This window comes from Pyrenophora tritici-repentis, chromosome 1 (assembly GCF_003171515.1).
Source record: "Pyrenophora tritici-repentis strain M4 chromosome 1, whole genome shotgun sequence".
NCBI classification, from domain to species: domain Eukaryota; kingdom Fungi; phylum Ascomycota; class Dothideomycetes; order Pleosporales; family Pleosporaceae; genus Pyrenophora; species Pyrenophora tritici-repentis.
Window position 1 is genome coordinate 2225336 of NC_089390.1, and position 1043907 is coordinate 3269242.

Consider the following 1043907-nt stretch of genomic DNA (forward strand, 5'->3'; position numbering starts at 1 on the left):
TGGGTACAGGTTGAATGGAGCCATGCTGACTGTCGACTGTCGTAATGATGTTGCGTTAATATGACTCATGATAGGTTGTGATGAATGATGTCATGCATCATGAGTCTTGGCAGATGTCTGACTACATAAGTCAGACTTGAGGTACAGAGGCAGGTACTGAGAACTTACTTGAGAGGATTTTTCCATCATGCTCAAGCTTGAAGAAGGGAGTTGAATTGAGAAGTTGGGTGAGTGGGTGGGTTGTGGAGCATGCGGCTCGGGAAGCGAGAGTGCTAAATATTGACAACGACGTAACCCTGGACGTGTCACTGTCTGCACAAGCCGTTCACAGATGGAACATTAGTTTTATTCACGAGGTAGCAAAGTGAGTCTGAACAGGTGGCGGTGTCTGTACCGACTAGGATTACTATCATGCGACTATGTTTCCAGACCAAATTTGGCCGCAGGCCGTAAGTGATCAGGCTTGTATCGCACATGCATCTAAGTGCTCGTTGATATCCGACTCTGCCATTCTAAGATTGCAGATTGGGCAATTGACCAACAGCCTCTTCTGCGTGACTGGGTCGCCGTCTGTGTCTGATCGTTGCCGTTTTTGTGTTGCTTGCGAAGATGTAGAAGCAGAAGCTGGGGAAACTACGTCTCCGATGCTCGATGTCGCCGTCTTCCCACGACTCGATACAGCCGTCGAGGTTTTATCCTCTGTGCTAGCGTCGATGGACCGACCGGAAGTGTCACCTTCAGTTGCGGTCCCTTTCTTAGCTCCGACTGTAATCCAGCTGTCAAGCTTGTTCTTCTGTTTGCCTGCTCGCTCCTTGGCGCTCATAGCATCCAGCTGCTTCTTTGTGGGCGCAGGTTCCTGGATTTTGGTATAGGCGCCTCCGCATTCGGCCTGGTGTCTCTCCCACCACGTGTCGCTCCTGCCCGGGGCTCTGTTCATGCTACGTTTGACTAGGCCAAAGTACGGCGGCTGGGTCTGGCAAGGCCCATTGCACTGCCAGACATGGGTCCGGTAGCTCTCGACTTCATCGTGAAAGGTGTGGTAGATTGTGACAGCGTAGTTGCCGTGGTTGTTAAGGGCGTCTGCAAGCAGCTGGAAGCCTGGTCCATGGCCTGTTCCGTCTCCGCGTGAGTGGCTCCAGGAGGTGGCGATGAAAAAGTAGGCGTGTATAGCTTCATGTAGCAAAGTGTTGATAGTGTCGTCGCGTGGACGGTACTGTAGCAGCGGCGTGCTCAGCTTGAGGCGGATGCGGGTGAAGCTGCCGCTTTCGGGGTCCTTGGACAATTCACAGATTCCGGCGCACTGCGATTGGCATTGTTAGCCGGTGTTTGACATGGCAGTCTAGAAGTGGGTGGGGCGACGGCCGCGGTCCGTGACGGTAACACGCGGGCGGCTTCAGGTGTCCTGGCTGAGACAGTGGCAGAAACGGACTGGCGCAGCGTGGTTGTTGTAAACTCTGACCAAAATAAAGTCGACGTACGAGCGTTAGACGAGGCGACCAAATGACTTGGACACGGGATAGGAGAAGATTTCGAAAGTAGAGGACGTCGTAGAGGGCAAACAAGTCGTGCACGTCGACGAATGGCTCTCCATTGCGCCGAATGACATGGATACTGCTCAAGGCCCGCTGTTGCTTATCCGAGAGCGTTTCCAGTGTCGCAATAGCGGCCAGTGCAGCGTCGAGGTCGGTGGCGGGCATGACAGATGCGAAACATAGTTGGAGTGGCTAGTGTCCAGGGTCTTTGGGCAGGCTGATCTCGGGTGAAAAGCACTGCAGGGCTGACATGGGAGGGACGTGGGGACATGGGGACAGGGGACATGGGACATGGGACATGGGGGACGTGGATGCTATTGCTATGTATTGCTATTGCTATGTATTGCTATTGCTACGCATGAGCCGGCCTAGTGGCTTCGGAATGATTGCCTTGGCCAGTGTGTGCACGCATCGCTAACGACTATGCAACCCAACGCCCAAGAGCGCCGTGCCTTGTGGCTATTCTGCGCCCCTTGCGTCGTAGCAATTTCAGCAGTTTGGCAGTGGCAGCAGCATTTGACTGTTTACCCCTGAACACGTAGTAGATTTACCGTGTGCGCGTAGATCGATCCCCTATATCCACGCCGTGTGGGCGGGAGATATTAAGCCTCGCTATGACGCATTGCTCTCCACATGCCTAGGACTGTCGACTGTCGATGCTGCCAAACTGCTCTCCCACCACGCACGTGCATGCTCCCCGAATACACCGTGCAAGTGCAAGAAGCCAAGATCCCACGACTGGTCCACGCATGTGCGCGACTGCAGACACGCTTGACAGACATGGCTGCCATCGACTCCACACCGCGGGCCGTTGATCTCGTCCGGTCCGCCTCTCAGAGCTCGACCATATCCAACCCACCCAGGAACCGCAGTTTGCAGCGTGTGCGCCCGTCGAAGCGCAGCTCAAACACTTCTCTAAGCCGCAGTCGTAGCCGAGCTGCCTCTCCGGACGTCGACACAAAGAGCCTCACATCGTTCCCCTCACTATCGCCCAGCCCAGACACGTCCCCGGCACAGTCGCGCCCAAACGGCTGGTTTCGTTCCACGCCAGCGCCCGAGGAAGTCGTGAAGAATGCCGAAAACAGGCCCACAGCCTCGCCGGATACGGTCAAGGCAATGCCGCCACCGGATCTCCCCAAGAGCCCTACTCCAGCCTCGACAGTGCGAAAGGTCACCAAGTCGACCCAGCAGATTGTGGGCAGTCTGGTAGCAGCCACGACCACTGCAGACCGGTCCGCCCTTTTCGACGACACCCCAGCCGAATCCGCAAACGTGCCTGGCAACCTGCATTTCGCCAGCGACGAGAACGTTCAGGATGCATTGCGACAGACGGGTGCTGTGGCACTGGTGAAGCAGCTCGCGGGCGATCTGGCGCAGCGCGATGCTCAGATTACAGCCCTGCGGAGACGGGCCGAGGAGCGGGAGCGGATGCTGAGGAAGATGCTCCAAGAGTGCGAAGTCTCCAACATGGACATTGAGAACAGGCTGCGCGAACTGGAGAAGAGCAAAGAGCAGGACAATGGCCTGACAAAGACACGAACCCGGGGCGATAGTGGGCCCACTGGACTGCACCCGGACGACCCCATGGAAGACCGGCTCGCGAGGGCCATGGAAGACGAGCTCGCTGAGCATCCGGATGCGCTGGGCATTGACACGGGCGGTGCGACACCATTGGCAGATGTCATGTCCATTGACTCTGTCGCGTCCGACGCTCGCGATACCACAAAGTCAAACTGGAAGAGCTATATTTGGACAGGGACGAGCAGGAAGAGCAGCAGAGCACCGTCTGTAGCAAGTCTGGTTGACAGGGAGGCAGAGACTCTAGCAGGGCATGGCCGGTCGCGTGCATCTAGCGGAGCGAAACCAGCCCGAAAAGCCCTCGCAAACGATACCTTTATACCCCCCGCTGGCGCCATACCCGCATTGCGCAGACTCAATAGTCAAGACGCTTCAGAGACATCGCCGCGTAGATCGTCGTCGGTATCGCTGGCAAGCTGGGCGTTGAAAATGGTGGCGGGCAACAACCTGAGTCCCAGCAAATCCAGCAGCATGCGAGGCCGTCCATCTCTCGCATCCGATGCTGTCGATCGTGCCCCTTCTGTGGACTCGACCAAGACTGCAAAGTCCGCAAAGTCATCTTTAGCCAGCACGCAAAGGCGAGGACGAGCCCTGGGTCCGAACGGGACTATCAAGAGCATCTCGATAGAACAGTCCAAAAGCCCGTCTGGCAGTGTTGGTCCAGCTCCACCAACTCGTGGAATGAGCAACCTTGGCCCTGTTGAGATGGATCGTATCTTGCCTGAAGACTCGCGCCCCCCAACGCTAGTACAGCAGCACAATCGCTTCGTCGGGAGCAGTGAGTACTTGACCGATAGATTCGGCTTCATTTACGACCAGCGCCGAAAGAAGAGGCAGAGTGAGGCTGCGGCGGAGTTGATGAAGCAGAAGCGAAGCAGCAATGTGGAATCACTAGTCGATGGCAGGACTGTACTTAACAGCCTCGCAAACGACGAGGACCCCAACGAGGCCAGTCCGGCCGCTGCTGACCAGAATGACGGTACCACACGTCCGTCCAGCTCAGACTCGGACAATCAAGCCACCCAGCCAACAAGTAAGACATGGGCTGATTATTTGAAACTCGCCACCCATCCGACTGAACTGCTTTCACATACTCCATCTGCTGCCCCCATTACAACGGTCGAAACTGCTGAAGGCGAGACGTCTACTTTCAAAATTGGCCAGAACCAGATCACCTTGATGAAGCGAGGATCTGTGCCAACTACCAGCATCACCTCTGAACCATCACCATCTCGCACCGTTTCGGGTAATTCGGACATTTCTCCCGCCATGGTCTCGCCAGGGCCTGCCACACCTATCAGCCAATATCCACCTTCTATTGATCCAGTGCAGTCTCTGCTTGAACAAATGAGTGAGCTGCATGATAACCTCCAAAAAGAGAGGACCATCAAATGGAATGACTTTCTACGTAAAGTACGTGCTCAGAACAAGCGCGAAGGGGAAGTTGCCAGTATCGCTGAGAATGGCAAGGGTAATGCCATGCCAGAAACCTTCCTTGCGGATGGTGAATTGGTAGGCATTGCAGGCTTGGGCAATAAGGGTAAGATTGGGCGTGCAAAATGGCAGGAATTTCGACGCCTTGTGCTTGGTGGCATTCCAGTGAATATGCGAGCCGCGATTTGGGCTGAAGGAAGTGGAGCGTTGCATTTGCGCACTCCGGGCTATTATGAGGATTTGGTCAAGAATGGTGAAGACGACCCCACAATCGCAACCCAGATCCAGATGGACATTACTCGCACACTCACTGACAACATCTTCTTCCGCACCGGCCCCGGCGTACAAAAGCTTCAGGAGGTACTGCTCGCCTACTCTCGCCGTAACCCAGAGGTTGGATACTGCCAGGGCATGAACCTGATCGCCGCCTGCTTGCTACTTATCATGCCCACACCCGAAGACGCATTCTGGGTACTCACCGCCATGGTCGAAGAGATCCTACCCCAGCACTACTACGATCAGCACCTCCTCACCTCGCGCGCCGACCAAACCGTCCTCCGCTCTTACGTCAGCGAGATCCTCCCCCGCCTCTCAGCCCACCTCGACGAGCTAGAAATCGAGCTCGAAGCTCTAACCTTTCAATGGTTCCTCTCCGTCTTCACCGACTGCCTCTCAGCCGAAGCCCTCTTCCGTGTCTGGGACGTTGTCCTCTGCATGCACGACGGCTCCACTTTCTTGTTTCAAATCGCTCTCGCCCTACTCAAGTTGAACGAAAAAGCGCTGCTTCAATGTGACACACCAGCTGGCGTATACCACTACATCAACCACCAAATGACCAACCATGCCATCAGCATCGACGGCCTCATCCAAGCCTCCGACGCCCTCGGCCGCGTCATCAAACGCAAAGACGTAGAAGACCGTCGCGCAAAAGCCGTCGCCCACGAGGAAGAACTCATGCGCCAACGCGAGGAAGCCCGTCAAGAACGCGCCCAGAAACGGGCAAGCAAAATCTCAACCGACGACGACGTGCCTGTAACTGCTATTCCCATCCCTGCGACTGAGCCAGAAGCCGAAAGCATAAAGTCCCTCTCTGCTAGCCTCGACGCAGAGTTGTCAATGCAGACTGGTCCCATGCGTACGCCGCTTAGTAGCGCGAGTAAGCGCGAGGAAGAAGAGGAAGAAGCTGAGAGTTTGAATCGCAGTCTCGAGGTTATGAATAGGACACCTATGCCTATGGATGAGGAGTTTACGTGGCGTGCTTGATTATGCGTCGGGGTTCATCCCATTTTTTGGTTTGGTCTGGTTTGGTGTTTGTGTTTTGCGAAAAGATAGATATACCCCTGCCCCCCCCCCCCCCGCCGCTCATTTTCCTCTTCTACTTTCACATTCGTTCCTTGGGACTGTTTGTGTATTACTTTTCTTTCTTGTTTCTTTGGAATGGCTCAGATTGGATATTTTGGGCATTGATACCCCTCCTCCCTCTCCTTTTTCTTCCCTCTTCATGGGCCTGTTTTATGTTTTTACGTTTATGGTATTGTCATTGGCTAGATAAGTTGCCAGCACAAGCAAGTAAGCAAGCAAGTAAGCAAGCAAGCATGCGTGGTGCATGAGATAGTTGGCATCGGGAAAAGCGCAAAGTAGGAAGAATGAAAACAAACAACTACGTACATTAGCGATATTCATGTGCAAACATGATGACATGCATGCACTGTCAAGTAAGGCGTAACGTCATCACGACCACAGCACATGTGTATCATGTGATTTCAATGTTGGGAGAAATTGCATGTCACATTGTTAAGTGTTTTCTAGCTACCTTAGTCAAGCAGCTTGAAGCAAGTATCTTCCTTGCTCAAACTCCGCATCTCATGTCAATCAATACACGTGCTGCATTTTCGCTCCTTCCAACCCCAACAGCGGCCACCTAGCTTGACCCGGGCTGACAGTTACTTCCTGTCTTGTCTACCAAAGCGGAAAGTAACTGGTCGGCGCAGGAGGTAGACCGCTGCCAAATACCACTCGTCCTGATCGTCTTCATCTTCAGAGCTCTCGTCATCCTCCAAGAGACTCACGGCGCGTGCCCTCAATCCACGCTTCTTATTGCCCTTCTTCGTCACCCCGGTCTTCACGTGCCCGTGTGGGCGGCGCTGGGAGAGAGGCATGTTCTGATTGTCGAAAACCTCTTCAACTATCATCTTCCAGGAAGAAGTAGTTACCACTCAACTTCTGTTCCTGGTCAAGTTGCGACTTGTCCTTGTTGATACGAGGACGGAACGAATTGGGGTCACGACGGAAGGTGACATCCAAGTTCTTCAAGAAACTGTTGCAACCAGTAAGGAGGGACTCGGGCTTATTGGCGCGGGCATTGACAGCAGGTTGGCCGTCAAAGACAATGACACGGTCAGCGAGGTAGGTGGCCATGATGAAATCGTGCTCGACGACGAAAGCAGTCTTCTTGGAGTGCATGATGAAGCGCTTGATGACACGAGATGCAACAATACGCTGCTCGGAGTCGAGGTAGGCACTTGGCTCGTCGATAAGATAGATTTCGGCTGGCATACCAAGGGCCAAGACAATGGCGACACGCTGCAACTCGCCACCAGACAGGTTTTGCACTTCCTGGTCAATGAAGTCGTCCATCTTGAGGGGCTTGTAGACGTCGGTTTGGAACTGGGGGCTGAGGAAAGCTGCCTTGATCTTCTTGAAGAAAAGTTGACGGACCGTTCCCTGAAACTTGGGTGTGATAGTCTGCGGCTTCATGCTGATGCTCATCTTGGGGACCTTGGTGTCGCCATCAGGCTGCAGAGCGCCGGCAAGCATCTTACAGAAAGTAGTCTTTCCAGTGCCGTTCTCACCCATCATGACAATAATCTCAGAGTCGGTGAAGGCGCCAGATTCGATGCTCAGGTGGAAGCCTCCTAGAGTCTTTTCCATGGCAGGGTACTGGTAGCCGCGGTTGTGGTCAACCATGTATTCGTCACCGGCCTCGGCAATGCGGAACTGAAGCGATTCTTCACGGAAGCGCAAGTTCTCAGTGGGAATGTTTCCATCCAAAAAGATGTTGATACCTTCACGGACTGATGCCGGGAGGGTGACTACACCGTAAACAGCTGGCTTACCGTAAAGGACGCAGATGAAGTCGGAGAGATAATCAAGGACGGACAAGTCGTGCTCGACAACGATAACGTAGTCGTTGGGGCGGAGAAGACTACGAATCTTTCGGGCAGCGGCAAGACGCTGCTTGACATCCAAGAAAGACGACGGCTCGTCGAACATGTATACATCGGCTTGCTGAACGCAGACGAGGGCGATGGCGAAACGCTGCAGCTCTCCACCAGAAAGTTGTCCGACATCACGGTCAAAGATGTGTCGCAACTCAAGGTCATCAATCATTTCGTCAAGGTTCTCCATCTGCGAGCGGGCTTGGATGAGCTTGCCGACGGTGCGTTCGGCGGACTTGATGGCCTTGGGGATCTGGTCGACATACTGGGGTTTGACTACAGCCTTGAGGTTGTCTTCCAAGACCTTGGTGAAGTAGTTCTGGAGTTCCGAACCACGGAAGTATTTGAGAATCTCCTCCCAGTCAGGGGGGTTATCATACCGACCCAAGTTGGGTTTGAGCTTGCCACTCAAGATCTTCAGCGCTGTGCTCTTTCCGATACCGTTTGTACCGACTAGTCCCAAAACCTGGCCCGGACGGGGCATAGGCAGTCTGTGCAGCTTGAAGCTGTTTGCCGAGTATCGATGCGTGACCTGGGTCTCGAGGTTGGTGGGCAAGTTGATGATGTTGATGGCGTCAAAGGGGCACTTCTTGGGGCAGATACCACACCCAATACATAGCCGCTCAGAGATGAAGGCGATCTTGGAGGAGCCGTCTACTTCGATGCACAGCTTGCCCGTACGGACGACGGGACATGACTTTTTGCATTCTTGTCGGCATTTCTGGGAAGTGTTAGGAGAGGTAAGGGGCGAGAGAGAGGTAGGTTGGTGGATGAGTGGCACTTGCCTTTGGCTTGCACTGTCACGTCGAACATCCTCACGTTAGCCATGACCAAATTTTGTGTGTGGAGGGGTAGTGGGGTACCTTGTCCGAGTTGACAATGGCAATACTAGGACGTTGTCAGTCGCAAACACATGCAATGGTTCACAATGGGCCACATACCGGGTGAGCTTGTCAGACATGTTTGTGGCGACCAGGATTGTCGTGGGTTTGCCCTATCGTAGATGACAGCAAACGTCGTTGTTGGTGGGGAATTTGGAGGCTCAGTGCGCGCGAAGACTCGACAATAGCAGACTACCCAGGCAGGCTGACAGGCGAAAGCTGGGGGAGAGGCGCAGGCTATTGTGCTCCAACGTCTGCACCGAGTGAAGGAGGCGTGAGAAAGGTGGAGAGGACTGCACAATAGGCAAACTGACGTTGTTCGCATTCAAGCCGTGGTAAGCGTTTTGGCCCTTGTTCTGATTGGGTGGGCGGCGGGTGCGATAGTGGTTAGCGCGAAAGCGAGGCGCTGGCCTGCTGCTTGCAAGCCCCGACCATACCTAAGGAAACTCCACAACCCTCACCACGACCGACACTTCACCCTACCCAGACCACACCCCACACCCCATATCGAGGGTATCTTGGACATGGACTGTACGTATATCTACTTTTAAGTCTTCCGTCGCGTAGTTTCCCTGCACAAACCCGTCGGCGCTGCCTGGTGCTGGCCTTGCCCAAGTCGATCAATCCATCACCATTTCACGCCCATGCATCCCGCAAGTCACTATTCACTCCTAGCACGGCCGCCCACTACGTAAAGAAGGCGCCCGCTTGCCCTCCACCCCCTCTATAGCACGCTCCGTCTTCCCACTGCTTCACGGCTCTCCACCGCCCTTTGTCTACTCAGCCCTCAACCACCACCTCCGCAATCCATCAGACTTCCATTGCTCGCGCCCTCGGCCTTGTTCTTGGGCGCTTTCTGGTTATTCTGAGTCGCGTAGTTTCGCTCTATCCAACGCGCCCGCTCCGAGCCACTCAGGCCCACGGAACGTGTGAATATCTTGCTGACCCTCTTCCACAGCCGCGTCCATCATGATGCCCTCTTCACCAGGCAATGTCGCCTCGTTACCATACACAAACGGTCATTTGTCGCCTCTCGTAGCCCATATGACGACCGCCGACAGCTCTTCTCCCCAAGCCGACAGCGATTTGTCCGACGCGAGAGAGGCTGCCGCAGCCGACCAAGCCTCCGATGTAGATGCGCCAGGCGAGGAGTACGACGAAGACGAGGAGATGGCTGCTGCTTCAGACTCGTCCGAGGACGTTGATGCCGAGGGCGAGCCGGACGGCGACTATGACTCTGACTCACCGCCGTCCGAACGGGCAGAGAGCAACCGCGCTCGCAGCTCATCAGAGGAGTCAACGAGGCCGACGAAGCGCAAGGCAAGCGAAGAGAAGGAGTATCCCATGGAGCAGAACCCTGAGCTATATGGTCTACGTCGCAGCGTATGTGGCCTACACGATCTTCCTCTCTTCACACAAGCTAACTGTAGCCTAGGGTCGTGCCCGCCACCAAGGTCGTCGCATCGTAAGTGACCTTCAGTTGACGAAAGAAGTCAGTATTAACAAAATTTAGGTCGATAGCAGTGATGAAGACGATGACTACAGTTCGGATCAGCCCCGTAAGCGACAAAGGACCGCTTCGCGCAAGAGTTTGTCTCCCCACCTTTCGCGTATGACCTTGTACTGACCCATGCTCCAGCCTCCAACCAACCAACACCCGTCTATCGCTCGACTGGCTCCGACTCTGAATCAGATGGCTATGTTGGCGCCCGTCGCAACATCCCGACCAAGAAGCAACGCCAACGTCAGCACGCCGTTGCTGCAGGCCGTGAACCACCATCACAAGCCGAAGTCCGATTTTCTGCTCGGCGCACAGCCCAAGTCGCGAATTACAACGAAGAAGAGGATGAGGACGAGTTCATAGAAGAGGATGATGAGATGACCCCCAACTACTGGGCGACCGCGACAGAAGACACTGGTCCCGTCATCGATAAGATTCTCGACCATCGACCGAAGGATGGATCAGGTAAGAGAGAACAGTCGTCTGCTATGCTAGCACCTGCTAACAGAGTCAGAAATTGATCCTTCCTTTGAGAAGAAGGACTTTGAGTACCTGGTAAGAGCAAATCATCACTCCTGCCATACGCAGTACTAATTCGATGCTTTCAGATCAAATGGCAAGACAAGGCACACTACCATTCGTCATGGGAAGACTACAAGACGGCAGCCTCGTACAAGGGCTACCGAAAGCTAGACAACTACTTCAAGGGCCCCGTCTCCAGCGACATGTACTTCCATAGCCGGAAGGACGAGGACCCTGAGGAGTTTGAGCAGCACATGGTTGCACGTGAAGCAGAGCGCGAGAGCCAACTCGACTTCCACGTCGTTGAGCGTGTCATCGACTCACGAGATGGTGAAGACGAGACTGACTACTTTGTCAAGTGTAAGTTCACTCACTCTCAGCCCCTGACCGGATTACCTAACATTGAGTAGGGAAAGGATTGACGTACGAGTTCTGCACCTGGGAACCAGCATCGCTCGTGAGTCGCTTGTCGCAGAGCGAGATCGATCGTTTCCTTGACCGCTCGTCGAACCGACCCTCCTCCGACCTCCGCGAGACGAACCCGAATACCCGCCGGAAGTTCGTCAAATTGGACGCGCAGCCCGACTACATCAAGTATGGTCAGCTAAGGTCGTTCCAACTTCAAGGTGTCAACTTCCTTGCGCATAACTGGTGTCGAGGCACCAACGTCATCCTGGCCGATGAGATGGGCCTGGGAAAGACGGTGCAGACTGTTTCCTTCATCAACTGGCTGAGGCATGATCGACACCAGGATGGTCCAATGATCTGCGTTGTACCGCTATCAACAATGCCTGCATGGGCCGACACTTTCAACAACTGGACCCCGGATGTCAATTATGTCATCTACACCGGTAGAGAGGAAGCCCGAGCGATCATTAGGGACAAAGAGCTTTTGGTCGATGGGAACACCAAGAAGATCAAATTCAACGTACTATTGACTACGTATGAATACGTCCTTGCCGACTGGCAGTTCCTGCAAAGCATCAAGTGGCAGTTCCTCGCCGTGGACGAGGCGCATCGACTGAAGAACCGCGATTCCCAGCTCTACGACAGGCTGCGGCAATTCAACGCACCGTGTCGACTACTCATCACGGGTACCCCCATTCAGAACACTCTGGGGGAGTTAGCTGCTCTCATGGATTTCCTCATGCCGGGGAAGATTAGCGTTGACGAGCACGTGGATCTCGCTTCAGAAGACGCCAGCCGAAAGCTTGCCGAACTCAGCGACGCGATTCAGCCGTACATGATTCGCCGTACCAAGGAGAAGGTCGAGAACGACCTGCCTCCCAAGTCTGAGAAGATTCTCCGTGTCGAACTGTCGGATATTCAGCTTGAATACTACAAGAATATCCTGACACGCAACTATGAGGCACTCAATGAAGGAGGTGTCGGCCACAAGCAGTCTCTACTGAACATTGTTATGGAGCTGAAGAAGGCTAGTAATCATGCCTTGCTTTTCCCCAACGCCGAAAACAAGCTTGTGAAGCCCGGCTCCTCGAAAGAGGAGACCCTGAAGGCTCTGATCACCTCTAGTGGCAAGATGATGTTGCTGGATCGCCTGCTTGGCAAGCTGAAGGCCGACGGCCATCGTGTCCTCATCTTCAGTCAAATGGTTCATATGCTGGACATTTTGACGGACTACCTCAAGCTGCGTAACTACTCATTCCAGCGTCTAGATGGCACAGTCCCAGCGGCTGATAGGAAGATTGCCATTGACCACTTCAACGCACCCGGTAGTGAGGACTATTGCTTCCTCTTATCTACTAGGGCTGGTGGTCTCGGTATCAACTTGATGACTGCAGACACTGTCGTCATCTTCGATTCCGACTGGAACCCTCAAGCTGACTTGCAAGCCATGGCTCGCGCCCATCGTATTGGTCAGCAGAAGCCTGTGAGTGTCTATCGTCTTGTCTCGAAAGACACCATCGAAGAAGAGATCCTGGAGCGCGCTCGTAACAAGCGTATGCTTGAGTTTATCACCATCCAGCGCGGTGTGACCGATCGTCAGCAGAAGGAGCTCAACGACAAGATGAGTCGCGCGGCTGCCGAGCCAAATTCTGCCGACGACATCAACAACATCCTCAAGCGCCGCGGACAGAAGATGTTCGAACAGTCGGGCAACCAGAAGAAGCTCGAAGAGCTTGACATTGACTCAGTCCTGGAGAACGCCGAGGAGCACAAGACGGAACAGGCCGCCGGTCTCACGTCGGATGGTGGTGAAGAGTTTCTCAAGAACTTCGAGTACACTGATGTCAAGATTGATCTCGAATGGGATGACATCATTCCCAAAGAAGAGCTTGAGGCGGTCAAGGCCGACATCCAACAGCGGAAAGACGAGGAAGAGACCCAGAAACTGCTTGAGGAGAGCGCTCCCAGGAAGCGCAAAGCTGCCTCATCAAGTGCACGAGAACAGCGAGCAGCGAAGAAGCGCGCGCTTGAGGCCACCCACATCGACGTTGATGACGACGAGCAATCAGAGCAAGATGACACCGTTGGGAAGGATCCCAAGCGCCCTCTTAATACAAAAGAAGTGCGGAATCTCATCGGAGCTTACTACCGATATGGTTCACTTGACGAACGTGCCGATGAGATGCTTCAGTCAGCGAAACTCGTGGGCCGAGATCTCACTGTAGTCAAAGCCACGCTAGATCAGATCGTCGCCGAGAGCACACGACTGGTCAAGGAAGAACAGACGAGGCTCAAGAACTTGGAGATTGAGGCTAAGCGCGCCATCACCAAAAAGGACAAGAAGGCCGTCTTGTTCGACTTCGGCAACGTAAAGAAGGTCAACGCTGAGACTATCCTTGAGCGTCCGGTTGAAATGCGCATCCTCAAGGAGGCCGTCGAGGCGACTCCTGATTGGCGTAACTTCCGAGTGCCAGATGCCATCAAGCCCGCGAGTTACTCTTGTCCTTGGGGCGCACGTGAAGATGGCATGTTGTGCATCGGCATCCAGCGTCACGGTTACGGTGCCTGGGTCAACATCCGCGATGATCCAGAGTTGGGACTGACTGACAAGTTCTATCTTGAAGAGCACCGTGTCGACAAGAAGGAGGAGCGCACCAAGGCTGAAGAGAAGAACGCCAAGTCTCCAGGCGCTGTGCATCTTGTTCGTCGTGCGAACTATCTTCTGACTGTTCTGAAGGACAAGAGCATTTCGGATCCAAGCGTTAAGAGGCTAATGGAGAACCATCACCGCAACAACAAGAAGAACCATCTCAACGCGGCACGTCGCACAGACAAGGCGAACAGTGTTTCTGCCAGCCCTGCACCTTCTGGTCCAATGCGAAAGATGGCTTCACGAGATTCGGAGCGTCCTTCGCAGCGTACGTACAGCAATGGCGAGAACCGACGGCCTGACAGCCGGACTGAGAGCCGCCAATACGATAGGAGTCGGGAGGACCGCCCTAGGAACAGCGACCAATACAGGCCTTCGGATGCTCACCGCAAGGAGTACCGGAATGACCGTGGTAGCGTTGATCGTCGTGCGCATATCACGGACCGGAACGGGACGCCAGAGAATCGTCGAAAGATCAATGGAGACCTGGATAGGCAGCGTATTCGAGACGACCGGCCCCGTCTTTCAGAGGACCGTCCACGTTCGCACAGCCAGAGTCAAGTACCCGATCGCTCTGTGGAGACGCCCAAGCCAAAGGAGAAGAAGGCTGACGACTTCCTTGAGCGGAAGCTTCGACCTGTGCGCGACAATCTCAGCCGCCTTAAAAAGGCAACGCCGAAGAACTACCCACAGAAGGATGCGATGGTTAAGGTGTTGAAGATTGAGTTAATTGCCATCGGCAACTTCATCCGTGCTGAAACGCGTGACAACCCAGAGCTCGAAGAGCGGCTATGGTAAGTTCCCTCGCCAAATGTTTCTATATACACATGCTAACAAGTCTTAGGGGTTACACGATCACCAACCACTGGCCTCGCCCTGGCGTCACTGTTCCCGCCATCAAGGGCATGTACAATAAGATGCTGAGCTCGGAGAAGCCGGCCTCTGGCGCGACAGGCACCAATGGGCAGAAGAACGGGGTTTAAATATCGTTGACGCATAACGTATTTGATATCCATCGCTCGTTCGAGCCCTTTAGAATCAGCATATGGGCGTTTTCGATTTGTACGGTGTGATACCGTCATGTATATTTGCAGCATAGCGTAGGTGTTCGGCTCGGTTGGACTACTCAAGAAATGTTTAGCTACGGGCACTTTTTTGGTTATGTGTTTCTTTCGTTGTATGCATGGACAGACCCAGTCAGGGTGAGCCAAGCGGTGTTCATGTTTTTGCGCGGTGGCGCAGTAAAAAGGCCGAGCTTCGGCTGTTGATAGAGCATTTGCGGTACTTGGGAAAGAGCGTGAGCATATTACAAGAGCGAAAGCATGTCTCTACAAAGAGGGGATGCCATTGTTAGCAGTTTGTAGATTCAGCGTCCTCTGCATCGATGCAAGACAGCAATGAACTACATGCATCACTACCCTGGTCACGTACGTGATGTGTGAATGTGTGGTGGCTGCGTATGTATTGTGCGCTCTCAATACCTATGGTTCCGACTCTTGTTCCATAGTACAGTAGACGTGACGAAAGATTATAGCAACGTTGCGAAGTTCGCGATCGTGAGCCCACTCGATCCCTTTGATTGCGGCACTTTGGAAGGATGAGACATGGTCACGCGAATCTCGTCGTATGCTAACCCATGGGTAAGGGATCTCCGTATCCCCACGCTGGATGTGAAGGCGGGGTGGTGCCCACTGGCCCACTCATGGGTGGGATGGTAAGCAGTTGAGGCATATTCGAGCATCACGATGGTGGCATTGCATGTCGGAAGCTAGGCGATCAAGTGCAGTGGAAAAAAAGGCGCATTGCGGTGAGTGCTATGGCGCAGTCTGAACATCAGTCACACGACAAGCAGTCGTATCTTGATGCGGCAAGGAGAAGCAAGTGGATTATGTGCGCTGGTGATGTGTGCAGGTCAGTTTGGCATCGCGTGGTGGTTGGGCGTGAGCGATGACGCACCAATTACAAGGGGGATTTTAGGGTGTGCGCGCAGCAGTGGGCGCCTTGCGTCGGCCACCATCAAGGTATCTTCGGCGCTATTCAAGCATGATTTAACGTAGACGTCTCGCAACACTCATAAATTCTCATAAATTCACTTGCAAATGTATCTTCCATTCTGACCATAGAATACTGACAATCATGGTGCGATCAAGGGACATGTTGATCTGCAGCCTGCTTCTCGGCGTACAGGCCGTCTGGGCCGCCCCACCAAAGGCGGCAGGAAGTGCAGGAAACAGCCGCAGTCCGGGTTCTGGGGCTACTGCTATGGGCGTAAGCAGCGCTACGAATGGCCAGCGGACGCTCAAGGGCAGATTCCTGCATATTACTGGTAAGTCAGCGACGTCTATTTGTCATGTACTGTACATGTAGTACTGGTACCCGTAGCTAACGTATCACTGTAGACTTCCATCCCGATCCTTTCTACAAGACATACGCGAGTACCACCTCGGATGCAGCCTGCCATCGCGAGCGTGGCCCGGCCGGCATTTATGGCGCAGAGACGACGGGCTGCGACTCGCCCTTTGCCCTCATCAACCAGACGTTTAGATGGATAAACGACAACTTGAAAAACGAAATCGACTTCATCGTGTGGACTGGTGACTCGGCGCGACACGATAATGACGACGCGATTCCGCGGACGCAAAAGCAGGTCATAGAGCAGAACGAGTACATGGTGTCAAAGTTCACAGAGGTTTTTGGACAGAACGGGCACGGTGGTGGTACGAATGCCTTTGCTATACCAATCGTGCCGACTTTTGGCAACAACGACATATTGCCTCACAACATCTTCACGAGCGGTCCAAATCGATGGACGACCAAATACCTGGATATCTGGCGTGGCTTCATACCGGAGGCACAGAGACATCAGTTTCAGCAGGGAGGATGGTTCTCTGTTGAGGTGATTCCGGGGAAGCTGGCCACCATAAGCCTGAACACCATGTAAGCAACCACTAAGAGTAACATTGGGGTTTGTTGCTAACACGCGCAGATACTTCTTCACTTCCAACTCTGCCGTCGACGGCTGCGCGAAGAAACACGAACCCGGCTACGAACACATGGAATGGCTGCGCATCCAGCTTCAACTCCTACGAGAACGCGGGATGAAAGCTATACTTATGGGTCATGTTCCACCCGCCCGAGTGGATGGCAAAGAGAGCTGGGACGAGACATGCTGGCAGAAATATGCCCTTTTTGAACGACAGTTTCGCGATGTCATTGTTGGCAATCTCTTTGGGCACATGAACATCGATCATTTCATGCTGCAGGATTTTGAGAGCATCGAAAAGGACACAGAAAATGGCCATATGGGGGTCTCTGTGCGCTCAGCTACATCGGGCAACGAGGTAGAACTCTTCGAGGATGGCGAGGTGACTGTCGCGTCGGCCACAGACTACCTACTCAACCTACGGCAGGCTTGGGCTCAACTTCCTGCGCCGCCGGTGAAGTCGAACAAGAAGTTACGTACAAAGTACAGTGACGAAGAGGAAGAGGAAGAGGAAGAGCAGGAAGATACAGTGTGGGATTGGCTCGCGTCCATGGTCTCAAGATCGTCAAAAGATCGGAAAGAGGAGAGGAAGAAATACCTCGAGAAAATCGGAGGCCAGTACGCTGAACGCTATGCAGTAACTCATGTTGCGCCGAGTATAGTACCAAACTACTTTCCTACACTCCGCATCATCGAGTACAACATTACTGGTCTAGAAAATTTCGACGTATCAACTGGCTCCAGCAGCCTACCAATCGTGGACGCGTCAGCCGGGCAGATGCCGATCGCTGCCACCGACTATGAGGATGACGAAGACTATGTAAGGCATCTTGAGACCGTACAGCGAATGAAGCACAGGGGCAAAAAGGACAAGAAGAAGCGGAAGTACAAGTTCGAAGTTCCGGACGGCCCTTCCAAAACTGCACCGCCTGGCCCTGCCTACTCACCGCAGACTCTTACTTGGACACGCTATGTTCAGTACTTTGCAAATCTCACTCGCATCAACAACGATTTTGTTGATTCACCACTGAACGCCGTCGTTGTTCAGGACACGTCTGCAAACGAGTTCGCTGTGAGCACCATCTTTGGATTCGAGATTGGCCCAGACGGCAAGATCAAACAGAAGAGGTGGAACGAAGGGAAACATAAGAAACATCAAGGCAAGCAGCCGCGACCTGAGCCACATCCTAATGAGTTTGTGTTTGAAGTAGAGTACGACACGAAGAAAGACAAAGGCTTTTCCGATCTCACCGTAAGACGATGGGTCGAGTATGCAAGGAAGATTGGCTCAGGCGAATCGAAATCGAAATTTGTCGATGTTGAAGAGGAGGAGGTTGTGAACGAGCATCTTGGAGAAGATGAATATGACGCCAAAAAAGGCAAGAAACACAACAAGGGAAAGAAGGGTAAACACCACAAGAAGCACGAGATGTCAAAAGAGTGGTTCACGTTTGCCAAGCGCGCATTTGTAGGGACCTTGGATCCACATGAGATTCAGGAGTTATTTGGCAGTGCATCAGCAACAGAGTCATTGGAAGGGGCGCAAGAGGTCATGGAGTTGTAAGCAAGAGAGAAGCGCGCGGTTCATGTTATGTTTGAGTGGGATGTTGAGGCACGGTATACCCTTTGATGTTTGGTGGCGTTTATATTTCCTTTTTCCAGCATCCCGTTGCTTGTATCTTGCATCAACCCTAGCTGGTCTTGTCTCGCTATTTAGGGCGTATGGCGATTGAACGCAGAGCTACGTGATAGATGATGAAGAAATGATTTGCATTGGTGCATGTTGTAAGGAAACATGTACTGGTATCTGACAACACTGGACTTTGCAACCTCTGCCACGTGTATTTTCCATCCGCGCAACAGATGATCGTGTTCGACATGCCTAATCGGGCAAGTATTGCTCAAAGAGTGGATTGAGGTGGATAATGCAGTGTCACCCTCCAATGCTTTTCACACGCGGGCAGGGACCAGATTATGCCCAATCAGGTAAGTTTCTAGAGGCGTGGATTGTAGCGGGTTGTTACTCTTTTCCTGGGTTGTTACTGGAGTGTCCCTGGAGTGCTCCGGGAAGGGTGTGTTACTCTAAACCCGTTTTTCCCTCCCAATATTCGTTTGTAAGTCGTGTGACCTTTAGTTTACGTTCGAGAAATAGAAGCAGATGAAGCCGGCGGCCATCTGACCAAGTGCATCGTCTACCGTGACTGAGCACCAAGACTGCTTGGCCGCTGCAATCAACAGCACTGACGATAAGTTGCCTACTTGGGATACCAACTACGGCAGTGAGAGGTTCACACGGCAATCCATATATTACACAAAATTGCTTCTTTGGACCATGGACTTCGGCGCGTTGGCTTGCGCAAGTTTGATTGTAATCAACGGCTTTTTGAGAAGTTGCCCTGTCAGGCAGGAGGCTTGCTTTGCTCTGTTGACAGCAAGCCCGTGGTCGATAGTTCACATAGACCCGCCTGTTCAGAACTGTTCTGGTGAACGCTTAAGGCTTCTGACAACGCAACGGCTTCTCAAACCAGGGTTGCTGGAATCCATGGCTGTGTGTGGACTGCCTATCTTGGACAAAGGGTCCAAGGGAGTGTGAAAGGTAGACTGTGGCTAATGTCGTCGATTATGCTTTGAAGAGTTGCCCATTCGGGCAGCTGTGGATCTTAAGGCCCTGGCACATACCACCTAGGTGACATGAAATACTTGACAGCGACAGCGTGGATAAAATCTCTCGATTATGTTTCTAATAGGCATATCTGGCGCTTACAAAGATTTCTGTATACTAGGCTGTCAAGTATTGTGTGTCACCTAGGTGGTGTACGAGGCGTAGTTTGCGAGGCGCCATTTCATTACTCCGAGTTACGTCATTGAAGGACATCTGTGCATCTCGATTGTCGCTTTATGTAATAGGGCTCCTCCATAGTCCATGTGATGTCTGTTGCTGGAGAGCAGCCAGTCGGGTGCGACGGAGCTTGGGAGTCAGCTACTTAGTGGCTTGGTTGACACCACGCGACACCAGGTCATCATCCCCTCTACATTTTTACTTAGATGCTTTGCAAGCTTCGTATTTTTCTTGCGCTGGAGAGAAACTATGTTTTCAGCCCGGGTTTAATGGGTGACGGTACGTGTAAGCGGTGCTAATCAGGCCGTAGTGTAGCCTTGTCTCCTGCATTTGACGCATGCCTCTGGAGTTCTTCATGGTCCCGATGGATTGATTTGGGTCGCTTCTCAAGCCCCGGTCTGGGATCATGGCAATTTCGCTATGTTCTTGCTACTTTTCAGACTCGCGCTTAATTCCTTCCCTCCCCTGGTACTTTTAGGTAGCAAAGTCGTGGAGTTGTACAGGCAGCCGCGAGTGCAGATGCCGCCATGAGCCTCAAAAGCGCGCCGCATGACCTGCATACGCACCACACACAACGACCACAAGCCACAGCACGAGCTCACATCACCAGCCTTCACACCCACAATTTCATCATTATTCAAATGATCATTTACCTCTGTCCTTACCAATAACATACAACTTGAGAACTTACACAAACACCCCTGGCTACAGCCTACAGACCATGGCATCCCCTTTTCGACCCGCGGACCCAGCAGAGAAACTACCAGCCTACTATGAGGACATAGAAGACGACAACATTCAGCACTGCTTCCGTGACTTTGACGTAGAACGCAACTTTGATCTCTTCGACAGGCAGACACGAGACCCCAATAGTAATAACTTTTGCCTGGACTTTGGCGAAGATTTCGCTTACTGTGCTTTCGACCTCGATTCGCAATCATACGACAAGTTGCTCAATGTGCCGCGGCCAACCGAACTGCACACCCGATGGATCAATATATGGATGCCTTACAACCAGAAGGCTTTGATCCGTACCTTGGCTGCACACTTCGACTTCACCCCACGGCTGATGGGTATGATGAAGAGCGATCCGGTGCCCAGCAACGATTCATCACTGCAAACCAATAAGAGCTCCTCAACCTTGAGGTCGATCTTATCGCACAAATCACGCACGCCTGGCAAGGCCAACGCAATGAAAGAGAGGGTGAAAGAGGCGAATGAAGCAGAGCACGATTCGGAGTCGAGCATCGGCATGACAGAGCTGATGGAGTCCACACAGTTGGAAATGGTACGAGATATGGGCCACTACCAACTGGTAGACGACGTTTGGCACTGGAGTACTGTGGATCAGGGCCGAAGATGTGAGTATAGTCGTTCCTGTGGTCTTGTAACCTGATTCATGAGAGAATAATTTTGCTGATCATGGCAGACATGTGTATCGGCTACAACTCATTACACAACGTACGAACTAAGAGAACCGGTGAACACCCGGAGACGACCGATAGAAGCCGTGATATACCTCATGGCAAACGTGTGTGGAACTGGCTTCTTCTCTGTGAGGACAAAACTGTCATTTCCATCTCCGAAGATCCATTCCCGTTTGCTAATGGCCCACTGAACGCGAGTGACCTAAGGACGTTGTTTACTACCCGGCGGAACCTGGTAAATGTTTTCAGGCAGTTGACAAAGGCACCGACGCCGCTTAGGGATGCGGCGCTGGTTCAATTGCCTCTTCGTAAACGCGTTGGCAGCAGCGACGAGGAGACTGCCCACCGTCCTACAGATGCTCCAGGATTACTGTTCTACTACCTGTTCGAAGATTGGGGTGCCACATTCGACCTTATCTCTCGTCGCGAACAGGGGTACGGTGCCGAGCTTGAAAGACTGCGCCGAGAGATGTTGCAAAAGGCTAATCTCACACACATCGATCAACTTCACCATATCGGTTGCCAGCTTGCTGTACTCAAACGTGTTTATCATAGCTACCAACTCATCATCGAGCGCGTTCTCAAGAAGCAAGAAGCTACACTGGCGTCGCTGAAGAACTCGCGCGTCATGTCTGGCAACGAATCACTCATATCATCACATCCGGTGTTTGATTCGGCAGGTCCGATGATGCCAGAAGCCGACAGTCTCCTCGGTGTGGCACTCAGCTCAGCTGCGCGTGTCCGGTTCGAACGCCTTAAAGACCGCATTCTCCTTTACGCACTCAGCGAGATCCAGGAATGCCTCGACCAAAAGGAATCACTCGTCATGATGAACTTCAATCTTATCGCCATCAAAGAGTCGTACAGCGTAGAACGCCTTACGTGGGTGACGCTCCTCTTGGCCAAGATTACGATTCTCTTCACGCCTGTCACGCTTCTTACGGGGTACTTCAGCATCCAATTCAAGAACACGGAGTTTGAAATGGTCAGTTATTGGAGGTCGTTTGGTTACATTTTCGGAGCCAGTCTGGCGTTGCTGGTCGTGTTCAGTTTAATGAGCGGGACGTTTGAGGGGAAGATTATCACGAGGAGTTGGACACGGGCTTGCTATGATATCAGTCGGAGGTGGCTGGCGCATCGGAAGAAGAGGAGTGAAATGCTCTGAGGATCATGCCCAGATGACGTTAGGGTGGATGAATGTCGGCAACGTCCACGGATACATGGGCTCTTCAAGGGGCGACAGGATCCATAGGTCGCATAATAACTTCGTAGAAGATTGCAGGTCCGACCGACCGATCCTCCTGCATGACCAACTGCACGAATATATGAGTTTTACTGCGGAAACAGATGACGGGAATCCCCCGGTGAAATGGTCGTCTTACTGCAGGACAGCACGAGAAGAGATGTCGGGTCAAGAATCCTGAGGCTTGGATGGCCATGCGGGCAACTGGCCGTTCATGTAGGAGCTGGAAACATCCAAACTCAGGTACGCATGCAGATGTATCCGGGGCCGAGCAGGGGACCCGTGCGGCTCCCGTGACGACTTCCGCGCCCCGCGCACTATTTCCGCATCGGTGGCCCATTAGACTATCGTTTCCCCATCTGACGGTGCACAGATACTGTCAGTCGCAATACCGTTAGCCCGCGTACCTTGCTGATCAAGGGTTAGAATGCTATGTACGAAACGCCGAGCCCGAACGAGGTGCTTCCCAGTACGCCGGCGACGTAGCGTTGAGACTCGGCATCCTACGGATGCATTTGAAACGACACCAACGTGGGCAGCGGCATTTACCACTTGGATCGCCAGTGAAACCCAGTTGAAAGAAAATGATACAGGCATTATTCCCGCTTCTCTTTCCGCCCGCAAACACTGTTCAACCGGTGAGGAATCACATCACAGCACATATACGCAGGGTTTTCTTCTTTGTATAGGGGCTTTGCTCAACACCGTCGTCAACCTTCTATGTCTATCCAGATATGGCAATGAATCGACGTACTGTTTCATATCGTAGCCGAACTTTTACAAGCGATTACGCCCGGCTTACCTCCCGTATTGAATACGGGCTAAACTTGGGCAGATGAGGTGAATTACTCGATGTCGAGACGATGCAAATTTGGTGCACACTTCCTTGCAAAGGCAACAAAAGATAACGAATCGCTAGCCGTTCTGGATTATCGATAGTAAAGTCCTTGGGCGATAACTGTTCACTTATATGCGCAAAAGATAAAGTCACGATTCGCGAGTCTCAGATCAGACGTATTCGATCCGCTTCGATCGATTTTGACTCCGTAATACATATACGAGCGGTATTGCGAAGGCCTCGTGAGGCACGCGAGAACATGTAACACATTTTTTCAAGGATGTACCGGGTCACTGACACTTCATATCCGACTATCTTATGGATGTCCGGAACGCCGACCACAACATACGAGTCGGGCCGTTAACGTGACATTCGCGAACGGCACCTAGGCCAACGGCTCTATTCCTAATTTTTCCTATACGCTATGGGACCCCACAGGCCACGAAACTAGCCAAGTTCGCGTGTTCCCTCCTGATGAACGAGTTCAGCCAAGAAGGTCAACGGTGCACTGAAACGCTACCGTAGGGGTGCCATGACCGAAGGGAAGGTTGCGAAAGAAGCGGCGACGCGCGAGCCACAGCCTCGCATGCAAATACATTGATAGACGGTCCCCAGAATTACTGTCCGGGTCTCTGGTCTCTCTCTTAGGGCTGGCTCCTTCTTGTTCAATCTTGATCATTTCCGTTGGAGAGACGTCATTCTTTCATTCTTTCATGTTAATTCTTCCTAATACTAGTTACCTATTCGGCGGTCGCATTTTATGTAAAGTCGTGCCATCGCAGCCCCATTTGTACAGGAAGAAGGACGAACCAACGACCAAAGCTTGGTGTTCAAATGTAAGTCTTTCAGATTCTGTTGTAGAACAAAGAAAAAGAGAAGAGTACAAGCGAAGTAGACATGATGGATTTCTGCTCTCGACTTATATGTGCAAGAAGAGCAGCTATGCACATCAATAGCTACCCATATCACGTTGTTCTAGACATAAAGAACAAACAGTTAACGAGACTCCTAGCCTCCCACACGCTCCCAATATGCGTAGCATGGTATCGCCGACACCGGAGGAGCAGAGTCAATGGCCGACACCGAATTACTCAGACCCCGTCAATCTTCATGCTATGGTGCTTGGCTTCACAGTCCCATCCCTCATACTATCCATCGCCTGTAAGTAGACCCTTCCTTGGACGCGAATTGCGAAACGCGACCAAGATTGATCCTCGGGTTGTTTCCAAGAACGACCCCCACTTTTTACAGCATCATGACTCGCTCTACATGAATACGGGCTGACAGACATGGGTGCTAGTCCTAGGGATACGCTTCTACGGAAAAGGGCTCCTGAGACAAATACTGGGGTTGGATGATTACATCATGCTTGCAGCAATGGTATTTGCCTTGCCGGTAACAATATTTCCCATGGTGGGGCTCAACTTTGGGCTGGGCTTGCACATCTGGGACTTGAAGTCAGAATGGCATACACCGTACTGGAAGGTAAGACACGCAATGCGCACGCGAGTGGACGCACTCCTGAGACTAATGAAATTTATAGATGGTTTATACAGCCGACCTACTCTTCCCCATGGCGTGTTCACTCACCAAAATCTCCTTGTGTTTAACATATCTGAATCTCTTTCCCGGACCTTCGACCAAGATTTTCTGTTATACTATGAGTACCTTTGTGTCTTGCTATACTGTTGCATGTATCTTCATGTCACTCTTTCAGTAAGGTCTTCCTTCCCCCAACCGCTGCGCCGATGCACTAACAGATGAACAGATGTTCGCCCATTGCATCCTTCTGGGATTCGAGCGTCGAGCCAAAATGCATCGACATGCGCATCGCTTTGGAAGTCATTGCTGCACTGAACAGCTTCAGTGACTGTGTAGTGTATCTGTAAGTAACCTTACAATCCACTTCCACCATAGCAACACTAACAACGCCATCTAGGTGGCCCGCAAAACCCCTGTGGAGCCTCCAACTACCCCTCCGCCAACGTATCGGTCTAATATGTCTCTTCGGTATCGGCCTTCTTGTCTGCGTCACCGGCATCTTACGAATGTACTATCTCAAGGTCTTCTTCGAGTCCTACGACATGCTCTGTACGCAGCTTCTTCTCCCCTTCCATACGATGCAAGCACTAACAAACCCCTCTAGGGCATGGAACAGCAGTCTGGATAGTAATGGTCCTCGAGCTCGACATCGGCATCATCTGCGGCTGCCTCTCTGGCGTCAAACCCGTCATGAGCGTCCTCTTCCCCGCCCTATTCGGCTCCTCACAACACTCACAAGTTGGCGAGGGAACACGCATCACCGCCTACGGCCGCCCCAACACACACCAATCCTTCATGTTCAAAGCCCTCTCTGAAGTATCGTCCAAACAAGGTGACCACGTTTCCATCGACGAAGTGGAAGCGCAGAGTCAAAATGGCCGCGATACCCCCGAGCAACAGAAACCAATCTTTATGTTTGCGACAGTGGAGACGCAGAGTCAGAACCCGGGGAATGTGCAGTCGGACCAGAAGTCTGAACAGCAAAGTCCCACTTTAGGGCGAGAGGAACATAGGCTCGAGGCACAGACTGGGCATGCAGACAAACATTTATCTAGTGAAAGTGGGCAATGGATGCTTGATCGTGATCGGCGAAAGAGTGCGATAGAGAAGAATGGGATGAGTGATACCGCGAGCGAAGAGTGGGTTTTACCCGCCAACAGGAGGAGGAGCTTTGCATAAGAAAAAAATCGAACGGGGGTAGGTAAAGAGGATGGTGTTTAGGATGGCTTGGCGTGGATTCATAGGTATACCCTTTTTTGGTTGTGGTATACAACGGAAATGGATGATGGCGTATGTAGGGTACGGGATCAGGGTGTAGGGACTGTCGTTCGATTGTTAATTTCTTTGGCAATGATGTGTTTGTTCCGTTTGTGCAGGGTTGGGTCTACGATTTTATACCTTCGTTGCTCGTTAGAAATGCGAGTAGAGAATTATGTCACGTTTAAAAGGTAGACAGCAGGAGCAGAATGAGATACTCAATGGGTTTTGCATTCAGCATGGTGGCTCTAGCTTGTGTATATCGCAAACTCAAAACATGTGACACACTTGTTGATGTCTGGGCTATCGTTACTTCATTGGTGTATTTACGTGACTATGATTGTCTGGTATCTCGTCATGACATTGCGCAACTCCATCTATGCTCTTCCAGCCCTCCCCACCTGGATCATCTCACCAGTAGGTTTATCATCACTCCTCAAGACTGGCCAGCTTGTACCATCAGCCTTGGCTAGTGTCATCTCAAGCTTTGTGCCTAGAATCCTGAACTTGCTCTCTTCGGGCTTGATGCTTGCGAATAAGGGGAATTCTGTCTGGTAACGCTTGCTATCCGTCGTAGGCAAATCCAGCTTCACATGATTAAGCTGGAAGTCGACGACTGCCGTGGACTTGTCGATCTTTTTGAGATATAGCGATGCAACAACAGACGTTGCGGTTTGGTAAAAGTCATGTCTGGTAATTTGGTCAGCAGTTGATTGTCGGATTGTATGCAACCAAGGAACTCACCGGACAGTATCCAGCTTTTCTTCGCCCTCCTTCTTCTTACCACTGCCCACAAACAGATGCCTGTCTTTTGTCTTGCATCCCTCGATATTCATAAACTGATCAAACTCCAATACCCTCCTCTTACAGCAACTCCAGCCTTTGCTGCCTTCGTGGAAAATGGGAGCGCCAGGGTGATGCACGCAACTCTCGCCTTCCCTATTACCTCCTTTATGAACTGCTCCACAGCCTTTCCTCCTACATGTCATACCCTCCTTCAGCACTACACTTGGGTCGTCATCTTCGGACTCCGGCGGGGGAGCGAGCGAGGCTGTCGGCTTGGGCGCAGCTTGAGCGGTAGGCAACCGGGGAGCAGGCGCAGGCAGAGATTCTTCTAGCGACCCAAGATTGACTTGTGTACCATTGGGGACGTCGGGAGCTGTGACTGGTTCCGGCGCGGGTGTGTCGTCTACATCCGAGTGCTTGCCCGTTGTGCAAGGCTCGATTGCGAGGAATTCGTCAAAGGTAAGAACGCGAGGTTTGCAACATTTCCAGCCTAGAATATCAAATTAGCAAACCTGGTACAAATGACCAAGATTGACTTGAGCTGCGTTACCTTTCTGCCCCTCGTGGAAGACAGGTGGACCCGGGTGGTAGATGCACTCTTCATTCTCGTCCTCATACGTCTTGCCGCAGCCTTTGTGAACGCATTTCTTCCCCATTTCTACTGTATCTTGAAAAGCGCTAAACGAGTGATAGAAAAATAGGGTGTGCGTTGAGTATTGACTTGTATTCCCCAGATTTTGTCGCCAATTCGAACATTCTGGAAGTCGGGACATCATGTCATAATTAGGGGTCCAAGCGCAAACCTTAATCCGGAACCATGAAGCCTTCCTTTTTCGTATCGATGCCGAGGCGCGCTCAGTCATCACCACTCTGCACCTTCTTTCCACTCTCTCCTCGTGGTCGCGTCTTACTCGCTTAGCTGAAGCTGGCGCACCATGTTTCGTGCCACGTCTCGTCTGCTCGCCTGTCGGGTTACCTTCTTCACACGAACTCCATGTGGACTCTGCGACACCGCGAAAGCCGTTGTTCAAAATGTCAAGTCGAAGAGACCTCTAGAATACCATGAGATCAACGTCATGGAACCAGGTCAGGAAAAATGGAAATGTCTGTACGAATTCGACACGCCTGTGGTAAGGCGACCTGGGCTTCCCCGTCCGTATATGTATGCAATGAACAGAGTACCTGAATGTTCAAATAGATCCACATCGACAAGGCTGGGTCTGGAGAAACCACCGAGTCCTCACTCAAGCTAATGCATCGTCTTAAAGAAGAAGATGTCATGAAGTTGATGGATCAAGCTGAGGGGTCTTGAACTCTACGATATACACATGATATGCTTTCTGCGCAAAATCACTAGATCATGCAGTACCGGGATATCTGCCTGGCAGCATATTTTCGGTACGGAATCAAGTACAAAGTATATGTCACTGCAAATAGCGAATGTCAACAGGGCTCTTGCGATCGACGGTGTCGCTCTTGTTGGACATCGTTGTTGAATTGGGTTTCTTCTAAATCCTATAAAGTATACGTATCAAACCATGCTCGACAACGATTACAGGCCGACGGTATGGTTGCGACTTTAATGCCGATCGTATAGCATGGCTGATGTTCACACAACTTACTGGAATAACCACGCTCATCTCTGAACGAAGTTGAACGCTCCTACCTCGCAATCTAATTACTATGACATCGCCGTTTTCCAGAGCCAAATGTGTAGCCATCGTCATCTCCATGGGAAGCCACATAAGCTACAGTGCACGGTCACCAGATGATCACCAACGCCAGTTGAGCACCCCCACCACCACCACAACACAACTTCAACGCGTCATAACTCAACCAATATGGATCCGATTCAAGAAGCGATTGCAGAAATCGAATCACGCGAACCAGGAGATGAATTCTCGTACCAAGCAATTGCTAAAAAGTATGGTGTAGGACGTATGACGCTGATGAGACGGCACAAGGGCGAAACCGAGGCCTATGGCGTGCGCCAGCTCTCCCTCCATCCACAACACGAAACCGAGCTTGTAAAGTACATACAGACACTTACTGAACGACGTTTGCCACCTACGAGGTTAATGATACAACGCTTTGCTTCATCTTTGGCTGGAAAAGCGGTTTCAGAAACCTGGGTTTCCCGGTTCCTCCGCCGGCATCCCAACCATCTCATCTCTGCCTACAGCAAGGGGATGAGCAAACAACGGTGCAAAGCCGATTCAGGAGCCAGGTACAGCTTGTATTTCAAGCTTCTCCTTGATAAGATTGAGGAGTACAACATCTCGCCCACCCATATATTCAATATGGATGAGAAGGGGTTTCAACTTGGAAGGATTGGCAGAACAAAGCGTATCTTCTCCAAGGCACTCTACGATCAAAAGGGGGTACGCCAAGCACTTGAGGATGGCTCAACTGAGTGGATAACAGTGCTGGCTTGTATCTGTTCAGATGGCTCAGTTCTGAGTCCTTCACTCATCTTCAAGGGAGCCAATGGAGCTGTTCAATCAAGCTGGGTTGATGCTATACAAGTAGGGGAGCACTCGGTCTTTACTACGTCGTCTCCCTCTGGCTGGAGCAACAACGATATTGGGTTAGCTTGGCTCAAAGAGGTGTTTGAGAGAGAAACCAGACGGCATGCTTCAACTGGGTATCGATTACTACTCCTTGACGGCCATGGATCCCATGTTACTATGGACTTTATCAATTACTGCAACGACCACAAGATCCTATTAGCTGTATACCCACCTCACGCTACCCATACGCTTCAACCGCTTGACGTTGTGATGTTTAAACCTCTCGCGAACGCTTACTCAACTGAGTTGGCTGAATACCTTCAAGACAGCCAAGGGTTACTTAATATATCTAAAGGAGACTTCTTCCCGCTCTTCTGGAGGGCTTGGAGTAAGACTTTCAAACCTCTACTCATCAAGAGGTCCTTTGAAGCAACTGGTATACACCCACCCAACCCAGAGGTTGTACTCAAAAAGTTTGCCAAGGAGGCATCAGATTCAGAAGAGAGCTCAACCTCTGTACTCTCCGGGGAGGATTGGCTCAAGCTCAAGTCAATTGTACGCCGTGAGGTGAGGGATCAGAGCAACAAGGACGTCAAGAAGCTTCAACGAAGTTTGCACCACATTGCAGCTCAAAATACACTCCTCCGCGGCGAGGTCAGAGGTCTCAGAAACTCCCTAGCCATCAAGAAGAGACGGGATAACAAGTCCTACACCCTACAGCTTGATAACCATCCTGAGTATCATGGGGGAGCTATTTTGTGGTCACCCAAGCGTGTACAACAAGCTCGGGATGATCAGGTATCACGACAACAACAAGCCGAACAACTACAGCTTCAAAAAGCCGAGATAGCTGAGATGAAGGAGAAAGCTCGCCTCTGCAAGCTTCAACTACAGAAGGAGAAGCGTGTTGAGCGTGAGAGACTCCGGGAGGAGCGGAGGAAGGTAGCTGCTGCAAAACTGGCTGAGAAACAACACCAGAAGCCCCTCAACAACGCCAGAAAAGTTATACAATTGCCCCAAAAGGGTAAGCGCAAAGCTTCACAACCTCATAAACCAGCTACAAAGCGTCAAAAGCGTGTTGGGGTTGCTCCAGCTGTGGTAGGAGTCGCAAGCGTTGCACCAGCTACCCCAGCGCGTACCATGTCCGTGCGCGTTTTGGCCATGTTCGAGTTTTGGCCACCCCAACAACATGAAGATACCAGAAAAATGAGGCTGTATCACCAGCAACAATAGCTATTAATGCGAGATCTTGTGGAGTTGTAGTAATTATATCATTGCGATTAACTTGTGCTACTTGTATTTACTTGGTAGCTTAGTTTTGCGGCCAAGGCGGGTGGTACGCGCTGGGGCGGCTGATGCAGCCTCCTCAGCTTGAACATGAGATGGAACAACAACGGCACGTTTCTGACGCTTTCTAGGTAGCTTAGAGGCTTGTGAGGCCTTGCGTTTACCCTTTTGGGACAGTTGTATAGCTTTTTCAGCGTCGCGAGTTGCTTTCTGGCGCTCCTTTTCAGCCTCCTTAGCGGCTCTCTCCTTCTCCCTCACTTCCTTGAGCCTCTCTCTCTCAACACGCTTCTCCTGAGCTTGATGAAGCTTGTACAACCGAGCTTGCTCCTTCATCTGAGATCTCTCAGCTTTCTGAAGTTGTTCCTGTTGTTTTTGTTGTTGTCGAACTGCTTTATCGTCCTGAGCCCGATGGACCTTATGAGGAGACCAAAGAAGAGCACCACCATAATACTTATGGTTGTTGTTGACGTTTAGAGTATAGCTCTTCTTCCTGTGTCTCTTTTTCACCAAAAGAGCCTCCTTGAGGTCCCTGTTTTCACTGCTTAGGATACTAAGTTGAGCTGAGATATGGTGGAGACTTCGGTAAATCTTCTTTGTATCCTTTGCGTCCTTATCTCGCACTTGATGAGATATAAGAGTCTTGATTTTAAGCCAGTCTTCTGCACTAAGCACAGAAGTTGAGCTTTCATCTGAGCTTGATGCCTCTTTGCGGAATCTTCGGAGTATAACCTCAGCGTTAGGTGGGTGTATCCCAGTTGCTTCAAACGACTTCATGATAGTTTGAGGCTTAAAAGCAGCAGCCCAGGCACTCCAAAAGAGGGGAAAGAAGTCTCCTTTCGTTACTGGGATAAGCCCCTGGCTTCTATAAAGGTGGGATGAAAGCTCAGTTGAGTAGGTAGTTGAGAGAGGCTTGAACATCCCAACATCAAGCGGCTGAAGCGTATGGGTTGCATGAGGAGGAAACACGAGTAACAGGATCTTGTGGTCATTGCAGTAGTTGATAAAATCCATAGTTACGTGGGATCCATGGCCGTCAAGGAGTAGTAATCGGTATCCTGAGCGAGCTTTCCATCTAGTCTCTCTCTCAAAAACCTCCTTAAGCCAGGCGAGTCCTATATCGTTGTTTGTCCAGCCAGAAGGGGATGAGCTGATGAAGACTTGGTGCTTTTCTTTGTTGATTGCGTCCGTCCAGCTCGATTGTAGGGCTCCAGCAGCTGACTGGAAGATGAGCGCTGGCGATAGAGCTGTACCATCCGAACAGATACAGGCTAGCACCGTCACCTACTCTCTAGAACCATCCTGAACAGCAGCTGTAACCCCTTTTCGATCGTATATCCTCTTGTCGAAGACCCTTTTCGATCTCCCAGTTACCCCAATCATGAAGCCCTTTTCATCTATATTAAAGATGTAAGAGGGCTCTACATTGTACTCCTTCATCTTACTGTGTAACAGCTCGAAGTATAAGCTTTACTTAGCTCCTGAATCAGCCTTGTGGCGATTGCGGTCTATCCCGGTCTGCCAGCGTGAGATGAGATGGGTTGGGTTTCTGTTGATGAAGCGAGTAACCCAGCTTTCTGAAACCTCCCTACCAGCCAAAGACGACGCAAGGGAGCGTATTATTGCTCGTTTAGGGGGCGTACGTCGCTCAGTAAGCGTCGTAATATGCTTTAACAGCTCGGTTTCTTGGTGTGGGTGAAGGATTCTATGGGCGAGCGTATGCGGCTGGTTTTGGCCCTGGTGTCTTCGAGCTAGCGTACGGCGACCTACACCATGTCTTTTTGCGACTTCTGAGTACGAGAATGGTGCGCCTAATGCGCGCGATTCGATTTCTTCAATCGCTTTTTGAATCGGATCCATGGTGGTGGAGTTATGACGTGTTCTGTATAGGTGGTTGTTGTGTTGGGGTGGCCAAAACGCGAACGTGGCCAAAACGCGCACGGACATGGTAGTCGCCGTTCACGACCAATCCAGCCCACAAAAAAATTATTTGACTAGCGCAAGACTTTCCCAGGCCTGTATATAGTATTAATTATTATTTACGCAATTTTATCACGACTAGTGGGGGCTCTACAAGTCCATCTTTTTGAGTATATTGAGTTGTTGGGGTGCTCAACTGGCGTTGGTGATCATCTGGTGACCGTGCACTGTAGTGCTCGTCTCCGCATGGATGTGGGGTAAGCACCACTCTTGAACGAAGGAGGGGTACAACAACAACACATCAATCCATTGCATAAAACCCAGCACATGTCACTCTTCGCACGAAAAAGCTCCATCCCCCCAAAACTTGTATCAGTTCCCAGGTCTTACCAAGTCCTGAATTCCTGCAACAATAGAATTCCACGTTTTTACTCTAAGAAAATCACCATGAACACGCTTCAAGACAAAAGCCGGATATACAGGGCTTTCCAAAAGGGAGGTCCAACGTTTGGTGGATGGCAGGTAAGACCGTTCTAATAACGTCAATACAATTATCTCCAGGTCGAATACTGAGAGAATCTAAAGATGCTCCCTGGAACTAACCACTCCCGAGCAATCGCCCGCTCAGGCGTCGACTGGATATGCGTAGATACCGAACATGGCAACATCAATGGTACTTCTATTCTACCCATCCCCAATCTTACCCCTGGCTAAACCCAGAACCCCAGATTCGCAGATGCACGAAGCTGTCACGGCAATAGCCCACGCCGGCGTCTCCCCCCTCGTCCGCATCGCCGCAAATGAAGCGTGGATGGTAAAGCGCGCCCTTGATGCCGGCGCACACGGCGTCGTCGTGCCTCTAATCTACACAGTCGACGATGCCAAACGCCTCGTTTCGTCGACTAAATTCCCGCCACAGGGGACGCGAGGATTCGGTTCGCCGCTCTCGGTTCAATGCTTCAATAACGAATCTATGACATACTACCTACAGCACGCCAACGAGTTACGTGTTCCCATCCCTCCCTCAAGTCCCAAACATGGAGGAGGTGAGCTTTCGCTGACGTATCGACTTGTAGTACACTTGTGACGATTGTGCAGATAGAGACGGCGTCTGCTTTGCAACATGTTCGTGAAATTGCCGCCATCCCGGGTGTGGACTGTTTGTTGATCGGGCCGTTTGATCTGGGAAATAACATTGGTCATCCGATTTTGACTTCCAGACTCGACCCGGAGTTGGAGGAGGCGATTGAGAAGATCAAGGATGCGGCGCATGCGGAGGGGAAGAAGGTCGCCATGTACTGTAATAGCGGAGAGGATGCGAGGAGATATGCAGATCGGGGCTTTGATATGATTAGCATACTGACGGATCAGATGGGTATTATAGGAGCATTCAAACAGAGTTTGAGCGTCGCTACTGGGGCGGTGGAGGGGAGCGGCGATACGAGTGTCAAGGGATACGATGGGAAGTAAGGCGAGGCTTCATTGATGCTTTGGAATCTATCACTGTGTTTCTGATTTCTCTGGGATTCTTTCGTGCAATCTACACTTTGTCTTCCCCATCCGAACAGTAGAAGGTTGTGTAATCTCCTGAGAATAAGCATCGCTTATTTTTGCAATATAGAAAATATCCACCAGGCATCTGCATGAGTATAGAAAGCAATGTAATTATTTTTATCGGTGAGAATTATGACTCGCTCTATGGGAGGAATATTAAGAGACAGTCGCCATGCATGGAGAGGTATATGACCACTAAGGAATGCCGGCTACAGGCGTACATCTATGAGAAGGGAAGTAATGGATAGTCAAACAAGCCATACTTGGATGAGCCATGAGCTCCTCTTCTGAAAGTGGTGACAGGATGGCGAGTGAAGTGACATCGAAACCATCTCACTCCTTCATAGGACGTGAGAATTATCGGCGAGACCCTGACTTCGTCTTCTTGTGGCGTCTGATGGGCAGCATGCGGCCTCCTTGTGCAATCTGGCCATTGCCGTTGCTACGAGACATTGAGCATAGGGGCCTGTCATCATCTGAAGACATGGATGCCATGGCGAATGAGTCGGTATTGTGTCCGTAGTAAAGCAGCAGAGCAGTACGCATCTTCTTGACGCCTAAGATACCGATAGCGCCGGCAGATTTGCTATGCTTGACACTAGGATGGCCTCCAGTAATGTTAACAAGTTATTTCTTATCACTTGGAAGTCAGCTTACCCATGAATTCGTTTTCGATCATCGCTTTTAGGGCTTCGTCCTCGGAAACCTCCACGTAGTCCCCACCCGGGCTCTTCTTCACACTCTGGTAGAGTCTTTCGGCACATACAGTAGCGGCCATTGTCGTTGCCATATGCTCACCGGTTCCACTTGTAACGGTTGCTACACTGGTGTGGTCCGGGTCATCAGGGTCGACGGGGACAACAGCAGCACCTACGCCGACGAGAGCTGCTGGGCCGACGCGTCCACGAAACTTCATACCGATACCTCCCGAAGAAGCGCCACACGCAATGTTGCCCCATTGATCTACGGCGATAGCTCCGACAGTGTCAGTGATGTGATCTTCCCCTGGTTTGTTCTGAATCGAGACAGGTGGCGTTGGTGAATGCAGTGCTGTCTCTTCAATGCAGTTTAAGGGTGTTGAAATCTGAGCAAATCGAGACTCTGATTCGCGGTTTTCTGAAGCCGGGGACAAAGGGGTGTTGGCGACGATAGATTGAAGCTCTTCCAATGACTTATCCTGTGTTGTCTCCAAATTGGCAGTACGCCTAGAGTCTTCGCTGAAACCATCGGACCAATCCTTGCGCGAAGATTCTGCGTGCATTGGTCCATGAGACGCGTCTCCCATTTGAACATCTTCCATAATGCTTTCGTAAGCTACATCGCCAACTCGGTCTCGATACTGACCCAGATTAGGAAACTGCTGCGTGCTGTTGACAAAGGCATTGCGAGAAGCATCCGCAACCGCGGGAGGGCAACTGTCGTCGGTCAATGATGTTCGGTCACATGTTCCAGGGGTAGTGAATTGCTCATCGCTGATCCATGAGCTCGAAGAACGCTCAGAGGTAGGCAAAGAGGGATCAGAAGGAAATCTATGGTCTTCATCGTACATCATGTCGTCAGACGGTGACAGCAGGGGTGCATAAACTCCCAGCAGGTTCTCGGTATGCTGTTCACGCATACGCGCCTGGGCTCGTTCCTCTTCAGGTGCCGCGTTATCCCTGATCTTCCAGCAAGACGGATGCGCACTACTCTTCCTGGATTTGTGTTCGGCAGATTTGAGATCCGCACGCCATCGCAGCCAGCGCTCCTTGGCGGCTGGTGAAACCAGTGCATCATGCGGTAGGATTGGCATGCCCATCTCTACAGCAAAGTCGGTGGCACCTTGGGAGCATAAGAGGTTTGGAGGAACCCGGCGGAGCGTCAGTGAATCCATAGTGTGGTCGTGGACCATTCGTGCTAGGCAGATAGGATTCTTGATCTCTGTCAGAATTTGTTAGTACACGGACAACTATCAGCACCTAAAGACTTACGAGCTACAGCTCCAACAGCCCCACTGCGTCCGTAGTGATCAACAACAGAGGCGTCGCATTCTACAACACCATCCATGGCCAGATTGCTTCCGTAGCCAGCGTTCGTGATTTCTCTGTCTTCGAGCATCTTGACGGCAGCCTCGACGGCATCTAGGGATGTGCCCCCGTTTTTCAATATCATCATAGCCAGCTGTGCCGCACTGTATATGATCAGCATCATAATTATTCATGGTGAACTATGATAGACGAGGCCCAGTACTCACTCGTTGCATGCTTGAAGGTGGATCTTTTCATTCTGGTGGCTGTGGTACCCTGCACCGGCGTGAACATATATGCAACACAGCTCATTGGGAGGTGGGCTACACGAAGCTTTGCGTGTGTGCGTGTCAATGTATGCGCCATCTATGGGTGCGTAGTGACGACTGTGGGCCGACATGCTTTTCTGTGTGGAAAAGCGCCGACGAAAGTCTCGGAAACGGGGACCGAGCGTCTCCAGGATCACCAAGCTTGTACGGGGCTTGGATGAGTCTTGAGCGTGGGGCTGTTTGGCTGTTGGAGCTGGAGCTGGAAGCTTGGACAAGTTCACAGGCAGCGCCTGTTGTCCGCACGAGGTGCCTCTGGCGAAGATGGGACTGACTCAGCGATTGAGTGGAGATGTGGTAAAGCGGTATGGAACCAAATGTCGATACGGGCTTTAAGTGATCATTTGAGAATGAGAAAACGTCAGGTCGATAATATACGTAGCCTGAGAACTGCAGAGGTAGACTGAGAGGAAGAGGAAGAAGAATACGGAATTAATGAAGAGGGCGAGCCGATGGAGGAGCGAAAATTTGGGTCGGGCGGATGTACAGTGAGAGTGGGAGAGATGCTCGGTGAGCACTGTAGGGGCACAGTCAGTGAGAGAGAAGTTAGCAGTAATGTCGGTGTTGAGCTGTTGATGGCTCCTTCCTTTGCAACTGTCTAAGCTTTACGGTTGACTAATGCACTTTGGTGTGCATGACACATATAGCAGGCACGTCAGGTTGAGCAAGAAAGAGCATCCAGGGATGCACGAAGGAGAGGTACACTATGTAGGTGCCAACCAAAGGTAGTCATTGTTTCCCCGCTATTGCAGCTCATTTCCGCTGCCAAGGGCGGAGCGGGGCGGCGCCTGATTCGAGGACAACCCACATGCACCGACCTCCGCCATCACACCTCTGACAAAGTCACCTCTGCACCCTTTGCTCGCTCTCCCCTGCACCCACAGGAATACTTGAGCTGCTCTGCATATTGTTTTTTGCGCCAAGCAGCAGCAAGAATGGCGTCCCAAACCCCCGCCGTTGTCATGGACAAGTAAGTAGCGCTGCCAGCTGCCCACGGGCACCCACACTGCGATTGAGTACTGACGCTGGCACGTAGCGGTACGGGATACTCGAAGCTTGGTATGCGATGGATTAATCTCGACTAGCATTACTCGTAGTAACAACCGACCCTAGGTTTTGCCGGCAACGACTCCCCATCCTTCGTCTTTCCCACTGCGATAGCTACCAGAGGCCCAACGGGCGGTAGCGGTACGTCAGGCTCCGGACGCCCAGCGGTCGCGAACAAGCCCTCTTATCTGACCGGTGGAGCTGGACCTGGCGGACATCTCTCTGGCAAACGCGGCACCGAGGATCTCGACTTCTTCATTGGTGACGAAGCTCTTGCCGCAGCCGGAGGTGCGGGCTATGGCATCAACTACCCAATCAGACATGGCCAGATCGACAATTGGGTACGGAGAGACATACGGGTTTCAAAGAAGGAATGCTGATGGCTTGCAGGATCTAATGGAGCGCTTCTGGTCCAACTCGATATTCAAGTACCTGAGAGTGGAGCCTGAGGACCACCACTTCCTACTCACCGAGCCAGTACGCCATGCTGTCCCAAACGCTAGTGGTGCATGACTAATGTACTTCCAGCCATTGAACCCTCCGGAGAACCGCGAAGCGACCGCTGAGATTATGTTCGAGTCCTTCAACGTCGCCGGTCTCTACATCGCCGTACAAGCTGTGCTCGCTTTGGCGGCCTCGTGGACAAGCTCCAAGGTGCAGGATCGATCCCTTACGGGTACCGTCATCGACTCCGGAGCTGGTGTCACGCACGTTATCCCCGTTGCTGAAGGCTACGTCATTGGTTCCTCAATCAAGAGTGTCCCTATCGCTGGTCGCGACATTACAAACTTCGTACAGTCGCTTCTCAGAGAACGTGGTGAGCCCGACTCGTCTCTCCAGACTGCAGAACGCATCAAGGAGGAATACTGCTACGTGTGCCCGGATATTGTCAAGGAATTCGCACGCTTCGACCGTGAATCAGACGACCGCTTCAAGAAACACGTCGTCAACTACCCCAATGGCAAGACCACAACCGTCGACGTCGGTTACGAACGCTTCCTTGCGCCTGAGATCTTCTTCAACCCTGAGATCTACTCGTCCGATTTCCTGACCCCACTACCCACCATCGTCGACACCGTTATTCAATCCTCGCCTATCGATGTGCGCAGAGGACTGTACAAGAACATTGTGCTCTCAGGTGGTTCAACACTATACAAGGACTTTGGCCGACGTCTGCAGCGTGATATCCGGCACATGGTGGATGCTAGGATCAAGGCATCAGAAGCGCGGAGTGGAGGTGCAAAGAGCGGTGGTCTGGATGTGCAAGTCATCACACACAAGAGACAACGACACGGCCCATGGTTCGGAGGCAGCTTGCTTGGTCAGACGCCCGAGTTCAAGAGCTACTGCCACACCAAGGCAGAGTATGATGAGATTGGTCCCAGCATTGTCCGAAGATTCGCGCTGCTGGGCGGACCTGGTAGCACGTAAGAAGACTGCAACCTTCCGAGACCCATGTAGATGATGGAATGGCTTATTGAGCGAACATGAGAATTAGCAAAACCTAGCGAGAATGACAAGATTATCAGCCAAAGAGTTGAAAAGCCCGTGATACACACTGATGGTTTGTAACAATGTTTAACTGTATCGACAGACAGCGCATCCTCACAGTACGTACTGACGTTCCATCGCACTGCCTAAAGCCATCACGCCTGAGCTTCCTATTCCTTCTTCTGCCCACCAGCCTTCCTGGACAGTACAGCAACACCCTCCACATGCCCCGTCTGTGGGAAGAAATCGAAGCCCCTCAAACTCTCAATCTCATAGCACCCCTCTCCCTTTCCGAACCCGCCATCAACTCCCTTCATGCCACCGACCAAGACACCAATGTCCCTAGCCTGCGTATGAACATTACAGCTCACATACACCACCCTCGCTGGACCATACTGCACCAACTGGCGCAAGAAAGACTCATCACAGCCCTTGCGCGGCGGATCAAGCATAACCACCGTTTCCTCAGCCGGCGACTCGATCGATGCAAACAACCTCGCCGCATCTGCAGCAATAAAGCGCGTCGAGCTCTCCGGCAAATTGTTCAGCTTTGCATTTGTAGATGCAGATTCTATGCTACTGGACGAGATATCGATTCCGAGTGAGCTTTTGAACAAGCTCGATAGCGTGATGGTGAAGAGCCCAGAGCCAGAGTATGCATCGATGAGATGCGTGATCTTGTGTCCCGGGGTCGAGGGTAAAATGTGTTCGCGGATGTACTGTGTAAAGACAGGGAGGATGCTATTGTTGTTTTGGAAAAAGGAACCAGCGGGGTTGACGAATTGGAAGTCGTCTACGTATTCTGTGGTTTTTGCGTTGGAGTCCGTTGTACATGTTTTGATGTGGATATGATCGCCTCTGTCTTCGACGATAGCGTCGCTGTCCTCTTCTTTGCTCACGTCGTAGTCTGCTTTTGGGACTCGGGTTGTGCTTTCTCGGAGGAGTAGTGTGGCGCCTTTGTGGTACGTGGAAAGGGTGTCTGCCACGCGATTGCGCTCACGCTTGTTGCCGGCACGTACGGCATCTGTCCCGATGGGACAGTCTTCTATGTCGATTGTTATGCGGGTTCCTTTCTTCATGAAGCCGATGGGTGGGAGTTCTTTGAAGGTACGTTTGATTCCGTTGCGGCCATCACTGCGGCGGGCGTCTGGTGGGCCGTCAAAGTGGGGAGTGAGTTTTGTGCGGTATCCGTACTGGAGTGGTGAGCCAATAGTGTCGCCAATGGTGGGAATGGGCTCAGGAGGTAGATTTGAAAAGTTCTTGTAGGCCTTTTCAACAATGGACCTCTTGTGCTGCAGCTGGAAGTCGTAGGGTAGCATTTGGAATTGGCAACCTGAACAACTGGCAAAGTAGGGACATTTGACTAGCAAATCATCACGGTGAGGCGAGGGCGTTATGACGTTTACAAAATCAGCCATGGAGTACTTTTCCTTCTCAAAGTGTTTGTGTGGCCGCGCGGTTACAACATCTCCTGGTACGCTAAAGGGCACGACGTAGACTTGGTCCGACTCTGCGCCTTGCTGAAAACCGATACCATCTCCTGTCGATGATATTTCCTTGATCTCAACTTGGATCTCGGTGAACCTTTCTGGCAGGTTGGTCGAGTTTTCCTTTCCTTCTCTTTGCACATTGAGATTTTTAATGAGCGCTGTCACGTCTTCGAGTAAGACTTCCTCGTTGGTCCCATTCGTTTTGAGGATTGTACTCTGCTCAGCATGGCCATTTTTCATCCGCTTATTCTTGAATCTGTAGTTGCCTCGTGATCCCTCCTCACTTCGTAGAGGTGTTTCGAAATATCTCTTTGCGCCGTTGCTCTCAATAGGCGCCACATTGTCTGCTGATGAAGCCATTCTGTATCTGGCAATTTGAGAATACTGCTTACTGGCCAGCAGTGTCCGAAGCGGTCGAGTAAGAATTCGTGAGCACATACAGCAAATGTTCAAAGTTGAGAAAAGTTAGTCACTCAGATGGGCAGAGCGGCGATTGGCTGGAAGCAATTACTGCCCTCCCGCTTAGTCAACATTGAACTTTCCGAACTTCACTTTGATCGTCACCAAGGTGCGCAGGCCACCCGCTATTACCGCCTTGCTGCACTCAATTGGCCCTCAAGAGGAGGTTCCAGGGCAACAATGAGTGTCTGCCGCCCCGCAAGATGTCTCTTTACCAAAGCAGCATCTACGACGCTTTCTAGACCACCTCCGCACCGCACCTTCCACGCTTCTGCACCTCGACAAGCCCGCAAAAAGAGACCGCACTACCCCTCAATAAAGGCCGAAGAGCTCAAGCTCCTCAACGAAGCCGCAGAGACGGAATACCCAAAATTCGATACCTCGGAGACAGCGCTCCTAGAAAAAAAGTATACGCCGTCGCAAATTGCCGCCATCAAAGCCGCAGAATCCACAATCGACGCCCGCGATGTCCTCATACAAGGCCAGCGGAGAACAGACGCATGGCGTCTCAATTACGAAGATGACCTCGCTGAAGTCGACCCGGTGACGGATCGCCCGGAGCGACTGACAGGCGACGACATTATTGGCAAGAAAACCTTCAGAATCGCCAACGAGGTGGAGCGCGACGCAAACATTTCCCGCCTTGCGACGGAGAACCTGGCGAAAATGTACCCGGACGGTATTCCAGAAGACGAATCGCAGCTGCGCAATGCCATGGACGCAGCAATCACACAAGCCACGCTGGATCCAAGCGCGACGTACTATTCCAAGAACCCACATGCATTGCGGGCACTAGGTGACGAAAGACACTCGGTCATCGCACCTGATCTACCGCGAGTGGAGAACCGCATGGCCCGCCAGACGCGCCGTCTGTCGTCCGAAGAGGAGGAGGACCCACGACAAAAGCGACTATTGCAATACCTGGGCTGGGACAAGCAGAAGTTGCGTGGTATCAAGGTGAAGACGCTCGTCGTCCACGGCGTCACCAACCAGACGCGTATGGGCAAGATCAGGAGTCTATACTACTTGACCATTGCCGGGAACAATGACGGTTTGTTGGGCATTGGAGAGGGAAAATCCGTGGAACCCGACGAGGGGCGGAAACAGAGCGTGATGAGCGCGATTAGAAATCTAAGGCCCGTACCTCGGTATGAAAACAGGACAACGTTTGGAGATTTGGAGAAGAAGGTGGGCGCGACAAAAGTCCAGCTCTTCGCGAGACCACCAGGTAAAGACTTATTCTTCCCACTCTGCTCATAGCCTTGTAGTCTAACGTTGTAAAACCAGGTTTCGGTCTCCGTGTCCAGCATCTCATCTTCGAACTCGCCCGTGCCGCCGGCCTCCAAGACCTGTCGGCTAAAACACCCCGCTCAAGAAACAAGATGAACGTCATCAAGGCTACGTGGGAAGCTCTGACTAACCAGCGGCTACCCGATGAGATTGCCAGGGCGAGAGGCAAGAAGCTGGTTGACGTGCGCAAGGTTTACTATGGTGGATCCATTCACTAGAAGTTTACTTTTGTGTCTATGAACATGTGAATCCTGTATCATATGGCTGGAATAGAGTTGTACCGTACACATGCCATTATAGCACTGGTATTGGTATGAATATAGTAGCATTGTAGATATCCTTTGTATGCATAGCATCTACCATCATATCATCTTGCCTTCTTATACACAGCGCCCGGGGTATCATATCCACACTTTTGTCCTCTCTCCCCCCATCCATCTACTCATCCCCAAAATCCATAATCCCTTCCCCTCTTCCCCCATCCCTCTGCAACCCCTCACTCTCCCTCACCACGCCCTCACCCAAATCCGTATCAATCTGCTGGTTCAACACAATCGAGTAAACACTCGCTTTCAACAGTGTGAAGACAAGTGATGTCTTGCGTTCGAGGCCCCGCAGGCCGTCGAGAATGGCGGCGCTGGGGGGCGTTGGAGAGGGTGAGGAGGAGGGTGGACATCTGCGTGGAGGGTTAGTGTTTGTCAGATTTATTGATTGGGAGGGAGGAAGAACAGGAGAGGGGAGAAAATTACCGTATTCAAGTTTCCGAGTAACCTGGCATATTCATCTAGCACTTCTTGCTCGAGGGGCGTGAGGCTTTCGTCGCTGGAGCCTGAGGACATTTGTGAGGCGGAGAGGTGAGCGTCGGGCGGGGAGTCGGAGGCCATTTTGTCTTTTGTAACTTGTCTTCGCTTCTCGTTGTTCGTGTCTTGTCAATTGCGGGCAAGCACTGCTTGTGCTGCTTGCGCGCCTTGGTAAAGTGTAAGGCGTGGGTTGTTCGGCACTGTAAATGTGTATGTGTATAAGATAAAGCGTCTCAGACTCGCGTCACTCTGCGAGTTGCTGCAGTAACTACACCCAAGGGTGTGCTATCAGTGGCTTCTTGGTGGGGCGTTGATCCGACAGTTGTTCGGTTTGGTCGCGTTGTTTGCTGGGCATCTGCGAATCACTCGTCGCGTCTTCCCCGCAAACTCCGCGTGGTCCATGCACATTTCAGAAGCGTCACAACCCAACATCAGTTTAGCAGCATCACGACATCAGTCTTTCAAAAATGACTTCCTCATTGCCCCTTTCCTTTCCTACAACAACCTATTTCACCCACACTCCTGCCTACTGTCTAAGCTGCTTCCGCCCTTAGACCACATGCTCCTCAACAAACCCATGCTCTGAAAATGAAATACAGACAACGCCAGAAATATTTTGCTGCAATTGCGATGATGACTAGAAGGCCCGAGACAATATCCACGAAGAAGACGAAGTATAACACCGTTGAAACGCCGTTGTTGGAAAAGACCTGTTTGTCTACTATCCGTGGAACGCGAATGAGTGGAGTCGAGAGAATATCACACATGGAGATCCTCTCCTTATGCATACAATGCTTTATTTTGTGAATCACCCACGGTCCTACCGATGAGAACTGGTTTGGGTCAGGCTGTATTGACTGGAATCGTGGCTGTCGTGGTGATGGTCGTCTCCATCGTGATGAAGGGTGACGCTGTTGAACTCTTCAAATGGATCTGCCACTTCGCCCATTGGCGTGGCTAGACCAGAGTCCAAAGGCACGCCCTTGACTCTCGAGGCTCCAATATCAACACTCTGGGACTCCTTAACATTCCGGAAGTTGGGAGTCTCGATACCCTGGCCCTGGTGTGGGATGATCGGTGGCTTCATGTGTCTTAGCAGCGCCCATTGTGTTGTCTTGAAGAATGGTGCAGTCTTGATATCCGAGGCGCCGGCACGGGATCCAAGTCGTCGGGTTTCATCTTTGATTAGGAGCTTGCGGATGATGCCTTTGCAGAGGCTATAAGTTGTTAGTACAAGACGACTAGAATATGTATGCGCAAACGTACTTTGACACTTGTGGCGCACCAGAACCCTCTGGGAATGGCACCTCGTCTCGGAGAATGTTGGCGAAGGTTGCGTTACGGTTCTTGCCTTTGAAGGGCGTAGTTCCGTACAGCATCTCATAAATCAATATACCAAGGGTCCACCAATCGACCGCACTCGTATGTCCGCAGCCTTTGATGACTTCTGGCGCAATGTACTCTTCAGTGCCGACAAAGGAGTTTGTTCGGAAATTGTTTATGCATGATTTGGTGTCAATGGTGGGAAGGTTATTGGAGGAAGTACCGCTTCGGCCACTTAGAATCATGGTTGGGCGACCGCCAGTATCAGATTGTTTTGACAAATCGAAATCTGACAACATGATATGACCGGACTGATGGAGGAGGATGTCTAAGAAAATTAGCTGTGGTCGCCGCAGAGGTGGGCCGTGACGTACTTTCTGGCTTCAAGTCACGGTAGATGAAGCCCATCAAATGGAGGTACTCCAATGCAGCCGTGACCTCGGCAGCGTAAAACCGCGCGGCATCTTCGTCGACGCACTTGTTGGGTCGGGTCTGTAGGGCGCGGAAGAACTCACCACCGCTGCAATATTCCATGCAGAGATAGAGGTGGTCTTCGGACTGGAAAGAGTGGTATAGAGTAACAATAAAGGGGTGGTTGCTGGTAGCCAGAATTTCCTGCTCGGCCAAGGCACGCTTGATCTTGTTCCGCTTAATCATCTCCTTCTTGCTCAAGACTAACTGTTGTTAGCACAGGCTAGTGTTTCTACACGCCTCACGTACCCTTCATGGCGTATAGCCTGCTAGACTTCTTTTCCCGCACCAAGTATACCTTGCCAACGTCACCCTTACCGATCAACTTGATTTTATCGAAACTGCCCGGGCCAACCTCGACGTTGCGGACCTTGATGGAGTTTGAGCTGTAAGTCCTCCTGAAGGCTGCCGCCTGTCGGATCTGGCCCGGCGAAGGTATCGGCTTGCTGGCGTCCGTGGGCAGCAGATGGGTCGAGTCGACGGAATTTGTTTCGACCATGCTCAGGGTGGACGAGTTGGGGTGGTGTAGGACGGGCTGCTTGCCAAGTTCTGCAGTCTGCGGTCTTTCAGTAGACTTCCCTGACGAGAACAAGCCCTGGGCGTTGGGAGCAGAAGCTACCCTTCGCAGTTTCCTTGCCAATTCCTCCTTCCCAGCCGTCGTAGCATGGTCGTCCGAAGCAGTGACACCATTCACTTGCGTCTTGGGTATCGCGGGTGTGTCTGGGGGAGATGGGGGCACGCTGCCTTCATTGTGATGGCGTAGGGCCGGTGGTCCCTGGTGGGCAAAGTAGGGGTTGGCGTGGGCGGTCGGCGACACGGAGTCGTCTAGGGGGTTGCCTTCGCTAGCAACCGTCTGCGAGCGATTGCGGGTAATGTGAGGAATGAATCTCGACTGGCGGAAGCCCGACTTTTCATTCTTGCCAGGCGCGTTGCCTTCATCGGAAAGCTTCCGGGTGTCGCTGCTGCTGTTGATGCGGAAGAAGTTCTTGATGCGCTGTGAGACTTGGCCGTCCTTGCCATTGATGGATTTGTTGGTGGACAGAGCCTTGCCCGAGAAGGTCCGTTTCTCGGTCATGGTGGTATGGTTTGGTGAGGACGAGGTGAACAGCTGCGTCATAGCAGTCGCACAACGTCGACGGCAGGGAGCAGTAGGCTACGGGAGGAGTGATGTATCTATGTGGCAAGGCGAGGCGACGACGGAACAACAGAGACTCGGGGGGGTGGTTGACGATGGCGCGTTCCAGGGTCAGTGGGACATGGCACGTTGGGATGAGGTCAAAGTGCAGGGCGGCCGGGCGAGTGTGGCTGGAGCGTCCGGGACGGCGGTACGCGAAAGAATGTGCCCGTTATAGAGGCGCTGGCACAGGCGGGAGACGGGAGACGGGAGGCAATGGGCAATGGGCGAGAACGTGTGCATGCAGCGAAGAGCGAAGACGTTCACTGCTGAGCCGGGGAGAGGAGCGGAGAGGTGCAGGGAGCGGTGCAGGTGTGGTGTGGTGTGGTGTTAGGATGGGAAAGCAGAGCCGTCGTGGGTACGAGCTAGGGCAGCGGCGAATGGCGAATGATGGCGGAGGGCAGGTGGGGCCTGTGAGATGCGGATGCTTGTCTGGAAGACGCGGGCGAGGCGATGGACTATCGACAGCCCTTCACTACTGCTACCCTTTCAGCCCACCTGCAGCCGGCCAGCCTGAGGGCCGGTCCGACTCAACACCATATCAATATCACGTCGGCCTCATTTGTAAGTACATGGTGTATTTCAAAGCATCGGCCCCCATGGTAAATTCCCTCGTCCCTGCCGAAGTGCGCAATTGCTGCGCCGCCCGCTATGTACGTATGTGTGTACTTACCGTCGCAGCACGTGCCTTCCCCACGACCGGCGCACTCTGCAGTCTGCATCCACACCCGCTAGCATCGCCCACGCCCATTCGCATTTATCAGCAACGCAGAACCTTGGAAGCAGTGGCACGTCATCGCACCAAACACGGCGGCCCATATTCGACAACTGCTGCCACAACATTTGACATCAACTGGGCCACATCATTGCCCGAAGCGCCACAACTCCGCGTTGCTGAATGCTGACCCGAGTCCATGACCCCGTACCTAGTATGTACTTACCTCTCGGCCGTTTCCATCATCCCCTGACCATGACCCTCTCTCAACGCCAATCGCCAATCTGTTCTAGAACTGTACTAACACCAGCTAATGCGCGCGTTTCGCATCCTATCCGCCGCTCCCACACATCGCCCGTGCACATTCGCCTCGCCTCGCCTCACTCACAGATGCGATACCATGACCAAGACCAGACTTTGTATTACTTTGTATTATGCAAATACCCAATCGCTGGCCATGTTGACTATCTAACATGTCCTGGCTGAATCATATACCTGATATCCGTGACTAAGACCGCTAACACTTTTCCTTCACCGTCATGGGCCGCTGTTCTGGCCCAGTCCGTCCGTAACAAAACAAATTCTTAACCAGTAATCCACCCGACCAAACCCATCATGTACCACTGCTGCTGTTGAAACTCTGCAAACGGCCTTGTCGTCATGGCCCTCGAAACATATTGTCGATAAGACGAAATATCCACCCCTTCTGACACATACCGAGGCTGATTGCTTCGCAAGTGCGGACGGGCATCCGTACGTACAGGGGCCAGTGCCGGCTCACCACGTCGACTTTCAAGTGCGTGAATTCGCACCATGTACTTCTGTCTCTTCCAACTCCGTCCTCTTGAGCTGCTGGAAGCGCTGTCGCCACTTGTCTGAACGTGTCTTACGCTCGTCGGGAGACATGTTTCGGGGGTCGTCTTTCTTACTCCGTCGGAACTTGTTAGTCACCTGTTCGAGCTTTGCTTTGGCAGGCGACTGTTCTCCGCCCTTCTTTGGCGAGCTAGGTGCAGGCGACGACGTCGTTGTCATGTCTCGCTCAATGTCCATTGTCTTTGCCGGGGATGCAGCCTTCTGCTTGCCTTTGCTACTCTTGAAGCATGATGCCTCGCTCTCTTCATATTCCACACCAGGCGTCTCATTGGAGCGTTTGTCTGCTGCAGCAGAACGACGACCCTCGTCAATGCGCGTTTCGTTGATCATCTCTGACAGATCGTCCATGGCGCCATCCAATCCTGACAGGCGATGGTTAGCAAACGACCGAGCACCAGGCCCGCTGTATCCGCCCAATTCGCTTGAGCTCAGTTCCTTGGGTGTGGGGTAAAAGCGTTGAATGCTCCACGGTGTGTTCTGGGAACGATTTTGAATTTGGGTACCAAACGGTTGCTGGGATGATCCACCGTTCGAATGTCTCTCTTCACGAAATGCAATGCCTTGGTCTTTCATTCGCGGCGGGAACATGACGGGAGCATTGAGGTACTGTATCTCTGACGCTACACGGCGATTATTCTCTTGACTTTCATTCATGCTGTTGTTGTTGATGCTCATATTGACGGCCGAATCGTGAGGTAAAGACCCAGCAACGAGGCCTCGTAGCGAAGGAGTCCTGGATTCAGCACCGCGTTGGTACTCTGCTTGGCGCTTCTTCGTTTCATCCGTGAGGAAGTGCAAAAGACCTTGAATGTAGCCTTGCAATACCTCAGGGCTATCAGGAATACCAACGTGGTCATAGCCTGCCTGGTAGCCCTCCTGGTATGTACATGGGACATGCGTCACAGGTTTTCCAGGGAACGGCCAGTTCTCATCTGTGCCGCCGCGCTGATCCGAGTTCGTTCGTGGAGCTGCGCTGCTGCTTGGAGCAGAGGTTACTGTGGTACCAGCACGCTCCAGCATAGCCGAAAACTGTTGGCCCGCAGCACTATTGCCCAGGGATGAAAGTGAAGGCTGCTTCCCGAATACTTCCGGCCATGAAGTGAGCTTGGGTGCTGCCTCTTGCTTCCTTGAACGTCCCGAGTGTCCTTCGTTCCATGGGCTAGCAGGCCAGAGTTTCTCTGGGGTAGATGGAACGGCCGTGTTCTCGTTGGACGAGTGCTTGTTCTCGTTGCTCTGTGGCGCTACTCGAGTGGATGAGTGCTCATGAGTGTTTGTAGGGAAAAAGTCCATGGTATCGATGCTAGATAGACTATGTTTCTGTGACGAAGTTCGGTGTTGACGATTTCCCGTTTCTAACACTTGTTGGCCTTGCCAGTTTGAGCGCTGCTGAGATGAGGCAGTAGGCTGCATAGTTCCTTGTGTCGTATTGGATTTTGTGGCTGGCTCGTAGGTAGGGCTCTTCGGGTTCAACGCAGAAGCCTTCTTAGCTTCTTCGGGCGGTGGAGGCTTGATCTCAATGGCACGAGAGCGACGGCTGGCAGATCCTGGAGGGGACTGTGGTGTGTTTGTCGGTGGTGGAACAAACGGTGCTGGCTCCGCTGTGGGGAAGCTTGGAAAGGCACCGAAAGACTGCGGTTGGGGCTGATACATTGGCATAGCTGCATATGGATTGGCGGGACCAAATGGGTAGTTGGAAGCAGCAAAGGGCTGCTGGAATGGAGCTCCAAACGGAGGCATCGTTGCTGAACCGGTACCAATCGGGCCAGGAAATGAGTTGACATGGACAGCGGTGTTTTCAGCTTCAAGGGCCGTTATCTGCTTCCTCAGCGCATCAAGCTCCACGATGAGACATCGCTTCTTTTCAATCATGCCCACACGCCACGCCTCGCTTTGATGACTTGCTTGCAATACCTCAGTCTGTTCTACCGTACGCAGCTCTTGTTTCTTCAAAGCTTGTTGCGTCTTGAGTGTGGCGATGTCCATGCCGGCAAATGGTGTGTGAGTGTTGGAGCGTGACGGGCCAAAGCTAGGTCCTGGCATGGCGCTATGAGGAGCCAAAGCTGAAGGATCAGGCATCTGCTTGACTGTCGGGTCCATAGCGGTAGGTCCAACGGAAGGAATTTCTGCTGGTACTGCATACATGCGATCCCCGACAAATATGACCGGTTGACCGCCAATCACCTCGATGCGGGCTGTGTTGTTGCCGTTTGACTGAGCCTGTGCTGGCATTATGTTGCCTGGGGCGGCACGCAGTGCTTGTTGTGGCCTGTAAGTGCTGTCGCCGTATCTGGACGTCCCAAGCGGTGGAAGGTCGCTGGGAACTATTCGGCCACCCGCGGTTACTCGTAGACCGGGTGGACTGCCGTGCTCTTTGAGAAGCTTCTCGGCTTTCCCGCGCTTGATCGACGGTGTTGGCGAAGGTTTCTTCTGAGACCCAAAGCCAGCGAGAGATACCGTTACAGGAACACGCAAGCTTCTGTTCGACGACCTGCTTGCTAGGTTTGCTGATGCGGACGCTGATGGGCGTAGAACGTGCTCTGGAGGACAGGAGGTCAGCGTTTGTTCACATTATGGAGTTGGAGTAAGCCAATAGAACACGCGTGGATGAAGTGGGGCATGAAGCGAGAAGACCATCTGGTGTCTGCGGACGCAAATGAGATCCACACTTGATCTGAAAGAACGGTGAAAGTGAACAGTGAGTGGCGACGAAGAGTAAAAGCCAATCACTGACCTCTGATTACATCCTCATCGGGAAACTTCTCAATCGATACAGCTGATTCAGATACCGAGTCGCGAAGCGCAAGCAGTTCGTCTACCCTGTATGCAAGAGACATCGTTGATGGTCCGTTACCCTAGGCCAGTACCGCAGGCTACAAGTCGCCAACCTAATTGGGCCGTTGGTGTTAGGGCCAATGAGATGTCGAGCCGAACAGGCGAGAAGGGTTGAGATGGTGTGATGCGAATATCCTGCAAAGGTTTAGCATCGTTTTTGGATGGCGCATGTTCACTTGATCAATGAGCATATAAACGCCAGAGAGTGTAGACGCACCTCAAAGCTGATCGATGAGAGGGCAATGTGAACAACGAGCGAACGACAGCTATCCAAAAAGCCGAAGTGCAGCAATGTGAAAGAAGACGGGACGGAACAAGAAGATGGAACCAAAATGAGTGTGTTGGGAAGAAGCTCAAGTGAAGCTGCCGGGTACGTTGTTATAGCCTGCATCATGTCGTCACTCCCCAAGCACGGTCAATGAGGGTCGGTTGTTAGGGAAAGAGATGATTGAAGGACGATGGGGGAAGGTTTGATGAAGAACATCGTGAAATGTGACGCAGCTGAGATGCTGGTAAGCGTAGCTACTACCTGTGGTTGAGGAAGGAGCGGTGGACCCGGAAGCCTCGTCCGTGTCAACAGTGAGCATTGCCAAAAACAGAGACATGATGACAGGTATCATACGTAAGGATACCTGGATATTTCAAGACGGTAAATCACATGAATGTGGATATAACACCTACGGTATGCCTTGCATTGCAGGTTCTATGCTGCATTACGTATTATCCCAAATTACACCTGAACGCCATCGCTATGCTCCACGTTTGATATCATATGCTGTTTTTGCATTCCAATGTGTTCCTGAAGTCTTTCTCAATCGCAACCCTCATGCTAGTCTGAGAGGCGACCGAGACTATCTCCTACGGGTGGCACGAGTACTCGGTGGCGGCGCTGACTCAAAGGCATCATCGGATTCGATCTCGTCGTCGCTCTGCTCATACATTAGTCGCTTTTCACATGAAGAGTATGCTGTTACTTACGGGCTCTTGTACTACTTTTTTACTACGCGACGTTGTGGGCCGAGTTGGCTGGCTACGCTGAGTCGGCGTTTGAGAGAAGCTCAACTTTGATTGTGTTGTAGCAGCCTTTGTTCGCGCGGTAGTTGTCTTCTTGGCCGGCGACTTGGCCCTTGCAGGTGCTTTTGTTGTTTTCGCGGCGGCTTTCTTTGCTGGGGCCTTCTTCTGTGATGCTACAAAAAGGTCTTCGCCGCTGTCTTCTTCATCGTCATCGTCATCAACCATGATTACGTCGTTGTCTTCCTCCTCTTCATCTTCTTCTTCCTCTTCTACAACCTTCTTTTTACCCCGGCCGCCTCTAGCAGCTGGTGCAGCCTTCTTCGTAGCTGCAACTGCTTGTGAAGTTGTGCTAGCTGCTTTGCCACGGCCGCGTGGAGCAGCCTTCTTTGTTGGTATCGTAGCTAAACTCTCGTCGTCGTCCTTCTCTACTTCGTTGTCAGATCGTATGAGAGCGCCAGGTTGGTCAGCCCAGTGACCCTCAAAATCGCTGTCCCAATTATCCGGCTTAGGTTTAGTCTTAGACTTCCGGACCTTCTTGAGCTGTCCTGAGGCAAACAAGTCCTCGAGTTGTTCGCGGTACTCTGCCATCTCTTTGACAATCTCTTCCTCTTCAACTTCATTAGCCTCCATCAAATGTTTCAACTGGTTTTTGAGACTCTCTTTCACGAACGTCTCCATAGCATGTTTGTCGTCTTTGTCTACAAACTGGGAAACGGCGTCTCCGAACGAATTTTGCGGCAGGATTGTCAAGGTCTGGGCCGTGAGAAACTCTTTCACGAGCCTATCGACCTTCACTGAATCAATCGTTAGTTCAGCGAGCATCTGCTCGTCTGGTTCCTCCGTGGTAATCTTCAGCGATCGGTTCGCCGACTTCTTCTTCCGATGGAACTGTACGACGTCATTCACATTGGCTACCCTACCCATGAAGCGGTTTGAGATACGTTGAGGATTCTCGCAGTGGAACTCGCCCGGCGGAGGAGCCGTGTACTCGACTCGCAGCCGAACGAGTGGTAGCGGTACTTCAATGTCATCGCCCTCTTCTCTGTCGACTTGAAGCTCTAGCCAGTCCCGCCTTGCTTCATCGATCAGACCCTCGATGACCTTGTTTAGATGCTGAGTGATCTTAGCGCGATTGTCAGAGACACGCCAGAGCTCCTTTTGCTTAATTTCTCTTTCTTCCGCGAGAACTATTTCTTTCATGATGAATGGCCTAACGGTTTTCAAGCGAATGTTCTCGGTAGTAAACTCCTTGCCCGTGACACTTAGAATGCAGACATGCTTGGGGACAGCCTCTCCAGGCATGAGCGATGTCGCCACCGACGAGCCGGGTTGCATGACGTGGAAGCCCATTTCAGGATTGTATCGGGGATCTATCAGACACTCATGCTCGTGGCCCCAAACTACAAGATCCATGAATTCTGGTAGAAAGTTCTCGGGAAGGTAGCTGGTTGGTGTATGGGCATGATGATTCTGGTGGACGCTCATGAGATTGAACCACTCGTCCTTTTGTGTACCTGGCTGGAAGAACTTGACGTTACCGTCCCTCCAAGTGTGGAACAGGCGCTCGTCGCGAACGTTGCTCAGACCATAGAGAGCCAGCTTAGTACCGCCCTTTTGGAGAAGTACTGGCTTGACTGCGATTTTATCGACTTCCGGGGTGCGCCCAAAGTAGTTGACAAATCCAGACGCCTGCAGCAAATCAAGCGGAGAGAATGAGCCCTCGCCTGACGGGTCGTCATGATTTCCGTGGATGGCAAAGACTGGTATTGCAATATTGATGTCTTCATCCTCGTAATTGACATGATCAAACATGCCGCCAAAGTTCTCGCTCGCATCGCTCAGCATCTCCAACTCGCATGGCTTCTCTCCAAGACAGTTCATACGCAAGGAACGCATGACCTGGTACATGGATTTTCTCGAAGGCTTGTTCTCATGGAAAAGATCCCCGGCGTGCAGCACCATGTCGACATCATGCTCCTTGGCTAGACACATGACCTCATGAAAGGTTTTCCAGCTGTCGTCTTTCCGCTCTGCATCGCGTTCATTGTATCCGACATGACTGTCTGTGGCGACGAGGATACGAATTGTGTCGGCATCTACATGGCGAGTTAGCGCATGCATTCCGTCTTGTCTTGACTCTTTGGTATACCTCTCTGCTGACCGCGTGCTCGTGGTGGCATGCTGTGCGGTGAAGTGTCGTCGCTACTAGTGGGGGTAGACTGTCGACTCAATTGACTTCTGCAGACTTCAATCACTCGACTTGAAGGAAGGCTTACACGACAGAGCTCACAATTCGCGACGCGTTTCCGCCTGGGCCAAGCCATCAACCGTAGCCATTAGCCGTTAGCGCTGCCCCGCGCTCTCACGTGATTCTCGTGAAAGCCATCGGAACCTGTCGAAAAGGTTCGCCGACCGCATCTTTCACGCCTCACGCAGCAATGTTTCCTACGCGAGCCCTCTGCGCTCGGTCAGTCTGGAAAGGTAACCCATGGTTCATTGATATGAGGTGAAAGTAAAGGACAGGCTGACTTGTACTTAGGCCCCAACATCGTCGCGTAAGCCGCAGCTTTGAAGCCCTAGCAGAATCGCTCTAATATCTCCAAGCCTACCGATAGTACAGAAGAAGGCAGGCGAACGTGTACCACCAATCAAGACACAAGCCCGCTCAGCGACGATATTACCCAACTTTGTCGGCCTGAAGTTCCAGATACACAATGGCAAGAGCTACTCGGACCTTACCATAACAGAGGATATGGTCGGGCACAAGCTCGGAGAATTTGCGCCGTATGTAGTTGAAGATAAAAGGCCATTGGGCGCAACTGCACGCAAGGCTTGGCTAACAAATATTCCATAGAACACGGAAGCAGTTCACATACAAGCAAACGAAAAACAAATGAGGAGGGTCTGCACGCGCATGGAACGGGAGTTTGGGTATCGATTTGGGTTATCTAGAAGCCACTCTGTACTGCTATTGTACAAATATGATGAGCCCTGTAGTGGGTAAATATCCTGATATCCTGATAGAGAGAGAGAAAGCCCTTGCGCCTAAGATGCCGACCAAACGCCTGAAATGCATGTCGTGTTTCGAAACTACCGCGTGCAGTCATTGTCCAACTCTCACATGTTCGTGAGAGACATGCAAGAAGTGCTAACGGTAGAACTCGCCACGCTTGATGTTGACGCCGTACTCGCCCACGGCCATACCCAAATCTTCCATGGTGAGCACAGTACGGCCTTGGCTGCCGCCCTGCCCTCCTCCACCATACCCTGGCCGCTGAATGCCGAGATTGTAGTCCTTGGTCTTGGACCCGCTGTCTTTGCCCCCTTGTGCTCCACCAGGCGCAGCTGTCCCGGGCGGTCCTCCAGCACCACCCATAGGGTTGTTGCTCGTAGTGTTGGACGAGCGAATGCGGGAGAACTGGTAAGCGTCGGCCGCAATGTCGGCGATGAACTTCTGCGTAGCGAGGGCAAGGAGGCGCGCAAGATGCTGAGATGTCTGGGGCGGTGGCGGTAGGCCGGCGCGTGTTAAGTAGTAGTTTGTCACCGCATCGGGTATCTAGTGGCGTGGTTAATACACAGCTCTCTAGGTCAGGGGGGCGGGTAGTCGCATACGATGGGTGCATATTCGTCCATCTTACCCAGGAACTCGCGCAATGTGGCGTCCTTCTTGGCCGGTATCCGAGCTTCAAATGCGGTGGCCGAGTCTGGCACTCCGTTGACTGTTGCCGGCTCTGTCTCGTTTGCGCCGTCAAGGTTCATGGCGTCGGTTTCCATTTGACTCGCGTCGTGCTTGATCTCGTCATCAACCGTCGGGTCCAGTTCGTCGTTCATCTCCATGTGAGTGTCGGGTGGCTGCGAGTTATTTTCCGACATATTGACGATGCGTTGATGTCGGTTGCGATAGGGCGTACTGTATGACGTGGGCGAGAGAGAGAGTTGGGTTGCGCCGATGCGGAGACAATGCGGGAGTGAGTGAACGGCAAGCCAAGCAACCACATGCGGCAAGCGCGATTGAACCGGTGGAGCAATGCAGCGCGCATCTACCACTATTTCTCCCCCACACTTCCAAGCTTGCTCTCTAATTGTTTCTGCATTGTATGCATTCAACTTTAGTTGATTGACTAACCTTACTTACAAGGCTCTGGCACAAATGCGGGCAGCACCTGACCCAGGCATATGGCCATGTAAGAGGACACTTGTGGGCCTTCAGCCTAATGCATATTGCGATACATCTTCCAGCTGCCCCTCGAGGAAGTCATCTTGCACAGCTGCACCTGCCAATACGAGAATGACCTAGTTGCTACTTCCTGATTGCTCCAGTCCTGAAGCGACAACTAAACTACTACGAAGCACACTTCAATTCGCCCCTCAGCACCAAACCACCTCACACGTAGCGTATCAATATTTTGTCTACACTCATTTCTGAACTATCGTTATAGACTGGCAAGCATATACATAGCCTCCTGCGCTCGTCATCACTTGACAAAATATGTCGTGGCCGTACTTACGGACCTTCCTGTTGAGCTCCTGGTGTGTATTTTCCACCATCTTGAGAGCATCGATGATGTGCACTACCTTGGACGAGTTTGCAAGAAGACGCACGGTATTATCAGCCACGGGAGATTTTATTACGAAATAATACGAACAGTCATTCACTATGCTCCTAAGCATCGGTACGACTACCAGCTGTGCAACGTCTTGCGTCTCCACCGCAACGTTGTCAATGACCTGGAGCGGCGTTCTGGAAGAAGCCTTGGTGTGGTCCCTTCATACGACTTTACCTCATCTTGGCAGCAATCTCTAAAGTCGGTCACCGATTCGTGCCCAAATCCTGCCGCCTGGTCACATGATGCAATCTGTGATGTCTTGGCTCGATATCAGGGCATACGCATCCTTGAAGATGTTTGGTTAGAGAGAGAGCTCAGCGAGGCCGACTTTGTTCGCGCAAAGGTCAGCCGTAGACGACCTTAGCCACTGGTGACATTGCCACGTTCTAGCGTGATATGGAGACAGCCAGCATCATCTCTCTTCCCGTTAGGCATCAGCTTGTGCGACGAGACTCATCAACTGTCTTTGCAGATTATCTCGCAGCACCATCTCAATGTTATATATCGCTCTTCGATCCTTGCAGAGAGGCAGAGAGCGGTGCTGCGGCCAATCGGTCTACCTGCGTTGGGCAGAGGACTATTCAGGGTCGTCGCAGACTATAAGAGAATGCATTTCTCTGACCGAGCGATGGTGGCTTTCGAAATGCACGAGCCTCGGCGAGAAGATTTAATGCTCATCAGAGAAGCTCTGGCCATGGGGTGGAAGCATGTACAGTGGAGTATTTGGTGGTGGGCGAATAGCGAAGACAAAGCGAGGATAAGGATGGAGAGGTGGACGTTGGCCGCGCGCTACAAGTGAAGACCTAGTCGACTGCTATAAATATGTTTGGTTGTTGATAATCAGCTGCTCCCGGTTCGCGTATTTGAGCATGCTCGATCAATCTGTGATATTGCTGGCCCTGGCCTCTTGGGCGTCATGACGCTGTAATCATACATACAGTATAATACTCTAACAAGACAAGGGCCATTCTCCAGGCATTCCGCAGGCATGGACGGGGACAAAGCCGGAGAGCGACGGCGGGCGCCAAAAGGAAGGCTGTGTGAATGCAGGCCAGCTTCGTTCGGAACAAGAAAAGTGGTTGTGGCGGTGGATGTGTCCGTGTTTGTGCCATCATATGAGGCACCGAGTTTGGTGCAGCTGCAAATAGCTTAGAAGTCAAATCGACGGGATGGCCGTCGGCAACTTATCTGTGCCGGCGCACTGACTTGCAAGTCGTGGGAGATGACTGTGCTATAAGTATATTGCAAACCAACAGCACCTTGGGCGCGCCCTCGGCGGGATTCGGAAGGCCAATGGTCGTGTCCCGTTTTCCCGTGGGCACAAGGACGGACCCGTACCTGGCTCGCAGCTCGCTCGTGCGGGCCATGGCAAAAGGACGTGGACTGCACATGCCGGCACGGCCGTGACGGAAGAGGCCCGAATGGCAACTCACACGCTCACACTTTCACACGCTCCGTGCAGGCAGCCATAGAAAGGCTTCTACTACATGTTTTATTTCTAGTAGGGCAGCATGGCAGTGGCAGCAGTAGGGCAGTAGCAGTAGGGCAGAATGAGGGGTCGAGAACGGTGCGCGAGACGTCATTGGCGTGTTTTCTCCAAGCGCGTCTCAGTCAAACTGCGATGCTGCAAATGCAAAAGCACACATGCACATGCACACAATCAGCGCAGCGGGCAGGCTTCACTGCTTCACAGACACTGCGCTGGCTTGCAGTACAAACTGCGCGTCGCCCGCTAGCACCTCCACGTCCCCTCTCCACGGGCCGTGGGCAAAAGTGTGGTGAATGCGCCGAGTAGCGTGGGCTGTCGGGGTCTTTTAGTAGAGCACCACCTTAACGAAAGAAAAATTCGCGCTTGATAGTGACCCTCTTTCTTCCACTTCCACCTGCGCTTGCTCCTCCCGCACACACGACAAGTCAATTTTGCCCACCGGCGCCTGGTCTGCCTCGTCAACTTCGCATACGACCATCAGACGCCGCCTCAGCCCGCTGCCTCGTCGTTACCTGCCCGCCAAACCCGCTTTGTAACGACGACCTTGGTGTGCCTGGCGCCCGTATTCTGCCTACCCGACCGACACCCTCACTTAAACCCAAGCCACCCCACGACGTTCTGCCACCGTCGCAAGTGTCTGCTTGACCAAAGTCACTCAAAGGACGACCCTACCGTCTACTCAGACTCTCTCAAGAGGTTAGTTTTGCACACCTGACCGCTCACGCCCACGCCCGCTTGCTCAAGACTCTTTGCCTACTTCCCCGCCCGTCTGCGTTTGGCCGTCTGCGCAACACACCTGCCTGCTGTCTGCTTATGAGCTGGTGCCAGTAGGACCCTGTGTGTCCTTTGCGTGCCTTCCCGCTTAGCCCTCCGCAACCCACGCACTCATTTCGGCCAGTGGTGCCCTTTAAAATCCCACTACGCCCACCCACGTCACTATTTCAGACCACAACGCCTCGATTCTTACTCACCCACCTTTTGCCTCCTGCATTCTTTGCTACTCAGCACATGCTGTCGACACCCTCGCTAACACCATCTACTGCAGCACCTGCGAAGCTTTCTGCCATCATCTTAGGAAACACTCTCTGTACCCCCGGCGTGTGAAATCGCCCACTACCGGTCCACTATCCGCGCCACTACTTAAATTTCTGCCCCCGCAGAAATCTTACCGAGCAGCTTCCTTCTGTCACCAACCCGCGACTTGGTAGCAGCAACGGCATTTACGTGCGGGGAGGTCAATACACACCTCTCCGGACACACCAGCGCCAACAACACCAGTTGGTCTACTCTTCAGCGCTCCCACCGGGGACCCCTGCGCTCACCCTCGTCTTATCAATCCAACTGTAGCCGAGACGCACACGCCAGCTTCACCATGGCAGCCACTTTCTCATACGCGCAAGCCGCAAAAGGCATTTCAACGCCGCCTAGCTTGAACAAGCCGGTACCCAACCCTGTAACACAGTCTAAAGAAGCAAGCAGCCTATCTGCATCAGATTCACATCCTTCACCGAGCAACTGGGCTGAAGATGTTGAGGCCGAGTCGCGTCCTGAGCAGCCTGCCGTCCCTCACGAGGCGCAGCCAGAACGCTCTGCTTCTAGGGCAGCCAAGGACTCACATCCCGTAGATGCCTCGGTCGTCTCCTCTCCCGATCTGGGAGCCTCATCTTCGTCAACAGTGACCAAAGATGATGACGTCGCATCGATACAGAACGCCTCCTCCGAGTCAACGACCTGGGATAACAAATCGCAGGCCTCAACCTCGGTGGACAAGTCGGTTGAGCCGGTAGAGAAGACCTCCGAAAAGGTTAAGAAGGGCAAGAACACTGTAGTCAAGCCGCTGCACGATGCGCCTGTACCAACCGTGAACCCATGGAAGTTGCGGGCCGACGAGATGAAGGCCAAGATCCAGAAAGTTGTACCCGCGCCCGTTTCCAACGGGGCTTCACAGGCATCCACCGGCGCACCCACAAAGAAGACCGAGTCAATGTCTCAAGAGAAAGGCACAGCTTCTGAGAACAAGCAAAAGGGCCGAGGAGAAGGTGCTCCAGGCCGCAAAGACGTAAAGGGCGATGTCGAGACCAGAAACGGTGCCAAGGGCAGGTTCTCCGACAAGGACGTCAAAGCAGCGCCGCCGAGCGTACTACCGCCGCCGCCAAACCGTGACCAAGAGTCATGGCCGACTCCAGACACCGCTATCGACGAGGACCGCAAAAAGGCCCAGGAAAAGGGCGAAAAGGTGGAGAATGCTCGCAAAGACAGCGCATCTACCAGTAAGCAGGAGTGGGTGAAAATCCCATACACACCATCTGTCGTGTTCAACACGCCTCTGCCCAATGCTGCAAATGCGCGGAGAGGTGGCCGACCTGGTGGACGTGGTGGAGCGCCGACTAGTGGCAGACCTACTGGTTTCGCCAGCAACGGTACTGAACAGACGGAGAAGGATGGCTCTGCACCCAATGGTGAACACATCAAGCGGGAGCGCATTGAGGCAGTTGCGCAAGATGCCTCTGCCAACGCGACTACATCGAAGAGCCAGGCTCCCGCAGTTAACGGAGATGGTGCCGTAAAGGCTACTGGCTTTGTAGCGCCTGAGTCCGAGGTGCAGCCCAGGGGATCAACCGTGACATCGCAGATGCCGGCCCAGAACGGTGCCTACCCGCGTCAGTACCCCAACAAGCCTCACAAGAACCGCCGCGGTGAGCACCATGGTGTAGGAGAGCGCAGGAGAGAGGACGCATCGTCACCCACCAAGGATAACACCTGGGACGAGCGTCGGGCTCCTGCTGGAATGCAGTCTGATGCTGCTGGAGAGGGTGAGCGTCGAGGTCCTACCTACCAGGATGGCCCCCACGGTCATTCAAAGCGCTTCGGTTCCTTCTCTAGCGGCCGCGAGCGTGGCCGTGGAGGCGGTCGAGGGGCGCGTGGAGGTTACAACAGTAACAGCCATCATTTCGCCAACGGGCACCCCTCGTCAGGCTTCCCTGTAGGGCCACGGTCCCCTACAACATTTGTACCTGAGAGCAACAGCTTCTTTCCTGCGCCTCAAGGCAAATACGGACGGAATAGTCATCGATCTCAGTCACTGACTAATGACCCATACCGGTATCAGGCGTACCAAAACGGTTACCAACTTCCTTCTCTGCAGACATCTCATGACATGTATTCCTATGGCATGGTTCAACCAATGAGTGCTGTACCACCGTTCAGCCCGTACGGCAGCGGCCTTGATCAGTACCAAGTCTTTAACACACTCGTCTCTCAGGTGTATGATTCCGTAAACCACCCTCTTGATATCTTTGCTAATAGTGCACTAGATCCTACTACTTCTCCCTCGAGAACCTACTCAAGGACGTCTATCTACGCCGGCATATGGACTCGCAGGGGTTCGTGCCACTTGAGTTTGTCGCTGGTTTCAACCGCATCAAGAACCTTACTCTTGATCTTGATACGATTAGACTCGCCTGCCAGCAGTCTGCCGAGGTTGAGTATTGCACCTCTGAGACCGGTCAAGAGCTGCTACGTCGTAAAGATGGCTGGCAACTGTGGGTGCTTGACATTACCGAGCGCGAAGCAAGTGCAAGGAACGAGGGCCCAAAGGAGCTTCATGTCCCTCAGTTTTCTCGCCCTGCCGGCTTTGACCCCTCCAACCCTCCCCAGTGGTCAACAATGTCACCTGGTTTCCCGATGAGCCCGTATGGAGGTGAAGGCGCGTATTCACAGATGAATAGCTTTCATCCTACTCCCCAAGAGGGTGGAATGGTACCACCAGAGAACGCAGTGAATGGCGCTGGTATTGAGGAAACAAAAGGCACTGCTGTCTCGAACGGGCACCCCATCGAGAACGCGACCAAGGCTGTGAGTGGAGAACCTGATTTATTTTCTGACATGCAACTCGACAGCTTGACAGTCATTGTTCGCAAGCAAGACCAGTCACAAACAGCGTTGCCTCATTCCGTTTCACGAACGTTTTCTAATGGCTCCATCGATAGTAAACATGGCGTGCCAGATGATTTGGAGAAGTCAATCACATGTCAACCGAGGGTAAACGGTGGCTCCTCTCATGGGTAAGTGGGCAGCGCTTCACGCATTCCATCATGATATATACTCGAGGGCCTCTGCAGTACTCGCTTCAGGCCAGCCCGTTCCGGAAGTGCAATGAACTTTCATGGCTGGCTGTCATCTACCCACTGTCCGCTATGTCCCTGGTATCCGTGCTGATGACCCAAGTAGTAACCCTGAAGACTGCCGCCAACGATCAACTTCTCCTCCTGTCCGCCTCTATTGGGTCAAAGATCAACACAATCCGGTCCACTCCATTCCTTCCGATTCTTCGCATGAGTCATATTATGACCTTCGGTCAAAAGCGCTCCAACAGCGTTCAACTGCCCCCTTTGGCACAACGCCTTACGACATGAATGTTCTTTACCAGTTTTGGTCGCATTTTTTGATACGAAATTTCAACAACTCAATGTACGACGAATTCCGCTATTTGGCATTCGAAGACGCCGTCCAATATGAGACGGATGCTGGCATTTTAAATTTGATCAAGTTTTACGGGGAGTCTTTGCTATCACCACAGGGCGTAATCCGACAGCGAGTGGCCGCCGACTACGCCGAGCTGATTAGAACCGAGCACGTGTATGGACCGGCTTTCTGTCAATTGCGATCGGCTTACAATGGTGGCATCGGTGCCCGAAGTCGGAAGCGCATGGATGACTTGCTCGATGCCGATACTCTGACCCTGTTGACTAGACCATGAGCGAACAATGGTGCAAAATACGATGCACGGTGGTCACGTGGGTTATGATTTTTCTGGTCATCCTTTTTCGTCTTGTTGCGTCCACTGTGCCGTCCCCCTTGTGTGTTTTGGGGAGTTCATACATCAACAAAAAGTTCATTTTCTGGCGTTCTCATGGTCGACGATGGACCCTTCGTTTACGATAGACTCTTTTGCGCACATTCCCGGTATTTCCTTAATGTTCCCACGAAATAACATGCACAATACGAAATACCCTCCAAAGGATCTGGCTTTTCCTATTCTCCTGGATCTAGTGGCTCTGCGTAGGGTTCTATAGCATTGGAGCCGGCGTCTTGTGTGGTGGTTTTTGCATTTTCAGTCAGCTCAACATGTGCGTGTCGACGGCGAATCTCTTCTCCGGGCATCGTGGTATGTATGTTATTTTTCCTTCACAAGTAGATATGGTATTCTGGTACCCATATCTACAAGAAAGCAACGGTTTCAACGTGGAAGGCTTGTACACTCAGACCTTGATTTTGTAAAAGTACAAAAAAAAAAGAACAGCTTGCGTTTCTCATCAAATCCTTTTCGTGTCTACATGTAGTGATGCACAGATAGTCTGACAGCAAGACGGCATTAGTGGTGCCGATGGAAGATTGTTGAAAAAGGGCTGCTGGTACCATGGCACACGTTGACCCGATGAACCACCCAAAAGCACTGCTAAGTAATAACACGTGATTACAGCGTTGTTCTCCCGACTCCCTCCTTGAAACACAGGGCGGTCGGTGGGTGAGTTGGTATGTGACTTCTGCAACCTCATGTACTGCCCGGTGACCCCACCTCTTAGTAGCTTCATTGTTGGTAGGCCTTGTACGATCGTACGGGTGAATAACAACAACAAGGTTCTTCTGGTGACTGGTATTGGTATTCGTATTGATTGTCTACGAACATAGCTGCTACGAAGGTACACCTAAGCTCTGCGCAAGGTGGGCCGAAGTCGGGCCGAAGTGTCAAGCAGCCGACGTCTCTACCGATACTCACGATCCGACATTCATGGCTATATGCTTATTAACGTGTTCATACACTACGAATTCATCTAGTGAAGTCAAAGATCTTCTTCATTCTATAAACCTTGATCAACTTTTTGTATTACTCTAAGGAGTTAGGCTTGTTGACGGTCATGGATGCCGAAGTCTAAGAGGACTCGTCAACTGATGGGCGTGCTACAGACAGCCTGGACTCTCTTATGGCAGCGTCGTCTACCGTCAAATTTCCCACCCATGAGCCTTGCGAAGTTCGACAGGTCTTCTTTTCTTCGTATCTTGAGAGAAACATATTCCAGGTTGCTCAGACTCCAGATATTGCAGAGCTTCGTCTAGGGGCTGCAGCTGCCTACCAAGGTTGCGACTTACTACTCGATGCGGTCACAACCCATATTCATCAATGTCTTCATGAGGAACAAATTGCTTCCGTCAGCTATTGGAGGCAGAACTGGGAACCAAGGGGTTACCAAATACTATTGAGACTTCGGGACCTTGTGGACAAAGCCGAGAAATCGAACCAGCTCGGACCTAATAGCATACTGTAACATTGGAGCTGGAAGTTTTTCACTTAATACTAGTCGGGCGGGGCACTTTATTGCTTATATGGCTCCAACAAGGCATGTATGCAAAGACAAAAGAGATGTTTTAGTCCAAAACCGTTGGCTAGTATGACTATGGAGAGTGGAGCATCATCGCATCGCTGTTAACTGTTATCAAGTTCTGATCAATACAGGAAAAGAAAACGACACGACAGTTGCGCCTTCCTATGATCTGAAATTAGCATGTTTGGTTAAGAATGTTTCTCTACCATCAGAGGACACATCGTCGAATCAAGCGCTTCACACCCTGCAGGGGTGAATCAAGAATTGCGTAGAGAACCATGGAGTCTGTGGTGCATCTTCACCAAGCCAGTTGGCAAAAAGGATCCCTGACATTGGCGATACATACGTATATCTCTGAGAGAACGTGGGATCCCCGGCCAAGTATGCGTGTCTCAGTCATTGTTGGGATAAGACAGGCCCTTCACTTCCCCTAGACAAGGCGTCTTATCGTCTGCTCCAAATTTGGATACCCATCAGTCAGCTACACAAGACTTTTTGTGATGCCGTCACTCTGTGCGCCAGGCTCAGTCTGATATACATCTGGATTGATGCGTTGTGTAAGCTACAACTTGGGATATAATTGCGAGGTAGCCACATGCTAATTTATTCAGGCAACAGACAAGACGACAAAGACGATTGGAAAGAAGCTACTACAACAATGACACGAATATATGAGCAAATATCGCAGCTTTATGATATGATGTCAGCAACGGTGGATTTATTGCACCCAACCGTAGTTGATACAAGTAGACTCCGCAACAATCAATTCAATCCGGTCACTCTCCTAGACCCACTTACCTATCTAGGTAGGGCTTAAACTCCTATAGGTAACTACTAGGCTTAAAGCGGTAATCAATCAATCCAATCTGAACCTTCTAGGACCCACTTAATTGATTGTTGCGGACTGTGGATACAAGGCTTGCCGTCTATGTCTCCACGGCCTTTACATTCGCGAATAGCCGCCCAGATTTCACAGCCTCTACCCTGAATCTGGGCACTTCCCAATCTTAATTAGAACCTGGGTGTTCCAGGAGCGACTTCTCTTGCAGCGAATAGTTCATTTCGGAAAATACCAAGTAAGTTGTCTGTTCGGTTGATCATCGAACCTATCACCTCATCCTCTAATACTCAACCAGTCCCACTCTATTCCATATTCATGTTCATGAGATAGTTTTATAGTTTTAAATAACCTCTATATACTCAAGGAAAATTTGCTAAATGCTTATGCTTATTGGACTATTATTATTATTATTATTATTCCATTAGAGTCCTTTTTCAGTCAGAGACTATGTAGGACTTTGGCCGAAGGCCGTTCTATCTTGGTTTTTCTAATTTACATGGTTTTCTGGTATGGTTCGCTAATATGGTTTTTGGCTTTTCTACAAAAGATAGCTTGTATCTGTTTGTTGCCAGGTGCTAAAGAGCAGTTTGATAAGTAGAAAGAGATGTAGCAGCGGGCTCTTGTGGCAAAGGAGAGGGTTGTGGTTTTAGTTTTATACAGTGTCTCTCTATAGGTCTTCTGGTGGCTGTCCTAGGTACCATTTTCTTGTTCCTATTCTGGTGCTAGTGATAAAAGCTAGGGTTGCTTCTATACCTATACTAGTGTGGAGTAGTAGTGGTAGTGTAACTGGGCGATGTTTGATTGTTTGTAGGAGCGTTTTTCGATGGTCTTTGTATAGATGACAGTACAGTAGTAGGTGTTCTAGCGTTTAGATGTTTTGGCAGGTGCAGCGATTAGAGTCTCGTTTCTTAAATCTCTTTAGGTAGGAGTTGAAGTATCCGTGTCCTAGCTTAAGAGAGTAGAAAGCGCTAGAGGTTACTCTTTTCGTGTTCTGTGGCATTTGGATGGTTTTGCTGATTTTAAGAGGGTATTTAGCTGAGTAGGTAGCTTTGTTTAGAGCGGTTGCTCTTGCTTTGTATTTCTTATACTCCTGGCGTTGTTCTGTTTGTTGTATCCTTTTAATTGTCGTGCCTAGGTAGGCAATGCTCTTTGTTGTTGATCTGGGGTCCTCTTTAGTTGCTTCTTTTGCTAGGTAGTCTGCTCTTTCGTTTCCAACTATATCTGTGTGTCTAGGTGCCCAGAGTAGGTGGATGTTTGCTTGTTTTCGTCGGATCGTATTTGCCGCTTTTAGACATCGGAGTTGCCAATGCTGTCCTGGGTTATCTGATAGGTTTTTAAGCCTGTAGATTGCTGCTTAGTTATCTGCGTAGACCTTAAATTCCTGGTCGGTTGTAGCGTTCTTTGCTGCGTATTCGAATGCTCGTGTGATCCCTTCTAGTTCGCCGTTGTAGACTAGCTGGTATTGTCCGATATTCAGACTCCGCAACAATCAATCGGATCGGCATGATTGATTCCTATCTAGGTTAAAGGCTGCCTAATGAAGTAATTCTTTAACCTATATAGGAATCAATCATGTCAATCGATTGATTGTTGCGGAGTCTGCCGATATTAACTGTTTCTGAGTAGATCTCTTGCTGAGTTGAGTTGTAGACTGCTATCCCAACTCCTATTTCTTTTCCTTCTTGTGTTTGCGAGGCGTCTGAGTATATTGTCGTGTAATTGTCTAGCCTTGTTTTAATGTAGGCTTGGTGCGCATTTGCCTCCTCTTCTTTGGATTTTTGAGAGACTATTACGGTATAGTTTAGAGTATCCCATGGCCTAAACCGGTATAGGATAGTCTGCTCTGTGTCTCTTTTGTTGTTTTTAGGAATTGCGTTAGTAATAGTTTGTAGCTGTCTGTGCTAGTTTAGTTTCTTTGAGCGTTAGAGATTAGTTAATTGGATCCGAGTTATTGCCTTTGCAATTAGATGGGTGTTGGCTAGCAGGTTTGCTCTGCTTGCGTAGTTCCGGATAGTTAAGTTAAGCCTAATTGCTAGTGGTAGTAGGCTCGCTTCGAGGCTTGTAGGGACTGTTGGTGCTGTTCTAAACACTCCTAGAGTTTTTCGACAAGCTAGGTTGTGTAGTGACTGTAGTTTCTTTGTAGCGTAGGGTTAGTTTTGCTAGTATATTTGTGCTCCGTAGTCTGACACGCTAGTTACACATGCTAAGTATAGTTGTCTAATAGCGTGTGTTGATAGGCCGAGTTCAATGTTCGCTAGTCTTCCTAGCCTGTAGAAAGCTTGTCTGGCTTAGCTTACACGTATAGACACATGTGATTTGAATGATAGTCGGTTGTCTAGATAGATACCTAGCCACTTGACAGTGTCTTTGTGTTCTATCCGGTCGTTGTTTGGGAGTATGAGGGCTCTTTCTATCCTCTCCTTCTTAGCGGTGAAGTGGATTAGCTCTGTTTTGGATGTGTCGAAGATAATGTCTAGCTGCTCTCCCTTGGCAAAGAGTGTAGCTATCTCTTTTTGCAGTGTTCTGCTTATTGGACTAGTTATATTAGCATTGTCGGTATCTTTCCGATTCTGGTAGTGGTGCGGCATCACGATACATCCTTGCTAACAAGGATTTATATGAAGCTGATGTCTTTGCTGTCAATGAGAATTCTGTCAGACACTGCCAAAATCAAGTAACTATATACTCTAAACTAAAGCTGACACATGAGAGTGACTAATTACTGGGAAACTCGAATTTTCTTGTACAGATGTGCTGGTACGTATGCATTCACGAAAGATAACAAGATGTTGATTGGTTGCTAAATACTAAGAATGAGCCTAAGTTCTTTATGCATTGATATTAGGTAAGACTGTTGTATCGCATACATTCGTTGGGCAGTGAACGATATGCTGCACAGCTTTAAGGTGCTTTGATAGGGATTGGGAAATAATCTATCTTGGTTGTTATTTGCTGTCAAATCCGGGGCATATTTTTAGGCTTACTATACCCCGCTTTTAGTATTAGCGAGGGTGGCGAGCTATTGGTAACGTTCTGTCATGTTCCTTCGTCTTCGTTATCCACCATCACGTGACGACAACAGTTTGCTACTCAGTCCCTACACCGCTCAACCCATCGCCTAACCCAACACCAGCGCGACTTTTACCAGCGCAAATTCTGACCGAAGGCAAATAATAAGACCTCACATCAAGGTGCTTCAACTCCACATCGAACGTGGGATCTCAAGACCAGCCAAATGGTGTTGCATGTAGAGTGAGTGCATACCCATAAAGCTCAACGCTTCGCCAACTAACCATACTAGGCATACAGATCTGGGACTTGATCAGTTGCTGATTAAGCTGCACCGCAACGAAGAAGTCTCGCCATCTTTAGTGAAGAGTATTGCTGCACACGCTTCCACTCTTGCTGAGAACATATGTACAAACTACACGACCCTCCATACAATTCTCACATGTCACGAATCAACAATTAGAAGAAGATGGTCAAAGAAGTCAATTTTGCTTACAGCATGGCCGAACGTGCCTGAGTTCCACCGGCCGGATTATCGTGCATTCGCAAGCACCTTTGCGACATCTGACAACGCAGACGAGTTGGAAGATACTCCAGTCGCAGAACGTATCCTTCCTCCGGACGAGAACACATGGCCATTCATCAACCTGGAAGACCTCTCAAAGCCTAAGTGTTTGCTGACATTCCTCAACTCCCGTGACCGAAACCCTCCCTACTTGTTCGCATTGACGGAAGAGTATTTCAGTCCTCTGGCAACACTTCCACCATGTGGTCCTAAGCCAGAACTGAAGAAGCATGTGTTACTGTTTTCCAAAAAACCCCGATCCTGCACTATATGGAAAGTTAAATGCTGCCATCAGAGTTATTGAGGAGTATTCCGTCACCGAAGACGGGTATGAGTACTGTCCCCGTCCTGGACTTCAGTTTCTGTATATACAATAAAAGATTTACAGCTTCTTGGTGGCATGCAGCCAGCATATCCTGCATGGCATGTCAGAGGAAGTGCTCCTTTGTGGACATGTTCAAGAGCAGCCACCGGCTTCCGATCTCGAAATGCACAGGGATTTTGGACAAACGGACTTTTCAGACTTACTCATGGCTGCGCCTTACAGAAACCGAAGATCGTTAGATTTTTCGAGGCTTCGCGATTACTTCAGCGCCTTGTACACCAGCGCAAAAGACCATATCCTGGCTCTACGAGAGGATCCATCTTACTTTGCAGAGGTGTTTGAGGAACTCGCCTACCATAGCCCTAAGTTGGTTCTGAATGCCTAAAGTCTGGTTGATTCAGCTCTGGACACGGTAGAATTTCTAATGGTGAAAGCCAGAGAGATAGTCATCGAAGCCTACACCATGTTCGCCGCATGGAAGGAACTCTATGAAATCCTCGACCGACTTGTAGAGGCTTTTCAAGGAAACTCGCACGATCGTTTCTCATGTCTGATGGGGGAGTTTGACTGCCGGACGAGGAATGTTTCCGTGCTATTGTCAAAAATGATTCACGGATATCATGCAACTGCGCCCAACATAAGAAAATTCTACGTTCGCGAGGATGACTCCACTGCTAGCCCCAAGCTCAAGTTCATGCGTGGTAGTATTGGCACCTCTGAAGAGATTCAGCTCATAGTGGCGTTCCAGCAACTCTACCACACTCTAGAAAACCCTCTTCCTGACCAAGTTTTGCATCATATCCTCGATAACATGGCAACAATCTTGAGAAACAGCAAGCCTGCCAGAGACCTGATGTCTCCCAGGGTTTCAGAGCTATTCACGCAGCTGACAATCGTCGGAGAATGTCTCATGCATTGCTCTCTATGGCGAGAAACACCAAAAGGATATGCTGTTGACCACGATATGCCACATTCGCACGATGAGAAATTTCTCAAATGGCTCTATCATCCCGACTGTTGTCAACTTCCGGTGCAGTCTATCAATCCCTTCCGCGGGAAGCTAGCATATCCCGTCCACAAAGTCCGCAACAGTCATAACGTCAAGACTATGCGTACTGTAGAGGCGAACCTAGACAAATTCTGGGAGTGCGTTGATAGATTCTATCAGAGGACAACGGGAATATCACAGCATAGAGTCATCAAACAATGCATCTCAGAAAGTGGTCGCATGCAGCGCACGCCGTCTTGGGAAGAGCCCTGGACCACAAAGCCGAAACCACAAGAGATACAAAAATATGTCTACCGACCGTTCTCAAGGATCTACCACGATGCAAGTTCTTAGGTCACAGGCACATTCAACAAATTGGCTATCCAAGAGAAGGTCAAGAACAAGACCAAAGGCAATGCTGCTGCTCCTAAAGTGGTAGAGCCCGCTGCTGACAGCAATGCCCCAGCGCATGAGACGAGCGCACCCCCGCAGACATTCAAGCTCGACAGGCGCACCTACAAGACAATGAGGGCATTGTTCCACGTTTCCTGTTCCGACACCGAGGACTTCCCCAAGGCAATAAAATGGGATGAGTTCAAGCGAGCAATGGTTAGGCTAGGTTTCGCTACGGAGAAACTGCAAGGATCCGCTTAGCAGTTCACACCTGGCGATGGTGTCAATATTGAACGTGGTATACATTTTCACGAGCCGCACCCTGACAGCGATATCCCGTACGTTATGGTGAGGCGATTTGGAAGGAAGCTGGAGCGTGTGTATGGGTGGAATGCCGATACGTTTAGGTTAGTTTGAGGATTGCGGTGTCAGTATTGGGAGAGTGAAGAGATGATTGTGGAGACTATGACGGTCTGGATTGCACTTTGTAAGATACAAATTCTGGAGAGGTGTCTAGAACACAGAAGGAATCAGTACATGCCGAGATCATATACATGGGGACCATTGGACAAGAGAGCAATCTAATTCTGACTTGCACAATACATTGTTAAACATTCCCAGTGAGGCATGTACATTATTACACCACTTGTATGCATGCGTTTATAGAAAGGACCGACCTTCTGCCATCTCCTTCGCTGCCAATGTCATACCCTCAAGCCACAGCGCCTCAACGTCCTGCTTCAACAACTGCCGACTCGTATTATCATCAAGCAGTCTCAAGCCACGCGCATCCCGACAAGGCCGATATAGGACTTTGCTCAACTCTAAAACATGAATCGCAGCTAAGAGAAAAAGCCTGGTCGAATACTCCTGTGCCAGCGTCCCAAAAGGATCTTCACAGCCCAGGATGCAGATTAGCTCTAGTAGTTCTCTAGCCCCGTAAACGGGCAGATGCTGCTCAGATCGATGGATACCCAGAATGATGAGGAAGAGATGTAGTTTGAGCCAGTGTTTTCCAGTTGATTGACCTTCCCTGTGCAGTCCATGTAGCATCCAAGCAGCGTTTCGTATGTTGAGCCAATGCAGATTATCGTTTCCGGCGTCAAGTTGATAGCGCATTATGGCTTGCCACGTTGCCAAGGAAAGCGTAAACCCCTTCTGACAACAGCGCGCAACGCACGAGAGCGTGTTGAAGAGGCTTGTAATAGGGCAGGTTGTCCAGGTCGCTTGAGGACCGATGGAAGAGATGCGACTGATATACCTCATTAAAGCGTTGTATTCCGGGCCAGGAAACTCCTCAAATGCCAACATGATGATGCGGACAGCGGTGGCTACCTGGTCGCCAGGAGGCGGATTCATGATGCCTGACCAGAGTCTACTGAGAAATCCCCCCTGCGTCGAGTCGCGTACGTTAAAAGTTTGGCTGTAATACTGGATAAATCGGGTAGGAGAAACCGGGGCGTCGGGAGCAAAGATCGGGGGCGAGGTACCGGTACTCGGACTCACTTGTCGCGCTCGACCTCGTCGGTCGGGAATGTTGGACGCATTGAACAGCACGCCACGACACAGTGGACATGTGCCTGTCAAATTCCTCTGTCGCAGCCATTCTTCGAGACAGTTCTTACCGAACTGATGCCCACACGCTATGATCTGGATGGCGACGTGCTCGGCGGTAAACGTGTCGTGACATATTGCGCAACTGACTATCTCGATGCCTGTCTCAATGAACTTTTTGGCTGACGATGGGATGGCTTTCTGCGAATCCATGGTGGCCAAAAGTTGTATTAGCTTCTAAAATCCAAGCATGGTTCGTGGGTGTTTGCGGCAGCCGCTGCTGGTAGCAACGAATTCGTAGTTGGGTGGCTGCCTAACAGGGTTGACTACTATGGCGCTATACCAGTAGCGTTTAGGCTCAAAATTGGGCTTAAGACATCTAAGACAGCACCATAAACTACGCTGAACAGATGTGTTGAAATATCTTAAGACTGGTATAGTGCGCTACTACATGGTAGTCTGTCAATATAGCCCATAGCCCCATAGTGTATCTTTCTTAATCGCCTGGACAGCAGAATCTTTGATATGCAGTGTCTGTGAGGCTGTCGAAGGCTACGAGAATCTCTGGAGAGATCACAAACATCACGCGCCAAGTTTTCCCTTAGCTGTACTGGCGAGCCTGAGCAGATGAACCTACACTCTGTGCATTCAGTTCTGCTATCGCGTGTATTTATCGCCCATTAGCATGTTGGCAAGCCTATGAATTCTTAGGCTACGCCTGATTCAGCATGTGGATTGAGATGGAGTTCCTCATCTTTGATGAAGCCTAGCTGGATGGCCTGTTACGTTCCGTCCTTGCCCTTTCTTCTCTTTTTCTCCATCCGCATCTTACTCCCCCTCATCATCTTCCTCTTGTTTCTTGTTTTCTTTTTTGCCCTTCTTCTTGTTGTCACCTCCTTCGTCCTTCTCTTTCTCCTCCTCTTCCCCCTGTTCTTGTTCCTCTTCCCCGTCCTCAACTTGCTCTAACATAAAATTGCTCCATTTACTTGTACTTTCGAGATTCTCCGAAGCCTTTGTCGCCGAGCTACCAGACTGTCGTCTGGTTTGGCTTACGCGGACCATTTGGGTGAGAACCGCAAATTCGATCTTGAGCTTAAAGCTATGCACCAGTGATTTGAAGGTGTTCAAGATCATGTAGAGTTCCAGAAACTCCATTACGAGCAGTGCAGTGTCCATTACCAACAGAAAAATGTTCATTGCAATGAGTTGCCACATCCACTTCCGATCCTGTGCGTTGAAGTTCACACGCATCGCGTTGCGGGTCTCCCAGATATAAACACAGGATATGAAGACTTCTTCGAAGCTGGAGAGAGTCATTTGTGTCTTTGCCATGGCTGCGTAGGTCCGAGTGTATGTGCCCGGTTGGTCCGTATACTCGCGTAGGTTGAGCATACTGGTAGGGACACAGAGAACAACAGCCAACACGATAATCATCCACAAAATCGAGCGTACGAGTTTCCGATTCGATGAGATAAGGTGCAAACGAGAATACAGGACCAAGGACTGTCCGGGGACCATCAAGACTAGCCCAACAGTCATGAGTATGTTGTCGACGTGGGTGTCGTGTGCAACATTGTTTTGCTTCATATATGCCCCTAGGGAGCCAGTTAGTGACATGATATCAGATACATGGACGTGTACCTGCCTGTGGCGTATGTAACAGTACTAAGTACATCGACAATCAAACTCCAAAAGTAAAGACCAGAGTATCTCTTGAATGTGAAAAATACGAGAAAGAGTAATTCGATCGAGTTGTACCAGGTCATAGCCGTGAAAGCAGCCGTTGCCCGTGGAAGACCACCACCAACAGCTTCCAAATCGCTACTGGCGCTGGTGATGTTTGCCATCTTGTTTGAGCCGATGGAGTCCAAAGGTTGAGTGCGGGTATAGGTGCTGGAACCACAGCATTATACCAGGGAAACACCATCTGACTGAATTCGTAATAAAATGAACGGCATGCTATGCGGCAAGCCATTGACACGGTAGGGGCACATGTGGGTCGGGAGCTCAAAGTCGAGCCCGGGCTGGTACCAAGGAATTCTCATGGCTTTCTAATTCCCTGACATAGGCGTTGAGCTAGTACATATTTGACAAGAAGGTGAGTAGCCACACGGCATCGGTCTCAGCATATTGAATTCTGAGAGTGTCGCAGAGTGGAGGCTGACACATCCACGTGGCGGCTGCGACAAAATCAAGTGAGCTTGTGTCGCACTTTAATTTTTTACAAGAACCCATGTAATTGGCACATCGGGGAGTATTCTGTTAGTGGCATCACCGATGAATTATTTTGCGGATTCAACTTTTGACTCGGTGGTGGTGTGTCTGAAACGATGAGGGGGTGTGGAGACGATACATGCAGCCTTATCGAGGGTACAAAGCTCGCGAAATCTTAGTAGACAACTAAATTTACAGCCATTCGTCGTACGGCGTTGTGGGCTGATGCGTGGTGAAGTGATCAAAGCGACGACAGAGCGTTGTGCCGGCCTGGGCAGGAGGATAGCTGCTGACTCAGATATTACGTAAGGTAGGAGTCAACGACCAACATCTCATTCTTTAATTTGCACATTTCGATTGTCCAAAACTCATGTCAAAATCAACCCAATGACAGGCAGTAGCTGAGACGGGTATTCACAGATTGGTACAGTTGAGTTTGGGGTGACGGAATATGTCGTTTGATATCTTCTCGATGCTTGGAACTGGCTTTGTTCATTCTAACTTCTTCTTCTGCAGCTCCCCAGTACTCTGGGCTTATATCTTGCAATCCTATGCAATCTCAAAATCTATGTGAAGTTAGTATGATCACATAAGTCGGGAGGAGAAGAGAGTAGGGATATTTTCTTGTAAAGCGCATCACTTAAAGCCGCTTTAAGGCAAGAGTCAAAAAATCTCGGAAGAGCCCTTGTCAAAATGATGTAATCAATTTTTCTTCAGTTCAATACGCCAAGGATAGGTACCGTGGTACCGTCAAGGAGATTAAAACTCCGGGCGCACACCAAGAAATCCATCAAGCCGCTTTGACTGCCAGCCATATTACCATTGCGGAACAAACACAATAAAATGGATATTCACGGGAAGCCTTTGGTCAATGTAGAACGTTATACTGTTTTCTACACTTAGAAAAATGTTGATTTCTATGCTCGTCGCAAATACAAGCAGCTTGCTTCCACCCGTTTTTATGCAACTACTACTGGGTCTATTTTAGCCCGAAATAATCTAAAAATGAGCATGCAGGCTATTCTTTTTCCCTAAAGAAACTATGTTAAGGTAGAACTTTGGTTGAAGTCTAGGACTTGATACCAGGCTGCCGTGTGTTGAGTACTGTGGAGCTCTGGACACATTGAGATGCGTAGATAGACGAAAGAGCTGTAAATGCAGCAGTGGTTAGTACACTCATAGGACCCCATCCTTCGACTAGCATCAACTTTCGGATCAAGTCCATTGAGAAGATGCGTGTTCAGAGCGCAGATGTTGCGCTTCAACAAGAGCGCCTTGTTGAGCCATCTGCTCTGCTTCCGCACCATCGCACTCTTCCGATTGGAACGATCCCAAATCGGAGGCTGTCGAGGAGGCTGTCGAAAAAGTGGCTGAGGAGACTTTCGGGGTGTTCAAAAATCTCCTGAGAAGGCAACTGAAGGAACAGCCCAGGAGCCTTCAGAACACGTCCCAGACCAGTTACATAGTAGTGAGGATGTTCAGACAACCACGATCGCAGAGACCTCCATCGACTCTGCCCCAGAAGATGCCATGGCTATGGCCGATGTAGCAGCCACCGAGGAAGACGTTCTCGTCTCGGAAGCCCCTGTCACTGCTGACCATCAAACACAGGCGACAGGCAGTACTGCTATCGCCATTTTTCTTCTCGAGGCCAGATGGAGGATGTGCCGTAAGGATGACGAGGTCAGCATCTTCAGCGAGAGCGATTCCCTGAATGGTGAAGCAATAGACGAGGTTGCGCCTAGCAGTGGAGCTTATTCCCGCCTCCCAATTACGGGAAATCTGTCGGCTTTAAATTTCAATGCCATTGTTGTCGACCATGGCATGTCGGACATTGTTCAAATCGACATAGCCAACTCCAAAACTGCAGGCTCCTAGACTTCGAGCGCACAGCAGCAGCGATCATCAGATTCTGCCTCAAACACAACCCTTGATGATGAAGACGTGGAGATGTTGGATAGATCCCAGGCTTCCAGAGCACAGAAGTCATCATCATGTCCTGTCCCAAAGACGACCCTTGATGATGCACACGTGACGATGGTGAATAGAGAGGATGATGGCACAGCGAATGTCGACCTTTCATCTTCAATATCCGCTCATCGGCCTGACCAGGCTTCGCTAGGTGCCAAATCGCCTACACTGGCGACAAAGAATCCCACGCATGCGACTGGAGACAAAGATACGATTGAATCAGACGTCATGCTTGATCTCCTCCTCCAGGCTAGGCGCCAGGTAACCAGACGTCCAACCTAGTTCCTGCCTTTTTCGTCGGCATGATGGAATTTACCTTTGAGAACTCATCAGGCTGTAACGGGCTGAGCCCGAGGTCACATGACTAGGCTGCCAGCCTAGTCGCTTCCTTCCTTCTATCACTCCTTCCCCCAGCAGACCGTGGGCCGTGCACCAACCCAAACAAAGCGGGATGGCCGCCCACTTTTCTCTTCTTCTCTTCATCTCGACTGTAAATAGCATCTGGATTAGGTAGCTGGAATACAGTACCTACAGACCGTTCACACAGGCGTTGAAGTAATTAAGAGACACTTCACAAGTCGAGTAGATTTTGGGCGCTCCGATCCTCATTCTAACGCTGCAAAGGCTATAGCCAAGATGAAGGAGCTCATCAACGATGGCAAGCTATACTCCCCGATACTACTGATGTGGATATGTAAGGAGGCACTAGTAGCCCAAGACCAGGACATGCAGCCCTTTCATGACCCAGTCACGCTCTACGTCGATTTCTCCAGGAGCAGGGGCCCTCTTATCCGTCTCTTTGATAGGTTTTGCGAGGCCAATTTTGAGCTCGCGAAGGAGGCCAACCCGGATGGTTGCTTGGCCTGGGATCAGATTAAGACCCTCTCCCAAAAGGAAGAGCTCTCTTGCTTTGGTTTTAAGAAGATGAGCAGCAACTCAAAGGATTTCAGGCGAGCCATCCTTGGGAAGAATATCAACAACGACTCAGAAGATTATGTACGAGCGATCACTGGGAAGATGAGGTTCTGGTACGAAGTGAAATTGCGAGCGAAGTTACTGAGCAAGTAACTGCTGGTGAAATCGTCCACCAGATTCCCGTCCCACAAGCATCCATTGCGCCCAGTCCTCGTGCGCCCAAGCATAGCTTCCTTGAGCACGACTGGGACCGCGCCGGAATATCGTCCGCCAAGCGTAGACGCTATAACGAGAACAAGCCTAATAAAGGCATACACTTGATCAGCTTTGACGGTCCCGATTCCTTACTTCAGTAGAAGTCCAACTATCCGGGTACCTTCCTCGGCAAAGAACGCACACTCGCCGAGTCACCCAAGACATGTGCAAGTCCGGATAAGATATTTGGGGCTGAGTAACTACATCCGATACAAAATTTTAAAACACGCAATCACGTATAAATCTCTTCTCAGAGCCAACGGAGGGCGGTATCGTAGAGTGTGTGAGAAACTGGGTGTATTTACAGAATGGCTACGATGGTATTTGCTTTCGGGAAAAACTTCAAAAAGAGAAAGAAAACACCACACGCACACAGAAAGCTCTTCTCAGGTGCACAGAGAGTGAAGCGCGGAGCGTGTGAGATACCAGAAGTATTTACTCAGGGGACTGGAAAGGATGGTGCAACTGAGATACTAAGATTCAAGGAGCTGAGAATGTGAGGGGTCAAACTGGCGACTGCAAGAGGACTGTAGGACTTAAAATAACCGGTGCGTCTGTTGAGGGATTTGTACGAGGATACTATGTGGTAGTTAGAATTTTTGGAACTATATGTGACATACAGCGTTGAGATGGGTTACTTTTGTTGTTAGTTTGTTATTGGGGAGATAAGACAGTATACAATGAAAGTTTCTTTTTAAAGCAAGACTGTCCGTAGCGCTGTGACACATGTTGTGAATCTGGCAGGTCTACATGATGTAGTTTATAGCACGCCGTGACTGTTGACACGGCAAAGGTGTCGAATACTAGCAGTCGTTGCAACGAACAAAGTGTATAGTATTTGATTAGTAGTGAGCAAGAGCTGGATGGAGAGATCTCCATATGTACGGTTGCGAGCTAAGCGGGAAGCTTGGTCTAACTAACGTGTCCGTGCGCGTGATGCGCGGGGAACACCATATCCACTACTTCAAAAATGAAGCTATTAAGCCACGTATATAAGCTGTTATTATACGAATTTATAGAGGGGGAGTAATTAGATGCTTGCGATCAACTTGTACTATCTATATTTTGATGGGAGGTTGACGTTGCGGCCACGTGATGTGAGCTTTGATGGAGGAGCTGGAGGCTCTTCTTGAACTTGAGCACCAGCGCGAGCAGCCTCAACGCGTTTTTGACGCTTGTTGTTCGATGAGGTAGCTGCTGAAGCTCTCCTCTTTCCCTTTTGGGGTAGTTGTATAGCTTTAGCAGCGTCTCTCTCCTCCTTCTGGCGCGCGCGTTCAGCTGCTTTCTCAGCTCGCTCAAGCTCCCTCATCTCCTTGAGTCTCTGCCTCTCCACACGCCTCTCCTCGAGCTCATCTTGACGCTGCAGTCGAGCCTCCTCGCGCTGCTTCTTGGACCGTGCTTTTTGGAGTTTCTCCTCCGTCTCATCTCGCTCCCGTACTGCTTCTCTAGCTCGAGCCTCACGCAGCTTGCGAGGAGACCAGAAGACAGAGCCACCGTGATACTCCTGGCGCTGTTGAAGGTCAAGAGCTTTGCCCTTCTTCCTGTGCTTCTTTTTATGTTGAAGAGCCTCCTTTAAGCCCTCGTTCTCATGCTTTAAAAGCTCATACTGCACAGAGAGATGGTGAACGCTTGAGCGCAGCTTTCTTGCCTCATACTGATGGCTATCATTAACAGCAGCTCGTACTAGCCGATCGAGCTTTCTCCAGTCATGATCAGAGAGCCCTGACGATGAGCTTCTCTCAGCTTCTGGCGTGCTAGCAAATCTACGAAGGATAACGTTGGCATCCATCGGCCAGATCCCAGTGGCTTCGAAGGCCTTCAATATGAGGCTCTCTGTGAAGGAGGATATCCAGGCGCTCCAGAAGAGCGGGAAGAAGTCCCCTTTCTTGATTGGAATAAGGCCTTGAGCCTTATGGAGATGGTTAGTGAGCTCGTTAGAGTAGGCTTGAGAGAGTGGCTTGAACAGCACTACATCTAGCGGCTGGAGCGTATGGGTCGAATGGGGAGGAAGGATCATGAGGAGGATCCTATGGCGATCGCAGTACTTAATAAACTCCATCGTGAGGTGAGATCTATGGCCATCAAGGATGAGCAATCTCCATCTACCTGATCGTTGCTTTGTAGAGCGATCAAACACCTGCTCCAGCCAAGCTAGGCCTACGTTATCATTTGACCAGCCTGTTGGAGATGATGAGACAAAGACCTCATGTTCTCCTGCCTTGATATCTTCTACCCAACTCGATCGTATAGCTCCATTTTTAGCTGCGTAGATAAGGGCTGGAGGCAGCGAGCTCCCATCAGCGCAGCAGCAGGCCAGGACTGTCAGAAACTCGCGTGATCCATCCTGGAGAGATGCTCGAACCTCCTTCTTCTCCCATTGACGCCTGCTGAATATCCTCTTACTTCTGCCTATCAAGCCAATTAAGAAGCCCTTCTCATCCATATTGTATATATCTCGAGCCTCTAGGTGATATTCGGTGATCTTTCGATGCAGCAGCTCGAAGTAGAGTCTATACTTTGACTCAGAATCAGCCAGGTGGCGCGTACGATCCATGGCGCTGGTCCACTTTGAGATGAGATGGATCTCGTGTCGGTTGATGAAGCGAGTAACCCAGCTCTCGCTGAGCTGCTGATGGGCTACTTCTGATGAGAAATTCCTGATCATCTCTCGTGTAGGAGGAATGCCTCGCTTTGTGAGCTTTTCGATATATCTCACAAGCTCTAGCTCTTGTTGTGGGTTGAGTTTCTGCTGGTTGAAGTTCTTGTCTCTTTCTGAGCTTGTCTGGCCCTGGTGCCTTCGGGTCAACGTAGATCTCACAACACCATGCTTAGCAGCAATTTTAGTATACGAGAACTGTTCTCCTGGCTCTAGATTTTCAATATCTTCAATCGCAGCTTGAATTGGGTCCATATTGGTGGAGTTAACGTGTGTTGAAGGTGAAGGGGTTTGACGTGTTTTGGTGTTCCCCGCGCATCACGCGAATCCGCGCATCACGCGCACGGACACGTTAGTGGTCCAAGCTTCCGGCCCGGAAAAACTCGCCGGGCTGGCTGTACGCGCATGTCCCGACAGTGACCTCATCCTAGAATCGATACCGTATGCAAAACATCATTGTGCCATCATCCTTCTCGGCTTCTATCTTCTATAAGTCAGTCACTTCAAACATATTATGCCATGAACTAAGAATGTCTTTGAATATTTTCTGCGCCTGACGCTTCCTACTAACATGATATACTACCCGAACACCACGTATGCTATGCAACCAATTCTAACACTCAGTTTTCAATGCGAATGAGAACTTCTTCGTTGCTCTCTTCAGCCTTCCGCATGCCCCGTCGGACCCTGAGACGTGTAATCCATCGTTACAAACGCACGGTCTACCTCCTTGAGGCCTTCTAGACAGTATTGTAGTGTTTCGGCAATATCATGGCACCTTCTCAACGGCGTTCCTTCATTCATCAAGACGTCTATTTCGACACAAACGCCATCGCCAGCATGGTAGCACTTTAGACTTTTGAAGCCTTCAACGAGTGGGGCAAATCTATAGGCCATGAACATCATCTTGCGCTCGACACGCGCGTCTGCTGCTTCGCCAGTAAGACGAGCTACGTTTTCAAAGCAGGTGCAGGCCCAGTCATAAATGATGAAAAGGGAGAGGCCTGCTGCACCGAGGGGATCCAGCCACCATACGTCCAAGTGGGCGCCTATGAGAGGAAAGAGAAGGGATAGAGTGTTGAAGTACACGTCTGATATTGTTAGACTACATTTCAGATCACGTAAAGATGTACTTACCAGTTTTGCAGTCTTGGGCTAAGGCTTGCACTTGGGTTGTCTTTACGCGAGCGCATCCAATCCAAATTGTTCCCTTTACGACGATGGTGGCTACCATGGCGAAGATAGCTGCAGGTGGAAGCATGGCCACATCGTGTTCGCCGCTTGGGAGGAGCTTCTTAATAGACTCTTGCAAGATCTGGAGGAAGGAAATGACCATGACAATGGAGAAGACTAGAATACCAATAGGTTCCAGACGTCGGCGACCGATGGGAAATTTCTTCTTGAGGCTCTCGATACGCCAGCCAACCAGTCTGTTGGTGATCCAGATGATGATGGTACAAAGCAAATCTAGGGCTGAGTCGACAAGAGATGCAATCAAAGAGAGAGAGTTGGACCAGATTGCTGCTACACCCTTGGCTCCTAGCAGAAGAATGTTCACAATCACGTTGATCTACATTTGGTCAGCTTTTGTTCACAATTCATCTCGATCGATACTGACATTGATCGCCCACTTTACGCTCCTGGCGGATTTTCTCCGCTTCTCCCGCTCCTCTTCCGGAAGAAATGGTTCTAAATCCTCTCCGCTGCTGCCCAGCGGCCCTCTGTCTTCAGCTACACCGTCGTGGTCGGGGTCACGCGGGTTCATGCTGTCAACAATATCATCTGCAAGCGACGAAACCACCATGTCGACTTCGGCCCAGTCGTCCAGACGCTGGTTCTGCTCTTCGTAGAAGGCACGGACCTTTTTATTCTTTATACTCTTCAACTTTATGAGGCGTTAGTCATGCTACTTTCAAATTGTGATTCCTGGACGTACGCTCTCTTCGCTTTTCCGGTATACCTCAAGCGCATCGTGGTCCACATTGTCGATCAACTTTTGTTTCATCTCATTTGCGCGGTTGTCCCTGACCGTTGCTTCGATCGCATCGCGAAACCGCTGCTTTGGTTTGAGGGGGTTGATCGCCCCATAACCGTGTTCCAAATCGACACGCTGGTACTTGTCGAACTGCTCATTGTTCTTGTTGCCGTTGTGGTGACCACTAAGGATGTTGCGCCGGCCAACCATACTGCTTATATCAGAAGCTCTCCGAGCTCTCCAGGGGACGATGAAAGAAGATGGGAATAGAGAAAGTAGATATGTGAAGACTTCAAAGTCAAAGGGATTAGGTACACAGAATAGAAGACGCGACGCGACACAAACCAAGGCAGACAAGTCTAGAGGTGTAAATGCTTAAATGCGTAATAGCGTCAAAGAGCGCATCATAAACTGGACTCACTAAACTCTATACGGCTGTGTCCCTGCATAAGATGCCAATTCTTGATGAGGCTTGCACCAGCTTGCGTGGTGTGTCTTGAAGGGAGGTATGACATCATAGCATCCGGCTTGTCTAGCGTCGCGTGGAAAGAGGGCGCGATCCGACGGCTGGCACAAGCATCAGCCACTTGGCAGGCACCCGTCACACCGATACATGTTGCTCCACGAAGACGTGCAGTCTTTTTCAACTTCATAACCGCATCGATGAGTATACGGAGGCGCGAAGGGCTGTGTTGCCTTGGGGTGCTGACGTCACATCTAAAACCGGATGGTCTCTTCAACACCAACGCCGTTGAAACACCGCCTAGGACATTCCGACCATCGGCACGTGAGCGCCGTGCCGCTTAACCGAAGGTAATGGAACCCGGCATCCGGTACACTTGCCAATCTAGTGTCAAGCCACCGTTGATATTCGATCGATGCTTCCACTGGTATAGCACCTAGGGAGCGAGAAATGAGTGACACTCCACTTTTTTGCTCTCTCTTCCTCCCTCTCTACGACCACAACAACGTAGTAGAATTATTATAAAAGCTTATAAGAGAGGTAAAATAAAGACTAAAGAAAGAGACTGTAAGATGAAAAAATTATTATTAATGTTGCAGTGATAGAACAGAGCTGCAAAGTTTCGGAGATAACGGAGGTGTCAACTTTTTCTCGCTCCCCAGGTGATAGTGAATCAAGATCCTGTTCTTTGCGGGTTTGCTTCTCCATATCTTGGCGATAGCTCCGATTCCTCAACGTTGCACGACGCATCAGACGTCGTTATGAGCCAGACTCCTCCTCCATGGTTTCTTAATGACTATACCGTGGCGTGCTCTTTCAGTTCTTCTCGCTCAAAGATGGATTCCACTCGGCTTGGGACATCGGATGGTCCGCCGGGCCTTCAGCCGCCTTAATAAGCACGCCCCGCATCAGGCCCGACAACTTCTCCTAGTCATCGGGCGAGGCCCGCCAAATGAACACGAAAGCTTCACGTCTCGCGATACATATGCTGTCAACATACCGTCGTGATTCTGTATCCCGAACGCCTACCACCATCGACCATGGCACCATCTACAGCAAGCGTTGGCCGCCCCAATAACAATGCGGTTCTGGCCGTAATGGCGGTCTTATCCGTTATTGGACTGTACTGTATGCGCATTGGTTGCGTTGTGCACGACTACCCGATCGACATTCTAGATGTTGCAAAGACGGCCATTCTGCCAAATGGCGTGAAAATGAGGAAAGACTACTTCGGAATCAAACCTGTCGACGAAAGCCTGAGCTTTCTGGTGACTGCATTTCTTTACGGTCCTACGAAATGGAACGAGGCCTTCTATTGGCAGCAAGTACACTTCCTCGGTCAGATAACAGTTATAATCGCAGTCATGAATGTCGAGGCGTGTCGGGAACGAAACCAGAGTAGTTGGCTGAAATAGTAAGCTAAGGACTGTGCAGACTAGATAGTCGGGAGCTGACAGAACTATAGTACTGCCATATGGACGTTTGTGTATCAAAATCTCGGCGGGGCTATCTTAGTTCCCATTTGGTGGCTGCTTCTCCATCGCATGTCAGGACCCAAATCGTATTTTAGGAGCGGACGCGCTGTTCCACTGCAATACGCACGTATTATCCTTCCAGGCACCATCATATTCTACGTGCTACCCACCATTGTCATGTTTCTCCCATACGACAATTTATCCGTCCACGAAACAACCATCGCCTTTTGGCAATTTTCGCCCATTCTTGTCAACGTACCTCTCTGGCTTACACCGCTTTTCAGCTCATCTTCCACCCAAAAGAACAAAAACGCAGACATTCTTCACCTCAGGATTCTCTACGTCTTTCTCTTCACTCTCTCCGTGGCAGTGCACTGGTACACCATTGTCGGCATCTCGACATCTGAAAATCCAGACGTAACCGGCGCCCGTGTCTTTGTTCCCAGCACCTATACCTGGAGGAAGTCAATGGACTGGGGCTTACTCTTCATTTTTCAGTGTGACTGGGTTATTGTGGGAACATCTTGCTTGATTGCGTCTTGGGTGGCCCTGTCGGATATGCAGAGATTGAAGAAGGGAGCAGCATCAGTTGAGAATGTACTGGAGGGCTTCATCGCAGTTATGACGATTGCAATTGGTGGAGGGCCAGGAGCGGCACTAGCTGCAGTTTGGTTCTGGAGGGAGGGCAAGATGGCGGAGGTTGAGGGGGGCACGGCTGTCAAGAAGGGGCAGTAAAGCGGAAAATGATGAAGAAGATGTTTGGAAAGCCGATCTTGACGTTAATTGTAAACGCCATTAATACCAATGATTGCGATGATACCCCCCCATCTCCTCTCTAGATTTATATCTAGCCACATGCCCGAGACTACTGCATTTGTCAACTACCACGATCTTCAGGCTACTAGAGACTCAGTGGTAGAGACCAAGAACTTCCTGATAGCATCCACATCTCTGTTTGAAACAGAGAAATAGGGATACGGCTGCGGCAGAGGAAGAAACGACTTCTTCCCATCTTTGCCACCGGTCAAACGAGCCAAGGGCCAGAATTCTTTGTTATCAGGGTCTCCGCCAGTAAGAGATTTATCGTGACTCATCCACCTTGACCCGGGGTGCCAGGTCTAACAACGACAGCATCTTCAGGTCTCAAGTAATCCCACCCGCCAGAGTCAAGATCGCAGTACCACGAGCTACTAGGAAAGAAGCGACGGGCAAAATCCGTAAACTCCAGCGAATATCCTGACTCTGGTCCTGCAGTGCCAAGAGCTTGTGCCCATGCCCCCCCACGCCCTCTTCACGTGTGGTTGTTCTGCATTGTTCTATGGCGTGCTCGGACCATATACTGTCTTTGTCGTCGCCGGACTTGTAGATCTCTTCAGTAGATGGATTGGAAGATGAGGGGTTTGTTGGTTGTATTTGCCTGTGTCATAACCTGCGCAGTCACCAAAAAACCCATTCGCCTTTTTCACACCAGGAGGTAAGCCAAGGGGACTTGAATTTGAAAGATCCTGGTGCAAAAGTAAGACACCAACGCCGGTTGCTATGATGACTCGTGATGAACGTAGCTTCCTCTAGAGATCGTCATCTATCGCAGTAGACAAGACGTCAACAACTGCATATGAGAACTGCGTTGATTGTCCTACGGAGTAGATACACAAGGTTATATACATAAGATATACGTAAGCACATAACGGCAAAGGAGTGAAAGTGAAGGTTGTAGAACATTCGGCCAAGAAGCATCGGGCCGATTCCAAGAAGGGTAGTCCTGAATGGCAACATCATCTACTGCGCCCATTACACTCCACTGCCCTGCTGCTGTGAACGGAACCCCTCTACCATACATACACAGACATTCATCACACAGAATAGCAGGCACCAAGACAGAAGTGAAGCGAAGCAGGGTATCTATTCGTGTTCACTAAAAAAACCCAGAGCCAATCCAGTATTACAAGCCAGTATGTACCCATTTAAGTGCAATGCTAGTGTGTGTGTTATGTGGCCGATTCCCCCCATCAACCCACTCTTAGTCCAATGAAAACAAGCCCTCGTAACGTCGTGAGTGAAAAAAAAAACATATTCGCTGTTATCAAACTTCAAACTCAGCATGTACGCCCTGTCATGCTAAAACTTTGTACATCCACCCCATCCCTCCCACGTGGAGTCATCTTCTACGCTTCTACTCCCCTCCCCTCCACTACACTATACACACACACTCATTTCCGTCTCCTCTTAGGACTCCGCCTCCTAGTCTCGTCCTCGACCTCTTCCACTGTCGCAGCCGGAGAGGTAGAATTCGAGCTCGCACTCTCCACCTTGGCAACATCTTCAGTCCCAATAGGCAACTTGGCGTCTGCAGTGGCATCAGGAACATCACCACTACCAGCACTCAAATCTACTTTGCCCACCGCATCCACCATTTCCTCGCCGGGAAACGTAAACGCCTCTGCACCGCCACTACCATCAGCCTCTCCGAACCCGGCAGTATCAAAGTTAAAATCGGGGAGCCCAGGGTTCTCGAAGCCGACATCCCCGCCCCCGGTGCGGTTTCCATTGTCGGTGAAAAAGTCGTCATCATGGACAAAGTTGTCAATGTTCAAATCATAATTCCCTGGTTCTCCTAGCGGGTTAGCGTCAAAATAGCCGTCTTGACCGTTTCCACCAGCACCAATACCCTCAATCTGACCCGTCGGGCTAAGCGGCAATATCCTTTCATGGATATTTTGGATCTTGTGGTTCTGTTGATCCGACAGCTTTTGCAGCATTTCGAGCTGTTGCTGTGTGGCTTGGTAGTGTGCTAGGTCATCAAGGAGACGAGCCATTTCGGGTGGGTTGGGGTTAGTAAGGGCATTGTTTGTGTTTTGGGCCGATGTGTTTGAGACGATTTGCGAGAGGACGTCGTTGCGTTGTTGTTGGGTGAGAGGCACGTGGCCATCTTGTGTTTGGTAATTTGAGAGGGCGGCGGCGTAATCAAAGTCTGGGGCTTGATTCGTGGACTGCCCAGCACTGGCGTTGGCGTCTTGTATTGCAGACATGATGGCGTCATTCTCGGGTACGGGTGTCAGATTGGATGGCGTGTCGGCCTTTGCTGGAGCACCGGATAGGCTGCTGTCTCTGCCCGTTGAAGTTGGGTATGGCGATTGGGACTGGGACTGCTGTCGGTTGAGTGGGACTGACTGCCTGAACACTGTCGGTCGGCTTCCAGAACGTCCTGTGGGGCTCGTGAGCGGTCTTGTGGTAGGGCTGATAGTTGTGGCACGGCCCGTCGTTGTCGGCTGCAGGAGCTCTTGGTTAGGACCGGGCGCGGGAAGAATGGCTAGTGGCTTCTTATTTCGCTGCACATGTGGAGACTTATTTGCTTCTTGCATAGGGTAGTCATCCACATCGACAACATTACCGTGGGGTTGTTGCCGTGATCCAGGGAACATGTCAGCAAGATTCATGTTGGCGTTGCCCTCTAGACTCCGATTGTAAAATGTGGCAAGGAATGTCAGGATGGCGTTGATTGAGTTCTCGTGGCGGTCATGCAGCGCTTGGAAGGATGTCGCTCTTGAGTACAGCTCTTCATTTTGGCGTTTGATTTGCGTCAAGACATTTGAAATTAGCTTTTGTTGCTGCTGAAGTTCTCGGACCTCGACCCGTAGACTGTTGTACTCAGATCGCGGGATCATGGCCATTTGTTCGTTCCCACGGACTGCCACTTCTTCAACGTAGCCCCCGCCTCCTGTGTCTTGAATGTACTTGCGATCTTCATCGCTGTCACCCTTGTGCTCTTCGTCCCGCTTTCGCTTGGGCCCGGCAGGCGGGTTCTTTGGTTTTTGGATTAGCCATAGTAACTCTTGTCTGCCACGCTTGAAGTATTTGTTGTAGTACTCGCTCGGTGCTTTCGCTTTTGTCTCGCTAGCTTTCATAGAGTTGTCCGACAATCCAACCTTCTTATGGAATCCATACATGTTCAGCTGCCGTACAAACGAGGCGTAGTTGTTATGCTTGAAGAGCTCGGGTATCAGCGTTCGCGCAAACTCGTCCTCGTCTAGAACGATGAAACTATTGCCGTCGTCGGACCATCGAATGAGGTTTTCGTTCTTGTTGTTATCGAGGAAACTATCGCGACGTTAGTACTGTCATGCAGGGCAAACAGACCCCGCATTTGAGTGGGGAGACGGCAACAAGAATGGGCAGACTTGAAGTAGCAAGGGGCTCGACTTACCTGCTCAGCTTCTGAACGAATGGCGGAATCTGCTTTCGCTTCGCCTGCGCATCCTTCTTCGCAAGTGCCGCCTTCTGCTCCAGCTCTTCGTCATCATCGACCGTCTCCCACTGCTGTGTCGGGCTTGGGAACCCGTCCCACTGGTTTCGCCGCGGGGCAGGTGCGAGTTGCTGGTTTGTGTTCCGCCGTACCAATTGTCCCGACATTTGCGCGTTGTCGTTGTAGCTGTCGAGCGACACGACCCGGTTGTGTCCACCGCCCATGCTGGTACCATAGTTGTCGTATAGGGGCGGATCGTTGAAGTTCATGTCACCGCCGGTTGCGGATTCGTTCCAGTTGATGTACTGATCGGCTGGCGCCGGGATATCGTGCTGGTATGTCTGCGTCGGTGCCTGTGGTGATGCGCCCGGTGCGCGCCGCTTGCGGTTGGACATGTGTGTTCGCGCGCTTCGCGTAGCCGCTTCAAGTAAAATGTTTGGTGGCTTTTGTTCCGTTGTGCGTATCCGCACCTCCTGGACACGTTGTGGAAAGATTCTTCACAAGTCCCCCGAGGCGACACAGCCTTGCAGCACGGTTCAAATCACAAGGACGTATAACGCGTGGATAAAAAGTCCAGGACCAGCGCTAGCCTCTGATGGTAAGGTCTAGACAGTGCGCTTTCGTCGCGGTTATGTAGGCCTTTACCCCGAATTGTTGTCTCTCGTTGTCGCCGTTTTACTGAACCACGATACAATTGTCCTCAAACAGTCGGTTGACTCGCACAAAGAATGTTTTAAAGACCAGCAAAGGGCGCAAATACCATGATCGACCTAGGCGGTTCTGGAAGGCAGCAGAGAGGCACAGGAAGGGCGTTGGAAGGCAGGCGTCGGCGGAGCAGGATGAGTCCGATCGCTAAGTTTTGGGGGAGAAATCCGGGGTACAAGGCCTCCAATGGCGAGGGAAATCGGTGGAAATGGTGTCGAAGAGTGTGCGCGACGTATCTATAGCAACCCCCCAGCCTGGTGAGGGAAGTGTAGGAAAGATAGGGTGGAAGCAGGTGCGGCCGCGTTGCGCATGTATGCTCGAACGATGAGATCAACTTCACCGTCCTGCACCGCCAGCGTCATTCGCTTAGCGCGCACTAGCATGACTCGTGGGCTCTACCTTGAACTTGCCGTGTCACTCGTACCATCTGAACCTCCTTCCACATCACAATATCCACATACACGTACGCATCGCCAACTTCTAAGGCCATCTGATGCCCAGCCACATGTGCCGATCGAGAGAACATCACAGACCCACCGGGACCTTGAGTCGGCCCGCCTGAGGTGGACTGATGGGAAATTGATTAAATGCGATAAGTCACCGCAGACATTCCGATGCTTCCCACCCGTTACACTACGGAAATGCCCACACGATGGCAAACTCTACTATGCAGAATGTTCTAGAAGCTTCTCATGACATGTATGCCCATATAGTCCGACATGAGGCCACGTTTGAGATCTCGATCACATCCTGCCCCAACCATGCCTTACGTGAAGCATTCTGGACTAACAGCCAATTTACAACACACCACACGACGACACTGACATCACCGACACGTCTCACTACCACTGTTAAAAACAAGTTTCAAGCAATTCAACTACCATTATCGTACTGCCGCGCCAGGCACACAGCAACGTCCTAAACTATAGTAATATCCAAGTGGAAAGGAGAGTAAATCAACTAAAAAGAACAGGAAACCTACACGTCCGACCGACCGTCCAACCCAGTGCCGAATGCGACCGCTCCCGCAAAACTGAAATATCTGTACTACAACATCGTCTGTGTGGCCCGTACGACCCAATATAATTTCTGAAACAACATATCCCATATGTTCATAAATGCTTTTTTTACTGTATCCAAAGGTGAAATGCGAGATTCGAGGGGCGCGGGCCCAATTTAGTTCTGGATGTAGTCTCTCTACCATCGTAGCATCATTCTCTTCGTATGCATCGTAAAGTCAATCCAGTGTAAGTAGCGAGGCCAAGTTGGTGGTATAGGCCGTTAAACGTTCGTCATCGGTGTCGTTCATGGGCGCCATCGCACGTCTCTTTTGAAGGAGGGATGATACGTGTGACGACTTCATTTCGTGCGTAGAGCTGAGATTTCGCTACTGTCCTACAAGAATTTCGACATTGGATTGTGATGATAGCTCGTCGCTTCCACGGTTTTGATGCCCGTTCTGTCGCGGGCGGCTAAAGCCCTGTCCTCGCTCGGGGAGAGGTCCACGAGGCTGTCTCGATGGACGGTCGTCGTAGTTGGTACTAAAAGTACGGTGGCCGCCAATAGGGCCGGGTGCATCCCAAGATGTCATCTGACGCAGGGAGCGCGGGCTGCCGTTTTGCGGGTAGCTAGAGTTTAGTTGCATCCGATTCATTTCCCTCTCGAGCAGGCCATCATCACGTTGGGACATGGAGCCTGTCGTTGGGGTGCCATTCGGGTTCGTCGAGCTTCCACTGTAACCGAGACCTTCAAGGGAGATGCCACCAGGACGGCCAATAGGATGGCTGGCCGTCGATGGTGCGGGTGAAGGTGTGTAAGATCTAAGATCGGCGTAAGACTTGGCACCGCGAAGATTTGGGACTGCGTTGAGCCCGCCAGGCGAATCAGGGAATCCGAGAAGGCCCGATGGCTGGCGATTGAAGGCGTTATAAAATCCACCCTCGGCGCGGACGTCACTGAAATCAGTGGTCGCTGCGCGATTAAGGTTTCGGCGTGGTTGCTCCATCTGGTTGCTGGGCATCTGAGGCATTGGTGGACTGAGCCCCTGGTTGTCATATACCTTGAAGATATGCACCTGTCGCTGATCGCCAGTGCCCTTTGAAATATGGGCAAGACCGAGCTGGTGAGCCAGTGTATGGATGGTGCGGCGCATAATAGGGGTCAACGTTGAAGGGAATGTCATGCTATCGCGATCCTTGGTTTCCTTGAAGAGCAGCAACTGGGTGTAAAAACTGAGCACCTGGGGGTCGTTGAGGTCGACGTCTGGATATTTTGGTTAGTTATGAATTCGGATGGGAGCACTCGAGATTCAAAGACATACCAACTGTCTTGGGTGCACTGCTTCCTCGCATGGCGGACACAGGCGAGGGTGAAGTAGCGGGCATGTGCGATGCAAGGGAGGTGAAGGAAGACTGTGACTGGAGACCGCCACCGAGAGGACGGTGTTGCTCCTCGAGCTGTCCGCGACGCTCACGCTTTTCACGTTCAATGCGCTCGCGTTCGGCCAGCGGCAGCATTTTCTTGTACTCGACGCGCAGCTTCCTGCCGTTGAGTTCAAAGTGGTTCATCGACTCGATGACAGCTGCCGTCTCCTCGGCGGTTGTGAAGTTGGCAAAAGCCAAGCCACGAAACACACCATTGTCAAAGTGATAGTTGAAGGCGTAAGGCAGGGGTAGGCGCAGTTCGGTCATGAGGTTTACGAGCTGCTCCTTCTTGACGGCAAAGGGAATATTCTTGATGACGATGGCGGTGGGGATGAGTTCCTCGTCGACATCGTGGCCGTAGCTGGTGTTCTGCATGGCGTTGAGGTTGTTGTTGCTGAGGGCGAAGCTAGGCAGACCCTGGGGCTGCTGCTGGTCCATCCATCCCTATTAGTGACAGATGTCAGTACAAGTACCAGTACCGGATTTCACATTGCCACGCTGGCGTGATGAGGATGCTTACCGTTGGCAGCGCACTGCGGCCTGCTCCGCCGCGCTGCTGCGACTTGATGCGAGCGGCACCGCCTCCGAGCGAGCCCAGGCCGCCGTTCTGGGAGAAGACAGTGTTGTTCCAGCCCTGGGGCGCGCCCATGTCGTAGCCGTAGGCGCCGGCGTGCATGGTTTGGTTCAGGCGCTCATAGGTACGCGGCTGGTCGTAGGAGCGCTGGTGTTCATCCTGCTGGTACATGTTGGACTGGGCCACTTGGCCGTAGGCGTCGAACTGGCGGGAAGGCATGCGATGCAAAGAGCCCGTCTGAGGCTGGTTTCGTTGGGCAATGGGCGACCGCGACGTCGTCTGGTCGTACCCGGAAGAGTACATTATATGCGGTTCAGATTAGGGGGTCTGTGGCGCAGTGGGAACCGTTGCTGAGGTCTGAGGTGCAAGATGAGCAGAAAATTAGGCCGGAGGTAAGAGTCGGGTGGCCCAAGCGCAAGTGTCGTGAAATGAGCGGAAGGCCAGCGTCGCAAACAATCAAAGGCGAATCGGAGGGATGAAAAGGGGGGAGATGACGCTCGAGCGGCCGTGGTCGAGGGCTGGCTGGTGAGGATGGCTAATGATCAGGGATTCCCGGCGGACCCAGCTCCAAAGTCCCCTTTCGAGCCGCACGTCTCAGTGGGACGCGAGCAACAGGCTAGCAGACGTCAGAGGGGTTCACTATCGCCAGGGACGACGCGACTGGTGGGTGGTGGCCTTGGTAGGGAGCAGGGAGGACGACTGAAGGCGACGCTTGGTGCGCAAAACTCGCCCACTACCCAAGACTAACGGCGCGGGGAGACGGCTGCACACGTGCGTTGCTCCGAAGCAACCAAGATATGAGTAATGGCAGCTGGGAAGGGATGGAATGGGCTGCGCGCTGGTGCATGCGAGACGAGAGTGACAGGTTCGCCGACAGACAGACGACAGACGGGATGGGGATGACTCCAAACGCGCTTGAGGCTGACGATATCATGTACCCGTGTAAGTATACGTCTGCCTTTGCCTCTGCCTCTGCCAGCAAGAGGCGGCGGCGGTGGCGGGCGGCCATGTGAGTAAGGCCCGTCTTTGCTGCTCGTACTCGCACGCCCAATCACGCTTGCATCTTGCATCGCCCGCTGCAGCTGCTGCAACCGTCGTGTGTCTGGCATTACCGGTACATACATTAGTTGTCAATCCCCCTCTCCGATGCACAACAGACGCGCATCCCCGGGCGCAGGCCTGGACAGATTGGACGGGTGCCCTGTATGTACACCAATTACTCGCGCTGCGCGCGCGGGACCCTTGGACCTTGGGCTGGATGGCCCAGCTTCACAAAAGGGAGGGCTGATGGCCCGGCGTTCTGGAAGTCGCCAGGTCGCGGCCCGGAGCGTTAGCTTCCCTGCTAATAACGTGGGACAGTCACATATACTTTCTTCTCCAATGCCGCCTTGTTACATGCAACCTGGGCTGTGACTGTAACTGCATCTTCTACATGTCCTGTTCAATCAGGTATGGACGGGGTTGCTGCGTTCGAGCCTGCCGTTGCAACGGGTGGAGAGGGTGAACGAGCCCAGCACGCGACTCGTCAGCTGCACGTTGCTTCCCCCGGGGCCACGGCCAATCTCCCGATACACGCTTCACCAGATGTGCACAGTGCTATGTACGTACAACGATATTTCATCAATGTCCCTATTCACGCATACATCCGCCAGCACAACCTTCATGCACACCCCTCGCCGCCTGCACCCTCCCACCAAAGCAGACGGCCGCGAGCCGAGGCGACGTTGCACCACATACTCACTGCAAACGCAAAAACTATTCGGCCAGGCCAGTGTCGAGTTTCACTGCCATCGTAGCCGCTACGAGACGATCGCGACGGCATTCCACTTTTGTCATGTCTCCGACTGGCTGACCACGACAGAAAAGCCTTGAAGGATCGCTTACACGCATGCATTGAAAATCATGTGATTCCGACCACTTGGGCGGACCCCTTTGGCGCGCCATCAATACATATCCAGTATCCATAGAGGTCCCGTTACTGCGGCTGGTAGCCTGACAGCTTATGCCATGGGCCGGTACCGTGGCCGCCTTCAGTCCTCAAAATCGAGCAGTCGTGACCACTCCGTCTCGCCTACGCGTCGGAATTCCGCGCCTGCTGCAAACTGCCCGCTCGCTTCCCATGCTTGCATGGTCGCCTGGTCATACGGCCCGTTGACATCTTCTTCCGGCGCATTCAGCCAGTGAAACTCCCACTGCACCGTCTCCGGATGCGGGTTCTTCCAGTCTTCTCCAGTCTCTCTCTTGTACTGTCGCATGATGGACTCGCGCGGAAGTTCGTAGATGTCCTCCACTCCGCGGTCCGAGAGCCGGCTTGCGCATTCTGTAATCGAATCGATCGCCTGCTTGGCTTTTGCTGCGGCTGCCTCTTGCGCGGGATCGACGTCGACCTCCATGGCCTGCTGCTTCTTCTTCTTGGCCCAGTTGCTGGTTACCCTCTTCTTCGGTGCAGCCTTACCGTAGCGTACGAGGGCCTCCATGGGTGTCTCGCCGACCTCCAAATGCATAATCAGATTTGACAAGACGTCGCTGGTAACAATCGAGTCCTCTGCCCTCTCGCGGGCCTTGATCTCAGCCTCCCTCTTCTCATGCGCCTCCTTTGCCTTTTTCATGTCTTTCTTAGAGATGCCCTCGAGCCATGAATCTTGGGCAGCCTCGGGATCGAATGCTTTGCGCACAAAGTTGCCAGCTTCGTCGAATCGGCCTTCCTCCTGTTCGGCGCGCATATTAAACGCATCGAGTTTGGGCGCATGCTTCTTCTTGCTGCCCGCACCAAGCTCCTCGTCCATGTCAGAACCAATTCGATCGCGCTCTTCGTCATCGCCCTCCTCGCTACTGCTCTCGACGTCTTCGGTGCGGCTCTTTGGGCCCTTTGTGAAATCTACTGCAACGTGACCCCCAGACTTGCTGTTCTCTTCTTGACCCTCAATCTCCTCGTCGTCCAAGAATCGCAACTGCTTCTTCTTGGTCTGGCCTCGATGTACTTCTTCATCTTGGTTGTCGTCCTTGTCCTCATCTGCGAACATATCGTCGTCGTCATCGTCGTCGTCTTTGGGGGGCTTTGGCTTCTTGCTGAACTGCGCCTCGGCACGAGCGTCGAAGTTCTCGGTGGAGCTGTCCGAATCGTAGCCATCGATGTTGACCGCGTTGCGCTTGATTCCTGAAGTTTTGCCTATAACGTCAGCTTCTAGTGCAGGGTCTTCATCATCATCTGCATCCGGAGCCAGCGTCGAGGGATTGCGGGGGTCGAAACGTGGTTTCTTGGTGGAGGGCTCGTCGGTGTCCAGGTGGTGGGTGCGCGTGAATTGCTCGCCAGCGCGCTTTGGGCGCGCCGGATTATATGTGCCACTAGAGCTAGCCATGATTCACGAGTGGGTGTCGTGTGGTGATCAAGTTGATGTTTGTCAACAATCTATCCCGGCTAGGCAGTGACGTCTTTGGGCATGTTCTAGAAATTTGGAGCTCGGACCAGTTGCGCGGTGTTCCACGGTTCCGACGTGCACAAACGGCGCAAACGGCTAGCCGCAGTGTTACCTATGGTTCGTCATCTCTAGTCGCATACATCTACTATTCTATCTCTCACCACCTCTTTCCTTCCAACTCGCGAATTTCTCCTGCTATCCAGCCACCACTGGCTACTCACCACAAACTTCACCCTACAACCTTTTGCAACCAACATGGTAGGTGCGACCCCACTACTTGCTCTCACTCCACTCACACATGCAGTTCAATCCAAACTTTTACGACCAAGACGATCCGATGGCCATGTACACATCCATGCGCCGTGGCGGCGCTCCCAGACGATTCGACGAATACTTCAGATGCTATCCTATTGTCATGTTGCCTGGCCCAGAGCGCGAAGAGGCAAACCACGGCGGCAAAGTGTTCCTTCCTCCTAGTGCTCTCGACAAACTCACCAGGCTGCACATTACATATCCCATGCTTTTCGAGCTCATAAACGGAAAAGAAGATGGCAAGAAGACACACGCAGGTGTTTTGGAATTCATCGCAGAAGAAGGCAAGATCTACCTTCCTCACTGGCTCATGGAGACACTCAAGCTCGAACCCGGCGATCTCCTCCAGGTCAAATCGACCGATATACCTCTTGGCACCTTCATCAAGCTACAACCTCAAGATTCTTCCTTTCTCGACATTTCAGACCCCAAAGCCGTCCTCGAAAACGCGTTTCGCAACTTCTCCTGCCTTACCACCGGCGACATCTTCACATTCTCGTACAACGACAACGTCTACAGCATAGCTGTCTTAGAGACAAAGCCAGAGCATCCGAGCAAGGCTGTATGCACCATCGAAACTGATCTGTCAGTCGACTTTGCACCACCCGTAGGCTACCAAGAGCCGCAGCGAACAAGCGGAACAAGCACTCCACGCAGCGGGAAGGGCGTCATGGCTGGTAAAGGAGGTACTCTACACTCACACGGCACCATGGCAGAGGCGATCAACTATGCAGCTATTGCACCATCAGCAACAACTGCTGCTAGCGGAGCCAAGGCGACATCATCCCATTTCCTCACCGCCGGCCACAAGCTCTTGAAGAAGGGCAGCAAGGCACCCACTCCACAAGCTTCTACACCTGTCGCAGGAAAGTCGACGAACCCACCTCCTACAGTAAGGCGCACAAACGGGCCGCAACCACTGAGGTTACCCCCGAACAAGCTGTTCTTCGGGTACGAGATCAAGCCACTCAAGGGCAAGGAAGAGGAGGGCGAGCAGAAGGAGTCGAAGCACTTTGATGGTTCGGGCCAGACGCTGCGAAAGAAGAAGGGAGACAAGTGAGGTAGATACCCCAGGCTGCGGAGATAGGAACGATAAAAGAAGCATTTCACGGCGCTGAAACGGGATGTGCAGATCTGCAAATGAACATGGCGTATGGAGTTTGAGCAGAACATATACCTCATAGTTTGATGCAAATAACAGTGGATATAACTGGTTGCACGTTATTCTGGTCTTTTCGTACATACTGTATTCCTTTTATCTCTTGGCAAGGTATGCCGATGAGATAATACGTACTCCTATGTGGTGAGATGACACCAGCACTTCTATGGCGATACCTCCACGGCAAGAGCAAAGGGAACACATTACGCATATATTTGTGTGCGAATTAATCAATCGTTATACTATCCACCGAGATCTTGATCCCGACTACCCCATGCAAAATCCTTGGGCATTGCAATTTGACGTCCTCATCATATCAAAATCGAGCACTGGCACCTTAATATCCACCGAGGCTCACAGAACACAGACAGAATGTGGTGTCAACTCCACATGCCTCTTTTCATCGCCGACAAACACCGAGATCTCCCATGTCCTCCTCGTTACCGACCTCATCCTTGACCTTCTTTTCCTCACTCTCGCTACCTTCCTCAACCTCAACCGCAGCCTTGGCCTTCTTGGGCGTCTTGGGCTTACGCGCGCGCGGCTTCTTGGATGGTGTCTGCTCGGCGTCATCGGCGTCATCGACACCTGCGTCCTCTACATCGCGTTTGGTGGGCGTCTTCTTCTTGCTGGGAGTCTTCTTCGTGGCGCCACCTTCAGGAAGAGTCCAACCCATGGAGTCGTAGAAGTCGCGCTGTTTGACACGGAGGGCGGAGATGCGGTTGCGGATGCTGCCAATGGTGGTGCCTGGGTGGAGGGTCAGTCGGTAGAAAATGTTAGGGAGTGGGGTGGGAGGCACTTACCAGGGAAGGCGGTGGTGAGCTGCTCATACTCTTCCGGCTTGACATAGCGGCCTTGGGTGATGAGGAGGAGCTTTAGGTGGGGATGTTAGCATGGGTGCGCTGGGGTGCGCATGAGGTGCGGTGTGTGTACCTTGTTGTCGTTGGGGCCTTCCCATTTGAAGGGCTGGATGTTGTTAGATACGTTTTGATCATGAGTTTGGTGTCTACTTACACCCTCACTGACATCGCCGCTGGCAGAGACCGCTTTCTTGGGGGCCATAATGCTTGTTGTAATTGGAGTATACAGGTAGTGTTTGGGTGAGCTGGCACGGTACTCGAGTGGTTGAGAAGAGACTTGGAGGGCAGATGCTGGGATTACTTTATGCGTTTCTTGTGCGCAGAGACGCAGAGCGGGGGAGGCGAGTGTAAGTGTGTGGTGAAGAAGATGGTCAAAGTATCATACGGCACGTGGTGCGGTTGGTGAGAACTACTTCAGGACATAGAGCTCTGCACAACATGGCTCACTCTCACCGTGAATTACGTGCGCATAGTATCAACGGCTTGAATACAGTATCGGCACTGCAAGAATTTAAGTATAAAAAAACACTTGTATGGCCAGACGTTTGTAACACTCGACAGCGACCATGACATCCTGATAGATAATTGCGCATGCTCCACACCAAGGTCGATTCGGGCTGCAAAAGACTCAGTAGAGTGTTTTATACTACAACTCTGCTCGCTTTGAGGTTGGAATGTTCTGGATCCGGCTATCCTGAATTCTGCGACGACGCCATCCACAATGGGGCTCTTCTGCTCCAATTCCGCAGCAATCTCTTTTTCGCCCTCAGTCTACCTCCGCGGCCCATTCGGTGTATATCATTATCTTCGCCGGCAGGGTGAAGAGAAATTGGACATGTGAATAGATGGCTAGGTATCATTTGCCTCATGAACATCGTGCGCCGACATCTGGAAGTCCTTCATCAAGTAGAGAGCGGCTAGATGGCACTGTAGGCGAGACTGCCGTCCTTACATCTGACCCGTGCGTACACTGACGTTTGAATTGATACCTAGGTACCCATGACGGCCTTTCGGCTATGGTCGATATAGGATTAGATGATTTACAAAGACGAGAACGGGCGATTACTAACAAGAAGACAACACGATTGCCGGACTAGACTCCGATGCCGATCTTGGGATCACGAAATTGATACCGCTGTCATATTGCATTCTCACCGCCGCGCAAAGTACTAACCTTGGCCCACCCGAGTTATTATAGCGACGCCATATACGAGCGGGCAATCTCTAGTCTACGGCAGAGGTCGTCAAGCACGGAAATGGAAGGCATACCCGGAATATCTCCTGATAAAGTCGTCGTACGCTGAATCCCAAGAATGAGGCTTCGGGAGAAGACAAGCGAATATGAGGCTATGTAGGCCTTGACTAATCACTTTGACCTCGTATTGCCCGACGGAAGCGCTGGTCCGCAGAAGCGTGGAGGTGTACGTACGCGTGGGCGGAGTGGAAACATGTGACTTGGGCATCGGCCCCGGACCTCGGATCCGGGGGAGCTTCATTCCAGCCAAATTAAAAAGGAAGAAAAAAAAATCTTGATATCTTTGTCATCGGGCATCGGTGCCCCTGCCACGGTGCGGGTGTGTAGCTACAAAGTGTCAAGCGTGAACGGGACGATGTTCAGGCGTAGCCTAGGTGTTTCAGCGCTGTGGCGGCGTCGGCGAAGGCGCCCAGACATTTAGGGCTGACGTATGCGGGTGGCGCGTTCTGTGGCCAGTGCACATGTTGTACCGGTACCTCTTGCCAGGTTTCTCGCCTACCATCCCGTCTGATATTCTACGAAAACATCGACATGGCGCATGGAGATCGTCAGCAATCACCAATACAGGCCATGGTGCCGTATAATTCGCAAGCTTATCTCCACAAGTCTCTAGCACCAGTGCGTTGTACATTCGCGCATGACACCGGCTCTTTTCTCGTCAGCCCAACTGTTCCTCCACAGCTCCCGCTTATGGCACCACTTTTGCAAGTAACGTTTACAGGCAGCATACTGCCGCAATTGAATGCCAACAAATGCATCTTACCCAACCATTTGAACTGGGCCAAACCAAAGACAATGGCCGGAGGCTGTCCGCATGACCAAGCCTTCCGCTGAGACATGTCCAAGATCATGCACTCTGCCTAGGCTTGCTATTCGACCGCCAAGGGATCCGCTCGAAGTTGAGGTAGGAAGCCTTTTGTGGTGGCTCTGTATGCAACATGTATTCCCCTGCCCGCACGTGGGCGTCTGCGGGCTGATCTACCCGATTCGGGCCTCGCTTCTGAGATTGTCTTTACGCTTGGCCTTGTCAACGGCTCTATTGTTTCCGCATCTAATCGCTTGATAAAAGATGAGTAAAATGTCGAGATCGGATCGGCCTGCAGTCGGACATTGGTCGGCTCACGTCAGTGTCAACCTTGGAGCAGTTCCCTACATACCAAGCACGCTTTGCCTCGGACTTCCCTATCCAATGTCTTCCAGCAATCGTATACACTCTGACTCGTCCCCAACTCCACTTCGACAGCCGTCTTCTCATCGTTCATCCTTCTTTCCACTTTTTTTTCGTCAGACGCTCCCCTATCACCATTTCTTGGCACCATGTGTATTCGCGTAGTCGAGAAGTTCCCTGTCTGTGGCTGCATCTACCATGTTCACTCGGTGGATCGTTGCGCCTCTTATGGAAGGCATCCAGTCGTGGACAGAATCATATGGGTTGGGGCTTCCTGTCCGGATCATGGTGGACAGTCACGCTGGACAGTGCCTATCGGAAGGACCGGCAACGTAGACAGCTCCCCGCATCTACTCACAATGCCGACTACCAGCATGAGCCTGTTCATGCGAGACATTTGCTTCAAATAGCATCATGGAGGCGTCAGAGCTCGAATCTGGTACATGCTCACATCGGACGACATGCACAGCACACGGTTGGTACCTTTGGTGATGTTGTTTGGTACCAAAACTAACGGATTGGTATCTCAAGTACACCTGCAATTGCGAACAGTATTTCAAGATTGTTAGGAGACTCGAATGTGACACGAGTCCATCTGCCGGCGTGCAGTCAACACCCACCGTCGAAACGTTGGTATCTTCACAGAGCGGAACGCCATTCCCAAGCTACCAGGGACTAGACGCAACACATGGAAGAGGAGGAAATAAGACCAAGCTGTAAATGTACGCATGCAGACATTCCTCGAACCGGCCCAATACGGACCAACAGATCCGCGAGATGACTCATTATGATTACGAAAGAGAGTACAAGGACAATATATCGATAATCAATAAGACGAACTCCCTGTTCACCATGAAAAGCCACTACCCGTCGTCAATCTATGTTCTGTCGGCTAGGGTACCGCTCCCCACACTGCTCCCCGTATCGCAGACCTCTCGGAAATACAACTACACTGCGTCGCTCTTGCTCTCTACGCTCTTCAGTACGAACCGACTCGTGCCTGAGGGACTCTGCAATCGGTGACGACACACTCCTCTGAGTGCGTATACTGACTGAGCCCAGACTGCGTACGATGTTCTCCGCGGCAATGCGGAGCCGATCCTCCTCTATGCTAGCAAGTCTCAGCCGCACAGATGGGGGACACTGTGTGGGTGTCTCACTTCGCACCGTTGATCCAGCGTTGTATACACTAGAAGGTCTCGGAGAGATAGTGCCCGGTCCCGATTGTGACTGTCTCCTAGTGACAGGAAGCGACTGTCTGCCATAGGGACGAAGTGGTTTCCTGTTGGAGGGATGTGGCTGTCTGTTGGATGGATGGGGCGTCTCCATGTCTGGAATATACGACTGGCTGTTCAAAGACCTGAGGCTAGTGACGCTCGAGTTTGGGACATCAGACCCTGCCCAGTCAACAGATTTGGTGCGTTCCACGTGGGTACCCGAGCGCATCATCGTTTCCATGAGAAGGATGTTCGATTCGGAGTCCATGGTTGGCGTTGCAGAGCGCTCGAGATGAGGCGTACGCTGGATCTTACTCTGGCGAATCGAGTAGTTGCTCAGCAACGGATACTCAGTCAGCCTGCTCCTCGCTTCTTTGACATTACGCTGGAGTGCCACAAGGCGCTCAATGTCGCGTTTCAGTTCCCACTGCGCGATGAGATTAAGCTGCACATCCTCTTCAAGATTAGTCGCGCACAGACTGTCTCCCTCTTCATACTGGCTCTCCCTGCCGCCGGGCGTCATCACTCCGGTGCCGAAGCTATACGTGGACGGGCTGACAGAACGCTGTTCACTCTCGCTAAAAGCCTCCTCGAGAACCATTCTGTTCTCGTTGTACTGAAGTGCCCGAGCTTTCAGCGCATAGTCCTGCAGCCCCACGGCCAAGCATGCACTCGCCCTTGCCACTTGGCTCACAGTGTGGTGCTTGGATCGATATGTGCACGGCGTAAACACGCCTGGAGATGGTAATTGCCTCGTCAGCATCTCGGGCCACGGAATTTCCTTCTCCTTCGCCTCCTCATCTTTCATGGAAATGAACATTTCCACCAGCAAAGCATCAGGGTCGTCGATGCAGAGAGCGCGTTCTTGTCGTTCTCGGTTGAGTGTGCAGACGTCTTTGTAGAAGACGTCGGCTACGACGGCGGAAAAGGGATGAGTGATTGTGGTTCGTTCGAGGTTGGAGAGGGAGTATGTGGAGTCTGCGTGGCATGTTAGCGGGTCCTAGACGGGGTTTAGGGAAATCAGTGTGCTAGTGCAAGCAACAAATATGAAATACATACTATTCTGATCATCCCCCAACACGTGATCAACAGCCTCATTCATTTGCGCCATGGCAGAGGACCAATACGACCGTGCTTCGTCCATCTCTTGCTGTGTGATGCATGCTCTCTGTTCTTCTGCCATGCGCTGATTCGCATACTCGTACTGAACAGCCATCTGGCTTTCCCTGTCTTCATGAGTGTTTGAAGGCAGTTCCGCCACACTGACTTCATCACTAGCACCTTCGACGAAACTCCACGGCCGAGATGCTGGTACGCCTACTGGGTGTAGTGGAGAATCTGCGACGGTGCTGGAAGGTGAGCTGGCTGCCGTGTTGTTGGCATTGTTGTCGTTGACGGTGTAGATACCACCACACGCCGTGTACGTCGACGAACCCACCTTCTCTGTTTCTCCTTGTTCCTGATCCTGCCCTTGCTCTTCCACTAACCCCTGTTCTTTCCTCTCAAAATGACCATCGAACCTCCGCGTCCTCATACCATCATCCCTCTCACACTCATCCCTGCCCATAGCACCGACCTCCCCACTCTCATACTTCTGAACTCGATCTGACAGCAAGGGACTGAGGCGGTGACTTTTCAACGGAAGAACAGGTGGGCTGGACGCCATTTCCGGGCTAGAACTTGAAAGCATAGATTTTAGTAGGCGTGTAGGTGTGGATGCTACTCGACATTTGAAAGATGAGAAGAGAGGGGGAGGTGAGGAGGGGGGTGTTGTGGAAATGCGGTTGTGGCTTTTGTTGGGGGTAGGGCTATCCGAACCACCAAAGGAACACAAGGATGAAGAGCGAAATGAAGAGATGGGAGAGGAGGTGTAGGGATTACGTGTTTGTTCCGGGGGGTGTAGGTTCTGTGGGCTTGGGGGAGTGTGGTACATGATTGCGATGTTTCTTCCAAGGATGGAATAAGACGAGAAAAGAGGTGAAGAAGAGAACAAAACTCAGAGGGACGAAGCAGCTGTTTTATGCTACCTGTTGTACACATTTTTCTTGGTTTCCCAATACCTTACCCCTCTCCTCGGCCATACAGATGACTGCAGCTGTGATGTGTAGTCTGGCTCTAAGGGTGGCTCAGGGTCTAGATGATACCATTGCTCTTCTCTTGCATCTGATGAACGGACGGTATGGAAGGATATATGTGTCACCCATTGCATGTTATATATGTGAGAAGGAATTGGCTGGCTAGTCGTTCCGAATCTTTTGCTAGGCTTCATATTGCCGTGTGGAGATCGGGTAGGGCCAAAAGAATGGGAAATTCTCAAGAATCAAGCGAGGTACAATGTCCATCTTCATGTCCTTTGTGATTGACGTTGACAGTATATTGGAAAATCCATTCTCCACGCAAAAATCAGTTCATGATGGCTGAACGAAAAAGGGGGGTGCGTGCCAGTTGTGCATATCCTCCATACCGCGTTCCAAGGTCGGTAGCGGGGAAAGCAGAGGCAGAGTACAGCACGTTCAGTACCGGTACCGTGCTAGTCAGGTCCGACGATACCCGCTGACATTGCTGGTACCGATGCCAGTGCCGATGCAGGTTCACGCAGCTGAACAAGCTATCCATGGATGTACTCGGTTGCCCAAAGGAGGGAGGTGGAAAGACAGGCATCTACGCTTTTTGCTTGCACATCAATATATGCACTAGACTTCATTCGCTGCTCTGCAAGCGTGGCTGCATGAAGTGGTATATAATTTGAGCGCTGATAACAACCACACTAGTTCACAGTTCACCAAAAGTCCCAGATTTCGTATTTCGCAAATCCTATCCTGATAGAATATCCGTTTTCCACATTTTCCTCCCAAACCCTTCATTCGTCCCTGCCCCTATCTCGATTCTTCCACCCACGCCAAACCCAAGCCTGGGTATATATTCAAGAAGAGGAAAAGGAATAAAATCGTAAATCTCGTTACCGCTCATGATGCCAGTTGCCAATAAACACCGCAAACCTTGTGTGAAAGGTAGCTCGAAGCCTGTGGAAAAAGTGAAAAGAAAGTTTGTACACTGCGCATGCTTCTGCCTGCTGCCCCTCCTCTGTCTAGTAGTTTGCACCATGCTCCTCCTTGGGTTTATACATGATAGTCGTCAAGAACTAGGTCTTATTAGCACACATGCCCGTGGTCGCATATCAATCCAACGTACCTTTTGTTTGTACCTTGTCGTCGCACTGGTTGCTAAGATGTTGTCCTTGATACTGCTCGTCGCCAGATGGTTCAGGACGGTGTGGTTCGGATGAATCAGCACGCTGCTGTCGTCCTTCATGGGCGTCGTGCCGTTCAAGATACTTTTGCCGAGGAAGCCGGGCAACGACGGGGGAGTAGGCAGGTTGCTCGTCATGGCGTTTGCACGAGCGTAGCGCGAGGATTCTTCGGGAGCATCAAGGTCGATGAGGTAGCGAGGAATATTCTGATGGTACTTCTTGGTTGGCTCAGGCTTGACAGGCTTGGCGGGTTCGGGGAGGGGAGCTTTAATGGTAGGTTGGACTTGGGGTGCTGGAGGGGGAGCCTGGGGCGGGTACATGGCAGCGTCGCGTTCTTGTACGGGTGTCGGAACGTCAAGCGTGTTGGCCGTGTCCTTGGATGGGCTGGTAGCGAGGGCTGGTGGCTCAGGATACGGGACTTCGATATAGTTGACGAGTATGTTTGTGTAGTCGACTGCCGTGGGCAGCTTGTCGCTCGTCCGCATGTCGTTGTCGACGAGAAAGGTGAGATGGTGGGTGCCTGGGGTGACGGAGACGTAGGCAGAAAGGGCATCTGGGTTCTTGCTGGGACCACTACAAGTTCAGACATGTCAGTATCGGTGTGCAGTGTAACGGTGGGCAGGAGAAAGATGCGCAATGCGTCGAGGATCTAGGTTCAAAGGCTGTGACCCAATATCAAGCACGTCGAGTTGATTAACGAGGTCTCAGCCAGAGTGGAGCGGATGGACAGCCACACGGGTATATGCAGGACAGGCCATGCGCTGAGACAGGGAGCAGACCAATGAACTTACTTTCGATGTAGCTTGTACTTGCGATTCCAGCCTGCAAAAGTACCCGTGACATATACACGCTCGCCAGGACCTTCCCACTCGATTAGGGTGGGCACAGTTGGGCGGCCGGTGCTGGGTGTCTTGAACTCTTCCCCGAGGTCATCGTCGTCGGCGGTGGTGGTGCTGAGCATCGAGGAGCGGCGTGGCAGCATGCCCTCGGCGTCGCTGTCCTGGATGGGGCTCCATATCTCCTGGGCCGAGATGATGGGCGATCCGGGCGTGTGCACCTCCTCCTCAATAGGCAGCGGCAGGCGGGGCGGGCGGCTGAACTGCGACGAGGGAATGTAGTCCTGCGAGGCATCGGCGGGATCTATCGAGGACAGCAGCCGCTCGGGCAGCTCGTCGCGCAGACCTTGGGGCACGTCGACGGGCTGCGTTGGCGCATCAATGGGCGGCGAGGGCGAGGGCACCTGCTGAGCTTCTGGCTGAGGCTGGGGCGCAGGCTGGGGCGCAGGCGCAGGCTCAGGCTCAGACACGGGCTGCTGCACTGCTTGGGCGATGGGGGCACTGAAGGGAGTCGTGTTGCTGGTCGTCGACGGGCGCTGCGGCGGGGTGAGGTCGCGGGGGTTCTTTTCCCGCGGCGGCTCCTTGTTTTTGTTGTGGCTACTCTGCTCGTTGCCCATGGCGGCGTCGCTGGATGGGTTGTGATTGTTGTTGTAATGCTCCTGGGCGGCGCGCAGCTGGCTGGTGACTGCTCGGGTGCTAGTTCCCACCGTTTGCGCTCGTCCACGCGAGAGCGGGCGGGCCGACGTGGGATGGCTCTCAGCGTTCTCGAGGCTCACAGACGGGGCGGCGGGGGCTTTGGCGGTGCTCAACGCCTGGATTGACTCTCGCCTCCGCGCCGAGTGGAACTGGCTGTGCGGGGGGTGGTGGATGCGTTCGCGCTCTCGCTCTCGCTCATGGTGCGCATGCCCATGTGATGTTGTCACATTGTTGGCCGTGGGAGAGGCCGGCTTCGACGACGGTGACGTCGTCGACGAGGTCCGCGAGTGCTGGTTGCCCATGGATTCCACCTTGCGGCTCGGGGGAGGTGCTGCTGGCGGTGCGTGCAAATGAGGCCTGCTTCACTGAGGACATGACATGCATGGAGAAATGTAGCATAGACGTGGAGAGAGAGAGCTTACACCCGCACCCACACTGCCACTGAAGCTATCGCGCCCCGGTCTTGGGATAGCATGCAGCGACACACAGGGATCAACATTTCCATGGCTGCAGCTGCATCAATCGTCGGACCTCCTCCGCACCCGCCAATGCCGCCGCCTATCGTGGGGCTAGTAACCGCTTCGTGGGTGCACGCGTCTGTCTGAACCCCCAACGCGACACGCAACGAGAGCTGAGAGCTGCTTCTTTGCCAGCCTACGTCACCAACCATGAGTCCCGAGTAAGCACACGACCAACGCCAAACCATAGACTAGTCCCCCCTCTACACCATGGACGCCGCAACTCTCCTCTCCTTTGCTGCGCGTCTCTCAGCCCAACTGGTCCGTCTCACCTGGTGGCCCATCAGCAAATTTATCAATGCCTGCATCATCCTCCTGCTGCCCTTTTACAATCTCACCACCTTCATTCTGCTTCCATTCATCCACCTCGCCCACGCCATCATCGCCATTCTATCCACCCCCTTCAGAGTCAAGTGGCTGGAGCAGATAGAGGTGAGCCATTATTTATTTGTCAATCTCAACACAGAGCTGCTAACTAAGTCATTGCAGACATTGTACGTCTTTCTCGGCACAGCTGGCCTCGTCGGGTGCCTCACCGGCGCCACTGTATTCGTCATCTTCAGGTTCCTGTCATCAACTCTCCATCTCGATGCGCCAATTGTGCCCGAAGAGCCCGACATGGGAAGAACTGCCGCTGAATATCGTGCCGCACGCCGTGTGAGAAAGGAGCAGATGATCGACGATTCACCGAGCACCACCCCAATTGTCTTGAAACGAGTCCCTGGGCCCCGCAGACGGGGATTGCTTTCGCAAGCAATCATCGAAGAGGAGGATTCAGACTTCTTTTGAGCCTTTCAATGTGCTTGGCTGCTATTATTAGGTCCAGTTGCATCGGCCACCAAGGTAGAGTGTCCGGAATCGCTCCAATGCAATGCCTCGGTTTGATTGCTAGGCCTCTGAAAGCAAAGTGTCGTTGTGTGCTCCTCAACAAGATTAGACTTGCTAGTATCCCCTTGACCCTTCTCGTCTTCCGTGTCAATCTTGTGTAGCTCCAAGGAAATGTCCGACAGAAAAGAGAGCTTCCTCCGCATCGCTGGCGTCGCTGGCTGTCTGGGCTGTGGGGGTGGCCGATGTTCCTTCTGCCGTAATTGCGGCCTGTTGCACGTCAGCCTCATCAGATCGTCCCGGTAGCGCCGCGTATTGACCGCGGCAACATTCTTGCGCCTTGACCCGGTGACACTCACGTTGTAGAAACGCTTTCCTTCTCATCGCTACCAGCTAGAGTGAGCCAGTGAAAGACGACCGCAGCCCATGTAACTAGCGTTCTCCATCAGCATATGCCAATGGCTTGTAGTAGCGAACATACCGTCCAAAGTACAAATGGTGAGGCAGACCTAGAAAAAAGCAGACATTAGTGTCCTTCCAGTTCCTCAGAAATATCCGACTGACGAAAGCCAATTCTTTTCCAACAAGAATAGTAAGAGCCGCGAGATTTCCAGCTGTTGGGACAATGACGAGCACGCATCCAATGAGCGTCTTCCAGAGTAACTTTTCAAACTTGCGTGCCATGACTTGGTTAGAACGTTGAAGGTCGAAGGTAGCTTTTTGCTTTGCAGTGCGACTCAAGATGCCTATTCCCTGTGCTACTCGAGATGCAAAACCTGCACCGAATGCCTCGCTGTCTTTGACCAAAGGGCTTAGGAGGTAGATAAATACGAGTGTGAGATAGAGGTTGATGACTATGTCGCATGTTAAGAGTGGGATGACGGCGTATCGTTGTAGTCCAATTCGGCAGCGTCCGTCTACGCTAGAAAGCCAATACACAGGTGAGATGAAACCAGTAAGACAGATGGCGCCAAGACTGATAACAATGGCAATTGTACTGAGCAGCCAGAAGACATCATGCTTCCGCGACAGGTGGGACGCTCGCATGGTGTGCACTCTTTCAACGAGGAACAAGTACCTGTAGGTGACATGGTAAATTGGTACTCGCAGATAAAGTATCCGCGGAGCTTACATGGCCACCTTACTACTCGCATAGAAGGCGATGCAAATTCTCATCGAAGCCTGACAGCTTCCGTTGTCGTTGAGACCGAGGCCATTGTGGACAATGGCAGAGGCGAAAACGAATCCAATCGAAAGGATGTAGAGGACCAAGACGTACACCTGTGTCAGGGTTATGCGGTGGAGCGTGTTTCGATCAACCAAACGGACGCGATGTCCTGATAGCATTAGTTGTAGTGCTATCTTTTATTGCACACATATAAGTAATGGGGTACCAAGTAGTCCGGACAATAGACAGATACAGAACTTGGAAGTCACTACGAAAGATGTCCGTGGCCCAACTGGCTCGCCGTATACAACGGGACTTTGTGCGGACAAGGCCGGCTCATCGAAGGGAAGTGGTGTTGAAGATACGGCTGTTGCAAGTAGTTGCCAAACCCCGAGCATTGTGGTGAGAAGGTGACGCAAGACGTGTGGATGCTAGGTAGGGTAGGTAAACATAATTCGTAGGTTTCAGGACATGGTAGTGGCGCTTTGAGCGAAGAGGTTCAGATGTCATCACGTCGGCCGCACATTGCTGTTAAGATGCTGTGTACCGCCATCAAGTGGGAAGGGGCGTACAGGTGGCTTGAACATTGCTTCCTTCACATTTACATGGCTTGTCGTTTTGTCGGATCATGCCTTCCTGTTTAGCGACTGGTTCACCCGTACTACATGTACCTCTCGCTCCCCGTGACCATGGAATACGAGACGTAGATACAGTCAACTCTCTGTCAACCTTTACATGCGGTATATGCGGTGTCAGAGGTGATGGGATTATGTACAACCAAGCTACCGGGCTTGGTAGGAGTAAGTGTTTTTTGCCTTTGCTCTTTCCTCCGAAGCAACCCACCCAATGAATTTGGTGCCGAATAATCCGGATTCATGGTCTGAACATGGTCTAGACATGGTCCAGGGTCGACCCGTGGTTGTATGTAGTTTTAGTCTGGACTAACGGATAGTTAAATCGCCCACGGCCGAGCCAAGGGCATCTGGTAACGAGCACTGTACAGTGGCTCACTGACTGCTCGTACGTCATGCAGGACGGGCGGTAAAGGCTCATGGATGGGGTGCTGCTGGGCATGCCATGGCAAATGTCACGACAGGCGTTGAAAGCGATCAAGATGGTGTGGCGTGCTGCACCAAGTCGTCATAAGCGGGCTGGAAATAGCGCGACGGAGCCCGAAGTTGGACCTTGGTCCGGGTGAGGTGAGATGGGAGGAGCCGCGCATGTCCGGCAGTACTGTACATATACAGTATTCTTGTTCAATTCAGCATCTTGAAGGAGAGGAGGATGAAGATTAACGAGGCCGTGGATGTGTTTGAATCTCGCAATCTCTTCTGCATGCTGCGTGCTGCGGCTTGCATGTGAATCCTCCAAGGCCGTGAAAGCCCTGTACTGGTGTGGAGTTGCCGATCTCGATACGCCGCCGCCTACCACGTCTGCGGTCTGCGCCTGCCTAGTTGAACCCTTGTCCCTGATGTGGGCTAAGCGAGATTGGCGTTGAGCACTGCCTCGCTCTATCAGCGCGTGCCTTTCCTGCACTTTCGCTATCTTTCTTCGTACACCTCGTACCCGCTCCCGCCTACTGTACTTCCAGACGGTCCTTGATGATTCACAGAGGCTTTGACTTGTACCTTGTTTAATATTTCATTACTACTTCGCCCTCGCCTACTTCTGATTTCTTTCAGACCCGCGCCCGTGCACCGCCATCCCCGAGGAAAAGGAGGTCTGCCTCCAAACAACAGTCACGATGCGCAGAGGCGTCACCATATTTTTGCTGGTTACCATTGTTGTTCTCGGCTTCGCGGTACACAGCGTATGGACACTGCTCGGTCTACTAATCGCGACTGGCCGCGAAGATGCCATTCTCCGCGAGGAGCTCCCGGCGCCAAACTCGAGCGCAATCAATGAGAAGCCGCAGTTGATCCCCAAGATCATTCACCAAACGTATATCAACGAGAGCATACCCGCGCACTGGAAGAGCCCTCAACAGAGCTGCTTGGATCTACACCCGGACTACGAGTACAAGGTACGATACATAGAGGGGCGATAATCGGCCCCATGGCTAACAGAACATAGCTATGGACCGATAAGAAATCCCGCGAGTTTATTGCTACCGAGTATGTCCCGCCGTCCGTGAATGCGCACAGCAGACGCTGACGTTTGCAGATACCCATGGTTCCTCGAGACGTTTGACGGCTACCCGTATCCCATCCAGCGCGCCGACGCCATTCGATACTTTGTACTTCACCACTTTGGCGGAATCTACATTGATCTCGATGATGTATGCATCACGATCCCCGATATGACTGGTGCGCGACTAACATTTGTAGGGATGCAACCGTAGTCTCGATCCCCTCCTAGCCTACCCAGCCTGGGTCCGTCGCACACTTCCTACGGGTATCTCCAACGATGCCATGGGCGCAGTTCCCCGCCACCCTTTCTTCCTCAAGGCCATCGATTCACTTACCGACTACAACCGCCGCTGGCCACTGCCTTATATCACCGTTATGGCGTCGACAGGCCCCCTGTTCCTGAGTCTGATCTGGAGGCATTACAACAATGCTGGACCCCTTGATTACGAGCGTGTGCGCATCCTCTTCCCGGAAGAGTACAACAACCATCCGTGGAGTTTCTTTACCCACCACCTAGGAAACAGCTGGCACAAGACCGACGTCAAGGTCATCTTCTGGCTCGGCAGGCACTGGATGCTGGTCACGATTCTCGGTTTCGTCGTCGGCTTCACCATCCTCGGCATGCTGTACAAGTTCTTCGTCTTGAACAAGCGATCCACCGGACCTGGCTCCCCCAAGATGCGTTTTCTCAACCAAAGGATGCCATTCTACCGCCGCATAAGTCAAAAGAGCTTCGAGTTCGACGACCGCCACGAGGTCTAATGCGCCTCGTTTGGCGCACTGCATTTCTTGAGCGTTGTACCCTATCTGGCATTTCTTGGCGTTTGAGTGTTTCGGCCGCTCCGCATTTTCACTTCTATCGATACTATTGAAAGAGGACCATGTGCCTTGCTATGTTTGTTTAACTTATTTGGGGCATGAGCCGTGTCGGCTCTTTTGTTATTAAAAAGGCTGGACCACTGTCGTTGTAGAAAAGGAACTTTCGGGCATTTTCATAAAATGGCCAGACAGGCGCTGGACCACGGCTGCACCGTTGGCAAACCCGAGCATATTGCCATCAGGGCTTTATTGTACGTATCTAAACGAAGCGACACCGCTCGCGATAATATGAATATGAATAACATTGACCCACATTCTCACCTTTTCAGCGGTCAGCAATTTCGGTGCAGTCTAGCACTGATCAAAACATAGACGCTGGGCGATCAGGCACTGAGTTAGCGCCTACCGCGAAGGCGTGGAGATCAGATGCCTAGTGTGATGGGGTTCCTGGTTTAACTTCCGTAACACCTGGGCGACATAACATACGGGACAGCGACAGTGTAGGTAAATCTACGTATTGTATCTGTCGTTGACATGTCTGGCGCCTATAATTATTTGTGTATACTAGGGTGTCAAGTATATCATGTCACCCGGATGATAACTTAAAACCATGAAGCACAAGGCCTGGCTATGCGTCCAAAGACATAGTGTGGGCCGCAGCAACGAGTTGTCCAGTCAACCCTAAGGCGGCAATGACGAAGCCGCCACTTCTTCCGTCATCGCCTGGCCCTACCAGAACAAGCAACCACGCAACTGCAGGGATCCGGATGTAGAGAAACAACGTTTGACTTAGGGCTCTAGTACGCCGGTATCCGTCCAGAACCCACATCGTCATCCTCCAAATCTTGCCTTTTGTTTTCATTCACCTCCCCCGTTTCCATCTAAAGAAGCTCAAGTCGACATTACTTGCGCACTATCACCTTCTACCATGCCTGGAACAACTATACCCATGCGCGAAGGCGCCGAGCTCGTCGGCGAGCATGGCTATCGATACCTACTCGTGAAGGCTCTCGGTCAAGCCAACGTATGGGTTGCCGTCGATGCAGCTACGCAAGAGAAGATATTCATTGTTAAGCAACCCAGTGATGATGACGTCGGCTATGGATGGCCGCTTTTCCAACACGAAATGATCATGCATGAGCTGCTCAAGGGCATTCCCACAATCCGACAACAGGTCGACCGCATCCCACCGACCTCACGGGCTGATCCCCCACGGATTGTACTGGAAATTCTTCAGTCCACGCTGTGGGATGCGAGGAGGGAGCGCCAATTCAGCGACGTGGAACTCAAAGGCATTATGCGCTCTGCGTTGTCTGGATTGCGAGACGTACACGCAAGAGACTTGGTGTATGCTGGTATGTCATTCAGATACCGGCCCCTCCTGATGTTTGACTAACACGTTATTCTCTTAGACCTCAAAATGCAAAACATCCTCCTCGACGGCTTCTCCCACACACCCTCCTCTTCTGCCACAGTGTCAAACCCTCAAATCACCGCCAAACTAGGCGACCTAGGCATCGTCATGGAACCGGCAAAAGGCCTCGTTCAGCCCATCATCTACCGCGCTCCAGAAGTCTATTTCAGAAACGAAATCAGTTCCGCAGCGGACATCTGGTCTTGGGGCCTGATATACTGTCAGCTTTTGGAAGCTCAGGCCTCGTTCCATAAATATGGACTTTATGATGAGTTGCTGCAGGGAAGCAGCCAGATCCAAAAGGAACGCTCTGTTGAACGCGCTATTGCACATGATTTTGGTCTCGGCTCGCTCGACTACTACGACGGCTGCAGGCTTCCGTACCACGACCGATCACACCGTGAAGGTCAGCATTGGGATCGTCTGAAGGAAAAGGGTGTTCCTGACAAGGAAATCCAATTCCTGCGCTGGGTACTGAATCCGGTGCCTACTGATCGACCCACAGCGCAAGAAATCCTCGACGCGGGATGGTTCACGATGAATGAAAAGGAAACTGGACGTATTGCTGAGAACCTCAAAGTTCGGGTTGAAGAATCGAGGCGCAGGAACATTCACAGGAAGAATAGCGAACCGTTGTTGTCTTCAGTGTCAAGCCGGTATCAGTATTCAGGCAAGGGTGCTCAAGCACCTCCGCATATTGTTGATTCTACGGTTTTGCCTAGTACATCCATGACGGAAGAGAAGCATCAGCCTGTGCAGTTTCAGCCTGTTCAGTTCCAACCCGTGGCACCCAGACCAGCGGAACAGAGCCGCCCGATGGCATCCAGAGCAAGTACACATCGCCCCGCAGCAGGCAGTACATTCATGAACTATTCATCGTTTATGAAGTGATGACAGATATGGATAGCGTCGCGCTCTTGTACGTACCGGGAGAATCACTTGTTTGAATAGTGTACATAGCATTGTATCGATCGACGGTATAGCTGAAATCAGACTTTGAGTGAATATGGAAATTCAATATATATTGTCTGATGGTCTGGTTCCCTCAGGAAGTAGTTTGAGTTAAGTTGAGTATGTTCTAGTCAAACGGTGAGAATGGCAAATTGCAGTCTAGAGTTTTCACGAATCAATGTTTCTCTTATGCACTCCACACCATGATGAATGCACTAAGAGTTACTTCAAGATGCGTTGTAATCGATGAGAAGGATACAAAAACAAGACTCGCGGACTACGGACAGAACAATCGCCGCCGCCACCGTCGCCGCCTCAGCAAAAGACTGCACGACACATGCTATGCAGTCTCATTGCGTGCAAAGCATAACTTGACATTGCAATAGAAGTCGCAATGTACCCACAGCAACGTGGACGTGCTACCGTCATTCATACATGCCGTCTCCTCACCAAACCGTGGAAATGGCTTCCATCTGTGTCTCGTTTTAGGTACAACCAGCACTACATACATTGCATCACGTACCAAGAAACAACAAAGAAACAGCCCCGCCACTTAACCACCAACACGCGTAAAAAGCGCCGAATGCACCTGCAAAACTTCAGAATAGCAGAGAAAAACGTCTAGACGAAATAACATGGTGGTGTGAGATTGTGAAAATCCAATAAGAATAAAGATAAGAATTAAATAGACGTGATCATCACGCACCGCCCCATGCTTCGATCTGATTCGTCCAAACCCGTCCATCGGCTTGACACACGCCTTCCTTGCACATCTCTCTCTGCGGCTCCCTCCTTGCTGGAACACAACAACCAGCTTTCCGCCGACACCGCCGACCCGCCGCAACCACGCCATCTAGCCCAACCAACCCACTCCAACCCAGGACCAATTCCATCGCGAAAACTCGTCCACGCCCACCCTTTCCATCAATTTTGACGCGATAGAACGCTGCAGCAGGCGCGTGCGACACTTTTGATACCGGTTTCGACGTTATTGCGACGCGTTTCTGGTGTCGTGCTGCGGTGTTGCGCAACCGAGTTGGTTGGGTGTGCGGTGACTCACACACAACGCAGCCCCCTTCTTTCGCCGCCGCCCGCCGCCCGCTCTGCTTGCTTGCCTGGGGTGCGCGCTGCACTTGCGACAACCCACATCACGTGCACGACCAACCATGACGGCGCGTGCGACAGGACAGCGCTTTCGCCAGCGCAAATTATCTACTAAACAGAATTTGCCAGTTGTGCGCGAGCACGAGGTTGAGCAGCTTGCTGATGACGATGCCTCGCGCCACATTCCCAAAGTCGAGACGGGTGTTGAGAAGGGCGAGGAGATTGTAAGTTGCGCTAGCCTGCTTTTGGACACATACAATCGTCCAGAGTCCTTGTTCAATCCAACGCATGCAGATGCGATGCACGTCGTCGCCATGCCTTGCCTTGATCCGTCCTTTTCTTTTTCTTCTTACCTCTGGTCCCTCTTTTCACAGATACTAATGCCGTCTGTAGGAGCATCATTTACAGGCCGTCATCTCTGCCGCTCAGGCAGCAGCACAGGGCTCAACTGGTGGGAAGATAGCCCAGCTCTATATCCCAACCCCGGATGCTGTCGCAAGTAATCTGCAGTATGAAGATGTTTATCCAAAACGTTTCACTCAGCCTGCAACCTACATCCGGTTCTCGTCGACTGTTGAAGATACGTCCGGCTGTCCCTATTGCATGACCAGTGATGATGTCGCCTTTCTCAAGTCTTACAACCAGAAGCGGAGCAAGAACAATCAGTGCTCTGAAGACGAGTTCGAGGAAGTCGTCTACTTCTTTGAGGAGACGACAGCCACTAAGCAGCCTTATGCTGCTGTCGACAAGTCGCCTGTGCTTGCGTTTGAAGAGCTCGAGGCAGAGTTCGACGAGACTGTAAGCTTGTCGGCGCGTCGCCATGCGAGAGAGATATACCATCACTGGAAAAACCAGCGTTTACTCAAAGGCAATCGTCCACTGTTGCCATCGTTGAAGTTCGAGACGAACCTCGAGACCGATGATGCCGATCCATATGTCTGCTTCCGCCGTCGCGAGGTCCGCCAGGTCCGAAAAACGCGCGGGCGCGACGCTCAAGTGACCGAGAAGTTGAAGAAGCTGAGAAAGGAACTCGAGGAAGCAAGAATGCTAATGCAGCAAGTCAAGCGACGAGAAGCCATGATCAAAGACCAGCTTGCCACTGACAAGACCATCTTTGAACAGCGACATACTGTCAAGGAGCTCAAGCGGAAGCTTGGTATCAAGGGTGATGATGATGAGTTACTCATCACTCAAAAGGTATGTTGCCGTACTACACCTGTAACAGCTGTGGGGATTACTAACGTATCACAGCCCGCACCCAAACCAAAGAGAGCGGTTGATGTGGAGCGGCAACGCCAGACTTTGCCCGGTATGAAGCCAACGAGCACTCGTCCAGACGGGCGTCTTGTGGATGGCGATATTGTCTACCTCGAGGAGCAGCAAGCTAAGCGGACCGAGGCAATCGACAGCTTCATCGAAGATAACCTTGTCAAGCACCAGAAATGGAATGTTGGCTGGGTCGACGCAACATGGCGGCCCATCACCCCGCCCCTGGAACCAGCTGCCGCGAAGTCAGACTTCCGTACAGTGTTCACGGAGAGTCAGCTTCCCACACCTCCTGCATCTGTGTCTGAAGAGGAAGGCGCTGATGCAATGGCAGTGGTGCCGTTGAGCAAACAGCCCGACTCGCGGAGAATTGCGCGCATACGCTTCGCTACACCACCTGACGATGTACCATTTCAAGACCAGTCTCGCTACCGACGGAGAATAGGTCGAGGAGGGCGCATGATGATTGATCGTCGTGGTGTGAAGCGCCAGAAGACCGAACGAGTAGATGACCGTCTAGCAGACCGATGGAGATTTGCCGGTGATAGTAGCGAAGATGAACAGACGTATCCCGTTGACTGGACTGACACCCTGCACATCAGGTATCGCATGATGATTGAGCGCCAGGGTGAAAAGACTGCTGCGCAACAGCCCCCGGCAGCTTCAAATCGTCGGGCGATTGAGGGGCACAATCGGCCGGCGCCCGGTACGTATCACGCCGTAAACCAGCCTGCACCAACAGCTGCGAACGCCGGCAAGTAATCGCTGCGGTCCCAACTCTTCTTTTAGCCCTCTTTATTACAAGTTGTAGTGTGGTGGTGTTGGCCGACAAGTTATACCCTTTTCTTTTTTATTCGCACGGAAGGATCCAGAGATCTACAAAGTTATGTACAATAAGCTCGTATACTAGGGGAGGAGTGGTTAGTTGGGCGGCTAGCCGATGGCGTGTGTGGTCTGTTTAGAGCGCAAATTAGCAAGTCGAAATTTCAGAAACTTGAAATAGACGCTGGGTTGAGTGCTGCGAGGGCTCCGCCTGGCGAAAAAAAAAATCTTAAAACTTACTTGAATGACCTGCTCGTCCTCTGGAAGGAAAGCGCCGACGTGTGGCTATAGGTTGGCTGGTGGACAAGTTCCCCAGGATTCTTCTTCACGTTCGGTGCTTCTTTCCTGTACCACCCATCTCCACATCACCCTCCTCGTCTACTTCTCTTGACCTCTTCATTGTCGCCCCACTATCTCTTGCCATCTTTTCCGCCAGCGCTTCTTCCGCCTGAATCAAAAGCTTCTTCTCTCCAATGCGCACAGCCTTTGCCATGGCACACCGGCGCTGCTCAATCGTCGTCGTACCAACAGGAGGCACCTCCTCGTGCATCTGCAAGTCTTGCTCTAATGTAGTAGTATACTGCGCAATCCTCGCCTGCAATATCTTATGCAACATGCCTGCTCCTTGTCCCGTAATCTTCTCCGGTTTCGGCAACTTTCCCTTGCTCTTCAGACGCTCAAAGTCCTCATTGGAAAGGAGCATGCTCTCAACCAGAACGACAAGCTCAGGCGATAGGCTCTCCTGTAGTGTGAAAGGGGTGCTGGAAGCGATATCGTAGCCAGTATCCAGCACCTCTTGCTCATCTAGATACTCCAATCTGTTCTCTTGCCATACACCCTCATGTACAAGGATCTCGCTGACAAGGTCTGTGGGGATTTCGACCACATCGTACTGCGCATAGTTGTCCGTGACGTAGCCGTACCGCCGCAGCAAGTCGCTCCTCGGGAGAGGACCATAGTCGTTGAATATTTCTTCCCCTGCCTGGATGGGCTTTAGAGCCTTCATCTCAAGACAGTCCTTTTCGTAGAACAGTCGAGCGTTGCAGCGGTCGGCGTCAGCGTTCAGCATATCGGCCAAGGGAACCATGCCTTTGGGAAGGGCAGCGTCTTCTTCTTCCTCAGCGAAGCCCTCTTCGTCCACCTCTTTAGTAGGTGTAGCGGGCTCCACGTCGAACGCGTAGGCCATGATAAGGCTGCCCATTTTATGCATCAACTCGAGGTTCTCGAGACTGCGCATTTCCTTGGCTTTGTCCTTTGCTCTCTCATCTCCGCTAAACACTATGTCTGCAAACTCCTCGATCACTGGCAATAACTGCTCGAGAAAGGCTTCATCGGCGCTTTCTTTGCCGACCTTGCCGACCACAGCACTGGCCTGCAGCTCTGCTAGCTCGTCTTCGGTCCAGAACATGAGCGTGTTGAACTCGGTCGGCAAAACGGCGAAGTAGGGGGCCCAGTTTGACGCAGAACCGTTGTGATACTCATAGAGCATGACGAGGATAAGGGAGAGCCAAGGGCCGAGGAGCGAAAGGGTAGCGGCGGGGATCTCGGTGGAAAGGATACTGTTTTCCACGCTGAGAATAGAGGCGCGGGGTATACGAAAGAGAAGCTCGTGCTCGGCAATATCCTGACTGGCAACTGTGAATTATCAGCCATTTTTCTGAGGCTTGTTTGCAGTACGAGTGGCGGGGGGTGGGGTTTGACGTCTCTGCGAACGGGTGTGGAATCACTCACCAACGCCCCTCCCAGCATCTTTATTCCTCAGATCCTCCAATTTAATCTTTGGGCTGATTTCCGCACCAGATTGTCGCAGCCATGCTAGGAAGGCCTGGCTGGCGCTGTCGAAGTCAGCCATGCGCAGAGTGTTTTGTGTTTTGTGATGTAGGATGGAGGTTTGGTGGTGGATATTTCGGTGAATTATTATTTAGCGGTTGGGAACCGAGGCTGCGCTTGTGGTCCGAGCGGAGTGATAGTTATGTGCCGGGGTGAAGACACCGTACTTTCTACGGGGAGTGTTCGAGAGAGATGGTGGATCCCTTAAATAAACAGCTCGAGAATACGCGATAATGAGTTTTGGTTCAGGGCGGAGCAGGTAGCTCGTCTTGTGCGAAGTGCGACAATGTGGTTAGATGGACGCAGACTCACGTCGATGACGTCTTACTTCGAGACTCTTATGCAGTCGTTTCAAACAATATCCCATCTAACAACAGCATCTGTATGACCGCAAGAATAGCTTCAGTCATGCAGACACGACCCTCTAGTCGACTGATTGCAGTTGCCAAGCGTGATGGCTGCAGCCCTATGATGCATGTCAGATCCTTATCGCGACGATAACATTTTCCAACGTCACCCCGCATCGCTGCACGCGACACCCTCAATTGCATGTCGCAGAAGCAGCCGCCATGATTGCCATAGGACTTGAAGGAAGTGCCAACAAGATAGGCGTTGGCGTGATATCGCATCCGGGGCCGAACAAGCCGCCCATCATCCTCGCGAATTTACGGCACACGTATATTTCCCCCGCTGGAGAGGGTTTCTTGCCAAAGGATACTGCCATACATCACCGAGCATGGGTCGTGAGACTAATCAAACAGGCTGTGAAGCAAGCCGGTGTCAAGATTGAGGAAATTGATTGTATCTGCTACACCAAGGGGCCAGGAATGGGTGCGCCACTCCAGAGCGTTGCGTTGGCGGCAAGAACTATCGCCTTACTATGGGGGAAACCAATGGTTGGCGTGAATCATTGCGTTGGGCGTCAGTATAACTGGTCATTTGATATAGAAGAAAAAGCTGAATGATGATAGACATCGAGATGGGTCGCTCAATAACGCGCGCCGATAACCCCGTTGTCCTCTACGTGTCCGGTGGAAACACACAAGTCATCGCCTACTCCGCTCAGCGCTATCGTATATTCGGCGAGACGTTGGATATTGCCATAGGAAACTGCATAGATCGATTTGCTCGCACACTCATGATACCCAACGACCCCTTTCCGGGATACAACGTTGAGCAACTGGCTAAAAAAGGGAAAAACCTTGTTGATCTACCATATGGAGTGAAGGGCATGGATGCCAGCTTCTCGGGTATATTGGCTGCTGCGGACCTCCTTGCACGCGGATTGGACGAATCACTGCCGGATGCCAAACGACTGAAGACTGAAGACGGCGAGCTAGTGACAAGAGAGGATATGTGTTTTTCTCTGCAAGAGACCATTTTCGCCATGTTGGTGGAAATCACAGAGCGCGCCATGGCGCACGTTGGATCCCAACAAGTGTTGGTTGTGGGTGGTGTAGGTTCAAACATGCGATTACAGCAGATGATGGGAATGATGGCAAGGGACAGGGGTGGCAATGTGTTTGCGACTGACGAGATGTTCTGTATTGACAACGGCATCATGATTGCGCACGCAGGTCTGTTGGAGTATGGAACAGGCATCAAGACTGAGCTGAAAGATACCACATGCACGCAGCGTTTCAGAACGGATGAGGTCTTTGTTGGGTGGAGGACTGACTGAGGTACGCTTTCTTTCAATATGATACCCAGGCTGAGATTCCAATCACCTTTTTTTAATCGTTATCAATTCTTAGCGTATGCAGTGAGAGAACCTGCGCTCGAGCTCTTCCCATGTGCTTGAACATTGCGCACAGACTCATTCTACATATGTATGACCACACACTTTGCGCCCTCTTGTCCTGCTCTATAGTTCATATCGAACCACTAAAGATTTCCAGCTGTAAACGCATCAAGAGTGTTCACAACATTTCGGAAGAGCCCAGTTTATCAAATTCGCCTTGCGCCCAGGAACGCCGTCGACTCGGGAACCATCCACTGAATTGAATACTACGACCATGGTTGGCAACCGAAAGCACAGAATGGAGATGTTCGCCCCTGTTATGTCTTCCAAGTCCGTTGCTGCCACCATATCTATGCGCGCTTCTCCCACTCGTCACGTAAGTCCCTCTAGACATGTTTACCGTCAACCCACGAGAGGTTCGATACTAATCAGGATAAAAGACATGGAGAGTGCCCATAAACATGCGAATTGATGTCTGAAAAAAGCGCAATGTGGGTTGTAAGACTTACCTGTAACGAGCAATACGCAAAAGAGGTTGCGGCGCGAAAGGTTGCTGAAGCGCGCGCCGATGCAGTTGATGTCGAGAACTCGAAGCTACTTACGATGATCGATCGTCAAACCGGTACTATCACAGAGCTGCAGAACGAACTCAGCAAGGCCATCGAATCTCTCGAGACGCTTCGTGAGTAGCACCTCACTATTCGTGGCAGCCCGTACACACAACGATGTAACAGAAAAACAGTTTCACTTGCCCGATTAATATACCTGATATCCGCTGAACGATCACATGAACGCATTATGGACCTAGGGAGTGTATAGGATTTCCGGGCATGCGGCGCTTAAGGAAGGAATACTCATAGTAGCCCAAAACCATTTGTCTGCATCCGCACGATAATCTTTACATCATGACAATTGTCTATCTACTAAGAAAGATAGTTAATGGTGAGCCAGTGGTTATTTACCTCTAGGGCGATGCGAAAGTCATCACTGCTATAAGCAAATAGTGGACGAGCTTTTAGAGGTCTATTATCGGAAAACGAAACTCTTAATGTATGACTAGTGTATTAGGCAGGTCCCTACTATTCTAGCTCTCCCTTCGATTATGAGAGGTGTTTTACTAGGCAACTGTGTTAGGTACATCGAGCTTTTCGATCCATCTAACTACACCCACTTGGATATGCCGGAGACTCCTCTAAATAGAATGCTTGCTATTGACCGGTACAAAGTGCCAAAATATGCTATAGAGCTCTGTTGTGATTTGTCTGGTCTACTAGAAACCGTCAACGACTGTTGCAAAATTCATATACGTTTCACAATATTAGTTGAATCCGCCGAAAGAGATGTCTGCCACTGTATGCTTAACGTATGCCCAGTCTGTTTCGACTAATGCCCAAGCTCCTCCAGCGAGGCAGTGTGATAAACTTTGGTAACGGCCCGTTGATGTCTACCGTGAATCCAACTGCTCTATGTAGGGTTTTTGGTTAACTAATTGGAGATTGTGCTGTAGTAAGTAGAATGAGTGCTATGAGATTGATAAGAGTAGTTATATCCAGCTAACTTATTCTTAGGCGCAAGGTTACTGTGAGGGAAGGTCGAACTATCTAATAGGCATTTCTGATGCGAGGTGGGTGATGTCGACGCTGTCGCCATCAGCAGAGCCGAAAAAGCATAATTGCCGAGGTAGGAAGGCACTACCTAACCCACGACACGTCGTCGATTCTGAGCACATTGCCAGAAGTTCGCAGTCCTTCTATGCTATCTTTACAAATTCGCGTACAATTTAATATTTTCTTACAAATTGGAATCAGCTGAGTAAGAGGCTTGGATGACCTGGCGCACAGTGGAGAACGCCTGGACGGCGTACAGTACATGAGCCTCGACTAGGACGGATTGGTCGCTAGAGGCTGCGGGTCCCAACAGCCGGCATTTTGCTAATGCATCGCTTGCGCCCTGTTGGTAAAGCTTGGTGGAGGCCTACGCTGACGTTGCTGGACGCCTGGACGCCTCGAAACACTTAAAGACGCGATGATAGCCTTGGGAAATGTCAATTAGCTTTGTGTCAATATAATGTTGTGCTTTCACACCCCGTTGCTGCTTGTTGCAGCAGCCAATGCGGTCATTGCGGCTTCGAGTGATGGATGCGGCAAGCCACTACCCGACAAGGTTCATCTTGATGAGTCTGTAAACCTTTCACTGGAGAGCGACAGCGGTATCACGCCTCGGAAATATCGCCTGCACATCCCCGCATCCTATGATACCAGCAGTCCAGTGCCGCTTATCTTGTCCTTCCATGGCCGCGGCAAAGATGCCGAATACCAGGAGGCTCTAAGTCAGTTCTCTAATGCGACTTATGGATTCCAGGGAATTTCCGTATACCCTGAGGGGATACCGGTGAGCAGCCATTAGTTGAAACGAATATGATGCCACACAGTACTAACATCTCAGAACACGAAAGGAACGCAGCAATGGCAAGGCGACCCTGACGCGCCTGCTTCCATCAATGACGTCACCTTTACCCTGGAGCTTCTTGACCACATCCAATCTAGGTACTGTATCGATACCTCGCGCATCTATGCAACTGGAAAGTCGAATGGTGGGGGATTTACCGGCGTCTTGGCTTGCGATGCTACAGCGACGACGCGCATTGCAGCCTTTGCGCCAGTATCCGGCGCCTTCTACCTCGATGCCAACCAACAACCCATGCCTTGCAACCCCAGCCGAAAGCCAATACCACTAATCGACTTCCACGGCTGGCACGATAAAACCATCCCCTACGGTGGCGGGATCAACACTCGGGGCAATGCAAATTCCACAAGTATCGTTGCTTACATGGATGATTGGGCAAAGCGTGATGGTTTCGAGGTTGCGGCGAATACCACGTCGTATCTTTGCAGCGGAAACATGAGGGTCACGAGGTATAGTTGGGATGATGTGGTAATTCATTACAACTACACGAATCTGGAGCATGACTGGCCAAGCTCTTTTCCCAACGGCGACACTAAGAATTTGTTAACCTGTAAGGAGGCTGAGGCGACATCTATTATTCTGGAATGGTTCACAAAATGGACGTTGTGAATGTAAGAAGCATTTGGTAGTAATCGCTATCAATTGCTGTTGCTCGGCCATTGCAATAGCAATTTATTTTTATTTTAGGCTCTTAATTCGTCATATTCTTTCTACAACCTTCTCGCGCTGGTAACGTGAGGTGGAGAACAGTGGCGGTAATCTGTCGCCGTTCCTAGGCAACACCGTTTGCACGTGTGAGGTAAACACTGGACCCTGAATATACATCTCTGTGGACGCATAGATGATCTAAAACATAACCGCCCAATTCTTCATCTGACATCAACGACAGTCTTACAGAGAGAATGACTTCACCGGTGCACCCAGGGTATCGGCAGGCCATGGCGTGGACGCCTACGCTCCAATCATATGAAGAGTACCTGCAAACTTCGGCAGCCTACTACACAACCTACCGAGGCCTTATCCGCAACCAAGATGGGTCGTTTGGCGGGTTCATCCGCAATCCTCAGCCAGTGCACATGATAGGTGGATACTGGATTTTTCGATACAAGAAAGACGAGCAACGCGCCCATGCACGCGGCATTTGGGAACCGGAACAGATCCTGATGAAAACCGAGCTAAGCCAGTCAAACTACGAGGACATTGAAATCAGGTGGATGAGAGGATACAACGACCCAAACGCCATCATGGCACTCGCCGGCACCGCATCATGGCACTTGGGCGCCATTAGTGAGATACGTCATCTTCTCGGTTGGCCCATGTCGTCCCGAGACCATACCCCCATCTATCCTAGTGGTACAGATGCGCGACTGAAGCGCTACTGGGATGAGAAGTATGCCTTGCTTCATCCGCAGCTTCTTGTTGCGCCGACACCCATCACGCCGGCGCTTCCTGCAAATAGCTCGGCCCCGGAGTTCCCTCAAACTGCCATATCCACTGGCTTCCCCAAATCAGTGCCGACGCATGAGCCGGAAGCCGCAAACCATACCGCAACAAGTTCACCACTTGCTTTGGAGGGAGAAGCTAGTAGAACTCTGTCTCCCACTACCTCAACCTCCAGAAGCGGGCCAGATGATCAGAGTTGTTACCACCAGCCAACTACACACCGAGCTGCCTGGCATGATCAAGTGACTCCCAATGGGATCCGAGAATCAGTGCGACAAATCTCACCAGCGGATGTTCCTGAGCAGATTGAGTACGAGGATGATTGGGAAACAGATTCTTCGGGCACGTACATTGAACGCGAGACGGATGCTCATACGGGGCCAGATGTGCTTGCCGGTGTGCATCCTTCTCTGTGTGAGGGTACTCGTACAAATGCGGATGCTTCTGACTCCACGCACCTTCTCACTGAATTCGATGCTCCTACTAACGTGGAAGGTCCGACCAGCGTGAATGCACCTACCCACCAAGACGTTCCTTCCGATACAGATTTACCTTTCAACGCGACTGCTACTACTGATGCGGAAGCTATTGCCAATGACGCGCATACCGAGGTGGAAGCCCACGTCCACGCGAATGTTTCTGACACGGGTATTGTCTCTACCAACACGAGCATTGTCACAACTGCAGCTGCTTCTGAAGATTCCACGCCCCCTCCCGACACAAAAGTACCTATGAATGCACAAGTCTGCATTCACGCAATGGCCCCCACCGACGCAAATATCTCGTCCCATGCGCATGTTCCTACCAGCGCTAAACCTGTTACCGGCGCAAAGATCAATACCGACAATATTTCTGAGGAACTGCGTACCTACATGGAGGACTTGAAGAATCTACCATGCATGGACTGTGGGAAACTAGACAGTCATACAGTAGACTGTCACCTTGGGAGTAAGTACCTACCTATGCACCTATCTGTCTCACGTCGTTAACATCATCACGACCTCAAACCAAAAGACAACCCCACAATACTCGACTACCGCGTCTTGGCGGATGCTGTTGAGCGTTTTGATCCTGGTCCTTGGAAGGCACATTTTGATCCATTCCCCGCGAGGGAACCGGAGGATACGGCGACGCAGATACGAGGAATGGCGGACATCATACGGAATGAGGACAGCTACAGAGACAACGTCGAGCTTCATCATCTGCCAGATCATTTGATGATCATTCTCTGGGCATTTACAGTCTCGGGCCAGGTCATCGAGGAATAAGCTGCTTATGTGGACATGTTCAATTGCCTGGGGACGCTAGGCGATGGCTTATCAACTGAAATATAGTCAGGGGCCAGTGAAAAGCTTCAAGAGGATTCATATGAAGCTTCTACGATTGTAACATAGTCAGAGACTCCCCTGCGTCATCAATAAAATCCTACTTGCAAGCGTTTACAATTATTCCTCTCACTGTGGACATCCCGTGAGTTAGCTTTCACTGAGCGCCGCGCAATGTGACTGCATCTTTCGGCCCTCTTCAAAGTACAGCTAAACGCCGAGTATAAAATGCCTCAGTCGAGCTGAATGTGCAGTGATAATATCTCGGTATCCTTGTTATATTAGATTGGCGTTGCTAACCCCCCACTTCGTCCTATTTGGGTCATCTGCCGAGGTAAAGCATCACAACACGTCACGGTGGACTGAACATTTAGCAAAGATCGACCTGCCTTCAGTCAATGCTCCTTTCTCGGCAGCTTCGTCGGCCGAAGCAGAGTAATGCAAATGTCTTGTTAGGTATAGAGCACCCTTATTGCTTGAAAATTGGGTCGATACAGTCGACCCGGAGCACCTAAAACTACCACACGCAAAGACTCCAGAACAATTCATCGACGCAGAATATTCGAAATTGAAGAGGACCCCTAGCCTGAAAGATGGACCGGTCTGTAATTCAACACAAGCTGGATGTCGCGCGTCTTAGCGTGTTGTCGGATGGTTACGGGACCTAGACTATTTCCAAGTCGTGCTATCTTATATCCCGTCTCGAAGTACTTATACTGTATTATCTAGCTGTGATTTACATTCGAGGTTATACTATCGAAAATGACAGACTTCGAGACCAATATTCAGAACGCGGTTACCGCACATGAAATTCCTGGCTGTGCCCTTGCAGCGACCAATCGAAATGGTGAACATTACATCTTATTGCTACTTTAACAAAAGACTAACGGAAACTATTAGGCTCTTTCAACTACACTAAGACCTTTGGCTCAACCAGCATGAAACCATCCAATGCCAAATCTATACAGCTCAACACTGTCATGTGGATCGCATCCTGCACCAAACTCATGACAGCCATTTGCGCTATGCAACTTGTAGAGCGCGGCCAGCTGCGTCTAGACGACCCCGTATACGACATCATCCCGGAGCTGCGCTCCAGGACCATAATCATAGGTCTCACGGACGCCCAAGTCCCCATCGAAAAGCCACACAAGCAGGCCATCACACTGCGCAACCTGCTCTCTCACTCCAGCGGTCTTACTTACGACCACATCCCCCATCCGAAAATAATGGCCTGGATTAAACACCACAACACCACACCCAGTCTCAGCGGCAAGCTCCTCGAGCGCTTCATACACCCGCTTGTTTTCGAGCCCGGTGAGGGATGGACATACGGACCTGGCATCGATTATGTCGGTCTAATGGTTGAGCGCGTGACCAAGATGCCACTGGAAGCATACATGAGAAAAAACCTTTGGGAGCCGCTGGGAATCCGCGATATGACATTCTTCCTCTCTTCGCGGCCAGATATGAAGGCCCGCTTGGCAGACATGTCCCGTCGCAGCGAGGACGGGAAGGTCGTGCATACAGATGAGATGATGCCGTATCTAGACGAGAAGGGCAATGAGATGGAGAATTGTATGGGTGGACATGGGGTTCTTGCGACGCCGGAGGAGTATATCAAGGTGCTTAGGGCGGTGCTGACATGTGGCGATGGGGGCGAACAAGACGTAATCCTGAAGAAAGAGTCGATTGAGGAATTCCTGAAACCGCAGCTGAGCGAGGCGAGTAAGAAGGAGATTAATTCCCTCTTGAAGAATGATCTGGTATGTGGTTTCCTAGATCTTGTGTTCGTTCAACCGTCCACTGACACGCACATTTCAGGTCAACAACGCAATGGGCGCCACGCCGCAAGCCGCCACCAAGTCATGGAGTCTAGGCGGCCTCCTACTTCTCTCAGACAGCCCTGATGGGAAAAAAGCCGGCACTATGATCTGGGGCGGGTACCCGAATCTCAGATGGTTCGTGGACCGGACAAAGGGACTTACGGGCCTTTATGCATCGCAGTTGGTTCCTCCGGGTGATGCAAAGTCTGCGGCGATGAGTAGTTTGTACCAGGAGGGTATTTATGGGATGTGTTAATGAGAATGTGGATGTACAGAATAGAGAGGTAGCGTGTATGGCTATAGATGTACGGGTGGTTCGTGATCAGGTCTCAATGATGGAGAATAACGCACACAGAGATGCGCTTGTCGATGCACCAGGGTGAGAAGGTCATGGAGATGCGAGAATATGAGGCAAGATCCAGCAGACGCATCATGATCACCAGAAGGTAGAACAGTCACGCAAGATGCAGGCTTTGGGTTTTATGGGGTTTTATTCTATCGACATAGGAAAAAGAAGAAAGTAGACGCAAGTCCGTATCCGATCCGATCCGATGCTCGTACGATGATGTATGTGAGCTACGCCCATACGTATTGATGTGTAAGTTCGCGCAATCTGACACCCAGTCTGGCCATCCAGCAACCATACCATGAACTTCTGGTATTTATCCGTCGCAACCATGAAAGCAAGAAGCAAGAAGCAAGAAGCAAGAAGCAGGTAGTAAGCAAACAGTACGCAATAAGAAGCAAGCATGAAGCAAGTCGTAAGTAATGAGAAGTAAGATGCTCAGCACATTCACACCAGCTCTAGCGACGACGTCCCTGGGCACGCAGCATAGCATTGCGCTGGAGAGCCTCTTTCTGACGGGTAAGGCCATAGGCAGAAGGATCAGTAGGCACCTGAGGCGGGACAGTGATGACACCGTTGGGGCCAATGATACCGTTGCCACAAGGACCGCCGAGATTGCCGTGGAAACCCTTGCCGGACTTGGTTGAGGAACGACCCTGGGTACCAGTGGTAGTCTTGAGGATGAGGGGCTTGTTGATGTATTCACCAGCTATGATAGCGTCCACTGTGGCCTCCATTTCACAGACGTCAGAGCTGGGGTCGAAGTCTCCAGGCACGGTGAAGGTGTCAGAGCTCAAGTAGTTGGTATCGAGGGGTGTGAAGCTGTCAGGACTGGAGCTGTTGGTGCTAGACGCGGCGACGCTATCAGAACTGGAGTTGTTGGCGTCAGGCATGGTGGAGCTGCCAGAGCTCAAGTTTCTGGGATCGATGGTTGTGGGGCCTTCAGTGCCAAACACGTCGGCGCTGAGATTGTACGTGTAGTCGTTGGTGCCAGGCACGGTGAAACTGTTGGAGCTCAATTGGTCGGTGTCGAGCGGGGTGAAGCCTGTAATGCCAAACATGTCGGAGCTCAAGTTGTTTGCGTCGAGCGGGGTGAAGCCTGCAGTGCCAAAGACATCGAAGTTGAAGCTGTTGATGTAGCTGTTGGTGTAGTCGTTGGTGTAGTCGTTGTTGCTGAGGTTATCCACGTTGAAGCTACCAGCGTTGAGGTCGAAATTCACAGTGTTGGGCTCGAAGGCACCGAGGTTGATTCCATTGAAGCTGTTGGTGTTCACGGTGCCGCAGCTGGTGCTGTTGTTCAACGTTTCATGGTTAGAGAAGGCGTTGGAGAAGTTGGGGGTGGTCGATGACTGAGCTGTCAACTCGCCGGTGTTGCGAGAAGTATCAATGTTCTGAAAGCCACCGTTGATGGAGGAGGTATCTGCAGAAGTCAGATCGACAGCGTTGTTGTTGCCGATGATGTTGGCTTGGTAAGGACTGCTAGTGACGATGTTTGCAGCTGGACTTGAAGAAATCGCGGAGATGCGCTCTGGCATCATCTTGCTCTTGTTGGCGGCCAAAATGCGACGGGCGATGCCTTCAATGCGTTTCTTTTCTGCAGAAGGGTCATCCTTGGTGTCGACGCTGCGGCCTGCGGTGAGAAGATTGGCAGTACCTGTGTTGAACAGATCTTTGCCGATCCACTCATAGTCAGGGGGAGGCAGAAATGCGCCAGCCGCACCGATCTTGGCACCGGTCATGGGGTCGATGCCATGAACGAGTGGGTCGACTATTCTCCCCTTCTCAATCTTGGTGAGGTCGGTCCAGCGTTGTGCGAACAACTCTGTGATGGTTCGCTCCATCTTCTTGGTGACCTTTTTGGGCTTCACCACCTTGGTTGATGTCTTTGTGGGCTTCGTCACCCTGGCCGTTATCTTCTTGGGCTCTTTCGCCTTGGTGGCCCGCGGCTTACCGGCCTTCTTGGCGGCTACCACTGGGGCGGTAAAGACTGGTGCGGCAAAAGCTGGGGCAGCTGGCTCAGGTGGTAGTGCCAGGAGCACCTCAGTGCCCTTAGAGACGGCCAGTTCGAGGGCCTGAAACTGGGAGGCGGAGAGGATCTCACCTTCCTCTCCCGCACCAGCTGCGCGGTACTGGGGGCCCTGGGAGGTGGGTGGAGGGGCCCAGTCTCCACCCTGGATACCTCCAGGCTGACCCGTGACCATGTCGGTGGGCGAGTCCGACATGTCGATACCCGTGTCCTTGAAGTACGCGTCGTTGGAGAAGTCGCCCATCTCATAACCAGACAGCTCGCCTTGGTACTGAGAGTTCTCTCCGTTGGACATGTTGGAGGATGGAGATGTTTGGTAGTAGATTGTTAGGGGTAAAATTAGGTTCAAGTATGTAAATCTGTGGTGGATGAGAAGAAAGAGGAAATTGGGAATTTGCGACACCAAATGTCTCCTATGTGCGATAGCGGCTGGGCATTATCTAAGCAACTGAGAAGCTGGTGAGCCGCAAGCCTGTCTTGCATGGTTTAAATCGCTCAATTTCGCCTCCATCTTGGACGGTGCAGGTGGTGATTGCGGGACCTCAACTTCTTAATCGGGCAGTCCACGATGTGACGGTGGGTGCCTATTGGCCCAATCTCTCAAGACGATTAGCCTCTGCCTGGAATCAGGTGTCGATCTGCAGACATGAAGGGTTCGGCAGGCAAGTTTTGCGTTTCAGCTCACCTTCACTTATGGACCTGACTGGCTAGTGAGAGGGAAGAATCAGGCGACAATAGCAAAACGTTAATCCGGGGTTGGGAGATCGGCATTACGACCGGTTTTGGGGTCCTTTCGCGCAATGGCAGCGTGTGAGTGGGGCAAAAGTGAAGGAGGCTCAAGAAGCGTCCCGGCAAACAGTGGGCGCACAGCCGCCGCACAGCAGATCTGGGGACGAAGTTAGATAAGACAATCCTTGCAGGTAGCCGTCAGATAGATGCAGGGGTACCTTTGTCTCGCATTAGATATGTTTGACAGTGTTGGTTCTCATCGACTCGTGAGTGTGGCCGTGAGTGTGGCCGCGAATGCGGTGCAAAAGAAAGAGACAGCCATCACAACCACGACCACACTCCAGTGGAGGCAATCATGAGAAATTAGATGAGAATTGAATTTGCAGGAACTCTATTACATAGGCTTTTGTGTCTGGTCGTGTTGACAGCCTGCAGTCATTCACCGCTCTAGGGACCGTTTGGTCAGAGAGTGCACTGACGTCATCAGCAATTAGCACCACAAGTGCAGCAGCGCTCGGAAGCACAAACTGATACACGTTAGCGGAACTATGTGTTTCAGCTGTTTGAATCTTTCAGTCGTGTCGTGATGGCATATAGGGTATGCAGAGGTTGTTTGAGTTTGGAGGGAGCAAGTCAGTAGAAGAAAGACTATAAAGCATAGCAGGTTTGCACGATAGTCCAAGACCCATGAACAATATACGAGTAGACAATACATGCGCATCAAGGGGTTGCGTTCACAGCAGACTATAATACAATATCAATCGACGTTGGCCTGTCATACGCTAATCTATGCATGTCATCCATCTGCGGATCGCTAACCGCTGCCCCGAAGGATCTAGCTAAGAATTTCACATCGCCTGGCATCCTTCAGACGTTCCTCCATCAACACGTCGAATCTTGCATCCGCATCCTATTCCACATCTCCTGTTATTATCCTTCATTTCCCAATCTATACCGTGCGCCATGCGGCTTCAATAGACGCTGAAATTGCTGCCTGAGGCACGCGACAGCGTCCAGTGACCAGCATCCGGCATCTCCATCATTGCGTTTGTTTATGGTCTCCTGTTTTCTTCACACAATGCGATGATGCCATTGTAAGATCGCAGTTAAACACAGGCGCTGGCGCTGGCGCAACTCGGCGTGCTGCTCGTTGTGCCGCACGGGCCGCATAGGCAGAAGCGGCCTTGTTACTTGCAGGTTGGTGCGCACGTGCTAAGATGGCAGGGCTGCAGATGCGCCCGTTTGATACACCCATGGAAATCGGAATCCTCGAATTTGCAGCCAAGCTCGCAGCAAATAGCTTGGGTCGACTTGAAGATAATGGCAGGTGCATTGCGCGGTGCATATGTCAAACTCACGGACGGTTATCCGAGCCAGTGCTGCTTAGACCCGCGCTGGAACTGCCGTCTTTAATGCGCCTCAGAGCCTATTCTTCTGAGAGTGGCTCAACTGCTTTCCATAGTCAAAGCTTGCCCCTGGTTCAAAATGGCCGCCAACCAAGCGACCGCAAAGTCGCCAGCGCATTCTTGGTCGTCGACACCATGGTCTTGAACTTCGGATGGTAGACTGCTGAGGGAATAAAGGGGACAGAAAAACCCCAAGGCTAGCTTCGTCGCGCACCGGGTATGGCAGAAACTTCCGGTCACATACTTCAGGGTTCATAGGCAGCTCTGGTTCTATGAAATGCTTCTCGCCCTTCTCTGCTTTGAGGTCGGCAAACTCAGTGTGCAGGCGCTCGGTGGTTGGAACAGCCTCATCGCAGTCGGGGTTCACCAGTAACTCGTATTGTCGATGGCTTTTCGCACCTCTGCATCGCACTTGTCTTCGATGGCTATGCTACATTGACGGGTCTCCTCCCACATCCTCATCATCCTCGCGGATGCCTCGATCAGACCTTGGTTCTCTTACATCTTCTCCTTGGCCAGGTCTTGAGCTGCTTAACCACGTCACGGACCTGCATCTTGAGCAGCGACACCTTGTCCTCGAGGTCGGCGATTGTGTCTTGGGCGCTGTTTGCAGCGGGTCACGCTTCCAGTTCGGCTTCCCTGCGCATAGTGCAGTCGTTGACTGTGTTCTGTGGCGAGTCAAACAGATTCTCCCTCTGTTCCTGTAGTCGCCTCTGAATTCATAGTTTGGAAGGGTCCAAGTGTAAACGCGGGAAATACACATACTACCCAACCACGTTCTACAGACCAAAGACAAGCTCTTCAGATAGGTAAATCTTATCTGTTATTATAATGATTTCATAAGTCAAGGACAAATCCCGCCCAGCTTCCCCCCATAAATTGATGAGTCGGCACAGTTTTTTCTTTCTATCAAGTCGGCCAGAAAGTTGAATCCAGCCATACGTCCTCAACACGCAGTTTTTCGGAAAAGAAGACTGAAACAAGTCGTTCGATTGCCCTGGGGCCGTTCAGCTCCATGGGGAGGGCATTGCATGTTCGTGGTGTGAGGCGTTCTACTCAAGGTGCCTAAAGCGGAGTAGATCTGATCGTGCCTCGGTAACTTTGCGACGCGGAGGAGCTTACCCCAACCATTGCCGTCACTATGGACAGTTAGCCGCCCCATGTTTAGTTAAAGTACCCCAGACTTACTCTGCACACTTGCACTCCCTAAACCAATTCCCCCATTGTGCTAGTAAACATGTCTGTACCATACGACCGCGCCTACGACCTCCTCAGCAATAGCCAGGATGGCCATGTTTCGGCCTCACAGCGCATTCCCGCCATCGCACGGCCATTTGTCAGCGAACGAGCGGCAAAAACACTTGATATCGTACGTCTGCCATGATGTGCAAGCGAATTTGTGTGCTAACGTCTTTGATAGGTAGAGAGATTTGTCGAAGAAGAATGCATTCCCGCCGACGACGTATACGCACGCCAGCTGGGCCAGACAGTGCAAGAGCGCTTCACCTCGCACCCATCCATCATGGAGGACCTCAAGAAGCGAGCACAAGAGCTCGGACTATGGAACATGTTCCTGCCCAAGGCTCACTTCAAGGAAGGAGCCGGGTTCAGCAACCTGGAATACGGTCTCATGGCTGAATACCTGGGCAAGAGCCGAACAGCATCCGAGGCTGTCAACTGCTCTGCCCCCGATACTGGCAACATGGAGGTCATTGCCAAGTACGGCTCAGAGGCACAGAAGAGAAAGTGGCTTGATCCGCTGCTGGAGGGCAAGATCAGATCTGCCTTCTTGATGACAGAGCCGCAGGTTGCGTCGAGTGATGCAACTAACATTGAGATGACTATCAAGCGCGACGGCGACCACTATGTGCTGAATGGACAGGTTCGTTTGCCTCAGACCTCCAATCACGTTTCACATGACTAACAATGCTTCTAGAAATGGTGGTCATCAGGCATTGGCGACCCTCGCTGCAAGATCTTCGTCGTCCTGGGCAAGACGGACCCGAACAACGCAGACAAGTATAAGCAACAATCCGTCATTCTCGTTCCCAACGACACTCCAGGCGTCACCGTCCACCGCATGTTGTCCGTCATGGGCTTCGACGATGCGCCCCACGGTCACGGACATGTCACCTTTGAGAACGTCCGCGTGCCTGCCAGTAACATGGTGCTGGGCGAGGGCCGTGGCTTTGAGATCATCCAAGGCCGTCTCGGACCTGGCCGTATTCACCACGCCATGAGGAGTATCGGCTCTGCTGAAAAGGCGTTGGAGTGGTTCTTGGCCCGCATCAACGACGAGCGCAAGAAACCTTTTGGACAGCTGCTCAACAAGCACGGTATCATGCTCGAGCGCGTTGCCCGATCACGTATTGAGATCGATGCCGCACGTCTTGCCGTCCTCAACGCCGCTATCAAGATCGATGAGACCAATGCCAAGGGTGCGCTCAAGGAGATTGCCGAGGTCAAAGTTCTCGTCCCGGAGGTCAACCTCAAGGTTATTGACTGGGCGATGCAAGCCTACGGAGGTGCCGGCGTGAGCCAAGACACCCCATTGGCGCAGATGTGGTCGTCCGGCCGAACGATGCGTATTGTCGACGGACCGGATGAGGTGCATCTTCTCCAGTTGGGTCGAAATGAGAACAAGAGGGGTTTGGCACACAAAAAGCGCATCGAGGCGCAACAAAAGAAGGGCGAGGAGCTGTGCAGAAAGTATGGCATTGAGCCCAGGGATCCGCTGTACCTGAACAGGACGAGCGGAGAGGCGAGCAAGCTATAGATGACAGCTTAGTTAGCAGAAATACCTGCCACGTTGTAAAAAATACATATCAACATGAGCATTATTCTCCAATGATGGCTACTCGAATGATACACGCCGTCCCAGATGCGGAAAGATTCCGCTAGCGCGAACGCGCAATCTGCATGCTCAAGCACGCGAGAAGTGCATCAGACTACCGTAGATGTTAACATGATGCCCCCCCACAGCAGAGGAAGCTTCATGCCGTCTGGTTACTACTCAAAGTCAACCCCCAATCTACCAACCTTGGGGTCGTCTGACGGTCACACTGGGGATGAACATGTCTTGACGTCGCCGCCACCATCTGCCACACGCCCGGGACCGAGTCCTCTGTCGCCAGTTTCAAATGGTGCTCTCTCAGAAGCCGCTGATGCAGAGGACAACCAAGATGATGCGAAAGACTCGGCTGTGCTAGACGATTCTGACAGCGAACATTCTGGATACGAGGATGAGCAAGCGCCCGGATCCCGACCGCTATACGCGTCGCGATCGTACAGTCACATACCACAAAGTACTGCGACTGCGCTCTACCCACCCTTTTACAATAGGCCACCTAATCCCCTGCCGCCATCTCCCTCGTTGACATCGCTCCTCCGCCCTGCCTTCAGCCGCCCGACATCGAGACCTACAACACCAGACTCATCCGATGTAGAAGGCTCGATGAAAGCTGGGTCGCACACTACTGGCACGAGCACGCCTACCACGAACCTTGCGAACTCGGCACGGCATGCGGCGACGGTTCCTCGGGCATCGCCGAAAGTGCCTACATACGAGTACTATGGCTTCGCCCTGTACCTGGGAAGTTCGGCCGCATTCCTAATGTACATACTCTGGGCATATGTGCCGGCGCCCATGCTGCACCAAATGGGCATCCATTACTACCCAAACCGATGGTGGGCACTCGCGGTGCCCTGCTGGTTGGTTGTACTGGTCATCTACATTTACGTGGCGCTAGCAAGCTACAACACCCGCTACCTTACGCTGCCATTGAGCAGCATTGAGAACCTCGTTGACGAATGTGCTCAGGTTGCTGTTGTGGATCGCACAACTGGCCGGATAGTACGTGATCCGGTTATGCTGACAGACAAGCTACACGAACAGGACAAGGAAAAGGGCACGATAGGAAGTGCACCACACAGCCGCAGGAGCTCATTTTCTGCATATCAATTTAGCGCATCGAACCATGTGGACTGGAAGAGTTTCTGGAGCACGGGCACAGACGCCGTTATGGACGTGCCGATAGGCGGGGTCTGTGAAGTCCTGTATGGGACCGACGATTGAATATGCATCGTCATCCTGACTACTAGATACTAAGCAGATAGCTGCCGACTACACTCCATTTGGGATGTGCTCACTCAACTTCCCTGCCACCCTCGGTCTAAGCCATGTCTGCGCGGAAAAGCTTGTAGCGGCCAGTGGGTCGAATTAACCCCCACTTACATGTGCCCCTCCCGACGTTCGGAAAGCACTATGCATGACAGAGCAGCGCCCCGCTACAGCAAAGGTATTGGGTTTTCGGATTGGATGTAATGCCATGTGCTATCTCGAAGCTCCGGAATGTGCCTTCTCTCGTTAGCGGGGCTGGTTGCGATAGAGCTTGTATAAGTCTTCACCCGGCACCCGTGAGCACTCGTTCTCCATCCCATCTCGGCTCGTGAGCTTCGCCGCTTTGCTCTGGGTTCAATCTTTGCACCCGTTCTCATATACAGCTTCCCTTTGAGAATACCCAATTGCCCATCATGAAGTCCGTGGTTGCTCTTTCCGCCTTGTCCATGCTCGCTGGTGCCGAAGCAGCTGAGACTGTCCTTGGAGCTTACATTTTCCATCGTCACGGTGATCGCACAGCAAAGGCGCTTGCTCCCACTAACCTGACTGCTTTGGGTTACGAGCAGGTCTACACGTCCGGCCAGTACTACCGCTCACGCTACTTGGAGGGCGAGTCCAAGATCTATGGTATCAACGAGAATCAGGTGAAGCTATCTCAGCTCCAAGTCCAAGCCCCTGTCGATAATGTGCTTCAAAACTCTGCCATGGGCTTCCTCCAGGGCCTATATCCCCCCTTCCAGACAGTTCAGACACTTGCCAACGGCCAGAGCGTACAGTCACCCATGGATGGATATCAATTAATTCCCGTCAACACAATCCAGACCGGCTCCGGCTCAGAAGACTCTGGCTGGCTTCAAGATGCTTCGACCTGCCAGAATGCAAAGACGAGCTCCAACTCTTTCTTCGACAGCGCGAAGTACAAGGATCTCGCGTCAAGCACCAAGGACCTTTACTCTTCGGTCGTTCCTTCCATCAACGGCATAATGAGCGATGACCAGGTCAGCTTCAAGAACGCCTACGTCGGTACGTCTACCTCAACCTCCGTATGATCTGCAATGCTGATGCTAACATACACGCACAGTCTACGACACCCTCCACGTTGCCGAAATCCACAACTCCAGCATCCCCAACTCGGATGCTATCACAAACTCTACTCTGGAACAACTCCGCCTCCTAGCAGACGCCCACGAATGGGGTCTTGCCTACAACGCTAGCGACAACATGCGTGCCGTCGCTGGCATGCAACTCGCGGGTGAAATTCTCGAATACATGAACTCCATCATCTCCACCAAGGGCGCTAAGAAGTTCGGCATCCAATTCGGCGCCTACGCAACCTTCATGTCGTTTTTCGGTCTCGCGGATTTGCAAAAGGCGACTACTGATTTCACGGGTATTGTCGACTATGCCAGCTCCATGGTCTTCGAACTCTTCACCAATATCGATATGGCGTCTTCGGGTTTCCCCAGTGCGCAGGATCTGCAAGTTCGTTTCTTGTTCCACAATGGCACTGCTAGTAATGCCAGTGAACCTACTGTTTTCCCGCTTTTCGGTGGCAGCGCGGATGCCGTGTCGTGGACTGACTTTCAGGATAAGTTGAAGGAGTTTGCGATTAGTACTACGGAGCAGTGGTGCAACAAGTGCGGTGATACGACTGGTGCTTGTGCGGCGTTTGCGAACAACGATGGTGGAGCTGCTGTGAATGCTAAGCAGAGTGGTAGTGGCAGCGGTATGTCGCCGGCTGTTGGCGGTGTTATTGGCGCTTTTGTTACGCTGGCTGTTGTGCTGGGGTCGCTTGCGCTACTTATGTTGACTGGTGGGTTTAGGCTCGTTAGCAAGAAGGCGCTCGCGAGGGGTGGTGCGGGTTTTGGTGTGGAGCCAAAGGCGTAGATGGTGGCGGTGGTGGTGATGGAGATTGGTGCAGGGGTGAGGGAAGACACAAGTCATGTGTTTTGAACACGGGTAGTGTTCTATATGAGATAAGAGATGCAGATATGTAACGATGTATATGATAAATGAAGCAAGATTACATTCCCATTGCCTAAATCTAGATATTTACTCCAACCTGGGTATATCATAACCCATGTTCATAAAACCCGTCGTAGCCAACGCCGTGAAATGCAGTATATCAACAAGTAGAAGGGGCAGTTGATCAAGCCCTCAGCACACTAAAATGATCCTTGGGCGCAATCTTTGGTGCACCCAACCCCTTCCGCACTTCCTCCAACTGCTCGAGCCCACTCTGCTGCTTCCCCTTCTTAACCCGCCTCTTCCCCTGCGTATGGTGACTGCCCAAGAAATCGTCCATGATGCTATCAAAGTCCGACCTTAGAGGTGGTGCCTCACTACTAGACCACTGACTCACACCACTCATTTTGCTGAGCCCAGATATCTTACTCATCCCGGAAATCATGGACGCATCGTCGGGGAAGTCGAAGCTACCGTCGTCGGCGTATTCTTCTTCAATCTTGTCGAAGCGCTGGTCGAGCAGTGTGAGACCTTCTGTGCGGTGGAGGGCAGAAGAGGACATGGAGTAGTTCGAAGTAGACGTCTTTGCACCTTTGCGCTTCTTGCGGCGGCCACCTGCCGTCAGAGCTGAGGCGCCTGTGATGAAGGATTGCGAGTCTGTTGGTTGGGCTGGAGTGTTGGGTTTGGAGGCTTTGACGTCTTCCTTGAATTTCTTGAATTCTTTCAGGTACGCCATGTCAGATGCGTCTGCGGGTGCCGGCGCTTCGTCATGTGCGGGGAGTGCTGATGGATCTGCGGATTCGTCTGAGGTCTTCTTCCCTTTGAGTTTGGGGGATGAGGCTTTGATGGTGTCGTCGGTTTCCCAGCCAGGGTCTTCTTCGTCGAGGAAACGGTCCATGGGGTCCCGGTCGTCCTCATCGTAGCCGGCACCATTCCACTCGCGTTGGTCGACTTCATAACCGTCTTGGGCTAGCTCGTTGAAGATGTCTTCCTCGTCATCAACATATGCCTCATCCTCGAGCGCCTCCAGAACTTCTCGTAACCTGGGATCCATGTCTGGCTGGAAGCCTGCAAGCGCATCTGGGATGTTTTGCTGATCTTGGTATGTTGTCTTGCGCACAAACTCTGAAGGCGCCATGTCCTCTCCAAACATGTCGCTCACACTGCTAATGTTGCTGCTAACACTCAAGTCGGCCTGGCTCCTGCTGTCGTTCAAAGATACATCTCGCAACATGTCTGCGAGGTCCATCTTCTGCTTTCCCTTCTTCTCGGGCTTGGCTTCCACGAAGTATGCCTCTCCACCGCCAGAGCCCAAGTCTCGCATATGCTGCATGTAATCATACTCTGTATCGTCATAGTAGATGCCATAGTTGGCGGCTTCTCCCTCGTTCCTCCGGAATTTCGACGCATATTCGCTTTCTAGATCGCGCCTTGACTTGATCTTGCTTCGTCCTGTTGCTGCCGAGTACTGGCTTGCACGTGAACTTCCTGCAGCCTCTGATTGTTCGCGCTGATTTGGCGCGACAGTCTCTGCAAAGACCATCTGCGGGGCGTCGTCATCGTGAATTCGCGGGTCATTTTGGGCGCGGTGGACCAGACGGAAGTTGGTCGCCGTCTTCTTGTCGCTGTCGCGGGGTTAGCGGGGTATTAGTAATGTGCCTCTCTTCTGCTTACATGAACTTGCCGCGTGCCATTTTGGAGGCTTTATTAGAAACTCGAATGTACTGTTGCAGCAGTGGCGAGTGTGCTGAAAGGAAGTCTGGGGAAGTCGCTTACAAAGGGTCTTCGGCGTCGGGCAGCGGTCAAAAAAATAATTTAGGCGAGGGTCCAGTGAATGACGTGGGGCGATTTAGGGCCCAACTTTCTCTTCGACTCACCCACACCCCTCTATTGGGAGATCTGAAACACAACACCACAACCACGCGATATCCATAGTTGACCGCAAACATGGTGCTCGCAAAATCCAAGAAGAGCGTCGGGCTGGGCAACAGCCTGATGAATGACAGGTTCGGCAAGGGAAAGGGCGCGGACATGCGGAGGGGCAACTTTAACGCGGGTATTGAGCGCACTGGTCAGAATGGCGAAAAGGTACGCATTATCTTCGTTTGCGACGGTCTGGATACCCTTGGCATGCATGCGCTCTGTTAGAGTATATTGCGCTCGACAAGAAGGTGTCCAGACGTTGGATTTGACCAGGGACTAATACTAACAATTCCTAGTATATCACGAACGAGAAGAAGGAAGCAGCTTGGGTCAAGATGCGCTCTGTCACCGAACAAGGCGCCCTCGACGACTTTCTCTCGACCGCAGAACTGGCCGGTACCGACTTCACAGCGGAGAAGATGAACAACGTCAAGATCATTCACAAGGACCAGAAAAACCCGTACCTACTATCCGACCTTGAGGAGCGCAACATCACAAAGAAGCACAAGGAAAACAAGAACAGGCTCACCGTGCCAAGGCGACCAAAGTGGGATTCGAAGACTACACCGCAAGAGTTGGACGAGAAGGAGAGAGCCTCCCTGTTGCAGTGGCGAAGAGGCTTGGCTGAGTTACAAGAGAATAACGATCTGCTCATAACGCCTTTCGAGCGCAACCTCGAGGTCTGGAGACAACTGTGGCGTGTTATTGAGCGATCGGATTTGGTCGTGCAGATTGTAGATGCTCGTAACCCGCTCATGTTTCGATCTGAGGATTTGGAGGATTACGTCAAGGAGGTCGATTCGAAGAAGAACAACTTATTGCTGGTCAATAAGGCGGATATGATGACTTTAGAGCAGCGAAAGGCTTGGGCCGATTACTTTGTAGAAGCTGGTATCAACTACAAGTTCTTCTCTGCTGAACTTGCCAAGGAGATGAACGAGGCTCGCGCAATGGACGAGGATAGCGAAGACTCTGATGAGTCGGGCGATTCCGAAGACTACGATGAGGAAGACTTCGAACAGGAGACCGACTCAGAAGATGAGCGTCTTGCGAAGCAAGCCAAGAAGATGAACCTGCAAAATAAGAAGGCGGAAAAGACGGAACTAGTAGATGAAGCGACCGTTGTACCTAGCGGGAGCAGCTCTGAGGAAGTTGAAGACGAACGCACGCGGATACTTACCACAGAGGATCTCGAAGCATTGTTCCTTGAGCACGCACCTGATATCGACACAGGACCAAATGGCGAGCCTCGCAAGACATCCATCGGTCTCGTCGGTTACCCTAATGTAGGAAAGTCTTCCACCATCAACGCACTCATTGGAGCGAAGAAGGTGTCTGTTTCAGCAACGCCCGGAAAGACGAAGCACTTCCAGACTATACATCTCAGCGACAAGGTTGTCTTGTGTGATTGTCCTGGTCTCGTCTTCCCCAACTTTGCAACGACTAAAGCCGAGCTTGTCTGCGCCGGTGTTTTACCCATCGACCAGCTGCGAGAGTACACTGGACCTGCGGGTCTAGTCGCTCGCAGAATACCGCAGCCTTTCCTTGAAGCACTCTACGGTATGAAGATTCATCCTCGGCCAACAGAAGAAGGGGGAACTGGTGTTCTTACCTCTGAGGAGGTTTTGCGTGCCTTTGCCATCGCCAGAGGTTTCTCTACACAGGGTCTAGGTCAGCCCGACGAATCGCGAGCAGCACGATACATTCTCAAAGACTACGTCAAGGGCAAGATTCTCTTCTGCCATCCCCCACCCACTGACCCGCCCGTGGACCCCAAGTACTTCAACCGTGAACTCTACGACGTTAACCATCTCCCTGCTAAGCGCCGCCACCACCCTCTAGCCAATCTTCCAGGTAACACATCTCTCAACGGTATGGACGAGGACGCATCGCTCATGGACGAGGATCTTGAAGGTGGTGGTGTGCCCGTCCAGGGCGAGAAGACGCAACGCATGGACAAGCGTTTCTTCGGACCTGGTCAAGGCATGGGACGCGTAAACCAGCCTTTTCACTACAAGTATAGTGAGCAGGGCAAGGAGTTGAGTGGTAGAAAGGCAAAGATGATGGCGGCTTTGGAACAGGATGTTGATCCGACCGAGATGAAGATGAACAGCAAGAAACACTTCAAGGCGAATAAGCGGAGGGCGAAGAAGGTGAGGTCGGAGTATGTAGATTAGGGCATACTAGCTGGCCTTTTTATGACTGCATAGCTGGCGTCTGGGTTAAGGGGGTTTGATTTTGACGGACCGAATGAATTCGTGTACACGTCCAAGTGATAGAATTATAAAAGTAACTTTTCTCATCAGTGTCTTTGCTGAAGATCTTGGGAATGTTGCATTACAAGTGTGACCAAGTAATTCCAAGCGTGGAGTACATGCATAAAAAAGCTACCAAGTCAAGATGTAGTGTCATCTGTCGTCCACATGTGAGGTTGGATATGAGGTCCGCGCGCCGACATCAAAAGATCAGATACTGTTGAGAATACCTGATGTTCGCTATGGTTTCTATACGTCCAGATATTGCATTCACCCTTGGGAAGCTAAGCCAATACATGACCGATCCAGCAGAACACCATGGCCATGCACTGAAAAACCTGCTACGGTGTCTTCGATCGACAGTCTCAATGAAACTACGCTACGGACCAGGGGGAGCACACTTACAATTTGTCATATAATCTGATGCTGACTGGGCAAGCGACATTGTGGACCGAAAGAGCGTTTGAGGAAGCACGGCGATGTTCTATGGAGGGCCAATATCATGGTCTAGCAAGAAGCAACGCTCAGTTGCTACATTAAGCTGCGAGTCTGAGTATATAGCACTATGGGACGAAGCAACTATTTCAAAATATACTACCTTCTACACCTCCCTACACCTGCCTAATCAGGAAACTCCAGATATTTCAATATGGGACGAAGTAATTATTTCAAAATATACTATTTTCGACACGCGCCCATACCTGCCTAATCAGGAAATAGGCCAAAGATCAGACGCAGCAATTATTTGGAGTAATACAGTTACTATAATCTACACTCTACATACTTGCCTAATCGGGAAAGTTGAAATAATTCATGTTAACACGCAATATAACGACCATTACAGTTCGATTTAGACCAACCATAATCGATGGTTTGTAGAAACTGCCTATTTAGGAAGGAGGTGGTATTTTCTTCGACTTTGCGAGGGAGGGCGTAGGTCGCTGGTGTGGTGGGTAGGTAGGGTGGTCGCTGGCTTGGCAAAGGGAGGATATGGTGAATAGAGGGTTGTCGCCGCTGTCGTCGAAATTTCAGGTCTTCTACTTTGCTAGGACTCATGGTTTGGGATGGGAGTTGCCTAGTTGGGAAAGAGAAAAGAAGGGTCCAAGGTTTTAGGGTGAGATGAGATCGTGGGAGAGCAGCAAGTGGTGGCATCTGTGGGCTATGAACATCAACGTAGGTGTATGATTACACGGCACTTATATAACTCAAGAAGGGATATATATTCGTCTCACGTACTTATACTAAGATGTGAACAATAACATACCTTTATTCATCAATGCTACAAGGAATATACACGACACATACAAGTCATCGCTTAAACGCTGAAAACGCCAAATCAATCCCATAAACGCCATTCGCCATGTCATAGTCACTCATGGCGGCGGCGGCTCTTCATCAGTCGCACTCTCGTGGTTACTCTGCGCCCTCCTCAACGGACTTCTCTTCTGCTTCTTGCCACGATCCCTCGCTTTAGGACGAGGTGGAGACTGACTCTGTTCCTCTGCTTTTAGGAGATCCATAGCGCGATCGACTTCTTCCCACGAAGGCCTACTATCGCGGGTACCATTTGGCGTAGCGGGTCCGGACTGTGTTTCGAGAACCTGAATACGCACAGCTTGATCCTCGAAGCTCGGCGTGGGAGGCATGTTCTCTTGTGTGGGATGCGGCGCTGCCTTCACACTATTTATTTCAGGGGAGAAGTCACGGCCGTGTCTGTTGCTTGGAGTGTCTGGGGTGAGAGGATCGTAGGTGGTCTGCCCTGGGCTTCTCAGTCCTTCCGTTTCCGTGTCAGAAGGAGCTTGCTGTCCATCCTGCTCACTCTCGCTTCTCCACATGCTCTTGAATGTTCGTCGTCTTCGTGCCATGCCGGACTCTGGCGGACTACGTGGTGGTGATGACTCAAAGAAGCTCGTGTACTTGCTTCCTAGCTGCTGTACAATGGGAACGTCTGCGTTGGAGCCGAGTGTGCCTGACCTAACAAAGAGGACCAGACCCAGACACAACAATAAGAGTGTAGATTGTACTACAGCCATTCTCTTTTGCCACACAAGTTCATCGGCCATGAGGCTCAGCCTCGTGCCAATCTCGCCCATTTCGGACTTTTGCCGCTCCTTCATGCTCTCTAGTTCAATAACTGTACTCTGCCATAGTTGGTCGTACATGGTACGGAAGCTTTTGAGTTCCAGCATGACTGTGCTGTTCAGATGGTCAAGGAACTTTTCAGTCTTGGCAAGCTGTCTTTTCTCCACCTTGACGAACGCATCTCGAAGAGCACGAGATTGCTCCTCAATATATTGTAGTGAGAGGGTGCTGTTAGCTTCGAGATACTGGAGACGCTTGTGGATCGACTTGAAGAAGGACTCCTGTGTTGAGGGAGTTGGGGCATTTGGCTGTGTAGCTGAGCCTCGTCCTGGTGACTGGGTCTGCTGGCTAACAACCGTATTGTTGGTTGAAGCTTTAGCTGCCGAATTTGACGAGGATGATACAGCGGTGTTCGTCAAGGAGACTGGAGATCCGTCATCTCGAGAGACAGAAGGTGACTGCGTGGATGAAGCCTCAGACATGGGGCTGTGAACCTGTGGTTTATCCACGCCCCCGCTCATTGGCCCATGCCTGTCCGAAGACTGTGTTTCTCTTGCAGCAGTGATGTTTGTATCTCTGCCTACAGAACTGCCCGTGGCAGGAGATGGTAATGATTCCGATGGTGAATCTGAGATGGAACGAGTTTGGGGTGTATCAGTCACTTTCCCAGCCGACGCTTCCATTGCAGCTGTACTGGTGCTCGAAGACGATGGCTCAATAGTAGGAGCCGATTTGACAGCCGTATCCTGAGAAGTGGCTTGATGACCAACAGGTTGAGCTACTGCTGACCCACCTGAGTCAAAGCTACTGCCCTTGATTGCCTCAATGGGGATCTCCTCTGGCGGTAAAGGTCCGCTATCTTCAGCTGGCTTCTTAACATCTACCCCTTCAGCCTCCAGGTCGTCATCGTCGTCGATCCCTCTCGCTCCCTCTTCTTCTCGTCTAAACTGCTCCATCATGGTCGTGCCATGGACGCGTAACAAGCTGAGCGGACAGTAGTATTCGTTGCCATACTGTGTCAGGAATTCAATACGCAGGTAGCGTGCCCAGATTTGAGGTTCGGTGATGAGAAAAGGCTGAATGTCGCGGGAATTTCGGGCTTCAAACGTGCCCAGTGTTCTCCACTTCTCCATCTTTACAGGGTAGCGATCCGATACACTGACTCTAAAATGACGGAACATGGAGGAGAAGAACTCGTAGTTGGCGAGGACGACGGTGTCGACTAGGATGTCATCACACAGCTCTACAATGAGGAACTTGTTGTCCGAAGAGCACGTGTTTAGCATGTAGCTGTCCTTGTTCTCTACCAAAATGGAAGACGAACTCTTGGCCTGCTTGTTGGTCTTGAGGACCGTAGCAGCGCAGTCAAAAGACGCGTAGTTAAAGCGCTCCTTGCACGTCTTACCCGCGTCTTTGCTTAGAGACCATGCACTTGGCGCGACCTTGCCTTCTCCCTCTGGGGCCTTGGTCGCGCCCGCGCTGTGCCTGCCCTGCTGTATGCTGTTGGCCACACTCCCATCTTCTGGACTACCGAAGCCGCTGAAATCAATGGAAATCTCGCCCTCGTCGCCCAGCGAGTCTAATGCGTTAACATTGACCGGCCTTCGTCGAGCAGGTTGGTTTGCTGCTGCTGCACGCCCCTGTCCGACATTTTCAGGCGATTGGCCAACCTCAGCTAGGTTCTTCTTCTTCCATTCCTCAAACGAGAGGAAGTTTGCGTTGTCAAATGGTGAGTCCGTCTCCAGCTCGAGCTCGGGCTCCTCGCTTGGTGTGCCGCTGCTTGTTGCCCCCGGCTCCGAAACAGTGCCAGGGGAGGCAGGCTGTTCTTCTTCCTTTATCGTGCCCTCGGGTCCTTCACGTATAGGTATAGGGGTCTGTAATCTGACTATGCCCCTCTCAACGATCGTACCGTTGGTGCTGGCTGCCTCGTGTGGCGCCGACCAAGTCGCTTTTGCGCATTGCTGCCGCAGGGTATGGGTAATGTAGTTTATCGTGCGGTACGGTGATGTGGTCTCGCTATCGGTATATCTTCGAATGGACGATGTCAAGGGCGTGGGAGTGGACGTATGCTGTGTTGTGGCACCCGAGGCTGCAGTAGCGCTCGACTCGTCTGTCGCGGTCCCATTCGCTACCTCGGCGAGGACAGCGGTCGGTAAGCTGCAAAGCAGCAGAAGGATTGTCCAGTTACGGAGCGGAGCGCCAGTTGTGATCATTGCTTGGTTGCATGTCTTAGTCAAGCATGTTTAGGTTCCAGTAGAATCGAGTGTTTGAAGCCAATCTCGGTTCCGGATAGATGACATGGGGTAGTGCCCAGGAGGAGCTGGAGCGAGATTGGGGTACGGCGCGGAGTGAACAGGTGTTCGTGAAGACACGTTTAGTTGTTTCACCGCTTACCCTTGTGAATGGTTGCGGCGACGCATTTGTCTAAGCGACTGTACCAGTGAGCGATGACGTTGCCAAGAGTGACATATCAGCCGCGCTAGGCTCGTGACCTGTATCACCTGCAGCAGATACATGTCCACAGGTGTCCCTACATATGTACCTAACCAACAAGTTGCATGACTAGGTATTTTTTACATCAATATTCATTACAGTTGTTAATCTACATACTTATGCAGGCCGTATCATGTGACGCGTAATCTATCTATGTGGAGCACTTGCAACAGTAAATACGTATGCAGTGACACGATGTCAAGGTCATAGCGTGGCACGCGGCACGCTCACATACAAAGTTGCGTGCTGTTCGTATAATAATCTCATAAAGGCTGCTGCCACACGCCGACTGATAACCATTACAAACGAGCGAGGTCTACACTCAACCACCCGAAATCCGTCCCAGCAGCCAACCCAGCCAGGGCAACCTATCGCCCTGCCACATGTTACGCCATCGTCTAGTACTCATGTGTATCGTTATGGTGATCCGTTGATGCCGAAAGAAAACGCCATACAAGAGTGCAACAAGTACTGATGCCCAAAAATCCCGCTATGCTGTGGCATCAGGCGTTAAAGGGGTATGTCCAAAAGAAATCCAGGTCGAGTAAGAAATGAAGGCAAACATCCAGACAAATGACGCAAGATCGGATGCTGTAAGAAGCCAGGACAAGGGTTAAGAATATGAAGGGCCAGCCTGGATAAAGTCGTCTAGAAGCCTTCGTTGCCTGCGCGGCAAACCTTGGCTTCCGAAACCCACTCAGAGGCGAGTACTTGGTGTGCTGTCAGACGGCGGGCAGGTATGGGGTCGAGAATTGAGTAGATGACATTACGACATTGTCGCTAGGGTGTGTTAGCGGAGACATGAACTAAAAGGGTCGGGGTGCTTACTCTTCGCAACACTTCAATAGGTCGATACCCCTCTTCCTGTTTCCGGTCCTCGAGGTAGCGATCGAAGAACTCATCCTCACCCTTTTGGGCGACACGCCATAAGTGGCGGCCAGTCCTCATGGCCATGTAGATGATACCGCAGGCCCAGACGTCTACAGCGCGGGGGTCGAACTCTTTGTCCACATATTCCTCGGGCGCGATATAAGGGGCAGAACCACAGAGACCAGCAGTCATGTGCGCCTCCTTCTCCCAGGCCATACGGAAGCACTCGCCGTTGCCGAAATCGGTAATCTTGATGGATCCGTGTGTAGTGAGGAGCAGGTTCTCGGGCTTTAGATCCCGATGTGCGACACCCATCTCGTGCATGTATTCGACACCGCGCATCAGCTGCTTGAAGAAGCAGTCGGCCTCGGCCACTTCAAGCTGGCCGGCAGCGAGCACGAGAGTATACAGGTCGCCGCCCGAACAGTATTCCATGACCTCGCAGTATGTGCCCTTTTCGTCCTGGAGGAGATCGAGCGTGGTGATTACATTAGGATGCTGCATCGAGGACGATATACAGAACTCGGAGGTAAGGCGTTTTTGGTATCGCTTCGCAGACTCGCCAGGTCTTTGCTTGAATTCCTTGACAGCGTATAGCTGCTCTCGTTTTGAGTCCTTGGGGTCTTGCTTGTGTGCGACACGGACGATTCCGAAAGCTCCACGGCCAACGACCTCTTGGCATTTGCCGTACTTCTGGACCAGCGTCTGGGGCAGGGCGTTGACTGCATTCTTCTGCTCTGCGAGCTTCTCCTTCTCGTTGCGCATGACGTCGACCCAGTTGGACATGAGACTGAGGGGCTGGTCCTCTGCATTTTCGCCCTTTTTCTTGCCCAGCATCAAATTCTGGAACATGTCGGACAGCTTCTCCTGGCGCTTGGCCACCTTGAGGTGGTGCTCGTGGGTGCCGTCCTCGTTGACCCAGAAGCGCTTGTAGGGCGGCGTAGGGCCCTCCTTCTTGGTGACGGACGTCTGGCGCACTGGCGCAGTGCGGCCGTTGGTGGCAGTGCCATTTACAGCCGCCTTGACGTCGCCGTTGCGGTCCGGGGCTGGCGAGGGTTTAATACCCATCATACTGCTGAGGCGCGACGTCATGGTGGGCTTCTTGGGCTTGAGCAGCGCTTCGGCGGCCGCCTGCACGCTGCTCGCGCCAGAGTGGTTGACGGCCTGGGGAAGGACGAGGTTTGCATCAGACGCAGAGTGGAGCGAGGGGACCGACGACACGGTCGAGGCCGAGGCCGACGGCGAAGCAGCCGTTTTGGACGCGGCACTGGGCGAGTTGGTGCTCGTGGGAGCCGCCATGGTGGGTGCTGCGCTGCACTGCGGGGCGATGGTGTGGGTGGTGGTGGGTGGGCGGGCGTTGGGCTTCGTAGGGTGTTTGGAGACGCACGTGTCTCGCGGGCAAGTAGCCCAGAGTGATTTATTTGATCGCGGTCAAAACGGCGTATCGTCGTCTGCGGCGGGCGATGGAGATGAAGTTGGGGAGGCGCGCGTGAGGAGGCGACGTGGGCTGCAAAAACACTGTGGTGGCTCTGATGTAAGAATCGCCAGGGCGTGTGGGCAAGTGTGGCAGGTACTTGCGGGCGCGAGCAGCGCTTACAAACGTCGTCGACCAGGAAAGAAAGAAATAAGAGACACGACCGAGACACGCGCTGCCTCTTCAATTTGCTCCCACTCGCACTCGCACTCTGTCGTCAGTGTGCCACACCAACGTGGCTGTGCAGATGATGACTTGCCGGTGTACCGAGGCTTTTCTGCGCGTCACTGGGCGGCGGGCAAATGAGTCGCTGTCGATGTCGCTGGCGCTGGCTGGCAGAGGGCAGGCAGAGACCGACTACAGAAGACACTTGTGCATGGTGCGGGTCTCAAATATTCAAAGCAGAGGGGTAAAATACGTGCAGCGTGGGTAATTTGTGCACTGCCTCGACTCTCGTCCGTGTACGGCTTTCTGCATGAGGTCTGGCTTGCGCGATTTTCACTTCCATTACCTATGACTACGGTATGTTACGCCAGTCCTTTTGCCAGTTGACCGCTGCGCTGCCGCTGCCGCTGCCTCGATGCCTGCGCTGACAGAAAACGGCACCCACCCGGCACATGGCTCACCAATTCTTTGCTCACTCGGCCCTCCTGACCATGTACAGAAATGCTACCCCAAGCCTCCAAGCCTCCAAGTGCCCCCAAACTCCCCAAGCTTGATATATTCCTATTATGGCGCTTGCCTCGCTGGCCGGTCCAGTCGTCTAATTAGCTTGACATACCAAGCACTGTGACGCCACTGCGCTTCGAGCTTATCCCAAACACTGCCAGCAGATTGCGTATTCCATTGACCTCATACATGCGAACGTAGAGTCCGAAAGCCCGCCGAATAGCTGCTAACCTGGCCTCGGCTTCTCCATTGTGCAATCAGCAGCCTTCGTGTTCAATGGCGCCCATGACGTGCCGGCAGTTGCCAGCCATGCTAAGAAACAAGGCCAGACATGCAGTTTCACTCTAGCTACCGTACTTTGATGCCGCCTGGTGGTTTCAGTAACAAATTGATTGGTAAGCAGCTTGGATTCCCCTCATACCGCATACCGTAGTAGTCACGACTATCCTAAGCCGAGACATCGTACCCTTTAAGTGGGTCGACTATCAACCGTTTCGTCTCGACATCTGTTCACATACAATCTGCTACTTCTGCTTGGCCCAGGGTACCAGGTCCTGCGTCGGACTTTCCGCGGCGTACATGAACAACCTTGTGCCCCGCATTGCAGCGACAGCATGGCGCCCCTCTAGAGAAACTCTCCACCAGTCTTGTTCCACCTCACCATGCACACCGCATCGCTCAAGCGTGGAAGCTTCACCCGGCCACTAACAAATACCGCACCCACCTAGGGCCCACCACTGTCGTGAATCAACCCTCATGCAAGTCTTCTGCGACCTGCACTTCATCCTCGGCCATAGCTCCTCTACACTCGCACTGACCTCTTGCCGACTCCATCAGTCTGGTAAGAACCATACACACGGGCCTCCAACACACGATCTGACCTGAGCTACCGCCTCAGCTCACTTCATCGACCCTCTCGTGTGGGAAACGCGCCGACCTAAATACCCTAAAACAGCTAACCACCAAAACTCACTCGGAATACGATATGCTTCGCTAGCCACGGACAATTTCCTAGTCCGTAATTCCGTCCAAGATAGGCGCTGCAGCATGCCAACTCTACTTTCTGTGCCTTTTCTCCCACACTTGCAGCTTGCGTCTGCCGAACAGAAATAGCTCAGATCGACGTCGCAGCAGCAATCGACCCTACGTACATCAACGCCTGCCGCTTCTGCTGCACTGAACGGTCAGCACAAGACAGCCCACTGGGCACGTCTTCCGCAGCCCGGTGCATTCGCACACGTAACATCCGCCTACAACCTATAGCACCGCTCAAAACTATGCCGACCAAGGCCGACGGTCAGAGCGTCGGTTCCTGGCAATGTACAAAATGCACCAGCCTCAGGTAACGCATGCAGCCTACTCGTGGCTTCTAGACCCGCGGCTATTGGTCCAGCAAACCTTCACCACACGCCAGACTACGGCACAAGTTCGCACACGCGCGACGCAAGTACCCGCCTGTTCATGTGAAACGTAGGGCTCTTTGCGACCCTCTCTCGGACTGACCGCTATTACACGAATGGGAGTATCCGGATGTGCGGGTATATCTGGCTTGGCCATGGATCATGGCCTTTGGTAGCTGACTGGCGATCATGCTGGGATGAGAATCTGTCGCCATCGAACTCGCTTTCTTCTAGTCGACAAAGTTTTTCTCTCTTGACGTGGTCTAGCAGAGACCAGAAATGTGTTTTCTAGATATGTGGAAATTGTTGTGCTACTTGTAGGTGAGGATACGTTTTAGTCCATGTGGCTGTGCAGATACGTGCTTGCAACCATCACGTGCACGCGTTGTAAGTGATGCTGGAATCAATTTCTAGATCAACAGTCTTCCTTTGATCAACAATCTTCTTGCCCTTCTTCGCCGCCTGAAAGGTTGTTCATGCAACGTCGTCCAACATTCCAAATCACAAGTTTGCGCACATGTTCTAGACTTTTTTTCCTGTGCGACGTGGCGGGAGCTATCTTTTTCTTCCAATGAGAAACGCTCCAGACCACTAGCCGAGATTTGTGTAACGTCGCGTACTGGATAACATGCATTTTCTTGTGCACGTGCAGGTGATGGCTATTGTTCACGTCACTATACTGGGTGCCTAACATTTAGCATGAATATGCTTGAAGATACTTGTTTCTCAGCGCTTCTTTTTGCAAGATGCTGGTATTGGGCGATCTTTTGTTCTGGATGAGTATAGGCATGTGCATCGTAGGTAAAAGTTTGAATACCAGATGCGTATGAACAAGGTCAACATATGATACCAACTATCCTAACTATACTTGTTTCTCTTACATTATCATAAATCATGTTGCTAAACGACTAGCTATTGGTGTAGCTATTCTTCATAGACCATCTGCACAAACATTTGAGCAAGCTGGATCTCATATCTTTGTCGATCGCGTGATACCTAGGGTAGCGTCTTTTGGAGATTTTGAAATCATACAACATGTCTATCTCGCCAATCTCGCCTCCTCTACACCCCTCCGATATCTCTCCCTCAAATCTTCGTCACTGATAACCTGGATCTCTTCACTACTCTCACTGCGACTGCATCTCATCATGGGCTCCTCCACCGTCGGTGAACACGGCGCAGTACCACCATCACCACCACCACTACCACCACCACCAACAGGCGTCTCCCAGTCCATCTTCCCCCTAGCCTCCCCCTCCTCTGCATTTTCATAAAAGACACCAAAGGCAATATCCGTCTTGTCCAACCCATCTTTCCCATAAAGTTCTCTTTCCAGCCCCTTCGTCTCCGCTCTTATCAGTTGTTTCCCACCAAGCCCCGTCCTGCGCCTTGCCACTTGCACGATGAGAAACGCAGCGCGAAGAGGCGTCATCTGATATCCCTCCTTCACCAGCGTACTGTTAATCTGCGCATCTTGCCAAAGAACATACATGCTAATAGCCCACCCGGCGGTCGCGAAAACGAATAGCCCAGACATTAGTGTTGAGAAGCCCCATTGGTACGTCTGTGCTGCTGTGTCGGGTAGACAACGGGTTTTGTCTTCGAGGGAAGTGTCGTTGTAGCCGACGGAGTTGTAGCAGTATCCACTGCTACCGTTTAGCTCTTGGCCGTCGTAGGTTTTCCCGGCGATAGTGACAGAGACGGTGGCGTTGCAGGGATAGAAGATATATTTGTTGAGTGAGCTGTCCCAAGTTTTCCAGGTTTGGTTGTTGTTTGGGAAATCGTAGGAACCTAGAGTGGTTGTATTTAGTAAAGAAAAGTAATGGATGGCGGAGGAGATTAGGGGATTGTTACTTACATCGGCCGTATCTGTAAAATCTGGAGTAGGAGACAGAAGTCCACCGTTGTGATACGTCTAGTGCGGGTAGGATTGTTCCGTTTGATAGTTGGCAGTCACCTGTAATGGAAAGCCATTGTTAGTAACGAACAGGGTTTGTGCAACAGCGACACACCACTGCAGCCTCAAATTGGTAATTGACTCACAGTAACCTTGGCGGAACGAGTTCATAAACGAGTATTTCTCATATAATTTCTCATCGGCACAAGCAGGTTTCGCCCACGTTTGGTTTAATGTCCCCTCGATGACCCACGTGGGTTCGAGCATCGACACGGGAAAGATGTTGTTATCGGACTCCAAGCTGATCCAAGCAATGGCCGTGCTGTCGTAACCCGTCATGGCGCCAAGGACAATGGGCACAAGAAGGACGTAAGCGGTAGACCAAAATATGTAAAAGAAAAGGGCTTTTGTCCACCGGCACTTTGCAACCCATAGCTCTTTCATCAGTGTCCAGAGAGAGCCCAGACTGGGGCCTTCGAGAGCAATGCGCTGAAATATGCTGAAAGACGCTGGATGCCGCTCGATAGCCCGTAGCAATGCATCGCAGAAGACGGTATATGCAACCCACCAAGCTATAAGCTGAACACCCCGCCCGACAAACACATCCCATGCAATATCCACCGTCTTTGCCTGCGCAAACGACAAACTGCCAAACTTAGTGTCGAGCGCAAAAACCTTCTCAATGCCCGTGATGGTCGAGTTCTGCGGCGTGCCCGACAATTGGTTGCCACAGCCGATGACTTTGTCTGCAAAGACGCCTCCGAAAGGATAGGTGCTCATGGGTGCGACCATGCCGAGTATAACCATGGGCAAGATAGTCGTCAGCACGACCATCCAAAAGGCGTGAATCTGCCTTTGAGTCCGTCGGGTGTGTTTTGCAAACGGCATCGAGATGATGAACCAAGTCGCTACTTTGGTGATGTGCCAGGAACGGAGCCATAATTCGTGCAAATTCCAGTTCCAGTGTGTTTTCCATTTCATCCAACTCCGCCAATTCCGCCACTTGCTCTCAGTCTTGATACTGTCATTTCCCCATGTTTTCCGACGCGGCGGGCTATTCGAAAAAGTGTCGTCGGTAGAGACAACAGAAACACAGGTATGGTTGGGCGCCATGCCCTTTTTATCGTCGTAGCCCACCATGGTGAACGGTAGGGTGGCTCATATAGTGTTAGTTCGGCCGCACAAGAACTCGGTGTCGAAGAAGCGAGGGAATGAGGCTTCCAGTGCACCACACAGACACATCTTGAGAAGGATGATGATGGCCTTAGCAACTAGATAGCATTTCGAATGGCGTGGGGGGCCTTAACGGAGCCAACCCCGGCTAATCATCCTTCACGTTGTGTCCGGTCGAACCACAGAAGTGCGGGAAGTCGAACATCCCCCAGTGCCACAGGAAGTGAAATCTCCTATAGGTCAGATAAGACTCTGCGTAAGAGAGGTGTCATCTGGAGTGAAATTAGAACGATCGTCGTGTGAATAAACAAGGTGGTCGGAAGCTTGCTGAGGCTGTGTACATGTCGCTACACCGAAATAAGCTAGACTCAGGCACGATGCCGGCTGGCTCCAGGATGGACCCTGTTCAGACGACAATCGTTGGCGGACCCGAGTGCACCTCACAGACGTCACAGCGATTGGGTAATGGGGAAGCTGTCAAGATGGCCATACTCTTTCTCATTCAATCTGGCATCCCCTCATCTGTGGTGGTGCTCCGGGCCCAACCACGTAAATCATTGACCCTTATATGTACAAAACGCCGATCAAGGACTCCAGGTAAACACAGCCTTCTGACGGCAGCTTCTCAGCCCCCAACGGGTGTTCCGCTTCGACTAAGAACGCTTCCAGAGCTATTATTACGCGGAACGGGTGTTGCACTCCTGCTTCTTTCCCTCTCGCGGTCACGCTCCTCAGTCTTGACTCGCTCGCGCGCTTCTTCGACGAGTCTCTTAGCTTCTCGCACATTACGCATAGTCCTGCTGAGCTTGCCCTCTTTACCATCTTGAATCTTCTGTAACTCGCCCCGCGCTTCAATGTCTTCCTTGGTCTTAGTAACGAAGCTTTTAAGGCTGACTTTGATGTTTTGGCGAAGATCCTGTCCCTCGTCAAAGATGGCGTCGCTGTCGCGTATAGACTTGACATTCTCAACACGTCTAGTGAGGTAGAGTGTCGGACGGCGGTTGGCCTGGTTCTTGTATTCGTCTCGACGTTGTGCGATGATCCGTTGGACTTCTTCTTCGTAGGCCGCTTCGTAGACGTTGATGTCGACGTTTGACGGTGACTCGGAGACGACGCATCCGTCTTCTGGATCTGGCTGGAAGTTCTCGCCGGTACCGATATTGAGGAAAAGGGTATCTTCTAACGGGTTGTGCGCTTGTCCCTTCCCGATAGGTGTGGTTGGCCCTGATGACAACAGAGATGTCCCAGTAGGGCTTGAAACGGAATGTATGGCGGCAGGTCGGAACGACATGTTTTCATGTACTACCTTGCCATCAGCGAGGGCTGGTGATCTTGGCGTGGTCGGACTGCTGATTGCGGAAGATCTGCCGCTTGGGCGCTTCTTGGCTGCATCAGGCCGAAGACTTGATTTGGAGTATGCCATGTCATCCTCGTGCTGTGGTAGTCTGTTTCCCTTGTCATCGATCTTGATCTGGTGGTGTACACCTTCAGCGGTAAGCACGCTCTCGACTGGTCGTCGGTCGTGAGTGTCTTGTGACTTGGATTTTCGCAACGCTGACGGTCGCATGGATAATGGAGGTTGAACCATTCGCGAAGCGCTACCCAGTATACTTTCTATGCGTTCGGGTCGTCGTCTGAACAGCAACTGCTTGAAACGTTTGACTGCCCGTACCTGCAGATTGTTAGCTTACCATCAGTCTCAACACTGGGCAACCTATGCTACTGAAACATTATCAAGGAAATACTTGCACCTACCACTGTGACTAGGTGACCCATGTTGCCTGTGATGGCAGCATTGACCTCCTCGTCCGTCGGTGGTTCAATGATGATTGCGACATTCTCAGACTTTGGTAGTAGGGGGTCCGTTCCTTGTCGTGTCACCCATGGGTGTTCCTGCCTGTGTTAATCTTGATTGTCCGCCAAGCAATGTCACAACATACCCTGATTTCTTCCATCTGTATCCTTTTTTGCGGGTCCTTCTCCATAAGTCTCTGTAGCAGGTCTTTGACATCTGGACTGCACTCGGATTCAAACTCTACTGGATCCAGCCGTATCGATTGGTAGAGCTCGATCATGCCGTGTTTCTCGAATGGGATTCTCCCGAATAATAGGCAATATAGCGTACAGCCCATGGACCATATGTCTGCAGCTCTACCCGACACATGACCGTGCTTGGCGACACATAATTCAGGAGGCATAAAGGCTGGTGAACCCGCAGACTTTGCGGTCTTCATTTCTCCCGCCTTGTCAAACATTTCCGAGACGCCGAAATCGACAATCTTCAATACGTCTTCTTCTGTGATTAGACAGTTATCAGGCTTGATGTCTCGGTGAATGATGCCCTGAGCATGGACTGGTGGTCGTTAGCGCTGTCTTGTCAAAGAGACTTGACTGGACGTACGATATTCGAGGCCTAGTATCATATCTCTGAACCAACATCTACACTGCTCTTCGCTGTATGGGTCGGCTCGCTCTTCGAGACCTACCTGCATGACGACGCCCTTCTTGCACATCTCCATGACCATGTACAATGAGTCTTCCTCTGGGTCGTCGAGTACTTCGATCAACGAGACGAGGTTTGGGTGGTTCAGCTTCTTCATAATGGCAATCTCCTCCTTGATCAGCTCAAAAGCATTGTTCTCCTCTGTAGTCGAATGTCGGTGCAGGGGCGAATTGAAGCCTATGCCGGCCGGGAGCGCGCGCATTCGTTTTGCCGCGGTCGGTCGACGGAGGAGATTTGACTGTGCGCGTTTTCGTAGTCGCGACTTGGAGAACTCTTTAACAGCCTGCGCGTGTTTGCGTCAGCGAAAGCCAATGTCTGTGCCGCCCAGGTGACCCGCATCGTAGTATTAGGCGTATGCGCCGCCCTTGTTCTTGCGCGAGGGTTGGTAATCCTCACATATTCGTTTCCATACTGGTCGACAGCGAGGTGGACTGCGCCGAACGAGCCGCGACCAATCTCCTGCTTCACCAGATACTGGTTGATACGATGTTGGGCGCTGCCGTCATCTTCGCTATTGCTGTACTCGGACCGCGCATTGAATGTTTCCTGTGAAGGGTCAGACGCAGGACTCTACATAGCACACATGTTTCGGTCGCAGGGGAGCGATATCGTGGGCGATTGACGGCCCAGGGCCGGACCGGGGGTGGCTTCAAGTAGCTTCGCACGTCGTGTTGAGCATCCCTGTCTGGCTCTGGAACCGGGTCCGTGATCGCATGGGATGTCACGAGGGAATCGTACCTTTACACGTCTTGTCGAGGAAGCAGCACGTTTGTGGTGTCGCAAAGGGCTTTGATATGCGGGCGTGGACCTTGTACAGCATCAGCAACTCGGCGGGGTAAACAACGACCTAGATGACCAGACAGCACGCACATAAACTTGACTGGCGATGGTCTACCGCCCTCGACGAGTGCAGGGACGTCCAAGGTGGGTTGCGAAGTGTATATTCTGAGGTTGGGGTCTGACGATTGCTTCGAGGGAGGTCTCGGCGTGGGTGACATCAAGACGGAAATGTGAGCCAGTATAGATGGTTGTAAGATTGAGGACTGGCTAGGGACTAGTAGGAAGGAATAATATGGGGAGATTTGGGACAGTTAGCTCTGATGTCAACGTTCCGATCGTCCAGGATGTCTTTTCCTAGGAAAGAGGGGGGGAGATGCAGCAGAGAGGGTCTTTTCAGCCTCAGCCGGTGTCAACACATGCAATCAATCGCGACCCGCCGCTCTGCTAGCCACCTTGGCGCCATCTGTGCTCTGCTGTCTGGACGCTATAGCGACTTCTGCTGGATTGCTTCAATAGTTCCGCTTACTTGGCATGAACGACACCCTGTGACGTATAATTCGCGCAGCGAAACTCGGCGGTTATTGGCGGTGATCGAACCGAGTTGGGCGTTCCAGGGCTCCATATCACAAACATAAGCCTACTGTCACATCACGCCCATTAGGTCCGCGGACGGCACGTCAACCACGGAAATTCTTTTGCTGCAAAACATCCTCAGCTATCCGACGCAGACGCCGCCGCAATTTCGACTACAATGGTGCTCTACAGCTTCTACATCTTCGATCGGCACAGTAAGTCGTGGCCTCAGCGGCGATCACACACCTCACAACAATGCTGTGCACATCCACTGACCGCACAATTACAGCCGAGTGCATCTATTCGCGCCGCTGGACACCCGCCCGCCCGACATCGTCCTCGTCCAAACCTGCAGCAGCGCGCCCGCCGTCCGGGGCCTCGATTGCGAGCAACAATGGCGACGTGGTGGCTGCCGTGCGCAAGGGCATGTCGCATTCGGACGACGAGAAGCTCGTCTTTGGTCTCGTCTTCTCGCTCCGCAATCTCGTGACTAAGCTCGGGGGCGCCGACGACACGTTTCTTTCCTACCGCACCGGCGAATACAAGCTGCATTACTACGAAACACCGACGCGCATGAAGTTTGTCATGCTCACCGATACAAAAGTTATCAACCTACGCCAATATTTGCATCAGATCTGGGCCAATCTCTACGTCGAATACGTCGTCAAGAATCCGCTTGCGCCCGTCGAGCATCCGGGTGGCATTGGCGTCGCAAACGAGCTTTTTGAAAGGGGTCTAGAGGCCTTTATAACTGCCGTCCTACCAGTATGAGAGATAGCAAGACAGGTATAGGGACTGATTTGGCAAGAGCAGGATGCATGGTAAAAGTAGGGTATGAAGCGTCATAAGCTTCCACCTGATCAAGAGCTTGGGTGGTTGTTTGGCGATGCAGCGTCAGTCGGCATACACCCTTCACATCGACTTATACGGCACAGCCTGACCAAGGCGCCGCGTGTCCGATGACACATGTGCGAACTTGGCCATGTACTAAATAGAGACTACACTCCCTTCCCGACGTGCACCGGGAGTGGCCAGGCATGCATGCACCTCCTTATCGGAATATCTAAGCCCTTTTAGCATCCGAATCCGAAGAGTGACGAAACGATACCGTCTAGAGACTTCAAGTAGCCAAGTACATGGCTATACCAGGGCGAGAGCTATCTGGCTAGGATCATACACTATGATCATGGCGTGCATGCACCCAAGACAGACCAAGGGCACCCCACATCATGTACGTAGCCTTACCAAGCTTCCCGGCGGGAGAAGCCATATTTCCCAAGTAGCAGGGAGTGCAAAGCTTGTCAAATAGTATCCGCTGTTCTGGTACCAACCTTGACAGTACAAGGATCCAGCATAGCAACAATACAACAATTTACATATTGCGCATATGGTCAATGTTTGAATATTTCATTTACTAGTCATTACTATTATAAGCCAAGTATTGGACTAGATCATCTATATCATCAATCTCTAGTGCTTGTTCCAGTACTGACCCTCGCCCTTCTTCAGGCCCTTGACATCAGACTGCTTGACAACAAACACACCGCGGTCAATCGTGTTGACAACCACGTATCCAGAGTTGAAGGTGTAAGCTGACCAGGTACCGCCGTTCCAGAGCGCATCACCACCGCCGGGCTTAACGTCATCAGTGGGGAAAACATCAAAGTAGGCAATCTCTTTGACCTTGCTGCCATCGGGGAACTTGGGAATCGAAGAGACATCGAGAATACGGAGACCGGCCTGGTAGTTGGACTGGTAGCTGAGACCGTCGTAGACGTACTGGTTGTGATCAACGGAGCGGACTGTGGTCTTGTATAAACCGCTGACAACAGGCTTCTCGAGGTTCTGGATATCCCAGATATACGTCACCGCGTACCCATCGGCTGCGGGACTTCCCGGAGCTGTCCTGTTCGGGTCGATCTGGCCTTCGTCGAGCTCGTCATCCATAACAAGATGGGTTTGCCACATGGGGTCAAGAACCCATCCTTGATGAGTGTACGAAGCGCCGACGTAGGGTGTACGGGAAATGATGGCACCAGCATTACCCATGCCCTTCTTGTTGGTGACGTCGTAGATGGTCAAGGTGTCTTCGTTGTAGCCGTAGCAGATGTCGCGTCCGTAGTACTTCTTGTGGGGGCCGCGGTAGACGATGCACTGAGCATCGTGGGTGTAGCCGTCCTGGCCAGCACAGCCCTCAACGTAGGGCTTGGTGGGGTCGTCCATGTTGATGAACATGGGTCCACCAGCACAGGTGTCGTTACGGCCGGGACGTCCACCAGCACCGCAAGCGACGGCGTAGCCCAACTCTGGGTTGGTGACGACGGTGTGAGTACGCCCCTTGATACCCTGGTTGATGTCGACGAGAGCAACGTCCGTCTTGATGTCGAAGGTGACCGGCTTCTTAGGGGAGAGACCGAGCAGCTTCTTCAGGTCGAAAACTTGGACATGGTGACCAACACCTTCAGAGCCGACAATGAGGTGATCCTTGACAACCTTGATTTCACGCCAAATGACAGAGTCGTTGTTGGCAGGTAGACGACCGAGGTACTCGAGTTGGCCATCCTTGGTAACCTCGGAGAAAGAGGCGCCATAGGTCTGGCCGATGGCAATGAAGTCACGGCCCCTGTGCGACCAACCCCATGAACCACTGCCCTCACCCACACCGTCACCGAGCTCCTCGTGCGTCTTGAAGTCGTACAAGTCGATATTCTTACACTTGTAGGTCTGGTCGGCGTCACCCTTGACAGCCTCGACACGACCATGCTTGCACTCGATCTTGTTCTTATTCACGCGCTTCTTGGAGAAGCCATTCCACCTCTTGTTGTCGTAGGTGCCGGCAGCACGCTCCTTGGCCCAGGCAGCCTGAGGTAATTAGTATCAGTATACGCAAGCTTGAACACTGTAGCCTACCTCCTTGCCCTTCATCATGAGATCCATGACATCTCCAGAGGCATACTGCTGATGGGTAAAGCCATGGGCCGCGACCAGAGGCAGCAGAGCCGTTGATAGAGTAGCCCACTTCATTTTGCGAACAAGACTGCGGATTGACGGTTGGCAGTTGATGATCAGGTGAAAAGAGCAGATGTCGAGACGTTAAATACCCTAACTACCGGTATAGCACGCGCAAGCACCGAGCTCATTGTGCTTTTCGTCGGCGGCACGCCTCACACCCAGCATACCTTCCTATCGCAGTTGCTCCGAGATCCTAGTAAAGAGACCCAAGACCCGTGTAGAAGCACGGAAGCAGTGGTTCTATGCAGCACCATGCTAGGTGACTCTTGGTGAAGTCTTGGGAGATAGTTTTCTGGGTCATCTACCATACGCGCCGAGGCCAAACTGATGCTTGGCAAGCGTTCCACGTTGAATCTGACCACTCGCAAGATAAGTGTATCCATTATGCTGCAGGGTTTGCTGGTCGAGATTGTGGCGGGGGTACGAAAGCCGTAGTGTTAACAAAGGTGGGGATCCCTCCAGCGGAGATGGCGGCTGATGATAGCGTAGCCTGAAAAGGAAGCTGCTCTTTTTGCCAAGCACTTTGGATTGATTCTGCGCCACGACCAAAGAAGTGCAGAAGCCTGTCTGGAACTTTGAGGAATCCGAGAGTCGGATAGGCCTTTGCAAACCGATGGTTGACTTTAGCCGGAGCACTGCTGCGATGCTCCTTCCGAGATGGGGATATTGCGCTGCATATCGAACTTTTAGTGCTTATAGCGTGATCCGAGTGTAACTAAAGAAGCTTCGCCGTCTTGATTCAGAAAATGGTGAGATGACCGGCGCGAGTGTTGGGCATCTGGAGCAAAGTTCATCGGTGTCGGTTGTTCGGCGGTTGACCTGCCTCAGAAAATCGTCGTCCACGAAGCAAAGCGAGGACTGGAAAAGTCAATCTTCATGTTCGGCCTTAGCGCAAGAGTCTTTCTAATGAGGAAGGAGCGGAAGAGAGCGAAGTCATAAGGAGCCGTGCGGCGGGAGATGACATGGACTTGAGGAAAGACAAGGGAATGGATAGCTTCTTGTAGCTGGATTGAAGTGAGTCCGCTAGTTTGTTATTGAGCGCAATTGAGATGTGTGAGCACAATTGAGGCCGTTCCTGAAGTCTCCAAGAGAGTCTCTGGGATGATTGGATTAAGGCGTGGTGGGCTGCATTCGCTAGTAGCATCCCGTAGCCTGGGCGGTGATAGCTGGAGATGATAGCTGCGCAAATACCCCGCTGGAAAAGATCAATGGCTATCAGGTATCGGTCACGTTTCTATACTTCAGTGTTAACAACATGCATCTTACTTTGGGGCCAACCTTGGAAAGATGTCAGATTAGAGTTAACCTGTCAGCACCGTAATCCGGCATTTTCACTGCTTGGTACTGCCGGAGGGACACCACAAAGAAAGGCCGAAAGCGTGGAGAGCGGAACCAAAGCGCGCCTAGGCTAGACTCGCACCCCTGTTCCTTGGCATCTCACCATGATGATCCAAGTGCGACGGTCTGTATAGTGATGCCGGCTTGAATATCTACAAAGCCTACCAATCTCCCACGGCGACGATGAAGCTCAGCGAAGACGACCTCTATCGTACCTCTACCCAGTACCGAAATTGGTCCTTCACTGCCACACAACTCGCCGCCCAGCGCCTCAAGATCAACCTCCAGGCCACCGGGCGCGTCAAGGCGAATCTCGCACGCGTACGAGCGCAGCGCGCGCACGATGTCGTAGATGGTGATGGCACAGGATCTGGTGTTGACAAGGAGAATGGGAGTGGAACAAGTGGAACGAATACGCCGAATGCGGGTATGCAGTCTGTGACGGAGGTGAATTGCCTGACCGCAGAGGAAGAATTGAAGATTGTGGATGAGTTCTGCGAGCGCGCCATTGCGCTGGGGAGTCACTACAGTTTCCCATTGAGCGTAGTTGTGCGTCTGTCTCATATCTCAACATCCAAGACATGATATACTAATATCTACTTGTACAGGCAACATGCATACAATTCCTTCGCCGCTTCTACCTGTACAATTCGCCCATGACGTACCACGTCAACACCATCCTGCGGACCGTAATGTTCATGACGACTAAAGTCGAGCTATTCCCCATCCACGTTTCGCAATACGCAGAGGGCGCAGGCCGTAATGTGACCACCGAAGACATTCTCGCACCCGAATACATCATCATGCAAGGTCTACGCTACAACCTTGATGTCCGACACCCCTTCCGCGCCATAAAAGCCGGGCACATGGAACTCCTCGAGATGGCGCATGGAAAATATCAAGGTCCTGCACAGGGCATGTCGCCCAAGGAGATACAATCCAAGATCCTACAACTCCCCGTCAAACCCGGTGCGCCCCCCATTAAAATGCCAGAGCGCAAAGTAGAAGAGAGAATACACGCAGCATACGGCACAGCAACAAACACGCTCCGCACAATTGCCGTCCTAACAGACGCCTACTTCCTCTACACCCCCTCCCAAATCTGGCTCAGCGCTCACCTCCTCGCCGATGAACCCCTAACCCTCTTCTACCTGTCCACAAAAGTACCTCCATCAGCCCCCCATTACGAAAAACTCATGTCCACAATCCGGTCCTGCGCACAACTCATATCATCCCACCGGCTCTACACCAACGCCGCGCTCCCGGCGCCTGAACGAGAAGCCCGCGAAGCAAGGCACAAGGCCCAGGTTAAGGCCCTGGTCCAGAAACTAAAAAATTGCCGCGACCCGGATAAGGTTGATTTGGTTAAGCTGAATCAGGCGCAGAAGAGAGATGCGGTGCAAGGTGATGCGCTTGAGGAGAGTAAGGCTAAGAGGAGGAAGTTGGCGAGGGAGGGGTATGAGAAGGAGAGTGATGCTTTTTGGGGGCCGGAATTGCCAAAGGGTGCTGCGGCGGAGTGAAGAAGGAGTAAGTACTACTGGGATGACAAAGAGTATTGTTATACTGGCGCATGTATTTCTTGAGGGTCAGGCTAGGGCATTGGGTGGCGTTCAAGATACCAGGGATCTGCTTTTTAGGTGGTCAAAAGGTCTTTAGTCTTAAGCTTCTTCAGAGGAATCTACTCCTGCTGCAGGTTATCAGTTTTTCTTTGTGAGCTTGCTATCTGAATTTCTCTATTTGGAATATCTTGAAGTCAGACTGCCTTGGCTCCACGTTCATTTACTGTAGCCGGGCCAAACGCAAAGGAAACTCCCAGAACACCCTTATCCCTCCTACCGTATCTGATAACCCAACATGTCGCGTACGCACTATACTTCCCTTCATAAAACATGTGTCAGTCCGTCGTATGCTCCATATGCTTCTCCAAAGAAATCAAATAAGATCGCTCCACGCACCGTCTCCACCCATCAATATCCCCTCCATCCACTTGGAGACACACCACTAGGAGGCGTACCACCCGGCCTCCCAACCCCACTCATCGCATCCCTCGGGTCCCTCGCCGCATTTGGATACATGGGTGCTACAGGCGCGATACCCCTAGTCCTCTGGACCCCATGTACGGAGGAATTGCCCAGATACTTACCAAACATGCCGTGGTTAGCTGGAGCGAACATACGCCTCAGCTCTGCCACCGTATGACTACCTCCTTGGTCATTGTCGTTGTCTGCCTCAGCCTTCCTATCAGATTCTTCTTGTAATTTTAGCTGTCTGGCGTCTTCGAGTTTCTGGAGGTGGTCCTTGTGTGGATCTGGCGCGTTTTCCACGCTACCGAAGACCTTGATGAGCTTTTCTGTGCGCTCTCGGATCTTTTCCTCAAGAGCCCCGATGCTCAGTTCTCGAATATGGGCCCTCTTTTGATTTCTTGACGTAGGCGTAGGTGTAGACGCGGACGAAGGCGTTGGAGTTGCAGAAAAGGTCCGATTAGGTCTATGTTGGAGTTGGGACCGACTGGATTGATCACATTCCGATTCCACATGTGCTGGTTCTATGAGCGAAGATCTGATTATGCTGGCGTTATGAAGTTCGGGATTTGCGTTGGTCTTGCTGACAGTTGAGATATTTCCCTCGCGGTGACGAACAAGTGCTGAGGTTGTCGCTTGCGGTATGCTCTTAGCCCGGACATTTGGGTCTGTCTCTACAACCTCCTGGCGTGTATTCTGGATACCATCGCGTTGGGCATTCGCGTACTGCCCATCAGATGAAGAGTGAACCGACCGTAGAGGACTACCACCCGTGCCAGTCTCAGGTATGTACTGAGGACGAAACAGACGAGAATCCTCATCACTGGTCTTTATTCCGCTCAACCGAGGATCGAATGCCGGTATCTCGTCGTCTCCTGAGCCGCTGTCGTCATCCTCGATCTGATCTTGATGAAGCTCCGCCAACTGTAGGACGGGGGCAGATTCAGGCGATGCCTCCTGATCCTCCTCTTGATGTACCTCCTGCTCGGCCTCCTGATCAATTTTCTGACCAGCATTTTCTTCTGTTTCCTGCTCTACCCTGTGGTATTCCTCGTGCTCAACGTGCGCAAGATCTTCCACTGGTGCCTCGGGATCATCCTGTAGCTTGATAGTCGCTTGGTCGAAGGATTGCGCGATCTGGTCTTGTGAAGCCGCCGAAGTAGGCATAGGAGGAGGTACCGATCGAACTTCCCGGTCATGCCCGTCACGATCTGTACTGGGACCAGCCCGCGAGGGTCCTCCAAAATCGTATCTATAGCCAGGCGTCGTGCGATCACCACGCCTGCCAAATGCCTCGTCAAAGTCTTGGAGTACATTCTTTAGGACAACGATGGCACTATGCAAGTCAGGAAACTCGCTGCCACAGGCAGAGTAGATAGATACGATATTCCACCCAGCTGTCATCAGGTTGTCAAAGTTCGGAAACGCCGTCTTAGCAATGGAGTTGAACAGGCCAATCTTGACATGGTTCGGAATCGTGTCAAACGTTCTGCTCTTTGCTTCTTCTGGAATGGTATTGAAACCAATCTGATTACGCTTGTTGGAGACGTGCGGAACAACCGGCTCGTTTCGCTCACGCTTTTTCATCCTCTTTGCTGCTCTTTGATTAGCGTTAGAATGTCATAGAAATATGCGTTACTCACGATTGGAAGCTACAGAGCCCTGTTCAGCGTTTGGATGAAGCCTTAGTAGAGACTGAAGAACGTCAGTGATGTATCCCTGAACCCTATGCCCATGTCTTTTCGACAATGTCTTCAGTATGAATGCCCAGACATACCTCTCCTTCGTGGGACAATGTCGGTGGCTGATTGACCATTTTATATGCAGCCCGCCTAGCCTCATTCAATCGATGCTTTCTTGCGTAAATCGACTGGAATTTTTCCTTGAAAAGCGGCACCATACCCCTGGCAATGAAGCCATGAATCGGACATGAATCTAGGACGTCTTCATCCAATGGTAAGGGGTCTTCAGCACGTAGCTGTATCTGCCTATTTTCCACCACCAAGTGCACTCGGTATACATTGTTGTCATTTTCCGGTAGATAGACATTGCCAAGATCAAACCGCTTAGCCTCTTCTTTGAGTGTGACCAATGTAAGAGGAGGTTTAATCAAGCCGTTTACCTTTGTGTATGTAGGTGGTTCGTCGTTGCTAACATTGCTAAGGAATTCATTGAGATGTTGGGGATCGAGGAAGCGCAGCTGATCCCGCAAGATGAATGCGCGCCTCTGGGGCTTGTCGAGTGCGTTGAACGTGGGCGCTTCAATCTCCATGGTACCTGATGTAAGGAAGCTGCGACGCAGTATAGACAGGACTGTTGTCGCAAGTTCCTAGGTAGCTGCTGAATACCTTGCAGTGGGTGCAGAGCAGAGATCGAGAGTATCAAGGCTCCTTGCAGTAATAGTTGGAGTTGAATTATGTTTGATCGTAGAAGATAAGAGTTCAAGCGTGATGCGAGGTGGCACTGTTTATTTATACCTGGCGTGGGGTGGCTAGTGCGTTCTCTCACCTTCGCCAACTGGACTGCGGCCAAAGCAGTGAGCGCGTAGGCGTGCGATCTCGAAAAGGGAAATGAGCTAGCCGTGGTTATTATGTGACTTTCTGCAGAAAAGGGTTTGGATCGCTTTTCGACTGTGCGGTGGTGCCTGGAGCATTCAATCAGTCCAGACATCTACCATATGTCGGGAGTTGAGACATTGTCGGCATCAAAGTCGGATGGGATGTCATACCGATGCATCGAGTGAACCAAAACATTGTCGAGACAGATTCTCATGGTGAAGCATGGTTATTGCTTGGCTTTGAATTCCTCAAGAAATAGTGTGGACACTGGTGCCAATAGTACACGAAGACGCCGATAATTGAAAAGAAGATAAAAAGCGTAAGGGAGTTAAGCAGAAAAATGATTAACAGAGCTTTTCGGTATATTAGATAAGCAGTAATTCTTCAGCTTAACTGGCATGTCAAGGATGAGTGTCGTGGTACTGTAGACGAGATAAAATATCGTCGCTCACACTGGAGTATGGGGATTGGTCCTGAGTTCAATCGAAAGGCCATTGATAGAGTGGGGCACGCTCACTTGTGAGAAAAGCACGACTGGATGGGCGGAACTTAAAGGGAAGCTACCTCACATCCAGATATCCCCATGGACTATGAGCGTGATTGAGACAAACGATTCAGGAGGTCGTATGAATATACCAGTCACATTGCTGTGTGACTATCGACGGTGCGACTTGCACTCATAGGTTCGCGGTCAAGACAAGGGAAAATTAGAAAGATGACAGTGATGAAGATTATGAGTCTACCGTCTGACTTTGCTATTCATACACCTGCATGAAGTTGAGCTTGAAGCTGATGCTGAGCTACCGTACTATCCAGACTTCTACAAGTACAAACCCTCTGGCTCACCCTCAGTCTTCGTCTTCAGAACACGTTCTCTTGCAGTTCGGAAGTCCTCCATGTTGACACGCATACGGCGTTCACGGAGAGCCATGAGACCAGCCTCGGAACAGATGGCTTTTACATCGGCACCGGAGAGGTCGTCCTTCTGGTTAATGAACTCGTCAAGATCGACATCCTCGTTGAGGGACATCTTCGAGGTGTGGAGGGTGAAGATCTTCTTCTTGGTCGTTTCTAGGTGACGATCAGCAAATGCATATTGAAAGGTGACGATGAAACTTACGGTCGGGGTTCTCAAAGAGAATCTTTCGATCAATACGACCAGGACGGATGAGTGCCGGGTCGAGCGTCTCAATCTTGTTGGTAGCCATGATGACCTTGACATCACCCCGATCGTCGAAACCATCGAGCTGGTTGAGAAGCTCCAACATGGTTCGTTGAATTTCGCGCTCACCGCCAGACGTAGACTCGTAACGCTTGGTTCCAATGGCATCGATTTCGTCAATGAAGACAATCGAAGGCGCATTCTCAGCAGCAGTCTGGAAAAGCTGTCGCACTAGCCTTGGGCCGTCTCCGAGATACTTTTGAATCAACTCACTACCCACGATACGGAGGAAAGTTGCACTGGTCTGATTTGCCACAGCCTTAGCCAATAGCGTCTTTCCGGTTCCGGGTGCACCATAGAGAATGACACCCTTGGGTGGCTTGATACCCATCTCCTCGTACAGCTCCGGATGCAGGAGAGGGAGCTCGACTGCCTCTCGTACTTCTTGGATCTGCGTTTCCAGACCACCGATATCAGCATACGACTCCGTGGGTGCCTTGTCTAGCTTCATGACAGACACTAACGGATCCGCATCGTCTGTGAGCACACCAACGACTGATACGGACTTGTGATGCAGAAGGATGCTCGCTCCGGGCTCTAACAGGTCCTTGTCGACGAAAGACATGATGGACACATAGTACTCGGGCCCAGTGGCGCTGGAAACGATGGCATGGTCGTCGTCGATGAGCTCCTCCAGGTTGCCGACGCCCATGGGGCTGCCTCGCATGTCGTCGACCCGCGAGCGCTCGTCGGCATTGCGGTCCTCGGGGCCTTCCCCGGCCGTGGATGTGGCAGGCGCGTTTCCTTCCTTTACGGCCTTTGCCTTGCGCAGACGTTCCTGGTTCTCGACATATTCCTCCTCCAAGAGCAGATGGTCGTGAATGCGCTGCATTCGGAGGTACCGTAGCTTGCATCGTGCGGTCGGGTACACGGTCGGGAGCTTTGCAGCGGCGCTGGGACCTGCAGCCTTCTTTTTCTTCCTGCCGATGCGCGTCGTAGGCTGTGGCGGGGGCTCGTACTTTGGCTTGTCCTTCTGCAGAGGCGACGGTTAGTGTATGCGGTGAGGCGACAGACGGCAACCTCTTCAAAGTCCCATTCCGCGTGATACGGCCATCACGTACCTTGTCCTTTTTGCTCTTGTCATCACCAGGAGGGCCGCCGCCTCCAGCACTCGATTGTTGATTACCCTACATGGCATTAGCAGCCTATCGTTGCGTGTTCCGAACCGATCATCCTTACCATGGCACGCAATCAGCCGGGAAAGGGCAAATCCAGCGCTGAACAGGGTGGGGCGAGGAGAATCAGATACACTGCAGCGAGTGCCGTGGTAGAGATGATGGCGAGGTGCGGCGTTGGGTGTTTGTCAGATGTGTTGATGCTCTGATTCCGAAGCTCGTGGATAGGCGTCGGGGAATCGGGGTTAGCGCTTCTGTGGCGTCACTGTCTCGTCGAACCGCTGGCCTGCCTCACGATTCCACTGCCATACAAGGACAGACACGTCAGGCCCGGTCCGATAGCCATAGACACTTTATAGAACATTTCAACTCACTCCAACTTGTTCCAAAATCACCCTCCCCGGACTCGTAACACTATTCGAGCTCCAACCCCGCCAGTGAAGCACTCCAAAGCTCCCCACGCGGGTCAGCAAGTACCCTGACCACTCCGCTACCAAAACTACGTCCAAGTAAGTCTCACCTGTTGTATTCTTCCACAATTTCAGCTAGGCCTTTCGGGAATGCTTCAACTTTTCAACTTTCCGCAAACTTCACCCGCATACTACAAGCTTCCAGCTTAGTGGAGCCTGGACTAGTTGGCTGACCCTCAGGCTGACCCATAACTAGAAATAACTTGGTTGCACCCACTTGCTGCCTGCCTTGTCACCTCTACTTCTCTCTCTCTCCTTCCCCGCAGCCTCTTTAACCACCCCACCCACTCATCACTCTTCCATTCACCCTCACACGATGGCTTCCAACCGCAACCGGCGAATCGCAAAGGAGATTGCCGATATCCAAAATGACCAGCACTCCAAGATTGTCGTCGAGCCAGCAGGCAACGGGGACGATCTCACACATTTGCGCGGCCAGTTTCTAGGGCCGCCAGACACGCCATACGAAGGCGCAACCTACTTTGTCGACATCAAGATTCCAAGCGAGTACCCGTTCCGCCCACCCATCATGAAGTTTGAGACCAAGATCTGGCACCCAAATGTCAGCTCACAGACGGTAAGTGGGCACCCATCTGATCTATGCAGCAGCACTTGTACCCTACCATACAGTTGCAGGACGTTAACTGGAAATAGGGCGCCATCTGCCTAGACACACTCTCCTCGCAGTGGTCACCTGTCCTGACTATCAAGTCTGCCCTCATCTCACTACAGTCTCTCCTCAGCACACCCGAGCCAAAGGATCCACAAGACGCCGAAGTAGCTGGCATGCTCATTCGCAACCCCGCCGAGTTTGAGCACAAGGCTCGCGAGTGGGCGGTCAAGTTTGCGGGTGCGCCCAAAAAGGAGATTGCAGAGGGAAGCGGCGGTGCCACGGCAGCCTCCATCAAGAAGAAGGCACAGCAGGCAAAGCAAAACGAAGAAAAGTCGAAGCTGGCTGCATACAAGGGATACAATAAGGACCTCGTCAACCGCTTCGTAGCAATGGGGTTTGACGTCGAAGCCGTTGTCGCCGCGTTTGAATACGTTGGCATTGACCGAATGGGTGGCGAGGACTACGAGCTGGAAGAGGCTTACATGGGCGACATCACTGCACGGCTGTTTGGCGAAGCGTAGCCTATCTCTCAGGCATCTCTCATTCATGTTGCTAATTCACTGTCTTGCTATTACTGAATAACCGAAAGTTATTTTCTTGACTTTAGTTAGGGTAAGGAGTATGGGCGTATCACAACCCATCATGTTTGTTCTATCATTTGGCGACGGCGTCGGATATGGTGTATGAGGGGAGGGACTTGGGTGTTTAGGGTAGTAAAGATGGCGAAATCGAAATCGACACTGTAGACAAGGTCGGTTGGCCAACAGAGTCGTTCCATTTGACTGGTCTATGTGTGTAGTGATATGTACAGATTGAAGTTGAAGTCATTTGCTCATTTTTCTCCCCTCATTAGTTCCATCTCCATCCCATAATTAGGCAATGGCAGAGGTGACGTGAACAATTGCATTGCCAGACTTGGTGACAGGATCAAGCTCAAGAGACGCATGTCCGAAAACAGTCATAAGGTTGGGCTTCTCCACATTCTGCGTAAGCTTGAGAACTACAAAATCATGTTAGTATGCTGTTAAAGCACCCGGGGAATTTAGGGGAAGAAGAACTTACGATTACCGTCGTACTCCCAAGAGAAGGTCTGAGGCCTGCAAATCGTGCCGTTGCACTGGCAACGGATGCCCATGGGGTAGCTGTCTGATACAAACATAGCAAATAGTTCTAGTTGTGATCCATTCGTCTCGACGGTTGCGTTCCATGCGCCCATATCGCGGGGGGGTAGGGTTGGCGGCGACGGAGAAGGCGAGGGCGAGGAAGGCGAGGGGGGGTGGTGAATTGCATGATTGCGGTTGGTGTTTGGTTTGGTGGTGTTGGTAGATGGTAGTATTATATTAGAGTGCCAGTTCTTGTTGTTGGGTGATGGTGGATATTCTTGGATACAAAAGCCTTTATATACCTACTTCATTCCTCCGCTTTCTCCTATCTCCATCGTGCAGCGGTCACGCCAGCTCCACTGTTTACCCACCCCGTACCTGCAATGCTACAGCAGCAGGGGGTCACCGTATCCGTACTTCCGTACGCTGTTAGGAGAGAAGCTATGTTGTGAGCCAAGGTTGCTGATTGGGACCAGACTTGTGGCCGTGGCCGTACTGGTGGCCGAGTTTGGTAGGACGCATGATTCCATGTCCGTGCTGCGTAGTGGACTTGGGTGCCCAGGACCGGTACCCCGGACGCCACGAATCGCGTGTTTCTCGTTTCTCTGTCTCTAATGTCCGAAGATATGTCTGCATAATATCTGCATTGTTGAGTCGTGTTTTGTTGGTGTCTTCTCGGGGAGATAGTAGAGCGCGCCATCTAAACCGCGATGAATTTATAATTGTCGCACAACGAAGGCGTCAGACCTCCAAATACTGTATCGGCACTCGTTGACATGTGCAATGCGCTGAAGCAATTGTCTCTACACTTATGAATGCAATGAAGCGGTAAGGCGCAAGTGCAGCATACTCAATATGTTTAACACTTAGCCATTTCCTTCATCGCTGTTCCCGGGAGACATCCTGCTAATCGATTTCGTATTTCGACTATACTGCGTGACGTATGCATGCCACGAAGGTGGTGTTGGGAGATAACTACAGGGTTTCGCATTAACTACGCATGTTTGCGATGTCTATAATTAGAACTATCGGCCGACTAACACACTATTGCTCTTCCGCGTCTCCGTCACATAATTCCTCTTCTGGCCTGTAACAAGAAGCTGGATATGTCCCTTTGCAGTTGGAGTGTATTGAACAGTTGCACATTGCTGGACGCTAAAAGCTGCGCATGCAGGCTTGCTGTTAAGAACAAATTGTGCCGTGAGCTTGACTCCCGGATCCCAGCGTCCAACGGATGCCGTAACATTCTGACCCACTTTGGCCTGCTTAGTTGCAATCTTAGGAGCTCCTTGCCGCTTCACAGCGGCTTTGCGACCGCCGTTTCGGATGACATCATCCCAAATATTCCCACGTGTGGAGGGATCAATTGACGACGGGGAAAGCGGTGCAGGTCCGGAGGGGGAGTGGTCAAGAACCCACTTCTCGACGAGTTCAAGATAATCCCACGTCTCGCGTGCCTGGTAGTTTCCACCGTGTGGTTTTTCGGGTAGGATTGTGACGTTTGCCCACCCCGACCCACCAGCTGCATCTGTTCGTTTTTGGAATTCCATGACACCCTCGTTTAGGTAGTAATTATCCCAGGTACCGACATATACAAAGATACGGCCTGCCAGTGCGGTACCAAGATTGCGAGAGGAGTTGAAGTTGCTGACGACGTAGTTGGAAAGGTCAAAAGGCTTCCAGTGCTCGACTGCTTCCTGATAGATCTCGCCGGTCACCTTATCCCAAGGCTCCAAAGGATAGTTGTTGTAGCCTTGAACTCCAAAAACAGCATTCCAGACGTCCCACTGGTTGAACGAGCGAGAGCTAGTTCCGAAGCTAAGTTCCCAATGGTTCTCTTGCGCAACGGTTGCTTCAACAACCTCAGTGCCGTTGACATGTGTACGGATGCTAGGCACAAAGCTGCCATCTGCACGCTGGTACGCGTTCGAGGCCGTGTAAAGCTCAATATCTTGGTGACGGTGAAAATCCAGGGAGTCGGGATAAGAACTGAAGCAAGCGCCGAAGAGGTCCGGTCGGTATATGACGTTGGCGACCGACTCCCAGCCGCCCGTAGAACCTCCATCTTGGATGCGTGCGTAGGGTGCACGGATCGTTTTGAATCTTTCCTCGATATAAGGGATGAGCTCGTCGTTAATTGCGTCGCCATATGGGCCTAAATTCGCTGTATTGACTGCATACGAGTCATCGTAGTATGGCGATTCGTGTCGGAAGGAGACCATGATGAACTTTGGGGCTGGACGAGCTGCTGTCTTGTTAGTGGCTGGAATTTCTCCAGCATTCCAAGCCGCTGTGAATTTCTTGTTTGTGCCGTAGCCATAAGCGCCATCCGCTCCAGCCCAGTGGTTCTGATGATAGATGACAGGGTAGCGTGTCTGGTTGTTATAACCAGCTGGTAGCACGACATTGGCGCCTATGAACATGTCGCGACCCCAGAACTTGCTCAGTTTTTTGCTGCGGATCTTGACATATTTCAGCCTTTCTGTATCGGCATAGTTTCCTTGATTGCATCCGCCAATCTCTTTACCAGTCAACCCATCCACAGTCGTGACATTGTTGAACGTAAGTTCGAGTTTCTGCGAGCCTCCAGATACTACAACCTTAGTAACAGATGTTACCAAACTCCCAAATCCATTCACGTTGGGTGCGCCATCGACGCAGGGGAATCGAACGTTAACAATGGAGCCATCGCTGCGTGTCACCCTCTCATATCTGGTGAGGAACCCTTGCACGTTGTAAGTGCCTGGTTCGACGTCGCTAAGACTAACGTTGGGCCAGCCAAATACTCCACTCTCCGCGTCGTCGCTGCCTCCGTCTGAGAATACAACTGCAGTCTTGGGGCCAAATTGGTACACGTTCTTGCCTATAAGATATGTTCAACTAGTTGTTTCTTGCTAATGCGAAGGTGCTAAAATACCATAGATCTTGTTCTTGGAGGTAGTCACATCTGTATCCTCGAGCGGGTCGGTTCCGTTGGGCGCAAAAATCAGTACAATGCGACCATCCGTGGGAGAGCTCAGCAGGCCATTAGCCACCGACAGCTTGATATCTAGGTCGGTGTTGCGTTCGGCATGATTTCTAGTAGTTGGTACAGCTGTTGCACTTAGAGCAATCGTAGCGTAGAGGATAGCGGCCTTCAACATCGCTGAATGTATGAACTCTTGTTCAGGGATATCGGATACCAACAACCAAGCTATTAGCAGGAGGTCAAGCTTTTTGATATTGGCTTGATTGCCATACTGGTGGCCTCGCGAGGGCTGTGCTAGTGAGGAACACTAGCCCAAACAAGAAGGTACCGAAGCCATCTACATCCTAGAGGGAAAGATAAGGACGACAAGGAAAATTAGTTTGAATAACGAACCCCTTCAGCCTCTCTTTTTCGTTGCTCGCCGAGAGCTAACGCGTGCAGTCCTTACTAATGCTCCCATAGCCCTGGTTCGTCGAATTGCTTGCGCATGGACAGACGCCTCCTGTCTTTGGGGAAAAAAATAAAAAACCTTTGTTATCGAATTGGGCATGACTTAGATACTTTCCATATCAATTCTGTGGGTTGTAAGCTCGAGTGGTGTTGTTCCTGACTGTTATGGTTCGTAGGCTCCTTCCTACTAAGCCCAGTCTTCCAGCCATGATGTCATTACGACAGGCATGCCCTGCGTGTTCTTTGTTTTCGCAGATCCCCATGGGGAACACAAGGCCAGCCTTGTAATTATACGATGTCGTTTCTGCCTCACGAGTGGATAAATCCGATCTGATGACCATCGTCGCCGATTCGTTGGCGCAACGAAGCAACGATGGGGAGGGCGGTGTAGTTTTATTTTGTTGTAAGCGAGCCATCAAGACATCAAGATGATCATCGCAACACTAAGTTTTACGCTGATTTGGTGTTACGTTATCTAAACGTGAATTCAACCCTATCTTTCCATCTTTTCCCTCTCACTTCAGGCTCCTCACTCTTCACTCAGCGACGATAGTAACAGTGTGGACTCTGAACCCGCACAACTCACCTGCATCAACCCTTTAGGTGCCCATCAACCTTCAACACTGAATTTGTCTAAAACATCCACGCATCCATCACACAAAAGCTTGCGATACGCAGTGAACCTGAAGTAGAGACGATTGTTACTGCAGTTGACCATAGGTCTCGAGGCGCGGTGCAATGCAGACCGCCTTGGGATAACTATGATTACCGCAAATATTGCCACAAGAGTGATTATGACTGGTAATACCACGAACCATTATGGTGGATGTTGGCGACCATTTATAGTCATCGCACGTCTTGACTCGTTACGATTGCCTTTAGCGCTGTTGACAGCTTTGGTAGCATTCCATTTGAAATCTTCGATTAGATATAGTTATGTCAGCTGATGTTGTCGTAACAGCGGGCAGCAAAGCAGTTGTCACTTATACTATCGAATTTATGATTTGTCGATAGTCTCAAGATTCCACGCCCTCCCATCTTCCCTCAGACATGACTTCTTTCTCCAACGCTTTCTAGATCAAGAAAGAGGACATAGTACTCGCCTAGCACTTTTTGGGTTTGGAAATCTCAAAACGCAAGGCATACATGAGGGCACATGCGTTTTAGGCAGCAACAGCGGAAAAAGAACACAGTATGATCTCTGTCAATATTCAGAAAGATATTTTGAGAGTTCTTTTCTCGGGATAAGAAGAGCACACAAAGAAGAGCATGAGGTCTATATACCGGCCATTCTAGTCCCAGTTCACTAGACTACATATCATCATTCTTACCCACGGTTTCAGATATAGGTATACGAAATCTCTACTCTCCACATCAGCAGTTTTTTGACTTATTTTGAAATCAAGAATCAGAATTTCAAGCGGTGATAAGAATCTACTGCCCCCGGAAGTTCATAGCACCGCGTTGCTTGTAAGAACCTCATTCTGCCAACATAGATACCTAGGACTAAAGGAAATTTTAGAAGCAGAATAGGAGAGCACTATGATTGTTGTTATTATATTTTAGAAAGCAGGAAGAAGATGAATAGGTTTTGGTAGCAGGGAGGTAAGAGAGACGGAGGACAGGGATGAGGTTTATATACCTCTCACGTCATTCCAGTGATCTTTCCACACATAAGCAATCAATCGCAAGATTTTAGACATTCAAAGCTTGGACGCCGAATTTTATTCTCTTCTCCCAGATCACCACATCGGTGTCGAAGTCGTTTTCAAAGTTTACGAACATGCTGTGTACTCTGGAATTTTGGTAGTATGAAGTAAAGATTCAACATCTTGTACACACGTAGGCCTGCCGTTGTCTGCATATGTCTGACATACTGAAAATATGAAAGAAGGCTCAGAAAATGGTATAGTACTGACGTTGTTGAGACAAAGACTTTGGAATTGCTTTTCAATATGTAGAGGAAAGAGAGGTAACAAGGGGTTTATATGCGCCAACGCTCTGCGCTCTGGCCCTTTCATACACTAGCACTGATGAAATTTCTATGGTATATGGCAAGGTAGTGCGTCGTTTCTTTTTGTTCTTCCGCATATAGAAAATTTATAGTTGCATTATCAAACAAGGCATACAACCACCCGAAAAAAGATTGTTTCAGGTTCTCAGCGTTTTAGAAATCAATCACTCCGAAAGACAAGGTCCCAGCCTTACAATTTGAATTGTGAAATTTTAAGAAGAATAGACGCAGAAGAGCGTGTCTCTGCTTTTCCCCAGTTTTGTTCTTACAGAAGGAGCAAAGAAGATGCTTTCGTGGCAACGAGAAAGAAGGAGCAGAGAGAAGAGATACATCTATGTACTCGGCGCCCTACACTTTACTCCGTTGCATAACTGCTCCACTCCTAGGTTTTCGAAATATAGTCGGAGATTCGATGATAAGGCACTGCATAGCACAAGACTGCAACGCACATCTACTTCTTCTGTCTCTTTTCGATACGTTAATCCCGGGATTCTGGACCGGGACAATCAATCGTCGTAACATAGGTTTTCTTGCAACGAACAGAAAGCAACATGATATCTTTACGGTATCGTTTTCGAAGAGTAGACGCAATACGGCGGAACTAATACTGCCCAATCTTACTCGCAGTCATGAATACAGCATCTTCTTTTTAAGAGCTTCGAGTGAAGAGAGTAGATAGTAGTCTGAGCCGTAGAATCTGTGCGATATTTATACAAATTTACCCCTGGAACATCAAAGAGATTTCTAGAAGAGAAGCAACACAAGTATAAGTCGTGTTGCCCTAAAATTTAGGAAGGGTGAGAAAAAGACATGAACCTTTGATGTTGTTGGTTGGCTTTGCAATAAGTGCGTAAAGGTAATAACGATAACTAGGATTGCATTCTGCTCGGTGATGGTTCTGATTCATTCTACGAACATAGGTGCTACGAAGGTATACCTAAGCTCAGCGCAAGTTGGGCCGAAGTTGGGCCGAAGTGTTGAGCAGCCGACGTCCCTACCGATACTCACGATCCGACAATATCCGTCTTTTTCATATATCTTAAAACAAGAGCAGACTTTCAAAAGAACATTGCCCTATTTCTTAACAATATATATCTTTATTCAAAGAATCCTAGTAGCGAATATACGTCCTCCGGGCTGTTCCCTTAGAAAGACATGAAATCATGAAATGTTTGCGTCTGCTTCTGCTTCTAAATTGAAACTACGAAATCACTACCGGCGTTTCTACAGGTCAAAATTGGTTTGAAACCTCCCCCCCCCCCCCCCCGCCCCCAAAACGAAATCAAAGGTATTATGTCGGCGCATTCGAAGCTAAGTAGGATTTAGAAAAACTCCTCCCTCCTCTCTTCTTCTTTTTGTTTATCACATAATTTTCTATCGTTCATTGAAAACGAGCAGAGCATAGACATATGTTCTCTAGACTATTCGCCAAAAAGCAGAGTCTATTAAACCATGTCTGTGTCTGCGTCCTCTAATACACTTTAAACGCACCAATTCCCATGTGTTTCCTCTTCTTCTCTACTACTACACTCACGCGATGTGCTCCAAAATGATACATCTGTCGGATCGTGAGTATCGGTAGGGACGTCGGCTGCTCAACACTTCGGCCCAACTTCGGCCCAACTTGCGCTGAGCTTAGGTATACCTTCGTAGCACCTATGTTCGTAGAATAAAAGAACCATCACCGAACAGAATGCAATCCTAGTTATCGTTATTTCCCTTTACGCACTTAGTGCAAAGCCAACCAACAGATATTGTCTTCAACAGAAACTTTTTCCAGAAAGCAAAGCGAGAAGATATGCTGTCTGCCTGTTGACACGGCAAAGGTGTCGAATATCACTGTCGTTGCAACGAACAAAGTATATGATATTTGATTAGTAGTGAGCAAGAGCTGGGTGGAGAGATCTCCCTATGTACGGGTGCGAGCTGAGCGGGAAGCTTGGTCCAACTAGTGGTCCAAGCTTCCAACCCGAAAAAGCTCGCTATCTAAAATACATCCACGCCGGGCTGGCTGTACGCGCATGTCCCAATACTGCCTTTTTCCATTTTAGTAAAGGATAGCGACGGGAGTATGGTAATAGGGAAAAGGAAGAGGAAGAGAAAGAAGAGATTTTATACCCCAGGAGCTAAGGAATGTGTCACGGTAATCACCCTGATTCCCTGACACCTGAACGGCCATAGACACTAGGTGCTCCTGTAAGCACCCGGCATCTGTTGATTAGCTAAGAGCAGCTGAGACCCCGCGCTAAGCGCACAGGCCCCGCTTATATCTGCTCACCGCAACTTGAACCTGTTCTGTTTCCTTACGCAACGTCTTGTATCTACACTAGATAGTAACTACGATCAATAAAGAACTGTAAAGACTATCTTCTGTCTGTGTTCGACTGCGACGTAGTCTCTCGTGACAGAATGCAACCGCATGGACTGTCGGTCAACGGTGATTCTTTAACCACCAGTTCTTTCAGACACATAGGCAGTTTGGAGGAGTTTCCAGACTTGAACGCAGACACGCTACGTCGGACATGTTGGTAACAAGACATACTTTTAGGAAAGCTCGCGGAAGAACATGAATCTGGGACTGAGTCTATTTAGTAGACAAAGAACGAGGAGGTAAGATAATAAAGAAAAAAACACAGGAGAGGAGAGTTTTATACCCCCCGTCCCTAGAGCTCCCACCGTTTCATCTACTCTCGATTTTTTGATCTAGTTCCTCGACTACCATCTCACACATTCAAGTCTTTCAAGATACTTTAGAACCAAGCACACGAACAAAAGCCCAAACATATCCCGTAGTCGTGGAATTCTCAGAAATGCCGACAGGAAGAATATAGAATTTCACTTTATAGATTTTAGATAGGCAAGCTCAGAACACAAGGTATTTTAGAAACCCCGTTGCTTTTCTAGAGGGAAGCATACAGAAAAGCCGTAGCTCTCCCTCGCGCTCTTTTCCAGAAGAGTTACGCTAGAGCACACCAACTTCTTGGTAATATATTTTGCCAAAACAAGAATAAAAACAAAAGAACATTTGTCCCAACGTGTTCTTATTTCGAAAACAACAAGGCCTGCGGAAACTCATCTTGGCCAGTAGCAAAAAAGGAAAGGAGGGGGCGGAAGGGAGTTTTATGTATAGGTGACTTGTAGATTTGTAAAGGAAGCGTAGAACTTCTCATAGATCCTCTAGAAAAGTGTTAGTAAAAAAAAGGAGATGAGAAAATGTAGCAGCTACTAGACCCTAGAATTTATAAGGTGTACCATGTTGCAATTTTCATATTGGTGCATATGTGGGAATTTCGATGTTGGCAACAGGTCACGTAGAGCTGGAATAGTGTTTTTGAGACTAGAAAGAGGAAGAAGCACATGAGGAATACATCCAGATGTTTGAATTACATGACAGAGATTTTTATATGTGAGGGAAAGAGAGACAGAGATAGCGAGGAGGAGGGGTTTTTACATACCCCCAGACTACAAATTCAGATGTTGATAAATCAAGTGTCATGTGATGCTTATGCTCGATCCAAATCATACATTCCAAAAGTCCCCCTCTGAGAGGTCATGTCATGCTAGTACCCACCCTATGCCGCTATTTCCGTCGTCTCAACCTTCCTCTTCTTCTTGCCATGATGTCCCCTAGCTTCTACTCGGCCCTCAATCGGCAGCACCCTCGTAGCTGTGAAGATATACCCCTCGGCCCCACCTTTACTCGTCATCATCGGATGCGTCCGTCCGGGAAGCACCTGCCACTGTCTCGCCCTCGCCGTTTGAAGCGACGGCGCAAGCAGCAACGTCGGATTTAGTGGGAAGTCCTCTTCATCGTTATCACCTTCGCTAGCGCTATCGCCGTCATCGTCTTGGTCATGCTTCTTTCCATTCGCCTGCTGCTGCTTTTGTGATGGACCGAACTCGCGGGCTATATACGCAGCGCGACGTTCTTTGGAGTAATAGTCGCAGAGTTCGACCAATGGCTCGACGTTGTGGTTATAGACGACTACCCTCCCTCCACCCCGTACAAGGGGCACTAGTTCTCGTAAGACAGTCTTTGCGTCCATGGCGGTTGCGACAATTAGGCCGTCGAACCCTCCTCTACGCGTCTCGTCTACCACGTTCTTGACGCGCTCCCAACGTCGTCGCTTCTTGTAGTATGTACCGCGCTTTGTGGATTTAAGCGTCATTAGGACGTCTTCTGGGATGGTTTCGGGTTCGTCGTACGTGGGGTCGTCTTCGGGGTGGAGGAGTGACAACCAGGATAGCGACTTGAGGTGCTTGTAAAGAGGGTGTGAGACGGTGGGCGCGCCATAATCGTAGCCAAAGTATTTGAGATAGGAGAGATTGGGTTGGTTATTCGGATGTAGGACGGTGAGAGTGTTGGTTTTGGCTGACATCTGGGGAATGTGCGGCCGCGGTGGCTTTCGTGGTCTTGGAGGAGGATCTGAGGGGGCGCCATTCGTTGATGAGGGGTCGGTTGCGTTTGGCGCTTCGGAAGTCATGGTAGTGTCTGCGTCTGCGTCTACCATGGTGGTATCGGTATCTCTTGTCTCTGGCGTTATGGACGTGCCGTTTGTTTTTGTAGCTTCTGCAGCGTCTGGTTCTTCGTCCGATTCGTCCTCCTCATCTTCAGGGTACAATATACCCATTTTCTCTGCAAGCGCTGCCGTGACAAGACCTCCAGTATCATCCACCACAAGCCATCGCCCTCCACCTATCTGACTGACTCCATCTTCTCCTAAAAGTACCCGGTTTGTCTCTCCAGAGTGTACGTTGGCCCAGGCGTTGATTAAACCCAATAAGTCTTCTCTCAGTTCCATAATCTTGTACGCCTCTTTCTCCAAGACATATTCTGTGAGCAGGCCAACATCCATGGGCAGCGCCGTGAAGCGCTTCAGGTACTTTTTCGACTTGCGTAGAGTATATTTGGCTAACGAGAAACTCGTCTTCTCGTCAATGGCGTTATGTGAAGCCATAATCTTGGCGATAATCTCCTTGCCCGACCCGGCGCCAGCCTTCTTCAGCTCCTCGATCTCGGCCATGGACAGCGCCTGTCGCGATGCATCATCAATTGTCAGGCGGTTGTTGCGCATTATGACCTGCCCATCTTCGCCTACGATATCGAAGCCCGCATTTCCCTCGGCATTTTCGTCGCTCGCGTCAGCAACCGGCACTTGTTCGCTTCCCAAAGTTTCGGCATGTAGTTCAGAGGCAGGTACGACGCGCAGCTCCGTCTTGGACTTGCCGTCGTCTTTGTCGAGAAGCTCGTACGTCAGATAGTAGGGGCGGCCAATGAGAAGGTTCGAATTGAAGGTGCCAAACTTCCCAAGATAGATATTACTGGATAAATTAGTAAGGACTTCACATATCATCTACTCTGAGGGCTCACTCCAGCTATGCGACGTACGTATTTGGTGTGATCTCAATTATCTTGTAGAGACCAGAGGGCAGCCGCAGCGCCACGTGGGTATTAGGGCGAATGTAGGAATGCATGTCGGAATCTGGGCCTTCCGATGCTTCACGTCACTATCCCATGTGCAAGACTATAGTTTTTGAGACGGGCGCATGGGAAGAGCGAAAGTTGCCGGCCCAGTGAATTTGTTGCAGGGATTCCAAGCTTCCCCACGCTCAAGCCACACGCACAGCCACATGGTCGCCACAACTTGCTCCGCCACACTTCACGTCATCGCCTTCGCGAAGTCCGCGACACCCATCATTCAGGCCGCGTGTGCAACTCGGGGCCGATACACCGCTGCCTAGATTGACGCTTACTCTGCGCGTCTCATTCACAAACTTTATCATTGTTCTCCTTCGACACCTCGACAACAACTGCCAAGGCCGCTTGCGCAACACCGAGAACTTGACCGTGTCTCACCACCAAGCTCTGCCCTTTACATCGCCCAGCATGGTACTTCGGAAACCTGACGACCATGATCCTCTTGTACCCGCGCCGCTGTCTAAAGCAAACCCCCCATATCCCACCTCGCCTACCGAAGAGCATCCGCCCGTGCTTCCCTTGACACCAGGCAACGTAGGAAACGCGCCCAGCCCGAACAAGTCGCCAGCTTTCAATATCAAGACACCAGAAACTACACCGCTTCCCAATGACAACAATGATATCGACTCTGACTTGAGCGACGACGAGTGGAATCAGATCGACGACGATTTCGAAGAGGTCGACCCTCACGATGTACCTGCTGCGCTGAAACCTGCTGGAGGGAAGATGCCACCGGTGCCCAAGAATGGTGGTCTCCCCGACGCCCTGAGAGCAGGCCCCGCCAACGGAGTGCCCATAAAGAAGCCAACTGGCCACATATCGCCCATGCCCACTGGAGCCAGTTCCGCATCTTACGGCGCTGCGAGCACCGTGTCTGAGCAGTCGAATGGTTCCATTCCACTCCAGACGAACAATCCATACCTAAAGATGCAAACAACTGGCCAGAATAGCTGGGACGGGGAGAGCAGTCAGGCCATCTGGGGCGATGCGCCAGGCCAAGCCCACAAGTACGAGTCCAGGTACGAAGCGCCCGTGGAGCTGCCGGCATACCAGACGCCAAGCACACCTTCCCATGAAATGCGGAATCTGGGATTGGGCGACCATTCACACGAGCAAACCCCCGCACCACCATATGAACCGCCTCTTATCGAGGTAAACTCACCCACTCCACGGTCTGAAAACGCAAATGTCTCTCTGGACGCAAATCCGTGGGAGCCTGCAGAACGACGCCCCAACAATGCATGGCAACCAGCGTATACAAATACCCCCAGCCCAGTAGCGGATCAGCCTGTTCCATACAATACCCATGCTCTAGAGACGGCCCCTGTGGTTCCTCAGACGCAAACACAGCAGACTTCAGCGTCTCTCGAGGAACAACCGCCTGCGCTGCCTCCAAGAAGATCGACTGAGGACATGGCATCTAGTATGTCTCCAAGGCCTATTGATACTGGAGCGGGCTCTGCGGTTGCACCTGGTCTAGAGTCTCCCAACACTAGGATGAACAGACAGAGGAAAGAACACTATCAAATCAAGCACATCCGATGGTTGGATCACAATATTGAGGACATGCGCGTCTCACCAATCTTGACGCAAAACCTAAACGGACCATGCCCTTTGCTTGCTCTAGTCAATGCCCTCGTACTCTCAACCCCTGCAAGGCTTGAGACTGCATTGGTTGAGACGCTTCGCACGCGCGAGACTGTTAGCTTAGGCTTGCTACTAGATGCTGTCTTTGAAGAGCTAATGTCTGGTCGACGAGGCGATGCTGCGCAAGAACTACCTGATGTCAGCGAACTCTACAAATTTCTCCTTGCTCTGCACACTGGCCTAAATGTCAACCCAATGTTTGTTCCGGATACCAATCCGGGAAGTGGTCATGCTGCGCTTACGAATCGCGCAGGCGCTTTCGAAAACACACAGGACATGAAGCTGTACCGAACTTTCAACATTCCGTTAATGCACGGATGGCTTCCAGAGGCCGGAACTCCTGCGTTTGCCGCCTTCAACCGCATAGCGCCTTCTTATGAAACATCACAATTCGTTCAATTTCAGGAAGAGGAGCTCAACACAAAGTTGGCTTCGGGCGATTCTCTGAACGAAGAAGAGCAGCAGATGTTCACAGACATTCATGCCATCAAGGAGTTTTTGTTGACCTGGCCAACACAGTTGAGTGACTATGGTTTGAAGGTGATTCGAGATAATCTCCAGCTCGGCCAGGTTGCCATCTTGTTCAGGAACGACCACTTTTCCACATTGTGCAAGAATCCTCGCAATGGACAGCTCGTCACTCTCGTCACCGATCAAGGCTACTCAAGCCACGACGAGATTGTTTGGGAGTCTCTCACAGATGTCAATGGTCAAGGCAGTCAACTCTTCTCGGGAGATTTCCGCTCAGTTGATAACAGCGACATGTCTGCGGTACCACAAGGGCAACCACAGTCCCAACCTGAAATCGATAACGGCCAAGGCTGGACTACTGTGCAAGGCCGTCGTGGACAACAGCAGTCAGATGCTGCACAAGCTGTAGAAATTACCTCTCCCAGCGAACTCAGTAGAGCCGAGCAAGAGGACCATGACCTGGCACTAGCACTACAACTCCAGGAGGAAGAAGAAGACCGCCAAAGACGCGAAACTGAGCAACGAGAACGAGACAATCGACTCACTGCGAACCCAGCATCGCAAAACCCTCCACCCCCAACATCGCCCAACCGCCGCCCTGAGCAGACCCCGGCTATCCCACCTCGTCGCAACAACATCACAACCCACCGCCCAAACAACGAGCCCGCGCCCCCGCCACTCTACGAAGAAGCAATCACAACACCCCAATACAACCCTCCCGCCGGCCACCCCGCAAACCCCCAAGCGCCAATGTCCCATGGAGGCGCATACCAAGCTACTAGTGGTGGCTTGCCTCCACCCCCTGGTTCTGGAGGTCGCCGTCCAAACATGATGCCCGGTCGACCTGGTAGACGGCAGAGTGGTGCTGGACCGGATGGTGCGGTACCGCCGAACGGCAGCGAGGAAAGGGATAAGTGCGTTGTCATGTAGACACGCAATTTATTCGTTTCCGATGGTTCAACAATATGCTAATTTCGATGCTTTGGTGTTAGGGATACCGTTGCGTTGGGCTGCGATTGTTGTTGTATCGTCGCTTAGGCATTTGTTTGAGTTTGGGCGTTTAGGGAGAGTATGTATACCCGGATCTTATCTTTAGTCTACAGTCTGAAAGTTGGGGTTGTAGTGCGAGGTAAGGTGGACATTATATGGAGATTATAAGGGTCAGAGAGAAGAGGACATGGTGCTTATTCATTTGCTTTATATGATGTAGAGTAGGTAGATGTGCAGTTGTCTCATGATTGAACGAACTATTATTTACTAAGAAACAGCAACGTAATGCATATTCCTTGCTTTCGAGAAAAAAATCATTTCGTACATACATTGACCGGAATGTGAATCTTCTGTCAAGATAATCGTGGTCTCCGAGGAAGAAGGACACAAAAGGCTTTCCCGATACATTCATGTTCGTAATCATCACATCCCATCGCAATACCACCCTTTTCCCTCGCAATCCCATTCACCCTCGCAGTCCTACAAACTCCCCTTCCGTCTACCCGAAACTCCCCAACTGCCTCAACCGCTCCATGTCGGCCAACCGCGTCAACTCCTCCTCCCAAGCATCTATTTCACACATGTTAGCCCGTAATCCAACATCACATAGCGCACCACCACATCACTGGAAAACTTACTTATCGTCCTAGGCGTACTAGGATTACTCATCGGTTGGGGCGAGGCAAAGAGGTCACTCTTGGGTGATGTGACGGTGGTCAACTTGGATGCCGACAATGGTGATTTCAATTTTGTTTTTGATTTCGAGGTGAAGGGGAAACGGCGTTCGTGCGAGGTAGCTGCGTGGCGGTTGTAGGGGCGGGGAAAGCGGGGGTGGGTGTGGGTGAGGATTCCCGGGAGGATTCTGGGGGAGGAGAGGGGGAGGGGGAGAATGTGAGGGGGGGGAAAAGGAGGCGATATTCGTTTGGTAGGGTGGGCGTGGTAGGGAGGGTTTTTAGTGCTTCATCTTCATCGTTACCGCCCTTGTTTTGTTCCATTTTCCAGTCTTTGAGGGCGCGGGCATCTCGTTCGATTGCTTTGGCGGTTGTGCAGACCCAGCTGTCGGTACTGCTGCTGTTGTTGGCGTCGTAATCTTCGTTTTCAGCTTCGTCGTCATGGTGATTAAAGTGCCAGAAGCGGAATGCAGGATGCGAAATCCCGCCAACGGCGGCAGATTCGCCAAAACTACCTCCAAACCGCTTATTTTGTCGACGAAATGCATCGTCAGCTGCGTTCCACTTTCCCGCCAACTTCATTTCTGTGCGCTTCCGCTCCATGAGCTTGATTTCGTTGGCCCAGGAAGATAGATCCTCGATGCTGGGAGCCGTGTGGCGAACAAACCGGTCTCGAGGAGAAACTACGTCCTGTTCGATTTGGGTTGCCAGAGTGCTAGTGGTGTTGATGCTGAGGTGGTCTGGACGGGACTTGATCGCGTGACTGCGTGAAAGCGAGCCTGAGGATGACTTTGGATGGCGAAGCATGGGACGTGAATAGTTGGAGAAAGTGGCTTGTCGGGAGCGTAGGCTGAGAGGGAAGGTGCCGGGGGTGGGTTTGATGGGACTGCTGGCTGAGCGTTGAGCGGTCCTAGTTCGTGTGTTGTTGTCTCGGTCTTCTTTAGCAGACGTCGTCTCGTTTTTCAAGCTTCTCATGATGTTACCGTATTCATAGCCCTCGTCTTCGTCACTGTCTTCGTCCTTGAGGTTCTCTTTGTCATTCAGTATTTTGACAGCCCATGCTAGTCGGACAGCCTGCTCATCAAGGGCCACCTCCCTCTCTTTCCGTCGACGTCGATTCATACGTAGTGCATCACGCTGTCCATCTAGAATTGTAGACACGATATCGATATCGTCTTCGAACCACATCCAATAATCTAGATCTCGCAGTTGCTCCATGGTCCCTATGTTGTGCTCGAGCAGTATTTCTGTCTGTTCCTCTGCAAAGCAATGCAGTTTCTCGACGACTGGTGTAGAACTCGAATCAGGCAGCAGGTACTGGAGAGTAGACAAGATGGTCTCTGCGGCAAGACGCAAGTCCCGTGGTTTGACAAGTGACGGGTGCACGCTTTTATTTTTGATGGTGGAGGAGGTGCGGATGGCGGAACGGTTGGCGCAGAGTCGGAAGGCCATGGCGGTTACGTCTTGATTGACAGAGTCGTAGGCGGCTCGCGATTCGGGATCAACGAGAAGAGAGGGGGTACGTCGGATGGGCATGGCAGTTATGGGCGTTACGGGTATAGACTCACTCGTCACCGATGATGTCTTGGGTGTGAGAGAGGCCCAGAAGCCGCCTTCTGCGAAGGCATTCCGGCTAGGACCTGCAGTGGCGGATAGCGGAGTGACGGGACCTGGCACTACCACATCCCAACGTGGTCGCGGTGTAGTTGGTGACCCAGTATCGATGCGTGGGAGATGCGCGGGACGCAGTGGGTGAGCACCCGTTGGCGCGGTGAAAGACGAAAAGCTACGGAGAGAAAGTCGCTGGCTTCCGGGTATGTCGACACGGAAGGGATGATTATCCTTTGGCGCGGTGACAGACGAGAAACTACGGAGAGGTGGTTGACGGCTTCCGGGTATGTCAATACGTAGTGGGTGAGTATCCCTTGGCGCGGTGATAGACGAGAAACTGCGGAGAGATGGTTGACAGCCTCCAGGTATGGGGTCAGAACGTCCAGGCGGTGGAGGCGAAGGTGAAGGCCATCCAAACTCAACGAGGTTATGCTCCTGCGTCAACTGATCTATCCGACGCAACACCTGCTTCCATTTGGGGTCTGAAAACTGCTCCTCATTCCAGTATGTGACCTCTTCCCAAAACTGATCTTCTTGCTCTTCCCTCAGAAATTTTAGTCCAGACTTTTCGTGTTTCTTCAGCGGCTTGCCCGTCGCAGGCGAAATTTTCTCACTGTGCATTGCTGCGTCAGCTTGTTCCGCCATGGCGAAGCAGCTGTCGCAGCGTGGCTAGTAGGCGGGAGTTCGAGGTACGCGGATGCGGAGTGCGGATGCTCAAGCAGTGGGCCTAAAAGTATTCATCAATCATCGGCAGTGTTCTATTGTCGTTGACGGGGTTGCCTATCGTCGGGTGTGGAGTGAAGAGTCGAGGGCGCGCAGCTGGTGTTCTTGTATTTGCGTCACTACAGTCACGCGCAAGTATCCTTACCACAGCAAACGCGCAACTCGGCGTGAAACAGTTTTCATGGGGCAGACAATTGAGAAAGAGAGATGCAAGAGTGAGACAGCAGAATGACAATAGATTTATCATGGAGAATTTTGTCTAAGTGGTATCCAACTCCACCTGATGCAGATGGACTCCTAGTCCAAGAAAGTAAAAAGGTTTGTATGTACAACATTGAGAGCGCGGTCAGCTTCGCGCTCTTCAATTACGCAGGATATGTTAATCTCGCTGGCGCCTGCGATGGATTAGCAAATTGTCACGTCACCAAACATTTTCACGTACCTTGCGATATCATCTCGATATTAATGTTGTTCTTGCCCAAGACGCTGAAGAACTTGCCGGAGATACCAATCATGTTCTTCAGCTGCTTACCCACTAGGCTTACAATGGCCATGTCGGGAACAATGTCAATGGCACCGAGCTGACCGAGGTCATTGACGGCGCCCTGAAGATCCTTGTCCTGAATTCTGTATTCGTCCTCACCACCGCCGCTGAGGAGGGCGGATTCCGAGTGCAAAGCCATGGACACATGCACCTCGGACGACGAGATGAGGTCGACAGAAAGGTGCCATTTATCCAGGATGCTGAAGATGTTCATGAGGAAGCCATGAGCACGGGTGCGCTTGTTGCTGTGCACGTTGAGCACGACAATGTTGTGCTTGATGGTCACAGCAGTAGGGCGCTTGGGGCCTTCCAGCTGAGTAAGCAAGCTTGCTGAACGCGTGCGAAAGAGAGTCGTGTCTTTCAGAGGCGCACGATCGTCAATATTGTGCAGATTGTCTGGGAAGATGATGGTGCCAGCATTGCGTGGGTTCATGACGTTCTTGATACGGATGGGGATGCGGGCGCGAATGACCTGTTCCATAGTGAAGGGATGAATGACTTCGGAGCCGTAGAAAGTCAATTCGGCGGCCTCGGCAGGCGTCACAGTGGGAAGTAACGCAGCAGTGGCGACCTTGCGGGGGTCAGCGGTGAAGATGCCATCCACCTCCTTCCAGACCTGAAGCTCCTTCGCCTTGGTGCCAACAGCAACCAGCGCAGCACATAGGTCCGTGTATCCACGTCCGATGGAGTTGAGCAGGCCTCCTGGCACGTTCCCAAAGTAGCCTGTGATAACTGGGACCTTGTTTCCGCAGGCTGCCACCTCCTTGCCCAGTTCTTCAGCGAGATCCTTGTAGAACTTGTCGTTGAGTCCGCCCTTGACAGGCGCATTGAACTTGACGACGTCGCTAAGGTCGACGAACTGCGCGGGTGTTCCGCGATCATTCAACAGCGCGGCCATATACCGACAGCTCAGCTTCTCACCTTTGCTAATGATCTTGTCCTCGGCACGGCAAGTGACTTCCTCCAAGTGTTGCGCCGACTCAAGAATCTTAATCAGACTCTCGCACTCGGCATTCACCTCTTCGGTGTAGGAAGCCAAGATTTCGGGACTCTTCAGGATATCCTTCCCGGCTTGGATGTGGTCGACGCGAATGGCTTCCACAATCTCGTCATAGCCACGGTTATTTGGTTTCTCGGCAGCGCGGGCGGTGCGAAGAAGGCGGTTGGTGGTTCCTTCCAGCTTTGTGTTGCTGCTGCGCGCGGAGCACACGATAGCGGCGCGGTTCGTCTGAAGACCAGCTCTATGCCCTGTCAGCACTTTCCTTCCTTATGACGTGTCGCACTTTTGCGCCTACTTGACAATGCCCGCTATGTTCTCCGCGAATTTGCCCACACTCGTACCCCCAAACTTGAGAACAACCCAGCCTCCTGGCAAATGCTTCTCTTCCGTGTGAGCTATCTGCTCCGACTCGTGCGTGTGCCCATTTGTGACTGCCGACATGTTTGTACAAGTTTTTTCGGTCTCCAATTCAATTTCTTCAGCAAGATTTCTCCGTGTTTGAAAAGGCTCTTATAGAACTGTAATAGCAGCTGCTAGTCGACGGCGTGTTTCGTGAGAAGTTTGGTGTGGTGAAGTGTGAGGGAATTCTGGGTGAGACTTTAGTGGGGTCTGAGTCAAAATAACAATGTCTCCGCCCGTAATCGGCTGCACATGCTGCTGACGGTGGCGCCATTGAACCCCTCCGACTTCATGTCGCATACAACTTCGCCTAGCCATCAACGCAGCTCCATCCATGGACGCTGTACCTTCGTCCACTGTCCTACAGCCCATCTCTCAAAGACACGTCTGCCGCCGTCTTTCACGCTTGACAGCTCATTGTTGCGCCTTGGCGCTCAACAGAATGGCTATTGAAATGCGCTTTCGGCTTTGATTACCAGTGATGACTTTCTGGCCAATTGCGATGGTCCTGGCTGCTTATCCGTCCCGGTCGTTGCACGTCTAGTCGTCGTGTTCGGCGTACAGCCTTCGGCAAATGTGCGTTCGTCGCAAGGCCATCTGGCAAGAGCTATGGAATATAGTGTGTCTGCATGTGATGAGTGTAGAGGCACGCGGTTGACCAAAAAAAGCCGACTCACCGATGCCCCACAACATCACGATTAGTACTGCAACACCACCAAAACAACATGTAATCTCACATATTTGGGCTCAAATCGAAGCTTGAAGCTATTCAAATGTATAGAAAAGCTATGTATCTAAGTTTTCTTGGGTTTGTAGCTCAAAAGGAGCGTTCAGGAGTTGTTTTCACCCATTTTTCTTTAGTACCCAGTCATTCTACCGTCCATATCGATGCAAGTTTGCAGTCTTTCGGGCATCTGATTAATCCGATCATTAATGAAACCTTGTAAGACGTTTCCCCAGCCTTCACATGCTAATTCTCTCGTCTCAAACTCGTCCCAATAGGGAAACTTTTTGAGGTGTTGCTTCATTACTTGCCAACAGTTTTCTATGGGTGAAAAATCAGGGGTGTTAGATGAGTTCAAGTAGTAATCAAGGTTGTTGTCCCGTTTCCAACGAGCTACAATGTTCCCTTGACTACCTCCGCCATGGCCGCTGTCGTTGTCTTCTTCCAGGATAAAGGGGGGGTCGTTTTGGAGCTATTTCTTTACCACAGGCTCAAGGATTTGGTCCCTGTAAGCACTTAAGGAGAGCTTGCCATTACGGTTACCAAAGACCTTGTAAAAGGTGAGGTTTAACTTAAAGTTATAGCCACAAGCGCCCTAAATGTGGCAGGTTTCCCAATCTTTCTCTTCATCCTAATTGAGTTGTTCCTGAATACAATCACCACAATAACGCTCCCCAGGCTTCCGAATAATGCGAAGCTTGCCTTGGGGACCTACACGGCAGTGTACTTCATCTGAAAAGCGTACGTCATGCCAGTCTTGAGGTTCAGGCTTAAGTGCAAGAAGCGTTTCGGCATGCTTTACCCGTACCTTTGCACATCTTTGAGAGACCCACCCCTTTGTACAAGCAATACATTTGTGATACTCAAGAGAGCCAAGAGCACGTTGTAGTGTCCGTCCGGAGACTCCAAAGTCGAGTTCTTAAGCTAATTGTGGCCAAGAAAGTACCCTTGCATCCCATCCGACATCTTGGAGGAATCTGTCAGCTTCCCGGAGCTGCGTAGGGCTCAAAAGAGCTTTCCTGCCTCTTCTTTCTAGTGAAGTTTGACGATTGTGATGCCTACGGCTGCTCTCATCGTCTTTGTCGTTTAATATTGCCCATCCCTGGTGCTTGTTGACGCCATAGAAGCTGAACAAATCGCTGTGAAAGTATGTGATGCCCTTTGCGTCCATGAACTCCGCAGCACCCTTGATCTTCGCCTTTTTTGGTGTCTCAATACGGTGATTTGTGCTTCTGGGCATGGCGAAAAGATGCGCGCAAAAAGAAAAGGGTTCTGTCGGGTGGTGGCTGAGATATTGAGTTGGGATGGAAGCTTGTTGGCATTTGGCGCTGTTGTTGTGGGGTGGGCGGCTCGGTGAGTCGGCTTTTTTTTTGTCAACCGCGTGAGAGGCAATCACTTGCGCAACCGTCGCGCATGGTGCGACAACGACACTTATCTACGGGTAGCTGCATCGCTCGTCCTGAACCATCACCTAGTTCTCCGGGGTTTAAGCATCTGCGTGGCCATCAGCCTGTTTTTCCGGTACCTGCTTGGAGCTCGCCACTTCTACTTACCACTGAGACAATCACGAGGTTTGCTGAGATTGTTTGACACGGCCGGCATGTTCATCTAGCCGCTATGTTGCTGCGGCCGACAAGGTCACTTCCCTAGTCACACGTCACGCCATACATGGGGCCAAAACATGGCGGCTGTACTGAATCGCACAGCCAGAGACCAACACAGCCACCAGGATAGGAAGCCTCAATGAGCGACACATCGCCGCAATCCATCACTCCTTTGTCTTTACACCAGAAATATGCGTCGTTGCTGCCTCGCAGTACTTTCGCTTCCGTGACTCAGTATAGACATTACACCAAGGAGGGGCTGTTACGATAGAGTCTGGCATGATTTTAGCAATATGCACTCCACAGACTGTTGTCTGCCTCGTGAGCCTGTCAATCTCTCCTAGATTAGGAGAAGCTCAAGATAAAACTGCAGGATGGTGGTTGCGGCACAGTCTACCATCCAATGGCTGGTGAATCCACGGCCACATACTGGATTCTTGTCGATGCAAATTTGCGGCGTAGTCACATGTACAAATCAAACGAAGCCACCATGCATGAAGCACTAACATGCCATGCCATGTATCGGCAGCCTGGATAACGGAAATAGAGACTGCTGCCACTCGCATGGTTTACTTGAAAGTACTGCCATCATTCAACGCATTCCAGTCTTTATCAATTCCTTCTGCTCTATTGAACATGGCGGCAGTAGCACAAGCCGGCCTTACAATCACAACACTGTCGTCAGGAAGTGGCCTTCCAATAGACAGTAACTGGCCGCCACTTACAACACCTTTCACGCCACCAGCTGGCTGCACTGATCATTGGATAGCGATTGGCAGAGAAGGAGACAATTCTGTATCGATGTTACAACCCTCCACCTGCACACCAGACGCTACGAGTATCCACAGCCCAGGCACATGTATGGACGGGTACTACGTTGCAAGAATAGTAGAATACAGAACTGCGGGATATAAACCAGGCGATGATCGATTATGGGGAGCCAATTGCTGCAGAAAGTAAGTTGAGATCCCCTCCCCCCAAGAAAAAAAAAGCATGTACGCATAAATTGTGTCCACTCGATCTGACAAGAATGTCACAGTGATATGACTTCATCTGGTGAATTCGCTATTTGCACCTCATATTACAATACCCCCATCACCGCGTACAAGAGGCGGACTTACGTCTATACCAACGATGTCATTAGCACTTCAGTCTATACCGCCGCATACGACAACACGACAGTATATTCTGTTGGGAATATGTACATGCCTCCATTTGTTGTCCTTTGGCAAGCGTCCGATCTTTCCAAATTCGACGTGGACTACGCATCATCACTCGCAGCACATTTAACTCTTGACTTTACGCCGACGCCAACGGCTGGCGTTACACCTGCAACGGCATCGCCCCCAAGTCGAAGCGCACCTCCATCAGCAACGGGGTCTGTCCTTTTTGATCCTAGCCTGACCAACTCGGGCCTTAGCACTGGAGCCAAAGCAGGAATAGGCGTAGGTGCTGCGATCGGTGCACTATTCTTATCTCTCCTTGTATTCTTATTGTACAAGCAAAGACTGCAACAGAAATCAAAACTAGACAGGAATTCAGCTATTCAAAATGAACAGCCAGAGCTCAGGCAGACAAACGCAGCATAGCTATCATCCTCAGTGCATACAGAGATGGGAGAAGCGATATGCGGAAGGGGTGATATTTGTACTGGAGGGGATACATGGATGAGCAAGAGGAGGGTATAATGGGCTGTGTGCGGAATAAAGCAGGAAAGGAAATGAGGTAGGAGATAAAACAGCATTAGTTACCATAAAGTCTTATCCCAAGAGGACCAACGTCTCGTCAAAGCCGCCAGCATTCACCCACGAGAGAACACAGAGAAGCATGTCAATCCCATTATTTGCGGCTAATCTTCGTATTGTAGATCTTTCTTTGTCTACCGCCATTTCAGCATCAAACAGTCATATTTCTCGGGGGAGGATAGCTGGTGTATATGTATATAGCGGGGGTCAAGCTGTTTAAGCTTGGCCTGGGTGAAGGCCGAAAGTCGAGACTATGGAGATATATCTAGACAATGGCATATAAGCGACGGAAGCGATATCACCCGCATAATCTTAATTACTATAGCCGCCGAGCAGAACCGTCCGTCGGTGTCGCGTGGCTTGCCGTCTGTACAAGACCGTTGCATGCGCTAACCTCTCACAATGCATCGTGCATGTTATCATTGGCTATCCACACGAATTTAAGCTCTGCGTTCCTTGCAGCGAAGAGGATCTGTACTATCGCATGTCTTGTCGTCGCTGTGATTGTGCAAGTGCTTACTATAAACCCCGATGGTGATGTCATTATGCAGGATGCCTAAACTACATTGGGCGCAGTTTGCCCGCATACAGCACACTACGGAACCCCGACTGCAACGGCAGCCCGACCTCGGGAACAACAAAAGCCATTAAACCCACGATAGCTTCAGGTACCAAAGAATTGATAACCTAGAATTTTTTTTTACCCCGGAAATTGTTCTTTCGTATCTTCGAGCTTTCCCCCACTCTGCAAAGCAGCTGAGACAATTGAACTAGCGCAAGATGAACTTCATTTCAAGTACACGCATTATCATCCCATAGGCAGCCATCCGATCACTTTACTAACTACCCCAGGTCTCGTCAACTCTGACGCAGTCGTTAATCCACTACTCGACAATGGATACCTGCCGCACCCTATCATACGTGTGGGTATTCGCCGCCAATTAGCGGAGCGTCTGCAATCCATAGCTACCACATCGCTGGAAGCCGGCTATGAATCCAAGATGAACTACGTAAAGCTGCTCAGGGAACGTCCCATTGCGATTGAGACGGCAGCAGCGAATGAGCAGCACTACGAGGTTGGCACGAGCGTGCTGAAGGGTATGCTGGGTCCGAGGATGAAGTACTCATCCTGCTTGTATGAAAAGGGCGGGGAAACTCTTGCCCAGGCAGAAGTTGCAATGATGAGGTCCTATGTTGAGAAGGCAGAATTGAAGGATGGGATGAGTATCTTGGATCTTGGGTGAGCTCCGTTTCCTATTCTTGACTCCAAATCACTATCACGTGTGCCGAGTCGGAATGAGCGTCTCAAGATAGCTACTAACAACCTGTAGATGCGGCTGGGGCTCAGCATCTCTCTATTTTGCCGAAGTCTTTCCCAACTCCAAAATCACTGGCTTCTCCAACTCCAGGACACAAAAGGAATACATTGACAGCGTCGCTCAAGCCAAGGGATTTAAGAACCTCCAGATCATCACCGGTGATGTCGTTGAATACGAGTTTGAGCCATCTCAGTACGACCGCGTAGTCTCAATTGAACTTTTCGAGCACATGAAGAACTACCAGCTTCTCCTTCGCAAGGTCAGCACCGCCTTGAAGCCCGGAGGCAAGCTCTTTGTTCACATTTTTGCCCACCGCACTACGCCCTATGACTTTGACGGCGGATGGATGACGGAGCATTTCTTCACCGGAGGGACCATGCCTTCTGCAGATCTTTTGTTGTACTTCCAAGATGACTTGAGGGTCAAGAAGCAGTGGTGGGTGTCGGGCCTGAATTACAGCAAGACATGTGAGGACTGGCTTCTTTGCATGTACAAGAACAAGGACAGTATTTGGAAGGGACTGGTGGAGACATACGGAGAGGCAGGTGCACTGATATGGTGGAACAGGTGGCAAGTCTTCCATCTGGCTTGCAGCGAGTTGTTCAAGTGGGATGGAGGTGACACGTGGGGTGTGACCCATTATCTGTTTGAAAAGCCAGAGTAATATGGGGCATGCACTCGGTGAATGCTCGTAGATCCAAATAGACCAATGTTGGAGAATACCCATAATGAGGATTAACCGTTGTGTGACTTGACGAGTGCTCACAAATCAAGATCCATGGCGATGAGTAATGTGTGGAATTCTTTCATTTAGGTCTCTTGGCGCTCTGCGCGCGGGATATCGCAGCTTTCTGCCCTTTCGCTCTCAGCTCCCCCATGGTGTTTGACCTGCGATCTGACTATCTTTGCACACTGTACATATCTACGTTCCGTCCTCTCGAATTGCTCAATGGTCCCATGGGTGCTTCCAGCCCAATAGTGCTGGGCCGTCCTTCTTCGCGCGGTACATCAACTGCCACTATTAGCGTCCTTTCGCACCCATACAGATGCCACGACATACGAAGAACCACATTGAAGCGCCGAGGCCGGTTGCCATAAATCGGTACAGCGGTCGGACAGGGTGGACGTGGATGGGGTGGTTTGGGTGAGGCGCATATTTGGGCGGCCCCATGCGGGCTCGTGTGGGTTGCATGATGTGTGTAGAGCCTAGAAGATGGTGAGAAGCCGTGACGACATACGGCAGCGCGAGTCGGGTCATACCTGCGATATCCGGAGTGCAATGGCTCGTTGACGTCTTTGGTGAGTGAGGTGTGGTTAAGGTCGATCGGAGGTTGCGCTAGTGTTGTGGCGCCAAGGATGTGGCATCATCCGTTAATCGCGTTCCTTGCTCCTTCACTCGCGACAATACAAACGCCTATTTTCATGTTTGCACAATAGCCCTCGCTCCGAGCACTCCGGTGCACACCAGCGCCTACCTTCGCGACCCGATATTTCTCGCCGCATCAATCCACCATACTCGATAGCTTGTTGCGCAACTCCTCCCTGCGGACAAGTCCTCCGCGGACCATTTAGGACCAACAAGCACACCTTTGTTCCTTCCATCACCGAATCCAGCCAGCATCGTCACCGAAATGGCAAACTCGGCGAGTGCGACGCCCTCTCGTACACTGCAGCGCCGCTTCAAGGGATGCAGCAAAATCGGTGGTTACGAGATGATGCAGAAGCTTGGAGAGGGCACTTTTGGTGAAGTCCACAAGGCGCGCCAACTCTCTTCTGGCCACGTCTTCGCCCTTAAGAAGATTTTGATGCACAACGAAAAGGATGGCTTTCCCATCACGGCACTGCGAGAAATCAAGCTGCTCAAGATGCTCTCGCACGAGAACGTGTTGAAGCTAGAAGAGATGGCTGTAGAGCGACCGAAGACTGAAGGCAGGAAACGCGCCATTCTCTACATGGTCACACCGTACATGGACCACGATCTCTCGGGTCTTCTCGACAATCCTGAAGTCAGGTTTCAAGAAGCGCAGATTAAGTGCTACATGCTGCAACTTTTCAAGGGCCTGCGATACCTCCATGACAACCACATCCTACACCGAGACATGAAGGCCGCCAACCTGCTTATCAACAATCGCGGAAGATTGCAAATAGCGGATTTTGGGTTGGCGAGACATTATGACGAGGCGGTACCACAACGAGGCAGGGGCAATGGCGAAGCCAAGCGCGAGTACACAACCCTGGTCGTAACAAGATGGTACCGGCCGCCGGAACTACTCCTACAGCTCCGCAAGTACACACCAGCCATTGACATGTGGGGAGCTGGCTGTGTCTTTGGTGAGATGTTCAAGCGCAAGCCCATCCTCGCCGGCCAGAGCGATATACATCAGGCGCAAATAATATTTGAGCTGGTGGGTTCGCCAAATGACCAGAGCATGCCCGGATGGAATGAGCTTCCAGGAGCTGAGCCTGTCCGCTCTTTCCCACCCCATACCGGCAACATCGCCCAACGGTTCCGCGAACTATCGCCCATTGGACTATCGCTTATAAAAGACCTCATGAGGCTGGACTGGCGGAAACGAATCAACGCCATTGACGCCATCGACCATCCATATTTCCGAGAATCTCCATTACCCATGCGAGAGGAAGACATACCGCACTTTGCAGACTCGCACGAACTGGATCGACGGAACGCCAGGGGTCAGAAACAAGCACTGCCTCCAGCACCCCAAGGTGGCACTGTGGGTGGAGGTCCCAACGGAGAATGGATGGGCCAAGGTCCGCCACCACAAGGATGGCAAAATGGTGATCGTCGATACGGCGGCCCACAAGACCGAGGGCCTCCTGGTGTTGATAGAGGTCACAGAGGCGGCTACGACAGACGCCCGTATGACCAGCGACCTCCCCCACCACCACCAGGCGAGCGAAGACCAAATTGGGGCAACGGTGGAGATCGTGGACATGGCCTGCCTGCACCACCTGCAGATGGCCGACACCCGCTCCCACCTGTACCTCGTTACGGCCCTGATGGTGGCGACCGCCGCAGACATCCACATCCTGCCGCAGCTCCAGCTGGCGACACCTACATACCCAGCTACGGTGCAGAAGGTCCTCGTCGCTCTCGCGAACCAGACGATAGCCGAGCACGTCGCGGGTCCCGTGACTCTGGCAACTCTCGTGAAGGCTTTACCGAAGACCGTCCCGACCGTAGCCGCGCATATCGCGACCGCGCGCCCAACTTTGGAAGAGACAGGCGGGATGGCCGGACACGATCGCGTAGCCCGGACCGTAGGGGGGACCGCGGACGAGATGGTAGGGAGAGGGACACGGATATTTACCGGAGGAGATAGGACACTTCTCAGTCAAGTTTGGGGTCAACGGCAAGGTCACGTTCAATCCTTCATACCAGTCGTACAGACCCAGGAACGAAAACTCACAATACAGTTCACCCACACGCGGACACACTCGTTACAGCCCGTCTAGATACGGACACCCACGTGAGCATCAAGTCCACCCGCCGCCTTAGGCTTGTAGGACATCTCCAACATGTACTTTTACAGTGGCAGCGGTGGTATCAGCAAGGCGTCTTTTGAATCATTTTCCTCGCGATCCGGCGAACGTTTCTTCCATTCTTCCATTTTTTGACACATAAGCGACTGGATTGGAGGGATACACACACAAACGGTTTTCTGCTTTATTCCTGTCTATGTGGTCACGGCATGGCGCTTCGATACGGAGGACTCGTTTGGAAGCACATTATTCAGCCTGGAGACTACTTGGCGGTCGCGCGCGCTGTCTCTTGAGGGCTTTTTTTCTGACACTTGATAGACCGATGATGGATGGGTGGCATGGCATGGCATCCAGTTTGATAGATACCACGTAGTAGTACAACAGGGAGACAAGCAAAATAGTACACTGTAACAAGAATACGAATACGAATATGGAATATTGCAGTTTTTTGGCTGTTGGGATCGATTGGGTGGGTGCTCCTAGGCAACCGGACCCTGAAAACCTGCTCGTGACAGGCATGCTCACTCACCTTCACCTTTCCTCGCTCACACAGTCTATCCTCCTCCCCCGCACCTTGTCTAGGCAGACAAGGCTTCAGCCTCGCAACTTTTCCCTCGACTTCACCGTTCTTCAACCGCTCCTCCGTTCAGCCACCCCACCTTCGTCTTCCATCTGTAAGTGTAGCTCATCTCGTATTATTCCAGAAAACAACATCGTTAACGCCGCTAGTCAAGCAAACCAGCATCGCAGTCGCCATCATGGTTAACAAGTGGACCCCAGAGCTGGATTCGATCGTATGTATACGCCTGGCATACGCGAGAAGAACCAGAACTGTACTAACAACGATTCTGTTGCAGCTCGTGCGGTGTGTCTTCGAGGAGTGCAACGTCTCTTTCAGCAAGGGACTATGCGCAAAGATCGCGGAGCGCGTCACGGCCGCTGGCATGGGTAAGTATTCCCACTCTGCCTCTGTCCATCTTCCTGAGTTCTTTTCCTGGCCCTCATCCCACCTCCCTCTCTTCTTTCTAACCTCTCCGCTAAACGCACACCGGCAGAGTGCACTCCCAAGGCCATTGAGAACCGCCTCTACTCTTGGAAGAGGAAGGCCACCTCCAGCGGCTCTGGTATCAACTCCTCTGCTTCCACGCCCGTCAAGAAGCCAGCCGCCGCCCCCGCTACTTCCAAGGCAGCTGCTTCGCGCACCAAGGGCAAGGGCAAGAAGGTCAATGACGGTGATAGCCCTGAGGGTCTCGTCGACGATGAGGAAGCCATGCGTCAAGCTCGCGACGTCACCTCCTCCGCACCCACTTCTGCCGCCGCTGCCAAGAAGGGCAAGGCTAAAGCTGTCGCAAAGCCCAAGCCCAAGGGCAAGCGCGCCGCCAAGAGGGAACCAGAGTACGAAGACGAGTCTTCTTCTGCTGATGAGGAGGCTACTGTCCACGTGAGCAAGAAGGTCAAGAAGGAGGAAGACGTCTTTGACGAAGATCACTTCCCCCAGTACGAAATAGAGGACGACGATGGAGAGTTTGATTCGGAATGAGTTTTCGACCACTGTTTTTCCAATCACCTTGCTCCCTTCTTTTCTTCCTTCTTTCAGCGTTCCTGAATGGCTTTGGGGATATTTAGGGGTCTGGGTTTTGGAGAATTGGCTAGGTGCGTGCGTGGGGAGTGGGTCGTGCAGGTCCTAATTTTCTCGGGATATGGTAAGAAAAGTCGATGGTGTTTGTGTGGCTTGAGCATGATATCAAGGAGACTTTCGATTGAAAGATGTGCTGCAGCACGAGAGGATGCGTAAGCGAAGCATACATAGCTCAGTACTATAGTTTATCGTAGCCTCCAGCATGCATTTTCCCCTATTAAACGATAGCATATGATGTCCTAATGATAGTTTTGGTGATGTGATTGACCTGATTGGCTCTTGTGATATCTTTATGGCCGTGGCTGCAATTTCTTCTGTATCACACACTCGCTCTTTATATCTACCTTCGCTTGCATAACGACCACTACTTACCGACATTAGTGGAAATCACGGAGCGTCTCGATCAAAAAAGGCTAAGGAAGAGACTCTAGGCATTATAATGGATAACTAGACACGGACTAAGAACACAGCCTAGTGACTCAAACCGTTGCAGTTTAGACGATGCATCAAACAATTGACCCTGATCGTCCTCCAAAGCATCTCAAGTACCAATGTTAAGCGACAGAGCATTCCTAATCCTCGTTGTCCTCGTCTTCCGCGTCGGTAATGTGTGCTCGGTTGTACTCATCGTCGTCATCGTCTGAGGTATATCCTTGGCCGTCCTGCTTGTCGTTCTCGTCAATGCCATGTCTCTGGCTGTCTTCGTCGTCCTTTGGCTCTTCCGCATCTGCGTCCTGCGTACCATCCACGCCAAGGCCTGTATCCCGTGACCCTACTGGCTGTCGCTTCCGCTCATGCCACGCCTTCCAAGAGTTCAGTACGTTCTTTTTATTACAGCTCTTCTGAACATAAATGTCCAATTCCCTAGGAATGGGATGTAGCTTATCCCTGAAATCCTGCTTTGCAAGATCTTCCTCAGACATGGACTTGCGCTGCTCCAGGACTTCAGCTTCGCGCACAAAGTACTTGGCCCAGCAAATCTCATACTTAAAGACGTCTTCGCGCCGCCATGGTTGGCGCTGCTTGGTCCTATACTCGCTGCCGACCGGGGAATCTTCAGCTTCGATTTTGAGATCTTGGAGAATCCACTTGCAAATTTCGACGAGAGGAACATTGTTTGCGTCTTGGACGGCGCGTTGGAGCCAGATTTTGCGAAGGCGACGGACTACATTCTCGTAGGCGACTTGGGGTTGTAGGCCACAAGGTGGAAGCCGGTCGTCCAAGAGGGCGGGCACTACGTGGTTAGCTTACCGTCTTGGTGGGTTCGTGACGCACTAATCATGTACGTGCGGCTAAGGTTGAAGACGTACTGTAAGGCAGTAGTGCACGCTCCTGCTCGAGAGAAACCCGGTTGCCGTCGCGCGGCCTGCCATTTTTGTCAGAGCTGGGAACGAAATCTTCAGACTCGGAGGTGTCGGACCAGTCTGGATCATCTACGCTATGGCATCAGCTTTTGTAGGCTAGAAAAAATCGGATAAACCCAACTTACCCTGTGCTGTAAACGGCGAGCCATCAGATGCGGTCCTGTTACGACCGAGCATCTGTGAAAGCCAGGCCATAGTAAACGATAGTCCGGAATATTTGAATAATACTGTGGCGGGTTTAAGATATTGAAGAGTGGGGGGACTAGAGGGCACCGTGTTGCAAGAGGGGTCGGGGCAGAACAGCAGATGATTAGACCAGTGGGTTGGGTTGGCGCTTGCACCTGCCTGACCAAACGCGCAAACCTTAGGCAGGTGACGTCAGTGCATATCAGGGAAGGGGGCTAGCATAGGAAAATGATTTGTTTCAGACACGGTGGAGACTGCGTGGGAGAAGGCTAGAGAACTGGAATTAAGTTGCGTGACCAGCCACTAGCTCAATCAGTATGCTTAGGACTAGCGGATTGAGTATATGTTATTATCTTGAATCTGTCCGCAGTAAGGATTTGCAATCATTTACAAGGCCTTGCCCATGAACTTCCTCTTGGTGTAGCTTAGCCACCATTTGCTGGGTGTGTTTGTCTCGTCAGCATAGACACGGTTGAGTAACCGTGTGGCCAATTCCTGTCGCATCTGCATAATGTACTGTCGCATCACTTCTGCCGAGTTCCTGTCGGCCGGTGCCTCGAAAGCCTGGTTCAGCGGGAATCCAGCATCGCCTGGGATCGCAAAGTTGGTGTCAAGCGCAATATTCATGACAGCCTATTGTATGCAGTCAGCTTTTGATACTCTCTTGTCCCCACAAACTCCCTCAGGCAGCTACATACCTTCTCGGCTTCTCTCCTTGACATGGCCGGCTTGATCTTGCCCAGCACCTCGCTCACGTATAGGATGCCATAGATGAGCACGCGATCCGCTGGTCCCTTGATTTCGAAGTTGCGGAAAAACGTGTTTGCGCGGAAGAGGGCGAGAATCTCGTCTAAGGGGTCGTATGATTCGTGTGAGGCATCGATGGTGAGCTCGGTGACATCGGCGGGTAGAGCAGGCAGTTGAATGGCAGGGCCGCGGGTTCTTGTGCGTAAGGGAAGGAGGGCAAAGTTGCCTGCTAGGAATCAGTCACACTTTGCATATTCCGAGCTTCATATGTGCAGCCGTACCAATCAATTGCTGGTTGGGCTCATCGAGGAAGACGGAGTGGTAGGCCTAGCGGGGTGTAAGCTACACATGTTCCATAGACCCATGTATTGTATTTGACAGCTCCAGTATGTCCGGCATGTCATGCACTTACAGGCATCTTGACGTCTGCTTGCCTGGTATGCGGTGTCGTGTTCTCGAAGCTCGTCGGAGGTGACGGCGCAGCTCCGCTTGACGAGCGAGGTTCCTCGTACTGTAGGGCTGATCAGGCGGGGGTGACTAAGCCAGCCGCCAATTAACGCGTCTCGCGGCGCGTCTACCACAACTTTCTTGGTAGCAAAACGCATCTGGCACTCTCCCGTCCCTAATTGCTGCTTGTCGGCACTCAAAACTTTCCCAGTAATCTGTACCACTTACAAGCTCATCACCATGTCCGACTTTGAAGATGAAATGGACGTTGATGCGCCTACTGTGGACAACTCAATAAGCTTCGGCGGAGACCAAAAAAAGGGCAAACGGAGTGCTGCAAATCTGCCTGTAGAAGCTGAAGACTCACTACCATGGTAACCCTCACAATATACAACTCTCCTGCCAACTACTGACATGGCCTAGGGTCGAAAAGTACAGACCAAACTCGCTAGACGATGTAGAAGGTCACAAGGACATAATAGCAACCATTAACAAGTTTGTCGACTCAAACGTATGTCCTTGGTCCCTCCTCGAGAATAGTCGCTAATTGTCTTAGCGACTTCCCCATCTCCTGCTCTATGGCCCACCAGGAACTGGAAAAACCTCAACTGTCCTCGCACTTGCACGACGCATATACGGGAACAAGAACATGCGACAGATGGTGCTGGAGCTGAACGCTTCAGATGATAGAGGTATCGACGTCGTAAGAGAGCAGATCAAGACGTTTAGTAGCACCAAGCAAATCTTTGCTGCGGCACCCAGGGCTGGAGATTCGTCGCTCGCAACCTTCAAGCTCATCATCCTTGATGAGGCAGATGCCATGACTGCGACGGCCCAAATGGCACTGCGACGTATTATGGAGAAGTATACAGCAAACACACGCTTCTGTATCATTGCAAACTACACACACAAGCTCTCACCAGCACTACTCTCGCGGTGTACGAGGTTCCGATTCTCTCCTCTTAAAGACCAGGACATTAGGAACTTGGTCGACAAGGTCATTGAAGACGAAAAGGTCAACATCACACAGGACGCTACAGGCTCACTTGTCACGTTGAGTAAAGGAGATATGAGGCGAGCACTTAATGTGTTGCAGGCTTGTCACGCTTCGAGCACGCCGCTTCAGCCACCGGGAAGGCCAGCAGTAGACCCAAACACCATCGTGCGTGATCAGATCACTCAGACGACCATCTACGACTGTATAGCAGCCCCGCATCCCTCCGACATCAAGTACATTCTCGAAACGCTACTCTCAAAGAACGACATGACCGAATGTTTACGGACGGTTAATAACTTGAAGATAATGAAGGGACTGGCACTGGCAGATATTCTCACAGCGGTCAGCGAAGAGCTCGTCACCAACGATGTCCCTCCGCAGGTCATGGTCACATGGATGTCAGGCCTAGCAGACATCGAGTATAGGCTAAGTGGGGGTGGTAGTGAAACCATACAGACGGGCGCAGCAATTGGTGTTGTGAGGACAGGTGTAGAGCTACTAGAAAATGGAAAGAGGTGATCCGTCGCATCACTGCGCCGCGTCCAGCACTCACTCGCGACGGAAATTCATACCAATTTATTTACTCTCAAGCGGCGCGACCGTACCATCGTCATTCCGCGATAATCACAGGTGTGAACGGACCATGATGTGGGGAACTGTGTATCAAAACACCGAGGATCACCGCGGTGATAGGATCAGAGTCGTGTTTTGCGCTAACCGCGCTAGTCAGCATTCACGCGACTCGGACGCGCCTTCCGACTAAGTACCCCGGGTACTTCCACTTGACCGTCAACAATCGATAACAACACTCAACTCACAAGGCCCAAACATTTTGCGATAAGCGGTCGACACGCGCATACTGACGTTCGCATTCGTAAACATTGGGACATTCGCCACCACGTGCCCCGCCATCCGTCCACTATATAATACCCCACACGCTCCAACCCAAACAACTCCCCCACAATGCCAGTAAAAGTAAATCTACCTTTCAAAGATATTCGAAACAAGGCTAAGGTTGAAGAGAGAGCAGACAGTACATCGAACCGACGACTCAGCCTGCGTCGCAGTTTCGACTCATTACCCATGGCTAAAGCACAGGAGTCTCCAAGTCTACCAAGTCGCCAAGACACAGGCCGAATTAAGAAACGACCCTCCAGGTGGCGAGGACCGGTAAGCTCCAAAATCACTGAACAGTCGTGTGGCAAACGTGACTAATGCGTGTAGCAGAAGAACGCTGATACTCCAGCAAGGCCAACGGCAAACATAGCAGCCGTTGCTCAGTCAAACACATCCAGAATGCGCGAAGTAAAGCAGACCGGAGGCAGTCAACAGCCAAAGACGCCCAATGTCGAGCTAAGATTCTCGTTCTCAGCAGATGCAGATGAAAGCCCGGAGCAAGAAGAGCGAAACGCCACCGTTGCCGCAGACCTCTCTCAACTTTCCGTGGCTATCCCGTCAAACAATTCCGTCTCGGATGCAGAAAAGAAGGCATCTCCAGTGCAGGCGGTTGGACCACAGCCCACTATGTCTCAAGTACCTCGATTATCAAAGCCGAAACCAAAACGAGAGGGATACGGGTTCAGCTATTCAGAGTCTTTCATGTATGATTCGGACGAGTATCCAGACACCGAATGCGAATGGGAGCCAGAGAAGGAATCGACGGAGAGCCCTCAACGCCCGGCGCCTTACAACCCTTACCTCAACTGGGATGGTACTCCGTATACTGGCCGTCCCAATTCGAGAGACTCAGCGACTACCATCGAAAACCAATCTTTTGAAGATATGGTCGTGCTCCGCGACGTCGGCTCTTTCTATCTTGCCAGGCCTCAACGGCCACTACCATGTACCCGCGCCACACGCGAGGACACTGTCCGTCTAAAGCGCCAGGCGAAAACGTTGATTGCGAAGTTTGAAGAATCAGCCGAAGTGCAAGCTCAGCTTTTGACACGGATTGAGCGCATGCTTTACACTGGGCAGCAAAGGACAGGGACTCTTACAGCATCCAATCCGATGCTTCACTGTGCGCTGAAGCTGCGCGACTTTTTATTGAAATCCAAAGAGGAGCGCATCGAAACTGGGGAGCATCGTACCAGTGTAGAGCATGAGATTGAGTGGATCAAGTGGTTGGTAGATGCGAGCCGCACAGGAGTGATGCACATCAAGACGGAAGGGTGCACGTGCCGTCCGGATTGGGATTCTTAGAAGGAAGAATCAAGGCCATTGTCACTACTATCGCGACAACTGAATTGGATTTGGGCATTCCAAATACTATACAAAAGAGATGGCTTAACAGACAAACAAGAAATCTAGACCTTTCTAGACCACTTCCCAATGCTTGCTCTCTAGATCGGATCTTTCTGAGACGATTTGGGAGGCGGCTGAAAGCCTATCACTCTGAAGACTACCACCGTTATGGCCTAGCCCCGGTTGCCCCGCTATTTCCAACCTGCCTTTATTCAAGGCAAGCCTCTCCCGCTACACAGCTCTTGGCAAATGACGCATCCACCGTCATGTCGATGCAAAGCCACTATGTGATACAATGTGCCTGATATCGTAAACTCAAGGTCTAGCGGCAATAATTCGCAACAGCATATAAAAAGAGCCACTGTGATGGGTCTTTCCTGTCGTACTTCTGATACAAAAGGCAGTATCATATCTGATTCAACAGTAAGCGCGAATGATTCTTGAAATCAAGCATAGCTGTAAAGAGAACTCTAGATATCTGGAAGTCCAATAAACAATATAACAACATAGCTTCCTCACATGATCTCACCAACGAGCATGGCCTCCGCAATTGCCTCGAAACGAAACAACCAGGAATAGCCAACGTCCAGCTTTTATCAGGAGGCACAGCAAACTACGTCTACCGCGTCACAAAACATGATGGGTCAAAAAGCATCTTCAAACACGCCGCGCCCTACCTCCACATGAACAAATCCTTCGCACTCGACCCGACGCGTATGAACTACGAAGCCCATGTCTTGGAGAAGTTTTCATCCTCAGCGAGTCCCTTCCCGGCGGCTCTAGAAAGCTCAAACGTACATGCAGTATGGCTGTTTAGCTACGACAAGGAACCTAAGCTGCTCGAGATTGAAGATAATGGTAGCCGCAACTTCAAAGACGCCTACACAGACAAGACGTTAGAAATCCCCCTCATTGGGAAGGACCTGGCGGCATGGCTTGCCGCACTACACACGTGTTCTCAAGAAATGTCACTCAAGCTACCAGGTCATATCCCGGATACAAACAACAACCCAATCGCCGTCGACATCTATAGACACTCTTACAGGAACCTGCATACACCACTCTCACTGTTTGGCCACGATCCCCAACTCGCTCACCGAATCGATGACGAGTTCGGGATACTCTTAGCGACAGAGAACGAATGTATCTGCCACGGGAATTTCTGGCCCGGTAACGTTCTCGTACACATCACGGAGAACAAAACAGCTAAGATGACAATCGTGGATTGGGAGATCGTTCGGCGAGGCACTAGTGCAACCGATGTAGGGCAGTTTGCGGCTGAGGCTTTCCTTCTCGACCGCTTCAGAGGTGGCAGGGGCTTGCTTCCCTGCTTTCTTGCGTTCGTATATCACTGCTAGGGAAGATTCCGGTGTACTTAGGAAAACTTGGTTGCGCAGAATGGTGGTGCATTGGGCGGTTCATGTAGCGTTTTGGCCTACCAGAGTTGAGTGGGCGGATCGGGAGGGTACGAAGGAGCTTGTTGATATTGTTGTGGGGGTTCTGTAGGATGTTATAAGCGATGACTGGGAAAAGGTGCTGAGTTCGCTGCTGTTGGAAGAAGTGAAGGATGTGTATGCGACTCTTTTGGTTGAACCTTGAGTATTGCAGTATAGTCCGATACACCAAATCCCCCTCATGTGCACTGGAGAAGCCTTTCGAAGAAATTCCGAGACGAGAAGACTCGCATGTAGAACCACATCCGCTTCTTCCCGAAACGTTGCTACGTCTAGTACCGCCCCTATTCCCATCTCTCTATTGTCTTCTCAACATCATGTAAGCAAACTACATGCCAATATATAGCCCCGTACTCCACTTTCTCATATCATCTCTCACTAGACTAAACACTCGCACACACACAAAGTTAATCGTACCCAACAATAAAGTAGATGGGACAACGCTCAGCGACACGATGTTCACAGAGGAGCAAGAAAGAATGGTCCACCAATTAGCTGCTGAGTACATGCGTAGTCTAAGTATCGTTGTCAACGCAAATAGTACGCGCGACAACAATGTAGCGCCTCCTCCTGCGAATGTTATGGCTCAGGCAGAGGCAGTTCCTTAGATAGTCGGACAACAGCGGAGTTCTCAATTAATAACGCAACAAAGCTCGCTCGTTCCGCGAACGATGCGACAAAGCCGACGCACGCCAATGATGTAGCTCCTTTATCGGACAACAGGCACAGCAGGTGAAACGGGGTGTTGGTGATGGAGGGTGAGATAAGGGGAAAGAGTAGAAATGACGGAAAGGGAGGGGGTGAGGGAGCGTGGAGGGGGTAGTGGGGGTTAAGAAGATGGTTCTTAATGATGACTGCTAGAGGGAGACTTAAGCTTCTCTGTAGCGGCTACATATGTATGTTTCCTTTTTAATCATGCTTATGTGTACATGTGCAGCATACTATTATAACGAAGTACTCCCCAAGAAACTGTCGTAGTAAAATGCATGTTCACACGAGGTTGTTTAAGTTGCATAAGTGTTTGTAATTCAAATGTCTGTATGAGAATGCATGTCATGTGACCTTGTATTGCAAGTCTTCAATGTTGTGGAGACTGGGTGAGGATCGTACTGGGTTAAGGGTACAGGGCTAGAGCTCCTGAGAAAGACTCACCGTTCCCACTTTAGTATCCTATCGAACATGCGTACCGCATCGTCTAAATTCTGTAAGCAAACACACGCTCTCTACATACATACATATATACACCTAAGCTTTCTGCCTCCCTTCTTACTAAGCTCACTGCAAAATGGCCGCTACCACCATTACGACCAGCCTATCTGAATGCCTCACCAGGTCCATCGCTTCCTTCTTCGCTTGCTTCCTATTTCCCCTCTTCCACACAAAGATGCGACGCTTACCCCCAGAGGTTCTTGACGAGGCGCTCGTGGAACGGGATCGACGTGATAACTTTACTCCGGAAGGAGAGGGCGTCAACGGATCCTTTTCTTCCTGCCGTTCTGGATCCCCCGGCTACTTCTGTGGCAATAGTACGAAGGCCGAGGGATATATAGGAAACCGAGAGAGGTCTGATGAGCCGGTTCGCGGGAGGAGTAGTACGGTTAGGAGATGTACAGGGGCTAGAAAAGGACGAGAGTATGGCAATGAAAATGGGGATCCTGCATGCTGAAGCTAGCGAAGAGAGATGCTACTCCGTATTTTCTTCCCAACGCCGGGGTCGAGCGGATGGGTATGGGTAGTAACGTTTCTGGTATCAGTCGATATTCATGGTTCACTATAATAGGAACGTTGGTTCTCAATACGCTATCAAGTTCGTATCTGCAATGATGAGTTCGGTAGGCGTGATTCCGACCATGGCCGGCCCCACATGACTAGGTAGTGGCGATGGCAGATGACAAGCCTGGATCTTCTAGTGTCGCATCTACGATACTGATGCTATATTAGTGTTGCTTTACGGGCAGCGACGTCAATATGGGCTACCGGTCTGGTGACTGGGGTCGTGTCTAACACCGGAACTATGACAAGGAGGGGTCCTCTAGCGATAGATGCGTGAGATCAGCCCAGGAATACACAAACGATACAGAGACACATCGGATCCACGAGAGTTGACACGAGCCCCGCGAAGCTTTCTGAAAAATGACTGTACTGCGCAAGACCTCGTCCGAGAACAAGAAAATGCGAGAAGCAACGACACTCGTGTTGCGACATTTCCCCGGCGCTAGTACCAATTCGGTATAGCCGCCGACATTTGATTGCGAGGTGGACACCACCTACGATCTTCATCCTAGTGCTTCTATTTCCATCTCCACCCAGGGCAAATTGGGTAATCTTGCCATGCTGCCATACGAGGTAATGCATGAATATCGATATCAGACCATGGCTTCAGAGAGAACCGCGTGCCACTACTGCGTTGGTCTCCGTACATATAACATGAAAGACTCCATGGCCGCAATTGCGCTCACGCATCTTCCCCTTTGTCGACATTCCTAAAGATGGGAAAAGTCTCTCGCGCCATTGCGGCCCTTCTCCTGGGTACGCAGGTCGCCATCTCCACACCGCTTCATCCCCGGCTCAACACAAATGAACTTGCACAGCGCAACACATCAGCGACCGCAGGCGACAACGTCATCAGTGTGTTTATTGTTGAATTCGCGAACGAGAATGAGACTCTATCGTCCTTTTACGCGTCTCTCGAGGCCAACGGCGTGCACGCCAAACACCGGATGGACCTGAGCTTCCGTTTGTTCAAAGGCTGTTCGTTCCAAGTCACCGGTTCCAGCGCAAATTCAACCGTTTCTGATAGCAGGAGCTTCTTAAGCAAACTTCAGGCCGTGCCACAGATCGGGAAAGTATGGCCTTCCGAAATCATAAGGCGTTCACCACGTCCAGAGGATGTTACAGCATCTACTCAGAATACACGCGTCAAGCGACAAACACAACAAGAGGATACCTTCTCTCCGCATGTCATGACACAGGTTGACAAGCTTCATAACGAAGGTATAACAGGGAAGGGATTTCGCATCTCCGTTGTTGACAGCGGCGTCGACTGGACACACGAAGCACTTGGTGGCTGCTTTGGCCCAGGCTGTCTCATTGAAGCTGGCTACGACTTCATAGGCGACAACTACGTGCCTGGTTCAACACTGCCGCAGCCTGACAGCGATCCAATGGACAATTGCGTAGGACATGGGACTCACGTCGCAGGTATTATTGTGGCTCAGTCTAAGGGCAACAAGTACGGCTTTACCGGTTCTGCTCCTGGTGCAAAGCTTGGCATGTATCGCATGTGGGGATGCCCAGGGCAGTCCACGAACGAGATTGAGTTTGCGGCATTTGCTCGTGCTGTTGAGGAAGGTGCGGATATCATTTCATACTCTAATGGCGAGGAGTCTGGATGGTCGCAGAATTTCCGCGCCATCCTCGTCAGTCGCATTGTCGACTCTGGTATTCCAGTTGTGGTCTCCGAAGGCAACGCAGGTGGCAAGGGACTCTTTTATGCCAGCACGCCAGCGACTGCTGTCAGCGCTACAGGGGCTGGAGCGGTGACGAATTCCATGTTCCCTACATTTCTCCAGCAGGGCTCCTACAAGGTCGGCGCCAATTCCACGGACAATAGCATGACTGATTTCGGCTTGTTGATGGGCACTCCTCCGTTCGCAGCTGAAACCACTCTCCCACTGTGGTATGCTAGCAACGCCTGCAGCCCGTTGCCAGACGATACACCGGATCTGAAAAATCGTATCGTGCTTGTGGAGTTTTTGGATGCAAAAGCAACAGGATGCTACCCGCAAGATCAGGGTACCAACATTGCGGCAAAGGGCGGACGCTTCATGGTCTACTATGAAAAGACCAACTCGACGATGCGTGACGACCCGTTTGTCTATTCAGACGGTATCGAAGGAGTAGCCAGGGTTGTCCCGTATCACGCTGAACGTTGGATTTCTCTACTTTCGCAAGACACTACCGTCACGGTAACGATGCCCGCCAACGGATCTGCTACTCACCTCGAGCAGCTGGAGAACAATGATAACGGCGGATATGTCTCAGGCTTGTTGAGCACTTGGGGCCCAAGTTGGGAGCTCAACATGACACCTCAGCTCGTGGCACCCGGAGAAAACATTCTGGGCACATGGCCAACAGCTATGGGTAGCTACCGCGTCTTGACTGGCACGAGTATGTCGTCGCCACTGATTGCAGGTGTCTACGCACTGCTTGGTCAAGTGTATGGCAAAATCGATGAGAAGCGTTTCCGCAGGATGCTTACGCATACCGCCAAGCCACTCGCCTGGCAAGACGGCAAGACGGTACACCCTGACATCCTCGCCCCAGTTCCGCAACAAGGCGCTGGAATCGTACAAGCATGGAACGCCGCTCATACTACCATCGAGCTCGATGTCGATAGTCTCATGCTTAACGATACGGAGCACTTTGTCGGCACTCACACCTTCAGCATCTCCAACACCGGCTCCACTGACGAAGTGTTAAAGATGGGCCACAGAAAGGCCGTCACCATGTACACCATGAGACCTAATACTGATAATTTGAACCTCGGTGGCTTCCCCAACGCTATCGTCGATTCGTACGCTAGCATTGCCTTCTCGTCCGACAGCATCACGATTCCCGCAGGCAAGTCCGCCGAAGTTACCGTAACGATCACGCCACCCACCGGCGTCAATGCTACCTTGCTGGCTGTATACAGTGGATTCATTGGTTTGGGTGACAAACTTACACTTCCATACATGGGCGTTGTCGGCAACATGCGTGACGTGCCCGTCATCAGATCCGATAATACCTTCCTCGCACAAGGCTACGGTCCCGTAGCTGCAAACACCACTTACACGATTCCACGACCAGACCCAGCGAACCCGCCTGCTACTGACAGCGGCAGCGAACAGAACGATCCAAACGTATACATCAGTCCGATAGTTGGAATGAGCTTGGTACACATTGACGTTTTGCAAGGGAATGTGGTATTGGGAGAGTTGGCGGGATGGCCACGAATGCATCTGGGCAGAGATGAGGCCCGTGGTTGGTTCAATGGTTTGTTGGCCGATGGAACAGTGTTGGACGCGGGGGTGTATAAGATGAGAGTCAGGGCGTTGAGGATTTTTGGAGATGAGAAGCGCAAGGAAGATTGGGATGTGATCGAGACTGTCGAGTTTGGGATCAAATATTAATTTAGCCGATGATGCTGTGGCTCTTCAAAATTCAATATAATGTATAGTCATCGCTTGCACTCATGCTCAACATTCACGTGATGCGCCTCGCTGGAATCACACCTTTGGGAATTCTCTATGGTATGTAAAAGGTGCTATGAAACCGAATACTGGCGCGTCGGATCAGCTTCCATGACAAAAACTCGCATTGATTATCGCTGCAAAGGCTCGCGCAACATCAAAGGCTGCTGGTGGATAGGTCCACCCCAAGGCGTGAAGTTGACTGTGAGGAATTCCACGTCTTTGAAGCCACGGTTCTGGTAGAAGCGATGGCCGGCAGCACTAGATTCCAGATAAATGGGAAGGCCCAGCTCATCTGATCGCTTGATACCCCAGTCTAGAAGGAGGCTTCCTGCACCGCGGCCTTGATGATCGGGGTCGGTGTGTAGTAGATGAAGGTCTAATATTACGTCAGTATTGAGCATTACGCCGCAAAGAGACGGTCTTACACATGTGCGGCCTGTTTCCTAAGATCTCCCTTTTTTTCTCCGCCAAACCACCAGCGTACATCAGAGTCGCTTCCACGTTTCTGCCAGGCCCGATGTGCGGTGGATCTGTAGGGGTAGCTACGTCATCCGGATTCTGAACGATAACATACTTCGTAAAAGCCACCATCTTCCCCGTAGCCTCATCGCGACACTGCTGGTAGTGAACGGTGGAGTCTTTTTCCCTCAATTCTGTCAGTTCCCGTGCTCTTTGTTGCACGGCATCTGGGGGAAGTGGGCCAGATAGGAGTATGGGTGCAAGAGGGCTGTCCTTGTAGGCAACAAACTCGATCTCGCACGCTCGGAGGATGTCTTTGTCAGACACGTCGCAAACTGTAAGTGTCATTGCGATGAGTGTGTTTGCTGATAAATATGGCAGCCTGGAAATTCGCGAGTACTTATCTCTGGCGTATCGGACTTGGCGCCTGTATGCAGTTTGGTGTCCTTACGCCCTTTTCGTTGGCTTCAGGCAACAGCGTGGTATGCTGATATCTGATTCGCAGATCGAATATATAATCATGTTTTTGTTTTCTAGTATTCTGCGATGATGTTTTTTCAAACGAACTACAAAAAAAAGTCGACAAAGAAATAAGCTTCCGCCAGCTTAAAGGATTCTACAAACGACGTTGACAGTTGGCACACAAAAAGCCGATCGGCTATTGTGGTTTTCGAAATACCTTGAGCCGCCTGGATCTGGTTAGCTTGGTGCCCAAGAACATCAACTCCCATAGTAATTTGTTAGTAAATTAATGCAGCAGCCGTTTCCCACCTCCAGAAGCCCATGAAGCTAGTCCTGTACTCTAAATCGTTCGTGTATAGCGTTTTGTTTGTGTGGAGCTTGTTGCGAGCTCAATCTAGCTGCTGTTGGGATGCCGCCCAAGCGCCAGCGTAAGCCGAAGCAGCCATTCGATCAAGGCGTTAACCCGTCCTCCCAGAAGCGTAGAGCGCCAGCAACTAGACAAAATCCTACCCATTTAACGCCTAAACGTGTCCGCCGTGAGGCGCTGCCGTCGCCTCCAGCGACTGCCCCGCCGCGCCGTCAAAGCCCGTTGTCCGAGCCTGAGCTGCAAGCCACCCAAACAGCTGCCTCCGCGCAAGCTGAAGATATCGTTGGCGAGGATGAGGATACTTTCGAGGATGGAGATGGCGATCCGCTGCCTGAGGATGAGGATGAGATCGCTGCTAAGGGCGCTGCCGGTAGTGTTGAGGATGAGGGAGAGCCAGCGTACCGACGTCAAGAAGGCACTCCATGGCTGCCTCGCTCATCGCAAGCGCTAGAGGATGAGGTTAATCCTGTACTGCGCGTTAGGTGGAGGGCTTGCCTTGGTGGTGATATGGAGAAACACTTTATTCCTGAAGCTGCCGATAGCGAGCACGGCGTACGGCTGTACTCGCTGCATTTCGACGACCTATGGCAGTGGGTAGATGACGTTGTTGCAGAATTACGGCCAAAAAGAGCGAAGATCTCATCTGTTTGCACTGTTGTTTACCCAGCTAAGCAGGCCAAACGCGAGCGCGCGATAAAGCGATTGCGGCGAGGTGTTGATGCAACGTGGAATAGCTTTCAGCGCCTTGTTGTAGAGGTTGATAACTATGTCAGCGAGCCAGTAAACGTCGATTTCGAGCTCATCTTGGCTGAAATTCCAGGGGAGCAGCAGCCGTTGCCAACGGTTGTCGACGGTCCTCGTCGACGCACCGCAACGGTGATTCAAGAGGAGGGGCTTGCTGGTGTAATAGCAGCTGAACAAGCAGGTAGCGGGCATGCTATTGCTATCCGGGATAGATGGCGCTGTACAGATACCCATTGCGAGAACTATCCTTATTGCTGCTGGATGGCGCCAACAGCGAGGCAGCCAGCGCGCTTCGAAGATCACCTCTTTGTCAACGGCAACATTATCTCCATGTGGGCAAGAGCAATTACAGCGAGAAGGGCAACGTACGATGAGCCATCTGATGATGTACGGCTTGCAATTTTGAGAGCAAAGGACCTGCGGGTGCATGAGAAAACGCGCAAGTTGCGGGCGGCTGGAGATGGCGACGATGATATCAAAAGCTTAACAAAACTGCTCATCGTTGGACAGCTTGAGCGGATGAACAGGCAACCTCAACAGGAGTCTAACTTGCAGGCAGCTGCACCAACGATAACAAGAGCTGAGGTATCTAGTGCATCTCAGTGGGCGCCTATCCGATATGATCATGAGCAGGAGATTAACGAGCATACTAGTAATTTCTTTAACTACCTTAAGTTAAAATTTCCTACAGTTGGAGAGGACATTAACGAGCTTTATAAGACTCTTGTTATTGACGGAGCTATGGATATCAACCTCTTGATGCAGCCATCTGGTGATATCTTGAAGTTGTGGACGCAGCATTTCAAGCAGCCTCCTGGCTGGTTTTTCACGCTACAAAACACTGCAAAAGAATGGCAAGCTGGGTACCAGGGTCTCACAGATCGTAACTGGAGACGAGTCGAACGTTGTAAGAAAAGAGAAGAGATTGCGCGCAAGAAATTGGTGGTTGAACCGTCTAGCAGTGTTGTGGAGGATGATGGCGAGAATGCTTGAAGCTTAGTGGCCTGAGCGTTTTTGGTGACAGCGGCCCGTGCCCGCTATAGTGTTGAGGTTTTTCAGGCGTTTCAAATGCGCTGCAACAATAGTCTATTTGGATAGCCCTATGTACAACACTACAACGTTATGCGATTATAACAGGTTAACTTCCTAAGATAGTTCTATATGTATAGAAATAGCTCTTATTTTTTTAGAATTATTAAATCGCTTTTGTGGGTTGCGCATTAAGGTGTAATCGTTCGCATTTGTATGGTATCATCTACCTATAGAAACGTACTGTGGCATCCATTTAAAAGCACAATTAATAGGGATAGCCACACCTATGGAACCAGCTTCTGCAGTTAATATTACAGCACACCAGCTGCGCTGCATACTCAAGAAAGACCCCAAAGTCAATGAAGTTCTCCGCTTGCGCTGAATTCCTTTTCATCCACCCCTTGAGCTGCTTAAAGCTCTTCTCGATGGGGTTGAAATCTGGTGAGTATGGCGGCAGATACTCAAGGAGTACTCCAGCACTTTGGCAAAGCACCCGTACACGCTCTGATCGATGGATGGAGGCGTTATCAAGCACGATTACTGAGGCTGGCCCTGGGTGAGGATTGCAGAACGGCAGCACTTGAAACTCTAAGAAGTCTTCTAGGATCTCAGATGTAATCGCGCCTTGAAAGATCTTATAGCTTATGTAGCCATCTATCGTCATGGCTGGCAGCAGCGACCACCGTTCTGATCGCCTGAAGCTGTGTGATAGCTCCACCGGCTCCCCGATTGGAGACCAGCCATACTTGCGGTCGCCCGTACGCTCATTGCAGGCGCTCTCGTCCAACGCAACGATCTGCTCCGCCTTATAGTGTTGCGCCATCCTGGCAAGATAGAGGCGGCGGAGTGGCTCACTCTGCTCCTTTGCCCGCTTTGTTGCAAGCTTGCGAGACCATCTCATCTTCTCTAGCTCTCGGTAAACGCTCGCAAGGCTTATCCTAACGTCGTACTCGTCGTACAAGAAGTCCCTCATCTCATCCATGTATGCGCCCGGTGAGCCATTGAGGTATGCCTGAAGGCCTTCGCGCTGAGCTTGCCGGAGTATAGATGGCCGCCCAAGTCGAACGCAGCGCGGCGGATAAGGCACGCCCCAAAACTCTAAGCTCAACCTCAGCTTTGCTACTGTGTTACGGCTCGCACCTGTAGCTCTAGAGATGGCTCGATCACTTTCGCAGGCAGCAATTCGGTCGAGGATAGCCTGGAGAACAGCGGGCTGCAAGCGGTGGCCGGTGCCTGGCATCGCGATGAGATGGGCTCGAGAAAATTGCAACACCAAAAACGCGAGTCAGTAGAGGCGATCGCAGCAAACAATGAACTTCAAATACGTTGTGGGTGTTAGAAAGCGTGGCTGCATCGATTTACTAACAAATTACTATAGGAGTTGATGTTCTTGGCCACCAAGCCAACCAGATCCAGGTGGCTCAAGGTATTTCGAGAAACACCCATAGCATCGGCGGCACTCAGCACAGACCCGGGGCATTGCTGAGAGGCAACTCCAACATTCTAGTTGCGTGACGGCACTCTGTAGGCATCTCCAATGAGCTGAATATACAATCATACAAAGTCTTTTTGGTAAATATCTTGCCAAAAGTGGAGGAGTTTTGCCCTCATGGTGTATGTTCCGGCCAGACGAAGGTCTTGAAGCACGTCCTTGGAGTTTTCCACTTTCGATGGACCACGCTAAGCTGTTTCAAGAAGACGGTCTCGAAAAGTAACTTGACACGGATTTCTATGCTCTGGCGCTTAATCAAGCCACCGGCTACATACAGCAACCATAAGATATGCTTGGAGAGGATGCGCAGCGTGGGACATGCACTGCGTCCACAAGGCGATGAGTGCGTAGTCCCGGAATGAAGCAGCTATTCCAAATGTCGACGACAGTTTGTACTTATGTGCAGAGATATGCTGCAAAGATACAAGCTATAGATATGTGATTCTGGGATCCCTCGGAGATTTGTAAATTGTAAAGTTAATCGACTAGTCGAGATGTCAAGTCTGCTTGGGAGCTGTCGAGTGCGGGTGCCTTACCCGAATTCGCAGCACATTTTTCAACTTTTGCGCAAATCAGATCTGGGTCTTGAAGAACAAAAGCGTGTTCTCTGTGGAGGTGCTAGCAGCTCTATCATAGGGGGCACTCAAACACAATGTTGTGTATGTCCGAGCCATCAGACTCCGCAACAATCAATCGATTGACATGATTGATTCCTATATAGGTTAAAGAATTACTTCATTAGGCAGCCTTTAACCTAGATAGGAATCAATCATGCCGATCCGATTGATTGTTGCGGAGTCTGCGAGCCATGCTGTTTACTTGCAACAATACGTCATATAGGAGCCGGCTGGACAACACAACACGCGTCACCTATAAAATACAATAAAATTCTCTCAGTACGTCTTACTCACTTCAAACTCCCATCGCGACCATGAATCTCTACTGTGGGTTACTTCACTTTTACCTTTTACCCGAGCCTATATACACTGAGAGAAGTGCCAGGCTCTCAAATCATTTCAACATTAAAGGCGAGACAACGATGTCCTCGCCCACGGTGCAATTTACACCTGTCTACGACGGATCACCTAAGCGTGGGTACCAAGTAGAGTCCGCAACAATCAAGCGATAGGCAGATTGATTACCGGATTAGGCCTCGAAAGATCACTATCTGGTCCGTGACAGACCTAATCAGGTAATCAATCTGCCTATCGCTTGATTGTTGCGGACTCTGGTATCAAGGTCTGGACCAACTCAGACTAAGAGACTCGGCTTAGAATGAAGACTACAAGAGTGAAATTACCCGACCTCCGCAATTCGAGACCGGGAAAGATCAGTCCAGGGCCCAGGCCAAGTTATCGCGAAGACCAGCAGATAGGAAGTGCATCCATGAGATTTGCGCCGATTGGAGTCTACAAGGCTCCTGCCCTATTAACCAATACAGCCCCAGCAGCCAACTGATTACGAGATATACGACGCGAAACATATAACATGTTTTATAAGCGAGCCGCCAGTACAAGCGAGCCGCCACCTAACCAACTTTCTACACCTCTCCTATCTTAACATACAATGGCTCTACGCAGCGCGCCTCAATTAGCTTCAAATGAAGCAGATATACAGCTTGCTATCTCTTCTATTAATGCGCATCAAATTAATAGTGCTTCTACTGCTGCAGCTATATATAATGTCCCACGTACGACACCACGTAACCGACGCGCTGGTATACCTGCACGACGCGATTGCCAGCCCAACTCAAGGAAGCTTACCCAGAGAGAAGAGGAGGTGATTATCAGCCATATCCTTCACCTAGATCTACGTGGATTTGGGCCTACCTACGTTGATGTACGAGATATGGCTGATAAGCTGATAGCTGCACGCGGCGCTAGCCTAGTTGGCATCCACTGGCCGCGCAACTTTGTCAAGCGTACAGATAGCCTTCGGACGTGTTTCAACCGAGCGTACGATAGGCAGAGAGCTCTCTGTGAGAATCCAGCCCTTATCCAACGCTGGTTTAAGCTAGTAGAAGAGACAAAGACTGAGCTTAGTATCTGCGATGAGGACACATACAACTTTGATGAAGCTGGCTTTATAATGGGCAAGATTACAACGCAGCTGGTCCTAACAGGATTAGAGAGAAGAGGCAGGCCAAAGAGTATTCAGCTAGGCAATCGCGAGTGGGTAACGCTAATCGCTGCCATCAGCGCTGGTGGCTGGTCAGTGCCACTATTCCTTATCTTCGCTGGCTAGTACCACCTATCAGCCTGGTATGAGGAGGATATCCTACGCGACTGGGCGATCGCAGTCAGCGACAATGGCTGGACGAATAATGAGCTTGGAGTTGAGTGGCTAAAGCACTTCAACGCTCACACGCAGGCTCGTACTATAGGCGCGCGTCGCCTGCTTATTATTGATGGCCATAGGAGCCACTAGTCTCTAGAGTTCTAGGAGCTCTGCAAAGAGAACAATATCTATACGCTCTGTATGCCTCCTCACTTATCTCACCTACTCTAGCCACTTGATGTTAGCTGCCTCTCGCCATTGAAGCGCGCGTACAGCCGTGAGGTGGAGAGCCTCATGCGCAACCACATCAACTACATCACTAAGCTAGAGTTTCTGCCAGCGTTTAAGGCTGCGTTTGATCGAGCGTTCACGCCAGCCAACATCTGCTCAGCCTTCCGCGGCGCAGGCCTTGTTCCTCTACAACTAGAGGCTGTTCTATCAAAGGTAGATGTACAGCTGCGTACACTTACTCCTCCAGCAGCTGCTCTACCAGAGGCTCCCTGGGTAGCTCAAACACCAAGCAACGCGCGTGAGCTTGAGGCTCAGTCAAGCCTTATATGTTAGCGCGTGCGCCAGCATAAGAGCTTATCACCAGCTTCGATCATTAAGGCGATTGACCAGCTAAAGAAGGGCGCTGAGGTGATAATGCTCTCTGCTAAGCTGATGCGCGATCGGATCTCTAGTCTTGAGAAGGCCAACAGCGCAGCCTCAGCGCGTAGGCAGCGCTCTAAAAGGCGTATACAGAAGCATGGAGTACTCACAAAGGGAGCTGGAGAGGATATACTGACTCAAAATGAGGCTGACCAGCAGATTGCTCATGAAGAGCGTTAAGGAGGAGCGCGATCAGGCGTCAGCTAGCGGGCTCAAAGGCGCTGCACCAGGTGCAAGGAGACTGGGCACAACTCACGCACATGCAACACTAATACTATCAATATAGAGTAATCTACTGTATCAATATCTAGCAATAGTATTATCGCGTTGTTGAGATGCGTCGCTTTGAAGTTGCAAAAGTTTGGTTAGGTGGCGGCTCGCTTGTACTGGCGGCTCGCTTATAAAACATGTTATCACTAGAGATGATCAAGCCCTGTCTTGACATACTGCCTTGGAGCCAAGAGAAGAGAGTCCGACTCCGAGGTGCCAATAGCAGAACAGTTCTGTAAGAGTGAGTGATACTACTACGTACACTGTATCTGCAAACACCAACTGACTCGCTGCGATACCTTTTAAAGAGTTGTGGAACCCCCTGCCAGGCATCTTTCACCCTATCCGCTCTAATAACAAGCGTGATAGGGATATGAGGAAGTACCGCGAAGAGACGGAGCAGCTGGGATATAAAATCGTACGTCGAGATATCAGCTCCAAGAAACCCGTAGCATGTAGCCGCATCAAAAGTTAATACAATCTGCGCCTTCGCGGGTTGAGTTGTGGTTATGAGCAGGACACAAGAGCGGCTGCGTGTTGGCTCATTGGGAGCGAACTTGAAATGCATTACTAAAGCACGTATAACTACATACTTGACAGGTAATGTGTTATTACTTTCCCTTGATGTCCAAAATTGTGGCATGTTTGTCTACTATCAAGCTTGCGAAGACAGGCATTACCATCTAACACATAGTCATAACAGCCATCACCATACTACCACATCATGCGGAGCATCTCTGTAACCTCCATGTTAGTAGATGACTCTAGGATATTCTATTGCCTTACTTACGTGCACTTGTAACGCCCATTGTACTTCCCGATGTCGATACAACAGGTCTTATCAAGGGGGTGTCCATAATACTTTGCCGGGCAACGACAACGCTCGGTGACGCCGTCATAGCGGTACACACCAGCAGCGCAGCGATTTTCGGTACCGGAATATGTGCATTGGCAACGGAATCCCACTGTGCAGTCTTGGACGGTTGTGCGACTGCAATCTTCATCTCCTAGTACTGGAAGCACAAGCAGTGCAAATTGAAGGAGGGTGGTTGCCTTCATCGTGAGTCTATAGATCAGAGTCAGCATGATAGAAAAAAATCGCAAGGTCTGATACGCACTGTATGGATGGATTGTTCTACGGTGCGAAGCTTTCGTTAAATAACGTAATCGATGGTTCTTCAGACTGGTACACCCAGAATGGGTAACGTGTGGACTCTTGTAGAGAACAAAGAGAGATGCTTTCCAAAAGACGCAGAGAAGAATGACCCTTTTTATTTTGCAATGCTAGTACATATATCTGACTAGAGTTGTGCACAGTCCTGGGCTTAATGCGCTTATCTTTGAAGGGCTACCCTTGGCCCAATCGGTGAGTTCCTCGATGACTTCTCTGTGGAGAGCGGCATGTCACAGATGATGAAGGTGGTATGCATGCTCAATTTGAGATTATTTCAGCTTGGCAGAATACCTAGGTACGTAAAGCTGTTCGGTGGCTCATGGACACGTGCTCTCTTGAGACAGTTCGCAGACTATGTAGCACGGAGACTAGCAGAACCAAAGTGCTTACCGCGTACGTTGAACCTGAGCTATAGCACGGTGGCGACATGGGGCGGCAACCGGTAACTAGATAATCACATTTAGTTGAAAACGTCGCACCGTTTTATTGCCGCACGAAAAGCATAAGCTGACTATTATCAATGCTAAGGCCCGTATTTCTCCCCGTTACTACGTAATTATGGGTACGCTTGCGAGAGATGATCATGTTTTCGGCGCTTCTGTCGGGAGTTTTGGTAATTACAATAAGCTACCGGTAGATATCGTGCCAAAAAGCAGCAATTACCAATCCGCGCGCAAAAGCAAACGCAAACGTTTCTCAAAATTCGCATAGAAACTTGAAGTAAAGAATATTCATTTACATATCTGTCAAAAAAGGCGACCGTGTACTTTGTTTTATCATTCCAAGAGGATAGGGAATCATTACTCTAAGCGCTTCTAATACGCCTTTGGACGCCGAATGCCTCCGGAACAGAAAGTAACGCGTGCGCGTTAGCTCCTCCGTATGTTAAGCTCGTCACACCTACTCTATCATCATGCGCCAACTTTAGTTGACTAAGCAGTGGCCGTAGTCTTCCCTCAAAGTTGCACATCGGGTTTGGCGCCCCCAGCTTTCCCATTGGCGGCACGAAACCGTTCGAAACGGCAATTGCCATCTTAATCAGACTCAGCATCCCGCTCGCTGCCTCAGTATTGCACCCGATGGCACAGTGAAGCCAACCTTGTCGACTGAGCCATCGGACCCTATTGCACAGCCCTCAATAATAGCATACACTGCTTCGTTTTCGCGCCGCGCCGCACTCAATGTCTTGATGACCACGGCAGCTACTGTATCGGCTGGTACTGATCCATCGGCGGCGGCATCAAGCGGACGATAGTAGCCAGAAGGACTGAAGACCTGGCCCGGCGCTGTCACGTAACCGCCCAACTTTGGACAATGGACAGTGACTCCACCAACAAGGGCGGCGGTACAAGTCTTTGCACGCAAAGCAGAGAGTGCTTGCTGTAGAGCAACCAACGAACTCGAGCATGCAGTGTTGAGCGTCGCATTGGGCCCCGTCAGGTTGAGCTTGTACGCCGTGAACGTTGAGATGGGCAGGCCGAGCAGTGTGCGATGGCGCGCCTGGAAGCTATCCGCAGGTGAAGGTGTGCCGGGTGCATCTTTGTGTGTGTTGTATGCCGCGCCGATGAAGACGCCGGTGGGGTTTGGTACGCTCTTGGTGATGGAGATGTTGGCGTCTGCAAGCGCTTGAGATGCAACAGAGAGGAACAGGAGTTTCCGGATTTCCTTAGTAACGAACAATCTTTCGACGGGGCGATAATTTTACCTGCGGATCTGTGAGGTTTGCCTCATCTGGCTTCATGTTTCATGCTTCAGCTTTGATCAGTGGCAGTTCGGGCAGTGAGCCGTAACGAGGTACAAAAATCTCATCTTCTGTCATGTCACCGGGCGGCAACGCCTCTTTGTGAGTCACAACTGCCGACCGGCTCTCCATAACAATCTTCCAGAAGCTATCGATATCGACGGCACCAGGAAAGTAGCCGGCAAGACCGACGATAGCGAACTTGTTGTGGTCGAGGTTCGAAGAATTGCAAAGAGACGTAGCAGCTGTGTGAATGTCTGAGTCGCTATCACTGTCGGAACTACTGTCAGAAAGAACATATATCTGCTTTGGCGTTCCTAGCTTGCTTGACAGAAATTCAGCTTGTTTAGTAATGGTAGGCGCCTCGGAGATGTCCAGTAAGCTCACTTTGCAGTTCGGGAAGTGATTTACGATACGCTTGTGAGGTTCTGTCAGAGTGATGCTGTGTCCCCCAACCTCAAAGAAGGACGTGTCAAAGTTTGGTGGACTGTTCAGCTGTAGAGTCTGCATCCACGAATTCCTGAGGACTGCCGAGACACCCGACTGGTCTTTCTTTGGGGGCATGCTGAATTGCCTATAGCGCACTGTATTGGTCTCAGGGGAGGATGTAAGTAGAACCCGTAGCTGTCTAACAACCGCTGCACGGTCTATCTTGCCGTTGGCGTTCATCGGCAGTGCCTGGACAGCAGAGTCCGCAACAATCAATCAGATCGGCATGATTGACTCCTACCTAGGTTAGTGATTACTTGATTAGGAAAGTGCTATACTTAGATAGGAATCAATCATGCCGATCTAATTGATTGTTGCGGACTCTGCTGGACAGCAAAAAAGCGAGCGGGAAGAGAGTAAGATGGCATGTCCAGAGCCAGTCTGCTACGAATGACTTCTCATGGAGCCGTCTCTGGTACAATGAAATCTACCAGCGAGTCTCCATGTACTAGTTTGCACTTCCGGGCTATGATCCAGAATGCTCTTCTCAATCTCTTGCAAGTCCATACGATAACCCTGTGGCTTGATCTCGCGGTTCTTCATGCGCCCGCCAATGTGCAATCTTTCATGCTCGTCCAAGAAACCCTTGTCGCTGATTCGATACATGGCAGTATCGTGACCATCCAGCTGGATTGTACGAAAACGACTCTCGGTGAGCTCGGGCTGCCCCTTGTAACCGCAAGAAACCTGTGGGCCAACGATACAATTCTCTCCATGCTTCCCAATTGGAAGTGAATCGTCGCTATCTTCGGAACAGACTCGGAGGTCGAGTTTGGGAAAGGTTTGCCGATCGTAGATGGTAACGGAAGCCGAGGATCGCTGCGCTGATCTTCCGCGATAACTTCCACTGTCACAATAACGCTGGAATCATTAGCCAAATTAAAGAGCAATAAGATGGTTTGGGAGCATACGTTGTCTCTGTCGGACCGAAAGCGTGTAGGAACTGAGCTTTCTGTCTCCATCTGCCGAGCAGCCCAGCGGAAGAAGGCTCGCCTCCAACAGATATCATCCTCAATGAATCCAAGCTCCGTTCAACAGGAATCTTGGAAAGTACCGAGAGCGTTGTGTGAAAGAAATTAATCTTGTTCTTTTCGATGATAGTGGCGAGGTATTCCTCTGGGTGATCGACGAAGCAAAGGGTTGCGCCATACGAGAGCGTCACTACCCACTCCAGGACGGATGCATCGAATGCGAAAGTCGCAAATTGAAGAACTCGACTGCCTGGTCCAAGTTTCACAATGCTACGCGCAGTGCTCACATAAAGGCTTAAATTGGAGTGCTGTACCATGACCCCTTTTGGCTGCCCGGTTGAGCCGGATGTGAAGATGACTTTCGATCGTTAGCATCATCATATTGATTTTGATACATTTGAAGTTAATGTGGGCGAGATCGTCGTCTCTTTGAGCTATCTTCAGCAAAGTGACCGATTGTGTCGACAGCTCTCGCTCAACGGTGTCGAGGCTTACTACTGTGATGTCCAGGTTGGATAGAGTCTGCTGAATCTTGAAATCGTCGGTCACCAGAAATCGTGCTTCAGATATAGAGGCAATAGCAGCTTTGCGTCTGTCTGGTAGCTTCTTATCGAGCACAACGTAATATGCGCCCGCTTCGAGGATTCCAAGAAGCCATATAACTGTGTTGAACACCCGAGAGATATGCAGCAATACTCCGTCGCCAGACGCAACCTTGTTTGCTGCGAGATAATTTGCAACCTGACTACTTCTGTTGGCTAGTTCGCGATATGTCATGGCCTCAGTGCGCTCTGCAGAAGACAAGGCAATGGCGTTGGGCTGTGCGGCTGCACGCTGCTTGATCCAAGTATGTACCCGGGAACTGCTGATGGCTTCGACGTCCTGTAGAGATAGGCCATCGAAAATGCTGGCTACTTCGCGTTCCCCCAAAAATGGCAGATCGTGCAGTTTGAACTAACTGTTCTGTTGTGAAGACTTCATGGCGCTGAGAAATTCGCCCTGCAGTTTCGCCATAGTTTCGTCACCGAATACGTCCGGGTTCGCAATGACCTAGATATGTTAATCGGCAAAAACAGCGACAAGGGGCATCGTAAGCTTACACTGAGAGAAACTCCATCTTCATGCTCTGGGAAGCAGAAGAAAGATCCCAAACCCCCTCAACCGGGTAGATCGAGCATGTTTGTTAGCTAGCTTTGGTGAGAACGTCACAGCCAGCTTGGACTTGAGCTGAGACTCATTCATCTGTTTCCGGGCCTCTTCAATCAAGCTGAGGAAAGGGTACATCTCATGTTTTTTGACATTGGAGAGGTTCTTTCCAAATGCCTTTCCAGCCTCGGCAAAGGTGGCATTGTTCTGCAGCAGGTGCGCAAGCGGGATCTTCACTGGCATCCATTGCTATGTCAGCTCCTATAACTTTGAGTATTTTTGTTATACGACCTACTGTATTGGCCATGTGAGAAACACATTTCTGGAATTCCTTGAGGCGTGCGCCAAATGCCACGAAAAGAGCCCGATCATGATGCGGCATAGGTTCCGCGTTACCGTCTGTGACCAAGGCGACTATGGTCGAGGCAACCTGAAACCAGGACGTCTTATAAAGTCCACTCCACTTCTGTAGCCCCTAGTTGGAGAAAAATGCCCAGGTGTGCATACGGCGGTAATCACCGTTATACTTTGCAGGAGGGGTAACGGACCACTAGAAAAGACTCGTGTACGCGATCTGCGATAGCCAATACTCTCTGGAGGCTTGCCCGCTTGTGCTTCTCAAGTAGGCATCCTAAAGGAGCTCTGTCAATGCGGTCATGATAGATTGAATAGTGCTCTGTACCTATTTCTGGACGTATTCACCGTATGAGAGGCCCAGTTCCTCAGTGGCTAGCTGCTCCGTGGGAGGCTCGAGAATACTGAGGATCTCCTTGGACAAAACACTCAAGCTGAAACCATCAGCTGCAATGTGGTGGCCAACGGCGAACAGCCCGAATGTACCTAGGTAGTATCGCAGTAGACAAGACGTCAACAACTGCATATGAGAACTGCGTCGATTGTCCTACGGAGTAGATACACAAGGTTATATACATAAGATATACGTAAGCACATAACGGCAAAGGAGTGAAAGTGAAGGTTGTAGAACATCCGGCCAAGAAGCATCGGGCCGATTCCAAGAAGGGTAGTCCTGAATGGCAACAGGTAGTACGGAGCTTTCCTGCCTCAAATCTGACGTTGTGCAATATGACCTAGCGGACCGGAAATTCCGAGGAGAGGTCGAAGCTGCGACGCAAAGAAGACGAGAGTTTGTCTTGTGAGTGAACTGCCATGAATGGTCTATTCGCAAGATCATTCCCGTCAAGGTGGAACGTCGTTCTTAGCATCGGGTGGGTTTTTCCCATGGTTTGAACGACTGCGGAGGGTGAAGCTGTTAGCTCAATTCTGCATTGACGATATCGTAGAACTTACCTTCCAGAAGGCGCTCTAGCGTCGGACTCAAGGAAGTTAGGTCGACTTCGAGCCTCAGGTAGTAGTGACAGGCATATGGTCTGACCAAGTAATCCAGCCAGAGCGCTTGCTGTACTTTTGGGAGGGAAATCACAGAGACGATATCGCTTGGTGAATCATGGCGACCATGGAGTTCTGAGCTGCTTGGGACACGACCGCTCAGGAAAGGCATAGGCTTGAGTGACATGATGAAGGAGTCGTGCTGCGAAGGATCTGCTTGCTGGTGTTGCTCGGGATGGCGACCCTCCTCTTATACCTTTTAAACACTGTTTTTGAGACAGTATTGTTTCTCGGCGAACATGTTCCTTTAGGATTGGTCCTTCGGGGTTATAGATTAATGGCCTAGAAACATTGACTAGTACATACCCATCCAGCAGCTTTCCATATCCAATGCAAAATAATTGGGATCTGCGGTTGTATTCATCCATTCTTTTCGATATCAACAACTCATTGATCCTAGATGGATGGCTTGATCTCCAAATGAGGTAAAAGCTGTAAAAGGTATCATATATGCCTGTATCTTACACATCTTACGTATCTCCTCAATCCTAAGGGTCCTTCACCGGGCGAACAGGATTAGATTGTTACTGTGCCGCCCGGTATATCTCAGATTGGCAATTTAGCAAGAAAGTCTTGAAGCAAGGACGTTGCATGCTGATGGGACTACTGAAAATTTCTTTTTCCATAGCCTGTGAAAGCCAGGAAGAAGCTCAGCAGACAACACTAAAAGCTGACGTTCACTTTAGTAAATGTCTATCATGTTGATGATTCCTCCAGCAGATCGAGTGGCGCGAGGTGGTTTGAGTGGACGCGTTTTTGTCAATGTCCTCTTCTGGCAGAGTAGATTATGTAGTGATTGATGTCGTGGTCCCGACCCTTGACATTGTCAGAAACAACAGCTGGTGGACTTTTCGGTCCATCGACATCCATTTTCTCGGGAAGTACTAAGTACGGTACCCGCATGATAATGAATCGCAATGGCACACGTTTAGTCCAGGATATTCTCGCGGGTCGATCTTGACCAGAGCTGCATAGGTATGAAGACTAGCACTCGTAATCAAGGAGAACCGCTGTACCACCTCTTACCGGTAATGGTAGGTTTAAGAACGCACCTGCCAGCTCAGTGCAGGGTTCATGTGATCAGGATAACCGTCGGAAATCAAAAAAGTGACAAGACTTCAACCTTGAATGTTCACATGCATGCACGTTGCGCTTTCTCGACGCATCAAGATCTCTTTGTGGAAAAGCAAAGGCACGTGGTCGAAGGAGTCGCCAAAAAGCTCACAGTCAGACGGTGTTTGTGTGCCGTGTGTTGGGGAGGTGTAGCCGGGAATAAAGTCATATGTCGACCCCTGCGCACTAACCCCGTTCACGGGCTATGGGACGGCCCTTCTTCGAACCGCTGCGGATATGTACGTAGCAGCGCCCGCCTAAACTCTTGAATCAGTCAAGCATTTTTCGCTCAGCATGTTTGTTCGAAACGAGTCTGCATGACAGCGGTCCGCCCAATAGTGACCGGCACTGTCTTCCAAGGATTTGCCGCCGTCCGTAGAGTGCAGTTGCACAGCCAGGGGTGCCCTTCACGCACAGCAAAAGGGCGCAGTGTTCCTCGGGGAAGTGCGAGTGCACCCAGCTGCGAAGTTTAGCAGGGCCACTTTTTCATTAAAGGGCGTAGTGCTCGTTAGTGAAAAGCGTCTGCAGTTGCTCGCTCTCAGCCTCCATTCCAAGCTCAGGGTCCTTTGACTGTGTGTACCATCCATACCTTGCCATAGATTGCAGTCTGCGACCATCCAATATGCTTCTCCGGAAGCTACAGGCTCTGCCAGACCGCACGGCTGGGGGCAGCCCCTACTACATTCTAGCCGTTGTGTACGTATCAGTATCAAGTGCTTTGGCGTTTCACTAACACATGTTTTGCAGGTGCTCTGCCATGTTTCTTGATCTTGCAAACTTGAGCGCTATCACAATTGCACTTCCCACAATCCAGAAAGACTTCGGCATCAACGTCAGCGACCTTCAATGAATCATCTCCGCTTATGCTCTCACGTTCGGTGGGTTCCTTCTGCTAGGTGGTCGCGGAGGTGACGTATTTGGGTAAGACTTTATCAGAATTCCCGCTTTTCGCAAACTCAGCTAACGTGCATTCAAGACATCGTCGTGTTTTGCTGTTTGGCACGGTCTTCTTCGCCCTGTTCAACTTGGTTTGCGCTTTGTCCTCGACCTTCATAGGACTCGTTGTCGCCAAAGCGTTCCAGGGTATTGGGGCAGCGTTCACCATACCTTCAGCGCAGGCGCATATTGCCCTACACTTCACCGACCCAGCCAGGAAGGCGAAAGCCCTTGGAATCTGGAGCGCCGCAGGATCACTGGGGTTCATCATTGGACTCATCCTTGGCGGTGTCCTAACCGCATTCCTCGGCTGGCGATTCATATTCTATGTGGGCGTACAACAGAAAGGAGAGAACTGGTTGATTATTCTACTGAGTAGAGATGTGTGCTTATATACATAAGATATGCATGAGTACATGACGTAGATAGTAGAGTGGTGAAGGTTGTAGAAGATGCTAGAAGATCTGATAAGAGTATCGGGCTGACGCACGGACACCCAACTGTGTTGGCTGACATTCTACGTATCTGTGATTATCTCCGGCATCGTTATTCCCGCGGCGTATGTTCTTCTTCCACGAGTACGGTCACCTCGCGCTGCTACTCCGCCTCCTGTGGACGGGAGTAACACTAGCGAAAGCGCAGCGGCACCGAAGAAAGCGCTTCTTCAGTCCGTTCGCGAGCGCCTAGTTCGATTCGACGCCCTAGGCATCTCTCTTGGTATTCCTAGTATTCTCCTTCTTATCTATGCCCTTGCGTCTGATCCAAGAATCTCACTGACGATATCGTGTTTTGTTCAATAGTTCATCGTCGGCTGGGCCCTTTCTATCCCCGGCATTCTCCTCTTCAGCTTCATTACTGAGCACAGTTCTTACTGGCGTTACAACTTCCCGGGCATGATCCTATACATTGCCGGTATTGGCGCTGTTTACATAACCGCCAACTTTGTCGTGGTCTCATCCGCGTTCAGGTCGGATCACGGCGCAGCTGCTGGTGTATTTAACGTCGCGCTTCAGGTCGGTGGTAGTGTGCTGGGCTTAGCCGTACTTATGGCAGTGGCGGAAGGCATCGAGAAGAAGTACGGCGACGCGAACCTTCCCCAGGGCGAGCTTAGTGGTATCGGGTATAAGAGCGTATACTACAGTTGTGTGATCTTGAGTGGTATTGGGCTCTTTCTTAGCGTCTTCGCTATCCAGGTACCAGACAGCATGCGCGGGTCGCTTTGGAAGAAGCCTGAAGCAAGTGCCCCTACCGAAACCTCCTCGTCCTATGAGCTGCATCCGACCCAGTCACGACAGAGCTAGACTTGGTCCATTACACAACTGGTTGACGCTACTCCATCGCAGAGCTTCCTCTGCAGGGGTAACGGAAGCTTCAAGTTGGAGTCAAGAAGAAGCAGAAGAAGTGATAGTATGTGTATAATGTAATATGAGATGGATTTTTCGAATGGGAACCCAATCCCCAGTAGGATCAAACGCACCGTGGTCACGATTGCTGCAGAGACAAACGTAACACAGGTAAGACCTGCTACCATGGCAGTGTGCGAAAGCATCAGGAGGCGAAATGCGTTGAGTACTGTCGAGTGAGCACTAGGGCGGTAAGTCCGGATTACCCAGCGATCACTGTTGTGAATATCTTTGCCACATTGGCACGGGGATATAAGAAACTTGACACAGTGCTGAGATCTACCTGGACTTTCGACATCGTGCTGAAATCTACCCGAAATCTCGCGCTAGTGCCTGCTTCACGGTGCCCAGTTAAGTTTTTAATGATACCCCCGTGCTGGCACTAACTTAGCGCAGACGTGGGTCTTCGATCCTCCAGGGCTGACCATTGAATCCTTCCGTCACTGTGACATCACACAAGCGAAACTTCATGTTGCGAACATCACCATCGCACATTCAAGTATTAGTTTCAATCAACTCAACGGCTTCAGGACGGCACCGAAATGTACAAATACCCGGATTCAGGCTTCACCGCACGACAATGCAGGGGTGCTGGAAGCTTAGGCGCTTACTCAGCCCTGGATGTACCTCCGTGTGGACATCAGACAGCCATGTCACAGTAGACTATGGCGCTAGACACAGTGTCAGAGTGGCACGATGCGACCTATTAGCCAGATCTTTGCCAGAAAAGAACTTGGGAGTGAATCAACCGGTCGGCAGGGATAGACCGGGAGCACAGCAGCACCTACAATACGTCCCGCATCCACAAGATTATGACGGTTTCGTTGAGAACTTCGAGAGATCGCACCAATCTCGATTTTTTTCCATGTTTGCTCGCGAAGAGTGCCCTATGTTCAATTGCCGCTCTAAAAGGGCATCGGTAACTACCTGCTGTATCTTAGCGTGTGCGGACCTTGGCGAGAACGGTGGCGTACCGAGCTTGGCATAAGAGACACCAAGAAGCTATAGCCAAGAGAGTTTAAGCATGAGAGGTTGATCAAGCTCGTAAAAATAACAGTCTAGGGAACAGAGTACAAGGTATCCAAGAAGCGTTGTTACTTAGTAAGTCATTCGGGGTCCGTCTGGAAGGCCAGGATGAGCGAAGCAGCGCCGTCTGCTTGCGGCGGGGTATGCAGAAGTTGCATAAGCAGCAACGATAATCCCATACTGATACAAAATACTGACAAGGTAGATCGAATTTGCTGTGCAGTGCCTTCTCAAGAATGTGCGCTCGAAGGTAAGCTTGAAAAGGTCGAGATTGCTGGCGTGTCTTTCATGGCTGTGGCCCGTGCGTTTGCTTATGGACAGGTCCAATCACTCGTATGGCATACGCGTACGCCTACGTTTGAAGCGGCGGTAAAGAGCCCAACCCCTCATCCTGACTGCCCACCTTCATAACTGCCAGCAAAATCCAGTTTGTGGATTCAAGAGTCCAAATCCAAGCTCTCCTACTTGCATCCATACATTCTTATCCCGAGCACCAACAATGCCATTCGACTTCGAAAAATATGATGAAAAATGCTCTCAGATGTCACCAGAACAACTACAACTCGAATGGGAGCACTACACACGTCTCATCAGTGGCGCGGCCGCTTCAGCCACTCTCGGTGGATCGGCACTGGTTTTCACTGCGGGCGTCAGTATAATTGGAGTTGCCATTGGGTCTGCAGGCTTCCATAACGCTCGAAAGAAGCGTCAAATCATCAAAAGACACCTCGCTCGTTACAGAGAGGCGCCTACAACGCGTAGGCGGGATGTGATGGGGTCGGCGGCTTTTAACGGCGCTGTGGGCATAACGACGCTCGGTTTGGGAACTCTGGGTGCTGAGAAAGTGTTGGAGTTAGGCATAGAACATGGAGTATTTGGCGGCGCGGCTGAGACGGGGGTGGCAGTCGCGACTGGAGTGGTAGTCAATGGAGTTAATACGGCTGCCGATGACACATACCATAAAGGCCTGAAGAAGAGAGCAGAGAAACGTGCGGGTCTAGCTATCGAGGAAAAACATAGTGACGGAAAGAAGACGAACAACGGAAAACGCAGGAAGGCTCGGAAGAAGCCACACGGGAGCTCAGTGAGCAGCTTGTCAATTGAAACGGTCAGTGTTTAAGAGTCGAAGTTTCGCCGGAGATATGGATTGCTTGTACCCGGAAGAGATTGTACCAAGGAAGCTTAGGGACGAGCTACGTTGATTTAGATTCAGCGGCCAAGTCACGTATACAGCAATCCTCTCCGTTTATCCGAGTCATGCTGCCACACTTGAGTGGTGCGGATATCTCTGCCGTACTGATTCGGTGCACATGGAGACCCCGGACTCGTTTGCCTAAAGCTCTACATCTTGGCCGATCTTTACCCACAATGACATCACGTGCAGTGTTTTGGTCGCAGAGGGTAATCCGTTTTATTTTCGAAGACGTCTTTTCTCAACATTACGTCGAAGTGAGCAAGAGCGATAACGACAACGACATGGGCCCTCTCAAACAGATGGAGCAGTTGCTCTCTACTCACAAAACACATTATTCGACCATGTCCGACCCCAGCGATCGCAAATCCTCGCAGCAGGATTCTTCTCAGCAGCTCAACTACATTGATGATAGCTCTCAGAAAGTGCTGAGCTTCCAGAATCCGAATTCGCGGCGTTATGCTGTTCATGACGAAAATGGAGATGCAACTGGTACCGAGTGGGAGTGGTGGAGTCGCGAGAATCGTAAGGGTATGTACCAACCTCATACTTGTTCGCATCACGCGTTGACAAACGTCACCCCAGGCCGACACATTCTTCTCCTCAATCATGACCAAGCACCATCGCATGCCGCACGCACAACACGGCTCCTTCGAGCGCTTACTCGTATGATGACGGTCATAGCCTGGTGGGATGTCTCTTGGTGGATCGGCATTCTCTTTTCCTTCGGCTCTATGTGTTCCGTTACAGCCGGCGTCTTGCAATGGCTTCCAATCGCATACCCATCCATGACATTCGTCATCGACCCATCCATTATTGCAGGTGTGATAGCCTTCATCCGCGGGATAGTCTTTCTGTTGGGCGGCATGCTTCTTGTAGTCGAAGCAGTAAACGCAAACCAAAGCGACTGTTTCGGCTGGGCTTTGAAAGAGGCTTTGAACTCGGATCATGAGAACATCAAATTTCCTTCTCGGGACGAAGAGCAGAGCACTGGTAGCGGTATTCAGGCCCGGGATACTAGGTCAGGTTTTCAGCCCGATCGCCGAAACTGTACACACATACACAACCCCGACCGCGTTAAGTACGAGATCATGCACACCAAACATTTCAAAGTCGAAGCCCGGCCAATGCCTGAATCCGCGCAAGCCTGGAAATGGTGGCCCACATGGCAGGATGTGCGCGTACATTACCGTCGCGAAATCGGCTTCAACGCAAACCTCATCCTCTTTATCGGTACGGCCATTTTCTGGGTCACAAATCTTCTCACTCTGCCGGGGGTATATCAAAGGCTTCCCAGAGGTGTGATGTACGGGCTCTATTATCCTTCTTTCCTCCTAGGAGCCATCAGTTTCTTGCTGTCATCAATACTGTACATACTAGAAGTCCAGCGCCGATGGTGGAAGCCCGCGCCCCATATGGTGGGGTGGTGGGTTGGTATGGCGAACCTGGTCGGTAGTGTGGGATGGATATGGAGTGCTTGTCTGGGGTATTGCGATGGGAACTGGTGTCAGTACCAGAGTGTTCTGGCTTTGGTCTGGGCACCGGCAGTCTACCTCATGGGCAGTTTATTGTTGGTCTACGAGGCTGTGGAGAAATGGCCAGTCCATGTCGATGGGTAGAGAAGAAAGTTTGTCAGTACAACGTGCACACGACATGCATACCGCTTTGATGCCCCTCCCCTCCACATAGTCTCAAGCACATGAGGCTTCCAAGACGTCATAATGCGCATCACATGATTGCGCGTCAGTGTCGTTTTAGGTTGCCTCTCAATGATTCGCTGGTGCCTGGCTGACTAGGCGGCAACAGCCACTAACCCGCATTCGTGTCGCGGTAGCGCGTTGTTGCCTACCTAAGACAACACAAACGTCTCTCGCCTCATCGGGATTCTGAACCACGCCCCTCTCCTGTACTACAGGCTCCTGGTGGTGATTAGCTCTGACCTCTCTCGAGATATAAACCCCAATGCTGTCTTTCTGCACAGTCCGCAACAATCAATTAAGTGGGTCCTAGAAGGTTCAGATTGGATTGATTGATTACCGCTTTAAGCCTAGTAGTTACCTATAGGAGTTTAAGCCCTACCTAGATAGGTAAGTGGGTCTAGGAGAGTGACCGGATTGAATTGATTGTTGCGGAGTCTATCTTTCTGTCTCTTCATCTCATCTCATCCAGCAACGTTGATTGCAAACATTTCACTCTTCTTGCTCCATATATTCAGACCGTGATAATGTCGAACCAAGAACAATCCTCACCTCAAATCCCTCTCCCGCCACTACCAGCCACTCACGTGGATTGGATCTCACATGTCACCAATCATCCAGACACGCCATTACGTGAGTTGATCACTCCTTACAAGGAATACGACTCGAAACTGCGTGAGGTCTTTGCGCAACAGCCAAATCATCCAGCAGCCGCAAAACCCAATATCGTTCCTGTCTTCGCAGGTCACGAGCAGGATCTCAAAATCCGTGCTCGCAACCTCGCCGCTGAGTCGGAAGCAGAACGCCAATGCTATCTCATGCCACTCAAGAAGTGGGATCGGAAGACCAATGGTACCCCAGCTGTTGTCCAATCACTGAAGGAATTCCAGAAGAACTTTCAGCTGTTCTCGGAATCCTCCCTTGTTGATATGGATTGGTCCAATGTGGTTGTTGCAGGCAGCGCAGTCGTGACCTCTTTGTTGCCTGTTCCAGAAGAGCACAACAGGTCCAAGCGCGCTCTTCGCGAGTACTACCATCAACAACTTGCACCTGCTTCGGATGTTGATCTTTTCCTTTATGGTCTCACGGAAGAACAAGCCGTTGAGAAGATCAAGCAGATCGAGCAGCGTATCAGGGACTCAATCTTGACTGAGACCACCACTGTTCGCACCAAGAATGCAATCACTATCGCCTCCCAGTACCCAACACGCCATGTTCAGATTGTGCTGCGTATATACCGGTCCATCTCCGAGATTCTCACTTGCTTCGACGTCGATTGCTCTTGTGCCGCCTACGATGGCTCTCAGGTCTATGCCAGCCCTCGTGCATTGGCTGCATACATGACACAGATCAACACTATCGACCTGACCCGTCGTTCTCCATCATACGAAAATCGTCTGTCAAAGTACTCCCACCGAGGTTTCGAAATTTACTGGCCACTGCTTGATCGCTCACGCATCGACCCTACGATATTTGAGCGATCATTTGGTCGCACACTTGGCCTTGCTAGATTACTCGTGCTAGAAAATCTACCCAGCAACGCAGATAGGGAAGCTTACGTGGATCAGCGACGTGCGGAGCGCGGAAGGCCAGCCATCAATCGATGGGGTGGACGCGGCTTCACAGGTAATATGAAGGAAGAGCACGACGACGAGGTCGCAGAGTGGGTCGAAACAGACGAGGTCAGCGACTACCATACCTTCACTATCCCATATGGTCCCAAGTATCATGCACGGAAAATCGAACGTTTGTTGTACGCCAAGGACTTACTTCTCAATGCCGAGTGGAACCGTCCGAAGGAGCGCGAGACTACACTACATCGACACCCTGCATTCTTTGGGAATGCTACTGATGTGATTGGAGATTGCTGCGGCTACTGTCCTGAACCCATTACACCCGAGGACAAGGATATCGTGGGGGAAGAGAACAAAGTCTACGTATCTGGCAGCCTGTTATTTATCAAAGACAATCCAGGTCGACAAGCTATCGGATCGTTCAACCCTCTTACTAACGATGACTGGACTGAAATGGCCTACGTTGGGAACACGGCACGGTTATGCCAAGCCATCGTCGAAGGTGATCTGGAGCACGTCCAAGACTGGCTCCTTCAAGAAGGCGCTGACCCTAATCAACGAGACTATACTGGACGCACACCACTTCAGTTGGCTGTCATGACTTCAACACCTGGGATAGTACAGGTCCTCATCGATGGAGGCGCTCGCATCGTCGCACGTCTTGTAGACGGCAAGACGGCTCTCCATCTTGCTGCTATGCGTGGCGAAACCGCCATGGTTAAGGCTCTTCTCATCAAGAGCGAAGCTAACGAGGAGCTGGAAGCTGAGAAGGACGCACTTAAAAAGGGCGCCCCCAAGCCAACTGGACACGATAATCAGAACATGGCTGATGTTGAGACGGCGGTTGACAACGGCGCAGAAACGGGCACGAAGTCCCAGGGCAACACGCAAGACCCTGAGAATGCCGAGCATGACAGAGACGATGATAGTGAAGAAGAGAGCGATATCGATCTGCTCGATGAAGATTCCGAGAACAACGACGCGACAACCGAGAATTCCATCGTCAAGGTTAATCGCAGGAATTCGGTCGATACTCACGACGCTATGCTAGACAGCACTGACGACGACGAACCTGATGTCTACGATGTCAACGTTTTGGCCTGGGATGCGCCGGTATCTGCATTGCATCTTGCGATTGCGAACGGCCACACCGATGTCGTCAAGATGCTCGTGCAGGAGTTCGGCGCCGACGTGTTTCTGCCTGTCAAGCTTGTCCATGACTTCAACAAGTCGGCGCGAGCAGCCATTCTCCCTATTGTCCTTTCGTTACAGCTCCCGCAGGAGAAAGCCAAGGAAATGACAGAGCTTCTCATCGACCTTGGTGCATCACCCGCCCAAGCTGACGTCGAGCATGTCACTGCTCTTCAGTACTTCGCTGCTCATGGGGTAGAACTGCTAGCCACCATGATCTCAGCAAATCAACCTGCTGCACAGCGAGCTCTCGGTCACATTTCCATGCCAAACGGTCATTTTAATCGCGATAATATGGACATCCTGAGCACGGCCATCCGAAATGGAGATGAGACTGCTGTGGATGTCCTCTTGGAACTTGGCGCGAAACCCGAAATTGACTTCGGCACTTACATGACCTCATTGAAGAGCAAGTGGGACGCTGGAGGCTCTTCCGAAGAAAACGAAAAGAGTTTTCGGCGAAGCTTCACGCAACCTATATTCTCCGCTATCAGTGCTGAAATGCCATCGGTCATCTTGAAACTTTTGGATGCCGGTGCAAACATGAACAGTCTCACAGCAACTGCTTGGGATGCAATCCACTCGCGCCGTTCATATGGCAATAACGACATTCATACTCTGTTAGATGCTGTACGTCAAAAGGTTGAGGATATGCGTGAATTTTTGAAGACAGGCAAGGTCCCGCACTGGAACGGCGGCTACATGTTCAGCCATAACCTCGGCAACCCCTTTCCGCCTATCGTTTTTAAAGACGACTGCGAATATCTTCAATATTATGACCCAGAGTCGTACACTCATTGGCAACTGACGGTGCAGATTTCAGACGCCAAAAAGCTACATGGACCAGCACTGGAAACCTACAACCAGTCGGTTGCGTTGAGCAAGGCGCCCAAGGGCACAGAAGAAAAGAAAGCCGCAATCCGGTCACTACTCTCCGAGTTTGAAACACTCGAATCCCAGCTTCTCGAACGGGGCGCAAAGACTTTCAAGGATCTCCATCCCGATATTACAATCCAGGCCCGCCCAGACTATCACTATGGTGGTTATGAGCCGGAGCCTCCGAAACCATGGTATCCTATCCTCTCCTTCAATCTACCTGATCTGAATGATGAGCGACGTGCTGCCTACGTAAAGCTCTTCGAAGCGTGCTGGGAAGCTGACCTGCCGACTGTGAAGGAGCTCACGCTGGCAGTATGGGGCAACCATCAAAACCCTCTGAAGATTGCTGTGCAGGACAGGGCAGGATTTTCTCCCTTTTCTATTGCGGTTCTCCGGAAGCATTTTGACGTTGCGCGAGCTGTTCTAGAGATAGCGCATGCTCAATTTGCTCCCGAAGAAAAGGTCGGGACGGTCAAGCACAGTATCCAGTTAACCAACGATGACGATGATGCTTCCGATCGAGATGATGCAGATGTCCAAATCTATTCCGAGATTGTGGATGATCGATTCACCGTGGAAAACATTGGAGAGGTCCAAAGCCAAGTCAAGAGTAATGTCACCCCGCTTACGCTCATGTTATGGCCATGCCCGGCGCATTACATCTTAGGGGGCGAGGACACATCACAAGCCCCATCACAACAAACCCATGCACTTGTTGACTACCAGCAACAACTCCAACAATTGTGGGGGTATTCCAAACAAAACTATGGCCATAACTATCGTAGTAGTGGTCGCTCTCCCAGGCAGGTATTGAAGCATGCGGCAAATGGTCGAAGTTATCCTGTGCGCTCAAAGCCCGCTCAAGAGCACATACCGGAAGTAGACAACCCGGTGAACCTCTTCCAATTTGCCATATATCTGAACGATTCAGAGCTTCTTCACTTTTTGATCAACATGGGAGAGGACGCTTCCCGTCGCAAAATCGGCACTGATGACAACGCAGCACCCAGGCTCTTCCGTTTTGAAGAGGCGAATTTCTTGTACGCAATCCGCCTTGGCCGTACAGAACTATTGAAAGGAATCATCACTCGAACTGGTTGTGGTATACCCCTAGATGACCTAGTCAAGAAGAGCGGGGTTAAGATGGCGGAGAAGCCACAGCAGTACCAAGGTCTTTCTGTACATGGCCGAAAGCGAGAGGATTGGGCAAACGCTGGGAGGGAAGTGCAGAGTCAGCAAGCCGGAGCACAGCACCCGCCCCTGCTTCATGCCGCGCAGTTTGGAAGCCTTGACAGTGTCGAATGGTTTTCCAGTGATGCGGTACTGCGCTGCTACTTGCAGTTCACAGATGACCACCGAGACGACATTCGCATTCAGAATCTCGCGAAGACGAAAGGTGGTGTAGAGTTTGCCATTTCCAAGTGGCTCAACCTGCGCGCTCATTTGCTTTTACACTGTGTCGTGCTAGGTAAGACGAGCGACGAGTCCTTGGACCTGCTTCGATACCTAGGTAAGACACGCCCCGAGGCGCTCGAACATCGGTCTGCGAGTGGTATGACACCTCTGCATATTGCCTTCCGTCTACATCGCGTCGATATGATACCGATTCTCCTGGAAGCTGGTGCTCAACAGACATGCCGTAACAACGTTGGAGCCAACATCGTGCACTCAATACTGGATAATGCTTTCCTCCCACACGACAAGAAGCTCGATCGTATTCGCAAACTGTTTGGTCTAATCGATCCTCGCCTCATCGCTAGTCTCTTAACAGAACGAACGACCGAGGCCCCCGGCGCAGCTACACCCCTCGCCCGCTGGATGCATAGCTTCCGGCCACAGTACAGCGGCTCTGTAGCAGAAGGCCACGACAAGGTCCTCAAAGTAATTCTCGACTTCAGCAAAGGCGAGGACCTCGGCATCATTAGTGGTGAAGGCGATACACAAGTACATGCTGCCGCTCGCTACGGTGCCCACGCTGTTCTACGTGCCATGCTCGACTGCCGCCCTGACCTTCTCTTCCGCGAAAACGCAACTGGACGAACGCCTTATGAGATAGCAGAAGACTCCTACTTGACCAAAGAAGTTTTCAGCAACCCCCCGTCGCTCTCTCCTCCGAATAGAGATTGCTACTCCAACAACCGTCGCAGGCTGGTCCGCCGCCACAGGCCGGTATCCACGGGTGGCGTGCTCCAGAAGAGGGTAGAGGAATTTGCCGAGGAGCTCAAGGATGACACACCAGACGTAGAGAAAGTTTTGGGGGTGTGTAAGGAGTTTGCCACTAAGGCAGAGGGAACGAAGAGGAAGCTCGTTAGTCTGGTGGAAGCAAGTGAGGTTGCGAGGAGGCTGGCGGCTATGCAGGTTGGGGATGACGATGAGGACGACACGGACGAGAAGGATAATGATGGTGATGAAGAGGACGAAGATGAAGAGGAAGAAGAAGAGGAAACAGACTTGAGAGGTGATGAGGTAGAGGTCTGGTTTACTATGGGTGAAAGTGCAGATTTGTAGTTGACGGGGGAAGAGCCACATGTATGAAGTGTTACGGTAAAGCTGTTAGTAAGGCAGATAATTCCATATGTATATCTCTTTCATACCCCATATATCGAGAAATCGACGTTCATTTCGCACTAAGTTATTCTAAGGGCCCTGAAACTCCCATCATTCATAGCAAGAATATCAAAAAAAACCCTCACTTGTCCCCACCCTTCCTCATCATCCAACTCCAGTGCCCTTCCACGTTCCCTACCAACTCCTCCCAAACCCCAAAATTAGGAACCCACTTCCCATCTTTCAACAAAATCGCCTCCTTAGCCAACTCCGCATACTTGACCGCCATATCCCCATCACCCACTGCACTATACGCCAACGCCGCATACCCATATGCCAAATCCATGAAACCCTCCAGTCCCTCGCTGCGATACAGACCTAGCAATTCTTCGACTAGCGCGAGGGATGTCGCAGGCGAGGCGGAGGGCGAGGTGGCGGACCAGTCGTTTAACTGGGATTGTATAGTTTGGATGCGCGAGAGGTTTGTGTCAGAGTTGGGGGAAGTGCAGCGTAAGCAGGTGCAGGTGAAGTGGAAGCCGGTTTGGAGGTGTTTTTGGCGGAGGGGTGTGGGTTCTAAGGGGGTTGTGTCTGTGGTTGTTCGTTAGTGGCCTTTTGATAGGGGATAAGAGAGGGGAGCGGGCTTACAAGCGATTGTTATTTCCTCGCCGGTGGCAATGGGACGTGTGACGCGAACAATTTGGGTGAGGTTTTCGGGATCGATAACGTATTGTGCGCTGTTTTACGTGTCTTGGTTAACACTTGCAAAACTTATGTCTTCACTGCACCTTCCCAACCTGACCAAACGAATACGAGGCTGGGGGAAGGGGAAAACTCACTTTGGAGCACATCCATGATTCGCCCTACTAGTCTCTGGCCATATTGCCAAATGACCAACTCCACCCCCCTACTTCAACCCGAAAAGTATTCGACTTGACAACATCCTGCACTTTAACCCTCTCATCCCCATACACAGTCGCCAAGTCCAAAAACGCGTCTCGGCTTTTCTCCGGTAACTGCTCCACCGCGCGTCGCCACCACTTCTCCCGCTCCAGGGTCGGAAGTTCAACTTCTAGGTACGCCACGAACGTGGGTGTGTGCGCTGTTACTACGTCGCCGAATTCGAGATCCCGGGTTGCTAGCATGCCGAGGCCTTTTCCTGGGATGGCGGTTGCAGTGTAGGCGTTTGTGGGGGGTGTTTATGAGGGGTGGATGGGGAGATGTGAAGGCGGGGAGGGAGGCAAAGGCTTTTGCGAGCGCAGGGGTTGTGAAGATTGAGATTCCGCGGTTGGAGCTGTAGGTTGTGGAGGTGTAGATGCAGAGGGTGGAGTTTATGGTTTGGAGGACGGGGGTGCAAATTGGAGGGTGTGTCCAGGGTGAGTTATCTGTGTCTTCCGTCTCTTGATTGTGGTTCTGATGGAGCATGTCCGAGTGTTGGAGCGGCGTCCATGATGCGTACTCTGACCATCCGTCAAGTGAGGTTTGTAGTTGGAGCGCGTATAGTGGGCTTGTGTATACACTCGTAGAGGCACGTGCAGATCGGACCAAAGCGGAATGTGCTAGGACAAAAGAGATACTTCGCATTTTGAGGTACATTATGACGGTCTGAAAATGGGGAGAAGAAAACTTGCAGATCTACGGAATTATCGTATGAACATATTGAAGGATTCGTGGAGAAGTTGGGGTGTTTGAGAGGAAAAGGTGGTGGTGGCCTGAGGTGAGACGCTAGACGTTTGGACCCTTGTCATAGAGTTGCGAACCATTGCTCATCCCAAGTTTCACGATTGCGGCTTTGATAAGTCTTTGGAATATCGCGCCAAGAGCTATTAAAACAGTAGTCGCGGCTTTGAATATGCAATAAGCTTCTCAATGCAAGATCAGCGTGACTTGCTCTACGATTTGGTAAATTATTAACCAATAAACTGGGTATTTGCACTTTTCAAAATAACCTGAAAACACCAAGAAATGCCGTATAGTACCATACAGATAAACATGCCCTTAGCCTGCCGTCTTCAAAATTCCTCATGAATCGTCAGCGTCCTCCCCACTGCGCTTCTTCTTCTTATTCTTTTCCTTGCCCGCGCCCTCCTCTCTCTTCCTTTTCTTCTTCTTCTTCTCACCACCATCCTCCTCGGGCGCCACATACTCCTGCATCCTTTCTCTCCTCTTCGCATCCATCTTGTCCTTCATCTTCTCCTCCCTCTCCTCTTGCACCTTCCTCTCTTTTGCATGCTTTCCCAAAAAGTACTCGCCGCTCTCGATCTGCAGATCCACCTTGCTCTTTTCTTGCGGCGGCGGGAACGGTGTGTATGTCTTCTTGGTCTTGTCGTTGACCTTGTGGGGTACGCGTCGCTTGCTGAGCGAGCGCTTCTTGAAGTTGGGTAGGAAACGATCCCAGCTCTCGTTGACAAGCTCCGGGTCCTTGGCAAGCTCCTTCTTGATCATGAGCTCTTTGATGGCGTAGATGGGGTGAACGTTGTGCATGGTGTCTTCGACGATGCGCCGCACCTGCTTCAGGCCTTTGTAGGGGCCCATGGCCGCAACCGTATTTCCTTGTACGAGCAGGTAACACTCGGTCAACAGTTCCAGTGCCTTGAGCGTCGATCCGTTGGGGCCTAGGATGCGCTGCCGCCTCTTCACAAAACGCTCTTTATTGCCAACCAAATTCCTTATCTTGATAATGTCCATGGCAACTTCGTCGTCGAGAATCTTAACCGCTTGTGGCGCCGGTACACTTCTTGCAAGCAACTTGATTAAATCGCGCGCATTCAAGATAGCCGCAGGATCCCACGTTTTCTGCGTCGTCCATACTGTCATGGAACCCTCAACGAGGTTGAGCTCGCACCCGATGCCTTGCTTTTGCAGTGCCTGGGTGATGAATTTCCAGGAGCCCTTCAGGTACTGTTCGCGGTACTTTGGAAAGAGGGTGCTAAAGCGGGACTCGTCGGTGAAGGCACCTGCCGTGTTGTCTTCGGGCTTGAAGGGCTCGATCTGTGCTATGATTAGTACTTGGTCGTCGCATGGTCGCATTCAAGTCGCAAACTGACCTTCCACTTATCGATGTCATCAGTATCCCATGGCTTATCCACATTGTGTGTTGACGGCATCTTGGCAGTCGTGTACCCTGCGCTTCGCAATCAAGTCTCGAGATTGTCGCGGTAACTTTTTTCTGAAAGTTGCGCTTGCGAAGAGAGGTCTGCGCTAAGTTTCTGCCACCGCCTTGTGTGGAGCTTGGGCCATGTGACGCTAAGCCCGGCCATCCCGCATCACATGGTCAACTTTGTGCACGAGTTGTATCTGTACTTTATTTGCGTCAGGAGAACTATCTACAGATCTCGTAAGTATGCTTGCTTCATGCAAACATGCCCACTTATCTCTTCCGACTATCAAAAAATGCTATAGGACTTCAAACTCGTAATAGACGTATGCGGTATACTCTTGATCACCCATGTGCCCAGCTTGTTGCATGTCGTTCGACATGGCCGCGTCATCCTTCTTGATACGACCTTTGCTGTCACGACCAAAGGCATTGCCACCAAGGTATGAGTAGGCCGTGTCGAGATTCGTCTTTGCCGTCTTTGCTTGTTTGGGGGTAGTCTGTAGTCATCAGTCATTTGAACACGGCTCCCAGGCACCGTGTTTACTCACCTGAACTATACCGCATACAAAGTCAAGCGGCAGACCGTATCGCAGCACCGTCTCCACAAACACTCTTAGGGCCAGCGCATGAATCCAGATCATGGCACTCTCGCTGTACCCCGTCCGACCCAGCCGCAGCGCCTCGCCCCAGAGCTTCCGCTCATCCTTTGCCAGCTGATCTGCCTCTTTGGCCTCCTCTTCCTTTCCTCCCTCCTTGTATTGGTAGTCTCTCGGCGTCCACCTCTTCTCCCTGCACTTGTGCACAAACTCGGGCGAGTGCTTTTTGAATGTTGTAACGGCGAAGAGGGTGAATTCGTCGTCTTCGGCGAGCTTGTTGGCAGACCGCGGAACGACCATGGGACACAGCTCCTCGTATTGCTGGTAAAAGTCTTTTACGACCGTGTTGGGTACGGCAATGAGGTGGGTATCGAGGTATTCCGAGTCGCGGATCAGCGCCTTTGGGTTTACGACATTGACGAGGGATTTGGTTGAGAGGTTTCCGGTGCGCTTCCGCTCTGCGGCTGCGAGGGCGCCTTTGGTCTGGTTGTACTGGCTAAACTTGGACTTTACGTCGTTGTCGATGCCTTGAATCTCCTGCGCACATGATCAGCCAGAGTAGTGTTGCGCCAGCTGCGCGGTGCCCACCTTCTGTAATGCATCTATGAGGTCTGCGATGGGCTTGTCCGCCCGGTACTTGACCTTGTTCCACTGGAAGTTTCGCAGGTACTGGTCGACAGGCTCTACGTCATGTGAGCTCTAGCTACTAATCGCCCGGTGCATCCCCGACATACTATCGTTTATCGTCTTCTGCTGCTGTATCTTGCCCTCGTCGCCGTCTAGTATCTGCCGTAGGCTCTCTCCGACCTTTCCGACAACACCCTCACACGCATTACTAAGCTTGGCAAGGTCATCCGCCTGTTGCACCAGTGCATCCAGAGTTCCGATCTTGAAGTTGGGTATCGCGAACGGCGAGGTGGTCCCCACGTCATTGGTTACCGTGGACCGAAGAGCTGTGAGAGCATCCTCGGCATGATTCGAGGGCGAGATGGACGTCGGCAGCGACACCAGCAGGTACTTGCTGCCCTTGGACATGGTTGCTGCAGTTGTTTCGGAGCGATCGGGGCGCGATATAAGCGGTTATGGGAACGATGGCCGTTTTGGTGGATGGAATCCCGCGCAGCTCGATGAGAGCTTGGGCCCACGGCTAGACCAAGGTAAGCCCGCAGCTGCCGTCATGCCAGTCTTATATAGAACCGCCGTGAGTACCCGCCGAGCAGCCAACAGCAGAATTTCTTCAAGTTTTCCAATCTCACCCACACACAATGACTTCAAAAAGAGCAATTGCTGCGTTGCGTCCGGCCGTCAATGGTCTTGCGCCGCGAATTCGGAGAGCCGAACGTATACAGACGGCGCGCTATTCCACAAGTTCATACACAACTCCCACCCCACGACCCCGCAAACTTACACAACAATCTCATCAACAGATCCGTTTTGCTTCTTCAGAGACCGGATCTGACCAACTGGGCAAAACTGGTCTCTACGAACTTCACAAAAAACATGGTGCCAAGTTTGTACCCTTTGGCGGCTACTCCATGCCCGTGCAATATAGCGACCTGAGCATTATCGATTCGCATAACTGGACAAGAGAGAAGGCTAGCTTGTTCGATGTTGGTCACATGTAAGACGAAAGCATGCCAAGTTGCGCAACATCAAAATAACTAACATACTATTCAAGGGTCCAGCACCACTTTTCTGGCCCTGGTGCTGAAGCTTTCCTTGAAAGCATCACACCATCGTCACTATCTTCATTACTCAAGCACCAGTCCACGCTTTCAACCTTGTTGCATTCAACCGGTGGCATCGTAGATGACACAGTAGTCACGCGTCTAGCCGACAAGTTCTACGTCGTCACCAATGCCGGGTGCAGGGAAAAGGACACAGCCTACTTCAAAACGCAACTAGACGCCTGGAAGAACTCGCACCCTGATCAACCCGTTGAGTGGAAGATACTCGACGGTCAAGGTCTCATCGCCCTCCAAGGCCCCTTGTCCTCTGAGGTTCTCTCCCGTGTCCTAGACGACAAGTCCAAAAAAGATCTCGAATCCCTCTACTTTGGCCAATGTACCGCTGCAACAATCAAAGGCACTGATGCAGAAGTGCTCGTAAGCCGCGGTGGCTACACCGGTGAAGATGGTTTTGAAATCAGTATTCCCGCGTACGCCACAGAGGCCATCACCCAATTCCTGCTCGACTCCGCCAAAGACGAGCTACGCTTCGCGGGTCTAGGCGCCCGCGACACCCTGCGACTAGAAGCAGGCATGTGTCTCTACGGCCACGATCTCGACGACACCACCACGCCCGTCGAAGCCGGCCTCTCTTGGATTATCGGCAAGGACCGCCGCGCAAACGGAGGCTTCCTCGGCGACTCCGTCATCCTACAGCAGCTGAAGAAGAAGTCGGAAGGTGGTGGTGTATCACGCCGACGCGTTGGCCTCATCGTTGAAGGATCCCCTGCGAGAGAAGGTGCGGAGATAATCAACGAGGCGGGTGAGAAAATTGGTACGATTACTTCTGGTTGTCCGTCGCCGACGCTCAAGAAGAATATCTCCATGGGCTATGTGAAGGACGGTATGCATAAGGCGGGTACGGAGGTTGAAGTTGTGGTGAGGGGGAGGAAGAGGAAGGCGGTTGTTACTAAGATGCCGTTTCTCCCTAGCAAGTATTATAAGCAGCCTGCCAACATTAAGGCGTAAATGGAGCATGATATAGGGCTGGTTTACATCCTTTTGCCGGTGGTTTTATTTGTTTCAGGCAACCTTTCAACATGTAGTTGCCTTGTTTGATGGTATAGATACTCGGAGTCTACTCTAAGGCCCAAGCTCTGATGAGTGTGTTCAGCCAGACTATGTGGCTCAGGTAATTCAATTTTTCATTTGCCTTTCAAATGCATAACAAACAACAAAAGTATAAGAGGCGTTCTTTTATAGAGAATTTGTCTTATTCAACTGTCCTTAGCGTTTTGCCATGTGCGGGGTTAACTGATCTATTTGATACATTGAATCTAGAGTAAGAAGTATACATTACGTATGAGACGCACCCTTGAAGTAAGTATCATCGACGCAAATATTGAGTACATGTATAGTCATATACGCGTGAGCTTGAAATTCTGTTTGATAGGTTTCCATGGGCAAGAATCGAGAAAACTGAGAGGCGCTTACCTCTGTCAACGTAGACGTCGTCATTTGCATATGTATTGTCACCATAAGTAATATTGAAAGTGTAGTCCTCCTTGATCTTGGACTTGTCGGGTTGATGAACATCACGATTGCGGATCTGCTCTTGGGGCTGTAGGGTAGAAATGGTCCAACTTTGACATACGTTAGCATTCAAGGGGCCAACGATAATCATATGCCGACTTCGTAAACTTACAGATCAGAACTTCCCGTGTCAAGGAGAACATGGATGGGATCATCTCCAAACTTCATAGGGTTCACGCAGTACGTCATGGTTGGACTGTCCCAGGTAGTTTCTTGGCTTACCTAGTTCCACTGGGCTGGAAACCACTGCGCAGGCAAAAGCAAGCGCAACCTCCATAATTTGAGCAGCGGAAGGCATTATGGCGAGAGGATGCGTATGCTGTAATCAAGGAGAGTGGAAGAGAGTTTACTGGAGTAGATAAGAAATGACAAGAGCTAGACACTACTCATGGCTTTATATCACGAAGTCACAAACAGTGTCATTGTCGGATCACAGATATCAACGATATCTCAGCCACGCGATCGGCCGCACTGACCTCGGTCACGCGAGCAGGCGCACTGATCGCGGCGTCCGAGCAGCGCTCAGACCAGACCTCCAATATCTAGCTCTTCCATAGTTCTCCTTCGCAAGACAATCAATCAGAACAATCACCAAATAGAATGCATTCCTAGTTACGTTATTTCCTTTTCGCACTCAGTGCAAAGCCCTACCGACAGTCATCAAAATAAGTCTTATCGCGGTGTGCTTTGCCATCGTATGCGAATCGGGCTACACCTTTTTCATGAGAGTACGAACACTTCATGTTGGTGCATGAGCCCCTCTGCGACTTGTCCGAACTTCCAAATCCCGCAAGGTTCCGAGTAAGCTCATATTGTAGTTTCAAATACGCCGGGAAATGATAGAAAAGCTCGTGATAAGCACCACGTTGATCAGTTACGGGGCAAGTGGTCAGAGCCGCGGACAGCCTCTTCGACGTGAACTCCTGGTACACTCGGTATGCTTGTGGCTCAATCATGCGATAAATACATATTTACCTCCTGGAACATAACTTGGTGTTGCCATGCACGTACTGATAAGTGGAAGGAGTTGCAAACAGCATATCCAGCACAACTCACCCTTCTTTCTTCCGTGTCAAAGCTCTAAGGGGATATACTACCAACCCCATGACCAGATGCCTAGCGCCTTGGTTGTTCCGGTCATACGCTGGGACATGGGTGTGCGTCCATGCAATGTCGCAGGCAGCGTCGCTCAGGATCCATGCGCAAGTCGGCGCCATTGAAGGGCGTTGTCATACCGACCAACAACTCGTATCACACGGAAAGATACGAAGCGATCACGACTGGTCGCTTAACGGTAGCAGGAACGAAAAAGATCAGTCCAAAGTCCGAGCGCAGATATTGAGATTTTGGTGTGATCGCAACGGAGAGTGCCACGTCCAAGTCGATTAAAGAATGATGTTAGTGGTGCACCTCAGCTTGCTCATCTTCCACGTCCCCTGCCCCTTCCACCACCTCTTCCCCTACCACCTCCGCGCCCTCTACCACCCTTTCCTCTTGGCGCAGTCCTCTCATATATCTTGACATGATCGAATGGGCTATCGGCGACTCTGAGGTAGCTTGGCATACCGTTATCTACAACTGCTAAAACAACGTTCCTATATCCATGCTTGAGCCTTTGGTACGGTTGATCCGAGTCTTTGGGTCTATCTTCTGGTACCTGTGCCATGAGATCATTCAGCTGTGCGCTCGTAGGAATGGCGCTTGTACGAGCATCAACGACACAGATGCGGAAGTCGGGGGTAAGACTTGCACGGGCAGATTTGCGGAACTTGGCTGTTGTGCGGTATACGTCAAAGTGGATGCGGTACGGGTTATCTAGGGACGGTGGAAGGATAAATGAGGGTGGGCATGCGCGGTCGTGGCTTGGGATAAGCTTGAGGAGACAGTAGATATCGCTGTAGCTCCTGTACAGTCCAGGTTTGATGAGCGGGCCGAAAGCCAGGTTCTCGGGTGAGATTGTATAAGTTGGCTGGCTCAGACGCCGCCATATATCGGCGAAGAAGCGTGCGATGATGCCAGGACCAGAATCAGGTTGCTCCTTAAGCTCTGGCGGGGCAGGCAATACCTCCCCTCTATCGTCATCCCATGTCCCCGTCCTGAAGACGACATAGCCTGACCTCTTCAATCCAGCATAGACGTTGTACATCTCCAGTGTCAACTTCCCGCCGACGCCTCCCTCGAAGCCGAGAAAGGCCGCATACGCTGACTGTAGGCTCATGGGTGCACCATCCTCGGTCCTATAGACTGTCTCGTCGCCTACCTCGCGCTTCACCGGCCACCGACAGTCCAGTGTGCCTCTCTCGAGCAAGAATAGAGCCTCCTCAGGCAGGAGCCACTCCCTCCCGCCTTTGTTGGTGCCTATGGTCTGGAAGTGCTGAGATCGGACTTTGTCGACGCATGCCATGTTGCGCTCGGGGTCATACATGGCTAGGATATGGCCCTTTTGCGTGTGGGTGCGTTGCCACGAGAGGACGCCATGCATGGCCCGGCGCGAGGCCTCGAGCGTGTCGAGCTGTAGGTTCGTCTCATGGCTTTCAAAGTCTTTCTCGCCGCGCTTGGGTAGCGTAGGATGTGCGCTATCCTGTGCGCTGTCGCGGTGAAATCAGCATGGTGGGGGACCAGAGCCGCAATAAGAGTGCAAATTGCCTACGTGAGTTTGTCGAGGAACCGAAAATCCTGCGCCTCTTCGGTGGGGTCAAAGTCAGCAGCGTCGGGCACGCGCAGGTGCGAAATGTCCTCGTCTTCGTCGGCCATGATTCATCAAGAAATGTTGGTGAGAAAGGCAGACTAGGATCGGTGGTGGGGGTTGACTCGGAGATGGCTCGGATCGGCGGTGGGCGGACGGGGCAGCACGTGACTGTCGCCAAGGCGGCAGTGCCATATTCGACACGGCATAGGGACGCCGACATGAATGCATGTCATGCCGCTTAAACTGGGCCACGGCATCGCAGGCAACGCAGCAGGAACATCTGCCAGGCCAATGACAGGTCGTACAAGTGGCTTACCTACATCAGTCAATACACCTTCACGCCGTTACCCTATCACTGCATATGCGTTTGTGTCTCCATTTGTTTTCGGCAAAGTCTAAGTCAGACCATTTTCAGGTAACGCAGGCATGCGGCACAGGGGAAAGGATCGCGGCATGTCTGGTGACAAACATTAGGCGTTGAGAATAGACCCAGGCAGGGCGTAAGTGAGGAGACGGTGCAGAACCGGCTGTCGTAGCGGTTGAACATGTGCGTACGGCACAAGGAAGCCGTCGACGGCATGTACAATGACAGACGACAGACGTCTGGAATGGCTGGCAAAAGGCGACAATGCGGTAACGCCCAGGGAAAATCTTCACGGTGATTGAACGCTCGCTACCGAGACGGGAGAAGACTGTCACGGCCATCGAGAGTGGCACGAAGAAGACGACAGTGACGAGAAACTGCAGAGGATATCATCCCAGACAATGTGTATATATATAGAGCCCTTCACTCACATCCATACCATCTCATCCCATATTCAACCACTTGAGCACTCAACCACTCTCAACTCAAACCATTTCTTCTCCCATCTACATCATGCCTTTCACCAAATACAAAGCCGCTGCAGTACCTACTCCCCCTCCATCTTCCATAGAGCCCCTGTCTAACCAAACAACTAACCAGGTCACCTCTGAGCCCTGCTGGTTCGACCTTAATGCCGGCGTTCAAAAGACTATCGACTTCATCAACGAAGCCGGTGCCGCTGGCTGCAAGCTCGTCGCCTTTCCCGAAGTCTGGATCCCAGGCTACCCCTACTGGATGTGGAAGATCAACTACCAGCAATCTCTGCCTTTGCTGAAGAAGTACCGCGAGAACTCTCTTCCTATTGATTCGGAAGAGTTTCGGAAAATTCGCAGGGCTGCGAGGGATAATCAAATGTGAGTTTTCTGTTGTTCTAGTCTAATGCCTCACTTTGCTAGTTCTCACATTTGCATCTTTTACTTCACTGATACCGTTGCAGTTATGTCTCTCTGGGCTTCTCGGAGATCGATCATGCGACGTGCTATCTGACACAGACGCTGATCGATCCCACGGGCGAAGTCATCAACCACCGACGCAAAATCAAGCCTACACACGTTGAAAAGCTGGTCTATGGTGACGGTGCTGGCGACACATTCAAGTCCGTTACACAGACCGAGCTTGGGCGTCTGGGTCAACTCAACTGCTGGGAGAACATGAACCCATTCCTCAAGGCGCTCAACGTCTCCGAAGGCGAGCAGATCCACATCGCCGCGTGGCCTGTGTATCCCGGCAAGGAGACACTCAACTACCCTGATCCAGCTACTAACGTTGCGGACCCAGCGTCTGACCTAGTAACGCCAGCATATGCTATCGAGACGGGGACTTGGACGCTGGCGCCGTTCCAGAGGCTGAGTAAGGAGGGTTTGAAGATCAATACGCCTGAAGGGGTAGAACCCGAGACTGACCCCTCAACGTACAATGGACATGCGCGTATCTACAGGCCAGACGGGTCGCTGTATGCAAAGCCTGATAAGGACTTTGATGGTCTCATGTTTGTCGATGTATGTCTTTCCACTCCTGTATGTTTTGTATGGCTGCTAACAGATTCACAGATTGACCTCAACGAATGCCAGTTGACCAAGGCTCTGGCAGACTTCTCAGGTCATTACATGCGCCCTGACCTCATCCGCCTGCTCGTGGATACCCGTCGCAAGGAACTTGTTACTGAAGCTGATCCTCATGGTGGCATTACCTCGTACTCTACTCGCCAGCGTCTTGGTCTTGACGTGCTGCTCGATTCGGATGCGCACAAGCATCAGAAGAGCGGTGCTTCTGATTTGGGAGCTACGAACGGTTTGGCAAACTAGGTCTCAAGTCAGACATAGCTGCTTCTGCTGGACATGCCTCTTGAGTGCTTGCTCTGGTCTGAAAGCTTACAAACGGTCTCTACACAAAAGTTTAACTGTTCTTTACATTACTCAATAAATCATTCCACTCTTTTTCAGATACGACTGCATGCAGTGTTACAATGCTCAAAATCGAGAGCCGTGTACGAACAGAGTGCAACTGTAGACTTAGTTGGGCAAGAACGCGCAATGTCCCGTTTTTTCTCTATCGAGGTGCGCCAGTCCCGTACATGACTCGAGGACATTTTCAGGAATGCAGGTGTCGGCTAACCAACTTCAAGACGGCAGGTGAATCACTGATCCTACCCAAACAACTGCAATCCAACACTGCACTTACCAAAACTTTATTAGTCGCAATGACATTCGCATCTTCCTTCTCTCAATTTCATGGTAACAATTGCCATACATTTCCACTCTCGCTTTCACCACCTACCACTCTACTTTGCACTCTCAGACTCAGACTCACTTTCACTTCGCCACCCCGCCCACCATTTCACGCTAAGAACATCGATATCCATGTCTACTCTCAAAGTCATTCCCAAAATCATTCTTTAATCTCAGCACTGCCCTCCCACTTCATCGTTCCCCCACACACCAAAGTCACCATGGACGACCGCCACAAGCCACCCAACCGCTCAGCCTCCATGCCGCTTTTTCGAGAGTACCCGCAATCGCCCAAACGCGTCGAATTGCAAGCCTGGCAGCGCTCAGTAGAAGTAGCTCAGCGCGCAGTGGAAAAGGGAGTGCACGCACACATATTCCAGGGTTTCGGTAACTACAACACCACTGCCATAATACGGACTCCAATCTATGGAGACTTTGCTAACCAGAAACTGAAGATTTCAATGGCACTACTGCTACTGCTACTGCTACTGCTACTGCTACTGCTACTGCTGGTGTGGTTGAAGTAGACTCGCCTGCGAGCGACACCACTGTCAAGCAAGTCCACAGCCAGAAGAACGATAACGACAAAGGTATTGCACCTACATCTGCACATCCCTATGGGTTCAAACACGCGATGCACATGAAGGCAGAGAGACGCGGTCGCTTACCCAATGCCCTGCATACATCTCTGACTAACTCTGCAGTCCCTTTTGCGCGTATGTACCACACGGATGCCAGAGTGCCGCATAGCATGCCGAGTTCTATGCGACCTTCCGGTCCGGTGATCACGGCTGATGCGTTCGGCTCGCCTCAGGGTCTCAAGGGTCTTTACGGCACAGCGATGTTGCATCAGCGGAGAATGGCGAGTATGCCATCATCGCAATACGTGGGTCAGATGGATAATCAGATGTCGCCAGTGTCTAAGAGATGTGTTCCTCGAGGTCAAGAGATGGCAAAGATCCCTGCTATGTTTCAGCAATACCATTCTGATGAAGAGAAGAGGAATAGCGAGAGGGTAGTTGGGTTGAATAAGGAAAACGGTGGCTTTGCTGGATTCGGTATACCGCAGCCGTCTCCCAGATCCTTCAACAACACTCCTGGACACGGTCGCCAACCTACCGATCCTTTCGTGGACTATACACCAGAACCGAGCTCTCGTATACTGCAGCCATCGAATCAGTATCTGGTTCCAGGTCAGTCTTCCGTCGGCGCATCCAGGTTCACTGCAGGTCTGCCATCGCCCGCCTCTGCTTTTGCACAAAATCTCGTTGCCACACAGCCGCTTCCTCAAGTCTTCTACAACACAGAGCCAAACACACCAGCATGGCCGTCTTCTGCTCCCCCAACATTCACGCTAAACGTTCCACCTAACAGGGCATACGCACCGTCACCTTCACCGCACGTATCTGCCCGCCCCTCTCTTCCCATACCTCCACCTCCTCTCCCCAGCCTCGGAGCCCACTACACGCAGGATCCCACCGGCCGCGCGCGTCTCGACTCGCAAAAGAGCGTCCGCGAAACCTGGATTCGCACCGAAGCCACAAAGATAGCTCAACTGTCTCGTCTCCGCCACCAAGCTGAACAGCTCTACACCAAGACCCAAACCCAAGAAGACTTTGAGCTCTGGCAGAAAGCCTCAGCCGCATTCGCCGAGGCTACCAGTTTGGAAAAGAGGCAGGAGGAGCGCCGCGCATTACTTCTGAAGGACAGGGATATGTTGCCGTTGACGACGACGAGGAAGGAGGACATGAGTGCTGCGATGAGGGAATTGTTTGAGACTGCGGGTGTGGATGGAGGAGAACGCAAGTTGTTGGGATTTGTGATGGCGCTTATGGAGAGAGTCTGCGCAGAGGTCAAGGATGGGGAGGGCCATGAAGGCGGTATCTCAGCGGATATGCTTGCGACGCTTAGTTTGGAGGAGAAGAAGGAGCTGCGTAAGCATCTTGTTGGCCGACTCCAGAAGGTGCAAAAGTAGGCGGACAGGTAGATGCCTAGGCCCGTTGCGAGATGAGGCAAGCAGAATCTATGTCCAAGTAGTATGACTTGATGGTGGAAACGGAGGAGGTGGTGTAAGACTAGCAAAGTATGTGGAATTCACGAGAAACCCATGCTCCCATCTGTTTCCCTAAACAGGAAAAGAAAATTAATTACAAAGATTCTATGTACAAAACGTCATCAGGTCAGGTCAAATATAGCTAATCTAAGCCCCACCACCAGGCACAATCTTCTTCCCCTTGACACTCTTCTGCTCCATGCCCAAACTCACAAAAAACGCTATACAACTCGTCGCAATCGCCAGTATAAACGCCGTAACAATCGCATTGTTATAGCCCCTCAGCACGCCCGGCAGAAGAGCTGCAGACACCACTTTCCTCAGATTCGTCGCCCCCGCATTCGCCACAATGCGCCCATCAAGACCGGGCGCATACTTTGGAATCTCCTTGGCCAGCGTATTAACGAATATGTTCTGTGCAATAGAAATGGATAGGGCGCCGCCGAGTGAATTGAAAAACATGACGCAGGCGTTGGCAGTCGGCATGTCTTTCTCGTTGGTCACGACTTGCACGGCGACAAAAGGGATTTGCACGCCGGCTCCCGCGCCGATTCCCGAGAGAATTTGATACCCAATCCATTGGCTGGATGGGGAGCCGACTTTGAGCGTGTAGAGCATACCAGCGCCGATGGCGAAGACAGCGCTGCCGAACCACATAAAGGGCGCGTACCAGCCGACGACTGTAATAAGGCCGCCGATTACAATGGATGAGCAGGTGATGCTGACAAGGTAGGCAATGGTGCGGATGCCGGACTGTTCGGCCGTGGTGCCCTTGATGGCTTGAAAGTAGAAGGGGAGGTAGAAGATGTGTCTTCAATCGTGTTAGTTTGTTTTTGCAAAGAACTATAGTGGGAGCAAGGGTAACTCACGTGTACAAGGCCATTGATAGCAGAGTCGAGTAGAGACAGCTAACAAGGACTGTGCGCTGAGTAAATACTCGTACAGGAATCGTTGCCCGCTCACCCTGGCGGAGCTGGATGATGATGAAGACGATGATAAGGAGTCCGAAACCTAGTAGCGTGCCCCATACCTTGGAGTTACTCCACGCGTATGTGAAGCCGCCCCATTGCAGTGTCAAAAGCAGGCATACGATAGCGCAGATGAGAAACACAGCGCCGGCAATATCAATGTTCTTGAGACGCTCCTTGACAGGAAGATGCGAGTACTGGCGCTTAGGGTTGCTGAAGAAGAAGAAGACAACGAGGAGCGAGACGGCACCGAAGGGCAAGTTGATCCAAAAGCAAAAGCGCCAACTTGCGATACAAAGTCAGTCCGAGCCAGCCTCGTATTTGTTTACATTAGGGGAACTTACCTAAGCCGGTCCGTGAAAGCACCGCCGAGAATGGGTCCGACGACAGACGCAATGCCAAACATGGACGACAATGCAGCAATGTAAATAGCTCGTTTTCGCAAGGGTACCGAGAACCCAATGATGGTCATACCGCCAGAGTATAGTGCTGCTGCGCCAGCTCCGGCAACCGCTCGCCCGATGATGAACATTGGTGAGCTCGTCGCCGCTGCGCAAATGACTGAACCAACCTCGAAGATTACAAGGGCAATCAGGTATGTGTATTTAACATCAAAGTATGTGTATACCCTGCCGAAAGACGGTTGAAGAGACGTTGTTGTCAGGAGGTATGACGAGCCGTACCAGCCTACATCGTCGAGACTGTTAAAGTAGGTGGTGATCTTGGGGATGGCGGTAGCGATGATTGTGTTATCGAGAGCGATGACGAAAGTCGTAAGACAGAGACCTATGGATAGCATAACCAGTTTCCAGCCGGTAAGGTATTTTGATTCGTCTTCGACTTCGTCATCGGCGTGCTCCTTTTCAGCGACATCAGCGCCAGTCTTTTCCCCGTCTGCTTTTCTTGTAGCCGCCTTGTCCTGTGAATTTGTATCGTTGCTGGTTCTCGACTCCATTGCATGCGTTTGTGTGTTTTCTTTGGCCTCTAATGTGGTTTCGGGACTCTTTTCGGTACCCGTTATCCTCCCATCGCCTGCTGTGGATGGATGTGAAGCTTCGGCATCGCGAAATGGTGTGCTTGCGCTGACGGAACCATCGTTCGTTTGCATACCGCCTCTATTGCCGTCGCACCCAGGGTCGAGAAGTTATGTGTGCTGCCGCTTTGAACTACGTAGTACTTCCAAACGGGTGGGTAGAAGGGATAGATACAGACAAGCGGGTCGGAAACAAATGCTCGTTACCCAAGATCCGCAATTTGTTTCAATATGTATTACAAGAAAGAGTGAAGTGGAAAAAAGCAAAGAAAGGAGACCTTCGGGGTCCGTATGTATGCAACCCTACGGACCCTGCTCACGCGCCGCAATCAAATTGCATAGTCCTTGGGACATGGCCGTATAGAATACGGTCATCGGCAACCAGGCGAGGTGTCAAATGAGCACTTCTAACCGAGTTGGCGCGGCATTTTGGTTCCCGTGCTCTAGTCCGCCAATCATATAATATGGAAGAAAACAAATCCCATGTTGCCGATCTCTACCGGCTTCGCTACAGTTGCAGCAAGCGTTTGTGGCGCTCGGCCTTGCCGTATATCTCTTCCACCCATAGGCTCGACTGCGCTTATGATAAATTCAAAAGTCAACCTGACGCGCGATAAGGCCCCTTTTATTGGTCGTGAATTAGTTGTCGCATGATAGCAGAGCGATAGATGTTGGTGGATGTCGCTATGCATGGGTCTAGTTGCGGTCTGTAAACTTGTACGCCTCCCTCGGTTAGACACAAGCCTGGCCATCCCAGCTAGGATCGAACGATCTCGAACCATCGAAACCGAATGCGAACATGTGATACGGGATCCCTAGTCTTCGTCTACTATTGCAGATCTGATGTCCATATCAAGCTTCATCCTTGACGAGCATGTGCAGCGGCCCGTTTCGCTCCCGAAGCCGTACCACGGGTTGAAGAGCAATTTCCAGTCAAAGCTTCAAAGTTACCATTGAGCAGGATACGTATAATACATGTACAAGGCGACACTCGGTCGAACAAAGGCGACGAGAGTTGGTCTTCGCAGGTCTAGAAAGGTCAAAGTAAAGGGTGCATTCATACTCCCTCCCATAACATCTAAATCTCGCTATTATTACAGTGATCTCATCACAGCTCTGCAACATCCCATCGATCTAACTGACTTGTTTCACTGGAGCTGAATTAGAATTCGTAATTTAAACGACTGGATACTTTCGCACCTCGACTGGGCATGAATCACAGGATGTTTCGATTTTGACTGTGGCTAAGATTTTGCCATCATGACCTCTGCCACACTTTCGTTGAATCATCTGGCCTTTGGGACATAGTTGCTGAAACACCATCTCGGTGTGTCCACACTTGTGAGAGTAGGCGTGGTAGAAACACATTGAAGGCGACAGTGGAAAAGTATTGGTATCGACTGAAAATTGGTTGGAAGCCCAATTGTTTGTCAAGGGCCCGTTTTGACGGCGAGATAGAACTAAATATATCTGGTGTCTTTTTGGTATGACTCCAGGATATTTACTATATTGTTAGGCCAGTCTGATGTGAGAAGGGGTATCAGCTTCATTGCCTCATGTCTTACCTAAGACGAAGACCAAAGTGGAAAAAGTCAAAGTTCGTACAAGTGAATAAGTGAATGAGTGAATGAGTGAATGAATGACAATGTAGAAGTGCTTTTGTCAAGGGAAATATAGCTTGGGATTATGAAAAGGCTGTATAGATGAACAGTACAGTGTTGGGTTTCTGCATGCAGTCGGCTACTCTTTATATGGTAACCTATGCATGCCTTTGGACATGATTGCCACTCTTTGCTCAAGTTACGCAGTTTGACAAGTATGAGCAACTAGGCAATCGGAAGTACATCCGCTGTCTGACAAATTCTAGCATTGTACTCGGCGAGGATACACGGATCTCATCCTGCTGTCATGGCGTCGAAGCTGGATGGAGACTCACCACCAGGTATGGAAAAGTAGTCGCACATGTTATTTTACAGTAGTGTATGACTCCTTCCCGCTGCTGTTCAGCCCTGCGAATGCGTCAATGCGTTGTGGTACAAGCGAAGGCGGAAGGCCCCGGGTAGGTGGGTACGAAGCGCCTGTTTGGAATGCCGGGGTTCTACGAACGCGTGCTCCCGTAGTACATGCATAAACGATGGTCAAACATCGTTTAGCGATGGCAAGATTTGCTCTGCCGAACCGGTGCCACGGTGTGTATCGCCAAAGTGGGTTGTTTGATTTGCAGGATGGGGACGTTGGTGTTTTCCTTCCAGAATTGTACATGTTTTCCTCAACGCCGCCTTGCCGCCGGAAGGTAACTTGTAACCAACTAGGTGCTTGATGGCGCGATATCCGGGCTTGAGGCCGTATACACTTGATTCTGATATCTGAGACGGCAGGTCTGGTGGGAAACCCTGGGTTTCCAAGCGCGACGCGTACGTCTCACTGAGCGGCGACATAGTAGAGCTGGTGTACGTTGATCTCTTCTAGTTTCATCGCACAGCCCGCTGCGTCAGCGCAGATGGTGTTCGCAAAGTTTTGATGGTATTTGTCCAGCAATTTTTGGAAGTCCCAGCCAATCAGCGTGTGGTCTCACCGCTAATTCAGGTGGAGTCGTTGGATACAAACTTGCTGCAAGCCTTGCTTTGGCCCGCATATGACGAGATGATAGCTAATGATATCCGGCAGGTACCAGTTCCTTTGGGATCGGTGATGGTAAGCTCAAGGCGGACAGGATTGTTTGAGCATTCGGCTCAATGTTCGCCTTCAAGGTTGAAAGATGCGAATTACTCCGCTCGGCCATACTCACAGGCTCGCGACGTCATGCCAGGAACATGTCATAGTTTGTGAATGTATCGTCAGCATACACCCTGCTCGTTTACGCGGTAGGATGCAGAGTGTACATGGACATGGCAGCATGTGCTGACCGCTCATGGTTGAATTGGAAGCGGCCTCTTTACCGCTTGCGAATGAAGGGGAGATGGCGGCTTGGGACTATCGCTTCGAAGCATCTCTTTCGGGGACGGACGATGATGGCATACTGCATCCCATCCAGCCGTGGAACGATGCGTTGGCAACGGGAGTCGGTCGTCTGAGACGGCAGCTGAGGCACAGCCCTGCAAGTGCACGCTGGCACTGGCGAAGGTCGAGGCGGAGACGTTGACGTCGACTAGGAGAATATTGAAATGGCAGTTCTAGCTTGGATGCCAGGTGGCAACGCCTGTCTCCGTCTGAACCATTAACGGGAAAAAGGACCTGCAGCAGACGTGTGTAGTCTAACTAGCGGAGAGCCTGACGCTTGACACGTAGCCCACCATGGCTCGCCTGTCTGCATATTGACGCAGGAGCTGCATGTGCACCTGCGTCTCCAGAAGGTCGGAATGGTTTGGATGAGTTAATACTAGCAACCGTTGCCTTTGCGTTCGCCCTGCAATTCTTCTCTTCTGCCGTTGTGTTGTCGCTGTTGTTGCTGTTGTTGCCGTCGTCCGCGCGCAATTGCAGTGCGCACTGCCGCTCGTTCCCCTCAACACCAAGCCCGTGACCGTAACGGTCGCATCATCAAGAAGAAGCCCCACCGGCTGCCCAAAGCGCACTGCAACGGCTACCCTCTGTGCGCATCTGCAAAGTTGGAGTTTGCCTGCTCGAGCTGCTGGTGTGTGTGCGCGGCCAGGTTCGCGTCCTCGGCATCCCAAACAGCTGCACTGACCGCTGCCACACCGCCTGCTAACGTCACGGCCCTTTAAGACGGTCGCATAACCTCGCACGCTGGGACTTCCGGAGCTGGAAGACGTCGCGATGCGCTGTCCGAGGCCTCAGATCCACACCTCCCAGCCTCCCTGCACTTCACAATCGAGGCTTGACGTCTGCTAGCCTGGCGCAAAGGGTCCTGCATTGCCTCGTCCACTGTGCCCTTCGATTGGCTCAGCCATTGCCCGCGTCGTCGAATAAGAGCAAAGCCTAGCTCCAACACAGCGACACCCTCTCCATCTATCCGTTTCGAGACATATCTCTCCAATGTGAGCCTTGCTACGCAATCTGCCAGTCTAGCATTCAAGTGCGTCGCTGACAGCTGCCCAGACGTTTTCCAATATAGACTCGTCCCCACACGAGCGGCATACACCACCATTATCTTTTTTTCCCTCTCGTAACTTGTATAGACGCCTACATCATTCTATCATGTGCATACAGTCATCGTCACTCATCGCCTAATTCAATTCAACAAATCTCCGAGCTGCGCTTTCCGGATTGCGCCATCACGAGAATCGACCTTCACTGGAACAACGACCGTGCACGGACACCCGGTCTTCTAGATTGTGGAAACACATCAATTGGCCATCTTTTCGTTGCTTCGGTTTCGAAATCTCCTTCCCTCGGCCGTCTTCTCCCAAGGCGTCATCGGTCAGCCTGGGCCGGGCTGCACTGTGTCTACCCGTTTGGAGATACAGCGCATCGGTCCGGGTTGGCGGTTAAGGTACGTCAGTGCGTCAGTCAGTCTTCACCATCTTCAACGCATTCTCCAGAACATTACCATCTTGACTAGCTCCATTTCCCATCACAGTCCCATCCACTTCCGCCATCTCTTTCCCTCCCCCTGGCCCGAGCTCCGACTTACGCCGTACAACAGACACCAGTAGAATTGGTTGAAAGATGGCTTCTCTGGACTTTGATCAGAAGTTCCTCGGTCGGATAGCCAAACAGACAGAAGAGACAAATCCCTTTTTGTCCAGCGCGCTCTATCAGATCTTGGGCCTGTCGGTTCTGCTGGCCCGGAGACTCATTCGCGCCAGAAAGCTTCGCAAGCTAGACACGAGTCGAGACACGCCATCACTTGCAGCCTACCAGCACATACTCTGGATGTCCCGTGAGGGCTTGTCTATACTGGAGCTATACATACTTCCGTATGCTCAAGACAATCAGCATGGACCCGAGTGTAGAGTGTTGAGTGTCAAGTTGCGCGCAAGCTTCTACCACATCTTCTGTCTCTTCCACAACCAGCCGCCAGTAACGACAACAAACATGACGAGTACTGATCCCCGGCATCTTGGTGCACCCCCTTTGCCGTTGTCCCCACGAAACGGCAATGGGTACAGCCGCAAGACAGATCCTTCGAGACTGTCACCCCCATCGAAGCGTGCAGGCAAACAGCCTACCCTTCGTGAACCCGTCGACTCTATTGTGTCCGAGACATCCTTTGTCACAAACCCCTATCCATCAGGTGGACCAGTAGGAACCCCATCGCCTGGGCCAACGATCAACGCGCCACCGGGCCTCAACCCTATCCCTATTCCACAACCTTCATCTTTCATACTACCACCTCTGAACTTTATACCATTAGCTAGTGGCTACTTTACCACAGCCACGCAATACGCCACCTCATATCTACCCGGATCACATCCACTGAGACTATCTGTTGCGCTCGAACACAGCGCGTTCCTATGGGACTGTCTTCACGATCACGACGGATCACGACGCATTGCTCGGCGTGCCATCAAGGACGTATACCGCGCGCAAGAAGCTATGGACGATACAGAATTTGAAGATGCCGCAGAACTTGTGGGCATTCTCGGTCGAATGATGAAGCGGAAGAGTTGGGAAGGTACGCCACGTGTTGGTGGCATGGCCAGCCCGGAGCCAGTCACACAGGACTCTCCACAAGCAAGTAGTGGCACTCCCACTCAATCAGGTCGACCTACTACTTCTGCTGGTCCACGACCCCAGAAAAACAGCCGGAGAGCAGCAGAGGGTCCCCCAATATCGGACATCACTATACAAATACAACCACCACCCAGTGCAACGCGCAGTCGAGCAAATACAGCAAGCAAATCGTCGCCTCGGCAAAAAGAAAGCAAAAGCCATGCGAACAGTCCGAGATCAGCAACACAGCGGCATGTCGAAGCTGGCAGTCCACACACCACACCGCGCACTAGGCGTACCAGCCACGAAAGTGGCTCCAGCACAACGCCTCGAGCACCACCGCAAGGACATGGTCCCCGCTCACCCACCACACCATCCACGGTCCGTACCGCCCACCAAACATCGGGAAGCGGAGGGTCATCAAAAGGAACTCCCGTCGCCGGCACTTCCACTCCCCTTACGCAAAGTGCGGCCGCAACCCTCATTTCTGACAACATGCGCAACTCGCCCACGCTGCGTCGCACACCCCCCACCCACTTTTCCTCGCCCGAGCACCATGGTTCGCCCTTCTCGCCGTCGCAGGAAAGCTCTTTTGCGCGCCAGAAGAGGTGACTAGCAGAGACGGGGCGGGAGAAGCAAAGAAGAATGGACGTGCAATGGACGAATTCGGCTTCGGAAGCTGATCTTGTGCTGCTGCCTTGGACGCAGCCTTCGTCTGTGTCTTCGACGCCGGTGGATCATGCCGGGTCGTCGTATCAAGCGCATTCAGCCGCTTGATAACATGTCTATTCCTTCCCGTCACGTCGCTGCTATATATACTCGGAGATGTGGTTTGCTCATGTCTTTACGGAACTGCACATACTCCCTCTTACCCTGGGCACTTCGATGCTCCTACCATACATACACTACACTACCACCTTTGTACCATACCCACTGGGCGTTCAACGGGCGTACATACATCTCTTCCTCCCTTTCGACGGATTTCCAATACTCCTTATCAGGTTTTCCTCAGACATACGTTTTCACATCAAACATTATAGCATGTACATGTCATGTGCGTGTGTCTACCAAAAGAGCCGCACTGATTCACACTTTGGCGGTTTGGCGGCGGGTTTGCAATAATGTCTTGTAATGACGACATGGCGTTCTGGGATTCGTTTGCTTTTCTAGTCATTTGGTCACGATAGGGTTGCTGACGATACCATTTTCTTGGATCTGAGTCATGTTTTCTTTGGCTAGTACGATGAGGATGAGCGTACATATATTAATGAAAGGTGGGAATGAGGATGGTGAATGGGAGATTTTACTGTTGTTCATTATCGTGGTCTCGCTCTCCGTGACGTGCAATACGCAGCCGTGGGTCGCCCCCCGCATTCCCTCAACCACAGAAATTTCTTCACACACCCCACACATATTACAGCCTATTTATCATCCCCATCATTTCCTCTTCCACTGCGTAATTTTGAATGCATACATAGATTGGATAATTTAAGAATTTCTCATCCAATTACAACGCAGTAAGCAGTCCGGTCGCTTAGCTCAGTTGGTTAGAGCGTGGTGCTAATACAAGATCTTGTATGATACGCCAAGGTCGCGAGTTCGACCCTCGTAGTGACCATCAATTACATATCTTTTTTGCTGTTTTTGTAGATACAGGCTGCTACGGAGCAGGACATTTCTCTACTTATAGAGTGTTTAAACTAGTTATGCTATATTATACTGATATTTTCTATTACTAACTAACTATAAATTATATCCAAAATCCTACGTAGTACACATCCATTACGCCAACTTGCCCATGACAAACGGTAAACTACCACTTAACCCTCCATCCACAACCATGGCCTGCGCATTAACATAGCTCGCCTCATCACTCGCTAAAAACAGCACCATCCTAGCAATCTCATCGGGCTGACCTCCCCTCCTCAGCGGATTCAACTGTCCAATCTTGCGCTCTGTACCCCGTTGCCTCGCTGCATCATACGTCACCTTTGTCATGCCCGTCTCGATCAAACCAGGACAAATGGCATTGCACCGGATGCCTGTGCCAGCTAGCTGGTACGCGCACGTCTGCATTACGTTGATGACGGCGGCTTTGCTAGCAGAGTAATCCGTCGTTCCAGCGCTCGCACGCAGACCAGCCACGCTGGCTGTAGCGATGATACTACCGCCTGGGTATTTCTTCGTGTCAGAAGTTTTAAGCATTGCACGAGAAGCGTGCTTTGTAGCAAGGAAGACGGATAAGGTGTTTGTACGGAGTACATCCATGAACTCCTTGTCTGAGATTTCCCAGAAGATCTTCGCGGGAGCGATACCCGCGTTTGCGAAGAATACGTCTAGACGTGAGTAGGTGGTTAGGGCTTCTTGGCAGATTTTCTCGACGGAGGCTTCTTCGGCGGCGTCGAATTGCGAGGTGTGAATCTTGACGGTTGGGTAGAGGGTGCGTAGTTCTTGGGCGTGTTTGGAGAGGTTGGTGGAGGAGAAGTCGCAGAGGTAGATTGCGAGGGCGCCGTTGCGGGCGAATTGGTGAGCAGAGGCACGGCCGATGCCGATTTCTGAGTTTGCGCCTGAGGGAGGAGATGGATTAGTTGGGGGATGGGGGTGAAAGGGATGGTTGTTGTACCGGTTATGATGATGACTTTGCCTTTGACTCTTCTACACATTGCCATTAGTCTCATGTCTATCTAGATAACGTGTATCGCTCATTGATTCAAACTCACTCGGCACCCAAATCACCGGCTATAGTCTTGATTCCTTGCATGTCATCGAATGGCTTGGTCTCAGCTGGAGCTTCATTAAGCTCCTTGCTCAGTCCCTGCTTGTTGATTGTCGGTAGTGGTGCCATTACGGGTTCCTCGTCTCATGAACGATCAAAAGTCTAGACGTATGAGAAAGGCTGAAGTACACGTTGGGTCTTAAATAGGTAGTACCCGAGTTAAGGATGTCTTGGCAAGATGCCGAGGTAAGTCCAACTGACGCAGGTCCTCCGCGGGGTCATCGGCCGGCCCGTGAAACATGCCTGCACGACTAGCTTGGTCACGAAAGCTCACATAGCGACATTGTGGGGAAAATACGATTGACATGGTATTACCTTCTTATACTGTTTTTGTATGCAGAACAGCCTTAGCATTGCCCACATATATATGAACCAATAGTCTACTCGCCATTTCCATCTGCACTCTCTCCATTTCCTCCAGCCGCAGCTTGAGCGGCCTGCGCCATCTTCCACTTTTGCGCATTCGCCATGAGTCTTGCCAATTTCGCCGCACTCTCGTCGTCTGCAGGGAACACATAGTCCACATACTCCTCGAAACTGTCGTCGTCCAACTTTCTTCTCTTCTTAACCTTGCGCGGCATCTGTTTCTCAATCTTCTCCTTGTCTTCTGCACTACCATGAACATCCTCAAACGACTTCCAGGCGCTGAGAAGGGCAACGCGGTCTTCTTTGAGCTCGTGTTCCTTGAGACGTGTGTGGGCACGCGTGAAGATTTCGCGAGCACGTGATTTGGCGGCCTCGCTGATCGTCTCGTCGTCTTCGGCAGTGGTCTCATCGGGCACGCTGAGTTCAAACTGTGCCCATGAAGTCCATACCTTGACGTGGTCCGTCTTCTGCAGCAGACGCTCGTATAGTGCACGAGTGCGTTCGTACTCGCCTTCACCTTCTTCGAAGTCTATGTAGGATTTCCAGACCAGTTCAGGCATGTCTAGCTGCGGCTCCTCCACGGCAAGCTCGAAGATGGCGCGTGCGCGTTCAAGGTCATCAAGACCACGCTCTAATTCCGCAAACTTGATCCAGGTCTGAGAATTCGATCCGTTCCACTCAATGTATTTGGTATAGAGTTGCCGGCAACGGTTGAACTCGAAAAGCTTCATTTCCAACTCAATGTAGCCTTTGAACAGTTTGTCCTTTGGGCACATGCCCAGACTCTGACCCAAGAGCTTGCGTGCTGTTGTAAGTTGGCCCTGCCTAACTTCAAAGTGTGCAAACATCAGCCATACTTTGGCAAAAGTGAAGCGCTTGTGCGGAAGCAGGCGTATGCACTCTTGATATATTTGGCGTGTCCGCTCAATGTCGCGTGAAACAGTCTCCTCATAGACGGCATAGAACAGCCAGAGATAGATGTATCGTCTCCAATGGCGCTTCTCCTGTGTCGGTGGTATCTGTGCAATCGCTCGCTCGTAAATGTCTCGCACTCGGTCCTGATTGCTAGATGTCTCTTCTAGCCGTGCAAAGTCGACCCATGCATCGTAGTTTTTGGGATTCTCTTTCACCTGCTCTTCATAGTGAACCCGGCGTTTCGACAATATAACGTCTTCAATACCGTCCCGATCTCCATACTGCTTCTCAAAGGTCGTAAAGGCCTTGTGCAAATTGACAGACTTTGATCGTGGCATACGATCCAGAGCAAACTTGTAAATGGCTCGGGCTCGTTCTAGCTCCTTAAGCCTCGCTTCGAACTTGGCGTATGCCATGAATAGCTTCTCGTCCATGAAGTCATCGCCAAGTGTGGTAACAGCTGTTCCGTAAACGTCGCGTACAAGATCGCTTGTGCCATTCTCTTCCTCAAACTTGGCCCATTTAATCCAATTCTTTGGCTCGGGATGCACAACGGTAAATCGCTCGAATATGGCTCGACATCTCTCGAATTCACCGTGTCTCTTTTCCAGCTTGATGTATGAACTCCATGCTGCCTCTTCGGGCTCCCATTGCATCCAGCGTTCGAAAACAGACCTTGCACCATCGATGTTGCCGAGGGTCTCCTCCATGTAAACCTAGTTATTATTGTCAGTCACCTATACACAAATATTTGAAACTGCCTGGACCACTTACATATTTGTACCATAACTTATCAACTCGCGGAAGAATGGTGACGGCACGATCGAGGAGGTTGCGCGCATGCTGGACGTTCCGATGCTTCATTTCAGACTCAATATACCGCAACCACAGGGCCACGCTTGTCGAGTCGACATCGAGGGCTCGTTCGAAGATGGAGCGTGCACGTCTGAATTCCTTCTGTTCCAATTCCCAGGCAGCATAGCGCATCCAGTTGTTCATGTTGATGCGGTTCCGCCGCACATAATCCTCAAATTCCTTGCGCTTCCTGCCCTGGAACTCGTGCAGCTCCTCCAGATCAGCAAAGCGCTGCGTTGGCGCTTTAAGCTTCTCATCTTGACGGTCGACGGCTTCTCGTAGCAGCTGCTCTGCGCTGATCTGTATGGGCGCCGCCGCAAGGTTTTTGATACGTGGAGCAGATGTCTTCTCCATGGTTGAATCAAGGTGTGGTATAAGATGTGATGTGCGCGGAGGTGGGAAGCAAAGACGCTATGCGCGTCTTCGGTAGACGGGAGGAAAGTTGCACCTGGGTGATGTTGACAGAGAAAGTCGACGGAGCTCGGCTCAGGCTGCAGGATTGTCGGACAACCGACTGTGAACGAGTCAATACAACCGCCTTCTTACCAGAAGCTTCACCGAGTAGATGATGAATATGTAAAGTGTTGCACCCAACTTTGACAACTTGAGAACGCGACTGCCTTAGCGCAACTTCCTTAGCGCAACTTTTACCTGCGCGCCAAGGACCTGTACTCTCACGTCACTGCCGCGCAACTCCCTCCACTCTCCACCACACTCGTCTCTCGCCCTCACCAACTCGACCGGTGGCCAATTCCGGCAAGAGGTACGTATACCACTGCGCGAAACCGAAGGACACTACTCAACCCAACTTTACTAGGAGGGCAACCTCTGGCCGCCGTCGCGACTGTTAAAAGTCTCACCACTCTACTGCCCTCCACCTCCCACAAATATCTGTGAAAAAGTAGCGACATTCCCAAGATCGCATCAATATGGCGACGCTAGAACAGGAACTTCTCGCCGACTTTGCTGAGGATGAAGATCTTCAGGATCTTGAGAATGATTTCGGAGGCGGGTCTGGCGAGGACGATGACATGGTAGACGAGGAGGCCGAGTACAGGCAGAAAGAGAAGGACAATGACAGCAAAGCTGAAGCCGACATAAAATCCGCCCAGCAACTGAAGATCAATCTCGAATCTGTCCTTCAGCGCATTGAAGAAATCAAGGACAAGATGGACATTGTGGAGGGTGAGTCTTTTGAGGACTCGCCGGATTACAAGCTCCTCACAGAGGCCAACGAGTACTCTACACAAATCGACGGCGAAATCGCTACCGTACACAAGTTCATTCGCGACCACTACTCGGCCTTTTTCCCGCATTTGGAAGATCTACTCAAAAACCCCGTCGTCTACGCAAGGGCATGTTTGGTTATCGGTGGTGGACCTCTGGACAACATCAAGAACATTACGCCAAAGTTGCGAGGAATTCCTGAACTCGATCCTGCCCTGATCATGGTAGTGGAAATTGAAGCCACGCGTGTCGAAGGAAGGCTGCTTGATGAAGCTGAGCTCTCTCTCATATCAGATGCTTGCCACCTGTTGCTTGAGTTGAATGACGCGAAGAAAGTGATTCTGCAATTCGTCGAGTCTCGCACAGCCGTTTTTGCGCCCAACCTTACCGCATTGATTGGCAGTCTGACAGCAGCTCATCTGATCTCATATTCAGGAGGTATTACCAACCTTGCGAAGACGCCCGCTTGCAACATCGCTCCTCTAGGTTCGACCAAGGTCTCCGGTGCTACCATCGGTCTTTCCAACATCGGCTTGAGACATGAGGGCTTTCTATACCACAGTGATATTGTACAGAACGTGAGGCAAGATCTTAGGAAACAGGCTTTACGTATCGTCTCCGGCAAAGTTATTCTGGCAGCACGAGTCGACGCTCACTCCGGCTCTCACAACGCCGACATTGGCATGGATCTGAGAAAGGAATGCGAAAAGCGCATCGACAGACTCAGTGAAATACCCGCAAACCAAAAAGGCCAACGAGGTAAGTTTGTTCTGGATCACATAGACAACATCAGCACTAACATTTATTAGCCCTGCCTGTCCCTGACGAAAAGCCCTCCCGCAAGCGTGGTGGCAGACGTGCCAGAAAGGCCAAAGAAGCAACCGCAATGACGGAGATCCGTAAAGCCCAGAACCGCATGACGTTTGGCAAGGAAGAAAAGGAAGTTGGCTACGGCGACTCAGTCAAGGGAATGGGCATGATTGGAGCAACCGACACAGGCCGTCTCCGCGCGCAACAAATCGACCCCAAAACCCGCGCCAAACTTTCAAAGAAGAACCCAGGTTGGGGCGGCGATACCACCCTCGGCGCTGCTTCCTCGCTCAAAGGTTTCGGTGCAGGTGGTACGGCGACGAGTCTGCGCGCTCAGGGCTTGCGGACTGGTGGTGTGGGCCTCGGCGGTGGCGCAGGAACGAATTCGATTGCCTTCACGCCTGTTCAGGGTCTTGAGCTCGTAGATCCCAAGGCAAGGGAAGAGATGAATCGGAAGCGCAAAGCGGATGATGATCGCTGGTTCAAAGGTGGAGCATTCACGCAGCTCAATGGAAGCAGTTCCAAAGTTGACGCTGGCGGGTTCAAGGTCCCTGCGCTGCCGATGAAGAAGCCTAAGACGGATTCTTAGGTACCGGGAGACAGATGGGGATGAGCATTATTGGCGTTTTCATGGCTATTTGGGATTGCATTGTTTGGAGTTTAGGCTTCCTTGGCCGGGACCACCACATGGGGAGGAGACTGATGGGTGGATGGACACTAGCGTCGCTTCATGAGGAGTGAGTGAGTGTTAGTCACGACCGTGCAGTCATCCATTAGCCAGCGTGTATAACCTGATCAAATCTGAAATAAATCTCAAGCACGAAAGCTTTTCACCATGAGTACACATGCAGGTGTATACACGCTACAAACAAGCCCGTTCGCATATCGTGGTCTACCATGGTGATAAGGTAACCTGTATATCAAGCCCATCTTCCAAGATAGGTATAACAACACATGACAGGTTCCCCATCTATGCCGTCTGCAAGCAAACAAAACGGCCACGCAAGCAGTAGCGTGAACACCCCCAGGGTCCTCTCGGTTTCCCGTCTTGGATCCCTATTTGCCAAATGAAGTGACGGCAAACGGACAAATTACCGTGTTGTTTTCCCATGACCTCACACATACCTGTACCGGTATGTGCAAACGCAATTTCGCGTGACCGTATTTGCAAATGGGATTACAATAAGATACATAAGACAGCTCAGACGGCGTCGTACGATGATGATACTACCCCATCTGCTGGTCACGGACCTGTCATCAGTCATTTTAAAACACAAGCCTTAGAACTGTCATTCTCACCGGACGCGACCGACCAGCCAACCAGTCAGCACTCCGCGCAAGGAGAACCAAGAAGAAAAATACAGGACAAGCGCAGCGTCACAATAGGGGCAGTCTCGAGCAGCGAGAACTCTAACAGAAGAAAAGGGAAGGATTTACGATCCGAAATCATATCGTCGGTTGGTCGTTCGTTGGGGGCCTTCCCGCACAACCTTCCTTTGCTTCGTTTGAGCGTTCTCGAAAATGGCGGCGTTTGCGTTACGGGGGGGATCCCTGACATTGTTAGGGGAGGGGTGGGAAAAGGCGAGGTGCGGGCTCGGTTCTTTCTCGTGTAATGGGCAGCGGTTGCAGAGATAAACGAGATCTTATCATGTCATGGGCGCGCGTGTTGGGGCGCATTGGAATGGTTTTGGGTTTGCTTGGGGGTAGGTATGGACGGATGGGATGGATGGATGGGGCAAATGATGCTGGTGGTGTTTGCATATCTACGAGGACGTTCCAAGTACGTATATACAGGGGCCTGTGAGGCTGCAGCGTGGTATGCATGTGGGAATGCTGAGTATGTGCATTCTTACAACGACCTTTCTTACCTGCATTTCGCCTTGTCAGCCCTAGGGTCGGGGGCGGTTTGCCTGTGTCACGTTGAGGTCCCGTCGGAATGTGTTATCTCCCAGCCAGCTGTTTCCGACGCTGATGAGATGCCGAGGAGGGTGGTGAGCGGACCGACCAGTACATGCCTCGACACGTGTTGGATGACCTTGTAGTGCGACCTGTTCGTCAAGGCGACGACATGGGGTCTTCCGGTTGATGCACCGGCTACAGGTTGGTCACACTCACACGCACCCCCCGTCAGGAGCCACAACTTTGTCGGGATATGATGTGCAAAGTGTGGGTTGATTTATCCGCGCATAGCCTCCTCTTGGGTTGGCCACTGGGGGGTTTGTGTTTTTAGGGTGCTGAGTCTAGGTTTGGCACGACTTGCATCATGACTAGCGACATGGGCAGTGCGGGTAAATGGCCGGGGAAAATTGATTCTGCGACGGACGGAGGGGTGCATCTTTTCTGTCAGCAAATCCCGGATGGATAGAGCAGTACTGGGTAGGATGTGACGACTGCGACGGCGCTCGGTGCGCGAAAGGGAAGCCGGGCCGCGAACTGGACACAGCTGCTGCAGTCTAGAAATGGCGTCCCCCCGTTGCGGGACAGGGCGCCAGTTGTCAGCCTGCAAACCCATCCAGGACGTCCAAAGGCTTTCTAAGCGAGGATGCGAGCTTTGGCAGGGGAGTGACCTTTTCGCGTTCGAGAAGGTTGCCGCTCGCGCCGGCTGCGCCGGGACCCAGGTACGGTGCGCGCAATCAGCCTTAATCAAAGTTTTTTCTTTTCTTTGCAGCCCCGGCTGGCACCCGTCGACATGCTGTGTATGCGTGATGGTGCTCTACCTATGTGTACCGGTAGGTCATGGTTCGCCTGTCGTCACGTCACAGACGATTGATCCTGCATGTACCGGTACCCAGCTAGACATGCACGGCAAGGCTGGCGGGAAGGCGTCTAGGCAAACTAGGCAATTAGGCGACTCTTGCGAGAGGAAAAGAACGGGGAGTAGGAGTGGGAGTGGGAGTGATTATTACGGGTCTGATTGCAGAAGACTGGGTCAGCCAAGGGTGCAGCGTCCAGAAGCGGGAGCAGGCCAGCCTTCACGTGACGGCGCCCAAAGCAGCCTAGCGCCTGCCGTCTCAAAAGCTACTTCTTTTTTTCCAGGCGGTGTCCGACGTCTCTTTTAGCCATTTGCCAGCAGGAAAATAGGGCGCGGTCACGCACAGAAAAGCTAAAAAAGCCCCCCCCCGAAAATCGCACAAAGATCCAGGAGACGTCCCCGAGCTCGACGTCAGGACTAGCAGTCGACTACTCCTACTGTAGATACCAGCCTACTACCCTGCTCGCTACCTTCCGCTCAAGCGAGAACTCGCTTGTAAGTCAGAGTCCCGTTCCCTTCATCATGGCACCGACTGCTGGCTGCTGCACTGCCACATGCACGCTCATTACCTGCTAAAGGCGGCTAGCGATGCATTGGCGTCCTGTCGCCCGCCCTTGGGGGTGCCGCTTGGTGCGTCGAGGGCATATCGCGCATGCAAGACGTGTTTTCATTCTTGATTCGGGCGCCCCTCGCCGCCGCCAGCACTTGTTCTCTCCCTTGTCAGGCAGTCATGTAGCCGTGGGCGTAGTAGTTTGGCCAGCGCGTTAATCTATGCCGCAGTCTTGGTCATATAACCTCACACAACACGGACGTGTACTGTACCGCACCGCCTATCGTCTATTGCCCACAGCGACTGCGTGCACTGCGCCGTGCAGCCAGCGCCGCGGCGTCTTACCGAGCGGCCAGGCCCCTGTCCGCGGGCCAAAACGCCCTCGCCAACTCAGCTAATCCCAGTTCCTTGCCGTCCCTCTCTTCCCATCTGCCTCAAGCTTTCTAGCGCCTGCGTGCTCGACAAAGTCAACCCAAACACCTGTCTTGCGCCCCGGCGGCCAGCGTCCATTGCTAGCCCATGTCGCACGACTTTGCACACCAGGTCAACGCGCAGCCATACTCGCCAGCGCCGCAGCACTTTCCACACCCAGGCATGGCCGATCCCAACATGCAGTCGCGACAGCAGACCGTCGCCGCCTATCCTTCACCGCACTCGTATCCCTCGCCCTCGATGCAATCCTCTTACACGTATCCCCCGCCCCAAGGCCAGCAGAGCAATGAAGGCGGCTACCGCAGCTCTCCCCAGGGCGCAAACATGTCGCTACCGCCCCTCAATCTGCCGCCAATTCGTGTGCAGGACGGCCAGCAACCGCAGGCGCAACAGCAGCCCCAGCAGCAACCCATGGGCTCGCCCCTCCCTCCGCCGCAACAGCAGCAGCAGCAACAGCACCAAATGCCCCAGTATTATGCTCACCCAGCGCATGCGCAGCCTGGCCCGCCCATGATGGCCAACATGGGTCCGCAGTTCAATTCCATGCGCTACCAGCTGCCGCCTCAGCCCGACCAGCGCGTTCTGTCTGGCGGTCGTCACAAGAAGGAGATCAAGCGCCGCACAAAGACGGGCTGTTTGACGTGTCGCAAACGTCGAATAAAGGTGAGTGAAAAGTCCATGGTACGCGGTCGACGACGCGACGCGAGAGGAGCTATTGCCTTGTCGCTTGCTTAACCGAGCGAGAAACCTTGGATCCTACCTCTTACCTCGATCGTCTAGCTGACCAAACTCCATAACAGTGTGACGAGGCGCATCCCATGTGCAGAAACTGTCAGAAAAGTAAACGTGAATGCTTGGGCTACGATCCCATTTTTAAGCAGCAATCCGGCCCAGCCCAGATACAACCTGCTCCCAATTCCGCGCCTGCTCCCCACGCCACAAGTGCTCCCCCCGCCCCTGCCCCGGCTTCAACCTACAGCCAGAGCCCCGTGCCCCAAGGCTACGCTCCTGCCTCGTCTGCCGGCTACGCCGCTGCCGCTCCTGCCACAAGTGGGGAACATCACCAGCCCAGCTTCCACGCCATTGATCCTGCACTTGCACAGGCAGACTCGGCTCTTCAGTCACAGCACTATAACGGTGTGCATGCCATGGATCCTGCTATGAGAGCTCCGGGCCCTGCATTCCCTCCACCCGGGCCGCCCATGAAAGGTTGGTGCACACACTCAAGTCACATATTTTTTTTATATTAACCCAATTATCCAGGCAAACGATTGACCATGTCGGAAACCTTTGCCATATGTAACCACAGCCCGCCAGACGTTCCTCAGCGTACTTCACCTGTACCCCGTGAAATCGACGAAGAGTTTACCCGCATCTTCGTCAACGACTATCTAGCAGGCCTCGACATGATTCTAGAAACCAATTGGTTCTCGACAAGCAGCAATGCACTCAATAGAGTCTTCTCAGATCGTAGCCTGCACGAAGAAGCCGCTTTCTTCACCGATACCATCAAGTACAAGACATCTGATGCCGACATGGGCGGCGTCTTTAGTCAAGAAGCTAGGCTGCTGTGGCACCTGCTCGGCACTTGCAAGCACAACACTCCATCCACTAACGGGTCGGTACCCGAAAGTGATGACCTCTTGTTACGAGAAGCTCGAGCCCGTTTCGACATCCTCGAAGCTCTTCTGACCAATCATAATCTCGACTCCAACCCCATCCGCCAGCTCACATACCCTGCTGGGCTCGACGATGAGAAGAGAATGGAGATCGATTTTTGGCAGCATCTGGGCGATTTCGTCCTGTACTCCGACGCTGACAATGCGCCCCCTGGTGCTGCTGATAACGCACTCGCCGTCCTCCGAGGAGTATTACGCATGCACGAGGTTCGTGACGCCATCTACTCGATTGCCGTTGCGCGTCACTATGGCAATCGCATTGGGGGCTTCCCCAACAGTCTACCTGCCCCATCGACACACCATCCTGACAGCGACCTAAGCAAGCTTACCATCGCCATGACGTTCATCAGCCACGAGAGTCGCGCCGCTACCCAACAGGTACTCGCACGTATCTGTGACATGGCCATGGTCTCGTGGAATGTCTCACGAATGCCATCAAATCATCAGCCCGGTGTTTTCCTACAATGACAGCAACATCTTGGATTAAGCTAGAGAGACACTTCAATGTCTCCAACTGTGACGGCCTTTGAGAGATGTTATTCTCGTTTACTACGAATTGCAAAGTCTGTTTTTTTGTTCCTCTTTGCATTTCCCGAGCGGGCGTTTTTTTCTTCTCGCCATGTGCTGACCCCAGCCAACGGCACTCTGCTATCGTTAACGATTTATACTCCCTGAGTCATACACCAACCCCCCTTTTGTTACGCTTTTGTTGTTCTTGCATTGGAGCTGGTGGTATCTACAGCATTTTTGGGGGGGCAGGCAGGCATCACAAGATATATACCCGGTTCAGATCGATCGTGTGCTGGTTTTATTTTGGTTTCCCGTTCCGCTTTTTCTCATGGTTGCCCTGTTATCAATGGGTATTACCCTAATCACTATACTTTTCAAATGGAGAGAGATACTGAAAGACGATATGTGTGTGCGTGTGTGTTTCCGTCTTACAGTAATTCATAAGGAGGTGGATAGGGGAATGTACGTGTGCGAGGTATCTAGCACCAAAGTACTGAATACAAAGACAGGGGAAAATTTCAATCGTTGCGCCTATTCTCGAAAAGTTGGAAAGCAGAGCTTGATGCTCATGTATGGAGTGACAAGTCGGGATCTCTTGATGTTTTTTTCACCATAAATTACACTGCATTGCAAATCTCGGAAATTAGGAAAACCAAACAGCTGAAATAAACGGGCGTGTTCGGCGTTGGGTTTGGCGTCGCTCGGCATGCTCATGTCATGTCACCCTACCTGCTCATTTTCCCTTTCCTCGTCACACGATACCGTTCGGCCTCCCCGCGGACACAAGCGGTAACGTCCCTTGCACCAGTGCTCTTAGGTGAAAACCTGTAATAAACCCATCCTCTTGGCCATGTCTATGACCGTGTGTCTATCTCTTGTTTCCTTCCTTGGCCGCATAGTGCGAACCAGGTCAAGCAGAAAGGTTCCTTAGACACCGGCAACTCACATACCATGTACATGTACCCCCATGCACCGTCTTTCCGTCGGAGAATTCCCAACCCCCCGGGTCCCATCCCTTCACCGTTCACTTCAAGCCCAACCTTACCACCGAACCACCGAACCACCGATGCCGGTGCTAATGCCGTGTCACTGTTACTACCTACCCACTTACACACACCGCACACGCAGCTTATCAAACGACACGGAACAAGCCCAAACACCGCCCGTTGCCTTGTAGTAGTATGACGCCTGCGCGTTTCGTAGTAGTCATGACGCCGATTTGTGTCGTGCGACCCATTTTCACACATACATACGCTACGTCGGAGAGACAGGACGAGAATAGTAGACGAGATGGGCGTGAGGGGTGCGTAGTACACGTGTTACGCACAACGGCGGGGATGCCGAGTGGCTCGGTTGCGAGGGGCGTGGTGGATGTGGGTGGAGGGGTGCGTGGTGGAAGGTGGCGGTTGTGCGAGTGTTTGAGGTTTTTGGTGGTGCAGGGAGAAAAGGGAAGGTTTTGCGAAGGTGGGTTGTGAGGTTTTATGTGGGTTGATTGAGTGCATGTGGGTATATGTGGGTATAGTGAGTTGGGGTTCAGAGAGCTGATAGAGAGTGTGTTACCGGGTTTGCGTACGTAGATCCATCTCCTTTGCGGATTTTGATTATCTCTTTTTGGTTTTGGGGTTTTGGTTTTATTGCTGCTGACGTGGACAATCGCTTAGGAGTTCTTTTGACGGATGGGGAATGACCTAGCTCAGTTCGATTTCATCATCATCTATCCACCCGTAGATTTTGTGTTACAACACAGAGTGAGGCGGTATCAGCCTCACTTTACTCGTACAATGTCCTAGTTCTTTGTCGATTGGAAATCCAAACGGGCACCTGCTCAAGATGTAAAGAATATCAAGCTTTTGTGCTGATGAGAGAATTTTACTGTATGAAATTTTCCAAGTCTAAGGGTTTTGCCCTACGTAAGTTCTGCCTTGCTTCATCATAATGGTTACCCATTCATTCCTTGCCCCCTACACGTCCCATATCCCTTCCATATTCACCACTGTTCACCATCCCCTAGCACCCTATGCAACAACACCCTGGCAAACTTGCTCTCCCCTGGACTCTTCGTACACCACGCAACCCAATTTCCCCTTCTTGAATCCCTCCACCCTCCCGCATCCCCCACAACCTCCTCTTTCAAATCACCCTCGCCCTCCGTGATAGGCCTACCCCGTCGATCAACTACAGTACATCCCCTCGTCCACTGTCCACTCGTCTCCACACGAATATCTTCTTTCTTGAACTTCCATGCTGGGTTAGTAGCGGAGAGCGCATACCATATAGTCAGTGGGTCGTGCAGTGCGAGACCCTGTTTTGTGGGGTCGACCTGCGGGTTCAAAGAAGCGTTTTTGGCAAAGGTGGAACCGAGGAAGAGGGAAGTCCATTCAGCTAGGGGACTGCCTTTGATGGGTTTGAGATTGATGTAGTCTTCATACATTGCTTTGGGGAGGATGTGTTGTTCTGTTGTGTCGAGAGGGAAGAGTTTGAGTTTGAGACGTTTGCTTAGTTTCTCAGGGTAAGGGAGTAGTTTGGCGGACTTTTGAGAGCTGGGGAGGGTTGGGGGCATGGTGAGATGCAGGTTTGCCGATGTGAGGGCAAATATACGGGCGCTGGCTATAGAGTCGGCGTAGGTATTGAACTCGGCGCCGGGGGTCATCTGGTTTCGATGGTTTAGTGAGGTACGTATGGGGGTGTTGGGTTGGGAAATTAGGTTGAAGGGTGTGATGGGGATGGAGAGGGTAGTGGGCGAGTAGATGAGGTGTAGGGGTGGTGGGGGTCGCTACGGAAAGCTTCAGACCGAGATGGATTGACGGAGACGGAGGGGAGGATTTAGCTTACGTTACCAGGCGCGTCAACAGCTCCACCCATCACAACAACCTCCTTGACCTTCAAGAAAGTTTCTGGGTCTTGTGCAGCCGCAATGGCAAGGTTCGTCAGAGGGCCAACTGCTACAATCGTTATCGTATCCGGCTCATTCTCCCTGAGCAAGTCAAGCATGACTTCATGCGCCGGTTTCAGCGAGGGTTCAAATAAGGAATGCTGCTCCTTGACCTTCTGAAGCGCCGCTGCTTCGTCCTCGGAAAGACTCTCCGGTGCGGGTTTGAATAAAGACTTCCAAGTTTCTTCCGGGGAAAGGTGCGGATGCTGACTTGATTAGCCACTGATACGCCTGAAGGATTCACTGGAATACATACACTATGATGTATACCTCCCAAACCATCAACACCATCTACAAGTTCTCAGCTTTAGCAGACAAAAAAGACCCTCTCTCTATACTTACGGAAGAAATCCGCCACCATCTTATGTTCAGCCAACGGCTCTTCAGCCCCAACGGCGACTATAATATCATCAGTAACAACATCTTCGAATCCCATAACCCTAGCTCACCAATTGGTTTCCTGGCACTCAATGTCTCAAATCCCTCTGGGCGATTATTCTCCTTCCGCCACGCCCTCTCCTTTTCAATATGATGGAAGAGAGTAACGACGTTCCTGAGGCAACTAAAGTCATACTTGTTAGCCCTGAAACTTTTGTAGTCAACGGAAAACTTACTTCTGAACCTCGACATTCCCAAACGTAAGCGACAACATCAGCACATCCAACTCCTCACTCTTTGCGGAAAACGCAAGTAACATTGCCAAAACATCATCCACGCCCTACCATCCAACCCCCTTAGTGTCAGTTACCAGTTTACCCCGCATGACGCACAACATCCAAACTCACCGGATCAGTATCGATGATAACTTTGGTGGGTGGCATGGTTCCCTAACTTGAGAATGGAAATAATTGTTTGATGGGTGTATTGTCGAGTGTCACTGGCTGAGTTTGTTGTAGATGTGTTGAGAGTATGCAGGCATGATTAGATAACTAGCGTGCGCCGTTCGTACCCGTGGACACCAAACCATACATGGCAGGTGTGGGCTCTAGAAACGCGGCGGAGCTCACCGACAATGGCTGATGGGGCAATCCAACTCCACTGTGGGTCCGCTTGCCTGCCCGCAAACATCAGGGGCAATGTAGCGATGATCCCACCAACATGATGGACCTATACGCAATCAACAATGTGTGTAAAGAAGATTTCTTGTTACTGGCGATTGAATCCAATCGCCGAATTTAATGACAACGCCCATGATTCCCATTCGTAGTCTACACATTGTCGTGCCACTTTGCTCTGAACCTGGCAAACCGCACTTTTGACCCCTCCGCCTACTCCCAAATGTTCTAAGCTGAGCAGCTATCCAATACAGGGCTACTGCTACTGGCACTGCCACATGTTGTTTCCCAAATAATATGATATGCGTTGTCGAATGTAGTGGGCCGTCCGAATCGAAACACGTGTCATGATGCGTGGACCCGTCCGTGTCTAGTAGACCTTCTTCTTCTCGTCGACGGAAAACTGTCCCGGGCCCATGTTGACCAGCAAGAGAAGACCACCGCTGGGAGTTTGTTAGTGATGTATGTGAATTGGAAGCACAGAGGGTACTTACACAATTGAGAGGATCTGGAAGAAGTCGTACTTCAAAAAGTCCTTGTGTGGGTGTTGTGGGTGCAACGTCCACCAATTGTTGACGTAGAGATTGAAGACGCTGAGGATAAGCACTAGCATGATGGCCGAGAACTTGGCCTTGAATCCAACCACAACCATGACGCAAGCAACGAGACCCAGCAGACTGGCAATGATTCTCCAGAAGCTCCAGTCGCCGCGGAAGACGAAGCCGACAAACAAGAAGATGAGCAGAACGCGTCCGGCGAGCTGGAAGTACATCTTCTTGTCCTTTTCGTCGAGCGTAGGGAGGCCGGCGGGGGCGAACTTCTTGCGGACCCACGAATCGGAAAGCACCATGAGCAGTCCGCCCATGACGGACAGGTTGCGCAGGAAAAAGTTGAGGTCAAAGACCAGACCGTATCCAATGCCCTGGAGCACAACGACAAACATGAGCATGCCGACGCAGTAGTCGGAGTATTTTCGGCCGATAACACCAGCCGAGCCGATGAGCATAAGAATGACATTGGTGATGAGGAACAAATGCGTGGCTCCGTTCCAGACTAAATCACGGCCTTGGTTAGCCATTGCTCTTGGATTGCATGTGAGGGGCATGGAGAAGCATACTGTGTCGGTAGTCGTGTAGATATGAGATTTGGTCGGACCATTGTGTAACTATGCGCAGAGCGTCTTCGAGAAAGGTTACGACGATTAGGAAGCGGCCGATTGCTGGAAGGTATCTTGGGCCTTGTTAGCCATGTCGTCTAGTCGTGCGGGCACGGCGGTAGCAATGGGCCCAGTTCACGTCGTACTCACGGCTTAATGGGGTCCGCGACAGTATCCAGCATGTCCTCAAGCTTGCTCGTCTGCGCCCTCAGTTGGTCCAACGGACTTGGATCATTCCTGCTATCGTCGTTGCGCCCCGAGTTGCCAAAGGGGCTCTGGTTGCCCAAGTGGTAGCCAGCTGTGCCGCGTATCTGCGCCATTGCTGGTGTGTAGTAGAGAAAGAGAGAGGGTGCGAGGCGAAGGTCTTGTAGGTTGACTGGGTTGTTGCTGCGAACAGGTGTCCTTCACGCGCTTGAGCTTCCGGCACGCAGATTATGTCAGCCACTAACCTATTGCGCGTTACTTTCGAGTCTCACTACACTTTTCTGTTGCAAGCTAATAAATTGCAGGGTGGAGTTTCTTTTCTGCTTCCGATGAAGGCTCGGCTCACTATATACTTATTATTACGCCGTGCGCGTGTCCCCAGGTCCATGGGGCCTCAGTAACTCGGTTCGCGCAACGTTTCCAACTACCTTTTCGAGGGCACTTTTCGTCTCTACCCTTGCCCGGCGTGTCTGGAAGTGAAGATCGGTACCATCCATTGCCGTACCATTCTTGAACTAGCCCACACTCGCCTTGGCACCAATACCCGGCGAGCGATCACTCGGTGGATCGCGATGTGAACACATGTAAGTATATTTGGAACCGGACATCCGACGGATACCCCCTTGGCGAAGCTTTTCCAGTCACCAAGCTTTGCATGTTATGTGTCATTTTTCATCATTTTCATCCCAATTGCCATGTGTATGTCAAATGTATTTTTCTACCCTCTAAGCCTCGACAGAGCCTTTCATCCAACGTCGATGGTAGTGTGGCTGGTTGTTTGATATAATAGTGAAGTACATGATCAGAATGCAAAGGAAGTGCCACACCAAGTCCAGACGCAACCCCATACACCAATGCTTTTCCATTACCTAGGAAAGCAAAGCAGACGAAGGAAGCACCTAATGCCTCAGCCATACCCCGCGCTCAACACGTAATTCCCACATAGTCATACCCGGTGTCCTTCCCCCACGAATAAAATACCACTCTGGCCAAAGTTGACGATTTGCTACACCGACGCCTGCGAGACCTCCTATATCAAATGCCCCCGAAATGACCGAAATTGGAAAAGGAACACAGCTGCGGGTCTTGGATGAGCACACATGTACCCAAGGTCATGAGCCCAGCTGCTGGCTTGGTGGAGCTTGAGAGCTTCACATGACGGCCCAATCGTCGACATCGTCGCCAGTGGTTGGCTTGAACTCCTCGGCGAGAATCTGGTAGCGAGAACTGGGATTCTTGTTCTCCCGGAGAGTCTCGGTCGGTCGAACTGGCTTGGCCGCCTGTGGTGCCTTGGTGACATTGATGTCCTCGCGCTCTTCCGCGAGTTCCTCGTTGACAGTCTTGCGCTTGGTCTTTCCACCCTTGGGGACAGTGGTCCAGGCGGAGTCCTCCATGGCAAGTCTGACCTGCTCTTCCTCAGAGGGTAGGCCGTTGTAGGTGGCAGGAGTCGCGGCCGTGCCGTTTGTGGGTGCGACCTTGGTAGGAGCAGGTGCAGGCTCGAAGGTGTCGAGAAGCTGGGGAGCGGCCTTGGGGGCCTGGACAGCGCCGCGAGAGGGGACCTCAGTCCAGGCGTTGGTGGCAGGGGCCTTGCTCTGACCAAGACCATTCTTGGCCGGCTCTCCACGAGCCTCACGAGCAACGCGTCGCTGCTTCTCCTCGAGAGCCTTGCGCGCCTTCTCTTCTTCCTCACGTGCAGCCTTGGCCTCCTCGACCTTCTTCCTGTTCTGGCGCTGCTTCTTCGTCTCCTGCGCAACTTCGGCCTTTTGTGTCTGGTTCTTGACGGAACGAGCTGGCTTCTCGGAAGGCTTGATGCTCATGACAGCGGGGGAGGCAGATCGCTCACCCAGCATGTCAGAGACGTCCTTGCCGCTCGGGGCCTTGTTGATGGCGGCCGCGGGAGGAGCGACCTTGGAGTCAGACTCATCTGCGCTGGAAACCGACTTGGAGGCTGCTTGCGACACGGCAGCCGCGGCCTTGTTACCGACGTCCTGAACGGTTGCCTTGGCCGACTTGCGAGGAGCCTTGGTCTTTGGCTTTTGGCTTTTGGGCTTGGTCTCGGTGTCCCAGTTGACCGCATCCTTGAGCGAGTTGGTCGTGGACTTGCCCGTCGTCGATCGTCCTCGCGCAACAGCGTTGTTGTTTTGGTGTACATAGTACCAGTAGGCTGCGGCCCCAATTGCCAGGAACATGGCCCAGCTCATCCAAGTCTCCATGTTGGCGGTGGGGGTGTGCAATGTTTCGAGCGATGTCACGGTAGTGGATACGTGGCTGCTATGCGCAGAAGTCTGCAACTGCGTGGCCAATGTCAATTCGGTGAAAACACAGAGTAGAGTGGGGATGAAATGGGAAGACTGAGTGAATGGTTGCAGCCAGGAGAAAGCCAACCCAGGGAAGAAGGCGGGTTGCAGACACTCAGGGAGGTCAAGCAAGGAAAGGGAGTCAAAAGGGGCTTACCAGTAATTGTCTTTGCCTTAGCCCGTGGTTTGTAAGGTCAAGGTTTGACGCGTCGCACCAGCTGCTCCGCTCAACGGTCCGGATGGCGTTGAGGAAGAGGCCAGGTAGAGGTGTTGAACCACTTCGGGAGCTACTCGGTCGTCGAGTGTAGCCACTGAATCGCGCACTTGACACCTGCGAGCGCCAATTTAGCCTGGGATGAGCTCACGTATTACACGCTCGTAGTGGCCTTGACACGACGTCGGAGCTAACAATGTGTGCTAAGGGACGAGGAATCAATTGCTCGAGGTTGCAAAGTGGAAGCACTCCATGTGATAGTGAGTTGGGGGAGTGTCCAGCTACTCCCCAAATTAGGACACCGCTAAGCAGGGGTCCACGGAGAGCCGCTGCATCACGTGCTTACTTGTAACTAAGTCTTGAGCGAGGGCACCGTGATAAGCCGGAAATAAGATATTACAGTCTCGCACTCACTATCCTACACCATAGGCTGCGCAGTCCCTCAACGCCTCGCTTCGCCTCCCCTCAATGGCTTGCACTCAAGCAGAAGCAAGAGCGACTCGAAAAGGACACGAAGCGTAAAGCGCCTGCGGAACGCTAACTCCGACACCCCCGACGGGGTCCGCCGTCTCTATGGTCGTATACGGCTTGGCGCGAAGCCTACACTGTCTGACGCCTGCATCATTGGCATGCCTTTGAAATTACCCATATCCTGGCCTCCCTCCCTTGTGCGACACTTTGACTTGGCGGATCGTTACAGATTTTAATGCTAATTGTCTAGGATACTACCATATGATTTCATCACCGTCGTGAACACATTTGCCACCAACGCCAGCAAAACAACACGAACAAAACCACCAAGAAACAATCGTAAACAGTAAGCGTATAGTACGTATCATGCTCTTCAACGAGCCCTCTTTCCAGCACAGCCTTCTTCTATATCCTCGGTTTTCCTCTTCCTCCCGCAAGCATCACTATGCAAACTCGAACTCCGACTCATTGGCGGCGTAGCAATAGTCGGCCCCGAATTCATCTTTTGTGCTTGTCTTGCGGCGGCTGCGGCAGCCGCTTGTGCTTGTGCTGCAGCCTGTTGCTGCTGTTGCGCCGCCTGATTCCTCTGCGCCATCTGCATCTGCCTTGCGATATCTCCCAATCCCGGGCCAACAATATTTCTGTCCCCAATAATCGTCGCGCCACAGTTGACGGTAATGTTGATACTGGGGTACATTTTCACGCCTCTCATCTCTGTCCGTGATGTGGCTAGAACCCGCGCTGTGGGAGATGGAGGTGTTAACGGGCGTCCAGTACCGTCAGAGGGTGCTTTGTTGGGATCGCCAGTGAGTATGGTGCTGATTAGATTTGCCACACGCATGCTATCCATTTGCGCAATGGATACTATGTTTCCATGGCCGCGAATTTGTGTTGCGGCGTTGATGGTGACTTCGGGTGTGTCTTCGTCGTCTTTGTCATCATCCTCTTCCATGTGGTCGTATGGATTTCTGAGATTTGGGATCGGCATGCTGGGGTCTACTACCATGTGGTAGGCTGGTGGTGGTGGCATGTGTTCCGAAGCAGATGTGTTTGATGTCGATGGCCCGTCTTCTGATGTTGATGAAACAGAAAGAGTGGTATCTTTTGCACTTTCTGGACCAGACTTATAGAAGGGTTCCATGGTCTATATGCACGCCCGTGGAAAACCTCGATTCGGAATCTGGTGGTGTTCTTGTGGTGTACACTGATCGTGTGTAGTGTGGCGTGATGTTGGTGTGACCTAGTAGGTGGAGATCATGCGAGTCGAGGATGGCAGCAGGTGGTGGTTAAATGCTCTCCCGAGAAGTTGCGCAACCGCGAAGAAGAACAGGAAGGTGTGTTCCGGTATATGGTCGTTGGTATAGTAATGGACAGACAATGGAGCTGATGGATGCCTTCAGTACATGTTTCTACATAAGTATACATTCAATGTTAGCGTCAAGGTCTACAAGATAACTTGAGCAACATTCACTTACAACACAAATAATCCAACACACTCAATATATGACTTGTGCAAACCTCACCCACCCCGTGCCAGCGGCAAGAAGGGCCGTCATATATACTGGATCCACCCCAGTCCTGCCGCCTATTCACAGCATGCTGAAACACGCAACACAATAGCAAGGCCAACACTCAAGCGCCCCATGCACAACATACCGCCCAAATGCATCATCACTGCACGACCATGGGCAGAACCCATACACTTTGCTATTGTGTACCCTCGCTCAATAAATTCGCGCTAACCCTCTTAGGATCATGCTACGCCACAATCCCCGATGCTATTGTCGCCCGCACCCATCGCCTTACTTCAAACTTGCCTATTAACTCGCACACAAGCGTCCTTTCCTGAATCAGATCCACTCCCCTCCCTGCAGATCCAACTTCACAAATTTCTTGGTAAACTACCAAGCTTGGTACCCGTACAGAGCCAGCCAATAGCGCTGCTACATGATGCATTTGCCATTGTGGCACAAGGTTGGGTAGATACTCCGATGCCAATGCGTGGCCACTCCTGGTGGGTGTACACGTATGCAACTGTAAGAGTCATTGAATACGGACAATAGAAAGGAAATAGGCGCAAGGCGCATTCTTGAGCGGGTATATACCGTTGCGGCGGTCGAGGGTATACGCCGCGTGCATCTGCCGTTGAAGGGGCGCGGTGCATACTCAGACGGGTTATTTGGCTGTTTGCCGTGGATAACTGGTGCATTTGTGGGGCGCGCCGACGGTACAAATGGCGGGTTTGGTTGGGGGATGGTTGAGAATACTTTGGGTGCACAATAGAAACCCGTCGCGCGCACGAACAATAGCATGTGGTGGGTAATGTGGGACACTACAATGTGCACTATATTTTCCGGCCTACCAACGGGGAAAACCTTCCGTAAAGACTGTCTAGACAGCCACCATGGCAATGCTTGTGATTAATGTTCATCCGGTTAGAGCTGCGCTTGCCGCTTCCGAAGCCAACTACATGCACTTCTTACGATAACGCCTAGGAAAGCCTATTTCTTACTCCTGTTAAGCCGGCAAAGTCCTCCGCTTCTCCCCAGAATCCAGGTTCACAAAGCTGGTCTCCTGGCATGACTGGTGGAGAGCTTGCAAGTTGGAGACACTAAGAATACAACTAAGAAGGGAGAACAATAAGAGCTCAGATATCCTGCTGATCATCTCTGCAAGACGCAGATCTGCGGCAGACCAACACGGCAGACGGTGTCTAGGCAGCTGATGTGATAGAAGGAAGCCACGCCGCAGTTTGTTCGCCGAACACTCTGACATGAAACCGCGGGCCTACAAATCAAGATACAGTAATCGTCCTTCATCCGCCTAGATGGGTGTCACAGCCCAAACCGCAGTCCTGATAGAAGGACTATAGTAGGTATTTTATAGGGTTACCAATAGACAACACGATACCAAGCCCAAGACGCCACGCTACTAAAATGCGACAAATATGGAAAAGCCGACAAGTTTTCTGGTTAACGGGTTGTTTACCGATATCATAGTCAGGCTTTTAGCATAGGACACCCCTCCTTACCGCTGTGACCGATATGGCTGCTGAACTTCATGAAGCGGTCGTTCGCTGTAAAACAAGTTTTCAGACCAAGGCGGGAGTTTCTTGTCGCGTTCATAGAGGTATCCACAGTTGTTGCATAGGGTACGCGGTCCCTTTGGTCCATCGCGGACAGCCCACACGGCAGTTCCCCACACCCAACAGTGTGCGCATCTCCACGTTTGCCGTTCTCTGTAACATGATTGTCAATATTAATTCTCTCATATTTGAAATAAGTATTGGTACGTACCCTTCTTGTAGACCACCATCCTGTCCACCATAGCCTGAGCCCCCTCCAGCTCCAGGCGTGCCCCGTCCGACAGGGCTCAAACTCCTAAACCTCCTCTTCTTCTTGCTGCGCTCGCCGCGTCCCATGTTTTCTTGTCCCTCAATGTTGTTGAAGAATTCGTTGGCTGGGGCGCCCGTCATATTTGTGGTCGAGGAGAAGCGCGCTGTTTCTCTCCGTAATCTGCGGATTTGCCTCTCGCGGTCACCTTCGCGCTTCTCAATCTCCTCGGGTGATAAGATCTCAACTTTCGGTTCCCATTCATCGCACAAGTGCTCTTGGTCGTATCTCCAGCCCGCGCCGATTGTGGGCTCAACAGCGTCGTTGTCAATCTCCCCATCACCCACTAACCCGCCATTTTCACAAGCCTCCTTCTTGAGTCGCAATACTGCTTCGTAAATGCTATGTGTCATGGCGTTAACCCATTCCCCTGAAAGTCCGAGATCTGCGCAGGTAGTTTTGGCAAACATTTCCGCAAAACCCGGTGGATGCAGGAGTGACCATTCGAACTTGTCCGTGTATAACCGGTTCATAAGGTTGATGTTGAGAGTGACAATACACCGGTAGGTGTCATCTGGATTGTGGAGCTCCTCGGATGGCAGTGCGGTGGCAGCCGCGCTGATGCCATTCGGTATGCCTACAGGTGTTTGCGCACCCTCTGTGTGCGATGCGCCGTTTGTCACAGGGGTGGAAACTCCATTAGTGGCGGGAACGACGGGTGTAGAAGTGCCGTCTCGACTTCTTTCGGGTAGTGTGACTTTGGCACCTGTTGCTTGGATACTCTGGACACCTTGTACAGCAGGCGATGCTGTAGAATGGAAGAGGGGGTGCAGCGCAACTCCAGCATACTCCTCTAGCTGCTGCCGGATTTGGTTTGCAATCTGTGAAATGATCATTGGTTTGCGTTCAGTCGGAAGATCCAGCTCGTCGACGAATTGTTTCGCAAATTGATCAGGCGTGGTCAAGGCCTCGTGGAGGTTCCAGAGGAAAGAATCCTTCAATCTGTAAGCTGGCGTGACATCCGGCTGCTTGTATGCGGGCAAGTTCTCGTTGATGCCAAAATCCCGAGCATTGGAGGGCGTTGGTAGCGGGGCTTCTGGACGGAAAGACTGTATGTCCATGTCTATTCGAATCGGAATCAATGTGACTGGCAGAACCGACTGCGTCTGGACTTGTTTTTCCGTACTACAAAATGTCAGCCTCTTCTTCTCTTGACCAAATCGTGCCAGTTGCCACTCACAGGTTACGCTTCGGTCTGCCCATCCAGTCCCGCCATATCCCCTGCGTGTCGATAGGCGCAGTGAGCTCTTCGCCTAGAGCTGCTATTTGCGCTTGTTGGTCCACGCTTGACGGGTCGGCCTTTTGTACACTGCGCAGGCCCGTTGCTCGCCGTGGACGGTCACTATCTTCGAAATCATCGTCATCGTAGGCATCTTCTGCATAACTGAGGACAGCAGTGCCTCGCTTCGTCACGCGCGGCGCAGGGAGCGTATTCGAGGGCGGGACGATGGGCGATATGAGTGAATTCCCGTGGCTACGTAGGCGCGGCGCATAACTAGACATGAATGCCTGCGGCGGCGCCGTCTTTCCCGTGGTCGTAAACATGGCTGTTAACACGCGCGATGAGTCGTGTAGGAAATGTAAGGAAGCTCAGCAGAGCTCGCGAACACCGGACGCGTCGCAATCCTTATAAGGGCGAAATGTGGACCGACAGAGGCGCAAAGTTTGGTGAGATGTATGTCAATTCGCAATACTGCCCGGGCTATTAGTGACAGTGAAAGTCCGTTCGAACGGCAAATGCTCGTGCGCGTTCCTGTAAAGTGATGGGATGCTTTCGCGGTTGCGATGCAGCTAAAATTGCCAAGAACCGCTAATCTGGAATAACGCTAGGGTGATATCCCCCCTTCACCCACTTCACGATGCGCTTTACATTTTATTTCCACGACTGCCTGGTCATTAGCGAATAGGTGCATAAAAGCAGCGAGTACAGGAAACACTTATTAGCCTCGCAAAACACGGTGTATGACAAGGCGCAAAATGAACTCAGCCTACGCAAATCAACTTATCGCACGCTCACTGACAAGAGATCGGGTAACTTTACATCATATAGGGTCTCAATTCCTCCTCCCGTTTCATACAGTCTCACTCTTCCATTGTTAGTCATTCTGCCAAGTCATCGACGTCTCATGCTGTTCACTCGGTGTGTTGTTCACTCATGTGCTGTTCACTCACTATCCCGTCACGTCACCAGTCGCACCATAACTGATATTCAAATGTGAATAGAAAGCGAGACTTATCACGCCGGCTCTTCGTAATAACACAAGTGCACTCGGGTCTCTGTCCGGGGCCCGTAGAGATCTTGCTATCGCAGATTCACGCAATCACACAATGGTACCCCGCGCTCATTGGCCACAGGGCTACAATACTATTGTCTAACTGTCACTCACCTTCACTCCGTAACAAATTCTTCACCCTTTGTCTCATTGTACAGGCTGTTGTGACACAACACCTCTCGAGGGCTATTGTATTATAGCTTCACAGCGCCCTTCCTAGGCCTTACGACTACTAAAGCCTCTACTCTATTCTCCCCTACCAAACTCATACCTTCCTTTCTCCATCAGATTTGCAACGTTATTCCACACTTCAACACACATTTCAACATGTTCAACAAGTCCACTCTTTTCGCCGCCATGCTGGCCATGGCACCTTTTTCCGCCAACGCTCACATGATTATGGCGAGCCCCGTTCCTTACGGCCATCCCAACAACTCTCCTCTCGATGCATCGGGCTCCGACTATCCTTGCAAAGCAGGGCCTTACACCATTGTCACTATGAACGACTGGAAAGTAGGATCGACACAGAAGCTGTTCTTTACAGGCACTGCTGTCCATGGCGGCGGTAGCTGCCAAGTCAGCGTCACGAAAGACAAGGAACCCACCAAGGACTCCAAGTTCAAGGTCATCTACTCCATCGAAGGTGGCTGCCCTGCCAATTTCCCTGCTAATTATCCTGAGGGCGGCCCTAACTACGACGGCTATTTCCCTTTTACTGTGCCACCTGAGCTCCCCAACGGACAAATGACGATGGCTTGGACGTGGATGAACAAGGTTGGTAATCGGGAATTCTACATGAACTGCGCGCCCATCACCGTTTCAGGAGGAGCTACCGACACGAAGGCCTTCGATGCACTCCCCGATATGGTTGTCGCCAACATCAACGTGCCAGCTGCCGGTACTTGCAAGACAAAGGAGACTTTCGACTACACATTTGCCAACCCGGGAAAGTACAAGACTTCGACCGGTTTTGGGCCTTGGATGGATCCTTGCAGCACTGGTGATAAGTCGACGGCTCCTACTCCCAGTGGTGGCGGTGGTGCAGTCAATGCAGGAAATCCTGTTCCCGATGCCGCGCCTGCTGCTGGATCTGGATCTGGAGCGGAACCTCCCGTATCTGGGGCTCCTGTTGCTGGTGTACCCGCGGCTCCAGCATCGTCCGCAGTTCCAGTATCTTCTGCAGCCCCAGTGGCTTCTGCGCCTGCACCCAACACCACACTCCGTACTATCGCAACCGTCCCTAAACCTCCTTACCCCGCAAACAACACCTCAGCACCTGCACCCACCGGCCAACTCCCCACTGCTTCTGCTCCTGCTCCAGTCCCCACTGGCGCAGCACCCGGCGGTAACGGTACCCCTTGTCCTACCAATGGCGCAATCATCTGCTCGCTCGATGGTACGCAATTCGGCATCTGCAATTTCGGCAAGGCTCTCATGATGTCTGTGGCTACTGGGACCAAGTGTGTGAATGGAGCCATTGCGCGCCGTGACGCTTTGTATAGCCATCGCAACATGCGAACTGCCATTTGAGTCGGGGTATGAGGCTGCTGAGGCTGGTCTCTGGCATTTATGGTTTCCCGACAGCGAGGATGCGTGATGCAGAGTTTGATTTTGAGTTTTGTCACTGTTTATACGACGCGATCACCAGCGATCACCATGCTTTGAGTATGCGAGCATAGCGTAGCATATTAAATCAAAAGTTGTTTCATGTAACTGAAATTTGTTGGCCTATTGTGTTGTGCTGTGATGTCTGTGGTGTTCATAAACCATGTCTTGAATGACATCCGTTATGGTACGTTGCATTGTAGGATAGATCGTTTGTCTCTTACCACTACAGCACAAGACAGATCGACCGATGTCTGAGACCATCGCTTCTTCCTTCTCACTTGCTTTAGTCACACGTGCACTAGATCATTCTGTACAACACCACATCATCTCCTATGAAATCAAATCCCTCTTTATAGCAACTCTTGTATCTTTACCCTCCAACTATTACAATCTCCTTGGTCCCCCACTACTCCTAAAGAGTCCCCACCCCACCACCACAGCTGCCGCCCCTAACAGCACCCAATGCGGCACAAAAACACCGTCTTTCTCAATATGCATATTATACCCTCTCGCCTTCTCCGCATACGCCTTCTTTCTCGCCTCAACCTTTTCCCTATCCACAACCCCCTTCTTCTCCAACAGTACCTTTTCAGACACCCCACCCCTCTCCCCCCTCTTTCTCTCCAATTCTCTCAACCACTCCTGCACAAGCTCATCCTCCTCGCCGCTCAAGTCTACAAAGGGCTGATCTTTAAAGGATATAAGACCTTGATCTAGCGGAGATGCAATATTAAGACCACCCACCACCCCCTCCCTGCTTTTCCTCCTCTTTTGACTAACAACAGCACCAGTCTCATCAACTTCGTCCTCGCTGAGCGGCAACCACTCCCTCAACTTCTCCACCGGCAAACTGCGAAAAACAAGACACATCAGCATCTCCAGCACATTCATCGTCAGTACCACCTCCTCCATACCCATGGGCACAAAACACAAGACCGCAAAAACATTCCACGCACTCCTCTCTAGCCCAAAATAATGCAAGCCCCCATTGTCTCGCCTGTACCTGAAATTCAAATGCTGGCCAACTCTCTGCCGTAAACACATCGTTTGGCCAACATACACTCGTAAGCGCTTGTCTAGGCCTAAGATTCCGTTGAGATAGATGGCTCGGCCTTCATAGCGTAGGTCGCCTGGGTAGGGCGAGATTTGCTTTAGAGCGTCCAGGGACCAGAGGGGCGTGGAGAGGAATGTCCAGACGGGGGCCCGTATGAGGGATAGGAGCGTGGTTGTTAGGGTGGGGATGGTGTGGTGGGTTATCCATGGGGAATAGTGCTTGTGGTAGGGGCAAGTAGGTGATTGAAGTGTGGTAAGGAGGTGAGTTAGGATGGCGTGGGTTTCGAGGTAGGCTGGGGATTGAGACTGAGACTGAGATTGAGGTTGGGGTTGGGGTTGGGGTTGGGTGGTCATTGTTGGTGGTCGTTGGCCAGAGAGGTCTTGATGGGATAGTGCTGATGTCGAGCTGGCAACTGAAACTGTGGCCATTTTGTATGTCTAGTAGTTCCGGGTTGTAAATGCAGGATACTGCACGTTGTTAGGCAGCGGACCCGTATAGGATTAGCGCCGAGGCAGCAAGACGCCGGCGGGAAGGCGTCGTAATGCTATGTTGATATTACATGTGCGGTCAGATAATGAATAATGAAACCATTAGAAGGTGAAAACATTGTTCAGCAAATGATTCTTACTACGCGGTGTTGATGGGACGAGATTTAGCAGTGAGGCGATTAAGGCTGACCAATTTGCTTGCCTCATCAGGTAATGCAACGAGAAGTGTCGATTACGGCGCGTCATGGGCACCATGAGGTCTATGACTTTGGCGCACTTTTTCGCCTCTAGAAAACCGTTCCAACCAACACCAGCTAGCGTCATCACACAACCCGGGCAGTAGCCTAGATCACGGGAGCACACAACGATAGCACTGCACAGTTGCCAGGCCTCATTCAAGTAGCGGTGAGATTCTTGTAGACCTATCGCATTCAACAAAACGGATGCACGGTCTAATGTAATAGGCTTCTTTGCTTGCGCTGAGCTATGGATATTGTAGACTGTTTTCTGTCTCATCGTGGACTCCTTTTACTCCTTTTGGACACAGCCAGCCGCGTTCATGCCCCCGTCTTACCCCAATAGACGACCACTACCGATTAACCTAGGCCTGTTGCTGTCGCTTCCCAGATCAGTCCTTCAGCGAACGGATTACCAGTTGTGCGTTGTTATGCAGGAACATCTTGCCAGTATTTCCTTTTATATCCAAAACATGGATGTACTACTCCTCAATCGTCTTGACGCACTCCCATCCACCGCTCAGCCTCTCCTTCCATAGGCTGACCCTGTTGTCGCCGGTGCTGACTGCTAGAACGTTGCCGCTCAAGCTCCAACTCACGCGCCAAGCAGCAGCATCGACGTCCAACTTGGTGCGCTTCCACTCTCCGCGTAAATCCGAAGAGGTCCAGATGATGACAGTCTTGTCCTGGGATGCGGAGGCAATGTATGACTTGGAAAGGACGGTAGGTGACCATGCAACGTCGCGCACCCAGTCCAAGTGACCGCCAGGTAGTATCTGCACGTTCTGCCAGTTGCCAGCCTCGGCGCTAAACTCCCAGATCTTGACCTGGCAATCGCTTCCACCTGTAACCAATCGTCGCGCAGCAACTGTCTGATTCCCACTCGCGCCAACAACCTGTCCTGGTGCAACAGCAGGAGCCCACGAGACACTATTCACGCCGCTACCATGAGCATGGAAAATCTGATGTGTCCAGTTGTTGTCCTTGAATTCGAGTACCGAGACATTGCCGTCGGTCGATGCGCAAGCGAGAAGGCAACCGGCTTCGTGGGGTGCCCAGGCGACGAGATTGACGGATGCCGTGTGTAGAGCGACGTCGTAGATCTTCTGCCAGCTGTTGGACTGCTCGCGCCAAATGAGGACTTTGCCGTCGTAGGAAGAGGAAGCGAGAATGTTGCCGTACTTGGGGTGTGCCCATGCTACGCTCCAGACGGCACCTTCGTGTCTGTCAACCCGTCAATGCAAGTCCTAGTGTACTCTAACGCCGCAAGGCCCCAGGTGTCATTCTGAACTGCCTATCCTAGCCATGTACGTACCCTTTGAGAGTCTCCACCAGTGTGTGCTTGTCGGCTTCGACTTCAAAGATCTTGATGGACTTGTCCGAAGAACATGTTGCTAGTCGCCTGCCATAGTAGTCCAGGACAGCATCGTGCTGGAGCTCGTTAGCCTGGATGGAGAACAGGTCGGTGCCAGGTAAAGCTGCCATTGCGCCAGCAGGTGTGGGGTTTGGGGTACGAATGTGGGCTTGGGTAGTGATGGAATGAGACGGGTGTGTGTCGACGTACTATCATGTCATCATGGCCAGAGTTCGCTATAACGTTCGCCTGGAATGCGGAAACCGCAAGTTAGCGGGACAGTTGTGAGGGCGCGAGGGCGGGCATGTGCTTGCCATTTTCCTTGTACAGCAGCTGTGGCGTTTAGATGTTGATCAAGGGGAAATTCAGGAAGGATTGAAGGTTTAATGGCAAGTGTGTAGGCAGCAATATAGGCAGGCGCGTCAAGACGTGTCCAGAGCTTGGAAGTTGGGTTGCTGCTGCTGTGGCCTCAATGCAGGGGTCTAGCGATGAGATTAGATTAGATGGCTCCAACACGCTACTTGACTGAGCATCACATGCTACTCTGCTTTGAAGCGACAACATCACAACTCTCATCATGTCGTATTCATCTCCACGCCATTCACAGAGTTTTTACCAGTACGACTCTTCAACGCCACCACCGCCGCCGCCCAAACCTGGACGTTCAAGCGGGACTGCAACACCATCACAGGGCCCTCCACTGCCTCCGCCCCCACCAGGGCAAGCGTCTTCTGGAAATCAGCAGCATACGTCACAGGCGCAATACCAGCAATATGCGCCCACAGATGCAGAGCAGTTTGTGATTCAGCCCCCGGATAATGGCTGGTTGCCAGATGTTCTCAAGGACAAGTCGTAGGTCAATTCTGGAACATTAACACGAGCATTATTGAGTTGTAGGCAGAACAAAGGATTTGCATCATGTATTGCAGACACCAGAACTGCAGAATGCGATTATTTATAATCCCGAAACAACACATGCCTCTCTGACTGCATCCATTGCACCTTTGCAGGCGCTTCTTGCACAGAACGTGGGACTGGCAGAATCACTCAAGCAGCTTGAAGCGCACGTGCAGCATCAGCGGGATGGGGTGCAGTCACGATTGCTGGCACTCCGTGCCCTAGAGCGGCAGTGGAAAACGAAACAAGCCGAGCAAGATGAAGCGCTCCGAGAGTTTAGTCCCCCGGCCTTGTATCAGCGTTTGAGTGCCTCAGTGGGTGAGCAAGAGGCTCTCTGCCGAGGCCTCGAAGAGAGCTTTCTCGAAGGCGAAGGCGAAGGCTACGGCGGTGGGGATGCCGTGGCCAGCGACCGCGAGGTGACGGACTTTGTGAGGCGGCTGAGGGAAGGGCGCAAGGTTGCCTATCTCCGGGCAGAGCGCAAGGAGCGCTGGGATGAAGGCCGAGTGGGTGGGTGGCGGTGAGGTGTATGTAGCAGTAGAGTATAATAGAGGTCCTGACAGGCTGGACAAGTGTTCGGGGGTACCCGGAGTTTCGAATAGCGCCAACGGTTTTCTAGGGGCAGGTTCGGAATTATTCGCAGCACTGGTCCATGCGCGAGTTGTTACAGGGCTCTCTGATGGCACAATCGTCCGTGTGGCATGAATGTTTATGCGGCGTCAGACGTGAAGGATAATGCCAGCCATTGTCCAAGCGGCTGGCACATGCTAAGCTGGCGAGTTGAATTGCGCTCGGTCCCAATGTCAGATAATAGTAGCACTAAGATGATAACAGATGCTAAGATTACAGCAGCGGGGCGGCTTCATCTTGACAGAGATTGCCATGGCCCTCTCGTATACTACTGTTTCGTCGAGTCGTGTTCCCGCGCGCATGGTCCGCCGTTCGCAGGTGTCGCGCTCGAGCCAAATGCCCAAGACAGGCTAGCGCCTAGTGCCAGCTTCCGCATCGGGCGGAGGTAAGTGGCTAGCAGCTAGGGTAAATTGCTTGCGCGATGCGAGAAAATGAAGTTGACGCAAGCCACCCCGTTGCAGGCGTGACGGACGTCGGAGCAATAGTAGAGCGACCCAGGCTCTCCAGCCCTCCAGCCCTCCAGCCTGCACGCTAAGACCAGTGACACTTGCCATGGGCGTGGGTTATGCGCATCGCGGTACTGCGTGCCGACGAGCTGCTTATGGTGATGCCATGCTGCTATGCCTCACCGCGGCGTTTCACATCCTCAGGCATTGCTGTCAACCCCACAGTGCAGCGACATACTTGCAGTACCTAACATTGCGCCCCGGAGTGCGCGAGACTGCACAAGCAACGCCAGCTCCGCAAGCCAACGTTAATCTTCGCCTTCAACCACAGGTTCCGAATCATCGACAACTCTCCACTGACTGCGAGCCGCCCCCCAAGACGCGCCCCTTGGCCCAGCCACCCCCATTGGCCGGCTAAGCAGCGTACCTGCAGAGCCCGGCTTGCCCCTGGCGCTCCTCTGCTCCACTCCCAAGTACGCGAACCGCCCATCACAGGTAGGTCTGTGTGGGTGAGCGCCTCGATCCGACCAATTCAAGGCCTGCCGTCAGCGTCAAGACCCCTTCGCGCCCCTGTCGCCGGCACATGTGCCAGGTCGCTAGCCAGGTCTCCTTTTTCGAGCAACCGTCTTTGGCGACTCTCCACCTCTCTTTGCGCCCATCATTTGTGCAAGGCCATGTCTATCGCGGGGGAATAGGTCGAGAATATGCAAGCCGTCCAAGCGTCCCCCGAGGACGCGCATCCAAAAGTCTCGCCGCCTCGCCAAAACCCAAAAGGATCCGGCCTGGCCTCGATTGCCATTTCGTCTTTTGCCGCCTTTCGGTCGCAGTCCTCTCAGCCTGTGCCCATCGCCGTCCAGTCGCCGGTGCGCAGAAAGCCCCTGCCTGCAGACTCACCTGTTGTTGCCCGCTTCTCTGCTCAGCAGTCCAAGAACGCCGACGACACTGTAGCCATCTACAACGACCTTACCCCCGACTTTGACGAGGACCTCTTCCTGCCCCGGGATCTCGACGAGTAAGTAAGCGCTTGCCATGCTAGCGCCGTCCCTGTTGCTCACGATGCCTCTAGCAACCCACACGGAAGGACCCCTCTGACGGCGAACACTCCCAAGATACCACGAGCCTTGGTCGTCACTAAGAAGACCCCGCCTACCATTTCGACAGCCCCGAGGCATGATCGAGCCTCCATCAGTGTCCACACCCACCAACCCACCAAGGCCGAGGCGCTGAAGGCCTTTGGCATCACTGGAGCACACGCCCGCTCTCCTACTATGCCGAATATGCCATTGTACTCAAGCGCAATACAACAAGCCCCAGATCTAAAACTCAACTTGGACCGTGTTACCGAAGACTTCATGGACGATTATTCTTACGCCGAAGACGACTCACGGCCAAAGAAAAACGACAAGCCCAAATCGCCAGGCGCAGGCTTCACGTCATTCTTCGGCTGGAATTCACGGCCGCAGAACGGGGCCGAGTCGCCGGCGACCGCCTTCTCGGGACAGTCTTTATCTCCCGACTCCCCGCGCAACAATAAGATGAACGCCAAGACCAAGCCTAACGGTCTGGACATTCCAGCCGCCAACTCCTCCTACTTCAACGTTCCCGGAACTCCTCTCCTATCATCGTCGCCCCAGATGAACGCCCACGTAGAGGAACTCGAACGCGAGCTGCGTGAAGTTAGCTCTGAGCTTGCTGCTTCCATCCAAAGGGAGATGGAATTGGAAGATGAAGTCGAAAGGTGGAAGGCCGAGAGTGCTGCCGGACAGGCAGAAAACCGGAGAACGAGCGATTACTACTCTGATTCCGGCACAAGCTCCATTCGATTTCCAATTACTGATCCCGAAGGCAAATTGGAAGAGTTGGAGATGCAGCGGAGAAAAGCAGAGCAAGAGCGCGCGTCGCTCAAGGTGCGCATGGCCGAACGCTTACAAGAGGAGCTTCGGCGGCGCAGAGATTTGGAAGAGCAAGTGCAGCAGCTTGAGGACAAAGTCCACGACAAATCCAGCGCAGGATCTTTTGTCGAGACGCCCAAGCTCAAAGAACTCTCATTGTCGCTCGAAGATGCAAAGAGGCGTCTCGCCGAAGAAAGACAGGTCAAGGAGAACTTTGAGGATCTGTTGACGGCGCTTCGCGAAGAGCTCGAGAAACATCGCAACGAGGCCGATAATCTGCGAGACGAGGTCGTTCCCCAACTCCGGGCGCGGCTCGAGGTGTTGGAGAGTGACGCAGCCGATACCGAAAAGCTCGTGTACGAGACGACACGCATGCAACAAGAAATTCAACAATTACGATCAGAAAACGAGTCGCTTGTTAACGCCCGACGGTCAATACCGCAGCAGCCTGTGCAGTTTCAGTCCATTGCAGAAGAAGCAGAGAAGGCAAACAATACGCCTTTGGCCAGCATGCGCGTTGGCTTAACCCGTTCAAATTCTTTAGCCCGCAGCTCAGCCGGGCTCGGTTCCAAAAGGGGTTCGCTGTCGCGCTCCAACTCTGTCAAGGATAGATCAGGCGACATCTCCCCAGTGGGTGCACCGACCGTCAGCAATCCGATGAAGGAATTGGAGGAGCAGCGAGATGCCCTTCACAAAGCACTCAAATATCTCCTTCAACGTCAAGAATTACAGCAAAAAGAGTTCAAGCGACGCATCAAAGAGGTAGAGGCAGAGCGAGACGCTGCGTTGAGTCTCACTCCTCGACGCACCGCATTCCATAAGGAGGTCACCGGTCTGAGACGGGAGGTCGACTCTCTCCGACGTCGTGCTGACGAAGCGCTTGAACAGAAGTGGCAATGTGAGAAAGGTCTGAGCGGACTGCGCATGGATCTGGATCGCGCACAACAAGAGACGGGCTCCCTCCGTGATTTGCTTCAGGAACATGACATTTCCATACCCGAAATTCGCTTGGAAAACCAGCCCCTGGCCTTGGACAGGGCGTACAATGAGCTACGAACTACTCATGCGCTCTCGCTTGCTCGTGTCAAGCAGATGGAATCCGGTAGTGATGACTCGCTCGGTGCTGCTAGTGCCGAAGCAACGCGAACGTTGGAACTATTGAAGCAGAGCATTTCAGATGCAGAGGCTGAACGTGACTATGCCATGAACGAAGCAGAGCAATACCGCAAACAGGCCCGTGCTCTCCGAGAGTCTGAGATGGAGCATCTGGGCAAGGAGAAGAGGCTTAGTGGCGACTTGTTCGACGCAGCCACTCGCATGGACGACCTCTCTCAGAAGATCCAACAACAACTCACGGCCAACAGCGCTCTGCGAAGCCGTCTTGCCGAGGCCATCACCCGTGGAGAGCTTGAGCAACAGAAGTCGACTGAACAAATCATTCAACTTGAGCAGAAGCTCAAGGCGGCAGAGGACAAGGTCATGCTCGCCCAACAGTCTTCGGAAGATGCGGTTGCGCGTCACGAAGACGAGGCTCAAGCCATCAAGGAGAGCCACACTAACCACCTGCGCCGCAACAAGTCTGGCCTGCTCAGCCCTGCGGCCTTTTCGCCCAAGATGCCGCCATCTCCAGTGTTTGCACAGAAATCTCCTCGCCTCGGTGTCACTAGCAGTGGACCCGCCATGACGCTTGCCGAAGCCACCAAGACGGAGATGCTCGAGAAGCGGGTAGAGGAGCTGGAAAAGGCTCTTCGAGATGCTGATCACGAGATGGAAGAGGTCGTCAGCCGCATGAACACCGCTCAGATGGAGGTGGCAGAGTTGCAAATGGAGAGGTAAGTCTGGTCAATATGAGGCATACAAGCACATACTAACATGTCTGCAGGGACGAGGCCATGAGGTCAACCCGCAAACTCCAAGCTGAGATCGTCGCCGAGCGCGAAAAGGTCAAGGCTCTGATGTCTTAATGAAATTCGACAAGTACATCTATCACCTCCTCTTCGCCGCACAGATCGATACTCTTGTGTCGTGTTTGGGATACTGTTTTAACATTTTGGGAGTTTACTGGCGGACTATCGCATTTACACGGGCGCCACGATGCTACGCAACGCATATTACTTTTCACCTCGGCACATATTGTACTACTATACACATTTGGATTCGACATTCCCGTGGTAGGCAGCTTTGCCGCCACAGTTTTATACCCGCCGGTACAGGGCTACACGCACTTTGTTTGATAGGCGGCAGCCTGTTGAGATTTTGAGCTTGCAGCTCGTGTTGGATTAGTTAGCAGTGAGCACGCTCGGTTAGCGTAGCATATTATGTATGTAGTTGTATCGTACTCTAATGGTGTAATGGATCATGGTCGAACGTGTTACTTGACAAGGAAGCGTGCTAGTACTGTAGTACTGTACTGTTAGCGAATACCCAGATGCGCCATGCCTGCTCCCCCGCGTGGCGGCGTGGCGGCGTACCGGCGTCCGATGTGTCGCCAGACAGGTGTCTCTGACTCGACAGTTGCATGCGGGATCCAGACGGCGACATTCATAGAGCGAAGGAAACAAGTTGGCTGCGGCCGTGTGCTCGATGAGTTGATAAGTTGACAATGCCTGGAATACTCATGTAGTGGGCTGAGGGCTTGAAACGTTGTCTGTTGCTGGCGCTGTCCACGTTCCCCGCCCGCGGTGGTCCTTGCGCCCTAAAGTTATCCCTGACCGAGCTACGGCGGCACTCCCCAGCACTTCCCTCCCCTTGCCAGCTGTGCCAGTGCGCTGAAGATTCCTCTGTTCGATTGCTGTGGATCTCTACCAAGCCCCGTCAGACTGTGGCTCTGTCACCGCCTCCGACGAGACCTTTCTGCGCCGCTTGGGTTGTGAGTTCCCGGCACTACTTGACACCCAACAGTAGCACACCGACTTCCCCCCTCCAAGACGATTGCGGTCCACCATGAACAACAACAACCAGAACAACCAGCAGGGGAACCGGCTGCAGCTCAACTTTGGCTTCGGTGGCCAGAGCGGCGACCGCAACAACCAATATCAGCAGGAGGCCGGCCGAGCATTCCCGACGACGCCCTCGACCTTCCCCCAACCTGTATACCCAAACCAGGCGGGTCAGCAAGAGGTCTGGGGCGCCCAACAGCAGGGCAATGGCTACGCCGGCGGCGGCGGTTACTTTGTAAACCCCTACCAACAGGCCCAGTACCAGGGCCAGCAGGGCAGTCTACAGGCACCGGGCAGTCAGCGCTTCGATCAGAGTGCCAATGGCCTGGCTCAGCAGCTGTCACACCAACACCTGAGCGGCGGTCGCTCTGGTAGCCCGTATGGCCGCCAAGGCTCTCCGAACCCTCAGCGTCCTCGTACCGCCGACAACAGGTATGGCTACGGAAACTCCAGCGGCAGCTTGGGGCCACGACAGCCGTCCATGTACGATGACGAAGCCCCGCAAAGGAACCCGACAAAGTACTCTGAGAACGTCGAGAAGCAGGCCATGGTCTCCAAGAGCCTCATCAACACCTTCTTCAAGGACAGTGTGCAGCGGGCACGCGACCGGAACCAAAGGTGGGATCGTGTCCTTGCCTCCCTTCGCTACACGGCTAACATGAGTGCAGAGCGCTTGAACTCGAGGCCCTGATGAAGGAGCCGTCCATCTCGGACAACCGCAAAATCAGCAAGGAAAACAGCATGCGCCGCGCCGAAGTCGAATACCTGCGATTCTTGCGAACCAAGGAAAAGCCTGAGAACTTCTCCACACTTAAGATTATCGGAAAGGGTGCCTTTGGAGAGGTCAAGCTCGTGCAGCGGCGCAACGACGGCAAGATCTATGCGCTCAAGTCGCTGGTCAAGCAAGAGATGGTGGGTAACTATTCGCCACACAGTTCGGGCATCATCCTAACAACATGCAGTTCAAAAAGGACCAACTTGCACACGTCCGGTCAGAACGTGACATCTTGGCCGAGTCTGACAGCCCATGGGTCGTCAAGCTGCACACGACTTTCCAGGATAACACTTTCTTGTACATGCTTATGGAGTTCTTACCAGGTGGTGACTTGATGACTATGCTCATCAAGTACGAAATCTTTACCGAGGACATTACGCGCTTCTACATGGCTGAAATCACACTTGCGATAGAGGCCGTCCACAAGCTTGGCTTTATACACCGGTATGTACATGGTAGTAGTCAATGACAGACGGCTAACTCTTGGAAGTGATATCAAGCCCGACAACATCCTTCTCGACCGTGGCGGCCACATCAAGTTGACTGATTTTGGTCTATCGACGGGTTTCCACAAGGAGCACGACGCTGGATACTACAAGAAGCTGCTTGCTGGCGGCGCACACAAGTCCAACCGCGATAACCGACAATCAATGAACTTGGACCAGATCCAACTGACTGTCAGCAACCGTACCCAAATCAACACATGGCGTAAGTCTCGTCGACAACTGGCCTACTCAACAGTCGGTACACCCGATTACATTGCGCCCGAAATCTTTAGTGGTCAGGGCTACGACTACAGCTGTGATTGGTGGTCGGTGGGTACCATCATGTTCGAATGCCTTATCGGCTGGCCGCCATTCTGCGCCGAAGAGCCACACGACACTTACCGTAAGATTGTCGACTGGCCGCGCAACCTCCACTTCCCTCCAGACCAGCAACTCGGTGCCGAAGCCGAGGACTTTGTGCGACGGTAAGCTTCCGATATTATGACGTGAAACCAACATACTTAACTCGTTTTCAGACTCATCTGTGACGCCGAACACCGTCTCGGTCGCATCGGTGGCGCCAGCGAAATCAAACAACACCCCTTCTTCCGCGGGGTGTCGTGGGATGGCCTCCGCCGCATCCGAGCTCCCTTTGAACCCAAACTACAGTCCAACGTTGACACGCAGTACTTTCCCATTGACGAGATCGACCAGAATGATACATCTGCTGCTCACAGGGCGCAGGCTGCTCAGGCCAACGAGGACGAATACGCGGCCAGCTTGCCGTTTATCGGTTATACGTACAAGCGCTTCGACGCTTTCAGGGGCTCGTAAAAGTCAGTTGGTGTGTGTTGCGTTGTGTCTGTTAAGCGGTGGCGGCGGAGATGGGGTTGAGGGTGGATGGACAGATGGACGGGATGTTCGCTTTTTCAACTGGTGCAGCGCATCAAAAGGATGATATATGTCTGTTATCGCAATGGACGGGTGTTGGTTGGCTGGCTGGCTTTGGCTGGGAGGTTGGGAGGTTGGTGGAAGAAATGTGCAACTCTCTTTGACTACATCAAACCCGACGACACGCGTAGGCGGGTTCGGGGATTGTATTTTCGAGAAATCCACTGGAATGGAAAGAAAGTTCATGTTACATGTCAACTGTGTCTTATCCGACTTTTGTTGTTTGTGAGATCTGGTGGACATATGTGGGGATGAGTAAGTTAGGCATGATGAGCATAGGGCAGGTGGTTGAAATCGTCACTTCGTCTATTAAATCTGTGCGCCTTGTCGTTCGTTGCCTGTACTTCAAAGTGGGGTCATAAAATGGGTGGGTGGGTTTTGTTAACATCCATACGGACGTGAAAATGGCAAAATATTCAAGGTATATGTCTGTATTACACAAACTATCCTGTGCTATGTCCTCGCATTCCCTCCTTGGTTCTGTATGTATCTTGCTCACATTGTCGTAAGGGAAAGTGCAAGTGGCGCCTTTTCGAAGATGAAACGCTTAACATGAATAAGGGAAAGTGGTATAATCGATCTCTGTGAATTTACGCCATGTGTATGCAAGCTTAAAGATTCCCGGGTCCGTTGGGTTCAAGCAGGAGACTGGTGTATGTTGTGTTGGAATGTTTTCGCCTCGCCTTGTCTCGTCCGCCCGTCCATGTATAATCGTAATGTCGCTCGTAGCTGGCTATCCATTTTGCTAGTCGCCTATCCGCGCCCTCGTTGACCTGTTCGAGTTGTGGAAACGGTAGCTTGCGACCGCTCACCGGGCTTCGAATTGAACCATACTGTTATCTCCACCATCAGCTCCTTCTCTCTATGATTTCTCCTCTCCCTCTTCTACTCTGTTCTCAACCTTCTCCGTTCTTTCCTCCAACCTTCACTTGCTGGAACTTACCGGTTCGTCCTCTGCTTGTAAAGAACACGATGTCCACAGTTCCTGCAGCGAATCGGCTCTCCGCGCTTCAGTGGGACGTCCATGTCGCAGTCGCCGCATTTGTACAGGACAGCGCGCGCGTTTGAGTCGATCGTGGCAAGGGTAGCGGGATCGGTGTTGGAGGTTGTGGCTTGCGCGGGGTTGTAGCCGGACATCTTGAAATGTGTGGTGGTGTGCGTGAAATTGAGTAAGTTTTCGTAGTTGGAGTTGAGAGTGTGTGGGCGTTGGGAGGCTGGTAAGGTGGGAGAGGAAAGTTTGGGAAGTGGATGACGGGCGTTGGTGATTGACGGAAAAGTAGTGCTAGGGTTGGGTGGTGCGTGCGCGTGGCTTAACTATCGATAGCTGTGTACTAGGCTGCAGGGCTGGCTCAAGATGCTCACGTGCTATGATGTGCTGGTTTACTTCATTCGATTCGATTCGTTTTTTTTATGAAGATGTCTGCGGTGTGCAGCTGATCCATCAGTTATTCTTCTCAATTCTTGTTTTGTAGTCGTCGGTTCAAGCCTTGGGACCTAACTACACGTACGTGTGCCTGCTTCCTTCTTAATCCACACAAACTTCATTATTAAGCAGTGTCTCTCCTCACAAAAACACTAGCCTAATTGATAGATATCACTGCTTATAGCCCTAGCTTATTACTTCATTGCTACCTACCCGCATCGACGGCGAGCCTTATGTTATGCCCCCCCCCCCCCAAAACCACAATTCTGTTAGCGAGGCTTGCAGTATGTGGCTATGGTGCATACTGTACGAGGCTATGCTCATTGCGATGCAATGGCTACGCTCCGTTTTGTCGCTGATACGCAGTATCGCTACCTCCGCATCTCCACAATGCTTAGGAACTTCCCCTTGTAGGAAGTGCGTTTAAGCATAACACTTCTCACGCTTTGCTCGATAAACCCACTCTCCTAGCACTTTTAATCTATGCATACCAAAGCAAAAGCGTACTTGAACTTCTTTCTGGTTCTCCTTTTTAAATAGTGGTTCGGCATCATAAAGGTAGGATACGCCAGACAAGCTCCGCTGGGACTTTACACAACATAGCGTGCCCATGTGCCCGTCGTCTCGATAGTCCATCAAGGTTTTTTGCTACAATCAACGCGATGTCGCTGATCATCCCCACTGTCGCCAGACTGAAGCCTGAGATTCGCCTGGCCGAAGCGGTATCCCATTTCGAAGCCAGTCTATCTAACGCCCTTAAATCCCTTCCAGATACCAGCAATGTCATGCGATTCACGGCAGACTTTGACAGGTCTCAGAGAGCGGGTGGTAGATGTTTTGGGCCTCGGTTTACGAACTTCCTCCACGATGTCCAGTAATTTGCTGTGTTAGGTGACGTTCTTGTTGGGGGATCTCAAAATATTATTGCTTGCGGCGTATGGTCGCTTATTCGACTATCACTACTTGTAAGTACTTTGCAACAATTGAAATTCCGCACGATACACAAAGACGACAACTGGATACTAAAATAGCAGGAATGCAGCTTTGCTGACCTTTACAGGCGTTGGTCGCATCATCATCATATCTCGAAAGCCTCTCGCTGGTCATCATGGATGTCGGCCGTTCGGTTCTGTGATATCAAACGCTGGCACTCCTATATCCTCGATCTAGATTTCTACAGTCCCACATCAGCGAATATTTCATTGTAGTGGTTCGTCTTTGTCACCGCATAATGGCGTTCTCTCAATAGCCCACATTCTCCAAGATGGCTGCTACACTCAACGACGGAGAATGAACGCAATTCATTCAGAGCTGAATCATTGGGCGAGATCAATCAGAGATGAGTTGGACTTGCTGATGGCCAAAGGTATCGAAAAAGAGGTCCAAGAAAGCACAAGATTCAGAGCACTATCTGCCCGGCTCTCAAGAGCCAACGAACGTCATCAGAATCTAGCTGAAAGAATATGAATTCTCGATCTGGTGTCTGGTTATGACGGTGAGATTGCTTGGAAACAGACTCGGAAGAAGGGAAATACGCAAACCTTCACACAAACATAAGATTACCGGGACTGGAAAGACGGCTCAGTATCATCTACGCTGGTTTACACAGGCAAGCTTGGTTCTGGAAAATCAGTCATGCTTGCGAATATGGTCGATAATCTCACCATTCATGTTGAAGATACGAATGCGATAGTTGTCTATTTCTTCTGTAGGTACGACATATCTCGAAGTTTTGAGGAGCGGACTGTTATCGGCGCATTAGGACGGCAGATTCTGAGAACCATACCTGATCTTTCCGGCCTCACTGTTGCGGACAAGACACATCTGAGCTCCGACGATGTAATACCGCTACTCAAGCAAGCAGCCCCATCGAGTTCCAGAATCTACATCGTCCTCGACGGGCTGGACCTTTGCGCACGCCCAGATAGGGATCAGATATCAACCGCACTCAATACCTTCCAACAAGTGTGGAAAGCATCTATATGCATATCTTACAGATCAGAACCTGATGTCACTACCGATATACCTCAGTTGTTGAACACGATTAATGTTCCGCAACCCGACAACAAGCCCGATATTGAGGCGTTCATCGAGGCTGAACTGGACCGATATATAAACAGTGGTGTCCTGGTACTAGGCAACCCAGGGCTGAAACACGAGATTCAAGATGCTCTGATCAAGGGATCTCATGGGAAGTTTCTCTGGGTCACTCTGCAAATTTATTCAGTGTGTTCTACGATGACTGACGAGGAAGTCAGAGAGGCACTTGAAAACCTTCCTCAAGATCTCACGCAGATCTACAACCAAATACTGGAGCGGACACTCCTGCCAGGACAAGCTTATCGAGCCAACATATTCAAATTTGTCTTAGTTGCAAAGCGGCCAACCACGATTCATGAGATGCGGGAGGCTCTTAGTGTGACTCCAGGTGATACGGATTGGAATCCTTCAAAACTACTCAACGATGTATACCAACCGCTGAAAGCCTGTGGATGTCTGATTGTTGTGGACGAGGAAGAGCTTACCATACAGACAGTGCATCCTAGTGTGGATATGTTTATACTTACCGGAGAGTTCGAGGCACACAATCCTTCCAGATACCTCGCCATTAGCATGAACGATGCCCATACATTGATGCTTTCCATCTTCATTACTTAACTCAGCTACGGAATATTCAGAAATGAGCTTTCTACTCGTCGTCCAGTGCTTGATATCAGTACTGCGCCTTCTATGGTCATCAAATCAATACCCAAACTAGCTGGATGGACTGAGGACATGACATGGATGTGGATTGATACGAAGAAGAAAGCCAAATTTGACGCTTCAAGAACGATTGAGGATTTCTCACGATTCCAGGCAATGCTGGTCCAGAAAGAGTTACATTTCTACAAATACGCAAATGCATTTGCTCTACAGCACATACCGTTGGCTCCACAAATACCACGAAAAATCTTTACATCATTATCACGCCTCCTTTTGCGGACCGATACTGTCGAAGGAGTTCTGGATCCTTTTCCGTTCTTGCGACTTGAGTTGCTTAACATTTCAGGAGATGAACATGGTCTCTTTCTCACTAATAAACCATATGATACTCTTTCAAACATGAAGGTTCTGGAGTGGTGCCAATTGTTCGATCTAGCGATGAAGCATAATCGTACTGTTTGTCTAGTGGATTTAATCAGAAAATATTTTGTGCCGGAACCCGAAGTTATGGACGACAAAGACAGAAGATATTTCTGTGCCACGCTAATTGATCTCAAAACAATCTGCTACTGTATCATTCAACACTATAATACCATCTCAAGAGAGTTGATTCAGCTTCGGGGTCATGTTATACCAGGAAAGTTTTCTGATTGGGCGATTAGTAGTAGTAGTAGTAGTAGTAGTATCCATTAACGTCCTTTTTCAGTCAGAGACTATGTAGGACGGTGGCCTAGGGCCGTTTGACTAGTTTTTTCCCTCTATACCCGTAGGATTTCGTTTCTTTGGTCGAGTTTGACTATGGGGGTTTGGGTTTTTTGCTTCTATACAGGAAAGAGAGAGAGACCTTGTAATAGACACCCGTTTATCTCCACCTTTGTGACCAATCCCTTTGCTATAATAACCCCGTGCTCCTAAGACTGAAAAAAACCTCGTAGGGGAAAAAGTCATGGGACCTTGAACGTTTGTTGTATATAGCGGCAGTTGCGGCATATTTTCGTCTCGGCGGTACTTTGTGGCTCGGTTGTACGGCGGCGGCTAGCGTTAAGCGTGCGGGGTATTGGTGAAAAACTTTCCAGGTTTCGAAAGGAGCCGTTCGATGTTTTTTGGTAAAGCTAGAATAATAGAATTATTATAGCGGTGAGGGGAGAAGGATTTGATTGGGCGATTACAACGGCTGTGAAACATAGAAACTATGTTATTCTTCAAATTCTCCTACTCCCTCTGCTACCAGCAAGCGAGGACTTACCTATAGAGGCAGAGAAGCATCTATGGGCAGAGTTGACCGCCAAAAAAGACAGGAAAATCACAAAATCAAACCGGAACGTCGACGGTGGGTTGACTTTGAATTTTTGTTGCGAGAGAGACTCTTGCACGGGTTGTACGCCTGTGCCCAGCGAAGATGATGGGCTGTATATTGTACTCTAATTTATTCTTTTCTTTGAGCAAAGGCCATTTGCTCTATAATAATACATCCATTTCTAAAAGACTCAATGGCTATTGTATGACGGGATGAATGGTTGGTTGAGGCGTTCAATCTCGGATCCGGGTCGAGTTGTAGCTGTAATCGTTTGTATTTTTTTCGTTTAAGAGCGGAAGTTTTAGGTCGCCTGTAGGAGAGTACTATAGTACTCGAAGGCACAATAAGACTAAATGAGGAGTCATCGAAGAGTATATCTTCGACTAAGGGCAGTTGCCGCTACTTTATCCACGACATTCAGACGGGATGAATGGACTTAATGCATTGTGTCAGATGGTCAGATATGAGCAAAATCTATAAAAATCATGGAACCACAATCAAACATTACTGAGATCTAATAATGGTTGCCATCACACTTCCCATTTAGCCTGTATCGGCCTCTGGCCCTCCCACTGTCCTCGGGCCTTTCATACTTGACAGTTATAGTAACATTACGCTCTAGCATAGTGTCGGCATACACACGGTGTGTCGCCTAATAAGGCCCAATGTACCGCCTCGATCCTACTTCGGCCCAACTCGGACCCAACGCTATGTATACCTTCGTAGCCCCCACATTCGTAGAATCATCATACACCAGAATACCAATACACAAGATTACCTTAGCTACTGTTATTCACCGTACGATCGTACAAGGCCTTCCAACACATAGCTTATTTCCTGCAAAATCGGGCCATTTTCACTAAAAGTAACACCGTGAGTAGAATATGAAAACAATCAGCTTACACGTCAATCAGATGCTATTCCATGGGTTACAAAAATTGTGATAAAAAATGAGATAAAACCTTAAATCTCCAAGATCGCACGTGATGGGGCTTTTGCAACAGCATCAGTGCTAATTCCACCATAGTACCATCCGCATCATACTCCCTATCTCATTCTTCTAAAGAACTCTACTCGAACCACCAACTCCAATTTTCCCGAATAACACTTACCCCCTACGCCACCCACACGCTCTGACCACTCACATCAAATCCTCCTCATCAACACTCTCCCCCCTCCTCCCCGCCAGCCACACCCTCCCACTCTCATACGCCCCAAGATACAAGCCAGCCCCAATAAACGTCCAAACACCTCTCAGCGCGCCTCCCCTCCACAGCCCTTTGAATCCTTTTTCCGCCACAATCTCTTGTCCAACCTGCCAACTACTTCTCCTCGGTGTGTTAGAAGAAGCAGAAGAAGAGGATTTGGATTTCCCTACTGCATCGACCAGACCGTTTGATTTGGATTTCTTGTTTTCTTTGCTGGAAGAGGGACTCTCGTCACCAGCACTCAACATAATCCTCGTCTTAACAACATCCACTGGCGTCGTAATCACCGCCGCAACAGTACCTGCCGCACCCGCACTAACCGCCGTAATGCACCCACTTTCCACGATCGTGCCCCTCGTCAACCCTCTATCGTCTCTATAATCCTTAATCCCCTGTTTCAGCCGTTCGAATAGCGGAAACTGCATTGCTGTAAACGGCAGATTACGGCCTGCAAGCGCCGCGTAACCGCGCCATAGTGCGAGGGGGTTTGCTCGAAATTTCGAGAGAGTGGATAGTGTGGCGTTTGTGGGGGAAGGCTGGGATGAGGATGAGGAGCTGGAGGGCGATGGAGAGGGAAGCATTTGAGCGTTTTGTTTAATTACTTCTGCGGGGGTGAGGATGGCGCAAGAAACTAGTTCTGCGAGGGAGGAAGCCGAGGCATGGACGAAGGCTATAGGAAGGATGCCGTTTGGGGATGTGGCGGTGGTGTTCCAGTGGGTGAAGAGGGATTTTGTGTGTTCGTAGGTTGTGAAGAATGCTCCTGCTGTTTCGGGTTGTTAGGAAACATCTCATGCGGCATTGATCTTCTTGAGTAGAAAGTTTCGTGGGGGTTGGGCGGGAGGATTTACGTACAAGATGGTAGTGTAGCAACGATCACACTTCCAATCCCCTGATACACGCCACGGAATAGTTTTGGGTCTACTTTCCCCGTACGCGTATTCGTGTATACGCGTGCATAGTTTGGGGATTGGATTCGTGTTTTTATCGTGTCGAGTGGGTAGACGAGTAGGTCGACTGTGAAGGCTGCAATTGCGCCTGCCTAGTCATCTCGTGTCAGATTATCTGTATGTAGGGCTATTATTCTTTCCTTTTCTGTAGGTCTTGGGGTGACCTTCACGTGGACCTCGCACGCATGTTGGAGATTGAACGTGAGGGATGATGTACATACAATCAAAATGTCTGAACTCGTGTTTCCAGCCATTGTCCCGTGCGATAGGGTTATTCTTTTGTCTCAATACTTGTAAAACTTTGTGCTTTGGTAGGAATTGAGCATGTAGTGTTTTCGAGGCAAGGATTATTTTGCCGATCGTCAACGGGATGCACTACGTCACCGATGCTGTTCCCGCACGACACGATACACGATAACACGTTTTCACGTGCTGAAAAATACCCATCTCAGCCGCACGTTTACATGGGCTTTGCATGTCATCGCCAAAACTACAAGGGACCCAAGACTTCTCAAGGTACCTTTTCATTTATAAATGCAAAGTACCATGTATGACAACGAATCAAAATCATATAATCATATCATTCAATTCATTCGATACTTTTCATAATATCCATCCATCCCTGTCGCAGAAAAACAGCTCGTGTCCTATTTCTTACGACGCCAGACGGAAAGATGAGAAGAAGCGGAGAAGGGGGTATATCGACATTCCACACATTTCCATAAGCCCTATACCGTGGGAAAAACTTTACCTGAGAGGGAAAATGGTATCAAGAGGCACCGAATGTGGCAGCCTTTACCATGTCCCCATGATCAAACAAATGTCATCTCAATCCATACCCTTTCAGGCCATATCATTTCCCCTTTAACAACGCCGCAAAATATCACTTTTTTTCGTCATAAATATATGTTGTATGCATCGAGCCTGCGATTGGAACAAAGAAAAACGTAAGGAAAATGAGGGACGCGACTACAACTTGGTGTCCTGCCTGTTAGAGTCGCTCAGACGCCGGAAGGGTCCTTGCATGGTTGCACTGGGTCCGGGTCGAGCACTAGTGGTCCGTGTAGCGTTGCTGCCGCTCGCACTTGCGGTTGTGTTACCTGGAGTTCTCGAAGTGCCGGCGGCATTGGAGCGCTGCTGGAGAGTCGCACTCACCACCCACTGCAGGTGCATGCGCATGCTGCTAATGGCGGCATTGACGTGTAGCATCTCATCCTTTGATCGCTGGCTCTCGTTGATAATCATCATGTTGGTGCGGCCATCGAGGTCGGTAAGGGCGTTGGCGATGCGAGACACTTCTTCGCGAAGGGAGTCGTGTAGCGTAAGGAGGTGGTGGACCTGTGAGTCAAAAGGTGGCTGGGCGGGGTTGCTGTCATTTCCCGGTGCGACGGGTGGAAATGAAGCTGGTGGCAAACGAAAATCGGGTGTTGGTGCTTGGGGATCGGTGTCATTGGCGTCCAAAGGGTCGGTGACGGGGAAGGAGGTGTCGTTTCCATTCGATGGATACAGGTAGTTGGTGATGTTTGTGAGCCCGTCTTCGAGTATGCCAACCTTCCTAGTAAGCGGTTCCATTCGCGCTTCGTTCCTCTCGATCCGAGCTTGCTGTTCGCGGAAGTGAGGCGCCATCGTTGCCATTGCACAAGCCGGTTCGTGGAGCATGACTTGGGCACGCTCAGCGTGGAACTTGCATCCTACGATGAAACCCTGGCATGATATGATGTGCTTGGGACAATCGTTGTTGATGTGGGGTTTAAGGTCTAGCCGGAGTACTTGGGTCGAACATAGCGTGCAGGACGTCATGCGATTCTCGCAGAGGCTTCGCTGATGCTCCTGTGTTATAGTGTTTAGCGCATGCTCTATGAAGCTGGAAGGCCAACAAACCTCGAGATCCCTCTTCACAATAGATGTGTGACAGTCCTCGCAGCTTACAGTATAGTGCAAGCAGCCCAGATGGAAGTCCTTTTGTGTTGTCTGCAGGCGGCAGTCGGTCGCGGAGCACTCGACGGGCGTGTACTCGCAGTACAGCATAACGTGATCGTGCACATTGACGCGCTGATCAACCCAGTTGCAGCCAGCCTTGGTATTCGGGCACTTGACTACCAGCTCGTTCAGCATATTCTCGATGATCTTAGGCACGGGGCGAATGTCCTTGTCCGTCTCGACCGCATGCCGGCATGTAGGGCATGTCCTCCTGCCATTTGGCTGTGGACGCCAGGCATGGTCGAGACATTCGCGGCAAAAGTAGTGCTCACACGATAGTTGGACGGGCTTATCAAAGGGCGCATGGCAGATCAGGCAGACGAGGTTGTTGTCCGGTTCAGCGACATAGTCGAGGTTCTGGAGTTCGGGGGGTATCTTGACGATTCGGCTGTGTCGACGCTTCGATGAGGGTGAGTTTGACACTCGAAGAGCCAAAGGTGAAGGGCTGCTGGGAGGGCCACCGACCGTAATTCTGCCATCGTACTCATCCGCCCAGCCGGCCCAGTTGGCATTGCTGGACGAGCGCGACGAGCGCCGATCATTTGGGGGTGGGATGGGGCTGGGAGACGACATGGTGATGGAGAGAAGGAAGGGGATTAGAGCGAGTACTGTGTGGCCTTGTCTTATAAAACAGAGGGCTTACATTCCCTCTGACCAGTCTCCCAGGTCGTCGGCGGTAAGATGCGCTGGCCCCGGTGATGCAGTGACAAAGGTAGCGGCGGGTGGGCAGATGAGTCGAGAATGGTCGCCCTGGCGGTCATGCAGAGCGCCAGAAGCAAACACTATATAGGCCGGTCAGGAATGCACATGGTCCCAAACGAGAAGGGAGCATGCGGGCCTTTGGTGTATTCTTGGAGGTTGCGCAAGAGCGAGACATGCGCCGTGCAGCTGCCCGCAGGCCTGTCCTGGTGCGCCCCGCCAATGGTGAATGGCCCGCTGCCTCCGCCCGTCGACCTGTCGTCAGCGGTCCGCTCCTGGAGTGCAGCTGCTGCAGCCTTGCCGTCTCAGTCTCCACTACCGCTTGTAACTGCGACCTTGAATGCGTCCGCAGTCTATAATTCACTCATCCTTCCTATAGTTGTATATTGGCCGTGCCTTCCCTGGCTTACCACCTCGTCGGCGCCTTCCCATTATATCGCGTGCTCCTTCCCGTTTCTCCGTCTCCCCGTTGCGCCTTCCACAGCCCATCCATCCCGTAAACACAGCACTCGACCACCACCTCGGCACAACCATCCACCATGGCGACCAATCCGCCGCAGCTGTTCTTGCTCGCCGATCACATCAAGCTCTCTCTGCTCGAGCGCCAAAGAGCCCTCTCCCTGAATCTGCCCTCCAACAGCCAAGACGGACAGATCTCGCGGTCCTTGGAGCAATTGCGCTCCGGTATCGAGTCGCTGGAATCGCAAGTCTTGGATACATCAGACGAGTAGGTCAAGCCACTTAGCCCTTGTACAACGACATGTTTGTAACCAACAAACCCCCAGATCAATTACATCGCAACTCCCCCGCCTCCGCACTCAACTCAATGATCTAACATCGCAATTCCGCGCCTCCTCCAACGCCGCTACATCACCAACCCTCACCAACCCAAACGACCCCTCACTAATCCCCGACTTTGCTGCCGCCCAACAGAAGAAGAAAGCCGCCCTTTCAAAATCCGTCCGCTTCAGCGATAACCCCGACTCCACATCTGCGGCCGAAGACCCCAATCGCGCCGCTCTCTTCCCTTATCGCGACGACCCTGCTGATAGCGAGGCGCCCGATCAATCTCATCTCGATAACGAGCAGATTCACCAATACCACAGCCAGGTGATCCGCGATCAGGATGACCAGCTTGACCGGCTGGGCGAGAGCATCGGGCGTCAGCGCGAGCTTAGCATGCAAATAGGTGATGAGCTGGACGGACAGGTCCTGTTGCTGGACGATGTGGAGGAGGGTGTGGATAGGCACCAGGCACAGTTTGTGCGGGCCAGAGGCCGGCTCGATCGCTTTTCGAGAAAGGCGAAGGAGAATTGGAGTTTGACTGTGATAGTGGTACTTATCATCATTTTGGTGCTGTTGATTATTATTACAAAGTGAGTCGTTGAGCCTTGTGCAACTTTGGAAGATGGGAGAGCAAGATATATGGATATACATAATATCGAAGACCAGGGTAATACCATGGCATGCACGGCGTTCTGGGGGCATAGCGATCATCATCTAAATTAAGTCACATATTCCATCCTGATCATTGTGGAATAGTCTGAATCTCTTGATTGCTGCTATGATATACGAGCCACCTACATACAGTCCGCCTCCCTCTCGACTGAATTCAACACATTCACTCTTTTGTCAACGCCCGGAACGCCGCGCATGAATGCAAGAATGACAAATATATAAAGGCATATGTTCTAACCAGACCGCTAGTGATGCTGATAGTTTAGGTCTGCAAGGGTATCACTGTTTTTGATGCAAATAAAACCGCTCTTGATCTTAGTCTTGACTCGAATCGACAGAGCATGGCGTCCGTCCGGGTCTGTAGGTTTACGATTCGACTTTCTGGATGAATCAAACGAGTGACGATCCATCATCCTCGGCATCGTAACCGACATACTGATGTGCGTGGTATACCACCTCATGGTAAACCGATTGCCTTTTTGGACTTGTCGTACACGACATATGTTATCGAGACGGCAGGAACAACCTTGAGTAGGTTCGGTGTAAGGCCTTTGAAAAGTCCCCTTACACCTTCTCCGGCTATAGTCTGACGAGTGACATCCATGATACCAGTGTACGTCCTTGGATGTAAGACGGTACCCTGGCTTTGTAGTCGAGTTCGCAAAAGATTCAGCGGGTAGACGGCACTTGCGCCGAAAGCGCCAGAGAATCCACCAATGGCTGCCGTCATAAAACCACCTGGTTCGGCATCTGATTCGTGGCAGCCAAGTCGCTTCGCGTTGCGGCGAGCGACGTAACGTTTGAGGTACTCAAATGTACCCAGGTCAAGGGCTGCATATGGGAAGATGCCAACGATACCCATCGGCAGACCTCGATAGTACGCCACAACTCCACCACTTTGCCACATTTTCTTTGCTGTGGCCCAGATCAAGCGATTACCACGTAAGCCGCCAGAGACTGTCTCGCATTGCATGCGGCTTAGACTGTCAGTTCATGCTAGAAGACCGGTCCTCAAAATCACCTACAATTTCAGAGTGTCGATGGGGTAGACGGCAAATTGTGACACCATGCCTAGGTCTCGTTAGTGCATTCATCAACAGTATAATCTCAAGCAACGTACCGGCAAGGCCTCCAGAGACAAACTTGGACCACGAATGTATGATTGCTGGGTCATTGTGTCCTTCTATCTTAGCGAAGACACGTTTTGCAGCCTAGACGAGTTAGGGAATGTGTCGTGTTTATCTGAACATACTTGCCTCATAAGAGCCAAATTTGATGGCTGATTCAGGCATGACCTTGACGACGTTCAAGCCGTTGCCTAATACATCCGGTAAGTTTCAGCGAGCAGAATTAACACATTTCCAAGCTTACCAGCATATAAACTACGCATACCGCCTGCCTGCCATAGCTCTTTGGTGGCGGTTGCAAGTGGTCTCCAAGCGTTCAGAGCAGCTTTGACGATTTGGCCGTGCTTGGCAGCAATGACAGCTTCTTCGGCCACGCTGGTCTGAGCTATGAGGTAGACTTTCAAACGATCGAGGGGTGCAGTAGAGGTGCGAGAAACAATGCCTGCAACGCCTCCCGCCACGAAGTAGCCTGGATTGGGAACACAAGCAATCAGCATGGTTCCTAAGCTCTCTATAAGTCCTGCCCGTATCTCTTGTAGAGGAGAGGTACTCTCCTCGTCCTCAGATCGTGGCGGGAGGGTAACTTGAGTGGCAAGCGTCGAAGTGGAAGGTGACGCCAATTCGAGTGGGACGGTATCTTGTGGGAGGGGACTGTAGGGCGGTGTACGCGCTACAAGAAAAAGGGAACCGAAGAAAAAACGAAGAAAACGCTGTGCAGTACCTAGGCCTTGGATTACATCGTCGCTTATGGCAACATCTCCTTCTTGGTTCATTTTCATGGTGGCAGAGAAGTACGACATGACGGCGTGAAGAGAGGGCGCATTGGCCGGAATGAATAGAAGAAAGTCCCTTTCAACAGTCAGTATAGTCGCATACAGAGGTTCACAGCACAGCTTCGGTCAAGCTTCTATTCACAATTCCATGTACTGCCGCAGGCTTGTTCAGGTACGTACCGCCATTCTTCGAAGCTAATAACCCCATCGTTGTTGGTGTCGACTTCAGAGAAGAATTTGTCAAGATTGGTGTTGGGTACTGTGAGCCCAGCGGACCTCAAGGCGGAGCGCAGCTCGTCTCGGGATATCTTTCCGTCGCGATTGTAATCGATGGAGCGAAATAATTGGAGGAGCTCTTTTTCTGTCTCGTGCACAAAGGTACGAAATTCTGGTAGAGCGCAGTGTTAGTACCACTCAGACGCTGCGCCAGTTCGTGTGGGAGAGCAACCGACCATTATATGTGATTCTTCCATTTCCATCGATATCCACAGCCTGCATCACCTCGTCCAGAAGCTGGTCGGCATTTTTCAAGGCTACAGTATGGTCTTAGCGACGTAACGTATGCGCGAATTGCCGGTCCTTACGATGATCCAGCTTGCGCAAACCCTTCTTCAGGCCTGCAAGGTCAAGGTGGCCTTGTTTGCGCGTGTCGAGAGTCGCCCATAATTCATCCACCCTGGCGTCAGCAACGCTTGGTCTTGATGTGTCCATTGTCCTGCTATCTTCGGTCTATCATGGCTGGGGGTCGCGACACACGGGTCAGGGCGGTTGGCGGCACGAGCGAGGTGAGTTGCGGATAGAATGGCCGGCGGTTTTGGATGCTGGCTCATAGGATTCCTACGTGGTACGTGGGGTATGAGGTCAGTCCCTCAAAGCTTGGTGAGGCCTTCTGTAAGGGGCTAGCTTGACGTGCCGCAACACCGAGGGTAACCACGACAGTCGACAGTCGGCTAGGTCAGCATTCGCCCGCACATGATTGGACACGGCCTAGTCCATCTGCTGTCTCGTACGTTTGTTGTCAAAAGCATCTTACTACATGACATGACACACATTGAACATGTATTGACTCTCTCGCTGCGCATCTGGCCCCTTTCTAATTACCGTCTTTCTGTGTGACAGAAGCCAGCCATACTAAAGTATTACACGAATACCAACCCATGGAAAGAGCAAGGAATATACGGTGAAGGCAACAAAGTTACCATCGCTTTGAAACACATATCAGCCATCCAACATGTCTTGCAGCTACTGGGAATCGACGCAGCGCAAGTTCTGGACTTTTACAAAGCAGGAACTCGCACTCGAGCGGAAAAGGATAGAAGACTCTGAACGAAACCTGGTCAATCTGTATCCCCTGCCGGACCGAAGACATCTCAGCATATACTTTTCTCACCGTGAGTGATACGGCACAACGTTTCAACTTCCGGCTGACGGACTGCAGAACTCTCCAAAATGGCAAGACCTCTGGGCATCCGTCAGCAAGCTCTGGCGACGGCCCAGGTCTACGTGCGGCGTTTCTATGCAAAGGTTGAAATTCGACGAACGAACCCGGCACTTGTACTAGCTACGGCGCTGTATTTGGCTTGCAAGATGGAGGAATGCCCACAGCACATTCGAATGGTGCTGGCAGAGGCGCGCCACTGCTGGGGTAGGTCATGATAAACACATTATTTTACTTGTCTGACAAGTCTACCAGACACGTCTTTCAACGACATCTCCAAGATTGGCGAGTGCGAGTTTACCCTCATCTCTGAGATGAACTCGCAATTAATACTTCACCACCCCTATCGTAGCCTTGCAGAGCTACAGACGCAGTTCCAACTGACACAGGAAGAAAACGCATTAGCGTGGTCCATCATCAATGACCACTATCTCACAGATCTCCCGCTTTTACATGCTCCACATGTGATGGCCATTACTGCCATGTTCCTGGCCGTTGTCTTGAAACCGATAGGCTCGCAGGTCAACGCAGCTGGGATGAACAGCGCACTCCAAACATTGGGTAACGCGCGTGGTGGACAAGGGATGCAAGCAAGGATACAGAAGCTGGTGGATTGGCTTGCTGAGAGCAATGTGGACATTGAAGCTGTTGTTGAATGCACGCAGGAGCTCATATCACTATACGAGGTTTGGGAGTCATACACGGATAAGACGTGTAAAGACCAGATTGCCAAGTTTGTCAAAGCTAGAGGACTGGACAAGTAAGCATACATTGAGTTTTGTTCAGATGGTGCTCGATCATGGAAAGGCCGGTACGATGCGGGCTAGCGAAACGTGGAAAGAGGTATATGTCGACCAGACCTTTGACGGAACACCAAACGTTCAGTTCATTTCCTGTTTCCAGTAGGTTTGTATTGGCGGTGTTTGGGCGAAACAGCCTCACTGGGTGAGACGCATACGCGCAAGCTCGATGCAAATTGGAGTCGTAGTCGGAGGGTTTCGCAGCAACGGCTACGGCGGGCTGGCAGCAAGATGCGTTTTGATGATTTGCATGGTAGTCAGCACTTGTAGCAGTAAGCAGGCCTACAGTAGGCGATTTCGTCCGCCGTACCGCAGGTCATCATCCAGATTACATCGGCGTCGACTTGCAAGCATTAGATGCATCCCGCGCGGCAGACAGTCGATCAATTGAGCGTGTTTGGAGCTTGGAAGTGGTTTTTCATGCAGTCAGCCTTGGCGCTGTCGCAGACACGTTTTGTCAAAACTGTTCGCCACGGCAATTTATGGTGAGGAAGATGCCGAAGAACAGTGGCTCGGGCGGTTCACCATGTTGATGTCGACCAGCAGGACCGCGACGCTACATGATACAAAGATGGGGTGACGGGATGCGCGAACGCCAGTGCCAGCCTTTCGCTGCCTTGCGGTGTCGATCGGTCGAGGGCGCGGGCGGGATAGATAATCGGTCGCAGAAGGAGCAGTAGGCGCTATTTTGGTCAACTAGTTCGCCGACGCCCATTGGCTGTTGGTGTCAACCCCAGCAGTCGGGACGTCACACAGCACCACCCAGGACGGGGGCCGGACCTGGTCGGAAACCTGGCGGGTTCAAGACGTGTATCGCATGGGGGCGCTGAGCGTCTAGAAGTGGTAGCAAGACGGTCGTGTGTTGCTCACGAGGTGTCGCTCGTGTGTTTGTTGTTGATCTCGTCGCAGCCAGGCCGTCTAGCACCCAACCGCTTCCCATGGGCAGGCGTCCGGACGGCGCGGACATTCCAGAACATGTCTCGCGACTCAACAAGGCAGCGATTTGCAGACGTCGTCGGCAGGGACTCGGTCGCCACGAGCAGATGCTGGGAGCCCCTCACGCACCATGTCAAGCTGTCGACAGGCACGGCCAGCCCTCGGACTGCTGCAAGAGAGCGTCGGGACGTCCAGTCTACTTGGGACCGCCCTTGCCGACACAGCATCGTCGGGATCCCTAGGACTGCTAGTTGCTAGCTGCGCGAGGTATGCATTCCCCTGGCGACGGCAACGCTGCGGAAGAAGCGGTCAGGGCGCAGGCGCTGCCGTGGCTGCCAGTGCATGGTCACTTGCCCGCCAGCTCACAGCCTCGCTGGGTTGGCAAAGAGTTAGCGTCGTGCGTCGCATAAGTCTTGTTTGATAATGCGCCGCCCTCGTTGCATCTGTGCTGTGTGGCCCGCCATTGCGCGCCTATCCCACCCGTTGAGCGCTGCTGGCGGCTCCTGAAGCTCTTGAAGCTCTCGAGGGAGCTGGGAGCCTCGATGGGGGCTCGATGCTCAGCCCGATCCGTAATAACTCACACAGCGGCGCTTCACATTCGCAGCGCTGGCCATGGGTGCGTCCAAGGTGGCTAGCGCACGCTGCAGTGCCAGGCTAGAGCGCATCGAGGACAGGGGGCGCGTGGTGGCAATCCATGCAGCGAATCACACTCGTCTTCTCCACTTAACTCGTGCGCCCGGGCCACCACCCATCTCGTCTGACCCCAGCCTGTTCTTCTCCAGCCCTTTCGCTCTTCCTGCTCTTTGCACTCCTGCACCCGCGCTCTCCCACACACACACACATCTTCTCAGCCTCACATCGCAACACCAATAGTTAATAACTCTTCCACGCGCACCTCTACCGACTCTACCGACTACCTTTTCTCTGCCTCTCCCGCCTACCGCTGCCCAATCCCGAGCTATCCCCCTTTCAATCGCCTTTGTTGTGGTCGAGCTCCCCGGATCCCGCACACAACCCCTCACCCAACCACTGTCTGAACCGCCGTCTGCATAACACGACTCAACCACCATGTCGCAGTTCTTCAACTACGCTGCCCAGCAGCACCACCCCCAGCACCTTAACGCCCACACGCACAACAACAACCATCACGGCGGCCGATCGCGGAGGGCTCCCCGGATCTCCGCCCAGCAGAACCACAAGCAGTTCCGCCAAGTGCGCACCCCCAAGGAGTTCAACGTCGAGCCCCCCACCCTCATCGCGTACAAGCGCGACTTCGAGGCGGCCCGGTCCTTTGACATTGAGGACGACGAAATGTTCTGCCCCTTCCACCTTCTCACCGAGGATGATGTAAGTTGCTTGTCGTCGACTCCCGCCTGAACAGGCGCTGACACTCGATGCACAGTTGCAGTCAATCCACTCGTCTGGCTCGGACCGTTCGTCGCTCTCCAGCGGCTCGCCCCGAACAGTCGCCGCTCCAGCACCAGCTGCAGCCAACTCCCTCTTTCGTGCTCTCCACCGCCCCGAACCCATACACACCAGTCAACTTCCAGCCAAACAACTCGCAGACTAAGCTGCACCAGCCACTAGCCCCAGCGCACCCGCAATGCTATCCCGATTGTTGACCCGTCCACACGAGCTGTTGCTAGCCCACCGAGGTCCATCTCTCCCAACCGACAGATGCAGCAACAGTTCATGTCGCGACGCTGGTAGAGCCTTGCAGGCACGAGGCTATGTGTCCTGTTCGGTTAGTAGCGCGGCGCCCCGCTTGCTAGGCTAGTGGCTACCTAGATCTGTTCTTCTTCTCGATATCCACCGGAGCATCCTACCTCCATTCGACTCCCCTGTATAAATCTACGATATCTTCTTCGACATGTTGGGTATACCACTAAACTGGCCACGGCGTTGCTCTTGTAGCACAAAACATCTTTTCCGAATAGAGCGCATTAGTCTCTTGCTTTCAAGCGCTTACGCATTCACGGCGGGTTGCACATATAGGTGTTCTGGGTCGCATTTCTGGCTATTCTTATTCTTTTACAAGACAAGTAAAAATCTTGGTTACAGGCAGTGTGTCCTGTAGCGTTGCTGTCATACATTACTTGTCGCCCGGTTGCCTGGTTCATGGCGCCATTACAAAGGGTAGATTTCCTATGTGCGGTTGGTCTCTGGGTTTCAAGCGGTCGGTATATACCATTGTTGGGCGCCATCTTGCGAAGCGGCGGTGTCAAGCGTGTTGTGGGTCTGATTCTTTGGAGCATTGTACGACGCTGGGATGATTCTACGCAGTCATTGGCGCAGGTTCGTTTTCGTTCGTCTTTTCTATTTTTCATCGTATGAGGATTTATTGATGCCCGAGGAGCGGGTGTCTGCCATTTCTTCTTGGATGTTACCGTGTTATCTCTCTCTTTCGGGAGCTTTATTCTACTCACGCATTACACGCCTCTTAACGAGGGCAGTGAATCCTAGAAATGGACTCTTAACTTGTTATCTGATTTGCCCCATATGCAATTGTGATGCTTGGAGTCTTGGAAACGAGTGACCGTCTATAGAATGTGGCACGACAGGCTGCATTGCAGCCCGCCCGCTTTCAGGCGCCTACTCCGCCTACTCTCCGGCTAGGCCATGTCTCCCCACGCGGCCTCCCCGTGGAGTTTCATGCAGGAACACACAGAGGCAAACGCATTCAGGTACCAGACGGCGGTCTTGATTGACTACGGTTCACTCGCCTCTTGCGAGCGTGCGAGAGAAGCCATGCCCGCGCGAGCCTGCGTCTGCATCCACCGACGAACCCCCGCAAAACAACCACCACCACCAAACGTAGCTCCACATAACCCTCCCAAACTACCACCATCATGTCCCCCATCCGTGCATTTGCGACCCGTCGCGCTCCCTTTGTCTTTGTCCAGCGTGCAGCTTTCTCCCAGTCAATAGCTCGCCCTGTTGGCAAGGAATCTGCTCTCCGTACGTTTCTCCTCGACACCCCCATGACACAAGCCTCACGAAGCTAGCTCGCTAGCCACGCTTACAATGCCTCTATTGAGTAAAGAAACACACGCTAACATATGTTTGATAGATCACGAGGGTCGCGCTGAGGAGGTCGAGAAGAAGAAGCAGGAGCACCTGAGGAAGCAGAAGGAGGGAAAGGGAGAATGGGAGGAGCAACTCGCCAGTGATAGCGAGAGCGCTGTACGTTTACCTGCACATATCTGCTTGCTCTATCGGGGCATGACATGATACGATACGCGCGACAGAGGGACAGTTGGCTAATGAGCAATATCACAGGTCAAAGCGGATCGATCCGAGACAGGAAAGGACATCAAGGAGCAAATCAAGAAGCTACAGGAGGAGGCAAAGAAGGTTTAAGCCGGTACCCATCAAGTCTCACAACGGACTAGGGGGAACTACCGGAGTTCTTCGCGAACTTAAGCCGCCACAACAATGTCGTCTAAGCTTTGTTTCGAAATACAAAAAGCAAAAGCAGACATGGCAACCCATGATCTGCGATGGGGAACGGGGTATAGGGACTAGGGCATTATAGTATGTAGAAAGTTTAATGTATTCATGGTAGATGTGATCTTGGATGTACTCTTGAATGGTGATGGTGTATCGTTCGATCCGAGACAGGAAAGGACATCAAGGAGCAAATCAAGAAGCTACAGGAGGAGGCAAAGAAGGTTTAAGCCGGTACCCATCAAGTCTCACAACGGACTAGGGGGAACTACCGGAGTTCTTCGCGAACTTAAGCCGCCACAACAATGTCGTCTAAGCTTTGTTTCGAAATACAAAAAGCAAAAGCAGACATGGCAACCCATGATCTGCGATGGGGAACGGGGTATAGGGACTAGGGCATTATAGTATGTAGAAAGTTTAATGTATTCATGGTAGATGTGATCTTGGATGTACTCTTGAATGGTGATGGTGTATCGTCCATGGTTCGCCTTCTGCATTAGTGGCTACTCACACGCTCCATGTCTCCTCTCCTTTCCACACTTCTCGTCCCCATCCGTCTGTCTATTTCCATCCCAGTTCCAACAATGCTTTTTCGCCTGTTCCTCCGTCGCTAGTTTGCTCGTTCTCGGTTTTGCCGACCATCAAGGGTCCCAGCGATATTCTTGTCGCCCAAGCCGAGGAACAGAAAAACAATGGAAATACAAGCCTCGGTTTTGCCGACCCGGTAGTTAGTGAGAGAAACACTAAATATGTCTGGGTGTTTGGCGGCTTGGGAGTATAAGGAGGTGGGCGCTGTGGTACATATGTAGTGCGTGGGGTTTGCTAGGTCTGAGGTGTAAGAAGGCTTTTTACATTCGATGGACACATATCATGTTTTCTTGAGTGATGATGGATGGGAGAGGTGGAAGAATGGAAGAGATGGGAACACTATTGCGGCTTCAAGAGACTGCTCCGACTTCCTAGACTAGATGTGCTTGGTAATTGTATCTTTTCTGTTGTCGAGATGTGGGAGATGTCTTTCAAGGCCAAGTCTGACACTACAAATGAATGTTAGTATGTTCATTCAGAGTCTAGCACATGTGATGCTGCTGATCTTGCCCATTATACTTGGTATCGCAATTTAGAATCGCATAGTCACGATATGCACATTACAAGACTACGCTTATCCTAGTCTGTAGGATAAGTCCATATATGTGAGTATGTCAAGGCTTGTCTTGCGACAAATCAATGTTGCTTCCGTTTGTGTGCAAGGCCTTCCATGCACATGTCCCGATATATCCGACATCGCACCTGGATGACATGAAATACTTTGACAGTGATAATATCGGCAAACCCCGATATCCATTCATAATAGATATATCGGGCGCCTATAGTAGCTTTTGTATACTAGGATGGCAAGTATTTCATGTCACCCAGGTGATACTCAGCTCAGGCCTGTGCAATCCTTCCATTCACATGGGCATCAACGCACAAGGTGGGGCGAGTGTGGCGCAATCAACCGCACGTTGTGCGTTGTGCGTTGTGCAAGGCAAAGCATCGCAAAAAGTGGGTATTACAAACCGAAGACAAGAACACACGCGTATCCTTGTTGGCTTTCTGCCGCAGGTTTTGGGTGTTCTTTGGGCTTTGGTGGGGTCCCTTCCCTGGTGACGTGTGGCGTCATTTCCTGCACCGCCTTATCCGTGACAACAGCTGACTCTCCCTTGCACAGAAGCAGTTCTGTTCTGTCTCTCACTCCACCTCATATCTTCTCACCTCTCTCTCGTACTGTCTGTTCATCATCGCAGTCATGGGTGTCTCAGTAAATTATATGCTGCTCGTCGCTATTGCGATACTGGTGTTACTGCCTGCAGGAGCCGACGCTTTTGGCGCGGGAAACATTGCGTCTATCTCGAAAATTGAAGGCCAAAACTGGCGCCATGGCGATATCGAAGATATGCTTGCGACGGTCGCTTGCTTGAAGGGACACAAGTGGAAGAGTAGTATGATCAAGGGAAGACAGACGTTGTTGTGACTGTGCTGACTGATCAGGCTGTTGATGTCGGTACATTGGCCAAAGTTCAGGTATACTTACGGGGTTCTTGTTTATTTCGCAACAGTTTATTGATATTTCATAGGGAGAGACTATTCGCGTCCTAGTCTGGGTCCTGTCTTTCATGTCATTCGGCTACGCGACTGGAGAATTTGAAGTCACCGCGGAACGATTGGGCTGCTATAGGCCCGAGGAACATATCGGTAAGCGAAGTCGCTTTTGGTATCACGGATTGTCGCTAACAAGATCTCAGACAACCCTGTAAGCGGCATGGACATGTAAAGCGATATTGATTCTAACATCTAGAAAGAAAGACTACGCAGACAATGAAGATGCGCGCAAGTATGATCCTCGACTTCGTGGTCCAGTGTCGGAAGCTGAGCTCGCTGTCGATCCTGAAACTGGCATGAAGAATTACATTGCCAATGAGCGCGGTGGCTGGGCTACTTCAACAGGATATGTCAAGTACTCGTTTGCACGAGCCATCCACTTTGGCCGATTGTACACACATGGCCCATCAGGTCAACGCGGACGAGACGAGGATCTTTCAGAAGCACTGCGCTGCCTCGGTCAAGGATTACACTGTCTTGAAGACTTTGGCGCTCACACCAACTACACCGAGCTTGTACTCCGCGAACTCGGATACACCAACGTATTCCCGCACACTGGCATAAACACTGGCATCAATCTCCATGGAAAGCACACCTACCCGCTTGTGACTGGCACCTTCGGAGGTGTTGACTTCTTTCACTCTGTTCTGGGAGAGGCCAACGACCATATTACCCAAACTGAGATTGACGAGGTCAACACTGCTCTTGTCGATGCGGTGGCTGGTGGTAATAAGCGAGGTGGCCCAGACGGTCAGTCGGATGCCTGCAGTGGTCTCATAGATGCTTTGAGCAAAGTCCCAGGAACCGGCGATTTGATTAGGCAAGCTCAGAGTCTGCAGGCCTCGTCGGATGCACAAGCTGCAGAGAATGCCCGCTCGGGCTACGGTGACTACAGTTCTTCCAGAGCTGGACCCGAGTCATTTGACGCACCACCAGGATCCGTTGGCGGACCACCTGGACCAGACATACCCGGCACAAACACCGATCCCGCAACAATTATCCCCAAGATATATCCCATTCTTGTCTTCAGGGACAACGTCGTGCGCAGTATCTCAGCCATCATCTCCAAGATCCCTGGTCTCGAGAAGCTAATTGAGACCATCACGGAGAAGGTCACTCTATTTGTGCTATCATTGCTCGCACCGTTCATTCTACCAATCATCAAGACTGCGTCAGCCCAGCTCAAGAGCGGTTCGTCAGCCGTCATTGACTCAGCCGCCAAGCACCAATATGAAGTCTGGACCGACCCCAACTCCACTAACCCAACACACAGCATGTTGTCCAAGGACCACTTTGCAAACATCCTGAACCAACCTGCTGGTCAAGTTGCCGTAGCGATCCTACAATACGTTGCGCCCCGCGTAATCTATGCTTGGGACCACCCAGACGTTTCAGTCGATCAAGTCCTGGATGATTGCATGCGCGTCTTCCATCACCCTGCTACCCGAGACCCGAACTGTGAGGTGCATAACAACATGTTCGAGGTTGTGAAGCGGTGGGCACACAACTACCATGGCAAAGACCTCAACGACCTCCTCTCTTCTGAGTCCGTCAAATCAGGCCGCAACCAGAGTGGTGCTCACGATCATTCAACAGGCCACGGCCACGGGGCCGCTGGTGTATCCGCTTTTGGAGGTGGTCACAGTCACGGTGGTAGCAGCGGACATGCACATTCTAACAGTGGAGGTGGATCAAACGACTTCCTGGGTTCTCTGGCTAGCAAGATTCCTGGTCCCCTCGGCGGCGCCTTTAGCAGCTTCGTTGGTGGAGGCAGAACTCGTGAAATGGACGAGGGTCAGCATGCTTCTTCGTCAACTACACCATACCAGTCGCCCGGACACCAGCCCTCCCAGTGGGGTAGCTTCCAGCCTTATCAGTCTTCTCACCAAGGCGAAGCGTATCAGCCGCCCGCAGAGTACAGTTCTGCTGTACCGTCTGGTGGCTATGGATGGGGCCAGGGCCAGTACTCTGGTGGCCAGGGAGCGGAGCCGAGTTATACAATCCCTACAAATTATCAGCAAGGTTATGAAAACTATCCTGCCCCAGGTGGTTATCAGCAACAACCAGCACACCAAAATCAGCACCAGCAGCCTCCTCCAGGAAGTTATGGCGCTTATGATCAAGGTCAGGGTGGTGCGTATAATACTTACGATCAGGGCTCGTCGCATCAGCCAGGTGGCGGAAGGCAGTGGGGCGGAGGTCCCAACTCAGCGTGGTAGGTATGTGTTGGCTACCCAGTATGGGCAGAGTGAATCGAGATCTTCTAGATGTGACATTGTCTGAGGACAATGCACTTTATCACAGAACCATATCCCAAGACCATGACTAATGCAAAGAATGAACTTTCATTCCGTTTCCCATCCATCGAGTGATACTTTGCACATACATCGACACAGATCCAACAGAAAGTTTAGAGTAGAGATGTCTTCATTTCATTCCATCATATCTTTCCGCCATTTCGTTCCTCCTCCGGCCATCTTTTCCTCTTCCGCAAACCACCACCTTTTTCGAATACATATTCATGAAAGTACGTTTTCGCTTTCCATAAAACAAGACATGCCAAGCCAAAGAGTATATGTATGAAAATGTGAACGCCTGCTATTATGCTAGCGTATCGCGTGAGATATTTTTGTGTTGTGTTGTAGGAGGTATGGTATTTGGTGTAAGCAGGTCGTCAGATATCAACGCTCGCGCTTCCACCATTAATCTACTCGTTAATCTTCGCCAGCAACCTATCACCCATATATTAGCTTCCTATGCCGAACCACTCCATTGCTGTTCAAACTTACTCATGGTCCCTGAACAGACTCAACTCCTCGTCTCCAACCTTGATGGGCGACCCGCCATACTGCGGGATCAGCACCTTGTCACCAGGCTGCACGCTGGGCGCAACGCGCTTTCCATCCTTGTCAATGGCGCCGGGGCCGACAGCTAGCACTTTTGCTTCGTTGAGCTCTTTGACGGCCGTCTCGGGAAGGAAGATGCCGGTTGCGGTTTTGGCTTCGGGCTTGATGCGCTGCACGAGGATGCGGTCGAGGAGGGGAGCAATGCTGCGGATGGATTTGATTGCGGACTAGCCGCGTGTTAGCTGATGTATTCGGAGGGTGTGGGGTGAGTTGATGGTGGTAGGTAAATTCTCTAACTTACCATGGCTGCGATTTGAATTGGGATTACGAGACCGAGGTAAAGAAGAAACGGGGTATCACAGGAATAAAGCGCTGGCTTGTAGAGGTCGAGAAAATACAATTGTCGTTTCAGAGGATTTGGCGAAAGATGAATCGATGGTTGTTCTTTGCTTCGAGAAAATTCCGTGATCCGTGCACACTGGGGGGGGGACCTACCTCGGAACATGCCCGCTGTCTCGCTCGGAACTAGCAGCAAAAAGAGCTACGTACTTTTCGCCTTTTGCGTCTCGCGCATTACCCAACTAAGTAACTTGTTTTTTCACTCCCTTTCTCTTCGGATTGTTTGTGTTTTCCGAGACTCTGGGTTTACAGGTGCATGGGCGGTTTTCGTTCAATGCCTACATGTTGAGAAGCAATGTCCTTCGAGTGGGGAAATGCTCTCCCATTGCGGTAGCAAGATATGGAATGAGACACTATGGCGCTGCGGCGAGCCTGCCAATTACTAGCGAGGAGTTCCAAAATGCGTTAAGCAAGTTGCTAAAGCCGGTGGGCAATAGGAAGAAATTGGGTATGCGCCATTGGAAAACAGCAAGAGAATAGTGGTTGACCGCATGTAGGGTTTGCGATTAGCGGCGGCGTAGATTCAATGGCACTTGCTGCTCTATACAATGAGGCGCAGTCGGTAGATGAGCTTCTATCCAAGCCACATGCATTCATCGTGGATCACAAAGTGCGACCTGAGAGCACAGAAGAGGCGGAGTGGGTTGCGCGGGAACTGCGCTCAAAGTGTGAGACAGGCGCGACAGTCATCTGTGACAACAGACGCTGACGCACACAGTTGGTATGGAATCTACCATACTCCCTCTTACATGGCGTGACGAATTTGACTCGAAGCGATTCGAAACGGAAGCGCGTACACTGCGGTACCAGGCGCTAGGTCGAGCATGCAGAGATATGAAGATTACATCTTTGATGGTAGGACATCATGCAGATGACCAAGCTGAGACGGTTATGATGAGGCTTTCAAATTACAGGCTACGGTCTGGACTACAGGCAATGCAGCGTGTGGAGTGGATACCAGAGTGCGAGGGTATCTACGGTGTGTACCATAGCGGGCGCGGTCAGAAGCCGGATCCCGACCTGGACATTCCGTTTCTTGTCGAGCAGGGCGGCATACAGGTTCTCCGACCACTACTGGGGTTTGAAAAGGCACGGCTGATTGCGACATGCGAAGAGAAGAAGGTAGGCTGGGCAGAGGATCAGACGAATCAGATACAAAGTCTCACGTCTCGCAACGCGATACGGCACCTCTACAAGAACTACAGACTCCCACAAGCGCTGAGCGTACCGTCACTCGTCGACCTGTCGATTCATATGCAAGAACGTATCAACTGGCACAAGGATAGTGCGCACGAACTCCTCGATCAGTGCCTGTTCAAGCTTGATATCCGAACTGGTCGCCTTGTTGTCCGCTTCCCGCCGTTTTCCGCCCTCCTGCCCCGTCCCATTAAGACAGAAGCCGACATGAATGCAGCGAGAAACACAGCATATTGGCTGATTGAGCGCGTAGCCGAACTCGTCACACCGAAATTCAAAGCGCCCCTCGCCCAGCTCTCGGCAAGTATAGAGCACATTTACCCCGAGATGGAACAACAGGAAGACGTCGAAGCAAGTGGGCATTGGAACACTGTCCGAAAGACGAACTACAACGTCTACAGTATATGGTGGCGCTTTTGGGACCAGCCCACGCCGTTCCCGAAACACAAGGAAGACGGCATCAATCTGTCGCTGCCGCATCTGCGGGAGTGGATGCTCACACGTCAGCCACTTAGTGAATCAGAGAAGACAGATGGATCAAGTTACTTCGAATATCCTCCTCGTGGCACTTCTTCAGCAGACCATGTACCGTTGCGTAAAGAAAGCTACCGCCTTATCGATGGCCGGTGGTGGATCCGCATACGCAACCTCCTCCCCGACGACACGCTCATCCTGCGCATGTTCCACAAAAGCGATCTTGAGCATTCTCCTAGGTTGAAAAGTAGCAAAAAACAAATTGACGATACAGACACCAGACATCCGTACCGCTACATGGCCGCGGCATTGTCGTTGCTCGACCCGCCCGACTTGCGGTTCACGATCCCCGCCGTCTTCCGCAAACATGCTAAAACGGGCGTGGAGACGATAGTTGGTTTCCCCACTCTCGACGTGCGCGTTGACGGATTCGGTCAGCCCGACGACGTATGCGAGTGGAATGTGCGGTACAAGAAGATCAATCTAGGACCCACGCAGTCCATGGGCGATGTCGTTGTGCCCGGGATATCACGCAAAGACATAATCATGGCAGAAAAGAGACATGAGTCGAATTACGCACAGAGCGCCTGGCATGCCAGAAAAATCGACATGAAAATGAAAGAGGTCGAGAGAAACAGATTGGCGGGCTTCAAGCACGTGCTAAGTGTTGACGTGAGGGATAAGAAGAAGAGAGACAGAAAGCTGGATAAGCTGGAGGCTTTGGCCAGAGCCAAAAAAGGTGAAGGGGACATGTAGTTGATACCCCGGTTTTGCAGGTTTCTGTACATGTATGGTGTACATCGGGCTCCGTGTTCGGTATGGACTGGATGAGAAAGATGTGTATTTTAGATATACGTTACCCATCGATCCAAGGAAAGAAGTGATCTAGTCGAGTCGACACCAGATTTGAATCCAAGCCTACCTACTTCAAAACGAGACTGGACCTTTGCCCCAACCAAACACATGGTCATCCACACAGCCCTATTCCCCTACAAAAAAAAGGAGAGAGAGAATCTCATTCCACACCGCCTCCGCCAAAAGTTTACAATATATTCCTTGTTAATCGTTAAAAACGCCATATACTCCAAGCCACCCTCAAGGACAAACCCACACATCCCAGTCTTGAAGATACTAAACCCCATCAAGTTAAGCAAGTACATGACGCCACAGCTGACTGTATAGTCCAAAAGAAACCAAAAAAGGGCCGGTACAATACGCCAAACCACCAACGGTGTCATGCCTACCAAGTACACACACCCACACACGCGCGCATGACGTCCCATACCCCCAACCCACACACGTACCTACCTACACCCTGCAGCGGGCGCACCGCCGGCCATGATGCAAAAACGTCCGTGGCGGTGAAGCTTAATCCGACTTCCCTACCTACCTACTATCTGCACTTACCACAACATAGCCATAGCCACAGCACACAGCCGTTTTAACTAGATGCAGTAGTCTCGGTCATGGCCGTCAGCACTCGTGTTCGTGTTTCAGATTAGATGAGTGCACTATGGTGTCTGCGATAGAAGACATCCAACACCCACCCCGGCGGACCGTGTGTTCATGGGTGACAGCGGGATGCAAGGTAGTTAGTTTGGTCGTATGTGGTATCATGTCCTGACAGTTGATTGTGGAGAACAGTCTGGGCTGTGTAGCGACCCCATCACTGTCGTAACTGTAGGATGGTGAGACGTGCGTTGGATTGGTGTGTGCGCGCTACGCTGGTGGGGGGAGCAATGCGGGCATGGGAAAGGAAGACATGGGGATGTGAATTTGTCAGATTGTTTCTGTTTTACAGTAGGGGCATGGCGGTGGGTATGGTGTGGCGGGAGTTGTCGTGGTGGGGTTTGAGTGTGGTTACTATGAGTAACTATACCTGACTTGTAGGAATATTGTATGGCGTTGTTGTGGCTGGTTGGTGTGGTGCGGTAACATGGCTACGAGGATAGTGATGGGACTACGGTGTTGACTCGCGTAGCTCATTCATGCCATTGAATCGAGGCTCTTTTCCTCAGCGGGCGGCAGCGCTAGAGAGAGACAGCGTGGGTAGTAGTTCAGGGACGTGACATTTAGGGAGCCTACTACGGGTCATGGCGATGTGGGTAACGTCTATTGGTGAGAAGGGTGGCGTTGCCGGACATTGATTAAAAAACACGGTATAGGTATGATAGCCCGTAGCCGCAACTTCTTGTGGCCATAGTAGAGTCCATGTGTTTCAGCGTGGGTTGAAACAAACCGCGGCACACACCAAAAGGCTTGAATTGATGCACAAGTATTTGGTTCGCATCCGCTGGGCAGCAGCGAGCAGCGGCGGGCAGGGTACAGACACACGGAAAGAAAGAGAGGATGGGGTCAGCCTCCTTGATTTTGGTGGGTTGCTGCTCGAGCCATATTTGCAGCCCAACTTGTGCTGTGGCGGTGAGCGGCAAGGGGATTTGGTACGGGCAGATGAATTATTGGCCTGGGAGATCGTCTGCCGGAGTTTATCGCAAGTGCATAGGTGCTCTGTGCGTGCCGCGATCATTTTTGAGCACAAGATGAAAGGAGGATATGTGCAGATCTAAGAAGAGAACAGATAACATTTGTTCATTTCTTTTTGCACGTCTGAAGATTGACAGATGGGGGGGGTTTGTTATTGTTGGGTTGCGATAGTCAGGACAGGCGTAGATGGGCGACTGTATCTTGACACGTAATAGCGGGTTTCTTCCTGACTTGGGTGTGGCAGGCTAGGCCATGGTTATGGTTTGCTGGTAGTGCTGGGTCAGCCCCTTTGACGTGAGCAAAAGGCAATAAATCAGCCGGCATGGCCCTAGTCAGTTACACTGGCCAGGTGTTTTCGGCTGATCTGATGGTGGTCGAGGGGAACAAATTTAAAAGAGTCAGTCCGAGTGTTGCAATTTTCACAGCACCTGCCAAGCTGGCGGGACCGAATCAGGTCACAGCAATACGATCGTGGCATGCTCGGACGGCAGTTTGCTGCAGGGGGCGTGGTGCAGTTTCTGCAAGCACAGAGGCGTTGATGATGGCGGGGTAGGGGGACAAGACTCGAAGCATCAGCGTCGAAAGAAAAAAGCATGTCAGGCTCTGCTTCAGAGTTGAATCAAGGCGTGTGGAGGACGGGCGGCACGTACAGTAGTCCCATCGGCTGCATTCGCCAGCGCCAGCGCCAGCGCCAGCGCGGGTGGGAAAGCAATAGCAATTTGGGCGCAAGGGTTCGCTGACGCCTTTTGAGGTAAACGGGGATCAGCGCTTGGGTGGTCGCGGCGTGCGGCGATTCGTTGGCTGCATGCCGCTAGAACTGTCTGGCCTGAGCTGCAGACACGCCTTGGCATGAGGTGAGTGTGAGGGTCAAGTTGTGCAGAGTAGGAGATAGTAGGTAGTCGTGTAGCCATGGTGTCGTGTAATGTACGGTAATGACTGTAGTTGCACATGCTAAAGAGGATGGCCTTGTAGCCGTTGAGCCGCCCAAGCTGTTGGGTTGAGGCGTAGAAGGGGGCCGGATAGGGATCACCGTAAATGCATGTGTGTGTGTGTGTGTGTGTGTGGTGTCGATCACGGGTATAATGTGTGATGGGCTCGACATGGTTCTACACAAGTACATAGGTACATACAGTAGGTACATGACTGTTGTACAGAAGCATTATCGAGGTCGTGCTGTCGAAAGAGGCTGCCGTGTGGTAGTCACGTCGACAGCCCAGGCCACTGGCAGTCCTAACATGTCTCGTGGTCCCTCTCATGGACTGAGGTTGGCCGATCGCTCTGGCAGATAGGGAAGAGGGGCAGCGCGATCATGCGACCATATTCCAAGCATTGTGGCCCCCCAGGCTTATCAGACGCGTGGGCAGCCAGCAGCCAGCAGCAAAGCCGCCAGATGCCGGGCTAAAGGCAAGTCTCTGCTGGCCATTCTCGACGCCCGCTGCTCGACGACTCCAACTTGCGTCGACGAAGCATGGTGGGCGTGCACAGCTGTCGTTTCAGGACGTGAGCATTGCATAACGTTGGTGAATGGTGCTATTCGTACGGGCTAGTTGCAGGCGGGTCCGCTTAGTGGACGTGCTGCCGCGCGACCAATTTCGCTGCTGCCATCCCTGCTCCCGGACCCCTACCTAGCAACACGCTCGCAAGCTTAAAGTTCTCCCAGCCCAGGACTGTCCGACATTTTCCTATCCTTCTTCCCCTCGACACCGCCCTTCGCATCCTTAACTCAAGGTCGAGCTTGCTTGTCTGCGTCTGCACCTTGCACGCTATAGACTTTCCCTTTTTGTACTCTTTTGTAATAAACAACACGACGAGCTTGCCTCCCAGCGCCATTATCTTTCTCCCCAGACTCACAAACCCCTCACGTGCAATTCTAGAGACCAAATCTCAATCATGTCTACCCCCGTTGACGCCCCCAAGCCCGTAGAGGTTCCCGACGTCGGCACTGCTGGTACTGTTGAGCCTGCCCCCGCGCCTGTTGTTGCTAGCGACAACACTGCTGCGCCCGCAGAGGCTCCCGTGACCGACGAGGCTCCCAAGGTGGAGGGAGAGGCTGCTGCGCCCACAGAGGAGGTTGCCGAGACCAAGGAAGAGGACAAGGTGGTTACACCCATCGAGAGCGGTGCTCTAGGCTACAAGGCGCCTGGTCTCAAGAAGTGAGTCACATGTAGCAAACAGACACATGTCTGAAATGCATGCTAACCACCATGTTAGCGCCTTCCGCTTCTCCAAGAAGTACTTCTGGCTAGGCGAGGAGCCTGTTCCCGCTGAGAACCTCCGTGAGTACCTCCGTGGCGAGAAGCCCGAGGTTGCCCACTCGGTTGCCGCGTGGTCCAGCCAGACCGGAAAGGGCCTTCTTTTCTTTGTCAAGCACGCAGACCACAAGGAGCACCCCGCTGGTGTGCTGAACTTGGTAGGCACAAACATAAGACTTTTGACAAGCGACAGCCCCTGACATGTGACAGGCCTATGCAACCGACCTCGCCAAAGACGGCGCTGTTGCCTTTGCTTTCAAGGTCTCAGGCCACAAGCACGCTTTCGAGGCACAGACAGCTGCCGAGCGCGACGGGTGGTTCGTCGCCATCGAGAGGGCCATCACCGAGGCCAAGGCGTCCAAGGACGGTATTGAGACCAGCGACGCCTACAAGGAGGCCAAGGAGAAGATCAGTAAGTACCCACTGTGTTCCCAAAACGCGTTGCGACGTGACTGCGCTAGTCGAAGATCTGGCCTTCTCCTGCAGTAGGCTGACATCCTGCAGGCAAGCCCGCCGCACTAGCGGGCGCTACTTCATCCGCCCCCAAGAAGAGCATGGACGCCGCGCCAAAGCTCGCAGAGGCCGAATCGCCCGCCGCAGCTGAGGCCTCCGCCGCCCCTGCCCGTACTGGATCTTCCTCCAGCTCTTCTTCCGACGAGGCCAAGGCCAAGAAGGCGAAGAACAAGTCCCGCTCCGTCTCGCGCGGTAAGCGTGCCAGCCTCTTCGGCGGACTCCTCGGCAAGAAGGACAAGGAGCACAAGGAGGAGAGCGAGGCCGTCAAGGACGACGCTGAGGCCAAGAAGGAGGATGGCACCACCGCTCCTCAACTCGATGAGGGTATGTGCAATTCTTTGTGTTTTGCAGCATCTTCGCTAACAATTTCCAGTCCCCACCAGTGCTCCCGTCAACGCCAACGACGTCGTGAAGCCCGCTGACGAGACCACCGAGCCCACTGCCGTGGTCGCTGCCCCCGAGGATGCCGCCAAGGTTGACGAGACTCCTGCTCCCGTCGTCGCTCAGGAGAAGCCCAAGCCCACCAAGCGTGCTTCCATCTTCGGCAACTTCGTCGAGAAGCTCAAGTCGCCCACCACTGAGAAGAAGGAGAGCGAGGCTGCTCTTGCGCCCGCCACCGTCAAGGAGACTGAGACCACCGAGGCTTCAAAGCCGCTTGAGGAGGCCGAGGTCGCTGCCCCGGTTGCCGCAGAAGGCGCTGCTACTGAGACCACCGAGACCAAGCCTGTTGCTGCTGTCAGCACTCCTGGAAAGGAGAAGGAGCACTTCAGCTTCGGCAAGCTTTTCGGATCCAAGGACCGAGCCAAGTCGCCCGCTCCTGAATCCAAGGTGGATGCTGCTGCCCCCAAGATCGAGGATGCTTCAGCAACCCCCGCTGTAGCTGAGCCAGCGCCCGTCGAGGCTGCCCCCGTTGCTGCCGAGACTAAGCCTGAGGAGGCTACTCCTGCCACCGAGGCCCCCAAGGCTGACAAGCGCAAGTCCTTCTTCGGCAACCTTTCCCGCAGCCTTTCCAAAGCTACTGGCGGAAAGACGCAGCCCAAGGACAAGAAGGATGCTGCCAGCCCCGCCCCCGTCGTTGAGGAGGAGACCACGGCCGCTCCCGTTGAGGAGAAGAAGGAAGAGACCGCTGTCCCCGCTGTAGGAGACGTCCCCGCTGAGAACATCAGTGTGGGCGATGCTTCGAAAAGCGCCAACCCGACTGTCGCTACAACTGCGTAAGGTCTGGTGGGAAGACGTCAGCCTCAACGACAGCCACGACGGAATGACGGAAAAGCAAAGATACCGTAACTCCCTTGTTTGACCGCACGACCAACCGATACCCCCAGAAAGTGCTTTGGATCTTCGATATGATTCAGACACTAGATTTGGATCAAACTTCTCCACATATCCCATTACATTTAGCTTCTCCTTGCATCTGGACCAACCCTCGTCACTCTTTTGGCGTGGATCACTGTCTGTGGCATTGACGTGTTGGCTCATCGCTGTCCTTTGCCCACGTTTGTTTAGACTGATACCACTGCATCTGTTTCTCTCATTTTGATACCACTGTCGGATCTTGGACGCATTTGTTTTTATCGCGAAATACCCCGGATACCCTGCGTACAGCCTTAGTAGAAGGTGTACACAAGCGGCCACTAGGGCACATGGACGTAATAATCTAATAAACTGTCTTTTGTTCTCACTCTGCTCTTGACACTCAAGCCGGTGTTACAATCTCGACTGATGTGCTGTGTAGCTTCTTCGTTGATTTCGTGTCTTTTGATCTTGTAAAATTAGCTATACGATAGCGTTCGGAAGTAGTTCGTAAAGTCGTATGCAGAGTTCGATGCGGGATGCCGTATGTGGATGGTACCGATTGCAATGACGCTCACTCGACCGCAAACTGCGGCTAGACGATGGCGACAGTCAGACTACAAGGCCGGCCCAGCCCGTCTTGTGCGCATGATGTATTGCGCATGAGATCATGTGGCCAGCTTTTGGAGTGATACGTACGCATCGTAACGAGCGGAGGACGGGATGACTCCCGCAGCAGCCCCCAGCACAGCACAGCGCAAGCCCTACTCCGCCTTTCCAGACTTTTATCGATTTGGAATGGATGATGCTTTTTTCATGGTTCACAGCGGCCCTTTGCCACACGCACCCTGGGGTAATCCCACTTTCTCTTCCTCCCTCAACTCCCGAGGTGATGATGCACTTTGACCTGTTTCCTCATTTATTGCCTTGATTCACCCGCTGTGTCTGCATTGTTGTTGTCGTCGTTGTTGCTACTACAGCTCAGCTCCACTCTCGCTCTGCGCATTACATGGATGTTTTGCTCCGCCCGAGGTTGAGGGGTAGCAAAGTATAATCCACCATGGTACGTCAATTCTTTCCCCCGCGCGCGCATGCGTACGCTCCAGGACATATTCGCAGCCTGACATGATATAATCCAGGGCTGTTGTTTCTCAACCCCAAGCGGCGAGGATGACACTGCACCTGTCATCCGCGCGCAACATTCTTCGTCGCGCAACATCACCGCACCGTCGACGCGCCGAAACTCTATTCCCTCACCCCGCACATCGCACGCCTCTCAAGCAGCAGCAGCAGCAGGAGGAGGAGGAGGAGGTGGTGGTAGTATCCTCGATAACCGCCCCAACACACCACTCAAACCCATCCCCTCAACCCAACGCTCCCGTCTCCCCAACACCCTCGCCCCAACTGCCACTACTTCAAAGCGCGTGAAACCCCTGACGCAGCCCACGACGCCCGTATGGACGCGCTCGCGCCTCGACAAGGAACGCGGCGATTGGTGGGACACGCAAGTTACAGGCTCCCAGGAGATATGGGGTGCGATACGTCTGGCAGCACAGTATCTGCAAAAAGGGGAATTGCAACAAGCGCAGACGCTGTTGGATGTTACAGGGTGTACATGTCCGACGGGCGTGCTTTGGAGGGGCGTGTATGATGTCACGGGTGTGCAATATAAGGTTCCGGAGTGGGTTGTTGTGGAGCCTGAGGGGGTGGGTGAGGATATAGGTGGAGATGGAGATAGTGGAGTGGCGGGTGCTGGTGGTGAGGAAGAAGATGAAGAGGGTGCTGGCGGTGAGGAAGTTAGCGTGAGGGTGAGGACGAGTCATGATCAAAAAGATGTTTCTCTAGCGATTAGAAAGAGAGACCTCGTGGGCACTATTGTGGACAGGTTGAAAAAGGAGGCCAAGGTATGTTCGTTTGCTATTACGCTCTAATAACTCTAGAGCTTTCGAAGACAAGACTGACGATTATAGCTCGACTCCTCTTTCAAAGTCAGACTCGTCTACAGCGGTCGCGTGTACCACGACTACGAGACGCTGGACGCGGTTCCCCGCTGGAACTTTGACCAGGACTTTGTCCTTACCGCACTTGTGTCGGCCATTTAACACAAGATTCTTCTTGTGGCATATGCGGATGCTGGGGCTCATGTGCTTTCTTCCCTTCTCATCAAAGTTATATATTCTGTGGCGTGAGTTGGATGGCTGGTTTGCTCCATATTAGATACCCCCCTCTTTTCTCCTTCTCCATTCATACTCAGTAATTCGGTGGTACCAGTTCAGGCATCTCTTCTACTATAGTGCCTGGATCCTCGGCCATGCACGTGAGTGGTTGTAATGTTGATGTAGGCGTAGCTTTTAGTTGTTTGTAGCTTGGTTATGTAACACCTCATATTTGCCCATTCTACAACTTCTCGTGCATTGAAATAACTGGCTCAGATGGATGTGTAAGGAGGATGGACAAGAATAGGTAAATGAAAAGAGAACATCTTTACATTATGATGATGTGAATAAACAAGAATCAACCCCTACAGTCCATTACTATTACATACATACATAGAAGAAGTAACGTCCCAACCTAACTATAACTCCCCGCCGCCCAACTCTTCCGCCCTTCCTTCTGGTCCCTGCCCTCCCAAAAGATAGCAACACGATTCGGCTCCCCATCAGCCCCCTCACGGTAATCATATCGTATCTTCTTCCACTTCAACGCTTTGCTCTCCTTAATCTCATCCCCACTCATCAACATACCGCCCTCTCCAATCCTGCTCACCACAGGCCTCAGCAACATGGCCATGCTGAAATAACTATCATCCCTGACAATCGTGCGATGTGCAAACAACACCAGCAGAATGAGGGCGAGGAACTGGATGCCGCAAATACCGCCCAGTATACTGAAGATGTGGGGCCAGTCGATATCTAGTTGCTGGCCTTGGTTTGGGACTACAGTCTGGGACATGAGATTATAGCGGATGCCATGGTCGTCAAAGGCGGCGACGGCATTGATTGTGAAGTGCATGAGAAGGTCTTCGACTTCATGTGCCTGCATGTTGTGTGCGGGCGACCATTTGTTACCTTGAATGTAGGACCGGTATTGTCGGTCGGGCCAGGTATCTGTCCATAGTCCCGCCCAACCGATTGCGCCGGCTGCTGTACGCGCGAATCCGTCGGTGCCGTAGACGGCGGCGGAGTCACTACGACTACGCATTGTTATATCGTTTTTTCCAGTAGGGTCCGTAACATTGCTCAGCGTGCTGTTGCAGATGAACACGGACGTTTGGTCAACTGGGTCGTCCTTGATGCCTATCTGCGTGATTGTAAAGTTTGTACAGCGATCGCCGCAGTGACGGTCTAGGGATGCTGCATATGTCATTGAGCCTGAGGCTATTTCGGGAAATTCCCACTCAAGGTATTCTTCCGTGCCAGGCTCTCGGGCCACCAGGTAAGCACGTCCGCTGGTTCTGTATTGGATTTCGCTATCTTTTAGTTCGAGCTGAGTGCATGTAGCCTTGGCAGTCACGTTGCGTGAACTGGCCATGTAGTTGAGCCACTGATGTGTTGGTTCGCGGTTGAAGAAACGGTATGTGTATGCACCGTCATCTTTGTAGATGGGTACACCTGTTTGTCCAGATAGATCTTTTTGTATATCCGAGACATTGAATACTGGATATGCCATGCCTGCCATCCCATATGTCCATGCTGCATCCAGAGGCGCCCCGTTTATCATCTTTTCAGGATCCACCGCAAGTTCAGGTGAAGTTTCGTCGACATACCAGGCGTTCAGGTTCGCGACCGTTACATTTCCCTTGCTAAGGAGTGGGAGTTCAGAATTGTTTGTGGGCCAAAACAAGCTCAATAGAGCGACAAGAACCTGGGAGCCAATATTGATCAGAAGCCAGGCTAGACATGCGAGCCACATCCATTTCGTGCCATCGTCCCTCACATCTTTGAACCACCGGAATCTCCGTAGCCATGTCTTGCCGCGAAAACCAGGAGAGGATATGATCATGAGTTTCGTGACCTTGGCTAGGGAGCTGAGATGGAGAATGAGATCAAACACCTCTAAACTGACATATCGTCGAGAGAGGAAGGTCCATCGAAAGACGGAGGCGTAATGCTTCAGCGATGCGAGTAGGTTCAAGCCCAAACATAGTGATAGGCCAATTGTGAGTGAGTTGAAGACACGAAGATCCTTTTTAGAGAGAACGATTGGGTGGCGGAACCCTTCCCAACACTTGAGAGTAATGCACATGGCAGCACTGAAAAACAACGTGATTAAAAGCTTCGAGGCGCCAGTAATCAAAAGTGATTTTCGTGCTTCTCTATGGTCAAAACGCTTGATGTGATGCGACCCTTTTTCATGTTGAGATCCGTCTTCCATGTCGAAAGTTGTACTAGCAGTGCTGAAGTTTCTGTAACCGCCTGAGCTGGGAGTGCTAAAGTTCCTGTACGCGCCTCCTTTGGCGTCCATGATTTCTGGCGAAGCGACCATTGGTGGTGAGAACAGCGGGGTATCGTCGACGTCCTGCATCACTGCATCGCCGTTATTGTATGATGTAGGTTCAGATGAGGTCATCAATGGTATAATGTCATCATGTCCACCTTGGACAGCACGGCTGCGGTCCATCAGGTCGTTTCCTATCGCTAGCGCGAGGTGTCGTTGTGGAGGCTTGTGTTCTCGAACGTGAAGTCGAAAGGGACAGAGTGGGTGTCCTGTGGGATATGCTTGTACCCACTAGATAATATTCTGCATTCGCGTTCGATAACAAGGGTAAAAGACTCGAGATGTACACTAATGCCGTATTGTACAGGCGCCGCAGTGCCGTCGTAAAACTTGGAAGAGGGGAGATTGATACAGTAATTCAGAAACGACTGATGGAGGGAATTGTGATTAGAAAAAGCCAAAATATTCCAGCCGTCTTATCTGTATCTACTGGCGTGGCTACATGGGACCGATGTTGGGGGCTGAAAGATTGGGGTCACACCAAGAACGGCTGGAAGGCTTTTTCCACGTTGGACAAAGTGGGCTGAGCAGCAGCGTGCATAGCATTTGAAATCCATGATAATAGAATGCGGATGCGATAATAGGAAGATGACAATCATCCTTCGAGTACCTCCTTCACCAAGCCTCATCTGTGAGTACCTACTCGGTGCTATGCGTGTCGCGGTCCGCGACCCCACCAGGGGAGGCCTTGGTCTAGGTCCCGCAATGCAGTATGGTAAGCTGAACTTTACATCCGAATGGGCGAGACTGGTGATCAGTAGTCCTATTGTTAGGCTTTGTGGGGTGTTGCAGCGGGGGCTGATTTGTTGACGCGTCCCGAGTCGTGGGTAACTAAGGTGTCCGTGCACGCAATGCCCGGATCGGAGTAATGCACACCCCATCAACACTAAAACTTTAGAAAAATGAGGTTGTAGAGCCACCCACAATAGCTATTATCGCGAGATATCATAGATTTGAAGTAATTAGATGCTTGCGATTAACTTGCGCTACTTGTATCTATCTGGAAGGTTGACGTTGCGGCCGCGGCGGGTGGTTTGAGCTGGGGCAGCTGGTTGATTATGGTTTAACGCCCTATCTGTAACCTCCCATAGGGTATTCGGGCTGGGGCAGCTGGTTGATGTTGATGTTGATTATGGTTTAACGCCCTATCTGTAACCTCCCATAGGGTATTCGGGCGGGTCCCGCCGTGGTCTTATAGTGCTGTCGCACTTGCCTCGTGGAACCTATTCCTAGGTGTTTTGTATCTAAGGGGAGTGATGTCCTGCCTATATACATGTTCGTGAAAAGGACTCCCGCCATTTGAAGCCGTTTTCCTACAATATTCTAGTATTTCGTGGCTTGCGCCTTTGATCGATGCAGTACAGTAACTGCTTTTTAGAGAGAGAAACGAAAAAGTAACAAGAGGCAATTTGAGATATAATAAAAGGTTTGAGAGAAAGCGTGTGGGTTGTGGCATCTATGCGGCGTTCTGCCGCGAATCCTACACTGAATAATGCCAAGGAATTCAGCGGGTCTTTGTGAAATTCAAAAATAGAAATCACTCGTCATAGAAGGAGTTCGTTACCTTCACGAAGGTCTCGAACTCTTGTGGCTGGTCTATTAATTGCGCGAGGTACGCTAGGCCTTCCTGTCTTGTGCGAGGGGGCACGATGGGGCGTAGAGGCCACTTCTTGAAGTGTGTTGTGGCTCTCTTGCAGAACACTAGGTGTTCTGGCGTCTTGGGCCTGCCGCATAGGCATTTCGAGGTATCCTCGTGGTTGAATTTTCGGTGGTACCATTCAAAGTCGCCATGCGTTGAGCGTATCATAAGGACTTTCGCGAGTATCCTTCGGGGTAGCCATAGCGCTGCGGGCGTGCGCCTAGTATCGTATGGCAGCTGCCATTGCGTGTACCATGCTGATAGCCTACTGCTCTTATCCTTCCACCAAGTGTCCCTTGTATGTTCGAGGAGGCGGCGGCCTACTGTTCGTATACCAGATCTTGTGGGGGAGGCGGCCATGCCGTATGGCTGGTGCGGGTCTTTGGCCTCGTTGTCAGCCAGCTGGTCGGCGAGTTCGTTTCCAACAATCTTCATGTGTCCCGGCGCCCACCGCGTTTTCACGTTGTAGGCCTCCATAGCTCCATGGATTTGGAGGAACGCCCATTGGGAGGAGGTAGGGGCGGTTCCGCGTATGCCCCATATTACCGAAGTGCTGTCTATGCAAAGTACGATCTCCCTCTGGCTAGGCAGTGAGAGTTGTAGTGCGTGTTTGAGTCCTCTGCACGCGCCTATAGCCTCCGCATCGAAGACGTGGCTAAGGGCATTTAGTGAGCCTTGTCCAGTCGCCACGGCGGCCTGGCCCTGGTATATAGCGTACCCGTAAGTGACCACCCTTGTACCGTTGATTTGTTGTTCAGACCCGTCTGAGAAGACAGTGATTGTCTCTTGTCCAAGAGACTCCCACCAGATGGTGAAATTCTGGGCAGCAATGTCCTTTCCTTGCCCTTGCGTTGGATCCTGCCTCGACCCGTCTGAAAAGTGAGGGCTGGCTAGGACGTTTCGGGGTGTGGCGGGTAGCAGTTGTGCTACGCGCTGAACCTTCGATCTTGGTATCCGTCGGTTGCCCGCTGCGCGTCCTCGTATGACTAGTGGCAGTGTAGTTCTATTAGTAAGTGGGTGCTTGTCGTCTATTGTGCGTAGGTGAACTGCAAAGCGGAGCTTGGCCTCCTCTAGCGCCACCTGTGCCGACGGCATCGCAGCTTCTCTTAGCAGTACTGCGTTTGGTGTTGTCCTCCACGCAGGGAGGATTGCCTTCGTGGCTGCTATTAGTGCCTGATCTATCGTGGTTAGGTGCCAGCCTACCCTAGTGCTGACCGTGGGTTTACGGGAAACCCTTGCAATTCGTGGGTTCTTCGTCCTGCCCTCGTACCATGTTTCGGCTCCGTATAGTAGTATGGGCAGGATACATGTTATGGCTGCCTTGCGTAGCGATCCTGCTGGAGGGCCGTGGGCTGTGTTGGCGAGGCTCCGGAGATGGTTCGCTACTTTCCTAGCTTGCGCCGCCCTTTCTGCGACGTGCTTCTTGAAAGTTAGTCCCCTATCAAACCACACCCCAAGCCAGCGCAGCGCTGTCTGGCTTCCCCCCTGCGCAGGGGCTATAGGGTGAATTGTTTGATCTTCCAATTGGATTGGCGGCGCATGTAGTCCTTTCTGGCGCGTGAGGTGGATCAGCTCCCGTTTCTCTGGTGCAAACGTGATCTTGTTCGCAGCTCCCCATTCATTGATAGATTTGAGGTCCTCTGCTAGCAGTGCGACGTTCTCGTCTAAAGAGTGGGAGACCCGGTATAGGTTGATGTCGTCGGCATACCCGAACCGGAGTTTTCGGTCCTGGTTGAGTAGTTCAGCTAGGTATAGGGTGTATAGGACCGGTGATAGCGGCGATCCCTGCGGGGTGCCGCAGGCCACTCGATGTACAGGTGTAGTGACATTGCCTAGGCGTACTCGCACCCTCCTTTCCGACAGGAAGTTCTGGATAAATTTCCGGAGTAGGGGTGGCCACCCTTGTTGCCGCATTCGGTGTAGTAGCCTGTTTTTCAGTAGCGCGTCAAACGCCCCTTGGACGTCTAACGTGAGCATAGAGACATGCTCGTATCTTGACCAAGCCATCTCCACGTCGTGTGTGAATGCGGTCGCCAGGTCCATCGCAGAGCGTTTTGGCAGCGCTCCACCGTGCTGTGGGCTTAGGATGTCAAAAGCCATAGCTGTGTGTGCTATGCGCCTTGCTATGATACGCTCGAGTCCCTTCCCTAGACAGGACGATAGGGCAATTGGTCTCATTGATCTGGGTGAGGACTTATCCTTCTTCCCGACTTTGGGTATCATGGCCACTTCTACCGTCTTCCAGGCGGCTGGGTAGTGGCCTTGTTCCATGCACGCCCGGTAGATGCCTAGCACTAGGTGTCTAATGTGTTCCCAGCATGCCTTTAGGAGTCGGACGGTCACCTGATCGGGTCCTGGGGAGGTGCTAGATACTCCAATCACGTAGCGTTCAGTCTCCTCCATCGATATGTATGTGTCCCATGGTAGTGGCGTGGTTTGCGGGTCGTTGTCAAGAGGCGGTGGTTCTAGGAGGTCGTCCTCCGCCGAAAAACGGTCGAGGATTGCCTCTCTAAGTGCCTCAGCTTTCTCGAGTGGTGCTGTGATTGTCCTACCTTCGATTACAAGTGGGGTGTCCCGTTGGTCGAATGATAGTTTATGCCAGCCTACTAGCTTGTATAGATCTTTGTCGTTATTACAGCCGTCTATGCGCTGCTGCCAGTACGTTCTCTTGGCTTTTCGTACCGTAGCTAGGAACGCACGGGTGGCTTCTGAGGGGGATTGGCCATAGTCCGACTTTTCCTGGATATGCCGCTTATACGCCACTCTACAGTCCTCTGTCCACCATGGGGCGGAGTGGCCTTTTTCTCTATTTGGTGTTCCCGCCGCGTGCATTGCATCTCCTATAGCTTGGGTGATTCTAGCTATGCTTGCGTCGATTACGTCCGCTGGGGCGCTATTGCTAATTGGCTGTACGCCTACTGTGTAGAGTTGAACTAGCCCGGCAAACCTATCTATGTTTCTCTCGTGGACCCGGTAGTGATGCTGTTCTAGCACCGCTCTCCCTCGGCTTGGAAGGACAGTCACTAGGGTGAAATGGTCTGACCCTGTATACATATCTTCGCGGACTGTCGTTCTAGCGAAGGGTATATTTGAGAAGGATACGTCTAGCACGTGTCCCGCCCGATGTGTTGGGTTACCTGCCTCGCCGATGTAGGGTATGTCGTTCTGAGTGGCCCAGCGGGCGATCTCTGCCCCCCTATTGGCCGACGTGGAGCCGGGCTCAAAAAGTTCATGGCGGGCGTTTAAGTCACCCCCTATAAGGCAGTTACGGGGTGGCGTTAAAGCTGTGAGGTATTGAAATGTCGAGTCATTCTGTGGCTGCCTATAAACATTCAATATGCGGTAGCCGTTGGCCTCGATCCATAGCACATCCCGGCTGATGCGTGGGTGTATAAGAGTAGCCCTTATATTTGGGCTCTTACGGGTATAGGTGAGCACCCGTGGTCGGTCAGTTCCCCACGTTGTGGGGTTGTTCCAGCTTATCACTGGCGATATCATATGGAATCCTGGGTGTGTAGAGGTCCGGGTTCCAGTGAGAGTAAAGGGTTCTTGGATGCATACTATGTCTATGTCTGCTTCCCATGCACGTTCTAAGGCTGTAATGTGGCAAGGCGAGCTTCTGGCCACATTCACCCAGCATACCTGCATTTGTCTGTGTCGGTGTGGCGTGGTTTCGCCGGGTGAATTCGCGGGTTGTGCCCTCATTACGCACTAGATCCGAGGCTCATTTCAGTGTCAGCGTGCTCAGACGATGACGTGTTAGGGTCTTGGTCAGCGGTGCTAGGCTGCACGCTTCTAGCAGACATTCGCGCTAGGTTGAGGTCTTGCGTAGTTGCAGCTGTTCTCTTAGACCTCCTAGTCCCTAGGGTGGTTGCGGGCTCTCTAACAGTGGCCGAGTTTAGGTTATTTACGTCTTGTCGGCTTCTTTTACTCGCGTCCGTAGGTGTTCCCACAGGCTCAGTAGTATTAGCTATGTCGCCGTCCGTGATTTCAATGGAGGTTTCGACCGTGCTGCCTGTCTGTCTTCCTCTAGCTGGCTGCATTGCCTCAGAAGCACGGTCACCCGCCTCCCTAATGACTTTTAGTTCCCCCTTTGTGGGTTGGATGAGTCGGCCGTTCACCCTCGTTGGGGCTGCTGGGCACTTGTCGTGGGTTGCTGGAAATGGGCCGTGGCAGTTGGCGCACTTTGGTGTGTCTTTGCATTGTTCTCCGTGTGGTCCCTGGTGAGTTGCCGTTGTTTTGCTGCATGTCGTGCAGCGGGCTGGCCTTGTGCAGCGGCTGGTTTTGCAGTACCCTAGGCAGCCTGGGTCGTGCAGCATTGCAGGTGAGTTCTTCTTTATCTCGTGCGCGTAGTCGCCCGTCCCAAATAGGCGAAACGATCGTACGGGTCTGGTGAAAGATATAATCCAGGTTGTCCTTCCCTCCGTGGGTCCATGTCTGGAGGGCCGGCAGCTCGCCGGTTCGATCCCTGTCTGGGACAGAGCTTCGCTGACTATATCGTCTATTGTGGTGGGTATACTTTCCCCTGTGATAGTGCGGTATGAGCTTTCTACGCCCTGGACTGCATAGTTCACCCATCGTTCAGGTAGTCTTGCGCTCTCGCCCTCTACCGCTCGGATCATAAGTTCGCGATTCTCCTGCCCCATAAGCAGGGCCTTAATTTTGTCGTTGCGGGGCGTAATCGCCCAGCCCTGGGGCAGCTGGTGCAGCCCCTGAGGACTCCTTAGCACCTGTAACAGCAACAACGCGTTTCTGACGCTTCTGCTTTTGAGTAGAGCTTTGTGAGGCCTTGCGCTTACTGTTTTGGGCTTGTTGAATAGCCTTTTGTGAGTCGCGAGCTGCTTTTTCACGTGCCCGTTCAGCCATCTTTTCAGCCTTCTCCTTCTCGCGCACCTCCCTGAGTCTCTCCCGCTCCACACGCTTCTCCTGAGCTACTTGAAGTTTGTATAACCTAGCCTGCTCTTTCAATTCTAATCTACGAGCTTTTTGGAGTTGTGTCTCGTCTTTCTCACGTTCTTCTACTACCCTACGTTCCCGGGCTTGGCGAAGTTTCCTTGGCGACCAGAAAACAGCTCCTCCATGATACCCATCCTGATTAGTTTGAAGATCTAAGGGGTAGCTCTTCTTCTTCTGCTTCTTCTTGGTACTCAGAGCCTCCTTTAGTCCCTTCATCTCATGGCGGAGTAGCTCGTTTTGGGTTGAGATGTGATAGAGTGATCTGTGTAGTTTCTTCACCTCCTTACTTGTTCTATCAGCTGCTGTTTGATTAACTAGAGCCTTGATTTTACGCCAGTCTGATCCACTAAGTACAGAAGCTGAGCTCTCATCTGAGCTTGATACCTTAGGGGTGTTGCGGTTGAATCTTTTAAGTATAGGGGTTGGATCGGGCGGCCAGATCCCTGTGGCCATGAAGGACTTTTGGATAGTGTTTTTCTTAAAGGAGGACACCCAGGCTCTCCAGAAAAGGGGGAAGAAGTCTCCTTTCTTAACTGATAGAAGCCCCTGGCTGTTGTGAAGGTAGTTAGATAGCTCCTTTAAGTACGCAGTTGAGAGAGGTTTAAACATTACAACATCTAATGGCTGAAGGGTATAGGTTGAATGGGGGGAAATATAGCCACAAGAATCTTATTTTGATCGCAGGATTCAAGAAACTCCTGAGTTACATGAGATCCATGGCCATCTAGGAGTAGCAATCGGTAGGAGGAGTAGCTCTTGGATTTGGTGAATCGATCAAACACCTGTTTGAGCCAGGCGACCCCTATCTCGTTGTTTGTCCAGCCTGATGGAGATGAAGTAATGAAGGCTGAGTGTTCTCCTTCACTGATATCCTGTACCCAGCTTGATTGAAGCCCCCCCTGAGGTACTCTGGTAGATAAGGCCTGGGGGGCAGTGCTAATCTATCGGCGCAAATACAAGCTAGGAGGGTTACCCATTCACGCGAGCCATCTTGAAGAGCTGTAGTAACCTCCTTTTTCTCCCACATTCGTCTGCTGAATATCCTTTTTGATCTACCAGTAACTCCAGCTAGAAAGCCCTTCTCATCCATATTGTAGATATCCCATGGCTTGATCTTATATTCCTCTATCTTCTGGTGCAAAAGATCGAAGTATAGGCTATATTTAGCACCTGAATCAGCCTGGTGGCGCTGGCGATCCATGCCGGATTGCCAACGTGAGATTAGATGGGGGGAGTTTCTGTTAAGAAACGAGGATACCCAGGTATCACTAACCCCTTTTCCAGCCATAGTACTTGCGAAATTCTTAATCATCTCTCGCGTAGGTGCTATACGACGTGCCTTAAGCCCCTGAATATACTCTACAAGCTCCTTCTCTTGTTGTGGGTGAAGGATTTGATGTGCAATTGAGCGGGACTGGCATTTGCCCTGATGTCTTCTAGCCAGCGTTGATCGCTCAACACTGAACTTTTTTGCGACTTCTGAATACGTAAAATGCTCTCCGGGAGCACGTAGTTCGATTGCATTAATTGCATCCTGGATTGGATCCATATTGGTGGAGTTATGTGGTGTCGAAGGTGGGTTGGGTGTGAAGGTGGGGTGTGCATTACTCCGATCCGGGCATTGCGTGCACGGACACCTTAACTACATGTGTGAGGTGTCTAAGCCACGCGACGAAGTATTTGGGGGCTAAAATACAAACTTGTTTATGTACATCAGCGGCACGGCACTAGACGAAACATTTGTGCAGAATGCTGGGACCATAGAAGTACGGAAGTTGAAGATATGGGAAACACGATGTAGCTGCTGCGGACGTCGCTCGAGGCGAATGATGAAGAGCAGACGTCATACTTCGGCCGCGGTTGGCAGGCACTACCGACTGTCAGCCCGCGGACGACAGAAAGCCATCATATCTTGAATGTAGAAAAGGTACCTGTAGATCCTGCGTACTGTCACCGCATTTGAGGTATGTGTGGTTTGTAAGACGAGGTGAGGTTTGAGGAGCAGTCCGCGGGCGAGAGTCCCAAGGCCGACTAGCTTCAGGGCATCCGTTACTTCACAGCACTAGATGAAAAATAAACGAAGATAACAATAATGCACCCAACGGTGATAATAGCGCAAACAGTGGAGACAGTACATGGAAGGGCGTGATGCGAGTATATTTCAACGCCCTCATCTTCTGGCCCATCTCAATCTTAGTCTTAATCCTAGCCATCTACCAACACAAAGCAACAATGGCGTCTTCACAGGTTGTGCTATACGATCTACCTAGCAAGCAAGGGACCGCTTGGTCGCTGAACCCATGGAAGAGTACATATTCTATCTCCGGAACCAAACCCCTCGAGCCACATCTAACACTACCGTAGCCCGCATGATCCTCAACTACAAAAAGATTCCCTACACCACGGAATGGGTAGAATACCCGGACCTCGCCCCCAAATTCAAAGCCCTATCCATCCCGCCCAACCCCAAAGACGCCCCAGGTTACTTTGCAGACTATAGCAGCCCCGCCATCAGATACGCAGATGGAACCTACCAAATGGACTCCTGGCCCATTGCCCATTCGCTCGAGTAGCAGTACCCAAAGCCCTCTCTTTACCTCGATCAACCCATCGTCATAAAGATTCGTGACCATGTTGTGCAGATTATGGGTCCGATCATGGCCTTGGTGATTCCCAGGGTGGTGTTACTACTGAATGAACGAAGTGCGGAGTACTTTTATGAGACCAGAGAGAAGATGTTTGGTAAACCACTGGAGCAGGTGGAGAAGGATGCTGATGTGGATGACTGTTGGGAGAAGGTAAAGGGGCCAGTGCTGGAGGTGGGGAACTTGCTGAGACAGCATGGAGGCCCGTTCTTTCTGGGCGAGACTGGTAAGTCTCACTTGTGAGGTAAAAATGTGTGGTGTACTAACCTAATGGACAGCTTCCTACGCCGACTTCATCCTGGTTTCAATGCAACACTGTGTTAAGCGTGCGAATGAGGATGTGTACGAGAAGCTCATGGCGCTGGATTATGCGCTGCCCCAAGTTTACCAAGCAAGCAAGCAATGGCTGGAGAAGGAGAACTAGAGAGCGCCACTATTCTCAAGTCCCGCTCGATCTTTTGATGTAATGCATTCAAACTATATATGCTCCCCACGAACAAACAAAGGAACATCAGTCCTTTCCAACACATACACAAAATTGCATACCTTTGGTCTATGCGCCACTTTATCCTCTTTCTTCTCATTACGCACTTGCCACTCTGTATCATCAACCTCACGTCTCTCTACAACACGCCACAACTGATTAGGGTATGGAAACGGTAGACATTGAGGTATCCATTCTGACGTTGCAGAATCAAGGAAATCAAAGCGTTCGCTGGAGTAGGATAATGCTATCCAGTGCGCGCCTGGCCTCGCTACAAGTGCCAAATTTACAGCCATGACTATTACTGGGTGTAGAGGCACTGTTGATGCGGTGGGCTCCAGGTTCAAAGGTTCGTAGGAACGCACGGCTACCGGGTATGGCAGCGGGGCATGCACATCATCTCCGCAAGCAATTGAGTCGGACGTCGATTTGTCCAGTATGACAAAGTAAGCAGCACGCTTACATCTGTGCAGCATGGACTTGTAGTCAAGTAGATCCACGGCATCCCAGCGCATATATGCGATACCATTCTCTCTAGGGTCCCTTTTGTACTGATCTTGGTTCTTATAGATGTCGTGTTCACGCTTCCTTCCCAGTTCAATAGCAACGACCGAGTAGTCCAGGTTATGTATTTGCTCCGGGTCATCTACATGTGAACGTAAATGGTAGGACAACAACGATGTGCCGCAACCTATGTGTAGCAGCTCCGGCTTTTCATCGCTTGCTTTACTCAAAGCAGATATTATGTAGGGATCTAGTATGGTGGGCGACTCGAGCCATTCGAAAGGTTCGTCGTTTGAAGTGAAGCGCTCATTCCAGTAGGCTTGCGATCCGAAGGCAGGCGGTGAGTTTTTGGGCATTGCAATCTGGATGATTGGCGTTAGAACTAGGTTGGGATTAGTTGTAATGTTTTCACTTCACTAACAGGCTGGGGCGGTTTAAGTAGAAGAGGGTTTATGAGTACGCTTAAAGGTTGTCTGTATACGCAAATTGCCCGATGGGTGATGTTTATAGAAGACGAGAGAATCATCGAACCCATCGTGATGCGCCGGCCCGAGCTTTCTCCGCGATCCGAAGATCTTCAACGCTTCACAGTTTGCGGACTCCCGAGAATGGCCATCACACACGACTCACAGCCATGGCCGCCCTCCAATCAATACCACGCTTCCTCCTACCACGAAGGCCTCACCTGATACGACCGCAACCCCGCGCATTGCGCCTGCTGCCCTCCCCCACCAGCCTCCGTCATGCCTCCGTCTCCGCCAAAGGTCTTTCGGAAGAGTTCAAAAGACGCCGAGAAGCACAGCAAAGTAAGGGAACACCCGTAATTCCGCAGCCCGATAAATACCGGCCGCCATCGCACGGCAAAAAGCCCCCGAATCGCAATCTGGAGAACAAGATCTATGGCCCGCCATTATCGGAAGAGGATAAGAAGCGCATGGCGACGAAAAAGTACCCGAATATGATGAGTCCAGAGGGCACATTCTCCCATTGGTTCCTGCATAACAAGGCTATTCACTTGTGGATCACAATGGTATGATGTCTCCTTCCCCCAATATACACGTCCCAAAAGCCCTCAAGACTAACCCCGCTTACCATAGGGTATCCTCGTCTCACTCGCAGTAACCGCTTGGTACCTAGACTTCATCCATAAAACCATTTATGCCCACCTCCTTCCCTCACGCAAAGATTTCCTGCACCACCCCTTCCAGTCTACATCGCGATTCATCGAAATCTACAAGATGCACATGGCGCAGACGTCGCAGGAGTATCAGCAGCAGCGGCTGAAGAAGGCCGAGGAGGTGGAGAAGAGGAAACAGTATAGGCTTATGAGGCAGAGGGAGGCAGAAGAGAGGGGAGAGGAATATGTTGAGGATCCGAGGTATTACGTGGGAGAGGATGGTGTTAGGCGCAGGAGGGTTAAGAGGTGGTTTGGTATTTGGGAGTGAGAAGACTGTTTTGTTTTGCTTTTCATGCGTGGGAAGAAGCACCACAAGAAAGAAATTTGTACGAGTGAGGGAAAAGGACAACGACATGCCAATTTGGCGAACATCTACAAGGTCACCACCGCTCTATAAAGGGATAATTGTGGCCAAAGAGGCCAGCTGGGTGACGAGGCGACAAGACGTAGTGCATGTGAAGTGTGATAAGGTATGTATATTGAACAGTGTAGAATATATATATTGATATCAGCCACTCATTTCTGCTTCCGTTGTCAAACAATCGCTCTTCTCTCTTCTTCCTCTCTATACCCAATCCATATATCATCGCTCGGACGCATTCCACTCTCCAGCCCATCCATCTTACACATATGTCCCACTTCCTCCGGAACCTCCCCAACCCTTTCCATACCCGTTGCAAAAGCCATCATCAGTCCCGCCTCAGAATGCCATCCGATATGACAATGGAACGCCGACACCCCCGGGTTATCCGCTACAAAAGATATCAGTAGCCACCCATAGGCTTCCACAGTCGCCGTATCTCTACGTAATGGATTCTCCAGGCTAAGCCGTGAAGACGACTCAGGTATCTGTTTTTATAAAAGAGACATAGGCGGATACCCATGTCCACTTCCCAGGATGAAAAACTTGTACCCATGCAAATGCATGGGATGCGCTCCATCATCGAAGTTTTGAATCAAGATCGTAATTGTACGCGTTCCCGTCGTCCTATATACAAGAGCTTGTTCAGGCCTAATACGCTCCTCGTCCACGAAGCCTTCCGTGATATTTTCCTGCATCGCACCAGTGGAGTCCAACATTGTTTGTAATATAGGCCTCGTAGCATTCCTCCGAAAAGAACTATCATTGAAATACCCCCGACTCAATCTCCAATCGCGACTCTGAAAGCTCGACCGCAAGTAAATCGCATACCGAGGATCGATTTCCGGCGCTGGAATAGCTGCCACGGGGACCAAAGTTGAAGTGTTGAGATCCTTACACTCCACATCGATGATGTCGGACCAATCTCTGCTTTCCGGTATATCACCTTCACCACCACCGTCAAAACCCTGCCGATACTCCACCACCCCCCTAACCTCCTCCTGTAACTCAGCCTCCTCATACGCAAAAGAATGCGTAAACACCCTCGCCCTCATCCAATACAACACTCTATCCCCCTTTTCAGGCGGCGTCAAAACAACGCTATACCTCTGCGCCGGCGCGATATTTACCCTATGAACGCCCACCGGCACCACATCGGTGCCATCAACCTCCACAACCTGCACCTCATGTTCATCAATCTGCAGTGCAAATTCCGCAAACACGCCCACATTGATAATGCGCAGACGCGTATTGGACTCTGAATCCAGGGTAAACCGCGCGAGGGAAAGGTGGGAGGAAGAGCAGGAGGCGCGATGGCGGTGGGAAAGAGTACTGCAGTTTCGAACATTACGGCCATTTATCAGGGCGGTGGGGGGAACGGGTTCGGCGTTTTCGGTGCCGGGGGAGAGGTAGGTGCGCAGGGGGGAGGATGACGGTGTGTAGTAGTGGTCAGATACTAGGAGGACTCTGTCCTGTTTGTATGGCACCTTCTGCAATCTGTCCTCGCCCTCCTTGCTTCGAGCGTGGATTATCAAAGGTCCGACTAGCCCGTCACTGGCCTGCATCTCTACGTATGAATGGTACCAGTATGTCCCTGTTTGCCCGGATACACTGAATCGATACGTGAATTCTTGACCCGGGGCGGTTGGACAGTTCGTTACGCCTGTTGTACCGTCCATCCAATTTGAACCATTTTGAAATATGCCGTGCCAGTGGATTGATGTCGCATTGGGGGAGGCGTTGATGACACGTACGGCTAGGATGTCGTGGGTGTTTAGTTCGAGGAGTGGGCCGGGGAAGGTGCTGTTGATTAGGAGCATAGGGCGTGGGACGCCATCCGGGGAAAGCTCATGCTGGGCGATGTGGAACTTGTAGGTGCGGGTTGTTGGAGGTGCGGAGGTGGACCAGGTGGGATTGAGGATGTAGTCGGTTTCTGGACGGATTTTTCCCGGTGAGAGGTGATGGTAGGTTCTAATGGGTAGGAAAATGATGAAAATGAGGGTGAAGAGGAGGAGGAGAAGTGTGGTTATGGTTGTTCTCAGGGTCCAAGGTCCTGGGCGTTTGTGATGGTGGTGCATTTCCCGATGTTCTGAAAGGCTGTGGGAGATGCTTTGAGTGTGGCTGTTTGTTTCGTGTAATAAACCGACCTCCTCTTCCATATATTGTTGATGTTGATCGGAGGCGTCTTCCAAATCGAAGCTTTCGTTCCGGTAATTAAGGATCATGCTCGCAAATTCCACGATAGAACCAAATGTAGTATCAATGACGGAATCTGTGCGCCTCAGAGTAGAAAAGCCCAATTTGTTCAATGTCAATATCCGTTGGTGTTTGTCACAGTGTTGGTAAAATAAATTTATGGAGTTGAACTCTGGTAGCGATATCGTTGTTCGGTTGAGAACCCAGATTGAGATTCAATTGAGCCAAACTGCTTCACTCGGGAAGATAATCCAGGATTCACAAGACCGTCCCATGTTCACAGTCCCATATTCACCCGTCCTCTTCATTAATCTCCAAGAATCATATGAAGCGCAAAGATCTGGTGGCCCACGCGTCAACGCCCGTCGTACCCGCTGCCATGGCGGGCATGACCGGTTCCAGGTCGGCTCCCCCAATTCAATCAAGCCCCGCACGTTAGATATGTTGCTACGTCAAAGCTTGTCCGCCTTCCGAAAAGATGATATTGCCGTGTCGATCTGCGCATCCCCTTCTTCCACAACTATGCACGAGTACGGCCAAATTGTGGCAATTGACCGCGTTTGTAGATCTTGGTGAAGTGGCTGGGTTGTTTGTCCTTTACTACATAGACAGTAGCCAGATTCTTTAACATGAACAGGATACGTGAATGTGGAGATGAGTAGGTTGTGAATTGAGTCGCGGTGGATTTCTTTCACATGCGAGGAAATTTCCTATCTCCGCTACCGTACAGTACCAGGTGATCAATTCTGGGCGTACCCAACTAAAGAGGTATTGATTGTATATCTCATAGAAAAATCCATTGGGCTTTTCGATATTACTCATTGAATTACAGGAAGAATCGCCTGCTTCCTTCCTTAGTTTCTCACTTTACTCATACATATTCGTTTAACAAAAGAGCCCACCTCAATAAAGGGCGACTTACGCAACTATAATAGACAGCGAAGGCAACCTTGAGGTCTACATCGTCCGTCATTATGATAACCCCATCTCTCCTCTCCTTAGCACTGATATCGAACCTCGCCCCTGTATTTGCCCAAACCAAAGTAAAAGGCAAGGCATTCGACCGCCTCGCCATAGTATGGCTTGAAAACACAGACTACGAACTCGCGGCCAGCGACCCAAACCTAGCCTGGCTCGCAAAGCAGGGTATCAGCCTCACGAACTACTATGCCTTGACCCATCCATCCCAGCTCAACTACGCAGCCTCCCTATCCGGCGACTACTACGGCATGAACCACGACCACTTCTCGGATATTAGCGACGATATCTTCACGCTAGTTGACCTACTGGAAGACAAAGGCATCAGCTGGGCTGGGTATCAAGAAGACATGCCAATCCCTGGTTACGAGCGCCAAAACTACCTCAATCCTAGAAACGGCGCTCTTACGTATAAGCGCAAGCACAATCCCGCGATATTGTATGCTGCAAACGGGAAAGAGGCGGATCGACGGGCTAAAATCAAACCTATGACTATGTTCAATGGTGATTTAGACAAGAACACTTTGCCGCAGTAGATGTTTTGTTACCCCGAATATGACAAACAACGGTGCGCTTTCTCCTCCTTTCGTTCTCATCCCCATCTCCCTTTCCATCCATCTCTCCATACTAACACACACCCCAGGCCATGACACCAGCGTAACTACCGCCGGCCGTTGGACCCGCAACTTCTTCACTCCCCTCCTCAAGAACACTTCCTTCATGGACCGCACTCTCGTTCTAATAACCTTTGACGAAAACGATTCCTACGCCAAGAAAAACCACGTCGTCGCCATCCTCCTCGGTGACGCTATCCCAGCCCATTTGATCGGAACAACAGATACTGCCTACTACAACCACTATAGCGGCCTCGCTACCGCGGAGGCGAACTGGAATCTACACACCTTGGGCCGCTGGGACGTCGGCGCTAATGTATTTGGGGTCATGGCGGAAAAAACGGGGGATACAGTTAGGAAGTGGCGCGGGAAGGTCAAGTTTGAGGACATGTCTTTCAATTAGAGCTACGCGGGTAAGCTGAGTAAGATACATGCTGATGTGGAGTTGCCGATACCGAATACGGAGGCAGTGTATGCTGGGAGGAGTGTTTTACCGGCCGTGGTGAAGAAGTGGGGGGCATTGGTGAGGCATTCAGCATATACGACTGGGCTGGAGATTCCGGATGGAATACATCCCGACGGTGAGTTCAAACAGAGGTGAAGCCCAGAAGGGATTATAGTGCTCTTAGCCGTTTCTCTTGGCTACGGGTTCAAGGATGCTATACTGGCAGGCTGGGCTGAGAGATACATGGAACACCCATGTCTCATTAGAAACTCATTTGGAGTTTTATCAACTCTTTTTCTCCTTGATACTGCCATATGGCCTACACCGCCCATCTCCTACGAGCTGCAGACTTCACTTCCCCTACACTCTTAGCGTTTCGCCGCAACACAGCCCCAACAACCTGTATCCTACATGCATCAGCATATGCGCCCTTTCCAATTTCTTCTGACCACATATCCGGGTGTAATATTGTGTATTCAGCAACTTCTGCACCCTCTACGCTCTTCAACTTCTCCAAGAAAGCGTCATGGCCGGGGTTAGAGGTCGGTATCGCAACGCCAGTATAGATGACTATGATCCCACTCGAAGACATGAGTTTCATCCCTTCTTCCACAATCTGTATGGAGAGATTTAGACCGAACGTTGCGCCACCATCCGCATACATAGGGAGGTCCTCGTCGTCGGTGCTTGAAGCGATATACGGGGGGTTGCTTACGATGAGATCAACGCCATATGATTTCATGTCTTGGGGTACGGCATTGTAGAGATTTGACTCAGCGAAACTAATTTCAACTCCAGCCAAATGCGCGTTGATATTGCCCAAACTCAGTGCTCGCGGATTAAGATCTAGGCCCAGTGTTCTTGCCAGTGGATACGTCCTTGCCATGTGTATTGCCCCCGCGCCGGATCCGCAGCAGACATCTATGATTGAGCTTGGCACCTGTGGAACATGGCGCGCTACGGATTGGAGGAATGAGACGAAGAGGTATGTATCGGGTCCAAAGAAGACCGAGTCTGATGAAGCGGGAAATGAAGAGTGGACGTAATAGTGAGGTCTGGAATCAGACGCATGGCCAGGGAGATAAAAGTCGGAGATGCGAATGGTGGAGCGATAGCTCCTGTCATTGCACTGAGTGATGATGGAGGCTCGGTACAGGCTTTCGAACACTTCATCAGGTATCATCGACCGTAGTACTTCTCTTTACATGAATTAGCATGTGAATAAATTTGGAACGGACATCACTAGCCTGGTACAAGGCAAATTCCAGCCAAAAAAGTCGTGCGCGTTCTGCGCATCTTCGGTCGAAGCATTGGAGCGTCGCTTGCTGACGATCCTACCCTGCGTTTCTGGTGATGGGCATATGAAATGATAGTTCGCCTCGGAAAGATGGCTGGCAAGTGCCTGGTAGGTAGTGCTTTCAGCCATGGTCAATGTTGTGCCGCAAGTGAGGTTCCGCGGGTGATTTCATGGCGCAACGGGTGAAAAGGCAGTGCAGTGTTGCGGCCTTTGCCGCGGAACGCAAGTGCGGGTCACAGTGACGTTGTGGTTTGTCATATCCTTTGATTTGGAGCATACATCTGGTGTCGTGATCGGGCTTGGACGTACGCAAAAGGCATAACGGCTAATCTCCGCGCGTATTGCTTGAGGAATGTTTAAATTTCAAGGACGATGATGTCGTGAAGACGTTCGTTTCCAGGTCGGCGGCTCTTTACGTGGTCTGGGGTGCGTCTTGACTAGCCACATCTCGCCTAGTCCTCAGATCTCGTCATGGATCACGCTCGGGGCCATGTCGCCATGACATTGACAACTCAGGTACCGACCACATGCCCAGGTACCTACCGTCAGTATGATCGGGAGATATCCGCTTGCAGGTGTCTGATTTGCCACAGCCGCATTGTTTGCAAACAAAATCGACGGTCTCCCAGATGGCTACATTTTGAGACTGTTATACCGTCGCGCATCTCAAGTACAATACCACATATCACAATGTACACCCTACAGACTACAACAGCGATCTTGATCGCCTTTCTGGCTATTGTTGCATACAGTGAAGTCTGGAGTCGTCTCGCAAAAGGCTGGTCGAGAAGGAAAGATCTCGAAACCCCGAACAGCCCAAGGATTCCCATTATTAGTCCTCTCAACCCGCCTATCGAGGAAAAAAGTCTGGAGAGTCTCCCAGTATCTCGTAAAATCGAACGAATGGACCAGGATTTGGAGAAATACAAACAGCTTTACCACAAATTACACAATCTAGAAGATTACCCCGATATACTACCTGAGTCTCGCGAACTTCTCTTATCACTTCTCTCCTCGACAATCACCGACGCACTCAATGCAAATGAACAAGGTATCCTGTCTGTTGAACGCTTCTCGCGCGACGGGTTAAGCGACTTTCTCAAGGCCAAAGATGTCGATGTCACCAACCGATGGCAGGAATATCTCAGTCGCCGCAAAGCCGGGGGATCTCGTGAGATAGTCAGCGACAAAGATGAAGCGAAGTGGTGGCTCAAGCAAGCAGCGTGTGTAAAATACGTGGATGGCGCATGGCTCGGACATATCAATAAGATTAGCACACCCTTCAAGTACCGCCATATCACCAAAAACGCGTGGCAAGTCATGTCGGAAGAGCTTGGAGACGGCGACCTTGCCAAGAACCACGTTCATGTCTACCGTGAACTGATGAAAGATATCGAGGCCGGGTTGCCTGCTGCTAACTTGGAAGACTTCGTCCATCCCCGTCAAGAGCTTACCGAGACGCGGTGTTGGAAAGCCGCATTGGCACAACTTACAATATCCCTGTTTCCGCACGATTTCTTACCCGAGTCGTTGGGTTTCAACATGGCTTACGAAAGCTTGCCTCTCCACTTGCTAAAGACGGTCAAGGAGCTTCGTGAAGTACGACTGAATCCGTATTATTTCGAGCTCCACATTTCTATTGACAATGCGGACTCGGGACACGCAGCAATGGCAATGGCAGCAGTGATCAATTATATCGAGTTGGTTGCGAAGAACGATGGCAAGGAAGCAGCGCACGTGGCCTGGAAACGAGTGCAGGCTGGCTACATCCTTGCAGAGGGCTTACCAACAACACCAGAGAGTCCATCTTTGAGGATGAAACCCAGCGACACGTTTCCTCGTACGGATACCGAAGCGGCATTGATCGAAATCTTTGCAGCGAAAAGTTTCGTCGCCCATAAGATTCATTGCAACAGTCGACTGAAGATTGGCAGACGTTCGCTGGTCGACTGGCTAGAGCCAAACGCCTTTCGCGACAAACAATGGAAGAAAGACTTCCTGCATGATCTGGGTAATTGCAAGCCCTGGGTCATCAAAGGAAGTAGCGAACGTAGTAGACTCGTCAAGGAACTGGTCTGGGAGGGCAAGATGTTCGGCAGCTTCACAGAAAGCGAGGTCGAGATTGTAAAAGCCTGGATAGATGATCTCGAACCTGATGAAACACGAACCATAAAAGGGGACTCAAAAGTTTATTTCGACTTTATCCAACAACAGTTCCCTTATCCCGCTGTGGAGTCGCTAACCAACAACCTGGATATTACGAACTGTTACCCTGTTCTCACGACGCCCGAGCCCGTTACCGTTTTAGTGTCCATGACCGATATCAACGGCCAAGATCCTGACATTGCGCCAACTTTCGACATTCACAGACTAGACCTTACCAATTTCCTGCCGCTGTGGTTCTCCTCGCAATCTCTCCTCGAAGGCCTCCCCACCGTCCCCGTCCGCGCGGCCACCCCGTTCGGCTCCGCCATCATCCGCGTCCTGCGCGCGCAATACGGTTTCAGCAGTGAGGGGCTTGGTGTAGCCGGTATGGACGAGGTGTATCGCACCGATTCCGGTGAAGCCATTGGCATCGTGGAGGTAGGTTTGCAACTGTGCCGACGTGCAGGTCTACGGGAACCAACTAATCTGACAGAGGCACTGGCGTTGGGTAACACCGAGACGGTAGCCGTCTCGTTCTCAATGTGGATGCTGTGGGCCAGTATGCGGTGGAAGGCACACCGGGACTTGCTTATAGGTGTGTCGTGGGCGTTCATGGAAGCTCATGCAGCCATCGCAACCCAGGATAAGCGAGGGGATCTACTTGGTACAGAGAGCCGGTACTTTTTGCGGGAAATTGCGATAAGGGAGCAGAAAGGGCTGCAAGTTTGCCGGCATGACGTTTTTCGGTGTGAGGCACGGAAGACTGATTTTCGCAGGGGCCTTGCCATGGCGCGGCAGGCTATCCGAGCATGCTACAAAGGTTAGCAACTTTGAAGAGGACGGTCAAAACAGAAACTTGAAGAAAGGTGCGAGTTTTGAGTAGGATGAAGGCATCGATAGATACCTCAAAATGCATTCTATGCTAAGGACTAAATATGTTTCAAAAGAAGTGAAGACTCTTTTCCCCCTACCACCCTATATACACTCCCCCGTTTTCAACAGCGCAAAAGACCAAGTATTTACAATGAACATTTTTCCGACTGCCAGAAGTAGAAGCACTCTACTTCTGGAGGGTCAGGACACCAGGCCTGTAGGGAAGGCGGTCGTAGTCGCCACCGGCGTTGGGGTTGCGGCCCTGGTACAACAGCTGCAGGTTGCAGGGGTCGACGGTCATGGTCTGGTCATTGGTAACCTTGACGAGATCACCGTGGGAGATGTCGTTGGTCCAGGAGGCGCCGCTGTTCTTCTTGCCGGCGAAGGGGTTGGATTCAGTGGCAGCGTTGGGAGTCCAGCTACCGCCGAGGCTGCTGGCAGTGAAGGAGCGGAAGAAGCGACCGCCGCTGCCCTGGGCCTCGACAATCATGAGGTACTTCTGGTTGCCGGATCCACCCTTGACGGTGTATACCTGGACGGCCTCGAAGAGGTTCTGGGCAGTGTCGCTCATGACGACGGTTGAGGTGGTACCGAAGTTGCCGGGGAAGTTGCCAAGGGGCATGCTAGCGCGGTAGATCTTGCCGTTGTCACCAGCGAAGAACAGGTACATGTTTTGGCTGTCACCGATGACGGTCTGGTCAATAGCGCCGGTGCTAGAGTCGGTGATCTTTCCGGAGAAGAGAGGCTGGGCAGCACCCCAGCTGTTCACATTGCTGGGGTCAGTGGAGGTCCTGTAGGTGAAGGTTGTGGGCCCCCATTGATAGCAGAGAACCCAGACGTTCTTGGGGGCGAAGAACAAGAGCGTAGGCGCAACGGCGTTGAAGTTCTGGGCGTTCTGGGGAGCTGAGCTGAGCTGACTCAAGCTGCTGACGGTACCGAAGTTCATGGAGCCATATTTGCTACCGGTGTCGTGGTAGGTGGCGTAGACAAGGTGCTTTCCGTTGTACTGTTGGGTGGTGAAGTCCTTGAGCGAAGCCCATCCGGACTTGGGCTGGGCGAGGGCTTGGGAAGACGACCACTTGTAGGTAGAGGGAAGCGGGCAGCTCTGCGCTGAGGCAGTGGAGGCCAGAATAGCAACAGCCGCCGCAGGCAGGCTAAGGTCGGAAGGTGTGAAACGCATGGTCGCTGTGAATCGAAGGAAGCTGGTATAGAAGAAAAGACTGGCTTTACTTTGAGGGCTGTGAAGTGAAGTGTGGTGATGAGACTATAATGCTGGAGAACCATAGGATATATATACCTGCAGGCTCGCTATCGGACCTAACAACCATACAAAGCACAGTCCCATCGTGCTGCATTCTGGGCCCATCAAAATCGCCTCCAGTCCATGCCATTTCCGACCATGGGAAATTGATAGGCTATGCCACTCGCCTTGTTCTGGTTTGGTATATTTTTCCGTTGTTCTGGGTATATTAATGACCTGGCGTTTCAAGGGTTGTAGCTGGCTGCACGGACGGTAATTCTCCGTAATGCGGGGAACATCCGGCAAACAAAGCACTCTACCGTAAGACAAAGATTAGCATACTGGGTTCCTTGGATCGATATAGTAAAATGCTTAAATCGTGGACACAAACGCGCACCTACGCGTGGTTCTGTCGCGGAAACTTGGTGTTCCTGCTCCATTGATCACTCTCCTCGTATTGTTGGTGGGCCATACCAACCAACACTCATAAGACGTTGTTTCAAAGTTATGCGTGGCGACAGGGCACGTAACCGTGATGCATCTCGACCTACGAAGTCTCGGCTCAATTACCTATAATGTAACCCGCAACCCGCGTGTGACTACTAAAACTACCACCGGGTGTTTGCTAAAACCCACGTTATCTTACCGAGCGAGGTCTAGTTCCCGTTCGACTACATGTCACCCGGCCTGAAACACCCGGTGGCCGAAATTCTAACGCATGGATAGCAGGAATGACGGTGGCGCAACCATACCTAGTACCCTGTGGAACAATTGTTTGGTTGATCGCGGGAGGGTCAGACCTAAGCGTTCTTAGGGTTGGCATTGCTTATGCTGCGATACCCCGAGAGGAATCGAGATTGCTGCTACGTCAGTGAATGCTTAAATCTTTGTTTTGTTTTTTGTTGCAGCCCGAAAAAGATTATGCATAAGTTCCACACATCTTTTGGGGCTTCCACAAAGGCGGCGAATGATCCCAAAGCGCATTACCGTACTTGTGCACTGGCCGTACTGTGAAATTGTGTGGATAGAGGCACACGGTCGCCGTGCACACCTTGCGCGGACGTGGCGCGACATTCACTTGAATCAAGGGATATGAGGTCAACCTCAAAATCGACTCGTGGAAATTCTTCCACCCGCCGAGATGAGTGAGAGTAGTACAGTCACATATCGTTCGCTTGCAGTATGCTCGACCAAGACAGACCACAGCGCTACTGGCAAATTCGATGGGTTGCCAGTTGAGCTGGAGGCGGTGGACATCTTCCTGGGGAAGCTCCACCAGTCGGGTATCCGATTCGATGGCTAGATTGACTTTAGACGGTCGCTAGTCCAAGAATGAGTTGATTGGGTCTTGGTGTGGCGCTTATGGGTGTGAAGGTATTCTGGGGTGCATTCGCGTTCTAAACGTGACCACAAAATGGCGATTCCTTCCCGTTCCACCAGTAACAAACAGACCCGCCCGCCAAATACGGCAGTCGTCTGGAAAAATGGACTCTAACACCCATTCCGGCTCTCGTGGAGGCTGGTAAACGCTTGGTAAGTTTTACTCGGCATTGGCGGTTTCCAAGACTAAAGAGAGATCGTTCATGCCGCCTTCGCGCAGGATCTGGGGTGATATGATCCGCTCCATGGGGGTTCCTTGTCACCCATGGTTGGCGGACTTTATTAGGCTTGGGTTACCATTGGACTGCATACTTCAGCATAGATGTTGTAGGCTTCAAGTTCTAGTAACAACCCTCTTGCCGTCCTATATCCCAAGCTATCCGTGGATGTTGGAGATCGCCCGTATCGCGGCCAAGAATGGACGATCCCGAGCGTGCACTCGTCGGTAGCCTCGGACATGTCGTCTGAATCGAGGATCTTGGACCGTGAGTAAAGATACGAGACAACCTCGATCTACTTGTCTTTTGCCAAATCAGCAACTTGGGAAAAACAAATAACTCTTTCTCTTAAGTTAGCCTCCACACTACGTTGCCAGTAAGCACGGCAGATGTTCTGGGGACTCCTGATACAGCTCGGCTGCATTTCGAGTTTGCGTATACAGTAAGGCCTAGTGACCAGTTTTTGTTTTTCTACTTGACCACCAGACACATATGCTTAAAAACAAGGGATATCTGATTGTGGAAGCTGTACCGAGGCACAACAACATTAGCGTGTATGTACGGTACTTACTATTCCGACCCACAAGGCATCGGTCCTTTGTGACATAGATTGTAGGGTGAGAAATTAGTTGAAAATCAAAATACCTTTTGGCCGACAGTTTAGTTCGAGCTGGAGTAGACGCAGTAGTAGTAGCAGTTGTCTGATAGTGAAAACTAGGTTGCGGGCCGGTGATGCGAGGCGAGAGCTGACTAAGTCGCTACCAAATTCTCACCCTCGCTGTATTCATCACATCTACCTAAGTACAGTCGAACGTTACACTGCTGCCAGTATACCCTACCCCTCAACATCATTATACGATTGATACTTGACTCAACCCCGCACTTTGTAGCCTGTTTGTTATTTCATCTGGATAAACACAGCGATCATATGTGAACATATGCTAAATGCTATGATTGACATCCTGGTATATAGCAGAAAACGCCAACATTAAACATGAACTTACCGTATGATGTTTTGACGAGAGTTGTCTACGAACGAAAGTGCCATGGCGATTCCATGTAGTAGTTTGATGTGCGATTATGCGCATCGAGAAAGCTTCAATCACGACTTTAAGTTGTACATTTAGTATCTACTACACGGTCGGGTTCCACCAGAGCAAGCCGAAAAATGATACTCCAAGTTGAGGATAGAAATGACTCCTTGTAGTTGACGCAGCTATGATCAAGGCATATCTATCGTGCTTTCTGCTAACGAGTTGCTTCTGTTTCCGTAGGGTATATGATTGGAATCGAACGCGACATGTCTTCGAATACCGTCAATATGTAAGCTAGAGACCAGTGAAGATGATAGACATACGTACTCTTCCTTGTCGTTTCGCTGCATTTATCTTTTGTATTGTTGCAGATGTGCTTGCCCACGCATTCATCTACCTCTCGCCTCCACGCCTTCGATGTGATTTGTTTCGTCCTTTTGTATCGTGACCGCGACTCGATAGCTTCTCAAAGATACACGCCATCGCCACCATTTTCCTGCGCTGCAGCGCCATTTGTCTGCTCAGTTGCAGCAGTAGTTCCGTTCGTCGCCGCACCACCCTCTGCCTCAACCTTCTTCTCCTCTTCTCTCACCCTCCAAGGCAACCCCCTTACAACGCTAACCTCATTCACGATGGCCTCTCTCCTCTCCTCAAACCTCTTCATGACAACCCTATTCTCCAGCAGCGCCTCATAGCAATCGCGATCATCGTTTTCGCGCGCAAACTCCTCCAGCTGCTTGTTGCTACTTTCGAGATGCGCGAGTTGGTTCGTAAGTTCGGAGTATTTGGCGTATAAGGATTCGACGGAGAGGTCGGAGAGGGCTTGCGAGAAGCGCGTGAATGTTATCGGGGTTACGGAGGCGGACATGGCTGTGTGGTGCGTGTGTGGTGTGTGGTGGGAGTATGTGGTAATGGGAACTAGGCTTGGGGTTGAACGCGTGTCTTCGCGAGCGGTGGAGTAGTTGAAATAGTATTAGAGATTATTTGATAGAAGAGAGAGAAGAGAAAATGGGTCGAAGTTGTGGCGGAGAGTAATAAGGTGAGGCTGATGCCTACCTGCTTGCAGTGTCCAACGGGCTTAGTGGGGTAGCTTTTGCCCCGCATTCGCGTATTGCGTCAGCGGACTGCCATATGCTGTGTATGACTCCGCTTTTACCAGGGCTCTACCGTGGTTCGGGAAGCTCTGCTTATCACTCCCCCTGCTGTATCCCACTGTTTGTCTGGAATTAGATATGTCTATATACTTTTTGGAATAATCATTATTCTAAAAGCTCATCAGGCACTTTGGCGGAGTGGTTAACGCGCTGGCCTGCTAGTCCTGTATGGGGAAGTTAGCCAGTTCCTTCGGGAGCGTGTGTTCGAATCACACAGGTGTCGCACTAACCATGTTTTTTTTGCTAAATATTTTGCTTAGTTATTCCATCTTCACGGCTTGAGAAATAGAATGCCAAGGCCCTTTCTTCTTTCTACATAGGTTCGTTCGCGCATGTTATTTGGGTCATAAACATTGTGAATATGTAGATTTTTTGTGGGATATTGTGTTATACAGTATTGACTACTTGCTGTACATTCTACTACTATCTTCCTGGATTCATACCAGGCATCAGGTCTGGCTTGTCCAAGACCATACCTCTCAGCAGAACCAACTGTCGCAAGCCCTCCCAGTCCTCGCCCTCTTCGTCACCCCGCCTCCAAACTTCCTTGAAACCCCATGCGCATGCTATGCGATCAAGGGCGGCGCGCTCATCTTCCCTAATGTATCGGTCCAGCAGTGGAACACCAGGTCTCCAGACGACTCTGTCGTGATGATCGTTGTATGTTGTGAGAGCGACAAAGCCGAGGGTTCCTGTGCACATGACATAGGTGCTCATGCCTGCGAAAGCGTATAGCTTGAATGTCCAGGGGTCGATGAAACCGCTGTATACGGAAAGTTCTTGGGCAATCATGTACAAGGCAAGTGGAGTGAGACTGGCAAGGACTGCTGGAAAGCCCATCTTGGTTATCATACGGTGCCGCCGCCATGCAGGAGCCCTGTAGGTTTGGTCGACGACGGCGAGCGCCAAGTTGATGTCTTTTGCATCGATTGCGGCCGTTAGTGCTTCGTCGGCGAGATCAGCAGGGATGGCTTGCTTTGCCGACTTTGGGGAGGGTTGGGAGAATTTTGGAGGTGAGGAGCCCGCGATTGGAATCGGCTTGTTCGCGTAGAGGTATAGTGCCTCCGGAATGGTCTTGGGTCGAGCAAGCAAACGTTGCAAATGTATGTATAGGCCGAGGATATTTGGTGAAACGAAGACTTTCTCATGTGTGATTAGGCCCCGTGCAAGGTTCGATAGATACGGCGGTGATGGCAGCGCATCCAATCCTAGAGTTTGGGTCCTTGTCTTCTGTTCGGTCTTGACATGTCCCCCACTACTGAGTCCCGAGAGTATTGTACTGGCTGAACTCTGTCGTATCGTTGCCTTTTGGCGCAAAGGCTGTCGGGAGCGTATGGCGATGGCATATTTTGCCACATAATCTATCCCCTCCAGCGCCTCCAACACGGTCACCTCTGGTTCGACCTTGGGCGAATTGCAAATGTGCTTTATTTGAGCCTCGACCTCGGCCAGCTTCTTCTTCAGCGCTGCGACTCTGTCCGAAGTCTCAGCACCCCCATCGTCTCCATGCTCAACTTCTGCTGCTTTCGGAGCTGTGGTTGTGATGATCCGAACTGAAGTTTGGGGTGCTATGGCTGGCGAGCGCACGGTTTGCCGCCGTATTGAGGGTGCTTTGAGGGATGATGTGGATAAGAAGACGCGGCGAGTTCCAGGCTGCTGCAGTATGTAGTCGCACAGTTGACATAGTGGGCGCGAACGCGCGCGCATTGGTAGACGTTCAGGCTTCATTGCGCTGGCCGGACCCGTGGTGGGCGCAGTCAGGTTTGGGTGACGCAGCCGTCGGGCGCTGGGATTCTCATGCCAGGCGCCAAGTGTGACGGAATGTTCCAACCATGACCATCACTCGAACACGACACTCTTTCACGCCGACACAACACAATCAGGCAGGAAGAGACTGCACACGCGTATACAAACTCGACAGTGCGATAGTAAACACACCAAGGCGACGCGCGAGACACACTCAACCATGCCTCCACCACCACCCCCTCCGCCGCCCATGCCGCCCATGGGACGAGGCGCTGGAGGGCCACCACCCCCACCAATGCTGGGAAAGTCACCGGGGGGAAAAGCAGCGGGAGGAGCAGGCAGAGTAGGTCACTTCCCCAGCAAACAGCTTGTTTTGGAGAAACGGTTTCACCATGTCGAGCAGCAGCTAACCAGCCACAGGGTGCACTACTAGGAGATATCAGCAAAGGAATGAAGCTTAAGAAGGTCACCCAAGTCAACGATAGATCCGCCCCGATAACAGGAAAAGTGAGCGACGGCCCCAGTGCTGCGCCTATGGGAGCACCCGCCATCCCTGGCATGGGAAAGCCGCCTGCAGTACCTGGCCTTGCGCCGCCAGTTCCCGGTGGAGGAAACCGAGGGAGGAGTAATAGCGACACGGGCGATGGAGGAGGTGCCGCACCGCCGCAGTTGGCAGGAATCTTTGCTGGAGGCATGCCAAAGTTGCGGAAGGCAGGCGGCGTAAACACGGGCGCGGACCAAAGCCATGCGCCATACCTCTCAGATCCCGAATCGAATCGCGGCTCTGCACCCAAACCACCGCGAGGAGCAGCGCCGAGACCTCCAGGGCTCCCGCCTTCAGCGCCTCCTGCACCGCCTGGAGGACCACCCGCGCGTCCAGGCATCAATGCTCTTCGAGGCCAGGATTCAAGACCCAATTCGGTAGCTTCAAGTATAAGCGGGAAGCCAAAGCCACCGCCGCCGATTGGAAAAAAGCCGCCTATGCCACCGCCATCTTCCCGAAAGCCATCCGGTCTCGCTCCACCGCCTCCAACAGCTTCACCAGCTCGTGCGCCGCCTATTCCAGGAGGAGCTCCACCTCCACCACCGCCTCCTGCTTCAACCTCTCCTCGGCCCACCGGGGTACCACCACCTCCCCCTCTGCCACCGCCATCTCCGGCTCCGCGAGCTCCAGCACGATCGACTCCACCCCCACCGCCATCGGACGACGAATACGATCCCTATAAATATCCTGCTCCAGCCCCTCCACCTCCTCCACCAAATGGACACACCCCGTCTCTCGCAGAAACAGCAGCACGCAATGCTTTTGGTCGCGCATCGCCTGCTGCGCCTCCTCCACCTCCCCCGGCAGCACCACCAAGTGCACCCGCGCCTCCTCCGCCACCCAGCGCCGCTCCGAGTCGACAGGCCTCCCAAACACCATTGCGATCAATGATGGATCCCAGCTCGTACACCCTGTCAAACGGAGGATCGAGTATCAAGAGTCCGACTCATTCGGGCGGTGGAAGTAGAGAAAAAGGCAGGGTCAGGCCAATTCAGGATTTGAGATGGAGATTCCAAGATGAAGGCCAGTTCCCACGGCCCAGGGAGTTTACCAACGGACCAAAGAAATATCGTGCTGGGAGAGGCAGCAGTGTGCCTTTAGATTTGAGCGCATACGAATGAGTGTTGACTTGTTCATTGAAAGCAATCAAGAAATTGGGCTGGAGCAGCAGGAGGAGGAGACGGAGAGACTTCCTTGTCTTTACTGTGCGGAGAACCTGATCTAAGATTAAGGTTCTTTTCTTTCTTTCTCTAGGGAATAGATTTTTGGGAGCTTTAGCCTTCGTATTTGCATGGCGTTCTTGGTGTTGCTGTCTTTGCAGGCAAAACCGGGGGTAGGAAAGGCTGGTTGGCTGGTTAGAAAGGGGTGGGTAGCATTCCTTCCAAGGAAATATCAAAACGTCCTCGGAAGATAAAGCATGTGTGTACCGACAAGTTTTCCTTAAGAAAATTGCGATACGTGTTTTGGCGATTGAAGTAGTATGGAGACGTTGATGAGAGGCAATAGCTGATTCGTGTGCTCGCGACACCAGCATGTCTGCATGGACATGAACATGCTGCTTTTTGTTCTCCTGGATGGCATGTACCATGTGCTCACCGATAAGCCAAAACTAAGCATAGCAACACCTACTTCCATTATCTGTTTTCTAAAGAAGAAGTTGAGTACAACAAAAGTTAGATAGAGTTATCTGCTACATCCGAATGACTCAGCACGAACCCCTATGCCTCATGGAGTGAACACATGCGCACGCACTCCCATTGGCGCACTGCTAAGCGTGTGATTTGCAGGTGAGAAGTTGGGTGTTCGGGCCGTGTATCTGGTGACGTCGAGGATCAGTGGTACGCTTACTATTAAGCTACATATTTTTCAGCCGGCTTGGCGGTTGGTGTAGGGGTACCCCACGTGTAGTTCCACCGAGCGTTACTTGTTTCTGTTTTGGCGTTGACAACGAATTCACTCTCACAAACGGGACTGATGCAATTTCTAGTCTTGAATCAGCCTTTCACTGAGCGGGTTTGAAACCTTCTATGCTCGGGTACCTTGCTGGTTTGAATGTGAGATGGCTGACTCGAAGTCCTGGTCTTCCGCCTGGGACAGACTTTGAGCAAAAGTGAAACGGTCTGGTCAAAACCACACCAGAAATTACTAATACATGATACTCTGTCAAGAAGCAAGTGTACCTTAGAGGTAGATTAGCTACATGATAGTCTAGATGTGAGTCAGCGACCTCATGCCCCGCAATTTGAGGCATTTAGAAGCAGCGACGAAAAGTGTAGGACATTGGATCCGAGATTTTGCAAGAATGTGTATGCTGCGAAAAGTCCAAAGATCGACACATGTCTTGCTGAAGAGTAATATACTGTCATATCACTGTTACTGAACCGTTACTCTGCGAATGAATTCATGCGTTTCTCGCCCAGCTTGTACTTAAGCTGACCGAAGGTCAGAGCACGGTCATGTGACAACAATGGAAGACAAGACAGATGTTGTTCTACCAGAGACTCCATACGTACCGGGCAGCTGCGAGAGTTAGATATCTACAATAGCGACCGCTGTTTTCGACGTGACATTATGAAATGCTCTTGTTATTGCTTTCGCCTTTTCGGGCCGGTCTAGTTCGCACTTGATAGGGGTTCCGAAGTAAGCCGGACTTGAATGAAAATGTACACCTAGGCCGATGGACACGCAATCAAAGATACCGGTACAGTGGCCATTGTATGAATGCGCTGGTCAAAGACGTCAGCGTTAGTCCAAAGATGCCGAGAGTGTAGAAGACGTACATCGGCCTCTGACTAATTTGGAAAGCATCTGTGCCACATTCAGCCCTTGCTTTTCCCTCTTCGGAAACTCTAGGGCGCAGTTGAACGCCCTTTTTGCTAAGGCCTACGAATCGGTATCGGGAAGGATATTCGAGATCTTCAAAGCAGAGAGAGCTACGTGTCAGCCATCGATGGCTTCGAAGATGAATGCTGCGTCGCTGCCAGGTTAACACACGTCTTCTGTGTCTGTCTAAACCAGATCTCATCAGTCGAATTTCGCATTTAATGGTTGAACAGTCCAAAGAGACTAGAGCCCTCCCGGTTCACGAAACACATGACGGGGCCCAGATGAATCTAAGTTCGAGGTTGGGACGGGCGGATGCCGGTCGGACCTTCGGACTTTGGGAACTCCGGCGTCACATCCTAGGCCTAATCAGGGATTCATCACCCCCATTAGCAATCATTGCTTGGACCTCATCCGAGGTGTAAATCAGCGGGACATTCGGTGAGTCGCCCATCCGAACTACAAACTTCCGCACCTCGCTTTTTTTTCACTCCGGGACGTGCCCACAACGAGCCACACAGCAGCCACAATCCTCCGGCCATGACCATGAAACTTGCCGTATGTGTATCAGCTGCGAGGAGCCGTTGTAGCCGCTTGCTAATACTTCATCGAAGTGTCTTCGTTGCAAGCGTAAAAAGATCAAATGTGACCGAGCAGACCCTATATGCCATCAGTGCATTACCGGAAAAGCGGAGTGTCAATATGTGGAGCGGCGCCAAAGACCAAGACCCGCACAGCAAAAGGCCGTAGTACAGCATCTGAGCCAGAGATTAGAGATGCTCGAAAAACAGATCAGCGCCTCAAGCGATACTTCCTCACCATCGGAGTCTTTCAAGACACCGGGGCGAGAAGTAGTCCAGAAAGCAACGCCGATAACATCTCCCAAGGGCTCGTGGAATGTACCAGCAAATGGCCAGGACTCGTGGGTAAACTACCCCGAGCCAAATATCTATCTTAAAACGGTGGCAGCTGATAGGGATAGATTTACCGACTTGCGACGGACACTCGCCGTAACTTTCAAAACCAGGCTACTCCAGTCGCGACACCAACACAAAGTATCGACAATGCCATGCTATCGCTCAACGAGGCCTTGGACGATCTCGGAAAACTAAGAATCCGGACCGATGCCATCAATGTCGACTTCAAGTTATCCCCTGTTGAAGCACGCGCATGCATAGACGGCTTCGTCAGTGTGATGAACGCAATGGTCATCCCAGATTGGTTCGCCCCTAACATGATTGATCTTGAGCTTCTCCGTGCTATAACGGATGTCATCGACTCTCCGTATGTGAACATCGATCCTGGAGTACGTGTCATGTATTTCAATGCTCTGTATTATGGGTTGGAGCAGAGTGAAGGCCCTGGCTGTGACCTGGCAGCAAAAGCATACATGAAAGTACTTGAGAGTGTGCCAGCATGGCTTGAGTCGACGACCGAGGCGAATGCAGACGGACCGACGGCTGCGATGACGAGCTGGACAACCATCATTATGCACGATTATGAGCTTTCCTGGAAATTCCACTGCAAGTCCTATCAGCACATCAAGTCGCAAGGCATAAACCAGATCGACGCCACACCTGCAAAGAACTTTGCAGAGGAGAGCCAACGGAATTCTTTCAGACTATTTTACTGGCATGTCATGTCAGTCGACGTCCTATTCCGCTTGTTCTATGGCAAACCTACCGTCGTAAGGTGGCTCTCAGATAACATTCGGCCACCAAGCATCTTCACTCCCGACAACATGCACCCAACAGCCTTTCACACAATGATCACCATTACCTGGATAAGATATACGGTACTGACTGTGGAGATAATTGACTACGTCGATAATCGAGTGCAAGACAGGACAGACCCAAGCGTTGCGCAAAAGGTAAACGAATGCTGTTTACAACTCGAAGAGATGATGGAAGAATGGAGACTGGAGGAATTAATGGACGACCAAAGAACAACAGACGATCAGCGCTGCCTGATTGCAGATTTTATCAGTACGTTCATTTCATTCAATGCCCGCATAAGCTGACTCTGCTTTTAGTGAACGTTTACACTACAATTATTGGGATTCAGCGCCTGATCAAGAAATCAAAACCGGATGAGATTAGCTTACGGGCTGCGCGGAAAGTTTCGAATATCATCCTAGATTTCCAGATCGATCCGACATTGAATGCAAAAACGAAGAGCATAACCAATCAGTAAGTAGCAGATTCAATCTTCTCTGAACATTGAGCTATTCCAACGTCGAAAGCAACATGGCAAATCCATACCACTTCGATCAACGGCTCTATGCTCATTAACCCTTTACTGACCTCCACCTAGCTTCATAACCTTCTACCCCTTCTGCGTAGTCTTCACACTCTACGAATACATACTCGCTTGCCCCAACCCCGAAGACTGCGAAAGCGACATCGTCGGCCTCGAAAACATCGGCATCGCTATGACCGAAGCCTGTGTCACCCACAAAGACCTCGCCCCCTTCGCTAAGACAATAAATGCCCTCAACCGCGTCTCCCGTACGCTCCAAGAAGAGCGCCGCAAGAACATAGCCACCCCAAGAGCCACTGCAGCAAGAGAGGGAGAGGAAGAAACACAATATCATAACAATACTGCACATGGACGCGTCGACCAGCAGCCACACCAGCAGCAGCATCCACCACACACTAGTTTCGATACCATACAGAACCTGGTCGCGAACGAGTTACCCGATTTCGACATGTCTGCTTTTGCATCCATGCCAGATTTCTCGATGAATGTAGAGGGAGACTTCCAGTCTCATGGCTTCTTCCGTGCGCTTGAGAATGATCTTGTCATGAAGAATTGGCCAACGGGCGACTGGTGGGATCTGAGCGGCGGTGGTGCTGGTGGCGTAAATGAGACTATGGGGCAGGGCCCTGCGAGGTAATTAGCACATTTTGTTGGTTGCGAAGGATGTCTTTCATGTGGGGCGTGTGCTGACTTTGGTGTAGTGGAGATATACAGCCTTCGCAGTATTCGTACCCTACGCCGAATCCGTGAGCTACGTGGGCTGAACCTAGAGTTTTTATGTTGTTTTGCGCGCCGTTGGTGGAGTTATGGTGTTGCATTTTCGTAGTCGTCCATGGGAGGGTTTTTCTCAGTTACTACCTAGGATACCAGATGTTTGGTTGAGAGAGGCATTCTAGTGCTTTATTTATTTCGTCGAATGTTGGTACGCTGCTTTGGTGTTTATACTTTCTGGATTGTAGTCTGGTGTGCATCATAGTTTCACTTTGATGTGTTCTCTATGTCTGTGTTACCACACAGAAGTCCCTGTCTTGTTGCAAGGGGGGGCTGAGTTGCTTGGATGGCCAAGTTAGCGATAAGAATCAGCATGTGAATCCTTGATGAGAAGCACTGCAGTAATCTCAATAGAGGTGATGATTCGTTGTGGCCAATGTGAGTGCGCTTTGTTCTCAAATGCAGTCTATTCAGAACGTTTCTTCTGTCAGATTCAATGGTTGGTGAAAGCACTAGATGGACAATGTTCTTCGTCAATGGCATAGTATTGTGTCTGCTAAGGATAGACGAATCGCTACCGAGCCCCGGTAGCGCATTCTCATACTAAATACCCGATGATGACTCATCCTAATCCATCATGGGCGACCATGGCCCATTCTGGGCAGGGTCCTGACATCTTCGACGCATCGTATATATCTTACACACCTATCAGTACTTGCTGTATACGAGTCGGATTCTCCATGGCTGGCTAGGTTCACAGGTTATCATCCAGCATCATAGTCCGATCAAAACGTAAAGCCGCTACACTATCATGTAGTAGATATCGGCCTCTCATCATCCGTACGCAGATCATGATTTCTTATAGCTCTTAGGTCTTACACCCTAGCGCAACATCTCCCGCCAACCCATGAATCCCGCTTCCGCCTCATCCCACAAACCCCGTACCCTCTGCGGGTCGTTCCGACTTGATACAGATGACTACACAGAACGCTATCAGATACGAACCGTGCAGATACCGCTTACGTGTACCACCATCCCTATCAACCAAAAAAGCCACCGAAGCTGTACCCGACAATGTGAGGTATTAGAGAGCGTCAGCGTTGCGGCTCGAGCCGGGATGAACCAGTGAGATTGTAATGGGGAACGGGTCGGGTATGGCATGGGTTCGATCGGGTCGTTCGTGTTGTGTACGGTGCTGACATTGACGTCTGCGCTGACGCGAGTGTGCATGCCATCTTGGAACGCACGGAACATGTATGCCTACTGAAAAAGCTAGGCATAGTGTGAGAAATTGGAACGGGACGAGATGGAAAGAAATGTTGGTACATGGGGAAGTAGGCCAGCATCTTCGTCTCCAAACTCACGGCACGCAACGTTAATTGCGTCACACCGACCTAGCTTTCCTCGGCTCGCGTCTTTGCTTATCCTTAGTCAGGCAAACGCCACCTACCAAACTAACAGTGTACCAGTAGAAAAAGCAAGCTAAGCGAAACCGAGAAGAACAAACGAGGAGAAGAATTTGCAGATCCGTGACGAAACGGCTGGCTCGCTCTCTTGTTCCGTTGTTTCCTTCAAACAGTGTATGTGACAGTAGTGGAGCCTGGCGCTTCTTTGGTTCAACGTCTAGTCCGTTGCATTTGGTCTAAAATTTGTTTCTTTTTCCGTTCTTTGTCTGAATCGAGGGAAATGTGAGGCGAACCATGCTTTGTTTGTTTGTTTGATGGCGCATTTTCATCGTTGCTACCGCGTGTTTTTTTCATTTTATTCCAAAGGAGCGGGAGCGAGCGTTGGGACCATGGTGTAGGAGATGTAGAAGACAAGGGGAGAACATGCCAGAGCCTATCGCTCACTCCGCTTCGTTTTGATCCACTATAGGGATGGGGAAGGGGGTGTGAATCAGCCTTCTGTATACCATCACCTCATCCTATCATGGAGCCTTCTAATCTCCCAACTACTGTCCATCCACTTAACACGACACGGCGGTACGCGTCCTAACCACCAGCCACCACTTACGCAACACCCAGCCTTAGCTCCGTAGTTCCAAAAAGCAAAAGCACCAAGTCTCTAACACCAATACGTGGTCTTCTGAAGCGCCCGACCATCGCACTGCTCACCAACTCCCAGCCTTCTGAACCAAACAATCCCCAAGTTCCTCCAGGCCCAAACAAACCGCATCTCTTTTTCCCTGCCTTGTCTGTCCTATGCTGTCTCATCCCAGCTTTCATGATCTAATTACCCCTTGTTGGCTCACAGACTCCCACGCTTTCCGTCTCCCGCCCCATCCATCCATCTGCACATTCACGCAGCCATATGCGCCCCCTGTTCACCATCTTCCGTTGTAACCAAGCACGCGGCCGTCCCTATGATACTTAACTAACCCAATGCATGGGTCCATAACGTCACAGCTAGATATCTTGGCAGATTTGCTTGATTGCTTGATGTTGTCCGCTTTTCTCGCTGTGGCTGTAGCTCTTTGTGACGTTTGTGGCACATTGTTCGCGTTTCCCGACAGTTCTGGTATCTGATTTCCTAATATATCTTTCGAGAAGGAGTTTGATATAATGCTGATGTGTATTTGCATTTCTGGGATGTTTGTGCGTGTGAGGATGATGATGATGATGATGCCAAGACAGACAGAGGAAGACAACCCCAAATCAACAAACGCCACCAACCGAACCATAACGATGTTCGTTAAGATTGTATGTTACCAAATTTATGGTATAGGGAACGATTCATTCATGTAGAATTTTCAGCTTATTCACCGACCAGCGAGTCATACCACCCGCAGCAGCCAACTCTCTTTTCAGCTCATACTCATCTCCCCACATTCCGCACTTTACCCCAAACATGCCACATATGCACATGAGCGTCGCATGAATTCATAAAAATCCAAAAACGCCACATCAAATCAGCCACATCGGCCACAAATCTCACTCTCAAACCCCCAACCCTAGTCCCAGCCCTATATACACATCTCCCATGTCAATATTCATATAAACAGGATGACATGCTCCAACGGCGGCTTACGTGACACTACAATAAACATGCAAGGGTCTTCATATATACTTCTGATGACACGATATAAACGCAAACACCAATTTCAAAACAAAAGCACATGCACACTCCCCAAGTCGTCAACGTAAGCTCACATAGAGCGGAGCGCGCATGTGTGTGCGGATAGATGTTGCGCAGCGCGACTGCGAAAATCAGTAAGCACCAGCACCAAACCATCCAGACACTCCCAGGTCCAGCGATCCAAGGGCAAGGAAACACGAGCCGTGGCGGAGGGTGACAAGGGGCGGTTAGTACTCCCGTAAAAACACGCATGCAGCGTCGGCGTATTGCTCAACCTCTTTTTAACTTTGCCGAGCCCCATGTTACCGCAACCTTACTGCATTTGCGCTCGTATTGTCGGGGCTGGGCAAGGCGGCAAAGGCGCCGAGAATTCCTACGACGCTGAGGCCCTGTGGCCAGCCCAATTCTAGACCATGCGATATGGCGCAATCCCAACGAAGCAAAAATGGCCGAATACGAACGACGTCGGACAACCGTCCAGTAGGGCTAGCAATAGCTACACGACGGAGAAGGAGTAGCGGACGGATTGAAGCGAGAGGGGCAAAGAGAAAATTGCAAATGACTTTGTAACCAAACAGCCTGCATAAACAGTATTGAAAAAAAAAGAAGGGGTCATTATTCTTTATACTACTACTTTATATGCTAATGCATCGAGTCGTCCGTGCCCCTGTTTCGTACGTACTCTGATGCTATGTGGTGGTCGTTAGGTGTGCCCATTTTTATCTAAACGCCGGGAAAATGACTGATTAGCAACGCCGTATCCGCATTTCATGATGATGCCGATGCAGACTGCTGCGGCTATAAAAAGGTGAGGATGAAACAATAATACCATTGCTCATTGGCCCCACCCGGAACCGTACATGCAATGTGTGCCCAGGTCCAGAATGCTGCTTACGAAGAAGCCCGAAGATTGCGAGATTGGTACATGATTAGAACGCTGTAATAAACTTTAATGCAGTGGTTGGTGCCGGCACGGAGTCGTGGTGGTACGGAGCCCGCCGCGAGGGGTGGCCGCGACGTGTAGGCGAGAATCCAGTAACGCGAAACGTGAAGCGGATGACGTGGCGTGGTGCCATTGCAGCAAGGGATTTAGACTTGCTCGGTGAAAGCGGATTTGCGCGAGGCATTGGATTCTCTCCGCTTCTTTTGGAGCTTCTTTGATGTTCTCCGCTCGGCGCGCTCCAACTCCTCGGGTGTGGGGGGCTGGAAAGTGCCTGGGCGCAGGATCTCGAAACCGGAGTTGACCTTCCGGATGACGGGATCGTTGCGGTCCTGATTCTGCTCGGTGGTGACCTCGTATGGTACTTGATCGTAGCTGTACTGATGTTGCGGGCCGCGAGGCTCGTACGTGTCGGGGTAGAATGGAGCGTTTGGCGCATACGACTCAGTCAAGGGAATCGCTTGCCTGGCCTGATTCGATGCGTGACCGTCATGACTCGGACCGGCAGACATAGTTACGGGCGCTTCTTCTGGGTCGGTAGCAGTGCGGCGGAGCGGAGGCGAGGGTGTCTTCTGGGGCATAAAATAGTTAACACCGTTGACGGTAGAAACATGGTTGTCCGCAACGCTGGCCCACTCTCCGCTATTACCTGGCTTCCGCACACGAGGAGTGAGCTGTCCAGTTTCGGCGACGTGAGAGAGACGATGGCTTCGGAGGAGTTCGAGGTCGGTCTTGGGGTCAATGGGCGCTTGGTGTGAGTTGGGGCGGAAGTATGCCGTCTCGTATGCGCGGACGTCTTGCCCAATGGCCATGTAGTCGGATTCATCACTGGTGCGGCGGCTTGACTCTTTCGAGGACTGGCTGGTCTTGTGTTGATGGGTGAGGCGCGCTAGGGATTGTCAGCATACATCAGCCAATTGGCTGGGCTGTGGCTTACTTGGCGAAGGATCAGTCGACGTCCCGGTAGAAGGTGAAATGGTAGTGGGAGATACGCTGTGGTGGCAGTTGCTGCATCGTGGAGCGTCCTGGGCCTGGGCGCGAGCAGCAGGAGAGGATGAGCGAGACTGGTGGTTGGAGAGCGGCTCGGCGGAGACGGCGCGGTCGAAGGAGCTAGGGGCGACAGAACTGTTGCGACTTGAACCTTGGGCTACTGGTTGAGGGAGCTCAAGCTGAGAGTTGTTGAAACCGGCGCGAGGTATCTTTTCGCTGTACAAAGAGGCTCGGCTGCTGGCAACGGGGGTGTTGGATCGGGAAATCCATACGCCGTCTACTTCGATACCGCTTTGAATGGCGCGGATACCAAAGGGAATCTCGTCTTTTGTTTCTGTACTGACTTGGGTAACAGGCTGGGCCTCGAGCATTTCAGGAGATTGTGCGCGCTTGCCCTTGTCGACCTTGGTGTACTTGCGCAGTCTTCTCCTATCGTAGAAGAGCTTGATGAAACCACAGAAGATAGTGACAGCCTACCCTTGTTAGCAGAGCAACAATGGAAGGGTGATTTGGAAATGTCGTACAATAGCACAAGCCAGGACCTATGGCGATGACGTTAGTGCATGTGCGGTAGGTGGCTAGTCAAGTTACTCACAAAAGTCATCTTCTGCCACAGGGCCCAGCTAGTGAAGAAGGTATTGCCATCTGATGCTCCGAAACCCATTTTGGAGGATATGGAAAAGAGAAATGAAGAACAGAGCGAGGGTAAGAATAGGAAGCGGGGAAGAGTCGAGGTTGCAGAGGCTGGGAAGCGGCAGTGTTGATCAGTGCCTTGCTCGGCAGGAACTAGTCAAGTAGCTGGGTAACAAGGGAGGAGCTACCACTACCAGCAAACTCAGGGTGCGGGTACGGGTACAGGTACGGGTACAGGTACGGGTAGTCGATGAAAGGGCGACTAGTATTACAAGTGAAAGAGCGAGAGGAAGCCGATAGTCTCAGGCCAAGTCGGGGCACGGGGCGGGGGATTATGAGGACGAGGCGTGGACAGGACGTGGGTGTGGAAACGAGCGTGGAACGACCAAAGGGACGGGTGTCACTAGTGGTTCAGGGCTGTCATACACCAAAGCCTAAAGCTGAATCACAGGTATCCAGTGTGGCTGAAGGCACTCTGCGACTAGCTGTGTGGTGAGGGGATAGTCGACGGCTTCAGCTTGATCAGAGGGAGGCGGCGTGGGCAGAGCGAGTATTATATTGACGAGTATTGAGCAGGCACATGGGTCATGGCCGCCAATCCGGGCCCGCAGCCAGAGGAAACAACGGGACGCTGTCATTTCATGGGGAGCAGGTTTTGGCGCCCCTGCTCCCACTCCCACCTGGGGCAAGAGCGTGTGCAGTGTGCCGTACGGTATGTGCAGGCCATGGCAAAGGAAGGCCTGCCTAGTCGGCCGCGTGCTTGGGCAACGCTGAACCAGGCGCCACCCTGCATGTGCACAGAGGACGCCCAGGGGGATTCAGCGGCCGACATGCATTGGTGACGCGAGCCGACGGCACGACTGCAAGGCTCGAAATAGCAAACGATGATGCGCGAGTGTTTGGCCACAGTCCATGACTGTCTGGCAGATCGGCCTTGATACTATGTGGACCTTCATACGAGCCCGACATGGTAGACCCAATACTTTCCCCCATGCCAGTTGCTCTGAGCCGCGCGACGCTGTAGCTGTTTGAGAGAGCCGCGCACCTCGTACCAAAGCGGCGTTGGCGAAATGTCTCATCATCGAATAACCTGAAGTCGCGTGTGATGTCTTTTTTTTTTTCCTTCAAGACCTTTTACCTTTGATTCACTTTGCTGGCCCTGGCGACGGTGAAGGTTTCCGGGCGAGCGCTGGTAGACTAGCCGCGAGGTGCTGTTAGGCTAAGCTCAATGCGCAAGGCCCCGACTCTGAAAACGGGAAGGCGCTTCGGGGGGGTGCAGGACGTGGCTTCCTCTTACGTCCATTAGGTCCAAGTCGCTCTTTCTGCTTTCGCCAACGCTCTTCCCCGGCCAGACCTCAGTGGCTGTCGCAGACACTGTCATCCGACAATACCATGCTGAGACGACGGTAGGGCTGCTGCAAAGAGCACACTGCCGCTGCGTCCGTGATCCGAGGGTGCCGACTCGCTTTCGTCTTTGCTCCACACGGCCTGCGGCTCCTCTAACAATACTCGTGTTTCGTGTTTCGTGATCCCACATCTCATGATTATTTGGCACCCTTTCCAAGACGTCCTCATTTCAAAACTCTACTCACGCCAAATCGGCCGAATTCCTTATTCGTACCGTCCTTTACGCAGCCTGCAGCCGCACAATTTCGGAAGAATTGGACCTGCACCTGCACCTGCACCCACATGCATCCGCTGTTTGTACAATCCTGACCTGTTCCCATTGTCCTACCAGCCTCCAGCCCCATTCGTGGCGACTTGTCACCTCAAAGGCCTATGTCTGCGACCGCTCCACCAGAGCGATAGTTTTGCTCGCTGCTCCACCATGATGAATGCCCAGGCACAGGCCCCCTGTGAACCGGGGCATGTCCTTGCTCAACATGTCCGCCGTGCAATTGGCGATATTGACGGACTGAGGCTACACAACACGACATGCGTGTAACCTCAACTTCCAGCACACACCGCTCCTACTGCAAGGCATCTTTCTGTGACCTTCTGACTCGAGTTACACGCGCCTTCTCCATGGTCTCGGAATTCATGTATTCTCGGCCATCCATATTTTTAGCGGCAATATGCTATCGATTGTCCTGCACGTTGAATTCTCTGCCACGTCCTTTGCCGACGGAGCTATGCCCTACCCACATGCACCCCTAAGCTAGGCCTCTCACAGACATAGCCGCCCCTTCTTCTCCCATGCTTTTCTAGAAAAAAATGTTATCCACCTCGCTAATCTCCCAACCAAAGCCCATCACACATGGAGAGAGGGTCGAGATGCTGTCATTTGAGCAAAATTCTGTGCCAGGGGTTACCCGGGATTGCCTTAGCTCCCGCGAGCCACAACGCCCAACGTCGAGATGGAGATGCTCGTCCACCTTCACACGCTGGAAGTTTTCCCTCGCTTGGGTAACCGGATGGCTGCCAAATGTGGCAATATCATAAACATGTTGTTGCCGGGCCTTCAGCCTCGGCGAGGCATGCACAAGACAATTAGTGCTGCAAAGTCAAGCCGCGAATTATTGACTTGTCTCTAGTCTCTCGTATACGCAGATCATCTCGTATTTGACGCCGTCATGTGATACATGCCCGTGAAAGCGTCAGTAGGCGTGGACGACTTGCAGCGTCGGGAGCGTCGGGAATCGTCAACCGACCAGTGGCACCAAGAGACGTGCTCAAATTCATCGCAACGGTGATTAGCAGATGAGGGGAAATGCTGCAGGCGCTGGTTAGCTTCCGTTGTTGTCTGGACATTCCCAGTCATGTCTCTAATGCATCTCCATAGCTTTGCAGCATCGCAGAGCCATTGTCTCTGCATACCTTGCTAGATCGATGCAGCCAAGTTGGAAGCAGATGCTCGTCATGTATGCCCATCTAGATCACCTGCATGCGCCCAAAGCGCGACTGCTTCAATTACCATGACAACACCTACGGTAGCACGAATCTCTGCAGCGTAGTTCATGCACCTCTTTGCTTCTTTGGTGCGGCTACTCGAGACGTCGTCTAAGCAAACCACGACTGCCTTGGCCCAGGCACGACATGCAAATCACGCCGCAATTCCAAAATGATGCGCAAAGTCCCGAGGGCTGGTCGCTGTACCGGGCAGTCTAGTTGTTAGGCTGTGCGCAAGGGTTGCTTGTAGCCTACGGTACACTTTGAAAAACATGGTCATGTAACCTCATTGCGACCCATGGGCTGGAGAGAAACACCGGACTACCCGGTCAGGCAAAGAGGGGCTATTCTTGCAAAAGTGGAGTGGCACATGTGCACGTTCGCATCCGTGTCTGTCTCGAACTGCGAGTTCAGATCGTGTGGGGGGGCGCTCCGGCACCGCCTGAGGCACATCAACGGGCGTGACTGAAGCGCATGTTTCATAGCTACTATATCTTCGGTGCTTATCCGTAGGGGTCCAATATTGATAGTTGTTTCACCTGCACGGCACAGGTTTCGGTACCGACATCAAGTAGGTTCAACTGCAGTTTCCTGGGCCGGCGCCTACTATTGTCGCAGCATCTCGTGACAATCACACTAGGTAGGTGATGAGTCGCGGGGAAGCGTCTTTGACGCCAGGTGCTGAGGCAGCTTTTGTAGCCGCCGGGCGAAACCCCGGCATCGGGCGTCGGGCGTCGGACTATATCGTCGTGGTGAGCTCCATGTGAGGTTCGAACAAGCTGTTTTTTAGGCGTGCTGGTGGTGAGCTGAAGCGGGCACCCTCGGATCCCAGCGTCTGGTACCTGACGACTTCCATTCTCGTCTCATGCAGGGACCACCAGGAGGAGGCCGTCCTTGGTCACCTGTTTGACTCTCCGCACCGAACACCCCTCACGCCTCGAGTTTCGATATGTCGCTGCCACTCTGCCATGAGCTGCGAGCTGCGCAACATGAGCCGGTTTTTTCCCCCGACGCCGGCATGACGTTCTTTGATTTGCGCTGCCCTCTCGCACGAGTTACGGATAATGTTCGTACCGAGCCCAAACCCCAAAGGGTCTTGGTTCCTGCCCGATTGGCCCGGTCAGGGAAGTCATGATGTTAGACGCCGGATCCATGTGTCCCTGCTCAACCTTTACACCCAGCTTGATCTTACATACACGCTACACCAGCCTACTAAACCACTCGACCCTGTTCCTGTTTCGCCCCATTTCTTCGTCGCTGCCTGCCCGCCATGCCTATCCGCAACCCCTTCCGACGCACTGGTGGACCTGAGCCAGTTGAGGAGGCTCAGCGGAGCGCACCGGAGAACGGTTTCAAGACCACTGCCGTCTCGGGAACTGCGCCCCTGCAGATTAAAGACCCTACTGAATACAAACTGAGTGGTATGATTTTGTTTGCCATGCGCTCGGGGCGCAAAGCGTCGTCCGGAGCTGCATCGGGTGTATAGGCGCTTACAGTAATCATAGAGATCAACGACAGCGGTGTGTACTTGCCGGTAAGATCAACCCTTGAGCACGTGGGATTGGCGCATGGATTCCAAACAGCGACAGCCATTGCCATGCCGTAAGACGTTGGTTAACATTGCGACAGCCGTCCCCACAACAAGAGAAGCCCACGTTTTGGCACTCAAAGTCCAATGTCTCCACCACATCCTCCAACCATCGCAGTCTTCTCGCCGAGAATGAACCCTTTAGCATCTCCCGCGAGAGCTTCGACTCATACAGGAGATCATTTGTAACTTCTTGCTCAGCTGCTTAAAGTGGCAAGCATCCGCTGACATTGCATAGGATATCTCCGCACGGTCGCCGGTTGTCGACAATATCCACGAGACGTACCCCCGTCAATCGCTCGATGCGCGCCGCTCCGTAGATACCAGACGATCCCTTGACGTGCGCCGCTCCCGCGCCACTCCGCGCTCGTCAATGCAACAATCCCGCAGCAGCGAGAGCCACGACCAACTGCCTGAAGAAGGCTTTGAGGAAGTGGGCTTGAACGATGAGCCCAAACCCCAGCCTAAGAAGCGCAGCATCTTCTCGCGCTTCGGCGACAACAGCCACGGCAATGACAAGGCTGAAGAGCGACCCTCATCGAGCCACCACTTCTCGCTGACAGGTCGCAAGAGAGCCGAGAGCGGGGCAGGATCTGAGCTGAAGCCCATGCCCAGACCGGCGTCGGACATGCCCGTTGAGTCGCGGTGATACTCACCATATGATTGTTAATGAGGAAAGGACACACAAGGAGTCCAAGAGCTGGGTAGACCTTGGATAACCCCTATCAGATGGCTAGGAGCATCACGGCGTTTGGGAATTGATGATTTTGCGGTAGCACGCCACATTAGATGGGCAGCATTGGGGAGTATTCCTGGATGAGACAACGGAATTTCTAGCTTGACTGTCATGCAACTACAATCGCTAGTATCACACTATCATTGTCGATAAGGCGCAGAACCCGTCTATACGACAATGCGCCTTTTCACCGACACTTTCTTATCCAGATTGGAACAAATATCCTAATTATATCATCGGAGTGGAGGACTCGTATTCTACAATGTAGTATAGCCAACCAATCTACCGTGTAACTAGTGCATCGTATAAGCAGCACATTAGCAAAAACGTTGTCGTCCTGACTCGAACTTGCCTTCCCATGCGCCTCATCACGCAGACACATTAGCTTATTATAATTATATCATCGGAGCCGCACCGTATCGTATCTCCCCATCATCTCTGTCGGCTCGTATTTGTACCGTCAAGAAACCGTTGGTTAGATTAACTTAAATTCTGTTCCTGACTCGAGGGCTCCTTCCTCCTTCGTTTCGTTTTCGTCCCACCTTCCCCCGCCACTCACCGTCCGCTTAACCTAAACACCCCACAAAATGTCGTGAAATCCAGTATCGAGTGATTGCAGGTGCCCAATCTCTTCCTTTTTTCAACTCCTTAATCCACCCCTAGCTGTGCAGAGAAAAACCGTTGAATGCATCCGTCATTTTCCAAGCGCCTACAGCCCTGTCATTGTATTACCTATTTTCCTTGTCGTCTTTTCCCTGTCGGTCTATCCATCTACCCACCCACCCACCTACCGGCGTACCGTCCGGTTCCAGATTTTCTTCTCCCCCCAAGACTTTTCCAAGGTTCACTTTCCAAGCTTAGTTCCCCACTTATCCCATCCACTTACTTAATCGTGGTACGGAACTTTCCTTTGTTGGGAAACGACGTGAGTAGGCGCGTTTAAAAGTTGGTTGGATTTGTTTGGTTTGGTTGAGGGGGAGGCAAGGGCAGGGCTGCAGGCTGCGCGCGCCGTTCGTTTCCGGTGGTTCCGAGGTCACAGGCTTCGGAGGCGGTTCGGCATTGGTGCGTGGGTACGTGATGTCATGGGAGTGTAATGAGCGGGGTGGGTGTCTTTGGGATAGGAGGGCCGCGGAAATGAGGGGGGGGGAGTGGGAGGAGTTTGTGTGTGTATGTATGTAATCCATTAACGTCCTTTATCAGTCAGAGACTATGTAGGACGGTGGCAGATGCCATTCTAGCTATTTTTATCTCTCCTTTGACGTTCGTTGGTTGTGTTTTTGACTATTGTGGTTTAGGCATGTCCTAGCTATTACAGGGGAGGAGAGAAAGTAAAACCCTATTATAGCTGCCTGTTTTTCCTTCTCTTCAACCTATCTCTTTTTGCAACGCTTTCCTCGTGTTCCTAAGTCTGAAAAAAACCTCGAGGGGGAAAAAGCCATGGGATCTTGAACGAGGCGTAGGGTTGTAACAAGCTTAGCGTAGTGTTGTAGTCGTAGCAGTACGTGGCTCGGGTGTACTGCGGCTATAAACTGTCGCTAAGTTTTTTGCAGGGGTAGGTGAAAATTTGCGAGTTGGAGTAAGCCGTTCGATATTTTTTTGGTAAAGCCACAAGTGGCGGTGAGAGGAGAAGGATTCGAACCTTCGACCTCTACTACACTGCAAATTTGGAGTGCGGTAGAGGAATACCAGACGCTTTACCACTGCGCCATCCCCCCTAGTGGGAGGAGTTGTTGATACTGTTTGTTGTGTTTATACTTAGAGTCTCCGATTGAACTTTAGTGGCGGGTCAGCACACTCATGCACGGTAGAGCTTTGAAATGCACGATCAAGATCTATATATCTCGTGGATTCACTCTTTGGCCGTATTGCCAAGGATGCTACAAACCGTAGTCTGCAGTCATACCCAGAATCCATCAAAGTGCTACCTAATCTACCCTCTATCAAGAAGACATCATCCAACCTCACAAAATCAACTCAACTATCTAATCCACATGCCCTGCCTCCCTCCACTCCGTATCCTCCCCAAATGCGTCTTCTCTACGCCCTCCCCTTCTCTCCTGGTCTTCATCAGAAACGCCCTCAGGAAATGCACTGGTGAAGTCTTCAACCCCCACTTGCCGACTGGCGGATCAATGAAGCCGTCCGCATGTGCTACCTGGCCCTCTTGCGCGGTACCTTGCAGTAAACCCAGATGATCGCACAACTCGCTGTACTTGGAGAAGGAGTTGAGATATAAACTACCAGCGAAAAGGTTGAACTGCAATGTCAAGCTGCGGGATACGGAGCCGGGAGTGTATTCGACCGACGATGTAGAAGGTGAGATTGTCGAGGCATGCGAAACTGATACTTGCGCGGGCGGCGAAGACATGCAATGTGACCTTTGCGTCTAGACGAATCTTGGACATCACACTGTTCGCTTCTTTCGGACTAATGACCATGAGGTTATTGATCATATCGCAGTTGCTGGGATCTGGCACTGAAAAGCCTGCGCGACATGTTCCAGAAGGTATCAAGACGGTTTTCATAAAGTCCTTTGTGACGAGAAGGTCTTTTGGGAAGTCGTTGAGGTCGACAAGTCCACCTGCGCGCGTCATTCGTAGTGCTTGGAATGCGGGCTGCCATGCGTCAGAGACAGGCAGGAGATTGCCAATCTCTACCAGTTTCCCGAGATCCTTATGGATAGTGGATGTGGGGGCTTTCATGAGAGGAGGGCGTTCGATTTGACGTTCTTCTTCAATCTCAGGCGCGAGTTCCCTCTCTTGCTCCTTGGCAAACGGCACACAATCATGGCTTGTAGCTCCAAAGTCGCGGCATCGTGTTACAATCTCAGCAATCTTGGGGTTGGAGCGTTGCGAGAAACCATCGCTCTTCTGAGATTGTAGCCGGTATCTCGTCTCCAGGCTCGCAGCTTCGTCTTTGAGCATACACTTCGATCGAAACACTTGGCTTTTCGCTGGTAGTCGCGTAGATCTTTGCTCTAATATCCTCAGGCACGATGAAAGTCACTGCTTGTCCATTGCCAAGCTTCTTCATGCGCATTGCAGCTTGCATGGGACGATCCTTCGTGACTTGACTACCTAACGTAAGGGCGGCGCGATAGTTTCGTGGAAGGCGCAAATCAGTTCCGCGGGTATGCGACTCGTCTAGGTAGACGGTGCAAGATTCTAGCATCCTTGAATATGGCGAAGTCTGGAATGGCTCAATCCGGGAATTGCGATCGAGAACGGAAAGTTCCTCGTCTTCGAAGTATACGACTGCCTGGACATCCTTGTTACGCATCTTCAGCCAGGTTGCCGCGACTTGTCTATTATTCATGTCAAGAATGGAGGCTCAGCAGTCTAGGAGGACCCTGATGTCTCGTTCGAGCATCTGGATGAATGAGAGCAGATGTTCGCCGTCACTGTCACTGTCGATTGCACGCGCAGGTAGAATCTCGAACAACGTCTCATGCATGAGTAGATATGACAGAACCTGAGCGTTCGTATGATGTTGAGTCGGAAGATCAAGCTGCTCGATCCTGAGTGGGAGCCCGTGACGTGTGTCCTTGGTACCAGAGAAGCCCGTCGTTGAGTGCGCTTTTTATACTGCAAGATCCCATCCCGATGCACTGAGCTTCTTGGTAAACTGCTTCAGTTGCTTGAGAAACACCAAATACGAAAGGAAATCATCCACGACCTTTCGTGAATACCAAAGTCCTGGGAACAGCTGCGTGATGTACTGTTGCCGGTCGTGTATACTGATGACGGAAAGATTTCCGAAAGCTTCGGGTAGGCTGAAAGACGCGGTGCTGACAAAGTCGTCGTAATGGATGGTCGCATATTCAGACCTCAGAACATGTGTAAGTATATCGAAAAGTTCCCCATCTCCTAAGCCTGAATAGTACCAGGATAAAAGAGTGAGGATGATGACCACATCCGGATGGGAAAATTCACTCCGTGGGAAGGGCGAGTCTTTGGACTTGTAGGGTATGGCAGGCAAAGTGCGTGGGATACGAGAGCGATCCAAACCGAAGTTGACGCGGTAGCGTTTTTGGCCGAAAATGAAGCATAGGACACCACCAGCAAACAGTCCACGTAACAGGAGTAAAAGCGTCTTTGTCGTCTCATTCCAGAACGGGCTCTTCTCGACTGCGCAGATCTCGTCGGTCTCCAAATCTTATGTAGCGCAAGGTTGCCGTTTTCATGCCTGGTGACTGGGGTCGAGAAGGTATGTCAATGCCAAACTCGACAACATGCGTCGCAAGTAAGCCCAGCACTCGGTCAGCAGCATCAGATTGCAGGACCTGACCCGGGGAAACTTTCCATCGGCGTTGTTCTGGATATCGATAGATTCGGGAGCTTCATTCTTGACCTGCAGAGCATATCCTGGCAAATAACCACTCGGCAGTATATGACGGAGGCCATGGTGTTCAGAGAGGGTGTGCTGAGGGACTGGTCTGTACGGTTCGGCCTCCTGGCAGCCAGGTATACTAGAAATGAAGTACGCTGACACGTCGCGCCAGTCTTTGAAAGCTCTCGGTAAGAACAGTTCAAAACTGTTGCTTTTGCTACAGATTGGTTCGAAGAAAGAAGCCATTTATAAATGTTGATCTACATGGCGTCTGCGTTACGCTTGGCTGCGCATCTCTTGCAACGGCTGGAATGACGTTGTGTGGGATCTTTACCAACAGTCATAGGCTCGTAAGTACGCTCTTGCGTGTTGTATTGGTCGATGAACTTCCCGTACATTTCCTTGAGAGAAATCAACTCTGCACACTTCTCTTCTCTTATGAAGGCTGCATCATCTTCAATATCCCTCAGTTCGGTCTGGGGTGTCTTGCCCTGTTCAAAGTATCTGACGGCAATGGAAGATGGATGTCCAAAGTTCTATAGACAGAAGGATTATCCTTGAATGCTTGATCTTGTCGGAATTGAATGTAACTCTCAATATCATCAAGTCGGACTAAGTGCTTCTTTTGAGGAAGTAAGAGACATCGGAACTCGCTCAAATCGACTTCAAGATCATATTCTATCAGGAGAGGATATATGGCGCATGCTGAATGATCGCATGCAATCCAAAGCTCGGCCAGAGTAAGGTACATGACCGAGGTACCGGTCGGTAATTGTGTGTAGGCAGAACTAGCCAGTTCATAGTAGTCGGCCAACAGTATCGGTATGTCTTCATAAACATACTTATCGTGTAGGTAGCGACGGATCCAATCATTAAGATGTTGTTCGACCCATTGTTCAAATGCAGTTAAAACAAAATATAGGCTTTTATTTGTGTGTTTCAGGTTGAACATCGTGGATGAAGCAGCGGCAACTGCCCTCAGTCGAAAATATACTCTTCGATGACTCCTCATTTATCATTGTGCCCTCGGAGTACCATGGTGATCTCCCATGGTACTCTCTCATAGGTGACCCAAAACTTCCGCTCTTAAACCAAAAAAATACAAAGGATTACAGCTACAACTCGACCCTGATCCGAGATTGAACGCCTCAACCAACCTTGTGTGTTTCAGGTCCACTGGGAGTTTATGACGACGGTACACCGGGAACTCGAAAGTGGGATCTGAAGATGACGGCACTTCCGGGAGGATATTCGAACCAAGAAGTCATCCAAGCCCACAAGTTTCATGTCGAGGTCGAGCTCCGGCTTCAAAGTGGCAATTGCTGTAATTTTGATGTTTCCTTGGTGGGCAACCAGGCTCTCCCAATGCTGCTTGACAATCTCATGGGCTTCTGTTATGCTGATTTGGATGTACTGCCTCCACGATGGTTGGAGACAATCAGTCTGTCCGAGAAGTGCGAATTTGCGCAATCGGCGTGTCAACTTTGCAGAAACTACATGGATAGCTTCGCTGCCAAGTTCTTTCCAGTTTTTCTTTGCCTTTATATTGTCAGTCAATATGACAAAAGAGGACAGCTTCTTCACATACCAGATTAAGTAGCTTAACCAGCATGAAGATCATGAAAGCCTTGTACAGGCCGTCTGCATTTGATGTACTCAGTGCCTTCCTTACTACAAGGAGCTGTAGCGATATACGTATTAGAAGCCACAGCGGGGATCGTTGTTACGGCATGAAGTAGTCTTTCCACAGAACCTCTTCGCGCGTGTGTTTCGTAATTCGTCCTACACTCGGCGGACTACTAAAAGCTGCGAGGACATTCCTCGCAAAAACCTTAACTATGCCTGGGTGTGTAGTTTCGCGTTCCTCTACTATCACTACATTGCTCTTGGTGATTGTATACTTGAATCCCGGGTGCTTTCTGGGTACTTAACTTGGCGAAAGTAGCGGAGGTGGATTGGCGAAGCGATTTGTCTGCAATAATCCAGATGAACCCCTATATTTCTCTAACCATTGAGTCGCGAGAATTTGTACAACTGAGAACAACAGCTCCAGGCTCCGCTCCCCTTCGCTCCCCTTCGCTCCATCCACCACACCCCTTCCTCCCCCGCTCAAACCTTGCCAGCAAACCGAAAGTCCCTCCGTAAACGCGTATGCCGTTGGATTTATCGATAAAACCACTTTGTATCACCATATGACTGCTAACAAACATCTGAATCATGTCTCATCGATAGGTCCAAGTCGTCACTCCTGTCACCCACCATGCGTGATGCATTAGCAAGCCAACAATACCCATCGAGCAGCCTGTAGAACCAACCAGGGGCCATCTTATGTTACAGGACCTACATCTAACAGGCCCATACATAGTCGCCAAGCGTGGAATCTACGCCAGTGTATCGGTTGAAGCTCTCGCACAGCGCAAGATCGAGGTATCTCTCAACTTTGCCAAAGCTAAGCCATTCGCTGTGCTTCTGACAGTAGTACTAACCTTACATTGATGTAGTAAAGACACTACCGAAAATTTATTCCGGGCAGTAGCGCGGCTCACTAAGACCTGGTTTTAATGAGAATGCAATAGTAGCTGTTTGGCCTCTGATAAACAAGATTCATGACATTTTTACAAAGAATGATAATCCTATCCACCCTCTCTACCCTATCATATCATCCTAGCAAGCCTTTAGCCCCTCCTTAAACAGACAAGCTTTTCCAGGGCCCGTCGCCACAGACTTGGGTTCATTCCCTGGCGTCGTCCCCTCAAACTCCTCACAAATCTCCTTCACCCCACTCACACAAGTTGCATCATCAATCGTCGCTGTATCCCCGAAATTTCTATTAACGCCCGCCAGCAACTTGCCATTGGTAGCTTTCACCCCCTTAATGACCACGTGGCGTTCAGCTTTAGTCTTGCAGTTTCCACACGCTCGGTACAGTTTGCCGAAGGTGTCGACGGTGAAGCCGGAGATTGTTACTGTGCCGCCGCCATTATGCTGGATTACTTTGTCAGCGGCGCCAGTCGCGCCGCCACCTGTGACCTGGGCGTTGCCGTTGCCTTTTAGGGTAAGGGCGTCTTCGCAAACGGCGGCCCACCAGACATTTTCAATGGTGCAGGAGCCTTGGCAGTGTACGCCTTCGATTTGGTCTTTGCCTGGAGTAGGCGTTAGTTAAGTGCGCAAGTTAGGTGAGATGGATGAATTATGGTGGTTGCAAGGCTAGACGTACCGATGATGGCGTTTTTGAGCGTGGCTCCATCTTTCAGGATAAACACAGCGTCCGAGTCACCGCCTTCGGCCTGCCCGGTGCAAGATACGCCGCGGCCATATGTCTTCATGCCGCCATCGAAGACGCCAGTGATTTCCTTGGGGGCGGAGAAGGTCTCGCTGCCGTTGCCAGCGGGAATGGGAAAGGAAGCTCGCTTCATCACGCGAGAGAAGTCCATGGGCGAAGGCTTTGCTGGGCCGGCAGATACAGTAATAGCAAAAGCCAGGGCCAGGACAGAAGCAAGTACCGAAGTCTTCATCTTCGGTGGTTGATCGGTAGTGTGTGAAAATTGAGAGAATTGATCGTTTCTTTTTGAGAAAGAGTGGCAATGAAGTTCGTCTAGCGAAAGGCGATGCGTCAAGCAATCAAGAAAGGAACAGAAGAAAGATTGTAAGAAGGTGGAAGGGAGCCCGTAGAGCTGAAAGAGAGAGGAAGGCTTGTTGGCTCAAAAGCTGAATGAAGAAACTCCTTGAGTGTCCCTCTACCTTTTAGATAAACCCCTCGCTCCACCTTCCACCATGCCATGGATCTCAGCTCGTCTGTACATCCATTCGCCATACCGAGTCGCGGCAGCAACACACGCATAAACCGCCCAGTCTCCCGATAGAGTGAACGAGCGGCCCAGCGCCCCACTTTGCCTCATGCAATCCATATAACCAAAAACAAAAGAAAGCAACAGCCTAGACGATTTTGGATCCACAGATTGTTGCTCTCGGATAATCTGTGATTAATCTTCTCGAAACAAGATTTGCGAGGTTAGTGCTGTATGTTTCGCGTATCGAGTTTCCCGTGTGGGTCGTATCCTTGTTTCGGTCTGGTGGGTGCCAAGGCGGAGGTGTTTCAAGCGCCAAAATCGTCATACCGGTATGTATCGATCACGAAGCACCGGCATTGAAGTGGCGTGTTGTTTGATATGTAGCGTCCCTTCATGTCGGTGTCAACGGAACGTTATTGGTGGCGCTAGATGAAGGGCTCTTGTCTGTGCAAGAGAGTGCTGAGTAGAACCACAAGCAGACAGCGCAACTCCGGGACTCGCGAGTGCAAGAACCAACGCTCTCCAAATTGGCAACAGGGTTGGTTGTTGGTGTTGTTCGGAAATCGTCTGCTTAGATGGCTGTCTGTTACCGTTTAGAGCAGCCGTTGGTCCTTGCGATGCGTTTGTTTCCGGGAGCATTGCTCCATATCAAGTCGAGGCGGGAATACTAAACACTAGTCCTATTCATTGGGGTGTGATAGTACGAGGAGGACGGGAAGGGACTATGCGTGTGTCGTAAGCTGTGTCTGTGCGTTTTGCTTGGCTTGGCTCCACTACTATATGGTGATGGATAGGATGGGGCCCACGAGATGGAAAGGCAAGTCATTCAATGCGTCAGCTTCAAACTGAAAGGCTATATTCCTGTGTACTCTCGTCTTTGCAAACTGTAGCTGCAACGCTCAGCTATCTTATCGACGATCAATCTCAGACGCTCCACGAGTGCGTGTATATAGTGGAGGCGTAGAGAACGTCTGAAATCGTAGCAATGGATGATGTTAATGGTACCAAATATTATGCACGTTGAGAAAGAATGCCATTCCTGAAGGAACAATTCATAATAGAAGACGCGACCTGTTGCTGTGGGAATGAGTGTGGCATGTACCCTACCGAATGTGGTTTTGTTGAGGGGTATCCTTATTGCCATTTACTCTTTCAACGTGCTGGATCGGAAAGAAAATCCAGAAAAGTCTGGATTCGTAGAGAGCCTAGGAAACGAGGTCTAGGAGGATATGAACTAATGAGTGACGGATGTTCTGGCTGACCTCTTGGCACGATCAGTTTCGTAGAAGGCGCTTCGGAGCTCGCTTCTTCGCAATTTGACGCAAATTGAACCTGGTAATGGCGCAGATTGAACAGGGCCTGCCAAACTGCTCTTTACGGGCCTCGTGAAAGGCTCTTGTGCGGTAGAGTTGCAATGCGAGTGCTTCAACATCGATGCGTAGGACCCAAAGGGCACTAGCATTGCCTCTGATGTGCTTGGAATTAAGAATGGTATCGGATGAGACATGGTATTGCCTTGATACTTCATCGATTGTCTGTGCTTACTCATTAGATCATGTGATCAAGGACGTCCCGAGGTCAGGTTGAGGGAGATACTCACCAACGCCTGACGATAGAAGCAGCCTTTACAAGCCGTAATGACACGACTGACTTGTGAAAAAGGGTATCTGTCCAGTACTGCGTAGCAATATACACATCGTCGTGGGGCATGCTGTAGCCATAATCGTCGATAGACGATGCCGCTCATATCTGGATGAACACATTTAAAACCGTACTTGTCGAGCTGCGCGAAAGGCAGATTGAACATTGTCCCATTGCATGCTCGCACCAGATGTGAGCAATAATTCTCGACGTGCTCATGGCACCGCTTGGATGTTCTGGCCAGAGCGTTGAAAGGATGGGGGACTACATGTAGGGAGAATATGTCGGTAGCCCAGCGGTCGCGGTCTGGAGGGCGAGTGAGGTCTTCCTGATCCTTGATACTCCGCTTTGTTTTTTCGGGAATGTCGTGGGAGCTCTGAGCTTCAGAAAGGCCAGGGAGACGGCAGCGAGGATGCACGAGGTAGGACAGAATCTGGTCGATTATCTCAACCGGAAGCTTCTCAAACATGGTCAGAGTCGGCGTGGGACGCATGTCGCTTGAATGGAGTAGTATCGGTGTCGTGGAAACCTCATGCTGAAAATACTTGATCGTTTCCAGCACAGTAGTAGTGGAAGCCATGCGGAGAGACGAACAGACAGGAGAAGAGTGGAATGAGCCAAAATCCAGACATTTGAAAAAGGACAGGCTGAACCTTATAGTGCGTGATGGACGAAAAAGTGACAGGTATCTTAATGCGGGACGGCAGTGAGGCCCACCAACGAGGACATCGGGATGCCGAAAGCCGCATGTACTCGGCTGTGATTTGGCAAAGATGCGGGAGGCTGCGCGTCCGATATGCAGCAGCCAGGCGTTTTCGATGCTGCATGCTGCTGTATGATGAGATTGGCGACGAGATGTCTCCGCGCGTGGCCAACAGAGGGGCCTGGAGGAGTCGAAGAACAGCAAACACCTGGGCAGGATGCGGTCATCTCCGTTGGTTGCCCGAAACGGCTAGCGCTGTGTGTCTCCAACTCACCCGTCGGACCACCTTTCACTCCAACACTCGACGAGTAACATTGGCGGCCAGCGAGCGTAGCCGGGAGAAGACACCATGGCTGCCCATGCCTCAGAGGCCCCCGTCGCCGCAAATGAGTCGGCACCGCCGCCTGCTGTGGGTGTCAAGGCCGAATCGGCAGCGGGAGGCGCGACCAAGATCAAAGACGAGCACGCGCCTGCAGCTGGCGACGACGACGACGACGATGGCGGCATGTGGGACTCGGCTTCGCTATACGAGGAGATTCTGGATGAGGTGGAAGCCTTTGAGTACTCCAGTGACGGTGAGTCGGCCCCACAATGTGCATGCACGCTGAGTGACAGCCACTGACAGTCGCATAGGCGTAGACGTGTGCACCGCCGAAGAAGCGCGACGCCTGCGCCAGCGCCTGCACGAGGTGGGCGCAAGCCAATTTGTCATGGAAAACATCACGAGTGAAAAGATGACGGCGCGCAAGCTGTGCACCGCCTTTGGCGTCAAGATCCCCAGGTGGCTCGAGGATGCCAAAGACGAGGGCTTCTACCAGCTGCTCGGCCTGGCTATCAACCGCGAACTGAACAAGCGTCCACGCCTGCCTCAGTACAAGACCATGGACGACGCTGCCGCCCTCCTGCGCGAGCGCAAGAACATCATGGTCATCACCGGTGCCGGCATCTCGACGAGTCTGGGCATCCCCGACTTTCGCTCAAAGAACACGGGTTTCTACTCGCGACTGCGCCAGATGGGCTATGACGAGCCAGAGGAGGTCTTTGACATTCACAACTTCGACGACAACCCCTGCACCTTTTACGCCCTGGCCGGCGACATTGTGCCCGATCTCGAAAAGTGGACGCCAACACACGAGTTCATACGCCTACTGCAAGACAAGGACAAACTGCTTACAAACTACACGCAAAACATCGATAATGTCGAGGCGCATGCTGGCATACGTAAGGAGAAGTTGATCCAGTGCCACGGCTCGTGGGCAACTGCAACATGCCGCAAGTGCAAGTTCAAAGTCCCAGGTGAGGACATCTTCGACTCTGTGCGTGCCCAAAAGCCCGCAGAGTGTGCACGCTGTAAAGAGGAAATCGCCTCTAAGCCCACCAGGAAGCGCAAGCGCGCCTCCAACGGCAACGGCAGCAGGAAGAAGCGATCGAGCGACGAAGACTCCGAGTCCGACGGCGCATTCGACATCCCGCAGCCAGGCATCATGAAACCTGACATCACCTTCTTCGGTGAAGCCCTGCCAAACGACTTCTTCGACCGCCTCAAAGACATGGACAAGGACAAGGTCGACCTTGTCATCGTAATGGGCACTAGCATGAAAGTCGCCCCCGTCTCGGAAATCCCAAACTTCCTCCCCCGCCATGTGCCCCAAATCTACATTTCTAGAGACCCAATCCACCACATCAACTTCGACATTAACCTCCTTGGAGACTGCGATGTCGTTGTCGCTGAACTCGCCAGACGAGCCGGTTGGGTCCTGGAACACAAAATGATTCCAGATGTCCAGGCTGTCGAAGTCGCACTTACAGACGAAATCGATCATATCTCCACCGTCAAGGTTCGCCCCGCGCAGGCCTGAAATGTGCACTTGTTGTGTATTTACGATACGGCGTTGCGTTTGTGCACACATAAAGTACAAACATATGTCTAGGGGCGTTCACGGAGTCGCATTGCAAGGGCGAGGGTTGTGGGTATGTTTATATGGTCATGGTCTTTCGGAATCGGGACACGCGGTGCAAGCCATCCGTGGTTGGGTCAGGGTGGGCCGGGGGGCACATACATGAGATACCAGGGACCTTTGAGTCCAGCCAGACCCTGGTGCAGTGTTTTTTCTGTTTCTCACTGCACAGGTCGCATCTGCCTTTGTTCCTTGTTTTCATCATCATGTTTTGTCATTTTCGTTGTAATAGATATCTCGTTTTGAAGAATTGGTAGATGTTATCAAATATCATGGAAATTATTTGCTTTTCTGAGGGACTGGTTTGTGTGATCAATCAATTAATTGCCAGGGTAAACTGCATGTGATGCTACGTTTGCCCATGATTACATACCGGTATCTAGGTAACCTCTTGATTTCAGGCTAACTCCGTCTCTAAAATTCCAACTTACAATGCTAGATACGTCTACATGTCATGTAAGTACATGTATAACCGTGAGAGACCTGTCATGTGCACCCAAAGCACAGGATTGAGCTTGCACCTCACAGTAAGACAACAAAGTCAAAGACAAGAATACGTGTTCATGTACTAATGAGACAATATATATATACATGTCGAAAAAAGAAAACAGGGGAGTAGCCCAACCCTCTAAGGTTTCCCAAAAGGAAAAAGGAAAAGACCCAACTCCATTGCCCACCCCAATGACAAAGGAGATCCCTGTCCATATCCATACTCATAAGACCCATCATTTCCACTCAGACAAGAACAAAATCTGTCTCTCTAGATACCGGAATCAGTCTGCTCATAAGGCCGTGAGGGATTAGGTCCACTGCCCTCCGCCCAGTACCCATCCCAAGCATCGCACCCATCCTTGAGAATACTGGTATCACCCAACGTTCCCTTGATCTCGCTCATACGCTCCATAAACTGCACACTGAGACCCTGACTAGCATGCCACGCAATATGGCAATGCATAATCCACATGCCGGGGTTATCAGCAGGGAAGGCAATCAGCATGTAGCCGCCAGCCGGTAGGACAGCAGTGTCACGGCGCGTGGGGTTGTTGAAGTTGAGGCCAGCGGTCGAGCCGTCCCAGGTGCCTGAACCACTGCCGACGATGTAGTAGTCGTGGCCGTGGAGATGGATAGGATGAGGGATAGGAATGGGCGACGCGGATTGGATCCACCAGAGGTACCATGAGTTAGCTCCTTCCACTGTGTAGACGTTTTCGCTAGGAGCAAAGTTCTTGGAGCCTCCGAGCACGGTTTCAAGAGAGGGATTGTTCCAGTCGATGACAAAGGGGTTGCCGTCAATGGTCCACCGGAAGAGGTTGTTTTGAGAGGCGTTGGAGAAGGAGTTTAGGGTCATCTTGTGGTTGGGGGCGTCGCCGACGAGGGAGCTGGGGACTTGGTTGGGAACAAAGGGGACTAGATTGGAGGAGGATTCATCGTCGCAGGAGGTGCGCATGGTGACACCTGTGGATGTGGGGTTGCCGGTTGTGGGGGCACCGTCGTAGTGAAGGATAGCGCCAAGAACCTTGCCGGATGTTGTCATGGCATTGCTACCGCAGGCAGTTCCAACGGAAACACGGAACCAGTAGTTGTTAACAGTCTGGTTTGCTGCAATGACTACATCGTATCGTTGACCAATTTGTAGAGTCAGTTGATTTGTGACAAAGCTCTTGATTGGGACAAAGTCGGATGTCAATACAGTGAATGGATGACCGTCCATAGACACGCTGAAGGTAGTATCGACGGATGTGTTAATGATACGAATGCGGTACTTCTTTCCCTTGACGACATTCATCCTGGCATACTGGCCGTTGTCGTTTGCTGCGTTCACGTGCGTTCCATTGACCAGGATGTTATCGGGTGTTGGTGGGCCACGGAGCGAGTGCTGTGCGAGCTCGTTGAGAAGGAAAGCCGGGCGGTAGTACCAGTCAGTAATGGGAAGAGCACCAAGATCAACGTCGTAATTGGCCGTAGCAGGCCCATCAATGATCATAGTACCGACAATACCTTCACCGTACTGAGCCGAAAAGTGGGAATGATACCAGCTTGTGCCAAACTGGGTAGCCCTGAACTTGTACTGTCGGGTCATACCAGGTGCAATGGGGCACTCGGTAACACCAGGAACTCCGTCGTGCTGGCAGGAGTTCAACTGTCTGATTCCATGCCAGTGAATACCGGTTCCGTTGTGTGCAAGACTGTTCTTGACGTTGACAATAATAGTGTCACCCCATTTTGCGCGCACAAGGGGTCCAGGATATTGGTTGTTGATCAACATCATTTGCTTGCTTGTACCACTGCCATCGGGGTTGGGTCGGGTAACATTAGTAATCTCAAAGTTGTACTGTTAAATTGTTAGCATATATCGACTCCATGAATTGGAGCCTACTCACAGTAACAGTGGTGCCATCTGGAGGAGATTTGGCATCAAAGTCGGTAGCAATGCTGTAACCGTTGCTCCAGCAGCTTCGCGTCTGTGGTCCGTTGGTGCAAGCACCGTCCTGCCTCTTGACAATATCTTCAAAAGAAGGGAACTCATCGGACAATGGCTCAGCTTGTAGAGGGCTGCCAAGTGCAATGGACCCAAGGGAGAGCCATAAGGCTAAAGATTTGAACAACATTATGGGTGATATGCAATATCAGATGCAATATAAATGGCGGCGTGGTCCAGATATACGAAGAAATGCTGATCAGACCAATGAGTGACTGAGATGTCTTGGACTTAATCAATGGATAGATGAATAGACCAGAGTGCAGGGCCCATATATAGTATTTCCATGGCTAACTTGGCCCCGAGTACATGCCACTGGGTGGTGGCAATAGCAATCCTGGCTCAGGCGAGGTCAGCCAGCCTTCTTGCCGTGTCACCGTCTATTCTTCGTTTAATCCCTTTGTGTACTTGGACCCACGTTCCAGATGGTCGGATCAGCGTGGAGGCGCCCTAGCTACGGTCTTCCACATCAGCACAATAGACATTATGATCATTGGAAGCAGACATGGTAGCTGATTCGATAAACTTCAGGTACAGTAGCCGAGGAGCTGATGTCGAGCGATTGTTATGGATTGGCCGCGAACGGTCGGCGACCGGGTAACGCCTAGGCAAAATCGATGAGCCAAGACATCCGACGGCGCGCGGGTGTAGCACCGAATTAGGCTTCCGGTATGTAGAGACGACACCAACGCTAGTCCAGCGGCAGTTGTATACTTACTTGGAACGGTCAATGATGGTCGTTTAAGGTCATGTTGGATGGCTTCCCAGCTAATGGATCTCTGGAGCTCGCGTAAGATGGGAAGTCCCCGGTCGGATGCGAGATCTATTGAAAATGTGGATCAAGAAACTCCACAAGTAACGGCCCTTTCTGATGCCAACATATGCTTATCGAAACGGAAGCCTCGCGCGTAGAGGCTATGATAGCGTGCGGCAGGGCTGGTGTAAGGCGTCTCTTAGCCCTGATTCAGAACAAGGGTGTGGCTAACATGACCAAAAAGCACAACGGATGTACACCACTTGTGCAGGCCATGTGGCTGAGCCAGGGTAAGCGGATCCCAAAGTTACGGCCGTCGTATGCGGGACGGCAGGGTGCCATCCGAGGCGTTTCCAATGAGTTATGTTACCAAAATAACATGGTTAGCCGACAGGATTCGAGTTAGTCATGATGTACTCGATTGAGGTATCAGATGGAGCAGAGCCACTAGGGGCAAGGTAAGGCTCACAAGTTTCTGACGGAAGCCTTATCCCATCCCCATGGTCAAGCGTCAATACTGTGGAGCAAGAGATCCCAGGCCGAGGCTCCAAGTCATCAACAAGACGCAGGTCACTGTTAGGTAGGGTCCACGAACAATCTCCTCGGGACAATGATCAGCCGGTCAGCACTCCTGCAAATTCCCATGATTTGCATCAATTATGCCGTGTAGCTTGATCTGCATTCTCCAGGCCGACCGTCAGGTCCGTGGGCTGTCCTAGTGACCTCTAGTAGGCGGAGCAATCATCCCGGCCCTCTTGCAGCTCGTGAGATTCTGCCGAAACTACGGCAGCTAGGAAAGCTTATGAGTGATACTTCAGGAGCCCGTCATGTTCAGTAGCCTGCTTGGCACCGCAAATAGACACGAGAGTGAACGTCGAATTATGGATGGTAACGGCGCGTGCGGCTGACAGCGCAGTGATGGAGAGGACATGGGTGCTGAGACAGTAGGGGACACGCCTGTCACCCGTAAAATTGGTTACTAGCAGCGAAGGATGCTGCAAGAACATGCGGACGTTGGGGGGCCGAGTGGAGTGACGTGATGAACACCAAAGAGATCGGTTCAGGGGTCTTTGGCGCTAGCTAAGCGCGGGCTTAGTTTGGTCCCGAGTGGCTTTAGTAGCGGCCGCATGCATTTCGCCCTCTCAAACTTCGCATCAACTACGTACAATCTTCTGCCCGGGCGCGATGCATTGCAGAGCATGCTTCCTGGTGTGGCGTGGAGCGCCAGTCAATGACCCTGACGATAACGCTGACCGCCGCCCCGCTGCTCCGCCCACATGTTCCACTCTGATTCTCAGCTCGCTTCCGAGCTACCTGGTTGACATTGTTAGGCCAGGCACCTGGCGTACGATGACTATTGCTTTGCATCCTCGATCGACCTCGGCTTACTCGGCGGTACGAGCAGGTTGAAGCCGCAGTCTATAAGCGGTGACTATGAAAACTTGATCAAGCTTGACCAGTCCACGGGTCAGATACAAAAGAGACCATGGCCCACGCATTCTGAACATCACTCACAACGTGTCATACATTCCACTTTTCTTTCGCTTCTCTCTAAATGACAGTCAAGATGTCCTCTCGTTCTCTGCTCCTCGCGGTAGCCGCTGGCTCACTCTCCTCCCTCGTTAGCTCCCAAGTCACCGATCCCAATGCCATTTGCTACTCATATGGTCTTGACTACATGGATGAGGGAAACTACTTCATAAACTCTCTGTCCAATGAAGACTTTGCCGCTGTCTCCTACTTCAAGGGTTGCAACGGGGGTAACGCAGATGTTCTCCTCGTTGCTCCCGAGGAAGCTCAGGGGGACACTGAGTTCCTGTGCTCTCAGATCCCCACTACTCCTGATGAGGTAAACCAACTGTCTACATGTCCGATTGAGAAGAGTCAGATGCAGTCAGGGCACTGGCTCCTCCTGGTCATCGGTAACAATGGCAAGGATGGTCAGCCTTTTGCATGGCAAAGAGGTAGGTTCCATGCACTTTCTGACGTGATCAACATCTGACACACATAGATCTGTACTTGACTGTCGGCCCTCAGGTGACCAGCACATACACGCCAACAATCACCATGACCATTACCTCAACCCCCACTCAAACCAAGACCGACACAACCACCTTCACAGATGTAATGACGACTGGCCCATTCTCAACTGTCACCGTGCCCAGCGGGACTGCCAAGAGAATCAAGACCATTACACCCAAAGCAGTGACAGCCACCTCGACCAAGACCATGACTCGTACCAAGGTTTCCCTCACTAAAGTCGTTTCGATCACCACCAAGACAGTCCAAGCTACCTGCACAACACCAGCTCACACAGGCCGCCCCGACAAGCCATGCACATACTCACCTACCAAGATCCACCCCGCAGCCCTCGTCACGCCCACCACCATTCCCACCAACTTTCGCTGGGCCCGCAAGGCCGACCGCGAGGTCGATATTGAATGGGCACGCGCGCGCATCGAAGCTGCAAAGCGAAAGCGCGACCAAGCCAAGGCACCCCTTGAGCGCCGCGCTCCCGATGCTCCAACCATCACCGTCACAGGCGACACACCCGCTTCCACCACTGCCACGGAACAAGGCCCACCAACTACGACCACTGAAACCGTATTGGTCACCGAGGCTTCTACTTACACCATTCCGGCTCCTACCGTCTTGTCTGGTCTCATCACATTGACCACTACCCTTCCTACGCCTACAAAGACCAAGGTTACGCTTGCCTTCACAACCACGACAAAGACCATCAACTTCGGCGCCACCTACACCAAGACAAGTACCGTAACGCCTTCAGCCTCTGTCACGGCATGCAAGAGCCAGGGCGGCCATTGGTGGTCCTAGATTCCCCAACGGTCAGATTAGTTCGAGGCGTACTGTATTTAGTTACATAATTGCTTGTTTTGTATTTCTCTTTCTAGAAAGGAGAGTGTGTGATGATTGGTTGCTTTCCAACACCGTTGTATATAGATAAGCCCCCCGCAAAACGAATTTTACGAATATATCTACTTGGATCATGTATCGCTGCAGAGCATACTGTGCCTCTTTCATCCATGCAGTGAAACGTTTCTTGGTGAAAAGCCTCATGTACATGTACAAGCCTTGCATTACCATGTCACCTGCGTTCGCTTCTCGGTGTTCAACATCACCTGTCTATAAGCTAACCACTGACACCCCACTCTTTCTACGGCCCATGAAGAATACGGACGCACGTGACTCATCGGGTACATATCCTCACCCACATCCCGCGCCACAAACATCAACATCCTGCTGGCGCCAGCCACCAGCGCCCCAATCGCCAAAACGTACGTTGACTGATGCCGTGCTCCCCATCCCCCACCCCTGCAACACAAGGCTTGTCTTACCCATCCCTCAACCTTGCCGCACACAAGACCCAAGCTTCAGGAATGTTTACCAACAACGTCAGAACGCCACTCCGGAAGTGCAAAAATGAGGACACCATCACACGTGCTTAGCTTCCGATGTCTCCGAGTTTACCATAGCGTAGGGTAGAGTTTGTGGTGTTATGACCACATGCCAACAGCGTGCAGTATCGTGGCGAAATACGAGCCGCGCTTTACCTACGTCCGAGTCCCCTCCCCACCCCACCTCTGACCATGTGGGTACGAAAGAGACATGTGCATGCGATAGTTAGCCTGCTAGTTGGCGCTGGTAGTAACGTTTGTGGTGGTGGATGTTTTGGCGCGCTAGTTTACGATCGCTGCAGGGTTTTCTGGATCTCCTCTCCGACGTCCGAAGAATAGGCGGTTTGGTTTAGTATGCGTGTCATAGGCAATGAGGATTTCTTGTTCGAAACGGCGGATAACGGGTGAAGGATGACGGTGCGGAAAATTCAGAGATACTAGATATGGTGGATTGACCCCGGGTGTGGTGCATGAGGGATGCACGGCGGCAAGCGCGTGCGTTTACGTGCGTACTGTCTGACCTGTACGTATGTATTGCTTCAGTATGACAGCGCATTGTCCCGCATTGCTTGCTATGTTATCTCATCTTGTTGCAGCTTTTCCACTGTTGATTTCAACATGGGTATTGGAAAGCGCGGCAGGCACGGCGACCAGCCAGCGACACGAGCTGGATGGCTGTGGCGTAAGCGTCACCGATGAATCCAGAGTAAATACGATTTCCCGTCGCGAAAGCGAGCGGGCACAATCAAGCATCAGCCAGCAAACGTGTCTTTCGTCTGTTTTCCTCCTTGACTAGCTTGTGCGCTCAGCTCCTGGGGGTGGCCTTGGGATGGGTTAGTGAGCATGCGACACAACGAGTCAGGTGGCAACTGTTCGAGAAAAGTTTATGGGCTGTAGGGCTTAGGTCCTCGCAAGGCGCGGGCTATTCTTCGGGCTTTCGCTACCAGAAAACTCATGGCCCCTGGTCAGCTTTACTCGCGGAAACAACGCAAGGATGGTTTGCTGCATCTTATGCCAACAGCATGTCTCTGTGTCACCTATATTGTACTCTTGCTATCAATTCTGTGCAGCAGCCCGCAGCCCACTCACTACCTGCGCCAGGCTGCAGGCAAGCTGGACTGGCATGTACTGTGGCTTCGACATGACGCTTGATCGATTCAACAGCAGCAGACACGCGCCTGCGCAGCCATGGATGATAAGTCAACCCACAATACAGATACGAAGGCCATTTGCTACAAAGGAAGAGGATCAGAGAACCAGGCTTGCAACAGTCGCATTCGCAGTGGGGAACAAGAGGTGGAGGTGAAGTTTATACGAGCCTGGGCGTCCGTCGCCGAATTTCTAAACTTAGGCCCGACTTCCCACCCCTTGTTAGCGGCGCGGATCGGAACGACAAGTCGACAGACACAACGCCCGGATTTAAGCGGTCGGTGGTCGGGGGACCCAATTATCGCCTATTGATGTGTCGTTTCACATTTATTGGCCGGAATGGTTTGAATACGAGAAAGCCGAGCCCTCGTCCCGCATTTGAATCATGTAACAGTGAGGATGGGGGAGCAAATGTGCATAAGCGGTTGCTTTCTTCTAACCTTTTCTTCTCAGCTGAAACCGTCGGACACCACTTAGGTACATATCACGCTGCCAAGTCGCGCACATGTAGCCTTTTCAGCCCGCTGATGTTTCTTTTGGCTTTCCTTCAGGTGACAATGGGTACGTACACAGTTCAACCATGCTACTCGTTGGCCAATTAGGTGGAGCATGTTACTTAACAGTCCCGCAGAAGCTTGGAAGCCTCACTGGACGCCCTATCTCAATTACTTACTCTTGTAGAGCGGCAGGTACCTAATTGCTGGCTGAAAAGCCTTACCGAAAGACCGGTGAGCGTGGGTCGGTCAAACTCAGTATCCATGTAGTTCCAAGAGCTGCTACTGTAGAGTACATAGAGTGTGGACGATGTTTTCCTTTCTGGCCTGCTAGCTATGAATGGCAATGCAGTGCGGACAGCGTTGCGGGCTGGCGGGATGTGGGGGGTATACGAAGCTAGGAACTTTGTGAAGCTGGGCAGAGCAACTGCCGAAACGACATGATCAACAGTGTGTGTGGGATGTCCAAATAGGTCCGTCTGATCATGCGTCTGGATACAAACCCTCAGAGACATCAAAAAACGCTGGGGTGTCTGGGAAAAAAACATGCCAAAGACCACTTGCTCGGGCTCGCGTCGCACATATTCTTTCTTTCCCCTCACAAAGCAGGGACAAGCATCCACAGAATTAAACCGATACCAACGTGCAAGAAGAGCACCCGTTGCTCGCATTGCATGTTCTTTCTTTCCTTCTTCGACCACAAGGCTTGTCGATTACATATCTTGGCTGTACCGGCCTAGGCGAAAAGCCACTGGACCAGCAAGTCATGTGCCACCCACCAAATCTCCACAGAAAATACATGGCAGATGGTATCTCCACTAGCCCAATCATCACCATCATCTCTCCCTCGCTACCAATACCCCGGCGTGGCGCGTCATCATGCTGACTCTGCTGCCTACAACTTTCACACGTCCGCGTGAAAACGAGCGTGGCTTAGTAGTGGACTACTCCACCACCACCAACTTCATTTCAATGTGGTGGTTTGCCAACACGAGAATATGGGCAGTGTGTGAGGCGCATGCCCCGTAAGCACCGGATGGGTACCTACGTCAAGCCCACCCACTTGTTTCTAGGTATGACCAAGAGGCAGCAGCTTTTGTCAACGGAATCCTTCCCTTCAGGAGCGACTCACGGTCAGCCCACGGGATGTTCGTCTCGACGCCCTCCCGCTGTCTATCGCGTGGTCACTAAAAGCCACCACCGTGTTCAGAGGCTGAGACCTTGCGGATGGCTTATTGCCCATCACCCAGCCAAACTCTTGCTTGACTCAAGCCCAGGCTCGGATCTGAGTTTAAAAGTCGTTTTCTTTCGCATCATGAGATTTGTGAACATGGTGTGCACGGGAAACATGTTCGTCGCCACTCAAAGGTTGGATGTGTAGCGAAATTCGTCGTGTTTCATTACATATCACCAACATCATTCGCTTCTAATTGACTGTCGTAAGTTCTTGGACCCTGGGACCATGTCTCAGAATAGTATCATTGGCAACACACGATATCCATCTTGTAATTGAAACCCCCCTGATCCCGGGGCAGACTAGGGTAGCAAGAATGAGCGTTCTTTCTCTGCGCAATACTTCCCACCATCACACTCGGGGTTGTATCCCTTCACAGAACAGTGTGGACCAACTCATAGCTGATGAGCGAGGCCCCAAGCCATATATTGGAAAGATAAGGCATCATGCATTACATTCGATACTAATTGGCAGCTTGCTTGAGCACAAAAGCCAAGATACACAAATAGACAGCCGGATCCAGGTACCCACCCATCGATGAAAGCGTTTGTAGCTGATCATGCGAGGTGGAGTTCACACTTAGGCCGGCAGTCTAGAGCAAGCTGTAAGGCGTCGAATGATGAATTCAGACGTAGTAACGAGGCTCATATTGGCACAGGCTGACTTCTTGCCTGGGAAGTTGTCCACGAAAATAAGTCGGGGCTGTTGTGGCCCACATGCTGCAGGGACAACACATGAGCCTTTCGCGGAAGGGCGAGATGCATGGCCAAGGAGTCCATGGTGATACATGCAAACTGCTCGGCGAGAACAGACTTTCCGGAGACCGCAGGCCAAGCCTTTGTACTCGTATTGGCACAGCTTTCCTGCGTGCGAAAGAATATGGGATGCTGTCCAGCGCATACTGGCGGCTTTGGATTCGTAGCTGAAAGGTTCTCTCAGCGCATCCGAGGGCTAGACCTCGAGTCGTTCCACTTTGTTGCCTTAATCTTCTGCTTCCCAGACCAGAGTCTCGCGACCCGCAAACTGCATCACAGTCCATGCGTGCTTGCCACCGAAAGCTTGTGCGCCCATAGCAAACCACTCCCCGTCCTTTTCCTCTACTAGACTGCTCCCTTCCATCGATACGTCCTCATCTTTTGTGCTGCTGGCCTTCCTCTTACCTTTGAACCCATCTTTTTTGACCATGAGAAACAAATCGCGGACAAAAGCTGGTGAAATCAGACCTGTCCAACGTACCACGACCATGTTCCTTGAGCTGACGCCTTTGCCAAAATCGAGCACTTCGTAGCGCGACAGGTGTGGATTGATGTCGTCTCCTTTTTCGATCCGAGGCGACTTCAACTGTACCATGTGGAAGTACTCGAGTAGGCCCAGCGCGTCCTCTTCCGCATAGAGACTGGTGAGATCGTTGACAGAGACTTGTGGTACTAGGATGTCCTCCATTATTGTCGCGTTTGGCCTAATTTCATGTATCCAAGGCTGGTGTCTCGATATTGGTTCTTTCCCTTCCGCAAGAGACTCGGTAGATGAAGGATTGAAGTTGTAGAATAACCAAGTAAGCGATTTATCCAGCACATTTTTGCATGCCCACTCGAGCCTAGACAATCCGCCCTTTCCATGCTTCATAGAGTTTGCACGCAAGTTATATTCGACTATCCACCGCTGCTTCTGGTGTTTCCTGCCGCCGTCTTCGATGGGAATGCCCTGGAGGCCGCACCGTTCGTATGTTGGGCGGGTAAGTTCCATGCGGAGTACGCCTTCGTAGAGCTCGAATCGGTCGTTCAAAAGCGGCCGGCCTTCGCTGAGCATCATGACATTTCCCTGTTTGATATAGCTGTTCATGAAGTCGCTTTCAATGATTTCTCCGAGCTTCATATGCACTCGCGCATATTGCGCTCTCGCTGGGCCATCATTCCGTTCGAGCTGGCCTTTAATAAGCTCATATGTCTCTTCCGGCAGTACCAGATTTAGGCTGTGGCTGTACTTCTGCTTGTTGAACGTCGAGAAGGGCTTCCTCTTTGTGGAAACATTTTGCGGGTCGATGTAAGACGGCAAAACGCTGTGGGAAAAGTATATTTTCGTATTGGGTCCGGAATCGGTGCGATGAATATCGAGCATAGCGTATAGCGACAGGGTTGGTGGGTGTAGAAGAGGAGGGATAGTGTGAGTAACTGTTGGGCAACTTTGGAAATACCGTGGGCCGAAATTCCGTCGCGTAGAAAACGCGGTTTCCCAGCCGTGGTGCTTAGCTTCGCGCTAGCATGTGAGCAAGAACCACCATATCCTTCACCTTGCACTCGGTGATTATTGAGATTGAGACTCAATTTCTTGTAGTTTTGAAAGCTCATCAATATGTCCCGAATTATTATACAGTATGTTAGATAACTAAACATTTGTGTAGGCACACAAAAAAGGTTATATCGTTAACTATGCCTTGTGACAATGGTAATCTATCCAGGCGATGCAGCAGAGCTATTCTTTGCATAGTCAAAAGATATGGGATTCGAGTTGATATGTGCCTATTTATAAGGGGCAATAAAATGAGGAATGCTCGAACAAAAGCTTTTTATGAAGAAATTGATCCGTTATGTGTTTACAGGTTGGTACTCTATGATGGCGACCGAGATCAGTACCGCGGTCCTATATGCGGGAGAAAAGATCTTCTCGAACATACAGGATCTCATCTCGTATGTGACTTCCACGAGAAACTTGTTTTGTTATGAAACAACAGCATTACTGTGCGTCTACGAAACTCGGGGACACACGAACCACCTCCAGACCAAATCACTTCCTCAACTCGCCCAAGCTTGGTGAGATCTAGATTCCAACACATCAACATCTTCAATCTTTACAATTGCACCAACGCGAAGTCATCATAGTGTTGTCTCTGTTTATATCCCCACTACAGCACTCTACGATGATGGGGCTGGCTCTATAGTGTAGCGATATATGAATGACCTAGATGATATAGTCTTTTTCTTCATATTCATCTAGCGTATATGGTTAAGCCGATGCTCATTCATCTCCCACACCCCCGAGGAGATTACTAGCCCACTGGTACGACCCAAGGAATATAGCACCGCCAACGCTGATCCAGCCTACCCTTGGCCCCAGCCCAGCAAAGAAAGCCCTTGGACCCGACTCCTTCATGATGGTCGACAACATGGAGAACATGGGTTGCTTCTCCCTCGCAAGCATCATTCGCGTCTTGAGCACATCCAGCGGCGTTGTGATACCCGCTGCCACGGCTCCAGCTACACTACCCAACAAACCTCCCTCCAAGCCTGTAACCTCGCTGCGGCCCGTTCGCGCAGTCCTATATTTCTTGAGGGCTTCCCAGAGTGGAAACTGAATAACAGTAAACGGTACCTCGCGGATAATAGTTATCGACCAGCCGCGGTACAACTCCATCCATACATGCGCCAAACCACGAGCATGCCGCTGATTCAGGATATGCGTCAGAGCCGATAGCGAAGATGGATGCTGCGATGCTTGCGCACGCTGCTTTATAACCTCTGTCGGCACTCTCACAGCACACGCCGCCACCTCACCCAAACTCGCTGCTAACATGTGCACCACAGCCTCGCTCCCGCTATCCCTGACTTCCTCTTTGTACAATTTCCCCTCGGCATTATATTGAATTGCAACCTTGGGTTGGGCAAAGGACCGTTTTATCGAGTCGTACGTTATGAAGAAGAGGGCGGCGCCGGGCGCGGAGCCCACGATTGCGCTGCCTACGCCACGATAGATGCCATTGAAGCCTCCGCTGGCGGCGAATCCGGCGCTGGATTGGAGACGAGTTTTGAGTGTATCGAGCGGGTAGAGAGATAGGTCCACGGTTGTTCCTGCTAGGCCGCCTGCCTTGGGAGGGATTAGTAAGGGTAGTAGGGACGATGAGTTAACGACGATGGTCATAAATATCCAGATACTCCTCTAACGAGGTAAAATGCATTTACTTACTATAAGTGACCGCAAGTATGGCGACTCAATCCATGCCCCTCCTTGTGTAGGATCGAGCGCATGCTGCATTGTGGGAAGAGAGTATTCGGAGCCGATAACGGCGATTCAAGATGATGGGCAGTTGGGGAAACATGGGGGTCTGTGCGCAAGCTAAGGGCTAACTACTTGTCGTCTGGACTCTTCGGCTACTTAGCCCTGCTCACTGAAATCTAACATATGCCTTCTGGGTTTAGTGACATTCGACCTGTATTGAGGGGCTCTTGAAAGAGGCGGGATGGAGCGCTGAATGATGGACGGTCTAGGCATCAAGGTGAGATGTTTGGCTAGCACGAGGCCACCAAGATGCGATCAAAGTGAAAACCGGGTTGGGAAGAAGAACGACGGCCAAGATGGAAGTGGTTTAAATAGAACCAATGGCGAAGCTATGGATCTGACGAGTGATGCGGAGTCAGCAGAGTTCTCAGTGGATTCAGCATTGGAAGCTGATAGCAATGAACCTGGACCACGAAGCCCTTCATCTGCAAGTTCCTCATCAGACTCAGAATCGGATGCCGACAAGAACACCGAATCGAACAGTGCAAACCCTTCCCTGGATCCCATACGTCGTATCAGCTGTATACAAGAAGCACAACTCTCACCAGATGGAAGCTGTATCTTCACCTCAGACTATGGCCGGAACTTTTCCGTTTATCCCATCTCCAACGACATTTCGTCAGGAGACGACCCTCAGGATCTCAAACCATACACGTCGTTCAAGGCTCCCAGTCCAATATGGGCTTTCGCTGTCAACCCACTATTCAACCTACAAGACCCCGCCAGTACAACTGTGCTACTGAGTCGGCGAGACTTATACATCACCTTGCACAACGCACTATGGGACATGTCTAACCCCGCTAGTTCTGATATGCAGTCATCAAGCACCGCCACAGTCAATATCTCCACACCGCTAGCCTCGTACAAACTGGTCAACAACCTGACCGAAGCCGTGACTGCTCCTCTCAGCCTATCTTTTTCAAGCGACAGCAACCACTTTTTCGCCGGTACGCAAGATAAGATCGCCATATTCGATATTCAAGAAAGAGACGCACCAATCCATACCATCGCCACCATACCCGCCAAGCGTACCAAACTTAAAGGAGGCGGCCGCGGCTTCAAAGGCTACATATCTGCTCTATCATTGTCTCCACCCACCATCGCCTCTACCGACGGTCTCATCGCAGCAGGATCGTGGACACGCTACGTAGGCATCTATGACCCTGTCTCCGGCGCCGAAGTAACTCACTTTCCCCTCCCGGGCAACATTGCCTCATGCTCGTCTCTCGGAAAGATGCCACGCAATAAAAACCTCGAGCACGTCATGGGCATGGGCGTTTCATCACTAAAATGGAGCCCATGCGGTAGGTATCTCTACGTTGCTGAGCGGTCCTCTGACGTCCTGCTTATATACGACGTCCGTAACTTTTCGTATTCGCTAGCACATTGCGCTGGGAGAAAGGCGCTGACGAAGCAGAAATTGGGCTTTGATATTTGGAATGCGGGACAGTCACCGTATGATATCGAGGGCACGAGCCATGAGGTCTGGGCTGGTGGTACGGATGGCAGGATTCGTGTTTGGAGAGATCCGTATGTTAAGGAAGGTGCTGTAGAGCCGGACGAAGTTGTTCAGATCCATGGAGAAGAAGAGATTCCTATCGTCAGTACTCTGGTTCATGCTTCGGGTAGCTTGGCGGCTGCTGCGTGTGGGATTGTTGAGATTGACGATGGTATCAAGACGCGGGGTCAACAGAGAGGTGGTGGGTTGAGGCCGAAGATTCGTGAAGGGGGCTCTTTGGATATTCTCGGCTTGGGATGATATTTCTGCAGCGTTCAGAGAAGAATGAGATGTCGCCATCGTGGAACGCCAGAGTAGTAAGCGGGACAGAGCTATATAGATGATTTCCACGATCAGCAACGTTTTTGGTAGCACTACATACTTATGAATTAGAACTAGTTATACAAAGTATATATGGTTATATCGGCCTCCACGTTAAACTTGACTGGATATGTCAACACCTCGATCCGGTATCATTGGTTGAGATATGGCTATCGGTAGGCACTGGTCGATGGCAATGCCGCGAATGGTCGAGCTGTCAGCAAAACGTCCTACTTGGGCAGGTCGGTTGCGGCGATGTTGAGCCTCCGCATCCTCTGACTCATCGGGACATATTGGGGGCCTATTAGAGTACATAGTACAGCCATGCGTTCCGTCTCTTGTGCATCTCTCCATGATACAGACTTCCTAGCTGCCTTGACTTACCTTGCATTCTATCTCCAACCTTCTCTCAAGACAACATGCCTCTCGAACTCCGCCCTATGGCGGCCGCAGACACACTGTCCTGGACAAGAGTTCGCACACTTGCTTACTACGGCCCTACACATGATGTCGTGCACAATGGACCTATCAGTGATTCATCGATACGCGGTGTAGCCGAAGACCGTAAACGTGAGATTGGCCAGCCAAACACGTGGCATTGGAAGGTAGTCGATACGGGTCTGGAGCCTAGCTCTGATGACCCTCCTGGCAATGGCGGGAGAACGATTGCCATCTCAGCGTGGAGTATGCACAACGTTGGCACTGAGAAGAAGGACTTGACAGCCGGCTTTCTACCACCGGAATTGCGACTCGATGCGCTGAGTTCACTGTTGAGTCCATTGCGAGAAGCTCAAGAATCCATCATGGGCACCACTACGCCCTTCTTCATGCTGCACCAGCTCGCTACGCATCCGGATCATCAGGGCCGAGGGGCAGCAAAGGTTATGCTGGATTGGGGGCTTGGAAAGGCGGATGAAAGGGGGTTGGTTCTATATCTCAATGCTACAGAGACGGGGCAGGTGGTGTATGAGAAGAGGGGATTTAGGCTGGTCAGGGCCCTAGAGTGGGATCGGAAGCCGTGGGGTGGGGAAGGCAAGGATTGGCACGGGTGTATGGTACGGCAGCCACATGGATCAAATGTGGAATGAATAGTAGTATCCCGTGCATGTTGGTGTTCATGTGGTGTTTCGGACGGACTGAGCGGTAGTCCGAAAGCAGTGCAGCGACCCCGCAACAATGTTGTTAGAGTCGGGGGCGCGGGATTTGTCGTAGTCGTGAACAGCTTCTCCAGTAGTTCGGGATTAGACAGTTGAGCCTCGGCCTGGGGTGACGTATTAGTCCGTGGTGGAGGGCGCGCACTGTTCACGCTTCTCCCGCCGCAATGGCGCAGCGTGCGCCTGTTGGACTCGGCGTGGGCGTAAACCGGCTGGTTCGATAGACATGATGCGCCTGGGCAGGGACCTGAGCCGCCCACTGGAGTTTGATCCTATTCTTGTTCCCTTGACCAAGCTTGTCGCCCGTTAGAAGCGCCTGCACCCCCAGCTCCACCGCAGACGCAGCGACCTACAGCGCCCGTCATTACCACCCTCTCCACTTTCGTCGACGCAAATCGCCGACCGCATGTCCGCGCAGGGCTAATCGAGGGGCATGGGACGCAACGCGCGGAAGCGGATTTCCTACGGTAAGTACCGCCTCGCTGCATGCGCCCTAGACTATGCGGGTGAGGTGAAGGACAAGCAACTGACACCATGTCTGCGCAGTGCTGCCACTTGCCAACTCGGCCGGAGGACACAGACTCGGAGTCAATGGCTTGGCCGTCGACCCCCAGAATTCCATCCTGTATGTGCCTGTACCTGTCGGCTGAACCGACTGTGGCCGACTAACATGGCATAGCTACTCGGGTGGCCGTGATGGCGTGATATGCGCCTGGGACCTGCATCTTGACCTGAACCATACGAATCCAGACGAGCGCGACCCTTTTGCTGACACCAATGCCACCGATTTCAAACCTCCACCCACCCACTTCCGCCAGCAAGTCCAGGCACATACGCACTGGATCAACGACCTTGTCCTCGCCGAAAACAACAACGCCCTCGTATCCGCCTCGTCCGACATTACCGTAAAAGTATGGCGCCCCGCAGCAGAGGACAAGCTGCCGCCGCAAACGATAGGCCTGCACACCGACTACGTCAAGCGCGTCGCGGCGCCTGGAGGCAGCGAGAACTGGGTAGCCTCGGGTGGATTGGACCGCAAGATCAGCCTATGGGACCTCAGCGGCGCGGGCAAGAAGCTCGAGATTGCAGTGGGCGAGGATGAGAATACGGCAAAGGGCTCGGTATATGCCCTGGCGGCAACACCCAACATCATCGCGAGCGGCGGGCCAGAGAGCATCGTTCGCGTATGGGACCCAAGGTCAGGCAAGCGCATCACCAAATTCGTCGGCCATACGGACAATGTGCGCGACATCCTCCTCGCTCACGACGGCGACATGATCCTGACGGGCTCCTCGGACCAAACGGTCAAGGTGTGGTCAATGACGGCAGGTCGCTGCATGTACACGCTCACCATGCACAACGACAGTGTGTGGTCGCTGCACTCCGACTCGCCCGAACTCGATGTTTTCTACTCCTCTGACCGCTCTGGTATCGTAGCCAAAAGCGATGTGCGCAACTGCGCCGAGATGGATGAGGGCCTTTCAGTGGCAGTATGTCAGGAACACGAGGGCGTAAACAAGATTGTTGCGGCTGGTGACTACATCTGGACGGCAACCTCGAGCTCGAGTATCAACCGGTGGAACGATGTAGAAACTGCGGCCGAAGTTGAGCTTCCGGAATCCTACAAATGGCACAGGAACAGCGTGTCGACTATGCGATCGCGATATCCCTCACCTCCTGCAGGCAGTCCGCGCACTAACGGAGAGACGGTGAAGATACCGCTCAAGTCTCTACTGCGCATGTCTAACACCGCACCATTCCCACAAGCGGTCGCACCAAAGGACGCCGATGTCTCTACTCTGGCAAGCTCACGGAAGCAGTCAGAAGTGTTGGTAGCTCCCGACCACGGCGCTGTTGGTACGATACGGGCGCTGCCAGACTTTACCATCGAAGGCCAGAACGGACTCATCAAGCACCATCTCCTCAATGATCGACGGAGAGTGCTTACTTTAGATACTGCGGGAGAGGTGGTGCTGTGGGATTTGCTACAGGTAAGATGACCCATCGATGTACTGTGCATTAGCTAACATGACTAGTGTGCGCCCATAAAATCATATGGCAAAAAACACATGGAGGACGTTATACCAGAAGTGAACACCCAAGACAGCGTTGCTCACTGGTGCGCCGTCGATACAAGGATAGGAACTTTGACATGCATGCTCGAGGAGAATTACTGCTTCGATGCCGAGACTTATGCAGATGAGCTAGAGTTTGAGGAGCCCATTGATTTCCGGGAAGATCATAGAAGTACGCATCACCCATAACAAGTCCAAGCAACCAGCTAACAACATGCAGTAAATCTCGGCAAATGGATACTGCGATACTTGTTCTCCAATCTCATCGATGAAGAAATCAAACGCGACGAGGTTGTACGAACAGAGCTACTCAAACAAAAAGAGGAGCAGCCGCAAAGCCGTCCCACCAACATTGAATTGCCGAATATGAATGTCAATGGATGGAAGGATGCAATTTCAGGGCCGACATCCGCCTCTACTCTCAAGGCTGAGAACAATACTCGTCTACCGCACACACCAGGCCTGGCCATTGGTCTAGCCACGCCGATGGCAGGCCCTATGAGTGCAGGGCGCAACTCGACTAACAATCCTCTAACGCCGACTCAGGAAGAAGGGTCGCAGTTGGAGAAGACCCAAACACAACGAAGCTCAAATCAAGATGGTGGTGACTACTTTGGATCCGCGTCCGGTATCAACGGCAGCAGCAATGGAAATGGGAAACCCGCTGAAATACCAAAAGAAGGCTCAACTGATTCAAAAGAAGAGCCCGTCACATCACCCACCGAGACCGATACGCCGACGAAAAAAGGCAAGGGCATGTTTGGCAAGAAGTTTTTTAATATGAAGAAGTTCAGTACCGGGACCGCCGTTCCTGAGCCAGCTAAGCCAGCTGTGGACGAGAAGGCTGAGGACAGCGATTCACGCTCTAACAAGACGGACGAAAAAACTATCGAAGATAACTTCTACGGTACGATTCAGCGGATTCGACAAGGCTACGAAGAACGGATAGCTGCTGGAGCGACCAAACTAGACACTGAGATCGCGCCAAGCCTGCCCAACGAAACACCTGTATTGAAACCGCCAGCGATGACCACGATTCTCATCCAGGAGGACCGTCCCGATTCCGGCGGTGTTGCAGATCTCTTCGAAGGCAAAGTCGGAACCTTGGGCTTACAAGCCGATCTCATCGAAAAAGCCGCGCCCATGTGGCTAGCCGAAGTCTTGCTACGCGTAAGTACCTTCAAGAACCATACAACTTCCACAAACTAACCCCGATACCTAGAACCAACTCCCACCAAAAGACATAGTCAAAGTCTCCTTCGTCCTCGAGCCTTTTGGCAATGCACTCCCATCCATTTCATCCGACGGGTACATTCCTTTTTCCCTCCCCTTGGAGACAGCAGCACAAGCTAATTCGACACTCAGCAACAACCGCCTCAATGCGAACCGCATGCTGCGTGCGCGCAAGATACTGGGCTACGTCGCAGAGCGCATCGAGCCTGCGCCCAGCAAGGAGGATCTCGAACAACAGGCTGCTGAAGGCGGTGTACTGAGACCAGAAGATTATCTGGAGTTATACTGTAATGGACAGGTAAGCTATGTTTCCGTTCCCCTCCCATGCATCTCTACCTTTCAAAATAAGAAAACCCGCTAACATGGTACGCGTCCAACAGCTCATCACACCCACCATGACGCTAGCCAGTATCCGTGCACACGTCTGGCGCGGTGGTGGCGACGTCCTTCTTTACTACAAAGCAAACGGTCGCAAGGAAATCAAACACGCTCCTTACCCCGGTCCGCAGTCTGGTGCCCCGCCAGGTCCGATTCATGGATTGAGAGTTGGGGCTGGACTAAATTCTACGCCGGGCAGTAGCAATGTCAGTGAGAGGAAGCAGAGTAGTGAGGCAGATCAGAGGAGTAATAAGGATACCGCGGGTTTTGGGCCATAAGGGTGGTTACGGGTGGCTGGTATGGAGTTGGATATGGCGAGTGGAAGATGGGTTGGATTGGTTATCGTTTCTTGGATAAGAGAATACGGGTACAGGGACATAACAGGGATTGTGTAGTTGTGCATAGCTCAACTTCGCTCAGTCTAGCCTCTATACATCATTGGTCTTTGTCCCCGTTGATCTTCTCTGCGGCAGTCTCACTATCCCTCATCTTCATCTTCATCCAAGCATCATTTGTAATATGCCGAACTTCCCCTTCCAGGTTTTCCTCTGTGACTAGAGATCTTGGCCGATATGTCTGCAGGAGTCGGCAGTCGAACGTCAGTGCAAAGGCAAGAGCAAGAGAAGGGGCACGACTGCATGGTGTCGAAAACGGGGAGTCATAATCGCATTCCAAGAAAGCTGTTGAGACAAAAAGTGAACACTCTTTGCCCCTGCGTTGATTGGTATATATACCTTCTCAACACACCCCCGCAATTAAGGCAGGGAGACAAAGTAATGCGAGTGGTTTGCAACGCAGGCCCTTCACGGTGCTGACTCCGGCTCTGGCCCTACTCGGCGCTGACCTCATGCTCTTACCCTTACTCGGCTCTGGTCACTCACCCAACCAGCAGTTCCTTTGCGAACATGCTGATGCGCTGAAAGCGACCCGGGCTCATAACCTATTGGAACAAGGTCCCTCTAGTAGTATGACTACCATGGATAACCGAGTGGGAGGAGGGACAAGGCGGGGTGGCTGCAACGTATTGTATTGACTGTCGTGTTATGTGTCCTCTCAGGCTGTTGTGGTGGATGCCATTGCCCACCGGGCAGTGCCTGCCACACCAGCACATCATGTGACCCCCAAGCACCTTCTACCTGGACTGAACCCAGATATTCTCAACAAAAGCTGTCTTTTTGCATAATAGACTAGGCGATAAGAAAAGTGAGCGGAATACATTTCCTATGCAGTCTTCATGTGTCGTCGCCGTCTTTACGCATACATACCCACCTAGGCAAGTAACGACCGGTTAGGGCACAAAAATAAAGTGGTGGAACGTGCAATACGTCTTGATGCATTCAACGTCTCTTCACAAAAACGCAAATATGGTATATAACTATGTAAATCGAATAATAGCCCCTTATCCTACACGAAAATGCGCCACGTATCCTATCCTATCTATCCTACCCATTCATGAATACGAATGAGAATACGAACAACGAATCCCCAGCAGATTGCACAATGAAAGCCGGCCAACGTTCAACATCCCGTCATGAACCGTAACCCACTCCTAAATAGCGCCATTGTAAATGTCCCTCAATATCGGTCTTCCATCCAAGATTCCCCTCTTCCCAGCCGTAAATACCTTGCCAGGTATCCTCCTCACCTCGGGACTGCCACTGGAGCTCTTGTTACCCAGCCTCCGTTTCGGACTCCTGGCATTGACTTGCTCAGAAGTGGCAGCCAGATCACCGAGTGCCTTGCGTTTCTTGCATGGCGTGGGTGATAGAACGGGGCTTCTGACCATGATATCTACATGAGTCAATTGATGTGAAGGACGGGTTGGCGTTTTACTGGTTTGTGTGATGCCTTCGTCGAAGCTATGAGAATCGATCATTTCAGACTGGAGATCGATGACCCAGTTTTTCTTTCGGCAGAGGGTGACCAGGTCGCGCAGGAGTTCATTACTAGAGAGTGTCTTCTCACTGCCCAGGATGACGAGCTTGGATCGTGCGCGTGTGAGAGCAACATTGACACGTCTTCTGTCTTTGAGTAGGTCACCCACTACTCCGTTTTCGTTGCTGCGCACACAAGATACTATCACAACTTCTTTGTCGCGACCTTGGAATTTGTCGGCGGTATGCAGTTCGACGCCCGCGCATCCTTGACCACTGATTGCTGGTGCGGCGAGCTCAGATGATTGTGTTTGTGTATATGCTGATGACAAACTTTGGCGCAGCATAGCGAGTTGCGAGCGATAGAAGGCTATGATGCCGATCTCATCGGCCGCAACTCCAAGGCTAAGGAGTGATACTGTAAGCTGTGTGACGAGGCGGGCTTCGAGCGTGTTGGTGATGCGGGACCCTGACTGTGTTTCCAGGGTAGCGGAAATCAGGTCGGTATTGATAAATACCACGGGCTGGTCTGGGGACAAAGACTGTGTCAGCCAACAGCCTGCGGTATCTGAACCAGAACAAGTTTCCGCTGCACTCGATCGGGACAGGTATCGCTTCTGGTGATAGGTCTTTAAGCCATCTGGCTTCGGCAGTGCGAGCTTGCGGGAGGCTACACTAGCGGTACCGCACTTCAATCTTCCAGAGTATATAAAGGTATTGGACAACAGCATGACATCGGCGCACATACGGTATTGATGCTCTAAGCTGACAACTGCCTGTGGGTGGGCTTCACAGAGCAGCTTGAACAGTGAGACATCTAGGCCACCTTCCATGGCTTCCTTGTTCTGTACCAACGGCGGAAGCTGGTAGTGATCACCTACAAGGATGAACTTCTGGGCCATGCGAATAGGTCCAAGGCAGACTGGTAGCGTGATTTGTGATGCCTCGTCGACGATGCAGTAGTCAAAGACTCGACGGTTGAAGAGGGAATGGTTGATAGTCAAGCAAGTAGTGGCCACGACGGGCGGCTCCATCCAAGATCTCTCAAGCTCCTCCACACTATCCTTTGGCTCTACTCCGAGCGTAGCGAACTCTCGAACCTCTGGGTGGATCTTCTTTACCGTGCCAAGGCGCAGTATGCCAATTTTGTCGTCCCGGATTTTGAGAAGAATATTGTCAACTGCAGTATGTGTGTAGGAAGTGAGCAAGACACTTTTGCCTTTTGCAACGAGGGTCCGGATAATGTGCGCAATTGTCGTTGTTTTTCCGGTCCCGGGCATCCCTAGCACCAGTGCATAGTCTTTCGCAGACATGACTTTAGAGACAGCAGCTCGTTGATCGGAATTCATAGACATTTGTGACGATTGGGGTATTGATAGTGCATCCGTGACAGGCTTGAACACGGGCGCTCGCCCATCCACAATGAGCGCACGAAGGTCGTGAGCTTTGTAGACGCTGTTGTCCATAATTTGGATAAGGTTGTTGCGGGCTGCAGCCATGCCGTTGCTGAACTCGTCTTTATCCAAACGATACAACACTGGCTCCTCATCGGCCTCATGTTTGGAGACTGTATCGCCTTCTTTGGTAACCTCCATGATGCCGGCGAAGGTCTGATTGCTTTGCGAATTGAAGCCCGGGAGCTTGATACGAGCATTGTGCAGCCGTCTATCAACAGCAACAGTGATCCGGCGCTTCTTGACGTTGGTCACATACCCATTTGCCAGCGCGAAATGGCCTTGTTCATCTGATACCACGATGGGCTCACCGACGATGAGTTGGGATTCGGTGAAGGAGAAGCCTGGTACCGGCCGCTGTTTGATGAATGTGTAGCTGTACCGGTTGATCTTCTGGCCGTTCTCCTCTTCGTGTGCAGACCCAGGTTCTAGTATAACGTTGGAGAAGCAGCGGCCCAACTTCTCACGGTCGGTGCTCAGCATGGTCCATAATTCTCGGCGAAACTTCATCATATCCGTCTCTTCCTTGGTTAAGAGGATATCCCATTTCTTCATGAAGTCCTGGTGGGAACGCTGCAGTGGTTGTACGAGCTCGTCGTATCGCTCTTTTGTCTTCTTGTTTAGCATCTCACCTTTCCCATCCTCAACGAGATTGTGATACAAAAAGCATGACTCCTGTGCGTAGCACTTTTGACACTTGAAGTCCTCTTTCAAGATAGGCGGTAGTTCAATGCGATCTCGGACGTAACATGCCAGCTCATTACGCTTGATGATCATGTGCATGATGTCGTTACGAACAGCGGGGACGCGACTGATATCGGAAGTTTCGAGGTAATACAGGATGCCGTATGCAATATCAACATCTGTACTGGTTAGCCATATATGGGCTTACTTTTTAACAATGAATCATACCATAACGATTGGATAACAATAGGTTATACAAAGCAGTTTGCGCGACGTGCGCAGCATTCGAAGAGTTCTTGCCAGTCTTCACTTCAAACGGCACTGTCAGAGTCCGTTCACCCTGATCATCCCGCATTGTGACTTGTACGGTAGCATCTATGTTTCCTTTCAAACCGTACATGGGGGACCAAACATGTTCTTCGACGTCGAGCAATTTATTAATGCTCATGATAGACTGCCGCCCATTAAGCTCTCGAACAACAGCGTCATTTTGAGGTTCTGCGCGAACAAACAACTTTGCCCAAGCCTGCAGCTCGGGTAGCTTGCTGCTCATGTGTTCCTTAATGGCTTCGCACGTCGAGTTGATCTCCAGAATAGTCTCCAAATGGCGCGGTAAAAGGACATCAATTATTTCCGAAAGAAATACGGAGTCCCATTTGTTCACTTTCATGGCTTCTTGAAAGAGCTCGTGGAGCAATGTGCCGTAGAGCATAGGCGCATTAGCCTTGCTCGTCGCCTTGACTCTGTCCTGGAGCACCGCTCGTCGTAAGCAACCAAATGAATCGGCAACGACGGTTGATGAGATAAGATGGTCTGGATGCAAGATGAGCATATTGTGGTGATCGTCAATTATGCACTGGCCAGTGTTTGTGAATTCGCCAATGACGTGAACAAAAGACCCTGTTGTACAAGGCGTATCGAACCAAGCTTGTCGTAGGGTGATAGCTTTGAACAGCTTTGTTTTCTCTTCTTCGACCAATAGCACCTAGGTGTGTTAGCTCCGGCACTGAACTATTGGAAAGGAGACTGACCTTCTCAGGCATTTGATAACCACGGTCGGTGGTGTATGAACCTTCGTCCACTTGTTTGATTAAGTAACGCTGTATGGCCCTATTGTCCTGCTGGCTCTTCGAGAGTTAGTACGGCTTCATCATCATGGGTGATTATGGGTGGTACGTACAGTACTTGCTGGTACCTGTGTCGCCGCGACTTCAGCAGCAGCGAACTCTTCGGCATCAATATCGTCACCAAACTCGTCGTCGTCATCGTCATCCAGGAGATTGATTACAGGCGCTGGTGTGGCATCTTCAGTGGCTGCGAATTCTTCGTTTCCTGTTGCAGCGGCTTGACCTGTTGTTGCCGACTCTACAGATCTCGTATCGTAGAGAGATGCAACTTGCTCCAAGTCCGCAGCAAAATCATCCTCATCGTCTATTCCGAACTCGTCGTCACTTCCGGTCTGTGGGAGGGCTGGCAAAGTTACGTGTTGTTCGGGCGGCGGTGGACTGACCGGTTCTGTAGGAACGGTAACATAGCTTGTCAGATATGTTGGTTGATCGACGTGCTGGGGCACTATATCCAGGGCTTCTACGAGGTCCGTATCAAAATCATCATCCCCAAAGTCATCTGATGATCCTGGAGATGCTTGGGGTTGGTCGGCTACCAGTTCAACATTAGAGTCATCCTCTTCTTGAACAAGCTCATCATCACCATCCAGGCCCACACCAAGAGGCTCTGACCCGGGTTGCATGGTTTCAGACGTGTCCATATCTTGCTCCCGGGCACGTCGCTGTAGAGGGGAACCTGACGAGACACCTTGGCGATCTCCAGCCGCGGGTAACGGAGACGAACTCGAGGGAAGTTGCGAGTATATGCGCGGCTGCGGTTTCGATACGCATTCCCTCATTCGCTGCACCATGCTTGCAATATTGGGCTTCGCAGGTTGTCCCGGCATCGTACCATCGGAACTGGAAGCGCCAGCAAACACATCCTCGGTTGTATCTTTCTCCTGGTGGAAAACACCATGCACTCGCCTCCTCTTCACGTTCGAGGCGGGAAACTCAACGCCACAGCTCGCCCAGCGTCGTAGTCCGTTGACGCTTCCAGCAGCGGCAGCAGATCTCGGTGACGACTCATTGATCAGGTGCGCAAATGCTACATTCTTATTGGCGCCTGGTGTCCCTTTGCTGTTTGTGTACCGCGACCATAGTTCCATGGCCGGATCAGCCTGGGGGGTCGTGATGTCTTTCCGGGCCTGATCGAGTCTACTGTCTTCTTGTGACGGTGCAGGCGACGAACTCCTAGCGCGCTTCTTGTTCTTCCGTGGCAAAGGTGTATTCACTGCTTGCGACCCTCTCCATATCAGCTGCTCTTCTGGTGAAGCGACGGGCGGCGGCGCATGTCGCGAGGAGTCATCAATATTCCCAACGAGATCCGCCAGCGGTAGTCTCTTGGTGGCTGGAGTGGATGGCGGCGGGCAGTCGGTGATGGTTGGTAGCTTTGGCGTCTTGTTGTTGTTGCTAACATCTTTTGCGACTCGGTTCGCCTTTGGCGTGGCCATTGATTTAGATATCTTGGCTAGCGCAGCGGGTAGGTTCTCTTTCTCAGCCTCACACGCCTTCAAAGATTCGGCATTTGACGCACTCTCAACGAATTGGAAAGACTTAAGCTTCGTCCGGGTTTGAGTCGACGGCATGATGGGAGGGCCGCTTACTACTTGCCACGTCGGTGGTGCGGCGTGGTTATTAGGGTGGTGGGGGAAGGCACCGTTGCGCGGGCGGTTCCATTGGCCTCGATATTGCTGCAGGGAAGACGATAAGTATGTTTTCGGTGAATGCTGAGTGTCATCAAAATACCTTCGGCTTCTGGTCCTGGTCAAAGAATGACCTCTGGCGAGTCGACATGGAGGCGATGGACGTCGGAAGTGGACTGAACGCGTGAACGCGTCGCGTGCAGCCAATAAGCTGGGGTGAAGCCAAAGCGGAACATAGAAGCGAAGTCACGTGGGTGGGCGCCGGCTAAGGCTCGGAGCAATGTTTGTCTCGGAGCCGAGTTGGAGAGTGCGGGACCTACGCCGCCAACCGCAATCGGTCATGGAATTGACAGGCACTTGACACACATATCGCAAGTGCCTCCGCGTATCACGTACATTCGAAAGAGACGGGAACTAGGGACGAGTCAGATTCGTGCTTTTGCACCAATTGCAGCTTTGTCACATAACAAGCTGGGGCCACTTGCATCGCCTACTAAGCGGAGTTTAGAGATTCCATCCCACGTTGCTGGGGCTCTTTCTTTCCCCAGATTGCGTGAGCTGCCGCGCGCCGCTCACAGCACACCAGACCTTCTTCTTCACACTTTTTCCTCAGACACTCCCCTTGTAGTACTATCGCCAACATGTCTGCTGCCGATGCGAAGCCATTGCCTTTTGTCTACCAGTTCGCGGCTGGTAAGTCTAACCTTTCTTAACGCCGCTCACCTCCGATGCGACTGTCATGTGTACCTGTCTGGTAGCTTGACAGAAGCCGCAGTGTGACTCTAGCTGCCTTCCAAACTACCATCTGCAGTACAATTCAATTGAGCTCTGTGAACAAACGTTAATCATGTATAGGTGCCGTGGCCGGTGTGTCAGAAGTGAGTGCGCCAACTCTGCCGGAGCTCGCGTGAGGCGACCAATGCTGATTTTATCTTGCGCGTATAGATTCTGATCATGTGCGCACCATTCACTATGTAACCGGACGCAGGAGTTTCAATGCTGACTAAACCCAAAGGTACCCGCTGGACGTCGTCAAGACCAGAGTGTAAGCGACTGCACGTCAAATCATATCGTAACCACCTCTAAATCCACGTAGACAACTCCAGACTGGCAAGGTTGTTGGTGATGAAGGCTACAATGGCATGGTAGACTGCTTCAGGAAGATCATCAAGAATGAGGGGTACGCTGTAGCAACCCTGGGCACTCAGACTCCATGGGCTAACACCTCTCAGTTTTTCAAGACTGTACCGTGGTATTAGCGCTCCCATTCTTATGGAAGCTCCCAAAAGGTATTTACACGTCCAGACTGCGAATCTCCATCTCTGTACTGTTCGCTGACGCCATTTAGGGCCACCAAGTTTGCGGCCAACGACTCATGGGGCACCTTCTATCGTAACCTATTCGGTCAAAACAAGATGAACCAGTCCCTCTCCATCCTCACTGGCGCCACTGCTGGTGCAACCGAATCCTTCGTCGTCGTACCCTTCGAGCTCGTCAAGATTCGGTTGCAAGACAGGGCGCAGGCGCACAAGTACAACGGCATGATGGACTGCGTTATGAAGATTGTCAAGCAGGAAGGCCCTCTTACCTTGTACCAGGGTCTAGAGTCGACCATGTGGAGGCACATTCTCTGGAATGCAGGCTACTTTGGTTGCATCTTCCAGGTCCGCGCTCTCCTGCCTGCGGCCTCTGACAAGAAGGGTCAAATCACAAATGACCTCATTTCTGGTGCTGTCGGTGGCACTGTCGGTACTATTCTCAACACCCCCATGGATGTCGTCAAGTCCCGTATCCAGAACTCGCCCAAGGTTGCCGGCTCAGTACCCAAGTACAACTGGGCATATCCTGCCCTCGGCACCGTCATGAAGGAGGAGGGCTTCGCTGCGCTTTACAAGGGTTTCCTGCCCAAGGTGCTGAGACTGGGTCCCGGAGGTGGTATCCTTCTCGTCGTCTTCACCGGTGTCATGGATTTCTTCCGCACTATGCGCGACGGTAAGTAGACGACGCCAAGCTGCAGTGTATGGCCTCTCATCGTAGACTCCTAAACGCGAAACCGGACAATAGACTGTGCATCCCGTATCCGCTTCTGCTACATCAGCAAAGCAGGGTCAAATAGCATTACTCAAACACTTCATGATGATCGTGCTATCTCTTCGACATGTGACACTAGCCCTCTATCCGTTGCGTAGATCACCGCCCACACCGTTATCTCCCCAAACTCAGTATCTTCATACCTTGGAATTGCTTCACGCGACATGATTGCTTATTCGCCTAGACTCAAAGAACACTGGTCTGGATTGCTACTGCCCACCGTTGCCCCCGCGCTCAGTATGACCCCACCACACGCGCAACGCGGGCGGCTAGACGCGGATGACGTCACCCCTCCAGCCAACCAACGCAGCCACCACCCATTGTTGCAGCCTGACCACACCCCTCCTAGGTAACTACCAACTGCCCAAACAACCAAGATTCCTTTTGCAATCATAAGAGCCAGGGTCCAACAACACACATAAGTACGCCGCCCCTCTTCTTCTATCAGTTTTACAAAAGCTGATCACCACACACAGTCTACGAATCTAGTTCATTCAACAAACCTAATACACCACCTCTTCTTCCACAGCAAACAAGCAGCGCTACATCAAGATGCCTCTCGTAGTTCCCGGCCTACAGTCCACAGACGGAAAGGAAGACTGGATGACCAAGCTCATGGGCAAGAAACTTGGTGATCAGCATGATGAGATGGTTAGTTCAATCTTGCCTCCTTTCCCTTATCATATCCCCCCTATCTCCCTTATAGCGAAGTCAAATAGGCAGTTATAGCAAAGCTAATACATACGCCGAAAAGACATTCGCAAAGACCGATCTCCCCAAGGAACACCGCATCGTCAAGCCCGATTCGATGAGCACCATGGATCACAAGCCTGAGAGGCTGAATGTCCATGTTGATGAGGATGGTACGGTTAAGAAGGTCACCCATGGTTAGGCGCGAGTGGTTGCTGTTACATGGCGCAGGGCTACAGACGATATAACAATCTGATGGAGTTAGGGTAGTGGTGCGGTATGAGGTATGAATATTGAAGGTCATCTTAACAGAACTCAACAAGGAAATAAGTCACGGTTTCTTGAACACCTCTGCTTGCTGATGCTGATGCTGATGCTGATGCTGCTTCTGCTCATCGCTGTGATATGAAATATGTCCATGTCGTTCATACACGCGAACGTCTGAAAAAGAGTGGTGTTCTCGCCACTGATCTAGAAAAGGTACCGTATCCCGAAGAACGTTTCGCCAATGCCGAATAACAACGAAAAATCAACTACCCGAACCCAGAGAACAGCAGCGCCTGGTAGAAACAATAAACGTGGTATCATACAGTAGGGGAAAAATAAGCGCCATCGTACAAACATTTCACGGTCCCTGGCTGCCTCAGTCATCATTTTCATCTCAGTAAGCCATGCCCCTCCCTTGCAGCCCTACAGCCCTACCATTGCGCACGGATACTCGGCTTCGCCGAAGAGCAAGTACCTTTTGTATACCGCCACAGTGGAGAACACAAAGCTTATTGCAATGTTCCCAAAAATGAATGTGGTGGACGAAACTACGCCCTCGGGCGTTTCCTCTTCGCGCTCTCACAATCACCCGTGGTATCCGCAACCGCAAACTGCGCATCATCAGTACCACTTTGACCCAGCGCCTTGACGACCTCGCTCATCCTCAGCATGATAGCATGCATACCCTCGGGATGCTCAAAGCACAACATGATACAGGTGCGCATTGTTGTGGCAGAGAAGTAACGGCGCAGGACCTTGTTATCGTGCTTGTTGCTCGCGGCGCCCATGACAAGACCGATCCAGAGGAGAACGCCGGCCATATCCGACCAGCACTCGGAGAGGTTTGATCTTTCAAGAGCTTCTTTGAGGTCGTTGAGGATGTTGGTGGCGGGTCGAGTGCTAGGTTGTGCGATTGTGGTGGTGGGTCGGGGGAAGAGGAAGACGTCGGAGGAGCCTGAATGGAGGGAGGAGACGGAAGGGCGTTGGGAGAACGTTGAAGAGGTGGAGAGGCGGTGCGAGTATGTTGATGAGGCTGAGGGGCGGTAGTGGTGAAATGGGAAGCCGGGTTGTGAAGCTGTCGTGTTTGCAGTGCTGTAGGTGCTGTAGGATGGGCTGACTGAGTAGTCTGTTAATGGTGTTGAGTAGTGGGGATCAAAGGTCGAAAAGAGAGATTCGTTGGACTGAGAGGCTGCTGATGTCCTGTAGAGTGTGGATGGCATTCCTGACGATTGCAAATTGGTGAGTGCGGAGGACAGGGTTATCCGATGGAAAATGGCATTTGCTTGGACAACAGCCGTAATTCGAATGGCCTCGTACTTCCAGTCCTCGGATTTTAAGACTTGGTTCTTGCGAAGTTCTTGTACAGGTGGGCAAAATGCTATTCGATCGTATAGACTCGTAAGCCTCTCCACGTTCCGCCGACTTTGCCTTGACTCGTGGATGAATTCATCAATCATCGTTCTTATTTCATTCAGAAGCTTTTGTGCGTCCGAGTTGCATTCTGTTGACCTCTCTAGTGTCACGTACTTGCCGTGGGGATAATAGAGTGGCGACTCCGGTATGGCAACGTTGAGCGGGTATTTTTTGGACGACCTGCTGGCGCAGTACCTGACATACATGGGATTTGGCCTCATTTCCCGCAGGACAGAGGTCGCCAGATGTGCCCACGAGACTGCGGAGGCTATCATACCGTCCATGCCCAGGTACTCTAGGCCACCGCGCTGTTTGATCATAGTTTCAATGCCGCCTTGGTGGTACGACAAGGAACCTTCGTTGCGGCCAATCACTTCACCCAGTATGAGCTGGCTGACCGCAATGATATTGTGATCAGCCACGCTCTCCGCGCCATTAGTCAAATTCCCACTCACGAGAATAATGACATCGTTCCGCAATGCTGCAGTCTCTATGCTCTCCACTTCACTTCGTTGGATCACGTCGTGGTGTGCGGAAGCCATATACAAAGTGCTGAGGAATGTGTGCGGGTGTTCAAGGCATGCGGGGATCCAGTGTTTGCCTAAACCCTCAGTACCGAAATATCTGCTGCAGTGGTGCTTCAGTACTGTGACTGATACGTTGGGATGGGCGGACTGGAACATGGTTCGGAAGGGATCAATGTTCTCGCCAATCGATACTAAAGGAGGCATTGGAAAGATGTCGAATGGGTATACTTGGTCTGTCCTAACAGGAACGACGATAGGTCCTTGCGGCAGAGTAGACTGGCGAGGTCCTGCCCGCACTACCTGGGTATCAGGACGCGGAGCCTCTTGGGTGCTTTTGATTGGCTTCGGAGATTTGGTGTGCGAGTTTTGCTTATTCCCGCTGCTGCTTTTTCTTTTGGACGTTGCACCGGAACGCGATTTGGAGGCACCTCGACCTTCAAAACTCGACCTGTCCGAAACTTCACTGCCTGCCCTAGAAGCGTCGTCCGATGTCTTCTCTTTCTTTAAGAAACTGAGCATGGCTCCTTGGCGAACCTCATGCATGACCTCTTTCTTTTTGAATCCATCAGGAGTGTTGGCGGTAATCCAACGGAAATCTTCATTGCGTGATGACGGTTCCGTTGGTGAAAGACTCTTGGTTGAGGTTCGTGGATGTGCGACTTTGCTCGGGTGTTAGTATACATATCCGAAAGCATGAAACCGTAAGATGGGTGACGTTGGTGTTCGTAATGTGGTTGCACACCATGTAGGTGCAGCGGGCATGGGCAATGAACCTCGGCGCGACATCTCTGGAAGCGATGTACGCAAATCGGATACATATCGTGTAACGAAAGAGGCCCACTAACCAATGGGTTCATGATGAGGCGACATGGAGCTCCAGGGCAAGCTCGTATCGGAAGCTACAGTTGAGGCTGGCGAAGGATAGGCAAATGGCGTGTGATGGGCGGCGAGAAACAGAGGTCGTTCGGCTGGAGGGGCTGTCATTGTGTCGACTAGCTCGATAGTCAAGCACTGGCAAGTTTGGCAGGTGAACGCAGCATCCAAATGATATCGCGGATATAGAGATCTTTTCTTGTTCAGGTTGCAGAAAGTCAGACAGAAGGGGCGAAGGATGAATTGGTATTAGTAGGGCTGAAGGCCAAGGGGCCAGAAGTTTATATATACGGCCGGCAGCTGGGTGCCTTGCCGTTTGTGCTTTGTGCCAGAATGCGAGATGCCGGCCATGCGTCGCAGCGTGAGGCGACAAGTAGGCAATTGTGCGTCATGCAGGGACGGTTGGGTATGTTGGTGATGCGCAGCAGTAATGTTGCGGGGAGACACACACATACGGTGAAGCAATCGGTGGCTGTGCCATGATGCTGGCTCGAGCGATGGAACGAGGGGCCTGCACGGGCGGGGATAGAGGCATTGCTGGCCCGAAGCCCAGCCCACTTTCCTGGTGGCGTCATGATGGGTTAGAACATTCTTGGATTGCATACCTGGACAGCACGCCATATGCTCAAGTCGGGATTGATATGGGACGAGCGTGGTCATTGCGAGGGCAGAGACGCCAAACGTCTGCGCCCTCTTTGTCACCAATTCTTTTCTTTGAGCCACCGAACACCCCGCTCGTCATCCCCAGAGAGCACCGTATATATCATTGGACACTAGTTTACACGTGCGGGTGCTGACACCAATCCCACCCATGCAGGTGCTGAACGCCTCAAGCGAACTCACCGCCGCCGTACCATCACACAGCACTGCAAACGAGCTATGCACATCCTGACCTCTTATCTGTACGCAATCTTGCCCAGTGCAGGCGTGTGATGTAGAAGCGCCTTGGCTCAGCTGTTCATGTACATACTTTTGCGCGACACGGAATACGAATTGTCATGCGATTCCACGCCAGACACATTACACAGATGCGAGCACAGTCTAAAAACCTTCGCTTACTTGGTTTACCAGCGACGCGGGCCCGCCATGTCTGGGGGTTCTGTCAAAGATGCGGTCGGGACAAGTGGGTCAACTGTCTTCACCCAATCGTTGGGCATTCCCTCCTCGACCTACATCCGCGTCAGCAGCCCTGTGGGGTCGATACGAGCCTGTGCCGCTCGATAATTCCAACGGTAGAGCCCTACCATGACTTTGGATGTGTCGGGCAAGTAGATCGGGAGGCTGGTCAGCTCCAAGTCGCCTCGCCAGGCCAATGTAAGCATAGCAGCTTCGAACGAATTGGTACACTTGCAGTACTTTATAACTGTGTACCAAATATACATATCTATAAAGCTCCAGCTACCACACCTACTGGTGCAAGTTGCTCATTCCAAGGCCAAAATAATCCACAGGTGTCTGCGGGCCTGTGCCGCTCCCAGGACTGATGTCGGTCCCCCCGACGCTAGCATCACCACTATCTCCCGACGTTCTACTATTCCCGCCGGGCCCAATTTCAGTCTTCGGGCCGCCTGGTGTGAGGTGTCCATTGGTGCGTCCTCTTGAGGGTATGCCCAGTCGAGTGGCATGAAATGTGAAGTGGGACTGGCCCGATTCTGCTGACGGGCTCTTCAGCTCTACAAGCTCCAGTGTACTTCGAAGCGTTGCACCAGACTCATCCAGCGCCATGAGAAATCGCGCTAACTCTTTGCACAACTCCCAGTCCTGCTCGTCTTTGGCTCGTTGGAGTAAGCGCACGACTTGATCCCCTGTCGGACGCAGTTCTTCAAATGTGTGGAGAACAAGAAGATAGCCACCCGCTGTCTTCAAGTTGCCTTTCTGCAGCGATTCCTCGAACAACTCTTCTGGTGGTGGCAAATTGGCGAACAAAGTCCTCCATGATCGCACCTCAGTCTTGCGGGTGCACTGTACTACAATTTCAAGATATTGAGGAAACGAGCTCAGAAACGATAGTACGCTTGGTAAAAGAGCTTGTTCTGGGGGTGGCTGAGTGTCGACTTCCTCGTCTAGAACTTCATGCAGTAAGATTTCCAATGCATGGGGAAAATATAAGAGGTGTTGATAATGATGGCTTAGGTGCAAGGCTGCAGGGTGGTTGAACTGCGCCAGATGGGAGCGTAGTAATGCGGGAAGGAATAGGTGCGTCTGTGAAATACGTCAGCAATCGATCAATACGTAGCCAATAGTGCGTTGTACGACGCGCATCAGCTTACCCTGGTTCCAAAACGCAAGAAGGCGAAGCTTGTGTCTCTGCGTTGGATCAATTCGGACTCTACGCCAAACACGATGGCTTTGTTGATCAATGCTGAGAGTGGATAGAAGTCGACAGGAATCTTGACCGGCGTAGATAGCTCCCTGCCCACTTCGGCAGATGCAGACGACAGTACGTCTTGCATATCAATCCAAACACGCATGTCATGGCCGTCAAAGAACCACAGCGAATCGCGCAGATCGTGACCATGCACATCGTTCATCGTCAGCCCTACCGAAGGACTAGGCGGTAAAGAGTCGACTTGCTTGTCTAGCGCAAATGCAGGGTGGTCGCGCATGAGAGCATATGTCTCCACGTTCTGCGCAATAATGCGCATTTCGTACTTGAGTTCACCGCCTTCCGTAGTTGTCGGCTGGAGTAACACCAGTTTTCCGTCAACAAGGAACAGGATTGTCGCAACTGCCACATCTTGGGAAGGGTCCCCATTGTCTGAGCCTTGTTAGCAGGTGCAAAGATACGGTCTGCGGAAGACTCACTAATTTGGTCTTCGGGTAATATCCAGCTTAGTGCTCGCACTCGTGGAGGCGCGCGGATAATGCCATGCAGCGCAATCTGACCGACCTGAACCAACTTTACGGTCGCATCTGTGACACTAATCACGTAGTGGTACAAGATATTTTCGTAAGTATAGACCAAAAGAGAATCCTCTCCGGACGGAGCGATCAGCACTATTGGTGCGGGTAGCTTCTGGGTATGCATGATATGACCGTTGTCGAGAGCTGCTTCGCGTGAATACACTCGGACCTTGAGCTCATGTCAGTATGAACAGAGGAGTGGATGAAGTGCCAATCATACCTCGTGAGATTCGTGGCACTCAACTGCCGCAATCAAAACATGCTGGAACCAACACATACCACCTCGCACAGCAAACTCGTTTTCTATAAAGGGATCGTCAAACATTTTCCAACGTCCACTATTCACGCTGTAATGAGCAAGTCCTCTCTTGCCCGCTATTGCAACGTATCGTCCATCATTCGATATGACCGCACTTCTGATTGGCCATTGGTCCACCAGGTAGGCGGATGGAACTTGAACGTGATGCCAAAGCGAGACTTCAGCGGAAATGGTTGTCAGGTCTGGCAAGTCGTACCCGCGATATATCATGAAGCCGGTACTTGTCTGCATCAGCGAACGTGATATATTGGCAGACGAAAAGCACCCCGTGACCGCGCTTCGAGCCATCTCTATAATGAAGAGACGGTTGTCGTTGTTGCCTAGCATCAAAAGTTCCGCACCGCCCCCAATCCAGAATGCTTCCTTAACACTAAGAAGCCATCCCTCTTTGTTCGTCTCGGAAAGCGTCCTGTCTGAGGTAAAGCTAGTAGCGCCAGGCTTTCCATATACACTCCACATCGCCCAGCCATTCTCGTAACCAGCGAATAAACAATATCCATCAGGTGAGTAAGCCAAAACAGTCAACTTCCCTGGTGATGTGACATTGGGTTGTAGTTTGTGCGAAAGAGGGATGTTGCCGGTGTAATCTTTTGCAGTATATACGTATATCTCACCCCTGGCGCATCCGACAGCAAGTAAAGAGAATCTTGCGTTGATTGCAGCTTTGACTCCGTGGTCATTGTTGGTCTGGGGAGTATGGAAGCCATAACCGCGGAAAATCCCCGGTATAGCGCTGTCTCGATTCGCCGTCTTTTGCACAGCAAACGCTTGTCCATCCCCAGTGATCCAACATGCCAGGTTCATAGGTCTGTCATGGACCAAGTCAAGCAGGGTAGCCTTCCCTATCCATGTCATCTTGGATAGTAATTCAGTGCTTGTTTGACTCCCAGCGTTGTCCGGCGCCCAGCGGATACACTGTACAGCTGCAGGCTTCTCGGTTGCAACAACCAATTCGTCATCGAGGGCCAAGGCTCTTATAATACCAGCATCAACGCGTATGACCATGCGAAAGCGTAGACTGAGCTCTTTCAATCCGCTACCCTCTCCAGGTCCCGCATTGGTGTCATGCTGACGTTGTATCTTGAAGCCCGTAATTGCGCTGCTTCTCCTCGAATGCGCTCCATGTGTGTTCGTAAACTGGGCCTTGTATATGCGCGATGAATGGTCGCGAGCGAGCGAGTATGTGATCAGGAAGCCGAGCGTAGTCTGTACGACGAAGATTTGCGAGTCGGGTCGAAGTAATACATCTGTATTTGGACCGTATGTTTTGACAGACTGCTCTGAACGCAGTACAGAGGCCAGAACGACCGTAGGCTTGGGAAGATATCAGTGACTGAGCGAATAGACGACCGGATAAACAATACCTTTGTCTGCCACACTGTGAGAGTCGTCCTGGTAAGAGTTGCAAACATGTGACCGCTCCTAGTCACTCTAATTGCAATTATAATGCCATGTATGTCGTCCTCAACCGGCTGGTTCGCTGCGGCTACTTGCGGCAATTGCGTGTCTTTCGTCTCTTTCGTCGTACTTTTCTTCTCCGTGAATGTCTCATTATTTGCCTGAGTTGTCGTGGCGGCGCCCGATCCGTCATGTTTCTCGTCTGATTGCTTGTGCTCCACGCCATCGTGAGAGATGTGCGTGCGCCCTGGCTCCGTACGTTTGGTGGCCGCAAAGACGGAGGGCGACGAGATGGGCCAATACGTCATGGCGCTTTACCGCAAGCGATGGCTGCATTTGCGCGCGCCCATCTCACTGCGGGGATGTGTACTTCATGGAGTTCATGCTAGCTGGCTTGGTTCGGGTGGAGTGGCTGTGGAGTTTGGCGGTCAACCTGTTGACCCGCACGAGGCGCAGCACTTTGTGGCTGCAGGTCCGTGCACAGTTGACCGACTCCCGTATTTTGGTAGGTACCGGTAGATATTAGTAATGATCTACTATACACGAGCTGTTATCACGATGCATCTACCTGCTGGAGCTAATGCATACTTCCAACCTGGTTGTGCAAAGTGGCGTGGACTTTGGATAAGCGTGATCATGATTACCCAATCAGGAAGGAAACCGGAAGCCATCGACTGCGGTGGTTCCACCAACATGAGTTTCGGGGGTCGTGCTTATGTCGCCAACTGCTTGGTTTCGTGCCAGCTGGTGATCGCCATATAGATAAAATGATTGACACGGAGGTTTTCGATAACATTGAACTAATACCGCAAACTCAAGAGCTGTCGTTCTTGAAAACTGTCGAATCGGCGGAAGATGGATTACAAACATCTAAGTAGACGATCAGGAAGAGTAATGAAAATTATAGGTCTCTCATACACAAGGATGATCTCTCGTTGTATGGGTTTGCGTATAGCCCCGCATCTAAGCCGTGTATTGATTGCGCTGGTTCCTGACTACAGTACTTGCTGAAGTGCATAATATACCATCTATCAGTTTAACTAGAACTCTTCCTATAACTACATCTTATTATTAATAATACCAAAGTGTGTGTCGCATCTGATATTGCCTTGGGTAGGGTGATTCTGCTAGTGAATCATTGGTTTCGGAAGGCTTACTAGATCGCTACCGCTACCCGACACAGAATTTTCACATGCATGGTACTAACAAGAACATGAGATTACCAACAATCTGACAGCGTCTAGTCGTACACGTGTATGTTTATTGTATGTGGTTATATTTTCACTATTACTCATTTTTTTCATCAATCACATACGGTGAGATGGCCGAGTTGGTTATGGCGCCAGGTTAAGGTTATCTTAACACATATTCCTGGTCACGAAAGTGGCGTGGGTTCGAGTCCCACTCTCATCAGCATTCGTCTGGCTTCAGTCAGATACCCCAGGTTCTTTTTTTGGTTGTTGTGAAGGAGAGATACATCACACCCACCTTTTTTTGGCACCTGCCATGAACACGCTACAAACTCTACCCCTCTACATCTAAGCGACCAACAGCATTATATACATCTGCATACATGATAACTGGATACCCTGCGGGATTTCCTTTTTGTGGTGAAGATCAAGGAACAAACTCTCATGCACCCTTTTTTGCACCTGGCACGAGCACGCTGCGAACTCCATGTCCCCCTACATTTGCACGACAACAATGGCATTATATACATCTTTATATAGGATAATTCAATACTTGGGAATCATGTGGAGTCACTATGTCTTTGGTTCGTTTGAGTAAAGCTTGGGTATGGCATAACACCACGTCGTGACTACATATGCAGACATGGACAAAAACATCCGCATTAGCAAAGCAGATAAGCTTAGATTAGTCACAATTGTATCATGAAGTTTGTTAACATTGTAAGTAACGACAGTGTGTTTAGTTAGAAACAATGCTACGGAACTGATCCTTCACAACTCCAACTACATTAACGATAACTACTGCAAACTTCGTCGCATAATCCGGCTACACTCTACTGCGACTCATCGTCCTCAGTATTGGGCGTAGGGGAAGGTCGTTCTGGAACGGGCAGTGCACTACGTGTAGGTCTCGGTAGTGGGACAGGAGTCGGACGAACAGAGGTGGCAAAGGTGCGGCTCCTTGAGGGGCGGCTAATTGCTAGTCAGCACAACCAAGCAAATCGTCTGTTAAGTATGTACGTACGGCACGGGCGAAAAACTGGGAACGGGTCCACGGCTGACCGATGGGCGGGGGAAACCTCCAGTGGGAGCTGGGAAACTGGGGAAGGGACCGCTGGGGAAGCCGGGAAAGCCTCCAGTAGGGGCTGGTGCTCCTCCACCGGGGAATCCAGGAAAGCCGCCTGTGGGTGCTGGGAAGCTGGGGAAAGGTCCGCTGGGGAAACCAGGGAAGCCTCCAGTAGGGGTTGGTGCTCCTCCACCAGGGAATCCAGGAAAGCCGCCTGTAGGTGCTGGGAAGCTGGGGAAGGGCCCGCTGGGGAAGCCCCCAGGGAAGCTAGGCACGGGAGGAGGAGAGCCGCTTGGGGGTGCTGGAACTTGAGGGGCGGCAGCAACTAGGCTGTTGAAGAGTCAGTAAGGTTCAGTGTTGTTAACAGTAAGTTGCATACCTGGTCAAACCCAGGGTGTAGCAAGCGGAAGAGATCTTCATGGTGATTTTTTCTTGCGTTTTCTAGTCGGAGGATGTTTGCTTGTTGAACAAGTCGAGGTAACGCGAAGATACCAGTGCTTTATATGCTCTTGAAGGCATACTAAAAGGCTAAAGTTTCTCCATAGTCCTGCAAGTCGTAGATTGACAGCGAGTCCAGTGCCATCTGCTTGGGTGTCAACATCATGTTATGCAGATGAGATATTGCGGACGCGCAATCTGTGTGGAGTCTACACCACTTCACTCGCCTTGAACCAGGCAAAGCACCATGTACCTGTATGCTACGGTAAAATTCAATATGATGCAGATGAGTTGTCGACTAAATGATAAAGACTGATGTCTCTATCACGTCACTGCCCATCGATTTTGCACGGGTTACAGAGCGGAAGCGTCCAGAATCCTCAGGACCTGATGATCAATTGCCAAAATCAGCATGCTAGGAATCACACCCCGGCTTGCTTGGTAGCACGCGTGCTAAGCATTGGAGCAGCTTGATTGAGCACCCTAGTCGTTGGGAGTTGACGACAATCTTCCTAGCTATGGGACCATGCGGAGGTTGATCCAGAACTCGGGTATGGTCCGAGCAGTGTGCGGGATACGACAAAAGATAGAGTAAACCTGGATGTTTGAACATCCAATTGCATGCAGTTGTAGTACTCATTCCACAATCGCCGATGCACTCTCGTCTGGAACTGAAGAGAGATGCTTTGCTTGAAACAGATTGATTATTTCTCCTTTCAGTGGCTTTCGAGTAACATATAACTGGGCTAGAATGTGGTACCAGGGACTTCTTTCGGAAAGACTATTTGAGATGCTGTTTATAGATACGTTTCCGTAACAGTCATGATAACAGGACCACCGGCGTTTACTGTCGGCAATGTCGATTGTCCTAGAATCAGTGTACCTGACGAGGTAGATTTAAACATCCTTCCATTACCCGCAGGCCGGTCGGCAGGAATTATCCGGTAGTAATTATCATTGCGGGGAACGATCGCAGCTGCTTTTCTGGGGTAGCTCGTACTTGCATGATGGTATTCCTTAATCAATGCGTTGCAGAAATCCGCGCCTCCTGTTATTGCGTAACCTATAGACGTCCTCGGAGGTCAGGAACCATTCGGAGAGGCTCAAATTGATATGCAATATAACTGGAAGATGATCATTCGCTGCATAGCGCGATGCCGCAATAGGTTCTGGATTGAGACGGGGATTTAAGTGAGGCAATCTGAATGTTCATACCCCAGTCAAGGCTAAAAGGATGTATTTGCTGCGGTTCGACAGAAAAGCCTAACAGGCCTTTGCAGCCCTACAAAAGTCGCATGGTAGGAAATCACGCCAGAGATGCAATGTAGGAGCGGGGACACCAAGCAGCTGGCCGTAGCTGGGTCCTAGGTAAGAGGCAGGGTCGTTGTATAACAGTGAAGGCTTTTGAAATTGCCATGCTTAGATTGGGAACATGATATGGGCCTTGACTGTTCATGAAGCACGGAAGTCCGACAAAGATGGAGTTGGGAGTGATGCCCTGGTGATGGCCCGGTACGTCGCATTTTAGACGCCCAGGGCGCTTGTCTCATTTGGGTTAGTGGTGCAGAACCTCGACCCGCTTCTCAGAAAAAGTTCGGGAAGTCGCGACATGTTGCGACTGAACTGAGAGACGGCAACACCACGAACAAGTCTCAATATGGCCGGCATTAAAAGAAAATCCGCGGGCGCAACTGCGCCCGAAATCAAGACCAAGAGCAAAAAGGTCAAAGTCGATAAGCCTACCTCGAAGCACGAGTCGAAACACGAAGTCAAGCCTGCGAAGAAACCATCCAAATCCAAAAAGGAAGAGAGCCCTGGTGGATCCGAAGAGTCGGACACTAGCGAGCAGGAAAACGGCTTTTATGGTTTCTCCGCTGCCGAGGGCGCAGATGTAGACATGAGCGATGCAGAAAGCAGCGAGGAGATTGAGGAACAGGATGCAAAGTCAAACGGCAAGACACGCAAGCGCAAGGATGACACAGAATCATCGAAGAAGCCCAAAGGCGATGTATCTGAGTCAAAATTGGCGGGTCTAAACTGTAAGGTCTTGAGAGGATTACGTTCGAAGCACCAGGCTAATTGTGTCTCCAGCGAACAACTCACGAGAAGCGCATGCGAAGCAAAAGGCCCTCGCCAAAGAACGAAAAGCTGCCAAGCCAAACGCTGACATAATTGAGCGCTCGAAGAAGCTTTGGGAGAAGCTTAGGTTGAAGTCGCACGTTGACAAGGACGAACGAAAGGAGCTCGTTAAGGAGCTATTCGAAATCATCACAGGCAGAGTCAAGGACTTCGTCTTCAAGCATGACTCTGTACGTGTCATTCAGACGGCGATAAAGTACTCGACTATGGAGCAAAGGCGAATGATCGCAAGGGAGCTGAAGGGCGAGTTCAAGGTCCTGGCCGAGGGCAAGTACTCCAAGTTCTTGATCGCCAAGTTGGTGGAGAAAGGGTAAGCAGACCAGCCACACAATCCACTCCAGAACTAATGGGAACAGAGACCCCGAAATTCGCGATCTTGTCATTACTGAATTCTACGGCCACGTCAAGCGCATGATCAACCATCCCGAAGCCGCATGGATACTGGACGATATATACCGGGCTGTTGCAACTCCGGAGCAGAAGAGCCGCCTACTGCGTGAGTGGTACGGGCCCGAATTCTCCATCAAGGGCCTTGACACGAAGGGCACCGATAGCGCAGAGTTGTCAGTCATCATAAAAGAATCGCCCGAGAAGAGGAAACCCATCATGGACTATCTGGAGAACCAGACCAATGCACTCATTCAGAAGAAACTCACGGGTTTCACGATGCTGCACGATGCTATGTTGCAATATTTCCTCGTTTGCGAGCCCGGGACTGAACAAGCGAACGACTTCCTCGAACACCTCAAGCCCGACCCAACAATCAAGGAAGGCGAAGAGGCCGACAACGTGGATTTGTTGAAGAATCTTGCCTTCACAAAGTCGGGTTCGCGGCTAATGTCACTGTGCTTCGCCTATGGCACAGCCAAGGACCGCAAGCTCTTTTTGCGGCCGTACAAGGACACAATCGAAACCATGGCTTTCGATCAACATGCTCATCACGTCCTCCTTGCCGCAATGGCAGTCACTGATGACACCAAGCTATCAGCCAAATCCATCTTTAGCGAACTTCTACCAAACAATGACAGTCTCGCCGAAAAGGTGTTGAACCTTGTTAACGACACTCGCGCACGTACAGTTCTGTTGTACCCATTTGTTGCAGATGCCAAGTGGCTATTGGATGACAACACACGGGAGCGATTGTCCGAGTTGTACACTATTCGCCAGAAAACATCCAAGAAGGACCCGAATACCCGTCTACAAGAGATTGCAAAGAACATCGAACCGCAGTTACTAACGGCAGTCACTGCCCGAGCTGCCGAATTTGCTTCTTTTGCGTTCGGATTGCAATTCATGGGTGAAGTTCTCGTTGGAGCACCAGAGGTTGAGCCAGCTAAGCGCAAGGATGCCTTGACAGAGATTGCACGTCTGTCGCAGTCAGTCTTGGACTCTGCGCTGCCTGCATCAGCAGGAGACAATAAAGCCGGAAGCCACGGCAAGAACATGCTGAAGACGCTGGTTCAAGGCGGCAAGTTTGACCCTACGACCAAAAAGGTCGTCCCGGTTGAGCCTTCCCTTGGTTTCGCCGATTTGCTCTGGCCTCAGATCAAGGGCAACATTAAGGAGTGGGCTACGGGGCAGGGCTCTTTTGTTGTAGTTGCCTTGACTGAAGCCGAAGGCTTCTCAAAGAAGGACGAGGTCCTGAAAGCTTTGAACAAGGAGAAGAAGGCTCTGGAGGCTGCTGCCAACCCCTCGGGTGCTCAAAATGGCGAGTCAAAGAACAAGAAGCAGAAAAAGGGCGACAAGTCGGACACCACCCCTAGAGGGAATGCAGGTGCAAGGATCCTTCTTGAAAAGTTGTAGACAGTCATTTAGCAGCGTATGTATCATTTGAACAAGTAGTATGATACCCATCTGGGCATTCCACATTTGTCTTCTCCACTCAACTTGCATTGTTGTGATATGATGGTTATGTCAGTATGTATTTGTTACATATCGCATAGTTATGTAACCAACTCGATTTAGTAATGCTTCCGCTGAAATATGCATATGCAGATTCCACGCGAATCGCTGGTCGCTCTTATCACAAAAAATGAGTTGCTCCTTCCCTGATGCTCACCTCCCTACGTCGCTTCCAAAACATAGCAAATAGATGGCCTCAAACACCAGAATCTAGACGTCGCATTCGAGGACCCAGCGAATTCCCACCGCGCTCAGTTTTCTAGCCCACAACACGCGACTTCCCCATCCCAACAGCCTTGAACTCAATCACACTCATACTCCCGCCAAAATGCCCCAACTCCCCACTCTAGACGAATCCTCCCTTCCGTCCATCTTCCAAGCCGAATGGCGTTCAAATCCTGACCCAACGGCTCTCCCCTTCCCGCGCTCTAACCCCCCATTCGCCCTCACCGCAATAGACTGGCATCAACTCTCGCTCTCGGACTCGGATTTCACACCGCATACCTGGCCAAACCTCCAGTATCTAATTTCCACCAACCGCCTCGAAGAGCTCAAACGCTGGCCCAGCTCCCTCAAAGCGTATCTAGCGTGGACTGCGCACGTTAAGCAGAAGTACGGGAGCGTGATGACATATCTACTGCACCAGCGCTTGTACTGGGAACCCTTAGCAGAAGATGAGAGTGGGGGAACGGGTGCATTGCGCTTTGCGGTGAGAAATGACACTCCGTTTGCGGATCCGGACGACTACAAGATTCTAAGGAATGATTGGACGTATGCGCTGGAGGGGATTTCGCATATTGTGGTGTGGCTGAAGCAGCGGCTGCCGGTTGATGAGAAAGGTGCGTTGAATGAGGAGGGAAAGGCATTGGTGGATGCATTTGTGAAGAGAGAGTTTAGGGAGAAGGGCCGGGAGGGGGAGGTGGGGAGTAGGGTTATTTGGTTCAAGAATACTACTGATTTGCAGAGTGTGAGGAGTTTGGAGCATGTGCATGTTTTGGTCAGGGGGGTGGATGAGGGGGTGCTGGAGGGGTGGTTGGTTTAGGGTGGAAGGTAAGGTGGATGGGGGGTTGAGTATTGGGGAGCTTGGAGGATGGGCATCGCGGGTCTGGTGAGCTCTATCATCTCATCGTGTATGTCATTATGATCCACAGATATCGTTTGCGTGTTGGCTTCTTCAACGCTTATCACGTGCATTCGAAAGAAGTTATAATAGATGTGGTATGGTCTATCCAGGACGCCTTCCTATGCTGAACAGCTGTTTGCAGTATTTGACACTCATTTTGTCAACTACATTATATTTACAGAGTGTCACAAAGAGACAATATTTGAAATTAGTCATGCTGCTAGTACCCACCAGCACGCACGAGTCAGATCCGTAATCTTCCTATCCGCACACTCCTCACCTTTCATGAACGTCATCACTTGTCAGCCCTTGAGCCCAGAACATGACACTTTACATGTAGCAAACTTTCTTTTTTTCCTAACACCTCATTCGACAGCGAATTGTCTTTTCACCTTTCACACACGCTACAAGCGGCCCTCACCGGATACTATGGCAATCGCGATAGATCTTCACGGGGCGATCTGACATAGATGGCGCCGATCGTTGCCGACGTGCATCGTCATGGATTTGTCGATAGTTTCTTTGAGCCCTCGACCCGCGCAAACATCGTGTCAGACTAAGCTCTCGGAGCCGCATTTCGCTTGTATGCCGATCGGTCATGGGCATTCTCGGCATTCGCGTTGTTCCTCTTGCGGGTCAACAATCTTTCGGCTGCCCCTGGTGTCTGGTGTCGGTGATGATGTCACACATGGAATTCTACTTAAGGATCTGACGCCGGAGCTTATGAAACTGGTGCTACCACTCCAGTTGTTGCTTTTTTGTCTACGCTTTCTTGTAGTTCGCGACTGAAGTAGGATGCTCGACCTAATTCGCGATTCGGCTTTTGGCCATTGCGTTCGACTGGTAACACGCGGAAAGTACCTCCAGTATCCTGAAGAGAGGGACCACGATATTTGGAAGAAGTACGTCAGTCATGAAAAGTCGGGATATGCAGCCTACCATGGAAAAACTCATCCGCCGGAGGACAATGCTGAAGAGGCATTGAGGGAGCTCACCCAGGCGTATGATGTAAGGAGTCGCGAAAGACACGACTCAAATACTACCGCAGTAGGGGAGGGGGTCAATGAAGCAAGTGGTGTCAGGGTCGATCCTGAGAAGGGAAAGGACCTTCACGTCATCGATTGGTATGGGCCGGATGATCCACAGGTATGTCTGTTTGAGATGGTGGGTTGCGAATTATGCTGATATGCTCTTAGAATCCCCGCAACTGGTCACGAGGGAAGAGATATTTTGTCACGTTTGAGATTTGCTTCCTCACCTTTTCTGTGTATATTGGTTCAGCGATATACACACCTGGTCTTATGGGCGTCATGCAAGAGTTTGGCGTTGCTCAGGTCCCTGCGACCTTGGGGTTGACGCTATATGTCGCCGGGTACGGTCTCGGGCCTCTCCTCTGGTCTCCGATGAGTGAGATTCCGCAAATTGGACGGCTATGGGTGTATATTGGCACTCTCCGTAAGTCAGGCTACCTTTTCACGTCGAGGTATAACGCTAACGTTGTTTTTCGTAGTGGTGTTTGTTCTCTTCCAGTTGCCGACCGTCTACTCGGTCAACTTTGGCATGCTTCTTGCTTTCCGGTTCCTCACTGGCTTCTTCGGCTCTCCTGCTCTTGCTACAGGCGGTGCTTCCATCGCCGACATGTATCGACCCAAGAAACAAGTCTATGGCATGGCTGTCTGGGGTGTAGGAGCAGTTTGTGGGCCTGTGCTCGGTCCCTTAGTAGGAGGATTTGCCGTCATGGCGGAAGGTTGGAAGTGGACCATTTGGGAACTGATGTGGCTATCCGGCATCTGCTGGGTGTTCCTGTTCTTCTTTCTACCGGAGACAAGTTCGCCCAACATCCTGTACCGCAGGACCAAGCGGCTGAGGAAGTTGACTGGCGATGATCGGTTTACTTGCGAGCCGGAAATGACAGCGGCTGAGATGACACCCAAGGATGTGTGTACAAGCCCATCGAAACGTTGAGAACACGAAGCTAATATGGTACCAGGTTATCCTAATGAGTCTGGTGAAACCCATCACCTTGAACTTCACCGAGCCAATGGTGTTTCTGCTCAACCTGTACATTGCACTCATCTACGGTCTTCTGTACATTTGGTTTGAGTCGTTCCCCCTTGTCTTTGAGGGGATATATGGCTTCAACCTTGGCCTCGAGGGGGTGGCCTTCCTTGGCATCCTTGTTGGCACATTTCTTGCCGCCGGGGTACTGTTCGCATGGAACTACTGGTATCTAGAACCGCAGTTCGACGACAATGGCAACATTCAACCAGAGAAGCGTCTTATCCCCGCCATGGTCGGCTGCTTTGCGGTGCCCATCTGTCTGTTCTGGTTCGGATGGGCTTCGCGATCCGATGTTCACTGGATCGTACCAATCATCGGGTCTGGCTTCTTTGGTGTAGCAGCGTTCACGCTATTCCAGGCGGTCCTACCGTACTTGAGCGATGCATACCCAGACTCAGTGGCTAGTGTGCTGGCGGGCAACGACCTGATGAGGTCTTCATTTGGTGCGGGGTTCCCTTTGTTCGCCAATGCCATGTACCAAAGATTGGGTATCAACTGGGCGAGTAGCTTGTTGGCCTTTCTGGGTATCGCCTTCATCCCCATCCCGTTCGCTCTCTACAAGTGGGGCAAGCAGATTAGGCACAAGAGCAAGCTGGCGAGGAAGGATATCTAAGGGGTTTGAGGTGAAAAGCATGCCATGATGAAATTAATTTGTCCATATGACTGTAATGTAATGAATAGTTCGGAAATCCCGACGACAGTGGCTGTTGCACGTGCTGAAGCTGGGTGCTTATCATGGTAGGCTCGATATACGGTCGACGTCATAGCTGGATGGATTTACGGCTAGATTGCGTTTGCATCAGGGTCATACCTGGATGACAGGTCTCGCCGTGGCCGTGAGTGTGGGAAAGGAGGTCCGGATTTCTCTGGACCCTGATCTACCGAGATTTGAAGCCGGAGAGTAGGGCCGCTTTTGGAATGCAGAGGAGGTCGGCCACTGAACATTTAGGCTGGGGAGGCCAGAAGTCACGACAGGCAAGCGCGGGCATGGGTGGTGGGTGGAGAGAGTGTTCCAAGGCCGGTCCCCCGCCTAGCTAGCGCATGTGCATGTCTTGGGCGCATGCAGCGTGGGCAGATTACGCTTGTGGCGACATGAAGGGCAGTAGTCAGTCCAACGCTCGGGGGCGACTTGTCTAGCACGAGGGGAGAGGTTTTGAAGGCGTCGCAGAAGTGGTGCTCAAGCGCTAGGTTCGCGCTTGCTCGTGAAGCTTAATGTTGATAGATAGGCTCGCCGCTGCGCTGTCGAGACGGGCCGCATAATCGCCATACTGAATACCGTACCCCGGGGATTTGCGTTGCTTGTTCAGTCGTGCACCGCCACAGAAATCTCGCGAACAGGTTTGAAGCGCTGATCTTTTCCGCCGCGGGCTACGGTGCCCCGACTGGTCGATTATCATGAGCGGACATGTACGCAGCGTGCGCTTCTCGAGCCCAGCCCACCACAACGCACTGCTGCTAAACAACATGGCCATGGCCGACGCGACCAAGCCCGTCGTCGTCAACGCGCCCGAACCCCCCCAGCGAGTCGAGAGCTCAGGGTCTGGCTCGTCAGGCGATTCCGATGATCATGCTCAGCTTGGCACTGCTGGCATCGAAGACGGCCAGTACAATTTTGCGCCTCCAGTCGAAGCAACGAGTGCCGTCGACCAAGTAGCTCCTCTGCGAGAGCCAACCTACAGCTGGAACAGCAACGCCCCGTCACGCAACCGTGGACCTCAGATCATGACCGACGTGCCACCAGCAGTGCCCCAGATCAACGGCAACGCCAACGCCAACGGCACCACGTCGTCGACCAGAGGGCCCCGTCCGTCCGCCGTGCGCACTCCCAGCAATGCCTACGCACCTGCCCGCCGCCCCCAGCAGTTCTCGCTCAATTCAAACAGCCACCGCCCACGCAACAACTCGGCCACACGGTCGCGGCGTAACAATCCCAATGCCGAGTACCGCGCCCAGGAACAGGCCTATGTGCAGCGCATCCGCCAGGAAGACCAGCAGGACGACTTCTTCGACCCGGCCCTGCGCACTCCCAGCTTGGGCTACAGCACCGACTCCGAGACGGAAGATGAGTCGCCATCGACGGCCGAGTATGTCGAAAACGACCCTTACGACCAGGAAACGCTGCTTTACTATGGCAATGATGACATGCAGCCCTCGATTGAGGAGCTCAAGATCCCCGCCAACCGCGAGCGTCTTGAGTGGCACTCGATGCTGGCCAGCGTGCTCACGGGCGACGTGGTCAAGCAGGAGAAGAAGCGGCTGATTGGCAGCACCGAGCAGCAGGGAGACAGCACCATGAAGGCTGAGATCTGGATGGGCATCCGTGCCAAAGTGTGCGGGCGCTCACTGCAGGCACAACGGCGCATAGTAGACGACACAAGGAGCAAGATCCGCGCCAACCTCGACAGTATCATCTCGTTTGAGGTCGGAGGTGAGGCCGAGGCAGGCCAGACGGCCGCGCAGCAGGTTGAGGACATTGTCAAGAAGATTGAAAAGGTCGAGAGCGCCTACCCCACGCGACAGGCGCTTGAGTTGGCATATCCAAAGGCAGCCTCGCAGCCCTACAAGGACGCCTGCGACGCCGTCATCGCCTGGCACAACACCATTGCCCTCATCAACACGGAAATGTCCATCCTGAAGAAGTGGGTTGGCAACGAGGAACTCGACTTCACAAAGCCCCGGCCACGCTCGTCGCAGGACCATCACCTGACCGACGAGTCTTCGTTTATTGACCGGATACTCAAGGAGGATGGTCTCAAGTCACTCCAGGGAGATACAAACCTACTCGCTCCACTAGAAAAGGTGATCCAAAAGGCCAAGAACACCCTCATCGCCAACGCCGAGGGTTTCGCCGACAGACATCTTCCGCCCTACATCGAAGAATTACTCACCCTCATCAACTTCCCCTCGCGTCTGCTCCAGGAGATCATCCGCGTTAGGTTATCCTACGCTAAGAAGATCAAGGATCCTTCACAACAGGGCGTCATGATGGCGGAACAGATGATCGCCCAGTTCCAGATCCTGCTCGCCATGGCTGGACAGGTCAAGGAGAGCTACATGGCCATCTCGCGGCCAGAACCCGGCTGGGATCTGCCTCCGTGCATCGAGGAGAACTTTGACACCGTCGTCTTGGATGCGCTCAAGTTCTACTTTAAGATGCTGAACTGGAAGTTGGCCGCAAACAAGAACACTTTCAAGGAGGCTGAAATCTTGGAACAAGAATGGGACTTTTGCAACAAGCTCGGCAGGCAACTGCAGGGAGGCGATGTCGAGACCGCAGAGCAGTTTAGTGTCCTCACTTCAAAGTCGCTCACTCGTCTCAGCGCGCACTTCGAACGAGAGTTGCAGCGTCGGCCAGACGAGCTCACCGGATCTGAGATGGAAAAGAGGTACAAGCAAATACTGGATTCCGTCCGTGTTCGACAGCGTAAGCTGTTCCGTTTCTCCAGGATCTTGACACAGCGGTTCGAAAACTGTACAGAGTTCAACATCAACAATATCGACTTGGACGAGGAACAACTGCATGAGCTGTACGAATCCTTGGTCGTGACCGGACACTTCCTCGTCGAGACGACTGGTGGTAACAACAACGGCGTCTACATTGTCGCGTCGCCAACCGCACTTGACCGGCCAAACGACATCCAATCGCTTCTCACCACTTGTTACCACGCCGAAGAGGCCCCAGAGGATCCATCGAACCCATACGTCTTGATCATCAGACCAGAGCAACATCTTTACTGGCCAGGCAAGAAGATGTCCGCCAACATTATTGAACCCCATCTCGATCTCAAGCCTGGCCGCTTGCGCCTCGTTGCCGATGGCTCTCAGCAACGGCTGGCCAACGCAAACATGTCGTTCCTCTCCTCCATAGGTATTGAGCTCAACATCCTAATCGATCAACGCGCCAACCTTCCACGTGTCAATGCAGAACTGCAAAAGATCAAAAAGACGGCATACAAGCTATCGAACACCATCATGGACAGTGTCGAAATCGTTCGTAGACAGACTGTCGGTCTTGACTGCCAGGATCTCATACAGACTTGTTTTGCCTTTGCTACCGAGTTCGGCCAGCGTTCCGTTCTCTACATGGACTACAACCGTCGCGCTATGAACAACATCAAGCTGACCAGATTGGCACTAGACTGGGTCAGTTTCATTTGCGACGACTGCATTGCCTCGGATCGAAAGACGTTCCGATGGGCTGTCGTAGCTTTGGAGTTTGCCATGATGATGACTCGCGGCCAGAATATCCTATCAATTAGTGAAGAGGAATACTCGCAGCTGCGCCTCAAGGTAGCTGGTTGTATGTCGGTCCTTATTTCCCACTTCGATATCATGGGTGCAAGGTCTACTATCGCCGCCCAAGCTGAGCGTCAGCGTCTAAATGCCATTGCTGGAAAGAGTCTGTTGGACCCTAAGAACGCCAAGGACGACGATGAGTCGATTGAGATGACTCAACAGCAATGGATGCAAAGACTTGAAGAGATTGACTCATTCCGCAAGGACAAGGAAGCTGAACGTCAGGCACTTGGCAGGGTACTGGAAGACTCTAATGAAGCTGATCGTGCTCTGACCTACCTTTCTTCCTCGGCGACAAATGTTACCCTCCGATGGCAGCAGGGTCAATTTGTCGGCGGTGGTACATTCGGATCAGTATACGCGGCTATGAACCTCGACTCTAACCACCTCATGGCTGTTAAAGAGATTCGTCTACAAGATCCGCAGCTCATTCCTACCATCGTTGCTCAGATCAGAGATGAGATGGGTGTGCTGCAGGTGCTTGACCATCCGAACATTGTGTCTTACTACGGTATCGAGCCACATCGTGACAAGGTATACATCTTTATGGAATACTGCTCCGGTGGATCACTTGCTGGCCTACTCGAGCATGGACGTATTGAAGACGAGACTGTCATTATGGTTTATGCACTACAAATGTTGGAGGGTCTTGCGTATCTACACGACGCTGGTGTCGTCCACCGTGACATCAAGCCCGAGAGTAAGTTTTGCATAGCCCCTTTGTTATCTTTACCTCGCACTAACACTACTCAGACATTCTCCTCGATCACAACGGAGTGATCAAGTTTGTCGACTTTGGCGCCGCCAAACTCATCGCTCGTCAAGGTAGAACCCTCGCGGCTGAACACAATGCTACACGGCAGGGTCGACAGCGTTCCATGACCGGAACGCCGATGTACATGTCTCCCGAAGTGATTCGTGGAGGCAGCACCGGCCGTCACGGTGCCGTGGACATCTGGTCATTGGGTTGTGTCATCCTTGAGATGGCCACTGGGCGTCGTCCTTGGGCATCTATGGACAACGAGTGGGCCATTATGTACCACATCGCCCAAGGTGACCCGCCGCAACTACCCTCTAAAGAGCAGCTGAGCGACACCGGTATCGACTTTCTGAAGAAGTGCTTTGACCGTGATCCGAACAAACGCGCTAGTGCCGTTGAGCTACTGCAGCACGAATGGATCATGACGCTCCGTGCCCAACTATCGTTGGAGCCAGCAACGCCGACTGATAGTAACTCGAGCAGCGGAACGCCGCAGAGTAGTAGGCACAACTCTACCTACAACTAGACATGTCCCGTGTTTGTTCACAGGGAGAGTTGTAAAGCCGTTGGCTGACTACCATATTCTGTGATAGTGATTCGTCGCTCCTCGCTACAGAAGTACAGTTTTGATACTAGCAGAAACAGTCAACTGAGCCCCGGATCGAGGTCGTCCAGTATTTCTCCATCTAGTCATGGGCCAGTCACTTCAGCGCTCTGCCCCTTCCGCCAATCTCAAATCTCCGAATCTTGATGGGGATCAAACGATCAAACCCGCCGTTTCCACCATAGCTGAGACTGTTGTAATGTCTTCAATCCCGCACTTACTCTGCAACTTCCCGCTAGCGTCTCTTGGGAAGTCTGCACGCTTGTGTTGGTTATCTCCTTTTCTTCGTCTTCACTTTCTTTACGCATTACTGTTATCTCGGGCAGTCGGGCATTTTCTGTATCGGGCGGTGTTTCTGCATTAGCGACGGCGTTTTCTTTGCTGCCTTGGGCCTATCTCTCTCTCGGGTTGGGTTAGTTTCTAATTACTGGACTATCATTAGGGGGGTTATAGAGTACTGGTGGAAGTATTTACCTTCGCTTATGACGAGAGACGCGGCATACATACTAAGCAACGATTGCCCTGCGAGGCCTATACCATGTTCTAAACATTTGCAGTTTTGGTGTTGACTTGTGATTGATGGTTGTCCGTTCGCATCCCGTGTTGTACCGAGGATGAACAATCACTAGGCTGTGGTGTTGATTACTTAGCCGATGATGGAGAGGTGCGGGACAGAGACGCGGGCGCAAACGGAAGGGACCTCGGCGTACCGATCCGCCGCAGCTCGGAGGATTATCATGTCGAAACGTCATGCACTTTTTCTGGAAGCAATCTGAAGTGAAGCGACCAGTCCGGCGTATACCAGCCCCAACGTCTGAGGGCTATTTCCATGATGCGTAGTGCATCTTTCAGATTTACGAAATAGCAATTGAACCTCTGACGGCGCGGCAATGTCAGATGGCGGAAAGTCCTCGTCGTCTTATTGTAAGTGCGGGCAGGAGCTCTGCGCATATTCTCATCTCACAAACATTGCAGTCCACTTCTTCGCAGGCCTGAACTCTGGCATTCTCTCGGCAGTACTCCTCCAACCCGCCGACCTTCTCAAAACGCGCGTTCAACAATCGCGCTCAAGCACCCTCTTTGGCACCATACAATCCATAGCCAGCGGACCAAACCCCGTACGGCAATTCTGGAGGGGAACACTACCAAGCACACTACGTACAGGCTTTGGGTCTGCCATATACTTCTCCAGCCTCAATGCGCTGCGTCACCGAGCGAGTTTAGGAGCCGCGGGGAGGGCAGATGCAGCGGCCAAGGGAGCAGAGCATTCGAGCTCGCTGCCAAAATTAAGCAACACGGCCAATTTGGCGACAGGCGCTTTTGCGCGAACATGGGCAGGCTTCATCATGATGCCGATAACGGTGCTTAAAGTCCGATATGAGAGTAACCTGTACGCCTACAACTCGCTCTTCACGGCATCAAGAGACATATTCCGCACAGAGGGGCTCAAGGGCTTCTTTGCCGGGTTTGGAGCAACCGCAGTTCGCGATGCACCCTATGCGGGGCTATATGTCCTCTTCTACGAGCAGTCGAAGAGAAAGCTTTCTAGCCTTGCAACAAAGATTGAACAGACATCCGGCGCATCCACCAAGCTTTCCACCAGCACGTCTGCAGGTATAAACTTTGTCTCGGGTGTCGCCGCAGCTGGACTAGGAACGACGATTACCAACCCGTTCGATGCCATCAAGACGCGCATCCAGCTCATGCCCGAACGATATGGAAACATGGTACAGGCGACTAAGAAGATGTACATGGAAGAGGGCCTGCGTTGCTTTTTCGACGGCCTAGGTATTCGGATCGCGAGAAAGGCAGTCAGTAGTGCGCTTGCTTGGACACTGTATGAGGAGCTCATTCGCCGAGCGGAAACTCTGAAGGAGGTGGTTGAGGATAAGATCTAAGATGTAATTGTGAAAATGTATAATATTTGCACACACTGACCTTTTATTGGCGTCAACATGGAGGATCTGTGCCGCGGAAACGACCCTCCCCTGAAGACTTTCACTATTTTCTCGAGCCCACGAACACATGCTTTAGTCCGGGTTGTTTTAATAGATGTGCACTACTGAACGGCAATTTACGGCCGACTATCGTGGACAACTCAAGCCGGTATTGCATCATTGGTCCCATGTTGAAGAATTCGGTCCGTATGTACATGCTACGCACGTAAGACTGCATCCGCAAAGGCTGCACAAGAAACGACTCAGTCAAATGAATTCGTTAGTATTACCTCCGTTAATGGCATAAATTGTCCATCACAGCCATATGGCTGCCGGAGTTCATGATTGTTTTCACCTTACAGAGCACTGCAGGACATTTCCGAGCATACATAGTGAAAGGACGAAGCTCGACGCCATCGTTACTGCCGATGACTCGGCGTTAGCCAGAACGCTCGGCTAATGACCGAACGTAGGTTTCCTGGCTCAACTCAAATTACAGTGAACGAAGTGGGAAGAGGCATCTTAGTGATTATCATACGATCGCTCCCCAGTGCTGCGCTTTCTGCCCACGCGATAAGTACCGTGTTGCCTACCAACATATCCATGAGGTTTGCCTTAGATTGCGGATGTTCGGTGTTTTGACATACGCAGTCTCCGACGTCCGCAGTGCGATCATCCGCTTTTCCAGACTATAGGCACGGAGGGACGGAGATTCAACCACTATACACCATGGCACCTGTACAAAGCTGGAGAAGTCTACATCTAGCAAACTTCTGGACCGAGCCTCACCCATAGCCCATCATTTCCAATCCTAATTTCAATCTTTTTGCTATCATGGATGCCCAGGGCCACAGACACACTGACAAGCCGGAACGAGATGCTACTCTCTTGAGGCCGGATCAGGCACACATTGAAGAAGAACAGGACAAGGAGATCCACGGTTGCAGTTCACACACTAAGATTGGCACTATGGATTCATATTCAGATACCTCTGATGTTGAGCGCGATGCCGGCATATCGAGGTTCCCAACACAACAAGACCATTTAGGTAGCGATCTCCAGCCGAACTCTACAGAAATTGAGCGCATACAAACGCAGAAGAGCCAGCACTCCCAGACCGTAGGTTGTAGTACGTTAAAGAGCAGAGCCTCAAGGAAACCATTACCAGCCTTCGGTGCAAACAAACCCTATCCACCCCAACTTATCGACCAGGAGGCGTACGTCGTGGGATTCGATGGCCCTGATGATCCGCTGCACGCCCAAAATTGGCCTTTCGTGGACAAATTGATTATAGCTACCATGCTGGGCTTCACCACCTTTACAGCTTCGTTTGGCAGTGCAATTTTCAGTACGACGATACCCCATCTTCAAGCAAGGTTTCATGTGGGCTCTGTGGTGGCTACTCTGGGTACATCGTTGTACGTGCTTGGGTTTGCCACGGGTCCGATTCTATGGGCACCTTACTCTGAGCTCAAGGGTAGACGGTCTCCGCTTGTGTTTGCATCGTTTGGGTTTGCCATCTTCAACCTTGCGGTTGCCGTGGCCAAGGATGTGCAGACGGTGATGATTTGTCGGTTTTTTGGCGGCTTCTTTGGTGCTTGCCCACTCACTGTGAGTGTTTCTTCTGCCATGGTTCTTTTCTTGGAAGGGCTGCTGATTTCGTGGACCAGTGCGTTGCGGCTGTCTTCTCAGATATGTTCAATAACCGGTCACGCGGAAACGCCATTACTATCTTCGCCATGGCTGTATTTTGCGGTCCACTCTTCGCTCCTTTCATTGGCGGCTTTATTGTAAAGTCGAAGCTTGGCTGGCGATGGACTGAGTACATAACGTACGTGTCACATCATCCCCCTTCACATCTCAATATCCACCTAACATATATCCCCCGCAATAGCGCCATCCTGGGCTTCGTCTGCCTTGGTCTCAACGTCATCTTCCTCCGCGAAACTTACGCGCCCCAAATCCTCGTCGAAAAAGCCGCCACCCTCCGCCGTGCCACCAAAAACTGGGCAATCCATGCAAAACAAGACGAAATCGAAATCGACTTCGGCGAGCTTCTCGAGAAGAATTTCTCACGTCCCCTCCGCATGCTCGTCACCGAACGTATCGTCTTACTTATCACAATTTACATGTCCTTCATCTACGGAATCCTTTACCTCTTCCTCACCGCATACCCCCTAGTCTTCCAGCGCGTCCATGGCATGAATCCCGGCGTGGGTGGACTCCCATACTTTGGCCTAATCTCGGGTCAGCTACTCGCTGGATTGGTCATATTCCTCCGCCAACCTGCGTACGAGCGCAAACTGGCGGCGAACGACAATGTCAATGTTCCCGAGTGGCGACTCCCCGATGTCATTGCTGGCGGCATTTGTTTCGCGGCGGGCATGTTTTGGTTTGGGTGGACAGGGTACAAGGCTGATATTCATTGGATTGTACCTACTCTGAGTGGACTCTTACTGGGTTTTGGGTTGTTGGCGATCTTCTTGCCATTGTTCAATTATTTGATTGATAGTTATTTGATGGTAAGTTACCATTCACTCTCTTCCTTCAAGATCAGAATGGCTAACATTCGATTAGTTTGCCGCATCGGCTATTGCTGCGAACACCTTCTTGCGCAGTCTGGCAGGCGCTGCCTTCCCGCTCTTTGCACGCCAGATGTTCGAGGGCATGGGTATCGAGTGGGCGTCTACACTGTTAGGGTGTTTGGCTGTTGTCATGGTTCCTGTGCCGGTTTGGTTTTACCTCCAGGGCGAGAAGATTAGGAGGAAGAGTGTGTATGCGCAAACGCGGTAGGAAAGGGGCAATGTAAAAGTTCTACGGGCGTTGTGCTGCTGAGTCTTTTGTTTGGTCAAAGCGACAGTTTTTGCTACGAGAAGAACAGTGAATTAGCAAACTTCATAGATTGTTACACGGATGAATCGTAGTCACTCTTTATGACTTAGGCAAGGTCCGAGGTAGAAGAGCTGGAGGAATTAGTGAGGTAATGATGTTAGATGGTAATAGAGATGGTGGGGCAATGTCCCCAACTCCATCGCAATAGAGAAAGACGTCAAGTGGAGTCAGTCTAGAATGAATGATGGCTGTCAACGTGATTTGCAGATTGTCGAATATCCTGAACACGAGTGAATCCAACCAAATACTTCATTGCATTAAAGTGCTTGCGACCATTGCCGAGGGCGTTTGAAAATCCATCATTGTCGTATGAGAGACCTTTGTAACGATGACTTAGGCAATTACTGCGAGTTCGCCCTGCATATGCATAGGGCGTTAGAAGCGCACAATTGGAAGCTATGATTCAGCCAAAGTGGGTTCTTGCGGGGAAGTTGTTGAGGCTCAAGGGGAAGTCGCTACCGGTGCCCGTTATCCCGGAAGCTAACATTGTTTGTTGATCGCACCTTATGCATCCGCCCACCCCTCAAAAAATGACATCCTAAACACCTTAAGATGCAAGTACGTCGATTAACTCTCTAAAGGCAAAGTTCAAGTAGCCGTTGTAACAGAAATCTAATAGTATTTTAGCTATAATTTCCTCGTTGGCTATAATCCACGTGCAAACCTGCATGTCGGGTATACTTACAGCAAGAGGGTATTTCCCAGCGACAGATCTCTCCATATTACTTCGAACTAGGATAGTGGCTCAACCGTGCATACTGAGCATAGCACTGTTACCAATTGTCGCCACGCCAGATGTGTGCTGTTACGCAGCTTCATTAGTCAGAATGTCCTGATGGACCAATACCTGATGCCTTTGCCAAACAAGGCAGGTGGGTAGATGCACGAACGGCCACAGCCGGGTATTGAAGCCGACCGGTGGCGTCTCGCTACAGATTTTGCCAGCTCAGCCATATGGGATAGCCTTGAAATCACCGGATCTAGGTCTTACCTGAAGTCCAATTATGGTAAAAAAAGATAGACACGGTAGGATCATGCTCTTGGCACGCAGGCTCCGGCCCCCAACGCATTATCCGGGTGAATGGGAATTCGACAGCACTCCGGCCTTGTGGCAGACTCTAGTGGCCCATTTTCAACTGGAAGCCGTATAGAGAGATGGATAGACTTGCCCGGTCTAATCTCACTCTCGAATGTGGCGCAAACTCTTCCAGGCACCCTTGGTCTGTACCTTACTCAGCGGCCGGCAAGACCTAGCTAAGGTAGCAATTCAACAGCTGCATTGGTCCAATTTCAAGCCATGATGGAGTGCAGCAGGGCGTACTGCATCTATACCAAAGCCATCTAGGTAGATATGGATTAGGCTGCACACTAGGTATTACTGTGAGTGCGCGAGTCTGTCTGAAGTATTTATATTGGACTGCGGAAGCACGTCGTCGTAAGTTTTTTTCGACTCTATCTTGTGCTCTTCGTCAAAATGGGTCGCTTCTCACTACTCGCTTCTTTGCTTTTGGCAACCAATGGGGTCTTGTGTGCCACATGGCTTGGTGAAGTTAAGAAATTAGACGGCGTTGACTATCAGTGTGAGTGGAATTTGTGTAAATGTCTTTTCATAACATACTGACAGGAATAAAGGCAAGTGCTACTCCGACAACGCGTGTTGGCCTACAAACAAGGATTGGGAAAAGCTCAACCAAACTGTATCTGGTGCCCTGCAGGCTGCAATACCACCTGGTGCCGTTTGCCACAAGAACTTTGAAAATTCTACCAGCGTGTATGATGCAGCAAAGTGTGCAGACTTGCAAGCCAACTGGCAGGTTGAACAAGTCCTGTATGTCTTATCATCTGAACAACAACGTTGAAGACAATGCTAACGTTATCCTAGGGTTGATGACCCAATTGCCGGACTGTGGCCGTTCAAGACCAACAACACCTGCTTACCGACCAACAACCCGTCTGAGCCCTGCTCCAGGGGTTTTTACGGGCGCTATGTAATCGTGGCGACCACGAAGGAACAAATCAGGGCAGGCGTGAACTTTTCACGAGAGCGCAACCTTCGTCTGATTATCCGTAATACCGGCCATGACTTCATGTGAGAATTATATCTGGTTATCCTTCCATGTAGGGAAGAAGACTAATGTAGCATAAGGGGCCGTTCGACCGGTTACGGGTCCCTCATTATCAATACTCACCACTTCAAGGAGGTCAAGTTTCTCAAGAAGTACACTGGACCTGGCGACTGGACAGGTAGTGCGGCTATCGTTGGTGCTGGCGTTCAGGGTCGTGAGCTCTTCCGTCAATGCTTTGCTCAGAGCCCCAAAGTCGTCATTGTTGGTGGGGAGTGCCCGGTATGTTGATAAGCTGGATACCATTATTCCAATCGCTAAACCCTCATAGACTGTCGGTTGGGGCGGTGGCTATATTCAAGGCGGTGGTCACGGTCCGCTTTCTGGCATATACGGTATGGGAGCTGACAATGTGCTTTCCTTTGACGCCATCACTGCCGAAGGAAAATACGTTACTGCCAACGCGAAGGAAAACTCTGATCTCTTCTGGGCTCTCAAGGGCGGCGGTCCCAGTTCTTTTGCGGTTGTCGTCGCCATCACGGTGAAGACGTTCCCCGAGGTTCCCACGGCTGGCACGATCCTCAATATTAACTCGACGCACACCAACGACACGGAACTGTTTGCCAAGGGCGTTCATATCTTCCACAACCTGGCGAATCACTACGCTGACCATGGAATGTTCGTGTATTTTGAACTTGGCCCAGGCCCTCAGGTCCTTCACATTGCTCCATTCGTCGGCCCCAACATGACCGGAAGCCAGCTTGCCGCTGTTCTCGCACCACTATACGAACAACTAGACGCAGCCAAGGTGCCTTATGATGCGCACACAAAGGCCTTCCCCACCTTCTTCGAAATGTACATTGACCTGTTCGAAGACGAGCCAGCAAACCGTCAATCCATTGTAGGGGGTCGTCTCTTCACACAGGCTGATATTACCAGCCATGGGGATGAGATTGCAGATGTCCTCATCTATGCAGCAATGCCAGAGCCCACCCAACTCGGGTTTAACGTCGGCCATATTGTTAATCCCGGGCGTGCATACCCCAAAGTAGACAACGCCATCAATCCTGCCTGGCGCAACGCCAGCAGTTTCGTCATTACGAATATCGTCATGGAGGGCACTGAACCATGGACGGTCAAGAAGGAGCGCGAGAAGTTCAACACCAATGTTGTGGGCAAGAGGCTGAGAGACGCCTCACCCAATGGAGCGAGCTACGTCAATGAAGGTGATCTCAATGAGCCCAACTGGCAAGAGGCGTACTGGGGCAGCAATTACGCGAGGCTGTTGAAGATTCGCCAGAAGTGGGATCCTAATGGTGTCTTCTTTACTGAGACTACGCCAGGGACGGAGAACTGGAGTGTGCTTGACTATGGTACGAAGCTGTGCAAAAAAACCAGTGCGTAGGCGGGGAAGTGGTATTGATTGTGGTGCATGTCATACGGGAGCGAACCTTGTTGAAGCGTATGCATATTGATTGCCTCAGGTATGACGCGACGACTGATACGCGTGTATATGGCGTGATGACTGCGTATCTGCATGTTCTGCGCCCAAGATTGTCAACGTAACCCGAGATGAATGTGATGCGGTTGAAATGGTGAGAGTTCAAGCACTTCTGTGTTCTATACCTAGGTGGAGCAGTGAGACCAAAAGCTGGGCAAGCAGCCCGGGGGAGAGCGGGAGCGATGACGAAAGAGTCGCGTTTTTCGCTAATCGGTAACGGGCTTAGCAGCAAGTTCACCTTCACAAGCCAATGTATCCTAACTACCAACAACCATCCCAATTCCTTGCAACCCCTCAGCTGTGTAGTCCCCCGCTTAAGACGCCAACTATTCCGCTTCGATTACGCAGATCCATTAGCGACACCATCGGATACAAAACCGTCTACGGTCCTACGGTCCGACGATCCGAAGAATCATCGCATTCCGAAGAATCCCATCAGGCTCCTATTCACCATCGCGAAGACCCGATTAGACGTTTGCCACCATTGCGCAGCCCACATCTCGCCCGAGAACACATGCCACGCGCATGCCGAACCTCTCTCCGAGTCCCGTTAATGTCGATTGAATGCCTCCCGTCCTGAATCCCTTCTTACGGGCTTTCTTCCGTAGCGCACTCCCCAGCCAGTGCCAGCCGGCGCAGCATCACGTAGGGTGCCTGGATAAGCCACGGGCAAGAGCGCAGTTGCTGACGTTGTATGCTATAGGTACTTCTTGTCCCGACGACCGAAGTTCTCCTCACATCGCGCGACAAGGAATCGAATACCTCGTACGTTGACCTCAGCGGCTCTGAAGACTTCCTCGCAAGCCATGTGTTACGTGTGCCAGGGGGCGTGGGACCGAACAACCATGTCAAGGATGCAGGCACTTTTAGGGAGACAAGAGGCAAGGCCAAGCAGTTCACAACGGCCAATGGTCGGACGGTGATTGTCAAGGACGCCTTCATCTACAGCAATAAAGGCTTCAAGACACTCAACCAAGCGCAGCTCCTTAGCGACACCATCTTCTACCCTGATTCCTTCGATGCGCAGCCTTGGCTGGTATACTTCATTTCCCGGCCACTCATAGGCACCTTTGACCCAAACCCGATAATACCGGCTACACTACACGTCAAGAAGGATGCCGCGCCAGCACCTCCACCTGCGGGGAGCTCAGCCATGGCTGTCAGCTCGTCAATGCCGCGGAAGAAGGACGTCAAGTCGTTCAGCGACCTCTTGAACCACTTTCCCATGATCGCCCGCCAGATGCAGCCAGGCCTGGAGAGGCTGTTCAAGGAGTTTGGCAAGGAATTAGAGAAGCCGCTACCAGTTACACCTACACAACGATCAAGACGTTCGTCCATGAGCTCGCGAGCCAGCCAGCGGAGACGAGGCTCGGCATCATCAGCGGAGACGGCACCACTGTCCATTCATAGCAGCATGTCGCAGGGCCCGAATGGCTTCATATCGAACCTAGAGATCAGCGACGAAGAAGACCAGATGCGAAGATCGCTCGAGACTGCTGTAACGGCAGCGATTGATCTGTTTCAAATGGTCGATAAGCAGCAGTTGTCACTTTTGGGCGCGACTACAGACTTGACGGGCCCTATCGTCGAGCGCATGATTGAGCGATACATTGCCGAGCAAGTGCACAATACCATCCTGTTCCCGCGAATCCAACAAATACGCATGCTGGAGGATGCCGAACTCGAGCGCCGAACGCGACAAATGATGGACATCGACATATCGCAGGTTGGCATTGATATTGGACACGGTCGCAAGGGCAAACAAGAGCTGGCTATACGGTTGTCGAAAGCCGTGGACAAGTTCAAGAGAATGGGCGTTGCAGGCAGTCCTCAAGAAATGCTGGAAATACTCCTCACAGTGCAGAAGCATATCACGATGCCGGATGAGCAACAGGAAAAGACCATGGCGAACGGAGAGCAACTCTCCGAGAAGCAAGATCACTTGCTCACTATCAATGCAGATACACTCGTCTCACTATTGCTCATAGTAGTCATTCGAGCGCCGGTACGGCATCTGCAGGCACGACTGTCCTACATGCGCCATTTCATCTTCATTGACGATGTCGAAAGCGGCGAAATGGGCTACGCCCTCAGCACATTTGAAGCTGTTTTGTCGTATCTGACAACAGACTCTGGAGGCTTACGAAGAGCAAGTCGACGTAACAGGGCACTGTGGCATGCCACCAAGACGGGTGATCTTGCGACCATGCAAGGCATCCTTGAACCTGACAGGTCTTTCCATGCAGACATGGACAGCTTCTCTTCAGATGAGAGCGACACTCCACCAAGACATCGCCCAGTCAGATTCGCAGCAAGTCTATCAGAGCTACGCTCTCCGGGAGGAACCATCACGAACGGGGATCATGAGCCACGGTCAAGATCAAGTCGTTCACATTCATCTCGCGAGAACGGGGTCATTGAGGACGGACCACTAGCACACATCTTTCCCTTCCAGCGAGCTCAGACACCGCCGCTACCCGACAGACCAAAGATGAAGAAGCGGGTATCAATGGACACGAGAAGTATGTCGAGTGGCTCGGCGCGCTCATTCCGATCTCGTACAACACTCGATTCGCGTGTTAGCGCTATTGAAGGCGATGTCTCGATAGAGAAGCTCACTATGACACAAGGGCCTGATGGCGAGTCACTGCTCATGATGGCTATTGAGAACAAGCAAGATAGGGCACTACAATACCTGCTCAGCCTTACAGAGTTCTATACTCCTTCACTCATCTTTGAAGACTACAACAATGAAGGTACCAACCTTTTGAGCGCAGCAATACAGCTCGGCCATGCCAAGACGACAGACACAATTCTCAATTACATACTGGAGAATAGTCCAAGTCCTGATGTATTGAGAGACTACCTAGCAAGGCCAGATGCAAAGGGTAGGTGTGTGGCGCACTATCTGTTCAATCAGCCACGTCTCATCGATCGTATCGGGCATCTCCTGCCTTGGCGGTTAAAGGATAAGAATGGGCAGACGCCAGTCTTTGCTCTCTGCAGATCTTACGATCACGATCAGTACCACGACATGGTAGACAAGGCGTTACTAGCCGCGACGCATGATCAAGATGACGGGCAGCCGCTGCATCTCGATGAGCACGTCGATAATAAGGGCAACAGCCTACTGCACATCATCACTGATCCGCAGCTAGCAGCAAGATTGCTTTACCGCTGCGATTCAGATGCTAATGCGACCAACGACCGTCAATTTACCCCGCTCATGGTAGCCAGCAAATATGGACGCACAGACATGGTGCGTGTGTTCTTCCAAGACCCGAGAGTAGACTTGTCTTACAGAGACGCGCGTGGCCTTACGGCTGTCGAGCTTGCCAAAGACGACGAGGTTCGCAATCGTATTGATGATCTTGTTCTCTTGTCCAATGAAGCCGGACCTGACGGGCGAACTACGACTGTCGTTCGCTCATTTTTCGTGGAAGATGGAACTGTACGCCTTGTATTGAAGTCTGGAGCACCCAATGACAACAACACAATCACGGTCACGACATGCCGTCGGTCATCGCAGGATTTTGAGAACCTTGGAAAGTGGCTTGCACAGGAGCATCCTGCGTCGTGGCTACCCGTCATACACAACCTAGCGTCACCCTACCTCATACCGTCAAGACCTTCAAGATCAATACTGCGCGATGTGCAGCTTCGGCTCGACGCATTTCTCAAAATCCTACTCAAGCACCCCACCTTTTCGACACACGAGTTGGTATGGGAGTTCTTCCTCGTCCCTGACATTGACTCGTCCATGCTCGCAGAACGCTCAGCACGCAAGGCTGAGTTGCGTGTCGAGCGCCTCCGCGAAGAATACGCTCCGATATACGATGTCCGTGAAGTGGAACTCTTCGTCCAGCACATGCGTGAAAATATCCGTGCTTTACATCATGCCTCAAGGTCTGTCCTCCGGCGCGCAAACAAGGTTCGGTCTGCGGCATCAGATCTCAATGATGCAGCCAAGATTGCCAATACCGCTCTGCATTCTGTCACTTTCCTGCCAGAGAAGCATCTGAGAGCGCTCGAACGCTACACAAAGACGCTGAACCAAAGCGAAGCAAGTCCGATGGCAGGCTTCTACTACTCGATGCATGCCATCTCCAGCACAATTAACGCCATCTTGACCTCACTGGCCCGTCCTTCGACCCTCATAACCGCCATGTCGACGGCACAGAAAGCCATCGATCGTCATAACCTTTCTGTCCGCCGCTCTGATCGATGGCCACTCGGTCTTCTCGATGACGCCCGATCTAGAGTCCAGAGAGATGCCCAAGAGAAGATGGATAAAAGTAAACTTGAGCTTGAAGACCTTGGCAGGGAGCTGAGGTACACGCAGCAGGTTGTTGCGCAAGAACTTGCGAGTTGGCAGGAGAATAGAGTGGAGACGGGGAGGTCAGCACTCAAGGAGTTGGCTAGGAAGATGTGCGTTGTCGAGAAGGCTCGGCTGGAGAGTATGAAGAGAGCAGTTAGAGAACTGGGCATCGGGATCCCAAGGGCGAAATTAGGTAATGGGCATATCAACGGTGTCCAGACAAATGGCGTTCATAAGCCGGTGAATATCAATATGGGCTTGTCAGAGGCAGTGCTTGAACAAAGCAAACTCGACAACATTGCGCCTGGACTAGGCGCCGTCGAGGATCCAGAATGCGAGGGCATGATCTTATCCAACGGAAAAGCTCCCGCGGAGGACGCACCTCCTGCCGATGAGCTCGCGCAAGAAGCCCTGGAGCCACCACCGAGCACCGCAAACGGCTCGGCTTGATTCATCTACCCTTTTTCTTATAATTCTCAATGTATAACTCCTTCACTTGAAACTTCTTATTTCGATTTTTTTCATCGGATAGATGGCGTACACAGATGTAATGTGTGGGAATCAGGAAGGGTATTGGAGGTATATATATCAGCGACGGCGTTCGATCTGAATGTTTGTGGGTGTGGGATAGTAGTCAAGTATTCTTTAATCAATTTCTGTGCGAAAAACAATAAACTTCACCGCTTCTAGTTTGTCTTAACAGCTATGGAAAGACCAAGATAGCTAGGTAGAAAGACTTCCAGTCTAGAGTGAAGCATCGCGCTAACATTGCAGCGCCACCTGTGGTCCCTTCTTTTGGCGCCCGACCCGCACCGCACCGCACACCTGCCGGCCCACCCCCCTGCGCAAGCGCCCTTGTCTCTCCCTCCCCGTGATCCAACGATCAACCATCCATCTTCCCTGAAATATCCATGACCCCGCGGTGTTTCGCCTTGTCGCAACTTGAGCGCTTGCGCCACAGAGGCGAAGACGCAAACAGGGGTTTATTGGCTGGGGGTGGCTGCCATCAATGCTCGCCAAAAGACCTTGAATTAGGCGTGAGTGGTGAGGACCCTGAATTTATGACGACATTGGCGCGAGGCTGTGCCTGACTGGTCTCCCTTTGGTGGTTGTCTATTCTGCGGCATTGTACGACGGTTGTTTCATCCACACACTCTCTCTTTTCCTGTTTCTTATGTGGTCAAAGGGAAAGAGAAGGGAACTGCTGACTTTTCTTTACTTTTCACTCTCTTTATTGCTTTGCGTCGCGCGTTGAAAGAGATTTCTGTGACTTCGTTGCGCGTTGCGCGTGTATACTTGCGACAACGACATCAAACCCCCGACGAACCCTGCTATACAGATATTCCGAGCTACCAGGGAGAAAGAGACGGAAATCATGGCGTTCAACTGCTCAGACACCCCAGAATTCACTACCACAGATGCCGGAGTCGCCGGCGCAGGTGTACGCATCCCCACCAATTGTAAACACCTCCCTCGCTAACAATACTCCCCTTTAGACGCTCCTCTCCTTCATAATCACAAACATCCTCTCCATCCTCCTCTCCGCAACCATAATCCTTCTCGGTCTCCGCAAATCCACCTCAGCACCCATATCACGCAAGCTCTTGCAATCCTTCTCTGATCAACAAATTCTCACCGGCATCGGCATCCAATCCGTCGGACTCGCAAAAATGCAAACAATGATACCTTACCATTTTTTCATAATCTGGCTCTTGAGTCTGCTCTCCACAGCCACAAATCTAGCGACGCTACTTGCGCTTGTCAACGACTTTCGTCGCGACTGGGTGCTGAGATGGTTCAGGCAGATATTCATGCTGGTGAATATGGTGTTGGGAATTATATCGGGTATCTTCATTTTGCAGACTGTCACTAAGAATATGGAGCCTAAACTGCCCATTGCATGTGTTTGGGAAGTCGAGGGTAAAGACACGGCGGCGCCTAACGCGGCACTTAGTGTTACGGGTACGATCGCCGTTATCGCTGGGCAGGTTGTTACGTTTGGGTTTGCAACGTGGTATCTGCACAACCGCGACAACCCCAAATGGCTGAAGACGGTGCAGATAGTGGGACTGTTTGCCTGTGTCGCCATGGGTGTTGGGGCGACGGTGCGAGTGGTGCTGGAGAGTCAGGCATTTGGCCATCCGCCCCAAGCAATCAATTTGCAGGGGTCTCCAGAGGGCAATTGGAGTTTTGGACAACTTTTGCCGTTGTTGCTATTGGCGCTGCCGGTTGTTAGTACGATTGAGATTGCGAGAGGAGAGGAGCTTAAGCCGAAGAGCAGGGTGGATGAGGATACGGTGCCGCTTTATGCTAGTGGGAGTGATGTGGAGTTTCAGCCCAATCCGGTGGTGGGGAGTGCGACGAGTTTATTTAGGAAGTAAGCGGTCTTAAAGTTGGCGTTTTCATGATAGATATGATATTTACTCAGAACGACCGAAGAAGCCGTAGGTCTGTTAACTATTACTCGGGTACCTGCTATCGTATGCTCGTGAGCTATCCGGTACTATAATGAGCAAACACTAGCGACGTCATCAACCCGATCAGGACTTGGATGACGGCCATAGCCCGTGAGTTCAAACTTTGTCCTTCTCCCGGACCGATTCGCGGCTTCAACGACAGCCTAGGTCAGATCGAAAAGTTCATTCGATGACGTTTTACTCGTCGAACTTCTCAATTCCTATCAAAAACTGCTCCGGATTTTTACATGTATTGGGGTAGTTGTGTAAGACCTTACGCTTTTGAGTACAAAGTGCGGCAAGTTAACGTGTTTTAGTAGAATTCACATGGACTTTCGGTGTGGTAGTGAGTATTGTTTGGTTAATTGATAGACAAGGTAGCTTGTGTAGCTACCTGTACTATGAAGATTCCAAGAGTCGTGGCGCGCAGTTGATCCGTACAGATCCACCGGCGGCGGTATCGGTCAGCTTGAAGTGACGGTCGATTCTGACGATCCTCCTCGTATCCGATAATAAGAGCAAAGCGCTGGACATATCAGTTGGGGTCGCCCTGCGCTTTGATGAGTGCCCACTATGGGCGACCATCCTTCATTTCCATCATATCCTCTGATGAGCAGAGTGGACGACTTCAGCTTCGAACGAGTTTACTATCCTCATATTCTCAGGATCGACTTTGTAAGTAGCCTTGCATGTAGCCTTTTGATCATTCGTCTTAATATTTCATCTACTCCGCTGCCGTCTGAGTTGGTGTTCTATAGCTCACTCTCGACACTCAGAGTTGGCTTTGTTACAAAGAGGTTCCATTACTCCTGCACACTCTTGACAGTCCCAAATCATTTATTCAAAGAACACCATAGCTTCTAGTATCTCCGATTTTCGATAACAATTGACACGCGAGTGATACTATGGCTATAAAGGGTGATAGAAAGTGCAGTCATCACGAAAGACCTGTCTCGCCAGTCGGCAAAGAAGATGTTGGAGTCCACCTCAGAGAACAGCGTGGCAAAAGAAATCGGCAGACTAGCAACAATTAGTCAGATGGTAGTGAACGGGGTAATTTTTAACGAGTCAACATATATAAAGGTATTATGAGTATAAATGTCATATTCAATCTGCTCATAGATCTTGACTATGCAACTACAAAAGTAATATATTGCTCACTCTCTAGCTTTTGATCTAACTTGCTAGCTCCGCCTCCATTGCTAAAGTAAAGACGCTTAGAAAATCGCTGAACGTCGTCACAAAAGTACCTTATCTTATCCACACTTTGCCCTTTTCATTCCAGCATAATTGTCACCATCGATGGTACACGGAATACCGTTGTTATAACATGGGAAGTTCTACTCTGTTAGTAATGATATTAGACAAAGAGCAAATGCACATACTGTGCTGCATGGTTGCGAAATGCCAGTATCAACACAGTTTCCGATATCGTAAGATGTATAGGTCGTCCTGGGTTTGTGTTGGCAGGTCTACGATATCGTCAGAAGCAATCTTCAGAGAATGAAATAGGTGCAAAAGCTATTGTTATGGATACTTACAGGATCAGCGTAGGAGACTGCAATAAGCGATAGAATCGTAATAAAGGTGATTGACTTCATATTGTTGAGCAATTTTGTTGACTGTGATGTGATTGAGCCTGGTGGCGTTGAAGAAAGGATGTACGGGAGACTCTGTTCTTATGCAGCTAGACCGTATCAAGGCTATGAGTGGTATTCGCGCACGCATACTCAAGCCTCTGATGATCACACCAATATAACCAGCTTACATGAAGACCATTGGAACGCGTAACTTGACATATCGCTCCTGTCTCGTGTTGGGATTTCGCCCAAGCTTCTTACGGACTAACTTGTATGCCGAAGTCATCGGCTGAAATCGCTGGAAGTGGAGATGGGCGGAAGGTCGATGGGACCTTTCTGGTGGGGCTAGCTAACGGCTTACAGAGAGTTTACCAGGTGTCATATTTAGATGCTACCTCGTGTAATATGAATGTTGATCCAGACTAGGCAGTGACTAGTCGAAAACAACCACTATTTGTAGATCAAAGTCAAATAAAACACTATGATTGCGAACACATTACAGCGAATGGTTGGTATCACTTCGCAGAACCAGACCAGCCCACATACTCATCCCATATAACTATGGGAGCAAACGAGTACTATGGCAGCGAACAGAGGCGGTAAGCCAGGTCCAATGAGATTGATTAGTGTGCTGGGAAGTTGTATCTGCTCATAAACGAGCCGTAGGCAACTTTATTCTATCTACTCCAAATACATGCTGTTCACAGTCGAGATAGAGAAAGATGTGGAACATGTGCGGTAATCCTACTTTTATTGGGTTCGCGCATGGCACACATGTACTGCCGAGGAAGGTTTGATAGAAGGAAGTAAACGATCTCGTCCCCATCATAGTCCCCGGGTACTAAAGATAGGGCCGTACCCACGTAGTCAGAATATTGATACTTGACTATGACCAACCTAGTGTCCTTCGAGCCAAACCACATCCAGCCTTGTATTTCAGTCCAGTCGAATAGTTCAAATCGACGTCGTCTTCTGTTGCGAGGTGGGGCAATGGATCAAACCCAATGGTGTCGCAAGATATTATATCCAGCTCCGGGAAATCTTCTCGAATCCTGCTCCTTGGGACTGAGACTGCTAAAATTTGAGTAGCTCCGTTGTCTGTTTTTACCAGTTGCTTGATAAAGTACTGTTGTGGTATCTTCTCGACACGGGCAGCGCTGTTGGTACGAACTTCCATGTCGTCTGTGCGAAGGCAATCTATTACAGCAGTGTCTGGTGTTTCCTTGGACATGCCCCATACTAGTACTTCGAGGTGGGGGCATGACTCATGAGCCCATTGGGCACAGATGTCAATGAGCAAGCTGAGCGAGCTCAGCCAATTGGCTTGCTCAGCCAATTGAGCGGAGGCCAGCAGCTCGCTCGGCTCGCTCGGATTGGCTGAAACAGGGCTGTCAGCTCGCTCGGCTTGATGGGCTCAGTCCCGATTAGGAAAGTTATATAGAAACCTTGGTGTTGAGTTTCTCAGCTAATATCCCACTTATGTACACCGTATTTCGCGTCCATCTCCTCATCGCTGATAGCCTCCTTTACAGGCACCTCACCACTGCCAAATCTAGCTCTTATCCATCGTCGATCGCACTGTATTGCTGCTAGAAGTTGCGGAGAAATGCTGCGCCGACGGGGCTCGAGGAGGTCACCCAGCTCGCTGAATAAGCGCTCACACTCACAGCTTGAGCCTGGGATTGATAGCATGTCGATAGCAAATTTGCTAAGGCTGGGGTAGCGATCGCGGAGTCCTACCCAGTATTTTATAGGGTCGACGCCCTCGCTAGCGATCGGTTCGCTGCGTTTCTAAGCCTCATATTCATCCTCCTCGTTCTCCGTAAGCCCTGCCGGCTTAATAAAGCTGTTAATAGCGTCTTCTATATCATTGTGCCTAACTTTAGAGCGTAAGCGCGGCTTCGGTAAGCTTTTGTACTCCGCCCACAAATGTTGAAACTTGCGGTTGCTGCTCTCTAGCCAATCAGGCTTATCCGCCCACGCTGCGTCAAGGTAGCTTTTGTAGCGAGGATGAAGGATTATAACAGCATAGTAAGCTGGCGAGAGGTCGAGCTTGTTGTAGTACTCGCGGGCTTTAACTAGGGCAGCGCGGAGGTTGATAGCAAGGTGGTCTTCGGGTGACTCTGTATGCTCATCATAAATGACGTCTTCATAGCTTTGCAAGCGGTCCTCATAGACTCCAAGTAAGTATTCAAATACTAGAATAACCTCAGCGATTGCTCCAAAAGCACCGCTTTTGCCGCGGCCTTCAAGCCGTTTTGTAGCTTGTTTTAGTGGCCTAAGCACATCAATATACTCAGCAATCACCTGCCAGTCATGGGCATTGATCCCATCAGACCTCATCCAATCCGGCGCTGCAGGCAGCTTGTTGTTACGACTTCGGGCGTACGCGTCTTCAGTTTCAATCTTCTAAATATGGTAGTTGGCGTACCTATTAACCGCTAATTACAACTCAACAGCGCGCTTAAAACACGAAACGTAAGAGTTATAGCGAGTAACAACTAGCTTAACGGGCTCCTTGATTTTGTGCTGTTCTGTTGGCGCGTTGACAGGCTGGTCCCTAATAGCGAGCTTCTGATACTTCTCAAAAAGAGCGTACTGTTGTGGTGTTTTGATGTAGTTAATAACCGCGACAAGCACTCCTAATGGTCCATCGCCTCGCCAAGTAGCCATATTCTCAGCTTCGTTCACGCGCTCAGTCTCCTCGTTGTCGTAGGACTCTTTCTCCTCACCCCAGAGTAGCATCTGGCCAATGAGATTAAGCGTATAAGGACCGCAGCGAAGGCGACGCTCAGTAGCGCTAAAGCCTATCTGCAAGGCGAGAGTGTTAATCGTGGTGTTGTTGTTATGTGCGTTGTCGAGGACGAAGTAACCGAGCTTGCCCACAGTGATTTCGAACTGCTTGAATATTGCCATCACGACCTCAGCCATAGCCTCGCCGGTGTAGGCACCTGTCAGTTGTGGGAGCGCAATAGGCAAGTCCCTGAGCTCGCCAGAGCTATCAACGTAGTGGGCGACGATACCTAAGTAACCGCGCTTGCCACCTTTTGTCGTCCATCCGTCAAAGCTTACATAGACTTTGCTCATTGATTCTGAAAGGCTTGCGATAACCTTTAGTAACAGGTAGTTGTACAGGCGTATAACGTATCGTGAGACGCTGTTATAAGATGCCCACAAGGCTCGTTCTGCCTCTACGCTAGCTAATTATATCATATTGCGAAAAGACGATGATTCGAATTGTGAGAGTGGGAGGTTGTTTTCGACGAGCTAGGTAACGGCCGCAAGCCTAAACTCTTGTATATTGAAGTTGGTAAGCTCGTTGGCAACAGCCTAAGAGCAGCCCTTCTGAAGGGCGCGTTCGAGGAGAGTTTCTTTCCGAGGAGCGACGGTAGTGCGCTTACTTGGAGGCTTCAAGCCATGAACTTTCTTGTCTTCTCCGAGATGACGTGCTGGCGCTGATGGAGACTGCGAGACGTTATGTATGCCACGGCCAACAGTAGTGAACTTGTGCTTATAGCAATAGTGGCAGATCCACGTAACTTTTGCGACGTTGCTGCGCAAGGCGATGCGATAGCCATGGCTGTATACCCAGCTTGCTCGGTTCGAAAGTGATGTGGGCGGCTTGCAGTGCTTTGGGTAGCGACTCTAATTAAAGCCGTCGTATTTGTCCTCTACCTATACGAAACCCTTGTCGACAGCCTCGCTAGCTGCTCCTGAAGCTGCAACAGTGGCATGCTCGCTGCCCTTAGGTGGTGGGATGATCGTCTCTTCGGCGCGCGACTCTCGGAGGGTCGCTTCAAAATTTGGTGCTTGTGGCGCGGCAACGAGAGCTTGACGCGGCGACAGCGGTGGAGGAGGTGGAGATGGTGAGAATGGCTGAGTATCGACTAGCACAGGTTGGCTGGCAGTCCCGCGATGACGCGCTGCGACTCTAGGGCGCTTCGAAGTTGTCGCGATTTCTAGAGCATTAACGCATGTTCTTTTTGCTGGCATTATAGCAACGGCGAGGTAGATAATAGCTGCAAATAGAGACGCGTTGGTGGAGTATAGGTGAGTGTGGTGGGTGATAAGTAGTAAGTGAAGTGTCGCAGAAGGAGAATATTGTTGCCAGGCCGTTAGCCGGAAATTTAGTAGCTTATTTGCTAGAAATATAGCAAAAAAGAGTGTATTTTAGGTTATAACTAGGTTTCGAACTTACGCACTACACCTAAAAATCATCGTGAGATTGCCCCTCCACCAAGTCCTTCAGCCCCAAGTTTCCAACCGCTCCATCCAACCAAGCTAAGCAAGCTGACTGAGCGAGCGCCTATCCCTAAGCTCGCTCGGCTTGCAAGCGCGCACTGCGCGCTCAGCTCATTCGGCTTGGTCAAAACGTCCAAGCCGAGCGAGCTGAGCGAGCCGGCTCGCTCGTTGACAAGTATGCCATTGGGAGAACAATGTGGCAAACTCTTGGGTTTCGAGAGCTGGGTCTGTTCTAACCTTTGCTTTGGGAACCGCCCGGAGTTGGGGTTGATACAATTGTAGGATATTCAACTCCTTAAGGTTTTTGATTGGTTCCTATCATCAACTGTGCGCGTCACAATGGTAACAAACTTGCCAGATTGAGTCTTACGAGATATTCAAGAACGAATTCGTGTCTATACCGTCTGTACTTGAATTTAGAGCGCGAGCTACGATGTTGCAGCTCAGGCGCCCGCATTGCAAGTTGATTCAAACCATTGATCTCTTTGCAGACGGACTCTAAGGACGATTTGGATAACAATTCTTCGTCGTTTTTGAACATACCGCAGTCATCAAACAGTGACAGTGTCCTTAGGCTATTGCGTATCGGCCAGAGAAATGATGAGCGATCGTTAGGTAAGCCCTCTGCGTCAAAAACCGGGGGCTCGAATGTTTTTTTGAGAGACCAGGGAAGTGGAGACAGAGATGATGAATGCCCTAGTTACGTCCTAGCATGATCTCTAACGATATCATGTCCAATATATAAAAATCGTCATGAGTAGAGAGCGTAAAGTGCGTCAGATTTTGTAGGTTGGGGAGGCAGCAGAAGTTCACCGCGAATGGGAAGATGCAGTCAAAGAAAGCCAGCTTTGTCAACTTTGACATATCGAATATGGTGGAAGGAAAGCTCGGGGGCAGGAAACCTTGAATCGTAAGTTGACTTGTCATGACCTTCTTATGTTCGAAGAGAATCGAGTTGACGCTATCGTCGCAATAGAGCTCTACAACTTCGAATATTGGGTCCGCGTCTATACTCTCGTACATGTCATACATGAACACATCTTGTTCATGGACAAGAGTAAGCGATTCAAGTTCAGGCGTTGCTATGGCAATCTCGACGAATCCAGATGTTTGCTCATGTTCTGATGTGAACCCAGCAGTTAGCCGTCGCATTTTCGGAGATATGAGTCGCTGCAGACTTCCACATGGTACGTGTAATTCCTCGATAGATTGTTGACTCTGTGCTAGCAGGTTGACAATGGCTGCATTCATAGGAAATAGGGACAGGTATCTGGAAAGTGATTAGTGCCATTAGGGAGGTAAGTGTGGAAAAGCTCGGTAGAGCTCTCGTCAAAACCAGGTAATCGATAAGTGCCATTAGTCGTGTTTTGCTTTTATCAAGATTCGAGTACTGGTCCAAAATATCTCTTATAGAGTGTGTGAACACACCGAAATCTACGCAGCTTGTTTTTGGGAAATGACTGCAGGATTTCCAACAGTAATAATACTTTCTCACGTGGATCCCACTCTTTTGGACTAGAGAGCTCGCAGGTTATACTGCTTTCCGGCCATATATTGAGCAGGCTTAAGCTTCGCGCATATTGCAGGTTTCTTGATGCGCCGATGGCAAGACATTGTTGGAATGCTCGCAGCTGGCCATCGGGGTTTCTGATGTCGAACACGATGTTGCCATACAATCTCTTCGTCGCAAAACAGTTCCAACCTTTGCAGGTCAGGTCGAGTGCTCGAAGATCCGAATACACGCCAATCTAGAGTTGAAAGTTAGCCAGCCGAGGACTGCAGCGTGCCGCCGCGTCTCGGGTGGTAATGTTTACAAGATCCACTATCGTAGCTTTGACATCTGCATTGAGCTCCACTTGCCCACTGGCAAGAGTGGCATCTCCCATGCTACAATGACCCAAGGCAGAAGAAAGTGTAATGCCAGGGATGCAGCGCGAGACTGTGAAGGGCGAGGGCACTATCGGGCTTGTCAGAGGAAGCCGTAGGCGGGTGTTTGAGGTTACGCACTAGTGCGCTATTTCGCCGTCTCCATCGCAACGTACCTTCTTTCTCTACCTACCAGCACTGCACAACACAAAATGCTTTCTTTACCAAACGACATCCAATTACTCATCATAGAAAGCGTTAATACCAAAAGCGCCCTCAAGGCTCTCTGTCTAACATCGCAACATCTCCGCACCCTCAGCTTGCCGCTACTGTACCACACCGTCCACCTGCGTACATGGGACCAGGGCCACAAGCATCTGGTATGCTTCGCCAAAAGCATCGCTGCTGGTGCTGGTCGTCATTTACGTCACACACGAAGCCTGTCATTTGAAGATGATCGGCCTTCCTCAGCACCAGAATCCATCTTGACGGAACCCTCGGACAACACGCGTTTGGGATTTCGCGTGAACCAGGACTTCACAGCAAGAGACGAGCATGTATACCTCGTGCTGGCCATGTTTCCAGACCATTGTTTGCATACTTTCCGGTAAGAAGATTTTACTCAAGTCGGGAGACTTTGATTACATTTGCTGATCATAGACTTTTTCGGCATGCTAGGTTTTTGTCCGAGCGGTCCCTGACATCGAAAATCGCTGAACTACTAGAGCGAAGCCAACGCAAGATAGTACACCTGCATTTCAGCTGGACTAGTTATTCTCCTCGTGACAAAAGCCCATTTCAACAAACTCTTCTGCCTCCGATCGCATTGCAAAATCTCGATATCCGACTATCATGCGAGAGGGGTATCAATCCAGTCCTGAAAGAGATATTCACCAAGGGCTCTACCTTGACACGATTGTCACTTGGCGAGCAGCGTGAGAGATCACCAACGTCTCTGGGGTTTCACCTACTCTCAGGCATAGTACCAGAAGGGATGAAGCTAACAAAGCTACGTCATTTGTGTCTCCATCACCTGGATCTAAGCATGATGTTTCCCATAATAGCTGCCATGGTCGATTTCAGGCAATTGCTCTCTCTTTCCATCTCCGGATGCGATGACTCGGATTCTTTTTTCCATGACCTTGGTATTAGTCTGGCCAACAGTCGTGCTTCTCTAAAGCATATTTATGCAACCATATCTGACACGGACTGCTTGACCGATGTGCTCAAGCATTCTGACCATCTGACCAGTCTACATCTAGTCTGGCCCGAGGGCTGGAAAGAAACATTGTGGAAGACGATTCAGCACATAGGCCCTCATCTTGAAAGTCTCGGTTTGCACCACTCTAGGACGATGGAACCCATCAGCACCAACGCGCGTGATATTACAACTTTGCAAGCTTTGTCGTCGTGTTCAAAGATCAGGCAGTTGGGGATTCAGTTATCACATCGTGACTTGGATGTGCAAACATGGAATACACATTACATGTTCAAAGCTTTCCTGGTAAGTAATACGTTGAGCGACAATATTCCAGTCGACGAGCCTAATAGCTACCAGGACAACTTAAAATACCTCCCCGACCTACGTACCGTACACTTCCGCTACCCCCGGTGGATCGACACCAGCGAAGACACGTTAGGCGTCGTAGCCCCCAAACGCTGGCCGCAAGTAACATTCGAACTCCAACGCTTCGCCAACGTGTTTTTCCAGTTTCTCGAGACGCACAATCTCTGCCCAAGGCTAAATTGCTTAGCTATCGGCGTCTTCTGGGAGCCTAGGACGTCGTTGGGCAACTTTGCTTTTCACATCCCGCGTCATTGCTTTACCAAGGGGTATCAGACGGATGCTCTAGGTAGAACGACAGCGGTTGGTGTTCCGGTTTCGGTTCATACGCTCAGAACGTACGAGCCGGAGTCTGATATATTAGATTTGGATCCGGATTGTGAGTGGGTGGGTAGCTTGCCGGAGCATTTTCAGGTTTCGTGAGTTTGGGATGGATTTGCAAATGACGCGATATTTGGAGGTGGAAAATGATGATTTGATATGACAAAGATACTTCTATTTACTTGGATGTCTAGGCATCATATGATGGTTTACTTTTGTTCAGACACTCATACCACAGGTAGAGTAGCCCCGGGCTTCTTATTGGGCATTTGGTCTAAACGCAGGCATGCCGTTCTTCTTTCCCCACGCCCAGACCTTTGCATTCAGATCCGGCACTATGAACAGCCACACTATTGTCGCAATCCAGGCGCCAATCGTGTCAATGACGATGTTGTTCTTCTGACTACCAGACAAGGTAGCCCAGCGCATCAGATGTACCAGCCAGTTTGTCGGTGTCTGGAAGTTTCCACTCTCCAATCCTTGTACCGCGGTCGTCGCAGCCTCAAGCTCCGTCTGCTTAGGATCCGCCGACTCAAGCTCGAGGCTAACGGGATGCTTGGTCTTGTTCTCCGTTTGAAAGCCAGGAGACAATATGGTGCCCGGGAAGACGATATGAATGCCGACGTCAAAGGGCGCAGGTGCAACACCTGTGGTGCTAGTCTTGGAGCGGCGCGCAGCGTTGTAGAGTTGGACTTCGGAGCGGAGACCGTCAGCGAGGGAGCGGAGGGCGGCTTTGGCGGGGGAATAGGGCGAGTAGCCTGCTATGTTTATGAAGGCGATCGAGGAAGACGTCATGATGAATTTGCGGGGTGCCTCTGATGTAGTGCCCCTGTCCTGTGCACTATACGGAACCTCTGGATAAAACCAAGCTTGCAGCACCTTCTGTGCCATGTACGCAGTCGCAAAGTAGTTCAGCTCCATTTGCCTGCGCAGCGTGTCGGTGCTCGTCTCGATGAATAGACCCGGCGTCGAAGAACCAGCAACACACCACACAATCTCTGGCATGCGGCCATTGTTCCAGGCCGTCGCTTCCTTGAGTATGCGCGCGTTTTCAGACTCGGAAGTCACGTTGGCGGAGATGTAGGTGAAGCGTTGCGTTGAGGGATTCTTCGCGTGAGCTTTGGCATGCGCGACGGCGCCTTCGAGGTTCTTTGCTGTGCGTGCGACGAGGATGAGATTGGCACCACGAGCAGATAGGAGACGCGCGACTTCACGGCCCATTCCTTGCGACGAGCCCGTGAGGAGGACCGTCTTGTCCCCATATTAGCTTGGGGTTGGTCTTGAGCTAATGAGCCTATCTTACCTTGCCCTCAACGGGGAATTGGTTGCTCTTCCAGAATGCGAAGCCCATGACGTCTGCGCTTATGATTCCGACCAGTACCAGGAGGGGGACGGCTGCTACAATCAACAGTTGAGACATGGCAGATTGTCGTGTATGACTGTGCTAATCTAACATGGACATGTACTCTGCGAAGTTATGTGCTGCCGTGCATCTCACCCTTGAGGCCAAGCGGCAGTCGGATAACAGATAGTTTACCGTAATTTGCTTAGTGACAAGCAAGACGGCACCATCCGTCTCTTGCGCAAAGCTCGCTTTCGCAATTGGGCCAGTAACTAAACATGTATCAATCATAGAATTTGGCTTACAAACTACCAACTCAGCCGACTAATCCGTGCTGTTGTGCGCATGTGAACTCACATACGGAGCTAAGCCCTGAGCTTAACTCCAGCTCCACCACTTACTTAAAGCAGCTAGCGGCACATGGTCCTTGCTCACCTCCGACTCCCCGCGGCCAAGCCAAGAGTTGTACAGGAAAAAAAGTTGGGCGCGACTTTCACGTACGACTGAATACGCCACAACACAACAAACGTCGTAATTATGGCAAAAAAGAGGAAGGCAGGTGGCGGCGCATCTGGCGCGCCCAAAGCGCCCAAAGAAGAGGATTCTCGCATGGCCATCAACACGTGGGAAGATGTCGCGGATTCGGAAGACGACTTTCACATGAATCGTGATAAGATACTGTTGGATGAGGGCCCGGCAGCGAAGCGGATGAGGAAGTATCGGGAAGAAGGTTAGTTTCCAGCCTCTTTCCCCTTGCGCGCCGCAGCTGATCGTCGTTCAGACCAATTCCTAGAAGCCTCGGATGAGGAAATCCTCGATATTGGCAGCGACGACGAGAGCGAAGCCGATTTCGACGACGACGAAGATGAGAAGCCGAAGCCAGTTGAGGAAGAGGACGTAGACCTAGGTGGATGGGGTGCCTCGAAAAAGGACTACTACGACGCCGATGCGATAGAAACAGAGCAAGATGCGTTGGATGAAGAGGCAGAGGCAAGGCGCATACAAAAGAAGCAGCTCCAAGGAATGACAGAGGCAGACTTTGGCTTTGACGAGGACGAATGGCTTGGGCAGGACGAAGAAAAAGACGTGCAAGGCGGTGCTGTAGTCACCGAGGTGCTGCCACAACTGCACATCACTGAGAGCATGTCCGAGGAAGAGAAGATGAAGATTATGCGGGCGCGATACCCCGAGTTTGAGCACATCTCAAAGGAATACCTGCGACTGCAGCCGCTGCACGATGAACTGGCGGCTACCGCGAACGCTGCAGAGAAGTTGCTGAAGGCGCAGGCGGCCAAGTCAGGGAGGACGATCCCCACACCCATGGCAGTGACAAAGTACCGGGCTTGCGCGGCATATCTCGCTGCAATGGCCATGTATTTTGCTGTACTCGGCTCGACCGCAAACGAGCATGATTCGTCTGTCATTGCCTTGGATCCCGTTGAGTTGCACGAGCACCCGGTCATGGAGAGTCTACTCCAGTGCCAGAAGATGTGGTCGCGAGTAGAAAGCCTACCAGTCTCTGACCCGATGGTGGAGGCTGAGATTGACGATGATGTTTCCGAGATTGATCAAGTCAACCCCGAGCTCCATCGTGACGCACTCGCTGTCAAGAAGCCGATCAGACAAAGGAAGACCAAGGCGGAGAGAGCAGCGGAGATAGCCCAGGCAGAAGCAGCAGCACGGCGCACTGCGAAGCTTGCCAAGACTGAGCAAGATCTCGCAACGCTCGACGCGCTCACTGACAAGGCCGCACTCAAGAAAGCGGCGCGGAAGAAGAAGGTTGTAGAACCCAAGCTTAACCTGCTCAATGCGGACGACTCGGACTTTGGCGAAGAGACGGAACTCACTGCACACGAGGCTGCTGAGAAAGCGAAGAAGAAGAAGTCTCTCCGATTCTACACATCGCAGATCACCCAGAAATCCAACAAGCGCGATACCGCTGGTAAAGATCAAGGTGGTGATGCGGATATCCCACGCCGTGAGCGTCTGAAGGAGCGACAAGCCCGTCTACAAGCCGAAGCTGAGAAGCGTGGTCAACAAAACGCTGGCCCTGGTGTAGCTCTAGGTGATGATGACGGTGCCAGCTCAGGCGAAGAAGCGCCTATACCTAAGCGCTCCGACTTTGAGGACGAAGAGGGTTACTACGACATGATTGCCGCCCGCTTTGATAAGAAGAAGCAAACCAAGCTCGACCGCGCAGAAGCTTATGCGCTTGCTAAGCAGCAAGGCGTCCAAGTTTTCGAAGAAGAGACTATCGACGATGACGGTCGAAGACAAATCAGTTACCAGATTCAGAAGAACAAGGGGTACGTGATCGCTAATTCTACATTATTCATGGAGCTTTTTAAACTAACAATCTTCCCAGATTAACGCCACATCGCAAGAAGAGCGTACGCAATCCTAGGGTCAAGAAGAAGGAAAAGTACAAGGAGAAGCAGAAGAAGCTCAAGAGTATGAAACAGGTGTTTGATAAAGGTGCGGCGGCGAAGGGTAGCGCGAGCTACGGTGGTGAACTCACGGGTATTAAGAGCGGGTTGGTGAGGAGTAGGAAGTTGTAGAATACCCTTCGTAATTCTACGCGGAATGGCAGGGAGAAACGGGCTAAGTTGAACATATCGATTATGCGGTACCATTTGTACAAAATTCCTGGCTGGCAGAACAAGATACTAAACGGCGAACGCCGCTTTCTAACACAGATGCTTTTATTACCAGGTACAGAAGTAATTTGGATTACCTGCCTCCTACCATCACCGCACCTCCATCTCAGGCGCCTTTGCATTTAGAGCCGGATACTCAGGCACCTTCCACCCCTGTTCCTCCTTGCCCTTTGGCAACCAGCCCGCAAGCCACCCCAACATCTTATCCACTCTGAAACTCGACAGCGACCAGATAAGCGTATGTGCCACCCAAGCACCCCACTCCGACGCTGGGAACATGGCAAGTGCATCCGTCATTCCATTCAGCCTCTGCCCCTCTTCGATCGGCTGCTTCATTGTGTTTTGGTACGCGGCCAGCGCAGCGTCTACATCTCCGGAACGACTTGCCAGTTCGCCCGCGAAAACATACATTCCGACAAGGGAAAGTGTAGTTCCCATGCCCGTCATCAGGGAGGGACAGTATCCCGCATCGCCAAGGAGAGCAACTCTGTTTTTAACAATTTTCTTCTCTGGCATGTGTATCTGAAGGACTTCCGTAGCGTAGAAATCTTTGGCGCTTTTCATTCCCTCCATGAACCTAGGGGCATCCCATCCCGCATCTTCAAAGTGCTCTATCCATGCTGCTTTTTGGTCGGCGAGGGGCTGGCGTTGTACAGAGCGCATTTTTGCGCCGCGCTGAGCGTCCTTGAAGAGGAAGAGGTAGACTTGGGTGATGGGTTTGTTTCCGGTGCGTGTCATAATGCCGCGGTTGCGTGAGGGCAGGTATAGGCGTGCTAGGGAGTCTTCGGTGGGGAGGCGAGGGACATTGTAGTATGCAGCGTGAACGTTGAGTGATTTGAAAGATGATGCCTCCACCTCTTCGCCGAAAGCGAGTCGGCGGGTACGGGAGCCTTGACCGTCTGCTGCGACGACTAGGTCATAGGTTTTTGTTTCGCCGGTGGAGAAGGTGACGGTGGTTGAGGTGGGGGAGGAGCAGTCGAGAGATGTGATTGTTGTGTTGAACTCGTAAGTTAGACTGCCTTGGGTTATGCCTCTGGAGGTGAGAATCTCACGCTCGCGGAGACTGGTATCATACATCATGCGGACAAAGTCCCCGCGCATGAATTCGTACTCGCAGGTGAGGTCGAATGTGCCTCCCTTCTCGCCGGCGCCAATGACACCAAATGAAATGATGGGTTTGCCTTTGCTGTCCACGATACTACTTCCGCCCTCCTCAACAAGAAAACTTTCCATGGTTTCGAGGAGGCCTAGTTGCTTCATGATTGGGAAACCTTGGCCTTTGAGATCGATTTGCTGGCCGCCGGTGCGGAGGCTGGGAAAGCGCTCTATTACTGTGATGTTGTGATGGGGGTTTGACCGTTGAAGGATGAGTGCGAGTGCTGGACCGCATACACCAGCGCCTACAATGAGTATGTTCAAAGGTGGAGGTGTTGAAGTCGTCATGATTGAGATTGGAGAATTGAGTTTCCAAGAAAGAGATAGTTGAACCTCTCGATGAAGGATTTCACTTGTTTAGCAAAGAAATTACCTATGGGACAGGATCGAGCTTTAAATACTTCTGTAGTCACACGGTTAGTCTTGCAACATGCTATGCCAGCGTTAAATCCGCATGTCGCCGTTCGGCGACCGCAATGACCGACCGCTTCTCCGCATGTGTCGTGACAGCTCTAATGCGCATACCGTACGAGCATGTTCAGGAAGCTAAGAACCAATGGCTTCCCAATACGTAAGGTTGCGTGATGGAGCGCATTCTTACGCCCCGTTGTCTTGCATAATGGCCTGTATGCACCACGTTTTTCTTCTTGTGGACGGGGCGTTTCCTGACGACGATAGAAGGGGATCAGAGTATTAGTGAGCATCAAGGGCTGGTAGGATCAAGACGCAGTAGAGAGTCCTCAAGCATACAAGTAAATAAATAAATACGGCAGGCCACAAGTGCTTATTGCCTGGTGTGTTACCGCTGGGAATTCGTTGGGAAGCAAGCCCATGCAGCATTGTAATTGTTTCAACGCTGATTGTGACTCTATTAAGCACATGAAATCAATTAAGCTTGCTTCATATGTATCATCAGCGAATAGTTCTCAACGGAAGTACCCTTGGGATTGTGTGGCCAAGCATACCATAAGACAATTTCAACGCTAGCAGGTAAACGTCAAAGTGATATTATCAAGTGCGTCTGCAATTAATGTGTGACATATAGACGTTAGCTTATATTCACTCTAGCTCTGGTGTAAGCCTAGGTCATAGATGATATGTGAGAGTAGTCAAAATGACTGAGTCTCAGAGTTGGCGGGCGTGTTATAAGCGCCAAGAAATCATGAAGCCAACTCGGCATCACAACCATCAACTAACGTACCATCGCACCTCCCCCACCAACTTTGCAGTACGACACATAGGCACAGGACCTTCAACCTGCTTCAATCCCAGGATAAATCTCGCTAGACAATTAAGAATCTCGCCCCACCCACATACATGCGCAATGGCGATGCTCGGGACGATTCTGAACGGCGTCGGCGCGCTGTTCCTAACACATGCGTACGTTGGCAATTACTCTACCACAAGCCTAAAGTGTCGCAACCATATAAACACGTGCTGATGATGACTTAGTGTCTACTCCACCCACGAACACACAGCAACCTTTGCCTCGACTCCCCTCCCACTTGACATCTCGCTCGAGCTCCTCACCTCCATCCTGCTACTCTCACTCGGCATCGTCATCTCTTTCGCGCCGCTCAAGCCAATACAATGTGCACAATGGGCAGGCCAGATTTCACGCCAGGGAAGACACGGCGAAGGCCAGTATACGAGGGAGGGCGAAGAGGTTTTGAGCGAGGGCGATCCGTATGCATTCTTGGGTTTGGATGGCGGTATTGGCGGCAAGGGCGAGGGCAGGAGGGGATTTTGGGATGTAAAGGGAAAGAGGAGAGAATACGAGGAATGGGTTAGGGGTGCTGGGAAGAAGTAAAAGAGTGTAGAGTCATGTAGACAGGACGAGTTGGGTGCTTGCGAGAGATTGAACTGGCACAGGAACACGTGGAATGACTAAATACCGCAATCCACGGGGTTGAGGAATTCATTCGACAGCTACCCTTCATCATATGATACCGCGCGAAAGCTCGTTCGTATACACCATGCCCCTCGTACAAACGCCAATAAACCCAGACGCCATGCTTGGATGAGCAAAATAAGCACAAATGTTCAGTCTACCAATCTTCCCCCACAATACTCTCCTCTCACCCTTAGCCCGCCATCTTCTCTACTGTGTTGACCCCGCATCCCTTCATTTTACAAGTCCAGCACTCGTTTGCTTGCCTCTCCCTCGCCATTGTTCCAAAGTCAGCACTCTTCCTCCTGGGACCCTCAGCATCACCATGGATATCCATACCGCTGACCCACCAGACCGCCGCAGCAATAGCCTTTTCAATGATATCGATTTCCTCCTCGTTCCTTGGCGCGTACACCAGCACAAACTCGCGGGGCACAAACTGTCTGAACCATCCACCCTTTGCCAATGGATGCCGCTCAGCCCAGCCACGAGCAATCAAGAGATTTGCATCTGCAGGGTGCATCACCATGTGCATAGAACCATCGGATGGGTGCGCATGCATGATCTCCCCACCACATGTTCCTGTAATTGGGACCGTTGCAAAGAGTCCCGAACTATGCTTCTCGAAGCAGCTCGTCGATTCCACCAACCTGTTCTGCGGGTCTTCGGTCAATGCCTTGATTCTATCCGCCAAAAGACTATAGAGGCGTTCACCGCTCTTCTGCATTTGCTGTCTCTGTGGCGCAATGCCTGCGATTTCGGGTCTTGAGCCAATACGACGTGGTATCGTGTCTTCATCGAAGTAGCCTTTTAACGGCCGGAAATGGGGTGGAATGGGAATGGGCTGAGACGTGTCTTTGATGGAGACCATGGACAAGATCTTAATCTTTAGATAGCCCCGTGGTGTTGCTGGAGTCCCTCCAGGCCCAAGTGATAGGAAAGCATGGTAGTCCTTGTGTACGTAGAGGGCCGCTATGACAGGGAGGGCGAGGGCGAGCACCGTGGTGAGGATGTGTAGGTGCGTTTCGGGAATCCAACCCTGTGATGAAAGTACCTTCTGGAACGGTATGTTGAGATCTGCTGTTAAGTTTTGTGCGTCGGCCGTCATCTTGGTGGTATAGTCTCGGTTTTATCGCAAGTTGGGAAGGCTCAGGTAAAGAGTAAAGAATTGACGTAGGAGGGGTGCCTAGGTCCGTGTTGAGCTTTGGACCCGAAAAATGCGGCTGCTTGGTTGTTCAATAGCTTCCTGACGCAAAAGAACTCTGTGTTCCCTAGTGGTGGTCCGCGGAATACAAATGACGTTGGATTGATACAATCCCTTTGGCAAACAAAACCGCTAACTAAAGGGAATCACGATCCTCAAAAACTTGTAAACTCAAAGCAAGAATCCAGACAACTAACGCAGAATTCAAGTCAACGGATGCCATCAAGCCTTTATGCAACCCCTCTTCAATAATTCCTCAAGCCATGACCCTTCCGCCAAACAAGCGACCGACGTCAAACCTCGTACCCCGTGGTCAGCCCAAGCGACCGCTGTTCACACGTCTAGCTCCGCATGCGGTTAGCGGCGCTCGTCTGTGGGGTTAGCGGCCGCGCGCTAGATCTAGTGATTGGTCCACATCATGGTGCCTGTGACGCAGATAGTCTGCTCGGCTCTTCTCCACTCACTTTGCTTCCCGTGGGGGCTTCGTCACCTTGCCTGATACTCGTATTTTTTTCATTGCCGGAAGATTCGGACGTTGGTCGGTGGTATATTGATCGCTCGGGAACAATGTGGGGAGGCATTGGTCCGGATGGGTTCGCGGGGATCAGGGTTGGCGGGCTTCAGTTCTTGTTGTTGCCGATGAGGAAAACAGTCCCCGAGCTGTGAGTACAACAGAAAACCTTGGAACTAATTGACATACGGACACCCCTTCTTTGAAATGCATTCTGGGGTCTTGTGGGACGTTTGCCTCAGCTGCCGATTCACAGGTGACTGATGCTCAGCTCCAGAGAGCAATTGACAAACCAACGCAAAGCACATGATTGGATGACTACGCGTGGCTTGTTTGATGCTTATCCTCTCCAACAGTCAACTTTCAAGCAACCCAATAACAGCCTCTTAGTGCTGTTCGCCCGCACCATGTAGTATGCAGGGTGATCGGGGAAGCGGTGATGCCGCATGTCGTGGCGCGCTCTGAGCACTCTCCGAGACCAACTCTTGGCACCCGCTATCTTAATTTATCACGTCTACAAAGTATTCGGTCGTTACGGAGGTGCCTTTCAAAAGTTATTGCTAGCGCGGTAGATCTATCGGCCCGATATTTCTTGGCACAGTCGGAGTTTTTGAAGCTGAAGATAGCAGTATCTTCGCTTTCTTTGGTGTTTCTCAAAGGTTAGTTATACTAGTAATGGCTCCTCGTTCTCACACAGACTCATTCACACGTGCTATAATTGTTACTTTAAAGTCCCGCTTTGTGGGCAAATCAACGAGCCAGATCAGCGAGATCCTGGGTATTTCCCCACGCACTATCGACGCTATCTTCAGCCGAGCCTGCCTTCGAGGCTTTGAGCCAAATGGACCAACCCTAAAGGTTCTTCCTGAACACCTTGAAGATGCTCCTCGCTCAGGCCGCCCACGTAAACAAGAGGCTATCCATGAACCTACTGTTGACAAAGTACGCCGTGACCGTTATGGACGAGAGAAGAGCTGTGCTGACATAGCTGGTGATCTTAGTCTCTACGGTTACGACGTCTCTCCTACCACGGTGTGGAGAGTCCTCAAGGCAGCAGGATACAAGAAGACGAAGCCGACGAGGAAGCCTGGGTTGACGAAGAAGATGAGACAAGATAGACTTACCTGGTGTCTCGCTCGTCAGCACTGGACTCTTGAGGACTGGAAGAACGTTATCTGGTCAGATGAGACCTCTGTCGTACTGAACCACCGCCGTGGTGGGTATCGGGTGTGGAGAAAGGCAGATGAGGCTCTTACAAGATCTGTGATACGAGAGAGGTGGAAGGGATACTCTGAGTTTATGTTCTGGGGCTGCTTCACGTATAATTACAAAGGTCCCTTTCATGTATGGAGGCCAGAGACAGCCCAAGAGAAGAGAGAAGCAGCTCTTAAGATTGAAGAGATGAATAAGATCCTAGAGCCTATTATGAGAGAGGAGTGGGAGCTTACTATAGGCATGAAGAGGATAGGCTTAAGGAATAAGCCTGGTAGAGCTCCTCAATGGAGATGGACTAAGGAGAATGGCAGAGATGTCAACAAGCAAGTCAAGCTGGCTTGATTCTTATCGATTGCAGATCACAGACAATATAGAGGCTCGTGCACAGTGGCACGTCCCAGAGAATGGTCTGTGATCTGCAATCGATAAGAATCAAGCCAGCTTGACTTGCTTGTTGACATCTCTGGAGAATGGGAAGCTCACTCGTGGTAATGATAAAGGTGGCATTGATTGGTGGCGGTATCAGACTGAGGTTCTTCTCCCGAAGCTTATCCCCTTTGCTAAGGAGTGTATGAGAGAGAGGCCAGGTACTCTTGTTCAAGAAGATAAGGCTCCCTCTCATGCTCACCAGGCCCAGAATATTATCTATCAACGAGAGAGTGTGGAGAAGCTCTTCTGGTGTGGTAACTCACCTGATCTCAACGCTATTGAGCCAGCCTGGCCATGGTTAAAGAGAAGAACTACCAAGAAAGGAGCTCCAAAGAGTAGAGGAGAGGCCACAAAAGCATGGGAGCAGGCCTGGAGTGATCTCCCACAGTCACAGATTCAGGCATGGATAGAGAGAATTCCTATCCATGTTCAAAAGATTATTGAACTTGAAGGTGGGAATGAGTACAAGGAAGGCAGAGGCCTGCCAAGAGTTCGTGGAGACTGATCTGTCTGTATTTCGGTAGTTTCTCGGTCAAATAGGAGACCCCCCTGTCAGCAATAACTTTTGAAAGGCACCTCTGTACAGTCAGGGTCCATATTGTCTACACAGGAAAGATGAACTTCTTCTGGACGGAGTCCGAATCATGTCCTTGTCTCTCGTGTCCATGCACGCATGCTTACGAGCCATGCTGCTCTTCCTCGGACCCAATCTCCTGTTGTCCCAGTCTACTCTAGCGACTTCTCACAAAAGACATGTATGACCATCACCGGACTTCTGAGTCTTACGTACACGTGCCCGGTCGGCAGTTGTGGTACTAAGCCCTAAGGACATATCACTGCCTGATACAAGGACCGAACGCGAACCCCGCCTGGCTCCCACAGATCATGTTCTACATAGAATGCCATCTTCAACCAGTCTACACCGCTTTGCTTACGCGAATCTCAACTGCAAACAGCATCTCACGCCACACGGGATTCCTCCAACCCCAACAAACGCAACCTTTGACCAATATCTACCCTTCCATGGGCAAGTAACCCGAAGCAGTGCGGAGATTTTGCTCCGTATGATATCAGCTAGGATTTTCATACGATCGCTGCATTTGACGTGCATCTCGGAATTTAGCGGCTCTCGAGGTAAACGAATACGTCGCAGAGTAAGCACGGGAAGACTTCGGCACATCACACGCAAGAGCTCGGCACCATGAACGTTGTCACAAACGTTGGATACGAAAAACGGAAGAAACAGAGGTAATTTTGGGAAACAAGTCGGCCCATGCTGACTGCAGGATTTATCCTATTTCATCCCTTTCTTTCCTGGGATTTAACACGTGCGAAAGCTAGTACGTGAAGGTCATCAATCGAGACAACCTTCAACCCGAAAGTGAGACCTTGGAAGCCATGGATCGGAAAAAGGAGGAGAATGATTGGGAGGCCCGCAAAATGCAACATCCAATATACCATGGATACGAAGCAAGGATATGTTTCTGGAGGGGGAAAATCCCTCACCCCACCACAACTGGACAGTCCTTGAACTCAACCATGTGGACTGCTGGATGCATGAAAAGAATGAAATGCCGACCAAGACATCACTTTCGGCCCGTGAGTTAACAACCATTGGTACACAAACAACAAGAATAGGTAATATCGAACACAAATATTGTCAGCATTTATCGTATTCCCACTGTACTGAACTATATTTATGCACATTTTCATGAATTGTATCATAAACAGTGCTAGCACAGATATGACGTAGAGGACTTTAATAGGCATCCGACCTCGGCTCGTACACTTGGCCTTCAACCGTCTTCACAGTCTGCATTCCACTCCAAATCATCGCATCAGCCGTCAATTCCAAGCCTTCCACATTGGCCGCACCTCCATCCAAGTTCCACAATGAGATACCCAAATAATTAGTGCCGGTGTAGTTCAGAATTCCCTCTGTAACAGGGAACTTGAGCTGTGGACCCACGTTGCTGACATATTTTCCGTACTGCCATCCGTTGACGTAGAGCTGGACGCGGTAAGCGGGCACGCTGGACCCGTTCCCTGAAGATGCGGTGCTGTTTGTGAAGGTGAAGCTGAGTGGGATGTCATAACCGGCGGGCATGTTGAGGTCGAATTCCGTGGCGAAGAAGCCGATTCCTGGAGCTGTGATACCAGCGGCCACGGGGCCAGGGGAAGCTTTCCATCCGGCGGTTGAGGCTGACAATGCACCGGGGAGGTGGAGACCCTGTCTTTCGACGAACAAACCGCCTTCATTAAGGGGCCCACGTGAGATATCCTTATAGTCCTCTCCGCCGAGGTTACCGGTGAGCTTCCACGCAATATCCGAGGCGTCGTGACCCGCGAGCTTGTATTCTAGGATGCCGCGGGGGTTCTTCATTGTTTCGGTGCCAATAGTCCAGTTCTCGTCGAGACCTTGGTTGTCGATTACGACGGTGATTGTGTAGGTTTTCCCCTTTGTGAGGTTCGGCATTGTGAAAGTCGAGTTGCCGCTCATGGCGCGGTCGTAGCCCCTCCAAGAGCCGAGGAAATGGGAGCCGATCCAGGCGGAAGAGCCGAATGCGGAGCCGCCTTGGGTGGTGAGGTAGAAGGTGGATTCGTTGCCTGTGGCGGTGAAGGTACCGCGGAAGAGTAGGGTGCCGGTGTGGTAGCCGTAGTCGGAGCTGTAGAGTGATACGGGTGTGTTTAGAGGACGCTTTGAGTTGTATGTCTTCTTCAGATCGGCCACGGTCCACTTGCTGTCGTCGTATCCGGGTTGGATTTCAGGCAGGGAGTCGACATACTTCCATTCCAGAGAGCTGAGCTGAGGGATGCTGAGCTCGGGCTTGGTGAATTCGACGTTCGCGACTAGGGTACCTGCTTCCGACTTGGTGAAGTCGAGAGCCTTGCCGTTGAATGTGATTGTGGAAACACTGGAGGGTGCGCCGCCAATGATTTCGACTGGTGTTGTTGCATTCAAATCACCAGTGAGTGCGATAGTGTCACCAGTGACCTTGGCAGTGCGCATCAGGTAGCCCGCCTTGAGCATGACCGGACTTGAGGAGTCGTGCGGGGCTTGGTCGACAGACCAGTAATTGAAAGCCTCGTTGCGGTCGAGCATGTACACGTAGATGAAGCTATCAACCCCAACCTTGGCCACCTTTCTCGTGCCGTCGGCCACAAAGTTCAGCAGTGTAACTCCGCGGGTAGTGATGCTCTTAACATCGCCTTCGAGGACATCCAGTCCCGTGACGGCGAGTGCAAGCTCGTGGGTCTCCCCGGGTCCACCATATACAACCAAAACGGTCTTATCCTCATACTTGTGCCAGGTGAAGACCTCGGCGGTAGAGTAGATGAGGTTAGCGCCACCGATATCATAGTCGCTGACATGAACCTTGGAATCGCGGCCATTCAGCGTAAGCGAAGTGCCATTCATCTGCGGAACGGTGATGTTGCCGAAAGTTGAAGTCTGGATTTTGAGTTTGTAGCTTGTGGAATCGAGAGAGTTGTACTTGTTGTGCCTGAGAAAGTAGAACTTTGTGTCTTTGTCGGTAGCAGGAGTAACGCTCAAAGCACTGTTGGTGGTCCAGGCAGTTGTTGAAGCATTACCTCGCGAGGCAGTTAGATAAGCAGGGCTAACCTTGAGGAAACTTGCTTGAAGCTTGAGTTCAGAGTACTTCTCGCGGTCAACTTGGCGATCCTCTCGGATTGGTGCTGCGTAGTCATAACTCGTGTAACCTCCAGGATGGCCAAGATTACCCCAGTTGGTACCACCGTAGGTCATATACAGGTTCAGAATTGTGACACCGAAACTGTACAGTTGCTTGTAGAAAACGCGGTTGAACTCGGCGCCTACAAGGATACCACATTTGTCAAAGCCTGGTCCGCCCCAAGGGTCAAAACTACCGGACTGGAACTCAATAATCGAGTATGGCGTGCTTGGGCTCTGCGTCTCGTGGATTTCATGCCAGTTTGTTGGCAGATTTCTGTCAGGCCACGTGTTTGGGTTGGCACAATCGAAACCAAGAGGGTAACCATCGTGGCCGTAGATATCGACAGCAGCAGGTTTTCCTGGAGCGTTGTTTCCTTGAGCCGAAGCGTCGTTGCTGATCAAAGGCACGATAATGCCGGCACTGCGAATCTGGTTCTCGACATATTCCATGTATACAGGATCTGGGAAAGGCTTGATCGCCGAAGTGGCCTGTGTGTACTCATTCTCTGGCTGCACCAAGATGATGGGTCCTCCGTTTGTAATCTGGGCAGATGCAATCTTAGCGCCGACGTTCTTCATATAGCTGCGTTTGCATTAGTTATGTCATTTCTCAGCTAGCGTGAAGACAAACTTACTTATCGGTTGAGTTCAAGTAGTCTTCGGCACGCGTTCTCAACATACCCTCAACCCTTTGAAGCCAGCCGGGGAAGCCTCCGCCAGAAACTTCGGCATTGATGTAAGGACCTGGCCTGGCAAGCAGGTAGATGCCTGCTTCCTTCGCAGCGTCAAAAAAGGGTTGCAAGTCAAAAACGCCCTCTTCACGGTATACTCCAGGCGTGCCTTCAAGCAACGCCCAATCAACGTAAAAGGAAACGCCATTGTAGCCAAGAGCCTTGATCTTCTGGAAGATATCCAGGTAGAGTGTTGGAACAGGCAGACTGCTTTGAATTAGGGACTGCGATTTTCATACAATGCGCAAAGTTTGACATACCGGTAAGGATGAACTTCACCCGAGTACAAGAAGATGCGCTCGCCGTGAACGAAAAGCGAGTCCTCATCCCAGGTTACCTAGGAAACGAAACTATTAAAATCTGCATTGCTTTTGCATCAACGAATCGCTTTCTTCAACTTACAATATCCTGAAGCACTTCCCTCTTGTACGGCTTGATCCAATCCTTGGGCGAAGAATACCCTACAGCCCTAGCCGCACTCCCAATAGCAAGACAACCAAGCGCAAGCGCGCTACAAAGTTTCTTGAAGCTCTTCATGTCGACCCAACAAGAGTAGCCAGAGGTCGAATGCTGTAACTTCGCAGCAACACGAGCGGGACCTGCTGGACCCAATATAATAAACTCGCCCTCTCGATCGGAACAGCGCCAGGGTCAAGCCAACGTGCACATGCGGGCCTTTCCTCGGATCATGCCTCGTTCCTGGCTGACAATGACAGCATAATTTCCCCTCTCGTGCCAATACCTTCCGAGCCAAACTAGGTTACTTCTGCTTCCTCACAATACAAAGCGTTCCCCATATTTATCGTTGTGTGCAGCAGGGCGGCGAGTATGGAGTTGAACCGGTTAATCGGGGGCAAAGGGTGGGGAAATTGTGTACCGAGTACATAAAATTGCGCAAGTGACTTTATTCCACCAATATCGCTGCATGGATGGCTGGCGGACACTTGGATCGAGTAACGCAGGCGGGGAAGTACGTCCGATGCACATCTTAGCCGTTGGTTGCCCATACCACGTCATTGGCGGGATAGATCCAACTTTGTCGTACTATAGCCGTAACTTTACAGGGCCGAATTATAACGATAATCCTATTATGGAGTTTCTGGAGAGATATGGGCGATTGAGAAGATTGGGGGCTACCTTCTGCGCCAAGTAGAAAAGAAGACGTACCAAGAGTGTCGCGGATTTCGCGGATTTCCCACTAAGAACGTGAGGCGGTGCGATGTCTTGACGATCAGTGGGGTTAGCGCTGGGGTTAATGCTTGTAGGTCTTGCCTGAAGCTTGGGGTTTACGACCGACTCCGCCCTCTTTTGGGGAAGACATCCGCAGGTGATGACGGTCGGCATGTGGGTGTGAGATGAGAAATCCATGGTTGAAATGGCTTATGATAGCAATGAATGGAATATTAGTGGCAGGGGGACAGACAATGTTGCCGAGGTAATAGCGACATGAGCTTTATTGACGTAACTACGGCAAGAAGAAACTCTGCATCGAGCAAACCAAACAGATTTCATATTAGCCGGCGATATGCCGTCTGGAAAAGAATAATTCGTTCGAAGAAGTAAAACACCAACATGCTATATCCACAGATGCACCAATGTTGCACGAAGCAATTGAGCTAGCCAAGACCATGACGACCGAAATGTAACCAAAGTAAAAATGCGTCGCCTGCCCTAATTCGCCAATCGAAGAAGGTGAATTCCGTACGTCCTGGTCTCGATTGAAAATCAATTGGCACGGTAATTCGTTCTCTGCGGAACTACAAGATCGTACCCGACGCAGCCCCGCTGAAAACAGTAACAGCTCAGTGCTGCTGGTGATTTGCATAATTAGGAGCAGCACCCGGTGCGTAAAAGGGTGTGTTGTTATTGTCGTCGTAATTCATAGCGTCCCAAGACATGTTGGGATACTGCCCTGGTGTAGCTGACATGAGAGGGTCGAAAGTATTCCAATTATTGATAGACTCTTGGCCCACGTTCTCCATAGCTGTTCTAGCAGCATTCATATCCATGGGTTGTATCCAGCCTTGGCTCTGATATGTGGTATTAACTGGAACCGATGGCGGTGGTGGTTGAAACTGCGGGGTAAAATTGTTTCGCTCGGGAGTCATAGTCACAGGGTAATTGTTTTGATAAGACAGCGGTGGGCGCTGTACAGAGTACTGAGGATTGTTGTTGTCGCTGTAGGCGTTATGAGCGCTGACTTGAGGTCCATAGGCAGCCACGACCGAAGGCTGTGATTGATTAACAGCTGTGAAATTGGCTGGTGCCACAGCATGTTGATTAGATTTGTCGTCAGGTGCCCGTTCTTTCTCATGTTTGATCGCGGCAACAATAGGAGGAAGGGTGCGTTCTGCAGAATCCTCGTCGTGTGGTAACCTAGTATCGGCTAGGTCCGCCTCTTTGGTAGCCCAATGGCTGTCGTCACTGGTGGTATTCCCAAATTGCTTGTGCATCTTTTCGAAGAATGTCGTATAGTCTTTCAGCCCGCCGCTGCCATGTCCATCGCTGGAATTGGTCTTTGGAGAATCGTCAACATTGCCACCAAATTTCTTGTACTTTTTCCTTTCTTCGCGATAGTATCTTTGCCACTCGGCCAGTTGACAGATCCACGAGCGAGCCATCTTGAAGCGGTCTAGAATGTGAAGCAGGAAGCTATTCGCGACATCGTGAGCCCTAGGTTCCAGGCGCGATGAAATGACGCTATCTGGATCCATGTTCGGGAAATAGTGACAATATATGGCTATATTGGTTAGCGAGCTTCACTGAAGCACGGAATGATGGGATCTTACTGCATATTCCCACAGCAAAACAAGCAAACGCTACCATGGGGGTTTGCACTGGGTTGCTGCGAGCTTTAGGGAAACCGATTTTATGAAGCAAGTTCGTGAAATCGCTACAGGCTTTTGCGCAATCTTTGGCTTGGTTGATCCAATAGTCTGGTTCAGGAGGGGGTTCGTCGATGGTTGGTTCGTCCAAGGGACCCACGGGACGAGTCAATGCCCATGGCGACGTGGGCATGTACTCCCTGTATAGCCAAATGAAGCACAAGGTATACATGGCATGTATTGAAACGTATTTGCCGGGGTTGGTAAAAACTCGATCCTCGGTATTGTCTGGCGTGAGCTGAAGATCCTTGGGCAGGTCGTGCTTCAGCCGCTTGAGTTTGTCTTCGAGTTTTTTGAACGTCGTTGTTGGGTTCCATGGTGGGGTTTTGCCTTCCTGCCTATGGTGTGTTAGCTAAATGGGCAAAAATGAAGGGCCAAAGCATGGCTTACCGTCTTCCACTGTTGCAAGACCACCAGACAATCTCACCAAAGACGACAACAACTTTGATGTACCAAGTGAGCTCAGCCTCGTGTTCTCCAATCTCCCATCTGCCACTATCGGATTGATGGGGACCGTTGTGGTCGCTATTGATACTCTTTGCATGGTCGTCCCACGCCTTTCTGCGTCTCGCGTACGCTTCATCGTCTTCACCCAGTAGTCTTGTACGTGCTTTACGTCCATAATTAAATGCCTCATCACTACACACAAGCTGGGTTCTCTGGAAATGCTCTGGCCTCAACATTGGGGGACGATTTTCGCCCCAACTCAGATAGGAGTCCATAAGGCAACAACTCCAGAAGGTGCGGCGTTGAGTTTCTCGCAGGATGACATGGTCTTTCTCGGAAAGATTGCTATCGTCCTTTCGGAGTGGTATCGGCTGTCCTTTGTGATCGACGTCTAGATGCGGGTAGCCAAGGACTATGGCACATCTTATAGCAATCCCGATCTTGATCCAGCCCTCGACGCCTTGTAGGGCGGTCCACTCATAGTAGCCCAGCAAGAGGAGGGTCTGAATCTTTTCTAGACTGGGCAGGCCGAAAATATCAGTGCCCATTTGCGTGCGCGTCGCCTGGGCATAAAACTCGGCAGTCTTGATAGCATCCTGTCCATGCTGTACCAGCTTGTCGTGGAATCGGGCAGTCTGGGTGAGGAAAGCCAACAGTAACGGCGGATATGGCTGTGGCGCTTGGGTCTGGGCCGGAGACTTGGCATCAGAGAAGTTGGCCGACGGCAGTTGTTGCTGCACAGCACTTAAGAAGGTCCTTTTGTGTAGGAAGGGGAAGTCAATAGAGAAGTGTTTTTCGTAAATGACAAACTGCGACGCGTGAGCGAGGGGGATGATGGGGGATCAGAGCGCATTTACCAGCTCTTCCCAAACTTGGGCTGTCAGTAAAGGTGATTGGAGGGCATCTTCGTATGTGCCCAGTCCCTCAACAGGACGCTGGGCTGGCGTTGCTGTAGGAGCTAAAAGTTTGCGACGCTTCTTTGGCGGAGCCTGGGCATGTCAGCACAGGGCGTATATTGTAGACCGGGATAACTTGTCACGTCGCCAAGCAGCACCAGACAGGGCAAGGTGACATGTGGGGGTGAAAGTAGCATCACATGACTAACTTACGTCGAGGTCGGCAGTACTATCACGCCGCAGCGGGCCGGTGATGGTGGCCGCGGCGGCGTGATCCCAAATACAGTCGCGCTTGGTGTTTGCGCAAGCCTCGCACGTCGTACCCTGACCAGCGTTTACGCACTTGGTCTTACTTCGGCGGCATCTGGCACACGCAATTTGCGAGCGCATGCCTCTTTTTGCTGAGGGCTCGGCACTCCCGCCGATGGCATCAAGGAGTCCCGGGGTCTGCTGGGGAGATGCTTTGACGGTTGAGGGTGACAGCTGAGCTAGTGGAGACTGATGATGGTGTGGCTGCTGCTGCTGCTGATGATGATGATGATGTTGCTGTTGCTGCACGGGGGAAGATGGCTGCCGGGGTGATGGATGCGGGTAAGCAGTCGCTGCTCCAGTTAGCCGCGGTGCATTCTCTCCAGTCATGGGAGAATGCGCGACGGCGCCGTGATCTGGCGGTGCGCGAATTTTGGCGATGGACGCAAAATGGGGGTGGGGGCCTGGTCGGTGACGGGGTGACGGGGGTGACGGGGGATAGCGATGTTGTCGTCGTCGTCGTCGTCGTCGTAGTCGTCAAGGCTGGCTGCGCGTGTTCCTCGTTGAGCCCGGGTGATGTTGCGACGTGCGGGCCGGAGGGATGGATATAGATGCCGGCAACGCCAGGTCCAAGGCTGGGGCCGAAGATTGCTCAAAACGCAAAGGTGGGATAAGGGCGTTGCGCAATCGTATCGGGGATCATGGGCCGGCCAACAGACAACACGGCCTGCAGTTGTTTGGATTGGGCGTGGTACCAGAAGCAAGACGTTTCGAGGGCCCTCTCTGCGATGCTGCGATGCTGCTGCGGGCACACGGGTATTAACCTTGGGTCTTCCCTCACCACGGAACGACAGTAACTTGGCGCGTTGGTCCTTGCAGGACGCCTCCAGGGCTGGTCGACGATATTTAAGCGATGTCTTCATCCGACAAAGCTACAGGTCACCGTGATTTTCTCTCTGCCGGGCCTGCCGTCTGAGCTTATGCTCTGTCCTACTTACTCTACTTGACCCTACATCATCGACCCCTCGCCAACTCGCCAATCCAATCCAATCCAATCTTGATTCTCCGCACTAACTACTGTCCTCTCACTCTCGCTTTGCTAGTAGCCAGAACTACTGCTACAGTAAACATCCCTGGACTCTAGCGACGGGCCGGCCAGAACGTCCGAGCCATGTTCCGTCTGGTCTGGTCCGGAACGCTCAAACGTCTCTGTTCATGCCGCTTGCTCCCATACCTATGTGAGCTGTCGCGCGCAGAACAGGCCCGGGTTGTTGACACGTGGGCGGCCATGCATGCAGTAGGAAGGTAACGCGGAGCCTTATGGCGCACGTACAAAGACGCCCCAGTCCAATGCGTTTGGCTGTCAGCCCGGCACATTGCAGTCAACCCGCTCTAGCACACACTCAAGGCCCTGTCCATCTGTCGCCAGCGCATCCCCACCGTGTGCCATGCAACCATTCCAACGGGGGGATGCTCTTCACATGATGCGACCTTGTAGCCTATCTATTCCCCAATCGAGCTGACTACGCATATCGCAACATGTGCGGACTTAGATCTTACACCGTTGGCCATAGCAGATAGCCTTGTGGCCTTGTTTCTTTCCTATTTCCTGTTTCCGCGTCTGACAGCCGTATCACCCCAATTTGCGCCATGGTTAGCACATGCGCTGACCGGGCAAATCACCACCATGCGCTTGAGCGACTCCGCATTGCAACGGCTTTATATTGAGAATGCCAAGTCTTCCATACTGTCCCTAGGAACACCGCAATGCTTCGTCAGTCAATGGGCTGCTCTGTTCCCCTCGCCACGCTCAAGCGAGCTATGTCGCGCATGGGCATGGGTCCAATTTCAGCCTGACATTGATGAGTGAGATGATACGCAGGCCACGCTGCAAGTAGCCGAATCTGGTTCTTACTTTATCGGTGTAAAATCCTGCATCTTATCTGCCTTCGGGCCAAAACAATGTCGCACCCGCTTTCGCTAATGATGAGTGTGAAACATGTGACTAGGTAGTCTTCAAGTCGCAGCCTTTGTATTTGTTGGGAATCGAACCTGCGGTAGATAAGGCAGCTGGTTGCTGCATGCACGAGCTTGGATTACACGGCTGACTAAGCCGTGTGGTCCGAGCTCTAGCTGCTGCCTTACTGCCGACCTCCCTCCACCTCCATAGAACAACAAGAACAATCACAATCATTTCAACTCGTTGCAACGAAGGTGATTCCGATACCTTAGCCGTATCAACAGTATTATTTCCGTCTACTCCATCTGGCAGTTGCGAGCTATTTACTACTTTGGCTTCATCTTAATTGGTTTTTGATAGATGAAAGACTATCTCTCGCTCCACGTGTCGATCCTACTTATGTCTAATCTCTGAAAGCTCTTTCCGGTATTCCACGCCCTGTACATACCTCCTCTTGACATAACCTCCGTCAGAAGCACTCTCGATCGGCGGTGAAAGCATAACCTTGGCAGTAGCCTGCCATAATGCTAGCTATTCGGTCTTGGGTAGCTTTGATGGCTGCCCGGACTTTGGTCATGGACTGTCCTCTCTCGACTAGGATATTATTAACTTGGGTAGACACTCTTGCCCCTGCTTCAATCCATGGCAGCTCGGGAGCTTGTTCAGCCGTTGTTTTGGGAGCTACCTGGGCTGTACTGAAGGGACTGGGGGAGCCGGACTGACTGGGGTCTTCTCGACAGGGCCCGGCAGTTGAAAGCCGAAAGATGGGACGGCGATATTGCTGCTTTGGCCATATCAGTCTCACTCACGACCGGAAAAGCAAAGGGCAATTACGGCTCCTCCGGGGTCTCCCCCATGGTTGCAGATGATGACGTCTTTGGGGTCCAGTGGAAGTCCCCGATGCAAGATATGTTGAAGCACCGCTCGATGTCAACACCATTCGGCGTATACATCAGTTTTAGACACGTAAGCCTGTCCTTTTGCGATAGAAATAACAGTATATTCGAAAATATATTGTACAATAGTAGAGAGTTTAGATCCGTAATGTAGCAAACTGACAACGGCGAAGCAAAAAGCAACACCACCTATACTTTACAAACCTGAGGATGACTCTTTTCCATCGCAAAATTGAGCAATAAAACCCCGTGCATACAGTAAGCACTGATAACAGAAGAGTCTCACGAGAGCAAGCGGTGAAGCGGAATTATGCCTCGCCACCTTGCACCTCCTAACACCATCACTGTTTCTTTCTCAATCTGTCGCTCTCGCCAACCCCACCTCCACCTTCTCCGCCAGGCATAACCACAGCCCCGCCCTCAATCCTCCGAAAACAAACATCCACCTGCTCCACCTCAACACAACTCAACTCATCACATCTCACATCACAATCAACCCCTGCATCCACCCACACCGTAACCGCCTGCAGGTCACTATATCCCCGCACAGACCCTCTCGCACTCTTGAATCCCCTTGCACAGACGCAATGGTCAACAACACAGTCTGCATTTACGCCGCATGAAGACGGAGAACCAGGTGTGTCTGTGTGGCATTTCTTCAGCGGACAGGGTGGTGTAGACGGAGGATCTGGCTCCGTGTTTGTCTTCTCATTCTCATCTGCATTCTCTGCGTTGTCATCTGCGAAATCTTCATATCCCCAACATCTCGGATCGCTGGGACAGTTACCACACTCTAGCCATCCATCTGGACATCTTTCCTCGTGTCCGAAGTTCGGTAGGCTGTCTATCATTATGCTCAGGCCGCCCGGTCGAGGATACGGAGACCCGGGGTGTGAGGGTTTCGGTGACCAGGGAGGGAGAGACTTGGGGTTATGAGGTGGGGGTTGTTGATGCTGCGCCTGGCGCTTTTGGAAGGCCGTTTCGTCCTGGGAAGAAGATATGAGCCGGTTATTCGCATTTTTAAATGCAATCTTATAGGCCCAGGGGTTTTGGTCTGGTTTCTTGGGTTTGAAGGGGCGGGCTGAGGAGAGGAGAGGGAGAACAGAGAGCAGAAGGTAGATCAACTTCATCTTCATTCTATTTTTTAGGGTGGTGGTGATGAGTAGTGTTATGGGATTAGCTTATGTTCTGGGGGCAATCTAAGACTATAAGAGCACGAATGTGAGTCAGTGGATATTCATCATAGGAATGGACAAAATACGGTGGTAGCGACACTAGTACCATAGTATAGTTGACCCGAAGCACCCCCCAAAAAATCTGCTGCATCGAAAAATCCTCAAATGATTACATCGACGCAGCAACGTTGCGGTCGAAGAGAACCCCTAGCCTCATAGGAATGGACAACATTGAGCTGTGATGGTACATTCCGCGCTTTTCGTGTAACGTTGACCACAAACATTTACTTCTTCGCCCATCACGCGATTCTCTTACACATTCTACACGTAATTACAACACATATGCTTTACCATTTACAATCGCATCAGCCCTTTGAGCGCCCTCCGCCCTTTGGTCCGCCCTTTGGCCCACTAAACTCAACCAGATAACCCATCTTTCGACTCACATTTGACTCCATTGTCGCGCTCTGAACCCACCGATTTTTCCATGTCCTCAACCTCGCAAAACTCATTGTCGCCGCACGGCCCCTCACCTTCTCTTTACCATTTCTCAATTGCCGGGCGGAGGTCAATCTCCCATGTGAAATTCGTGTTAGGCTGGGTATGCAACCACCAATAATCATTCGCAATCTGTGCGTCACTTTATTAGCAAACATGCACTTATCCAACCGAAAAAAGATAACCCCAAAGGTCGAGACGACTCACCGCATCAGCGCTCAACTTGGCCTCCTTGGGCATATCCTTCAACCACTCCTTCGTCCTCGGAATATCAATCACCCCATCCACAATCACATGCGCAACATGCACGCCCTGCGGCCCAAACTCCCTCGCCAGACTCTGACTCAGCGCCCTCAAGGCCCATTTTCCTGTTGCAAAACTCGCCATCTGCGCATTACTCTTCACGCTCGCCGTGGCACCCGTGAAAATGAGAGAAGGACTGTACTGCGGCTTTTGCTGCACACCGTTCAATAGCAAGGGCAGGAATGACTGGCTAAACAGTATACCGCCCATGGCACTGACGGCCAAACTATTCTGAAAGACTTCTGCGGGTGTCTCGAGGAATGGCTTGCGCATAAATGCGCCAGAGGCATTGAAAATGGCCGCGGCGGCGCTGACGTCGTCGCCGAATTCCTTTTTGATGACCGACACGGCGTTGCTGAGGCTGGCGGCATCCGACACGTCGGTACTAATGCCGATTGCTTTGCCGCCATTCGAGTTGATGTCAGAGGCTATAGCCTCGTAGTTTTCGGGCTTGCGCGCGAGGAGTACAACAGGGTATTGTAGGGCGAATTTGCGGGCCACCGAAGCACCTGTGCCAGCGCCGACGCCGGCGATGATGGTAATGAGTTTGGAGACCATGGTATGGGTGGTAAGTTGGTAACGAAGATGGTGATTAGATAGTTTGGGTTCAGAGTAGGAAATGATTCCTGTTGTGAATGTACGATATATCACTCCTTATACCTATTGTATCTGGTATTCTTAATGGTACATTTTTACTAACCACTAGTGGTGTCATTTTTGGTGGGATTGCATGAATGCGGAGATGCCTGGCTATACACGTCATGATTAATAAGCGCCCCTCTCACATGAACACGCTTGTGGAGACAATACATTCCTGTCCCGACGTCGTCGATGTATCCTCATGACTCTACGATTTGATATCTCGGTAGAATGAATGGGTACCTATCTGTCCAGGCAGCAGATGTACCAAACGTGATCTACCAAATCGTAACAGTCTACGTAAGCTTTTCCACAACTTCCTCAATCTCCGTCTTATCAACATCCATGCGGCCTATTCCGACTCTAGCATATGCCGGCTCACTCTCACGTCCTTTCATTGACTTTTCTTGAGTCTCGTCAAGGTGCGTAAGTTGCCTAAGCACCAATCCTTCGCAGTGACACTTCTGCGACTCAACAGTTTGAACAAAGGACTGAATAATTCTCAAGACGAAAAATACCAAATTACCATCGAAACGGTTATTTTTAGGCATCTCCAACAAGCTGGCTGCTTCATCGAAGTTGCAGAAGACGAGGCTATCTTTTAGCCATCCATCATTGCTCTGTGGAGCCCAACCAGGCTGGAAGATGAGATGTGGCTCATGCCGCCAGTCGGATCCATCGGAGTTTACACAATAGCGGGCAATACTCCTGAGCGGCAGCATTGGCGCTACCAGAGTCATGTAACCTCCAGACACCATGCCTCTGGGGTCGCTAGTACTGGGATAGACCACACCCTCAATGATATCTGTAACAGACCTTATCCACCAAAATCCTTTCTTATCCCACCCTTCTAAATCAGGCGGGTTTTGCTCTTCAAAGTCAATGATACCACCTTCGATGGATGCCCATGACCACGATAGTGGACTGCATATCGAAGGATTTGGCGGCTTAGCACGACGACCATGGATTGTGAACCAAAGTATGCATGCAGGCAACTGAGCTTCCCAAAGACCGGCGAGATACTGACCGGCATCTTTTTCGAAGTAATTTGTCAAGCTAGACAGGGCAGGAAGTCTGTCTTGCCAGAAAGTGATATTCCGTCCCGAATAGATCCGGACTAGCTCACACCAGCTTTCGGTTTTATATATACTGTCGTTGCCGAAGTGAAGTATTAGCTTGAATCGGTTCTCCCAGAAAGGTATGCATTCGCATATTGTTGCTTCGAGACAAACGAACACGATTTCCTGGCGCGTGAAGTGAACAACTCGCTTAGAAAGTAGCTCTTCTTGCAGACACCAAGCGCGCTTTCGCAATGTCAACTCAGAGCCTCGAGTGGAAAGTTGCCTATTTCGAGCCTCGTGCTCATGCTCAAAGTGAAGTTCGTGATCAAACCGCTCGCGGACACAAACGGTGTAATCTGAGTTACCATATGGCTTAGTGAACTTGGCCATTTTCACCCGATTCCAAAGTCCTTGGTTGCCATTTTCTGCCCCGGAAGCTGCAATCGTAAGATAAGCGCTGGCGAATATGTTTGCCATTTGGGAAGCTTGGTGTGCCCAGTCGGCCATGGAGTCTTGTACAATACCTATATGAAAGACACAGTGAGTCCATGCAAATAGAAGCCCAAAACAAAGATTCTTACACAGTGAATCAATCCAGATATATTTAATATTCAGCTCTCGGGCAAAGGATATAGCGTCTTGGAAAGTTGTGGACAATTTTGACCATAGGATTCCGGTCGCGAGGGACTTAGACAACGTTGCTTGAGTAGTACGAGCGATATCAAGTCCACCCCAACAATGGCTTAGGGCAGCATATTGGATGTCCAGTCTTTTGGGTGGTACGGAGTAGATTTCTGGTTCGTAAAGTCGTATAGGATCTTGTGGTTGTTTGCTGCCAATGTACAGGAGCCGCTTGGGCATAAATTTAGGTTCGTTTTCCGTTGAGGGCCAATTTGGAGTTGGTATCGTCTGGTTCGGTTTGCACATGGAATGATTGTCTTCGCATGTACGCAGCGCAGATTTGATGAATTTGGCACACTTCTTGATATTGGGGCTATGCTCTGGTAAACCTTGTGGGATGACAGACGGCCAGGGACTTTTGTTTCCTATGGAATGTCAAGGCTGAAATTGAGAAGCCTAGATTGCGAATTCGACTAGCTAATTCGCTCTTACCTAGCGTAACATAGAATACAATTTCGTGCTTGTCTGAGAAACCAGTTAAACCAATGTGTTGACCTAACAAGACCTTCTAATCTCTCAGGAACCTACATGTGGACTTGCCCTCCCAATACGCCTCCATGAAAGCCGACCAGCATCCCCGTTGGCTACGCATACACAGCCTTGTGGAATCTTGAATGGGATAATCTTCGTCGACGAATGCGACCTCGCAAACTTGTTGAAGCAGTTCGCATAGCTGGCAGCCTTTGCTTGTTGCATCCTTCAACTTGGTGTAGGTGGTAGTAGTGGCAAACAATTCAGCGAGGGTTTGATCTCGCAGCTCCTCGCAGACCGAGCAGTTGTGGCGGCGTGTTTTAGGCGGCGTTGACCTAGCTGCGTCTATTTTATCCCGAACAGATTTAAAAAATGAGTGTGTGCCACTGGCCATGGTCATACAGAGATGCCAATGATGGTTGACAATAGTAGAAGCTGACCATCTGCACAAGTAGAGCTTAGGTGTCACGACAAGGCGATTGTTGGCCGCCTAAGCCTCGGAGCGTTGAACCCATGGACGCTCGTAGTCGACTATCATTGGCTGTAGATAGCCACCATGGACGCATTGCCTCGATGAGCGGATCATTAAACAACGAAGCAATAGATACATTGGTGACTGGAGCCAGGTATAGTGTTTGATAGAAAAGACAGACGCACATTCCAGCGTACAAGTCAAAAGCACGCGACCCCTGCCAACCCATGCCACTAACTTAGCGCGTCTGATGAGGGGCAACAGCACCCGTGCAATGGCGGGGCACCACTTGTTCCATCAACACCATAACAGCAGGTGACCAGCTTCACCAACAAACACGCACACATTCATACACATTCACACTCGAATCGTCACAATGTTCAAGAAAGAGTAAGCTCCCACATATGCGCCAAATCCAAACCCCCAGCAAACTAACAAGCCATCAGCATAACCTCTGGCGCAAAATCCAAAGTAAAATCCAGCGCCCAACGCGCCATCCGCTCAAAGGTCGTCGAGCAATATCCAAAGCTAGAGCCCTACATCGAAGACATACTACCTAAGAAGGAGCAATTGGATCTTGTTAAGCTGTATGTACCCAAAGAGACATGTGAGAAATGTCAATACTGGGGGAAAGAATGCTAACCGTGTATTACAACACAGACCCGACCGCGTATCCCTCTACACACTAAACTCGACCCCCCTCTTCTTCCAACACATGGACGACGCACTCCTCCCCCACCTCACCCTCGTGCACAAATACCCCTATGCCTTCAACCGCCTGCGCATTGACCGTGGCGCAATACGCTTCGTCCTGTCGGGGGCCACACTCATGGCACCGGGTCTTACATCGCCGGGCGGTCGCTTACCAGGACCGGAGCTGAGCGACGAGGACAAGGAAAAGTACGGCGCAGAGGATCTAAAGGAAGGCGATGTGGTGGTTATTGAGGCCGAGGGAAAGGAGACGGCGTGTATGGTGGGAGTGCTCAAGATGAGTACAGACGAGATGAAGAAGGTCAAGAAGGGGCAAGCGTGTGAGGCGGGTCATTACCTGGGGGATGGGCTTTGGGGTCTGAAGTTGGATTGAGAGAGGGTGTGGAGAGCAGGTGCTGGCATATTGTCATAGACTCAGGAACCAGGCGAACCACGGATTGTTGGAGCAGCATTCGGACTGCTGTATGGGATGATGCAATCACAGTCGTGGTAAAGCAGACAGAGTAGTCAAGTCCAGAGGCTCATTCAGACTCTGACTGTGGGCGCGCCGTGAGATTGCGGCTCGACTATATGTGCGAGACCAGTGGCAGCATCGAAGCGCGCGCCTTAACAATGATAGGACGAATGTGAACATGGTGCAATGTTCCTATGCATCAACCCCGTTCCATACCAATGCCTAAACTGCTGTCGTGTTGGCAGTTTAGCAGTTTATTGTTGTGCACCTCCGGCTCCACGACCAGCACCAGCACCAGCACCAGCACCTCCAGCTCCGCCCATAAAGTTCCGTGCCCTAGGAATGAGGTTAGCTCCGTCCAGATCTCCATGTGAAGGTCCGACTTACATTTCGGCCAAGCTAGGGTCGTTCATGAGGTCCGACATGTTGGGCATGCCACCACCACCGCCACCACCACCACCTCCACCTCCGCCTCGCCCTCCACCAAATTGCTGGGCCATCTCCGCTATTCTAGGGTTGCTCATGAGATTGCTCATCATATCCGGGTTGCTCATGAGGTTCTGTGCCATTTGCCTCATCATCGGGTTCTGCATCAGACCAGCGAGATCTGGCATACCACCACCTCCGCCGCCGCCTCCACCGAGCATACCCGCAAGTGCTGAGAGGTCAGGCATGCCGCCTCCGCCGCCCATACCCCCAGCTCCTCGGGACGCCTCTGGTGCGCCAACATCTCCGCCCTCTTCTTCCACCTTCTTCCTCGCTGTCTCATAGCCCCTGCGCATGACTTCGGAGCCACCGCCTTCTGCGTCCATACCAGACTTGTATGCCTCCATAGCACCCTTTGCGTCTCCGAGCACGAATTTTGCGAGGCCCAGACGCGACCATGCCTTGGAGTAGTTGGGGTCGGCAGCGACTGCCATCTCAGCGTCTTCCTTTGCTAGTTCGTGTTTGCCTTGACCCGAGTATGCGGCGGCGCGGTTGGAGAGGTAGATGGGGTTGAGCGGGATGACATCGAGCGCGGCTGTGTAGTGCTTGACGGCACTTTCGTAGTCCTTCTTCTTCATGGCCTCGTTGCCCAGACCCTTCAGCCTCTCGGCCTCATCCTTGTTTGGTCCTCCCGTCCCCGCGCCAGCAGCAGGTGTCTGAGGCGTCGCTGGACGGGCTTCTTTGGCCGACGAGCTTCCCTCGGTTGTGGCAGTCGTCTTCCCCTTGAGCTTCTCGTATACGTTGTAGATGGCGAGCAAGTTCTGGTCGCCAATTGCGTCTTTCTTTGCCGCCTCGTCTGTGGCATCGACCTTGAACGCTTCGGCGATGCAGTTGGTGGCAACTTCGAGCTGCTCGGCATCGTCTGGCGCTACTGAGCCATCTGTCTGCGACGTCTGGAGGAAGTCGAGGATTGCAAGCGCGAGGCGCTTCTTCGATTGGAAAGCCTATAGCTGTGAGCATCGATTCACTTGCATAACGTGGGGCAATTTACCATGACGGCGTGATGTGTCGATGGATAGAGTTTTCGCAAGCTAGCCGATATCAATCTTTTCGTTTTAGTCGTCGAATGAGCTCAGGGAATGGATTCCGAGGATATAAAGGTTGTTGTAGTTGTACGTCGTGCGTGAACTCGATGCATTCGGGATCGAAGCTTCCAGGCTCCGTCGATTGGCGGGGCACGCGGTCAGTGCCGAGCTGCTAACGTACTACATGTGTATACAGTACCACTGCGCAAAATATCCTTTACAGTCTCCAGGAAACAGCACCATCCAAGGTTAAGCAGCAGCACTTATTAAGTTAAACTCTGGTACAGATATTTTCGTTGAGTAGAGAACCAAGGGTGAGATCCAATTGAGCCAAGGCTTCATTCGACACGTGATGCTACTACCAGCTTTCGCGTTGGACACCTGATTCCTCCAATGGGGGGCCATGGTTTTTGGTCTTGACTTCATATGGTATCATTCATGCTGCTAGATGCTATCATGTTACACGTCTACTCTTACAGTCCACCATGCAAACAATATAAGATAGAAGGAGAGAGGTATTCCAAAGTGCTCAATCATCGCTCAACCCCTCCCAAGCGCCCTTTGGCTTCTCCTTCGGCCACAGTGAAGTGAACCATGATCTTTCGTCTGCGAGCGACACGCTCTTCGCACGTTCCTCGACCTCGGCGTCTAGCGCGAACCTCCTCATTCGCTCCGCAATTCTTGCGTCTAGCACCATATCGTCGAGCCACACTCTCTCTTTCGTCTCGCCTTCTTCGCGCTTTCGCGCTGTTTTGTGCCAGTCCGGCTCCTCATGGGCGAGTAACCGTTTCTGTTCCCATTCTACGTTGCTGGTTCCATCTTCGTCGCTCATACTAGACGATTCGCTTGCAGTCTCAAAAGGTCGGTATGAACCAAGGACTGCAGCAGCTGTTTCCTTGCCAATGACGTCCGCTGCTTGTCGCCTGTTCAAGAAGCGATACATTCGAGTTGGGAAGTTGAAGAAGCCAAGGAGATGTGGGAAAGGTATGACAGCGGCAGGGCCGAGTGCTTGTGGACAATTCTGCGAGAGTACGGCGTTCTGATACTCGGCTGTCGTGATATAGGGCGGTGGCTGCTTCTTCTTCTTGGGCTTGTTTTGTTCCTCTTTAGGCTTTTCGGCTTCTTCCGGCTTAGGGGTGGCGGTGGGAGAAGCGTCGTCGGTCGAGGCAGTCGTGCTTATCTCGCTTGATGCAGGCGCAGGTTCACTTATAGCAGGCGGTACCTCCACATATGGTTCTGGCGTAGGAGGAGCATCCAATGGCCCCAGCCAGCCCTCGTGTAGTCCTCGAACATACTCTTTCCAAGTATGCCTTCCAATGACGATATCTCCTCCTGGACCAGTCCACTCAGTCACACCTGCTCTTTGCCTCAGCCCCTCCATCTCCTTTTCCAGACCAGGTTCCAGCGGCTCAGTAGTTGCTTCTCCTCGTTTCTTCCTCAATTTCCGTATACGCTCCGCTAATCCAGCTCTGATGTCTCCTTCTCTTCGACCCTCCACTGCATCCCAGTCTAGCGCTGCAGCCATGAGGATAGGCTTGACGTATTCGTGAAAGTGATCGCGCGCAGGGACCAATCCGTCCGCTGGTGGTGCAGACACGAAAACGGTGAGTTTTCGGGGTAACTGGTGTACATCGAGTGGTTCATGTGCGATGTGTTCGACGACCTTTGCCCATTTCTTCTGTATGCGCTTCTTCTGTCGGCGATCGTACATTACAGCAGCAGTCCATGATCCGGTAACGGAGAGAAATATCATCCAATTTCGTGACGGGAGTTTAAAGCGAATATTTGGCAAACCTGTCATGGTTAGGTTCAAAGTCGCATGCAGCAGTTTGATTACATACCCATCATCCTCCAGACAGGATTCGGGGGCTTTGGTGGCTTGCTGGGCCCAGCAGACGCCCCGCCTGCTGCTGAGGCCTTTGCATCTGAATCGGCCATGTTGGAGTTGGCTGTGGTGGCTGTCTTGCGGCGATCGTCGCGCTTGCTTAAAATTTCCCAATAGTCGGCGGGCGCGGAATTGAATCGGAACAGGCCAACACCGCTCCCAATGAGATTACCCAAACTTAACCCACGTCAGATTAACTTGGGATTGGAAAACACAGCACACATTGTAGGAGTCACATAAGCAAGTAAAGCCGCGACGAGTTTCAATTTTTATAGTCTTAATTGCGAATAGAGATATCTCATGTACATGTAACTAAGTTGCAAAATGCATATTGTCCTATTTCACAGCCAATCTAATAACCATGAATCGTATCTTATTTAAAGTCTCCGTGAGTTGTAAAAGATAAAGCTACATAGGAATCGCTACAGGTTTGCATCCTCCATGTCGGATGCGGAGTACGGTGAAAGAAGTTTTTTTTGGAGCTTAGGCTTGACTTGAATTCTTGTTACAAGTAACAGGAAGGATTCTCTCCTTGATGGTGGGCGCAAGGTTGAAGGTCAACAAGCCCACGTCAGAAGGTAACGACCGGCGCGGGGCGCGCAGATCACGTGACTGACATCCCGCCAAGGCCAACCATCCGAGGGATGGCAGGGTGTCAGATAATAGCACTGTTGAAGATGAGAGCGTACAGACGCTGGGTTAGACTAGCGCGACCCGGCATCTGAGAGAGCCAATCGGATCACAGGAAGGCTTGGCACCCCCTAGGTGTGCCCACAACCGTAGACAGAACGAACACACAATCAATCATCAATATCATCACCATTATTATCTATTTCATCAGTATTCCAGATGAGAGTGAATATCTGACACAGGGCGCCTAGGGATGGCACTCAACAAAGCAACGAGTATATAGTTATAGAGGATTCCCTTAATACACTCGTTGTAGTCAACTTCAAATAGTTTATCTCTTACCTAGATTAATACTAGTTATTCTATCGTTTATATAGAATTGGATTGTTCTTCCAAATACCTACTATCCCACATTGTCGCCAGACAAACCACGCGGAACCAACGACATAAGACTCACCTGCCTTAGTGCGGACCAGGAAAGAGCAGTATAACCCCTCCGTGTAACATTACGGTTCATTGTGTTCAACTTCGAAATCTAAGGATTAGTACTTGATTCTCAAACCCACCGTATATTACATCGATCTACCAATCGTGCTATACACCCCTCGTGTCCATCGCATCACTCCATCCCCGAGAACCAACCCAAGATCATCTTCGGACGATCTTCACACTTAGCTAGAAATTAGCTCCTACAACACGAGAACAACAACCTTAGAGAGGCCCTAGCTAATAAGAAGAAGCGTAGGCAGCGGGGCAAAGCGCTATTACTCGAGCCGCCCACTTAATATGATGGAGGAGCAATACTCTGGTCGCCCAATAAGGTAGCAGAAGCGCGTCACCGCCAGGAGCAAAAGGACCTTAAAGAGCAGGAGCTACAACACCAAAAAAGTGAGGCAAACAAGCTTCGTAAGCAGCAGAAGCTTGCTAAAGCTTAGCTTCTTAAAGAGCGTCGTCTAAAACGAGTTGCAGCGAAGGAGGAGAGAGAGCGCTTAGCTACTAAGAAAGTCCTTTAGTGCGAGAAAGATAAGATAGCTAAGAAGCTTAACAGATAACTCTAAAGCGATATTAAGTTATCCTAAAAAGGCAAGAGGCAAAGCCTCAAGCCTGCTAAAGCTACGGAGATCGTTGTGGTGGATAAGATTGCTCATGTTATTAATGAGGCTGCTCCACAGCTCACCCGACGCGGCCGGCTAATCAAGCCACCCAAAAAGCTCCTTATGTAATATAAAGCTCCTAATATACTCCTCTATATCACAGAAACTCAACACTATAAAATCCCATGATAATAGCTATTATGGGTGGCTGTATAGCCTCATATTTGCGGTGGTTGTGGGTGCCAAGTTCGTGCATTCGGTGGGGCCGTGCACTCGGTGGTGGAACACGTTAACTAAAATATGTTGAGACAAAAAGTGAACACTCTTTGCCACTGCGTTGATTGGTACACATACCTTTCTAACAAAATAGCTTATTAGACTGACGCACACGTTATAACTGCCCTACAACGAATCAGGCTGTGCGAGGAGCAAAAAGATACGTTTTGCCTTGTCTGGTATGGATACGTCAAGAGTCGAACAAAAGCAAAAAAAGAATGTCGCAATTTTTGGCGGTACTGGGAACTGTAGACATGTTAGAAGATGTCTCAGGACCACCAATTATTTGGGAAGAGCTTACTCGAACCCAGGCTGGCGCGGATCTGGATCAGGAGCAAGTTGCTCCGCCAGCCACAACGCGACGTCATACCACTAGACCATACCACCTTGGGGTATTGTGTTTTGATGGAAAAATTTAGACAATATAGCAATATAATGTTGAGCAAAAATACGCAAAGCGGCAAAAGGCGAGCCTGGTAGGCTCTACCAAGTGAGGGGCTACCAAGTGGGGCTTTTTAAATGTCACTAGGTGAGGGGCGGCTGCGCAGGGCACATCCACACGTAGAAACAGTTCCTCGGCTGAAGCTTCTCCTGATCCTCAGTTGAGCAACTAACTCTGGCAAGATCGAATCACGCATCAATAGTATTAATTTACTAGGTTTACAGCCTTTAACATCCTTGACCTGAGTTTCGCCAACATCGCGTCTGACATGCCCAAGTGGCGGACACCCTAGCAATCCGTCTACTGCAGTCTGACCCCGAGCTAAACACGACCAACTTGCACTTCATCTGTGCCATTGCTACTTGATTGAGACTTTATACTAGGGCGTAATATTAGCTCTTGGATTGAGACGAAATCGTATGAGTCATCTCCAGGCAGGAACGCTTATCATCGCACCAACCGTCCGTCGCTCCTTCCTCCAGTGACTCGCCTATTCGCAAATCATCAAGATATCCATATCGTAAGCAACCATCGCATGGATCCGGACATCCTTCAGCGATGCGAGAATGCACATCAGTGTGCCGAGCGGGAGCTATCGCAGTAAGTTTTACATTATGAATCAATGCGTCAACCCTGATACGATGTATAGGACCATCATCGATCGCAAATTAGCACTCTCGGAAATCGAATCAACATGTTCAAAGGCTGAGAAGCTATCCATTCACCAAGATTGGGCAGATAAACTTCATGCCGCCATTCTGCATTACACTTGGGCGGCGAACACAGCAGTCGTTGCCCGCGTGCTGAAGTTGCCACGTGAACTTCGAGATACTGTTTATTTGCACCTCTGGGACTTTGACGAGGAAAAGGACCCAAACCGCGACTTGTTGTACTGGTGGGACTCGTTCGATGAGTGTTGGTTCAAGAAAGACGACGATGTAAGCAAGTCGCCATGGCTGGAGGGGTTTGGCCGATGCCTCAGACCGCCTCACTTTGTCGACAAGGCGTTTGTGGGAGAGCAGTTTGCGAAAGAAGTGCTCATACAATTCAAGGATGGTGTGGGGAGAGACCTACGACCAACAGGCGAGAGAAACCCCGTGGCTGAATGTGGACTAATGGACACGTCGATGGAGGAATTCGTTAAAAAAGATGTGTTTGGCCTAGGTCTGACTTTGGAAGAACTGGTACGGAACCTGGACTTGAGAATAAGCTTCCTCCCGGACGATGCCCCTTCCTTAGTCATGACGGACGACATGAAAGCGTATCTTTCGGCGGCGCATGATAGTGTGACGGCACTCCTCACTATCCCGTGCACGAATCGCATCATCTCGCACAATGAAAGGCATAGGCTCTTTCAAGAACGGGCCAGAATTATTACTTTGAGCATTTGGCAAGAAGAGAACTTTGAAGATGAGTTTCACATCCATATGCTCAAGCTTGTCGCTCGCGCCTATCACGGTTTGAGAGAAAAGGGTTTTACCGTCAGGGTGCAATACAATAGCGAGAGTATTGAACTAAGGCTACTACTTGAGGATGATGTTTGGGAGTGGACGGAAGATGACTGGAGGACAAACTTGAGTGCCAGGAACGCCCTTACAACACTGGCAAATCCTATCGCATCCCGACAAAGCAGCCGTTTGCAGCCGATTGTCTGGAAGCAGATCAGGGATCATTTATTCCCTGCTCCGGATACAGAAGTCTCGCCCGGCTAATCGGAAATTCACAACTCAGACCTTCCAGCTTGGCGCTTGACGAGGCTTGCGTTCTCTTTGATAGACAATGATAGCAGTTGATGGCCATTTTGAATTTCCAAACTTGACATCTGTTTTGTAAAGTCGATGCGTTTGCACGCCTAGGCTACTCCAGCTAGAGAACGGTCTACCGGTCTCAGTCCCGGCCCCTCAACTACCCTTTGTCGGCGTATCTGCATCCTTCCCCGGCTTCTCATTGTCTCTACTCCCACTTCTACTTCTTTCTCTATCTCCAACTTGACTGCTAGTTGGACTATCCCTACTGCTTCCCATTGCGGAGGCAAAATGCATGAGCATATTGCCATGTTTGACAGACTCAATGATATCTTGGGGCTTCGCGCCAGCTCTGATCCTCCCTAGAACCTCCGAAGCATCCTTATCAGACAGCGACTTGAGCAGCTCGAAAAGCTCCTCCAACTGCAGATGTTTACGTTTCGTTTGCGCAGTTTCAGTTTCGGTATATCGGCAGTCGCTGTCACGAGCCGAGCATTCACTGCAACTTGGTCGTTCGCCGTTGCACTAAGTAGAGCGATTAGATGATTTCTTCGCCAGTTTTACTCGATTGAGGATGCGATACACGGGTACCTTGGTTTTACGAGTCCTGCAAGCTGCACAGGCTAGGGATACGCGAGCCCGCTTTGATTGCGGGTGTGGAGCGTCGTTCCTGGGTGACGACGCAGGAAGTAGTGAGCGAAGAATAGGACGAGTCGGAGCGCCTTCGCCTAGACTAGCTGAATCACATTGTTGCGGCTCCATTACGCACACTCCAACATGGGCTGGACAAGGGTAGTGCCTGCTGGAGCGAGAGCAGACTTGGAGCATTGAACGAATTGCTTGAAAGGGTAAAAGATCGATCCCTACATGAGCATGTAGAGAGTGTAAGGCATGGAAACTTGATGCCCAGAAGCCCGGAACAAAGAAGGGGCGGTCTGAGAGGAAGATAACTCACGGGTTGTTGTGCTCATCAAGACAGAGAAGGAAGGATTTGCTCCCATGGCGATTTACCTACTTGTACAACTGAGAAGGAACTGGAGTGTGGTACCCATTTACGCTTTTGCCTTCTTCCGATGATCGAACATTACCCACCACCAAATCCGCTCAGCCAGCAAAAGTAGGCACTCGGAACTCGATTCGTATCGAGTTCCTTCTTATTGCCACTGCTGTGTCCTGTCAGATTTTCCCACTCATGGATATGTAAGAACTTCGGTTCTAGGCCGCCAATCAATCCTTCATGGGGCCATTTCCTCCTCACCACCGGACTGCTTGCTTTGGTCCCTGTATTGTAGGCACGCACTGCAGGTGGAGTAGGCACCTGGTCAGCGCTCGGCTATGGGCTTTGGGATGCAATTTCTGCATGGGGGTCCGAAGCTTTGCCATGTGTTATGATCCAATCTATGCATGTGTGCCTTGGCGCCCTCCCGAAGCTCCCGTTTGCCGCAATCGTCTCACGAACGAAATTGGGGTGTGGCTCACGTCTTTGGACATCATCGCCGATAGCTTTGCTGTCTCATGCTATAGAAGGATCACATTTTGGCGAGGCTTTCTCGCCATCAGGCGCCGGCTATATGGCGCTTCCGACTTCAAACACTCTCCTGACTGGTTACGTAGTGTTCGACGGGAGCCACAAAACCACTACTCATGGCAGAGGGCCTCGTTTAGCGAAGCTTGGCCCCTTCATCATGGTACGTATTGTCATTGGCGGCTATAATCCCGTCGATACTGACTGATTGCGAGTGGAACTGTGCTCTAGAAGTGTTTGTCTTCCACTCATCTGACACGTTATTTAGCAGAAGGATTCAATCGGCCGTATTTCAAAGTGAACGCAAGACCGCCAACACTGAAAGATGCAGCACCCCACAGCCCACAGGATTAACGGAAACGTTCGTCTCGACGAAATTATCCGAAAGAGAAAGATGGCTCGGTGCATAACCCGACAAGTAAGCTTGTCGGCAGAGTTACCAATTCGCGCATCGTCGATCCCAGGGAATTCGATTTCCCAAATTCCCGCGCGGCCTAACTACGGGTCCGCGGACCACGCCTCTCAGCTCCCCTCCTCTTCCCTAACCCAATCCACCTCTGTGCAACAGCGGCTGTTCTATCCGAACCATACATCACCCCCGTCCCGTAGCTGCCGTATCGGCCAGTCGTAGCGCCCGAATCCTTATCCACACTCATATGATCGTTTAACACTAGAAAGTATGAAATTATTTAGTACATTTCCACAGCTAAGGAAATGGTCACGGCAGTTGAAATCAGATGGTCATAGCCTACGGAGGTGCCTTTCAAAAGTTTTGTCTGCCAAGAATAATTCAGCCGAAGTACAGCCGCCTTAGCCGAGGCTTGTCTCTCCCCTCTATGTACTCATTGCCACCTTGTAGCTCAATTATCTTTTGAATATGTACAAGAATTCGCTCAATCCAAGCTTGGATCTTAAGTTGCGAGAGATATCTCCAGCAGTTCTGCCAGATTCTGACTGCCTCAGCCCTTGACTGCGGAGCTCCTTTCTTTGTAGTCTCTCTCTTTATATAGAACCAGCATGGCTCAATACAGTTACAGTCTGGCGAGTTACCACACCAGAGTAGTCTCTCAACGTCGTGCAGGCGATAGACCACACTCTGATAGTGGTGGGCGTGGCTAGGTGCCTTATCCTCCATTACGATAGTCTGAGGTCTATCTTGGAGGCACTCTTTAGCGAAAGGAATCAGCTTTGGGATTAGAACGCAGGTCTGATATCTCCACCAGTCTATACCACCTCCAGACGTACGCACCAGCTTGCCTGTCTTCTCTGTCCATCTCCATTGAGGTTTCCTGCCACGCTTATTGCGCAGCCCTGTCCTCATAGACTCTGACAGCTCCCATTCCTCTCTCTGTAGAGGCTCAAGCTCAGCGTTCAGCTGCTCAATCCGACAAGCAGCATCCTCTCTCTCTGCCTTCGTCTCTGGCTGGTAGAAATAGCATGGACCTTTCTTATCGTACGAGAAGCAGCCCCAGAACATAAACTCAGAGTATCCCTTCCACCTCTCACGGATACAGCTCTTAACTACTCTCTCGTCTGCTCTCCTCCAGATCCTATAGCCTCCACGTCGGTGGTTGATCACTACAGACGTCTCGTCTGTCCAGATAACATTCTTCCAGTCCTCCAACGTCCAGTCTCTATGGTCGATCGCCCACTTAAGACGAGCACTCCTCATCTCCTGTGTCAACCCAGGCTTCCTCGTTGGCTTGGTCTTCTTGTATCCTGCTTCTCTCAATACCCTCCAGACGGTAGAGGCAGAGATTTCGACTCCTTTGAGACTGAGCCCACCAGCAACGTCAGCGCAGGTCTTCTCTCGTCATGTCTATCGCGTCGTACTTGTTGGAATATCTGCTCCTTCACCTCTTCTGTCTGCTTAGCAGGTCTACCAGAGCGAGAGGCATCCTGAACGTGGTGTGGGAGGATCTTGAGAGGGAGGACATTTGGCTCAAAGCCAGCAGCGATAGCTCTACTATAGATACGATCGACTGTACGTGGATTGACACCAGTCAGCTCTGAGATCTGTGACGTTGACTTGCCAACAGGAGGTGACTTCAATGTTACAATTAAGGTGCGGGTAAAAGAATCAGTATTAGGAGCCATAGTAGATAGATGACTACGACTGATCAACAGCTCAGCTCAAAGGTGGGGAGTTGCGCCAAGAAGAGTTGCGCTGAAGCGCCGAGATTAGCGTCAGACAAAACTTTTGAAAGGCACCTCCGTACCTATCTCAAATAAAAATAGCATGTGACCTTGATTGGCATGTCCGAATTCGGCGGGACCAAGAAGCGCACAAAAACGTTCGCCAGGTCGTTCGGGCAGATCCCTGTAGTCGTTGTTCTCCACACCGTAGGTCAATAGGACCGGGTATATGAGTCGGTATCGCATCCCAGTGGAGGACGGGAGGGAGCGCCGCCCACGTTGACGAAATTACGGGCTAATCATGGTTGCAGGTGATGATGTGCATGTTCATTCTTCACGTATCACTAATCATGCTGGAACAATTGCAAAATAGTGATGTATGTTAAGAATATGTTAGGTTCAGTCCAGGTCGGCGAGGTGAGGTTCGTGGAGTAAGCCCGAGCAGAAGGACCGACGCGGAATGATGATCTGTCATGTACGTCCTAAGATCATCATAACAACAAGTAGATAGAACAATAGCTCTTAGTGAAGTTCAATCCAATACAGGGTTACCTTTCGGACCTCTACTCGGTCGCCTATGGTAGTCATACCACCAGAGGAGACCTTGTTCTAACAATGTATACCATTCCAACCCATACACAAAAGCAACCACCCCAAAACAATCACCAACATGACGCCATCCACCACGAGTCTATTATAACTGCAGCAACTACTAGTTACACCTTCTAAATCTTTTCCCAAAACCGAACGTCCTCGCACCTAGTGCCCCCGCTCGCGAATTATACTCAAGCCGGCAAAGTCGCCTGAAACTTTTTACTCGTCTGCCTCAGGTGTATAAGATGATATGGTCACCTCATGACATATCAGTCGTTCAAATGTGCGGGTCTGTGGATATACCCATCACAGGCGGGTGGGGTGTTGATGGTCAGGCAACGCAGTAGCATACATATGCCGCACCTAGCGAGTTTACCGGATGCAAACAAGGGGAACAAGGAGTCCACTTAAGTTTCCACTTAAACCACCCTACTCACGGACAGAGAAGTCAACAAACAAAACAACCAACATTTGAGGCGTAGATGTTGATTGACTGGCTCATTTCTTAGGGCTACAGTTTGTTTGTTTGAGTTGATGAGACTGAAGAGCCAATTTTTGGTTGGTTGATTGATTGAATATTGATAGACTTAAGGTTCTGAAGGGACGTTTCTATGACAATTCTGCAGGCGGCTCTTCCCACGTTCCTATCGCAAACTCTTCCGTGAGCTCCTCATCAGTATGCTTTGCTGCTGTTGTCGTGCTTGGTGTTGTAAAACCTGCACGAGTCCACCGTTGCAAGCACACCAAAGCAGCCAGTAACTGCGCGCCAATTTTCCGCCTTTGTGGCTCAATTATATCGCCAGTTCCCGCAAAAACGCGCTCACAATCAGAGCTGGAGGCGGGTATAGTCAACACGTCGATCGCCAATCGTGAAAGATGTGGATACTTCGGCTTCAACGATAACCAGTACTGTACAGCTGTTGGACCCTCCTTGTGTTGATCAGACGTCCACATAGGCTCTTTTAACCAGCTATCGTACTCATCCTCCACCTCCAATGTATGCTCGCCGTCCTCATCTAGTATAGCGTCGATAGCGTCGTCAAAGCTGCTCATGGTAGGTTTTGGCGCAGGGGTTGGTGTTGTGGCAGCAGCGGCAGGCTTGTAGGCAGCCCAAACCCGCAGAAACTTCGCGTGCGCGGTGCTCAATTGTGTAGGTTTGTCGCGCCAGAAGCGCTTAGAGTATGTTTTATATCGTGGATGTAGTGCCGTAGCTGCGTAGTAAATGGGACTTTGGAGGATCTTAGTAAAGTAATTGCTCGCTTTTCGCCTCGCGGCTCGCAGGTTGATCGGGATGTGATCTTCGGGCGCCTCAGATGGCTCGTGGTTGACCGATTCGTATGGCCGAAGGCGTGCATCCAGCTCAGTTATCACACTCTCAAATACTGGGATGACCTCGTAGAGTGCGCCAAAACGGCCACACTTGCCGCGGCCTTGGAGGCGATCTGTAGCAAACTTGAGCGGCTGCAGTATCGCCATGTACTCAGTAATCACCGCCCAGTCAGCCGCCGTAAGGCCGTCTGACCTCATCCACCGCGGCACATCAGGCAGCTTGTTTCCTCTAATAGCTGCCTGTTCGTCAGCCTGTTCAGTCTCGCGAATGTGGTACGTGGCGTATGCGTTGATAGCTTGTTGGAGCTGAACTCCGCGCTTAAAGCAGTCGTAATAGCTGTTCCAACGTGTAACACACGGCTTAATTGGCTCGCGAGTGCCGCCGCTGGCGCCTGTGGGCATGCTGTTAACTGCCTCGCGTTGGCAATCTTCAAAAATACTCCACTGCTTCGGCGTGTTGATGTAGTTGATAATATCAAGATACACGCCAAGCGGTCCTTCTTTCCGCCACTCCTTCATGTAAAAATCCTCCATCTTTGTGTTCTCCAGGGCGTTGTTATACGCGTCAGCATCCCTCCCGAACATAATCGTTTGGCCAACAAGGTTAAGTATGTGGCAAGCGCAGCGGAGGCGGCGATCGGAGGCAGAAAAGTGGTACATCGCGGCGAGTTTGTTAACAGCGGTGTCGTTATTGTAAGCGTTATCGAGCACAAAGTAGCCGAGTTTGCTGCGATTAATGCTGAAGGATTGCAGGATTTTGGTTACAGCGTCAGCTATCGCCTCACCAGTGTGGGCACCCACCAGCTGCGGCAGCGCGATGGGTAGGTCAACTATCGCGCCCTTACTGTTGGCGTAGTGAGCAACTACAGAAAAGAAGCCACGTTTGCCGCCTTTTGTCGTCCACCCATCGAAGCTTATATGTACCTTGCTCTCGGCTTCAGCCAACGCGCGCACCACCTGAGGCCGTAGCCAACTGTACAACCTCATCACGAACGCTGACACGCTGTTATGAGACCTCCATAACGCCGCCTCTGCCTCAGGATTAGCAAGCCTGATCATCTTGCGAAAAGCCGGCGTCTCAAACTCGCGGAGTGGTCTGTTGTTGTCGACCAGCCAGAGCGCAGCTGCCTGCCGAAATTCTTGTACGTCGAAGTTTCCTATAGTCTTGTACGCCTCTAGACTAAATTTGACACCGCTTAGAGCTGCCTGACGAAGTGATTGTTGTCCATGTTTGCGGAGAGGTTTGCTTAGGATTGGACCATCTTTGCTGAGCCGATGACCAGGTTTATCAAGCTGGAGGTGCCCGTTGGCGGCAGTGGTTGACTTCGTTACTCGGTGTACACCATTAGGTAGCTTATGAATATGACAGTACTTGCACACAAAGTACAACTCATCTGGGTGGTGAGTACCCTCCTTCCAGACACGCCAGCCGTGTTGAAAAATCCAGCTTGCCTTGCCTCGTGGAGTGCTCAGCGGCGCGACAAACCCCTTTAATCGCGACCAATCGACGCCCTCAAAGTCGCGAAAATCGACGCTCACAGCGCTATCCTCCTCCACCGAAGCCTCAGTGGCAGCGCTAGAGAAAGCTAAAGGCTGTACAATAGAGTCCTCTGGCTTATCAAACATTAACTGCGACTCCCAGGCTGGCTCATCAGTGAGCCGAGAGGCTTGTGAGGCAGCCAAAATAGGCAGTGGTGATGCCCGCCGAGGGCGCTCCTCGGGTTGTTGTACAGGCTTACATGGCGGTTCAATAGCCCGTGTGGGCGGCTCGATAACTTGTGTAGGCGGCTCTGTAGGCGGATCCGGCGTACTTTCTGGCAGCTCTATCGGCTGGGTTGGCTGGCTGCCGTCACCCAACAGCGCTTTGAGCGTAGGTTTGCGCGTACGTTGTGCTCGCTTGAAGGGAGTATCAGCTTCTTCGGCAGCCTCGGGCTTGCGTTTTGCTGGTATAGAGGGCATGGATAAGGCTAAAAGTAAGCCGGAGCCGCGAGAAAGTAAGGTGTTGTTAAATGTTATAAGCCTGATGTCAGTAGCACTAGGAATAGAACATGTGTGAATCGTGTTGTGTATTGTGCTACAGGAATTGAGATCTATGTCTCTGCCAGCTAGCGTTGTGGGCGCTAAGCCTCGTACGTACTAGCCTGGAGTGAGTGAGAGATGGGATGGAACCTAGGTCATATAACTTACACGCGAGTAGGCTTAGTAAGCAAGATCCAACACTAAGAATTCGTCGTTGAGCAGCTATCCCAGAGGCCTCACCTAGGTATCCCCCTCCCTCGCTTACTATCAAACAACACCAATCCTATCAACATTTTGTTCTCAAGATTGGTTGATTGATTGACAGAAATACAGTGGCTAACTGTTGGTTAGTTGGTTGGCTCCGAATCAAACAAATCAAACAACAATATTGATGAGATATTGATTACTGACAACCTTGCTCACGGAGCATACCGCGATTTTCATAGTAGATATTAGCCACCACCCTACCTCTACCATGGTAAGTAGGGAGAACCCACTTATATATGCTTAGTGACGGAATACGGGGATGTGATATGCATGGGCGGGTAGGTTTGGTATGTTACGGTATAGCATGGCAAGTGGTGTGGTCTGGACTTGGAGTGTATGCAGAGAAAGTGGTAATTACGATTATGTGGGTACTGCACATAGGTATTCATGCTGCAGCCTGTTGCAGGCATAGTATCCTTAGCTTATTTTGTATGGTCAAGGGAAGCGAGATGTGGTCATGCTGAAGATAAGGCCGAATTTGGTCTGCATGGGCGTATAGGTCAGGATTCAGAGTCATCCACCGCCCCCTGAGTCAACCCTATGGATGTACGACTCAATCTCATGATCAGCAGCTTCATAGCTCGCTGAGGAAATAAAACACAGCATACAGAGAAGGGAGTTGCAACGGGTTTCCTGGGTTGGCATGAAGATAACTTAGCGTTGGGCTTGAGTAGGATAGGTACATGGTTTTCTTACAGATCAGCCATTCTGAAGGCGTGCGATCTCGGAGGCGAGTCATAGCTACCGTATAGATCGGAAAAATAGAGAGCTTTTGGTGTCAGGTCAACGTTAGTATGCATGGAGTGAACTGTCACATCTGACAAATTTATCTCATTCGTGGCGTCTCATGCTTGATAACATAACGTAGAAAGAGAGTAAACCATATGAATTCCGTTATCAAACACCCTCTGGTTTAATTCTATCAACATACGACTCAAGGTTACGGATCACAAGATTTGACGCCGCGCTCGCAAAACAACATGGCAAGACGGAGTTAACTACCAATGATGCTCAACCAGAACATATACCAGATCACATACAACCACATTTATCTAGATCGCGACTACTCTAGCTGGCGCGCAAATCAACGAAGACTCAATCACACATGTATGCCCTATACTGAATAAATCCCAGGCCCACAAACGCATGACTCATTACATCATGGCTTTGTGAAATTCTCGCCTTCTGGAGTAAATCATGTCACACTCACATTCAGCAAATTTCAGTTAGCAGCGACACATTGTATGCTTGCTTGATCCTATGAGAAAAGAGACACATATAGTCTATGTATACTGTACTCGCAATGAAACTAGTAGATCATTCCTGCGCTACATAATTTCCTCAATGCCTCAACACATCCAGTGCAAACATGGTTGTGCAATCAACCCGTACAAGCAACAATAGTAACAACTACAACAAGAATGCCATCATTTTTGAATTTCACATCTAAGTTCAAGATATGAGCCCTCTAAATATACGCATAACCACCTCTCCTTCTTACGCACGCATAATATCATAATATAAGATTTCCATGTCATTATCCCTACTCCCATCTCCGTCCCCATCAAACCCATTCTCAGTACTCAAAATCGTCGTCAGCGCTCGGTCCTTTATTGTTTCCTACACTCTCTTGCCTCTGATACATCTCGGCAATCATACGACTCGAGCTTGCCTCATCAGGCTTCTTATCATCTCTCTCCTTGATGAATCTTGGAAACCTCAAACTCACACCTTTGCCACCCCCACCCACTTCGTCAGCGGCCGCCTTGTACCTGGGACTGAGCGTAAGATCCGCCGTCTTAACTTCCCAGACATATCTAGGCTCAAACCAGACGTCGGGCTGATCCTTATTGCCCGTTGAATGCGTGTAAAAGGGCTTCGGGCGGTCGATTACGATTTCGGAAAGCGTCTTGTGGAGGGATTCGAGTATGGCTTCGGAGAAGCCTGTACCGATGTTGCAGACTGTTTCGTATTTTTCCGTCTTGGGGTTGTAACAGGCGAGGAGGAAGGCGCCGTACCAGCTTGTGCGCTTGCCTTTGCCGTAGTAGGCTCCTAGCACCACGAGATCGAGGGAGTCTCCGACACCAGCGAGGTAGTCTTTCTTCACTTTGAGCCAGTTTTGCGATCGCTTCGAGGGCTCGTAGAAGGATTCTGGGCCGTCGAGCATCTTGACCATGAGACCTTCGCAGCCCTCTTTGACAGAGTCTTCGAGGAGCGTTTGAATCTCTTCTAGCTCGTTGGTGTTGCCGAATTTGGCGAGAGCAAATTCTCCTTCAACGGGGATGAAGGCTTCGTTGAGGTGCTCGCGACGCTCGCGGAAAGACTTGGTTACAAGTGCCTACTTGGGTTAGCATTAGACCGGTGAAGAGTACAAGTCGAAACTTACCTCACCATTCAGGTAGAGTAGATCAAAGGCAAAGACGCAGACCTTGACTTTAACATCCTCAACCTTGACATCCTTCCTCTTGCGTGTCATGAGCTGCTGGAAAGGCAACACCTTCTTCTCCACCATGTCCCACGCAACAGTCTCACAATCCAGCACAAAGCTCTTCGTGCCTTCTTTGACCCAAGTTGGTAACTTGGCAAGGATATCAGGGTACTTCTTTGACAAGTCCTCGGAGTTTCTGGAGAAGATGTTTGATACGCCACGATCACTCTTACCAGCAGTGGGAGCTGCGGTCGCCAATTCCATGTCTGCATCATGAGCAACGAAATGTATCTGGGCGCGCTCTCCATCGTACTTGTACTCGCATGTGAAGTCTTTGCCTTCGAAACGATCTAGTACCTCCGTAATTGATTTTGTTGGCTTGGCAAGCATAGGCTTGAGCGGAACACCGGGCTGTAGGCGGCAGTTCTCCCGCAGGTTCATTATGCCATGCTCGAGCATTGCTGGAATGATGACTTCGTAGCTGGGAAGCTCGCTGTAGACAGTCTTCAGCATGGCTTCTGCTTTTGCCAAATCTGTTGTCGACGGTGTCTTGCCTTCCAGAGACATCTCATGGAAGATCATGGCCTGTGCAACAGCCACCACCACAGTCTTCTCGGCAAGACCCAATCGAAGCTTGCCTTCTAGTGTTCGTACAATGAACTTGGCCTCACTTGGACCACCCTTGTCCTTCTCGATGTCGATGGCCTTTCCGGAGTTATGCGCATCTGCTGCCGACAACAACTTCTTGATGCCGTCAACTTTGCGCCCTTGAGCACCTTGCCCCTCTACAATGGCAATGCCCATCAGGCCTTTACGCACACCCTCCACTGTCAACGCCTTGGGCTTGAACATGGTTGGCTGCTTGGATCGGCTCTTTGCTGCGACCAGACCCAGATCGCCAATCTCGTTCTGGTCAGTCTTGATCTGTTGTAGATTTCTTCCAGTACTCTCAGACACAGCCTTCATGATCAAAGACTCGCCGATACCGAGTTCGATACCTGCGTAGTCGGCTGCGAGCTTGTTAACCATGAGCATAACAGTTGGCAGCATATCTTTTGGTGTTAATCGCAATACTTGTCGTAGGAATAACGAACAGTGTGCCAAGATTTCTAACCGCTTTGTAGTCATCTCAATCTTTGAGAAGGTTGTGCAGAGTGCGGCGTACGGCACTGGCTCGCCTGGTTTCCAGTCCGGGTATGGGTCCTTGGTGTTGGAAGTAAGTGTAGTTTGTACTTGCTTTCGTGCCTTGACCTTGACCTCTTCTTCCTCTGAGCTAAGCACATCCTCTTCCTCCTTGTTCGAGTCGACTTCATCCTCTGCTGGTGCTGGTGAATTTTCAATCTCTTTTTTTCTGCCCTTTGCAACTTTTGCAGGTGCCGATGCCTCGTCGCTGTCCACCTCAGCGGCCTTGGGTTTGGTAGCGGCTTTCTTCTTGCCCTTCGCTACCTTTGTCGGCGCAGAGACGTCCCCGTCTTCTGGATCTACGGAACTAGACTTCGTAGTCACTTTTTTGGATTTCGCAGTCGACTTTTCGGCCTTTGGCTTCGCAGCTGTCTTCTTTTTTGGTTTCTCCTTATCCTCACTAGGCTTCCTCCGTTGACGCTTCGACGGTGGCTCCTCTTCTGAATCTACTTCCTCCTCCTCCTCTTTGATTTGTCTCTTCTTCCCAGTCTCAGACGTCGTACTGTCAACCTCCATGGCGTCGCCGTCGGCTTCTACCTCTTCCTTGGCTGGTGCCTTGACGTCTGCATCGGAATCGACTTCGTCTTTCTGTTCCGTCTTCACATCTTCTGGTGAAGGTTGTAGCTCCTCCTTCTTCATGGGCTTGGGTTTGGTGGAGAATGACAATTTGGATTGCTGCTTCGCTCCGTCGCCGTTGGCCTTGCCGAAGAACTTTCTATAAGAATACAGTTAGAATTGTATTGCATAGTATCGGACAAAAGACTCAGCATGTCGCCGCACCCTAGAGTAGTCTGAGAAGGCTTTACATACCCAAGAGTAGCCTGCTTAGGCGGCATGACTACGAGAGTGTGATGCTGGTGTGCGCTCCACGGCTGTTGGTGGCAATTGTTACGCAAGAAGACAGAAGAAGACTGTAATGAGCGAAGGGAAGACCAGCAAGTCAGAGGCAATCGTGGTGATAAAGTGCAACAAGATGCATTGAGGTGGAAGGGCATACTCCGGACGGTGAAAGGGCACGGTAGCCTAGGCGGCAGTCAGCACTTTCAGAGCGCGACGCGACCTGGCCCCGACGCGAAAATCGAACGACCCCGACTCCCGATCCCTGCTGACATCATTGAGTTGTCGACATGGACTAGGCCGACATATAGAGCCATCATCATCACTTTTGACTTTGTAAATCCTCGGCCCAGGATAAGCTCGGTACCTGTCTTCGAACTGGCGAACTACTTTTGGAAATACAAGGAGCCGTCTCCTCCTCTCCCTCCGTCGCCGTCTTCTAACATGTCGAAATCGTCTGCGCAGCCACGCCTCACGCCACAATTCTGCTTCAACCAAACTGCACTACGAGGTCGGCACCCTTCTATTCTTGACATCCAGCTCACTAACTAATACGAAAGTTGGCTGAACACAGACTTTCTCCGTATATCACGCGGTACCATTGACGACTCGATAACACAGAACCTAAATGCCCTCCTAACGCCCGCACAACGAGGCTTTGATCCTACATCCACGAGCACAAGACAATTGTCGCCGCCTGGCCATGGGCGATCATTACAACCAGAGCAATGCGAAGGGTTCAAGGAGAAAATACTGTTCCCAAGTTGGGCAATACGATCGGACGTACTGGACTATTGCGCTGGTGTAGCAATATCACCGGATCCTGATGATCCAGAAAGCATACTGCGACAGATTGAGGACTCCAAGGCACGAGAGCGGACGGTAGATGAGCGCTTAGACCCATACTCGGGTCGCTACTTTCCCCAAGAGGCGAGGACAGAGAGCTTGGCTATGCTGATGCGGAACGAGAGAGCAGTGGAGAAGATTATACGGATGAGGACCTGGGGTGTGGTGGGCGAACGGTGTGGCATGACGAGCGAATCCGCCGAGGCTGCGTTTGACAAATGGAGGAGCACACAACCGAGATAGTGTAGGTGTGAGAGCTGAAGGTTCGTTCCATAGCGCGCTGGAGATACAGCATATCATCTCTACTCACATGTCCTTAGGCATAAGCGATGGCGTTAGTCGCGTGCAACGTCTACCTAGAGTATCATGGACGATTAAGTAGAACTGTACATTACACTCTCAATAGCATAATAGACCGTTACAGCAGAAAGCTACACACTTTCCCGTGGTCGATGCGCAAGATGATAGTATCGCACAGAGCAGCGCCGCGATGTGCGGAGAAGCCCCACAAAAACTTTTTCGAGCTGCTTCACGACATCACTAAAAGCTCGTCTTAGAGACTCCAGCTTGCGCGACAAAGCCCTCATAGACGCGCTCGCATCGGCACTTCAAGCTCACTGCTCATCATCGCAGAATGTTCTCAGATACATCAAAATGAGAACATGGGAATGTCCCACACCATCCCACAACTCCAATCCATCTTTTCACGGATAATTGCAATTGGTAGGAAAGACGGGCGGTTTCGATCTACGGGGCCGGGAACGGAGAACTGTCCACAGAGAATAGGGACAACTCTCAGCAAGCCGCTTTCGCGGAGCCACGATATATTAGGTATGTAGATTACCAACTGATGATGAGGAAAGGAAGAGAGGGACGGAGCTGCGCAAGGTTATGTATGCAGCGCCAAGCCGCTAGTGGGCACAGCTTACTAAGACTTTCTGCTGGGAAAAGTTCGGCCCAAAGTGGGGCAGGGCCTGGGTGAGAGGCTGGTATGTATAGCGGCCGTGCGGGAAAAACTTCGTATCCAGTGCGGACTTCACTACGAAAGGCGAATAGCAAAGCATCACATGGCGGGCAAGAGTCAGATCAAGTCAAGTCAAGGCAAGATATGGGTTCATGCATGCATTCAAGCTAGCTAGACCCATCATTCAATTCCATCGAGATATCCGTAAGATCGTGAACAGTAGCATGCCATCTCTCGAAGACGCACCCACGATATAACCCAGCAGACGTAACGACCGGCCTTCTAGTACAGGCGCTTGGGGGGGCTCATGGTGGCCTTGATGGTCAAGGAGCCCACGTTCTGCCATCCCTTCTTCAGCAGCGAGACGAGGTAGTTGATGGCCAACATGATGTTACCGATCAACTCATCTTCAGTCATGCCGACGTTGCCAATAGCGACACCCATGCACAGAACCTTCTTCAACTGGAACTTGATGGTGGACTTGACGTCGTCCATCTTGTTGGCGAGGTCCTCAGCGTGAGAGACGGGTGTAGGGAACTTGCCGGCCTTGGAGAGACCGGGGCCGAGGAGACGGGGAATTTGCTTGATGAGAGCATCGGAGGCAACGAAGGCGTCGTACTTCTTCGCGAGCTTCTTGATGAGCTTCTTGTTCTTGTTGAGCTTCTTCAAGTCCTGTTGTGACTGTTAGGTTTGTTCAAGCGCACGACTAATGGGAATACATACGTCGGTGCTCATGGCATCGACACCATGGTGCTTGGCACGATCAATGTCGTGTTGGTCACCGAGAACGCAAATGCTCATGCCTGCAATGCATTAGTCTACGGTCTCTCTCACTCTTGTACCAGACTCGACTTACGAGGACGGGGGATGGTGGGGAGCTTGATGGTTCCCGAGAAACGCTTGTCACGCTGGGGGTCGTAGTTCTTGAGACCGATCTGGAGTTCGACCGTCTCGAGGAAGTTCCTCTTCTTGGTCTCGTTGGAGTACTCAAGGAGTTGTTGAACGTTCGTACGAACGCCGGCGACAGAGATTTTCGACATATTGGCTAATGTGTCTCCCAGAGGATATCGGTTCCTTTGGTGGTCTCTGTAGTGGTGGTGTTGAAGAGAAGAGGGCGCAGTGCAGGTGGCGGTCGATTTACTGTGGGCAAAAAGCCGCTAGTGAGATAGGCGCTAGGCCACTTTAGTGCGACACACACGATAGATGTTACAAGGAACTTCTGAAAGTCTCACATTGGGAACTGATAACTTCATACAAGTCTCTTTAAAATATACAGACTTGAATCTCATTGCTTGCGTGCATACATCCACAGAACCGGTTTTACTATACACTCGCTTTTCGTCCCGACCCCATGCATTGATGAGTGCACTACGCCATGCAATGCCCAGAACTCCTCGCCATGACCGTGAGACTAAAAAGATAAAAAAGAATGTAAATCAAAGGGTAGCACATTTCAACCGCAATGCTGCTACGGGTATCCCTTGTGAGAAACCCCAACGCCAAATCCGCACCGTTTTGATAAGCCGAACCAAACCGAACCAGAGGGTATGTCGCCCACACGTGCCGCCGCGCCAAACGAAGCAAAAGCCGAAGCCATAATATACAGAAGGCGAAGGAGGACTGCGCAGATTCACTGAACAGGCCCAACAATGTAGTCGAGTGGTGACCAAGAGATGCCTCGCAGCTTGCCCTAGTGCATGAGTTGCTGATTGTTCGCAGGATCTACGACATTGTCCGAGAGGTTGATCAAGAGTTGAGCGAGGCAGCGTTTGGTGGCCGCATCATCACGCAATACCGAAGAAAAGGTGGCATCGCGAAGAGGCTCTGGGAGGCACTGACGAAGAGCTTCACGTGCGCGAGCGTTGTCGCTCAAGCTGCCCCAATTAGTTCAAGTTCAGGTATGAATGCAGAATGATGGCTTACCGAAGGAAACAACGCACAACGTGCTTGAGTAGACGCACCGTCTGCTGCTCGACTAGTTGATTCACCATATTACTAAGAACAGTACCAACAGCATAGAAGCGTTCATATGTCTGGCAGATATAGGCAAGACCAATGTCGTCGAGCAGAATCTTCTGTACGATGAAAATGGCCACAGTCTTGCTCAGCTCTGACCCCGTCTCCATGATACGAAGGCAAAGTGGGATGATCTCGGTTGTGAGGAGAAAGTTGATGACTTCAGAAGAGTCGTTCTTGACCAGGGCGCCAATGACACCGAGCGACGTGAGACGAAGATATTCGAAGGGCCGCGACTTGGACGTAGTGTTGAGAAACGGGTATAGGAAGAGCGGGATGTGCGCTGTGGCCAGATTAGCGATTTCGACTCAGTGTGGGGTACGCGACTTACCACTCAAGAACAAGCCGCGAGTTTCGGTGTGGGACGCAACACATTGGAGAAGTGCAAGTGCGTTACAGACACGATTCGAAGCAGCTGCGGTCAATTGCGACGGATTCAGCAGTGGGTAGACGGAGATGATCTCTTGTAGCAGCGAGGCCATGACACCTGGTATTCGTTAGTTCCACGTCGCGGTTTGTACTGTGCGATAACCATACCAAACGAGTGCCAGAGGATCAGAGCCAGCTCCGGAACCTGCTCGCGCTTCTTGCTCAATTCCAGGAGGGCTGCTTCGCGGGTAGTTGGCTTCATAAGCTGAGCTATCCATTCCAAGACGCGCCTATTCTCCTCCGTCATACCAGCATCGGCTGCCTGAACATCGTTCGCGGGCCCACGAGGAACCGGGTTGTTGCCGGGTAAAGTCGTTCCAGTGTTGGCCGCGAGTTGTTGGTGATACTGGCGCTGCGCGGCCGCCTGGACAGCCTGGGCCTGCTGCTGAGCATGCAACTGGGCAGCTTGCGCTTGATGCTGACCATGCTGGGCTACATGGTGTTGAGGCTGCTGGTGGTGGCCCTGGCCCCACTCACCATATTGCTGCTGATGCGCGAGGAAATGTTGCATTGGCTGCGAGTACCGACAGGTCTGTGTTGATTGCGGAGTGGAGGCGGGATAAGTGGGGTTGCGCGGGTTTATATCGTGGAAGCTAGGCGACTGAAGAATATGCTAGTGGGCTGGCGAACAAACGGTAACAATCGGGCGTTGTGAGTCTGCTCTAGCAGCGAGGCCCAAGGTTGAGGTCTCGCGAAACACCCACGTGACACCCCACTAGCTCGAGCACCCTAGTGCCTGCGGGAGCTCGAGCGTTTTGACGGAGATCGACCGCGCATCCGCGTCAGGTGAAGCTCAGGCAGCCATACATGCAAGTACACTGACTCACTTGTATGGAGCAAGCTGCACAATAGGATCAGGTTATTCAGGCAGCGGCCTACCCAGGAGCGGAATCATCACATCAAGGGTCCAGAGAAAGTTCAACTCCACAGCGCAACTGAAAAGCCGAATCAAAATTTGTAGTAAAGGGATCTAAGATCCTTCCGTCTCGTCTCTCACCGACGGCTCCAGCCACGAACAGATGAATGACAAATGAAATTCGTGGGTGATGCTATACCCGTAAGTAACCTCGCTCGCTCCTAAGTACTTCCATGCCGGTCCGAATTACCATACTCAAATAAAGCTCGTAGAATTGAACACCTTCCGCCAACGTGAAGAAGAGAATAGAATGCTGAAATACGTCCTTTTAAGCAGGGACTCCTATAGCCTCAGCTCTGCCAGGATAGTCTGAGCCATGTTCTTATACTGCCATGTTCCTCCATCCACTTTCTTAAATTGGATTCCGTGCAATGTCAATAGAGGGACTTTGACAATGAGAATCTCGAACACAAGATTCATGTTTGAGCCCATGTCAGTTTGTACATGTGTGGATGTCTCGCCTGCGGGTATTGCACGACGTGGTCGTCGCTCATCCCGGTCTTCGCTCCCATCCGACTCATCCGTGTTCGTGTAGCTACGATCTGCAGGCGAGGGCCGCGATCGCGATGTGGGTGTGTTGGGGGCGCGGTGCTGATTCCGGAATTCGTCTCGGTCTTTGTCCCCACCCATCAAGCCGCCGAAGCTGATCCTTCTCCTATGACCAACACTCGGCGGGGATGCGGGAGAGTCCATCGGCTTGGTCATGTTGATACTGGGCGCATGTCGACATCTGAACCCCCCTTTGATCTCAGTCCACTCGACACCAAGTTGATCTAGAACCCTGATCAAGTCATCCTGGATGACAGGCAGTGGTTTGGTGCTGGTTGTAGAGACGCTGAAGAGGCCTTTGAGAAACACAGGTTTGACGGCGTCCGGGCTGCGACTGGCTTCAGCTTGGGCTTCAGCAAGTTCCGCATCCGTCTCTTCGGGCACATTTGCTTCCTTGACTTGCTCTCTCTTGGCTCTCCGCGCCTGGATACTCTCGCGTCGTGCATGACCTAGAGATTTGGCTCGAGAGGCGCCGCCGCCAAGACGTGGGCTCGCTGAGAGATCGTCAGAGGCAGCGTCATTAGCCACCCGAACTTTCTGCCCGCTAAGTTCAGATCTGTCTGATCCACTTGTGGGCGGAGGATTTCCAGGGTCTTCTGAAGATCTTCCCCGTCGACTGAGGCGTCTTCGAAGATCGGCAGAGTTGACGCTAGTAGAGCGACCCAGTGCTTTCAGCTTGCGAGTAGTACTGCTCCCAGACTCTGGGGGTGAAAGTAACTCAGGTTGGTTGTTGGCACTTGTTGGCAGATGTGAAGCAGAAACTTCGCGGTCGCGTGGGCGTCGGATACTGAAGCTCTTTCTGGACACTGTAGCAGGAGTTGCTGGCTCAGAGGGGCCCGAGATGGCAACGGCTGGGGGAGGTGGCGGTAGCGGCTCAACCCGTTCTTTATCATGACTGCGGTATTTTCGAGTACTAAACCGACGTAGAAGACCAACTGCAGCACCCTCCTTCTTTGGCTGCTCAACTTGGGGCGGCAATACCGGAGGGGGATTGTTAAGATCCATTCTCTTCAGGCTTTCGGTGATGTCATCCTCACCATGAGTCCTTGCTCTGGGCCGTGACCTCCCACCCGTGGGGTTCTCGCCAGCCATTTCATAAGCGGCTGAGTTGGTGTACGCAGCTGGGGGAGCGGGAAGATCTGGCATCTTCAGTGATTTTTCATCTGGAGCCTGAGGCATGGCGGCAGGGCCTGGGTTTGCTTCGAGCTGCTCGCGCTCCATCTTTTCTCTAACCAAGAAGTAGACGGAAAGGAGAGGGCTGTATGCGTTGACTGGATCGAGTCCCCGTTGGATATCTTCTGAGGACGAAGTAGCCAGTTGCTCTCTGCTTCCGATTGAGTTACGCCTCTTGTAGAAGTCGAACATGCCCCTCTTCTTTTCGGTCTCTGGCGTTTGGGCAGTAGCTTTACGAGCTGCTACCCGAACCGCACGTTGATACTCTTCCGATTGGATCACGTTGGTAAGCTGGGTGGTAATGTATTCTGTTGTACCGAAATCGAATCCTTGCATCTTTTCGATGACTTCGGGGTCCAGTGGTAGCTGCACGGGCTCTCGTTGGGGCAGGTAATTTTCCGGGGGGCTGTTGAACCCCTTGGTGAGCCATGGATGGCTCATAATCTCCGAGAGGGTTAGCCGTTGTGTTGGGTCCGTCTGAAGCATCCTGTGAATCAGATTGCGGCACTCTGTACGACGTCAGTAGGAATTACAATTGAATTGTTCGAGATGACATACCTGCGGATAACCATGGTGGGTAGTCAACGTGCCCCTTCTTGATCTTTGCATGGAGCTGCGGCATGCTCTGATCGTCAAAGGGCACCTTACCGCACACCAGAACATAGAGGACAATGCCGAAACTCCAGACATCGACTTCGGGACCAGTATACTGCTTGGCCTGGAGGAGTTCTGGGGCGGCAAAATACAAACTTCCGCAGAATGTCTTGAGCTGGTTTCGAGGGGAGAATAGGTTGCTCAGGCCAAAATCGATAATCTTGATGTCGCCCATTTTACTAATGAGAATATTCTCGATTTTCAGATCTCGGTGGACAATGCTGTTCCTGTGGCAGTAGTCCAATGCACTGGCGATTTGACGAGCGAACTTGCGCGCTTGCTTTTCCTTCAAGCGTCCATGGGAGATGATGTAGTCGAGCATCTGCCCGCCGTTGACAAACTCAAACATCATATACCAGTGGAAGTTTGTCCTCACGACATCTTTCATGCCACAAATGTAGGGGTGGTTTAGCAGACTGACAATGGCAGCCTCTCTAGCTGTGCGAACTTCCTTGGAGTGGTCGGCCCGTTCGCGATCGGCAGCGCTCTGGTGCTGGTCCTGGGACTGTCGAGGGACGATCTTTACTGCGGCCTAGTAGTTTTGGTTAGCAAGGGACCCTTATTGCTCCTCACGCCTGCACAATGCCGGGATAGGCGAACGGGCTATGTGCGCAGGGAGAGGACATATGCCCTCTATGCCCCTCCCCTCGCTCAATAGGCAGGCAGACAGTAGTACACACCTGCTCGCCAGTCTCGGCGTTCTTGGCCAGTTTGACCTTTCCCATGCTACCGGCACCAATTGTCTTTCCTAGCGCCCATGTTCCCGTGCTCGGTGCGGTGATGGTGGTCCTGCGCTTGTTGACGGGTTGAGGCTGCCCCGTTCGGGAGTCAGCAGCTACGCCATTGATGGGCATTGCGGAAGTCGTTGACGCGTCAGACGCATACCGCGAATGAGTCTTCCGGGACGGGTCTTCGCTGCGACGGACGTTGACGTTGGGCTCCTGGGCGACGTTGCTCTGCTCGTAGTCTCGGCGGGCGACGTTGTTGAGCGCCGGCTGCGGATGGCGTTGGGGCGGGTGGCCAGCGGGCCTAGTAGCGGTGCTTTGCGAGCGATGGGGCCTGTCGACAGACCTGCGCGATGTTGATGGAGTGCGCACGACGGCGGGAGATGTTGGGGCAGCGGCCGACATGGCGAAGACGGCCTACCACACGTCCGCGATGCAAGGAGCAGCTGCGGGCCTGCGAGGGACGGGCGCACTGAGCGTGGAGCGAGCACGGATTCGACCACGTCGCGACTCTTTGGCAAGCAGTGTGAAGAGATTACTTTGTCGCTCTCGGTGGGTATTGCGGCGTGTGAGTTACAAGAAGCTAGGGGCCGATGCTATGGCTCTGGTCGCGGGCGCCGAACTTGGCACACCACAGTTGGGTGGGCGTCGTCTTGAATGAGTGTGCACTGTGCTTGGGCGATATGCAGGTCCCAGGGCAGCAGAGAGCAATGGGCAATGAGCACAGCAGCTCTAGCCAGCTTTCGACACGTCGTGGGCTATCAAGGACTCCCTACGTCGTCGAGCACATGCTTATGCTGCGTGGTTAATGTCTTGTTCCGCCTGCACGTCAACCGCGATAGCTCCCTCTCCACTTCAGCTTGGATACCGGTCTAGCCAGCCAGGGCCTCGGGCTGCTGCATGGGCACAACGACAGTGGGGTAGGGCAACGAGACAAACGCATCAAAATATATCCAAGCCTGCACCGCTGCAGCGCCCCTGTCTTTGCGTCCACACGATACACACTCACATTTGCTTCTTGCAAAACAGGGACCCCAAACATCCCCAATGCGCTGCCTACCTATATCAGGGTCCCTGCACTTAGCCGCCCTGCCAGCCATCCTTTTATGCACTTGGGCCGCTCGTCCCAGCGCGGCACTACATCATCGGGCCCACCCCTAGCCTCAAGTGCTTGCGCCTAGTCAACGGCATTTCAAGACAAGCAGCGCAGAAGAGACGGTGAAGACGGCCGTCATATACTATACGACGCGCCTATATGTCCGAGTGATATTGTCGTCGCTGTCAGTACGTATGCAATACGCGTACACCTATGTACTTAGTTATGTACCAGCAGATGAGCGGATTATTTTGGCCAATGAGGTCATCCCTGATTAGTCATCCACCAAATGAGCCGCTTTACTCGTCATTACGCCGCAACTTCCCTCATTGCTCACCAGCTTTGACTGTCTGACCAATAGAGACAGCCTGACGCCCCACTAAGCCCCATCCAGCGAGCTCATGGTCTAGACAATTTCACTCTGTACAGTAGTTAGTTCAAGCCATCGTACTTGCATCGCCAGCATATTGCCCCATTCTACACACCTCACCATCATGGCGTATAAACGGCCTCGCGCGCCCTCTCCGACCAATGCGCAGAAGCGCTCCCGTGGCGGTCCGTCAAAGTATATCTCGCTCGGCACAGAGCTTCCTGATGAAGATGGAGACGACGGCGCTTTTGTGCCGGTATGGAAGCAGACGGTGACCGACGAGCGCGGCAGAAGACGACTCCACGGCGCGTTTACTGGTGGCTTCAGTGCAGGGTAAGTTTTTGAGCCCGTCCTTTCACGAACGCAAGACTTCTTGACTATGCTAAGATACTTCAACACAGTTGGATCTAAAGAAGGATGGACCCCAAAGGCATTTGTATCCTCGCGTACGAACCGCAACAAAGACCAGCCCACCGGTCCGACACAACGAGCCGAAGACTTCATGGACGAGGAGGATCTGGCAGCAGCCGCCGAATCGCGCAACTTGGAGACTGTCCAAAAATTTGCCGGTATAGGCGAGGCAAGACAAGCAAAAGATGATGGACTATTCGGCCTGTTCGCGACTCAAGAAGAGACCATGGGTGTCAAGCTTGCGCAGAAGATGGGGTGGCGCCGAGACCAAGGCATTGGCCGTAAAGTGCGTCGCAACGCCGACCTCGAATTAGATGCCCCAGTCTCCAAGGACGGGGCTGCGCACATGTTTGCGCCGCAAGATGCTCGAATCATAATCATACCACGGGAAAACGTACAACGCAAAGGCTTGGGGTATACATCGGAAGCTCGCTTGGACGCAGTCGAGGACAAGGCTGTAGACCCCACATCCAAGTTTCTCCTACCTTACCACGAGGCATGGAAAAATGCACAAACTGCCAAGAAACCTGGCATAAAGAAGTCTTCCTTGGGCGTGGGTGTACTCAACGACACTGGATCTGACGACGAGGATCCGTATGAACTGGGCCCGAAGATTACATTTAACAAGACTGTTGGCAAAGACAAGAAAGGAAAGAAGCCGAGCAAGTTCGCCAAAGCAGGAACGGGCGAGAAGCACATATTTGTGTCGAAGAAGGGTTCCTCGAAAGCACTTGCTCCGCAAAGTCGGTCATCTGTAGACGGGAAGCCTCCGCTAAAGGGCTTTGTGTTCGCGTCTGGGACTGTAGACTATACGAGTAAACCCAAGTATCCACCACCACAGATACCGCCGGACTGGAAATCTTCCAAGGGAACTACGCCGAACAAAGATTCCAAGGGGTACCAGTCTGTAGCAGACGCAGCAAAAGCGTCAACGCTCGATGCAAAAGGTCGCTCAGTCTTACTCGGCGAGAAGCCTCTGCCTGGCAAGTCGATATTCGACTTCATACCCAAGGATGCCAGGGACCGTTTAGCCGCTTTATCTGGCAAGGCAGATCTCCCTCAAGGTCTGGGGCAGACTGCCCCGGAAGGCCATTTGCCAGCGAACAAAGCACCACCAAAGGATCTTTGGAGCCTCGTTCCTGCACTCGACAAGAGTCTGGCTGCTGGTGCGCTTGCCAAGGGTGCAACAGGCTGGATGCCGTACGCGGAGGATCTCGAGAAACGCGCACGCTACGTGGGATTTCTAGAGCTAAGGGCAGACCTGAAGAACGACCTCCCTGAACGACCCGATGGTGTATCCATCTCTGACTGGGTCAAGGAACTACAAGAATTCTCGCATGCAGCAGAAGTGTTCAAGCCAACCACCGGTATCATGGCATCACGCTTCACCTCTTCCTCTTCTTCCACATTACCCGGAAACAACGGCACTAGTACAACGCCGACAGAGAACCTACTCAGACAGCCCCTCTTGAAACCAGAAGACCCCGCCGAACAAGCCGCAAAACTGGAAATGTATGGTCCCATGACGCGCAGCAGTTTCCCCTTTCACCCTTCCCGCCTCCTGTGCAAGCGCTTCAACGTCAAACCCCCTCCGGACATGCCCGCCGGTCCCGATGAAAGTGAAGGTCACTTTGCCAGCTTCAAATCTCAGACTGCAGAGGCCATCTCCAAAGCGGAGATGCAGAGGCTGCAGCACGAGTTTTTGACTAATGGGCCGCCCATTCAGCGCCCCAGTTGGAAGGGTGCGCCGGTTGATGTTGACTCTGCGGCGACGGTGGGTGTGCAACAGACTGAACACGCAGTTGTTGATGTAGAGAAGAATGATGCATTGTTGAATGAGAGGGCGAGTGAGGATGTGTTCAAGGCGCTTTTTGGTGACGATGACGAGGAGGAGGATTGATGCGGGGTGGAGGGGAAGGGAAAGCTCAGAGCAAGTAGTAGATATGAGTCATATCCATTATCACTGTTCGGACACATCGGTTCAAGCTAGTCGCTTGGATGGAAATGCGTCATTTTCCTTGCTATTTTTTCTTTGAAGAGGGTTTGCTCTGAAGCTCAGTCTTATCATTCCACAAGGCTCAAACATTCCAAACCAAATGTCAGCTACACCATCAGTAAGTGCAATCACGAAGGAGACAAGATTCCAACAGCGCAATAGAGAAACTGGTGTTTCAACCCAATAACCACGAATTCCCACGAATTCCCACAATAATACACAAACCTCCAACTCCCCTACCAGAACCCGTAACCTCAAGGCAGACCCCTCCCACTATTAACCGCATCCGCAAGCATGCTAGTACCTGGCCGATTCTCCGCATACCTCTCATAACTATCCAAATACAACTCATCTGTACTCGTAGTCATAATCACACTCCTGTCACCCTCAATCGCATCAATCCAGCTCTTCCAGCGACTCCCCTCTTCAGCCTCAGGCCAACCGCGATACGGCCCCAACACCCTTCGTAGCCGAATAATCCAAGGCGCAATCTGAACATCGACGAAAGAAATGTGAGGGCCTAGGAAAAAGGGGCCAGTGGGATGAGCGGCATCGACAAGTTTACTGATTTGGGAGCGCGGAGTTCCTTTGCGTGCTCGACCTGGTCTGTTTGGTCTTGGGCTTGGAGGAGCTTGTAGAAGTAAGGGATGATGTTGCGGTTGATGTGGTCAGCCCAGAGGCGCGAGGTAGCGCGTGTTTGGGCATCTGGGGGGCAAGAGGCTGGGGCCGGCGTTGAGGTCCTCGAGGTATTCCATGATAACGGTTGACTCGTGTGTAGACCATGATGGGCCGTGGCGGAGAGCGGGGACGAGGCCGCGTGGATTGACTTCAAGGAGGCAAGGAGGCTTCTTGTAGGGATCTACCTCAATATATTGGTAGGGGAGTTGCTTATGCTCTAGGGAGATCCAGACGCGCTGGACGAAGGGACTAGAAAGGTTTAGTGTCAGCGTCACGAAGCTGTTTTATGATAAAGGATTAACCCACCAGAATGCACTACCGTATAATTTGAGCTCATCTTCTTTCGAATGGACCTTGGCTGTCGTCAAGGCATTGCCAGTGGCTTTCTTGTGATATGTCTTCTTGGAAGGATCTCCGCCCTGGTTGGTGTCGGTCATTCTGTATCAGACAGTTATGGGAACAAGTGAACCCGACAGCTGAGTCGGGAGTGAAGAAAATTTCGGACGGCAACTATGCCTGGCTATTGAGAGACTGCAAGCGGAGGGAGAATGTGCTTGACTAGGGATAGAGAGAAGGAATCGGGAGGTAAGACTCATAAAGGACGTCGATGTGTTGAACAGGGGGTCTAGTGACTTGTGTAAAACAGGTGCGCATAGAAAGGATAATATGCATACAAAGTGATGGTGGTGGTGAAGTTCCTTAGCATGCATCAAGATGACGTATGCACCTGGGTTGCAGGCAAATGGATCGACAATGCGCGCTATTGCAGCCAAAGAAATAACAGAGCAGAAGTAAAAAAGACAATGTACATTAGGGTGACTGAGGATAGACTTACCAGAGCTCGTTTCCTATCGTCCTTGTCAACTTTTGCTTGCCACCTCAGAACACTATTCTTCTTCACACGATCGCTCTCTTCGAGTGTATGTTTGTGTGGTCCAGGGACACCGTCGCCTTTTCCGTTTCCACCGTTGCCATTGACCCTTTGAAATGTGTAGAACTTCTTGGGGGTTGGACCGGTCTGGGGCGCGTAAGACATATTCAAGTTAGGCTGAGCGCCCATATTGGGAGGCATGTCCCAGCCTGCCGCTGGTTGCTGCGACAGCAATGGAGCTTGTCCAAAAAAGTGTGGGTTCTGGTTCGGATTGCCGATATGAGCTACCTCTCCTGGCGCATTAGGTGCTATAGGACTGGTCGAGTCATCCTCCACGCCAGGTGGTGGTAGGCCCAGTTGCTCCTCATACTCGGCACGGTCAAAGAACTCGGTAATCTTGATCTTGACATCGCATAGATCCCGCTCTCTGGCAACCCTCCTGCGCTTCTTCTTGTCCGGGTCTGTAGACTTCTTGGTGCCTGGGGGACGACCCTTGAGCCGACAGTCCCAGTAATGCGAGACGAAACGCTTCCGTTTGTGACGCTGCGTGGAGCGATGCGAGTAGACGTTGTCGATGTGAGGGAAATAGGTCTGAAATTGGTCTTCGGTCAGGGTGATGATGTCGTCGACGTGGAACAGCTTCTCTCGCCATTCGTCCAGGTCTGGTGGGTGTGCTATGAGTCTAAGACCCTGGAATTGGCCGTGGTTAGACAGTGGGGTCTCATCGCTAGTAGATTATTAGTAGGCATTCTATAGGTAGACAGTTGGGGCTAGTTTGGTACGTACACATGGCGGCCCTCGTGCTGCTGCTGTTGCTGTTGCTGGGGCGGCGGCGACTGCTCAATGTGGTGGGGCAGTATGGGTGGCGCTGGCGGCGGCAGAGGCAGTTGTTGGATGGGGCGCGGGACTGTCTGGGGCGGTGAAGCATGGACTTGGTGGTGGTACTGTTGGGCATGGGCATGGGCATGAGCATGGGCGTGGGCGTGGGCGTGAGCGTGGGCGTGAGCGTGAGCGTGGTCCTGAAGCGGCGGGGGATTCATGAATCGCGGACTCTCTGCATGCTGATAGCCCGCCGCCTGAAACGGCGGGTACGAGGCTGACGATGGCAGCGCATTCTGCTCAAAATGCACCGGCAGCGGATGCGGATGCGGATGCGACAACGGCGGCGGCGGTGGTGGTGGCCCGCTCAGCGCATACTGCTGTTGGTAGACGTCGGTGGTGTGGAGCGTTTGCAGGTCGGGCAGAACACCTGCATGGTTGTGAGTATGAGGGTAGAGGGTCCCATCGGCCGACTGGTGGAGCGTCTGGAGAGCTCCCGGGTGCAGCGATCGGAGCTGCTGCTGCAGGACAGGCGAGGAGGCTTGTTGCATGATGGCGCGCCGGTGTTGGACGCTGCTTTAGCCTCCCCAGCCGTAGAGTGGGAGAGTCTGATGCCGGACGAGCCGATGTCTGGGTTTCTTGCTTTCTGGCCGGCTTATGAGCTGAGTTAGGGATGGCAAATGTACACACTTTGCACTCAGGGCACGAGTGATATGTTCACGAAAGCGTGTTGATTACTTCTTTGTCTGATTCAGCACTCTATGTGGCCATAGCCGTTCCGCACGCTTAGAACAGCATTCAGCCGCCCTAGCTGGTCAGCCTTTGAACTTCATCGCCTTTCGCCTCTTGCACCACGTGCAACTTTTGTCCTCTGCACCCTCCTTCTGTCTAAAAGATCAAAACCCAGTCCACAACGCCGTGCCCATGCCGTGACCAAGAGAAGCATAATCATGAAACGCTACAAGTCCATCGCACTCTACTCTCCGGGCAGCAGATTGCTCTTGACAGCGAACATCTTGGACGTAACACCTGCCGTGAATCCATCCACCTGCCTCGAGTACTGCTCAACCTGCCTCGAGTTGAGGAGCGTCTCCAGCCGGCTGGGCTCCTGGGGCAGCTTGAACAGCCTCTGCCACTCGTCCTCTGGAAGTAGTGGTTGCTTCGAGGCCGTGCGTGCAGCATTCTCCGCCTTGCGCTTCTGCTGCCAGGCCGTAATCTTAGTCTGCTCACGAGCGAGCGAACGCTGGTAGTATTGGTAGTTGTTGATCTCCGTGTGGTGGTTCTCGATGCTCTCAAGGAGCAGATCGCACGTCTTCTCGAGGAAGGGGTCGATGGAAAGATCAAGCGAGTCGTAGTTGGGGAAGAGAGGTGGTTGGGGTGTGTTCGGATCCTGCTGCAGAGCAGCTAGGTTGGGTGGGAACTTGAGCTCTTCCTTGGGCGCATCCGAAGGCAGTTGGTGGAGGAGCGAAGTCAGAAGATGCGAGTTGCGGATGGTTACAGGGAGTTCGACCAGGATGTCGTGGTATCGCAGACCACTCTTTTGGAGGCTGTACCTGTCAGCTTCTTCTTGTGCAACACACAATTCGCGCTTACCTCTCTGTCGTGAACTTGCCCTCCTTGTATGCCGTTACAAATGAAGGTGATAGCCTGTATGCGCGCAAGTTCAGGGTACCCTGCGAACTTCTGCTCACGTCGTAGATCAAAGCGACAGTCCTCTCGTTGGGCTGGCTCTGGTAGAAATACTGGTTCTCGATCGTGTTCAGGTTGACAAAGTTGCCCATGCTTGTGCTGGTGTACCACCCAACATTGTTCGCGTCCACGTTGACCTCCCGGAGGAACTTGATCATCTCATTGCCGTATGCGATATTCTGCTTGGCGCGGGGAGCACCTGCAGCCAGACTCGCGGCCGTATCGTTCTGTCCATCCGTCTGGGCGGGAGCCACATCAGGGAATGGAAATGAATTGGTGATCTCCAGTACACCATTTTTTTCCATGCCAACTATGCTGCCCGTCGCGAGCGAAGGGAAGGATTTGCCACTCGCGGTAGCGATCTTGATAGCGACCTGGGCCAACAGTCAGTCTTCCATGGCTCCAAGAGTCGTCCACATAGAACGTGTTTATAGCACAATGGCGGGGCGCACAGTGGGGTACTGCCATAACACTTTGCACGTACCAGGGCATCGATTTGCACTGTCTTGAACAGCGCATCTTTCTGAATGTCCGCCATGTTTGATTCGTCGCGAAGGGTCGTGGAAGGGCTCGGCGAGGGTAGTAGCGTTGGACGTTCGTCGTTGGTAGGAAGCAGAATTCAGACACCAGTGACTACCTGCCAAGATTCACCTGTCTAAGCGAACATATCAACGCTAGTTCCAGAAAAGGTAAAGCCTGCCGGGGAGTACCGTCTTACTTCCAGTCTTGACTTGCAATGTAATTACAACCCTCTCCTCCTTCTAGCAGTGGGTAAGAACAGAGATTACATCTGCAATTCAGCATGGCCTATGACGAATTTGGTGAAGAAATCCGCCGCCTTTACGTCCCCACCGAGGACCCCTGCTCACGCCCCATTCCACTACATCAGCTAGTCGTCTACAACTCCCAGAAGAAGATCTCGCAGCTGCGAATGAAAGTCATGGCCAGGCCAGATTCTTTTCCAGACAAACAGAGTATGGTCGTCTTCATTGATGGTGCTTGTCGCAACAACGGCTCCCCGACAGCGCGAGCCTCATACGGCGTCTACTTGGGCCCCGAATCCCCATACAACCGCTACGGCCTTGTTCCGGATTCGTTGCCTCAGACCAGCACACGCGCCGAGATCGAGGCCTTTAGTCAGGCGCTTGACGTGATCCGTGCCATCACGGACCGCGACTTCATGCTCTCTCAAATCAAGATAGCAACAGACTCCAGCTTTCTGGTCAAGGCGATGAGCCAGTGGATGGAGACATGGATTGAAAACGACGGTATAGGTTCGGAGGGAAAGAGAGTGGCGCATTTCCAGATTCTGAAACAATTGCACGAAAAGCTGGATTATATGGAGTACAGTGATGACGGTGGTCGGGAGGTGCAGTTCTGGCACGTACCTAGAGAGATGAACAAGGAAGCGGATGCATTAGCAAACAAGGCTTTCGACAATACCTAGCTACATTCAACAAGATAGTGGCCCTCAGTATACCTGAAAAATTTATTGCAGTGCAACAACGCCCTATGCAATGGTATCCAGCGCCAGTACAAGATGCGTACCCAACAAGCTCACTGCTGTTACAATGTCCAAATCTTCTTCATTAGATGCAATCAGACCATATCTTGATCAGAACCGCCCTTTCCCGTCTCACCATCTTCTGGCACTTCCAACTTGTGCTCTTCTTTCTCTTCCTCGTCTTTAACCTCAACAACCTCTTCAGAGACACGCGGGGCTCCTGTTTCAACAGTGTTCTTCCTCTTATGGCTGTTATATGGACCCCACCGTGGCACTATAGGCTGTCGTTGAGGTTTGCGATTGTTGGCTTTTGGATTCTTCGCAATTGAGCCGTCGTCCATGCGCATCCATTCCGTATCTTCGTTGTCGATATGATCTGAAATGTCTGCATCATTCTCGTCTTCCCAGATCATCAGGTTGGTACCGTTGATTTCAATCGATCGACCCCCTGTACGTGGAACATGGAAGACGTCTGGTCCAGCCTTGCTAAAGTCCTGTTGCCACGTCTCTTTCTGCTGAAGCTTAAGAATGTAATCCATCGGTAATGCGTACAGAACATTGTCATCCTTGTCGTAAAGCTCTTTGAGCGGGTAGTCGAGGCAGGCTAGCCCAAACTTGCAGTCAATTCGGCTTGACAAAGGATGTATGCGGCCACCAAAGATCTTGAGTTCGAAGGAGATCCCGCTCTCGGTCCACATGTTGTCCCCAAAGAAGACTTCCGGCTCGGAAAGGAGAGGATGATCATGGTGTGGTCCAGAGACCTCGCAGAAATGAGCAACCTCATGCGCTAAACACGTAGCAAGAAACATATTGTATCGCAGTACCATGGCTGGCTCTCGGTATCGTAGCAAACTGAGCTTTTTGGCAGTGGTGTAGAAGTCCGAATGCAAGCAAATACGACTCGTATGGCACTTGTGGTTAATTTTGCGCATCAAGCCGTTCTTGTAGTCCTTTACGAGTCCCATGGATGCATACGCAGTCTCCGGTGGGAGAGGGTCGTGGTGAAAGTAGAAATGAACCGTGTCGATCTGGTTGTCCAAGAAGCTCTTGAAAGTTGCATGGCGTTCCTCCGACCATTCCACGTCTTCTTTGATCCGGAAGCACGGCTGTCCGTAAGCTGCTGCCGTCTTTTCGCAAGGCTCTCGTTTACCAAATACCAGAGTGTGCCAGAAATGAGCAGTTCCTCGGGATGTCAACAGTAAGGTAGCCAGTTGTAAAGCTGGTTTTAGCACTTCGTATATCCCATCGGGACACCCGTGCCAATTTTCCAGACGGAAAAGAGGATGTATCTCCGTGTCAAGCGTACAGACCGGCTCAGGTCCATCTTCCCCGAAGGCTACAGCTTGCTTCTTAATGAGGTCGACAGGGTCAAACCCAAGCCTGAGAGACTTCTTCTTTGCAGAATCTTTACGGTGCCCAAGTAGCCTTCTGTATTTCTCCAGCGCTTTGCGGTCTTCTATCTGGGCGAGGTGGTGGTTGATTGAAATGCTGAGCTGTAAACCAAAATCTTTGGGCACTTCGATTGTAGACGGAGTAAAGGAGAGCGACTTTTGGTAGTTCAACACATCAGGCAAGTCATGGACCAGCTTATCGATACACTCATCCATGATCTTGCCCTCTTTCAGCTTGTGCAGGAGCACTGCATTTTCGCCTCGATCCTCGGCTTGAAGATCACCTTCTCCACGCGCAGGCAAAAGATGACGCATCTTTTTGGATAGCGCCGGCGGCGGCCCGCATTCAGGGGGCGGAGTAGACGATTCTGTAGGTGTCCAGTCCATACTATCGGGATCTTGTTCTTGAAAAGCAACTAGTGGCGCGTCATCCTGAGCAGTAGGTTCCTCGTTGAGTTCGACGTCTTGGTTCAAGCGTTCTTCTATCAGTTGGGTTGTATGTACCATTGCCTCGTACGCCTTGCGATATCTGAAAGGGTCCATTCTGGTTGGCGTCAGTATCCTGGATGGGTCTTGTCGGAAGAACGGGTCGGGGTGTCGATCGGATTCGGCGCTTAACCAGAATTTCGGCAACAGAGGTAGACAAATTGTGTAGCTGCGCCAAAGGTCGATGCACTCATGGGGCTGGTTCACCAGGACGCGACAGCGCGATATGCGACTGGATCAACTGGGGAAGGGTGTTTGGCGCGAGTCGCAAATGGGTAATTCTTGCACTTCGATCTCGACAAAGCCACAGGGATGAGGTAGAGAGTCCAGCATCAGCCATCTCCCCATGTTCTGGTCTCACAGCACGGTATCGTATTGGTCGCTACCTAGGTATAGAAGGGGATGTTTAGGGTAGAGGGCATGTCTTACTCAAGTCGACGAAGCGGTCAACATCCGCTAAGCGATAGGAAAGTGTTTCATCCAAAATGACGGTGCTAAAAATGAAGAAATGGTAATAGTGCGGTGGAGGTCTTGAAGTCAGCCAGGGTCCACGGGTCGGTGTGAGTTGTTTAGCGCAGGCAGTAGCAAGTGCCAAGACCCGCTTTCCTTTCAGGTTTCCGCCTTGGTGACGCGCTTTCCGAGACACGACCGACATGACAGAGACAGCTCTAGCCAAGTCGCGCATTATTGGGAAAATAGCCACAGTTCCAGTTTCGCCCAATGGTATAGGGTGATGATACTATGTAATCGCAATTTCTTCAATAATCGCCAGGATCGTGCGACACCAGGTCTTGCAACGCTGTCTTAGTACAACATATGGTGAGTCCATGTCACTTTCGTTGTTTACATAGTTATACATATCGGAGATCACGTACTATTTACCTTGGACTACCGGATGCTAGGCCCCGCCACAGAATAATGGGATGGATTTCATCGAACTAAACTAATCAAGAGACATGATAAATAGGAAGGTCGAAATCGTTAGTCTTGCCCCAAAAGCAAGGAACATCACCCTTCCTCCTCCCCAAACCACTCCAACAACGCTTCATTAAACCTCCGTACCCCCCGAAAAGCCTCAGGTCCGTCACACCATGGGATTCTCGTTAAGAAATTGAACACTGTCTTCAGATCATCATCAAACGTACCCCGAACATATCTCCAATCTCCGCTCTCCACAAAGTCCTGGAGGTCAACAAAAGCAATCATAGCCTGCGCACAAGGCGCATCGTCCGTACTTCTGAGAAACTGCGTCCATTGCTCGCCAGGCCGTCCAAAGTAGCCGGTTGCGCTGCGGAACTCGCTCAACCGGTGTCGCATGTTCATCCAGCTCTCTAGTGCGATTTGTATACGCGTAGCGTTGTCGCTACCGAGCTTGGTATGTAAGGCTTCCGTGTCGCCGCCGGCCCAGAATTGGTTGAGTAGAAAGTTCATCCGCTCCTCTGCGGTGAAGTCGTAATTTTCCGAGCTGAACTGTTCTATGCCGTTGAGGTAGGATACTAGGAGCTTGAAGAGCTCTCGCCTATACTTGCGTTGTTGCCAGCTTGCTGAGTCTGATGGATGGGTCATCAATGATCTTTCTAATGCGTTGCTCAGCGCACCGCTCATGGCGCTGTTGCTGATGTTGCCCTGCCCATCGGTACGCTCTACATCAGCTTGCGCGGTTCCATTCTGCTGCTGTGTATCGTTCGGGATAACGGAGTCTTGTCTAAGAGGGTTTCGGTAGGTACCTGATGGCCCAGCAGCAGATTGGTTGTGGTACTCATACTGCATGTTGTCTTCATTTGCTCCAGCGATGGCAGACTGTAGTATGGAATCTATATATGAATTAGTTTGAGTGTCCAGGGTCCTCAATACAAACTCTCAGTCTATACTCACCTACTTCCCCAGGAGTCACTTCGTCACCACCAACCACTGTCTCAGTCTCAGCTGTAGTCTCTCGGGGTATCCATGTTGCATCTGTGTCATGCGTACTCTCTCGTTGCCTTTGCGTCTTGAACAGCAAGCGCTCTGGACGTGGGGGAGGCGAAATTGGGATCGAGAATGTATCTTGGCGTTCTCGAGGGTGTACTGGAACCGTTCTTACGCCTTTCAAGGGCTTGGATAGCTTTCCAGCCGGCGTCTGTTCATGTATGCTTGATGCTTTTCTCTTACCCGGTGTTGTAGTGTCGGAATACGTGGGAGCGGTAATAGCAATTTTAGGATTGATACATGCATTGAATCTCCTGCCAGTAGTATCAGTCGCTAGCGGAGCCTCTCTTTGTGGTTCAGGGGTCGCGAACATGCGTGGTGGTTCCGGCGCTCTGAAGGGCACATTGGTAGTCTCCGAGCTGGCAGAGTCGGAGAGGTATGCAATTTCGTTACGGTTGTAGTGGTTCTCGGATGGCCCTGATTCCAGAGCGCGACTTTTCCCTCTTGTCTTGCGCGGACTTGCTCTATACTCTCTGACCACAACGCTGATAACCCAACAGCGAATGAAGAAGAGAATGCTGCGACCATGTCAGTTATGGTTATACCAGCCCAATTCCTTATAGACTCACTTTTTTCGGTCATGTAGGACGTCCCAGTCGTGCTCATCAATACCTCGTCCCTGTGACTCGCCAGAAGAGCGGATCTCGCCGTCTTCTAACCGACCCCATAGTCTTGCTCCATACTGTTGCCCAAGCCTCATCACATCTTCTCCGAATACTGTTTCTTCGGCGAGGTCATACTGTAGTTGCCTCCGGTCTGCATGATAAGATGTAGCAAACGACTTCGCTATTTGCTCAATCTTTTCCTGTAGTTCATTGGCTTCATTCTTGATGAAATAGCCTTTGCGACAGTCTATCGTTTGACTGATCAGGCCAAGCGACTCCCAGGCATCATACACCTGCCTGCGCTCTGTGATGCAGGCATCAAGGAAAGCTGCACGGTCATCTTGGGAATTGAGAAGAGGTGCCATACTAGGAGAAAATAGTTAGAGTGGACTTCCCATACGCGATCGGAGTGGCAAATATATACAAATCTATTCCGACGGGCTGGGAGAAGCTGGAAGATTTTCTAGGGACGGTAGCTACGTTTTGTGGCTACTACATAAAACGGATGCTGTGGCGAAAAAAGCTGAACCTTTTCATGCGAGCCTTTACCACAGCTTCCCATAGACTCGCAAAATTTGCGCTGCCCAGTCGCTTGTTCAGACATGGGATATGCAAAGTGGTATTCAAGTTTTATTGTTGCCTAATCGTTCACGTGCCACTGCATGCAGGACGTGGGCTGTGCAGGTGGCGAAGTCCCGCCCGTATACAAGCCTTCGCGCAAGGCGCACCGTCAACCATGCCAATACCAGTTGATAAGATGGAAAGGACATTATTGATAAGGAACAATATCGCTAATGTGAAACGATTAATATCCCCTGGAAATCCGAATATGACAGACACACTACGTACGTTCAAGAACTAGAGTATCGATAGCAGCAATCGTGATTTACGCGCTGGCATACTGCACTTGTGACGTCGTGGCTGAATGCCATGTTACGACAAACGAGATGATAGGCTAGATTCTCGGACCCTGATATAACATTTCGGGAAGGGTGACCGCCAATACATTCGTTCGTGGCTAGCGCTTCCCTACTTTTCTTGCTCCCGCGGTAGCCCACAGCCGGCAAGACGGCTCGTTCCGATGTCAGGTGTCTGGTGTTACCAACGTACTGGAGCTATAAAAGTAACCAACAGTACCAATCTATACGGTCATGGCTATGAGATGCTTGCTTATCGATGCTGAGCATCTTGCTCGACCAGTGTTTGGAGAAGCTTCACTGTCGTTCCTGTGTTGTAGCCGGTTTGCCTCTCAACTTCATTCAAGATATTCCAGATGCGTGCTTTGCGAGAAATTCCATGGATGTGTTTTGCGGCTACAGCACAATAGCATCAGCTCTCTGACATACTGTCATATTTTGATAGAATACATACCATAAAATAGGCCATGCGTCGAAAAGACCATTAGTGACGGTGGGAAATCAGAGATTGCTATATTAGTGATCTGCATGGCTTGATCTTGGATCAAGGGGATATATGCTTCATCTTGGAGCACTGGCTCTGCATATAGCAGTATGTGAACTATGTGATACCCTTGTGACTTCAGCTTGTGTTATGTAGAGGTAAACGTGGATGTGCGTACAGAAGGCTGCAGCAGCAGCGGCCGCGACGGGGAAGTAAACTTTGCAAAAGCCGTCCTTATCTTTATCTCCGTACGGAATACCAACAAAGGTGTCAGAAAGTCCCTTTCGCCAAATTTCAATCTCAGTCAAGAAACCCTGGCGCTGCTCTTTCCCGGCTTCTGTCAGGCCATCAGGTCCAAAAACGAGGTTGATGACCCTTGCTAATATCCACAGGACATGATTTCCAAGTACATCTTCTCTTATCTCGCCCTCTTTCCAGGATACTTCCCATTCTGCAGGGTCTAATATTAGTGGCTGCTCGCTTGCCATTGCTACCACAATTTGATGTCTGATGTAAATCCAGAAGTTGGCCACATCGGTTCCATTTGACTGTGCAGTGACATGTCGGGATTTAATAAGTACCGTCAAACCCAAGAAGTGTCGTCGATAGTCCTCTGATCGCTGAGCTGTATGTATCTCATAGCTTAACAGCAGCATACTTGCGGTTAGCGCATGTTCGTGTGACGACATACTCAATGCTTCGATTAGTAGACGCAAAGCTTCACCATAATGCTTGACGGCTGTGACTTCCCATGAAGGGTCATGGCTCGAGTTTGATAGAGCTAGGTAATTCGCTGTGAAGGCACAAACGCAATGAAACAGAAGTGGTGACGAGAGGACTAGCTGCGGAACTTTGTGCTGATACGTACTCCCATGATCGAAGATGTCCATCCAGGTAGCGACTGTCCGCACGTATGTTTGTAGGAGAAAAGCGCTTTCTGGGTTCAATCGTATCTTCCTTTTTTGACTGCCTGCTCCTGTGGATTCCGATTCCAATGGTGAGATACTATTCACCGGTATGTAAGTCTGTCCTGACGATGAATCCTCGGGAAGATCCAGATCATTCATGCGTAGTCTAAAGACATCAACAAGGGACGGGGCATCATAGTTGGGTTCTTCGTGTCCTGCATCGACATGTAGAGCGAACCATGTATTGTCCTCAGGCAGCTCGCATTCGAGGTTCAGGCGCTCACAGTTTCCACAAACGGGCCTTTTCTCGTCGCAGCGAGTATGTCGACGTTTGCAGGTAGTGCTAAGGCAACACTGTCAGAACGTAGAACGCAAGAACAACAAATATAGCAGACGCACCAGCCTTGATTTTATTAGCCGTTTTGGCGTGCCGATGAGTATTCGTGGACATACCTGTTCTGCTTCGAGTTCCTCCTCTTCGCTTTTTCTTCGGTCTAGTGTTACCGCTCATGGTTGGATCTATGTGTCTTGCAAGAAGTTATTCCTGAGAGCAGTTGCAGAGAGATGATATTGACATGGCGTCAGCGTTATGTGAGGCGGCAAGAACTCCGGGCAGGGTAGTACATGTTGGGTTAGCCGATTTCCGCGTGTTCACGTGGAATGCAAAACTCGGCAGGTATCTACACGTGCGGAACAACAAGTACCGAGTAAGCATTAGATCATAAGCTAATGTAAAGTCAACGGTGCATCAAATGAGTCTGCTAGGATGCCAAAGCTATTCTCTAGTCCTTTACCGGTACTTCACCTGCATGATTAGACACGCTGCTAGCAGCAGCATTGTCAGGCCAAGAAGATGTTAGTAAAGTAGCGACCAGAAGCATTGAGAGTCATTAAAAATAATAAGAAAAATCCCAATGTAGTAGCAAATAATCCATAGTTGACATATGATCCATCGGAAGCACTCGGCTGCCAACGCTAGCTTGCTGCTCGTTCTGCCTCACAAGATCCCTGAGCATGTTGGGCCGCCGAAGAGGACCATTCATTTCTACAAGAGAAAAATAGCAGGCTAGAAATCATTCCAGACAAGATTCGTCGCATCCATGTGCAAAAGAGATTTGCTGTCAATAATGTTAGTATATTAGAGAGACGTCCATTCCAAATATGGCATACCTTTGTACACCTTGTTGAGTCGACAGCGAACAAACACGATTTAAACATATAAGTCGGATCATATGTATCTGAACATGTTGTTCCTGACACTTCTTTTCATTGATGCTGGCTTTCCATCTTCGTACTCAATGCCAGCTGCGCCTCCTTCGCTGTCATGTCCCTGCAACTTTGCCATGACTTCGGCGTCGAGCTCTGCTTGCGTCTTTTTCCTGGGGTTTGCTTCTTCTGTGGTTTTTTCGTCTGACTTCTGGTTCACCTCTTTCACCGCACCTGAGGACTTTGAGCTTGCATCTGAGTAATGCCTATAAGGAAGGGCGATGCATTGAATGCATGCTCGAGAACGTCGTATGCAGTGGGACAGCGGTGATGATGTCCGAGATATTTGCCGTGAAAGTGAAATTGACATGTTGATATAGGTGATTGCGGAGTATGGCAGCAGTTTGGAGAGTAGTGTCTTCTGTATATCTGACTCGTTACGTCACCGTGACTGTGGTTGCTCACGGGCAAGTGAATGCATACTCATGGACCAAAAGAACCCCGACTAGCCACCCACAGAACAGTTTCTTCTCACAAGAGATTCAAAGAATGTGTTCTCTTCCATTTGCTTCAAGTCGCACTTATAACATTCCCTTTGCATGTTCTGCACGGTACCTGGCTCCGCCAAGGCGCTAGTATCCGCGGCCCTTTGAACTTCTCAGTTTCGCGATCGAGGGACTCATCAACCCAAGTTAATCGACGCGCGCCATCCCGCCACAACCCCACGAGGCCATCCAAAATGGTCGTCACATCTTCCTGGTCCAACGTCGAAGACGAGGTACTCAAGGCTGCCATCAGCAAATACGGTCTGAACCAGTGGTCACGATGCGCCTCTCTACTCTCCAAGAAGAGCGCGAAACAATGCAAGTCCCGCTGGGACAGCTGGTTGGACCCGTCCATCAAGAAGACAGAATGGTCTCGCGAGGATGACGAGAAGCTCTTGACCATGGCCAAACTGCTCCCGACGCAATGGAGAACGATTGCGCCCATCGTCGGACGGACTGCGACGCAATGTCTTGAGCGCTATCAGAAGCTCTTGGATGAACAAGAAGCGAGGGAGTCTGGTGATCTCGGGCTGGCGGGCCCAGAAGGTGGAGAGGCTGCTGCTCCATCAGCAGAAGACGTCCGGCGGTTGCGCCCTGGCGAGGTCGACGCCTACGCCGAGAGTCGACCGGCGCGCCCTGTACGTAGCCACCGTACATGAACTGTGTGCAAGACGTACTGACTTGAACCAGGATGCCATCGATATGCAGGAAGACGACAAGGAGATGTTATCGTATGTATTGTCCATGACTCCCTTTCATAGCTACCAGTACTAACCAAGACAAACAGTGAGGCACGCGCGCGTTTGGCAAACGTCAGTGGTAAGAAGGCCAAGCGGAAGGCCCGTGAGCGACAACTAGAGGAATCGAGGAGACTCGCTTTGCTCCAGAAGCGACGAGAGCTAAAGGCAGCTGGCATAAACATCAAGATCACTCCGAAAAAGGGCAACCATATCGATTACAACGCCGACGTACCGCTCGAGAAGGAAGTTCCAGCTGGCTTCTTCGACACGACCGAAGAGCTCGATCGCAACGAGAAACAGCGAGAGGCCTTCGACCCACGTAAGCAACAGCTTGCAAACAAGAGGAAGATGGAGTCTCAGGAGGACGGCGGAGGGGATAGGAAAAAGAAGAAGGACGAGAAGTCGGGAGGTCTTGCAGCGTCTTATGCTAAGGCGGCACAAGCGCAGAAGATACGAGAAGCAGAACAGAGCAGCAAACGGCGCGCTCTAGTGCTTCCATCTCCGCAGGTCGGGGAGGCTGAGTTGGAAGACATTGTCAAGATGGGTACGACTGGGCAACGCGCAATCATGGCGGGTGGCGGCGACAACATAGCAACCCAGGGCCTGATCGGAAACTATACAAACATTGTTGGCAACACACCCATTCGCACACCCATGGCACCCAAAGAAGAAGACTTTGTCGCAAACGAAGTACGAAACGCTCGGATGCGAACAGAGACGCAGTCTGCCTTACTCGGTGGAGACAACCCAGATTTTGTCGAGGACGAGGCACCTGCTTCGCTGTCTGGTCCCGTCTCACGCCATCAGATTGTAACGCCAAATCCCATGGCAACACCATTTCGACAGGCTAACGGCGGAGTGGGAGCTACACCCATGCGTCAAGGACCGGGAGCGACACCAATGCGGACACCTCGAGACACTCTGCGACTGAACGGAGAGGACAGCAGCATGCAGCTTGTTGGGCAAACACCCCGGGATATCAAGCTACGGGAGCAAGCGAAGCGACAAGACTTGAAGAGCAGACTTGCGGCACTGCCAAAACCAAAGGAAGAGAGCTGGGAGTTTGAGCTGCCAGAAGAGCAAGCAGAAGACATGGAAATCGAAATTAGCGAGGAAGATGCTGCTGAGCGGGACCGGAGAGCTCGAGAAGTGCGGGAGGCACAGGAGGCGGCAGAGTTTGGTCGGCAGACCCAGGTGGTGCAAAAGTTCCTCCCAAGACCATCACTTGTCGATATCGACGCCATGATGAAGCGAGCGCTAGACCTTTCGGACCCCATCGAGCGTGAAATCGAAACCGAAATGGCCAAGCTCATCGCAAACGACGTTAAGAACTTTGGCAACGGCCGCGTAACAGGCACTACACAGCGCGTAGAAGTAATGTCAGACTCAGCCCTCCGAAGCGCCAAAATGGAAGTTGCCCTCGAACTCGGCATGACAAAAGACAAGGACAAGAGGACCTTCTTCTCTGACCTGAACACTGCCTGGTCCACGCTCCACAACACATGCACAACAATGCTTCCCGGCATCGCCGGCTACACCGACGATGACGACGAAATCGATCAGCACCAACTCCTTGTCCAAGCCTTTGACCAAGCGCAGGAATCTATTATTGACGCCGCTCAGCGCGCAAACAAGATTGAAAAGCGCCTCGCTACCCACCACGCCGGCTACATGAAGCGCTCTGCCCTTCTCCGCGACAAAATCGGTGGTGCCTTTGCCGCCCTGGAGAGGAGCAGGAACGACCTTGTTACGGCGCGCACGGCCCTATATAGCGAAGAAGATGCCATTGCCAAACGCCTGGCTAGTCTGAGACAAGAGGTTCAATTTGTGAACAAGAGGGAAAGGGAGGCACAAGATTTGTATCGTAGGCGGAAGGAGGAGTTGGAGTCGTTGAGTATGCCCATGGAGGTTAATGGAATACATTAAGCGACGAGGGCTTCAACCTTGGTGTCGTGTGTATTGGTAGGATATTTCAATTTTCTGGATAAACGATGCATTTTGTAGGCGTTTTAAATTTCTATTTCTCGTCTATTTAGATGTGTAGAGATGGAGGAAGCATACGTGTTTTAGAAGCTCAACGTCACACTTTGTAGGAAACACGTGTCCTTTTCTCTGTAATGATGGAAAACAAGGAGATTAATCACATGTGTCCTGTTGATGAAAACACATGTATCCTGTAGGAAGTACTGTTAGTTGCATTAACATTACAGTGTGTAGCACGAAAGGGAGAAAGTCGTATAAGCAAGCAGTCTATTCATATCCACATCTCAGCGTGATAAAGAAGATGATCAATCCATCAATCCCCCTGTTCCAGAGTTCCAGTCCAATCAGGTGCATATAAAGGCCGTAATATTCCAACGTCCTTTATGATGGTCGTGCAAACTGAAAAAGAAAAATGTGTACAAGGAAACACACACGCAGACACAAACACGCGCCATCGTTAGCTCCCCTCCCTTGTCGGTGGGATGGGGGCGCAGGTTTAAAAACGCCAATCCGCCCGTTGCCGGTAAAAAAAATAGTCTTCCCCCTATATGAAAGTTTTGAAGAAAAGTGTAGAAAGTGTAGAAGTGAATGAGCAAGCAAGCAAGCAGGTAGACCCAAGACACCAATCATTCGCAAAAAGATGAGAGGGCATAGCCGCATGTAACATAAACCCCAAAACCAGCATCAATCGAGAGTGGTAAACCAAAGTAGACATGCATGCATCTAGCACTTGCCATCTAGGACCTCGAAGATGCCCACGACGTGCACTTCACTCGCGCCACGGCTCAGACTGGGTCGCGGCTCGAGGACATTGAGGCCTTGCTCGAACAGGTCCTTTTCCTCTTGCATTTCAAACTCGAGGACGCTGGGCTTGTGATGCATGGCGAGCATTTGGCTGATGGACGACGAGTCGGAGCTGGCGCTGCGGTGGCTGTGAGGCGATGAGTTGCGCGTCAGAGGCTCTGTGGTTGATGTCGTCATAATGGAAGAAGGTGATGCCGAGCGCATCGAGTTGCGGGTAGGGCTGAAGGCCGTCTTGAGGCGGCGGAGAGAGCCGGATGTGCTGCGGAGAGGGGTGAAGGATTGGAAACGGTTGGTGCGGGTTGATGAAGGCATCTTGGTGGTGAAGGCGGGATTCCCGTGGGGTGATTTGGTAGTTGATTAAGTCTGAGTTTGTGGAGTGATTGCTGTTCTCAAGCAATAATGAGGTGGAGGTGACAAGCGTGCGAAGTTTGTCGAGGAGGGTCGGTATAGATAGGTGCAACTGTCGGCGACAATGCAAGGCAGATAGTAAGGGGGGTAGTAATAAAACCACGGTATCGGATAGCGGATCGACTCGCGAATCACAAGGGATGACGTGTAACGGGCGACTGGTGACGAGGCTCAGTGCAACAAGGTTTCGTATAGACCAGCTTCGGATTTATGCAAATGGCCAAGGGAGGTCAACTCTGGTCAAGTTAAGTATATTGTGAGAAGGCGAGCAAGCACTGGGCACGGGACAAGGAACGAAGGTATGTGAGGAAGAAGTATCCAGCTCTTGAGGAAGAGAAAAGAAAAAAAAAAGAGCTGCGGATGGGCGATGTTTAAGCTGCGTATCGCATGTGCTTTGCCAGTGCGTGTTACGTCCCAGAACCAAAACCTTGTCGGGCGCGGGACCGCGCGCATCCCTGTCGGGAAGGCGTGAAGAGGAGGGGGCCTGCCCTGTTTGATCGGCCGTCTGGAAACAAGCGAGCGGGAGAGCAGGGCGGCGATAATGCCGCGGAATGATTGCTTTTCTTCATTTCCTCGAGCATGCAATCGATAGTACTTACAGTAAGTGAGGTGATGATGTCTATCGACGGCATTATCCTCTCTAGACATGGAGCATCGTGGCTAGTGAGCCGTTGGTGGCTTCATAGTGATTGGAAAGGCTGGGTTGCTATTCTTGCTTGAGTCAAGTGCTACTGAATGTCTTTGTTTTTTGTTGTTGTTGTCTTTGGACACGCGACGCGCTCTGCACACATGACGATGGCGGCTGGTGCACAAGACGGTGCTGCCAGCATGGGCATGTGCGCTTGCTCTCGTATACACCCACTGGCGTGCTGCTGCTGCTGCTGCATCATGATCCAGGAGCCTCGAGCAGCCATCAAGTGCTGTTGAAGACACACGTCTTGACCGGCCAGACTGCACCGTCTTGGGCGAGGTCAGACGTGATGACCCTGAGCATGCCGTGGTGGCAGAGCTGGACCAGCCTATAACAAGCCCGTCTGTCAGTAGATGCAACCTGCAGTGTCTCCGCATCGTGATAATGCCGGCTGTCTGTCTCGAGACGGAGTACTGCGCGTGTGACGCAACAGGCTGCGACCGGCGAGCGTGGCTACAAGCAGAATAGGCCGACTTGTCCCGACCTGTCTGACGGCGGTCCAGCGTTTCAGACGCATCCGTCGCTCCACGACTGCAGTCCGGACTGTGCTGCTACCGCCAGAGAGGATGACTTAGGCGGGAGGTGGCGGCTTCATGTCTAGCGTACCAGAGGTGGTGGCTGCCGGGCTGGAAGTCGTCTAGCAGTAGTGTGCTCGCGAAGACGCTGTCTGCTGTTTCCAGAGAGGCGTGCGGGGAATTGGAAACTCGCCCTAGCTACAGCCGCCTCCTGCATCGGTAGACAGATCGAGTCTGCGTTTCAGCTACACACTGCGCAGCTGCGTACTGTTGAGTTGAGTTGAGTTGAGTTGAGTTGAGTTGAGTTGAGTTGAGTTGAGTTCGCTGATAACAACGAGAGAGAATGTGTGTAGTCCACACATTACATTACACCTGACATGGCAGCTGCCCCTCCAATGTAAGCAAAGCCACGGCCACCATGTCGTCGATAGTCTAGCCCAGCAGCTGCGTCATGCACGTGCTGATCCAAGTATTCACTTAGTATGGTACGCGTGTGTCACCCAAGCTGTTAGCGCATCCTCTCTGCCATGCTTACCTGCTGCCCTACTGCAAATGCCCATCATCGCATCTGTCCTGGCCACGGCTTTTGTCAGAGATGTGAGCCTACCCTCTGCCCTTTACCCTTCCAACACATGCTCTTTTTCCGGCAAGTACGCCGCCACGTGCTCGGACATGTCGGGCATTTTCTGTCACTGTCATGCTTCTTCGCTAAGAATAAGACGTACTAAGAAATGATGAAGCATTCATGTGAATAGGTAATGTCTAAGCCGTTTCGCTCAATCGCTCAACGCCGCCGCTATGCAATGCCATGGCCCCAAAGTATACCTACACCACCCACCATTACACCAGTATAAACACGATCCAATCCCCCATCCCATTCCCCCTTCATCGTAGTCTCGCCCCCCCCGACCCGCAATTGAGCTAGTGCCGGTCGGGTTGATGCCGGCTGCACACGTTTCCACTCATTCCAGACGTTTATGCAACAGTCTTCGCCTCGTCGACCCCGAGGCCCCCTGGCCAGGTTTCTACCCACTAGCCAATCACATATTCATATTCCTTCTTCCTGATCGACAGAACCCGCTCCTGCCCATCCAGTTCCCATATAAGCGCATGAAATCCTTCATGGACCGTCCCCAATTTGCATCTTCTCGAACCGACGCTAACTGCGCCTCCGTTGTGTGAAACTCCTCCTTATCGACTCTCCCCATGCAGAGTTGTCGAGCACTTCTAAAACATCTGCCGCACTGACTGCGCTATTTGCACGGCTGCGATTGTCCACCTGCCCGCTGTCAACTTCGAGTGGGCTGGGCGGCCGACTAAGTGCCGACGCAAACTGCCAGTCTTGCTCGCCTGACAATGAAAACGGCGATGGCTGGAGGCTTCCCCGTGTAGGTGACCCTGTCGGTGTTTGTTGAATCGAGTTTGTTCTGCTTGGCCTTTGCGCGATCGAGTTTGTTCGGCTCCTGCCTTGCTCCAGAGAACTACGTGGCGATGGGAGGTACAGGTCCTGTGGTGAGAAAAGCGGGCTTCCCATTGCAGGAGATTGGCCCCGTTTGGCATTCGTAATGTCTTCGTCGTCGATGAAGATCTCAGGGACCGTAAATTGAGGCACTGTTGCCATACGCCCTTGTTTCTTGAGCTCCATGGCTCGACGGAAACGTCGCGCCCAGTACAGTGTATCGAAGAACCCCACAACTACGTTGCGCCGAACGGCTTCTTCGACACGTTGTAGGCGAGCTCTGCGCCTCAAGAACTCTTCCAGTCTGTGACAATGTTAGTAAACTCCATACTTTCATTGACGTGTGCTACATACCTCAAGCTCTTGTTGTCGTTGATGACCTTGTGGTGAGCCAAGATCATCAGCAGTGAAGAGAACTGGATGCCTCTATCTGGGTCGCTTGACACAAGCACCTCCTCATAGAACGTATTCATGCGTGCTCGTCTGCGACGTATTTCGCTAATCGGTAGCTGCGACAGGCGACGGTTGAGTTTATCAATGTCGATCTCCTTGGTCGGTTCGCGGCCTGGCACCGGGAGATTTGACTCCCTTCGGCTTGTTACGGAGCATTCTTCAATCAGCGAACCAATGGTGAAGTCACCATCGTAGATACGCATCTCGAAAATGCCAGACAGTTCCCCGAGGAGCCTCGGGAAAACATCTCTCGAGATGTACCCACTCCCGTTAGGGTCAAACTCTGCCCAAGCTTGTTTGAACCGACGAATCTCTTCTCGGCTAATGACAGATAGCCCACTGCTTCGTTGATATACATAACTGAAACTCTCGTATATCAACGAGACAAACAAGTTGACAAAGATGTACATGCTCAGAATGTTCCATGTAATGAAGAGAGCTCGTGCCCACTCGGGACTGCCGCAGTCGCTGTTGAAGTACTTGCCATCTCCTACCGTGCAATAGGGTTTATCGACGTTGGCGAAGTCCTCCATGAATTGGTTCCACCCCTCACCGCCACTCATGGTAAACAAGAAGATGAGAGCTTTGGGTACCGTTCGGAAATTGATGTTGTCGGTTTCGTTGGCTCCAAATCGGGTGAGACCAAAGGTTTGTGTGAGCGCGATGGCGTACACCAGGAACAGGACAAACCATGTAGCAAGGAGGTTGGCAATGGCTGCTAAACTTGCTGCGGCAGTCTTGAATAGCTGATCAAGCTGGTTGTTCCGGGGAATGAGCAAGAATGCAATCGAGACAAGACAGAGCTTGTGAAGCTGGACAAAGACTCGCCCATTAGCCTTCCCTTTGGACAACACAAGAATTGATGTGACAAAGGTTCCTGTCACGGCGAAGATCGAAAACATGTCCCAGGCGCTCTTTCGGAACCGATGCCAGGAGAGACCGATGATTCGAATGACCACATTCGCAATGAAAGTTATGGTAAGCGCAAGGAATATGTAGTCTAGATATGTTAGTTGGCAGTACAAAGATTGCTGACACGATACATACCTCGCGCAGTCTCCCATGGACCGTAGCCTGGGTACCATTCCAAACAAAGTAGCACGAGATGTAGTATCAAGACACCCGTGATGAATTTGTGCCAATATCCGGTCTTGGTAACAGCTCTCCGATAACACCACTCTTCCCAACTCTCCCTCTGTTTGGTTGATGATGGGCGCTTTGATGGGGAGACTTGACGAAGGAGTTTCCGCAATTCTAGCCAAGAACGCTGGTCGGTCGTAAGGAAGGCAACCCCTGTCTGTTCAGTGTAGTTGCGCATAAAGACAGAAACGAACAGGGTAAGCACAAAGACCGCGCCGAGCAAATTGAAGATGATGAAGTAAACAGCGTTGCCCAGCGATTGCCTGGGCTCTGGCTGCGTGAATACCCCCGTGATGCTCATTGCAGACCACATACAGTCTGTCCAGCCTTCTTGAGATACAATCTGGAACAATATGAAGAGAGAGTCTCCGAAGTTGTCAAAATCGTAGTAGGGATTAGAAACTTGGCGTGGGGCCAGCACATTCCAGTTGAAAGGGCTGCTGTCGTACTCCCCCACGCAGTTGCTAAGGTCAGCACCTGCAGGATAACTGCCGTCGTTGCAAGTCTGCAGCTGACCAACAAAAAGATTTAGTCCGTAGATGGCAAATGGAATCAGCAAACTCAGTGAGACGAACGCGGCCGAGAATAGTTTCCACCATCCGCGGACGATGAGCGAGTGGAAGTGGTCGCGTGCACTATCGCTGATGTTGAGCAAGCGAAGAGCTCTCAATGCTTTGAAGGCACCCACAGTCCGAGTGACTTGACCTTCGTTCATGAAGGACGTGCCAACGTTGATCCAAAGGGTGATCAACACAACGCCATCAATGAATCCCCAGGAACCACGGAAGTAGGCGTTGGGTGTCCAGAAGAAGCCATCGGCAATAACCTTAATTAGTGCCTCGATGGTGAAGAGAACGGCAAAACCCATATCTACCCATACAAACCAGTTCTTCACGCTGAATGCGTGGGTCATGAAGTACTGTCGCTGATAAAGTGGCGTGGTAATGCATGCTAACAGTACCATGGCAATGATCGCCGCGTAGATGAATGCCGAGAATGCATACCAGATGGGAACGGATGGCGCGACTCCTTCGATGCGGTCACCACCCCGGCCGGGGCCTACAACGCGCTGGCATAGTTTGCGTATCGGATTGTGGACTTTGAACATGAACAGAGAGACGTTGTAGTTGGGATGGTTTCGAAGATACTCTCGTTGAGCCTTTTTTCGTCTTTCCGTAGCTGAAACAACCTCTTTCGCCATTCTTCGGGGATCCAGGTCCTCATACGCACGGCCGAAATCCAAGGGAGCGTAAAAGGGGTTTGGTTCCCGGTGGACGATCCGGCGCAAGAATCGTTGCCACCAAGTGGACATGAGGCCAGATCCTACTACGGTCTTCGCCGGATGAATGCCCGGTCGAGGATCATCTTCTGCTGGACCGTGATTGCCATTGCCCTCATCGAGGAAGTCACGGACAACCGCGTCTTTGAGTAGCATTTCGGTGGCGGCATGGCCATAGTCTAGTGGATCTCTACGACGCGCTTGTCCGAGTTTAAAGATAGACGACAGAGATAGGTTGCCAGTGGACGATGTCAGGCCATCTTCCTTTTGCTGAAGAAACGCTTTGACTTGTTGTAGACGCTTCTCATCTTCGGAAACATCAAAGTTCTCCTGGATGACGGCAATAAACATGTTCAAGACAATGACTACAAAGGTATTAGTCTGTGATGACAAATCAGAAGTAGACTATCAATATTGCGACTTACGATTAGCAAAGATGAACCACATGACGCAGAAAGATGCTCCTATCCAGGCTGTGCCGAACTCCTTCTGCGCACTAGTAACACTGTATAGGATAGTAGTCCAGTTCTCGCTGGAAAAGATTTGGTACATTCCCAAGAAGGAGTTGTAGATGTTGAAAAAGGGCACACGTGTGTCCTCCCCATCATTTTGCTCTGGAATTTCTCCTCGGAAGAGCTGTGAAGCAAAGATGGAAGCCAGGAAAGTTAACAAAAACACAAAGAGAATCAGGTTCAGTAGACCGCCTGCATTGCCGAAGACTATCATCTTGATATTTGTTAGTTCAGATGGTCCAAATAGCGGCGAACAGCACTTACAATAAGGTCTCGCGTCATCGGAACAGCCAGCACAACACGGTAAACCCGAATGATCTGGAAGATGGACAACCAAGCGTACGCTTTTCCATTGTGTGCCTCTTTGATAGCCGGGATTTGTATGATGGCAGTGATGATGGCAAGCGCAAGGTCGGTAACGTTGCGCTTGCTCCTGAAGAAGTGTCTCCAATCAACAATGAGCCGTATGATGATCTCCACGAACAGTATGAGAGTAACGATGCTTTCTGCCGAGTTGATGAAAAATTGACGGAAATCGCTCATGTTCGAGCTTCTCATCATCTGAGAAACGAGCCCAAAAGATATCACAGACACCCATAGCCACAACGTCTTGTCATACCAGCGTTTAAGACTGCTCACGCGTTGTTTTTCTCCGCTGTCCTCTGTGTCTTCCTCCTTGATCTCTTCTCCGGTAAATGCACTTGTCTTGCTCTCTTCGCGGATGATTTGAAAAGAGGAAGTGATGACCGCGATTAGTAGAGATATGAGCCACAAACTCAAGACCAGTATCCCTACAATGAAGAAAATGGAGCTGACGAGGTAGTCGGTGTCCGCCACGGTGTAAAGCAAGCTAGACCAGGTGTTGGATGACATGATGACAAAAACCAGCTCAAGGGACTGGAGAATGTTATCAAAGCTTTGCGTATCGTTGTTCGGGTTGGTGCTTTCAACGCACTCCGAACCCTTTGGGCACAGAAAGCCTTTGCCCTCCGGTGGACCTGCAGGCATGCCTGGAGCAGGTATGTAACCTGTTGGATGGATGCCGTCGATGTTGAGTAGGTGGCCACCACAAAACTGATCGGCGTTGTTGAAGTCTTCATTCCCATTGGGATCTCTCCATACGCAGGTTCTCCTAAGACTCGACTTGAAGCTCTGGACACCGACGATGGAAAAAAGAAGCCAGAAGAAGCCAATGAGAAATGCGACATTAACCAGCAAAGGCGCAGCTTTCTTTAGACTCCGAAGAATGACCTAGGAGAGCGTCAGTATGTAGCTATGCGGGGGAGAATCTGGACTCACGGAGGTACCACTGGTGAGATTTAAAAGACGGATGATTCGCAGACAGCTCAGCATCTCGAAAACGAGAATGACGCGGCTATTCTGCGCATCTCGCATACCCAAAAGAAAAGCGACCCAGTATGAGACCACGGCAACGAAATCAGTCCGATTGAAGGAATGCCTGAGATAGGCTCTATGTGCCAAGCGAGCCCGCTGCAGTTGCCGTGGATCGTTTGTGGTGAAATCTGGATTCATCTGTGCGGTGGTCAAGGTTCGCATTACCGATGGCTGTTGTTGAATTGGGTCAGTGTTGCTACCGCTTTTTCTTTGTGAAGGTTGTCGCTGCAGACCGCCAAACAGCTGGTTTGCTTTGCTCTTGAGCGCTTCCCGTAGGCCCACTTGTCGATTGATAGTGCTGTATTCGACTGGATTGATGATGAAGCCAGAGACGATAATACGAACAATGACCTCCAACGTATAGATGGTGAAAAGACCTAGCAGAGCGTAGTCAATGGCACTGAATGTATCGATTGTCTTGCTCCGTCTGGGATCGTACGGGGCTGTTGTACGCGCATCAACCGCTAGGAGTACCGTTTGGATGATGATTAGCATGAGAAGAAAGGGCTCGGTGACTGGATGTACGAGGAGGTCGCAGAGTTTGATTCTCAGCTTGCTATCGGCAGGAAAGATGCCCAGACTTTTGCCTCGCAAGGGATTTGGCGGGCGCTGCCATAGTGCGCTTGGCCTGTTCTGATAAACCACAGGCGAGGGCGGCTTCTCGGTTGGTGTGGATGGAGCAGGCGAAGTAGGGCCATCGGCGGCATATTCCGGAAGTGATGGAAAGGCAGGTGGTGCGGTTAGACGTGCGTGGTGTACAGTCGACTTTCTTCGAATAGTTCTCTCGGCAACTTGGGAATCGTTACTGACGTTGACGACACGCTGTGATATGTTCCGCATAATGGTCCCAGCTCGATGTAGAGGCGATTCGAACTGGCCAGGTGACAAAGATCGGTTCCTTCCTCTAGAGTCTCGCAGGTTGCCAGTCGCAGCCTCAACCTGGCCAATATCGTCGCCAAGGCGTGCTCCTGATGAGGCATGACCCGGACTGAGAAAGCGCACACTCTGGAAGCTCGATCGGTCTTGCTGCTCGACCGGGGTGGAAGGAGCTGTAGCCCCGCTCATGGGCTGGAGGTGTTGCGGATCTGTCAGGCGGGCGGTATCGTCGTAGGTGGGAGAGAAGTAACCGTGGTCTTCCGAGGTTGCTCTGTCAGCATAGGGCTCAAGAGGGTGTTCGTGTCCATGCTCGTATGGGATGTAGGATAAATGTGACGAGGCCTGGGTTGCTATCGGTGGTGATGTCTCGCCCTGGAAATCCATGCTCATGCCAAAGCCTATGGCCGCCTGGAATGCGCCTGCATCCAAAGGCGAACCCGCATCCTCTTCCACGCTCCGTATGCCACTGCCCACCGGGGGAACATTGGTGTTTATCTGCGGGGGGTGCGCATGTCGCGTGGGGCTGGGCGACACCTCTGCAATGGGAGAGTACTGCGAGTCTCGAAAGTGTCCTCCTGTCGCCATGGCGCCCGTCTGTCTAAGCAGGTTGCGGCCGCGGTTACTGAGGGTCCGCCTGTGCTGCGGCGCATCCGGGTCGCTTTCGTCTGGTGGGCGATTGAGATCTTGCAGAGGTATTGACTGGTGGCTCTGGCTCCGGCCATGATTGGCATCTTGGTAGGACATCGGGGCGTCCTGGGTGCGAGTGCGGCGCTCAACTCGGCATCAACCCCAACTATTCGTTATCGCGCGTACATGCAAGATGGAGATCAAAAGAAGCGAGTGTCGGTGTCGGAGCGGGCAAATGCGAGACCAAAGGCGGTAGCGGGATATGTACGCTCAGCGCAGGAATCAAAGGACGCGTGTCGAGTATTTAGGAAAGCGATGGTGAATGAACAAGTGAAGAAGAGCGGGACGGCCTTGGATGCGCACACCCACAGTCCTCAGAAAGCCACATTAAACCGGGGTCAGCCCCGGTCAGCGACGAGAAGAGGGCACACGAAGACGGTTAGGCTAGGGCTGAACTCCGCAGACGTCCAGGAACCGCTTGAATTATATTTAGTTGCATGTCGTGCATGTACTATCGAACTAGCTACTACAAGCCCACGACAAACATCTTTGGGCTGCCATGTACACGACTGGCATTGCACGTCAGTCGCGTCCATGTCGATGATACAGGACCCAAGAAACTAAAACAGTGAGCTATACGAGATCCGAAACGAAGCTGACAGCTTACTACGCAATCTGCGAGAGCCCCTTGCGCCACACGAGCCACTCATGCCACTTCTACTGAGCCACAGTGTGGAGAGGTGTGGCGCGTGCGTCCTTGCGCTTGCGTGGCTTGAGGCTTGAGGCTTGAGGCTTGCAGTTGCGCGGCGGACATGTCCGAAAACGAACATGGTTTGCTCACTGTGTATCTTCACAACCGATTTTATTCACGCATGCCATATACTCGTCCAGGTACTGACTGTGGCATGTGTGTAAATTGGGCTCCATCCACCTGCTCTGGAGTTTTGTTTTTGTTTCATGCTGCGAGTCCATCGCTTGGTAGACGTGCACATGTCCAGCAAACGTCGTCGCTGGAAGCCACCCCATCCTCATGGCGATGCTTTTACGAGCAGAATATATAGCAATACATGCAATAAGCAAGTCCAAGCATTTACAACGTGCCTCTACTAGTAGCTTGTGGACCCCTTTCAAGATTGGACTTGCATTGTGCAGGTGTAGACTTACCCCTTTAGGCCATCCCAGATATCCGCGGGAGAGCCACAATTTGGACGCGACATATGAACCTCACTACTCACATTCAACACATCACCGCCTCGCCCATAATCCAACCCGTGACCACGACCTTCCGTATCACTATCTCAATACACACATAATATCCCCACACGTCGACGCTGGCCCTTGGAGACCGCATCTCCCTCACACGCGTCGCCGCACGCGAGGCATCGCAGCCATGCCGTCTCGGAAGCGCGCCGCGGATGAAATGGAGACGGAGGTAGCCGTCGAGGAGCCAAGCACACTACAGAGGCTGCGCAATATGTGGGAGTTTGCGAACCTTGCCCAGTACATCAGCCTGTTCGGCGATGCTGTGAAGATCGACAAGGACCTTGACATCGAGGTATGTGCAGGTTGCGCCGAGCGTCACAAGACGCGCAATACACACTCTAGATGCAACCTCAACTCACCCATATCTAGGAGTTGGAGTCCGAATGCCTCAAGCCCCAGCCGTCAGAGAAACTGGCGCAGATTGGCCTAGCGCTGCTGAAGCATGTGTCGTCACACAAAGGCTTGACGTGAGTCTTCGCAATTGCGCATGTCGCATACATACTAATGTTATTTTAGGCTCGAGATATTCGATGAATACACCCGCCGCCAGTATGTTGCGAAAGCGCCTGCTCGGAACCCCTTCGGGACCGAAGAGGAGCCCGCCAAATTCTACGACCTCGACGTCTTTACCAAGATACGAGTACTACAACAGCTGTCCGTATGGACGTTGAACAACCCAAACTCCATCAGGGAGAGGATGGCGGCAACAGACAGCGAGCAGACGCTTTGGGTGAGTAGCGTGTAGAATAATCACGGGCAATAGCTGACAGTGTACTGTAGCGCATGGAGCCTACAGGCTGGGATTCACAGGAGAGGTCGCTCTTCGTCTTGGACGACAACCGCATGTATCGACTTACGGACCCACCGCCGCCACCCGAGCCAGTCAGAGCCAAGTCGAAGCCGAAGCCGAAAAAATCAAAAGGATCACGATCGAGTAAGCGGCAAAAGATTTCCACTCCCGAACCAGAGGAGCCCGCTGAGGAGGAACATGCGATGGCGGAGCAGGAGACTCAGCAGGCTGACAGCGGTCTCGGAGGCAAAAAGTGGGAATGCATCTGCGTCACGTTGGAAGACTACCAGGAATACATGAACATTATCCGGAAGAGTCGCGACCCAAACGAGAAGGTCCTACTCAAACGCCTTCAGGAGGATGTAATCCCCGTGTTGCAAAGTCAGGCTGAGGAACAGGCAAGGAAGCAGGCTTGCAAGATGAAGGAGTTGGAGAACATGCAGAAGCTAGCCATGGCCAAGCGCTCATCTCGCATTTCCTCGCGACTCGAGAAGCAAAAGGAGGTTGAGGAGGCTGAGGCAGCCGAACGGAGGAGGCAAGAGGAGCTTGCAATGGCCAAAGCGGAGCAAGAAAAGCAGAAGAAACTAGAGGAAGCGCACGATTCCCGCAGGATGACACGCGAGCAGCGGCTCAAGGAGCGTGAGACGGCCAAAATACTCAAGGAAGAGGAGCTGCGTAGACTACAAGAGGACGAACAAAAGCTAGCGTCGAACAACGCCAGGCTGTCAGAGCGACACTTGAAGGCAATGATGAAGAAACACGAGAGCGATCTCAAGAGACTGAACGAAGAGGAGGACTGGTTCTTTGACTGCGAAAAGTGTGGCACGTACGGCTCCAACCTGGTATGTTACTTGATCAATCATCCATGCTCCCACTGACCTCCCCAGAACGACAATACGCCTCAGATATCATGCGAGAAGTGCAATGTCTGGCAACACATGAAGTGCCACGGCATCACAGAAGAACAGGCCGACGATTCAAAATTCGTATTTGTCTGTACTTCATGCAAACGCAAGGAGGCAGAGGTGGATCAGCAGAAACTTCCGTCTTTGAAGTTGCGGATAACATCACAGTCGCCGTCCTCTAATAGCCAGGTACAGAAAAACGGCGCAGAGCCTTCTGTACCGGCGCGCCGGCCTGAACAGGTACACATACCAGCATATCAACCGTCCACGCACTCGGCTCAGCCATGGGCTGATGGCCCAAGTCTATCCCCACGCGGCCAAGCTCTTGGACCACCTGGTATCCAAAGATCGGAGGCGGCGTACGGATCACCAACAAAGGGTGCGAACGGCAGCATGTCGTCGCCAATACGAACCCGCACGCTGTCTCCGAGCCAAAATCCTAGAAACAGTTACCCTACATCATCACCCCCGCCATACAACCTAGAGCGAATCCCAAGCAGCCCAAACAAGAGCTTCCACATGCCGCAACCGCAGCAAAATGGTAGCTCGTTCGGCGGACCGAATCCATTCAGCTCCAACTTTGTACCATCACAACCTGCGCCATATTCGCGAAGCTTCAGCCGACCAGCATCAGCTGCAGGCCCGGGTGGCTCTCCAGTAAAACACTCGCCGGCTGCTTCACCTCGTCTAGCTCATGGCCTACCGCCGAGCTTCAACTTCAATAGTCCGCATTCATCCTTTCCACCGAGCTCAGCTCATCGACCGTCCTTTTCACCCACCAAACACAGCTCACCGGCTCCCATGCCTGCACACATGTCATCGCCAGCGCCAGCACCAGCACCGATGAGAATAGTCCCCTCCCCATCAGCACAAATGCCAGCTCGTATGTTGCCAGACCCTATTCCAGCACCATCAAAACACGACGGCATGCGACCAGTGTCCAGCCATCAAATGTCCGAGACACCCATCTTTCCTCCTGTTAGGAGCTTGGAGCCCCTGTCCAGTCCTACGATTCTGGATCCCCCAATCAAGAAATCAAGCCCCAGGCCAGATAAATTTCACTCGCTGACGAACGGGACCAACGGCGTGGAGAATAGTAGCAGTGACCAATAGAATTGCAGATCGATAAGATTATGGCAATAGTGTGTTCAGAGCTATAGAGCACCACAACATTACACGACCTGTTTCTCCTTTATTCGGGCTCTTTTTACAAGGTTCAATTCTGGCACTATAAAGTTTGTATTAGTTAGCATGAAGCTTGTTCTATCTTTTACGCGTTTTTGCGATGTTATTGTTGTCTATGGGGCACATGGACAGACTCATGGCTCCCTTTTGCAGTGTTCGTTCGTTTGTTTTGTTGCATAGTTGGAAGAGGAGGAATGGGGCAAGCATAACTGGGTGTTTGATCTTTGTGATACTCTCTGCTGGACAAGATGCACGGCATTCGAAGCATATGGTAAATGACGAGGCGAGGCGCGATGCGGTTGATTTTCTTCTTTTCTTAGACGTTTTTTCTTAACAGAGGTTTGATCCTCGTATCGAATTTAGAATGATATTAATTTGAAAGGAGGCGTACGCTTGTCTCTCCACATGTATGACTAAGCTTGTGTGCCTCTCGACTACGTAAACATTCATCAACTCCTTTGGTACTCGCTGGACGCTAGCACTAAGCATATGCCAGTCTATGGGACCGTCGCGCGGGCACATGAGACTGCCGGATAGTAGGAACCCTGCAGAGAGTACTACCGTACCTATAGTCGTGCAGAGCGGCAGCTAACTTGAATGCGACCAAGGCGGGTTATCACGTGAAGATTGACAGCGTGATTGCGTTATAATGTGGCGATGGGCCGCGGAGGTGGTTTGTCAGAAAGGTTTGGAAATGCAAGCCTATCGATAGGCCGGCGCGCTCCACGGTTGCGTGACGGCAAAGGGTCTTTCGCCGCGACATCGGGACGAGATTTTGGACTTTTGTATTTGACTGCGTTCTTTCTCTTTCTGGTGTCGCACAGGTTTTGCTTCTGCATAGGACGGTGTTCCAATCTCTATCGTTCTCTTTGAACTCTGTTTTCTCAAATCGCATCGCAATACCCCTCCCCCGCTACGCGGCAATATGAGCGCCATTCTTTCGGCCGATGACTTGAATGACTTCATATCTCCTGGTGTCGCGTGTATAAAGCCCATAGAAACAATACCTGTACAGCAAACAGAGAATGCAGTATGACTCTCCCTGGCATTGCGCTATCTGCGGCTAATACTAACAATTGCTAGAATGCTTACGAGGTCACCACCGAAGAGAAGGCCGCTGCCTCGGAACCGCCACCGCCTGCCTCGATATCGCTTACAGATTGTCTCGCATGTTCCGGATGCGTGACTAGTGCGGAAGCAGTCTTGGTGTCACTGCAATCGCATACCGAAGTCCTTAGCACGCTGGATACACATCCGTCATTGCGCGCACCATGGCTGGCACCCAGCGGGAACAACGGGGTCGTGAACGGAAATACGACTAACGGTGCAACTAACGGTGTGAAGGGAAGTCATGCTGAGGGAAAGCTGTTTGTGGCGAGCGTCTCACCGCAGGCGCGCGCGAGTCTCGCAGCCGTCTTCAATGTCTCCGAGGCAGAGGCTGGAAACATGATCTCGCAGCTCCTTAGCGGACCCTCTGGCTTGAGGGATGGGGGACAGCAGGGAAGCGACTTTATTTGGGTCATCGACACCAATGCCATGCGCGAAGCCTGCCTTGTTGCAGCAGCAGACGAAGTCACGAAAGCGCTGGCCCTCGAAGCAGCCAAGGCGTCGCCAAAGCCCGGGTCCGAGGGCGCAATCGATATCACGCCGAAAGCACCCATCCTCACATCGGCGTGCCCAGGCTGGATATGCTACGCCGAAAAGACACATCCATATGTTCTACCACACCTCTCGCGTCTCAAGTCTCCCCAGGCGCTTACTGGCACCTTGATCAAGTCGGTTCTCAGCGAACGCTACAACGTACCCCCGTCGCAGATATGGCATCTCGCAATTATGCCGTGCTTCGACAAGAAGCTTGAAGCGAGTCGCGGCGAGCTTACGTCTGCCGCCTGGCTACCCAGCCACGACTCAACGCAAGAAAAAATACGAGACACAGACTGTGTGATTACGGCTCGAGAACTACTACATCTTGCTGCCGCCCGCGGTATCAACTTTGCTAGTCTTCCCCGAACATCGCTCCCTTCGGCGGACCGAACGCCATTTCCCGACTCAAAGCTCGATGCTTTCCTTTTCCCTCCATCACGTCGGAAGAACCAAAGCGCACTCGCCGGACCCTCTGGCGGATACCTATATCACATACTACAAACGTACCAAGCGCAGAACCCGGGATCGACGATATCTGTGGCGAGAGGGCGGAATGCGGACGTGGTCGAATATTCGGTCGTGCGTGACTCTGAAACCATAATCAAGGCGGCGCGCTTTTACGGATTCCGGAATATCCAGAACTTGGTACGGCGACTGAAGCCTGCAAAGGCTAGTCGGCTACCCGGTGGCAAAACGGGTGTTAGTAGAAGGCCGGGAGGGGCCGGTGCGGCTATAGGCGAAGGCGTAAAGAACTATGCCTATGTGGAAGTCATGGCTTGTCCCGGCGGGTGCACAAACGGCGGTGGACAAGTCAAGGTTCAAGAAGTGGAAGAAGTGCGCGTCTACGAAGGCATCCAACAAGCGAATGAAGATGCACCCGTACCAAAACCCGGGCCCAAAGAGCAGAAAGAGTGGCTGGCAAGGGTCGACGATGCCTACTTTTCGGGCACGGATTCAGAAGAAGACGAAAAGACCAACAGTGTCGAAGATCGGGGCACTAAGCCTGTCACTACAAGTGGCCAAGCCGATCAAGATATCGTAGATGGCATATTGAGATCCCGTATCAAGGATGTCATAGCACATTGGTCGAGTATCACGGGCGTAGATCAACAGAAACTGATCTACACGTCCTACATCAAGGTCGAGAGCAATGTTGGGAAGAAGAAGCAAAGTGATATGGAAAGAGTCGCTGGCCTAGCTGTTACCGTAGGAGGTGGATGGTAGTAGCACTCTCCTTTTTTCTTTCTTATTGTCCTCGTTACTATCACTATCATCGGCATGCATGGGCATTGGGTTGGGCGTTTGATAGATATGTCACGATAGAAATATGACTACGTACAGTACAGTACAAACTGCTAGTCAAATAATTCGGTAAAAATCATATCTTCAAGTCAAAATCTTCACATTCGGTCATTCACTCATCCTACCGCATATCCACACCACTAACAAAAGAGCGAAAGGCATAGCCCACCTGTCGTGTGAACCCCAAAATGTCAACCCAACCCCCTTTGGTATCGAAGCGGGAGCAAGCGGAGCGGCAAGGCACATCACGACGCCATCGGCGCCGCACACGCGCATACCAGCCCATCCATCCATCTAATCGATCGGAAGGGAAAGCGAAAACCCAAGTAACTACGAGGAATCACCTTGTACAACGTCCCCGCCCCCTTTTGTTTCACATTGACCAGATCCTTTAGGTCCCGAGATATCCCCGCGCCGGTACCGTGGGTTAGTACAGGTTGGGCAGGGATAGCATGGAAAGGAAGGAAGGTCGAGAGACGTTTGTGTGCGTGTGTGCGTGGCAGGGGAGTAGGTAGGTACACATGTGGTGGACAGGAGGTGCACCATGAGGACGAGGAAGCTGAGTCAGGTATCTGAATTGCGATATTCCTTGTTTTACTATACGTGGTACCGGGCGAACTTGGACATGGACACGGTGTCGCGTATGCGTTGGCTGACTGCTAGAAGGGGAACGCAGTCAGGGTTCGAGGGCGGCCGTGTGATCGCGTGGCGAGTGCAAGAAGATAACGAGGTCGAGCACAGAACATGACAAGGTCGAGAGAAAAACATGGATTGCGTATACAGGTGGCAAACATGGTAATGTATTGCGCAATGCGATGATGAGTCAAGAAATAGTTGCCTTCTTCAGATGCCGCAAACGCAAACGCATGCACACACACATATATACATACACATACATACACACACATGGAGCTATGCAATGGCTGAATGGATAGGGATATCCAAAGTTTTCATTTCTAAGATACCGCAGGCACAACAATGGCGAGCAAAAAGAACCTTTTTTTTTTCTTCTAATCGCAACAAATGAGACTGACATAGGAAAGGTTGGGAGGAGGGGATTATCTAAGCTAGCTATACACTACAACATAGGAAAAGTATATACATACAAACAGCAACAACAAGATAAACGATTGCATGTACAATGACAGCAAAGGAAAAGGTGGGTGAACAAGCTCCAGGCGCTGTACCCATGTACATGTTGAGCGAAAGCAAAAGAAGAATAAAACAAAACAAAAGTCAGGTGTTGGGTATCATACTCTTCTTTTCCGATGAAGCCAAAGCTTTCCACACCGCGTAGGGGGGGGGGCGTGGGGGGGCGGTAAGAAAGGTACAGTGGGGGTTGTTGACAAGTGAGCCATCCTGGGCTATACGTCGGGTGTATTACCATATTAGAAGAAAACAAAACGCGTGTGTAGGATACTATCTATTTGGCGAGAAGGGTGGAGACATGGGTAGAGGAAAAGATGCTGCGCTGAAAGTCGACATATGGACAAGAACAAGACAGATGGCGGGGAAGGAAAAAAAAGAGTTTTCGCATTGTAAAACCAGATGTAAACGCAAGGAGAGAGAGTAGAGGCCAGTTGATCGCTCAAAACTATGTCTTACAACGACCACACCGGGTCCACCAACCCACCGCCGTTTCCATCTATGCACACCTCCAAGGTATTCCAAGAAGAAAAAACAGGGTTCCTCCCTTTTCCGTTCCCTTTAACCAACAAGGATAATACTACTAGATGGTAGGTATAATGTAGTCGCCAGCTCAAATTGGGGTATCCGCCAACGAAATGAAGCGCTTGAAAGAAAAAAACTCGGTCTAGTATGGTATGACAGGTAGTAGCGCCTACAACCCCTCAACGATGGGGAGGCGCCAAAAGATTCCGAAACTGAAGCACGGCCAGACCCTGAGATGTTTATCGACACGGACAGTCCTTGTGGTCGACCGGAATAACTTGTAAGGTATCAACAATTTCCCGCGAAATAGAACACTCCCGCCTTAAGTCCCGGAGTAAGATGCCGCCCAAAGATGACTCAGTAAAAGGAAAAGTATGTAGTGTTACAGAGCGAATGTGGATCTGATATTGGAAAGGGCAACGCAATGTTGCGAGATGACAAATGATGGTGGATGCGCGAAGGACGGAGATGCTCGTGACGCCAAGAACACCGTCCCATAGACGCGCTTGCTTTTGAGGGCTTTGTAGCGCGTAGCGTCTGTGTCTATCTTTCTGTAATCGTGCACCGTTCCAGACGGGAGAGCTCAATGTCGTACGGTCGTATAGGAAGCGACAACGAGCGGGTGCGGTGACCCAAATTACAATTATACGGGTGAAACAGCATGCAGCGAAGGCAAGGCGAAAAGAAGTATGGGTCCCGGCAGGTTGGATATCATCGATGACGGGTTTGTGCCGCCATGAGGCTGGCGGCGACGCTAGAGGCCCAGTCCGAATCGTACGGAGGTGTGGGCCACTTTGACACAGGGTCGTTGTTCTTGGCCAGGTTCTTTGAGATATCTACAGGCTTGCTTGGTGTCATGTACTCGGACTGGTCAAAGTTCACGCTGTTGCGCTTGGCCGATGGCGAGGGCGTTAGATAGGACCCGGCAGCGGCAGATTGCTTCTGGCTATCGAGATTCTTCGCAGCCTTGTGTGTGGATGCAAGCACCTCACTGAGTAGCTCCTCCTCCTCGTTGGGAGTCTCATATCGGTTAGAAGGGTTAGACTTGTTCTGGAGTGCTCGGCGTGTCCTGCTCGAAATTGGCGCGTTGACTCCGTTCTCACCAGTCCTCGGCTCGGGTCCGTGAGGGACAGAATGATGGCGTTTGAGCATAGGGTTTGACGCAACACGTGAGCTCTTCATCGACGCAGTCTGGTGTGAGTGCGCCTCGACGCTATCTCGTACGTGTTGCAACGCCTTGTCGAGCTCAGAGAAGTCCGAGGTTGAGGAGGATGCAGCACCTTGAGCCGGGTCCATGATCAAAGACTGCCTCGCGCTATTCGTCGCCCAAGGAGCACATCCAGCATTGGCCTCGATGTCATCCGAGTTTGGCGACATAGGGGTCTGGTAGCGTCCAGAAAGGCGGCGAGCGCGCTTCCTGAGGTGTGAGAAGAACCCTTCCTTGTGTCCGGCCGGAGAGGTAACCTCTGACTGACCGTTCAATGCGCGTTCTGCTTCTTGACGATGCACGTCTGCGTAGTGGTTGCCGTGCGAGGCGACAGAAAGCTGTCGGCCAATCTTCTTCGCGGCCAACTCATCGTTGGCAGCACGAACATTGGCTTGTGCAGTAACTTCAGCCGAAAGTGGGGAAATCGGCTTGATGGAAGGTAGAATGGGGATAGGCGCGCCATTGTTAGAAGCCCCGTTCGTCCACGTAGCTCGCTTAGTGGCAGCAGGACGAGGCTTAGTCGCCCCACTCACATCGCCGGAATTCACATGTGCAGGGGATGCCGCAGGTGATATCGTCTGCACGGTGCTGTGCTGTGGGACTGCTGGTGCACTCTCGCGAGCTACCAACGAGCGTCGGAGCCATGAAGAGGTCTTGGATGTGAGCTTGGGGGAGGCCTCTGGAGAATCCTTTCCAGAGATCTCGGATCCTTTGCGGCCCAATAGTCGGGAAGAAGATGACTTGAGTCGCAGGGGGTCGACTGCGTCCTGAAAGTACTCGTGATCAAGAGCCTGGCGGGAAGTAGGTCTTGCACGGGGGTCCCACAAGAGACACCATGTGACAAACTGGGCCAAACTGGCAGGCCATTGTGGTGTTTGGAGAATGGTGTCTAATGAGTGCGGGGCCATCTAGGCAGAGAGTTAGTGATGAAATGGAGTAGAGTTGTTGTCTTGTCTTACCTTGGGGAAAGAGAAGCCCAGCTTCTGTGCCAGCCTGACACCTTCTTTCCACTCACCACCACCAACTCGCTGGCCGTGCTTGTTGACCCAGCCTCCCGGGCTACCCATGATCTCGCAGACCCTCCAGACTTGGTCAACCTCATTTCCACCGGGGAAGAGGGGCTTGAGCGTCGCAATCTCAACAGCCATCGCACCGACTGCCCAGATATCGACAGGTGCAGAGTACTGACCGGCTCGCAGGAGCACTTCGGGCGCACGGTACCATCGAGTGGAAACATATGTAGTGTAGGGCAGCTTAGAGTGAGTCTCTCTTGCAAGACCGAAATCGGCAATCTTGATGGTGTAGACTGGTGGGGTCGAAGGGGGGGTCATCATTGCCGAGTACCTGCGGAAGGGATGCGATGAGTCGTTTTGCTGTGATGTTGAAACAAGGATGTTCTCCGGCTTGATGTCACGATGGAAGAACTCGCGGTCATGGATGTGTTCCAGGCCAGACAATATCTGGAAGAGGATACTCTTCACGCTATGCGCATCCATTGGCTTGTGGTCTCGGGCCTTCATGAGCTGGTAGAGGTTGCCATCCATGAACTCCATGGCGATGTGAAGCCGCCGGCTATAGGGGTCCAGGAAGATGTCCAGTGCTGGCACAAGGTGGGGGTGCGGTGGTAGCGATCGCAGGAAGATGACTTCCCGCAACTCCAGACAGCTTGAAAATGAATCGAAAGTCTTCTTCATTGTCTTGATGGCGACCTACATGACGTTAGCTTGTCTCGATGTCTAGCTCATGTGTAAGCTCGCACTCACCAAAGTGCCGCGACGTGCAATGTGAGAACCAGCAGTTCGAACGCGTGCAAGGGCGACGCTGCCGAAGCTGCCGTCACCAATCTCCTTCATCACCTCATACCTCTCCTCGAGAGAGGCCCAGCCATGTGGCTGTACTTGTGATTCTGGGTGCATATTGATGGTGGATATACACCTGTGAGTAGAGAAGTTCTGTTCTAGCAGATGCTCCCAAATTGAAGGACTGGACGCGTTAGACGAGGCGTGTGAAGGGGAGCGGATGGCTACACGCACCAGTAGGTCAAGTCCTTGGGCGATGATGCTCGATGCTCGGGTACGGTTTAGTTCATCTCAGGAGGGGTTTCGAAATCCGGTAATTGTAGTACAAAGACGTGCAGCGATATGTGTGGATTGGAGATGGGGAGGGGGAGTTCAGTGCGTATCGAAGGGTTTGAGATGCGATAGGAGGATGTTGTAAGGGTCCAGGTTGCTGCAGGTGCGGGAATGTCGAGAAAATGAGAGACGACGGTTGGGAAGGGCGTATGGAGACGGCGCCCAGGACCACGGTAGACGGGTAGTATTCCGCAGGTTAGGATGTTCTAGTGAGGTTGAAAGAGGAATGACTCTGTGACCATAGCTCGAGTGGCTTAATGATCGGGCTGGGAGATTTGAGCGCGCCTGTGCGTTCGGGGGGGTAGGGATGTGGACTTTTGAGTCGCAAGAGAGGGTGGTGAAAGGGCAAGACGAAGAAAAAGGCGGCGTTTCGCACAAGCAGCTGTGATTGATGGACGGCGGCTGTAATGAGAGACACGAAGGGGTGCGGTAATGGGCCTTAGCACAGGTTGCAAGGCTAGACCGAGAGATTAGAGTGGAAGCGGCGCCCGGGGAGCGTTGCGAGTCGTAATAATGAAGATCGCGCACCCGAGACGGGACAAGTGCGGTCAAGGGGGCCAGCTGTCGGCCTGTTGCTATGGTGAGAGCGGTCGCTGCTGCGTGCGTTGGCAGTAAGGCGACGGCAGACAGGCGGAGAGACGCGACGGAGCCGATTTCACGAGCCTTGACGGGCAGAAGACGGAGGGGTGGGCAAAGGGGTGGAGATGGGCAGTGGTAGTGGGAGTGCAAGTGAAGCGGACAGGGAAGGAAGCATGGCGGGCGCGACTGTTTTTGCGCGAGATGAAAGTCAGTGGCGCTGGGGGGACGCGAGCAGTGGGCGAAATGAAAGCACGACGCGACGCTGAGACGCTGACTGTCAACGGGATCGGGGCGAGTGGTGAAGAGGACGGCGCGAAGGTTGTTCCAAGCTTAGCAGGAAGCAGCCGAAGTGGCTAGCGCCTGTCCTGCATCCTTGCACAGTGTTGGTCGCAAAATGTTGTTTATTTTACCCCTTTCATTGGGCGCCCGCGCTTCCTTTTCGCAGCCCGCAGCCCGTAGCAACATGCACCACGTCGGTAGGAAGGAAGAAAAAAAAACTGCCCGGAGCACTAAAGTACAGTACGGCGGATAATTGCTCATTCCTGCATTCTGTACCCGGCACAAGCACTTGTAGAGATCATGTGTGCTGCTACGTATGCGCCGTGTTTTTCTGCCAGGGTTGCAATTGTGTGGTGCTTTATGCCCCGCCACGTGACGTGCCGAGCCAATATGTGCAGCCCAGGCCTAATTTTGTGCTGCGCCGTATTGTGCATTAGCCATGCACTCAGGCCTGTACGGCCACGACTAATTCACCGCGAGCATGCACATGCACACAGCACCGAGAGACATGAGAGACACATGGTGCTCACCGCAAAGCCACGCCCAAAATACGCACCCCCGCCCCCTCAGGCCCAGATATGTACGCAACCATCCGCCGCCGTTTGCTGTGCATCTACCACGACCACTTTTCTTCGACTCTCGCGACGGCTGCGGCTGCAAGGACTGGTCGTCAACGTCACAGGCACGAGCAGGCATCTTGGCTGTCATTTCACTGCGGCCCACGTTCCCTCGTTCCCCCTACCTTGCTCCGACGGCGCCCGGTTCCTGATTTGTGGCAGGTTCCTGGCCGACCCTCATGCAGCCTTATACCCAATTGGCCGTCAGGGGCTGCGCGGGACTGGGTGCACCCATTCACATTGGCGGGCGACGTCGTGCCCACCCGTCAACGTGGTTTTGCTGGCGAGGCGTGCCTCTAGCCTACCCGCGGCAGTCCGGAACTGCGACGGCCACAATGGCCGGCCAACTTGTTCCCTACTGGCCCGAGTCACGTAGCCATGATGCCATGAACATGTGCGACTCCATCAAGTCCAGCCCTCAGGCTTGCACTTGCGCCACGCCGTGGGCTTGCCAGCACCAGCGTCAGGCTGTGAAACAAGAATTCTCGGCGCTGCGACGCATGTCATCATCGATAAACTATGACTGCAAGCGCCCCTCTCCCATACGCAGGGCACTGCGCGGGGTGGTGGAGTGGAGAGGAGTCTAACTTGCCTACCTGTGTGCCATTGCCATTGACGAAACAGGAGCGGCAAACTCTAAACCTATGGCTATGGGCGGAGAACTCTGGCTACAAACTTGCTTCGGGCATCAATAGATCGCCCTCTACCTGACAGCAGAGTTTGCGCAACACTGGTAGCCTTCGTCCGAAACTCCAAGCTGATGCCCTCCCTCCCGAAAGGCGCAAGCCCGTCGTTCCTCCTGTCACTCCCGGCCTTGTCTGTCAACGACGGCGGACCCTGATCACCAACCTACTACAAAGTGTCCGAGCGCTTCCGACCATGGTTTCGCTTTGCCTGGGCGAGTTGTTGGCTTCACACATCATGACCATTTTGCTCCGCGCCCCCATTTCTTCCAGAATCTTTCTCCCGCCATATGCCGACCCACCGTGTGAGCTGCCTGATCGAGTACAGAATCTCCGACTCCTATCCCACTTTCCCACTTCCCGTCTGCGCGTCATCCGACCCATCAAGACTGAGTCTGGTCGGGTACTGACTAGCATGCTTTATTGCCTATCACCTCTTACTGCATCCATCCAACGCCAGTTGTGTCGCAAATTCAATCCCATCCCTCGGACAACGAATTGCACAAAACGACAAAGTATTTTGCATTTGGCCCAATATCAGCTTGCATTCAGCCCATTAGTCGGACCAGTACGGTAGTGCTCTGCAAGTCATCTTCCGCGCCGAATATGGTACACACCACCGCAATCTCATCAATGCAAATAGCAATTCCGCAACGTTGTCTCCTCCGCATCGCTATCTCTTGTTCATCCTCCTTCCCCGACACTATCACATGCAGAAACATCCGGGGCGTCAAAGAACCACGCGACACGGCACCAGTACAGGGCGGACCTACCACAGGGCTGCCTACCACTGTCTGCCTCACTCTTGAGAGTGCTCTTTTTTTTTAAACCAAACCTGTTGACTTCATAAACTTCCTGTTCCCGGGTTTGCCTTGCAATACCCATTACGCCTATCTGACACCGTCGTCGGCATGACATGCGAGAGGGTTGCCATCTCTCGATGGAGCTGTTGCTTGCTTTGTATGCGATTCAAAAGCACAAACAGTATCAAGATAACCAACAAGACGGTAACGCCGAGTGAAAAGCAACATGCTGGGACGGACGGCAGTTGAGCCTCGAGCCAACCGTTCCCCCGTCTCTCTTTAAAGCACTCCACGATCTTATTCACATTGTGGCGTAGGCGCTGCACGCCGACGTAGGTGGTACTCCGGCCAAAGGCCCAGGTCGCGCAGTCTCACTTTGTCCTTTATTGACTGCACCATTGCTGAAACAGCCACACTTGTTTCGCAGCATCTCAGCTCTCCATCTATTATCGTGCTGGTGTGAAACCTTGATCTTGATCGTGCCGCGCCGTCGCCCATCACAACTGGGTAAACATGTGACTCCCAGCATCCGTCTCACCCCCGAAGATGCCCCAAACGTTTGGCTCTAGAATTTACCCACCCTCGCGTTCGGATCTTACCCCCTCAGCGGCATCTCCCCTCCAACGTAAGCCAGACCGAGTCACAATACTCGTCCCGGCCCGAATTGCATTGCCTCGTCGCGAAGCCCAGTCCTCATTGCTTACCGTTTATACGATAAGAATCTCGCTTGAGTTTATCGAAACAGACCGGACACGTTTGCGTGAGCTGATCAATATACACATCTGTCCACTGCATGAATCACCAAGCCTCAGCTTCATCTGCCATAGCTGACCGAAGTTCGATCTGCATGCTGCACTTGCGCAACGTCAAGTAAGATGGCAAAAAGTACAACTGCGCAATCGTGTTGTGTCGTCGACGCTGCCGTGCCACGCTGCCATCAGCTTCATCTGTCAGCCGCGTTCTACAATAGCGACCCCACGCCTCACGCGTTCTGGCCAGAATAGTCTCAAGACGTATGTCCATCGATAGCGTGTCTGCAGCCCCTACGGTGCCAAAACACATCATGTGTCTTTGTCCTCTAGGATATATTTCGCATTTCCAAACAAGGATAGCCAATGGATGACGCCGTCACAATGGACATTTACTTTTCGTCACATTGAAATGCATGCTCTGTTTCCAATGAGGGGCATATGGCAGGGATCTGACGATATGAGAACACGGTAAAGGCGTCTACATCTGCCTATACCGGCCTCTCTTAGCATGTAGAAAGAACAGAAACAACTCATCATCGCCCCGCGATCTGCGAAACGTTGCTGTAGATACACCATGTCGTGATATGTAGTGCATAGATATGGGGTAAAAGAGAGATGCTGGATGTACACGATGTGGGTTTATGTGCCCGTCACGTCACGGCACATCATAACACGTCACCCTAAGCCAATCACCCCTCTCTCCGTGTCTTATTTATCGTTTGAGGAGAAAAAGAAGAGCGAATGAGCACATTATCCATCCAATCACAATCGTCTTCACAGTTTATCTGCGGCTGATAGGATTGATGAACTCCAACCATGTGCGACCTGTACCTCGGCTGATATCGTCGTCGCTGTATCAACAACGCACACTCCTCACCTCCACCTGCTTGCTCCGCAGGCTAAGTTTTTGATGAACCATGTGGAAGGGAAAGATTTTCCTAACTGCTGCGGGAGATGCGCGGTGTTGTAGCCACGGCCTGACCATGCTGTTCTGTACCTGCAGCTATCGGCGTCGTGCATAAACAACAGCGCCCATCCTGACCGCCTTTTTATGCAACCTACCTGCAGGTGCGCTTGTTAGACGAGCGAGACCAAGCCCAAAATGTTTGCATCGAACGCATGAGGCGTAGAATGCTGGTATCTGTCGGTACAGGGAATCCCGTGTCGGGGAGAACGGCCAGTGGGTTCAGAACATGTTGAGCGCCATGCAGGGCGAGTGCGGTGAGAAAAGCGGTCACCGGAAGCCATCACGGTATCAACGCAGCTGATGTAAGAATTCGTTACTTCACCGACACGATAGCAACGAAGCAAACAATCACAATAAACAAGAAAGCAGCAATGAGTGGTGCATTATACAGAATGTGTGTATTGGAACTATGTACGCTATTGACATTGGATTCCCTCTGAAGCAATCGCTGAAAGCATGCCACTGTAGCTGGTTAGCAACCACTCCAGTAAAGTGTGTGACGAAGAAGTAGTAGAGGTTGTCGGGATCAGTTCTCCAAGGTGATTGTATCTTCAATGTAATTAAGAAAGAACACAGCGAAATCATTTTGTTCATCATACGAGGGGTAAGATTGGGGGCAAGTATGTAAGACGATGCACTTACCAAAGATATGTATCAAGAACGTTTCAAGTTGGGAATGATGCCTGTGGTCGACATGTCAGCGCATTGTCCGCAAGAGACAGTGACAATCGTGTCGGATGAAATAGAACAAGTCCATCAAGAATCAGCCTATGTCAGGTTAGCCAACGCTTGCAGATGAAGTGTTTGGTGTCCTAACATACCTCATTAAATCAGATTTTGTGGTAGTGATCAGTACGACGGACGCTCGTTACAACGCCGCCGCTCACACAGTGTGAATATCAAATGTATCATCATTGCAATGATGGACCGTCTGGTGGAAAGAAGAGATATCGTACCTATGGAGCCTGTCAGATCGAAGGTCCACAAGAGCTTGGCGATGATGTATGTGTAGGGTGTGAGGGCAATCAGTGATGCTTTTATCAACAAGTATAGCCTCTTCTGAACACCCACAGGTTTGTACGCCTGCTTTTGATGGATGCCAGCTGAGGTATACGGTCTGTCCGCCCGACGCATCGAGGTCTCATCAGGAAGCCTGGGGTATTCGCGGGGCGCAAGGGTTTCGAGTAGAGGAAATTTACCTGCAGGATCCAAAATTAGCATTTGGTCGCATAAATGTTATTCAAATATGCGATAGTGTGGAAGCAGTGTCAGACAAGGCTGAAACTAAAAGCAAGGGTGTCGACATTGTGTATTCAGGTCGAGGAATGCCTTTCCATGTCGTGTTTATCATCACGCTGCGGAGTGGGGGGAAGGGAAATTGGAGATGCCGTACCTTGAGAAAGTATTGAGAGCAGCCTGGGTAGATGCCTGTCGAAGCTGTTGTAGCACTAGAGCGATGTCAACGAATTGATCCAGAGTGCGCCATGATAATGCTGATAAGCTTGAATGCATCATTGTAATTCTAGAGTTGTGTAGTCCTTCACGATGCTGTAGGAATTGGATTGTTCGTATTGTAATAATCTTCTGCAGGAATCGAGGGAGCTGAAGCAACTTACCGGGTATCCAATGCAAGCGCGATCGCTACATTAGTATTCATCAAAGACCTGAGGCCCGACTGCGCGCAGAATAAACGCGGTGAGATGTTGGTGGTGAAGATAATGTACAGGGCGGTTTTGAGCTCCAGAATTTTTAGCTCTAGGCCGGCGCCGAGCCTCCGTAGCGCGGATTATATAATGGCCCCACTATCCCAGCCTTGCAACGTTCGCAACTCTAACATCCGGAGCGACCTTGAAAATCAAACTGAACTTCAGCTTCTTCAACTGGGGATTTGAGTCTGAGATCCGGAGAAACTGACTCCCAGACAATTTAAAAACATCTCAAGGTAAAAAATATGCAGACATCGATGGAATATTATTAGAAAATCATGATCTTAGATTGGCATCCAAAGCGAGAGTGCATGTCGGGTGCAATCTGCCCTTCAGCTCATCACGTCTAATTGAAAAAATCGTCTGTTAATCTTCGCATGACTTGACTGTCGCTCTCTAACACTACTACCTGGGCGATATAAAATATTTGACATTCTAGTATGCCGGAATCATTGTAGGCGCCAGATATACCTATTAGGAATTGAACAAAGGGATGTATCCACGCTGTCGCTATCAAGTGTTTCATATCACCCATGTGCTACTGTTTTTCCTCTATTTCTATCAATACGCATATCCTATAGTCGTCGCAAGGTGCTACTCCTTCCTTCTTGAGTACATCTTTTCTCATAGCCACTTCTACATAAACCAAGTCATCCATCGATACCGGTTTCCTAAATATCCAGTATATCACCACTATTGACTAGCTCACTTCGAGTATTTAGTGAAAGGCCTTGAATCTCACTAATGTCTCTTCTTCTAGTTCACTGATGAACCAGTCTTGATATCTGATTGTATATACTTGCTTGAATTACCGATATGAGTTGTGATAGCAGCAAGGTTATGCGCGCAACACAATACCACTGGAATCCTTGCCTGGGTAGTATGAAGCACATGTTGCTGTAAACATATACGATTTGGAATATCCTATGATCTACGATACCCAATAGGCCCAGCACTCAAGACTCGTCTGATCCAACCATTGTTTACTGTCTAACTAGTCTACTACATAGATGGGGCGTACCATAAGGTTGTTATGTGATGATTTTGATGTTCTTGGGTATGAAGTTTAATTAGTTTGAGATGAACTATGTCACACAATATTCTATTTCGGTACTGTTGGCCAGAGGGCGGAATCACACCCAAACGGCTTCAAATGGTTACAGCGATGCCCCAACCTCGCAGTCGCAAGACTAACTGCACCTTGAATGACGGAAGGTCTGAGTTGAAATAGAGAAGGGTGTAGCAAGATCCGGAGAGCGTAGTCCACGTTCCGCTTTTATACTCAATCCACGAACATCGTGTTCTTCTTCAGATCATACATATACTATTTCTGACAGATAACCTCTCTCGATCCTTGGCTCTCTCTCTTTAGAAACAGTTGTAATAGCTTTACTGAAAAAGATACACCGCCATATGTGTGAAAGTAGTCTTCGCATTACCGATGTATTTATTTGCACTTCCAGATTGCCTGCTGTTTGATGTATTTGGAGTGAAAAATACTCACGTATTCACGACCGAAACAATTGAACGACGGGGGCGTGAGCTTCAAACACGATAGTGAATCTCCTGTATCTGTCTGATGTCGTACAGAAGCGATGGTTCTAGGTAGATCATCCTATGCTCGTCAACTGTAACATGGTACAAATCTCCATGTGCTCACAATGGAACTTGGCAGATTACTGGGAACGGCGAAAAAGAGACACGTCCTCGTCTAGCAAGGTAATTAAGCCATCAACACTCAACACAGCTCTAAAATTTACTGTATATAGAATGTCGATGTTTGAGAAGATAAAGGAAAGCAACATAGTTTCAGCATTTTTTAGAAGAATAACCAATTGCCGTATCTGCCTTGTGCATGGTTGCTTCGTCTGGCAATACGGAGTGGTTCTATTGCAGATAGATTCAGTAGACGTGTCTTAGTAGTGGCGCATTATGTGTGCTTAGGCATTACCACACATGTCTTCTCTGGTAGGATATGAACACCTGCCAAAAGAAGAGGGTGATGGCATTGATACCTTGATGCATGATAGCGCGTATCAATTACTTACCTCCATACACCCTTTAATTTTACACTGAGCGAGAAGAGACTCATTGTTGCGATACGCGTGTAAAAATGTAGAGGAAGAAGACAATCACATTATGAACATGAAATAGAAAGCGAGTACATCAATATGAGAGAGGAAGACTACGCTATAGTAACGGGTTCACTTGCGAGTCAAGTGACCGCCTAATCGCGTACACATACCACCGCACCTAAAACCTTTCCACGTCTCACATTCCTACGGAAGGATTATGTTTTCAGAAGCAAAAAATAAAACAAAAAAAGATGGGATCCACATACAAACCGTCACTCACAACTTAAAGATCGACAAACACCAACATCCACCTCTCGGCGCAACTATCACCAACCCAGCCGAATCTGGCACCCACAATCCGGCCTACAGCGCCCATCCCAATCTCCCTAATCATACCCCACCATCAGTCCCATGCCCGCCCGTCCGTCCGCCTCACAAGTACCGTAAGTAAAACGAGGAAAAGCGCATCCTACCTCCAAACAGAAAACGTGCCTCTCCCCTCCCAGCTTAGGTAACCAATTCCAAGCGCACATCCCCATCTTATTTCCCGCCAACCCAACCCACTCCAACCCCAACAAAATACTATCGCTGTAACGATCGATGCCTACCACGCAACGATCGGACGATAATCGTATTTCCACTCCAACAAGGCCGTCGTCCACATAGGTACGTACTAACACCTGTCGCTAATGCAGGTAAGCGGCACAATGGGTAGTGGTGGTGTTTCGGGATACGGCATGGGGCGCTCGTATTTGATATACCGAGGAGGCGGCACGGATTTTTTTTCTGCAAGGGTTTTGCGCGACCGGTGCATGGGTACGGTAGGGAAGGACACGGGAAGTTATGATTTTCTTTTGGGTTGCGTTTATGCAGGAACGCGAAACGCGGGTGTCGTATGCTGCGATTACCTGGGTACAGGAGAGAGATGGGACTGTAGATGTCGGGTTGTCATGTGATGGACGTGTTTACGGTCGCAGGTTCGCATGGTGTATTCTAAGCTGGGAGACGCTGACCATCGAGTGCAAGGCTACGGTCAGTGGCAGTCAGCATCACACCCAAGCATTGCAGTACACGACGAGGACCAGGACAGTGATCCAGATAGTACAAGGAAGACATGATATTCTCTTTTTCAAACTACCCCTCAACCAGGCCTCTCATATCCCCCCAGTCCTCGCGACAATCGTGGAATAAAACACCCAATTTGGCAAAGAGAATAAAGACATGAAAAAGATATCTACACGAGATAATCATTGCTCCAAAGTAAAAGACACTCGCTCCCCGCTGTTGCACATCCAAAAAAAAGGGGTTGTGCAAATGCATACTGCTTGCTCATCAAATAGACAAGACGAACGACCCTCGAGCCGTCGACTGCCGCAAGTAAAATACATTATTGAAGGTAAACCAAGTAGAGGGGAAAAGGGGGGTATGGGGCATAGGAACATGAAGAACAAGAAGGCAAAGGGAAAGTATGTAACAAGGGACTTCTCAATGTCCGAAGCGACATGGCTCGTCCAACGGTGTATGTGTGCCAGAGATGCGAGCATTGCAAATCGTTGAAAGCATAAAGACATGTCGAAGAAAATGCTGTCGAAAACGTCCAGGCAAGTATGACGAACAGGTGTATCGGGGTATGTAGCGCGGTATTGTAATGATTCCTTCCCAGTGCGCCGGTGTAAGCAGGTGGAATAAAAGCAGATACATAAAGGTCAAAGGTATGGTGTGGGTGAGCACAGAAACTTAGAAGCAGTTCAGAGTTCCCTTCTTCTTGCTCTTCTTTTGCGCATTGTTGAGGGCGGCCATGCGGGCTTCCAGATGGGCTCGCTCAGCCTCGACGCGGAGACGTGCGTTTCGCTCTTCCTCGACGGCTTGGAGAGAGTGACGGGCTTGACTGCGCTCTTTGCGCATCACGTTCAGTTCCTCTTCCAAACTAGCGCACTTCTTTCTGAACTGATCCAGATCAGTCTTGGTCTTGGTGCTTGATGCTTCCAAATCGGTCAAAGCATCCTCAAGAGTAGCTGTAAGTTGCTTCTCGGCAAAGAGGTGCTTCTCGATGGTGCGGATGCGAGCCTCCTGGTCCTCAACCAACTGAGCATGTGCAATGTCCTTGCTTTGGTGGCGCGAGGTAGGTGGGGAAGGCGCAGCAGCTTGAGGTGGTGGGCTGCCAGGAGGGAGTGGAGGAAGGGGAATCGCGGGCGGTGGCGAAGGCAACGACGTGTGTGCTGTGCTCTTGCGCGCGGTGGAGTTGTTTGAGTTGGATCGTTGAAGATCATCACGAGGGTCCAGGGAGCCACGGGCTGAGTTTCGCTTTGCGTCCACGAGTTGTGACTAGTCATGTTAGCGGTGTTTATACAGATAGATCATGTATGAGCTTACCTCTAGGAGCGCAATCTTGATACGCGATTCTTGCACTTCCTTCTCAAGTTCATCGCCATGGGTCATGGCATCTTGAAGCTCGCGACTACGCTCAGTTTGTAGAGCGGACAGTCGGTTGTTGGCAGCTTCATGCTGGTCCCAGTTCTGGTTGAGCTGGTCTTCCAGCTCTTGGACGAGGCGGGCGCTCTTGTTCTCCTTCTCACTGACCCTCTCGAGCTCCTTCAAGGTTTCGGCGTTGATGACCTCAAACTCCTTCAGATTACCCTTGAGTGTGCTGATGGTTTTGGTAGCCTCCGTAAGCTCCTTCCTCGCTGATTCAAGATCACTGACAGCCTCATCAAGTCGAGTGGCAATGGACTTGCGTTCTGCGACCAGTGATTCAATGTGAGATACAATGGTGCTGACATCGGTCTCTTCGCCCAAGGCCGCTGAAACACCCTCAAGTAGCATTGTCATCTCGCTCTTGGCCTTGACGAGATCAGCTTCTAGCGAAGTTGCGCTCTCTTGATGAGTAGAAAGCTCCAGTCTGAGCTTCTCGAGCTCAGCTGCATGCGATTCCTGAATAGAGTTCATGCCTTGTTCATGATACTCAATGGCTGACTTGTGCTCCTCAATTTGTCTCTCCAAGTTTGCAACGAGAGAACGATGAGTATCTAGTTCCTTCTCGGTGAGAGCACGGGCTTCGGAGTCTTCTTCAATCTGTTGAATGATGCTTGCATGTGACTCCTCAAGCTCAGCAAGGCGTGCAGCGTTATTGATAGCCGTTGACTTATGCTCGTCGACCTCAGCTTGTAGTGCGGCGATGAGCTCAGCGTGCTTGGACCTCTCCTGCTGTAGAGCAATCTCAGCCTCTGCGCCTCGGGTCTGCTCAATCTCCGACAAGCGTAGAGCGTGGTCGACTTCAAGGCGTTGCTTCGCAGACTCCAGCTCACGGACAGTTTCGAGATGGCGCTGCTCGGAAACTCTGGTAACCTCAATAGCCTCGAGATGCTTGGATTGCCAATGTGCAGCCTCTTCGGTGAGGCTAGTGAGCTCGCTATGACGAGTAGTAGCGTCCTCAGATACGCCGACTCCGTTGAGCGATGATGGCGCGTCAGGGATCTGTCGTGGTGATAATACCTCCTCTGATGAGTCGATGGGCCTGACGGAAGCTTTGAGCGATTCAATCTGCTCCTGGAGGTGATGCTCACGCTGAGTATGTGACTCCTTCAACTCTTTGATATGCTCCTCGTTCTGCCTCATCTGCTCCTGCATAGAAGCAACAATTGAGATGTCAAGAGGCGAACTAGCTTTCAAGCTGGAACGTTCCTTGGTCAGACCGCTGATCAAGGTCATCTTGCCTTCCATCTCCTTGCGCACGGTTTGCACCTCCATCTCCAAGTCCTGAACTCGTTCAGACCGGATATGCAACTCAGACATGATTGTGTTCAGATTGAGCTCGAAAGACTGTAGAGCATCAGAGTCCTCCTCGAATGTATCCAGACCAAGGTTGCGGAGCGAGGCAAAAGCGCGGTTAGAGCGGTCATTGGCAAGGACTGCCTGGCTGGACTTGCGGCGGATCATGTGGAGTGATGGCGAAGAAGGCCTGTTCATCTGAGCTTTCGTAACCTCCGACTTAAGCTCCTCAACGTAGTCGAGGGTGTCCTGATGTTCTTCTTGCAGCTCAGCATAGACCTGTTCCAGCTTGCCCACGCGTTCTTCCTTCTCGTTGTATAAAAGCTTCAAAGCCTTGAGCTCTTGGACCAACACAGCCTCCGGAACATGCTGTTCTTGGTGCATAGAGGTGGCTGATGGGCACCGCTCCGGGCTCTGTTCAGCGCCAACTTCTGTGTCGTCATCTACTATACTGGTATTGCCGACCTCAGCCATAGACAACTCTGCAGACAATGTCATCGATGATGACATCTTTCCGTCTTCTGCCGTTGGTCCATTGCCTGCAGCGTTTGCTAGGAAGGACACCGGTCGTGAAGATGGCACAGATGCCGGCCCGCGAAGACGAGCTTCGTCGACGGAGTCTTGGAGAGCAGCCAGAGTCCGGAGAGCTTCTTGGTACTTGCTAGCAAGCTTCTCGTAATCCTGAAGAGTTCCTTCGTGTTCTACACGTAGATCAAGCAGCTCTTGTGTAACAGTGTCGAGCTTGTCGTGAACAAAGCGAGATTGTGCGGGACTGGAAGGTTCGTCGACAGCCTTGACAGCCAAGTTGTCCTCTGGGCCATGAGCAGCAGCTGTGCTGGCGGTGTGTGGACGCTCGCTGTCGGCCTCCTCGGGAATGGCGTCGACTGGTGTGCCGAACTGATGCATGCTTTCGCCCGTGGCTCGCTTCTCCAGTTTAGGACGCTTGTCGAGAAAGGGATCGCTGGGTGCCCGCGCATGACCGTTGAGGTATTCATCGGATTTCCCGTCACCCTTGTCGAGTTCGTAAAGCAAATTGTCTAATTTGGCGATGCTACGTTGCCTTTCAACGACATGCTTGAGTCGCTCAATCTCGCGACTCATGATCTCAGTCTCCTGCTCGTTCTCGGCTAGGCGCTCTTCCAAGGTGGAAATGTACTCCTCGCTGCTCGTCTCGTTCTCACGAGCTTTTTGTAGCTTCTCCCGCAGCTCAGAGATGACGGTGTCATTCTTCTCAATGCCATTAGCCGAATTGTCGATCTGGCGTTCGAGTGACTGGACGTATTCTTCATTGTTTGCGTCCCGCTCCATTGCTTTCTGAATGCGTGCTTGCAGGTGGTGGTTCTGGCTTTCGAGAATTGCGATACGCGTCTCTTTCTCCAGGAGATCGCTCTCATGCGTTGATAGGGTTGAGCGGGTATTAGAGAGGGACGACTCTAGCGTTTGGATCGTCTTCTCGTATTCCAGCACTACAGACTCGACAGCTTCGGCGAACGAATTGGAACGCTTCAATCGCTCAAGCGCAGAATCGCCAATGGCATCCTTGAGCATGGGCGTCTCCGTCTCGTTGTTGTCGCGTGCCTTTGTGATCTCGGAGATAAGCTTAGCGTGACGGGCGCTAAGAGCATTGTAGTTTTCCTGAACATCGAGCAATTGGTTCTGAAGCTCGGCTTCGCGCTCGTCCTGCCGCTCGCCCCGATCTTGAGAACTGCCCTTCTTGCGATCCGTACGCTCGGATAACCGTATCTGGTCCCGGAGAAACTGGACTTCGGCCCGCAACCGGTCGATGGCGGCCTGTTTATCGCTGTCGTCATGGACCTGTTGAATCTGTGGCTTGACCTGGATAGCGCGTGCTCGCTGTGCATATTGCACTGTATTCAAGGTTTCGCTAAGATGAAACTCTGCAGGATTAACGCAAGCAATCATGTAGGTGATGGCGTTGCCGCCAAGCGAGTCTTGCAGAAGACGCGTGAGCCGAGAATCGCGGTATGAGACATAGCCGCCGTGCGAGCGTGCTGACAGCTGCGAAATGACTTTACCCAAACTTGCAAGTCCGGCATTGATTGAAATTCCTTCTCTGGCACGCTCGCCCTGGGCCCCGGTGTTCTTCAACCGCTCACTTCCTGCTAGATCCACGAAATGGAGCTTGCTGTCGACCGTGACCCAGCTTTCGCTTGATCCTGACATCATTTCGATGGGGACCGAGCGGCGCTTCTCACGTGTAGTGGTAAGGGGGGCTGGGGATGACTTCTTTTGAACTAAGTTCAGACTAAAGACGGCGTGAGAGCGGGACGATTTGGCGTTAACAGCGGTTGCATCAGTCTGTCGGATTGCGGAGCCGAAGTTGAGAGCGCCAAGCATGTCGTCGACAGAGTTGATGGGTATCTGAGTCAGTCCAGTGAGGAGAATGCGGCCATCACGATCTTCGCGAATGTTCACTTGTGGTCGCTCGACAGCGGCAATGTGTTCAGGGAGCAGAAGGTCGCGAAGTTGCTCGTTGTAGATCTACCTTGGTTAGCACATGGCGTAGCTATAGAGTGCATATATCTTACCTCGACGTAAGTCGCCTTGAGCTGCCAATTCCTGTTCGCCGGCGATGAGGACTTGGCCGAGGCATTGTGCATTCCCGACAATCGGCTTGGAGCACGAATGCCTGATGATGGGGTGCGGCTGTGGCAGCCCTCGAGTTTCTCAAAAAGTAACGCCGCAGCACGGGGGATGATGCCTGGTCCTGGAGTCAGCACGTACTCTTGACAGGCCTGTTTTCTTCTTCAACTTACCCATGACATCGGCATCCGCTTGGTCCCGGGGACCGGTGGTGCCCATTGTGTATGACTTTCCAGCGCCCGACTGGCCGTAGGCGAGAATAGAGACATTGTAGCCCTGTACAAACGAGTTGACGCTGTCCGAGACATATTCGAAGACGCCTTCCTGCTCAATGTCCTCGCCAAAGACTCGGTCGAAGACGAAGACCTTCTTGCCGCCAGGTGCGTCTACAGTGAGGCTCGAGGGTGAAGTAACGTGACAGAGGGCATTGCGAAAGCGCTGGGGGATGAGCTCGTAGCCAGGTTCGCCGTGTTGGAGTGGAGGCCGTACGCGCACAGCTGAAGTAGTCTTGTTAGAACGGGGTCATGTACAGGGGAGGCACGTAGGAGACGTAGGGCACCTACCAACTTTGACTGCGGTTCTACTGTCGTCGTCTGAGGCTCTGCTTCCACTGGGCTTGCTGCTCATGCTCATGCGACTGGAACTGCGGTTTGGCCGGATCATTGCGCTCATGGGACGTGGGACTCCATTTGCGGGCGAGCCTGGTGGTGAGGTGGCCATGGGGTGCGCCTACGGCAGCGCCGTTATATCGCGTGGGTTGGTGCGCCGCCCGGTGGTGTGGGATAGGAGATTTTATGTGCTTTTGGATGGGGTTGCACAGGTAGCGGGTGCAAAAGTGGTTGCAAAGGCCCCGGTCGGCATTCGCGTGGTGCTGCGGCAGCAAGTGATGTGTTTAGGGTAGAGGCAAGGCAGAGACAGGGCCTTGAAGCACAAGTCGAGAGACTGGGCGATAATAATGGAAATTATTCTGCTTGTGAAGGCAGCGGGAAAGTAACTAGCCGGATTTCCAGCGGATTACCAAGGCGACAAATGCCCCCTTAGCGTGAGATATTCCAGGGGCCGCCTTTCACCTCAGAGCTGCGCGCCCCCAGCCATGCGAGCGCGCGCGGACCCTGGCCTCGGTCTGAATTCCGTGCTGTGCTTGCTGCTTGGCCCACTCCAGCCCGCCCGCGCCTTGGAGAAGTGAGGACGCGATGCAGGTGCCAGCGACCACCCGGACGCGCCTTCCCACCTGCATGGGGCGTCAGCGCGCGCCTTCCCTCTTGCATCTCCATCTGAGCCCGTCATTGCCCTTCTTGCCCTTTTGGCTTTCACCTGCCCCGGCACCCGGCCCCGGTCACGGTCACGGCCACCTCACCTCGCTCACCTCACCGAATTTTACATTCACCCTCACCCACTCATAGCCTGCGCGTCCAACAGCCGCCCGCTATCCCCTTTTCTTGCAATCTTGCAATTCCCGCTTTGCTTACCCCAATACCGCTACCAAAGTTATCTACCTGGCTAACCCTCACCACGGGCACAATGGTCGAGATAACTACCCCCCAAACTTTGTTTTGGCGGCGATTGCCCCTGCTGCGAGTCCTCTAGCCGCGACCGGTTCCTAGTGCTGCCTCACACTAGCGATCGGCCGTCGTTCCTGCCATTCCTTCTCCTTACTCCAACTCTAGCCCGAACAAGCTGACAGACGTCCTGTCATGTCACCGGCGAGCTCGAGCATAGCACGCGCAATACCTTTCATGCATCGGCAGCCCGTTCCCGACCAGCTGTCCACACGCAGCCCTGTTGGCCGCTGATCGCATCAGCCTCCGCTGCCACCTCGGCCGTCAGGATAACTGCTACCAAAGCCCAAGCGTACGCGGGTGCTTTGCCAGTCTTTGACTGTCGAATTTGCGACGCTTGTAGAATACGAAGTAACCAGTGGTGCGTTTCACCAAATGTCAATCAATCTTGGCCCGGCTTGCAGGCGAGCTACCCGCTCCCTCGCCTGTCAGCTTTCCATCCTTCGCCTTGGCTGCGCCCAGGAAGATGCAACAGCAGCCTGTAGACGGTAGAAACATCATCATACACGACTAAAAGAGGGGCATCGACTGCAAGGCTGCCCTCAGTGCCGAACCCCTTGACCCCCACTAAGCCCTGCGCCGCTTCTGCACCAACCCTCTGCGAACGCCTGTGGCTTTGGCCCTGTGGTCCCAACGTCACCCCTTTCGCCTGACAATGACTCTCTACCCTTATAACATTACCATTGTGCCGTATACCGCATCGCCTATTATATGTTGTACTTACGGAAGAGACCAAGTGAAGCATTTACGGCCGTTGTATGGTCCATTTCCGCTATCCGACCCCCGCCGGTGCACTGTGACGCATCCTTCTAGATAGACGCAGATACACTATGACCTCTATAGGCAGTCGCCTCTTACCGCCGCCACTCGTCATCCGCTTCTCTACCACAACCTCTCACCGCGTCACGCGTATGCAGGAACCATGCGAAAAACACTGGTAGCGAATCCTACTCGAGGCTATTTGGGCGTGGCCACGTGTAGTCTGCCCCAAGTTTGACGTCTAGACTGCATGCACCCACTGCGTATTGGTTGTACCTTCCCATCTCACATTACCCAACGTCGTCGCAACTTCCCTGTCGGCCGACAGACCAAACACGCAGTACCGAACCTCTTCCACTATAGCTGAGTTTTTGTTCACGTTTTGTATCCCTTGAACCCAGCGCCGCCTGCTTCCCCGTCTGGGCATTTTCGATATCAATACACTAGTCTACAGTAGTCCGTATGACATGCAGACACAGATAAGTAAAACAAATACGCCGCCTTGTTATAACGGCACATGCCAGAGTATGCGACCCTCTCGGGTTCGGATTTTAGGACTTCAGGATTCCACAATCTCAAACCTGCCTCGCCTTAGGCTTAGTCCCTCATTGGTGAAGGACCACTATAGTAGTTCGTGATTGTGGGTCGGTTCGCATAAGTGCCAACGGCTACCCTCAGTGTAATAACAGTCGGCATTATAGGCCTTGACTTCCGTGCCTGCGGGCCGAAATGCACCGATGCACGACATTTCCTGTTTCTTCCCTCATTGCAAAGTTTCCAAGCCCGCATCGTCGATGCAATATCTCGGAGTATTGAAAGCGACATGTATTTTTCAGCACACGCCTTGCGGTATATACCTTAGTGAGCAGAATGTCCTCGCAAACTCGGCAAGACACAGCATCACGTGTCTATGAATCTTCGTCATCTTCGCCCTAGTCCCGACAAGGCAAGCGGGGTTCCACTCTGGCCGCAAAGTCCACCAATACAGTACACTGAGCATGAGATTTGGCTACATATCAGACCTGGCCCACAATCGTCTCAGAATCGGCAAAGCTAAAGGCTGGAGCATCTCAATTTACCCTTGTGAGCAACGCACGACATGTGCGATCCAGACCAGCAAGCAATCTACGTTCTGCTCGCCCTGCGGATGCCACTGTTACAATGCGGGGTAATGCCGTCGGGCTAGTTGTGCATCGTGTCTCTCACCACCACAATGAAGCAACCGCTTTTTCACATCGAGTTCGTGGATACATCCGCTGCCCAAGTAGCCCCACGTCAAACCTTATTTCGACATGCATCGGCTGTCCGAGTCAAGGTGGCTTCCTTTCTTCCAAGGCTGGCTACCTATGATATGCGATAACCACCAGGTTCTGACAAGCTTCGCAACTGCCGCGTAGTGTACCGTCAACCTCGGAGTTACTTCAATATCATGACAACATGATTGAGATGGAATACTGGGTGGGCCGTCGTCCGACTGCGCTAGCTGTCGATGTGGTTGGTGAAGTTAACACCTAGTCCGAGTCAAGTCCAGTACCAGTAGACCACCGGCTCACGCCTTCCGTATCACGACTACGTGCGACATGCACCATACACTACACATCTAAGTGTCAGATTCCCAAAACTTGGACACTCTTGAGGGAACTGTTGAATTGTACGCGTCTTCTTGTCATGCGGGGCCCGGCTTGACCTGCCCCAGATAACGATAACGCGGGTCTGTTTCCCGACGCTATCCCAAACGTTAACGGTGATACCGTTGGACTCTCAACATTCAACCTCCTATGCAGCTAATCAAACCTCTAACAGTAGTCTCATCGAATGTACCAGCGAAGCTCCTCACCAAAATATTACACGTATGCCTTTGCCAAATAGCCCACGGTGATTTCCGCTTGTGCGTCACTTTACTCGTGGACAAAACATGACCCGCACGGTAAGCTTTGTCCGATCGATACGAGTTATCCATGTATTGTGCTGCTTACGATATTGGATCATCACGAGTACGAGACTTACATGGCGATCCAATGGATAGATTGGTCAGCTACGCTATGCGGCTTATTTCGGTCTACCCACGAGACGAAACTTTAATTTTGATACAAAGTGTCACGTACACTTTAACTCAGGTCAACTACTTACTCATTTACACGCCAATACAAGTCTACCAAACTTCTCACACCACGTATGCACTATTCGCAAGTTTAATGCACGACCACCACAACACCCGTCGTTCAACCTTCCCTCTCCATCTCACAAGAACGTAAGAAATCCTGTTTACCAAAATTATCCTGAGCGATCTACGTGCCACATGTCTACTTTCCCCACCAGCAATCTTCATGTGCACCTTGCAGCCAAACACCCTCTTATGACCACCACATCTCTTCCCCACAAAATCCTTGCAAATCCCTCCCTTGCTCAAAACGGGTGTAGTTTGCAGATACGTTCTGCAAAAAAAGATTCGAGTCATGCAGTTGCATACTCCACGACGTATGTACTTGCATACCTTAGCTTCCCTTTGGCTGCACCTGCAATCACACACCAACAAAACGTTCCTGGACAAGGCACAGTAGTTCGCGGCTGGGCAACGGGTTTTTTCGTCTTTAGTAAAAGATTGTCGGTGGGCTGCAGAATGGGAAAAAGGGTTGGCTTCGTTGGGCGGGATTGCGTCAAGTGGAGGTTAGGCGCGCTGCTGCTGCCGCGGCTGGATGCGCGAAGGAATCGCTTTGCGGAGCCACGTGGGAAGATTGTATCCGTGATGTGTAGATTAGAGGGAGAAGGGAGAAGGAGATGCGAGGGTGGCGTTGGATGTTGTGGTGGCGTGTTTGGGTGGATAGCGGTGTTGGTGGGGAGGATGTGCAGATACGATTGCAATGTTAGTGTCGAATCGTGAGTATCGGTAGAGACGTCGGCTGCTTGACACTTCGGCCCGACTTCGGCCCACCTTGCGCAGAGCTTAGGTGTACCTTCGTAGCAGCTATGTTCGTAGAAGATCAATACCAATACCAGTCACCAGAAGAACCTCGTTGTTGTTATTCACCCGTACGATCGTACAAGGCCTACCAACACTGATCAGTGATTGCATGGCAGTCACAGACAGTTAGGTTAGAAGAGACAGATCCTATAACCCCGCGCGTTCCCTAGATCGCCTATATCAGCGGCGGAGTTATCTGTGCTAAGTTCACTGTTAGCTGTATCAGGCGTCTCATCCGGCTTGAGACCGACCGTTCCAGCCGTATCAGAGCGTTCCCAGACGCAGTCCATACACGCACCGACCCCCACTTGGTCGCGCCATTGACCCGTGTACAACCCACGACTACCGACGAGTCCCTGGCGAACGCAGCCAGCAAGGCACACGTCAACAATCTACGACAACCGACGTATCCCTGGCGAACGCAGCCAGCACGGCACGCGTCAACAACAAATGGCGAGCGAAACAGCAAGCAGTAATGGAGGCTGTACACTCACACGAGAGGAGTTGCTAGGGACCACAAACCTAAAGGCAAGAGAGTGGCGTCACATTGATCCAAAGATCTGGGACGATGAGATCGAAGCCCCAGACGACGAGGTAGACGGAACTGCAGCAACAACGTACATTGCGCGTGCGATCGCAGACTACACAGACCGGCCAACAGCAGACGCAGAGCTCTTTGGTGAGTTCTGTCAGGACTTTGAAGGCTGGACTGAAGCTATGTTTATGCGCGCGCATGCAACGTATACTAAGGAACTAAAGCGGATCCTCCGCTTTAAGGGCGTGTACACTGGCCGTGTTAACATGCCGCCAAGCGAAGCTGTGGCCAAGCTACTGCACAAGGAGGATTGTCCGAAGTGGCCGGACGATCAGTTCCAATCTACTGCCTTCGACGAGCGGTCAGCGGCGTATATGCTGCAACAGCGGAGGCTACTAGGACGACACACTACGGGATCGGTACAACCTACAAACGTAGGGACAGCGAGTCGAGCGCAGAGCCAAACCTCTGCAAGGGCAAGAGACCAAGACGCAGAGGATCAACAAACCGATGTCCAAGACGAGACCCGCACCCGTACCCAGGTCAGCCAACAACTAGCAGATCCGCTTGTAGAGACAATTGAACAGACACCACAGGCAGACGGGCGACACCAGGCGGACCAGCGACAGCAAAGTCATCAACCTCGCTTAACGTACAACAACTTTGACAGATTCCGCGAATACACGCCAGCATACCCACAACGCCCAAAGGGACCGAGCGTCCCTCCAATTATACCTTCAGGGGATACAGACCCATACAAGGCAGTTCCCCCAATCGAGTTTAATAATGGGAAACTAGATCCGAAGACAATCAATGTCTTTACAAAGATGTGGGATCGTGAGAAGAAATACACAGGGAAGCCGTACGACCTCCTAGACGACAAATTGAAGATCTTCTACAGCATCTGCTAGGGGGGATGGCGCAGTGGTAGTGCGCCTGGTTGCTTCTGCTAGCTTGCTCGCAGAGGTTGAAGGTTCGAATCCTTCTCCCCTCACCGCTATAATAATTCTATTATTCTAGCTTTACCAAAAAACATCGAACGGCTCCTTTCGAAACCTGGAAAGTTTTTCACCAATACCCCGCACGCTTAACGCTAGCCGCCGCCGTACAACCGAGCCACAAAGTACCGCCGAGACGAAAATATGCCGCAACTGCCGCTATATACAACAAACGTTCAAGGTCCCATGACTTTTTCCCCTACGAGGTTTTTTTCAGTCTTAGGAGCACGGGGTTATTATAGCAAAGGGATTGGTCACAAAGGTGGAGATAAACGGGTGTCTATTACAAGGTCTCTCTCTCTTTCCTGTATAGAAGCAAAAAACCCAAACCCCCATAGTCAAACTCGACCAAAGAAACGAAATCCTACGGGTATAGAGGGAAAAAACTAGTCAAACGGCCCTAGGCCACCGTCCTACATAGTCTCTGACTGAAAAAGGACGTTAATGGATACTACTACTACTACTACTACTACAGCATCTGCTATCACGCAGACATCCAGCCAGACCAATTCCATGCAGTCTTTCCACGGATCCTGGAAGGCCGTGCGCAAGACTACTACCTCCACTTCGTTGATCAGCGGACAGATACATTCTTGACTGTATACACGAAGCTTAAGAACCACTTCGACACGGACGTCAACCACAGTCACTACTATGCAGACTGGACGACGACATCCTTTGCTAAAGTCCATAGGGAGAATCCTGACAAGACACTCCATGAGGTCCTTGACATTATGCTAGACAAACTCCAGTTATGCCAGAGGGCGCTTGGGCAGCAGTATATGGGAGAATATGCGCTCCGGACCACAGTAATCACAGCATGTCGAGGCGTTAAAGAGTTCGCAATGGCGCTCTACAGGCCGTCTCTAGAATGCGAGGTCCTATTTGGAGATCTACGATCTTCGATTGAAAACTCACTCGCTATGACTACCTCTGTCAACTTCACAGAGGTAGACCAAGGTAACCAGTACTACTTAGACCGCCGGTACAACAGCAATGGAAGAAACCGAGGTGGGTCCCGAGGCGGAACTAGAGGCGCATTTCAAAAAGGCGAACAAAGCTTTGACAGTAGCCGTGGATTCAAGCCACGCTGGAAGAAGAAGTGCTTTGTCTGCCAGAAGGAAGGATGCTGGTCCACAAACCACACAGACGAAGAGCGCAAGACTGCCCGTGCGCAGTTCTTCTCTATGCTGTATTTTACAGGTGCGCCACCACCCAAGGACTTCTCAGTACACCTTGCAGAGTACGAAGGAATTGAGCACACCAGCCAGTATAACCAGAGAGGCTGGAAAGAGGAGGATGACTGCGAGGATGACGACAATGACGACGGCACTGGCGAACAACAATACTTTGAGCAGCAGTTCTTCAAGGAGCAATGCCTTGCAGACCAGGCGTTCTTGCATCACATTTCTGGCGACGACATATACGGTCGAGGCGCGCCGTCAGCACCAGCGTCGCAGTTTCTGCTCGAGGACCGCTATACACGATCTCTGTACCAAGGTATCCTCCCGGATACAGGCGCTGCCAACGTATCTACAGTTGGCAAAGAGCAGTATCTTGCACTCACACGAGAAGATCCAACAGTTAAGATAGACACATCTACAGCTGGGAAAGCATCTATCAAATTCGGAAAAGGCGAGGCTACAGCGTCTATTGGAACAGTGCAGGTCTCTACAGAGATTGGGAAGATCAACTTCGAAGTGCTCGAGGCGCCTACACCGTTCTTGCTGTGCCTTGCAGATATGGACCGCTTAAAAGTCTACTTCAATAACACTACAGATGAGCTTGTTCAGGACAAGATACGCATCCCTGTTCTACGCAAATGGGGACACCCATGGTTCCATCTCAACAAGAGAGAGAGAGCAACGGTGTTTCTCACTGAGACAGAGCTGAGACGGCTCCATCGCCGGTTTGGACACCCAGCTGTCACGCGACTAGTTAAACTCTTAAAGGACGCTGGCCATAACGACTTTGAAGAGAGAACCCTAGAGGAGGTCACTAAATTCTGCCACCACTGCCAGCTCCACAGCTCCGCGCCGCGCCGATTCAAATTCACTCTGAAGGATGATCACCACTTCAACTATGAGATCCTGGTGGATGTGATGTATCTCAGCGGCAAGCCAGTATTACATGTGGTTGATTCTTCAACTGCTTTCCAAGGCGCAAAATTCCTCAGCGCTATCTCAGCTAAGGAGACATGGCAGGCACTGCGGATGCTATGGATCGACACGTATCAAGGACCACCAGACATCATCACACATGATGCAGGCACCAACTTTGCAAGCGCAGAGTTCCGTGCTGAGGCAAAGATCATGGGAGTTACATGCAAGCAGGTGCCTACAGAGGCTCACTGGTCGGTGGGCAAGACTGAGAGATACCACGCACCACTTCGCCGAGCATGGGATATACTCCATGACGAGCTCCAAGACGATATGTCTGATGAAGCGATCCTTCAAATGGCCGTGAAAGCTGTCAATGACACCGCTGGACCCGATGGTCTAGTCCCGACTCTACTAGTCTTTGGAGCATACCCACGAATGACTACAGAGTCGCCGCCGGCACCTTCAATGGTTAGGCGCAGCGAGGCTATTCAAAAGGCGACGAAAGCCCTGCGCAAGCTTACTGCAGAGCGCCAAGTTGCAGACGCCTTGAACACCCGCAATGGACCAGCCACTGCAGACATGCTCGCGCTCCCACTCCAGAGTGAAGTCTTAGTATGGAGAGAGAGTGATGGCTGGAATGGCCCGTACAAGATCGCCAGTATAGACGGCCACAACGTTACTGTCGATATGGTCAATGGTCCAACAACATTCAGATCTACTGTCGTCAAGCCATACTACAGACCGGACCATCTTTGGAGCGACCCCGATGCGCCACACGCGCTGAATGAGCCGCATGAGCCGGTAGCAGTACCACCGGCAGTGCAACCACGCAAGAGAGGCCGCCCTCCAGGATCAAAGAACAAGCGGAAGGGGCACGCGTACATCACCAAGAAGGAGCAGGACGATCTTGAGCTAGCTATCAAGCTACGTAACGATGGAGTTATCACAACACCAGGCGCACCCTTTGAAGCATCTGATGACCAAGAGATCAGCGACCTCGTAGGTCGTGGAGTCTTCAAGTTTGAGCAATACGACGAGAGGCTACACAGCAAGATCCGGATCTTCAAGTCACGCCTGGTACGTGAGGTCAAGGGAAAGACAACCAAGCCCTATGAGAAATCCCGCCTGGTTATCCAAGGCTACCAGGACCACGGCAAAGAGGCTATCTTGACGCAATCTCCAACCATCCAGCGATGCAGCCAGCGCCTGATCATGTCGCTGGCGCCCGAGATGGTACAACGCGGAATGAACATAGAGCTCCGTGATATCACGCAGGCGTATCCCCAGGCGCAGACAACCCTGAAGAGGACGATACTCGCACATCTTCCTACTGAGCTGGTACCACGATATCCGAGGGGCACGCTACTCCATGTGATCAAGCCACTGTATGGAATCGCAGAGGCAGGAGTCCACTGGTGGACAACCTATCATGGGCACCATTGCAAGGAACTGGACATGGCAACATCTACGTACGACCCATGCCTGTTAATCACAAACAGCGACACCAGCATCTTCGGCATCGTTGGCATGCAAACAGATGACACTCTCATGCTTGGGACACCCGCGTTCTCGTTACTTGAAGAGAAAAAGATCCAGAAGGCAGAGTTTAGATCGAAACCAAAGTCTGTCCTTACACCAGAAATTCAATTGGATTTTAATGGATGTACACTCACGATCGACGCTAGCAAACCAATTCTGAACCTTAGGCAGAAAGGACAAGGAGGAAAGATCAAACTTGTGGACGTTAGGGCACCCGACCGCGCGCAACAGTACACAGAGCAGCGCGCCCGCGGAGCGTACATCGCATCAACATGCCAACCAGAGGCGTCATTCGATCTGTCCGTCGCCGCTCAGGCGCAGCAACCATCAGATGAGGACATCAAGGCACTCAACAAGCGCCTGAAGTGGCAGATAGAGAACCTCGATCGTGGCCTCCGTTACATCACTGTCAATCTCACGGAGGCTAAGTTGATGGTCTTCGTAGACGGCTCCTTTGCCAACAACAAGGACCTCAGCTCACAGCTCGGCTTTGTCCTCATGCTCGTCAACGAGTCTATTGACGCTAACACCTTCACAATCCAAGGCAACATAATCCACTACAGCTCTACAAAATGTAAGCGCGTCACAAGGAGCGTACTAGCCTCTGAGATTTATGGCATGGTCAACGGCTTTGATATAGGCATCGCTATTGCCACTACCTTAAGAATAGTCACAGAACGACTTAGAATACCTGAGGTTCCCTTGGTTGTCTGTACAGACTCGTACTCCTTGTACGAGTGCCTCGTTAAGCTTGGAACAACGAAGGAGAAGCGTCTTATGATCGACATCATGGCGCTGCGTCAATCATATGAGCGTCGCGAGATCACTGAGATCCGCTGGATCAATGGTGACGATAATCCTGCTGACGCCTTCACGAAGGCATCGCCAAACCGCGCTCTTGAACGCTTTATTGACGGCAACAAGCTGACAGTCCGAGTAGATGGATGGGTGCAGAGGCCGACAAGCTTTGATGTTTGATGCTACACACACTGTCACTACCGATACAAGCAGAGTTACTAGCTATCCAGAAAGAAAAGACTTCCAATGTCGAATCGTGAGTATCGGTAGAGACGTCGGCTGCTTGACACTTCGGCCCGACTTCGGCCCACCTTGCGCAGAGCTTAGGTGTACCTTCGTAGCAGCTATGTTCGTAGAAGATCAATACCAATACCAGTCACCAGAAGAACCTCGTTGTTGTTATTCACCCGTACGATCGTACAAGGCCTACCAACAGTTAGGCAATTTTCAAATATTAATAAAAAGGACGCCTGTGGAGTTTTGATCTTATCGCGTACTAGTGCTTTTTCTCGAACTGCAGATGTGAATGCTATATATCTGCATCTTTTCCTATACTTTGCTGATTTGAACATGGGTCCGATTGGCAATAATTATCTTATTTCCGTGCGATATTCAATACACCGCTTGCTTGCTTTCGGGGCATATGAATGAGAATAGAAGACGTGGTAGTCATTCCTTCTTTTGCGAAAGTCAAATTATATGCAGGCCTTCATCACTACAACTCTCGCTTTCGCTTTCGCTCTAGTACTTCCACATGACCATATCCTATGACGCGCACCGCCACTTCGTCCACTGATATAGTAGACGAGACGTGTAATACACAAGCCACAAGAACAAATCGCAAGGAGCAAAAAAAAAAAACGAAAGACAGTGGGACATGGCCTCTCTTGCCGACACCGCTTCTTTTCTCTATTTGCTGTCCTCTTTTCCTCTGTTGTCTAGCTATTGGAGCTAACAAGATCATAACCACAGGTTGAACCAGAACGGAGAAAGAAACGTGAATCGAGCCATCGCTCATGGTTCTCGTCCGTTTCAGCCACTGCTACCAAGCACAGCAAACAGTCAAGGTCTAACGTCCCACTCAAAGACACATTGCACCCAGATAAGACAAATAGGGAATGAGCATCTCTGCACATGACGAAAGTGTCGTACTCCAGACACACATGGACAATCATGACATACATTCACACAAGTGAAAGGGGAAAGCGTGTAGAGAAAAAAAAAGTGGTATATTATCCTAACAAGTATAACAAGATTACACACCAGCCCACTAACAGCGAAGAAGTGTCTGATGTGATTGAAGCTAGAACAACTCATCTTCTCCCTCCCTATATCCAGACCAGCACACCATCTATCGTTGTTCCTTTCTTCGGCAAACACGACCAAGGCTGGGCAGGGCGGGAGAAGAGGCTGTTCAAAGAGAAACAAAGAAATCTTTTCCTGTCCCGATTTCCACCACCTAGATATCATCCCCAGTCCTTCCCTTCCCTCCTTTCTTGCATCTTTCCTCCCTCTACTCCAAAACTTTGCTTCTTCCACCAGCAACGATAAACATCAGGATCGAGGGGGTATGGGCAAGTACTAACCGAACACTGAACAATTCATCGAACATAAGGAAAATGGACCCAGAAACCTTGGTTTGTGGTCGTCAAACAAAAAAAGCTGGCTAGCTACATTTCTCCCGCTCTTTCTCTCTTTCTCCAATGTAGATTGCAAAATACGGGAGAGTAATTCTTCTTCTCTCTCAAGGATAGTCACGAAGACAAAAAGAAAAGGGGAGACGAGAACCAGAGAAAGCCTTACTTTAAAAGGGAAAAAGATTGGTCTAAACGCCGAGTTTGGTTCAAGAGACAAGGAAAAGGGCATCAATGCTAATCTCGTCTCGATCGCTAATGATAAACAAGAGGGGACAGGGCGATTGCCAGGCTGGCTTAGCGCAGGTTGTGGCGCACAGCAGTGTTGGGTCGCTGGAGTGGCTGGGCGTACTTGGATACGGGGACCATGTCAGCGTGGAGGTCGTTGTTACCAGCCTCGACATCATCATCGTCTTCGAGAATGCGTGTGGGTACGACGGGGATGTCGTGCGATCGGTGCTGGAGACTCGACCGGTCTGGTGTTGTACTGGCGCTGGCCATGGACATGGAAGTGCTGGACCGGTGGCTTAGGTCGGGAGTAGGAGGGATGCTAGACCCACGCCCGGGGCGAAGCATGTTCTCCTCATCGCCGTACTCGCTGCCGATGGTTGATTGCGCACGACCACCGACCGATGACATTTGACCGACGCTGCTGCGACGGTCACTGTGGTTGTCTTCTTCAATGTCGGCACGCTGGGCGAGCTGAAGCCCTTCGACGGCTGCTGCGCATTGCTCCGAGATGTTGCGGATGATGTACGCAATCGCATCGGTCTTGTCGCGGAGGACACGGTCGGCTACGTCAACCATGGACTGATTTGAGAAGCGCTTCGAGCTGCGTGCGGGGTTGCTGAACAGGCGCTGCTCCATGTCTGCGGTGACGTCCTCGCCTTCGAGGTGCTTGCCTTGTGCAGTGCTTGCCCTGGACGACTGGCGGCTCTCAATGCCTGCTACGCCGCGGATGGTGCCAACCTCGGACTTATCCTTGATTGAGGCACGGTTAGGTGTGTGAGGTTGGTTTTGGGTCTCAGCATCTTCAAACTGATCCTCATCCTCCTCTGGCACGTCCTCGAAGCCAGCATCCATGTAGTTAGACATGTCATCGTGGTTGAGCGACTTGACAATGTGCTCCATGTGGTGTGTTTGGCCCTCGATGAGAGCACGGAGGTGAAGCACAACTCGTTGCGCCTCGTCTCGCTGGCGGAGAATGGCACCGTTGGTGTGCTGAAGGGCGCTGAGCTCCTTCTTGTTCTTCTTCCTCTCGCGCTCGAGCTCCTCAGCAATCTCCTGCTGGAGGACAAGGGCCTCGAGAGCGTCGTCACGCTGCTTTTCAGTACCAGATAGACGGACAGTGAGCCTTGCGGCGTCATCCTTCTGCTGGTCGATGAGGTTGCTGAGGCGACGGTTCTCACGCTTGTGATTCTCAATCTTGACCTTGAGATCTTGTGTCTCCTTGGTAAGTTGCTCAGCGAAAGCCTGGAACTTGAGGAATTGCTGCTTCCAGCTCTCGAGCTCCTCAACCAGGAAGTTGTTGCGCTTGGTGACCTTGCCAAGCTCACTGTCCAAGCGTTGCTTGAGGTTGATGAAGTCTGTCCATGCCTCCTGTGCATCGCGCGAGTACTGGTTGCGCTCGCGGACAATCTCGTTCAGGTGGCGCATGGAGACCTTGGTCATCAGTGGCTTCTTGACGGAACCGCCAAAGATAGCCTTGACTCCACTGTTTCGGCCCTAAGATAGTTTGTTAGCTTCATATTGTGACAAATTGACATGTGATAGATGACATACCAACTTCTCGCATACGTGGTCCATGACTGTCATGACCGCATCTTGAGTCCACCAGTCTGGATCCTGGATGCTCTCAACCTCACCACGCATGACAATTATTTGACCCGCAGGAATGAGTTTACCACCACCGTACGCCGATCGCAGATGCTGTGGGACACCGGTCGGTGACACTTCGCCGTTGAGCGCCTGAGTCAGACGAGTAATCATCTTTGTCCTCTGGCCTGCACTAAGGGCAGTGGGTGGGCTGGAAGTCAAAACGAAGTTCCGGTCCAAGTCAACAACAAGGGCATCTGTCGGCGCAGTGAAGAGCGACCGACATTCCGACGTTACACCTAGAATGTAGGGGCCTGGCTCCTGGACCAAGTCCTTGACGTGGCGTGCGTGGACAACGGGGACATACAGACCACTCCACTCGTAAACCCTCACACAGAAGCGTATAGTTTCAGCAGCAATAGTAAGCATGGCGGGGTAGTGGCTAGTAAAGATGATTCGTCGGGTCGGTGATACAGCGGCCTCGATGACACCCACGATGTTGGGGATAGATAGACACGTGAACAGGGGCCACATGGCGAAATTCTGGAAACCGGTTGGCGAAGAGGGAAACTGGTAGCACAGCGCGTAGTCCTTCATGTCGATTCGAACCAGGTCGTTGAGGCGTGGAGCGGGGAAGCTGAGAATGCGAGACACCTCTTCAGCGTGGAACAGGTTTGTGGCCTTGTTCCAGTGAATCCACATGCCACGCAAGTAGTCGCCGAGCAGGTTGTACAAGGGATATCGGGAGAGGAAGCTCAGGCAGTAGGGAATCCAGTAAGTCTCATCCGGGTTGTCGAAGAAGTCGGGCTCGATGCGCTTGCGCAGGTCCCGAATGGTCTCGGCCCTCTTCTCGTCAGCGCGAGACCAGACGCGCAGCGCGATACCGTAAAGAGTGTGAGAGGAATCCTGTTGCAGGACAAACGAGTGGTGTACACAGTGGGGTTGGCTCCTACCAGTGCAAATCTCGACATCGTGAGGGAAGCATGCCTGTAATGGCGGTCAGCTATGACTAAAATTCCATGGCTCTGGAGGGGAACATACTCGCATAGCGGCGTGCAGAGACCTCGCAATCTCGTTGTCTTGCTCCAGTCTAGGGCTGCTTCCCAAGATCTCTGGAAGCCAAAAGGTGCCGACGGCGCCCTTCATGTGACCGATTTTGCCCTGTGATGGTGCAGGCGCCTTGACCCATTGCGAGGGCTCCCGACCAACACCGCATACCATGTAGGCATGAGTAAGAGTCTTGGGGCTTCTTGCGCCCTGCTTGACGTTCAACGTCGACGGGAGAGGCTGAGTAATCCTCGAATGGAGAGACGAGGTCCGGCTGGGGATGATGAGACTGTGATCGGCGTTGTCGCGCGTGGGAGGTCGCTCGCTGGCGCCAGTGCGAGGTCGCAGACTCAGTGAAGGTGCCATGGTGGCTGGTTTGATGCCGGTCCTGTCGAGCGGGGTGCGGGCTTGTTGTTGGTAGTGTTATTGTAGAGAGCGGTCGAATTGCAATGAATCCAGTAAGTAATTAGGACAGTTATAACTGTGAAAACATGAGGCTGGGCGTGAGATGGGATCCAGAAGGCAACCCGGGAAAGCAAGACAAGATACAGAGCAGGCCGTGAGGACAATTGCGCACTCCGTCAGTTGGAGGCTCCAAAGTCACCTTGCTGCGGGCAGTGAGGAAGAGGCAGCAAGGGGGAAGTATGGCTTTTGGGGAGCTCTGGCGCCGCGCGCGGACTGGATACTAGAACGACCCGATGCCTAGCATGGGTGGCTTTCACAAGTTTCGGTTCGAGGAAATGAGAAGCTTATCCCTGCAATGCAACAGGGTCCGTCGCTGCGCACGGTTCAACCAGCTGTCAGGGGCGCAACATTTCGAATAACGGCTGGCTCCTCCCCTCGAGATACGGCGGCAGCAAGGGCCGCAATCAAAACCAGACGCCCAAAAGTGCTCAGGGCGCGGGTACATACAAAGTCCTTGTATACTATCTGCACAGCTTCTGCTCACCGTCGTGCTTGTTGCAACCATGGCCGGCCGGCCTGGTCGAGTCGGGCCATGACAGCGTGCAGCGGCCACAGTGAAAACATCCCCGCTGGTGGCAATAGCGCCGTGTTAATGCTGGGTGCCGTATTGGGTCGGCTTCGATTCATTCGACTCAGTCGCAAGCCATGCATTGTGCACGATGAGCAAGCATGCAGCGTGCAGGTGCATGGCAGACGCAGACGCGTGCATGAGCAAAGATCCCGCACTTGCAGCCTCCATGGGCCGTGAATGGCAATGCTTAGGGAATTTAGGGACTGGCGAGCCAAACCCCTGGCGGCTGTTCTATCGGCTGGTGCCCATCACAACACGGCGTACGAGTGAGCGCCATGTGTGCAGGAGAATTACCTCCCGTCGTCCAACAGACGCCGTCGACGTGGTGGTGGAATCGCTGACCATGGCTCCATCGGCTCCACCGTCCGGTAAAAGTGGCTACCTAGACTTACCTAGACGCAGTAGCTTCGTGTAGTCGCTGTAGAGGCTCACTCATGCCGGCCAAACTTTGCCATCGGCCAAGACTTGCGGAGAGGAGCTGCTGATGGAAGAAGCTGAAACGCCGGCCCAAGTCGTCGTATCCACGTCGCTGCCAGCATCATCATCATCGTCATCGTAATCATCGCCTAGGCCCGGCCTCTTGTCACGGCGCTGCAGCTGCCTCTCAAGCAACGACGAGATTTGCATTGCAGTCGCCTCCGCCTCCGTCCACAAGACCTACTCATTTCCCTCTCTCTCTCAAAACTCCCAACACAGGGCAAGCGCATAGTCGGCCTTCTGGTGTCCGCATATGATCGGCGCCTGGGTGGACCTGGGAAGATTTCTACGTGGAGAAAGCTCCGATGCGCTTAAGAAGGGCATTCCCAGTCTATTATCTTATCGACAGGCAAGTCGGACGCCCCTACCATCGTTCGTCGTATTCGTCAGACGCACATTTCCATCTACATACACTCGAGAATCTGCATGCCCGATAACGAGGCCGGGTGTGTCAAACCTTGGAAGAAGGTTGTGACCGATCTGCGGTTAGATAGAACGAGGGTCGCGGCCACCGCCCGTTCCCTGACCCGAACATGTTGAATTTCGGCGCTAGCCTGACAATTCCAAACTTTCACCACCGGTACCAGTCTAGATAGTAGTCTTGCGTGCAGCTCCGATCTATCAGAACTCGGCAAATTGCGCACTGCGTAGATCTGTGGGACTACGTCCAGATCTGCTGCATCTCCTGGAGCTTGTAACCCACTCTAGTGAAGCGGGAGGCCTCATCCAGTACTGGCGCCTCGCACATCAGCCACATCGTGAGCTACGCACGCTCCGAAAACTCCCCATCCAAACCACCATCTTCCACAAACTCCTTTTAGCGGCGCGTTCCGCTACACCTGCCACGCCTCTCCTGCACCTATCCGTTCCAAGTGGTCGTCCCGTCACGCCAGGAACACGTGGTGATATTCCCATTATTCAATATCACGTTATACGTTACGTGCCGACTGTCTGGTCGACATGTCATCCAACGCAACCTTATTGAATGAGCTTTGCAGCATCTGGTACGTCTGACTAAGTCACCCCGGCAGCCGGCATCACTCCAACTGCAGCGATCGACATAATTCCGCACAGTACAATATGACTACAGAGAAGGCTGACGCCCACCCAGCAACACCAACAATTTCAAGTACCGATGTCCCGGCTGTTCCGCACGTACATGCTCGTTGCCATGCTACAAACGTCACCAGTCATGGGCACAATGCTCTGGCAAGCGAGATCCGACCAAGTTCGTCAAGAAGTCTGAGCTCGTGACATCCGCTGGTATTGATCACGACTTCAACTTCCTATCCGGTATAGAACGGAACCTTGAGAAGGCTGAGAGGGTCGCTAGCGCCACCACCTCTAGCCATGTCACAGAGGCCAAGTTGAGTCGCCAGCGGGCAGGTGTTCCTTACCCCAAGCTCGAGGCTGCTGCTAGCGTAAAGATTATACGAGCGCCACAAGGCATGAGCAGACAAAAAGAGAACAAGTCACACATGTCTGCCACCAAGTAGGCCCCCCACCTTCAGCCCATGTTGACCCCGCTGATCAGTGTCTAGAAAGGCTTCACGGAATATAGTTTGGACTGTCGAGTGGTTCGACGAGACCAAGAAACGTGTGCTTACTGAGACGTCTTCTACATATCCACTACGGGATGTGCAACCTTTCAAGCAACATAGTACAGGAGCCAAAAGCAAGAAGAGGAAGCTAAACGCCGAAGACGCTGCAACCACAGAGAGACAGCGCGATGCGACGCACCCTTCAGAGGATCAAGACCAACAACATCAACCGAAATCTGGCGTTGAACACCAGATCGACGATGCAAGGCCAGGGCCACAATCCCCGGAACAACCAGCCAAGGTGACGGATACGCATCCTGCCAAAGTCAGTAGCCACGGGCCAAGCATCCAGACCCCAGAACATATGCTTTTTCTCCTAAAGCCACGCACAAGCACAAACCGGCACGTCGTCATTCCCCTCGACCCCTCCCGCACCCTGGCTGAAAACCTGCACGGCCACACCATTCTCGAGTTCCCTACCATCTACGTGTTTCCCCCGGCAACGGAGAAACTACCCGAAGACTTTATGCTGGAGGAAGAGTACGCCAAGCTGGAAGGGGAACAGCAGAAAGAGTTTGATGAGCTGATGAACGAGCTTGATCCTGACATCTTGAAGCGGTTAAAGGAAGGAGAGGACGCGCAGAGGTACGCGGGTGCGGACGAAGAAGTGGATAGCAAAAAGATACTTGATGTGCTGAAGCAAGACATTGGCGGGCTTTGAACACGTAATAGTGCATCACGTGAGCGAGGTACATCCTGCAGCTGGCAAGCTTGCTTTTGATGACGGGCCTGGACAGTAGGGTAGAAAGGATGAAGAGGGGTAGAGCCAGACGATGACGAAATAGAGTTCAAATCGCACAGGCATGTTGTATAAGAGAAGAAAAGAAATTGACGTCTGATTTGTCGCACAAGGTTGCCTCCCAGCTAATCGCAGTATGTAGGACGTATCTCAACCCATCGGAGGCTACTCCACCGTCGCAACTCCGTTGTAACCCCATCGCATCCTTGGAATAATAAGATCTTTAGGTGTCTCTTGATCATCGTTGTCGTTGTCTTAGTCGTCTTCCACCCTACCCTTTCCCTTGCCACCGTGAGCCCCAAACACAAGGTACCCCCGTCAATATTTCTTCTTCCACAGTCCGTCTCCAGTACCTTCGTCGCGCCACCCGCCAGCAGCAAGTGACAGCCACACCCTCGCGCCCAGCCATGTCACCCCCAACGGCCCCAACGTTTCACCCACCCAAATCAAACACATTTATTTTTTCTCTCCCAATCACTGGCCCGCGTATTTCCGGACCTTCATGCGCATGACGAGTAAGGTAACAAACATGACAAGGCACCATCGTCCGTTGTCTGTCGCTCGCTGTCATCGTCCTGTCCGGTGTCTCGCATTTGCCGAGCACACCGTTAAAACGAGTTGAAACTGCTTGCCCCCCACTTACTCGCAGGCTGGACATGGAGCGCCCCTCCAACGGTCATGTCCGTACGGCTCAGCTCGGCCCAGCTCAGCCTTCCCACGACAGGATGCGGCGAGACGGTGACATGGCAAGAGTAGACGGGGCTTCAGCAAGGGTTAACCCCGTTTGGTAGACACGGCTACGACAACATGGACTTCCTTTTCTCTCTTGTTTTTCATCAATCTTATCGGACTGGGTATTGCTCTAAGCCTACCTCGCGAGCTACTTGCTTTTCGCTCCGGTCACCTGGGTTAGCCGTTGCGGTGCGGGTGCGCGTTTTCTTTTGTTTTTCCCACTGTGTAGCCCGCAGTCCAGATCCAGTTTTGATGGTCTTTCTTTTTTGCATGTTTTGCTTTTGGACGGCATAAGCAGCGGTTGCCGCTTTGCAATCGAGACGGATACACTACCGCTAATATACGTCATAGGAAGGAAGGGTACGAAAGGGTCCAAGGGTAGTGGAGACTAGAATCCGTCTTACATGAGAGCTAGGACGAGGATACGGAGATTCGAGATGCTAGTGTGCAGTCGTCGCGGAGAAGGCAGGTAGCCGGATGTGGACGGCAGATTGACGGTTCATCACTCGGGTATGCGATCCGGTGCCAATTGGAGAGAAGTAGAAAGAACAGGCATGTATACTTGCCGCGACCTGCGAGGAAGAGGAAGAGGTAATGAAGGGCTTCGTTCCGGTCGGCCAGCTGCAATGCAGACAGATGCAGCATGTCGCCAGAAAAAAAAATAGGCTGCTGTGTAGTCGTTGGCGCACGAGTTGGTTAGACAGCGGGGGGGGGGTCCGAGAAGGGTACAACTCCCTCATCCCCCGATGTTAGTACATTGCGCAATTGTTTCGGTATGCAGGCATGTGGGGCTATCTCTGGCAAGCGCCTGTCCCGCCTGCATGATCTACTCCAATACTGCCATACTGCCAATCTGCAAAGTTTAATCATCCTCCGCAGTGTTTCGTTAGGCGCTGTTTCGAGTATACTGATCCTGATTCACAATACTTGTCTTTGCGTTCAGGAATAACTACGCGAGCTATCATGACTCGCATCCCATGACTCCTGGCTGGCAATGGGTGCAGAGACACACCCGCCCAGTCGGTCGCCAAGTATTGTCAATACGCTGCTGTTGCTGTTTGGGATGTCGGAGCAAGAGCTTGTGGCTTATTACTTGCGACATATAGATGACCGGCAGTACTTCGTTCGCGGTCGTACTGCTCCCTTTGGTTGTCAGCGTGTTTGGTATAGAAGCAGATTTTATAGTTGTTGCTCAAACTTGGACGGCTATCCGTGTTAGGGAAGAGATGTGCTTTCAAACTGCATCTTTCTTCTCGTATTCAACTGGAGGCAAATTCCCGTAGCATCGCTTCACTACTGAAAGCACGGTGAGATGTTATGCCTCATTTTTTCAGTCAAACTCCCATGACGTTTTCGCAATCTACTTCTGCAGTTCCAGCAATCCCTTGCTCTGCAGATACTCTACAATCTCCTTTACACTATCCTCCACACTCTTCTGATCACTTCTGATGTGAATCTCAGCATTCTCGGGCGCCTCGTATGGCGCACTGATGCCGGTGAATTCCGGAATTTTGCCCTCTCTTGCCTTCTTGTACAAGCCTTTGGGGTCACGCGCTTCGGCAACCTCGAGAGGCAAGTCTACGAAAACTTCAACGAAGGCCAAAGGAGAGTCGGTGCCGGTGGTAACGGCATGCAGGTCGCGGGCTTGTGCGCGGTCTGCCTTGTAGGGGGAGATAAAGGATGTGATGGCGATGGTCGAGGAGTCAGCAAAGAGCTTTGCGACCTGGAGGCGACTTGTTAGCATTGCGATCCTACGACTCAAGAGCGATGTGCATATGACGGGGCCGCGTATACGCAGTCGGCAGATGATGGGATAACATACTTCAGCTATCCGCCTGATGTTCTCATTGCGGTCCTTTTCTGTGAAGCCGAGATCTTTGTTGAGCCCGAAACGAACGTTGTCGCCATCAAGACGGTAGGCGGCGAAGCCCAGGTGAAGCAGGTGCTGCTCAAGCGCTGTTGCGATGGTAGATTTACCCGACGCAGACAGACCGGTAAACCAGATGGTAAAGCCCTTTTGCTTGCGGAACTTGTTGCGCTCATCGCGCGAGAGAGACGGATGCCATGTGATGTTGCTGTAAGACGCCGTGTTAGCGATGTTTGCGCAATCATGGCGGGGTATGGTGGGGCTCACGTTGCCATTGTGGAAGTTGCGACTGAGGCTTGTATTGAGGAACTTGGGGTGTATGAAGCTGGAAACTGTGTTTGCGGAAGATATCCAAGTTATACGAGTGCAAACTTGTGCTCAGGATGCCAATAGACAGGCGAAAGGGCTGCTTTAGTGTCCCAAGGGCGAGTTGGGCCCTGGAGCAAACATCGATTTCTTTTAGCGTGAATGACGTGCTGTTGGGTCCGCTGCAGGGCGGGTAAGGCTGAGAGCGGAAGAGATGCGCGAACGGTTGGTTGTGTTTTCTCTTGGCCATGCACAAGAGCGCAAATTCTGAAGCATGCCGTCTCAGCTATGGAAACACAAAGGCAATAGTCTACAGAGGCACTCCACTTCCTCCAAGACTTGCAGCTCTGGTTGGCCGGGTCCTTGCCTCAGCGTTCCTACCATCGCGCTCATGCCCCTGCGTAGGTAGTACCTCTCCTCTGCTACCACTCTTTCTCAACCCAGTACCATGGATTGGGGTGAGATCAAGGGGTTTTCTGCGTCTGACAAGCTGATATCCCCTATCGAGCTCTACTTCGATGGCACACCTAATCTTTAGTGCTGTGACAGCAGGCCAAACACTCCTCTCGCCCTTTAGTATCCAATAGTCAATCGCCTCTTTCGTCGGGTTGTCGAGTAGCCTCAAGAAGTCACCTGCTGTAAGTTCAGGTACAAGCGTCAGACTAGGACCCGGTATGTTTTCGTCCAAGAGGAACCTGCGGATCGACGGAGGCAGTGCACCTAGTTCGTCGAGTTGTTGCAACCGGTGCTGAACCTCTAATACTACAAGGCGGATGAGTGGCATGTAAAGTCGCCAACCAGCGTTGTGTTTGGGATTGGGGTGGTGAAGATCGGAGCGGAGGAACGGTGCGAGGTAAGGTCTGGCTTGTGAAACAATGAAGTGGTTTACGTTGAAAAGTTCGCCTATGCGGTGTAGGGGTGATTCGCGGTCGCGGTATGATGCGTGTGTGTAAGAACGGAATTCTGTTTTTGAGGCGGGGGACCACGGCACGATGTTGCCTTCTTCGTCTTTACACAGCAATGTGACCTGGTGGTAGAGGGTCGAAGAAGACGTGGCGTTTGAGGCGAGGGCGGCGGACCAGATGAGCTGCATCATCACTCAGCATGTGGTCAATGCAGAGGTCATGAGATACTTACCACATTAGGAGCCGTAAGGTAATTTAGCAGGTTCGGCACACCGCCACTGCCACTGGTAGTGACTGTGATGTTAAGAACCCTCTTCGTCCTGGTATATGCCTCTTCAAAGGTCAAATCCCCGATGTTGGCCCTGAGAACTTGCTCCAACACATCCACGTCCAGAAAATGGCCTTCCTTCCACCATCTGTTGACACGTCGGTTGAGAGTTTCAACCCATGCAGTGAACCCGGCATCTTTCCTGTACGGGCGGTTGGTAAAAGCCGTCAGGTCGATGTTCGTTCCTGTCAAGAACTCCAGTAACTCGTCTTCGGTATGTACGCCTACGAGCGCAGCAATAATTGCACCAGTAGCGGTCCCAGCAATTATACGAGGGAGCAGACCGCGTAAATGAAGCGCTTTCACTACGCCCAGATGGCAAAGTCCAAAAACTTGTCCACCTTGTAGAACCAGTACCGATCTCCCAAACGCTTGTCTCGTGTCGTGAAGAATATCCAGCTTTGCCTGGTTCGTCAGGCCAGTATCCGAGTTCCTTGATGTAGGGTATTGTGTGAGGTTCTCAATCGCATAGGCCACCTGTGTGACATAGTCTTCGATCAAGAGCTTTGTCCCTGCGTATGCGCGGTTGTACAGCTTGGGTGCTGTTATGTTTCCAAGATTGCGGACAAGTCCGCTCCGGAGAATATTTATCAGGCCGAGAATATCGTTGTCCTCTTGGGCTTCGTAGATGGCGGAGAGACGCTGGTGGATGAGACGGTGGTCGTAGTCTTTGCTTATGGCTGTCTGCCGCCTGTTGTCCCCTAGTAAGCCGATGTACGCAGAGCGGAAGCCCCCCCTCCCCCCCCCGAGATAATTGCTTACCACATGTCGTAGTCGAGGACCTCATCGAGTTTGTACGCAGCAGCCTCCCATTCCTCGAACAGGCGTGCATCGCCGATAGCTTCCAGCAGGAGATACCTCTGGCTCTTCTGCGTCCACCACGCGTAGAGTTTCTTGAACATGTCAGCATTCCATTCGAACGCATTCCGGTCGAGTCACGAAGAGATTCCGCTTGTTAGGGAAATAGAAACGCACCCGTTGCCAAAAGAATGCCACGTCAAAGAAGCACAGGAGAAAGCTCCATAGCGCCCTCGACACTACACCGAGCGTTCCGTTCATGGCCTAGAAGATCTCCAGATGATCATCTGCTGACAGGGCCGCAATGTCAGAGGTCGCATGTTCATTCGTCGCGTCTTCGGAGACGCGATGCTATCGAGCAGGTGCTTGTCGGGCTTAAGCCGGCTGTCACATGCAAGCCGAAGCTCAAACGTCACTGCGGCTGATTTGCACCAGCCACGTGGCGTTGGAAACCAACCACGCCTGGGCAGGTGGGGCTACCCATGAGGGGATGAAGCTTGACTTTACTCCATGTCTCCAACACCTTTCAGGGTACTTTGAGGATATTCGAACATGCCGGGGTCGTCACTTTGGCTGTTGCCGCCAGCGGATCATCCTCTGAGCGATGTCATCCCTAGCGTCATCGACAAAACATCCCAGCAGTTCAACTCCCCGCACCGCTTCCTTCCACACGTCACTCTGACAAGTGAAATTTCCCCGTCGAAATACGCTTCCAATCCCCAGGCATGGCTCGACTCGCTCGATCTTCCTGCTGGCCAAGATGTCAAAGTTACATTTGAACGTCTTGGCAGTGAAGATGTTTTCTTTCGCAAATTGTACATCAAGTGTGAGAAGTCCGAGGGAGTCAAGAAGTTGGCAATACCATGTCGGCAGCAAGCAAATGGCTTCGAGGAAGAGGCAAAGGCTTTGAGCTGGGCTGAAGGACAATATATGCCCCATTTGAGTTTAATGTAGTAAGTTGAGACGGGGCTATACGTGTATATACGCTAAACAAACGTAGTCATGACTGTCCACAAGTCGATACGAACATGCTAGCAACGGTGGAACTGCTTGGGATCAACTTTACAGGCAGTGGAGGCATGGGGGGCTGGATCGGCGGAAGGGTAGTACTTGTACCAACTGACAATGCAGTTGATGAATGGCTGCCAATAGCTGAAAGAGCATTATGATGTTCGAAAAACAGGATTACCATAGTATGCAGCATACCATAAGCGCTGTATCACAACAAGGAGGGGGTGTATTTTGATCAACCCATGCAGTGCAAGCACAAAAGCAAATCACATGTAAATGACACGGGAAAATATCGAAAGGAACAATGACCAAAAAATGACATAGAAGTAGAGAGTGTGGGTACAGTTGTACCATGTTGCAAGTGTTGAAGACTGACGGTGGACAAAGGGTACTGTTGTATCAAGATGCAAGACATGGAGGTAGTAAACATTTTTCATTGAAGATGCATCATTACTAGGCTATTATTACAAAGTCATAGGAGACGTGTCCTTGGTATCTCGCATGTACTCATGGCGATCGTGTCATAGGAGTATGCATTTATTTCATGAATCCAGCCTTGCCATCACCGTCGGCGTCGACCTCTGGAGAAAAAGTTAGTCAAGTTACCGCGATACTGGTTTGAGGGTATGACTTACTGGGGTTGAGCTTGTCCATGAGGCTTGGCTTGTGTTGACCTGTTTGATGTTGGCCTTGATGTCCTTGAATTTCATTGAGTTGGGCTTCTTCGGCCTGTGTGTGGGGAACGGCCCTAGAGCGATCTTCTGTGAGAGCCTTGGGCAAACTACCATCCTCATTGGGACGGTGGGCCAAGTCTCCAGTTCCGCTGCCACCAATCACTTCACCATGGGAGTTCTTCGTACCTGTAGCGCCCTCAGTGCGGTTGCGAGCAGAGTCCTTCAAGTCACGGCTGTCGATCTTGCCGTCGTGGTTGCGGTCAACGCCAGCGGTACCAGCGCCAACGCCAGCGGTGGAGCGGTTACCGGTCAAGTCGTGGGCATCCATCTTGCCATCGTTGTTGCGGTCAAGAGGATTCTTGGTTCCGGTAGTGTGGGAGTGGTTGCCAGTGACATCATGCATGTTCATCTTGCCGTCGTTGTTGCGGTCAAGGGGGTTGTGGGTGCCGGCACCGTGGTGGTTGGGAGTGGACTCGAAGTCGCCGTGACGGGCATGCTCAATGCCGTGGGTGTGGTGGGTAGACTTGTGAGTGAGACCCTCAGCAACGCCCATGCCAGAGGCACCGCCGATGTTCTTGGGGACACCCTCGAACTCATCGTAGCGCTCCTCGCGGCCAGTAAGAGCTCCGCCCTTGGCCTTGAACTGATCCATAGTCATGGCAGGCAGAGCGGTAGTCTCGTGGTGGGTAGCCTTGTTATGGTGAACCTCATGGATAGGGACGGTGGTGTGCACTACGCTGGGCTGGATGGTCTCCTTCTGGACAACGGGCTGAATGGTCTCGTGGATGTGCTAAATGGTGTTAATTGTGCCTGAAGCTCAGTGGCATTGTGGTGTGACTTACGTGGTGAATGTGCTCTCCGCCAATAGTGGGGGCAACACTCCGGCTATGAGTGGTCTCGTCAATACGCCTCTCGTCAGCAAAGCGGGCCTGTTCATCAACAAGTGCCCTCTTAGTAGCATCGGTATCGCGGTGGTCGAACTCGCGGTGCTGGACGGCACCAAGCTTAGCAGTGTGCTCCTCAGGGAGGACCTCACGATCCAACACGGGCTGGACGGTGCGGTGGTAGTGATCCTGGTGGACCTCCTTGTCGATGGCTGTGTTGACCTCCTCATGTACGTGAGGCTTGATGACTTCGTGCTGAACAGCGGGGGCTACAGCCTCGTGAACAGTAGTGTCATGGTGACCAGAGCGGCCCATGAAATCGGTGATAGCTGCCTTGGCCTTGTCCATTTTGAATGTTATAGTTGTTTTTGATTGAGGTAGTAGGGTTTGGATGGGTGTGTGAATTGATTATTGGTGAGGTGATGTTGTTGTTGTTGTTGTTGTGATGGTGTGATGATACTGCAAGACGATGATGTGGTGCCTCTTTATACAGCAACAGCAGTAGCGGGCACAGATGCACGACGACGTAATGGACATATCAGGTGCAGGTGGAGCCCTGGGTTCTCCGGCAGTCGCTGCCTGCCTTGTTTGTTTTTGCGGTAGGAAGCCGCCATGATAGTGCCAAAAGAGCAGTTTGAGGCTGGTCAGACCTCGATCGATGCTCGCACTCGCACTCATTGGCTAACGGCGGTAGGCGCTACCAAGAGCAAATGTACGTCAGACGTGGGCTAGCCCACGACTAGAGAGAGGCCGGGAGGGAGCGGCCTGGGTCGAATTGACGCGAAGATGCCGCTATGATACGCTTGGAGTGTCGTTGCACGCCTGCCGCCGCTCTCGGCGGTACTATGTAGTCATACTGTGCATCAAACAGGAATCCTACCTCATGGTGAATACAAGGCGTCGCAACACCGAGGTTTGGTCCTGGAAAGCGCAAGCAACTGGGCTGGGATACGCTGGGGGCGGTGTTCATGCAGTTGACCCGATCCACATCGAGTTGATCTGACCGATCGGCACTAGGGTCGTGTTCCTGCCATTCCAGCACACCGGGTCTGTGCTCCATGATACACGCTGTGCTTGGCCATCATCATAACCTCAGATTCACATCACCATCACTGCTACGCCGGTATTTCCATCACAGCCGACATGCAGCTTGCAACATGCATTTGCTCGTGCTTCGGACGTCCCGACCGTGTGGCGCCCTCTAGGTGCATTGCATGCTACGGCCCAAGACGATGCACGCTAGACAGATCGGTACGCTACGTATTGGTGATCAGTGGAGCCGCCCGCGACCAGAACCTCCAGGGCTCCCTCTTTGTCGTCATGCCGCCTTGATCTCCGCTAGCTATAGACTTATCGGGCAAGAGGCGACCATTTGCTTTTATCCCATGGGCCAGCAGTACACACAATATTGAACCACGTACTCATACTGCAAAACCACACGTACGTCATTCCCACTCGCCACGCATCCCTGTGCCGTGCCAGCAGCGGCAACCAGCAGCTCAAACAATGCACAGCTCAGGGAAGGCGTAAGCCTAGATTACTCCCGACAAGTGCTGCTGAAGCAAGTCTCGCCTCCCCCTTTGATAATCAAGTCTTCCCTCCAGCTGCCTGTCGAAACCGATGAAGGTTTGAGCTTTGGGCAAGTGCTCCCAGTGCGTCATCCAGCCTAATCGGCCGCACGGTGCTTCGTGGAATTAGATAGACTGCCCGTCTCTTGCCTGCGCGGGCGCGCTTCATGTACATCTCACCTAGATCTCACCCCCACAATTTCCTTTTTCTACTCAAACATCCGTCAACATGAGGGAAAAGCTGAAGGCTGTTCTCCATAGGAGGAAGAAGTCAACGCCAACCCATTCCCCTCGAACATCATACGAGAAATCCGAAGGAAGCAGTCCGCGTGCTGAGCGCCACCATGCCTCATTACCTCAACACCATCCAAGTTCTGAAGCTCACAACCGCGTCTTACCAACTCACTCTGCCTATGATGGTGAACGGTCCAGTCATTCGCCAGCCTCGCAGTTTACGTCCTCTCAGGATGACCAGTCTAGAAACACTGACCTCACTGGCTCTATTGCAGACGACTACAGATCTTACCTCCCGGCGATAGCTCCAATTGACAATTCGCCAAGTCAGCAACAGACTTCAATGGCTGGTGACAGGCATGCCCTCAATGGCGCAGGCGATGGAAGATACGCAGAAGAAATAGCAGACAAGAACGTACATCAACGGAAATCATCTCTCCAAGCTCATCATTCGAAGCCCCTCCCAGTGATTCCAAGTACGTCCTGCTGCGAATGCACCAATGCGAATCAGAAAGCTGATTTGAGAACAGACTCTTCCAACGTTGAACACGACCATTCTCACAAGCAACCGATTGCTACTGGGCCTATCAGTAGCACAATACACCCAATACCTTCAAGGACAACAGCAGGAAAACACGCGATAGTTGGGGATAGAATAGCGGAAAATGGTCAGCTAAAGAGTCTAGATGGCAAGGAAACACGCACAGCGTCATCAGGAAAGATTACCCATCACCAAGACATGTTTGTCAAGCCTCGCCACGATCACGAGACTGCCAAAGACTATGACAGTATCCATCGTGGCCAAGACTGGAAAGCGAAGCAGCAATCGATGCTTGAGGGCGTTGTAGATCTGAATAATACCGTGGATACAGATAGGGATACTACATGGGCCCCTGGTAAGCAACTGCCCTTTTGGCTCTTCAAATAAAGTCTTGGCATAGCTTGTATAACTAACGGAATGGCAGCTGTCACACATGAAGTTATCAAGCCCCACGAACACGAGGTCATTCAGCATCGGCTCTATCGAGAGATCCACAACTATACCTACTACCACCGACTACAACCAGTCCTACATACCGAAGTTCTCCCACCGCGTCACTTCATTCCCAACCCTGACGGCGAGGGCTTGATCGAGATCTCTGCCGACGAACTGCCGGCTCGTACGGGCAAGAACAGATGGTGGGATATTGTCCAAAAAGAGCCAGTGCTCCCACAGGGTGCGTTTGAGTGGCGTACAGAGCCGGAAATCATCGAAGGCAAGCCGTACATGACTGCCGAGGGCTTCGAGCGCAGAGAGACAACAATCATATACCCGCCCACGTTAGAAGACATGTCAAATTACCGTGGAATGGTGCAGCCAGTACATTTCGACCATAAGACTGGGAAACGTTGGCTGGGAGAGTTAACGACTGTAGAGAAGCTGAAGCAAGAGTCGGAGCGCACAGAGAGCAAGGACTCCATGGACATGACAGAGGTCACCGCAGGCTTACCTGAAATATTGCCAAGCCCTACGATCAAGCGGAAACCTGTTGGTCTAGGCTCTATGTAGCGAGCACGTGACCAGTATTAGTCGGTGGCAGACTGAGCGCTGGCGAATCGACTGGAGCAATTCCTACTTTAGCATGTAGTTTAACAGGGTCCGATGACCAAATTATGATTCTCAAAACACAACATCTTCAGGAAAAGACATTCCAAACTGCCTTGCTGTCCTACGATGAATATGTATTTCATACCTATACTCTTGTCTTCTATGGTTTTGCCGTGGTGCGATTGTATCTACGCTTACTGGGTACACACCTATTGACTTGCACAACACGATACGCGGTTCGCCGTTATACGCCCAGTAGCATGAAGAGTGCATTGGTAGTAGCTTGGTACAGAGACGTAGGCAATACTAACACGCAGCGACACCATCGGCCTGCGGAAAGCAATAAAGTGAGTGCGCCACGAGATTACTCACTCACGACATGTCCTTCCGAGCCTCACTCCAAGCCCTTCCGCCCTTGATCTCACAACAGTCAACTAGAGACGCATATATAATTTCAACAGTCACGCCACACTTCACCTGATTGCCAACACCTATGTCCATATTATATCGCATCATCACCACATGGCCCTTGCTCTCTTTATTCCCAAGCTTTGCGGATTGCTCGGGTGGGACATCTGAAGACTAGCGAAGCATGGGCTTGGCCTTTTGGCCAACAGTTGGCAAAGGCTCGATCGGGGTTATCTATACTCGCAGCAGTAAGCTGGAGCGTATCTGGCCAAGCATTCCTTCTGACGAAAGCAGCTGACACTAGCACGCCATTTCGTAGCGTTGCAACGGCAAGCCGTGTGGCAGCGGCACACTTTGGCGGCATTGTATGAGCCCCACGGGGTCCGAGTGCGACACACGAGCCCACGTAACTACCGAGGACGGTGACCTCGATTCACGTAAAACAGCTTCTATTACAGTTCTGTGCAGCGAACAACCGTGTAAAATCGGAGAGAGATTCCGCTGTGAGCTAGCACCTGTATCCGAAGTGTAGACAAGCCTCAGCCGGACAGCGGAGACGAAGCAAGCCTGGAGCGGCGACCAGCCAGCCCAGAGATGCCAAGTCAGTTCCAACCATTAGGAGAAAGTCGCGGTCAACATCATTGGAGAAGCTTCGCAAGCCAAGATACATGCAGACTGAGGGCTTTTCATCCATCGAAATGGGAGTGCGATAGCATTCGGAGAGGCCGATTGGGAGGGCAGCCTTGCGTGGTAGCGATCTCCTGGTGAACTGTGTGTGTGTGTGTGTGTGTGTGTGTGTGTGTGTGGAAACGAGGGTTGTGAGATAGAGTAAAAAAAGAGTAGGCGTGCGTAAAGACGCAAAGTTTCGCCCCGGTGTTACTTAGGACCCCGCCTACAACTCCTCTCTGCCTATCGGTATGTGGCTAGCGACATGAGCGCTGCTGCTACCCGAACCCCTGCACCCCAAACGACGTTATCGGGGTTTACCCAACGCACACAAGATATAGATACGCGACGCATCATCGTCTCAATTGATAGGCAGTCATACGGCCTGAGAAGGAGGGTGAGAAGGAACGTCTCCCTGCAGCCCCGCTGCGGCAAACATGAGATAGCCCTTCGGTCATTCGCCATCGACTAAGCCCAACTCCAACTGAGCGGGATATCTGCAAGAAGCCCAGGACAACCTAGCTGAACTAGTGCGATCCACAGCGTTCACCACGACGAGCTCATACAGGGTTCATTTTCACTCGGTCACACTAGGGCCGTTGAGAGGTTAATTAGGACGGCACACGCACTTTTCCACCTTCCCGTCTGTTATCTGACTTTGATCAGCCTTGCTTTCATCTGCACATCTTCTCCAGCCTGAGCTTTGTTACATGGCTTTCGTAGTACAATATTTTGCGCTGCTCCTTAAAACCATACTCTGAAGTCCGGCCTATAGGCTTTTCGACTTTGGGACAAAATGACTTCCACCAGCAAAACATTTGAAGCTGGCGGTCCCTTTGAGGTGGAGAACCAGGGCTATGTCGTCGATCAAGAGAAGCATGTTTACAACGATGGCCCTCGTCGCGCCAGCATGGTCGGATCTGTAAATGCAGTCAGCGACCAGACGCAACGCAAGCTCAAGAGCAGACACATTCAGCTCATTGGTATTGGTGGGACGATTGGAACGGCGTTGTACGTTCAAATCGGTAGAGGCCTGATAAATGGGGGGCCTGCATCCCTTTTTCTCGCCTTCTCACTATGGTAAGTTTGCAGTCGTCAATCCGTTACAGCACGGCATATACTCGGAATTCAGAATACCAGACCCGGGCTGACATATCTTAAGGTGTACTGTAATTCTGGCTATTACGCTCAGTGAGACTCTCTCTCTCTCCCTCTCTCTCCATAATCCAAAGCGACACATTCTCCCCATTGCAACAATGCCCATGCGCTTCTCGAACCTCCCAAAGCAACTCATTCTGCCACACGCGCTATGATCCCAGGCCAGCTAATGCATAAAATCAGGTATCGCCGAAATGGTTACTTTTCTCCCCATATCCTCGCCATTCATCCGATTCGCAGGGCGCTTTGTAGATGATGCTTTCGGCTTTGCCGCTGGCTGGAACTTCTTCGTCTTTGAAGCTGCTCTCGTTCCTTTCGAGATTGTGGCTTGTAACCTCATCATCGGATTTTGGAGCGATGCCGTGCCTCCTGGTGGTATCATTGCCATTGTGCTTTTTCTTTATGCGTACGTCCATCCCTTTGCTTCCCCGTTACTTGATTCACTGCACGAATACGCCATTTTTCTGTACCTGCTACGCGTGAATTACCTGTAAAACTTCATGTCACGTCTCCAAAATATGCCTTAAAGCCCAATACGCCCCAAGCAAGGCGGTCTATATTGAGCCCAAATCTTCTTCCAGAGATACTGAGCTAACAGTATTCTAGTCTCATCAACATGATGGCTGTCAAATGTTAGTATCCGCAATATTTGACACACATCTGGATTTCTAACTGACCTTGTTTTACGTTTAGGGTATGGAGAGACCGAGTTCTGGGCTGCTATCGGCAAAGTCCTACTCATCATCGGCCTGCTCATCTTCACCTTCATTTCCATGTTGGGCGGTAACCCAGAGAAAGATCGGTACGGATTCCGGTATTGGAAAAATCCCGGCTCGTTCGCGGAACTCTACTACAAGGAAGAACTCGGTCGCTTTCTCGGCTTCCTCCAGTGCTTGATTCAAGCCTCCTTTACGATTGCTGGACCGGACTATGTCTCCATGGCTGCCGGAGAGACGGAGAACCCACGCAAAGTAATGCCGCGTGCTTACAACGCTGTGTTCTACCGTCTCACCACATTCTTCGTACTTGGTTCGCTAGCCGTAGGTATCAACGTACCATACAACGACCCAGTATTGATTGGTGCTTTGCGAGATGGAAAACCAGGAGCGGCAGCTTCACCCTATGTCGTCGCCATGAACAGGCTCCGCATCGAAGGCCTTCCCCATGTTGTCAATGCCGGAGTCCTAGCCTCTGCCTTCTCCGCTGGAAACTCGTACGTCTACTGTGCATCGCGCTCGCTCTTCGGTCTAGCCCTAGAGGGCAAAGCGCCCAAGTTTTTAACAAAGTGCACAAAGCAAGGTGTACCGTTTTACTGCGTCCTCTTTGTCCTTCTAATCGCCCTGCTATCGTTTCTACAGCTTAGTGCAAACTCCGCTGTAGTCTTGAATTGGTTCGTTTCTCTAGTTACGGCATCCCAGCTTATCAACTTCAGTGTCATGTGCTTTACCTTTTTGCGCTTTTACAAGGCGTGTCAGGTGCAGGGGTTGGATCGCAATACTCTGCCGTATAGAGGCATATGCCAGCCGTACGCTGCATACTATGGCCTTGTGTGCACATTCGTGATGGCTTTTGTTGGCGGCTACACTGTATTCTTGAAGGGCCAGTGGGATGTGCCCTCCTTCTTGTTTTCTTACCTCATGTAAGTCTACCCCTTTGCGTTTTTGTGAACCCCACTATCTGAGGCACAATGAATCGAACACAGCTAACAGCTTGTTCTAGGATCTTCATATTCCCCACGCTCTTTGTTGGATGGAAGATCCTCAAGAAGACAAAGTGGGTTCCGTCGCATGAGGCGGACCTGGTGTCTGATTTGGCCGAGATTGAGGAATATCACCATAACTACGTGGAGAAGCCAGAGACGAACCCGTTCAACCGCTTGCTTGATAAGATGTTTGGGTAAGGAAGCTGGGACTTTTAGTAGATGGGACCTGATGAAGAGGAGGAAGTGCAGTCAATCCTTACATTTCTCTATTGTTTCGCTGCAAGGGAATAGAGGTATAATTTGATGAACTGAAGTGCGGATAAAAGTAATCGATAAGTATAAAGTCTACCTATTCAATACAAAGCTGTCGATGAGCGTTTATCTGATACAATGTATGCGCCGAGCACGGCTCATAGCAATCACTACTCCTCTCACGCGGGTATAGTATGCTTCAAACGCCTTTGAATGCAGCATCAATCCTTCAACAAATGCACCAGCTTCCCGACTTCACTCTTGACCTGGTCACAGCTCAGACGCTTCTGCTCATCTGCCTGCACCATATCACCGATCAACTGCTGCACCTCTGTGCCCATGTACCCGAGACTCTCCGCAAGGCCATCCGGAAAGATACCCCGTCGAAGTTCGTTCAATGCTGCTATGCGCTCCATGCGCGTGCCGAATTTCTGCAGCATCTCGAATGCAACAACACCTAAAGCAAATACATCTAGCTTCTCATTGATACCACTGCTTGTCTGCGGTCGATAAAACTCTGTCCCAACTGGTTTGGCAAAGGCGTCGGGTACTGTACAGTTATCGCTGAGTGCGGCTACAAGCCCAAAGTCGCCGATGCGTGGTGTCATATGTAGGCAGTCGCGCTTTGGACAAGGTTTACACCCCGACACATCCACTGAGCCATATGGCGGATAGCGAGCTGTTGACAGTGATAAAAACACGTTGGCTGGTTTTAGATCTCGATGCACAACGCCTTGAGCATGTAAATACTGGACCCCTGAGACGATACTGTTCAGTAACTCCAGTGATACGCACGGATGGAAGCAATGCTGGGCGGTTGGTGATGTGACAGATGCAGCTCGGTCGGATGAGATATATGCGGCAAGGTTCGTCTCGCAGAGGCTCATGGCTACGTTGAGCGTTAGTACCGGTCCAAGGCCCCGATTTTGGACCGAATGGCGAGGTGCGTCACTGTTGGACATCATGCTGTCAGATATCTCAGTCGTATGTTCTTGAGAGTACAGCATGTGTGATCTAGGTATGTTCTCAATATCTTCGTCTTCATCTTCTTCCACGTCCTCCACAGCACTCATTCGGGATTTCGTCGAAGAGATCGTCGCGATCGTTGTTTGACTAGCTTGACTGTCCCGCCGTTTGGTGCTTTTGGTCAATTTCAGCGTACCTTTGGTCGATGAATGCACGCTCTCCCTATGAGTTTCGTTCTCTTCCACTCCATGCTCGCTGAACTCAAAAACGATTCCAGCGTCGCTACTGTGATCGTTCCTCGCAAATGGATCATCAAGGGTCAGGCTATCTAGCTCAGAGTGTATTACGTTGTCGAAATTTGCCGAAGAGGACGGAAATGCAGCCCGGTCTTCCAACAAACGATCTTCTCGCAACAGTGGTACTTCTGGTTCAGCTACCGCGTCTGTAGGCATCGTGGTAAACTCCAGCCAGGCGTTGTGATATCGAACGATGTTGTTATGATCAAACCTAGCGAGCGAACGAACCTCTTCGAGCATGCTTTCCAGCTCTTCGGGCCCATGCTCTTGTATCCTTGCGATCTTGGTAGGGCTTACCATGATCCTTTTTACGGCGTAGAATGAGCCGTCAAGTTTGTGTTTAGCTTTGAAGACTTTCCCATAGCCACCCTTTCCTACCACCTCTAGCTCTGTATACTCCCGGATATATCGATCTGTTTGTAGATGAGGATAGCCCCGCAGCTGTATTCCGATAGGAGCTGGTATTCCAGACAAGGTGTCAAATGTCAAAGCCGGCTGTCGGGGCAGGAGCGGTGGTACGCCGTTTCCTGGTCGTGCGACAAGAGCCTGTGATTCAGGAATTATCTCGAGTTTGCTGAGGTTGCTCCGCGTGAGCTTGTTGATTCCTTCATTCGCTCTCAATCGGTGGCCTTGCATATCGTCGCTTGCATAAGCATCGTCAACATTATTGGAGATCTGACGCGCCAGCTCCTTATAAGATGCTCTGCCCAAGCGCTGAGCGTCTGGATCGGATGGGTCTTTCCCGAGCTGCTCCGCAACTTCCCGAATGGTCCGTTCCTCTAACAATGAATGCAATAGCAGGTCTCGAACATTCTGCGCAGAATTCTGTCGCAGCTCTAGAGGAGGTCTTTGAAGAGGTTGCCCCGCCGCAGCAGAATCCAGGGTGTTGATCCTTGACAGGACGCTGTCCTGATGCAAATCGCTTGGGTCGTCATAATCGGTATCTTCATCGGAAGTTTCTGAACTCGATGAATCGCCAGGCTTGCGAAACATGGACATTGTGAGCGAAAGAAGCGGTTGAGTCAATGCAAAGATAGTACAGCCCAGCTGGTATATAACGAGGACTTAAAAGCCAATTGATCGTTGCGATATCATTCAGCGGCTTTCTGAAGATAAATGCGAATGCGGTTGTGTTGGAGTTCCACTTGTGGTTGTGTGTTGTGTCGTGGAGCTGCAGCGTCGAGTGAAGACCCACCAGCTGTCCACAACAAGGCTCCCATGAATACGCGATGTCTAGGCAAACTTCGCTGGTCGTAGAATCCGATAGAAAGCGAAACGTGTCCCTTCCCCTCAAGGGCGGAGAGCACAGTGAAAGTCATTACAAGTTGGTTGAAAGGGCGCACAAGCCAGAGTGGGTCCTGTAGCGCGTCATCGCACGTGCTCTCGAGCGATTCACCTTCGCGCCTACGCACTTGGCCCGTTTGGACACCGCGCAACATCATACTAGGATGCGTCTACAGAGACAAGGCTCACTATGGCGCGCCAATTGCTGACTCTATTTCTGCACATGTACGGCTGAGTCTTACCATCTACAAATATTATGCCGCGTCAACTGCCCTGGACAGTCAAAGGTGCAGGGAGAATACAAGCCAACTTAGCACCAGCCCGACAAGCTGCAAAGCCGCGTGTCTCTTCCGCTATAGAAGGTGACTTCTTTGATGACACAGTACTAGCGAGCGGCAAAGGCGAAGGGAGGGCTATCGAGTCTGACGATGACTTGCCCAAGTTACCGGCAGAGCCGTCTACACCTCTAACCAGGACTGGGACAAAGGATGCACCCCGAAAGAGGCGTGAAGAGTCATCATCTCCACCTCCTGTTGATAAATTCGAGCAGCCATGTATCGAAAGCATGCACAAAGGCGTCTCCAGATTCGATCTACGTGACGATGAATGGATGATGGTAGAGGACGAGTTCCTCGAAACGGCAAAGCTCTTCACAAGACACTTGCATATGGCAGAATACGAGAAGCTCAAGAAAACCATTGAGGAGAAGAAGAAGCAAGCTGAGATTGCGAGGCCAGTAGTAGCTAACGCCAAGTTGTCTACGACTGCTCTTATGAAAGAGAAAGCCAAGGTCCAAGAGCAGAAGCAGAAGCGGGCAATCCGGGATGTGTTTGCGTCCCAGAACAACGATGATGATGAGGGAGAAGCGAAGGTGCGAGACACGGCCCCCATGCGTACGAACGCCAGCAGAACCACTTCCTCTTTTCTGACCTTACGGAATCCTCCGACATCTAGCCCCAAGCAACCTCTAAAATCATACGAAGCACAAGAAAGCGATAGTGAAGATTTGGATGCATCACGCCCTTTGAAAAAACCGGCATCTAAGGCCATAACTACACCAAGAACAACCCAAGCCCATATCAGCAGTACGTCTGCCGAGCAAACCCCAGCATTACCCACTTCAACTAAGACAAAAGCCTCTATTGTCAAGCCTGCACCTCCATCGATAGTAAAACAACCTCGTTTGAGGCTAAGTGGGGCAACGCCATTTGACATGCTTGACGAATACATACCAAAGAAATCGCCGCAGTCATCACCACAAATCTCAGCGGAGGGGCCTACAAAGCCACCAGTTGCGCGTCATACATCCACTAGCAGCACCAAGTCATCATCAGTTGGATGGTCAGCCAGTGCCTCGGTTGATACTAGAGCATCTGAGATTGCATCAGATATTAATGTGAGCAAAGAGACTTCGAATCGGATTGCGAAGCGAAAAGCCGAGCGCGAGAAGCAGGAGAAGGAGAAGGCGCGGAAAGAAGCAGACTTAGATGATATTCCAACCTTTTTATTTTGAAATCATTTCTGGGCATGGCAATTTTGCTCTCTTGTCATCACCTGATACCCTGGTATACAAAAGCTACTGCAAGCGCCAGGTGGGACTATTAGAAATGAAATTTTCGGGTTTACCTACACTGTCGCTGTCAAATAGAGTCTTGAGGGTATACAGCATACTTTAGTTGGCATGTTATTGAGCGAAAACTTAGTGTATGTCTTTGGAGTAGGTTTTGGTGTTTGGTCCACCTTAGTACCTGGAGTCAGGGCCCGCCCCGACCAGTCAGGTAAATGTACCCCGCAAATGTACCTCGCCTACCGCAGTTTGCGCACGCACGTTCGCACCTGAACAGAGCAACAGTATCACAAGTCCAAGCTATCCAACAAACTTTTAGTAATCGTAGTCCCACATTATATACCATCTAATTTGAAATCTCTGTTACCTGTAACGGGTCTCCACCGGAAAGTGTACCGCATCCCCACCTAGCTTCCTGTCTGTGCTTCAGCAGGAGCCCAGTTCGAGTCTCGTGGTGTCCTTTAATCCACTCACTTGGGTAACCAGTGATGCTGGAGGGACCTAAGCAATGAATGCAATTTGACGAGGGAAGAAATTCTGCAATCTGGCATTCACCATGGGACGGCGGCGCTGGAATACTCTTATTGGGGTTGGAAGTTGAGTGGCGGGCTGGTATATTAACCGGTATTTTTGTCGTTTTTTTTTTTTGCAAACCTAGTAAGTAGTAGTAAGTATGTGTGTGATGATAGATGATTGGTAGTTTAGTCGCCTACCACCACCTTTTATTTTACATTTCTTACAACACTTAATGGTTACAAAGAAAAAAAAGATATGTAATTATGCTAGGCAGTTCAGGGCAATAATACAGGTAAATGCAACAATGACCAACTCCATTCGCCATGCGGTTGTAAACAATAGGTTCAAAAGAAAGACTTTCATCATACAGCGATGCCTCTTCTCTTCCAGCCACCGGGGCCTCTCCAAGCCCACATAAATAGGCCCATGGCGACCCAAACGCTGATTGTCATGGCCCAGAAGGTTGATGCGTAGCACTCCTTGCCATGACACAGTACATCTTCTGGGTCTTTCTCGATACCTGCTTCAGCACTATTCGCGGCTTTCTGATACACGGTGGCATAAACAGCGCCCCAAAGTGTGGCACCTGCCGCAGGTGTCATGGCGAGAATACCCCAGTTCGTACCAAAATTCTCGACACCCCATACGACTGAGACGACAATAGGTGTAAGGGAAAAGACGGCCCCGTAGCCAGCTCCGATGAGGGCGGAGACGGCAGCGAAGCGGGATGCATGGTTTTGTACCCAGCCACTGGCGAGTAACAGCTGACCAAGGGAGAGGATGAAGGAAAATGTCAAAAGGAAAGTTATGCGGGATACGCTGAACTTGCGTGGAGGTTCTACTATGTCTAGGAGAGATGAATGTGAGTTGGCGAGAGAATCTGGCCCACGGCGGTGCTGGTGTACCGGGGCAACAGGGGCGAGGACATCCGAGAGGGTGCCGGTGATCAAACGAGCGAGTGTGGAGGTGATGGCGACAATAGAAACGTGCGTCGCAGGGGAGGTGTTTGTGGAAACGTTTGCAGGGGTGAGAGTGTCGATAATGGTTCCTAGGTTGTTGATGAAGGCTTCGCCAGGCCCAGTGACGAGGAAGAAGCCTCCTGCCAGCCACCACATGGTCGGGTCCATGATGTATCGCCGCGTCTCCTCGTTCAGCAACCATGTCTTCTTCCTTGCCTCCTCTTCGGCTTTGGCTTTCAGACGCTCAGCCTCGGACTGAAGGAAGTCGAAGGTGGATTCAGAGAGGTCCTGCGTCTCCATGGTACCGTAGCCGTGGTGGTGGGCGGCTTGGGTAAAGAACTCGTCTCGTTGGAGGAGGCCGGATCTCTCGAGCTCATCGACTGCTTGATCGATCATCTCCTCTTCATCCACGATACGCAGCGCAAAGAATCCGACGGCACCAACGCCGAGCAGGAGTATGCCCAGGAACAAGAAGAAGCGGAACACGTCCACGTCGCCCCTGCTCCCATCTGGATTTATGACGTATAGCAGCCGGCTTCCAACCTGACTTTGCCACATGCCGCTCAGCCCAAAGGCAGCGATGGGTATAGCCAAAGCAACGCCCTTTGCGTTGCCGCGTCCAAAGTTCTTCGCGCACGTCGTCACTGCAGACAGGTACATGCAGCTGGTGCCCATGCCGACAAAGGCAAAGGCCAGCACCATGATGCCAAACGGCCAGCCATGACCGCCAGCAGACGGGGGAGGCCCGCTCCTGTATGCAAAGGCGGCAAGCAGATAGCCAGACCCGAAGAGCAGACCAGCAATACCGGCAGGTACGCCGGGACCCAAGCGATCGCAAAGGTATCCGAATATCGGCACGAGGAGATATAGGCCGAGCTCAGCGCCGATGGAGACGAGGTTGACCTGGACCTGGGTGTAGTGCAGCTTGGACTGGAACAAGTGTCCGTAGAGGGAGAAGGCGGTGATGCTACCAGCGCAGAGACAGATGACGATGGCCCATACGAAGCTCAGCCATCGGAGCACGACGCGCTGCATCATGACGCGATCTCGTTCGTAGATGCCTTCAGCCACCTGTTCGAAGAAGCTGCCGGCGTAGCTGGTGCCCTGGCTGCGTCGTTGAGACTCGGTGTCGATGTCCGGTGACAGGAGGGGGCGACGCGGCGAGTTTGGCGGGTAGTCGAGCTTGTCGATGGTGGTGATGGCATTGCCGCTGTTCCGCTTAGAGGACTTTGGTGACATTGGCGGCGGTATCGGTTCCGGTACGTGTGACAAGCAGACTTTGTGGCGCCAACATCACGGAGCCATTGCTGCAGGCCTAAGGATATATACTAATGCTAGGTGCTAGATTCGCTGCCAACTCTTGACAGCTCTGGGGTATTGGGGATTTCGTTAGACCAGCGGTCAGCACCCGGCACTTGGACTGCAGGTTGGTGTTGTCGCGCGAAGTAGCTTGACGCCATGCGCGCAGGGGAGTGACGCTGCCGCTAAGTTAATTCTGGGTCGAAACAAATGACAGAGGGAGAGAAATCATCGGCTCGCAGCAAACACCTCGTCGCCCACCCGTTAGCCGCACCACGACGCAATCAAACATGGCGCCCCAGCAGGCCCTCGTCAATCTCTCGCCCGCTGAGCTGTCCTTTTTGCGCTCCACGCTTTCACAGACGCCGCCCATCCGCCTCGATGTTACCAAAGGACCCCGCGACTTTCGCTCCATGCGCGCCGAGTATGACGTACTGCCCACGGCAAACGGGAGTGCGCGCATTGCTCTGGAAGACGGCACCGAGGCCCTGGTAGGCGTCAAGGCCGAGGTGGAGCGGTCACGCCAGCGCCCGACGCTGGGCGAGCATGGCGTCGACGTGGACATGGAAGACGGCGACGGCGACGGCGACGGGAGTGAAGATGCCGACGACAGCAAGGGCAAGGGCCAGAATGCGTGGGTAGAGATGAGCGTCGAGGTGCCAGGCTTCCGCGAGGACGATGCGCTGCCAGTCTTCCTCTCCTCCATGCTCACAGAGAGTTTGCTTGCCAGTGGGGAGCTAAAAGACCGGTTGTACATCAACACGCGCTTTCACTGGAAACTATACGTCGATGTACGTCTTATACCCTCCAATGCGCATTGCTAGCTAACACTGCCAGATTCTGCTGCTTTCCCCACCACTCTCCTACCCGCTCGCACTACTCTCTATGACCGCCCACCTCGCCCTCCTCACCACACATGTCCCCGCGCTGAAGTCTGAAAAGGACGAAGACCCGCTCTTCGACGACGACTGGGACGCCGCCGTGCCTCTATACCCCAAGCAGGCCGGCACCACGAAGACGGCTCCACAGCTAGGGAAGCCACCCGTTATTATCTTAGCCATGGCAGTGGGCGACAACATCATCTTCGATCCCGCCAAGGAGGAGCTTGCAGTAGCAGATGCCGTTCTTGCCGTCGCATGCACAAACTCAACGACCTCATCCACGGGCGCGCGCATAGTCTCAATACGCACCATTGACCCTCCCTCGCATCTCACTCCGCCAGGCGTACCCAACTCGATGAACTCTGCAACTGGCGGCACTGCTCCCACCTCCAGCGCCGATGCGCTTACACAGCGAGAACTGCTCGCGACTTCGGGCGTCTGGACACCGCCCCGGGGCGGCATGAAGAGAGGCCTCATCTCACACGTAACCAAGATGGTCGTGGAGAGTGGTGGAGTCGCCGAGGAGGTTATTGGTGCCTTGGCGGCGATTGAGGTCGGTTGAAGGAAAGGGGTTTGCATACGCAACATGCAATAACTCGCACCATGGACTGAGGTTGGAAACGTCCCTGAGACTGGATTCCTCACAAGGGCTCAGCAGTTGGCGTGGCGGCCAAGGAAGAACCTAGAGGCACGGCGTAAAAGGTCCGGGACGACCATTGTCTCAAAGCTGAACGGGCCTGGGCGCCCGATGTGTGGTTGACTACTCTAGCCTCGCGCCGGCAGACCAAAGCCAAAAAGCAATACAGTCGAGATTTATAGTTAGGCATACGTAAATCATTTCAAACATATCAAATTGCCCCATCTCCCTTGCGAGAACATGGAACGATGGTGAGCGTTTGTTACGTCGACAGCACCGGCCGAACGGCGGACCATCAACCTGGCGCCGTAACAGGAGGACAGATCGTCAACTTCACTTTGCGTGTCGTGCATTGCGAGCAATCAAGCAAACATGCCGGTCCTCCCATGCGTCTTGCTTTTGCCGGCATCCCCATGCCCCCGTGAAAGGTCGGCTACTCTGGGCTAGTGCATATGACATGTCACCTGCATCCTTCCACGTTCATTCCAGCACTCACTTTCAATACGCACATATTCACCGCCTCATACCACAAGACAAAACAGCTACCTATACCAACAAACACTCTGTGAAGACATCCCAAAGCCTACTTTTTTCGTGCAACCCGCTACGTCACACGAGTGGCCCCGCACCGGAGTTGCAGGGCTGAAGTCTGACGGAGTATTGTGCTAGGCTTTAGAACAACACTAGAAGAACTTACTCCAGACATCTCAAAAGTTGAACAATCCATTGAACCATTCACCCATCCGGAACCATGATGGACCTTCACCACCAATCGCACTTTTCCTCCTTTAGCCGCTTCTCCGACATGCTCAAGGACACGACAGGCCGACGCAGTAAGAGCGTGTCCCAACAACCCACACGCAACTCGTCGAGCAGCAACCTCGCCCAGGAAGCAGAAGCCTACGCTTTGCGATTAAGAGAGGCAGAAATGGGCAAAGACGGGCACAAGGACAGCCGGCGGAGCAGTATAGGCAATTATGCGGACCGAGTACGGCAAATGTTCACACCCTCGCACTCAACCTCGCCGCAGAAAAAGGGCGTCAACGACCTCCCGACCGAAGTGCTTCAACACGTCTTCAACCACCTCGAGTTTTGGGAGCTAGTCCGGTGCCAACGCGTGTGCAAGACCTGGCACGACCTCGTGCCCGGCGACTCACCGCTCCTTTCAGAAACACTCTACCTAAAGCCGTCGCGCAGCCTGCAAATCTACAACCTCGTCCCCACGACATTTGACTTTGAATTCGATATTTCGCCGCAAAGCATTGAGTCTGGGCCACAGCCCTCGGGCACCCGCTTCTCCTCGGGTGTGCGCAATGAAATCTCAATGATGAGACGCTGTCTCGGCCTCATACGGACGAGTCAGGAGATTGTGTTTCATCCCGTGATTATGGATTTCAATACTTGGATCGCGGATGGCGCATTGGCTGGGAAGAGGCATGGCTCGTGGAGACGTATGCTGGTTTCTATGCCGCCGTTGAGAGAGCTGACGCTGAGGCATGGCAAGAATAGGAGTGTGGTCAAGGTATTGAAAGCGGCTGAGCACGATGAGGGGGTTAGGTTGGGAGACTTGTTTGATTGCATGGATGATTGGATGAAGAGATTGATATAAGCGGGTATATGTTCAATATAGTTGAAGTTTGGGATCTTGGTTCACTGTTTGTCTTGCTTAGGGTGGGGGTCTTCGTTTCATAGGGTTTGGCGCGCTCGGAACGGTATTTTTTACGGTCAAACACGTACTTTAGCGAAAAGGTGGGGTTGGAGTTTAGATATCGGATTTCTAATGTATATCACGATTTACCTTGTTGTTCCTGGTTCTCCATTGAGTTTGGGAATGCTTCATCGTTATCGTCTGATGTTACCTCGCAACGAAAAGCGTAAGCTGAAACGACGCAGTACAACTCTTCAGCACCACACGACAACGCTCTGTGTTTACGAACCTATTCGATCCCTCTGAACCAGACGAGCTACACTCAATGCTTCCAATGCCTCCAAACAATCCACACCCGTTCCTCGCAAACACGCACAAACCACAGACACGGGCTGAGCCAACAACTATGACATCATAGCCGTGTCCCGCTCCCCGCCCCCTTCCAAGCTTCTAAAAACAACAATATCAGCTCCACCCTTGCGTTTGCAGAACGCCCCGGCCCCACAAAATGTATACAACACCAAATTAGTCCTTTCCCCCGTCTAGATAATCGGTGAGAACACCAAATTTCCGACGTCGGCATACTGTCTCATCTAGCATCCGCAAGGAGCCGGTGTAATGATTTTGCAATTACATTACACTACGGAAAGGCTCCACATGCACGCATACACGTACACGGGTCAACTCCATTAAAAAAGAAGTTATTGGAGCAAAGACATGGACGGAGAAAAAGATGCGTAAAGTTTCCCTGCCCTTGGCGTATCTGAGCTCAAACTTTCCTTAGCTTTGCTTGCTTCTTCGTTCTTTCGCTTCAACAGGCTGGGCAAACTAGACAAGCTAGAAAGACAGGTTGCGAACGGACTTTGCTTCTTTCGTCTTGTTCTTTCCTCAGTTGCTTATGGACGCGTGTGTGAAAACGAGTCCGTGTTTGCTGGCCTGGGTAGTTTGGTTAAATTTGATTGGGGACGGTGATTCGCTCCGCAAAGAGAAGGGGAAGGGGGGAACCTTTGAAGGGTTTGGAACATGGGACTGAGTGTCAGGACTAGTGGATGATTACGCAATTGTTTTGCGAGAGGTATGAACATCGCTGCTGCTGTATGCTTACTCGCTCTCTCTACTCTCTACGAGGGAAAAGGTATAAACAGAGCCCTCCGTACCCACCGACATCACTTTCACTAACCAGAAGACACGAGTTTGGAAGTATTAAATGTTTATATTTCTTCGTCGTCAGCCATATGCGTCAGTAAGGCAGACGAGGTAACAGGCTCGCTCCAACCTTCAGTTCATCAAAAGCTCTACAAGTCGAACTCTTTGTCTAGCCCTGAGCCATAATCACTTCCAATCTACACCCGCGACTAATATACAAAGACCTGCGCTTAACCAGAGAACTCCTTGATGTCTGTGGTCTTGCCAGGGACAAGGGCCAAGGGCACGATACCTGAGACGTGCATCTCGGGGCCGTAGACGTGCATGTTGAGGCCAAGCTCCTGACCAACATTCTTGATGTTCTTGAGACCCTCCTGGTAGTTGGGGCCAGCACGACGGATCCAGATCTGCACCTTGTGTTCGATAAGAAGAGGAGCGACTTCTCTCAGAGCGCGAATGACACCCTTGAAGGTTGAGGCGACATTGGTGAAGTTGGCAATACCACCACCGATGAAGAGAACCTTGCCCTCCTCATGTTGAGGTGCCCTGAGCATGAGGTCGAGGACAGTGCGGGCGTAGTGGAAGGTCTGAGTCTCGGTGGGAGCACCAGAGTACTCACCGTAGTTGGCGAGTTCGCTCGCGAAACCAGCAGAGGCAATGGCATCGGCATAGACGACTGAAGCACCACCACCGGCAACGAGGGTCCAGACGCGGCCAACAGAGTTGAGGATGGTCAGCTTGAGAGAAGCACCAGTCTTAGCATCCATCTCGGCGATGTAAGCCTCCTCCTTGCTCATCTCACGGCCGAAAGGCGCAGGGAACTCCATTGGTGGGCCGACATCGATGGTCTGCTTGGCCTCCTTTTGGGGAGCAGCTGGTATGCCGAGAGCAGTCGCGCTGCGAGCAATAGCCCACTTGGCACCGCACTCGAACTCAGCAGTTTGATCAAGCTTGGCAGCGAGATCGAGGAAGTGAACCTCAGCAGAGGTCTTGTCCTCGTTGGGGATGACAACAAGAGGGTTGATCTCAAGATAGCTATGGCACGAGGTCAGCAATGATCAGCTTCGTATGTGCTCGGACGGCTTACGTGAACTGGCAGTCAACGTAGACGGCGTATAACCTCGAGATGAAGTCGACGAGAACATTGTGGACACCCTCGGGAACCTTCTTCAAGAGGGTAGCGGCGATTTCCTCGTTTGAGGGGTACTCCTTGAGGTCAACAGGGATGAGGAGCTTCTCAGCCTTCTCGTCGACATCGCCAACGTCGACACCACCCTCGTGGGTGAAGAGGATCCAGTCACCCTAAAGCGGAAAGGTTAGTAGTGGATGGGGAAAGGATTGGCACAAAGGTTGCAGTAGCGGCAAGGGTAGCTAAGAAGAGTCGCAACACCAGGGAGCGGAGATTCAAAGACGCAGGTACGACGGCACGATGCAGTAGCACACAGCCAGGCTGGCATGTGAAAGTGGACGTGCGTATCGCACGGGAGTAGGTGCTTTGCAGAAGTGGGTCTGTCATCGTTCCCTTCGCCCGACCGGTTTTGAGACAAAACCAGGGAGTGCGCCCGCTGCCCGCGTGTTTGAACCAACGTCCCGCGCCGCCCGCTCGCTCATTGTGCAGCCCAACACTAATGCACCTGCACATGACCTTGGACATGGTTGCGCCTGTCGCAGGCCATGCGACGACGCCAAACAAGGTGAAGACGGGAAAGGTAAAAGAGAAGGAAGTGGAAGTGGACATACCTCTCGTACTGAGTTGATGTTGATGTAGTACTCGGTGTCTTGGGGATGGGGCACAAAGGGCTCGACCAAGAACTGCCTCAGGACACCATCGACAGTCTCGACACGCTGCTCCTTTCCTGCCCTCGCCTCAATCCACTCCCGCGCCTCGGCCCATGTCTTGTTCAGCGCAAGGAGGCCGCTCTTGCCTCGCCTCTTGATGAGCTGATCTGGCTTTGCAACGAACTTGGAGCCAGGCGTCAGCAGCCACGGGTATGTGGCCTCTGCCTGGTCGAGCACGCCCTTGATGTCCTCATCGGCGGCAAAGTGCAGCGATGCGAGCTTCGAGGGTGGGTTGTGTGTGGCGGAGGGAGGAAGCGGGGTGGGCTTGATGACGGGGGCGCGGGTGAGGTGGTAGTTGAGGATGGCCTTGCCGTCTGCCTCGAGGATGGACTTGGCTGACATTGTGGAAGGTGGTCAAACTGCAGGTGGTGTGAGTGCTCCAATGTCAAGATGAAGTGGGAGAAGGCGCGGGGAAACAACGGGCTCAAAGAGATATGGAAGAACAGAAATTGTGGCAGAAAGAGCAGTTAGGCTCGGAGGACGACTTCGGAGTTGTTACGGGACGTTATGCGGTGTCCGGACACGCATATGTTCCGGAGAAGGTGATGAGGGGGCCGGCACAAGAAGATGCAAAAACACAGCCGGAGGTGGTGCAACGTACCTGGGATTGCTAGGGGGGTGACAATGGGAGTGGGAAAAAGAGGAGGAAGGATCGCTGGCAAGACTTGAGCTGGCAGACGGCTTGGGAGGTTACTCGAGAAGCGGTCTGCTGTTTTTTCTTGCGTGTTGAGCTTGGGATCGCGGGCGCAGATGCAGGGCTAAGGCAGTGGTCCCGCTGTCGGCCTATCACGGCGCGCATCACGGGCCAGGGGCAGAGGCACAACGAATGCTCCTCAGGCCCCGCAGCAAGATATCAACAGGGCGAAAACAGACGTTCCGACGGGCATTGGGACAAATCAGCATCATCACGGCCCAGTCAAGCGGGCATTGAGACGCGCTCTGCATTATTACGACTGCTCCGACTCCGAGGCGCGGCACAAGAGCGAGAGGGCGGTACAAGACATTCGGGTCCCCGTTCACCGCTCGGGATATTGGGTTAGCGCCACCTGCATTTAGTCGGTGCAGGGGAATCTCCAGCTCAACGCCGCCAAAACCAAGGGCCCAAACGTCGGAAAGAATCGCATTCCCCTCTTTCGCTGCTCGCAACCTTCTCCCGTATCATCCAAGTCTCCTGCTCTGCCCTCAGCCCTCAGCCCGGCATTGCATCCATAAGGTAAGTCTGCCCTCTCCCCGCGTCCTGGCCAAGTCCATCCCACCTGCTGCTCGCGCGTGCCTGTTCTAGCCAACTGCAGCAGTATTTTCACAACGTACGAGCACTCACGTCAGCCCGCCAGCTGTGCTCAATTGATTGCCCGGCAGCTCCGCCACCTTCCTGCTCAAGTCCCCCAACTGACCTGCCTTCCCAAACACAGGAATTTCAAGCCTCGAATCCACGCCTGACGCACACACGGCCACTACCATGTCCTCCACCGCGCCAGCAAAGGGGAGCGAAGGCCTCTCGGCCAACGACAACATTCGCCGTTTTGCTGCCCCCAGCCGGCCTTTGTCCCCTACAGCCGCTCACACACTCTTCCATCCCAAGACACGATGCTTCGTCTAGTAAGAGGGTTCCCACCGCTACAAGCACAACATGCACACATACGGGCAACGCTCTAACAAGATGCGAATAGTGGACTGCAGCCCCGTGCTGTCCAGGGCATGCTCGACTTCGACTTCATCTGCAAGCGAAAGACGCCCTCGGTCGCCGGTATCATCTACACATTCGGCGGTCAGTTCGTGAGCAAAATGTGCGTGCCAAGAAGCCTCCAAACCATTGTCGGGTATGTTTCTGACAAGACGCAGGTACTGGGGAACTAGCGAGACCCTGCTTCCCGTCTACCAAACTGTAGAGAAGGCCGTGGGCAAGCACAACGATGTTGACACTGTCGTCAACTTCGCCTCGTCGCGCTCCGTCTACCAATCCACCATGGAATTGATGGAGTTCCCTCAGATCAAGTGCATTGCCATTATTGCTGAGGGTGTACCCGAGCGAGTGAGTCCCAACGGTAGTCCAAGACTGTCTAACCGCCATTCTGACTTGTGCTAGCGTGCTCGTGAGATCCTCCACGTTGCCCAGAAGAAGGGCATCACCATCATCGGTCCCGCTACCGTCGGTGGCATCAAGCCCGGCGCGTTCAAGATCGGCAACACCGGTGGTATGATGGACAACATTGTCGCCTCCAAACTCTACCGCCCCGGTTCCATCTCCTACGTCTCAAAGTCCGGTGGTATGTCCAACGAACTGAATAACATCATCGCAAACACTACCGATGGCGTGCTCGAGGGTGTTGCCATTGGTGGTGACAGGTATCCCGGTACCACTTTCATCGACCACGTTCTCCGCTATCAATCCGATCCCGACTGCAAGATCATTGTACTGCTCGGTGAGGTTGGTGGTGTTGAGGAGTACCGTGTCATCGAGGCTGTAAAATCTGGCCAGGTCACCAAGCCCATTGTTGCCTGGGCTATTGGTACCGTTGCTGGTATGTTGAAAACCGAAGTGCAATTTGGGCACGCAGGTTCCTTCGCCAACTCTCAGCTCGAGACTGCGGCAACCAAGAACAAGACCATGAGGGAAGCTGGCATTTACGTTCCAGAGACCTTCGAGGAGATGCCTGAGACTCTTGCTCAGGTCTACCAGAAGCTGGTCAAGGATGGCACCATCAAGCCCAAGCCCGAGCCTGTTGTTCCCAAGATTCCTATTGACTACTCATGGGCACAAGAGCTTGGTCTCATCCGAAAGCCTGCTGCTTTCATCTCCACTATTTCCGACGACCGTGGACAGGAGCTTCTCTACGCTGGTATGCCCATCTCCGATGTCTTCAGAGAGGAGATCGGAATCGGTGGTGTCATGTCATTGCTCTGGTTCCGTCGCCGTCTGCCCAACTATGCTAGCCGCTTCCTTGAGATGGTTCTCATGTTGACTGCCGATCACGGTCCAGCTGTGTCTGGTGCTATGAACACCATCATCACCACCCGTGCCGGCAAGGATCTTATCAGTGCTTTGGTCTCTGGTCTTTTGACCATTGGTTCGCGCTTCGGCGGTGCGCTCGACGGTGCCGCTGAAGAGTTCAGCAAGGCGTTCGACAAGGGTCTTAGCCCTCGTGACTTTGTTGACACCATGAGGAAGGAGAACAAGCTGAGTAAGTGGCCTTGAAAATACTGAAAACTACAATCACTGACGTAATCCAGTCCCTGGCATTGGCCACAGGATCAAGTCCCGCAACAACCCCGATCTCCGTGTTGAGCTTGTCAAGGAATACGTCAAGAAGAACTTCCCCAGCACCAAGCTCCTCGACTATGCGCTCGCTGTCGAGTCTGTGACCACATCCAAGAAGGACAACCTGATTCTTAACGTTGACGGTTGCATTGCCGTCTGCTTCGTTGATCTCGTTCGCAACGGTGGTGCCTTTTCCAACGAGGAGGCTGAAGACTACCTCAAGATGGGTGTCCTCAACGGTCTCTTCGTTCTCGGCCGAAGTATCGGTTTGATTGCCCATTTCCTCGACCAGAAGAGGCTGCGAACTGGTCTTTACAGGCATCCTTGGGATGACATCACCTACCTCCTGCCCTCGCTGGCTGGTGGTGCGCCTGGCTCCGAGGGCCGTGTTGAGGTCAGTTTGTAGAGCTATAGTTGGAGGAATGGCAAGGGTATATATCCTGTCCTAGTCGCTTGACGGTGGACATAAACAGGCGTTTTGTGCGTGGTAGACAAAGGTCTTCCACTGCCGCTTAGGGCCATTGTAGTAACACCCGCCCGCCGTTAGCGGAGATAGATTATTTAATGTCAAACGAACAAACAGCACGATTCCCATATACATAGTGGCTTGGTTGACATCTGGATAGACGGCAACAATGTTTCTTCATGGGAGGCTTGATTGTAGTGTCGTGCTGCATGCCGAGGTAGTTAACTAACCATACATACGTAGCTTTTTTTGACTATGTGCGCGACCAACCAGACCTTAGCAACGGTGGTGAAACATGTGGTAAGACAGTCGTGACTACCTTGAAGATTATCTGCTAACTACATACAGTATCGGCCAGCATGTAGTGATTTCTTGAAGGATCAATCACCATTGCAGATTGCCTTGTTTACATCCCCACTATACATGCTCCCAGCGCCCCAACGGGCGCCAGGTATCCACACCCAGCCAGCGAAGCAAGGGGCCGCCGTCGTCAGCGCTTGTTCGATTGCGACGTCGCCGAAAGGAATGCGATAGCTGCAAGCGACCTGCATTTCACCCCGCTCAACGATGCGGCGCGTAAGTTGGCGTAAGGCCATCCCGCGCAGCCTATACGTTGGGCCGCCTGCCGCTCTCGCTTTGGCGGTCACGGACCTGGGCCCATTGTAAGGCGTTCAAACCCATTAGCTACCGTACGCTTCTGCCTTGGAGAGTCATGGGTGACTAGCTGCATGCAAGCTTTCATCTGGAACAAATAGATACGTCGTTCCGTCCTGCCGGTTGAATTCAGCCTTGTTGTTGGTGTTCCTGTCACCAGCAACCAGCAAGCAGCATCCTCCCTCGTCCTGGTGTTGAGGTATTACGCCCATAACATTGTCAACTATGTTTACTCACATGTCGATTGCAGCCGTGGCTTCGGCCTGGCTTGTTGGTGCTCAAAGTTCGGTGGATAATGATTCGTATCATCCCCATGCAGCGTTTGCCTTTGTACGGACTGGAGAGCGAACACCCATCCTTCGCAACAATACTCAGAGACTCACTGCATTGGGTGCCAATCAAATGTACACACTGGGACAAAACTTCAGAACAAGATACGTTGCTGGCGATAAACCCAGTGCGTTTGGTGTACAACACATCACGGGACTGTCGACCGATATTCTCAATAACGATCAAATCTGGGTTCAGACGCGGGACGTCCCCTACCTCGTATCTTCCGCCCAGGCATTCATGCAAGGATTGTATCCTCCTCATGGCATCGCCAATGGCACAGGAGATGTGACCGGCATTCTCGCGGATGGTACATCAGTTGACTACCCTCTGAACGGCTATCAGTATGCCACTATTCGAGCTGCTAGCCCAGAAGACCCAAATTCCATATACATCAGCGGGGATCAAAATTGCCCAATGGCGCAGCAAGCCGCCTTGACGTATTTCACCACCGACGAGTTTGAGCAGACAAGAATAGCAAACAAGGAATTGTACAAGAGCTTGAAGCTGGACTGGTTTGAGGGTAACATGAAACCATTTAACCTGTACGTAATATCTCGAGATGAAGTGAGTACATGCTGACAGTTCTAATAGAGAATACATCAACGCCCTTGAGATAGCCGATTACATATCCTACCAATATACACACAACTCTAGTATCCACGACATATTCACAAACGACACCGACTACACGGGCGCCTACGACAAACTTCGCTACCTAGCCGATGAAGAGGCATGGCACCTCTACGGCAACACATCTGCTTATCCCACAGACGCCGGCAACCAAGCCATCGGCGGTAAAACGCTCGCAGCCTCAATCCTAGATACCTTTTCACTACGTATCGCCAATCCCGACAACGTCCTCGACAGCGCGCCACCATCATACCCGCTTACCTTTTACTTTGGCGAGCAAGACGCTATGATGAGCCTAACGACTCTTATGAGTCTCGACTCCAAAACCCCCTACTTCAAATCCATACCGCCTTACGCCTCAGCTATGGTCTTTGAGCTCTTCAGCAGAGGTAGCAGCGCCGTGTTTCCCAGCGACACCTCTGACCTCTGGGTGCGGTTCTCGTTCCACAACGGTACGGATGATGATACCCAGCAGTTGATCCAATACCCCATGTTCAACGACGGGCCGTCGACGGCAGACATGCCATGGTCCGAGTTTGAGAATATGATGGGTGTTGTTGCGATGAAGAGTATTGCAGATTGGTGCACTTCATGTAGTAGTCCTAGTATCTTCTGCAGTGGTGTACAGGGAACCGATATTACTGTCATAGTCCCGTCAGCACAAAAGAAGGGGGGAAAGGACAGTGTTTCGCCTGTTGTGGGGGGCGTCATTGGCGCTATCGTCGCACTCGTCGTTGCGGGCTTGCTTTTCGCTCTCGCTATGCTACTTGGTGGTATCCGTTTCCACCGCGTCCATCGCCCTGATCATACGAACAAGAAGGCATCTCTCGGTGGCTTCAAGGGCTCGACAAAATTGGCGTCGGATCCGGATCTCCGTCTTGCTGGGAATGGGGCGCCACCGGCTAAAGGTATAGTGGGGGCGAAGAAGGGACATGAGCGTGTGGGGAGTTGGGAGTTGGCACAGAAGGAGTTTGGCAAGGATGTGGGTGATGCTAGTCCAAGGAGTAGCTTTGATGGTATTGATGCTGTTGCCGCTGGTAGGCTTGTTTAGGCGCATGAGCGCGTTTGATGCGAGGATGAAGTCACGCTGGTGTTTGTGAGATGTAATGACCATGACGATGGAGGAAGTGCAAGGATTTTAAAGTCATTCGATACCCGGCTCTTTGGGCCATTGTTTTGGACACGGCATACGGCTGGGACATGAACCTATATAGTTTAACACTGAAATGAAGAATACATGAGTTCATTGTAAAGTTATAAGAGAGGGCACTTGGCCACTGCTGAGCATTCATCGCTTTCGTTCGTTCGCATGTCATGCCTCCCGACTAACTACTTAGCTGCCGCAAAACGCCAGATAAATGCAGATAATAAAAGCAAGACCAAGTGCCGAAGCAACAAGGTCGACATTTTCCACTTCCTCGTGATCTTAATAATTCGCCCATATTATCCACAATGAAGGAGAAAAGGGAAAGCACTATACATGATATCTTTGCTCATCGCAGGAGTTGTCCTGCTATTCCCACAGCCACTCCCGCCGTCATCCAGTAGCCTGCACACTGTGCTCTCGCTGCGGCATTTCCTCCACCTGCCCCGTCGAATCGTGCACACGCCTCAACGGTCAGCTGGGAGCAGCCCAGACTGCTCAGACTCGAGCAGATGCTCTGTGCCGACTGAATTCCCACGCTCGGAATAGCCGTAATCGTCGCCCCGCCGTTCGGCGCCGATATCGTTACGCCAGCCGCGCCATTTGCTAGAGCAGCCGTACACTTTGCAGCATCATTTTGACAGCTTGTATAAGCGGACGAGCAGGCAGCTGCATTGGTGTAAGTCGTCGGTATGTAGGGAAAAGGGTAGAATTGGTTTTGTACCGTGCTGCCGTGGTTTGCGCCGTTGGTCTGTTGCACGAACGGGCCATTGGTTGTGGTAGATGCGATGACGAAGGGAACTGTCGACGTGGCCGTGGGGTTGGCCGTAGGGACGGCAATGGCTCCTGTACAAGCAGCGCCCTGGGGACAGCAGGCTACCTGACCCCTTTGGTCGGCTGAGCAGACGGCTGTCCGTGGGCAGCAGACGCCTGGTGCGCCCAGATTGGCGCAGGCAAAGTACGAGTTTGCGCAGTTATTGCCCTGCCTCTTGAAGAGTTCGAGACGACCATCTGCGGGCGATCTTTTGTCCATTGCTTCGTATGCGTTGGGCTGAACTTGTGCCGCAGCGGCAGGCTCGAAATCCGCGAGGACATCCGGTGCTGCGAGCGCGGCGAGCGGCGCAAGCAGTAAGGCGGAGACAAAAGTGCGCATTTTCGAGATATGAACGTCTGAGTTGGTTTCGGTGTGGTCTGCACAAGGTATGCGGCTTGCGCCGGGAATGTCTTGATGTCGTACGGGGCCGATCTGTTGGGATGGCGGTGGATGAAGTCAGATGGCGGTGGAACTGAGAAAGCGTGTTGTTATGGGTCCAGTATACGTCAATTAGTCGCATACAGATAATGGACACCGCAAGTCGTTTGCTCCTAAATTCTATGTTCTTGTCAGTGTCGAGATGTAAAGTGGTGTGGATGCCAGTGCGGCTGTGCTGTGTTGCGTGGGCAACCGCACGGACATGGGTGACGTTCTCGAGGCCAAGCCGCGACACCTGCGCGCACTTGCATGTCCAAGGCCCAATCTATTCCTGTTTTCGCCTTCTACAGTGTCGCTCTCCTATCCAGAAGACGTGCCTAGGGATATTTCACCAAACTCCTGGTCATGACGCGCACGTCCTGTGGCTCGGTACGGCCCTAGTCTGTGACACCAATCCCCCGTTGAGCTGACCGGGAGCTGTTAGACGAACATATGTCTCTACCAGTATTCATCGTTGACATGCAAAACGATCAACTAATTTATGGGCATGAGGGCCGATGGAGCATAACCTCAACAATGAAGCATGAGTCGAAATGAGCCATGCGCTAGCTAAATCGCTACTTCACAAACAAATAGTCATCATAAATCATCACAACGATTCCCAAACACCTAAATATCCCACACTTTCTCTTTTTTTCTATTACTACCCACTTTGAACTGCCCTCTGGCCTAATTCGCAAACTCAACTAATATCGTATACTCGTCACATTTGCCCATCCCAACAGTTGCAGTCTCTTCTAGATTTAACTATGCCTGTTATACGTCTGACTGTCGCTTCGAACACGAAGCAGTCGGACAAAGCTCCAATCGTTATTCCGGCTTCTGCGTCGTCTGACCCTGCAGCTTCGTCATCTATTCGGACGCTAGTACTCAAGACCGCGCAATCAAAGCTGCGCCTGAAGAAGCCGACCCGTGTCTTCGTTGGCCGTACAGGTCAAGAACTTCTAACCGAGAAAGACTGGAAGACCTGCATGGGAAATGACGTTGTTCTGCTTGTATCCTCGGGCGAGGAATATGTGGGTGTTAAGAGGGAATCAAACGTGCACGGTGAGTAGTGCCGTAGTTTGAGCAAGTTTGCGCTCAATACTCTTACCCCCTTTAATGCTAAAAATGATTACTCACACCATATAACAGGAGAGGCGAATCCCGACTGTCCAGTCGAAATCCTAGCATCTAAAGCGCCTGTAGAGTCGCTTTCGGTCACACAACTTACTACCACCGCCCATACTCTTCCAGGTATCGTACATGCCGTCGGCCAACCTGACCTTCACCCAGGTACCAAGTTCCCCATTGGTGCCGTCTTTGCATCGAGAAAATGGATTCATCCTCCTTTGATTGGAAGCGATATCGGCTGTGGCATGGCCTGGTACAAGACTACACTCTCTAGAAAGCAACTTGATGGCGACAAGGGAAAGAAGGTTTCTGAGAAGCTTCGTGGACTTGAGGGAGTGTGGCGAACCCAAGCGTACCGACAACTTTGGCTTCTAGACGAACAACTGCGTGACTGCTCCGCAGGTGAACAGTGGGATGTCGCGCTAGGCACCATTGGTGCAGGCAACCATTTCGCCGAGCTTCAGGTCGTCGAAGCTTCATCACTCAATGATCTAGGATACGGACTACACAACGACGATGTCGTTCTTCTCGTCCACTCAGGATCGCGAGGATACGGGGGTAGTGTTCTCAAAAAGTACACAACAGAAACACGCACCAGTTTTGAGGATGACAGCATCGACGCGATCGAGTACCTGAAAGAGCACGACAAAGCTTGCCAGTGGGCAAAGGCGAATCGAGACCTAATCGCTCTTCGATTTCTCTCCTGTCTTGAACCAGGCAACGAGTGCTGGGGCCTGGGTAGCGCCAACGCTGCAGACTTTGGCGAAGAAGGTAGCAAGATGATTGGACTAGTGAAGATGGCATTGCAACAGCGCAAAGTCGTTGATATCTGGCACAACAATATTGAGCGTGTGCCCTGGCCTCCGACTCCACCTTCTCCGACCGAGCTGGATGCTACATCTCGTCTCTCCGAAGCGACGGACAAATTGAAACTCCACGACGGAGTGTCTACACAGGAATATGTGTATATCCACCGAAAAGGCGCAGCACCGACTTATAGTCCGGCGACTCAACTACCTCTCAACATCCTCCCACTTCCTGGATCACGAGGCACACCGACGCTTATCCTTCAGCCCACGTTTTCGGCTTCTACGTCGTGGGGTCTGAAAAATGGATTGTCTATTGCGCATGGCGCAGGCCGAGTCATGTCTCGCACCAAGGCTCTGTCAACTTTGGGTCAGAAGTACAGGGACCAAAACATTCTTGAGCCACGATGGTCGGACCCGGAAGGAACTTGGGTGATCTGCGATGAGAAAGATGTCGTGTTTGAGGAGGCTCCGGACGCGTACAAGGACGTAGAGGCAGTCGGCCAAGATCTAGCAGACGCCGGTGCAGCGAATATTGTTGGCTGGTGTCGGGCTAGAATCAGCTACAAAGTTAGGAATGAGACGCGTTGAGACTTTCGGCCAAGGTGGAATATGCCGGTACCGGTGTAGGGGAGATTCTGGCAGATGGAACGGCATCACGATCAACTACTTGTTCTGGACGAGAGACGCCAAGGATGCGGGAGATAGCGATGACGCCCAATCAGAAATTGGCCGGCATAAATCGCCTTGCTCCGGAGAAAGCCCATCCTGTCAGTACGGTCAGGATATCTGGAAACAAAAGCAGAGGTCTGAAATGCCAATGCGGCGTGTTGAAGACATGACGCAGTATGGCCGATACGCGATATTACTCTGCGTCATGTAAGTGCGCCACACCGTCCTTTGTAAAATCGGCATCATTTCCAATTCATATCCTGTCACCCTTCATATTTCGCTTCATTTACAACCGTCTGTGCCGTGCCGTGTAACCTTCTTAGTTCGGATAGGTCAAACCCGTGCCTCAGCGGGAAAAACTCTCGTGGGTATGTGCAACACACGCCACAGCTTGTCACTCTGTAGACCCACAATTGTCCTTTGGCTCTTTTTCACGCGCCTCAGGAACTCATATCCGCACCTTGCGTCGGCTAGTCGAAACAGCAAGAGCCTTGCACGAGATATTTGTGATTTAGAGCTCGGTTAGCGGGTAAGGTGCAACGTGCAAGCGCCATGCCACTGTATGGGGTAAATTTGGACATGTACCAGAACTAGGGCCGCAGTAGACGAAGCTTGGTATGTATCCTGGCGCGGGATGACGCCCTAGGCATGCTCGAAACCGCGACAACCAAAGTATTGGCACAAAGCAAGTGAGTTTGCGACAAAAAATATGTACAACAGCTGCATGCATTGCTCGGGTCGGAAGCTGACGGCCACCAACCTCGTCATTTTATCCAAACTTTGGAGTCTTACTATCAGCTACGTACGACGACCGGCCTCTCTCCCCTCTCCAGTCAGCCCTAGTCCCAGGAACCAGGCCCGTCCCCGCAATGATTGGCCGCCAAAGCGCCTATCGTTTGCATGTTTCGAAACGGTGAGGGGGACGTGCGTCTGCTAGTGCACCTACCACGGATGAACCAAGCCAGTTTCAAGGTAATGTGCTGTCTTTTGTACCTCCCCGTCCAATGGCAGGGCGCAAGGATCAAAGACAAGAGCGCGCTTCGCAGCGCATATGCCATACATTGTTAACTCCCTAGTGATGGGCGCTGCATATGCCTCTTCTGTTGACCATGGTGGGGAACGGCTGTCTGTCATAGCCTCTAATTGTGTGCCACCCCAACCACCGTGCCTGCTGCGCCTCTACCCAGCAGGTGACTATATAGTGTTTGCTGCTGCCCATCTTTGAAGAAGCATCCCTTCACTGTTCCCCTCGTTGATCGGTCTCTCGTGCAGCCTATTGCAGCCCGTCGTTTGCTTACCACCGTCTGCTTACCACCGTCCTCCGTATTGTGATTTATCGGAAATTCGTAACAACACTCGGTAAGTCAGCTGTCGCTGTTTGCGCCTCCTTTCTTCTTTCCATTCTCTCCTGCTAGTGTGACGTTGATAAGCGGGGGCCTTCCGTTTGCATGACCGTCACGACGAAAGTGCGACCGCCCAGTTTCTTCAACACGCGCACTTGAATTGCCGCATCTCGTATAAACACCTCAGGCACCTCGCACTCCTTTACTTCTAATCCCCCAATCTGCTCTCCACACTCACCTCTTGTCTACTCTGCTAAGCGATTCCCTCAGTCGATTTGCGGAACACCTTTCTTTGCAAGAAGCCAAACACCATAGTCAAGATGCACTTCTCAGCCATCACTCTGCTCGCTGCGGTTGCAGCCGTCAGCGCCCAGTCTTCTTCTGCCCCCGTCGTCGCCAACAACCCCTACGACGCCAGGTACCGCGCCGAGATCACGCCAAAGGCCGGCAAGGATCTATCTGTTGCCATCGAGGGCACCTCAATGCCTGACGGTCACGGTGTCAAGTTCGCCGTTGCCTTCAACGGATTGGTCGAAGCCGAGGGTCCCTTCACGTACCACATCCATGCCAAGCCCGTTCCCACTGACGGCAACTGCACGGGCACTGGCGCTCACTTGGACCCTTACAACCGCGGCGACACACCTCCGTGCGATGCCTCCAAGCCTGAGACATGCGAGCCTGGTGATCTAGCGGGAAAGCATGGCAAGGTCACTAAGGCGCAGTACTCGACCGAATACGTTGATATGTACTTGGCTACCAACCCCGCAGACCGGTCTTTTGTAAGATGCATTCTTCGCATTGCAACGTAATAAATCGTCTAACATGGCACAGTTCGGAAACCTGTCTATTGTTGTCCACCTTCCCAACAAGACGCGCATTGGCTGCGCCAACTTCACCATGGTCAACGCTGGTGTTGCTCTTCCCTCTCCCTCTGCTGGTTACGGCATGCCTCAGTCCAACTCTACTAGCATGGTTCCCTCGGGCACGACTGGTCTTCCCATGTCTCCTACTGCAACCACCACAAAGCCTGCTGAGTTCAGCGGCACTGCCACCAAGGTCGCTGGCGGTGCAGGTGCCCTGCTCGTCGCTGCCTTCGCCCTTGTCTTGTAGACGAGTAACTTGGCTTGCCAAACAGTGATTCCACGGACCACGGTTCCACAGGACTTTTCTTCTTTTTTTTCTTGATACCAGATAGGCACCAAGTGCTTGATCGCTTTTTCTTCATTACCACGGATTTTAATGACGGGGGACTATTTTGACCTGTATATATGGGTATGATCACTTTATGGCTCTGATACGGAGGGTAAAAGGACGAGAACGAGAACGAGAACGGATTATGTATCAGAATGCCAATCTACATGCACAACTTTCTTAACCCGTAATGGCTAATGTGGTGGTGGCTTCGACAGACTGTCTATACACGTTGATCTTGTTGATGTAGAGGGGTTGTAGTGTGACTGTCATCATCCATCTTTGACACTGATGTGTTTCATCATTTGTTAACCTTTTGCCGGCAGCCCAACCCTGGCCCTTGTGTGTTTTGGATTTCTCCATAGTCTGCTGCCTCCAACACGTCATTGACAAATACATCAATCAGCTACAAGGAATCGATACATGACTCTACTCATATCTGACGGTGATAGACTTTAGCCATATCAACCCTATGCATCACTCAAGTCACTCCAACTAGTGCACTACAAGGTGGGTAGACTGCTCAGATACTGTGTACGAGCCAATCATACTCTTTCATATCATATATACTACACGAGGGTATCATTTCGATCTCAAGCCATCATCATGCTTGCCAATCATCTCTCTTCTCATATCCATTCCTGATCGGCATTCCCCCCAAACACAGAAAGCCGATCATACAGGCTCACTCAGACCAACGACCCCCACAGACAAAGGGAGCTGACCCTGTGTGGCCGAAGTCTTGCCAATAGTCTACTCCTCTTCGCTGTCAGGCTCTTCGACCTTGGAAGACTTTTTGAACTTGGGCTTGTCTTCAGCGAGTGAGATTTGCAGCCTACGCCGAGCGTACGACTTGCCCTGGTAGTCTTTCATGAAGTTCTCGGCTGATTCGAACTCGCGGAAGCGGACGGTGATGATGCCCTCGGGCTCCTTGTCGTACAGTGTACAGTTTGTAACCTCGCCGTACTTCTCGCCTGCCTCACGGAAATCTTCCTTGATATCAAGAATGGCTTCGTCGTCTTCTTCAAGTTCTTTCAACGTGAAGACATGCTTGACAATGGCAACCTTGGCCCACTTGTTCTTCTTCGGAGCAAAGGCCGCGGCGACTTCTTCTTCGTTGTCGGACCACTCATTGAGTTTACTGTACGATGATTAGTAATGGTACAGAGCGTTGAACAGGACATGCACTCACCGGTTCAGTTCCTGCCGATTACGTTCTGAAGCCTTCCTATCTTTACGAGTTAGCTTTGACGCGATCTTATCTCCGTCTTTCTCTTTCTTGTGGTCAATATTGGCGGGTTCGACTCGGATGTTGCCGTTGCTATAGTCTCCAGGGCGAAGAACGTAATCGTCCATCATCTTGATAGCGTTGACAATGGCCTCCTTCTTGAAGTATACAATCATTGCGTTGCCGGTGAATTTTCCAGTCTCCTCGTCATTGTACATCTTGATACGTGACTGGCCGTCGGCACCCTTGTCGATGATACCGAACCTGGAAAACTCGTCCTCAAGCTCCTTGAAGGTAGTGTCGGGAGGTAGATTGGTGATCCAGATAGCTTTGTTCTCCATAACTTTTGCCTTCTTTTTTGTCTGTGTCTTGTTAGCTAGTGGCTCGCGTGGGAAGTGAGAGGTGCTTCTCACCTCTGGCTCCATGGTAGCCTTGCGTTTCTTGCTGTTGACTGCTGACTGATTGTCGGGCACATCCGAGGTAGGCGAGCCCGAGCGACGGCCTTGGCCCATCTCTTCCATGAAATCCTCGAGGTCACTCATTCTGGCTGATGATGACACCGGAGTCGACAGTATGTAAGTAGAGCGGGGATGCGGCTGGGCGCAGGCGGAACACAGTCTTTTTCTGACTGAGCAGGCGGTACGGGTGCCTACTGAGAGGACCCTATGCCGAAAAGTCTCGGGCAGCGTTCTGTGATCCTGGTGCACGCTAGAGGTCCACTGTGACGCTGTGTCTTGGAATACAGCGAGCTTGGTGTTGCCGGCAGAAAAGTTAGGCGGTGTAGTGGAGGATCAACGCGCTGTTGACACGCTACGGTGCAACAATGTTCCGGTGCCGATGCTGGTGCCGGTAACTACCGTGGTTTTGCCGAGGCTGAACGCCTGTCACGCCTTTGGGAGTGGTGAGAACAACTTGCGTAGTAGCTGTTGGATCGCCATGTTTTGTTAGTCTCTCTGAAGGGCAAGCCTCCTACTGCCGCCATGCTCGTTTAGAGGGCGCGGATGGACCTACACAGCGCTGGGCGAAATGTATAGGACGCAAGGGTCGATGGGGTGACAGTTTGGACCGTTGCCGTTTCGTGAGGTTTGGTGCGGAGAATGAAGGAGGATCGATAGAGGCAGGGAGTGGTCATGCACAACGCTGAACGCTTCGGGCTTTAGTTAGTGCGGAGCTCAGCTTTCCTTCCTAACTGTCCGATCGCCAGCTCCGCATGTGCAGTCTCAGGGATCAGGCACTACCTCCCGATTAGGCGCTATGTGCGCTAAACCCGACATCCGAAGCATTCAGTGTAGGACACACGAGACCTCCTACGCATCGAGAAACTTTCTTGTTTACTGCGCCCCACACCAATAATATATATAAGCAGAACATGTAGCCATCGGAGCTCGGTAATAGTCGCTTCTTGTTCGCATACGCACACCAAACTGATACTATGTCTTTAGTCAATATCCTCCTCAGACCCAACATGCGGGACCCTCTCCCGGCCCCATCACAGCTCGTACAGGCCAGTAAACCTTTCGCCGACAAGCTAAGCTTGAGCACACTCCCCTACCACGTGCATGAGGTTCTCCTCGGCTTCTTGGGATACCATTTCATCCTCTACGTACTTTCGCCAACCGTTTCACGCCTCGTCATCCCGAAGATCTATGCCGGCTTCAACAGGCGCACACAACTGAATTGGGATATCCACTGGGTTTCTTTGATTCAGTCGGTCTTCATATGCGCCGCCGCATTATGGGTCATTTTTAAGGATGAGCAAAGGCACGAGATGGACTGGAGGGGTAGGCTGTGGGGTTACACCCCAGCGAGTGGCATGGTACAAGGCTTTGCGGCTGGTTACTTCCTGTGGGATCTGCAAATCTCAACCCAGTACATCAGCATCGCTGGAGTTAGCTCGCTGATCCATGCCATCGGTGCTCTGGCCGTGACCTGTATCGGCTTTGTATGTTTCGAGCACTCCTTACGATCGAATATGCTGACTTTCCGCTAGAAACCATTTGGAAACTACTACGGCCTCTCCTTTGTCCTCTACGAACTGTCCACGCCCTTCCTCAACATCCACTGGTTCTGCGACAAGCTTGGAATGACTGGCTCAAAGCTACAACTCTACAACGGCATCGCCCTCCTAGTGACTTTCTTTGGCTGCCGCATCGTATGGGGAACATACCAGTCGATTATGATCTACTCGGACATATACAAGGCGTTGACCATCCCGCAAGCCCAACTCATGAGCTCCATGTTCGACACCGAGAAATGCGGCGGGAACACGAACAGCAGTATGGGACTTGACGAATCTGGAAGCTGCGCAATGGGTGACTTGCCCATGTGGTTGGTCTGCGTATACTTGATTGGGAACACAGCACTGAGTATGCTGAACTTTTTCTGGTTCACGCAGATGATCAAGGCCGTGAGGAAGAGATTCATACCAGCGGAAGAGACCCCAGCAAAGAAGAATCAGTGAGCTCTGCGTCAAGACATGGGGCATGAAATCAAGATGGGGGCATAATAATGGACCTGGTGTTTAGGAATGGCGTTTTCTCCGGCTGTCTGATGGGATATAATGGAACGGCGGCCAGAGAGTGATACCCACCATCATTTTGTTTTCTTTACGCATACGTATGTTCACAATGAATTCAACTTGTTCCCTTCGAGAATCATGCTAGCAAATTCAACATGGCTATGATTAAAATGATGCATTTACAATGTTATGTCCAGAATAGGGTAAAACCCGCGGCCCCACACACTTGACACCTCCCGACTTGATTAATCATAACTTGGAGCCATCTCCAACACTCATCTTGCCCACCTCTTCCCTAAGAACCTTTCTCATTTCCCCGGCCATCTTTGAGCCATCTTCATCATCCAGATCATCGCGCTGACCACGACCAAACATTGTCCAGCTCTTGTTCTTGATTTCTGGCATCGTCTCTGGGCGCGGTATAATGTGAAAGTGTACATGTGGTACTACCTGGGCGGCTCTTGCTCCTACAGGACGTTAGCAGAGTGAAAATTTATGGATTGGTTGGATAGGAAGACAATTGAAAATCAATAACAACAATGTTGTAATGCTATTGAAACAGCCTATGAAGTAAGTGGAAAATGTGTAACACATTTTGACATAAAAGCGAAACAGCAGGCTCCATATGTAAAAATGGAGTCGACACGGTAAGGAGATAAGCTTACCGTTATTTTGTACAATGTTGTAATCTGTCACACCCGTCACTTTGGCCACTGTCCTGGCAAGTAATGGTAACCAGAAGCCTTGATTCTGTTAGCCATGTATTTCTCGATGACAGATAAACCATGTTTTCATAATACATGGGAAAACTTGCCAATCTCTCTACTCTCCACAGCACCCATGTCAGCAACCTTGACTTTGTGTTGGCGCGTAGTGACGAGCAAATGTCCTGTATTCCCCACAGTTAGTCAGCATCTGTATCTCAACCACATACGAATGTAATCATCGTCTTCAACTAGAAGGTATAGTGAGTGTGAAAGACTACAAACTCACCGCCCGTCATGGGAAGAATATCCAAAAAAGCAACAACATCCCGACTCCTGAGTACCACAAAACTGCTCGGACTAGTCTTATCAGGCGCACTCTCTTCGTCATCTGGTATGCATGAAGCCAACTCGGCATTCCTTGTGATGCTGCTACCCGCCCATAGGTGTGGCGTTGAGCGTTGGGTTGGACTTGGAAAAGGAAACGCAGCAGCGATATTGCAAAAAGGACATGTTTCCGGCGGGTAGTGAAGATCTGTTTCCTGCATGATGCTTGATTGCGCTCGAGTAATGTATAGGTATTAGTATGATATGACCAGGGCACGTTATAGCAGCAACAACCGTGTCTAATCCCCCGACGTAATGTTTGATGCGCAGAGTATAAGCGGAGACAATTGGGAACAAGGAATATAGGAGCTGCGAAAAGATGGGGTACCCGCAATAACGTGGACTGTTCGGCAGCTGTAAGTGAACGGCGCGCGATGTGCACTTCCCATGATTGTTTGTCTACACCAATAAGGCTAGTGTCGATTTCGACGACGTGCAAGAGCCGAGGTAGATCGCAGGAGCTTGGACGGCTGGGAAGGCGCGGCTGATCGTGATGCCGTGAGGCGGACGTGGCAGGTAGGCGCCCTTTGCTTTGTTTTACCCGTACCAAGGAACACGGCGCTTGAAACTGCGGGCGTGACGTACCGTGTACATTTCGAGTTTTGAGCGCGCACGCGTTCGTGCTTGGCCTGTACGTGTCGTGGTGGGTCTGTGGCTTGCGAAGACGTGACATGGCTGGGGGCTGCATCGCAGTGTCGCGCACATACATGTACATGACGCTGCACTCAGTCAAGTTTGGAAACGGTTGCAATACACCATTGAACATTTTGCTCCATTTTACGCGAAACAGTGCGTAAATACAATACTCATACACACTGGGAGCTACTTCACATTCGTTGTCCCAAGGACGATATTCCCACTCCACACCACTTCCAGATCCACCAAGGAATAGCCTCTCCCATATCACACCATTCATGGTATATCGACCGCTAATGTTATGAGCGAGTATCCAGAGCCGCTATCAGAGAAATGAAGTTAAAGTGATGTGGAAAGGCAAGCACCTTTATTGCGCCTCCGTGGATGGCTCATAAACGCCGGGACTCCGTTCCAAAGTACGACAGAAACCCAAACAGGAAACGAACAACCAGCTTATGTCCCTTGTATTAAACGCCGACCGGAACATGGTAATAGCCAAGATGCAAACATGAATGGCTGGCTGGATGCAATCGTAAATTTTTGCTCCCGGTCGATACCCACACCTTATCAGCCTCTATTCGTTGCACGTTGCCGAAAAGAAATAGCTTTGCGACTCCTGAGCCAGAGACCGGGAGTGCTTGGTCTTGGAAGGTACAACAGGTTCTTCTTCAAGGGCGTTACCATAAGCGGAAACGTAGTCCTTAGCCCACTTGCGCAATACGATAGATGCTATTTCATGTTAGCGAAGCTATGGGAAGACGGATGTAGAGGATGGCTTACCCTTCAGGAACTTCTTGCTGGCATACTTCTTGAAGAAGGCTTCGTGAACAACAGGACCAGAAAGGTAGTCAATCATCAGCTGCAGAACAGGCTGGATCTCCTCCTCGGTGTAACCAGCATAGTGTGTAAGGGTGGCATCCTAGAGAAGTTAGTTAATTGCGAGCTATGTAAATGACATGGAGAACTTACCCAAGGGCCACGCTCGAGGACAAGACGAGAAAGGTACATAGCAGCAGCAGCAACCTGGCTCGGGGGGTGGGCGAGGAAACGGTGAGTCTACAAGCCAGCCGAGGAAACGGTGGTCTAGGCAGCCGATCTCTAGAAGATACTTGCCCAATGTGCGGGTCTGGATGTCGTAGTTGTCTGCTTTTGATATCCGTCGGAGGAAGTTCATGGGGTTAGGGTAGCTTAGGTCGTAGTTCAGGGCAGCAAGCACGAAGCGCTCCGCACTGAGAATTTCCTCCTCTGTGAAGCCATCGTCTGCAACGTGTCGGAAGTTCTGTACATGGGGCGATAGAACTTCTTCGTACTTGGAGGCGATGAACATAGCGGTGACACCAACCAACTGGAGACGGTCGAGTTGAACGATCTTAGCAGAGAGGAAACGGTCGATGATGTTGACAGCGAGAAACAGTGTCTCAGGGAGAAGACGGAAGCGAGTATGGACTTCAAGTAGCCAGTCGACGAGAATACCACGCATCTTCCACTCCAGCTCAGTTTGGCTGTCCATGTAGTCGGGGTTGGCCATGGTTGCAATCTCCAACTCCTTCAAGTACTCGAAAATTTCGACAACGTACTCGGAGACCATCAATGGGTCATCAACATCCTCCTTGTCTAGATCAGGGCCATCATAGAAAACTTCGGTGACTGGTGCCTCGACCTCCTTCTTGGTACCATTGACCTGCTTGGCTTCTTTGACCTCCTTGACCTCCTTGACATCCGGTTCAGGAACGTTCTCCTTTGGCTCGACATTCTCTTCCTCGTCGTCATCTTCCTCCTCGACCTTCTCTTCCTTGGGCTCCTCTTTAGGCTCTTCCTTGAGCGGCTTCGCGGCCTGTGTCACGCGCTTCTTGGCTGGCGCACCGGAGATACCGTTGCCGCTAGCTTGGCGCTTCTTTAGCTCCGATGTGTTCTTGTCCTTGGGCTCAAGGATAGAACGCGTTGTGTTCGCTCGTGATTGCTTCTGGACCTTTGTGGGTTGTGCAGCTTTTGAGAGTTGGCCCTTGGTCGCCAACGTCTTCTTTCCGTCCTTTGCGCCAGCACCTAGGGCGTCCGTCTTTGTGACGTTGCTGACATCACCAAGTGCGGCACGCTTGCGCGTCGCAGCACCGGCGAGCGTGGCGGTTGACTTTTTCGTTTGTAGAGCCTTCTTGGGGACGTCGGCGGCAGACTCAGTCGCGCCCAAGTTGGCGGCCTTTGCACGCGTCAAGCGTGTCGTAGTGGCATTCTCATCATTTTCATTCGTCACGGCACGTTGCCTGAGGGCTCTAGCCTGTGGAGACGTGTTAGTAAGCGGGTTTGGAGATGAACTAGTCTCGTGTCTCGATGGGGTAAGACGGGACGAGAAGACGGAAAGGGCGACAACGTACTGCTGGAGGCATTGCAAGCAATATTATGTATGCTATTGAAAGCTAGAGAGGTATTGAAGTCGTCGAGTATATCTGTAGTGGGTAATGGCGGATGTAGGACTTGTTTTGATACACTATTTGATGAGTTAGCAAAGGGCCGATGGAGCGTGTAATAGCGCGTGCGAGCGGAGAAGGGCTTAACAACACAAGCGCATCAACGGCCGTGGCATGCAGGCAGGCGGCTGCGAGAGGGAACCACGGTCGATGGTCGCGAATGCTGGCTGGCGACCCTGACACGCTCGATGGGGAGTGACAGCGAAGGTGACGTGACAGGTGAGGTAGAAAACGAACCCTTGGAGCGCGAGTGGAGTGAGGATTGCGCGGACGGAGTAAAGGACCGGCTACAATAAGTACAGGAAAGGTGGAGTCGGGGCGAGGGGAGTGGTGCACCAAGGTGTGTTGTGGGAAGCAGAGGGTATGTTGTGTGTTTTGAGCGAGGGCAGGCTAGCTTGGCCTTCCACGTCCCACGCGCCAAAATCGCACTTCAAGGCTGGCAGAGCGCAACAGTGCACGCCCCACAGGCGCGTATGCAAACTTACCTAAGAGAACCCCGAGCCCCAACGCGTAAATGTGACGGTGATACACGGTGAGTGGCGGGCAGAAATCAGATGTGCGTAAATCAGAGTGTGGAAAGTGCAGCGCAGTGAAGGAACGTAGAAGGAGTCGTGATGGGGGGGAAAGAGGGCAGACACACGTTGTTGCTGGGACATCGCGCCTGCTGCACCTAGCAAGGAAGGCGCAACCTTGGTCCCGCTAGTCCGCTTCCGGCCAATATGACAAGGGCTAGCCACTTGCGGCATCACTGTCTGAGAATTATTCGTGACATGTCCGGCACCGGCAGCTGCACGCCAACCCGCCGAAGCTCATTGCCCGCCATTGAAGCATCCAAGGCCCTTGGGCTCATCACGACACCATGTTGCAGCCACGGATATGTCGATTCCAGCCCTCGCGCCTGGGTAGGGCCCTTCTGAGTGCCCGCACCTACGCCCAAGCCATCGATATCCAACCTCCGCCATCGATTCAGCCTACGGTTGCTGCGGACACGGGCGTGCTGAAACAAGAGGGATCGCGAAAAGAAAAGTTTATCCCATTGCGGACGTACAAGCCTAGGACTCCCGGTCTGCGTCATCTCAAGCGGCCCGTAAACGACCACCTGTGGAAAGGACGACCGTATCTCAGTCTCACGATTGCACGCAAAGGTCAGCACCTCGGAGGCAGGAACAACACAGGGAGAGTCACGGTGAGGCATAGAGGTGGCGGACACAAGCGGAGAATACGCATTGTCGACTACAAGCGGTACCTGCCTGGCAAGCATGTTGTGGACAGGATCGAATATGATCCCAACCGGAGCGCTCATCTAGCTCTCGTCACCCGTGTGGCTACTGGCGAAAAGTCGTACATTGTTGCTGCAGATGGAATGCGGGCAGGCGATGTGGTAGAGAGCTACAGGACCGGTATTCCCAAGGAGTTGATTGCCAGCATGGGCGGTGGTATCGATCCAGGTATGCTGGCCGCAAAAACTGCAGCCCGTGGCAACTGTCTCCCCATTCACATGGTGCCGCTTGGTTCGCAAGTCTTCAATGTTGGTTCCAAGAACCAGGGTGGGGGTGTCTTTTGCCGAAGCGCGGGCACGTATGCCATCATTGTGAACAAGGAGGAGGTTGAAAAGGGCAACAACACAGCCATCAGGCATGTTATCATTCGGCTGCAGAGTGGTGAGATTCGCAAGGTCAGCGCAGATGCATGCTGTACCATTGGTGTAGCCAGCAATCCTCAAGCACACTTTACATCTCTCGGAAAGGCTGGACGTTCACGGTGGCTGGGAAGGCGACCCGAAGTTCGTGGTCTCGCCATGAACGCAGGTCAGTACTCAGGTCAGCCTCGTCATGATTCGCAGTGTGCTAACACTTCGCAGCCGACCATCCTCACGGTGGTGGTCGTGGTAAATCAAAGGGTAATGTCCACCCCGTCAGCCCATGGGGAACTCCAGCAAAGGGAGGCTACAAGACGAGGCACAAGAGGAACAAACATACCTTCCTCGTTCAAGATCGGCCGCGTAACCAAGGAAAGCGCAGGTCCAAGTAGATTCACATTGGATGTATTATATCATGCTGTATCATATTTCAGTTACATGACACCTGCCTATGAATATGCATGAGTAGGCTAGCTAGAAGTCTTCAATCGCTCGACAAGGTCAAACACTGAGGCAGAGTATTCAGGGTCCGCGAGACGCCAACGAGCGTGAATAGTGGTTCGGCCAAATTCTCGGCTGTACTTACTTGACCCTGGGCATGTTCGGCTACGCTCGATCCATGACGCCATGTATCTTCCCGCACTCCCTACGACGGCCAGAACAGTCGTCTGCCTTGCGTAATCATGATCATGTTACTGCGGTCATGCATTGCAAGTTGTTAGGGCTGACGAGGCCAGCTCTCGTTGGTCCGTTTGTTTCGGAAACACTTGAGGCAATGTTGAGGGATGTTACCTTCAGCTGAATTGCGACTACTAACGCCTAATTGAGACAAGATATTGCGCGTAGATCGGTCGCATCTTCATCTGTCTAGGGCTAGAACAAAGTCCCGCATGCAGTTGGTGAATGCGCAGCTGCACAACAGACTCTACTTACAGGCACATGTTGACATGTTGAGAACAGAACACCGCCATGTGCCAGAGACCAGCGCATAGGAAATGCCGGGCTGGGCAAGGAATCCGACAAGTCCGATGGAGACGAACGGAGGTTTCTCTACGGCGATCCCGATCTTCGCGAGATGCGCAGTCATTGGGCCCCGAGGCTTCGTGTTGCAGCCATGCATCACGACGCTCAAGCCTCATGGCACCACGCATGGTGAATGGCCGGCCCTGCAGATAGAGGCCACTCGGCTCGGCACAGCCCAGCTACGTTCTCATTCCATTCTCTTCTGTTAACCATGCAGTGTTAAGGTCCGGTGGTGACCAGTATCGTTCTGCGCCAATTTTACGTGCGTACTGAACAAGGCCTGTTCACATGCGTTCAACATCTCTCTATCTTGCAACGATACCCCAGGCATAAGCCACCGTGATACTGCCGACGTGAGTCTGACTTGGTGCTCCACAATCGTATCATAAGTAGTGTCTGTCTTAAGCCTCCCCACTCCGTTCACCTGTGCTTACGCGGGGGATTCTGTAATCCACGGCGCATTCCCCATACCTCTCGGACAAGCTCGTCGTATAACCCGCAGCTATGCCTTCCCCCGACAGTGAGTCTCCAGACGAGACTTTCTTCAACGACCTATCTCAACAGCCACCGGAATCCAACACCACAAACGCCCAAGAGATACAGCAGGATAGCGCAAGCAGGGCAAAGAGGATTGCTTGTGTGTTGTGTAGAAAGAGAAAACTGCGATGCGACGGCGCCCGACCAACATGTTCGACGTGTAAACGGCTGTCCCACGATTGTGCCTATGACGAAGTCAGGAAGAGAAGTGGTCCTAAGCGTGGCTACGTCAAATTACTCGAACAACGGCTAGGTAGGTTGTCGCATTCGAGTTTTGGCGCGACTTTACTGATGTCTGATCTGTAGAACAAGTTGAGACGCTGCTCAAAAGCCAGGATGCCGCCGATTCCACCAAAGACACAACGCGCGCGAACGCTGCCTCCGCATACGTCGCGAGTACCCTCAACAATGCCACACCAAGTCCTGGAGAAATTCCCATCCCGACCGGAAATTCCCAGACAGGAGCCCGTAGGCCAAGTGGCCTTGGTGCGGACCCGTTCCGTAATGCTGGAGCGAACGGAAGCAACGCAAAGCCAGAAAACTCATGGGAGATGATTGGGCTCGGTTTGGAGGAGCCTCTGCCGCCTCAAGAAGTCATGGATGATTTGTATGGAACATCTGACCTGCGCCGGCAATTTTACTAACACATGGCAGATATCACATTTACTTCACCAAAATCCACCTCACCATGCCCATCATACATAGACCACGTTTCCTCGCCGCTTTAAATCTGGCCCCTCATATGCGACCGCCAGTGTGCTTACGATACATCATGTGGACACTCGCCGCTTCCGTCACGGACAAGTATGACGAGTTACAGGAGCATTTCTACCAGCGCTCGAGGAAGTACGCACAAATGGACGAGATGCGAGGTCATGGAGAAACCACCATGAACCTTGCCCATTGCCAAACATGGATCTTGACAGGCACGTACGAGTTCAAGCAAATGTACTTTCCAAGGGCATGGCTATCTGTTGGTAGGGCTGTACGATTCGCTCAGATGTTCCAGCTTCATCGCCTGGACGGGTTCAGTCTAGATGTGAAGCAATGTCTACCTCCACCGAAAGACTGGACAGAGCGGGAAGAGCGTCGGAGAACATTCTGGATGGCTTTTTGCATAGACCGATATGCTAGTATCGGCACAGGCTGGCCGATGACTATTGATGAACGAGACGTAAGTCACTCTGCGCGCCTTACTGGACATGTCTTAATTGACTTTGACACAGATTAAGACGAATTTACCAGCAAGTGAGGAAGCATTTGAGAAGAGCAAAGAGATGTCAACAGGATCACTGGACCAGGTTTTGGACCACAATGGCGAGGCAGACCTTCAATCCTTGGGCGGTACCGTCTTCACAGCGGCCATGTTTGGTCGCAATCTACTTCATTTACATCGACCCGCGCCTGATGATAACGATGGTGACATCAACGGTGGATACTGGAATCGACATCGCCATATTGAGCAGATACTTCTCCAAACATCACTAGGTCTACCTGATCACCTACGGCTGCCCTACGGCCTCACAGATCCCAACGTTGTCTTCGCAAACATGTGCATTCATACTTCGGCAATATGTCTTCATCAAGCAGCCATCTTCAAGGCCGACAAGCATCATTTACCAGCCAGCGTTGGCAACGAAAGCAAGATCCGGTGTCTGACCGCAGCGGCCGAGATAGCATCGATAATGCGAATGATTAGTCACATGGATCTGGGCGCAGTAAGCAAGCTCGGAGAAGGATGACATGTCAATTCACACTAACGAAACCAGATGAATCCTTTCATTTCCTTCTGCGTGTACGTGGCAGCGCGAGTATTCGCCCAATATCTCAAGACACGACCCAACGATCAACAAATCAAATCTTCGTTACGGTTTCTCTTACAAGCTATGCAGGCCCTTCGCCGAAAGAATCCACTTACCGAGTCGTTCCTAGCGCAGTTGGACGTCGACCTAGAGACAGCCGGCATCCAGGGCCTGCAGCAGAAGCAGTACCTGTCGCCCAAGGACCAACTGAGCCAAGTTCCGGCATCAATTCAAGATATGACTGAGAGTATTGGGTGTCATTTCCAAGGGCCGGGTCAAATGCTCGCCAGGTAAGTGCATCCGGACTGTCTCTCTAGTGTGACCACGTCAGTACTGACCCCCTTAGCTATGAAGCATCCACGGACCAACAGGAAAAACCCAATGCGACGGCTTGCACTAACACGTTTGGAAATAGCAATCCAAGAACACAACCACCGTTGACCAGTACGCAGTATGCGAGTACCGCTCCAGGCCCACCATATCATGTTCACAATATCAACAGCATCAACATGAGTGTGCAGAACACGGCTTACCTGTCTGCTCAGGTTCCCCCGAACACAGTATTCGGCCGTACAGAGTCTCAGGACTTCATGTCTCCACAAGTAGCATTTCGCGACAGGAGTGATATTGATTTTTCTGGAGGCACCGATCACACCAGCTCTGCAACACTAAGCTCAAAGTCGAGAGGCAGTTCGACATCACAATCTCCATATTCACCCGGTCAACCATACGAACACAATGTTCCATACCGAGCGTCACCAAAGCTGGCATACTCTGTTTCAGCGTCTGGTGCCGCTACAGGATTTGCAGGTTTCGCGTCTACCAACGAGGCCTTGATTGTGAATAATTCGAATCCTTTGGGCAACATGGATAACAATGCCTATGATGACAGCTTCATGATGGGCAACGAATGGGACTACACGGGTCTGAACGTTGGAACAGGTCTCACGCCAATGGTGGATACGTCGTGGGATGCGGCGCTGGAGAGTGTAACAATGGGATGGGAATCGGTTGGGCCTTCGCAGGACGAACAGGCGCAGGCATCTGTTGTACGGTGATATGTGTAGAGTTGGTGCGGACAAATGACGACAAGTGTGTGATTGGTGTAGAGCAGGATACCCACTTTCGCTTTGGCTTGGTTGTAATAGGACTGGCGTGTTGGGACGGACATGTATCGGCTTTGTGAGTACCATGGTATGGCGTTTTGGTTGCATGACGGCGTGCTGTTGAAGCATGTCATTACTGCGGGGAGCCCTTGTTGCATATTACCTAGATGGGTCCGGATCGGAAGTGAGTGTTTGATTGCTTTTTTCTATGCGCTGTAGACAAGCAGGGAGAGGCCTTTCGGTAGCATTGATGGACGAGAATAAGGTTGGAAATGTATATGTGGCTCAATATTCACCATGGCGACCTAGGCTTTTTGGTGATCAACACGCTGACGATCCGGGGATAATGCGGCTGATGCAGGGATGCGTCCATGGGAGCGGTCAGGACGTCACACCTCAGTTCCCACAGCAACGAGCCAATAGAAACAGACTACGCGCAGGACCCCCAACCACATCAAGACGGCTTCTTCAAAGCTCAGTGGTACACTTATTCTTCAATTCTCCCAGCATCATTTTCTATCCCTGTTTCCCTAATTACCTCGAATCAAGACGACCCCACTTTCCTTCGTAGTCTGCAAGCCTCGGTGCAAACAGAGCAGTAAACACCGATACCGGCGCGCATTTCATATGTTCACCTCAAAGGAAAGGGAAGGCGCTTCGTCGCCTGGGCCTGGAGCCTACTATTCCCCCTCCCAGATGAGTAAGTAGCACGTGTTTACATCCCAGCGCGCCCTACATGTATGTACTAACCACGGACATGTAGAGAGCTACCTGCAAGACCTCCGCACCAACCGCCCCGCTCGACCTACCGGAGCCCGCCCTGCACCCGCGCATTTCAACACATGGTCAAACAGGGCGAGTAATCGCATGTCGGATTCGCACACGGTAGCCTCGCTGCAGCGCACCTTTACAGACCCTGCCGCCGACGTCGACGCCCGACCAGCCTCCTCGCACGAACCCAAGCGACATAGCCGGACGCCGTCCAAGCTGAGCATAGACGAAGTGGTAAAGGGCCCTGGAAGGCCCGTTGTACAACCTCCGCGCGGGCGCAACACATCGTCGAGGTCCTCGTCACCATCACGCATATCAAGCGTGCAATACCGCGAACGCGAACAGCGCCAGGTGGAGCAGGACGAAGCCCGGGCCATTCGCGTCGCAATGGAGGATTTGGAACTTGCCCAGGAGGAGAAGCTGTTCGAGGCGGCACGGGACGAGGCGGCCGAATTGGTGTGGAAGCATTGCAATCCACATGCTGCCGAAAATAACCCAAATGCACCGTATTCCTATCCGGGTCTGGCAAAAAAGGGCAGCGCGCCCAGAAGTCGGAGCGTCGAACCGAAGGACCAGGATCTTCAGCGAGCCAATTCAAAATTGCGCAAGCGACATTCCATGAGCAGTGCCGCTTCAGGGAGCAGGAGTAGCAGCCTACAGAGCAACGGACAAGGAGGCAGTACAGATACGTCAGCCTCCAACACATCGTCTACCAAGGGCAAAAAGGACGAGTCGCCAGCACTCGCCAAAGCCATCTCCGATCTTCCTGACTTCAAGCAACGACGAAGAAGCAGCGGAGCGCGCCGTACGACGAGCGGAAGCCTTTTCCAGAACCCGAACGATCAGATATACGAAGAGCCCGAGGAGGAAGCACCGCCTGCACCTATACCTAGACCTGCTGCCACCGCCGAACCTCCAAAGTCGGAAAAGCTACCACTGGGCATAAGACGCAATCCTTTTATGCGCTTCCAGTCAATCAAGGGCAATCCCATGATGCGATCCAACACCGACCCCACCATGGCCTCCAAACGACTGGACCGCTATGAGATACAGAAGAATCCTCCCACACAATCACGGAACGCAGCCTACACCCTGAACTCTGGTGAAGCAAAGCCTGCCGAGCCTGCGAAAGCAGATGTTGAGAATGTTCCCGAGGTGAAGATGAAGGACGGCAAAGAGATTAGAAGTGACGAGCTCCGTGCTGCCACTGGGTTCCGTCTCAAGGACCGCAGTCCGAAGCTGCCCACTCCCACTGCAGTCTCCGATGCTCCAGGACGGCCTATTGTCTCTTTTAAGAAGGATTGGAATATCATCGAACTGAAGGAAGAGATATCTGCTGTACCTGACCTAACACCGCGGCCTCTGAATCCTAACAAGTCCGGGCCACCGCCGCTCGAGCACGCTGCCACGGCCCCTGTTGTCCCTATCATCAGTCTAGCCCCGGATATGCCAACACGATCCACAACTCCGAGGCCACCAGCAACCGCAGAGGCCAAGCGGTCTTCTGTTTTAGCACCAGAGGTGCCCAATCGAAGCACCACTCCAAGGCCGACTACACCATCTTCTCGCAATGCTGCTCCAACTTCGTGGATAGGTAGACAAGCAAAACCTGCCATCAACATCTACGAAGATCCTCCAACTCCAGCACCGACGAGACCACTACCACTCGTCAGTTCCCTCAGAAAAGCCAATATACCAACTCGTCCTTCTGCATCGCCAGTACCTACGATCAACGTCTCCGAATCCCCTTCAGCGCGATCTCGAACCACACAGGCGCCACCCATCCCCTCTATCTCAGTCGCCGAGACACCTTCGATCTCAGTCAATGGACCAACTAGCCGAAGATCCAATACTCTTTCAACGGTTGCCACACCACCCATTCCAAGCATATCGGTAAGTGAGTCGTCAGTGAGCCGAGGGACAAGAGGTACTGCTCCCGGCATTCCAAGCATCTCTGTAAACGAAACACCCGCGCCGAGAAGAGGCGCGGCTACGCCGTCCATCAACGTGACGCCTGATGTCCCAACCATATCTGTCAATCAATCACCAGCACCAACGCGCGGGCGGCACAGCAATACCCCTTCGGTATCAGTTACACCAGCGATTAGCGTAAAAGCACCTAGTGGCTTTGGACCAGCCGCATCTACGCGGCCATTGCCAATCCCAAATGCTCACAACAAGTCCCACAGCTTCAACGGCACACCTACCAGTCGCGGTGGCCACTGGACACCAACCACGGTCCGTACAGGTGCTCTATGTACCCAATGTGCTCTGCCTATTGCTGGTCGTATCGTGTCTGCAGGAGGATCACGCTTCCATCCCGAGTGCTTCGCTTGTTATCAATGTGGCGAGCACCTCGAATGCGTAGCCTTCTACCCCGAACCCTCCAACAAGCATGCCGAGCGCGTTCACCGGATACGCGCCCGTCTCTCCGGCCAAGACATACCCTATCTCCCCTCGCATGCTACAGCCGAGGACATGGCGCGTCTCGAGCACGATGACGGCACCGACGAATCCCCACGCTTCTACTGCCATCTCGACTTCCACGAGCTCTTCTCCCCCCGATGCAAGAGCTGCAAGACACCCATCGAAGGCGAGGTCATCGTGGCATGTGGTGCGGAATGGCATGCGGGCCACTTCTTCTGCGCCCAGTGTGGTGACCCATTTGATAGCACGACGCCCTTTGTGGAGAAGGATGGCTATGCCTGGTGTGTGAACTGCCACACCCATCGGTACAGTACCAAATGCAAGGGATGCAGGAAACCAGTAACCGACACTGTTGTCAAAGCACTCGGGGCCGAGTGGCATGTTGGGTGCTTTGTCTGTGTGGTAAGTTCTCCCTCGTCCTCCTTTTTGCATCTTCAAGATAAACTAACGAGACTCTAGGTGTGCTCTGGTCCCTTTCAAGATGGCCGCTACTTTTTGCGAGGAGAGAGTGAGGATCCGGTTTGTGTGCGGTGTGAGGAGAGGAGGTTAAAGGCTTGATGTGTTGTCAGCCGGAAGGTTAACAACAGAATTTTGATATACTACTATATCGCGTCGTTCGCTTGATTGACAAACCTGTTATTGATGACGTTTTGTTGTTGCATCTTTTTTTTTCGGTCCGCATAGTTGAGCAAGCAAATCAGCAAGCATAATCCTTTCAAAGCGATTTGGTGTATTTAGGTTAAAACATGAGCGAGCAAGCAAGGCGCTGGACAGGCGTTATCGGGAGAAACATAAACAAACAAACACATAACTAAACAAACCTAAATTAATCAAGCATTATTGCATCGTGGAGATTGAGAAGAATAGAACAACGTCTTTGGAGTAATACAAGTATTTGGTATTTGTCTGTACTGTCCAGTCCAGCCTGCGTCTTCCTCTCTGTCATCTTCTTCATCTCTTTACCTAACCTCACCCAAGCCAAGCCAAGCTAATCAACAGCCATTAACGTGCTCGAACCAGCCAGCAAGTTTGTTTCCCTCGGAGCTATACACACCTTGATTCCCGCCCATCTCGTCATCTTTTACACAAACGTTGGTCCATCTCCTCTCCCACTCTTTGTCCCTCTCTGTCATGACCAACCATCTCACGCTTCGTATTAGAACCCCAGAAACAAACCTAAACGACCAAAAAAATGAAACCAAAGGTATCATAAGCAAAACCGGCCATCCCATCGTCATCCGTGCTTCCCTACACCCAATTTGCAAATTGGGTGAAAGGGAAAGAAAGAACGCCCAACTGAAAACCAGGGATGAGACCAAAAAAAAATGAGCAAATGCACAAGTGTACTAATACTGGTACTGTGGGTATTATGACCTTGCGCCGTATGTGTGCGTGTGTGTGAAAAAAAAAGCTGATTTAAGATAGGCGTTATATCGCTTCCAAGTGTTTTACTGCGCTTAGGTGGTGCTCACGAGACCGATGAGCTTTTTTTGTGCCGTATGCGCTCTCTTGGTGTATGAGGTGAGTGATGTACGAAGAGTCCAGGGACGTAGCTTGCTCCAAGTCTGTCAGATAGCCCTTGATGCGGGTACTCAACGTGAGTCACACACATGCTGATGCAACACTGTCCTGTGCCTGGACCAGAAATCTCGTGGGTAGCTTGGCAACGTTCCTGATTAACATGCCACTGTGGTCGTGAATGTGTCTGGGCTCGAGCTCTTCCGATTGATACTATCGTCGTGGGTGCAGCGCACTTCACTCGATTAGCGGTTTGCGTTTGCCTTGCACAATCGACATGCCCAGTGCGCGCAGGCCTTCCGGGTCAGTAGATCGAACAATAGTGCTAGCGGGTAGCATGGGGTTGTCTGGTGTTACGTGTGCGGCATCCTTGGCGGCCTGTTCGATAGCCTCCATTTCCTCTTTGCAGCCAGCGTGATCAAACGGACATACAACGATGGGCTGACGGAGCAGAATATCTCTCGCTGATGACATTTGCGCCTGCTTACTGTCAGCACAAGTCCTGAAAGGTCACATGCAGGCTCAGCTTACCTTGACGGTGAGATAATACTCAATCTTGTACAGAGTGCCGGTTGTGGTGAAGCCATTGACAGCGTACATGGGAAACTCTTTCTGCCCTCGCGGTATGATACCTGCATTGTCTCGTAGATCTTTTGCGGGAAAGACCAGGCCAAGGTTTGTGAAGTAGCCGGCTTCGGGCATCTTGACGCCCACGGCCTGCGTCGTCTTGGCTAATGTTTTGACCTTGCGTGTTGGCTCATCTCCCTCGTGGTTGAAGATGATCTCCTCGTCTATGCCCACGGTGATCTTTTGAATGGTGACCTTTCTCGCCTTGTTCAGCCAGTCTGGGTTTGGGCTCAGCTTGATGTAGACGGAAACTGGGTCGAGTGGGCCGTAGCTCCATCGCGGAAGGCTTATGCCAAGGGTAACAAGATGGTCGGTCACACGCTCAGCGCTCTCAGGCCGGTTGTACATGCCAAAGGTGGAGAGGGTGTCGTATCGTTGTATGGGTACGGCGAAGGGGTGCTTCTTCTGCTCCTGCGGGCCCTGCTGCACTGTCACGACGAGCTCGTAGAAAGTTTCGGCTGTTCGACTCGGTAGCTGTAAGCTGGCAGGCGGCACCCTCCTTGCTACTTCCTCACCGCCGCGGCCATAGGGTATGAAGATGACAAAGGGCAGGTCCATGCATAGTATGCTCTCGAATTCCCGCCCAGGCGAACATCGGTACAAGAGCATCTCCTTGCCGACAATGTCGGTGATTTCCTTGCGCGGGGCAGCCAGGTGCTTCTTGGTGACGGAGTCGGCCGAGGGATGGATCGTCTCGCGGCGGTGCAATGCGATGGTGACGAGCGAGACATTGACGGGGGCGGAGATGCCAGCTTTGGGACGGATCTCGACCTTGCCCTCTATTCGAGGCTGTAACATGTCAGCATGGGTAGCAGGTGAAGAGTGAATTGCAAGGCACGTACGAGGGTGGCTGAAATGCCCGGGTAGCCAACTAGGAAGTTGCTATTCGGCGGTCCTGAGACGCGAACGAAGGCAGACATGTTCGTCTCTCACAGCGCAGGCCTGTGATGGCAGCCGGCGCTGCATGGGCGTGGAATGGGGGGTTTCCGTCGGCGGTCGTCTGGGTCCGATGGCGGATTCGAGGGTGCGGCGTGGTGCGCCGGGCAACGATGGGGTGCGGTGCGTCGAGCGTCAAGCTAGGTAGCCGTGGGGTTGGACTTGCGATGGTGTCGCCTACAAAACGCTTGAACCGGCGGGGCTCTGGGCGGCAGTGAAGCCGGTAGCTGCGCGGCGGGCCGTGCTGCGAGGTCGCGGTATATACGAGTGGCTAGGTTAGGTGTAGCAGTGGATGCAGCGCGGGAATGCCGTCTGCAGTAGTGGATTGCCTTCCGAGAGTCGTAGGGCTGGACCTCGACCGGCCGCTACAGTGGAATCCCGGCGCGCAGACGAGTGACGATAGTGATAAGAATGGCGTCGAGGACAGCGAGTGCGCGGTGCGCGGCGATTGCGGACGTGTAGACTAGACGTCGAGACTGGAGCACAAGCTTCGTTTGCTGGGCGCCGCGAGCGCGAGCGCGACCGTAACTTACTTAGCTTGATCTGAGCTCCAGCTCTTCCCAAGCTGCAAGTAAAGTGTGTGGGGTCCGATTCGTGCCTCCTACTCGCGCCATCGTCCTTCCAATCGACTCCTACCACGCTGATCTGCAGCCGCCCGTCATGTCCGTCACAGTACGTCGTCGCCATTCCAGTCAAATTGCCCCTGTTTGCCTGTCTGACTGACGCTCCAAAGCTACACACTACCAAGGGCGATATCAAACTCGAGATCTTCTGCGAACCCGTCCCCAAGACGGCCGAGAACTTCCTCGCCCTCTGCGCCTCTGGCTTTTACAATGCCTCGCGCTTCCACCGCCTGATTCCTTCCTTCATGGTCCAGACTGGCGCCCCCGCTTCGGACCCAAAGTCCAAGACGTCCACATCCATCTACGACACCCCTAACCAGCTGTTTGACGACGAGATCAGGCCTGCGCTAAGACACAATGCGCGCGGAATTGTGAGCATGGCGAACAAGGGGGCAAACTCCAACGGCTCCCAGTTCTTCATCACCTTTGCCCCTGCCCCGCATCTGGATGGGAAAAACACCGTCTTTGGCAAGGTACTGGAGGGATGGGAGGTGCTGGACGACATTGAGCACGTCCCCGTGGACAAGAAGTCGCGTCCCCAAGAGCGCATTGAGATCAAGAACGTGACCATTCATGCAAACCCTCTGGCTGGCTGAAAGAGCCTGTCTTCATGCCAAAAGTCTCTACATTGAGTTGGTATTAGCCCGACAGCTTACGTGCTACACAAGAGAAGAAACCACATTCTAGAACACCTCAGGCCCCCAGGCCTACTGCAAGCTACCCGTATCGCACATCTCCGCAAGGTTACAAGCTTTCAAGACACCAGTGCAGGCAACGACATCTGGATATGGCATCATCTATATGCTCATTTGGCTGGCGAAGCCCTGGTATCTTCGAAACGCCGACTCGAATACAGGAAGAGTCAAGAAAATCTACATGTTCAACCTGCCCAGAACCTACGCAACATTGGTAGTCGTACCGTTTGTCGCCGCATGCTCCTCCTCGTAACCCTCCGTCTTCATATCCTTCAACCCCAGTTCCTCCTCCTCGGCCTCGGTCCGCTCGTAGTCCTCAACCTTGATCTTCGGATCCGGCTCTGGTGCCGTGAAACTCTGAACGTAGCTGCTGGCAAGGGGATCTTCCAGGACAATGGTGAACTTGTCCTCGCCATTAATAGCCGCCGTGAGGTTCTGGAAGAAGGTCTTCCACTTCTGCTTTGACTCCGAATCCATGGAGTCACCACCATCGCCAGTATCAAAGATGGATGACTTTAGGTCATCGCGTACTTGTGTAAGAAGACCTTCGATGGTTGTGAAACGACCACCCAGTGTACCGGGCTCGACGCTCAGGTTTAGCTCAAGACAAGACATGGAGCATGACTCAGCCTTGAGAATATCTCGCGAAAGATCCTCCTTGGTATCCACGGTAACAGTGATCCGTCGACCTTTCTCGGGGACTTCACCTCCCGTCTTGACTTCATTGCTCCGATCTGCAGCAAGTTAGCTCTAGGAAAAGCAACATTCTCCCACATAAACTTACATCCGCAGTGATCGCACACCGTGCTCATCAACACTACTTGCTTGAAGTGAGGGATGTTGACCATCTTCATGTTTGTCGTGCACGACTTGGCACATCCTGGGCAGCTGGCAGGGAACGAGTAAACTTGGTTCTCCACAATATCATCCTCGTCTACATTGTTGACCATGGGAGCGGTGGCCGAAGGCATCTCAGGATACATCTGTGAAGCATGGTACTCTGGACGAATCTCTGTAGCTGGCGCCTCGCCACTGGTATCACCTAGACCAAGCGCTTCGTTCTGCGCCGCAGTTCGTGGGTACTCCTGTCGCGAGTATTTGCCCGCACCTAGTACGCTCGGAGGCTCGATTGAAGAGTTACCCGCAGGGTCATCAATTGTAACCTTGAACGGCAACTTCTGGCCGCTTGCCATCTGCTTGATCGTGTTGATGACTCCCTGTAGTTGCTCGTAGACTTCTGGTACAACCTCCTTCCTCTCATCCTGCTTTTGCTCGAGATCTTGCGCAACCATTGCGAGAATACCTTCCACATTGGTCAACTGCCCCCGTCCTTGTGGTATTTCCAGATCAATGTCCTCGACTCGAAAGACTGCAGTATCACTCTTGATTATCTGCCGACTCAGGTCGTCCGCTGTTTCGACCTTGAGCGAAAACTTGATGCCTCGTTGCTGTATCTCGCCTGCGGGTTGAACTTCCGAGTTCTTGAAGTGGCAATGTGGGCATGAAAAGGACATTAGCACAATTTCGCGGAAAAATGGTATTCTGGTGAGGAGGAGCCGGGTTGTGCCCTTTGAAAGGTTTAGCTGAGTACTTTACTACTTGTGAATGTACATACGTCTTCGTGACAGTTCATGCACATGCTCTCAATCTCGTCCACAACTTTGGTGTCATCGTCGTCATTCTGGGCGCTCGCCTCCGCGACCTTGCGACCCATATCCTCAAAGAGGTCTTTCGCCAGACTTTGTTGCTGTGCCATTTTGGAAACTGAATAGCGGAATCGTAGTAAAAGGACAAAGTGACAAAACGCTCTTGTCGATGTTTTGGACTTTGCAAGTTCCGATGACGAAAGTCGAATTTTTTGAGCCGCCCCGCGCCTTCATAGCGGGGTTTCGCGAACGCGCTAGACTTCTGCGGACCCTGCGCCTTTCAACTCTCAGCCCTATGGAGCTTACATAGCAAAGTCCATGAAATCCAGTCCACTCATGCTAGAGGCTTCCGTCTTTTTCTTCTCAAGCATTGCCTGTAGGCCCCCTCTGCGTGCCTTCTGTCTCTGCTTGCTGGTTGCGTTCAATGTCTTTGGAGCTGGATCGCTGACGTTGTTTGTCGACTTTCTTGTCCTTGTAACCAGTTCCGTATCCAATGAAGTCGCCGACTTCCTGTTCTGACGGCGTGGTCTCTGCTGTATATCTTGGTGCGTCTCTCGATGGCACCGTAAGCATGTGTAGCGGATACTTTTGTTTGGCTTTAGTAGTTGGTTGGTCTTGGCTTTGTCTTTCTTCTCCTGGTATTTGGTGTGAGGGTCTTTCGAGACCTGACATGACCACCCGGGGATCATGATGTTTCCGCATGCGCCACAAACTCCTCGACGGAAGGCGTCTGATTCCTTACTTGCAATTTGGAGTTCAGCATCTTCAACAAGCCTATTACGTGCCTGACCCAGAGAAGCTGCAGTCGTGGGCGAAGAGACAGCAAGGAGATGGGCCGATTCTTGGAGGAATTTGGCTTTCAGTTGGATTGAATCTGCTGCAGCCATGGTTGAAGGACCTGTATGGCCTCGGTGCAGATCTTGGAGAGCTTCCTGCATGTTCACTATCTACACGTGCTCGCTTGCTTATCATAACACCGATATCCGACGCTAGAGCTGCAGGTCCCTCGGTGGAGCTCGGTCGTACTTTCCTTTACAACATTGTCAATTGGCGTGTTTTACTCTAGTCTGCCAGTGACTTGCCCATTGCGCGTATGATTAACGTAGGAATTACTCTCAATTTTTTGGTCGCTAATTAACTTTACTAATCGCCAGGCTTGCAGTCATTCCAAAGTATGGCAGCACCGCAGTTGGTCGAGCAATTAGGCCTGCGCATAGCAGTAGAAGGTTGCGGTCATGGAGTTTTACATGCCATCTATGCTTCGGTCGCGGAAGCTTGCAAGCTGAAGGGATGGCCTGACGTGGATCTTTTGATTATTGGTGGTGATTTCCAGGTATGTATACCTACCGCAACTCTTGCGTATGATCCTAACTTTCACAGGCTGTTCGAAACGCGTCCGACCTCAAGGCAGTATCAATGCCTTCCAAATACTACGCCATGCACGACTTCCACGAGTACTATTCAGGCGCGCGTCTGGCCCCGTATCTTACCTTGTTCATCGGCGGTAATCACGAAGCGAGTAACTACATGTGGGAGCTCTATTACGGTGGATGGGCTGCACCAAAGATATACTATATGGGTGCTGCAAATGTGGTACGGCTAGGTCCTCTTCGAATTGCCGGTCTGTCTGGTATATGGAAAGGCTACAACTACAAGAAGCCGCATTACGAGCGCCTGCCTTACAACAGCGACGATGTGCGAAGTATATACCATGTTCGAGAGCTGGATGTACGCAAGTTGCTCCAAATACGGACACAGGTTGACATTGGGCTGAGCCATGATTGGCCACGCGGTATGGAATGGAAGGGTAATTACCGACAGCTTTTTAGTTGGAAACCAGACTTCGAACAAGAAGCCAAAGATGGTACCTTGGGGAGTGTTGCTGCAAAGGCAGTACTAGAGCGCTTACGACCACCGTATTGGTTCAGTGCCCACATGCATGCCAAATTTCCGGCTGTATGGGAACATGCGGAAATTCAGAACGACACACCATCGAAGACTGATGCTGGAGACGTTGCGCCAACGGTCATCAATGAAGGCGAGATCGATCTAGATGTATCTGATGGTGAGCCTCCAGTGGCGCCTAAAAATGATGCCGAGATCGATCTTGACATGGACGAAGTTGAGGTTCCACCTGTAACTGCTGAGAACAAGGGACCTACCAAGTCTACAACAGTCGATACGCCCTCTGAAGTTCCTCAGGACATTCGAAAGCTCTTACCAGAATCATTTTCTCGCCCGATATTGGAACCGATACCGACTCTACCCTTCCCTAAAGAAATCACGAACAAGACAACCAAGTTCCTTGCACTTGACAAGTGTTTGCCCAAACGAAGCTTCCTGCAGCTGTTGGAGATTGAGTCATATGCACCAGCGGAATTACAACGACCTTTGCAATTGCATTACGATAAAGAATGGCTGGCTATCACACGTGTCTTTGCCGATCATCTACAAGTTGGCGACCCGCATGCGCAAGTACCCACTGACAAGGGCGATGCTTTCTACCAGCCCCTTGTGGAGAAAGAGATGGATTGGGTTGAACAGAACATTGTCCAAACAAACAACATGGCCATACCGGAGAATTTTGCACAGACGGCGCCGGTATACGATCCTGCATTAGGCATCCATGTCCGTGACCCCCCGCAGGAATATAGTAACCCACACACTCAAACTTTCTGCGATTTGCTGCAGATCCCAAACGTATTTGACGCTTCAGACGAAGAGCGGTCACGCATGGCGCAGAATGGCCCGAGGCCGGAACAAGAACGATCGAATCGAGGCGGGGGTAGGGGCGGAGGTGGATCCAGAGGGGGTGGACGTGGTCACGGTCACGGTCACGGTCATGGTCAGAGAGGTCGTGGGCGGGGTGGGAGGGGCGGGCGTAGTCGAGGGCGCTGGTGACCGACTTCATAGCAACTCCCCATCTGCATGGCAGTGGAAACAATGTTGATGCAGAAGATACCAAGTAGGAAACAATGATATTCAGTGTCGCTTGGCATAACAAAGCTTTTTCATCCTCCGCAGGTCCATGGCCGTGCAACATAGCATCCGATGCGAGAGCCAGCATCCACCTCCACGGTCATCACGACAGGCATACATGACGATGGCTATTGGTGCCCAAAGCTAATACGAAGCACACGCGGCTAGCGTAAGTTGTATCCGCTTCGTACGGGTTAATGAACGTAAAACTCGGCGTCGCGCACATATTAGCATGTCGCATAGCGCAGAATGTTGGAGTCTGCCGTTGTCAAAGCCCCACAAAGGTCCGGGCACCGAACGTTTTATAGAGGGAGTCCCTGCGCGATGATGTAGACTAGTTGCCGAATCTGAGTACACCGCACGTCTAACTCACGCAAGACCCTGGGATATATCCGTGTTGTCAAGCGTAGCCGGATTCCCGTACATCGAAGCCATTGCTAAGGAAAGAATAGCCAAAGCAGTGGCTGCGGTATTGGGATACCCTTGTCATACGTCATGCGCAATCTGGACCTGCCCCCTCGTGCCCTTCCACGACAGACGTTGCGGAGCCGAGATGCGAATTGCCGTGTTGACACGGTTTTCAATATTGTCATGTCCCCTTTGGATGCAGTGCTAAGTCACGGTCTTGCCGTTGCCTAGTGATGGCGCGAATTCTACGCATATCACTTTGGAACCTGTTGCCTTGGTCGCCAAATGTTTGTTAGGTCGTGGCAAAAGGATTGCGCGTGCTGTTTAAAATAACCAAGGTTTGCCGCTGTTCGTTGCGAATGACTGGGTGGCAGTATCGGGGCGAATGCGCAACCCCCCCTCCAACAGAGAAGCGAAAGCGAGGAAAGGAGTGTGGTAGACGCTGGCAAGCCTTCAATTTGTGACAGCTCTGCACGGAAAGCTATTTCTGGGCCGTTGGACCACACTTCTGCGTGACACACACGTTTTGTTGCACGCGGTTGCGCCCGCCATGGCCGCACGAAAAGCAGATGGCTGTCAGCGGAACACCGTCCAGAACCTGTCCGCACGTCATTCCCCGTCCTTAGCGCCACCGTTGTATGCATCGAGACCTCTCGATCGACGGGGGCAGACCCTGGTTCACTAGTCCCTTGCCGTGACACACAGACATCGTCCACATGCTCGTCCCACACACGCCCTGGAGAAGTTTAAAATGCATCGGCTGCCCTTGAGTTCCCATGGCTCCTGTCTCGTATTGTGTCCGCTATAGCTTCCTTCTTCCACCCTTCCACGCCTTGGCAACGATCCCCGGTGCTTACTTGTCGATTATATCCGGTCATCGCCGATGAGATCTAGACCATCATAAGGGGACCGTTCGCAGTATTGCCTGAGGAGACTTTTGCCCAACAGAAGATCATATAGGAGATCCAAGGTTATATAACGCCCCTCAAGTTATATACATCTACAACCCTCCCTCTTCTAGTCATACCCTCCGGCCCCACACATACACAACATACCCAACATACACAACAAGCCAAACTTCAGCCTCATAACCAACACGATGGCCTCCCGCTTTGTCGAAAACTTGGAAGAGGTTTCCATCAGTCATCCTCACCTCAACGTCTCATTAGACGACATCCTCGCGGAAGAAGGGCGCAAGAGATCGTCTTCTCAATCTTCCGATAGCTTCGAGACCCGTCGGTCTGCAAGCAGCTCAACTACCCCGGCATCACCCACATCGCCGACAACTGAAAGCAAGATCAAAAGAGCCTTCACTATCGGGAGCAAGAAGGGTCGTCGAACGTCATAGGTGGACCAGGAGTGAGGCGTCCAGTTCACATATGCCTTCATTCCCACTCCCCATTACAAACACTGTTCACGACCCTCACGACAACACATGACAGTCTCGACCAAGAGTTGGAAGAGACTAGTCGTATCATACCCTGAGGGCCCATGAACCATCACTTCGCCCATGCCTGGCCTACAATCCAGGCAGCTTCCGGACGTCATCATTACGGCATACCAAAGCACTGTGACGAGCTCCCCAGTCTACTAGCACGCCATCTCCACCATCAAAGGTTACGAGTAGTACTGGTTGGCGGGAATTAATGAGTGGGTGAACATTTGGATAGTTCGAGGAGGGAACCTTTGGAGAGAAAACCAGGTTTCATACACTCCCGCTAGAAGAACGAACTTCCATTTCTGTTGAATGCATCAGAGTCAACATGTATTACTTGTTAGATGCTTATATCGTTCAAGATTATCTAATTTTATTTTCTACGTTCAACCTTATCGGCATGGGATCTGTGCAGCATTGCGGCGCTAGATGTATGAATTTGAGTGTCATGTGATTAACATAGTTGCTTCCATATGTACATACATGTAGTGTCGTCCATGCACATCAAAGACACGCATGCAGTATAAGAAGAATACCAAATCCTTGAGACCGTTTTCTCGTTCATGATGGTACCTGTCGTGGCAAGCCAGACCGCAGTTGCCCCTTACCGACGGGGCACCTGCCTCACTGCGCAACTCATCCAGTCCAGACTTTACCTCATCCACCAACTCACACTCGAAAATTATTTCCCTAGCACTACCAAACCTCTGGATAACCAAGAAAATGGCCACCACAACCCCCGCCACCCTCATCGCAACCCTCGAATCACATCTCACACCCACCCTGGCATTTACATCTCCCACAACTTCACCAACCCAGCCAGTCCTCCACCTAATTCCACCCTCCACCCTCACCAAACTGCGCAATTTAGGCTCCGGTCGCGTAAAAGACATGCACATGCTCGGCCACTCTCGACAAATCATCAGCCATATTCCTGTCGCTGCTCCGCCACAAATATGTAGCAAGTTCAACGACGCCATACATGCGGCGACCATGACAAATACGGCTAAATTCTCTGTGCTGGCAGTATTGCCTGTGGATGGGCTGGAGGCGGCCAAGGAGCTGGCGAGGTGCGTGAGCAAATATCGGTTTGTGGGAGGTGTGATTGGGTTGAGTAGGGGACTAAGGATCGATGGGGAGGGCTGGGAGGAACTTTGGGGACTAGCCGAGAGGCTCCGCGTTCCAATCATGTTCAGAGAGATGTGGCCGTTGGCGTTTGAGGTACGCCAGGATATCCGCATTTCTTCGGATATGCGGAATGGGAAAGAGAAGACCCAGGCTAACGATAGAGTCGCAGATTGTGGACTACCAACATCACCTCCCTTACAGCGCCCTTGGGCCTATCTTGACGCAACTTCATACGCCCCATACTTCATCACCACTTCCGCTCGTGCGACTCTATCTCAGCTCCATCTTTGATCACTATCCGAACCTCCGGCTCGTCCTGGCACACCCCGGTTCGCTACCTTCGCTCGTTCCACGTATCGAAGGCCTGATTGACTCTATACCCGCCGCAGACAAACCGAAACGCAGTTTTCTGGACGTCTGGCAGCACAACATCTACCTCACAACCGCCGATGCACAAGACATGTCCAGTCTGAGAGCACTGTTGGAGCAGATCCCAGTAGACAGAGTGCTGTATGCGAGCAACTATCCTTTTGAAGAAAGGGGAAACGAGTTGATAATGGAACTAAAGGAGAGTGAGTTTTTGACAAATATCGAGTGGGAGAGGGTTGCTTGGGTAAATGCGGAGACACTGTTCAATTTGAAAGGGGCCGGTACGAAGGAAGGAAGACAGCTGATAACCGCCCTGAGTAGTCGTTCCTAACACTGTTCAAGGGTCCTTAGTACATATGGGCAGGAGGCCGATGCAGGCGGAAGAAGAAGCTCCTAGAAGACAGTCACCTAGCACTTGAGTCATTCATAGATTATTTCTTTGCATTCATCGTTGTGTGTAAATGAACGCCCCTCCCAGATCACGACTCCTGGTTTGTGGTATCTCTCATATCATATCATCCTGCCGCATGGCCGCGGCTCGTCGCTCTCTTGCTCTTCGTGATTTCGGGGGTTGGGCGCTTATTTCTTGCCAGACTTCTTGATGCCCTGAGAGCCGGTGTTGAGCGGTCCCTTGCCCTTGCCGACGGTCTTGGCTAGTTCATCGCGTGCCTTCTTCTCTGTATGTTGTTAGCATACCTCATCTGAACATGTTCATACTGTCGCATCGAAGCCTTGACGTGTATATTGTCTAGCGCGCGGAGTATGGGGCGTTATGTACCGGCGGCGAGCTTGTTCTTGTAAGCGATGTCATCCTCGTCGAGGTCGTTGGCCTTCTTCTTGGGCTTCTTGTTGTGAATGGGGTTGGTACCAGCTGCGGTATTTTATCAGCCTTCTGTTCTTTCAACACCTCTATGAACCCCGCATCGGGTTGCGCAAAGGCTACGGCTCTTACCTCCTTGTCCTGAAGGCATCTTGAAAATATCGACTGTCTTGTCCGAAACGGTTTCTGATTTCGGTTGAAGAGATACTTTTTGCTTGGGGGGCGTAGAAAACGTTCGGTGGTTGCGGGCGGTGAGAGGGTCTCGGGTCTCGACGCCTAGGAAAAGTGGGATATGCACCGCCACATCGGCATGGTGGGCTGATGCAATCACGTGTCAGCCTTCATCCACCTGCATGCGGGTAGTCGCTCAGCTCTACACGAAATACAAAACATCGATACTACGCGTGTATTTCCAGAAAAAAATGTCCAGTATTCACTACACGGGCTGCTAGCCTTAGCACATGCAGCATGGTCGGCCACAGTCATCGACACCGCAAAGGATGCGATATCAAGTCACCGCCCATCTCCCGATATACGACCCACTCAAACTCCACAGCTTGCTATCTAATTAAAACAATGTTCTTTGCATGATTCGTAATTTTCGTACTCGTATACCTCGGTTCGTTCTCATAGTACGAGTTTATAACTGCTTGAAGCAGTCTTCCAATGGCGCCACGCTTGCAGCTCCGTTTCTACAGGCGCGACGAGTCTGGGCAAAGGTAGAAACAAGAAACCGCCAGACGGCAGTCAGAAGCTTCCCTCTGCCACGTCTCTCTTGTTTCCTACTTGGCTCGCCTGCAGCGGTAATCAAGTACCTAGGTACCTCCTTTTCCTGACAAGTCCGGCAAAGCCTAGCCGTTGGCAGATTAGACATCGCACTAACCGCTATATCGGCAGCAACCCGAGTCGCCTCACCCCAGAAACGGCGGCGCGCCTCAACACTCGGTTCGCATATCTCATTCGTGGAAAATCATCACGACGCATTTTCATGCCACATGTGGAGAGAATCTCTCTGTCAACCATGTACATTTCGCACTATTTCCCCAGATTCAAAAAAAGTATGGAGACTGGAGTGCTGAGCTGGGACTCTTCATGGCACTAGGGCAAGCTTTTGAGGTGCTTCAAGCAAGTTGATTCGTGGTGATAAGTCTCGCCGATGGCGCCGCAGCTACACGGTTCCAATTCGGGAACTAGAGCCTTGTATGTGACCCGAGCCCATGGGGTTGATGGACCGGCATAGTCCCTGACTGATAGCTCTCCCCGGTCGCGTCGCGCATATGGCATCTATATATGTCCATCGTAGCATCTGTACTCTGCCCTCGCATTCCAGAGCTCTGCGAACCTCTCGCTGTTTCCGTTGCAGAGTTCGAGCTCGAATCTTTTGTCAAGCACCAGGAAGTGGATTGCTATTGTTACTATTGTGCCCAGGAAAGTCCTAGGGAACGCCGTCAAGATGGTCTCCAAGACGAGAGCATACAACTGGTACATCTCACTCGTTGCAGCATCATGTATGGTGCTATACGGTTACGATGCTTCTGTTTTCAACGCCCTCCAAAACTCAAAGCATTGGGTCGCCTACTACAACCACCCTGGACCCAACATCATCGGAGCTATCAACACATCGTACACAGTCGGGGCTGTTGTAGCCGGTTTCTTCATGGTATGTAACCCCATGTTCTACAGCTCACTGGGAACGTATGCTAACTTTCTGCTGTAGGGCGGTCCGCTCGCTGATTTCGCTGGTCGACGTGTCGGTATGGCCGCTGGATCTATTTGTGTCATCATCGCGACTCTGATGCAGACATTCGCTCCCCGTGGACAAATCGCAATTTTCATTGCTGGTCGCGTCCTGATTGGTATCGGTCAAGGGCTTGCGTTAACAGCAGGCTCCATCTACATAGGAGAGCTGTCTCCTCCCGAGATTCGCGGAAAGATCATGTCCTTCTGGCAAATGTTCTATTCGGTCGGCTCTTTCATCGCCTACTGGATCAGCTTCGGAACGTCCAAGCATCCCCAGAAACTTGGTGAATGGGACTGGAAGATGGTCGTCGTTTTCCAGATGATGGTGCCTATCATCATTCTGTCTCAGGTCTTCTTTATCCCGGAATCTCCCCGTTGGTACGTGCAGAAGAACCGTAACTACGACAAGGCTCGTCAATCGCTCCGCCGTGTCCGTGACACCGAACAAGATGTCGAAGATGAGATCACAACGATCCGCGAGGCCATTGAGTTTGAAGCAGAGGCGATTTCATCTGGGTACTCTGCTCTGTGGAAGGACAAGTCTGTCCGGAAGCGCATGTACATTGCGATGATTGTCAATGGTGGCCAGCAGATCACCGGGCAAGGAACACTCAACTCCTACAGCTCCATCATATACAAAAAAGTTTTTACCAGCGCTGATACAATCTCTCTGATCAACGCTCTCAACGCTACCTTCAGTATTCTCTTCACACTCAACGCTACATGGACTGTTGATAGGTTTGGACGCAAGTTTCTATTCATCGTTGGTGGAATCGGTATGGGCATTTGCATGCTCATCGCAGCCACTGTGGAGACGCAGACGCTATCGCTACCAAACGGTGCCAAGACGCAACCTGTCGGCATTGCAATCGTTTTCATCATGTTCCTATTTGCCCTTTTCTGTAAGTTGACCCTAGTTTGCGCCCATACCACAAACTCTGGTACTAACCTCCCAATCATAGACAAACCCTCTTGGGGCGCCACGGTATGGATTTTTACCGCTGAGATCTTCTCTATGAACATCCGCGCTCAAGCCGTCGGCATGTGCTCGCAAACTCAAAACGTCGTCAACTCCATCGTCCAGCAATTCTTCCCTCTTTTCCTCAAGAACGAGGGTTTCTATGCCTTCTACATGTTCGCGGCTATCAATGTGCTGCTGGCGGCTTTTGTCTGGTTCTTCGTCCCTGAGACAAAGAAGGTTAGCCTTGAAGAGATGGATGCCGTTTTTGGTGGTGCGAACCACGTTGTTGAGGGTGCGGCTATTGACCACAAGGACTCATTGAGGCATACGAGTATCTCGGTCGATCCTGAGAACAAGGGAATTGAGAAGGCTTAGTTCATGTTTTCATAGTGTAATGTGTGATGAATTAATGGTGTATATGTAATGGTTTTGCGATTACCCTTATTATGCACACGTGAAGTGCTAATTTGCCTCAAAAAAGGGTCACGAACAGTGGTGGTACCGCAACCTGTATGGTTGAACACGATGCTACGAAAGTAGTGTACCAAGATCATCCTTGTGATTCTATCATCTGGCTTTCTGTTACCAAAGTTCGAATTCGCTACCATTGTTCGCGATACTCACCTTCACCTTATCTGCACTTTCACTCTCCGCGTCTCCCATGCTCCGATAGCCCGACCCCAGTGCACTTGGACGTCCGACATATAAAGGACGTAAAAAAACACTAAACATGTTGCCGCCGACGAACGCTACAGATGTGGAAGCAGACAGTGCGGTCACTTTCTCTCCTCCGCCAAACCGCACCCACCTCCTCTCACAAGGCCTCGCGCAAGACCGCGACTCACCGCAACGACGACGCCGCCACCATACCATCACAACACCATACACAAGATCCACAACATCAGCAGGTCCTCTCTCACGACGCCCAGCATCGCAAGTCGCAGCGCCAGTAACCACATCACAGCAAATAGCGGTTACACCCACCAACTCTTCGGCAGCGCCCTCAAGCTTACCAATCTTCGTACCGGGGGCACCAGAGCCGATACAACAAAGGAGGTCGTCTCGTAACGGTAAGCATTGGGATTTGCTTCCAGCGAGGGCACATCACAAGGACGATGATGTGACGCACTATAGTGCGCTGGGTTCGAGGTCTACGTGGGAAGATGCACATGCGAAGAGATTGTTGGCTGCGGAAATGGAAGTAGGGAGGATCGATACAAAATGGAATGGGGGTGCTATTATTGATTACTCGGCGAAAGATAGGGAGAGGGAGGAGCGGGCGAGGAGAGTCGAGTAGGGAAAGAGTGAGGCGTTACAAGAGACTGGAGGGGGTGCGGATAGAGGGTTATTGAGGGAGAGAATGGGGAAGAAGAAGGTGAAAGTGAACAATTGCGGTGTAATCTATGGAGAATCAAGCAAATTGCTGCTGAGTTGGGCGATCTGCTTCAATTACTAGCTTCAGCCAAGCCTCGAATGCAAGTACCGATACAAATACTTGAACAAATACCCATGATACCAAAATCATCCAATAGGTGAATTCATACCACCTTCTTGCCTATCTACGTAGGCCCATCTGCATATCCAGACTTTTACTCGGGGTTGGTATCGACCTGGATAGGTTAGTGCATTTCAGACCGACCAATAACAGAGTTTGTATATACAAAGTGTCGTTCTCCGTCTTGTCCCACTATCAGTTTACCCTCAAATCTTCTGTCCGTCCTGTTTGCAGACGTACTATCACTGTACGTCGAGAAACCCTCGTTGACTTTGTGTAAAGTGAAGGTGCTGATCGATGATGCGTTTGAGACGACTTCGTTCACGATATCTTGCCAGCTACCAGTGCAAAGGATGCAGTCGCTCAGATGTAATGCTCGGAGTGTACTATTGTGTCGAGTGACGCTCTTTTTAATGTCTTCCATATTGGCTGATATGCCTTCTAAGCTCAACGAGCGAAGTCTCGGCCATATTGCTCCAAGACCAATATAGTCGAAAAGGACTTGTCTCACCGCAAATACGCTGTAATGCATGTCAAGAACTCCGAGAGAAAGATGTCGTAGCTCTTTGGCCGTTTCGAGAAGTTTGGCAAAGTTTTCGAGCTGCTGTTGTCGAGCAGCAGGCACGTTGTCTGTTACAACGGTCATACCGATATATAGACTGATGTCTACTCTGGTCAGATGTAGAAAGAGGTGCTGTCCAGCGCACAGGTCGTTGGGATCCGGGAACGTGAACATGGCCAGAGAGAACACGTTTGGGTAGAAATGGACATCCTCTTCGTCCTGTTTCGGTGCTTGAACCGTGAGTTGTTGAATTCCAGTATATCCCGTTAAGAAGATGGCACCGATAAGTTGGCGGAACGGGTGATCTGGAGAAGTGAAGCGACTAACAGCATCGGTCATTTTCCGAACTTCACCTCTCGGGAGTAGGTCGGACAAGGCTTTGCGCTCAACTGGAATAGGATGTTGACGCGGAGAATATACAATGGAAGAGATGTTTTGCATGTTTTCCAGACCCCGTGCAAGTGACTGGAGAAGGACACCATCGTCTTTCATCGTCTGTTGTTCCTTGTACAATTCTGCGAAACGCTTCCATCTGTAACACAGTTAGACTTGTTGGCCACTGCCGTGCCCCTAGTTATTTATTGTGCAGAACTCATATATAGGAGAGAAGTATGCATACCTGGTTCGGCGAGCCCAATGCGATCCAACTTCTGTCTGCAACCCGGTATATTTGCTTGCGAGATAGTAGTATTGTTGATCGTGTTTAGCTATACGGTCACTGTAAAGAGTACCATCGAAGACGATCTCTTTTGGGTAACCTGAATATATCGAGTGCAGTGAGATATTTTGGAAAGCACCAAGCGCCAGATACCTTGGACATGCGACGATACTGCGGAATAGGGCCGGCGTAGCATTATCTCGAAGCTTTCTGCTAACAGCTCTTGCAGCCTTGATATCGACGGGTTGGAGATGATCGAAGATCTCGATCTGCAGCTCGGCAGGTAACACAGTGAAATGACCCATGTTGTTCGCACGAAAGCGATGTTGATGTACTGGAGGGGATGGTGAGGGAGAAAGGTCAGGTCAGTTCATGGCTACACATGGGAGGTGTGCATGAGGGGAAGTGGAGCTAGGCTGCAGGGCAAGAGGCATAGAAGGTTCACCAATAAGGAAAGAGCCAATGAGCATGGGTCAGGGCTCTTTCCTGGCGCAAACGGTAATAGGACTGTGCGCAGTCGGACATTCGAGACCTGCGGTCAATATGACATTCACAGAATAGACGTAGATGATGGTAGTCGGCGGCAACGTGGCTACCTCGGTCAACTAGAGCTTCTTTGTGCCAGAAATACTTGACAGCGACAGTGTGGGTAAACCCATCTATTCTATTTCTAATAGATATGTCTGGCGCCTACAATGATTGTCGTGTGGTAGGGTGTCAAACATTCTATGTCACCCACCGTGGGAGTATGCCGATGCATCAAAATAGGCCATCTCGTTTGTGAATGGCGTGTGTGTGCTAAAGACGAGGGTTTCATGATTGGGTGATCGTCACATGTCAGGATGCAGTACTATAATCAACTTGAATGGTTTACTGCTTCCTCAGCTTGTTGAGCGCTGCCATGACGCCCTCGCTCATGTCTTCCTCTGCCTGCTTCCTCTTTGGCGGTTTGGAAGCAGCTGACTGCGCCTGGTTAGTGTCAGTTGCGCGATGCATTTCTGCTTCGCGCATTGCCTCTTCCTCGTCTTCGAAATCTTCAGCCGGACCATGGTCGGGTCGCTTGTCCGCATCTGATTCGGAAGTTGCAAAAGGAGCAGATCTCTCCAGTTCCCTTGCAAGAGGACCAGCATCGTCGACTCTTTGTTGTGCTGTTTCATCAGCAACTGTCGCGGTGATGGCTGGATTGCTATCTTGACCGACACGCCTGGCTGCCTTTTGGACCCTAAACGGCTCTCTGACTGCGTTGCACCATCGCTGAACCTTCTTGTCGCCCCACCCTGCAATCAGGCCAATCTCTTCGGGCCCGGCGTTGATGGCAGTGCGGATGCTGCCAAAGTTGGAGACCAAGCCAACGGCATCCGTCTTGTTGATGCTGCGGGGCACGGTGATGAAATCGACCATCTTTTCTGGGTACGTGCCAGCCTGTTGAGCGCGGATGCTGGTTGGCGCCGCATTCTCAAACGTCTTGAACAGCTCGAGGTAGCGGCCAGCCTCCTGAGCGCTCCAGCACAGCATGACAGTAACGTTGTTGACCAGTGACATCTTGGACAGCTCGCGCAGGGGGTCTTCATGGTTTTCGATGTCGACCATGGTCAGCAGGATGCGCAGATTGTACTGGCCCTTGAGGTCTCGAATGCGGTTGTAGATGTACTCTGGATGCAGACGGTGGTACTTGAGCGACAGGAAGAGGGCACATGTCGTGGCACCGACTACGTAGTCGGCGGGGATGTCTGAGTACTCCCACGCGACGGAGCGTACATTGTTCAGAATGGGATTTCCCTTTTGTCGTGGTGAGACTAGGATGGAGCTGGGACCGGATCGCGAAGGCAAGGCTTGGGGTTTCGGCTGCTGGACCTTGGGTGGTGGTGCAGGTGCACCAACAGCTGCATTTGTAGCAGCAGGCGCAGTCACAGCATCAGCAGCAGCAGCACGAGAGCGGCCGGCACCAGGCCGAATTTCATCCATTCTGGCCAGGGTCGGGCGGTGCGAGCATTTAATTGCAGGCGGCGCTTTGGTGTCTTGTCGTGTTTCGTATCCGTCGATGGACTGTTGACACACCCTAACAATAAAGGCGGTTTTAGCAGGGGTGGGCTCCAGGGCTACAGGCCAGGTCACGTGCGCGATCGAGACAGCGCTGAGCCCAAACCGCCGGTCAACCCCATCATCTCCTTCGCATCTTCACAACCTCACCCGCCCACGGCCCGCTCGCGCCCTCAACCACGACGACAACCCGCACATCGCCCCACACGTCACCCGCACCCGACGCCCGCGACTAATACAACCTCCGCCCTCGAATGCGCACTGTCGAGTAGAGCGCCCACCCTTTCTGCCGCGGTCGACCCGCGCGGACGACGCCAAGCGCTCCATTGCGAGCCCTTCCTGTCACCCCCAGGCTGCACGCCCACAGCCCGCCTACGAGCTCCGCCCTCGCTCGACACCCCCGCATACGGCCTCTATGTCGGATCACAGCGCAAAACGCCAACGCCTGGACTCGATCGGAAGATTCTCACCCGCAAGCCCGCCCTTTGACGTCGCTGCCAAGGCGAGCAGCCAGACGACAAAGACTCTTGTCCAGCCCCGGACACCCACCTCGCCACCCTACTCCTCGATGAATCCCATGACCAATGGAGGATTCGCCACGACTACTAACACCACGGTGTCGTCGGACAGGTCCCCCCAATCCTCGCTGCCCATGTCCTACTCGCACTCGCACTCGGCGACGTCGGCATCCAACCAGCATCCCTTTCCAACCCCCGCCAGCACCGCAGGCTTCATGTCCAGCGCCACTGTCGACAGCGACGGTGATGCGACGATGGAGGAAAGCGCCGACGATGACTCTGCCTCCCTAGCCCATCACAGACTCTCCAACCACAACCGGCGAGACGCTTCCGCCTACACAAAGGACGGTCGATTACGAGCTGCCCAGGGCATCAGCGGCTCCCAATTGTTCAAGATGGACAAGGAAAAGATTGAGACGTCACGGCCGCATCCGACGCAAAATTTCATCAGACTTTACCGGCTCGAACCGCTCGCTAGCTCTGTAGCACGCAATGACCCGGTAACAGGCGAGAAGATTAACAAGCTTCGCAAGTCCTACGAGGGCCATATAAAGCAGATGCAGATTGCCGGCAAGCCAAAGGCAACCAAGATGGACGGCGTCTTCCGCAACTTATTGGCCATACCGGACGAAATCTGGCAACCCAACCACGTGCAGAACAGGGAGCCGGCCAAGACTGCTCTGACGCCGGACGGCACCGCATTGCTTCCGGATTTCAGCGCCCTTGTCGATAGCGCCTTCGCCGGCATGGGTGCTGGCTCTTTACCCAACCACGATGCCGCCAAATACAAGGCATACCTAGGCACTGATGACGCTATCAAACCGAAAACCCAGGATGCGCCACTGCAACGGACGACACCATACACCTCGTCAGCACCCACACCAACAAACCACGTTAATAGGGGAGGTGTGAGACCAGAACGATCAGGGTCAAAACGCGCCTACACAGACGCTGCGTTCCAAGGCTACGGCGAAGGCTTCAACGACGACTACGCAGACTCGACAGGTGGAGAAGACACGCCAGGCAGTATGGCGAACAAGAGGCGGAAGCTCCAATTTGAACGAACATCGCACTCTGTGGAAGTAGGCGGTGCACGACGATAGCGACGTCGATTATTTCTTTGACAGCATTTTGTTTCCGGGTCTTTCCAACACGGGCGTTTAACAGGAAAATTTCCGGTCACGAAAGCAACGGCGGCGGCCTCGGGGCCTGCTCGGGATGCGAAAACCTGACCTTTACCAACACCACCACCACAAATCACCATCAGCACATCATTTATTATTGGCATAATGCGTAGCGGGAACGAGCGGGCGGTATGACGACCATGATATTCCTACCTATTATATACATGGGGAAACAGATTGGGGCGCCAGGGGACTTTGTTTTCTGATTTGCGCGAGATGGAGGGAGTCTTTTGAACAGCAACTATTTCGAAATGTGCATATTTGGGCGGCAGAACCCTCATGATACCCTTAGGATACCACATAGCATACGTGGGCCTACATAAAATGAAATCGAATCGTAAACTCTAAACACGCCGTCTTTTGTGCATGATGCCTCGAGATGAGTAGAACTTGGACACATGTATGCAATTGGAAAGACGGGCTTCTGAGCCAAGCTTCTCTGGGAACATGCCTTGTTCATTTTACATGCCATGTACAATATCTTATACATTTCATCTCCATCAAAGCTGATGATGATCTTGATACATCCCAAGGCCGATCTATTCCGTCTTCTCCTCAGGACCCTTTTCCTTGTCCTCCATATCCATCCTCCGTGCTTCAACAGTAAAGTACAAGCTCTTACTCGCGCCCTCCAAGGCACTGGTAAGACTGCCTCCAACACCCTGCAGCATGTGTACAAGCTGAGCACGGAGACCGTCGATACCGCCATCGATGCCACCAACCCATTTAGTACCATCGACATCAAACACCTTGCCCTCTACCCTCGCACCCAGAAGCATCAACTTCTGCAGACCAACCTGTACAGAAGGCTCGTAGTAATCTGGATTCGCCTTTCGGCTCGGCGCGGGGAAATTGGGCTTCAAAGGCGCGAGGATAGACAGCACAGTCTTGAGATACTGCGGTGCTACATCGGGAAACGCAACAACGGCCAGCGGCCCCGATAACAGCGGCTCCAATTCCAATTTCAGTTTCCTGTTATTCGCAATCTCGTATGCACGTCTTGACAATCCGTGACTGAAGCGCTCGTCGTCTGCCTCGTTGCTCGTCTGCGCTATCTGCGCGCTGGTAGGTGTCCGGGGATCGGTAGGGTGTTGTGCGTGATCCAGCATCGAAGCCTTGGGGTTGAAGAACTCTACAACTCGTAGGGCGCTGGCGAAGATGTTGGTTTGTATGACTTGCATTTTAATTTCTTCGCCCAGCGTCTCCTGTCCGTTCTTCAGGCGCTGCTCATCCAGCTTCCGCAGGGCAATGGCCAGCTCCCTTCGTATACTCATCCATTCTACCGCTTTGACGTTGTTGTGCTGGAATATGAGTATCAAGGGCGAGGAGCGCAGTAGCGACTGGTATTGGCGATGTAGTTGTGTTTTGCGGACCTCTGGCGGCTTGTGAGACGGTGGTTGGGTGGGCGGATATCGTAAGACGGGAGGTGCGGATTTGTATGTTTGTTGGAGAGGTGGTGCAGGCGTGGTTGCTACAGTCGCGTAGGTTGCAACTGCAGGTAGAGAAGTGGCATGCCTTGGGCGTGGGGTGCAGGCGCGGAGGGCCCGTGGTCGTATGTGTATTCGTGGCGGCATCCTGCAATCTTATTACTACTCTGAAACAGCGATTCCTCTTGAAGGCGCAACAGGGACACTTACGTGAGGTGTGGTTGCGTCGCAATTGCGGGATGGGTTCGCATATCCAAATATTTCCATGCGTTTGAGATTCAATCCTGGTCTGTGCTCAGAGTCTACAGACAGCACATCTTCCCGTGTCGCAAACCACTAAAGACGTGCAATACTGATTGCGTCTCTTCGGCCTCTGATTACTTGGTTTAGATTCGTATTTTGACCATCTTTGCCGGGTTCAATCGACTACGGTCGTGGTAGTGCACGAATGGCGGCTCATATATGGCAAGCTGCACGGCAACTGCAAATACGGAGGACATCATCTCGCTACTTCCAGATCGCTAGATACATATCCGTAAGGCGATTTTTTTGGATGGTTCCTTAGTAAACACCCCTCTGACTTTCGATCAAGACAGACCCGAGAAATCGACTTTCCAAGTTTTGGGCACCAACGGGAGGTATATCACCACACGATGGTGACCAAGGCAAGTACATTCCACGTCAGATACAATCGGCCTGTTAACAGTCATCAAGACGAATCCCACTCTCTTCTCGTGAGAGGTGGCTTTTTACGTCAGGTACTTGCCGATAACCCTTTCGCTTTGGGACTACTTGGCTCATCACGTGTAGGCACACTCGGGAGTGTTCCACCTTTTACCACTAGGTCTACGCGTACAAAACAAGCTCGAAGGACTCATAGATAAGCACATGAATTCTATCGGGGCTTCAAAAGTCTCACTCTCCTCCATCACTACGGAAGCATTATGGCGGCAGTCAGGTCGCTACTCTGCCAATTCAGAACTTCTGCGTATCAAAGACAGAAGAGAGACTGGCTTCCTGTTATCACCGACTCATGAAGAGGAAATTACAGCTCTTGTGGCCAGCATGGTACATTCGTACAAGGACCTGCCGTTACGATTGTATCAGATAGGGCGCAAGTACCGCGACGAACGACGGCCAAGAGGTGGACTACTACGGGCGAAGGAGTTTATGATGAAAGATCTCTACACATTCGACTCCTCGCCAAAAGCTGCACTCGAGACGTACGAATCGGTACGAGATGCATACAACAATCTCTTCAATGAGCTCAAACTACCTTATCTTGTGGCAGACGCCGACTCCGGCAACATGGGAGGGAAGTTGAGCCATGAATACCACTTTGCGTCACCCAAGGGTGAAGACTACATCTTCTCTTGTCAATCATGCGAGTATGTTGTGAATGAGGAGCTCGTCGAGAAAAACACCGGCCCTGCAGCACCGAAAACCAGCGACTCGCTCATTTTCACCGGCATAAGCGTTGACAAGAAGACAGCAATCAACATTCACATTCCAAAACCATATGGACTAGGGGTGGACAAGGTATCATGGGACGGTGTCTCTGCCTTTGTCAACTTGCACGCCGTCAAAAAAGCATTGCCCAAAGATATTGAAATTGACACGGGCATTGAAACCTTAACCTTGAGGTCCCTCCTCTCGACAACTACCGAAACTATAGATGTGTACGACCCCGCCATTGCCAACGCCCCATCTACCTGTAGTATAGATATCACGCTCACCAAGCCCGGCGATCCTTGCCCTCGCTGCGCCACCGGCAAACTGAACATCCAAAAAGCCATCGAGGTGGGCCACACTTTCCATCTTGGTACCCGATACAGTGTACCCTTAAACGCAGTCATAGCACTACGGGATCAGAACCTCTCTTCCCCAGTACACATGGGATGTCATGGAATCGGCGTCTCGCGCATCATCGGTGCAGTAGCGTCCCTACTCTCAGATGCTAGAGGCCTTAATTGGCCAAGAGTCATCGCCCCCTATGAAGCCATTGTTCTCAGTGATCCGAAAACAGAAGAAGAAGATACTACAGAGGTGTACGATGCGCTTCGTGGAGAGGAGAGGAATCCTGATATCGACCTAGTGCTTGATGACCGAGCAGGAAAAAGTCTAGGTTGGAAGCTGAAAGATGCTGACTTAATTGGATATCCGGTTGTCGTTGTGCTGGGTAGGAGTTGGAAGGACAAGAAAGTAGAGATTCAATGTCGAAGATTGGGGGTCAAGAAGGATGTCGATTTGAAGGAATTGAGGACCGAGGCTCTAGCATTGTTGGAGCAGTTGTAGGATCCTGTGGAGAGTGCTAGATATGAAAGGTTATAGAATATGTACCACTATCAATGCGGCCAATGCGCCGAATGTAGATAATACTACTTCGACTGAGTGCAACGCAGATTGATTGCAGTTGAAAAGGCAGATAAAACTCCCATCACAAGCAATTGACATCTTGAGTACGTCTTCTACATACTGCAAGATCAACAAGGTCTAAGGTATGCCTTTTTCCTGTTGAAATCTCAGTTGTTCGAGATGAAATATTCCACAAACGCCTCAGCGCTAAGCAGCTGCGATGACGTCTCGAGCTGCACCAACATCAATTGCATGTATCAACAATACACAAATATCAGAACTCACAGCCTTTCCAAACTTACCGCTTCTGCAACCACTCTTCCTCTACGTTTTTGTTTCACTGCCAGCAATTCGCATAAACATAGACACACAATGAGCGACACCACCATCTCCATTCTCCGCGCAATCGCAACAATCGCACCAGCTATATACACCGGTACCACATACCCACCTCCTCCCACACCAACTCAACCAAGAGCCCCAAGCTAACAACGAACACAAACCCTTAGGTTTCACATTCGCCTACACCCACGTCGCCATGCCCCCCTTGACAACGCACGCCCCACCCAAACTCCTCGCGAAACAATGGTTTCAAGCCTACGAATTTGCGCCCGCCTACGTAGGCCCAATGATCCTCCTCGGTGCCTCTAGCAACGCCCTGCTCGCCTGTTTCACGTCTTCGTCTTCGTCGATAATAGCAAAGGGACTATACATTGTTGCAGCGGGTGCAATGGCTAGTGTTGTACCGTATACGATGCTGTATATGGAGTCTGGGGTCAACGGCGCGGGCAAGTGCAAGGTACAGGAACTATTGCGTGAGGAGGGGTTTCTACTAAAGGCAAAAGGTAAAGGTAAAGTGACGGATTGGGATAGTGCGAGTGAGAGGGCAAGGAGGTGGGCAGAGACTGTGGATATGAAGGTTATTGTGCAGACGTGGGCGAGGACGAATGCGTGGAGGTACATTATTAGTGGGGTTGCTACAGTACTTAGTGCGGCTGCTACCGTGTTTGTATGAGTGTTGTTGTAGTCGTTATCAAGTTGAGTCAGTATCATTGATTAAAGATACTTTCATCTTACAATGACGTTCAGATACATGACAAAATATGCTTTTACCGCAATCGAATAAATATAATACAGTTGAGTGAGATATTGTTTAACTTACCTGCCATGTAGACTTCTGCATGGATCGCCCACTCGCACAATGAGGCCATTCAAACACTCTTGTATATGAGCCAAGTCAGTGCTTCCAACTGGCTCCTCAATGGGTCGACAACTATCATACAGATTATACCATATTCATACATCGTCCCAATGTCCTCATAGCACAAGCAAAAGAATAAATGACGCGAGTACTCATGACCTGTCATTTGCTCTTCTCTCATGCGCCACATGCGCCCTCATGGCGGACCCTACGACATCTGTGGTCGGCAATACTTGCACTTCAGCCTGGTGGGAGTTGCCTTCTTCGCTTGACATTGAGCTTCGTTTATCATTCAACTGTTCGATACTCGCAGCGAGCGAACGTCGTTGTCTCAGTGTCATTTTTAGTGGACGTCGGAGGGGAGCGTCATCGCCCTCTCGTGGCTCAGGTTTTGATATATCAGTTCCAGCCTTTTGCCATGCGCGCTGGTGCTCTTGGATAAGCTCGGTTTCCATCTGCCTGATGCTCCTTTCGACATTTGGTTTGCCTTTTTTCTGGACCGGCGAGACGCTCTTTGCAGGCTTCTGTATTTCCAAAGGCTTCACCTGTTCTTGTTTCGATACCGGGGCTGACACTGGTTCCTCTTCATGAGATGTGACAGGAGCTGCCATTGTCTCTTCCTGGGTGGATTCTGGAGTGTCCTCGTGCCACTTTATTCTGCGTTGCTCCCGCAATTTTGCCCGTCGTTCAAGTCTCTTGCTGCCTTGTCTCTGTCTAAGAATTATTTCTGCTAACTGTTCTTGAAAGAGGGCATAAACATGGCACGGCTTTCCCCGCCTTTTCAGTGTTCCTGCTTTTGTGTTCGCAATATTCCATGCGTGTTGTCGGAGACCAGCAGGGAGGGGTGCCTCATCTTCCTGCATCCCTGCCTTTAATTCCTCCTTCCGCCACTTTATTTCCTTCTTTTCTCTTTCACTCAATCCATCTGGCTCTCTGTGGTCTTCTTCCTCTTTCTGAATTTGCTGCTCTCCGTCATTCTGTTTCCGGGCTTCTAGCTCTGTATATTTCTGCTCTTCCGACTCCTTTTCTTCGTGAGCTTCTGGCACATTTTGATCCTGAGTTTCCAGCACCTTCTCTTCTTGAACGTCGGAGTTATTTTGTGCCTGATTTTTTAGCTCATTTTCTTCGTGAACTTCTGGCACCTTTTGTGCCTGAGCTTCTAGCTCGTTCTTTTCTTGACCGTCAGAGTCCCTTTGTGCCTGAGCTTCTAGCTCTTTCTCTTCTTGGACAGCAGAGCCCTTTTGTGCCTGAGCTTCCACCTCCTTCTCTTCTTGGACATTGGATTCCTTCTGTGTCTGGACCACTAGCTCCTTTTCTCCTTGAGTGTCGGGTTCATGCTGTGTCTGGGCCTCTAGCTTCTGCTGTTTCTGAAGTTCTACCTCCTGTTGTTTCTGAGTCCCTAGCTTCTGTTGTTTCTGGGCCTCTATTTCCTGCTGTCTCTGAGCCTCGAGTTCTTTTTTCCTCTGAGCTTCTAGTTTCTGTTGTTTCTGAGCCTCTAGTTCCTTTTTCTTCTGAGCTTCTAGTTTCTGTTGTTTCTGAGCCTCTAGTTCCTTTTTCTTCTGAGCTTCTAGTTTCTGTTGTTTCTGAGCTTCTAGTTCCTGGTTTTTCTGAGCTTCTAGTTCCCTTTTCTTCTGAGCCTTTAGCTCCTTGTTTCTTTGGTCTTCTAGTCTCTTCTTCTCCTGAGCCTCTAACTCCTTTTTCTTGGCCTCTTGCTCCTTTTGCTTCTGTTTCTCTTTCTGTATTTCCTGCTTCTTCATACTCTGCAAGGCTATCTCCTTCTCCCTTACCTTCTGTCGTTCTTTCTTCTCTTGCTCCTGTAATAGCTTCATCTTCTCTCTCTCTTTTCGTGCCTCTTTTCGTCTCTGCTTCATTGAAAAGGGTTCTTGTCCCAGCAGCTTCTGCGTATATTGTCTCAAGTAGTCCCCGATAGTGGTCGACTCCACTTCTGTAGTAGCTCTGTCCGCGAAATCTGCCGAGTTCGATTTCTCAGTTTCTGGAGACGTATTTAGGGCCTTCTGCTTGGTCATATTGACCATGTCCTTGTCTAGCTGTGCTTGTGGTTGCACACCATAGAGAAATTGGGAGAAAAGACTGGTCCACGTTGTTTTTGACTGGTCGATCGCATTCTCTTTCATAGCCTCCGCCTGAGAAGCCTTCTCTTTTCTTCGTAACTCTGCCTTTTTGCGAGACGCGGCCATACTTTTCTGGTCTTGTTCTCGCTCTATGCTTTCGACCAACCGCTGTGCTGCGTTTTCTTTTCGCTCTCTCTCAGCTATGCTATCGTCGTCCCTCCTCAGATACCTGTTCTGGTCCAGTTTAAGCGTATTGATAACACGTTTGACTGCTTCAACGTCATGTCCTGAATCTATGTAAACAGCACCAAGAAGAGCTTCAAACGTCTCTGCTACCTGGTTGGGTGTGGCGCTAGTAGCTCCCGTTGCGAGTATAAGATTTTTGTGAAGGTTGATTTGCAGACCCTGGGTATTGAGGGCAGCTCTGGTCACGGTTTTCAGACTCATAGCTGTATAGTTCGCTGGTATGATGTCAGTTGGAACTTTGAACCTCCGTGAAGGACAAACCTAATGTGTTTCCCGTATAGAACCAAATTTCACTCAAAGCTAAGTCGAGTGCCCGATCGCCCAACAAAGCCAAACGTCTGTTGCAATCGGTATTGATGACAACGCCTTGGAAGTAGAGTGGCGTGGTGCTATTTGTTTGCTTGAGTGCCTCTATGCAGTACAACTTGTATTTGAAGGTGTACCCGATACTTTCTTCTACGCGTCCCACTCTTGCCGCTGCATCCAACAGTTCATGATGAGGGAATGGTGCAGGTGCATACCATTTCAACTTCTGATTCTCGAGCGTAAAGTAGACTCGGTCTCTTCTTTCAAATAATTCAGGTATACGTGCTTTTGGGCCGAAATGCTGGCGCAACGCGCCACGAGTGCCCCAGAAGTAGTCGTTCACGCGGTGTTGATACGGGATAGTCTTGCGTAAGTTCTCCTTGAACAGCCGTGAAATGCGGCCATGGCCAAGCTTGTCAAACATGGCGCTTATTGCACGATAACGACGTCACCTCTACCAAGCCTTCTTAGGATGATGTTTCTTGTATCTCTGATGTGAATTACGCTGTTGGACTTGACGAAAAACTGAGAAAAGTGAGTGAGGCTCTAGCTGCGAGTCCTGATTGGGCGACGAACTCCGGTCGCAGGCCACATACCAACGCACCACCAAAAGCCGTACTGACTGGCTTACAGGCCAATTTTCCTGATTCAGAGTGCCTTGAGACATATCTCACTCACGATATGTGAGCTTGGTGGCTGTGATTGATGAAACCGATAACGGATTTCGTGGTCGAAAGTGCGAAAAAGCTTCGGACGATGAAATCTCTAGCGTGTTCGGCCGCACAGACGGCTGCAGGGCGGTTGCCACCGCATTAGGCACTGCATTCCTCGTCACCTCTCAATTGATATTCTTGAGATTATATAGAGCGGCTGCGACTCATCTGTTATCCTTAGTAATAGTGCCTACGATCAGGTTTCGATGTGCATAACGGCTGGGAGAACAAATCTTCCAATGCCGTAGGCCTCCATCGGCATATTTACAGGATCCTTGAAACACCATACATGTACCTCATCAAATTCTATAGTTGAGCTCTTCAGTAAGTAAAGAATGGCGAAAGATATTATATCTAGAGTCTCATCGGCCTAATATATGGCTTTACTAGGTAAACACCAATCTAGCTAGGATCATATAATACGACGAGGGTGTGCATTATCTTGATATTATAGGTCTAGTAAGGGCAAACTCTGTTTGTTCGGCTTTCTCAGAGAGCAATGTGACGATATAGCTACCAAATCTGAATTGTGCTCTTGCTAGCACATCTTCGGTATAAGTAGCACCTGGCCTTTATGATGCGCGACTCTTCGTTCATACTGTATAATGTCCTACGTGTTGTTGGCTGATTGACTGACCTATGATCTCGTGAGAAAAGACGATTAGGTTCCTAGTATAGACAAAAGGGCTGGGTGTTGGTGTTGGGCATATTCGTGTAAACAGGTGAGCTAATTGGTAATTCTGTATATCGACGTGTCCGCTACTTGCGCACTTGTACAAGCTGATGATAACTCGACTTCACATATTTATCTCCAGTACCGAATGAGTTCTGACGAGTGTTGTATTGCATATCTACGGAGAACACATGCCAGGATAACAACTACTATGTCAATCATAGCCTTAGACGGGCATATCTTCATGGCCATACAGGCCACATCTTGACATGCAAACCAAACCTTATCAGGTCTACTATCTTTAGGCAGCACGGCCATCCTCGATACTGCCTTATTTCGGCCGCACACTCTGTGGGTTGTGGAACACATCTCCCGCGTCGACCCAGCTCTTGATAGTTTGCAGTCTTTCCGAATTTATTCCCCAATAAGCCTTTGCGCTGCTGTTACCCAGTGCAGTATCTACGTAGCCTGGATACGCACCCCAATATCCACCTGGATTTGATTCCATGATAACGCTGTTTACGCGATTGAGGAACTCGTGAGTATCGTCCTTGACCTAAGAAAAGGTTAGTATGCGTCAGGCGGTTCGTGTCAAAGATTGGGTTTTACTGACCCTGCCCAGTAGGTTTATAGCATATGACTGTTGAAAGAAAATCGCGTCACGGTGGCCGTAAGATGTTTCAGTCGTAGGCACATCACTGATGGCACCGCCCTCGAGATCCCAGATGACGAACCACACCGCACCACCTTTATCCGCCTTGTCGATGTAATTGAAGAGTTTGTCGACCGTCGCATCGTCCATTATCTCGTCTTTTTTAAAGCCCAGAGATTTAGAGTAGAAATGAGCCGGGATGCCTCCACCAGCTCGCAAAGCCAAGCTTTCGCCCCAATGACCTACAACCCCGAGCCAATTCTTCACTTCGGTATTGTTGGATATCATATCAGCTGGGAGACGAGAGGTAATGTCTAGGCTGTCGAACTCTGCCTGGGTGCCGAAGAATGTACCGGTGACGACTGTAATAGCTTCGCTCAATACGAACGTGCTCGCAAACTTCCTGGAAACACTGGGATCAGTTGTAAGTTTCTGCCACTGCTTAAACGCATTGGCCCGAGACGCAACAGAGCCGCCCTGTAAGGTGTACGAGTACAACACTGAGCTGCTGGGTTCAGGATAGGTGCGTACTTTGAACTCGGTGACGACTGCGACGCTGGCTGCAGCTCCCCGTATGGCAAAGAAGAGGTCTTCATTTTGTGTCTTTGAAGCTCGTACGATTTGACCATTGGCTAGGACTGCTTCCACTTCTTCAATACTATCCAGGGTCAAGCCATACATGCGCGAAAGAGGTCCTAGGCCACCTATCGTCCCGTGGCCACCGAACCCGATTTGAGGGGATGTGCCATGGGGGATGACACGGTTGCCATTTTCATGTAGACGCTTGGAGACATCGCCAAGCAGGGTTCCAGGACCGATGGTAGCTTGCCAAGTAGAAGTATCCATGGAGAACTGCTTGAACTTCTGCATATCGATAACAATGGCACCGTCCCCATCTCCAAGGGCAAAATTGGCATACGAGTGCCCGCCGGAGCGCGCCTGGACTTTCTTATCGTATGTCGTAGCGCATTTGATGATCTGAGCGACTTCCTTTGTGCTTCCTGGGTATGTGACTGCAATCGGGTTGACTGGATAGTCAAGGTTGTATGGCTTGACATCCGTCAACTGGAAAAGCAGTTTGTCATGGAAAGCATAGCTTCCAAGGGGGCTTGTGGCGACTTTGAGACAATCCTCAAGAGGATTTGACTGAACACCACTTGATCCTTGGCCCATAGCGTAGGTGTATAGGTGGAAGTATCCTTGACACGTAGTTAGCTACTGGCTTCCAAGATCCCGTTATTTTTGAAATCTCACACTGAATAGGAAGATCTACTTGCGAGCGTGAGCAGTTCTAGGTACGAAGGCACTTATTATACAACGTCGCTGATTAGGAATGATCCACCTGGGTACCGAAATGACACCGCCAACATGGATATGCTTACGCTTGGCAATAGTCAAGTTCGCGAGAACACGGGTAAGAAAACGCGTGGCCAATGTCTGAGTGTCATTTTAATGAATACCTGCATAGTCGATGTGCTTTTATTGCGAGTATCCGGCTTCCGAAGTGCGGAGCGGCAGCAGGATGCGGTCCACGCCCGAGAAACTGGCATGCAATGATCAACTTGCAGTAAACTCTTGTGTCGGGACCATCTATGATCCGCGTTTAGTACGAGCTTTGGGCCCATGCCGAGTTATGCCGTTGCCTCATGACTTGTGATAGGATCGCCACTTATCCGCGTGCATGTACGCCTTCTTCCCCAATGGTTCAGCCCGCAATTATCCACAATGCAATTCCATCATCATCTGAGACCGCATCCATGGTAGAGTATTAGATTAGACTGAAGAGACCCTTGAATACCTCTCGTTTTAAGCTCTGGTACACTGAAGCGGCCCGCATCTAGCACGAAGCTTACATGCAAGGCGAATCCCTCCGGTATACCACAGATATTGGTCAGACGTCATCAACCATCGAGCTGTATCTGGGAAAGGGGCACTGAGAAGTGTTCATGGCCATGACTAGCGCAGGTAAATAACAGCAAATGGAATGGCGTGAGGCGTTGCACGTAAGATATTTCCGACGTCCCCCCGTTCCTCCGATATCACGCCTTCAGAAGCAAATTGCATACTGTGCCCTCTTTCTGTTCTCAAGTGAATGCTCTCGCAGCAAACTCAAGTAAAACCAGGTACTGTATTGCGGCACTTGAGAAGGACATGTGATTCGAACGTGACTAATAGTACGTGTTGAGTGTCGAAGGTTAGATGTGGCGTGTGCAGCGATCGTGATGCAGGGATCAGTGAGGGTCATACCCTGAATACCAAACGTTGCCGATACTGATGCCATTGCATACACAATTGCATGTATCGAAATTGAGCAGAGTTCCATGGAAACATTGCAAACCGCAGCTCATACCATGCCGATCAGTACCATATGCTTCGTGTCCGATGATGTGGTATCGCTTCTGCCCCCTCTTTTTCCTTCTCTTTGGCTAGGTCATACAGGAAGAAGTCAATGAGGATCGCATTGACTTTTGCGTCCGGCTTCAGCTTGAGTATTTCTCGGCGAAGGAGCTCTACGGCCCAGATACTACATCCGCGTATTTGCATCTCCCAGGAGTGACCAGATTCTATAGTTTCAAGACGGCGAAGTTTGTTTTCGAGGGGAGGGCAGTACCATATCATGCCCAGTGAGTGCAGCATCTGTGGGATACGGTAATCTAGAGGGAGGTCAGTCTCGATTAGACTAGGTCAGATTAGGTCATCAAGCTTCCGCGTACCTGCAAACATGGTGATCTTGTCGATATCGTTGAATTTGCCGTAGCTTTCGCCGTCGAAGGCAGCCCATAGATCTGCAACGAATATTTGAGCTCGTTTCAAGAAGCGAACCTTTTTGTTCTCGAACTTGCCCTCGTCTCTGAAGCAATTAAACTTTTCGGCGAGAAGGTTGACGAGAGCGGCTGCAGAGTTGTTCGCATCTTCTATCAAAGTGACAATGCTGTTGTCGAATTCCTACAAGGCCAGTTATAAGTTAAATTGATCTACTAGACTCGCATGCGTGGAAGACACACCTCCTCTAGGATCTGGCCAGCTTCCCTCAAACACCGCACTCGTTGCTCGAACATTGGAATTTCCTCGTCGGTACCAGAGCTGAAAACTGTCCGCAGCACTTCCTCGGAGCACTGCTCTTCATCAACCCAAAACTCTGGGCTGGTGATGGGTATCTCCTGGTCCAAAGCTCTTTGTAAAATAGCGACTAAACTCCAGTATCCGGTCCACCTTTTCCCCTTGTACACTACAGCAAAGCGCTCGTCGTCACTCTTCTCGCTCCAGAAGCTAAAGTTCAGGAGGTCCATAGTGAAGATGAAGTTGAGTGTGCTCTCATCTTTTGCTTTTGGATGCAGCTCATGCTCAGACCATGTCTTTGTTGAATACTCTCGCTGCTCCATCTCGGCGAGTACGAGTTGAGCAGCGACCTTGGTAGAGCGCATATCCAAGGCGACGTCCATGCTGTTGTCGTAGATGAATTGTGCATTTTCGAGGACCTTTGTCTCTGGCGGACCATTGTCTTTGGCGCCCCCACCCCAGTGCTTCCGCATGAGGTCTAGCAGCTCCAAATCAACCTCATCGTCCGACATGATGAGGGGACCGAGAGGCACGCTATGTCCAGGCTCGGTAGTCGCAGTGAATATAAGTTGCAGGGTAGCGGCGAGGTATTGGTGTTAGCTAGTTAGCTACAACTGAATGGCTGCCACGCCGCCAAAGCAAGTGTGCAGATGCAATGAGTGAATATTTCGTGTCTGCGTCTTCGATTTGTATAATGCACTCATATGTACAGTAGGGCGCTCGTTTAGTCGCCAAGGTTCCGAGGCTGAAGGAAGCGGACGTGGGCGGCGCTAACTTGACTACCCAGCAGCACTGACGTCTCGTCTCGTCTCTCACTTGCTAGTTGCTACCTACCTATCTCACCTTGAACCGGGCATCGGCACCGGCACCGTGCCTATCGTCGCATGTCGTAGGCTCGCGCAAAACAAACCTCGCCCTACAATAGTATTGTACCGCTCGCTTCTCGCAACCACAGATTCGCAATGGCACGCGACAAGTTTGCTCGACAGAGCCTCAGCGGCACCCTTCACCAGCGCATCAAGGAGGTTAGCTGCTCGGCACGCGCAAACAGGTTTCGTGCACATGGCTGACCATGTACATACAGGCACGCGTCCTGATGGTAGGCGCTGGTGGCATCGGCTGCGAATTACTCAAAAACTTAGTCCTCACCAGTTTTGGCGAAGTTCACGTCGTAGACCTGGACACCATCGACCTCAGCAACCTCAATCGCCAGTTTCTGTTTCGCAATGAGCACATCAAGAAGTCAAAGGCATTGGTATGGCCAAACCCCGGCTCGGGGCGATTGCGCTCACAATCCCACAGGTTGCGAAAGAGTCGGCTGGCAGATTCAACCCCAATGTCCGCATCATAGCCTATCACGACAACATCAAGGATACTCAATTCAATGTCGCGTGGTTCCAGAGCTTCAGCATCGTCTTCAATGCGCTGGACAATCTAGATGCGCGGCGGCACGTCAACAAAATGTGCCTGGCAGCCAATGTCCCGCTGATTGAGAGCGGCACAACTGGGTTCAATGGACAGGTCCAGGTCATCAAGAGAGTGCGCAACACTAACTCGAAGTGCTCGTGAGATTGGTATGCTAACTAGTGGTAATTGCAATCAGGGCGAAACCGAATGCTACGACTGCACCCCGAAAGATGCGCCCAAGACCTTCCCCGTCTGCACGATTCGAAGCACACCGTCACAACCCATCCACTGTATAGTATGGGGAAAGTCTTATCTGTTTGCCGAAATATTTGGCACATCAGAAGACGAAGCGCCAGAACTAGACCACAGCGAAACCGCCGACAACGCAACCGAGGTCGCAAACTTGCGCAAGGAAGCACAGGCGCTGAAGCGCATACGCGACTCTATGGGTTCCAAGGATTTCCCGCGCTTGGTCTTCGACAAAGTCTTCAAGGAAGACATCGAGCGGTTGCGGAGCATGGAGGACATGTGGAAGACGAAGCGAGCACCCGAAGCACTAGACTACGATACGCTCATGCAAGAGTCATTAGGCGTGGGTCCTATTATCGCACAGCAAGACCAAGTCGTATGGAACGTGGCAGAAAACTTTGCCGTTTTTGTCGACAGCATAAAGCGCCTCAGTACTCGGCTGGAAGAGACGCGCGCAAATGCAGACGTTGGAAATTCGGTGCCTATTCTTAGCTTCGACAAGGACGATGTGGACACACTGGACTTTGTTGTCGCAAGCGCAAACCTACGCTCACATATTTTCGGTATCGAATTGCGGTCCAAGTTCGACATCAAGCGTATGCATTCTGAGCAAACCCAATTAACAACAGTGCTAACCAACTGCAGAAATGGCCGGCAACATCATCCCAGCTATCGCAACTACCAACGCCATGACGGCCGGTCTCTGCGTTCTCCAAGCATTCAAGGTTATGCGTGAACAGCTTGATAGGGCGAAAATGGTCTTCCTCACCCGAGGCACTGAGCGCGTCATCTCAAGCGAGTCCCTCCGTCCGCCAAATCCTCACTGTACAACATGCGGCGTATGCTACGCAGAACTCCACGTGGACACGAAACGCGCGAAGCTGAGCGATCTTGTGGATACCATCCTCAAGGGGCAGCTCGGATATGGAGAGGACTTTAGCATCAAGCGTGAGGCCGATATTCTCTACGATGTCGACGAAGACGTTCACCTTGACAAGACATTCGAGGAGCTAGGGCTCAAGGGTGACACTTTTCTCACAATCTCCGACGAGGCTGATGAGAATGCAAAAGTCGACGTTGTGTTTTCTGTTATCCAGCAAGTGTTCACTGAGAATGCCAATCCTCTCAGACTACCAGGCGAGGTGAAGATCGCGACGAAGCCTAACACGCCAAGCCCAGAGACTAATGGCCATGCGACCATAAACGGCACTCTTCCCCATGGGCGTTCCAAGGCCACTACAAATGGGACAGCAAACGGTCCTATAAAGCGCACAGCCAGCGAAGCAGGTCTCGAGGATGACCTTGTGCGCAAAAAGGGCAAGGTCATCGAAGAGGCACAGAAAAAAGGCGACGACCACATTGTCATTCAAGATGACAAAGACGACGGAGCGATTGTCATTGACGATGATTGAGAAAAGCGCCTTCTTGGAAGCCCAGCATCGAACGCGATCTGGTATATTGTCATTCCTCGTTGACGGGAGAGCTTGGTATTCTATTGGCACCAACCCAATACAGTATACAGCGCCTCTTCCGTTTCGTCCTTGGACCGTGGGCGTTGAAGCATGTTCACCGCCTTGGTCACCGACCCAGAACTTACTTCTCCGTCGTGGACTTCTTATTGAACTACGCGCATCCACAAATCTCCTCCTCTGTACAACAGCAATCTGGGATCTAATCAGTCGGGCGTTCTGGGAGAGCTGGAAAGAAACGGTATATACCTCAGGGATCATCTGAAAGCTTGGGGGGACTTAGGGCCGTATTGCAAGGCCGAAATGGCAAGAAACGGGAACACAAATGATTGATCATCAGAGTCTTTTTTGTGTCGATTTAGACGGCAGATAAGCCACCATCCAAATTCACCACGCAATTATGTGCATACTTGTTTTGTGCGAGGAAAAGTGCTGCATGTGCGATTTCTTCCGGTGATCCAAAGCGGCCTAGTGGGATGCGTTTCTCAAGGTTGGCTTTGTCTAGGTCTAGGAATGGAAAGGTTGTTCTTGTTAGCTTTCTAGTTTCTCCTTGTACGACATATACGCACCTTTTGTCATATTCGTCTCAACATAGCCAGGTACAATCGCGTTAACGCGCACCTTGTGACTGGCATATTCGGTCGCCAGCGCGCGGGTGAACCCCAAAACACCTGCTTTCGCCGCTGCATACGCAACAGCGCCGTATCCTCCGTGGAGACCTAGCAGTGAGCTTACATTGATGACGACGGGGTCGTGGGCTTTCTCCGCATCAGCAGAGCGTTTGAGGTATCCGTGTCTAAAGAGTTGCTCATAGCGTTAGTACACCGATCGTAATCTCATTTCTTGCATTCCGGACAAGGGTGAATAAATAAATATAGCACGTACCGTAAAAGGAACCTTGTGCCATGCATCATTGCATTGAGATTGGCTTTGATTATTTCATCGATTTCTTCCTCGCTCTGCGCCGAGAAGAGCTTCGCTTGAGTTCGACCGGCGCAATTGACTACTACGTCTATACGTGAGCTCACTGGTGGAGTTTTGGTAGAGGCTGGCCTGGGTAGGCGGGCTGCGAAGGGTCCAGAGGGCGCGGTTGTCCAGAACAATGTGGCGTGGGTTATGTCTCCTGCCATGTATCCGTGCTGCAGGCTTGCAGATAGATCCGGTGTAATTGGCTTGAGTAATTCATCGCCTGCTACTACTGAATGTTGGACTGTGTCGGGTAACGTGCGTGGTTGCTCATTGGATGTTGACGATGGTGTGCTTGATGGTATAGGTTTTAGAGTTGCTACCGCGGCTTTAAGATCCTCTTCTGAGCGGGATATCAAAGTGCAACGGTATGCGTTCTTTGCAAACAACTGTGCGATAGCTAGGCCTATACCTCGGCTTCCGCCTGTTATAAGGACGTGAGGTGGTCTCGCCATGGTCGTTAGGTAAGAGCGATCTCAAAGTCTACCAGCTGGCCGCCAACCAGATTCTGATTATTCTCCCAAAGCGGTCGCACTTTGTTGAAGGTAATTGAACTGGTTGAGTTTTCCTAAGGTGATCTCGACAAGACGTGGGACAGATGTAATAGAAGTGATCAGAGCTAACGTTACCGGTACTTACGCGAGAAAACGTGACAGCGCGACGGCGGAGCCATTCCCCGCGATCTTTATCCCTGTGCGCCTCAACGCCCCACGACCCTGCCCATCGGCAAACGTCTTTCTTCCGGAACACTACATGCACATATCGCGGCTATGGCAGACAACAAGACCACCGAGTACGTCACTCTCGTGTCCAACGACGGCTACGAATTCAAGCTCCTCCGCTCCGCAGCCTGCATAGCGGGCACCATCAAGAAGGCGCTGGACCCCATGTGTACTGCCCACACCACCTTTTCTCAACTCCAAGCCTTTACTAACAGACCTGAATAGCCGGCTTCCGAGAGAACACACAGAATCGCGTTGATCTGCCCACCATCAAGTACGTCGAATCCTACGGTTATTTCCCACATTGGGTATGACGAACATGCTGACTTAATGGAAACGTAGTGGCGTTGTGCTAGAAAAAGTCTGCGAATACCTTTATTATAACCAGAAGCACGCCGAAAGCAAGGACGTTTCTGATATGGACATACCGCCAGAGCTGTGTTTGGAGCTGTTGATTGCTGCGGATTATCTTGACGGTATGTGATAGCGTACAAGGAAGATGGCCATGTACTGACAAGTCTAGTATGAGCGTATCTTGGGAACTACTGAGCTACTACAGCCAGGCTCAAGGTTGCCTTTGGGAGGGCAACCAGCCGACTGAGACTCGTGGGCGGAGTATACAAGAGACGCCTACAGGGTCCATCCGGTGGTGATGTGTCTAGTAATAATATTCTAGGATGTCGACAACGCTGAAGTAATACTACGAAGCCATCACTCTGAACAAGCGGGGAGGGATTCGAGGCCCTCAGGGCGCGAGGAGGGGCGCAAGGTTTGGAGAGTTTGTTCATTACATGTACATATATACTCTCAATTACTACCTTGGAAAGAAAGCGCCTTTCTGTACGCAGCCCACAAGTGCATCAAGATCGCCCAGGAACCTCGTACCACTCCCTTCAACCACTCTTTCGCATCCTCCAGTCCCAGTCCACTCCTCTTCAACCGCCACATCCCTCCAATAGCAAGTACAAGCGCAAGACCCCTGACCGCCCGCCTCATTCTCGTTTTCGCAATACCTCTACTCGTAAACTCAATGTTCCAGTCGTCCCACTTGGGGAATGTACAACGGCGCCAGAAATCGACTTGTGTATATGGGTAGACAGTCGAGTTCCAACCGTCTGCAGTGTAGTACCAGCTCGAACACCCACTCTGCCAAACGGTGTTCTTGAGAGCGCGTTGCATTTCAGCTGTGTAGGCTACCTCGGCAGAGTGCTTGACATCAACTGTGCGAGCCTCGTCGTTGAGGATAAGTCGGATAAAGTTGAGCGAGTAGTTCACCATGTCTAGGCTGAGAGTTAGCAATGTAGTCAACAAGTGTCCATGAAACTTACTCTCGCTGGCCATGACGACAGATGAGTGTCCAGTCGCAGTATTTGGCCCGAATATCATCATGAAGTTTGGGAAACCGTCGACGGCAGTACCTTGGTACGCCTGGGCGCCTCCTCGTTCTTCCATGACTTGTACTAGGTCCTTGCCTCCTTTGCCAATGACCTTGAGCGGGTGTAGCCAACGCGTAGTGTCGAAGCCGTTTGCCAAGACGATGATATCAGCTGGAATCTCCCTCTCGGGATGCTCATCCTCTTTCACGCTACGCGGGTACGTTACACCAGGTCCAATGACAACACCGTCTTCAGTGATCCGATTCAGCGGTTGGGTGGTCAACTCTATCTTTGGGTTGTTCAGACTCTGTAGCCATCTCTTGTCGTAGATGCGTCGTTTACATCCTACACCGTAATCTGGCGTCATCATCTCCCAGTACTTTTCCGGCACATTTTTTCGCATGTGCTCAAGCGTCTTCTCTTCGTATTCTTTCCTTCCCTCCTCAGCATACGGTGTGTTGGGAAAGAGCTTGAGAAATCCGGCTTCTGCACCAGCAAAAATAGTGAATCGAAGGAGCTCTTTTAACCCGGGTATGTATTTCATGAGTCTTGGCCCGTTCTTCTCCCACCACTCATCGCCACCGGGGGCTGGGAAGGCAGGTACAACCCATGGGGGTGATCTCATCAACTGAGTGACAGATTTGGCATTGTAAGGGGCATTGGGAAGGCGTGGGACGAGCTGCGCGGAACTGCATCCTGTCCCTACCACCACCACATTCTTGTCCGTAAATTCGATCATATCATCCCACCGAGCCGAGTGAAACATTTTGCCCTTGAAGTTCTCGATGCCTTTGATCTCGTCCGGCCAGCCTTTGGGCTCGACCAGGCCGCCTACACAGCTGAGCACAACTTTTGCTTTTACAACTTCCGTCTCGGAGTATACCGCGTATTCGCCCCTTTCTTGTGCAATCTTGATACGCTCCTTGGAGGAGAGGTCGCCCATGCCGGCGATCAAACGGCGGAGTGTAACTTCCCATAGTTGCTCATCTTCGAGCCATTTGCAGCATTCAATGTCGGTATTGAGCTCGATCTTGTCGGTAATCTTGTATTTGTCGCAGACTTGGTGATAGTAGCGTACGATTTCTTTGCCGGGTGGGTGAAACGAGGTCCAGTTGGGGTTTTGCGCGAAGGAGAAAGAGTAGAATACTGCAGGTACATCACTATGTACGTAGAATTTAGCTTTGATTTCTGGAAATAGATAGCTTGTGATAGAAATGGGTCACATTGTTTGAAAATATGGATGCTTGGAGTTTTGTTCGGTATAGGGGATTCTGAGGCCATACCACGCAACACCTGGGTATCTATTGATCCACCAAGTTCCTCCGATTCCAGCTTGACGGTCGAATATACGAAACTGGTCAAAGCCCAGCTGCTGTTTCAGCTGACATGCCATGGCAATCCCAGATGCTCCAGCCCCAACAATGATGACGGGGTAGTACGTGTATGCATCTTTCTCATAGCCGTTGACTCTTCGTATCGTTTCTTTAATCATGTTGGCGTCTCCAATACAAAAAAGAGCGGTGTAGATGAATATTCACGTCAAATAACTAGTGTGTTGGCAAATACAGGAGGAAATGTGCGCAATGAATTTGCTTGTAGCTGAACTTTAGCACGGCTGAACCAACCCCGGGCTTGGTCGCGTGTAACGTGGGGCGGTACAGCGCAACCGATGGCAAGTGGCGACCTGGAAATGTGCCTCGGTACAGATGTCGACTTGTTAGGGACATGGCAACAACGGTCAGGTGTCTGTCGTGAACAAGATTGGTGGCTGCACAACCTGGTTTGCTAGATTAAGTTACCGTCACCTGGGCGAAGGCTCCCGTGCCGTTCTTGCCCGGGGCTCCATCTGCTGGGAAAGTATATGAGTAGTACATCCACGGGTAAGCCATCACAGTGGTAATGAATACGTGTGTTCCCAAGTAAATTGTGGGGGAAGTTTGAAGTTTGGAGATGAGATGTTAGATGTATTTGGCCGACTTGATGTAATTGCGCCGTAAGGCCGAGACGTACATACATAGAATCACGGCTACCCAGCTAACATTACGCCCCGTTCGTAGATATGATAGTTGCTAGAACTAGCGCAATCTTTTCCATCGCTGTGAAGATGACGGTAGCTTGCACTACTTGTTGGAGCGGCCCGTTGTGTAGTAGTAGTAGTAGTAGTAGTAGTAGTAGTAGTAGTAGTAGTAGTAGTAGTAGTAGTAGTAGTAGTAGGACGCAGTGCTCTCACGTGGGCACGCGGAGGGCACGGACCCGACCGCTATTCGTTCGCGAAGCTTGACCTCATCGACGCAAGATTGAACAGAGCCTCAATGATTTCCTCGGTACCAACGATTCACCCCAGGGCTCTGTAGAAAAACTGTGCCGCTCTTTGACCATCATGTTCTTCTCGCGAAGAATTTAAACATCTGCATTGTCCCCCAGCAAGGACGTAATTCGACACCATGAACACTATCGATGGTTCCGACCGTCACGTCAATACAGAAGAGGGTATCTTCTCACAAAGTCCCAGCTAGGATGATTGCGACTAAAACTTCATAGTTCCCCCGCCGTCTTTACTAGCCATCGTCCTCGATACCAATCCACATGCGTGGGCGCATCTTTCATCGACTCTCTCACTCTCGGCCGCCCTTGCGAATATCCTCGTCTTCATCAACGCACACCTGGCTTCGGGCAACGCAAATGAAGTCGCCGTCATAGCCTCGCACTCACACAAGACTGCCTTCCTCTATCCAACACCCTCGAGCCCGCAGCCTCAATCGCGACATGGCACCAATGGAGCTACGAACGACAAGGTACACGACATGGCAGAGAGTGCAAACAAATACCGTCCATTTGCTGTAGTAGAGAGCGCCATTCTGCGCAACTTTGTAAAACTGCTCAACGAGACGAAAGAGAGCCACCTGGAAGCGACACCCACGACACTTATCGGTGGCGCCCTCTCCCTAGCTCTCACCCACATCAACAAACAAACTATCCTACATGCTCCAACCGCTGCTTCTGCCGAGAGCACAGCTCTCTCCGCACTTGCCGATTCCGAAAACGCCCACGTCGATCGTGTTCCCCTCACATCTCGTATCCTTATCGTCTCCGTGTCTGGCGATCTAGCGAACCAATACATACCCGTCATGAACTCCATCTTTGCCGCACAACGGAAAAGGATACCCATAGACATTCTCAAGCTAGCAGGTGACACCGTTCTACTTCAGCAGGCGAGCGATGCGACTGGGGGCGTGTACATGAAGCCGGACCGCCCAGAGGGCCTGCTGCAGTACCTAATGATGGCATTTCTACCAGATGTAACGGCACGGACAAGTCTGGTAGTCCCGAGTGCCGGTGGTGTTGACTTTCGCGCAGCTTGTTTCTGTCACCGCAAGGTCGTTGACATTGGCTTCGTCTGCAGTGTGTGCTTAAGCAGTAAGCCAAGCCATCAACATGTCTCAAATCATTGGATGTATGCTAACTACGCCAGTCTTTTGCAACCCGGACCTATCTGATAACCTCTGCATGACCTGCGGCTCTTATCTGTCGCTACGCAGTGCCGTGACCAATCCGCCAGCGTTGATACCTAGGAAGAAAAAGAAAAAGAAGAAGACTGGAACCGACTCAGCAACCCCGGGGGGGAATACTCCTGCAGGATCTGGCACGCCTCTGCATCCCTGAATCACTCCCCGCGTATCTGAAACCGCCATCTTCAGATCGCCAGATTCACCGATGTACTTCCTTCTAGGACACGCATGCATATCTGCTAACCGTCCTCGGGCCGTGGCAAGCGAGATCCACTTGAATACATCCGCCCATAGCATGGAGAACACGGAGACTCAGATGGCAGGTTTATAGAGCCACTAACACCTCTGTACAATAGCCGCTCACCCGGATACGAAAGGCTAGTAAGAGGATCGATAGCAGCATCCGCTGTTAATAGTCTATTCGCCCAGGTCTGCAGCGCCATAGTACCCCTCCTTACATATATGCATCTCAGCAGAAATGTTTGAACACGGGGACTAAAGATCCCGAGGTCATTTCACCGAGCATGTCTCAGATGTTAATGGAACCAATGGATTCAATCTACTTAAGGGTGGTGGCTGTGGGGGAGAGCTTCAACCCAAATCACTTAGCACAGCTCATAGGGCCAGTCCGACGTGATAGGCTAGTATCCACATTCCAAGACCATCACACCATGATCATATCAGGCATTTTCCAATAATCATGCGTTCGATAATCGGTGATTCGTAACCCTAATGCGCGATTGTGTCATCCGACTGGATTCTTGTTGTGTGAGAAACCAATTGTCAAATGTTATAGATAGGCCAGAGATGGGGTCTACGATTTCAGCCAAAGGATTCAAGTATGCGACTGTGCATCAGGGATAGCGGGGCTGGGCGATGAAAAAGTAAAGTGAGATCAATGCAAGAAAGACCATTGGGGCACAATAGGCGAGCGGAGAACCAGCAGTGTAGTTTGATTGCATTCAGGCACCCTATTTCTGGCCGCTAAGGGAAACATGCAAACCTCACCAGGGAGCTGTTGAATTCCCGTTGGACCTGCGTCTTACGTCTGATATTGCCTTAGACAGCTGCGGAGGTGCCGCAGGATACGGATAGACTGGCCGGGCGAAGGCGTGGGGTTGAGCTTGAACGGCCCGCATAGTTCGCACTGCTGCAAGCGACGGGACATTTAACGGCATCCGGAGTTTCAACTAACTATGACGTGTTGCGAAGCATTTATAAGCTTGCGCAGAACTCGTGTACCAGTACGCAGCCAGACTCGGCGATACGAGTTGAGTTGAGATCTTGTACTCATCTTTACTCTTCGTGGATCTGATATGGGGCAAAGGGTTTGATCGTCACCTGTAAGCTACGACGACCTTTGCCGTATTTGTACTACGCCTAGCCTCGGTCAGGGTTGGCCTGGACATGTTTCCAAACTTCAACCACACGCGCGGCCTATCAGCCGCCTTGACGTTATCACAACCCTTGCTCCTGTTGCTCACCCATGCTCATCCAAAGCTGTGAGCCACATGCTTTCGGATTCATTTCGCTGATAGCGAATGCAGTGGTGATGGGCTGGCTTCTAACTTCCATCTGACACGACCTTCAGGGCTCCCTGGGCGTTGCCTCGTGTTGGTCCGAAGACGATACAGTAATAGGGGTCTTGTTCAGAAAAGTCGTCGAAGATGTTGAGCATGTGAAGGAACATCGCAATCCATCAGGTATGACGGCGGACCAAGAGATAATATACACTGAATACTTAAAAGCAGAGCTTGCGGCAAATCCGTCCCACGGTCATCCCACACCTGTGGTTCGACAGCCGCAGCAGGCTCGGCGCCAAAAGGCCCGCTGTCTCCGCTCCGTACAAGCGTCGTCAATACCCTGTAGTTTGGCCTTCTCCTTAGCGATCGTCTCTGGGCCTATATTGGCTGACAGGGAGGAGGGACCCATCAATCTCGTCCGCCTGGATGAGACACCCCACTGCCGTGGCGTCCGTGGCATCGGGAGGAGGCCATATTCATGCCTGTCTGGGGAATTCGTCAAAGCGCCGCCGTATACTGCAGCAGAACGGGCTGGTGAGCATATGGAGCTTTGGTAATCTTGCAACCAGGCTCATATAGCCACCACGGACCCCCCACCTCCATTGTTGAAGTTTGTACAGCTTGTGTGTACCGAGCGGACCCGATTCCCGAACGGTGTATACTTGTTACTTCGTTCCCTTGCACATCACAATCCCATCTTCGCTTCGGCAACTATTTTTTTGCGGTTTCGGCGCCATCTTTACTTGCTTTTAAAGACTTTTGGGGCTGACGCCAAGTGTGTCGACTCCCACCCCAGCCCTGAACCTGTGTGGTAGCGGTCTACTAGTCTTCACCTGCATCGACTGCACAATCTCTCCATTTCCACCTTAACAACCGTGCTGGATTCTGGAACAATATCTACATACCCCACGATTTCTCTCAACTGTACTTCGCGCTCGCCTCATCCATCGCATTCATAGGAAGCCAAATCGCCAACTTACCCAGAAGAAGACGACATCATGGATCCTGTTACATCGGGAATGGACCCCACTGTCCCTCTGGAGGCCTTTACCAATACGACATACGCTACGGGTGGTGACTCGAGGTTATACAATCTCAATGTATTCTACAACGTGAGTACTGGCCATGTGCATGAGTCGCATAAAACTTTGTGGTACGCGGGGCTAATGTCAAGGTTTCCAGCCCGGCGACATCGCTTGGATGATTACATCAACCGCTCTCGTGCTGCTCATGATCCCGGGCGTAGGGTCAGTCTCCCCAAACACGCTACAGCCCTTGTCATAGTCCTGTCATGTACACAAGTCTAATTGAACTACAGCTTCTTCTATTCGGGATTGGCACGAAGAAAGTCTGCGCTATCGCTACTATGGCTGTCCGTCATGGCGACGGCCGTCGTTTCCTTTCAATGGTTCTTCTGGGGTTACTCTCTAGCCTTTTCGCACAAGGCTGGAAAGTATATCGGCACCCTGGATAACTTCGCCTTAGTGGACGTGCTAGGCGCACCCTCGGTCGGAAGCCCGCGTATTCCTGATCTCTTGTTCTGTGTCTACCAGGGCATGTTCGCTGCTATTACGTACGTCTAGATCAGCCATTTAAGCGATGTATGTCAAAAGCTGACCGCGAATACAGCGTTGCTCTTGCCGTAGGTGCCGTTGCCGAGCGAGGACGCATGCTTCCATGCATCATCTACATGTTTGTCTGGACGACTGTCGTATACGACCCCATCGCATGCTGGACTTGGAACCCATCCGGATGGGTCTTCCAGATGGGTGGTCTCGACTTTGCTGGTGGAACTCCTGTGCATATCGCATCCGGATGTGCTGCCCTCGGCTACTCGTACATGCTGGGGAAGCGAAGCGGTCATGGTACCCAGGAGCTCAACTACCGCCCCCACAACGTTACACATATCGTTATCGGCACCGTCTTCCTCTGGGTAGGATGGTTCGGCTTCAACGCTGGCTCCGCCTTATCTGCTAACCTCCGAGCTGTCATGGCGGCTGTATGCACCAACCTTGCCGCGTGCGTTGGTGGAATTACCTGGTGCCTGGTTGACTACCGCCTGGAACGCAAGTGGTCTACTGTTGGCTTCTGCTCTGGAGTAATTGCTGGTCTTGTGACCATCACTCCGGGATCTGGGTACGTCCCCGCTTGGTCTGCTGTCGTTTTTGGTGTGTGCGGTGGTATTGCTTGCAACTACGCTACCAAACTTAAATACTTCCTCCGATGCGACGATGCGCTCGACATCTTCGCTGTTCACGGTGTTGGCGGCTTCATTGGAAACATTCTTACCGCATTCTTTGCTGCGTAAGTTACCATGCGATCACAGATGGACGTTCCTTTGCTAATCGGTTTTAGTGACTACATAGCGCATCTCGACGGCTACACGGTCATCACGGGCGGCTTCCTCAACCACCACTGGATGCAGATGGCCTACCAACTTGCCGACTCCTTTACTGGCGGCACCTACTCCTTCCTCGGAACCTGTCTCATCCTCGGTATCCTCGACTTTATCGGCAAATTTATTCCTGCCTTCAGGCTCCGCGCCAGCGAGGAGGAAGAGGCTGCTGGTATTGACGACGTTGAGATTGGCGAGTTCGCCGTAAGTTTTCCCACTCTTCCTTACTACTTGAAGTTGAACGAATACTAACACGACCCTCTCACAGTACGACTACGTCGAGCTCACGCGTGAAGTCAAGGTTCCCGACGACGACATGGACGAGGCCATGTCGCTGTCGGCACACTCACTTGAACCTCATGGTGCACGCATGGCCATGACCAGCGCCCACGAAAAAAACCAAGCCTCGATCGGCTCTGATCACCAACTTGCAGAATGGGCCCATCGCGTATAAAACGGTCATGTGCTTCTATCTCCGGCTGCGATTTCTTTTTCTTATTATTCATATATCGCTATATACCATTTTGTTTCTTTGTTGGGTGGTGGTCAGTTCAGTGTAAGAGTAGAAATCCTATATGAAAATGTGTATGTCTAGGAAGGGGGAAAGCGTCAATACGTTCGGGGACTGAGTTGTCAACGGAGATAACGACATCAACTTGTACAATAATCATTACCATTGCCACAAATAAGAATTTAGACTTCATATGATTGATCAGAGATGTAGAAGATGGTTGACACCTAGCATTCGAATTGACCAGGCCTGAACGCAAGAACAATCGTGGGATAGAAAAACCCCACGCACACTCACACACAAACATCCCCTCTAAGTTGCACATCATCTTTACAACAATACTAAATTTGAACCCAATGGAACCCAACATATCCAGCTTGCATGCTTCGTATCCTTTGAGTGTACAACGAGCAAGTTGAACAGAAAAGGAAAGAACCAACGTCTGGCCAACCCAACGCACCCCCTTCACATGAATCATCCGTTTTGGATTTCCACTCTGTTGACCTCTCTGCCCATAGAAGTGCGTAGCGGCAAGCCGCCATATGCCCATTCGGTCCGGTCATCAGCCATAGAAATCCCTGTGATGTTTTGGTACCCACAGGAAACATAACCTCGGGCGACGAGCGTGGTCTCAATTACGAATCTCTAGCCTGCAGCTGCGCCAACACCGTTTGTGTCCATCGGGCTACCTCCTGCGGCATTCGATCCGTTTGTCGGTCGTCGCCGTGTTCGGATAGCCTTTTTCCTTCGATCTACCGGCGTGCCTTTTCCGCCTTCTGCTACATCAACCATATTGAGATCGTCGTCATCTGGCCGATCTGCGTCCTCATCGTGTTCTTCCCAATACCGCCTCATTTCATCAAGCTCGGTGACATCTGTAGGCCGCATTCGTAGCCACTTCATTCGAGGGCCCGATCGTGCGCGTTCGCTGACGCGGAAACCGTAGATGCGTGGCTCGTATATGCTGCCTGTACCAAGACCAGGTGCGAGATTGTGCGGCGCGACTCCGTTGATGGACGTGACATTCGAAGGGGTGGTATTTCTCGCCTTTCCGTCGGCGCTCTGTGATTGTAGTTGCTGTAACGCATCGATGGTGTTTGATGTGTTGTTGCGCAGACCGCCGCCGATATCGAGATCGGTGAATGTCATGAAGAAGAGCGAGGGGAATGTGGTGCCAAAGAAGGCTCCATCGACGGTCTGAAAACGCGAGTTGGGCGGGGTGTAAACATCCAAGCAGGACGGGCAGAAGAGCTTGACAGTCTCGTGGCCGGGGCTATCGTTGAGGCCTACAGGAAGTACTTTGCACGAGTTGCAGTTTACGCGTGGACAGGTACCGAAATGTTGAAGCTCGTACTTCTCGGCCATCTGTTGTATACCTGGTCGTGAGGTGATGTAACGCTGATGTATGAGTCCATAGAGTAGCTCAGCAGAACTCTCTATCACACTAAGGTCAGACGCTATCCGAAGATGTCTTCGGTCGCCTGCCCTCCGGTAGCCTGGGGCCCTCTCATCGCCCAATATCTCGTCTTCCTCGTCCTCTTCTTCTTCCTCCTCTTCCTCGTCTTCGTCATCCTCGGGCTCCACGTCTAGGATCATCTCCAAGGCTTCCTTGTACATGGGCACTTGCGATTGTAGGCCCGTCAGATTGAAGTCATCCTCGATGAAGTCCTCAGAGACCTCAGCAAAGTACTCGTGGCCCAAGAGCCCGCAGAAGGACGCGATCCACGACTCAGTGACCTGCGACGAAGACGACATGCTGTCTACAGTACGTATATGTGCTTCGACCTGTCTAGATACGGCTCAGGCTGATATGCGCGGTCGCAATGCGTGGGTGGGTATCGGGAGGACGAGGGGTTGGAAAATGCGAATGTGGGGGACTGATAACGTTTGCCGTGTTGATGAGGGCAAAGGGTGAAGGGCGACGTTTCCAAGATGATCGCGGCTCGTGTAGGATAGATGTGTTGTGTGAAGCTGCACTAGCAGCTCTGTTATCGCATGTGTGTTTCCGTTGGAGTGTCCGACAGGGAAAGGCTCGGTGGCCGTAGTAGTGCGAGTGAAGCTGGTGGGGGAGGGGTCGCGCGAGCGCGAGTGCAGAGATTGATGCTAGGACCAGGGGGACAGTCTCCAGGCCCGTTCGTATTATGCTTGCTTTCAGTAGGGCTGGTCCCTGGGAAGTCGCAGGTGTATGTGTGAAGTTGTGTTTTGGCAGGTGAGGATCCAAGGTTGCCCTGGCCGGGCTTAGCGATTGAGCACGTGATTTGTCACATGTGCTTTCTTTCTTTATTGTCTCAATTGTAATGGAACACTTGCAATGCACAACAGTGGAAAACCTGATTAAATTCCTTAAACTAGATGGATCGTTTAGAATAAATCCCTTAGGATCTGAGCTAACTCATCATTCTCCTGCCTGAATCCGTTCACAAACTCTCCATTGGCATTTGACAGCTCCGACGACGATGAACCACCAAATCCGTTCAGATTGAAGATGCCCCCAGCAGCTTCAAACAGGGTGGTCAAGTCACTGGCCATTCCATTCGGCGTATCTACGCCGCCGGTATTGCGTCCGCTCGAGTACAGCGCAAGCTCATCCATTGAATGGCCAGCAAGACCTGCCATCGCAACAGCAGCAGAGGAATGTGCATCATTAGTTTCATCGTTACGGATGAAGAGACCAAGGCGTGGTCCGACCTCTTTGATCGTCTTGATGGTTTTCCACAGCCGTTTCGAGACGTACGAATTGGAAGAGAGACCACGAACTAGCTCCAAAGCCATGTAAAATTCATCGCGAGACTGTTGGCTAAACTCAGCTGGTGCGTGGGCGACAGCCAGGAAGAGAACGGCTAGTGCCGATATGAGGAAGTAGTTGAACATTGTCTGTTGACTTCTGTAGATGTCCGAAGTCTGGTTGATGTACGTCAGTATCCGGATCGTGTCTTTGGCGACCTTGACGACAACATGTGCAAATTCCATATGCTCTATGATGGTGTTTGCTGTATGTAACACTGGCCTGTATATGATTATTCGCATCTGGTTCGCCCGAAGGTATAGCACAACTTGAAGACGATGGACTAAGCGTGCTGGAGATTCGACTTGTCGCCCGCTATCAGGGTGAACGAATTTCAGAGGTTCCGGAATACTGCGATGCCAGTTGAGGACCTGGAAATCCAAGAAGGAGATGTCTTCCTTGTTGATTTTATCTTGGTGTCCGACATTACTAACGGATTTCCATACTTTCGACCCGATAACTGAATATGAAATCATGGCGTTGATGTATGCTTGCGTAGATTCTTGCATCGGTACATCCTGCTCGTGTCAGTCTCTCTAGCTTCCATCGTAGATCTGTCTTACAGGCTTTGGAAGGTTGTTGTCAATGTCCGCATCTTGCAAGGCGAAGGGCATCCCAGTGCCAAAACTCCAGCGGCGATCGAGCACGTAGATAGTCCAGAACATGCGAATTGCTGTCGCTCGCTCTTCTGGATCAGGAAAGAGAGTGGTGTAGGTATCGCGACGATGGAGACCTAGCTCCAGACAGTGTCGCGCAGCTAGCCCACTTATTCGCCAGGCCAATGCTTCGTCGTCTCTGGTGAAGTGATACATGGCCTGCACCTGTAAGTATGGTCGAAAAGCTGGGAGAAGTTGGCACTCACAGTCAGCACTAACAACGTGATGCCATGAAGGCTAACCGGCTCAGACAAAGCCCTGTCAACGACTTTATGCACGTTTGCGAACAGCTTCTCGCCCAGAGGATGCTTTCCCCCGCCCTCCAATACCAGTGTTATTGCGAGTACCAGCTTTAGTATGCTGATTTGTTCATCCATCATAGCATCCGATCCAGGAAGCGCGCCTTGCATAAGACCCGAACGAGCTGCAGCCTCTACGAATGTAAAAAGCATCTCTGTATAGCGCAGGAGTTTATCGAACTCCAGAATTGGATACATTACGCCCATTTCGTCGTGCCAAACATGGACCAATCGAAGCGCCTCGTGCTTGGAGACAGACCATATTGGGTCTTTGTCTGTGTGCATAGGACGTTTTGGTGATACAGTATTCTCTATGAGAGGAGATCCTCGTGGTGTTGCGTCATGTGTCAACATGCCTTCGTCTTCACCTTCATCACCCGCGTTTATGCCCATTGTCTTCAAGCTCGACCTAGCAACTCCAACATTGAAAGCGTTCGATGTTGGACCGTGAAAGCGTGGGTGTTTGCTGAATGATCTGGATTGCGAGCGTTCAGGTTGCGGGGGCATCATGGGCGTCTGTCGGTATTCTTGGTTGAATGGCGTACCCATGGAGCCATTGCTTTGGACTTCGACGTGGCTTCGGAGCGTGTTGAGGTTATGAAATAGGTCATCGACTTGCTGCTGCAGAGAGGTTATATGCGCTGACATCTGCTTGAATCTACACCTGCTCAGTCATGCTCGGGTCCCATCTGCGATCAGACTTTGCTCACTCATCGCTTTCTTTGAAATTGTTGCAGCAATTCGGCTGGTAGTCACACTTCAGGCTTAGGTTCCCGCAACGTTGGCATGGCGTGTTCCCATTGCACTTTATTTTACGACGCTTACATTCATTGCTGCCATCTCGTCAGCGGTCGCGCCGTGCTCATAACTGTCGCGAGACGTACCAAGCAATGGAGATGTAGCGATTTCTCTTGCTTCTCTGTTGTCCTGGAGCGCCATCGTCACTCTTCCGTTTTGCAGTATTACTGGAACCGTTCTGCGGGCTCATGTCGTCGTTCGCATTGATCGTATCTGTCGGCGATGTCGAACTCATGATTAATTCCGCGGCGCGCAACCGTTCCGCCACGAAAAGTGGGCGATGACAACGTCTGTCAGCTACTTGGAGTTGGGGTCGCGGCCAGTGCGCTTCGGCATGTCGGCAATTGCAAGGTGCGCGTGCATGTGCCCTTCATCCCAGCGTACCTAGAGCCAACAGCACGAACACGTATTAGCATCCTCACTTTGATTCGTCTCTTTTATAGAGTACCTTTTCTGATCATACAAGCCCCAGTGATATACTCCACGTAAATAAACCTCTTCCTATATAGCGCAGAGTGATTCCTAACTTTAATCATTCTCCAATCCGAACTCATCCCCAACCAAATCCGTCAGCCTCGCCAATTGCTCCAACACCTCAGCGTCGCGTCTGGCTACTCTTGTTGCTTTAACTATCAATGGGTACAGCCTGTGCAAATGTCTCCTGTGTTTTGAACGCACCCCTGGGGCATCGGGTATAGCCTGTGGCTCGCTCTCTAGCTTCTCCAGTTCGCTCAATACAAAGAGCAGCTCGCGTCTCTGTGACTCCGGTGCTGGCATACGTCCCCGCAAAGGATGGTCCGCGATGTAAGTCTTCAACGGGAGAGCACATCGAAGAATGAGGTACGGGGCTGCTGCTTGAGCCAGCTTGACGCGTTCGGCACTACTGTCTTGTACCGCAACCAGACGGAACAGCTCAGAAAGACAGGTAAAGCCCATGGATGGTCGAGACGAACACTCTAGCTCAGCAGTCTGCCCTAAGCGTATATTGTAGAGTTCATCGAGGGGAGAACTGCTAACATCAATTAGTTCCCCTGGCAGAGGACTGTGAGCCAGTGATGTCGAAAACAGATTGCGGGTGTAAGTGCGTCGGAAGATATCTGGAAGTAAACCAGAGCCGAGGGGTAGAGTGATAAGGTCACGGAGTTGCGTAAATGAATCCACGTCGAACTGCTCATCTTTTTCAAGAGAGGCCGGCACATCGCGTGGGAAGTGCGCTCGCGTCATGTACTGAGCAATCTCCACTATAGTGGCCCAGGTTTCCTTGTGCGACCTAATAAGTGGTAAAGTAGGTATCATGATAGCTATAGCGGTCCTTGTGGCTTTTTGCCATAGAGTAGGTGCTCTGCCTTCGCGTTGCCACGAGTACTTCTCCTGTATCGGCCTTGCAAGGCTCATCAATGCGAACGACATGGCATTGCTGCTGTATATATTTTCATCGTTGACATGCTTAACTGTAATCTCTTGTAGAAGCGTCATTGATGCCTTGGAGAGAGCGACGAACGTTGGACTGCGCTTATCTGGGAAGTCCTCAACCGATGTGTATGGTAGTGTTATGAATCGTCCCAACAAGCGTATCAGGTAGGGCGGTATCTCGGTATCTTGAGTTTTGACCATCGATAGGCACTCCATTACCCGACTCTGTAATGTGGTCATGCTGTCCAGATCAGAGGAGTAGGCTACTTCATCTGAGTTGACAATGCAGGCTTCAAGATTTGCGAGCATCGATGGCAAATCCTGAACAAGCGGTCGATCTGCCAGGCGGTAGATGGCTTTGAAAGCCTCTGCGTATGCAACAAATGCATCCTGATTGTCTTCTTTGTCTGTGTCTCTCCATGCATCAGGAGAGGTAAAGTAGCTTTTCCATACCATGGCAGTCTTGAGAAGCGGTTCCGTACTCCATACATGGGAACTTTCTGTATGTGAGAGGACTCCCGTTATAGTGGTAAATACGGAAGCCCCCAGGGTGTGCGAGCGGTAGACGAAGTATCGTTGAAGAAGGTCAAGGAGTTCAGACCATGCGTCTCCAAGCTGAGATACTTCAAGTTTCTCCATATACGTCGTATTGAGAACGCCTACAGTCTGAAGAACGACCTTTGTGGTTTCTCCCCAGTCCTTACGAAGACCTTTGCGTGGTGGTTGGCTCCGGATATCCCGTTGGACGTTCAAATTAGCTTCCACCATACCAAAAAGGATAGTGCGCAGGCATAGCAGCCATGCATTCGATGACAGCTGGTCAGAGCAGTTTTCGAATATCCTCTGAATCGTTTGAATCGCCGAATTCCGCACCTCAACTCGTTCATCGATTGTTATAGAAGACAGATTCAGCAAAACTTGAAGCCATAATGCCGAAGTATCCCCTTGTTGTGACTGCATTGACACGGCGATTCTGATAGCGTTCTGGTCGACAGCTTCATCGAGAACTCGCGGAAGTGACGAAAGATCAGTCCGGGATTGTATGTAGTCCGAGACATTCCAGAAGAACGTGATCGCCTGTGACATGTCAAGATATGTAACACCAGCTTGGCGGAGAACTTACAGTCAGCGACATGTTCAAATCCTCTCGTTGAGAACAGAATCTGCGCAACAATTCCAGGAGTGTCGAGAGGCAGGCATCTGGGACGGCAGTCATGAAATCCGAACAGATAAGGTTTGTTGTTGCAAAAGCGGACCGAGCCAGAGACCGTGATATGACGTCCTGTTTTGTGTTGGAGTGCTTGGTGGCTTCTGAGGGTTCGATATCGCCGGGTTTCTCCTGTACGAAGGGTAATGGAGGCGCGAATACGCTTATAAGACTCCCAATAACTGAGGTCCAACCGGCGACTAATGATTCGCCACATTGCTCAATTACACTCTTTAGAGCCTCGAGGGCTATCTGGTGGACCCTGATGTCAGTTTCACTGACAGTGTCTTCACCATGCCGATTGTTGTGATGCACATCAGCAATTTGTTTCTGCAGTGCAGCCAGTATGCGGGCCTGAATATCTTCGCGATTTTCATCGGACATGGAGATTTCTGCAATGTCCTTGACTGTCCTTGCTAGAATATCGGCTGCCAGCAGCCTTGTAGGCGTACCTTTTTGATCATCCGTGGAAAAGTGTATGACTTCTCTGACCAGAATGTCCCAACCACTTTCCGCAGGGTCGTATTGAGATAGCCTGGCTTCATTCAAGGTTGCAAGCTCTCCGATCTTGTTAAGTGCGAACGCCGAATCGCGAGCATTTGAGTCCGAGTTCGTTGAAATGCCTGAGACGCTACCAAGACGCCGCTGGTGCAATATTTGCGGACGACCGGAAGTAGTCGGCGTCCTTGATCCACTTTCTGAAGACGGTGCGCCATTTAAAAGTGAGCACAGAGCCTGTAATACCTCGCAAAAGGACTCGTTAGGGAAGTCAACGGTACTCTCAAACAGTCTACGAGCAGCGCTTTGAACAGCTGAAGTCTCTGCCTCCAACTTTTCTGCGTTGGCGTCCGCATCCATACGACTTCCAGGCGCTGATGCGCGACCACTGGCCTGGCTTGACAGCGCCATGACCAAGTCGGCAACTTGAAGCGTCTCAAAGATGATGGACCAAGCCGATTGAAGCGTTGGCCCTAGTGCGATCGCTAGATTGAGAAGAGCTCGTATACACAGCAAGTTCCGAGGGCCCAAGGCAGGCACCAACGCATCATACGAAGGGTGGCGGTTCTTTTCCGTTGACATGGAAGTCGCCTGGCTCACAAAACTGTCCACGCTCAGCATTCCTTTCGCATTCGAGAAGACACTAGTCTTTTCGCCTGCGCTGGATGCCATAGACGACACATTCGCTAGCAATAAGTTAGATGGAACTGCTGCTTTGCCCATGGTAGTGAGAAATGCATCCCGTGGTGTCGAGAGTCTAAGAAGTCCGGCAACCTGAGTAAACTTTTGGATGGCTCGAACTAACGCACGATAATAATCGGTATCGAGAGTAGCATTGAGGAATGTCGAGCAGGTTGCAAGAACTGCGGGCCAGCATTCCGTAACCAAGCTTGTTGACGTTAGCACATAGGCGTGCGCTGGATGATCAACCAGATCAAGAGGATTGACAGGTATAGACTTCTTGCGAAAAGACTGGGTTCTCGAAAGTCGACTGGTGGCCTGATCCAACGTTGCAGTAGCTGCTTCGGGTTCGTTCAAATCTTCGGTCCTTTTCCTCTGGTTGCGTTTCTCGTGATGTACTGTCAAGGGGAGCACGAATTTTGCCAGACTCTCGGAGATATTGGTGATGCATGTCAATACCAGACTATAGATATAAGTGTCGGGCAGGGCAGGAGCGTCAGTCTTGTCAAGATGTTCAATGCATGGAGTTTTCAGCGAACTCCACTGCGTACTGATCCCAAATTGACGAGCATTGTTGCCGTTGTCGCTTGCCGCACCGCCTATGACACCAGCTAGAGCTCCCGCCTCGGCAACTGCGTAATCCGACATAGCGGTTCTACCTTCTTCGAAACCAGTGGCAGCTGTTGATTGTTGGCCAAGGCCAATAATAGCAGGTTTCTCGGTTGCAAGACGAACAAAGGCTGCCAAATTATCCCCAAAGATGTTTTTCTTCTCGCTTTTTGCGTCAAAGAGGGCATAGATGGCCAAAAGAAGTCGAGAATCGGCATAGATACTGCGAAATACCTCTAGGCAAAGGGCCCGTTTCCACGCCTGTGAAGCCTCAGGATCAAGCATGTGATTTAGGAGACCAAGTGCAATCTCGCATTCCGAAGGAAGAGTATCGAGGTGGTATCGAATGATCAGATGTAGTATTCTGATGATGCGTACAGTTACGGCAAATGATAGACGATCCGACAGTGATCGGATGATCAATGGCATCAGTTGGTTACGCATGATATAGACCTGCTCGGGATGCTTTGTCATGATCTCGTTGTGGTTCGACAATATCGCTTCGATAAGTTCCAGCGTCGAAGACGGTGGCAGCGGAGAAAATCGCATATGGACCGGCTTTTCTCCTACAACGAGAGAGATGAGGTCGGTGAACATCTAGATGGTGTCAACAGAGCCGAAGTCATGTAATCAGGCCACAGACCTTGTAAGCATCATTCGCTGCTGGTCTAACGGATATTTTATCGTTGTCGCCTTTCACCTCAGTTACACTGGGAATTTCCAGTGCTTTCTCTTTACAATTCAGTTAGTCACAAGTTAGACATAGTACACCGGGTTTACAGTACCATCTTCAGATGTGACTCTATCGAAGACAACGATGACAAGCTGCTGCAATGTCGCTGCCGCCGTGTTACTGACAGCGAAGTTCTTTGCATTCTGAAGACCTGAGCATATCTGCAGAACGGCAGAAAGTGGCTCGCCGCGTATTTCGGCAGGGTAGTTTTGGAGTAGAGAGGGTAGTGCTTGCAGTATCTTCAACTGAATATCATGGTCTAGCAGTATCAGTCAAATGCACGAGGTTGCTGCAGCAGGCGGTGTCTACTTGATGTAATGGAATCATGAAATGCGTCGAGAACCTCTGACAGCCGTTCCCGGGGCAAAGCACGCGCAACACTAAGTCTCTGGAGACATGAGACGCCCGTGGATGCGAATTTGGCATTGTGAGTCCCGCAAGCAATCAAGAAAGGCGAGATGAAATGAGGGCGTCGGGAAAGATCTTGGCTATGGTCAATAGGCGCTAGACGGGCGGACAGCAGGCTCGCTCACCGGCTGAGAGTTGGGCCTCGGAGGTATTAGAGAGCGACTTCAAGTCCTTCAAGGCTATCTCTGCAGCATTCCGAAGCTCGGTGTTCTTGCGCTTTGCGTCCTGGATGAGGTTGCCTAATTCAGCCGCCAAGATTTGTGCCGTCATTATCTGGAAACAGACCGAAGCATCAGGGCGGTCTATGCAAGCAAAGGAGTGACTTTTGAATTCAGTATCTTGTTGATGTTGTTTGGTAGGCCGTGAAAGGCAACGTATAATGTCGCGTTAGCTGATCCGGGGCGGCCAAGCGATTCGCCCATGCAGGTGCAAGGTGCCACCCTGGTCGCTCCATCGCTCCTGCCTCGTCATGACGCTAGTCGACCCGACAGGGCATCTACATACAAACATCACCCACCTTGACACCCAACAGTCTTGTAATTGCGCCTGACTAGAGCTAGCCGGATACAAACTTGCACGTTCACGTCCACGTCCACGTCGACGCCCAGAGCCCCCTCCCCCACGAACCTGGTTCGCATCTACTCGCAGGAAGCACGTCTCAGCATCTGATAGCGGGGTGCATCCCACTTCCTTCCGCGCCACACATCTGTTCAGCCCTCTTACGTCCTCACTTTCACACATCCATATATCGATCATGGGTGCCAAAGTTCCGCGCAACTTCCGTCTGCTGGAGGAATTGGAGAAAGGCGAGAAGGGTCTCGGTGCCGGTATGGTAGACATGTCGCATAGCCGGGAGAGCTCGTCGCTGAGAGTAAACAGAGGCTTGTTCATATGGACTTGATAACGGAGACGACCTTTTGATGTCAGACTGGAATGGCACCATCCTCGGCCCCCCACACGTATGCAATTGTGCTTGCCTGTCCCAGATTACATGCTAACCGATGCTGCAGAGTGTTCACGAGAACCGCATCTACAGCGTTTCCATCCACTGCGGACCAGACTACCCAGACACGCCCCCCGAGATCAAGTTTACATCTAAAATCAACCTGCCCTGCGTCAACCCCCAGAACGGAAAGGTATACACTACATGCTGCAGAGACTGGGCACATTACAGCGCATACTGACGAGGCTAGGTCGACGCGTCAAAGCTGCCGTGTCTGGCACAGTGGAAGAGGGACTTTACCATGGAAACTATACTCATAGAGCTTCGAAGGTCAGTAAAGCTAGACATGTGGTGTGGTATAATGCTGACTAGTTATCAGATACATGGCCCTTCCCCAAAACAAGAAGCTGCCACAGCCGCCCGAGGGCACAACATTCTAGGCTTAGCCTGAGAACATTATCCCCGAGAAGGCCCTCTTGAGAAAGTTTTGGTTGGGCACTCTATAGCCATGACTGTACGGCAGCACACAGAAGGTATACAGTGCAAGATCCACGGTGTGATCATCGGGTGATTCTTGACTGGAGAAGGACCTGAATATCAATTCCATTTTGAAGTTTTATTTTGTACTTGCCAATTGTGATGCATACGGCCTCTATTGGGACCATGCGCGCTTAGAGTTTAGAGAGGATCCAGTATTCCAAAGTTCGACCACATGGTTTGGCACGTGACCATCAGCCATTCGAAATATCTCGCGTTCAAGTTGTAACCTGCAATCTCGGACATTCCACCACCGAGCCGTTCCATGCATGCCCCAATATCTGCCGCCTAACAAGTTGACACAGCATCGCGTAGCAGGTTAGACACGTAAAATATGATCCTTGCTCTAGTCCCTAATCTTATCCAGCAATCGCTCTTTACCGGGCCTTGCTTTCGCGATGCTCTTCCGATGCGCTTCCCAACAACGACAACCGCGTCTCGTTGCGTAACACAATTCGCAACAAGTTTCGGAGGAACAGAAAGATACAAAGCCCTTATCAGCTGGGACTAAGCTTCAAAGCTGGCTATGAAGTACGCACAAAGTGTTTGAAACTTTGAATATCCGTCTCACAAACTATAGACGCTCGACCGACTCGATGCCTCCGCTGCGGGAGATGAGACCAGCACAAAGTTGCTGGCGCAACTGATTTCCCAATTACCGCCTGCTCTAATACGTGCGCCTCCGATAAGGCCTCGTCGACAAGCGTCGTCTACACCTCCCAAAGAACGACTCGCGTGTCTTCCTCCAGAACGAGCCGTCCTGAATGTGCGCCCCTACGCGAAGACGTCTGGGCCCCGCCACGTCCCAGTACTTGCCTCGGCAAATGGTACCCCCTTCCTTCGCCTTACAAAGCCGCAGCCACCAGCCCTAAGTCGCATTCTCCGTCAACGACTACAACGAAAGACGGATTTGTTTGACGCCAAAGTTCTTCTGAACAATTGGTGGCTCCCAACGTGTCGACAGGAGGACAAGTGGGATGACTTCCTGGAAGAGCAGTTGGGAGAAGACAAGGATTCTGTCAAGTGGATTGATGCAGTTCGGCAAGCAGAACTGCAGAATCAGTGGGCGTACGAAAGGGAGTTACGGAAGGATCGGGACATGACGAAGGACATGCAAGCAATTGTAGACAAGGAGATGGAGCTGGCTTTGAAGGAGGGACAAACAATCGTTAGAGGGAGAAAGAGGAGACCTATACTAGTGATAAAGCCGAAGTCATGATGACACGGTTTACTCTGACATAGCTGGGCGGTGCCTGATGGGTATATACACTCGATTTTAGACGCAAACTTCTAGACTCGATGGATCACGATGTCGCCTCAATCTTCAATTTGCCCACATCCACTTCATCCACTTCATCGTCATCGTCATCCTCTGTCTTTCCTACCAAGCCCTGTTGCCAGAGCTCCTTTCCGGTCAACTTCTTCTCTTCCTTGACAATTCTCTTCTTCTTGTCCTCTAGTTCCTTCTCCTCCTCCTTCCGTCTCTTCTCCTCCTCCATCTCCTTCCTGAACTTTTCTCTCCACGCCAGGAATGATTCGCGTGTAACAGCTTCGCCTTGGAACTTTTTGTTCTCTTCTTCCTCAGCCTTGGCAGCGGCTATCTCGACGAGGGCTTGCTTTGCGTTTTGGCGTTCGGTAATGAGCAGTTCGGCACTATCTTTGATGACGGTTACGAGGGTGAAGACCATGGCCATGCCAAGATTTTCTTCTATCGTCTCTTTGAGAGAGTCGAGGAGCCGCTGCTTATCTTCGTGTATGTCCAGATAGGGATGTTTGGGCGCATTGGGCGGTTGCGTTACGTCGAGTCGGGGGGCTTCGTCGGGGTAGTCTGGAGGATAGGCGACATTGAGGATGATGATTGCTGGTCGTGGTCAACGTGGATATACCGCAAACAGGATGAAGTTACACACGCTGCTCATCTTCCCTCTCCTCGTCTTCATGTCGGCCATCGTCGAGCGTTATTGCGATTCGGAACTCTGTCTCGGAAACATCTGGAGAGGTCTTAGTACACGCTCGGCCATATGTCGCGTGGACTTGGACTACCTGTGATCTCGTCGGGAAAGATGGACTCAAGAACCTCGCGTTCCTCCTTCTGATCGTCGACACCCATTGCGCAATGTCCAGTGTATGAATTACTCGGGAGCCGGCGTCTGCAGTGACGCTGAGGCTGCTTTTGGCGGGGCGCGCGTTCCCCACGTTAGCTCCGTCTGCCGATGCCGCGAAATATTTTTGGCAACTTGAACTTTTCGCATGCGCTACGACACGACACAGACTTGCACCATGGCGAAAACAAAACCAGCAGATCGAAGGTCCGACAGGAGCGCGAAGAATGGGACGAAAAAAGCCAGCGCTACGAAAGAGTCGAAGAAACCAAAAGCATCACCAGAAGAACTCTTGATCCAAGCAACCGCTCTCCTCCAAACGTCGCAACCAGAGGAAGCGCTCGTCGCCGCACGGAGAGCACTGAACATCCTTCAACCCGGTACTTCGAAGCCCTCGGTGGCAGTGCTGCCCGCACTGAATCTCCTCGGCGAGATCAACGTAGAACTAGGCGATCCCGACTCAGCGCGAGAGGCCTTTCAAGCAGCAGTTGTAATCGACCCAGAAGGCACCAACGATGGCGCAGAAAAGTTTCTATGGTTGGCACAGTTAAACGAGGAGGGGGGTACTGAGAGCGTACGATGGTTTGAGAAAGGCATTGCAGTGTTGAAGAGGGAGATCAGTGAGCTGGAAGGGAAGCTGGTGAAGAAGGATGACGTCACAGAGCTATTGGAGGAGAAGAGGCAGAAGATAGCAAACTCGCTTTGTGGAATTGCTGAAGTCTACATGACGGATCTCTCGTGGGAAGAAGACGCTGAAGCGCGATGCAACGCCGCAGTCACCGAAGCACTGCTTTTTGCGCCAGAGAACCCCGAACCACTACAAACACTTGCATCAATACGGATCTCGCAACTAAAACCTGAAGAGGCCAAGTCTGCATTACTACGAAGTATGGAGCTTTGGAAAGATCTAGACCCAGATGACGCCAAGGTGCCGGATTACTCTACTCGAATCAGCCTGTCCCGCCTGTTGATGGAAGCTGAGATGGAAGACGAGGCTATTGAGGTCTTGGAGCGACTAGTGGGCGAGAACGACGGCAGTGTCGAGGCGTGGTACTTGGGTGGCTGGTGCTTGCACTTGTTGGCAGGGAAGCAAAAGACCAAAGGCGAGGAAAAGGTTGCCATGTCACTGCTGCGTGCGAGCCGAGACTGGCTGGAGAATTGCCTGAAACTATATGGCATGTTAGAGTACGAGGACGAGCGGTTGAAAGAACATGCTGATGAGCTACTGAAAGAACTTGGCGATGTTCTCGGCCCGTCAACGGGCGAGGACGAGGACGAGGACGAGTGGGACGATGCAGAAGACGACGACGGAGAAGATGACGACGAGGCCATGGAGGGCACGTGAGAGTTTGTTATGCAACGCGCACATGCAGTCTCGCGACGGACGGATCTACCATGTTGTTCTACCGGAGTTCCGAAGCACCAAGCTCTTGGTCGCCGCCCATGTGCCGGGTTTTGGGCAGCAGTGCTAAATAAGGCCCGTATTGTAATTTTCCGATGCCTGAGGCAGCATAAGCTGGGGATGCTGGGGACATTTCTGCATAGCACTAGCTTATGTCTGTCGACGACTCGGGGATTATCTCGCTCGTATTCTCAATACAGTAAGCACTTGTTGGCAAAGTAGCAGAGGGGGTGGGGTAATGGGTGTTGGGCCACGGGGGCGGTAACGTGTACCAGGTAAGCTACCTAGAAGTGAGCAGAGACTTGGTGGGACGGTGACGGTCCCTGCATATAGGATGCCGGAGCCGCACATGGTCGGTTGTCGGCTAGTACCTACGTAGGTAGGTAGAGTTGTCAGGGCGAAGACGACAGGTCCGATGGCAGGTTAGACGGAAAGCCATGAACCCCCACTTGAATGCACCTGTTTACCAAAGTCGGGCTGATTTGCAAAACACTTTCACTTTCACTTTGGCGTGGCCGAGGGTCCCAGTCAGTCGGCATGTACGACACACGGTTCCTCTTCCGTGGCTGCAACCCACATGCGGCAAGCTTGCGCCAGTCGGTTGCAGGGAAGACAGCCCATTGGTGCAAGCCGGCAGACGAGTCCAGATGTAACACCAAGATGCAGTTGATGCGACGAACTGATGCGCTGCTCTTGGCATCGAAGGTGAATATCGCCGGCGCCGTGACCGCCACGAGTAAATCAGCATGCACTTGCGATGCCGCCCATGCTGGTCCCCGCGAAGTAAGAGAGAAGCCGTGCCCACACCTACCGATTCCGATTGCCATTACCTCGACTGCCTCCGCTGTCCATCGCTCCTGCTGTCAACAGATGAACCCCGAGCCGGTGCCAACTAACACATATTCGCTTTCGCCCACGAGGGCCGCACATGTTGGACCGCCCTTGACCCTTTTGTCCAGCCCCAGTTGCAGTTGCAGCCCCGGCATGTCCGTAAATCGGGACCTATGATCTGGTACCTCCTCTATCCGCTGCGTGGGTGCGTAGCCCTTCCCCCAATTCCATGTGCGCGACGACCCGTGAGCCCTCATACTGACGGGTCACCTTCAGCACCACCGAACCACCACGTCTGGCCGCCTCGCACCCCATCCGACGAGCTTTTCAGGCCCATGGCACTGCGGCTGCGCGCCACTGGCTCCTCTCCATCGGCGTGACCATCACAATCTCCGTCCTCCTGTGCTATCAGGCCATCTTCCAGCCCGACAGTTCCGCCGCCGCCGGTCTGCGGAACCTGCCCAAGCATGTTTGGACGTCAACAACCCAAGTAGACGGGGACCGACCGGCGGATGTGGTGGTGCGACAAGTATGGGTGCATGGAGATTATATGAAGGCGATTCAGCTGCCGGTGCTGCACGAGGCCATGCACGTCCAAGAAGTGCTTGTCAATGGTGGATTTGATTCCAATCAAGGCGCCCCAGTCATCCGTCAGCATATACTTGGTCGCGATAATCAGGGATGCGTCGTGGCTGCGCCGGGCGAGAAGTGGGGTTGGCATTCCCCGTTGATGTACTGGAACTGTTCTTTGACCGCCCTGGACCAGGACCAGGACTTGCTCGGAACCATCAACGCGCACAAACAAACGCACTCTGCCCTGAACCTCACCTTGCGCCCAAGCACTGTCTTCGCCGGCAAATCCTTCTCCAACAGCAGGCTCCGTGCCGCCGATGCACTCGTCATCACCTTGTTCGACCAGACCAACTCGACTGTAGGGGACACTTGGAATTCGCGAGCACATACCCTCGCCGAGACGCTCTCATCGGGCTGGACCATTTTCCCGCCTGATGGCCATGTCACACAAAGTCGACTTTACGAGTTCCGTTTCAAGCCAATGACACTGAACGACGACTTGTTCTTAGCTGCCTCTTATCTTGTAACAGCAGTCTACGTAATATGGCGTATGATGCAGTTACGAGCCGTCAAAAGTTGGTTTGGTCTGCTGGTTACAGTAGTTGCTAAGATGACAATTTGCATAATCGCTAGTTTCACCCTCTGCACGTATCTGGGAATTGACTTGGCCCGCATACCCCGCCCATGGTTTCCAGGAGTAGTTTTTTGTTTTGGTTTGGGTAACATGTATGCACAGTCGTAGCTATACATGTCGTTTCCTACTGACCGTGTCTAGATTTCGTTTAATCAACGTCGTCCTACAAACACCTCCTGAGATGTCACCTCACCAGCGTATCGGCAATGCCCTAGGCGAGGTTGGCCATTTATCTCTTGCTATCGCTTTCCAAAATCTCGCCCTCTTATATGTTTGTTCCCGATTCGTTTCGCCCTGGGTTGCCGACTTCTGCATTTTTGCTGCTGTCACGCTGGTTTTCGACCTCGTCTTTCATCTAACCTTCTTCGTCGCCGTTCTAAGCGTCGACGTTCAGAGGTTGGAACTCTCAGATTCCCTGGAGCGCATCGACCGGAGCCAAAGCACCCTGAAGAGCAGGGCAGAGCGCCAGTCTTGGCTGGGTGCATTAAAAGAAGGCACTATGCCGCTTAGTACGCGCTTTGCGGGCACAGCTGCTATATTTTCCATCATCCTCGCCATTAACTGGCACTTCTTCGACGGCGACGGCAAGCAACTGTCCCTGGAAACGTTCCGTGAGAGTTTAACGTCTAGAAGACGGAGACGCGCCGTTGACAGCTGGAGTCCACCGCCAATCAATCAGGCTAGGACCCCCGCTGATTGGCTTAGACTTCAAGATCATAACACTGCCCGAGAACTATTCAGCTTTATTAAGCCTGGTGCACAAACCTTTGTAGCTTGCATCTATGATCCCATCTTGGTCGTTGCCAAGGGAGCGATTGGACGCGATCGACCGCAACCAGCGTCGTCATTCATTGAGAAGCTTCGTCGCTTTGCGCAAGGTCACGCTTTCCCAGCAGCTTTGATTGTCGTTACCCTGATTGCTGGTGTAACTTTGTTGATGAACTACTTGCTCTGGACTGGACTCCCGAAGCTTTCAGAGGAGGCGGATGACGATGACGAGACAAGCTTTTCCGTCAAGACTTTACCAACACCACAGACATTGGATGTCGCCCAGTTGACTTCGTGCCCAAAAGGCCATCTTGTAAGTGTATCCTTTGACAGGAGCACTGCTATATGGCTCCATAGCCGAGGAGGTTACCTGCACACGACTTTACAGACGGCAGCGATGAAGCCCGAGCTTTGGCCAATACATGTTACCGCAATGGACAGAGGTGGGAACATTCTTGCCATATGTGCACAGGGTGGTCAGATTGGCCTGTGGGATATTCCTGCTTCGCGGTTCCTCATGTTCCCCAAGGTCGAGATCTGCAAGGCAGCGCCAGTCCTTTTCGCCTTTGTTACCCTCAGGACACGAATTGATGTCGAAAAACAATACCTCATCATAGTTAGCCCGGATGGGCAACTGACCAAGCTTGAGGCATGCACGGGCATTCACAACACCAGGCGCATTTCGGCGAGTCCCATCGTATGCACCGCCATTTATACTACCTGCAAGAGTGATAGCAGTCTTGTCTTCGTAAACAAGCTTGGCGAAGTGCATATTTTGTCACTCCAAACGGATGGTGACGAAACATCCGAAGTTGTCGCGGGTCTTGATCCTGGTCCACCACCAGGCAGCAATCCAGCGAAGATTCAGTGTATACAGGCTGTTCCAAGCCTTGGGATGATCTTCGCACTCCGTGATGAGGAGGCCGAGGTGTTTGACTTTACCAGTCGCGCGCTCGTCCATGCTTTTCAGATCGGCCACGTACAACCACACTCATTTCGAGTTCTACATTCGGTACGACGGTCATGTAAATGCGGGGCACCAGCAGTAAATTCGCTGTCAGTTGCATATACGGAGCAAGATACGAGCCACATGATCATGCAGACATTCACCCTTGATGACAGTACGTCGTCACAGATCTGCTTTGCAAAGCCACTTGATCGAAAGAAGCACGGTTGTCGTGGACTCGAACATGCAAGTGAGGCTGTACATTACGTCGAACCGGTTGGGACATGGGAATCGACAGACGCGCTGAGTGTGATCGGCATCAGGAGATGTATACAGTCGCCTACGCCCTCGACCATCGCGGGTATGGATGAAGGCCACGGCAGTGCTGACGTGGAGTTTGTTGCGTCAGCACTCAAACAGCGTGCCCTAAAACAAGGCAACTCCAAGATACGCAGACCCTTTGAGCTAGCGTTTACCAGGAGCCATCGCAGAGAGATTCCAGACGAAGACACTGATACGTGGGAGGCTTGGACGCTTTCTACCACGGGCGAGTTCCGTTCCAGGCCACTTGCCCCGGACGACATTGAAGATATAGCGGAAGGCTCGTACGAGGATGAACTGTTTGCAGCGGCTCCTGGTCCAATCACTAGGCTGGGGAAACGCAGCGTCGCTGTAGGGCTCGGTAATAGAGTCAAGATCATTACGTTGGGCAAGGAATGTTTCGATGGTTTGACCAATCTTCAGAGCGGCGCCATGGATATCGGTCTTGGACCACACAAGTGGAGAAGTCGACAGGGCGATGGTCGAAAAGTACAATAACGGGTTGGAAATTTACTGGTGCGGGGGCATTAGGAAAGGAAATGTGGATTCAAGTTCAGTCAGGTCAGGTGTTTTAGGCTATGGATATACCCAGTATGCGCGTTTGAGCGCGGCGTTTTTAGGTGAAGCTACAGCGTCAAAGATATTGTCAGCGAGAGGTGGCGACTCTTACTTTACTTCAACGTCATCAATCAGCAGTGTACACGAAACGTATGCCGACCCTCGATCAAGCAGGTGCTTTGCCGATATCCAATCACCGGTGTAACGCATGTCCACAGGTGGGATAGTGAGCCCGATCAAGCCCCGCAGTCAACGTATATGTGCATGACAGACGACAGCTTACACGTACCGAGCCGGATATCTGCCGCCTTAGCAGTTCATGGTGCTTGGTAGGGTCTCTCGTGATGTGATATGATATGCAAAGCTGTAGATGCCCAGTTAGTTGTGTCATGCCATGTGCGAGAGGCATAGATGATTTGTGTAACCCGGAAGACGTCATTTGTGGCTAGTGCCCCTTGAGCAGGGTCTGGTAGCGTGTGGCGCCGCTATGCGGGGCCCGTACTCTTGACAGGGGCAAGTTGAAAAGGGCCCACGCGACCCCCAGGGCCCAGGGAGCGGCTTAGGTAGTTAGTTGACCGCGGCTCAGTAACTCTTTTGCTCCTCGCCCTCCACACTCGACGCCTTTTTTCCCCAGGCATATATTCTTTGCTTTTGCGCCACAATTGCCGTTTGTAGAAATCTGGTAAGTCATCTATTTGCTCCTTTGCTCGCTGCCGTTTGTTTTACTATGCCCCTTTCACATGCGACAGAAGGTGCCATACTCAACGAATTGTTGCAGTCTTCAGCCTCAAGTGCAGTCAGCGCCACGCCATGTGACTAACAAGGAGCAGTCCCGATACCAATATGAGCAAGGCAAAGTCACCCTACGATTCGCTGCGGAACATACCGCTGTACTACGACCACTCCGACTCGTACAACTCGGCCCTCGACCTCATACTTGCTCTGCGGCCGGAATGGCGCGACACCAAGGACACAATTGAATTCACAAAGTTTACCGATGGCATCACAAACACGGTATGCAACACGCTCGCAGCCATGCGTTGGCGACGACTCCTTTTCCAGACGCACGGCTAAGACGAGGCATAGCTTTTGAAGGCGGTGAACAAGCTACCCGGTCTTTCCAAGACAGAGGTAGACGACGATGCGATACTACTGCGCGCATATGGCAAGGGAACCGACGTCCTCATAGACCGCGAGAGTAAGTCGGTCCAGACGGCAATTCAGAGGATACAGCCTAACATGACTTCACAGAGGAGACACGCTCACACTCGCTTCTCGCGCGCCACAACCTCGCACCCTCTCTTTACGCCCGGTTTGAAAATGGTCTCCTATACAAGTTCATTCAAGGCAGCGTGTGTACGCCCGCTGATCTACGTCGGCCAGAGGTATGGCGAGGTGTAGCTCAGAGGCTAGGGGAATGGCATGCCACATTACCTATATCGAGTATTAGCAGCACATGTCCTGCGCCCGCACAACTCAGATCACAAGACAACAAGCGTGAGTCTCTGGCTGCCATGGCTACACTCACGCCAGGCAAACCTATTCCGAATGTATGGACTACTATGCAGAAATGGATCCTTGCGTTGCCAACCAGCACCACGGCGCAGCTGGACAGGCGAGACGAGCTGATGCATGAGCTCGAGAGCTTGACTGAGCTTCTAGGTGATACACCTGGCATCGGCGGCTCTAACCCCTTTGTCTTCGCCCATTGCGACCTCCTCTCAGGCAATGTGATCATCGAGCCAGAGCCCTCGTCGGCGGCAGTCTCGCGCCGCTCAAGCGCTTCAAGCGGCTCCGACGAGCCCGAGACGGCCGCCGCATGTGTATCTTTTATCGACTACGAATATGCCACGCCTGCGCCCGCCTCATTTGACATTGCAAACCACTTTGCCGAGTGGGGCGGCTTCGAGTGCGACTACTCAGCCATGCCCACACGCACCACCCGCCGCGCTTTTCTAAGCGAGTACCTTCGCAGCTTCTGCGCACACCAGAATACGTCTTACAATGCCGCTGAACTCGAGGAGCTGTTTGACCAAGTCGACAGGTTCCGCGGTGTTCCGGGCTTTTACTGGGGCATATGGGCCTTGATTCAAGCGCAAATCTCCCTCATCGACTTTGACTATGCCAATTATGCAGAGGTTCGCCTGGGTGAGTACTTTGCGTGGAAGAAGACGCTTGGTGGTGGCCGGGAGGAGGACAATGAGCGCATAATACTACGGGAGAAGGTTTGGGCCCAGGATGAGTGATTGTGTACAACGACTTTGTTACTTCTTGTACGTGTTTTGGGAGAGTGGGCGAAGAAGCTACAAGGCTGTTAGCCAGTCAGTCAGTCAGCACATATTCAACATGGTTTCTCAAAGGGCGCTGGGGCGCTGTTTTCTTCTTACTCTTCTTCTTCATGCGCATCTTGGCTAGAGCACTTAACCTTGTTTCTATCCCCCCGGTCTTGTATCAACTTTTAATAGCTTCACACTAGAAATGTCACTAATCCAATGTGCAAATCTGGAAACTGTCGGGCAAGTTTTCGTTTGATAAGTGTTGATTTTGATAAAGTTGAACGACATGGATATCTTCATACATTAAGCAAATTACTGCTCCTAGGAAGTCTAGGGTCTGCGACCATTTTACCTTCCATGTTTCCTTCCCTTCGACCCAATTAAATAACCATGCTTTTCCCTTTGTGAGATCTTGTCCACTCATTCATATCCAAAAGTGAGAGAGTGAGAGATTCGTGAAATCATCATTGTTCCAAAAACAAAACCCCCAAACCCCAAAACTTTTAATAAAACTAAGCCTCAACCGTGAAATCATTCCCAGAATTCAACCAATCCATATCATTCATGCCATTTCCGCCAAAATTAGCCGTATAGTCAAGCGCTGCGTCGTCCATATTAAATGCCTCGCCGACGGCATCGAGGTTGAGTAACTGATCAAAGTCGTCGAATTCATTGTTGAGGGGTAAGCTCGAGAAGAGCATCTCGTCGTCCTGGTGGTGATTAATGTTTGCGTTGAACGAATTCTGCGGCAGATCCAGGGTGCTCCACTTTGTGAAGTTCATGGTCTCTTCTGTTGTGTGCGACTCTGTTGTTGAAGCTGAGGCTGTGACGTTGATGGCGGGCGACTCTTGGGAAATTGTGATGCTGGATACGTGCTCGTGGTCAGAATCGGGCGGTGTGGATGCGAGGAAGGTTTCGAGGCGGCGGGCGACTTCTTCGTCGGTGACGTTACGTTGGTTGTGCTGTTTTTCGAGGGCCGACATGTTTGTTGTACCGCTATCTGGTGGCGGAGTCAGGGTTGTAGGCCGCGTCAGGTTGGGCCGCATGTTTGTTATGCGGTTCGTTGCTGTTTGAACAAGATCCAAGCGTCTGCCGGCGTCTACCAGGTCCTCTACTGTGGTTACAGGCGCTGACTTGGCCATGGGTGAAGTATGCGCTGCTGCCACAGGAGCAACGTGGATGCCTGCTTTGCGGATGGCGGCCTCGAGGAAAGCTACCGAGTAGTCGGCAGCAGCGTACAGATCGCGCAGTTTACCCATGACAGCCATACACTGGCAAAATCCGCGTAGAGAAGTGCGACGTGTTTCCTCCTCAGGCGCCTTGATGTCAAGTAGGTGGATGATGATGGCTGGGAGGAGAACAGTGACACCTGTTGTTGGTAGGTACTGGACAAGTCCGCTTGCATCAAGACGCTGAGCGATAGATGTAATCGCTGAAGCAGCCCGACGAACATTGCGACGCGAAACATCAAGAAGTTCGGATTCGGCGCCAGCTTTGGGTGGAGTACATGCTGACGCACCTTGGGCGTTTGGTAGTACCTGGGGCCGATGTAATGCTGACAAGGTCGTAAAGAATACCATGTGTAGCAAGCATCTAGAAAGATCAATCGCTGCATGGCCACTGGGCTTGTCGGTATACTTGGCTTCTTCGGGGAGCTCCGACACCCACTTCTGGAGCTCTTCGTCGCAGGTTTTAACCTCACTTGTCGCGGGATCCAGCTTCTTCGGTAATAACATCATGGTCGTACGGTCGTTTTGTAGACCATGGTTGTTGTTTAGGACGCAATACTGCTTGGAGAGCACATGAGAAATGCACAGACATAGCCTAGCCTTCTCAATGCACATGATGGCCAGCTGTCGTTGCGCGTCCACGTCTCGGGCTATACGGCAGTCGGCCGGCAGGCACTTGATCGACTCTGGGAGGGGTGCAATCTCAAAGTCATCGAGCGTCAGCATCGGAACATCGAAGTCCTCGGTCTTTATCCTCGTTGGCCGTCGCATGCCGAGCGCGATAAGTCGGTCTCGCATGTAGGTTGACCACCATATCCGCTTCCACAGCTTAACACGCTTGGTGTCAAGATTTGTGTTGTCAGGATTGCGGTGAAGTCCAATAGTGTGTGCAACGGACGTTGCTACGCCCATCCAGTGCCATGTATCTTTTTGGTCATCGGGTGTCTCATAGTAATAGGTCAGCAGCAACAGCGCTTGGACGAGTGAAACACGGTCCGACTCGTAATCAAAATCGTAGAGAATCTGACGTCAAAATTAGCATAAGATTCACATGTTGCCGACTGTGCAGCACCACGTGAGTTTCACATGTTGGCATGTGATCGGAGTTTGGGTTCTCCGGGCCCTCGCACAGTTTTGGGACCGGATATAGTATGCCAAGACTCCCGAGGAAAGGAAGGATGACGACTTACTCTGGTCTTTTGGAAGAAGTCTTTGCGAGCGTCTTTTCGGGTAGCGTAGCCCGCACTGCGCAAATGTTCCATGCCAACGAAGGCTGATCCGGCGAACATGACAGCCTGGAACAAGATCAAGCTGACTTTACCATTGGCCCCATCTCGTTGGTCCACCATTGTCAGAAAATCGTGGAGATCAAGCAATGGCATGTATGGATGGACGAATTCCACGTATGCGCGTAGCATCTCGCTGCGGAGGCTTCCTCTTGGTACGGTCAGAGCGCCCTTCTTCTCCAAATATGAGATCTCGTCGGGCCCGATCCTAGACGGAAGAGGCTTGATGAATTTGGGAAGCTCGCCAGGGGCAGGCTTTTTCGGCAGAGAGCCGAAGAAAGGCGCTCCTCGTTCATTGCTAAAGGGCGAAAACGGTAGCGTAGGTAGGCCATTGATCTGCGATGTGATGGAGAGACGGCGGTGCGTGTCTGAAATGTTGGGAACAGAGTTGATGCGATGGCCGTGGCTTTGATCTGTAGTGCGATTAGAGGCGTGGTAAGATGTGCAATGGCTAGTTCAACGTACAGATGGAGTGCGGGACATGCTCGTCTCGTCTCGGTTCAGACTCATGTGACGCTCGCGACGAGGCTGGCTGGAGCGATTGGACACCATCTAGTGCGTCACGCGATGCGATTTTGCGGGTGGTGGTGGTGGTGGTGGAGGTTGAGCTCGCGTGTTCAGAGGCTTGATCGTCATCTTTGGACCATTTCCTGCTACAGTCAGTGATCCGTTGACCCGTTGACCCATAAGAGGGCGTGGGTGGATATGGAGTGGGCGCATGAGCAGCGATTGGCTAGAAAGCTCAATACGATTGTGACAGGCTGGACGGACCACAAGTGGCTAGTCGACAACTGCCGAGCCTCGGCCAACGCTGCATGACGACGGCATACCCAAATCGTTGATCAAACAACAGTGCGGTTGGGGGACTAACTTTTTGCGTCTGCTCTCTGACACAATGCATTCGACCTCGTCCAGTCTGCAGTTTGTACAGGGCGCGCCATGTTCGGTAACATTGCAACGAACTTTGCGAGCTCGACAACATTGGCACGCTTTCGAAGCCCTCCTTTTCACTGAACGTCCGGTTGCATGTCCGTCGAGGCCGGCCTGGGTGGCCTTTCGTTTCGGTGCTTGGAATTCATTGTGGTGGTCGGATGGGGAGGCCGAATAATCAGACATGGCTGTGAGGTCTTGTCGTCTGGGGGGTTGTTTTGTTATTTGTCTGGTTTGCAGCAAGATGCAATGCAGGTAGCGGCGAGAGTTCCTATCATACACGAGGGGTCTGGGGGCAGGCTCAGAATATAAAGCGCACCCTTGGGAAGAGTGGATTACATGGCAGGGCTAATCGTGTGCTCGGGCATGCAGAGAAACCGGGCTTCGTCTGGTGCGATTTTAACGCTCATGACGCCGCGTCGCCGCCTCAGTCCCCACTAGGGATCGTTGGTGAGTACCCCAGTCCCCCAGATGCGGGTGTTCGGCGCTATGCCTTGGCGACTAAAGACGCCGGTGTTTCTCGGATGTCATCGGGGCAAAGGCCGCTCTTGGGGACAAAAGGCGGTTGGCATTGTCAGCTGCTAGACCAAGGCTGATGCCCACGAGGACGACATCACGTAACCCAGCGCAAACTCTAGCCATGGTGCACGACAATTGCAGACGCATATCCATGGACCCATGATACTGGACGTGACGGAGACTTGAAGGGTCCGCGACACTACCCAACTCACGTAGAGTATGGTCATGGTCATGGTTGTATGTATACCGGTAGGGTGACGGAAATGAAGGTCCCAAGTGCGGCGCCATTGGTGTCGACGGGCGGACGGCCATGACCAAGCCAGACAGCTCTGGATTCCATAGCCGAAGTGCTAGCCGTCTCGGGTGCACGTGAGGGCACATAGGCGTCCAAAGCTGCTTGATGCTTGCGGCTTTTTGCCAATTCTTCGGAGGGGTCCATTCCTCCGATGCATGCCCCCGTTGCCCCCATAAAACATGCACCGCTGTTCTTAGCGGGCACCGTGCTTGCCGCCTCGCTGATGAGCTTGCTGACCGGTCCACCAAATCACCCTGAACCTGTCGCCGTACACAAGTACGTGACAACAAAGCCAGAGAGTGTTGACGGCTGCATGCAAAAGCCACTTGCCGTTGTGTGATGCCGGCCACATGCACGGGGCAGAGACGCAGACGGGCGACTGGGAGGAGAACGAGTGGAGCGGAGGCTTCAGCTACTGCTACCCAGATTTGCGGGGAACGCTTTCCCCTCTCGGTGAAGTCTCGGACGACGCCCTGTCTCTGCATGTCGACACGCATGCGCACAAACCGCCAATCTCACCCTTCTAGGATCCCATACCAAGGGTATTACTCCAGGAAGATGCACTGCCCCTGGTGCAGCTCCCGTTCAACTTTTTTCTTCTTTGCGTACCTAGCCCTTCATATCCCGCACCCGTTCCCCGCCAGTGGGGTACAGGACACGTTCCTTACTAGGACTGCCTCTACGCTCAACGGTAGCCTAAAAATGTTTCAGTCCTACAGCTTTGTCACGTTTGTCTCTTCTCACCTGCTATTTTAGCGCATATGTGCACACACACACACTGATCTGCAGGGTGAATGCCGGTGCGATCCCGCCAGATACTGTAGCTGAGCCTCAGCGTCACCTGTGAGCACCGACTGTCGCATTGTGCCAGAGACGTGCGCAATAACTATCGCTTAATCAATCGCGCCGGTGAGACGGTCTGGACAAGACGCTTCACAAACTGGCCGGGGTATGCCGGCACTTACCTAATATTCGGATCGGACATGTACGAGTACCACGGTCCCAGCTCCCATCACAAGCATACATGTAAGTTACCATCAATTTTGCCCAATTGAACAAGACTTCAGACATTGTAATTCCGACTAGAATAAAGAAACAGGCCGCAATACCTTGTGTACTACGAGACTGCATCCATTCATATTTTGCATACCCATGCTTATGTGTTGGCCTTTTCAACCCGGAATTGTTATCCGCTCATTCAGACCGGAAATGCACATCCTCAACGTAGCCAACTATGAAGCTCGATTGACTATCTGCTATCTTCTCAATACAGCTGAACTCATGACTTATGTTACGTAATGAAATGCCAAGATCAAACCATCGTCTCCAAGCGTCAACAGTACCCTTGCTACAGCTTCCATGTCCCCTTTGGCCTCTCCATAGCCTTGGTCTTGCTCTTGAAATTCTTCACCAATTGACGGACTCCAAGATCTAGCATCACGTCCTCAGAACCACCAGGTATCCGTATACCTGGAACCTCACGAGAGATCCCTGAAATACATGTTAGCCATATTCAACACTAGCCCACAAACCAATGCACTTACTCTCTATTAGCTCTCCCTGCCCACTCTTTGTGTATCCGTTACCACCAAACAGCAGCTGCGCCGTCTGTGCGCACTCGTTCAGCACAATGCCACTTTGCGCCTTCACCATGGCCGTCAGACCACCCAGCTCGATATCTGCTGTCGCCTTGGGCAGATGTACCATCTGGTATACAAATTGCTCCACCCACGCCCACTGTGACTCTAGCAGAGCACCAGCCTTGGCAAGGCGGTGGCGTACCACAGGCTGGTCGACAAGCGGTTTGCCGAAGGCTTCGCGTTTAAGCACGTATTCTACTGCCGCAGATAGGGCGACGCGGGCTTGGCGGGTTGCGCCGATAGCGATAGAAAGCCGTTCGTGGTTGAAGTTCGTCATTCTTGTGGAACTTTGTCAGCCATCAAAATCCTTGGAGACTTGCGTCACCCTTACATGTACTTCATGCCCATTCCTTCTTCCCCAACAAGGTTTTCTACTGGTACTTTGACGTCATCAAGCTCGATGAAGGTCGTGCCTGAGCTTATGTTACCGCCAACCTTAATGCGTCGCATGCTAACGCCCGGATATCCTTTCAGAGGTACGACTACCATGGACAAGCCAGTCGGTCCGGGACCGCTAGTTCTCACAGCCATAGTAGCATAGTCCGACCAGATTCCGTTCGTGATCCACTTCTTGCTGCCGTTTATGATGTAGTGCTTTCCATCAGCCGTCTTTTCAGCCGTCGTCGTAATGTTTGCAACATCCGATCCAGCTTCGGGCTCAGTAATGGCGATACAAATTCGCTTCTTGCAGGTAAGAAGTTCTGGAAGGAAGCGCTCTTGCAGTTGCTTGTTACCGTACTTGATGATTGGCGGTAAGCCGAACGAGACACCGACAGTGAGAGAACCGGGGGGCCCTGCGAGACCACTCCGTTGCATCTAACTCCTCGATAAGCTTCGCACTTTAGTGCCAGTCGGGACATGTGGACTCCATACCTCATCAGTATAGATCATCGTATGAATGTAGTCCCACTCCTCGACCTTCACCACGCCAAGGATATCGTGAATACCCAGCTTCTTCAGCCATTCCACCGGCAAAGGAGCTGGAAGTGTGGGAAGCAACATGTTCGCTTTTGCAAACGTGTCCCACACGTGCTCCGGCACCGTCTCATTTGTATCCCATTCTAATGCTTTCTCTAGTAGATGCTTCTCCACGAACTGGCGACATGCTTTCTGCCATTTCAGATGCGTCTCTTTGTAGTACGGGGATGGAAGACCGACGATGTAGGGTGGTTCGGAGAAGGGAAGGTACGCAGTGGCGGACATGGTGGCAGTTGGTCAAGTCCAGGAATCAAGAGTGGACGAGAGGCTGCTTCTTCGCCTCAACTCCATGATGCCTTTATGCTCGGTGTAGAGGTGGAGACGGGAGGATGCGCGGAGGCGCGGAAGTCGGGTGTGGGGTAGCTTCAGATCCAGGCACAAACCGAGGTTCGCCGGGCTTCACGTGATTGTTGTTTCAGCGCCCCGTAATACTTGACAGCAACAGCATCGGTAAGTCCCGTTATTCCATTCCTGATAGGCCTGTCTGGCGCCTACAATAGATTCTGTATGTTAGGGTGTCAAGTATCTCATGTCATCCAGGTACATACATTATACTGACTGCTACCCTCCCTGTCTTGGTTTGCGCACCCGCTGCTGGTCGCAATATAAATAAATTTGTTTGACACGAAGGTGTGTTCGGTGACTTTGAATTGATGTTGGCTTGTCTGTGATGTTACGGTTCAACTTCACATGCGTACCATGGTTGCTTGATGACTCTGGACGTCTTTGTTACCCTACCCATGTAACAACAGCCACTTAAAGGGCTCTTCCTAATGCGGATGAGGTAAATATGAACTGCTCGTATTGTGGCACGCCCTTCTCGGGCTTGCACAAGAACACACCCTGGCGATTGTGTTGGAGATCGACAAGGGTGTTTCCTAGACCAGCTCAACGGTGCCTGGGTTGCTCCTCATAAATTTGACACTCACGCCACTTTTGTAGTCTGCTCCCAAATTCCCTCGTAATTTCATAACTTATAACTTTCACCAAGTAACCTTCTACAGATACGCACAATATGCGTAACCTCCAAATCAAATCCAGTGTGCGAAAATACAAAGGTGACACATAGTCCTCATCCGGTGGCATTCCGGGTACTGCCGCGTCACCGCTAACGTACAAAAAGAGGACACCGATTATCTAGCATCATGGCTGCTCCAAAAGGCCACGGAATGCGGATTCCAGAGAACGCCCAAGCCAAACCTACAGGCTTCATTTTTTGAGTCTAGCACGTCGTCCAGCACGTCCACGTTGCAAGATGGCCAGCAAGCCGCCAGGTACCTCCTCGAGACATACGAATTTGAACCGATGGCCGAAATAATCTCGAAGAATGCGTCCAAAATAAAGTTTCCAGCAAGTGTGGAGGCTGTCTTTGACCGTGTCATCAGCGGTCGTAGGGAAGTCAACAAGAAACACATGGAGCTTCCGAGACAGAAGCGGAATCTGCATAAAGATAAGACGCACGAGTACTTCATATCTGTCATAGAAAGGGCTTACGAAAAGCTGAAACCTTATGTCACTGTGAAGAGCCTTCGAGGAAAGGGAAAGCCTACTGTCCCTGGAGAGCGCGGATCTGGCAACATGACCATGGAGAATAGCTTCGCCGGACTCAATGTTGAGGAAGCCTCTGAATCGGCCGAGACAGAAACAACGGAATCCAACGAAGATGCCGAGGACGACTTACCTGATATTCCACCTGTTCAGGTGGATATAGAGGAGGCAGAGATCGAGGACGAATTTCATTTCCAAATCCTGATGCTCCTCAACGAGCTACACAATATCCTGCAGATTGTGGTCAAGCTATGGGCAGCTTATAGGGATGGTAAGATTGATGTGGTCGTGCCTTCTCTCGCTACCAACATAGCGATTGACATGGCGCGACAAGCAGAAGCTGATTTCGAAGAATTGGTTATCCGTCCGAAGAAATATCCGGTCTGGACATATCCGGTCTGGACACTACCTGCTGTGGCGTACCATTGTCAATCAGCAGAGTTTGATATGAATCCACAAGAGGAGTTGGTCAAGCCTGATATGGTCCGCCATCATGGCATACTGGAGAGAAAGAGCACCGAAGGGCCAGCGGGCACAGAGGAGATCTTCTTCCATTCAGTCTTCTGTGGCATCAGATTTCATCTTCATGCTCTCATATCTGCACCTGGAGGTATACAAGAGCCGGATATCAAAAGAATCAAGGCGGTTCACCCATGGTGGCCAAAGAATATGTTCCGCACCATTGAGCTAATGCCTCAATACCAAGTTGCGCTAAGAACTTGGGAAGATCTCTCCGTTTGCAGACATGACGAGATCAGCCTGGGTGTCCAGACTATGATCAAAAAGCCTCGCGAAATTCCCCTTTGGACAACTTTTGGCATCCAGCTGTTCCTCGAGATTCAAACCACACTTGGCCCCAAACAGAGCCAGCCATTCGAAGAGATTCAGAAAGAAGTCAAGATGTGGAGAAAACGATTTGATGGCAGTAAAGGGGCAGACGGGCGGTACGTGGCTGAGAAGAAACAATGTCACGAGGTCATTGAGATGATCACCAAACATCTTCCATTAGCAGTAGAGTTCGATACGTTCAAGGCGTCCACTCTCCACGACAGTCCTGGAATCAAGAGTACCAGCGACACGACTACTGCCGGATTTTGGACCCCATTTCAACAAGAAGAATTCTACTTCTTAAAGCGTCATCCTGTGCGCTGCGGACTTATGAAGCACCACCTTTATTCTCGCATCCTCGAATTACGCTTTGAAGGATCACAGGACCAGATAAAGCAGATGACTTGGCTCGCCCATCTCTACATCGCTGGCAGGTTGATTCAGCCCGATCTACCTCGGTGGCCAGATATGGAATTTGCCATTCACAGACAGGGCGTAGCCTACCTATTCGGCGGACAAGGCCTACCCACAACCTTGACTCAGTGCAAATCAAAGCTAAAAAAGGCCAATGGATGCGTTTCCATCAACACCGCCAGAGAAACATGTCGACCAGACCGTGCCCGCCTCTTCAAGAACCCGCGTCTCTTGGGTAATGTCTTGGCTGATCAAATGGAAGAAAAAACTTCAGACAGTGTCTACCACGTCCTCCGTCGCTTTGTATGCGACTCTGCCAATCAGACAAGGCTCTACGATCAGTACAACACCTCGCCTGAGATAGCCAAGACCAGTCCACCATTCCAACTCCAGAACGAACCTCGTTTTTCTGCTCTACTACGAGACCTCGGCAACTACTGGCTCCGTGGTGACTTGATCGATCTCTACTTTGACTGGCCTCGCTTCACACGCACCTGCTGTGAAGAGCTCATCCCCGGCATACGCTATCTGTTGAGCAACAACGAGAAAAGTTGTCCCATCAACGATTTCGACGCCGACTTCTACGAGTTCGCGCTCTGGATCATCGACCAGGCCATTCAATCAGAAACTCCGGAATTCGGCACTTTGAAATCAGGCGAGTGGCTCGAAGTATCCAAAATCCAAAGCTCAAACAGGAGGAGACATCTTCGTAACGTGAACATGCTCATTGAGACGTCTGCGTATGAGGATGTGCTGATGAAGTCGGGTGAGTTCAACACCTGGCAGGGTGAGGGCGGATTGGTCAAACTTCTTGGCAAGATTGGGCCGATGAAGATGGTTTTTGACTACGATGGACAGTGGAATGCAAAGAGGCTGTATGAAAACTGGGGAGAAGAACAGAAGAGGAAGAGCAATTTTTGGAGGGCTATGAACAGGTAGTTTGTTGGTTAATTTGCTGTTGCACCTAGGTGACATCAATCCTTGACAGTATGTGTAAGCACCTAGTATTCGTGTCTAGCGCCTGCAGTGACCTTTGTAAACTAGTATAATCAGTATTTTATGTCACCTAGAGCTCATCCGCTATCGACATCCACAGTGACAACATGCAAATTAACAGTCCATATCATTACAATCGACATAACATGACCAACACATCACAATATCAACGTCATTAGATGCGACGAGGTCGTTCTTTTTCTGGTAGCTTCTGATTTTAGGGCATTATTATACATAAGACCAAGAAAACACTGGGATACCAGCGTAGCTAAAATCTTAATAAATAAATAACGAAAGGGCCGCACTACTCACTTTGGATCCTCTTGGCACACAACTGCGCGGGTGTGATAACCATCGCTCGTTTCCTTCGGGAGCGGTGAACGCGAGAAGACCTCTAATCTTCCTCAATTTCACCTTCCTCGCTCCCACTACGGAGGGCGCGGTCTTCCTCTTCCTTCTTCACAGTCGGCTCGGGAACGGGAGTTTTGGACTTTCCCTCGACGCGAGGGGAGTAGCGAGCACGCTGCAAGGTCAGTATGATACTCCGTTCAAAAGACTTGGGCCGTTATGGGATAGGAATCTTCTTCCGTACCTTGGTGTCGCGATCGCGCCTAGTAGAACTCTCATCGCTCTCCCGACGGCGGCGGGCAGACGAAGTGCGACCACCACTGTCGCCGTAGTCTAGCAGACTGACGGTTGCTTCGCGAGGATCGGCTCTACTGACGTAAGATCGCTCACGCTCCGCTTCGCGCTCACGGCGCTCGCGTCCATAGTGATCACCACCAGGACTGCGGCGAGAGCGCTCGTAGCGATCGTCATCTCGACGCTCGCGGCGGGGAATCGGAGACAAACCTGTGCCGTCACTATTTCTGTAGCGTGCCTCCCTGTCTTGCACTGCTCTGCGGCGCTCCGCGGCGTATGGGTCATGTTCAGGTGAGCGAGTACGCGTACGATGACGTCGGTGGGAGTCTGAATGACCGTTGCGATACTCACGGTCTCGGTCGCGCCTGTCCCTATCACGATCGCGATCATCGCGTCTGCTACGGTCCCGACGATCACTCTCCTTTTCCTTCATGCGGGATATAAACTTGTCGAAGGCCGACTCGCGAAGGGTATCTGACTTCAGTGCGCGGTACTCGTCTGTTTTTTCAACGCGGGGACGTACCACTTCCCAGGTGTCTGAAAGCGACACTGGTGGATCAAGATGCTTGATCACAGAGCGGAGCTTGTCTACAGCGTAGCGCTCGTTGGATTCGACGTCTCGACGTTCATCTTCCTCGCGTTTCTTCACCTTCGAGAGCACGTAGTTGTAGATGCTGTGCATGGACTGTTCGTCAATATCAGCGGTGCGAACGTCTTTTCGCATGACACTTAGGAAATCTTCCACGGGGGTAGACGTTGTAACTTCGAAGCGTTCGTGCTAGCAACACAGTTAGTCAGGGCCGGCAAATGGGTATATGAATAGACTTACCTCGAGCACGTCCAGCGCTCTTCGGCGCAGAGAACGGAACTTGCCCTCTTCTACCTCCAAAGCATCCCTGAACAGATCGAGCGGCGAGGATCCCTCTTGTCCGAGCATGGCCGTGTAGCGAGGATCATCTTGAATCACCGTATGGATGTCCTTCCACTTGGTACCAGCACGCAGTACACCGTCCTTGGTCAACTGCTCCAACAGTTCTAGGAATCCGTCGCGATTCTTGCGTTCTATGCGACGTTTGATACGTCGGTCGGCCTGAACACGATCGTTGTGTTCGCGCTGAAGATGCCTGATGTGCGTCTCGAACTGGTTCAGAACATCGATGCGAGTCAAGGTTTGGAATTTCTCGCTCTTGAACTCGTCGTTGCGCTCCAACTTTTCCTCGGCCGCCTGCCAGCGAGTAAAAGGCTCCAGATTTAGACCCTGGAGCAGACCCATTACTTGTTCGAGAGCGGATCGCCTGCTCTGTGCCTCTTCCTCTTCGTGTGCCTTCTTGCATGAAATGATGTACTCCTCAAATAGAGCCCTTCGTTCGGTGTCGTCTTTGGCAGATCGGAAGATGGTTTCTTGGTCGATGATCGGCAACGCTGTCTTCCAGCGCGTGTAGTACTTGATCTCGGGGTGCGAGCGCAACATGGCGGTAAAGTCAGAGCGCAATTTGGCCTGGCGTTCCAGCTCTTTCTGCTTCTCTTGAGCGCGTAGATCGTCACAGTACTTCCTGAAAGCCTCCTCGCGCTTCTCTGGTTCGGGGATGGCGCGCCAGTTGGGATCATGAATACCGGCGCGCACAGCTTGCTGCCAGGTCCAGTCAGGCTGTACTTTCATCTGTTTAAGCACTTTCATAAAGGCCGCCTCTGCCTCCTGCGGGCTAGAGAATTGAAGCTCAGTACCCACTGTAAAGCTGATGTTGGGTCGATCGCCACCAAAGCCAGCTTCACGATCGCGCTCACGGTCATCCCGGCGGTCGTGTCGGTCGGGGCGGTACTCGTCGCGCTCGGGGCGCCTGTTTTCGTAGGGAGTAACACTCGAAGGCGGCCCTGCTGCCCATCCAGACGGTCCTGCAGGAGGGGGTCGCGGGGGCATCTGGTTCTGCCTAGCCTGGTCGATTTTCTGTTGGACAGCCTCGGGTATAGTCCACGTCGTTTCATTTGTGCCAATGCGTGCAAAGTACCGTTTGCCATCTGCCACATGAGCTGTCCAGCCGGAGCCGGGGAGTGCGCGCTAAATTCTGTTGGTCTTTTGTTGCTAAAGAGAAAGGGGGTATTCAGATTGCTTACCTCTACGTCGTCCTTGAGCTCATCGGGCTTTTCCCACGTAGTAACTTTGGTGATGGTGTTGTAGTAGTATTCTCTACCGTCTGTATTTGTCGCAGCCGTCCATACGGGACCTGGAGGCGGTATCATTGGGAGCGGGTAACCATTCATTGTGCTGGTTGTTCAAGGTTGCGCGATGACTGCAGGTGTTGTCGCGCGAACCTTTGAATGTGAGAACGAATTCGACGCAACCGACGCTAAGCACTAGCGCCAAATCATACACTAGCTCAGGCACCGGATTCACGTGCGCTTCTCACCGTCTACGTCGACTTACCTACCTAGGGACAGTCATGACTACAGACGTTGCCGAAGCACTGCCGCGTGGAAGCTCTGAATTTGTCGAGAGCTCGGTGTTGGAAGCTGTCGTCCCTGCAAGTTCGAATGTCGACATCAAGAACGACATCAAATCTTGGGCTGGAACAACAGATGAAAGTGGCTCCATATTGCCATTGCTTTCGCAAAGAAATGTGCTTTTACTTGGTACGTCTTTAGCAAGTCCCATGAACTCGCATGTCTCTTACTCATGCGTAGGCTTCTAGATGAACTACTAGCTGTGTATATCGTGTTCCGAACGCCACTTCTCGAGGATGCCACATTGAAGTCGTATCTTGCAAGACTTGTCGTCAAAGTGGAGGCTTTTGCATTCAGCACCACCCCGATTCCCGAACAGGACCCCAAAGCTGGACCTCTGAAAGAACTTCTCTATTCTGGTACCATCAAAGATACAGATGAGCCTACAATCGTCAACCATGAAGAAGGAGATGCCGCTCATACCTATGTCATTTGGAAGGTGGATATCTTCATAGGTAAGCTATATGCACTCATTTGACGTATTTTCAGTGTCTGATTTCGAGTAGCTCGTCCTCAGGGCAGATTCCACAAACCTGCAGTATACTTTCAGCCTACAGCATCCTTCAAACCCACAGAAAGGCCCAAGCAAGAGATTATTGAAGACGAGTACCTTCCAAGCCTAGTTCCGACGCCGTTGAATCTACTTCAGGCATTTGAACATGACCCCGCCCTTGTTGGTATTCATCCACGCCTTTCAGCGATGCGGATCAGCAAGGTCACACCAAACGCTCCGATTGCGAGAGAAATGGTTCGCCCTATTCGACACGGGCAAAAGCCTCTGTATCGTGTGCTACCACCGTTGATCTGGAGAATGAGATATTCAAAAATCCAGACATCATTGAGCGACCTCTCTCTGATGGCTTCTCTGGATCTGGAAGTCGCTCAATACGCTACGTATGATGTGAGAATCAAAAGCGTTCGCTTGACTTTACATGGTGGCAAGGTCAAGGAGTTGAGCCATGACCAAGATACGATGATAAGTCACAAGCCCGGTGACCAACTGACATATCTGTATAAGATCAGCCCGGATCTTCGTCCTGACGGGACGCCTGCACTCGGGAGCAAGGGTCACTATTTGACGCTGAATGTCGAGGCCAATGTCACTATGAGCAGCAATTGCCGGCCAGACATTGCCATTGAATGGAAAACGCCTGTTGATTTTGCACACGAACAGTCATCTAGTTTGGTCAAGCCCATTCATCGACCGAGGAGTTCAACAATTCAAAGCGTGACTGCATCCAATCCAGATGCTCTTCCAGCTCCAGAGATACAAGATCAGGCTGGGCAGATCAATTCGAGCAACGACGTGGTCAGTATCACTCTCACAGTATCTGGGCCACCTAGTGTTCGGGTTGGCGAGATATTCACATGGGATGTATTCATAGTCAACCGATCCGACAAGATGCGGAGGCTGGCGATCTTGGTCGTCGTGAAAAGATCGAGAGATGTCGAGAGGCACAAATCACATCCATCAACATCGTCTGCAGGCGGTCCTCGGGTAGACAAGAAAGAGTTGCTTGCGACAGCTGTGGTTGATGAAAACGTCGTGTATGCAAAGCAGAAGAGTGCGAGAATGGAGACAGCGGATCTGATCTGCTTGACGACTGATATTCGCCTGGGGTAAGTGACGACTACCAGTACTTGACCATGTAATTTGGTGCTAACTGTATGCAGGCAGCTTTCACCTGGCTCGTGCTACACGGCTGATCTCAAGCTTCTTCCGCTTACTGCCGGTATCTTGTCTGTGGAGTCTATACGAGTCGTGGACTTGGTCAGTAATGAAGCTGTAGACATTCGTGACTTGCCCAGCATTATTGCCGTAGCACCATAAGCTGTAATACTACTTGGCTTATTGTTTTTTCTAGCAGCATGTTTGCATCAGGATGTCTGTTGGAATCTACTAGAACATGCTCGTGACATGTAAAGTATGCATGTCGCAAACAAAAATCGGACCCTGTGTAGAAGCTGCGGAGATGCCAAATGGCACGAGCCCATAAGCGCTGGCAACTAGGTTGATGTGTGAAACTCGTCATCGGGTCCGGCCTGTGAAACTCTCCGCCACTCGCACCAAGACCTACTCCGCACATCTAACCCCAGGCTGCGACTGCGACATTGTACAAACAGCACTTTTGGCGATACTAGCACACCAACCTTTTCGCTTGCCTTGACGCGCCTAATAGCCGACAGATAACAGATAGGACCACTTATAGCTGCACACGGACCTTGCGCCTACGTTTCGGCAACGTCATCGGGCCCTCCAGCAACGCTACACCCAGAGCTTTTCACAGGACCCATACCTAGCCGACATGAACAGCACCAGACACAGATTGCTTTACCAGCTGAACAGCCGCTGGATCTACGGAAAGATTGTGAGCAGCATCACCAACGGCATCCCCGTCTCCGACTAATACCCATCAGCCGCTGTTACATTCGATAGTATTCCTCTTGCAAATGGCTGCTGTGAGTTTACTCACGCGCAAGTACAACCAGTACTATGCTGCGCGACCGGTTCTGACCACGATGATAACCAACGCTGTACGTCTTTCCCTCTTTCTACTACGAAGCATACATGCGCATTTACCAGCCCGCCGTGTGTCGCGCGCGGCCTCGGCATCAAACCTCGCGATAGGCACTGCGCCTATGTTGAAATCGTTACAAACATTGCATCAAAGGCAATGCTAATGCTAGTCACAGGTGTTGGGTGGTATAGCAGACACAGTAGCCCAGACATTGACAGCTGTGCGGGAGCGCGCAGTTCGCAAGAAGGGAGGGCCAGCCAAGGATGACTTCCTGGCGATTGAGATCCATGACCTCGACAGGCGGAACCCCCTCAATGACAACGACCTCATTCCTGACTCGAAGAAACTCCCTCCACCTTTCGACTTCGAGCGCACCACGAGATTCATGTCGTACGGTTTCCTCATGTCGCCGATTCAGCACAGGTGGTTCCGCTTCCTGTCGTCGACCTTCCCAGTTACAAAGACGGCTACATGGCTGCCAGCATTGAAGCGCGTGGCTTTTGACCAATTTCTGTTTGCTCCAGCTGGTTTGGCGGCTTTTTTTACCTTCATGACAGTTGCTGAGGGAGGTGGTAAGCGTGCTGTGCAGCGCAAGTTCCAGGACGTCTATGTGCCCGCGCTCAAGGCCAATTACATGGTATGGCCGGCGGTCCAAATCATCAACTTTCGGGTCATGCCTATTCAATACCAGATCGTAAGTTTCGGAACCCTTGTTTTCTTGACGATACTAACTCTGCACCAGCCTTTTGTGTCGACCGTGGGAATTGCCTGGACGGCCTACTTGTCCTTGACAAACTCGGCCGATGAAGCCTAAGCCCCTCAATCTACGCGAACATATTCCCTTGCACAAGTGTGCTGGGCACGATAAGTTGAGTCGTGACAATATCACTTGATTCCCCCTTGAGGTTTTTGCGTGTTTGCATACTGGGTTGGGCATTTCCGTGGCGTCAGGGCAATCGGCTATAGATTCGGGGTTGTTGTGCATGTACAACATTCAATTTGGTTAAATCGAACTGGTAATTTATGTCGATATTCTTGTCTGTCTCAGCTTCTGTGATGGAGGTCTGTGCCCAATCCGGAATCCGGTGAAAGAATGCTGCCAGAGAGATACTCGCCGGGATGTTTGGTACGCTCCGTCTCCTAGCTCCCATACTCGGATACCAAAGCTCACTCTCGGCCGCGGGAATTGGGAAGACAGTGGGCTTGGCCGCGCACCTTGAGAGGCATTTAAACAGTAAAAGGATTTTACTTCTGCTAATTAGCTCTTAGTTTGCGCGGTTTTATGTGGTTCGATGGCTACGTAAGGTTTGAGTAGCTTTGCATGTAGAGGAACCTGTGGGCTGACTGCCCCGCTGCACCCCCACCAAGCCTGTCCATGACAGTCTGAAGCTCAACAACAAACACTAAACATCACCCGCGCATCTTCTTCTCGCCACAAATCCTTCGACGTAAGTTCTTGCTGTACACATATAGTTGATAAACTACTTAAGAACAGCTTCGCTGATCACAAACCGCTGCAGCATCTACCATATACCCATCATGTCTCTCTCCAACAAGCTGTCGATTGCCGACGTCGATCTCAAGGGCAAGCGCGTCCTCATCCGCGTAAGTGAAGCTCTCGGAGATAAAACTCATTTGAATTGCGCCTCTGACAGATGATGATCAGGTCGACTTCAACGTCCCTCTAGACTCGGACAAAAAAATTACCAACAACCAGCGCATCGTCGGCGCCCTCCCCACAATCAAGCACGCCATTGAGAATGGAGCCAAGGCAGTCATTCTCATGTCGCATCTTGGCCGCCCAGACGGAAAGCCCAACGCCAAATACAGTCTCAAGCCAGTTATACCTGAATTAGAGAAACTACTTGGCAAGAGCGTAACTTTCACAGATGACTGTGTGGGCAAGTCGGTCGAGGACACCGTCAATGGGGCTAGCAATGGCCAGGTTATTCTACTTGAGAATCTGCGCTTCCACGCTGAAGAGGAGGGTAGCTTCAAGGATGACGAGGGCAAGAAGCAGAAGGTAGACAAGAGCAAGGTTGAGGAGTTCAGGAAGGGCTTGACTGCCCTAGGCGACGTCTACATCAGTGAGTGGTCTTGAAGATTGATCAATAATACACGATGCTGATCAATTACAGACGACGCTTTCGGCACTGCCCACCGCGCACATAGCTCCATGGTCGGAGTCGATCTTCCACAGAAGGCCTCTGGCTTCCTCGTCAAGAAGGAGCTTGACTACTTCGCAAAGGCTCTGGAGGAGCCCAAGCGACCCTTCCTCGCCATCCTCGGCGGTGCCAAGGTCTCAGACAAGATTCAGCTGATCGACAACCTGCTAGGAAAGGTCAACAGCCTGATCATCTGCGGTGGCATGTCCTTCACCTTCAAGAAGACTCTAGAGGGCGTCAAAATTGGCGACAGCTTGTTTGATGAGGCTGGCAGCAAGACTGTTAAGGACCTTGTTGAGAAGGCCAAGAAGAACAACGTCAAGATTGTTCTGCCCGTCGACTACATCACCGCCGATAAGTTTGACAAGGATGCCAAGACCGGTTACGCTGAAGACAAGGACGGTATTCCAGATGGCTGGATGGGCCTCGACTGCGGTGAAAAGTCAATCAAGTTATACAAAGAGGCCATCGGTGAGGCACAGACTATTCTCTGGAACGGTCCCGCCGGTGTGTTCGAGTTCGACAAGTTTGCCAAGGGTACCAAGGAGATGCTTGATGCTGCTGTCGAAGCTGCGCAGAGCGGCAAGATTGTCATCATCGGTGGTGGTGACACAGCCACTGTTGCGGCCAAATATGGTGTAGAAGACAAGCTGTCTCACGTTTCTACAGGTGGTGGTGCGTCGCTTGAGTTGCTTGAAGGTAAGGATCTGCCTGGTGTGTCTGCCCTGTCAAGTAAGTAAATCACTCGCTTGGCGAAGTGAACAACTGCTCAAGATTATGGAAGGTATATCTTCGAAGTTGTGATTGTGTAGCTATAGCCCTTTCCGGTTCAATACAAAGAAACCGCATTTCCATCGTGTAGCTCAATGCATGTGATGCTTGGAGGGCATTGGTGAGGGCAACTCCTCAGTCCTGCACTACTGATCGCCTCGTACTGTTCTAGCTTTGTTGTCGTGCCGTCATCCGAAATGTAATCGCTTCTTGTTCGTGTCGACTGCTCGGGGGTATTGCTCATTTGCCTAGCTTCTTAAGCTCCTCCCTATGCATCATTAGCCCGCGCTCCCAGGAATTTTGTATCGTGTATCTCTCACCTCAGCTGTACGGCAAAGTCGTCGTTTGTGTCATCGTCATCCCAGCTCTCTTCCCACAGATGTGTGTTGCCGTTGGGGATCTGTGTCTCCTCTTCTGCCCAGTCTACGCATGCCGTTAGCTTACTATGTACGCGCTTCATATAGGAGTGGCTTACCCTCTATAGGAAAGTCTTCGAATTCGTCGTCTTCCTCTAGCTGTGCGGTGGGCTTCTTCTCAGGCGCTAGTGGTTGCTCGCCGTTCTTGGAGTCGTTGGCCACGGCTTTCTTCATCTCGTTGCTTCCTTGCGCTGATCCGGACATTGTGGCAGTTTAGGAGATGCAGTTGACGTGGGGAGTATGTTTGGTGGCTATATGGATGGCTGAGTCGTGTTGTGCTTTCAGGTGCTTCGTGATGCGGCTCTACTGGCGGAGGAGGCGGCGATTGTCCGCAAAGCTTAGCGCGACATCACGTGGCGCCCATGGAAACCAGTTCGCGGGGTATCGACTTCGACGCGTGCAGCTTGGCTCCGGGAAAGTTCCATCTCGTATAAAATCGGTTGTTTCACCATCATCCGTCAGATCCTTGAGCCCCCAATTCACAGCACCTATGGGGATTGGAGGATGGACTACGGGAAGCGGGAATGACCATGACGTATTTCGTTTAGCTCCGAGCTGCCGGACGAAGCTGTAGGTGCGTTGTCTGCACGGCTTAGTAGGTTGCTAGACGCTTGCTGAGCGCTTTAGCCAAGGAGTTAACTTTGTCCGTGTTGCCTGAATGCATTATATCGTTCCTTCCGAGTCCCCCAGTCTTTCTTTTCTACCTTCTTTTGCTGAAACCTGCTCCGTCCTCGGCCTCTATACAACATGTTCAAAGTCGGCGGTTGGCTCAAGGGCCATACGCCCGGACATGCAAAGAGCCTAGACTCTTTGAGTGAACTTGCACAGAGTGCGTCTTTCAACGTTGGCAGCTTGGAGCAATCACTGACATAGTGTAGTACAGGATGCCATGAGTGGTACGAACTCTCGGTAACCGCCTTGAATGGCGTCTGGGATAGGACTAACGACACGCGAGCACAGCCGTCACCTATATCATGGCCGACGATATCGAGAGCGCGGAAGAACATCTCAACAAAGGTAGTTCGCCTTTTCATCAGGTGAGTGCCCGCCTTCCAGCCTGCGGGCAAATGATACTCTATTCTAGACTTATATGGCATAGCTGGGGGCCGGAGTCTGTGTCTTCATGAGGGCGACATTAGGATTTGAACCGGAAATTGTGCGCGAAGGTCGGTCCACCTACCCATTGTGCTATCATATATGTTGACTGATGAGAACTGTAGCCGCCAACGCCTTGTCCGTGGCCGAGAATTCCGCGTATGAATACCAAAGAAGGGCCGGGAAAGATTCGAGCGCCTATCAATCAGCCATATACCCTCCAGGTACCGAATACGCCGTATGCCAGGCAGAGGCACAGCTGATGAGTGCTGTTGTCGGTGTACTCAACGAGAGTTTGACGGAAGCGATCAAAAGCTTCTACAAGCTGAGGAAGGCATACATTGCACTGGAAAGTGTGATGGAGAACGAGAAGAAGTTTGTGAACAAGAAGAGCACAAGCAGCGTCAACTCTCTACGATCTCGCCCTGCTACTTCTAAAAGCACATCAGCGGCTGCTTCGGCTGCTAATCCCAACCAGGCGACTCCACTAACTGAACCACATGTCAACAAGGCTATTTCAGAGCCAAAGAAAGCCGAGGACAATGATGACGACGACATCGACTTTGTAGATGCCGCAGAAGACCGTCCTGGAGATCAGACACCACTAGAGTACATGGGTCATTTCAATTTCGCTACTGAAAAAGAGACTTCTGTTGGTACAAACAACGCACAAAAGCAAACCCCGGCCGACTCCATACCAAACGCCATCGAATACTTCGAACGGCTCACTTTGAACGACGAAGGCACGCCAGGGGCCGATATTGCGAACTTCAGTGATAAACCTGTAGACATATTCATTCTTTCCGGATCCAACTTTTGCTTTGGCATGTTACTGCTCATTCTCTCTTTCATACCACCATCTTTTGCTTCTTTACTGAAGATAGTCGGCTTCACTGGCGATAGAGAAAGAGGTATGAGAATGCTGTGGCAAGCTACAAAGTTCCACAACATTCACGGCGCCATGGCCGGTGTTGTGCTGATGGGCTATCTGAACGGATTCACGAATTTCTGTGATATAATACCTTCCAAAGGCCAAGGTGCATATCCCAAGGAACGGTGCATAGCTTTGCTCCGTTATATGCGCGAAAGATACCCAAAGAGCCATCTTTGGCTGCTTGAAGAGGCGCGAATGCTCGCCTCGGAAAAAAAGCTAGAGAAGGCGGTTGAGTTCATCGCCGAGGCGGGCGAATCAAAACTCAAACAACTCGAAGCCCTATCCTGGTTCGAACGCAGTCTCAACAACATGTACATGCATGAGTACGAAGCGTCCGCCTTGGCATTTGCAAAGTGCGCCACTCTCAACAACTGGAGTCATGGGTTGTACTACCACATTATTGCCGCCTCGTATGTGGAACTATATAGGCGGAACAAGACAACAAATCCGGTGGAAGCGAAGAAGTATGGCGCAAAGGCAGAGGAGTACATGAAGATGGTTATCCCAAACACTGGCAAGAAGAAGTTCATGGCACGTCAGCTACCATTTGACGTCTTCGTTGTCCGCAAGATCCAGAAATGGGAAGCGAGAGCAAAAGCATGGGATTGCGATCTTGTGGACGCGGTTGGAGTGTCTCCGCTCGAAGAAATGATCTATTTCTGGAACGGGTACAAGCGGATGCGAGACGACCACCTCCAGGTCTCTCTGGCTAATCTGGCATGGAGTGAATCAGCTGCCAATCCACACTGGGAGAAAGAAGGTCCGGATGAGAAGTCTATTCTCAATGTACTTCGTGCGGCTACCTTGAGGAACATGGATCAGACAGCCAAGGCTAAAGCCATCCTAGAACAGGAAGTTCTGCCCGTTGACCGTGCACTTCTAACCGGCAATTTCAAAGACAACTGGAGTGCGCCTTGTGCGCGGTATGAGATGGCTGCTAATGTTTGGCGCGAGGCCGATGTGGATGGCCATCCTGAAGATCATCCTGAACTGCTGGTTCAATGCAAGAACTGGCTTGAGGAGGTCACCAAATGGGGTGGATTCGATTTGGATGCTAGGTATGTGTACACGGCTTGTTTCTGTACTTGTGCATGCTAACAACAGCATAGAATTGGCATGAAGATTACGACAGGAAAAGAGACGCTGCGGAAGTTGGGCGTACAGTGCTGAGCGGTCTTGCGGTGGTGGTTAAAGCAACCATTTGAAGTACAAAGATGCGACAAAGACATACGAGCAATATGAGATGAAAACTGCAACAGTGTATGCCCAGATGCAACCATGCACGCCTAACCGGCCTGTGATTAATTTGGCCGTGGCCAATAGCCCCAGCCCTTTTGCCCCTCCACGGTTGCGTTCCAAGGTACGTGCATGTAGTGACTGTATTGGGCAAATTCACAGAAATGTATCGATCATAGTCGGCGAGTTCGGCGGCTTTTTGGACCCTGAGATTTGACCATGGCCCGTTGAATCTTGAGTTTGAGTGAAAGTGTGCGTGTGTTCCAAGAGTTCAGTTCGGGTGGGGTGGTGGAAAGGTGTTGTGCCAACATGGCAATTCGTAGCATATTTGCAAACACCTAACCTAGAGTCGCGAACAACTACTACAACCAAAAGCCAAACATTCACAACATGTGCAACTTTCCCCACGATCAAAATCCGCCACTCTACCCACATTTTCGCCTCCCTTATTACCCCAACAGGAAATTTCGATGCCCAACAGCCAAAATCCATGGATTCCGGTCGCTCTTTTTCGGGCAAATCACTGTTTCAACGGAGCCATTATGACTTCAACGGCCTCGGTGATAATCGGACTTTGTCGGGGGGTACGGCACAGATGATGGGCCGATGCTACCTGCGTCGCCACAAGCGACTAATCTCGGACATAACCCACAAGCTGTGAATCGTAATGATTACTTAATCGGTGTCCTTATTTCCCTTTTCCGATGTGACCAGCCAACCACGGCATACCAAAGCAGAAACAGCAGGCTTGGCAGCCGGTCCTTGTTTTTTTTATCTCGGCGAGAAAAATGGCCCCCGACTACGGGCTCATTCTGTGTGTTTCGCCACCACCTTACCACCCAACTGGAGAGACCGACCGAACCGACCGATGTGCTGCCCCGGCCGCGATGCCGCACTTCCCATCCCATCCCACCACCCCCACCCCCCGGCACAAGGATTTTTTTGTGGGAATGGACAAGGACATGTCCGCTACGTAATCCAGGTCTGTGGGATTCAAAGATACCGAGAAGGGAAACAGAGGGCAAAAAGTGTTGATTCTAGTCGGTCAAATACGCTGTTATTCTCGGCGGTGCTCGGTGGGTGGTGTGGGCATTGGGTGGCGATGGAGAAGAGGGGGGTTGGTGGTGGTGGTCAGGAAGCCGGATGTATGTATCCTGGGCTTGCTGGTAGGTTTGTGGTATAAGGTTTGATGGGCGTGCTGAGCGTTGAGTGATCATGTGGGTTGGTTTTTGGTGTTGAAGTTCTTGGAGATGAGGGAGTATAGTAGGTAAGTAGATGTGGATTATGCGGGTTTGACTTGATGTTTCTTTGGTCTTTGGTATACACATCATGTTGGCTTCGTCACCACTACACCATAACTACGCAACACACACGTTCGCCTCTGAATCTTCCAGGCACACTGCCTGGATTAGGTAAATGTGTTGAAAAAACATTGATTGTAGATCGGAGAATAAGTCGCAATTGTGGTCTTTTCAATGAGACACAGTGTCTGAGTTCTGCGACGAGCGAGGTCTCGAAGGTAAACATTACAACCAACTTTTTTGACAAGTTTGGACGGGGTACGAAACAAAACGTCACAAAAGGAAAACAAATCTGGGATAGAAACGGGTGGGACGTTTACGGGTTATTCTACTTTTCTGTATCATGAAATGTTGGTTCAGAGGGACATGATGAAGCTGATGATGACCTAAGTCGAACAACTAAGTACCTTGTTCACCCACTGCATCGTCACCCTACCTTAATGTGTCACCAATCACGGGATTTCGGTGATGCCTCAAGTCCCTGTAAGCTTGAATAGGAAAGTTGATGGATTAGGTGTCGATTACGGCCAAGACTGCGGCCCGTGACGGCGCCAATGGCACTGAGCGGAAAGGTCCGCATCTACGTTTCTTTTGGTACCGAAGCACGAGTGGAGTGTCTACCGTGGTCTTGTAAGGTGCAAAATTCCAGAGAACATGACGTATTAGGCCACGCTCGAATGCTTTGACGGGGCACTTTTTGCGTATGCGAGCTCAGTTCGCTGAGATAAGCTAAAGGGCGCTCGCTCGTATTTGGTCAGATTCATTATTTGCTGGCCTCATCCTCAATCAACCCTTCTCCTAACACTTCTTCCACCATCGTCAACACTGATGCCCGTGACGACATCTTGTACCAGCTCCCTCAGCTGCTGCTGTACCTCCTCCGAGTCATAGTCCTCTCGTGCAGCTAGCTCCTCAATGCGCCGCCGTATCTCTGGGTCTGGCGTCCCAGCAGCATCCTCTTCCATGGTGCCTACGTTGACCTTGACACCCTCAGGCAGTGGTGGCGGCGGATGTACGCCCTCAGTCTCTATTATACCCGCAGCGACTGGCTCTGTACCGGTGCGTAGGCATCTCAAGTACTGGTATACTTCATGCGCCTCACCCTCTTCTTCGCCAATCTTCTCCTCTGCTGTCTGGCCCTCTTGATTTCGTATACTCGTGTCTGCGCTCAACTCTTGGACAAGACATTTTGCTACTTCAACTTTTTCCGCTGCGAAGAGGGGAGTTTCACCGTCCTCGTCGAGCATGTTTACGTCGGCATTGTATTTTTGGACCAGTTCGCGCAGCACGGCGAGTTGATTATACGAAGCGGCGGCGTGGACTAGTGAGTAGCCGTGCGTGTCGCGGGCTGAGGCGAGGTGCGGGTGCTGCGACAGCGAGGTGAGGATGGACTGCGGGCGCGTATCGATGAGGTTGAGGAGCAGATCAATGGTTGGAGCCGGAAGCGCCATGGTGGATTTCCTAGTATCCGGCAGCCTCGATAGGCAGAGAGCAAGGCAGCGTGTGGTTACGCGGGCTTATTCGGACTTTTGTTGTGCTGCGCATCCGTAGTACACGCAAGTCGTTCGTTTTCGCAAGTCGGGCCAAATGCGAAGAAGAAAATGACGTGTGCGCATTTCGGGAGGCGGCGGACACTATTTGCCATGGCGTATGCCGGCCGATGGCGTACGGCGCCCATCCCATCACCCATCGCCCATTCATCATCCAGGCCCAGGCTTGGACTGCCGCTGGGCCCCCTCCCCTGCCCCGAACCCGCATCAATCACTCTCATATTCGTCTTCGTCCGTCTTCGTCTTGGTCGTCACCCATCTAAGCCTTTCCGTCCTATACCGCCACTTGTTCCAGCCTCTTGTAGGCCATGATGACTGCTGTTTGCAGCCATGTGTTGGCCTGTTGGCCTCGTAAAACGCCCCAGGTCCAAGCCGGCGCTTTGCCAACCTCTGAGCGCCAGCTGAGACGATGCGCGCCTTTAGAAGCAATGCCCAGCTTTCCTTCACAGCCTCAAACTTAACATAGGGTCTTGGCCTTGTCGCCTGCCCCCTTGTCGCCTGCTGTTGTCCTGCCTTCCGCTTGTCTCATACTTGACCTGGCTCTTTCCCACAGACTCTAGCTCTGCCTTAATTTACCGTTGTACACCTGCGCCTGCACCGCACATCTTTGTCATACCCAGACACAACAACCGCTTTGACTTCACCCCACAATTCGCCGGCTTTCGCGCTACGCCCAGTCATTCTTAGCTGCCTCCTATGCGCTGGTCTCATCAAAGTGCTTTGGCCTGATAGACGCTATAATTTCGTCTTGAATACTTCCTCCCTTTCTACACTCACTGCACACCCTTTCTCGCAAACATGAGGACTATCAAGGGAGTAGGCGTGCCGTCAATGCGCCTGGTTCTATCCTACATTTTCGACTGGATCGTCATCATTGGAATCGCTGCCATCGCTGCGGGTTGGGAGTTTGTTGAACCCTTCCGACGACCCTTTTCCCCCGTCGACCTCAGCATATCATACCCATACCAGAAGAGCGAGATGATTCCAACATGGCTCCTCGTTGTGTGCTCGCTCATTGCACCTGCCGCGATTATCATGATTGTGTGCCTAGTCTTTGTTCCTGGACCCACGGCCTCGCGTGGAACCCCCAAGTCGCTCATCTGGAGGAGGAAATTGTGGGAGTGGCATACTGGCTGGATGGGACTTGCCCTCTCGCTGGCTACTGCCTTTATGATCACACAGGGCATGAAGAACTTGTTCGGAAAACCGCGACCTGACCTCTTGTCGAGATGCAAGCCAAACCTCGACCTCATCCAAGACTATGCCGTCAATCGTATTGGACAAGTCTTTGACCCTTCGTGGGTGCTTGTTACCTCTGGTATCTGCACTCAAACCGACAATGCCCTCCTAAAAGATGGTTTCAAGTCCTTTCCCAGCGGTCATTCCAGCTGTAAGCTTTCTTCGTAACTTCCCTCTCCAACACTACTAACAATACACAGTCTCATGGGCAGGTCTACTTTACCTCACCCTGTTCCTCGCCTCAAAGTTCTCAGTCACAGTCCCGCATCTTTCACCCCGCCCGTACTCGACGAACCCAGCCCACACTTCGGCTATCTCGCCATCCAACCTTAAGAAACAATCTGTCCTCCCCCTCCACAAACAGGAGTCCGTCCTCTCAGCCAACACCGACGAAAGCGTAGTACCCATCCGCTACCAAAACGCCGCACCGCCCGTCTACACTCTAGTCTTTGTTCTAGTCCCAGTATGCGCCGCCATCTACATTACCAGCACGCGTTTCACAGACTTTCGACACTTTGGCTTCGATATGTTGTTCGGCACGCTAATCGGCATTACTTGTGCGTGGTTCTCGTTCCGATGGTACCATCTACCCATCACACGGGGCGCAGGTTGGGCCTGGGGTCCGAGAAGTTACGACAGGGCGTGGGGGATCGGCGTTGGCCGAGGCTCGTATGTCGGCACCGAGGGATGGAGTAAGACGGGTGTCAGTGAGACGGCGCCGAGGAGAGGAGACGCTCAGGCGAACGGACACAGCGTGGACGATAGCGAGTTGGGCGTCCTGAATAGGAACGGGGCGCCACATGCAGGAACTGCATAAATCTCGTACAAGAGACGTGTTTAGTTTCAAACGTTCTTTTCTGTTTCTACTGTTATATAATTTATAGATGGTGTCTGAAGGGCTGGGTATACCAAAGGGAGTATGGGCTGCGCTTTGAGACTTGCAAACATGGAAACAACTAAAACAATGTCCTTAATGTAAAATGAAATGATCCTTATCAATAAGCCATGTTCTTCTGCAATAATAGTACGGTGCAAACCCCCATGCGCAAGCAAACTAAGACGAACGCAGGACATGCTAAACTTGGACGGCTGGGTGATTAGATCTGGAAATTTTTCCTTTACAAACATACCAATCATGTACCTACTAGCGTAACAGATAAAAGGAAGTCGCTTGGGCTGTTGTCGCTCTGGGCTATTATGTCATGTCAAATCAAGTGTACTTTTGATGCTGCTATGGACTCCTCTTCACAGCCGGCAGTTGAATACCCTGCCCCAACAAACCTGCTCGCCGCTGCCGTGTTGAACAGAATTGCTGCTCTTCCTCTCTATATGCTGCCCTCCGGCCTGCATCTTCACTCAACATCACGCCCGGTCGCGCTGACCAATGTATATCGGGGCTCTTTATAAGCCCTTCTTCTCCTTGGCCCGCTCCTCTTCGCGCTTCTGGTAGATCATAGACGTAAAAGGGTCCTCCCACTTGCACGCAATCGAGTAGGCTACTGCGACCAATCCCGTCAATAGGATACCAGCCGGTTTTCCGAACCAGATAGCTGTGGCCAAAAAGGACATGGTAGAGCCGTGGTACATGGGCGAACTGGACACGTTGAAGGGGAACGTAGTTACGGGCTCGTCCATGAGGATGCCAAAGTAATCGCCGAGGTAGGTTCCCGTAACACCGAGTGCCCACATGGATGTGAGGACGAGGGTGTTTCCCATGAGAAACAGCGGGATCGCAGAGTACTTTATGGCGGGTGAGAGGAGGGTCGGGTGTGTGGGTTGTTCAGCGAGAGCCTCATTGTAACTGTGTTTGTCAATGAGTTGAGTTTCGAGAAGAAGAAGGTAAGGTAAGGTTTGGGTACATTGGAGTACGTACAGGTAATCTCTAAAGATACCCAGAGAGAAGATAGTTACGGCGAGTGCGTAGCATCCGAGTCGCGCGTTACCACCGAAAAGTTTCGTGATGACTTTGTTGTGGTACTCTGAAGTTTGTTAGACCTGTATCCCCTCCTTCGTAGCTAGCCGCGGTAGCTTCCTGCAACTGTCGTGAAATTGACAACGAACGTACCTGACTGCGCAGCGATGCTGGAACCAATATTAGCAATATGAATCAACAATTGGGTGTTATTACTCACTTCCAGAACGTAGGGTTGAACACAATGCTGGCCGCCGATACTGTGGCCTCGTCAGTTGTCGCATCCGCTAGCTGCGGGGCGCTTGGGGGAAGCTCGAAGTTTGTACTTACCCCATAGACTGGGCTTGCTGAAGTCGATGTATGAAGCCATGATTTCAGAAGTTAGCAAAGGATTCGCGTGCGATCAATGTTGGAAGAGTGCAGAATGCGCAATGCAAAGGCGTGGAGGATGTTGGCAACTTGTTAGCAGGTGTTCGTCGGCAGTTGTGCCGTTAGCGAGGACGTCATAACTCCATACAAGCACAAGCAACGACCGACGACAAGTTTGAACTTCCGTCTTCCCGAGGTCTGAAGGGCCAGTCACGTGTTAGTGGTGGATACATCCTAAGATAGCTGTTTTTGATCATGTCATCGGGGATGACAATCTTCTGTGTGTTTTACCACTTTAAAGTTTTCAATTGTATGGAGGTTCTACTGCGGGGTATACTGTATTCCCAAATCATAAAATCCTACTCAGAACATCCTATCGAAGACAGGTTACGAGTAACTTTTTTTAACAAACTCCATCTCTCACCAGGAACACATATACGTGTCCACTCACAATCCGTTGTCGACGCATGTGAATGGTCCGCCAAACCCATCAGCTTTGTAACCATCAATAATGGATTGTACAGTCGCGTACGTTCCTGCAGACAGAAATAACAGGCCGATGAGGCAGAGCAGGATGTTCAAGAAGAACCCAGCGTACCCCCTGAGTCCACGTGTTCTCCAGTAGTTCGGTCCATGCTTTTCTGAGCGAAGTTGGAAGTATGCCGCGCCCCAGAAAATAAACCCGAAGAACGAATCGAACAGCGAACTCATGAGCGAGAGTAAGTCGGAAAAGAATGGAATAACCTCGGCGATGATGAAGGCGAAGACCCAGAGCACAGCGAGGATCGCGGTCCATGTCGCCCATCCGACAACGGTGTGACCAGTCCTGTGTCGGGAGGATGGGCCGTAAATCCGGAACAACACGAAGCGTGCGGTGACCGAGGCGTACAAGACACCGAGGAAAATAATGGTAGGTACCATAAAGGTGAAAGCCACCTTCTTGTAGACCTGGTTGGCGATGGAACCGAAAGCCGGGCTCGTCATATAGTTGCTGCCCGTGTACCCGTACACTACACCTCCGACAAGACTGAAGATGATGACTTCACAGATTGTAACAGCCCATAGCGCTTTTGGGAAGTCTCTCGGGTTCTTCATCTCAGCAATGAAGCTGGGTAGGGTGATCTGGCCAATAAAAGTGTAGCTGATGTTCATGAATGCACTCATGCCTAGTACAAAGGTAGTACTAGACGGAGTAACGGCGTAAACCTCGAGTGGGCCTTTGTCCGGGTAGCCGGCAGGTTTACCATCAACACCAGAAAAGGCAGCTGCAAGGATGACAGAAACAAAAGTAAATCCAGCAGAGGCACTGGCTAGCGTAGCCAGGGTATTAAATGTTCGCGGTAGAGAGGCTGCAAACGAAATTATGGCAGTAACAGCGGCGAAGATGATAGTGCATGCGCCATGACCAGTGATTGTGTTCCACCACTTGGCTCCTACGAGACAGTGCAGGCCCATGATGAAGACGTCTGGAGGTGAAGTCAGTATCAACATGATGCGTCAAGGGCACGTAGTGCGACGAATGGGTGAAAACTTACTGTTCAGGACAAACATGACAGCTGTGACATAGAAGGCCCACTTCTTGTTCCAAAACAACATCTGGCCAATGTCGCAGACGTCACGAATCTGGGGGTGGCGCATGCAGAACTCCCTGGAAAAAATGTAAGTGGGAATTTTCTAGGAAATTTGGAGGTCAGGCTCACCATGTTGTCAAGGACGTGTAGAGGACCAGACCGGCGATGACGAATGTCAAGATTAAACCCGGAACCAGACCAAGGACGGAGTATGACCACGGAAAAGACATGATGGCCAAACATATGTACTCGGAGAAGAGCAGGGCCGCAGTCTTCTGCCAGGAGCAAGTGCGGTACTTGATGGCATTATTGGCCTCGAGCTCAATCTGTCTGCCGATGGTGATGCTAGCATCTGAATCGGTGTCGTTGATAGGCGCCGTGATACCTCCGGCCGCCTCGGCATCATAAGCCTCGCCCTTCTTTTCATCGAATGCAGCCTTTTCGTTGCTGCTTTGACTGTTTGTTTCGGCCGGTGAGGCCTTGCCGCCAAAGATGCCCTTCAACGCCATTTCAGGCAACGGATACACCTCTTGTAAGGAGTGTAGTAAAAAGCACAACTATATGCTGCTTCTGTGGGCATTAATTGCGGCAGATGAGATATGGGAGAGCGGATGTTGAAGTGAACCAAGTGAATGCTAGACGGCTCCGGCACGAAGGTGGTTAAATATGTTGCGGGGGCGAGGTGATTGCGGGTGCAGGATGTGGCTGAAGGACACAGGCTAGGGTTGATGTACTGGGATGGCTAGTCTAAGACTTGTGGGGGGAAGAGTTCGGTGAAGGTGTACAGGGAAGGACCAGAGTGGACCTGCTCTTCTACTCGGTGGCGCCTACCCGAGTTTGAGAACGGCCTATGAACACGCGCACAAAGCGCGCCCGCTCATCGCGCTATGACCGCAGCCTTCCTTCACCCGCTCGCACGCTATGAAATCTCAGTCATCTCCTGGTCTGTCCCGGCCAGCATGACGTTGGCTTCGTAACCACTTTTCCGTCAGCGGGCAAGTGCCGCCTTAGTTATGGCCCAGAAATCCAAAACCACTAACATCAAGTATCATCCGCGACCAGGAATCAGGTGCTGCCGTTTTGCGCCCCAACCTTGGTCACACCCTCTTTCGATATCTGCAAGCCGTTATGCTCGCCTCGCAAGTCAGACATCAAACTTGATGTCACTGTGGCGCCCGCTAAGCTTGTCGCTAAGCTCTAAAACCAAGGCTTCCACAACCGGTAATCGCGACTTGGCTTGCTTAAGCTTACGCGATAACGTAGGGGAATTGCCGTCACCAAGACATGCCAATTTTTTCAGCCTTTTGCCTTTGCCCATCCCATCAGAACCTGCATTCCCGCCTTTGGTAGACCCTGAGAGACCTAAAATTTCTCTGCTCAGGGAGTCTCGATTCTTTGTCAATCTCAACAAAGAACGACGCGCAACATCGGGCAAGTCCTCGATACTTACCTCGCAGTCTATTGCCTCTCACTCCGCATCATCCGCGCCGCAGGACGACCGCAGATCTGGGCTGCGCGGCTGGCCCAACGACTGATAATGCAGCCTTCTGCGCCGAGGAAGCAACCAATCTGGTCGCCAAATTGCGTGCTTACCTGCGCCTAGTCTTTCGGCGGTAGCCGTCTTGTTCTATTGCACACAGAGCCCAACCCCAAGCTGCTGATCATTCATCATCATACATATTGCGACAACTTCAAAGGCTAATGATATGTGACATATGTGGCTTGAACGTTTCCATCATCGAGCCCAAGCTGAAAAGTTATAAAAATGTAAACAGTGAAATAAAGTTCCTGTACCCGACTCTTCAACGGCCCGTGGTCATTGTACGGGAGGCTAGATAACGTGGAAAGCACGCGACAGTGGAAGGCTGATAAAGTCCGCATCGATGAACATGCACGCTTGTGGTTAGGGTTATTGGACCTGAGACTTAAAAGATGAATGCAGCATAGAACAAGACCGCCTAAACAAAGCGTTATCAGCAGCTGTCTGCCATGTGCAATACTAGAAGCAGCAGAACCAGAAAAGTCTATAAAATTTACGCATTCTGTCCCAACCAACCCCTTTTGTATTCTGTACTAATCTGTTGGCGAAAGGAAGAATATCTTGTACAAGATAAACAAACAACACATACAACGCCATGAGAACAGTACCACGCATACGTCTCCTACTCCTTGACGCCCGCTAATACACACCATGACCCTTCAAAATGCTCACCCCTTCATATCAAGCTATCCCCTCCACTGCCCCAATTCGTCTGCTGAACCTGTTGTTGCTGCTGCGTCCTCTGCTGCTGCTGATTCTGCGTCTGCGTTTGCGCCCTCAAGCCAGTCATGCTATTCATACTATTCCCCATTGGCGGCGGCGGTATACTAAACGAACTAGCACCCGTCGGCTTCATCGGCGGAGGTGCGATGCTGAATGAAGAGTACGGGCTACCCTGTCTACCCTGCGAAGGCGGAGGTGCTATGGCAGGGAAGCTAGAAAAGGAACTTGTTTGGTTGGAAGCGGTGTTTGTAGCGGCGGAAATATTACCCCATGTGTTCGAAGAGGCCATCGATGAACCTGCTTTGCTCCAGTCGATGCTAGAGCTTTGCGTGTTGGCACCATATGAGGGTGTTGGTGTGCTTGAGGTCATCATGTTGTTCATGCTCATGACCGGTCGGACCTGCTGCTGCTGCGGTGGTGGGGCGAAAGAGGAACTACCAATGCCCGGGTTTGCTGCACTTAGTGCTGGGAAAGATGTGTTGAGCGTGTTGAGCGTACTGTCGGGGGTAACTGCACGACTCTGTTGTCTCGGCGCGGAGAGGTTGGTGTTGGGTGGTGGGGATACGGGTGCTGTGGACCATGAGAAGGTTGCTGCTGGTGATGCGTTGTTTGATCGATTGGCAGATGGTCGTGAGGGGGGGACGGTAGATGATGCAGCGGATGCTGAGCCGTTTGCCCAAGGATCCCCACCCAGCATGTCTGTACCACCGGATGCTCCTTGTTTATCGCCGCGTACAAGTGCTTCAAAGTCAGTGTCGCCATTCCCGTTGCTTGTTTCGAAACCATTCGTATTCGACGGGCCGCCAAAGGTCATAAACTCGTTCCGTGTGGTGGCTGTCGCATTGTTTGCGCCAAGCTCTTGCAGCTTGCGGGTCTGCTCGTTCTCTACACGCGCTGATGTCGTCTTGATGAGGCTCATGTATGCTTGAAATTGCGGTAGATTGAGAAGAGGCCCCAAGCTGAAGGACCAAAGAATGGGAAGAATATCCATCGCTAAGAAGTCGCTATCGACCTGGTTGCTGATCGCCTTGAACACGTCTAGTGCAGCCATCTGTACAGTATTAGCATTATGATCCCTAGTGTCATTCTTACCCACATACCATGACTGCAGGCTCCTTGGTCTTGATGCCGCGAAGCAACGGGACAACCTTCTCCTGAATAGTGTACTTGTCCAAAATCGATACGTTTGAGGTTTTGGCCTTTGGCGCTGCTACCACTCCAGTCAAACCGTCCCCTTGGAAGTCGTCTTGTTCTTCATTTCCACCACCACATAGGGTCTTGAATGCCTCCAGACCGCGGATCTTGATACCCATACTACTGGTCTTTGCAAAGATGTTAGCTATCACAGGGAAGAGTTCGTTCTTCACAGTTGAAAAGTCTAGTATCGGTAGAGCGATAGGTAGGGTACGCAGGGCTGCATCAACCAGCGAATGAGTGGGAGATTCGAGCGCGTAGTTGATGATTGGAAGTATGTCATCTTTGAACTCCTTGCCACTTGAGTTATCGGCAGCAACCTGCATGTTTTCAAGCAGTACCATGAGCCCGGCTTCTTTCAGGCTATCCCTTTCTTGAGCTGGTGCTTTATTGTTGGCTGCTGCCGCACTCAGGAAAGTCTCACGTAGTTTTGGAATCACCTTGTCTATGAAAGCTCGTTTGCCCGACGGAAGCATTGTGATGATCTTGAAGACATTTTGCAGTATCAGGGTAAGGAGCTCACGGTCCTTCATCTCTTCAAGCAGGGCAGGAAGTATCTTCTTGTCGAGGACGGACTTGGGAAACTGGTTCAGAATACGTGGAAGACCGCGCATGAACTGTGTTTTCTCATTAGGGGTCTTTGCAGGAAGTGAGTCAAGGAATCGGATAGTGGAGACCAAGATATTGTCAAAGTATTGCGCCTGCTGGAACTCTCGCGCATTCAATCGCTGGGCGGGTCGTCTGGTGATCAGGCGATCCAGGACGCCCGTGGTGACATCTCGCGGCAAAGGCTGAGAGGACATGAAGTTGTTGGTCTTGCTGGGGACCGAAGAGGCCGAAGAAAATGCGCGTTTGTATGAAGACGAACTCCCATTGAAATCTAGTGGACTCTTGTGCGGCGAGTTGTACAGCGCAATGATCAACATGCCCAGACTGAACATGTCTGCCGCGGGAGTTATGTTGTTGTCCATGACGAAGTCGGGTGACGAGTAGTCGATGTTGAGCTGGACATGTCGTGGTAGCCGGGCGTCATAGTTGAGCACTTCAGAGAGCGAGATTGGCGTTACCGATGTGGGCTTTGTGGAATTTTCTGGAGGGGTTGAGAAGCCCAGGCCTGAAATTTTCCAGTCGGACTGTCACAAGATCAGCAAGTCATTCGCAAGGCAATGGCTTTATTGCTACCTACTTTGGCATTGATAAAGATGGCATCTGGTGTCAGGTTGGCGTGTACCAAGCCGGCGCTCTCGTGCAAGAACTCCAGCCCTTTTGCAATTTGTAGCAAGCCCTTTTGTATCTCCAGCTCATCAATCTCGAGTTCGCGTCTTCGCTTCTGGCCGTCGGCTTCTTCGACCACGTATCGGCTACGACGGCCACCAACACCGCCGGCCCTTTCTTGCTCATCTTTTTCCTGCAACAGGCCAGAAAGAGAAGCGGTGACGGGCTCGGTTGCAAACATCAAGCCTCCGCCGCGAGTCTCCTCGACTGGTTCTGCCAGCTCCAGTACGCTGGGATGCCGTAAACGGGCGAGCGAACTGGCCTCCTTCTTCAATCTTTCCACGACTTCTTCATGAGCGCGCTTCAGTCCAGATGCAGCCGACCGTCCACCAAAGCCTGCGCCTGCTGGCGGTTCCAGCGACTTCTTGTCGAAGACAAACACAGATGCCGCCTTCCCAGTCGACTTCTTCTTTGCGTCGTATATCTTCCATGGCCCCGAGTAGGACGTGGGTTGTGGGCTGAGGGTGTAGTTGCTCGAGATGTTGGAGGTGAAGGACTTTAGGGCGTTGGAGAACATGGTGCTGGTGGTCTATTCGCCCGCGCGGCGATTTCGTGGGTACAGAACGAGGGCGTCATGGACTGTGATGTCGGCGCGTGAAGGTGGTGATTATCTCGCCTGAGATCTGATGCGGACAGCTGGAGCCAGTGGAAGCTGCGCAGAGATCAAGACATCTCAGACTACGTCTTTCATGCGCAGGGGGTATGACTGTGGCTTGTTAAGCAATGGCACCAACTGCGCCAGAGTGCAAGAGGCTGTGCAGCACAAAGGTCAATTGGTAGACAAGGTTAAGTGATGGACTGTTAGTGACGGACCCCACGCGAGCTGTGGAGAAGGGCTGGCCAGGGCCTCTTAGTTAGTCTCCCGCGGCCTGCATGACATGCGACCACGACGCAGACGTGAATGATGAAGTGCTGCAGCACCAGCCAAGATGCAAAATACGTGGATAACCTCAAATATCCGCTTTGACGACTAATTCTGCCTTTTTCACCCTGCGCCCTACGCAGTGTGCCTAGCTGCTGATGGATGAGGCAAGCGGCATCGGCGGTGGCTGCATTCGACTCATTGCAGGGGTGCTCCGATATCTTCAGGCCGGTGTACGGATGGAAATAGTACAAAAAGAATAAGCCATTACACCTTCACCCCACACGCTCTCCACCTGCACATAATACCTCACAATGATTCAACAACGGTCATCACGATTGTTTTCTTCGCTTTCCCATTGCGCCTTTCGTTCATCGGTAGCACCGCTCAGCGCGTCTCAGCGATGTCGGATCCGGAGACCGTACAGCATTCATGCTGACGTGTCTGTCGGCGAGAAGATACAAAATATCGACCCGTCGAAGCTCTCCATTACCAGAACAACGACGCCAAAGGACCTACTGCCTCCGGAGGAGCTCATCTTTGGCCGCAACTTTTCAGGTAATAGCACCAGCGGCATCATAGTCTGTACCTAACTTCCAAATTCAAGATCACATGCTCTCGCTCGAATGGACAGCAACTCAAGGATGGCTGCCCGCGCGCATTACGCCCTATCAGAATCTCAGTCTCGACCCTGCGACGTGCGTCTTCCACTATGCATTCGAGTGCTTCGAGGGCATGAAGGCCTACAAGGACAAGGACGGCAACATCAGGCTGTTCAGGCCAGACAAGAACATGGCTAGGCTGAACAAGTCATCGGCTCGAATTGCACTGCCTACTTTCGACCCAGATGCTTTGATTGAGCTAATTGGCAAGTTTGTCAAGGAGGATGAGCGTTTTGTGCCAGAGTAAGTTCAGTCTAGCTATACGTACAAGACGTGTAACTAACCACCCGGCAGCGCACGGGGATACTCACTCTACCTCCGCCCGACCATGATCGGTACTCAGCGCACCCTCGGCGTTGGTCCTCCCGCTTCTGCACTGCTCTACGTAATTGCATCCCCTGTCGGTCCATACTACCCTACCGGTTTCAAGGCCATATCACTGGAGGCCACAGACTATGCCGTACGTGCATGGCCTGGGGGTGTTGGAGACAAGAAGCTGGGAGCCAACTACGCGCCTTGCATTGTGCCCCAGATGCAGGCTGCAAGCCGTGGCTTCCACCAGAATCTGTGGTTGTTTGGTGAGGAAGAGTACATAACGGAGGTCGGTACGATGAATCTTTTCGCGGCAATTAAGAACAAGGAGACAGGAAAGCCAGAGCTGCTGACTGCGCCTCTTGATGGTACTATTCTCGAGGGCGTTACACGCGACTCAATCCTTCAGCTTGCACGGGAGCGACTCGAGCCAAAGGGCTGGACAGTATCTGAGCGCAAGTTCACCATGAAGGAGGTGGCTGATGCTGCTGACGAGGGCCGCATGATGGAGATCTTTGGTGCTGGCACCGCTGCCATTGTCGCACCTGTGCGCAAGATTAGCTGGAAGGGACGTCTCGTCGATTGTGGGCTCGAGGATCACGTCGAAGCAGGCCCAATTGCGCAACAAATGAAGGAGTGGATGGAGGGCATCCAGTACGGCGACGAGGACCACCCATGGAGGTAGGAGCTTTTCAACCCGCTACATATTCATTCATGCAGTCGCTAACATGACCCCAGCTACAAGGTACTATGAGAAATAGAGTACATGACAAGCACATATGTGTGGGTGAGAGAGCCAAGTAGGGGGACACAAAGACATGCAGGTCTAGAGAATGTATGTATAATCGAAGAGGGGAGCTTCAGACATGATGTCTGTCGTTGTAGCAACTTGTTTGTGCTGTATGAATACAACAAACAAGTCGGTACTTGAGTGCCGAAGTGCAGCATTGTGACACATCGGGGCTGTGGCGCTGTAGATTGGTGGGGTGCAGGATGCACAAGGTACCTGACTACGCCTAGGTGACGTTCTCGGGGATTTAGCGGCTGTCATTAGCTCCCAACCTCTCCAACCCACCTGAGAAACTCTCAATCAGGCAGTTTTCGTACACCACCCACGACCCATTGCCGTCTAGAGCTGCGTCGGCCCTCGTCAATTCCACTAGCACACATACGAACTAAACGCTACACACGCCCGAATTGTCACCATGCTGGCTGGCGCGCTCTGCCGGTTGGCGGGGGAGGTACCCAAAACATCCCCTCACGACATGCCGCAGCTTGCGCACCTCCTGGGCCGCACCCTCTTCGCTCGCAATGCCTCTTGTCTGACGTCGGTTCGCGCCTTCTCGCGCGCCTACACGTCAGTACTCAGCTCCCGTCGATCCTATGCCACAACCACGCGCGCAACAAAGCCAACAGCAACAGTAAAGAAGGCGGTCAAGACTGCCGCGGCTAAGAAGCCTGCGACCAAGGCCAAGGCTACACCGGGAAAGAAGGCGGCCCCAGCGAAGAAGACGGCAAAGACGACGGCAAAGAAGCCTGCAGCGAAGAAGGCGGCGAAGAAGAAGCCTGCTGCCAAGAAGCCTGGAAGGAAGCGCGTCAAGAAGGTCCTTACGCCTGAGGAGAAGGAGAAGGCAAAGATTCGGGAGCTGCGCGCCAAGGCCCTCAAGGAACCCGTATCTCAGCATGCCGTTTCACCCTTCCATGTGTACATTGCCGAAAAGCTGTCCGGATCAAAGGGCACCAGCGCCGAGGCTCGAGCCAACGTTGGAACCACGGCCAAGGCCTTCAAGAACTTGACTCCAGCAGAGCTTGAGGTGAGTGCAATTCGAACCTAGCATATGATACATATGTACTAATTACCATGCCAAGCACTACAATCACCTTGCAAACCAGAAGATGGCCGAGAAGCAGGCAGAGTTCAAGGCTTGGCTCTACTCGCACACCCCAGATGAGATCAGGATTGCCAACAATGCTCGTGCTCAGCTGCGAAAGAAGCTTGCGGGTACTCAGAAGAAAGGCGTCGCGTACACTAAGAAGCTTGTAGACGACCGCGTCCCCAAGCAAAAACCGACTTCCTATCTTCGCTTCTTCCTTGAGAGACATGCAAGTGGAGACTTCAAGAGCATCAAAGCTGCCGATGCAGCCAAGCTCATTGGTACCGAATGGAAGGCCTTGAGCGCGGCTGAGAAGAAGGTGAGTACTGGATAATGCTGCTTTGACCTTGATACTGACCTTTCGCAGAAATACCAAGACGAGTCCAGGGCTGCTTCCTAAAAGGCCACGGCCTAAAGCTCCGTATGACTTCTGATAGCTTCTGTACATACAGCGACCCTTGTGCGGTGCATCGTACACGCCAGCAGCTGAACCACCCAGGTCCATTCTTTCTTATTGATGTACTCTAGACCACGCCATTTCCTTTGTTAGTCACGAGTCAGGGTTTGGAGACAAGGTAATCGTCTAGTCTGGTTATTAGACATTCCGTGGTGGTCTTCTGGGTATGACTGGTCGGTTCATGTCAGGGAACAGTAGCGTCTCTTAATTGGTAAATGTCTGATTAGTGTGCTATACTTCTACTATATCCCTTCTCTCAGTCGAATGCTAGCGTTCTAATCTTTTGTGAGGTCGCAAGAGTTACTCAAGTCTGTAGTTGTGCCGCGTACCCATGTGGCTAGCGTACTTTGCCCTTATCTCTCCGCACCCCAGTCACGGGCCAACACCAGTTCCCCAGGATATGCAGTATACACTTTCCCGCGGTAGATAAGCATGCGTCTCGGAGATGCTCACTTGCGTCACTGGACAAGCCATTGCCATGCTTTCCCTATCTTGCCCCTCAAAAGAGACCGCAGGGCTTATCATGTCAACTTCCAGTTTATGTTACCATGACCTTTTCTGTCTGCCCGACCAATCCATAAAATGGCTTCGGATTCCGAAACAGGAAACGAGCGTACGCCTTTGTTAACCCAACCGCGTTTATCGCAACTCCAGCATCAACAAAATGAGGAAATGTCGTCGATTGTTGCGTCGACAGTGACAAAGGAAGAACGGCGGTTAGCAGACAGTACAGTTGGAGAACGACTTCCGTATAATGATTACACTACGATTGACTGGTTACATGATTTGGTAATACACGTCTCGTACCATGTGGCATTAGATGAACTAACGTGACTTCCAGGTCAAAGATTCATACAGGTTCCGTCACATACAATCACGCCGCGGTCTACGTTACACCCTGATCCCTTACTTAGACGCCTGCTCCGGCTGGATTGCCGTTGTTGTAATCGGAGCCTTGACCGCTTGTGTAGCTTTCGTTGTCGACATTGCCGTAGCAACGGTATCGGACTGGAAAGTCGGGTATTGCTCTGGCCATGTATTTCGGAATCGAGATGCTTGTTGTATGTCATCAGAGCCACAAGCACTGGGTTCTTTTTCTACGCCATCACTGCGGCCGTGGCTCCGAATTGCAGCGAAATCAGGAGCCGATCAGTGCGCAAACTGGCACTCTTGGAGCGAAGATTACACTTCCAGTTTCGCCATCTACGTCGGCACAGCCCTCATTTTCGGTATCCTAAGTTCCAGCATAACAATGTTGACCAAGACGACTTTGCCATCTGCCTCCGCTCCCGACGCCTCACCATCTCCCTCTTCCCCAACAAACCCAAAAACCAAACCCACGAATACTATACCACCCCAAGGCAAAACACTCTATCCCACCTCAGGCTCCGGCATCCCCGAACTCAAAACTCTTCTCAGCGGCTTCACCATTCCCTCCCTTCTCACCTTCCCCGTGCTCCTTACAAAATCCCTCGGCGCAATCTTCGCCGTATCCGCAAACCTCTGTTTGGGAAAAGAAGGCCCCTTTGTCCACATCTCCACCTGCCTCGGCCACCTCATCGGCCATTTTCTCCCTAAATACTCCGGTAACGGTCGTAAAATGCGGGAACTACTGAGTGCTTCTTGTTCAGCGGGTTTGAGTGTGGCATTCGGTGCGCCGATTGGCGGCGTATTGTTTAGCTATGAGGAAGTGAGTACGTTTTTTCCACGAAAGGTACTGTGGCGTGCGTTTTTGTGCTCGTTGACGGCGGCCATGGTTTTGCGGGAGCTGAATCCTACGGGGACGGGCAAGTTGGTGCTTTTTGAGTCGCGGTTTGGGGAGGAGGGGTATGAGATTGTTCATTATTTGGTATTTGTGTTGCTGGGAGTGGCGGGCGGTGTGTTTGGGGGACTGTTCTGTAAGGCGAATCTTCTGTGGGCGAAGTGGTTTAGGACTTTTAGGGTTATCAAGAGGAATCCGGTGTTGGAGGTTGCGGTCGTGGTGTTGGTGTCGGCGCTGGTGCAGTTTCCGCACCCGCTGGTTAGGGAGATGGGGGATGTGGTTGTTAAGAGATTGCTTGTGGATTGTGGAGATGAGGATACGAGGGGGGAGTGGGTGTGTCGGAATGAACTGCTCATGCAGTCTGCTGATGATACGGTGAATTGGAAGTACGTGGGTTGGTTGGTATATGGAACGATTGCGAAACTGGTGCTTACGACGATTACATTTGGTATCAAGGTACCCTCTGGTGTCATCATTCCCGCGCTAGACGCAGGAGCGCTGTTTGGGAGGCTCGTCGGTCAGCTTATTGGCAGTATTAGTCCCGGTATCTTCGCCATGGTGGGCGCTGCGGCTTTCCTTGCGGGAGTGAGTCGTATGACTATCTCATTGGCAGTCATTGTACGTCTTTCCCATACTACACCACTTGACCACAGTCGACTAACCATTTCCCCTTAGATGTTCGAGCTCACAGGCCAACTTTCCTACACCGTCCCCTCCATGCTCGCCATACTCATCGCCAAATGGGTCGCCGACGCAATCTCCTTAGAGGGCGTCTACGACATTGCCCAAACACTCCTCTCCCACCCTTTCCTGGATCCCGACACCGCCATTGCAATTGTCAGACAACACAAAGCCTGTGTGCAAGTCCTGATACCGCCAAAGCGCACCATGGACGAAATCACCGTTCATGTACCTATAAGTAACAAGGTTGATGTAGATCTGCTCACGGGAAAACTCAATACGTTGAAGGAGAGGGGATTGATGGACGCTGGGCTTGTGCTTGTGCAAGACCATGGAGGCGTACCTATCTTGCAGGGCTATATATCCCAGGCTGAGCTGGAGTTTGGTCTTACTAAACTTGTCCCAGATATGCTGCGCACTCAAGACGAGATCCTGGTCAGATTGTTGGGTCACCAGATTGACGATGGAGTAAGCCCGCAGAGTCTGGAGATGGATCTTACACCATTCGTCGATCGCACTCCTCTGACCATTTGTGCAAAGGCGCCACTAGAGTACGCCGTTGAGATGTTCTCCAAGCTAGGGTTGAGATATCTCATGGTGACAGAGGAAGGCACAGGCCAACTGGTAGGTGTAGTCATCAAGAAGAGGTTGGTGGGGTACCTGGAACAGCTAAGGGAGCATGGCCCAAGACGATGAGTAGACAAACTCATCACGTATCCTGACCAATCAACATACATGGACAAATGTCAAATCAGAGCGCACGAATTTAGTTACGATATTTGATTACAGCATCTTTTCGCTAATAAGAAGTACTAAGAGGATACTGCCATTGCCTGTGACGATGCTCTACCGCGAGAAACGAACTTCCACTTCCACGCCAATACACGCCCGTCAGGCACGACAATTGCTCAAAGTATGAATCGAATTGAAAACGTGGACAGGGTCGACATTTGCAAGATTCCAACAACCAAGCCCAGCGTGATATTACTCATGGCTAGCTTACTCTTCAGCCTCAAGAGGGGCCTCCTCGTCGTACTCCTCCTCACCCTCGGAGACGGAAGCCTCCTGGTATTGCTGGTACTCGGAGACCAAGTCGTTCATGTTGGACTCTGCCTCAGTGAACTCCATCTCGTCCATACCCTCACCAGTGTACCAATGCAAGAAAGCCTTGCGCCTGAACATGGCAGTGAACTGGTCACCAACACGCTTGAACAGCTCCTGGATAGAGGTGGAGTTACCGACGAAGGTGGAGGACATCTTCAGACCACGGGGAGGGATCGAGCAGAGGGCGGTCTGAACGTTGTTGGGGATCCACTCAACGAAGTAAGACGAGTTCTTGTTCTGGACGTTGCGCATCTGGTCCTCAACCTCCTTCATGGAGACCTTACCACGGAAGTAGGCAGAGCAGGTCAGGTAGCGACCGTTGCGGAAGTCAGAGGCAGCCATCATGTTCTTGGGGTCGAACATTTGCTGGGTGAGCTCAGGGACGGTGACGGCGCGGAAGGAGTGGGCGCCACGGCTGGTCAGGGGAGCGAATCCAACCATGAAGAAGTGGAGACGAGGGAAGGGAACCATGTTGACGGCCAGCTTCCTCAGGTCAGAGTTGAGCTGACCGGGGAATCGCAGGCAGGTGGTGACACCCGACATGACGGCAGAGACGAGGTGGTTCAGGTCACCGTAGGACGGGTTGTTCAGCTTGAGGGTCCTCATGCAGATGTCGTAGAGAGCCTCGTTGTCAATGCAGAAGGTCTCGTCCGAGTTCTCGACCAACTGGTGGATGGAGAGTGTGGCGTTGTAAGGCTCGACGACGGTGTCGGAGACCTTGGGGGAGGGCACAACAGAGTATGTGGCCATCATGCGGTCGGGGAACTCCTCGCGGATCTTGGAGATCAAGAGCGTACCCATACCGGCACCAGTTCCACCACCGAGGGAGTGGGTGATCTGGAAACCCTGGAGGCAGTCGCAGCCCTCGGCCTCGCGGCGCACGACATCGAGGACCTGGTCGACCAGCTCGGCACCCTCAGTGTAATGACCCTTTGCCCAGTTGTTACCAGCACCAGACTGGCCGAAAACGAAGTTGTCGGGACGGAAGAGCTGACCGAAGGGTCCAGCGCGGACGGCGTCCATGGTACCGGGCTCGAGATCGACAAGGACGGCACGGGGCACGAACTTGTTGTTGGACGCCTATTGCATGTTAGTATTGACCGCTTATCGGGAGCTTGGGGAGAAGCGGTTGACGTACTTCGTTGAAGTAGACATTCATGCGCTCGAGCTGGAGGTCTGAGGTGCCGTTGTAGACACCGGAGCCGTCGAGGCCATGCTCGCCGGAAATGGTCTGCCAGAAGGCGGCACCAATTTGGTTACCCTGGAGAGTCGTTAGATGTCATCTCAATGAGCGTCGAAGAAGCAAAACTTACGCATTGGCCGGTCTGGAGGTGAACCTGTGGTAGAGAAACCGCGTTAGCTATACTTCCCAATCTGGCTTTGTCCCTGAATCTGGGCGCGGGGCAACAACGCGCCACAGTCTCTGTTCGCAGCGAAGGGCAATACGTACGATCTCACGCATGGTGTCGGGTTTGGTCTAAGGTTGAGGAGGAATTGCTGAGCTGAGAATGCGAGGAACTGGATTGAGCGTGGCCGATGGTGCGGTGGTGCTGGTGTGGAGAGCAAGAGAGGCAGAAGCGGTGAGTGCGTTAAAGATCTCTGTGGGTCCGCACAGGCCCCTGGGCGCTAACGCTATTTACTAACAACGCGCGACAGGCACCCGTTTTTGCTCACTGCGAGGGGGCTAGTCGAGATATACACGCATAAAACCGAGCACATCTCAGTCGTCACACGACTACGCTTTTGTTTGCATCGACGCGCTGCATCATGTCTATTTGCTCTATTGGTGAATCAAGCGCCAACGTCTGATAGCTAACCTTCCAAGCACTCTCATGCTTATCCGCATGCTTGCCTGCGGAAGCCGAGTATACTTACTGTACCATGCTCATCTCGTGAATTCAGTGCATATGCATTTCCTCGGCCATGGCACCGTGCTCCGACCCTCAATCTCACCATCATTCACAGCTCCTTTTTCCTTGACCCATTTGCACTCTGTCGCCTGATAACCTGCGGCATCGTCCAGTAGCTCGGCCAATCGAGCTCGTATTCATCTTGTCTGTAGTTGAGGCAATGTCGGAGCCAAACACCCCATACAATGTAGAAATAAGCCCCGGTTCCCGTCATAAGATGCCTGATGCGATGAGCTTTTGCCATGTTCATCAGGAGGGAATACTCACCACCATCCATGGCCTTCCAGCACAAACCCCCAGGGCATGCCAATCTCCCTTCTCCACTGGATCAACTTCGAACAGTAGACATTGTCGAGGTGCCAGACCCCGAACCCCCCTAGAAAGATGCTGAGACCAAACCCAATCATCTTCCACATCGTACTGATAATTTCCTGATCCCGGACGTCTTCACCGTCTTGCACAGCCTTCACGCCTTTTGCCTGGCGTGGGTTCGCTGCTATTCTTTCCTTTGAACGGAAGCGTGGACGGATGTTGACTTCCATCACATACATTGCTCGGAACAACACGATTGCTGTAAGAATCGCATAGGCGTTCTGGTGGAATGTCGGATCTTGGAGATAGTGATAGTAGAGTGTGATGAATACTGCTAATGAGATGAGACCGACAGCTAACCCCGTAGAGTACAGTCTGGACTTTCCATACGAGAACGTTGCAAAGTTCATGAGGCAAGTAGTGTAGATCATTGAAAGCTCATCGACAAGCTGCATGGGATCTGCGTTGGGTCAGAGATGCGTCTTGCAATGTTTGGGTTACGCTTGTGTATACATTTCAGAGTCGCATGAAACAAGAAGCTTCCACTACCGACGAGAAGGTATCCAACGAATGCCACGAGAAAGACTGTGTCATGTCCATGCTTGAGGCAGTTGCGGATACCCTTTGCAGCCAGGTACATGAACAAAAGATTGGTAAACGTGTTGATGACCTCTGCAGCGTACTGGGTAACAACATAATTCTTCAAAGCATCATCAGTAAATCGCTGTGTGGTGGATACTCGTTATCAACACACCTCTTCACACCAGTCGAGAGTAGAAGTAACAGGCGAAAACCATCCGTCCTGTTCGGGTGGATATGCTATCGACGGCAGGCGTGATATGAGCGAAGTCATCCTTCTGCTATGCGAAAATTAACCAGTACGATTTGGAAAGACAAAGGAAACGAGGCTTGCTTGATCAAAATGTCGAACTTGTATCTAGCCCGGGACTTGGCGGAAGGAAGGTTTGAGAAGGAGAGAAGGAGGTCAATGCTTTGACGATAAACCGGTATCGATGACCTCGCCGTGCAGCTCGAGTTAAATGCCGACGGGCGCCCCTAGTCGCTCTCGTTACAAACTTCAATGTCTAGCACGAGTGAGGGAATGCTTGCGATCTGCAGCTGTTTTCGGTGTGAAGGCATGGGCCAATCACGATCCAACAGGGTCCTGCAACGGTCGGACCACGAAAGCTTGAGCAGCGACGTACAGCCAACTTAGCGAGTGCGTCTACTGTCAACAACATCGAATATTCGCCACAATGTCCATGTCAAACGAGGCCTTGCAGAAGGTGCGTATCTGTGTTGTGTGGTTGGGAAAGTCCCAGCTTCTGACAAAATCAGGTTCTACAAGAGATCAGCCAAAAGAAAGCCTTCGCCGAACAACAACTCGTCATCGTCAAACAACAAAAGGCCGCTCGGACACGAGAAGGGCGTATGCTCCAGCTTACGTCTTCTGAAGTCTCATCGCTGCCTGCCGACATAAAGGTGTACGAGGGCGTCGGAAAGATGTAGGTCATCTGACCTTCCGTGGCGCGATTGCGGGGAAGCGAGAAATATAAGACACTAATTGTTGTGAACAGGTTTGTTTGCACTCCGATCTCAGACGTGCAGAAGAGACTGAAGGAAGAGAGCGAGGCGCTGACTAAAGAGATGTCGAATTTGGAGAAGAAGGAGGATTACCTTGAAAAGACGTACACCAACAGCAAGAACAGCCTAGAGCAGGTGCTCAAAGGCGCCAGCTGAGCCTGTGAAGGAGTTGTTAGTGAAGATGGAAACGCTGGAAAAGGCGGAAAACGTATGACAATAACGAGTACTTTTCAAACATCACCATAAGCATAACGACAGCTGTTGACGTTCTAGGAAATTGAAGCTTAATAAGGACGAGCAACATGCATCTCTGCGCAACTCACATATCACATATCGAGCTGACATTACCACGATATATTCTAACAGTAAGATGGATTTAATTCAATGTAGAAGACGTCATACGGTGTAAAAGGGGTGTAGCATGATATGGCATGCAGCATTGTTTTGTATTATTTTTGGGAGGTCTTGCTACAGTCTATCAAAGCACTATCGCATCCTCACAAGCATAGCCTCAACGCCCTCGAGACATTTCCGCACCTCCTCTGCGGCCCTCGCCACATATGCCCCATCGACAACTCTATGGTCGGCACTCCAACTAAACACACACTCCTCCCTCTTGACTAGCTCACCATCCTCTCCAAAAGCCGGTACCACCCGCGCTTTACCAATGCCCAATATGCCGACTTGAGGGCCCACAATGACAGGCGCCACGGTGCCACCGCCTATACTACCGATGTTACTGATTGTGAAGGTGGCACCGGTAAGGTCGGCAGATGTGAGTTTTCCACTTCTTGCCAGAGAGCTGAGACGTTGAATTTCCTGAGCAAGGGAAGCAATGCTATGGTTTTGCACGTTCTTGATAACGGGTACAAGTAGACCAGAAGGCGAGTCGACTGCTACACCGATGTGATGGCTTCCCTTAAGAATGATCTGTGGTTTATTTGGGTTCGTATTCGTATCGAGGTGTGAGTTGAGCAATGGGAATTGCTGAAGAGTGAGTGAGACAGCCTTGATGATGATTGGTAACGGCGTTATACGATCTGGCTTCTCGCGGCCAAGATTGTACTTTTGCCGTAGGGACGTGAGAGAGCTGAAATCCACGGCGTTGGTGTATAGGAAGTGTGGTATCGACAAAGACTTGGTCATTTGCTTGAACATTCCAGATTGAACCGGTGTCAACGGCTTGACTTGATCCTCAATCTGCTGTTTGGGCATCGCTATCGAGCTTGTGGACGGTGTGCCCGCGGTCTGCTTAGCAGATTCAATGTATCGTTGTACATCGTCTTTGAGCACACGGCCTTCCCTTCCTGTGCCTTCGATATCCTCAATTTTCAGCCTATGTTCTTTGATCATGTGCCGCACAGCAGGTGTCGCGAGCGATGCATGTTTGCCCGGTTGCCGTGGAGTAGCTGACTGCTCTTGAGACGGTTTGGATGGTAGACTCGCGCTCTGGCCTGATGAATCTACATCTCCAGTAGCCGCCTTTGTGTCGTTTCTGCCGAGTTCGATTCCTTGTTCTTGTGATTCGGTCGCACTCGATGTGTTTTGTTCAGCTTGTTTACCTGATTCTCCGTTGAGCAAGACCTCGTCGGCGGCCAATATTTCGCTCTGGATGTCGATGTCTACTAAAGGCTTCTTTCATCAGTCCAAACATCTCATAAAGGGATCGGTAAAATCACCTTTCCAACCTTGGCCATATCATCCGGCTCGTAATAGAGCTTCTTGATGACGCCATCAAACCGCGAGGTAATCTGCCTGGTCTTAGCTTTTCTTCCTATACGTATTCTGTATATTTGCTTACTTCCACAGATGCTTTGTCTGATTGCACTTCGCAGATAGGATCAAATTGCTCGACGCGCGCCCCGGGCTTCACAAACCACTGGATAACCTGGCATTCGGTGATACCTACGCACAACATGCTTAGCTCCAGCCCCATAACATCCAATTCGCATACTCACCTTCCCCAATATCTGCCAGTAGGTATGGCTTGACCGCCAGTAGTCCTCTTGTCTCCCGAAACCCTCTTGTTTGCTCTTGTATGCGAATGTTTGGATTCCTTCTGGACGCTGTGATTGATGGCCTATGTGTGAGCCTTGATCGAGAGAATAAGCGAGATGCTTCTCTGCTTGCGAAAGATTTCATGGTGGATGTAATGCGCAAGCAGATTTCTGCGTGGAAAGAAACATATTCATGTACCAACGCCGAGGTGTGGTGTGAAGGACCAAAGCCGACGATTACCAGTGGCGGTAATTGTCGGCTTTGTCGCGGCCCATTGCACAAGCGGAAGCTGGGGTAGCCGCTAAGAACCTTTGGGCCTACCGCGTTGCGGGTTAAGAAATGAATGAGATTGCATGATTTTGTGGCAATGGATTCTACTTAGTTAATCGGAATTATTTTATAGATGCAAACCTGCTAAAGAGGTGGCCGGTGTCGGCAATGGTTTTATTGAGCTTCTCTATGGTAGCACGGCTCTGATGAGGCGCGGCTCTAGCATAATGATAATCTTACTCGAATCCTATTGAATAATTCTACTGGTATAACTATTACACGTCATATATTATTCCTCTTCTGGGGTACAGCATTGAAGTAGTGACCTGGTTTCTAAGAAAAGAAACCCAGCTGATACGTGGCTATGCTATGCTATGCTATGCATCAGCGGGACCCCTTCCAATCCATACTCGATAGCTACGGAAGGGCCCCTTCCTTTTGTCGGTGTTGTTGTACTGATAGGCTGGTCCTAGTGCTAGCTGATTCGTGGTGAAATACAGCCATCCATCCAAAATGGCCAATGAATCGGCGTGCTGAACCAATGCACTCCTCACCAACGTCTTTACCATATAGTCTTCAGTTGGAATAAGACCAGAGCCACCAGGTAAATGCTCGTTAACGGTCGTGTTGGATTCGGATTCGCGCGTGTCGACGTAGTATATGGCGTTATGCTCGCTTGCCGCAATGTATACTCGGCCGCGGTCATCAGACGTAAAGCCAGCTTGCTCTGATGCGCATTGGCCCGGATCCTGCACTGCTGCAAGAACGTCCTCTTCTGTCTTTTTTGGGTCAATGAGTATATCTTGGGATATGTAATAGAAGCGCCGGGAGGCTTGGACGCCCCAATAGAAGTTGCCCGATGCTGTTACTATGTTAGCGAGAGCGGCCTACATGAGTTCAGCAGCACTTACCTAGTGCAACACCATCTGCACCGGTCGTGGCATAGCCTTTCTTTGTTCCCTTCCAACTATAGATGAGTTCGCCGTCGTATGAACCGACATACTTTTCATCTGCGCGGACGACGCTTGTGTTCAATAGTCTGCGTACAACGCTGCCATTCTCAAGATCGATTGTCAGTAGAGAGCTGTTCTTGCTGCAATCAGGGATGAACGCATATCCTTCTCTTCCACCAAGAGTTGTGTTGATACGCAAATCATTCATATTCATCCGGTAAGTCAACGCATCTTGAGGTATGACATAAGTCCGGATGTGCTCGCTAGTTGATTCATTGAAGCTCATGATCTTCGCTCCACCGAAGATGGCGTTGGTATCGGAGGGCCAGCCATATGGGATACCGTTATCAACGACCCAGAGCCGCCCTCGGTCGTCTCGGATGATGTTCTGTACGTTGACGAAGCAAGTGCTTGGATCTGCGCCAGCGGTACAGTTTTGCATGCTTGCGTTTGGCCAGGGCGTTTCATCGTTGAAAGAAGTGCAAAGCACTACGTTGATGGGAGCTTGTACACTGTTGCGAGTATACGTTAGATATATCTTGTGAGCAGAGTCGATGGCTAATCCAGTCGGAGGTGTTTGGGAATCGTGAACCGCTTCCAAGGACGGCCCAACAAGAGTGAAATCTTGAGGATAGGCGCCTATTGTGTAGCCTGGACCAAAGGGACGGTAACCGCCTGGTGGTGTCTCATAGTACTCTGCTGCAAACGACAAAGTACACAAGGACAATGTAATCGTAAGTCTGATCCACATGTTAAAGTTGTGAACCAATGTCGATGACTCCCAACACAGTAAGATATCGCGCCGAGTGGCCAGGTGAGAATGTTCGTCTTTCTCAAGTATGACAACATTGGGGAGCAGAATATATAACGGTTTAACAAGATGACAGACCCCGGGAGCCGGAGAGCTTCGTTGACTATCATATACTGCTGGCGGCTTGGTCAGTGTTATGTTCATTGGGTACGGTTCAATCGCGACCCGTGTAAATCCAGGCGGAAACAGCCCCTTTCGTTGACGGTCAAATTTGTGTGATGGCTATTGGATCCGATTCAATAGCGTATATGTACAGCGAACCAGGTCAGTCGTGAGGGGTACATCTGACCACGCATGATACAGTTCATACAACACGACCATGTATCCAATCACATATTCACTTCGCGGTTGTTGGTCTGACGTGATCCCGGAAAATCCCCTCTTAGTCGGCGTGTCGGGACGGATCTCGACAATGACGTTCACGCGCGGATCGAAGAACGCACGAGCCTTCGTGATTCGCGCCTGCCGAAACACGCGTTGCTGGGGAAAGTGCAAACAACCCACTTCGACACTCACTCACCACCTTTCCCCGTATATTACAAACCATGCGCAGTCTCAATGACCACCTACGCATTGCAAACGAAGACAATGCTCCATCCAGTTTCTGATACGTCTGCCCAGCTACTTCGACTTGCCGCCAACCGCGACGAACCCAAGGCCCAGTTGCCCTCGAAACGAAAGAGAGACTCACTTTGTGGTCTCGGAACGTTTACCGAACCCTTTACAATTAGACCGCACGTTGGATCGTTCTACACAAGCCCTGCAACCTTCAGACCTGTACGGGTGATCGCGCGTTCCCAACTATCTCTCAAATTCCTCGACACGTCTCCCGACGATGACTTCGCCCCACACAGCCTTTTCACTGCCCAGATACATGTCCTGGAGGAAGCAGACTTGCGGAGTCAAGGGGGAAGGGCCCCGAAGATTCTTATTGCACGCTGCGAAACGAAGAGAACGCTATACGCGATAGAGCGGGTACAATTGTGTGTCTACAGCATTTGCAGGCTGGCAAGTTGGCTTAGGGAGAAAGATGTCGCAGAACTATGGGATCCTGCCAATATACGTTCTCTACCAGCAAATCCCAAACCAGACGCAGAAACAACCACGCAGGGGGGATGGTGGCGACATGCTGTAGTTGAGACCCAGGCTGTAGAATCACTCACGAAACGAGCGAGAATGACTATGCTGCGACCGAAGTCAGTGCCGAAGATGATCACAAATCAATCGCATCAACCCGGAGAGGCTTTACGTGACCAATACGCCGCCGGTCTAGACACTGTACCTACAGAGTTTCCGCTTGAGCCTCTGGTGGGATTGGCATCACCGCACGAGCAGCTTGCTTCGCTGGTCCACCAATACCTCGATGCTGTATACATGTCGAAAACTTCCTTGGCATACTTCGCAAAAGGGCCTATTACGCGAACACGGAACGCCTTTACCTCGACAGAAGAGGGTGCCCCCACTACTCATGAACTGGTCGCATTTTTGAGGACAATGCTACTTAGTCCGAAAGCTAGCGAGAAGAAATATCATGACAAGCTACCATCGCTGATCAAAGCGATACCACCAGGAAGTTATTCGGATGATGAAGTCGTTACAGGTGCTGGTAAAACAAACAAGTCAAAGAAGAAGATGAAGCTTAGCCGGAATGGCGTATATCCCCAAGAAGAAGCATTTATCAAAAAGTGGTGGCAATCAGAGCTACCTAATGGGGACAGTATGGCTACTGAGACTATGGAACAACGCATTAAGCGGCGAATTGGCGATCTACGGGTCCGCGAAACGCTTGCTCAGCTCATTCTTATGCTTGAGATTGTCGCACTCGAGGCTCTGTCCACATACAAACCACCTTCCGATGACACACAGAACCAGGAAGAGCAGAAGACGATGAAGAAGCGCAAGAAGAAGCTTGACGATATCAATCTGCAGCTTGATTTACTATTGGACAAGCTTTGTATATGGCACGCTACCGAGGAAATGGGTATTCTAGATTTTGATTCGAGACAGAATGACGGTGCCGATGCAAATGGTCGGAGTGATTCCAACGACCGACTGCACAGCTTCTGTGTCGAAGTTATAATACCGTTCTACATCAACCGACTTCCAGAGCAGGCGCTCATAGTCAATAAGAAGCTCGGTGGACCAACCCATAGCCAGTCGTCCAAACGGAAGGCCATGAAGCCACCCCTCACCTCACGCAATTCTGGGGATTCGAAAGAGCCTGAGATAAAGAAACCTCGACGCTCACTAGCCAGGGTAGCCACGGACAACACAGGGAGGACGATTGAGCGAACAACGCCGTCTTTGAACCGATCTGCCACCGATTCCGCCCTGCCAGAGCATGTCAAACGAGAGGGCAGCGAGGTTTCTCTCTCTTCCATACCCTTTCGACGTAGTCCTTCCAAGAGCAACAGGCAATCCATGTCGCAGATTCGACATCTGCAGGGTCGTCAGATTGATCTTGCGCAGCCATCGGCTGCTGCTTCAGCAAAGATCAAACAGAGACAGCGAGTTGAGGAGGACTTGCAAGAGGCTATCCTCGCGCTGAAAAAGCCAAATCGAGGGCTGGCTGCTGGTGGTTATGCGGTTGATAATGAGCAACGGGGTCTTGGATTAGCCAACAAGTCAAGGAAACCCACGACAACGGTGAGAAAGACGATCAAAGATGTTCAGGTCTCGGCTACGCCTCGAGCTGGGCGTAGGACGAAGGACATTGTCGAGCAGACGCCAAGCCGCCACCAACACAACCCGTTCATTAGGCTACCCGCAGGGGAAGCACCTGGCTCGAGTGATTTGTGCATACCATCCTCGACTGTACGTCCGCCAGCTTTCATGGTACCGGCAACGGGCCATCGCCGTCCGACGGCTCGTGATGTAGCGCAGTCGACCATTGCCGAGACACCGTCCAAAGTGCCGGACAGTAGAGTGTTTTCTTCAGAACCTGTTCGACGGAAGATCTTCGCGACGCCATCGAAGGCGGCGGCGCCTTCGCCAGACGGAAGGCTGCCTCCACCGCCACAAGTACTGGAAACGCCTGCCAAAAATTTCGGCAGCTCGCCCCCTGGAAACAGTAACTCTCCACCACGACGTGTTGTTGCGACTCCGTCCAAGTCTGGTTCAGGCTTACCAAAGGGTTTCGCACCTGTTCCTTTTTCTCTGCCTGATACCCACGAAGCTGAAACGTCAATTTATGATGCATTAGGGTGGAACGACGACGATGATGCTTTTGCATAGATTCTGGATATTTTGTTTTTGTTTATATTGGACTTGTGTCCCTGCATCAGCAAGCGTAGGATGGGATTCTCACACGATGAAGCATTGGGCGGCGTACTAACTAGCGTCGGGATACTAGAATAGGGTTCCAGAGATGGACGAGGATAGTGTCAAGTACAAACATGCAGTTTACGATTTCACGGGCATCTGGCTAGAGACGTTACCTTGGCTTCCCTTGTATAGCAGGCTAACATATATGTCCGTATGCGTATGTGGTTAGCTTGGGCCCGTGTGGTGATGATATGCAGGCAAAAGCCGCACTAGGGGGCAAAGTCACCATAGACTCGGTGTGTGCGCAGGCCATGTTGGGCTCTGCAGGTCGGTAAAGGCGTGTACTGGTAGATGGTGAGTGAGTTAGTGTTGTCGGAGAATTACTGCACGATCGCCGTGCAACGCAGTGCAATGCGGCTACTACGTGCGTCGGTGGTCGCGTCGCAGGCGACAGGTACCCGCTTGCATCCATGAGAGGAACAGGGATAGCCGTCATTCCGAATGGGGTAGCCAGCGTCCCTTGCAGACACACGAGTGAAGCCAGCAACCTGGTGCTGCGTGCACGAATCACGGCTTTGGCGCTACCGACGGCGTGTTCCCATTTGCTGCACATGGTGAACAATCGGCCCTTGGCTGCTCCCCTTAAAAGCGCCTCCAGTTGCCGGCTGGTCAGTGCAGCCGTCGGTCCATGGCCCTAATCACGCTGAAATTATGAAAATCAAAGGAACGCGCCCGCTATCTCTCACTTCTCGAGTCCTATTCTACTTGCCTAACCCATTGCCTCCCGGACACCAGACCAGATCCTACGGGACTCGCGCTGCGCCATACTTCACGCGTCCGGACATGTCCAGCACTGCAGCCAAGCTAAGGTAGCCCCCCCCCCAACACTGCAGGTAGCCATGGCTGTCGCTGCAGCTTCCCGGCCTGTCCCCCATGGGCAACGCTCGCCAACCCTCAGCGATGCGGGCATGATCCTGCCCGCTTTTGAACCCGACTTCGAACGTACTACTTCGCCCGTCTTGTTTATGGAGCGCCCCCCTTCGCCGTCGGATTTGTATAAGCATGCGAACTCGAGTCAAGTCAGATTAAGTTCAGCACCCCAGGGCCGGCGCCACGCCTCACAAAAAACAAAGTCGCCGTCGCTCTCCGCACAGTCCTCGCGCTCCACGCTGCGCAACATGAACGATTCAGAGGCGTCTACTAAGAGCATGTCTATCCGCCACGAGACGCTGACCTTGTCGCCCACCCACAATGCTGCAAATAGTCACTCTCCCAACCAGTGGCAAGGCCAGGACCAGCGCAAACTTAGTCCTACCACCAGCTCCGTCTTCAGTGAAGACTTTGAGCACTGGCCTGGATTTGATAGCCACGAAACCTTTGAGGATAGCGGCGTAGACCTCGAAGATCAGGAAAGGGGTGAGCGTTCTACAGCTGACGCCGACTCTGGTGAAAGCATGCGACACGAACGCTGGGCCGAGGACCGCAATAGTGGCAGTGATGAGGATGACGACCCGTACTCATCAGCAGCACTCAGCAGGAGGGCAGAGATTATTTTGGCCAATGCCAAGAAGAGGCTGAATGTATGTCTAGCCTTACTTGCACTCGATTCCATGCTCACTGACGATTGCAGGTCATGGAAGGAAATCTACGTGGTGCGCGAGAGTCGCTGGTTGTTTCACCCACCTTCAGCTCCAAAAGCGTGACTTCTGACCTGACACAACATATGGCCGCCAGCCGAGAACGCGACAGACGACTGTACGCCGGAATGGGGCCGATACCTCCACGCATCCACTCTTATCGGCAATCACTACTTTTGCCCAACGGCAACAACGGCCATTCACGAGGGTTGAGCGAGACGTCAGTACCGCTTCCCTTCACACCTTCGTATTCGTACATGACAAGGACTCTATCAAACAAGCGAGCATCGAGCGCAATTGGCCATACTAGCGGTCCATGGTCACCGGAAGGATATGGCCAAGGCCGATTTCCTATCAAGGAGTCTCGAAGCGTTGAGCACCTACGCAACCCCCGATCTACATGGAACAACACAGAACGAGAACATGCGGCGAGGTCCGCTTCAAGGAGCTCGAGATCTCCGCCTGGTCTGGAGACGCTACCAGAAGACGAGGACGCATCCAGAGTACCCCGATCAGCCTCTTCAGCTAGTAGTCTCCGTGACCAGATGAACGACCTCAAAGGCAGAATTTCCAGTTTGAAGCTGAAGGCGCAAGAGGATCATCTCCGACGCCGAAGCATCCAAAGCCTACGCGCGCCTAGCCCATTCACCGCTGCTGATCAATGGTATTCGGGATCACCCGCTAGCCAGGCCACTAGTCCTACCACTGCTAACGCAGGGTTGGGCATCACGACTGATCAACCGAACCGAAGCCTACTATACCCAACCGAACCAGACCGACCCCTGACTGCCACGACCACGCTCTCCCAGGAGCACGGCGAAAAGCTTGTGGCTGGCTTTCAAGATCAAAACGACGAGATTGATGGACACGTAGCGTCTTACGAGAGGAGTAAAGCGTACCAGGACAAATCTGAAGAAGTTGAGGAAGATGATACGGGTGATGCGGGTGACGCCGATTTTGTCTCTGTGTACGGCGATGAGACGGTCTACGAGGACGCGGTATACGAAATGCCTGTGACAGAACGGCATGAAGATCGAGTAGATGCTTTCGACTATGAGACATTTTTTCTGCACAGTGCCATGGGGACTTACAGCGTAGAGGACCGCCGATCTAGCACTAGTTCTGGTACCTCGACTGCTACCACGCGACCGGTAACAGCTATGCAGACTACGGGCGAGCTAAGCAAATCTGAAAAGAGGCTGTCGTTCCATTCACGGACCACGAGCGCGGATTCAGTCTCAACTGTAGCTACGTTTGCTACTGCAGCAGAAGAGCAAGATGACGACGAGGAGAACGAGCATATGGATCAGTTCTCGCAAGAAATTCTGTTTAATCAGAACCGCTCGCTGTCTCGCTCGGGCACGCAGAACGGCCTCTTGTCTCTCCGGTCCGACTCTGCGATCAACATGAGACGCGGTAACGGTTTATCACCCACTCACACGTCAACATCTCGCGGCTCGTCCTCGCCCGGAGAGCTTGCTAGCGGTCTTCAGACTTCGAGAATCTTTAGCATCCTGACCGAGGGTTCCAGAGACGAAGCCCGCCTAGCACTCAGCGAGGAAGAAACACAACTCATCTACAGCCTCGCTGCGAGTGTGCAACAAGTGTGCTCCAACCTGCAAAGCGCGTACGGCGAGGCATATGAGCGCAAAACCCTGCGACGACGACTTGACGAAGCACGCAAGATCCTCAACGGTGAGGACATATAAAACAACCAGCTCCTGTTACACTTTCTCGAAATCCTTTCTTCCACGCCGCAAAAACATACGGTAATGTCTATTTCGACTCAGCAATTTAGCGTATCTCGTCCACACTGCATGGACTTTGGCCGATATCATGTGTAATTTTGCAGACCCCGACGTGGAATTTTTCTGTTTTCTTTTCGTTGTTTACCTTTTCGACATTCTACTTGGGCAAGCTTCTTTTATACTTCGCTTGGAGGTCACGACTAAGGATAATTTCTTTTGATGTATTTGATACCCGGGGAAGGAATGGCGGGGGTCACGCCCTCTGTTAAATGTGGACACGTGTTCGCCGTATTGGCTGCAAGTACCTTCTAGCTCTACCGTAGATATCCAGCATGGCTGTCATGTGAGTGTGCATATGCAGGCAATTGGGCCAAAACAGACTAAAAATCACCATGTGCATCACTTTGGGTGTGAGTGGGTGAGTTGGCCAGTCGTCTGGGAGACACGGCGCACGACGTGCCCCTCCAGCGGCCGTCTCGAACCTAGACCCATGGGCAGATTCCGTACTTGGGGCCAGGTTGGGGGTTGACGCCCCACCAAACAGCGCGTCATGGCCGGGCTCGACAGTCTGAGTCTGGATAGATGCAAAATACAGTCTGGTGTGCGTTGTCCAAGTACCATGGGCCGCGACAGGCAGCGAAAGCGGCAGGCCTAATGCACGTCTGCGACGCGTGCAGCCCTTGCCGCGCTCTGCGATGGTTGTTGGGGAGCGGTAGGATTGGGCGGAGGGGGGCAACAGAGGACTGGCGGTGTAGAGGCCGTACGGGCTGGACATTGCAATTGCAGCTGCCAGCAGCACGGATACCCACAGTAAAGACTCCGCAATTGGCCCACCAGGGCGTGGCTGGAGGGATGCTAGACAGAGAAGGATGGGTTCCGAGAATACCTTGCTGCTTGTGCACCCGCCTCCAGACTGAAGCACAACACGGCATCATCCACGGGCGCATGCACACCACCTCGGCCCTAAGCCCCAAGTTTTTTTCCCGCCGAATAACTTTGGCCCGTCTCCCGCATCGCGCATCGTTTCTGCTTGCATTTGATTAGGTCTGATCTGATCTGATCTGATTCTGCCGACTCACCATCTCTGCTTGGATCAGCATTCGCACAACCTCATCGACCACCCGCGCCGACGACTGAATACCCCTCGAACTACGCCCCTCATTTGATTTTTGGAGAATCCGCCTGCTGGTCCGGGCGCGTGTGTGACGAGGTGGATGAAACGAACCGCAAGCTCCAACAGGCTTGGTGCGTCAGGAGGAGAGGCCATTCGACGCCGATAGCGATTGGCGTTGCGGAAACCGTCCATACACACCATCCAAGACCTTGTGACCACTCGCGACGCCCGTTCCCCTGCGTTCGCCTCTTACTCAAGCTGAAGCCGCAAACCTGCACGTCTGCAGTCTCCTGCATATCTTGCGCCCCCGACCGCGCCTGTCCTGGACTTTTGAGACTCGTCCCGTGTAATCCGCCCTGGATTGCATCGCCGTATCTGCTTGTTGCAGAGCGCCCTGATTTTGGCCTTGGTGTACTACGACTCCAGGGAGACGCACCAAGTCCCTGCAACAGCATACCACGGAACAAGTTACACTACACGAGCCGCCCGTATCGAATACAACGACATTTGCGGTTTCGCACAAGCGCTCATGTGCCTACCTCCGCCTTGCTCTTCCCATTTGCGCCTCTCACTTTCGCACAATGTCCCCTACCAGCTGTCCTCAGGTCGTCGTCGCCGCCGCCGCGCCATCTGCGAGACAAAAGACCCTGCCGCTTTCGAGGATTGGATCGGCTGATGCGACTTGGGATAGAAAGACCGGCATCTCACAATTCGAGAATGCTTCACCAGCAAGCGGCTATGCGCCGGTATGCATGACAGAATGCGCGTCTGAAAATGACCAACTTGTTGCTGATTTGTTTGATAACACTTTATATGCGATGCATCGGCTGGAACGCCGCCACACTGGAGAAAAGAGATCGAGCAGAAATTATATCTGGGTATGACGCCACTTCCTTGTTTGGTTTTTTTCCCCGCGATTTCCTCCCGATCCCTCCCCAACCCATGCTCCATTGTACTGCTGAAGATATTCGCGTATTTCTATCCGGTCGCCTTGTTCTCTAACTCTTACCCAGCGATACCATCTTGCAACCCGGTTGCCTGGCCTTCGTCCACACACCTCTGAGCATTCTCCACAATCATGGAGCCCATCACCTCGTACCCACGCATCCCCACCACCTTCATACGACGAGTCTATTGCAGATCTACCCCCAGACTATACCTCTACTGATACCCTTGCCGTTGCACAATCCCCCGCCTATACACCCTTCGACTCACTCAACCCTCCTTTACGCTCATATGCTCCAAAGTGTCCGCGCACAACTAAGAACTCATCACCGGGCTCTTCATTATTCTTCGACGCCAAGTCGTTGTACGTAGATATCGACTTCGGCTATAGTGAAGCTGGCGTCAAGTCACACGCAAAGAAGAAGAAGGCAACCGGCGCTGCAAAGAAGTCCACCCCTGCAGCTGCCCCAGCTGATGAGAGCAAAGGAGAAGAAGCCGCCGGTGGTGGCGATGGCGGTGGGGATCCTCCAGCAGATGGTGGGGCTGGAGGCGCGGACGGTGGAGACGGTGGTGGCGACAAGGGGAAGAAGAAGACGAAAAAGGAGAAAGAAGAGGAGGAACGCTTGAAGAAGGAAGAGGAGGAGCGTTTGCAGAAGGAAGAGGAAGAGCGCATAGCCAAAGAAGAGGAGGATCGAGTAGCGAAGGAGGAAGAAGAGCGTCTAGCAAAGGAGGCGGAGGAGGAAGCCGAGCGTAAGAAGAAGGAAGAGGAGGAAGCAGCCGCAGCAGCCGCAGCAGCTAAATCCACGATATCAATAACAAAAGCCGCAGCTGAGTTGAGCTGGGCAAATCCATCTCAAACTACTGATGACTGGGCATCGTTCGGTGCGGGCGCTCCCGGCAAAAAGAAGAAGGGCAAAAAGGGGAAGGTTTGTAGTTTCGGCTACGTAGTCAAATCTCGCAACGCGCTAATTCACGATAGACTACCGAAGCCGCACCCCCGCCCCCTCCTGAACCACCGGCAGAGCCAGCAACAACCTTCGACGACATTCTTCTTGACGAACCAGCTCCATCAAAGATTGACATGAACTTCGGCGACACTGCTGCACCAAAAGCTGGATCTGGATTCGGGCTTCCCGGACTTAGTAGCTGGGCTTCTGGCTGGGGTTCGGCAACCAAACCATCGGGTTGGGGATTGAATTCATCGGCAGTTGGCGCCAAGGATGCGAACGCGGATGGAGACAATCATTGGGATTCTTCGGATAAGAAAAAGAAGGACACAGGGTTTGACTTTGAATTCGATGCTTTCAAAGACGCGGAAGCTGCGCCGGTGATAACTGAGGACAAGCCGGTAGAGGACGATGGCTGGGCTTCAGGTGCTGCCACTGCAAAGTCAAAGAAGAAGTCGAAGAAAGGAATCCTGATTGACGACAGTGTACCAGAAGAGCCTGCTTCTGCCCCGGAACCTGAGAAGGAGGAAGGTTGGTCATCTTTCAGCTTTGGTAATACAAAGGAAAAGAAGAAAAAGAAGAAGGGTGCGGTTGAGGATAACCCTCCACCCCCAGAACCGGAACCAGAGCCTGAACCAGCAGAACCCGAACCCGAACCCGAACCCGAACCGCCAAAGGAAGAAGCTCCGGCTATAGATCCATTCGCGGGGCTCAGTAAGGCCCAGGCAAAGAAACTTAAAATCAGACTGGACAAGGAGGCCAAATTGAAAGAAGAGGAGGATGCCAAGCGCCAGAAAGAGGAGGAAGAAGCGGCTGAGCTTAGGCGTCAGGAAGAAGAAGAGGCGGAAAGAGTACGGTTAGAAGAGGAGGAAGCTGAGAAACAGAGATTAGAGGAAGAGGATGCGGCTGCTGCTGCTGCTGCTGCTGAAGCTGAGAAGAGTAAGAAGAAAGACGACGATATCTGGGCCGACTGGGGTGGTGCAGCCCCAACAGCTAAAAAGAAAAAGGGTAAAAGGGTGGCAAAAGAAGAGTTACCCCCACCGCCTCCTCCAGAACCTGAGGCGGTTCCTGATCCGGAGCCTCCTGTCACCGAAGAGAAGCCAACAGATACCTGGGATGACTGGAGCGCGACACCACCTGTCATGAAGAAGGGTAAAAAAGCGAAGAAGGGTACAGTTGTTGTACCTGAGGAGCCGATCGTCGAAGAGCCACCTCCACCTCCACCGGAGTCTGACTCGGTGCAAGAGGAAGAGAAGGGCGCTGATTGGGGCCTAAGTTCGATATGGGGTGGGTCAAAGAAGAAGAAGAAGAGCAAGGACGTTGAGTTGGTATCAATGCCTGCACCACCTGCACCGGTAATCGAAGAGGTAGCTCCTGTCCAAGAACCAGTTGATGTCGAAGAGCCGAAGGAAGATGATGAGGACGACTGGGGCGCGCCATCTTGGAGTAAAAAGAAGAAAAAGGACCCAAAGAAAGACGCGCCTATCGAGGTCATTGAGGATACTACGACACCCGTTCAAAAACCCGATGAGGACGATCCCTGGGGTAGCGCAGCCTTCAACATTGGCAAAAAGGCGAAAAAGGGCAAGAAGGGGCTCGTCCCACCAAATGTTCTTGTCCCACCGGGTGAATTTGAATCTGGAATTCCGCCGCCAAAAGAGATCGAAGCTCCTCCGCCTGCGGAAGAGGAAGACATCTGGGCTGTCCCAGCAACCACGTCAAAGAAGAAGAAGAAAGGAGAAGCGGCAGATGAAGCCCCAGCAAATGATCACTTTGAAGATTTGATTTCACTGGATGATCCACCACCAGCTGAAGAGCCGGTGGTAGAAGAGGTGCCAGTCGAGGAGAAGAAGAAGAGTAAGAAAGACAAAGAAAGCACAAAGTCAAGTAGTATGTGGGGCTCTTTGGGTGGATCGTCCAAGCCGCTCAAGAAAGAGACAAGTCTTGAAAAACGAGCTCGCGAGAGGCGCGAGAAGAAGGAACGAGAGGAGCAAGAACGTCTGGAGAAGGAGGCTGCCGAGAAAGAAGAGGAAGAGCGTCTTGCTCGTGAAGCCGAAGAAGCGGCAGAGCAGGCGCGTATAGAGGCTGAGGCTGAGGCGGCACGGATCGCAACAGAAGAGGCTGAGGCAGCTCGGTTAGCAGCGGAAGAAGAAGAGAAGAAGAAGCAGCAAGAAGAGTCTGCAGCATCGAAGCTCGCTGGGTGGGGAGCCAGCATATGGGGTTCATCCAAGAAGAAGGAAAGTGCCAAAGAGAAGAAAGCGCGTGAGAAGAAGGAGGAGCAGGAGCGGCTGGAGAAGGAGCGCATCGAGCGCGAGGAGCGTGAAGAACGGGAACGTCTCGAGCGTGAGGAACAAGAGCGCCTTGAACGTGAAGAGCAAGAGCGTCTAGAACGGGAGGAGCAGGAGCGTCTAGAGCGTGAAGAGCGAGAACGTCTGGAGGCAGAAGAAGCTGCTCGCGTGGCCGCTGAGGAGCAGGAACGATTGGAGCGTGAGGCTGCTGAAGCCGCTGAAGCTGCCGAGAGAGCTCAAAGAGAAGCTGAAGAAGCTGCAGCCAAGGCTAAGGAGGAAGCGGAAAAAAGTTCTGGATGGGGCCTCTTTGGTCTTACGAAGAAGAAAGAAACGACAAAGCAGAAACGTGAACGTGAAGCTAGGGAGAAAAAGGAGAGAGAGGAGAAAGAGGAGCAAGAGAGGCTAGAGAAGGAGGAGCAGGAGAGGCTAGAAAATGAAGCCAGAGAGGCTGCTGAAGCTGCTGAAGCTGCTGAAGCCGCCGAAGCCGCCGAGAAGGCCCAGAAAGAAGCCGAAGAGGCCGAGCTAGCTCGGGTTGCCGCTGAGCAAGACTTGGTCCTTGAGCCTGAGCCAGTTGTCTCCTCTAAGGATAAGAAGAAGAAAAAGAAGAGGGGCATCGTTGTCGAGGATGCTCCTCCACCACCTCCTCCGCCTCCTCCGCCTCCTCCGCCTCCTCCGCCACCCGCAGATGCTATGAACGACGACGACTTGTTCGATCTTGTAAAGGATGCAGACCCGAATGAGCTAATGGCAGAGCTCGAGAAGCCCACCAGGAAGGAAGAGAAGGAAGCAGGCGGTGGCTGGGGCAGTGCTTGGGGTATCTCTCTCCGCAAAACGAGAGTAGAGCCCAAAGTCCAAGTTCCCGTAATTCCTGAGCCTGAGCCTGAGCCTGAGCCGGAACCGGAACCGGAACCCGAGGCTGAGCCTGAAGCCGAGCCTGACCTTGACGAGCCGCTTCCCGAAGAGCTACCAGAAGTACCAGAACCCCCGGTTATAGAAGAGCCGCCTCCAAAGCAACTATCGCTCAAAGAGGAGAGGAGGCTGAAAAAGTCTAAGAAGCATCGACACGTTGAGCGAGAACCAGAACCAGAACCAGAGCAAGAGCCGGAACCAGAACCAGAACCAGAGCAAGAGCCGGAACCAGAGCCAGTGCCAGAGCCAGTGATAGAGGAAGCGGTCCCAGAACCAGAACCAGAACCCCCGGTAGTGGTTGTCGAGCGACCACGTAAAAAGCTATCGTCCAAAGAGGAGAAAAGGCTAGAAGAGAAAAGGCTGAAGGAAGAGAAGAAGCTGAAGAAGTCAAAGAAGTCAAAACATGTAGTGGAAGCCCCAATAGAGATCCCTGAGCCAGACCCAGTGCCCGTCGAAGAACCTGCTCAACGCTCGCCAGGAATAGGAGCTTTCCCTGACGATGAGGCGGAGATGCTGGACTTTGCTGACGCACCACCTCCTCCACCAGAGCTCGAAGAACCGGAGCCAGAAGCCGAGCCCGAGCCTGAAGCGGTACCAGAACCGGAGCCAGAACCGGAGCCAGTTGCTGTAGGCGGTGTCCTTGGAGAGCTCAGAAGGCTCAGGAAGTCTAAGAAGAGTAGCAAGTCAAAGGGTATGCCTTTTGTCGAAGCGCCTCCACCGCCCCCGGAGCCTGAGTTGGAACCAGAGCCCGAACCGGAGCTCGAACCGGAACCAGAGCCAGAGCCTATCGTCGAAGATGAGCCAGAGCCAGAGCCAGAGCCAGAACCTGAACCTGAACCTGAACCTGAACCTGAACCTGAACCTGAGCCCGTACCCGAACCTGTTATTGTGATCTCTGAGAAAAAACACAGAAAGTCCAAGAAGAGCAGCAAGACGAGAGCACCACCGCCGCCTCCACCCCCACCAGAGCCGGAATCTGAACCTGAGCCTGAGCCTGAACCAGAGCCAGAGCCGGAAGCAGAGATAGAGCCCATTGAAGAGGAAGCGCTCGAGGAAGCGGATGTGCCAGAGGAAGACGAGCCTGCTCCCGAAGACGAAGATGAGGCACCCCCAAAGCCTCCTACGCCACCTCCAGAGCCCAAGACAGAGTCACCTAGAAAAGCACGCAAAGCAGGTCGCAGTGGTCCTTCAGGGGGTTCGTGGGGTATTTTTGGTGCAGGTGCTACCAAACCCAAGACAAGGACAAGATCTGGTGGTGAGGAAGGTGCAAGCGGTGCAGCTGCCATCCGCACCAAACCAACGCGGACATCATCAACCAGGGACCAGGGTGATGCCAAATCACGCTCTTCAGGATCTGACAAGATGTCAAAGCCAATAGTGTCACGCTCCAAGACAGCCCGCGCCTCTACAGGGCTGGGTTCTATGTTTGGTGTTGCCGCAGCTGCCCCACCAATCCGCTCCAAGTCATATCGCGCCTCTACAACTCAAAAGGCAACGTCGCGTCGACCTTCCGTCGATCACGATGCTGCTATGATGTCACCACCACAGACAGACACAGATGCAAAGATGTCTTCGAAAGCAGTAAGGGTCATGGGTGTGAAGAGCTCATCGCGCAGAACAAGTACTAGGGATACAAGGGACAAGGGCAGAAGCAGAGGTGAGCCGTTCCCCGCCCATGACGATGCGCCTATTGGCCACCGCAGCCGTAAGCAATCACACAGAGCTAATCACAAGGCAGCTGTTCCAGACCCTTATCCCATAGACGATGAGCAAGACCTTTACGATGAGTCTCCTCCTCCGGAAATCCGACCAGAGCCATCGCGTCGCAAATCCAAGCGTGACTCAGCGCAACAACTTGAACCCTTGACTGCGCCGCCTAGCGCCGACGATCCTATCATCGTAGACTCCATGGACGTGGATGCGGCCCCAGCTGAGGCTGAACGACCTCGCCGGGAAAGAGAACGAGAGCGCGAACGACCACGTCGCGCGCGAGGCAACTCTGATGCCATGGGTACCCTTGCTGGCGTCGCAGGCACTGCTGCTGCTGTAAAAGGCTTCAAAGGCATGTTCGGACTTGGTCGCAAGAAGGCAGCACCAGAAGAGGCACCTCGAGAGCGTCGTCGCACTGCTTACGAGACCGAGGACGAGCGCAAACGTCGTAAACGATCGACGACGCGCGGTGGTATGACAGAAGACGAAGCGAAGCGACTTCGACACGAGCGCCGCAGTTTGCGACATGGGGAAGATGTCATGATGTCTGGCGCCAACGGTGGGGCTAATGGCAGCACCGACTATGATGCCGAGAAGGAGGCACGGCGGGCTGAGCGCAGGGCCAAGCGCGACGCAGAGAAAGGATCTCGTCGTGCTGAACTTGAAGAGGCAGAGGCCAAGGCTGAGCGTCGCCGTGAACGTGAGCGCGAAAATGAGCGTGCGACTCTAGCAGAGAAGAAGGCTCGCCAGATGGCCGAGTTGGAGCGTCGCAACCAAGAGGCCGAAGAACAACTGCGTCGCATCGCTGAGAAAGAGGAGCGACGAAAGGCACGAGGCAAGGCTCCAGTCGAGGACAAAGACCGCGAACACCGCTCTTCGCGCCGCAAAGAGAAGGACCGTGACGCTGCACGCCCGAAGAGCGAACGTCGTAGATCGCACCAGGACGAAGAAGCAGATCGTCGCCGCCGTCACGAAGAACGTCGTGCCGCTAGACGCAACTCTGAGTACCCAGTCCCGGTCCCCGCTGAGCCCATCACCGACTACTTCGACGAGCGCAACGGCGCTACACGGTCCAAGCATCGTAGCTCACGCCAGGCGGCTCGGGAAGAAGAAAACATGCCATACCTCAACAACAAGAGTGGCGATAAGACGTCATCGTGGGTCGAGTCTCTCTCCAACGAGCCACCACTGCCTCCACCCATCTCGGAGACAGTCTTGGATCCAGCCCCGGGCACACGCGAGATACCAGACGATGAAGAGACGCCGTCTCAGGACGAAGACATCCGCCTACGCATCGCTGGACGCAAGGGCCCTAAGCGCGACAAGGAGCGTGCGGAGCGTCGCAAGACTGAAGAGCGTGAGCGTGAGCGCGACAAAACGCATAAGCACAGTCGCCGAGCGAGCGAATTCGTGACCGCGAAGACGGGCGATGAAGACCGAGAGAGGAAGCGAGCGTCGAGGCGGGCGACGTATGCGCCCGCGTATGAAGAGGCGCCTGTCCGTACGTGGGACGGCAGGCCAGCAGTCGAAGGCACTGCTGCAACGGCAAAGAGAGGAAGTTGGTTCAAGAAGATTGCCGGTTTCTGAGTAAGCCCAGTCCCCCCTTTGGTCAAGTATGATTGAAATGTGCTCATGGTTTGCGATGGTGATGATGTATTGTTTTTGCTTTTTGCTTTTTTGCTTTTGGGTTGGAAACTTGTTCTTCTTCTTCATCTTGCTCGCACTTGCATTGCGCGGCGTTGGGTCTTGGTTCTTTGCCCATTCATTCATTCATTCATCCGTGCTTTTGACTTTAATGTCTTCATTTCGGATATGTCCTGTTTATTCTTTTCCATCACTTTTCCATCAGTCATTTATCAATTCTTGTAATAAACCCCTGGGTCTGGATACTCAAGCATTTGGAAAAAGGAGGGGGAAAGGGGAAAGCAGGAAAGGAAAATGGGTGGTTAGAGTCTCGTGTACTCGAGTGATTTCCTGGGTATGCTACACGGATTGGATTAGGCTGATTGAAACGTTCAGGATGAGATAGATACCCCACTTCAAATTTTTATGTAGCTTAGCGAATTGAAACAACATGTATTTTCCTTCTCACAAATATTACGCTGCATCGTCGTCATCAGAAGGGTGTGAGATACTTAACTGCCCTTGGTATATGAGGTTCTGCGTAAACCCCCAGCCATGACGCCTATCGCCAAACCATGCTAGTCTCCAAGGATGCTCTGATGGATTTGCAACCCAGTTGGACACTCTCCTCGGCTGCTCCCCGTTGTCTATATCATCGTAAAAGGCCGTTACAGGCCCAACTGTCACAGCTGTGCAGCCGCTCCCTCGACTCCTTCCTGGAGTTCCATATCGTCTTCATCGTCATCCTCCAGCTCTTCATCCTCTTCCTCAAACCCCGTCTCCATGTTCAACTTCTTCAGCCTGTCCTTCATCTCGTCCTTCTTGTCCGCCTGCCAACGAGCCAGCGCCGCCGCAGAGTGTACCTTGAAGCCGAAGACGCGAGGCTCGTATCGTCGTTGGGACTTTGGCGGGAGTACCGCGGGGTAGACTTGGAAGAGGATATTATGGAACGAGGTGCCAAAGTACGCTCCGTCTATTACGGCATGGCGCGAGGATTTAGGGTTGTAGAGGTCTTCGCAGCGGGCGCAGTAGAGTTTTACGGGCGAGGCGTTGGGCACGTCGGATTGGCCCATGGGCAGCAACGGTTGGGATTCACACATGACGCGGGGGCATTTTCCGAAATCAGACTTCTTGAACTTCTCGAGCTGTTGAAGATGATGTTGTTAGTTTGTTGTTTACTGGCATAGGAATCTCATTGACGAGGTTGTATGCGTACCATCTTTGCTAGACCCCTAGTTGTGACAATGTATCGAGCGTGTACCAAACCATATAGGTGCCGTGCCGACTTTTCAATCTGCTCGCGCATATCATCGTCGCAGTCAAAGTCGAAGACATCCGTTACAAGGTCGAGTGCATATTGGTAGTACTGGACTTCCGTGTTGAGGCCCGTCAAGTTGAACCGGTCGGTGAGGTATTCTTCGTCAATCTCGCAGAAGTATTCGTTTCCGCGCGATGATATAAACTATAGATGTGTTAGCTTCTGATCATGTGCATGTTCGTTATGTCTACGCTTGGTGGTGCCTGCCACTCCGGCCACGACTCGTGCCACCACAGACTGTTCAGGACCATGGACGGCTTCCAAGCATAATGAGTGATGTCGCCGTACTCATCAGCATCTTCATGGCGACACATGTATGCTGAGATATAGTCCTGGCGACCGCATTCCGGACTAGCGCATGGTCAGATGCGACAGGTAGTGAAGGGCCGACAGTCTATACCACGAGAAGAGCCACTTTTCGCCTGCAGTTGGATTGTACCAGACAACCATGATGGGCGAAGTATATCGTGCAATACCCAAGCTATGGTAGCAAGTCTTGTTGTAACGAGTATTGCTATAATTATGTGATGGAAGGGCAGAAAGATGAGGTACCTACCCAGTCTCGCCAGTAGCTTGTGTAGTCACTATCCGTCTCACTGTTAAAGTCGTCCATGTTGCGCTTGCTCACGGCAGGGGCGAGCTCCTAACGATTTGGACGTATGTGTGTCGTGTGTATAGGTTGCGACCACCGACGAGGTGGGGCGATGCAAGCAGGCGCGAGCACGGTCCGGGACGCGGTTGCGGAGTGAAATGCGCGCCCGCCAAGTGGGATGGGAGTTGCATCCCACCTTGTTTCTCCGCTCCGACGGCGCTAGCGTTTGGCCCAGCGACTGCAACACGAGGCCAGACTCGGCCCACTACACGGTTCTTCCTACGTGTGGTGTTTGTTCTCCTCCATATATATGCTACAGGGCCTAATAGAATCATCTCAGGCGCGTTTTGTATGTTGCAGAGGAGGACAGATATGAGCATAGATATCACAGGTCGAGGGCTGTAAACACCAAGCACTCAAAGGCCGTAAGTATAGGTTCAATTGCGCCATTTCACTGACGAGATCCCCGTATACCTAAAACGCAATCTCACTCCCCAAAATGCTTCAGCAAACATTCATCTTCTCTTATTGGCAAAACATCCATGTCCTTTCCCGTTCACTCTTGCTTCTTGTGAATTCTAGGCAAACACAACCATAAGCCCAAGATCACGCCCAAAAGTGCCAAGATGATTGGCTGCAATACCTGTACACCTTTGGCCTGCGCAATAGCTCCTACTGCAAACGGGAAAATGGCTGCTCCACTTCCGCCAAAAGCTGCTGCGAAGCCAATGGCGCTGACGTGCAGGTGGCGCGGAAGAAGCTTAGTAGCAGCGACAACGGCGGCAGGGAAGAGGGGCCCGAGGAAAAAGCCTTGAAAACTGACTGCAACGGCCGAAACGTAGAACTGGGGGACGAGCCAGAAAATCAGTTCCAGGGCCATTGTGAGTGGGAGGTAGATCTACGGATTCGAGTTAGACTTGTAGACTCACACTGTGTATATTTGGGTAGCAAGCAATTGAGGGAAAGAAACTTACAGCAATAGCTAACTTCTCCCCAAGTCTCGGAGTAACAAAACCCAGAATGATTCTTCCCACAGTGATGCCCATCCAGAATCCTGTTGCAGTCATACCACTAGCAAAGTCCTCGCCATCACGGACCTCAAGCATGAACTTGACAATCCATCCACCAAGCGCGACCTCGATACCGACGTAGCCGAGCAGGAATAACGCACAGAGCCAGGTGACTCGCGCATTAGGTAGACGAACAAGGGCTTCCTTCATACGGTTGTCCTTGGTGTTGTTCGTACGAGGATTAGCGGCAAGGAACACTGCTCCCGTCTCGCGCCAGAAAGCAGTTACGGAGGTTGCCAGTTCGATAACAGCCATGGCAATCTGTACGCTATTAACCAAAGCTGAAATGGGGAGGCACTATAGAACGTACCATGACATAGTAGAAGGTATACCACGGCAGCTTACTCCCTTTTGTGATCATCGTCGTGGCAATCAACGGTGAGAGGACAGCTCCAAGCCCATAAAATGCGTGTAAGAAACCCAATACCTCGTTCGGATTGGCCATGTTACCGATCCATGCGTCTGGGTTGGATTAGCAAACGTTTTCGAAACCAAACAGTCAGTAGAACTTACTCCACGCAGCATCAGCGAGTCCGTTGCCAAACCCAGCCAGCATGAAGATGACGACCAGCACAGGATACGGAGGATGCACTGCTATGACAATATACGCGATAAGATGGCAGCTCGGCGCAATAATGGCAACACCTCTTTGGCCAAACTTCAGATGGATTGTGTTGTTCAGTAGAGCAGAAGCCGTGTATCCAACTAGCGGTGACAGGAAAACAAGTGATATCACTACGAATGTGAGATGGTAGTACTCTTGCAGCTATACAGACATTAGTCTTTTGACATCCCAAGGGATTACCTCATGACAAGTACAAAATATGGGGACGTACATAAGGAATCAACGCTCCGTAAGCAGCATCATTACTCCCCATGACCACGAAGCTCCAAAACGCTGCCATGGTCCGAAACAGATTTGACCGTGGATGGTTCCATCTTTCGAGCTTCTCTGCTGCCTGCGTAGTTGGAGACGGCAGATTCTCTACTGGATCGCTTTCCCGGGCACCCTTGGTATCGGAGAGCCGCAGACCAGTGTATGAGCCAGCGACGTTGGCATCTTGCGGTTTGCTAAGATGATTGGAGACATCCTGGAGTTCAATGGGCTGCTCGACACAGGTCGATGAGTTGCCATTATGCTGAAACATTGTTCTTGTGGTGGATGAGGGGTGGAGGTTTGCCAATTGATTGTACACAAGTGTGGAGGTGGAGGTGGAAACTCAGTTGGAGAAGTGAACACTCAACGAAGTTGCGCTACCCCAAGGTGTTAAGTATCTCCAAAGACCGTGGATGATGCTTTTGAGAAGGGTACAGCGGTGTACTTTCACATCTCTTATGGCTAGCCCAACACTATGAACTCGCCGATGACCAGCGGAAAAGTGGCGGAAAATGCGAGATTGCTGTTGTTGGGCGTATCTTGGCCATCATCCTCTAGCACCTGCGTCTTTGCGGGGCAAGCGAGATCTCCAGCGGCTTTACCCCGAACGGGAATCCAAGAAGCGAGTGGCTAAACTTCGGTGGGCGCTGACGTTCAAGGTTGCGGGCCGTGCTTCCCCGTGTGTCTCGTCGGTCCGACATCTAAGTAGTTGTTCGTCCATCAACACCACACCATTGCCGCAAGATCAAAGGTATATATAATATCCCGAATCTAGTATACCTAGATCTTTGACAGCCACTTCCGCATAACCGACGAACGGTTGCAGTTGACGCCAATGACTGAATCAGATGCAACAGCCCTAGCCGCAAGCCTAACCCAATGTATCGATGAATTGCGAGATGAAACCCTAACCGTCCGCAATGCAATCGCTAAGCCAGCCAACTGTCGCAAGGAAGCCCCAAGTCCTCTTGTCATCACTGTGCGTCGCGGCGTCGCGCCCTGCATACCAAACGTCTCAGAAAGGAGAATCGTGGTCATGGGAATCGTTAATGTCCTCATTTCATGCTATAACTTCTGCTACTACCATTATCCGCCTTAACGCGTGAGGGATTCCCGGAATCTCGCTGCACCGAACCACGCTGATGGGGTATCTGTTGTTGCTAACAGTGCCATGACAAACCGCAACTTTTCCCCACAACAAAAGTACAATCGTGAAAAAAGAACGTGAAAAATTCTGGACATGGGATAAATGAAAAAAACTCTGACAATGTTTAAAAAAAAAGGATTTCTTGAGATCAACGCTTGTATTCAACGACTGTGGAGAAAGGCAAACCGTCCATATACACATGCTCGCTTCTACAGTCGCGTCTGGCTCCTGCTTTGCTCGCTCGCTCGCTCACTCGCTCTAGTCGTTCGCTCGTGTCTTGATAAAAAATGAAATGGAAGACAATGCGTTCCGATCTTCTCATGCTAGAGAAAGCATCTATGAAGGCTGGATGACGGAAGGGCCGGCAAGGACCTCGGCATCGGCAATGGACTTGCTCTTGGTGATCATCATGTAGACCTCACCCATGAGGCCCTGGGGAACCATACAGTTGCCGTCGGTGATGGGAGTGAACTGGTTGCCACCACTGTAATGCGTTAGTATATGTTCAAGTGTGCATCTGGATGATGTGACTTACGGTCCGACGAAAGCGCAGAAAGATGCACCTGCGGGCTGAGCAGGGTCAGCGAGCTTGAGGTTCTGGCCAACGGTAGCCTTCTCGGGGTTCTGGAGCGCGATGGCAGGGAAAGCCTGGATGTTGAGGTTGGAGCCGGTGGGGCACGACTTGATGAAGGCAGCGGCAAGGGTGAAGACGGCACGGGGTCCAAGGGCAACGTCGAAAGCGGCAGGGACGGGCTCAGCGCCGGATGCGATACGGATGAAAGCCTGGTGACGGGCCTCAACGGTGACGATGGAGGCAGCGGCGGAGAGGACGTCGGAAGAGTTGACAAGCGGTGCGGCACCGAGGTAGGCGGAGACACCAACAGCCTCGAGAACACGGGCAGTCGCAACCATGGACTTCGCGCTCATGAGAGCAGCGTCGAAGTTGTACTGGCAAGGCTCGACGGGCTTTGCGCCAGCTCCGGCGATAGCGGATTGGAGGGTGGTGACGTGAGTAGCCTCAGTCTGACCAACACCCATCAAGGACTTGACTTGGCCAGCAGAAAGACCGAGAGCCATGAAGTCAGACATGGAGAACTTGGCGAAACCCTGCTTGTAGAATTCCGACTCGAGATGCTCGGCGGTGAGGGCACTGTTGCTGTCAGCTACTGATCGTTATAGATAAGCACAAGACTATACTTACAAGTTGAGGATATCGGTATCACTCAGCATTCCTGCTGGTGCCGCTGGTGAGGCAGCCGCGGCAGCCGGCGCACCTGATGCTGCTACTGCGCTCTCAGTGATGGTAGCTGGCTTGGCAGACATGGACATGGATGCTGAAGGCATGGGGGCGGCAGCAGCCAGGGCAACGAGGCCCATGAGGATTGTTGATACGCTACGCATGTTGTTGAATTAAGGTTGTTGATCTGTTGTTGAGGGAGACAAATAGGTAATGAAGGACCACCAGCAAAGACTCGCTTTGAATTCGATTATTAAAATATTTGTCTAAGGTCCAACCAGGGACTGAGAAGAGAAAACCGTAAGGAATGTGGTTTGGGTATTAAGTACGGAGGAAGGTAGAAGAAGCTCGCCGAGGATGATACAACAGAAAACGAGTATGGAAACAAGGTGGGCGGCCAATGGACCTTATACAAGCAGCGGCAGCTCCTAGGTCACACCTGAGACACCATGTCAGTATCCGGAGAACGGATGTAGAGCTTGTGGCAGACTACAGGATCCCGCCCACGCACCGGCTCCCTCACCAGATTCGTGACCATTCAAGCTTCAGTAGCTTGGCGTGTCGGCCCATTGATCTTCAGGGAACTGCCCGTCAACAGCGTAGCAACCGCCGAGCCAGGCCGGCAAGTTGCGATGGGGCTGGCGCTGGATGCGTGGGATGTAGCAGGTCCGGGCTCTGCGACACGAAAAGAGTGTGATGAAACTCGACGAGTACCAACTTTTGCGCGGAGACAGCAGAGCCGCGCTAGAAAATATTTCGCGAGCACAATAGCGCATGGCGATTAATGGCGGCATACTAACTTTCCGGTCACAACCAGTATGTGGCTCAAGCAGTGAGGCTTGAAGCAATCGAGCCTTACATCTCCAGTAGAGAGTGTTTCCGGTCAGCACAACGGGCCTCGAGCGAAACGTTTCAACAAACAAACTTTCGACCGTCGTGGCTAGTGGCTATTGCAGTCATTTTCAAGACGTATGCTGTAGAGATAAAAATGGGCGCTTACGTGCTGCGTCAAACGAGCAGAATCTCAGTTGAAAGGTGAGGAGTGATGCCTTCGGTCGTGGCGCAGCGATCCAAAACCGCCAACGTTGCCAAGCTTATGGAGAACCACTGCTATTTCGGCAAACACCCCTGACGCCTCAGGCCTCAACGGCTTTTTAGGTATGAAGAAACAAATGCAGGTACATGGAACTTCCCCACCCAAGCCACAACAGGGCATGGGAAGTTGCAGATCCGAGGGTGGAGAGGGTGAGAGCACCTCTCTATGCCGCGGATCCACAGATTACGGCAGTCTATCGCGCACTCAGCCGCCAGCCGAGTAAAACAAAAGGTGATGCCTTTGGGCAATCACGTCCGTGTTTCCACCTCAAACGCCAATCCTTACCAAGGGAACGAGTTACGAGAGAATGCAAGATATGTCAATCTGGTACCCGAGATGGCTCCTTAGGCAGCCTTACCCAGGCATGAACAAAATTTGTGGAGCAAGTGTTAATGCGAACAGGTCACGATCACACCAAGGCGGAAACCGTGTACCAAGAAGGCGCTTGCAAGGATGACAACACATTAAAGTACTAAGAACCAATACTGTGTATAAGAGCTGCAATGATATACCACGGCTACCCATATTCCGCCGCATACACATGAACAATACACAGATTTTCATTTTCTTCTTCCTCCATCAACCTAGTATGTATCCACCATTCAATTTTCCCTACCAAGCCAGCAGAAGTCGCCGGGGTTCTCACATGCTGAAGCAGAGCCGAAAGACGCGCTTCGCCTATAGGGCATAGGGGTTGAGGGACCGAATGGTCAAACAACTGAAAGACTTGTTAGTAGAATTCATGACTGTAGACACGACAACAACTTACGGAGGGCTCTTCGTCAAATCCGTCTTAAGGATGACTGGTACGCGCGTCATTTCTCGCACATCCTGGATGTAGTCGCCGTTCTGTTCGCGGAGAGTGAACCAGCTCAAGTATTTCTCCTTATTGGTCAACTTGGCCTCTGCAGCTTCACCAGCACTCTGGGCCAGCTTCGAGTCCGAGTTGACACGGTGAGGAGCTCCGTCGCGCCGGCTAGGCGATGGAGGCATGCTCTGGGTCGGGCGATCAGGGTTCAATGAGACGCCAGCCATGTTCGAGTTGAGGTCGTTGGCGTCGTCATCGTCGTCATCGTCAAACAACGCAGCCTCCTCGTTGGTCGACATGGTTCCAGTATCCATCTGCCTACGTCGAGCCTCTTCCTGCTCTCTTGCACGCTGCTTAGCCGCCTCAGCCTCACGTGCGGCAGCAGCAGCATTGGCTGATCGAAGCGAGCCATGCTTTGGTCTCTCGTCTTCGGGAATGTAGTTGGACGAGGGAACTCCCTTCTCCCAGTAGAGCTCAAGGAGGCGCTTGTTCTTGTCGAACTCGGCCTTCTTGAGAGGAAGCTGATCACAGTGCACACGCTTCTCGAAACCCCACTCCGGAATGAGCACATCGAAGGCGGACTCGTATACACAAAGGACGATTCCTTCTGCGATGAGGTCACCACCCTGCTCTTGTCTGACTTTGTCCATCTTGCGGCAGGCCTCGATATGTACACTTTGCTCTTGGGCAGCATGAGCAGAGTCCTTCTTGGTATTGCACATCTCGGCAGTCTTGGCCAAGGCCTCAATGTCTTCAGTAAACTCAATGGCACCATTTGATAGGACAGCTTCGAGCTGACGGTGCACAATGATGTCTGCGTAGCGGCGGGATGGGTTGGTGAAATGAGTGTACAGGGGAAGGTTGAGGGCGTAGTGGGGGTACTGCTCCGTAGGCAGCCTACCAGCAACGAAGTACTTGGCACGAGGCATCGACTTGATGACCAAAGTTTCCATACCCTTTCGGATATCATCATCTTCAACCTCAAACAAGCTGTTCTGAAGAGATCCACTGCTCTCGGTATCGATTTCGTAACCAATGGCACCCATGCGCTCCGCAATCGTCGTCAGGCGACGGGGATTGGGTGGTGGTTGACGACGCAGGAGTGCCTTTTCAGGCAGACCGGCAGCGAGCTTCTTCGCAACAAAGGCATTAGCGAGGTGACTGAGCTCTTCAATGCACTCATGCGCAGGAGAAGAGTCGAAGATGTTTTGCTCGACAGGGACGTTCTCGTCATCAAGCTGGTACATGAGACGCAGCGCCTTGACGTCAGTAGACCGATCGCCAAAGCGAGCCTGGCGGAATTTCTGAGAGATGTGATGCAGCATCTTGATGTCCTTAGCACGGGCTGCCGAGACTGGACCGTCGTTACCGCTGATAACGGTATCGACCTCGTCATACGACAGCTTTCCGGAGCTCTTGATCACAGCTTTGCCGACCCAGGTTTCATCCTCGGAGATTTTACCAGAGTTAGGATCGACCTTGAAAACGACACTGACGGTGTAACGCTCCTCGCCGGGGTTGAGGCAGCAGACGTCATTCGACAGCCGGGGTGGTAGCATGTTCACCGTGCGGTTCATGAGGTAGACGGCAGTGCCACGCTTCTTGGCCTCGCGGTCGACTAGTGAGTTCGCCTTGATGAAGTGAGCAACATCGGCAACGTGGATGCCAATCTCAACGCGGCCATCATCGAGGTACTTGAAGTGGATAGCGTCATCAAGCTCCTTGCTGCCATTGGGATCGATGGTGAAGGTCTCCTCGTCTCGGAAGTCACGACGGCTCTGCAGCGCCTCCTCGCCATCTTTAGCAACTGACCAGTCTTCGAAGCCAACGTTCTTGATGACAGCATCAGAGAAGTCGTCTGGACCGAAGTTGTTGTCGCGCAGGAGAGCATCGGTTTCCACCTTAAGGTCACCCATAACTCCGAGCTGCTCGACAAGCGTACCGAAAGGATGCAGTGATGTAATGGGCCATCTCTTGATACATGCTACAAAAATGCGGTCGGCATAGTCTTGGTGCTTTTCGACAAAATCGCGCGGTGCTTGCTCGGTAGGAATGGCGATCAATGGCACACGCTTGTCGGTCGGCTTGAACCACACAATCTTGGGCTTGTCCTGACGCTCTGGCTGTGATCGGCCCGAGTTGCCTTCGCGAGCTTGACGCTCTGCCTCCTGTTTTTCCTTGGTGGCTTGGCTGCTGGGACGGAGAAGTCCAAGAGATCTGTAACATTGTTAGTATGAGATTCGCGATGATTGATCGTCAGGACTTACCCGGAGAACATCTGTCCAGCAACACGCTCGATGACAGCAACAATGTGGCCTGCATACAGAGGCTTCAACTCATCGTTGATTTCCTCTTCTTCCATCAGAAGCAAGCTCTGTCCTTCAACCTCAACATCATCGTTCTTCTTCTGCGTGGGTCGCTGGCGGAGACTGCCGCGTCGGCGAATACCACCCTCAGAGCCGGTCTCAGGTTGAGTGGTGGCATCATTCACGGCAATACTACCACCGCGAGGGTCTGCGTTGTCCTTGCGCTTCTTCTTCTCTTCCTTCTCTCGCTTCTGTCCCCATACTTCGTCAACGTCGAGGAGCTCGACAGCAACCAAGTCTCCTTCCAGAGCTCGGTTCCTGTCTTTGCTACCACAGATGAAGATGTCAGCGTCAAGATCAGTAGTCGTGACGTAAGCATCGCTACGGTTCTTCTTGTTGACGCGGAGAATACCGGCAACGAGTTGGCCGTCGCCGAGGAGAGCAGGCAGGGTCGCCTGTGGGAGGTAAGGAGTAAATAGAGTCTTGCGCTGTTGCTGCTGTTGTTGCATGCCGCCGCCCATCTGCGGGCCATGCTGGCTGGCACCGAGGCCACCGCCCTGCATCTGGGCGGCCTGGAGTGCCTGTAAATGAGCGATCTGCATAGGGTTCAGTGGTTGACCGAACATTTGCTGTTGCAGTAGAAGCTGTGCCTGAGGTGATTGCATCTGCATCTGGGGCTGGCCGCCGTATTGGAAGTTGCCAAGAGAGCCAACTGACTGGTTGACCGATCCACGAGTGCGGTGACCAGGCTGGAAAGGAGCGGCATTGGCGGTCTGATTCATGTTGAAACTGCCCATGTTCTGGATCTGAGTGTCTGTAGATTGCTGCTGCTGAGCCGTGTTGTTGTTCTGGGGCTGTCTCCAGTTGCCCTCAAAGTTGCGTGACTGGCTTCGGCCATGACCTTGGCTGCCACGGCGCTGGAAGTCTTGTTGCTGACCGTTCTGGTTGGTAGGGTTCTCGTTCGTAGCTGGGAAGGAAAAGGAAGGTCCTCCACGGCCAGCGCTCCCACCGCCACGTCCTACAGCCATGCTCTGGCTGCGTCCGTGAGCGCCTCGCCCACCACGAGCGGAGGCGCCGTCGTTGGAGGCACTGTGCCCACTGGGACTAGCGTCGCGGTTGGAGCTGCCCTCGGTCGAGCCCGGAATAGGAAACTGGAAGCCCGAAGTCTTTCTCTTGGATTCGGCCTGTTCAGCAGCCTTCTTTGCGTCGGCGAGAGCGAGTGAGTGGCGGCGGGTGTGTCCGGAGCCGCCAGCGCTGCCACCACCTCGACCGCGGGGGTTGACATTTTCCCTGCTCTGACCACCCTGTTGTGCACCAAAGTCACCGAAACCAGACGCACCAGCGGAAGGAGCGGGAGGCGGGCCCATGCCGACGTTGGGATGGGCCGACTGGTTGCGGCGGTGGGCGTTGGGCTGAGCTTGGGGGACGCCGAGGTGCTGCTGCTGTTGTGGCATCTGCTGCATCTGCTGGGGGAACTGGTAGTTGTTGACTTGGGGCGAGACATTCGGCATCTGGCCTGGCATCTGGAAGTTGCCGAGCTGCTGCTGCGGCTGGATCATGCCCATGTTCACATATTGCTGATGTGTGGCGGCAATCTGCTGCTGTTGCTGCTGGAGGACCTCGATCTGCTGTGCAATGGCCAGTTGTTCCACTACACGGGCTGTGTCAGCAATTGCTTAGCATAGTGTACGAGGTATGCCGACGTACTCATCAGTGGTGTCAGCTCGGAGGGACTGCGGCGATGCGCAATGTGCAAACGACGGCCGGCGGGACCCATGGGGCCCTGCTGGCCTTGTTGCTGATCCATGGTAGGTAATGGAGTTGTGTCCGTTGGTGCTGTGCCCGCGTGCAGTCGTACCGTACCGGCCGAGAAGTGACGGATGGACACGAATTGGTCACCGGGGGAGACGAGTTATCTGCAGGGCATCAGTGAGCTTTGTGCCGTTGATGCGTATAAGAGCCGAGATGATGCATGAGGTGATTGTCGAAGCAGCGGGGTGGGCAGGAGATGATGCAGGGTTGGCGGCGGCGGCATGGTGGTGCTTCTTTCACGAGCTAGCGGGGAAATGACTTACGCTGGGGTAGATGTGCTGGTTTAGACAGTGCTTGCGAGTGAAGACGATGCTTTGTAGACTGTAGACGATGGGTCAAGGCGGATAGTGTGCAAGTCAGCAGTGGGTGAATTGTCGTGTCCAGACAGACGTCAAGTTGGCTGGGCGAGGTTGTGATAAGGAGGGTCTCGAGGTCAAGGAGCGCGGATTCCCTGGAGCGGGTCGTTGTTGTCGGCAATACCAACAAAAAGCGGGCGGAGAGAGTGGTGCGAAGGAGGGAGCGATCGAGGATGCAGGAAGGAAGGTTTTGCAGGAGGGAAAAGCCAGAGGGCAGTCAGCGTATGGGTGGATGGTGGTGATGGCTATGGCGGGACTTGGCCAGATGGTCCGAAAGGGAAGCGATCGGCTGTGCTTGTCCGCAAACGAGGCCTGAGCACACGTACGTCACCTGCGAGAGCGAGAGGCGAGGCGAGACGAGGCGAGGCGCACCAGTGCGGCAGACAATAGCAATAGAATAAAACAGTAGCGATTAAGAGCTGTAAGCACTGTAAGCCAAAAAAAAAGAGCGCGCCAGGCAGTCGTGGACTCAGGCGTTGCGGGTGTGAGTGCAAATATATACAAACGCCGCGGCTGTGCCTGTGTGCCATGTCTCAGTGGGCCCTTATATGAAGCATCACGGCTAGGTGTGCATGTTTCAAAGACAGTACTAGACCCGCATCCGTTTCCTCATACACCAAGAGTGCTCCCCAAGCTGGACAAGCTGGACAAGGCGGCCGTTGTCGCACGCGCGGGAGCCTCAGGAGTTGCAGCGGAGTAGTTAGGGTTTGGACAGTGTATTGATCCACTGTCGTGGGCCCAGCACCTTAGTCATGCCGCATATCCTGCAGGCTGTGCCGCAAACAGCTGTCCGCCCGACAATTGCAATCGCAGTAGATTATGTACTTGGGCTTTCAGTAAACGGCACGAGCGAGTCAGACTGGGTACTACGTGTGCGCGGCTGTTGTAACCTGCCGATGAAACAGACATGCTCAGGGTACCGGTATGACGAGAATCACGTCGCGGCTGCAGTCCCACCAGCTTGCGGCACCGACCACGCTCGCACTCGCGAAGCTTGCACTTGCACTTGTGAAATGGACCACCGTCTGGTCATATACATGTATCCACTGCCGGCCTGGGAGCCGTCTCAGCTTGTGCACCGTCGCGGGGCCGTGTTTGCTGCCATTGCCAACCCATTGACCACATTGGGGCAATAGCCACCATGACGACCAGTGAAAGCGCGAGCGCGCATGCAGTGAGGCAACATGTCTGGGGCGACAGGGATATGCGGAGTCACGTGACACCGGCGATTTGCTAATGTTAGCTTCCGATCTCTTTGACTGACGCGCTCACCGACCACCTCTTCAACAATTCAACAGCCGATTCCTTCGATTTGGCGCACCACTCCAACGCCAGCATGCCCGCCCGATCCGGCACCTCGTCCTCCAGCATGCACACGTCCACGTCGTTTAGCTCGAGTTTGGTTGAGACATCTCCGTCACGTCATTCGCCCAATCGAAGCAATCTTCGTCCTCATCGAGAATCTTTGACGCGCGATCCCTATGGCAGTCCTGCACACAAGCTGGCCCTCGAATTCAACCTCCGTCTGTCCATATCCGACCGTGAGTTCAACGAGAAGCTAGACAAAGCTGCTGCTGTGCGCGCCGAACAGCACCAGCAGCAACTCGCCTATGCTGCCGAGGAGCACGAACGCGTCTATCGCAGCGCCAAACTCGAGCTTGAACGCCAGGCCCTTGAAGAGGAGCAGGCCCGTCTACGCCATGAGGAGAACCAGAAGAGGGAAATTGAGCGGCTGAAGCAGGAAAAAGCCCGCGAACAAGCCGAGGCACAGCGAAGAGCGCTCGAGGCCCGACAACGCGAAGAAGAAGCCGCCCGTCAGGCTGCAGAGCACCAGAAGAAGCTACAGGAGGCTGATGCTCGCATCAAGGCTCGGAAAGAGCAAGAAGCCGCCGCTGAACGCCAAAAGAAGGAGACTGAGGAGGCGGGTCGGAAAGCTGCCGAGGCGGCTGCGGCTGCAGAAAAGGCCCGTCAACAGGTGCCACAGCAAGTGCCACAGCAAGCGCCACAGCAAGCGCCAGCTGCGCCCACACAAGCTGCAGCCCCAAAGCCTGGACAGGCACCCGCTGCCAATGTCGACCAGATCCACGCCAAGTACCTTCAACTGCACCAGCGGATGAAGGAGTTCCGCAAAGCCTTTTGGGAGGAGCACAAGAAACCCACCTCGCCCCTCAAGGGCCCCGTTGGCGATGCGAGACGCGCTCTCCGCACTCGTCTAGGTCAGATCAACGTTGACCGAACAGACAGCACCGCCGCCATCAAGCGTCTCCGAACAGAATGCTTCGATGTCGCCTTGAACACCCCAGGTCCCATGATTGACATCCGCCAATACATTGTCTCACACCAGCTGCCTCAGCTAGCCAACCAAAACCAAGCTGCATACCCCGCCTTCCTCCTCTACGTCTGGATCTGCTTTGAAAAGTTCCTTATCGGTCAGTTTGAAAAGGAGGCTGCCAATCCCGATGGACGCATCATCCAGGAGATTGGTCTTATAGCAGCTAGTCTGTTTGGCGACCAAAAGTACATGTGGAATGGAGTTCCTCTCACTGATATTGTGCTTGCCAAGCTGCACAAGGCTTGCCCGCCTCTCTTTGGCATCCGCGGCACAATGGACACCCAAGAAGGCCGGCTGCGGCTAGGCTGGCGGGTCCATTCTACAACGGAGACATACGCTCAACGCATGCGCGGTATTGGCGCTGGCTATGCTTCCATGTCGCTCCGCTCGTTCGCATCCAAGACGCCCGCGATAGCAATCTCCGAGTACTGGCGCGCTATTGCCTCCATCGTCAATACTCCACCCGACCAACTCTGGCCTGGACACTTTGCTATCCTCAGCGGCTTGATTCGCGACTACCACAAGAAGTTCATCCAGTTCTACGGCGTCCCCGCACGTGCAGTACTACGTCGCGCTGTTATCGATCTCCCTATGCGTGCACCTGACCGCTGCAAGGATGCCGCAAGCACCATTGCTGTGTTGAGCGAGAGCTGGAAGAGAGAGAATTTCTCATTGGACTAGGGGGTAATTTTCTGGAACATGTACAGTCTTGGAAAATCTCTCTCTTTATCAAATTTTGTCTCAATCTGCATGGGCTGGCGCTCTCATCATTAGCATGACCAATGGTCGTGCGTTGCACCTTTGCTCCTTGAATCTGTAGGGAGTTGATCTTCAGATCGTATATACACACAAAGATGTTATCATCAGTAATGAAATAGTCACGCGTTGACGAACAAATGGCTTCAAGTCTCAATTCTATGATGATGATGTATGTGATTTATTATGACCTCTTCCAAAGTTCTGATTGCGTTACTTTCAACGCGGCAGCCTGTCATCTCAGAATAGTGGAGAGTGCTGCCTAAACCTTCTTTTTAACATAAAAGGGGCATCGCGCCGCGTCCAGTGCTTGTTCAAAAACCTCAAACAGTCCACGATGCCAAAAGCTGTTCGCGCAAACACCCGCAAAACCCATCGCCGCACTGAAGCTGTCGAACGACCTGGCAGAGTCACTAGGTCGCAATTGAAACCCCAACTTACGATCAAGACGCCAGTACCCCCCAACTCCACCACGCGACGCAAGCGTAAGATACCAACCCTTCCACTATATACCAGATCGCAAAAGGAGATATCAGCAGATTCCAACCGGCTATTGCCCCTCTTCCGTCTCCCTCGGGAAATCATTCAAGACATAGCGACCAACCACCTTCCTCTCGACTCTGCCGTAAGCCTAACACTAACATGCAAAGAAGCCCTTGCTATCATTGGTTCATGGTCATGGCCACAATTCAATAAGTTGCAGCGGTTGAGCTTTTTCCGAAAAGACTTTATCCAAGCACAAGCCAGAGATTGTGCAAGTGGGGAAGGAGCAGCCTTGACTTATTGTCCGATGTGCAATACCCTACACCCGCCATTACAAATCCCGCGAAACCACATAAGGACAGCACTGACAACATACTGTTTCGGACAAGACGATTGTGTCAGCTATTTTCCAAAGATGAACAACGAACGGGGTTACAGTCTGGTTTTCAACCACGTCGCTGATGCACTCCGTCAGTCCTCAGAGTACGCAAAAAAGGGTTGCCATGGACCGCAAATCGACTTGCTAGCCGGAGACTACACAGTCGATTACCCCATACTAGGGCTGAGCTGGCAGGTCACATCGAAAGGCCGACGTGTAGATGGGAATCTTATCGTGCAGCACATTCATACGCTCCAGACTGTGAGGGATTACAATGACATGAGAGGGAAGAAAGACTTGTATGCAGTGTATATACTAGCTCTGCCTATTCGACTGTGTCCACATCAATCTACCGTGACGACAGGGCCTCACGCACCCTCATGCTACATTAAAAGCAAGGAAAAGAATAGTCCGCAGTTCACGCATGCCATCACCACCGCTTTCCCCACAACACGGCGGGAAACACTAGGAGGCACACACATCCCCCAACAGACGATGAACAACGCATTCTCCAAACCCACACCCCGCGAGCTCGAAGCCATGAACGCCGCAGACGCAGGAAACAAAAACATCCTGTGGTGCTGTCGCTCTTGTCCTACAAAGTATAGAGTTGAGTTTGGTGGCGGGAAGCTGAAGATTTTGGCATGGCATTCTTTTGGGAGGGATCAATTGCATGCAAGTAAGTACTGGAAGTGGTTTGTCAGGAGAGAGGGCAAACTGCTGGGGATGGATAAGAGGAATGATGAGTGGTGGAGCCCGGCGAGGACGGTGCCGAATTTTGAGATTGGGGAGGGGGAATGGGAGGATGATTCATTGGGAACGGGAAAAGAGCTGTGAACTTGGAAGATGTGAATTATGGGTTATTAGTGGTAGAAATATCAAAGTGAGGGTTAATTATTTGAGCGCTGGCACGTTTGAAAAGGAGGATCACTAGCGTCAAGCAAATGGTACTTGCAAAAGCCTCTCGGAGTGTCGCCGAACAGGCTCTTGGAATCAGGCCTGGTGATCTATGTCAGTGTTAACTTTTCGTTATATATATTGCAAGGGCGTGATAAGCCCTTGCTGTCCTGTTCTTTGATTCTCTCGGAGAAGTGACAATCGTACATACCGATTTGGTAGATGTACATGAAACAAATAGCCAATCAATAAGTATTTTGTATTGTCGTTTCTTGATAGCATCCTATATCAAACAGCAAGATAAATTTGATACAAACTTCAACGACTTCCGTGAGAATGAAAGGGGTTGTTCCTGTTATGCTCGTGGTCGCCGAAATCAAACCATCTCGAACGTCCCTTCCGCACCGGCAAGGGGGCGAAATGGTGAAAGCAGTGCAGGTTCGCCGACAATGTTTTCTTGATGCTGAGACGGTGAGTTGGCGGGGTTGTGATGCGATGTCTACAAATAGAAATAGCTGCAGTTGAAGTTTAGCGAGAACCTAAGTTAGGCGTGCGACACAGGGGCCAATGCCATGTTATCGGGCGCGCAGTTGTCAACACCACGGCCTGCTCGCTGGCCCGTCTCCCACTCACCGACAATCACACGCGTGGAAACCGTGCCGCCAACATGCTCAACGCCGCAGTGCTGCCGCCAGAACCTCCCAATAGCAACAGCTTTCAGGCAAGCCCTACCACAAACACGCCGCAGCCGGAGCCTCCACCTCGCATCATGGCTCTTGCTTTGCTTTCATCCAAGAAGCGGTTTCGGCTCCTCTCAACCCCACCATGCTGCACACGTCGCCGTCCAGTCCTGTCTGGGCTTGGTTCAGAGAGAATCAGGCAGACTTCGCGAGGCACTCAGCCTTTCTCGAATCAGAGTAGTAGCTCCTCATCTCATTTCTTTTTAGCGCAAGGTGGCTATGCTTGCCTGAATGTCTAAACTCTGCTCCTGCAGACGACGATCCCTTTGACACATTTTTATGTGCTGGTATAGTAGGCTTTTCTACGTGTTCATATGTGTTCAGATCGAGGGCTGGCACGATAAGAGTCATCTATTTGGGGGCCGGTTTTGAGAAACAGCCATTCAATGTTTGCGGTTGTACGAGCTGAAAATTAGATCAGCTGTGGATGCATTTGGCCAGGCCACGCGATAGTTGCTCGCACGCTGCGAGAACACCGTCTCTACTGGACCGTCAATGTGTAGAATTATGGTACGATCTCTAGGCTGTGTGTTTCGCATCGTGCCTCTACCGGACTGTGCCTCCACCAGCGGCTGCACTCTTTCCTCTTCTGGTTGCGGGAGCCAGAGCTTTGATGACTGGTATCCTAACCCGTCATTCGCTCAGCATCTTGCCTGATGCCAAGCTGCCATCATGTGCAGGGGCGCAATAACCTTTCCTGAACTGATGGCGGGTTTCCCCACAACTTGCTGAGGCTGAGTGCTTTCTTCCACTGACGACACCGCGTACTGGACGCCTTCTTACCAGGCCAGTGAGTTGGCGCAGGATCTGAAAGGGCCTATGCGCAGCATGTTTCATTTTACGGGTAAACATATGTCTGCCTGCTGCCCTGTAGCACTATGCTATCCAAGAGGAATTTCTCGATCAAGGTTCATATCAGCATTGTTATGACGAAAGTGCATCAAAGTCTTTGAGGCGTAGTCATCCTATATCCATTTCACATCCATACCAGCCTTCTACCACCTATATCACATAAATCCCAATAGTCCACTCGGAGCCCCATCGGACGAACTCCTTGAAGTCATCTTTGTCCTCCATCACCATCCAACACTATGGTTCCTATACCAGCTGACAACAACCTCAACGCTAACACCGACCTGAACGCAAAACCAGATTCCAAATACTGGACAAAAGCCAACATAGCCCTCACTATTGTCTTCTCCCTCGTTGTCCTCGCCGTCATCCTCTTCGCCATCCTCTTCCTCCTCTACCGGCGGCACGAGAAGAAGAAGCTCGCAAACCGTAAATCAGACACAGCCGGCCTGCTCGCGAATGAAGACAAGACAAACAACATGTTCAGTCGGCACCGTGCCAGCAGTGTCACCCTCTACGTCGACTCGGAAGCCGATGCCCGCAACAAGCGTTCAAGCACCGATACCATGCATCTCGTCCCCTTGCAAGTCACACCTGTCGAAGAAGTAATGGATCCCATCGGCAGTAGCATGGAGAGCTCGGGCTCGGGCGTCAGTTCCCTGAGCAGGCAGAGTAATCTGACGGTTAGCTCTATGCTGTTAAGTCCAGTGTCACCGACTGCGGATAATGATCGACCATCGGGTCGCCCAAGGAGTACGAGTACAACGTCGACGCGATCGCAGAGGGCGAGATACTATGAGACGACGCCTACGGTAGAGATGCCGCAGATACCCAAGATTGTTCATACCATATCGCAGTAAATAAATGTATGTTGGTCGGAACAAGCTTGAACAGTCTGAGAAGGTGGATGGTTTGGCATTCTGTATTCTTCCATACTTGTCGAAAACTGCATTTGAGAGTTGAATGGGCCTCTTTTTTTCCTTTCGCGTTTCGCGTAGTTCTTCATCAGCATCACTATATACCCACTTCTTTCACAACATCTAGTGTTTTGTTCACTGCTAGAGAAAACATCAAATGTCTACTGTTACACTTGTTGTGATATAAATACTTGTTGACGAATCATGCTGTCTTAGCGTGTTTAGTGTATTTATAAATTGGAAACTGTGGCAGAATCAGTCGTCATCAACCAAAGCACACCACTCCCTCTTACTGGCAGTGTTCCAGCCCCCAAATCGTTACAGTTCGCAAGCTTCATCTCATTTGTCAGCGAGCTCCTGTTTCTATAGCTATAGGTCTGTGCCAGGTAACAGCCCAATGAACTCGAGCTTGTATCGAACCACTCGTCTCTCTAAGTGAGCGTTGAACCAACCGCGGACGTACTCCATTCCCATGCCAGTGCCATTATCATGGAATTTGACACAATAACATGTAACAGATAACAGAGTCAGAAAGGTAGAAGCCTGAAATTTTCCATTACAAAAGTATGGGATATCTACAAGAAAAAGCTCCCACCCCAACTGAACAAAGTGAGTAACGCCTGTTGTCACCAATGTTCCTTTTTGATAAAGTTCTGCTACTGAGAAAAACGAAGCTACTCGCTGTCGTCGTCGCCGATAAGTTTCGCGTAGTCTTCCACAGAGGCAAAAGTGGGCAAGTTCTTGAGCTTCCTCTTCTTGCTCTTCCGGCCATCCTTATCCTTCTTCTCGCCGTCACCATCTGCACCTGCATCCATATCCATGTCAACAGGAACGTCGGCGTCGCTGTCCACGAAGCCGTCCTCGTCATCAAGGTCGAAATTTTCAAAGTCGTCTTCGTCATCTTCGTGGTGTTGACCACCAGGGGCGTCGAAGCCGTCGTCTTCACCATCGTCATCACTGCCAAGGTTGAGTTCGACACCACCGTCCATACCGCCTGCTTCCTCGTCACTCATCATGTCGTCCATGTCAAAGTCACTGAGATCGTCATCGTCACCTCCGTCGCCTTCAACCTCTGGTCGACTCTTAACAAGTGCTTGCCAAATTTCGTCGTCGTCGCTGCTTCCCTCTTCACTGTCATCCCTCTTACGATCCTTCTTCTTCGTCTTCTTGTCCGCCTGCTTGGCTTTACCTGCTTTCTCAAAGTATGTATGGAAGAAAACTTCATCCACACGCACATCGTCGACCTTGCGACGCCAGAATTGCTCTGAATTGAGCGGATCGTGAGTGCGATCGCCGTCACGGGCAGTGATGAGATACGAAGCGGCCTTGGATGTACCAGCCATAGGTTGCATAATGGAAGATCCATGCACGCCCTGAGACTTGGTTTTTGCATTGCGGAAAGAGAACTTGTCGAGGAAGTTCATGAGAGTGTAGATAGTCGGGTCAGGCTTCTCCTTGATGGGCTCCTGGTTAACAATCTTGGATGCTAGAACGTGAACTGAGGGGTGGTAGTGTGCCTGCAACGGCAGTAGCTCCCACAAACAAGATAAATCAGCTTGCGCGTGTTCTGGGTCTCGTTTCCGAGCATTGTAGCCCTCGGGTTGAGACTTCTTCTTGTCCTCCTTCTTAGCGGTTGGCTCTTTCTCATCATCGACATCATCGTAGTGCTCATCGCCGCTGTCATCAGCATGGTCTTCTGGTGCCGAAAGCATAGTTTTGATGGTCGGGAAGGTGACAATCAGCTCGTTGACGAGGTACAAGACACCGCAAATGAAAGGAGGCTCGTGCATATGAATGATCTGGAGTAGTCGCTTGACGAAAGCTTTTACGCGCTTGATGCTGGTGTCTGCCTTAAGCGATCTGTACAACAAGTTCAAGAACATGATATGCTTCGAAGTGGTCATAAGCCGAGGATCCAAAAGAGATTCGTATAGAGTTCGGTAGAAACGATCCGCGGAGTAGTGTTTTGTCGCCGAAATCTGTTGAATGAGTGTCATAGCCTGGATACTGGTGTTGAAGTTGGAAGAATGCGTCACTTGGAAGATCATGTTCAGCTGCTCCTCGAACTTGTCGTCGTCAGTCTTGGCGAACGGGAACGCGCGGTTGACGCCTGTCAAGATGGCTGAAATCAGCTTTTCTCTCGACTCGTCCTCAACCTTGAAGGCCATGGTAGCTGCCTTCTCTGCCTTCTGCTTCGCCATCTTTCCTGGTTGGCCGCCGCCTCCCTGAATAAGTCCATGCTTGTTCAACCGCTTCTCTTCCTTCTCGTGTTCCTTTTGCTTCTTCAGCAGACCGAGAAACAAACTGAAGTATATTTCCAACAGCTTGTTGGCAACCTCCGGCTCCTTCAAGCTAAGCACGGTCTGGTTGAGAGTAATCACGGCGTAGTACTTGGCCACCCCGCTCTGGTTGGGGCGGAACAAGAGATCGGATTCGATAGAGCTGATGATGACGTTCTTCATCAGGGGATGAGTGATTTGGAGCTGAAGCAGCAGATACGATGCGCGCGACGCGACCTTTTTCTCCTTGTCTCCAAGTTTGTTGATGAGTAAGCGTAGCAAGTTCTCTTCCTGTTCCGGCTTTTCCTTTAGCAACTCCCAGACGTACGTGACAGCACGATTGCGCGAGTATTCGACCTCATCGTTGGACCAGGTCTCAAGAATCTTCAGTAGTTCAAAGTACTGCTTTTTCAGCCAGTCCTCGTATGCCCATACAACCAGGTGAGTCTTCTGCAAATTTCCAGGTAGTTTTTCGCCAGCCTTCCAGTGCACATTCTTTCCCTGAAGCGCCGCAATTAGCCCCGGCTGTCGCGCAAAAGCCTTCAGTTTTCGGTCGGGTGGTAGCAGGACGCCCTGGCCCAGCAAATCCTTCAACGCAGCCAAAGCCTGCATGGCAGCATTCCTGCTCTTCTTCTGTGATAAACCCATCAGCTGTCCAAATGCCTTTTGTGTGTGAAGCGGCGACTCCTGGACCAACAGTGTCAAGGCTGAGACCTTGTCCTCCATGGTACCAGAGTCCATGACGGTGGACATGAACTTGTGCGATGCATCCTTGGCCAGGTGTGACGACGCGTACTCGGTCGCCTCAGCCTGTAGAAGCTGGATGGCATATTCATGAATGGCGTCGATGACATGACGGGGCGGAATTGTAGGGGTTTCGATGGTCGGAAGCGCTGGCAGCTCTATTGCGTGCCATTCTGGCTGTGGTTTGAGAAGCTGTTACTGGTTAGTGTCATCTTATCTTCAAAACTTCGCAAGAACGCGTACCAGCTGCGATCGCCCCTTTTTCTCTTCGACAGGCTTGCGCTTATCCTTCTTGTCGCCTTTTGCGCTCACCCGGTTCTTATCCGGAGAGGGCTTCGTAAAGCCATCTTTGGTCTCGGCATGGGTTCGCTTCTTCCCCATTTGATATGACCGGTGTCGCGGGAGGTGGATCTACAAGGTCCGTCAGAGAAAAATACTCTGACCCGTCATGACCTTAGAAAGATCGAGTCGCTAGAGACGACGAGTCGAGATTTTGAAGCCCTTGGCGCATGCGTTTTGTGTAGCTAACCGCTTTGGGACTAGCAGGTGGGGCATGTCATTGTGCATATTGGAACCAGTGCGGACTTTGATAGCACCTCCGTGCCGGCTTACTGTGATGACTCAACTGGTTATTTGCTTTCAGTGACTTCTTGGGGACACATTCATTCGACCCTTGATCCTAAACATCAAGGAAAGGCGTTGACCTTCATTGTCACGACCATCTCACACCCCACCAACTTACCCCGCCAGCTCGCATAAGCAATAGTAAACCAAGGGCACAAGGATCATCAACATGGCTACCGAAGCTGGCGATGAGGATAGGAAAACCTCCATCACGCCTCTTCTCAAGCGACTGTGGCACGAGTCACCAACCACTAAGCCAACCGCCGATGAGATTGCAGCAGCACTTTCGTTGATCTTTACCAACAGCCTATCAGAGGTCCAAACAGGAGCCTTGTTGACATGTCTTCATTTCACGGACCAAGACAGACAAGCAGATGTCCTGGCAAAATGTTCCAAAGCCATGCGCGACTTTGCGACTGGCATGGACGTTCAAGGGCTTGAAGAGCTCATTCAGAAGAGAGGAAGAAAAGAAGGAGGCTACCAAGGAGGCCTGTGTGACATAGTTGGTACAGGAGGTGATTCACACAACACCTTCAACATCAGCACTACCTCCTCTATCTTGGCTAGTGCTCTACTCATGATTGCAAAGCACGGGAACAAGGCATCAACGTCTCGATCTGGTTCTGCAGACCTTCTCTCCTGTACACCACCCAAGGCACCTGTTATCACTGCCATAGCACCCAAAACCATCCACCAAATCTACTCAAGAACCAACTATGCCTTCTTGTTTGCACCAATCTTCCACCCCGGAGCAAGACATGCTGCTTCCATTCGAAGGCAGTTGGGCTGGCGCACAATCTTCAACCTTCTGGGTCCATTGGCCAACCCGCTACACGAATTAATAGAGGCAAGAGTACTGGGTGTAGCAAGGAAGGAAATCGGACCCGATTTTGCCGAATCACTCAGGCAGTCTGGATGTAAGAAGGGCATGGTCATTTGTGGCGATGAGGAACTAGATGAACTCTCATGTGCCGGGCCAACTCACTGCTGGCGCTTAGTTGAAAACGCATCCACAGGCAAGGTCGACATCAACTACTTCACCATCACCCCCGCCGACTTTGGACTTCCAACTCATCCTTTGAGTGAAGTCAGCCCAGGGCAATCTCCCGAGAAAAATGCCGAGATTTTGATGAAGATCCTCATGGGTGAAGTTCCGCCCGATGACCCGATCCTACACTTTGTATACATCAACACTGCAGCACTATTCGTCGTAAGCGGCCTGTGCGACTCAGACACAAGTAACATGGGTACCGGAGACGATGGAAATGTAATCACTGAGGTTGGTCCAGGCGATGGACGCTGGAAGGAAGGTGTACGTAGAGCGAAATGGGCAATCTCAAGTGGAGAGGCATACAAGCAGTGGCAAAGCTTTGTAGAGGTCACCAATGAAGTAGCGTAAGCTCCATCAGGAGCAATGGGCATGAAGAACAAAAAATTGAGGCGTCTTTTCATAGGTGATAAAATGATATAATGGTCTCTCACAGCATGGTTATTCTTACACTGCGTTTGAAAAGAAACAAAGCCATATAGTTGATATGTTAATGTTATCTTCATGTCCTACTCGAAATATCACGCGGATCGCATATGACCTGGTAGCTATGATGCCCTGATTCATCCGGGTTTCGTCCTGTGAACGACTGATTCCCACCATATCGTCGCCATATGACCCCTACCGCTTCCCATATACTCTACAGTTGTCGGCATACACACGGTGTGTCGCCTAATAAGGCCCAATGTACCGCCTCGATCCTACTTCGGCCCAACTCGGACCCAACGCTATGTATACCTTCGTAGCCCCCACATTCGTAGAATCATCATACACCAGAATACCAATACACAAGATTACCTTAGCTACTGTTATTCACCGTACGATCGTACAAGGCCTTCCAACACTGATCAGTGATTGCACGGCAGTCACAGACAGTTAGGTTAAGAAGAGATAGATTCTTTACCCCGCGCGTTCCCTAGATTGCCTATATCAGCAAGGCGGAGTTATCTATGCTAAGCTCACTGTTAGCTATATCAGGCGTCGTTCGTGGCTAGCGACCGACCGTTACAGCCGTATCAGAAGCGTTCCAAGACGCCGTCTATACACGCGCCAACCGACCGGTTGAGATTTGACCCGTGTACAACCCACGACCACCGACGCATCTCTAGCGAACGCAGCTAGCGCAACAAGCGTCAACAAGAACACAATAGCAGGAGAGAGAACATCATCGGAAAGAGCACCGGTAGCCAGGACACCGGCAGTAGGAATGGCGAGCAGTAGTAGAAGAGTGGTACCCACACTAGAGGCGCTACTAGGGACCACAAACATAAAACCAAGAGAATGGCATCACATCGATCCAGAGATTTGGGAGGACAACGTTGAAGCTCCAGACGATGAGGTAGGGATTACTACAGCAACAACGTACATTGCGCGTGCGATTGCGGACTATACAGATCGACCAACAGCAGATGAAGAACTCTTTTGGGAGTTCCGTCAGGACTTTGAAGGATGGACAGAGGCAATGTTCCTACGTGCCCAGCCAATATACACAAAGGAACTAAAGCGGATCCTCCGCTTTAAGGGAGTGTATACTGGCCGTATTAATATGGCACCTAGTGAGTCTCTAGCTAGGTTATTACGCATGGAGGAGTACCTAGAATGGCCTCAGGACGTATTCCAGTCGGCTGTGTTTGACACACGATCAGCTGCGCACATGTTGCAAGAGCGGGCACTACGGCAACAACGCAGTGAAGGATCAGTACAGTCCACAGACAGGAGATTATCAAGCCAGGCCCAGAGCCGAACCCAAACGCCTGTAAGGACAAGAGGCCGAGACGTAGACAGTCGGCAAACCCGCGATCAAGACCAGACCCACGCCCGTGTGCAAGGACGACAGGAGACCGTTGAGGAAGAACAACAGATTCAGGACCAGCTAGCAAAAACGATTGAGAAAGCCCAAAACCAACCAATCCGAAGCCAGCCTGTAGAGACAACTGAATCCGCACCGCAGCCAGCCTATCAGCGCGTCCAAAGTCAGCAACCTCCCCTCACCTACAACAACTTCGACCGATTCCGCGAGTATACACCAGCATACCCGCAACGTCCGAAGGGACTGAGCGTTCCCCCAATTGTGCCCTCTGGTGAAACAGACCCGTACAAGGCAGTTCCACCAATCGAGTTTGGCAATGAGAAACTGGATCCTAAGACGATCAATGTCTTCGTGAAAATGTGGGACCGAGACAAAAAGTATACGGGAAAGCCGTACGACCTCCTAGACGATAAATTGAAGATCTTCTACAGCATCTGTTATCACGCAGACATCGAGCCAGGGCAGTTCCATGCAGTCTTTCCACGGATTCTCGACGGCCGCGCAGAGGAGTATTACCTCCACTTCGTCGATCAGCGGATGGATACGTTCTTGACTGCCTACACAAAGCTCAAGAACCACTTCGACACAGACGTCAACCACGGCCATTACTACGCGGACTGGACGACGACATCGTTTGTCAAAGTCCGCAGGGAGAACCCCGAAAAGAACCTCCACGAGGTCCTTGACATCATGCTGGACAAGCTCCAATTGTGTCAAAGAGCACTTGGACAGCAGTACATGGGAGAATACGCGCTCCGAACGACTGTAATCACAGCATGCCGAGGCGTGAAGGAGCTCGAGATGGCACTCTACAAGCCGTCTCTAGAATGCGAGGTTCTGTTTGGAGATCTGCGATCGTCAATCGAAAACTCACTCGCCATGACCGTCTCCGTCAACTTCACTGAGGCGGATACGGATAGCCAGTACTACTTGGATCGTCGGTACAACAACAACAGCTCTGGAAGATTGCGAGGGAATTACAACCCTCGCGGTGGACGCAGCGGATTCACCCGCGGACGCGGTGGGCTTCAGCACCGCTCTGGAGTCAACACACAAATCGACAAGAAATGTTACGTCTGCGGCAAGACAGGCTGTTGGTCCACAAACCATACGCTTGAAGAAAGAAAACGCTCAAAAGCGCAGTACATCACACACTGCGCGATTACGGGAGAGCAAATGGAGTTTAGCACATTTCTCGTCGCGTACGAGGGGGAAGAAGTCGACCAGTTCTTCCTAGAGGAGCAAGACGAAGATGATGAGGACCAAAGACTGGCAGTTAAGTACCTCACAGATCAGGCCTTTCTGCACCACGTGACCGGAGAAGACGTCTACAGGTGCAAGGAGCCTATTACGCCCGCAACGCAGTTCCTTATCGAGGATCGATACTCGCGAATCACGTACCAAGGCATTCTTCCTGACACTGGTGCCTCAAATGTATCGACAGCCGGAAAGGAGCAGTTCTGGGCGCTCCAAACTGAGGACCCCACCGTAACTCTAGATACGTCTACTGCTGGAAACGCATCTGTGCAATTTGGCAAAGGAAGCGTCACTACTTCGATTGGAACCGCACATGTATCGACACAGATTGGAAAGATCAAATTTGAGGTCTTGAACGCACCCACCCCGTTTCTCCTCTGTCTGAAAGACATGGACCGGCTCCACGTGTACTTCAACAATACTACGGACCAGCTGGTACAAGGAAAAGCTACCTTTCCAGTGATTCGCAAATGGGGACACCCGTGGTTCCACCTAAGCAAGGCAGAGCGCGCGCGCGTATTCCTTACGGAGACTGAGCTCCGACGCTTACACCGGAGGTTCGGGCATCCAGCCGTCGAACGGCTGATACGATTGCTCAAACGCGCAGGACACGAGGACGTGGATGAACGGCTGCTCCGAGAGATCCAAACGTTCTGCCATCACTGCCAAGCGCATGATCCAGCGCCGCGCCGATTCAAGTTTAGGCTGAAAGATGATCGGGAATTCAACTTCGAGATCCTCGTAGATGTGATGTATCTGAGTGGGAAACCAGTGCTTCACGTGATCGATTCGGCTACAACATTCAACGGCGCGCGATTTCTACCGTCTATGAGCGCGAAAGACACCTGGGAAGCACTCCGCCTGCTCTGGATTGATACATACCAAGGGCCGCCAGATATCGTCACCCACGACGCCGGCACCAACTTCGCGTCAGTCGAATTCAGATCAGAGGCGAAGATCATGGGAATCACATGTAAACAAGTGCCAACCGAGGCCCATTGGTCTATCGGCAAGGTAGAAAGATACCACGCACCGCTCAGACGCGCGTACGAGATCCTGAGGACAGAGCTTGACACTGGCACCAGCGACGCCGCAGTGTTGCAGATGGCAGTCAAGGCCGTCAACGACACCGCAGGCCCAGACGGGCTCGTACCCACGCTGCTCGTCTTCGGTGCATACCCCCGGATATCCATGGATTCACCACCATCTCCCTCGATAACCCATCGCGCGGAGGCAATCCAGAAAGCGATGAGGGCGCTGCGGAAGGCCTCAGCGGAACATGCGGTGAGCAACGCACTTGGTACCAGGAATGGGCCTACTACAGACGGGGTACTGTCACTGCCTCTTCAGAGTGAGGTGATGGTATGGCGCGAGAAGAATGGATGGCAAGGGCCGTATAGAGTCATCGATATGAAGGACCACGATGTTACTGTAGACATGATCAACGGCCCAACGACGTTCCGATCCACTGTCGTAAAACCGTACTATCGCGATCTGACTACAGCGATAGACGGCGCAGATCAAGGCACAGGTGGATCTCCGACCACAGACGAAGCGATTGCTGATGAACCGCCACTACCGGTACCACCGGCGGAAGCCAACCAAGCGGCTCAGCCGCGCAAGCGGGGCCGCCCACCTGGATCAAAGAACAAGCCCAAGGTGCAGTACCTGTCGAAGAAGGAGGAGGACGATTACGCCCTGGCCGTCAAGCTACGCAATGACGGCGTGATTAACGTCCCGGGCGCTCCATTCGAAGCATCCGATCAGAAGGAGATCGACGACCTCGTCGGCCGTGGAGTATTCAGTTTTGAGCTGTTTGATCCAACTCTACACGGCGGGTATCGTATCTTCAAATCGCGCATGGTCCGCGAAGTCAAAGGCAAGACCATGGTCCCGTACGAGAAATCACGCCTCGTTGTTCAAGGTTACAATGACGAGGGCAAACACGAGATCCTGACGCAGTCGCCAACCATCCAACGAGCCAGCCAGCGCCTGATTCTAGCCCTAGCGCCTGCATTACTCGATGAGGGCATGGTTGTGGAACTACGAGATATCACGCAAGCGTACCCACAGGCACAAACAGAGCTATTCCGCACGGTTTTAGCGCACCTCCCAAAGGAGCTTATAACAAAGTATCCCAAGGGAACAATTATTCGCGTAATCAAGCCACTCTATGGAATCGCGGAAGCAGGAGTCCACTGGTTTGCTACGTACCAAGGACACCACTGCAAGGAGCTCGACATGGCTACATCAACGTATGACCCGTGCCTCCTGATCACGAACGGGAGACGGGAAGCGTTTGGAATAGTGGGCCTGCAGACAGACGATACTCTCGCGATTGGGACGCCTGCATTCTCTGGTGCAGAAGACGCTGCGCTCCAGAAAGCCAATTTTCGAGCCAAGCCCAAGGAGAGACTGTCCAAAGAAGTATCACTCGAGTTCAACGGATGTACTCTAACGTTGCGCGGAGACACGATTCTACTTACGCAGAAGGGACAAGGTGCCAAGATCGAAATCATTGATCCGAAGGCAGCAAACCGAGCACAGAAGTACATGGAGCAGCGCGCGCGTGGCGCGTACATTGCGTCGATATGCCAACCTGAAGCATCGTTCGATCTTTCCGCGGCTGCGCAAATACAACAACCTAAGGACACAGAATACGTGAAGCTTAACCGCCGGCTGCAGTGGCAATCTGAGAGCATACAACGAGGCCTGCGATACGTCCCTCTCGACCTCGCTATAGCAAAGCTGGTAGTGTTCACAGACGGATCCTTCGCGAACAACCAAGACCTTAGCTCACAGCTAGGGTACCTACTTATCCTTGCGAATGAGTCGAGTCGACAAGACAGCACGTTTGATATTCGTGGTAACGTAATCCATTGGAGTTCGACCAAATGCAAACGCGTTACCCGGAGCGTTCTTGCCTCAGAAACGTACGGCATGGTTAGCGGTGTCGACATCGCTATCGCTATCCTAACAACCCTCAAGATAATTACAGGACGCCTAGGTCTACCACCGATCCCACTTATTGTGTGTACGGATTCATACTCCTTGTATGAATGCCTCGTCAAACTCGGAACAACTGCTGAGAAGCGACTGATGATCGACATCATGGCGCTTCGGCAGTCATACGAGCGTCGCGAGATCACTGAGATCCGCTGGATCAACGGAGAGGACAACCCCGCGGACGCATTCACGAAAGCAACACCAAATCGCGCGTTAGAACGTTTCATCGAAAGCAACAAGCTGTCAATCCGAGTAGAGGGATCTGTGCAGCGACCTACGGAGTAGGCACATATGCCTATTTGGAATCCCTCTCATTGTGCCCTTTTTAGAAGACCCGTTTTTCCTTACATCAGTCGTTACAATAAGAAAAGATTGCCAGTGTCGGCATACACACGGTGTGTCGCCTAATAAGGCCCAATGTACCGCCTCGATCCTACTTCGGCCCAACTCGGACCCAACGCTATGTATACCTTCGTAGCCCCCACATTCGTAGAATCATCATACACCAGAATACCAATACACAAGATTACCTTAGCTACTGTTATTCACCGTACGATCGTACAAGGCCTTCCAACAACAGTTCTGTTAAACATATTACTCATATAAGGGTCGAGATGGCGGACGCTCGCCTATGGCCCCTTATATCCTTTGCCCTAGTCTAGGCAGTCTTTTTTTTCTCCTCCACCCCCAACCTTCCTCTTCGAACCCCAGCACAAGCGAAACCATCCGCATATCTCATCATCACCATATCGCATACCCTCGGGATTTCTCCATTGTGAATCGTCAAGAGAATCACATTGTGCGCTTCTAAAATTCTAAAATATCCTGTCCCATGGTACACTCAACCGAAACGGGAACAGCGAGCCTCGTCATCGCCACTACTACAAGGAACATACATGCAAAACTCTTTGAAATTGTACGACCTGGCAATTTGGAGTCATATCATATCAGTCTTTAGGAGGATCCTTCACCCCTTGACTCTTTGATACGATGCATGGATTTTTGACTCCAGTTTGCTGAGGCTACTGGCCCGGTCCCCCATAATTTTCCATGCTCATAACCACAATTTCTATGATATTTTTCTCCTGTTGGTACAGTCCGCCCTCTAGTCCACCGTACCGTCAACCTAGCCACACTGAGCCCGATGACCACGCCCCCAACGCACCAAGTGGGAGAGTCTAAGAGCATGATGCACATCGAGTCGTCATCATAGTATCCCGAGCTTTCTTGTAACGGCGAGGAGATGGATAGAATATGTCACGTAGGCCTGATCCAGATACTACATAGTCAAGTTTCAAGGATTTTGTGTACCAAAGCCAAAGAAGAGGACATCGCAACTCCGTACGTAATGATGAGTTTGAGCTAAGAAACACTAAAAAACATACCAGGTCAACTCACCCGGATATCATATATCAAGACCCATGGACGTAAATTTTTGATTGGGGATATGGCCTATATCTGAGCCATGAACACTAAAGGCATTCCACGGGATGAGAGAGTGAACGGATTGGTACTACCTCATTTTCTTTCTATTACTGTTCCGGGGGAATCTTGTTGCCACGTTGTTGGTTGAGTGGATCGATGCGGATACCGTCCTACCATGGAAGAACCACTCCTGACATGATAAGATGAGATACAGCTATGACAATAAATGGAGAAACTACGATACAATGTTTACTACAAGCTCTATAACACAACAGTCTATTGAGTTGACCACACCTCTGTAGCGTGAATGCATACTTTGTCAACAACAGAGAATCGAAAGAAGGCCATGAGCCACATCTTATATCCCCACCGGGGAAGAAGTGAGACAGATGAAAAGAAACCTGGGGCATCACGTTGACCCCCAATTCTTCCTCACTTCCGGTATCAATAGTCTCCTATTCCACCCAGTGCCGTCTTACATTGCTGACCATAATCATCTTGACAAAATACCTTCACATTTACAGCTAGATGCTTCTTAACGTAGACGCTTCTGCTTACTGCACCTCCACCGTTCTCCATATTGTTGAGAACGACCGATACAGGCAATAAAGTTCGTTTGCACATGCATGATTTCCGGAATAGGAAACGCGATATAATCGCAGAAGAGGAGTAACAGTGGCGGTCTTCGCTTCGGAGGTTTATCAGGGAGTCCCTTGGTTCATTGCTTGCATACGGTCCCGTATCTGCAGACAGGGAGTGTTAATGATAGACGTAAACGAAGCTGAGATCACATAGTTCCGTTATCCGAGTTGTGATGTCCTATTGATGTGAGGATTACAGCACCAAGACACTCCCGTCTGAAACGCCACGATCCCTTGTCTATAGCGGAGATGGTGTCCGGACCACTCCCTTCGCTTTGCTATTCAGCGAATCGGGCGCCTAACAGAGAGCCATGAGTGTACGCGCCTTATGTACGCACGCCGCATTCTGAAAATGTATGTCGAGACGAGCCCCCAATCCATCGCTATCCCATGCATGCCGTTTGACCCTTCTTTTAGCCTTTGCGAGACGAGGCTTGTCCTGGTAAATGGTAAACCGTCAACAACGGTTGGATATATACGCCCATTACTCGGCACAAAGCCGCATTAGTCGGATCACGCGGAGCTGAACCTTTAAACGGTATTCCAAGTGCGCGCCAAGATGATCAAGGGCTACGCTTCGGATTCGTATTTTTGGGATGTGTTCGCGAGACCACGCGAGACGAAGAGTTGTGTTGTGGTCTCGACCATGATGACAATAGTAAACGAACATGGGTTACGGGTGCGGAGAAAGGGACCGCGGCCTGAGGCATGAACACCAATCTCGGTGTCGCTTGTGTCTGTCGGTCATCACGTCCGCTGTTGCACAAAGCGGGTCATTTGTCGTGATCTTTGACGCAATAATGATCAAAGATGCAAGGAAAAACTTTCTGATATGGGGAATCGAGTGCGCAGAGTCTGCAGTAATCGCGAGTTTTGATGTTTTCGAAAACGATCGCGACAGCCACGTCACGAGCGTTGTCAGAGTCTGCCCGAGACATGACTCGCAAACCGGGTTTAACGGTTTGACAGCGGCTGGCTGAGTCGCAACATCTGGTGACATGAGGCCATGTACTGCTGCGCGACTTCTAAAAATGCTTTTTATGACGATTGCGCCAGCAATAGGGAAGTATGCCGAGACTTGGAACGTATATCGCAGATCGAAATGCTACATCCAGAACTATATCGAAGAGCACATGGTCCGTGAAGTTGTTTTCAATGTTTTGCTACCCTTGCCAGATGCGACATTGAGCTTCATACCATAGTAGCGAGGATTGGCATGCATGAATAGTCATCACGGCGCGGACACAAGGTTTGATGACCCCACGGCCATGCACCTGGGAAAAGAACACCGTCCGACAGGCACGGGGATTCTGTCTAAGGAGGGATGGGGTCCAAGATGGGGCGAGAGAAGTACCGTGATACGGTGTTGTTGAGAACCATGTCGGCTTACTCCGGTTCTTAGGGGAATTGTAGATCTTACGGATGAGCGCAGTTGCGGAGAGCCGCCCCGGGCGAATGTGAAGCTGCCGTGGCGCGCCTGCAGGCAATACAATATGTGATAAACCAACCCTTGGTGTTGAGTACGATACAGGGACTGGACATTGCTGGGTAAAGGAGGCGAGGGATCAAGCAGTCTGCACTCTCCCACGTGGATCTCCTCTGCTGTAGCGTAAGCGGGGAGGCGGGATGACATGGCGCATGTCTGGCCATGGTAGGATTACTCGGCAACGGTGAGCAACGTCCGCCGGACTGCTCCTCCGGTGGGTTTGGGCCAATAAGCTGGTCGATCACAAGGCTCAGACTGTTGGACCCTCATCCGGGAATGCAGTCCAGCTGATTGGATAGGTGACAGCTTGGTCATCTTTCGTTTTGGGGCACAACCTTGGGACCAAGAGATAAACAGGCCTCGATAGTAGTATATGCGTCAATGCTGCCTAGGAATCTCAGACCTGCAGCTACGGTAGTTCAAACGTGGAAGTTTGAGCGATTGCAATTTGCTGTAATCGGCGACGAAACTACTCAAAAGAATGCGCTCTTGCATGTCCGAATATCGTCGGAAGCATTAGCACCGCGGAGCAACCGGTTTAAACCCATGTCACTTAGCAGTTTTACGTGACTGTCACGGAGCCACAGAAGTGGCGCGCCTGACCTTGAGGGAAATAGTGAAAATTGCATGCGCGGGAGTTCTACGTAATATGCTGCGGCTTTACCATGGAAGTGAAAGAGCAGGTGTGCCGATGACGGTATCTCTGGGGCTCGTGGGGAACACTCGAGGGGTCCGTTCATGGGGCGGACAGTAAGGGACCGAATGGACCGAAGGGAAAAAAGAACGAGGAGCTGAAAAGGCGCCGTATGGCGTGAGTGGGCAGGAGCGAGTTCTTTGTAAGCCAGGGTCTTGTGAGATACTAGGTGCAGCAGCAGGCATTAACATGAAGAATAAAACGGACCAGAGCGTCGTACCGAAGACTGTGGCGGCGAAGTATTTCCCAACGGTAGGCGAATGCCCCGCTTTGAAGCTGCTACAGGAGTCGGCTAGTGTAGACACGCAACTTGATGGGCGAATGCCCCAAGGTTGAATAGCCGAGAGTATTGAGGCGCTATCAGCTACGGGTTGCAGTAAACGAAGGCCGATAGCCCGACTAGCTTTGTGAAAACACTGCACCGGAGAAGGGTCCACGATTGCTCAGTTTGAAATATGGAGCATGGAGATGGGCTTGTGGAAGATTGCATGCAGTACTGAACGACGGTGTTGCATCATGTTTATTTTTGAGCGGCTTTAGCAAAACAGCATGGGAATCGTGTAGCTTGGCAGGTAGTCGGCGACGCTTTACAGAGCACAGGGTGAGAAAGGAAACAATAGGCTTTCCAAGCGTGCATTATGTTGGACGGACATGCTAACCCTATTGATTCTGCATAGGCTGAGGCCAACGGGTGTTTGGAGCTTGACGCTTGCAATTCCCGCGGAGAGGCAGTATGCAGGGTCTGTATTGAACCAATGAGTAACATGTGGTGTTGGACGTTGCGATATAGGAGAATGGCAAGGCGGGGCTTGGGTGAAAGAAGAAAGGTAGGTTTCGCGGAGTGGTGGGAAAGAGGCTGAGGACCAAGATTAACGAGAAGAAAAGCATTGCGAGGCAGGTGGTACCTTGGTACTCGTTGCAGATTGCACGGCGACGAGGATTACATCGGTCGCGATCGTATCGCTCATCTCTCAGATCATATGCGGGACGATCAAAGTGCATGAAATCTCCCCACGTGGCTGTGCGGCGTCTAAGCTTGTCGCCTTTGAAAGTCGAGCGGCTCTAGCCAAGGCGAGCTGTCTGGATCAAGTATGCGGGCAACGGGCGGCAGCAGTCATGGGGCAGCATACAAGTCTGCGCAGTCGGACCCAAGACCAAGACATTGGGGGCGCAGGGCAAAATCATCGAGGTGAAACGAGGACAGTATGGGAAACGGGTTTGTATCGTGGGTTTCCACAATGGGAAAGGCGGATGGTAAAAGCCGGCGCCGGGCCCGCTCGGGATGGTTTGGAGGGGCCAGTGACATCAGCGTTTGTTAGACAATGCAAGCAGCCGGGACGCTCGGCGGCAGAAAAGGGGACTTTCTGTGCCCTGCATCAAACAGCCATGGAAAAAAACCGCACGGGCAGGGGACAGTGATCGCGATCGAATGGAAGAAAAGGACCGGATAGACGAGGGCCGCGCAAGGTGAAAAAGCAATGGGGCCAGCTAGGGTAAGAAGATCACGTCGATGTGATACAAAATCTCGATGGCGGAGACTACGGCTAGGCGGCAGCACGGATGCCGTTTGAAGGCTTTTGGGGGGAGGCCAGAGGAGTCTGTGGGTCTGGGTTGGGCTAAAACGAGCACCAGGGGCTGTGGCTGAGAACGAGTACGCAGGTCATGGCGAGCGGCCGACGTCATTGTGAGGGCGACAGGGCCCGATCCCCACCTGCTTTCCCGATCATTGACAAACGTCTCGCGGCGCGCTAGGCGGGATGCGTATAGGGCGGAACGTTTGCAGGGATGGGCGGGTGGAGAAGACCCTGATCTGTGTATTACATCAGACACGACGTTATGCCGGGTGAGGATTTCGAGTACCGATGCAGACGGCCGCCCTGGAGAGGCACATGACAGGCACACGGCACACACTCTTTCTCAGGCAAGGAAATGCACCGCAGCATCGAGTTTGCTTGTGCAGTCCGCTGCCTGTTGAGTATAGTCGTTGTTGTTGACAGCACACCGACCCGTCCGTGTGTTGACCAGCAGTCTGTGTGTGTGTGTATGTGTGTGTGTGTGGTTGTGTGTGGTGTGTGTGCGTGTGTGCGTGTGTGTGTGTTGTCAGTGTTGAGCGCGGAAACAAAACAACTGACTCTCACCGCGAGACGAGTCTGCGACTGTGACCCGATGCTTAACGCCGAGCCATGGTCGCTTTTCACGCGCCGACTGATAGCCGTGGGTGTGAGCTGGCGGCCTACTGCAGGCCTTGCAAGGCAATCGGCGCCCAAAGACCGCACTCTTGCTGAAACTATACTCCCAGATCGCGATCTCAATCACGGTGACGGCACCTGTCCGCCGCTTAGCATTGGCCCCGTCCAGCGCTGCAGCAACCTCACACGCCCGCGTTGCTTTTACTGGGGATCGCCCGCACAGTAGCACCCATGTCGCCGCGAGAAGGCTTCCCAGGCCTCGTCCCCATGTCAGCGAAGCTTTTCGCGGCCTGAGTCGCCGCCCTTGTGGCATTGCGCCGTGAAATGAGCGTCCCTGGTCGCGCCTGCCTGTGTGTGCGCCCTCTTCCTGGTCGCGCGTCGCCTCGCGCGAAGAGCTGATCGCCGGGGCCCCTGCCATTGCACCGCGCTAGTGCCTTAGCGCGGACTGTACTTTCCCATCTCCACGCATGCAATTCTCAGTCCCTGATAGTGCCCTGATCCCGGGTACTCAAACCCTGTGCCTTGCCCTGCCTGTGCCTGCCCATTATAACTGTGATCAAGTCCCGCCCAACTGTCTGGATGCTCCAGTAGGACTCTCTCCCACATCACTTCACCACCACACCCACGCTTTCTCTCCCAAACCACTTGCCTCTGCTTCGTCGACACGTCACTACGCTACTCTCACCACAAATCGTGTCCAAATTACGCGTCAAAAGTCACCTTGCCGTCGCTACTAACCCAACCACTTCCTCACGTGCTTCGCATCGCCGCCTCCGCTGCAAATCTGGTCGCATTCTTTCTTTGGCACGTCTATGCACAAAATGGACGCCTTGTCCGGCAAGAATTCGACAGGTCGCAGAGTGTCATTGCTAAACGACGGCCCGGCGCCTCCACCTCAACTTGTCCGACTCCCCTCCATTACTCCTTCTCTCCAGTCCCGGACCTCTAGCTACTCATCCTCACCTGCCGCCTCACCACCCACCCCTCGCCTTGTCCGCAGCGACTCGTCCGACTCAAACATGCAGACCCCCTCGCCCATCACTCCAGACTTTGCCTTTGAGCAGGCCATGGACTCGCCCGTCTTTGCCCAGAACAACTTCTTCCCGCCCCTCCACCACCAAGTCCAGATGCCCTACCACCCCCAGCATCACCAGCAGCAGCCCAGTTACTTCCGCCCCGACCACATGCAAGACCAGCAGCACCAGGAGCCCGCCGCCCTCAACACACGGCCCAAGAAGAACAGCTACCCGTGCCCCATGGCCAAGACATACAATTGCCAGGACTACTTCACCACCTCAGGCCACGCTGCCCGCCACGCCAAGAAGCACACGGGTAAGAAGGATGCCTATTGTCCCGAGTGCAACAAGGCCTTCACCCGCAAAGACAACATGGAGCAGCACCGCCGCACACACCAGAGCGGTCGCAACGCTGCCAAGACCGGCGATCGCGACGTCAAAAAGGCCAAACACCAGGCTAAGCGGCCTAGGCCCGCCCCCCTCCAAACAGCCATGCCCTCTTTGTCCCAACTGTCCATGGTCGACCCATCGCTACCGCACAGTCCCGCCGGCTCCTTAATGGCTCCTGCCGTTCAGCCGGCCGACTCATTCATCGACTTCACGCACCACAACCACCACCGCCCAACCTACCCCGACCCCACTCCTTACTCCTACAACCCTAGCTCTTATGGCCTCGATGCACTGGCAATAGCTGCGAGCGGTGAGAAGCGCAAGTTTGAGTCACATTAATTGCTTCTTCTCTTCTACAAGGTTCATTCCATCATTACACTTTGATCACTTTTTGGGTCTGCCACGTCAGGCCGGCCGCATTCTTACAGCGAGGCGCATATGGCTACGACCACGATCCAAACGAGTTCAAAAGTCCCTACGAACACAAGACGCATGCCGTCATGGCGACGAACGGATCTCGGCGTTTTTGAGCGGTGCACCTTTGCGCATACATTTCCTTTTTCACCTGTGCATATAATAAGGCCGTATTGCACCGGCCTCCTAGGCTGCGAGCACCGGCCCTTTGTTTTTCGCGCTCCACTGTGGTTCCAGTGCCAGCATCGCCACCGTCGGTCAGTATATGTGGAGGATTTTACAGCCATAGGGACTTGGGCTTGAACTGGCAACATGGATACCCGCCCTTATACAAGGAGCAAACGTTTGATTTTCCTTAGCAACATTTCAGCGGTCAGGACATTGGGGATTTGGCTAGCCTATGGAACGGTTCCGCCATTCCTCACAAAAACAATGAAAACAAAATACATCAATGCTGGGCGCCCCTTATCGTGACCAAACAACCTTCACTGTCGCTGAAAATGCTTGCTCATCGGTGCGCCTATCTGTCCCCAACAGCATTTCTGCCCGCATGAAACTAGGTCAATCATGTCTTACAATCAGCCACCACAAGTCCCTTGTTCATGCAATGGTGACGACAACAAACGGCCCTGAACCGTGGATCTGTGCCCCGCTGTCAGCCCATAGTTCATGCCGAAAGCTGAAGGCTGACTATTGCCCGTCCCCAACCAAGGTACGCGCTTACACTTTAGCCACGCAAGGTTCGTGATCCATCACTTGGAAACGTCCTCCATCTCGGTACTTCGGTCTTGAGCAAGTCGCCACCACGCTCTGCTCTGCCGCCTCTACCCACCAGCGTCGTCCGAATCCCTCGTCCATGTCTTCACAGCCTATGAATCTGGAAAAGCGTTACGTGTGAGATACACTAGTCGTTGAGACTTGCTCTCAAGACATTGCAGACCCTGCAGGAACCTTTCACGGTTAGACTCAAACCTTAAATATCAGCACAGATTTCACTCAGCTCGCGCGCCCCAAAACGGGTAGGATCCGCTTCCGGTTCTCGTCATTGGCTCGCGAATCGACGGAAGAAACTCTATCAAAACAACATATCGCTGTGCGGAGACTTTGCTCCCCAAACACCATGCAGAGTCATTGCTTGGCTCATTGTACACTTGTTCGAATCGTCAGCAATCCGGTATTTCAGGCATGACTTTTGGAGTCTTGTTCCCGTTTTGGCAATACCCCGCATCCCTTTTGTCGTCGTAATTAAATCACCACTTTGTCATGGCTCGGCCCAATTTGCACTACTCAGCTTTCATCCACAGCTCCGTCTTACACGCATACTCCGCATGCGATCATCATTCACATCATATTGGTTTTGACGGAGTTCCATGTTTTAGCTTGCGCAAGCGGCAGCATGCGGATGAGCGATCCACGTGTGTACCAAGGCGCATCCTCAACACCAAGCCTCTCGAACCAGGCTCCCAACGTCGATCACGATGTGGTTTGGGCCCAAGGTAAATCACGACACAGCCTCTGGGACCGGAAGTTGTACTACTCCCAAAGCTCCGCTATTGTCTGTGCCCTGCCGCGGCAGCGCGGGAACTTCTTCCACGATAAGGTTCTTGCCCTTACCTTCCAACACTACGGAAGTACGAGAACAACAAGGTTTGAATGTAAATACAAGATCGTCCATCCACCCGCAACTACATTGCCTCAACTGTGCATTGTCTAAACCACCACGGCAACCTCCGCAGGTGCAACCTCACTTGATCTTCCTTCTTATCTCGCAATGTTCCATCTAGCAGTTATCGATCCGTCTTGTATCATACGATTCCCACGTTCTCACTAACCACTGCAGTCTACAAGATCGCTACCATCTTTTCAACAGGCTATTCAATACACCCACATAGTACTCACGGCTTTTCACGGAGCACGATACGCCCCTGAACCAGCCCTGCGCCCATGTCTTGGTGAGTCCCCGCACAGCGTTGGGGTTGGTGCGAGGGGCTGGGCTAGGCGTGGACTGGGCTGCAGCGTGGTGGCCTGTCACGTCGTAAGACGTCGTTTATCTGCCTGTAGATCCCGAAATAAGTGAGACGGCATGGGCTGTAGGCGAACTGCGGGGAAGGCGTCGGGTCTTTGATGCTACGCAGGTGGTACAGCTTAAGCAGGTCGTTGTTCTACGGAGTGGTTGAGAACAACATGTGGATTAGTGTAGCCGGCTCCCCGGTTCGTGGTCAGTGAGGAGAATGTCGTTGGGATGGGCTTGCAGATTATGGGCAGAAGTTGCAAAACATTGGCTTCGCCCTGAAAACTTTGAGGTTTAGCCAAGCAAAGAACATCAGCAAAAGCGCCTATACTAACCTTTTTCTGGAAATTGGAAGAAGTGGTACGTTTGCCGCCGTCCTCGTCCTTACTGCTTACTCCCACACAAGGCATCCAGATTGGTGACACAAACCAGGTTACTTAGCTTCGATGGTTGCACAAGATACGCCATGTGCCCACATCGTACCAGAGTGCGGGTGTGGATAAAAGGTACTACGTTATGCTGTCTCACGACAACGAAAATGATTTGCTCAACATGATCCTTACAAACCACGCACTACGGTAGAGCAATAGGAAATGACAGAAAACTTACTTTTCGAACCGATAAACGAAGCTCATGGTAGTACTGTGCACGCAAAGCACGGCAGATGCATGCGGGGGACCTTTTGATCACGGTTTAACCTCAACCTTGAGCCGAGAGTATGCTGCTGATGCCGTACTACGCGTCAAATTGACGCGGGCCGCAGAATTGGCGAGCGAGCGAAAGTAGGCAACGACAGCCAAGATGGGGCAGCACATATACACGCACGCACGCACACACACACATACACGCGCACACACACATATACGCACACCCCTTTTTCCATTCCAGAAATGGGAACATGAGTATACACCGATATTTCGAGTAAACCAACAGTCCGTTCTAACTCCAGAGCAAGAGATCTCGATCGAACAAGATCTCGATCAACTCAAAACAAAAAAGCATCCTTAACATCAACACCAGCAGCACCAACAACAACACCAACACCATTCTTCACCGCATCTTCGTTCCCTCTGCACCCCCTGACTTCCCAAGTTCTACAAACTCCCCAAGTCTCCTCCCAAATTGTACCTCCTCTCCTTATGCAAAAAATATAGACCCCTACATCTCAACACATGACATCCCCCGAATCTCTAATCTCCGGTTCTAGACCAACCAAAAGACTGACCTGCGAACCCGTAACTAAACGATTCCAAGCCACAGCCTACATCTCTGACTGCCGTGTCCCCACATACACACATACTCGCCCCCCGAAAAAAAAAGCCGCTCTCCCGTCTACCTAATCTTCCACATGCACAGCACCACGCTGGTGGCGTTTTTTTGGTGTTTGTGGCGTTCTTGTTTGCTTTTTATTAAACGGGCGAGAGAGGCAGACACACTCTACCGGGTTAGTCGTTCGTTCAGATCTAAATGGCGGCTGTGGTACTGTGGCTGATACGTGGGTTTATGCGTGGTGTGGAGAGGGTGGGAGAAGCAAGCTACGTGGATGTGAGGTTCGTAGCTTGTAGAGTTTGTATCTATAATATCGCTTGATATATCTTTGTGGTGTGAGGGCTGTGGGCTTGGGGATAGAATTGGGTGAGATGTCGTTGGGACATGCGTGTTCAATAAAGCGAAAGCACCCAAACAAGGGAATTGGGTATGATAATTGGCCATTGCCGACAGACAGCTCCAAAGGTGCTTGCTCGTGAAGATCCATGGTTACTAGTGTTGAGATACTCATCACATGGGCGAAAAATAAAGTTTCGCTCAAAACGTCGTAGAACTTTGAACCCCCAAAAGATACTTGTAGTTCCCTTTGAAAGAAAAATTTACCAGGTCAAATAAACCGTGGAGCTGAAAAGTTGACAGGTGTAACTAGCTAGTATACGCCCCTTGCTGACCGGTTATCGTCTCATGCGACACTTTCTCCTTTGCCCTGCATCACATGCTGTGAAACCTTCGCTTCCGATTCGCACAATACCCTTTTTGAACATCAGCGCGTATATTTTGCCGTTGTGACCAAGACAATTAGACAATGCAGGGGCATAATGGGGCCATGCTTGATAGCTGAGCTAGGCCAGCTGAACACAAGACGGAATCCTGCCGTCTGACCTGGACGAAAAGCTGATTCAAAGGGGTGGAGTGCGCACATTGCGCAACAAATGTCGACGCGAGATGATGGCACAGCGTCTCGCTGCGGCCCGTCGTTCTGCACGTCGCCCGTAACTTCCTCAACACATGTGTCTTGGTCGCCTTGCATGTAAACAGGTGCATCGCTCTAGACATGGGGAGGCGAGATTGTACTTCGCATTGTGTGAGTCGGTTATCCACATCAAATGGCCTTTCATGTGAATTTTGCCATGTTGACATATCGCGCAAAGCTGTGGTCTTCGCCTTGGTCAAGACCACGCTCCTGGACGGCTTGCCGGTAGCGCTCCTTGATGCCAGTCTCTGGGTTATCCGGGTCCATTTCGTCCTCGTAATCCATATCTTCGTCCATCATACCAGCTTCATCAGAGTTTTCCGCGTCACTAACCGTCTCTGGCTCTTCCTTTCGGGGCTTTGGTTTTGGCTTTGTTCCTGCACCACCCACCTTCATATCTCTCATCATCTTGTCCAATTCTCGCTGACGCGTCTCCTTCTTCTCTTGCTCCCTCTCTGCCTTGCGTCTCTCAAGCTCTGGTTTATAGTCTCGCTCAAATTCCTCCTTCTTTTCTTGCACGCCCTTGAAGAACTCGTCCATGCCATCACCCGTCATCGCACTAACACCCACCACGCTGAGATGCTTGTAGAACTCCTCGAGCACAAGTGACATGCTGTTCAGTAGACTGCCCATGTATCCACTTCCTCCAACCGAATCTTCCCCGCCGTTTTCTTCCTCGTTTCGTAGGGCGGATTGGAATGCCTCGAAGTCGGTCATCCAGTCTTTTGCAAACTGGGCGTCTTGCGCGTCTGTTTTGTTGAAAACAAGAATCATGGGCAATTTTGTCTTGTAGAGGATCGAGCAAGCGTAGAGCATGTTTGACATGAATGTGCTGGTGCTAGTAGTGCGTGGTGTGTCGATGATGTACGCGATGACCGTGGGGAATGTACTGGCTAAGCTAGAAAGCAGAATCTCCCCACTTGCTGACCAGACAAAGACCTCAATCTGACCCGGGGTATCCACCAATATGTGTTTGACCTGCGGTTGTTGCGCCGGCGCTGCCTGCTTCTCCTTCCCACCGCTCGTCATGAACTCGACTGTCGACTGTTCCTGCTCCGGTTTGGGAGCGGGCGGCTGTGTTCGCTTCTCCAGTAAGCCGATGACCTGATCGATCTTTGTACTGAATAGGTTCAAGCTAGTCAGGATGCCGCCGTTCGGCCCTAAGTTGAACTGCTTCATAACCTCCTTGTAGTTAACGCTATCGCGGATATCGATGTTGGGTGTGAAGGGAACATGGTGGACGGCAGGATCGAGGTTGATGATGTACGGCGGTGATGGAGACGTCTTTGACACGGACGGTTCGCTCTGAGTGGGGTTTGGGTGCGTATAGAGATGCGAGACGAGGCGCTGCATGAATGTTGTCTTTCCACTACCAGCCATGCCCACACATACTATTGAAACGGGGAGATTTGAGCTTGTAGTGGGGGCAGAGCCCTCGGGAGCCATTGCCGTGGACATGACGGAGGTCGTGCGCGAGTTTGGGGGGAAATAGCGAGGAGACGCTGGCGCTTTATAGATAGCAACCGAGTTGGAGGAAATTTGGAGGCTCGAGATGCCTATGATATAGAGGTAAAGAGCGCAAAGGTAGTCTGTAGTGAGCGTCGAGTAAAGGCGTGTTCAATGCTGTGAGGAATGAACTCCAAACGTCCCAGAAATTCTTAGGCGGGGCTGACGCGCTAGCGGTCGGCCGCGGTGATGTCAGGCCCAAGCGCCGACGACATGTCCAAACTTTGACTGCGCGCTCTTTAGCTGCCTGAAACACCGTCAACACTGATTGACGTATCCTCAACACGAAAATGGGTCTGGAAGACTTTGAAAAAGAACTTGCGCAGAGCAAAAAGAAAGAAGACAAGAAGAAGCGCGATCGAAGTAGAAGTCGCGACAGACATAGTCGCAAGCACCGTTCCTCGCGCCATCACGACGACGACGAGCGAGACGAGCGCCACCGTCACAAGCGATCGCGACACCATCGAGAGACATCAGAGGAGCGCGCGCGAAGAAAGAGGAAAGAAAGGGAGGACAAGGATGATCGTTCACGCCGGAAGCACAAGGAGCCGGCCTCTAGCGACGATGAGGACCGATTGACGCGAAAACGCAAGTCGCGACACTACGACGAGGACGAGTCTTCTGGCGACGAAATACCAAAAGAGAAGGACTACGCGCCACCAGACGATGACATACTGGACCAACAACTCGAGGAGGCAGCCGACGCTGACCTGCAACGCGACGATTGGATGAAGGCGCCCTCGTCCATGGACATCGACTATGTGCAGCGGAAGAAGCGAGAGGAGAAGACTACATATGTCAGGGAATCGACCCAGCCTCAATCAGCACTCAAGATCCACAAAGCCGAGCTGAATCATCATTTGGCCGACTCGAAGAACGAACAAGAGACTGTGGCAGACGAGCCGACGCAGAGAGAAGTGAACTATACCTTCGGCGACACCGGAGCACAATGGCGAATGACCAAACTCAGGGGCATATACCGGAACGCCGAGGAGTCTGGAAAAAGCGTCGAGGAGATAGCCATGGAAAAATACGGTGACCTCCGCGACTTTGACGAAGCACGCGAAGAAGAGATTGAGCTTGATCGCAGAAAGATGTACGGAAAAGACTACGTGGGCAAAGAGAAGCCATCGGGCGAGCTGTATGAGGAGCGTAGACTCGCTGCAGACATCCACCGCCCATCTCGCACGTCACACGAGCCCGACGAGCTACCCCAAGGCGAGGTCGTCTCAGATCCCCAGCCCGTCACAAACACCGGCATGCTCAGCCAGACCGAACTCAACAGGCTGAAAGCCCAGATGATGAAGGCCAAGATGAAGAAAGCTCCCAACGCTGCTCAGCTGGAAGCCGAATACAACGCCGCCCTAGCCAACTCATCTAGCTCGAAAGACCGCGACGTCGTCATCCTAAACGCTATGGATAACCGTATGCTAGCTGGCGGCCGCCAAGGTGAAGTCACCGCCCTCACAAACAAGCGCGGCACAGAGCGCGGCCTCGTCAAAGAAAACGACGACATGTCCATCGACGACATGGTCCGTCAGGAACGTCGCACCAAAGGCCAAGCTGGCGGCGAAGGCGCCCTGCTCGCCTCCAAAATCGCAAAAGACGCCAAATTCGACAACTCGCTCGACTACATCGACGATAACGCCTCCAAACTCGCCGCCCGCGCCCCCAAATCATCAATCAACCTCCGCAACGCCGCAATCCAAGACTACACCAAAATGAACCGCATCCTCGATTCCTGTCCCCTGTGCCACCATGAAGACAAATCCCCCCCGCAGCCCCCTGTTGCTCCCATCGTTTCCCTCGCAACACGCATCTTCCTCACACTCCCCACTGAACCTGAAATCAGCACTGGCGGCGCCGTCATAGTGCCCATCCAACACCGGACCAATCTCGTCGAATGCGACGACGACGAGTGGGAGGAAATCCGCAACTTCATGAAGTCCCTCACTCGCATGTACCACGACCAGGGCCGCGACGTCGTTTTCTACGAAAATGCGGCGTTTCCCGGACGCAAGGGACATGCAGCTATGAACGTGGTGCCTATCCCGTTTGAACTGGGTGATACTGCCCCCGCGTTCTTCAAGGAAGCTATTCTCGAATCCGCAGGCGATTGGACGCAGCATAAACCTATTATTGATACTGCAAAGGCGTCGAGGAATGGGCTGGGTAAACAGGCATTCCGCCGTAGTTTGGCAAAGGAGATGCCGTATTTTCATGTGTGGTTTGAGCTGGATGGTGGGTTGGGGCATGTGGTTGAGGATGGGCGCGCATGGCCGAGGGGCGATTTGTTCGCCAGGGAGGTTCTGGGTGGTATGTTGGATGTGGGTGTTGAGGTTGTGAAGAGACAGGGACGATGGAATAAAGGAGATCGGAGAGTTGAAGGATGGAGAAAGGGATGGAGAAAGTTTGATTGGACGAGGGTGCTGACTGAAGGACAATAGGCGGATATAGTCTTTGAAATGACGCTGGAGCCCATTGTATTACAGGCGATTAGTGGCAATTGCGTCCAAGGAGTGTTGTTTCGTCTATTACTGTATGTGGAAAATGTCCATGGAGAATCATTGCTCTGCTTCCTTACTGAAAACTTGCCAAACATGACTTCACCTACTGCCACGACCATTACAAATCCTTTTTGTGTCAAATCTATCCACACGTAGTTGATACCCAGCTTTCTTCGACTCAACGTATTAAATAGCACTTCCTCAACGCGCAACACATCCCCGTATCTCTTCCTTGCCACCACCAACACCACCATCGTCGTACGGATCAGCTGTCAACCAGACACTGTTTCCACGCCGATGTCTTTGTACTGGTGCCCACCACTCATCGCCAGGCGCTTGTCAAGGACGCTAACACAAAAGCAAACGGCGACACTTTTCCTAAACAAAAGCCCAGGGTATCAGAAGGAAGGCAAGCTTAGGCAAAATCGGCCGAGTAGGAGAAACCGCGGAATTCTTCTTGCATCGCTTGTGAAAGGACTGAAGTATCGTTAGCAAGGTTCTCTTTGTGTTTGCGGAAGCTCGAATCAACATACCAGATTGCACAGGAGTAAGCACGGGCGTGACGCTCGTAAACTCAGTATCAAAGTTGCTAGTATCCGTTGGGCTGGTAATCTGGGGAGTGAATGGCGGCTGTACTCTCTTATGGTAGATGTCATCCCAATTGATGTTTCTGAAGAAAGCATGCGACATGATTTCTTGGGCGTCAGTAGGTCCAGAGCCAAGTCGCATTTCCGGCTCACGGGTGAGAAGCTTCTGGAGGATGGAAACGGAGTCGCGAGGCATGTGAATGGGGTAGAGAGGTTCGTCGGCAAGAATAGCGTCGTAGATTTCGTCTTCGTCTTCACCGCGAAAGGGTGATTGTTGAAGGAGCATCTGGTAGATGAGGACTCCAAATGCCCACCAGTCGACGGCACGACCGTACTTCTTGTCCAGAAGGATCTGAATGCATTTGTAAGTATAGTGCTAGTATCATGCTTGAATGAATACATACCTCTGGTGCCATGAACTCGGGGGTACCACAGAATGTGCTGGTCGTTGACCCATACCACATCTCTTCTTTGCACAACCCGTAGTCAGCAATTTTGATATGCCCATCTAGAGTGAGCAGAATGTTATCCAGTTTCAGATCTCGGTAGATGACACCGTTCTCATGGAAGTACTTCAAAGCGAGGCAGACCTCGGCAGCATAAAACCTGTGCAATAGTTAGCAATCGTACCTTGATAGGACTATAGGACGAAAAGACGTACTGTGCTCGTTTCGTGCCGAACTGGCCCCTCTGAATGTGCAACATAAGATCACCACCACTAATGTACTCCATGACGAAGTACACTCGAGTTTCGGTTTGGAAACACGCATGTAGGTTCAGCAAGAAAGGATGTCTCTCCTTATTGGCGATCAAGAACACTCTCTTCTCCGAACGCGTGCTCTCGACTTCGTCGTTCTCAATGATGAACTCTTTCTTCAGTACTTTGATAGCATAGAGCTGCTTGGTACTCTTCGTCTCAGCCAACATTACTTTTCCAAAGTTACCCTTACCCAAGACCGCAAGGAAGTTGAAATGATCTAAGCCTATCCTCTTTCCAGTGCCTTGTGTATTTGCTGGGGGCGTGATCTTCTTGCCAGGCGCTTCTATCACTGCAGATGGAGGTGGCTTTGCAGGAGACTGAGGTTCCTGTACCTTTGGTTGTGGGGGTAGCGCCTGCTGCTGAGATTGAGGTTGTGCCTGTGGTGGTGGTTGTGGAAGAGGGTAGGACGATTTCTGGGGGTATGACGGCATTGGTGCCGGTTGTTGATGGCTCGGTGGATAGCTTGGTATGTTTGCATAGACTGATGGGTCGTAGGCAGCTGGTTGGGGAGCTTGCTGCTGTGGTATGCGTTGTTCCGCTGCATATCCACTACCTGATGACCTTGCGCTTTGTGGTTGGTAGTCTGTATTGCTGCGACCATATCCAGGCTGAGTGGTTTTATTCATAGCGGCCGCCGCCGCGGCCACCGAAGATTGAGTACGCGGGCCTGAAGAGGGCCTTGACCCTGAGGTTGGCGATGTAGGGGTGGCAGTAGACCCTGATGTCGAGTAAGAGGCACGAGCAGCATCAATGGATGTAGCCGAGGTCGGGTAGGATGGCTGCCTTGGGGGGCCAGGCGGGGGACTCATTTGCTCTTTGCCATACGAGTACCTGTCAGGCTGTGCTTGTTGTTCCTGGCCGGGTTGACCTGGTGATTGAGGTTGCGCCAATGGTAAAGGTTTTGTCGGTGGTGCTGGTCGCAGAGTACGTGTAGCCATGCTGGGACCTGATGACGACTGTCCCCTCCTCGTCCTCTTGATCTCCATCAAAATTTGATTAGCAACTTCCATCGACATACCGCAGAAGTCAGGTACAAAGTGTACACAGTGAGCGTGGCAAGTAAGGCCACATTCTGGAAAAGAATCAGCGAAGTTTGCCAATCAAATTACATAGCCACTTACCGTTACACTTCTTCGTCTGCTTGCGTCCAAGAGGGAGAACATAACCACAATGACAGCACCAGTTGGCGCCCATATTGGAAAAGTTTTCAAAGCGATGAGGAATGCGGTGATTAAGCTTGGCCTCATCTGGATCGGTCTCGGCGTTGGACTGAGTAATACACTTGGTAACGACCTTCGTGTAGCACTTCTTGTGACATGTGTAGTTGCAGTCCGAACATTGCATGCCGGCAGCATACTTGAGAAACTCGCCGCAGAGAGCGCAGCGCATGACGTTGTAAAACTGTTGCTGCACGAACTTGTGTCCGTACTGCTCGACGACATCCTCCTTTCGTTGACGGACAGCACCTTTGCGGCCGAGACCAAGATCGAAGGGCTGCTTGTTGCCCGTGTTCTTGGCAAAAGACATGGTAAGGTGGATGCGTCCTACTGGCTCCAATGAGAACCAATCGTCGATCATAATAGGACCTGTTTGGGGTTGTGCAGCACCCGGCGGTCGGGCCGCACCAGGAGCTGCACCTCCAGCGCCAGCACCTGCACCTGCGCCTGCAAAGTTTTGCCCTGGCGGTGGCTGGAATTGCATGTCGGGCTGGACACCCGTAGATCCTCCCATCTTGTCAGCAGCCACCCAGCCAGAGTTGGCGAGCTCAGTCTCAATCTTCTTCCTGCGCATCTCCTCGGCGATATCTGATATGCGGACCCAAAGCATACCAATGGGGAGAAGGTGGTCACCAGCCTTGTCGTATACCGTGATCTCGATTTCGTTTGCCTTGTCGATGCTGAACTCATGAACTTCGTCTGTCCAGCGATCGTTCCTGGAGGGCTTCGTACGGCCCTTGATTGCATCTTCAACCTTGATGTTGACAAACGTCTCTGGACCTCGACTGAAGCGCCCTGTGGCCGCATGGTCCACATCGGCAACGGCATGTACGCGCAGGGATAAGTGACCGCTTAGGGGTTTCCTTTGGCTCGGGATGTTCAAGCTGTCATCTAGAATCGTAGTCAGTGTCTGAAAAGGTCTTTTTTTCATTTGATGCCTACCATCACCACCAGCGTCACCGTCAATGTCCACATGAAGGTCCTCGTAACGCTTGAGGGAGTGCTTCAAGAGTTGTATCTTCTGGTTACTCTCGATGCGCTTGGCCTCGGCATCTTGCTTGCTCTTGCGGTCGCCCTCCATTTGGTATAGTCTCACCATCTTCTCAATTCCATCCTTGTACTGTTTTTCAACACTGAGCTTGAATTCAAGCTGGGTCAGCATGAGCTGAATTCGGGGGCCGAGATGCGGGGTGTCATATTTGATAAGGTCTGCACCAGTCAGCCAAGTACGTATTCGCGCTATGTAGTAGAAGTGTACCCAATTTGCTGTAGTTTGGCCGCTTATTAGCTGTGCCGGGTGCAGGCGGTGCATACGGCGCGCGCGGTGGCTGTAGAGCATCTCCGCCGCTGAGTTGGCTGTATTGGCTCTGAGGACCGCCATATCCGCCCTGGTCCTGCTGCGTGAAGCCATTCCATCCATCTTTGGGAGGTGGGGTCAGTGGGTTGGTCGGACTGAGGGCCGGCTGCAGAGTCATATTTTCCATGCCTGACGACGTTCTCTGCACATCCAGGTCTCTTAGCTTAGACTCGAAGTAGTCAATGTTTCTGCGGCCGTCTTTGATCTGCCCGTCGAGCCGTGAGAGGACTGCCGGGTTGTTGGTAGACTGGCGCATAGCATTTGCGGCGTTGATCAGGGCCTTCTCGCGGTCGATCTTGCGCTGCACATTGGCAACGGTCTCTTCGACGTTCGCCATTGCGACGGACGTCTATGGGGACTCGGCGAAGAAGGCGTGGGGACGATTCTTCGCCGATGGAGGTGACGGCGTGATTTACGTGCCTGGCGTTCGCAGGGCTTGAAGGGTGCGTCGACGCTCAGGAAGGCGCCGGACTTGCGGGCTGCTTCTGCGCGCAAGAAAAAGCCGCTCTGACGCGTCGTCGGCGTGCGATGGGGCGCGTATGCAGTGAAGACCTGTGACAAGGGCAGAGGCGTATTGTGGTGATGTCGTCGGGCGAACAGCGATTTAGCTCACGCATAAGGCGGCTTAGCGGTGCCCCACTTTCCCCCTCTTCGTGGAGTGGCGTCGGAAGAGGTTAGAGTGCCGCTGTCTTTGACAAGCCGCAGAGGTGCTTGGGTTTGGCTTCGTTGGGCCGAAGTCTGAGACAAGAGAAGTTATGACGACGCGACTGTCTGGGTGCTGGTCGATTATTAGTGGGGGACAGACGACAACGGGCGGCATGGCGGGGTGAACACACAACATTCGGCTCACTGTCTCACACCTATGGCGCATACATGCTATAGCTGCGCCGGCGCACATATCAAGCCATAGACATGTAGTATATCGCGCTCAAATCGCCCGATTGTTACTGCTGTTTCTAATCGGACTGTTATCTTTGTTGACAGCAGGACCGCATAATTTTGGCCTGATTGGGCATCGATCATGGACCACCATGTGCAACATGATCTGATTACGCGCGCCTTGTTTTCACTTGCACTTTCTTGCATCACGCTTTGTACCACCATATGAAACCGCAATCACACTATCCGTACACTCTTGCATGTTGAGCATTGATGTCGACGGCCTTTTGTTTTCTCCATGGAATGCACTCATGTATGGCATCAGAAAGCTCGCGCCAAGGAGCACGCACACGCGTCTTCTTACCTGAAATAGTAGCATCATAGGAGCCTGTCTTCTGCCTATCCTTGCTCTTTCGATTCGAGCTGCGACTTACTCGGAAACTCTATCAATCTTACTCTTCGTGTTGTTGTCGGATAAATGTCGTCCAAGCCTGCAGAACAAGGTATGTGGCTAGTGTGTTGTGGCGGTGCAATGGCAGTCATATCCAATCGGGGCGCATCTCGTCCGTATCCTGACTTCTTGTCAGCCACAGGCTTGGGGACCACCGGATATTTACCAGTTCCAGTCAAGATTGTCACATTACTTGATCTCATTCATGAGCCCTTACTACCTATCGTTCCAGAGCTTGGAGTAACAGTCATGTATAAGTCCGGATGCGCAGAGTTTTAGTTTGGGAGTCCCGCTATCCACATAAGGTTACACCTGGGCAGCCCGCAATATTATAGGTCTCTGGTCCACGCAGAAATACACGGATATTACTGGACAGATGTTGATCGTTGGGGCTGCAACCGTAGAACGTAAGATAGCGTACCGGCTTAACGTCAAGCTAAACCTCGGGTCGCGCTAGATCACATGACAAGCTGCTGCCTGAAGCAAAAGCTGTGGTACTTGAACAATCACTCGTATTTCCAACTCCTACAGCCCTCACCAACTCTCATCTCCTTCCAAAGATATCAGGGTAACCGGAAATTGCACGGATCCCTTCAGCCACGATGCTACCAGCCGATCGTCCCGACCCCTAGTTACACAGCCCAGGCACAGTGCCCGCTTTTCACACTTTCTCAAGAACTTCGCGACGAAATCTATGCGTACTATGTACTAGAAAAATATGGCTACCATTACAACATTGACGCAGGAAAGTTGTCGTTAGCGAACCGGCAGCCCATCGATCTGCGTCTAATGCATACTTGCAGAGCAATCGCGAGGGAGATGACAGGCGTTGGGCTGCGCACAAACACAGTGACTTTCAAAACAGGCGATTTCACAGATCAGCCGGGCATCTACGGGCTTCAATCAAGAGCTGGACGATTCAAGATGTTTATGGATCAGCTTATGCTCACTAGACGGCGAATGCTAACATACGTATTGGACTGTGTAACACCCCCCATGCTCCAGGAAACGGCCGCAAAATTGGGAGATGGTCGTCTTCATCTTGTGATACTTTGCCGTAGAGCACAAAGCAAACAGGCTCACTTACGTCTCAATACCGGTCAGGGGGCTAATTGACGCTTGGCATCAGAATCACGATATTGATGAGTCTACACAGTATCATGATGCGTTGCGATACATCTTAGAGCTTGCATCAGCCGATGTGCGATTTGAACAGCTTGCCTTGGGATGAGCTCCTTGTACCTGTCGCCTATCAGATAGCGCTACACTGGGCGCATGCACCATGGGAAGTTGTCTCAGTCGCCCAGCTTTCTTTGTTCGAAACTGCGTTTGGTCAAACCCAAGGGGACAGCAATACTATCGAAAACTATGAGTACTTCGCTGAGTATCTATGGTTTTTCTCTGCTGCGGCGATGGCTATCCATTATCTCAGTCTGCATCTACAGATTCGCCAGGATTTGTGGCATGTCATCCTCTTAGAGGACCACATGTCCGTCTCGAATCCAGAATTCCAAATGTGTGGATTCACCTCGTTTCGCGAAGAAAATCCGAAGCTCTGCATTATGCGACACATCAACCTATGGTCCAGTATGTGCCCTCTTGGATGGAATGAGATAATGTCCAATCCCGAAACAGAAGCTCCGATTGAGCATATAAATGCCCGCGCACCGATCTTCGCGTTGATCAAATGGCTGGATGCAGAGATGACTTCACGCGAGCACCTACCGGAATATACATTCTCGTTAAGCATAGAAGGCTTCATGACAGAAGCAGGGGATCTGGTTAAACAAGCTGTCATATTGCACGTGATTATCGCTGCATGCCCTCAGCCACATCTGTTAGACTCACAGTCACCGCCACAGCCTTCTCGTTTTTTCTGGGACTCATTGTCAGTTCCCTATCCAGTCTCTTCTAATTTTCCAGATTCTTTCGTCAAGGCTATGAAGGAGAATCTAGAACGTAAGTCTAATTTCATTACTTTTGTCGGGGCCTCAGCACGAGAGTCGAATTACGAAGAGCTTGTCCAGACACGTTCCGGATCGTCTCTCGAGTCATACCACGATGATTGGAAGACATTGCTACGAAAAGGTGTCCAGCCCCTAAAACGGGCAAGGATAATTTCGCCATGATATAGAACATGTATTATCTCGCCATTTACTTGATTGTAGACATGTAGAGAGGTACAAAAAGGACGACAGGTCGTTTTGAAACATAAGTGCAGATGGTTTACGATCGCGAAGTTGGTACGTCGCTGTAATCGTTAGGTCAACTATACCATAGCACATTATGAGAAATAAAGCAGGTGAGCTTTGAAGTCGCTTTCGATAGAGTTATTGAATAATGGTTTCTCGTATTGGTTGGCAGTCACTGTAAATTAAGAAGACTATAACATGAAGCTATATAAAAAGAATGCGTATCAACTTTGCTACGATCTCTAAAATGCTTCACTAACCAATCCTAAGGCACCGAAGCCATCGCAACTGCAATCAGAGCTATCTATATTGACACGGCAAAGGTGTCGAATATCACTGTCGTTGCAACGAACAAAGTATTTGATATTTGATTAGTAGTGAGCAAGAGCTGGGTGGAGAGATCTCCCTATGTACGGGTGCGAGCTAAGCGGGAAGCTTGGTCTACCTACCATCCGTGCGCATCCAATGCAACAGGTCAGCCAATGCAACACCAAAACCACAACCACCCACTCACAAAACGCGTCATAACTCCACCAATATGGACCCGATTCAAGAAGCGATTGAATTTTTGGAATCGCGTGAGGCTGGCAATAATTTCTCGTACCGCCAAATCGCGAAAATGTTTGGTGTTGAGCTTTCTACGCTCGTTCGAAGACACCAAGGCAAAACGCAGCCTAGGGGGACTATGCATCGTCTCCTCCACCCACAACAAGAGAAGGAGCTTGTAGAGTACATCAGGGGGCTCTCCGAGCGACGTTTGCCACCTACGAGGACAATGATACGCAATTTTGCGTCGTCTTTGGCTGGAAAAGAGGTCTCAGAAACCTGGGTTTCCCGGTTTCTAAGAAGACACCCATCTGAACTCATATCGCGCTACACCTCTGGGATGGACCGCAAACGTCACAAAGCTGACTCAGGGGCTAAATACAAGTTGTATTTTGAGCTTCTGCATGCCAAAATGATGGAGTATGGGGTGCAACCTACTCAGATCTACAATATGGATGAAAAGGGGTTTCAAATTGGATGCCTTGGGCGATCAAAACGCGTGTTTGACAAGGTGTTATATGATCAAAAGGGGGTTAGGGCATGCCTTCAAGATGGCAATACTCAATGGATTACTGTATTGGCATGCGTTTGCGCCGATGGTACAGCCTTGAGTCCATCCCTCATCTTCCAATCGGACGCTGGGACCCTACAAGCCTCATGGGTTGACGCTATTGACGCCGAAAAGCACTCAGTCTTCGTGGCGTCTTCTCCAACGGGCTGGACGAACAACGATATAGGGCTTGCCTGGCTCAAGGAGGTGTTCATAAGGGAGACGAGGCGTTCAGGAGTCAATGGGTACCGATTACTCATCCTTGATGGCCATGAATCTCATGTTACTATGGACTTTATCAATTTCTGTAACGACAACAAGATCCTCCTCGCCGTCTTTCCCTCTCACGCTACCCACACGCTTCAACCCCTGGATGTATCGTTGTTCAAACCTCTCTCGGACGCCTACTCAAATGAGCTCGCGAAGTACCTTCAGGACAGCCAGGGGCTGCTCCCAATAGTAAAAGGAGACTTCTTTCACCTCTTCTGGAGCGCCTGGTGTACTGCTTTTAAGCCTCCAACGATCATAAAGTCCTTTGAAGCTACAGGTATTTACCCCCCTAATGCCGAGGTTATACTTAAAAGATTCGTCAAAGGGGGCTACAATTCAGATGACGGCTCATCTTCATGCTTTTCTGAAGAAGACTGGGTCAAAATAGAGGGTATAATACGACGTCAGGTGAAAGATCAACGCAATAAGGAGGTCAAAAAGCTTCGCCGAAGTCTCCATCACATCTCCACCCAGGCAAGCCTCCTTAGGCATGAAGTAAGGGGCCTCCGGCGGGCTATGGGCATCAGAAATGGGCGGGAAAAGAAGTCCTACACTCTACAACTCAACAATCCTCATGAGTATAACGGTGGAGCCGTCTTCTGGTCTCCCAAGAAGGTCCGTCAGGCTCGGGACGATGAGGCGGCTCGACAACAACAACTACAACTCGAAAAAGCACAAAAAGCAGAGAGGGCTCAGGAGAAGGAGCAATCGCGACTCAACAAGCTTCAGGAGGCCGAACAGAAGCGTGTTGAGAGAGAGAGGCTCAAGGAGGCGAGGGAGAAGAAGCGAGAGAAAGAACGGGCTGAAAAAGAGCATCGAAAAGCAGCTCGCGACTCTCAAAAAGCTATACAACAGTCCCAAAACGGTAAGCGTAAGGCCTCACAAAGCTCCTCTCAAAAGCAGAAGCGTCAAAAAGGTGTTAGTGATGCTGCACGACGTGTACAAGCCGAGGTGGCTGCACCTGTCGTCCCAACTCAAACGACCCGCCAGGGCCGCACCACCAAGGTACCAAGTAAATATAAGTAGCGCAAGTTTATCGCAATAATATAATTACTACTATTGTTGGAAGGCCTTGTACGATCGTACGGTGAATAACAGTAGCTAAGGTAATCTTGTGTATTGGTATTCTGGTGTATGATGATTCTACGAATGTGGGGGCTACGAAGGTATACATAGCGTTGGGTCCGAGTTGGGCCGAAGTAGGATCGAGGCGGTACATTGGGCCTTATTAGGCGACACACCGTGTGTATGCCGACACTGGCAATCTTTTCTTATTGTAACGACTGATGTAAGGAAAAACGGGTCTTCTAAAAAGGGCACAATGAGAGGGATTCCAAATAGGCATATGTGCCTACTCCGTAGGTCGCTGCACAGATCCCTCTACTCGGATTGACAGCTTGTTGCTTTCGATGAAACGTTCTAACGCGCGATTTGGTGTTGCTTTCGTGAATGCGTCCGCGGGGTTGTCCTCTCCGTTGATCCAGCGGATCTCAGTGATCTCGCGACGCTCGTATGACTGCCGAAGCGCCATGATGTCGATCATCAGTCGCTTCTCAGCAGTTGTTCCGAGTTTGACGAGGCATTCATACAAGGAGTATGAATCCGTACACACAATAAGTGGGATCGGTGGTAGACCTAGGCGTCCTGTAATTATCTTGAGGGTTGTTAGGATAGCGATAGCGATGTCGACACCGCTAACCATGCCGTACGTTTCTGAGGCAAGAACGCTCCGGGTAACGCGTTTGCATTTGGTCGAACTCCAATGGATTACGTTACCACGAATATCAAACGTGCTGTCTTGTCGACTCGACTCATTCGCAAGGATAAGTAGGTACCCTAGCTGTGAGCTAAGGTCTTGGTTGTTCGCGAAGGATCCGTCTGTGAACACTACCAGCTTTGCTATAGCGAGGTCGAGAGGGACGTATCGCAGGCCTCGTTGTATGCTCTCAGATTGCCACTGCAGCCGGCGGTTAAGCTTCACGTATTCTGTGTCCTTAGGTTGTTGTATTTGCGCAGCCGCGGAAAGATCGAACGATGCTTCAGGTTGGCATATCGACGCAATGTACGCGCCACGCGCGCGCTGCTCCATGTACTTCTGTGCTCGGTTTGCTGCCTTCGGATCAATGATTTCGATCTTGGCACCTTGTCCCTTCTGCGTAAGTAGAATCGTGTCTCCGCGCAACGTTAGAGTACATCCGTTGAACTCGAGTGATACTTCTTTGGACAGTCTCTCCTTGGGCTTGGCTCGAAAATTGGCTTTCTGGAGCGCAGCGTCTTCTGCACCAGAGAATGCAGGCGTCCCAATCGCGAGAGTATCGTCTGTCTGCAGGCCCACTATTCCAAACGCTTCCCGTCTCCCGTTCGTGATCAGGAGGCACGGGTCATACGTTGATGTAGCCATGTCGAGCTCCTTGCAGTGGTGTCCTTGGTACGTAGCAAACCAGTGGACTCCTGCTTCCGCGATTCCATAGAGTGGCTTGATTACGCGAATAATTGTTCCCTTGGGATACTTTGTTATAAGCTCCTTTGGGAGGTGCGCTAAAACCGTGCGGAATAGCTCTGTTTGTGCCTGTGGGTACGCTTGCGTGATATCTCGTAGTTCCACAACCATGCCCTCATCGAGTAATGCAGGCGCTAGGGCTAGAATCAGGCGCTGGCTGGCTCGTTGGATGGTTGGCGACTGCGTCAGGATCTCGTGTTTGCCCTCGTCATTGTAACCTTGAACAACGAGGCGTGATTTCTCGTACGGGACCATGGTCTTGCCTTTGACTTCGCGGACCATGCGCGATTTGAAGATACGATACCCGCCGTGTAGAGTTGGATCAAACAGCTCAAAACTGAATACTCCACGGCCGACGAGGTCGTCGATCTCCTTCTGATCGGATGCTTCGAATGGAGCGCCCGGGACGTTAATCACGCCGTCATTGCGTAGCTTGACGGCCAGGGCGTAATCGTCCTCCTCCTTCTTCGACAGGTACTGCACCTTGGGCTTGTTCTTTGATCCAGGTGGGCGGCCCCGCTTGCGCGGCTGAGCCGCTTGGTTGGCTTCCGCCGGTGGTACCGGTAGTGGCGGTTCATCAGCAATCGCTTCGTCTGTGGTCGGAGATCCACCTGTGCCTTGATCTGCGCCGTCTATCGCTGTAGTCAGATCGCGATAGTACGGTTTTACGACAGTGGATCGGAACGTCGTTGGGCCGTTGATCATGTCTACAGTAACATCGTGGTCCTTCATATCGATGACTCTATACGGCCCTTGCCATCCATTCTTCTCGCGCCATACCATCACCTCACTCTGAAGAGGCAGTGACAGTACCCCGTCTGTAGTAGGCCCATTCCTGGTACCAAGTGCGTTGCTCACCGCATGTTCCGCTGAGGCCTTCCGCAGCGCCCTCATCGCTTTCTGGATTGCCTCCGCGCGATGGGTTATCGAGGGAGATGGTGGTGAATCCATGGATATCCGGGGGTATGCACCGAAGACGAGCAGCGTGGGTACGAGCCCGTCTGGGCCTGCGGTGTCGTTGACGGCCTTGACTGCCATCTGCAACACTGCGGCGTCGCTGGTGCCAGTGTCAAGCTCTGTCCTCAGGATCTCGTACGCGCGTCTGAGCGGTGCGTGGTATCTTTCTACCTTGCCGATAGACCAATGGGCCTCGGTTGGCACTTGTTTACATGTGATTCCCATGATCTTCGCCTCTGATCTGAATTCGACTGACGCGAAGTTGGTGCCGGCGTCGTGGGTGACGATATCTGGCGGCCCTTGGTATGTATCAATCCAGAGCAGGCGGAGTGCTTCCCAGGTGTCTTTCGCGCTCATAGACGGTAGAAATCGCGCGCCGTTGAATGTTGTAGCCGAATCGATCACGTGAAGCACTGGTTTCCCACTCAGATACATCACATCTACGAGGATCTCGAAGTTGAATTCCCGATCATCTTTCAGCCTAAACTTGAATCGGCGCGGCGCTGGATCATGCGCTTGGCAGTGATGGCAGAACGTTTGGATCTCTCGGAGCAGCCGTTCATCCACGTCCTCGTGTCCTGCGCGTTTGAGCAATCGTATCAGCCGTTCGACGGCTGGATGCCCGAACCTCCGGTGTAAGCGTCGGAGCTCAGTCTCCGTAAGGAATACGCGCGCGCGCTCTGCCTTGCTTAGGTGGAACCACGGGTGTCCCCATTTGCGAATCACTGGAAAGGTAGCTTTTCCTTGTACCAGCTGGTCCGTAGTATTGTTGAAGTACACGTGGAGCCGGTCCATGTCTTTCAGACAGAGGAGAAACGGGGTGGGTGCGTTCAAGACCTCAAATTTGATCTTTCCAATCTGTGTCGATACATGTGCGGTTCCAATCGAAGTAGTGACGCTTCCTTTGCCAAATTGCACAGATGCGTTTCCAGCAGTAGACGTATCTAGAGTTACGGTGGGGTCCTCAGTTTGGAGCGCCCAGAACTGCTCCTTTCCGGCTGTCGATACATTTGAGGCACCAGTGTCAGGAAGAATGCCTTGGTACGTGATTCGCGAGTATCGATCCTCGATAAGGAACTGCGTTGCGGGCGTAATAGGCTCCTTGCACCTGTAGACGTCTTCTCCGGTCACGTGGTGCAGAAAGGCCTGATCTGTGAGGTACTTAACTGCCAGTCTTTGGTCCTCATCATCTTCGTCTTGCTCCTCTAGGAAGAACTGGTCGACTTCTTCCCCTCGTACGCGACGAGAAATGTGCTAAACTCCATTTGCTCTCCCGTAATCGCGCAGTGTGTGATGTACTGCGCTTTTGAGCGTTTTCTTTCTTCAAGCGTATGGTTTGTGGACCAACAGCCTGTCTTGCCGCAGACGTAACATTTCTTGTCGATTTGTGTGTTGACTCCAGAGCGGTGCTGAAGCCCACCGCGTCCGCGGGTGAATCCGCTGCGTCCACCGCGAGGGTTGTAATTCCCTCGCAATCTTCCAGAGCTGTTGTTGTTGTACCGACGATCCAAGTAGTACTGGCTATCCGTATCCGCCTCAGTGAAGTTGACGGAGACGGTCATGGCGAGTGAGTTTTCGATTGACGATCGCAGATCTCCAAACAGAACCTCGCATTCTAGAGACGGCTTGTAGAGTGCCATCTCGAGCTCCTTCACGCCTCGGCATGCTGTGATTACAGTCGTTCGGAGCGCGTATTCTCCCATGTACTGCTGTCCAAGTGCTCTTTGACACAATTGGAGCTTGTCCAGCATGATGTCAAGGACCTCGTGGAGGTTCTTTTCGGGGTTCTCCCTGCGGACTTTGACAAACGATGTCGTCGTCCAGTCCGCGTAGTAATGGCCGTGGTTGACGTCTGTGTCGAAGTGGTTCTTGAGCTTTGTGTAGGCAGTCAAGAACGTATCCATCCGCTGATCGACGAAGTGGAGGTAATACTCCTCTGCGCGGCCGTCGAGAATCCGTGGAAAGACTGCATGGAACTGCCCTGGCTCGATGTCTGCGTGATAACAGATGCTGTAGAAGATCTTCAATTTATCGTCTAGGAGGTCGTACGGCTTTCCCGTATACTTTTTGTCTCGGTCCCACATTTTCACGAAGACATTGATCGTCTTAGGATCCAGTTTCTCATTGCCAAACTCGATTGGTGGAACTGCCTTGTACGGGTCTGTTTCACCAGAGGGCACAATTGGGGGAACGCTCAGTCCCTTCGGACGTTGCGGGTATGCTGGTGTATACTCGCGGAATCGGTCGAAGTTGTTGTAGGTGAGGGGAGGTTGCTGACTTTGGACGCGCTGATAGGCTGGCTGCGGTGCGGATTCAGTTGTCTCTACAGGCTGGCTTCGGATTGGTTGGTTTTGGGCTTTCTCAATCGTTTTTGCTAGCTGGTCCTGAATCTGTTGTTCTTCCTCAACGGTCTCCTGTCGTCCTTGCACACGGGCGTGGGTCTGGTCTTGATCGCGGGTTTGCCGACTGTCTACGTCTCGGCCTCTTGTCCTTACAGGCGTTTGGGTTCGGCTCTGGGCCTGGCTTGATAATCTCCTGTCTGTGGACTGTACTGATCCTTCACTGCGTTGTTGCCGTAGTGCCCGCTCTTGCAACATGTGCGCAGCTGATCGTGTGTCAAACACAGCCGACTGGAATACGTCCTGAGGCCATTCTAGGTACTCCTCCATGCGTAATAACCTAGCTAGAGACTCACTAGGTGCCATATTAATACGGCCAGTATACACTCCCTTAAAGCGGAGGATCCGCTTTAGTTCCTTTGTGTATATTGGCTGGGCACGTAGGAACATTGCCTCTGTCCATCCTTCAAAGTCCTGACGGAACTCCCAAAAGAGTTCTTCATCTGCTGTTGGTCGATCTGTATAGTCCGCAATCGCACGCGCAATGTACGTTGTTGCTGTAGTAATCCCTACCTCATCGTCTGGAGCTTCAACGTTGTCCTCCCAAATCTCTGGATCGATGTGATGCCATTCTCTTGGTTTTATGTTTGTGGTCCCTAGTAGCGCCTCTAGTGTGGGTACCACTCTTCTACTACTGCTCGCCATTCCTACTGCCGGTGTCCTGGCTACCGGTGCTCTTTCCGATGATGTTCTCTCTCCTGCTATTGTGTTCTTGTTGACGCTTGTTGCGCTAGCTGCGTTCGCTAGAGATGCGTCGGTGGTCGTGGGTTGTACACGGGTCAAATCTCAACCGGTCGGTTGGCGCGTGTATAGACGGCGTCTTGGAACGCTTCTGATACGGCTGTAACGGTCGGTCGCTAGCCACGAACGACGCCTGATATAGCTAACAGTGAGCTTAGCATAGATAACTCCGCCTTGCTGATATAGGCAATCTAGGGAACGCGCGGGGTAAAGAATCTATCTCTTCTTAACCTAACTGTCTGTGACTGCCGTGCAATCACTGATCAGTGTTGGAAGGCCTTGTACGATCGTACGGTGAATAACAGTAGCTAAGGTAATCTTGTGTATTGGTATTCTGGTGTATGATGATTCTACGAATGTGGGGGCTACGAAGGTATACATAGCGTTGGGTCCGAGTTGGGCCGAAGTAGGATCGAGGCGGTACATTGGGCCTTATTAGGCGACACACCGTGTGTATGCCGACAACTATACTACAAAATCTCGCGATAATAGCTATTGTGGGTGGCTCTACAGCCTCATCTTTTAGTATACTAGTGTGGTTTTGGTGTTGCATTGGCTGACCTGTTGCATTGGATGCGCACGGACGGTAGTGGTCCAAGCTTCCTGCCCGGAAAAACTCGCCGGGCTGGCTGTACGCGCATGTCCCAACAACCTTTCAATATCGCAGTCATTTTGTCCTATTCTATTGAGATAAAGCTTGCTTTGTAAGCAAAGAAGCAAATGCATTAAGCTCTATCAGGAGTTTGTTAGCGGGGAAGTCTCATTGGGCCTATTCCTAGGTTGGGAAGCTTTTCTGCAACACAACCTGCGAGAGACAAGGAGAAACAGCTACTTTTTGTGTGAGTTCTACGAGGATAATAAGAAGTATCTAGTGTAATATAACAAATGTAGGCAACTCTTCTATGTCGCGATTAAGTTGCGTGATATGAGTTTTTTTAGAGCCCGGGCAAACACCTACTGCGTAAAGTTAAACTATATTTCTACTACTATCTTCTACTAACCAGTATGACTCCTAACTAATTATGTAAATCATAGTACGTCGAAATACTCAACAACCTCTACTTTTCCAATAAGAGGCTGGTTACGGAAAGCGTATTGGATCTGTTCAGTAAGCAGACTATGTGTACTAAGAGCGAATCGTATGGTGATAGGGCCATAAATGTAAACTACTACTGCGCACCGCTATCTAGAATAAGTAAACACAAAACATAGATATAATAGGATTATATTCTGGAATATTATTAGTTATTGTTGAGAATATCTAGGTTCAGTCCAGGGTAGAAGGTGCTTGAGAGTCACATGATATGCTGGTGTGGCAGGCACTGCCCGGCGGGCAATAGCACCCACCACAACAGCCAAAAGTCTGTGACACCGGACAACACGATAGTTAATACAATACGTTGCAACCACTCTGCCTTGTCCCTCTCACTTGGTAACCTGTGGTAGTCATACTACTGGAGGGACCTCGTTGTCAGGCCTACGCAATGCGAGGTGTACAATATATATCGTTAGTATTAGTGCACCATCTTGCATAAGAGTTTACCTACGGTTCCCTCTGAGGACATAACCTGCCTAGGTAACATGGAGACAAGGTATGTTACCATGCCCAGGTGTTCAACAGTCAGAAGAGATGGCAGCTATGAGTAGTTGCCCTGAACTTATAATTTCTTCCAGCAAGATTGGGTATCCCAATGATCGCAATGTGCGCATCTGTGACTCGCTCCCTCGAAACTTCAGAGAAAGCATCTCACAACCAATCCTGTATACCGGGAGGGGACACAGGTAGTAACTAAGGCAACGAATAAACTTAGGTAAGCAACATTTGAATCAACACAAGACGGAACTATACTTCCGATGCTCGGCAAAGAGATGGAAGTGTATACGAAACATACCACGAAATAAAACTCGTGCGCATTGACCTCGTGGTTGTTCCCTGAGTGCGAGGGCGATAAGACAGCCCTGGAACCGCACGTATGGGATAGGAAATTACTCATCATTATGTCATTCGAAACTCAACCTGTCAACACTGACACCTGCCATCACTGCCACTGTAATATGCCCAAGTCGCGGTAGCACAAGAACTCCAAACCCTGTATCTTCCAGCTGCTATTGCATATAGTTGGACATTCCGATAACCTAACACCCTTGTTCGCGTGCGTAGTCACTAACTATCTACATCCCGACATCACGGCCAGGAATCAAGTTGGTCACAGGATCCCGAGGTCGGAAACACTTAGGCCACAAATCTACGTCCCCCCTTATTACTCCTGGATCCATGCAGCTGCCGGTCTTCGCGAGCCGCTGATGTTGGTTGAATAGTACGCGAAGCGTTTGGCGTAGACAATCCGCGGGACAGGGGTCTTATTCGGGCCTTTTATGGGGAATTTTGTAAGCGAACCTCGCGCTAATGCAGGTTCGCCAGCGATGAGCATTTCCCGGCTCCCCTGCCGTCGACGAGTGCCATCACGAAGAGGATCACAACATGGTGGGATTCTGAAATTCTGAACCAGCTGGGATAGACAAAGGAGATGAATCTCGCGTGTCTGGCTGCCTTCGATATAAAGTGTCTCAAGATGGTGGATTAATGCAGCCTGCACGGTCCACTGTGAGACGGAATCGACGCCCTCTGAGCCAGCAGGCCAGTCCATGAAGAAGAGTAAGAGACCGCTTTCTCAACTTGCATATGCTCCAGGGTTCAGTTATAACCGTGCCTCCATCACTGGAGTCTGAGCGCGCACAGCACCCAGGGGGATGGTCCAGCCGTGCCACATTCGACCAGTTGGTACCCTTAGGCCGCCCACACCAAACAATCACGACCTCGACACGGGAAAGCATGTTAGTAACGCTCGCCGCGCATTACCAGTAGCATCCCAGACACTGCCCCAGGAGGGAACGAAAACTGGGCCTACATGGGTCTCTCTGGCAGCTGGTGAACAAGACAGATGTTGATGGTTATTTGGCATTCTGGGGTGGGTCTCCATATCGCACGGCAAAGCTTCGATAGCAGATTGATATGCGTCGAATTCCTTCCTCTTTTGAAACCCCCTTGGGAGAATGCACTCCGCTTAGCCGTGCCTCACACTGGACCGCAATGTTCTCAAGAAGATCCACCTTCGCACGGCAGAGCGATGTGTTCCTGCAGTATTCTCTTCCATTCGTTTTCTGCCCTCTCATGAATTGTTTCTTTTCCCTATCGTTCTTGTCCATTATTTTGTGTTGTAGAAACAGCTCTCGCTATAGTGAATCTTAAAAATGACATACTATGGGGATAATTCCCCACAACTCGCTGCCTCGGTGATCGCACTGACAGTGATCGCGTTCATTACTTTCGGTTTGCGGGTTTACACAAGACTCCACAACCATGCCTGGGGATTAGATGACTGGGCTATGACCATCGCAACTGTACGTAAGACCTCGGTGATCTCGCTGGAGGTCAGTTAGGCTAACAACAAAACTCCAGGTACCATTCACAGGATTATCCATATCGTGTATTGGAGGTGCATTTAGTGGGATTGGAGTGCACGAGTTCAGACTCTCGGCAGCTGAGAAAGTCCAGGGAATGCAGGTATGAATATATACATCTTTCAACAGCCTCAATCCCTTACTGATCTACTTAGTTTTTCTTCTTTTTCGAATGCTTTTACTGCGCCGCTATCATCCCCATCAAACTAAGTATCTCTTTCATGCTGATCCGTATCGCATCGAGAAGAAAACTGTTTGTATACAGTCTATACGCCGTCTCCGCCATGTTCGTAACCATGAACCTCATCGCATTGTTGTACATCATATTTCAATGCGCGCCAATATCATACGCCTGGGATACTTCGACTCTTGGCGGGAAGTGCAACCCCGCGCAGACGCTTGCAGATATCTACTACGCGACAACAGCGGTCAACATTGCGACGGACTGGTTTTGTGCGCTGTTGCCCATACCACTTCTATGGAATGTACAATTGAACAGGAACGCCAAGCTATCGGTGGGTGTCATTCTTGGGTTGGGAGCCTTGTGAGTCCAGTTCGGTTGTACTATGTTTAGCATTGCTCACATCCGTCGTAGGGCCAGTCTGTCAGCCTGCATTCGCCTTGTCTATACTGTCAACCTAACCAACGCAACCGAATATCTCCGTAAGCTCCGATACTCACCTGATCAACTCGCGCACTACTAACGCACTGAACAGATGGCGTCTCCGATGTGGTCCTTTGGGGCTATGCCGAAAACGGCGTCGGCATGATTGTAGGATGTGTCGCTACCCTCCGCCCCCTCTTGCAACGCGTCCTCAGACTTGGAAGCAGTGGTAGCTCGAATCCAAACCATCAAACACCCAAGGCAGGCTATGTGAGACGACCAGCTGTCAAGAGCCATCTGAGTGGAAGGGATGAGGAGTGGGTTGCCCTAGAGGATGGCCAAATGGTAAACATGGTCCAGGGTCGGAGCACCTCTGGAAGTGAAGAGCACATATTGCCTATGAATGGTACCGGTATCCATGTTACTAGTACGGTGGAGCAGAGGTCCAGTGCTATTTGAGGGAAGAGAATGCTGGGTTCTCCGCGTATGTGTCGATGCGAAACGATAATAGGTCAGAGCCAACATTGCATGTATAGAAATAAGAAAAACCAAGTCAATGTCCACTTCTCGTCGCACTCCTTCAAATCATCGATCTACGATCCAGATGGTTGCGCTTATCGTCCATGCAACTAAAAGGATTTGCAAACTTGGACAGGGAGGTGTCTCCTGAGGCTGACTAGCCAATCATGATACAATCCAACTGATCATCGCTACAAACGATAAAATGTGGGAACTTCCCCAAGGAGAAGCGATACGAGACTTTTTCAGTTCTTGCAATGACGAGCAACCTGTAACTTTGAAGTGAGGCGGAATACTATAGGCTTCGGGATATGTGTGCCGGCACTATTCAGGCGGCTGGACGTTGCGCAACGCTCCGAGTTTTGCCGAGCGTCCCGGAGGCCAGGGCTAGCCCTAGGCCTAAAACAAATTTAGAGGGCTTACGTCACAGCGACGGGATCCTTGCTTGTCGTGTGACGGCTTGTTTGTGCTTCGCGACTTTACAGTACATACGACAACGTTCTTCTTGTTTTGCGGGTGGACTTGCTCAGTGTCTGTAATTTCTTCTTCGGAGATAATGCCTTTGCAAAGTGTGTTTTAAAATAGACAATTGCATCCCTCAGCCTGTTAGGGTTGGAGGCGCTGGTTGCTGGCTTCGAGGCAGGTACCTTGCCGAGTGATCTTGTTACCTACCTTGGTACTTATGATAGGGTGTCTTGGGTCTGAGCATGCCAAAACTGCATGAGTCGTTCCAGCGAGCAATGAGCAGTCATGGGTGTTGAGACTAGGCAGCAGAAGGGTGGAAGGTTTGCCCTTGCGCTTATTGATTACAACCACAGACATTGGGCACTTGAAGTTACCTCCCTAGGTACTTTAATGACCACACCGCGAACTTTCAATGAATACGCCCCTCTAGCGCCCCTCTAGCGTGTGCAATGAGGTTCTGGAGAGCTTTACTCCTCTATGGAGCTAATAACAAGTGTTCACATTCGGCGGACGTCCATCACCTTCACCATCTGGGCATTCGAGAAACACCTGTGCTACTGACGAGCGATGACAGCATCGAACGAAGTTCTTCTTGCTTCTAAGCGAGGTTCAGCTGGGACGTAACTAAATGTGAGCTTCTCCGCATGGAGCCAATCCCGCCCTGCATTACGCTTGCATATAGTATAGTCCTAGCACGCTGTTGCCTAATGTTTGTGTCGCAGCAAATCCTGGCCTTTGCTTCTGTTCATAGTACTTAAACCATACGAATAGCCATTGATTCTCATCAACATTTTCAATTCACATCCAATACAGCTGCCGGCTATCCTTCAAGAACGCCAACTGATTCGTAATGGCATCTGCATCAGGTAGCGTGTTCGGTGAGACGCTTCATACAATCACCACCACCAAACTTGAGGAGCTCGCAAAGCAACGCGTTGCCTTTGAAGAAGAGTACTCTGCGCTACTCGACTCCATAAAAGCAGAACCAGATCCACTCAAGCGTGTAGGCCTCTTACTTGATGGCTCGAAAATATGTCTTGGCATTCGGACGGACAATAAGGGAACCAAAGATGGCCGGACCAGCCGTGTAATTATCAACCGATCCCGCAATATTCGCCTTGAGACCGATATTAGGAACCTTGATCGTTTCATTGAGCAAGCTCGCTTCGACCCCTCCGTCTCATTAAAAGTCATCGCGGACTGGGAAAAGACGCTGCTCCAATATCTTTCAGTTCAGTCTACGAAGTTTCAGTACGCGGACCTCTATGGCAAGCTCGTCACCGAATGGCTTTCTTCCGATAAGACCACGGGTGGGGATGCTGATGTTGAAATGACGGGGAGTTTTGAGGAAATACCCGGTGCAAAGAAGCTTGCTTCACGTGTCGAGTGGGAGAAGGATGTCTTCCAGGCGGCTGGTGTAGATGAGCAAGAACTACATTCGTACCTCCAAGAGCTATTTGTAGTAAACAAGAAAGCGGGAACAGCAGCAATCCGTGACCTACGTCAGAAAGTGGTCGAGTTTGAGAACAATTTCAACGACTCAGCGCAGTTTAACCAGTTTACTCTGCGCGAAGCAATCCAAGGGCTCCAAAACTCTGATCTTCTCTCGAATGAGAAGCGAGAGACTTTGAGAGACTTTCTTAGTAATGGTATGTGTTTGTGCCATGAAGAAGGAACGCAAATTTGACAGACTTCTTAGATGTGATCCTGCTGGAACTCTGCGACATCCTCAACATACGAATGACAGCTCTCGGCCGCTGGACTTGGGGTGCTGAAGTTCTACTAGAAGAACGAAGGAAGATCAACGGAGAGTTCTCCATCCATTTTGATTCCGATCTTCTCCAGGCAATCTTCTTGCATCACATTGGCGTAAAGTGGTAGGTTGCAACGCCTCGAGCTTCAAGGATAGAACTGACAACAACACTTGATTAGGTCTGTATTCTTCAAATCAGCATTCTCAGCCATGCATAAACACGAGGCTTGGACACGGAACGCCACTGAGATTCCAAAAACCGACCGCATCCGGCGCTCGTATTTCTTGGGCGACCAAGGTACCAAGGTCGCCGCGAGTCTCGAACAGAGGCGCAAAAGTAGGCATCATGCCCGATACTTCGCACACCAATTGTTGGACTTTGAAACCCAGCAAATCGAGACAGAAGAAGGTGAAGAAGAAGCCGAGTATGGTGATTATGTCGTCAAGAAGCGTAGGATGGCAGGTCAAGCCCCAGCCATTGCTATGGTATCTTCGATGCCAGGGCGCCCCAAGCAGACTGCAAGAAAATCTACTGGTGGCAAAGCACCCAGGAAACAACTTGCCTCTAGGGCCATGAGATACAGCGCGCAAGAGGATCTGCATCTGCATGAGGATATAGGGACGGATGAAGACGAAGAAGATGAGGATGATGAAGATGAAGAGTACGATTATGAAGACGACATGTACCGCCATGAATCGAAAAAACCAATGGAAGCGAAGCAAAGCCTACTTCACCTTTTATCCACCGAAGTTATCGTCAACACACGGCTGCATGGGGAACTTACTTGTTTCCGTACGATTTTCGACTCCTGGAACTCTCTTCTGCCCCATGAGACGATTTTGACGGTCCTCAGCTTTCTTGGTATCTCGGACAGGTGGACAAAGTTCTTTGCGCGTTACCTCCATGCACCGTTGAAGTTTGCAGATGACCCATCTTCTGAGCCGCGTTTGCGCCGTCGAGGCATGCCTGGCTCCCACACACTAAGTGATACGTTGGGCGAGACCGTACTTTTCTGCCTGGACTTTGCTGTAAATCAGGCTACTCATGGAGTGGATCTTTACCGCATTGGTGATGATGTCTGGTTTTGGAACAAGGACTACGATACCTGCACAAACGCCTGGGCCAGCGTTCTCAACTTCACGGAAATTATGGGGGTTAAGGTAGGTCTCTATCCAGTCTTTCCTCTGGGTGTTACACTAACAGCTATTCTAGTTGGATGAGAAGAAGACCGGCAGCATGCGTATCTCGCACATTGATGAGAAGACCATCGATGACCGCCTACCAGAAGGCGAGATTCGTTGGGGTTTCTTGCAGCTCGACCCGAAGAGCGGTAGGTTCGAGATTGACCAAAAGATGGTCGACGGCCATGTAGAAGAGCTGCGCACACAGCTACAGGGCAAATCCAAGAGTGTGATCGACTACATCCAAGCCTGGGTAAGTGGTCCAAAAATCTATTAGGTTTGGAAAAGGAGTAGACTAATTTTGTATAACAGAATTCATATGCTGCGACTTTCTTCAGCTCTAATTTCGGCAAGGCCGCCAACTGTTTCGGCCGTGAACATGTGGACAAAATGCTCGCTACCCATCGTCACATCCAGGACAGCATCTTTCCCAAAAGCAGCATTGTACAACACCTCAAGGACATGATCGAACAGCGCTTCTCCGTGAAGGGTGTTCCTGATGGGTTTCTCTTCTTTCCAGTTGAGCTCGGCGGTCTGGAACTCAAGTCTCCGTTTGTGGGCCTTCTACAAACCCGGGAATCGGTGGAAGAGGATCCCTTCCAACTCATTGACAGATACAAAGAAGATGAACGCGATGACTACAATGCTGCCAAGCGCATATTCGACAGGGGTACACGCGCTAACAAACATCGCATTGAAGATACGAACTGGAAGCCTAGCGATTCTGAGGCTTTCTTCTCCTTTGAGGAGTTCACCAAATACCGCGAAGCATTTGCTAGCGTAGGCAAGGCAAACCTGGTGAGCACATACAAGGAGTTGCTGAAGCTTCCCCGAGAGAAGCCTATCGATGCAAGCGCGGATGTCCAGTTTGCGTTGGCTCGACTGTCCGGCAACACCAACTTGCGGGGCATTCTTACGCACTGGGGTTCCATGGAGGCTTACTGGAAATGGATTGCTCAGATGTATGGCCCCGAGATGATCAACATGTTTGGTGGTCTCAACGCTGTCGACTTTGGATTGCTTCCTATCGGCATGGTCTCCATGTTCAGACAGAGGCGTACTAAGTGGCAAGGTTGAGCACCAGGACAGAGCAGGAGTTCTGATTGAGGAGGCTGACTGCAGGTAATATGGCGGTATCGTGGGTGGGCGGAAGTGAGTGATTTGAACTAGCAGTAGCAGCAGGACAGAAATTGAACACATGGAGAGACGGCCCAATCGAGTAGGTTATGTATGCTGGGTTATGATTCAAATGGACTCATGACGACGCAATTGCTGCCCTAGGTGAAACGATGCCATCACTGCACCTGGGTGACATGGCATACTTGACGATGACCGTGTGGGTAAAACCCGCTACTCTAATTTCTAATCGTCGTATGTGGCGCCTACAGTAGCTTTTGTATATTAGGGTGTCAAGTATTTCATGTCACCCAGGTGACTGCGTGATGTTTGGATCATGGAAGCATGCGCGACTAAAGGCTTTCTTTTGCAGTGTTATCCTAGTCAGAGCAATAACCATTGGGGCCCAAAACAAGAAAGCTCGAACAGTGCAATTTTGGGCATTTGTCGAACGCATGTCAGGCACCATGCTGTTTTTAGCACAGTCCGGTCGAATGTCAATATGTCAGCCCACTAGTTGACAGGTGTATCCTCGCATGTTCGTGCAAGTTCTTTGCCATGCGGCACAACTCGACCAATAAGATACGACTCACGTGATGCTGCAGGTAGAACCCCTACAAAACGACAGAACCAGGCTTCGTCATCGAGCGCTGGTTGCCGAGTTGGCAGCGTGTAGCGCAAAACTTGGAAGGAAAGCTAGAAAAGCAAACTGATGGGTAGGGCTGAGATAGCGCCGCCATCCGAATCGAGGCAATATGTGGTGCATGGGAGTACAGTCACAGTTGTGTAAGACAGACGAAAAAGGCATTGTGGTCAAGGTTCGGAGGCGGCCGGTGAGGGGCTGTGCTGAGTAACCAGATGGCAGTAGCAAGAAGCGTCTCTAACGCGGCGGCCGGCGAGCAATCTGCAATGGGGGTTTGAAAGACGCAGCAGATGATGAGATGCGATCCTGCATGTGGTCTCATGTGTCTGCAAGTCGTTGGGCGCAGCAGCTGGTGAGGGAAGATTCGGCCTCGGCGGCCTGACACCCATCAAGCAGGCATCAATGACATCATAAGCATGCCCTGTGCCCTAAAGACAGCGTCCACCCCAGGCTCAAGCAAACGGTAATATCTACGCCACCCCACCTGCACCGAGATAGATCCTTGGGTCCCAAGACCATTGGACAGTCATCAGCCCTGGAGAGTTGCAGCAGCCTGTTACGTTAAATAGAGCCCATCGCCTGCCTTCCCCGCCCCCTCGACACATTCCCCTACCCACCTTGTCCCGTCATTCGCAGGCACTCTTCATTCTTCATTGCGACAGCCCACTGAGCATATCACTTGCGCCACCAGCCAAGTAAAGGCAGTATTTAATAGCGGACCTTCCGGTATGTGTGCCTGCAACGTCATCTCTCTTTTCCTCGTGCCTTGACTAACGACGTCGCACAGAAAACCCGGACCAGACACGGCATTCTTCCCCTAGGATAGGACAGGGCCTTTACTTTTGAGAGCAACATATTCTTGACCCACTGCGGGTACAACACACGACCATGTCTGAGTACAGCTATGCCCCTCGGCACCGAACCCGGGAGCCCGAGTATGTGACCGAGACGACGTACATTGAGCGCGGCGGCCGTGGAGGCGGGGCACGAGATCTCGTCTACCGCCCCGCAGCACGTGAGGACAGCATTGAAGAGATCACCCGCGACTTCCCTCCCGGTGCCGAGTATAGGCAAACCAAGTACCGCGAAGAGTATGCGCCTCCCCGCCGCACCCGCTCGGTGAACCGAAGCTACGACGACTCCGACTCCTATGACCGCCCTCGCCGACGGGACCGCGACCGTTATGACGACGACTATTCCTCCGTCTACACTGAGCGCCCCAAGCCATCCCGCCGCAAGTCCATTGTCGAGCAAGTCAAGGATTTCGGCGAGTCAGCAGGCCTAGGAGGAATCATCGGCGCAGTCACTGGTCACAACCGTGATCGCTCTCGCTCCCGCTCTCGCTACCGTCGAGACGACCGTGGATATGATAGCGACAAGTACGGCTATCAAGACGACCGCCGAAGCCGCTATGGATCCAGGTCGCGCAGCCGCAGCCGAGGAGGACGCAAGTCGGAGAAGTGGGAGCAGGCTGCCAAAGCCGCCATAGTTGCCGGTGCCGTCGAGGCCTTCCGCAGCCGCAAGGAAGCCGGCCCATGGACTGGTGCCAAGGGCCAGCGTATCGCCACTGCCGCTCTCGGTGCTGCTGGTATCGACGGTCTCATTGACAGGGACCCCGGCAAGCATGAGAAGCGACACGTCGCTGAATCCGCCCTGGGTGGTCTTATGGCTTCGCGCCTAGCCAACGGTTCCCGTTCCCGCTCTCGTGCTCGTGGCCGTGACGATTCCAGGTCTCGCTCCCGCTCCCGTTCCCGAGCTAGGTCCAGGTCCAGGTCCATCTTCGGACGCTCTCGTTCCCGTGGACGCTCTCGCTCTGCCTCGGAGGATGGAGGTAAGGGCGGACTCGCCAAGGTAGCCGGAACCGGAGCTGTCCTCGCAGCAGGCAAGGCCCTTTACGACCGCGTCCGTTCCAAGTCTCGCTCCCGACGCGAGAGGTCCCGCTCTTCTAGTGCCGACAGCTACGTACCATCTCGCAAGGGCAACCGCCGCTCGTACAGTCGAGGCCGCGGTATGGACGACCAGTATTCCGAAGCCCCTTCCAGGACTAACCCAGATCGCAGACTAGCGGCGCCCGTCGGTGCAGGTGCAGGTGCTTTAGCAGCACGGGGCGGAGGAGATGAGCGGAGTCGACGGAGCAGTAACACTGATTCCGAGTCGTCTACTGATATGGAGGAAAAGCGCAAGAAGTTACGAGGTAAGGAATTCCTCACTGCGGGTCTAGCCACTGTGGCCACCATCCACGCGGCACACGGAGTCTACTCTTCCATGGTTGCTTCAGAGAAACGGCGCAAGCTTGTTGGCGAGGGCGAAATGTCACCTGAAGAAGCGCGCAAGCGCAAATCAAAGAACATGCTTCAAGACGCCGCTGCTGTGGGTATCGCTGCCCTTGGTATCAAGTCGGCCTACTCTGAATGGAAAGAGATGAATGAACAACGTCATAGTGTGAAAGAGCTTGAGAGTCGCCGCCGCAAGAGGAGAAAGCTCCGTGAACGACGGGAGAAGGAGGCTCGCATGAATGCTCTAGGAAACAATGGACAAGGCGCTAATCCGTACGCATATCCTGTAGCTGCCAACCAGTCTTACCCTACGTCCTATGCGGATGCGAATCCGTACGGTAGCTCGGTGCCTCCGCCACCCATGGGTGCGAGGTACTAGATGCTTTCCCCCGGCTCCATCTTTTCCTTTAATACTCCACACGGCCTTGGGATTTGTGTCTTGTGTGTGGTCGGAGACATTGTTACATACCTCTTGTATTTTTTGATTGGGAAGTTTTTTTTGGAGAAGAGAAAAGGCAAATGTCATGATTTCTTTGAACTTGCATTCCCTTTGCCTGCTTAGTGTGTTTTTGTTTGTTTTCAATGACTGAGTTGACGGAGTGGATGGCACATTGGATATTGCGCTTGGAGTCTTCTGGCTCGACAATGATTCAACGACTTAACGAACAATATAGATGAATGAGAAACGGTAGTCTTTATATACATGCTTTTCCTTTGTTTGGGAGCTGTGACGTAGTGCCCTGGCATGCGAAAACCGAGCCATCTTCGCGCCTCTGCTCTACATGTACACTCACTAATCATGTAATTTTGTTTAGTTTATGTATTTGCATATCGTATACATGGGCATTTCGTCTAGGCTCATTCAATGAGAGACCATATTCCTTTGGTATAGCATCAAGCGCGTAAAGAGAACACTATTAATCTACCATGCTTGTGAATTTCGACCATGCCTTCCATCGCCCACTTTCAGTTCAAGACTTCAAAAGATTAAATCCATAAAGCAAATTTTTTAAGGCATGTCCTGAACTTTTACATCATCCACTTGCAATCCAAAGGCTTCAAAAGATCAACTCCAAGAAGTATATGCTGCGCGACACATCAACAAGCTTTACATCACTTGTTTTCGAGGAGACGCTTCAAAAGACCACCAGCATGAAAGCACATGTTGCGTGACAGACATATCCCGGAAACTCCAAGAAACAACCTTTACCAAGCGCCCGCTGCGTGGCATGTCCTCAATCCCTACATGACTTACTCTTCAACCGAGACTTTCAAAATAGACATACAGCATGACACGTTCTCAAGCCTTATATCATCGACTTTAAAAACGCATCTACGCCCTCAGCCGAGAAACATCGACAATTTCTCCGCCATGTACCGTATCAAAGCGACAAACCTGTCGCCTCTGGTCCCGCAGATGATGTACATGCAGCACGACGGATTCTCAAGCCTTACATCACTCACAGCACATATGCAGTACGCATTTTCTTTTAAAGCTGAATTAATTTTGTCATGTATCGAGCTATGCATCTAGCGAAGAGGAAATCGCCATAGGTGTACATGTCCACCAGTATGTAGGGCATGTACAATGTGTGTAGACGCCGGGGTATAGAACGCCAGAGACCGAGACCGAGAACTTTCTCCAAAACTCCATGAGTGTTACCATTATGTATCAAGCGATGTCATCGGTACGAGAGTCTGACAAGGGTTGCGGGTGTGTAGAGTAGTCAACGGGATAGCGGGTAGGCTACTCCTCGTCATCGAAGACTGGCTTGTCAACGGCCCATAGCATGAATGGTCCACTCTTGTCCATCTTATTCGTCGTTAGTACATACTAATACGAGGATGATCGTAGGAATAACTTACGTTTTTGCCGTTCTCATCGTTCACGAGCCAAGCCCGACCAAGGATCATACGACCACCAGGAACGACTACACCCTCATAGGCCCAGAGTCCCTTGTCTTTGTCACAGTTCTTGTAGTCACTAGATGTATGCTGCATCATTGTGATGCGCTGCCAACCAGGAAGACCGCCTTGTGGAGGCAACGGGTTGAGCCATCCAAGGATCTTGTACTTGCCGTTAGACTCTTCTCCACTGCCAGCGAAGTGAATGCTGCTGCAGTTCTTCTGTGGTTCGTAAGGGCCGGAAGTCTTGAGGCCTCGTTTGGCACGTGTATCGTTCTCGATCGATTGCAGATGGTTCTCGAACTCGATGGGCCAATCCAGCTTCTGACCGCTTGGGAGGATGCTCTTTTTTGCGAAATTGAGCTCAAGCGCCTGGCGTGTTTAGTAAAATGTACGACGATGATATCGTGTGCTTTATACCTGAAGGCGAGCCATGTCAACGCCCTGGTCATAGTTTTCCCCGCTCAGATCTCCTCGGCGCACTGCATGATAGTCTTGGTAGGTCAGATACGAGTACGTGCCCCTCCAGTTGTTGCACAATGGCTGTACGCCTTGGGTGATGGGTCCGCGCCAAGCTGAGGGCTTTTCCTCTTCATCCAATGCCTCGATAACGTCGTATAGCGTATCCATGTATCGATTCTTCATCTGGTGGCGCCAAAAGTTCATGCAGTGAAGAAACCACTGTAGGTCTGCCTTCTTATGGTCCGAGTCAAAGATTTCGCGGGACGTGTGGTGTTTATACACGACGAACTGGATCTCTGGGAAGGCGAATACCCTCTGCGTGAGGCCTTTGATGCCGAAGATGAGTTGGAAGGACACAATCTTGGTGGCTGCTAATTTCTCGTCGACAGAGACAGGTCCGCGGCCCGTAGGCAACGGGGCCCGCCTGTTGTCGTTGATGAAGCGCGATTTGAGCAGGAAGTCTCTCAGGCGGGCTTGGTTCTTGGAGTGGTGAACTCCGCACTCGTCGACTTCTGTTTCACCTTGGAAAGACTCTGTGCTTTTTTAGATAATTTTCCATCTTGTGAGGAATTGTACTTACCCATGATCAGGTCCTGCAATTTGCTCACGGCCGCGACTTCGAGCTCAGTTCCACCGTAGAAGAAGTCGATGTGAATGCCGAGACGGAAGAGCTGCGACCTCTCCTGGTACAGTTTGGCTATGTTCTCTAAGGACATGCTAACCTCCCTGTAGTCGTACTTATTGCGCAATTTGGTACGCCAGAAGGTACCGTAGTCTCCGTCAATGATGTTCTTGGTGGCGGCACCGGCTGCCCGAAACGACACGAGGTCTTCGTCGTCTTCGATCTCAAGAGCGATCATCTTCTTGATCTAGCAAGATTGTCAGTGTGGGGGGATCCTATGCGAGTCTATCCCCACGTACCTCCATCGGCATTTCCTGCAGGCCTATGCCCGCAGGTTGGCCTTGATTGGTCGCCATGACAAATTCTATGTCTGTAGGGTTGTTGTCAGCAATAGGTCTTTCTCCTTCAGCGCGGTAGTTAGTGAGGTCTCGGCAAGCGGTCGAAACGAGAGTGTGTTGTTGTTGTGAGACGAAGGACTGGCTGTATGCGAAGGTATCTGTGAGTGAGACACTCGCAGAACGCGCTAGTAAAAGAGAATTTCCACGAGCTTCTATTGTGCGATGAAAGTGAGGATAAGTGGAGCGACCGATTTCCTTTTTGGGCCTCGCAAGTCGAGGTGAAAGTGAGGTGCTGCCTATCATGCAGCGCCGCACAGTCCCTTAGATTCACATATATCATTCATGCTGTGACATTTTAGGTCGCTCTCTAAAAATGGCAATCTCTAATGACGTGCGTTTTGATCTATGATGTTCCCAAGGGCGGCGGTGAATGTGAGGTGCAAACGACGGCACTGGCCGAGTATGCGTTTGCAGTAAGAAGCAACACTTAACAAAGTATCATTTTCACGCAACACAAAAGTATAGATTGTGATTTTGTTGTTGTATACATGATCGATGTTGGAAATCGGAAGGCTGAGGTAGAAGATATTGGCCGTAACCACGGCCGTGATCATTTGTTATCCACGTGGGCGAATGTGCGCCTAACAATACTACTTGTTGTATAAGCTTTGCTGTTCTTATCCTATGTCATATCTATCCAAAACAATTACATGTATATCAGCATGGGAAGACATAGCAAGAATGTGGTTGTCTTCGAAATCTCAAATGGGCATCAGTGGGCTATGATTTCTCGATTGTACGCATATAGTAGACAGTCGGGCTTTTCTGTATGTCCTCAATGAAACCAAGATGCCTGCAGTGTGAATGTCAGATATCGGTATGGTTCTTATAGAGCACCTAGTAAACTACTGAAAACATTGCTAATTTCGACTTGATGATTGCATGTACAGAAAATGTTTCAGCTACCAATGGTAACTCTGCACCTTGTCCAGCTGCCAGCAAGGCGCATCTTGATAATTAATTGTAGCATACACGATATGCAGCACCTAACGCAATCACAATCATTAAAGCAGTGCAACCACTACAGCTACACCCACAACCCAATAACCACCACTCCCCATAGTCTTCTGAATTGCAGCATGTGAAGTCTTGCTCGGCGAAGGTACGCTTCCAGATATCGTTGAACTTGGAATCTCCTTAGCAGTCGAGGCCTCGCTCACGTCTGCCACACCACTCCCATCCTCTTTCGTGATGACGAAGATTTCCCCAGTCGAGTCAGAACTCATGAACAAACGGCCTTGAGCATCCCATGCAAGGCCCACGGGACGGAAGCAGGAGCCAGGACAGGCAGAGAGATTAAGATTGGATACAATATCGATGGCGGCAGTGGTGCTGTTTGCCGGCGCAACAGGCGAGCCTTTGCCGTCGAATTGCACAAGGCTGAGTTTGTAGCCTATAGGGTCTTCACGATTCCTACAAAAAGGTCAGCATGGGGTCTTGGGCAGGGACGAGGGGTGGCTACCAAGATCCATGCATCGTCACCCACGCAGCGGTTCCGTTAGAGTTGAACTTGATATCAAGAGGAGCCATATGGGCATTGAACGTGATTCTGGGAGCAATATAGTCATCCCGGCAAAGAGTGTCGTTGACAGTTGCATTTTGATCTCCGATGGCAAATTGCTCTCCAGTTGTTCCACTATAGTCTGGGATCTCCGAGACGTTCCATGCTGTAAAGCAAGAGGGGTAACCATAGTTGCCGCCTTCGACATCGCTGCGAGTCCCATTTAAGTAGCCATGGAAGTTCATCTCTTCTCCAGGATTGTTCTCGTTGATGAGTCTTCCACCTCGCATGATGTTATCCACGCTGTTCTCGACAGAGTAGATACCACCTGATATGGGGTGTTCAGCTATGCCTACAGAATTCCTGAGTCCCCACCCGAGCAACAGTCCGCTTGAGGCATGGTCATATGCCGAGTTCGTAATGTTGCTAGTGTTAAAAGCCTTGATAGTCGATACTCCAGTGGTCAAATCTAAAGTCTGGAGATCGATATTTCCTACACTGCCACGGGAGACAAGTAGCATACCAGGAACTTTCTGAGACATGAGGAGAGTACGTGTGGTGTGACCTTCTTTATCCCCCATACCCTTAATGATGTCCCGAGAATCAGATGTAGTCCTGCCCTGCGAAGCATCGTAGTCCCAGGCATACACGTTGCTATGGGTTGATGCATACAACGTCCTACCATCCTGAGATAATGCAATACCATGGTTCAGCTGTTGCCAGTCAAATACCGCTCATTGAACAAAACCACACGATGCAACTCACAGAGTCATCCTGGACTACTCTTTGCACGTTGCCCTCGACCCTTACACAGGTACTATTACCGGATAGCCTCAACCTGCTAATCCCGTGTCCCTGCTCAACCACCAGTAACCCACCTTCCCGATCGAACACAATGCTGCGAGGATCCCTTAGGCCAGCAGCCACAATCTCGGCACGGAACCCCGGCGCAACTAAAGGAGCACCATTGTGTGGGGCAATATAGCTCGTGCATGTCGGGGCTGCAGTTTGCTGCGCTTTGGCCCTCACGACGACGGAAAACGCGCTCAATCCTGCTGCAAATAAGTGTTTCAGAGCCATGGGGAAATGACGTGAGAATCAGTCGTGTACGCAGATGGATTCGAGCAATGAGCCGCTGCCGACGAGGACCCAGACCGTGGCTAGCGAGGATGGGGAAAATGGGGAAATACGAGTCGGTTATATAAGGTACACAGATCAAGTTTACTTGACGCGCCGCGACTTCGTATTCGCGTGCCCTTGTAGACAGCCCGTGGGAAAAAAGAGGCTTGATTTCGAACGTTTTTTTGAGCGTTCGCTAGAGTCGATGTGTAGTAAACCACAACCAGAGAAGGACGAGCAAAATATATCATTCATGTACCCCTCTTTTCGGGACGCATAGTTGCCACTTGATGGTTCCTTGATGTCGTAGTGGCGCATTCCTGGTGTTGCTTGGCTTGCGCTTTCCAAGCCCCAACGCACGTCATGGAACCCTCATCAATCGATCAACTCCTGCCAAACCATCGCGGTCTCAAGTACGACGTTGCACAGTGAATAATTGTGATGCCGTTAGGTCCACTTGTCTCCACGTGATGTGCATCGTCCGCTCTGATAGCCCTATAGCTGAACGGCTTATGTTTCATACAGAGAGGGTAGCTCATACGATCATGACCATAACGTATGTTACTAGTCAGCAAACTACTAAACTAACTTTTCTCAACTCCACTTCGCACTTACACGAATCTCACCGCTCTCGTTGCCTGTACTTACTCTTGTGGTGCAGTGCAGTAGGTAAACGCTTCGAGGTGCGAGTGTGAACGGAGTGTCCGGGCTGCATCCGCTTGAGGACTCCACTATCTTCCACACTATGCTATCCAGCCCTAATCCGCAGGCAATCATGAGGCTTTGAGGTGCCCCATAGGAATCTGCTATACATGTAGTTTCTGCAGATGTCACGAAGAAGACTAGTGCAATCTCGGAGCAACCGCTCATTGTGACTAGGACTGTGATTGAAATTATATGGGTTTAGGATGTGATGACCTCAATTGTAGAATTCCTGAAATCACAATGAGACTATTTGTATGTACAAGCGATACGAGATCATCAGACTGGGCTTACATTAAAGTCAACCATTCTGCCTGGTGGTCAACGGCTGAACTCTACAAGCGTTGAAAACGGTCAACGCTATACAGGTGGTAATCTCTATGCCATCTGCAGCAGTAGTACTGAGCTAGTGAGACGTCAGTCAAGTCAATGTCTACATTAGCCATGCCAGCGGGAGTGCCATAGTTGCTTCATATAACAAATTCCTCAGAGCCAAACCTATCGAGCGCTGGAGTATTGGCATTGCTATATCGTCACGCTCCAACGTCTGGTGACTGTGAGTAACTTGCTTCTGGGTCATCAAAAAGTCGCTGATGCAAATGGTTAATGACTGGATTATCGTCACTGATGCCCTTCGGCATAAGTGACAAGATACCGAGCTATAGTGTACCGGCATTACAGATGAAATCTCGGACTAACGGGTCGATGATTAGGGCTCCCAACGACGAGTACGAGTCCATGAGACAACCAGCCGTCATGAGCCATCGCCACAGGAAACTAATCACCGAAAGCTACCGGCGTGAAATGGAACGAACCATACAACTACCGGACTGCATCTCATATTGTTCCTACCACTCAGCGATGCCAACGCAATGTCACCGCCACAACGATTAGCGGCGATGCGAAGCCCGTCATCGATACGCGTTGCCCAAGACAAAATAACGGACTTCCAATGCCGATCCAGCATCCAGACCGCGCGCAGGCTCTTATCGAAAGCGCTGACAGTCCCCCCAATATCGAGCCTTGACCCATGGTCACTGGGCGCAGACGAGCAATCCCCGAATGAAGTGAGGCAAGTTAGCGGACCAAAGACTTAGCACCAGCCATCTCTTCACAAACAGACCCAAAAAATCTGGTAAGCCATTCCATCGATGGACCAAAAAAGCCGGGGGATGGACGGAGTACCACAACAACCTCTGGGTGAACTGTGCTGTGCAGAAAATTGCTAGTGCCAATGGGGGCAGAGATTGGCACAGCTGCACGCACGTCGCACATTAGCTTCGGCTTTCCGGCTATACAGCGACATGCCGACGCGCTGCCCTGCTTTTGCTTGCTTTTCCAAGATTTTGTCAATCCTGGCATTATTTAGTAGAAAATTTGATATGAAATACTTTCCTTACAGTAGGTAGAGCGAGGGCGGAGTTGTGCAAACATCCTTCTGTCGCTTGGTCTGTCTGCACTCTATGACGTTGTTAATCAACAATTCTTCTCGCTCTACTTAAACAAGTATAGTAAACAAACGCACGTCTTTCGCTCTCCACAACTGACTCGGGCAGGGCCGAAAGCGAGAGCGGGGCGGGCGGCTATACACACCGGCACGTGATAGCTACTGTATGGAGATCAGGTTTTCGCGGATGTAAACAGTATGCACGGGCGATCATAACACCGCTAGAATATACTGCATCTCGGGTGGATAAGGGATGGTGGATGGAAATGCTATGCATATGCATGAAATTTGTGTCTTGGGACCACAGTATCTGGCTTTGCGACAACGGCTCGGAAGCTATGGTAGTTTCATGAATACTATTCGGACCACGCACTATACCGCCGTTTGCAGTAATCGTCGGCCCCACGGCTGTTACCACAAGGTTGCTCGTGGTTGTCATGGACCACGTAATGGCCTGGACCGTCGTCGGCCGATCCAGAGGTAAACAACACGGACATCACGTTGGACCAAGAAGACCCAGTTGTTAAGATATGTTGAAAGATTTCTGTATTCGCGTCTTGAGACACCGATCGTGCGGCCGTCATATATCGATGCTGTGGATTTTTTTTGAGAGAGAGGTTCCGATGGCGATTCAAGATACCAAAGATCAAGACCAATCGGAAAGAAACTGACTGAAAGAGACCCAACCCGCTTTTTGTACATGATCAAAAAAAGCGGCTTGCTAATTGCGCCGTATGCCCTCCTCTTCGGAAGTATTATATGCTCGCTGGCCACAAAGGAAACCCCTTTATCCTCGATGCGCCATAATCTTCGATTAAACAAAACATATGCATGCTTCATGCCGTGCTCTTCGTCTCGCGTGTGACCTCTTTTACCGCGTGGATCGTGGCCGGGAAATGCTGTAAACTATGCAAAAGGAAATCGCAAATGCTGTGTCGCTCAAATGCAGTACTGTGCCTGACCTAGTAGTCGACGGCAGCGTAATTAATACAGGGTGATAGGTGATCAGGTCCGTGTGGGGCTCCGTGGTCGCTCGAACCTTTTGATCCAAGGGAGATATCAGAAGAAACGTGTGTTTCTCCGCCCAAGTTTTGACCCTGATAAGAGTGGCCAGCACCAAGTGAATGCTATGTTTATTTCAACATGCTCGTTGCGTCGTTGTAGTTTGTGAGTTTACATGACCGTCATGAGTTTCATCTGAGCAGCAAGGTCTGCATCCGATTGGAAGTTCCTGCTGTATGGTGGCTCCTCGTGCATTGGACTTGCACTGGGGCTTGAGTACAAGCCCTCAACATCTCTAATGGTCTCTTTGACTTTGTGTGTCAATGTGCTGACATATGGCACAATACGCCGTAAAGTCGCTGTGTCGAATGGAACCTTCTTCGAAGGTGTGGGTGGGACATCCAGGATCGCTTCATGTGTGCTCCTCCTTTTCTGGAGCGCCTCAATCACCGATCGTGCTTTGGCTTCTGAGTCCTTGCGCGGCCTCGTCACGATAGCCTTCGGATCTCTAGTTGCAGAAGCGTTGTCAATCTTTGATTTGAGTGGTAGCGGAGAAGACTGTGGGGCAAAAATGTCGTCGTTTGGTGGAAGAATCGATTTTCTCCCTGTGTGCTTGATGGTGTCTTCCGTCAATTTGCCCCTCCCTCGGCCATGGCTGGGGCTAGGCGAAGGTTCCTCAAAGGCATCTGCATCGAAGCCAGGAGACGAAGGAGGTGAGTCGTGAGCAACGCCGCCGTGGTCGGCTTCCTGATCGGCAAGGTCTATCATCGCATCGACCTCTTCCCACATGCTAGACTGCGAATCTTGTACTATGCCAAGCGCGACCGCGCGTACCTTGTGCTCTTTAAGCTCTTCAATCAGGAGGCCCCATTCGCGCAGAAGACTGATATTGGCCAGGACATTGTTTTGTTGTTCTTGAATGCTCTTTGGTACCACCATGGCTGTGGGGTTGCTAGGAGGACTGTCGCTTTCTGCGACAGGATCCTCGTTCAATTCGGAAAAGTCAAAGTCGTCATTCCAATCTTCGGTGACTCCCTTACTTCCTACACCCCAGGTGCCGAACTTGTTGGTGACCACGGTGCTACGCTTACCAGTCAGATCCGGGACCACGGGTACACTCTGACTTCGAGCGTGTAACCCGCTAGGTGCTCTGCGACCAACAGAACGACTACATCTGCGGTCTGCATCCTTCTTGCCGTGCACTGTCCGCGGCCGTGGTGGTGTGTGGGCGCCACAGTTCTTGTCTGCGATTTGCTGCTCGGACCAATCGAAGATGCTGCTGCGAGCATCCCGGTCGCCATATTCTGCTGTGAGATGCTGTGGAGTGGTGGGCTTGGAATTAGGGCCGGTTGCGCGATGGTGTGGGTGGTGTGGCAGCAGCGATACCGGCGTGGTCGCATGACTGACTGTTGGATAATCAACCCAAGGATCAGTAACATCGGCCTCCTCTAATGACCACCTACTGCTGTCGTCGTCGTGGCCTGCTCCCGAATCCCATTCCAAAGTGCCAAGCGAGAGCGGCTTGGGCATGCTCGAGGGGGACGACGGTATCGTGCTAGGAAACAGCGGCGCGCTATGCATTCGCCCACAGCTGGGCGAATCCTGCAGCGAGCGCTGGGGTCGGACTGTCCGCACGGGCGTTGCGATGCTCTCCTCTTCCTCAGTGATGCTCTGTTGGCCGCCGACACCATTGATGGTATGGTCGCGGAACGAACCTGGCGGGAGTAAGTCGCGCAGGGCTGTAACTCTGACCTTGGAGGGGGGTGACTCGTCGAATATAGTCTCAATGCGAGGCCCACGGGCGCCGCTTGCCGTACTCCTTGTTGCGCCGGTGTGCAACGAATCATACAGCGTCTCGCTCTGTATATCTGCGTCGTCTTCGTCGCCTGAGCCTAGGCCGCGAACCTCATTATCAGAGGAGCCGACCAATGTCGAGGCTTGTTCGGAGGGGGCCATTGAGTGACGCGAAACCCGAACGGCAGATTGCGCTAGAGTAGGGGATGGTGGCGTCTGATTGGCGCCGCCTAGTGCGGCTGAGGCTACGACCTCGCGCTGCTGAGGCATTGACGCCAAGGCCTCCACAGCAACGGTATCAGAATCCACAGAGCGGGACAAGCTTGTGGGCAGGGGCGGCGACACAGAGCCGCTATGGAGGGCATTGTGTGCGAATCTCGTGTCGAGGGGGCCGGCCGATGTTGCAATCTCGCGTTTGGCAAACGCTGGTTCGGTGGCATCTTGTTGGTACTCCCCATAAGACGTGCTGTGCGGTCGCCTAGGCATGGTAGTAGGCGGTATGCGGGCAGAATAAGCCTGCTGGCTTGCCCGGCGTGAAAGCAAGGGCCTGGACGCTCGTGCTGCGAACTGCTTGGATGAGGAAAGAAAGTTGGTAATGGAGAAGGAGCGCTTGGGTGGTTGAGATGCATCATCCAGGGGGGTTGTCGAGGAAGATGGCCAGCGGCGGGAATGCGAGGTTTCTCTGGAAGCAAGCACAGCTGACATGCTAAGCGGTGTCTCTGGTCTGCTCATGTAGAAGACACTATCGCCATCATCGGTTGTTGAGTCTTCAACGTCCTCTGTAGCTGCTGTAACCGACTTTGCGAGCAAAAGGGTGGGCAGGTGCTTCTCATCCGGAAATATCCTCCTAAACGCACTTGGCCGCCCCGAAGAAGCTCTTTTGGCTAATATTCGCTCCTTGGTGATCTTGGCTGTGAAGAATTGCGTGTATTCGGCCTCACTGTCGGTGCTCGCGCAGTAGTTTGACTCCTCAATCGCTGGCTCTTTGGTGGTCCTCTGTGGTTGCGCATTGTGATTCTGTAGCGTCGCGGTGCGTTGATGACTGGTAGCCGGTCGACGGAATGCGGGTCGCAGAGTGCCAGAGCCTTGGACAGGCGCGTCGTGAGCCCCGCGTACCGAAGAAGCGCGCTTGACCAGTTTGTTTGGCGGCATGGGCGAAGAGGCGCGGTGGCCGACCATGGGCACCGTGGAGCCGTCGTGGGAAAAGGCCATGGAGCCATTGGAGCAGGAGACGGCGGGGGACAAGGGGCCTGGACTGGGACTGGAGTTCCTGCTCGAGGAGTGGGATATGGAAGAAAGGCGCTTGATCCAAGATCCGCGTCGTGTCGAAGGGTGTCGGACGGTATCCCTGTCAGAAATGTCCTGGTCACTCGGGGCGTAAGCATGCATACTGGCTGCCAACTGCAAGGCTGCATCGTCGGTCGTCATTCTCCTTGCGATGCGGCGTTGGGAGCGTCCATCCTGGCTGGGCCTCGTCGCAAGGGATCCGCGCGAAACAGGCGCGGACGGTATGGGTCGACTAAAGTGCGGCGCGGTCGCGGTCACAGTCGCGGTCTGCACAGCAGTAGGCATTGAATTGGCAGGCGGTTTGCGTGCCGGCGCGGCCTTTTTCTTGCTGGGGTGGGAGTTGAAGGGGGTTTCCCGTCCGAACGACAGGCCAACGGCGGATGCACCAACGACAGTGGCAGTTGCACAGAGCTGTATCACAAGGGTCCGTCAGTCATGGCGTCTAGTACGACTTGTTATAAGTGAGGTATATGGATGTGAGACAGGCAAGGTGCGGCCGCTCTCGGCAGCAGACGCAGCAGAGGCGTCAACACATATCAAAACAAGCAAGAACGGCAACACAAGATGCAGTGCATGGCGGTCAGGACGAGGTTGAGAAAGGCAGGGGATTTACCGTTGGAACAGTTTTCATTCTCGTTGCGAACCAGGCCGCCGGGGAAAGGTCACTCGTCGAGGCGCTTGTGACGACAAGTCGAGCATTATGGCATGTCAGAGTGCCAGAAGAACTACGGTCGCAAACAGCACGGGATGGTCGGTATCGGAATGGAGGGGCTCAATTCAGACGGTTGGAGAGACGTGGTGCATGGCAGAGCAGGGCGAAGGAAGGTCGGCACAGGCACCGCGACGGGCTGAGGCAGCGAGGTGGAGCTCTAGAGGAGCGGACGAGAGGCTGAAGAAATCCAGTGCTTGTTGCTTCTGGGATCTACTTACAGGGCTACCCAGCGCACTTGGGGTTAGCGAGATGTCGCCGATGAGGGCTGATAGCGGCATGTCGAAACATAACACGGAGGCGACACAGACCCCATGCCTCACTTTGGACCGTCATAGCTTTGCGGACAGGCTGAGTGGGGACTGTGGGAGTGGGACAAGCCATGGACGCGGCCTGCGACACGCCCCGGGAGCAGGAGCAGAAGCAGGAGCAGGAGCAGGAGCGGCGTCCAGTACCATCGAGCCAGCAAAGGACCCGCTGCCGTGCTGCGCGGTATCACCACGTTGGCTGGCTGCAAAAGGCTTGCGGGCGTGGGACAAGGGCTAGCGCCGAGTAACAATCAACAGCAATCAGGGACACTGGCCGCAGGCGCAAAGGCGGCTGCGCGCACCTCACGAACCCCTCGCCGTCAGAAGGCGGCCAAATATAGCGTACCAGACCCATCCCGGGCGCCCGTCACTGCTGGGCGTGGGCTGGCCGCGACATGGCCTTGATTGGCACACAGCCGCTGAACTGCCTGGAGCGAGCCCTGCAACCGAGTGGAGATGTTTGCTGATCGTGAGTACGCAAGTGTCAACCGGCTTCTGTAGCTCACCCGTAGCAGCCCAGCCGTGGTTTGGTACCGAAAGCTTGCCGCCCCCCTCGCCAGCAGTAGTCGGTGCGGGTGTTTGTGCTCTGCAGAGATGATGGACATGGCCATGATCAACACCATCTGCTTTCTGCCATGGGACAACGCCTTCCCGGCTACTCCTGAGGCATAACCTAAGCGGATATTGCATCTACTGCCTCGGCTGCTTCGGGCACCAATTGCGCTTCTGGACAAGCTATTCACGGCCCCAGATCCTTGATAGCCGAAACGCACACCACGTCGACCCCGGTGCAGGCGTACTGTGAGCAGCGGAGCGGGAACATGGGTAGAGGATAGGACGGACGCTGGGCCACCAGATGCACTCCCATGGCAAGCTCACCGGTAGCTACCTAGGTATGCGCCTGTGTCCGTACTGTGACATACTGCACATGATGCCATTCACATTTCGCCGCCCAGAGAGGCATGTCCCACTATGCCATCATGGCGTCCGTGGTTTACCATCTGTTGGATTCATGCGTATTGTTGATATCACGTGCGCACGCCTGTTCAACATCAACCTCAACACCAGAGCTTTGTAGAGCATGACCACTACTGCAACATTGCACCTCCTCATCATGGCTGTCGCCCTCCCCTTATGGCCTGCCGCCATACTTGCCGCCGCACCGTGCCCCAAGTCACCGTGTCGTGTCATCATCTCCCTCCTCCCGCGGCAGTACACGAATGCGAGTAACCGGTGCGATCCCGGAAGCACATCACCGCTCCAGCACCGCCAGGCGCATGGTGCAGATCCGCCCTCTCACTCTCGCAAATCCATACATGCACGACGGGTTGTTGTCGTGTTTGATTTTGATGGCTTGCCGCCGCCAGTCTTCCCATTGGCTGCCGCCCGCTTCTTCCAGAATCCACGCCAGGGCGCCACTCCACATTCGGCTTGCCCCCCATCAAATTGTTCCTTGCTGTCGACTTTCTGCCGTGCGACTGCAATAAGCAGAAACGCCCACCGAGCCGCTATTGTATCGGCTACACTTTAGCACCGATAGCATCATAGCAATCGATAGCAACATCTCCATTGACCTTTGCCTCACGCTTCCTTCGTCCACAAGCGACATCAGCATTGTGGGACAAGGCACCTGCCCAGCATCACCCGCCATCCCGCAACCATGGAATCCGAGATCAGAGCTCAGATCCCCAACATCGACCCCGTCTTGTCTGAGTATTCGGCGGGGTACTTGACCCATGCCGCCAGCCAGTTCACTTCCGATTCCGACCCAAATGCCCCTACCCCGCTTGAAGAAGCTGCTGCCACCGTGAGCGCACTGCTCTTGTCAGCCTCTGGCGACCTTTCAAGCCAGAACGAGACTACTATCCAAAACCTTGTTGACAAGTTCGTTTCTCGGCTGAATGCAGCCAATGGCACAAATGGCGAACGCCGCCAGATGGCACCCTCAGCCAAGAAGCTTGACCAGGCTATCCATGTGGGCTCTTCAAGGAACATCTCCTCCACGCTAGGTCTCGCGGGTGGCGCTGTTGACCTTGAATCTGCCAATACGCGTAAAGTCGAGTCCAGAGTCGACCGCAAGAAGCTTGAGAAAGCTGAACGTAAACTACGTGCCAAGCAAGATCGCAAAGAGTTTAAGAATGTTGAATATGAGGCTTCCCGTCTGCTCAACGAGCCTAATGAGGCACAGAGCTACGAAGAGTTCTACATGGCAGTCAACCCCCTGCAGTTGGGTGAGGCCAACACGAAGAGTAAGGATATCAAGATTGATAGCTTTGACCTCTCCATGCCCGGTCTACGTATCCTTACAGATAGTTCTTTAACCCTTGCATATGGCCGAAGATATGGTCTTGTTGGTCAGAACGGTATTGGTAAATCCACATTGCTTAGAGCTCTCGCTCGTCGTGAGGTTGCCATTCCCACACATATTTCGATTCTCCACGTGGAACAAGAAGTAAGTCAATGAAATACACCTGTAGGTTCTGATAGCTGACTAGATAACTAGATTACCGGAGATGACACACCTGCACTTCAAGCTGTCTTGGATGCCGATGTTTGGCGCAAGCATCTGCTCAGGGAACAAGAGGTACGCCGTCAGGTGACTTATTTTGGATGGCAGCTAACTTTTCACAGAAAATCACAAAGGAGCTAGCTGACATCGAGGCAGAGCGTGCTACCATGGCAGACACATCTGCAGATGCCGCCAAGCTGGACGTGCAACGTGAGGGTCTTGACACTACGCTGAGCGATATTCACGCCAAGCTGGCCGAAATGGAGTCGGACAAGGCCGAATCTAGGGCAGCCAGTATCCTTGCAGGTCTTGGTTTCTCGCAAGAGCGACAGCAATTTGCAACCAAGACCTTCTCTGGAGGTTGGAGGATGCGACTGGCACTTGCACGTGCCCTCTTCTGTGAACCTGATCTTCTGCTCCTCGATGAGCCGTCGAACATGTTGGACGTCCCCTCGATTACCTTTTTGGCAAACTACCTCCAGGACTACCCCAGTACAGTGCTCGTTGTATCCCACGACAGAGCCTTCCTGAACGAAGTCGCCACAGATATCATTCACCAGCACTCTGAGCGACTGGACTACTACAAGGGTGGTAACTTTGACTCATTCTACGCGACGAAAGAAGAGCGCCGCAAGACAGCTGCTCGCGAGTATGAGAAACAAATGGCTGAACGCGCACATTTACAGGCCTTCATCGACAAGTTCAGATACAATGCTGCCAAGTCATCCGAAGCTCAATCCAGGATCAAGAAACTGGAGAAGATGCCCGTTTTGACAGCACCAGAGGCGGAATACTCTGTCCATTTCAAGTTCCCAGATGTGGAGAAGATGTCACCTCCTATCATCCAGATGAGTGGTGTCTCGTTCGGCTACAACAAGGACAACATCTTGCTGAGAAACGTGGACTTGGACGTACAGCTCGACTCCCGTATCGGTATTGTAGGCCCCAACGGTGCTGGTAAGACGACAGCTTTGAAGCTACTCATCGGCGCGCTTTCACCTACTACGGGGTTGATCTCACAAAACCCGCGGTTACGCGTGGGCTTCTTCGCTCAACATCACGTGGATGCATTGGATCTGAATGACAGCGCCGTCGGCTTCATGTCGAAGAAGTACCATGGCAAGGCGGACGAAGAGTACCGCCGCCATCTTGGCGCTTTTGGTATCACCGGTATGACGGGTCTGCAGAAGATGGAACTGCTATCGGGAGGACAGAAGTCGCGTGTTGCCTTTGCCTGCCTGGCATTGACGAATCCGCACATTTTGGTACTCGACGAACCGTCCAATCACTTGGACATTGAAGCCATGGACGCACTTTCAGAAGCATTGAACAAGTTCCAGGGTGGTGTGCTCATGGTTAGTCACGATGTTACCATGCTGCAGAACGTATGCACAAGTCTGTGGGTATGCGACAACGGGACGATCGAACACTTTGACGGAACGGTAAAGGACTACAAGCGACGCATCACAGCGCAAGCGAACGAGGCGGGTGTGGTAAAGAAGCACTAAGAGACGGGCCGAACATGTGAAATAGCAAAGTCATGAACTTGTACATGGCATGTCAACAATATATTTGAATTCTCGGTCTTAATCCTCGGATTTGAGTCGAGATGTGACGACCACGTGCATTTTGAAGCTGCAATTGGTCGTTTTTCTAATGACAGGCGCTTCACAGTGCCTTTGTGTGGAAAGTTGGAAGGTACGCTAGGCCCAAAGAGGATGACTGGCCTCATCACCCAGGGCTCCGCGTTCACCGTACCTCATCACACGCTCGACGTCTCCCAACACCACAACACAGCGAACGCTCCCTTGCCCTTCACTCCAAGCACCGCTCCGCCTAATGCGCTTAGCTGCCTCGTGGTCCCCACGCGCTCGAGTTTAATTGACCGCGGCCACTAGCGCGCTTGCCCCTTCGAGCTCCTCGTCCCATCCAGCACTCATAGCTACCGGCGCCTTGTCTCGCTCGCAGACCTCCAGTACAGACGGCTTGTCCGTAGCCACTCCTTTGCCTCCGACGTCCAGCCATCGCAGTTCCGCCCATCCACAGTACGCCGTCACAGCACCTGCCAGCAGTACTGCGGCATTATCCACAGCCAGCGAATCACCCTATCCTCCTCCCTTCTCCTCTCTCTTCTTCCCTCCCGAGGACGCCGAGGATCAAAACAAGCTCGGCGAGACCGCAGAAGACGAATCCCCGCCAGCATTCACATCAGCGCCTGCCTTTACCGAGTCATCGTCGTCTGCTGCCGCTGTAGCTGCAACCAAAGCTGCACTTCCGCGCGACAACAAGGACGGCTCCAGTAGCAAAGATCTTGACGACGGAGAACCACCGCCGCCCTACAGTGAAGGATTCAGCCCGCTCGAGTCGTTTACGTACGTGATGGCATCCGCAGGAGGTCCCGCGAGCATCATCACTCAGGTGTCACAAACAAGTGCAGGACCGCCCATCAACACACTTGGTGGCTCGGATGAGAACATCACTTTGGAGCTGAGGTACAACTATTTTCGGCCGCCCACAAAACTATGAAACTAACCTTGTCTGCAGAGGCACGCGATTTACTCTGTCGCGAGATGAGCTCCTTACGCTCCCCGAATTCGTCCTCCTTTCGCTCTTTCCCAATGGTCTACTCCCAGATGGGCACATGAACTCCTATCACGATGGAGATGTATACCCAGTCGACGTCGGTAACTCCACTTCTTCTTCCCCCTCTCCCCCCATGCACTTGACCCCAATAGCCAAGATCCTGTACCAGCTCTCCAACCCCGCATTATACTTATCTGACAATATGTATCCTTCACAGTATGATCCAAATTCCCTGCAGTATATGCTGGAGTTCTTCCGCACTGTAGCCCAGACCATTCCCGCGTCGCCACCTTCTCCGACCGCTTCCTCAGAGCACCCTACCGAAGCTGTGCCCATCGAGCCCATGCATGGCTCTGCCAGGGATATGCTGCAGGACCGCGCTGGCATAATCGTCCTCCGAGAGGATCTCGACTTCTACGCGATTCCGCCGCATCGTGACATTAGCCAGCCTGAGATGATTGAAGTTAAGCGAGCTGCAGGAGAGGCATTGCTGAGACAGGATGGCATCTTCTCCGGGCTCAGGAAGAGCGAGGAACCCGGAACCACCGAACAGCATCTCATTGAGATGTTGACCGCAGGGTAAGCACGCTACTGGAACAGTAAATGTTTACAGCTAACAATATGCAGCGGCTTCAACCACGATGATCGATGGGGTCATCGTGCCGGCGAGCCGAATAAAGCTGTCATCTGCAGCATCGCTCTCGCGCGCTTAAGGACGGATATCAAGGGCAACGATCTCGCTAACAGCAACGCTGTCGGAATGGCACAAAAGCTGCTGCTCTTCTGGAGGAAACCTGCTCGCCGCTGCTGGTGGGAGGGTGTCGAGCTCGAAAACGTCAGAGGCGTCGAGGGCAAGCTGAAGGTGTGGATAAGGAGAGTGTGGACACTTGAAATGGTATGTTTGCATCTTTAATTTCGTGAGTTTGAGCGTGGGCTAACATCAAGTCAGAGTGTCATTGGCCTACGCTAACCTTGGCATTCCCATCCATTATAATATTTGTGGCGTTTCCATAACTTCGTCTGACGTTTCACTCGCGGCATCATTACCGCTGATGAAAAGCACCGGTCGGCTGATCGTTTCCTACTGTTCTTGATACCTCTTTCTACATTGGTCTATCATCACCTAGGGAGACAATAGGCAATGTTTCCCCGTCCATTCCATGCGTTGGCATCATAGGTTCTTACTTCTAGTGTTTTGGCGATAATCTATGGACAAAGACGTACATATGCTTTGTATAGCAGGAGCAGCAGACGGCCGCGATAAATTGTAATATCATTTTCCATATTTCGCGTTTTCTGTATCTTCTTTTACCAGTAATACCCGCATCAGCTTATTCATCTACTCTGTATCCTTCTATCCGTCTGTTACCTGTCGCAATTCTCGTGCCCCCGCCCACAAATAAACTCCACTCATCTTCGTGGTACCGATCAAAAGCCATGGGCATCTTGTGTGGCGTCAGATAAACCTTCCGCGCGTAAAAGAGGAACCCCGCCTGTCGTGGCTGTTGAGCCTTGAGCAACCCCCCTGTCCCCCCTAACGTTTTGCAAAAGGAAATAAAGAGAAAAAGCCCACCTTGCGTCCGCGTCCGTGTCCACGTCCCACTTCCTCCGTCTCTCTTACCGGGTATCCGGGTCCACGACAGGTCCCACGACAGTTTCTCGCGCTGTGGACAGAGAGGCTGAACAACTTGAAACTTCCCCCCTTCCCCCCTTCCCCCGTTTTTTTGTTTCTGCACATACCCTCGTACCTGCATGTTGTATGCTGTACCTTGCGTGTGGAGAAAGGGAGGATGCAGCAGTATGCAGCAAGTAGCAGTAGCAGCATGTGAGGGTTGGGTTAGGTATAGTTCGTAGAGAGGTGGCTTGGAGGCGTTTTTTTAGGTCTGTGTGGATGTGGGTCCAATAGTTGATGGGGTCGTTTTGTGTAATGCATGGGTGAACAGAAGAAATATTGTCGTTTTCTCGTTTCTCGTTGTCGTTGGGCGGTTGGGCGGTCGTACGTGGGATCGTCGTCGGCGTCATGTTTTGAGTTGATCGACGACGGGTTGGGTTTGATCGACGAAAGAAAGGGTGTGGTTTGCTGATCCCCCAGCCCCTTCCCCTCCTTCGCGTAAGAAGAAAGAAAAGAAAACATGGGGTATGCTGGAACAAAGTTCTGGGGTCCATGGTAAGGTTCTCAGAATAGCCATTTCGCCTGCTGGTGGCGGTCTTGGGGGAAGTGGTCCAGTTTCACAACGATACCGTCTCTGCCATGCATATCGTATATCGTGCATTGGAAAGAAACGCCATTGTAACAAGCGGTTGCATGCAGTACTTTTTTTTTTACTTCGTCTCCCCACGTCGTACTCTGCACATTGACGTCTGCTCCGTTCCGTTAAACTCTGCATACACACGCAAGGGAGGACGGCGTGTAACATTTGATTGAAACCCTAAGTGTCAACACGTTGCTACGCGTAGGCGATGACGGTCCGATGGGCCATCCGTCTACGTGCATATGCTGAGCGGGAAGTATCTGAGGAGGCGTGCATGCATGCAGATGCTGTAACGTCCGATCCTATGCAAGGGAGTGGGACATGGCATCTATTGACTCCATTTGTAGTGTAACAGGCGATATTCAGAGCAACCCGCCTGGTCATGTGTGGCGTATGCGTGTAATCCTGTACATGCACAACGGGCGATAACGGTATCGTTTCATGTTGGAAGTACGTTGTCGATGTCATCATGTCGAGCATGACTGAAGAAGTATCTTACGCGTGTCGTCGCGACAATACAAGTGGGGGCAAGGGTATGTGTGGAGCCTGGAGGTCACAGTATCACAGATGGGAAGAGTGGTTGTTGACGTCGATGACGGGCATGGAGGCCTGTCATAACTGTTCATTCCACAGCTATCATTTAGATGGTAGACTGAAACTATTCTTACGTTGCATGGAGTAACGTAGTCTATCTCCTCATTATATCACACTCGTACAAAGGGTATCATCTCGTCTCTTGACTATGGTTGAAAGGTCAAGTAGATGATGTGCAAACCAACGCCTTTTGAACGACCAAACCCCGCCAAGCCCCAGGCTCGATGCCATGCCGTTGAAGACAACTAACTTTTCGGAGTGGTATCATGCCAGTTCATAACGTCGTGTTGAAACTTCCCGAATGCTGGACAGTAAGAAATCTAGTAACGGTAGATGTCGCTCTTGAAAGGACCCTCGGCAGGAAGACCAAGGTACTCGGCCTGAACTTCGCTGAGCTTGGAGAGCTCGACGTTGCAGTGTGCGAGGTGTAGAAGAGCGACTTGCTCATCGAGGATCTTGGGAAGGACGTAGACACCAACATCGAGCTTACCAGTCTTGCCGAACTCAATGTACTTGTTGCCGAAAGCCTCGTCAGAAGCCTTGTAAAGCATGATCTGGGCAAGGACCTGGTTGGTGAAAGAGCAGGACATGACGAATGAAGAGTGACCGGTGGCGCATCCCAAGTTGACGAGACGACCTTCAGCCAAAAGAATGATGTGGCGACCGTTGTTCATCAGGAAGCGGTCAACCTGGGGCTTGATGCTAGTGACGGACTTTGCGTTCTTCTTGAGCCACGCAACATCGATTTCGATATCGAAGTGACCGATGTTGCAGACGATGGCGTCGTTGGGCATGACCTCGAAGTGAGCGCCAGTCAGAATGTCACGGCAACCGGTGGTGGTGACGAAGATCTGACCCTGAGGAGCAGCCTTCTCCATTGTGGTGACCTGGTAGCCGGAAACGGCAGCCTGGAGAGCGTTGATGGGGTCAATCTCGGTGACAATGACACGGGCACCCATGCTGTGGAGAGCCTGAGCGCAACCCTTGCCGACATCACCGAAACCGGCGACAACAGCGACCTTGCCAGCAATCATGACATCAGTGGCACGCTTGATACCGTCGACCAGCGACTCACGGCAACCGTAAAGGTTGTCGAACTTGGACTTCGTGACCGAGTCATTGACGTTGATGGCGGGGACGAGGAGGCCCTTACCCTTCAACATGCGGTAAAGGTGGTGGACACCAGTGGTGGTCTCCTCGGAGACACCGTAGCAGTCCTTGAGCATCTCAGGGTACTTCTTGTGGACGAGGGCAGTAAGATCACCACCGTCGTCAAGGATCAAGTTCAGTGTCTTGCCGTCCTTGAAGGCTGTGAGTTGCTGCTCAAGGCACCACTCGTATTCCTCCTCGCTCTCGCCCTTCCAGGCGAAGACGGGTACGCCAGCAGCGGCAATTGCGGCGGCGGCGTGGTCCTGGGTGGAGAAAATGTTGCAGGAAGTCCAGGTAAGCTCAGCACCGAGAAACTTGAGGGTCTCGATGAGCACGGCAGTCTGGATGGCTGTCAAAAGTTAGCAATGCTTTTTTTTATACAAGGAACCATATGCTACATACTCATGTGCAGACATCCAGCAATGCGGGCGCCCTTCAAGGGCTGGTCCTCAGCGTACTTGCGGCGGGTCTCCATCAGACCAGGCATCTCGTTCTCGGCGAGCTCAATCTCGCGGCGACCAAAGGCCGCAAGGCTGATGTCAGCGACCTTGAACTTGTGGGCGGGAGCAGACATGATTATGAATGGATTGAATGAATTGGAGGGTGGAGGGTAGAGGGCGGGGGGGAGGGACGAAGGGATGGTTAAGAAGAGAATCAAACTCCAGGGAGAAAAGTGGGAGAGATAGCCCCGCGCGTGGTTAACGCTAGTGTGGACCCTTAAGACTCTGCTCCACATTGGCAGCTGGTGGCCAGCTCGGAGTTCGGGCAATCAGCTAAGGACTTGCACGGGAGTTATTCATGTAGCACAATGCATTTCTCGGATCATGAGTGTTTGCGAAGGAAGAAGTCTCAATTCCTGTGCTGCCTGGTGTTGCTCAGGACTCAATGCTCACATGGCATTTGACGTTGACGTGAAACTCTACAGCTCGTGGTGCGGGGCTACAACAACACTCCCTGTTGAGCACTTGCAACGCACCGTTCATCACTATACATGCGGTGAGCTTCGTCATAAGCCCCGAATGTCGCCGACGTTAGTCTAATGCGGAAACTATCCTGACGCTCTTCGCTCAATGTACGGTCTGCTAGCCTGATGCAAGCTCAAGTATAGTGAGGCACCTGGCCTTTATCTCCCTCAGTGCCCGCCACCAGTGGTGCAACGCCGTTATCGATTTTCTTGAGACCAGACCTCTTGAAGTGTGGCTTCAGCGGCTCCCAGCTTTCTGCATTGTAGCCTTCCTGTATTTTCTGGCACGTTTTTAGGCCCCAGTCGGTTACACCAATCATAAGGCAACTCTCAAACATGAAGGCCATACTACCTTCGCCCACCTTGTTGGGCTGTAGATGCACATTAGACGCTTTTTCGTGAGTAGCCGCGTCTGGGCCGTGGCCAGACATGACATTATGGAGAGATGCACCGGCAGGCTGGAAGCCACCGCCTGTCTTCGCATCATACTGGCCGCCGATTAGACCCATGAACTCAGACATGGTGTTGCGGTGGTACCACGGAGGCCGGAATGTACCCTCGGCCACCAGCCAGCGCGGTGGGAAGATGACAAAGTCAGCTACTGCTGTACCTGGGTGGTCGGTTGGCGCAGTGAGGACGGTGAATATAGACGGGTCTGGGTGATCGAACGAGATGCTCCCTATTGTGTTGAAGCGGCCGAGATCATACTTGTACGGATAGTAGAGGCCATGCCATGCTACTACGTCGAAGGGTGTGTGCTTCTGCTTCGCAGCATAGAGATGGCCAGCAAACTTTGCGAGAATCTGCCACTCAGTTTCCGTGTCCTCGTCAAAATCGGCTACCGGCGCCTGGAAGTCTCGCGCGTTGGCCAGGCAATTGGAGCCTATAGGTCCCAGCTCGGGAAGGGTAAAGTGCCCTTGGTATAGCTCCAATATGTAACCCCGCACAGGGCCGTCAGGGAGGGTGACGCGGTATCTGATACCTCGTGGTATGACGCAGATCTCGTTTGGGCGCACCATGAGGCGACCCAGCTCCGTCTGTATATCAAGCACGCCATGCTGAGCCACGATCAGAAAGTCGCCATCGGCCGAGTAGAAGGCCTCGTTGGCTGCCATGTCCTTTCCCGCTGCGTAGATGTAGTATCCGACACCCGACTTCATTGTAGGGTTGCCGGCGCCAGCCACGAGGTGGAGGGCATGGACCCAGTCTACCGTCTCATCAAGGTCAAAAGGGTCCCATCGCAGCTGGTTTGGGATGTAGTGGATCTTCTCCCACGGCTTGTTTTCAGGGTTCGTGTTGAACGTCTTAGCCTCGCGAGGCTCGAAGTTGCTGTGACCACACGAAGGCAGGATACGATAGAGCCATGTTTGCTGGTTCTCGTGTCGCGGCGCTGTGAAGGCGGTTCCCGAGAGCTTCTCCGCGTAGAGGCCGTATGGCGGTTTTTGGGGCGAGTTGGCGCCAATCGGAAGCGCGCCCTCTATGGCTTCTGTCCTTGAGTATCATCAGCAGTAGGTCCCCGGGTGAGGAGGTCGTTATGAGGCCTTACTCATGGTACGAGCTGAACCCGTTCTGGTACCTGTACTTCTCCTTGAAGGCGAACTCAGTTATCGGCATCCTGTATGTTAGTTTAGACAAGATGGATCAATGTGCAAATGGCTTTGTTTGTAGACAAAAGAAGACGATGCACGGCTTCAATACCGTCTTCAATGCGTGCTAAATGTCTTACGATGCAGCGCTGGTCGGCCATGTTGTGCCTGCACAATGCGGTAATGCGCGGCTTCCCATTCCGTCGCAGAAGGCTTCACTTCGGCTTACCCCACAGGTGGAGAGGGCAAATGACGGAACCGGTCCGCCTTCACCCTTCCGTCACAAGCCGATGGCGCTCCATCGCGCAACCTGCAACTAGGCCAGCATATGCACGCTGCGGGGCCGAAAGTCCGACTCTGACATGGCAATCGTGACTATAGTAAACCCCAGTGGATATACTCCGACAGTAGAGCTGGAAGTCCTTTTGTACTTATCTTGTGAGCCATCGGCATTGCCTCAAGATCTAATCACTGCAAGCTTCCCGAGGAGAAGATAAAACACCAAACTCGCACAATCATGGCCTCGTTGAAGTCCTGGTTCAGTATTCCGAGTGGCTCACATTTCTCATTGGCCAACATTCCGTTTGGCGTCATCTCAACACCCTCGTCCAAGACACCGCGCGTGGCAGTTGCCATTGGAGAGCATGCTCTAGATCTCGAAGCCTTTGCTGCAAACAATGGCTTCTTGGGCTTGTCTACCATACAGCCACACCAAGCTGTCTTCTCGCAACCATCGCTGAACGCCTTTGCAGCCCTCGGCCGCCCAATTCACTCTGTAGTTCGCAAGTACATCCAGACTGTCTTCTCCGAGGAAACTACGTATCCTGATGTGCTGAAAAACAATGCGGTACTCCAGAAGCAAGTCTTGATACCCCTCAAAGACATCAAAGCCCATTTGCCTTTCAAGATTGGCGACTACACCGATTTCTTCGTGGGCCTGAACCATGCCTACAACTGCGGTGTCATCTTCAGAGGCGCCCAGAATGCTTTGAATCCAAACTACAAGCATCTTCCAGTCGGTTACCATGGGCGAGCCTCTTCAATCGTGCCGTCTGGAACACCAATCCGGCGGCCCAATGGGCAGATACTACTCGACCCGACAGCGGAGAAGAAGGTGCCCACCTTCAGCCCCTGCAAGAAGCTTGACTTCGAGTTGGAGCTGGGGGCTTTTGTATGTGGCTCCAACGAACAAGGTGTCCCGATTCCAGTCGATCAAGCCGCGGCTAACTTGTTCGGTGTGGTGCTCATGAACGACTGGTCTGCAAGGGATGTTCAAGCATGGGAGTCGACACCGTTGGGGCCCTTCAATGCGAAGAATTTCGGGACGACCATCAGCACTTGGGTCGTCCTGGCGGACGCATTGGAACCATTCAAGACGAAGGGTATAGACAACGACATGGAAATTCTGCCTTACTTGAGAGAGAAGGAAGAGAAGACCGTGTACGACATCAATCTCGAGGTCAACCTTAAGAGTACGTCTCCCTTCACCGTAAGCTCCTTATCGGTTCTCAAGCTAACAGTTGTCAGCTTCCTCCGGTAATACAGCAACCGTGACAAAGACAAACGCACGACACCTCCTATGGTCTTTCCCGCAGATGTTAGCACATCATACTATCACGGGCTGCCCATTTCAACCTGGAGATTTGTTAGGCTCTGGTACCATCAGCGGTACCTCTCCAGCTGAGTTTGGAAGTCTTCTCGAACAGAGTAGCAACGGAAAGATTTCTATTGTAGTAGGGGATAGTGAGAAGAGGACGTTCCTAGAGGACGGTGATCAGGTTACTATCCGAGGTGTATGTGGTACAGATGATCAGTCTCTGGTGGGCTTCGGAGATTGTGTCGGTCGCATTGAACCTGCACTCACGTTGGGATTTGCCTAAAGTTTCTTTTTGTGTTCAACGAAGAGCGATAAACCCCACCATGTCACATAGAAGATGCATGCTATAGTGGCCTGCAGCAGGTCTTCTCCATCGCTCCATGCTATCATGATTCGGCCTACCAGCCTCAAACCGAAGATATGACCGAAATCGCCCCTAACCAGTGATAAGAATGATATTCTTAAAACCGTCTCGACATTTGTGTAGGATACTGATCTTGGGAGGTGCTGTCGTAAAACGTGCAACTTCGTTCATCCATATCCATGGATGACGGGCCAGGGATTTAGTCCACATCGCCATCACACGGGCCCTACGCGATGCGGTTAGCCGATGATTTAAGTTCATTGCGCGTATCTACTTTGATACAGCTCTTGCGCTTGTGCTATCTACGTACATCATCGCGGCGCCTTGCATCACACCGCGGACCATTTCCGCTTTGAACAACCATGAACTGCTAGGTTTCGCAGTGAATAGTTCCGCCGTGAACGCCCCCCGCAGCGATGTAATTATTGAACGGATGTCAGCCGGTATCATTGTAGCCAGTCAGGCCGAGGATGATGCTGCTGACCGCGACATGCGTGTGGTATAAAGTGCCACCCTGTGGGATACGAATATCAGCACTAGAAATGCACATCCTATGAGTGCTTTTGGCTACAAATATCATCACAGGCTCTCCTTCTTTTCTGTACAACTTTCTTGTTTGCATTGAGTCTGAAATATGACTATTCCTGTTTACATCGCTGGTGTTGCCATCTTAGGCCTTGTCCTGTACAGGGTGCTTTATGGGACCGACAAACCACAAATAAAAGGACTACCAGAAATTCCAGGACTACCTTTGGTAGGGAGCCTACCTGAACTTGGCGATTACCATGTAAAAGTGGCACAAGGATGGGCGAAGAAGTACGGACCTGTATTCCAGGTGCGAATGGGAAACAGGGTAAGTAGGAAGACTCAATCCGTGAGAGGCATCCCTCAGGAACACAGAAACTGAGCCAGGTATCTAGAGAATTGTAATTGCCAACTCATTCGATTCGATTCGACATCTCTGGATTACGAATCAATCAGCCATGATCTCTCGACCCATGCTCCACACCTTCCACAAGGTCATTTCATCCTCACAAGGCTTCACTATCGGAACCTCTCCGTGGGATGAGTCTCTCAAGAACCGCCGTAGAGCTGCTGCCACAGCGCTCAACCGCCCTGCCGTGCAATCGTACATGCCACTCATCGACCTCGAGTCGACAGTCTCTATCAAGGAGCTACTGCAAGACAGCAAGAATGGAGAGCTCGATCTCGATCCCCGGGCATACTGGCAGCGATACGCCCTCAATACCTCCTTGACTCTAAATTATGGATACAGAATCGATGGAAACAAAGACGCACCACTTTTGAAGGAGATTGTGGATGTTGAACGTGGGATTGGCAACTTCAGGTCGACAAGCAACAACTGGCAAGACTATGTTCCGCTATTGAGACTGTTGCCCGGCACGAGCAATGAGGCCGAAAGTTTTCGAAAGAGGAGAGATGTATACATGGACCACTTACTTAGCACACTGCAGGAAAAGATGAAGAATGGAACGGATAAGCCATGTATTACCGGTAACATCATAAAAGATCCGGAAGCAAAGCTGAACCGCGGTACGCTCTCCCTCTTTTGTTATAGCATCAATGCTAATATACGACTAGATGAGATCACGTCCATCGGCCTGACCATGGTATCAGCGGGTCTGGACACTATACCAGCCAATATTATCATGGGAATCGCCTACCTTGCTTCACCAGCTGGTCAGAAGATCCAGCAACGTGCGTACAATGAGATTATGAAAGTGTACCCAAACAACGACGCCTGGGAGCAATGCTTGTACGAAGAAAAACTCCCATACATCACTGCATTATACAAGGAGATCCTCCGATATTGGACTGTCCTTCCCATGTCTCTGCCTCGCGTATCGATACAAGACATCGAATGGAACGGTGTCGTCTTCCCAGCAGGCACAACTTTCTACATGAACGCATACGCTGCCAACTACGACGAGGAACACTTTGACAACCCTCAAGAGTTCAACCCAGAAAGGTATCTTAACGTAGCTGAGGGGGGTGGGACTTCGCATTACGGTTATGGGGCTGGATCGCGCATGTGCCTAGGCTCGCATCTTGCGAACCGCGAGCTGTTCACTGCGTTTGTTAGACTCATCTCTGCATTCGAATTCACACCGCCTGTCGACCCGCGAGATGAGCCGTACCTGGAGTGCTTGAAAGCAAATGCTCTGCCCAAAAGTCTCACCATGGAGCCCAAGTACTTCAAGGTTGGCTTCAAGCCTAGAAACAGGCAGTTGCTGGATCAATGGATCAAAGAGAGTGAAGAGAGGACCAAGGAACTAATGTAATTACGCGGCGGGATGGAAACTGGTGTGAAACGAAACATTTGAACGGTTTAAGTATGGAGAGCGAACCTAGTGTTCCGGGAAGGTGCCATGTATGTCAGTGTAAATGAAATATATTTTACTGTGAAGTGTTTACAACCGTGATTTGGATGCGTAAAACCATGATGTTGCAGCTGTGATCACAATGTGTGTGAAGCCGTGTTTACTTATACAGAGTATGAGTCTGATGCTAAAGCCTTTACAGGTGTCATTCAGGCTACGAGGTGCGAGTACATCTTGCATCAAGTGAAGGTAGAGTCAGTACCTAGTGAAGATTAGTGTGGTCCCAGATGAAAGCAGGTCCTTCCTGATGTCTACTGAATTCACGAGCATAAGAAAGGCCATGCCAGAGAGCAAACGGTAAGTGCGCGCACTTTCCATTTCCTTACCCGGACGTATGTTATCATTGCGGCCCGAGCCACATGGTACAGTGAGCAAGCGCACCTGCCTCAGCGGCACTCACCACGAATAATCTTCGTCGTGTGCATAAACAAGCTCTTGTAAAACACCCAGAGCTCTCCTTGTTTTCAACCAGCAACTGTGCGTCAGCAACGATCGAACAAGCACCATGTCTGTCTTTCCCAATGGCTACAATGCTTCGGTCTTGGTCATCCCCGCCTACTTCATCCGTACGTATTCTCCAGTCTCCAGTGAAGTTTCACGTGAGAGTCGCTGCCTAACTGGTTTTGCTATCTGCAGTCTCGTTCTTGCCTCATGCACTGGCCTTGTACGTTGCTACTCAGGGCAAGCTCCTCACCTGGGATAACCGTAATCCGCGCTCGAGCGACATGAAGGCCCAGCTGAAGCAGCGCATTCCTGCCAAGACATATGCAACGTACGAGCGTCTGGAGGCGTGCCATGCCAACGGGATGGAGGTGAGGCTGAAAATGGCACGGAGTTCTCTGCCTCATGGACTAACGGTCGACAGAACCTTTCTCTTTTTCTCGGAGCGGTCGTCCTGGGCAACATGGCTGGGCTGGAGGAGGCTGAGCTCACGCAGTTTGTCGCCGCTTTCCTGGCTGTTCGGGTTGCGTATACTATCGCCTACATGACAACTTCTACTCAGATGCCCACGCTCGCTCGCAGTGGACTCTGGATTACGGGCGTGTGGATGTGCTTCCGTACCATAATCCGGGCAGCGGCAGCCATGGACACCAAGGCTTAGGGCTGGACGAACACGAACACTGGGTTGGTGACGGGAGCTGATGGCGTACACTTTAGACGAGTACAAGGAGGGACATCAAGGTATCTGACATCAATCATGGCAGCCTGGTAGGTATGTAGCACCCAAGACCGTGTCTACATGTACATACATACTCAAGCTCGATCATGTGGCGTTGTCTTTGTCATTTGAAGCTTTTGGCGCCAGACGATGCAGTGTCGGAAAGTCATGCCACTTGACAATTGCCATGCACCCACAGACACCAACTTGATCAGTCGTCGATATTCTTAGGTTGCCCCGTCGGTAGTGCGGACATGTGTGGGTCCTCGAGCTCACGCAATCCTGGGGCAGCTGATTTGTGGATGGCCGATCGCCCAACCGAAACATTTCACGGCTGCCTATGGGTTCCACGCTCGACAATCAGGGGAGGTTCAACGTGTCAACATGTCCTTGTTCAGGATAAAAGGTTGCAAGTGAAGGAGTCGCTGAAACCGCCATCCTCTCACCGCAAGTCCTTTCGATAAGCGATCGCTGATAGTTGTCACGTGTCAGTGGCACTTGCCAACTTACGAGCAGTGCCCAGACTTCGCCGCGCTTTCCACCACATCTCTTCAACGCAGCCCTTCCTGTGCATCAATTAGAGTACATCCACATCCACCCGCCTCATCCCCGAATACCACCGACTCTCTTGAACACATTCCGTAAGTCAATCGCCGCCGTCTTGTTTTTTTGTGCACTTGCTTTGTCCACCCTCTGGCGGGCGGCGGGCCAGTGCCCTTCTGGCCTCGACCCAACTTCACCATGGGCGCTTACCATGTCTGCGCCGGCCATGCGACCGCTTGCACATTGCTCAATAGACGCCGACATCGCCATCATGTTCTCTCCAACACTGTTCTGACCACCGCCTGAGCAGGTTCGAGAGTCTTTTACACCGCCTTCCCATTCACCCTCCTCGCACCCACCCACCCACCGCAGTCATGGGTCTCACATTCTCCAAGCTGTTCGATAAGCTATGGGGCAAGAAGGAGATGCGCATTCTCATGGTCGGTCTTGACGCCGCCGGAAAGACGACCATTCTCTATAAGCTCAAGCTTGGTGAAATCGTCACCACCATCCCCACTATCGGTACGTCGCGCAGGAGGACACGTTGATTGCCGGGCCAATGCGCTGATCCACCACACTACAGGTTTCAACGTCGAAACCGTCGAGTACAAGAACATCCAGTTCACCGTGTGGGATGTCGGCGGTCAGGACAAGATCCGTCCTCTATGGAGGCATTACTTCCAGAACACGCAGGGTATCATCTTCGTCGTTGACAGCAACGATCGCGACCGTGTTGTTGAGGCGCGTGAGGAGCTTCAGCGCATGCTAAACGAGGACGAGCTGCGGGATGCCCTTCTTCTCGTCTTCGCCAACAAGCAGGATTTGCCCGTAAGCCCCATCAGATACGAACAGCCGTGTCCAGATGACTAACAATGCGACACTAGAATGCAATGAACGCTGCTGAGATTACCGACAAGCTTGGCCTCCACAGCCTTAGACAACGTGCCTGGGTATGTCCAAAACCAGTTTCGCTTCTCCAACCAATTCAACTAACTCCATGCAGTACATCCAGTCGACTTGCGCCACCTCTGGTGACGGTCTTTACGAGGGTCTCGAGTGGTTGAGCAACTCTCTCCGCAAGGCCGGCCACAACTAAGTTCAGCGAACGCGATACGTAATGTAGCGAGTCACGAAAATTGACAACAGTCTGTCCGGCCCAGACGTTCACCAACGCACGCTCCATCGTAGTGGCAGAGCCCAGCCATGACGCATCTTAACAACACTACGGCCCCATGAAATGTATTTGCATCGGTGTCAAATGTCAGATCGGATGGTGGAGCGGAGATGTTAATTTCTCTTCTCTTTTCACCATTGGAGTTTGTGTGAAGTACTATGACATTGCGTTTCTGGGATCGTTGAGAAAACAGTTCTCTGGTTGCTTTACATGGTACTATCAAATTTGAGCCTCTTTTTATACTCGATGGTCTTTGTAGGGGACTGTGTGATTTATTGTGCGTTTGTCAGTGACTTTGTTGGTTGTGCAACTGTGAAACTGTGAAACTGTGAAACTCGAAGAGGAACGTGATCAGCTTAGGCAGCCATCCGGTTCACACTCCGCTTTTGACGTGGCGGCCTAGTCGGTGGTGTAGCTCCAGACCCCAGACCTGGCGCCGTCTTCACACCTGAGCAGGCTATCCAAAGTCCGCGCCTCCCTCGGTAGATCACAACCAAGTCGAGAAATGCTCGGGATGACTTTTTTATCATGGGCTCATGCAGGGTGAAAGCAGGCCCGAAAGATCCGCAGGCCTCAATAAACCCTCAACCATGACCATAATTGCACCTCATAATAAGGCTACCGGCACACAAGCATGTCATGGTTCAAGTTTCATTTTGCATACTACCACCATGCATGCGTACACATCGCCAATCATAAAATATATCAAAAAAAAACGCCCAAACTCTCACGTCCAAACCCTTCATGCTACCTATGCAAGGCGAGAAAATGTTTACAGCTTGCTGTTCTAGTTGCTCCATATCAAATGGCGCCTCCCCATGTTTTGTTACCAGACAAGATTTCAATATCACAAGTTCAAGCTTTCATGTTCAAGACGCAGAACCAGCAGGCGGTCCTCCCGAGCTCCTGGGAGGTACATTCTCCTTTGGTGCAGCTGCACCTCCAGTAATTGGCGGCAGCAAGCCCTTCTCAGCCCAGAGGTCGACGAGCGGCTGCATGGGCTCAATTTCCTTGTCGCCGATGAGGTTGAAGAGCTTGCCGACGTTGATGAAGTGAATGAAGCAAGTGTTGAGCTCCTTGTATGCGCTCACGTTCCAGAAGGGGTCCAGCCAGTGGCCGTGGTAAATATGGGCGTAGCATCGCATCATCTGACGGTAGATGCTCTTGATATCTCCCTCAAAAGTTTCGGGGAAGCCCGAGGATTTTCCGAGCCAGTCGCGTCCGGCGAGCTGCGAGGCGGGGGCGTTGATGTTGGTGGGTGGGAGGGGCTGCGGGGTGGCATTGGGTGTCATGGAACCAGACGCATATGTCGATGCGCCAATGGAGACGGCTGTTGTGTCTGTAGGGAAGATGTTTGGATCGTTGATCTTGCCAACAATCCACTTCTGCACGAGGTTGATGTATTGGATTGCGGGAATCTTGATGGGCTTCTTGTTGTTGTCTAACCACGTGTATGTGTGACCACTGGCAGACATGGTAGGACAGACATCTGGGTTGCAGACGGGCTTGCTTGTCTTGTCATCTACTGTCTTGATGATTTCAATCATTTGCTCCAGCAGCCTGTACTGCTCGACAACTGGTCACATGCTCAGCTTGGGGCAATCAGATGCAGCATGTCGGACGCCTACCTTGATGTGCAAGCCATTCGCCTTCTTCAACAAGCTTCGGCTTTGCAGCCAAGGTCATAAAGTTGCCCTTGACAATCAGGTTGGAGTACTCTTCGCGGAAGAAGAAAGGCGGTCTGCGTGTCCCGGGCACGGACCCGTCCGGAGCACTTTCGAACGACATGGCCGACGACAAGGCGGGGGAGTGAGGCATAGGTGGCTGTCCTTGCTGCTGCTGAGAAGTTGGTGAACTGGCGTATTGGGTTGTTGGTGATGGCGAGCCTCCTTTGCCTTGTCCTTGTTGGCCCTTGCTGGATCGTCCAGCTAATCCTTGGCGACTATTCGCGGAGTTGTTAGATGAGAAGACAGATGTAAGAGTGTCGAGGCGGCGAATTATAACACGGGGATACGGCACAGTGAAGCCGGCGCAACGTGCATATCACGAAGGGAAATCGTGAGACGCTATGCAGAAGAGGTATGAAACATATAGGGTGGCTGACTGGGGTGGAGGGAAGCGCGAGCATTTGAGGAAGGGCAGCATGTGCCAAGCAACTTACACGTTCGCGAAGAAAGAGGCCATGATTTGCGTTTCTGGCTATTCCGTGCGGGGGCTACGAGGTGGAGGCGTTCTATGCACCTAAAGAGGCCGGCTTCGAGGTACGCAAGAGGATAGAGGAGGAGGATGTTGGTGATACGTCTCAAGCGGGCACGCTTTTTGGGCCCACTCTCCCAAGGGCTGCACCGAGAAGGGGCAGGGCGCTACTGCCGAATGTGGAGTAGCGCCCTTCATTGTTCTGGTCCATCACCAAAGTCCAAGGAAGCCATCTAATTGCCCTGGCGCGTCGCTTTTACCTTGACATTGTCGACACTGCCAATCACGGGACCACTGTGCGCTTGGTCGCGTCGCTGACATCTCCACACCACGCCACGACACGACACGACACGATACGACTACCGTGCTCGACCTACCAGCGCACAAGAAGCTCCACATCTGCCGCGACCATGTCTGACGCGGGACTCGACCCAGCACTTTCTGATGACGATGTCAATGGCCAGGCGACAACTGCTGGGGAGGCCGATGAGGGCACGCCGCTGAACACAGTCGAAGAGAATGGCCTCGACGACGACGATCTCTTTGGCGACGGCGACGTAGCAGACGATGCGCCCGCGTACGTCGCTATATATTGATTGCAATACCTGGTAGCCAACTGACGTGTTTTAGTGAGGAGAGCCGCAAGCTAGACGATGCCGAGCTTGATTCGGGCGACGATGAGGGACGGACAGACCGTGTCAGAGCACCAGAAGCTCTGGAGGAGACTGAGCAGCAGACGTTTGCGTATATGGACGCAGACCTCGCGCGACATGCCATTCCCGAGCCCACCGACAACGAGCTCTATCTGCTCAAAGTCCCGCGCTTTCTCTCATTCGAAGACAAGGCGTTTGATCACAAGACATTCCAACCGCCCACCACCGACCACCACTCCAAGGTTTCTGCCTCCGAACACTTCTCCGCCTATCACACTGCCATGACTACTGTCCGATGGCGGCGCTCGCCCTCTAACAATGCCCTTTTGCAGTCCAACGCGCGCATTCTGAGGTGGTCAGACGGCTCCCTTACTCTCCAACTTGCGAGCGACCCAACCGTCCAATACGACATTGACGCAACCACCTTAGCCCCGCCGCAGATTAACCCGAAGATACCTACGCCGACGGCTATCAAAGAGGACAAGAACGGTGCCAAGAAGAGTTCCAAGAAGGAGAGCTACACATACCTGGTCGCGCCATATGAGGAAGCAAACGTCATGCGTGTTACTAACAAGCTTACCGCACATCTCAGCGTTGTACCCGCCGCGAACACAAAAGACGCCGCCCTGGAAAAGTTACAGAATGACCTTGCCAAGGTTGCGTCAAAGGGCCGCGACGAGGCCGACCAAGCCATATCCTTCATCAACGTGGACGAGGACCCAGAGCTCCGCCGCCAGCGCGAAGAAGCCACATTCAAAGAGAAGCAGCGACAACTGCGCGCCCGCGAGAAGCACGAAGCGCGCCAGGCCGAACGTGCAAATCGCACCATGGGTCGAACGGGCGGTCGCGGCGCAGGTGGTCTCGATATCGATGGACTGGAAGACCGTCCAGCCCGAAAACAACAAGCAAAGAAGGGAGGCTTACGGCGTGATTGGAGCGATGACGAAGACTACGGTGGTCCGAGAAGGAACCGCGAGGATGACTATGACGAGGAGGATGACTTCATCGCTGCTAGTGACGAGGAACCAGAGATCGTTGACGACGACGATGACCCAGATGAAGGCATCAGGGCCAGTCCGAAGAGGGGAAGGGGCGGTGCAGCAGCAGCAGCAGACGATGACGACGATGACGACGTTGTGGTCAGTCGTACGAAGCGGAGACGTGTGGTTGACGACGACGAAGATGAAGAGTAGGATTCACCATCTAGCACTGACAATTCAGACAAAGAAAAGACCCGATCTGGTGATTGGGTGTTAGCATAGCCCGGAGTTTGATCTATCTTCACACATGTATCATCAACTAGTTTCATCATTTCGAAAAATGGACAAGTCCTATGCGGAGCCATTGACTATTTCACGTGCGCCTAAAACCATGACTGACTGCTGTAACGTCTTCTCACAAACACCATATTTCCTTGAATATCCGGTTATTCACTTACCTAATTCACGCTAGTGCAATGCATGCTTGATTCGTGTATAGGCTACAAAGTGTTGAGTCACGTTTGCACGTCTTCACATCTTTATTGTACATCCTGTCAACTACTCCATATCCAACAGTTTCCCAAAATGAGTTTGCCCAAAGAACTACGACTAGGATGGATTGGTCTGGGATCAATGGGTCTCGCAATGGCAACCAACATGCAAAACTACATAACCCAACAAATCCTCCCACCCCTAAAATACTGGAACCGCACTCTCTCTCGGGGCGACACGCTAAAAGTCAACGGTGCCGTCCCAAGTTCCTCTATCGTGGATTTATTTCAACAGTGCGATATAATCTTCATCTCTGTAAGAAATTCATCATCCCTCGTCCCTACATGAAAACAGACAACATACCAACGCTACCAAAAGGTCAGCGACGACACCGTCCTCCAATCCATAGTAACCACACTCCTCGCCAGCAACCCTACTCTGGATGGCAAAATAATCCTAGACACCACCACCGTCCACCCGTCCACCTCATCATCCATAGTCCAGCAACTTTCAAAAGTAAAAGTAACATACCTCTCCTCCCCCGTCTTCGGGGCCACACCCCTTGCCGTATCCGGAAACCTCCTCATCGCCATCGCAGGTCCACCTACCGCCATTGACCTCGTCTCCCCCTTCCTAACCGGCGTGATAGCGCGCAGCGTAATACGAGTTGGCCCAGAGCCCTCACAAGCCCTACTGCTGAAAACAACGAGTAACTTGATTACCGCAGGTCTGATGATGTTGCTCAGTGAAGCGCATACATTGGCTGCTAGAACAGGGCTGCCGGCTGCGGTGCTGGAGGATCTTGTGGCGCAGAATTTCGGAGACTATGCGCTGGGTGTTAGTAAGAGGCTTACGGGTGGTGCGTATTATCCGCCCAAGGGAGAAGTGCCGACGTCGAGATTAGAGCTGGGAATTAAGGATGTAGGACATGGGGTGGGGATTGCGAGGGAGCAAGGGATGAGGTTGGGGATTGGGGAGATGTATCTTGAGGCAGCGGAGGAGGCTAGGAAGTATGGGGAAGACAAGGGCAGACGGTGTGATAGTAGTAGTGTATTCGGTGTTGTGAGGAGGAGGGCTGGATTGGAGTTTGCAACGGATATGGTCAAGGAACGGGATGGGGATGCGAAGAGTGAGAAAAAGTAAGTGTGTTGGTATGGATTTGATACCCTCTATCTATGCATGTGTGCTTTCTCTCCGAATGCGGAGTCCCAAAGGAGATTGTTGATTATAGCCTTTTGATCCACGCCAAAGCGACGAAAACGTACTCTGATCCTTCCTCACCGTATACTATGCACCATTTTCCGCGGCTTGTCGTTCTGCTTCTACTTCCGCAACAACAACCTTGCGTATGCCTTCAAAGCCTTCCGACTTCTTGACGTGGCTTACTCTACGTGGCTTGTCCTCGAGTCCCTTGAACTCAACAGGCAAGACCTTCTCATGGAAGTACTCCTTGTGCTCTGGGAGTGCGAGTTCTACCGCATTCGCAAACTTGGCTGGGTGTGCCGTCGCAAGCGCGATATGATGTGTAGGTGGAGGCTTCGCTACCTCAACTGAACGAAGCGTTGCTGCAATGCCAATGGCAGAGTGGGGGTCCAGGACGTAGCTCTTTGATGACTCTGCGTTGAACACGTACTTGATGGTGTCGATGGTCTCCTCGTCGCTGACACGATACGATACAAAGTCGGCCTGTGCTGCTTCCAGAATCTGCTTATCGACCGAAAAGCCGCCCTTTGACTTTAAGTCGTTGAGCCAATTCCGTACGTGGTCACCCGCCTGACTCCTTCGTTGTGATACTGCGTCAGAGTTTGAGCTGTATACATCGTACGACAGGAACCAGAGCAGTCTTTCAAAATTGGACGCCACAAGAACGTCCATTGCCGGACTCAACGTTTCCTTGACTCCGCTCGCGTGTGCCTTGGCACCATCTTCGGGAATCCCGCCTTCAGCTTGCGCACCGTGCACAGCGTGCTTCTCGTACTTGCCGGATTCCCAGAAGCGTTGCAGAATGTCGTTTGCGTTTGTGGCTATGACCAGCTTCTCAACCGGCAGGCCCATGCGCTTTGCAAAGAAGCCGGCAAGAATATCGCCGAAGTTTCCCGTAGGTACGACGAAGCGAACAGCGGAGGCTGGGAGGAAAGACTCGCTCTTGACGAGGCTGAAGTAGGAGTAGAAATAGTATGTGATCTGCGCAAGGATACGCGCCCAGTTGATGGAGTTTACGGCGGCGAGACGGTGCGTCCCGTTGATGTCTGGGTCGGCAAAGAGTTCTTTTAAAAAGTCCTGGATATGTTAGTAGGATTCCGTCATGATGTCCGATCTATGCATACCTGGCAATCGTCGAATGTGCCGTCCACGGCCAAGTTGTGCACATTGGCATCCATGACCGTCGTCATCTGCGCCTCCTGGATCGGGCTGACCTTGCCATGCGGGAACATGATAAAGACAGACACATCCTTCTTCCCACGTAGACCGTAGATGGCTGCTGAGCCGGTGTCACCACTTGTTGCGCCGATGACGGTCAGATGCTCCCTGTCTCGTCCGGTCTTGCCCTCATTCTTGCGGACGAGAAAGTACTCGAACAGGTTACCCAAGAATTGCAACGCGACATCCTTGAAAGCGAATGTTGGTCCGTGGAACAACTCTAGCAAGTGTATGTTCTTCTTCGGGTCGAGCGGAACGGTGGGCGCAACGTCCTTGGCGCGGAATGTGGAGTAACTGCGATGAATGATGTCTTTGAGGTCTGCGGAGGGGATCTCGGACGATGAGATGTAGAGGGAGAAGATTTCGAATGCGAGGTCTTCGAACGAGAGGTCTTTCCACTTGGACGCCCAGTCGTCAGGCAGCGTAGGGATTTCTTCGGGGATGAAGAGGCCGCCGTCTGACGCCAGGCCCTTAAGAACAACGTCTTCGAAAGAGAACTGTACTGCGTCAGCATGTGATTGGCGTCTGTCGAGGCTTCAATGCGCCCGGTCTTCCTACATCATAAGATCCTCCCCGGGTACTCAGGTACCGTTGCGATGCTGTGTGCGAAGACATGACGTGTACTGCTATCCAATATTATACGTGACAGCAAGTGATACCAAGGAATAGTGAGGCGTTGGTGTGTATCGACAACAACGTGAGGCAATGGTCCCCGTGGGGAAAATGTTATATAGTAAGCTCCGGGATCGCTCGTGACTCAAGTAACTACGTTTTTACCTCCCACAATCTAGCACACATTCACGTGGGCTTACACGCCTGCTTGTTGAACGGTAGCATCCTTACAAACTCATACAGAATATCTGCCAACTGAATAAGATGATGAGGTCTTCAGCGCAGTGTTGGAGTCAATCGGAGTGCCGGACTCAACGGAGTGCTCTGCTGCTCCGCGAACATCGGACCCCGCCAGGCCGCTGTTCCTGCATGCGGCGATGTCGGCCCTACACACGCCGTTCGTCCATGCTCGCGACTTGCAGTGACGCAAGTAGTCAGATGTAATAGAGTCGTTCTTGGGTTTCATGATCGAATGTCTCTAGCCACCTAGACATAGCATCACGGGTATCGTTCCCGAGTGATGACCTCAATATGCTAGGAAAAGAGACGAAGAGCATTGCATTTTAGCGCTAGTTAATTGATTTCCATGAAAGATACATGCCCAGGTGTGCCAGCATCGTAGCAAGAATATCTTAGTTTTACTTTCGATTTTGGTTTTGGTGTTGTCGTTGCCGTGAGTCACTAGAGATAGACAAGACTTGGTGACATCCAGCAAGTCTGAGAACTTATAGCAACAACATGCATCAAGCCTTGTCTGCACATTGAATTGCGAGGGACCTTAGATTTGGACACGGCGGCCAAGATCCTCAGATAAAGTCCAAACGAAAGCTGATGTGTCCATTCAACGAAATGAACCAGACATGTGCCAGAAGAGTACTATGACTTGATATTGCATACACGCCATGCCCATGGTAGAGGTAGTCGTACTTCAACGTATCATCGTAATGTGTGTGTAACGAAAGTACTGTGAGACCATACAGGCTACACAAAAGCGGAGGTTTAGTTGGGAGCTCCGTTACCGTGGAATCATACAGCCCAGTATTACATACTCCGGTTGGCTGGTCAGTCTGGTACAAATCCACAAACCCACCTTGACAACCAAAATTCTGGATGAGTAGCCAATGCTGCATTTCTGCGCTCAGAGTATACATACTCGTCCGGTAAAATGTCGTGTTCAATCGGCAACTTTCTCAATCTTGTGAAAGTAAAGGTACGCCGAGGTCATTCAGGCTCCACCATCGGCGCAAGCAGCGTACCTCTTTGCGCCTCGAGCTTCGTGACATGCGTCATGGTGGTGATGTTGAAGTGGGACGTTCGCCGGTCCATACCATTCGAGACTCCAACAGCGCTGGATATCGGCGAGGCTCGTGATAGTCGTTGGACGTAGAGTACGATGAACACATTCAGGCTCTACTATGAGCCAGTCGATTTGTATCTTTTTAACATACCGTGGAGGCTTTCCACCATGTATGCCACGTATAATCCGATAATCCAAGCATTGCGACTACCGAATAAAGAACATGCTGAGCTTGAAAGCTGCCTGTAAACGCAATGATGTAGTGCACAACCACATGGCGCAGTGAATAACCACCTACTACGAGTTGTGCTCGGCGTACCGGTACCTGCCCGGCAGTACTGCGGGTCCGGTAGAACCCCGGAAGCAAATTTTCGCTGCCAACCGCACAGAGCCGCAAAGTTTGCACTTTTACGTCTGTGCGTCTAGCGTCTTGGCGCGCTCACACTCGAGATAAAAGCTGCAGCGTCGCCGCCCCCAATTTCTCTTCTTCATACGATCATGCAAGTCCCCCCAGTCCCCCCTACATTTTACAGCCATGCTAACAGCGCGCAGACTTCATAGAATCATTTCTTTAGTATGCATCCTCTTCTGAGTTACTCTAAGTAGCCACAGAATCCTAATCCTGGTTGATGACTTTCAGCTTCGATATCCCGGAGTGAGGCCTTATTACGATTGCTTCGGCGAGCGTGGCGATGATCTTCAGCTGACTGGTTGCGACTTCGGTCGCACTGGAAGGCAGGATGTTGATGGCAATCTGACAGGCCTTTTTTTTTCATTAACCCTTCTGGCATGCCAGTCGGTTGAGGAAGAAATTTTCAACTTCAAATCCACCAAACGAGAACGCAGGGCATGAAACGTTCACGGTGACAAGCACGCGATCAATGGTTCTGCGGCCCCTTCATGATAGACGGTATCGATTTCTGTGTCTACATCTAATCGCACCTTGGTAGCATGGCTAACACTCGTGCGGCGCTCAACACCACACGTACTTTTCAATTCCAATCCACTCAATCTCGTCAGCAGCAGAACCATCATGCTCCGGAAACCATTGCAGGCATGCGATGCTCTCAACATCCCTGTGGACGACCTGGACATCTGGGTCTAGCTTCTTAGCTGCGGCCAGCGCGACTGGCGTGGGTGCCCACATCTCCACATGCTCCATCTTCCACGCCTGAGCCTCACGCTGCGCCATGGCCATCAAGGCGGCAATAGCAGCTTCTTGACCGTTGCCCGAACCATTAGCCATGTCATTCGAAGAACCTTCTCCGCCATTGTCCTCAACGACCAACCGCAGAATGTGAAGTGTGTTGCCCTTTGTTTCAGCGGGGTTCGGGTTGTACCACATGCGCGTCCAGTAACACCAAATGCGCTTGCCCTTCTCTGTACCGACAATTGCTCCCTTTATCTTCGGTCTCTTACCATGTAGCTCATTTCCCACAAACTCCTCGCGAGCGTGGTGCCATTGTATGGTCTCGAGATTGGGGATTAGAGCGACAGCCGTCTTGCTACCCTTTGGTCGCGACTTTAGGCTCTGCCGGAGAGAGGCGATGTCGGTACTGCAAAGCTCCTCCAAGTCTTCTGCGTACAATGGTCGGGCGACCGGTAGACAGCTTGTGTCCTGGGCTGTGGTGAGAGGGAGAGATATGTGTGATGAGGTGAACGGCTCCCAACCAAAGCTTTTGTAAAATTTCTATTTCTGTTAGCAACAGGCAATAGTGCAGTAGGATTGCTCACTTTTCCAATGTCAGAGTATAGCACCGAGAACATGCACTCGAGCCCCTCCTCTGTCTGGTACGTTCTAATCACCTTTGATAGCTCCGTTATCATCCTCTGTGCATATCCGCGTTTCCGCAAATGGTTCGCGCAGTACACACTGCCAACACCATGACAGATGACTTCTTTGAGAACACCATTCTGCCACACAAGTGCCTTCTTCCGGTAGGTTTCGCAGCTTGCCAATGGTAGCCTTGTGCCGGACTTGGGGTCGAAAGGATTGTTGGGCAATGAGGTGTCCACCAACATCCAGTATGAGATCCCACCGTCGCGAGTCAAAGTGGTCTGGGCAAGGTGGGCTTCACGCCGAATATAGGCTGGGAGTGTGAGAGCGCCGCACCATTCGGCTCCATTGAGGTTGAATTGGATCTGCTTTTCGGCTTCGGTGGGATGAACAAGTGCCAGAGAAGGAGCATCGCCCTTTTTGAGCTCGGATATAGCCATGATTGCTGTCTGGAAATTGGACTTTGGTTGGGGTGCAGCGCCACTCTTGTAGAATTGACTTGTAGTTTAACACTTGTCGTAGGGCGTGGCGGACATATACTTGGCTTACGGTATTTCCAGATCAAGTAGTAAGGTCGATGCAATGAAGAGCAGAGAGTGGGTCAGGGCTACGTACGATAGTTAGTCCATGTCGCTTGCCAGTGATAAGAAACAGAGTAGGTATAGAAATGCAGTCAATACCTACATCTCTTTGTTGTCTAACAGGCCCCTCGTTACTCCACCCTGCGAACTGCCCCGGTCTCTTATAGGTGACCCCGTCTCCCCACAAAGGCACTTCAGGACTACATCGCGACGGTCGCGGCCCGAGATATGCCGTGGGAAAGCGAGCAAGGTTTCAGGTGCTCACCATGCGTCATGTGCGGGTGTCCAACAGGCGAGTAGCCTCATATCATGCATGAGGCCAGGCAGCAAGGCACAACTTCCGCGTATCATGACCCACCCACTTCTCATGACCATCGGTAATGTTCCCAAGTGGCATATCACAACTGTTGTTTTTCTCCATAGCTGTGCGACGGGTGCGCAGGCCTCCGGGGTCGTGACAAACTGGTTAGTGGTGGATGAACGCTAGTTAGCGGAACCAACGAACTATCCCGTCGTTGTCGGCGAGACGCTCGTCTCCAGCCCTAAAAGCGGCCTAGCATTCCTTCGGCACGACATGCGGACTCTGTTCTGAAGGCTGACGGCTCTGCAGTTGGACTTTTGGTTGATATGTGGTGTTGTGGAACAGCTGCAGCTCCGCTCTCTCACTCACTGCGCGACGCCATTGCCCGTTCCGCACGCGGTTCCGACACGCGGGCTCACGCACTTTGTAACATACTCGTCGCCGTGACCTGCAGCACAACGCCACTGTCACTCCTGTCCTTTGCTCTGCTTCTTCTTCGACAGCTAGGATCCGCCGGTCCGTAAAAGCCCGCAGAGAGTAGACTGGGTGAGTGGACAAGGCTGCAACACGTGAATTGAGCTGGTCCGGTTCACGTCAACCCACGCGCTTGCGCGCCTTTTGTGGCCTTTCCACTTTTCCGTTTGGCCAACTAGATTCGTATTAATGTTTATTGCCTCCGTCGCAACTGGCACACTCAACACCACTTACAGTCAATCGCTCTCAGTGCAGTCTCGACACAAAGTCCGTGGTCGCCATATTGCCAACACAGCCTTTCCACTGCCACGACCCTGCACAACGCTCGACATCCCCTAAAAGAGTCAGCAGTAGTAAAGCCAATTCAATGGCGCGACCTGGTATCAACATCGAGCATGAAGTCATCGATCTACTCTCCGATAGTGAGTCTGAAGACGAGGGCTTCGCAAGGCATGAGCTAGACTTCTTCGACGCACAATCTGATGTAGACTTTGCGGATGAGTACCCAGATCTGGAGGAGCCTCTAGGAAACCTTCACGCACAGTTATACGAACATGGCCACGAGTTGATCGATTTGACTGGTATTCCAGACATTGACGTCCCGCCATCGGATCCTATTGTGGTAGATGATGATGAGCCACCGCAGCCGAATGCACAAGCGCCTGACTGGAATGACGCTGATGCATTGGTTACCGGGGCAGGTTGTTTACAGCTGGTTCTGAGTGTGTTGCCAGATATCTCAGCGGATTATGTCCTCCAGTTGATACATGAGAAGACGACAGACGCCACGCGAACAATGGCTCGATGTGAACATCTTCTCACCGAAATCCTTGAGGGCGATCCATATCCCAAGGAATCGGAAGAGGCGAAGAGCAAGAAGAGAAAGAGGGACGATGAAGACGAGGACGCCTTAATCGACTATGAGACGGCTGAGCGTGACCCGGAGATTGGTGGGTACGAACATGACGCGTAAGTACCTATTTCCTGCAAGTATGCCATGCGAAATGCGTGACTGGTTCGTCTTGTGGTCTAGCAGCGCAGCTGTTATTCAAGGTGTAACTTCAACTGTGCTTTCTAACACGTTGCTAAACGGCTGTCATGATGATAGTGTTTCGATAACAAGCCAGCGCGAGCCTACTCAGCAATACCGTAATAGCAGTAGTGCATCGCATAGTTAACCCATCACTTCTGCATTATTCTCTGCCCCTTGTCTTCCTACATGTACTGACATCGCCCTTTACAGAACAGAACTACTCAAAGACGAATTCCTCTTCGTGCCCGTGCGGCATCTTACAAACATCCTTGGAGAGCAAAAGACACTATTCAAAGCTTACGGAGTACTTGAAAAGCAAGTGCGCAACTACGGACGTGTTGCGAACAGCTTTCGTAAGAACGGAAAATCACGCAACAAGCGCGGCGTTGAGCTTGAGTTGATCAACCAAGGCAGCCAATTACCCAAAGAATTGCACGCAGCAAAGAAAAAGGTTGAACTAGAGACTGGTAAGTCCAACGGCAAACATGATCTCAAGGTCCCATTAGTACTAATTCATGACAGCTAAACGCCGCAAGGCCCAAGAGGCAGAAGAGGCCGAGGAGGTCAATCTGCAACAAGCGCGAATGAACAACCAGATGGGCGAATGCGCATGCTGTTTCGATGATGTTCCTCTTAACCGCATGATCAGTTGTAATGGTGATACAGTTCACTTCTATTGCATGGAGTGTCCCCGCCGGCAGATCGAGACGCAACTTGGGGAATCCCGCTGCAGACCAAAATGTTTTGGAGTCGAGAACTGCAATGGAACGTTCTCACGGCGACAACTACAAGAGGTTCTGAGCGACAAGACGTTTGAGCGACTGGAGAATCTGCAGCAGCGGGAGGACCTTGCAGCCGCAGGTTTGGACTTTCTCTCTGAGTGCCCATTCTGCGATTTCAAAATGGAGTGCCTTCCGGTGGAGGTCGACAAGGAATTCCGTTGCCAGAATGCCAAGTGCGGTAAAACGAGCTGCCGACTCTGCGAAAAAGAGTCTCACATCCCTCTCAGTTGCGAAGAATTCAAGAAGGATGGTCAGATCACCCTCCGACACATCGTTGAAGAGGCAATGTCTGCAGCTCTGATAAGACACTGCAACAAATGCAAGCACCCTTTCATCAAGGAACATGGGTGCAATAAGATGGCATGCACGCATTGCAGGAATATGCAGTGGTAAGTATCCCCAAAACATATGTAAGCCCATTGACTGACTCAAAATCAGCTACGTCTGTTCGAAGAACGTGACCGACTACAACCACTTCGGTGATGTTCAGGCAGGAAAATGTCCTCTTCATGAGAATGTCGAAGACCGTCACGAACAGGAAGTCAAAAAAGCGGCTGAAGATGCCATGGCCAAAGTCCGCGCCGACAATCCAGGTCTATCTGATGCTGATCTGATGGTTAAAGTGTCAGATCGGGTCAAACAAGCAGAAGATGCACGTAAAGGTCAAGCTTTGGCTCAAGCACAGCGCTTCCCTTATCACATGATTGGTGATGAGCTGAGACGCTTCCCTCTGCCTCCTCAGGCGGCGGGCGCGCCAGTTCAACCCCCACCAGCAGTTCAGTACGTACACCCCCGCCCAGCACCCATTCCGGCACCTGACCTTGGTTTCCCTTTCCATCCTTTCTATTTTCACCGCCCTGTCTATCCCGCTCGACCCGCCAACTATTTTGTTGCTGCTCCACTACTACGACAGCATCCGCAAGTCTTTCCCGGTCATTTGGCTGCGCCTTGCCCGCATTGTAATTTGTATCATCCACCTAACCACATTTGTTAGACCTAGAGCCGCAGATGCTCTCTGGAACTTACTTCCCGGCGTGTTTGGCGCAGGACAAGCTAATCGTCGTCTTCCTGGCCGCCCAGACAATCCTGGGCCTGTAGAAGTGCAAGATTATGAGGCTCGACAACGTCCGCTTCGACTTCTGGATAACCAAGCTTATGAAATGCGGCTCGGGCTGATGAACATGGACCATATTCGGCATGAGGGTCTAGAAGCACTGGAAGCACAGCGGGCAGCACTAGAAGCACAGCGAGCACTTGGACTTCAACAACTACGAGTAGAACAGGCACTAGGTGTACAAGAGGCAGCTCGTCAATTACAACTGGAGGCCAGGGTCGGGGTCGAGGCCCAAATGCTAGTCGAACGGGTGCGGCGAAGAGCTGCCCTTGCTACTAGGGCGCGTCGAAGGTAGTGTCTTCTATGTAACTCGCTACTATCTTCTCTTATTTTAGGATGTTCATGGGTTAGGCAGAACATGACACGTAGCGCATCATTAACGCAAAGGGTGAACATATGCACATGGGATCATCCACGAAGCGTTCTTGATACCCTTAGTCAGCATAATGATAATAGCCATTCCCATCTCCAAGAACGTTTGAGCATTATTTCGTTGAGCTGGTAAAGCTTATCTTGGTACTGCTTCCTTTTCTACTTTCAAACTTGGCTTTGCCTTCTTCTACCCATGTCTCGAATCTGAGTACACCAGCCTCTACACTACATATTGGTGTTACCCGGACACCGCCCAGATCGACTCCTTCCTTGCCTTTCTGTCGCCCTACTTCGACAGCCTCGTCCTCGTTTCTACCCATCTTCTGCAAGCTAGGTTGGGCTGGAATCCAGGGCTGTAGATGTCTAATCGGCGGATCAATGTTTCTCTCATCCTTGAGCTCCATACTAATATTGAACGAGCAACTCGGCGGTAGAGGAGCGAGGACTGATGTGCGATTAGTCAATGCAAGCAAAGCAGCGCGGAACTGCTCAGAGAGGTCGACATCGACATATGAATCTAGTTCTTTTTCCCTTGGTTCTCTCATGACTCCGTCGTCATCCTCTTCGTTGTCCTCTTCTTCACACTCTTCGTGGTCCTCTTCTTCGTCCTCTTCTTCCTCCTCTTTGTTGTTCTTTTTGTTGTTCTCTTCGTTATTCTCTTCATCGCCCTCTTCGTCACCCTCTTTGTCGCCCTCTTTGTCGCCCTCTTCGTCACCTTCTTCGTCACCCTCTTCGTCATCAGATCCGTCGGGTGTTCCTTCGCCCTTCCACATAATCTCCATGTTCTGATCATCTTTATCGATGACCGGAAAAGTACTGACGTCGAACATATACCTCTCCATTATCCTGGCATTTACCATGGCGCCCTGCTTCCCCGCCTTGTAGTTGAATATCACAATGGCGAGCCTTGACACGCTTCCATTCAAGAGCTCTTCGCGCACAGCAGTGACGGCATCGGCTATCCATTCACAAACGAGCGGGTGCCGCGATTGGTAGACGGGCGTGTTGTGGAAGCGTGAATGGACGAAGGAGGTGCGCGGGTAGATGGCGCGGAGATAGAGGAGCGTATGCGTGTAGGCTATGAGGAAGGTGGTGAAGTGATTCACGTTTTCGAAGTAGGTTGGCACCATCACGGGTAGTATAGCTGTGTCACGCTATCACTGATTTGTATGCGCTTCGGTGCCTTGTACTGTGTTTCGTGAACTCGGTCGTGGTGACGATGACGCAGGCGCGTCTCGTCGCGTGTCAAGCGAGCTAGGCTATCGATAGTTGCACCTGGGCGACAGAACGTACTTGACAGCGACAGTGTAGGTAAATCCCAGGATTGTATCCCTAATAGGCATGTCTGGCGCCTACAACGATTCCTGTATACTAGGGTGTCAGGTATTCCATGTCACCCAGGTGGTTGCATATCTCAAAGCCGGAAGCCGTACCAGAGTAGCTGATCGGTATCGCAGGTGTATCGCGTATGCAGTTCGGGTTGCCCCTGGCATTGTTGAGGATCACAGCGTGAGAGTGGTTGATGATTCTTGCTTGCTTACAACATGGGGCCGTCGCGCCTCCCACTGACCGGAAAAAAAGCAGCGTCCTTCATCTAGAAGAGGGGCGGCGTATAGTCATCGGCTGCCGCTTGCCTTACTGTAAAACAGCTGCCATTCCTACATCCATCTCCAATTGAAGCCTATACTGAGGATACTCAGCCGTCGTCGGTTGCGCATATTGCTTGCCTCAGTCAAAGCCTCCGCTTAGCCACCCCACTACCCAAAGGTGAAGTCGACGGAATTGCCCCGCATCTCCGGGCGCGTTCTTTTTCGCACGAGACAGATCGCTCAGCCGCACCCATCAACAAACGCGTCAACAATCGTATATTTCCTTTCCACCCGTGTTGGGTAGCGCTAGACGTGCCGACTAAGCTCTATACGCGCATGCCCCACGTTTGACCATGGAGGACCAACTAGTCCAACTGTTGTCCGCAACCCAAACCGCTCAAGAGGATACCCGCAAGCAAGCTGAGCAGCAGCTTCTTTCACTCTATGGCCACCAGGAGCTTCCGTTAGGCCTCATTGGCATCGCCTGCCACGACAGCGTACCTCTCAACATCCGGCAGGCCGCCCTACTGTATCTGAAGAGTCTCGTACTGGCAGGATGGAGTGACAGCCTCGACGAATGGAAGGGACAGGCGCTGGTTACAGAGGAAAACAAGGCCATATTACGGCAACAGCTGCTCGCTCTTGCTACAAGAGACGAGCTCGACCGTAAGCTCAAGGCCGCGGCCGGCCTCGTAGTTAGCAAGATTGCAATTGCCGATTATCCCATCGAATGGCCCGAATTGCTCGAAACTCTCCTTACGCTGATACCCAACGCGACTGATGGCCAGCTACATGGCGCTCTCAGGCTCCTTGGCGAGCTGGTCGAGGATTCGTTCAACGAGACCACCTTCTTCAGCATAGCGCCTCAGATGATCAAGCAACTATACGATGTGGCCATCAATGACCAGAGGAAGCCGACGTTGAGGGCCTTGGCTTGCAAAGTTTTCCACGGCTGCTTCGATATACTAGAGATGGTGTTGGAGGATCACAAGGCCATGGTCAAGAATTTTGCCGACGAGGTGCTGAAAGACTGGATTCCCTTCTTCATCAATGTTCTGAATGCAAGGCTACCGGACCCGCCCTCTCTCGATGAGGAAGAACACGATGCGCCCAACGCTATATTTTACAAAGGACAAATTGCCTTCAAGCTACAGGTAGTCAAGGTAGGTCGAGACGAATGCAACATGTCGTCTTTCGCAATACTAAGCATTTGACAGGTCCTTATGCGCATTCGCTCCGTCTTCCCTGCCATTCTCACACCGCAGAGTCTTATTCTCTTCCAAGCTACTTGGCAAGAGCTCTCCTTGCTCGAGTCGGCATACTCGCTCATGTACATACAAGAGGACCGCCAAAGTAGACTGGAGGACGCCGACGGACTGCCATATACGCTGGACTTTCTCATCCTTGAGGAGCTTGACTTTATGCAGGCCTGTCTGCGAGCACCTCCAGTTCGCGCACAACTCGAGCAGGAACTCCAAAACCAGACACCGGAGAACTCTTGGGTCACCCAGGTCATGAAGCTAGCCGTGGCGTATGCGCAAATCACAACCGAGGAGGAAGGGCTTTGGGATGTTGATGTAAATATCTTCCTCAGCGAGGAAACCAGTGTCACTGCCAACTACACGCCTCGAACGGCGTGTGGTGATCTTGTTATCAAGCTTGGAGAGTGGCTCACAGAACCCACCGTCAATGGTCTGTTGACATACACAAGGGCGCTCTACTCCGGGTCCGAGGGCTGGAAGGCCAAGGAAGCTGCGCTTTACGTTCTCAATCAGCTATTGGGCGACTTTCAGGATGTGGATAAGCAGATCGGGCCAGAGGCCGCCAGTGGCTACGTGGATTTCATTCGCTATGCTATGCAACAACCCGATGCATTCCTTCGAGCAAGAGGCTATCTTGTTGCTGGAAGCCTGACAAGAACTTCCGGTGATGCTCTACAACAACTCGCTACATCTTTCCTTGAGGCCTCTCTACAGGCTATTCCATCCGATGAGTCGGACGTTGTGCAAGTTTCTTGCATTCGAGCTCTCCAATACTACCTCCAAGCCCTTCCACACGGAGTTACCCAACCTCTCCAAAGCCCCATCATCCTGGCTATCAGTAACTACCTCGCCGCTCAAGATATGTCGGAACTCAATGACAGCGACGATCTGATGATCACCCTGGTCGAGACTCTCAGAGATGCTATTCTCATCGACACCCGTATTTGCATTACCGACAACGGTCTTGATACTCTCTTCCGGGTTGCCAGTCATCAAGCTAATAACTTTCAACTAACAATGTTGGTCGTCGAGGCATTTGAAGAAGTAACAGAGACCATTGCGCGAATGGGTGGAGATGCATACGTCCAGCTGTGTGCGAGGGTCCTTCCGTCACTCACGGGTGCTTTCGACGTCGGCAGTTTGACTGAGGAGAATGCTCTCTGTAACTTTGCTGCAGATCTCCTTGCCGTTCTTGCTGAACATGGTCCAGAGCCGCTTCCTGCCGGCTTTGTCGCTACGACTATGCCGAAGCTTACGCGACTTCTCTTGGGCTCTAGTGACGAAGAGTTGCTCAAGTCTGCCACGACTGCGGTGAAGAATATCATCTCGCATGATCACCAACAGCTCTTTGAATGGCGTGATGATACCGGTAAAGCGGGCCTTGAGGTTACCCTGTTCATTGTTTCCCGTCTGCTCTCTTCATGCAGTGACCATGCGGCGGGCGAAGTCGGTGCCCTTGCTGCCGAGGTAGTGGAGAAGGCCGGTCATGAGCGACTTGGACCATACTTGGAGCAGCTTCTGCGCAGTGTTGCAGTTCGTCTTGCTCAGGCAAAACAGGCACAGTTCATCCAGAGTCTGACACTTGTGTTTGCGCGATTGAGTTTGAATCATGCTTCCGAAGTCGTAGACTTCCTAGCAAGTCAGGATATTGAAGGCCAGAATGGTCTGCAAGTCGTATTGGCGAAATGGCTCGAGAACTCGATCAACTTCGCCGGCTACGACGAGATTCGGCAAAAGTACGTAACGCTGTCTTTGGAATTTGATGCAGCAGACCAAGCCGAGCTGCGTAGGCTTCTGGGGAGGCGGCCAGAGGAAGGATATCACTTGTTGAAATCCCTTCCACTGGTTACAGCAATCGTCAACGAATGACCACTGACATTTCTTCTAGTGTCATTGCCCTATCGAAACTATACGACTTAAAAGATCCTCGAGTTGCGCAGGTACAAGTTCAGGGTGACTTGATACCAAATACCGACGGCCGAATCATGACTAGGAGTCGTGCGAAAGCCAGTGAGTTTTGCCAGTCTTCTACAAAATTCCAGATCCTCCACAGTGATCTTCATGTTGTGGAGCATATTTGTAGGCCGCTGCGCCACCACTCAACGCAGTGCTGCGAATCCCGCTCGGGTTTATCCACACACTGACATTGAGATCAGATCCTGACAAATATACCATAGTGCCTGCACCCCTCAAGATCCTCAAGGTCCTTATTGTCGAGCTTCAATCAGCCTCAGGTGCACCCCTTGACGCCGCCGCTGCCGCCGAGCTTGCCGATGAGGCCTCAGACGACGGTGAATGGGAAGATGAACCAAATCCATTTGTCGACCTTGGAAGTGGCTTTAGTAGGGAACAACTTATGGCTTTCGCAGCGGAAGAGCCTGGAGGTAGCGGTCGTCAACGCGACGATGAGACACAGGGATTCTTGATCGATTTCTTCAAACGTGCTGCTACAACACAGGGCTTCCCCGAGGAATTCAATCAGCTCACCGAAGAGGAGCAGCAGCGCCTGCGAGACAGTGCTGCATAGTGTAAAGGGGATTCATGTGCATAGTCTTGCAGAATGTAACGCGGAAGTCATCAGGCTATAATAGATGGTTAATCAATCAATATCAGCGCCCGCTTCGACGCGGACACGTTTTGGTATGGGGTCTCTCACCGTTGTACTTGGATAGATTGCAGCGAGGTGGAATAGTATTCATAAAGTGAAGAAAGTGGGACAAACCCTCGGCTTGTGAAATTGGGCCATACACTGGTGTATCACGGTATGGAAAACAGATGAAGATGCCAAATCGAACTGTGAATGTTGTAGCGATTTCCGTTTTCCCCGTTGGAGAAACACTGGTTTTGTGGAGTTGTGCTAGTTCAGGGCTGAACTGGATAGGGTCTGGCATTACGTTGTCCATGGTTATGAAATTGCAGAGGGAGAAGTAGGTTTCTGGAACGTTTTTCGTGAATTTGCTCCAGGTGATTGGGGTGGGTGTGAAGGAGGGCGGCCATAGAGTGGTATTCTCTGTACATCATCGTGCGGTCAGATTCATGGGCGGCCGTCTTGGGGAAGGAGGTCTTTGAGGTATTGCATGGGAGGATGGTATCGAGGCGGAAGGTTTGGGTCAAAGCGGAGGAGGCGTAGGGATTGAGTGAGAGGACTTTAGCATAGTTGTGGATTATCAGAGGCCTGGCCACTTTCTACTGTCCTTTGACAATGGAATTACCAACAAAGATGCCAATATCTAACACCATGGTCCCCAGGATGAACAATGGACATATTATGCGATTATGTAGGCAGCCCCTTGCTCATAGATGCCCGTTGATTGTGGATATGTTTGCAGCTCGTGCTAAGTGAGTTGCAGTCCTCGAAATAAAGCAAAACGATGCGGAAGCTACACGAAACTTGTCAGCTTCTCAGCTGCACAAAGCAGGAGGTCACGAGCTGTATAACATGCTGACTACGCCCTTGCATGTTGTGCAACCACACGACGCAATTCCTTTACAACCCCATGAGGCATAGTTCAATACAACGTCCTGTACGTAAGCCGCTTTAAAACCCCGAAGACACAACGCTACTGCATGGCAACGCTTGAAATAGTAAACGACTAGAAGGGTGTTCGCATGCGCAGTGCATGCAGTTCACGTCCTAGGAATAAATGGATAAGGGATAGATGGGCACATACGAGGGGTCTGTTTCGACGCTGCCGATACCGATGTCGATAGCGCATCCGTTGATGGAATCTGGAAGTGCTATCGAGAGAGGGGAAGATGATGGGGCGCAAAATGGTTGATGGCGGGGTGATGGTATTGCAGGCGCTTATGCGAAGTGATAGCGCTGAGGACAAGACCAGCGGACAGGCACGTGGAGGAGCGATGGAACCTGTTTGATGGGTTGCTCCGGATCGAGATTTGGTGCGATGTTGCTAGTCGGGCTACTGGCAAGACTGATGCGTACTGGTAGGTACCCATGGTGGTGACGTATTTGACGCCGTGATGTTGCGAGTTGTGGTCTGAGGGTGTAATACTTGACGTTGGCAAGACGCCAACATGCATCTCAGTAATAACTTGCACGTGGGCCGTCCTGCTTTGCCGAAGAACATGTGCAAATGTCGTCGCTTTTGGTGGACACGGCCAACGACGCCAGACGGAGAGTAAGTTGGCATTCACACTTTTGCAGCCCGAGCCCACCCTCCAGAGCAAAACAAGAGACACAGCTGACTGCGCCCACGACGGCCAAGACCGGGCCTCTCATTCGTCAATGTTGGGGAGTGGAAAGGCCATCGGGCGCATAGACGTGGCATGTCTCTGTCGGCCATGTCTACCCCTCCACACAAGCCCTCACCACACTGCAGCCAGCGCTTGCGTACCACACAGGTGACTGAGAGGCTTCGGCGGATTCCGAAGAAGACAGGTAGGCGGAATCTCGATGCTCACACAGCATGAATGATGTGGCGGCATGGGCCGACGGCGATGTTGTGACCAAAGTCTCCGACGTACCCCTCATGTCGATAATATGTATGGATAATAACATTTGCTTCGGTCCCAAGCAGCCAGGAAGATGGTTGGAAGTGGCCTCACGGTGACATAGGCAAAGGCGGTGGCGGTACTCGCCGAGTCCAAGTGCGGGGTACAATGCACGGGGTGGAGTTGCGAGGTGCAGGCGGGGCGCACCTTTCGTCATGACGGCCGAGTTCGCTTCGCTTGCTTGGTTGAGGGAGTTGCCGGGGTGTGTGCGCAAAGACGACGGTTCATGCACCTTCGCACCGGCCACGCGTTTCGAAACACCGACCAGTGCCAGTACCAACCGTGGTTGGGGGACGAGGCCCGTGTCGGAAGTCCAGGCTTGCATGAACTGCAGGTAGAGTGCGAGTGCAAGTGCAAGTGCAAAATCAAGTTCACGGGGTGTCAGTGTACCCCGGACCCGCTCCTGAGTGCGCTCCCATGGGATTTCAGGCAGAGCTGCCTATATAAGTACGGTACGTACTCGCCCATGGAGTGGTCGTAGCACCAGATACGACCCGCTGGGACGGAGTAGAGTCCTGAAGTAGACATGTTTGCTGGGTCCGCCCGCTGGAAGGTCATCTGCAAGCGTCGTGGGACCATGGCCAGGTACGTAGGTAGATATTGTACCTGCAAGCCTAGGCGATTTGCATAGTGAATGCACTCGACGCCAATGCCGTCTAACGGGCACACTCCAGCTGGTGACACGCGCCATGTTGCCCAGGTGCGCAGTAGCGGAAGCCCGTAGTCTCTGGAATTCGCCGTCAAGACAGGTTGTGAAACCTCATGCCTCTCCGGGGGGGAGGCGGGGGCTGCTCGGTGCCTGTCGATCGCAAAACGCAATGATGCAGCCTGCGACATCAAACAAACTGCTGCCTGTCCACCGGGTAAGGATGCCCTGGACACGCGGCTGACAATATAACCGGCCCAGGGGACTGCGACGCCTCCTAATCTCCACGCCGCACCAAGCCAAGGGAGGAGGGAGAGGGGGAGGGAGGCTGAAATGGGCGGGAGCGGAAAGTAGAGCCGCATAGGTGGCCTCTGGAACCACTTTCTCTTGTCTCGCCGTACGGACCGTTTAGCAGTCCGCTCATTCGTTATTGCTGCCCAACTTTGGTTGCGCCCAGCATCTTGCGAGACGAACATGTCATGTCCATTGTCGCAACACTCTATCAACACGCTTTGAGCTGCTCTTGGGGAAAGTCTTCCTTTCCCCATGCCTCAGCCTTTACCACACAAGGCAACCACAAAACGGCCTGTGCACCACATGCTCCGGACTATCATGACCGCCATTTTTCGCGCACCCGGGTTAAAAGGGTACTGGTACGCTGATGCCATCGTACCGCCGGTATTGGCGTGGCCAGGTCTTTCCGCCACCGCCACTATCACGGGCAAAAAGCAAAAGCAAGCAAGCACTTTGCTTCTTTCGCCGCACATGCAGCAGACTTGTATGCGCAGCGCCTCTTCTATGGTAAGGCTGAGCAATAAGCAGACGCGGCCAATCATTTGGTGGCAACCGACCTGCAAGCGCTGGTTGGCTGTAACGCCTTCTGCTGATTCACAACATGACTGTGATGAGCCTACGAGTCACAGTGCAACAGCTGCCTGGGGGCTGAAAACGCGCAAAGAGGGTGTAGCAGCATGTGAAATTGTTGGAGACGCAAAAGCAGGTGTCCGAGACTGATCTGAGGTGCGATAAGGCTAGTATGTGTCTCAGATACCATGTGTGCTCGACGCAGGGGCTACCGGCCCAAGTGTCGCCGTCAAAACTATCTTATCCGACTGTGCAAACGCGACAATTATGGTTTGATTGGGGGGTCACAGAATGAGTCACGCGGCTGCAGGTACACAAGGACAAGATTTCGGTAGTAGCTAATAAATTGATAGAGTAATAGAGTGGTATGCGGGTATACTAGTTTTGACCGTGAGGTACCGTCTGCTGATGGAAATGTGTAGAGATCTCCCAAATCTAGTAGACAACCTAGAAGACAATGTGGTATCCCAGTACCAGACACCCAACCTGAACACCATGCATGAAAACAAAAAGTAAACCTGATGATAGCAATCCGAAAAGAGTAAGAGAAAGAAAGGGGGATATCATAGAAGAAAGCAAACTTTTTCCCATGACCCACCCAATGTGTGAAACCCAATAATGTTGTACAAATACAGTCGTCCAGAGCTAAGAAGATGCAGCAAGATTAACGATTAGAAACGGCAAGAAAGGGTATCTCGCGGTAAGATCAAATGATGCTCAAAGCAATGACGGCAATGGAAAGGGTATACCAAGACAAAAAACGCCGGCGCCAAAGCGTCCAGGTATAGAACAAAGGGAATCCTAAGCGGATGGATAGCGAAGAATGTCTTCGCAGTTTGCGTCGAAACGCATAGACCAGAGGCGCATGCCCGTCATGAGCTTCTCCGTCTTTTCAAGTTCTCGGTCGCGACCGAAGATGGACTCGACAAACTCCTTGCCGCTGTTCTTGCCCATGGAGACGGGCTTGGTTTGGCCGCTCTCCTTCTTGGCCGCCTTCCACATGTAGTCCTCACACACCTTGAGGAGCTTGGCGAAGCGGACCCAGAGACGCTCTCCGCTCTCGAGGAAGTCCTCGACCATTTCATGGTTCTCCTTCTTGCGGATCTTGGGCATCGTCTCGTCGGCCCTCTTGACTTTGCCGGCGAGCTGGATCAGGAGGAGCCAAAGCTCACCTGCCATCTCAGCAAGGGGGGTGGCGGGGCCGTAGTGGAAGACGGTCCAGTCGTAGATCCACTTGCCGAGCGAGTTGGCATCGAAGACGGATCCGAGAAGCATGATGGGCTCCTCGGTGGGGTCCCAGTTCTTGTACGAGTAACCGGCGGGGATGCCAGCGCGGCGCGCATCTTCTTCGGTGGCCTTGGGGCTGGACTTTGGTGGTGCGGTGGGCTTCTTCGGGGAAGCGGCAGGCTGCCGGGTCGAGGCGGAGGCGCGGCGTGGGCGGTTTGACTTTGGCTCTGGCTCATAGATGGGGACCTGATCATGACAATATCGATCAGCATCCCGTCCGTACATGTCGTTGCGCGCATACTGTTCGTACGGCGGCGGTGGGTACTCGTAGTCATCATAGGCGTATTCGCGTTCGTAGCCGAAGCCTTGGTCGTCATAGACAACTTTGGTATGGACGTAGCGGGCCGACTGCGACGGACGACGCTGCCTCTCGCGATTGCTGCGCTTGAGAGGCTGGGCGTCTGAGTCGCGGCGATGCCGACGTGGAGGACTGTAACCAAAATGACTTACAAATTCGGGGGTGCCTCTCGGCGTAGCATACGTGCGCGGATCTGCGGCACCATACTGAGGCATGGCCCCTCCACGAGGTGTGGGCTGGTACGAGTAGTTTGGTGGTACGGCGTGCGATGCGCGGCGAGTGTGGGCTTGCACCTTGGGGCTGCCTCGCGGGGTTGCCATCTGGGGCGCGTGACGCGGCGAGTAGTAGCTGGCACCGGGGCCGGGCGACATGGGCGGCGTCGTGCGGTGGTAGTCGTAGGGCATGTAGCCCGGGGGAGGAGTCGGATACTGTGGTGCGTACATGTTGGTGGGGTTGGAGTCGCGAATTTGCGAAATCCTGTGCGATGGTGAGGGTGACGATGGGCAAGCACGCGGAGACGAGTCCGTGTGCTAAGTTTCGATGGGGGGAGGAGCCCGAGTGGTGACTGCTTCACCTGGGCGTGTGGCAAGCAGACGTGTGTCTTCGTTGGCGTTGGTAAGTGGTAGTGTGTGGTGGAGCAGCGACCGAGGGGAGGAAAAGGGAAATCCGGGCCTGTCTACTGCACATTTGGTGGAGAGTCTTTCAAGTGCTAGAGTATGCCAGAAGGATCCAGTGTGACGGATCCTAATCGAAGAGTAGACGGAACGTCTGGAATGCTTGGTAATGGGTTGGTGGATTTCGAGTGCGCAACAGAGGAAGCGACGGCGGGCTGCGCCTGCTTTTGAGACCGAGCCCGCTTTCGCTCTTTCCGCGCGCGGACCACGGTGGATGCCCATTACACCCTAATGCCGTCCCCTGTCACGCCGTTCACTGACTAGCGTGCACGCCAGGGGGGCCCCGGCCGGCCGCATAGCTACCCTCATCTACGGGTCAGATTGACATGCAGTGCCTCCTGGCCTGTCCATATTTTTGCCCACACGCCGCTGGGAGGCTAACTGGCCCCCGAACCTTCCTACCACCCACTCTCTACCCACTACCTATTACCAGCACACACACACACACACACACACACGTCCTTCGGGACCTACTGTGACTCTTCAACCAAGTCTGCCCACTGTCACTGTCACTGCCACTGCCACACCCGTCTTCTCTATCAGGGCGCGTAAGCTTTTTTTTTCCTCTCGCGTTGCTGCCTGACGACCCTCTGGATGCCTGCGGCGAGCGGAACGGCATTGCGCCCAAGCCTGTTTTATATTTGTTCTGTTTTGGGTGGCTAAGGGTAATATTGGAAACACATGTTGCCCGCCATATACCCGTAATCCTTGGCGCCCACCCACTACACTACACTGGATTCCCTTCATTTGCTGTGCCACAATGCCGTGCAGCATCGCCTTTCGACGCAGCGCGAATGTCACTGCACCCACTGCGTTTCGTTTGCTGCCGAACTGAACCTTCGTCAGATGGTGCAGACTGCGCGCCCTGCACCGCACCAAACTTTTTGCTCCCCTCTGCCCAACACGTACGTACTCTCGTCCGTCGTTGGGCACGACGGACTCGCGGCTCGCTGCAGCGAGGATGCAATACTGTAAGACGGCCCATGCTGCCTGTGCTCGCTGGCTGCGAGCACCTCCTGGCACCGGCGCACCACACAACCTCATGCCAGTCGTACCATGCCATGCCAGGCCTGCTGCAGTGACCGTCCACATACCGCACACGCATATAGCTTCCTAGATCTGCAACACTTTGCTCGACCGCCTCCTCACCAAGCGAAGGCTTCTTACACTTGACATTCGGCACAATACACTACCACTACCCACCCTTCTACATAGTACAAACCCTACGCTGAGCCATCGTCGTGGCCCACGCCTGCCCGTCGCTCGACTGCGTCCATCCGAAACAGCGGAAGGTCCACCAATTCAACGTCTTCCCGCGTCGCTTGGGCTCGTCTTGACCTGCTAGGGAGGCCCTGCCATCTCCATCAGAGCCGCACTCTGTTGCTCGGATCCCTTCTCGAACTACCCACACCACACGGTACGAAGGCTAATTTCCCCCGTCCGTGAAAATTTTTCCCATGTCGCACAACTTATCCAGCTCGCGTGGGCTTGGACCTTGGTGCTTGGGAGCGTTGTTGTTTACCGCTACTTGAGACCCTCATGCTCCTCTTCCAAGGCATACCGTGCTGCTGTTGCTGGGCCCACCACGGCTGCATATCGCTCCAGCAGCGGCATATCGATGATTCGACGGGAACCGTCAACAACAAAGCAAAAGGTTCACGGCAGCATGGTTTGATCTCCCCGCTCACACCAAGCTCTCGTTACTACTGCTTGATAAAGCAAGTTCGCAGCGCAAGTACCGCACACTTTGCATTTGGTTGGCTGAGGCGGAACGCCTATATCCGTGCTTTGCATGAAGCCAACGCCTTGGTCGTGCATTGTCTCTTGTTTCTCCCGTCGACTCGCTCCTTGCAATCTCTCGGCACACAGTTCTCATTTGTATTTTGAACGCGGTCCGTCTCCCTTATTGGCCCATATCGGCCCTTATCCTTGTGGCTCATCGGCCTGCGTCCCCTACCGAGCATCGCACAATGTATTTTCGACTTCAAAATTCCCCATGGTCCCACTTTGCTATCAGACAACTCACCTTGCGTGTTCCTTCGCATCCACCAACATGATGCGTTGCTATGACTCCCCATGACTGTCAGAGCTGTTTACTCCGCTCGCGCATTTCACCATCGCCAGTGACTATCACTGACTATCGCTCGAGTGAGGCAGCCACACAAAAGTGCAGCTGCTGGGTGGAGCTGCAAAGTGTGAAGCGCAGACGACTCTTCACACCGACTTCTATGAAGGTCACCAGGACGTTAGAAACGCGCGGTGGGACGGAAGCAACTGCGACATCCATGGCTGCTAACCCAACCTGCTATGACGCATCGCTCAGGTTTGCGCAGCCCTACGAATGCAGTCACGGCGCTGCGACGTTGCGGATTCGTCAACTACCCTAGCCTGCCACGACATTGCAGGCTGAGCGCAGCTGTCCTCGACATGCGAGCTATCTAGCTGCATAACCAAACTCCGAAAATAATATATTCGGCCCAACGAAACGCTCTTGTATTCCGGTGCGAATACACAGGAATTGCGTGCGAGTTCCGCGCCTGTGGCGGTGCATACACTTGGCGTGGACGCTCCGAGTCACATAATATGATTTTCATCCCAGGGATGATGCAACGAGCGAAACATACACGGCTTCCCCTGTGGCGAAGCTCCGCCCCCCCCCCCCCCCCCCCCCAGCACCTCGGACGAATTGTTGCAACTAACGCGCAATAATTCAGTCCCTGGAAACTGTCGGAGTTCGCGACTGTCCACGATTGGGCTTACGCCCGATGGCAAACCTCACTATCGTCTCGGCTCCGCTTCGTTTGTACTTTCGTCGCCATCGATCGGCCTCGTCAGCGCCGCGGCGGCTTTACTGCCCTCCGATTTGACCGCTATATAGTCACTGCCAAACATTTGAGTGCCGGATTGAAACGACTAGTGTGTGCCGCCGCTTGAAAGGTAGCCTTTAGACCGTCGAGCGGCTGAATCACGAGACCATCTCAGCTGCTCTCTTCTTCAACAGCTTCTAGTATTCGCCAAAACATGCCCATCGCGGGGGGGCTGCTCGTACTGTACACGGATAGCCGCCGGGCCAACAAAAAAAACACTATTGCGGCGGTGAGTCATGCCATAGGGATAGGCTTGTGACCTTAGCGAGCCACATGGTAACCAGGCATCTCCCGGCGAAACCACGCATTGACAAGAGCGATGGGCTCTCTACTTGCGTCATAGCTTGTGTCCACCGCCATATTGCTTTCGAGTTCCTCTCGAGCAAGGTTCAAGCATGCGTGGCGCTTGAGGCTCCGCGACATGACAGCCCCAATCCGACTTTGCCCATTGACTACTTGCTGTCGTTGAGGCAACGCCCTACGAGCTACGATGGGCGCGTTGAGAACTTGTTTATTTCACGCTGGTGGTGAGGTCTCTGTTTCTTTGCCTTTTGTTCGCTGCCGGTAGACGGTAGGTTTGGTTTAGGTACAGATTCTTGCTTTTGCCCAACCAAGGTAAATGATTGCCATGGCTTTGGACTTTCATCTAGCTTGCCAATCAACAACCGGAATCATGTATGCGCCACTCTGTATGATCCGCATAGAGGACGCGTATAAACGGTCTTCTTTCCTTTTCTGGCAACTGGGCGGTAAAAGAGAAGGACAGTGCTTCAGCTGCAAACTGGCTGCCTAGAGTTTGTTTCAACGACAAGATGGCAATGACCAGTCAGACACAGGATATGAGTACAAGCATAGCTGGAAGGCATAACATATTAGGCAGACATTAAATACGCATGTGAAAAAGAAGACGTGGCAGTGGCACCATATCTAGTTTTGCCACCTTGAACAACTGCGGGACGGGGCGTCTCGGATGCTCGGTAAGACGACAATATCTTCGGGACTATTCTTGTCAACACGACCGCAATCCGACTAACAGGATTCTGTGGGATATCGAGACCGTACAAGGTAAGGTCGCGATATCGTGTGATGTGCTGCGCTGTGCATGCTTCAAGGTGGGGATCCGCCAGGTCGAGGCCTCAAGACAAGCTTGGACACTGAAATACCAGAGTCGCACTCGATGCAGACGCTTCACAAAATTTGGTTCAATATGCTCGGAGCTATTCAACGTATATACCCACTTTGGTTTTTCTTCATCCTTGCTACATGTAGTTCAGTAGGGATTGTCTGTCCAAGTTGCATTTCCTATTGCTCACTGTCGTTTTCTTCGACGCGTATAAATCCTGGCTCAAGACACACTCCCCCCCTCATAATTTATTGCTATAGCTTGATTCCGCTTTCACCCCTCCACCCACACACGCGCGCGATAAGACTCTTTTTCGACGGCCCGATGACGTGAAGGACAGCACACGCTTACTGATTACTGAAACCAGTGGGGTCGTATAACCGTCAGCAAGAGCAAAGAAAGAGCGCGTCATGCAAGGACTTATTCGGTCCCACACACGCACACCTCCACATCCCCTTCGGGGTTACTGGGTCCTTGTAACGGCGTATTAAGTGACAGGCGCGTAGTAAATAATGAAGCAATGGTGTCCATGAATCATGGGCTGGACTAGTTGCGTCTGCACGAGGGGAGACGGTGAGTGGGGTAGTAGGTAGATATAGTAAGTAGCGTCTTGGTGAAAATACCGTATTCCACCCTCATCGGATATATTTGTGCTATGAATGAACGCTTCACTTTACTCCTGTGAAGGGCGCTTCATTTTTTTATAGTCACATGCTCGGTGTGCTTGGATGGTGGACTCATGCATCAGTGATTATAGAGGCCATGTGGACTAGTTGATGCAGGAAAAAAGTTTGATCGCACACAAGTTGGATGTGAATCAGGAATATCCCTGAAATCCTGTGCTCTACTTGCTCCAGGAATACTTGTGGGTAAACGACTCTTGTCATGTATACATTCTAGCGATCACTCATCATAACAATCCCTTCACTCGCTCATGACATGTGCTATTCAAGTTCCTGAACATTGCTCTATTGACCAACTGCGCCAACATATGATATTCACAATACGAGGGCATACTACTCTCGTGCCAACAGTCGTAGAACGGCAAACCCACATCCGAAGCTACTCTATAGTATTTACTCTAGCAAACTTAAGCGACACTTATGCCGTGTTTCTGTGAACAAGAGAGCCTGATAGCTACGCACTGGCCCGCCATAACACAAAGTTAAGCAGCAACTATGAGAAGGACTATGCAGTAATGCGGTACGGTTGTATCCACTGCTCAAACTTGGTATGCTTAACTACGGACATAAGTAGCGCAAAGAAAAAATAACTCGATCTCCCAGCGCTCATAGCAAAAACCGCCGCCGCCCTCTCAGCCTGCCAATCAACATGTATTGTTGCTCCAAGAGTACCGAGAAAATACCCTCTCCCATGCACCATCGGCTTCCACTCCCTTCATATCTTCGTATCTTTGTGTCCTTGCGCCTTCCACATGCTCGATACCGGCATCATTGTCACGGGGAAAGTGTCTTCTGCCACAGTGCTGTCTTTGCGTCCTGTGAGAACCTTTATCCTGGGACCCACTTGACGGGACGGCAAGACTAGCTTTGTCTCGAAGAGTTTCGTATTATGAGACATGAGAATTCTATGGCATGAAGAAGTCGTAAATATCGGCCACAGTGCGTTGAATGATCGAATCGGTAACCTCCACCACCTGATCGACCAATAATACATCTGTGATGGATTTCATTCGTCCAGTGAACACCAACATAGGGGCAGCGTGCAACCAGATGAAGGAATCTACTATGGTGGCGGAATCCATTCATCCACTCGTAACGTGGTGTTTCAGTAGACCCGAAGTGTTGTGGTTGTACAAACACGATTCTGTAATTTGCAATCCTGTGCAAATGCTGGTATTGCATGGCCGATTGCCCCAACCAGCGGTATCGTTACTACTCGTCTGAGTTTGAGGTTTAGTATATTTGAAGTGATAGTACGCTGCCGCCGGGGTCGAAAAATGCGCTTGTTGTTCAGAAGTGGTCTCAAAGCCCGATAACTAGAGTATCTGTACGACTCATGTTGTTGCTGCTGCAGCATTATGGCGTTGTATTGACACATGTTTAAGGATGGGGCCGATTGATCTGGGGGGACACTGCGCTCTCCTGGCTGGGATGCTTTCTGCTCATGTCGACGGACCTGCTTGGACACCGTAACCCCCTCTAGAAGCGAAGCCGCGTGCGCCACCGCGAGCAGGTCCTTGTGGCTGTCGCACAGGTTTTTCCTGTGTACTCGGTGTAGACGGGCGACTGTTGCTGGATTCTTTCTTGTGGATGTAGACGGAGCCAGGTTTTGGGGTGTAGGTGGGGTCGAATAGTTGGCGTGCAGGAACTGCTGTTCGTGCCGGTGACTGCTCATTGCTCGATCTAGGCTGGCTATCTCTTCCACCGCGCCCCCGTCCTTTTCCTCTGGTGGGTTTGTTTGGAGAGTTGCTGCGCGAATCTTCTGCAGCGGAAGCGGCTGGTGAGCCAAAAATACGTTCTCGTGCTTCGGCATACTTGCGCTCCTTCTCTGCTCGCTCCTTCTGCGCGCGTGCTTTGCGCTCCTCGAAATCGGCCGCAGCTTTCTTCCTGCGCTCTTCTTCGCTGTCGTCGTCTTCAAGGTTCATGCCCGCCATATTGCGGGAGAGGACTTGTGGGGTGGGCTTACGCGCCAACATGGTGACTTTGGGCTTGAAGGTAGCTGCTACCGGGGCGGGGCGTACTTGGGGATACCACTGAGGCTCGGGGTTCTCGCTGTTCCAGGCAGTCGTTAGCTTTTGTGTTTGCGACGGTGTCTTGCACGTGAAACGTACGCCGCCTGCCAGAGTTGCTTGTTGAGTTCGGCATGCTGTGCTTTGAGTTGGGCTTTTGTGAGCTTTGGCTTTGGCTGGTCCTCTGCCGGCTTCTCGTCTTCTTTCTACAGGCTGTGAGCGAGTGCAATGGAAGAGCGGAGGGCACGTGTACATCGGCGAGAGATTCCCAATCATCGTCCCAAGCATCTGCGAGAGTGTTCTTTGGTGCCATTTCGTCTGTCGAGGCGTCTATCTGGTGTGAAGTGGAGGAGACAGGGGATATGTTTTATCCAAAAAGTAAAAGTCGTGTCAAAGAGCAGTCAGGACCAAGGGTGAGGTTCTGGGTTATGATGTCGGCGGCCAATATTTCGACGTTCCCTACCCCCGGACCCCTGCAGCGGGAACTAGCCGTCTCCGCCCGGGCGATTTGCTCCATGTCGCCAGCTTTGGCGCTATGACTTTCACTACTGCCTCAGCTTGTTGTCGGCGCAAACGCACTCGTTGGCTTGATCAACACAGTAGGCTCTCCTAGAAGCTCCAAAATGTCTGGTGTGTACTCTCTAGCCATCCCAACCCATGCACCATGGCCTCCAAACGCCACCGTTGCGAGCTAACGCCACCGTCAGACAACGAGGGAGATTCCACAATGCACTCGTCCCCCCGCAACGGCTCCGACGATGAAATGTTCCCAGATGAGGCGTTGCCAAACAACCCTGCAACACCACACAACCCCGTCATTGGCCTGACGGGTGACAGCGAACTCTCACCCCCCAATTCACAAACCCAGACGCGCGAGACGCTCGGGGTCAATTCAAACGGAAAACGCCCATTGCCGCCCAGTATGACGTCTTCAGGCCCAGGCAATCCGGCTGCGGTTGGCTCGCACCACGATGCTGAGACGGGCTATCAGTGGAGCATACAGGAGGACCAGCCGGGCTTCGCGTGGAAGAACACGAGGGCGCGCGAGGAAGAGGCGAGGGCACTGGACAGCATTGTTGACAAGAGCCAGATGATCAAGCGTGCGCTGTGTGCTCATTCACGCTTACTGGTTTGCTAACAATGGGCAGTGCGATATGGCGACCCGATGGATGCGACCGTGGCTGCCAAGATGAAGCGCTGAACAAGGACACCCGTACCCTTCTGAAGGGGCCGGAATAGAGGTATCGAGTACCACGATGGCATGAATGAATATGACACGAGGATACTTGCGCTACGACATATATTTGATGGGAGATGCACCGCCTCAACGGCCAGTACCATTAGGGCTATGAGCCACACAGGTTGTGACCTTCTTGCGTTGAGATTGAAGATTACAGTCAGACAGCTCTAGTATAGCATACATGGCTAGAACACAGGTTCAATAAATCTCACTACCAAACTCTCATGCATAGCAGTAATGCAGTATTGCAGCAAGCCCTCCGTGTCCTGAACGCCTTCTCATGCACATTAGTAATGTCTTCTCTGCCGCTTCAATCGCTGTCGTTGCCGTCTTCGTCTTCGTCCTCCTTGTCCTCTTTTTCCTCCAGTGGATCCTCCATCAGTCGCTCCTCCTCGACCTCCTCCTCGATCTCATCGTCCTCAACTTCCTCGTCTTCCACATCCACCGTCTCGTCTCCCTCCTCCTCAGTGACGTCTCCTTCTCCCCCTTCTCCACTTTCTCTTCGCATCCTCTTTGTCGCCCTTTCCCCACCATCATCCGTGCCCTCCATAACTACATCTCCATTCCCCGCTGATTTCATGGGAGTCGAAAAAGCAGCCCCTGTGGTGCCACTGGTACCCTTCTTTTCCTCGCGCACCTTTTTCCTGTATGTGTTCCGCTTATCGGCTTGTATCGACGTGAACTTTGTGACTTCGGCTTCGAGGCGGGGGAGCATGAAAGCGAATTCGAGCTCGGCCATGGCTTCAAACACGTCTTTTGGCATGACTGTCTTCTTGCCGCTGGCAATGGCTTTTTCGGCCGCGCTACAGTATACTGTCAGTACCACGTTGACGGTTGTACGGGAGCAGCGCATATCAATCTATGTGCGGCAGGGAATGAAAACCTACCATGATGTAACATAGTTGACGAATACAGTTGCGCTCTTGCTCATAGCAAGAAGCGCATCTTTCTGGATTTGAGTATTTGGCGGCAGTACACCTTTGGCCAGTCGCTGTACTATCGACTTTGGGAGGTTAAGGTCCTAGACTCGTCAGCCTCGTTGAATTAGTTGGCTATGCTATGCGCAATACCTCAACACCTAAGCTTTCATCGCGAGGCGCTGATCTGGGTGCTGCTGGGCTCTCTTCATTCGACACGGCCGATACATTGCTCTTCCTAGGCGGCATTGTGCGTGGTGCTGTTGTAATACGGGAATAACGAGGAGCTTTATAACTATTGGTGGGTAACACGATGACCGGCTGGAACACACCAAGGTTAGATGCGGCTGTGGTTGTGGTGCACTGCGATATGTAGATAGTTTTAGCGGGACCCTGACGCGTGAGCACGCGTTTTGGCGTCTGGGCGCGCTTTCCTGATCGCGGTTGGGGGAGTAACTAGTTCGCCTACATCACCAAAATTGCAATGCATATCAGGATTGCATCATGTTTAACTTGCTATATTGGCTCTACTACTATCATACCATGGTCATGCTTGAGTGTATTAAATGGTTTGCTAATTTTCACCCCAATCTTAGCGATAGCACGGGATGTACCCGGCCATAGATTTCGACGCTTCAATTCAGGGGGCGTATTTCGACGCTCATGTATCTGCTATCACTAGAGATATCATTCCATATAGTAGTAGCAATCGAATGACGAAATTTAGAAACGCCCTTGCACAATAAGTTCCATCACAAAGGCTGGTCAATTGACAAAGTAGATTGACCCTGTATGGTCAGAATGAAGCTGCAGATGACAAGCAATGGCTTCCAGATCGTAAAGGCAATTGTTTAGTTGAGCAGCCTAATTCGTACCTGGGATGCGTGCGGGATCGTCTGTTCCTACCTTACGCCTTATCGATACCCACGTGCCACAACACTGAACCCTCTCACTGAGCTAGAACGACATACCGTTCTTCTTCCACACCATTGCATCCTGGGGCCTTTGAAACTTCAACTCCGATGGCCGTCAGCTACATCCATGACTGCATCCGCGACTAGAACAGACCGCGAATAGGCAGAGCGGACAAACCAGCCGCTGAGAGTGACAGAACCAGCCCTGCTCTCCCCTCTTTCTCTGCAGTTTTGGCGAAGCGGACCGCATTCAAAGCCTTGGAACATGAGCCAAGAGCCTTCTGGGCGCATGTCATTTGACCCGAGCTGACGCCGGGGCGATGTCGTTGGCCGAGTGTGGCCTAGGGTAAACCACAGTCATTCCTCAGCGTCGATTCTAATTCTTCGACGCATTACATCTCCTTATGCGGTGGTGCAGCAAGTACTGTTCATTCCTTCATCCCCGGTTCCAGAACTGTGGAACGAATGTGGGCTGAACTCCATGTCAGCGGCTCGACAACAGTGGTTAGCGGGAAGATCCTGGGTAACAACGTGGCTGAGTCCAGACTACTAGCCAAGGGCTCCGCGCCTTCTTGGCTACTTGCAAGCAGCTGTCAGCAGTCGGAAAAGAGTTGAAGAAATTCTTGACACAGCTGAGGTTCTCAGCCTGTGCAACGCACCGCCCGAAATTTTGTGCATGGTCATTACAGTTAGGGGTCCGGTGAAACAAGTGTCATGATCCGTCATTATCGCTACCACGAACATCCTTTCTCTTCTAGATGACTGCATAGATCAAGTACTGCATGCGTGGACATCATGCCTTTTATTCCAGTGCTCCTTGGTGTATCCTTGGCGACCGAATGGTGGCCGACACAACAAAGTGGGCGCAAGTCTAAAGGGATGCGACATATAGTCCAAGAGTCTTTATCTGTAGTCAGCCTCCAGATCCAGACGGATACATCCTCCACCTTCCGTTAAGACTACCTCGATAGCATGCCTAGCAAATCCAACATTGCTTGGCATACCTCCCACCCCGGCAAACCTTATCCTAGCCCGTACTACACAGATAACTGTGTGCCTGGCACTTTGTGAGCCATCACAGTTCTACCGTTTACTCTTAAACCTTGCCAGGTCCTGAATCTTTAGTGGGATCTCTCAAATTACGTTCAAAATGACTGCACCAGCATTGAGGGTTATCGTGGATGGTGATAGCAACAAGGTGTACAAGAGAGGGGATCAGGTTACTGGAAGAATCACATTGATACTGGAAAAGCAAGAAGACATTGAGTCACTCAAAGTGGTCTTTGCGGGTAGTTGCATGACAAGGACATCCAGGCCTTTGCATGCCAATGGCCACATCGGATCTGCGTCACCGAGGCGCGAGTACGAAGAAAAGATACGACTCTTCAGACACGAAAAGGATCTGGTTAAATGCTGTGCTCTGAAACCTAAGAAGTACTCATGGACCTTTGGATTTGTGTTTCCCAAAAACACTGAACCACGATACAAAGGGACAGGCCATGGTAGCAACTATCTGAAGGAGCCACATCCACTACCACCGAGTTTCCAATTAAAGACGAGCTTTCCAGGTGGTACGGCTCAGATATCATACTTTGTCCAAGCGAAGCTCGTTCTCAGTGCGTCCAGGGAAGTTAGAAGATGTAAACAGATGTTGCGACACCTACCGATCCCACCAACGGAACTACAACAGCAGGCCAAAGTCACGGCCTCTGTGCTCTATGGACAAGCGTGGAAGCCGATACGAGAAAAAGAAAAGTCCCGGGTCAAAAAGGTACTGTCGGGTGTTTCCATGAACTCGACTCCTCGCATCACGCCAACTTTGTTTCACCCACAACAAGTCGCACCGGGACAGCACATACCGTTATCACTCAGTCTACTCAACGCACGCGATCCTGCCAACCATGCGGAACGGCAATGTACAATCGACTCCTTGACAGTAACTATTTCAACATACTCGACCACCAGGTGCGGCAGCAACTTATCGGACCCCCAAGACATCGTTTCCAAGCACGTTACTTGTATATCGCGAAAAGACATGAAAAAAGCGATCCCTTTCAACCGTAAAACGACACTGACATCGGATTTCCGCCTCATTGACAACATGGAGTGTGTGCCTACGTTCAAGACGTACACCGTTACCAGGCGCTATGAACTGGGCGTCGCAATCGGTATCAAATACAACGATCAGAACTTTACTATTCATTCAAGTATACCACTGGAGATCCTACCCCGCTTGTCAAGCGATCTACTGCCGCCACTGCCACTGGATAGAGAGGACGTGGAGTCTCTACCGCAGTACACGCCACGAGAGCCGTCCCGGGAATTTGCGCCAGATTACGAACAGATATGTGCATTGTCACGGTCATCTTCAAGTGCGAATTCCTTATCACAGCTGGCTTCGGGGGGCTCTAGTTTGTTTTCTGCTGGTTCGGCACCTAGTACCGCGCCGTCAACGCCTATGAGGGAGATTGAAGCACCAGTGTATGAGAGGGTTGCTGTGTGAGTTTGCGTTGAATGGTGATGTAAGCAAGACAAATAGACAACGCTATGACTTTACACTGATTGAACGTATTTATTGCACATGCACTTTTGTTGCAATTTTAGGCAGTCACTATAAGTTGAGCAGACTATAAACGTAACCCTCAACCGAGTGTGTAACACATACTGTTACTTTTGCATAGAGACAAAGCGATACATCCAAGGCCCGGTACCCATATGCAATGTTGTCCGATATACAACCGCTCTATTCCCACAATGATCTATAGACCCATACACCTTTTTATCCTTCTCAGTAGACCCATACATGCAAAGAAAGCCCCATTTTAGCACTTGAGCGAGAACTTGGCCTTACGGTCAGCGGTCATAGCACCCCAAGCAGTCTCATCAGCAGCCTTTCCGTTGTCACCGATGGAAGCAGGCTTCCATGGCTCATCGAAAGCCTCAAAGTAGAAGCCGTTGAAGCCGTAATCGAGCAGGGAGCAGAAGCCATGCTGGTAGAAGTTCTTTGCGTTGTCGAGACCACCTTGAGCAGCCTCATAGTCGGTGCCTACAGCGGTGGGCCAACCGGTCTCGCCGTTCCTGAGGAGAAAGATTAGAATGTGCATGAAGTGAATGAGGACAAGGGGACATACCAAACTTCAGGGCCCTTGCCAGCTCCACCAGCAACCTTCTCAATGTGGGTAATGGCCTGGTACATGTCGTCAAGGTAAACCTTGGTAGCTGAAAACAAAAGTTAGTACTACTGTCTATACGCATCCGATAGTCATGATTGAAACATACCATCGGAACCAGCAGCAGCACCCTGCCAAAAGGCAAAAGCGTTGACCATGATGATGTCTGCAACAGCAATGACGGCATCACCTGTTCCATCCTTGAACTTGTTCCACGAGTCTGCAGTGCCACACTTGATGTTGTTACCAAGCGTAGACTTGACAGTCTTAATCTTGTTGGCGAGCTCGGGGCCAGTGAAGTTGCCGCGGTACAGAGTTTCGGAACCGACGGTAACGGCGTAGATGGTGTCGGCATATTGGTCGGCAACGTCCTTGATGGCCTTGAGGTCCTTGTTGAATGAGTCTTCGACATCGGGCCTGGGAGAGGGATCTTGTTAGCATGCCAAGCCCATGGGGTGGTGGCGGCACAGGGGAGGAAGAAGCATACCAGATACCGAGGACGACCTTGAAGCCGCTCTGCTTGGCTGCTGGGAGGATAAGGCTGGCCATGCCGCAGTCGGAGGCTGCGTAGCCACGGACGAGTGTAGAGCCAGAGGATGCCTTGATGGCCTGGAAGTCATCCATGTAGTCCTGTTGTGTCTTGCAAGCTCCGTTGCCCATCTTCGTTCCAAGAGCAAAGCCCATGGTACCCCTTGCTGCGGACACAACGGCAGGCGTGGCCGCTAGGGCAGCTGCAACGGCAGAGAAGCGCATCTTGGATTATGGTAATGCTGATAGGTGTACGATGGTGGGGATGGATGATTATCAATTCCAGTACGGATTCGCGGTAAGCGTCAAAAAGGCCGATATATGTGTCAAAGAGTGACAATACCAATTACAAAGAACGAGTGTGAGTTAATGAGAGAAAGAATGACTGTGACGTAGAGTCGCGGAAGTGGAGGAAAAGAAAGAGGTTTGGCCTGGTTGCTTGAAGAAGGATGATCAAGGGGGGCGCGAGTGCGCTAAATCGGCGTGGGCTTGTTTTAGAAACATGACCAGGTACGCCAATTAGCCTCGCGGCGCCACATGGTCGAGCTGCCGGGAATTGTGGGGCGGTGGAGTTATGCGTACAGGCGTCGAGAACATGGAGGTGTTGTGTGGTTCAAAGAACAGGTGCAGCTTTGCAGACACGGCGGTTGGCGGATTCTAATGTGTTTCATATAGAGTTGTATTCTAAAAGCATCGCTTAGCTCATCTCTTGGAAAGTCGGAAAGGATGCGCCTCTGTATTTAAGACAAAGTCATCCAAGCTAATCAACCCTGTATCTGCAAAGCATAGATAGAAATACTTCAATGTCTCCGCCATCCAAAAACTCTCCATGTAATCCTCCTTTTTCGATCCAACGACAGTGACGTCCATGATGGCGGCATTCGCATATTCGGTATCAGTCGCTTTGGCAACTGCATCAAACATTTCCCATGCCGTTTCACGCCAGACGGGGTCGCCTGTGATGCGCCAGAGTATAAAGACGGATTCTATTGCTTCGGGCCGTAAGATGTACCGAGGATCTTTAGCAGTGGTGAAGCCTTTGGGTAAGTGGGCTTTGTATTGTGCCCGTTTTGCTGCTTCAGCAGCATACCGCTCCTCGCTCCAAACACAGGATTTGCGGTGGTCTGGGCCAGGGCAAAGTACCATGTTGTACCTCTCTGGCATAATGCCTGATGGGAAGGCCTTGTAATCATAAGCACACCCACGGGCTAACCTCGCTCCAGTAGTGAGATATTCATCGTTACTGAACAGGCGTCCACCGAGAGCAAAAAGACCGCCGATGAAGCATGACAAGTGCTCGCTTTCAGGGTCAAGGCTAGGCCCGTCTTCGTGTACATCGACGTTTCCCGAGATCAATATGTCTTCGTTTCCTGGTATCATAGGTGCAAAGAACAGGTTCTTCATCGCTGTATCCATGAAGGCCCGGGACATGGCCTCGTACTTGCTCGAGCTGTCGTCCGCTGACCCAAGCAAGGCATGCGCCTTGGGTAGGTACTCATAAAGGGAATCTGCGTTTCCTCCGATCGTGAATTGGAACCCCGAAACAACATCCTTATTGCGCATGGAAACGTACATGGGCCACATGCCAGGTAGCTTGGTTGCGTTTTGGTTTTCGTGGAACACATCCATGAGACGTGATACTGCGGCATAATACTTGTCATCTCCCGTGATCTGACTTAGTCTGCTGAACTCTAATGTAATCGTACCAGGACTTGCGCTGACTACCTGCATTTCAACCTGCAAGCCGGCGCCCTTCTTCGCGCCTTCAAAGTCGATAAAGTCGACTGGCATGCCGTTCTCTGTGTTGAAAGCGCCATACAGCAAATCGCCTACCTCGACTGCCTTCGCCTTTAGGACCTCGTGGCCGCTTAGGTCGTACGCTGCAAGGAGCCCGCCTAGGTATCGTATGCACGTCTCAAAGGTGTTGACCCTTCCTGTTGTAGACATACCGAAGTCGATGGTCCCTACAGCCTCGACAGCTTCGTAAAATTCGTCCCGCATGCCCATTATCCACAATGTGTCCAGACTGTCAACTAGCGTTGCAGCCCAGCCGGAAAACTGATCAACGTACCCTCCACTGATGGGTTTCAATGCATCCTTCATCCATGCCTTGCTCTTATAGCTAGCCCAGCTCTTCGCAAACACCTTCTTCACCCCGAGCCGTCTCGCCTCTTGTAGTTCGTGTACGCTTTTCGAGTCGGCTTCAAATGCATGCTGTATGCGAGGACGTTTTCCGAAGGCGGCGGGTAGTTTCGGTGTAAGCTTGGGTGGATACTTGAAGTTCACAGAACTCCAGTCGAAGCTACTCGGAGTTGCGAGGATACGTGGGATAGAGGATCGGTCGTTCATGTAGCGTGCCAATGCAGCAGTCGAACCATCGCTGTCTCCATGTCGGAATGCAACTAGATGGTGTTGGGGTAGGAAGAGATATATACAGACAAGAAAGACACAGATGGCAACGTGTCGATTGCGTATACGCGGCATTGCTAATGGATGCTCACATACAACGGTAAGATGGGTCAAGAATGCAAAAGCGCCGCATCGCAAGATGCAAAAAGCAAGGGACAAGAAAGTAAGGACCGACGGGCGTGCATGTTGCTTACAGTAACGTATGCGGTAGTGTTTGAACTGACGCGTTGCAGCGCGGACTTTCCGAAACAAATCGCCGATGTTTATCCATCGAGAAGCTAAATCGAGCAACCGACGCTGGGGAATGTTGACCGAGAACATCGAGTTGGAATGTGGTAGATGACATCAAAGTAAATTTTACTAAAATCTATACGTGAGGGGTATACAATGCTAATGCTATGCGTGAAATCATCCAGTCCGTAGACGACGAGAGTACACTTTTAAGAAAAAAGAACCACCCCCATTTCTACTAATGATTGCCTCCTCGAATGGAACTCGCCCGGCTGTTCGCTGCAGGCCTCGCCACGAAGCTTTCTCTTGTCGCAACGCGGTTGATCTCATAAGGATTATCGTAGAACTCCGTCGCGCGTGTCGACTTTCTACTCCTATTGGAGCGTCCAGTCTGAATCTTCTTCAAGCCCTCTCCTTCAGTCTCCTTTTCGGCCTTCATTTCTTCAAAAGTGGCTGTAGACTCCTCCACATGAGCTTCCTCCTCGACCTCTTCCTGGGGAGTCAGAGTGTCGGAACGCGAAATGCGGTCTGACGTAGAGCTGGAACCACCAGCCTCTTGTCTTGCGGCTTGTTGGTTACGAATTCGGTTCATGAATGCCTCGGACTCTGCAGCATACTTGCACTTCTCGCGTATGCCTTTACCATACTTGTAGAACAAGAAGGGGAGCGGAAGACATGCAACAGCGAGGAAGGCGGGTACCGAAGAAGCCCAGTGGATACCGAGCCCCTTGTACATCTGGCTTGTGAAAAGCGGGAAAGCCGCACCGAATACTGATCGAATGATGCCATTGCCCGCCAACACCGATGCGGCGAAGATGGTGTATGAGTCGATGAGGTAATTCATAATGGACAAGAAAATGAGCACCATGCCGAAACCAAATGGGATGGCAGCAACAACGCTAACCGCCCAATGCACAGAGGGGCCATTCGTCCAGGCAAACCAAAAGAGTCCGATGGGAAGTGCGATACCTCCGATAATGCACATGGGAAGACGTGCCTCGGGAGCCGCAAACCCAGTACCGGATGATTGGACCTTCTTCATGTATTGCTTGTTGTCGACGAATATGACGTAGGCGATGGCGAGTATGACTCCGATGGCGACAGAAACAAAAGGCAGACCGCCGACGCCCTCGTTCCAGCCACGGCCTTGGCGGTATACGATTGGGAAAGCACCGAAGAGCATGTACAGAATACCATAGATTATGGCATGGTATAGTGAGAGCAGTAGGACGATAGGCTCGCAGAAGAGGAGGATCCATGGTCGCTTGAGGCCAGTCGCGAAAGCCTCTCCAAGCGAGACTTTGCCTTGGTCGATATCGGTGCGGGAACGGTAGACCTTGCCGGACAGCTTGGACAGCTTCTCTGCGCGCTTCCTAAGTAGGACTGGAGGGTAGGTCTCGGGAACGAGGCATACAGTAATGACAAGGAGAACTCCAGCCCAGATGGCCATCAGTCCATTCACCCATCGCCATCCCTCAGTCATGCCAAGGAAGCCACCAATGATGGGACCTAGAACAGGACCCATGAAAGGCGCAGCAGAGAAGATTGACATGGCCAACCCACGCTCGTTTGCGGTAAACAAGTCAGCAATGACACCTCCAGCATTGGTAAGAGGACTCGATCCGAATGCGGCGGCGAAGAAACGGAGAATGAGTAAGGCCTGGATGTTTGGAGCACCCGCGACGCCGGCGTTGAAGGCCATGAAAGCTGTATATGTTACGACGAAGATTAACTGGCGACCGTATAACTCGGAAAAGGGAGCCCACAGGAGAGGACCGAGAGCGAAGCCCAAGACGAAGAGCGATAGACCGAGTGTAACGATTTCCTGGCTGACGCCGAATTCTCGCATGATTTGTTGGACACCTATCAAATGTCAGTATCCAATGCTATGATAATTGATGCATGTAGAACATACCCCCAGAGAATGCAGACGAGCAAAAGGATACGACGAGCACTGAGTTGGCGACAGCGAGCGCCATGATCCACTTCTTCATCTTGGAGAAGGTCATGGGGTTCCTCGGATCATTCTCTATCCACTCGACGACGTATGGATCCTCCTCTGTACCCTCGCCCTCGTATTCGTATTCAATAATCTCCTTGGTGACGACACCCTGATCCAAGATCATGTTCCAATGTGAAATGGTTTCTCTTCCAGATTCGATGTCGACATTTCCGCTAGGCGCTGACGTTGCGCCGGCACTCCGGTCTTTCTCCATGATTGTGTGTTGATCGTATCGATGCGCTGACGTGCGAGCCGGATGTTGCTATGTCTTGGGTCAAAATAAGGGCCGAAGCGTAGCAACGTTCAGATCAAATGGATGGAGGTGAATATTAAAAAGGAATACAAGGAAGAAGACGAAACAATTACGCAGGGAGTTGCTGGGGACACAGGAAAGCGCCGCGGGACAGGCGACATATAAACAAGTCCAGAACGCAGCGCACAAAGCCAGTCATGCGCAGCATCAATCCACTTTGAGCAATTCCTCCTCCCGTGGACAAAATGGAGCGGAACAACAGACCCAACGGCCTGGGTGCCCTTGCCATGGCTATTCCCGACTCGCAAAGCGCCCGTTGCTGGAACGTGCGATCCGCGAGGCGAAAGTAATGATGAAAAATCCAAGATGCAGATGCTCTGCTCGGCCGAATAAGCCCCAAGCTAGGCTCGTCTCGTCGTCACTAGTCGCGTCTAGGAATGCACCTTTGACAAGCCTTTCACCCCAAGCCAATTAGTAGTCGTCGTGTAAGCCTCCAGCCTCCAGCCTCCAGCCTCGGGAGAGGCAGGGATGGGAGGATGATGGAAGGGGCGCCGATAAGCATCTGCATCCGCCTGTATGTAGATCGTTAACTGTACATACATCAGCGTCATGGGCGCAATCTCTGTGTAAATTTAGCGTGTGTCGCAACTTTTCACCGAGATGCCGAGGCTGCATGGGCGAATCAATGACCAAAGTCTAGTCTCCGCTGTTCCTCGTGGACTTAAGAGCGGAGGGTGCTGCTTCATAACGGAGTATCGGTGTCGGATCTTTGCAGAACTCTCATTCTGAGGCGCCTTTGTGTCATCCCGAGGCTAAGCACACGTGCGAGGCTGCTCGACCGATAACTGTCTGTATACGCATTCTATGGCCTTCTGTACACGACATCATCGACTACTGCACCCTGCGCGTCTACAGTCGGTGATCTTGCAGTCTCGACCCCGCACAACATCAGTATACGATCAGACATGTATGCGGGCATGGTTAGTTTTGTAAAGAGTTTGCCATTACGTCTGTGTAACCTGACCAACATGCTGCACCATGTCTGGCTAGTTCAGTAAAACACCCCACCGGCACTAACAAGTCTCACACACTCCGTTTCCTAATTCGAGAACAACTTCACCAGAATGGCATCTCTGGTAAGCCACCATGTGGACCGGTGTAGCCTGAAAAGGCGGGTCCCGCCACGATTCATGAGCATTCTAGAAGGATGCTCCGAGCCGCGTGGTGGAAATTGGTAAACTCTCAACGTTTTTCACTCTTTCTATGTTACCGAGGTACAGTATGAACTCCCAGAGGTGGGCTTGTTCTGCTTCTTCTCACACCACCCCATCTTAGTGCAAAGGCTGAATAATTTGCACGAGCTTCTCATTTTCATTCTACCGTGGTCTTATTCAAATGCCTGTGTGAATGCGTGCTTTGTGGCCAACCTTTGTGCCATCAATACATTCTGCTTAGATGGTGGTCCATAGAGTATCATCTTACACCTCGTTGCTAGGGTAAGTGACCTTCTCCGTGGGCAAGAACTCCTCCTTGACTGCTCTCATATTGACGAATCTTGCAAGTAAGGTTGCACTGCCGGCCTTGTCGTTCGTTCCACTCGCCCTAGATCCACCAAACGGCTGCTGGCCAACGACAGCACCTGTGCACTTGCAGTTGATGTAGAAGTTACCGGCAGTGTCCCTAAGCTTGTCCGAGGCAAACTTGATCGTCTCCCGGTCATTTGCAAATACTGCACCAGTCAACGCATACTCTGAAGTCTCATCGATCTGCTTGATCATGTCACCGAAAGCGTTAGCCGGAGCATCATCGTAGACGTAGGTAACCAGAATGGGGCCGAACAGTTCGCGGGAAAGGAGCGGGTGGTTGGGGTTCGTGGTACGGTAAATCGTAGGGTGGATGTAGTAGCCCTTGCTGCTATCGTACTTGCCACCAACAACCAATTCGAGTTCGCTGTCGTTCTTGGCTTCATCGATGACACCGGAGAGCTTCTTGAAGGAAGCTTCGTGGATGACGGGGCCGATGAAGTTGGAGAAGTCAGTAGGCTCGCCAATTTTCAGTGCCTCAACCTCCCTGACCAAGATCTTCTTGAACTCGGGCCATGCCGACTCTGGTACGTATAGGCGCGAGCAGGCGCTACACTTTTGTCCCTGGTATTCGAAAGCACCGCGGACAGTCTGAATGGCAGCATTGGTCATGTCGGCATCCTTGTGCACAAGATGGAAGTTCTTGCCACCCGTCTCGCCAACGATCCTGGGGTAGCTCTGGTACTTGCCCTCAGCCACACCGTTGGCGATCTTCCCATACAATGACCGGAAAACTGCCGTGCTACCAGTGTAGTGTAGAGATGCAAATTGCCTATGTGACAGAACTTCTTTTGTCACTTCCACCGCGTCGCCGGGTACCCACTGGATCACGTTTGGTGGAAGACCGGCCTCGATCAAGATTTGATAGATTAGCCAATTCGAGGCGATTGCAGACGGCGACGGCTTCCAGACGACTACATTGCCCATCAGAGCTGGGGCTGCGGGAAGGTTTCCACCGATGGCTGTGAAGTTGAATGGTGATACAGCATAAACGAAGCCTTCTAGGGGTCGGTACTCAACGCGGCTGCAATTGTTAGTGACATTTAAAGGGAATTTCCAACCATACTTACTTCCATACTCCTGGAGAGTTGTGTGTTGGTTGGTGTCCATATGTGTCTTCCGCATATTTGACATTGAACCTCAGGAAGTCGCAAAGTTCTGCCGCCGCATCAATCTCAGCTTGCCATGCATTCTTTCCTTGCCCCACCATAGTCGCAGCCATGATATCGTATCGATACTTTGTGGCAATGAGGTCAGCCGCCTTGAGAAACACGGAAGCACGTTCGGCGAAGGGCAGTGACTCCCATGCTGGCTTTGCTGCTAGTGCTGCATTTATGGCTTTCTTGACGTCTGCGGGGCTGGCATTCGAGTATTTGGCGATCACGTCGGCGTGGGAGGAGGGGTTGTTCTGGGTAAGGATTGAAGAGTTGTTGATCTACACGTTGTCAATAATGTGATAGCTCCAGTGATTCGGCATCTCCTACATATTCTCCGCCTATAGCAAGAGGTACTTGGACTGGACCTTGCTTCTTCATGCGAGCGACTGCATCTTGAAGCTTTTGTCGGTCTACTGAGCCTTTGGTGTAGTGTTGCTAGTTCAATCATTAGCTACCCGATTACTCAAGCCTCTCCGCGTTCTTCTACTTACATTGGGCTCGTTATTAATAGCGGGAATCTTGAAGTTTGCAAGTGTCCCCGCATATCGTCGTGATGCGGTTTGCGCACCCGCATAAGCTGCGGGCAGAGCATTAATGGATTTAGAAACAGAGCGCAGAGGCTGGAGACCCTTTGAAGAACCCATTGTGAATGCGACTGGAGTGTGGTAGAATTGTAAATTTTGGGGACTCTCGTTATGTATCCTAAGCTGTGTAGCTTAAGGTGATGAAGCTCTGGGGTTGAGCCGACGAAAGCCGACGGTGTGGGGCAAAGAAGGTGCTTATGGTAGCGAACGTACCATGGGATCTCTCTCATCGGCATGGATTGCAGTGGGGAAAGAACTTTTCGCTGATGGCATAATCCGATGTCGCAGAGACTTTGTTCGGTCAGTAGCGGTGCAGGATAGAAACCGCACAATGACAAGGCTTCCATCGGGAGACTCCACAATTTGTTTGCGCGTAAAATAAGTGCAGACAGGCGCTAGTTTCACGATCGCTGTCTTGTTTTGAGCGCGCAAGCTGTGAAGCTTATAGTCGCAGTATTGAGTTGTACATTAATTAGTGAGAGCAGCCCTAAGGGGTGTTGAGTAACACTGAATTGCTGACGACTTGCTGAATTTCCAACTATACGGTTCAACTCCATACGAGTACCATGGTTGCTTTTCACGATTGCCATATTATTATCGAAAACAGGTGTCATTGATGTGGTCAGATATCTAGCCTCAAGACCTTTTTCCTCGGCAACAAAAACGAGGCTGGTACTAAAGCCACATGTAAACGCCATTTCGCCGACCCAGTCAATTCGAGTAAGCTTCATATCTCCATTGCCTCCGGCGCCGCGGTGTCATTTGCGTCGTCACCCCAAAGCCCTTCGAGCTTGAACTCAGCAGCCCACTCCTTGACAATCTCCTTCTGGTCACCAACGAGACCCTTGGTAGCAGGGGCAGTTTTCGTAGTAGAAGGCCCCGTGGGCGCATCCTTGGGTGGGCTTGTCCATCCTTGAATGCGGCCATCCCTCCAGTCATTAATAACTGTTTGTGCCGCACTGTGCATATTCGGTACGCCGCCCTTTCCAAGTCGACCTCTCTTCCTCGCTACCTGGACTAAGAAGTCGGTTGTTCGATCATTACCCACACTATGTAGAGGAGGCAGATCGTATACCTCCATAAGCTTCGCAAAGAGCTCCTCCGATGACGAAAGCCTCTTCAACAGGAGAGTGACGGCTGGAACAGGGTCGTCAATCTCTCTAGGCGGGACTGCGTTCAAGAGAATGAGTCGCGCCTTCTGCAATACTTTGCTATCTTTGGATCCTTCAGTGGTGTTGGGGAAGACGATGCCGGGCGAGTCCAGAAGCTTCAACTTATTGTCTAATTTGACCTCGCGGAGACTAGTGGTAACACCGGCCTCAGCACCAGTTGGGCAACCGGCAGCTCTTCCGCCTAGCCTAGAAGTCAAGGCATTGATGACGGATGACTTGCCAACGTTGGGATAACCGATGATGCCGACCTTGACTGATCGCTTGAGCTGCCGTGATTCCGCAAAAGTCTTCAAAGCCTTGAACAAAGTCTCTGATGTGCCCTTCATGGTAAGATCCTTGTGTTCAAATGTCCTCGCATTCGGCGCAGGTTTCGATGCGCGCAGTGGAAGAGTAGGAAACGATCGACGAAGGTGAACGAGCCATGCTCGAAGCACAGGCGGTGGGACGAGATCGATCTTGTTGAGGATGAAGATCAAACGTTTGCTTCCACGGTCGGCTGCCATGACTGCTTGCTCCACCTCTTTGGATCGTGTTCCCATGGGGTCTCGAGCATCCAAAACATACAAGACAACGTCCGCAGAATCGACAACCTGCTTGTAGACTTTATCAAACTGCTTTCTTGATGCATCCTTTCGCACTTTGACCGCATCCTCTTCATCCGACTCCTCGTCTTCGCTGTCTTGCATCGCGTCTTGGTCGTGGTCGTTCTTCTCAAATTCGGCGGCGCGCGCTTTTGCTGAAGCTAAGAGAGCAGCCATTGGGTTGGAGTTGTTATCCTGCAAATTCTTAGTATACTCATAGAATGAACTTCAACTGGGTAGCCTTACCACTTGCATCGAGTCCTCATCTTCGCTGCTGTCGTCGGCCAGAAGTTCGTCGCCTTCTGCGTCAAACTGTTCAAACTCCTCATCATCCTCCATGGCATCTTCTGCAGCTGTGCCACCCATTTTCTGCTCTCTCGCCAACTGCCGCAGGCGGGCCTTCTCTTCTTCCTTCCTCCTGCGCTGTTCCTCAACTTCTGCCAGAATCTTGTCCTTGTAGGGAAACAGGTTGGGAATGCCAGGTTCTTTCTTCGTCTTGGATCGCCATGTTGGGTCCTAAATACGTCAGCACATGCGCTACACGGTTGCGCTCGATCCTTGTACCTTTTTCGCTAGCTTCTTCGCCTTCTTCTGCTTCGCCGCTGACGCCTTCTCGATCTTGTGTCGCAGGCGCACAGGTACGCGCTTAGATTTTGGCTCTGGATTCAACGTTAGTCGCTGTTGCATGTCATGTTAGCCTTTAAACTTACTTCCGACCTTCATTGTGGAATGTTGAGGTTGAGTGTTGATGTCGAGTTTGTAATTTCGAGATCTTCAGGAAAAGTTCGGTACGTGAAAAATATTGCCGCGCTTCTCCGCCTAGCTAGCTTACCCCCACTCAGCCTTGGAAGTGCTGCCTCCCGCGGCTCACATATCGCTCAGTTCTCACAGTTTTGCGAGTCGTTGTCCCATTGAGGCCAAATTGAATTACCTACATCCCATACATCAATAGTCTCTCCGAAAAACAGATATTGCAATGCGATCAGACAGGTGGCCGTTAGTCGCAGCTCCTACCTCTAGAAGTAGTCATTATGATGATTGGCTACATCATATCGGATAGAATGCCCAAGACAGCTAGCGCTACATTGCATCCACAATTCTCTCACCGTCATATCTAACCTCCAAATGTGTTTGCAAACGGGACTCGCCAGTAATTACTATCTTAAAGGTGACCTGCATCTACAACAGTCGAGCGCCATCATGACCGTACCCAAGCCGTCTTTCTCGTCACCTGCACAGACGATCAAGTGCCATGGCTTGGTAAGTACCATTAAGCTGTTCAGAAGCGAACAATAACATCTGACTATATCCAGCTCTTTGACATGGAGTATGTGATCAATTCAAAAATCCCATAACTCTCAGCTAATTCCAGCAGTGGTACAATCATCGACTCGACACCAGCTATAGTCAAGCACTGGCAAAAGTAGGTAGCCACTGAAGGCCACTGAAGATTTGCTAGTACGTAAGCTTACATGGATCACTCAGGATAGGAAAGGAGATTGGCGTCGATCCTGATGTTATTCTTGCTACATCCCACGGCCGCAGATCGATCGACGTGCTCCAGATCTATGAGCCGAAGCTCGCTAACTGGGAATGTGGGTACGATCTACCTCTACGAGATTTGGTATACTGACAGAACAGACATCTCCCACGCAGAAGGCCTGATACCGAAAGAATTCGGGGGAGACGCTATCGAGATTCCCGGATCCCGAGCCCTGCTAGAGAGGCTAGAAGAGGAGGTGGTTCCATGGTGTATTGTCACTTCGGGCACACGACCGCTTGTTCAAGGCTGGCTTGATGTTATGAAGCTGGCGCATCCTAAGAACCTCGTCACTGCAGAAGATGTACTTAACGGCAAGCCGGATCCTACTTGCTATCAGATGGGAGCAAAGAAACTGGATCTCCAGCGAAAGGAGCCGTCTATCGTGGTCTTTGAGGATGCACCAGCGGGGGTTCGATCAGGCAAGGCGGCAGGGTTCGTCGTAGTCGGCCTGTACACGACCCACACGCTAGAACAGCTAGTGGAAGCCGGCGCAGACTATATAGTGAAAGATATGGAGAGTGTCAAACTGAAGAGCTGGGACAAGGCATCTGGGGTGGGAGAGATGCAGATTACAGATGCCTTGGAATAGGCGAGTATCTCCGGGCGTCTGTCGAAGGTCGTGTGGCATAATGTGGATGGAAAGAGACATAGATTACCAATGACAGGTATAGATGACTGTCCCGCCAATGACTCTTTTACTTGGCTCTTGGTGTGTTACTCGAAAGATTTTCAGATCGGAGTCTTGCTTCGGTCCACACTTTCTGGTGTTCCTTGGATGCACACCGATCACTCAGCTGTAGTCACTACCAGTCAGACGAGCAAAGGCCATGAGCTATGAAAAGGGGCGGATTGGACAGAAGAGCAAGTCGCTGACGGAGAGTGCGGCGAAGCCTCGTCCAAACATTCACGTCTACTTCATGCATGCACAGCCTAACCATCACCAGGCGGCTTACCGAGCATGCAAGTGGTGCCACTAGCCGGGTTGGATTGGCCGAGTCATTCTGCTTGGAACAAAGTCGGAAAGTGTGTCGCATCGCATGAAATACTCTATTCTGAGCGTCTAAGCCTCGGGGGAGTGTTTTCCAGAATGGTGAGGGTAGGCGTGCAGTTGAAGACGTCAGTTTGGCGTACCGTCTGGGTGGTGCGGCACGGTAAACTGGAGGAGAACAGAAGGCTAGTCTCCGAAGAAAGCGACATGTTGGCCGTTGTCGGCAGTATGCAAAGCATGATGATGAGGGCGCCCTTGCAGCATGGTGGGGGGTTTTTTTTTTTTGGTTTTGGGGAGCGGGTCAGGCAGCGCACTGGCTGAAATGTTCCAGAGCTAGGCTAGGATATGGGGGTTTCCTGAGTCGGTCGGCAGACGAAGTTTGTAGGACACGCAAGGGCCAAATTGAGTTCGGCCAGTGGTACATGAAGCCCCTTTAGTGGGATTACTGCAAGGTACGGTCAGGAACAAGACCATCTCGCGCATCTGCGCCGACTTCCGCAGTAGCAGATCAGCGGTGCGATAGGCGCCCTGGCCATGCGTCGCGAGGACATTTCGTCACACAATGCACATCTCGGGCCGGAAGCGGTTACTAACGAGCTGCTACTCGGCGAGTCGTCAGAGACAGAGTGTGTCGGTAAGAAGGCGAGCTGGGCGTGTGGAGGCGGCGATACAAAGGGCGGCGCTCGAGCCCCCGGACCACGTTGACGTTGAAAGCCATGAAGCCACGCCGGGGGCCGATGTCACTACCACTACGCACATGGACTTTTGACGTGGAACGTGGATGGAATGGGCAGCTTTGGCCTTTGACATGCACTCGTGCCATCGGTCCCAGCCAACCCATATCTATCCAGAATCTATTCTCCGAACGGGGCAAGGCCCAAGCTGCAGCGCCCACGCCCACGCCCATGCCCATCGCCCTCGTATCAGTGGGACAGGTCTCCCGCCCGAGGGCGGATCACAGCCGCCGCCGCTCGCTCCACGACCGGGCCAATTGGCGTGTGGACGTCGCGCGCCCCCCTGCACCCCGTCGCGAAGCGCCTCGGGGGTTGGGCAGGCCGGCCAGTCGAGGTGAATGTTTGGGGCTGATGGGCTGGCGGGAGGGGGCAAAAGAAAGGCTCAAATCACCATCGGCTACAGCGAGGGCAGACGGCAGACGTCTGCTGAGCGGAGCAACGAGTGTCACCAAATGCAGGTTATTTTTGTGCCGGAGTGGGAGGGCATAATGCGCGCTGGGGGGTGGGAGGGGGGTGCAGTGGCTTAGCACCTTAGCACGTCCGACCAACCATGCCAACAACCTGATGGCTCGCTCTCCTTCCCCGTCTCTCGGTCACTTCGGTCTCTCGCTTCGTGCCTCTCTGCTATCCTAATCCCACCCTACCGCGCCGTCGCGCTGAATACCCTCGTTTTCCGTGCTCCTTGCTGTAGTGTAGATATCGCCTGCCCGCCGCTGTGTTTTGCTCCAGCCTCAAACTGTCGCTCGCTACCTCCACATCACCCACCACCCACCACCCACCACTCTCCTCTCCGGCCCAGACTTGATAGGCACAGCGCCGCCCTGTTCTCGGTGCATCCCGTGTATCCGTGCCCGCTCTACGCATTACTGCCTAGGACCGCCACCTCTGTCTGTCTGTCACTACTCACTCACGCGCGCTCTCGCTGCCCATCCGACCCCCCCTCAGCCTCTACTGTCCGCTGTGCGCGGCGCCATGGACTCGACCGGCACCTCGACGACCGCACCGCCCGCGGCCAAGCAGCCCGGCAGCGATGTCAAGCCGCGCCTGACCAAGGACCAGCACGACATCCTCGAGCAGCATTTTCTGGCCCAGCACAAGCCGAGCACCAATGTGAAGAAGGAGTTTGCCTCGCGGCTGGGCGTGCCGCTGGACAAGATCAACGCAAGTAGACCCCTCTTGGCCGCAAGCGGGCATAGCTAACATGGCCGTAGAACTGGTTCCAGAACCGCAGAGCCAAAGTCAAGCAGGACCGCAAGAAGCTCATGAACCAGTACAACATGTCTCTGACGCATCCCTTTGGTCATTCGCACGTGTCCGTCATGCCCAACCACTATGCGCATCCCCAGGAGCAACAACACCCTCACATGCTTATGCAACCGGACTTTTACCCGACTGCTGACATCAGTCCCGCGAGCCTGCCTGTCCAGGCCGGTGAGGGTCCGTCAGCCCTTGATCTAGGGCCCCACCTCGTCTTGCAGCAATCCCAACCCCATCAGCAGCAGCAGCAACAACCCCAACAACAGCAGCATCACCAATACGACATGCAACATGCCCTGCATCCCGTCCCCGAGGCCGACCGGTCTGCAGCATATCGTCCAAACGACCTTATGCACTCCATCATGGCTGCCACCAACGGCGCTTACATGCACAACCCGCAGGAGCCCGACTTTCCCTACGACAACGGAATGCCCCACCCCTACTCCAGTGATCTTTCCTTCACCGTCCCCGCGCCCATGCCAAGTGATGTTGCGCCGTCCCATCCCGAGTTCGACAACTTTGCCGATTTCCAAATAGACTACTCGGCACTTACAGCTACTAACACCAACGGCTCAACCACTGCTGAACCACAGCAAAGCACAGGATCCATTTCATCCGAGGCTTCCCCCTATAATGGCACCCAGTCGTCAGGTACTACGCAGTCACCGAATGGTCCCACCCCGGCCTCCATTGCCTCGCTAAACTCCGTCTACACCGGCTGGACTGAGGATCCTACTCAACTAGCGCAGCTCAAGCAGACCGATGAGCCCGAGGATCAATTTGCGCCATACAATGTCTCTCAGGCCTCGGAACAGACGCTACCGTTTTGGCCGCAGGATGCGTCAAGCCAAATGTACCCACAGTCCAGCTTCTATCAGCAACAAAATGTATCTGCACACGCCATCCTCACCACACCAGAGCAAACGCGCAAGCTCAGTGGGACGCCTTCTGACCTTGAGATTCCAATGCACTTCCGTGACGATGCATATGCGCGAAGGAACTCGTCGACAAGTAATCTGGCGACCAACATGGATGCCATCCACATTCGAAATGGTACACCCGATGACTTCAATCATTCTGATCAGTCGTCGAGCATTGCTGCGAGGAGGCAGAAGCGTCCCATCAATCTCAGCTCGAGCGCAATGCGAAGCGCATCCTACTCAGCTCCCATGCCTTCACCAGGTGGCAACAACGACAAGGTGATTCGCAGAATTCGCTCAAGTGGCATCGGAAATGCCGGCGGTCGTGTGCAAAAGTCGCAACCGGGCTCGGCGCAACGCTCCCCAATGGCTATGAGCTTCTCTGATGCTGCTGCATCACCAAAGTTTGCACGGACATTCTCATCTTCAAGTGCCACTACCATCGGCCATGGTGGCAGCCTGGCGCCACCAACTCCATTGACTCCGCAGGATTCTGGAAACTACTGGGGCGGTGCTGCTGTGATCAGGCCCCATTCAACAATGCCAGACCACAACAGTCCAGAGAGTATGCACACAAATTGGTCTTCAGACCAGGCTGGAAATATCATTGCGAAGAGTACTTCCCCTCCGTCCATGGATCTGCAATCACGCTTCATCAACGACGCTTTGTATCGAGATACACCTCCTCAATCAGCACCTGCAACACAGCAACACTTCCAACGGACTCCATACATGCACCACCCGCAAATGCGACCTGGTTTTCACTCAACTACTGACCTTACCATCCAACAACCCAAGCCGTCACATTTCAGAAGACCATCACTGCCCGATACGGCGCAAACACAGGACGAAAGTAACATGCATTTTGTACAGCCTGGCACCATGAACTATGATGAGATGTCTCTGAGTGGTATTCATCATAATGTCCCATTTGCTCCCCAGATTTCGACGGTGCCAGATTTTCTAGTACATCAGTACAACCCACCACAAGGCACTGATTCACATGGAAACCCTTTACGGCGAACAACTGAACCTCAGCCGAAGAGTTACATCTTCGCCAACCAAGGGCCAGGTGATTTCGGGGGCCAGTAGCAAAACTATCCATGTTTGTACCCCATGCGAAGGGCTGCTGCTGCGTTTCTCAATACATTCTTAACTATACCCGGATTTTTTTCTTTCTTGATGTTCTTATTTCGATTGCTCTACGATGGCAAGCTGGTACTCACATATTCCTCTTACTTTGTCCATCTTTCTACATCACACATGAGGCTTTTTGGCATAATCTTAATATGGGACGATCTTGGCTATCACGATTCGGCGCAGGTTTTGTTATTAGGGAGTTAAAAGCGTTGTTGTATTGGTTTAAGATTTTTTTGGGTGTAGCAGCTGGTTCACGAAATGTCTTTCTCTTCACATGTCATCTCTCCGCAATTTCCCGTTCAATACTCAAAGGAAACATTTAGGCTACTGGGCTTGTCATATGCACATGCATGCCTTGAATATCCCGGCTCCATTGGAAGTAGTGAAGCGGAGTATCGGAACAATGAATCGTAGCACAATGGTGGAACCTGGAACGACGCGCATATGCAGACTTCCGAATCAAAAACATATGTCTCTCCTGGATATTCCATCACCCGTTTCACTTATTTCATGTCCCTAGTATAATTATTGACTTCCATCAAGTGCCGATTGTTTATGTTCTGCAACGCATCTTATTCCGAGGTCGAGCCGTCAGCTGCAGAGACCATGCGCGGCATCTGCTTTTCTTCCAGCAAGCATCTGCCATGCAACCCCTCTAAATCGGAAGATTCCGCAAGCCAAAGGAAAGAGCAAAGAAAAAACTGTTCCTAGCCGACATACCGTCACACTTGCCCTTTCTCATCCATGCCTCACCGTGACGTTATCGTGCGCCATTGCTTCTTCTCCCTGTCTGACTCCATCCACATGATGCAGCCCCTGACCCCCTGCATCCGAAGTTTCATCCCGCGCCAAGAACAAGCAACTCACATCGCGCATCCTGTCGCGTCTTCTTGCTGATTTACCTCTTTGTTGACCCAACAGTACCAAACTACTACAGGAGTTGCATTCCCACTCGAGTCCGAGCGTATCCGTATTATCGGACTGGGGTCCGTGATATAGCAACGGGCCGGAAGGTGCGCCGAGGAAGACGGTTTGGCAGGTACGGGAAAGGTAAGGTTTGTTTGTTTCGGAAGGAAATTGTTGGCCTTGGACGGGCAATGGCATGCAAGAAAGTGGCAAGGAAGGTAAAAGAAAGACCGAACAGCAGAACAAAAGGTAACGGCTACGGCACCCGGTTGGTCGGCTGTTCTTTTCTCGTACAGCTGCTGTTGCCATGGCCACTCTCCAGGATTCCCCCCTTGCTTTTGTTCCTGGTAGGAGGGGAAGGGGCGTTGCGCATGTTTGCATTAGACCATGCATAACGGCTCTGCATAGAGAATAATGTACAAACGCTGTTCCTACATGGCATACCTATGAGTCTACTACTGTTACTACTTCCCGTGCCGGACAACACGACCGGTCCCGCTGTTTGTGTTTGTCAAAGAACTGGAAACTATGAACAAAGTTTTGGCCGCGGCTTATCTTAGTGCAAATGGGAATGTTGTGCCGTATGCCACGTAGGTGATGAACATGAATCACATACATGACTTTCACATGTGACGGACAACATCATCAGCATCATCATCACGAACCGGTCGAACCGTTTCTCCTCATTTCCCCTATACCCACATCTGCATGAAACGACGACCCGAAATCCCATGTTTGGTACAATCCTGCACCTACACTGTTTTTGCGGGGAAATCACACCAACAATCATGCCATCTCCTTCCCCCCTCAACATGCCCAAACAAGCAAAATCTCATATTGTGAACACTTCACACACACACACACACTCTCTCTCTCTCTCTCTCTCTCTCTCTCTCTCTCTCTCTCTCTCTCTCTCTCTCTCTCTCTCTCTTTCTCTCTTTCTCTCTCTCTTTCTCTCTTTCTCTCTCTCTTTCTCTCACCCCTCCCCTGGCCCAAATGAAACAAACTAGATTCGCGAGACCTTCGTACCTTACGGTTGCGCCTCGGTACCACACTTTTCTCGCCATGCAAACCATGGCAGCAGGAAGCACCCGTGTTCCCCTGAGCCCAGCTCCGATTTGCCTTCGCTCGCTAGCCAGTCAACCAGCTAAGCCAGGCAGTCGCTGCCGACCGCAAGTGCGGCAGAACACGCTATACGGCTCCATTTACCCGGGGGGGTTTTTTTGGTACGCTAAGCATCCTTGATGCTGGTACGGGATGGGCCAAGGCTGGTTACGAGAAATGGTTCAAAGCTTGACGTAAACAAACTCGGGCAAACTTATGCCGAAGTTGGTACTAGGTACGCGAGAATGAGGATATTGCCCATTATAGTCTTGAGGAGATGTCCGCATAGCGGAGTTTTTTCTTTGTTTGGGACGCAGCTGATAGGAGGTGTCTTTTTCTTTGGGCGTGCCGTTGAACGTTTGCGTAGGAGCTTAGGTAGTCAGGGGGTTCGTGCGGTGGTGGAGTTCAACGCCTACGAAGACGATGAGCTTTGGACGTCAATTGGTCATAAAAGTTTGTTCGTAATTATAAGATTGAGGGTAAGATAACTATGTTGGTGTGCAAAGTCTAAATATGAGACATTGCATGTTAGATGGCTTTAGTGCCGGGGACATAATCTGGCGCTCCCGTGTAGATAGAGGCAACATTCTCTATACCCATTAGTTATCTACTTTAAGCTATTTCTTTTGATGTTTAAGTTATGTATCTTTCTATCTACTATACTATCTTAGTAATGTATGCTTATTACTCTCTCTCGCTTTGTAATAGACTACCGAAAGTGTATAGTAGTAGAGTGTAAGGACGCGGAAGGCCATGCTGCGACGATGAGTTTTGCGAGATTGAGGACATATAGGAAGATTGGTGGGTTCAGGGCGTGACAATAGAGTCAAAGGTAGGTTTGTTACGGATCCATAGACTCGCTCGGCCTATGGCCCCCATATCGATGAGATCCTTATCTTATCGGACTAGCGCCTTGGCGCCCACAGCATAAGTTCGGGCTCACAACGTAGATAGCTCGATAGCTTGTATCTTGTCAAATCCAATCTTTCTTGATCGATCCCTCACAGGTTGAAAGATGGTTATCTAGTTAGGTTTCGTGGGCCGGAGGGCGAAGTAGAGTGTAAAATAATTTAACTAACGTAATAATTACGTGTTATTAGCTAGAAGTAGAGCAAAAAATATTGTTAATGTCGGCATACACACGGTGTGTCGCCTAATAAGGCCCAATGTACCGCCTCGATCCTACTTCGGCCCAACTCGGACCCAACGTTATGTATACCTTCGTAGCCCCCACATTCGTAGAATCATCATACACCAGAATACCAATACACAAGATTACCTTAGCTACTGTTATTCACCGTACGATCGTACAAGGCCTTCCAACAGTTAACATACTATATAATAATACCTAAAAAATTTGCCTTAAAAGGCAAAAACATACAACAGCGGGGATTCGCCAGTGGTCACCCACCTGACTACTAGTCCACCGATACACTGGTTAACTAGGGCTGAGCGGACGGGAAGCCGTGCTTTCAGTGTTCTATGGTCGTATGTGGAAAATAATGTAAACATTATGGTAAATGTAGACAAGATGGCTCAATGGGGGTATCGCTGCCAAGGCAGTTCGACAGCCGTTTGTGTCCTCCGGCCCACAATACGCAACCAGGACATCGCCTAAACTACATACTTGCATCTTGAACCAACAGCATTGAATGCCCATGAACACATCTTTCATTAGGTTGTTGCCCCTATCACTCATACTCTGTTGGTTGTTTGCATTTGTCAGATGGAAGGGGTCAGATGGAAGGGGTATCCTACTTCGGCTCTAGGCAAGGGGTAAAAACCCTTCCGAGGGGCTCAATGCCCCTAGGTAAGGGATGAGACCCCCTTTGTAAAGCCCAAATCCTACGTTGGCCTAACTCGGATCTAACGACATATATACTCCCGTAGCCCTCAACTTCGTGAGACGAGGGCAGACACAGAACAAACAATAATCATCAGTTTACCACAAAATCTCATCTCATTTGACAGCATTCAATGTCAGATTTGATACCTTTATCCCTGGCGCTTTATAATGAGCATGTGATACAGATGATATCGGCATTCTTCACTATTTCTTTAGTGGTAATTTAATGGTGATAGGAATTTACAGTTTGTTTCCAGCATTGGACGTAGTATATCGTTTGGAAGTGATACCTTCACAGGACCGGCGACGAGATTACTTCTTTACAACAAACCACCACCTCTTGAACCTCATGAAACTCATATCATAACCCTTGAACCAGCAATATCCAGCGGAGATAGCCCAAGCTGACCCCAGAATGAGTGCCAGTCCGACAAGGTTGGAGTTTTTCCATGACCAAACCTCCTGATCCTACTGTTGGATTAGTTGTTGCCCAGAATACTAGTTTAGTCAAAGTCTTACGCCGATAACGACGCCTCGTGGGCGGTAACTGATCCCCTTCTCGACATCGCTGGGTTGCGAGATAGCACCGATAGAATTGATGGTGAGGTCAAAATCGCCTTCCTGCTGTGCGAAGAAACTATTTGATGTCAGACATTGCATCTTCTTGATCTGGTAGCGTGCATTTCTACCTCCTCATCATTAAACTCATCCTTTTGACACTCTCTTTGTTCAAAGGTTTCGCATCTTCCTGTTCCCTTCCGCGATACGTCGGCTTCATCGCCTGCCATGGCACAAAAATCTCCATCTCGTCCTTGGAATCGAAATCATACTCGTAGCTGAGCGAAGATTGTTCTCGGCCATCTGCCATAAGTGGCAAGATTTCGTCTTTGAGCGTCAACGTATACTTCTTGCCATCGTGCTTTCCTAAGGTGAGATAGATGCCATCGTAGCCGGATAGGTTCCAGGATCGATCATCCCCCGTAGTGCGTTGGCTGGCAAAGCCGGCGCCACCGAGAGCCGTGATGTCGAGGTTACCGTGAAAACGCGCCGAACAACCTTCAATGTCAAGGTAAGACTGTCGCGTACAAATTAGAATATCGAAGACGAGACGACAGCAAAGCGACTAGGAGTAAAGCTACCTGCGACTTCCCCCCGCGGACCCGGTCATCGCTCGCTGTCCAATCTGAAGCATTCCAGCCCCTACACGAAACGCTCGTCAGCAACCCACAGGTATTGCACATTAGACTTTACTTACTTGTCACCTCCAAACAGCACGAGCTCCTTTTCGTTTCCCATGTTGTCAATTGCTCGTGATAGAAAAGAAGTTGATGACACGAAGCTTGTTTGCAAACAAAACAAACAGAACATGAAAGCAGTTGAACGTGACGTGATCTCACTTTCCGGTAATCCCGAAGTCCGTGCGAGTAATACCGGCGTGCTCCATGCCGGAACTTCAGGCTTACCACCAACCACTCTCTCCAGTGCCGAGAAGATAACTCGTATAACCCCACACTTAAAGTTACGATAAGAAATATAGCGAAGATGGATTTCAGAGATGCATCGCGCATGGATGAGAGCGATGAGTCTATCCTCCGTGAACCATACCGACCATTCTACAAGATCTTTGGTGGCGCACCCATCTTAATCAAACAGTTTGTTTCCCTATTATAACTTTGATGTCTATATCACTGATTCACGGGGATAGGAGTAATGAGTATGATCGTGTAGCCTTTAGAGAGAGACCGTGGCTGGGCGTGTTGCTGTTTGATAACGTTACTTCGGATGCGAGGGATCATGCTGCAAACGAACGAAGTATGTCTAACTAGACCAAGGAAAGGGGGTTATTTGGCTAATGAATAGTGTAGCATTCCTCTCGTGGCTTAAGCTGAGCGTGTACATGGCCATAGTATCCGTAGCCATTGTACTTTCATTCCACTTAAAGTCTGAACCAACGCCACTTGGTAAGACGATCAGTCAAACATGTGCCTTTGTAATACAGTCTGCTTACCCCGCATTGTAGAGAAACGATTCGCACTGCCGCTAGGCATCATCTTCTGGTTACTGGCTATGGCATGTATGCTGTCCGGACTGTCGAATTACATCAATACGGTGTCGCGGTACAGTCAACGGCAGGCAATTGTGCAGACAGGATGGAAGACGCAAATAGTGTTCACCATTGTATCGGGTGCCATTGTTGGTACATGTATCTTATTCATCGCTACAAACGAAGAAAAGTAGTAGATGCTTCTGGAAGAGAAATGGAGTGCCTTGTAAATGGCATACTCAGTATGACGCACACTTTGCACTACCCGTTGTGATTGGCGATACACCCCTACTTAACTCAGCATCGCGCTTAGTCGGCCTCGAGGATTGCCCAGGTCTGGTCATCAACGGTGGTATAGATGAGACCTGCAGACAGAAGCTCATCGGAACCCTTTGCAACATCGGCTGTATCGATACCGAGCTTTGCAGCAATCTCATGCTGATTCAGACCCTCGTTCGACTGCGGTGCTTCCCTCAAATACTGGAACACCTTCTTCGCTACCGGACCGTATTTGCTGAGATCGTAGCCGCCATATTCACCACCGGCTGCTTTTTGTTGTTGCTGTCCTGCCGCACCATTTGCGTTGGCACCAGCAGTCCGCGCGCCACCAGGTGGCCCGCGAGTGAAGTGTAAATGTACAGCGGTCGCTTCGAGCAGGTGGAAGGAAACCTCGTTCATGTCTTCGATTGGGCGGATGACGGTCGCTCCCACAGATCTCCGGTCGTTGAAGATTTTTAATTTGCCCCATGCTCTGCAGTATGCACCTTCAACAAGCTTGGCTTTGGTTGGGTTGGGCTGTTCAGATGAGTCGGAATCGACCCAGACCTTGACCTCTATACTTCCGGTGCCGTCATCGAGTCTGTAGGTGGTGTTTGTCGTCTGGTTGGATATGTTGCGTATTTGGCCGACAAGTGTGAGCTGGTAGAGGGCTTAGCATGTGGGGGGTGAGTGCAAAGCTATGTGTGGCATACCTGGCTGAGCACGGCGCCATCGATCTTGAGAGTCTGATCGCTGCCGCTACCGGCTTCTCCTTGGGCCTCAAGAATTTGCTTGATGGTGACTGGGCGCAGCGAGTCGTGACTGTGGTCTCGTCGGTTGCCAGGGCTTTGTGTACTGCCACCCTCTCCTGGTATAAAGCCGCCTCCGCCAGCACCACCGCCAGCGCCGTACGAGGTATACGAGGTTTCGTAGCCGTTGTAGTCTGGCAAGATTAGCTTCTGGCAATTGAAGGCATCTAGAAGTCGCTTTCGTACTCATCTCGTTGGCGTACTCTTGGGCAAGCGCGGTGCACAAGACTGATGAGGGCAAAACGCGTCGGACGCGCCTGCCTCATCGCGGGGCACGTGGGAGCTTGTCGGTCAGGACCCCTGTCGCCAAGATTTCAGATGGCCCGTGCCCGAAATTTTCCATATCGCAGAGGCAACAGGCGCGACCCTCAGGCCCCGGCAGAGTCGAATAGCAGCACGTCTCGCAGTTCCACACACGACTTACCGACCATGGCTCCCCGCGCGAGCTCGCCGGCGCTCTCCGAAACCGAATTCGACATATTCGATGCTCTCGCTGGCGGCGATCAAGAACAGCAAGAGACGGGTTTGGACGCGAATCTGGGCTTGGATCTCAACATTGGGGAGGATGACGGCTCCGATGACGAGGCATTCATTGCCGCCAAGCAGGCTGCATCGAACCGCAAAGCCTCCAACGTAGGGAAATCGGTCAAAAAAGGTGGAGGTTTTCAGGCAATGGGCTTGAACGCAGCGCTGCTCAAAGCTATCGCACAGAAAGGCTTCAAGATACCAACTCCGATCCAGCGGAAAGCAGTGCCTCTGATGTTACAGGGCGAGGATGTGGTTGGCATGGCCAGGACCGGGTCTGGAAAGACGGCTGCTTTTGTCATACCTATGATTCAAAAGCTCAAGGCGCATTCTGCCAAAGTAGGCGCTCGCGGTATCATCATGTCTCCATCTCGCGAGTTGGCTCTGCAGACGCTCAAGGTTGTCAAAGAATTAGGGCGCGGCACCGATCTAAGGACCATCCTACTTGTTGGTGGTGACAGCCTAGAAGAACGTATGTGCAGTAGAAAATAGGCATATCGAGATCCACACTAACAATTCGGGCAGAATTCAGCTCCATGACCACCAACCCCGATATCATCATCGCCACACCTGGTCGTTTCCTGCATTTGAAAGTCGAGATGGGCCTTGATCTGTCTTCTGTCCGGTACATTGTCTTCGACGAGGCCGATCGTCTATTCGAAATGGGTTTTGCAGCACAACTATCTGAGATTTTGCATGCCCTACCGGCCTCAAGACAAACACTGCTATTCAGTGCCACACTACCAAAGTCACTTGTTGAGTTTGCAAGAGCAGGTCTTCAGGAGCCGAAGCTGATCCGTCTCGATGCAGAGAGCAAGATTTCACCCGATCTCAAGAGTGCCTACTTCACCATAAAATCCGGAGATCGAGACGGCGCGTTACTTCATCTTCTCGACAACGTCATCAAGGTGCCAGTGGGCGAGACTGACGCATCAAAGAAAGCCAAGGAAGACGCCGAGAAAGCCAGCAACAGCAAGAAGCGCAAGCGTAGCGAAGGGTTCGTAAAAGACGTTCCCGTCGCCGAGTCCACGATTATCTTCGCTGCAACCAAACACAGGGTGGAATATCTCTCCAACCTTCTTCGCAACGCGGGATATGCGGTATCTTATGGTATGTCCTCTGGTCTTGTTCTATCGTTTCGCTACTAACGCCAGTAGTGTATGGAAACCTCGATCAGACCGCTCGCAAAGAGCAAATACAAGACTTCCGCACCGGGTTGACGCGTATACTTGTCGTCACTGATGTCGCTGCCCGTGGTGTGGACATGCCGCATATCAACCATGTGATCAACTACGACTTCCCTTCGCAGCCCAAGATTTTCGTGCATCGAGTGGGACGCACAGCCCGAGCCGGAAGAAAGGGATGGGCCTATAGTCTTTGCAGACACGTCGATCTGCCGTACCTCATAGATTTACAGCTTTTCCTTGGCAAGCGACTACTAGTCGGAAGGTCGAGCGAGGAACCGAACTATGCAGAAGATTTCGTTGTCGGAAGCTTAGCGCCATGGCAACTGGAATCTTCCGTCGAACTAGTGAACAAGCAGCTCGCCGAGGATGAGGACCTGGCGCTTCTATTGAGCGTGGCTGAAAAGGGAGAGCGTCAATATCAACGAACACGTAACCAAGCAAGCGCACAAAGTGTAGGGCGGGCCAAGGAGCTAGTAGCATCCCCGAACTTTGCAGAGACGCACATGCTCTTCAGCGACGATGCCCACCAAGCTCAAAGGGAGAAGGAGAACATGCTTGCCAGAATTCAGTCTTTCAGACCTGCGGAGACTGTGTTCGAGATTGGTCGACGTGGAACCGGTAGCGAAACAGCTGAAATAATGCGCAAAAGACGAGAGCAGGTCGGACGACAAAAGGCCAAGCAGGCAGCCAACAAGATGGCTGAAGGCAGCTTGGATGCAATCGACGAACCTTCAAGAAAGTCAAATGATGGAGTAGAGTCAGACGACGAAGTCGAGGTTGCGAACGGCATATACGAATCTGATTCTGACGAACTCGAGGTGTCAGTCTCACAGCCAACGTCGAAAAAGTCAAAACAAGACAGCTGGCGGAATGACGACTATTTCATGTCGTACCTCCCCAAGGAGAACATGGCAGAAGAAAAGGCATACGGTGTGAGTGGTGGAGATGCTGGTAACACCAACTTCGTGTCAGCAGCAAGGGCAGCAGAAATGTCTCTGGTGAACGATGAGATCCAAGGATTTGCGGATGCAGCCAAATCGAAGATGCGATGGGACAAGAAGTCGAAAAAGTATGTCAATCGCACCAACGATGAGGATGGGTCCAAGGGAACAAAGATGATTCGAGGAGAAAGTGGACAGAAGATTGCGGCCAGTTTCCGCAGTGGCCGTTTCGATGACTGGCGCAAGGCCAACAAGGTGAAGATGCCCCGAGTTGGTGAAATGGAGGCACCCAACCGCTCTGCTGCATCCTTCAATAACGCCCCGCGTTACAAGCACAAGGCGGAGAAGGCTCCGAAGCAGGCTGATCGGTACCGCGATGATTATCATGTCCAGAAGAAGCGGGTGGCTGAGGCCAAGGAGAAGCGCATCGGTGCATTCAAGGATGGTGGTGCCAAGAATGAACTTCGAGACGTGGACGCAGTGCGGAAGAATCGCAGGGTCAAGGAACAGCGTCAAGCGAAGAATGCACGCCCATCGAAGAAGCGGAAGTTTTGATTAGATGTAATCAAGAAGCACATTTGTCTTGGCTGGTTAGAGGAAGCGACCATGTAGTTTGACAATGAGAGCGTGTGGTGGTGTGGTTGCTTACTTCCGCAGCACCCTGCGCTGTGTTGTGGCGGACCGAGGCGCCGCCTAGAATCCGATTTGACAAGTGACGAGTATGGGGCGTGGCGAGTGAAAAGAAAGTCTGGCATACAGTAATTGGCCAAAAGTTGGGATTTGCGCGAAGAAAGGCCGTTATGACCCGCATGGTCAGGCGATGATTCTTTCTTCAGGGCCCGCACCCCCCCGTCGGGTCTGGGTGTAACAGCTGGCGTTGGAGGACTGTCATTGCTTTACTGTGCCACATTTGTGCGGGTTGGCGAAAGTTTATCGGGCGGCTGCAGCATTGCCATGGGCGAGCATGATGCCCTCTTGGGTCAGGGCACGCATCAAGTCGATAGTGGCTTTGTTCTTTTGGCCGGGCATTGTCGTGGTCGGCGAGAATCAAGGTTATCAAGCAATTCTTCGGGGCGGGGAGATGCCGTTGGATCAGCCATGGCCCAAAAACCTTGTGCACCTGTGCGTGATCAACTGTACGCACGATAGAGTTCCCGGCGTCTATCGAAGGTCGGGTAAGTTTTGACACTGACAGGCGACCGCGCATAAGTCGGCGCATTGGGTGAAGGGCCCAAACCTCAGACGATTAAGGTCCGAGGCAGGGATAGGGGCCTTGACGCACGTCATCCCTCGAGGAGATTTCTTCGCGGGACAAGTCGTCTTCTCCACTCCTGGCCATGTACCGTAATGGTAAGGGTGCAGGCCAGTCCCCATTTAGCGCAAACGCCGCGAGACATGATCAATCAATTGATAATCCTGCTGCGGCTGCGTCGCGACGGACAAGCTGCGGAGTGCCCGACGGCCTTCTAGAAGCCGCCACAGTTGCTTTTCCTCCATGGTCGCATCCAAGGCCTCATGTCTGCATCCATGGCATCGGGCTGGGTTTCGCGTTACTCAGGCACAGCAGCAGGCGAATTTTAGCATGCCAACGGCTTTTTGATATTCAACGCGTCCCGAATAGGACGACGCAATCTCACGGCCCAAAGTCTCTTGGGATTGTCAATGAAGATCAGCAGGCTGAACAAGTGAAAAGGTTTAGGCCAACGGCTGCGGCGTGGCAGCTTTGGGAGCGGCACAGTCTGGGCAAGCTATCGCTGCAGTCGGGTAGATGCACGTCGTCACATTTCATATCTCGGTAAACGGCTTCGTCGTAATGGTGTATAGTAGCAACCCTCCGGACGGAAATTTCTCGCTCCGTGGCGGGCCTGAGCAGTCTTTGAAAGGGGAGGGGTGAGCGAGACATGTGGGGCTTGGTCACCACACATGACGAGAGAGACTGCAGGGCGCCTTGAATGCCGCTGGCCGCTGGCCGCTGTGCTGTCGGTGTCGGCACACGAGCTACCAGTACGATAGTGATGGTAAAAGGCACCGAGGTCTGCATGGCAGCGGTGCTCGGCCCGCACCCAGTCGCACATCGAGTATGGGCCAAGGGCGGGCTCACATGCAAGGACCCCCAGCATGAAGGTCAGGTCAGCGAGGGGCCCTGGTTGCCACTACTTTTGGCACAATGTGTCCTGAGCACCGGTTCGTAGATCCCGCCGCAGGCGTGTCGTGATATCTGGGTCCTGGTGAGCTGACTGACTCGTGGCGATATCGTCACCAAGGAGTGGCGGATATGGATACAGTATCTATGTACTTTGTCCAGTACAGCCTCGCCATCGCCAGCGTGTTCGCAGGCGGTCGCATCGCATGCAGACAGCCGGCCTCGATTCAGCTGCGCAGCACCACAGCGGCAAGGCCCGCCACAGTAGGACGGCATTCCCGGCGCCCTGGACAGGCCGTTGTGTGCATGCCGTAGTTAGCCTCGGGCAATCGTAACGAGAGAGATTGAAAGCAATCTACAGGCGATATAAGACCTGCTCTTAACGTCGACATTTCCGCTATCTAAGATTATTTTTGGACCACAGTAAGCCTCGACGAGGCTAAATCAAAGGCCAGGTTCTGGCCTCTCTCGGCTGGCATGATATTTTCCGCGCCGGGTCCAATCACGCCCAACTCCCCTGCCCACCGACTCACACATGTGCAGCTTGTCTTTTCAGTCCCAGTCCCAGCCGGAACACTTGCCCCGATACAAAAGGAAGAAAAGGTCCTGCAGGCCCCGAGTCAGGCACCCTGCGTGTTGGATCGCGGACCTTTCCGCAACAAGCACAGCGACTATCTGCCTATGACTATGATGCGTTTGGAGCCATGTCCTTTGCCCATGGATCTGCTGCGTCTTGGTCTCGCTTCAAAGCAATACTTACATAGGCTATTCCAAATTGTCCTGACGAATATCACGACTGATATGGACCCGTACAAGAATCCTCGTTCCAGCAGTACCGTACCGCGAGCAGGAGCCACACTTGGTGAGTACATATATAGGCATGTATATACACCCGCCGTGACCGTAACTGTGCCCGTGCCCTAGACGCGGGCATCGATCTTCACGGCTCACGGCTCACGGCTCACGGCTCACGGCTCTCGGCTCAGGCTACCGCTACTCCGTGTTGAGTTGACGTGGGCGCTGGCCCATCCAACTGGTGCAGCGTCAAGTGTTTGTCCTGCCGCAGTCGTTGTTGCAGGTGTGCGGTGTGAAGGAGGGGCGCTCGGACCCTCCTGCCTATTTCTCCCTCTCTCGTGTCGTCCCGAGGTCAAGAGGCCACGACACTGACATTCACGTCGACCGGTGCACAACAACCCATACTTCGGCCCCGCATCGTCAATGCTGTTGGTGCACGCTCCAATAAGATGAGCGCAGTGACCTATCGCCGACGATGCCGTGGTCAAGTCGGACTCGGACAGTTTACGGGCAGATCGTCGACGGCGCCAGGTTTCGATCGATTATATCCACCGGAGTTTTTTTTTTGCATGTGCTATCCTAATGCGACACGGCTGGGGGACGGCTATAGTGGTCACAAATTATACCTCTGGCTTATTTCGACTACGGCACTATGAGAACCGCATTGAAACGCCACGGTTTAGCGCATCCTGGGGCGACTGTTCAAGTGGTGATTGCTGTACAGGCTGGGTGCAAGATCGTCTGCACTGCAGGCAGTCCGCTGTTTGATCTATTGCGCACTCTCAGCACTGTGCATACACAAGTACATGGAAGCACTGACTAGACGTGTGCGCCTCATTATGACCTGTACAGAAGCCTCTTTTTGCTCAGCAATAGACTATAGACACTATAGACTACGGGGACATATGTCGTCGGATACAGCTTACCGCCGCTCGCGTATGCTGGTCCAGAGCAGGACTGCATCTGCCAGATCCATGACCCGCACCATACGAGCCTACAGGGCCGGCGCTATGCACCTAGAAATAGCGTGTCGCAACGCAGCCCTCTGCACCCCAGAGACATGTTGAATGTTTATACTTCAGGGGCCGTCTTTGTTTGGGGGCCTTGCTTTTCGACTCGTTCAAACAAAGTATATCGACGGATTTCTCCACTCGACGAACAGGAACAGCGTCGCATTGCTCAGCCATATCCGTAACGCGGCGTCGATCGCAGCAGCGGGCGCGCCCCAATGTCTTGGGTGTCGAGCAGCTAAGATCAAAGTTTGCGCCAGGTGTGTGCGTCATCGGACAGCGGCGATGCTACTGTCGCGACATGGAGACCCTGAGCAAGCTTCCCCCAGTAGGCCATGCAGTGCAGCCGCCACGAGGCGAGAGCTTCCGCTGCGGCCGTCGGTACGTGTGGGAAAAAGACGTGCTAGGTGATCAGTGCAGTGGTTGGCTTGAAGGGTCCGGAAGCCCAACTGACAGTGACAAGCGTGTCCATAACGTAGTGCACCATAACAGCGGGCCTGTCACTACGAGCCACAATGCATACCTCAGCGTACCTCACGCCTGCCACCTGCCACCCCCCCCCCTTGCACCTCATGGCGGCTCCTGATTCCCTACCTTGTCCCGTGTTTTGGCTTCTTCATTGCCCATCTCGGATCAGTACCCCGGGCGTCCCCAACTTGTGGCCGAACAAGCAACAGAGAGCAATGACGGGGTCGCACATAAGCGTAGGCTGCGCATTAAGGGCGCCCGACTTTATGCTATGCCTCGATGGAAAGTTTGCCTGGGCGCCTGCAAAACAATGGTGCAATAGCGCGCAGAGGCGCGAGCCACATCTCGTTAGCACATCCCGGCTGGAGGACGGTGCGGAAAGCAGGGGGTCGAGCAGCCTCTGACCAGGCTCCCCAACCCGCTGAGCCCATGCATGCTACCAACTGACGGCCGTGCATAGATGCTTCCGCGGGTACATCGACCGACTGGGAAAGCCGGCCTAGCAGCAAATGTCCAAGAACCATCAGCCGAACGAGGGAGGCATGTAGTCGTCCCCGAGACGCGTCCTTCCCTGCTCCCGTTGCCCGGAACTCATCGTGGCTCCCGTCTCCTGGATGGCCCCGTCATGCACGACTTGACAGGGATTTAGCAAAGATCTGGGTGTAGAATCCCCATAACCGATTGTAGTTATTACTGGGGAATGTCCGCCGAGTGGGCACATGTCTGCTCTGCTCTTTTACGACTTGCCCTTCCAGTTTCCCCATTGGTCCCACAAACCCATCACCATCATCGCCTCGCCTCTTCCTTCTCCTCGTCCCATCACCTGCAGCTTGCAGCTTGCAGCTTGCAGCTCTAGTCGAGCCCTATCCAACACTGGTCCGGCGCATTCCCCTTTGCTACCCCAGCCCACTGCTTTCCTTGTGACCGTCCAAGACCGAGGACACGGCCATATCAAAAAGGTATTTTGCCAGACCTTTTTTTTTCTTTGCCTCTAAATCCTGTTGGCATGCATCAGGCTCCACCTAGGCTTGTCAACCGCCGCCGCATCGGCATTGATAATGCGTTGGCATACCCAAGTGCCATTCGCACCTGTTTTGGTCCTGCACCGAATTACCACCTTTTGTCCGTTGTCTTGATTTCCTCGCCTCTTCATCAGCTTACCCTAGTCTCCATGTAGGCCTATCTCAATTGCAACACCAACCCCATTTCCATAACGTGCTCCATCTTGCTCCGCAAATCGAGGCGCCGTGTGTGGGCTTACCAAGCTATTCGCTCCAGCTGCCCTTCCGCACAGTTGAGCTCCCGCTGCTGACGCGGCGTTTGAGCGCACAGTGGCCAAACTATGCAGAGCCTGTCTTTACCAGGTCCGACCTCACTCCTTTCTACGCCATTTGGGCGGCCTGCAGAAGCTGAAGACGGCCTGGCCAAGTTCCGGTCCAAGTTCAGTCCTCACAGGCCTGAGCATCAAGGTTACCCATCCCCGCCCATGTCAGAACCTCATTCCCCATCTCGTCGACCAACACAGCCCGTTGAATCCGCGCGCTATTCCTATCCTCCGGCTGTGGGCGTTTCCCAAAGGCAGGACAGTCTGACTCAACCACCTGCTTCGTCATCAGTATACGAGCCACGATCTGGATCCATCTCGCATAGCCTTCCCTCACAGCGACCGCTGTACCCTGGAGATCCCCAGCATCGGGGCCAAGCGCCTCATTACCACCACGGCCGTGCCCTCGAGCACCAATCCTACGGACATGGCATCCCGAACAGCTACAGCTATGGCTACCAAAATGCCAGCCTGCCTCCTTACGCTGGACTTCAGCACACGGGGCCAATGGTGCAACAAGGCGCCATGATTGCACCACCCCCAGCAAGGCCAACGAAACCAGCAAGAAGAACAAAGGCTCATGTTGCATCGGCTTGCGTCAATTGTAAAAAGGCGCATCTCAGCTGCGACGTTCAACGACCCTGTGGCCGTTGCGTCGCTTCTGGCAAACAGGTTAGTTTCCCATAGAATGCATCACGCTTGTGCTTTGACAAGCTAATCCATCTCCTACAGGACACATGCAAAGATGTGCAACACAAGAAGAGAGGAAGGCCGCGGCTGAGAGACGACAGAGAGTTTACCAGAACAGACGAGGGGAGAGCACCGCCTAGCCAGCTCTTGGGCGCGCCGCCTACCTCTGAAGCACCACCACATCAGCCTCCTTATGGCGCGCCATTGTACCGGCCCTCCGACCAGCGTGTTCTGGGGGGCACTGCGCATCACCGAGATGTGCCGAGCGCCATTTCGCATCCGGGTGCGCCGGCAACCAGAGATGCCACCAGCAATGTCGGCGACTACGGCGGTGCAGTGCTACCTCCTTTATACAGTGCCGGACCGAATGCGGCCTACCAAAAACTGCCGGTCGCGTATCTGAACTTGGATCTGGTTATTCAAAAGACCAATCAGGCTTTCGCAGATTTGGTATCGTTCCTGGGAGACATTAGGGGTAAACACCTCGGCGATCTTTTGGAAGCGCGACAGAACGAGAGTCTGCAGCGTCTGCGCAACGAATTGCGCGATGAACGCGACGAGCGTGAGCCAACCTATATGGCGCCCATTACCCCGGTTGGACAGGATCCTATGCGTGCAGTGATGGAGTCTGTAGCTGATCAGGATATTGACCATGTCACCCAGGGCTTTACAAGCAGGTCCATTTTTTTGAGTTTCCGGGTTCCTGCCGGTGGGCAGTACCAATCTCTGCAAGTCCAGATACGGCTTGCAAAGACGTCACTGTACTTTGTCACCCTGGTTGTTTGCTCACCACCAAGGCTGACAGCTCCACCTCTTTTGACACAGCAGTTGGCCCCTCCGACACCAAGACATGGCTCACAGAGCAACTCGGCGCCAACGACGGCTACTGTCACGCAGTTTACGCCACACCAACCTCGTCGGCCATCTTCGACTAGCTCCGCGCCCAACTCACCCTTCTTCAATTTTTCATCTATCCGTACTTCACTCCCGGCCTTCAGTCCTAGCTCTTACAGCAGCAGTCCCTCACGTCGGTACTCGCCAATCGCTAGCGGAGCAGAGTCAGCATATTTTCCAACATACCAACCGCCCCCGCAGCTCACTTCAAACACCTACCCCTCCCCTTACGCGGTAAATGCTAGATTGCCAGCGGCGACGTCGGAGCCACTCAGAGAGCCCAATCGTCCAGCACGCCTTGAAGGTTTACACCTGCCACCCATACGAACTGGGCCGCCACCACTAGGTTCACCTTTACACATTGAAACTGGGCCTATCGCTCTGCAACACGAACGCGAACGTGTGAGGCCACGAGATTCCCCTCCGAGCGGAGCCGAGCAACGAAGGCCTGAGTCTCCTGAGACGGGAAAGCGGAGGCGCTTGAATATCCACGAGGTACTTGAATAGGAAGGAGAGAGTAGCCATGCGTACCTGAGACGTACGTGACATGCAAGGGCAATGGAAATATCTTTTGCCAAGCTTGCGGCGGGGTTCAAGGCAGGGACTTTATGTCTCAACAATTGGGCGTTGTATAGCGATGGTGTAAGACGGGTTTCCCTGGTTCGACTGAAACGGTACAACGACATGTGCTACACACGGGACAACGACAACTGGTACTCCCGAGCTGGTCATTCTTTCTTCGATTTCGTCATCGGGTCGTTGGCATTCTTTTGCGGTTCGTCAATTCGCTTCGCATAGTCCCGTGCATTTATCACTCGCTCTTGTTGTTCACCCATCTGCGCTGGGTTTGCCATGGCACGTTCGCATAGCATAAGCACCTTGGGATACCACACTGGCTCTTCGCTTCCTCTTATTCTTTTTTCTTCTCTCCCCGTGCTTTCCGATTCAACTCGTTTTTATCGCTCTGCTCCGCGATTTACCTCGTATTCGTCGGTCGTTGCTTCCCTTTGTGGGCATGATAAGCACCCTATCCATGCTTGAAAGCAGCGGCATCCAACGGCGTTTTGCCCCATTCCAAAAAGAAGAAAAAAGGGACACGGAAAGACACATACCTGTTTGCCCTTTATACATGGGACCACGGGCTAGTTTTGTACTACAGATAGGGGATCCGTGCGTTCGCGTTGGTGTTTCAGCATGTTGACCGGGATCCAAGTCGCTGGAACACTTTTGCATTCCTTCAACTGCGCTTTCTTTCCCAGCATATATGTACTCGCACTCGCACTCGCTTGTACACTGTCTCTTACTGCAAAACGGTCGTCGATTGCGAACGTTTTTCCTTGTTCTCGAGAGAGTAATGCTCGCATCTTTGGGTACGCACGGCTGTTTTGGGGAGGGGTGTTGCATTTCGGTTCGAGGGATCTGTCTGCATGTCCCGGTCCTTCTGGTGCGCAATGCAGGTCAGCAAAGATCACAACATGTGGGGGCTGATGGTGCCGCTCTTCTGGGAAATGCCCTTGTGAAGAAGGGCGGGCGGAGAATCATCCATAGAATGAGGCGAGAGGCGTTTTTTTTTCCTTTTCTATTCCTGGACCCTTTTCTGCCCATTATACTCAAGGCCTACCGCCGGTTTGAAAGTCTACACATATGCGGCGTCAATAGTAGGGGCTTCGCAAGAGGCAAGGGACCATTTTTCTTTGTCAATGGGAAATATGGCTGCTAGGCCAGTTGGGCGGATGATACCCTTTTCCTATCACATCACGTTTTATCGACATCATGTATACATAAAGAAGACATTTCTCATGGTAACAGTAGTAGAGCTAGCTACGCTATTTACACTCTGTATATATAAGAATCATACAGTAGGTACATGGACATTTCGTCTCAGACAAGCCGTGTTAGTCGTGTGTTACATACAACTTGTTTATGAGTTGCACAAGTTGACCCGCAGTAGCACAGGGCTTTCAGAGTGAAACGCTACTGCTCACTTGCGCGTGCTTTGACCAGAAGTATAAAGCATCCCATTTTTTGGGTCTACCAAGTGGCTGTGGCAGAGATAAGAACATGAGAGAGGCTCAAGAGGTGGGTGAAACATGGGTTTCGTGAACTTGTCGTCATGATTACAGAAAGTATATGCAGAAGGAAAAACAAGTGGGTATCGAGGCGTGGAAAGGCAATCGGAAGCAGTCGGGCGTTCGCCGCGTCTTGGATGCTCGCTGCGAGGTTCTCCGGGTGGAAAAAGGCGGGCTATATCCGCACATGCAAGATACAGGAGTGGTCAGCTGGTGATGCGCAAATAGTCGAGATCGCGTCTACTGCGACACATTCAACCCAGAGCCTTGACCTTCTTCTTCTTCTTTTTGGTACCATCAGCAGCTTCGGGCTTCTTCCCCTGCTGAAAGTCCCTCCAACTGTTGATCCTGGTATCCCTCGTCTTCTCCCAGGCCTCATCCTGCTCCCTCTTCCTCTTGCGCTCCTTCATCTCCTCTTCTTCCTTCTTTTGTGCCCTACCCTCTTCGCGCATGGCGGCCTTCATTTGCCGCTGCTTCCGCATCTCGTTGTCCCTAATCACCCAAATGACCTTCTGCCTCCACTCTTTGGCAAACTCCTCGCCACGCGTCTCCTCGTCGTCGGCCGTGAGCTTCTTTTCGCGCATGAGCAGCATACGCGCATCGGCAATGTTCTCGTCTAGCTCGGCCCGCAGTTTCTCATCGAGTAGGACAGTCTGGGCTTTCTTGAGGCGGTCAAAGGCATCGGGGGCAAGCTCGTTCTTGGTCTTGTCAGGATGGATGAGGAGTGACTTGGCACGGTAGACTTTCTTGATATCGGATTCGGGGACACCGGGCTGGAGGTCGAGGACAGCGTAGGCGTCAAGGCTGAAGACGCTGCGGATGCCTATAGCTGTTAGTGGGCTTTTTGAGTGTATGCGACCGCGACTTACGCTCAATCTCAGCGTCCTGCGAAGAGTTAGCCATGTCGTATATAGAGCTGGTGGATGCAAGTTACCTTATCCATCTCCTTTCCGATGCCCGCAAGCTCGGCATCGATATCGTCCGTCATGCTGAAGTTGTGGGCGTGTTATTCTACAGCTATCAAGCTTACAGCCTTCACCTGCTACCAAGTACAGGTCCAAGTCAGTTCGGGCCGGAGGGGGAAGTTGAAATTAAATTGGAATCGCAGAAAACGAGTGTGATAGTATTTGGGGTATACCAAGTACTTTTCTGCGCAGTGCTGGGTGGATGATGACGGTGACTGGGAAAGCGCGAAGCTCGCCATCAGACGCCTAGCTGGATCCCCGCGGCGAAGAAGAGCACGGGCCGTTCGCACGTCTCCACCAAAAAGTTCTCTCGCGATGCGACAGCACCAATCCCGAGTCGCGCTCAAGACACGATACAGCACTGAAATGGTTGCGCCTGGAATTACTGGTCGCACACGGCCTACCAAGGTCAAGAAGCGTGAAAACCTGCAAAAGAGGAAGCGTGACGATGTCGATGTCGAAAAGCTGGAACAAGCCGTCCAGGCACTGGTAGGATTGCCAACACATTCAAGACGCATGCTGCATAGTTGGCTGGCTAACTGACTGACTGATTATAGGATACCAAACATGGCTCCTACAAAGACTTCACCGACCTACCGCTATCTGATCCGACCAAGCAAGGCCTCAAGTCGTCGCATTTCGCCGTCATGACCGACGTCCAGGCAAAATCCATACCGCTAGCTCTCCAAGGGCACGACATTCTCGGTGCAGCCAAGACTGGAAGTGGAAAGACTCTCTCTTTCATCATACCTGTGCTGGAAAACCTGTATCGGCTACAGCATATCGGGCCAGACGCCGGCTTGGGCGCGCTGATTCTGTCCCCAACACGAGAACTCGCAATTCAAATCTTCGACGTACTACGTAAGATTGGACGGCATGGGCATATGTTTGCGGCTGGGTTGTTGATAGGCGGCAAGAGTTTGAAAGACGAGAGAGAGGCTTTGACAAAGATGAATATTCTGGTAGCAACACCGGGCAGGATGCTGCAGCATCTGTCGCAAACAGCAGCCTTTAGTGTCGATGACCTGAAAATCCTGGTGCTGGACGAGGCAGATCGCATTCTAGACATGGGCTTCCAACGGGATGTGGACGCCATCGTTGAATATCTTCCCAAAGAGAGGCAGACGTTGCTCTTCTCGGCCACACAATCCAAGAAGGTCTCCGATCTCGCACGATTGAGCCTCCAAGAGCCCGAATATGTATCAGTACACGCCGAAGATAAAAGTGCAACGCCCAAAGGTCTCACTCAGAACTACATCATCTGCCCGCTGGAAGAGAAGCTGGACACATTGTGGAGTTTTATACAGGCGAGCAAGAAGTCCAAGATTCTCTGCTTCTTTTCGTCTGCTAAAACGGTCCGATTCGTCTACGAATCCTTCCGTCACATGCAGCCCGGTATACCACTACTGCACATCCACGGTCGCCAGAAACAAGGCGCTCGACTCGACACCACGGCCAAGTTTTCGGCAGCCAAGCACTCGTGTCTTTTTGCAACGGATGTTGCAGCTCGAGGTCTAGATTTCCCCGCGGTTGACTTTGTGATACAAGTCGACTGCCCGGATGATGTGGATACTTATATTCACCGTGTCGGTCGAACAGCACGATACAACCGAGAAGGGCGTGGTGTGCTGTTCCTAGCACCCAGCGAAGAGGAGGGCATGTTGAAACGGTTAGAGGCGAAGAGAGTGCCCGTTGAGGCGATCAATGTGAGACAAAAGAAGCGACAATCCATCAAGGACCAGCTACAGAACATGTGTTTTCAGGATCCGGCCCTGAAGTATCTTGGACAGAAGGCGTTCATGACACACGTCAAGTCGATCTATTTGCAAAAGGATAAAGAAGTCTTCAAACTGAAAGAGTACAATCTAGAAGCCTACGCTGCTAGCTTAGGTCTTCCGGGAACACCTAGAATCAAGTTCTTGAAAGACGACAACAGCAAGCAGAGGAAACAAGCATCACGACAAACTATCGAGGTTTCAGACTCGTCAGATGACGAAGAGATTCCCAAGGCAGATAAACCTGTGCGAACCAAGTACGATCGCATGTTCGAGCGGAAGAATCAGGATGTTCTGGCAGAGCACTACCAGAAGCTTGTCAGGAGTGGAGATGAAGGGGCTCCGACGGACGACTTCAGCGGCTCTGGGGCGAACAATGCAGCCGATGACGACTTCATGGCCGTCAAGCGAAGAATACCGGCTGACGATGAAGATGAGGACCTCGGTGATGGCCAAGGCCTACAAGTTCCCCCAGGAGGTCGTATTGTCCATATTGCGGGAGCCTCCCAACCGTTGGTCATTGACAGCAATCGGCGCGAGAAACTGCTACAATCCAAGAAGAAGCTTACAAAACTCATGGACAAGGGCAAAAAGCTTATCTACGACGACGAAGGAAATCCTCACGAGGTTTACAAACTTGAAGACGAAGAGCAATTCCGTGCCAAGGGTCTGCCCGAAGACCAGCGACAGAAGTTCATTGAAGCAGCACGAGAGGTTGTGGAGACTGCTGATGTCGAAGATAAAGCAACAGCAAGAGCCAAGAGGAAGGAGAAACTGCGCAAGCGCAAAGAAAGGGAGAGGAATGAATTGGCAGGAGGCGATGGTAACGATGCTGGTGTGGAACTGTCAGACCCTGGCGAGGATCTCCTGGCAAACTTTAGGGCGGATGCGGAATATAGTGATGATGATGGTGAGGATGAGGATGTGGAGGGAGAACAAGAAGAGAAGCCCAAGAAAGCCAAAAAGTGGTTCGAGTCTGATTCAGAGGATGAGGAGAAGACGAAAAAGAGGAAGAAGGCAAAGGCCACACACAGGGTGGAGGAGCCGGAGACGCTAGAGGACATGGAGGCTCTTGCTGCTGGTTTGCTGGGCTAAGTGCTGCTGAAGTTTTCGTTGCTTAAATACCATATATTTATGACGATGAGTGTTAGCCCTCGCGAAGATCAAGATGAAATTGACTCGATAAATTCATCAGCTTGCTGCTTAATTTCACAGGTACAATGACTTTTGTCGCCGTTTTGGTCATTCTCTTCGCCCAAAATAGATCTGATCAATTAAGCCGATCGAAAATAGCGGGGGTACAACATGCAACGTCTTTTGCCTATATGCAGCATTGCATCACCCCTTCGTACCTAGCCCGACGGCCTGGTTCATGTATTGTCTGCCTCAATGATGTAGATCCGTTCCATATGCCCGCCATCTACATTCATAACACGGGCATCAACTCAGACCCGCGTCTGTTGGGGCCATCTATTGTGCATGAGTATAGTAGTCTAGGCGAGGTGATGGGAGTAGATATAGTATTCCATACCCTACTCGCCGTCTCCAGGCCAGGAAAAAGATCAGCAGTCCAGTCCTTCTCTTACCTTCCAAGTTAGTCTAAGAGATTGATATCCTACGCAGTCAATCTGGTCTTACCAAAGACATCAATCCGCCATAATGCACCTCCCTCTCGCCCTCGTCGTCACACTCGCTACTTCAACTCTTGCCATCCCAGCCCCCACACCTGTACCCACACCTGACTCATCCTCCCCCCGCGCCGCCTTACGAGGCAGTGCACGAAACGTCTACCTCACAACCTGCACCACGCGCTCCCTCTCCGCCGACAGCACCTCTTCGTCCGCCATCCTCTACAACAGCGGCGACACTTCGTCTTCCAACCCTTCCGACGTCGGCACTGTGTTGTCTGAGAGTGCTATCCAATGGGCGGGTTATACGCGACGCGTGCCGCTAGGCTCCGGCATCTTTGAGAGCAAGATTGACAAGGGGGCTGAGACGCTGGAGAAGAGTCAGATTGCGGGGTCGGCGAAGCTGAGACGTGAGCAGTTTGTTTGTTTTAGGGATGGGGTGAGTACGTTTAGGTTTGCGGGTGGTGTGTTGGGGGCGGAGACTACGGTTTGTACGGCGGAGTTTTGGTGCGCTAGTATTGCTGTGTAGAGAGGGGATGAGCAAAGGAAATGGAATAATGGGGGGTTGAAGGAATGTTGAGACTGAAGTTTTGTCGTTGCTATTGCCATTGAGATTCTTCGAGCCTTTTGGTTGCTAAGTTGTCGCATGATGTTTGTCTGCCACTCAGCATCGTCTCCTTAAGCCAACATGTTCATGCATATGCTTTGGCTGACACACCTGCCATTTACCTGTCCATCGTAATCTCTCCTGTTGTAGCACTGGTGGCAATGGCAATGGCAAAGGGGCGAATTTGCATGTTCGCGTTGCTTAAAGCGGAAATTATCGAGATAAGATGGGGCAAGAGTTGGCAATCTCGAAGAGCTTGCTCGACAAGTGGATCTCGCGAAGGGACACTTGCCAATTTCGGATTCTGCTCCCAACATCCAATTCCAAATCCCAGCCATCAACTTCTTCTTCATGAGTGTCTACTCGGAGTACTTGGCGAAATCAACGAACGATGTCGGAGAAAGATATTCCGCCAGGGCGTCCCTAAGGCGTCCAAAGACCAACCCCACTACTAAGACTGTCCCCTACATAGCTGTATGTACAACCTACTAATCTCCAATCATTAATTTCTCCGCCGCCAAGTACTTAGTGATCCTTACCAAGGTTATCTCTTGCCTAAATCGTCTATGATGAGCATCCTTCCATGCGCGGAAATCTTGCCAAAAGCTGTTCGAGACCGCGGAGTGGAGTGTACTGCGACGCTACCAAGCGAGAGGAATATAGACGTGCATTGCAATGACCGCGGTAGTGCCAGATCGGGGGCAAAGTGGACATAGGCGCCATCCTTCCATGGCGTATAAGTAGGTCTGTAGTGCAAAGCAATGGGAAGCACTCCAGGGTTTTCGGTTCCGTTTCTTCAGGGTCAACAGTTCGTAACGACATTGCTGAACCTTTCTTCGCCATGCATCTCCCGACTTTGTCTCTGGTATTGGCTGGCACAGCATTCGCAGCCAAGAATACCACTCGGCCGTACTCAACATGGATGGCTCATTCCTTCCGGTCGAAGAACCAGACCATTGACAATCACTATGTTTCCGCAGTCATTCATGAAGGCTATGCGAAAGCCGCCATGGCGCAGAATGACACGGAGCTTGCAGCGTTTGCCGCTGGTGAAGTTTCTTCAATCGTCTCGGCCAACGGCACCCTCAAGGGCTGGAACTCGACCTTCTACACGCTCGACGACATCCGAATTGGCAACAACCTCCTCCACGTGTGGAACTCAGAAGGTCGCAAGGACAACAAGTATGTCATCGCGGCCAAGGGTCTTCGCGAGCAGCTGAACCGATGGCCGCGCACTCCTGAGGGAGGTTTCTGGCACCGGGCGCCCACATACGAGAACCAGATGTGGCTAGACGGTCTCTACATGGCCGATACCTTTTATGCGACCTACACATCCTACTTTGAGCCAGAAAACACCACAGCCTGGAACGAAATCGAGTTGCAATTCGACCAGATCGAGGAGCACTGCCGGAACAAGACATCCAACCTCCTCAAGCACGGCTTCAGCTCGGACAAGTCGACTGTTTGGGCTGACCCAATTACTGGGGCCTCGCCCTACGTTTGGGATCGCGCCCTCGGGTGGTACTTTGTAGCGCTCGTAGAGGTGCTGGAAGTGTGGCCTAAGACGCACGCCGGCTACTCCAAGCTCCTCAACTACTACACCACACTCGCCTCTGGTATCAAGGATGTCCAAGACATAAGCGGTGGATGGTGGTTGCTGATGGATGAACAACTTGCTGGGCTGACGGGAAACTACATTGAATCGAGCGCGACTGCTCTATTCACCTACTCATACTTGAAGGGTGTTAGGCTGGGATTGCTGGAGCAAGCGTACCAGGACACAGCGGTCAAGGCGTGGGACCTTCTGTTGGATGAATTCATCCAGTACGAGCAGAATGGCACACTCAGCTTCACCGGTACTGTCACGGTTGGAAGCTTGAAGGGCGATGCGTCGTACGAGTACTACACCACCGTTCCGCTGCTGGTGAACGATGGCAAGGGTGCCGGGCCATTTATGTATGCTGCGTCGGAGATTGAGTTGGCTTGTTTGGATTAGACATAGAGTACATCTAGGCGATTGTAAATAGTAAAGAAGTCCTAGATAAAAGTCTTCAAGGTGTTGTAGTGCAACGTCTGACAGCTCCAATAACATGGTGCACGCTATTCCTATCTAGCCAAATCTCACCTCACCTAAGGTGTCCGTGCACGCAATGCCCGGATCGGAGTAATGCACACCCCACCTTCACACCCAACCCACCTTCAACACCACATAACTCCACTAATATGGATTCAATCCAGGATGCAATTAATGCAATCGAATTGCGTGCTCCCGGAGAGCATTTTACGTACTCGGAAATCGCAAAAAGGTTCAGTGTTGAGCGATCAACGCTGGCTAGAAGACATCAGGGCAAATGCCAGCCCCGCTCAATTGCACATCAAATCCTTCACCCACAACAAGAGAAGGAGCTTGTAGAGTATATTCAGGGGCTTACAGCACGTCGTACACCACCTACCCGAGAGATGATTAAGAATTTCGCAAGTACTATAGCTGGAAAAGGGGTTAGTGATACCTCGGTATCCTCGTTTCTTGACAGAAACTCCCCCCATCTAATCTCACGTTGGCAATCCGGCATGGATCGCCAGCGCCACCAGGCTGATTCAGGGGCTAAATATAGCCTATACTTCGATCTTTTGCACCAGAAGATAGAGGAATATAAGATCAAGCCATGGGATATCTACAATATGGATGAGAAGGGCTTTCTAGCTGGAGTTACTGGTAGATCAAAAAGGATATTCAGCAGACGAATGTGGGAGAAAAAGGAGGTTACTACAGCTCTTCAAGATGGCTCGCGTGAATGGGTAACCCTCCTAGCTTGTATTTGCGCCGATGGATTAGCACTACCCCCAGGCCTTATCTACCAGAGTACCTCAGGGGGGCTTCAATTAAGCTGGGTACAGGATATCAGTGAAGGAGAACACTCAGCCTTCATTACTTCATCTCCATTAGGCTGGACAAACAACGAGATAGGGGTCGCCTAGCTCAAACAGGTGTTTGATCGATTCACCAAATCTAAGAGCTACTCCTCCTACCGATTGCTACTCCTAGATGGCCATGGATCTCATGTAACTTAGGAGTTTCTTGAATTCTGCGATCAAAACAAGATTCTTGTGGCTATCTTTCCCCCCCATTTAACCTATACCCTTCAGCCATTAGATGTTGTAATGTTCAAACCTCTCTCAACTGCGTACTCAAAGGAGCTATCTAACTACCTTCACAACAGCCAGGGGCTTCTATCAGTTAAGAAAGGAGACTTCTTCCCCCTTTTCTGGAGAGCCTGGGTGTCCTCCTTTAAGAAAAACACTATCCAAAAGTCCTTCATGGCCACAGGGATCTGGCCGCCCGATCTAACCTCTATACTTAAAAGATTCAACCGCAACACCCCTGAGGTATTAAGCTTAGATAAGAGCTCAGCTTCTGTACTCAGTGGATCAGACTAGCGTAAAATTAAGGCTCTAGTTAATCAAACAGCAGCTGATAAAACAAGTAAGGAGGTGAAGAAACTACACAGATTACTCCATCACATCTCAACCCAAAACGAGCTACTCCGCCATGAGATAAAGGGACTAAAGGAGGCCCTGAGTACCAAGAAGAAGCAGAAAAAGAAGAGCTACCCTTTAGATCTTCAAACTAATCAGGATGGGTATCATAGAGGAGCTGTTTTCTGGTCGCCAAGGAAACTTCGCCAAGCCTAGGAACGTAGGGTAGTAGAAGAACGTGAGAAAGACGAGTTACAACTCCAAAAAGCTCGTAGATTAGAATTGAAAGAGCAGGCTAGGTTATACAAACTTCAAGTAGCTCAGGAGAAGCGTGTGGAGCGGGAGAGACTCAAGGAGGTGCGCGAGAAGGAGAAGGCTGAAAAGATGGCTGAACGGGCACGTGAAAAAGCAGCTCGCGACTCACAAAAGGCTATTCAACAAGCCCAAAAGAGTAAGCGCAAGGCCTCATAAAGCTCTACTCAAAAGCAGAAGCGTTAGAAACGCGTTGTTGCTGCTACAGGTGCTAAGGAGTCCTCAGGGGCTGCACCAGCTGCCCCACACCGAACACCAACTTTTAAGGAATTTGGGACCCTTATAAAATTATACGATTTTTACATCATTTTAACGGCACGGCGGCCTGTAACTACCTCAGCTAAATAACCGCTTTCTGCTCTCGCGGAGGTGGTTAGAATGGCTAATGTAGAAACTCCAGAGAGGGCGCCACGGAGTGCCCAACCCCCCCATACACGATCAGAGGAGCCTGAGAGCCCTATTAATACTGACCTGCGCGGCAACAAGAGGAGGCAGCGAGCACATACTCGTGCTGAACCTTCTATCGGTAGCACTGCGCCCACCTCCTACAATCAAGCTGTCTCTGAAGCGGTCCGCCAGCGGATTCAGGCAGCCCAAAAAGCTACAAACCTCCACCACTCCATCATAACGGATCTAGCGACAGCTGTCGACAGATGCCTTGGGAAGTACACCGACCCAGACGGAGCCCGTGTGGCTAAGGACCTTCAACAGAAGGTGCTAAGGGCTATTAACACCTCCCTAATCACGCCCCTAATCACGCCCCCAAACTCAGGGAGCGACTCTGACACTACGCACCGCTCCTGGGCGGACGTAGCTAGGACCCTGAAAAATCCAACCCCCCAGCAAGGGGGGCCGCTACGACGAAAGCGGCCACGGCTGCCCCAAAGCAGCTAGCTCAAACTCCTAGGCGACCTCTAAACACTGACAACCGTATCCTTATAGCGGTTGGAGCGGAGGCTCGGCTCCAACGGGCATCACCATTTGCGGCCCGCATGGCTATTGTAAAGGCGATTAAGGAAATTACCCCCTCCGACATACCTACGGCAAAACATATCAAGACTGGCTGGGCGATTACGCCCCGCAACGACAAAATCAAGGCCCTGCTTATGGGGCAGGAGAATCGCGAACTCATGATCCGAGCGGTAGAGGGCGAGAGCGCAAGACTACCTGAACGATGGGTGAACTATGCAGTCCAGGGCGTAGAAAGCTCATACCGCACTATCACAGGGGAAAGTATACCCACCACAATAGACGATATAGTCAGCGAAGCTCTGTCCCAGACAGGGATCGAACCGGCGAGCTGCCGGCCCTCCAGACATGGACCCACGGAGGGAAGGACAACCTGGATTATATCTTTCACCAGACCCGTACGATCGTTTCGCCTATTTGGGACGGGCGACTACGCGCACGAGATAAAGAAGAACTCACCTGCAATGCTGCACGACCCAGGCTGCCTAGGGTACTGCAAAACCAGCCGCTGCACAAGGCCAGCCCGCTGCACGACATGCAGCAAAACAACGGCAACTCACCAGGGACCACACGGAGAACAATGCAAAGACACACCAAAGTGCGCCAACTGCCACGGCCCATTTCCAGCAACCCACGACAAGTGCCCAGCAGCCCCAACGAGGGCGAACGGCCGACTCATCCAACCCACAAAGGGGGAACTAAAAGTCATTAGGGAGGCGGGTGACCGTGCTTCTGAGGCAATGCAGCCAGCTAGAGGAAGACAGACAGGCAGCACGGTCGAAACCTCCATTGAAATCACGGACGGCGACATAGCTAATACTACTGAGCCTGTGGGAACACCTACGGACGCAAGTAAAAGAAGCCGACAAGACGTAAACAACCTAAACACAGCCACTGTTAGAGAGCCCGCAACCACCCTAGGGACTAGGAGGTCTAAGAGAACAGCTGCAACTACGCAAGACCTCAACCTAGCGCGAATGTCTGCTAGAAGCGTGCAGCCTAGCACCGCTGACCAAGACCCTAATACGTCATCGTCTGAGCACGCTGACACTGAAATGAGCCTCGGATCTAGTGCGTAATGAGGGCACAACCCGCAAATTCACCCGGCGAAACCACGCCACACCGACACAGACAAATGCAGGTATGCTGGGTGAATGTGGCCAGAAGCTCGCCTTGCCACATTACAGCCTTAGAACGTGCATGGGAAGCAGACATAGACATAGTATGCATCCAAGAACCCTTTACTCTCACTGGAACCCGGACCTCTACACACCCAGGATTCCATATGATATCGCCAGTGATAAGCTGGAACAACCCCACAACGTGGGGAACTGACCGACCACGGGTGCTCACCTATACCCGTAAGAGCCCAAATATAAGGGCTACTCTTATACACCCACGCATCAGCCGGGATGTGCTATGGATCGAGGCCAACGGCTACCGCATATTGACTGTTTATAGGCAGCCACAGAATGACTCGACATTTCAATACCTCACAGCTTTAACGCCACCCCGTAACTGCCTTATAGGGGGTGACTTAAACGCCCGCCATGAACTTTTTGAGCCCGGCTCCACGTCGGCCAATAGGGGGGCAGAGATCGCCCGCTGGGCCACTCAGAACGACATACCCTACATCGGCGAGGCAGGTAACCCAACACATCGGGCGGGACACGTGCTAGACGTATCCTTCTCAAATATACCCTTCGCTAGAACGACAGTCCGCGAAGATATGTATACAGGGTCAGACCATTTCACCCTAGTGACTGTCCTTCCAAGCCGAGGGAGAGCGGTGCTAGAACAGCATCACTACCGGGTCCACGAGAGAAACATAGATAGGTTTGCCGGGCTAGTTCAACTCTACACAGTAGGCGTACAGCCAATCAGCAATAGCGCCCCAGCGGACGTAATCGACGCAAGCATAGCTAGAATCACCCAAGCTATAGGAGATGCAATGCACGCGGCGGGAACACCAAATAGAGAAAAAGGCCACTCCGCCCCATGGTGGACAGAGGACTGTAGAGTGGCGTATAAGCGGCATATCCAGGAAAAGTCGGACTATGGCCAATCCCCCTCAGAAGCCACCCGTGCGTTCCTAGCTACGGTACGAAAAGCCAAGAGAACGTACTGGCAGCAGCGCATAGACGGCTGTAATAACGACAAAGATCTATACAAGCTAGTAGGCTGGCATAAACTATCATTCGACCAACGGGACACCCCACTTGTAATCGAAGGTAGGACAATCACAGCACCACTCGAGAAAGCTGAGGCACTTAGAGAGGCAATCCTCGACCGTTTTTCGGCGGAGGACGACCTCCTAGAACCACCGCCTCTTGACAACGACCCGCAAACCACGCCACTACCATGGGACACATACATATCGATGGAGGAGACTGAACGCTACGTGATTGGAGTATCTAGCACCTCCCCAGGACCCGATCAGGTGACCGTCCGACTCCTAAAGGCATGCTGGGAACACATTAGACACCTAGTGCTAGGCATCTACCGGGCGTGCATGGAACAAGGCCACTACCCAGCCGCCTGGAAGACGGTAGAAGTGGCCATGATACCCAAAGTCGGGAAGAAGGATAAGTCCTCACCCAGATCAATGAGACCAATTGCCCTATCGTCCTGTCTAGGGAAGGGACTCGAGCGTATCATAGCAAGGCGCATAGCACACACAGCTATGGCTTTTGACATCCTAAGCCCACAGCACGGTGGAGCGCTGCCAAAACGCTCTGCGATGGACCTGGCGACCGCATTCACACACGACGTGGAGATGGCTTGGTCAAGACACGAGCATGTCTCTATGCTCACGTTAGACGTCCAAGGGGCGTTTGACGCGCTACTGAAAAACAGGCTACTACACCGAATGCGGCAACAAGGGTGGCCACCCCTACTCCGGAAATTTATCCAGAACTTCCTGTCGGAAAGGAGGGTGCGAGTACGCCTAGGCAATGTCACTACACCTGTACATCGAGTGGCCTGCGGCACCCCGCAGGGATCGCCGCTATCACCGGTCCTATACACCCTATACCTAGCTGAACTACTCAACCAGGACCGAAAACTCCGGTTCGGGTATGCCGACGACATCAACCTATACCGGGTCTCCCACTCTTTAGACGAGAACGTCGCACTGCTAGCAGAGGACCTCAAATCTATCAATGAATGGGGAGCTGCGAACAAGATCACGTTTGCACCAGAGAAACGGGAGCTGATCCACCTCACGCGCCAGAAAGGACTACATGCGCCGCCAATCCAATTGGAAGATCAAACAATTCACCCTATAGCCCCTGCGCAGGGGGGAAGCCAGACAGCGCTGCGCTGGCTTGGGGTGTGGTTTGATAGGGGACTAACTTTCAAGAAGCACGTCGCAGAAAGGGCGGCGCAAGCTAGGAAAGTAGCGAACCATCTCCGGAGCCTCGCCAACACAGCCCACGGCCCTCCAGCAGGATCGCTACGCAAGGCAGCCATAACATGTATCCTGCCCATACTACTATACGGAGCCGAAACATGGTACGAGGGCAGGACGAAGAACCCACGAATTGCAAGGGTTTCCCGTAAACCCACGGTCAGCACTAGGGTAGGCTGGCACCTAACCACGATAGATCAGGCACTAGTAGCAGCCACGAAGGCAATCCTCCCTGCGTGGAGGACAACACCAAACGCAGTACTGCTAAGAGAAGCTGCGATGCCGTCGGCACAGGTGGCGCTGGAGGAGGCTAAGCTCCGCTTTGCGGTTCACCTACGCACGATAGACGACAAGCACCCACTTACTAATAGAACTACACTGCCACTAGTCATACGAGGACGCGCAGCGGGCAACCGACGGATACCAAGATCGAAGGTTCAGCGCGTAGCACAACTGCTACCCGCCACACCCCGAAACGTCCTAGCCAGCCCTCACTTTTCATACGGGTCGAGGCAGGACCCAACGCAAGGGCAAGGAAAGGACATTGCTGCCCAGAATTTCACCATCTGGTGGGAGTCTCTTGGACAAGAGACAATCACTGTCTTCTCAGACGGGTCTGAACAACAAATCAACGGTACAAGGGTGGTCACTTACGGGTACGCTATATACCAGGGCCAGGCCGCCGTGGCGACTGGACAAGGCTCACTAAATGCCCTTAGCCACGTCTTCGATGCGGAGGCTATAGGCGCGTGCAGAGGACTCAAACACGCACTACAACTCTCACTGCCTAGCCAGAGGGAGATCGTACTCTGCATAGACAGCACTTCGGTAATATGGGCATACGCGGAACCGCCCCTACCTCCTCCCAATGGGCGTTCCTCCAAATCCATGGAGCTATGGAGGCCTACAACGTGAAAACGCGGTGGGCGCCGGGACACATGAAGATTGTTGGAAACGAGCTCGCCGACCAGCTGGCTGACAACGAGGCCAAAGACCCGCACCAGCCATACGGCATGGCCGCCTCCCCCACAAGATCCGGTATACGAACAGTAGGCCGCCGCCTCCTCGAACATACAAGGGACACTTGGTGGAAGGATAAGAGCAGTAGGCTATCAGCATGGTACACGCAATGGCAGCTGCCATACGATACTAGGCGCACGCCCGCAGCGTTATGGCTACCCCGAAGGATACTCGCGAAAGTCCTTATGATACGCTCAACGCATGGCGACTTTGAATGGTACCACCGAAAATTCAACCACGAGGATACCTCGAAATGCCTATGCGGCAGGCCCAAGACGCCAGAACACCTAGTGTTCTGCAAGAGAGCCACAACACACTTCAAGAAGTGGCCTCTACGCCCTATCGTGCCCCCTCGCACAAGACAGGAAGGCCTAGCGTACCTCGCGCAATTAATAGACCAGCCACAAGAGTTCGAGACCTTCGTGAAGGTAACGAACTCCTTCTATGACGAGTGATTTCTATTTTTGAATTTCACAAAGACCCGCTGAATTCCTTGGCATTATTCAGTGTAGGATTCGCGGCAAAACGCCGCATAGATGCCACAACCCACACGCTCTCTTTTAAAAACTTTCATTGTATCTTAAATTGCCTCTTGTTACTTTTTCGTTTCTCTCTCTAAAAAGTAGTTATTGTACTGCATCGATCAAAGGCGCAAGCCACGAAATACTAGAATATTGTAGGAAAACGGCTTCAAATGGCGGGAGTCCTTTTCACGAACATGTATATAGGCAGGACATCACTCCCCTTAGATACAAAACACCTAGGAATAGGTTCCACGAGGCAAGTGCGACAGCACTATAAGACCACGGCGGGACCCGCCCGAATACCCTATGGGAGGCTACAGATAGGGCGTTAAACCATAATCAACATCAACATCAACCAGCTGCCCCAGCTCAAACCACCCGCCGCGGCCGCAACGTCAACCTTCCAGATAGATACAAGTAGCGCAAGTTAATCGCAAGCATCTAATTACTTCAAATCTATGATATCTCGCGATAATAGCTATTGTGGGTGGCTCTATAACCTTATTTTTCTAGAGTTTTAGTGTTGATGGGGTGTGCATTACTCCGATCCGGGCATTGCGTGCACGGATACCTTAAGCCAACCTCACGACTTCATCTGAAAGTATGAAGCACGTGGTACAATACAAAAAGCATCCTCGTGTGCTTTTGAGCACGCCTTTACATTCACGGGCGCAACCATTGTAATGCCCGACAAGTGGGTAGTAGCTGCCAAAAATAAGATCCGGAACGGGTTCCCCGAGCAACCAAGTGGAGCCACGAGAACAGCCGTCACGTCACGTCACGGCCTCATAACAGCTGAGCCAGGAGCTGAAGTGCAGCGGCGGTGTGCCCGTGGATCTTGCTAGAAGCACGCGTGTGACGTGCGCTAAGGTCATGGCGCTGACCCTGTGGGATATTTCTTGACCCTTGGGTTGCTTGCTTGTTCACCAAACTAACAACGTACAAACTCACCTAGTTACCCAACCTACGTCTAATGCAAGTATACCGACCTCACCCACCCGCCTAACACTACTCTAACCTGGACCAGTGCCACCCAACAACCTCATCATCCACAATGTCCCTCGTATCCTCGGCCGTCTCCCCCAGCGCCACAGCCCCTTCCTGCTCCACGGCCGACTTCACCCAATTCCCCACCAAAGACGTCTTCTGCGCCGTCGGGCAGCATATCCGGTGTCCCCTCCAACACAACCGACGCCCTCTCCAAGTGTTGCAAAGATGCGCCTGTCGAAGAATTCAATGGCAAATGCGGATACTACTGCCTCAGCTACGGCCAGAATGTTGGTGACTTGCAGAACTGCTTCATGAAGGAGGGCGTGAACCCAAGCCAGATATTCTGCTCGGGAAACAACACAGCCGAGGCTACAGGTACACCGAGTGGAAGTGGTGTTGCTAGTAAGACGGGTGCGGGTGCGAGCAAGACCGGGACAAACGCGCCGGATAAGACGGGTGCTGCGTCGGCGGTGCAGGCGCCACAGGGTGTGAGTAAGGCAGGCTTGGGTATGTTGACTGTATTGGTTGTCTCGGCTTTTGCTGGTACTCTGCTGTGAAGAGAGTATGGTCATGAGACATGAAGTTTATGCACATGTGAGAAATGTAGCTTTGATGCTCACGAGAGATGTCTGGTAGTTCGTTCAGATACCAATCAGATCTTCCACCAGGTCCTGTTTTTGGTCACTTCTTAGTTACCAGCTTGGAAAAAATCTTCTTGATTACAATTACGCCATCTGGGATACAATATCGCAACGTCCAAGCTCCATCTACACATGTTCCTTGACAGTGTGTACTTCATTCGAGTGCGCTTCGCCGTTTTGAATCAAGACATGGGTCGTCTTCATAATCCCCGAAGATTGAGGCCTTTTGTTCAACTCCAGGATGCAGCACTCGCTCTCATCATCGGCTATGGTTTCTCGCTCTGCCTGACTCTTTGACGTGTGCTGTGAACCACGGGATGCAGTGTACTGGCTAGTGTGTTTACCGAGACCTGTAGCGTAGCTTTCTGGAATGAACTTTGAGAAGGACCCGAGTATCGTTCTTCGCAGGGGTGGTAGGTTCGCAATGATGATGCCGACGCAGACTTCGTTGATGCTGCAGATGCTCAGGTCAACGGCGTCCCATATCGATTCCTCCGAGTCGAGGAATTTCATCGTCATTGGTATTTTCGCGATGGAGAGCCCGATTTCACTGTTATAAATAAGTTTGATATTCGAATAGAATCAACAACAGGCATGCTTACACAAGCGCAAAGAGGAAGATAATTCTTGCACCCCATTGAGCCTGTTTGCTGAGTTGCACGCGTCTGAGGTACACAACGGGTGCGGCAGCAAATATCTAAATAACATCAGCTTTCTCCTCTCAAGCAAAACCTCGAAGTGACGTACCAAGTTGGTAAAGATATTAGACGCAATATAAACATATATCAATGCCTCGCCAACCACCTCTGGCCAGCACTTCCCATAAATGCTAGCGTCCCACCGCGAGTAAAACGGTCGACAAGAGGCAAAGTGTAAAACCAGCATCATGATGAAGTTGCACGAAACTACAACGGCCACCGACACCCAGATGAAAAACCGGTAACCGCGGCCAAAGCCCAAACTCATGATATATGCGCAAATCGAGGATTTGACTAAGAACAGGGCGTACACATTCAAACACTGTGTTATGAAAATGTACCGCAGTTCATTCGATGTCCGGCCCGGCTCGAGCCACCAAGGATCCTGCATCAGACGGCCTTGGCCACTTTTCGCTGCGAGAACAGCATATGGGATGCAGCTTAGGAAGTTTAGGATCTTGAAATAGTCAGTCGACTTGGGCGCGCCATAGTTAGTGGTCAGAGAGATGCACGTACTACGCCTGCCAACATGAGCCAGTCGCTCAAACCCAACCATATGTTTATCCGGAATCGAACAGCTAGCCGCCAGAGCGCCATAACTGTGCAAAGTGTGGCCATTATGGATGCAGTGATGATTAGTTCACTGCCCCGGTTAGGCCATGCCGATATGGTTTGTGATGACTTGGCCATTGAGGAATATGCACGCGTTGAACATGAAAATCGGGAGTATCTTGAGTCGTTTAGAAAGTAAAGACACACAATCCATTTTAACACAACACCCCCCTTCTCGAGAAAAACCATCAGTCAAGAAATTGCTCTCTTGCATTAGGGCGTGTTCGATCAACATGTATGATCTTCTGGGCTGTATAAAAAGAAAATCTCCTGACGAGGGGGCTTGCATACACGTGTACGGTAGCTGAGGCTTTTTTCGCAATTAGGGCCAATAGCAGAGCTCGATGAGTTGATCTGTCCTATCACCTCTTCTCACACTCATTCACATGTCTTCCCGTTTCCATCATTGATCGTCTGTAAAGAAATGTTACTGGAACATAGCTAACGAATATCTCTTTCTTCTAGTCACTGGATCAGGCGACAGCAAACGGCTCTCTAGGTGTCACTATCTCAAGCCTCTCCAATAATGAATTCGGGAACAAGGTCAGCTTGGGGGTAGTAACAAGCGACGTTGAGGTTGAACCAACATCGTGCGCGTTCAGACAGGTCTCAACCATAACACCCCCCCCCCTCAAGAGTCAGTGCTCATCTGTTACCCACCCACGAGGCCCACTTACCAGTCGAACCTACAGATGTAGATTTGATCAGCACCGGATACAAAGGCTGCCGTCCCAGGAGGCAGGTGTTATGTATTGGAACGCCGACGGGGGCAAAGGTGCGGGGAAAAAGCATACAAGTCGTCATCATCGCATGCTTGCATCTTCATGGTAGAAGTACACCATACTGGAGACATAACTGCCTTCTGGAAATGCAGAACAGAAAAAGGTTGGATTCCGCGGCATGTTCTCCAGCTTTGGTCACGACCGAATCCGGTATAGCGCACTAGCTGTCCCACCCAGCCAGCAGCATACCCCACAGTATTCATTCGAGCCGCCTTTTATAAGAGCAAGCAATGTATATGAACAATATAGGTCGACCGGAAATCATCGTTCTCACTATAAAAAAATTCATAGTTGCATAAAACAGGTTTTTGTACCAAAAGGATACAACCCCGATGTCTCCCAGCTGCGGTAAAGCGCGGCAACTGCTAACGCACGATTAGATTAGCATTATTAGGCACTGCGTTGTAGCTCCCGCTCTCGTGTGGGCCTCGGGAGATGGCGGTTCCAACATCTTAGTAGCCCCGCGGGCCTCTGTCCCAAAGCCGTTAGCGGGGTGAGTGGAGTGAGTCTACCCAGGACTGTATGGCAGCGACGGTCATGACTAGTATTCTACCGTACCCAATATTTACGCAGTGTGTAGCGGTAACCATCTTCGGTACGTTTACTCCGATGGCTAATGTATGGGAAGAGTTAAATTATTCGCACTGCTGCCGGCAGATAAAGATGCATTAGAGGATGGATGCAGGGCGAAAGTCGCATTACGCCCCTTCTAGGGTAGCTCGCTTGTTAATTTGAGAATCATGTGGGGAGGTATCTTTATCTCGACTCCTCTGTTACTTTACAGTCTTTTCCGAGGCTGCTATGCACAGCAGGTCTGGCATTTCTGTGTGTTTGACTCCGCATATTCTTCGAGGACCTTGATTCAATATGTATGCGCTTATCATTCTCTCCTTATTTGTTTTCTTAGCGCTAGCAATTACACTGCCTCAAAAATATGACTATATCGTTGTCGGTGGTGGTACTACCGGACTTGTCGTTGCAAACAGACTGAGTGAAGATCCGAAGAGTAAGTCCTCAGCTCGCCTGACATTTCAAAAACAAGATCATTGACAGCATGAACTAAAGGAACTGTTCTCGTGATTGAGAATGGCGCCCTCGGTAACAGTACACTTTCCAGCATCCCCGGCAACTCAGGAGGTATTAACCTCGCTGCCATGTACGACATGCATAGTGCGCCAGTTCCAAACCTCGGAAATCAAAGCTTCTTGGTAACAGTTGGCAATGTTGTAGGTGGAGGTTCTTATGTCAACGGTATGCAATTCGACAGGGGCGCTGATGCAGACTACGATGCGTGGGGTGAACTTGGGAATGGGGACTGGGATTGGAACGGGCTGAAGCCTTACTTTATGAAGAGTAACCACTTCGATGCACCGCATGAAGACACAATCAAGGCCTTTGGTATGACGTACGACACGAAGGCTTATGGAGATGGCCCGTTGAAGGTATCCATTCTCGGCCATTACTGGTCACCAAATTCCGTCAACAAGGACACGGGTATGCGTAGTACATCACGTACCACATACTACGATGGCATCGTGTCGCGTAAGAACCTGAAGCTGTTACCCAACACCACAGTCCGCAACAATCAATTAAGTGGGTCCTAGAAGGTTCAGATTGGATTGATTGATTACCGCTTTAAGCCTAGTAGTTACCTATAGGAGTTTAAGCCCTACCTAGATAGGTAAGTGGGTCTAGGAGAGTGACCGGATTGAATTGATTGTTGCGGAGTCTACCCAACACTCATGCTGATAAGATAATCTTCTCCGAAGATGGATTCAGCGCCTTGACTGCTATAGGTGTCAAATACACGTCAAAGGACACAAAACAGCAAGTACAGGCTTATGCAACAAAGGAAGTCATTCTTGCAGCCGGTGGTGTATTCACACCGCACTTGCTAATGTACTCTGGTATTGGACCAAAAGATGTCCTTGAGGCTGCTAGCATTTCTGTCAGAAAGGTAATCCCAAAACCATTCACATTGTGCATCTCTGTGCTGACGATTCCCGCTTCCAAGAATCTTCCCGCGGTAGGCTCCAATTTCCAAGACCATGTAGCCAACTACATGAACTTCGAGCTTGAGAACCTGAATCCTGAGAATATGGATGCCCTCAACACTAACGCGACCTTCAATCAAACTGCCTATGATCAATACCTGAAGTCGCATACCGGCCCTTACTCCGTCGGCAAAGCCAATGGCCTTGTCTTCATTGCACTCCAGCATTTCGACTCAAACTTCAACAAAACAGTCTCGAAACTGGAATCCCAGGATGCCTCCAAGTACCTACCCCCACGCTATGCCGCGGATGCTAAGCTCCTCGCCGGCTTCAAAGCGCAGCGCGCCATTCTCGCGAAACAGTTCTCTGGAACCTCTGCTGCGGTAGGCGAGCTTGTGATCCAGCCCTGGGGATTCTCCGGTATCGCGAACAACAAACCTCTCTCACGAGGCACCATCACACTCAACACCACGCATCCATCTGCCTACCCTATTGTCCAATGGAACACATTCCAAAATCCCATTGACGCTGATGTCATGGTTGCGCTTACCAGGTACAACCGCAAGCACTGGGCATCCGAAGAACTCTCTCAGTACAAGCCCGTTGAGACGGTGCCAGGCCCGCAGTACCAAACTGATACGGATATCATCCGAGGGGGTGTTATTTCTGGGTCGCTGCAACCTACATTTGCACATCCTAGTGGAGGATGCAGCATGATGCCAGAGAAGCTGGGGGGTTGTGTTAGTGATAAGTTGTTAGTGTATGGGGTCAAGCGCCTAAGTGTTGTGGACGCAAGCATCATTCCTATGATTCCAGCGGCGCATTTGCAAGCCACCATGTATGCGGTTGCTGAGAAGGCAGCTGATATTATCAAGAGTAGGATGTAAAAAGACAATGATAGGACATGGCTGGCACTCAGACTTGATCAGCCCAAAGTTTTTCCTCCCATTGTTATCGTTTTTAACAGTTGGTATCAGTGACCGCTTCAAGTTACTTCTAAAAAGAACACTCGCTGTCGAACAGGTGAGTACTATTCGTTTCCCAGACATAGATGAAGAGAAACTGATTTTCACCTATGAATTGAGCACATGGCGCGGTACGTTGTGCAATGCTGAGTATGTTTGTGCACCGATTCATGCAACATTGCGCCCAAATGGCACAGCTAGCTAGATTGACTAGTGGACTCTACCTTGTTGCCCACGTGCGCTGCACGAGCATAAAGCTGTGACATGACATAAGATAAAAAACTATCAGGAGAAGGAATTCCTAGGCTCTGCGCTGTATGTAAGCAAGCCCAGTGCCAAGTCACAATATCAGTGACAGTCGACATACGAACGCACAGGTGCTCGATCATCCAGCCCTATGGACTAGGCCACGAATAAGGTTTCCAATGAATTAGGAGGGTGTGATGAGTAAAAAGCGATCGTCAGTGACTGATATATAGTGGTAGGAGCTCGGACTCGACACGAACGCTCAACTGCCGATGGACTTGCTCGCGGGTGAGTGTACCGTGCCATCCCTCCACTCGCCGAGATGAACGATGGAAATAGGCGCGACGCACCGGCTGAAGAGGCCATCACATGGTTGATTCGCTCTTCTCTAACTTGATTCGCTCGTCTTCTGGAAGACGGCTTGCAAGCTAGATGTGGAGTCAGCATGCCAGTGGTGCCATGGTGCGTGCACGAATCCCGATGATGTCCCCGCCTAGTGTATGCCTGAATGCCAGAAATAAATTGGACGTGTCGAGCCGAGCTGCTATGCCGTCGTAGTAGCGGGGCATTCGGGTTCGTGAAACTCTTCTGTGGGTGTGGTACTAGCTGTGATGGCGATGTCGATCATAGAAGTGGAAGCATGGCATCCGGATAGTAGGAGTAGTGAAAAAGAAGACAGAGTTTGAGAAAGCCGAGAGTCACTTATCTTGGTCATAGATTTGTGTAAACGTATGGGGTATGTGATGGGTGCTGGACTTGCTTTTTTGAGCACCACGTGTAATGAGGGGGCCGAAGGCTGATGAATTGGAAAGGCTTCCGGGGGAGGTTTGCAATGCATACCCGTTGAAAGACCATGGGGAGCAAAAGGTGACGAGAATAGTCTCGATTCGTTCTGACAAGCTCAAGCGAATCTAGGAGTCTCGCTTCCGAGGAACCAAACGATGTGTTGAGAGACAAAAGGGGACATGGATCGACTTGGCCATGTGCTGGACTGTCCAATGAGGTGCGGTAGCGGCCACCAGACGGGAAAACAAATTCGTTTCTACATACAGTAGGCGCTGAGGTTAGCGGAATATCATCTTCTAGGCCGTACCCCACATGCTGTAGGTCCATGTGGTGCTGACAGTATTAGGAGATGAGCTCATGTTGTGGTGGTGGTTGTTTTGGTGGCCTGGCGTTGGTGGGAGGTTCCGAATAAGTAAAACCCTGTCGGTTGAGAGACTACGTCAGCCAACTACGCGTCGCATAGATGATGGTAAACAAGGTACCCGAAGGATGATTAGTGTTTCGACGGTTGGAGTACGTAACGGGTGTATGCAGTCGTCAGTACCATGGGCCAGGAAATTGTGACCGGGGAGGCGGCTGTAGTGGAATGATGTTGACAGGGAAGATTCGACAAGCTGAGGACATTGGGACCAGGTCCTTTAATCAAGGTTACTGATGGAGACTTTGGTGTACATAGTTAGATGCAGCTTACGGACATTTTGTGGCGGAAGTGGAGCACATCACGGTACGCCCGCGTAGGCGTACCCGGTCCTGACGAGCAGTGGGCATGTACAGTACCTGAGGGTAGGCTATATCGGGCTTACTGCTTACTCGGCCGTGTATGGAAGAATGCACAAGATGCTGACGAGTGGCGGACCGATGACAACATGTCGATACGGACGGATCAAGTTCAACGGCGAGTGGGTGGGCTCAATGGGCTCAAAGGATGGGCGGAGAGATGAAGGATGAAGGCACGAGAGCGGCAAGGTTATTCGTTGTCGGTATACACGATGACTAGGGTGGGCCATGCCGATTGGCCGTCGATCCGCCGCGCTTCGCCACAGCCGGCATATCTGGATGCTGGACCCTTCCATCTCGCAACGACGACACGCGACAATGGCGTTTGGGCAGGAAATTGTATACACGGAATCAGTGGCTTGCAGAATTGTGTTGATGCACAGTAGATGACGCCGTCAGGTTTCCAGACTATCGGCTCATGACTTGGCCTCCAAATCAAAAGCGACTCGCGAGTAGCCGGCTCTGAGCGAAGACGCCAGTGTCGGCACTACTGTACAGCCACCCCGTCTAAGCATGACAATTGGCCAGCACATGATTCTCGCTCTATCCACTGATGAGCCGCAGCAACATGTTGCCTGAACCCAGCAATTCTGGCTCCACCATCAGCTCGCGACTACTGGTCCATTTACCCACTGTCGTTTAATGTACCAGCAAGTCACTGTGCGAGTTGACTGCGGCCAATGTACATGGCACCGGGACCCCTGCGGGCGGAACCGACACCAGCCAGTACCCGCTACGGAGCTGCCGTCAACGTCTTCCAATCGTGCTGCACAGCGAGCATCTGTACATGCGCATAGACGTGACCCTCCGCCATGGCAAGTCCCACAGGGATTCGAGCCTTTTCGTGCACGGCGCAGCTGGAGAACGCGGGTCGAGACGTTGCTCTCCCTGAAGGATGGTTATATTCCTTTCGTTTCCAGCCCAGTACCTGCTCACCAGGACGCTGGTGACGCTCGTTCCTCAGTCTTATCCTACCATTAATCTCCAAATACCCAACAACTTCGAAACACATCTGCCGCCGCCATGAGATCCCCACCACCCGATGTCCTTGCCACATGGCCCAAGCCGAACTATCTCGACCCCGTCACTAGAGGACCGAGCTTGATGATTGTCGAGTTGACTCTGCTACCCATTGCTATGATCGTCGTCTTCCTTCGACTCTGGGTTCGAATATCATGGCTGAAGAAGAGCTGGTATGACGACTATCTCATGATTGTGGCCATGATCTTCAGTATCGGTAGGTAAGAAAAGCCTGCAGTGACACATGCAATAGCTGACTTGCAACCCAGGCACCACAGTCATTGTCATCATGGCATCCCAACTGTACGGTTGGGACCGCCATGCATGGGACCTAACTCCGCATGAGATGATGGTCGGGCGACAGGTACGACAGTGTGCAACTCGTATCACCACTAGCTGATGCTAATCAACCTAGGCGTCCATTGCAGGTCAAACCCTATTCGTCCTCGCCTCCTCTACCGTCAAGATGTCCATTCTCGTGTCTTACTTTCGCATCGCACCAGAGAAGTCGCTCTTCCGAAAGCTCGTCTGGGCCACCTTCGCCTTCGTGTTTGCTGCCTTTGTTGTTTTCATGGTTGCACTATGGGTGCAATGCATGTAAGTATACCCTGCCCATATCCCCATATCCATGGTCAGTGCTGACCATCATAGCCCAATCTCCAGCTACTGGGAACTGAGATCCGACCACCGTGACTGTATCCCAGAAGGACCCCCACTGGTCGTACAAAGTGTCCTTAACGTAGTTACCGACTTCATCATCTACGCCTTGCCAGTTCCGACGCTCTTCTCGCTTTCTCTTCCATGGACTCAACGCATTGGACTCGTCGTTCTCTTCTCCGTCGGCGGCGTCATTGTCGTTGCTAGCAGCTTCCGAGCGTACTGGGTACACTACACCCTCTTCAAAACATACGATGCCACATGGGAAGGATATCAGATTTGGGTGTGGACTGCGGTAGAAACAAACGTCGGCGTCATCTGCGGGTGCATCCCAGCGCTCAAGCCACTGCTCTTCCCGAACCGAGCGAGACAACAAGGATCGAGGTACGGATACGGCTCGCAAAACAGCAGAAGGAAGGAGAAAGTCACGCCAGTCCTCGACCAGGTCGAGCTGGACACGCGTAAACTCACAGAGAATGACGACTCGCAGCTGGGGACTGAGATCATCTCAGTACACCATGCTCCGTCGGAACGACCGATGAGTGGTGATACGCACAACACAGATAAGAGTCGTTACGATATCGATATAGAGCAGCAAAAAGTTTACATGTACTGATTGCGCTGTGCAGCACATAATTTCTACCTTTACCCATTTCAATACTCGCTTGCGTTGGGCGTGTGATGTTCATGATTTCTGATGGGTCACGTGTACAAAGCTCGGCTCTCCACATGTTGATCTCTCCCCTCGCTGTCTCTCTTTCCTTGCTCTTTCTCATTATCGATAGTCTTTGGAATACTGTACGATAGGTGGGCATTCTCTCCATGTTAGCGATTTCATCTTGTCTGGGCGGCTAAGTGTGCGATGAGGTGCAGAATCCCATGGTATCCACTTGCATGGCGTTTAGCAAGATAGCAGGTAATGCGACCAACCATCATCACTTGGGTTCATACTGTCAAGCTCGGCAGGGTTGCTATTCTCTTACTGTGTGTTATGGCTGGCGGTCGGGTCGCGGTTGAAGTGGTGTGCACTGATCAGATGGCAGTTTACTTTTGCGCGTAACATCGGCTGCGCCCCGTCCGGGTGGCAGATGCGTCCAAGCAACTGCGAGAGCCCTTGCGTTTTGTCGAATCCTGACTCAAGACAGTCTATTCTGAAGCTCTTTGCTGTCTCATCTCGGTCAATTGGAACCCGGGGGTGCTTACTGCCGAAGTCATCACTATGCGACGAACATCATCTCTCACGGCTTGTCCTTCAATGCCGTGTGTGTAAAACGTCGTACCCGGCGAACATGAACGAGAAGAAAGATAATGGTTCGAGCATGGTGCGACGGCTGCTCCTTTTCTTTTTTGTTTCTGCCTGGACCCTGGAGGACTGGATGACGTAACGATATTGGAGCCCTTCACTGTCCGGCGTCGCATTCACAGCCATCGGCAGCCCTCGCAATCTCAGGCATAGCAAGGCTGGGGACGGCCATGGTGAGGAGCCAGCGCATGGATATTTCAGGTTTCGGGATGACGACTGCATCGCAATGTGCAGAATATCTTTCGTCATCGCAACTTTGCAAATAGCCATCTATCCGTGGCCCGTGGACGCGGCAGCAGGCATCGCATTGTGCTCGAGTCGCCGGCACTCCTGTGTGTGCAGTCTGGAAGGGCGCGAGAAGGCTTTCAAGTATCAGGAAGCAGTCCCGAGAGCGCGGGCGGCTGGGCCTCAAACGTTGGCGTGGGAACTAGTTGGCACAGCTGCAGGGCTGGCCTCGGGAAGTTTGAAGCTCGGCACCAGCTATTCGGCACCCATGCTTGCAGAGAGCTGCGGTATGACATCTACAGACAGCTGTTCACCGTTCACCGCTTCTAGCGCGCATGGTGAAAGTTGCTCAATCGCAGCACATTTGCATCCTTCTTGGAGCCCGTGTGCGGCACGACTGCAAACGTCCAGGTAGCGTGGCTGGCGGCGACGGCCGTTACAAGAATATGCCCAGGGGACAAGGCAAAATTAAAAAACCAACGCTTGGAGTAGCAGACCCTCGTCCCAAACGTCACAGCCGCCGCCCAGTGCTTCGACGCACGACCGCTCTCTGTCCGGGTCTACCTCATTGATGCGATTTCCGGCCCTCCCAGGGCTGCACATGGCAACATGGCGTCAAGTTGGCAGTGCGTTCAGGTGCTAGCCTGTCTCTATCCCGTTTAATGCCAGCGCACCGTGCGTCCCAGGGCGGCCAGGTGCTCTCACTACTCACTTGCACATTCACACGGCGCAAGCGAAAAGGAACCCGAGCAACGTACCCTGCTCGAGTCACGCTTACTATTATAAGCCTTAGGTACCTCGTCACTTCTCATGCACTTCCCATTGTCTCTCCATAACTGAACTCCTCACCAACCTCAACAATGTGGTCGCGCCTCTTGCCCATACTGGCTCTGTCCTCGCTCGCAGCATCGGCGCCTACTCTTTGCATGTGTGATGAGCTCCCAGTATGCATTGTTGGTGCCGGCCCCGCAGGCCTAGCTGCGGCAGCCCGGTTAGAAGAGAAGGGTATCAAGGCCGTCATGTTTGACCGTCAACCAGAAGTTGGTGGTAAATGTCAAGCTTGGTACGACCAGGAGTAAGTGTTGCACAGCATCCGCCTTTACGCGCACTAGACGCGGCTGACCACCCACCCAGAGGCACCTTCCACCCCCTCGGCGCCGCCTTTCTCTCCAATGCAAGCTATCCAGACACTCTGAGTATCCTCAACGAGACGAATGTTCCAATTCAATCCTTTGCGCTCGCAGGCGCCCGCGAAATGTTCCGGTACAACTACACAACTGGCAGCATCGACCCAAACCCCGCAATCAGTCCCGTGTTTACAGCTACCGTGTCTGCGGAGATTCCGAGGTACATGGCGTTGTGGAATGAGCGCTTCCGGCCGATCAGCGCTGTGAACTACAAGGTACGTCTTTTCCGTGGCGTGCGCCCCATTTCACGAAACCCGGTAGGCTAATGCAGGAACAGGATGGTGTGCCAGAAGAATTTACTGTCTCAGGCGCCGAATGGTTCCGCCAAAACAACTTCACGGCGCTCCCAATTCTTTTGGTAAATCCGGTTGCGTTATATGGTTACGGCGATATCAACATCGTACCTGCAGTACGTCATCATCCCAGCTTTTTTTTTGCAGGGATCGCGCATGCATACACTAACACGTGACTAGCTCTACATCTTGCAGTACTTCACTCCAGATATCCTTACGGCCTTTGTCGGACTGCACAGCGTCTATTACTTGGACTTTCATAAGATGTTCGTCGAATTTGCAAAGAACAAAGTTTGCACAACCGACATTCTCACTTCATCCGAGGTCCGCTGCATCGATCGGTCCGGCAAGAACCCTGTCGTGTCTTACACTACGCCCAGCAACAACTACGTCGCTTGGAAGAAGCAAGAGTGCAAAGAGGTCATCTTGGCCTTCCCGCCGAACATCGACAACTTGGAGCGTGCCGGATTAGACATGACCGAGGTTGAACATGCGACCTTCCAGAACGTCACGACGCATCAGTACTACTCCTCGGCTGTTGAGCTGGAGCTTCCCTTTGGTGTATCCTACATCGCCAACGCCACAAACGACACAGTCCCACCACCAAACGACGGTGAACCGGTAGCTGTACTGCACTTGACTGAATCGTCCAACGTCTCGGTAGCCTGGTCATGGGGTCCTTATGAATTCCAGACCGAAGAGGCCGCGCGACAATTGCTCAAAAAGAGTCTGTCAGAAGTCAACAAGGACCCGCGCAACGCCAATGCAACGTCTCGCCCTGTCACCGACTCCGACGTGAAGGCGTTCCGCAAGTGGGACTACTTTCCCCATTTCGGAAGCAAGGCGCTTTGCGAGGGGGCCTACGCCAAGCTTATTGATCTTCAAGGCCAGAAGAAGACCTACTATGCCAGTGGACTTAGCGGCATGGAAATAGTCGAATGGGCCGTGAGGGGTGGACGCGAAGTTGTTGATACCTACTTTTAGGATTTGACGCTTCACATCTTCCCACACAACGCGGCTGGACGATCAGAAGCGTAAGCTTTGTTTCTTCACCCTGCGATACCCCTGCAGGCAGTCTCTTCTCTCCTGGGGCTGCCTAGTATACGAATTTCCTTTCTCGACACTGCAAAACCACAAGATCCGCCATGTACATTGAGCCTTTTCGCTGTATACCTTTGGGGCGGATAGCCTCCACATCATGTTACGATGTTACGGCTTTTTTTCTTACTTTCTAGAGATGATACCTATGCGCTCTTCGCTGAGCGCACGACTGTACCTCGGTCACCACCTGGGATCTTAATGATTACGACCAGTCCTTCGGGGCTATCTAATGTTAATGCAACTTGCCACCCTACCGATACGGCATGGCATGGGAGATGTATATAGCTGAGATGGAATATTGGGGAGAAATACAATTCACCTGCCCTTCTTACTACCCTCCGAACACATGCAATTTGTTTAGCACGCCAAGCTATGATGAAGACCGCACGCAGATTGGCTCACTGTCGAAGAAATTTTTGAGCGATGTATACCGTGCAATTGAGCTGCAGTGGTGTAAATCCATCGCACAGCAATCTCCAAGTGTATCTGCTGTAGCGAGAGGCCAATAAATTTCACCGGTCTTGTGGTAAGTGCGCAACGTTGCTGCTAACCAAATTCAAATGGGTATTGATTGCAGTCTCTTTCTACTCGAGAAGGTCGATGTATGTACTATGGCCTATTTGGATGACAGGAAGCTACAAGGTGTTGAAGTTTCACACAATCTTCAAAGTCCGTTATGTCTTGTTTAGCGTGTTGGGCCTGAGTATCTAAAGAACGAACGCACGGCTTCATCATTGTATATAGCTCGAGTATGCAGACATGTATACATACTACCAAAGGTAGGGGGCAATAAGCCCGGCTTGACTCGAACAAGCGTCTTGCACACGAATTTTACCAGGTCAGTCCCTAGTAAGCTAGATCATTCTCAAACCAATCACTTGGTGGGTTGCAGAGGGTTGCAGACACAACAAATAGGGCGGAGAGTGTAGATGTTTTGCCACTGGACTGCGGATCGGGGTGAATTGATGGTAGGATTGTTGAGCGAAGATATGCAGTTTTGAGTAAAGGAGAAGCGTAGGTATAGGAAAGAAGGAGGGAGAGCGAGAAAAAGGGGAGACTAATGGGAGAGATGGGAGACAAAACAGGGGGACCCAGAAAGGAACATGACTTTTGATGAAAATCCATTCGTCACCCATTGACTTCGCGCACACCCTTATAGGAAACCAAACGCCATTCTATACCGTGAGTTTATTCCAAACGCCCTTCTATAACTCCCGATCTTGTTTCTCATCTGACCATTTACGACACCACAATCATATCCTCGTTTCGCCATAGCCAAGCGTCTTGACACCATCCTCGAATCGTATAGCCTCATCCACAGACTCCATCGGCCCGCCCCATGTGACAACGCCTCTGGTATCAATGGCGTACGATCCACCAAGCTGCCACCGACATGCGCCTTCTCCAACCTGTTGGCCCCACACCCCCTCATTCTTCCGGAGCATGACCTGATTGAACCCATTCCTGGGATGCAATACGTGGCCCCAAGTCGAAATACCTAGGCCCCATATTGCATATAAATCTCGCTCCTGATCTACTATGACATCGACGTTCCAGGCCCCACCGATTCTCTTGACCCAGTCTGCTGTGGCATCAGGCGTGCAGTGCGATATGGCAATGAAGTGAATCGACGTATGGCGGTTTGCGAGGACGCGGAGACGGACGAAGAGCTTCTCGGCGACTTTTGTCATTGTCAGTATGTGTCCCTGAACTGAAGCAGCGTATCCCCCAGAAGCCTTGACAACATAGGACTTACATGGACACCCGCAAAACCTCAAAAACAGCAGCACAACTGGTCTTCCATCTGCACTCGGGAACGGTAGCTTGGCGTGTGTTTGCGCCTTCTCTCCTACGCGCGGTGGCTTGCGAACGGGGTTCTGAGGAGGTGGCGGCGTCGTCCAACTCTGAAAGGCCTTTGGTACTCCCCACTGTACATTCGCAAAGTAGCCTGTATCGCCCCCATCTGCGCCATTGGTGTTCCCCTTTTTCGCGTTCCCACCCCCGTTGCCGAACAAACCATCGGTTTTGGGGAGGGATAGGTTTCCTAAGCCGGCTTTGCGCAGAGCGAGCTTTGTGCCTAGTGAATTGAGCATCTTATCTTGCACCCCCTATTCTCCAGTAGTAATGCGCGTTGTCGTATGTTCAGAGGGTGGATATCAATCTGGAATCCTCGTTTCACGACGGACCGAGAGCGTGTGGAGTCGTGGTCTCGTGCCAACCGTGTCCTTAGCAATGCAATATTGGCGCGAGAAGATTAGCGGAGGCGACAGCTTATATTAGTCCGGGTGATAGGCAAAGGAAAGACGCCGTTGAGCGGAACCCGGGAGCCGATATGTGTGCGAGTGTGCCAACAACATAGTGCTGACTTGTAGCAAAGTCGTGTTGCGCGCCATGCACCTGAAACAACGTGGCACGGACGCCGTAGCAGACGTCCGAAGAGATGATCCGGGCTGCCCTAGCCCATCTCACATGATGTCATGCTTTGCAACATGTGTTACTTTTGTGTGTTCAGCAGTGTGAAGTTTGCAATGAAGTTTGCAACCCTTTCGTCGCAATTTGGTCGCGCTATCACGTGTGTGACGACGCTGCAACAGGCAGGTGGGGATGCACCTTCCAAGGTTGTACGATCATCGTATATTACACTAAACCCGTCGCTGCCTCAAGGGCCAAAGCAAATAGTAGATGCTAAAAAGAAATCGGTATCATCGCAGGCGCAAAGGTAACAGCAACACGCGTCGGGTATCTCATGGTACAGAACGCAACCAATCTTCGCTCGCGCCACTCATATCTAACGTGGAGTCTCCAGTACCCACACAACCAAAGAAAGGGAAAAAAATGGAATCATCGCTTGTATGCGAAAATCGTCTTGCACTCCAGTAAAGTGCGGCGCCTGACGCACTCGTCCAGAATCTCTTCGTCTTCCCACCACCACTTTGGCTCGCCTGGGACGTCATCGACAAAGCTACCCCAAATATCCTTCCAGAAGGCGCGGCCAATGATTGTTGACAGCTCCTGGTCGACAGTGGCCGAAGTTGGGTCGAAAGCGCATGGTAGTGTCGTATTCTGATCATTGGCCTGATCAACAACTTCGAATCCCGCATCTGCTAGCCAGCCAGGAACCAGCAGACACGGTTTTGAGCATCTGAAATCCCGCTCAAGGTTGATTGAAAGCCGATCCTCGATCCACATGCGCATCCGCGGGCCGGCGGTTTGACGTGCAGGTGCTGCGTCCATGATTCTGATTTCCAAAAAGCCACCGGGAGCCAACAGCTTGTGACACTCGCTGAACACTTCGGGTAATTTAGCAGACGGCATCAGGGACGGCAACGTCGACGCCCTTATATGCGAGAAATAATGCTCGGGGTAAGGGAGCGGGACGATGCCGAATTTGCGCACCGTCAGGTAGGACACGTTTCCAGGTAAGGGGAAAGGTCGCTGGGGTTTTGTCGTAAGGAAATGCACAGTTTGAGAGGGATGCATAGCCGACAGTTGGTATACCTCAGCTGATCTCAACCGTTAGAGCTTGCACGACAGCGTGACGCAAGGGCACAACATGGACTTACAAAGATTCCCATACAGCTCCAGGATTCTGCCTGTGTTGCATTCTGACTGAGGGGCAATCGTAGGTCGCCCCAGGTTTTGCATATGAAACCCGGTGAGCAACCACAGCTGTTTCTCAAGAGCCAGCTAGTTAATGATGAGCAAAGGTGTTCCGAGAGTGAACAAGAGCAAGACTAACCTCTTCGTCGGCCTCTTCGCTGGCCACTTGATTCCAGTCTTCCTTAATTCTATCAAGTATGACTTTTGGGCCGGCGCCTTCCATCCTGCGGATGAAACGCTGGAATCGAGAGAGCTCCATTGTGCTGCTATGAGCCGTAGCGACTTTTGCAGGAGTAGTACGAGGGGTAGGCATCAACTGCATCCCTGTGGGCACTCCTCGCGGAGTAAGCGCTTGCCATTGCGAGAAAGGCTTGCAAGAGAGATTGGAATTTGTGTTGCTGGTTTCTGTGGAAGCGCGCTGCTTCTCGTCTGGGGTTCTCTCTTCCTGGAAGCTGTCGTGCAGCTCCAACGCCTCTAGCTTGAGGTCCTCCTCATTCACTACATGCGGTAGACAGCTGCGAAAGTTGAGTACGGCAACGGATATGGCCGGATTGCTACTGACCTGCTCTCCTTTTTTTTCAAACCCGGACATGGCGTAGATAGCGAGCCATGGTTTTCTGGAGTGGCCGAGCCAGGCCGGGTTCTGCTTGTTGCGAAAGAAGTTGGACTGACGCGTTGTGAATGAGGGGTATCGTCTCTGCTGTCGACGGTAGCAGGAGTATATACTTCTCTTCGATCATCTACCCAAGGTAATCAGCACGAGGCGAAGGCCAACGGATGCTTGGCTACTTACGTGAGATGCGCGACCTAGTAGAGTCGGTTCGTCGAGAAGATATATCACCATCAAGCTCCGACAATTGATCTTTTGAATGCAAAGAATCGCCCGAGGGCAGAGTGGAAGATAGCGAGCTTGTGTAGGTCCAGCTGGGCTGCAAGACGGGATCCTTGAAGTGGAGGGCGAGCTGCGAGTCGAGGTTTTGAGTGACGGCATTGATGGTCTTCTGCGAGGCTGTAGTCTTGCTAGTGGATGGTCGCAGTATCTTTGGCTTGATGCTCTTTGCCTTCTTCAAGCTGGCGGACCACCATTGTTCGCGTTCGGTGGAGTCTGAACTCGTCGAACTCTGGGATCCAATGGACGTGTTGATGGAAGAGGCGGTGACGGACCGCTGCCTCGCCTTGCGCTCTTTCCGAGCGCCAAAGGTTTCCGTCTCTTGCTCCAGGAGGAGTTCGGTCGCAAACATGTTCAGTCAATGTCAGGAGATCAAGTGGGGTGCAGCGGGGCTATGCCGACTCGAGGATCTGTCGAGATGGGAGTGGGTGATGGACATGAGGCTATCAATAACTCTAATCGAGGGAGATGGCCCGAACAGGCGGATCGGTAACAGACACCAACCAAGCACCTGGGCGGGTGGTGTTGCAACCCTCAAGTGAGCAGGTACACAACGGTACCTTTGTTCCCACCGTATCTGCCCATTCGAAACATTGTCGCACGACCCGGACGTGGCGTTATTGACCTATTAAAGACTACTATCAGGGCACCCCCGAAGTGACTACGTGCGCTAGTGGGCAGCAGCCGTGCTTTTGATGCACCGTGCACAAGCACTGGGCGCACCGTGAGCAGTCGGAATGTCGACGGTATCTATGCATCCACACGTGGTGAGAGCGTGCAAGCCATCTGCATTTGATCGCGTTCTCATGGGAAAAAGCAAGCCAGCATCGAGTACAATGAGTGCATGTGGCTAGCCCGTCGGACTTGCCTATCTTCCATGTCTCCGAGGGGTCGGCGTTTCTGTGCAAAGTTTGAGTGGGAAACGCTTGTGGCTGGCTATATTACGAACTTGTCAAATGACGACTGCTGGGGAGCGACCGATGTGAGACCGCCAGCAAGAGTCTGGCTCCCGCGGGGGAGGATGATCACGACTACGTATGTAAATAAGGATTCTTTGCTTGCCAGCACCAGCACCAGCACCAGCACCAGCACCAGCACCACGCAATGCTCCACCTGCCTAACGGTCTCAGTGAGGCGGAGGCACGAAGCCGGTGGAACCAAGGCGTCGGCGCGAACTGTCTAACTATAGGAGACGAATTGGTCGCAGCAGCAGCAAAACAAACAACAGCAAAGAGTAAAGAGGTCATTTTGAACTGACTAGACCGTATGCAGTTGTGCAGTAACTTGGCAGCGGGACGAGATCTGGGATTCCCTCGCTGGCCACTCAGTAGCTGCGGCGCCTGATCTGCGTCGGAAGTGCCCTGACTAGCCCGGGTTAGCGCCAATCCAAGCCCCTGACTCGCTTGTGTCGAGCTACCTTCCACCAGAGCACCAGCCTAGACCAAACACCATCGTTGCCCATCTCCACCCTGTCCATGCCTGACAACGCTCCTGCCGCCGTCGAGCCGGCGTGTGCTACGCCGAGCCCTTTGTCTCACCCAGGTCGCGTCGCTTTTTGGCTGCACCCATGGCCCATATTGTTGCTCCCTTTGCTGTGCTTGTGAATCTGCCTTTTGTCTAGGCCAAAGCTAACACCCGCCGCCCTGTCACCTGTACTGTAGCACCTCTGCAGCGCCCTTTGCTTATGGCGACAATCTGACATATCGCACCTCGATACCCTTCACACCATATCCGTCTTTAGTCAGCCATTGTCCATGTTTGCTTCTACTTTGCCGCCCGCACGACACATATAGGCTGCCGAGGCCAATCTCAACCGTTCTCCTGTTACCCTACGTGACAAGGATCCCTATCGTCAGGTGTCGCTCGTGTCCCAACCTGTGACTATGGACTCTATTCGCAATTCAATCGACTCGTTCAACGACTATGTGGGCAAGTCGACATTCGGCTCCGTCTTTCGCCTCGGAGGCTCCGGACATGTACGTTGAACGAGGCTGGGCATGCCTCCGACTGTCGCTTATCCGCTCTACAGAAAGATGAAATCAAACACACAAAGTTCACCACCGAAGTGAGGGCCGGCCTTACCTCCTTCTTCACCATGGCCTACATCATCGCTGTGAATGCCAACATCCTCGCCGACACGGGTGGCACCTGTGTATGCAAAGACGCTGCCGACCCACTATGCTTGACCAACACCGACTATCTCATCTGCAAGCAGGGTAAGAAGCTTATACATGCCTGCCAAGCCAGTGTTAACTCGACATCAGATCTCAACCGCAACCTAATCACAGCAACCGCAGCAATGGCAGGCGTCAGCTCCTTCCTCTTTGGTTTCCTGACCAACATGCCAGTTTGTCTCGCGCCCGGTATGGGTTTGAATGCCTACTTTGCCTATCAAATCGTCGGTTTCCACGGCAGCGGTCTCATCTCATACAACCTCGCACTCACAGCCGTCTTCGCCGAGGGTTTCATTTTCGTCTTCCTGTCTCTAGTCGGTATGCGACAGTGGCTCGTCAAGATCATCCCCGTATCGCTCAAGATCGCCGCCGCTTGTGGTATTGGTTTGTTTCTAGCAGAGGTCGGCCTCAGTCACAATGCCGGTATTGGGGCTATTTCTGGCGCTAAAAGTACCCCTCTTGACATCGCGGGGTGTCCTGATCAATACAAGGACAAGTTTGGCGCCTGTACAAGCCATAAGATGACTTCTCCCACGGTAGGCTGTCCACAGTGTACCCTCGGACACGTGCTAATCCAATCTAGATGTGGCTGGGCATCATGGGTAGTGGCATCCTCACAGCCTACTTGATGACGTACAAGGTCAAAAGCGCCATGATCCTGGGTATCTTGCTTGTATCCATCATCTCATGGCCGTAAGACTACTCACTCACCCCCTGTACATACTAGTCTCTAACGTCTTCACAGACGCGGAACAGCTGTTACTTTCTTCCCCGACACCGAGGTAGGAAACGACCGCTTCGACTTCTTCAAAAAGGTAGTCGACTTCCACCCTATCAACCATACATTGAACGCCCTGGACTGGAATGTCAGTCGCGCACCAGGCCACTTCGCCCTCGCTCTCTTCACCTTTCTCTACGTCGACATCATTGATTGCACCGCCACTCTCTACTCCATGGCTCGTTTCTCCGGAGTGGTTGATCCAGAGACAGGAGATTTCCCTCGATCAACCTTGGCCTACTGCACAGATGCTGCTTGCATTTCCATTGGCGCACTTCTCGGCTGTTCGCCTGTCACGGCCTTTATTGAAAGCGGTGCTGGAATTGCCGAAGGAGGCAAGACTGGTTTGACCGCCATGACATGCGGAGTATGCTTTCTCATATCCATGTTCTTCGCTCCTATTTTTGCGTCCATTCCACCATGGGCGACTGGATGCACTTTGGTTCTCGTAAGTCGTCTTATTCCGTCCTATTCGAGTCTAGTTGCTAACGGGAATAACAGGTTGGATGCCTTATGATGCGCCAAATATCGTCGATCAACTGGCGGTATATCGGCGACGCAATCCCTGCTTTCGTAACCGTCATGTTCATTCCGTTTGGCTACAGCGCCGCTTATGGTCTCATTGCTGGCCTCATGGTTTATACTGCGCTCAACGGCATGATCTACCTCACCAAAGTCATCTCAGGTGGGTATATTGTCCCGGAAGATGAAGAAAATCGCGAATACTGGACCAGTAAGTTCCCGCTACTTTACTCTCCACCACCCTTTCATCTCCGTGCCATATCCACTGCTCCATTATATCCCCGCTAACCACCCCTGACTTGCAGTCACACCCCGCGGCCGCCTCCCCTGGTTCGTCACAGCAAGCCAAACACTAGCGCATCGCGTGCGCGGCACAGAGCGACCCAAAGATGACGACACCCTGTCGGTCCGCAGCGGCGACTCGCACTGGAAGTACCATGACCGACTTGCATCGCAGGGCTCCAACCGCGAGCTGGACAGCGTAGTCGTGCACACAGCGCTACCGACAGACCCGCGTGGCCAGAAGGTGTTTAGCAAGCTGGGCAAATAAAAATCTTAAGTAAAATCATAACATGGTGTGATATATGCAGCGCATCGACCGGGCTGGTCTGGTTTGAGCGGCACATATCCTTTTCGTTAGGACCAAAATTCAAAAATTTCTAGCTATTTCCCAGGCCATTATAAATAAAGTTTATGTCGTCTCCAGGCAACATCCATGAGCACAGCAACAAATCGCAACATGTCTTGTTTATTTTTTCGTTTTGCGTCGAGATTCGGGAAGGCGAACATTTCTCATCATCGGATAATTCACCAGCATGATGTGCAAATCATGTTTCTTCTCATCAATCATGCTTCCATGCATTATATCAAGCCAATAAGCAAACATGATCCCACCCCAGCACTCTGCGCGAACACGCGCTGGGTATATGCATTAGCTTCCCCCCTACTCCCTGCACCCCACCCCAGCTGAAGACGTTGCTGCGGTACCGTAGCTCTGTTAGCACCACAACTTTCAAATATTGGTTCGGGTCGTCTATGGGAGCCAACTATCATGAGCTGCCTCTTCGCTTGCGCGCGCGCACGCACGCACGCTTGCCTCAGCCTCAGCAGCTTAACCGCGAGAATTCCTCCGATCCAGAACCCCGTGGCTCGGTTTAAGTTGCTGGGAGCTTATATAGTGTACCGGCATATAAGTGAGGGAAGTACCGTCAAGTCAAGCACACGTTCGAGGTCTTCCAGGGTGATTATACGAGTTTGCTTGGCTACAACAACTACGTTGGGCTGAGTTTCTCAGCTTGGGCTGGGGCAAGAGAGGGTCAATTGCTTTTTCAAGGCTGGGGCTGGCAAGAGATAAATACCCACGTGTCGCAATCGTTCCCTACCCTTCCCAGCTTCCCTGTCGCTTTTCGCGAGAATTGTTTTTCTTCTTTTATCTTTGCATCTTTTAATGAACATTTCCTTTGGTTCGGTCGGCTTCCCCGGTTTAAGCGCATGCTTAGTTAGCTCTTCTCGGCTCTATCTAGGATGGCGATGGAGGAAAGAAGAAGGAGGGAAAAGGGTGGTGACATTCTTGGTTCGGGACGACGGCGCCAGGGCCGAAAGGCTTAGTTAGCGATCCCGCGTTCCGTGCCGTGTCATCTTTTCGGTGTCGTACGGGGCTCGGAGCGATGATGCTTAAAGGAAGGGATGAATTGGGTCTAAAACGAACATCATTGCTTATTTCAGGCTGCTATGCGTCGGCAATGTAAGGATGGTGCTGGCCATCTAGGCAGAAAACCGGTACTTGGTCTGGCACGCCACACTTGCCCTGTTGTAACTGGTACCTGGCTTCTTCCTCGACTAAACCTGCTTCTTTGTCCCCTATCCGTCGTCCTGGCTTCTTTTCTGCGCACACCCACCCCATTGTTACATGTATTCCAAATATGCCGAGCTCACTCGCGATACCGCAAAAGCAAATGGCAGACTTATGGGGAAAAAGCAAGACTGTTTTAACGTGTATGCACCCACCCCCATTCCAAGGATAGCACAACGGTCAGCTAGTAGGCAAGCTTGTTTCTCGCTTCCGGGCATAATGTCTCGATCCTTTCCTTCGTCTCTAATCTTGCATCCGCGTCTCTTCCACACACCCTCATACCTCTTCGTGTATCCAACTTTAGCCATGGCTCAATATCTGCATAAATCGGTCCAGCCGAGCTCTTATCTCTCGCCGCCCAGTTTTCTTCTTCGCGCGAACGCAACTTCATACAGCATTGCGCCCCACCGTCGACCTGGTATACTGCACCGGTGACATAGCTCAACTCTATGATCCTTGCGACATCTCCACGCCTTACGCTATAGGCGACGATGGAGTTGATGTCTCCGTATAGCTTTATACATGTTGAGATTTCCGCTGAAATGGCGTCCATATCGGCGCTCTTCTGAGTCTTTGTGTGTTTATAATAGACAGTATCAGTATTGTATCAATTTCAACTTACGGTGCCTTAGTATTGATTCTGACCACAAAATCATGTTTCGCAACAGATTTTGAAAACCCACTGATCGCGTGTTTCATGGCGCAATCCACGGTGCAATTCGCTACACCTACTCTTCCAGTAAGTAATGGCGGAATTCACAATGCAGCCACCTGACCTTTTGTATCTGGAAAAGATCTGGCGCATGCAATTGCACTGCTAAGACACCCAATTGAGGGTCTCAATGACATCCAATGCAAGAACCCGTGTCAAGTGGCCAGGGGTAAAGCCTTGCACATTGCTCTGATATGGGAACGTGCTGGTGATATCTACTGCACCTGTGTGTATCCAAGTTGAAATCCTTACCTATATCAGACAACTCAGACGGGTGCACATGCTGTCAACGTCATCTGTTCTTGGCCCATCTTCCGTGTTGACGTATGCCGGTCCACTCTTGCCATGGTCAAGGACTGCAAGTGATAGTCAGCATGATACCTTGGAGGGCACTGTCCTCGTGAACGATATGATTTCTGGCGCATAGATCACTATAGAACATCATAATTTCAAAAGCAGAAACGTATCACACCATTGTATAGTATTAGAAGTTGTAGGCAGACCTGAGGTTCGTGCTTGCGCTTCTGTCTAGCACACCTAATCACCTCGATGTCATATCTTAGCGCCCATACTCATCGCCTCATCAAGAACCTAATCGGGATGCCCGTTTCTCAGACTTCCATCTCTGTTGCGCGCGAAACTCCAGCCACTGCAGTATGGCTCTGACCGCCCACAGGCTGGCCGCACTCAGGGCAACGCGCGAGCTGCATTGGCATACCACACTCACCAATGGCAAACTGAGCAGAGTTAGTACTGTAACCATAATCGGGGGATCAGGAGTGACTTACTGGGTGTCCATTGACGCATTTGTACCAGTGCCCAGAATGAGTGGCGATGCCACCGGGTCCACTGACCATCGCCTTCTTGATAGCCTCTACTTCCTCCTTCGACACTGCTTCATAGAATTCACTCCTCAACATCTTGGTTGTGGAAATGATGGCTTGGAGCAGTACTTCCCTATCGCGGAAGGAATGTTTGCAAAGCTGCTTCGCCTTTTCCAGTAACTCTTTGGCAGTGTCGCGATAACCCGTTGCCCTTACGCGATCCTTATCTTTTGCGAGTCCAGAACTACCAAACAGGTGGGCGATTCGAGCGTAGCACAGTGAGACTTCAACCGCAAGCTTGGGGAGACTCTGAAGCAGACATTCGTTAATCAACTTCATGCAGTCTTGGAGGAACTTTTCTATCTTAGTTTCAGGTGAGCCACCAGGAAAGCTAAGCGTCATTGTCGCTGTAAAACGCTTGAGGCCGACGGCATGCGCAATCTCAAAGTTATCTTCCAGGACCAAGCATCGCACCTTAATCTCGAGCAGGTTGCCACCAAGGGTGATGCGCTGATCGCGATCACGCTTTGCATATTCGGCAGAGGCATCGATAACCAGGCTTGACAGTCCAATATCTAGTGGAGTCATCTTTGCCACCGCATGGACGGTTGCTTGGTGCAGCTTGTATGTCGGCTGATGTTGAGCTTGCATTCTTCGCTGAAGAGACTTCACTGAGTTCATCAGACTGATAGAACTGTGAGAACGATTCTTGAGCCCATCGTTAATGAACTGCATGGTTATTTCGAGGTTTGCCTCTTTGCGGATCCTGATTAGCTCAAGTGGAACAACAGACTCTCGTGAGTCTTCAAGTTCATTCCTCAAATCGTCCAGTTCTCCTTTCAACTGCTGAAGCTCTTGTTGACCACTGACGATGAAGCGTTTGGACATCTCATCGATAACAGCTCGGTTGATGAGTCGGTTGTAGCGTTGAGTGATGTATTGCTTGATGGGCTCGCGACAGTTCGGGCACTGGGGCACCGATGCGGCAAGCTCAACGTTCTCAATTAAGCCAATGAAACGTCCAGTCTTGATATCAACGTCGTAAACGTCTTTGAGCCCGATGTGTCCATCAAGAGTCTCGCTGGTGAAGAAATGACCACAACCTAGAATGACTATAGGTGATTCGTTGAGATCGATGTCGGCGTACCGTGACATCATGACCATATCGGGAAGCTCCTCGGACTTCATGCCACACTGCTGACAATATTCAATGGGACATGCTTCGCCACAGATGCTCGGGCACTGGTGACCACATGGAAGAAGCTTGGTACAGCGCTCATCGCACGGAAGGCGATTGCATGGGGCTGAACAAGGCATTTTACAATCGCCTTGATGCTCGCAGGACCATACGCACGACTCGATACATGGAGTACAAGGCTCATGACACTTTTGTGGACACCTCGTGTGTTTACAACGCACCTACAACTGATCAGCATGTGTTTTGCAGATAGACAAAGAGAACTTACTTCGCATGGGTTTTGACACAAGCCACAGTCCGTGCCGTCGTGGCATTGACGCTTGCAACTGTGGTTACAGGTCCCATACTTTCTGCCACACGTCTTCCTGCAAGTAGCGTGTTTGATGACCGGCTGGTCATACCTGTCTTTGGTATTGCATCGCCCGCAACTTCCCGGACAAGTATGCCCACAGTGAAGCAGTATCTTGCAGGGTTCAGGGCACCTGTATGCTTCGCTAGAGATATCCTTCGAGCACGTCACGTTCACGTAGTGTCCGCAGTCTGGTACATGTTTCGAGACCCTCATGTCGCAGGGTATGCTTGGAAGATTCTGTGTAAGGTGGCAGGCCACCCTGTGCTTGAGATGGCCGCACGGCAGGCGCACATTATCCAGTAGGACCCCGCACTTTCCACATGCTTCACCGCAAGTGTCCTTCTGGCATGGATGATTGCAAGGCTGGTGTCGGCGTTGACATGGTTTTTCGCACTGGAAGACAGCATGCATAGATTCCGAGTGGCACCGTGATCCACAAGAGTGACCACAGTCTAGACGATCAGCGCATGCTTCCCTACAGCCGCCTTCTGGGCTAAGCCTCTGGAAATCGTCGGGTTGTTGTACTTCAATGGCGGTTTCAGGATGTCGGGGACAGCACAAAGCCAGGCGCTCGCCTACTGAGTCTGCAGCGCGTAGCATGCCAATGACCTTTTGCCACATCTCGACGCTGGAGTACGTGTCTGTGTTACCGATGAGATACATGCCATGCTGCGCGCGACTGAGCAAGACATTGATGCGATTTGTAGTCTTGAGAAACCCGACGTTCCGCTTCTCGTTGCTTCGCACAAGTGAGACAATGATGATCTTCGCCTCTTCTCCTTGGAAATTGTCGACAGTAGCAATTCTCAGCATTTCGGAAAGCTGTTTCTTCTCTAGCGGTTTGCCTAGATAACCCTGTTGGTTGGATGCTGCTTTCTCGTCTACAACATTATCGTCAACTGTGAAGCCATCCTTTTCGAGTGCTTCACGATCACGATCGCTAAGACAGATCTCGAAGTCGCTCCTCATTGTTGCACGCAGCTTCTGGAGTTGACCAGTATACGGGGTCAGCACTGCAATATCGTCGGGTTTGTACACGCCCTGGCGGACGACATGACGGACAAGTGCGTGCACCATCTTCACCTCCCAGAGATTCGACTTAGATTTGGTGTTGTGGACATCCGCGTCGTTCCCGTTTTCGTGGTTGTGGTGGTCGAACCAAAAGACATTTTGACGCATGCCGACAACATCTGGCAGTTCGGCAGTCGTTGCATGGTCTTTCAGCTTGTCATAAATTGTCTCACGAATAAGTGTCGATATCTGCGGGCGCATCCTACGTTGAACGTTGAGCTGAGCCACGGGCATCAAAGGTCTGCCAGGTTCTCCGATCGAGAGTCGTTCGAACTGACTCCTGTCTAGCTGGTGGAGCTTTCCCCGTTCGCTTTCGAGCGAAAGATCTCGGAAGTTGCTTACAGAGGGCCGTAGTTGCTCATGGTCTCCTATCTGGATCAAATGTTCAACGTCCCCGAGAGTTGCTGAGAGCATATGAGGCTCCATCACTTCTCCTGCCTCTTCGCAGATGATAACCTTGCATTTGACTTGCTGGAGAACAGAGATTCGCTTTGCAAGTCCAGAAGTAGTGACTCCAATCACATCCGCTTCTTCCAGTACCCTTCGATTGAGCTCCTCATGTATGTTGATCAACTCGCGCTGGGTCTTCATGGCACCCTTTGCAATTTCATACAACTCGCCAATCTTGCTGCCTTGGGCCTCTTCGATCCAATGAGCAACCAACGCGCTTCTCTCTTGAGTCGTGAGCGAGTAGATGTTTCGTTCCGCCTTCTGTTTGAGTCGTTGTAGCGCATGTGTGGTCAGTGAAACATGATGTGGTCCGGTCCCTGTCCTCCAGACGTCAAATGGATGTCGACCAGCTGTTTTGAAACCTTCTTCATCTACTTGTCGAAACTGTTTGTAGATATTTGGGTAGTCTTCGTGAATGTGACCTTTGATACTGTGCCACTCTGGACGTTTTTGCAGACCGTGTAGCGCAGCGAACACAGATTTCGCCTCCTTTTCTTTGTTCTCCAGCTCCCTATACCTCATGGCTGCCATGTATTTCTCAGACTTTGTCTTAGTCTCCAAATCGCTCACAGTACGAAGGTTGTGATTTGCGAGCTTCTTAGATTTGCTCATGCCACCTACTCGGACGAGTTTTTGCACACCGATGTCAATCAAGTGCTCCAAGAACTGGTCGAGAGCATGGTTGGTATAGCATACAATGAGTATCGGTCCAAGATCTGCCTTTTCTTTGATATCAAGCAAGACCTTCATGATCTGAAGCCCAAGGTAACTCTTGCCTGTTCCTGGAGGTCCTTGTATGAACGCGTACTCGCGCGTCAACGCAGCAATCAGTGCCCGACACTGTCCACGATCGAGTTGCGTCTTGGTCTCGAGCTTGTCAACCAAAACTACGTCATCGCAAGAAGATGTAGGTTCCAGTGAGAACGACTCATCCTGGGTCTTGTCCTTCGCGAGGCTCCCTAGTGGAAATCGAAAGCCAGGAGCTCGCGCATACAGAGCAGGCGGTATGTCCTGAGCCTTTTGTACTCGTGAAGGACCCGTTTGCTTCTCTGGAATGATCCACTGTCGAAAAGGCAGGCGATTTAGGCGATGCATTCCTTTCAAGTTCTCCAAGATGGGCTCGAAGGTAGCAGGCATCACCTTGGGAAATTCGAGCAGAATACCGCGGGAGGCTCCGATATTGGCTTGCATGAGCAATTTCACTGTCGATTGATCCTGTGTAACAAGGCTCGAGGTAATGTAAGCCATATTGTTATGTTTAGACAACCCATACTCTTCATGTGGCTCGGTCTTCTTGTCCGATACACTGAAGAATGAATGTTGGACTTTGGAGCCTTGGAGCCACACAAATGAAAGGAGGGTGCCTTCTTCAAGCCGTCTCGACTCATCCCACCATATTGCCCTCGCTGCTGCGGATTGCTTACGCACAGAGCCGGGTTGGAGGAACTCGATCTGAGCTTGCAAGCCTTTCCGGCTGTCCAAAGTAACATAGCTGATTCGAGCTTGAAGATAATGGTTGGCACGCACATCTCCAAGATGTAGCCTGGGATCAGATGATGCTGTAGGATCTTTTGTCACCGTGTGCATGACTCCTGCCAATGCTCCCTTCATTTCACCGAAGATGTCATGACGTAACAACCTGAAATAGGTGTCTATATGGCGCTGAACCGGATCGTCAAGGAAGTGGGGCTGGTCAGGATTTGTGTATGGCAGGAACTCCTTTTCGTCGCTCATGATCTCGTCCCGAGTTGGGAATATGATCATATCAGCGATATCCCTCTTGTCGTTATCGAAGCGGTCAGACGGAACTACCATGCTTTGTGGATAGAACGAGATATTATCGTCAATATCGTCAGCATTACTGTGACCGCCCATCTTATCGTCGGAAATGAGACTCTGTGTCCGTGCTACTAGCGCTCGAACATCGTTGAGTCGATTGGAGATCCTGGTTGCGAAGCTCGAAGACGTCTCGTTCTTGAAGACATCGCTTGTTGCCTGTATACTGTCGACTAGCGTTGGGATATCTTCGTTCAAGCGCATCCTGCGTTCGCGTCTCAGTAGCTCAAAGAGAGCGAGTGTTGCTGAGAGAAGGGTTGCCTCAATGTCTCCCGTGGAGCTCAAAGAAGCTCTTGCCACTCGGGCTGCCAGTAGAGCATCACAGAGACGCTGGAGAAACTGCATAGCTCTCTTTCCACCGACTCCACCGAAAATGCTGTAGAGCGATCCGACATGAGTATCGACAGCGAGGCAGCGCAGGAGTGAAGGGTGTGTGAGGGTGAGAAGGAAATTGCGCGCATTGTTGATGAAGGTGTCGAAATCTGCGCCTACCACTTTCGTGCTGAGCATAGCGAGGATGTGGTGAGGACCGGTCCCTTCATCATCGTTGAGGTCTTGTGGGAGCTGCTGACGCCAGTCTCGATCTCCTGCCTCGAGTATACCAAGTGCACCTTCCCAAAGACGGCGCATATTAGTAGGGTCAGCCTCTGTCTTTCCCAGCCGCCGCTTCCAGGAGCCGTAGGACTTCCTAGCCTCCCTTTGTTCTTCGGTTTCCTTGACTCTGACGGGAGCTGCAGCTTTGCGTGAATGCTGTTTATTGCCATCATGCGCATCTGCTGCATGATGACCGCGACCACGGCCACGGCCACGACCGCCGCCTCGACCGCCTCGCCCACCGTATTGGCCACGTCCGCCGCCGCGTCCAGACATCCTGGAGGGCTGCGGTTATTATGGGGAAAAGGACTGTAGTTGTATGGCTCGTCGGCTGATAGCAAAGGTACTGAATGTAATGCAACTGATGGGGAGCAAAGGCGTGCGAGCAATGTTTGTCGCTGCGAGTTTGAGGACACGACAGTTGCCTGATGGGCAGGAGCAACTAGGTGCAACTAGCGTCTGTGCTGGCGCTAACCGAAATTTCTTGGTCAAGTGGTGAAGGTGAAGTGGGATCTTCTTGGAGCAAGCGAGCCAGTGACGCACTGTAAGAGAAGAGTGAAAAAAGCATGCGCTCTAAGTCAGCGGCATGGAAAATGAGGCTAGAAATTCAAAAGCAGCGTGGCCGTTACAGACCACTGCACTTCATGATCCAAGTGACATGAAAGGGACTGGAACCTAGCAAACATTCCCGGGCGCCTGCATCAGATCCTTCTTAGCGTTTTGACTTGGAATTGAGAACCCTTCCAAGACTTCCATTTCCACGTGCAGGGCCTTGTCTAGAGCGTCTTGAACAACGAGACGGCGATTCGTCGTTGTGACTGCCTCGTGTTGCCTGCTGTGGTGACGTAACAGGAGTGCGCAGAGGAAAGAGCGAGCGACATGAGATAAGACACTGGAAAATCATGTATGATACATCCGTTATGAACCACGAAGATGAGATACACAGGTATAATTTAGTGAACCCAGAGATAGTTGACCGTGAACAGACTCCCCATGCGCTCATGATAACACCAGTTATTCAACGCCGTTCCTGCATGTATGTACTACCTCAGACCAGCATCGGAAAACAGGACCTGCAGCATTTCGTCTAAGAGCGTAAAAGCAAGATGGGTACTATGTCTTGTCAGTTCTCTTCATAGGATGCGATATAAGGTCGACTTACTTCAGCCGAGTATTGTTAACAGTTCCTTCAATCTTCTTCGCCGCCAACTGCGCATTCTGCCTCCCCACCACGCTGCTCGCAAGCTCTGGTACCAAGGTCTCCAGTACCTCACTTGCAGCCTTCCTACTTCTCTCTTTGTCTTGGCCTGTGCGTTCCACGCCTGCTTTCATTCTGCCGTTGGGCCACATACTATCCTTCAACGAATCAATATAGTTAACAAGATTGTTTTCTGATAGCAGATTGTCGAACGACTCCCGCACTTTGCGTTCGATTGTACCACCAAGAAGTTGATGGAGGACTACAACGACGGCGCGTCCACGGAGCCAATTATTTTCGCGGTTTAGCTCAAATGTCTCAAGGAAAAGGTCGCAAATGGGTTTGACGAATGGCTCCATCTCTTTGTTCTCGAATGCGAGCAACTCAGCTTCAGCTTCAGCGTCGTTGTTGGTTTCGCCAGCTACCAATACGCCAGACGAGGCCAGATCTCCTGGCTGCGCAGTTGCTCCGTTCGTATTAGCGAGCTGCGTGGTAGCTGCGGAAATGAGATTCTGGCCAGCCACGGAAAGTTGGTCCAAAACGGGAATGTTGCCAAGAAACTCTTCCATACCATCGGCGACGGAGTTGTAGATACGAGTCACAAAATCATTAGAATTCGGATCTTGACTTCTCATGGCGTCGGCAGGACTGATTGCGGCCTGGGAAAGAAAGGCACGTAGCTCGCGGCTGCGACATACCGCCGGAATAAGTAGCAGTTCCCTGAGGTACTTTTCAAGACCGAGTCGTCTCTTGTGAAGGAAGTCCTTTTGAAGCTTGAGCATCATCTGCCGGCGTGGAAACTCCAGGTTTCGCACCTGCGGAAACTTTGCGCGAAGCCTTTTGTTCAGTTCGTGAAATTCGCTGTATCTTCTCGAGACAACCCAAGTTGCGGCTGGCATTTGGTCGCCGGCGCGTCGTCGCACCTCGATAACGTACATGGCATATTCCTTGCCATCTGCTTCTGTACCAACCATGATTGATTGGATAAATACAGTCGCACGTCCATAAAGGCTGTTGTCGCTCTCCTGGACGATGTACTGTTGACGTTGCAACTCCTTCCTTTGTATCTCTCGCTGCAGACTAGCTTTTGATTTTCGTAAAATCCTGAGTTCGGCAGCGTTGTTAGTCAACTCAGCTTTTGAAGTAAGTGAATCTACAATAGACTCTTGCGCGACCAGACGTTCAATGTCCGCGGTGAGCGCATCGATAGCCTCAGCAAGACCCAAGTCTCCAGGGGCCGCTTCGTGTATCTCTTCATCCTCTGGATCGGTCTTTGGCACTGGATCTTCAATCTCATCTTCCAGAAACCTCTCCTCGTCGCCAAATATATCATCATCAAATACACCACGGGTTCGGGGCTCTCCTACGAGGCCCAGCGACGCTATGCTTGGTTTAAGATTATCTTTGCCTGGTTGTGTTTGAGGATGTGGAGACATTGCCCGTGATAGATCCACGGAGCCCCGCATCGAGTCGTTATCCAGAGGTGATTTCAGACTTGACTCATAAAAGATGGAACCTTCGGGTTCATCCATAATATCAGTCAGGGCTGCTTGCATTGCATCCACGACATGGGTATCGTTGCCGTTAGCACGCTCATGGCCATGATCAGAGAAGAGGCTTGCTGTTGACTGAGCAAGCGAATCTGAGTCATAGTCTTCGTCAAACAAAGGTGCACGAGCAGATGCGGGCACGTTGACATCCAGTGACCGCCGCGCGGGTGGCTCAAAGCTCTGGACGGCCCCTTGGCTTTTCAAGTCTGAAGACGAGGCAACAGCTCGGCGCAAATCTCCGTGTGGTACTTGTAGTGCGCTTTTCTGCCTCGACTGCGTTCGGAGCATGGCAGGGGCTGCCATAGATGGCTTGTCAAGCGTTTGTGCCACGGTCTTGGTCCTCACTGAACTGTTCTCAGCGTTCGCTGCCTCATCCATAGCTAGCCACTTGTAGTATAAATTGGACTTTTTGAACCTGCGGAAATATGGCTCCTGAAGTTGCTCGTATGCTGCCGTCTGGGCTCGCAAAAGGGACCGTCGTGCATTGTGATATTGTTGTGCTGTCGCTTTTCGCCCGGCTTTGAGAAATTCAGAGACGGCTTGTCGAGCCTCAGGAAGAATCTTCAGCTCTGGCTTCGACAGATATCCCTCATTTATCTGCGCTAGATCTGCACGATCAGACTCGGTCCAGGTGGGCAGAGCTCCAATGTAGTCCGGGCCTTCTTCAGTCTCGACCTCCAGTGGGTTTCGAAAGCCATCCACAACTATCCAAAACTGAACCAGCCGCATGAGATCAGCCTGGTCCATGAACTCCATAAAGCACGACAGACCAGATGCATCATACAGCACTTCACGCAAAGACGCATTTGCAAATTTGGACGACGTGCGCTTGTGCTTTGGCATCTCTTGTGCCGCAACCTTTGCGCGAACCGATCCGCCAGCGCTGAGATTAGCAACCTTTGTATCTAGTATCTGCCGTGCCGTCTCTAGACGCCGGAGATAAACAGGATCCTGCCCTTCCATCATAGCGTCTTTCCGTAGCTGGCTCGAGACCTCGCTACGGAAGCGTCTAGCGTCTGCGAGGGTGTTGGTCTGCCTGATTGCTCGTATGAACCGCTCGAATCTTCGTTCGTTGTCGCCGGGCGCGAGCTTGGGGAACTGGACATTCTTGGGGTTCTTCGGAGACGATGGGGCGTGTTCGTCGAGGGCGGCTCGAAGCTTGCGGACCGTCTTCCTTTCTTGTAACAATGATCGGCCCTGGCTGTATTAGCATTGGCCTTGAACAAACGACTAAAGTCTTACATATCCCTCCATAAGCTGATTCCAAGTATCCGGATCAGCAAGCATCTGCATCACGGGCGATAGTACTGCACAGGCTACAATCTCTTTGATGAGCACGTTGACAGCAGGACTTGTTGACATGTTAGCAGGCATGACCTTTGGTAGTAATTTCGTGACGATACTCCGTAGGTATTGCTGCTGTATAGGTTTGGTATTCGAATATGCCAATGAAGCCGCAGGATGCAGGCGACCCTCTTTGTACTTTGCTGCAATCGCCAGGTCAAGCTCTTCCGAGTCGGTAATATTGCGTGACAACTTGCGCCCACGCACCACACGCTCTGCCTCATATGACGCCCGCAGGTGGTCCGTTATAAGGGGTATCATGCGCGATACGACTGTCTCGACCATATCTACAGCCAATATGCGCTCCCGTATCTCGCCCATGGCCATCCGTATCGCTTTGTCCACCTCATTCACGAATGTCGGACTCTTGCTGATGCTGCCGTACCAGCTCTTTACAAAGTCGCGCAGTATCAGACCAATCAGTACGTCGATGCTGTCTGATATCATGAAGGAGGCGGGGTATATTGGCTCCATCATGTACATGTTCCTCATGTCCAACGCCTCTCTCTCAGCCTTCCACCTCTCCGGTGCAACAAAGGCAACGTGGCGCGGCCCATAGTTGACAGTCCCGCCGCTTCGCAAGTTTTTTTTCCAGGTAGTTGTGAAGGTAAGCCATGCTAGCAGGACTAGGGTTGCGAGTACTCCGACGATGAAGGCGTAGGGCAGGTAGAGTAGCTTGGGCTGCCAATGGGTCAGATAGCCCCAGGCGATGAATATGGCGACGGCGGCGAGTATCAAATCTCTGCGCTTCACGGAGGCCATAATCGTGCGGGCGGCGCCCGTTTCGGCATCTTGAGAGGGTTGGTTGAGGATGCGGGAGGTTTGGTGTTCGGAGGAGAACCCACTTTGGAGAGCTTAGACCATGTCACCACTGACGTCGACCCCTCGTGCCATAGTGTCTCGTATCCAGATTCACAAAGAACGTCACGCTGCTCTCTTGTAGGCCAATACACGTGGCATTCTGTCACCGCCATATGTAGCGCAATTGAGTCACCAACAACACCAACAACGTCAAGTTGTCAGCGCCGAGCTTATCAAACCTCTGTATAGGTAAGTGGCCCTGCACTCGTGCTCCTCGACTGGTTCCTCAGAGCAGTATGTACAACAACCCAATAGTCGACGCGATCACATTTCAATAAAAAAATGGCATTTTAATATTGAGTTATTATTCTTTGACGTGCCCACATCGTATCGTCTTCCCAACCCCAACATGCACCTCTACATATAAATATAACAAAACGGCCCACCAAGCGTACTCATCGCATCAGCAATTGTAATATTCACAAATGTATCCTCAAACATTGAATCCAGACTCAAAGTATCCTCCAACGTACCATTACGACTTGGCGGCTCGTTCTGAAAAGTGATTGTGCCCGCGACCTGATTCCCCCTCTTTTCAAGATCCTGGTTTTGCCAGATTCACCAACTTCGGTCAATCATTGCATGGTGGAAGTAGAAAGCCTGCGTTTGAACATCAAATATCAGCAAACATACTCCGCAACCTAACTTCTAGCTGAGAGAACACACAGGGTCAGACGGGGAGTTGAAGAAGTCGGAGCCAGCATCTCCACCAACAGTATAGTGACCCGCACTGTGCACTCCTAGGTAGCCGTTTGCAAAGTCACCCTGCATCCGACTCTGGAAGTTGAGTATATCTGTGTTGTTTAAGATCAAATCTGTGAGAACCTCGTCTCTCGACGAGTAGGCCGCTTGCCTGTTCATATCCCTACTGAGGATTGTATCCCAGCCCATCAGCCTGCAAGTTTGGCGTGATACCCGTCGCCTTCGTCCTAATGGGCCCGAGTGACGCAGTCCAATTAGCCAAAGGTCCGGATACGCAACCGCCGTCACTCCCGGGCTGCAGTACTATAGGACACGCTACGTCAGAGCCGACGCAAGAAGAGTTCCTGTCAGGAACATATGCCCCTCCGTTTGATATACTGGTCTCGCTACCATCGAAGAACGGTGATTTGACTGGATCCTCGTACCATCAGGCCCAGTTATAGTATGGCAAGTAGCCCTTGTAACCGCATTCGTTGCGTAGCAGTTGCTCGTAGGCCCAGATGTAGTAACGATGCCTGGAGAGGAAGTTGGCCTAGCTCAAATTAGCACATCATACCGCTATATATGGTACATTAGTCTCAGTGTACTAGTGTATTCACCATCTAGTTGAACGTACGGTTGCGTGGACTTGGTATGTCTGCACAATATGTGTCACGACAAAGTCATCAAAGCGACTCTTCGCTCCAGACGCAACGGCAGCTGGAGTCAAAGCAGGCTTCGAGTGGAGGCACTGAATGGCTTCGATGTAGTTTCGCTTTTCATACTTCGATAGAAACGACCTGGAGTTATGCTTATTGGATATATGCGATCCTTGACAAGGAGATATAGTACTTACCACTCACGTCTGACGGCGACATTCTCTAATGTACAATGGCTAGAACTGGGATGACCATTCTTTGTCACATCGATCTTGAGATTTTCAAGTCCTATAGCTGCCAATTTATCGTGCTCTGTAACAGAATATACACCAGTAACAAGTATTGCAGCAGTTATGTTGCCCAGGCGCATCTTGGCGTCGGTTTGATGAGGTGGTATGTGAGGAAAGGTAGATTCCGAGATAGGTAATCTGCAAGAAAAAGAGGGTACCTATATCTTCTAGCTATCTCATAAAGGAAGCCGACTATCCTGTATGCCTGTCGCTTGGTACATGCTATGCGCTTCAACATCCCGCAGCGCGAGCGACATGCGTTGCTGATCCGAGTTGTTTGCATAGTGAATCTACCAGTACTATTGTGCTGTGCCGCAATCGTGCTTAGATGGGGCCTTGTAGGATCCATGGCGCTGGTTATGGCCAACCACAGGACATACCTGTTCGGGAAGGAGTTCAACAAGATCCATAACAATCCCTCCTGCACAAACGGTAGTGTTTCCAGACCAGGGATAATACTCATTCAACTAACCTTTGCATAGACATGAAGTTTCTTCCTGGTAGGAGTCGCGGTAGCCCATGTGTGCTATCAACAGCTCTAGAGGCCTTGGTGTACCTAGGTAGTCAAAGAGGGGGATGATCACAATTGCCAATCATGCGATGATAGTTACTGGCATAGCTAACTTGAAGTAACTAGGGTATGTGCAAGTGGAGTGTTTTCCTTCTACCTAATGGTAGGTATGTGCATGTTGCCAAGACGGCTTGGGAATCACTCCGCAGCCATGATTCAGCCTTTTTCTCCATTAAGATACCCACCCTCGTATTCATCCGCGCCGCATCCCGAGATTCTCGTGAAGGATTGTCTGATTGGCCTGCTTGAGCTCACAGAAAAGAAGCCAGTCATACCCAAAACATTGTAGCTGTGAAGAAGCTCGACTTGCTTCGCCAGGACTGTACTGTTCGTGGGTAGCGTCATCGCTCGAAAGTTTTCTCATCGCCTGTGCATCTTTTGGTGCATCTGTTACATCTCAAAGCGACAGATAGTGATGCCTAAACCGACACTGTAACTACGCCGCAGCCTCGCTGTGGATGATTCAAGTTCTACAACGAGAGCCGCGTGGGAGAGAAATTTGCTGCGTGCAACGCGCCTGTGAATTAAATTTGTTCCCGGGTTCCTATTGCGTTCTAACGACCAAGCTTCCTTGGAATTTAGCAGCCTCTGATAGCTTTTGAGACAATCGAGTCAAGACATGGTACAAGCTACAAAATTGGCATGATCAACCATGGTATTCAACATTCATCGAGCGCGCACAAAACTCATGCGTAAATGATTTGGGAAGGGATATGTCAATCCAGACGAGAAAGCGGCATTGTACCCGAAGAAAACCATATCCGTATACTCGGGATGAAGACCAGAGATAACATACGACGCAGAGTTTCAGCGAAACAAATTGATAGCCGCCCTGGTTCCATGTTGTGCTGTGCCACGAGGGCATGGCGCCCAGCACAAACCGTACAACTCTTAAGCGTGGGATCTGTAGAACTTGCGCGCATTAGAATCTCACATTTTCTTGTCTGCATTCGTTATTCCCAGATTCTCCTTCCTATAATGGCAGGCATTGTCACTCCCGATATTCCAGAGGTGGGCCAGCTGGACCCCGAGT

At 51.7% G+C, this 1043907-nt stretch overlaps 408 protein-coding genes across 408 annotated transcripts; 207 read left to right on the forward strand and 201 right to left on the reverse strand.

Moving 5' to 3' along the window:
• Positions 1-457: 457 nt before the first annotated feature.
• Positions 458-1697, reverse strand: PtrM4_008900 (SprT multi-domain protein; the record flags this gene model as incomplete). The annotated part of the gene is made up of 2 exons (XM_001930865.1): positions 458-1300; positions 1479-1697. 2 exons carry the CDS (start codon positions 1695-1697, stop codon positions 458-460), a joined length of 1062 nt encoding a protein of 353 aa, XP_001930900.1.
• Positions 1698-2312: 615 nt separating this feature from the next.
• Positions 2313-5807, forward strand: PtrM4_008910 (GTPase-activating protein; the record flags this gene model as incomplete). Its single annotated transcript, XM_066102907.1, has 1 exon — positions 2313-5807. One exon carries the CDS (start codon positions 2313-2315, stop codon positions 5805-5807), a length of 3495 nt encoding a protein of 1164 aa, XP_065965109.1.
• A 918-nt stretch (positions 5808-6725) lies between these two features.
• PtrM4_008920 (ATPase, RNase L inhibitor (RLI) protein) lies at positions 6726-8723 on the reverse strand (the record flags this gene model as incomplete). The annotated part of the gene is made up of 3 exons (XM_001930867.2): positions 6726-8483; positions 8626-8650; positions 8704-8723. 3 exons carry the CDS (start codon positions 8721-8723, stop codon positions 6726-6728), a joined length of 1803 nt encoding a protein of 600 aa, XP_001930902.2.
• An 889-nt stretch (positions 8724-9612) lies between these two features.
• On the forward strand, positions 9613-10156 carry PtrM4_008930 (BUD22 multi-domain protein; the record flags this gene model as incomplete). The annotated part of the gene is made up of 2 exons (XM_066102908.1): positions 9613-10026; positions 10079-10156. The coding sequence occupies 2 exons, from the start codon at positions 9613-9615 to the stop codon at positions 10154-10156; spliced, it is 492 nt and encodes a 163-aa protein (XP_065965110.1).
• Positions 10157-10869: 713 nt separating this feature from the next.
• Positions 10870-14707, forward strand: PtrM4_008940 (HepA, Superfamily II DNA-RNA helicase, SNF2 family; the record flags this gene model as incomplete). The annotated part of the gene is made up of 3 exons (XM_001930868.2): positions 10870-11026; positions 11077-14518; positions 14569-14707. The coding sequence occupies 3 exons, from the start codon at positions 10870-10872 to the stop codon at positions 14705-14707; spliced, it is 3738 nt and encodes a 1245-aa protein (XP_001930903.2).
• Positions 14708-16392: 1685 nt separating this feature from the next.
• Positions 16393-18271, forward strand: PtrM4_008950 (uncharacterized protein; the record flags this gene model as incomplete). The annotated part of the gene is made up of 2 exons (XM_001930869.2): positions 16393-16661; positions 16711-18271. 2 exons carry the CDS (start codon positions 16393-16395, stop codon positions 18269-18271), a joined length of 1830 nt encoding a protein of 609 aa, XP_001930904.2.
• A 1996-nt stretch (positions 18272-20267) lies between these two features.
• Positions 20268-22138, forward strand: PtrM4_008960 (CorA, Mg2+ and Co2+ transporter; the record flags this gene model as incomplete). The annotated part of the gene is made up of 2 exons (XM_066102909.1): positions 20268-20907; positions 20976-22138. The coding sequence occupies 2 exons, from the start codon at positions 20268-20270 to the stop codon at positions 22136-22138; spliced, it is 1803 nt and encodes a 600-aa protein (XP_065965111.1).
• Positions 22139-24085: 1947 nt separating this feature from the next.
• Positions 24086-25775, forward strand: PtrM4_008970 (uncharacterized protein; the record flags this gene model as incomplete). The annotated part of the gene is made up of 6 exons (XM_066102910.1): positions 24086-24215; positions 24355-24539; positions 24598-24770; positions 24823-24939; positions 24994-25145; positions 25201-25775. 6 exons carry the CDS (start codon positions 24086-24088, stop codon positions 25773-25775), a joined length of 1332 nt encoding a protein of 443 aa, XP_065965112.1.
• A 455-nt stretch (positions 25776-26230) lies between these two features.
• On the reverse strand, positions 26231-27295 carry PtrM4_008980 (CHORD multi-domain protein; the record flags this gene model as incomplete). Its single annotated transcript, XM_001930872.2, has 3 exons — positions 26231-26543; positions 26598-27129; positions 27190-27295. The coding sequence occupies 3 exons, from the start codon at positions 27293-27295 to the stop codon at positions 26231-26233; spliced, it is 951 nt and encodes a 316-aa protein (XP_001930907.1).
• A 1185-nt stretch (positions 27296-28480) lies between these two features.
• PtrM4_008990 (uncharacterized protein) lies at positions 28481-30382 on the forward strand (the record flags this gene model as incomplete). The annotated part of the gene is made up of 1 exon (XM_066102911.1): positions 28481-30382. One exon carries the CDS (start codon positions 28481-28483, stop codon positions 30380-30382), a length of 1902 nt encoding a protein of 633 aa, XP_065965113.1.
• A 57-nt stretch (positions 30383-30439) lies between these two features.
• Positions 30440-31873, reverse strand: PtrM4_009000 (uncharacterized protein; the record flags this gene model as incomplete). The annotated part of the gene is made up of 3 exons (XM_066102912.1): positions 30440-30769; positions 30824-31680; positions 31732-31873. 3 exons carry the CDS (start codon positions 31871-31873, stop codon positions 30440-30442), a joined length of 1329 nt encoding a protein of 442 aa, XP_065965114.1.
• Positions 31874-31903: 30 nt separating this feature from the next.
• On the reverse strand, positions 31904-32293 carry PtrM4_009010 (uncharacterized protein; the record flags this gene model as incomplete). The annotated part of the gene is made up of 1 exon (XM_066102913.1): positions 31904-32293. One exon carries the CDS (start codon positions 32291-32293, stop codon positions 31904-31906), a length of 390 nt encoding a protein of 129 aa, XP_065965115.1.
• A 507-nt stretch (positions 32294-32800) lies between these two features.
• On the forward strand, positions 32801-33823 carry PtrM4_009020 (HpcH, 2,4-dihydroxyhept-2-ene-1,7-dioic acid aldolase; the record flags this gene model as incomplete). The annotated part of the gene is made up of 4 exons (XM_001930874.1): positions 32801-32875; positions 32939-33026; positions 33082-33399; positions 33456-33823. The coding sequence occupies 4 exons, from the start codon at positions 32801-32803 to the stop codon at positions 33821-33823; spliced, it is 849 nt and encodes a 282-aa protein (XP_001930909.1).
• A 441-nt stretch (positions 33824-34264) lies between these two features.
• PtrM4_009030 (Asparaginase) lies at positions 34265-36313 on the reverse strand (the record flags this gene model as incomplete). The annotated part of the gene is made up of 4 exons (XM_066102914.1): positions 34265-34515; positions 34565-35827; positions 35878-36077; positions 36141-36313. 4 exons carry the CDS (start codon positions 36311-36313, stop codon positions 34265-34267), a joined length of 1887 nt encoding a protein of 628 aa, XP_065965116.1.
• Positions 36314-37174: 861 nt separating this feature from the next.
• PtrM4_009040 (actin) lies at positions 37175-38717 on the forward strand (the record flags this gene model as incomplete). Its single annotated transcript, XM_066102915.1, has 5 exons — positions 37175-37209; positions 37276-37298; positions 37353-37627; positions 37677-37763; positions 37815-38717. The coding sequence occupies 5 exons, from the start codon at positions 37175-37177 to the stop codon at positions 38715-38717; spliced, it is 1323 nt and encodes a 440-aa protein (XP_065965117.1).
• Positions 38718-38947: 230 nt separating this feature from the next.
• PtrM4_009050 (TrmA, SAM-dependent methyltransferase related to tRNA (uracil-5-)-methyltransferase) lies at positions 38948-40627 on the reverse strand (the record flags this gene model as incomplete). The annotated part of the gene is made up of 1 exon (XM_001930878.1): positions 38948-40627. One exon carries the CDS (start codon positions 40625-40627, stop codon positions 38948-38950), a length of 1680 nt encoding a protein of 559 aa, XP_001930913.1.
• Positions 40628-40906: 279 nt separating this feature from the next.
• Positions 40907-42234, forward strand: PtrM4_009060 (mitochondrial 37S ribosomal protein uS5m; the record flags this gene model as incomplete). Its single annotated transcript, XM_001930879.1, has 2 exons — positions 40907-41954; positions 42014-42234. 2 exons carry the CDS (start codon positions 40907-40909, stop codon positions 42232-42234), a joined length of 1269 nt encoding a protein of 422 aa, XP_001930914.1.
• Positions 42235-42454: 220 nt separating this feature from the next.
• PtrM4_009070 (DASH-Dad3 multi-domain protein) lies at positions 42455-42900 on the reverse strand (the record flags this gene model as incomplete). The annotated part of the gene is made up of 2 exons (XM_066102916.1): positions 42455-42692; positions 42788-42900. 2 exons carry the CDS (start codon positions 42898-42900, stop codon positions 42455-42457), a joined length of 351 nt encoding a protein of 116 aa, XP_065965118.1.
• Positions 42901-43636: 736 nt separating this feature from the next.
• Positions 43637-45685, reverse strand: PtrM4_009080 (SPS1, Serine-threonine protein kinase; the record flags this gene model as incomplete). Its single annotated transcript, XM_001930881.2, has 4 exons — positions 43637-44033; positions 44083-44467; positions 44514-44813; positions 44860-45685. 4 exons carry the CDS (start codon positions 45683-45685, stop codon positions 43637-43639), a joined length of 1908 nt encoding a protein of 635 aa, XP_001930916.1.
• A 1606-nt stretch (positions 45686-47291) lies between these two features.
• PtrM4_009090 (Atrophin-1 multi-domain protein) lies at positions 47292-50206 on the reverse strand (the record flags this gene model as incomplete). Its single annotated transcript, XM_001930882.2, has 2 exons — positions 47292-49909; positions 50104-50206. 2 exons carry the CDS (start codon positions 50204-50206, stop codon positions 47292-47294), a joined length of 2721 nt encoding a protein of 906 aa, XP_001930917.2.
• An 827-nt stretch (positions 50207-51033) lies between these two features.
• On the reverse strand, positions 51034-53398 carry PtrM4_009100 (SbcD, DNA repair exonuclease; the record flags this gene model as incomplete). Its single annotated transcript, XM_066102917.1, has 5 exons — positions 51034-51038; positions 51067-51133; positions 51183-51391; positions 51506-53314; positions 53368-53398. 5 exons carry the CDS (start codon positions 53396-53398, stop codon positions 51034-51036), a joined length of 2121 nt encoding a protein of 706 aa, XP_065965119.1.
• Positions 53399-53656: 258 nt separating this feature from the next.
• Positions 53657-54115, forward strand: PtrM4_009110 (mitochondrial 37S ribosomal protein uS19m; the record flags this gene model as incomplete). Its single annotated transcript, XM_001930884.2, has 4 exons — positions 53657-53699; positions 53758-53773; positions 53823-54002; positions 54073-54115. 4 exons carry the CDS (start codon positions 53657-53659, stop codon positions 54113-54115), a joined length of 282 nt encoding a protein of 93 aa, XP_001930919.1.
• A 251-nt stretch (positions 54116-54366) lies between these two features.
• PtrM4_009120 (Transcription initiation factor TFIID, subunit TAF10 (also component histone acetyltransferase SAGA)) lies at positions 54367-55091 on the reverse strand (the record flags this gene model as incomplete). The annotated part of the gene is made up of 2 exons (XM_001930885.1): positions 54367-54774; positions 54831-55091. The coding sequence occupies 2 exons, from the start codon at positions 55089-55091 to the stop codon at positions 54367-54369; spliced, it is 669 nt and encodes a 222-aa protein (XP_001930920.1).
• Positions 55092-58686: 3595 nt separating this feature from the next.
• On the forward strand, positions 58687-62073 carry PtrM4_009130 (LHP1, La protein, small RNA-binding pol III transcript stabilizing protein; the record flags this gene model as incomplete). Its single annotated transcript, XM_066102918.1, has 3 exons — positions 58687-60578; positions 60629-61378; positions 61545-62073. The coding sequence occupies 3 exons, from the start codon at positions 58687-58689 to the stop codon at positions 62071-62073; spliced, it is 3171 nt and encodes a 1056-aa protein (XP_065965120.1).
• Positions 62074-65406: 3333 nt separating this feature from the next.
• Positions 65407-67126, reverse strand: PtrM4_009140 (uncharacterized protein; the record flags this gene model as incomplete). Its single annotated transcript, XM_066102919.1, has 2 exons — positions 65407-65888; positions 66886-67126. The coding sequence occupies 2 exons, from the start codon at positions 67124-67126 to the stop codon at positions 65407-65409; spliced, it is 723 nt and encodes a 240-aa protein (XP_065965121.1).
• Positions 67127-68900: 1774 nt separating this feature from the next.
• On the forward strand, positions 68901-70079 carry PtrM4_009150 (uncharacterized protein; the record flags this gene model as incomplete). Its single annotated transcript, XM_066102920.1, has 2 exons — positions 68901-69734; positions 69780-70079. 2 exons carry the CDS (start codon positions 68901-68903, stop codon positions 70077-70079), a joined length of 1134 nt encoding a protein of 377 aa, XP_065965122.1.
• A 399-nt stretch (positions 70080-70478) lies between these two features.
• Positions 70479-71585, reverse strand: PtrM4_009160 (putative ring finger domain protein; the record flags this gene model as incomplete). The annotated part of the gene is made up of 1 exon (XM_001930889.1): positions 70479-71585. The coding sequence occupies one exon, from the start codon at positions 71583-71585 to the stop codon at positions 70479-70481; it is 1107 nt and encodes a 368-aa protein (XP_001930924.1).
• Positions 71586-72354: 769 nt separating this feature from the next.
• Positions 72355-73219, reverse strand: PtrM4_009170 (uncharacterized protein; the record flags this gene model as incomplete). The annotated part of the gene is made up of 3 exons (XM_066102921.1): positions 72355-72396; positions 72426-72967; positions 73039-73219. 3 exons carry the CDS (start codon positions 73217-73219, stop codon positions 72355-72357), a joined length of 765 nt encoding a protein of 254 aa, XP_065965123.1.
• A 1897-nt stretch (positions 73220-75116) lies between these two features.
• PtrM4_009180 (uncharacterized protein) lies at positions 75117-75464 on the forward strand (the record flags this gene model as incomplete). The annotated part of the gene is made up of 1 exon (XM_001930891.2): positions 75117-75464. The coding sequence occupies one exon, from the start codon at positions 75117-75119 to the stop codon at positions 75462-75464; it is 348 nt and encodes a 115-aa protein (XP_001930926.2).
• Positions 75465-76193: 729 nt separating this feature from the next.
• On the forward strand, positions 76194-76625 carry PtrM4_009190 (uncharacterized protein; the record flags this gene model as incomplete). Its single annotated transcript, XM_066102922.1, has 1 exon — positions 76194-76625. One exon carries the CDS (start codon positions 76194-76196, stop codon positions 76623-76625), a length of 432 nt encoding a protein of 143 aa, XP_065965124.1.
• A 1156-nt stretch (positions 76626-77781) lies between these two features.
• PtrM4_009200 (uncharacterized protein) lies at positions 77782-79638 on the reverse strand (the record flags this gene model as incomplete). Its single annotated transcript, XM_066102923.1, has 1 exon — positions 77782-79638. One exon carries the CDS (start codon positions 79636-79638, stop codon positions 77782-77784), a length of 1857 nt encoding a protein of 618 aa, XP_065965125.1.
• Positions 79639-80043: 405 nt separating this feature from the next.
• On the reverse strand, positions 80044-81568 carry PtrM4_009210 (MMT1, Co-Zn-Cd cation transporter; the record flags this gene model as incomplete). The annotated part of the gene is made up of 5 exons (XM_066102924.1): positions 80044-80048; positions 80103-80474; positions 80521-80953; positions 81002-81268; positions 81320-81568. 5 exons carry the CDS (start codon positions 81566-81568, stop codon positions 80044-80046), a joined length of 1326 nt encoding a protein of 441 aa, XP_065965126.1.
• A 1293-nt stretch (positions 81569-82861) lies between these two features.
• Positions 82862-84031, forward strand: PtrM4_009220 (uncharacterized protein; the record flags this gene model as incomplete). Its single annotated transcript, XM_001930893.2, has 2 exons — positions 82862-83235; positions 83287-84031. The coding sequence occupies 2 exons, from the start codon at positions 82862-82864 to the stop codon at positions 84029-84031; spliced, it is 1119 nt and encodes a 372-aa protein (XP_001930928.1).
• Positions 84032-85386: 1355 nt separating this feature from the next.
• On the reverse strand, positions 85387-87934 carry PtrM4_009230 (uncharacterized protein; the record flags this gene model as incomplete). The annotated part of the gene is made up of 3 exons (XM_001930894.2): positions 85387-85391; positions 85599-87394; positions 87501-87934. The coding sequence occupies 3 exons, from the start codon at positions 87932-87934 to the stop codon at positions 85387-85389; spliced, it is 2235 nt and encodes a 744-aa protein (XP_001930929.2).
• Positions 87935-89631: 1697 nt separating this feature from the next.
• PtrM4_009240 (RNA-binding protein (RRM domain)) lies at positions 89632-91544 on the reverse strand (the record flags this gene model as incomplete). Its single annotated transcript, XM_001930895.2, has 3 exons — positions 89632-90506; positions 90565-91111; positions 91188-91544. 3 exons carry the CDS (start codon positions 91542-91544, stop codon positions 89632-89634), a joined length of 1779 nt encoding a protein of 592 aa, XP_001930930.1.
• A 1727-nt stretch (positions 91545-93271) lies between these two features.
• PtrM4_009250 (GYF multi-domain protein) lies at positions 93272-94600 on the reverse strand (the record flags this gene model as incomplete). The annotated part of the gene is made up of 2 exons (XM_066102925.1): positions 93272-94212; positions 94330-94600. 2 exons carry the CDS (start codon positions 94598-94600, stop codon positions 93272-93274), a joined length of 1212 nt encoding a protein of 403 aa, XP_065965127.1.
• A 315-nt stretch (positions 94601-94915) lies between these two features.
• Positions 94916-96032, forward strand: PtrM4_009260 (UFD1, Ubiquitin fusion-degradation protein; the record flags this gene model as incomplete). The annotated part of the gene is made up of 2 exons (XM_001930897.2): positions 94916-94918; positions 94965-96032. The coding sequence occupies 2 exons, from the start codon at positions 94916-94918 to the stop codon at positions 96030-96032; spliced, it is 1071 nt and encodes a 356-aa protein (XP_001930932.2).
• Positions 96033-96531: 499 nt separating this feature from the next.
• Positions 96532-97193, reverse strand: PtrM4_009270 (Adeno-PV multi-domain protein; the record flags this gene model as incomplete). Its single annotated transcript, XM_066102926.1, has 3 exons — positions 96532-96878; positions 96935-97004; positions 97065-97193. 3 exons carry the CDS (start codon positions 97191-97193, stop codon positions 96532-96534), a joined length of 546 nt encoding a protein of 181 aa, XP_065965128.1.
• A 3094-nt stretch (positions 97194-100287) lies between these two features.
• On the reverse strand, positions 100288-102297 carry PtrM4_009280 (uncharacterized protein; the record flags this gene model as incomplete). The annotated part of the gene is made up of 2 exons (XM_001930899.1): positions 100288-101609; positions 101691-102297. The coding sequence occupies 2 exons, from the start codon at positions 102295-102297 to the stop codon at positions 100288-100290; spliced, it is 1929 nt and encodes a 642-aa protein (XP_001930934.1).
• A 1422-nt stretch (positions 102298-103719) lies between these two features.
• PtrM4_009290 (uncharacterized protein) lies at positions 103720-104863 on the reverse strand (the record flags this gene model as incomplete). The annotated part of the gene is made up of 3 exons (XM_001930900.2): positions 103720-103773; positions 103824-104454; positions 104673-104863. The coding sequence occupies 3 exons, from the start codon at positions 104861-104863 to the stop codon at positions 103720-103722; spliced, it is 876 nt and encodes a 291-aa protein (XP_001930935.2).
• A 745-nt stretch (positions 104864-105608) lies between these two features.
• On the reverse strand, positions 105609-105812 carry PtrM4_009300 (uncharacterized protein; the record flags this gene model as incomplete). The annotated part of the gene is made up of 1 exon (XM_066102927.1): positions 105609-105812. One exon carries the CDS (start codon positions 105810-105812, stop codon positions 105609-105611), a length of 204 nt encoding a protein of 67 aa, XP_065965129.1.
• A 329-nt stretch (positions 105813-106141) lies between these two features.
• PtrM4_009310 (uncharacterized protein) lies at positions 106142-106720 on the forward strand (the record flags this gene model as incomplete). Its single annotated transcript, XM_001930901.2, has 2 exons — positions 106142-106363; positions 106421-106720. The coding sequence occupies 2 exons, from the start codon at positions 106142-106144 to the stop codon at positions 106718-106720; spliced, it is 522 nt and encodes a 173-aa protein (XP_001930936.1).
• A 391-nt stretch (positions 106721-107111) lies between these two features.
• On the reverse strand, positions 107112-108322 carry PtrM4_009320 (uncharacterized protein; the record flags this gene model as incomplete). Its single annotated transcript, XM_066102928.1, has 5 exons — positions 107112-107188; positions 107238-107265; positions 107321-107834; positions 107889-108093; positions 108151-108322. The coding sequence occupies 5 exons, from the start codon at positions 108320-108322 to the stop codon at positions 107112-107114; spliced, it is 996 nt and encodes a 331-aa protein (XP_065965130.1).
• Positions 108323-109668: 1346 nt separating this feature from the next.
• PtrM4_009330 (mannosyl phosphorylinositol ceramide synthase SUR1) lies at positions 109669-110815 on the forward strand (the record flags this gene model as incomplete). The annotated part of the gene is made up of 4 exons (XM_001930903.2): positions 109669-109947; positions 109998-110038; positions 110088-110202; positions 110252-110815. 4 exons carry the CDS (start codon positions 109669-109671, stop codon positions 110813-110815), a joined length of 999 nt encoding a protein of 332 aa, XP_001930938.2.
• A 985-nt stretch (positions 110816-111800) lies between these two features.
• PtrM4_009340 (SPS1, Serine-threonine protein kinase) lies at positions 111801-113177 on the forward strand (the record flags this gene model as incomplete). The annotated part of the gene is made up of 2 exons (XM_001930904.2): positions 111801-112227; positions 112285-113177. 2 exons carry the CDS (start codon positions 111801-111803, stop codon positions 113175-113177), a joined length of 1320 nt encoding a protein of 439 aa, XP_001930939.2.
• A 1226-nt stretch (positions 113178-114403) lies between these two features.
• On the forward strand, positions 114404-116369 carry PtrM4_009350 (EPL1 domain containing protein; the record flags this gene model as incomplete). The annotated part of the gene is made up of 3 exons (XM_001930905.1): positions 114404-114565; positions 114735-115538; positions 115593-116369. The coding sequence occupies 3 exons, from the start codon at positions 114404-114406 to the stop codon at positions 116367-116369; spliced, it is 1743 nt and encodes a 580-aa protein (XP_001930940.1).
• A 385-nt stretch (positions 116370-116754) lies between these two features.
• Positions 116755-118281, reverse strand: PtrM4_009360 (SET domain-containing protein RMS1; the record flags this gene model as incomplete). The annotated part of the gene is made up of 2 exons (XM_001930906.1): positions 116755-118064; positions 118161-118281. The coding sequence occupies 2 exons, from the start codon at positions 118279-118281 to the stop codon at positions 116755-116757; spliced, it is 1431 nt and encodes a 476-aa protein (XP_001930941.1).
• A 547-nt stretch (positions 118282-118828) lies between these two features.
• On the forward strand, positions 118829-119940 carry PtrM4_009370 (O-sialoglycoprotein endopeptidase; the record flags this gene model as incomplete). The annotated part of the gene is made up of 2 exons (XM_001930907.1): positions 118829-119180; positions 119231-119940. The coding sequence occupies 2 exons, from the start codon at positions 118829-118831 to the stop codon at positions 119938-119940; spliced, it is 1062 nt and encodes a 353-aa protein (XP_001930942.1).
• A 549-nt stretch (positions 119941-120489) lies between these two features.
• PtrM4_009380 (LpqC, Poly(3-hydroxybutyrate) depolymerase) lies at positions 120490-123075 on the forward strand (the record flags this gene model as incomplete). Its single annotated transcript, XM_001930909.2, has 3 exons — positions 120490-120682; positions 122105-122391; positions 122446-123075. The coding sequence occupies 3 exons, from the start codon at positions 120490-120492 to the stop codon at positions 123073-123075; spliced, it is 1110 nt and encodes a 369-aa protein (XP_001930944.2).
• A 329-nt stretch (positions 123076-123404) lies between these two features.
• On the forward strand, positions 123405-125177 carry PtrM4_009390 (uncharacterized protein; the record flags this gene model as incomplete). The annotated part of the gene is made up of 2 exons (XM_001930910.2): positions 123405-124857; positions 124924-125177. The coding sequence occupies 2 exons, from the start codon at positions 123405-123407 to the stop codon at positions 125175-125177; spliced, it is 1707 nt and encodes a 568-aa protein (XP_001930945.2).
• Positions 125178-125996: 819 nt separating this feature from the next.
• PtrM4_009400 (penicillin binding protein) lies at positions 125997-127316 on the forward strand (the record flags this gene model as incomplete). Its single annotated transcript, XM_001930911.1, has 3 exons — positions 125997-126081; positions 126135-127000; positions 127059-127316. 3 exons carry the CDS (start codon positions 125997-125999, stop codon positions 127314-127316), a joined length of 1209 nt encoding a protein of 402 aa, XP_001930946.1.
• Positions 127317-127864: 548 nt separating this feature from the next.
• Positions 127865-129727, reverse strand: PtrM4_009410 (Herpes-BLLF1 multi-domain protein; the record flags this gene model as incomplete). The annotated part of the gene is made up of 1 exon (XM_001930912.1): positions 127865-129727. One exon carries the CDS (start codon positions 129725-129727, stop codon positions 127865-127867), a length of 1863 nt encoding a protein of 620 aa, XP_001930947.1.
• Positions 129728-132804: 3077 nt separating this feature from the next.
• On the forward strand, positions 132805-134343 carry PtrM4_009420 (CaiA, Acyl-CoA dehydrogenase; the record flags this gene model as incomplete). Its single annotated transcript, XM_066102929.1, has 3 exons — positions 132805-132936; positions 132988-133449; positions 133504-134343. The coding sequence occupies 3 exons, from the start codon at positions 132805-132807 to the stop codon at positions 134341-134343; spliced, it is 1434 nt and encodes a 477-aa protein (XP_065965131.1).
• A 219-nt stretch (positions 134344-134562) lies between these two features.
• Positions 134563-135642, forward strand: PtrM4_009430 (PIG-P domain containing protein; the record flags this gene model as incomplete). The annotated part of the gene is made up of 1 exon (XM_001930915.1): positions 134563-135642. The coding sequence occupies one exon, from the start codon at positions 134563-134565 to the stop codon at positions 135640-135642; it is 1080 nt and encodes a 359-aa protein (XP_001930950.1).
• Positions 135643-136100: 458 nt separating this feature from the next.
• Positions 136101-137574, forward strand: PtrM4_009440 (putative histidine acid phosphatase protein; the record flags this gene model as incomplete). The annotated part of the gene is made up of 2 exons (XM_001930916.1): positions 136101-136710; positions 136769-137574. The coding sequence occupies 2 exons, from the start codon at positions 136101-136103 to the stop codon at positions 137572-137574; spliced, it is 1416 nt and encodes a 471-aa protein (XP_001930951.1).
• A 262-nt stretch (positions 137575-137836) lies between these two features.
• PtrM4_009450 (low-temperature viability protein ltv1) lies at positions 137837-139346 on the reverse strand (the record flags this gene model as incomplete). The annotated part of the gene is made up of 2 exons (XM_001930917.1): positions 137837-139277; positions 139327-139346. The coding sequence occupies 2 exons, from the start codon at positions 139344-139346 to the stop codon at positions 137837-137839; spliced, it is 1461 nt and encodes a 486-aa protein (XP_001930952.1).
• Positions 139347-139599: 253 nt separating this feature from the next.
• On the forward strand, positions 139600-141752 carry PtrM4_009460 (nucleolar GTP-binding protein 2; the record flags this gene model as incomplete). The annotated part of the gene is made up of 2 exons (XM_001930918.2): positions 139600-139740; positions 139872-141752. The coding sequence occupies 2 exons, from the start codon at positions 139600-139602 to the stop codon at positions 141750-141752; spliced, it is 2022 nt and encodes a 673-aa protein (XP_001930953.2).
• A 1451-nt stretch (positions 141753-143203) lies between these two features.
• Positions 143204-146125, reverse strand: PtrM4_009470 (putative sad1 unc domain protein; the record flags this gene model as incomplete). The annotated part of the gene is made up of 1 exon (XM_001930919.1): positions 143204-146125. The coding sequence occupies one exon, from the start codon at positions 146123-146125 to the stop codon at positions 143204-143206; it is 2922 nt and encodes a 973-aa protein (XP_001930954.1).
• A 928-nt stretch (positions 146126-147053) lies between these two features.
• PtrM4_009480 (SPS1, Serine-threonine protein kinase) lies at positions 147054-148574 on the reverse strand (the record flags this gene model as incomplete). The annotated part of the gene is made up of 2 exons (XM_066102930.1): positions 147054-147185; positions 147234-148574. The coding sequence occupies 2 exons, from the start codon at positions 148572-148574 to the stop codon at positions 147054-147056; spliced, it is 1473 nt and encodes a 490-aa protein (XP_065965132.1).
• A 3672-nt stretch (positions 148575-152246) lies between these two features.
• Positions 152247-153855, reverse strand: PtrM4_009490 (uncharacterized protein; the record flags this gene model as incomplete). Its single annotated transcript, XM_066102931.1, has 4 exons — positions 152247-152250; positions 152309-152609; positions 152677-152775; positions 152862-153855. The coding sequence occupies 4 exons, from the start codon at positions 153853-153855 to the stop codon at positions 152247-152249; spliced, it is 1398 nt and encodes a 465-aa protein (XP_065965133.1).
• A 658-nt stretch (positions 153856-154513) lies between these two features.
• Positions 154514-157389, reverse strand: PtrM4_009500 (SPS1, Serine-threonine protein kinase; the record flags this gene model as incomplete). Its single annotated transcript, XM_066102932.1, has 7 exons — positions 154514-155560; positions 155644-155781; positions 155829-156241; positions 156290-156674; positions 156788-156937; positions 157130-157199; positions 157262-157389. The coding sequence occupies 7 exons, from the start codon at positions 157387-157389 to the stop codon at positions 154514-154516; spliced, it is 2331 nt and encodes a 776-aa protein (XP_065965134.1).
• A 533-nt stretch (positions 157390-157922) lies between these two features.
• PtrM4_009510 (TRS23, Transport protein particle (TRAPP) complex subunit) lies at positions 157923-158515 on the forward strand (the record flags this gene model as incomplete). Its single annotated transcript, XM_001930923.1, has 2 exons — positions 157923-157959; positions 158034-158515. 2 exons carry the CDS (start codon positions 157923-157925, stop codon positions 158513-158515), a joined length of 519 nt encoding a protein of 172 aa, XP_001930958.1.
• Positions 158516-159214: 699 nt separating this feature from the next.
• On the reverse strand, positions 159215-160768 carry PtrM4_009520 (Herpes-BLLF1 domain containing protein; the record flags this gene model as incomplete). The annotated part of the gene is made up of 2 exons (XM_001930924.1): positions 159215-160606; positions 160655-160768. The coding sequence occupies 2 exons, from the start codon at positions 160766-160768 to the stop codon at positions 159215-159217; spliced, it is 1506 nt and encodes a 501-aa protein (XP_001930959.1).
• A 1509-nt stretch (positions 160769-162277) lies between these two features.
• PtrM4_009530 (CCL1, Cdk activating kinase (CAK)-RNA polymerase II) lies at positions 162278-163614 on the forward strand (the record flags this gene model as incomplete). Its single annotated transcript, XM_001930925.2, has 2 exons — positions 162278-162643; positions 162703-163614. 2 exons carry the CDS (start codon positions 162278-162280, stop codon positions 163612-163614), a joined length of 1278 nt encoding a protein of 425 aa, XP_001930960.1.
• A 967-nt stretch (positions 163615-164581) lies between these two features.
• PtrM4_009540 (uncharacterized protein) lies at positions 164582-166387 on the reverse strand (the record flags this gene model as incomplete). The annotated part of the gene is made up of 4 exons (XM_066102933.1): positions 164582-164602; positions 164734-165710; positions 165759-165810; positions 165893-166387. The coding sequence occupies 4 exons, from the start codon at positions 166385-166387 to the stop codon at positions 164582-164584; spliced, it is 1545 nt and encodes a 514-aa protein (XP_065965135.1).
• Positions 166388-167493: 1106 nt separating this feature from the next.
• On the reverse strand, positions 167494-169077 carry PtrM4_009550 (RPT1, ATP-dependent 26S proteasome regulatory subunit; the record flags this gene model as incomplete). The annotated part of the gene is made up of 4 exons (XM_001930927.2): positions 167494-167744; positions 167794-168868; positions 168957-169022; positions 169075-169077. 4 exons carry the CDS (start codon positions 169075-169077, stop codon positions 167494-167496), a joined length of 1395 nt encoding a protein of 464 aa, XP_001930962.1.
• Positions 169078-169796: 719 nt separating this feature from the next.
• On the forward strand, positions 169797-170150 carry PtrM4_009560 (uncharacterized protein; the record flags this gene model as incomplete). Its single annotated transcript, XM_066102934.1, has 1 exon — positions 169797-170150. One exon carries the CDS (start codon positions 169797-169799, stop codon positions 170148-170150), a length of 354 nt encoding a protein of 117 aa, XP_065965136.1.
• A 332-nt stretch (positions 170151-170482) lies between these two features.
• Positions 170483-170614, forward strand: PtrM4_009570 (uncharacterized protein; the record flags this gene model as incomplete). Its single annotated transcript, XM_066102935.1, has 1 exon — positions 170483-170614. The coding sequence occupies one exon, from the start codon at positions 170483-170485 to the stop codon at positions 170612-170614; it is 132 nt and encodes a 43-aa protein (XP_065965137.1).
• A 351-nt stretch (positions 170615-170965) lies between these two features.
• Positions 170966-171309, reverse strand: PtrM4_009580 (uncharacterized protein; the record flags this gene model as incomplete). Its single annotated transcript, XM_001930929.2, has 2 exons — positions 170966-171093; positions 171156-171309. 2 exons carry the CDS (start codon positions 171307-171309, stop codon positions 170966-170968), a joined length of 282 nt encoding a protein of 93 aa, XP_001930964.2.
• Positions 171310-172221: 912 nt separating this feature from the next.
• Positions 172222-174339, reverse strand: PtrM4_009590 (uncharacterized protein; the record flags this gene model as incomplete). Its single annotated transcript, XM_066102936.1, has 2 exons — positions 172222-174059; positions 174114-174339. 2 exons carry the CDS (start codon positions 174337-174339, stop codon positions 172222-172224), a joined length of 2064 nt encoding a protein of 687 aa, XP_065965138.1.
• A 5861-nt stretch (positions 174340-180200) lies between these two features.
• On the reverse strand, positions 180201-182103 carry PtrM4_009600 (Gcd10p domain containing protein; the record flags this gene model as incomplete). Its single annotated transcript, XM_001930931.2, has 2 exons — positions 180201-181950; positions 182018-182103. The coding sequence occupies 2 exons, from the start codon at positions 182101-182103 to the stop codon at positions 180201-180203; spliced, it is 1836 nt and encodes a 611-aa protein (XP_001930966.2).
• Positions 182104-182515: 412 nt separating this feature from the next.
• Positions 182516-185155, forward strand: PtrM4_009610 (DUF544 multi-domain protein; the record flags this gene model as incomplete). The annotated part of the gene is made up of 1 exon (XM_001930932.2): positions 182516-185155. One exon carries the CDS (start codon positions 182516-182518, stop codon positions 185153-185155), a length of 2640 nt encoding a protein of 879 aa, XP_001930967.1.
• An 803-nt stretch (positions 185156-185958) lies between these two features.
• On the reverse strand, positions 185959-188142 carry PtrM4_009620 (Atrophin-1 multi-domain protein; the record flags this gene model as incomplete). The annotated part of the gene is made up of 1 exon (XM_001930933.2): positions 185959-188142. The coding sequence occupies one exon, from the start codon at positions 188140-188142 to the stop codon at positions 185959-185961; it is 2184 nt and encodes a 727-aa protein (XP_001930968.2).
• A 375-nt stretch (positions 188143-188517) lies between these two features.
• On the reverse strand, positions 188518-190205 carry PtrM4_009630 (LysC, Aspartokinase; the record flags this gene model as incomplete). The annotated part of the gene is made up of 3 exons (XM_001930934.2): positions 188518-188615; positions 188663-190005; positions 190060-190205. The coding sequence occupies 3 exons, from the start codon at positions 190203-190205 to the stop codon at positions 188518-188520; spliced, it is 1587 nt and encodes a 528-aa protein (XP_001930969.1).
• A 1601-nt stretch (positions 190206-191806) lies between these two features.
• PtrM4_009640 (uncharacterized protein) lies at positions 191807-192127 on the reverse strand (the record flags this gene model as incomplete). Its single annotated transcript, XM_066102937.1, has 1 exon — positions 191807-192127. One exon carries the CDS (start codon positions 192125-192127, stop codon positions 191807-191809), a length of 321 nt encoding a protein of 106 aa, XP_065965139.1.
• Positions 192128-193127: 1000 nt separating this feature from the next.
• Positions 193128-194080, forward strand: PtrM4_009650 (uncharacterized protein; the record flags this gene model as incomplete). The annotated part of the gene is made up of 2 exons (XM_001930936.1): positions 193128-193447; positions 193531-194080. The coding sequence occupies 2 exons, from the start codon at positions 193128-193130 to the stop codon at positions 194078-194080; spliced, it is 870 nt and encodes a 289-aa protein (XP_001930971.1).
• A 936-nt stretch (positions 194081-195016) lies between these two features.
• PtrM4_009660 (Cfa, Cyclopropane fatty acid synthase and related methyltransferase) lies at positions 195017-196219 on the forward strand (the record flags this gene model as incomplete). The annotated part of the gene is made up of 3 exons (XM_001930937.2): positions 195017-195032; positions 195089-195476; positions 195568-196219. The coding sequence occupies 3 exons, from the start codon at positions 195017-195019 to the stop codon at positions 196217-196219; spliced, it is 1056 nt and encodes a 351-aa protein (XP_001930972.1).
• A 282-nt stretch (positions 196220-196501) lies between these two features.
• PtrM4_009670 (uncharacterized protein) lies at positions 196502-196747 on the reverse strand (the record flags this gene model as incomplete). Its single annotated transcript, XM_001930938.2, has 2 exons — positions 196502-196567; positions 196616-196747. The coding sequence occupies 2 exons, from the start codon at positions 196745-196747 to the stop codon at positions 196502-196504; spliced, it is 198 nt and encodes a 65-aa protein (XP_001930973.1).
• Positions 196748-197186: 439 nt separating this feature from the next.
• PtrM4_009680 (SPS1, Serine-threonine protein kinase) lies at positions 197187-198899 on the forward strand (the record flags this gene model as incomplete). The annotated part of the gene is made up of 1 exon (XM_001930939.2): positions 197187-198899. The coding sequence occupies one exon, from the start codon at positions 197187-197189 to the stop codon at positions 198897-198899; it is 1713 nt and encodes a 570-aa protein (XP_001930974.2).
• Positions 198900-199817: 918 nt separating this feature from the next.
• Positions 199818-200599, forward strand: PtrM4_009690 (Tymo-45kd-70kd multi-domain protein; the record flags this gene model as incomplete). The annotated part of the gene is made up of 3 exons (XM_001930940.1): positions 199818-199853; positions 199917-200007; positions 200115-200599. 3 exons carry the CDS (start codon positions 199818-199820, stop codon positions 200597-200599), a joined length of 612 nt encoding a protein of 203 aa, XP_001930975.1.
• Positions 200600-201270: 671 nt separating this feature from the next.
• Positions 201271-202257, reverse strand: PtrM4_009700 (TT-ORF1 domain containing protein; the record flags this gene model as incomplete). Its single annotated transcript, XM_001930941.2, has 3 exons — positions 201271-201932; positions 202009-202131; positions 202188-202257. 3 exons carry the CDS (start codon positions 202255-202257, stop codon positions 201271-201273), a joined length of 855 nt encoding a protein of 284 aa, XP_001930976.2.
• A 378-nt stretch (positions 202258-202635) lies between these two features.
• On the reverse strand, positions 202636-203413 carry PtrM4_009710 (Actin-related protein 2-3 complex subunit 4; the record flags this gene model as incomplete). The annotated part of the gene is made up of 4 exons (XM_001930942.2): positions 202636-202881; positions 202947-203221; positions 203277-203322; positions 203408-203413. 4 exons carry the CDS (start codon positions 203411-203413, stop codon positions 202636-202638), a joined length of 573 nt encoding a protein of 190 aa, XP_001930977.1.
• Positions 203414-203682: 269 nt separating this feature from the next.
• PtrM4_009720 (HolB, ATPase involved in DNA replication) lies at positions 203683-204958 on the forward strand (the record flags this gene model as incomplete). The annotated part of the gene is made up of 3 exons (XM_001930943.2): positions 203683-203816; positions 203866-203953; positions 203999-204958. The coding sequence occupies 3 exons, from the start codon at positions 203683-203685 to the stop codon at positions 204956-204958; spliced, it is 1182 nt and encodes a 393-aa protein (XP_001930978.1).
• A 444-nt stretch (positions 204959-205402) lies between these two features.
• PtrM4_009730 (uncharacterized protein) lies at positions 205403-206641 on the forward strand (the record flags this gene model as incomplete). Its single annotated transcript, XM_066102938.1, has 2 exons — positions 205403-205609; positions 205667-206641. 2 exons carry the CDS (start codon positions 205403-205405, stop codon positions 206639-206641), a joined length of 1182 nt encoding a protein of 393 aa, XP_065965140.1.
• A 725-nt stretch (positions 206642-207366) lies between these two features.
• On the forward strand, positions 207367-208041 carry PtrM4_009740 (aminoglycoside phosphotransferase; the record flags this gene model as incomplete). The annotated part of the gene is made up of 1 exon (XM_066102939.1): positions 207367-208041. The coding sequence occupies one exon, from the start codon at positions 207367-207369 to the stop codon at positions 208039-208041; it is 675 nt and encodes a 224-aa protein (XP_065965141.1).
• A 1381-nt stretch (positions 208042-209422) lies between these two features.
• Positions 209423-209803, forward strand: PtrM4_009750 (uncharacterized protein; the record flags this gene model as incomplete). The annotated part of the gene is made up of 1 exon (XM_066102940.1): positions 209423-209803. One exon carries the CDS (start codon positions 209423-209425, stop codon positions 209801-209803), a length of 381 nt encoding a protein of 126 aa, XP_065965142.1.
• An 823-nt stretch (positions 209804-210626) lies between these two features.
• Positions 210627-213311, forward strand: PtrM4_009760 (peptidase; the record flags this gene model as incomplete). Its single annotated transcript, XM_001930945.2, has 1 exon — positions 210627-213311. The coding sequence occupies one exon, from the start codon at positions 210627-210629 to the stop codon at positions 213309-213311; it is 2685 nt and encodes an 894-aa protein (XP_001930980.1).
• A 191-nt stretch (positions 213312-213502) lies between these two features.
• PtrM4_009770 (putative GNAT family acetyltransferase) lies at positions 213503-214181 on the reverse strand (the record flags this gene model as incomplete). The annotated part of the gene is made up of 2 exons (XM_001930946.2): positions 213503-213750; positions 213800-214181. 2 exons carry the CDS (start codon positions 214179-214181, stop codon positions 213503-213505), a joined length of 630 nt encoding a protein of 209 aa, XP_001930981.1.
• A 523-nt stretch (positions 214182-214704) lies between these two features.
• Positions 214705-216399, forward strand: PtrM4_009780 (uncharacterized protein; the record flags this gene model as incomplete). The annotated part of the gene is made up of 1 exon (XM_066102941.1): positions 214705-216399. The coding sequence occupies one exon, from the start codon at positions 214705-214707 to the stop codon at positions 216397-216399; it is 1695 nt and encodes a 564-aa protein (XP_065965143.1).
• Positions 216400-216703: 304 nt separating this feature from the next.
• PtrM4_009790 (DDE-3 multi-domain protein) lies at positions 216704-217678 on the reverse strand (the record flags this gene model as incomplete). Its single annotated transcript, XM_066102942.1, has 1 exon — positions 216704-217678. One exon carries the CDS (start codon positions 217676-217678, stop codon positions 216704-216706), a length of 975 nt encoding a protein of 324 aa, XP_065965144.1.
• Positions 217679-219496: 1818 nt separating this feature from the next.
• Positions 219497-220357, forward strand: PtrM4_009800 (uncharacterized protein; the record flags this gene model as incomplete). Its single annotated transcript, XM_066102943.1, has 2 exons — positions 219497-220133; positions 220188-220357. The coding sequence occupies 2 exons, from the start codon at positions 219497-219499 to the stop codon at positions 220355-220357; spliced, it is 807 nt and encodes a 268-aa protein (XP_065965145.1).
• A 144-nt stretch (positions 220358-220501) lies between these two features.
• PtrM4_009810 (uncharacterized protein) lies at positions 220502-221038 on the forward strand (the record flags this gene model as incomplete). The annotated part of the gene is made up of 2 exons (XM_066102944.1): positions 220502-220766; positions 220803-221038. 2 exons carry the CDS (start codon positions 220502-220504, stop codon positions 221036-221038), a joined length of 501 nt encoding a protein of 166 aa, XP_065965146.1.
• A 796-nt stretch (positions 221039-221834) lies between these two features.
• On the reverse strand, positions 221835-222214 carry PtrM4_009820 (uncharacterized protein; the record flags this gene model as incomplete). Its single annotated transcript, XM_066102945.1, has 2 exons — positions 221835-221865; positions 221919-222214. 2 exons carry the CDS (start codon positions 222212-222214, stop codon positions 221835-221837), a joined length of 327 nt encoding a protein of 108 aa, XP_065965147.1.
• A 1132-nt stretch (positions 222215-223346) lies between these two features.
• On the reverse strand, positions 223347-224043 carry PtrM4_009830 (uncharacterized protein; the record flags this gene model as incomplete). Its single annotated transcript, XM_066102946.1, has 2 exons — positions 223347-223967; positions 224008-224043. 2 exons carry the CDS (start codon positions 224041-224043, stop codon positions 223347-223349), a joined length of 657 nt encoding a protein of 218 aa, XP_065965148.1.
• A 64-nt stretch (positions 224044-224107) lies between these two features.
• Positions 224108-224607, reverse strand: PtrM4_009840 (uncharacterized protein; the record flags this gene model as incomplete). The annotated part of the gene is made up of 2 exons (XM_066102947.1): positions 224108-224114; positions 224165-224607. The coding sequence occupies 2 exons, from the start codon at positions 224605-224607 to the stop codon at positions 224108-224110; spliced, it is 450 nt and encodes a 149-aa protein (XP_065965149.1).
• Positions 224608-224916: 309 nt separating this feature from the next.
• Positions 224917-226956, reverse strand: PtrM4_009850 (uncharacterized protein; the record flags this gene model as incomplete). Its single annotated transcript, XM_066102948.1, has 6 exons — positions 224917-225379; positions 225444-225861; positions 225899-226414; positions 226463-226553; positions 226713-226898; positions 226945-226956. 6 exons carry the CDS (start codon positions 226954-226956, stop codon positions 224917-224919), a joined length of 1686 nt encoding a protein of 561 aa, XP_065965150.1.
• A 781-nt stretch (positions 226957-227737) lies between these two features.
• On the reverse strand, positions 227738-228183 carry PtrM4_009860 (Condensation domain containing protein; the record flags this gene model as incomplete). Its single annotated transcript, XM_066102949.1, has 2 exons — positions 227738-227901; positions 227958-228183. The coding sequence occupies 2 exons, from the start codon at positions 228181-228183 to the stop codon at positions 227738-227740; spliced, it is 390 nt and encodes a 129-aa protein (XP_065965151.1).
• Positions 228184-229791: 1608 nt separating this feature from the next.
• On the forward strand, positions 229792-230019 carry PtrM4_009870 (uncharacterized protein; the record flags this gene model as incomplete). The annotated part of the gene is made up of 2 exons (XM_066102950.1): positions 229792-229865; positions 229917-230019. 2 exons carry the CDS (start codon positions 229792-229794, stop codon positions 230017-230019), a joined length of 177 nt encoding a protein of 58 aa, XP_065965152.1.
• Positions 230020-230061: 42 nt separating this feature from the next.
• On the reverse strand, positions 230062-230427 carry PtrM4_009880 (AraJ, Arabinose efflux permease; the record flags this gene model as incomplete). Its single annotated transcript, XM_066102951.1, has 1 exon — positions 230062-230427. The coding sequence occupies one exon, from the start codon at positions 230425-230427 to the stop codon at positions 230062-230064; it is 366 nt and encodes a 121-aa protein (XP_065965153.1).
• Positions 230428-230998: 571 nt separating this feature from the next.
• PtrM4_009890 (uncharacterized protein) lies at positions 230999-231406 on the forward strand (the record flags this gene model as incomplete). Its single annotated transcript, XM_066102952.1, has 1 exon — positions 230999-231406. The coding sequence occupies one exon, from the start codon at positions 230999-231001 to the stop codon at positions 231404-231406; it is 408 nt and encodes a 135-aa protein (XP_065965154.1).
• Positions 231407-233033: 1627 nt separating this feature from the next.
• Positions 233034-233654, forward strand: PtrM4_009900 (uncharacterized protein; the record flags this gene model as incomplete). Its single annotated transcript, XM_001930949.1, has 1 exon — positions 233034-233654. The coding sequence occupies one exon, from the start codon at positions 233034-233036 to the stop codon at positions 233652-233654; it is 621 nt and encodes a 206-aa protein (XP_001930984.1).
• A 248-nt stretch (positions 233655-233902) lies between these two features.
• On the forward strand, positions 233903-235345 carry PtrM4_009910 (uncharacterized protein; the record flags this gene model as incomplete). Its single annotated transcript, XM_066102953.1, has 2 exons — positions 233903-234257; positions 234312-235345. 2 exons carry the CDS (start codon positions 233903-233905, stop codon positions 235343-235345), a joined length of 1389 nt encoding a protein of 462 aa, XP_065965155.1.
• A 605-nt stretch (positions 235346-235950) lies between these two features.
• PtrM4_009920 (Arp, Ankyrin repeat protein) lies at positions 235951-241575 on the forward strand (the record flags this gene model as incomplete). The annotated part of the gene is made up of 2 exons (XM_066102954.1): positions 235951-241393; positions 241517-241575. 2 exons carry the CDS (start codon positions 235951-235953, stop codon positions 241573-241575), a joined length of 5502 nt encoding a protein of 1833 aa, XP_065965156.1.
• Positions 241576-241756: 181 nt separating this feature from the next.
• On the reverse strand, positions 241757-244718 carry PtrM4_009930 (90S preribosome/SSU processome component KRR1; the record flags this gene model as incomplete). Its single annotated transcript, XM_001930953.2, has 4 exons — positions 241757-242202; positions 242260-242348; positions 243860-244602; positions 244659-244718. 4 exons carry the CDS (start codon positions 244716-244718, stop codon positions 241757-241759), a joined length of 1338 nt encoding a protein of 445 aa, XP_001930988.2.
• Positions 244719-245007: 289 nt separating this feature from the next.
• Positions 245008-246342, reverse strand: PtrM4_009940 (Vacuolar H+-ATPase V1 sector, subunit C; the record flags this gene model as incomplete). Its single annotated transcript, XM_001930954.1, has 4 exons — positions 245008-245208; positions 245260-245844; positions 245896-245990; positions 246042-246342. The coding sequence occupies 4 exons, from the start codon at positions 246340-246342 to the stop codon at positions 245008-245010; spliced, it is 1182 nt and encodes a 393-aa protein (XP_001930989.1).
• A 230-nt stretch (positions 246343-246572) lies between these two features.
• On the forward strand, positions 246573-248003 carry PtrM4_009950 (GcvT, Glycine cleavage system T protein (aminomethyltransferase); the record flags this gene model as incomplete). The annotated part of the gene is made up of 2 exons (XM_001930955.2): positions 246573-246928; positions 246986-248003. The coding sequence occupies 2 exons, from the start codon at positions 246573-246575 to the stop codon at positions 248001-248003; spliced, it is 1374 nt and encodes a 457-aa protein (XP_001930990.2).
• A 715-nt stretch (positions 248004-248718) lies between these two features.
• PtrM4_009960 (uncharacterized protein) lies at positions 248719-248865 on the reverse strand (the record flags this gene model as incomplete). Its single annotated transcript, XM_066102955.1, has 1 exon — positions 248719-248865. One exon carries the CDS (start codon positions 248863-248865, stop codon positions 248719-248721), a length of 147 nt encoding a protein of 48 aa, XP_065965157.1.
• A 1210-nt stretch (positions 248866-250075) lies between these two features.
• On the reverse strand, positions 250076-251321 carry PtrM4_009970 (tRNA splicing endonuclease subunit (Sen54); the record flags this gene model as incomplete). Its single annotated transcript, XM_066102956.1, has 3 exons — positions 250076-250083; positions 250134-251155; positions 251218-251321. The coding sequence occupies 3 exons, from the start codon at positions 251319-251321 to the stop codon at positions 250076-250078; spliced, it is 1134 nt and encodes a 377-aa protein (XP_065965158.1).
• Positions 251322-252133: 812 nt separating this feature from the next.
• On the forward strand, positions 252134-253425 carry PtrM4_009980 (CN-hydrolase domain containing protein; the record flags this gene model as incomplete). Its single annotated transcript, XM_066102957.1, has 4 exons — positions 252134-252163; positions 252221-252474; positions 252558-253119; positions 253171-253425. 4 exons carry the CDS (start codon positions 252134-252136, stop codon positions 253423-253425), a joined length of 1101 nt encoding a protein of 366 aa, XP_065965159.1.
• A 1057-nt stretch (positions 253426-254482) lies between these two features.
• PtrM4_009990 (DUF1421 multi-domain protein) lies at positions 254483-255823 on the forward strand (the record flags this gene model as incomplete). Its single annotated transcript, XM_066102958.1, has 2 exons — positions 254483-254507; positions 254553-255823. 2 exons carry the CDS (start codon positions 254483-254485, stop codon positions 255821-255823), a joined length of 1296 nt encoding a protein of 431 aa, XP_065965160.1.
• Positions 255824-256048: 225 nt separating this feature from the next.
• PtrM4_010000 (ProP, Permease major facilitator superfamily) lies at positions 256049-257977 on the reverse strand (the record flags this gene model as incomplete). Its single annotated transcript, XM_001930959.1, has 3 exons — positions 256049-256712; positions 256771-257154; positions 257214-257977. 3 exons carry the CDS (start codon positions 257975-257977, stop codon positions 256049-256051), a joined length of 1812 nt encoding a protein of 603 aa, XP_001930994.1.
• Positions 257978-262528: 4551 nt separating this feature from the next.
• Positions 262529-264127, forward strand: PtrM4_010010 (Herpes-BLLF1 multi-domain protein; the record flags this gene model as incomplete). Its single annotated transcript, XM_001930961.1, has 1 exon — positions 262529-264127. One exon carries the CDS (start codon positions 262529-262531, stop codon positions 264125-264127), a length of 1599 nt encoding a protein of 532 aa, XP_001930996.1.
• Positions 264128-265297: 1170 nt separating this feature from the next.
• Positions 265298-266360, reverse strand: PtrM4_010020 (FabG, Dehydrogenase with different specificities (related to short-chain alcohol dehydrogenase); the record flags this gene model as incomplete). Its single annotated transcript, XM_001930962.2, has 3 exons — positions 265298-266082; positions 266139-266170; positions 266236-266360. The coding sequence occupies 3 exons, from the start codon at positions 266358-266360 to the stop codon at positions 265298-265300; spliced, it is 942 nt and encodes a 313-aa protein (XP_001930997.1).
• Positions 266361-266671: 311 nt separating this feature from the next.
• Positions 266672-268781, reverse strand: PtrM4_010030 (RNA14, Pre 3'-end processing (cleavage and polyadenylation) factor; the record flags this gene model as incomplete). Its single annotated transcript, XM_001930963.2, has 2 exons — positions 266672-268288; positions 268347-268781. 2 exons carry the CDS (start codon positions 268779-268781, stop codon positions 266672-266674), a joined length of 2052 nt encoding a protein of 683 aa, XP_001930998.1.
• Positions 268782-269356: 575 nt separating this feature from the next.
• Positions 269357-271053, forward strand: PtrM4_010040 (U4-U6 small nuclear ribonucleoprotein Prp31; the record flags this gene model as incomplete). Its single annotated transcript, XM_001930964.1, has 2 exons — positions 269357-270413; positions 270464-271053. 2 exons carry the CDS (start codon positions 269357-269359, stop codon positions 271051-271053), a joined length of 1647 nt encoding a protein of 548 aa, XP_001930999.1.
• Positions 271054-274285: 3232 nt separating this feature from the next.
• PtrM4_010050 (C6 finger domain protein) lies at positions 274286-276345 on the forward strand (the record flags this gene model as incomplete). The annotated part of the gene is made up of 3 exons (XM_001930965.1): positions 274286-274861; positions 274999-275407; positions 275462-276345. The coding sequence occupies 3 exons, from the start codon at positions 274286-274288 to the stop codon at positions 276343-276345; spliced, it is 1869 nt and encodes a 622-aa protein (XP_001931000.1).
• A 2213-nt stretch (positions 276346-278558) lies between these two features.
• On the reverse strand, positions 278559-279378 carry PtrM4_010060 (uncharacterized protein; the record flags this gene model as incomplete). Its single annotated transcript, XM_066102959.1, has 3 exons — positions 278559-278562; positions 278658-279160; positions 279220-279378. 3 exons carry the CDS (start codon positions 279376-279378, stop codon positions 278559-278561), a joined length of 666 nt encoding a protein of 221 aa, XP_065965161.1.
• A 248-nt stretch (positions 279379-279626) lies between these two features.
• On the reverse strand, positions 279627-280016 carry PtrM4_010070 (uncharacterized protein; the record flags this gene model as incomplete). Its single annotated transcript, XM_066102960.1, has 3 exons — positions 279627-279718; positions 279769-279881; positions 279934-280016. 3 exons carry the CDS (start codon positions 280014-280016, stop codon positions 279627-279629), a joined length of 288 nt encoding a protein of 95 aa, XP_065965162.1.
• A 728-nt stretch (positions 280017-280744) lies between these two features.
• Positions 280745-281850, reverse strand: PtrM4_010080 (SURF4 multi-domain protein; the record flags this gene model as incomplete). Its single annotated transcript, XM_001930967.2, has 4 exons — positions 280745-280817; positions 280869-281427; positions 281492-281604; positions 281681-281850. 4 exons carry the CDS (start codon positions 281848-281850, stop codon positions 280745-280747), a joined length of 915 nt encoding a protein of 304 aa, XP_001931002.1.
• Positions 281851-282885: 1035 nt separating this feature from the next.
• On the reverse strand, positions 282886-283947 carry PtrM4_010090 (Tymo-45kd-70kd multi-domain protein; the record flags this gene model as incomplete). Its single annotated transcript, XM_001930968.2, has 1 exon — positions 282886-283947. The coding sequence occupies one exon, from the start codon at positions 283945-283947 to the stop codon at positions 282886-282888; it is 1062 nt and encodes a 353-aa protein (XP_001931003.1).
• Positions 283948-285424: 1477 nt separating this feature from the next.
• Positions 285425-285704, reverse strand: PtrM4_010100 (uncharacterized protein; the record flags this gene model as incomplete). Its single annotated transcript, XM_066102961.1, has 2 exons — positions 285425-285428; positions 285481-285704. The coding sequence occupies 2 exons, from the start codon at positions 285702-285704 to the stop codon at positions 285425-285427; spliced, it is 228 nt and encodes a 75-aa protein (XP_065965163.1).
• A 2039-nt stretch (positions 285705-287743) lies between these two features.
• Positions 287744-289653, reverse strand: PtrM4_010110 (SNF5 multi-domain protein; the record flags this gene model as incomplete). Its single annotated transcript, XM_001930970.1, has 3 exons — positions 287744-287954; positions 288013-289233; positions 289289-289653. The coding sequence occupies 3 exons, from the start codon at positions 289651-289653 to the stop codon at positions 287744-287746; spliced, it is 1797 nt and encodes a 598-aa protein (XP_001931005.1).
• A 1055-nt stretch (positions 289654-290708) lies between these two features.
• On the forward strand, positions 290709-291911 carry PtrM4_010120 (FAP multi-domain protein; the record flags this gene model as incomplete). The annotated part of the gene is made up of 1 exon (XM_001930971.1): positions 290709-291911. One exon carries the CDS (start codon positions 290709-290711, stop codon positions 291909-291911), a length of 1203 nt encoding a protein of 400 aa, XP_001931006.1.
• Positions 291912-292395: 484 nt separating this feature from the next.
• PtrM4_010130 (Atrophin-1 multi-domain protein) lies at positions 292396-292907 on the reverse strand (the record flags this gene model as incomplete). Its single annotated transcript, XM_066102962.1, has 2 exons — positions 292396-292401; positions 292449-292907. The coding sequence occupies 2 exons, from the start codon at positions 292905-292907 to the stop codon at positions 292396-292398; spliced, it is 465 nt and encodes a 154-aa protein (XP_065965164.1).
• Positions 292908-294249: 1342 nt separating this feature from the next.
• On the reverse strand, positions 294250-295252 carry PtrM4_010140 (WD40 repeat protein; the record flags this gene model as incomplete). Its single annotated transcript, XM_001930973.2, has 2 exons — positions 294250-294991; positions 295083-295252. 2 exons carry the CDS (start codon positions 295250-295252, stop codon positions 294250-294252), a joined length of 912 nt encoding a protein of 303 aa, XP_001931008.1.
• Positions 295253-295698: 446 nt separating this feature from the next.
• PtrM4_010150 (Mod-r multi-domain protein) lies at positions 295699-296539 on the forward strand (the record flags this gene model as incomplete). Its single annotated transcript, XM_001930974.1, has 2 exons — positions 295699-295973; positions 296023-296539. The coding sequence occupies 2 exons, from the start codon at positions 295699-295701 to the stop codon at positions 296537-296539; spliced, it is 792 nt and encodes a 263-aa protein (XP_001931009.1).
• A 1256-nt stretch (positions 296540-297795) lies between these two features.
• On the forward strand, positions 297796-298107 carry PtrM4_010160 (uncharacterized protein; the record flags this gene model as incomplete). Its single annotated transcript, XM_001930975.2, has 1 exon — positions 297796-298107. One exon carries the CDS (start codon positions 297796-297798, stop codon positions 298105-298107), a length of 312 nt encoding a protein of 103 aa, XP_001931010.2.
• A 350-nt stretch (positions 298108-298457) lies between these two features.
• PtrM4_010170 (uncharacterized protein) lies at positions 298458-298661 on the reverse strand (the record flags this gene model as incomplete). Its single annotated transcript, XM_066102963.1, has 1 exon — positions 298458-298661. The coding sequence occupies one exon, from the start codon at positions 298659-298661 to the stop codon at positions 298458-298460; it is 204 nt and encodes a 67-aa protein (XP_065965165.1).
• A 295-nt stretch (positions 298662-298956) lies between these two features.
• PtrM4_010180 (uncharacterized protein) lies at positions 298957-300947 on the forward strand (the record flags this gene model as incomplete). The annotated part of the gene is made up of 2 exons (XM_066102964.1): positions 298957-300815; positions 300866-300947. The coding sequence occupies 2 exons, from the start codon at positions 298957-298959 to the stop codon at positions 300945-300947; spliced, it is 1941 nt and encodes a 646-aa protein (XP_065965166.1).
• A 979-nt stretch (positions 300948-301926) lies between these two features.
• On the forward strand, positions 301927-304016 carry PtrM4_010190 (SPS1, Serine-threonine protein kinase; the record flags this gene model as incomplete). Its single annotated transcript, XM_001930976.1, has 5 exons — positions 301927-302540; positions 302591-302834; positions 302885-303141; positions 303188-303667; positions 303719-304016. The coding sequence occupies 5 exons, from the start codon at positions 301927-301929 to the stop codon at positions 304014-304016; spliced, it is 1893 nt and encodes a 630-aa protein (XP_001931011.1).
• Positions 304017-304969: 953 nt separating this feature from the next.
• PtrM4_010200 (RPC10, DNA-directed RNA polymerase, subunit RPC10 (contains C4-type Zn-finger)) lies at positions 304970-305270 on the reverse strand (the record flags this gene model as incomplete). Its single annotated transcript, XM_066102965.1, has 2 exons — positions 304970-304973; positions 305077-305270. 2 exons carry the CDS (start codon positions 305268-305270, stop codon positions 304970-304972), a joined length of 198 nt encoding a protein of 65 aa, XP_065965167.1.
• Positions 305271-307191: 1921 nt separating this feature from the next.
• Positions 307192-308214, forward strand: PtrM4_010210 (uncharacterized protein; the record flags this gene model as incomplete). The annotated part of the gene is made up of 1 exon (XM_066102966.1): positions 307192-308214. The coding sequence occupies one exon, from the start codon at positions 307192-307194 to the stop codon at positions 308212-308214; it is 1023 nt and encodes a 340-aa protein (XP_065965168.1).
• Positions 308215-310697: 2483 nt separating this feature from the next.
• On the reverse strand, positions 310698-311965 carry PtrM4_010220 (uncharacterized protein; the record flags this gene model as incomplete). The annotated part of the gene is made up of 3 exons (XM_001930979.1): positions 310698-311527; positions 311617-311803; positions 311933-311965. 3 exons carry the CDS (start codon positions 311963-311965, stop codon positions 310698-310700), a joined length of 1050 nt encoding a protein of 349 aa, XP_001931014.1.
• A 715-nt stretch (positions 311966-312680) lies between these two features.
• PtrM4_010230 (RAD18, RING-finger-containing E3 ubiquitin ligase) lies at positions 312681-314822 on the reverse strand (the record flags this gene model as incomplete). Its single annotated transcript, XM_066102967.1, has 5 exons — positions 312681-312686; positions 312867-313541; positions 313593-314205; positions 314335-314473; positions 314801-314822. The coding sequence occupies 5 exons, from the start codon at positions 314820-314822 to the stop codon at positions 312681-312683; spliced, it is 1455 nt and encodes a 484-aa protein (XP_065965169.1).
• A 107-nt stretch (positions 314823-314929) lies between these two features.
• Positions 314930-315770, forward strand: PtrM4_010240 (SNARE complex subunit (Syn8); the record flags this gene model as incomplete). Its single annotated transcript, XM_001930981.2, has 2 exons — positions 314930-315117; positions 315176-315770. The coding sequence occupies 2 exons, from the start codon at positions 314930-314932 to the stop codon at positions 315768-315770; spliced, it is 783 nt and encodes a 260-aa protein (XP_001931016.2).
• Positions 315771-316305: 535 nt separating this feature from the next.
• PtrM4_010250 (calcium dependent mitochondrial carrier protein) lies at positions 316306-318459 on the reverse strand (the record flags this gene model as incomplete). The annotated part of the gene is made up of 8 exons (XM_066102968.1): positions 316306-316825; positions 316874-316919; positions 316969-317031; positions 317101-317166; positions 317220-317824; positions 317929-318136; positions 318201-318281; positions 318333-318459. The coding sequence occupies 8 exons, from the start codon at positions 318457-318459 to the stop codon at positions 316306-316308; spliced, it is 1716 nt and encodes a 571-aa protein (XP_065965170.1).
• A 520-nt stretch (positions 318460-318979) lies between these two features.
• On the forward strand, positions 318980-319950 carry PtrM4_010260 (CCL1, Cdk activating kinase (CAK)-RNA polymerase II; the record flags this gene model as incomplete). Its single annotated transcript, XM_001930983.2, has 3 exons — positions 318980-319139; positions 319187-319393; positions 319442-319950. The coding sequence occupies 3 exons, from the start codon at positions 318980-318982 to the stop codon at positions 319948-319950; spliced, it is 876 nt and encodes a 291-aa protein (XP_001931018.1).
• A 2283-nt stretch (positions 319951-322233) lies between these two features.
• On the forward strand, positions 322234-322492 carry PtrM4_010270 (uncharacterized protein; the record flags this gene model as incomplete). Its single annotated transcript, XM_001930984.2, has 2 exons — positions 322234-322269; positions 322325-322492. The coding sequence occupies 2 exons, from the start codon at positions 322234-322236 to the stop codon at positions 322490-322492; spliced, it is 204 nt and encodes a 67-aa protein (XP_001931019.2).
• A 1279-nt stretch (positions 322493-323771) lies between these two features.
• On the forward strand, positions 323772-324282 carry PtrM4_010280 (uncharacterized protein; the record flags this gene model as incomplete). The annotated part of the gene is made up of 4 exons (XM_066102969.1): positions 323772-323880; positions 323993-324015; positions 324064-324105; positions 324202-324282. The coding sequence occupies 4 exons, from the start codon at positions 323772-323774 to the stop codon at positions 324280-324282; spliced, it is 255 nt and encodes an 84-aa protein (XP_065965171.1).
• A 1876-nt stretch (positions 324283-326158) lies between these two features.
• Positions 326159-326383, forward strand: PtrM4_010290 (HET domain containing protein HetC; the record flags this gene model as incomplete). Its single annotated transcript, XM_066102970.1, has 1 exon — positions 326159-326383. One exon carries the CDS (start codon positions 326159-326161, stop codon positions 326381-326383), a length of 225 nt encoding a protein of 74 aa, XP_065965172.1.
• Positions 326384-326807: 424 nt separating this feature from the next.
• On the forward strand, positions 326808-328730 carry PtrM4_010300 (HET domain containing protein HetC; the record flags this gene model as incomplete). The annotated part of the gene is made up of 1 exon (XM_066102971.1): positions 326808-328730. The coding sequence occupies one exon, from the start codon at positions 326808-326810 to the stop codon at positions 328728-328730; it is 1923 nt and encodes a 640-aa protein (XP_065965173.1).
• A 488-nt stretch (positions 328731-329218) lies between these two features.
• Positions 329219-329862, reverse strand: PtrM4_010310 (GroS, Co-chaperonin GroES (HSP10); the record flags this gene model as incomplete). Its single annotated transcript, XM_001930987.2, has 3 exons — positions 329219-329243; positions 329301-329584; positions 329659-329862. 3 exons carry the CDS (start codon positions 329860-329862, stop codon positions 329219-329221), a joined length of 513 nt encoding a protein of 170 aa, XP_001931022.1.
• A 420-nt stretch (positions 329863-330282) lies between these two features.
• PtrM4_010320 (MesJ, ATPase PP-loop superfamily implicated in cell cycle control) lies at positions 330283-332183 on the forward strand (the record flags this gene model as incomplete). Its single annotated transcript, XM_066102972.1, has 2 exons — positions 330283-330424; positions 330475-332183. 2 exons carry the CDS (start codon positions 330283-330285, stop codon positions 332181-332183), a joined length of 1851 nt encoding a protein of 616 aa, XP_065965174.1.
• Positions 332184-335801: 3618 nt separating this feature from the next.
• Positions 335802-340071, forward strand: PtrM4_010330 (Tymo-45kd-70kd multi-domain protein; the record flags this gene model as incomplete). The annotated part of the gene is made up of 7 exons (XM_001930989.2): positions 335802-336064; positions 336123-336321; positions 336374-336575; positions 336668-337000; positions 337050-337890; positions 339291-339873; positions 339940-340071. The coding sequence occupies 7 exons, from the start codon at positions 335802-335804 to the stop codon at positions 340069-340071; spliced, it is 2553 nt and encodes an 850-aa protein (XP_001931024.2).
• Positions 340072-340540: 469 nt separating this feature from the next.
• Positions 340541-342589, reverse strand: PtrM4_010340 (uncharacterized protein; the record flags this gene model as incomplete). The annotated part of the gene is made up of 1 exon (XM_001930991.2): positions 340541-342589. One exon carries the CDS (start codon positions 342587-342589, stop codon positions 340541-340543), a length of 2049 nt encoding a protein of 682 aa, XP_001931026.1.
• A 1414-nt stretch (positions 342590-344003) lies between these two features.
• On the reverse strand, positions 344004-350610 carry PtrM4_010350 (uncharacterized protein; the record flags this gene model as incomplete). The annotated part of the gene is made up of 6 exons (XM_066102973.1): positions 344004-347665; positions 347818-348817; positions 348843-349213; positions 349253-349607; positions 349769-349984; positions 350035-350610. The coding sequence occupies 6 exons, from the start codon at positions 350608-350610 to the stop codon at positions 344004-344006; spliced, it is 6180 nt and encodes a 2059-aa protein (XP_065965175.1).
• Positions 350611-351293: 683 nt separating this feature from the next.
• Positions 351294-351634, forward strand: PtrM4_010360 (glutathione S-transferase; the record flags this gene model as incomplete). The annotated part of the gene is made up of 2 exons (XM_001930992.2): positions 351294-351369; positions 351426-351634. 2 exons carry the CDS (start codon positions 351294-351296, stop codon positions 351632-351634), a joined length of 285 nt encoding a protein of 94 aa, XP_001931027.2.
• Positions 351635-351796: 162 nt separating this feature from the next.
• Positions 351797-352130, forward strand: PtrM4_010370 (uncharacterized protein; the record flags this gene model as incomplete). The annotated part of the gene is made up of 2 exons (XM_066102974.1): positions 351797-351932; positions 351985-352130. 2 exons carry the CDS (start codon positions 351797-351799, stop codon positions 352128-352130), a joined length of 282 nt encoding a protein of 93 aa, XP_065965176.1.
• An 87-nt stretch (positions 352131-352217) lies between these two features.
• Positions 352218-353050, reverse strand: PtrM4_010380 (uncharacterized protein; the record flags this gene model as incomplete). Its single annotated transcript, XM_066102975.1, has 2 exons — positions 352218-352223; positions 352253-353050. 2 exons carry the CDS (start codon positions 353048-353050, stop codon positions 352218-352220), a joined length of 804 nt encoding a protein of 267 aa, XP_065965177.1.
• A 278-nt stretch (positions 353051-353328) lies between these two features.
• Positions 353329-354139, forward strand: PtrM4_010390 (DUF4207 domain containing protein; the record flags this gene model as incomplete). The annotated part of the gene is made up of 2 exons (XM_001930994.2): positions 353329-353724; positions 353792-354139. The coding sequence occupies 2 exons, from the start codon at positions 353329-353331 to the stop codon at positions 354137-354139; spliced, it is 744 nt and encodes a 247-aa protein (XP_001931029.1).
• Positions 354140-354726: 587 nt separating this feature from the next.
• Positions 354727-356457, reverse strand: PtrM4_010400 (SufI, putative multicopper oxidase; the record flags this gene model as incomplete). The annotated part of the gene is made up of 1 exon (XM_001930995.1): positions 354727-356457. One exon carries the CDS (start codon positions 356455-356457, stop codon positions 354727-354729), a length of 1731 nt encoding a protein of 576 aa, XP_001931030.1.
• A 945-nt stretch (positions 356458-357402) lies between these two features.
• PtrM4_010410 (uncharacterized protein) lies at positions 357403-357942 on the forward strand (the record flags this gene model as incomplete). Its single annotated transcript, XM_001930996.2, has 1 exon — positions 357403-357942. One exon carries the CDS (start codon positions 357403-357405, stop codon positions 357940-357942), a length of 540 nt encoding a protein of 179 aa, XP_001931031.2.
• Positions 357943-357961: 19 nt separating this feature from the next.
• Positions 357962-358423, forward strand: PtrM4_010420 (uncharacterized protein; the record flags this gene model as incomplete). Its single annotated transcript, XM_066102976.1, has 2 exons — positions 357962-357974; positions 358050-358423. 2 exons carry the CDS (start codon positions 357962-357964, stop codon positions 358421-358423), a joined length of 387 nt encoding a protein of 128 aa, XP_065965178.1.
• A 361-nt stretch (positions 358424-358784) lies between these two features.
• Positions 358785-359891, reverse strand: PtrM4_010430 (HemK, Methylase polypeptide chain release factor; the record flags this gene model as incomplete). Its single annotated transcript, XM_066102977.1, has 2 exons — positions 358785-359664; positions 359704-359891. The coding sequence occupies 2 exons, from the start codon at positions 359889-359891 to the stop codon at positions 358785-358787; spliced, it is 1068 nt and encodes a 355-aa protein (XP_065965179.1).
• A 561-nt stretch (positions 359892-360452) lies between these two features.
• PtrM4_010440 (uncharacterized protein) lies at positions 360453-362790 on the forward strand (the record flags this gene model as incomplete). Its single annotated transcript, XM_066102978.1, has 3 exons — positions 360453-362345; positions 362403-362571; positions 362684-362790. 3 exons carry the CDS (start codon positions 360453-360455, stop codon positions 362788-362790), a joined length of 2169 nt encoding a protein of 722 aa, XP_065965180.1.
• A 177-nt stretch (positions 362791-362967) lies between these two features.
• Positions 362968-363960, reverse strand: PtrM4_010450 (Glyco-hydro-62 multi-domain protein; the record flags this gene model as incomplete). The annotated part of the gene is made up of 2 exons (XM_066102979.1): positions 362968-363666; positions 363712-363960. 2 exons carry the CDS (start codon positions 363958-363960, stop codon positions 362968-362970), a joined length of 948 nt encoding a protein of 315 aa, XP_065965181.1.
• A 1201-nt stretch (positions 363961-365161) lies between these two features.
• Positions 365162-365323, forward strand: PtrM4_010460 (uncharacterized protein; the record flags this gene model as incomplete). The annotated part of the gene is made up of 1 exon (XM_066102980.1): positions 365162-365323. The coding sequence occupies one exon, from the start codon at positions 365162-365164 to the stop codon at positions 365321-365323; it is 162 nt and encodes a 53-aa protein (XP_065965182.1).
• Positions 365324-367118: 1795 nt separating this feature from the next.
• PtrM4_010470 (Tymo-45kd-70kd domain containing protein) lies at positions 367119-367520 on the reverse strand (the record flags this gene model as incomplete). The annotated part of the gene is made up of 1 exon (XM_001930999.2): positions 367119-367520. One exon carries the CDS (start codon positions 367518-367520, stop codon positions 367119-367121), a length of 402 nt encoding a protein of 133 aa, XP_001931034.2.
• Positions 367521-367911: 391 nt separating this feature from the next.
• On the reverse strand, positions 367912-369534 carry PtrM4_010480 (uncharacterized protein; the record flags this gene model as incomplete). The annotated part of the gene is made up of 2 exons (XM_066102981.1): positions 367912-367970; positions 368250-369534. 2 exons carry the CDS (start codon positions 369532-369534, stop codon positions 367912-367914), a joined length of 1344 nt encoding a protein of 447 aa, XP_065965183.1.
• Positions 369535-369772: 238 nt separating this feature from the next.
• PtrM4_010490 (Periplasmic protein TonB) lies at positions 369773-371217 on the forward strand (the record flags this gene model as incomplete). Its single annotated transcript, XM_001931000.1, has 2 exons — positions 369773-369895; positions 369973-371217. 2 exons carry the CDS (start codon positions 369773-369775, stop codon positions 371215-371217), a joined length of 1368 nt encoding a protein of 455 aa, XP_001931035.1.
• A 2242-nt stretch (positions 371218-373459) lies between these two features.
• On the forward strand, positions 373460-375928 carry PtrM4_010500 (Zn-clus domain containing protein; the record flags this gene model as incomplete). The annotated part of the gene is made up of 6 exons (XM_001931001.2): positions 373460-373477; positions 373534-373845; positions 373902-374904; positions 374952-375108; positions 375233-375811; positions 375880-375928. 6 exons carry the CDS (start codon positions 373460-373462, stop codon positions 375926-375928), a joined length of 2118 nt encoding a protein of 705 aa, XP_001931036.2.
• Positions 375929-380053: 4125 nt separating this feature from the next.
• PtrM4_010510 (Ebola-NP domain containing protein) lies at positions 380054-381558 on the reverse strand (the record flags this gene model as incomplete). Its single annotated transcript, XM_066102982.1, has 4 exons — positions 380054-380793; positions 380842-381367; positions 381419-381436; positions 381490-381558. The coding sequence occupies 4 exons, from the start codon at positions 381556-381558 to the stop codon at positions 380054-380056; spliced, it is 1353 nt and encodes a 450-aa protein (XP_065965184.1).
• A 4128-nt stretch (positions 381559-385686) lies between these two features.
• On the forward strand, positions 385687-386653 carry PtrM4_010520 (uncharacterized protein; the record flags this gene model as incomplete). Its single annotated transcript, XM_001931003.2, has 4 exons — positions 385687-385837; positions 385922-385950; positions 386046-386189; positions 386243-386653. 4 exons carry the CDS (start codon positions 385687-385689, stop codon positions 386651-386653), a joined length of 735 nt encoding a protein of 244 aa, XP_001931038.2.
• A 2324-nt stretch (positions 386654-388977) lies between these two features.
• PtrM4_010530 (uncharacterized protein) lies at positions 388978-390019 on the reverse strand (the record flags this gene model as incomplete). Its single annotated transcript, XM_066102983.1, has 2 exons — positions 388978-389610; positions 389669-390019. The coding sequence occupies 2 exons, from the start codon at positions 390017-390019 to the stop codon at positions 388978-388980; spliced, it is 984 nt and encodes a 327-aa protein (XP_065965185.1).
• A 300-nt stretch (positions 390020-390319) lies between these two features.
• On the reverse strand, positions 390320-392690 carry PtrM4_010540 (uncharacterized protein; the record flags this gene model as incomplete). The annotated part of the gene is made up of 3 exons (XM_001931005.2): positions 390320-390886; positions 392327-392608; positions 392658-392690. 3 exons carry the CDS (start codon positions 392688-392690, stop codon positions 390320-390322), a joined length of 882 nt encoding a protein of 293 aa, XP_001931040.2.
• A 1043-nt stretch (positions 392691-393733) lies between these two features.
• On the reverse strand, positions 393734-394584 carry PtrM4_010550 (pectate lyase; the record flags this gene model as incomplete). Its single annotated transcript, XM_001931006.1, has 2 exons — positions 393734-394212; positions 394287-394584. The coding sequence occupies 2 exons, from the start codon at positions 394582-394584 to the stop codon at positions 393734-393736; spliced, it is 777 nt and encodes a 258-aa protein (XP_001931041.1).
• A 1550-nt stretch (positions 394585-396134) lies between these two features.
• Positions 396135-396994, reverse strand: PtrM4_010560 (uncharacterized protein; the record flags this gene model as incomplete). Its single annotated transcript, XM_001931007.2, has 2 exons — positions 396135-396395; positions 396461-396994. 2 exons carry the CDS (start codon positions 396992-396994, stop codon positions 396135-396137), a joined length of 795 nt encoding a protein of 264 aa, XP_001931042.2.
• Positions 396995-397914: 920 nt separating this feature from the next.
• Positions 397915-399063, forward strand: PtrM4_010570 (SIR2, NAD-dependent protein deacetylase, SIR2 family; the record flags this gene model as incomplete). The annotated part of the gene is made up of 1 exon (XM_066102984.1): positions 397915-399063. One exon carries the CDS (start codon positions 397915-397917, stop codon positions 399061-399063), a length of 1149 nt encoding a protein of 382 aa, XP_065965186.1.
• Positions 399064-399922: 859 nt separating this feature from the next.
• Positions 399923-401771, reverse strand: PtrM4_010580 (SufI, putative multicopper oxidase; the record flags this gene model as incomplete). The annotated part of the gene is made up of 2 exons (XM_001931009.2): positions 399923-401494; positions 401544-401771. 2 exons carry the CDS (start codon positions 401769-401771, stop codon positions 399923-399925), a joined length of 1800 nt encoding a protein of 599 aa, XP_001931044.1.
• Positions 401772-403962: 2191 nt separating this feature from the next.
• On the forward strand, positions 403963-404397 carry PtrM4_010590 (uncharacterized protein; the record flags this gene model as incomplete). Its single annotated transcript, XM_001931010.2, has 1 exon — positions 403963-404397. One exon carries the CDS (start codon positions 403963-403965, stop codon positions 404395-404397), a length of 435 nt encoding a protein of 144 aa, XP_001931045.2.
• A 227-nt stretch (positions 404398-404624) lies between these two features.
• Positions 404625-405230, forward strand: PtrM4_010600 (PAT1 multi-domain protein; the record flags this gene model as incomplete). The annotated part of the gene is made up of 1 exon (XM_066102985.1): positions 404625-405230. One exon carries the CDS (start codon positions 404625-404627, stop codon positions 405228-405230), a length of 606 nt encoding a protein of 201 aa, XP_065965187.1.
• A 4439-nt stretch (positions 405231-409669) lies between these two features.
• Positions 409670-410806, reverse strand: PtrM4_010610 (Ribonuc-P-40 domain containing protein; the record flags this gene model as incomplete). Its single annotated transcript, XM_001931011.1, has 1 exon — positions 409670-410806. One exon carries the CDS (start codon positions 410804-410806, stop codon positions 409670-409672), a length of 1137 nt encoding a protein of 378 aa, XP_001931046.1.
• Positions 410807-411703: 897 nt separating this feature from the next.
• On the reverse strand, positions 411704-412717 carry PtrM4_010620 (Mito-carr domain containing protein; the record flags this gene model as incomplete). The annotated part of the gene is made up of 2 exons (XM_001931012.2): positions 411704-412549; positions 412649-412717. The coding sequence occupies 2 exons, from the start codon at positions 412715-412717 to the stop codon at positions 411704-411706; spliced, it is 915 nt and encodes a 304-aa protein (XP_001931047.1).
• A 355-nt stretch (positions 412718-413072) lies between these two features.
• Positions 413073-414500, forward strand: PtrM4_010630 (uncharacterized protein; the record flags this gene model as incomplete). The annotated part of the gene is made up of 1 exon (XM_001931013.1): positions 413073-414500. One exon carries the CDS (start codon positions 413073-413075, stop codon positions 414498-414500), a length of 1428 nt encoding a protein of 475 aa, XP_001931048.1.
• Positions 414501-414979: 479 nt separating this feature from the next.
• On the forward strand, positions 414980-415648 carry PtrM4_010640 (Acetyltransf-1 multi-domain protein; the record flags this gene model as incomplete). The annotated part of the gene is made up of 1 exon (XM_066102986.1): positions 414980-415648. One exon carries the CDS (start codon positions 414980-414982, stop codon positions 415646-415648), a length of 669 nt encoding a protein of 222 aa, XP_065965188.1.
• A 499-nt stretch (positions 415649-416147) lies between these two features.
• Positions 416148-419678, forward strand: PtrM4_010650 (WD40 repeat protein; the record flags this gene model as incomplete). The annotated part of the gene is made up of 8 exons (XM_066102987.1): positions 416148-416181; positions 416261-416339; positions 416394-417705; positions 417751-417961; positions 418010-418959; positions 419012-419097; positions 419155-419320; positions 419403-419678. 8 exons carry the CDS (start codon positions 416148-416150, stop codon positions 419676-419678), a joined length of 3114 nt encoding a protein of 1037 aa, XP_065965189.1.
• Positions 419679-420949: 1271 nt separating this feature from the next.
• PtrM4_010660 (Superfamily I DNA and RNA helicase and helicase subunit) lies at positions 420950-426107 on the reverse strand (the record flags this gene model as incomplete). The annotated part of the gene is made up of 4 exons (XM_066102988.1): positions 420950-423591; positions 423641-424397; positions 424444-424539; positions 424701-426107. 4 exons carry the CDS (start codon positions 426105-426107, stop codon positions 420950-420952), a joined length of 4902 nt encoding a protein of 1633 aa, XP_065965190.1.
• A 698-nt stretch (positions 426108-426805) lies between these two features.
• On the forward strand, positions 426806-428164 carry PtrM4_010670 (mitochondrial 2-oxodicarboxylate carrier 2; the record flags this gene model as incomplete). Its single annotated transcript, XM_066102989.1, has 7 exons — positions 426806-426857; positions 427020-427042; positions 427110-427120; positions 427180-427209; positions 427261-427344; positions 427397-427453; positions 427513-428164. 7 exons carry the CDS (start codon positions 426806-426808, stop codon positions 428162-428164), a joined length of 909 nt encoding a protein of 302 aa, XP_065965191.1.
• Positions 428165-428807: 643 nt separating this feature from the next.
• Positions 428808-429147, forward strand: PtrM4_010680 (Inhibitor-I78 domain containing protein; the record flags this gene model as incomplete). The annotated part of the gene is made up of 2 exons (XM_001931017.2): positions 428808-428906; positions 429010-429147. 2 exons carry the CDS (start codon positions 428808-428810, stop codon positions 429145-429147), a joined length of 237 nt encoding a protein of 78 aa, XP_001931052.1.
• A 613-nt stretch (positions 429148-429760) lies between these two features.
• On the reverse strand, positions 429761-432136 carry PtrM4_010690 (Atrophin-1 multi-domain protein; the record flags this gene model as incomplete). Its single annotated transcript, XM_001931018.2, has 2 exons — positions 429761-431811; positions 431998-432136. The coding sequence occupies 2 exons, from the start codon at positions 432134-432136 to the stop codon at positions 429761-429763; spliced, it is 2190 nt and encodes a 729-aa protein (XP_001931053.2).
• Positions 432137-433432: 1296 nt separating this feature from the next.
• On the reverse strand, positions 433433-436954 carry PtrM4_010700 (RIC1 domain containing protein; the record flags this gene model as incomplete). The annotated part of the gene is made up of 5 exons (XM_001931019.1): positions 433433-434227; positions 434296-434783; positions 434831-435098; positions 435150-436562; positions 436613-436954. The coding sequence occupies 5 exons, from the start codon at positions 436952-436954 to the stop codon at positions 433433-433435; spliced, it is 3306 nt and encodes a 1101-aa protein (XP_001931054.1).
• Positions 436955-438669: 1715 nt separating this feature from the next.
• Positions 438670-439322, reverse strand: PtrM4_010710 (PBP1, Protein interacting with poly(A)-binding protein; the record flags this gene model as incomplete). Its single annotated transcript, XM_001931021.1, has 3 exons — positions 438670-438808; positions 438861-439232; positions 439282-439322. The coding sequence occupies 3 exons, from the start codon at positions 439320-439322 to the stop codon at positions 438670-438672; spliced, it is 552 nt and encodes a 183-aa protein (XP_001931056.1).
• A 1675-nt stretch (positions 439323-440997) lies between these two features.
• On the forward strand, positions 440998-443282 carry PtrM4_010720 (CPL domain containing protein; the record flags this gene model as incomplete). The annotated part of the gene is made up of 3 exons (XM_066102990.1): positions 440998-441379; positions 441432-441789; positions 441836-443282. 3 exons carry the CDS (start codon positions 440998-441000, stop codon positions 443280-443282), a joined length of 2187 nt encoding a protein of 728 aa, XP_065965192.1.
• Positions 443283-443709: 427 nt separating this feature from the next.
• Positions 443710-444423, forward strand: PtrM4_010730 (DUF3605 multi-domain protein; the record flags this gene model as incomplete). The annotated part of the gene is made up of 1 exon (XM_001931023.1): positions 443710-444423. One exon carries the CDS (start codon positions 443710-443712, stop codon positions 444421-444423), a length of 714 nt encoding a protein of 237 aa, XP_001931058.1.
• An 876-nt stretch (positions 444424-445299) lies between these two features.
• Positions 445300-447178, forward strand: PtrM4_010740 (ProP, Permease major facilitator superfamily; the record flags this gene model as incomplete). The annotated part of the gene is made up of 4 exons (XM_001931024.1): positions 445300-445650; positions 445701-445959; positions 446015-446442; positions 446495-447178. 4 exons carry the CDS (start codon positions 445300-445302, stop codon positions 447176-447178), a joined length of 1722 nt encoding a protein of 573 aa, XP_001931059.1.
• An 851-nt stretch (positions 447179-448029) lies between these two features.
• On the forward strand, positions 448030-452147 carry PtrM4_010750 (SPS1, Serine-threonine protein kinase; the record flags this gene model as incomplete). The annotated part of the gene is made up of 2 exons (XM_066102991.1): positions 448030-451561; positions 451615-452147. The coding sequence occupies 2 exons, from the start codon at positions 448030-448032 to the stop codon at positions 452145-452147; spliced, it is 4065 nt and encodes a 1354-aa protein (XP_065965193.1).
• Positions 452148-453115: 968 nt separating this feature from the next.
• PtrM4_010760 (solute carrier family 25 member 38) lies at positions 453116-454123 on the forward strand (the record flags this gene model as incomplete). Its single annotated transcript, XM_001931026.2, has 2 exons — positions 453116-453149; positions 453201-454123. The coding sequence occupies 2 exons, from the start codon at positions 453116-453118 to the stop codon at positions 454121-454123; spliced, it is 957 nt and encodes a 318-aa protein (XP_001931061.1).
• Positions 454124-454996: 873 nt separating this feature from the next.
• PtrM4_010770 (ProP, Permease major facilitator superfamily) lies at positions 454997-456955 on the forward strand (the record flags this gene model as incomplete). The annotated part of the gene is made up of 4 exons (XM_066102992.1): positions 454997-455773; positions 455833-455993; positions 456057-456684; positions 456740-456955. 4 exons carry the CDS (start codon positions 454997-454999, stop codon positions 456953-456955), a joined length of 1782 nt encoding a protein of 593 aa, XP_065965194.1.
• Positions 456956-458528: 1573 nt separating this feature from the next.
• On the forward strand, positions 458529-460522 carry PtrM4_010780 (GlcD, FAD-FMN-containing dehydrogenase; the record flags this gene model as incomplete). The annotated part of the gene is made up of 5 exons (XM_001931028.2): positions 458529-458634; positions 458687-458882; positions 458937-459143; positions 459201-459399; positions 459449-460522. 5 exons carry the CDS (start codon positions 458529-458531, stop codon positions 460520-460522), a joined length of 1782 nt encoding a protein of 593 aa, XP_001931063.1.
• Positions 460523-461182: 660 nt separating this feature from the next.
• On the forward strand, positions 461183-465386 carry PtrM4_010790 (VPS9 domain protein; the record flags this gene model as incomplete). The annotated part of the gene is made up of 2 exons (XM_066102993.1): positions 461183-461263; positions 461322-465386. The coding sequence occupies 2 exons, from the start codon at positions 461183-461185 to the stop codon at positions 465384-465386; spliced, it is 4146 nt and encodes a 1381-aa protein (XP_065965195.1).
• Positions 465387-466311: 925 nt separating this feature from the next.
• PtrM4_010800 (DUF4401 domain containing protein) lies at positions 466312-467317 on the forward strand (the record flags this gene model as incomplete). The annotated part of the gene is made up of 2 exons (XM_066102994.1): positions 466312-466377; positions 466433-467317. 2 exons carry the CDS (start codon positions 466312-466314, stop codon positions 467315-467317), a joined length of 951 nt encoding a protein of 316 aa, XP_065965196.1.
• A 1415-nt stretch (positions 467318-468732) lies between these two features.
• Positions 468733-468993, reverse strand: PtrM4_010810 (uncharacterized protein; the record flags this gene model as incomplete). The annotated part of the gene is made up of 3 exons (XM_066102995.1): positions 468733-468735; positions 468778-468864; positions 468934-468993. The coding sequence occupies 3 exons, from the start codon at positions 468991-468993 to the stop codon at positions 468733-468735; spliced, it is 150 nt and encodes a 49-aa protein (XP_065965197.1).
• An 865-nt stretch (positions 468994-469858) lies between these two features.
• On the reverse strand, positions 469859-470664 carry PtrM4_010820 (uncharacterized protein; the record flags this gene model as incomplete). Its single annotated transcript, XM_066102996.1, has 2 exons — positions 469859-470349; positions 470460-470664. 2 exons carry the CDS (start codon positions 470662-470664, stop codon positions 469859-469861), a joined length of 696 nt encoding a protein of 231 aa, XP_065965198.1.
• Positions 470665-470763: 99 nt separating this feature from the next.
• PtrM4_010830 (uncharacterized protein) lies at positions 470764-472059 on the reverse strand (the record flags this gene model as incomplete). The annotated part of the gene is made up of 2 exons (XM_066102997.1): positions 470764-471381; positions 471430-472059. The coding sequence occupies 2 exons, from the start codon at positions 472057-472059 to the stop codon at positions 470764-470766; spliced, it is 1248 nt and encodes a 415-aa protein (XP_065965199.1).
• A 243-nt stretch (positions 472060-472302) lies between these two features.
• PtrM4_010840 (uncharacterized protein) lies at positions 472303-472965 on the reverse strand (the record flags this gene model as incomplete). Its single annotated transcript, XM_066102998.1, has 2 exons — positions 472303-472617; positions 472654-472965. 2 exons carry the CDS (start codon positions 472963-472965, stop codon positions 472303-472305), a joined length of 627 nt encoding a protein of 208 aa, XP_065965200.1.
• A 945-nt stretch (positions 472966-473910) lies between these two features.
• Positions 473911-474465, reverse strand: PtrM4_010850 (uncharacterized protein; the record flags this gene model as incomplete). Its single annotated transcript, XM_001931030.2, has 1 exon — positions 473911-474465. One exon carries the CDS (start codon positions 474463-474465, stop codon positions 473911-473913), a length of 555 nt encoding a protein of 184 aa, XP_001931065.2.
• Positions 474466-475292: 827 nt separating this feature from the next.
• Positions 475293-475691, forward strand: PtrM4_010860 (uncharacterized protein; the record flags this gene model as incomplete). Its single annotated transcript, XM_001931031.1, has 1 exon — positions 475293-475691. The coding sequence occupies one exon, from the start codon at positions 475293-475295 to the stop codon at positions 475689-475691; it is 399 nt and encodes a 132-aa protein (XP_001931066.1).
• Positions 475692-477223: 1532 nt separating this feature from the next.
• PtrM4_010870 (FabG, Dehydrogenase with different specificities (related to short-chain alcohol dehydrogenase)) lies at positions 477224-478385 on the reverse strand (the record flags this gene model as incomplete). The annotated part of the gene is made up of 2 exons (XM_001931032.2): positions 477224-478216; positions 478269-478385. The coding sequence occupies 2 exons, from the start codon at positions 478383-478385 to the stop codon at positions 477224-477226; spliced, it is 1110 nt and encodes a 369-aa protein (XP_001931067.1).
• Positions 478386-478844: 459 nt separating this feature from the next.
• PtrM4_010880 (uncharacterized protein) lies at positions 478845-479042 on the forward strand (the record flags this gene model as incomplete). The annotated part of the gene is made up of 1 exon (XM_001931033.2): positions 478845-479042. The coding sequence occupies one exon, from the start codon at positions 478845-478847 to the stop codon at positions 479040-479042; it is 198 nt and encodes a 65-aa protein (XP_001931068.2).
• Positions 479043-479330: 288 nt separating this feature from the next.
• PtrM4_010890 (uncharacterized protein) lies at positions 479331-480677 on the forward strand (the record flags this gene model as incomplete). The annotated part of the gene is made up of 1 exon (XM_066102999.1): positions 479331-480677. The coding sequence occupies one exon, from the start codon at positions 479331-479333 to the stop codon at positions 480675-480677; it is 1347 nt and encodes a 448-aa protein (XP_065965201.1).
• Positions 480678-480760: 83 nt separating this feature from the next.
• Positions 480761-480865, forward strand: PtrM4_010900 (uncharacterized protein; the record flags this gene model as incomplete). Its single annotated transcript, XM_066103000.1, has 1 exon — positions 480761-480865. One exon carries the CDS (start codon positions 480761-480763, stop codon positions 480863-480865), a length of 105 nt encoding a protein of 34 aa, XP_065965202.1.
• Positions 480866-481054: 189 nt separating this feature from the next.
• PtrM4_010910 (UbiH, 2-polyprenyl-6-methoxyphenol hydroxylase and related FAD-dependent oxidoreductase) lies at positions 481055-482407 on the reverse strand (the record flags this gene model as incomplete). Its single annotated transcript, XM_001931034.2, has 1 exon — positions 481055-482407. The coding sequence occupies one exon, from the start codon at positions 482405-482407 to the stop codon at positions 481055-481057; it is 1353 nt and encodes a 450-aa protein (XP_001931069.2).
• A 1036-nt stretch (positions 482408-483443) lies between these two features.
• Positions 483444-483929, forward strand: PtrM4_010920 (uncharacterized protein; the record flags this gene model as incomplete). The annotated part of the gene is made up of 2 exons (XM_001931035.2): positions 483444-483499; positions 483572-483929. 2 exons carry the CDS (start codon positions 483444-483446, stop codon positions 483927-483929), a joined length of 414 nt encoding a protein of 137 aa, XP_001931070.1.
• A 274-nt stretch (positions 483930-484203) lies between these two features.
• PtrM4_010930 (uncharacterized protein) lies at positions 484204-485118 on the reverse strand (the record flags this gene model as incomplete). Its single annotated transcript, XM_001931036.1, has 1 exon — positions 484204-485118. The coding sequence occupies one exon, from the start codon at positions 485116-485118 to the stop codon at positions 484204-484206; it is 915 nt and encodes a 304-aa protein (XP_001931071.1).
• A 1487-nt stretch (positions 485119-486605) lies between these two features.
• Positions 486606-487282, forward strand: PtrM4_010940 (uncharacterized protein; the record flags this gene model as incomplete). Its single annotated transcript, XM_066103001.1, has 2 exons — positions 486606-486667; positions 486727-487282. The coding sequence occupies 2 exons, from the start codon at positions 486606-486608 to the stop codon at positions 487280-487282; spliced, it is 618 nt and encodes a 205-aa protein (XP_065965203.1).
• Positions 487283-489128: 1846 nt separating this feature from the next.
• Positions 489129-492331, reverse strand: PtrM4_010950 (LacA, Beta-galactosidase; the record flags this gene model as incomplete). Its single annotated transcript, XM_001931037.1, has 4 exons — positions 489129-491646; positions 491699-492001; positions 492055-492131; positions 492197-492331. The coding sequence occupies 4 exons, from the start codon at positions 492329-492331 to the stop codon at positions 489129-489131; spliced, it is 3033 nt and encodes a 1010-aa protein (XP_001931072.1).
• A 1265-nt stretch (positions 492332-493596) lies between these two features.
• PtrM4_010960 (serine threonine kinase fungal-specific transcription factor) lies at positions 493597-496412 on the reverse strand (the record flags this gene model as incomplete). Its single annotated transcript, XM_001931038.2, has 5 exons — positions 493597-494534; positions 494584-495017; positions 495070-495935; positions 495984-496115; positions 496236-496412. The coding sequence occupies 5 exons, from the start codon at positions 496410-496412 to the stop codon at positions 493597-493599; spliced, it is 2547 nt and encodes an 848-aa protein (XP_001931073.2).
• Positions 496413-500939: 4527 nt separating this feature from the next.
• PtrM4_010970 (Short-chain alcohol dehydrogenase) lies at positions 500940-501661 on the reverse strand (the record flags this gene model as incomplete). Its single annotated transcript, XM_066103002.1, has 2 exons — positions 500940-500942; positions 501008-501661. The coding sequence occupies 2 exons, from the start codon at positions 501659-501661 to the stop codon at positions 500940-500942; spliced, it is 657 nt and encodes a 218-aa protein (XP_065965204.1).
• Positions 501662-502038: 377 nt separating this feature from the next.
• Positions 502039-503310, reverse strand: PtrM4_010980 (uncharacterized protein; the record flags this gene model as incomplete). Its single annotated transcript, XM_001931040.1, has 1 exon — positions 502039-503310. The coding sequence occupies one exon, from the start codon at positions 503308-503310 to the stop codon at positions 502039-502041; it is 1272 nt and encodes a 423-aa protein (XP_001931075.1).
• A 1493-nt stretch (positions 503311-504803) lies between these two features.
• PtrM4_010990 (RNA-binding protein (contains PUA domain)) lies at positions 504804-505511 on the forward strand (the record flags this gene model as incomplete). Its single annotated transcript, XM_001931041.1, has 3 exons — positions 504804-504817; positions 504874-505014; positions 505088-505511. 3 exons carry the CDS (start codon positions 504804-504806, stop codon positions 505509-505511), a joined length of 579 nt encoding a protein of 192 aa, XP_001931076.1.
• Positions 505512-506102: 591 nt separating this feature from the next.
• On the reverse strand, positions 506103-507072 carry PtrM4_011000 (putative Zn-dependent protease; the record flags this gene model as incomplete). Its single annotated transcript, XM_066103003.1, has 3 exons — positions 506103-506179; positions 506209-507022; positions 507070-507072. 3 exons carry the CDS (start codon positions 507070-507072, stop codon positions 506103-506105), a joined length of 894 nt encoding a protein of 297 aa, XP_065965205.1.
• Positions 507073-507632: 560 nt separating this feature from the next.
• On the reverse strand, positions 507633-509041 carry PtrM4_011010 (Periplasmic protein TonB; the record flags this gene model as incomplete). The annotated part of the gene is made up of 2 exons (XM_001931043.2): positions 507633-508897; positions 508945-509041. The coding sequence occupies 2 exons, from the start codon at positions 509039-509041 to the stop codon at positions 507633-507635; spliced, it is 1362 nt and encodes a 453-aa protein (XP_001931078.1).
• A 2924-nt stretch (positions 509042-511965) lies between these two features.
• Positions 511966-513142, forward strand: PtrM4_011020 (uncharacterized protein; the record flags this gene model as incomplete). The annotated part of the gene is made up of 2 exons (XM_001931044.1): positions 511966-512030; positions 512080-513142. The coding sequence occupies 2 exons, from the start codon at positions 511966-511968 to the stop codon at positions 513140-513142; spliced, it is 1128 nt and encodes a 375-aa protein (XP_001931079.1).
• A 2348-nt stretch (positions 513143-515490) lies between these two features.
• Positions 515491-516797, reverse strand: PtrM4_011030 (uncharacterized protein; the record flags this gene model as incomplete). The annotated part of the gene is made up of 2 exons (XM_066103004.1): positions 515491-516507; positions 516534-516797. The coding sequence occupies 2 exons, from the start codon at positions 516795-516797 to the stop codon at positions 515491-515493; spliced, it is 1281 nt and encodes a 426-aa protein (XP_065965206.1).
• Positions 516798-518039: 1242 nt separating this feature from the next.
• Positions 518040-520718, reverse strand: PtrM4_011040 (Dimer-Tnp-hAT multi-domain protein; the record flags this gene model as incomplete). The annotated part of the gene is made up of 1 exon (XM_066103005.1): positions 518040-520718. One exon carries the CDS (start codon positions 520716-520718, stop codon positions 518040-518042), a length of 2679 nt encoding a protein of 892 aa, XP_065965207.1.
• Positions 520719-522621: 1903 nt separating this feature from the next.
• Positions 522622-525491, reverse strand: PtrM4_011050 (CDC9, ATP-dependent DNA ligase; the record flags this gene model as incomplete). Its single annotated transcript, XM_001931045.2, has 3 exons — positions 522622-523383; positions 523432-525370; positions 525466-525491. 3 exons carry the CDS (start codon positions 525489-525491, stop codon positions 522622-522624), a joined length of 2727 nt encoding a protein of 908 aa, XP_001931080.1.
• Positions 525492-525936: 445 nt separating this feature from the next.
• On the forward strand, positions 525937-526581 carry PtrM4_011060 (caffeine-induced death protein Cid2; the record flags this gene model as incomplete). The annotated part of the gene is made up of 2 exons (XM_001931046.2): positions 525937-526003; positions 526067-526581. 2 exons carry the CDS (start codon positions 525937-525939, stop codon positions 526579-526581), a joined length of 582 nt encoding a protein of 193 aa, XP_001931081.1.
• A 1003-nt stretch (positions 526582-527584) lies between these two features.
• On the reverse strand, positions 527585-528342 carry PtrM4_011070 (60S ribosomal protein uL1; the record flags this gene model as incomplete). The annotated part of the gene is made up of 3 exons (XM_001931047.2): positions 527585-527974; positions 528026-528105; positions 528159-528342. The coding sequence occupies 3 exons, from the start codon at positions 528340-528342 to the stop codon at positions 527585-527587; spliced, it is 654 nt and encodes a 217-aa protein (XP_001931082.1).
• A 650-nt stretch (positions 528343-528992) lies between these two features.
• Positions 528993-530258, reverse strand: PtrM4_011080 (ABC-type transport system involved in Fe-S cluster assembly, ATPase component; the record flags this gene model as incomplete). The annotated part of the gene is made up of 4 exons (XM_066103006.1): positions 528993-529176; positions 529226-529601; positions 529650-529805; positions 529856-530258. 4 exons carry the CDS (start codon positions 530256-530258, stop codon positions 528993-528995), a joined length of 1119 nt encoding a protein of 372 aa, XP_065965208.1.
• Positions 530259-530945: 687 nt separating this feature from the next.
• On the reverse strand, positions 530946-534169 carry PtrM4_011090 (SPS1, Serine-threonine protein kinase; the record flags this gene model as incomplete). Its single annotated transcript, XM_001931049.1, has 3 exons — positions 530946-532894; positions 532944-533571; positions 533720-534169. The coding sequence occupies 3 exons, from the start codon at positions 534167-534169 to the stop codon at positions 530946-530948; spliced, it is 3027 nt and encodes a 1008-aa protein (XP_001931084.1).
• Positions 534170-535354: 1185 nt separating this feature from the next.
• PtrM4_011100 (DUF1604 domain containing protein) lies at positions 535355-537541 on the forward strand (the record flags this gene model as incomplete). The annotated part of the gene is made up of 2 exons (XM_001931050.1): positions 535355-535563; positions 535618-537541. 2 exons carry the CDS (start codon positions 535355-535357, stop codon positions 537539-537541), a joined length of 2133 nt encoding a protein of 710 aa, XP_001931085.1.
• A 764-nt stretch (positions 537542-538305) lies between these two features.
• Positions 538306-540556, reverse strand: PtrM4_011110 (Gst, Glutathione S-transferase; the record flags this gene model as incomplete). The annotated part of the gene is made up of 4 exons (XM_066103007.1): positions 538306-538564; positions 538622-538734; positions 539151-539913; positions 540384-540556. 4 exons carry the CDS (start codon positions 540554-540556, stop codon positions 538306-538308), a joined length of 1308 nt encoding a protein of 435 aa, XP_065965209.1.
• A 425-nt stretch (positions 540557-540981) lies between these two features.
• On the reverse strand, positions 540982-542232 carry PtrM4_011120 (JAB domain containing protein; the record flags this gene model as incomplete). The annotated part of the gene is made up of 3 exons (XM_066103008.1): positions 540982-541552; positions 541599-542068; positions 542179-542232. 3 exons carry the CDS (start codon positions 542230-542232, stop codon positions 540982-540984), a joined length of 1095 nt encoding a protein of 364 aa, XP_065965210.1.
• Positions 542233-542496: 264 nt separating this feature from the next.
• On the forward strand, positions 542497-543141 carry PtrM4_011130 (RNase-H multi-domain protein; the record flags this gene model as incomplete). Its single annotated transcript, XM_066103009.1, has 1 exon — positions 542497-543141. One exon carries the CDS (start codon positions 542497-542499, stop codon positions 543139-543141), a length of 645 nt encoding a protein of 214 aa, XP_065965211.1.
• A 152-nt stretch (positions 543142-543293) lies between these two features.
• On the reverse strand, positions 543294-545132 carry PtrM4_011140 (uncharacterized protein; the record flags this gene model as incomplete). The annotated part of the gene is made up of 1 exon (XM_001931053.1): positions 543294-545132. The coding sequence occupies one exon, from the start codon at positions 545130-545132 to the stop codon at positions 543294-543296; it is 1839 nt and encodes a 612-aa protein (XP_001931088.1).
• An 881-nt stretch (positions 545133-546013) lies between these two features.
• Positions 546014-548013, reverse strand: PtrM4_011150 (uncharacterized protein; the record flags this gene model as incomplete). Its single annotated transcript, XM_066103010.1, has 4 exons — positions 546014-546018; positions 546221-546889; positions 546951-547561; positions 547613-548013. 4 exons carry the CDS (start codon positions 548011-548013, stop codon positions 546014-546016), a joined length of 1686 nt encoding a protein of 561 aa, XP_065965212.1.
• Positions 548014-548818: 805 nt separating this feature from the next.
• Positions 548819-549705, reverse strand: PtrM4_011160 (uncharacterized protein; the record flags this gene model as incomplete). Its single annotated transcript, XM_066103011.1, has 3 exons — positions 548819-548961; positions 549020-549178; positions 549228-549705. The coding sequence occupies 3 exons, from the start codon at positions 549703-549705 to the stop codon at positions 548819-548821; spliced, it is 780 nt and encodes a 259-aa protein (XP_065965213.1).
• Positions 549706-551902: 2197 nt separating this feature from the next.
• On the forward strand, positions 551903-554374 carry PtrM4_011170 (REB1, Myb superfamily protein; the record flags this gene model as incomplete). Its single annotated transcript, XM_001931057.1, has 3 exons — positions 551903-552346; positions 552399-552439; positions 552496-554374. 3 exons carry the CDS (start codon positions 551903-551905, stop codon positions 554372-554374), a joined length of 2364 nt encoding a protein of 787 aa, XP_001931092.1.
• A 780-nt stretch (positions 554375-555154) lies between these two features.
• PtrM4_011180 (uncharacterized protein) lies at positions 555155-555547 on the reverse strand (the record flags this gene model as incomplete). The annotated part of the gene is made up of 1 exon (XM_066103012.1): positions 555155-555547. One exon carries the CDS (start codon positions 555545-555547, stop codon positions 555155-555157), a length of 393 nt encoding a protein of 130 aa, XP_065965214.1.
• A 2461-nt stretch (positions 555548-558008) lies between these two features.
• Positions 558009-564707, reverse strand: PtrM4_011190 (Ion-trans multi-domain protein; the record flags this gene model as incomplete). Its single annotated transcript, XM_001931060.1, has 6 exons — positions 558009-558612; positions 558663-559761; positions 559809-561545; positions 561606-561906; positions 561957-562943; positions 562992-564707. The coding sequence occupies 6 exons, from the start codon at positions 564705-564707 to the stop codon at positions 558009-558011; spliced, it is 6444 nt and encodes a 2147-aa protein (XP_001931095.1).
• A 1273-nt stretch (positions 564708-565980) lies between these two features.
• PtrM4_011200 (uncharacterized protein) lies at positions 565981-566598 on the forward strand (the record flags this gene model as incomplete). Its single annotated transcript, XM_001931061.2, has 3 exons — positions 565981-566145; positions 566223-566320; positions 566370-566598. The coding sequence occupies 3 exons, from the start codon at positions 565981-565983 to the stop codon at positions 566596-566598; spliced, it is 492 nt and encodes a 163-aa protein (XP_001931096.2).
• Positions 566599-567254: 656 nt separating this feature from the next.
• PtrM4_011210 (Atrophin-1 multi-domain protein) lies at positions 567255-568661 on the forward strand (the record flags this gene model as incomplete). The annotated part of the gene is made up of 2 exons (XM_066103013.1): positions 567255-567485; positions 567531-568661. 2 exons carry the CDS (start codon positions 567255-567257, stop codon positions 568659-568661), a joined length of 1362 nt encoding a protein of 453 aa, XP_065965215.1.
• Positions 568662-569658: 997 nt separating this feature from the next.
• On the forward strand, positions 569659-571601 carry PtrM4_011220 (Iron only hydrogenase large subunit, C-terminal domain protein; the record flags this gene model as incomplete). Its single annotated transcript, XM_001931062.2, has 2 exons — positions 569659-569763; positions 569817-571601. 2 exons carry the CDS (start codon positions 569659-569661, stop codon positions 571599-571601), a joined length of 1890 nt encoding a protein of 629 aa, XP_001931097.1.
• A 2460-nt stretch (positions 571602-574061) lies between these two features.
• On the reverse strand, positions 574062-576473 carry PtrM4_011230 (SPS1, Serine-threonine protein kinase; the record flags this gene model as incomplete). The annotated part of the gene is made up of 3 exons (XM_001931063.2): positions 574062-575465; positions 575517-576266; positions 576321-576473. 3 exons carry the CDS (start codon positions 576471-576473, stop codon positions 574062-574064), a joined length of 2307 nt encoding a protein of 768 aa, XP_001931098.1.
• Positions 576474-586887: 10414 nt separating this feature from the next.
• Positions 586888-592242, reverse strand: PtrM4_011240 (KIP1, Kinesin protein; the record flags this gene model as incomplete). The annotated part of the gene is made up of 5 exons (XM_001931065.2): positions 586888-587475; positions 587524-591420; positions 591468-591640; positions 591696-592019; positions 592086-592242. The coding sequence occupies 5 exons, from the start codon at positions 592240-592242 to the stop codon at positions 586888-586890; spliced, it is 5139 nt and encodes a 1712-aa protein (XP_001931100.1).
• Positions 592243-597252: 5010 nt separating this feature from the next.
• On the forward strand, positions 597253-598248 carry PtrM4_011250 (uncharacterized protein; the record flags this gene model as incomplete). The annotated part of the gene is made up of 1 exon (XM_066103014.1): positions 597253-598248. One exon carries the CDS (start codon positions 597253-597255, stop codon positions 598246-598248), a length of 996 nt encoding a protein of 331 aa, XP_065965216.1.
• Positions 598249-599180: 932 nt separating this feature from the next.
• Positions 599181-602954, forward strand: PtrM4_011260 (uncharacterized protein; the record flags this gene model as incomplete). Its single annotated transcript, XM_066103015.1, has 1 exon — positions 599181-602954. The coding sequence occupies one exon, from the start codon at positions 599181-599183 to the stop codon at positions 602952-602954; it is 3774 nt and encodes a 1257-aa protein (XP_065965217.1).
• A 1751-nt stretch (positions 602955-604705) lies between these two features.
• On the reverse strand, positions 604706-607636 carry PtrM4_011270 (DENN domain containing protein; the record flags this gene model as incomplete). The annotated part of the gene is made up of 3 exons (XM_066103016.1): positions 604706-606133; positions 606191-607210; positions 607265-607636. The coding sequence occupies 3 exons, from the start codon at positions 607634-607636 to the stop codon at positions 604706-604708; spliced, it is 2820 nt and encodes a 939-aa protein (XP_065965218.1).
• Positions 607637-609743: 2107 nt separating this feature from the next.
• PtrM4_011280 (HIT finger domain containing protein) lies at positions 609744-610279 on the forward strand (the record flags this gene model as incomplete). The annotated part of the gene is made up of 2 exons (XM_001931068.2): positions 609744-609787; positions 609895-610279. The coding sequence occupies 2 exons, from the start codon at positions 609744-609746 to the stop codon at positions 610277-610279; spliced, it is 429 nt and encodes a 142-aa protein (XP_001931103.2).
• A 409-nt stretch (positions 610280-610688) lies between these two features.
• On the forward strand, positions 610689-611045 carry PtrM4_011290 (Sdh5 domain containing protein; the record flags this gene model as incomplete). The annotated part of the gene is made up of 1 exon (XM_066103017.1): positions 610689-611045. One exon carries the CDS (start codon positions 610689-610691, stop codon positions 611043-611045), a length of 357 nt encoding a protein of 118 aa, XP_065965219.1.
• A 2170-nt stretch (positions 611046-613215) lies between these two features.
• Positions 613216-613997, reverse strand: PtrM4_011300 (CysC, Adenylylsulfate kinase and related kinase; the record flags this gene model as incomplete). Its single annotated transcript, XM_001931069.2, has 3 exons — positions 613216-613578; positions 613678-613930; positions 613990-613997. The coding sequence occupies 3 exons, from the start codon at positions 613995-613997 to the stop codon at positions 613216-613218; spliced, it is 624 nt and encodes a 207-aa protein (XP_001931104.1).
• Positions 613998-614338: 341 nt separating this feature from the next.
• On the reverse strand, positions 614339-616320 carry PtrM4_011310 (RssA, esterase alpha-beta hydrolase superfamily; the record flags this gene model as incomplete). The annotated part of the gene is made up of 4 exons (XM_066103018.1): positions 614339-615115; positions 615166-615952; positions 616024-616154; positions 616237-616320. The coding sequence occupies 4 exons, from the start codon at positions 616318-616320 to the stop codon at positions 614339-614341; spliced, it is 1779 nt and encodes a 592-aa protein (XP_065965220.1).
• A 291-nt stretch (positions 616321-616611) lies between these two features.
• PtrM4_011320 (2',3'-cyclic-nucleotide 3'-phosphodiesterase) lies at positions 616612-617228 on the forward strand (the record flags this gene model as incomplete). Its single annotated transcript, XM_066103019.1, has 2 exons — positions 616612-617012; positions 617060-617228. The coding sequence occupies 2 exons, from the start codon at positions 616612-616614 to the stop codon at positions 617226-617228; spliced, it is 570 nt and encodes a 189-aa protein (XP_065965221.1).
• A 379-nt stretch (positions 617229-617607) lies between these two features.
• PtrM4_011330 (PTS-EIIC-2 domain containing protein) lies at positions 617608-618976 on the reverse strand (the record flags this gene model as incomplete). Its single annotated transcript, XM_001931072.2, has 3 exons — positions 617608-617651; positions 617706-618534; positions 618587-618976. The coding sequence occupies 3 exons, from the start codon at positions 618974-618976 to the stop codon at positions 617608-617610; spliced, it is 1263 nt and encodes a 420-aa protein (XP_001931107.1).
• Positions 618977-619367: 391 nt separating this feature from the next.
• Positions 619368-619688, reverse strand: PtrM4_011340 (uncharacterized protein; the record flags this gene model as incomplete). Its single annotated transcript, XM_066103020.1, has 1 exon — positions 619368-619688. The coding sequence occupies one exon, from the start codon at positions 619686-619688 to the stop codon at positions 619368-619370; it is 321 nt and encodes a 106-aa protein (XP_065965222.1).
• Positions 619689-620425: 737 nt separating this feature from the next.
• On the forward strand, positions 620426-621979 carry PtrM4_011350 (uncharacterized protein; the record flags this gene model as incomplete). Its single annotated transcript, XM_066103021.1, has 3 exons — positions 620426-620906; positions 620961-621326; positions 621396-621979. The coding sequence occupies 3 exons, from the start codon at positions 620426-620428 to the stop codon at positions 621977-621979; spliced, it is 1431 nt and encodes a 476-aa protein (XP_065965223.1).
• A 1909-nt stretch (positions 621980-623888) lies between these two features.
• Positions 623889-626150, forward strand: PtrM4_011360 (LysP, Amino acid transporter; the record flags this gene model as incomplete). Its single annotated transcript, XM_066103022.1, has 6 exons — positions 623889-624172; positions 624255-624283; positions 624434-624656; positions 624857-624882; positions 624944-625889; positions 625970-626150. The coding sequence occupies 6 exons, from the start codon at positions 623889-623891 to the stop codon at positions 626148-626150; spliced, it is 1689 nt and encodes a 562-aa protein (XP_065965224.1).
• Positions 626151-626425: 275 nt separating this feature from the next.
• PtrM4_011370 (SPS1, Serine-threonine protein kinase) lies at positions 626426-628465 on the reverse strand (the record flags this gene model as incomplete). The annotated part of the gene is made up of 1 exon (XM_001931075.2): positions 626426-628465. The coding sequence occupies one exon, from the start codon at positions 628463-628465 to the stop codon at positions 626426-626428; it is 2040 nt and encodes a 679-aa protein (XP_001931110.2).
• Positions 628466-629006: 541 nt separating this feature from the next.
• On the forward strand, positions 629007-629704 carry PtrM4_011380 (uncharacterized protein; the record flags this gene model as incomplete). The annotated part of the gene is made up of 2 exons (XM_066103023.1): positions 629007-629621; positions 629657-629704. The coding sequence occupies 2 exons, from the start codon at positions 629007-629009 to the stop codon at positions 629702-629704; spliced, it is 663 nt and encodes a 220-aa protein (XP_065965225.1).
• A 1491-nt stretch (positions 629705-631195) lies between these two features.
• On the reverse strand, positions 631196-633031 carry PtrM4_011390 (AraJ, Arabinose efflux permease; the record flags this gene model as incomplete). Its single annotated transcript, XM_001931077.1, has 1 exon — positions 631196-633031. The coding sequence occupies one exon, from the start codon at positions 633029-633031 to the stop codon at positions 631196-631198; it is 1836 nt and encodes a 611-aa protein (XP_001931112.1).
• Positions 633032-633381: 350 nt separating this feature from the next.
• PtrM4_011400 (RNase PH-related exoribonuclease) lies at positions 633382-634534 on the forward strand (the record flags this gene model as incomplete). The annotated part of the gene is made up of 2 exons (XM_001931078.1): positions 633382-633882; positions 633929-634534. 2 exons carry the CDS (start codon positions 633382-633384, stop codon positions 634532-634534), a joined length of 1107 nt encoding a protein of 368 aa, XP_001931113.1.
• Positions 634535-635363: 829 nt separating this feature from the next.
• On the forward strand, positions 635364-636218 carry PtrM4_011410 (F-box multi-domain protein; the record flags this gene model as incomplete). The annotated part of the gene is made up of 1 exon (XM_001931079.2): positions 635364-636218. One exon carries the CDS (start codon positions 635364-635366, stop codon positions 636216-636218), a length of 855 nt encoding a protein of 284 aa, XP_001931114.2.
• A 1415-nt stretch (positions 636219-637633) lies between these two features.
• Positions 637634-639584, reverse strand: PtrM4_011420 (ATP-citrate synthase (ATP-citrate (pro-S-)-lyase); the record flags this gene model as incomplete). Its single annotated transcript, XM_001931080.2, has 3 exons — positions 637634-638438; positions 638491-638705; positions 639144-639584. 3 exons carry the CDS (start codon positions 639582-639584, stop codon positions 637634-637636), a joined length of 1461 nt encoding a protein of 486 aa, XP_001931115.1.
• A 1117-nt stretch (positions 639585-640701) lies between these two features.
• PtrM4_011430 (SucD, Succinyl-CoA synthetase, alpha subunit) lies at positions 640702-642907 on the forward strand (the record flags this gene model as incomplete). The annotated part of the gene is made up of 5 exons (XM_001931081.2): positions 640702-640841; positions 640913-641029; positions 641085-641274; positions 641329-642424; positions 642474-642907. 5 exons carry the CDS (start codon positions 640702-640704, stop codon positions 642905-642907), a joined length of 1977 nt encoding a protein of 658 aa, XP_001931116.1.
• Positions 642908-643858: 951 nt separating this feature from the next.
• PtrM4_011440 (putative histidine acid protein) lies at positions 643859-645635 on the forward strand (the record flags this gene model as incomplete). Its single annotated transcript, XM_001931082.2, has 2 exons — positions 643859-644496; positions 644546-645635. 2 exons carry the CDS (start codon positions 643859-643861, stop codon positions 645633-645635), a joined length of 1728 nt encoding a protein of 575 aa, XP_001931117.1.
• A 442-nt stretch (positions 645636-646077) lies between these two features.
• Positions 646078-646881, reverse strand: PtrM4_011450 (uncharacterized protein; the record flags this gene model as incomplete). The annotated part of the gene is made up of 1 exon (XM_001931083.1): positions 646078-646881. The coding sequence occupies one exon, from the start codon at positions 646879-646881 to the stop codon at positions 646078-646080; it is 804 nt and encodes a 267-aa protein (XP_001931118.1).
• Positions 646882-647729: 848 nt separating this feature from the next.
• PtrM4_011460 (UPF0027 domain containing protein) lies at positions 647730-649490 on the forward strand (the record flags this gene model as incomplete). The annotated part of the gene is made up of 2 exons (XM_001931084.1): positions 647730-648027; positions 648115-649490. 2 exons carry the CDS (start codon positions 647730-647732, stop codon positions 649488-649490), a joined length of 1674 nt encoding a protein of 557 aa, XP_001931119.1.
• Positions 649491-651234: 1744 nt separating this feature from the next.
• Positions 651235-652024, forward strand: PtrM4_011470 (SodC, Cu-Zn superoxide dismutase; the record flags this gene model as incomplete). The annotated part of the gene is made up of 2 exons (XM_001931085.1): positions 651235-651693; positions 651746-652024. 2 exons carry the CDS (start codon positions 651235-651237, stop codon positions 652022-652024), a joined length of 738 nt encoding a protein of 245 aa, XP_001931120.1.
• Positions 652025-652858: 834 nt separating this feature from the next.
• On the reverse strand, positions 652859-653875 carry PtrM4_011480 (RNA-binding protein (RRM domain); the record flags this gene model as incomplete). The annotated part of the gene is made up of 3 exons (XM_001931086.2): positions 652859-653246; positions 653298-653695; positions 653747-653875. The coding sequence occupies 3 exons, from the start codon at positions 653873-653875 to the stop codon at positions 652859-652861; spliced, it is 915 nt and encodes a 304-aa protein (XP_001931121.1).
• A 923-nt stretch (positions 653876-654798) lies between these two features.
• PtrM4_011490 (TRAM-LAG1-CLN8 domain containing protein) lies at positions 654799-655794 on the forward strand (the record flags this gene model as incomplete). Its single annotated transcript, XM_001931087.2, has 2 exons — positions 654799-655275; positions 655324-655794. 2 exons carry the CDS (start codon positions 654799-654801, stop codon positions 655792-655794), a joined length of 948 nt encoding a protein of 315 aa, XP_001931122.1.
• Positions 655795-656100: 306 nt separating this feature from the next.
• On the reverse strand, positions 656101-657103 carry PtrM4_011500 (HIT family hydrolase; the record flags this gene model as incomplete). The annotated part of the gene is made up of 4 exons (XM_001931088.1): positions 656101-656318; positions 656517-656594; positions 656786-656806; positions 656845-657103. 4 exons carry the CDS (start codon positions 657101-657103, stop codon positions 656101-656103), a joined length of 576 nt encoding a protein of 191 aa, XP_001931123.1.
• Positions 657104-658152: 1049 nt separating this feature from the next.
• On the reverse strand, positions 658153-659959 carry PtrM4_011510 (Cyclin; the record flags this gene model as incomplete). The annotated part of the gene is made up of 6 exons (XM_066103024.1): positions 658153-658307; positions 658359-658497; positions 658548-658601; positions 658639-659322; positions 659422-659850; positions 659948-659959. 6 exons carry the CDS (start codon positions 659957-659959, stop codon positions 658153-658155), a joined length of 1473 nt encoding a protein of 490 aa, XP_065965226.1.
• Positions 659960-660899: 940 nt separating this feature from the next.
• PtrM4_011520 (mitochondrial 54S ribosomal protein uL2m) lies at positions 660900-662071 on the forward strand (the record flags this gene model as incomplete). The annotated part of the gene is made up of 2 exons (XM_001931090.2): positions 660900-661848; positions 661902-662071. The coding sequence occupies 2 exons, from the start codon at positions 660900-660902 to the stop codon at positions 662069-662071; spliced, it is 1119 nt and encodes a 372-aa protein (XP_001931125.1).
• A 1135-nt stretch (positions 662072-663206) lies between these two features.
• On the forward strand, positions 663207-666099 carry PtrM4_011530 (binuclear zinc transcription factor; the record flags this gene model as incomplete). Its single annotated transcript, XM_001931091.1, has 6 exons — positions 663207-663492; positions 663546-663846; positions 663894-664413; positions 664466-664957; positions 665009-665331; positions 665388-666099. The coding sequence occupies 6 exons, from the start codon at positions 663207-663209 to the stop codon at positions 666097-666099; spliced, it is 2634 nt and encodes an 877-aa protein (XP_001931126.1).
• Positions 666100-666774: 675 nt separating this feature from the next.
• PtrM4_011540 (LIM domain-binding protein 3) lies at positions 666775-669903 on the forward strand (the record flags this gene model as incomplete). Its single annotated transcript, XM_066103025.1, has 3 exons — positions 666775-666847; positions 666911-669747; positions 669805-669903. 3 exons carry the CDS (start codon positions 666775-666777, stop codon positions 669901-669903), a joined length of 3009 nt encoding a protein of 1002 aa, XP_065965227.1.
• A 1197-nt stretch (positions 669904-671100) lies between these two features.
• On the reverse strand, positions 671101-672410 carry PtrM4_011550 (arrestin domain conatining protein; the record flags this gene model as incomplete). The annotated part of the gene is made up of 3 exons (XM_001931093.1): positions 671101-671343; positions 671395-672279; positions 672333-672410. 3 exons carry the CDS (start codon positions 672408-672410, stop codon positions 671101-671103), a joined length of 1206 nt encoding a protein of 401 aa, XP_001931128.1.
• A 676-nt stretch (positions 672411-673086) lies between these two features.
• PtrM4_011560 (PpiB, Peptidyl-prolyl cis-trans isomerase (rotamase)) lies at positions 673087-673645 on the forward strand (the record flags this gene model as incomplete). Its single annotated transcript, XM_001931094.1, has 2 exons — positions 673087-673098; positions 673160-673645. The coding sequence occupies 2 exons, from the start codon at positions 673087-673089 to the stop codon at positions 673643-673645; spliced, it is 498 nt and encodes a 165-aa protein (XP_001931129.1).
• A 300-nt stretch (positions 673646-673945) lies between these two features.
• On the reverse strand, positions 673946-675500 carry PtrM4_011570 (C4-type Zn-finger protein; the record flags this gene model as incomplete). The annotated part of the gene is made up of 3 exons (XM_001931095.1): positions 673946-674478; positions 674529-675312; positions 675360-675500. The coding sequence occupies 3 exons, from the start codon at positions 675498-675500 to the stop codon at positions 673946-673948; spliced, it is 1458 nt and encodes a 485-aa protein (XP_001931130.1).
• A 192-nt stretch (positions 675501-675692) lies between these two features.
• On the reverse strand, positions 675693-676277 carry PtrM4_011580 (uncharacterized protein; the record flags this gene model as incomplete). Its single annotated transcript, XM_066103026.1, has 1 exon — positions 675693-676277. The coding sequence occupies one exon, from the start codon at positions 676275-676277 to the stop codon at positions 675693-675695; it is 585 nt and encodes a 194-aa protein (XP_065965228.1).
• Positions 676278-676564: 287 nt separating this feature from the next.
• On the forward strand, positions 676565-678291 carry PtrM4_011590 (lariat debranching enzyme; the record flags this gene model as incomplete). The annotated part of the gene is made up of 2 exons (XM_001931097.1): positions 676565-676723; positions 676771-678291. The coding sequence occupies 2 exons, from the start codon at positions 676565-676567 to the stop codon at positions 678289-678291; spliced, it is 1680 nt and encodes a 559-aa protein (XP_001931132.1).
• A 2644-nt stretch (positions 678292-680935) lies between these two features.
• Positions 680936-682128, forward strand: PtrM4_011600 (metal-dependent hydrolase TIM-barrel protein; the record flags this gene model as incomplete). The annotated part of the gene is made up of 3 exons (XM_066103027.1): positions 680936-681433; positions 681510-681990; positions 682052-682128. 3 exons carry the CDS (start codon positions 680936-680938, stop codon positions 682126-682128), a joined length of 1056 nt encoding a protein of 351 aa, XP_065965229.1.
• A 160-nt stretch (positions 682129-682288) lies between these two features.
• Positions 682289-682680, reverse strand: PtrM4_011610 (TMA7 domain containing protein; the record flags this gene model as incomplete). Its single annotated transcript, XM_001931100.2, has 3 exons — positions 682289-682386; positions 682488-682580; positions 682662-682680. The coding sequence occupies 3 exons, from the start codon at positions 682678-682680 to the stop codon at positions 682289-682291; spliced, it is 210 nt and encodes a 69-aa protein (XP_001931135.1).
• A 1302-nt stretch (positions 682681-683982) lies between these two features.
• Positions 683983-685605, forward strand: PtrM4_011620 (ProP, Permease major facilitator superfamily; the record flags this gene model as incomplete). The annotated part of the gene is made up of 3 exons (XM_001931101.2): positions 683983-684189; positions 684247-685171; positions 685232-685605. The coding sequence occupies 3 exons, from the start codon at positions 683983-683985 to the stop codon at positions 685603-685605; spliced, it is 1506 nt and encodes a 501-aa protein (XP_001931136.1).
• A 355-nt stretch (positions 685606-685960) lies between these two features.
• Positions 685961-686527, forward strand: PtrM4_011630 (uncharacterized protein; the record flags this gene model as incomplete). The annotated part of the gene is made up of 1 exon (XM_001931102.1): positions 685961-686527. The coding sequence occupies one exon, from the start codon at positions 685961-685963 to the stop codon at positions 686525-686527; it is 567 nt and encodes a 188-aa protein (XP_001931137.1).
• A 292-nt stretch (positions 686528-686819) lies between these two features.
• PtrM4_011640 (F-box multi-domain protein) lies at positions 686820-688250 on the reverse strand (the record flags this gene model as incomplete). The annotated part of the gene is made up of 3 exons (XM_001931103.1): positions 686820-686840; positions 686892-687819; positions 687907-688250. The coding sequence occupies 3 exons, from the start codon at positions 688248-688250 to the stop codon at positions 686820-686822; spliced, it is 1293 nt and encodes a 430-aa protein (XP_001931138.1).
• Positions 688251-688815: 565 nt separating this feature from the next.
• Positions 688816-690312, reverse strand: PtrM4_011650 (RAD10, Nucleotide excision repair endonuclease NEF1, RAD10 subunit; the record flags this gene model as incomplete). Its single annotated transcript, XM_001931104.2, has 2 exons — positions 688816-689741; positions 690267-690312. The coding sequence occupies 2 exons, from the start codon at positions 690310-690312 to the stop codon at positions 688816-688818; spliced, it is 972 nt and encodes a 323-aa protein (XP_001931139.2).
• Positions 690313-690400: 88 nt separating this feature from the next.
• On the forward strand, positions 690401-691606 carry PtrM4_011660 (Rox3 multi-domain protein; the record flags this gene model as incomplete). The annotated part of the gene is made up of 1 exon (XM_001931105.1): positions 690401-691606. One exon carries the CDS (start codon positions 690401-690403, stop codon positions 691604-691606), a length of 1206 nt encoding a protein of 401 aa, XP_001931140.1.
• A 620-nt stretch (positions 691607-692226) lies between these two features.
• On the reverse strand, positions 692227-693261 carry PtrM4_011670 (mitochondrial 54S ribosomal protein uL10m; the record flags this gene model as incomplete). Its single annotated transcript, XM_001931106.2, has 1 exon — positions 692227-693261. One exon carries the CDS (start codon positions 693259-693261, stop codon positions 692227-692229), a length of 1035 nt encoding a protein of 344 aa, XP_001931141.1.
• A 741-nt stretch (positions 693262-694002) lies between these two features.
• On the forward strand, positions 694003-695409 carry PtrM4_011680 (ProS, Prolyl-tRNA synthetase; the record flags this gene model as incomplete). The annotated part of the gene is made up of 1 exon (XM_001931107.2): positions 694003-695409. One exon carries the CDS (start codon positions 694003-694005, stop codon positions 695407-695409), a length of 1407 nt encoding a protein of 468 aa, XP_001931142.2.
• A 432-nt stretch (positions 695410-695841) lies between these two features.
• Positions 695842-696484, forward strand: PtrM4_011690 (DUF1772 domain containing protein; the record flags this gene model as incomplete). Its single annotated transcript, XM_001931108.1, has 2 exons — positions 695842-695905; positions 695979-696484. 2 exons carry the CDS (start codon positions 695842-695844, stop codon positions 696482-696484), a joined length of 570 nt encoding a protein of 189 aa, XP_001931143.1.
• Positions 696485-696822: 338 nt separating this feature from the next.
• Positions 696823-699718, reverse strand: PtrM4_011700 (Trichoplein multi-domain protein; the record flags this gene model as incomplete). The annotated part of the gene is made up of 2 exons (XM_001931109.1): positions 696823-699203; positions 699250-699718. The coding sequence occupies 2 exons, from the start codon at positions 699716-699718 to the stop codon at positions 696823-696825; spliced, it is 2850 nt and encodes a 949-aa protein (XP_001931144.1).
• A 1293-nt stretch (positions 699719-701011) lies between these two features.
• On the reverse strand, positions 701012-702505 carry PtrM4_011710 (GlcD, FAD-FMN-containing dehydrogenase; the record flags this gene model as incomplete). The annotated part of the gene is made up of 2 exons (XM_001931110.1): positions 701012-701236; positions 701294-702505. The coding sequence occupies 2 exons, from the start codon at positions 702503-702505 to the stop codon at positions 701012-701014; spliced, it is 1437 nt and encodes a 478-aa protein (XP_001931145.1).
• Positions 702506-703690: 1185 nt separating this feature from the next.
• Positions 703691-704904, reverse strand: PtrM4_011720 (DUF2419 domain containing protein; the record flags this gene model as incomplete). Its single annotated transcript, XM_001931111.1, has 3 exons — positions 703691-703986; positions 704047-704278; positions 704338-704904. 3 exons carry the CDS (start codon positions 704902-704904, stop codon positions 703691-703693), a joined length of 1095 nt encoding a protein of 364 aa, XP_001931146.1.
• Positions 704905-705354: 450 nt separating this feature from the next.
• On the forward strand, positions 705355-707460 carry PtrM4_011730 (ThiF, Dinucleotide-utilizing enzyme involved in molybdopterin and thiamine biosynthesis family 2; the record flags this gene model as incomplete). The annotated part of the gene is made up of 5 exons (XM_001931112.2): positions 705355-705417; positions 705477-705647; positions 705695-705931; positions 705996-706644; positions 706694-707460. The coding sequence occupies 5 exons, from the start codon at positions 705355-705357 to the stop codon at positions 707458-707460; spliced, it is 1887 nt and encodes a 628-aa protein (XP_001931147.2).
• A 415-nt stretch (positions 707461-707875) lies between these two features.
• PtrM4_011740 (FabG, Dehydrogenase with different specificities (related to short-chain alcohol dehydrogenase)) lies at positions 707876-708938 on the reverse strand (the record flags this gene model as incomplete). Its single annotated transcript, XM_001931113.1, has 3 exons — positions 707876-708024; positions 708087-708313; positions 708403-708938. The coding sequence occupies 3 exons, from the start codon at positions 708936-708938 to the stop codon at positions 707876-707878; spliced, it is 912 nt and encodes a 303-aa protein (XP_001931148.1).
• A 315-nt stretch (positions 708939-709253) lies between these two features.
• On the forward strand, positions 709254-709733 carry PtrM4_011750 (Skp1-POZ domain containing protein; the record flags this gene model as incomplete). The annotated part of the gene is made up of 4 exons (XM_001931114.2): positions 709254-709374; positions 709431-709479; positions 709548-709681; positions 709729-709733. 4 exons carry the CDS (start codon positions 709254-709256, stop codon positions 709731-709733), a joined length of 309 nt encoding a protein of 102 aa, XP_001931149.2.
• A 279-nt stretch (positions 709734-710012) lies between these two features.
• On the reverse strand, positions 710013-712073 carry PtrM4_011760 (Pyr-redox-3 multi-domain protein; the record flags this gene model as incomplete). Its single annotated transcript, XM_066103028.1, has 3 exons — positions 710013-710485; positions 710534-711741; positions 711865-712073. The coding sequence occupies 3 exons, from the start codon at positions 712071-712073 to the stop codon at positions 710013-710015; spliced, it is 1890 nt and encodes a 629-aa protein (XP_065965230.1).
• Positions 712074-713025: 952 nt separating this feature from the next.
• Positions 713026-714078, forward strand: PtrM4_011770 (TFB4, RNA polymerase II factor; the record flags this gene model as incomplete). Its single annotated transcript, XM_066103029.1, has 2 exons — positions 713026-713071; positions 713123-714078. 2 exons carry the CDS (start codon positions 713026-713028, stop codon positions 714076-714078), a joined length of 1002 nt encoding a protein of 333 aa, XP_065965231.1.
• Positions 714079-716611: 2533 nt separating this feature from the next.
• On the forward strand, positions 716612-718462 carry PtrM4_011780 (AmtB, Ammonia permease; the record flags this gene model as incomplete). Its single annotated transcript, XM_001931118.2, has 6 exons — positions 716612-716725; positions 716796-716860; positions 716932-717186; positions 717243-717917; positions 717969-718212; positions 718277-718462. 6 exons carry the CDS (start codon positions 716612-716614, stop codon positions 718460-718462), a joined length of 1539 nt encoding a protein of 512 aa, XP_001931153.2.
• A 702-nt stretch (positions 718463-719164) lies between these two features.
• On the reverse strand, positions 719165-720274 carry PtrM4_011790 (SKB2, Casein kinase II, beta subunit; the record flags this gene model as incomplete). The annotated part of the gene is made up of 2 exons (XM_066103030.1): positions 719165-719963; positions 720135-720274. The coding sequence occupies 2 exons, from the start codon at positions 720272-720274 to the stop codon at positions 719165-719167; spliced, it is 939 nt and encodes a 312-aa protein (XP_065965232.1).
• Positions 720275-720880: 606 nt separating this feature from the next.
• On the reverse strand, positions 720881-723292 carry PtrM4_011800 (fungal specific transcription factor; the record flags this gene model as incomplete). Its single annotated transcript, XM_001931120.1, has 5 exons — positions 720881-721822; positions 721868-722119; positions 722167-722917; positions 722970-723092; positions 723144-723292. 5 exons carry the CDS (start codon positions 723290-723292, stop codon positions 720881-720883), a joined length of 2217 nt encoding a protein of 738 aa, XP_001931155.1.
• A 293-nt stretch (positions 723293-723585) lies between these two features.
• PtrM4_011810 (Sec7-N domain containing protein) lies at positions 723586-728876 on the reverse strand (the record flags this gene model as incomplete). Its single annotated transcript, XM_066103031.1, has 5 exons — positions 723586-725547; positions 725594-728062; positions 728109-728197; positions 728251-728457; positions 728732-728876. The coding sequence occupies 5 exons, from the start codon at positions 728874-728876 to the stop codon at positions 723586-723588; spliced, it is 4872 nt and encodes a 1623-aa protein (XP_065965233.1).
• A 484-nt stretch (positions 728877-729360) lies between these two features.
• On the forward strand, positions 729361-729989 carry PtrM4_011820 (Ubiquitin-protein ligase; the record flags this gene model as incomplete). The annotated part of the gene is made up of 5 exons (XM_001931122.2): positions 729361-729433; positions 729486-729565; positions 729617-729742; positions 729800-729879; positions 729929-729989. 5 exons carry the CDS (start codon positions 729361-729363, stop codon positions 729987-729989), a joined length of 420 nt encoding a protein of 139 aa, XP_001931157.1.
• Positions 729990-730355: 366 nt separating this feature from the next.
• Positions 730356-731305, forward strand: PtrM4_011830 (Complex1-LYR-1 multi-domain protein; the record flags this gene model as incomplete). The annotated part of the gene is made up of 3 exons (XM_001931123.2): positions 730356-730404; positions 730454-730617; positions 730667-731305. 3 exons carry the CDS (start codon positions 730356-730358, stop codon positions 731303-731305), a joined length of 852 nt encoding a protein of 283 aa, XP_001931158.1.
• Positions 731306-731390: 85 nt separating this feature from the next.
• On the reverse strand, positions 731391-732196 carry PtrM4_011840 (RWD domain-containing protein; the record flags this gene model as incomplete). Its single annotated transcript, XM_066103032.1, has 4 exons — positions 731391-731540; positions 731634-731947; positions 731997-732077; positions 732130-732196. 4 exons carry the CDS (start codon positions 732194-732196, stop codon positions 731391-731393), a joined length of 612 nt encoding a protein of 203 aa, XP_065965234.1.
• Positions 732197-734250: 2054 nt separating this feature from the next.
• On the forward strand, positions 734251-734598 carry PtrM4_011850 (uncharacterized protein; the record flags this gene model as incomplete). The annotated part of the gene is made up of 1 exon (XM_066103033.1): positions 734251-734598. One exon carries the CDS (start codon positions 734251-734253, stop codon positions 734596-734598), a length of 348 nt encoding a protein of 115 aa, XP_065965235.1.
• A 409-nt stretch (positions 734599-735007) lies between these two features.
• PtrM4_011860 (Sterol-sensing multi-domain protein) lies at positions 735008-738161 on the forward strand (the record flags this gene model as incomplete). The annotated part of the gene is made up of 2 exons (XM_066103034.1): positions 735008-735720; positions 735770-738161. 2 exons carry the CDS (start codon positions 735008-735010, stop codon positions 738159-738161), a joined length of 3105 nt encoding a protein of 1034 aa, XP_065965236.1.
• A 903-nt stretch (positions 738162-739064) lies between these two features.
• Positions 739065-740467, forward strand: PtrM4_011870 (putative homoserine kinase type II (protein kinase fold); the record flags this gene model as incomplete). Its single annotated transcript, XM_001931127.1, has 3 exons — positions 739065-739235; positions 739308-739419; positions 739473-740467. The coding sequence occupies 3 exons, from the start codon at positions 739065-739067 to the stop codon at positions 740465-740467; spliced, it is 1278 nt and encodes a 425-aa protein (XP_001931162.1).
• A 542-nt stretch (positions 740468-741009) lies between these two features.
• Positions 741010-743953, reverse strand: PtrM4_011880 (cutinase transcription factor 1 alpha; the record flags this gene model as incomplete). Its single annotated transcript, XM_066103035.1, has 3 exons — positions 741010-742749; positions 742917-743425; positions 743884-743953. The coding sequence occupies 3 exons, from the start codon at positions 743951-743953 to the stop codon at positions 741010-741012; spliced, it is 2319 nt and encodes a 772-aa protein (XP_065965237.1).
• Positions 743954-746104: 2151 nt separating this feature from the next.
• PtrM4_011890 (CaiA, Acyl-CoA dehydrogenase) lies at positions 746105-747599 on the reverse strand (the record flags this gene model as incomplete). Its single annotated transcript, XM_001931129.2, has 4 exons — positions 746105-746247; positions 746301-746674; positions 746728-747212; positions 747270-747599. The coding sequence occupies 4 exons, from the start codon at positions 747597-747599 to the stop codon at positions 746105-746107; spliced, it is 1332 nt and encodes a 443-aa protein (XP_001931164.1).
• Positions 747600-748389: 790 nt separating this feature from the next.
• Positions 748390-751103, forward strand: PtrM4_011900 (uncharacterized protein; the record flags this gene model as incomplete). Its single annotated transcript, XM_001931130.1, has 2 exons — positions 748390-748432; positions 748498-751103. The coding sequence occupies 2 exons, from the start codon at positions 748390-748392 to the stop codon at positions 751101-751103; spliced, it is 2649 nt and encodes an 882-aa protein (XP_001931165.1).
• Positions 751104-751554: 451 nt separating this feature from the next.
• On the reverse strand, positions 751555-754061 carry PtrM4_011910 (FF multi-domain protein; the record flags this gene model as incomplete). Its single annotated transcript, XM_001931131.1, has 4 exons — positions 751555-751683; positions 751753-752580; positions 752632-753858; positions 753915-754061. 4 exons carry the CDS (start codon positions 754059-754061, stop codon positions 751555-751557), a joined length of 2331 nt encoding a protein of 776 aa, XP_001931166.1.
• A 179-nt stretch (positions 754062-754240) lies between these two features.
• PtrM4_011920 (Trs65 domain containing protein) lies at positions 754241-756132 on the forward strand (the record flags this gene model as incomplete). Its single annotated transcript, XM_066103036.1, has 4 exons — positions 754241-754430; positions 754490-754756; positions 754808-755921; positions 755976-756132. 4 exons carry the CDS (start codon positions 754241-754243, stop codon positions 756130-756132), a joined length of 1728 nt encoding a protein of 575 aa, XP_065965238.1.
• Positions 756133-756607: 475 nt separating this feature from the next.
• PtrM4_011930 (Mpv17-PMP22 domain containing protein) lies at positions 756608-757634 on the forward strand (the record flags this gene model as incomplete). The annotated part of the gene is made up of 4 exons (XM_001931133.2): positions 756608-756670; positions 756720-756836; positions 756996-757514; positions 757563-757634. 4 exons carry the CDS (start codon positions 756608-756610, stop codon positions 757632-757634), a joined length of 771 nt encoding a protein of 256 aa, XP_001931168.1.
• Positions 757635-758603: 969 nt separating this feature from the next.
• On the forward strand, positions 758604-759725 carry PtrM4_011940 (Pgk, 3-phosphoglycerate kinase; the record flags this gene model as incomplete). Its single annotated transcript, XM_001931134.2, has 2 exons — positions 758604-758907; positions 758959-759725. The coding sequence occupies 2 exons, from the start codon at positions 758604-758606 to the stop codon at positions 759723-759725; spliced, it is 1071 nt and encodes a 356-aa protein (XP_001931169.2).
• Positions 759726-759996: 271 nt separating this feature from the next.
• On the reverse strand, positions 759997-760376 carry PtrM4_011950 (26 proteasome complex subunit Sem1; the record flags this gene model as incomplete). The annotated part of the gene is made up of 3 exons (XM_001931135.2): positions 759997-760024; positions 760077-760179; positions 760232-760376. 3 exons carry the CDS (start codon positions 760374-760376, stop codon positions 759997-759999), a joined length of 276 nt encoding a protein of 91 aa, XP_001931170.1.
• A 543-nt stretch (positions 760377-760919) lies between these two features.
• On the forward strand, positions 760920-763371 carry PtrM4_011960 (DUF3808 domain containing protein; the record flags this gene model as incomplete). Its single annotated transcript, XM_066103037.1, has 6 exons — positions 760920-761001; positions 761051-761068; positions 761133-761209; positions 761272-761338; positions 761393-763259; positions 763311-763371. 6 exons carry the CDS (start codon positions 760920-760922, stop codon positions 763369-763371), a joined length of 2172 nt encoding a protein of 723 aa, XP_065965239.1.
• A 2149-nt stretch (positions 763372-765520) lies between these two features.
• On the reverse strand, positions 765521-766189 carry PtrM4_011970 (ankyrin repeat domain containing protein; the record flags this gene model as incomplete). Its single annotated transcript, XM_001931137.2, has 1 exon — positions 765521-766189. The coding sequence occupies one exon, from the start codon at positions 766187-766189 to the stop codon at positions 765521-765523; it is 669 nt and encodes a 222-aa protein (XP_001931172.1).
• Positions 766190-767086: 897 nt separating this feature from the next.
• Positions 767087-768344, forward strand: PtrM4_011980 (PAP2 domain containing protein; the record flags this gene model as incomplete). Its single annotated transcript, XM_001931138.2, has 2 exons — positions 767087-767678; positions 767728-768344. 2 exons carry the CDS (start codon positions 767087-767089, stop codon positions 768342-768344), a joined length of 1209 nt encoding a protein of 402 aa, XP_001931173.1.
• A 584-nt stretch (positions 768345-768928) lies between these two features.
• PtrM4_011990 (STE14, putative protein-S-isoprenylcysteine methyltransferase) lies at positions 768929-769809 on the reverse strand (the record flags this gene model as incomplete). The annotated part of the gene is made up of 5 exons (XM_001931139.2): positions 768929-769328; positions 769401-769506; positions 769593-769609; positions 769660-769699; positions 769770-769809. 5 exons carry the CDS (start codon positions 769807-769809, stop codon positions 768929-768931), a joined length of 603 nt encoding a protein of 200 aa, XP_001931174.1.
• A 446-nt stretch (positions 769810-770255) lies between these two features.
• On the reverse strand, positions 770256-771888 carry PtrM4_012000 (PotE, Amino acid transporter; the record flags this gene model as incomplete). The annotated part of the gene is made up of 3 exons (XM_001931140.1): positions 770256-771274; positions 771344-771456; positions 771509-771888. The coding sequence occupies 3 exons, from the start codon at positions 771886-771888 to the stop codon at positions 770256-770258; spliced, it is 1512 nt and encodes a 503-aa protein (XP_001931175.1).
• Positions 771889-773714: 1826 nt separating this feature from the next.
• PtrM4_012010 (protein kinase domain-containing protein ppk32) lies at positions 773715-776628 on the reverse strand (the record flags this gene model as incomplete). Its single annotated transcript, XM_066103038.1, has 4 exons — positions 773715-773719; positions 773757-774693; positions 774743-775969; positions 776023-776628. The coding sequence occupies 4 exons, from the start codon at positions 776626-776628 to the stop codon at positions 773715-773717; spliced, it is 2775 nt and encodes a 924-aa protein (XP_065965240.1).
• Positions 776629-777287: 659 nt separating this feature from the next.
• PtrM4_012020 (IlvE, Branched-chain amino acid aminotransferase-4-amino-4-deoxychorismate lyase) lies at positions 777288-778701 on the forward strand (the record flags this gene model as incomplete). Its single annotated transcript, XM_001931142.2, has 4 exons — positions 777288-777531; positions 777581-777878; positions 777930-778628; positions 778686-778701. The coding sequence occupies 4 exons, from the start codon at positions 777288-777290 to the stop codon at positions 778699-778701; spliced, it is 1257 nt and encodes a 418-aa protein (XP_001931177.2).
• A 511-nt stretch (positions 778702-779212) lies between these two features.
• On the forward strand, positions 779213-780221 carry PtrM4_012030 (HC2 multi-domain protein; the record flags this gene model as incomplete). The annotated part of the gene is made up of 3 exons (XM_001931143.2): positions 779213-779761; positions 779817-780140; positions 780189-780221. The coding sequence occupies 3 exons, from the start codon at positions 779213-779215 to the stop codon at positions 780219-780221; spliced, it is 906 nt and encodes a 301-aa protein (XP_001931178.1).
• A 1309-nt stretch (positions 780222-781530) lies between these two features.
• On the forward strand, positions 781531-783417 carry PtrM4_012040 (EriC, Chloride channel protein EriC; the record flags this gene model as incomplete). Its single annotated transcript, XM_001931144.1, has 2 exons — positions 781531-782658; positions 782716-783417. The coding sequence occupies 2 exons, from the start codon at positions 781531-781533 to the stop codon at positions 783415-783417; spliced, it is 1830 nt and encodes a 609-aa protein (XP_001931179.1).
• Positions 783418-783720: 303 nt separating this feature from the next.
• PtrM4_012050 (beta-tubulin) lies at positions 783721-785287 on the reverse strand (the record flags this gene model as incomplete). The annotated part of the gene is made up of 4 exons (XM_001931145.1): positions 783721-784905; positions 784964-785086; positions 785139-785162; positions 785276-785287. 4 exons carry the CDS (start codon positions 785285-785287, stop codon positions 783721-783723), a joined length of 1344 nt encoding a protein of 447 aa, XP_001931180.1.
• A 497-nt stretch (positions 785288-785784) lies between these two features.
• On the reverse strand, positions 785785-786900 carry PtrM4_012060 (Ceramidase domain containing protein; the record flags this gene model as incomplete). Its single annotated transcript, XM_001931146.2, has 4 exons — positions 785785-785956; positions 786003-786507; positions 786561-786747; positions 786802-786900. 4 exons carry the CDS (start codon positions 786898-786900, stop codon positions 785785-785787), a joined length of 963 nt encoding a protein of 320 aa, XP_001931181.1.
• Positions 786901-787303: 403 nt separating this feature from the next.
• Positions 787304-787787, forward strand: PtrM4_012070 (GimC, Prefoldin, chaperonin cofactor; the record flags this gene model as incomplete). Its single annotated transcript, XM_001931147.2, has 3 exons — positions 787304-787333; positions 787386-787552; positions 787625-787787. 3 exons carry the CDS (start codon positions 787304-787306, stop codon positions 787785-787787), a joined length of 360 nt encoding a protein of 119 aa, XP_001931182.1.
• Positions 787788-788117: 330 nt separating this feature from the next.
• On the reverse strand, positions 788118-789773 carry PtrM4_012080 (AceF, Pyruvate-2-oxoglutarate dehydrogenase complex; the record flags this gene model as incomplete). The annotated part of the gene is made up of 4 exons (XM_066103039.1): positions 788118-789266; positions 789311-789382; positions 789433-789536; positions 789590-789773. 4 exons carry the CDS (start codon positions 789771-789773, stop codon positions 788118-788120), a joined length of 1509 nt encoding a protein of 502 aa, XP_065965241.1.
• Positions 789774-790276: 503 nt separating this feature from the next.
• On the reverse strand, positions 790277-791603 carry PtrM4_012090 (major royal jelly protein; the record flags this gene model as incomplete). Its single annotated transcript, XM_001931149.2, has 2 exons — positions 790277-790761; positions 790811-791603. The coding sequence occupies 2 exons, from the start codon at positions 791601-791603 to the stop codon at positions 790277-790279; spliced, it is 1278 nt and encodes a 425-aa protein (XP_001931184.2).
• Positions 791604-792251: 648 nt separating this feature from the next.
• Positions 792252-794897, forward strand: PtrM4_012100 (SLD3 multi-domain protein; the record flags this gene model as incomplete). The annotated part of the gene is made up of 2 exons (XM_066103040.1): positions 792252-793436; positions 793671-794897. 2 exons carry the CDS (start codon positions 792252-792254, stop codon positions 794895-794897), a joined length of 2412 nt encoding a protein of 803 aa, XP_065965242.1.
• A 929-nt stretch (positions 794898-795826) lies between these two features.
• On the forward strand, positions 795827-798273 carry PtrM4_012110 (uncharacterized protein; the record flags this gene model as incomplete). The annotated part of the gene is made up of 2 exons (XM_001931151.2): positions 795827-796507; positions 796558-798273. The coding sequence occupies 2 exons, from the start codon at positions 795827-795829 to the stop codon at positions 798271-798273; spliced, it is 2397 nt and encodes a 798-aa protein (XP_001931186.1).
• Positions 798274-805877: 7604 nt separating this feature from the next.
• Positions 805878-807812, forward strand: PtrM4_012120 (Trichoplein multi-domain protein; the record flags this gene model as incomplete). Its single annotated transcript, XM_066103041.1, has 1 exon — positions 805878-807812. One exon carries the CDS (start codon positions 805878-805880, stop codon positions 807810-807812), a length of 1935 nt encoding a protein of 644 aa, XP_065965243.1.
• A 719-nt stretch (positions 807813-808531) lies between these two features.
• Positions 808532-809779, reverse strand: PtrM4_012130 (SKB2, Casein kinase II, beta subunit; the record flags this gene model as incomplete). Its single annotated transcript, XM_001931153.1, has 3 exons — positions 808532-808993; positions 809065-809310; positions 809723-809779. The coding sequence occupies 3 exons, from the start codon at positions 809777-809779 to the stop codon at positions 808532-808534; spliced, it is 765 nt and encodes a 254-aa protein (XP_001931188.1).
• A 535-nt stretch (positions 809780-810314) lies between these two features.
• PtrM4_012140 (MFS-1 multi-domain protein) lies at positions 810315-811976 on the reverse strand (the record flags this gene model as incomplete). Its single annotated transcript, XM_001931154.1, has 5 exons — positions 810315-810656; positions 810733-811089; positions 811139-811290; positions 811342-811594; positions 811665-811976. 5 exons carry the CDS (start codon positions 811974-811976, stop codon positions 810315-810317), a joined length of 1416 nt encoding a protein of 471 aa, XP_001931189.1.
• A 1212-nt stretch (positions 811977-813188) lies between these two features.
• Positions 813189-814253, reverse strand: PtrM4_012150 (Ferritin-2 multi-domain protein; the record flags this gene model as incomplete). Its single annotated transcript, XM_001931155.1, has 3 exons — positions 813189-813336; positions 813388-814002; positions 814054-814253. 3 exons carry the CDS (start codon positions 814251-814253, stop codon positions 813189-813191), a joined length of 963 nt encoding a protein of 320 aa, XP_001931190.1.
• Positions 814254-815863: 1610 nt separating this feature from the next.
• PtrM4_012160 (cell wall biogenesis protein phosphatase Ssd1) lies at positions 815864-820106 on the reverse strand (the record flags this gene model as incomplete). Its single annotated transcript, XM_066103042.1, has 6 exons — positions 815864-815903; positions 815955-816179; positions 816270-818210; positions 818261-819687; positions 819790-819950; positions 820007-820106. The coding sequence occupies 6 exons, from the start codon at positions 820104-820106 to the stop codon at positions 815864-815866; spliced, it is 3894 nt and encodes a 1297-aa protein (XP_065965244.1).
• Positions 820107-821219: 1113 nt separating this feature from the next.
• PtrM4_012170 (uncharacterized protein) lies at positions 821220-821603 on the forward strand (the record flags this gene model as incomplete). The annotated part of the gene is made up of 1 exon (XM_066103043.1): positions 821220-821603. The coding sequence occupies one exon, from the start codon at positions 821220-821222 to the stop codon at positions 821601-821603; it is 384 nt and encodes a 127-aa protein (XP_065965245.1).
• Positions 821604-821803: 200 nt separating this feature from the next.
• Positions 821804-823480, forward strand: PtrM4_012180 (TolA, Membrane protein involved in colicin uptake; the record flags this gene model as incomplete). The annotated part of the gene is made up of 1 exon (XM_066103044.1): positions 821804-823480. The coding sequence occupies one exon, from the start codon at positions 821804-821806 to the stop codon at positions 823478-823480; it is 1677 nt and encodes a 558-aa protein (XP_065965246.1).
• A 412-nt stretch (positions 823481-823892) lies between these two features.
• Positions 823893-825254, forward strand: PtrM4_012190 (Med13-C domain containing protein; the record flags this gene model as incomplete). The annotated part of the gene is made up of 1 exon (XM_001931159.1): positions 823893-825254. One exon carries the CDS (start codon positions 823893-823895, stop codon positions 825252-825254), a length of 1362 nt encoding a protein of 453 aa, XP_001931194.1.
• A 1891-nt stretch (positions 825255-827145) lies between these two features.
• PtrM4_012200 (Pneumo-att-G multi-domain protein) lies at positions 827146-827766 on the forward strand (the record flags this gene model as incomplete). Its single annotated transcript, XM_001931160.2, has 1 exon — positions 827146-827766. One exon carries the CDS (start codon positions 827146-827148, stop codon positions 827764-827766), a length of 621 nt encoding a protein of 206 aa, XP_001931195.1.
• A 731-nt stretch (positions 827767-828497) lies between these two features.
• PtrM4_012210 (Nucleic-acid-binding protein involved in ribosomal biogenesis) lies at positions 828498-828812 on the reverse strand (the record flags this gene model as incomplete). The annotated part of the gene is made up of 1 exon (XM_066103045.1): positions 828498-828812. The coding sequence occupies one exon, from the start codon at positions 828810-828812 to the stop codon at positions 828498-828500; it is 315 nt and encodes a 104-aa protein (XP_065965247.1).
• A 2253-nt stretch (positions 828813-831065) lies between these two features.
• On the reverse strand, positions 831066-831227 carry PtrM4_012220 (uncharacterized protein; the record flags this gene model as incomplete). The annotated part of the gene is made up of 1 exon (XM_001931161.2): positions 831066-831227. One exon carries the CDS (start codon positions 831225-831227, stop codon positions 831066-831068), a length of 162 nt encoding a protein of 53 aa, XP_001931196.2.
• Positions 831228-831639: 412 nt separating this feature from the next.
• PtrM4_012230 (TrpD, Anthranilate phosphoribosyltransferase) lies at positions 831640-832869 on the forward strand (the record flags this gene model as incomplete). The annotated part of the gene is made up of 1 exon (XM_001931162.2): positions 831640-832869. One exon carries the CDS (start codon positions 831640-831642, stop codon positions 832867-832869), a length of 1230 nt encoding a protein of 409 aa, XP_001931197.1.
• An 856-nt stretch (positions 832870-833725) lies between these two features.
• Positions 833726-838876, forward strand: PtrM4_012240 (uncharacterized protein; the record flags this gene model as incomplete). Its single annotated transcript, XM_066103046.1, has 1 exon — positions 833726-838876. The coding sequence occupies one exon, from the start codon at positions 833726-833728 to the stop codon at positions 838874-838876; it is 5151 nt and encodes a 1716-aa protein (XP_065965248.1).
• A 6971-nt stretch (positions 838877-845847) lies between these two features.
• Positions 845848-846771, forward strand: PtrM4_012250 (Atrophin-1 multi-domain protein; the record flags this gene model as incomplete). The annotated part of the gene is made up of 2 exons (XM_066103047.1): positions 845848-846554; positions 846705-846771. 2 exons carry the CDS (start codon positions 845848-845850, stop codon positions 846769-846771), a joined length of 774 nt encoding a protein of 257 aa, XP_065965249.1.
• Positions 846772-851240: 4469 nt separating this feature from the next.
• On the reverse strand, positions 851241-852557 carry PtrM4_012260 (ATP-bind-1 multi-domain protein; the record flags this gene model as incomplete). The annotated part of the gene is made up of 1 exon (XM_001931164.2): positions 851241-852557. The coding sequence occupies one exon, from the start codon at positions 852555-852557 to the stop codon at positions 851241-851243; it is 1317 nt and encodes a 438-aa protein (XP_001931199.2).
• A 776-nt stretch (positions 852558-853333) lies between these two features.
• PtrM4_012270 (CwfJ-C-1 multi-domain protein) lies at positions 853334-855052 on the forward strand (the record flags this gene model as incomplete). The annotated part of the gene is made up of 1 exon (XM_001931165.2): positions 853334-855052. The coding sequence occupies one exon, from the start codon at positions 853334-853336 to the stop codon at positions 855050-855052; it is 1719 nt and encodes a 572-aa protein (XP_001931200.2).
• A 475-nt stretch (positions 855053-855527) lies between these two features.
• PtrM4_012280 (uncharacterized protein) lies at positions 855528-858037 on the reverse strand (the record flags this gene model as incomplete). The annotated part of the gene is made up of 5 exons (XM_001931166.2): positions 855528-855589; positions 855646-856051; positions 856104-856305; positions 856361-857531; positions 857581-858037. The coding sequence occupies 5 exons, from the start codon at positions 858035-858037 to the stop codon at positions 855528-855530; spliced, it is 2298 nt and encodes a 765-aa protein (XP_001931201.2).
• Positions 858038-858869: 832 nt separating this feature from the next.
• On the reverse strand, positions 858870-859370 carry PtrM4_012290 (uncharacterized protein; the record flags this gene model as incomplete). The annotated part of the gene is made up of 1 exon (XM_066103048.1): positions 858870-859370. One exon carries the CDS (start codon positions 859368-859370, stop codon positions 858870-858872), a length of 501 nt encoding a protein of 166 aa, XP_065965250.1.
• A 3723-nt stretch (positions 859371-863093) lies between these two features.
• Positions 863094-864947, forward strand: PtrM4_012300 (uncharacterized protein; the record flags this gene model as incomplete). Its single annotated transcript, XM_066103049.1, has 1 exon — positions 863094-864947. One exon carries the CDS (start codon positions 863094-863096, stop codon positions 864945-864947), a length of 1854 nt encoding a protein of 617 aa, XP_065965251.1.
• Positions 864948-865272: 325 nt separating this feature from the next.
• On the reverse strand, positions 865273-870422 carry PtrM4_012310 (uncharacterized protein; the record flags this gene model as incomplete). Its single annotated transcript, XM_066103050.1, has 2 exons — positions 865273-868529; positions 868595-870422. 2 exons carry the CDS (start codon positions 870420-870422, stop codon positions 865273-865275), a joined length of 5085 nt encoding a protein of 1694 aa, XP_065965252.1.
• Positions 870423-873905: 3483 nt separating this feature from the next.
• PtrM4_012320 (uncharacterized protein) lies at positions 873906-875043 on the forward strand (the record flags this gene model as incomplete). The annotated part of the gene is made up of 5 exons (XM_001931169.2): positions 873906-873920; positions 873979-874083; positions 874136-874524; positions 874576-874643; positions 874697-875043. 5 exons carry the CDS (start codon positions 873906-873908, stop codon positions 875041-875043), a joined length of 924 nt encoding a protein of 307 aa, XP_001931204.2.
• A 1375-nt stretch (positions 875044-876418) lies between these two features.
• Positions 876419-879580, forward strand: PtrM4_012330 (uncharacterized protein; the record flags this gene model as incomplete). Its single annotated transcript, XM_001931170.1, has 5 exons — positions 876419-877217; positions 877268-877445; positions 877501-878482; positions 878535-878756; positions 878816-879580. The coding sequence occupies 5 exons, from the start codon at positions 876419-876421 to the stop codon at positions 879578-879580; spliced, it is 2946 nt and encodes a 981-aa protein (XP_001931205.1).
• A 1570-nt stretch (positions 879581-881150) lies between these two features.
• On the forward strand, positions 881151-882917 carry PtrM4_012340 (PRP38-assoc multi-domain protein; the record flags this gene model as incomplete). Its single annotated transcript, XM_001931171.1, has 1 exon — positions 881151-882917. One exon carries the CDS (start codon positions 881151-881153, stop codon positions 882915-882917), a length of 1767 nt encoding a protein of 588 aa, XP_001931206.1.
• A 1368-nt stretch (positions 882918-884285) lies between these two features.
• PtrM4_012350 (uncharacterized protein) lies at positions 884286-885883 on the reverse strand (the record flags this gene model as incomplete). The annotated part of the gene is made up of 5 exons (XM_001931172.1): positions 884286-884351; positions 884405-884815; positions 884864-885438; positions 885486-885774; positions 885827-885883. The coding sequence occupies 5 exons, from the start codon at positions 885881-885883 to the stop codon at positions 884286-884288; spliced, it is 1398 nt and encodes a 465-aa protein (XP_001931207.1).
• Positions 885884-886929: 1046 nt separating this feature from the next.
• On the reverse strand, positions 886930-888506 carry PtrM4_012360 (uncharacterized protein; the record flags this gene model as incomplete). Its single annotated transcript, XM_001931173.2, has 3 exons — positions 886930-887338; positions 887412-888139; positions 888192-888506. 3 exons carry the CDS (start codon positions 888504-888506, stop codon positions 886930-886932), a joined length of 1452 nt encoding a protein of 483 aa, XP_001931208.2.
• A 3361-nt stretch (positions 888507-891867) lies between these two features.
• PtrM4_012370 (Mating-C domain containing protein) lies at positions 891868-895767 on the reverse strand (the record flags this gene model as incomplete). Its single annotated transcript, XM_001931175.2, has 2 exons — positions 891868-895188; positions 895708-895767. 2 exons carry the CDS (start codon positions 895765-895767, stop codon positions 891868-891870), a joined length of 3381 nt encoding a protein of 1126 aa, XP_001931210.1.
• A 1687-nt stretch (positions 895768-897454) lies between these two features.
• Positions 897455-899811, forward strand: PtrM4_012380 (Uup, ATPase component ABC transporter with duplicated ATPase domain protein; the record flags this gene model as incomplete). The annotated part of the gene is made up of 3 exons (XM_066103051.1): positions 897455-898246; positions 898298-898378; positions 898426-899811. 3 exons carry the CDS (start codon positions 897455-897457, stop codon positions 899809-899811), a joined length of 2259 nt encoding a protein of 752 aa, XP_065965253.1.
• An 871-nt stretch (positions 899812-900682) lies between these two features.
• On the forward strand, positions 900683-901856 carry PtrM4_012390 (uncharacterized protein; the record flags this gene model as incomplete). Its single annotated transcript, XM_066103052.1, has 5 exons — positions 900683-900795; positions 900848-900983; positions 901104-901465; positions 901514-901781; positions 901836-901856. The coding sequence occupies 5 exons, from the start codon at positions 900683-900685 to the stop codon at positions 901854-901856; spliced, it is 900 nt and encodes a 299-aa protein (XP_065965254.1).
• A 2196-nt stretch (positions 901857-904052) lies between these two features.
• Positions 904053-905455, reverse strand: PtrM4_012400 (SAM1, S-adenosylhomocysteine hydrolase; the record flags this gene model as incomplete). Its single annotated transcript, XM_001931177.2, has 2 exons — positions 904053-905230; positions 905284-905455. The coding sequence occupies 2 exons, from the start codon at positions 905453-905455 to the stop codon at positions 904053-904055; spliced, it is 1350 nt and encodes a 449-aa protein (XP_001931212.1).
• Positions 905456-905979: 524 nt separating this feature from the next.
• On the reverse strand, positions 905980-907459 carry PtrM4_012410 (HmgA, Homogentisate 1,2-dioxygenase; the record flags this gene model as incomplete). Its single annotated transcript, XM_001931178.2, has 2 exons — positions 905980-907336; positions 907392-907459. 2 exons carry the CDS (start codon positions 907457-907459, stop codon positions 905980-905982), a joined length of 1425 nt encoding a protein of 474 aa, XP_001931213.1.
• A 489-nt stretch (positions 907460-907948) lies between these two features.
• PtrM4_012420 (fumarylacetoacetate hydrolase FahA) lies at positions 907949-909311 on the forward strand (the record flags this gene model as incomplete). Its single annotated transcript, XM_001931179.2, has 2 exons — positions 907949-908903; positions 908959-909311. The coding sequence occupies 2 exons, from the start codon at positions 907949-907951 to the stop codon at positions 909309-909311; spliced, it is 1308 nt and encodes a 435-aa protein (XP_001931214.2).
• A 715-nt stretch (positions 909312-910026) lies between these two features.
• PtrM4_012430 (CypX, Cytochrome P450) lies at positions 910027-911695 on the forward strand (the record flags this gene model as incomplete). The annotated part of the gene is made up of 3 exons (XM_001931180.2): positions 910027-910245; positions 910313-910946; positions 910995-911695. 3 exons carry the CDS (start codon positions 910027-910029, stop codon positions 911693-911695), a joined length of 1554 nt encoding a protein of 517 aa, XP_001931215.2.
• A 1003-nt stretch (positions 911696-912698) lies between these two features.
• Positions 912699-912896, forward strand: PtrM4_012440 (uncharacterized protein; the record flags this gene model as incomplete). The annotated part of the gene is made up of 1 exon (XM_001931181.2): positions 912699-912896. One exon carries the CDS (start codon positions 912699-912701, stop codon positions 912894-912896), a length of 198 nt encoding a protein of 65 aa, XP_001931216.2.
• A 1025-nt stretch (positions 912897-913921) lies between these two features.
• Positions 913922-914592, forward strand: PtrM4_012450 (GTPase SAR1 and related small G protein; the record flags this gene model as incomplete). The annotated part of the gene is made up of 4 exons (XM_001931182.2): positions 913922-914018; positions 914080-914324; positions 914381-914446; positions 914500-914592. The coding sequence occupies 4 exons, from the start codon at positions 913922-913924 to the stop codon at positions 914590-914592; spliced, it is 501 nt and encodes a 166-aa protein (XP_001931217.2).
• Positions 914593-915539: 947 nt separating this feature from the next.
• On the reverse strand, positions 915540-916854 carry PtrM4_012460 (Mob1-phocein multi-domain protein; the record flags this gene model as incomplete). The annotated part of the gene is made up of 3 exons (XM_001931183.2): positions 915540-916246; positions 916299-916612; positions 916832-916854. The coding sequence occupies 3 exons, from the start codon at positions 916852-916854 to the stop codon at positions 915540-915542; spliced, it is 1044 nt and encodes a 347-aa protein (XP_001931218.1).
• A 422-nt stretch (positions 916855-917276) lies between these two features.
• On the forward strand, positions 917277-918712 carry PtrM4_012470 (Leo1 domain containing protein; the record flags this gene model as incomplete). The annotated part of the gene is made up of 3 exons (XM_066103053.1): positions 917277-917443; positions 917497-918476; positions 918576-918712. 3 exons carry the CDS (start codon positions 917277-917279, stop codon positions 918710-918712), a joined length of 1284 nt encoding a protein of 427 aa, XP_065965255.1.
• Positions 918713-919084: 372 nt separating this feature from the next.
• PtrM4_012480 (MmsB, 3-hydroxyisobutyrate dehydrogenase and related beta-hydroxyacid dehydrogenase) lies at positions 919085-920134 on the forward strand (the record flags this gene model as incomplete). The annotated part of the gene is made up of 2 exons (XM_066103054.1): positions 919085-919306; positions 919370-920134. 2 exons carry the CDS (start codon positions 919085-919087, stop codon positions 920132-920134), a joined length of 987 nt encoding a protein of 328 aa, XP_065965256.1.
• A 144-nt stretch (positions 920135-920278) lies between these two features.
• PtrM4_012490 (ThrC, Threonine synthase) lies at positions 920279-922027 on the reverse strand (the record flags this gene model as incomplete). Its single annotated transcript, XM_001931186.2, has 3 exons — positions 920279-921271; positions 921319-921909; positions 921971-922027. The coding sequence occupies 3 exons, from the start codon at positions 922025-922027 to the stop codon at positions 920279-920281; spliced, it is 1641 nt and encodes a 546-aa protein (XP_001931221.1).
• Positions 922028-923937: 1910 nt separating this feature from the next.
• On the reverse strand, positions 923938-925538 carry PtrM4_012500 (uncharacterized protein; the record flags this gene model as incomplete). The annotated part of the gene is made up of 3 exons (XM_001931187.2): positions 923938-924049; positions 924311-925011; positions 925056-925538. The coding sequence occupies 3 exons, from the start codon at positions 925536-925538 to the stop codon at positions 923938-923940; spliced, it is 1296 nt and encodes a 431-aa protein (XP_001931222.2).
• Positions 925539-926821: 1283 nt separating this feature from the next.
• On the forward strand, positions 926822-929678 carry PtrM4_012510 (IBR domain containing protein; the record flags this gene model as incomplete). The annotated part of the gene is made up of 5 exons (XM_066103055.1): positions 926822-927213; positions 927698-927954; positions 928010-928658; positions 928708-929049; positions 929264-929678. The coding sequence occupies 5 exons, from the start codon at positions 926822-926824 to the stop codon at positions 929676-929678; spliced, it is 2055 nt and encodes a 684-aa protein (XP_065965257.1).
• Positions 929679-929868: 190 nt separating this feature from the next.
• Positions 929869-930885, reverse strand: PtrM4_012520 (HORMA multi-domain protein; the record flags this gene model as incomplete). Its single annotated transcript, XM_066103056.1, has 1 exon — positions 929869-930885. One exon carries the CDS (start codon positions 930883-930885, stop codon positions 929869-929871), a length of 1017 nt encoding a protein of 338 aa, XP_065965258.1.
• Positions 930886-931697: 812 nt separating this feature from the next.
• On the forward strand, positions 931698-935133 carry PtrM4_012530 (importin subunit beta-5; the record flags this gene model as incomplete). The annotated part of the gene is made up of 4 exons (XM_066103057.1): positions 931698-932507; positions 932562-934342; positions 934495-934616; positions 934763-935133. The coding sequence occupies 4 exons, from the start codon at positions 931698-931700 to the stop codon at positions 935131-935133; spliced, it is 3084 nt and encodes a 1027-aa protein (XP_065965259.1).
• Positions 935134-937499: 2366 nt separating this feature from the next.
• Positions 937500-937646, reverse strand: PtrM4_012540 (uncharacterized protein; the record flags this gene model as incomplete). The annotated part of the gene is made up of 1 exon (XM_066103058.1): positions 937500-937646. One exon carries the CDS (start codon positions 937644-937646, stop codon positions 937500-937502), a length of 147 nt encoding a protein of 48 aa, XP_065965260.1.
• Positions 937647-939429: 1783 nt separating this feature from the next.
• Positions 939430-940656, reverse strand: PtrM4_012550 (Herpes-BLLF1 multi-domain protein; the record flags this gene model as incomplete). The annotated part of the gene is made up of 1 exon (XM_001931192.1): positions 939430-940656. One exon carries the CDS (start codon positions 940654-940656, stop codon positions 939430-939432), a length of 1227 nt encoding a protein of 408 aa, XP_001931227.1.
• A 6346-nt stretch (positions 940657-947002) lies between these two features.
• PtrM4_012560 (SUZ multi-domain protein) lies at positions 947003-947536 on the reverse strand (the record flags this gene model as incomplete). Its single annotated transcript, XM_001931193.2, has 1 exon — positions 947003-947536. The coding sequence occupies one exon, from the start codon at positions 947534-947536 to the stop codon at positions 947003-947005; it is 534 nt and encodes a 177-aa protein (XP_001931228.2).
• Positions 947537-948296: 760 nt separating this feature from the next.
• Positions 948297-948770, forward strand: PtrM4_012570 (uncharacterized protein; the record flags this gene model as incomplete). The annotated part of the gene is made up of 2 exons (XM_001931194.2): positions 948297-948669; positions 948718-948770. The coding sequence occupies 2 exons, from the start codon at positions 948297-948299 to the stop codon at positions 948768-948770; spliced, it is 426 nt and encodes a 141-aa protein (XP_001931229.2).
• Positions 948771-949119: 349 nt separating this feature from the next.
• Positions 949120-949975, reverse strand: PtrM4_012580 (Class 2 transcription repressor NC2, beta subunit (Dr1); the record flags this gene model as incomplete). The annotated part of the gene is made up of 3 exons (XM_001931195.2): positions 949120-949612; positions 949697-949830; positions 949880-949975. The coding sequence occupies 3 exons, from the start codon at positions 949973-949975 to the stop codon at positions 949120-949122; spliced, it is 723 nt and encodes a 240-aa protein (XP_001931230.1).
• Positions 949976-951790: 1815 nt separating this feature from the next.
• Positions 951791-953143, forward strand: PtrM4_012590 (Arrestin-N domain containing protein; the record flags this gene model as incomplete). The annotated part of the gene is made up of 1 exon (XM_001931197.1): positions 951791-953143. One exon carries the CDS (start codon positions 951791-951793, stop codon positions 953141-953143), a length of 1353 nt encoding a protein of 450 aa, XP_001931232.1.
• Positions 953144-953462: 319 nt separating this feature from the next.
• Positions 953463-954563, reverse strand: PtrM4_012600 (Exo-beta-1,3-glucanase; the record flags this gene model as incomplete). The annotated part of the gene is made up of 4 exons (XM_001931198.2): positions 953463-953718; positions 953772-953859; positions 953920-954227; positions 954298-954563. The coding sequence occupies 4 exons, from the start codon at positions 954561-954563 to the stop codon at positions 953463-953465; spliced, it is 918 nt and encodes a 305-aa protein (XP_001931233.1).
• Positions 954564-955040: 477 nt separating this feature from the next.
• On the reverse strand, positions 955041-956822 carry PtrM4_012610 (glycoside hydrolase family 47 protein; the record flags this gene model as incomplete). Its single annotated transcript, XM_001931199.2, has 1 exon — positions 955041-956822. One exon carries the CDS (start codon positions 956820-956822, stop codon positions 955041-955043), a length of 1782 nt encoding a protein of 593 aa, XP_001931234.2.
• A 394-nt stretch (positions 956823-957216) lies between these two features.
• Positions 957217-959194, reverse strand: PtrM4_012620 (ProP, Permease major facilitator superfamily; the record flags this gene model as incomplete). Its single annotated transcript, XM_001931200.1, has 2 exons — positions 957217-958841; positions 958894-959194. The coding sequence occupies 2 exons, from the start codon at positions 959192-959194 to the stop codon at positions 957217-957219; spliced, it is 1926 nt and encodes a 641-aa protein (XP_001931235.1).
• A 1517-nt stretch (positions 959195-960711) lies between these two features.
• PtrM4_012630 (PutA, NAD-dependent aldehyde dehydrogenase) lies at positions 960712-962617 on the reverse strand (the record flags this gene model as incomplete). The annotated part of the gene is made up of 4 exons (XM_066103059.1): positions 960712-961840; positions 961887-962251; positions 962301-962408; positions 962465-962617. 4 exons carry the CDS (start codon positions 962615-962617, stop codon positions 960712-960714), a joined length of 1755 nt encoding a protein of 584 aa, XP_065965261.1.
• Positions 962618-963284: 667 nt separating this feature from the next.
• Positions 963285-965033, reverse strand: PtrM4_012640 (nucleolar GTP-binding protein 2; the record flags this gene model as incomplete). Its single annotated transcript, XM_001931202.1, has 4 exons — positions 963285-964505; positions 964557-964826; positions 964875-964969; positions 965021-965033. 4 exons carry the CDS (start codon positions 965031-965033, stop codon positions 963285-963287), a joined length of 1599 nt encoding a protein of 532 aa, XP_001931237.1.
• Positions 965034-965510: 477 nt separating this feature from the next.
• Positions 965511-966442, forward strand: PtrM4_012650 (phosphatase-phosphohexomutase; the record flags this gene model as incomplete). Its single annotated transcript, XM_066103060.1, has 5 exons — positions 965511-965570; positions 965624-965637; positions 965686-965733; positions 965796-965905; positions 965952-966442. 5 exons carry the CDS (start codon positions 965511-965513, stop codon positions 966440-966442), a joined length of 723 nt encoding a protein of 240 aa, XP_065965262.1.
• Positions 966443-968547: 2105 nt separating this feature from the next.
• Positions 968548-968775, forward strand: PtrM4_012660 (Homeobox domain containing protein; the record flags this gene model as incomplete). The annotated part of the gene is made up of 1 exon (XM_066103061.1): positions 968548-968775. One exon carries the CDS (start codon positions 968548-968550, stop codon positions 968773-968775), a length of 228 nt encoding a protein of 75 aa, XP_065965263.1.
• Positions 968776-969194: 419 nt separating this feature from the next.
• Positions 969195-970844, forward strand: PtrM4_012670 (Tymo-45kd-70kd domain containing protein; the record flags this gene model as incomplete). The annotated part of the gene is made up of 1 exon (XM_066103062.1): positions 969195-970844. The coding sequence occupies one exon, from the start codon at positions 969195-969197 to the stop codon at positions 970842-970844; it is 1650 nt and encodes a 549-aa protein (XP_065965264.1).
• Positions 970845-972872: 2028 nt separating this feature from the next.
• PtrM4_012680 (uncharacterized protein) lies at positions 972873-973043 on the forward strand (the record flags this gene model as incomplete). The annotated part of the gene is made up of 1 exon (XM_066103063.1): positions 972873-973043. The coding sequence occupies one exon, from the start codon at positions 972873-972875 to the stop codon at positions 973041-973043; it is 171 nt and encodes a 56-aa protein (XP_065965265.1).
• A 2017-nt stretch (positions 973044-975060) lies between these two features.
• PtrM4_012690 (CIA30 family protein) lies at positions 975061-976044 on the reverse strand (the record flags this gene model as incomplete). Its single annotated transcript, XM_001931205.2, has 5 exons — positions 975061-975216; positions 975268-975385; positions 975438-975823; positions 975888-975948; positions 976004-976044. 5 exons carry the CDS (start codon positions 976042-976044, stop codon positions 975061-975063), a joined length of 762 nt encoding a protein of 253 aa, XP_001931240.1.
• Positions 976045-976290: 246 nt separating this feature from the next.
• PtrM4_012700 (uncharacterized protein) lies at positions 976291-976986 on the forward strand (the record flags this gene model as incomplete). Its single annotated transcript, XM_001931206.2, has 4 exons — positions 976291-976400; positions 976454-976560; positions 976614-976709; positions 976769-976986. The coding sequence occupies 4 exons, from the start codon at positions 976291-976293 to the stop codon at positions 976984-976986; spliced, it is 531 nt and encodes a 176-aa protein (XP_001931241.1).
• A 115-nt stretch (positions 976987-977101) lies between these two features.
• PtrM4_012710 (RFA2, Single-stranded DNA-binding replication protein A (RPA), medium subunit) lies at positions 977102-978049 on the reverse strand (the record flags this gene model as incomplete). Its single annotated transcript, XM_066103064.1, has 3 exons — positions 977102-977710; positions 977764-977993; positions 978046-978049. The coding sequence occupies 3 exons, from the start codon at positions 978047-978049 to the stop codon at positions 977102-977104; spliced, it is 843 nt and encodes a 280-aa protein (XP_065965266.1).
• A 239-nt stretch (positions 978050-978288) lies between these two features.
• Positions 978289-981067, forward strand: PtrM4_012720 (SrmB, Superfamily II DNA and RNA helicase; the record flags this gene model as incomplete). Its single annotated transcript, XM_001931208.2, has 3 exons — positions 978289-978856; positions 978910-979494; positions 979542-981067. 3 exons carry the CDS (start codon positions 978289-978291, stop codon positions 981065-981067), a joined length of 2679 nt encoding a protein of 892 aa, XP_001931243.1.
• Positions 981068-981442: 375 nt separating this feature from the next.
• On the reverse strand, positions 981443-981541 carry PtrM4_012730 (uncharacterized protein; the record flags this gene model as incomplete). The annotated part of the gene is made up of 1 exon (XM_066103065.1): positions 981443-981541. The coding sequence occupies one exon, from the start codon at positions 981539-981541 to the stop codon at positions 981443-981445; it is 99 nt and encodes a 32-aa protein (XP_065965267.1).
• Positions 981542-986270: 4729 nt separating this feature from the next.
• On the forward strand, positions 986271-987877 carry PtrM4_012740 (uncharacterized protein; the record flags this gene model as incomplete). The annotated part of the gene is made up of 3 exons (XM_066103066.1): positions 986271-986924; positions 986985-987703; positions 987748-987877. 3 exons carry the CDS (start codon positions 986271-986273, stop codon positions 987875-987877), a joined length of 1503 nt encoding a protein of 500 aa, XP_065965268.1.
• Positions 987878-990703: 2826 nt separating this feature from the next.
• PtrM4_012750 (uncharacterized protein) lies at positions 990704-990893 on the reverse strand (the record flags this gene model as incomplete). The annotated part of the gene is made up of 2 exons (XM_066103067.1): positions 990704-990790; positions 990840-990893. The coding sequence occupies 2 exons, from the start codon at positions 990891-990893 to the stop codon at positions 990704-990706; spliced, it is 141 nt and encodes a 46-aa protein (XP_065965269.1).
• Positions 990894-991185: 292 nt separating this feature from the next.
• On the forward strand, positions 991186-993740 carry PtrM4_012760 (SrmB, Superfamily II DNA and RNA helicase; the record flags this gene model as incomplete). Its single annotated transcript, XM_066103068.1, has 3 exons — positions 991186-991359; positions 991428-993377; positions 993669-993740. The coding sequence occupies 3 exons, from the start codon at positions 991186-991188 to the stop codon at positions 993738-993740; spliced, it is 2196 nt and encodes a 731-aa protein (XP_065965270.1).
• Positions 993741-994304: 564 nt separating this feature from the next.
• On the forward strand, positions 994305-994802 carry PtrM4_012770 (Atrophin-1 multi-domain protein; the record flags this gene model as incomplete). The annotated part of the gene is made up of 1 exon (XM_001931214.2): positions 994305-994802. The coding sequence occupies one exon, from the start codon at positions 994305-994307 to the stop codon at positions 994800-994802; it is 498 nt and encodes a 165-aa protein (XP_001931249.2).
• A 919-nt stretch (positions 994803-995721) lies between these two features.
• Positions 995722-996876, forward strand: PtrM4_012780 (unsaturated glucuronyl hydrolase protein; the record flags this gene model as incomplete). The annotated part of the gene is made up of 1 exon (XM_066103069.1): positions 995722-996876. One exon carries the CDS (start codon positions 995722-995724, stop codon positions 996874-996876), a length of 1155 nt encoding a protein of 384 aa, XP_065965271.1.
• Positions 996877-997103: 227 nt separating this feature from the next.
• PtrM4_012790 (uncharacterized protein) lies at positions 997104-997859 on the forward strand (the record flags this gene model as incomplete). Its single annotated transcript, XM_066103070.1, has 1 exon — positions 997104-997859. One exon carries the CDS (start codon positions 997104-997106, stop codon positions 997857-997859), a length of 756 nt encoding a protein of 251 aa, XP_065965272.1.
• A 183-nt stretch (positions 997860-998042) lies between these two features.
• On the forward strand, positions 998043-998828 carry PtrM4_012800 (uncharacterized protein; the record flags this gene model as incomplete). Its single annotated transcript, XM_066103071.1, has 2 exons — positions 998043-998267; positions 998574-998828. The coding sequence occupies 2 exons, from the start codon at positions 998043-998045 to the stop codon at positions 998826-998828; spliced, it is 480 nt and encodes a 159-aa protein (XP_065965273.1).
• Positions 998829-999661: 833 nt separating this feature from the next.
• PtrM4_012810 (uncharacterized protein) lies at positions 999662-1000717 on the forward strand (the record flags this gene model as incomplete). The annotated part of the gene is made up of 1 exon (XM_066103072.1): positions 999662-1000717. The coding sequence occupies one exon, from the start codon at positions 999662-999664 to the stop codon at positions 1000715-1000717; it is 1056 nt and encodes a 351-aa protein (XP_065965274.1).
• An 872-nt stretch (positions 1000718-1001589) lies between these two features.
• PtrM4_012820 (uncharacterized protein) lies at positions 1001590-1003962 on the forward strand (the record flags this gene model as incomplete). The annotated part of the gene is made up of 1 exon (XM_066103073.1): positions 1001590-1003962. The coding sequence occupies one exon, from the start codon at positions 1001590-1001592 to the stop codon at positions 1003960-1003962; it is 2373 nt and encodes a 790-aa protein (XP_065965275.1).
• Positions 1003963-1003985: 23 nt separating this feature from the next.
• Positions 1003986-1004522, forward strand: PtrM4_012830 (uncharacterized protein; the record flags this gene model as incomplete). Its single annotated transcript, XM_066103074.1, has 1 exon — positions 1003986-1004522. The coding sequence occupies one exon, from the start codon at positions 1003986-1003988 to the stop codon at positions 1004520-1004522; it is 537 nt and encodes a 178-aa protein (XP_065965276.1).
• Positions 1004523-1005645: 1123 nt separating this feature from the next.
• PtrM4_012840 (TT-ORF1 domain containing protein) lies at positions 1005646-1006138 on the forward strand (the record flags this gene model as incomplete). Its single annotated transcript, XM_066103075.1, has 2 exons — positions 1005646-1005744; positions 1005797-1006138. 2 exons carry the CDS (start codon positions 1005646-1005648, stop codon positions 1006136-1006138), a joined length of 441 nt encoding a protein of 146 aa, XP_065965277.1.
• A 210-nt stretch (positions 1006139-1006348) lies between these two features.
• Positions 1006349-1007538, reverse strand: PtrM4_012850 (uncharacterized protein; the record flags this gene model as incomplete). The annotated part of the gene is made up of 4 exons (XM_001931216.1): positions 1006349-1006772; positions 1006825-1006919; positions 1006970-1007377; positions 1007437-1007538. 4 exons carry the CDS (start codon positions 1007536-1007538, stop codon positions 1006349-1006351), a joined length of 1029 nt encoding a protein of 342 aa, XP_001931251.1.
• A 1643-nt stretch (positions 1007539-1009181) lies between these two features.
• Positions 1009182-1009918, forward strand: PtrM4_012860 (uncharacterized protein; the record flags this gene model as incomplete). The annotated part of the gene is made up of 2 exons (XM_001931217.2): positions 1009182-1009320; positions 1009380-1009918. The coding sequence occupies 2 exons, from the start codon at positions 1009182-1009184 to the stop codon at positions 1009916-1009918; spliced, it is 678 nt and encodes a 225-aa protein (XP_001931252.2).
• Positions 1009919-1010211: 293 nt separating this feature from the next.
• PtrM4_012870 (uncharacterized protein) lies at positions 1010212-1011195 on the forward strand (the record flags this gene model as incomplete). The annotated part of the gene is made up of 2 exons (XM_066103076.1): positions 1010212-1010271; positions 1010329-1011195. 2 exons carry the CDS (start codon positions 1010212-1010214, stop codon positions 1011193-1011195), a joined length of 927 nt encoding a protein of 308 aa, XP_065965278.1.
• A 2910-nt stretch (positions 1011196-1014105) lies between these two features.
• PtrM4_012880 (uncharacterized protein) lies at positions 1014106-1015375 on the forward strand (the record flags this gene model as incomplete). The annotated part of the gene is made up of 4 exons (XM_001931218.2): positions 1014106-1014319; positions 1014372-1014466; positions 1014518-1014699; positions 1014754-1015375. The coding sequence occupies 4 exons, from the start codon at positions 1014106-1014108 to the stop codon at positions 1015373-1015375; spliced, it is 1113 nt and encodes a 370-aa protein (XP_001931253.1).
• Positions 1015376-1017147: 1772 nt separating this feature from the next.
• PtrM4_012890 (NAD-binding-8 multi-domain protein) lies at positions 1017148-1018751 on the forward strand (the record flags this gene model as incomplete). The annotated part of the gene is made up of 4 exons (XM_001931219.2): positions 1017148-1017362; positions 1017422-1017689; positions 1017752-1017883; positions 1017948-1018751. 4 exons carry the CDS (start codon positions 1017148-1017150, stop codon positions 1018749-1018751), a joined length of 1419 nt encoding a protein of 472 aa, XP_001931254.1.
• A 1370-nt stretch (positions 1018752-1020121) lies between these two features.
• Positions 1020122-1020961, reverse strand: PtrM4_012900 (AhpC-TSA-2 domain containing protein; the record flags this gene model as incomplete). Its single annotated transcript, XM_001931220.2, has 2 exons — positions 1020122-1020549; positions 1020625-1020961. The coding sequence occupies 2 exons, from the start codon at positions 1020959-1020961 to the stop codon at positions 1020122-1020124; spliced, it is 765 nt and encodes a 254-aa protein (XP_001931255.1).
• A 748-nt stretch (positions 1020962-1021709) lies between these two features.
• Positions 1021710-1023709, reverse strand: PtrM4_012910 (uncharacterized protein; the record flags this gene model as incomplete). The annotated part of the gene is made up of 5 exons (XM_066103077.1): positions 1021710-1022371; positions 1022432-1022555; positions 1022608-1022983; positions 1023031-1023208; positions 1023262-1023709. The coding sequence occupies 5 exons, from the start codon at positions 1023707-1023709 to the stop codon at positions 1021710-1021712; spliced, it is 1788 nt and encodes a 595-aa protein (XP_065965279.1).
• Positions 1023710-1025452: 1743 nt separating this feature from the next.
• PtrM4_012920 (Xan-ur-permease multi-domain protein) lies at positions 1025453-1027381 on the forward strand (the record flags this gene model as incomplete). The annotated part of the gene is made up of 6 exons (XM_066103078.1): positions 1025453-1025573; positions 1025622-1026067; positions 1026115-1026224; positions 1026277-1026757; positions 1026811-1027042; positions 1027137-1027381. 6 exons carry the CDS (start codon positions 1025453-1025455, stop codon positions 1027379-1027381), a joined length of 1635 nt encoding a protein of 544 aa, XP_065965280.1.
• Positions 1027382-1028786: 1405 nt separating this feature from the next.
• Positions 1028787-1029458, forward strand: PtrM4_012930 (uncharacterized protein; the record flags this gene model as incomplete). Its single annotated transcript, XM_066103079.1, has 2 exons — positions 1028787-1028826; positions 1029316-1029458. 2 exons carry the CDS (start codon positions 1028787-1028789, stop codon positions 1029456-1029458), a joined length of 183 nt encoding a protein of 60 aa, XP_065965281.1.
• Positions 1029459-1030006: 548 nt separating this feature from the next.
• PtrM4_012940 (uncharacterized protein) lies at positions 1030007-1031407 on the reverse strand (the record flags this gene model as incomplete). Its single annotated transcript, XM_001931223.2, has 2 exons — positions 1030007-1030132; positions 1030184-1031407. 2 exons carry the CDS (start codon positions 1031405-1031407, stop codon positions 1030007-1030009), a joined length of 1350 nt encoding a protein of 449 aa, XP_001931258.2.
• A 342-nt stretch (positions 1031408-1031749) lies between these two features.
• Positions 1031750-1035756, reverse strand: PtrM4_012950 (uncharacterized protein; the record flags this gene model as incomplete). Its single annotated transcript, XM_066103080.1, has 2 exons — positions 1031750-1031808; positions 1031868-1035756. 2 exons carry the CDS (start codon positions 1035754-1035756, stop codon positions 1031750-1031752), a joined length of 3948 nt encoding a protein of 1315 aa, XP_065965282.1.
• A 1007-nt stretch (positions 1035757-1036763) lies between these two features.
• Positions 1036764-1040574, reverse strand: PtrM4_012960 (uncharacterized protein; the record flags this gene model as incomplete). Its single annotated transcript, XM_001931224.1, has 3 exons — positions 1036764-1036833; positions 1036883-1039665; positions 1039711-1040574. The coding sequence occupies 3 exons, from the start codon at positions 1040572-1040574 to the stop codon at positions 1036764-1036766; spliced, it is 3717 nt and encodes a 1238-aa protein (XP_001931259.1).
• A 1228-nt stretch (positions 1040575-1041802) lies between these two features.
• On the reverse strand, positions 1041803-1042383 carry PtrM4_012970 (tyrosinase central domain protein; the record flags this gene model as incomplete). Its single annotated transcript, XM_001931225.2, has 3 exons — positions 1041803-1041907; positions 1041992-1042154; positions 1042211-1042383. 3 exons carry the CDS (start codon positions 1042381-1042383, stop codon positions 1041803-1041805), a joined length of 441 nt encoding a protein of 146 aa, XP_001931260.2.
• Between the last annotated feature and the right edge of the window lie 1524 nt (positions 1042384-1043907).